This window comes from Harmonia axyridis, chromosome 6 (assembly GCF_914767665.1).
Source record: "Harmonia axyridis chromosome 6, icHarAxyr1.1, whole genome shotgun sequence".
Classification (NCBI taxonomy): domain Eukaryota; kingdom Metazoa; phylum Arthropoda; class Insecta; order Coleoptera; family Coccinellidae; genus Harmonia; species Harmonia axyridis.
Window position 1 is genome coordinate 26,702,648 of NC_059506.1, and position 1,018,565 is coordinate 27,721,212.

At 34.1% G+C, this 1,018,565-nt stretch overlaps 42 protein-coding genes, 6 long non-coding RNA genes, 3 other non-coding genes and 4 pseudogenes across 62 annotated transcripts; 29 read left to right on the top strand and 26 right to left on the bottom strand.

Moving 5' to 3' along the window:
• Positions 1 to 14,275: 14,275 nt before the first annotated feature.
• Positions 14,276 to 14,447, top strand: LOC123683559 (annotated as a pseudogene).
• Positions 14,448 to 24,114: 9,667 nt separating this feature from the next.
• Positions 24,115 to 170,976, top strand: LOC123681630 (cardioacceleratory peptide receptor-like). Its single transcript, XM_045619851.1, has 9 exons — positions 24,115 to 24,307; positions 159,673 to 159,808; positions 163,114 to 163,217; positions 163,276 to 163,369; positions 163,620 to 163,715; positions 168,464 to 168,661; positions 168,714 to 168,800; positions 169,996 to 170,176; positions 170,619 to 170,976. The coding sequence occupies exons 1-9, from the start codon at positions 24,215 to 24,217 to the stop codon at positions 170,782 to 170,784; spliced, it is 1,155 nt and encodes a 384-aa protein (XP_045475807.1). The 5' UTR covers positions 24,115 to 24,214; the 3' UTR covers positions 170,785 to 170,976.
• On the bottom strand, positions 67,085 to 67,246 carry LOC123683556. Its single transcript, XR_006748029.1, has one exon. It is a non-coding gene; the product is annotated as a U1 spliceosomal RNA (small nuclear RNA).
• Positions 70,764 to 70,935, bottom strand: LOC123683560 (annotated as a pseudogene).
• On the top strand, positions 127,717 to 127,864 carry LOC123683563 (annotated as a pseudogene).
• LOC123681631 lies at positions 133,034 to 133,893 on the bottom strand. Its single transcript, XR_006747698.1, has 3 exons — positions 133,879 to 133,893; positions 133,235 to 133,824; positions 133,034 to 133,111 (listed from the first exon to the last, which is right to left on the bottom strand). It is a non-coding gene; the product is annotated as an uncharacterized LOC123681631 (long non-coding RNA).
• On the bottom strand, positions 147,440 to 148,035 carry LOC123681632. The gene is made up of 2 exons (XR_006747699.1): positions 147,894 to 148,035; positions 147,440 to 147,758 (listed from the first exon to the last, which is right to left on the bottom strand). It is a non-coding gene; the product is annotated as an uncharacterized LOC123681632 (long non-coding RNA).
• A 3,748-nt stretch (positions 170,977 to 174,724) lies between the features above and the next one.
• LOC123681633 (multiple inositol polyphosphate phosphatase 1-like) lies at positions 174,725 to 196,867 on the top strand. Its single transcript, XM_045619853.1, has 9 exons — positions 174,725 to 175,119; positions 191,585 to 192,692; positions 192,959 to 193,142; positions 193,284 to 193,428; positions 194,095 to 194,217; positions 194,510 to 194,706; positions 195,068 to 195,246; positions 195,491 to 195,686; positions 196,187 to 196,867. The coding sequence occupies exons 2-9, from the start codon at positions 191,588 to 191,590 to the stop codon at positions 196,425 to 196,427; spliced, it is 2,370 nt and encodes a 789-aa protein (XP_045475809.1). The 5' UTR covers positions 174,725 to 175,119; positions 191,585 to 191,587; the 3' UTR covers positions 196,428 to 196,867.
• On the bottom strand, positions 183,067 to 189,806 carry LOC123681635. The gene is made up of 3 exons (XM_045619857.1): positions 189,615 to 189,806; positions 183,415 to 183,543; positions 183,067 to 183,285 (listed from the first exon to the last, which is right to left on the bottom strand). Exons 1-3 carry the CDS (start codon positions 189,708 to 189,710, stop codon positions 183,208 to 183,210), a joined length of 303 nt encoding a protein of 100 aa, XP_045475813.1. The 5' UTR covers positions 189,711 to 189,806; the 3' UTR covers positions 183,067 to 183,207.
• A 43-nt stretch (positions 196,868 to 196,910) lies between the features above and the next one.
• Positions 196,911 to 210,987, bottom strand: LOC123681634. 3 transcript variants are annotated; one of them, XM_045619856.1, is made up of 6 exons: positions 210,841 to 210,987; positions 210,470 to 210,785; positions 201,814 to 202,246; positions 199,582 to 199,986; positions 197,687 to 197,798; positions 196,911 to 197,089 (listed from the first exon to the last, which is right to left on the bottom strand). In XM_045619856.1, the coding sequence occupies exons 3-6, from the start codon at positions 202,228 to 202,230 to the stop codon at positions 197,058 to 197,060; spliced, it is 966 nt and encodes a 321-aa protein (XP_045475812.1). In that variant the 5' UTR covers positions 202,231 to 202,246; positions 210,470 to 210,785; positions 210,841 to 210,987; the 3' UTR covers positions 196,911 to 197,057. The 3 variants fall into 3 exon arrangements, with proteins under 3 accessions (XP_045475812.1, XP_045475810.1, XP_045475811.1); XM_045619854.1 differs by having other exon boundaries at positions 197,673 to 197,798; XM_045619855.1 differs by lacking the exons at positions 210,470 to 210,785; positions 210,841 to 210,987 and adding an exon at positions 205,890 to 206,052 and having other exon boundaries at positions 197,673 to 197,798.
• A 5,499-nt stretch (positions 210,988 to 216,486) lies between these two features.
• On the top strand, positions 216,487 to 229,021 carry LOC123682855 (short-chain dehydrogenase/reductase family 16C member 6). The gene is made up of 6 exons (XM_045621658.1): positions 216,487 to 216,677; positions 218,472 to 218,743; positions 222,546 to 222,781; positions 227,578 to 227,739; positions 228,042 to 228,241; positions 228,776 to 229,021. The coding sequence occupies exons 1-6, from the start codon at positions 216,574 to 216,576 to the stop codon at positions 228,885 to 228,887; spliced, it is 1,086 nt and encodes a 361-aa protein (XP_045477614.1). The 5' UTR covers positions 216,487 to 216,573; the 3' UTR covers positions 228,888 to 229,021.
• Positions 229,022 to 229,211: 190 nt separating this feature from the next.
• LOC123682854 (chitinase domain-containing protein 1) lies at positions 229,212 to 231,359 on the bottom strand. Its single transcript, XM_045621657.1, has 6 exons — positions 231,007 to 231,359; positions 230,776 to 230,956; positions 230,524 to 230,727; positions 230,315 to 230,473; positions 230,034 to 230,256; positions 229,212 to 229,395 (listed from the first exon to the last, which is right to left on the bottom strand). Exons 1-6 carry the CDS (start codon positions 231,292 to 231,294, stop codon positions 229,257 to 229,259), a joined length of 1,194 nt encoding a protein of 397 aa, XP_045477613.1. The 5' UTR covers positions 231,295 to 231,359; the 3' UTR covers positions 229,212 to 229,256.
• A 129-nt stretch (positions 231,360 to 231,488) lies between these two features.
• LOC123682852 (protein smoothened) lies at positions 231,489 to 236,460 on the top strand. The gene is made up of 6 exons (XM_045621655.1): positions 231,489 to 232,583; positions 232,735 to 233,154; positions 233,220 to 233,444; positions 233,501 to 233,702; positions 233,790 to 233,960; positions 234,793 to 236,460. The coding sequence occupies exons 1-6, from the start codon at positions 231,935 to 231,937 to the stop codon at positions 236,105 to 236,107; spliced, it is 2,982 nt and encodes a 993-aa protein (XP_045477611.1). The 5' UTR covers positions 231,489 to 231,934; the 3' UTR covers positions 236,108 to 236,460.
• Positions 236,461 to 238,558: 2,098 nt separating this feature from the next.
• Positions 238,559 to 243,853, bottom strand: LOC123682853 (pre-mRNA-processing factor 6). The gene is made up of 14 exons (XM_045621656.1): positions 243,628 to 243,853; positions 243,508 to 243,567; positions 243,386 to 243,452; positions 243,130 to 243,329; positions 242,832 to 243,073; positions 242,689 to 242,771; positions 242,266 to 242,610; positions 241,296 to 241,611; positions 241,027 to 241,241; positions 240,706 to 240,882; positions 240,467 to 240,650; positions 240,198 to 240,394; positions 239,857 to 240,141; positions 238,559 to 238,951 (listed from the first exon to the last, which is right to left on the bottom strand). Exons 1-14 carry the CDS (start codon positions 243,720 to 243,722, stop codon positions 238,616 to 238,618), a joined length of 2,802 nt encoding a protein of 933 aa, XP_045477612.1. The 5' UTR covers positions 243,723 to 243,853; the 3' UTR covers positions 238,559 to 238,615.
• A 71-nt stretch (positions 243,854 to 243,924) lies between these two features.
• Positions 243,925 to 245,204, top strand: LOC123682856 (sesquipedalian-1-like). The gene is made up of 4 exons (XM_045621659.1): positions 243,925 to 244,184; positions 244,253 to 244,441; positions 244,664 to 244,786; positions 244,865 to 245,204. The coding sequence occupies exons 1-4, from the start codon at positions 243,980 to 243,982 to the stop codon at positions 245,032 to 245,034; spliced, it is 687 nt and encodes a 228-aa protein (XP_045477615.1). The 5' UTR covers positions 243,925 to 243,979; the 3' UTR covers positions 245,035 to 245,204.
• LOC123683133 lies at positions 245,081 to 263,188 on the bottom strand. Its single transcript, XM_045622031.1, has 16 exons — positions 262,995 to 263,188; positions 262,377 to 262,573; positions 262,066 to 262,229; positions 261,386 to 261,717; positions 260,108 to 260,531; positions 257,744 to 258,186; positions 255,481 to 255,677; positions 255,201 to 255,364; positions 253,964 to 254,295; positions 252,622 to 253,069; positions 251,279 to 251,718; positions 248,674 to 248,867; positions 248,467 to 248,630; positions 247,876 to 248,207; positions 246,051 to 246,498; positions 245,081 to 245,646 (listed from the first exon to the last, which is right to left on the bottom strand). Exons 1-16 carry the CDS (start codon positions 263,052 to 263,054, stop codon positions 245,201 to 245,203), a joined length of 4,785 nt encoding a protein of 1,594 aa, XP_045477987.1. The 5' UTR covers positions 263,055 to 263,188; the 3' UTR covers positions 245,081 to 245,200.
• A 3,067-nt stretch (positions 263,189 to 266,255) lies between these two features.
• Positions 266,256 to 270,411, top strand: LOC123682632 (cytochrome P450 9e2-like). Its single transcript, XM_045621371.1, has 5 exons — positions 266,256 to 266,561; positions 268,098 to 268,261; positions 268,339 to 268,670; positions 269,308 to 269,749; positions 269,896 to 270,411. Exons 1-5 carry the CDS (start codon positions 266,365 to 266,367, stop codon positions 270,336 to 270,338), a joined length of 1,578 nt encoding a protein of 525 aa, XP_045477327.1. The 5' UTR covers positions 266,256 to 266,364; the 3' UTR covers positions 270,339 to 270,411.
• Positions 270,412 to 271,334: 923 nt separating this feature from the next.
• Positions 271,335 to 288,809, top strand: LOC123682633 (serine/threonine-protein phosphatase PPQ-like). Its single transcript, XM_045621373.1, has 14 exons — positions 271,335 to 271,604; positions 271,654 to 271,800; positions 273,974 to 274,229; positions 275,916 to 276,042; positions 278,760 to 279,020; positions 279,070 to 279,204; positions 282,052 to 282,131; positions 282,990 to 283,106; positions 284,469 to 284,759; positions 284,870 to 285,107; positions 285,275 to 285,377; positions 285,428 to 285,567; positions 286,855 to 287,032; positions 288,665 to 288,809. Exons 1-14 carry the CDS (start codon positions 271,425 to 271,427, stop codon positions 288,788 to 288,790), a joined length of 2,379 nt encoding a protein of 792 aa, XP_045477329.1. The 5' UTR covers positions 271,335 to 271,424; the 3' UTR covers positions 288,791 to 288,809.
• Positions 288,806 to 292,003, bottom strand: LOC123682634. Its single transcript, XM_045621374.1, has 4 exons — positions 290,993 to 292,003; positions 290,681 to 290,936; positions 290,500 to 290,614; positions 288,806 to 288,987 (listed from the first exon to the last, which is right to left on the bottom strand). Exons 1-4 carry the CDS (start codon positions 291,090 to 291,092, stop codon positions 288,847 to 288,849), a joined length of 612 nt encoding a protein of 203 aa, XP_045477330.1. The 5' UTR covers positions 291,093 to 292,003; the 3' UTR covers positions 288,806 to 288,846.
• Positions 292,004 to 300,806: 8,803 nt separating this feature from the next.
• Positions 300,807 to 311,469, bottom strand: LOC123683134 (histone H3-like centromeric protein CSE4). Its single transcript, XM_045622032.1, has 4 exons — positions 311,179 to 311,469; positions 310,756 to 310,876; positions 301,412 to 301,710; positions 300,807 to 301,109 (listed from the first exon to the last, which is right to left on the bottom strand). Exons 1-4 carry the CDS (start codon positions 311,467 to 311,469, stop codon positions 300,981 to 300,983), a joined length of 840 nt encoding a protein of 279 aa, XP_045477988.1. The 3' UTR covers positions 300,807 to 300,980.
• Positions 311,470 to 318,774: 7,305 nt separating this feature from the next.
• LOC123682341 (histone H3.3 type 1-like) lies at positions 318,775 to 319,604 on the bottom strand. Its single transcript, XM_045620907.1, has 2 exons — positions 319,314 to 319,604; positions 318,775 to 319,012 (listed from the first exon to the last, which is right to left on the bottom strand). The coding sequence occupies exons 1-2, from the start codon at positions 319,602 to 319,604 to the stop codon at positions 318,884 to 318,886; spliced, it is 420 nt and encodes a 139-aa protein (XP_045476863.1). The 3' UTR covers positions 318,775 to 318,883.
• An 8,623-nt stretch (positions 319,605 to 328,227) lies between these two features.
• Positions 328,228 to 328,335, bottom strand: LOC123683537. Its single transcript, XR_006748011.1, has one exon. It is a non-coding gene; the product is annotated as a small nucleolar RNA U13 (small nucleolar RNA).
• Positions 328,336 to 330,740: 2,405 nt separating this feature from the next.
• On the bottom strand, positions 330,741 to 718,439 carry LOC123682738. Its single transcript, XM_045621507.1, has 5 exons — positions 718,246 to 718,439; positions 373,964 to 374,115; positions 335,978 to 336,101; positions 335,638 to 335,907; positions 330,741 to 333,132 (listed from the first exon to the last, which is right to left on the bottom strand). The coding sequence occupies exons 1-5, from the start codon at positions 718,298 to 718,300 to the stop codon at positions 332,957 to 332,959; spliced, it is 777 nt and encodes a 258-aa protein (XP_045477463.1). The 5' UTR covers positions 718,301 to 718,439; the 3' UTR covers positions 330,741 to 332,956.
• Positions 385,196 to 402,228, top strand: LOC123682736 (casein kinase I-like). Its single transcript, XM_045621504.1, has 5 exons — positions 385,196 to 385,457; positions 385,918 to 386,169; positions 399,109 to 399,430; positions 400,490 to 400,860; positions 402,012 to 402,228. Exons 1-5 carry the CDS (start codon positions 385,373 to 385,375, stop codon positions 402,077 to 402,079), a joined length of 1,098 nt encoding a protein of 365 aa, XP_045477460.1. The 5' UTR covers positions 385,196 to 385,372; the 3' UTR covers positions 402,080 to 402,228.
• On the top strand, positions 421,756 to 421,994 carry LOC123682751. Its single transcript, XR_006747865.1, has 2 exons — positions 421,756 to 421,874; positions 421,928 to 421,994. It is a non-coding gene; the product is annotated as an uncharacterized LOC123682751 (long non-coding RNA).
• On the bottom strand, positions 431,257 to 431,329 carry Trnat-agu. Its single transcript has one exon. It is a non-coding gene; the product is annotated as a tRNA-Thr (tRNA).
• LOC123682740 lies at positions 499,363 to 516,976 on the top strand. Of its 2 annotated transcripts, XM_045621510.1 has the most exons (4): positions 499,363 to 499,496; positions 511,150 to 512,001; positions 515,296 to 515,382; positions 516,578 to 516,976. In XM_045621510.1, the coding sequence occupies exons 2-3, from the start codon at positions 511,371 to 511,373 to the stop codon at positions 515,349 to 515,351; spliced, it is 687 nt and encodes a 228-aa protein (XP_045477466.1). In that variant the 5' UTR covers positions 499,363 to 499,496; positions 511,150 to 511,370; the 3' UTR covers positions 515,352 to 515,382; positions 516,578 to 516,976. The 2 variants fall into 2 exon arrangements, with proteins under 2 accessions (XP_045477466.1, XP_045477465.1); XM_045621509.1 differs by lacking the exon at positions 499,363 to 499,496 and having other exon boundaries at positions 509,816 to 512,001.
• LOC123682750 lies at positions 512,181 to 514,530 on the bottom strand. Its single transcript, XR_006747864.1, has 2 exons — positions 512,546 to 514,530; positions 512,181 to 512,471 (listed from the first exon to the last, which is right to left on the bottom strand). It is a non-coding gene; the product is annotated as an uncharacterized LOC123682750 (long non-coding RNA).
• On the top strand, positions 522,752 to 538,833 carry LOC123682735. Its single transcript, XM_045621503.1, has 4 exons — positions 522,752 to 523,084; positions 532,087 to 532,230; positions 536,749 to 537,714; positions 538,776 to 538,833. Exons 1-4 carry the CDS (start codon positions 522,988 to 522,990, stop codon positions 538,823 to 538,825), a joined length of 1,257 nt encoding a protein of 418 aa, XP_045477459.1. The 5' UTR covers positions 522,752 to 522,987; the 3' UTR covers positions 538,826 to 538,833.
• On the top strand, positions 539,423 to 543,176 carry LOC123682739. The gene is made up of 2 exons (XM_045621508.1): positions 539,423 to 539,877; positions 541,044 to 543,176. Exon 2 carries the CDS (start codon positions 542,175 to 542,177, stop codon positions 542,946 to 542,948), a length of 774 nt encoding a protein of 257 aa, XP_045477464.1. The 5' UTR covers positions 539,423 to 539,877; positions 541,044 to 542,174; the 3' UTR covers positions 542,949 to 543,176.
• On the top strand, positions 542,997 to 545,643 carry LOC123682741 (annotated as a pseudogene).
• Positions 545,221 to 545,643, top strand: LOC123682744 (40S ribosomal protein S2-like). Its single transcript, XM_045621514.1, has one exon. It carries the CDS (start codon positions 545,221 to 545,223, stop codon positions 545,572 to 545,574), a length of 354 nt encoding a protein of 117 aa, XP_045477470.1. The 3' UTR covers positions 545,575 to 545,643.
• Positions 548,674 to 549,529, top strand: LOC123682743 (40S ribosomal protein S26-like). Its single transcript, XM_045621513.1, has one exon. The coding sequence runs from the start codon at positions 548,717 to 548,719 to the stop codon at positions 549,197 to 549,199; it is 483 nt and encodes a 160-aa protein (XP_045477469.1). The 5' UTR covers positions 548,674 to 548,716; the 3' UTR covers positions 549,200 to 549,529.
• LOC123682737 lies at positions 574,875 to 578,549 on the top strand. The gene is made up of 3 exons (XM_045621506.1): positions 574,875 to 575,383; positions 576,266 to 577,135; positions 578,209 to 578,549. Exons 1-3 carry the CDS (start codon positions 575,227 to 575,229, stop codon positions 578,253 to 578,255), a joined length of 1,074 nt encoding a protein of 357 aa, XP_045477462.1. The 5' UTR covers positions 574,875 to 575,226; the 3' UTR covers positions 578,256 to 578,549.
• LOC123682745 (40S ribosomal protein S26-like) lies at positions 604,154 to 604,582 on the top strand. Its single transcript, XM_045621515.1, has one exon. It carries the CDS (start codon positions 604,220 to 604,222, stop codon positions 604,562 to 604,564), a length of 345 nt encoding a protein of 114 aa, XP_045477471.1. The 5' UTR covers positions 604,154 to 604,219; the 3' UTR covers positions 604,565 to 604,582.
• On the top strand, positions 605,874 to 606,289 carry LOC123682746 (40S ribosomal protein S26-like). The gene has a single exon (XM_045621516.1). The coding sequence runs from the start codon at positions 605,939 to 605,941 to the stop codon at positions 606,272 to 606,274; it is 336 nt and encodes a 111-aa protein (XP_045477472.1). The 5' UTR covers positions 605,874 to 605,938; the 3' UTR covers positions 606,275 to 606,289.
• LOC123682742 (gem-associated protein 2-like) lies at positions 606,281 to 608,773 on the top strand. The gene is made up of 2 exons (XM_045621511.1): positions 606,281 to 606,607; positions 607,064 to 608,773. Exons 1-2 carry the CDS (start codon positions 606,580 to 606,582, stop codon positions 607,525 to 607,527), a joined length of 492 nt encoding a protein of 163 aa, XP_045477467.1. The 5' UTR covers positions 606,281 to 606,579; the 3' UTR covers positions 607,528 to 608,773.
• LOC123682748 lies at positions 663,251 to 665,216 on the top strand. The gene is made up of 2 exons (XR_006747862.1): positions 663,251 to 664,852; positions 664,913 to 665,216. It is a non-coding gene; the product is annotated as an uncharacterized LOC123682748 (long non-coding RNA).
• On the bottom strand, positions 665,211 to 666,212 carry LOC123682749. Its single transcript, XR_006747863.1, has 2 exons — positions 666,091 to 666,212; positions 665,211 to 665,809 (listed from the first exon to the last, which is right to left on the bottom strand). It is a non-coding gene; the product is annotated as an uncharacterized LOC123682749 (long non-coding RNA).
• On the top strand, positions 707,465 to 707,990 carry LOC123682747 (peptidyl-prolyl cis-trans isomerase Fkbp12). The gene has a single exon (XM_045621517.1). The coding sequence runs from the start codon at positions 707,488 to 707,490 to the stop codon at positions 707,812 to 707,814; it is 327 nt and encodes a 108-aa protein (XP_045477473.1). The 5' UTR covers positions 707,465 to 707,487; the 3' UTR covers positions 707,815 to 707,990.
• Positions 718,440 to 720,347: 1,908 nt separating the features above from the next.
• On the bottom strand, positions 720,348 to 743,277 carry LOC123682407 (G2/mitotic-specific cyclin-A-like). Its single transcript, XM_045621007.1, has 5 exons — positions 742,937 to 743,277; positions 736,259 to 736,414; positions 733,080 to 733,283; positions 728,955 to 729,209; positions 720,348 to 721,492 (listed from the first exon to the last, which is right to left on the bottom strand). Exons 1-5 carry the CDS (start codon positions 743,129 to 743,131, stop codon positions 721,118 to 721,120), a joined length of 1,185 nt encoding a protein of 394 aa, XP_045476963.1. The 5' UTR covers positions 743,132 to 743,277; the 3' UTR covers positions 720,348 to 721,117.
• LOC123682408 lies at positions 737,458 to 738,372 on the top strand. The gene is made up of 2 exons (XM_045621008.1): positions 737,458 to 737,609; positions 737,750 to 738,372. The coding sequence occupies exons 1-2, from the start codon at positions 737,582 to 737,584 to the stop codon at positions 738,166 to 738,168; spliced, it is 447 nt and encodes a 148-aa protein (XP_045476964.1). The 5' UTR covers positions 737,458 to 737,581; the 3' UTR covers positions 738,169 to 738,372.
• Positions 743,278 to 743,493: 216 nt separating the features above from the next.
• Positions 743,494 to 760,631, top strand: LOC123681651 (E3 ubiquitin-protein ligase RBBP6). 2 transcript variants are annotated; one of them, XM_045619879.1, is made up of 14 exons: positions 743,494 to 743,925; positions 743,985 to 744,228; positions 744,313 to 744,427; positions 744,483 to 744,847; positions 745,641 to 745,740; positions 746,036 to 746,137; positions 746,225 to 746,436; positions 746,498 to 746,627; positions 749,234 to 749,364; positions 749,426 to 749,569; positions 749,816 to 750,019; positions 751,640 to 751,783; positions 754,855 to 755,145; positions 758,392 to 760,631. In XM_045619879.1, exons 1-14 carry the CDS (start codon positions 743,760 to 743,762, stop codon positions 760,475 to 760,477), a joined length of 4,434 nt encoding a protein of 1,477 aa, XP_045475835.1. In that variant the 5' UTR covers positions 743,494 to 743,759; the 3' UTR covers positions 760,478 to 760,631. The 2 variants fall into 2 exon arrangements, with proteins under 2 accessions (XP_045475835.1, XP_045475836.1); XM_045619880.1 differs by lacking the exon at positions 751,640 to 751,783 and having other exon boundaries at positions 743,520 to 743,925.
• Positions 760,632 to 762,202: 1,571 nt separating this feature from the next.
• Positions 762,203 to 790,448, bottom strand: LOC123683265 (sialin). Of its 2 annotated transcripts, XM_045622189.1 has the most exons (4): positions 790,223 to 790,448; positions 777,408 to 777,511; positions 772,654 to 773,547; positions 762,203 to 763,340 (listed from the first exon to the last, which is right to left on the bottom strand). In XM_045622189.1, exons 2-4 carry the CDS (start codon positions 777,424 to 777,426, stop codon positions 762,799 to 762,801), a joined length of 1,455 nt encoding a protein of 484 aa, XP_045478145.1. In that variant the 5' UTR covers positions 777,427 to 777,511; positions 790,223 to 790,448; the 3' UTR covers positions 762,203 to 762,798. The 2 variants fall into 2 exon arrangements, with proteins under 2 accessions (XP_045478145.1, XP_045478146.1); XM_045622190.1 differs by lacking the exon at positions 790,223 to 790,448 and having other exon boundaries at positions 772,654 to 773,549; positions 777,409 to 777,517.
• A 13,158-nt stretch (positions 790,449 to 803,606) lies between these two features.
• On the bottom strand, positions 803,607 to 808,480 carry LOC123683266 (pre-mRNA-splicing regulator female-lethal(2)D). The gene is made up of 4 exons (XM_045622191.1): positions 808,294 to 808,480; positions 808,018 to 808,199; positions 807,768 to 807,892; positions 803,607 to 805,324 (listed from the first exon to the last, which is right to left on the bottom strand). Exons 2-4 carry the CDS (start codon positions 808,196 to 808,198, stop codon positions 804,659 to 804,661), a joined length of 972 nt encoding a protein of 323 aa, XP_045478147.1. The 5' UTR covers position 808,199; positions 808,294 to 808,480; the 3' UTR covers positions 803,607 to 804,658.
• A 1,545-nt stretch (positions 808,481 to 810,025) lies between these two features.
• On the top strand, positions 810,026 to 811,498 carry LOC123682762 (RNA-binding protein with serine-rich domain 1). The gene is made up of 4 exons (XM_045621546.1): positions 810,026 to 810,189; positions 810,245 to 810,352; positions 810,406 to 810,732; positions 810,907 to 811,498. Coding segments are annotated over exons 1-4 (942 nt in total). The 5' UTR covers positions 810,026 to 810,187; the 3' UTR covers positions 811,412 to 811,498.
• Positions 811,499 to 811,665: 167 nt separating this feature from the next.
• Positions 811,666 to 813,058, bottom strand: LOC123682763 (potassium/sodium hyperpolarization-activated cyclic nucleotide-gated channel 1-like). The gene is made up of 3 exons (XM_045621547.1): positions 812,819 to 813,058; positions 812,176 to 812,385; positions 811,666 to 812,123 (listed from the first exon to the last, which is right to left on the bottom strand). Exons 1-3 carry the CDS (start codon positions 812,963 to 812,965, stop codon positions 811,866 to 811,868), a joined length of 615 nt encoding a protein of 204 aa, XP_045477503.1. The 5' UTR covers positions 812,966 to 813,058; the 3' UTR covers positions 811,666 to 811,865.
• A 2,742-nt stretch (positions 813,059 to 815,800) lies between these two features.
• Positions 815,801 to 827,025, top strand: LOC123683136 (DEK domain-containing chromatin-associated protein 4-like). Its single transcript, XM_045622033.1, has 3 exons — positions 815,801 to 816,026; positions 816,135 to 818,762; positions 826,512 to 827,025. The coding sequence occupies exons 1-3, from the start codon at positions 815,801 to 815,803 to the stop codon at positions 826,718 to 826,720; spliced, it is 3,063 nt and encodes a 1,020-aa protein (XP_045477989.1). The 3' UTR covers positions 826,721 to 827,025.
• On the bottom strand, positions 819,707 to 825,290 carry LOC123682759 (potassium/sodium hyperpolarization-activated cyclic nucleotide-gated channel 2-like). The gene is made up of 7 exons (XM_045621541.1): positions 824,809 to 825,290; positions 824,316 to 824,540; positions 823,458 to 823,626; positions 821,845 to 822,127; positions 820,872 to 821,077; positions 820,229 to 820,438; positions 819,707 to 820,176 (listed from the first exon to the last, which is right to left on the bottom strand). The coding sequence occupies exons 1-7, from the start codon at positions 825,102 to 825,104 to the stop codon at positions 819,919 to 819,921; spliced, it is 1,647 nt and encodes a 548-aa protein (XP_045477497.1). The 5' UTR covers positions 825,105 to 825,290; the 3' UTR covers positions 819,707 to 819,918.
• Positions 827,026 to 827,315: 290 nt separating the features above from the next.
• On the bottom strand, positions 827,316 to 831,104 carry LOC123682761 (erlin-1-like). 2 transcript variants are annotated; one of them, XM_045621544.1, is made up of 7 exons: positions 830,878 to 831,050; positions 829,800 to 829,869; positions 828,475 to 829,316; positions 828,337 to 828,417; positions 828,144 to 828,252; positions 827,787 to 828,091; positions 827,316 to 827,736 (listed from the first exon to the last, which is right to left on the bottom strand). In XM_045621544.1, the coding sequence occupies exons 3-7, from the start codon at positions 828,586 to 828,588 to the stop codon at positions 827,371 to 827,373; spliced, it is 975 nt and encodes a 324-aa protein (XP_045477500.1). In that variant the 5' UTR covers positions 828,589 to 829,316; positions 829,800 to 829,869; positions 830,878 to 831,050; the 3' UTR covers positions 827,316 to 827,370. The 2 variants fall into 2 exon arrangements, with proteins under 2 accessions (XP_045477500.1, XP_045477501.1); XM_045621545.1 differs by lacking the exon at positions 829,800 to 829,869 and having other exon boundaries at positions 830,878 to 831,104.
• Positions 831,105 to 840,511: 9,407 nt separating this feature from the next.
• LOC123682760 (SET domain-containing protein SmydA-8) lies at positions 840,512 to 845,416 on the top strand. Its single transcript, XM_045621542.1, has 6 exons — positions 840,512 to 840,653; positions 840,747 to 840,864; positions 842,473 to 842,683; positions 842,808 to 843,146; positions 843,343 to 843,569; positions 844,764 to 845,416. The coding sequence occupies exons 1-6, from the start codon at positions 840,636 to 840,638 to the stop codon at positions 845,354 to 845,356; spliced, it is 1,506 nt and encodes a 501-aa protein (XP_045477498.1). The 5' UTR covers positions 840,512 to 840,635; the 3' UTR covers positions 845,357 to 845,416.
• A 156-nt stretch (positions 845,417 to 845,572) lies between these two features.
• Positions 845,573 to 977,627, bottom strand: LOC123682758 (serine/arginine repetitive matrix protein 1). Of its 5 annotated transcripts, none has more exons than XM_045621538.1 (11): positions 977,385 to 977,627; positions 933,807 to 933,927; positions 907,985 to 908,021; positions 904,106 to 904,275; positions 900,992 to 901,201; positions 869,537 to 869,820; positions 865,189 to 865,382; positions 862,470 to 862,817; positions 860,116 to 860,847; positions 852,324 to 852,588; positions 845,573 to 846,734 (listed from the first exon to the last, which is right to left on the bottom strand). In XM_045621538.1, exons 2-11 carry the CDS (start codon positions 933,894 to 933,896, stop codon positions 845,837 to 845,839), a joined length of 3,228 nt encoding a protein of 1,075 aa, XP_045477494.1. In that variant the 5' UTR covers positions 933,897 to 933,927; positions 977,385 to 977,627; the 3' UTR covers positions 845,573 to 845,836. The 5 variants fall into 5 exon arrangements, with proteins under 5 accessions (XP_045477494.1, XP_045477495.1, XP_045477493.1 ...); XM_045621539.1 differs by lacking the exon at positions 977,385 to 977,627 and adding an exon at positions 937,677 to 937,798; XM_045621537.1 differs by lacking the exons at positions 933,807 to 933,927; positions 977,385 to 977,627 and adding exons at positions 914,569 to 914,572; positions 920,878 to 921,021 and having other exon boundaries at positions 907,985 to 908,273.
• Positions 977,628 to 985,339: 7,712 nt separating this feature from the next.
• LOC123682064 (transcription elongation factor SPT4-like) lies at positions 985,340 to 989,881 on the top strand. Its single transcript, XM_045620459.1, has 4 exons — positions 985,340 to 985,498; positions 986,136 to 986,242; positions 986,306 to 986,358; positions 989,427 to 989,881. The coding sequence occupies exons 1-4, from the start codon at positions 985,349 to 985,351 to the stop codon at positions 989,669 to 989,671; spliced, it is 555 nt and encodes a 184-aa protein (XP_045476415.1). The 5' UTR covers positions 985,340 to 985,348; the 3' UTR covers positions 989,672 to 989,881.
• Positions 989,882 to 990,407: 526 nt separating this feature from the next.
• Positions 990,408 to 993,120, bottom strand: LOC123682488 (transcription elongation factor SPT4-like). Of its 2 annotated transcripts, XM_045621123.1 has the most exons (5): positions 992,984 to 993,120; positions 992,820 to 992,934; positions 992,473 to 992,579; positions 991,635 to 991,690; positions 990,408 to 990,662 (listed from the first exon to the last, which is right to left on the bottom strand). In XM_045621123.1, the coding sequence occupies exons 2-5, from the start codon at positions 992,886 to 992,888 to the stop codon at positions 990,541 to 990,543; spliced, it is 354 nt and encodes a 117-aa protein (XP_045477079.1). In that variant the 5' UTR covers positions 992,889 to 992,934; positions 992,984 to 993,120; the 3' UTR covers positions 990,408 to 990,540. The 2 variants fall into 2 exon arrangements, with proteins under 2 accessions (XP_045477079.1, XP_045477078.1); XM_045621122.1 differs by having other exon boundaries at positions 992,820 to 993,109.
• Positions 993,121 to 996,704: 3,584 nt separating this feature from the next.
• On the bottom strand, positions 996,705 to 1,001,721 carry LOC123682489 (vitamin K epoxide reductase complex subunit 1-like protein 1). Its single transcript, XM_045621124.1, has 3 exons — positions 1,001,429 to 1,001,721; positions 1,000,530 to 1,000,627; positions 996,705 to 997,833 (listed from the first exon to the last, which is right to left on the bottom strand). The coding sequence occupies exons 1-3, from the start codon at positions 1,001,605 to 1,001,607 to the stop codon at positions 997,601 to 997,603; spliced, it is 510 nt and encodes a 169-aa protein (XP_045477080.1). The 5' UTR covers positions 1,001,608 to 1,001,721; the 3' UTR covers positions 996,705 to 997,600.
• Positions 1,001,722 to 1,018,565: the final 16,844 nt, after the last annotated feature.

A 1,018,565-nucleotide genomic window follows, 5' to 3' on the forward strand; every position in this document is an offset into this window, starting at 1 on the left:
CTATATAGTAAATAAAATTTTGATAGATATAAGTTTCAAAAGATCAACAATTGATCATAGTATTTACATAAATCAAAAAATAATTGGCTTACTATTGTTGCATTGTACGTGGATGACTTTTTGTTTCAACTAATGTTAATTCTGAATTAATTTTCTGATAGAAAATTTTATGATTAAGAAATTAGGGGAAGCTAAAAAATGATTAGGGATGAATATTACTAGAAATTATGGAAAAGGTAGTAAAGCTATCGATTATATTCTTCAAATATGTATTGCAATAATTCAACATGTCTGATTGTGAACATGTGAAAACTAAATTGAATTTTGATTCAACAAAAGAGAGTTGTAATGATGAACCATATAAGAAATTAATAGGTTTATTAACATCTTTAGCAGTATTAACTAGTCCTGATATAGCATACTCTGTTAATTTCTTGAGTCAATTTAATAATTATCTCAGTGTTGAACACCGGAAAAATGCAAAACTCATTTCAAGATCATTGTTCAATTTTTACTTCAGTCAAAAGGAACTGAGTATTTGAAATCGGTACTAAAATTGTATCGACCAATACTATTGACCCATATTAGTGGGTTTGACTTGATTTTTTCAAATGTTAACTTTGGATCTGAATCAATGAAAAATTTAATTTTTACCAAAATAAAAAGCAATGAATAAATCAGTAGGATAGCATTTTTGAAATGGCCATATAGCACCTATTCCTATAACGATTAAAAGATTGGAAACTTTAGTGAACAAATAGGTAGGTATCTACATTTGTATACAAATTTGATCATTCATGACATTGAAATTTTCAATAAATAGTTGCTTTTTAAAGTATTTTATACCTTCATTGAATTGCTGCAAAATTGATACCAATTTCGAAAGTGACTGCCATGTTAAAATTCTTCATATACTGAATGATCCTTCAAAATTTATTTCTGTCGTAACATTTTGACTAGTATTTCAACTGATATATTCCATACGTTATTGAAATCAATATCTTCAAAGTACTATTCAAAAGACTTAATAATGGAATTTAGAAGAATATGTCTTTCTCAATTTCATAGTCATATATGATATGATGCATAAGTCCAAATTTAATTAATTCACATCTAAAGTGAATGTTATCTTTAGAAATATTCAGTATAGCTATAATAAACCAACTAAAAAGAGACATAATGAATAGACTTGCCTTTCAAATACCCATGGCCTATGTTACCTCATAAGCAATTACCTATAATATCTTATCTTGGTAAAACCTTTTTGAGAAATCAGGTTATAAGTTTGAGAGTCTCTAATTTCCAAGGTTCATTAATACATGTTTCAGTTGAGCAGAAAATAATATAACAGGGTATATATAGTTGAAATTATTAGTATGAAAGATTTGACTTATTCATTATAAATTCAACAGCACTGCACTCAAATTCTTCAAAAACGGAGTGGTCACTTATATTTTTGCACTCCTCTGTCGTAAAAGTGTATATTTTAGATATTCAAAAAACACATGGAAACTTTCGACTGTTATCTGACTAACTTGGCTCTTTTTTTCCAGTAATAAAGCCAATTGTGAATTATCTATAAGGAGTTTTTCTATCTGTTTAATACTGTTTCATAGTAGCATAACTTTTACTCCAATCCAAGACTGAATTGATGAATGAAGCTTCTGTTCTCTTTGGTAGTTCCATCTTCTGTCGCAATAAATTCAAATTCTCACGAAAGGGAATGTAATTTTATAGTTTGTGGAAAATAAACGAAAAATTCCTGAAATAAAGTAACATTCATCCAAATAATACAAACCCTTCAAACGAACCTGAGTTGAGGAAATTGCATTCGATGATGATATCAATGTTCATTTCCAAATTTTGACAAATATCTATCGAATTTTCGATTCGCCGAAGACTTTGCATTTTATCTGTCGGCATTTATTTAAATATTGAATAACAATTTTGGAAACTGCAAACTTTTTCAAGAACTTTCGTATATCGAAATGGAATATTTATTATTAACATGACACTGACAGTCAAATTGTCCACAGATACCACAGAAATATGGGACTTGAAATGTCAAAATGATCCGAAACACCCCGTATACTCGAAAACCGCGAGGAGAATCGAAGGTTTGGGATTTTTCCCGGGATCTCCAGACGATTTTGAGGGGGGTCTTATTCTTGTCATTTTTGCTCTAGATGGTCCCGTTTGGGCTGTGATTTTACGTTTAAAGTTTGACGTATATGTGCAAGCGGTTTTATATATACTTAGATATAGTAAGTTATTATAGCCATCGTGTAACGAACAAAACACGACACGAACGGCACAAGTGATTGTACACCAATGAATTCGTAAGCACTCTGTGAATACCAGTCGTCTAGTGTGTGACGTCAAGACACTTACACGTACTATGAAATTATTCTTCCAAGCGCAACTTCAAAGTCCCATAACTTTTTCATTTCTAGAGATAATTCAATGATTCTTCCACATTTTTGTTTCATTTTACTTAAATTTTTGGAATTAATCCTTAACAAAAAAATGTAAACTAGTCCATTACTCAGCTCATGTTTATCAGTTATTGCTTATTTTACCAAAAATCTATCCCGACTTTATCCTATACGCGTAGGATATCTCCTCGCCGTCGGCTTCTCACTCCCCGCTAAGAGGAACATTCACTCAATCACAGATATTTATAATATCAGAAGGGAAGAGCTCGGTCGTGTCCGATCTTTGTGGTCTCCCTGGTTCTCGTCGATCTTCTGGTCCCCTTACACGCGATCCTTGGACCTTTCCATCGCTTCTTAGGATTTTTCTCACCTAAAAGAACAGCTTTTTGCATTATATTACAAATATACTCACTAAGTCCTAGTTGCTTGATATTTCTCTCGAGATTTTTGGGTACTATTCCTGTTGTTGAGATGATAATTGGAATAGTTCTCGTTGATACCATTCCCCACTGAACCTGAAATTCGAGGTCCCTATATTTTGAAATTTTTTCGACCTCTTTTTGACGCATATTGTTGTTATTTGGTATTGTTACGTTGATGAGTATTGCTGTCTTTTGATGTTTATCAACTAGCAGTATATCTGGCCTGTTGTGAGGGACTGTTTTATCAGTCAAAACTGTACGATCCCAGTACAGTTTATAGCGTTCGTTTTCCAGGATGGTTTCCGGTTGGTACTTGTAGTATGGCACTTTTTCAGAATGAATTATTATTATTATCTAGGGATAATGCATATTTTTGCTGTATTTGAATTAATGGGTGTTCTTTAATGCTTGAGAACTTTCAATAATAATACAATACAGAAATATTGTTGGAAAGAATTCTTCATTATTATAATCATAGGGTCTCTGTTCCATAATATGCATGCTCAATCTCACTTCCCCTTTTAAAAGTAAACGATTCGAGGCATGCCTCACGCGCTTCCTTGTCTAACGCATTATCTACATCGATACGACGAGAAATTGAGAATATACCTACGCCTTTGAAGGCGGCTTCTGAATATACATAGGCGTACAATTTTGCTTTCGCCGTTTTTCCCGAAACCCGAAGCTTCATTGTGAAAAACTGGTTGGCAACTTCTCTTTCTACCATCTTTCAGACAGCGTATGAAAACCGCGTTGACAAAAACTGGTCATCATTTGGAGCGTTCCACGAATCGATCCAATTTTTTACTTCTTCATAAAACCGACTGGTCAGCAAGACCATATGCCATTGATCGAAACAAGTGATAGTCCGAGGGAGCAACCTCTGGAGAATGAGGCGGCGGGTGAGGTAGGACTTCTCTTTTCAACGTTTCCAAGTATGTCTTGACCACTTTCGCAACATGGAGTTGAGCATTGTCATTCAGTAAAATCACTTCATCATGTCTTTCGTTGTATTGCGGTCGTTCGTCTTTCAATGCTCGGCTTAAACGCATTAATTGCGTTCTATAACGCTCGCCTGTGATTGTTTCAGTCAGTTTTAACAACTCATAATACATTACGCTGAGCTGGTCCCACCAAATACTGAGCATGGTTTTGAAACTGTGAATTTTCGCTTTGGCCGTCGACGTGGAAGCATGGCCGGAATATCCCAATGGTCTTCTGCGCTTGGGATTATCGTAATGAACTCATTTTTGGTCTCCAGTCATAATGCGATGCAGAAATCTCTCCGTCTTTGCCTTGTAAGCAGCTGTTCACAAGCAATCGAACGCTATTCAACATCTCTCGGCTTAAACTTATACGGCATCCAATTTCCTTGTTTCTGAATCATTTCTAGACTTTCAGGCGTTTTGAAATGGCTTGTTACGTGACTCTTAATGATCTTTCCAATACTTGTTGCATTTGACACGAGTCTTGATCAAGTAATGTATCCAATTCTGCATCTTCGAAAACCTTCTTTCTTTCACCACCAAGCTGGTCTTCGACGTCAAAATCACCGTTCTTGAAACGTGGAAACCACTCTCGGCACGTTCTTTCACTAACAGCGGTCTCACCATAGATATTTGAGAGCATTCGATGAGCCTCAGTCGCAGATTTCTTCATATTAAAGCAGAAAATCCAAACCTCCAGCAAATGACGAGAATTTGGCTCGTAAGCTGACATGTTTAATCGGAAACAAGACACAAATCGAATGATATTTCGATGGCCTTATGTTTACAAATACCTAAGCTTATTGTAATACATCTATGATCTATTCATTTCGACTACACCTAATAATTTCAGGCTTATGTCCGTCGCTGCTCAAATAGTCCAATTGATTGGTCCAGTTTTTCACTCTTGATTGGCCTGTCAAGTTTTTTTTCAGATTTGTGTAAGTATGTGACAGTTCATCGTCAAATATAAATAATGCTGAATTTCAAATTGTTTACCTTTCTCTCTGTGAAATAGTCTAATAAAATTCTGCTGGTTATTGAATTTATTTCAAATGTCTATATCTATGTACTTTATAACTCAACTGAGTTGTGAACACCACTTATTTTTATTATAAGATAAATCTTTAGACTGGTCGACCTTGTTGTGAAAATTCAATCACTTGAGGTAACTAATGATAATTCCTCGCAAAAATTGGTCTCTTGCTCTTATTCCATATCTCCAATTGTAGATTCTATGCAGGAGTCACCACACAATAGTTAGTTTCTCTTTTGAAATTTCTAATAATTATTCTACTCAAGGTTTATTCTTTATTATTCTTCTATTCAAACTCAACGTGTAAAAATTTCGTTTAAGTAGCATGAGTCTAATTAGAAATATCAGAGAGAATTATATATTTCTTTTCTTTTAAACACCTCGTACCTTAGTAACGAAGCTACTTATATGACCTTTCTTTCCATTTTCTAATATCTCTTCCTGAAATTTTCGATTTCACAATGTTAAAGTAACTATATTCCTAAAATACTATACTTACCTTTCACTTACCTTTAACAATGTTGCAGAAGCAAAAATAAGAAAAAAACTGTTACACTACTTAGGTTTTCAATTCTTCTTAACAAAAATTCGAAAATTACTGGTGTGTAACATGCAACGGATACATAGAGTGATATAATAAATACAACAGAATGTCTTGTTTGATGTGTTAAAAACAATTTTTCTGGGAAAAACTACGGTAATAAATGCATGATTTGTTCTTAGCCCTTTCTATACAGGAATTACTTGGATAATTTGATGTAAACTCTAAATTGGAATATCTATGCCAACTTTCAGTTAAATATCTTCAGAAGTGCAGATGCTACGAGAAAAAAAAACATGTTCTTATCACTTTTCTTTCTTGAGATTATCCGAGTAATCTCTAATTTGAAAAGCCCTGTATATAACATTTAATATATCGGTATAACATTCTGAAAGGACATTTCACAATGAAATTTATTTATTTCGAATGAAATCGACCATTTCTTTGAATTTAACAATTTTAAAAAAATTAATGTTGCTCGAGGTTCGTTGAAAATTCCCTCTTTCTTATATCTTCTTACGTCTTTGTATTTATTCGCCTCCTCTCTACAAATAACTGAAAAAATGGAAACAAATTAGTCCATTCTCCGTAAGATATTCTGAAGTTCAGGAGTAATCGGATCAATAAAACTTTATTATTGCTTCCTGTTTACATACTATATAACTGAATTTCCGTATAAACCTCTTCATGAACTTACAAAATTGTGTGTGGAAACTGTCGAATATTTCTCGAGATACCGAAATAAAAAAAAATTATCTCCAAATACTTCGTTTCTCACGAATTATTTAATGAACATTCTGCTCATTATTTTGCCTCTGATTTCTTAATTTCGGTACAATTGGATAAATTTTTTTTCAATTAAAAAAAAAGTGTCTGATATAGATATGTTCTTACTGAAATATTCAATTAAATTCCATCTGAAAGCGATATAATAAACTACGCCAATTTGTGTACTTTCATTTATCACTAATGAAAAATTCGGAAAATTAATTTTTGTAGATTTTTGTGGAGAATATTTTTTTTGTACCTACTCGATTATCCCTAAAAACATACATTCTGTAAAAAGATTCAAGAGGCCATTTTTTTAGTGGAACTCTGTTGATTTCAGAAATGAAATGATTCACTCGAAAAATACACAGTGGTGTAGATTTTCAATAGGAAAAGGATGATATAATATTTTTTTTTAGTGGAACTCTGTTGATTTCAGAAATGAAATGATTCACTCGAAAAATACACAGTGGTGTAGATTTTCAATAGGAAAAGGGTGATCGCTCCTCTTTATCTAGGCCACTAGATAATTTTGTTAGGAGTCACTTACCTAATTCGAAACATTTCAATATCTTAACTTCACTGCCTAAAAATCAAAACAAAGAATGTAATAATACTAGAGATACAAGTAAAAAAGTGATATAATTTCAAACTTCAACTTTAACCCACTATCCCGAAAACGAAGTTTGTTAGGATATATGTTTACATAATTTTTTTTCGTGACAAAAGATATTCTATCTACAGCTAAAGTTATTGCACTGAAATCTGGACCATCCTGTATAGTCCAGTCAATCTGTGCTTACACGGACCCTCACTCGAGTTTTGGGGTAGATTTGCTGAACCCGAATCTGAACTGTGCCACCAAAATTTCGTGACGGGTCTTCAAAAACAAGGTAAAAATTTTATTTTTTGGGGTTTTGTGGATAGAAACAAAACAATTCTTCGTGGATGGCCTTCCTATAAAAAATTTGAGTACCCTTCGCATAAATACTACGACGGTATTATTTCCTTAATATATTCATTGAAATCAATATGAAGAAATAAACCAAAATTCAAAGAGTGATTTTGAAAATGTTTATTTATAAAAAAATGATGGTTTCATAGTTTGATTTGAACCCATCTGAATTGTATTGGAAGAAAAAATTATTGAGTAAAAGACATGCCATTCATAATAAATTAAAGTTTTGGAGTGAAAAAGTGAGTTTTTGTAGAGACAGATGTAATACGCATATTTTCAACTATCGTTTGAGCAAGAACGGTTTATCGGATCCAACACCTCAATGACAGGAATTTGTAGGAAATCATTTACGAAAAATTGATATTTTCCGAGTTATATGCAGAAAACCACCAAAAAATGACATTTTTAACTTTTTTTGCATTTTTTTCAATGTATCGTCACGAAATTTTATTGGCAAACCTCTGACTCGGATTTAGCACCGCATAAAACATATAAAATCAAGTGACCCCAAAACTTTTCTATGAAAAACACATAGATATTGACTGGAATTTACAGAAAAACATTTTCGAGCTCCGTGAAAAATTTCGTGATGATAACATCTTCAGAACTGAAAACATCATCATCATATTTCAGTGACAATAGTTCCAAGTTCCGACCTTGTACAGATAGAATAACAATTTCAAGCTTCTTGCAAAATTTCATGATGATAGCGTTATCAGAATCATAAAAATTTAAGAATATCGAAAAAAATTAGGAAAGTACTGAAAAAGCACCAATTGCGTCCTTGGAGATCACATGTATACCTATATTGAATTCTGCGGTCTCTAACGGGGCCACTGGCACCTCACTTCACGCTAGTATTTTCCTAATTTTTCCACAAATTTCTAAATCGAATTAATTGTTAATCAATTAATGGTTTTTCCGTAGACATCCCTCAGAAAATAGAGCAAAGCGTTTTTTCCTTCCAGGAAATCGTGGGAGTTCTCCCGAAGAGGAATTATTCGTTGTTTTGATATTGTTTCATCTGAAAGGAATCAATCATTACGCCTGTTCAGGTGCTCTTATAATGTTTTCTTGTAACTTGTGAACACAGGTTTTATTCGGGCTGTTCTGACCTTGTGTATTATATTATCTGTCATTGATTTTCTGTTACTCAATTATTGGGTAATATCGAATGACTCATGTTTGCTTATGGCCTCGATATTGATATTTCCAATACCTATTACACCTTCGAAATTATCGTGAAAAAAAAATGAGGAGAGCGGAGACGTGAAGTCAGGAGCTTTTGAGCGCTCTTGGCAAAAAGAGCCATCTTGCAGAAAAATCTCCTAGATCGACTTAAATCTAAGGATATCCATATATTCTTTTGGGATAAAGCAATACAAAAAATTATCAATTTCAAACAACAAAGCATGTGTATATGTATTCTCAGTATTAGCAGAGGAAGTGCAAGCACAGAGCACAAATAAAAACCTCGCAGCAAAAACTCTGTCTCTTCGTATAGGTGCAGTGACTAGTTTGTGTATTTGTTCACAGAATAAGCTGACACATTTATATTGAAGGGCTTCCTCTTCATCCTTTCTCTTCACCAATGGTTGACGACTTCATAAAAATCTGAAATCGAAAGAGAAAATAACCAAAAAGGAGAACTAAATGTTAGTTTCCATTACATATATTGATTTGAAGTTAGCCATCCATTCTAAAAGAGAATCTGAATCTGAATGGATTGCTTGAAACCATCATGAATTTTATAAATTGGTCAAGTATTCATCAAGTGGTCAATGGTTTCTTCTAGACCACACTCACATAGTGGGCTTTCAATAGAAAGCCATTTCAAGAACATACTATTGCAACGACCCTTTCCAGTTTCAAATCGATTTAAAATACACCAAATTATCCTAGGAAGATTAAAACCTAGAACTTGAGAGACCTGAAACTGGCAAATCTAGTATATGGGAGGTCAGATACAATTGGAAATAAGTTCTGGTTGAAATGAAATTTTCACCAAGATTTCTCGACTAAGACCTGTCTGCGAATATGAGGTGGAAGTATGGTAATCAATGTAAAAGTGTAGATCTAAAAGTTCCAGCGTTAACGTTAAGCCGTGCATCAATTTCATCTAAGGATAGATGAAGAAGAGACATAATGGGGAAAATAAGTCGAGTATCTAGGTGGTACACTAGAAAACAGACCTACATGGAAAAACTATATAAAATAAGCAAAGTACAAAACAATTCAGAAATGAGCAGACTAGTCTCACTCATGAGAAGAAAGATCCAAATGAACAAAATACGAAACCAAGAATGGCCAAGTCAACTCCAAGACCTCAACTAATATATGTATGCATGGGCAGCTTGCAAGCAAAAGCCATATCACGAAGATTCAAGCAACAACAAATAAACAGCAGCAATTAATGGAGCTGTGTGAGGAACAGAACCAGCCACAGATTTCATATAGAGAAAGCCGAAAAAACTTTTAAGAGCAAGTAAACCAAATTGCAAGCTGAAGGGACTAGTTGACTACAACCCTGTTATCCCTGTCGAAGATCCAATGAAAAACCCAGAGATCATCTACCTAGGAGCAGAAATTGAGTGCACTCAATCACAAATATCGAGAAAAAGAGACCCAGCTATGAATTAACACCAGAACTCACGACAAAGACCGTGAAAGAAATACAAACAAAAGTAGACAAAAAATTAAAAGGCAATAAGATGGCCAGAACATTAGACTAGCAGGTTAGGCTATTTAGCCTAACCTGCTAACAAGCTACCTTATGGTAGCTTGTTGGTCTCGAGTAAGTTGGTTCAAGTAAGTTGATTGTTCACGGAGAAAAATTAGGTAACTTTCTGAACTACAGGATATCTTTGAATGAAAAAACTGATTTATTTCGGTTATTTGCAGTTCATTTTTTTTTGTTGGTTAATCAGGAGGAATCTCATTGAACAAGCTATCTTATGGGAGGTCGAACAGTTCAAATGAAGATCTACACTGTTCGACCTCCCATAAGGTAGCTTGTCCAAGAAGATTCCTCCTAATAAACCAAAAAAAAAAAAAATTAACGGCAAATAACCGAAATAAATCAGTTTTTTCATTCAAAGATATCCTGTAGTTCAGAAAGTTACCTAATTTTTCTCCGTGAACAATCAACTTACTTGAACTCACACTATTGATAAACTTCATCTTCTCATAAAATTTAATTAATAGATTCGGAAACAAGGGAATTATAATAAAACATTCTTTTCTATCTTCCAATCATAGATTCGTACGAATATTTCCACGAATATTTATTTCGTTATATTGCAACTGATTTCAGTTCGATCGGATGTCTATTTTCTAACTTATCGAGAAAAAATAATCTAATGGCTATAACTCCGGAACCATCAGATGGATTTTGCTCAATAGCGAACCTAACTGAGATAATCAGAGGCTGGACCAGAATCGAAAATTTCATGTCTTCAACACTTCTCGTTCGAGAGTTATAGTGTTCAAGGTGGACAGCTGGCCGGACGGACATACACAATAGAGTTCGACCTCGCGTCATGACTCACGGATGATTCGTTCATTTTTCGAGCTCCAAATTCGGCGGATTTACATGTTATAAAGTCATCGCGATGAAAATGATTTTTTGCACGATTCAGCTTTCTTGATTAATTACAGTATCTGTTGCCCAGACCTTATGTCTCGTTTATCAGTTGCTAAAGTTAATCCGTCGGTTAAATAATTTTCTGACGTCAAAATAAATAACGAAAATTCTCATATATTCATTCATAAGTTAGACACATACACTGTGTCCGTAAAGTATGGAACAAATTCATTTTTAGCTAAACAGACCATTTTAAGAAATAATCCTGAAACACGTCGATTTTTGATTTTAATATACCGTATTTTAAAATAATAATCCGATATACAGGGTGAATTACTTTCGATGCTAACGTCACCGTCATTTTTTTCAATGGAACACCCCATTTCGTCTCAATTTTCCGATTACTCTAGCTGACCTGTATCACATGTTGATTCCAATTGGTACAGGGTGGACAGAACAAATGAATTAATTCTAAGCAATAATTAAAACATTCACGAATACCAGAAATATTGTAGTACTAAACTGTCATTGAGCACCAATAAATTACTAAACAAATAATGACATTTCACAAAAATCTAGACGACTGTTTTTTTTAAATTGATAAGAAATAATTTCTTTCATATTCTGTCTGCTAGACCACAAGTACCAAACATGTTTGGAAACAGCTCATTTTTATTGATCTAAAAATGTAACAACCTACAGGGTGTTACATTCAAACCAATTGCCGCTAGACAATAAGTATTTTTGATAATATTGTAAATTTAACTAATGAAGAATGTTACGCCTTACTTTATGAACACACACAAAACTATTGTATTTTTGTCTATCCTGTACCAATTGGAATCAACATGTGATACATTTTTGGAATCAGCTGAGCTAGAGTAATCGGAAAATTGGGACAAAACGGGGGTGTTCCATTTGAAAAAAATGACGGTGACGTCATAACTCGAAAGTAATTCACCCTATATATTAGATTATTATTTCAAAATACGGTAAATTAAAATAAAAAATCGACGTGTTTCAGGATTATTTCTTGAAATGGTCTGTTTAACTAAAAAGAAATTTGTTCCATACTTTACGGACACAGATGTATATGTGTATATTTTATAAAATATGAACGTATAATCAGTATCATAATTGTTCATGGTAGTACGACGTATAACTTTTTTCATTCAACATTTTTCCATATTGGACTGGGCTAATGCCCTTCTGTCCTGACACCACTGAGATAACTCAGAACCCAATCATTGTCCACATAGAACTATGAATATTTTAATTTGGATGAACGCTGCCAGATCCACGAATAATGAGCTTAAGTGTGTTGTTGATCACATTTTGCATATTATTGCCTCTTTTTTATTGCATGCCGCACAGTAAAACAATGTAGATTGTAGATTCAAGGGAGGTTCCATTGCACCACGACCTAATGGTCTATTATTAAAACAATGATTAGTAGGTATATGAATTTCATCAAGGAACGGTAAGTGAAACTGTTGGAAAATGACGTTAAATTCAAAAAAATATGGCAATCACAAATACTTAGTATTTTATTATCGGTAAGTAGAGTTAGTTTAGAAAAAATAATCCATATCAAACGAGGTTTCAATGTTCAAAGTGATAGAAAGCTTTCATTTTGTGATCAAATTCCAATTTAGAATCATTAATTCTGTAGAATTTGTCATTAAAAATCGTATCTCGCATGTTCCTCGTTAGAAGGTAAATTATCAATGCTTAGGGGTGGATCCATAATTATGGTTTTGTTTGTCGTATTTATCTCTGATTTTTATCATTCGACCTTGAATGTTTAATATTTCGAGATAGTTTTCCGAAAAACAATCAAGAAGAATCATAATTTTATTTCATAAGGTGATTATTATGTATTCTCATGACGATTTTGCCGATTTTGGTGAGAATTGATTTTTTAATGCTAATTTCGAACATTTCTATGGATCAGGAGGCTATAACTTGGGAACGGGAACCATTAGAAGTTATAGAAAAATTCGAAATAAAATTCATTTCATGCTAAAGGATCATGTTAAAGCTACAAAGGAATAACAATTTTCTTTAATTTTAACAACTTGTGGTGGGATCCTACTAATTTATTAGAATTCGATTCTCACTCAAAATATCTCCAGAACTATACCTAAGACTCAGAGAAAAAAAACTTCAAAGACTCCCGATTTCTTTCTCGAAATAGGAAGATATCAGAAAGCAGATTATAGATATCTTGATTCGTTGTCGAGTTACAGGACTTTCCTGAAAAATCTTGGGAAATCCATGAATCCATGGATTTTTAATTTCAAAGCTCCCTATGCTTTTCTGAATTCACGCTCCACACCCTTTTCGCTTCACATCCCTCTACTGTTTTTTTTTCAAATAGGAATATATGGATTGTGATGTATCAAATGAAAGGACATTCAATTGCACATTATTTGCGATCTAAAACATTAATTCGCAACTGTTATTAACTTGTTTATAAATTTTATTTTCATCTTATCATTTCCATTGCAAGAATTTTAAGGTAAAACTTTATTTTCGTTCACATAACTGAATTGTTCATCGAATGACCTTTGATGCGATATATCACAAGCAATATTTTTCTAATAGAAATAAATTGTTGAGGGTATAAACCCCTAACTTCAAAACTGCATGCATTTCTCAAACTTCGAAAATAGAAATCGGCGGGTTGGGAGTATATTTCTCAATATTTATTATTTCAAGAATAAAAACCTGACACCAATCACAAATTGTTAATTTTGTATTAAAAAAATAGCTAAACAAATCATTTTTTCAATCCCACTACTCAATGCGCAATCGAATGTCCTTTATTTTGATATATCACAATCCATATATTCCTATTTGAAAACAAAAGTAGAGGGATGTGGAGAGTAAATTCAAAAAAGCGTAGGGAGAACTGCTTTTGAAATTTAAAATCGATGGATTCGTGAAATTCCCTCAATGATAATTAGTAAACGAATAATGGTCTGATTGCAGTTGTTCCCTAATCACAAATTGTAAATTATTTCCCAATATTTTAATAAAAAACGGCACAACCAATTCTACTTTTAGCCACATCGCTGAATAGGTAATCAAATTACCTTTCATTTGATGTATCACAATCCATATGTTTTCATTTGAAAAAATTGAGCAGAGGTGTGAATAGAGGGGGTGAGAATATCAAATTCAAAAAAGGCTGGATAAAATGCTCTTGAAATTATAAATAATTCTTCGTACAAGAATAATTGATGAGTTACATTACTTTTTCGGCACGCTGTGGAATGAATTAATACTCGAAATAAATGTAAAAAAAAAAATTCAATCGTTTTTGATTCATTGAAGTTGAGTAGTGTCTGGCAGGGGCACCACAGTCATAAGTATCCGGCAATGGATGACGAGTTATATAAATGATTTGAGCTTGATACTTCAACGAATTCAAGATTGAATTTATCGTCAAACTTTTTTTCTGAAGATGGCACCACCGTTTTTATAAACCAATGAAATATATTTTGAAACGACATATAAGCTTCCATTTTTATGCAGCTCAGTAATCTTACCTGTCGTAGGGGATAAACGTGATCAACAAGGCGGTCTCCCGGAGTGAGGTCCTTAGATTGCACTGCGATCGGACTGACCTCTGCCATTATCCATAATGAGGATTATTATGGATTAATTGGACGATTAATTTTTGATAGTAGGGACTGAATATCCGTGGTCCCTGATCTCACAATTAATATAGATTCTTGTCACTATTGCTATTTTATACAGGGTGTCTACTTCAACACTACTAAAACTTCAAGGCCAGATTCTAACGGGTGTTTTTTTTTCGAGGTAAATAACTTTAAGTTGGCATTGCATTACTGTTCGAGATGGCGACCGATTCAACAGTTGTCAAGTGATTTATTCTCAGTTAGGTTTGGCAATTTATCATGGATAGACTCACGCCTGAACAACGCTTGCAAATAGTGCAATTTTATTTCGAAAATAATGGTTCTGTGCGGAATACGTATCGCGCACTACGTCCATTTTATTTTGTTTAGCGATGAAGCGCACTTCTGGTTGAATGGCTACGTCAACAAACAAAATTGCCGCATTTGGAGTGGAGCTAATTCTCAAGTGTATGTCGAATCACCGTTACATCCAGAAAAACTAACTGTTTGGAGCGCTTTATGGACTGGTGGAATCATTGGTCCGTACTTCTTCAAAAACGATGATGGCCAGAACGTTACAGTCAATGGTGATCGGTATAGAGCCGATTACTAACTTTTTCATTCCTGAATTGAACAACCATGATGTCCAGGGGCTGTGGTTTCAACAAGACGGCGCAACATGTCACACAGCTCGTGCCACAATCGATTTATTGAAAGACCGCCTAATTTCACGTTTTGGACCTGTGAATTGACCTCCAAGATCTAGTGATTTAACAGCGCTAGACTACTTTCTGTGGGGCTATGTAAAGTCATTGGTCTATGCGGATAAGCCACAAACCCTTGACCATTTGGAAGACAACATTCGCAGTGTTATTGCCGATATACGGCCACAAATGTTGGAAAAAGTCATCGAAAATTGAACGTCCAGATTGGACTACATCCGAGCCAGCCGTGGCGGTCATATGCCAAAAATCATATTTAAAATGTAATGCCACAAAATTATCTTGCGGATAAATAAAATTCATGTCAATCGAATAATCCATCGTTGTTTTAATGCAATTTAAAGTTCTATAGCTCTAAAAAAAACACCCTTCACATCTTTAGTTTCTGTTAATTGCCAAAGTAACCACCCACAAACTCTATAGTGGCTGGTTGCCTTTACCTGTGTAGGGGACATGCACAGAAAACTTTCAGCTTTTATAAAATGACAAAGGTCTGGCTAACTTGCTCTATTACAGTACGATGGCTCGACTAAACTGATATAACAACTTGGCGTAATACGCATTCTCTCAATGCAATAGGGTGGAAATTGAGGTAAAAGATCACACGCCTCACATCTCAAAGTTATAATCAAGACGCGTGGGCGTTCTTCTTTCTCTGACACTAAGTACACATCTCCCACACGTTGAATTGGAAAATCTCCTCTGAAGCCCGAAGAACGGAAAATAAATTTGTGCCTACTGCTATACAACTCGACCTTTAGTCCTTTCAAATCGTCCCTTATCCAAACTCGACTGATAGAAACGTTGAATACAAACAACATGTACATCCCCCGCAGAGAAACCTGTACGAGAAGACGTGCTGTTCTTCATCTGAAATTCCCTCTGGCGAAGATTTAATAACTGAATATTTTATTTACACTAGATGTATAGGTATATCTAGGGTACATTATTAATATTTATCTGCAATAATTTCAAGTCTTGCCATGAGATTTTAAATTCTTAGATTGTAATAAAGTTATCCAAAGAATATTGTTTCCTGGTTCTACTCCAAAATCCAAATGGATTAAAAACAAACTGACGGTTGTCGAAGTGCTTTTAGAAGATTAAAAATATTTCATTTTTCGGAGTGTGGAGAAACTGTACGATCATGACCATGATTTGATAATGGTATTGATGTCATAATAACTTTCATTACCACACTAGTGTTTTTTAAATTCATTGCCGCACTAATTTGTTAATGATATCCAATAATATAATATCAACCTCATAGTAGACAATTTAAAATGAAAGCATTCAGAACACGATTATATGAAAACTCATTCATTGTAAACATTAACAACAAAAACCTTTCAGTTAGATTATCACTGCCTATCAATTTACTAGATATGTTGCGAGTGTAAATATTAGACCCATATTGCGTTGTGAATGTATTTACTTTTGTTATTTGAAATATATGGAAAAAAAGAATTTCGTGTGCTGATAAAATATTGCTTTTTGAATGGAAAAAATACAGTTGAAGCAAAATATTGGCTTGATGAACAGTTTCCGGGGTCTGCACCAGGAGAATCAATTATCTTTGATTGGTATGCTAAATTTAAACGTGGCAAATGAGCACCGGAGAAGGCGAACGCATTGAACGCTCAAAAGAGTCTGTCACCGACGAAAAAATAAAAAACCTTACAAAATAATTTTGAATGACCGTAAAGTAAAGTTGATCGAGATAGTAGACATTGTGAAGATGTCATCTGAACATCATATCATTCACGAATATTTCTACATGAGAAAGCTGTGCGCAAAGTGGGTGCCACGCGCGCTCACAATCGATCAAAAGCAACAACGTGTTAATGATTCTGAGCAGTATTTGAAGCTGTTTAAGTGCAATAAGCCTGAATTTTTGCGTCGATATGTGACAATGGATGAAACATGGCTCCATCATTTCACTCCGGAGTCCAATCGACAGCCAGCTGAGTGGACTGCACACAATAAACCGAATCCAAAGCGAGGAAAAACACAACAGTGAGCTGGCAACTTTATGGCATCAGTATTCTGGAATGCGTAAGATATAATATTTATTGATTACCTATAAAAAGGCCAGACCATCAACAACGATTATTATAAGGCGTTATTGGATTGTTTAAAGGACGAAAAATAAGGTGCTGTTTCATCAAGACAATGCGCAGTGTCACAAATCTATAAAATCAATGGCAAAATTTGATGAATTGGGCTTCGAATTGCTTCTGCATCCATCGCATTCGCCAGATCTGGCCCCCAGCGACTCTTTCCTGTTCTCAGACCTCAAAAGAATGCTCGCTGGTAAGAAATTTAGCGCCAATGAAAAAGTAATCACCGAAACTAAGGCCTATTTTGAAGCGAAAGACAAATCATACTACAAAATCGAAAAGTTGGAAGATCGCTATAATCGCTGTATCGCCCCTCGAAGGCACCTATGTTGAATAATAAAATCGAATTCAATCAAAAAAATGTGTTTTACTATGGTAGACCGGGGACTTTTCAATTGGCCTGTTGAAGTCCTTTTAGATGTTTATGGATAAATATCCTAAATATCTTTTTCTACATTCATGCAAAAAGCAAAACTTTATTGGACTATATTTAGTGGAAAAAGAAGTTCTTTATTGCACTCATCTGTCATTCTACTTCAACGTGCTGTCATCTTGACAAACAAATATTTCAGCCTGAAGGAAATAACGATATACAGTTACCAAGTACTAGTACGTTTACAGCAGTAACAAATCAAGAAGTGGATTTAAAAAGTACTTCACTACGAAATATTCTTATTGAAAATTGCACCAATTGTTCATTCACTTTCAACATTGAGGGTAAAAATAAAGTTTGAGTTAAATAGTTCGTAACGTATTAGTTCCTGTTTCAATGCAAATCGATATTAATAATAAAGTATTCAAGTTGCGCTTTTCATTTTCCTACACCTAGTGCTGCACCTCAATAAATCATTTTTTGCTTTTTGCATGAACGTAGAAAAAATATTGTATGCAACTCGTGCAAAAATTGTTTATTGCATTCGACGTATTGTCCAATTTCACGTCGAGTGCAATAAACATTCACTTTTTGCACTTGTTGCATAAATAACTATTGAATTTTGAAGTAATATTCTACGTTGTTAGGAAGACATATTTGTTAGTACTTAGAATTGTCAATACCGTTGTTTTTTGTTTTCACTAAAAGTTGTAGACTTCAGCAACCGAATTAGATTTCCAGCCACTATGTCTTTTCACGGTTAAAAGATCAGCTCCAGAATCAGTCAAGGTCTTATTTCGATATATTTTCTGATCACTCCTACAAGATTCAATTCCCCTATATTTCCAGCAGTAAACATTCCCTACAGGTACAGAACCTTTTCTTGGTAGTGGGGATTATGACTTGAAAGTATACTCAGGGCTGTCGCTAGGGTGGAGGCAGTGTTGCCAACTTGGCATTTTTTATGCTAAATTTGGCATATTTCAGACATGTTTAGCTTTAAGTTTTGGCGTTTAGCATATAGCATATTATTTAGCATATTTTCAAAAACGAAAAGCCAATTACACCATTCAAAAAATAAACATCGTTTCCATAATCAATCTTTAGTATTAACCGATGTTTATAATTTCTACCGTTTGATTATTATCGATATTTAGCTAAACATGATATATGCTTGTCAACATTGCAAAATCTCGACGGTGATCATAGAAAATCAGGAATTTCAATTTTCAAGTAATGTTCTCTGCTTTTGAGGCCACAAAGTTAACATAAATTATAAATTTTCAATATTAGTTGTCAATAAATGATATTTCACGATCTGAATCTGAATCCATATTTCAATTTTGAAATTCCTCACAAAAACAAAAACATTCTTTTATAGCCCTATACAACTCTTATAATATATCACTGTCCTGGATCTATATAATGTAAAATTGTGAATAATGAAAGCTGACAATATTTCTTCCCGAATACTTAATCTATTTGAATAAAATATTCAGTTCAATGATTTGATTGCTAAAATTTTTTTCCCTATAAATTGAGTTTATTTTTATTCAGTTTGTTTATTATAAATATATGTATATAGTCAACACCAAAGTTGAATGGAAATGTCTTCAATTTATGGTGGATTTAGTGAACTCAAACAGTGGGAATTTTTTTGGACAGTACTGCCAGGAATTTCGGAACGCGGGACTATCTATTCTGTGATGCTGGTCCTTCAAACCATAGATAAACAGGTTATATCCTATATGACCTCCAAATTTGTGAAATTCAAGTTAACTGATATATACTAATTCATAAATGTAGGAAAAAAAACAGTCAAAATATCTAGCCATTTTTTCAGCATATTTAAAAAAAAATTAGCATATTTTTAGCATTTTTTGAACGCTACACTAGCTTATTCTGTTGAAGTTGAGGTGGCAACACTGGGTGGAGGCAAGGTAGGCGATCGACAAATTTTCAAAATTCAAGGGTGGCATTTCAAGCTTGATCAACAAAAAGCATATGTGTAGAAATTCAAAAACAATATAATAATGAGAATAATATTCATAATAATAATAACAATAATGATAATAAACAAAAAACAATTTAAAATTATATTAGCAATCGCAAGAAATCTAATATAATTTTAAATTGTTTTTTGTTTATTATCATTATTGTTATTATTATTATGAATATTATTCTCATTATTATATTGTTTTTGATTGATCTACTCATTCATTTTGCCAACGATCATATTATTAGATAGTATTCATTGGTATGTGTGAAGTTCAAAAAGTTCATAGAAAAAAAATTATTATCAAGAATTCGTGGGTTAATATCGGAAGTTCCATTCATAGTTTGCTTCCAACACTTGGACTTCTATATTCTACCAGGATAGTACTATATTGTATCAAAACTGCAGACATTTTCACGGATTCGTTGGTCTGTGAGATGCAATCATCAATTTCGAGACATTCTGAGGAAAATGTCTTGGCACCCCATTGTCAGATTATCGAGATTTGTGAGAAACAAATCACATATCATATGTAAATGACATCAACAGTGATCACAATTGTTATCCCTTAGGATGTATGATTATGATTTTTCCATTTTCCCCCATTACAGCTCGCGATACCTGGTTATGAACATTTCGGCTAACATATTTGATATTATTGGACATCAGATATATGAGGATTCAGTTATTATGTTCTCTCTTGAAAAAATCTCAAAATATGTCGTTTCTCGGTCATGTGAATTATTCTGGCGTCATCTTGTGGCATGAAAAGATGTATGGAAGATCTTGGATTTTGTATCTCATTCCATAGCCAATGTGGAGCAGCGTATAAAAAATTATCGATGGCGGTGCCTTATATAACCAAGGAAGATCATTTCTCAGTCGGGTTCTGGCCGCCGAACATCCAAATTCCATCAAAACCAGAAATGAGAGCTCCCCGATTGATGAGCAAAAACCCCGAAAATTGCAAAAAATCCATTTTCAAAGCTCCATATCTCGAAAACGGTCCATTTTTGAGCTTTGTGGCTAAGGACTTTTCTGATCAGTTCATCAAGAACTACAACATATCAAAAATTCAGCCAAATTCACGGAAAGCCATTTTCCGTACTAAACGTGCGGGGTCCTCCAAATGAGATTTAATTCATTCAGCAACAACAGGAAAGAACACCCACAAATTCAATTAACATCGAAAACCATCAAAGTTGCCGCATTATACCTTATATGTACTAATAAATATCCAAATATCGCGTGATCCCCCTCATAGTGCAGTTTACGGGTTATTGACGCTAAAAAAAAACACATGCACTCATCAGGCTTGTCGGCGATCGGTTTGCTAAAAGTTGCCGAATTTTATTGTCGCTTGGGGCAGCTTCTGGAATCAGAATTACTTTGATTTGATTTTAATTCTCCAATCAGAATGTTAATTCCTCGGTAAGGAATGCAAAATATACGAAAAACGATACCATTTCACCATTTCCAACTTATCCTTCTAAGGAAATACAAGAGTTTTTTTAAATTTTATACCACATTCCATTATAACAGGCCAATTGAAAAGTCCTTGGTCTACCAAAGTAAAACACATTTTTTTTGGCAAAATTCGATTTTATTATTCAACATAGTTGCCTTCGAGGACGATACAGCGATTTTCCAACTTTTCGATACCATTTTTGTGATACGATTTGTCTTTCGCTTCAAAATAGGTCTCAGTTTCGGCGATTACTTCTTCATTGGCGCAAAATTTCTTTCCGGCGAGCATTCTTTTGAGGTCTGAGAACAGAAAAAAGTCGCCAGGGGCCAGATCTGGTAAATACGGTGGATGCAGAAGCAATTCGAAGCCCAATTCATGCAATTTTGCTATTGTTTTCATTGATTTGTGACACGTCGCATCGATTTTATCATTTAAACGATCCAATAACGCTATAATATAATAACCGCCATTGATGGTCTGGCCCTTTTGGAGGAGATTAATGAATATTATACCTTACGCATCCCAGAAAACTGATTCCATAGCCTTGCCAGCTGACTGTTGTGTTTTCCTCGCTTTGGATTCGGTTCAACCTGTGGAGCCCACTCAGCTGACTGTCGATTGGACTCCGGAGTGAAATGATGGAGCCATGTTTCATCCATTGTCACAAATCAACGCAAAAATTCAGGTTTATTGCACTTAAACAGCTTCAAATACTGCTCAGAATCATTAGCACGTTGTTGCTTTTGATCGATTGTGAGCTCGCGCGGTTCCCATTTTGCACACAGCTTTCTCATGTACAAATATTCGTGAATGATATGATGTATACGTTCAGATGATTTCTTCACATTGTCGGCTATCTCGATCAACTTCACTTTACGGTTATTCAAAATTGTTTAGTGAACTTTTTTATTTTTTCGTTGGTGACATCCTCTTTTAGGGGTCCACTGCGTTTGCCGCCTTCAGTGCTCATTTCACCACTTTTTAAGTTAGCATACCAATCAATGATGGTTGAATTTCCTGGTGCCGACCTAGGAAACTCTTCAACTAGCCAAGATTTTGCTTCATTTGTATTTTTTTGCCCTTCAAAAAGCAATATTTTATCAGCACACGAAATTTTTTTTGTCCATCTATTTTCGAATAACAAAAGCAGTTTCACTCGCATTGCACTATCTCACAAAGTAACGGTCGGACTGCTGTCAAATTTTGACACGTATCGTTTGAAGATGTACTAACTACAAATCATATGGATTTAATGGTAGCACTGCCATTTGTACATCAGACTGCGGACTTTTCAATTGGCCTAATATCATAATATTTTTAACTTTTTATATCGAATTCTGTGTTGGGCGGCATTATCTACTTTTTTCGAAAAAATCTGGATTCCTGGAAGAATGAATTAAATAATTTTTTTTATTTCGACGAATTTTACAACTGATTTTTATTATCAAATTTACTACATCTTTTTGAATTGAAAAAACGTTCATCCGCATCATCCAGTTGTTTCATTTAATAATATTAAAGAAAGAAACGAAATGTTCAAGAGTTTTAAAGTTGAAATTCAGAAGAAGGATCTGAATCCTGAATTCAATCGTATATTTCATATATTCATTAGAATTACGTTGAGCACGTTTATTGTTTATTACATTCCACGTTTCATAAATCACCTATTCGATTTGAATTTGAATCCCTAAAAAAAATAGCTATACTTAAATAGTTATTTTCCTTACAAGTGCGGAAAGTGGTACTTTTTCGCACCAAACTGCCGTTGGCCGAACGACGCAAAGCGGAGTTAAATTTGGCATAGATACTCAAATTTAAAGTTTTCATCATGTGATATGCTTATTTTGAATGCAAATCTACAGGATAATATTTTTTCTCCAGATTTTTTTCTTTAGCGGACCACTGGTAGTTCAGGAGAATGTAAAAAAAACTTTGGTCTTGTACTACACTTTTTGGTTTCTTGTAAGTTTATCGTATCTGCTACCGATCTCAAGATAAAATTCAGACAACTTTCTGTCACTCCTAAGAAAAATGCAAATTATCATAAGATTCCAATTAGTAAGCTGTAATCAACAAACTAATTATAAGTTTTGGTTCTTATTAAACCAACCTGTAACGAAGATTGATAAAGATTCCATAAACTGGTATATTCATTACAAAAAAGTAGGACTACAAGAAACACCTTGTATCTCGAAAACAAAGCATTTACGGGCAAAAGGTTATAGGACCTTTTTTATTATATCAAAGGAAAATCTTATTTTCCTTTATAACTCCAAATTAGGAACATTCTATATACTCTATAATAAGTTACCCAAGTTGGGTAAGTTATTATAGATTCTTACTTAAACTTAGTACATATTAAATTTAATATTGTTATAATAGTTTAAGTAAATCAAGGAAGAGGATAAACATTAGTGAATTAAGCTTGAATAATATAATATGAGCGATTACTCTAATTCTGAGAATTTGATTTAATTTTCCGTCTCTCTTTTTGTCATTTTTTTTTCTCATATTATCTTTTGTATCTAATCTGGAAATGAATCTATCTTTCTTATATATACCAAATCATTGAACATAACCCACCAAATATTTGAAAAATATTTTCAACTTGCTCTTCATGCGTATTTTATACTTTTCTTCTATTTTTTTCTATATTTATTTGTAATTTTTTTCCTGACATATTTGGGAAATTATTCCGTTATTAAATCATTATTGGTTTCAAATTAAATAGATTTTAACTGCTTTTTGAAATGCATTTTTTTCAATAATTTTCACGCATATTTGCATGTGTAGGTATATCAAACTTTTCATCTAGCATAAAATCCAATCTCTAACACCTATTGTCCGAGATGTTACCAACCCCAGCATCCCAAAATCCCCCAACTCCTTACCATGTCCAATCTCAGGAGTGTTGTCCTCTGGACCAGAGCGCCCACTTCAAGATCCGATCAGTTTTCTTGAATGAAAAGCGCGAGGGAAAGTCGGGAAAATGTCTAACGCGCATGTCCGGAAAGCTCCCGCTCCTCGCGATATATATATATAAAAAATTCGGTTTGGCGGTTAAACAGTTTGCTGTAATTTTTGTGGCGCAGCAGTAGTGTCAAACTTGTGCCGGAATGTCGTGCTCGTGTTGATCTCTTGGACGTTTCGCCGCGTTCTATGATGACATATGAGGTGAATTTTCCGGGTGGAAATTTTACAGGGGAAGGGGACGGCTCGAACGAGACCTTGGATTCTTTTTACTTTTACGAGGTGAGTTTTTGAATAAATTTTTTTTTTTTAATTTTCATTAAAATTGACTGTGATAACTGGTGGTGTTTTGCAAATTCAATTGTAATTGATGATTCAACGTGTTACCAATATTGGAAAGAATGTTTTTCGGAATCGTTTAAGAATGCCTACTTTCTCGGAGCAAATTCTGAACATGAATTACGTTAATCCAGTATTCTGATCCATCGCTATGTAATGTGCTTTCCCGGATTGTTTTCGGTCTTGAAAAGTTACTTTTCCAGTGTAGAGGACATCGAAATTTATCCCTATTGGTCTTGTATACAGGTACATTTTGAATAATGGGTGAATTCACATCAAGAACATGCATTTATTGAATATATTATTGGATACATTCATATTGAACGCTTATAATGACTTTTTTGTATGTTTATTGTTATGTTACAGTTCTCATAATTATTAAACATAGGTTAGACTCTATTTGACAAGTTATTTTCTTTCTCGTTAGTCGCTCTAAATGAATTCATGATATTATCTGAATTGTTAGCAACATTGACGTTTTCTTCTGCGGTAATAATATCACTAACTGATTTCTCTTCGACACTTCCCCCTCCAAATATTTTATCTGATATGACCACTTCATTTCTGAAAGATTCCTCAATAAATCCTTCCACAACTGTTGAGAATTTCCCCATACTTCTGTAACTCAATTGAATCTATCCAAGCGTGTACCAAAATTTTGCAGTTGACCGACGGAAACAATGTTCTGTGCATTCATGTGTATTTATTAGGGAAATTTGAAATAATTGCGGAATTTTTTCAAACTCATATATTCCCCAATAACTTTTCCCTCTTGATTACTTGAAGAAAAAGCGGCAAATTTAAAGTTTTCCGCACCGTATGCAACATATTTTTTGTTAAGTACCATTCAAATATCGTTTTTTACAAATGTTCTTTGCTTGGTCGTTTTGTTATCGGGTATTTGGGATTCCTTGAGAGTCATCATGGAGTCTTTATAGAATGACTATTCCAAAGCAAAAAACAGTTGAACTCGATCAAACTTTCTTGAATCGAATTATGAATGGTCACTTTGATATTTCTCTCATTTATTTCTATAATTATATTTATTTAAGTACCTACTTGTCTTTTAACCAGTCCTCGTAGAAAATTTTTTATTTCCCTAGAGCACGCACATCATTGTACTAGAACCCCATTTTTTTTAGAATTACGCCGTTTTTTAACTGGCCAATTTTTTTTTTTCAACATTTCCTATGGAATAGTATGTACTTGTACTTATGTAGAAATCACTAATTTTTTTTGTGATATCGTTGATATTTAAGAGTGTATATTTAGTAGTCTATGATCATGATCATTTGTATACTTCTTTTTTTGGTGAATCCTTGTAATTGACTATTCCTGCCTGGTTTCCTAATCATATCTACAGATATGGAAAACCGCATATAATGATAATACTACGTATTGGCAGAATAGAACATATAAAAACTATTCCTGCAGAAATATTGAAAAAATGCGAGTCCTCGTCGCAATAATTATTTTCATAACAATCTCATTATGAATCGTTGAGTTTATAACCAAGTTATTGCATATTGCTGAAATTGTCATCAAATAATATTCTGGGTCATTTGAATTAAGATAGTAGGTAGTAGTCAGTTTCCGGTATAACCGGAAGTTGTAGAAAATCAGTATCTGTAGTCCGAAAATATTCTGGAGAGAACATTGCCTCAAACTCTAATATGCAAATTTTCAGCACAAAATTATAATTAGTTTTCTATAAACATCTAATAGGCCATAGAGTTGAATTACTCTGTATATTAGGATTTTTTTGGCAGAATTAGCTTAAAATTATCATTCGACATCCAAATTCAAATTTTTCATCTGGATCGAATTTATCTTTTTGAAATTAACAAGAAGTCAAAATTTTGAACGGTCATTCGATATCAGAACTTACCCTAAAAATTTCAAGATTTAATGTCTTTTCTTTATAGAGTTATTTTATTAACAGACGTACGTACGTAAAATTTTTATTATAATGGTAATAATCAATGATGATTTATTCAGTAATTTGACAGAATTGTGATGTGTACCTACTTTGCCATCAAAACTCCTTACTTCCTTATTTCTATTACATAAAAGTCGATAGAATTTTGACTATCAGGAGCTGCTATCTGAAGATGAAGAACTTGACCTATAGATATTTCTGCAATTTCTTTTGTTTCTTTGTAAATACATTCGACTTTCTGTTGGTGAAGCACTCTACTTCTATTTCTTCAAATGGGATTCATATATTTGCTAATATTTATTCCTCCTTTGATATTTTGTAATGATTTCATCATGGAATATGAGACCACCTTATTGAAGTGTCATTTTTTGTTTGGTTTCTCAATTCACAAAAATAAGCTGATAGAAAAATTGCATAATAATTTGAAATCTTTTTCCTATTGTACCAGGAACTCAGTGTTGGACAAATGAATGGTTTTGACAATCCTATTGCTGAGTTGCTGAATTTTCCTCCACCTGGACAGTCATAATGCTACTTACCACAGAAGAGTGCCATTTTCCTGAATATTTTTACTGCACTGTTATTTTTCCATACGCTATATCACAGAACCATTGGATTTCATCGACAAAACTATAAAATTTTTCCGATATACCTCATAATTTTTCAATAATAACCAATAATAACCAGAGACCTCTGAGCGATCGAAGGTTTTTGTTTTAAAAATTATTGTAAATGGAAATATTTTCTTAGAAGCGCAATCTTGTAAAAAAATATTTAGATAATTCAATCCATTGAAAGTCATTGGTCGAGGATATAAAGCGGGTTCATTTCCTGGAGAGCTTGAATTCATATCTGAAACAGTCTTTCTTGTTTCATTGATATTGAAATTGAAAATTCCCATCATTGAATAATAAGATATGTTTTCAACTAATATGCCACTGTTCCAGTTAAGTTTCTGTTGGTTTTCTTGGATACACATCCCAAAAAGTCATTAACATGTATCTCAGAGTAATAAACATAGATAGAGAGAGCAAATTCTGTTCCAAACGTGAACTATCAAATTTGACATGAAGCGCGCAGAAATTAAAACATATAAATGATACGATATTTCACTCAATTCGCGAGTTTCTCCACAAAGAATGCACTTATTATGTCCCATTGTGAATCAATGTTTCATTTCAACTCAAAATATATTGAAATAAATACCTAAATATATCAGAAATTCAGAAAACAAATTTCAAGCGCGCCAAACTACGTGAAACATCAGATGACACTAGGAGAGCAAAAGTTGCCAAACCTTGGATTTCAGCAGGTAGATAAAGAAAATAATAAATATTCTGCTTATTATAAATTCGACAATTGGAAAAAAATATTGGATTACGAATATCCAAATTTGCATATTTAATCGGGAATCACTCAAATAAATATATTTCATTTAATATTTTATACATTCATAACGATATAGTAAAATTGTGGATTTGAAAATATATCACAATCCTACAACGTAATCTAACCATGTTGAGAACATGTCAAATTGCGTATACTTCCTCTATCTATGTTTATTACTCTATGGCATGTATTCATTAGCAATTCTATACTATTGTCACTTTTCCAGTAAAAAATTTATGTGACTGTTCATGGTCTTGTTAAATGAAACAATCTGCTCTTGTCAAGTTCGAATTATCGATAAGCGAAACTTAACCCTTGACGCTGATTGCCTTTCAAGTTCAGTGTTTGCAAATGTGTGTATGTGAGCATTCAACGACAAACATAGATCATTCTGCTGTCATTTCAGATTTTTTTCATTTTGTCTGTGAAATTGAAAAATAGTAAAAATTCATTCGTGATTTAATTCACCTCATATTAGGTATGTCATGGTATTCATAGTTTTCATGAAGTTTCAGGAAAAAGTATAGGAATAATTGATTTATAACAAAATGAAACCGCTATAAACGTTAAAAGGAAATTTAATCTCCTTATGAAACGACAATTTTTTATAATTCTCCGAAAATTTTTTCATTTATTCAAAAAAGAAAATGTATTTAGAGGGAGTATCCACATTCTTTTTGTTGCTAAGTTAGCACACATGTCCTCTATACCCACGCAGAGATTACGCGTCATCTGTCATCTAGTTTTTTTTTTACAGAGCCATTTTGTCAGATAAGTGATTAGAAATATCCTCAGAGTGATAAACATTAGGGCAAGGGTGTGATGCATACACTCACATTATTTTTTAACGTAGATTCAATATCTGCCATAAAAAATGGGGTTCTAATTTGAAAAAATTTATTTTTCACGATTTTGTCATCCCTAACTTTGAAAGCGATTTTTTCACCCCCTGTATCATGAATCGCGATTTCGATTTTTAAAGTGGATACATCAATCTTACATCTTGAAAAATCCCAAAAATGAAAATTTTCCATCCAAAAACCTCGAAGTTATTCTTGTTTCAGCGGAGCTCTATTTTCGATTTTTTTTCGAATTTTCCCGCTCAGAGAGAATTTTCCAACCAAAACTGAAAAATGTTACATCAAAATAACTTTAAATTTTCTAAGGAATCTATTTCTGCAATAAAAAAATGGTGTTCTAATTTGAAAAACGGAAGTTGACGTCATTTCCGGAAAAACCGGAGGTGCTCATGCCTTGAAAATATTTTAGATTTCATCAGCATCGTGAAATACTTATAAGTGCTGAATTTCATGAAAATACGTTCAGTAGTTTCTCGTATAAATATGGGTGAGGTTCCTCGTGAAAGACCCTGTATTAAAATAAATACCTAAATATATAAGAAATTCAGAAAAGAACTTCAAGGGCGTAAAACGACGTGAAACAACCTATGACACTAGGAGAGCAAAAGTTGGCAAATCTTTGATTTCAGCAGGTAGATACAGAAAATAATAAATATTCTGTTCATTATAAATTCGACAATTAACAAGATATCGAATTCCAAATATTCAAATTCGCATATTGAATCGGGAATCACTCGAATAAATATATTTCATTCAATATAATATACACGAATATACATTCATAACGAAATAGTAAAATTGTGTATTTGAAAATATATTACAATCCGACAACGACAACACTATGTAACCTTAGTGAGGACATGTACAAATTGCGTATACTCCCTCTATTTAACGAGCGTTCATTTAAATTCTTGGTCAAGAGTGCTTTGGAGACATTGGAGTTGATTTTCTGTGATTACAAGTAGCGCTTAGCTTGTTCCCAAATTCGAAGTATGTAAACAATTATTAGTAATATGGTACAAGCTAAGCGCTACTTGTAATCACAGAAAATCAACTGTTTTTTTCCACAGCACTCTTGATTACGAATTTTAATGAACGCTCGTTATGTTTTTTAGTCTATGGAAATATCGAACATCGAGCATAGAATATGCGTCAGATTTTGCAGTAGTGAATTGCTAGCCAAGAACTGAACAAATTTTATCAAGCGACCCATCTCCTGATATGGATCGGCTTATTTGCTCCCTTTTCAAAAATTCCAATTATATCTTCAAGGCACCTGTTTTCAGACGAAAGAAGACATAAAAGAGAATTCACGTCGTGTTTTGAAGTCGATTCCTGAATATACGTTCAAAAAATGTTTTGATGGTTCAATTATTCATCGTGTATTACTTCAAAAGGAGATACAATGAATTCTCTTTGAATTTCCAAATGAAAAATAATTCGGCACGTTATTTTCATTGATCAGAATAATGTATTTATATTCGACAAATTATTCGTTATTTATTACTATATTTTTTCTGAGTTTAGGTGTAGACAGTACATTTTTCTAATAATAGATAGATAGATAGATAACTGTTCTCTGAACCATTTGATCATATCAATATATGATCAAATGGCCATCGACCTCCTAAGTCCTTCAGCCAATTTTTTTATAATAATTATAGGAGTTTATCAACTCCAATAAAAAATCTTACGTATGATATATAATTTTATGTGAATAACATGTTAGTTAAATTGGCATATGATTCAGCCTCCTGAGTCTGACTTATAGGTGCGGTTGAACCGTGAAACAATCACATTTATAAGGGATATTCCCAAAGGAATTATACAATTTTGACTGGATATAATTGCATAACTGTGTATTATTTCTTGACATTTGTGTTCTTATCATTTGTGTTTAGTAGGTTATGCCATTCAATCATGGAAAGATAAAAGCTTCAACAACGTTTAGAAATTGTTAAATTGTATTATCAAAATCAATGGTCTTGTGAATACTCAGAGAAATTTGAGAAGAATTCATAGACAACATTTCATTTAATCCTATCACTATTATTACTAATGTAGACAAATTTGAAAGTGAATATTCTTTACACGATGTGAGAGCACCAGTTCGAGCAAAAAATTCACGTACAGAATACAAAACAAAGACAATAGTTATTGGTTTGGTAGAAGTAAGTAGTAAGTCCACGTCGTTTTCGACAATTGAATCTTTCTCAAACAACAACATAAAGAATTTTAAGGAAATATTCGGGCTTCCTCCCTTACAAAAATCAACTAGTTCAAGAACGAATGCCATTAGATCACCATAAATATTTTTCTCTGATTTCGATCTTGAACAAATTGAAAATGATGAACAATTTTATCGAAACATTTTTTTCAGCGATGAAACTCATTTTTGGTTGAATGGTCATTGCTCAACCGAATTCGGAGCTCTCTATTTTGTTGAGTTCGTTTATGAATGCCTTGATAATGGTTTGTTTGTCGCGGGATTGTTTTTTGACCTGTATCGGGCATTCGCTCATTTTCAGAAGAACGTTAAGTGAATTTGGGTGTCCCTCAGGGTGCAGTCCTAGGATCACTTCTATTCTTACTTTTCATAAATGATCTGCCCTTCAATCTGAGGAAGATGACGATTTGTGAAATAAATTGCCAGGATCTTCTTCTTTTGACCAAAGTGAGAATAATGCTATTCGCTAATGACACCTCAGCAATAGTTGCTGCGCAGATCTTTGACGAATTACAAAGGTTGTGCAGTCTATTAGTCCAGTGCCTCGTTGATTGGTGTCGTTCCAATTCAATCATAATCAAAAATATTGCTAACACTGAATGCGTTGATTTCGCACTAAGAAGCAATGAACACAGATTGGTTGTACGCTATTTGGATGAAGTTGTTCTATCTGCAAAGCATACCAAGTTCCTTGGTATCCACATAGATTCCCACTTGAATTGGAGGATTCATGTCGACACTGTTTGTAAATAACTCAATAGCTCTTACTTTGCCATAGGTAGAGTTCGAAGTTCACTACCTTTGCTATCCATCTATTACAGTTTAGTGTATGATCATCTAGATAGATGATCATACATGATGTTATAAGATTATAACATCATGCTCTGGGGTAATTCATGGGATGTTATCAGAGTTTTAGTTATATTTTAGTGATATTTACTATCGCGCCGAGGTCCTCCTGTAGACCAGTTTTCATTGAAAATGTCTCCTCACTCTGGCCTCGATTTTTATTTTCAAATGCTTAATTTATACCAAAGAAAATGAATGTAACATGATCAAACTTTCGAGCATTCATAGCTACAGTACAAGAAATGAGGAATTGTTGTGTAAACCAAACCATACTACTTCTAGATTCGAAGTTTCACCAAGGTTTCAGTGTATAAAAATTTTTGGTCACTTACCTAAATCTTTGCAAAGACTCAAGTTGAATGAATTAAAAAAACCAATAAGATTGTGTTAGTCAGTAAATGTTATTATTCTGTTGACAAATATTTTTCTAATTTGTGTGAATAGTTTTCTATTTTGATTTGTTTTTCCTTTGACTCATCCTATACATTTTTGTCTGACAGAATGAATAAAGTATTATTAATAATATTATTATTAATAATATTATTATTATAATTTAAACGAATAGAACTGCAGAGTTTAGATTGATGAAAATCTACACAAAACTCTTGAGACACCATTACACTGTCTCACAGATGTGCTGTGTGGTCTGCAATTTATACTAGCTGAGTGATTGGTCCATATTTCTTCCAAGAAAATGTTCGATAAGTAACATTTTTTCCTGCTGCTGTTGAGAATAATGTGCAGGATATGTGGTTTCAACATGGTGGTGACACCTGCCACAGCCATCTTAAATTGATTTATCGAAAACAAAATTTTGTGATAACATCATTTAGAAGTATGGTTCAGTTACTTATTCTCCTAGTACGTTTGATTTAATATATTGTGATTTCTTTCTTCGGAGATATATTGAGCCACAACTTTATACTGATAATCCAACAGCAACAGAGCAATTTAAAACCAACATTGAATGAACTATTGATGAAATACAGCCAAATTTATGTGAACATCAAGAGATAAAAAATTGGGTGAACAGAATAATGATATAATGCAAGCTTTAAAATGAGAAATAAATGAGTACTGAAAAATTAATGTTTTTTTATTTTCAAATTATAGTTATTGCAAAACCCATCACAATGAGCTTCAGCATTTCATTTCGGAAATCCTATAGGAATTCTAATACATTCTTCATCGTGTCTCAATTAAATTGAGAGTACTAGAGTATTATTTATAGCATTCCACCTTGTTTGAACATTTCATAGAAGTCTTAAATTTGAAAACAGATCTCTGAAAAGTAATTTCAAGAAAGACTCAATAATTTATAAATTAATCAAAAGAAAAATTAGAACGAAGACCCAAAGAAATAAAAGTCGAATTGCAATATTTTACAAACCTATAACTAAAGAAAATTTTTCATTTCACATCACCCTAATAATGTCATATATCTTTCTCATAATTATGTTGAACATAAAATACATGAAAAGTCTATTAATTGGTTGTAAACTCAATGTCTGACTTGTTAACTCAGTGGTGTCAGAATTCTGACACCAATTGTATATAATTTTGAATAATAAACGTGCAGAATCGTTAAAAAGGAACACAACTTCTTATGGCGCTCGTAACTTTGAATGTTACGAGTTAAGTTGTTTATGGCATCAATTAATTCCTTTGCTTTTAAACCCATTCTATGGAATTCAAAATAAGTGAACGTGAAATTTAATCCTTTTGTTTTGAAATTTCGCAAATATTAGGCTGTGGTTTATTTTTCAGTCAGAGTCACGGCATTTGAAAACCAGTTAGAAAAATATAACGATGTTCATATTCATTTTGAACTCTGAATAAAATTTTCAAAAACCAATTTTTTCGTTAGAATAATACAATATTGTAGCGATATACCTAAGCCTCAAATTTTCTAATCGTACATCATCAATTTCAAGGGATGTTATTTTTGTCGCCGATTTGAAATATTAATCATTGGATTTAATACACCAATATGTCTAATTTTGAACTTTCTATTTGTAGACGTATCCACGTCTGACTCAGTTGATTGCATAGTTCTGATAGTCCTACCAATTATAGTTTTATATTTATGGAATTTTAATTATGTTCAACTTCGTCAAGTCTTAAGATTCTTCTGATGGAGTGAAAATCATGAAATAATACTCGAAGTTATAGTAGTGGTTTTATTAATGAGATCAATACTATTCTGTTCATAATGAAAAACATTAAAATATCCTGTATGCTTTTTTTTTTTGAGAGAAGTTGTTGATTTATTTTTTTCAATTCTTCATTGATATTTATTTCATCACAGGATAAATGACTTTTTCTGGGGATTTCATTAGTTCAACGATCCCACAAATTAACAGATCCCGAATCTGTTTAATAGGTGCTGAAATGCATGTTTCTAATGATTAAGAGTGTTGTGTAACGTTGGAATGTATATCTTTCTATCTCCCAAGTTCTTGTAAAAAAACTTTTCATTCCCACCTCAATAAATCTATCACGTGGCTGTCCACACATAGGAGTCTGAAGAGTTTTTTCTTTTGAGTTATTTTTGGAAACTTTTTGTTGGTCGACTCGACATACCTAATCAAAATAAAAAAAAAATAAACGGGTCTGGAGCAGTATCAGAAATATTGACCCACTTTCTTTCAGTTTCTAGACAATTTACGAAAAGAATGTATTGTTTTACTGCAATGAGAGATGAATAAAATGTCGTATCCTTTTTCACTGAAATGAATTCAATTGAAGTTCATTCTGAGTTGGAACATAACAATAAAATGTTTCTCCTCCATTATCTCTGCACAATCACTTACCTATTTAATTTCTCTGGATGTTTTCTGCGTTTTATATCCACAGAATGTTCATGTAGGTAACGGTGAAGTTTTTCATGAAAAATATCATATTGCCAGAAAATAAATCAACAATATTTATTATCTCACTTCCTGAATCTCATAAAATGTTTTATTGTACCAGTAGTTATTTTCTCATTTTGCACTATCCTATACGCTCTTATTATTAGAGATAGCTCCATAAATTTTTACTACTCCTCCACCTTTTTCATGTAGGTTCGATTTATTTCGTTGAATTCGGAGGCAATAATCGAACTGTGTTTGTTTCGTAATGTGAATTATTGGTGATTGAATTTATACTTTCCTAACGAATGTATACTCTTACTTTCATGTAAGTGTTGATACAAGACAATCTGTTTCGTATTTCAGTGAGAAAAACTAAAAAAAAATCCTGATGAACATCCATAAGCGTTTGCATTCATCTATCATTAGAATATTTATATTATATTTATAAAGGGGTTTTTTTTAGGGCTATAGAACTTTAATAATAATAAAACAACGACGGATTATTCGATTAACATGAATTTTATTTATCCGCAAGATAATCTTGTGGCATTACATTTTAAATATTATTTCTGGCATATGACCGCCACGGCTGGCTCGGATGTAGTCCAATCTGGACGTCCAATTTTCGATGACTTTTTCCAACATTTGTGGCTGTATATCGGCAATAACACGGCGAATGTTATCTGTCTTCCAAATGGTCAAGGGTTTGTAGCTTATCCGCATAGACCAATGACTTTTCATAGGCCCACAGAAAGTATTCTAGCGGTGTTAAATCACAAGATCTTGGAGGCCAATTCACAGGTCCAAAACGTGAAATTAGGCGGTCACCAAATGTGTCTTTCAATAAATCGATTGTGGCACGAGCTGTGTGACATGTTGCGCCGTCTTGTTGGAACCACAGCTCCTGGACATCATGGTTGTTCAATTCAGGAATGAAAAAGTCATGGCTCTATACTGATCACCATTGACTGTAACGTTCTGGCCATCATCGTTTTGAAGAAGTACGGACCAATGAATCCACCAGCCCATAAAGCGCACCAAACAGTCAGTTTTTCTGGATGTAACGGTGTTTCGACATACACTTGAGGATTAGCTTCACTCTAAATGCGGCAGCTTTGTTTGTTGATGAAGCCATTCAACCAAAAGTGCTCTTCATCGCTAATGGACGTAGTACGCGATACGTATTCCGCACAGAACCATTATTTTCGAAATAAAATTGCACTATTTGCGAGTGTTGTTCAGGCGTGAGTCTATTCATGATGAATTGCCAAACCAAACTGAGAATAAATAACTTGACAGCTGTTAAATCGGTCTCCATCTTGAACAGTAATGCCAACTTAAAGTTATATACCTCGAAAAAAACACCTGAATTTGAATATTCTAAAAAAAGTTATTCCTAAGTATGTCAGAAAATAAATAAAGTACCTACTGACGAGAAGTCAACAATTTTTGAGTGTTCGTTCAAAAATGCGCCAATTGCACATAATTGTATAGCACTTCTATAAGCCCCGGCCTCAACTGTGAAAAAACGATTTTTATTAAATATTCAGTATAAGATAACTCTCAAAGTATTCCTTTTAGGTATAGGGTTTGCCTAAGTAGGTTCTTTTTATACTTAGCATTTACTTAAAAAAATAAAAATTAAGGTTCTAATTTAAAAATCATGAGTTTTGATGAATTTGAGTTTTCCAAGTTCATGATTCTCTGATGAACACCCTGTGCATTTTTGGCCCAAACCACACAGTCTTATGATACTACGTATTTGCAAAATTGGAAATTGAAAAGGTGTTCTCGAAAAAAACTTTTTCTGCAAAAATATTCAAAGAAATGTGTTTTCTTGTCACCACCATTTGTTTTCATGAGAATACCATTAACTCATGAACCATCGAGTTTTTGACCAAGGTATGGCATATTTCTGAAATTTTCATCAAAAAAGCTATCTAATGATGCAATAATATACTGGGTGTGCCATTCGAAATAAGGAAGTAGTAGTCTCTTTCCGGTAAAACAGGAAGTTGTAGAGATCTGAAAATATTTGAGATCATGTTGAGATCATAGTCTTGAACACCAACATGCAGATTTTCAGCAAAAAATTATGAATAGTTTTCCAAAAACGCCTAATAGGCCATCGCCCTGTATATCGAATCTCTACTTTATTCTGTTGATATATTGTTGTGTCAATTTTTCCAATACATACTTCCCAATTACAGATACGATCAAGTTGAAATCTAGAAGGTAATTTATTGTAATATAACAGTTTGAAGGTTTATGCAAAATATTCTCAGTTTATACCGTATCACTAGAAGATTTATTTGACATATCGTATTTGATTGCAAACATTAATTGCAATTTTGTGTTTAGTGAATAGCATTACACAGATAATCTGCAAACTGACTTACCGTGAAAACATTGTATAACATGATTTTTTCACTTCTTTGGCATAATATTTAGAATTTTGGCCAAAAAATCTGGAAATTAGAACCTGAAAGCTTCGAAATATTATTTCATTTATTACTAATTTACAGCCTTCCAGAAATTACCGAAAAATATGTAATTTTTTTCGCTGCCTAATTTTTTTTATGAAGTGCATTATCTGACTACAGTAATAGATAAGTCAACAATTCTATTCATTACTATCAAAACAGGAATTTTCGTGAACTCACATTTTTAACTTGGGAAACCCCATTTTTTTCTTCACTCAGAACCAAGTGTTGTCATTTCCTTAAAATAATTAAAATAATTGTTTAAACTTCGAAATTTAAAAAATACGCCTTTTCTTCCATTCTGCTCAGAAATATAATCGCAACAAAATAATGTTCGTTCAATTTTATATTATACCTCCAAGTCCCATCTGTAGGACGATATTCTTGAGCGAATTGGAAATAAACGCAAAAAGGCAGATGAAGACTTAAGGATGGAGATAAGAGAAAAAGTTTTCATTGAAGTCACGGTCTTAGAGGGTAGAAAAAGTTCCATTTATGTCTGATTAATAATTTCAATCTAGGTCCTTCTTAAAAGTTTCCTTTGACTCAACTCTGCTATAGAACAGAAAAATGTTTTTTAATAAACATAATTATTAATGGGAGGATTTTTCTCATGAAAATTCCTTATCCTTCAAATCAATATAAGCTAATTCTACAAAATTGGGAACAACTTCCATTTCTGAATGTTTGTAGCCCAAATGTCTATAATTTTAGAATTTTGAGCAGAGAATGGTCTCAAATTTCACCACTTCATATAAAGGAGCGTCTGAAATAATTGATGAGCCACTTGCACCTTTTGGAGACCAAATATTGGTGTACAATATAACGCCATCGAAATATTAGTCGATTTGTGTCTGCATCATAAAGTTATTCTCGATTGAACATGCCAGCTTACGAGCCAAATTCTCGTCATTTGCGGGAGGTTTCAATTTTCTGCTTTAATATGAAGAACTCTGCGGTTGAGGTTCATCGAATGCTTTCATATACTTATGGTGAGGCCGCTAATTGTGAAAGAACGTGCTGAAAGTGGTTTCCGCGCTTCAAGAACGGTGATTTTGACGTCGATGAACAGAGAGAAGGTTTTCGAAGATGTATAAGGTATTACTTGATCAAGATTCTTGTCAAACGCAACAATAATTGGCAGGATCATTGGGAGTGACACAACAAGCCATTTCAACAGGCCTGAAAGTCATGAGAATGATTCAGAAATAAGGAAATTGGGTGCCGTACGAGATGAACGCGTGATATGTCGAACGGCATTTGTTTGCTTGTGAACAGTTGCTTGCAAGGCAAGGACGGAAGGTATTTCTGCATCGCATTGTGACTGGAGACGAAAAATGGGTTCACTACGATAATACCAAGCCTAAAAAAGCATGGGGATATTCCAGCCATGCTTCCACGTTGACGGCCAAACCGAATATTCACGGTTCCATGCTAAGTATTTGGAGGACCAGCTCGGCGTAGTGTATTATGAGTTCTTAAAACCAACTGAAACAATCACAGCCTATTTTTATCGAAAGCAATTAATGCGTTTGAGCCCATTATTGAAAAACAAACGGCCGCAATACAACGAGAGACATGATAAAGTGATTTTACAGCATGACAATGCTCGACCCCATATTGCGAAAGTGATCAAGACATACTGGAAACGTTGAAATGGGAAGTCCTACCCCACTCGCCGTATTCTCCAGATGTTACTCCCTCGAACTATCACTTGTTTCGATCAATGGCCGGTCTTATGAAGAAGAAAAAAATTGGACCGATTCGTGGATCGCTTCAAAACCTGACCAGTTTTTTCAACGCCTGATTCGTACGCTGCCCGAAAGATGGGAGAAAGTAGTGGACAGCGATGGACAATATTTTGAATCATAAATGTATAATCAGTTTTTCACAATAAAGCCTCGAATTTCGGAAAAAAACGGCGGAGGCAAAGTTGTACGCCTATGTAATATGGATATTATACAAGTTGAGTCTTTGACTTGTACATATATTTCAAACGAAGATTTCTGAGGTCGAAGGAAACACTTTTTTCCTTAACATTTTTTTCCAATTCGGCTCGGTTGAAAAAATACAGGCTGTTGAAAATCCATATCTCGCAAATGGAATGAAATCGAAGGAAATGATTTTCGGAATATAATTTTTTATTGATATGGTGAATCTTTTACGAACATAAAAAATTACATCAGAGTCTGATCAACTCCAAAACGCCCGCTATACTAAAAAGAAAAAAAAGTCGAATAGGAAAAATAGTAAAGGAAAAAAGAGTTTCTTTTGATCTAAGGAATCTTCGGTTGAAATATATGTAAGTCAAAAACTCACCCTATATATGAAGACTACAATGGTTGCAATTGAGGCATGTATGAACGAGTGCGTGAAAAATGCTGCTCAAAAGATGTAAAATTACATTTCTTGGAATCTGACGGACGCCCAGAAGATGCTGACTTCACGTTAGAGCTTTCAACATGTTTTCAGTAACACATGATTCAGTGATAGGTAGAATATTTTTATCACATCAAAATAACAATGTACATTGTACATCAGAACTTGTTTGTGTCGTATTTTTCCAGAATGAACAAATTGGGTGTTCCCTCGAAGTAATACGCAACCAATTAAAATTTCCCTTCGTATTTGACATAGCTCGATACTTCGAATGGATGTACTGATGCTTCTCATTCAAAACAAATTGCTTTCGTTAGGGTCAGGAAGTATGCATCAAAGGAATTTTTTGTACCACGACTTCAGAAATTTCTATTCGCCTGATCCAATGGTAAATACCCCCCAATTTATAGAGTATCAGAATATTGACAGAATATTTCAACTTGATTCAATGAACAACGTTTCAATTATATTTTGCCTGAAACAGAAAATAGAAATAAATAACGAGAATGCTGAATGAAGTCAATTGCGATGTAATGATGGAATGTTCCATATAACGGCAATTTTTTTTTCCACAAATGCCGAAAAAGTTTGACTTTAATATCAGTGGAAAATGTTGAAGATTCATTGAGTTTCTATAAAATTTTACATTCACCTTAGGTCATGACCGTACAAAAAAATAACACAGGGCAACAACAAAAAATTTGTTTTTTGGTGCCTGGGATTTTAGAGTTGTTTTATACTATATTGAGAACGCTAAATCTGTACATGCAATCCGTTTTTCTCTATCAGCTCTACTTTTTTCAGATACATCAACTTATCTACCAATGTGGGCTTCATTCAGTATATTCATTTATGAGAGTTCTGAAATTATTATATATCCACTAGCTGACCCGGCAAACTTCGTACCGCCCTATAATCAAGAAATGTCTGTTACCTTTTCATCTGAATTAAGTTAATTTCTTTATTATGTTCGAGCAACACAATGCAGGGGCTTCATTTTTAAACTTAAATGCCTTGCAATATTGACAAATAACGTTCATTGGTCCAATAGCAACGATATGCAGTGTACTGTAGTCAATTTCTTTGTTATAATTAAATGCAGCTCTATAGGGGTTAAACGCAACACTTCTATTTTGTTGGTTCCGGTTCCATCGATTCCGTTCAACTTCATTCCGCGTTTCTCGTTGCTCATCAGTTTGACTTGCTTTTGTATTTCTTTGACTTGCAGCATTACGGGTTCTGCCACTTAAGTTTGTACGTCTAATTGCCGGCATCTTTAGAAACAAAATTCAACAGAAAATAAAAGAAGGAACTTGAAATTATAAACTTTGAATAAGAATTTATCGTACTACAATTATAATATTTGATTGCCATCTCGCAACCTTATTGCGGATCTGTGGATAGATTAAAAACGATAAAAATCGGGATTTAAAAATAGGGGTTGATCGTATAAGAGTGAAAATTGAGAGAGATATGAAATTTTTTATTCTGTCATGACAAATTAAAAATAATTCTTACCAAAAAAATTGAAGTTTATAATTAACAAATAAAAAAAGTGGTTAATCGTAGAGGGATGAAAAATTGAGAGTATAATCAGATTTTTTTTTAAGTCGACAGAATAAAAAAAAATTTTCGCCAAGAAATTAAAGTTTATAATTCACAAAAAAAAATAGGGGTTGATCGTAGAGGGGTGAAAATTGAGAGTAATATGAGATTTTTCATTTAAAGTCATGATAGAATAAAAAAAAATTTTTGCCAAAAAATTAAAGCTTATAATTAACAAATAAAAAATAAGGGTTGAACGTAGAGGGGTGAAAAATTGAGAGTCATATGAGATTTTTCATTATAAGTCATGACAAAATAAAAAAAAATTCTTGCAAAAAAAATAAAACTTTTTAATTACCAAATAAAAAATTAAGGTTGATCGTAGAGGGGTGAAAATTTAGGGTTGCATGTATTTTTGTATGATGTATCATAAAAAAATAAAAACAAAAAATTTTGTCTGAAAAATAAAAAAAGAAAATTAAGGGGTGGACCACCCTTAACATTTAGGGGGATGAAAAATAGATGTTGTCCGATTCCCCCCCTGACTAATATCCTCGCTAAGGATCACGAAAATCGGTCGAGCCGTTTCGGAGGAGTTCGATTACGCACCCCGTGACAGAAGAATTTTATATATTAGATTAATGTGGGTACAATGGTTTTATTGTCTGTCTGTTATTGAGTAAATTCCAGGTAAATCTATAAATAGTGGAACCATTGCTTATCAGGTACCTGAACTGACTCTTTTAATCCCCTAACTCGGGTAAGTAAGCGAAAAAAATCATACTTCCTCCGTTACATATGAAGTTGGGCTTAATGAAGCAACTTGTGAAGGCTCTTGATAAGAATGAGTCATGTTTTGCATATAAAGTGGTAAAAATGAATCAGTTAAGAACAGAAAAACTCCAAGCAGGGATATTTGATGGCCCACATATGAGACAATCAATTAAGTATCCTGCCTCCGTAAATTCAATGAATCGAGTTGAACGAGAAGCTTGGACATCATTTGTTACAGTTGTAGAAAATTTTCTAGGCAAACATAAAGCTCAAAACTATGTTGAAATGGTTAACAAGTTGCTTTATAGTTTCAAAGCCTTAGGGTGTAATATGAGTATTAAAATACACTATTTACACAGCCATTTAGACCGTTTTCCAGAAAATTTGGGAGACATGAGTGAGGAACAAAGTAAAAGATTTCACCAAGATACTAAAGTTATGGAGGACCGCTACCAAGAAAGATGGGACATGCACATGATGGCATATTAATGATGGAGTTTAAAGAGGGACTGTTTCAAAAAAACATTCAAGAATGTCGCGGAAAAGAAGCTCTCGAAGTGCTGAGTGACTCTTCGATTTCTTCAATGTTTTTTTTGTTTGTTACTACGACATAATATTGTATTTGTATAACCGAAATAAAAATTTCGTATCTACTTTTGATTACTACACTTACGGATTTGATTTAAAATAATGTAACTTATATGTATAAAATTTTAAATCTTAAAAAATTGAGCTCCTAGGTAAAAATTAATACGTTATGTGAATTCAAGACATCAAATTGATATAGAATCAGCTCAAAAAATCTCGACACCAAAACAGCTTTTCCCCTGTGTAATTTTATTTCTGCTCGCAGCCGGAGATGGCGTTGGTGAAATCATGGAAATTAAAGAACGAAGGTAAATATCGAAGAGTTATTGCACCATATTAATAAATACTCACTGTAATAGAAGATTCCTCTAACGTAATTTCAAAAGTGTACAATAACGAAGTGGTCTTAAGGAAAGTGACAGATATTTGAATTTTCATTTTATTTATTTATTTTTTTCTATTATTTTGATTTATAAGCTAACCTATTAGCTGATCAATAGTGATCAAATAATTCATTAGTTTTCAGTGTTCATTTCACGATTATGAAAGAACAAACTATAGCTGAGACTCAGTAAAGAAGACATTGAGGAACTAATTCTTCACAATATAGTTGGTTCAGAAAATATAACACAATCAAATCAAGCCACTTTCTATTTTCGATTTTTGGGTTTTTCAGAAATGATTTGTGCAGACAGATAATCAGATTTCTGGTATTTCAGGATACTATCAATGTGAAAACTGTTCTTATATCATGAGGTACCTCCTAACTTTTGAATATTTCAGGACAAATAACACTCGCTGTGCATGCTTCTGTAACTAGACTTGGAAAGTTATTTCAACTAAAGGGTGTTTTTTTAGAGCTATAGAACTTTAAATTGCAATGAAACAACGATGGAATATTCGATTGACATGAATTTTATTTATCCGCAAGATAATCTTGTGGCATTACATTTTAAATATGATTTCTGGCATATGACCGCCACGGCTGGCTCGGATGTAGTCCAATCTGGACGTCCAATTTTCGATGACTTTTTCCAACATTTGTGGCCGTATATCGGCAATTACACGGCGAATGTTGTCTTCCAAATGGTCAAGGGTTTGTGGCTTATCTGCATAATCCAATGACTTTACATAGCTCCACAGAAAGTAGTCTAGCGGTGTTAAATCACAAGATCTTAGAGGCCAATTCAAAACGTGAAATTAGGCGGTCACCAAACGTGTCTTTCAATAAATCGATTGTGGCACGAGCTGTGTGACATGTTGCGCCGTCTTGTTGGAACCACAGCTCCTGGACATCATGGTTGTTCAATTCAGGAATGAAAAAGTTAGTAATCATGGCTCTATACCGATCACCATTGACTGTAACGTTCTGGCCATCATCGTTTTTGAAGAAGTACGGACCAATGATTCCACCAGCCCATAAAGCGCACCAAACAGTCAGTTTTTCTGGATGTAACGATGTTTCAACATACACTTGAGGATTAGCTTCACTCCAAATGAAGCAGTTTTGTTTGTTGACGTAGCCATTCAACCAGAAGTGCGCTTCATCGCTAAACAAAATAAAATGGACGTAGTGCGCGATACGTATTCCGCACAGAACCATTATTTACGAAATAAAATTGTACTATTTGCAAGCGTTGTTCCGGCGTCAGTCTATTCATGATGAATTGCCAAACTAAACTGAGAATAAATCACTTGACAGCTGTTAAATCGGTCGCCATCTTGAACAGTAATGCCAACTTAAAGTTATATACCTCGAAAAAAAAACACCCGTTACAAGTCGCTCAATATAAAAAGGGTTATCCATAAAACCCACTTTCAATAAAAATTTTCATCAAATTTTTATTTCAATATAATCCTTGGACCTGGTATTATGTGTGGAATACAACATCATTTAAAGACGCTCTGCGTGATTTGATCCTAGTGAGGTGATTTTCGATGACTCGCCGCCGTATTTCGGTCAATATCGCGCCAATAATTGGACGCATGTTGGTTTTCAGATCGTCGATATTTTGAGGTTATCGGCATGAACACAATCTTTCGCATAATCCCTCAAAAAAATCCAAAGGCGATAAATCACAAGATATTGACGGCCAATTCATACCGCTGAAACGGGAAAATACGCGTCATAGCAATTTTTCTTGCAATAAAACTAAAACGGGCCATGTTCTGTGGATTATTACACCATCTTGCTGGAAGCACATCTCTTTCAATTCCATATCATTAATTTCAGGTAAAGAAAATCGGTAATCATTTGGCTATAGCCATGAGAATTGTTGGTTTGGATGACACCTTCTTCATTTTTGAAGAAGTACGGGTCAATCACTCCACCAGATTAAAGTTGCACACCATACAGTGACTTTTTGTGGTTGTAATGATCTCTCAGCAGTTACATAAGCATTTTCATTGCCACATTTTTTTTTTTTTTTTAATATTACAGAAGAAAATTTTAAAAAGCATGACATGCGTCTGACTGACAATTTTGCTTGGTTACATACACCGAGTGAAAAATGTGCTTCGTGGCTGAAGACAATTCGATGCGAAAAATTGTAGTTCATAAACCGGGTGAAGTTACCAAATATTAATGTAAATTCAGATCCAAAATACAATATAGTGTGGCGTAAAGAGACTCAAATGTTTTGCGAGCTCAGGAATGGATAAATTTGGATCTTCTTCAACACTTTCACATACAGCAGCAATATTTTCGCACGAGTGAGCATTTCGATGATGTATGGGCCATAAGATATCAATAGCAGATTCAGTTAACATATAACTTACTTTTATACGAATGTCCAGTAAATGTACCTAAAACTTGTTTGAAAGAAAGTCAATCGAGAATTTATTTCAATGTTGTATTTGTTAACAACAATATTTTATTTTGTTTCTTCTTATACAATTTTAGGGAAATATTATTGTGACAAATATTTTGGTTTCACATTGTCCTTAACTGTTCTTGCATCCCATAAAGAAGTACTGAAGTTAATTATTTCCATTCGAAACAAATTAATTTATTACATAAACTGTTCATTTTGCAGAATGAATAACAATATTCGTCAGTTATATTATCATAGAGTGATAAACATAGAATCCTGAAATCCAAGGTTGGCAAATTTTGCTCTCCTATTGTCATCAAATGTTCACGTCGTTTGGCGCGCTTGAAGTTTGTTTTCTGAATTTTTTTTTATTTCAATATATTTTGAGTCATTATGAAACGTTGATTCACTATAGGATATAAGAGGTGCGTTCTTTGTGGAAAAACTCGCGAATTGAGTGAAATATCGTGTCACTGATATGTTTTCATTTCCGCGCGCTTCGTGTCAAATTTGATAGTTCATGTTGGGGACAAATTTGCTTACTGAAAATGAAATATGCTCCCTCTATCTATGTTTATTCCTCTGAAGTGAAAATTAAGACGCGGGAAGTAGACGATATCAAGATTGAAGCTCATTTCGAAGGCAAATTCGAATATTTCTTGAGAAAAGGAATGTTGAAGTACATGTTGGAGTTCACTACTTTGGAGAATAAACGAATAAACTTGAATTTTTAGGAACAAATGTGTTTTTACTGATTAGACCTGGGTTTTATTGAGTTAATGCTTGTGATAACCACTGTTGAAATGTTCTTTTAATTCAATCGTTTGAATGCTGTTTTTAAAAAAAAATAAAATTTCATTCGGAAAATAACGATAATCGACTTTAATACTCATATACTTAAAATTCTCATATTTTTCAACTTTAAAGCTTACTCTTATCATTTCTTGGTCATTCTCACTGTCATAACGTTCTAGTTTGGATGGAAAACTGCAAGTCTCCACTGAACATCCACTATTATAGCCCCATAGAACTAGATTGGCCATGAAACTACTCTACATCATAACCAAATCCAGGTTATGCTTCACCATTTTTCGATTGGAGTTTTCGATAAGTTAATATTCCATTTCATTTCGAATTAATCCATTCGTTATTCCCAGAAAGTGGTTTATTCCGTTGTTAAATTATTCCGTGAATCCAGTCTGGCGCATATAATTCGAAAAATTTCATGTTTGACGCACTGGAAATGTAATTATAACATACGTATTCGAAATTGAATGGAAAATGGAAAGGATTACAGCACCATGCAGTTCGGTGTCATTGTCAACAATGCGATTAATCTGACTTGTTTATTGGATTGTACAAGAATTTGACGAACTCATGACTACTATTTTTTCTATAGACAAAATTCACACGCGTGGATTGGGGGTTATTTTTTGACAAAAATATACTATACAACTTCCATCATGGATGTTGCTACCCCTATAAGCTGGAGGAAATAATTGTTTCCCATTTTTGGAATATTCAAAGAGCCTACAGAATATAGAGAAAATCAGCACAATCAAATTTATTATGAAGTATAGTAAAGGTAGACATTTAATTTAGATTTAATTATTGAATAAGACAAAGGATAATATATTGAAAGTGGCGGCTGTTATCACAAAAGTTGTCCAAAACATGTATACAATGAAAATTTCACACAGAGTATTATTATTATTCGAACTGGGGTCGTTGTAGCTCGGTAAGCTTTCCGGGAACTGCGACCATGTAGATCTTTCGTTCTGTACCCTACTCATTCATAAAAACCTAAGGAGAACCTCAATGGCGTTGATAAAACTGACAACCTCCTTAGGGGCCTTGGCCGTTACCTCTTGGGTAACCAGGATCGGCTTTCCTATATGAATGGTTCTTAGGACAACCAGCTCTTGACAATTGAATACCTTGTGTTCGGCTGTTTCTGCTTCTGATCCACAGAGCCTGAAAATCTCATCTGCTGACTTTTCCATACGGTACAAATTATGTTTGTACCGACAGTGCCTCATCAGCAGTCCCACCATCACCCGAAGCTCGGCTCGTGAGAGCTTCAAGAGCTTTCTGGCATAGGTAGGTGAAATCATCACAAATTTCTTGGCCTGAATGAGACCATTGTTAGTCCAGTGGGTTATCCTGTTATTCAACTCCCAGTGTTGGACCACTGCCTTATATTGGTCTTTTCCTAGCCCACAGAAAGGCTCAGGTCCAGCAGGTCTCAACCTTAATGCACTTTTTGCGAGTTCATCGGCTTTTTCGTTTCCTTCAACACCACAGTATCCTGGTACCCATAGTAGAGTCACTTTATTACCTCTGGCCAGTTGCCTTATGGAGTTACGGCACTCCCAGCTCAACAGAGACCCCGGCAGTACGATTCTAGGGATCTCAGCGTGCTCTGGCTGTCCGTGATGATGTAGACATGCGCCCCCATGAGCTTCATTTCAAGACACTTCTGAGCACATACGTAAACAGCAAGTTTCTCGGTCTGTAAAATAGAGGGATCACTTCCCAGGGCTTTAGAGATCCTCAGTTCACACAGATTAACGATAAGCGACATGTTGGTGTTTACATATTGTTATTTTGTCATTGGTTAATGAAAGACTTTGTATAAGGTATAGCAAATTCGATGCTCACTGAGAGCATCTTGAGAACTATAGACTAAAAAAAAAATCAACGAAGACCCTTGATTTCTTTTTTCGAAATGATTAGATATCAGAAAGCAGATAGTAGATATCTTGAATCGTTCTCGAGTTACAGGGCATTTCTTGAAAGAAGACTTTCAAATATTTCGCTATATTCATGATCTGTATGAGTATCATAGCAACCATAAAAATTATTGAACAAAGAGTTGTATAATTTTTAGAAAATCTTGAACAAAAACCAGTTCATAGCGAATATATTTGAATATCGAACGCCCTGTTATTCTAGAACGAATTAGATATCTATGCCCTGCTTACTCATTATTTCTCATTTCTCATTATTTCGAAAGAAAGATCGGGGGTCCTTGAAGAATTTTTCTGATAGTTCTCGAGATAATCTCAGTGAGCATTGAATTTGGGACATCCTGTACAATGTGTTGCAATGAAAAAAGCAATAAGTAAACGCCATGGTGTCTCCTACTGTTACTCTATCTGAAATTTTCAATGTACACTTCTTTTTGATCATTTTTGTAATAACAGTCACCCTTCTTAATATATTACCCTGTGTATCTCAAAAACTGGTTATAGCAAAGCCAATACTGTTTGACATTTTAATAGTTTGCTCGAACTAATTTTGATGACAAAAAATTGGAAAATTCCACGGACCTTTTTCAATTACATGATGAATTATGAACTGAACGAATTTCATTTTGAATAATGTTTGACCCACCCCGCATCTAACAATAATTTTCATTAAAAATCAGTGTAAAATTATTATTAAGCAATATTTGTCACGCAAAAGTGTTTCATTCAAGATGTTTTTCCACAAGAAATGTAATTTCAAAGGAATCCATTTTTCAATTTCGACACCCTGTATCTTGAAAACTAGTCAAACGATTGAGTTGGACCCCATAGACTTTCTTGTTCAAGAGCTACAAATATTCTACAAAATACAAAAAATTTACCGGTGACAATTTTTCCAATAGGCTGCAGCCTGATCCTTTCCTCAAATTCTACTAGACAACGATGTGAGAAATCGAATTGAAATCTGATAACATTAAAAATCTCGTTCTCCCATTTGAGCCACATGAAGAATTGGAGGTTAAAGCGACCGATATTTCTCTGTCAAGTTCAAGGGTCTCCATTCCATTGAGCCTCTACCTTTCGAACGTTGTAATGAATACGTCCTTTGGAAAAGGCAGGACCTGAGCCGAAAATAATTTGAAGCATTAAATTACTTTAAGTGACATTTCAATAAGACTTATCCACATTTAATTGTTCCGAGAGGGCAATTTATCTCGTACAATTTGCTTTAGCAATAATTGGCACTCTTCCAAAATTTAGACGTCGTTTACGAACACCTCCAACAAGATCGTTGGGAGTTTTCACATCTAATATACATTCTTTTCGATTTGATAGGAATTTTAGGTGTTCGCTAATTGGACAGACAGTTTCATTCTGCTTTAATGTACATTAAGGTTCAATTCAACAGGACATAATTGGCAAAATCTACATTCTACTTGACTTGTAAGACTTGGAATGTCTTGCTCCCTATAATTTTCGGGAAATTGGAAATACAACAAAGCTGTGTTAATCTTTTTCCAACATTATTTCATCTTCTTCAAAATAACTTCTTATCCCAATGGTGATTCTGCAAAATACCTCGCAGTTCTTATGAAGGCCTTCAATACTACCACACATGATAAATTGCTTAATTAGATTGTTTGAGATTCGTGGCGGAGCTCTAGATCTTATAGAAGACTATTTGTTGGATAGATCACAATCTGTTAGGATTAAAAGGGTGAGGAGTTGCGTTGTGGTTGTGAGGATGGGAATACCCCAAGGGAACGTGTTGGGGCCACTATTATTTTATGTAATTGCTGTTTTTTAAGAGTTTTAAAAGAGAATGATTTTTTTTAGAATCTGGTAGATGATTTCATTGCATTTCTTTTTTGATATGATTTCCGAAGTGTAAGACTCTTATCTTATCCAAGAATCAATGTGGTACTCATGTGTGGACAGCCCTATATCCCTAAAAATACAGGGTGATTCACCGGGATGGCGTATAAGACGTTTATGGAAAACCAATCATAATTTTCAGTTGAGAATTTGCATATTCGGGTTTGATTTTTATCTCCAAAATATTCTATTACTACTACAACAGACTACTACTTCGTTATTTCAAATGGCACACCCAGTATATTATTGCATCATTAGATAGCTTTTTTGACGATAATTTCGACTGTATGCCATACCTTGGGTGAAAACTCAACGGATCATGAGTAAATGGGATTCTTATGAAAAAATGGTGTTGATGAGGACTTTCTGTGTTTTCCGGAAGCCACAGACTACTCCACACAGTGAGGAATTGCGATTTTTCCTCATTTGAGGTTCTTCCTCGATAACTCTTAAGTATAGGTTCCTCTTAAGTAGCCCCCACTATTTTTATACGTAGAATCGACTGAAATAATAAAAAATATAGGTTACAATTTGAAAAGCTTGAGATTTGATGAATTTGAGTTGTCTGAGTTCAAGATCCTCTTATAAACACAATGAACATTTTAGGTCCAAACCGCAAACAGTTTTATAAATGCTACGTGTTTGAAGTATCGAAAAAAAAATTTTTTTTTCGAAAAAAACTTTTTCTGCCGCAATATTAAAAAAAAGTGAGTCCTCATCGCCACCATTTTTTTTTAAATGATCCCATTAACTCACGAACCGATTTTTTTCCGAAAAAACCCTTTTTGCCGAAATATAAAAAAAAAAGTGAGACCACATCGCCACCATTTTTCTTTATAATAATCCCATTAACTCATGAACCGTTGTGTTTTCACCCAAAAAAACTATCTAATTATGCAATAATATACTGGGTGTGCCATTTGAAATGAGGAAGTAGTAGTCTATTTCCGGTATGACCGGAAGTTGTAGAAATCTGAAAGTATTTTAGGGAGAAAGATCATTGTCTTAAACCCCAACATGAAAATTTTCAGCAAAATATTATTATTAGTTTTCCAAAAATGTCTAATAAGCCATCCCGGTGAATCACCCTGTATATAGGTATGTATGTGAGGTGTTACCCAGAAATAAAATATTTTTGTCCTTCAGCGTCATTCGTTCTGGTAGCTGCAACACCGGACTTGAGGTATAATAAAAAATATAAAATGTATAATAAAAATATTGCACATATGATTTGAAGCAAAAGACACAATATCTTATTCAGAGAAAGTTAAGGCTTCTAGGAGAATTAAAGCCTGTGGCTATATTGGGTGCCCTAAAAAAAATGTGGAAGGTGTTGAAAAAACAGCCAAGGCTGCCACAAAGGTAGAGACTCTGAAAACAAGACCTTGCGTCATTTTATAGGGCTTCATTTTAACGTGATGTGAGATAACCTCAACATATACTAGCAAAAATTATTATATTGATTTCTTTCTACTGTACATCAGCATCACGTCCCCAAAACATTTTAATTTAGGGCAAAGTCTTCCGCAAATTCTTTGTGAGAGGTTGAAGTGATAGAAAATATGAGCGGTAAAAGCAGCTTAGATTATGGAAGAAGTGCATGAATTAAATTTTACATTTAAGGAACCATTCATCTATCTATCTTCTAGTCTTTCTATTTAAATTTCAAATTCCAATTACTTCCATTATTTGCTTGAAAGACATACATTTCAAACTTGAACACATGTTTTATTTAAGATTATTAGAGTTTGTCAATATTTTATAGCTCGATTTTACTCATTCTCAATGGCTTGCATCTTGCATGACCACTGCTTTTGTTCACTGAAGAGTGGTTCAATCAGTGCAACAGTATAGTCTGGCGACCCCTTCTTATATTGGTCGTTTTTATTTTCATACTCGTTCAATCCCCTTTGAGGTACATCCATTAGGAATAAATGCGTTCTGCAAATATTGGAATTCCCCCCGTAGATTTTCCCTTGTCACACATACGTCTTTCAACAAGGTTTTCGACCACTCCCCCTATTTGTAGGGGGTGATGTTTGAAATCCATGTGTAAATATATGTCGGTATGGGTTTGCTTTATATACAAAGTGTGTCCGAAACTTCAAAATAATTTTCGGAGTTTACAAAATATCATAAATATTCTTGAATGAATTTGGTAGAAATTTAGTACAGCTATTCGGAATTATAAGGTCAAAATTGTTCATTTTTCACTTTTACTTTTTATTTTATTGTGATACATAGTTTTTAGAATGAGTTGATGTGATTTTTTTCTCAAAAAAAAAATTAAAAGAATTCTTTTTCCGAGAAATCATTCCAAATATTCCGTGAAATTTTCAAAGACAAACTATTGTATCGTGAAAGAAACGAAATTTGATGTGAAATATAAATTGCTTCTTCGTTCACTTTGTTAATGGAAAGAATTAAACAAAATGAACTGACCGATACAGCCCTTCTTCTTCTTTAAGTTAAGAACTCGGTAATGGAAAACATAATTTGATTTCCACACTTTTTCAATCGAACAAGAAAATTGATCGTGAAAACTGCATGTTTGTAGAAGATGAACTTGCTTCATTAAAACTAATATATAATTAATTTCGATGTTTACTTGAATCGAGGGAAGACGAAACTCACAACCCCTGTTATTTTGAGGAAGTTGTCTAAGGGTGTTTGGGATTTCCACTAAATCAAGTGAGTGAGTGGGTGGTTTGAACTTCATCGAAATTGAATTAGAGGATCAATATCAATATTCAATGGTGAGAATCGAAACATCAAAGGATCATCTAAGTAAATCAATTGAGAAAATATTTGTTCTTCCCCTTGAATTGTAGAATATAATCGAAAAGAATTGAGATAATTTTTAACAGTGTCATTTATGTGATTTTGTTGTGAATTGGGAATTTTTCCTCGAAAAACATATCAAATATTCAAATTCGAAACCAGTAAATTGTCAATAATGTAATTCTGTTAAAAATAGAAAAAGCTATCTCAAAAGGCACACTGAAAATGTTCATTTTAACTTGAAGCGTCATGAGTGTCAGATATGTGAATATGTCGCAAATGAATGTCTTCTGAAAAGACATGGATTCTGTATATATGAGTTTGGAAAAATATAAGCGTTATTTATGCGACTTTAAATCAAATGATAAATCTTCAGAAAAACATTATTCTGTTTACTTAAACCATTTTATCACAAGTAATCCCACATAAGCTACTTAGGTAACTCCTTGAATAATTTTGGCAGGTGACTGGTGACTCTTACCTTAATCGAAATATTACATTATCTAGACTTCAATAACTAAAAATAGAGCAATGAATGTAATAATACTAGAGTTATAAGTAAAAAAATGATTTTTTTCAAACTTTAACACTCTGTATCTCGAAAATGAAGCTTGTTAGGCTACACAGGGTCTTTCCAAATTAGACGTAAACCTTGGAGGACATGTTAGCGTTTGCAAGCCTATGTTTAAACAATTTTTTCTTCTCAAAATTATCCGGGAAATTCTTCTTATTTTGTTTTTGAATTGACTATTACGCCTGCGATATACAGGGTGTTTCCAAATTAGACGTGAACCTTGGAGGAAGTGTTAGTATGACTAATTTGCTGTCCTTTGAGCCATATTTAGTGATAACCAAAAATCAACACTTTACGAGATATTTGAGTTCTTGTTATTATCAAAAAATTTCTTTCTTTTTTCGTCAATTTCTTCTACGTTGGCCACATTTGATTATAATTTTGGACTATTTTCGGGGCCAGCGGGAACTCCAGATCTAACACTGTTGGAATAGATGATGCAGTGAGAAGATTGAGATTAAATGTCGTGCGGAAAGTAACAATTGAAGAAATAAGAAAGATGGCACGTGTTTGTATAAGGAATGGTGGAGGTCATTTCAAACATAATTCATGAATACATTTTCTACTGAAATTTTGAGTTTAATTTCAATGAAAAAATATTCAACTCATTACTTTCCTTTTTTTCCTTTCGAAGCAAAATCTGCTGAAACAAAACTAGAGCCTGCATTCTAACGAAAACTTTTTTAGGCAATGAAGAAAGAATTTGGCAAGTTCTTGAAATAACTTTGTCATACATAAATCGTAGAATTCGATGGTTGCAACCACATTTATATCAGAAATTCACTATTCTTTTTTTCATATACAAAATATCAAATCATACTTATTCTTATTCATCTAATACATCATAGTTCTGCTTTTCTCATAAAGGGTGTTTTTTTTAGAGCTATAGAACTTTAAATTGCAATAAAACAACGATGGATTATTCGATTGATATGAATTTTATTTATCCGCAAGATAATTTTATGGCATTACATTTTAAATATGATTTCCGGCATATGAGCGCCCCGGCTGGCTCGGATGTAGTCCAATCTGGACGTCCATTTTTCGATCACTTTTTCCAACATTTGTGGCCGTATATCGGCAATAACACGTCGAATGTTGTCTTCCAAATGGTCAAGGGTTTGTGGCTTATCCGCATAGACCAATGACTTTACATAGCCCCACAGAAAGTAGTCTAGCAGTGTTAAATCACAAGATATTGGAGGCCAATTCACAGGTCCAAAACGTGAAATTAGGCGGTCACCAAACGTGTCTTTCAATAAATCGATTGTGGCACGAGCTGTGTGACATGTTGCGCCGTCTTGTTGGAACCACAGCTCCTGGACATCATGGTTGTTCAATTCAGGAATGAAAAAGTTAGTAATCATGGCTCTATACCGATCACCATTGACTGTAACGTTCTGGCCATCATCGTTTTTGAAGAAGTACGGATCAATGATTCCACCAGCCCATAAAGCGCACCAAACAGTCAGTTTTTCTGGATGTAACGGTGTTTCGACATACACTTGAGGATTAGCTTCACTCCAAATGCGGCAGTTTTGTTTGTTGACGTGGCCATTCAACCAGAAGTGCGCTTCATCGCTAAACAAAATAAAATGGACCTAGTGCGCGATACGTATTCCGCACAGAACCATTATTTTCGAAATAAAATTGCACTATTTGTAAGCGTTGTTCAGGCGTGAGTCTATTCATGATGAATTGCCAAATCAAACTGAGAATAAATCACTTGACAGCTGTTAAATCGGTCGCCATCTTGAACAGTAATGCCAACTTAAAGTTATATACCTCGAAAAAAAAACACCCGTTACATATCAAATCCTTTTCTGATGAAAATAATCCAAAATTCAAATCAAACTTGGTCAATGTAGATGAAATTGACGAAAAATGAAATAAGGTACAAGACATTTCTCAAACACCACAAGAACTAATATGAATTTTTTTCATGAAAAGAGTTGTTCTATCCAACGCCAAAGTTATTGAACGAAAATATGGACCACCCTATATATTTATGAAATAGATGTTCTCTTTAGGCAATGAGGATAATTAACATGTTGCTAACAATTGAGAAATATCAATTGTCTAAACTGTAGCAGTAGGTGGGAATACATCGTATAGGTATAGAACCTTTCATTGTTATCGAATACAAATATACATAATAATAATCGTTGAACTATTTGAACTGCAATTTATCGTACAACTGTATCGACAAGCCATTAACAATGTACTTGTGCTGCGTAGGTAGACAAATTGACCTATATGCGGCTGCTTGAATATGATATCCTAGGGTATAAATTTGCCACGTGCCTCATCTCATCTCAGAAACGTGGGTAACCAGCATAGGTTATTCTAGAAAAATATCCACTGAATTATTATGCTGAATTATCGTAATGATGTATTTTGTTTCCATCTCTTTCGAAGGAAGAAGTTTTGTGATCACTGCAAATTGCAATTACGAAATTTCCACTCCAAAATGAAATTTCAGACTATCCTGAATAACTCTGGTGAAGGGGAGTATCTTGTTTGAGCTGTAAACTGTCTCATACAAATTAGGCCTTCGTCAGGGACTTATAAATCTCGATAGGACAGAGACAGGAAATTTTTTATCCGAACACATTTCGAACACTACACAACACATTGGAAAAAAGTCATAATGAATCTTATAACGTTGCATTTGAACGATTGCTATAGGACTTCTTTTTATTCTATTGCATATTTTTTATAAGAAGAATAATTCCCTAAAAGCATTATGTGCGAGACGCACTGGTTGAACCATTGAAATATGAGGTAGGTTCTTCTCTAATTGCTCCATATTTGTGCAAACTTTGACTCTTCTGGCGTCCCCCATGGATCAGTCCTGGGAACCCTACTTTTTATATTGTTACCAGAGAGTCCCGACTCTCGTTGAGTGTATTTCAATTTCGCTTGCGGATTCTTCTTCATTGCCTGTAAAAGCTGATAGTATTAAAGGCTAAATATAAACTACCTATTCATATTTGTAATGACTGGTGTTGAAAGAATTCTCTGATTGCGAATGAGAACCAAATTCAGGTCATCAAATTTGTATTTGTAATTCGGGTTCGATCATTCTATTTATTTTTAGCTCACAAGCTGCTAAATAGTATGTAATTTGTCGTATGAATCACAGTTCTTGAACTGCACGATGATAGATATTTGTGGTATCATTATTATATCGACCATACTTATATATAAAAAGTATGGTTAATTGCCTCCTCAACTATGACGATATTTTGTTGGGAGCGTCTTCTGGAAGTGGTCATTTTTTATCTCACTTAAGAAAATTATTCGATTAGTTTTCAGCTCAAAACCTCAAGAGTTCTATTGAGGAACTTCGAAATGTTTCCACTTCCTTGTTTACAAGGTGTTCAACATAGGAAATGAGAGATTCCTTGGAAAAAAAATTCCTATAAAAATGGCCCTGCAAACATTTTGTTTTCGAGATGCAGGGCGTTCCTTGTAGACCTACTTTTTTGTGATTATACCAGTTTATCAAATCTTTATTAATCTTCGCTACGGATTGCATAAATAAGAATAAAAACTTATAATAAATTTATCCAACACAGCTCACTAACTGGATCTTTTCAATAATTTGGATTTTCTTGAGGATCGCTAGAGAAATGTATGAAATTTTGTTTTTGAAATCGCTAGCAGATATGACCAAACTACAAGAAACCAAAAAGTGTAGTGGTCGGCCAAAATTTCTTTCAACATTTTTCTAAACTACCAGAGGTCCTCTTCTGGAGGAAAAAAGATGGCATTGTTTCAAAAAAAATATTATCCTGTAGATCTGCAGATGCTATGAGAAAAAACTTGAAGAAACTTCAATACCCTGTATCTCGAGAACAAAGTGTTTGCGATCCTATGTTTATAGAATATTTTCTTCTTAAAATTAACCGGGAAATCATTTATTTTCGTTTCTACCTCCAATTTAGGAACATTCTGTATACATTTTAAGATTTCGAGGTTAATGTTGATTGAAAAATACCTTCACAGTACTGATGAATTTTTCTCTTTCATTTACTCATTGAGGTAGTTTTCCTGTACTTTTTCCGTCCTAATCTTGTTTGAATTGTTTTAATTTAATTTTCTTATAGTTTTCAGTTTGAATTTAAACTTATTCTTATGCTGACATGTCCTGTTCATTGTACTATGTAAATATGTAGAAGAGAAATTCATTAATACCCAAAGATTTCATGTTCAAATATATTCCAGATGAAATTTATCAATGTCGTAAGGAAAGATCTTCCAAACAGAAAATTTGTATAAAATGTCACTAGCAGCTTATACAACTATTTAAAATTCCACACCATTTGAGTGTTTCAACTCAAATCAGCTTTAGGAACGTAATTGATAAATGGTTTTTGAAGAAAACCATTAGTCAATTCCGCTGATTTGCAATCTTTATATGTACCCTACCCAGAATGCAGGGTGAAATGCAGTAATATTTATGTGTAAACATCATCTCTCGACAAGTGATAAATGAATCTTTGCTCTTCCAAAATTAAATTATGGATACGATGTCGTCTATTCATTTATTTCGACGTGTCTCTATTCAGATTTATTATGATGGAATGGAATACAAGAATAAACATATCTTAAGTTTATTCTGACTTATTATTTTCAGTGAAGAGATCGGCTGCTATATGAATTTAATTCCCCTAGCCTGAGCAAAAGTTCTATTAATTTTTAAGTCAAAAAATCAAGGAATCAAGATTTAAATAGTGAAATTCTCGGAAACTTGACAAGGTGTATTAAAAAAATTCATTTTTTTGCATGAAAAACAAGACTATAATTACCATAATTAGAATGAAACGATTTGGATCAAATATTCGCTGTTCTGTTCAATAAGATGTTGCCTTTTTGAAGGTACATTATATCATTATTACTCTCTCATAAAAGCCCTCGCCCCTATTGGCAAAAAACTAAGACAGTCGATTTTCACAAACTTCTGTTGAAGCGAATTTTTCACCAGCAAAATTGTTCGCCATGGACAGGAACATATGGTAATCACTTGGTGTCAGTTCCGGACTATAAAGTCGATGCATGTGGCCTGGCATTGTCCTGATGGAACACAATTCCTCTCCTACTTGCTTTTGGGTGATTGCTTTCTTCAGGCGGCCCAATTGTTGACAGTACAGTAACGAGTTAACAGTTGTGCCGTAGGGGAACAGCTCATAATAGATAATTCCCTGCCTTTCCCATCAAACATACAACAAAACCTTCCTGGCCGTTAATTCTAGCTTGGCCACCATTTCCGCCTGCTCACCGCGTTTCGACCACGACCGTTTTAGCTTGACGTTGTCGTAAGCGATAGACTTTTCATGACCAGTCTTCCACCGCTTCAAGAATGAGCCGATTTTTTTTGCGATTAAGCAGCGATTCGTAGATGTAAATTCTGTTCATGATATTTTTTGCGTTAACTAGTGTGGTAGCCATACAATGAGCTTTTGCTTGAGACCAGCCTTATGCAAATGGTTCCAAACGGTTGTTTCTGCAATCTTTAGTTATTGAGCAACTGAAACCATGCTTACATGACGTCAGTCTCGACAATGTCCATGATTTAATCGACATTTTCAACAAGCTCTGATCAACGATAGGTCCGAAAAGATTGCAGATTCGGCTTTATTATATATCCAAGGGGAAATTTATCTAAATATTGTTTCTGTGAAAGGTTTGCGAAAATGAAAAAGAGATTATTAAAGAAGATATAATAAAAAACACACAGGATAAACTATATTACGAGTAAATGAATTTATTATCCTTCCACAACAATTGTTTTTGTGCCATCAATTTGTTTCTAGGCATGTTATATTTATTTTTCTGTTTATTATGATCACAAATTCATTAAATGTTATCTTACAGGAAAATAGTTTATTATGATTTATGAAATGTTCCTTGATGTGTATATGTATACGCCATATTAGTATTTATTTTTGATAAGATAATTGATTCGTAGGTAACGAATTTTTTTTCGATAACCTCCCCTGAAAAAAGACACATCTACGCCCCTGGAATTGAGCGAATCTACGGCAAAGTGAATGATCTGCCGGCTTTAATTGCACCTTGTAATTGTGCCAAATCCTTACACAGAACTCGCCTTGTGGATAACCTCAATTGGTGGAAACGTCGAGACTCGAGCAATTGACAAATTCGGATCTTCCTCAACTCTGTGGCTTGTGGCTCACAGCTGCGATGTTTTCACTTGAACGACCCGGTCAAACACGTGTTGTTGTTGGCACTTTATGTACCGATACAAATTTATTCACCAAATTCTAAATAGCGTTCTCGGAAGGACGATTTTGTTGACCGAAAATATCCCAAATTTTAAGAAATGTAACTTTTACAGATCCGCCACTTTTACAATGATTTTTTCTTATTTTAATGCCATTATCTAGTGAAAATGAGTTCATTATAACAATTTCCCAAGCTCCTAATATACAGGGTGATTCAAAAGTAGATTGGCAAACCTCAGGTGGTGATTCCTCACAATATTCTAATATGAATTGTCTAAATAAATATATGTCCGGAAACTCTTCGTTTCCAAGATACAAGGTGTTGAAGTTTTACCCAAAAGTTATGACTTCTTTGAACGATGAAAGAGTTGGTAATAGAATAGGTGGCGCCCCCTATAAAAACCCAAAACTACTTCCTCGAACTTCACATTAATTTCCTAGGTATTGTGAAAAATGCAAAATATTGGTAATAACTTCAACACGCATCGATTATCAGACTTAAAATTTTCAAGTTTAAATATCAAAAAAATGGTTGCTTAGAGCGACTTGTATTAAGGGTGGCGTAGGTATGATAAACCGGTAGATATTTGAAAAACCCATGTATGCCATACGCTAAATAAATAAATAAATTTGAAAAAACGAAATGAGGCGACAAAGAGCAATCAGACATTAGACACAGACATTTCTGTGTCCAGCCGAATTTGTCGTCACAATACTTGATATAAATGCACATGCATTAGTGTACCAATGGTCTTTCATGGTACTTGTACATACAACTTTCTCATTCATAAGGTTCTCAGAAAGATACAATAGGGAATATCTTTCCCCTGCCCTAATTAGTGTGCAGGTACCATGATACCATTGCCCAGACATATAACTAAGACAATAAGAAAAGGAAGAAGAAATTCACGCTGATTTTGTTTGTAACCCAGCTATAAAAATGGGAAAAAAAGAGAGTTCAGTGGAGTAAGATACGAGGTTTGAGTAAGTAGAGTGTTCAAGGATGTTTCCAAGTGCTGGACCACAATAAAGGTTTCGTCTGTCGTCCATCAATGTTTTAATAATCCCCACAAAAACGCGATACTCTAAAGAAATATCAAAACTTGCATGTACTTGTGACTATATAAAAAACAGAGTTCTTCTTGAATAACCCATTATAATGCTGATAGCATACTATGGGTACCAGGGCACTGTGGGGTTGAAGGAAATGAAAAAGCCGATGAACTTACAAAAAGTGCACCTACTGGACCTGAGCCTTTCTGTGGGCTAGGAAAAGACAAATATAAAGCTGCGGTCCAGCTATGAGAGTTCAACAACAGGATAATCCACTGGACTAACACTCCTAGACTTGTTCAGGCAAAGAAATTCGTGGCGATTTCCCTACCTACGCCAAAAAGCTCTTGAAGCTGTCACGAGCCGAGCTTCGGGTGATGGTGGGACTGCTGACGGGGCGCTGTCGGTACAAACATCATTTGTACCGTATGGGAAAGTCAGCAGACGAGATTTGCATGCTCTGTGGATCGGAAGCAGAAACAGCCGAACACATGGTATGCAAGTGTCCGGAGCTTGCTGGCCTAAGAACCATTCACATGGGTAAGCCGGTCCTGGGTACCAGAGAGGTAACGGCCAAGGCCCCTAAGGGGGTTGTCAGTTTTATTAACGTCTTTAACGACCTCCTTGGGTTGCTATGAATGAGTAGGGTAGAGAACAAAAGATCTGCATGGTCGCAGTTCCCGGAAGGCTTACCTAACCAAAACGACCGCAGTTCAAATAATAATAATAATAATGCTGATAGCAATACTACCACATTCTCCATCAATCTGAATTAGGCAAGTGGATATTCTTGCTGCCATAGGTTCGATTTCAATGAAGTTGAATGCTTTTTTTCGTTTTACAAGTTGCTCATCATGAAATAATTTTTGAATTTGGAATATTTGTCTCTTGTGTAAAATTTGCAGTGTTTTCGTCATCAAACAGAAAAAGTTCACGACCATGAAAGAACTCGAACAAACAGGTGGTACGACAAGTGAAGCTGTCCTGTTGATATCACCTGCCGTCAAGATATCTTCAACTGAATAATGTAATAAGAATAGATTCAGGTCAATATGTCAGTTATGAAAAAAAAAACTAAACGAAACATGCTCCAGTTAACCTCTGTTTTTTTTTAGGAATTTCCATGTCTATGCGAACTCGGTTTTCGATATAACAGAACTGAAGATACTCAAACACATTCATCATACGAGGAAATAAAATTGCATTTTATGTAGATGCAGGACCAAACATCCTTCTTTGAAAAACCCACCGTTAAGGAAATATCTTTCATACCTATATTTCATTCAAATATTCCTCAGGACGAATACCTTGTAACGGATCAGTAGCAGTGATAAATCATCTATTTGCCTGAAGTAATGATCTAGAAATAAATTGAATGTATGACATGTAATATAGTATTTTATCATAGATAGAAATGATGAGAGAAATATTTTCCTTCAAAAGGCTATTTCCTGGAAATAAGAAGCAGTAGAAATGAAATGTGTATGGGAGAAGCTGTTGCTAGGTAATGAAAATAACCTTTTGATAAAAAACATGAATAGAATGCGTGGTAGATTCCTTTCGTGTCTTTACTTTTCAAAGCATAACATCGACAAATTCCTTGTGAATTCCTAGTTTTAGTTCCAGAATCCGATATGATGAAAACTAATTCCACAAAAGGTTTATTATTTGCTACTTCCTCAGAAAATATTTCGAAATTTAATAGAATCTTTCAATCGGATCGTCCACACTGAACTTGCTCAAACATGGTTTGGTTCGAACCGGTCTTTGATTTGAACGCATTTGTTCTCCGCCAGTCAGCTTATTCTGTAAACGTATACACAAACCAATCACTACACCAATACGGGGAGACAGAGTTTTTGCTGAGGTTTTTATCTGTTCTCTTGTATCATACGTTGAAATGTATGATGTCCCGTTAAAAAATCCTGCACACGATGAACCGAATCCAAAGCGAGAAAAAACAACACTCATCTGGCAAGGTTATGGCATCGGTATTCGGGTATGCGCAAGGTATAATATTTATTGATTACCTCCAAAAGGGCCAAACCATCAACAGCGATTATTATATAGCGTTATTGGATCGTTTAAAGGATGGAATCGTTAGAAAACGGCCTTATTTGAGAAAAAAAGTTGCTGTTTCATCAAGACAATGCGCCGTGTCACAAATCAATGAAAACAAAGGCAAAATTGCATGAATTAGGCTTCGAATTGCTTCTGCATCCACCGTATTCGCCAGATCTGGCTCCCAGCGACTTTTTCCTGTTCTCAGACCTCAAAAGAATGCTCGCTGGAAAGAAATTTAGCGCCAATGAAGAAGTAATCGCCGAAACTGAGACCTATTTTGAAGCGAAAGACAAATCGTACTACAAAAATGGTATCGAAAAGTTGGGAGATCGCTATAATCGCTGTATCGCCCTCGAAGACAACTATGTTGAATAAAAAAATCGAATTTTGCTAAAAAAATGTGTTTTACTATGGTAGAACGGGTACTTTTCAATTGACCTATTTATATACCTCTATCAGTAATTGCTAATGATTATTGAGGAAATAAGTTAGTAGTATTATTCAGTACTATGTAGTACATTTATACTGTAACGTTGTCGAGCGAGATTTCTTCAGGTTTTTAAATGATATTCACATATGACTGATAAGGCAGTTTTATATTTATTGTTTCTATCTTATTTATGTCTCTACATTGAATGAATCGTATTAAACATATTTGCAGGTACCATATCGATGCGTTGTTGCCAGATTTGATATAATTCTTAATAACTAACTATTTACAATGTTGACTATGTTACAATACTATGATAGTATAGAAAAAATAATCCTCTTTGGTCTGTACGATAATAGAGATGATAATAATGTTGATGTAAAAAAAATAATAATAACTGTAGTTAGACAATTTAGAAATTTTATGAAGTTTTAATCCCATCCAGAATTAAGAAGGAAAGTCCTCACTTTGCAGGCAGGAATACTTTGCTGATTGATATTTCCCCCAAGTTTATATTTACTGTCAATCGGAGAAAAACAACTAATCGTCAGGATCACAAAAACGTATTCACGTTAATTATCGTTTTATTCGATTTTTTGTACGATTCCGTGAAAAATCGGGTAACATTTAAACTTTTTCAGAAAACTAATGAACCAAGGAATTCATGTACGTAAGTGCCATGAAGTTTTTTCGAGAAATATACAACTTATTAAGAAATTTTCCAAAATAAAAGTTGTGGTCACATAACACCAAATATTTCTAAGATGGCATAAGTTTTAGGCAACCATTCTCCATTCTAAAGTGAACCCTCATTCATCAGCTTTCAAGGAAGTATAAGTTAGATTTTCACAGTATAGTAGTTTGAACACAATTAATTATTTTCCGAAACAACTTATATATTTTCAATAAAATCGAAAAACCGCTATATCTCAGTAAACATCCACTTTTGATCTCTAGTTGACTAGACTTAATTTGTTGCAGATGACCTACAGTATCACCCTTTTAAAGGCTCACTTCGAATTTCCAAACACCCTCTATTTTCAAGGAAAAAAATTAATTCAACTTTATAAAACGATTATTTCCATTATGACAAGAAAACGACTCTTACTCATTCCAGAAGAATGATAAAAATGCGATAAGTTCTCGCTCTTACCGAATCCAAACTTTGGAGAGGAAAAGTCTCATTCATCATCCTCAGTCATCCTTAACCTCCGATTCTGGAGCAGGATGTTGAAATGATACTTTTTTTTTATTGAATCAGCAGACAACTCCCGCCCGAAGTGGTAATCTTAACGGTCCAGAATAATGTCGTTTGGGATCGATTTTAGCGTTGCTAAGCATCCAGAAAAAATCACGGAACGCTTACAAACAATTCAATCTAGAACGATGAGAGGTGGTTTTTTCTTCAGGTGACTGAAATGTGACGAACTGGAGTCTTAATCAAAATTGAGAACTTAGATATTCAAGAATATTTGTCCAAAAAAATAGATTACATTAGGAAAAAGCTATTTAAGCTTCTTGATTTGGCTTGACTTGAAGTCAAACTTGATTTTCAAGACGGGTAATTGGTTAAAAGTCAGATTCAACAGGCCAATTGAAAAGTCCCCGTCTACCATAGTAAAACACATGTTTTTAGCAAAATTCTATTTTATTATTCAACATAGTTGCCTTCGAGGGCGATACAGCGATTATAGCGATCTTCCAACTTTTCGATGCCATTTTTGTAAATTTGATTTGTCTTTCGCTTCAAAATAGGCATCAGTTTCGACGATTATTTCCTCATTTGCGCTAAAGTTTTTTTCAGCGAGCATTCTTTTGAGGTCTGAGAAAAGAAAAAAGTCGCTGGGAGCCAGATCTGGCAAATACGGTGGATGCAGAAGCAATTCGAAGCCTAATTCATGCAATTTTGCCATTGTTTTCATTGATTTGTGACACGGCGCATTGTCTTGATGGAGCAACACCTTTTTTTTTCTTCAAATTGGGCCGTTTTTGAACGATTTCATCCTTTAAACGACACAATACCGCTATATAATAATCGCTGTTGATGGTCTGGACCTTTTGGAAGTAATCAATGAATATTATACCTTGCGCATCATAGAATACTGATGCCATAATCTTATCAGCTGACTGTTGTGGTTTTCCTCGCTTTGGATTCGGTTCATCGTGTGCACTGCACTCAGTTGACTGTCGATTGGACTCCGGAGTGAAATGTTGGAGCCATGCTTTATCAATTGTTACATATTGACGCAAAAATTCAGGTTTATTGCACTTAAACAGCTTCGAACACTGCTCAGAATCATTGCTTTTGATCGATTGTGAGCTCGCGCGGCACCCATTTTGCACACAGCTTTCTCATGTACAGATATTCGTGAATGATAACATGTACACGTTCAGATGATATATTCCCAATGTCTGTTATCTCGATTAAAATTCACTTTACGGTCATTCAAAATTATTTTGAGAATTTTTTTATTTTTTCGTCGGTGACAGCTTCTTTTGGGCGTACACTGCGCGTTCGCCGTCTTCGGTGCTCATTTCACAACGTTTGAACTTAGCAAACCAATTAATGATGCCAAGATCAAGCCAAGATTTTGCTCCAACTGTATTTTTCCCTTCGAAAAGCAATATTTCATCAGCACACGAAATTATTTTTTTCAAAAACCAAAAGAGCTACACTCACAACGCAATATCTCACAAACTAATGATCGGACTGCTGTCAAATTTTGACACGTATCGTTTGAAGGATAGTATTTACTAAAAATCATACGGATTCAATACTAGTATCGTCATCTGTGCATCAGAATGGGGACTTTTCAATTGGTCAAATATCATACAAGGCATCTTCTTAAACAACCGGATGCGATGCCTAGTTTTGATGAGCAGATATTACCTTCAGCAAGTTTGGCTGTTCTATCGACATAAATTATACACCCTTCTCCCACTTGAATTCGAAGTAAACCTCAAAGTAAACTTAACTTCGAAAATAAGAAGCATCAAAATGAACTCAAACGTTTTCTGATGGATAATTAGAATTAATTTTGTGCAGTTGTTACCGGATCAAGCAACATGAAGTGTGTTTTCAGTTCATAAGCGGTTGTGTGTTGAAGTGGACACGATGTAATTAAATTTACTTCAAAGTTTTTTTTTTCGCCTCATTGAAGGAATATGGCGTTGGCGCTATCACACAAAAAATTGAATTTCCCCTCTTGTTCAACAAGTAAAGGGTGTTTTTTTTAGAGCTATAGAACTTTAAATTGCAATAAAACAACGATGGATTATTCGATTGACATGAATTTTATTTATCCGCAAGATAATCTTGTGGCATTACATTTTAAATATGATTTCTGGCATATGACCGCCACGACTGGCTCGGATGTAGTCCACTGGACGTCAATTTTCGATGACTTTTTCCAACATTTGTTATATCGGAAATAACACGGCGAATGTTGTCTTCCAAATGGTCAAGGGTTTGTGGCTTATCCGCATAGACCAATGACCTTACATAGCCCCACAGAAAGTAGTCTAGTGGTGTTAAATCACAAGATCTTGGAGGCCAATTCACAGGTCCAAAACGTGAAATTAGGCGGTCACCAAACGTGTCTTTCAATAAATCGATTGTGGCACTACATGTTGCGCCGTCTTGTTGGAACCAGAGCTCCTGGACATCATGGTTGTTCAATTGAGGAATGAAAAAGTTAGTAATCATGGCTCTATACCGATCACCATTGACTGTAACGTTCTGGCCATCATCGTTTTTGAAGAAGTACGGACCAATGATTCCACCAGCCCATAAAGCGCACCAAACAGTCAGTTGTTCTTGATGTAACGGTGTTTCGACATACACTTGAGGATTAGCTTCACTCCAAATGCGGCAGTTTTGTTTGTTGACGTAGCCATTCAACCAGAAGTGCGCTTCATCGCTAAACAAAATAAAATGGACGTAGTGCGCGATACCTATTCCGCACAGAACCATTATTTTCGAAATAAAATTGCACTATTTGCAAGCGTTGTTCAAGCGTGAGTCTATTCATGATGAATTGCCAAACCAAACTGAGAATAAAAGAATAAATCACTTGACAGCTGTTAAATCGGTCGCCATCTTCAACAGTAAAGCCAACTTAAGGTTATATACCTCGAAAAAAAACACCCGTTAGAATCTCGCCTTGAAGTTTTAGTATTGTTGAAGTAGACACCCTGTATAAAATAGCAATAGTGACAAGAATTTATATTAATTGTGAGACCAGGGACCACGGATATTCAGTCCCTACTATCAAAAATTAATCGTCCAATGTAATCCTCATTATGGATAATGGCAGAGGTCAGTCCGATCGCAGTGCAATGAAAGGACCTCACTCCGGGCGACCGCCTTGTTGATCACGTTTATCCCCTACGACATGATATATTTTACAGAGCTGCATAAAAATGGGAGCTCATATGTCGTTTTGAAATACATTTCATTGGCTTATAAAAACGGTGGCGCCATCTTCAGAAAAAAGTTTGACTATAAATTTGAATGAAAATATATCTCAGGCATAGTGTTACAAATTACTCCACTACATATACTGCTCCACTAAAGTTAAGGGAGTTAATGAATTTTGTAACCGTTTCAAAATTTACGAATTCTTGTCCACCAAATGTTCATTTATTAGAAATCAAATGTTCACTCTCTTATAAATACACGCAAAAAAACTATTCTCAAATTGAGTGAATAATAATTGGTTAAACTATATGATAGTTATATATATGCAAGAATATAGTAAATTTGGGTCAAGTATACCAAACTGAGAATAAATCACTTGACAGCTGTTAAATCGGTCGCCATCTTGAACAGTAATGCCAACTTAAAGTTATATACCTCGAAAAAAAAACACCCTATATATAGGTGATTTCGTAACATAAGAGCTCCAGCTCATGTCACGAGGTCACCGTATTTGTATATAAAATTCATTATTATTATGTAATATGTATACATTATGTCAGTATGAAAAAACTTTTTTATTAGTATATGACTCCAATGCTCTTCAGTTTTAGCCTCCTCGGTTTGAATGTTCACGAGCCGCCAATGATTGATGCATTTTCCTAGAAAAGCAATTTTTGGATTCTACACATTCCAAAACGCAAATCATAAAATAAAAAAATCCCAAAGGATAGGAATGGGAAAAGAAATAGACCCAACATAATAGAATTCTTTCCAATGTGACACTGAATGTCACCTGAACGATTTCAAGTCGAGAGGAAACCTACAGAATGAAGTTTTTTTCCATCTTATTCCTTTCTTTCTCCTTGCTCAACATTTCACACCTTCCGGAAAATAATGCAATTTCTGGAATTCAATTCCATTTACATTCATCCAAACTTGTAGATATTTTTTTTCATTTTCCTTTTTTCTGTCTGAATGGAAAGTTGCACGAGGCAAGGAAGTACAGGAACGGCAATTAAATAGTGGGAAAATACAAAGATTTTATCCTTGGGTGTCTTTTCTTGCGAACACTTCGTTCTAATTCGTACTTCATGACTTATTCATGGAGAAATATTATTTGTGAGGCAAATGCCTGAAGATGAGTGGGCTAAAAGGCGGAGAAGTTGTTGCGAATTTATTTCGATGTGAAGTTGCCGAGTCTTTTCCTTGATTTTTCACGAATGAACAACCCATTCGTTTCTGCTTTTCATTAATTAAAAGCACGCACAATTATATTATTACTTTTATATTGGACACCAAGCAGGTAATTATTTGAAGAAATCTTGACAGATAGATTCTTTATTGGTGCACTACAATGTACAGGGTGTTTCATTGGGAAACGGAAATACTTCACAGGTGCATAGGTGGCATAGGTAGCCGAGATACAGGGTGTTTTATGAATTTTGCCCGTTTCTTTCTGAGGCCAAATCAAACGAACCACCCGGTATATTTTCTTCATATTTGGCAAATATGTTCTTTATTCAGAGCGTAAACGTGTCATGTAATAACCGCCCTGAAAATCCAGGTCCGGCTTAACAAAAAATTATGAATCCTCGAAACTACACCCTGTACATCGGAATTTTGAAAATCTGTTTTAATATTCGTAAACACCGCTAAAAACTCTACTGAGGCGTGTACTTCAAATTTTCGCGCAGAAAGTTTTACTGCACAAATTTTCGACGTAAAAGTGAAGTTTTTGAGAATTTGGATACCTGAAAGTGGTTTGAAGTGACCTTTATCAATGAATTATCAAAAATATAGAATCCATAATTATTTCAACATAACTTTGTAATTAATTTCTACATTGATTTTTCTTTTTATAGCTGTATACCATTTCAGTTTTTATTTTTGAGTTACTCTCTCGTCGTTTCTCATTACTGCACAAATTTTTTTTTTATGTCTGGGGTCACATGAAATCGTTAGTTCACTCCTCTGAAATCAATACTCGGGATCAGCTAATCAGAAAAATAGAAGAGGCTAGCCAAAAAATGAAAAACAATCCAAATGTGATTCGGAAAGTAGTTCGAGATATTCTGAAACGAGCAAGAAAATGTTCAGATCAAAATGGAGGACATTTCGAGTCGTTTTTGTAGTTATTTATCTAATTATTTTGTTTTCATGTTTTTTTGTTCATAATTGTTTCAAAACATACGATATCAACCTAATGCAACTCAATTCTCAATGAATAGAAACTGAAATACGAGTAGTATACTATATAAAGGAAAAACCAATGTGAAAATGAATTACAAAGTAATGTTGAAATAATTATGGATTCAATATTTTTGATAATTCATTGTTAAAAGTAACTTCAAACCACTTTCAGGTATCCAAATTCCCAAAAACTTCACTTTCACGTTGACAATTTGTGCAGTAAAACTGTCTGCGCGAAAATTTGAAGTACACGTCTCAGTTTAGTTGTTCGTGGTGTATCTGAATATTAAAACAGATTATCAAAATTCCGATGTACAGCGTGTTGTTTCGAGGAATCAAACGATTCATAATTTTTTGTTAACCTGGACCTGGATTTTCAAGGTGGTTATTGCATGATACGTTTAGGCTCTCAATTAGGAACATATTTGCCAAATATGACGAAAATATACCAGGTGGTTCGTTTGATATGGCCTCAGAAAGAAACGTGCAAAATTCATAAAACACCCTGTATCTCGGCTGCGAAGACAGTAAGACCCAATAAATGGGGTATCTCCAGAACCGTCTTGGTGCTACTTAAGCACCTGTAAAGTATTTCCGTTTCCCAATGAAACACCCTGTATTATGTTCACGTAAGTCAGTTGTAACAGCAAATTGAGAATTCAAACAGAGGCGTTCATAATTGTATGGTTCCATAATTATATGGTTCCAAAATTATATAGCTCCAAATCTATAAAAACTTTATCGTATATCATCAATTTCATCATCCTTGTATGTTTTCAAAATGTCATAATTATGGGGAATATAATATCCAATGAAATTCTTTAGTTTCTAATAAAACGTTAGATTTCAATCAATAATTTCCAAAAATTTGTGCTGGGTTTCAGGCATAATCCTAATATAAATAATAAAAATGTTTTGAAATGCAAAATTTATTATTATTATTTTTTGTTTAATTAAAAACTTGACTAACTTAGCTACTATCAACACTCATCTTAAAATTATACTTTTGCGTTTCGGTTTTTTTCGAATAGGCGTACAACTTTGCTTCCGCCGTTTTTTTTCGAAATTCGAGGTTTTAGTGTAAAAAACTCGTTGAACATTTATGATTCAAAGTATTGTCCACTTCCTTCTCCCATCTTTCGGGTCGTGTACGAATCCCACGTTGACAAAACTAGTCATCTTTTGATACGATCAACGAATTTTTTTTTGAAAATCACATGTAGAATCTCGCCTTGAAGTTTTAATATTGTTGAAGTAGACACCCTGTATACAATGGCAATAGTGACAAGAATTTATATTAATTTTAATACCCGGGACCACGGGTTATTCAGTCCCTACTATCAAAAATTAATCGCCCACTGTAATCCACATTATGGACGATGGCAGAGTGGCAGAGGTCAGCCCGATCGCAGTGCAATGAAAGGGCCTCACTCCGGAGGACCGCCTTGTTGATCACGTTTATCCTCTACGACGAATGAATTATAAACTTATATGAGCTGCATAAAAATGGGAGCTTATATGTCGTTTCGAAATACATTTCATTGGCTTATAAAAACGGTGGCGCCATCTTCAGAAAAAAAAATTTGACTATGAATTTGAATGAAAATATATCTCAGGCATAGTGTTACAAATTACATCACTATATATACTGCTCCACAAAAGTTAAGGGAGTTTATGAATTTTGTGACCGTTTCAAAATTTGCGAATTCTTATCCACCAACTGTTCATTTATTAGAAATCAAATGTTCACTCTCTTATAACGGGTGTTTTTTTCGAGGTATATAACTTCAAGTTGGCAATACTGTTCAAGATGGCGACCGATTTAACAGCTGTCAATTGATTTATTGTCAGGTTTTGCAATTCATCATGAACACCTGAACAACGCTTGCAAATAGTGCAATTTTATTTCGAAAATAATGGTTCTGTGCGGAATACGTATCGCGCACTACGTCCATTTTATTTTGTTTAGCGATGAAGCGCACTTCTGGTTGAATGGCTACGTCAACAAACAAAACTGCCGCATTTGGAGTGAAGCTAATCCTCAAGTGTATGTCGAAACACCGTTACATACAGAAAAACTGACTGACTGGTGGAATAATTGGTCCGTAATTCTTCAAAAACGATGAAGGCCAGAACGTTACAGTCAATGGTGATCGGTATAGAGCCATGATTACCAACTTTTTCATTCCTGAATTGAACAACCATGATGTCCAGGAGCTGTCATTCCAACAAGAGGGCGCAACATGCCACACAGCTCGTGCCACAATCGATTTATTGAAAGACACGTTTGGTGACCGCCTAATTTCACGTTTTGGACCTGTGAATTGGCCTCCAAGATCTTGTGATTTAACACCGCTAGATTACTTTCTGTGGGGCTATGTAAAGTCATTGGTCTATGCGGATAAGCCACAATCCCTTGACCATTTGGAAGACAACATTCGCCGTGTTATTGCCGATATACGGCCACAAATGTTGGAAAAAGTCATCGAAAACTGGACGTCCAGATTGGACTACATCCGAGCCAGCCGTGGCGGTCATATGCCAGAAATCATATTTAAAATATAATGCCACAAGATTATCTTGCGGATAAATGAAATTCATGTCAATCGAATAATCCATCGTTGTTTTATTGCAATTTGAAGTTCTAGAGCTCTAAAAAAAACACCCTTTACATAGGCGTACAATTCAGCTCCACCCATTTTTTTTCGAAATTCGAGGCTTTATTGTAAAAAACTGGTTATACATTTATGATTCAAAGTATTGTCCATCGCTGACCACTTCTGTCTCCCATATTTCGGGCACCGTACGAATCCAGCGTTGAAAAAACTGGTCATCTTCTGAAGGGATCCACGAATCGATCAGATTTTTTTAGTTCTTCATAAGACCGGAAGTGTTGGTCAGCCAAGCCGTATGCCATTGATCGAAACTAGTGATAGTCCGAGGGAGCAACGTCTGGAGAATACGGCGGTCGGCGGGAGAGTTTGGACCCATTTCAACGTTTCCAAGTTTGTCTTTATCACTTTCGCAACATGGGATCGAGTATTGTCATGCTGTAAAATCAATTTTCCTACAACTGCTATGAAAAGTAGCGTATTCTTCATAGCTTACTCAATTTCAAAACTATGTATTGCTCATACTGTGGGAAATATTATTCCCCACGGCACTTTGCCCACACCTCGCTTGGTAGACCAATGAAATTGGGCTTTTGAGTCGTTTCCATGGAAACGCAATAAATTAGCATATACTGTCAACGACGGCCATTTTGATTTGAATCAAGTCCATTACTTGAATTATTGTGAAATAGTGAAATTGTCTTGATCAAGTAATGCCTCCAATTCTGCATCTTCTCTTTTTTTTCTTTATAAATTAGTATTGATTTTATATTGATTGTTGTATTATATTTACTGTAATTGGGTATCAATACCTGTTGGAAATAAAGACTTATTATTATTATTATTATTACTATGTTCGAAAACCTTGGCTCTTTCACCACCATGCTGGTCTTCGACGTCAAAATCATCATTCTTGAAGCGTTGAAACCACTCTAGGTACGTTCTTCCACTAATAGCGGCCTCACCATAGTTATTTGAGACGAGCCTCAGTTGCAGGTTTCTTCATATAAAAGCAGAAAATTAAAACCTCCCGCAAATTACGAGAATGTGGCTCGTAAGATGACATGTTTCATCGAGAATAACTTCATGATGCAGACACAAATCGACTAATATTTGGATGGCGTTATGTTTACAAATATCTAAGCTTTATGTATGACATCTACGATTTATTTATTTCGAACACTACTTACCACTACAGCCTCTCTATTGCATTTGCAAAATGGCGGAAGCAAAATTGTACACCCAATATTTTGGACAACATTTTCATAATATATTGAAAAAAAATCTAATCTGCCCAGTACGCATTCATAAATTTTGCATGCTTTTTCGTATCATTGAGTGAATTGTTCCAAAAAAGAGATAAAACTTGTGTTCTAAGGGCTGACTCAAAATTTATCAAAATCTACCTCCGAAATTTGATGGAAAGTGACATCAATATGAATTTGAACAAAGATGCAAAACTTCCTGTCTTCAAGTGCTTCTCTAATTTTTTGCTTGACGTACGAGTATAAACTCAACCTTATCCTGGATTGGGATAGAAATATACCTATCAAGAGGGATTTATAATCTTCAAAAGATTCCTCGATCATCTTCCGATAAGCCATTGTTATTCAGAAACGGTTGTCGAATGTGTTTTTAATAATTGTCAGGATCTAGAGAAGAAAAAGGAAGTTAAGAACCGATATTGACCGAAATTGTGATTCATAGGTTGTCGTCCTTTCCAAGTTGAAAACTTCTGGAAGCAGAACAGGAATAGTGGAGCGAGGCTTCAGTAATTGCTTCTTATCCAAGGTTAAGGATGAAGTTGAGGATAGGATATAAGGGATATTGTTGTCGTTTGTATTTGGATGTCATCTCGAACTATTAGGAAATGTTTTCCTAATCGTCCATTGACAGCTTGAAAACTACCATGAAATTTATAAATTGGACAAGTATTCACCGAGTGGTCAATAGTTTCTTCTACTCCAAACTTTCAACATAGTGGGCTTTCAATAGAATGCCATTTTGAAGAGCATACTATTGCAACCACCATGAACAATCCTAAGTCGATTTGAAATACAAATTTTCCTACTAATATTAAAACCTGAAACTTTCTCTGAAGGATCAACGATTACAATTTTCTTGAAGACATTACAAGAACTCCATTACGAACGCTAAATGTCCTATTAATTTCATTAGATTGAAGGAAGGTATTAACCCTTAAAGGTTTGCGTGACTTTAATCTGACAATTGGAAATAAGTTTGGGTAGAAATTAAATTTATCCCAAGATTTTTTGACTGCAACCTGTCTACGAATATGAGGCGGAAGTATATGTAATAGCATACGTAACCAATATAAAGGTGTAAATCTAATATTTCCACTGATAATTCTCATAAAAAACGTTAAGCTGTGCATCAATTTTATGAATCTGAGAACTATTGAATCAAACAGAACAACAGTATTCAGAAGCTGAAAAAACCAAGGCCAAAGCATGTCATACGAAGAGTGCTGGCATCAGCACCCCTAATTTTTGAAAAATATTATTTCTCAATTTCATACACAAATTTCCCAAGAGGACCCTGAAATTCGAAGAAGAATCAAGTTTAACTCCAAGATAATTATAATTATGATTCAAGATGGAATTATTGATAGTGACTCTCAATTTTCTATATTTTTGTTGATCATTTAAATGGAAACAGGAAACTTCTGTTCAATTCGGATTAAGGTATAAACGCCACTCAGGAAAATAATTTTCCTTTTTTTTGTATGTTTATAATAATATTGATAATAATATAATTAATTGATTTGATGACTTCATTGAACTTGACCATTGGGATATAAAAAGCCTACGAACATACTTCCGAGTACATCAGATGTCTATAAAACATTGTGTGAAGCAGGCGAATTAACACTATAACAGCTTCATAAAGACCATATTCCATACCACCACCACCAGACAATCCAAGAAAAACTGCAAAAATGGGGGAAGAAGTCTCTACATGGAAATCATTATTATTGTTACGGCTCTGTTAGACTTCCTGGAACTGCGATTACATTGATCTTCTGTTCTGGAACACATTTCAACGAGTTGACCAGAATTGTATCGACATTGAAGCGTCGAACTCACGTGGAATGTATCCACGAATGGAAGGTTTTCTCCCAGATATCCAAGATCAAGTAATCTCCAGGAAAAACCACTATGAACATATCATACAACATCCGACTAACAACATCGTAACAACAGTTACGATCAATTTTGATACGTCTATCTGTCCAACAAGCAAAACAATCCAACATATCACGGGTGGATGTCAAATGTTTGCAGAAAATGAATATGATGGGAGACAGGATGCAGTAAAGAAGATACTCCACTAACAATTTACTATCATATTAGATTCATTTTGAAAAAGTGCCATACTAACGGGTGTTTTTTTTCGAGATATACAACTTTAAGTTGGCATTACTGTTCAAGATGGAGACCGATTTAACAGCTGTCAAGTGATTTATTCTCAGTTCGGTTTGGCAATTCATCGTGAACAGACTCACGCCTGAAGAACGCTTGTAAATAATGAAATTTTATTTCGAAAATAATGGTTCTGTGCGGAATACGTATCGCGCACTACGTCCATTTTATTTTGTTTAGCGATGAAGCGCACTTCTGGTTGAATGGCTACGTCAACAAACAAAACTGCCGCATTTGGAGTAAAGCTAATCTTCAAGTGTATGTCGAAACACCGTTACATCCAGAAAAACTGACTGTTTGGTGCGCTTTATGGGCTGGTGGAATCATTGGTCCTTACTTCTTCAAAAACGATGATAGCCAGAACGTTACAGGCAATGGTGATCGGTATAGAGCCATGATTACTAACTTTTTCATTCCTGAATTGAACAACCATGATGTTCAGGAGCTGTGGTTCCAACAAGACGGCGCAACATGTCACACAGCTCGTGCCACAATCGATTTATTGAAAGACACGTTTGGTGACCGCCTAATTTCACGTTTTGGACCTGTGAATTGGCCACCAAGATCTTGTGATTTAACACCGCTAGACTGCTTTCTGTGGGGCTATGTAAAGTCATTGGTCTATGCGGATAAGCCACAAACACTTGACCATTTGGAAGACAACATTCGCCGTGTTATTGCCGATATACGGCCACAAATGTTGGAAAAAGTCATCGAAAATTGGACTACATCCGAGCCAGCCGTGGCGGTCATATGCCAGAAATCAAATTTAAAATGTAATGCCACAAGATTATCTTACGGATAAATAAAATTCATGTCAATCGAATAATCCATCGTTGTTTTATTGCAATTTAAAATTCTATAGCTCTAAAAAAAACACCCTTCACAAGTACCGATCGGAGACCATCCTGGAAAACAAAAGCTATATACTGTACTGAGATCATACAGTTCTCACTGACAGAAGAGTTTCTCACAGCAGACCTCACGCGAGGAGGAGCACCAGAAGGTCTACGAGGATCGGATACTACCGAGTTTATCTTTCTAATATTTCAAATATCTGAGATTGAGTGAATGTTCCTCTTGGCGGGGAGTGAAAAAGTCGACTACGGGGATAGTTTTCTGTTAGGCTAAAGTCGATGATTTTATTTATTGATCCTTTCAGACAACACAATTTTATGTATAGGATAAGTCATTAATGAATAATTACTCATTAACCGTTTTATAACAAGAGTAAGTACAAGAAGAAAATAAATGCTAATGAAAGAATACTATTCTCGATGAAGAGGAGTCTACAAGCGATCCACGGAGCAGAGTTGAATATCACATGGAGTATTCAAGTTAGGAAGGCCTGAGGGAACGCCCTATTAACTTCCGGAGAATTTCCCCACAGCAGGATATTATGGGACATGTGACAGTACAGTAAGCTGTAGTAGATGCTTATAAGGTATCTCACAGGAAGCGTGCCCTTGATTCTTGTTATTGCATATTATGAACCGTTGAGGTTCTGCACACTGCATCAATATACATATGTATGAGTTCCATTTCAGATGTCGGTAAATATCGATAAACTTGATGCAATCGTTTTATTGAATAATTATGTCTTCAATGCAGACAACGAATTATTATTATTATTATTATTATGAAACAGAGTTACAGAGTTGAGGCAGATTAAAACCAATGAACTCCAACTTAAAAATTCTCCAGAATACAACTGTACAAAAAAAACAGAGATAAGTAAAATAAATGAATTATGGTCAATCGTCAACAGAAATTCACACAAGGACACAAAAATAATGTCATTGACAAGCCAAAAACTGAATAATATAATCGTGTTAACTAGTTCTCGAGGTGCCAAATCTTTTCTTGGCATCTTGTTCGAATCATTTGATAGTTGAAATGAATTGATTCCGTTTTTTTCACATTAAGCATGATTGCATTTAAAAGTGGTACCATTCGATAAAGCTCCGTACTAAGAGTTCACATAATCTTTGTAACTCCTCCATTGTTTCTCAGAAGCAGCTATAAAAAGTTTATATTGATCATTTTTAGCATTTATAGGATGATTCGATTTTATTTCTAAATAAGAGGAAGGTCATTAGTAAACAACAAAAAAAGGAGTGGTCCCTGGACATATCCCTGTGGAACACCTTACGTTATATCATGTTCACAGTATAAAAATGTTACCCTCTACATAACTATGAAATCAGTTCAAGAATACGCTTGTATGATATAGCTCGAAGCCCACATCATAAGACTTATTCAGTATGAATTTATGGGAGAGACTATAGAACGCCTGGGTTAGGTCGAAAAATACCCTTGGGACAAAATTTCCAACGTTAAGGCATTTATAGATGAAATCAACAACATTCGAAGTGGAGCAAATAGTCCTTACTCCATGCTGAGCATTGTCAAGTATTTGAAAGTTATGTTGCAGTTTATACAATTGATAAACATGAGTTGAACTCCACCTGGAACGTGATCTTCTTTCTCGCTAGCCGTTCTAAATTTATTACCTGAATAGTCAGCGACATTGCTGTTTCCTTGTTCGGTAATATTAGTTTTAGCAAATTTTTTTTCGACACTTCCCTTTCCAAATATTTTATCTGCTATGTCGAGAATTCTCAATATCTACTTCGGCAACCGTTGAGGATTTCCACCTCTCATGGTTCTTTAAAGCGATTAAAGCACAAGCAAAACTGAGCGGAAACAATGTTCTGTGTATTCACGTGTATTAGGCAATTTCAAAAAAAATTGCGGAATTTAATTTTAAATTTTAGTAGTAATTAAAAATATTCTGCAGTGAAGCTTTCAGCACTGAGTAATTTGATTTGTGGCGACAAAAAGCAATTAGACATAATGTCTTTGTCGAGCCGAAATTGTCGTCACAATACTTAATATAAATGAACCTGCATCAGTGGTATTTCGTGGTACTTGTGCATACAACTTTCTCATTCATAGGGTTCTCAGAAAGATACAATAGAGAATATCTCTCCCCTACCCTAATTATTGTTCAAGCACTATCATACCATAGCGTAGGCATACAACTTAGAGAATAAGAAAAGGAAGAAGAAATTCACGGTGTATAATATGATTTTATATTTGTAGCCCAGGTATAAAACTGGGAAAAAAGGAGAGTTCAGTAGAGTAAGTTACGAGGTGAGCATCCAGTTGAGTTAGTAGATTGTTCAAGGATGTATCCAAGTGCTGTACCACAATAAAGTTCTCGTTTGTCATCCATCAGTATTTTAATAATCCCCACGAAAACGTGATTGATCATTCAGATACTTTCAATTCGTTGACAAATGGGTAACCTATGCAATCATTACGATTTCAGATCAGCAGATAACCGTTTTTTTGACAATAATCCATTAAATGTTTGTAAGCGTATTCATATTTTTCCTTCGATCTATTCGCTATAAATTCAAGATGAAATGTTCAGCAGCATATACCATCTCATCATCACTGTTCATTTCAAATACTTTTTGGAGGATGAATAGATAATAATAATAATAATAATATCCTTTATTTGATCAAATATCAACAGATGTAGATCACGTCAATACATATGAAAACTATAATGAAACAAAATCCCTTTCACTTAAAAAATCCTTAACACTATAATAACATTTACTAACCAAAAACATTTTTAATCTTTTTTTTTGAATTGCAATAGGCATGCATTTAAAATTTTGAGGAAATTTATTCCATACTGTGATTATAAAATATACAGCATTCCTTTGTATATAACTAAAATTTGTTTTTTCTCTACTGAGATAATTTTTTCCTCTGGTATTGTATTCATGACTTAACAGTAATTCTTTAAAATCATTAAAGGATATAAAACTGAAAAAGTAAACTAATGATAATATCGGACTTTTGTCACAATGATAAACAAATAGATTGACAAGGAAGTTATGTGGAAATGTTTAAAAAAAAGAGTATATGTATTGTGTACTTGGTAGTGAAAGCACATTTCCCAGATCCAATATTTGGCTTGTCATGACCTTTAGGTCATCAACATAACAACTATGTTAAGATTCCGTATTAGCTTCAGTACTACAATGTCAAAATCAATTGCCTTAAGTCTTGAGATCATCGAAATGTGTTTATTACATTGACAACCACTTGATGTCAATCAAGTTGGTTTGTGAAATTTCCGGTTGTTATTTGATGTGTTTGGTCGAAATGAGTGATTTAAAAAGACTTCCATCCTATATAGAAGAAGCAGTGCCGGTTATTGGTATAAGTTCTTTCAGTGTATAAAATCTCCTCCGGAAAAATTCCTATAAATTCTCCTCCGAAAAAATGAGTTACGTAATGAAATTTGAGTTGTGTCATGAGTTTCATTACGTAACGCAAATGCAGAAAATTCAGTGGTCAAACACTTTCAAAATGAAGCAGTTGTAGCTAAATAAATTTTATCGAACTATCACCTCTTGAAAGCTTGCCCTATAGTAACGCAAAGAAATACAACAAGTTTTTACAGGCCATTGATCGCCAGTTTTCTTATGTCCTGCCAAGCTATCGACAGCACAAGAATAAGCTCGAGTCTCTGGTTGTTCTTTCATCCAGAACTTCGGGAAACTTCACACCACTTCTTTTTTCAATTTAATGCTCCCTTTTTCAGGGATAAATGATCTCTGTTTCCTCTTCAATCCTGATAGATGTATGTTGAATTGCCCACGACGTAGAGGAGAGATAAATCATCCTCTTCGCAGGAATCAGAAGAGCAAATCCAGTGGTTTACCCGAGGTGCATATAGAATTTGTTGATAAAAGAATATGTTGGAAGCAGAAAGATAAAACGCTTAGGGAGTTGACAGTTGAAAACATTCCAACACTTCATTTTTACGCTGTGACTGTTGAGGTCCTTTTATCGTTTTAGTCTGGGGCGATAAATTATATCCTTACTGTAACTGAAACAGATAAATTAAAAAGAATATCATATAAACATGCTCATACAGTTAGGTTCATTATTCTTTTGCACGTTCCAGATTTCTTGATTAGTTATCGTAGTAGTTGCCAAGACGGTAGGTCTTGTTTACCGGTTACTAGTCCAAACGCATAGGTTTTATTATTTTGCTGACGCCAAAATTACTTACCAACGTTTCTATAATAAAACATTGAATTTTACAAAAATTTAGGACCGAAAATTAGTGAATTTCGATATTTATGAAGGGTTTTCTGATAGATATGGAACAATTCAATTTTTTTTGAGTGTGTTCAGTATTGTGTGCCATTTAATATTCAATCAAGAAAAGATGCACGCTTGAACAACGTTTGACATTTGTTGAATTGTTTTAATAAGAATCAGTGCTCATTTGTGAATACTGAGAGAAATTTAAAAGAATGGATTACATAATACAGTTAATCGACTCACAATTCGTTGTATTGTAAACGAATTTGAAAGTGGTACCAAGAACAGCTCAGTACTTAAAAAGAACTCACCTGGCTAAGTACCTACAATGAATTCAATTTAAAATTGGTCTAAAATACGATGAATAGTGAGTAAATCACCAAAAATAGTAGCCCTACCTTTAGAGTCTTTGTTGAACCACCCGATTGCGCAACATTTGAATATTCCACGGACTTCGGTAAGGCGTATAGAGGCCCTCCATCTGGAAATCGGCAGCGTTGCCCGGAGACCGGTGCCTGGTCGACCCAAAGTAACATCTGCAAGGGAAGACCATTATATCGCAAATTTTACTCGAAGTAATCGAACGGTATCTATAACAGCCCTTCAAAGTCATTTTCTGAGCACCTATAGATGGGTAGTCTTAACCAGTACCATAAGGGGACTGTTGCATACCTCAAATGTAAGGGCAAGAAGACTTTTAAGAGTACCTCACCTGTACATAGAGCTACCCGTCAGCAATAGGCAGAACACCACCAAGACTGGCTTTTACCACAATAGCGCAACGTACTTTTTTCGAGTCACGATTCGGTTTAGTGATAGTAGACGAGAAAAGGTTTGGATAGGTCCAGGCAGACTCAATTTTGCTCGGGAAGTTGTGCCCTTTCAAGACGGATCAATAATGTGCTAAGTGGCTATAATGTTCAGTCACCGTACCCCTCTTATTATCTTTGAACGAACAATAACTGGTGCCACCTACATAGAAGACATCATTGAACCAATCATTGTTCCTCTGCGCAACGAATTTGGGGATAATTTCATTTATCAAGATGATAACTCTCCACCACACCACACAAGAAGGGTTCAAAACATTCTTCAAGAGAACAATATCCAGAGAATGAACTAGCCAGCAAACTCACGAGACATGAATCCAGTTGAGGACGTATGGAATTACTTAAGGAGAGCAATATCCAATCACCAAAACTACCTTCGACTTTTCAGAAATTGAGTTTAGACCTTCAGGAAGAATGAAACGATCTGCCTGAAAATTTCATTTTGATTGATTCGTGGGATGCCTAGCCGTATTGGGCAGTTGATTGAAAGAAGAGGTGGAAATACGGACTAATGAATTTGGTTTCAGCTGTGGAATAACTATAATCAAACAAAAATAAATAATCGATAAATTCAGATTTTTCCTCATTTTTCCTATTTTGTCTCATCCTGCATAAAGTAAAGAGTAACAAACAAATGTTTCCTATCAAGTTTATTGCTGGTGAAATAGAGGAAAATATTCATCTCAATTCCAGAATATAGATTATATATTCCTTGAGAAACCTAGTTTGGCTAAGACTTTTGACGATGTACGTAGTTTCAATTTTCTATATTTTTGTTGATTATTCAAATAAAGACACGAAACTTGACGAAACAATTTTCCATAATTTTTAGATCTTTAAACTCACATTCTGCAACATCAAGAAAATCACTTCTTGCAATTGATAAGTTCCTACAAAATGTCGATGAAAACATTGTATAAGAATTCAATTACTGCCTAGAGGTAAGCAATAAGCAACATTATATTTTACTCAGAGGTAAAATTTTATCTTAATAAAGACAGTTATTATTATAATTCAGGATATCGACCATTGAGTGCTCTCCATCCACCATAAAAACTATTTGAAAACATCAAATTCACATTGACGGCAAATTCCACGGCTCGTTGCCACCATTCTTGAACATCCTGTATCTGATCTCAACATAAAGACGCTTTCCAAGTGCACGTATCTTCACCAACAGAGATTCGACACTCAACTCGAGATAACCTTAAGAGTGGTAGACGAGGTAATCAAGGAAATAACAGTTTCCATTAGACGTCTTAGAATCGGGAGAGTCAAGCGTAAATCTTAATTGGAAAAGGGGGGTACGTTCCGAAAGTGTGGACGTTGACTTTATGTCGGGGACGATTAAACAACAAGAATTATAACAGCGAAACACTTTCGCTGCGATTAAACTTGCCTCGTTTGAGAGGAAATATCGAAGTTTCGTCTTCTCTCTTTCGTTATTTGGATTTTCCGTTTTCGTTCTAAAAAGTTGGTTTTCTTTATTAGGTGGGGCCGTAAACAAACAAAAAATTAAATCAAAATGCTAGAACAGTTTGGGTATTCCCTTATTGAGATGGATAAAACGTTTTTTTTTATGCAGGATATTTTTACTGTGCTCATTTCAACGTTACAGAGCGAGATATCATTCTGTTCAAATCCCTCTGTTTCGAATTTTATTATGTGTACAGTTTTGCTTTCACCGTTTTGCAATAGACGGCTGTAGCGGTAAGTGGTAGTCAGAATGAATAAATTGTAGATGTCATACAATAAACTTAGGTATTTTAATTTTCTGCTTTAATATTGAATAATCTGCGGCTGAGGCTCATCGAATGCTACTTATGGTGAGGCCGCTATTAGTTAAATAACGTGCCGAGAATTGCTTCAACGCTTCAAGAACGGTGATTTTGACGGTGGAAGAAAGAAGATTTTCGATGATGCAGAATTGGAGGCATTACTAAAAAAGTCGTGTCAAACGCGAATTGACAGGAATCATTGGGAGTGACGCAACAAGCCATTTCAAAACACCTGAAAGTCGTGGTATTGATTCAGAAACAATGAAATTGGGTGCCGTTTGATTGCTTGTGAACAGCTGCTTACAAGGCAAAGACGGAATAGATTTCTGCATCGCATTGGGACTGGATACGAAAAATGAGTTCATTACGATAATGCCAAACCGAATATTCACAGTTCCAAGGTCATGCTCAGTATTTGGTGTATTGGCGTATTGCATTATGAGTTGTTGAAACCGACTGAAACAATCACAGGCGATCGTTATCGAACGCAAATTATGTGTTTGAGCTGAGCATTGAAAAACAAACGGCCGCAATACAACGAGAGACATGATAAAGTGATTTTACAGCATGACAATGCTCGACCCCATGTTGCGAAAGTGATCAAGACATATTTGGAAACGTTGAAATAGTTCGATTCGTGGATCGCTTTGAAAGATGACCAGTTTTTTCGTACGCTGCCCGAAACATGGGAGAAAGTAGTAGCGATGGCGATGGACAATACTTTGAATAATAAATGTATAACCAGTCTTTTACAATAAAGCCTCGAATTTCGGAAAAAAACGGCGGAAACTAAGTTGTACGCCTATATAAACCTAGTATGGTCTAAGATGATTGGGTTCTACTCACTGATGAACAATTCGAGATAATAACATATTCATCATCAAAGTTTACATATACATAAACATACATATGAGGGACTAATGATATGAATATTCAAAAAATAGAAAAATAGAGATAAATATCGATTTTGTCTGGCTCGCATAAACAAGATAACTCTTGAAGGGTATGTGTTGAATGAGCCAAATCTGTTCAATGGTTATAAAGTGATGCGTATATTAAATTGTACGAAACTGAGGTTCCTTTTTCGACAGGTGGTGCTTTTTTCGTTCATGCAAGTTAGTTTTTGAAATAAAGACGTCGACAAATCCAATCACGATAGAAATTTCATTAGACCATGAAATGAAGGAAGAATCATTTATACTTACCGTTTAACTGTCACGTACACAAATCTGGAAACACATAACTTGATAGGCCAATCAGATTCGAGGATTATCGAATATTCAAAATTCACTAGAACTCCTGATTAATTAATTCGATGAGAGCGTGAAATAGCATCAATAATTGGAAATATACCCGTCTCATTGAACTGAAATTCAGGACTCAGCTGCAAAATATCCAAACGTATATAATCATGAATTTCGTGAGGAACGTTTCATTGGAAGATTTGAAATATATTTATTTGGGTAATTTCGATACCACAGAATTGATCTGTTTTCATGTGCGAGTCAAATTTCAATTTCAAGGTCACCTAAAGGCCAAGTTCAGAAATTCCAATAGTAATAGAAATAAAACAAATCTTCATGAAGGTTTAAAACTGCATATTTATTTGTTTCAATGCATGGGAGTTATTCCATCATTATTTTCCTGAAATAAATATTAGGTGTCCTCGAGAGATTCATAGCAAATGTTTAAATTGATGATCATCAACTGCCAAACAATGGTAAAGTCTTTTTTCGGTTTTTCTTCTGACAAGCTTCAAAGAATGCACTGAAATAGGACTGCTTTCGTTAGTTATTTTCTTCTTGAGCTATTCTGCTATATCATCATCATCTACCAGTGTTTCGAAGACCTTGATTTCAGACATTATTCCCAGAGAAAGAAATCAAGGCGAGAAAAACCTGATGATCTAGTTGGCCCTATTGTTGGTCCTCTTTTACCTAATCATAACTAGAAGTGAAAAAATATCTTCACTTTTCTAGATTAATCGATTGATTGGTTTTTCAAGAAATTCATGATCTTATTATGAACACTGTCCATTTTTTGTCCAAATCGCAAGCAGTATTAGAATATTACGTATTTGCAGAATCAAAAAGGAAAAGAATTCTTTTGAAAGCTCTTTCTGCTGAAATATTAAAAAATGTGTGAGTCCTCATCGCCACCTTTTTTTTTATAAGAATCCCATTAAATCATGAGATGTTGAGTTTCCTCCCAAAGTATGGTATGTTGTCGTCAAAAAAGCTATCTATTGATGCAATAATATACTGGATGTGCCATTTGAAATAAGGAAGTAGTAAACTGTTTCCGGTAGGTATAACCGGAAGTTGTAAAATCTGAAAATATTTCAGGGAGAAAGATTATTGTCTCAAACCCGAATATTCAAATTTTCAGCTCAAATTATGATTTATTTTCCATAAACGTCTAATAGGCCATCCCGGTGAATCACCCTGTATAAATAAAATCAATCTGTGATGAGTGTTCCAAAAATTCAGCTTCAATATAGCTGCAATAAAATTTGCCAACTTCAAATGAATTTTTGCTTTTCAAATTATTCGAAAAAGCTACGAGAGGCGTGTTTTTCGTTTCCTTGAATATCCCAGCCAGCGTCGGTTCTAAAAATGAATTATGATCTTATTCCATAAGACAAAAACTCAATTGGGCCCGACGATGATCTACATCTCGCTACTACGAATTTTGGGGGGGGTCTAACCCACCATAAATAACTCAAATCGTTATCTTCGTCACACCCCGACGAACGCAGGAGCTGCGATCGTATAAGTGTTTTCGATATACAGGATGGAAGAAAATAAGTTTTTTTTTAATCAGAAAGTAATGATACCCATTTATGAATGAATATATTCAATAATACGATACTTGTGGAATGTTTCCACGTTATTGTTGAATACAAGGTGTTCCAACTTCCAACAAAAAATATCGAAAAGGATAAAAAAAAATTGATTACACAATTACAAGAATTCACCAAAAATTGGAAAAATTTACAGTTGATTTAGAACATCAAATATGAACAATATAACAAAAAAATTATTAATACTACCTTGCGGTCAGCATCTAACCTCCTATTTGTTCAATAGCATGGGTGTCGACGTTCGAGTGCTAGATCATTTGAAAACGAGTTTGAAAGTCTTCTGTCCCTTCATTACTTTAACTATTTTTTTTTCGAAATTGGTTTATTCGTTATCGAAAAATTCAATGTTCAACAATTTTCTTGAAAGAACAAATCAAAATTTCCTGTTATTTTATTTATTTGGAAATCAACAACAAATAAAAACAGTAGGAACAAATTTTGGCAACAAAATTTAAATTGAAGAAAAAACCTCAAAGAAAAAATACAGACATAATAGAAGGATAAAAGATCTTTGAAATGACGTATCGCTTGACCTCTCATGCCATGGAAAAAATAGTGGAGGTAGATGCTCACCGCATTGAAGTGCTCTTTTGTATTCGAGTATATTTACTTTCTGCTCTATTTCAAATTGAGTTCAAGTTGATCCAGTTGAAAGATCCTGTTCAGTAACTTGTTGCCAACGAAAATCTAACTTTTTAAAATGCTCCTCTCTTAGAAACATTCGTCCCTTTTGGCAAAAAACGCGGACAGCCAAGGCCTATAATCAGGACAAATTTGTAGCAACAAGGGCGTTGGCCATAGACAAGAGCAGGTGGTAGTCACTTGGAACCAGGTCTGGACTATGGAATGGATGCATAAAAACCTTCCGGAGCTTCTGAGTCGTCATCAAAGATGTGTGTGGCCTTTGTTGTCCTGATGAATCACGATTCTTCTCCTTTCCACCAAAAAAGACGCTGACTGCTTCTGTTCTTTCGCCAACATCAAACGGTTGAGCTATTACAATAGAAAGCAGAATTGATCATATGACCAAAGGGGAGCAGCTTATAACATTCCTGTCAACCTACTAGAGACACTGAACAACTTTTTGGCCGTCAAACCTGACTTGGTAGAGGTTTGGGTCCTTCGTTGGCTTTCCACCACAATCTCAGTCGCTTGAGATTGTTGTAAGTGACACATTTTTCAACTCCAGCAATTATGAGCTTCAGAAATTGATCAGTTTTGTTTCGATTTAGCAGCGATTCGCAAATGGGAATTCGGTCCATGGGGTTTTTTTCGTCACAGCTTGTGGCACGAAAACATTGATATTTTTTTTTAATCTAACCTTCTGCAAACGGTTCAAGGATCGATGTTCAGCTCCTGGGCAATACTACGACAGCTAGCATGACGGTCTTTCTCGGTTTTCATCATGACATTTACAGAATCACAGCTCGCGCAATCACAACACCTACATTATGTCGAAAAATCTGAAGAATTCTTCGCACCCTGTATTTTTCCACGAATTAATTTCCCCAAAACGGCAGTTTTCGATGAGCCCAGATGACGGCTCCCCTTATTTGCATAGATGTTTGCGAGCGCGGGCCCAGACTAATGAACCAATGAAATTTACATTTTTGTTATTCAAATTCCCGCCATATCTATGCGTGATGTCTTTTAATCACTTCGGTAAACATGCCCCCATTCCGTTCATTCGTCTTCCATAAAACGTCGCCGAGGTTTGCCAATTCTCGTACCGAAACTTTGTTCGATTCTTGTTTTCGTGACCTTCTTGATGGTCGACTACATCTCAGAGTCTTTGTTTATGTAAGTCCGATCGGGTTCCACAAGATGGCGATAGAAAGATGAGATTTCGTACTATAATAACTTAACTGATAGTTTTGTGATAAGTTGACCAAGTTTAGGTTGAGCGAACGTCAAAAATGGACACTAGAAAAGGGAAAATACGCTTATTTTATAGTTTTTCTTCGATAAAAGTGAAAATGCAAGCCAGGCGTCTGAAAATGTATATAGTATTTATGATCCTGATGCGGTAACAGGCTTTCGCGCGCAATTTTGGTTTAGAGTTTAGACGATACCGTTCCGGCAATTTCGATGTCAGAGATGCACCACGCACTAGAAGGCCAATTGTCGAAAATTTCTTCAACATCATGGACTTTGTTGAGTCTGACCTTCATGTGAGCACTGTTTCGATTGCCCAAAAGCTAAAAATTGCATAAAAACCGTTTGGAACCATTTGCATAAGGTTGGTATCAAGAAGAAACTCGATGTATGAGTACCATACGAGTTGACGCAAAAAACCTCATGGACCGAATTTCCATCTGCGAATTGCTGCTGGATCACAACAAAATCGACCCATTTTTGAAGCGGTTGGTGATTGTTGATGAATAGTGGATCACTTACGACAACTTCAGGCGCAAATGGTAGTGGTCGAAATGTGGTTAGGCGACGGAAACGGTGGCCAAGCTAGGATTGACGACCAAAAAGGTTTTTGCTGTGTGTTTGGTGGGATTGGCAGGGAATTATCTACTATGAGCTGCTCCCCTACGGCACATCTGCTAACTCGAAACTGCGCTGTCAACAATTGGACCGACTAAAGGAAGCAATCGCCTAGAAGCTGACAGCTTTGGCCAATAGGAGAGGAATAGTGTTCCATTAGGACAACGCCAGGCTACTGAACGCTGACGATACCGCCATTCTTGCCAGTTCGTGGTGTCCCAAAATGGTAACGAAGTATTTACAAGAAGCCATCTACAGACCTCAATCTTGGTTTGCTCGATGGAGAATCGAAGTAAACCATGAGAAGAGCGAAGCCGTTATTTTCAGCCGAAAGAAAAAATATCCGTAAGGACAACGTTGCAACCACTACTTTGCAAAAGCAGCAAAATTTCTCTTTCCAGCAAGCTTATTCTCTACAGGTCCACCATTCGACCGGTCATGTTTTATGCATGCCCGGCTTGGTGATAATCCACAAAGACGCATCTCCAGAGACTTCAAGTCGTGCAGAATACGATCCTGAGACGAGCCGTAAATGCACCATGATTTGTCAGCAACGTACAGATATATGATGACCTGCGAATACCATTCCTAAACGACCATCTAAAAGACCTGAGCGTGAAGTACCTTCAGTAAGATGAAAAATCACGCAAAACCTCTTATAAGGAAGGCTTGCGATGAAAAAGCCACGAGGAAACACAGTATACCAAAAATGGCACTTCTCTATGAAGTGTGTGTTAAAGCCAAATTTTTACACAGATATTGTGAAATAATTACACAAACCTCCTGAGTGGCATAATACCACCTGCTAGAGCAGATCAAAATAGCTCACCAGAGGTGAATTACATTGAGATTGAGCAGTAAAAGGCTAATAGCCTAACTACAAATGAGTAAGTTCCAAGTGATTACCATCTGTTCCTGTCCATGGCGAACAATTTTGATGGTGAAAAATTTTCTTCAGCAGAGGCTTGTGAAAATCGACTGTCTTCATTTTTTGCCAATGGGGAAAAGGATTTCTATGAGAGAGATGCATAATGATATTATCTTCAAAATAGTCAGAAAAGCAACTCGCCTGGAAGGCCAGTTGTCGACAATGTCGATAAAATCACGGACATTGTCGAGTCCGATCGTCATGTGAGCACTGTTTCGATTACTCAAGAGCTCAAGATTGCACAACAAACCGTTTAGAAGCATTTTCATAAGGCTGGTCTCAAGAAGAAGCTCGATGTATGGGTACCAACGGCGGGTTAACGCAAAAAAAAAAAGCTCATGCCCCGATTTTATATTGGCGAATTGCTGCTGACTCGCAACAAAATCAACCAATTTTTGAAGCGGTTCGTGACTGGTGATTAAAAGTGGATCACTTACGACAACATCAAGCGAAAACGGACGTGGTCGAAACGCAGTGAGCCGACGGAAATGGTGGCCAAGCTAGGATAGGTTTTTCTGTGTGTTTGGTGGGATTGGCAAGGAATTAACTACTATGAGCTGCTCTCCTACTGAAGGAAGGAATCGCCCAGAAGCGGCCAGCTTTGCAGAATAGGAGAGGAATTGTGTTCCATCAGGACAACGCCAAGCCACACACATCGATAGTGACTCGTCTGATGTTTCGGGAGCTTGGTTGGAAGATTCTTATGCATCCACCCTATAGTCCAGACCTGGCACCAAGTAATTACCATCTGTTCCTGTCCATGGCGAACAATTTTATTAATGAAAAATTCGCTTCAACGGAGGTAGAGGATTGTAAAAATTGACTGTCTCAATTCTTTGCTAATAGGAACAAGGGCTTCTATGAGAGAGACATAATGATATTACCTACAATATGGTAACAAGTTATTGAACAAAACAGCTCATATTTGAAGAGAATTTGTTCGTTCCATAGATAGAAGACATATATGCAATTTTAACATTTCCCCAACATAATTAGATTATATTGTCGGATTGTGATATATTTTCAAATCCACAATTTTATTATATCATTATGAATGTATATTTATTGAATGAAATATATTTATTTGAGTGATACCCGATTAGATATGCAAATTTTCATATTTGGAATCCGATATTTTTTCTAATTGTTGAATTTATAATAAACATTTATTTATTATTTTCTGTATCTACCTGCTGAAATCCAAAGTTTGACATCTTTTGCATTCCTAGTGTCATCGGTTGTTTTCTGAATTTCTGATATATTTAGGTATTCATCTCAATATATTTCGAGTTGATATGAGACCTTGATTCACTATAGGACATAAGAAGTGCGTTCTTTGTGGAGAAACTCGCGAATTGAGTGAAATATCGTATCACTGATCCGCGCGCTTCATGTCAAATTTGATAGTTCATGTTGGGGACAAAATTTGCTTACTGAAAATGACATATGCTCCACCTATTCATTCTAACTATGGTAATTAAAACCTTGTTGTTCATGCAAAAATAATGGATTTCTTTTTACTTCACCTTATTTTTATGGTATTGTACAATATTGATGCAACTTGTCTCACTTTTATTTTGACAATCCTGGTTGAACTATCGTCATATCCACTGGAATATTTTCTTTTAAGGTTAAGGGATAACCTTATTAGTCCCTCTACATTTACTGGTCTTGAAAACTCCGACTGTTTGCGAGCTGACTAATGAACCAATGAAATTCAAATTTTTGTTATTCAAACTGCCACCATATCTATGCGTGATGTCTTTTAATGCCTTCGGTAAACATTTCCCATTCCGTTCATTCGTCTTCCCTAAACTGTCGCCCAGATTTGCCAATTTTCGTACCGAAACTTTGTTCGATTCTTGTTTTCGTGACCTTCTTGATGATCGAATACGTCTCAGGATCCGGAATTAATTATGATCAAAATAGATGGGATGACTTGAAAGACGGGATGTCTAGAAATGGTTTTGGGAGCGTCTCTCTCCCATTTCCCTCTTTGAATGAAGTTAATCCGGGGGGTCTTGTTAAGGTTGCGATGGAAAGCTGGCGTAGGATGATTTTTCTTCGGGAAGTTGCAAGTGTAGGTGTCCTGGGGAGAGGTTCAGGCTCCTGTATCGAGTTGCCTGTTTCTGTCTGGGAAGTAATCAAATGGCGACTGTTGCAGAATGCACCGCAGCTTGGGTGTCGCCAGGAGGTCACCACACCCTTAGTGGCACGACCATTTTTTGAAAATCTTTGAATGATAACGAATATTCTAATGCATCTATCAAATCAAACTTCGAAATTCGTTCGAATATTTCAAATTCGCTATGGTTCGATTACAGGGTGTTTGTAAATAAATGCGAAGAACTTAACGACATGATTCCTCGTAAGTAATATCATAAGGGCTTCCAATTTTTTCGAAAAATAATCGAATGAACACGTTAGTAAGTAATATTTTAACAAGAAGCATGAGTGCTGGTGGCAACAAAAATCCGAGTCAGAGACAAGGATTTTTGCACCAGCACGAATAATAATAATAATATACATTGTGTCCTTGAAGTATAGAATAAATTCATTTTACCTAAACAGACCATTTGAAGAAATAATCCTGAAACACGTCGATTTTTGATTTTAATTTACCGTATTTTTAAATAATAATCTAATATACAGGGTGAATTACTTTCGAGTAATGACGTCACCGTCATTTTTTTTTAATGGAACACCCCCATTTTGTCTCAATTTTCCGATTACTCTAGCTGGGCTGATTCCAAAAATGTATCACATGTTGATTGCAATTGGTACTGGTTAGACAAAAATAAAATAGTTTTGTGTGTGCTCATAAAGTAACGCGTAACATTCTTCATTAGTTAAATTAACAATATTATCAAAAATACTTATTGCCTAGCGGCAATTGGTTTGAATATAACACCCTATAGTTTGTTACATTTTCAGATCAATAAAAATGTATAAAAATAAGAAATAATTTCTTTCATATTCTGTCTGCTAGACCACAAGTACCAAACATGTTTGGAAACAGCTCATTTTTATTAATCTAAAAATGTAACAAACTACAGGGTGTTACATTCAAACCAATTGCCGCTAGACAATAAGTATTTTTGATAATATTGTCAATTTAACTAATTAAGAATGTTACGCGTTACTTTATGAGCACACACAAAACTATTGTATTTTTGTCCACCCTGTACCAATTGGAATCGACATGTGATACATTTTTAGAATCAGCTCAGCTAGAGTAATCGAAAAATTGAGACAAAACGGGGTGTTCCATTTAAAAAAATGACGGTGACGTCAATACTCGAAAGTAATTCACCCTGTAAATTAGATTATAATTTAAAAATACGGTCAATAAAATGAAAAATCGAGGTGTTTCAGGATTATTTCTCAAAATGGTCTGTCTAGCTAAAAATGAATTTGTTCCATACTTTACGGACACAGTGTGAATATGTAGGTATTAATTTCAAAACTGGATAACAGTTAAAAATAGTACAAACCTAATTATTTATGGTACAATTTAAATATGAATTACAATTTTGGTAGACAGTAGGAGTATTGGTTGAAATCTTTGTGGACTCATTGATAACGTTGGGTGTTGTAAGTTATTAATGTTGTTGATGGGTTCAGCTGTTGACTGAAAAGCGTGAGGAATGGCTGCAGGATCTTCTGTTTTCTGTTTGTGAGCTTGAGGTTCTAAGGTGTCACTTCTATAAGGGTGTTTATGATGTTGGAATAATTCTCATTATCCATTTGCAGTTAAGTTAAGTTTTAAGGCTTAATTGAGTTGGCTGAACTGTGGCCAGTAATTTTAATTAATTATTGTGCACCCACCCCTGCTTTAGTCAGGTTACTGACTGCTGTTGACCGCATAGAGTGGTGTTATTTTTATTTCTTTTGTATTTAATCCTGCCGTCTCTGCTGCTTCTTGAGTCCATTTCGAAAGTTCGTTTTTCCCACTGGAGTGTTTTTGTATCATCCACTTGATTGATCTTTATTCTATGATGTAACTATTAGGAATAATTTATCAGTTTATTTTATTATTATTTCATTTTATTCATTTATTATTTGAAATGAATGTTTAACCATCAAAATTTTGAAAAGATGGACTGGACAAAAGGTAGGGTTCTTCGTGTTGATGACAATCAGCCATTTTCTATAGGACATTTTTTGTTCTCCACCTTCTACTCTTCCTACAAAATAAGATTTTTGAAAATCAGTTATTTAAAAAAATATGTAATTATGTTATCTACCTGTTTTAAACCCAGAATTATCCATGTCCCCTTTAAAAGAATGAACTTTGCAATTAACAGTTTGAATGAGTATACGTTGTGTTAACTAGTCTTTACCTTATTTGTGTGTAGATTTTACCATTTTATTTCTGTTTATATACAGGGTGTTTCCTAAACATGCGGCAAAAATTCAGGGGGTTGTTCCTTGGACTATTCTAAGAATATTTTGTCCTTTGATGATTTTTGAAAAACCTCTTTGTTTCGAAGATACAGGGCGAACAACATTTTTCATATTTTTAAAATTAATAATAGTTTAAATAAAAATGCGTACCGCACTGTGTTTACTAAGTAGGTACAATTTATTTTTAAATTTGTTTAACAACATTCCAATTACTAAAAACGGCCAGTTTTTTGACTAAAAATTGCTAATACATCACAAAACGAATTCAAATGAAAACCGTGTTTAATCTGTATTCCTTTACCATCTGCACTTATCAATTTTTAGTCAAAAAACTGGCCGTTTTTAGTAATTGGAATGTTGTTAAACAAATTTAAAAATAAATTGTACCTACTTAGTAAACACAGTGCGGTACGCATTTTTATTTAAACTATTATTAATTTTGAAAATATGAAAAATGTTGTTCGCCCTGTATCTTCGAAACAAAGAGGTTTTTCAAAAATCATCCAAGGACAAAACATGCTTAAAATAGTCCAAGGAACAACCCCCTGAATTTTTGCCGCATGTTTAGGAAACACCCTGTATATATAACTTATTAATTCAATTTTATGAACTATTTATATATTTTTTAACCTGCCATGTAATTGAATTGATGGTGAATAAATGATGATGATGATGAACTACTTCTCCACCTCTCCAGGCAAGTTCTACTGAAGCGATATGATAAATTTTTCGCTAGAGTCAAGCCGGAGTATTTTCGTCCCATGATAAAACCTTCCAATTCCAATTCTTCCAATTTTAATGAAGCAGAGCTCGATTTTATTTTATTGGCGCACATCTGCAAATTCCTTCGTGACGCATTACGAGCTGCCCTACTAGACTCGAAGACAATATATTAAAAAAAAGACTTTATTTTCCATTTCCAATATAGCGTATATTTTCGTGTTCATCTTTGTTGATCGGAGTGTATGATACAAGCTTTGCTTAGGTCATACAGTTCTGATCGGATACTTATGTATTTTAGAATATTGTATATTATATATTGTGATGAATGAATTTGAATTTGAATTTCGTAAAAAAATCTCCTGCATTTGTTTTTTGCAACGGTGTTCCACATTGTCTTCACAACTAGTTCTTTATAATTTCGACCGTTTTCTTTCTTCTTATTACATGCCCAATCTTTCAGGATTATGTCTAATTGCTCTAAACTTGTGGTTTCTAAAAGCTGGTATTTCTTTGCTGAATTACGTAAACTCTTTCATTATTGCCTTATGGGTTTTAACGGCATTTTACAGTGAAAGAATTTTATTTTTCGAGAATCGTTCCCACGACTGCAATTATTGAAGGAAATTCATGAGGGTTTGCTATTTTCAACACCTAATAATAAAGTTATTAGATCAAAAATCGTGTGAGCAATATATAGTTTGGGCTTCATATTAGGTAGAGTTTTATGACTCAGTGTTTTTAGTACCCATAGAAAAAATTGCGTCAATGACTTTCGAAGGGTGTATCTTGACGGGGGTCAATTACAGGGTGAATTATGAACTGACTCACCCCGTATCTAACAATTATTTTTATCAAACACAAGTCTTAAATTATTACTGAATGGGTAGGCAATATTTGTCGAGAAAAAGTGTTTCATTCAAGATGTTTTCCTATACGAGAAACGTTACTTTGAAGAAATGTAGTTTCCCAACTTCTACATCAACCTGTATCTCGAAAACAAGTCATATGATTGAGTTAGAAGTTACACTCATGTCCAGACTTTTTTGCTGAGTTGGCTATATTCTACGAATTATGAAAAATTCAGGAAAATCAACCGGTGAATCGAAAATATGAGCATCGACTATCATCAACAACTTCGAACGAATTATCTCTTTTATCTTCTAGGATCACTCTTTCCCTCCATTTTAGGCCGAACAGATCGATGTAGCCAAATATATTAGCTCTGATGCAAACCAGGGAAAAAACAAAGCAACAACAAAAAATTGAATCTATATTCCGCACATTGGACTATCTGTCCCGCAAATATACTAACTGACAAAGAAACTGCAACACCCAGAAGGAGATGTTTACATCAATTTTTTTTTTGTAAAACCAAAATGGTATAGCAATGAGTAAAAGATTGAATTTAAAGAAAAAAAAAGTGAAGGTTTTTTTATGTGAACAATTTTTGTTACTTAAATATTGTAGTCGTTTTTGCATGTTTTTAAAATTTTAACAAACCAGCTGTTCGAGGAGATCCAAAGTCGATGTTTAGTTTTTGTAAAATGCTTAGAGCACGTTTATGCGGAATTTATCGCTAGCTAAGTCAATTTGAAAGACGTAAAATTATTGGTTTACGGGAGGCGGGGTTGTCATTTCGAGAAATTGCTAACCGTACGAACAGAAATCCAACTATTGTTATGAGATGTTGTCAAGTGTGGTTTGATAATGCCCAAAATCGAAGAAGAGTAGGCACCGGACGTCGAAGGGACACAAATGAAGTTCAAGATCGACGTCTCGATCTATGGCTGATGAGTGGTTGAGAGAACAAGGCCATTCTGTAACTGTCCGAACGGTTTAAACGCATTATCGATCCCATCTTGTGATACCTCTGACGGTTGAGTATCGCCGGCAACGATAACTGTGGTGCAGAGAACGTCAACATTGAAATGTGGAATGACATCAGATCGTCTTTTCTGATGAATTTCGATTCTCCTTGGGTGCACATGATAGCCTAAGGAGGGTTAGACGACGTCGGGGAGAAAGACGTGAACCTCAGTTTAATGTTACGAGTCATGTACACCGGACAGTAGGCGTTATGGTGAGGGGTACTATAGCACATGCAAGTAGTTATTCGAGGTAACATGACAGCGCTGCGTTACCTTCAAGAAAAAGTGGAGCCATATTTTCTTCCTTACCTTAACCGGCTCTAGAATCCAGTATTTCGGCAGGATAATGCCCGACCTAATGTTGCCAGAGTTAATTTAAACTTTTTCGGAGCTCTACCCATGTGAATCTTTTGCCATGGCCGCCCAGATCCCCTGATATTTCGCCCAAAGATCATGGGTAGAGGGCTTGGAAATTTACCCCAGTTCTCACGGACTTTGGCGGCTCTGAGACATGAATTACAGGTAGTTTGGGATAGTATCCCTCAAGAAGAAAAAGCCCGTCTTATTGCTGCAATGCCGAGACGTGTTGGGAAGAGTATAGATAATCGCGGTGGACAAACAAATTATTATTTATTCATTTATTTATTTATTGATCGAAAATACACACAATACAATGATGTGCATATCACAGAGGCAATCGAGTTGCCTGTTTGTGAGCTCGATTTAGATTAACCGTATTTGCACAATTCATAGCTAAAAAGAACTAAACAATAACAAAAGCAGCCAATGAAATAAAATTGCCTTGATACAACAAATATACAGAAATCATTATTAACGAATTTATTTGAAAAAACAAACTTCGTTTTCTTCTCCAAATTTCAATCATTTACTCCTTGCTATACTTTCTATGTTTTACCAAAATAAATTTAAAATTTAAACAGCTCCTTCTGGATGTTACAGTTTCTTTGTCTAACTATACTAATCCCTAACAAGCAGCATTGTATTGAATGGACGAATACATATAAATAATTCAATTACATATGATTAAAAAAAAAAGTAGGTATAAACTGAAAACTGAATCAATTTTCAAGTGCAAATCTGAATTCGTTCAAGTTTGAGAGATGGCATACATATCTAATTCCCCCCTCAAAGATATAATCTCATGATAAATGATCGATGTCACGCACATCATACAGATGACAAATTCAGGAAGTATCTCTTCAATTTAGCTCACGCAACACAATCGATAACTTTCGTGCAATACGCCTCTGATAATACTTCAACAACATTAGGGGGAAACAATGTCATCACCCTCTCAATAAACACACTATCTTAGTAGGCAACAACTACACGCGAAGGTCCAAATAGTGATGTTTTGATAAACTAATGGTTTCGATGAGAATCCAAGGTTTTCTGTAGGGACTGAAGTGATTTCATCCACCCTTCATATAAATAATACATTTTGCTTTACAATATTTAGACTGTAGTCGAAATCCTACGGAAGGACATTTATTACAATTGTGCTTATTCAGCCTTTTTCCAGCACTCTTTTAGATTCAAAATGGGTAACTTTCCGCACTTAAGCGTGAAAGTAAATATTTTCTCAATTGATGTCCTATGAAACATTTGATACGGGGTGAATTATACCACACAGTCATATTCATTCATTTAGTAACGAAGTATTACAATCAAAAGGCAATACGTAATAGTCAATAATTACAATATAAATAATATTAATTTGAAAAAAAACTAATGTAAAAAAATATAAGAAATATAATATGATAGATTAAACAAACATCATGAAATATTGAGTCTACAGGTTCAAGGTTCAATCCGGACGATCATAGGAAGAATTCATCGAAACTCTTTATAATTAACTCTTTTTGGAAGGGTTGGTACTCAGAAATATTGAGTCATGGTAAGGTGGGTAGGCGTTCATTCGCCTTTCAAAGAAGAAGACAATGTTTTCTAATATGTAAATGTTTCTCGTGGTTACCCTCTTTATCGTTACCAAATCATAGAAGCACATTCTGCATTCATTTTTGTCTAGTAGTCTAGTAGTAGGATAAAATCCATAGATTTTTTTCAGAATCATGTTGAGTCTTCTCGCCCTGAATTCGACACAATAAAAAAATCATCGTTTCTATAATAAAAAATCTATGTAATTTATGAAGAAATCTGTTGTTGAATCAATGCACGGCTTTGCTTTTCAGATGGCTTCGATTTTATATTATCAGTTATAATGTAATAACACAAGAAGAATCGAAATAATTTTACAATGGTTTGTAGACAGCACGTTTCTCTCCAACAGATTGCAGTTTGTGGTCTTCGAACAACGTGCTTGAAAGCGTTATTATAAAATTATATTAGGCGTTCACGATGTCCGATTCGAGATATATCCGAAATAATTTGATCGGAAAATATGACAACATACACCCATCGCAAAAAGTCTTGGCCCACCCTAGGTTTCTCAAGAAAAAAACAATCCATGTTCTGGAAATGAGATTAATATTTTGGTTACTCTCTGCTTTATACAGGATGAGACAAAATATGAAAAAAAAAAGGTATAGAGCCATGATTACTAATTTTTTCATTCCTGAATTGAACAACCATGATGTCCAGGAGTTGTGGTTCCAACAAGACGGCGCAACATGTCACACAGCTCGTACCACAATCGATTTATTGAAAGACACGTTTGGTGACCGCCTAATTTCACGTTTTGGACCTGTGAATTGGCCTCCAAGATCTTGTGATTTAACACCACTAGACTACTTTCTGTGGGGCTATGTAAAATCATTGGTCTATGTGGATAAGCCACAAACCCTTGACCACTTGGAAGACAACATTCGCCGTGTTATTGCCGATATACGGCCACAAATGTTGGAAAAAAAAATCGAAAATTGGACGTCCAGATTGGACTACATCCGAGCCAGCCGTGGCGGTCATATGCCTGAAATCATATTTGAAATGTAATGCCACAAGATTATCTTGCGAATAAATAAAATTGATGTCAATCGAATGATGCATCGTTGTTTTATCTATACTATATTAAACTCGTAAGCGCTCCTCCCACCGAAAATCGAACGATTTTGGACCGATTTTGCGGTCGAGTGTTCTCGGCTCGGGGAGAGATACGAGAAAAACTAAAAGTACGGAAAGAAAGAGAAAATGTCGAATTAACTAACGCGGATATTCCCGTTTCCCGATTTTTCGGGATTACCTGGGAATGAACGGATAAAGTTTGGGAAATTTCCCGACGAATTTCCAGATTCACGTCGACGTGAACGACCAATAGGAAAATACTACGATGTCCTTGGGTAGCAACGGGCCTAGCAACGTCCGCGGCAATTGACGTTTCTAGAATATTTCTAATTGTCGATCGAACCGGAAATAATGATCAATTCAGTTAATTATATCGATTCAATTACAGAAATTCCATATTTGACTAAAATATCGATACTAAATATGCCCCGATGGATGCTTTTCGAATTTTAGAAGCTGCAATAAGTCAATACTTGGACAGAAGACGACAAATGTCAAAATTTATTCATGCCGTGATTTCTTTCCATAATTAGATCATTGCATTGATTATATTAACGATGCAACGGTCAATATTATCATTCATCTCATTTTAGGACATTCTACAATTAATCATATTTTGAAATTAAATGGGAAATGAAATGATGCCTTTCATACTATTGTTATAAATAGGAAACGTCAGATGATATTCGACTAGAACCATTGAAATTTGGACGAATTCAGAGGAAAGATGCAAGAAAAGATGATTAATATACGATTTCTATCCTTTTTTCCATGTATATTTGATGATATTTTCAAATGCAATCGTTTTGTGTCAATGGGAAACTTGATAAGCCAGAAGTCTCTACAGGAGTCATTTGAGGAGTTTTTAACGAGATATTCAAGTAAATAATATACTACAACTGTATGTACCGCCCTTTTATGATGGTATTTTTGCGTTTTGTTGAGGTTTTCATGGAAATTCGTCAAATTTTGAAGCATTCATTTTCATGTGAATTGTCAAGGACATACGTAAATATATAATTTCGGACAGATATTAGCATCCAACCTGAAGTGAGCCGGTAGGTAGAGATATTTTAATTAGATATCCTTTATATTTAACGATTTTTTAAACGAAAATCATGAAAATTCATCAACTTATAGAATCTCTGTCACCATTTATTTTGACAATTTTCCTATAAGAAGCACAAATGCACCAAATTATTCAAAGTCATTGTAGCCGGATCGTTAGGGATGCGTTCGTTCAAACTGAGGTCTCTATGGGTTGCGAGTTCAAGTCTTGCAGCAGGTCATAATTTTTTTTCTTATTTTTTCGCCAGTTATTAATTTTTATATTATTTGGCGGTGAATGCTTCGGAATATTTATATGGATCAATTTGTTTTGGTCTATTGTGTGAATGATTTCGTAGTATACACATATAATTATGTTTTTCCGATTTTCGAAGTACATATAAGAATAACGATTATACATTGTTTTTTTCAAGTTGCCTATTGGAGGTTTTTCGATAAATTGACCAATTTGAAATTTTAAAATGAAAGGGATTCCTACATTTCCATATTATACAGGGTGTACATTTTTCGAGCGCCAATTATGCTTTTCTGTAAAATAGAAAACTTATGAAATCTGAAAATTGAAATTTCAAGTTAGATTTCACATAATTTGCGAAATTATACGTGCGATGAATAAAGTTTATACAGAGTGTACAATTTCCGAGTACCAATTTCCGAGATGTCTCTGGAGAACTGAAAACTTTTCTTTTAGTTGACATGTTAGCTCTAGGTTATCATTTCATTGCATAATTCTTGAAGGTATACAGGTGGGGATTGACGGTTATATACAGGTTGTACAATTTTCAAGCGCCAATTATACATTTCTAGAAAATCGAGACCTTATAAAATCTGAAAATTGGAATAAGAGCTTTAGATTTGTTTTCTCTTGCATATTTTGCGAAGATATACGTGCGATGAATATTTTTTATACAGAAAGCACAATTTCTGAGTTCCAATTGGACGACTCTGGATAACTGAAACCTGTTGAAATCTGATAGTTGAGATCTTAGATCCAGGTTATTTTTTTTTTGCATAATTGTTGAAGGTATACAGTAAGCGACTGACGATCATATTCAGGGTGTATTATTTTCGAGTACCAATTAGATTTTTATGCAGAAATGTGAAATATTGAACCATCGGAATATAAGCTTCAGGTTTTTTTTTCATAGTTTGTGAGGAAATATATTATAATTGATTCAAAATTATACTGGGTGTACAATTTAGTGGCAATTAGCCATTTCTGAATTATGAAATCTGAAAATTGAGATTATAGCTTTTGCTTATTTTTCCAATGCATAATTCATTAACTCATCAGACATGTTGATTGTCATTTTAAGTTTCTTCTATGTGTTTCAACAAAAACTTTATATACAGGATGTTTCATGTAAATATACAGTTTATAAAGGGTCGAGTTGATTGTCACTCGATAGGAATTATTCGATATTATTCCAATCCTCAAATTACATACAAGATGCGGGTTACTCACGCGTATATTCATGAATCCTTAGTATCTCGCTTTATCTCAGTGCGATATCGATTTTACAGGAGATATGGGAGTATTTATGAATGAATTAAAAAGTAGATCTATGGGCTATATTGATCAACCTAAAAGGTAGATCTATGGGCTGTATTGATCCACCTACAAGGTAGATCAATGGGCAACATTGATCTACCTACAAGGTAGATCTGTGGGCAACATTGATCTACCTACAAGGTAGATCTGTGGGCAACATTGATCAACCTACAAGGTAGATCTATGGGCAACATTGATCAACCTACAAGGTAGATCTATGGGCAATGTGGATCTATGGGCTTTATTGATCCACAGGATATATTGATCTACCTACAAGGTAGATCTACGGCGCGTACTAGTTGCAATTTAAAGTTCTATAGCTCTAACAAAACGCCCTTTATTTTGGACCAATCTGAAAATGAACTTACTCTAATGAGGAACGTATGTTCTTTACAAGTACTGAACTCTACTTGATACCGCTTTCATATGTCCTGGCATTTTCCACGGAATATACTCAATATCGCAACTTATTCGCTGAAGACTGATTAACTTCGAAAACATCTGTATTATCATATTTACAGCATTTTCAAAATCAAACTTCGTCATGCCATGAAACATCTCAACACTTCCTATGAAATTTTAAGTGATTTCTACAATGAAATTACACGCTACTCGAGAACGAAACCCAACATTTTTTTCCTTGTCCTCCACAATCATTATATCCTTCAGTTTCACTTTCCCATCCTAATATTTCACTTTATAATGAACAGAATACGACAATTAAACAATAATTCGAAGGGAATAGATGATAAACGGCAGTGTAATTAAGCCTGAGCAGGAAGTGTTGACTTGGCAGGATAATTTCTGGAGAGGGGAAAAATTTATTGAGCTTGGAAAATCACAAGGCTTCCGGCTCAATACTCGAATGTCCAACCAACTGGTTGGACATGGACGTTCCCAAGGATCGGCTGTTGGCTAATATAAGAGGGCTGTTTGAGTGGATTTATGGGTTTCGTATTTCGAAGGGGTTAGAGGAAATAAACGTCCGGTAATTCCAAAGCGTTTCCGGGTGTTTCGCACTGCTAGTAGATGGTTTGAACTGTTTAAAGCGAAGTGTTATTGCTGCAGTAATACAGGTAGTTAGTTATAATTGAAGCAGTTGAAAGTCGACTCAACTGGGTTACCATTGTATTTACTATCGCTGTAAAATGAGCTATTAACAACAATTAAATTTAATATTAGGTAGGTCAGGTAGGTGCGCAACTACCCGCAATAGATCCAACCAGTGCTTCACCAAATAAATTCTGGAAAATATATGTAGGTAAAGGGTGTTTTTTTCAGAGCTATAGAACTTTAAATTGCAATAAAACAACGATGGATTATTCGATTGACATGAATTTTATTTATCCGCAAGATAATCTTGTGACATTACATTTTAAATATGATTTCTGGCATATTTTTTTTTATTGATTTATTGCAAATTTACTCAATATGGTAATAAGTAAATATTTTGTGTGGTCTTGATTTGAGACAGTTACCATCCGGTTACGGAAGACTGAGTTCTATCCACAAAGATCTTCTGGCCATGTCCTTTTGAGTCTTCTTGTATGAGTGAGATTGAAAAGTTCACTAACTAGTGAGTTTTCGTGATCAGTCTCGTATTTTGTGGAATGTTGTCTTGTTATCTCATAAACATAAAGGATCTTCAAATCAATATGGAGTGTTTGGTTGGATACATACCATGGATTATTTGCTATCATTCGCAAGGTCTAGGAATGGAATGTTTGGAGGATTTTTGTATTTGATGGCTTGCTGCATCCCCAGAGCTCTACTCCGTATGTCCAAACTGGTCTGAGTATGCTTTTGTAAATCAACACTTTGTTCTCTAAGGTTAAAGTGGATTTTCTATTCAACAACAATGATTTCTGGCATTTAACCGCCACGGCTGGCTTGGATGTAGTCCAATCTGGACGTCCAATTTTCTATGACTTTTTCCAACATTTGTGGCCGTATATCGGCAATAACACGGCGAATGTTGTCTTCCAAATGGTCAAGGGTTTGTGACTAATCCGCATAGACCAATAACTTTACATAGCCCCACAGAAAGTAGTCTAGCGGTGTTAAATCACAAGATCTTGGAGTCCAATTCACAGGTCCAAAACGTGAAATTAGGCGGTCACCAAACGTGTCTTTCAATAAATCGATTGTGGCACGAGCTGTGTGACATGTTGCGCCGTCTTGTTGGAACCACAGCTCCTGGACATCATGGTTGTTCAATTCAGGAATGAAAAAGTTCTGGCCATCATCGTTTTTGAAAAAGTACGGACCAATGATTCCACCTGCCCATAAAGTGCACCAAACAGTCAGTTTTTCTGGATGTAACGGTGTTTCGACATACACTTGAGGATTAGCTTCACTCCAAATGCGGCAGTTTTGTTTGTTGACGTAGCCATTCAACCAGTAGTGCGCTTCATCGCTAAACTAAATAAAATGGACGTAGTGCGCGATACGAATTCCGCACAGAACCATTATTTTCGAAATAAAATTACACTATTTGCAAGCGTTGTTCAGGCGTGAGTCTATTCATGATGAATTGCCAAACCAAACTGAGAATAAATCATTTGACAGCTGTTAAATCGGTTGCCATCTTGAATAGCAATGCCAACTTAAAGTTATATACCTCGAAAAAAAACACCCGTTATCAATCGAATTTTATATTAATCCATGTCATCCTCAATTTCACATTTTCGACATTTTTTCCATGTGACAGATACAAAACTGAATTTTCGGATCATTTCATCGATGAAATTTATTCCAGGGTGTTTTATTGAACATAGAGAGGTCTTCTAAACAAACTCCAGGGCTGCTTCCACTGAATTTAGAGGTTAGTTCTTTTAACACTCATTCACATTCTATAGTGAAATTCTAGTCAGGAAGTCATGAATTCAGGAAGGTTATTAATATTTTATGTTTATTTGTTTCGATAACGCTACTGCGGTACCTTCTATCAATTCCAATATCGAATTTTGAAATTTCTATATTAATTTTAATAAAAATTTTCATTCGATATTTCAGAATTCATCAGATTTTACTGGAATTTTGTGTGCATACATGGTGTTTTATTGGTAAATGTACATACGTTAACCTGAGCTACCTTAGACGAGTCCAAAAACCTTTATGATAGGTCTTAACTCCCCTTGGCCGAGATATAAATTGGTTTATGAATTCACCAATATTTTCAATCCCTTATAACTTTTTGACCACCCACATATTTGATTGATATTTGGAACGCAATATTCACTTCATTAGGTACACCGATTGATCTTTAAACTAATTAAAAAAATCGGATCTCTATTAGAAAAATATGGAACTTTTCACAAGCTGAGATTGAACACCCTGTATAGTGAAATATTGGACTTTGATGGAAATATTTGGAAAGAGCAGAAATTTTTCAATGGGGATCAGTGGATTCTAATGTCCCGCACGTCATTGAACTTATCGAAAATTTCGGTCAAAAATTTAGTTCAATAGTGGAGTTTCACTAACTAGAAAATTTTCCAATTTAATCTCAATGTACGATTTTTTTGAGAAGTTAATGAAATTCCACTACTGAACTGAATTTTTGGCCGAAATTTTCGATTAGTTGAATGACGTGCGGGACATTAAAATCTACTGATCCCCATTAAAGAATTTTTGCTCTTTTCGAATATTTCCATCAAATTCCAATAATTCACTATACAAGGTGTTTCACTCAGCTTATGAAAAGTTATCTAACGAAGTGAATTGTGCGTTTCTAATATCAATCAAATATACTGGGTGGTTCAAAAGTTATAAGGAATTGAAAATAATGGTGAATTCATAAACCACCCCGTATCTCGGCTATGGGAAAGATTTTACCTAGATTTTTTGAACTCGTCTAGGGTAGCTCAAGTTAACGTATGTACATTTACCAATGAAACACCCTGTATAAACACAAAATTCCAGTGGAATCTGATGAATTTTGAAATATCGAATGATAAAATCATTATTAAAATTAATATAGAAATTTCAAAATTCGATATTGGAATTGATATAAGGTACCGCAGTAGCGATAAAAAATCTATAATTTTGAAAGAAAATACCGCAAAGAAGTGAAATTAGTGAACTTAAACCTTATCCAAACCAATGAACATAAAATATTCACCTTCCTGATTTCATGGCTTCCTGACTTGAATTTCACTATAGAATGTCAGTGAGAGTTAAAAGAACTAACTATAACCTAAATTCAGTGGAGTAGCTCAGGAGTTTTGAAGACCTCTCTATGTTCATGATATCCTGATGAAAATGACCAGTATAGAACATGTGTTCAACTTTTTGACCTAGTTTTTTTATTAATTGTGAGATTAAAGATGAAGAAAACCTCAAAACTTATTTCATTCTTGTCAAATATAATCATTATACCTACCATTATCACATTTCCATTGATGTTCTTAGAAAAAGAAATGACATGATGAACATGTCAAATGTTGGTAGTGGTGGTGGTAGTAGGTAGGGTGGATACGAAATTGATTCATCTAAACTATATAGATAAAAAGTTACATAATTCAAACCCCAAATACCTTGATTCAAGTTTCGAATGTCATTCTCAAATTGTGGAGCAATTTTGATTTCCTCCAATTATAATTATAATAAATAAATAATATTATATGTATTCAAATGAACATATCCACTTACGTTTTTATATTTTTCTTAACCTCTTCCATTTCATCATATCCTTTCACAAACCAAAATTTAAAGATGCTGTGTGGATCGAAGAGGCCATTCTCAAGATGTTTTTTCACTTTCAATAACTATACCTACTTCTTGAGGCGTTATCTGAGATTTGCAAATGACGTCGACGATTTGCCATATTATCTTTGAATGTTGCATCACTAGCTGCATCTTATAGTTTCCTGGTCTTCGTTTCATTGAAATTTTTCGAACTTCAAACAGTTGATTTATGAGGTCGACGTCATTCATCATGATTTTGACAGGTTTTGTATGTATGCATGATTGCATGCATCTTAGGATATTCAATCGCAGGCATATCGTGCATTTTGATTCTTATTGCACAAATTGAAGAAAATTGCAGCAAATATTTTCGAACGTCACCCATCACTTCTTGTTTTTCCTAATATCCTGATCAAAATGTTATCCAATGTAACGTAACGAAATTTCGTTTTGCTGAAGGCACCTTTCCTAAAATCCTACAGATATCTTTTTCAATTCCTGATCTCCTGATTAAATTTTAAGGGGGATACACGTGGACGATGATGTTTTTTTCTCCTCGATTCAATTTTCTTTCATCAAAGTGATTTTGATTGATTTTTCAATAAGAAGAATACATATAAGGCTTAATTAATTGTTATTTTATAAAAAAAATTCAACTAGACTGACACGTAAAAGCTAAAAAAAAAAAAATATTTTTTTTATCTTGTCTTTTAGGAATGAGGAACTCCTTTACTCATTACAGTTACAGAACGAGGAAAAGGTTTTTTTTTATTTCACTATAGACAATAAATAATAAACATATACGTTTGGTTCAATAATTAAAATAAATAAATTCTATCCTGAAGAATTAATTCATAATAGCAATAAGCAATTACGAATAATAAATAATGACACAATATCAAAAGGAGCGAGGTCCAGACTTAAGCCAAAAATGAAAATAGAAAATTTTCAGAAAAAGAGCCGCTGATTTCTACATGAGAACAAATTCTTTTGGAAATGAAATGAAAAATAATTTTTCCATTTGAATACACTTACCAAATTGTATTTTTTGTTTTATTGTAATTGCGAAGGATAATGGTATATTTTCTAAGATTCTGTCCAAACTTCATTATTTGGAAGAAAGTCTGAAAGAGCATGCATGAAACACATTTGGGTATTAGGGTTGGGTAGGACAATGGATATTATTTATTTTCCTCATTCTCATTAAAAAATTCTTTAAAAATTATAGATAGTTATTCCATATGTATACAGAAAGTTCTTAAATTGGTGGTACCTATAAAGAAAAATGAAATTCTTTGGATAATTAAAAAAAAGATCTTTAAACATGAACCAGTAAAAGCTTTGTTTACGAAGAACAGGATGTTTCTTGTAACCTAACTTTTCATGAAGATTAATTATACCAGTTTATCGAATGTTGTTATCAATCTTCGCTCCAGATAAGTACAAAAACTCATAATAAATTCAATATGATCCAAGGAATCTGTCATATTCGTTTGTACCAACAATTTGGGAACACCTTGTATGGACGTATTCTATCTAGATCTTTCAAATTCCAAGCCAATTCATGTTGGCATGATGGCAGAATGATTTTCTATCTTGATTAATTGAAACTAGAAGTATAAATTCAGTTATTTTGGATCAAATTTTTTGCATCTTATGAATGATTTTGAATTAAAAATACATCAAGATCCCAAAACTGTTGCTCGTGGAATAAATGATTTTCAATTTGCATTTAGGATTATATTTTATTAAATTATTTACTTTCATAATTACCACCAAATTACAAAAAAAAATGGAATATTATCAAACAGAATATTCTGAACTAATTCGTTAGACCGTTACAAGTATCAACAGACGAACAAACCTAATGGTAGGGGTAGAGAAACCGTTCAAATATTTTTCAGACAGAAAATATACATTCATTTCAATTCAAAGAATATCTTAGACATCTTATTCAGCTGCCTAATTGTTTTTGGGACCAATCAGTGTAAAGAATGGAATGACTACAGCAAATGTGTGTTTCTCTTCGAATACACTATCTTCACCTTCTACACTTCATGATAGCCTTATAACAGTTCATTCAATAGTGGGTGAAAAGTGAAGTTCAGAATTTCTTAGCTTGGGCGCATTGTTCATTGCTAAGGAATGAAGAATATTTTTGAATCTCAAGCTCAAGCATGATATGTAAAAATGATATGGTAATGAATCAATTAGTAAAACTTTATATTTTATTCAGGTAGTTATACAAAAAAGAAAATAATTTGCTTTTTACATAATAATAATAATTATCCACTTCAGTATTGATGAGTTGAAGTGAACTCATTTAAATATTGCGCCATTCTCTATAAATTCTCTGCAAATCAGTTTATCGCGATTATCATCTTCATTTCTGAATATCTTATCAAGATATAACATTAATAACCAGCTTATAAAATCCTGACACTAAAGTTACATTTTCATATAACTCACTTTCTTATGCATTCGTTATATTTTCTCTGCAAATTTAAAATTTAAAGATAATACACCAAATTTATTGAAGATTTACCTGCCTTATTTGTTTTCTAACAATATATACATTCCTTTCCAAACTAGTTCACTAATATTTTCACCACCTATTGACATATTCCTAATCTTGTCTTATTGGTCATATTTTGATGAAAATCGTCACATACCGAGAAAGGTCAAAATGACATTTGTACCACTTATTTTGAAAATAACAGCACAAAGAGGTTAATTATAATATACAATTCCAATCCGGATAAATATTTCATCATAAATCCTATAAAAGTGGACATCCTCTTCTAGTGTTATAGTGATGCATTCTGCTGCTCATTATGGTCTAATCATTAATCATTGAAGGGCCTGAAAAGTGATTTATTCAGGTTAGGACTCTTTAATTTCAATCAATCTTTTGAAAACCTAGCAAAATTGTTACATTTCTGTAGTATGATTTCTAATAATATCACCCATGTAGAATTTATAGTTATTGCAAAATGAGTGAGTTATGAGATTAGATAAGTGCAAATCGAAGAAAATGCGACATTCTCTACATCTCTGTGAAGTATACAGCTTTCTTGACACCTTCTTCATCTCATAATACCCTCATCACATATTCATTGAAGTGGGAGAAAAGTGACAAATTCGGGTCACGACCTGAAAATTTTATTTCGGCTGTACAAAGACTTCCTAAATCTTATGAGAACCTAGTAGATTTGTTACATATTCATCCGTAAATCTTCTTTCCATTGTACAGGACAAATATAACTTTCGCTGCCTTCGATAGAGTCTAGTTTCTATGAGCATGTGTGTAGAATTTATAGATATTGCTAAGTGAGAACAGTATTGCGACATCTCTGCAAATTGTATGTCAACTCTTCTACGGTTTTCGTCACACCTTCTCCATCTCATAATAGCCTCATCTCTTATTAATTGAAGTGGATGAAGAGAAACAAACATATTTAGGTCACTTAATCTAATTCGGCACCACAAAGACTTCTTTCATCTCATGAGATCCTAGTGGAATTGTCAATTGTTACATATTCATCCATAAATCTTCCCTATTATTTTGGATCATGTGTACTTTCATTTTCTATAGAATTCTCTCTATTAGCATGCGTGTTGAAGTATAATTCCAAGATATTCAAAGAGAGAGTCGTCCAAATACATTAGTGCAAAATTGCGACATTCTCTGTGAATTCTCTGCGAATCGTCAATCAGTTTCTACGATTTCTGCGATAACAAATACCCTTCAATGACATCATTGGTCTATTATCTTTTTTTTGCTCTTCGGTTTTACAATATAGTGCTGTACCTTTTCTATCTCATAGAATCCTGATAATAAAAGTTATATATTCACATAAATCACGTCCCTGATTATATTTTTTCTGTTTATAAGTTGTCAAATCCTTGGAATTCAGATAGATAAATAACACCTATTTCTTTGCAATTTCACCTGCATTCTTAATTTTTCAATAATATTTTTATTGTTAATGATATCTCCATTCTATGTAAAAACACTGTACTTTCCAAACTAGGCCACTCTTGTTTTTCTCTCTTACTATACTGTTTAACATAATGTCTATTGTCTAGAAGTCTAGACTGTTCAAAGACATTTTGACATCTACCTAAGCGATTTTATTGTCACAATATTGGTGTTTCTGTGAAACTAGCAAAAATGGTTTCAAGAGTATATCGCAATAAGAAGGAATTCTTCATTCTTGAAGCTCGAATTTTATCGAAATGACAATATCTTTTCAATTTTCAACACAATGGCTTGATTTGCATTTTCATTGCTTTTAATTGGATTTATTAATAGACAATCCCGAAAAGAAGGTATTCCTCATCTAATGCCATCATGTCACCTTCTTCTTCTCATGATGACCTCATCACTTATTCGTTGAAGTGGGTGAAAAGTATCAAATTTAGGTCACTACCTAAAAGCTCTTATTCGGATTCAGAAAAAAGACTTTCTTCATTTTATGTAAACCTAATACAATTGTTACATATATTCATCTGTAAATCTTCTTCCTATTATTTGAGAAGATTTGCAGTGCTTATATTCTCTTTCATACTATGTTTTTTAATATAGCGAATGCAGAATTTATAGATATTGCAATATAAGAGAGTTGTTTCTGTTTGAATAGATGAGTGCAAATCTAACTGTGTGGTGACATCTCTGTATATTTGTGAATTGTGTCACCTCTGATAAGGCTTTCGTGATACCTTCCGAAACTCATAATATCCTCATCACTTAATAATTTAAGTGGATGAAAAGTGAAACTATGAAATTCGGCTTCGCAAAGACTTCCTACGTGAGAACCTAGTATAATGGTTACATATTCATCTATATAAATCTTCTTCCTATTATTCAGAAAATTTGCATAATCATTCTCTTACATAGTATTCTCTGAGATAGTATGTTTTCAAATAACACGTATGTAGAAATTATAGATATTACAGAATGAGAGAGTTGTTTGTTCAAATGAGTGCAAATCGAGCAGTACTTCGACATCTCTGTATCTTTGTGAATTGTATGTCACCTCTTTATAAGGCTCTCATCACACCTTCTTAATCTCATAATAGCCTCATCACTTATTAATTGAAGTGGGTTAAAAGTAAAACTGTAAATTCGGCTTCTCAAAGACTTCCTACATATCATGAGAACCTACAAAAATGGTTACATATTCATCAATAAATCATCCCATGCTTTAGGATGATTTGCTAGCAACTTCACTCTCTTCGATAAAGTCAATGATCCATTGACATGACAAAATTTATGGATATTAATTACAGTGAGAGAAAGAGTTATTTGTACAAAACTACAACATTCCCTATGAATTCTCAGAGAATTGTGAAGAAGTTTTCCTACGAATTGTGTTACATATTCACATGATTATTTTTTGCATGTATAAGTTGTCAATTACTTGAAATTTAGATAGATTACATCCTATTTCATTGCAAATTTACCTAGATTCTTTATTTTCCAATAAAATTGTAAAATGCATCTCCATTATATGCAGAAACACAAACTTCCCAATCTAGGCCACCCTTATTTAAACCACCCCATTCTCTCTTTAATAGCCTAGCAAAATTTGTACTACTCATCCCATAATATTATTTGCAACAATATCTCTTACTCTACCATTTAATATAACGTCAATGATGCAATAATATTTTGCAATCAATAAGCGATTTCATTTTCACAAGTTTTTTATTAATCTATTGGACACCTCCTAAAGAGTATAATCGCAATATGACTGAATTATTCATTCTTGATGCTTGAGTTGTATCGAAGTCACAATAACTAATAAGTATTTCAATATAATAACGGCTTGATTATAGTTTCCATTGATTTCAATTTATATTATTCAATAGATAATCCCAAAATGAGGTAATTCTATTTTAATGCTCTAATGTCACCTTCTTCTTCTCATAGTGGCCTCATCACTTATTTGTTGAAGTGGGTGAAGACCGTGAAGAGTAACAAATTTAGGTCACTACCTATAAACTCTAATTCGGCATCAGATAAAGAATTCCTTCATTTTATGTTAACCTAATACAATTGTTACATATATTCATCTGTAAATCTTCTTCCTATTATTATTTAGGAAGATTTGCAGTGTCCATTCATTCTCTTCCATGGTACGTTTTCTATATAGCGAATGTAGAATGTATAGATATTGCAATATAAGAGAGTTGTTTTATCATATGAGTGCAAATCGTATCGGGACATATTGTATCTTTTGCAAGTGTGTCATCTCCTATAATATTCGTGACACCTTCTACATTTCATGATAGCCTCATCTCTTATTAATTGAAATGGATGAAAAGTGTGTGAATTCGGCTTCGAAAAGACTTTCATCATCTCATGAGAACCTAGTAAAATGGTTACATATTCATCAATAAATCAACCCATGCTTTAGGATGATTTGCTAGCAACTTCACTCTCTTCGATAAAGTCAATGTTCCATTGACATGACAAAATTTATGGATATTACAGTGAGAGAAAGAGTTATTTGTACAAAACTACGACATTCCCTATGAATTGTCAGAGAATTGTGAAGAAGTTTTCCTACGAATTCTGTTACATATTCACAGGATTATTTTTTGCATGTATAAGTTGTCAATTACTTGGAATTTGGATAGATTACATCCTATTTCATTGCAAATTTACCTACATTCTTTGTTTTCCAATAAAATTGTGAAATGCATCTCCATTCTATGCAGAAACACAAACTTCCCAATCTAGACCTCCCTTATTTAAACCACCCCATTCTCTCTTTAATAGCCTAGCAAAATTTGTACTACTCATCCCATAATATTATTTGCAACAATATCTCTTACTCTACCATTTAATATAACGTCAATGATGCAATAATATTTTGCAATCAATAAGCGATTTCATTGTCACAAGTTTTTTATTAATCTATTGGACATCTCCTCAAGAGTATAATCGCAATGTGACTGAATTATTCATTCTTGATGCTTTGGTTGTAACGAAATGACAATAACTAATAGTATTCAAATATAATAATGGCTTGAATATAGTTTCTATTGATATCAAATTATATTATTCAATAGATAATCCCAAAATGGGGTATTTCTCTTCCAATGCCCTAATGTCACCTTCTTCTTCTCATAGTGGCCTCATCACTTATTTGTTGAAGTGGGTGAAGACCGCGAAGGGTAACAAATTTAGGTCACTACCTATAAACTCTAATTCGGCATCAGATAAAGAATACCTTCATTTTATGTTAACCTAATACAATTGTTACATATATTCATCTGTAAATCTTCTTCCTATTATTATTTAGGAAGATTTGCAGTGTCCATTCTCTTCCATGGTACGTTTTCTATATAGCGAATGTAGAATGTGTAGATATTGCAATATAAGAGAGTTGTTTGATCATATGAGTGCAAATCGTATAGGGACATATTGTATCTTTGCAAGTGTGTCATCTCCTATAATATTCGTGACACCTTCTACATCTCATAATATCCTCATCTCTTATTAATTGAAATGGATGAAAAGTGAAACTGTGAATTCGGCTTCGAAAAGACTTTCATCATCTCATGAGAACCTAGTAAATGGTTACATATTGGTCAATAAATCTTCTTCCCATTTTTTGGGACGATTAGCTAGCACTTTCTGTTTTATTCTCTTCGATACAGTCTATGTTTTATCGGTATTGACGTGTTATTGCAAAAAGAGAGAGATAGTCATTGCGAAATTCTCTATGAATTCTCTGCGAATGTGAATCTGTTTCTACAATTTATATGACAAAAAAATCCACTTCAATGACATAATTTACTTTTGATTTTTACTTCTGCACTCACTAACCGATTCACAATGTAGTGCCTTACCTTTTCTATCTTATGAAATCCTGACAATAAAGTGACATATTCACATGATAATATTTTCCCTGTATAAGGAGTCAATTCTTTGAAAGTTATATAGAACCTATTTCATTACAAATGGACCTGCCTGTTTGTTTTCCAATAAAACATTTATTATTTGCATTCTATGCAAAAACATAAACCAGTCAAAACTAGGTCATCCTTATCGTTACCACTACTTGTACTAATTACATTATAATATTATTTACCTACATCATGGTCCAAAAATATTTTGACATCACCTATGCAATCTTATTGTCACAATATTAGACATTGTGTTATACCAGCAAAAAATACCGCAATATGACAAAAAAACTACAAGTACTTATTTCAACACAATGGCTTAATTATATTTTTCGCTGATTTTATTTCGTATTATATTGGTTGAAGTAGGTGAACAGTAACAAATTTAGTTCACTACCTATAAACTGAAATTCGGTGTCAAACTAACACTTCTTTCATTTCATGTAAACCTAGCATAATTGTTTCATATATTCATCTTTGAATATTCTTCCTTTTTGGGAGGCTTGGACAGTCTTTCTTTCTCATAGCATGTCACTATATCGTTTGTAGATATTGCAAAATAAGAGAGTTGTTTGATAAGATGTGTGCAAATCTAGCCGAATTGCACCATCTCTAGTATCTCTGTTAATTGTGTCACCTCTTACAAGTCTTTCGTGACACCTTCTGAAACTCATAATAGCATCTTCACTTATTAATTGCATTGGGTAAAAAGCAAAACTGTAATTCGGCTTCATAAAGACTTCTTACATCTCATGAGAACCTAGTAAACCAGTTACATATTCATGAATAAATTCTTTCTATTATTAAGGAGATTTGCACAGTCATTCTCTTTCCTTGTATGTTTTCAAATCTAACGTATGTATAATTTATAGATATTGCAAAATAAGAGAGTTGTTTGTTAAGATGAGTGCAAATAGAACAGTATTGCGACATCTCTTCATCTTTGTGAATTGTGTCACCTCTTATAAGGCTTTCATGACACCTCCTCAATCTCATAATATCCCCATCACTTATTAATTGAAGTGGGTTAAAAGTAAAACTGTATTTCGGCTACGCAAAGACTTTCTACAACTCATGAAAACCTAGTAAAATGGTTACATATTCATCAATAAAAAATATTCTTCCTCTTATTTAGGCAATTTGCAGTCATTCTCTTTCTTTCTATGTTTTCAAATCTAATGTACGTAAAATTTATAGATATTGCAAAATAAGAGAGTTGTTTGATGAGATATGTGCAAATCCAACCGAATTGCACCATCTCTATATCTTTTTTAATTGTGTCACCTCTAATAAGGTTTTCTTCTTAATCTCATAATAGCCTCATCACTTATTAATTGAAGTGGGTTAAAAGTAAAACTGTAATTTCGGCTTACCAAAGACTTTCTACAACTCATGAGAACCTAGTCAAATGGTTACATATTCATCTATAAATCTTCTTTCCATTATTAGGGAGATTTGCATTGTCATTCTCTTTCATAGCATGTTTGTCACATGCATGTCACTGTATTATTTGTAGATATTGCGAAATAAGAGAGTTGTTTGATAAGATGTGTGCAAATCCAACCGAATTGCACCATTTCTGTATCTTTGTTAATTGTGTCACCTTTTATGAAGCTTTCGTGTCACCTTCTTAATCTCATAATAGCCTCATCACTTATTAATTGAAGTGGATAAAAGGCAAAACTGTAATTCGGCTTCTTCAAGACTTCTTACATCTCATGAGAACCTAGTAAAACAGTTACATATTCATGAATAAATTCTTTCTATTATTGAGGAGATTTGCACAATCATTCTCTTTCATTGTATGTTTTCAAATCTAAGATATGTAGAATTTATAGATATTGCAAAATAAAAGAATTGTATGATTAGATGAGTGCAAGTCGAATAGTATTGAGACATCTCTGTATTTTTGTGAATTGTATGTTAGCAGGAAATTGTGGAGGAAAAACAACTCTTATCAATTGATCTTCAAAGTTATTCAAATAAGATGTGATTACTTCAAATATAATGAACCTTTCATAAGGCTTTCGTGACACCTTTTCAATCTCATAATAGCCTCATCACTTATTAATTGAAGTGGGTTGAAAGTAAAACTGTAATTCGGCTTCGCAATAACTTTCTACAACTCATGAGAACCTAATAAAATGGTTACATATTCATCTATGAATCGTGTTCTCATTATTCAGGAAATTTGCACAGTCATTCTCTTTCATAGTATGTTTTCAAATCTAACGTATGTACAATTTATAGATATTGCAAAATAAGAGAGTTGTTTGTTAGGACAAGTGCAAATAGAACAGTATTGCGACATCTCTTCATCTTTGTGAATTGTGTCACCTCCTATAAGGCTTTCGTGCCACCTTCTCAATCTCATAATAGCCCCATCACTTATTAATTGGAGTGGGTTAAAAGTAAAACTGTATGTAGTTCGGCTTCGCAAAGACTTTCTACAACTCATGAAAACCTAGTAAAATTGTTACATATTCATCAATAAATCTTTTTCCTATTATTATGAAGATTTGCATAGTCATTCTCTTTCATAGCATGTTTGTCACATGCATGTCACTGTATTATTTGTAGATATTGCGAAATTATAGAGTTGTTGATAAGATGTGTGCAAATCCAACCGAATTGCACCATCTCTGTATCTTTGTTAATTGTGTCACCTCTTATAAAGCTTTCGTGTCACCTTCTTAATCTCATAATAGCCTCATCACTTATTAATTAAAGTGGGTTAAAAGTAAAACTGTAATTCGGCTTCGCAAAGACTTTCTACAACTCATGAGAACCTGGTAAAATGGTTACATATTCATCTATTAATCTTCCTTCTATTATTAAGGAAATTTGCACTGTCAGTCTCTTCTATAATATGTTTGCAAATATAACGTATGTAGAACTTATAGATATTGCAAAATAAGAGAGTTGTTTGTTAAAATGAGTGCAAATAGAACAGTATTGCACAATCTATGTGTATTTGTGAATTGTGTCACCTCTGATGAGGTTATCGTGATACCTTCCTAATCTCATAGTATCCTCATCACTCAATAATTTAAGTGAATGAAAAGGGAAACTGTATAAATTCGGCTTCGCAAAGACTTCCTACATCTCATGAGAACCTAGTAAAATGGTTACATATTCATCAATAAATCAATCTGGGCAGATTATAAGTGCACATACATTCCCCACGATCGAGTCTATTTTCTATTTACGTGTGTAGAATTTATGTATATACATATATTGCAAAATGAGATAAGAGATAGAGAGAGAAATAAGAGGAGTGCACATCGAACAAAATGCGACATTCTCTATATAAATAATATAGACTTATAGAGTCAATTGAACTATAAAAACACCTTTTTCACTTCATGGAATCCTATTCAAAATTCGTTGTTTAATGGGTGAAAATGTACTCATCAAACAAACAACTAGATTGATGAATTATGTTTTTTGCTTGGGTACACATGTTTCTTCTGTTTTAGGCTATGTCTCTTTCTATATTTCCCATAATAATCAACAGGAGTGGTTTTTCTCTATTTCTATGGCAAATCCGTTCATTCTGTCACACCTTGTAGAAGAAAATCGTCTGGGAATATCTCAGTTTCATACAGATTTCATTATTATGTATTGGTACTCTCCTGTCACGGATTTATCTGTTGTCTGTCAAATTTGTAATACAGAAAACAGTTCTCCAAATAACATTCTTCAATACGAAAATCACTAAACGATATTTATGGAATCATTTCATTAATTTCAATCAAAATTCAGTTAGAAAAAATAATGTTTCATACTTGTACAGAAAGCTCATTCGTTCATAAACTCACTACTTCATTGAATATTGAAAAATAGCCTTCTACATTTTAATTATAAATAACTATTCTTTTATAATAATGAATTGAAGATTGGCATCTCATTAGACTGTATCTGAACTCGACTATCTTCAAATTGAATTGAATTTTACTCTAGTAATTTTGTGGTCATCTTCATTTTTAATAATTCCTTATATGAATGATATTTGTCTCGATTAAGTTTTAATTCAGGCAAGGTTGTAGAATTTGTATGTCTTCAAAGTTTATACAGTTTCAGTGTTTCAATTGCATAAAAGGGTCAGCGAAAACGAATATTTTACATTACTTTTCGAACACCTTTTCTCATTCATGTTTTCCTAGTCTATAAACAATAATCTCTATGATTGACAAATAAAACTGATTAGATTTTATTTCCAATCAATCATTTCAAATCAATAGCATCCCAACCTTGTTGTATATTCTATTTTCATTATCATTCTTCGATTTTTATTGAAAATTAAATCGAAATGAATAATGACTAGGATGGATAGATAAGTCAAAAGTTAGTTAATAAATATACGTACCTAATAACTAAAATACAGGATACTTTATAAATACTTATAACATCGTAGTGAACTTTTGAATATGTATTTATTCTCACTCAAATTTTGCGAATTCTTCTTTTCCAAACTCATAAATGAAATCATTCATAAAGATCCTACACCTCCTCTTTTATCAGGTATGTACTTATATACAGGGTGGTCCAACGTCCAACCTGAAATATGTCGGATACGAATAATATTCTCGAGGTAAATTACACATTGCCTCTTTCACTATTTTCGCTTTTAATTCATTATCGAATGATATTTTGAAGCGAAGTTTTAGGGTCAAATACTACTCGATACGATCTTCAAAATTAGTTATCGCAACACCCCTCATCCCTATTCAAAATCAAGGGGTTGTGCTCACCTGCGTTAGGTAGTTGAAGTTACGGGGATGAAAAAAACGAAAAAGTTGTTCCTCTTCGAAACAGAAATTTTCCACATTTTCATTTTAAAGTCGGAATATAGTGGTGTTAAGTTTTCGTTGGACCACCCTCTATAAATACATATATACATATTTTAAAAGCATTCAATTTTCCTAGTTTCAAATTGGATATCGTATTTCGTATTATTTTTAGGGGGTTGGAATGATACTATTCGTTTTTATAATTTCCTAATACAAATAGCATATATTCCTGACTCGCCGACCTACTTTTTTTCCTCTACCTTAATTTATCAGTTGATCAATTTGAAATTCTTTCAAATCAATCAATTGCATTATATACTGTCAGAGATTTCCTCCCAGAAGATTTTTTTACCGTTTATATATTGCATAAATTGAAGAATATCGATAAGTAAACAGGACATTTTCTTGACAGCCATACTTTCACACCTTCTTAATGTTATGATATCCTTTTCCAAAAAACTTTTTCAGACCACGTGGATGCTATTTTGGAATCTCATTCGATTCCGAACCATACGCTCTACACCCCTACCTACATACAAATGGATAATTTGTGAGATATTATTTATTTGATTTCTGCATTGTCCACTTGCATATTTTCAGAAGTTAAATGCAATAATTATATTATTGATCTTATATTGTTTTTCCACCTTTATTTTTTAAAGACAGGTATAAAATAAACATAGGAATATTTATATTTATACATAATATAGGTATGACTTTCTATGGACATGTTTAAAAAAGTCTTTTTACATTTCTAATATCCTCTAATCTAAGTTATATTCGTGACAGTTACCTAATTTTTTCAGTTCAATTCTAATTTGGGGTCAGCCCTATATCTACTCTCTTCCTATTATCCTGTTATAAGTTGTATTACTCAGCCTTTTTTTCCATTATACTTCGATGCTTTTATAATTATAAATACATCATGTGGTTATATCATTTGCGTTATCTCATTGATTATCATAATGAGTTCTTCAACTTTATAAGAGCATCTACAGCCTCTCTCTCTCTCTCTCTCTCTCTCTCCCTCTCTCATTATTGACGTTCTCTCCAGATGACATACAGGGAAACTCTTCGTTTTTATAATTTCCTAATGAATTTAGTATTCCTGCAGAGTTACCAAACCTGCAGCAGGATTTCGAGAAGTATATGTGCAGGAATTTTGTTATAATTGTTAATTATCCGACAATGGCCTCAATCACTCATCATTAAAATTATTATTAAGGATCCACAGCTGAAGGAATTGTGACAACATTAATTATCAATTAATATTGAAAAACTTCATATATTTTTAATGATAGGATCAGAGCAAAAAATCAATATATTCCCTTTACCATTTATTCATAATTTAGGTTCTAATTAATTATTTTTTATATCCTCAATATTATTTTTCATTATATTTCCATTTATAAATATTATCTCTGGCATTCTCTATCCATTCGATTACGAGCAAATTGTAAACATAATAAATATAGGTATGTATAAATAACCCAAGCATTCTCTTTAGAAAACAACGATGTAATTATACCTTCTTCATATCCTTGTATCCTATCCGTGTTTACCTTTTCAGACCACGTGGATAACACACACAAATAAAATTGGGGTCAACTTTATCCACCTCATTCTCTTTCTGCTTTCCTAATACATGCTGTATTACTTATCTTGTCCAAACCACGTGGGATTTCTTTGGTTCATGATATTGATTATATTGGGAGTTTTTATTATAACGTTGAAGATGTAGTAAATCCAATTTTTTTTATTGTCACATGGCTATGTATGTGGATATGGGATATTTTTTTAGCGTTCTCATTTGGTTCCATTGGGAATCGAAGGAATTCTAGAAACCTTCTGCAAGTCATATATTCCTGACCTAAAAGTCATTGTCATACCACGTGGAAAGTTGTATAACCCCTATGGGAGGTTGGTTGTTAGTTCATCATATTATGTCACTAACTGTTTATATGATTCATGTTGCAAAATCTACTTTGTTTCTTTTATAAGTTACTATTTTTATATTTTGATTCTTTTGGTTCATACATATATTATAAATAAATACATAGTAAGTTACAAAATTATCGAAGACTTTCTCTTTGAGACTATACACCTTCCTTATTTCATAATATCCTGTCTTAAAACCCATTTACAATACACGTGGTGGTGTTGCCATAATGTTCGAATCTATAAACGAGGCTTTTATTTTTGAGTTCATTAATTTTGTAAATCCGTTAAAAAGAAAAAATGTTCGACCTCTCCAAAATTCTTCGTACATATTTTGTGGTCAATTTATAAATACTTTTATATCACATCAACTAAACAAGTGAACGTATGATAATTTTCGATTATCAAGTCTATTTATTATTTTTATGAAACTTTTCCCGATACACAAGGGAGCAGCTGTTTTGGTGTCGAGGTTTTTTGAGCTGATTCTATATTAATTTGATGTCCTGAATTCAAATAACGTGTTCATTTTTTTACCTAGGGCACAAATTGTTAAGATATACAATTTTAGAGGAACATAACATTATTTCAACTCAAATCCGTAAGTGTAGTCAAAAGTAGATACGAAATTTTTATTTTAGTTATATAAAATACAATATTATGTCGTACTTGCAAACAAAAAAAAACATTGAAGGTGTCAAATAGCCACTTAACACTTCGAAAGCTTCTTGTCCGCGACATTCTTGAATGTTTTTCAAAAAGTCCCTTTTTAAACTCCAGCAGTAATCTGCCATCATGTGCATGTCCCATCTTCCTTGGTAGCGGTCCTCCATAACGTTAATATCTTGGTGAAATCTTCCACCTTGTTCTTCACTCATGTCTCCTTAATTTTCTGGAAAACGGTCAAATAGCTGTGTAAATAGTGTATTTTAATACTCATATTGCACCCTAAAGATTTGAAACTATTAAGAATCTTGTTAACCATTTCAACATAGTTTTGAGCTTTATTTTTGCCTAGAAAATTTTCTACAACTGCAAGAAATTATGTCCAAGCTTCTCATTCGACTTGATTCATTGAATTTATGGAGGCAGGATCCTCAATTGATTGTCTTATTCGTGGGCCTTCAAATATCCCTGCTTTGAGTTTTTCTGTGCTCAACTGATGCATTTTTACCCCTATATATGCAAAACATGACCCATTCTTATCAAGAGCCTTTGCAAATTGCTTCATTAAGACCAAATTTATATGTAACGGAGGAAGTATACCAATCTTTTCTAACCATTGGTGTGTTTTGTCCCTACTATACCAGAGGCACAAGAAGAAAGTTTACTATTTTTAAGTCTACACAATAATCCTTGATGTTCATGATACTTCGTCTTCTGCAAGACCAAAACTATGCTATTATATTCTTCTATCAGTTTCGTTGAGTGAGCTAGTGGTATTGACCCATATTTATTCCCATTATGTAGAAGGAAACATTTTAAACTTCGCTTCGAACTGTCAATAAATAAGCGCCAATCTTCTGGAATATATTCAGAAAGTCCCATTTCTTTCATGAGTCCTCTAATTTTGTGACAAAAAATGAGATTGTCTTCTTGAGACAAGAATGAAGGCAGATCTTTTTCTCTTGTATGGTAAAAGGTAATTTTGGTGAGATCATTCAATTCATTTTGATTGAAGCGTTGAGGAACTGTCATTTCCATTAGCATCAGAACTTTTATTAGCATCACAAGAGCGATCAGAGAGAAAATATTGGTCATCAGAGATATCTGGTAGCTGATGAAATGTTGGAATCAGTATTTCATCTGAGTGCGTGATAGGGCGTATTGCCGAGTCTACATTGGGATAAGTCCACTTACTGCAGTTGTTTCAATTGATTCCATTAGTATTTACTCAACAGAAATAACAATCATTGAAGTGGTTTTTAATAATTTCAAATAATTTTAGAACTCTGGTCGAAAACTACTTAGTTTAGAAGTTATGAGCAAAAAACTGAAAAAAGTCCGAAAATGTTGAGGTTATACGGCCTTCCTCAAGTTATCACAGGGTCCTCGTGTTGGATAACTTGACAGTCATGCCACAGCACCCCCGAACAACTTGTAGAAGTTTCATTAAGGAATTTTTTCCAGGTAAAATGTATTTATCTACTGGACTATAAATGAATATACTGAATGAAAGCTAAGTTGATGTATCTGAAATAGTAGAGATAATAGAGAAAAACGAATTGCTTTGAAGTTCAAATGGAATGGAAACATTACCAGATAATGATATTGTACAAGCCGAGCGGTACTTATGTAATTATAGAAAATCCACTCCAATTTCCTTCATAGCACTCTTGACCACGAATTTAAATGAACGCTCGTTACATCGAATTTCAAAATATGGGAATTTCATGTTGGTATTTAATTGAAGATAATTACTGCTCTACATTTTATCGGATGAACGGTGATTGGAGTATTCATTGAAGTGCATCATAATTAAACTCTCATCAGCAAGTTCATTTCAGTGGGGCACCATAGAATGCGGAGATGTGAAGACCGAAATTATCGATTTCAAGGTCATGCATACATCAGATGCTTAATAGTTAATTAATAACATAACTAACTCGATACTACGTGGATTATTCATCAAACTGAATTCCTAACTAATAGAGCCAATATGTATCTATATTATAGTACACAGTTTCATCAATACGTAGCCTAATAACTTAGTTTGAATTCTCCAGTAATATCAGTTAGAATAGTTAGATTAGATGATATAATATTGCATCTATATCACTGCAGAATCGTCACATTCTATACCTTTTCAACTTCATATTGGGAATTAATTAACAAATTCAAATTGGGACTAAATACTAAACACAATCCAATTGGGAATAATCAATTTCAATTGCTATTTAATTTGATTGTTTCTATGATATTCACGCATCTTTGTATGTCAAAAGCATAGTGTAATTAGCATAGATAGAGGGAGTGTACGCAATTTTTACATGTCCCTATCATGGTTAGATTGCATTGTCGGATTGTGAAATATTTGCAAATCCACAATATTAATTTATCATTATGAATGTATATTATGTTGAATGAAATATATTAATTTGAGTGGTTCCCGTTTAAATATGCAAATTTGAATATTTGAAATCCGATATTTTTCCTAATTGTCGAATTTATAATGAGTAGAATATTCATTATTTTCTGTATCTACCTGCTGAAATCCAAGATTTGGCAACTTTTGCTCCTTAGGCCCAGTTTCACCAAACAGCACTTGATCCCAGATTGATTAAACTCCGCTTGTTACTAAAGCAGGCTTAACAGTGTTTTCTGTTTCACGATGCATCAACCCGTCCGAAGATGATCGCGATTAACCAAATCGCAATTAAATAGTCAAACCATTCGGCAACGATGTGAACAGAAAGTTATATAGTGTTCTGTATCGTATTAGAAGTGATGACCACCATTGGCGCTAGGTGTCAGGTGTCATTCATTCATAACTCATAACATTTCAAATCATTTGTCATCTTGTAAACAAAAAACAAAGTGATGTGCTTCGAAATGTCGGAAACTTGCAGAAGTTAAAAAGAAATTATCCCATTTCACAAAACCACACATTCTGGAAAAAAACTATATAAGTAATTTTATTAACTTATTTTATTTATTAACAATATCAAATAATATTTCAATCAAACATATTAATAAATTATTCTTTGCAATAAATTTCATAAAACACAAAAACAAAGTTACGTGTATTTTAAATGGGAAATATTGAGCCTATACATATAGTCATATTTCGATAAAATTGACCCAAAAATTAGAAATTTCCGGAAAAATAATTACATAGACAAGAGTTCCATACTGATAAATAATTATTAATCTCAACTTGAAAGGTTATAATCCTCCAAAAATGGCCGATTAGTGCTAAATCGCGATTCGTCGATTAAATGGCGCTTTGGAGTGTGGTGAAACGCTACATTACATTAATCGTGATCTAAGGCCTCACTTAAGAGCCAAGTCAAGATTAAAGCATTTGGTGAAACTGGGCCTTAGAGTTACCTTGGCTATCACCAGGACATGAATCTATACTCGTGGATAATGTGTAGAACACCAATAAAACTGGCTTTTTTAGTCGACGAGAAAGGGTTAGGAGTGTTTCAGGAAGACTAGAATGACTCAATTTTGACGGCAAGTTGTACCCTTTCAAGGCGGGTCAATAATGTGCTGGAGGGGTATAATGTTCGATCGTCGTACCCCTCTTATTATCGATGAAAGAACAATGACTATTGACTGGTGCCATCTATGTAGAAGACATTATTGAACCAATCATTATTTCTATGTGCAACGAAGGATTGAAAACATTCTTCAAGAGAACAATATCCAGATAATGAACTGGCCAGCAAACTCACCAGACATTTATCCAATTGAGCACCAATGGGATTACTTAGGGAGAGCAATATCGAATCGCCAAAACTCACCTTCAACTTTTCAGGAATTGAGTTTAGCCCTTCAGAAAGAATGGAACGATATGCCTAAAAATTTCATTAATGACTTGATTCGTGGGATGCCTAGGCGTACTGGGCAGTTGATTGAAAGAAGAGGTGGTAATACGGACTATTGAATTTGGATTGAGTTGTGGAATGACTATAATCAATCAAAAATAAATAATCGATAAAAGATCTTTTCTCATTTTTCCTATTTTCTGTCATTGTGCATGAAGCAAAGATTAACAAACAAAGATTTCCTATTCTATTGCAGTTGAAATAGAGGAAAATATTCATCTCATTTCCAGAACATAGGTTTATTTCTTGAGAAACCTAGGGGGGCCAAGACTTTTGACGATGTGTGTATTTAAACATTTGTAACAGTATGTCAAGTTTTCCAATTTCATTGTAGATGTAGAGACTTGCTGTTGATTTCACCTTTTCTTTATCAATTTTATCTATTATAGCATCTGGTAGTCCCATTACAATTATATTTATCATTGTTTCGACGTCAATATACTTATTGACTTCTAGTAATATTTTTTCTTTTTTTGTGGCATATTCTAGTAATGAACCAGTTTGAAATTTGAATGTGAGTGCATATTCAACTTGTGACCAACCTTTATTTCCATACGTTTCACAAAAGTTTTCTTTCCATTTTATCCATTCAGAATTCATCGTCAATTCGATCAACCTACTACCAATCCAAACACTGTTTTTCCAAAAGATATTTGAGAATCTCAATTTTCTCTTCGTCTTCTATAATTTCGAATCTTTTAAATTCACTTTCGAATTGATTAATCCATTGGTTAGCATTTGATGTTTTATTGTAAAATTTATCCATTAAGAACTTTTCTCTAATTCTGTGGTTATTCCGTTCATTCTTCCACATCTTGTAGAACAAAATCGTGCGAGAATATATCAGAAACGCACAGTTTTCATGGTTATATTTTATTATTATATGTTGGTACTCCGAACTTTCTGCCACGGCCTTATCTGTCAATTCATCAATTTGCCTTAAAGAAATCAGTTCTGCCAACCAACATTTTTCAATGCAAAAATCACTAAATGATATTTATGGAAATAATTCATTGATTTCAATGAAAATTCAATGAATTAGAGAATAGTTATTTATAATACAAGTGCAGAAGGCATTGATATTCTTCCACGAGTTCAAAATTCAAAAACGAGCCACGAAGTGGCGAGTTTTGGAATGAACGAGTGGTAGAATGAGCCTTCTGAACGAGTATTATACATTATTTTCTCTAATTCATTGCATTTTCATTGAAATTAATGAAATATTTCCATAAATATAATTTAGTGATTTTTGCATTGAAAAATGTTGGTTGGCAGAACTGATTTCTTTAAGTCAAATTGATGAATTGACAGATAAAGCCGTGGCGGAAAGTTCGGAGTACCAACATAGAATAATAAAATATAACCATGAAAACTGTGCGTTTCTGATATATTCTCGCACGATTTTGTTCTACAAGATGTGGAAGAATGAACGGAATAACCACAGAATTAGAGAAAATAATGTATAATACTCGTACAGAAGGCTCATTCTACCACTCGTTCATTCAAAAACTCGCCACTTCGTGGCTCGTTTTTGAATTTTGAACTCGTGGAAGAATATCAATGCCTTCTGCACTATGAAAACAATTATGTATATTGTGTGTATTGTATATATTTTAATGTTTAATAAATGTTTTTCTGATTCTGATTCTGATCAAGAAGGCGAAACCCCAGAGGAAGGCCCTTTCATTGCACAGTGATCGGGATGACCTCTGCCAGTATCCCTTAAGCGGATAGTGTAGCGTATAATTTTTTAGGCGGGGCTGCGTTGTCCCGGGTCATAGATGTGATATAATTTCTTGTTCTTAAAGACGATCATTATTTATGGTCACAGATTACAGATAATATAGATAGAACACTCCCCTTCCCCCACTCGAAATTAAATTTTAGTTCAGGAACCGATTGATTGGCACCGCTGTGTATCAATCTGTGGCGCTGTTAGTCATTTGTTTACGTTTGGTTTGCTCTAAGATGTCTAAAAACATGGGATGCACTCGTCAAATTTTGAATGGAATGACATTCGACCAAATTGAAAATATTAGTTTTAGTTCATGGCGGCGCCGCAATGACACACTTGTCATTTCGATCTTTTTTCCGTTGTTTTTGATTGGATACATTAATTAAAAACCCGATACTGAGCAATAAAAAGCGACGTGTAACCGAGTATGATTGTGCAAAGTCGTGAAACAAAACGCGAAACGTTTACTGGAATGAATTCAAATATTCGTAATAAAGAGAGTTTATTGGTATTTCAATTACAAGAATTACTTCCATAGATCATAACTATAATTAAAGATATACATATAGGTACATAATGGCACAAAACTCGTGAATAACAAATAACAAGAATCTTAATTTGTTGATAACGCTACCTGCAGTTGACATAACGAAGCTCAACTAATATTCTCAAAATTGACAAAACAAAAGCTAATCAGTTCATACACCTGGTTTTTAGACATCTTAGTTTGGTCATAGAGTAAGTATATACATACTTGTTCTATGGATTTGCTGTCATTTTCATTTCAAACAAGACGTTGTTCTTTGAAGTAAGTGCAATTGCCGTACGTCGTATAAATTAATTCCAAGAAAGAAATATACTTCCAAATTTCAAGGTAAGAGCTTCAATCAAACAAGTTTCAATATAATAAATAATGCATATTTTATTTTATCAGAATGCCGAAAATAAAGAAATGTTGTGTATCCGACTTTTGCCTATACGCGTAGGATTTTTCCTCGCCGTCGGCTTCTCACTCCCCGCTAAGAGGAACATTCACTCAATCACAGATATTTAAAATATCAGAAGGGCAGAGCTCGGTCGTGTCCGGTCCTTGTGGTCCCCCTGGTTCTCGTCGAACTTCTGTTCCTCTTACACGCGATCCTTGGACCTGTCCTTCGCTTTCTAGGAATTTTCTCACCGTCCTTGCAGTACCTAAAAGAACAGCTTTTTGCATTATATTACATATATACTCACTAAGTCCTAGTTGCTTGATATTTCTCTTGAGATTTTTGGGTACTATTCCTGTTGTTGAGATGATAATTGGAATAGTTCTCGTTGATATCATTCCCCACTGGCGCTTTATCTGAAATTCGAGGTCCCTATATTTTGAAATTTTTTCGACCTCTTTTTGACGCATGTTGTTGTTATTAGGTATTGCTACGTCGATGAGTATTGCTGCCTTTTGTTGTTTATCAACTAGCAATATATCTGGCCTGTTGTGAGGGACTGTTTTATTATTATTATCGTTTCCCAAAAAGAAATTTGGATATTTTAGATAACTGGCGCCAAATTATCCAACCAAAAAATTGGCAAGAATTAAATAGGGAACAAATTTATTGTCAAGAATTTGGGGACATGGTTTTTATTTAGGTACGGCAGTAAAAATATGGAAAGTTGACAAAACCTGGACATTTTTATTTGGGCATTCTTTAAATTACTTTTTCTATATTATTCCGCGGATTTGTGAAAAGAAAAACATTTCCCTCTATTTAAAACCGGTTTTGATGAAAAATTTAGAATTCAAAAAATATTAAACTGTAATGAATACAGTTTGAGGAAAAAAGTATGTGAAACCATTATAAGGTGCTCTTTCCACTGCTGGTGCAAGCAGGTAAATGAAATTATGAATGGTACCGACCGACACAAAATTTTATAAATTCCTTCAAACTTCCCCTTGTGAAGAATTTGTAGATCCCATCAAATTGAAGGCGAAAAGAATCTTTGATACAAAGAGAAAAAAATGTTTAATGATTCATATTGATTTATTTGTTTATGTTAATTATTTGTTGGTGATACTTATTTATGTTTAATTCATTTATACATATGTATATTATTTATTTGTTATATATTATTGTTGAAACTAATTTATTCATTTATTGTTGTTGATTTTTTATACATATATTGTTTATCTTTTGTTAATTTATTCATTTTTAAACTTGAATAATAAACCGGACATTGTTTTCGGCGATCATCTGCTTCATTTTTGGCCTACTTTGGAGCTGATCTGTGTACCGTGAAACGCCACGGCGAATGGAAAAGCAATACTGTTGTTGAAGGTTACATCGAAAATTCGAAAGAGCAAAAGAAAAAGATATCAGAAGCAATTTTTGGTGCCAACAACCAAACAGGATTACAAGTTTATCAAAAAGGATCAACTACTGATGTGAAAACTCTAGAATCCATTGGAATTAATATTGCAAGTTGTAGTAATTGCTCATTCACCATTTATCATAAATAGTTTTTATATTAGTTATGTATTCTGAATAAAATATTTTGATCTCACCATCACATGTTTTTCACATAAAATTTCATTATGGTACTTAGTACCATAATTAATTCATTATGGGACTAAGTACCTTAATGAGCTTCCTTATGTCATCAAAATTGAATGACATAACGTTGTCATTATGACATGCCATCAGATAAAGTGATTTTACAGCATGACAATGCTCGACTACATGTTGCGAAAGTGTTGAAGACATACTTACTTGGAAACGTTGAAATGGGAAGTCCTACTCCACTCACCGTATTCTCCAGACGTTGCTTCCTCGGACTATCACTTGTTTCGATCAATGGACTCGGCCTGACTGACCAGCACTTCCGGTCTTATGAAGAAGTAAAGAACCGGATCGATTCATGGATCGCTTCAAAAGATGACCAGTTTTTTCAACGAAGGATTCGTACTCTGCCGGTAAAATGGGAGAAAGTAGTGGCCACCGATGGACAATTCTTTAAATCATAAATGTATAACCAGTTTTTTACAATAAAGCCTCGAATTTAAAAAAAAAAACGGCGGAAGCTAAGCTGTACGCCTATGTATAAGAGAGTGAACATTCAATTTCTAATAAATAAACATTTGGTGGACAAGAAATGGCAACTTTTGAAACAGTTACAAAATTCATAAACTCCCTCAACTTTTGTGGAGCAGTATATGTATTGAAATAATTTGTAACACTATGTCTGAGATATATTTTCATTCGAATTTATAGTCAAACTTTTTTTCTGAAGATGGCGCCACCGTTTTTATAAGTCGATGAAATGTATTTCGAAACGACATATATGCTCCCATTTTTATGCAGCACTGATTCTCGTCGTGGGGATAAAAGTTATCAACAAGGCTGTCCCCCAGAGTGATGAGGCCCCTTCATTGCGATCGGACTCACCTCTGCCATGATCCATAATGAGGTGGATAACAATGGACGATTAATTTTTGATAGTAGTAGGGACTGAATTGTGGTCCCGGATCTCAAAATAAATATAAATTCTTGTCACTATTTAGTAATAGAAACCCTGTATAAAATAGTTTTTATACAGGGTTTCTACTTCAACAATACTAAAACTTCAAGGCGAGACTACATTTGTTTTTCAAGGAAAAATGTTAATAACACATGGTCGAAATATTGATGGTAATTCTTCAATTCAACATTTTGTGTTTTCACAAAATATCTCAATTTTTTTCTAAAAAATCTATCAAAGTCCAGTTATCATTGTAGCCTCATCAAATTTGATTACATATCTGAAAAGATCATGAAATTGGCTGTAGCACAAGAATTTTTTCGTGCCAGATATTCCTTACTTCGGGCGAGGTAAGCACATAAACATAACTTTAACTATTCTTAGTTGAACAACATCGATCATATTTTTCCAATAGGTTTATCGATGAAAAATGAATGAATTTTTTGTTAGCAAACACTATCCCATTTGTGATCTTTCGAATGACATATCAACGAAAAATAAGGAATTATTGAAATCTGATTTTCTTCCATTTTGATGCTCTTAAAGTCTTAATGATTGAATAAGTTGTTTTCTCTGATTGAATATTAGAGTTACTCTCACTAGAACTTTTAATTTATATTTCGAGCCAACTGAATCGACTAAAAAATTTTAATAATATTATTATTATTATATTATAAGAAAGAAGTTAAAAGAGAGGACAAACTGCTGAAAAAACCATAAATGAATTATTATCAACTGATAGCAAATGTTCAAAATGTCTACCGTCTTGTTCAATAAATTTCCACTCTCAATCTACAACCCTGTGCAGTTCAGAACGTTGCTGACCTATTTCTGCACAACACAATTTGTTTCTAATTATCAGATCATCTCGAGTTTGAACGCGTATTCGACAAACTCTTTTTTTTTAATGTGTTCCAGACATAAAGATCCAAAGGAGTAAGATCAGGGTTTCTTGGCGACTCATAATAGCTGGAATGTAAGGGATCAACTAAATGAATATTTCGGAGAACAATGGATGGGAAGGTATGGTCCAGTAAGATGACACCAAGGAGCCCTGATCTTACTCCTTTGGATTTTTATGCCTCGAACACATTGAAAGTAAAAGTTTATCAAATACGCGTACAAACTCGAGATGATCTGATAAATAGAATCAAATTGTGTCGATAAAGGAGAAATTGGTCAGAAACGTTCTGAACATTTGAAAATATGTTGAGAAATTGAGATATCAAATCGAACTGCACCTAATTTCAATTATATTGAAATAGTTTGTAGACATGTCATTAGATCATATGGGCTGATAAAATATTGATTTCGAACTCCTTGAAAGAATTCAGAAGTTTTTGTTTGTTGACGTGGCTTCCATTTCATTTTGCCAAAATGAATGTTTTCAAATATTTGGATGATTTCTTTGATTTCGTTTATCCTTAAATGATATTATTAGAAGAAGGTATTGAGTAGAGATGAGTATTCTTAGGATTACTCATATAGAAGTTGGCTTGATTATATAAAACAATATGCGGGAAATAGATGGTTTCAGATAGCTCAGGAGTCAGGAGAGACAGCATGGAGCCTACATCCAGGAGTGGATAAGAGAAGGCTGACGAATCGTACTTGCCTCTGCTTTTGTCGTCCGTCGGTGGGACAGATATTGAATGTTGAAATTAGCATACATTAGAGTGCGCGAACGTGCGAAAAGTTAGACCAATCAAAAGAAAGCATGCGCTTTGTCAAACTCTGGGCTGGCATATCAAAATGATTTTCAAAAGTATTGGTCGAGATACAGCTGGTTACCCTAGATTATGAGAAAACATATTTATATATATAATTGCCCAAACCAAGTTGCCATATTTACATAAGACTTTTTTATCAGATAGGCGATTGTTTTCTAAAAAAAAACTAGAGAGAAGAAAAGTACCTTTGTATGTATCCACACCACTACTTCTTGCTGGGATAATACGATTGCTTATCAATTTTCCTCTTTTTACTGGTTGATGCACCTTCAGTCTGTTCACTAACAGCCTTTTCCATTATTCTGACGATCTTATCCAAATTATCATCATTTAACATATTCACTAGCATATGTGCTAGTTCTTTCGTAATCTATAAGAAGCTTTCAAGTTTTTCCATCACCCTAGCTAATTCTAGATGACTTACCCCTTGTTTTCTACTCTGATCGGTTGAAAGATTGGGATTTTGTCCTTCTTCGTTTTCTACTATAAAATTTTGGACATCATCTTCATATCGAGTTCTACTTGTTGATGGTTCTGTTATACATAAATTACAGATACTTTAATACTTAAGCAATGATTGTTTTCTAAATGGCTTATAAGGAGGTCATGGGATCCGGAAGAAGGTTTTTCCTGCTCATTGCAAATGGGACACTGTATATGTACAGTGTTTTTTGGTTTTTCCTCGACAGCTTCAAGATGAAGAGTTCTCAAATGCCCATTTTTGACCGAGACGCTGGAATAGCTCTCCTGGCAGACGTTACAAATCAGATTATCACTGAAAAAAATTATTATGTTAATGGAAATCCAATACGAGAAAATAAAAACTCACCTTTGTTTATTCATGATTCACACAAGTCAAATGGAAAGCAATAATAATCGCTTTTTGATCACAAGTTAGTGGTTAACGAGTTAATAACAAGGTGAGACTCAAGTTAATAATAAATATTGGCTTCAACGTTGTATAAAATTGATATAGTTTCGTTAATAAACAAACTACCAATTATAGGTTTCGTTAATCCACAAACTGAAAAAGGCGGCATAAATTATGACATATGGGAGCATAGAAAACCACAGTACGGTACGACAGCAAACTAAAGAAAGAGACAAGACAATACTATCTCTTTCTTTGAGCATGGCGCAGCTTTATTCTGATTGGTGGAACTTTTCGCACGTTCGCGCACTCTACTGTATGCTGTAGAAATTGAAGTTCTAGATCAGGATAACATGAAATGAAGAAGGTTCTAACGATGCTCGAGAGCAAATGACAGTTAATGGCTGCAAATGTCAAACAATCACCTAACGGTGGTCATTAGCAAGTCCACATGCAAATAAATTATGGCAGGCGACGTCTTATGACGCGTTGGAAGAAAAAACTCATGTGAAAATGGCCTTCATCTCGAGACAGCGTCTTAAAATTTTGATACAAGATAGGATACGATGAAATGAAGAAGGTGAACGGAACACAAATGGACATACAATAATGTGAAAGCGCAATGTGAGCCGTTCGGCCAATAAGAAATTTTCAATCAGTGAGCATGGCAGCATGAGATTGAAGAGGTTTTAACCTTTGTTTTCAAGTTGTGGAGGGGAGGTCACTTTTTGAATTCTGCGGAACACATGTTAAAACTCTAGTCATATGAATCAGGATGTTAGGAAGGCTGGGAAGTTGTTGCATGACGGAAAAAAGGAAAGCCACTTTGCTGTCATCGCGTTTTTGAATAGAGGCTACTAGATGGACTCACAAGTTCCAAAATACATCAAGTATGTCTAAGGACTCGTCCAGTATGTTATATCACACTTTTTATAAGAATTTAGAAAAGGATCACAGGAATCTGAGAAGGTTAACAAAGCAAGGCGAATATGTTTGAAGCATTTGACATCTTGTCACACTAGAGGGCGTGAAATCATCAAGATTTACATTTAGGGGACGAGGAGCTTATGAACATGAAAAGGTTTTCTGAAAAAGATGTTTTATAAAAACCAGCTGAATCGATTTCGTATTAGGTGGCCCAAATCTAGTCTAGTGTCTAGTGAAGGGATCTCAGAACCCCTTTGAGCTATAATAATAATAGTATATTCCGCATGAGTGTTGAAATTGCCTTCTGCAACGAGTATTAGACGATATTTTTTGTATTTCAGTCAAGTTTAGTGAAAAATTGTCGAAATTCAGTGAGAAAATCATATTATACATCCCACTGACTTTTGTATTTTATCTTGGCAGTTGGTGTTACTGTTACGAAAATTGACAGATTACGGAATTTGATTTCGAATCGTACGTTTCGAATTTTGAAATCATTTATAATAACGCATTAAATTCGTGAATTATGTCTGACGAAATAGATTTATCACCACCAAAATTAAGAGAAATTGGGAATAATGTTGCAAATCATTTCACTATATCCAAATTGTATTTTATTATTGACAATTGCCGTGTGTTGAAATTTGAAAATGTAATGAACTCATTACGATACTGAAATACAGAATAGTTATTTATAATACAAGTGCAGAAGGCATTGATATTCTTCCACGAGTTCAAAATTCAAAAACGAGCCACGAAGTGGCGAGTTTTGGAATGAACGAGTGGTAGAATGAGTCTTCTGTACGAGTATTATACATTATTTTCTCTAATTCTGTGGTTATTCCGTTCATTCTTCCACATCTTGTAGAACAAAATCGTGCGAGAATATATCAGAAACGCACAGTTTTCATGGTTATATTTTATTATTCTATGTTGGTTCTCTGAACTTTCCGCCACGGCTTTATCTGTCAATTCATCAATTTGCCTTAAAGAAATCAGTTCTGCCAACCAACATCTTTCAATACAAAAATCACTAAATTATATTTATGGAAATATTTCATTAATTTCAATGAAAATGCAATGAATTAGAGAAAATAATGTATAATACTCGTACAGAAGGCTCATTCTACCACTCGTTCATTCCAAAACTCGCCACTTCGTGGCTCGTTTTTGAATTTTGAACTCGTGGAAGAATATCAATGCCTTCTGCACTTGTATTATAAATAACTATTCTCTAATTGATTGCATTTTTATTGAAATTAATGAAATATTTCCATAAATATCATTTAGTGATTTTTGCATTGAAAAATGTTGGTTGGCAGAACTGATTTCTTTAAGGCAAATTGATGAATTGACAGATAAAGCCGTGGCGGAAAGTTCGGAGTACCAACATATAATAATGAAATATAACCATGAAAACTGTGCGTTTCTGATATATTCTCGCACGATTTTGTTCTACAAGATGTGGAAGAATGAACGGAATAACCACAGAATTAGAGAAATAAATGAACTCCACATTTTAGGACTCGATTTTTGAGAGAATCCATTTATACGATACAAATACACTTGCAACGAAACAATATTTTTGGATATCAATGCAGAGTGAATATATTCGGTTTTTTTGCACGGGTTCATTAGGTGGATATTTTTGTGACGTTTTAAACCATCGAAAACATTCGGGATGATTGTCAAAAAGATCTTCTTTATTTTAATTACGTTAAGTGTTTGAACAATTAAAATTGACTGAAATTTTTTTCGGGAAAAGTTCTTCGTCCTTGCCAAATTATCGAATATTCGAGTATTTGGCAAGCATTCGAGATATAACTAGGTACTGACTATTTCCAAAAAAAAAAATAACTCAATCTTCTCTCTACCAAACACATTTGAAGACAAATTTATTGATTTTTTAATGGAAAATATGTTATCATCCACATTCTTTCAGTCGACGAAAAAAAATTATGGATTTTCTTTCCTAGGGATGAAATCCTCAAATATAAATTGTGTTGGTGGTCTTCAGCGTAATTAAATACGCTGAGTTCGATTTTCGAACGAACCGCTGAAAACTCTCTCAAAGTGTTGCGATAAGTTTTATTTTAAATGTGTTTTTCCACATTTTGAATCGACATATTTAAACTAAAAAACAAAATTACCCATAAAAATATAATTTATTGCTGACCCAACCCTTTCTTTCAGAGGGTGGAACAAAAAGAATCTAGGATACGATACGATACGATAAGCACATGTTCATATTACGATCCTTCTGGTCAGGATATCATAACACGAAGAAGGTTATCAAAACAAACGCACATGCTACTTCCAGAGTTCATTGTTGAAATAAATATGCATAATGTGATCGAAGCTCATGTGTTTCATTATAATTTCAATGTGAATTTAAGATAGGACTCAATGAGAGAGAGAAGGTATATTTAAATTCAACTACAGACGTAATGGCAAATTTATTTCAAAGTTTCGAATTTAAATTATGGGATAGATATTCTAAGGAAGTAGGGGATAAGTGATCCCAGTAGAAAACGAATAGGGTAAATGCACTGGTTCTCGACCAGTTAACAGAAACATCGACTTCGAGCACGATTTTTTCACACATAAACTTATCGAATTTTAATGGTGTTGGTGTTCATCGATTCTTTGGCGAGTTTTAAATGATTTGTCATATAATTTCAAGCGTTCTTTCCGCATTTAACCTTTGAAATGTGAAAACATATAGAAAATCTCATAACCTTCGGTTCTCGACCACGCCGCAGAGTTCTCGACCATTTTTGTGTTAGTTTTCGACCACTAATAATGGTGGCCGCTCCACTTAAAAATTTTATAAAAAACTTTAGAGCGAGATGAGTGATTAGTACTTACTTTCGTACCGTACTATCGACATCACTCAGATGGGTTTCAGATGAGGTAATCAAGTAAGAAAACGTAAAAAAAAATTATTTTGCAAAAGTTTCCACTTTCTATAAATTTTTCAAAATAGCAACTCATACAACATTATTTGGTTATTTTGCTCTTAATATCTATTTAGAAACTAATGAGTAAATAAAATATAACACACCGACCACCAGTGGTCGAGAATTGAGTATAATGAAATTGGTTCTCGACCGCGAATAAATAAAGGGTAGAAATAAGTGTTTCAACGTTAATTCGGTGGTCGCAAACTAAAATTCAGAAAGTAGATATATAAATGAATCAGGGTATCGAAAAACAACGAAAATGATCCTACAGAAATATATCGGTTGAATTGAACAATTATTGAAGTAACATATTGGCTCTCGACCACTTTGGTCGAGAAATAAAAGATACAAATTTTCCAATACCAGTTCGCGACCGCCGAATATTGAACAAAAAAATATACATTTATTTGCTTCTTGATTGAAATACACTCAAAAATATATCTTATAGTTGATATGAAACAAAATATACACACATAATTCATTCGAAATAAGAAATAATTACTATTTTCTGGTCATATATCACAAAGCACTTTTCTAAGAGAAGACGAGAAAGAACCCTTTTCTATGATAGGCGATTATAAACTGATTTTTAGCGCGAAAACTTTGACCTATACCACTACTATGCAAACTATCTTGGAAGGGTAGAATGGTCAAGAACACGTACCGCGAAAATATTTTGCACTACATGATATATTTTTATTATTATTTTATCTCAAATCACGGAATGGTCGAGAACCAGTGCCGGTCGGCTAACCAGTGCATTTACCCTACGCCTAGCTAGTGGATAGATCTACTACCTATCTTGCAGATCTTACCAGGTAGCTCTAGCTAGTCGAAATCCTTTAGCTATTACAGAATATGTAAGAAATTCGTTAATTACAATGAATTAATTAACTGAATTATTCTTTTATTGAAAAAATTTAGGAATGAAAAAATATATTGCGTTATTCAATTTTAAGTCTATAAGTCCTATTAGAGACTTTTGGGCTCATTCTATCAATTTGATTTTTTCAATATGTATCTAGATCTAGAAAGATATCTACATATTTTCAAATTCGTCCGAGTTCGATATAACTAAATAATGAATTGAATAATAACTTCAGGCAAACAAACCTATTTCGGGAATCAATTGAGAAATTGTTTACTTTTTCATAAAAAAAATTCACTTTGTGGAACTAAAAGAAATTAGTTAGTTAAGAATAGTTAGTAATAATGATAATTAATAAAAGTTGGGGAATTTGTTTCCTCCCCCCTTCATCTTTTCAACTGAACACGCTGGCTCTTTAAGTCTTTGTATCAGGCTACCATGAAAGAGTGAATGTAATCAAAATCGTATTATGTTCCTATATCAAAAGGGAAATGACATACTTTTGAGTAAATTCCAGGGTAGAATCTCACACTTTCTGCTCTTCTAAGTAATTTTTGACTCATGATATATTATAAATTATCAAAATTAACATTAAAAAATACGTACTTTATGGTTTGTGACTTTCGGAATGTTGAATTTTCTTAGAATTGAATTGGAAGGAGAGATTTTATTGAACATCGACTCCAAGAACTTGTAGTTTGACATCACTATTATTTTTCTGTCGAGCTATCTATATCGATATTTGCAAATTTCAAAATGTGAATTGCAAAAATTTCTGGGGTTCCCTATTAGAAACAATAGACGAACAATTTTTTTGAAAGATGTGTACTAAGTTCGACTCCCACCATAATTTCTAATAGCGATTCTATAATTGATACAAAAAACAAGAAATAAATTTGTAACATAACTTTCTAGTTATTTCGACAAATAAATCTGAATAATTGAAAATAAAATTATAAGGTAACACCACCACGTAACTTTCTCGGGATCAGTCAATATTTTTCCCAAAGGAGAATGCAACAAAAATAATGTGCGGTGCTGGGAGAAAGATTGAACGATGAGTATAAGTTAGGAATATTACAATTGTTCCAACTTCCATCGAAAGGAAGTGCTTCACTAGTCATTTTAAAAATTTTCAGAAAATTAGAGTTTTGCTTTGTCTGTAATGATGTTTTGTAGGATTGTTTTACGAATATTTTTAAAATACAGTGTAATACAGTAAGATTAGCACATCATCAATTTTTCTGCGAAAAACGATAAGTTACCAAAATTATTATTTTTTCATTCGCAAATTAAATATATTGAAATACTACAATGAAGGTAGGTTCAAAGAGATTATGTGAAAACCCCATAAAAATCGATGGTTGAAATAAATATCTCTAATTTCGTTTTGAACTGAACAGTCACATGTTGGTGTTCGCTCTTAACTCTCTGACTGTTAAAACTGAATCCTTCGATTCCGGGAAATTAATCTCAAAGAAAAGTAAACGATATACAGGGTGAGTCTTTGACTTGTACATATATTTCAACCAAATCTTCAAAGGAAACGCTTTATTTCTTTACCATTTTTCTGATTCTTCTTGGTTGAAAAGATACAAGCCGTTGAAAATCCACAAAAAATATATAATTTTTTTTAGTTATATCACAAAAATGGAATGGAATTGATGGAAATTATTTTCGGAATACAGTTTTTTATTGATGTTATGTCATTTTCAAACATAAAATTCCATCAAAGTTCGGTCAACTCCAGAATGCCCGCTATACTAAGTGAGAAAAAAAAACGAAAGGGAAAAAATAGTGAAGGAAAAAAATGTTTCTTTTGGCCTCAGGAATCTTTTCTTCTCGATAGTTCCACGATATCTTTAACTCAAGTATCGATACGTATCGGCCAACACTGGTATGGTACTCTATCGATGATCTAATGATGCATAGATGCGCCCTTGAGCAGTCGTACACTCGTGCAGATCAAAGCATTGACGCAACGTTAGAGAAAAATAGATATATCCCTGGGTCACTTGACCACGAGGAAGGGGATAAAAATGTTTAAATTTCAACCAATGATAAGGGAAGAACCCAAACCACTTAATCGAAATGTAAAGATTGGTTCAATATGTTGAACCAAACCAATCAAAACATTGGTTCGTTCTTGGAAACGTCAAGTCTTCCACTTGGCAACGCGATGCCTTACAGGGGTGGGGAGAGATGTTCTCAAGTATCGACTATGGAAACAAGCCCAATCACCTGTTCTATGAGAATTTGTGCCAGGGTGTTATGAAGAGTGGGAAGTAAGGAGGATAGCAGGACTATTGACTACATACAATGCCAATAATTTCAAACATCTGGCTCGCTTGTTATTTCCAATAAGAATTTACATTCAACTATCAGGATTTCAGGAGAACGAGGAGTGCGGTTTGAACATCTTCAGTTTCATGGATAATCCGAACAGAAAATTGATTATCTAGAGCTCTCAAGCCTCAACTATATTGGAAATATGTATGTGGATGCAGCTCGATGATTTAGACCAAACACAATGAAACAAGTACATACAGCTACTAAATTAAATGAAAATTAGTTAGATTTTAATTCATGGGGACATATGAAGTAGCTTGTATATCATGTTGAGATCACATCTCATCAAGAATGTACTACTTGATGACTTGATATAATTCAAGATTATTATAGAGATTGGAGAACACCCTATACAGGGCGAGTCTTTGATTCTTTTGACATAGGTATATTTCAACCGAAGATTCCTGAGGTCGAAAGAAACACTTCCTTCCTTCACTATTTTTTCCGATTAGTTTTTTTCTCACTTAGTAAAGCGGGCATTCTGGAGTTAACCGGACTTTGATAGAATTTTATGTTCGGAAAAGATTCATCCTATCAATAGAAAACTATATTCCGAAAATAATTTCGATTCAATTTACGAGATATAACTGAAAATTACATTTTTTTATGGATTTTCAACAGCCTGTATCTTTTCAACCGCGCCGAATCGGAAAAAATGGTGAATGAAAAAAGTGTTTCCTCTATTGAATTCCTTCAGTTGAAATATATGCACAAGTCATAAGGATTCACCATGCATAAGAGGTGATTTATCATTAATGTTGTCGGTTAGTTCATTGAGATGATGGGCTGTGACCACAAGATACTCTCAAAATTTCGCTTGGCTTGTAATCTTACATATAAGTACTTACAAAAAAATTGCAACTTAGCCACATCTTTCGTTACTGAAATAGTGGGAATTCCTTTTCGATTTTTCACTTGAAACTCTGAAATATTAGGTGTTTTCGATATTCTTTCTGAGTTTTTATGATAGTTCTGTTGATGCGATCAACAAGAAAATCTGCACCAAGCTTGATACTTTTGTTTCATTAGCTGGAAAAATCTCAACTGGGCATCAGTGACATCAGTGTTATCACTGGAATATTGAGCTTTTTTCAATACTTTTTTCAAATTTACTATAGTTGTGGTACCACAGAATCATAGACTGTTCGGGAAATGACCAATCAAAAACAAAAACGATTGAAATGCGATTGACAAATATTGTTTAGGATGTGGGATGTGAAGGTATTAAATAAATTTCCTATGTTGAAAGACTTTTGTGATTACTATAATGCATGCCGAATATTCTGTTCTGCATTATACAGGGTGGCCATTTGAAAACGAAACAGACGAGATTACAGACGAAATAAAGTTTTTCGATAGAAATGCTCGGACAGGTCGATTTCTGTTTCGAGGGGGACAACTTAAGATGTAGGTTACGGACGCATAGCGCTTCAACCCTTGCTGCTACAACCCCCACCCCCAATTTTTGAATAGGGAAGATGGGGTGAGTGATACCTCAATTTAAAGGTATTTTTATACTGATTTCAGCACAGTAATTGTTTTTTCATTTTATGCATTAGTTCTCGAAATATTCATGCGTTAGTTAGTTAGGAAGGAAGCCACAGTCATGGTTGTTTTGAAGCTCAAAATGTCGATTTTTCACAAAACACTACAAGTGCCATGAAAACACTACTTCATTTTCAAATACTTAGTTGAGAATATTTCGAGAACTAATGCATAAAATGAAAAAACAATTACTGTGCTGAAATCAGTATAAAAATACCGTTCAAATGAGGTATCACTCACCCCATCTTCCCTATTCAAAATTTGGGGGTGAGGGTTGTAGTAGCAAGGGTTGAAGCGCTATGCGTCCGTAACCTACATCTTAAGTTGTCCCCCTCGAAACAGAAATCGACCTGTCCGAGCATTTTTTTCGAAAAACTTTATTTCGTCTGTAATCTCGTCTGTTTCGTTTTCAAATGGCCACCCTGTATATTATATCTAAATAATGGCTCCTGTGAGTCATCAAATATGTGGCCACATTTTCGTCAAAAAAATTCGATCTCTTCTATATTGATAATAAATAATTCTGAATCTTCTATATTGATAATAAATAATTCTGAATCTTCTATATTGATAATAAATAATTCTGAATCTTATTTTCTAACAATGCCAAATAAATACCTAATCAGCCCTATTCTGTAACTTCAAATCGAATACCTATAGATGGTATGGATCGAATAAAAATGCACCAGAATTGTTTCGAATTGGTAATCTGTAACTCAAGTAGTATTACTGTGGATATCAATTACGAATTATATTTGTCGATAAAAGAAGAATTGGATACAGAATACTAACTAAATTTGGATGCAATAGAAACTGAAATATTCTGAATTCTCAGATTACGTACGATCCGATTCGTTCGTTTCTATTCGAGTAACAGAATAGCGCTGAATAAAATGAATGAAGTCTTTACTTTAGTTAGGTATTGTTACAGATATTTTTTTCTGTTTTGCCCTTTTTCCTTCTTCTTGGTGGTGACTGGTGACACGAAGAAGGGAAAATCAGAAATTTTATTTTCAGTAAAGAAAAATAATCGAACCGTTTTCAAATCGACCTCCCTCCAATTATCTCTCAAATCACCGGCCGATTCGATTCCAAATCCAATTCCGATAGTATTTCGGTTTGTTACCTAGGATAACAGGAAGTGGAAGATGTGTCAAGATCAAAAGTATAGCAGTGTCGTCCGAATAAAAAACAACAACCTTTCGCACGTTTCTGAGTACCCTATTAACCGAAGAACATAATAAGTGATCAGGATAACATCAGCTAAAGCCGATCTGGTAATTCATCTGGGCAGGGATTCCTTACAACAAATAAAGTATACACTGTGTCCGTAAAGTATGGAACAAATTCATTTTTAGCTAAACAGACCATTTTAAGAAATAATTCTGAAACACGTCGATTTTTAATTTTAATTTACCGTAATTTAAAATAATAATCTAAAATACAAGGTGAATTACTTTAGAGTAAAGACGTCACCGTCATTTTTTTTAAATAGAACACCCCCATTTCATCTCAATTTTCGAATTACTCTAGCTGAGCTGATTCCAAAAATGTATCACATGGTGATTCCAATTGGTACAGGGTGGACAAAAATACAATAGTTTTGTGTGTGCTCATGAAGTAACGCGTAACATTCTTTATTAGTTAAATTAACAATATTATCAAAAATACGTATTGTCTAGCGGCAATAAACAAATAATGACATTTCACAAAAAAAACTAGACGACACTATTATTTTAAATTGATAAGAAATAATTTCTTTCATATTCTGTCTGCTAGACCACAAGTACCAAACATGTTTGGAAACAACTCGTTTTTATTAATCTAAAAATGTAACAAACTACAGGGTGTTACATTCAATTGCTTCGAGACAATAAGTATTTTTGATAATATTATTAATTTAACTAATGAAGTCTGTTACGCGTTACTTTATTAGCACACACAAAACAATTGCATTTCTATCCACCCTGTACCAATTAGAATCAACATGTATACATTTTTGGAATCAGCTCAGCTAGAGTAATCGGAAAATTGAGACAAAATGGGGGTGTTCCATTTAAAAAAAAATGACAGGGACGACAGTACTCGAAAGTAAATCACCCTGTATATCAGATTATAATTTTAAAATACGGTAAATTAAAATAAATAATAGACGTGTTTCAGGATTATTTCTTGAAATGGTCTGTTTAGCTAAAAATGAATTTGTTCCATACTTTACGGACACAGTGTATATATTTAATCAATTAGGTAGTATTTTTTTATTATTGGCGATGATTTTTATGGAATCGGACGAATCGGTAGTTTTTCTGAGGACTTTGAAACATCACAATGAAAATACAAATGCAAGTGGATAAAATTACCTAACTTATACAGGGTGAGTCAAAAATGTGTACCGAGCATTCTGGGGGTGATAAGTACATTTAAAAAATAGGTATAGTTCGATGAATAAATAAACTTATGTAATGTTAAGAGAGATATATCATTCCAAAGTTAATGAAATAAATAAAAGTTTTTCGAGAATTTTTTTTTTAAATTTATCAACTTTGGAAGGATATATCTCCCTTAACATGTATTTTGGGCCATACCTAAGTTTGTTTATTCATCAAACTATACTTTTTTTCTCAATGAACTTAGCACCCCTAAAAAGCTCGGTATACATTTCTGACTTACCCTGTATATCCCAACAAGCCAATTTTTTCATTAATATCGTTCGAATTCGGCTCAAATACCGACCAAAAACGCTTGTCAATCAATCGTATGGCGCATAGAGACGTCAATCGAGTGCTACAAGATTTTCTATCAGGAATTAATGAAATTGAGGAGGTGGTATGGTTTTAGTAGAGGCCTGGGATGATCCACCACGTCAAGCGGGACACCCGTAATGAAAATGCACTTGTTCTATTGGATTTCTGATCAGGATATCAGCATATCGTGGATGTGTAGGTACGTTCGGGAAAATATATTATCTTTCTGCCTATTCTGCTATTTCATCATCGTCCCTAAACGCCAAATGAAGCGCTAAATCATTTCATCACGAAGTCTGCATTTTTTAAGTCGAAATCGTAAATATAATCGTTGTTTTCCTAATAATCTCAACACTACAAAGTACAAATTCGATCGAGATTTCAAACTGCTTGCAAAATTATGTCCATTTCGTTACCAGAACTAAAGAAAATTCAAGAAGTTAGTAAATACAAAAAACACAATATTTCAATATCTTCGACAGTCTCAAGATCTTGCGCATTTCCCTAAAATACCTAACACTTCAAATATTCCAGCAAAATTGCGTGTTGATCATTAGAAACAAAAAAAAAATCGAGTGAAATGTGTATAAAAATAAACCTGAGATTATTTCAGTGACAATATATCTAACCGAGAAGAAATTTAAGTATAGTTGTAGCTATAGTAATGAATAGGTTGCGGATACATACCTACGCATATAAAAAAAACGAAATATGCATTCAAATGTGCATCTAAAATATCAAAAATATGCAATGAAAACTCATTTATTATATTTATATATTTAAATAAAACATTTGTTGAAGATTATATTAATATTATATTATTCTATTTAAAATAAATTTACAGATATTTACCAGGTATTACTCACATTTGACTATGTAATGACAACAAACTGATGGTTTGAAACGAATTTTTGATTAGGTTAACTCCTATCTTTCTCACCATATGTTGTTAATGTCAGCAATTGGGATGAATATTTTCTATGAATACTCCATTCCATATACGGGTTGGGTAGGTAATAGATCAAAAGCTGTTTTCGATTTGTGTAATATACAGGCTGGTCCAGATTTAAGTCTAATAACTTTGACGTCGGTTAGAACAACTCTTTTCATGAAAGAAAGTTCATATGGACATTTATCCTAACAAGCTTCGTTTGCGACATACACTGAAAAAAATATATGCTATATCCAAGACTAGTAGTCTTGACTGGAAGCAATATTAGACTCATATATCCGCAAGCATTACTTGACTCAATGCAAGATGCACGTTATTCTTAAACGTAAATGTTCACTACACTTCATATGAGGAAAAGTAAACTTGAGAATAGTATAATAACTTTTAAATCAAGATGAAGGATTACTTTAACCAAGAATAAGCCCACTTGGATCGAACATAGAACAATCTTCTGGCAAAACTTTCTTAGTTTCCGATTAAGAATAAGGCTTCTTGGAATGAGTATAGAACATTCTTCGAGTAAACCTACCCAAAACTTCGAATAAGAATAAGACTTCTTGGATCGAACATAGAACAATATTCTGGCAAAACTTTCTTAGTTTCCAAATAAGAATAAATTAAACTCAGTGGTTTACAATTCTTTGGGTATATTAATCGCTAGATGTAACATTACGTCCGAGATTTAGGGTACTTCATTGTGTACGATTACTGTAGAGTGAAATAAGGTTCTTGGTACAACTCTACAGTAATCGTACATAATGAAGTACCCTATATCTCGGAGGTAATGTTACCTCTAGCGATTAATATACCCGAAGAATTGTAAACCACCGAGTTTCGAATTGTATTATACTTGAGTTACGTGAAATGAAGTTGAATTTATTTTGGAAATCATCTATTATCTCTTCAAATATAGAGAAACTTGTACCTTTCAGGCATAGTGTTAACATATTAGGTATCACGATATTATTTATCTCGACAAATCATATTGAGCATATATCGTATAATCCCTCAATATTGGTTTTTGAAATAAATGACATCGAGTTTTTTTTTAATGATTAAATATGGAAGGTCTAATATCACATCGTTAAAAAACGGATAGCTGATGGAGGGATAACAACAATAATTATTTTCTCCGAAGGATCACTCAACATTCCATATTTTTCTTATGAGGTACCTGAAAATGGAATTTTGGGTGATAACAGAATTTACAAAGGAAAAAATTGAACACATTTTATTTTCTCAACATAAACATATAACATTCGTCAAAAATATATAATATATTATCATAAAAAAAACGTATAACAAAAATTAAAAAAATATCACATCACAAAAATAATGAATGAAAAGAAAACATACTTGAGTACATACCGACGACTCCACTATCTTAATCCACTTCTCAGTGAATTTCATCCTTTTTCCGATATTAGGGATCAATTCCTTAATTAGGCTTTCTGTTAGTTCAGTTATATTATCAGGTGTTACTCCATACTCTGAAAACCCAAAGCGTGAATTTCAGTATAAAATCTAATGATACCTGGCCAACAATCAATCTGTTAATTTTTTCATTCACACCAACGAAGTGCATAAAACAATTTTTCAGAATATCTGTAAATATAGGTACTCACCCTTGAATATTGGAATCAAATCGGCCAATTCCCATTCGTCTAGAATTTTCTCCATAATAATAAATCACTAAAAATATTATGAACACTAAACTATAAAAAACTGTTCCTGCTCTCTTCGAAAATGTCTGCCAATAAACTTTCCACTTTCCACTAGTTCTAACTATCTAGACTAGCATCATGCGCAAGCCCTATCATTCGCTCCGACCAACCACAATCTGCGCGGGAACAAACGGCCAGCCGTAGTAGAGCGTAGCTGTATTTGGCTTGCGTATATTAGTATTTGGATTAAGAATAGTGTATGCTTCAAAAGAGCAGTAGTTGAATTCGCGGAAGATATTTCAGATTTCAACCAAGACAACTATTCTTAATATAATCAGTGCAACTCTTCCATCAAAACAATTTTTACTACAATTGAGGATTAATATTCTAGTTATAAGAATGGTTTTCTTTCAAGTCAATATCAAAACAAGACTTCGATCGACTTCTATTAATTTTGACTTATGTATTACATTTTCTCTAGAGGAAACAAAATGATTTTCAATGGATCTTGATAGCTATTCTTGCTTTCATACTAGTGATCTTGTTGAATCGAGAACACGAAATCTTCAGTTGAATATATTGTAATCTTGGTAAACAAGTATATGTGTGTTCTTGAAATGAAAGAATGATATTTTTGTTTCAAGTAAAATAGTTTCAACGCAATATTAAAACAACTTAGATTTAGAATATTTGTTCAAGATTATCCTTATACTTGAATGTAGATTACGATTTTTTTCCGTGTACAGGGAGTTAAAGTTTGAAAATAGAATATCTTTCTTACTTTCAACTCTGGTATTATAACATTCATTGTTTTGAGTTTCACGTATTGAAGTCTAAATAGTGTAATGTTTCACCTGCCAAAATTGTCGTGTGCCTTAGATATAGGTGTACGATGATCCTTTTCCTATTGAAACTCTACACCACTGCTTTTAAAGAAAAGGTCTCCTGAAGATTTTTCCTAGAATGTAACATTTTCGTAAGTAATTGCACAAGTGCATCAAAATTACCGATAATTTTGCATGACAGCGTGTTGTCATAAAAACTGCATGAGTTCATTTTCATTTTTGGAGAAAGAGCCCGACACCGAAGGTGGAGGGCTCTTTCTCCAAAAATGAAAATGACCGAATGCAGTTTTTCAAAGAAAACATGCTGTAATGCGAAATTATCCGGTCATTTTGATGCACGACTGCACGAGTGTAATTCGGGGGAATATTTCCCTCCTGTCAAAAATTCTATGTATCTGGAGAACAATTATCGAAAATTACAGCGATAATTGCATTGTAGGAAGCGAAACTGCACTGCGATAATTGTTCTGTTCATAGATGCATAGTTTCTATGCATCTTACACAGTTCGAATCTATGGCAATTCCATTCTACATCAGTTTGACAAGTAATGTAACAGTTTATTCGGGAAATATTCCCCCGAATTACACTCGTGCATCAAAATGACCGGATAATTTCGCATTCCAGCGTGTTTTCTTTGAAAAACTGCATTCGGTCATTTTCATTTTTGGAGAAAGAGCCCTCCACCTTCGGTGTCGGGCTCTTTCTCCAAAAATGAAAATGAACTCATGCAGTTTTTATGACAACACGCTGTCATGCAAAATTATCGGTAATTTTGATGCACTTGTGCAATTACTTACGAATATTTCCCGAATAAACTGTTACATCACTTGTCAAACTGATGTAGAATGGAATTGCCATAGATTCGAACTGTGTAAGATGCATAGAAACTATGCATCTATGAACAGAACAATTATCGCAGTGCAGTTTCGCTTCCTACAATGCAATTATCGCTGTAATTTTCGATAATTGTTCTCCAGATACATAGAATTTTTGACAGGAGGGAAATATTCGATATAATCGAGTACAAAGCAAACACTACATATCCACGAAAATCTACAAAAATTAATTTATCAAATGTTCCCATTGTTGATAAATGAAATTATACAAAAATTGACGTAGTGTAGGCATTATAGCGCTTTCAGATGACATTTAATTGAATATTTATCTGAATATCTACTAGAGTTATAAATAAAAACATCCTGTATCTCGAAAACGAGGCTTGTGAGGATATATTTTTAGATGATAACTTTTTTTTCGTGAGAAGAGTTGTTCAATCCGACGCCAACGTTATTGATCTGGACCACCCTGTATTTTCAAAGTAGGGCTCTATTAGATTTGTTCATGTTTAAAAACAAATTTTATCTCCGAAATATACAGATACGAGAGAAAATTACGGAAATAAGCACTTCAACTCAAACATGTCTTAAACGTGCGTTAGAATATTCAGTTATGCAAATGCATATTTATTCGAAGCTTAGTAATGAAGTGAAACTTGATGAAATTCAACGGTGATTGAGTCACCAAAACCATATACGTTGTTACCTATAATTCAAGGAGAAAATCGAAAAAAATTACCTCTTTATTTTCGATTAGGTTAAAATACAGTTTGTTTAAAGAATAATAATAACTCGAATGTTCATACCCTATTGCATTAGGATCGTATCATCAGAATCAGTCATTTAGATAAACTAAACAACAGCAATAATATACATCTGTAATAACTAAATATACCTAATGAGAAATGGTGCAGACCTTCACTGCCGGATTCTTCAACAAAATTGGAAAATTCCGAGCTAGTTATAGATAATATCAAAAATATTTGATTCAATCTGAAGTTTCCTGAGATTTTTCAAAATCGACATTCATCAACCACAGAAACAATGTCGGTCGTTGTTCTGATAGGTTTGAAATCAATCCGAGATTCTACATCAAACGCAAAGTTGTGGTAGGAATTTCTCATGAGAAAAACTTCTCTCTTTTTTCCTGAGATCCTGATACAAAGTATCCAGATTCACAAGTAATTCTACCAGCTACCAAATTCCTCAGCGCATAACAGAAATACTGAAATATTCTTCCATACTTATTATTCTTATTCATATCTACATATTATTTAATCTTCGGTTTAGAGATAGATAGAACCCGGGACATTTACAAATCCGAGGGATTGAGAAAGGATTGAACTTTATGATAGGCTAGCATAAGTTCGAGAAGGTGGTTCCAATTTCCAACCGAAAGAAACGAACTTGCTCCCACTATTTTCTCTTTTCAGGGCCTCTGGGACCAGGGACTCGGGCCCCAAAGACCTCAGAAGGGCCTGGGCCCAACAAGCTAAATCCACCTGAGACGTGAAGGGTGTTTTTTTTAGAGCTATAGAACTTTAAATTGCAATAAAACAACGATGGATTATTCGATTGACATGAATTTTATTTGTCCGCAAGATAATCTTGTGGCATTACATTTTAAATATGATTTCTGGCTTATGACCGCCACGGCTAGCTCGGATGTAGTCCAATCTGGACGTCCAATTTTCGATGACTTTTTCCAACATTTGTGGCCGTATATCGGCAATAACACGGCGAATGTTGCCTTCCAAATGGTCAAGGGTTTGTGGCTTATCCGCATAGACCAATGACTTTACATAGCCTCACAGAAAGTAGTCTAGCGGTGTTAAATCACAAGATCTTGGAGGCCAATTCACAGGTCCAAAAGGTGAAATTAGGCGGTCACCAAACGTGTCTTTCAATAAATCGATTGTGGCACGAGCTGTGTGACATATTGCGCCGTCTTGTTGGAACCACAGCTCCTGGACATCATGGTTGTTCAATTCAGGAATGAAAAAGTTCGTAATCATGGCTCTATACCGATCACCATTGACTGTAATGTTCCGGCCATCATCGTTTTTGAAGAAGTACGGACCAATGATTCCACCAGCCCATAAAGCGCACCAAACAGTCAGTTTTTCTGGATGTAACGGTGTTTCGACATAGACTTGAGGATTAGCTTCACTCCAAATTCGGCAGTTTTGTTTGTTGACGTAGACATTCAAACAGAAGTGCGCTTCATCGCTAAACAAATTAAAATGGACGTAGTGCGCGATACGTATTCCGCACAGAACCATTATTTTCGAAATAAAATTGCACTATTTGCAAGCGTTGTTGAGGCGTGAGTCTATTGATGATGAATTGCCAAACCAAACTGAGAATAAATCACTTAACAGCTGTTAAATCGGTCGCCATCTTGAACAGTAATGCCAACTTAAAGTTATATACCTCGAAAAAAAACACCCGTTATATGTGTTTTTTTTTTGTTCAATAATCTCTAGAATTTTTTTTTACTTCACTCACATCTATATAGGTGAATAATTGTAGATGAATCAATAATTTTCTTCATTTGGTATGATCACAGATAAGGTGCTAATTGTAATTATAATTTGAACAAATGTATCATGAATGTTTCCCCCTGTAAATAGCCATGTATATATCGTTTAGAGAAAGTAATAATAAAATACAGGATATGCAAAAATATGTGTTTTTTTTCGGTTTGGACCCAACAAGAATTTCTGATTTACAACTTTCGTTAGTTGAACTTGAACATAAAAAATAATCCGGAATTTTAAGTAGCACTATTCAACAGGTATACCGAAATAATAAAAAAATCACCACTATTTTTCGGTATCAAGTGGTATCTTTTGAAATTTCTAACGATTTTACATATTTCAAGTTCGACACTTTTTGGCTATGGATTAAATAATTAGTTAATTTGCTTATTATTATTTTTAATAGGTTTATACTACATTTACTGATTGTATAAAACTTTTTTTGTTAATTTTGTTTTGGGACAATAAACATTATTCTATTCTATTCTATATACCCTTCGAAACAAATTACATGTTTCTTATCGTAATTTTATCATTAATTCTCAACCCATCATGAGTTTATTTCCTTTTCGCATCAAAATTCGAAGGGACTGTTCCGTTGTTTATTCCTCTGCTGATAGTAGAAAATATCTAATTTGTTATTTATTGCAGAGTATAGGTGTGATATCCTCCGAGAATAAATATCGACATAAATATAGGGTTTTGATATAAGATTTCCATGAAAAAAAAAATCCTATAGTATATCCTAACAAGCTTTATTTTCGAGATACAGGTTGTTAAAGTTTGAAAAAAAATCAGATTTTTACACATAACTCTAGTATTATTTATATTCATTGTTTTAACTTTTCAGGTATTGAAGTCTTGATAATGTAATGATTCGAATTAGATGAGTATCTTCGGTCAAACTTATCCAGTGGCATAAATATAGGGGTGCGATGATTTCTTATTGAAAATCTAGACCACTGACTTTTTTTTCAAGAAATTTGTTTCATTTCTGAAATCAACAGAGCTTCATCAAAAAAAGGGCTCCTGAATTATTTTCATAGCATGTACCATTTCGGAGATACACGAGTACAGAGCAAATACTATCCACAAAAATTAATTTTTTAAATTTTGTCAATAGTTATAAATGAAAGTACAAAAATTGGCGTATGTCTGATAAAAAGATTTTCTGAAATTAAACGCCATCTGAAAGCGTTATAATAGACTACGCCAATTTTTGTTTTTTCATTTTATCACTGATTGTAAAATTTATTTTTGTAGATAGTATTCGCTTTGTACTCGATTATCTCGAAAATGATTCTTGAAAAAATTTCAGAGACAACTCTTTTTTTAATGAAGCTCTGTTGATTTAAGATTTTCAATAAGGAAAGGGTCATCGCACCACTATATCTACGCCACTGGATAAGTTTAAATACCCTGTATGTTGAAAACGAAGCTTGTTAGGATATATGTTTATAGGATATTTTTTTCATGAAAATAATTGTTCTATCCGACGCCAAAATTATTGCACTAAAATTTGGATGAAAATTTTCTGATTCATTGATTCAATTTACATATAAAAATTAAATTCTAGGACTTCAGACCTTTGAAACATCCTGAATTCGAGTTGAAAAAATAATTTCTGTTGAGTTGAATGGAAGTTGGTATATCCAGACATTCCAAACAGCTTAACACTTCCCCAACCCTCTGCATCATATGGTAGCCTGATACGTTTTGAAATAGTTAGGTGCAAAAAGGGTTGTGAGGTGAGAGTTTCGTTCTCGTAAGAAGACCGACAGAGGAGCTCTTGTTGTGTGTGGATTTTTTAGAAAAAAACAAACTTCTCAAATCTGTATTTTATATTTATACCATAGTATAAGGAAAGATTATTTTTATACTATGTTTATACTGAAATTATCCGATCTTATTTCAACCTATTCAACCCAATTTGTTTGAAAAATATTTTTTTCAAAGAAGCAAGTGTTAGTTAGGTGTTAGAGAACAAAAAGTTTTGTTGATAGTTTTTGATGATAGCCTTGTCAAACCTCAGTTGGAGTTAAGTGATTAGGGGACCATAGTCGTTAACAGGTAGAAATATTTCATTGATCTGAGTTGATTTGAATGTAATGGAATGAAAAAGAATAAAATTGATCATTGCATGTGATTTTGACATAAATTAATTGTCTGCCATGATTCTCAGATTTTCCAATCCTTTTTAATACACTGAGAGAAATCCATATTTTTTTATTAATAAAGCACTTATTTGGAGGTTATTTATTTACAACTATTACAGCAGATTTATATTTAATATATTCATCAATAGTTGAATTATGCATTCAAAAAAGTTTATTGATATCTAGAGAATAAAATATTTGTTTACAAGGTATTTGATAATATTTAATATATTTCGGTGATAAATAATTTATATGAATTTACGTTATCTCCACAAATAACATAAATTCATTTTCAACAAATTTTCAACTGGTAGTTATCGAACATTTGCTATTTATGAATGAACAAAACAAGATAGAGGGGTGGCTTTTTCTACTCCTTGGAATCATAGACGAACATCAACAATTTTTTTTTTAATGCCTGCATGAAATATCAGCTTAATTTCATTTGTGTGAATGTTTTGTGGTTTCTAAGGAAAAATTGAAAGCTGCTTTTCGGGCGCCGTTTTTAGGGTTCATTAACTAAGTAGGGAAGGGTCAGAAAAAAAAGGTTTATATAAAAGATGACAAGGAATCACCCCCAAAATTTTTTCGCAACTATTCATCACGCCCTGTATATGGCACACTCGAAGATAATGAATTGTGGAACTTTTTTTAGGGAGTTTATTTATTGTTTATTGAAGGTTATCGGAATATTAATTTTTCAGAGAAGAAAAAAAATCAACATCTGCAGAAACTCGAATTTTGGGGGAAAAATTAATGATTAATGAATAAAAAATCTGCCTAAAGAGTGCAGCTGCAACAAGTCACGAGTGTGTTTGTCCCAATAACTAGGAGTGCTTGCTGGGCAGCTTGCTGGATAGCGCACAAATCGTTTCGTTTCTAGATTAGGAGAGCAGGAACATAAGGAGAATACCTCGTTTTCTTCCGCATGTGGATCTCAGATGACGTACCCAAACAACATTCAGTGATGTATTATTTATTTCATAATATTATGTAAATATCATTATCACCATATAGATGTTAAATAACTATGGAAAAAACATCCTCTAGTTTCTTTTTCATCACTTTCACTGTCGACTGTTACGACGTTTACCACGGTAACATGAAATCCCTTATCAGGTAAACATGAAGTTGAAGAAGTATGGCATTCTTTCAATTGGGTTCATTGTTTTCAACAAATTTGGAATCATTGGTGAAGGAATTTTATAATTTCCATTTGGGCATGTAGAAACAATGTAAAATTATCACAAAAATTCAGTTTTCATTCCGATCTCATGGAATATTTCAGCTACATTCGATAAATATATATCAAGTGCGACGGGTATGAATATATAGTTTTAGAAGAATTTTGTTTGAATTCGTTTCTTGATTTGAATCTGCTAAACGTCAAGGATGAATTGATGAAACTAGTCTTATAATGGTTCCTGAGAAAAACTGGAGGTAGCGAATTTTGATTTCTGTTACATTTCAAGATACAAAAAAAATTAAAATAAATTAGAAAAATTGATCGATTTCAGGTATTAACAAGATTGGAAATGCTATTCTTTATGAATACGCAAAATTTCAACTAGATAGGATATGTTGTCTCTGTAGTATAAAAATTTTTGAAGTGCTATTTTATAGATTTACAATCTAAATATAATTACGATCGAGTACGTTGGAATATTGAGCTTTTTCTATATCTTTTCGGAATTTTCTATAGTTCTAGTTGAGCTTTCTACATGAAACTTCGCAGGGAGCTTAAAATGAATATTCTATGTACTTAATATAAATCTCAACCTGATCGAATCTGTAATTGAGGAAATGTTGGGTATTTATTTTAAAATATCCATCGGTGTCCAACCGATCTTTCTGGGGGTGATAGTACATTGAAAAATAAGGACCTATAGTTTGATCAATAAAGTTTCAAACCGCAAATGCCATCAGATTGAAATTTCGTGCATAAAAGTAAGTTGTTGAAATGCTTTTCTAATTACACTTCTACATTTAATATTGTTATATAAAGGGCGTTTTTAGAGGACGAGTCATGATTTTTTTGGGACAACTTCTTTCGTTGTATTCGTTTTGGTGGAAAAATAGAAGCATTCGATGGAGCGAAGAAAATAACATGAAAAAGGTACTCTCATCCAAATACAAAAAATTTTACTGTTTTCGAGATATTTCAGTTTTTAGAGTCAAATGATGTCAGCAGATTCCTTCATCGCGAGATTCATCAATAACCATAGAAGTTGTTCCAAAAAATCATGTTTCACCCTCTAAAAACACTCTTTATAACAATATCAGAGAAGTATAGAAGTGTAAAGAAAAGATGTATTTCAACAACAAACATTTATGCACGAAATTTCAATTTGGTTCAATTCACCGTTCAGAAGTAATGCGGGGAAATTTTTTGAATTTTATCAACTTTGGAATGGATATATCTTAAACTATACTTATTTTTCAATGTATACTAACACCTCCAGAAAGCTCGGTACACATTCTTGACTCACCCTGTATAATTATCGATATTCTTCTTGAATTTTACATGTTCCTGTTTAAGCGATCAACATAAAATTTCGCCTGAGGCTATGAATTGTCACTCTACTTCAAAATGCCAATTTGCATCTCTATCAAACGTGCAGTTTTGAAATCAACAGGAACACAACATTTAGAACAACCATATATACGAAACCCATAGTCGGATTTTGCCTATCAAATAACTCAACTGCGTCATTCGAGATTCGAATCTATTCTGAAAATTTCATATTTATAGGTCTTTCCGTTCGAAAGTTATCGTGTATGTATACGCACGGACAGAATCAAATTTGAAAACGGAATCGTCATTATTTCGTGTAATTAAAAATAACAGACGTTGTGATAAAATAAATGACAAAGCGATCAATTCAGAGGAGGATCTCTCAAAAACTTAAATATGTTAGTGCTCAATTGGCTTTATAACGCAGTGGATCAAGCCAGAATATACTCTTTCAGTTCCTGTTAGCCTGATAGGTTTGAGGAACAGTGTGCGCTAAAACGGACCAAATGACAACTAGCCATAAGGTTCATTCGGAAATCCACATACTGTTTCGTTTGAATTGTTTTTCTACGTGAGTCTCATCATCGGCCGAGTCGACGTTTTGAAAATAAATATTATATATGCAGGATTAGTCAAAGAAGTCTATCGAGTTTTCTGGGGGTGATAGTATATGGAAAAATAAATATAGTTTGATGAATAAAACTTATTGGCCCAAAATACATATTGAGGGAGATATCCTTCCAAAGTTAATAAAATTAAAAAACATGAATGCAACCAGATCGAAATTTTGTGCATGGAATGTAGGTTTTTTTTGTTGCACTTCTACATTTCTGATATTGTTATGAAGGGTGTTTTTAGAGGGTGAGTCATGATTTTTTTGGAACAACTTCTATGGTTAACGATGAATCTAGCGATGGAATGAATCTGCTGACATCATGTTACTTACTACAAAAGCTCGAATATCTCAAAAACGGTTCAATTTTTTTTATTTGGATAAGAGTAACTTTTTCATGCAGTTTTCATACCTCTATTTTTTCACCAAAACGAATATACAACGAAAGAAGTTGTCCCAAAAAAAATCATGAATCACCCTCTAAAAACACCCTTTATAACAATATCAGAAATGTAGAGGTGTAATAAAAACAAGCATTTTAATAACATATATTTATGCAATTTCAATCTGGTGGCATTTACCGATTAGAAGTTATGCGAAGAATTTTTTTGAATTTTATCAAGTTCGGAAGGATGTATCTTCCTTAATATGCATTATGGGCCATAAGTTTAGTTATTCATCCAACTATACTTATTTTTCAATTAACGATCACCCCTAGACAGCTAGGTACACATTTTTGACACACTCTGTATATGTATAAATTATTGTTTATAGAAAGAAATGCATAAAAATGATTTTAGATTATCACAAAACGATGAATTATTTATTGCACAAGACGATAATCAATTTGTACTTTATTTTTGAGTTTGAGAAGATAATGCGATTTTATCGTCGTCCAAATTCAGTTGAAAAATAAAATTAAAAAAAAATTTTCTTGCTCCGTTACTTACTATAGGAGTTGAAATTTGAACTACTCTGTCAACAGATGTAAAACAAATTTCACATTCTGGTTTGTGCGTTTGTATACGAAGCGAATACGAAATGTGTATGGAAAATAATTAACAAATGAAGGAAAAAACCTGCCATCAGATGTAGAAGATGCAGCGTTGAAAACAGAAAGAAAAAAAAAATGTTCTAAGAAAATGCATTTTCTCTAACATTGAATGTAGTAACAAACGAATGAGGATGTCAACATTAATCTATTTCTTTGTTGTTAATTCAGACTAAAATTTCTTTCTTTCTATCAAATCGTTGCTACAGTCACATATAGATCAGATGAGCGAGCATATCTCATGCATGTGTAAATGTACTGGCCTCTTCATCTTCCTATTCTCCTAATACAAAATCTTCATAAAAACCACGTGTGCCACCTAGCGCTTCAGTTTTCGTGAATCGATTTGAGAAGGCATGAGCAGGACCTGTTGGTTCAGGAATCAGGATTGAATTACTCCTCAGATACATGTTCACCTAGTTTCAGAAGTTACAAAACTTGTGTTTGGGGTGACTGGGACACTTTCCCTTTCTACTACTTTTCTGACGGTACTCTAGATGTCGCTAGTAGTAAAATTAATTTATTACATTCGAACAAATTAGATCAAGGTTCTTTCTCACAGAAGATTGAACATAGAATCAACTAGTTATAATCATCCCATTTATCTTAAATGCATGCAGCCAGCCAAAAATTATTATTTTGAAGCCTGACCCCAACAACCTCTACATAATCCTGTGATCCTAATCTCAACAGTTGCTAGTTGGTGTCTGGAAAACTGAATTCAGATACAGAGACAGAGGAGAAATGCAGCTTATCTTTCGATAGAGAAAAAATTGGATCATTCAGTTCTTACCTTTTCACAGCAGGAATTTATTCATTCAACATCTCTGATCTTCATTAATAAATATTGTTTTTAAGATATACACTTCTAATTGTGTATTGTTATTTATTATTAACTATTACTACTATTCAATTGCTCTACAGTTACAGTACTACTTGCTTACCTCAAATATGTTATCATTTTTTATTGACACCACATTTTGTTATTTCTTCATTCTCAGCTTTCTTTCTCACTAAATCATTATAAAATTCTCTCATAATAAATAGATTTCGACTGAATTATTATTTATTCAATTGCTATTTTCATTTATGTAAGTATTTATGAGTATTGCCTACTCTAAAGTGATGACAAAATGAACAACAATGATTCTGGAATATCTGGATGATGAAATTTCTTTTTCAGGTTGAGCAGTTCACAGTGCTATGGCTGTTGTTCATAGTGATAGTTGTCGGGAATATTGCAGTTTTGTACACATTGTTGGTTGGAAGATCCAGAAAGAGCAGAATGAACTACTTCATAAGACATCTGGCTTTTGCTGGTAAGTTACATGAAATAAATAATAAATCGAAATTCATGATATTTTTTTAATGCTTTTGCTCATGTAGATTCCAAATCTTCGATACTGATTGCTAACGATATTCCAAACCTTTTTTCTTTGAGTTAGGTGGAAAAAAAACAAAATTTGTTGCTGCTTATTTGAGTTTCAATGTACTCGTCAGCGATGTATTCAATAGCCAGGAGACTAGCAACTGTAGAAGGTTCCTGATGAACTCTAAACTCCGAAGCTGCTTTTCATCCGATACCTATCTATGCTTCTCGACCTTCTGCTTTCCTAATCTAAAAACTGACATTTCTAGTGAAACCTCGTGGCAGAAACTGACCCAGACAGGAACAGACAAAAATTGAGAACGCCTACTGACGGGAGTTCGTGAAGTGAGAAGGAGCTTTTGAGCGCTCTCGTCATTCAAGGTCATAAGAACGAATTCGTCAGCCTTCCGCTAGTTTGGCCTCTCAATTTTCAAGATATGTGTTCTCACGAAGTTCATTCAATCAATCTCATTGAATACAAACAAATGATCAATTTATTTGACATTCCATGAAAAAATTGTATTACTACCTTCAAAACAATTTCATTTAGACACTATGTTGGAAACATTTTGTCGAAGAAACGAAAAAGTAATTTGGCCTTCCTCTCCCCTTTCGTCAATCAACACCCATTCCAATTTTTTTTGCATTAACCAGTTTTGGAAGTGACCAAGTCAAGCAAGCATACGGGAAAAGCCTTTCTGGACGTGTAATGAACTATAATTTTCATTATATCTCACAAAAATAACAATACTGCATGTACCAAAAATTAAAATTAACTTTGCAAGTAACCACTTGTCATCTGGAACTTCTTCAAAGATGAATTTTGATACCTGTTTGCAGTAAAAAAGAATTTACCGCAATTTACTGATTATCGTTTCAAATAAAACGCGATGGTTATCCTAATATCAAGTAAATTCTATCTGGATATATTATAATCTTTCACAGCCAGAAAACTTTTGATCATTGAGAATTTGCTCCGTAGTATTCAAAGTTTTATACTACTTTATTTATTTCAGATAGGTATACAAGAATAGTATTTGGTTGTAGTCTCAAAATTGTTGATACCCACATTCATATTGAAACTAAGACTTTTTGGGTTCGGCGCCTACTTTTATATCTTGAAATTAATTAAATTTGACGTAAACATTTCTTTCGAATACCTTGATCGAAAACATCATCTTCAACACGCCAATCAGGGAGGAAAATAAATCTTTTCTTCCCCAGGAGGCAGACTTTTCCTCCTACTGAATTTTTGAACACTCTTTTGTCTCTTATGACCTCGGCAACTAGATTTTTCGAAGAAAAAAGATTACTAATTGAATTAAATCACAATAAAAGGGATAATAAAAACTCAACGACAGATATTAATTGTACAATTCTTCAATTTATGAAAAACGATATTTCCAGAAAATCCACTTTCTCCAAAAATTTTAATCTTTTTTTGATGATTGGTGATTGACATATTGTCTTTACTTACAAGATTGTTCTCTATTGAAGGAACAACTTCCGTAGTGAAATTATCAGCTTGGTCCTTGGAAGAATTTGATATTGAATTGAATTGCTGACCAGTAATTATTTGACTGGCTATTCCCCTTTTTTTAATTAACGATTCAGCGACATATCCCTCAGCAATTTTGCTGGACTCCCAACCTCCAAGTGTCACCAGATTGCCACCAGCATTGATGAGGAGCGTAGCCGAAGTTCTTGGGAAACAATGACCAGTTTAATTTTCATGGTTCTTCAATTTCAGGAATGTTGCAATTTTGAAAGGAATTTTGGCCATCGTGTTTTTTCCAAATACGTCTACAGGTGATTTTCCATTGAAATAATTGAAGAAAAATCTAGAATGGGGTATTTTCGGCTGTCGTGAATTTTTATATTTTTGGTATGAAGCCAAGAAGGACACTTCGCTAATTGTTTCATTAAAAACAATGAATGTTGGTCTTTTCTTGGTTTTTGAAACTGGAATATTAACTATCACTATGTTGTCACAATCATTAAGGACTTTCACATCCATTTTTACAAATTGATCGCACCTGCAAGCTACACAAATGCCAAATAGTAATGCGATCTGAAAAGAAAACAATCACAATTTTCAATTTGCAATCGTTTTATGAAGAGTGCTTCAAAATAAACTAATAAATATCGGAATAAAAAGTACTTACTTTCAAATAATAATTCATTTTATATGCAAATAATCTCCATCTGGAGCCTCTACTAAAAATCTTGAAATTTCTTCTTTTTCTAAAGAATTTCGGAGACGTGATGTCTATTTGTCTAACTATCAGGCCAATTAAAAAGTCCCCGGTCTGATGCACAGATGGCCGTGCTAGTAATAAATATTTCTACATGAGAAAGCTGTGTGCAGAATGGATGCCGCGCGAGCTCAAAATCAATCAAAAGCAACAACGTGTTAATGATTCTGAGCAGTGTTTGAAGCTGTTTAAGTGCAATAAACCTGAATATTTGCGTCGATATGTGACAGTGGATGGAACATGGCTCCATCATTTCACTTCGGAGTCCAATCGACAGTCAGCTGAGTGGACTGCACACGATGAACCGAATCCAAAGCGAGGAAAAACACAACCGTCAGCTGGCAAGGTTATGGCATCAGTATTCTGAGATGCTCAAGGTATTATATTTATTGATTACCTCCAAAAGGGCCAGACCATCAACAGCGATTATTATTTAGCGTTGTTGGATCGTTTAAAGGATGAAATCGTTAAAAAAAGGTCCTATTTGAAGAAAAAAAGGTGCTGTTTCATCAAGACAATGCGTCGTGTCACAAATCAATGAAAACAATGGCAAAATTGCATGAATTGGGCTTCGAATTGCTTCTGCATTTACCGTTTTCTCCAGATCTGGCCTCAGCGACTTTTTCCTGTTCTCAGACCTCGAAAGAATGCTCGCTGGAAAGAAATTTAGCGCCAATGAAGAAGTAAACGCCAAAACTGAGGCCTATTTTTAAGCGAAAGACAAATCGTACTACAAAAATGATATCGAAAAGTTGGAAGATCGCTATAATCGCTGTATCGCAACTATGTTCAATAATAAAATTGAATTTTGTCAAAAAATGTTTTACTATGGTAGACCGGAGACTTTTTAATTGGTCTGTTGAGTAGTGTTGGCGAAACGATGGATATTAGTATTGAAATTCGTGTATATTCAATTTGTTTTATTCCATTCGAAAAAATCAATAACAAATTTATTGTCATGAACTAATAATTATATTAACATCATTAACTAACTTTTCAGATTTATGCGTTGGACTCATAAGTGTCTTAACAGATATAGTATGGAGAGCCACAGTAAGCTGGTATGCAGGAAACATTGCTTGTAAAATCATTAAATTCCTACAGGTAATCTTTGCGATTAGTATTCAATACGTTCAATTAATTCTGCTGTATTAATTTTCAGGTTGTTGTCACCTACGCATCAACATATGTACTGGTGGCTTTGAGCATTGATAGATATAATGCCATAAGACACCCAATGAAGTTTTCAGGGAGTTGTAAGTTCTTCTGTTTACCAAGCACGAAATTCACCCTTCTTTACAAGCGAAACGACAAAATCATGTATTACTGTCACATTTCCCAATCATAATTTTTTATATTTGTATGTGAGTTTACACATGATGAACCCTATAAAATAACCGTAATAAAAGCGAAAATGATTTGGTAGACTTTCGCTTTATCCCTTAATCCCAGCTTGGATCATCCATATTATAAAATGCGTGTAAATTATTCTGAATTTTATTACAGGGAGAAGGGCCAAATGCTTGATACTTACGGCATGGATATTCAGCGTCATTCTATCGATACCGATTTTATTTTTATACGAGGAAAAAATTGTGCAGGGTGAGTAAAAACAGTTATAATATATTTCGAAAAAAATATCAGGTTGAAAAAAATAATATCGTATGTTTCGCTTTCGAAAAGTATCATCCAATTCAAGTTGAATATACGCCGTTCTGTTCCATAACTTGTTGAATCTCTCTTAACAATTTCCTGAGATCATTCTTCAGAATAACTATACAGGGTGTGTGACAATGGTATTTCGAAAATTTAGGAGGTGATTCATTGATTAAAATTATGGATTTGTCTCCTAACCTATTGCGAGGTTTTATAACTATAAGAGCAGCTCTGGAAAATTGTCTTTCAACAAGAGCTGAAGATGCTGGCGTTGATAGAAAATCCTCGGCCATTTTGACCAAATTTGAAAAACTACCAAAATCTAATCTACAAATAGATTTCATAGAAATGTGAGAAAACTACCAATAAAGCCACACTGGCGAATGCTCCAGTCTCTCGGCGCTCGAGGAATCCCCTTATTATGTCTAAGCGCGCACGAGATTGCAGAAATATATGCCGTTCTACGGGTGCCTATAAAGCTCAAGTAATATCAAGTAGCTTGATATCAAGTCAAGCTATAAATATCTAATATCAAGTCAAGTCAAGCTCAAGTATGTAATTTTTCACGAGCTTGATTTTCAAGTCAAGTATTAGGTTAAAATGTCAAGCTACTTGGCTTGATGAATCCCTAATCAAGCTTAGAATTGATTCATCGAAACATTTTTTTATTCCGATCTAGCTTTTTGGAAGAAGTAGATTTTATGAATGATTGTACTGAAACCACTTCATTTTTTCCAAAAGGTTATCCTAGGTATCCTATACTTCAATCAACTGATTATACGATTGAGTTCGATGAAGCCAAATGGAGTTGATCGACAAATTTGACAAACTAATTAGTTGATTTTACTCCCGCAATGGGAATATCCATCAGGAAACTGGATTGAACACGCGGGGATATTAGACTCAAAACTACTGGCAAAACCCTATCTTCGATTTCGAAGCTCCCTTTGAAACGGCATTGACGTGCAATGAACTTTATAAATCGCTTGGACGAAAAGTCCTCCATATGGTATACCGATGAATCATAATCAGAAAAAATTATAGGTATTGGGACATATGGGCCTGAAACGAGGATATTTATATCCTTGGGAAGTGAAGTGATCCCTCTATCTTGCAAACCGAGACACTTGATGACTTAGAACTATACGAGTAACAGTCAATTGCAAATTTTGTTCAGTTTAATCTTTTTGAATTTTTTTTCTTTTGCTTTATTATGACCTGTCCTATACTCGTTTGTCTTAAAGGATCATAAATATTATTATTATTACTAGCGGTCAAAAGTGTCTCAAAAGAAACCTCAAATGATTCCAGAGACCTCAGACCTGGCTGACAGTAGTGATGTAAATATGACCATTTACATCACTATGGACAGCCAGGCCACGCTGGGGTCCCTAGAATCATATAGCCAGGGCTACCTACTGACATGGAAGTGCCGTAATAGCATAAAGCATCTGGCCAGAGGCAATAAAGAAACTCTGCTATGGGAAACGGGGCATGAAAAAGTAGATGGACTTGCAAAAAGGGCAGCATGGTTGAGACCTGTTGGTCCTGAGCCCTTCTATGGGCTTGGAAAATACCAATACAATTGATGACATCCAGCAAGCTACCCATAGCACCACTCCTTCAAAAGAGGATATCATGAGCCATTATAGAGAGATCTTCGAGTCCCCCTCTCCACCAGACGACCTCCCCATTACAGATTTAAACAAGGAGCAGGTGAACATCTATGCACCGATAGATTCTATTACCATCCGGGAAACCATTCGAGCCATAGGCAAGACCGCCGCTGGACCGGATGGTATTGATTCAAGTCGTCTGTCAAGGATACCCTTAGAAAAGATTGAATTCCTGTGCAATATGATACTGCTCTCGCGCTATATACCTGCGCCCTTAAGGCACAGTAGGACTATACTCATAGCTAAAATTAAGATCAATCTGGATAAAGTGGACAACTGGCGTCCCATTACGATATCCTCCATTCTGCTGCGAATTGTCAATAAGATAGTGGCAGGGAGACTTTCGGCGACGGTGGTCGGTGAGGCTCGATGAGTGTCAGAGGGGATTCACCAGCATGGATGGATGCTTTGCCAACAACCTCACCCTCCAAACTATCATAAAAGAAAGGAGAAAGGCGAGAAAGTCTCTTACCGTCCTGACTCTGGATCTGAAGAAGTGATAGTGTGTCCCACTCGTCCGTCCTGAGGGCACTCAGGAGATTTAAAGTCGATCCACAGTCCATCTCACTAATTATGGCCAACTTCCGAGACCAGTCGACGACGATGTACTGTGGGGGAGAGGAGGTTGGAGTTTTCAGGATATGGAGAGGGGTCAAGCAGGGGGATCCTCTCGCTCCCATCCTGTTCAACATGGTGCTTGATGAGCTCTTGGATTCCCTAAAAGAACGAAGGGGGGTTCACATCGGTGGTGTCAATGTGTCCGTTCTTGGATACGCCGATGACCTGCTTTTGATGGCAGAGTACACCAAGGATGCTCAGTTCCTACTGAGATTCGCGTTGAGATTCTTTGAAGCGCGACATCTCACACTTAACCCCGATAAGTGCACGTCCCTGGACCTGGCTGTCGTGCCGGGAAAGAAGACGCTGTTCCTCCACCCGGCGCCAAAGTTTTACGTGGCAGGAATTCCTATTCCCCCAATTGAGACCGTCTCCGACACTTTCAAATACCTCGGGCACCACTACACCTGTGCCGGGGTTACCCCATGTGACTCCACCAACCTGGATGCCCAACTGGGCCGCATAATGAGAGCACCCTTGAAGCCCCAACAGAAGTTTGATCTCGTGAATCACTATTTAATACCGAGATATGTACACTCCATGCAATCCCCTTCAGTCAACTCCAAGGTCCTAAAGAAAACCGACAGGCAGATAAGAAGAGCAGTAAATAAGATTCTAAGACTGCCTGTACACATAATCGATGAAAGTCTTTATACCCCCGTACATCTGGGGGGTCTTGGTGTGTTCTCCTTCTCCAGGAAGATCCCAATAATCATGATGGCTAGAGTAGAGAAAACGAGACGATCCTGTGAACTTTTTGATGGAGTAATGACATCTAATACTTCCTGGACCGACCGCGTGAGAAAAATGATCAAGCCACATCTCAACACCAAGCACGCGGTCGACAAGAACAATGCGGAAATGTTGGAGAGATCATTCTATGGAGGAGGTACACGACAAGCTGAGAACGACGGTGCCTCAAATTTTTACGTTCATTCACCGCCGATGGTGTGGTCAGGGGAGGACTATATCGCAGCAATCAAGTTGAGAACCAAATCGCAGCCCACGAGAGGGCTACCGTATGGCCCCCGTGAATCCAGGATGTGCAGAGCTGGTTGCGGTAAGGTGGAGTCCCTTTCCCATATGCTCCAGCAATGCCCACTTGGCCATACCAAGCGGATGAACAGGCACAATTTTGTAGTGAAGAGGATCGTCGATGCAGCTCGAAAGAAGGGATGGGAGGTTGTCGAGGAGCCTCACATCAGAGACACCAGAGGCAGGCTCAACAAGCCAGATATGATCTGCACCAAAGGCGCGGAGGTGATAGTTGCAGACGTTGGGGTGTCATGGGAGGCCCCTAGGTCGCTCTCTGAAACATATGATCTGAAAAGAGCGACATATGATCAGCCAGAGCTGTTGGAGGTGGTGGCGGCAAGGAATCCTGGCAGAAGCATTCGAGTTCTACCTTTCATCATCGGAGCGAGGGGGTTCTGGTGCCGAGAAAGCAGTGCCCTTCTACAAGCCCTCTCAATAGACACCACGCCAATTAGAAGGGACCTCGTGATGACAACTCTACGAGGAGGATGGTCCATCCACAAAGATGTCAGTCGCAGAGCGTGGGACTAGCATTTTATCTTTTGCTACCTCTGGCAAGATCCACAGAGCGTAATTGATCTTTTGTGCGTGTTGCATGTGTGTTCGTGTTCGGGATTATGGCCTTTTCCGCTTCAAGTGTGTGAGAGTGAACGGTTGAGCGTCATCAGAGACAATTTTTGATTTTCTCTTATACCATTGTTCACTGCCTACATTCCTTTGTTACCTTGTGATATATACTTATATGTACCATTGAATTGTGTCCTATATACACTTGCACTATTTGTAATTCACACTGTCTACTTGAATAAAGATCTTTAACAGCGGTCCAACAATTGGAGAGGTACAATAGGAAAACCCTCTGGTGGAATACTCCGAGTCTTTCACAGACGAAGAAATTTGTGGTGCTTTCACCAACCTATACCAGAAAGCTGCTGAAGCTACCACGAGCTGAGTTTCGGGTAATGTTGGGACTGCTAACAGGACACTGTCGGTGCTAATACCTTTTTTTACCGCATGGTTAAGTCAGCAGATGAGATCTGCGGATTCTGTGGAAAGGAGGTAGAAACAGCAAGACAAAGGGTGCGAATGTCCGGGACTGACTGGCCTAAGAAACACTCACATTGGAAATTCAGTCCTGGATACTAACGAAGTAATAGCCAAGGCCCCTAAGGATGTCGTTGGTTTCGTTAACAGCTATTACGGCCTCCCTGGGTTTGTATAAATGGGTAGGGTTAAGAACAAAAGATCAATTTGGTCACAGTTCCCTGTAGGCTGACAAAGCCGTAACGACCTCCATTCAGTGAAATAATAAAAATAATAGTTGATTCCACGATTCAGTAAAGTATCTGTTTATATTTTTTACAGGTCAGACCCAGTGTTGGCTGGAATTTTCAGAGCAATGGAAGTGGAGGTTGTACATGACCCTGGTGTCGATATCTTTATTCGTTATACCGGCAGCTATAATAGCCACTTGCTATGCTGTTATTATAGCTATCATTTGGACCAAGAGCTCGAAAGCATTCGCAAAAATGAAGTATGACGCGCATAATCCACAAAGGCCAGGTATGATCAAGAGAGCTTTGATGGTGAATGAAGGTGATATAATGTTTTTCAGGGTCGGATTCCAAAAGGGTTAGTTCGAGAGGTCTGATCCCAAGGGCTAAAATCAAGACGGTGAAGATTACTTTGGTTATCGTGAGTGGTGAGCAAGTTATTTATTTTTGGTTTGACGGTAATATGTTCTATCGGTACTTTAAACATATAATTTTTTTGATATTGAATTTTGGTTATGTTGGTCCCCAATCAGCGCTTTTTTTTGTGGTACATCTATCAGGAACTTCTTCATGAGTTGGCCATTCAGAATTTTTTTCCCTGAATGGAGCACAAGCAGTAACCACAGACAATCTAAGCTTCTCATTGCTCTAATCTTGATGTCAAAAAACTACTAGCCATTGGAAGAGATGACTGAGCCTGGTGGCTGGTGCACCTGTTTACATTTTTATTAAACATTTTAATAGGATGGAATTAACTGATGGCTCTTTGTACCGCTGGTGCAGAAGCTCTAATGATAATGTTCAACATATTGTGTTCGACTGTGCTGGCCTTACCTAGCTGAGGACAACACGCCTAGGAAATCCAAACTTACTATTTCCAAAGCAAAAACGACCCCTTCTTATAGGCTTTGGGCATTTCAGGGGTCTATGTCTCTTAAATTCCATATCTATTCTAATTCCACCGCTGAAGAAAAATATGGTAGCGATGGACCCTCCTTTGGTACCTAGAGATAGTTACATCCTTTATTACACAAATATTCTTTGATTTGAGAAAGTAGTTATCAAGTATTAAATAGGTGTTTATCTCTAATGGAATCAAATTTTTTGTGAATTCAATCCCATATCTATTCTAATTCCAACGCTGAAGTAGAAGATGGTAGCGATGGATCCTCTTTTGGTACCTAGAGCATAGTATAAGTATAGTTTCCTTATACTATGCCTAGAGATAGTTACATCATTTATTACACAAATATTTTTGTAATAAATATTCTCTTAGATTTGAGAAAGTAGTTATCAAGTATTAAATAGGTGTTTTTATTTAATGGAATCAAATATTTTGTGAATTCAATTCTCTTCCTTAATGGTTTAGGAATCAAGAAAATAGGATGACTGTGAATTTCACAAAAAATTGAATGACTACTCGAAAGTTTCATTGGGAATTTTATGGCTCCACAATTGAACTGACTCTGATCACACAAATTCAAATCCTGAAAATGGCCACCATATAATTATTGTAAAAACCACTGGGCTTGGGCTTGGAATATACAGCTTCTCTAAAATATATGCTTTAAATTATTAGAAATAACTCCTAGTGAACATTTTCATTTTTCTTTTGCATTTCAGTGTTTATCCTTTGCTGGAGTCCATATATTATATTCGATCTTCTGCAAGTTTATGGACAAATACAGCCAACCCAGACGAATATTGCTATAGCAACATTCGTGCAGAGCCTGGCACCATTGAATTCAGCAGCGAATCCAATAATATACTGCATATTTTCAACCCATCTTTGCAGCACAATTGGGTAAATCAATTTTTTATACGAATCAATCAGAATTTATTTCTTACTAATTAAATAAAATTCCTTCAAAAGTTAGGTTACAAAAAAAAGCAATAACAAATCATAAACTTGTTCTTTTGAAGATTGTTCAGAAAATAATTTTAAATTGTTAGTTTTTGACGTAAAAAAAAAGATTGACAGTTAGTAGAGACCATGTTTTTACTAACAAAATTGTTTACATGAAAAAACCTTCTCGATTTTTTCTCCAAATTCAATCATTTACTCCTTGCTTTACTCTTTATGTTTTAACAAAAATTAAGGCTCCTTCAGGGTGTTGCAGTTTCTTTGTCAGTATATTAATAGCTAGAATTCATGAATCATGATTCATTATGCTTGATTATTCCCCTTTCTTAGGGAGCATGAAAAAATTAGAAGTTTATCATCCACGTTATTTTATCTCTTCCAGAAATCTTTCCCCTTTCAAGTGGTTCACGATGAGAATGAAGAAGTCTTCAGAATCGACAACAAACACGCAAAGCAGCAGTTTGTCAGAGTTCCTCACAAATAACACCACCAATAAGAAGAGGACCGTTTCTGTATCAACGAACGCTCATATTGTGCTAGTACATTAAAGATAAATAGGTTCAATGATGTCATCAACATTCGTGTCTAGGAAATAAGTAGCATTTGTCCGATGGGGTGATCTGTGACCCATATTTCTTTTTGTACCCTTGCTTCCGAGGAAATTATGTGAAACTTCCAAGTTGGAACCTAGATTGTTCCGTTTTTATACTTTTAGTTTGAATAAAGACATTTTTCATATATGTACTGTTGTATTTTTTGAAAAACTACCAGTTAGAGTTAATTGAATGGGAAAGATATGAGAGCGCATCCGCCATTTTATTGCTACACAATAATGGCGGAATCGCTATACGAACGAAATTTACTTGAACAATCTTAATGAAGGAAAAAATTAAATTATAGCTTTATTTCTTATATTCCTTAGGTTTCTAAATTTTTGGGATGTGAAGACTTGATGTATAATAATTAGTACATTGTGCAACAAGTCCAACTTTTCTAGAACTTTCTCTGAAGGATCAACGATAAGACTTTTATTGAAGACATTACAAGAACTCTATTCCGAACGCCAAATTTCCTTGTCACTTCCATTAGATTGAAGGAAAGTATATTCATAAAAAGTTTGCGTGACTGGAATCTGGCAGTTTTAGTATCTGGGAGGTAAGACACAATTGGAAATAAGTTCGGGTGAAATGAAATTTTTCCCAAGATTTCTTGACTGCAACCTATCTATGATTATGAAGCGGAAGTATATGTGATAGCACTGGTAACCAATCTGAAAGTGTAGATCTAATAGTGCCACTTATAATTCTCATAGAAACGTTAAAAGCTGTGCATCAATTTTATGAACATCAGCACTATTGAACCGAACAGAACAACAGTATTTAGCAGCAGAAAAAACCAAGGCAAAGGCTGCCGTACGGTGCTGGCATCAGCACCCCATGAAGAACCTACTAATTTTCTAAGGAAATTATTATTATCAATTTCAAACATAAATTTTCCAAGTGAAGCTTGAAATTCAAAGAAGAATCAAGTTTAACTCCAACATATTTGGGAGTATAATTATGATTCAAGACGGAATTATTGAAAGTCACTTTCAATTTTATATATTTTTGTTGATTATTCAAATGAAAAGAGGATACTTCTGTTTTGTTTGGATTAAGTCATAAATGCCACTCAAATGAGCAATATCATCGGCATAGATGAATTTCTCAGGCAAGGTAACAGGGATGTCACACAAGTATAAATTGGAAAGTATGGGAGACAAACCCTATCCCTGGGGAAGTCCATTATTCAAAGTTTTGAAACTACTACTTTTGACATCAACAAAAACACGAAGTTTCCTATCAGATAACATGTTTTCGATGAAACGAATCATTTTTCCGCAGTTCAAATGATAAATCCAAGAAAACAGCTTCTGTTTTAAACTCATTATTGAAACCTGATTCAATGAAAGAAGATAAACTAAGAACCTTATCAGAACAATTGCTATTTTTCCTAAAACCTCTCTGTCAATTTTGCAGAGCATCCTCATCATAAGATTCATTCAATCCTGAATAGAATCAAGATTTTGAAAAGAACACTCAGAAGACTTATAGGACGATAACTACTTGGATCAGAAGAATTTTTACCTTACTTCAAAATAGCAATTAAATTTGTTCTACGAAATTCATTTGGAAATGATTATTTTCATATTCCTTTCCCTAAGAAATTATTCCAAAAAGGTTCCTGACTCCATATCAATAATTTTCTAGCTTTAAACCTTAACATTTATGGTCTAATTAAAAATAGATGGGAAATGCAATTATAAATTGATGACCATGAAAGATATATTTTTGAATTTCAAAGTGTCTTCAGGAAACGAAGTGAGAATAAAATGTTTCATTTATTAATCCAAATTTTCAAAGTTTTCTACATTACGCACCTTAAGGAGACCAATTAAACCCAAATCCACGAACGGGACTGAGGTCCCATTGCTCAAATCTGTCATGAGCTTGTCAACGTGAAAAAATGTTTTTTTATGCTGGCCTAGCGTGAAATTATGGTCGTAACATGCTTCAGAAATCCCATTAATTTTTTATTCGCCTTGAAACTCTGACATAACGAAAACAATGAAACGTTGTTTGACCCTGAACTTCTAACAAGAATAGTTTCTTCCCTTCAAGTGCACATTTCACCCCAAATAGGGTTCTAGGTAATAATAGATTATTCAACATAAATCAAACAGTCAATCTAAACAGACACCTGTGACCTTATCAATTCTTCCTATTGCATCTTCTGGTTTATTATTGATGATTGTTTGATGAACGCTCGTTCCCTGAACAGATCGCAATGTTATTTTCGAATTTGGACCGGGTATGGTCTTCAACGATAGGGTTCGACTGGCTGTTTACGAATCCATCCTCAAATTTAACTATATCAAGTAGGCCGACCATGTTTACATTAATAATAATTTTTAGTTTCCAATAAGAGGTTTTTTTTATATGAAAACAAACCAACAGACTAGCAAGGGTTGAAGCAACAGTTGTTGTGTGGGACAACAACGATAGTGGTAAGTGGTTCATGATTATTACAATTTTTATCAGGTGTAGTAAAAAGAAATCTATTATTTCTCCAATAGATGCTTTTAGTTATATGTATCTCGCATTTCATGGGTCCAATTGAGTTCTACTAGATAGCGTTAGAAAAATGAGATTTCGTACTACGAAAACTTTTCTGATAGTTTTGTGATTAGCTGACTCAATTTAGTTTGAGTGCGTGTCAAAGATGGACACAAGCAAAGAGAAAATATGCCCCTAGGGCACAACTATTTACTTGGAACTGTACTATCAACAATTGAACCGTCTGAAGGAAGCAATCGCCCAGAAGCGGCCAACTTTGGCCAATGGGAGAGGAATTGAGTTCCATCCGCCAGGCCACATACATTGATAGTGAACTCGCCAGAAGCTCTGGGAAATTGGTTGGGAGGTTCTTATGCATCCACCTCATCGTCCAGATCTGGCACCAAGAGATCACCATCTGTTCTAGTGCATAGAGAACAATGTTGCTGCTGAAAAATTCGCTTTAACAGAGGTTTGTGCAAAAAAAAAGACTATTTCAATATTTTGCCAATAGAAACGAGCAGTATTGAATCCAGAAAATTTTCACTGAGGGTGAATTTAAACATCTAGGGGGGTGTAGACAAAAATTCGTTTCGATTTTTATATATAGTTTTTTTTCGTCGAGGAGCCATTGGAATGCTCCAGGGGGTAATACCCCCCAAGCATCCCTTGGGCTTCTATGAAAGTGCCTTAATGATATTACCTTCAAAATGGCAATGAGTTATCAAACAAAAACGCTGCATATTAAACTTGAATCAGATAATTCTAACTATGCTAATTAAAGCCTTGTTTTTCATGCAAAAATGATTTCTTTTCACTACACCTTAAATATAAAGGGTCTTCCAATAAGAGGTTACATTTTGATATTGAAAACGAGTAGGTATATTTCAAGAGGAATGAATAGATGTTCACTTCATTTTAAAGAGAAAGGTATACCATTAAGGATGGAGAAAAACAGAGTTGCGATTTAACTAGTACATATAAAATAACAATTTCAAGACTTATATGATTTCGAGTCGCTCGCATCATTAAAATCATAGAAAATTGAAGCAGCATAGTGGAAATTAATGAGGAATGCATTGACGTGATGTTACGAAACTTTGAGCGCTCGTTCATTCAAGTGATAATAGCATTCTTGGATATATTTATATACAGTTTTTACTGCATGCAGTCTTTACTAACAATATTAAATAAGGAGTATCGTTTGTAGCTGCAGCTTCGAAAAACATAGTAAAAGTAATAATAAGTGTCGTAATTATTGCTTTGGTTCTGCATCTAGTTTTTTCAGAGCTCATGAAAACCGCAAGTAGTTCGAGTGATATTTAGCGCTCTAGAAAACTTTCCACAGACATTTAAATCTCAAATCTCCTTCCAACCATTCCTCTATCCACAAAAAATCAATCGAACCGACGATCTAGCACCAATGAACCAAATTCACCAAATCAATCGACGACCAAACGTCACCTGCGCCGTTCTAACCGTCTTGAGCACCTACCAGAGCAAAAGTTGATGTGTAAATAAAAAATTGTGGGATACCTCGCGAACAGCATTCATTACTTCGATCTTGTACACTCCAAACCTGTATCTGACCAACTGAAACCTACTCTGGCGGTTGTGTTAAAGTGGTACGGTAAAATGCCGAAGACTTGAACTCTGGCGTCCGCGCTAAGATTTGAATATTGTGAAACCGTGAGAAAAGGTGGAATTTCGGGTTATTGGCCGTTTTTGGACTTTGTGTTGAGATTTGGACGGTTTGCCATCTGGTGATTTTTCGGAAACTGAGAAAACGTAAGTTGAAGTTTTCGTTCTTGAATTTTATTTTGTTTTGGCGGTTTATGGAAATTTGGTGTAACTAGTTACAAAATATTGCATTTCTTAGACCCTAGGGCCTAGGCCATAAGAACTTTGTCAATAACCTATAAAATCGTTGGAATTCAGCTTTCAGAAAGAACAATAGTGAGAACTTAATTTTTAAAATGCAAGACCACTTCGTCTAGAAGTTTCTCGATACTTGGGTGTATCTATGGTGCATTGGTGCTAAATGAAGTTTTCACGTTACAATAATTGATTTAATCGAAGAAATAATATTATTACTTATCTTTTTTACTCCTATTTCGTTGAAGAGAATAATTTTATTTCTTTAGGCGCGTTATGAAATTCTGCTGTATCTACATAGTTATGAAATAGTTAATTTCTTGGACTCTAGACTTTAAGACCATCGTTAATAATCAATAAAATAGTTGCAAATCAGCTTCTTCTAGATAAAAATAATAATGAGAACTGCTTTTATAAAATGCAAGAACACTGAGTCTAGAACACTTTGGTTGACACTTCTCGGTTGTATCTATACAGGGTGAGTCCGAAATGTGTATCGATCTTTCTGGGAGTGATAGTACATTGAAATATAAGTATAGGTTGATAAATAAACTTATGACCCAAAACGCATATTAAGGAAGATATACCGCTCCAAAGTTGATAAAATTTAAAAAAATTCTCCGCATAACTTTTAAACGGTGAATGCCATTGATTGAAATTTTCTGCATAGATGTATACTGTTAAAATCCTTTTTTTCATTACACTTGTACATTTCTGATATTTTCATAAAGGGTGAGTCATGATTTTTTTTTTGGGACAACTTCTTTCGTTGTATTCGTTTTGGTGAAAAAATAGCTTTCGATGAAATGAAGAAAATTACATGAAAAAGGTCCTACTCTTATCCAAATACAAAAAGTTGAACCATTTTCGAGATATTTGAGTTTGTGTAGTCACATGATGTCAGCAGATTCATTCATAACGAGATTCATCGATAACCATAGAAGTTTGTTCCAAAAAAATCATGACTCACCCCCTAAAAACACCCTTCATAACAATATCAGAAGAGTAGAAGTATACTTAATATACATTTTGGGCCATATATTAATTCATCAAGCTATCCTTTTTTTCAATGTACTATTAGCCCCAAAATTTTTGACTCACCTTGTATATGGTGCCATACGAAGTTTTAACGTAAAAATCATCAAATTGATCGAAGAAAAAATATAATTAGGTATATCCTTTCATTCCTGTTTCTGTTTCCTGAGAAGAATTTTGTATAATTTGGCGTGTTTAGAAAATCTGTTGTACCTATAGATAGTTATGAAATAGGTAATACAAATTGTGCTTCTTCTTGAAGGAACAATAATGAAAACTTCATCTATTAAACGATAATACTTTATCTAGAAGACTTTTGTATATACTTCTCGCGTTTATGTGTGGTGCATTGGTGTCATACGAATCCTTCACGTAACAAGAATTAACTTAATCGAAAACAAAAAATAATCATTTCCTCCTATTCTCAGTTATGTCATAGATAAATTTATTCTCCTAGATTGAACATTACCAGTAGTATCCAAGTTACTCATTCATTTATGATTCAAATGCTTCGATAGTTGAATTTTTTTTATATACACAACAATTTTTTGGGCTACAAAAGGTGATTCAATACTAAGTAGACTAACGATGGGAATGGGATTCATAAAATTTTGACCGATCAACTCGTTGATTGTAGTTTGAAATCTATGGAAATTGTCAAAAATGTATTGAAATTGAACACAGAAATGATTTGATCGAGCAAATCACCACGATGAAGTTTTAATGAAAACAACCATTAGCGAGGTCAGTAATTGATTGGCCATGTTAATGAAAAAAAAGTCATTTCAATGTGTTCATCATGAATATTCTCCTCATTTCACAAATTGAAATCAGAATTGAATTTTAAACAATTGCTAATCGCTTGTTGAAAAAACAACATTCGACAGAAAAATGAAAAAAGTGATGAATAACCACATTTTTCAATACTCATAGTACTAGGAAAGGGTATTTTGTTCAACATAAAAGGTCCTTGATGCTTGATGAGTCCGAATTAACTTAAATGTCAACTTTAAGTGTAAAAATATCATTCATTTCTCCTTATATCTCTTTAAATTGCTGTAGAAACAAGAAACACTGCTGATCTGCCTTCTGTGTAAATTTGCATTCAAAATAGATCACATCAGAAAAGCACAAAAAGCAGTCAAAAGATTTCTCAGAAATTCCCGAAATTCCTGATTTTTCTGCATTTTTTATAGACTTATCAATGTCGCAATTTTCTAAGAAAAAGATCTATGAGTTCAACTCATGAAGACAGAATAGATCTGTTGCAAAATTTTCCTAAGCAGATATTAAAAAAAATTCCACAATATGAACCAAATATTCCGGAAATCTTGGACAATTCAAAAACTACCTCTAGGTACAATTCGGACCAATATCACATGACCTAGAGGGATATTAAATAAAACACGGCAAAACGGCTCAGATGCTCAGGACAACTCGATTAAATTTTGTATTTTTAAATTCGTAACTTTGGGTATGTGTAACACTCTGTCAGTTTTTCAAGAACCGTTCAGTAGATCCTATATAGTCATTGTTTACATTAACGTGTATGATTCCCTATTGACACACCTGTACACATAATCAAAATTCTAGTAAGTATGCCAGGAATACAATCAATCCATTATCGGACTCAACAAATTCAAACGAATATTCCAGTCATTCAATTTATGGAACCATAACTTCACGCTAAAAAACATATTATACTTTCATAACAAATAACGTTTAAAGTTGTAGGTGTGTCGCCTATTGTTTCGGATACTAATTTTTTCAATTCAATTCCTTGCCTAATAGCCAGGGCCGGCGTTAGGGGTGGAAGAGTGAAGCGATAGATTCAGGCAACTCTATTTGAGAGGCGGCAATTCGGCGAAACATGTTTGTAATCCCAATTAGTTTTCAACCTCATTCAGAAGTTCTTATATTGTGGTGGGATTCTACTAATTTATTATCGATTAATTCGTTAGTAATCGGTAATGAGGGAAGTCATGTTGTTATTGATGCTTTTTAACAAGGGCACCGAAAACTTCTTTGCTTCAGGCTTCAAAATAACTCTCGCTGGCCATGCTGGTAGCAATTATATAACCAATTCTCATATCAGATAGCAGTTCGTTTTTTTTTCAATTGATGAAAAATTAATTCGAATATGAAATTTTCTTTCAAGAAATCTTTTTCGAAATCTGAAGAAAATTGTAAATTCTAATTATCAAGCAATTCAGTCCTCAACAAAAAATGTATTCGGAAAATGTCCATTCAAATATTTAGATACCTAAAAAATTCGAAATTTTAAATTGATTTAAATTGAAGTTGCTATAAAAAGTTCCAAGATGAAACCACATGTCACATTTTCTTCAAGGAAAATTGTTACTCATCTACAGGTATTTATAACTTGTTTATTTGTGTGTTAATTCACTTAGTCAGACTGCAAGTTTTTGTGGATGGCTGGTAAAATTTTCTCATGCCAATATACATTTAACATTTTTTACTAAACAATATCGTGGGATAATTGTAGTATCCTTCAATTCACATTCGAACTGCAAGAATTCCGGAACCATTATTTACCACTCAACGCATATGATAACGTGTCAATAATGGCAAAAAAAAATTACCAACAGAAACTGTCCTCAACAATGATTTTCCTTATATTCATTATTGTGCAATCTCGGCATGATTAAGATTCTCTGTTCCTGAGGTTCTCATAGATATAACATTGTGTAACTATCTCTTAAATGCTTCAATTTATTCTACTCAAGGATTGTAGTACCTACCTGTTGACTCATCATGTTAACAAGCAGGTTCAACATAACGGTTAATCGAATTAACAATAGTAAAGACCTGAAGAATAGCAACTGAAATATACCATTATCTAGTACATGCCAATGGAAACTTTCGAAGATGTTTCAAAATGTTTGTCTTGATTCAAATTTCACTTCTGTTTTCTTAGATATACAAATTTTACTTCAATAATTCATTATTTGCTTCTCCAATCAATACAACGAATTGATCAACTGTAAATCTCGCAGTCGATGTTGCCAAATGGTGATGAACAGACGAAGATCTTTAAATTTTAAACCCTCATATATTTTCTCCCAGTACTTAGGTATTTTTCTGATGAAAAGATAAAAATAACACATTTCAAATTCTGTTTTTCATAAATACTATGCTATTTTATTATCATGTGAAAAAAAACTTTCCATTACAAGTCGGTATGCTGTGACGATTGTTCTACTCTTCAATTTATTTTTGTAGGTTATTTTGATTCGATTTTTATAATGGAGATTCATTTATACATACACCGGCAAAATTAGTAGAATGGACAAAATCTCCAAAATTTTTTTTAGTTGTAACTTAATTCCTCGGGATCATACTGTTGAAATTGCGTTCTCAGTTACTTAGTTTTTCGTTATATACAGGGTGAAGAAAAAAAAGGTTAGCTTTCATTCAGAACACCATGCGAAGTAAACAGTTGACAAACGAGAATATTTTCGAACAATTAGATTTCGGCTCATCTTTTCTGGACATTTCCTCTTTTTATGTATTGCATTATCTTAATTTTCAAAGAAATTACAGCAGATTGAATGGCTTTAGTACACTGAAAAACAATTTGTTCATTGTGAACTTGATTTCATCGATACAATGTACTTTTTGATCGATATAATGAAATTTTATTCTTCAACCCCTATTCCTGGAAATTGATTTTGAGAGTTCGTTGTTTCGATAAAATATTAATTGGATTATTATTATCATTCACTAAATTGAGGTCGTTGCGGCTTTGTTAGCCTTCTGGTATCTGCGACCAATTTGGTCTTTTGGACTTCAACCTACCTATTCATACAAACCCAGGGAGGCCGTCGATGCTGTTAACGAAACCGAAGACGTCCTTAGGTCCTTAGGAGCTTTGGCTATAACTTCGTGACTATCCAAAACTGACTTTCCATGTGAGTGGTTCTTAGGCCTGCCAGCCCCGGGCATTTGCACACTATGTGTTGGGCTTTTTTACGTCCTTTCCATAGAGCCTTCAGATCTCATCTGATGACTTACCCATGCGGTACAAAAGGTATTTGCACCGACAGTGTCCTGTCAGCAGTCCCACCATCACCCGAAGCTCAGCTCGTGGTAGCTTCAGGAGCTTCCTGGTATAGGTCGATGAAAGCACCACAAATTTCTTTGCCTGAGCAAGACCCAGAATTTTTCTCAGAGGGTTTTTTTATTGTCCCACTCGCATTGTTGGACCGCTGCCCTATATTGGTATTTTCAAAGCCCTCAGAAGATCCCAGGACCAATAGGTGTAAACCTTGATGCCCTTTTTGCAAGTTCATCAGCTTTTTCGATTTCTTCGATACCACAAAGCCCTGGGTACCCATAGTAGAGTTATTTTATTCTCTTTTGCTTCATGGTATTACGGCACTCCCATGTCAGTTAAGACCTCTGGCTTTATGATTCCAGGGAACTCAGCGTGGACTGGCTGTCCGTGGTGATGTGATTAATTATTACATTTCCAAATTTTTTGAAATGATGTATGGAAAATCAATATTTTGTTAGGTTTCTTCAAATTTTTATTCAGTATAAACAAGGTCATGTATAACATAACCTTAAAATTAAACGGTGCAAATATCAGTGAGCACAGATTTTCCAAAGTTACATTAGAGTAAGCTTATTATTCTGAAACAAATTTCTCTTATGTTTGGAAAAATTTTGGGAGCAAATTTCAGGGATGACATAGCTCATGATGAAAATTTAAAATGGCCATATCTTTTCATCTAGGTCGGATCAGAAAAAATGGTAAAGACAAAAATTGTTCATTTTCGCCTCAAGAATCTATGAACTACAAACTTGAGAGTAGAGATTTGGCCAGTTCCTCTTATTTTGCTGGTACATTATTATTATTATTTTTATATGATTACTGTTTTAAAAAATAATTGTATCCTGAGTATATTGAGTCCTGTTCTGAATGTTACATGGAATATTAAGTGAGCACCAAACAAAATCATTTTTCAAAGACGTTACAAATTGAGAAATATATATGCTCGGCTGAACAAAATATCCGCTAAACTCATATCACATAAACAAAATGACGTTCCAGCATGTTGAATGGAACGAAATAACAATAAAAATTACTTATTTGACCTTGACTTAGAATAGCCAATACCTAGAGTACCTACACTATTTGTTTTTCAAACGTTACTCAAATACATCTCATATCAAACATGAAATGTTGAAATTAAATCGTTTTTCATCGTATCATTTCGAGAAAATCCAGAAAAAAAAACGAGATTGAATTCGTTACGGTCATGTAATTGTGAGTTAATATAATTTCTACTTTCAGTATGACTCAGGAAGTTATTTAGGTTGCAATGGAGTTAACAATTGATTATTATTTTTATGACCTTACTGCTTCAGGGTGTGGTTAGTTCAAGCTTCTGTTCTGGAGAATAATATGTCCATCATTTTCTTGGCACAAATATGCGGCAGCTGGATGCCTTGCATAAGCATTTCATTTAATGGCTAAAAATTGAACAAAAAATTATTTGATTATGTGGAGTCAAATTTTAGAATATTAATGACCTAAATTTGTTCTTACCGCAATATCTTTGATGAAAGCTTGTAGGAAATATGTCACTATATATATAGTGGCACAAAATGCTGCCACCCCGAATGCGAAAAATACCAGAACCAACAGCCAGAACAAGAATTCAGCCATTTCTTTCAACTGGAAATTATTATTTTGTATTCTTATGTTAGTCCCCAATACAATATATAAACTCACCATTTTGTATGTTTTTGCACTATTTTCACTGAAAATTTAGAAGATTGAAGGCCAAAATTGATGAATTTTTTTTCAAGGATTTTTTTTTGATGGATTAGAAATGTTTGACTGTTGATGTCATTTTTTCATGAATATGGAGACTTTGAATATAATTCTAGTAGGCATTTTGATATTCTGATCAGATTTCAACATATTTTGTAGAATACAATGTTGTGCAATTTTTTGACCAATATTTGAATAATTTAGCTTATTTCGATGTAATAAAATTCATTGAAGGGCATTGATATAATTGAATCTTGCACTGAAAGGTGATTTTGAAGCTACGATTCATTCATATCTTATGTTTGTATTTGAAATAGGTAGTAAATAGATCAAATTATCTACTAATAGGGCACTAAGCTCCGTTAGCATTAGGTCCTTTAAAATCAGCCCTCCACAGTAAGTTATTTTTGATATTGTAACACTATTATTTCTCGAAAAGAACTAATTTGTTCTTGTTAACCTTTAATGCCCCAACCTGAATTTTTCTGGCTAACCGACGCTAGCCAAACTGCAACCTATAGGCAGAGGGCAGAGTCTCAATTTGCCTCTCTAACAGAAACTATGCAGATTGCAAAAAATTAATATTGGGTTATCGGGGTTTTCTACCAAGAGATGAAAGAATTGATGGCATCTCTTCAACAAATTTTGATGATAGAGGAAATATTCATTAACAAAAAATCAACAATTTCAAACCTCTACAAGAAATTAATTAAAAAACAACCCAAAAATAAATTTTTAGATTGGTAAGAAGAATAAACCTTTGTCTTTTCCCTCAATATTACTAGCATTATCATATTCCCTTCATATTTTTGAGTGGTAGAAATAATTAACTAGTCCGCTGACTATAACTTTATCAAAATCACCTTCAGCCGTTTTTCCTCAGGGATAAATCCTAGGAAAATAGGAAATAGGAAATTTTGAAAGTTTTCATTCATAAAGTGATGCTGCTTCCTCTACCTTCGGTAGACTCGGAAGCCAAATTAGTTCATTAAGAAAAGCTTCTGAAAGAATAAATACACCACTCTCGAAAATAATATTATTAATGTATATTAAAAAAGTAATAAATATCTGAGCTTATCAACATCATTCCTTAAGTTACAGTGTTATAACAATATAAAACTTATGCAAAATTGAACACTTATGGACGAAAACAACACAATCACTTATGCCAGAGCTTCAAGGAATTTCTTAGCACACAAGTTTGGTAACTGCACTCCTTGTAGAAGGAGATCCGATATATCCTGAAAACAAAATGAAAAACTTATGAATCATCAACAATTAACTATTTCATGCCAATAACGTAAAACTAATATTTCATCGATTCAAACACAAAATAATATAAAATCTGAATTGCATCTTCTATTGCTAACCTTCAACGCTGGTATACATGCTTCGAAACAGTACACTATAATGTAGAAGAAAGCACAGATTGAAGCAGCCCAAAACGCCAAAAATATCAAGACAACTAGCCAGAAGAGAGCATGTAAAGGATTGGCCATCTGAAATGAAAAAAAAATAATAAATAAATTGTAATATTCAAATGATGAGATTTTTGTTAATTGGTTTTATTTATTCAGGCAGTAAATTACAATGGATGATTATTTCTGAGAGTGCCTCTAGAAGTTCGTTCAATTTATTAGAATTATTTCGTTTTGCATAATAATAATTTGGGATTTTTCATCTGAATCAGACTCCAGAATACGTTATTGTTAAAACCATGGGGAAGATTCAGTTTTGAAGAGGAACAACTTCTAAATTACTGATTATATCTGAATTGCCGGTGTTTTCGCTTGACAGATCATCAGGAATTTTCTCACGGGTTTGGTATAAGTATGGTATGATTTTAACCGAAGTTGGTTTGCTATGAAATCTTTTCTTCGTGTATTATGTGTTTGTCCCTTTCACTTCCTGTTAACCTTAATATTTCGAAAAACATATTGAGATTCAACGGAAAATTAAGAAAGCAAAAAGAATATTGTTAGGAGATGAAAAAATTACAAATCTATTTCCTGAAATATAAGTAAATGTAGGTACAGATAAAAGTGCGTTTGAAAAATTTTAAGTCATACCGATTTGTTATTTTGATTTTTTTTCTTAGTTATTTTATAGTGTAGATTTTGCCTACATTCAGAGAAATAAATTTTATTATCTAATATGAAACATAAGTTACTTGGTAATTTACGAATTGAACATTTTATTTTCTCTACTTACTATGGAAAATTTCCCAAATTAGGTACACAATAGTAATAGTAACTCTTATTCAATGTGGATAGATTTAATAATAATGCCGTTTTTAATGGTTTCAAGTAGGTGAGGAAAAGTGGAATTTCCTTGTATGATAACGGAAACATATGACACTAAGCTCAGTAAAAAAGCTTATCTAAATCGATTTGCTACTTTTCACCATCAAGGTCAGCAAAATCAATCTATTGACGTATTTCCAAAAAATTCCTTTCATTTGATTTATATCGTCTTCACTACAATTTTACGATGATATAGATAGAGATTCTATTCAATTCATTTGAATTGATAAACTATTTTTGGATAAATCCAGGTTAGGTACTTTGCTATTATCAATTTCATCAATCGTGTTGTGAGTATGACTGATGTTGTTGGAACTCAAAATTATCTCATATCATTGGCTTAATCATTTTGAGTCATATTAATAAACACCCTGTAACCTTTACCGCGACTGTTTTCATATTCGATGATGACTCATTCTATGGTTATCCTTCGCAATTTTCAGTAATAACCAGAAATTCTGAGAATCAATCTTCTCGATTCACCTTCCCAATATGACTCAAGTTTAGTTTTCTAGTTTTAATAATCGCCAATGATAATGTTGATTTCAAATTCAAGAATTTGATCGAGTAAGATATGTATTTGGATGTAAAATAGCAATTTCATGTTTATAACCTAACAAACACCATAGAAAATTAAAGAAGAATATCGAAGAAGAGATTACCTAATATTTCTGTAATCACAAAACCGACAGAGATTGTGAATGTCGATATAAAAAAATATTTCTCGCAAAATTTCAAAATGATGGTCTCTTCATCATAACATAACTAATTAAATTCCAGATGAATATTTGAAAAAAATTACCCAATATTTCCGTGACAGTGTCTCGAAAACGAAGCTTGTTAGGATATATGTATATGAACTATTTTTCATAAAAAGATTTGTTCTATCCGAAGCAAAAGTTATTGAACTAAAATCTGGAACACTCTCTATATACCTAAATACACTTATGTGGTTTCCAAGGGTGGAAAATGAATGAGCGCTCAAGAGCACATGAGTGTTTTCCTCATTTTTTCAAGCCTTTTATAAAATTAGATATAAAGACATACAAATTGGGACCAAATACTTCTTGAAACTTTATACAAATCAGGTTTTCAAAAACGAATTGGGAACATCTGAATGTTCAGTGATATTCAATACTTCAATTGACTCAAGATTAATAATACAGAATATCCAATAACAACACTTAACGTTGCTTAGATAATGAAAGAACAAACATGTCTTGATTTATTTCCTCATTCGTTGGTTCAAATTTCATGGTAAATGATACCTAATAGATTTATTTCAATAACAAAAATGAATGGTTCGTGAATAACTTCAAATGGGTTTCTGTTTGTTGTACATATAGAATTAGAATATGATTCTATAATAATAACCTGAAAATGTTTTGAATAAACTGATATCGAATAACTTTTCAGTAAGAATTCTAAAATTGTGCAATCCCTGAACATTTTTATCGAAATTAGTCGTTTTGTTGTTTATTATTTTATGTTTTGATCACATGATTCCGTCATAATTTTCTAAACTGGGATTAGATATGTCTCTGTTAGTTGAAAAATAATCTGGATTGACCTTAAGGTCGTTAGTTTAATTGGAAGAGATTCACTAGATCATTTTTAACAAATATTGTCTCTTGAAAAAATAAACATTTAGTATCTCAGAATGCAATACGTTAAATGAAAAAGTAATCATTTTTTGTTTCTTGGTTTCATTGATTGACCTTTGGAATCGCTGCAGGAAAAAATTTAATAGCATTCATGCATGGTTTGTAATTTATATACCTAATCTTGAAATATATCTTCCAAAAAACTTCTCAACGTTGAGTTACTCCAAATGGTTTTTTTTTGTCCCAAAGTCTGTTTTCTCTTGAATTAAGTCTGAAAATTCAATTCGGCATTTACAAGAAACAATATGTGATAACTTCTATTATGCAAAAACAGAACCACATAAAAAATATTTATTTTTAGATTAATTGATATATTGTCTTTCAATAACTTCTTTTATCGTTAGAGTAAAAAATCAAACCCATCTGAAATTTTTACGGGTGAATTTTTGAAAAGAAAGAGCTTATTTCACATAAAATTTGGTACAATATGCTTTAGCCCATGAATCCTCGTAGTTCGAAAACAGGATGTAAGAATTTTAAAAGCAAAAATCAAGGAAACACAATTCAAAAAATTTATTTCTCGGGAACTTACAACATTTTTCAACAGAAATTCCTAGCAATTCCTAAAATGTTATACCGATTTGAGAGCCAATTACCTCAATCTCGAAGTTCCTTAAATTTTTACGCTGATATTTTAATATTTCCTTCGTATGGTGATATCATTGAAGGAATAATAATCCCTAAGGCAGAATTTTCGTTTTAAAATTTTCAATGAAATTAATCTTCCTATGTGTTTGTACTTTTCTTTATACTTATATTTTGAGTTTATTTAAATGAGTGATTTTTTTTTAAAACTTCTGACGCCCAAAAACATTAAAAAAGAGAAAAAAAACTCTTGTTCTAATACTTTCATTCTCAAAATCGCCAAAAACAAAAAAAAAATTGAATGAATGAAAGTTCATGGACGTTGGACTACTTAACATTAAAAATTACGAATTCCAAAAGCTTCAGTATTCACTGTCGAAATGACACCAATATCTATATATGGTCACCAATTGAAATGTTAGATCCTTATGCTAAGCGATCTTCCTCTCTAAAAACACTGAAGAATTCGTCTTTTTCAAATACCACGAGTAGGTATCATCAAAACAGGTGCTACGCGTAAACATGACGTAATATTATTTTTGTAACGAGTATTTTTAGATCGTTTGTCACAGTTTCTTCCTTTATACATTCCGAATTCACCTACACAACTCTTCAATAAAGCACAACAATCGAATTCAGTTTCTTATCAAAACGATACCAATTCCTCACCTTTGGTCGAACTGTTGCAGTTCAGAATAACAGCACTAATAGTCTGTTATTGGATTTAATAAAACAGCCGGCTTAAGGTGTTCCTTAAGTTGAACTTCACTTAACTTGTCTTAAGAACTGAACCTGACTAACGCATGGAAAACATCAACTGGGTCTAAGTGATTTAAGTTGATGAACTCGGTTCCACTATGATTTTACATCACGTCGTCCGGTAAATAGAAATGAAACGATGTCGTTTTGTTTTGTTGGCAGTGGGATGGAGAAGTATGTTTTGTCTTTGTCGTATGTGATCAGCGGTTTCGCTCTGTTGGATGTTTTCCTTGTTTAACTGTTTACTTTGCGACCATCCTACATATAATTTGATAACTAGAACTTCCAGTGTTGCCAGCCTGCGGATTTGAATCCCAATTGCGTATTTTTTTACCTCTGTTGGATTTTTTTCAGATTTATTATAATTTGGATTTCATCGGATTTTTTTCAAAGAAATTTTTTGCATTCGCTTGCAAATTTACGCACTATACCTTTTCAACTTCAAATTGAGACTAATCAAATTCAAATTGGGACGAAACAGTTACATTTTGGGAATGAACATATTCAGATTGGGAATAAACACGTTTAAATTGGGAATAAACACATTCAGCTTGGGAATAAACATTTTGAATGGGGAATAAACACATTCAAATTGAGAACACTCAAATTCAAATTGGGACATCATTAATTTCTATGTAAATTAATTATTTCACTTTTTGTATCTGTAAAAAACGTTCATAATGTAATTTTGAAAATATTCAGAATCTTTAATTTTAATATAGACCATTTTTTAAAATTAACCTTCGATATAGGCATATATACATAATATATTTGTTCGCTACTCCATTTTCACATACAAAGATGCGTGAATTTTATAGGAAAGATTATTCCCAATTTGATTTTGTTAATTCCCAATTTGAAGTTGAAAAGGTATAGACTTTAAGCCAGTTCGGTAGTTGGAACTCTGTATTATAAATAGAAGGATAGATAATGGAGAAAAATTGTTAATAACTTGAAAAATCATATTCAACGACATAACCATATGCACTTCTGGAAAACAGAAAGATTTTACCTATTTCTCTTTATAGAAGTTCAGAGGTACCCAATCGTATTTTTTGTAACGCTGAAAAGGAGTTATTATTAGTGAAATTGGAGTGAGCTAAAAGTTCGATTCCAACAATGTTTAAATTTTCTAATGGTTAATTCCGATTTTTCGGTGAAGCACCATTGCTAACACTGATAAAATTTGATATCTAGAATTTCCCGACTATTTGTATAGAGACAGACGTAAATATTGGCATATACCCAATAGTTTTTATGATAGTAACGCTGCGAAATTTCCGAAAACGTTTATTATCAATCCGTTCATCTACATTCTATACCAACCATTATTATATTTCGAAATAATCGAAATTTTATTGTATATATGAATTATTTTTTTTGATGTGCCATATTTTGATTTATAATATTGTTTTGGCTCAAAATTCGGAAAATACACTCGAAAATGAAAATTTCAGCAATGTGAAAGTGTACCCTTACTAACATAATGACGAGAAAAAGTTTTGCTCAAGAAAAACAAAATTTTTTGACTTGTGAACATTGTCCATAGTAAATAATTCCTACCTATCATGTTATGATACAATTCATATTAGCCACAAGTGTATAAGTGAACCTACAAAGCATGCAAAACATTGTTAGTGCTTTAAAGGCACTCATAGAGGTTTATCATCATTTTTGCATTTAACTGCATAACAAATCTCATAACTTGATATATGTTAATTTGAGATCAGAAAAGCGTTCCTTCCAATTTTTGTTGACAAGATTGTTCTTATAATTGATGATATGAAAATGTTTGTAAATCGAGGAGATAATTCTATTATAAAATTTAATCTACAACATTTTTTTTTTCATCTTCAGTTAAATACATACTAGCAAAATTCAAAAGATCGTATATTATAAAGAATATGAAAAGTTGATGCAATAATATAAATCAAGAACAAAAATACTCAAAATGAGAGATTGGAAATGTTTCTGTTACCTACCTAGACACCTTCAAAACATAGTTTTTTTCAATTCTGAGATTTTTCACTTTTCAGTTCATATAGATTATAGAAAGAAGTATGATAAAAAATGAATTATTTTCAAAATGAAATTAAAATAACAGCTGTAAGTAAGTGTAAGTTATGCCGAAAAGGACAACCATAAATGAAGTTAGATAAACGAAAATTTTGCATACGAAAAGAAAATTCACAGCAATACGAACACGATCAATTGAAGAGAAAAATCTTGCAAGATATGTATAGCTACATGTTTACTCACAAAATCATTGACTATTCGATCAACGATATGCATCAATGTCTTCTTCAGTGACACTATCTCGAGATTTGCCCATGGGAGCTCCTCTGCTTGAATCATATTGAGCAAAATTGAAGATTATATTGTCAGAAAACATTAATACTGCAATGCAAGTTGACTCTATTATTCTGAAAATATTACAACTACTAGTTATTCTCAATGCATGATTTTATCTTCACTACAAATTTTAATGAGTTCGAGTATTGATAACAAAATTTCGAGCAGAGTCTTATGTAGACTAGACATGAACGAGAGAAAAAAATTATCTCTGGAGAATGATATGAAGTACAGATTGAGGTAAATAAGTCTTATCGTATGAATTGATATTGAGTAAGTTGACTTCCTTACCGTAAGAAACCGCATTGATTCAATCTTCAATTTATTTATAGCATAAATACTATTATATTTTAGCAATAAATGGTTTTCCAATAAGGAATTTCTTTTTGAATATCCACTATTTGGGCAGCTACCATCCTTCGATATTTGACCAGTAAAAACTACGCCATTACTAAAAATGGAAGGATACACGCTTTAACAGTGCATTGAAATTGTTAAAAATCCCTACAATAATTATGAAAATTTTGCATTCATCGTTCACAAACCTTCTGGGTCGTCGTGAAGCACCTTCTTGGCCTTCAATAGTGAAACTGATGGAAAAATTTTAGTTGATGGGAAAAGTTAGTGGTGTGAAGAATCGAAATCGTTAAAAGTTTCTGGCCGTATTATTTCTCGAACAGGTTATCACAATTGACCATTGAGATCTTGTGATTTAACACCTGTACACCTTTTTCTTTGGGGTTGCGTGAAAGATGAAGTCTATGCCAAAACCGCACAATCGATTCAATATATTAAAGGCTGGAATTCGTGAAGTTATCGAGGACATACAGCCGCAAGTGTGTGAATTGGTCTTTAAAAACTTCATGAAAAGAATTTTTTGCTAGAGCTGTAGCCGTAGCAACCATTTGACTAATATAATTTTCCATCGTTAATGGCATACCTTCCTCTTTAAAATGAAATGAACATTCATTGCTTCCTCTTAAAATATCCTTTTTTTATTCAATATCAAAACGAAACATCTTATTGGAGCTTCAGTAGGTATGATAAAAGTTTCAAATCATTCCCAACAAGCTTGCAAGGTAGACACGAGCAGAATGTTATAGGGCAGAATAATGTTATAATATATAATAATAAGTTCATATCAGTAAAGAAAGGTTTAACTATGAGGAATATACTTTTAATCCCCCAACAGTTATTCTCAAAAATCTATAGTGTTTTGGATATTATTTTCAGGAATTTTTGCTTAGAAACTTTTAGGGCCCCTGTATCGAAGATATTATCTTCATTCGGTTGATGAGCGGTAGCTATACACCTGATTTCAGGCTAAGAAAAACATTCATACATAAACTGAAATTAACGAAAACTCGTGTTATTGTAATAAAAAAGAATTGGAATGTTGAGTAAATAAAATTTTACACTTGAATCTACTCAAGGTTCATTTCATATGGTAAAGAAAATCAAATTTATAATTCGACTATCAACATTTGACTTCACAAGTTGACCGTACTCCAATAACGTATGTAATATCTGGAAGCAAATACCATGAACTACATATTTCAATTAAAAGGTAGGTGGCTTGAAATGCCATTGCTCATTAAAGCGATAATAAAGTAGTTAATAGACCTATTTGGAACACAATACATACCTTCTTTCAAGTACCTAAATAGTGTTATTCGATATGAAAATAAAAATATTTTATTCCATTTGTAGATGCACAATTTGCACAGAACACTCGTCATTTTAAATTACTATTTCCATCGGCATTGCGCAATCTACACAGCTTCAACACTGAATAATTATAATCCTCAAGCATAATTATCTTGTAGCATAAAGTATTATTTCAGTTTCAACATTATGATGATCTCTTATATTTACAGACAATGGCGCAATCACTATACTCCAGGCGCACCCTCTGCCTTCTTTTAGCAGTTGTCAAACTGAATATGGCACAACAGAATCCATTCTATGGAAGCCAAACCCCGCCTCCTTACAACGACCAAAATCCAGACACTCGTCGTCCAAACGATCAGAACAACAGCAACAACTACGACTCTAACAATCGTTACGACCCCAACAACCGATACAACTCGGACCCTAACAACAGATACGACCCAAACAATCGTTATAATTCTGACCCCAACAACAGGTACGATCAGAATAACAGGTACGATGCCAGTAACAGATACAACGATCCTTACAACAGAAACAATGACTCGAATTATAGGAATAACGATCAATACTACCGATACAATGATTCGAACAGGTACAATGACCCACAGAACAGATACAATCAGTCAGGAAATCGTTACAACGATCCCAACAACAGATATAATGATCCCTACAACAGAAACAATGAACCTGGGGGCAGGTATAATGACCCCAATAACAGATACAATGAATCTGGTGGCAGATATAATGACCCCAATAATAGATACAATGAATCTGGTAACAGGTATAATGATCCTTACAACAGATACAATGAGTCTGGTAACAGATACAACGATCCCTACAACAGGCATAATGACCCAAACAGCAGATATAACCAAGACCAATATAACAGATACAACACAACAAATAACTACAATCTTGGATCTGATTTGAATCCGAACTATAATAGAAATAACAATCAAGATCCTTACAACAGATACAACGTTTCAGGTGGAGGAAATTATAATCAAGAGAGTATCAGATACAATCAATACGATCCAAATAATAGATACAATCAGCAAAACCAGTATAATAACCAAAATAGAAATAACAACCCTTTCAATCAAGGCCGGCCTGATTATGGACAGTATAATGATCAACAAGGTAGACAATATGATTCTACGTCATCTGGACAACAATTTGGATATCAAGCTGATCCTAATGACAATTGCTGTGAAGAGTATTGTTACAGGGTGGATGAAAATCCATTTTTGCACTTTGGGAGCAAAACTGCGTACCAAATTGTGTATGGAAGGAAACCAAATCAAGATGTTCCAGGTAAGAATTTCGCAGTATTTTAACAGTATTTAGTAAAATTCATTATAGAGAGACTAGGAAAGAGAATAGTTTAGGAATAAAATATTTTTAAGTTTTTTAAAGACACCGATAGAAAGAAAGAATAAAATTCAAAATGTTTATATACATTCTTAACACTTTGAGATGTAAAATGGGCAAAAGTTAATTCAAAAGGAATTAGAAAATATGTTCCACAAATGTCAAAGGTTCCTTTTTGGGAATGGTAAAAAGAGTTTTTTTTTCCTTAGAATGCACTCCAGTACTCATATGGAGTATCAACAGACAAGGTACCAGTGCACCAACTCAACAAGAAATTCGTAGACTAAGGAGTTTAGAAAATATAAGAATGGAAATACTAAGGAATTATGATGAAAGAAGATCATATCCGTACAAAGGAAAATTGTGTAATCAGGATTTGGATCTTCTTAGGAGGTAATTTAGAATTAATTTTTCATAGTTTAGATAGCAAGCACCTGACTTGACTGTTGAGCTTATTCAGTATTTGTATACAACAAAATTATATTTTCTTAACCCTTCATTGACAGTAGTTGTAAAAGTTTATTCAAATTCCAGATGGAGATGGAATGATACCATCAACGAAAATCGTGAAAAAGTCCTTACCTCACAAGGAATCGAAGATGCAAAGTTCTTAGCCAGGAGATTTAAGAGCAAATATCCGAGTTTGCTGAATCAAATATACAAGGACAATTACTACAACGTAAGTTCTTTCTTGTTGAGCGCTGATTTTCCGAACCGAATCCTCTACTATTCAAGAAAAATATAGAAAAAAATTACCGGATATTGCCATGGGCATAAAACTGACGAAGTCGATATTTAGACTCTAGATTTGAAGTAACAATTTCAAACTTTCCTACCAGAATTGAAACCATTAAAAAATTCAAGATGAACATCGAAACAAAAATTTATATTTCAGTGACAACGGATCCCACCGATTTGAAATTCTTGATAAATAACAGTTTCAAGCAGCTTAAAAAATTTCGTACCGATAGTATGATCAGAATCATTAAAGTTGAAGAACAAATTTATAGTGACTCTGTCTGCCCGAGAGGTGAATTTATGCGTTGTAGCAGTATCACCTCTCCATGATGGTGTGGGAGGGTGTCTTAGGAAGAGATAGCTGGATTGCCTAACTGAAGAGTCCACCAGCGATCTAAGGAAAGCACTAATGCGAAGACAGGAGTTTTTGAACGTTCGTTCATTAATTCACAAATTGCACCTGTATAGAGTTTTGAAGTCTCCAGGGAGGGGGTTATGGGCAATTAACGAATTGATGAAGGAGCCCTCAAAAGCTTCTTATTTCATGTCAGTGCTCTCCTATTTTTCTCATAGAATCTCAGATATTATTAGACGTTTATTTTTCCAGTTCCAGTATGACACGAGTAATTACAGGACTCATGATACTTACCAAGCGTATATTGAAGGACTTTTTGACTTGAGCAAATCTTTCAATGTGAGAGCAAATACAGAACTCAGTGAAAGGGTTTTGGTAAGTGATAAAAAGTTTATTTTATCGTTGTAATGGTATTCTTGCCTTACTACCCTTCTATATTGAGATAATCTTATTTGAATTGAGCCAACTTGGAATATTTATTTTGAATATCCCATAATAATTCGTATAGTCGGATGAAAATAAATCGAAGCACCAAAAATAATACCTTGTGGTATCCCCCCATCTATTCAAAAATCGGTTGGAATCTTCATCATAGAGTTTCATCAAATTTCATAAAAAAAATATGAATGATTTATAAGTTTCTTCTGATAATTCTTAACTTCTTCAGCCTCCAAACCAATGTAAAACACTAATGAGGGAAGTTGAAGACAATAGTTATACCTTCAGCGAATACGAAAGGTTCAAGAAGAGGCCAGACTACCTTCAAATTGTCAGAGATGTTTTCAAGAAGCTTGGTTTTCGTTATACTGGTGGTGATGATGTTATCAGGAATATGTATGATATGTGCCGATACGAGAAAGCATGGTATGTATTTTGAAATATTCTTCCGAAAGATCAATGGCAATTCAAGTAGAGAATAATTTAGTTCTATCAGTTAAGGTTCATTTTCAATGATAGAGTCTGCAATTCATCAAAAAAAAATGAGGGAGGGGACTGAACAGTAAAAAATATATTATTTTACAAATTCGACATAATTCTGCTCAGAAGCACTATTTACTTGCTTCTCTGCAAGATGAAGCACTTTCTACTCAGAATTTTTTTTTTTGGACGATTACGCCCCAGCAAACAATATATCATCTTTTTCGATTAATCTTGAATTTGTCGAAACATCTGAGAAGTTGCCAATGTGCTTTTCGAAAGATTGATTGAACATGCTATTTTTCAGGTTTTTGGCTGATCCATCACCATGGTGCTCAGTTTTCACCAAAAAGCAATTGGAACTGTTAGAATATGCTGAAGATCTTCAAGATTATTATTATAGTGGATACGGAAGCCCAGCAAATGCTAAAGTGGGTTGTCTACTTGTCAAGGACATGTTTGGAATGATGAGAAAAGTTGTGAATGGTAATAATTCATATATTTGAATTCAATATTTCTCATAATATTTTGGATCTACTGTGAAGGAGCAAAACTAATATAAAGCTGCTCTGGGTAATTACCCAGAGCAGCTTTATATTAGTTTTGCTATTTTAATTTTAATTTTAATTATCTAATCTATCTATCTGATCTAATTATTTATTTTAATATCCGTAGAACACCGTGCTTCTTAATTTTCAATAATTCAAATAAAATATTTAATTCTATCAAGGTGAACCAGCTGATGCCTACAAAGTTTCACATTACTTCACCCACTCCACACAATTCTTAAGATTTTTGACTGCGCTAGGAATAGCCAAGGATTACACTCCACTAACTGCAGACAATTATTACCAACAGAAGAGTCGACAATGGAAACTTTCCCAAATCGATCCATTCGGTGCAAATCTAGTGGCAGTTCTCTATCAGTAAGTTCAATCTTCAATAGGAATCAAAAATGGGATTTATAGTGAAAATCTATTAATATTTTTTCAACATTTTGTTAAGTTCTTACCAAAGAGTAGCACAATAGCTACGAGCTCCTCAAAGCTACTTAGCTACTCGCTGCATTAAAAAATTCTCATTTATGAATAAAATGAATAATAGAGGACCGAACACGGAGCCTTAAGTAACCCCCGAGTTCGGTGTCTACCTCTCAATTAGCATAATTGATCTGACTGACATTTTTCTTTCTGAAATAGTAACACATCCAGGAATATACCCCAAAATTCTATACTATTTTTTTTTGGTATTATATATTTATGGAGGATCTGAAAAAGTGACTTTCTAAAATTGGAACTTTGCTAGATTTCAACCCAAATTGAATATAGATACCTACTCTTCCAGATAATAACTTACTTTGTAACTACATTCTTCTCGAACGTACATTTGACAGCTCAAGCATATAATCCTGTTAATTTTTTTTTAGTTGTCAACGAGAAAACAAATACAAAGTGATGTTCTTGCTGAACGAGGTGCCAGTCAACTTCCCAGAGTGCTCAGTTGGTCTTTGCGATTGGAGTACCGTAGAGCAAAAATACAGATCAGTAGTAGAAAACTGCAACTCAGATTACTGTGAACATGGTGCTGCAGGAAAGATTTCAGCAGCTTTCGTACCACTTTTGATTTCGACGATGTCATTGCTTTTCTTGTCTAGAAGACTGTTTTAGAAAGGAGAAAATAGATAAGAACTACTGTATAATAAAGATCTCAGTCAGAGAAGAAAAGTTTTCATATCGAGATTTATTACATAAAGAAATCTCAGTATTGAGATATCAGTGTTAATTTTATGGTATAGTGCCATGTGTTTCTCTGAAGAACATTTTTAACATTTTATCACTACCATTGAATCTCTGTAGATTTCTCAAATTTGAGAATATCATTTGGGGTTTCATAGTTAGCATGGAACCCATCAATCATATTGATATATCGAGTATCGATGTTTTTATTACTATTTTAAATTGGAAAATATTTATCAGATATATGTATTAAATTGAATATTCCCTATTTTGGTGTTAAATTAATAAGTTTGTATTAGATCCTAATCAACCTTCATGTACAAATGAAATATTTAGGCATGTGTTATATTAAAGTAGCTTTTACGACTGTTCATCTTGATTTTAATTGGTCCTATATAGATTCAATGAGACAGATTTTTCCCCTAAAATTATATTTTCATGGAGACGAAGATATATTTCAATTATTCTGTGAGTTATCAGGTTTTTTCCTTTTTAGCATTGTCACTGGATGAGCACATAGGATCTCCTGAACAGATACCTCTGCAACAGGTACCAGGCAGCTTAATTCCTTCCATGAAGAAGTTGCACACGGGCTAGAACATAAAAATGGTATTGATCATTTAATGAGCATATTATAACTACTATTATTCACTATTCACAAGATGAAGTTTGCCTATTAGACGAGTGGAAAAAGACTTTCTAATATAGCTGGTGATCATAGAAGATATATTGCAAAAGAAAATTCAATAATATACCATTAATAAGGGTCACCACCACGTGGCTTCACAGTTCAAAACGAAATTAGAGATATTTCTCTTTACAAATCACCGATTGTTATGGGGTTCTCACATAATTTTTTCAAACAATAATCTACACAGGAGAAAGTAAATAGTTTTCATTTGGGGATGAAAAAAAAATTTGTAACTTGTTTTTCGTGAAAAAAATTGATGATGTACTTATTGAAAGCACTGATATACACCGTATAATGTTTGGTCATCACAGAAGCGCCAGAGGGGAAATAAATAGGTACCAAAGTTTGACTGATACGCGAAAAGCCACGAGGTTGTAATCCCTTTTAATACTTTGTTTCGTCTTTTAAAAACTTATTTTCGATTAAAACAATCTACGAGTCGATCACTCTATTTTTGATCAGTTGAAAAAAATTTGAATACTCACATGGCAACACTTACAACACGCTTCGACGCAGTAGACAACAATGAAGATCAAAGAACTGATGAGTGCTATGGGAAATGCAAAACTGATGAGTAGTAGACACCAGGCAATAGACCAGCAAATTTTAACCTGAAAAAAAATATAACAGGTGAAATAAGAATACTGATATTCAGATCATTTTGTGAATCATTTTAAATAAACCTAGGTTGACATGGGTAGTGAAGCACCTAGCTTGCGATATCTAAATTCTGGAGTGCACACTCGCTCATGAAGAAGCATAAAATTTGACTAACCACATTTGCATTTATCGGTTTTGTGGATTCAATCTTATTTAAAAATCTAAGTTCATTTGCTCTCCACATGCTCGCCTATGGTGTTAACATCAAATTTCGCCGCAGGGAGCTTCGTAAACGGAAAAAGGGCACTTTTGGACAACATCGAATTCGCATCTTCATATTTTTAGTTTTTTGGGAAGCAGAATTAACAAGAATGTCAATATGGTATCTACAAAAAATGTGTATCCTTATGTGAAGATACTATACTGATAGAGAAGCAAGGAGAATCGTTTATATTTAAAAGGGATTTTAAAAGTTATGATACAACAATTCTTTTATGATCCCAAGAACAAAAAACTAGAGTTGGATTGATAGTTTTTCAGAACTACGACCAGTTCGATTTTCTGTTTTATATCATATATCATAATAATACCAGCATCCACTAATAATATTCAGGTATATACAAGAGTACATTTAGGTCCTCAGAAAAAAAAACATCATTTAAATGTTTCGGTATACTTATATTTAGCTCTTGAATCATGAAATTACAACAAACAATGAACAATATGCATACGAGTATTCAGCACTAAAACTAAACTCTAAACTAAAGATCGAGTAAAGGGGAAACTGAATCACTACCACTATATTGTAGTGAGATCCTACCAAATCACACTTCTTTTACTTTGTAGTGTTACTTGTTTCTTCAACCTTCATTCGTCCTTGTCGATATTCAATAGAATCAAGATCTGGTTGATCTGATGACCATGTATTTGTTGCCAGTTGGTGTTCACGGTACGTTCAAGGATATAATTATCATTTTAATTGTAAAATAACATTCTTTCTTGATTTTTTGTTGATCTATAGCGTCATAATGAGGAAAAAAGCACTAGGCGCATTCATCATCTGGACAAACCTTTATGGATTAATACCCTCATTCAATTTAATGAAAGTGACAAGGAGATTTGGCGTTCAGAATGGAGTTCTTGTGATGTCTTCTTATAGTTGATGGAGAAAGTTCTAGGTTTCAATCTCCCTAGGACAATTTGGTGTATTTCAAATCGACTTAGAACTGGTCATGTTCTTTGTAATAGTATGCTCTTCAAATGGCATTCTATTGATAGCTCACTATGTGAGTGTTGTGGAGAAGAAACCATTGGCCACTTGGTGAATACTTATCCAATTTATAAATTTCATGGTGGTTTCCAAGCTATGCATTCAGTTTCAGATTCTTTTTTAGAATGGGTCGCTAACTTCAAATCAATATCATATAAACTAACATTTATTACTCCTTTCTGGTTCTTTTCTTTTTTGTTTTCAGATTTAATTATAAAGTCGTCAACAGTTGGTGAAGAGAGGGATAGAGAAGATTTCGTTTGGAATATATTAACATATAAACATGTCAGCTTATTCTGTGAACAAATACACAAACCAGTCACTGCACCTATACGGGGAGACAGAATTTTTGCTGAGGTTTTTATCTGTGCTCTTGTATCATACGTTGAAGTGTATAATGCCCCGTTTACATTTCCTCTGCTAATACTGAGATTACAACTACACATGCTTTGTTGTTTGAAGTTGAAAATTTTTTGTATTGCTCAAAAGAATTTATATGTATATTAGGACAAACATGAACATACCAAAAGGCTTTGTTCCACCTCTTCTTCCTGCTCTTGCCACGGCTCATGCCATGGCTCATGCCTCGGCTCATGCCTTGGCTCATGCCTCGGCTCATGCCTTGGCTCATGCCTAGGCTTATGCCCTTTCTCGACAATCTCGAATCTATCTTCCTCTCCCTCTTCCTCTTCGTCTTCCAGATATTTATATTCGATCTTCGTGCTGAAGTCTCTATACTGAAGACACTTGTTGTATCTCAGCATCTGAGGTTTACCCTCCGAGTCGCATGAGCATCTATGCGATTGCAGGCTCTTCTTGAGGCATCCCACGCACTCTCTACACTCGCAGTTTTTCAGATCCATATCGATTTTACAGAAAGGGCATTCGATTTCAACGACTGGCACGTCTTCTAACATATCTACTTGGTTCTAAGAAGAAAGTGAACAACGTGAATGTCAATAAAAATCAGCATAATCGTTTGTTGAGAGTGAGAAAAACTTCAATGTCCCTTCAGGATTTTTAGAAATATAATAAATTTTGAGTGACATATAAACAATACTGTAAATAAAATTATAGTTTTCCAGATATCGGATTATCATGAAAAAATATGAAGCATTCAACATCAAAACGATTATTCTTTTATGTTTTCATTTAGTTATTAACGGACAAGTCATTTTACATATTGACATAAAAAAATTGACAACTTTATAAAAAAAAAATATCAAATAAATCAAAAATGAAAATAGACAAAATTTCAGCAGATATATCAAAACACTTTGATGATTTTCAATTGAAAGATTGAATCATGAGGAAGATCTATCACCACCGAAACAGCAGCTTGCGATGCTCTATCGAGATTCGAGAATATTATCATTGAATGGTTGGTTCTGCCAAATTTTATATTGACTTGTCCCCAAGTTCTGAGATTCCTTTGGGAAAATATTCAAATTTATTTTTTGTACGTAGGCGTACAACTTTGCTTTCGTCTTTTTTTTCCGAAATTTGAGGCGATTTTGTAAAAAAATAGTTATACATTCATGATTCAAAGTATTGTCAATCGCTGGTCACTACTTTCTCCCATATTTCGGGCAGCGTATGAATCCCGCGTTGAAAAAACTGGTCATCTTTTGAAGCGATCCACGAATCTATCAAATTTTTCTCTTCTTCATAAGACCGGAAGTGCTGGTCAGCCAGGCTTGTGCCATTGATCGAAACAAGTGATAGTCCGAGGGAGCAACGTCTGGAGAATACGGCGGGTGAGGTAGGACTTCCCATTTCAACGTTTCCAAGTATGTCTTGACCACTTTCGCAACATGTGGTCGAGCATTGTCATGCTGTTAAATCACTTTATCATGTCCCTCGTTGTTTAGCCACCGTTTGTCTCTCAACGCTCAGCTCAAACGTGATAAAGATCGCCTGCTATTGTTTCAGTCGGTTTTAACAAGTCATAATACACTACGCTGAGCTGGTCACACCAAATACTGAACGCGACCTTTGGAAGCATGGCCGGGATATCCCCATGATTTTCTGCTCATGGAATTATCGTAATGAACCCCTTTTTCGTCTCCAGTCACAATGCGATGTAGAAATCCCTTCCGTCTTTGCCTTGCAAGCAGCTGTTCACAAGTAAATAAACGCCGTTCAACATCTCTCGGGTTGAACTCGTACGGCACCCAATTTCATGTTTCTGAATCATTCCCATGACTTTCAAGGGTTTTGAAATGGCTAACTGCGTCACTCCCAATAATCCTGCCAATTCCTGTTGCATTTGACACGAGTCTTGATCAAGTAATGCCTCCAATTCTGCATTTTCCAAAAACTTCTCTCTTCCACCGCCAAGCTAGTCTTCGACATCAAAAACACCGGTCTTGAAGCGTTGAAACCATTCTCGGCACGTTCTTTCACTAATAGCGACCTCACCATAGGCATTCGAGAGCTTTCGATGAACCTCAGCCGCAGGTTTCTTCATATTAAAACAAAAAATTAAAACTTCCCGCAAATGACGAGAATTTGGCTTGTGAGCTGAAATGCTTAGTCGAGAATAACTTTATGATGATGACACAAATCGACTAATATTTCGATAGCGTCATGTTGACAGATCCCTAAGCTTATTATATTATGACATCTACAATCTATCTATTCCGACTGCCACTTACCGCAACAGCAATCTATTGAAAAATGGTGGAAGCAAAGTTGTACATCTAATAGTTCAAGATTGCTCTACCAAAGCAGTATATGATCAACCCTTTACTTACAGATTTCGACTCCTCCTTGAACTGCTCATCTTTACGCGCAGCGTCCTCCTTATCCAAGTGGCACAAAGTGACACACTTGGGACAGCACCAATTCTCCAGGTTCACCCTCTTGCCAGTGGTGCAAAAGAAGGCCTCGATGCACCTATCGTGGGCCTCGTTCTCGCAGCAGTTGCACTTGGTGTAAGGTATGCCGTGGCCGCAGAGCACGCAGGTGTCCGGGACTTTCCCGCAGTCCGAGATCACCGTTACAGTTTCCGACAACCTGGACATCCTCCTGGAATCTCCACGGGTCATGGTACGGCTATCACCTACCCTCCTCTCGGAGGCTATAGAAGATGGATGAGTGCTGTGTCTGTGGGAGCTGTGCTTGGAAAGGCTTTCCGATCCTTCTTTCGATGGGGTGGTGGTCTCTTCCATTGTGACGAATGCTGAACTGTGTGAATAAGAAAGGGTTTTTGTTACGAGTTGTTCAAATTCATCGATAAAATCTTATGGTTGTATTGAATTTTTTAGGTGTTTATACATATAGACGAACATATTTGGTGTTTATAGATTTGGTGGAGGTTTGAGAGTTTATGAGTGAAAGTGTGAGAAATATTGGAAAAAAGGAGTGTTTAAAGTAATTAAGTTGAAGCAAAAAAAATATATATGTAGAAAACTTGAATTGTGTCCATTTCAGCAATATGGGATCAGAATTTTTCGAGACACGAGAAGGATTAAGACAGTGCTGAGTATGTTTGCGATCTTTTTTAATTATATAATCAAGGAATCAAGGGAAAGCACAGAGAAATCAACAGTTGGCTCCAGAAATATGAGAAGGGTTGAAATATCACTGTGTGTCTTCATGGATGATATTGTGTTAACGACAGGTACAAGGGAGTGTATACAAAGAGTTGTTAATGTGTGGTATTAAGTGTTGAGGAGATATTGCATGGAAATAACAAAATCAAGAAAGACAAAGGTTATGGCAATCCAGGACTAGCGAGCTGATGAGTTAAAGTTGGAAATTGATGAGGAAGAAATTGAAAGGTTGAAATATTTTAAATACTTGAGAGTGCACATCGAAAATAATGGAAACCAAGAGTAAGATATTGAAGGGAGAATAGAAAAGCCGACAAATTGTGTGTCTCAATGAAAAGGAAAGGAGAAGACATATACTGTATACTGTAATGAGACATGTTTCAACATAACAGGCCAATTGAAAAAATTCCGGTTTACCATAGTAAAACACATTTTTTTTTGCAAAATTCGATTTTATTATTCAACATAGTTTCCTTCGAGGGTGATACAGCGATTATACCGATATTCCAACTTTTCGATATCATTTTTGTAGTACGATTTGTCTTTCGCTTCAAAATAGGCCTCAGTTTCGGCAATTATTTCTTCATTGACACTAAATTTCTTTCCAGAAAGCATTCTTTTGAGGTCTGAGATTAGAAAAAAGTCGCTGGGGGCCAGATATGGTGAATACGGTGAATGCAGAGCAATTCGGAGCCCAATTTATGCATATTGTTTTCATTGATTTGTGACACGGCGCATTATCTTGATGAAACAGAACCTTTTTTTCAAATGGGGCCGTTTTTTAACGATTTCATCGTTTAAACAATCCAATAACGCTATATAATAATCTCTGTTGATGGTCTGGCCCTTTTGGAGGTAATCAATGAATATTATACTTTGCGCATCCCAGAATAATTTCTGCCATTTTCTTGCCAGCTGACTGTTGTGTTTTCCTCGCTTTGGATTCGGTTCATCGTGTGCAGTCCACTCAGCTGACTGTCGATTGGACTCCGGAGTGTAATGATGGAGCCATGTTTCATCCATTGTCACATATCGACGCAAAAATTCAGAGTTATTGCACTTAAACAGCTTCAAAAACTGCTCAGAATCATCAACACGTTGTTGCTTTTGATCGATTGTGAGCTCGCGCGGCACCCATTTTGCACACAGCTTTCTCATGTACAAATATTCGTGAATGATATGATTTACAAGTTCAAATGATAACTTCAAAATGTCTGCTATCTCGATCAACTTCACTTGACGGTCATTCAAAATTATTCTGTGAACATTTCACCACGTTTAAAGTTAGCATATCATTCAATGATGGTTGATTTTTCTGGTGCAGACCCCGGAAACTCTTTATCAAGCCAAGATTTGGCTTCAACTGTATATTTTACCCTTTCAAATTATGGGATATCAAACGAAAATTTTAGATTTCCAGAAAGGTTGAACCAGATTTTTTTCACTTCTACTATATGTGAGATAGTTATTGTTTCTTTGAATGATTTGAGTAATCAATAGAACCCGTTTTGAATAATGAGAAATGCACTGGCATGAATCAGGAGCTTTGGCCCATTTGTTCAGTTCAAAGTGTCTATGGAATTCCACCTGAGGATGTTTCATTTTTGTATAAAATTAATGTTAATAAAATGAAGATTTTTATTTTAACCTCAGCATTTCTTAGAACATCACTTCAAGTAAGTGAAAAAACAATAGTCCGTTCTGCGAAAGATATTCTGTGTTTCAGAAAGTTATCAGATCAGAAAATTTTGTTAAAGGTGACTACATAAAACTTCAATGAAAATCGAATTGATGTATCTAAAGAAATTCAACCAAGAAAGAATTGTTCAATCTTCGAATGATGATATCTTTACGATTTCTCATAAATATTTTTTCCTCTATTTGGCACCTAATTGTGCTGAAATATTCGAATCCTGAACCAACCCTGATGTAGAAACAAGTTTTTCACAAAGTTGTGTAAGACAGGAACACTGGAAGAGTGTATTCAATACCATAGCATGTAATTTGGATAGGCTATGTGTATGTATTTATCCAAATGTTGATACCAGAAACTGGAACTGAATAACTTCTCAAGTTCATGTTATCCTAATACATTTGTACTACGATGTGGGGGTAAAATGGCGCACCGCCACATATCGATTCATGCTCAGGAGTGGAAAAAGAAGCAATGAATTGGAATATTTTTGTTTCGTCGATTTCAGTTTTTGAACTTAATTTCAGAAGGATCATATATTTTTATGTTGAAAAAATTCTTGTGAGAAAGATTTCGTGGTTAATATATAGGTATAGTCGTTTGTCAATTAGAATTTTGGGTTTCTGCACATTCCAAAAAAAAAAAAAATGTAAATAATCTGAACCATTTTTTCACTCAAACTTCTAATTAAATGTGATGAAAACCAAAATTAATTTTGATTTGATTAGAAAGGCCACTAATTAATTAACGTACAACCAAATTCAACAAAAAAAAATGGGTATACATCTACATTAATATTACATGATGCATATCTATAACTATCTTTCACCATTACCTCTCTTTCTCACTCTAATTGCAACGTTTTTAAATTATGAAATCTTATTGCATGTAATTCGAAGTGAGATTTGATTATCTTCCTTTCTCGAGAATTTGATCCGTGAAGTGAAGAACATTATGAAACAAGAAATTTATATAATGATATTAATAAATTATATTTCCACTGGCTAAATAGTTTGTGGAAAAGGTCAAGATATAAGATAGTAAAATCAGAAAGCATGTTAATACTGAAAAATACAAAGTACATCTCTTACTTATCTTAGTAAAAACTTACCTAGCTAAAGTCAATACATGATTACAACCAGAACGGAAAAACAAATAAAATACGTCGTGGGAAATCATTTTCAACCGAATAACTTCTAGAAAAAAACATTTATTCCTATTTATCTTTATTCAAGTTTAGGTGGGCACTCCTTATTTGCTGAGAAAATAAAAATTTAATTTAGGTGTCATTGGAGTGAGCTACAAAATTGAACAAAGGTCTAAGGGGTTTCCATCAATTCCATCTTGGAATTCAAAAAGGCCAACGAAATTCTTCGGATCATGTTACGAATATGGGGGTCACTGCGACTAGATAAGCATTTATTGCTATTTGTATGGCATCAGCAATAATAATAATAAAGGTGAATTTATATTATGAGTAGTTCATTTGGTAGAAAAAGGTGAATAATAAAATAATAAGTAAGTGCACAAGCATTTACCGAAATACAAATGCAGAATAAATATAGATAGTGCTCAGACTCACATTAAAACAGTTTTATATCTTCAAATTCAAAAACTTGGATATTCTTGAAAAATTGGTTCAACATATGGAACATTGAGGAACTGGTTTCAGGTTGGAAAATACTATACATTCATCTTATTTTCTCCATAGACTTCTATCTCCTATACCCGGAAAATGACGTTCCGAACCAATATATGACAACTATTTCAAAAAGTGAAAATTCCGTTCTCTTCTTCTTCTTCTTCTCAAATCACTTATTGGTGATTTAATGGGTTCGCATTTAGCATGTACCCAGATTGGTAGCTTACTCTGTGTTTGATTGATTTCTTATTTTCTCTGACTTTCCCACCCTCAAAAATCCAGAGAGAATAAAGGATAAGGTTGGGTTATTTTCATATGAGGGATCAAACATCCAATGTTAGTAGGTATCTACTGTATAAACAAGATTCTTCTATATCTTTCATTAATCTGTTGAATCCATTTTAAATTTCTATTTTACCTATTTTACAAATATTGCTTATATTTTAATATCTGAACATTCCAAAAATTCATTCAATATTTGAACTATATCAATGCTATCTTCCGTTATGAAGGTAAATATTGACTTTCCAGAGAACCACAGAAAACTGTGAACTGTGCTTGAGAAATTTCAGTGAATCCTGCAGCTTTTGTAAAAAAGTGCCCAACAATGAATTGAATGAGCTCAGAAGACCCTGATTTTACATTAAGGATTTTTTTTTAATTTTGAGGACGCGGTCAATGCAAAATTTCACATAACTTTACTTGCAAAATCTCAACTAGGACAGATGTGCTATAATGGTTATTCTATATACATGGTGTTCGATCATAAACCGGAAAAACATATATAGTCGTGTAGATGACGAGAGGAAAATCATTTTGGCCTTATGACATATACCTCGTTTTTGAAGATAAACGAGATACAGGGTATGAATATTCTATTCAGTGTGATCAGTTATATATTACCTTTGAAGTTACGATTTCTGGTCACATCAGAGTATTTTTGAGTGCTCAATTCAGAAAAGTTGAAGAACTTTGACAAAAATTTAGAAAATGACGGAATAACTGCAATATTCGTGATTTTTTCTTTCAAATTGAATTTCATTTTTTTGAATGAACTCAATTTTCTGAGAATTTCTGTGATCAGCTCGAACTTTCGCACAGAGTTTGAAATTCTCATTCTACATCATCCAAATGCAAATTTTCATACTGATCTAAACTGCAGTTTTGAAATCAACAGGGATAGAAAATCCCGAATGGCCATTATTTTGTCTATTAACGAACTCAAACGCGCCATACAAAATCCAAACCTACTCTGAAAATTTCAAGTTTTTTGGTCCAGATGGAATCGAATTCGAAGATGAATTAGTCATCCAAAAATACAGGTATTGTGATGGAATGATAAAGAGATCGATTCGAAGAACTAGCGTATACCTTGTGGTTTACGTTTTGTAATATGATATTTTTATTACAGATCAATTCGTAGGTATAGATACCTACTTTCACTTATTTCAACTCTAAATCTGCTGCAGTTGAGGTAGATCAGGCTATACAACGCGGATATTTTATTTTCACTTTATTAAGTGCCAGTAGGTACCTAAATCATGCTCAAAATCTCATATTTTCATGTTTGTTACTTCTGGGTAATTTCATTTCTCTTGAAATCTATAAATCCATTATCGATTCAAACTATTAGGTGTACCTACAACTTTGCTTCTGTCGTTCTGCAATAGATATCTGTAGTAGCGCTAAGTGGTAGTCGAAATAAATAGATCATAGATGTCATACATAACATAACGCCATCTAAATATAAGTCGATTTGTGTCTGCATCATAAAGTTATTCTCTATTAAATATGTCAGCTTACGCGTCTAATTCTCGTAATTTGCGGGAGGTTTTAATTTTCTGCTAATTATGAATAAATCTACGACTGAAACTCATCGAATGCTCTCAAATGCCTATGGCGAGGCCGCTATTAGTGAAAGAACGTGCCGAGAACGTCGCTTCAAGCCCAGAAATGTTGAACGGTGTTCAAGCCCAGAAATGTTGAACGGTGTTTGTTTGAAAAATGGGTTCATTACGATAATTCCAACCGCAAGAAATCACGTCGAAGACCAAACCGAATATGTACGGTTGTCGGTTCCAAGTTCAGGCTCAGTATTTAGTGAATTTTGAATCATAAATTTATAACCAGTTTTTCACAATGAAGCCTCGAATTTCGGAAAAAAACGGCGGAAGCAAAGTTGTTCATCATTGTAGCTTGCTATAACTAAAACTGTTTTTAATTATTGGTAATCACTGAAACTGGTGAAAAAATCTATTCAATTAAATTTTAGCATTACTGAAGCTTTTTTGGATCACTCCCAAATGTCATAACAGTCAAACGAGAATGAAAGTTTGTATTAAATGATCTCTATTTTGTTCATCGCATTACAAAAAAGTAGAATCAATTATATCTTTCAATATTTATTAATTCACAATATATTGCAAAAAAGCGGCTATTATTCGCAATTATTTTTCTTCTAAAATTTCAACTCCTTCCCAATAAAGTCAATCAGCACCTACACCAACGTCTCTAAAAAATAGACAAAGATTGATCAATTATATCCTGTCATAAATTGAAATATCAAGGATGAGGTCAGTAAGGAATACAAATTATTCATTTGAACCTACTAGTAATTAATTCTTAGGAACAATTGTCACATGTTTTTTTGACTATTGTTCTATTGTAGGCTCATGCTACGTGCATAAGACTATTAAGTCATCGAATTGTACCTATATGTGAAATTCAATGCATCGAAAAGGTTGATATGATTGTTGCGAAAATTTAACACTTGGTAAATTGTCACCTCAAGAATCACCAGACTAATTGAAGCAATTTTGTTTCAAAACTGTGAAAATTATAAGATGTTATAAAGTGAATGACACGAATGAGTACTTTAATTAGAACTGTGAAAATATAAAATAATATCTAATAAAGAAAGAATGCATGAGGTATCATGCAAAGACGATTTATTGAAAGAGAGAGTTTGAAAATAGTCTTCCTTTAAAGTATCATTTTTCGTAGGAAAACAAATGTATAGACATACACCTTTACTATACCGATCGTATGATTCGATGTGACCAAAAACGAACGAGATACCTATACCAAGTTTAAAAAAAGGAACGAATGCGAAATTACTTTTTCCACAATCTAATATACTAACTGCCAACACCCAGAAGGAGCTGTTTAAATCTTAATTTTTTTTGGTAAAATATAGATAGTTTAGCAAGGAGTGAATGATTGAATTTGGAGAAAAAATCGTGATAGTTTTCATCATGTAAACAATTTTTGTTACTCGTTGTGTTTTGCAAATTTTTCAAATTCTACAACAAACCATCTGTTCGAGGAGATCCAAAGTCGATGTTTAGTTGTTGTTAAAATGCCTAGAGCACGTGCACGCGGAATTTATCTCCAGCTATGTGAATTTTAAAGAGGTCGAATTATTGGTCTACGGGAGGCGGGGTTGTCATTTCGAGAAATCGCTAAATGTACGAACAGAAATCCAACAACTGTTATGAGATGTTGTCAAGAGTGGTTTGATAATGCCCAAAATCGAAGAAGAGTAGGCACCGGACGTTGAAGGAGCATAAATGAAGCTCAAGATCGACGTCTTAGACTTATGGCCATTAGAGACCGATTTGTGACAACTCGATTTTTGGCTGATGAGTGCTTAGGAGAACAATGCCATGCTGTAACTGTCCGAACGGTTTACCGCCGGGCTTTTGGACTGGTGCATTATCAGCCCCATCTTGTGTTACCTCTGACGGTTGAGAATCGCCGGCAACGATTACAGTGGTGCAGAGAAGGTCAACATTGGAATGGCATCAGGTCGTCTTTTCTGATGAATCTCGATTCTGCCTGGGTACACATGATGGCCGAAAAAGGGTTAGAACCTCAGTTTTATGTTGAGCGTCATGTACAACGGACAGTAGGCGTTATGGTATGGGGTGCTATTGCTCATGCAAGTAGGTCACCTTTAGTCTTTATTCGAGGTAACATGACAGCGCTGCGTTACCTTCAAGAAATAGTGGAGCCATATTTTCTTCCTTACCTTAACCGGCTCTAGAATCCATTATTTCGGCAAGATAATGCCTGACCTAATGTTGCCAGAGTTAGTTTAAACTTTTTCGAAGCGACTCATGTGAATCTTTTGCTATGGCCACCCAGATCCCCCGATCTTTCGCCCATAGAGCATGTTTGGGACATCGAGGATAGAATGCTTGGAAATTTACCCCAGCTACCACAGACTTTGGGGACTCTGAGACATGAAGTACAGGTAGTTTGGGATAGTATCCCTCAAGAAGAAATAGACCATCTTATTGCATCAATGCCGATACGTGTTGGGTAGTGTATAGATAATCGCGGTGAACAAACACATTATCAACAAATTTATTAAATAAAATTGTAAACCCTATCTATGTTCTACCAAATGAACTTTTAAATTCAAACTGCTTCTTTAGGGTGTTGCAGTTTCTTTGTCAGTTAATATATTTCTGACGAACAGCTTACAGCATAAAATCTTTATTTATGTAAACACCCACCTTTTGGCTGTTCCTTCTACCCTGACTCTTCTTCTTATCGCAACTGCCAGGGTCGTTCAAATGAACCATGGTTACGCATCTAGGACATCTCCAAGTGTCCAAATCGACGTCAAATTTTTTATCAGTTCCCCTGAGGAAAGCTTCTGCACACTTTTTATGGGTTTCACGAAAGCACACTCCACAAGTCACTGTAATAACACCATACTCGCATAGTGTGCAGCAGTCTATTATTCTTCCACTCGGTATATATCTATTGGCATGGGTGGAAGATGTAGAAGGGCCGATTTCAGTTATAAAAGTAGCTTGTGTATCTTGGCTGCAAACAATGAAATTTTTTAGTGTTAGGTTTGTTGATGAAAATTAACACTTACGATGGAGTAGCAGAATTCATCAATGAAAAGAAATAAAAGGGTAAACTAATTGATACTGAATTGGAATAATTAATAAAAAGTCATCATTGGCAGAAGTTCGAATGACACAAACCATGAAATAGTATATTATTGTTTTGTGAGTAGTAAAAGCATTGCACAAAAATTTTGGCTAATAAAATATGAAAGAATTATAAAAGTGTTACTTGTGATAAATTGCTCAGTTACTTTTTGTGTTTGAATATTTCAGGTAAGTCACAAAATGTGCCTTTCAACGAATTAAACACGTAATTTTTTTCGTAAAAACACAAAAGGATTGAGAGAATAAAGAAAAAAATTGCAGAACTAATGATACAATCAGAAATCTGATCTGTGGTTAGCATTTTTGTGGTTAAATGTCTAGGAATAGGAACTGGTGTGCTCATTGCCATCTTGAAAGAATTTAAGAGAAAACCTCTGAGTAATAAACATGTTTATTACTCTATGGATAAAATGGACCAAATTTGAAAGAAATCGCTGACACTTTACATGATTCTGCATCGTTTTCTATGGCGTTCAAACCAAATGTCACTGTCATTTTCATAGAAATATGACCACCCCATCAAATATAAGCACTCACACCCCATCAAATATAAGCACTCACAGAAGAAAAAGGAAATAACTGTATTCCCGATTCCCCAGAATTCCCTCAAAAACAGGGCCGGGGTGAGGGATGAAACAACGAAACAACCGTTTCAGATGCTTCTATTTGAGGGGCGCCAATTCGGCCAAGTTTGCTGGCCGCCTTTTCATATTTCATCCATGATTCTTAAAAACAACATAAGGTTGTTTTGCTCTACTGCGTTTTTCAACAATCCCTGCAATTAAAATTCTATTCCCTATTATCCACATTGAAAGAGATCCAAGGCTAAATTTTCGAATCAGCTCATTTAGCAAGGTATTCAAAAAGTAAAAAGCTGTAAACTGTAAATCTGTAAGATGTGAAGCAAATCCAAAAATTTTTCAACCGAAAAGTTTTTAAAAATGGTCAACTATTTCGATCAATATAAGCCAGAGATGAATGAAAAAATAAATTTTCACATAAATACTTGTTCGAATCGCCTTGGCGTAACAATGAGATAGCTTTTTGATCAATTCATGGCTTCCACAAAGAGTATGAGAACTTCACCGAGCGAGTATATATATGATACCCTGAAACTATTCACCTAATTGGAAAATACTTATACTTTATGTCTTTATACGTATTCCCGCTTATTGTTTTACTTTGTTTGTTTTCATTTCTCTTTCCTTAGTTATTTAATGTATTTCTCATTGATCATTTTTTTTAGAATTATTATTGATTTAATATCGCGCACTAGTTATAATATTATATACCTCAGCAATGTAACTTTTTCTTCTTCTTTTTCACCGAGCGAGTGGAATATAACCCAATCATTTCCAAAACTCCCCTAAGTTGTTGGAAAACCTCATCAAATAGAAAATGACAAGTGAAAAAAAAATATTGCTTATATTTCAAAAGATCGACAAATCCAAATGTAACAACTGACAGGATTTATGATTATACATTCAAATCAGGAAAGAGGAATTTGGTACAAAAACATGCCTCTTCAATACCAAAATGGGCAAAAAACATGCGAAAAGTATTGGAATGAGCATGAAGAAGTTCAAAATAACGAGCCATTCTAATGGAGCAACTGTTATTTCATCATTGACCAAAAAAAGAGTTAATTAGAATTACTCCTTAAAACCATTTCTACAACTAGAAGTTGAACATGTTTTGAAACTTGTTCAAAATGTTAGAGAGGACAATCATATATCCGCTGCCAATAAAAACTTTTGGGGTCAGATCATTCATCAGATCTGAATCCGTCTGCTGCAATTCAGACTATTAATCCCCAAATACGTAACAATAACAATAATTTTCATTTTAAAGATCAATAAAAAAAATCAACATAGGTACCTATTCCCATTTAATTCTTCAAAACTTGGGTTTTCCCCAGAATAATTTTTTTCTTGGATTGTATTGCTTATGATAATTATCGTTAATGAAGTTTCATAGTTTAACTCATGTTTATCTACTCTCCCTTGTAAGTTCTGTCACTTCATTTTTTGTCCAGCCATGAACTGGATTATAAGCTCAAACTACTCGTTGAGGCACGAATAGCACATTAGTGGTTTTTGTTCAACAAAACTTTCCTCATTATTTATTCATTTATTACACTTAACGCTGAATAGTCGGATGCAACAGTAGAACAAACAAAATAGTAGGTTAGGTTAGACTCAGTTGACACATTTTCTACTAATTTTTGCTAATCTCCTACTTTCAAAGTACAGAACTCTCGACTCCTCTGATTTTTACACTGTCAACAGGTTATCTAAAAACGAAAAAATACAAGTAAGAAGCAGAAGTTTCTCCGAAGCCTACTTTCATTATCAGTTTGCCAGTGGGATGAATTGAAGCAATTAGAATTGGAAAGTGACAGACGCTTCAAGAGAACTTGCTCTCTAGCCTTGTACTTGAACTTGAAGTGACAGAAAGCATTTTCATTCAATTATATTTTTATAGATACTTCTAGGTAGTACATACATTTCACCTTCTGAACACACACGATTAGATTTCTTGAATAGTTCAGAGAAATTGTTTATTTCAATGAATCGTCATGCTTAACTTAATTTTTCGATAATTTATATTAATACTCAAGATTACTTCGCCAATGAATAATGTTCTTATTTTTGGGCTTGTTTTGAAAGAACAGAGTTCTATTTTTTGGAGTATTTGATTGACTTGGTCGTTTTTTGGCAGAAATCAGGGACGTCACTAGACTGAAGGCAGGGTGTGCTGGCGCCTAGCTAGGGCGCCAAAAAAAATTCAAAGTACTGATTGGGAATGTAATTCAGTCAGAAACAACAGGAAGGAAGATAGACAAATTTAACATCAACAGTCATCTTCAAAGGTGCCGTATTTTACATTATAATCATGACTATTTCAGATGACGCGTAATCCCTCACTAGTAGGCACATTTCAACGAGTTATTGACGCTCAAACTCATGGACTCATCAGGCTTGTCGGTGTTTTGTTTGATAAACTTAGCCGACTTTTATTCCTTTCTTGATGTTTCAGGAATCATTTTTATTATAAATTATCCGATCAGACAATCAGAATGTTGATTCCTCAGATGAACGTAAAGTATTGGAGAAATCATTTCCATCATCTCATGATTCTAAGGAAATATAAAAGTGATTTCATTTCATAAAATAATCAATTATAATATTTTTCAATAGTTTAATGAATATGCAGAAAGTGTTATTATATTCTTACTTTTTCAATGTGAGAACTTCAAATGAAGTTAACGAAAGTAAGGTCTATAATTTCTTATTTTCCAAGCATTTTTTCGACATATACCAAAGTGTTTCACAAATCATTTTCTGAATAATGCCAACAAAGGAATTATGAAAATCAGGAAGTATTTTTTAGAATTTGTTGCTTTAGGAAAAACGCTTAAAGGTGATTTTGAGAAAGTTATATTCACCGAACTAAAGAAATATCGCTACCATGCAAACATATCAGAATAATATGAAGAAAAAAGGCGTTTATTTTCGCTCATCATTCCTGAAATGAATTCAATTTTTTTGTAAGGGTTTGAAATTGTTGGTTTTTTGTTAGTGAATATTTTTCTTAACTTCTTCTCCAAATTTTTCAAGGAAATACCTTTAATTTTGTCATTTCTCGAAGAACCCGATTACCCAATATTGATTTTTTGCATTCTTCACAGTTGACTTCTGTTAGGACAGCCAATTGGGTCTCAGCCTAGGGTGGCAGTTTGACTAGCGTCGGCCCTAGAGGAAATCTATTTTATTAATATGACTTACAAGTTACAGATTTCTTACATTTTAAATAACTCAAGCTACTGTAGAGCGAAATTATTATTATTCCCGTTATAAAATAGAATTTAAATAAGAATAACTTGTATTTATTAGGTATTATTTCGCTCAAATTCCTGCAATTTTCAAATTTCGAGCCAATACTGGTGTCAAACATGTAGATTACACTTATATACATATCCTTGATCCTTGATCAAAGTGAAGTCTGTCCAATAGTTTCAATTCCATTTAGTCAGCATGTAGCAATTTTATAGATGAACTGCATATCTACGCTATGAATTAATTAGGTATACCTAAATCATACATTCACTAATTCATAATGGATTAATACCTACCTCTGACAGTTTTTATTAATGATCTTATAGATGTTATCTCTCCTACTTCAAAATGCATAGCAAAAAAATAAATTCGACTCTATGTCATAAGTGGTGTTGTAAGTCAACGATGACAAAACTGCAGAACTTTCAATGGTAAAAAAGCAAGTTATAAAAAGATCCAGGTACATATGAAGAGTAAAACATTCAATGATTTCGTCACGATGTCTGCAATTTTTGATTTCAAACGATAATATTCGGTTCATTGATGACGAATTCGACCTCAAATTCGATTATGTTCGTTCTGCTATCCGTAAAAACGATAACTCTCGAACAGAAAAACCTAGAACATTGAACTTTGGGGTCATATCGCAAATGAAGCTGATGATTTCGTTAATGGACAGAATTCAACTAAAGGTTCACAAAATTTGATCGTTCGAAATTCGAAAAAAGTTCATATGAAAGACCCCACCTTATTTTTTGACAAGGGATCGCTCCCTGAATTTTTCGCAACTATTCATATACACCGTCACCCTGTATAATAATGTGTAGTATTGTGTAACTTCAACGAAAATATATGACTCAAATTATGAACAAAAAAACACTATAAAAAAATATAATGGATAAAAAAAACTTCGAAGATGGTGGGTGCAGTCTATTATTTGCCACAGGCGCAATAGTACCCAGATACGGCTCTGGATATCACAAGAACAACGGCTCATTTTATTGAAAAGATAAATTTTTCACATTGAAATTTATCTGATTTTTAGAAAAAACTATCGAAATTTTTCTCGGTTGTCAGAAAAAATAGTAAACCGGGTGTTTTATGCATTACCCCTTAATTTTTTTTTTTTTAACTACCAATAAAACCTTTTTTGGGAAGAAACTATCATCAGCATAAGATTTGCCGTGAAAAGTTCCGCCTATGACTAAATTTCTATCAAGATCAATCGAAATGTCCAAACGTTATCACAGAAAATATGTATATGATGAAAATGAAGTATTTGGATGGCTTTAATTCGAAGGGGAAGCATTCTCATACAAATGTTTATTGGAACTTTTTTCTTATTCTGATAAGTACTATCACCTCCTTAAGTTTAACCCCTAAATTAGGAAACGTCTTGTAAATAACCAATATTTCATGTTGAAACATGGAAAAAACTTTTCTATATATTTTTAAAGTTCTTTCTGTATAACTTTCATGTGAATTCGGTACTGTGTGCCCTAACCAAACTTAACATCTTCGAATTATTCAGAGTATCAGTACTAACTCCTCATTTTTCATAAATCAAAACAATTATTGTTTGAGTTCGTTAAACCCGCAGTTTCTCTTCTGCAAGTGCAAAAGTGGGATTAAAGACTATCATCCTATCAGAAGCATCAATAACAAGAACGGAGAAAGGTAATTCGCCAACATTTTCTCCTGCTACTTACATCTAATAGCTGAAGAACAGCCAATATATTTTATCATTTCTTCGTTTGCCGAAGACTTGGTTACATGTGCACATAATCTGTCAGTGGGTGGTTCAGTCCGTATAGCATGTGTAGCAAAGTACAATCGCCTGTTATTGATTCGAAGAAGAAGAGGAGATTCTTTTCAAGGAGAAACATGCAGTTGCATCCTATCATGAGAAGAACCCTTACGTGAGTTATTTCGAGCTTGTTTTATTGATGATTCGAAATTTTATCCCTAAAAAATCGAAGGAATAACTACAACGCAAAAAAGCTTTTCGAAAAAAAGTAAATTAATGGTTTCCTATTTCATACAGAGTGTTCCTAAATTGGGGGTACAAACGAAAATGACAAATTATAATAATAATACATAAATGTTCATTCACCTTGGATCATTTTAACAAATAAAATTCCTATAAATATCGACCGGCAAACACTTTATTAAATAATGTTAAAATTTAATTTTTTTTAAGTTTTTTCCTCATAGCACCTTCCCTTCACAAAAGATTTAGCTTAAATTCAGTATAAATATTTCAATTGAAAGTTTTCATAATCTGATATGCTAATTTTGAATGCAAATCTACAGGGTGATATTTTTTCTGGAACAGTGCCCGCTTCTTTCCTCCAGAATTTTTTTTTTTGGTGGACCACTCTGGTAGTTTAGAAAAATGTAAAAATAACTTTGGTTCAGTGCAACACTTTTTGGTTTCTTGTAGTTTTGTCGTTGAATTCTGTCACCGACTTCGAGAAAAAAAGTTCAAACAATTTTTTAGTAATCCTAAGAATTATCCAAATTATTATAATGATCTAATTGTAAGCAAAAAATTAACATATATAGATAACTGTCGAATTTGTAATGAGCTGAATATTTTATTTTCTCTATCTACCTGCTGAAATCCAAGGTTTGGCAATTTTTGCTCTCCTAGCGTCATCGGTTGTTTCACGTCGTTTGGCGCGCTTGAAGTTTGTGTTCTGAATTTCTGATATATTTAGGTATTTCTTTCGATATATTTTGAGTTATTATTATACGTTGATGTACTATGGAACATAAGAAGTGCGTTCTGTGTGGAGAAACTCGCGAATTGAGTGAAATATCGTATTACTGATATGTTTTCATTTCCGCGCGCTTCATGTCAAATTTGATAGTTCATATTGGGAACAAAATTTGGTTACTGAAAATGATATATGCTCCCCCTATCTCCATCTATGTTAATTACTTTGAGGTAAGCTGTAATCAATAAATTAATTATAAGTTTCGCTACTTATTGACCCAATCTGTAGCGAAAATACATGAAGATTCGATAAACTGGTTAATAAAATACTGATGAAAATAGCATCATCAAAATATTTTGATGTTCCCTCGGAGTAATAAACATAGATAGAGGAAACATATGTCATTTTCAGTAAGCAAATTTTGTCCCCAACATGAACTTTCAAATTTGACATGAAGCGCGCGGAAATGAAAAATATCGGTGATACGATATTTTCCTCAATTCGCGAGTTTCTCCACAAAGAATGAACTTCTTATGTCCCATAGTGAACAACGTTTCATATTCACTCAAAATATGTTGAAATAAATACCCCAATATATCAGAAATTCAGAAAACAAATTTCAAGCGCGCCAATCAACGTGAAACAACCGATGACATTAGGAGAGCGAAAGTTGCCAAACCTTGGATTTCAGCAGGTAGGTACAGAAAACAATAAATATTCTGCTTATTATAAATTCGAGAATTAGGAAAATTATCGCATTCCAAATATTCAAATATGCATATTTAATCGGGAATCACTCAAATGAATATATTTCATTCAATATAATATACATTCATAATGATATAGTACAATTGTGGATTTGTAAATATATCACAATCAGACAACGTAATCTAACCATGTTGGGGTGTATACTCCATTTATCTATGTTTATTACTCTGTGGATGTTCCCTAAGAAAATAAGAACCACTGACCAATAATCTTTTACCCTTTCAGAAAGATGCAATCGGTTTACGAGTTTATAGGTCGTATAGTGAAGAGAATTGTGAAGGTGATTGTTGACTTCATCGTCCTCAGTTGGCTGACAGTTTATTACATTACCGAAGCAATCATTTTGACTCTGACTCCATCTTTTCTCCTCCCTAAAAGGAGCCTTCGAGATAAGGTTGTCCTGGTAACTGGAGGAGCTGGTGGAGTTGGCCAAGAACTAACCATCAGACTAGCAAGGGCTAAAGCGAAAGTGGTTGTGTGGGACAACAATGAGAATGGTGAGTGATTCATGATTATTAGAATTTAGTCAAAAGTCTTGGCCCCTCTAGGTTTCTCAAGAAATAAACAAGGTATATTCTGGAAATGAGATGAATATTTTCCTCTATTTCAACTGCAATATATTTGATTGGAAATCTTTGATTGTAAGATACTCTTTGCTGTCTGCAGGATGGGATGAAATAGGAAAAAAGAGAAAAATCTAAATTTATCGATTATTTATTATTGATTGATTATAGTTATTCCATAACTGAATCCAAATTCAATAGTTCGTATTACTACTTTTTTTTCAATCAACTGCGCTATACGCCTAGGCATCCCACGAATCAAGTCATTAACGAAAGTTTCAGGCATATCGTTCCATTCTTCTTGAAGGGCTAAACTCAATTCCTGAAAAGTTGAAGGTGGGTTTTGGCTATTGGATATCGCTCTCCCTAAGTAATCCCATACGTCCTCAATTGGATTCATGTCTGGTTAGTTTGCTGGTCTGTTCATTCTCTGGATATTTTTCTCTTGAAGAATGTTTTAAACCTTTCGTGTGCGATGATTGGGGCGTTATCATCCTGATAAATGAAATTATCTCCAAATTCGTTGCGCAGAGGAACAATGATTGGTTCAATGATATTCTCTACGTAGATGGCACCAGTCATTGTTCGTTCAACGATAAAAATAGGGGTACGTTAACCAAACATTATACCCCTTCAGCACCTTATTGATCTGCCTTGAAAGGGCATAACTTCCTGAGTAAAATTGAGTCACTCTTGTCTTCTCCAAACCCTTTCTCATCGACTATTACTTTGTAAACTAGCTATTCAAAATGAAACTTCTCATTGGAAAACCCTTTATATGAATGCCGCCTCTCCATTGCCAGTTTTCAACTAGTTCTGTCAAAACACATATAAATATATGTACCTGCAAGTTTCTTGGTCCCATGGCCTAATGGACCTCATCTCTTCAACACTTTTCTTTGCCATCTTGTTTCATTCATACGTTCTGTATATCGGAACCATGTCAATTGTTTCCTATCTACGTCGTCAATAATATCTCTCTTGATTTCTGCATTCCTAACTATATTCGTATTTTCAACAGGCGGAAAATGCATACATTTTGTCTTGTTTATTGACATTTGCTAATTACACAATTAACGATAATGTTCCAATTGCACATACGTAACTTTCAACAACTTTGTTCGAAAATTTACTTTGCTATCACCTGCAGATAAACACTCTTTAATGAAGAGTCAATATTGATGAATTCTATACTGCGGCTTGTTATGATTTTTTATGGTCTTTCTAAATATTTGTTCTCGGATAACATAATTTATAACTGCACACAAATAACATTTTTCCACAAACGGAAGATAAGTGTTTGAAAGTCGTGAGTTTGTTCCTCCACACTGTATATGGATTATGAATATGCTTGTCACAAATCTATGAAAACCATGGTCAACTTAGACGAATTGCAATTTCAACTGCTTGACCATACATGTTATTCCCCAGATCTGGCCTGCCAGACTGGCTTTCTGCAGATCTCAAAAGAAAGTTCCAGGGAAAACTTTAATAGAAGAGTGATCGTCGAGATTCAAATTTTCAAAGTCAAAACGTAAAAATTAAAAAAAAAAGATTGAATAGATAGATTGAAGCCTATTTCGAAATTGAAAAGTCGGAGAAGCGTTAGAGTATCTGTATCACTCTTGATAGTGACTATTTTGACGAATAAATCGAAAGAATATGTTTCAATTGGTATAACATTGCTTTTATATGTATCACTTATTTATTCCTCCATAACCTACACATCTTGGACCGAGGATTCTTGGTGTCCTTGCTGCATTGTCACCAAATTCACAATTCATGTAGGAAATTCAATATTTCTCAACGTCTTCTGCGATAATCAACAGCATTTTACTTCACTTATTAGGCTCTTCTGATGTTTTCTTCGCTGACGTTTTTCTACGTACGACTTCCCAGTTTTTATCTGTAATATTCTAACAAAATTTGCACAATATTTTTGTTTGAATTAAAGGCACAACGAAATACTCTAACATTTTGAACAATAAAATATGCAAACATAACCTAGATCCGCGAATTTTGAGATTTGTGAATTTGCGCTTAGTTATAATATAAATATTCATTCAAAGAATTTATGGTATCTAATCGAACTTGTCATTCAATAGATACTTGATAGATATCAGTTTTAACTTGAGTTCAATATTATTTTACAATCTCTGCAGTTCATGCTCTAGTTAACAGCTCTACTCAAAAGAGACAAAATTCAGTACAACAACTTTCGAACTTTTTTTTTATAGATTGCAATTAATGCTATTAAAGTTCAATATTTCACGTTAGAATTCATAGCAGCAGGGAACACTAATCCCATAAACCTTAAGGCTAAGGTTATGTCGATATCATCGCTATATTTATTAATTATTATCACCGAATAAAAGTATGTATAAGGTGCAATAGTTGCATTGATTCAATTACTCAACATTATAATCAAGTAAGACAAGAATTTTAATGGATCAATTTAAGGATATCTGTTATTGAAATCAAAAAAATTATTTATATACTTAGAATATAAATAAGGAAATAATGGAGTGCATTCCTTTGTAAAACCCCAATTGAAAGGTCTCCGGCCTACTATAGTAAAACACATTTTTTTGGCAAAATTCGATTTTATTATTCAACATATTTGCCTTCGAGGGCAATACAGCGATTATAGCGATCTTCCAACTTTTCGCTACCATTTTTGTAGTATGATTTGTCTTTCGCTTCAATATAGGTTTCAGTTTCGGCGATTACTTCTTCATTAGCGCTAATTTCTTTCCAGCGAGCATTCTTTTGAGGTCTAAGAACAGGAAAAAGTCGCTGGGGGCCAGATCTGGCGAATACGGTGGATGCAGAAGCAATTCGAAGCCCAATTCATGCAATTTTGTCATTGTTTTCATTGATTTGTGACACGGCGCATTGTCTTGATGAAACAGCACCTTTTTTCTTCAAATGGGGCCGTTTTTTTTAACGATTTCATCGTTTAAACGATCCAATAACGCTATATAATAATCGCTGTTGATGGTCTGGCCCTTTTGGAGGTAATCAATGAATATTATACCTACCTTGCGCATCTCAGAATACTATTGCCATAACCTTGCCAGCTGACTGTTGTGCTGGAGCCATGTTTCATCCATTGTCATATATCGACCCAAAAATTCAGGTTTATTGCACTTAAACAGCTTCAAACACTGCTCAGAATCATTAACACGTTGTTGCTTTTGATCGATTGTGAGCTCGCGCGGCACCTATTTTCACACAGCTTTCTCATGTAAAAATATTCATGATTCGTGAATGGTATGATGTACACGTTGTCTGTTATCTCGAACAACTTCACTTTACGGTCATTCGAAATTATTTTGTAAATTTTTTTTATTTTTTCGTCGGTGACAGCCTCTTTTGGGCGTCCACTGCGTTCTTCGCCTTCGGTGCTCATTTCACCACGTTTAAACTTAGCATACCAATCAATGATGGTTGGTTTCCTGGTGCAGACCCCGGAAACTCTTCATCAACCCAAGATTTGGCTTCAACTGTATTTTTCCCTTCAAAAAGCAATATTTTATCAGCACAGGAAATTACTTATTTTTTTCAAATAAAAAAACTCACAACGCAATATCTCAAAAACTAATGGACAGACATTTTTTCCCTGGGACTTTTTGACTGGTAGTCTGGTCAAATTACAAATTTCACGAAACTCAACCATTGAAAGATATGCTTCTATATCTACCAAATAATGCAGCACTTTTCATTGAATTTTCAGCATTAGAAAAATTGAAGGAACGTGTGAAAGCAGAGGGATACGATGTTATCACACAACCTGTCGATATCACCAACAGAGATATCGTTTACAAATACGCCAAAATCATCAAAGAAGACATTGGTCCAGTTGACATCCTCATCAACAACGCGGGAGTGGTTTGTGGCCAAACTCTTCTGGACATTCCAGACTATATGATAGAAAAAACATTCAACGTCAACATTTTGTCACATTATTGGGTAAGTTTCAGAAATTTCCACCAGGTTTCTCTTTAAACGGGATATATCTCAGAATGTATTACGACCATTTAGGGAAACCCACAATCTCTTTAATCTAGATTCTGGTTCAATTTGTAAAATCCAATCCATTTTGTAATCAATTGCTTCTCAGAGGTAGGTACTTGGAACTGTTACCACACTCGTCCGATTTTAAGATTGGATAACTATCATTTTTTTTCACACAAAGTTTCATCTTCCAATGGATCTGTCTAATGCATTTTTCAACCGGTTGGAAAGGATTAGATTGCGCAATTTGAACTACTCAATAGTGTATAAAGTACCTATTTCGCTTGATGGATTAGTGGAATAAAATTAGACATCGGTTTCATAATTTCTTTTTTTCGCGTCATATCGCATGTTACTACAAATTATAGAAAGTTATATTGTTAATTGCTGGTTCGGGCATTTGATTGTTGGTCTCCCCACTGTAGGTCAATAAACTTGCAGCGGAGTGTAGGTGATTTACGAAACAATACATATTTTGTTTCCTGTCGGCTGTTGGAAAACACTGCAAACTGTACACTATGGTTTATTATTTCCTTTTGAAACATAGATTACATCAACTCGTTTCTTAAGAGAAGAGAAAATTCACACTTTTTCGCTTTAACACCAAGGTATTTGTATACAAGGTGTTCCTAAACGTGAGGTACATAGGCGTACAACTTTGCTTCCGCTGTTTTTTTTCCGAAATTCGAGGCTTCATTGTGAAAAACTGGTTATACATTTATGATTCAAAGTATTGTCCATCCCCAGCCACTACTTTCTCCCATCTTTCGGGCAGCGTACGAATCCTGCGTTGGAAAAACTGGTCATCTTTTGAAGCGATCCACGAATCGATCCAATTTTTTACTTCTTCATAAGACCGGAAGTGCTGGTCAGTCAGGCATTGTGCCATTGAACGAAACAAGTTATAGTCCAAGGGAGCAACGTCTGGACATTGGACAATACGGCGGGTGGGGTAGGACTTCCCATTTCAACAATTTCAAGTATGTCTTGACTACTGTCGAGCATTGTCATGTTGTAAAATCACTTTATCATGCCTCTCGTTGTATTCCAGCATTTGTCTTTCAATGCTCGACTCAAACGCATTAATTGCGTTCGATAACGATCGCCTGTGATTGTTTCAGTCGGTTTTAACAACTCATAATACACGACGCCGAGCTGGTCCCACCAAATACTGACCTTGCAACCGTGAATATTCGGTTTAGCCGTCGACGTGGAAGCATGGCCGGGATATACTCATGATTTTCTACGCTTGGGATTATCGTAATGAACCCATTTTTCGTATCCAGTCAAAATTCGATGCAGAAATCCCTTTCGTCTTTGCCTTGCAAGCAGCTCTTCACAAGCAAACAAACGTCGTTTTTTTTAACATATCTCGGTTTCAACTTGTACGGCACTCAATTTCCTTGTTTTTGAATCATTCCCATGACTTTCAGGCATTTCGAAATGGCTTGTCCTCGATGATCCTGCCAATTCTTGTTACGTTTGACACTAGTCTTTATCAAGCAATATGCCTTCAATTCTGCATCTTCGAAAACCTTCTCTCTTCCACCGCTATGCGTTGAAGAGTTGTAACCACTCTCGGCACATTCTTTCACTAATAGCGGCCTCACCATAGGTATTTGAGAGCATTCGATGAACCTCAGCCGCTTCAGATTTCTTCATATTGAAGCAGAAAATCAAAACCTCCCGCAAATTATGAGAATTTGGCTCGTAAGCAGACATGTTAAATTGAGAATAACTTGATGATGCAGAAACATATCGACTAATATTTCAATGGGGTTATTTTTACAAATTCCTAGGCTTATTGTATGACAACTTGAAGCATTGCACAAATATATCTATAGGTGTACAATAGCAATTCCCGATTCAAGAATGTATAGGCTGCGCTCTCTACAACATTCGTTTTCAAGTGCAAAATTTACCCTTAAGAGGGAACATCAATATGTGGCTGCTCAGTTCAGAACGAAATTAAAAATATTTCTTTTTACAAATCACCGATTTTTATGGAGTTTTCACATAATTTCCTACATGGAATCTACATGGAAGAAAGTAAATATTTTAAATCTACGAATGAGAAATGGGACGAAAACTTTGGTAACTTTTCGTTTTTCGCAAAAAATTTGATGATATGTTCTTTGTACAAAGCACTGATATATTTTAAAAATATTCGTGACAAAAAAACCCACCAAAAATTATTCCAGAAGAGGTAAAACTATGATTTCGTGAAACTCATCATACAGTGCTGTCCTCTAATCATGTGCTTCGAAAAAAGAAAGAATATGAAGTGAATGTACAACTTCGTACACCGTACAAAGTTTGGTCATCGCAGGAGCGCCAGAGAAAAAATGAATGGGTACCAAAGTTTGACTGGCACGCAAAAACCCACGTGGTGCTAATCCCTCTTAGCAAAATATCTACATAAAAAAATTTTATATAATGTAATTATGAAGGCAGAATTCTAAACCGTGAACATTCGTTCAGAATATTAAATTGTAGGTACATTCAAGATTTAATAACCCAAAAATAGGTGAATAAACTAGAGCTCAATATACATAGGTATAAAAAACTTAAGTTTACTCAAATTCCACCTGAACTTGCCCTGGAATTGTTAATTGTGCATTGATTGCATTTCAAACATAATAACTGCGTTGTGAAAGAAACCTTTCGTAGTTACTTGAATTGCAGAATAGCATCTGCGAACTATGAGCGCAAAATATAGTCAACTGTTAGATTACCCAATTTCGTCCGTTTTGTATGCGCTTTGTGAAAAGATCAAGATAAATAATTGCATTATAATGGTACTAAAATTGAAGACAATGTACATGTTCAGTGTAATAAAATCGAATGCACGTTTTGTCGACATTCAGCGTGCGATAATTGTAAATTTATAACGCGTTTTAGGTTACAATCGTATAATGCCTTCATGATTTGCCGATATTATCAAAGACAGGAATAGTAAGTCAAGAGATAATTCATTGTGTTAGGAGAACCATAATTTAAATGGTCATTTCCAACAGAATCGTTTCCAATCCTCTGAGAAACTAAATTTTACACTACAGTTTATTATTTCCTCGTTTAACTGAAATCATCTAAAATCTCAATGAAAATTTCAAAAAACTTCTAAGCTAAAGGGTGTTTTTTTTAGAGCTATAGAACTTTAAATTGCATTAAAACAACGATGGATTATTCGATTGACATTAATTTTATTTATCCGCAAGATAATCTTGTGGCATTACATTTTAAATATGATTTCTGGCATATGACCGCCACGGCTGGCTCGGATGTAGTCCAATCTGGATGTCTAATTTTCGATGACTTTTTCCAACATTTGTGGCCGTATATCGGCAATAACACGGCGAATGTTGTCTTCCAAATGGTCAAGGGTTTGTGGCTTATCCGCATAGACCAATGGCTTTACATAGCCCCACAGAAAGTAGTCTAGTGGTGTTAAATCACAAGATCTTGGAGGCCAATTCACAGGTCCAAAACGTGAAATTAGGCGGTCACCAAACGTGTCTTTCAATAAATCGATTGTGGCACGAGCTGTGTGACATGTTGCGCCGTCTTGTTGGAACCACAGCTCCTGGACATCATGGTTGTTCAATTCAGAAATGAAAATGTTAGTAATCATGGCTCTATACCGATCACCATTGACTGTAACGTTCTGGCCATCATCGTTTTTGAAGAAATACGGACTAATGATTCCACCAGCCCATAAAGCGCACCAAACAGTCAGTTTTTCTGGATGTAACGGTGTTTCGACATACACTTGAGGATTAGCTTCACTCCAAATGCGGCAGTTTTGTTTGTTGACGTAGCCATTCAGAAGTGCGCTTCATCGCTAAACAAAATAAAATGGACGTAGTGCGCGATACATATTCCGCACAAAACCATTATTTTCGAAATAAAATTGCACTATTTGCAAGCGTTGTTCAGGCGTGACTCTATTCATGATGAATTGCCAAACCAAACTGAGGATAAATCACTTGACAGCTGTTAAATCGGTTGCCATCTTGAACAGTAATGCCAACTTTAAGTTATATACCTCGAAAAAAAAACACCCATTATAAGCACTAGCTCTGAGCAGAATAAAATATTACGTTCAGTATCGTTGGGGCGATACAGGTGTTTACTAAATTGGAGGAACAAACGAAAATGACAGATTCCTGAATCATTTTAATGAGAAAAGTCCTATAAGGAAAAGCTTTGTTCTAGAGATAGAGTGTTAAAATTTCAATTTAGGAACAAAACCTGCATTTGTTTTCAATTTCATCATTGTATGTAGGTGCTAAGTTTTCGAAATTTTTTTATTGTATTGCTCGGTTTTTTTTTTTGAAAATGCATCGGAAACCGGCGTATTTTTTGTTCATTAATTTTAAATAATCAACAATATATATCCAAAAATCTAATTAAAAAAACCTCCTTCCACCGATCAAAAGTTTTCTCGGAAATAAAGAGGTATTTCCATGAAATTTCTAACAAAAATCAGTTGTTATACCTCATTGATCCTTCTAGTTTAAAAATACGATCTATAAATTTTCAAGGCAAAAGTCAAGAAATCGAATTTTAAAAAACTGATATCTATATACAGAATCATACAATTTCATATGGTAATATAGCATATCTATACTTAACACAATATTTTCATCACAAAATCTAAGTAGATTTAATATTTTTTCTCGAGCGATTCTAAAGTCTATCATTATTGGAAATCGTCAACTAAATATCTAACTCTTGAAATTTTTTTTCAGACCACAAAAGCCTTTTTGCCTGACATGATCAAGAAAGAAAAGGGACATATAGTCACTATAGGCAGCGTTACTGGCATGCTTGGAACCTATAAATGTACTGATTATAGCGCAACAAAGCATGCTACTATAGGTTTTCACGAAAGTCTTCTAGTCGAACTCAAAGTACGTAAAAATATATGTGTTCCTATCTCAGAGGAACGAAAATGCTATAAGGCATATCTATATTTTCTTTCCTCTGAGGTTCCTACATTTATGCAGCATGAGGTTACATTTATGCAGCATCAATGAGCAAATAACTTAGAATTTAATATAGTTCTCTTCAACTAGCACAAAAACTACTTGATATCTAACTGTTATCTGGTTTAATCATTTGATACTGTATAAATGGAAGACAAAAGTATTGCAAATAGAAATGATTGATAATTTTTTCGAATTCATTAAATCAATGCTGGGTTTTATTTCAGACTCATGGCCACCATAAAATTCACATGACACTAATATGCCCATCATTTATAAATACAGGAATGTTCGCTGGGTGTAAACCAAAAACTATGAAGATGCTTCAACCAAAAGATGTGGCCAAAAGAATTGTCACGGCTATTAGGAATAGAGAAGTATTCGTTACTATGCCAGGATTTTCCAGATATGTTCTTCCCTTGAAAAAGTACGTAAAAAAAGTTCAGATAATCAAGTCTTAATAAATAAATTTCTAGGAGAAACATTGCCCAAGATGAAACGGGTTTTTTTTTCACAAATTGGGTCTCTCAAAACGCCATTTTAACGCTCAGATAGTATTATTTACTAGCTGCCCGCCTCGGCTTCGCACGTTCTGTCAGGCAACCCAAAATACATCCTTCGAAGTGTCAAATTATACTCTATGATTGTTCGCTCGGTCGGAGACAAAAGCCTTTTTTTTCCGTACGATTTTTTCGAAAAAATTTTGTTGTATGTACCTTCTCATGATAGTAATAATACCGAATTCACATGAAAGTTATACAGAAGGAAGACTTTTTTCCATTTTTCAACAAGCATTTCATTCAAGGGAGGGCCCACCTCCTGCTTCTAAACGATCGATAATTCCCGGTGTATTTTATATAGAAATTTCAGGTATTTGTATTCTTGTTTCTAATATCATTTTTTTACGAATATTCATAAAGTTACTTTAAAATCCTTTCTGAACTTTAAATATTTCTTTTAGTTTCATTCCTGCAAAATTGAGTTGGGCCGTTATGTATAGACTGATTCAAGGACCTCAATCCATGATGGGCATGAGGAAATTCCAAGAAACTAGAGAAGCGGTGGCTGCATAAATATAGAAATCTCTCAATTGCAATTAACTGTTTTCAAATTGTTGATTATCACTGAACATAATTTCATTTTATAATTGTGTATTAGTTTAATTTTTAGGTATTTATTCAATAAAGTTACAATTTTTATATTAAAATTGGATATTATTTGATAAGGTCAAATTCAATTTTGTGATATTGAGATTATTATCATGAATATTTTTATTGATATGTGGTTCATATCATATTCAAGATCTGAGGATTGGATTGTGTTAAAAAAGGCTTTAAAAATCATAAGGACAGAAATCTTTAAACTTTCAGTTTAAATTCAAATAAACAACACCAACATGCAATTTTCATAATAAAATAAATACATTTATTTCTTAATTCCATTTATAACAAATCATAAAAATAGTCGAGTCCCTGTCCCAATTCCCAAATTGATAAACCAGTCTTTAGTTCCTTGGCAAGTTGAAGTCTTTTTGAAATTGACTGCAGTGTTGGATAAAATACCAAAAGTCTTTTGCCATCACTGCAAAAAAAAATGAATATATGTATTAGTTAGTTTTGAAGAGAATGGAAAAAAAATTGGGCTGAAGGATATCTAATGCATGTTGATAAGCATGGGTTTAAATTAAGATGTCTAAAAATATGGTGTATGCATTTGTTAATTTTTGAATGGAATGACATTCGACCAAATTGAAAATATTAGTTTTATTTTGTAGCAGCGCCGCAATGTGATACTTGTTATTTCGATCTTTTTTCTTTTTGATTTTGACAGGATACATTAATTAAAACCCGATCCTAGCCTATCAGAAGCGTTGTGTAACCGAGTATGATCGTGCAAAGTCGTGAAACAAAACACAAAACATTCACTAGAATAAATTCAAATATGTTTTTGAAATACAGAAAGAGAGCGTTCATTGGAGTTAAGGTGTTCTTAAAATTTCAAGAATTGTTCACACAGGTCATAAATATAATGCAAGATACAAAATGTCATAAAACTCAAAAATAATAAATAACAAGAATCTGTCATAACTTGTTAATAACACTACCTACAGTTCACTTAGCAAAACTTAACTAATATTCTCCAAATTGGCAAAACAAAATCTAATCAGTCCATACACCAGGTTTTTAGACATCTTAGTTTGAATGATAGTTGGTACATACTCATAATCAAAATAGTGCTCAGCATTGATAGGGTCATACTTCAATTCTCCATTAAATTTTTTCAGTCCTTCCAAGTATTCACGATATACAATTGGGCCCCCTCCATTTATTGTGTATACATGTCCATAGAAATTTAGACCTAATAAAATTTTAGAGCGTTTATTTAGATTTGATGTAACCTGTTTGACACAATCCTCTACCCATGGCAAAGGAGCATTAGGACCTTAAAACAGAAAACTTCAAAAGTTAAATACAGAAATGAATATGCAGGCAGAGCGAACCAGGTCTATAAATGGTAGAAAAATCATATGTCATCAAAGAAAAAGCAGTCACATGATCATATAACTCATCAAAATGATTTTCAGTGAATGTGTGCTCTTTTCCCCTTTTAGGTGGTACAACCAAAATAGTATCCAGACTTTCCAGAGCTAGTTTATCACCTGCAATTTCAATATTTAGTGTTTGAAATAGTTTGCTGAAAATTACTGACCAATATTTTTGATGAAATCTATTATGAGATCATATTGTATTTTATTTGCTAAAGATGACCATAGTTCTAGAACATAGCCATCAAAATGCCACTTTTTACAAGATTCTACAAGCATTTTAATCAATTTTTCACTTTCTTCTTCTTTGGTCATCAAGTTTATAAAATCTTGACCAGACCATCCTTCAAAGAGTATTCTGGGTAAAACTAAAATTAAACAGGTAATCAATTGAATACTAAACCGACAAAACGAACTTTTTAGCTTTCTTTCTCTTCCGGCATTTTTTACTTTTAGGAGCCAGTCTACATCGATATCGTGTGTACCTCTTAATTCATAATTAAGGGGCCCATTTCTTTTGACTTGAAGCCATACCGGGCTAATGTGGGTAAATTTGTTACCAAATATCTTGGCAATATCATACCCATGATTATTCCACTGAAATTGTAGTATCAGTAATAGAAGGCCTAGTTCGATGTTAAAATTACCGGTGTAACATAACCTAAAACTATACCATCATATGCATATTCGTCAGTTTCTCGAAAAAAACCCAAATGGTTTTTTAAAATATCTGAAGCCATTAAAGGACCGTCGTTAACCAAATTTCTCTGGAAAACTGTTTCATTCAAAGGCCCCTTGAGCAGACTTTGAGACTTAGTAGTTTTTTTAACTAAAGGTTTTTCCGTTGATTGCTGTTTTTTCTTCGATTTGGGGCTCAAAGTAGAGGAAGTTAGCATTATTAAAGATAAAAACAATATAATATAAGAATAATACATGATTTTCCTTTCGATATATTTTTTTTCAAATGAGGTTATTTTATTGTATACAATGTCGTATGTCAAAATATTTGGGAATTTTAAATCTACGTTTCAAACAAGAGCTACGGCAGTGGTGGAGGATAGAAAAGGTATAAGAATCAATGTTTTCAATTCGGAATTAAATATCTATCACTTCTGAATAAGGAAATTTCAAGATGACGAAATGGGTTTTTATTATAGCGATAATTATGAAGAGGATTAGAGATCAAACAAAGCCTTAAGAATATCACGTTAATTTTAGGTAAATTCTAAAGTGATTAAGATTAAAGTGAAGTAAGAGTCGCCGCTGGACCATGCGGGTGGTCCTGCACAGCGCAAGTGCACGGTTTTGTTGTTGTTACTTTCTTTTTTAATTGTGGGTGGCCCTTCTTTAAGTTGTTTTAGATTTTTTAGTTGAGAAACATTTTTTTAAAATTTTTGAAACACCACTCTTTCAGTGTTGAATTCAAATTATTATGTTTGATAGCACAGGTATCCTACTTAAGTGAGAATGGTTGTGTGATATTTAGAACATACAGTACAATGATGTTATAAAAAGGAAGCGTGATTTAAAGAAGATTTATTGCTACTGAGAAATTGTTGATATAGAAATATCAAAATGAAGGTAATCTGTTCAGTTCTCTGTCTCTTGGTCCTCTGTGTATCAACTTTGGGATACAAACTGCCTATTACTAAAGGTTCAAGAGAATCTTTTTCTCCTCAAAATAATGCTGTGATAGGTACATTTTCTTATATAAGGCACAGAGAGCCTAAAATAACAAAGTCTGACAGATTCTTAGATCCCCATTATGACATGCCTTTGGATTATTGTCGTAGACCTGCAAAATGTGAACCCCTCAATTACAACACTTGTCTTGGAGCCAAATTACCTTACAAATCAACAACAGTTAATTTAACAGACTTAGAAACTCAAGAAAAGATTCAAGAACAATTACTCTTACTTTATCAGTACCTGCGTTATATCCCTAAATGTTGGGCTGTGATTCAACCATTTTTATGTGCGTTATACATGCCAAATTGTAATGATGACAATGTAAATCTACCGTCAAGAGAAATGTGTGAGATTACTGTTGAACACTGTAAAATATTCTTGAACTCTTCAGTTTTCCCAGAGATATTAGACTGCAATAACGATATATTGTTTCCTTCCAAATGTAAAAATGACGTACATATGATGAAGTTTAATACCACTGGGTATTGTATGGATCCTTTGATTAAAACAGACAAACAAGACTGGTATTATAGAGGTGAGTTAAGATTAAGATTCTTTTACTTATAATAGATTAATGATCATCAATTCTATTTAATTACACATAGCAAAGGATGCATTATTTAAGATGATGAAAACTAAGATAAAAATGATACAGAATTGTTGTTAAGCATACTTAATCTTTTTAGGAATTGAAAATTGTGGATTGGAATGCAAAGATTCATTTTACACAGAAACAGAGCATCATCAAATACATAAACTAATAGGATATTGTGCAGCAGCTTGTATACTTTGCACTCTTTTTACAATCGTGACTTTTCTCATTGATTGGAATGCCGCAAACAAATACCCAGCTTTGGCAATATTCTACATAAACGTATGTTTTTTTATATCATATATTGGATGGTTCATGCAGTTCTTGAGTCCTGAAACTCGTGAAGATATAGTTTGCAAGCGAGATGGAACATTGAGGAAATCTGAGCCAAGTGCCAATGAAAACTTATCCTGTGTTATGGTTTTTGTATTGGTTTATTATTTTGCCATGGCTGGCATGGTTTGGTTTGTGATTTTCTGTTACTCCTGGTATATGAGTTCCCTTCAAGCTTTGGGTGAGTAAAAATTAAATTATTCTTGAAATTGATTAGAGAAATATTACGGATGTTTCAATTTACAGGAAAAACACAGGAAAAAATTCATAAGAAGAGAGCTTACTTCCATTTAGTGGCTTGGAGTTTACCCCTTATTTTAACCATCACAACTATGGCTATAGGTGAAATAGATGCTGATTATGTTACTGGTATATGTTTTGTTGGTTTCATCAACAAGGCTGCTAGAATAGGGCTATTACTTGCCCCTTCCACTGCAGCTTTGCTCATTGGAGGCTATATAATCATCAGAGGTAAGTTATTATTTTGCTACCTATTGGAGAAAGTCAAAATTGAACATTTTTTCCAGGACTCATTTTGCTAGTTAAAGTGAGGGTTGAAAGCCAAGAAGTAATATCTGAACATTCTAATAGCAAAATCAAATCAACCATAATCAGAATGAGCATATTCGCTACTATGTTGGTGATTTTCTGCATAATTACTTTCTTTTACCATCACTATATTTATACACATGGCGAAGAATGGGAAGAAAGTTTACATGCTTATATTCTGTGAGTACCTTGATTTGCATATGCATTTATATTCAAGAGCTTTCAACAAAAATTTTTTATTCAATATTTTGTTTTATTTTTTTATAGGTGTAAACTGACAAGTTTCAGTTCAGATTATTCACATTGTAAGCAAGAAAATAGACCAAGTGTTGCTATGCTTCAGTTGCAATTATTGGCAGCCTTTGGCGTGGGACTAGCTATGGCGTCTTGGGTTTGGTGTGAAGCTACAATGCATGCTTGGGAAAGATATATAAGGAGGTAACTATCTCTTGATTAGAGCTATTTGAATATTTCTACAACCGGCTCTGAAGTTCACAACTTCGTTGTTTACAATACTCTAGTTGTATTTGAAAAAACTGTCTTTAATTGTCATCTATATTTACAAAACTCGCGAAAATATTCAAGTAAGAAGAATGCGTTATGCCTTCTCCAAGCAAATTTCTCATTCTTTCTGTCTCTGTCTATTGAATTCGGATGTGCGAGCGAGTATCAAGATTCGAGCAGTAAGCAAGCTTGGCCAGTGGTATTTAGGTATGTCACACTTGCTTAGGTTTTGCTTCATCAGATGGTGGCCCTAGTTCATCTTTTCATGTCATTTAGCATCATGGAGCTATCCTTTGAGGATCTATTTTTAGCTAGCGATAACATTTAATTGAAACTCAAATATGAAAGAACTACTCTAGGACACTCCATGAAGTGAGTAAATATCGTTCGTTGTTTTCATTACCAAATTGTTCATCATAGATGGAGAGACATTCAATTAATAAATTATAAACAAAATAGAAAATTTTTCAAAAAAACGGTGGGGCAATACAAAACTCTATAAAAATTAAAATTTTCAAAGAAAAAAATTAGGAATAATAAAGCAATTACTGCATAGGCAATTCTACATTCAATTCACCTAGCAGGTAAACCGGCAAATAAAAAAAAATGAAAATTCATTTCGATAAAAGCTCTGTCACTTTTTCACATAATTAAAATGAACTAATAGGATCATATCGAGAATTCACTGCATGGTTTTCTTTAATGGAAGAATAATTTAAAAAAAAAAAATACATAGTATAAAATTGACATAATATTGAATTTTCAGAAAGTTTCGTTGGGAAGAAGAGGTGCCAATTAAACATCAGAAACATAAGGTGATTGCAAATGCTTTCGCAAAGAGGAAGAAATATTACGAGGGTGCAAAGATTTCAATAGAAGACCAAAACCATTCGGATCCCGTCGGATTGGATTTTGACCCAAACAGTGCCTCCAGCAACGAGCTGAGTACATCTTGGGTGGAGAATTTACGGAAACTAATCTATAGAAGGGGAGCAGTGCCTAATCAACCCGATTCAGAGGTCAGCGTCAGCTTGAGACATGTCAGCATAGAAAGTAGATGTAATTCTGGCGATAGTCAGCTTTCCGTTCAAATAGCCGAGCTGAAAGCTGTTAAGAAGGTGAGAAATGGAAGCAGGTATCGGAGGGAGAAGAGGCATACAAGGAAGTCCAGAAGTAGACATTCTAGGAGATCATCTAGAAGAAACTCCATTAACGGAGGTAGCAGAACCAGCTTGGATTCCCATATGGAACTTATCAACGCTCTCACAAACACTGAAAGTTGTAGAGGTTTCAGGCCTAATCTAGGCCGACGAACAGCTAACGCAGGTCTGGATGGCCAACAGTTATCAGACCTGTTTAATAGCAGAAAATTAAGATCCCACGGTGGAAGAACAAGAAGCGGCAGTGAAGATGAGAACGTTTCTGTTACCATTTCCGAAAGCAAGTTCAATATGAGAGTTAGTAACACCAATAACTTGGATTTGAACGATCAGCTTATGATCCAGTCTTTACGACAGCAAATTGGTGATATCTCATCCACCTCACTTTCGGATGAATATTTACACAAGGACTACGGACAAGAGAAGAAATATTGTGAAGAGATTGAGAATTACGACCGGACGCAAGAGTTGAAACAAATCGGGTACTCTTCCAATTCCGATAATTCAGGATCCGAAAGTGACAATTCATCTTGTCCGGAAATTAAAAATTTGGTTCAAAGTTCGGTAAACTCTGCTGTGTCTGGAGGTGAAAAGTTGAACCAATCAAGTAGGCAATCTAGGAATTCTCGCACATCGACAGATGTAGCTGTACAAACTAGTATACAAAACCTAGATATGGATGACTCGGATAAAGATGAGATAAGTCATAAGTTTCACAAATCGAAAATTTCGAAAATGGTAGGTAATAAAAAGATAAAGAAAAAACGTGATAAGTATAAAAGTTCGAAAGACTATTGCAAAAATTGCGGAACACCTGATGAGTGTAAGCCATTGAACGGTGATGAGGATAAAGTTGAGGATGAGGAGATCCCAATGAAAGATCTATGTGATAGAAAGAAAAAATACTCGAAGAAAGTTTGATTGAGGCTTTTAGGATACTTCAAAAATCTATGAAATACTCAAATAAAGTTCGAATCAGCCCTTTGGTATGTTTTTAAAATGTATCTTTCTTTTAAAATACTTTCATGAGAAATATTTCAAGTGAAGTTTTTATTAGGTTGGTTTTAGTATCATTCTAAATTGTTTAGAATCAGAAAATCTGTAGAATATTGATATTCAATCGTCGAAGTTTCTGTTGAAGCATTATAAATGAGTCTATACCGGGTGTCCCAAGTTATCGTATACAGGCAATATCTAGCTTATTTGACAAGATAATAAAAAAATTAAAAAATTGCTTTGAATAACATCAAAGTACCTTCCCAATGATGTATAAAAAGGTTCTTACATTTGACAGCACTGTGGTAGCTACCCCTAACTTTTTATTTTCAAATGGAACTCCCTTTATATTATCAGTGAAAATTCTATTTGGAATACAACGATAGCACATACTTGGTACAGGGCTGTCAAATGTAAGAACCTTTTTTATACATCATTGGGAAGGTACTACGATGATTCGAAGCAATTTTTTCATTTTTTATTATCTTGTCAAATAAGCGAGATATTGTCTGTTTACTGGAGACACCCGGTATACTGGTTTTCTACAAAGCCCTAGAAGGGACATTCAAAATGAAAATTTCATTTTTCTTGAAATGCTGTCAGAAATGTTAAACTTCTGAGTTTTTACGTTCACATTTCAAGATGAACCTGTTGTTTGTTCAGAACAAAATCTTTTAAAACAAACCTATTAGATCCCTGTATCAAAGTGCAAATTTTGTCGTAAATTTTCTCGATTAGTGCAATGGAATTGATATTAATTATTAGTTTGTATATTTTATCCTACGACAATAATGGTATGTTTGATCAATGTACAGTGCATCCCATTTTGGGTGAGGCAGCCAGGTTTCTCGCTTGTTATTCAAGATAGAGCCTTGCGGTTTTCACGTTCCTGTCCTACTTTTTCGTGAAACTCAAGATGGTCTATAATCAGATTGTGCATAACTGTTTCCGTTCAAGAGATACAGGGTGATTTTGGAAATTGATACTTTTCGGACCCCTCCTTTATCTCCGAAGTTATTAGAAATAATGCTGAGGTGAAAACTACGTCTGAATCAGAAATCTGCATAGAATCCAGTGGCGTACTCAATTTTTTTTCGGGGTATGGTTTTGAAGATTCAACACAAACTTATGTTTTTTTTAATGGAACACCATGTGTATCATTATTTCGTTGAATTCGTTATTTTTTTCCCTTCAAAATGATATATGACACTATGTGGATAGGATGTTCAGAAATGTTAAAAAAACACTAAAACATCAAATAATGAGGATTTTCTGTTAATGGGCAATGGATTTCCCATAGAAAAGAAGAATCAATAATGATAACAATAATTTATAGCGATGACAGCTAGATCAGATTGGTTTTTTTCCTCCAATGCCTACTTGATAAAACAATGCTCCCAAATGCATAGTAGCCATAATAACAACAAGGATGTTTGTGTCATCAATGACCTACTACTTTTAAAAATCGAAAGTAAAAATCCTCTTATTGAAACATAGAAAATTGATGGCCCATTTACAAAAAATCATCATTATTTGACGTTTTAGTGTTTTTTTAACATTTCTGAACATCCTACCTACATAGTATCATATATCATTTTGAAGGGAAAACATAACGAATTCAACGAAGTAATGATATATAGGGAGTTCCATTAAAAAAAATATAGGTTTGTGTTGAATCATCAAAACCATACCTCGAAAAAAAATATTGAGTACGCCACTGGATTCTACGCAGAATTCTGCTTCAGACGTAGTTTCCAGCTCAGCATTATTTCTAATAATTTCGGAGATAAAGGAGGGGTCCGAAAAGTATCAATTTCCAAAATCACCCTGTATCTCTTGAACGGAAACAGTTATGCACAATCTGATTAGACCAACTTGAGTTTCACGAAAAAGTAGGACAGGAACGTGAAAACCGCAAGGCTCTATCTTAAATAACAAGCGAGAAACCTGGCTGTCTCACCCAAAATGGGATGCACTGTACAAGTCATTTTTTTCAATGACTACTCATTTTTTTTCCAAAATAAATTGTGATCTACCTCTTGAGATTAAGAAATTTTAAGCTCAAACACTTTCAATGAAATTGTGAAGACTGATATTTATTTGATCATGAAACATTTTTGCAGCTAAAGAATTGTAAATTGTTGAATATTACAATACGCCAATATTCACTAGTGATATTTTATAGTGAGACAATACTATTTTTAGAAATTAATTTGTATATAGGTTGTAAAATTTTCAAGTTCAACAAGTTCTCTTAAAATTAATTTTTTATGGGATATGTAAATATACTGTATTGAAATAATTGAATATATAACTCTGGCACAAACATTACAAACTATACAATAATGTATATAAATTTTACTGTATAATAAAATCTTTTTTACTGATTAATAAATATTTTATTATCTGAAATATTTGAAATTTACATTGATCTTAAGTAGGGATTGGGACAGCTTTTGCAACGGCATCCAGAAGTTGTTCATTGTTAAGCCTCACATTTTTTATGTCCTTTGAAATCTTGCACCAAAGTTCACCATGGTGGGGTTCTGTAGCGAGGCATCTTTGTTTAACATCTTGCTGCTGTTCTTTTGTACCATGAAGTTGTTCGAATCTGTACCAATATGCCCAAGCGTCACCTAAGTCGGACTCAATTTTGAGAGTTCTTTGGAACCATTCTCGACACTTTCCTATTTTTCTTTCGGCCCAGAAAAGCTTACTCACTGCCAGGAGTACATTGGGGTCATGTTCGCATTTTTTCAAGGCATCTACCTGTAAATGGGAATTATTGTGTTTTAAATTGGGTCTGATAGTTTACCCATAAAGGGTATAGTCTGTATATCGCCGAGAATTTCCGAGAGAATCATATTTTAAGGTCTTAACGCGTTAACTGCCACCTGTACAGCCGGCGGCCAAGTGACTTGATACTTGAAGCGCCAAACGAAACTGTGGCGAATCCCAAAAATTGCTTTGTGCTTTTCTCCACTAAATATTGACATATCATTGTGAAACAAAACACATATCAAAATTTTGAATTTCTATTTATATACAGAAATAATTTTGTATTGGTAGATGGCTGTACAGGTGGCGTACAAGAGAATTTCGTATTCTTTTTACCATGTGATTCACTTCTATTCAAATTTTGATTCAATAAATTGAAATCATATGACCCTCAAAATTTCATTGTTGAGAATGAAAAAGTAATGGTATGGTCCGTATATCACCTTGGTTAGAAGTTGGTGGTCTGTATATTTCAAATTCCTCAAAAACCGGTGACTATTTCCTCAAACTTTGGTGAGTTATCTGTCACCAGAGTAACCGTACTTTTATTCTGGTTAGGATGGGTAACCACGCCCACTCCGGTTGGCAGTTGTCATTTTAATTTTCAGATTATTGTTTATGAATATTTTTCATAACATCTAACACTCAAAAACTTTATTACTTTAATTATGAAACATTTACCCTTCACAGCCATTTAGAACTATAAGTTATTTACAAATTAAAAGAGATTAACCATTTATAACCTCCAAAATTCTGTCATGAAAAATTTAGTTGACCATTGACATGTGTCAAGCGGTCTGTAAATACGAAACAAGTTACCTCAAACATTGAAAACCACTAGTAACCGCTCTGAAATTCTCGGCGATATACCTACCATACCCTAAGTGAAATCTTACCGATTTTGATTTCCTCTGTGCTTTAGCTTCCATAAAGATGGCTTCTGACCATAGGTTACCAGAAGATGGACATTCTTGTAAAGCTTTGGCCATCATTGAATTGGCAATATCCTTAAAATTTGCTCTCAATTCCACTCTTATGGCTTCTAACCATAAAATATCATTTTTAGGGTTCTTCAATCTGGCTCTTTCCAAAACCGATCTTGCTTTAATCAAGACTCCCCGTTTTTCTTCCAACCTTGATAAAAGCAGCCAAAGTGGGATAGAATCCGGACATTTTTTTATCTACAAAATACAAAATTTGTTAGTACGTTGTTTTTTTCGTTATAATTCTATCTTACCCCTGCATTGTAGGAATCAAATGCTTTATGCAATTCTTCAAGTTGTTCGTAAATTTGCCCTAACATCATCCAGAGTTTTGCAAATGTGGGGAAAACTTTGAGCGCATCATCAAGTAGTTTGAGAGCAGCCGATGTATCATTCAAAGACCATTCAAGTTTTGCACTTTTCATCAAAACCCTTGGAGTTGGAGCAGAACCTAAAATAATAAAAAGATTCATCAACAAGTTTGACAAAACTGAAAGAAAAAGTTTATTAAAAAATGCAGTACCTCTTGCTTTCGCTAATAGTTTTCTTGCTCTTTCATATTCATGATTTTCGGATTCTAATTTGACGGCAGCCAACCAAATTTCTTCACTGTTTGGATTTGCTTGGAAAGCTAATGACAAAATTCCTCTAGCAGCTGGAACGTCACCAGCCAACCATTTGCTTTTTGCTCCCATCAACCACAAAACCTATAAATTTTTATCATAGATACCATATCCAAACACGCAACAATTCAATACTCACTTCATTCTTAGGACAATGAGCAACAGCTCTCTGTAGTAAAGATTCTAGTGACTCTCTTGTACCATGATTTTTCTCCAAATAGGCAGCTCGAAGCCATATCGATTTCTTTCCAGGAAAAGAAGCAAGAGCATGGCTATAAACTGCCCTAGCACACTCATAGGCTTGTTGATTAATGCACTGAAAAATTATTGAATTTAGGCAACAAACAACAGCAACAAATACTTGTTGTTTAGGGGTCAGCAATAAGTAAATAAATGAAAAAAAATTAAATTATCAAAATTTGACAACTGACATTCTGATGACATTGACAACTGATCTTACATGTTCTGCATCTTCCATCCAGGTATGCTTTTGGTCTTCTGGTTCCACCCCATATGTGATGATCGTTTTGATGATGGCACGACAACAATGGATATGGCCCCCTTTTTCACTTTCTATGGCTTCCTTGAACCAGTGTTCTCTGTTTATTTCAACACCGTTGGCATTCAACGATGCTATGGCCCTTTCGATGATTTTTTCTACCATAGTAACATTACCTACAAGAAAACAATATGAATTAACATCAACTCTATGAATTCGAGACCACTTACCATTGGCTTCTTCCAGTTTAGCGGCAGTAGTCCAAATCTGTTTATCTGTGGGAATATTTTCTCGAGCCTTGTTCAATACTTTCCTGGCATTTTCATAGGTCTCAAGTCTGGCCAAAGCCAACCAGAGTTCAACAGCCGTTGGACAGCATTCTACAGCTCTTGATAACAATATTCGAGCATCTTCTGGATTTTCCAATTCAACAGCTGCTTTCCACAATCTTACAGAGTTAGGAATATGTTCCAGAGCCTTACGGTATACTCTACGTTTGGCTTTGGTTTCTTCTTCTAGATCCGCAGCTTTTATCCAGATCCTCACCTAGAAAAAAAAGGTTAATTTCTATATTTGAATAACTAGATCACTTTTATGATATCTTTCAATTTAATCAGGTCTGGAATATCTTAAAAATGCATTTTTATAACAGATGAAACTAATTCTCTCAAAGCTGGAAATTTTGAAATAGAATAATCATCTAAAAGTATGGTGCAAATATGTGAATGGATAAGTTATCCTGACAAAACTAAAAATAATAAAATTCAGGCAATAGTTTTTTATCATGCGAGCTCAGGAGTCATTGATATTTTTCTACGGGTTCAAAATTAAAAAACAAGCCAAAACTGGCGAGATTTCAATGAACGAGTGTTAGAATGAGCCTTCTGTATGAGAATAATACATTATTTTCTCTATTTCACTGAATTTTTATAGAAATTATAATTTTTATTTTCATAAATATTGTTTAGTGATTTTTGCATTGAAAAATGTTGGTTGACAAAACTGTTTTCTATATCACAAATTTGACAGATAATAGATAAATCTGTGACAGGTGAGTTTCAAGTACCAGTAATACCAACATATAAAAATGAAATATAACCATGAAATCTGTGTGAAATTGAGATATTCCCGCACGGTCTACTAGGTATGAAAAATAAATGGTTTAGTCACTGAATTAGAGAAAAAAATAAAAAGTCTTACAGATGTTGGTATATGTCTAGCAGCTTGTGCAATAACGGCCTTAGAAGTGTCTGGAGGATTTATTCTAGCAGCTTCTAACCATAAATCTTCACTAAGTGGATTAACCTCACATCCTTTCATAATAAGATTTCTAGCTGGTTGTACTTTTCCAGTAACTTCTTCCAATCGGGCACTGGCAATCCATGCAGGTGGGTGGTTTGGGTTAGTTTCTCTAACAGATTTCAAAAGAAGCCTTGCTTTTTTGATATCATTTATATCACCTCCATAAGTGGGAATCATGGACTGCAGATCTGTCAAATACCCTTTTGGATCAACAACTGTTTGTCCTGTGACAGAATCGGATACCTAAAAAAAAGAATTGTTACTGGATATTTCAGAACATTAAATGGTTCTGTTTCAACGAAATAGTCTCTGCACACTAACCTGTGATAATTTAACATTCATAAGTGTATTTCTAGCTTGCCCTATTCTTCTCAAGTCCATGTCACCTGTTGGAGTTAACATTCCTGAAAAACACAAGAAAATTTTAATCTGATAAATCTACCAGAATTAATTTACCAACATACCTGGAGTTGCAACACCTGGTACCATGCTTGCTAAGCCTGATGAAGGATTTAATGATGTAGTAACTTCCCCTCCTAAATTTCGAGAAAGTACACTGTCTGGAAGAGGAGTGAATTTCTCATTCCTTGGATTCCTCTCTTTTTTATTTCTTGCATCACCCACTTCAGGTACATTTTTCCATTCATCCTCTGAGACATTTATTAGATCTCTTTTGAGGTCAGAAAATTGTTGTTGAATTTTAGGCCTGAAATGATATTGGAAAATTGGATTCCTCACTCAAAATTTAGTGAAACCAATTACCTTTCTTGACGATATCTTTCTAACTCTTCTCTCAATCGTTTTTCTCTGTATTCCTTTCTTTTTTCATCCATCCTTTTATCAATAGCTTCATATATAGCATCTGCTTCCGCATCATCCTTGTCATAAGGATCTTTTGAGAATAGGGAACCACCATATCCATTGAAATCATCATAGTTTGAGTCATTCAGATCTTCTTCCTCCTAATAAAAAATGTTGTAATATTCACACATATGTAATATTTACTAATTGAACTCACTTCTTTTTCCTCTTCTTCATCCTTCTTCTTTGTTCTTTTAGCAGCAGGGGGAGCGTGCCTATCATCTCTGAAATGAGAATAAATTAAAATACAAATAATTAAAACATTTTACAATTACTTACGATACATCATTTGCATCTCGAGCAGGACCAATATCAGACCGGGTTGTGAAACCTGTAGCACTGAAAAATATTGAAAATAGTGAATAAAATTGTTGTTTTAATAAATGGCAAATATCTCACCCTCTGCCCACACCAGCTACATATCCTAGAGGTGCTGGAACACCTAAAAAGTGTTTTTTATTTCTGTTCACCAATGCTTGAGGAGGAGCACTCATTTTGAAACCTAAAAGCTATAGACTCAAATAATTATCAGTAGCAATTGTTCTAATAATCAATTTTATTTTAACAATTGAATAAAAAATTGTTAAACAGTATTATTGTTTTTGCAAATTTACATAACCTCAATTAATACCTGATATTAGATCTATTCAAGAAGAATCTGTCTATGGTAAATGATCTTTGTAGTAGACTCGAAATTTAGTAGGCGAAATTTTCAATATTTTGGTTTTTATTCAAAAAAATATTGTTTAATATGAAAATTAACGAAAAGAATCTTTGTGCTTACGCTGTATCTGCAACTCCGATAGATAAGGAGGGATATTTGAGTAAAAAGGGCGAAGTCAATAAAGCATTTCAAAAAAGGTATTTTGTATTGAAAGGAAATTTATTATTCTATTTCGACAAAAAAGGGGACAAGGAACCACTTGGTGTTATAATTTTGGAGGGTTGTACTTTAGGTATATATCATTGCTAGCACCATAATTTATTCACGAATTCAATATGAGTTAATCAAGATTGATTTTAGAATTGATCGATGATGAAGAACAGTTCTGTTTCAAAATTGATTTTCATGGATCAACTAATAGATGTTACATTCTGGGAACTGATTCTCAGGAATCAATGGAGCAATGGATGAAAGCTCTAGCTTGTTCTAGTTATGATTATATGAAGTTAATGGTTGCAGAATTACAGAAGCAGCTGGATGATATTGAAGGTTTTAGACACCCACATAATTTCTTTTATTTTCTATATTGCTATGGTTTTTCAATAAACCCTAATAAATTTTATGAGTGATGAAACTAATCATATTTATCTTATCTGAATGTATTGTTCGCCAATTTGTCATCTCTCATTTTTAATAATGAATATGTTTTCTTATTGATAATATTTATCATTATGAAGTGTAATGGTTTCAGCACATTTTATTATTCTTTAGAAACTCCTTTAAGTGAACCTCAGCATAGTGCTTCACCCAAACCTCCTCCTAGGCATCGACATAATCCTTTTGATAGAGTGGAAAACTTCTCAAACAGTAATTCACATTCAACACACACAACAGGTAATGGTGTTTTATTAGATGTTATTCATCTCAGATATATTTTTGTTCTAATGCATTTCTAAATATAATTTCTTGTAGCGAAACAAGAAACAAATTATAGCATCCAACCTAGTACCTCACAAATAAGAATTTCCTTCAAAGAGCTTCATAATTCCTATGGACGAAAAATAATATTGGATTATAACATGTGGAATCAAAAACGGAGACTTGTGAAGGAAAAAGAAGAAGAGAACCTAATTAGTTTCTAGGATATTGAGAAAATTTATTGAATGAATGAAAAAAAAGAACATAAAGTATTTATTATTATTTATTGTTTATTGATGACTTGTTTAGAATAGTTAGAATTGAATATTATTTGATATTAATTTCCAAACCAACTGATTTATTATAATAAATTAAGAGAAATTGGACTCTTCAATTTTTGTTTATTTCCCTTTTCTTCAATCCTAATGGATAATCATTTTCGGAAGATAAATTTATGCTTTTGGTGCTCAGTTTTATTGGAATATTGGTTTTCTCGACTGGGACAATTTCAAAATGTCTCAGTATGTGAAAGAATACTGCTTTCAACTCTAACAGAGCAAATCTAGAACCTATACAGTTTCTAGGCCCTACTCCAAAGGGTATATAGGCATAGGGATCAATATTTTTTCGGTTCTCTGGTGAAAACCGTTCAGGATCGAACTTTTCTGGATTCTCATAGTATTTTGGATCATAATGGAGGGCTATTATTGGAATGATGGCCACATCACCAACTTCAAGATGAACAGGTTTTTCTCCTGGCTCTTCTGGGTTTATAGTATAAGGTTTGGTAACCATTCTGTCTGTTGCTATATTCACGGGCCATTTTCTCAGTGTTTCTGTGGAAAAAATTTCAGTGAATTATAAATATATTTTTTTTTTCGTTTTGCTTGGAATAGAGCTAGTAATATTAACTCTCTATTATCTGATCAGCTGCTAGAAGTACATGTAATAACAAATAAAGTCCATGGAAAATATATTGATTTGAAGTAGATAGTCTTGACCAATTAAAAAGCCAAGTCTAAGATGTTTTAGACATCTTAGATGCGTCGAATATATGTACCCTTAGTTCAGGCTTTGGATTGCCCACCCCAAGCTTTGCTTTTGAGTATAAACCGGGACTGCTACTTAATGTATTTTACTTTGAACTGTTAAGAAGTAGGTATGCTACATAAAATGTACCTATTTCTACATGTTTATATTCGAGGCATCGAATATTTTGGAAACATACAAAGAATCTTACCACAGACAACCATGTCTAAGTATATCATATTGGCAATGGATTCATAGGTGGGTTCACCATTTTTCCGTACACTTTCGTCTATTTCTTCGATGAGTTTTGCTTGTACATCTGGATTGGATGCTAACTCGTGAGCCATGAAGCACATAGCAGTTGAAACAGTTTCAAAACCACCAAAAAAGAAAATAAATACTTGAGAGGCTATATCTGTATCAGTTAAGTCTTGCGGCTTGATTTCATTCACTTCCAAATGTTCCTCAACAACGGCAAATCCTGCTTCTTTGGTATCTTGCATCTTCTCTTTCTGTTGTGAACCTTTTCTGGCTTCTAACAATAGCCCAAGCATGTCTGGTCTTTTGATGTTCTGCTCTTCCCTCATTTTGATTGTATCTCTGACAATCCCCAAGAAGAAATTTTTCGTTTTTTCTCCAAACAGTTCGAGCCTCAAAAACTACAATAAAAACCATTAATACATTGATATTAACAATATCTATTGAAATTCGGTTGCATAGGAGAAAAAGGTGGATGTAGTACAGTTTCAAAAATAAGCTTAACTACCTACATAGACGTACAACTTTGCTTTCACCGTTTTTTCCGAAATTCGAGGCTTTTATTGTAAAAAATTGGTTATAAATTTATGATTCAAAGTATTGTCCATCGCTGGCCACTACTTTCTCCCATCTTTCGGGCAGCGTACGAAAAAACTGGTCATCCTTTGAAGCGATCCACGAATCGATCCAATTTTTTAATTCTTCATAAGAACGGAAGTGCTGGCCAGCCGGGCCGTATGGCATTGATCGAAACAAGTGATAGTCCGAGGGAGCAACGTCTGGAGAATACGACGGATGAGGTAGGGCTTCCCATTTCAACGTTTCCAAGTATGTCTTGACCACTTTCACAACATGGGGTCGAGCATTATTTGTCATGCTGTAAAATCACTTTATCATGTCTCTCGTTGTATTGCGGCCGTTTGTCTTTCAATGCTCGGCTCAAACGCATTAATTGCGTTCGATAACGATCGTCTGTGATTGTTTCAGTTGGTTTAAGAACTCATAATAAATTACCCCGAGCTGGTCCCACCAAATAATGAGCATGACCTTGGAAACGTGAATATTCGGTTTCGCCGTGGATGTGGAAGCATGACCGGGATATCCCCATGGTTTTCTGCGCTTAGGATTATACAAATGAACCTATTTTTCGTCTCCAGTCACAATGCGATGCAGAAATCCCTTCCGTCTTTGCCTTGCAAGCAGCTGCTCACAAGCAAACAAACGTCGTTCAGCATCTCTCGGCATCAACTCGAAAGGCACTCAGTTTGCTTTTTTCTGTATAATTCCCATGATTTTCAGGCGTTTTGAAATGGCTTGTTGCGTCACTTCCGATGATCCTGACAATTCTTGTTGCGTTTGACACGAGTCTCGATCCTTATCTTTTCCACCGCCATGCTGGTCTTCTACTTCATAATCACCGTTCTTCAAGCGTTGAAACCACCCGTCGGCACGTTTTTCAACTAATAGAGAACTCACCAAAGGTATTTGAGAGCATTCGATGAGCCCCAGCCTCAGATTCCTTCATATTGAAACAGAAAATTAAACCCACAAATGACGACAATTTGGCTTCTAAGCTGTCATGTTTAATGGAGAATAACTTTATGATGCAGACACAGATCGTCTAATATTTCGATGGCGTTATGTTTACAAATGCCTGAGCTTATATTGTATGAGATCTACTATCTATTTATTTCTACTACACTTACCGCTACAGCCATCTATTGCAAAACGGCAGAAGCAAATTTGTACACCTAATATAAACAGCTTCTTGTGCTTACTCTAGCTATAGTAGGAGAAATCTGAAAGAAGAAGAAAACAAACTTCTTCCAGAATGTAGAAAAGTCGCTCATTTCTCTTCCCAAAACATAAAAATCGTTTTCCCTATCAGTCAATGAGTCGACTTGAAGACCAAACGCTGTACTGGCTATGACATCATTTGTATATCTGGTGAAGGCGTCTTTGAATTCAACCTCCACGATACCGTCATTTTTTTGTTTGAAATATTTCGCAAACGCATCAGCGTTTTGGGAGATCAGAGTGAACATGGACTTCATTTTGCTTGTTGTGAAGGATGGACTCAGGGTGGCTCGCATGTTTTTCCAAGTTTGATCTGAAAATACCATAGTTCAAAAGTGAATTTTCTGATCCTAAAATAATCTCTGTTCAACTTTTATTCGATTCTTTTTTGCACGCTCATTCTAGAAGGGATTTTGTCCAAATGTTTTAGATTTTCGAATTTTGAGCCGACGATCTTTAATGATTGTGTTCGATTCACTGAATTCTAGGTAAATTTTTAAAGAATTTTTGTTGTTGATACATCAGCATTTCTAGATAGTTCACACCAGTATTTTTTGGCATAGTACCCTTACCTTTCAATTGGAGGAGATTCTTCGACAAAAGTTCTTCAACTCCGTCAGGCAACAGTACTTTATGATTCAAGAAGTGATCAAAATCCTTAACGCAAATCTGCTTGATGAGTTCTGTCGATTTCACGATAAGAACGGGTTGCATGAACTGAAAAACTCCAAGATATCTAATTTTAAAATCGAAATTAAGTTCTACATATTATAACTCACCTGACATCAGATATCTTATTGTACATTCTTTTGATAGTATCTGACATATTTTCCTTGCCCATGATCATGTAGATACCTTCTCCAAATAATGGAATAGAAAATCTAAATGGAACATTTTTGTTCGACCAGTAAAGGTATGGTTTGATTACTAGGATGTACAGGAGTAAGCACAAGACTGTGTAAACCAGCAGCATCTGTAAAAAATGTATTCCTGCTTCAAAATATTATAATACATCATTATGGTTAGGGTAGGTTAGGTAAGGTTAGGTTTGAGTTTATTGAAACATTTTCAATGATATTGTTTTGCGCTTATTGTGAAATATTTGAATTTTGTTGTGGGAACTCTTTGATAGTTCGAGAGAGGGAACAACTTTAAAATTGATAGAGAATGTCTCGTCAAATTGTTAAAGTTGTCTATGTAATTACTTGCGACAAACATTCATATAGCTAAAATATATGAATGTTGGTGAATTGGTAGGGAAAACTCTACACTTTTTTTATAAAAAGTAGGGAAAATGTATCGAGTGTAGTTTCTTTTATAAATTCAAATTTAAATAGAATAGATGATATAGGAAACGTGGAATGTAATAAACAATAAACGTGTTCTACAGAATTCTGATGAATAAATAATGATGAATTATCTGAATTGAATTCAGGCTTCATATTCTTCTGCTGAGTTTCGACTTTATAAAATGCTGGAAGATGATTGAGTAAAATAATCATGCGAATGCGCCCACATCCAACATTAGTTGATTTTATATAAAAATCCTGTATGAAATTAAAAAAAAAATCGTTTACTACATTATTCTGGAAATTCGGATTTATGAGAAAAAGTAGAAAATGCCGCCAGTCACTATTTGCCGCCCGGTAAAATATCTATTTGCCGGCCTCTAGATCGAGACTTGCAATTAGGTCGTTTATTTATTTTAAAATGCCAAATAAATAAATAACTTACCTTGACCTTACCACCAATTTACTTACACCAAATAAGTTAGTGAATTCGATTATAACACTTTCTCTCGATTAATGAGATTTATTTGATTTTGTTATGATAAGATAGTAGCAGATATGTATCTATGTAATCTTCTTTCATATTGCGTTACATTGGTGTAAGGCTTGATGATATATGTTTACGCCTCTGCAAGGTCAGTATCATTTGCCCCACTCGAGAATCAACTATTCTATTTTTAATAGAGATGACTTTTTATGTCCATCCTAATGCATTTTGATTTGAATACCATCTGCATAACTTTCCACTACCAAACAACTCACAATACCTATCTACCTTATTCAGACAATTGATTGGCGATTATAGTTTATTAATTTCGAATTTGAAAATTTGCAGAAAACAATTCTGCCGATGGGTGTGGCACAATGCTTTCTTGTCCTTCATTGGCGTAACTACAGTTGATTCATTGGGGTGTTAACCCACTTTGAAAAAGCAAAATCTATCAATATTTTATACATTTTTTTTAATTGTTACTTACAATTTCTTTTAATCGATGGCGGGGGGGTTTATGTCCCAAATAATCCCCCCTTCGTTACGCCTATGTCCTTTGATCCTAAAAAATATACACAGCACATAACTTTATTATCGGTTTTTAACATTATTATTTATTCAGAAGTTCTGATTGAAGCGTACTCAATAAAAGCCATATATTCCAAAAAACTAGAAGAGTCAGGAGCATTTGAGTGTTTGTTAATTCCTCCGAAAATTGATATCTTAGATATTATAGAAACCGAAGTGATGATATTGATATGAACGACGTTTATTTCCAACAAAAAAAGTTTTCTGGGCGTGTTTTTTCTCGAAGAGGTGACCACGATTGGCCACCGAGATCTAGGTGATTTAACACCTTTAGACTCTTTTCTTTGGGACCACGAGAAAGATAAGGTCTAAGCTAATGCTTCACAATCGAAAAAAGACCTTGAAGATTAAATTCTCGAAGTTATAGAGAACATACAGCCGAAAATATTTCCATTTTTCATGGAAAATTTCATGAAAAATATATGGTGCAGCAACCGTAGCAGTAGCAGCTATTGGGCTAATATCGTTCTTGATGGCATACTTTTCTTCTTACAATGAGGTAGACATTCAATGAATTGAAAAATTATTTTTATATCAAAATGAAACTATACTTACGGTTACGATTGCAGCACCATTTCGCGAAAAAAAAAAGTTGTGATTAATGTATTATTGTATTTTTTCTTAGGAGTATTGTTCACAGAAATTGAAATAAAGAAGAACCCAAAGCACAAAATATACATATAATATCTTATAGTCTGTCGACTCATTATGATTCAGCAAGTCATAAAAGCGTTGATTTTTCCACATCAGTAATTCACTCTTGAAGGTATTTTTGAAAGTTGGTATCAACTCTTTATAATAGCGATAGTTTGATTAAGAGTTGCTTCCAGTGACTCAGGCTTTAGTTAACCTATTTAGTAATATCATAAGAACAAAAATAACAATCTCAAGTAATCTCAAAATCTTTCGACAATATAGGTAGGTACTTGTGGCTATTTGGCGACAAACTCAACTATTTGCATCATTTGTAAACTTTGTATATTATCTGAAGAATAATAAATTATGAACTGTACTTCAAATTTTAGAACTTCTCTTCTTGAAAGCCAGTGGAAAATCATCGTCAGCAGTTGACGTAACCATAGTTCTCTTCAACCTCAAAGGCACCTTTGTTTTTTCAGTTGCAACGATCTCGAAATAACTTAACAAGTAGAAAAATAACACTTTGATTTCCAGTAAGGCTAGCCTCATTCCTATACAGTTCCTTGGTCCTACCCCAAAAGGCATGTAGGTGTATGGTTTGATGTTTTTCCTATTTTCCGGTGAAAAACGCTCAGGATCAAATCGATCTGGGTTTTCGTAATATTTCGGATCTCTGTGAATCCCGAAAATTGGAATTATGATCAGGTCTTTCTCTTTCATCTGTAGTGGTTTCTCTCCAGGTTGTTCTGCTGCAATGGTGAAAGGAGCTGTTACTAGCCTATCGGTCAATGCAAGGCTAGGCCACATCCGTAGAGTTTCTAGAAGAAATAACATAAATCATTAATATCCAATATATTGTACCTACTCATATAATTAGAAATATAGGTCTCAGTTACATTAGAAATGTACCTTCTTATTCTTCAAATAAAAAAAATGGTACTTTGGATTCGGGATGCTGTATATGTTGATATCTTGTCTGTACAACGATTTATGGACTACTAACTTGATCAAAGTGAGAATTTTGTACAATACAAATTTCTCCTGAATACAAGCGAGTATTACAAAATGAGTTTTTGACGATCGTAAACTGATAGCGTCTCAATATCCACATTAGCATTATAAGTATCAAAATTATATTGTATCTTTTTGTTCACAAATATAATTCCAACTGACAAAATACTAGCACCAACCAAAAATAAGATGAATTATCCCGAATGTATGAATTGAGTGAATGGTTAATAAATTGTTTAACTGAATTAACATTAAGACAAAATTTTGTCAGTTGGAATAATATTCCTGGAAAAAAGAGTATATATCAAAAAGATATATCAGATAGCAAAGGTTTTGGCATAATAATTTATATTAGTGGCCTTCATCAAGAAGATTTATTTGATCTTTATAATACAATAGCATTAGATTTTTTTCTTTTCTGGTGCCTGTTGAAAAAAATTTCTATGGAGTGTTTGACGATTCACAATTCAGAAATTGTAGCAGTTGCTTCCTTGGTTAAAAAGTTCGTAAGTTTCATAAAACTTCTTTGACTTATACATCCCTATAAAATGCAAATATTTTTTACCTTTGCTATAAGTAAGAAGGAAGCGAATGCGAAAACATTTGAAAGGAACAACAGATTTTTTTTTCAATCAAGAAATTACTTCCTGAATTTTTAATAAATCCTTACAAAATACAATGTATGATGTATATTCAGAATGATAACTAACCTGATACTACCATATCCAAATATGTCATGTTCATAATGGCTTCATAACTGGGCGTGGCAATTTCAGATTTAATTTGATCAATTTCTGCAATCAACTTCTTCTGAATCTCTGGATGTGTAGCTAATTCGTAAGCCATATAGCACATGGCTGAAGATGACGTATCATAGCCTCCTAGCTTGAATAAGAAAAGATGAGCTGCTATTTCTTCATAAGATAAGTATTTCTCCAAGACTTTCTCATTTGGTGTTTCACTTGTAGAATAATAAGTCACTCCTTCTGACTCTTCGTCACAACTTTTACTTTTCTCAAACTTATTTCTCGCTTCAATGAGTAGGCCCAAAACATCTGGTCTATCTATATTCTTCTCTTCACGTAGTTCAATGATTTGTTTGCAAAGATCAGTGTAGAAATCCGCCGTTTTCTTTCCATATAAGGCAACTTTAAATTTCTACAATGAGAGATCCGAATGAATTTCTAGGTTTGAAAGGAAATTTGTATTTGCAAATGTAACAATTATTTTTCATTTTGGCTTCGGTATTATTTTAAATGAGTCTTGAAGCTTGGAGGTTTATTATGAAAAATAAGAGAACAAAATCTAATATACGAGGCGTGTATTTAAAGTAAGGTCTCCAAGGCCATTGTATCGCCGCAAGTAGCGCTAGATGAAATCCGGTAACACTGTTGTATACGTTAGGACCCCCTCCACCAATCGACACCTAGTGGAGCTCATTAGGACGCTCAGTCTTGACGTAGCAGCCATTTGCAATGTAAGTGCCGGTTGTCGCTCCCGCCAGGTGCGAGTTACGTTCAGTCATTAAGTTTTTGCACTAAAAAAAAACTCCACCTATAGAAATTCATTGTCAATTGGAAGAAGTGTATGGTGAGAGAATTTTCTGCTGGCCGACTAAACGTTCAGGACGAGGAGCGCAGCGGCAGGCCGTCACACTCGGACGAAACAGTGCGAAAAGTTGAGGCGCTTGTGCTGAAAGATCGCAGGTTGACTCTCAATGAGTTGGCCGAAAAACTCCAAGATGTGTGCAGTAGAGACTCTCTCTATTCATTCATCTAGGAGGAATGAAATTTGCGAACGATGAAGAAGTTCATGAAGCGGTCATTTCATTCTTGCGCGAGGCGGCGGGATCGTGGTTCGAGGAGGGGATACAAAATTTTGTCGTACGAATGAGGAAGCTCATCGAAGTGAATGGCGATTAGCTTAGATTTCAAGCTTTACAGCAATGTACAAAACTTAGTGAATAAATGTTATTTAATGTGAAAAAAATAAATGGAGACCTGACTTTAAATATACACCTCATAGATGGAGATATTTTGTAACAATCCTTACCTTCGCAATTTTTGGAGCAAGGGTATACAAGAGAACGACGAATATTTTCCAAGGGGCTGAAAAATCTGTGACTTTTTTTCCCATCATAAAGAATTCGTTTTCTCTTTCTGTGAAAGAATTAATTTCCAAACCATAAATGGTATTAGCAATAGCATCATTAGTGTATCTTGTGAAGGTGTCTTTCACCTCTTCTTCTATCAAATTTTCATGCTTGTCCATAAGGTATTGTACTATTTTAGAAGCGTTATCGCACAAGAGGACATATATTGCTTTCATTTTGCTGCTAGAGAAGGATGGACTTAATAGATGACGAAATTCCTTCCACTGTTGTCCTGTAATACAATATCCATTTTTATTATTTATGAGACATGAGAGTTTAGATTGAGAAGGAGTTACAATTTGTTTGTTGAAAGGCTAAAAAGTACTGATAATGATACGTATGGATCATCGTTCCACCGTATTTTGCGCAATGGTATAAAGCTGTTGGTGCAAGAATTGAAGCCCCAAGATGCCATTCTTAGGTTGACAATTGTAAACCAAACAAGCGTTTACAAACATCTTGTTTTCGTATGAAACACATTTTCATCTTAATGGCCAAGAAAATAAGCTGAACTGCCAATCGGAAACGCGAGCATTAGAAACTCCTTCTTTCGCCAAATGTGATCGTATGAGCTATAGCCTTCAATGTTATCTTGAGGAATTATCTGCCTTAATTTTTTTTCAATGAAAAAGAAGTTATTTGTGAAGACGTTAGATGAGTTTATGTTGCCTGAACTGCAGAACTTTCCTGCAATAACCGAAAAAAATGGATCCAGTAGGATGTTCCAACTTCACACACATCCAATGTATCCCTGCCAAGATTTAATGAATTTTCTCAAGGTAAATGAATCTACAGAAGATGTGACATTCATTGGCCTCCTCGCAGTTCTTATTTGAAGCCTATGGACTTTTACCTGTGGGATTTCCTTAAATCTAAAGTTGACACTAGTGAACCAATTTCCTTGGACTAGTTATAATAAAACATTCGCCATGAAATGGAAGCCATCATGAAGCCGAGTTACTAAGCCGTCGGGAATTTTCATAAAATAAAATCAAATCTACTTCAGTGGTTTTTTTTCCAGCATAATCAATAATCATACAGATGATTTCACAAAATTTTTTGAGAAGCTTAATATTTTTATTCTTCTCGTGTTGTGGTTATGAAATTAAATAAGGAAGTAATATAAAAAATATTCACCTTTGAGACCCATGAGATTCTTGGACACTAATAGTTCATCGCAATCGGGAGGTATATTTCGACGATCCAAAACGTTGTTAAAATTCTTCACACAGATATCTTTAATGAGGTCTGGTGATCTCAATACCAGCACTGGTGTTTGGAATAAGTAGATGCCAAGATATCTGAATCAGATCAATATTATTTTTTTTTAACATCATATTTTCGAATAGTAACATTCAGTAAATCAAATAGATGTTACTTTTCTGTAATAATGTAGAATTGGCCTTATTTCCATTACCTCGCATCAGGAACATTGTTGTATATTCTTTGAGCGAATTCAGTAGAGCAATCTTTACCCAAAATATTGAGATAATGTTCCCCAAATATGGGTATTATCTTTCCTGTTGGAACATGCCTTTCTTTCCAATAATTTCCTGGTTTGATTATGAAGAAATAGAAGCAAATCGTTCCAATTACTATGAGTACCAACAACATCTGAAATTATTAAAAAAGCTGATAGGAACATTAAATACTTATTCAACAGAAAGTTTTTTGAAGTAATCCAAATCACCACCAACATGTTAATTCCTTTGAAATGTGCAACCGAATATTAAATTGACTGTTAGGAAAATGAGGCAAAAGTCTCTTATTATTCTTCATTTGCAATGTATTTCCATAAAATAAGACAGTGAAAACGTCCTTTTTTGAGCACTCGTCTCCGAACTATTTTATGTTACTTCCAATGGAAGGATCTACGCATTTGAAATTTTCAGGGAAGCTTTGTAATTTATTATGAAATTGTTATCTACTACTATTCATTTCGAAACTGCAGGTTCGATCGGGATAAAATTTGCATTTAGATGTAGAATGCCTTTTGCAGAATTATTAACAACCATAGAAAGAAAAAAATATCCAAAAAATTTACCAATATTCCTGTGTATATTACGGTAGTAGGTAACCAAAAAAATTTTGAATAGTTTAATATTTTTCCCGAATTTCCACAAAATATAAACAAACCAAATTACTAATTACTAATGATAAGAAAGTAATCCTCCACGCAAAATTAACAGGAATCAACCCAAATATTAATATTTTCTCATTGAAGCATTGTTGATTGATATTTTTTTGGTTAGTTTGATTCATTTTAAGTGATATTTTAGTTATTGAACACTATTATTTTGATTCTTTTCGCATTTTTTGATCTGTATGGTGGAAGCAAATGACTGTTGTTGTTTCAATTTCAAGAAATTTTGTATTCTTGTCTAGTTCATTCAGTTGTAACTAATAGAGTATTCGACTGGCTGCACCAGTGCGAATTAATTCGAATTTTTGTAGAGCTAAATGACATAATCAGTTTGAATTAATTCGAACTGAAGCAGCCAGTCGAATACGCTATAATTTTAAGTTATTCTAGGAGTAAAATGATATTCGAATATACCTACCATCAATTCGTTTTCGTCATTTAACTTTTATCCACTTTGTGTTTTTCTCAGCAAATTTGTGAACAAATTCTATTATATTTGAAGATATACCTCAGGTACTACTTCAAATTAATTAATTCGTTTTATCAAATATGGATATATTTCACAGATTTGATTTCTTGAATAACACATTTCAATTATCAGTTCAACATTATTTTGACTGAAATGAATTGAATAATTCCGACTATGACAAGTGAGAATTTATGTCCAAAAAATCTCAAAGAGATAACCTGTTAACCCAAGAAGCTAATAATAATCGAAAATAGTTGGATTCTAATAATCTCCGGTGGTTTTTTATTAGATATAAATTTTAGTTCATATTTCTCTGTTACAAATAATCAATTTGCCTCACATTTAAGTATTCCGAATGAACGTAATTCATCGAAAGTGGTCTTATTTGATTATGTTTGATGAAGAATTCGAGGCAAAAATAAATTCTTTCTGACCGTCAGCTGACGTATACAAGATACTTTCGAAAACTTTCGAAAGGAATATGTTAGAGACATGAAATTCACAAGGTGCATTCAGGGTTTGAAGATTTCTGTTGAATTTTTCAATGGACAAAATTCAATTCTCTTTGTCCGCCCTGCCACAATATCAGAACTCTCTTGCAGTCTAGCGGTAAAAAATTTGAAATTTTCAGAAAAGACTGGGCTTGAGGAAAATCTTCGTTGTACTCTCTTTAAAACTTGCCATTCATGATATCTACCTATCAAAAAAAAGTTACGAAAGCGTTTTGACCATATTTTTTTATTCGATGATTGTTTGAGATATTGAATAAATTCGTTTCCTTATTATTAGCAATATACATATAGCGGATAGATCCAGAAAATGAAAATTATTCGATTACAAATGTGGATATTTTAATTCAAGGTATAGCTCGAGAGACACATTCTCACATAAATTTGATAAATAATTCATTGACTCTTTTGTTGATATTCAATTCATACATTCATGGTCAGCACTGTATTTTTCCATATGATTAAAAAACAACATTTAATTCAGTACAAAATCCTCTTAGATGTCGAAAATACCATCCATGTTCACATAAAATGGAAGGAAATACAGCAATCTCTATTATTTCTTCACAAAATGTCTTCTCTTGAAAGCCAATGGAAAACCATTTTCAGCAGTCAATGTCACCACAGTCCTCTTCAACTTCAAAGGTATCTCTGTTTTTTCAGTTTTGACAATTTCGAAATGGCTCAACAAATAGAAAAACAACACTTTAACTTCCAACAAAGCTAATCTCATCCCTATGCAATTTCTTGGGCCAACTCCAAAAGGCATGTATGTGTAAGGATTGATGTTTTTCCTATTTTCCGAGGAAAAACGCTCAGGATCGAATCTATCAGGGTCTTCGTAATATTTCGGATCTCTGTGGATGCCAAAAATTGGAATCATTATTTTGGATTTTTCTCTCATATGAAGAGCTTTTTCTTCTGGTAATTCTGCTTCGATGTTGAAGGGAGTTGATACTACTCTATCGGTGTGTGCGATGCTCGGCCATTTTCGTAGGGTTTCTGAAAAAATAGAACAGAAAAAACATGTGCAAATGTCAACTTTCAAATTACAATAGCGATTGGAATAATGGTGTAGTTAGAACAAAATTTTCAGAAATGATCTTGTAAGCGGTTTCGGCAGACAGACCATATATGGACTAGGGGACAACAACCAAGGTCAGCACATAGGGAGCTATAGCCCCCTACGTGACATTTTCAGTCCAGAGTACAGGAACAAACATATAGAGAAAATAATGAGGGGAACTGAAAATCAAAGAAATAGTCATTTGTTGTACTAGACAGCAAAGTAGTGAATTGACTGCCATGGCTGATAGTTCATAGCCAAGGAATTCAGCCAAGACAGTCAATCTACTTTGATGTCGAACATATACCTTTTTCTACGATTGTTTTTTTTTTGCTTCCGCCGTTTTTTCCGAAATTCGAGGTTTTATTGTAAAAAACTAGTTATACATTTATGATTCAAAGTATTGTCAATCGCTGGCCACTACTTCCTCCTATCTTTCGGGCAGCGTACGAATCCCGCGTTGATAAAACTGGTCATATTTTGAAGCGATCCACGAATCGATCCAATTTTTTACTTCTTCATAAGACCGGAGACACTGATCAGCCAGGCCGTGTAACATTGATCGAAACAAGTGATAGTCCGAGGGAGTGAGTAACATCCGGCAAATACGGCTAGTGGGGTAGGATTTCCCATTTCAACGTTTCCAAGTAGGTCTTGACCACTTTTGCAACAAGGGGTCAAGCATTGTCATGCTGTGAAATCACTTTATCATGTCTCTCGTTGTATTGCGGCCGTTTGTCTTTCCATGCTCGGCTCAAACGCGTTGATTGAGTTCGATAACGATCACCTGTGATTGTTTAAATCGGTTTGAACAACTCATAATACACTACGACGAGCTGCTCCTTCCAAAAACATGACTTAGGAACGGTGAATATTCGGTTTGGCCGTAAACGTGGAAACATGGCCGGGATATCCCCATGCTTTTCTGCGCTTGGGATTGTCGTAATAAACCCATTTTTTGTCTACAGATACAATGCGATGCAGAAATCCCTTCCGTCTTCACCTTGAAAGCAGCTGTTCAGAAGCAAAAAAACGCCGTTCAACATCTCTAGGCTTCTACTCGTACTGCACCCAATTTCCTTGTTTCTGAATCATTCCCATGACACTCAGGTGCTTTGAAATGGCTTGCTGCGTCACTCCCAATGATTCTGTCAATTTTGTGGCGTTTGATATGAGTTTTGATTAAGTAATGCCTCCAATTCTGCATCTTCGAAAACTGTCTCTTATTTACCGCCATGCTGGTCTTCGACGGCAAAATCACTGGTCTTGAATCGTTGAAACCACTCTCGGCACTTTCTATACCTAATAGCGGACTCACCATAGGTAGTTGAGAGCATTCGATGATTCTGAGCCGCAGATTGAAGCAGAAAATTAAAACTTCCTACAAATGACGACAATTTTGCTCCCAAGCTGAGAATAACTTTATGATGCAGACACAAATCGACTAATATTTCGATGGATTATTGTATGACATCTACGATCTATTTATTTCGACTACCACTTACCGCTACAGTCATCTATTGCAAAATGGCGGAAGCAAGTTGCACAACTTGCTTCCAAATTTTTTTCATTATGATATTAGGTGTGCACCTAATATCATAATGAAAAAAATTTGAAATTCATCATTAAAATGAATAGATACGATTGAAAAACCTTTCAATTCTCAAAGTGATATAAAACAAAAATAATAAATTTCTATGAAAAAAAAAGAGTGAGCTTATTCTAAACATTAGAAGAGATCAAGTGATTTTCGCTCTGAATCTAAATGAATCTGTACACCTATAGTGAGAAAGGTTGTCTGCACCCTTAAGAACAATCAGGTTTAAAAAAAATGGAATGAATTTAATAACAGGATACCTGATAAAACCATATCCATGTACACCATGTTTGAAATATCTTCGTAACTAGGCGTGCCATTTTCAGTACCAACCCCATCAATTTCTTCTATCAACTTCTTCTGAATATCGGGATTTATAGCCAATTCATAAGCCATAAAGCATATTGCTGTTGATGTTGTATCATAACCTCCTAGCATGTAAAGAAAAAGATGTGCTGCTATATCTTCATCAGATAATGATGTCTCGACGCATTTCTCATCTGATTTTTCATTCATATTTTCGTTACAGTTTGTATCTGTTCTAAGTTTCTTCCTCTCTTCCATCATATTCCCCAAAACGTCATTCCGTTGAATGTTTTTCTCTTCGCGAATTTTAATTGTTTGTTTAACTATATTGGTGTAGAAATCCGTAGTTTGTTGTCCATATAATTCTATCTTCAAAGTCTGTAACGAAAAAATCTATTCATTTATCAAGCTTGAAATTTTGAAGTTTATGAGGTTTCAATATAGTTATTTCTCTAATTCTGTGGTTATTCCGTTCATTCTTCTACATCTTGTAGAACAAAATCGTGCGAGAATATATCAGAAACGCACAGTTTTTATGGTTATATTTTATTATTATATGTTGGTACTCCGAACTTGCCGCCACGGCTTTATCTGTCAATTCATTTGAAATTTGCCTTAAAGAAATCAGTTCTGCCAACCAACATTTTTCAATGTAAAAATCACTAAATGATATTTATGAAAATATTTCATTCATTTCAATAAAAATGCAATGGATTAGAGAAAATTATGTATAATACTCGCACAGAAAGTTCATTCTACCACTCGTTCATTAAAAAACTCGCCACTTCGTGGCTCGTTTTTGTATTTTGAACTCGTGGAAGAATTACAATGCCTTCTGCACTTGTATTATAAATAACTATTCCTGAACTGTATATGTGTTGTTCTCAAATGCTATTTCACATAATTGTTTGTACCTAAGAAATAAAATTAGTGATTGGTATCATTATTTCATCATACCGGGTGAATTTTTTGAATTGAATCAATTGAAAATCCCGAAAGGTAAATGAAAGAATGTTTCGAATAAAAAGTTGATGGTGTTGAAGACATTACAAGAACTACAATCCAAATGACAAATTATCTTGTAACTCTCACAGATTGAAGGAAAGTATCAATCCATAAAGGTTTGCGTGACTTTAATCTGTTCTAATAGTGAAAATAATCTCCTGACTTCACATAAGTGTCCTCTTCATTTTTTTCTGATACATATCCTAAAAGTATGGTAGTAATATTACCCTTGCAAGCTTTGAAGAGATGTGATGCAAAAGTATAACGAAGATTTTCCAAGGCTTCGAAAAATCTGAAGCATCTTTTCCCATCAAGTAGAATTCGTTTTGACTGTCTTTGAAAGAGTTGATTTCTAAACCGAAGATGGTATTGGCAAGAACATCATTGGTGAACCTTGTGAAGGTATCTTTTACTTCTACTTCTATCAATTCTTCATCCTTATCATGAAAGTATTGTATTGTTTTAGATGCGTTGTCGCACAACAGAACATGTATAGCCTTGATTTTGCTGATAGTAAAGGATGGACTCAATAGATGACGAATATATTTCCAATGTTGTCCTGAAATGCAAAATCACTTTCATCAATTGTTGCCAATAAGAGTTCTTGAAAAATGTGGTGGATCATTTTTGGACAAATATGAAAGTATGTTAATGAATTGTGAGCGAGTGTGGAACATTGTGTAGTTGAAGGGTAGTGTCATAAGGTGTTCCTCAAGGATCCACCAGAGCACTTTCATTGTTCAAACTCTATTACTTAAGATTTTAACATAAATGAAGACGTAAGTTAGGAGTTTTCGTGCGTTTGTTTCTTTATGTGCAAATTGCGTCCTTGGAGATCACATAAGTCTATGTAAGTTTTCCTTAGTGGTATAAAAGGACGCAATTGGCGAATGACTTATTGACTCACCTTTGAGAGCTAGAAGATTTTTGGACATAAGTGGCTCTGTACAGTCTGGAGTTAGAGCTTGACGGTTTAATACACTATTGAAATTCTTCACACATATCTCCTTTATGAGTTCTGGGGATTTGAGAACTAAAACTGGCGTTTGAAATAAGTAAATTCCCGTGTATCTGAATAAAAAAGTAGAAGGTGAAAATTTTGCCCTCTACACCCATTTCACATTCAGAAATTCATTCAAATTATCATAATTTCATTGATTGATATACCTTCTTAGATCGGAATAATCGTTCATTTTGATATTAAGACCAAAAACTTACCTTCCTTCCGGTACTTTATTGTATATTCTTTGTACAAATTCTGTGGAGCAATCTTTACCAAGAATATTGCGATAATGTTCTCCAAATATAGGTGTTATTTTTCCAGTTGGAACATGCCTCTCCTTCCAATAATTTCTTGGTTTGATGATGAAGAAATAAAATAATATCGTTCCGATAGCTATAACTATTGCTATCATCTGAAAGTATTTATTCTGAATTGGAATCATTTTTAATTTTTTCCTGATTAAATTTTATGTGTCTGAATTATAGGATTGTAAAAATCTGATAACACCATTAGAATCTCTATTGGATAATGGCTACAGACCAAATTTCGTGAAGTTATCTCGAAAAGAAATGAGTGATACAAAAAAAAAAAGAAAATCTCGATTTTCAGTTTTTTCGAAATATCTCGGGAACCAATGATATTCTGGATCTGTTAACACCAACATACTTATCCCTAAATAACGCAACTTTTTTTGTGATTCAAGCCACCCTGCATTTCTAACGGTTTTTGATATCCCTGTAGTGCCCCGTATAAATAGTTCTAACCCTGTATAATGAAATGAAATAATTTCAAATGATACGAATTTTTGAATAAAGTAAAGTGAAAGTTCTTACCTTTAATTTGTTAATTTCACATTTGCTTACTACACACTCAGCTTCCAGCTTGTTGATCATGAGAAGAAATTATTTTATATCCGAATGTATAATCTAACATTCTCAAGGTTAGACAAATCTATAGATGAAGTCGACCAAAATTTTGGATCTCTATAATTCGGTGATCATGAAGAGATTTCCAAAGATCAATTATTGGAATTGAAAAAAATGAATCATGTTATCTTGCATTGCTTCGCATTAAAAGATAAATTTTTGGAAATAATTTTATACAGTGACGGATTTAAACATTTACCACCTGTAGGTTATTTAAGTTTGCCTGAAATTTGATACTCTAGGTCACAATCAAATTTTTAATGTTTAATGTTACAATATTTGTAATTCAAGAATTTTCAATTTAATTCAAGAATTTTGAAGAGAAATACATAATATTTTTATGAACATAGATCGGGTTGGGATTTTACGAATTTATATCGAATAACTATTTTTAGTTTTGTACGGAAAGCTTCATTGAAACCAAGGAAAATTTAGGCGCAATATCCTAAGATAAAAAGCTAACATTTCAATAAATACAGATCCAACCGAGTTCCAATTCTGCGTGTTTATGTAGAATAGTAATTTTAATTTGTGTTGATAGCAGCGTCTAAACCAGAGAAAATTGAAGAAAAATTTCAAATAATAATTTGGGCGCTAGTTTATTCATTCGTGAATTGTACCCTTGGGGACCACATATATATATACCTACAAACATTTATGTGGTTCCCAATGGTGGATTTTGCGCATGAATGAACAAGTATTTGAAAGCTCATTTTTTAATTTAAATTGATTTTTTGGCCAAATTCGCCGTAAATTTGCCACCCTAGGCCCCAGCCTTCAAAATTTGTTGGTAAATCCGGCACTGTGCAGATATGTAAATTCACCAATAAATGAAATAAATAACAAAAGACATATATTTCAGATTATTACAGACGTTAATTAATTTGTTCTTATCAACTTATTTGTTTTCGTTTCATGTTTATATATGCTACATGATTAGGGCAAAATGTCAGAATATTGAATTAGTATATGTCCACAATTTTGAAATCTAACATAAAAGGAAGGGCAGAATATCGCACACTATTAGGGAATATCGCTTTCTGTTAAATTTGCTGAATTTTTTATATGTTATAGTCCAACTCATTCCAAACAAAAAGTTCATTAATATGCAAACAAATTTGTAGAGGCTAGTTTTGACGCTAGAGGCCTCTGAAAACTCTCATTTGTTCTCCATTGTAAAACAATTCAAAACGTTATCTTAGATAATCATAATAACAATCATATGTGAGCAGTTATTGATATGAGATACTATTAAAAACATGGATCTTTGGTGTTGTCGCATTTGGTCAATTATACAGTATGTTCTAGCTACTTACAATTTTTAAAGTTCAATTATTCGAAAATAATCAAAAATCGCCTTGGCGATCTGCAATCGAAAACTTTCGCTTTCTTTTGAGAGGAATATTCGGTATATTTTTTCGAATGTGATGTAGAATAAGGTATAAAATAGGATTCAAAAACATTTTTTGATTGTAGATCTCTAAGGCGATTTGTAACCATTTTCGGATTATTGAACTTAAAAAATTGTAATTAGCTGGAACTGGAACACACTGTATAATGGTCCAAATGTAACAACCCCAAGAAAAATTTTTAAATATAGTATTTCAAATTAATGACTTTCCATATTATCTTGATTACTCAGAATAGTGATGATTATCCAGGATATCATTTCCTATTGTTTAACAATGGAGAACAAATGAGAGTTTTCAAGGGCTTCTAGTGTCAAAACTAACCAATATAAAATTTTTGCCTTTTGAACTTTTTGTTTGGAATGACTTGAAATATAACATATTATAAAATTCAGTCAACTGAACAGAATGCCACTTTGCCTAATGAAGTGTGCGTTATGCTTTTCATAAATATCATAAATTAGAAATCTGTTTATCTCGTTATTCACAGATATTTCCAATACTATACAGGGTGATTCACCGGGATGGCCTATTAGACTAATGAAGGTCTAATAGGCCATCCCTGTGAATCACTGAATCACTGCTCGACAAAACGTATTATTCAACCATTTAAGGGTTTCATTTTGGATTATTTGTGTGTAGGAGTTGTATACAGAATGTTCTAAAAGATCTAAGTCAAACTTTGACAGATGAGAGTTTTGCTCATTCTGAAGAATTTTTCTCCTATGAACTTCTGATTCGCTTTCGTTAAGGAGTTACAACAATTTGAAACAATTTAGTTACATGGGGTAAGGTTGCCAGAGGATATTCAGAAGAAATTGAAATTGCGTCGAAGATCCAGATGGGATACCCTGTACATTTTTGGTTCAAACCGCAAACAGTCTTATAATACTACGTATTTGCAAAATCGAAAAAGAAAAATATTTTCTCGAAAAACGCTTTTTCTGCTGAAATATTCAAAAAATGTGAGTCCTCATCTCCACCATTTTTTCATGAGAATCCCAATAACTCATGAACCGTTGATTTCTCACCCAAGATATGACATATTGCCGAAGCCGAAATTGGCATCAAAAAAGCTATCTAATGATGAAATAATATACTGGGTGTGCCATTTGAAATAAGGAAGTAGCAGCCTGTTTCCGGTATAACCGGGAGTTGTAGAGATCTGAAAATATTTTAGGGTGAAAGATCATTTTCTCAAATCCCAATATGCAAATTTTCAGCTCAAAATTATTATTGGTTTTCTATAAACGTCTTATAGACCATCCCGGTGAATCACCCTGTATACCTATGACTCTGGTATTCTGAATTGATAATCAATTCATTGTTAGAAACTAAATAAAGTTTCCATTTGCTTCAATATTATGTTTCCCATAATTATATATGAGGAACATATGTGAAAGGATCATAATAATTGATGAAATGATGAAAGAGTAATCCTGCTATGACAAATCAGTCACTAATAGCCATATCAATATACATTACGTAATAATGAATCGATAAGAAGATTCATACAAAAATAAAAAAAAAAGATAATCACTGTTAGGATATAGGAACTCACATATTTATATTTTTTTGTATATGAAAGATTGAAGGAGAATCGCCGAATGTAAATAGATCGGTATTTTTATTTTATTATCGAAATTCACACAAAAAACTGGAAATTACATAAAGGGTCAGGAACTCATTTCTTCGAATTGTTTCAATATCGGAAACAGTAAAGTACAATCGTAATTCCAATTATTTATTCGATTTATATTGTGTCTTATCAGACGATTATATGTTATTTGTCAAGATACATCTTCATCAATCGTGTAATTCTTCCCCAGATAGATCTATAAAATTATCGTGTGTTATTATTATCCAATATGTTTTGGTTATTATTTTGTGCAGTTTTATTGGTTGTTTTTGTGTTTTTGAAGAAGAAATATACATATTGGAAAGAGAAAGGTGTTGTTCAGGACTTGGCTGTTCCAGTATTTGGATTAAATTGGAAATTATTGACGCATCAAGCTTCCAATATAGAAATTTTTCAATATTTATATGATAAACACAAGAAGGAAAGGTAGCTACATATGAATTATGCCTAAATTTTTTAAATTTTGAGCTACGAACAGTCTCAAATCATAAATAGTAAATAAAAATAGTGAATACTTCCGTGATTCCAAATTCGATCCGGTTGAAATTTGTATATATGGAATAACCATTTTAAGGTTATTTTAAGGTATTTAGTGCAAAAGGTTAAAGGAATTTAGTACATATGAAATAACAATTTCAAGCTACGTGCAGAATTTCAAGCTAATCACATCAGCAGAACCATAAACAATCTAAGAAAATTATTCGAAAAGAAATAATAAATAAATACTGAATAGTAAATCTGTGATTATATATTTTATTCGCTTGAGATTTGGTATGTTTTTTATATCCAAAAACCATTTCAAGCTGTGTGCAACATTTTCTGTTGATAAAGTCATCGTAACCAAAAAAAATTCAGAAAGAATATCGAAAAAAAAATCGGCGATAACAGATCCGAGTTGAAATGTTGTGTGCATGTAAAAAATAACAGTTTCAAGCCCCTTTCAAAATTTCATGCTTATTGGCATGATTTCAAAATCATGAAAAATTCAAGTGGAATATAAAAAAAAGTAAAAATGAGGACTGGCGTAAGGTGTGAAGCTTTTGAGCGCTAGTTCATGCATGCGTCAATTACACCCTTCACATATATACAGGGTGTTCCTAAATTGAACGTACAAACGAAAAAGGAAAATTCCTTAAGTGAGTTTAAGAAAAAAAAGTCCCATAAACATGGGGTCGCAAACGTTTCGTGTTGAAGTTTGAATTTTTTTCAAGTTTTTTTCTCATAGTATCTACACTTCACAAGATATTCAACTGAAATTTGGCATAGATATTACATTTGTGAATTCTCACCACGTGACATGGCAATTTCGATAGGAGATCTACAGGGTGATATTTTTTCTGGAACACTGCCACCTGTTCTTCTGCAGAACTTTTTTTTGGTGAGCAACTGTTAATTTGAAAAAATGTAAAAAGAAGCTTTGTATACTATACTAAACTTTTCGGTCTCTTGTAGTTTTGTCGTATCTACCAACGATTTCGAGAAAAAAAAGTTTGAACGATTCTCTCGAAATTCTCCTAACTATGATAGGAAGCCAAAAGAACAGGTGGCAGTGTTCCAGAAAAAATATCACCCTGTAGATCTTCTATCGAAATTGCCATGTCACGTGGTGAGAACTCTCAAATGTAATATCTATGCCAAATTTCAGTTGAATATCTTGTGAAGTGTAGATACTATGAGAAAAAAAACTTGAAAAAAATTAAAACTTCAACACTCTGTATCTCGAAAACGAAACGTTTGCGACCCCATGTTTATGGGACTTTTTTTTCTTAAACTCACTCAAGGAATCTTCCCTTTTCGTTTGTACGTTCAATTTAGGAACACCCTGTACAGTTATGTTGACTTACGAACGAATAAGTGTTCGAAAGCTCATGAATCCACGTCAGTGCTTCCTTCCTTTCTTTGGTTTTTATATTGTTTGGAAATAACAAAAAAAGTAGGATAATGAAATTAATGATATTTCAGATACATTGGTGTTTATGATTTCCTCACGCCTATAGTTATCATCAAGGACCCAGATCTGTTACAAGAAGTATTGATAAAAAAGTTCGAACATTTTACAGACCATAGACCAACAATTCCATCAGATGTTGATCCTTTATGGAACAAAAATGTAGCCAATTTGAAAGGTTTGCTATTATCTCTCTTCAGTTTATTTCTTTTAGCCAATTTTTTTTCTATGCTTCTATTCTTTTTCTTGATTCAGGTAACAAATGGAAAGAAATGAGATCTTCTCTGAGCCCATCGTTCACTAGCAATAAAATGAGGGTTATGTTCGTTTTGATGGAGCAATGCGCCAAGAATTTCGTTCAGTATTTCCTGCTTAAAAATGAAGAGATTGTTGAGACAGAAATCAGAGAATCTTTCAGTAGATATATCAGTGATGTTATTGCCTCCACTTGCTTTGGATATCAGTGTAACTCTATGATTGATCCAGATAATGAATTTTATGTGAAAGGTTTACAGGCGAGTTATGATATGAGTTTTTGGCGGCATGTCAAGTCTTCTTTGCTAAGGGTATTTCCTTGGATGAGTAAGGTATGTTTGGATTTGTAAATATTGTGTCTATTTTTCCTCTTTTACAAGGTATCATCACTATTGGAAACCCATAGTATCACCAGTTATCACTATTTCAGAAAAATTTTCTTTAAGAAACCAGGAGCAATACAAATTTTGCACTATGGTTTTATATTTTCCTCTTTCAATAAAAATATAAAATTTTCAATGTAGAGTTTTTTAGTGAACATAACCTTACCTAGCCTAACTGAACCTGTCACCAATAAATTCGAAATCTGAATGAAAATTTAAAATATACCTACGTATCTCCGAAACTGTGAGTGCTATGAATTTGCGGTGAAAAATATAGTATTCAGCATCATTGTAGCAATATATGTATTGTCAAGTTTCCGAGAAATGTTTCTTTTCATATGTTTATATGATATTTTGTTCTAAAATTTCTCGGATCGTATCCTAGGAGTATCAATGGAGTATAGCAACTGACTTTTTCTTCTACTAAATTTCATGCAAATCATTCAATCATTTTTTTGAACTAGCTATCATCTCCGAATCATAGATCTTCAATTTTGTTCATCAAAAATCATCAAAAGAATCAGAGGTTCACTGTCCAACAAATTTTTTCTCAATTGATTGTTAATCTTCGAAAATAATATTTTAGGTGATAAAAGTTACCAGGTTTGGCGATGACTGTACACGATTCTTCAGAGATGTCATCAAAGAAAATGTAGAATTTCGAGATAAAAATAACGTAAAAAGACCAGATATGATAACTCTACTGATGGAAGCCAGAAATGAATCTCCAAGTAATCAAGACAAAGACAAAAACGATTCACGCTTTCTAATATATGAACTGAATGCGAGCGCATCGAAAAAAAAGATAGATTTAACAGTAGACGATATAGCAGCGAATGCTATGGTCTTTTTCTTCGCTGGATTCTCTACCACCACGTCTCTTTTATGTTTCATGACCTATGAACTGGCTGTGAATCCAGACATACAGAAAAAACTGTTGGAAGAAATTGATAGTTTAAGGAAGAAAACTGAGAAAATAAATTATGAAGATCTGAATGAACTTTCTCATTTACATATGATCATATCAGGTAAACATCCGACTAAATTTCGATTTAATTATATTATCATTTGCTCACACCTCACTTGCATGTTGTAGAAAACTTTGATTGTAATGAATGAATTATCATAAGTGCAAATTTTTATTTTTTTTCATGAAGAATATGATTTTTTTCAGAAACTATGAGAAAATACCCTCCTTTTTGCCGAAACGACAGACGTTGCACCAAATCTTTCACAATAAAAAATGAAGAATATCCAGAGAAGTCTTTCACAATCGAAGCTGGTCATGATATTTGGTTTCCAATATATGCCCTTCACCATGATAGCCAATATTGGCCCGAACCAGAAAAATTCATACCAGAACGATTTTCTCCTGAAAATAAGAAAAACATAAAACCTGGTACCTATTTACCCTTTGGTATTGGCCCCAGAGGCTGCATGGGATACAGATTTGTTCTTCAAACCGTCAAAATCTTATTTTATGAGCTTCTGAGTGAATTTGAAATCATACCTGTGGCGAAAACAGCAATTCCTTGTCAACTGAGCAAGAATACTTCACATGTGATCCCAGGAAAAGGGTTTTGGTTTGGTTTCAAGAGAAGAGAGCAATCCATTTGAATATATTCTGCATTATACTTATCTATTAATTTATTATTTCTAACTTTTCATGAATACATTATTTTTTCATTGATTTTATGGTTTCTACCCGTCATAATCCTTATGTTTGAAAAACAGTTTCTCAAGATTAAATGTTCATAATTTTTTTAAGAAAAAAATCTTCTTAGCGCTATTAGAACTTCCCAACTGTAGTTGTTTTCCTAGTTATAGCAAACACGTCACTCAATAAGTCCCGGGATTCAGTCAGACACAGATGACACCGCCAGTATCATATTACTTTAGTGACTTAATTATACATAGTGGGCACTGGGCAGTGGCGGCAATTCGTTCAAATTGAGTCTAAAAATGGCGAATGAGGACATAGAACCACAAAACTTAAGAATACAATTGACTGAACTGAACTGACACATGTCAACATCAAAATTATTGGGCTTGATAGTATTTGATTGAATACCTATAGAACGAACTTCTTTAACTGAAGAATACTACAGTGACTGAATGAAACAGGCCTTACATTTTGAATAAATCTCAAAAATCAGGTAAATGGAGAATTTTAACAAAAAGCCGCCATATTTAGGCTCAGCCAATCAAAATCGGGATCATACTTGTCGGCACTGTGGTTTATTGAGTCACTGTACATATTATCACTTTATTGGACGCTTTCAGCAGAAAGATCAGTGGCGTAAGTAGCTCCGCTACTGATAGGTATCAGTTTGGTAACGTTAGTATTCTCTGATGGATAGGTGCTTCTTTTCTTGAAAGTATTGTAATATTGGACTGATGCCATGTAATTACCTACCAGATTATTATATTAATAACAAGATCATTCCTTCAATATTTCTGTCTCGAATTATTCTCAAATTCTCAAGTTCTTAAATAATTACCCTTTATATTATTCGTGAACAAAATCATTTCAATATAATGAGCAAAAAGATTAATAAGAAATCTTTGAAAATCTATGACTGCAAATTCAATTCAGTGGAATGATACAATTCATTTTATTTTTTATTATAATTGTCAAAAATGATTACGTATGTTTGTCTGACGTGAATTTCTCTATAAGTTTATCCTCATCTGGTTTTAATAATGGCTTTATTCAAAACGTCCAGTGATTTCTCAGATGCGGTTTCTATCCTAGCCTTCAGTCCAAGTGATAACTCTTACATGTTCACACAGGATTCTCCATCTTCAGAATATTGGATCCCATCATCTAGAATTCAAGTTGGATCTTCGTTATCGAAGCAACTGGTCAACGACATTATCGAGGTGGATAGTTGACTTTAATTTTTAAAGTTTCTCATGAGAGCCATTTCAGATTTTTGGGACCTCTATAGTTTGCGACTGTTTGTTGCGCATTTACAGATTCTGGTTGCCGAATACGCAATCCCATATATCTCATTATGTATTTGCTGTGAAAGTTGATCAAGAACATAAAAAACGTTCCAAACAGACGTCAGGAAAGGTGAGAAACGATAGATGTTTTTATGGAAAGTGAGTTTCCATGATTTTGTGTCTCAGTTTCCTTCAGAGTGCACTTCTTTTCATTTGTGGATCCAATTGGTGAATATGTTCTGTCTTGTGACTATGTAACATGTTCACTAGCGTCTACAATGCCTGAAATTCGAATTAACCACTGATTTGAACCTCCACTAAATGAGTCCTGAGACTAATCACTAAAAACACATTTTTTTCTTCAACATTCAACTTCATTAGTCAATATACCTACATCGTCAAAAGTCTCGGCCCCCCATATCAACTCTCAACTTTACAATTTTTTGTGTGTCGAATCTTCACTATAGAATCACATAAATGAAAATAATAAACCAGCAAAAATATTTCTTGTTCGGGAGAATACAGGTTCATTCAAAGTCAATCAGTTTTGAGCGAATAACGAGAGAGAGAGTTATATTGGGAATATTCCGTGAAAAATACCGGGAGAACCAATTTCTCTGGCAAGAATAGTAGCCCTAAATCAAAAAGCTTTGTCGAACCACCAGATTGCGCAACGTTTGAATATTCCACGCACTTCAAAGAGTTTCAGAGTGGCCCTTTTCCTGGAAACCGGAAACGTTGCCCGGAGACCAATGCCTGGTCGACCCAGAGTAACATCTCCAAGGGATGACCATTATATCGCAAATTTTACTCCAAGGTAATGAAGGTATCAACAGGTATCTGTAACAGCCCTTGGAAGTCATTTTTTGAGGATCTATTGACGGGTAGTCTCAACCAGTGCCTTAAAGAGACGGTTGCATTCCTCAAATTTAAGGGCAAGAAGACCTTCAAGAGTACCTATCCTAGGACATAGAGCTACTTGTCGGCAAAGGGCAGAACACCACCAAGACTGGCTTTTACCACAATGGCGCAACGTACTTTTTTTCGGGCGAGTCATAATGCGGTTTACAAAGTGATAGTCGACGAGAAAAGATTTGGAGAGGTCCAGGCAGACTAGAACTACTCAATTTTGCCCGGCAAGTAGTGCCCTTTCAAGGCGTATCAATAATGTGCTAGGAGGTATAATGTTCGGTCGCCGTGCCCCTCTTATTATTGTTGAACTAACATCGACGTAGAAAACATCATTGAACCAATTACTGTTCCTTTGCGCAACGAATTTGGGGATAATGCCATTTTTCAGGATGATAACTCCCAACACACCGCACACGGAGGTTTTAAAACATTTTTCAAGAGAAAAATATCCGGAGAATGAACAGGCAGCAAACTTACCAGAAATTAATCCAATCGAGCACGTATGGGATCACTTAGGGAGAGCAATATCCAATCGCCGAAACCCACCTTTAACTTTTCGGGAATTGACTTTAGCCCTTCAGTAAGAACGAAATGATATGCCTGAAAATTTCAGTGATGACTTGATTTGTGGAATGCCTAGGCGTATTGATCAGAACAGATGGTAATACGGACTATTGAATTTGGATTCAGTTGTGGAATAACTATAATAAATCAAAAATAAATAATCGCTTAATTTAGACTTTTTCTCATTTTTCCTATTTTGTTTCTTCCTGCATGAAGCAAAGAGTAACAAACAAAGATTTTCTATCAAATACCTTGCAGTTGAAATAGAGGAAAATATTTATCTCATTTCCAGAATAGAGATTGTTTATTTCTTGAGAAACCAAGAGGGGCCAAAACTTTTTAAGATGTCTGTAGTCACGTTCAAGAGTGAAACATCTACTCCAGCTCTCTAACTCAATACCCTTTCTGTAAAAATATTCGTCTCTGCTTTCGAAATGGCCTTCAAGCTCGGCAATCACTCCTTCATTAAAGACAAATTTCTTTCCTTGGAGTATTTGTGTTAGGTCAGTAGAAAACGAGTAATCATTGGGGCCATATCTGGAAGAGAAGCCGGATGGTCAAGTAGTTAGAAACGCAATTCGTTCAATTTAAACATGGTTTTCATCAGTTTGTAATAAGGATCATTGTCTGGGCGAAATAGCATTTTTTATTAACTTCAGCACTCAATCGATACAATGTTGGTGGTTATACTTCTGTCAAGAAACTCAATGAACAATGTACCATGCACAGCGATAGCTATAATTTATTCCTTCAACAATTCATATTTGAAATGTTGTAAACCAAAAATGATAATAAAAATTTTCAGTTGACGAAAAAATTTTTTTTAGTTCCGTGGAAAAATCAACTGGATTCTCGATCACGATCTGTTTCGAATTTTCTCCATGAATAATATGCGAAGTCCAGAATTGTTCGAGATGATTATGAGCTGGAAGAACAAAACCATGTTCATCATACCCGAAGTGTTCAAAAGTGATGCTGTGCTGAGCGTGAGCAACTTCACGGAGATGATTGATAGTGTTATAATTAATAATGCCAGTAACGCTGGTGAAAGCCTCGTACTGACGACACCCTTCACGAAACAGGGTAGGTTTCCGAGATAATTCAATAGTTAAGACTAGATTAACTAATTAGATGTCTGGAAATATTTGCGTGTTAATCAACCCATGATAAATATTTAGATCTGACACAACTTTTGTTGTGAATTGACCAAACTTCAGTTGATTTCCACATTGTTTCCACAGTGGCGACACGTGTGGTCTTGTTTTTGATCGACTGAGCCTAAATATGGCGGCTTTTTGTTTACATTCTTCGTTAACCTGATTTTTGGGATTTATTCAAAATGTTAGGCGGCCCATTTCCACTGTAGTGTTTTCCAGTTGAATCATTTTGTTCTATACAGGGTGGCCATTTGAAAACGAAACAGACGAGATTACAGACGAAATAAAGTTTTTCGATAGAAATGCTCGGACAGGTCGATTTCTGTTTCGAGGGGGACAACTTAAGATGTAGGTTACGGACGCATAGCGCTTCAACCCTTGCTACTACAACCCTCACCCCCAAATTTTGAATAGGGAAGATGGGGTGAGTGATACCTCATTTGAAAGGTATTTTTATACTGATTTCAGCACAGTAATTGTTTTTTCATTTTATGCATTAGTTCTCGAAATATTCTTAACGAAGTATTTGAAAATGAAGTGGTGTTTTCATGGCACTTGTAGTGTTTTGTGAAAAATCGACATTTTGAGCTTCAAAACAACCATGACTGTGGCTTCCTTCCTAACTAACTAACGCATGAATATTTCGAGAACTAATGCATAAAATGAAAAAACAATTACTGTGCTGAAATCAGTATAAAAATACCTTTAAATTGAGGTATCACTCACCCCATCTTCCCTATTCAAAATTTGGGGGTGAGGGTTGTAGTAGCAAGGGTTGAAGCGCTATGCGTCCGTAACCTACATCTTAAGTTGTCCCCCTCGAAACAGAAATCGACCTGTCCGAGCATTTTTATCGAAAAACTTTATTTCGTCTGTAATCTCGTCTGTTTCGTTTTCAAATGGCCACCCTGTATACAATCAAATACTATTAGTCCCAATCATTTTAATTTTGACAAAGTGTCAGTTCAGTTCAGTCAATCGTAATCTTAAGTTCTATGGTAAAGCCATATGGTTAAGCAGTTTCAGTTTAAATTTGAATGAATTGTCGCCACTGTGTTTATTTACTGATATGGACTATACAGTGCCACCTACAGAAGGAAACAGAAGTATGGCCAATCTCGGTCTCTCGAGAAAATATCGTATTCCAAAACCGAAAATAACTTGATTTGAAAGATGAGTTTCTTAGGAGAGAATTACGAGAATGCATAGTACCTAGGTATCACACCTATCGTCATAGTTTTTCTCTTGAAACCAAAAAAGATATTGCTAGTGTTGAGATTATTATTCACGTATTTCATCTAGTGCCAATTTGAATAATCACTGAAGAACATTCAAAGCTGTAAAAAACAATGATTTAAACTTATATAAACGGTTCATTTGACATTCCCGTCTCTGTTTGGTAAAGTTTTATGTTATTTTTAATCTTTTCGGTCCATAATGTTTGTAGTTGTTTGTTTACTCTGCAAATACTTGGTAGCAGTAATAGGGCGTGAAAGTTTTCTGATCAGACACTCGTTGGATGAAAACAACTCATCAGTTCTTAGTGTTGCGTTTCTCAAACACATAAAATTATATATAGTATTGTCTTAATAAGCATTGAATCTATTTTCAGTACAGGCGAATTTGTACAGGGAATTCCTACTAGGGTGTTTTCCTTCATTCTATATGGGTCTACAGAGTTTTTGCAAGTTCTTTTCTAATTTGGGATGGACAAGAGGTGATCAGATGGATCTATTTAGGTAAAAATATGGAATTTATATTAAGACCAAAAATTCACCTAGACCTTAGAAAATTAAAAAAATTAAAAGTTCCTTCATGGGAATATCGTACCTTTTTATTGATTGATTCTATTACGTAGATAACGAAAATTCTTGCAGTTGAGCTATCAGTTCATAAGTAAGTATAAATCTGAAATTTTCAAAAAAATATCGACAATTTTCTCGAGGCTGCTACTTCTTCTCAATACAGACAGAACTCACTGTTCTCAATGCAGATCAGAACTCGATCTCTGAAAAACGTTTCCATTTGAAGGGTCTGTGACGAATGTGATATAACGATTCTTGGATTGAGATACAATTTTTACCGTTTTCTCCCTAATTTCGAGTTCCAACTTCCTTATTTTACTTCTAGTGAGTGAAAATGAAGCGAACACCAAATTGTAGTTTTTTTTTTTACGACAACGACTAATACTACGATACCATTGTTTGTAAACTCTGAGATCCGAAGAACATTTACTCTTTCTAAATTTTCGATTTTCTGTATACTTTCAGTTGAAATTTCTACATCTATTAGCTTATGATCTTTCCATTTGGTCGACCTATGTAATCGCCTTTATACCTATTGCTTTTTCCATACTTTCATCCTATTTTTTTCAAACAATATTTCTAGAAGAAATATTTTACACAATAATATACATATGCATCATTACTTTTATACTCCACTTGCAACAATGTGTAGAAGCTACAATATTTTGAGAAAAGTAGATATATTTTTCTTTCATTGTCTCGATAGCACTTTTTAGTTCATAATTATATAGACTTATAATTGAGCTTTGGCCTGTTGGATGTAGAGGGTGTTTTTTTAGAGCTATATAACATTAAATTGCAATAAAACAACGATGGATTATTCGATTGACATGAATTTTATTTATCCGCAAGATATTCTTGTGGCAGCATTACATTTTAAATATGATTTCCTGCATATGACCGCCACGGCTGCCTCGGATGTAGTCCAATCTGGACGTCCAATTTTCGGTGATTTTTCCAACATTTGTGGCCGTATATCGGAAATAACACGGCGAATGTTGTCTTCCAAATGGTCAAGGGTTTGTGGATTATCCCCACAGAAAGTAGTCTAGCGGTGTTAAATCACAAGATCTTGGAGGCCAATTCACAGGTCCGAAACGTGAAATTAGGCGGTCACCAAACGTGTCTTTCAATAAATCGATTGTGGCACGAGCTGTGTGACATGTTGCGCCGTCTTGTTGGAACCACAGCTCTTGGACATCATGGTTGTTCAATTCAAGAATGAACAAGTTAGTAATCATGGCTCTATACCGATCACCATTGACTGTAACGTTTTGGCCATCATCCTTTTTGAAGAAGTACGGACCAATGATTCCACCAGCCCATAAAGCGCACCAAACAGTCAGTTTTTCTGGATGTAACGGTGTTTCGACATACACTTGAGGATTAGCTTCACTCCAAATGCGGCAGTGTTGTTTGTTGACGTAGCCATTCAACCAGTAGTGCACTTCATCGCTAAACAAAATAAAATGGACGTAGTGCGCGATACTTATTCCGCTCAGAACCATTATTTTCGAAATAAAATAGCACTTTTTGCAAGCGTTGTTCAGGTGTGAGTCTATGCATGATGAATTGCCAAACCAAACTGAGAATAAATCACTGTTAATTCAGTCGCCATCTTGAACAGTAATGCCAACTTAAAGTTATATACCTCGAAAAAAAAACACCCGTTATGATCTGAACAAGTTGCAGTATTTGATGTTATTCTAGAGGGTTCCATAGTAGACACATTTGAGTTGGATGTTATTAAAAAGGATAGAAAAATCTGAGAATCATGAAAGGCAGAAAATAAATTCATGTCAAAATCACATGCACTGATCAATTTTATTCTTTTTCATTCCATTACCTTCAAATCAACTCAGATCAATGAAATATTTCTACCTGTAAACGACTATGGTCTCCTAATCACTTAACTCCAACTGAGGTTTGATAAGGCTATCATCAAAAACTATCAACAAAAACTTTTTGTTCTCTAACACACTCACTGCTTCTATTGAAAAAAATATTTTCAAACAAATTGGGTTGAAATAAGATCGGATAATTTCAGTATAAACATAGTATAAAGAATCTTTCCTTATACTATGGCATAAATATAAAATACAGATTTGAGAAGTTTGTTTTTTTCTAAAAAACCCACACACAACAAGAGCTTCTCTGTCGGTTTTCTACGAGAACGAAACTCTCACTCACAACCCTTTTTGCACCTAACTATTTCAAAACGTATCAGGCTACCATATGATGCAGAGGGTTGGGGAAGTGTTAAGCTGTCTGGATATACCAACTTCCATTCAACTCAACAGAAATTATTTTTTCAACTCGAATTCAGGATGTTTCAGAGTTCTGAAGTACTAGAATTTAATTTTTAAATGTAAATTGAATCAATGAATCAGAATAAATCACTTGACAGCTGTTAAATCGGTCGCCATCTTGAATAGTAATGCCAACTTAAAGTTATATACCCCGAAAAAAAACACCCTATATTTTGAGAAATGTAGATATATTTTTCTTTTATTGTCTCGATAGCACATCTTTTGTTCATAATTATATAAACTTATAATTGAGCTTTGGCCTGTTGGATGTATTTTTTAGTAAAGAAATAAATTAATTGATGTGATTCATAATGCTGATACCTCCAATTTTATTTCACAAAGGGCAGCGGACGTCCAAGGTAGATTTGGCCTTTCATTCAGGGAATTCCTCTACATAGCTGCAGCGGTAGAACCAAACATAGAAAGTCCTTCTGGCAATGCAGGCGAGATGAGGTCCAAATTCCTATTCCGATTTTACGACAAGGACAACGACAGTCTGCTCAAGCCAGATGAACTGAAGCAAATCTTCCTCTCTATAAGGAAATCAATGAAGCATCCCATTGAGCAAACCGCTTTGCAAAAGGATCTTACTGATTTCTACAGGTGAGAGAGGTTTCATAGGTGGAGGTCAAGGAATTTATTCCTATTTTAGGTCATTACAGGTTCCAGAAACTACAGCCTTATCCACTCAAGTATTCGTCAAAGCTGTTCACGAGAGTAAAATCAAGAATACGTCGATGATCTTCAGATCGCCAATAGGTATCATATCTTATCTCAAAGAAGCCAAGTGAGTTGTGAGAATTTATTAGAATCCTAGTTGTTTAGATACTGGCTGGACCAATAGTCCTCCGAGAATTAAAATAGTGATGGAATTGAACACAATGTGTTCGTGTGGTTTCATTTTGAAGATTGTATATTTTGTATTCGAGATGACTCAAGTATGATGTACAAACATCGTCAAATGTCTTGGCCTTGGACAATTTTCTGTGTGTGGAATCTTCACTATCTCATCACTTAGATTTAGATTTAATTAAGGAGGTTACATTTCACTGCGACCTAATGGTCTATTGTGCCTCACATCAGAGTTATTCTCTCCATAACGTGATCTATAGCTCGCCTTCCAGTTCCAAAGTTCTGATGAACTCCAATATCTGGGATAGCTTCAAGAAGGCTAATTCTTCACTTCTATATCCTTGATATCAAATCTCTCGAAGGTAATGGAAAAAATTATGAAAGTAAGACTCCAGAAATTCATTGACAAACATCGTCTATTGTCAGAGCGACAGTATGGGTTCATGGAGGGAAAATCGACAGAGGATGCAATAAGGGAAATGACCACGTTCATCTTTAACGGATTAGACAAAAAAAAACCTACTATGTCCATATTCCTCGATTTGTCGAAAGCATTCGATACGGTTGACCACAGAGTACTTCTTGGAAAAATGCATGACTATGGAATCAGGGGAACGGCTCTGAGTTTGCTGAGGAGTTATCTGACAATGAGGAAGCAATGTGTGTCCGTTGATGGAGAGAAGAGTGAAGAACAGGAAGTGAGATACGGAGTCCCTCAGGGAACGGTCCTTGGACCATTGTTGTTTCTGCTCTATGTAAATGACCTCCTGAACATGAACATCTTGGGAAGTATCGTTAGTTTTGCTGATGACCTTTCGATTTCTTATGAAGCAGAATCTTGGGAACAACTTAAATTAAAAGCAGAAAAGGATTTACAGAGTATCTCAGATTGGTTGAGCTACAATAAGTTAACCCTCAATATGGAAAAATCTTGCTATCTACCATTTACATCCTATGAAAATGGTCTACCAAACATAGGGCCAATAAAAGCGAGAAATGGAACAACCATACTGGAGAGCAGAGATGGATTCGTCAAGTACCTTGGGATCACCGTAGATAGACATATGAGATGGGAGTATCACTGCGAACAACTAGCAAAGAAACTGCGAGGCTTATTACATAGATTCAAACGTCTCAAAAAGCAACTCAATCTGAAATATCTAAAGATGGTTTATTTTGGCTTGGTGCAGTCGCTGTTGACATATGGTATTTCGGGCTGGGGGGCAGCATATGATGTGCATATAGAAAGATTGAATATCGTTCAGAAATGTATACTGAAGATAATTTGCGGTCATAGAATGCTGTTTCCTAGTGACGAGATATACAGAGTCGCACATGTGCTGGATTTGAGGCAACTGTATTTCATGAAGATTGCAGCACTCATAAAAAGAAGAAAAATTGAACTTCGGCAAATCGATCATAACTACTCCACTAGACACAAACTCGACCACTATAAAGAGAGTAAAACGAAGAAAACGATAGGTCAGAGATCTTGCACATATTTAGCTCCCAAAATATATGGAACAATCCCAATTACGTTGAGAGCTTTGAGAAACCCTGTGAGATTCAAGAAGGAAGTGATTCGGTGGCTACTCGGTTTGAATAGAAAAACTATACATAACGTTATTAACAACAGAATATGACGAAAATAAAATATAAAAGATCTGTTTGCTATTCGTTTTCTGAAGTGACAAATTCCCTAAAGTGACATTTATTAATGTATTACTATTCATGTTAACATTCCCTAAAGTGACAAATATTGCCAAAGTTGACTTAAGTGCGTATGTTGTGCAGTTACACACGATGTATCCTGATTTGTTTAAGTTTCGATGTATATGGTGTCCATTTGAACCAGAGAATTTTTTTATTTTTGTTTCCATTTTGTAGTGGCTGTCTTTGAATAGTATTTCTGTTGTGAGACTAACAGGTGAGCTTCTTAGAAGTGAGCCTCTGTCTCTTTATTTAAGTTTATTTGTAAAATTTATTTAAAGTGTTCATTTTGTTTTTAAAGTCAAATAAACTTTATTATTATTATTATTATAAATTTCGTGTCCAAGGCAGGTTTTGCGTTGGCTAGCGATGGTGAGGCATTCCGTCACCAGGTGATCCGGAGTATCTTACTCCTCCCCACAGAATCTGCATTCGTCATTTTCTGTTAGACCCATTCTCATGAGGTGTTTCCTGAGGCGGCAATGCCCTGTGAGGAATCCAGTGAGGACGTGTAGCTTATTCTTACTAAGATCCAGATACTTATTGGATCTTGTAGAGTCAAAGTTTCGAAGAAACTTTTTGGAGTGATCTAGACCAGGAAGATTCCGCCAGAGATTTTCTCTTTCGGTTACCTCTTTTTCCTGAAACTCTTTCTTGTAGGTGCATTTGTCTACACCACAGAAAGGTTCCGGGCCGATGAAGGAGTTTCTGCTCTTTTTGTGGAAAGTGTGTTGGCCTTCTGATTCCCGAGAAGCAGAGAGTAACAAACAAAGATTTTCTATAAAATACATATATTGTAGTTGAAATGGAAGAAAATATTCATCCCATTTTCAGAACATAAATTGTTTATTTCTTGAGAAACCTAGGGGGCCAAGGTTTTTGACGATTATTTCCCATGATCGCTCGAGAAATGGTTGATAAAAAGCTCTCTAATTCATAGTATATGTTTTGCAACAATTCTCAAGTGGACTATCGGTTGATGGTTGCAATAATGTCACAGAATTTTCAATGTTTGTTGCATTTGAATCTTGGCGATGATGTCTTTCATTTTATCAGGAATTTTGTCTTTCAGTGATAGAGAGGCAAGACAAATGCAGACGGAAATGAGGAAGGCAAGGGTCAAACCATCAGTGAATGTTGCTCCTTCCGAAAGTACGTAGACATCTTAGTATAATTTTTCAGGTAACTATGGATCTTGGATTTACAAACATAACACAAATAGCTCTCGATTTCTGTAATTTCAAATGATAGAAATTTTATGATTAGCAGATTCATACTTAGTCAATAATAAGCTGCAGTGGCGTACCCAGATATAAGCCTTGGGGGGGGGATAAAGAAAAAAAAATTCAATTTTTCCTTCTATTGACGAAGTTTTCCAAATAATTTTGCTTCCTCATAATAAGATTGTGATATATAAGGTTGTTACATATAATGGATATTCCTTCTGGGGGGGGGGATATATCCCTCTTATCCCCCCCTCTTGGGTACGCCACTGATAAGCTCCATAGAAAACCTGGTGTGTCTACTTATACCTGTAAAACTATATACCTAGTTGATTTCGAAGATCGCGTCTTTTTCAGATGGCGCATACATCGTTTATATTTGACATTTCTCTCGATTCTCAGCTCTCGTGACCTTTGAGTATAGAACAATAATATTTTATGTTCTATGCTCGTAACAATTTTCTATACTCTGTCATTATATTCCATTCATTTTATTAATAATTCGATAAGGACTGATTTGTAATTTATTGTGAAAGTTCGTAGAGTCTAAAATCAGTCTTACATTGTTAAACGGCGCCAGGCAGATCTCTGGTGAAGCAGAACACCAAAGTAACAGGTGGATATCTCAGAAAGTCTGAAACAAATTCGAATCAGTACACACACCAGGAATTCTATGCATCTTAGTCAATATCTTCGAGAATAAGTCAATCTAATTCATTAAACGAGAATAAAAAAAAGGAAAGTTCAATTTATATGAGGGAAAATTCAGAACTTTTGAATTCAATAGGTACCAGAAGTGGACATACGAGAACGGCGGGTACCATAAAATATGAACTTGGATCTCATTCAGTCAAAATCTACACTGCTGGAACTATGAACATCGATAAATTAGCAACTCTTGATGGTCAGTATTCAATTTCAATAATACTTACTACAGTTAATATCCTAATCAGTGAAACCTCACTTTATGCCAAATGGACTAGTTTTCATTTTTTTGTTAAGGATTTATTCTAAAAATTTAAGTAAAATGAAACAAAAATGTGGAAAAATCATTGAAATATCTCTAGAAATGAAAAAGTTATGGGACTTTGAAGTTGCGCTTGGAAGAATAATTTCATAGTACGTGTAAGTGTCGTGACGTCACACACTAGACGACTGGTATTCGCAGAGCTTACGAATTCATTGGTGTACAATCAGACAATCACACGTTCGTGTCGTGTTTTGTTCGTTACACGATGGCTGAAATAACTTACTATATACATACATATAAATTACTTTTTTCTCTTTTTACTTTTTACTCCTCACATAAATATGTTTTGCCATTGATAGACTTCAACAACCAGTACTCAACTACAAACTGTTTATGAAACGTTTTTTAAATAAATCATCGTTATAAGTTGAACCACGATGAAGCAAACTCAAAAGTAGATTCTTACTTGAAATGTTCAACTCCTTTTATTTCAGCACTGACATAAGATGGATTCGAAGAAAAAAACTCCATCACTGCAAATATATCTATTCTAGGCAAATTGTCACTTTGTCCTTTCACGAAGCCTTCTTCCATTATGGTGATATAAAAACAAAACTCGAGTTAAAACTACACTGTACAACTACAAACAGCGCGGCTAAGTATTTAAACGTAATTTATGGTGTAGCGATCACAGGCCAGTGCCGTGACGTCACAGACGTGTCGGAGACCAAAGCAATCCGCGCTAAAATACGTAAATTTAAATAATCTATTTCTCAGTCATTTATTGATGGATTTTCAAAATTTTTTTCACTGACTTATCAGTTTTGCTCTATATTTTAATTCTATCGTGTCGAATATAGTATTATCAACATCAATAAACTAGTCCATTTTCAAATGGTAAAATACATAAAAGTTGAGTCCTCAAATTCGCAAATAAATATATATTCATTCATACACAAATCAAAATGCTCTTGGGATCATCTAGCTATTTAATATTTTTTTAAATGAAATGTATCTTAGGATGATGATGATAATGATTATGATTGTTTTCAAGATATATAAATCGTTCATGTAGAAATGCGTTGGTTTTAATGATTTTTTAGTTGTGAAAAAGGTGTTGGGTAAGTTCAACTGTTTTCAGATTTCATTACTTCAATATCAGAGTATTACGAGTAATGTAGGTAACTAAAATTTTTAGCAAAGCGTAGTAGTGCTTCGGCTACCTCATTGATCTTACGCTATTTGAACAAACATTGGTAGTTCAAAATATGTGGTCTTTAATTTTTCGTTCCACAGCTGTGACTCCCTCCAGCATAGAGCGACCAATAGTGGATGATGTGAAGAGGAAGGTGTCTATAGATCAGTTTAGTCAAGACTCAATTACAAACGAGCTCATAAAATCCCTAAGGTACATGAACTTGGTGAATAAGCAAAATAAGGCTCAGAAAAAGGGTATGCAGTTCACTTGGGGCAACATAGACAGCGGACTGTTTGCCAAAAGACTGATAACCGTCTCCAAACTCACAACAGAGATCCTCAAGAACGAACCAAGATTATTGCAAGTGTCTTCTCCTGTGTATGTGTTAGGTGGGTGATTCAAACTTACAACAGTTCCTAGGTATTCAACCCAGCTAAGTCTATGCGATATGTTACAGTAGAGATCCCAATTTTTGTTAAGGTAAAATTCTCGACTTCAGGAGATCTCCATGGAAACTTCAACGATCTTCTTCATTTCGAGAGTATTTTGTGGCATGTGGGTCCAGTGCTATGTCCAAGCAATCTTCTCTTTTTGGGAGACTATGTAGATCGTGGTTCATCTAGTATAGAAGTAATATCGTATTTGTTCAGTTACAAAGTACAGAACCCTGAAAAGATCAAGTTGGTGAGGGGAAATCATGAGATAAGAGAGGTCCAGAAAATGTTCACCTTCTACACGTAAGTGAAGAATATTCTGGGATATTGGAATTTGAACAGAGAACTGTAATTTAATGATTTTATCCATAAATTCGATTCCCCAACTTCAATGTTTGTTGGCCTCAGTTAACAATTTACATTGTCTCCCGGAAAAGTATCGTTTTTACTAATAGATAAACTATTTCTAGTGAATGCCAAAATAAATTTGGCGATAGATTGGGTGCCGAAGTTTGGAGTGCAGTTAACCTCACCTTTGATCATCTTCCAGTAGCGGCCATTATTGACAATTCGGTAAGAAACTGATCTAGTTATGGCCCAATGTCTTGCATCTTGAATTCTAGATATTTTGTTGCCACGGAGGTATACCCCCACCTTGGTTGTGTCCTGTTGTGTCCTGCATTAACGAAATTCCAATGCCTTTGAATCAACCAGACGAACAGAGTGCCTTGGCATGGGAAATCATGTGGAACGATCCCATAAGGTATCCCATTTGAAGATTTATGGGTTATTTTTTTGAGCTATATTTTCGAATTTATAGATAAAATGTGTTTCAAGAGGAAGTTTATATTATTAGGTGTACAACTTTGCTTTAGCTGTTTTGCAATAGATGGCTGAAGCGGTAAGTGGTAGTCGAAATAAATAGATCGTAGATGTCATACAATACGCTTAGGTACTTGTAAACATAACGCCATCGAAATATTAGTCCTGCGGGAGGTTTTAATTTTCTGCTTCAATATGAAGAAATCTGTGGTTGAAGCTCCTCGAATGTTCTCAAATATCTACGGTGAGGCCGCTATTAAGGAAACAACGTGCCAATAATGGTTTCAACGCTTTAAGAACGGCGATTTTGACGTTTGCGTAGATGCAGAATTGGAGGCATTACTTGATCAAGACTCGTGTCAAACGTAACAAGTTTTGTTAGTATCATTAGGAGCGACGCAACAATCCTTTTCAAAAAGCCTGAAAGCCATGGGAATGATTCAGAAACAAGGAAATTGGGTGCCGTACGAGTTGAAGCCGAGAGATGTTGAACGGCGTTTGTTTACTTGAGAACAGCTTCTTGCAAGGCAAAAACGGAAGTGATTTTTGCATCGCATTGTGACTGGGGACGAAAAATGGGTTCATTATGATAATCCCAAGCAAAGAAAAACATGGGAATATCCCGGCCATGCTTTCACGTCGACGGCCAAACTGAATAATCACGGTTCCAAGGTCATGATCCGTATTTGGTGGGACCAGCTTGGCGGAGTGTATTATGAGTTGTTAAAACCAAACGATCATAAGCAATCGTTATCGAACGCAATTAATTTGAATCATAAATGTATAACCATATATTTATAGTGATTCCCTATTGAATATGCAGATTGGAATATTTGGAATCCAATATTTTTTCTAATTGTCGAATTAATAATAATCAGAATATTTATTATTTTCTCCTAGTGTCATCGGTTGAATCGCTTGAAGTTTGTTTTCTGAATTTCTGATATATTTAGGTATTTATTTCAATATATTTTGAGTTAATACGAAACGTTGATTCACTATGAGACATAAGAAGTGCGTTCTTTGTGGATAAACTCTCGAATTTGGTGGAATAACACTGATATGTTTTCATTTTCGCGCGCTTCATGCCAAATTTGATATTTCATGTTGGGGACAAAATTTGGTCACTGAAAATGACATAAGCTCCCTCTATCTATGTAATTGCTCTGAGGAAAGATCCAACTAAACTGAGGACCGAAAAATTCATCATTGGGATTTATTTCTTTAGGTCGAGAGTTGTAACGGACGCTATGGAATTAGAGCTATCAGCGAATGAAGGATTTGCTGTGAATAAAAGGAGAGGAACAGCTCACATGTTCAGCGCAGAGGCGCTGGATAGATTCCTGAGATCTAATGGATTCACTCATCTTATTCGAGCACATGAGGTGTCACCGGCAGGATTCAGCGTAAATATATATATTTCCTTTTCTATTCAGGTTTCAACCAAACTCGCAATGATGGATAATAGCGCTGCTTTAGTCAGATGCTGACATAAAAGTTTTGTATCGTGTTTTTATATAGCTTTGGGGAAATTATGGTTTCTTTATCCGATATTAAGAACGTGGCCTTATTTTCAGTTTCGTTTCTTCTTTATTGACTAATTCTAATCAACCTGGTTGCAACAAAGAACAATTGCAGTAGTTTTGGCAGATATTAATCTACTATCGCAGCTTCTTGAAATGTCATATCTTCTGAACTTATTATAATCGAAAATGAGGAGGTAAACAACTCCACTCACAAAGATAGGTCAGTAGGTTTAGTTTATTTTGATGATTAGTTTGACGTGAAATTTTTATTTTATATTCTATGTTATATTTCGTGTTTAACTTTCAATGTGTGTTGCATGGTCTCAAAACTAATCAAAATCTTATTATGAGTAAGCAAACTTCTTTGGTCAACTTCTTCAGGATCCACTCATCGGTAAAAGTTTTTCCATACAATAAAAATAAATATAAATAATTTCTCCTGTGATAGGATCATGGTGTGCAACAAGACGGAAGACAGTTTGAACATTTAAAACAATGAATTGGAATTTCCTATTCGTTTTTCTTGAATTCTGGGATGCGTGGCCATAGAACCTCAAACCACAATTTGGTTTTTCAGTGCATCTGCTGAAGAATATTTTCTTTCGGCCATAACTCCAGAACATCTGAAGCTATCGCTTTGCGACCTTCAGGTTTTTCCATACAAATTAAATTAAATTTCTATTTTTGTTGAGAAAATTATATCATTACATTTGAAATTTCGGAGAAAAAGGAACAAAACAATGAACTTCTGTCCTAGCGCCTCCTATCGGAAGCAGCTCAAACAAATTTATCATGAGTATATTTTTTCTTTAATCAACAAGATGTCATCTCTTAAACGAGATCTAATTTGCGCAAAAATGTTGAGACAAACTTAAGTTACATTTAAATCAGTTGGATTTCTCCCTTTACCCTAACCTCATTTGATGTCGTATAATCGAAAGTGACAATTTGAAAAGATACAAAATTTTCCAAGGATTACAGTGATGATATTTTTTTTTCAACTTGATATGAAATATTTTCGAGTAAAATACATTTTTCTACTCGACGATAGCTATTACGCCCCCTAGCGGTAGAGGTATGAACTTTAAAACTATTACCAATGTGTTTTCTTGTACACTTTAGTAGTAAAATCTTTTACCGCAAGTCTCTACGATGAGTGGATCCTGAGATATACTCGCTTACCTCGCTTATTTCCCCACCCTGTACATTGTGAACGAATAACCTATTTTTTTTTGTGTATAAATCTTTATACGCTCCACCCTCCCAAGACTTATGTCTGGGTACGTCACTGGATTTCGAAATTTTTCAAGTGACACCCAGTTGCAGGAACGTTCATCGAAATTGAATGCCTCCTTAAAATTAATCCTCCATTAAACGGCACAGCTAGCCAATAGGCTCCTCGTATTGGAGGATTAAAATTGTAATGACGCCATTAAATTTTAATGAACGTTTCTATAACTAGGTGTACGACTAACAGCATGAATATCATAGATAATCCAATAATTTCTGCAGGTCCTTCAAAAAGGCAAGCTTCTGACCGTCTTCTCTTCATCGAAATACTGCGGAGGTATGAACGATGCAGCTTGCATCATGGTGGATCAAGGTAGACTGAGGATCATGAGAATCGAATCTGACTAATAAATCGTATGAAAATTCAGTGTTACTTATTTTTTATTAACCAAACCTTAAAAACATCAAAAAAGGCCATATTCCAACTGCTCACCAACTCTTAGTGACGTCACAAATTTAATATTATCAGCTGTTTCTCTGCAGAGCCTCGCCACCCCAGTTATTTCTTGAGTGTCGGGATCGATGGGGTTCATATAGAACATCAACTGGAATGATAAAAGAAAAGGCTTAAAAAATCGTTGTTTGTTAATATTGAGATATACAAGGTTTTACTGTAACATGAGTGGTTGGCCATAGCCTAGTGGTGAATGCAGGTCATTCAGGCCTTTCAGAAAAGTAGCTTGTTGTGTATCCTAAGACTTTTAGTTTCGGAGATACAGGGTGATTCATGAAAATTGGCCTGAAGTACTATGCAGCAGCCTAATGGAAAAATTGTCATGGCCCAACTTAAGTATTACCCAGTGTATCTCAAAAACTGGTCATAGCAAAGCCAATACCGTTTGAGTGTTTGACATTACAATAGTGCACTCGAATTGAACGTTATGAAAAAAAAAATAGAAAATTGCACGGATTACTTTTTCAATTGCAGGGTCAGTTATCAGTAGTAATTTTCCTCAGGACATTGTTAATAGACGAGATGATTTCATGACAATCGAAAGAAAATTTTTTGACATGAAAATTTATGACTTTTTTAAAATTTACCTGAACATTAGATTCGTTGCTGTTCTCTACTATATAGATAATCTATTACCATTGCATCGTGAGCATCTCGGGCTGATTTAAATACTTTATTGTTAAACGAGGCAATCATAATGTTATAATCAATTCAGTACTTTTTTTGCAAGAGTTTGCACAAAACTATTTTCTTCAACTTTCATACAGGGATTTTTCGTAGATGCAATCCTTTCTCAGCAGTTATATGGGGATTTTCACTGCCCCAATTCACTGCGACAATTTTGCTTGTTTACATAGCCACCGAGTGAAAATGTGCTTCATCGCTGAAGAAAAACGGATTTACCCTGCTTTGGTTCTTGTATAAATTGAATTTAAAAGCATGGAATTTCAACTCGAGAAGAAAAATTCGTCAAACGTGCCCTAAGAGGGGCCCAAATTGAGTGCGCGTAAAAAATGTATAAATTTGGATCAACACTTTCATTTACATCTATTAGTTTTGGTCGAACGTGCATTTAGTCTCTTCGAATTTTTTTCACTGTCTTGCCAATTGTACGCTCAGATTATGTCGACTATAGTCTGCTCGTAATGCACGAAACGTAGGTACTTACACAGAATCATTTGACAAGTCGAGTGGTTGGTTGAAATATCAAGCTACTGGGCTTGATGAATCCTAAAGTAGATTACCGAAATTTTCAAACGTTCAACAATAGATAAAGATATAACTTGAATATATACACCATGTGGCATTGAATTTCAGTGATAGAATCATCAATTACTAATCTTCTTTAGATATTTCAGTAGTTCATAAAAAACAATTAGTTTATTTCATCGATTTGATGGTTCTTGCCTTACCCTTGTACTCAATCTAGCACCATTTTGTAGAAATAGTATACACTTCTGACTTATTTTTACTACCAGTGTCGACATCATTTGAATTATTGAATTATTTCTTAAAAATCTTATGAAATTATTTCTACAGAAAAAGGGGAGAGCAAATTGAGATTTTTGATATGAGATTTAATAATAATGTTATAGGCTCCTACCTTTACAAAATCATCATAACTTAACCATCCATCTTTGTCCGAATCAGCAAGATCAAAATGTTTCCTCTTTTCCTCATAAGTGTTTGTATCACCCAAACTCTCTAAAATTGCTGAACTAAATGAAGAAAACCCAGAGGTATTATTCTAAGAATGAATTTTAAACTTTCAATAAACTACTCACAAGTTAATGAAGTTCAACATTCCGTTTTCTCTGTTATTGAACAATAGGAACAAGCTGTGAATATTGGACAGGGTTGTTTCATCCCAACCTGGATAATCTCTAACAGATTGCTTCATGCTGGAGGATCTTCCCTTTTGTTCCCTGTTCAACCTCCTTTCCCTCAACAGATTCGAATAAAACTTCATTTGAAAATCGTCCAAATCAGTCCTCTTCATTGAGGCTTTCTTTTTCAGTTTAGAACGTAACAAGGGCACTCCTAAATAGAAGTAAAAGGTTTTCAAGTACTAGTCTGGGAGCCTAAATCTGAAGTACCTGTGGAGGAGAAGTCCTCTTGTCTGTAATAACATATAGGTTTCCTTTGTATTGGAAAGTGGAACAATCTTTTGAATATTGTTGTTATATATGAGCCCATAGGATGCGAGTTAGTTTTTGAGGAATATTTGGGTTTGACGTATGTCAATGTTTATGACATGCAGAACGCTTTTCTCATTCATGTAATCATAATAATTTGTACCGGTAATTTTAAAATTCTATTCAACGACTAAACAGACATGTGCTTTCTAGGGAACAATCTTGGTGAGGAGATTTTTCCAAACCCTCTGAAGAAGCCAGTTTTGTCTCCATGAATCTTAAAGCTAAATTGCACATTGTGTTACGCTACACTGAAGATTGGTTAACAATGACACAAATTGTATATTATTTTTTTCGATTCTTTCTTTGAGTTTACGTCTTTCGATTGATGTCTTGTTCTTGTTATTTTGTGCTAATGGTGGCACACCTAGTATTTCAGTACTCTGTTATCTACTAATTTTTCCGAGTAAATTCCAATGATGAAATGAAAATTACAAATTTCCAATGCTCTAATGTTATTGATCAATTGCCACACTAAACTAGTACATTTCAGGGAACTCTATCTTAACAATATAAGTATAGTCGTCAAAGAAAACAACATGTGGATGATCATAGCCTCCAACTATGGGCATGCATCTTGGGTCCAAATCTCTGTTTGTACCTCCACAAGATTTATTTGGTTCTGGTACCCTGCATTCCCAAATAGGATGAGTTTCGGTTATTCTCAAAGTTGGTAAGCAAGTGTCGTCAGGATTTTTTTTCTTGATTTTCCATCTTGGACAACATTCATCGTTCCATTGCGATACATGACTTTTGTCGGTCTTGTGTGAAAGGCATATGAGGTCAAGGTTTGAGTGTGGTTGAATTTTTTTGGTGAACTTCATGGTTTTTTTTATATCAAGAGCATGGGATATTTGATGTTAATCATTTTGAAATTTGGTGAGACTTGTCAAAAATTATTGTGAACACAGAATATTTGAGTACTATAATTAAGATGCATAGAATACCTGTTGTGTTTACTGATTCGATTTTGTTTCAGACTTTTTGAGAGACCCACCTGTTGCTTTGGTGTTCTGCTTCACCGGAGTTCTGTAAGGGGGCGCTCTTAAAAAATTTTCGAATTCCCGCTATCTGCCAGGTGCCGTTTGAAAAAGACATACTGATTTTAGAGACTGCAAACATTCACAATAAATTACAATTCAGTTCATATCGAATTTTTACTCAAATGAATGGAATATAATGACAGACCATAGAATATAAAATATTATTGTTCTATACTCAGAGTTCACGACAAGAGCGTAGAAATGGGGGGATTCTGGGGGTAATTACACGGTATTCCTAAATTGGAGATACAAATGAAAATGTCAGATTTCCGGATCATTTTAAGAAAAAAAGTCCTATAATATGAGTCGCCAAACATTTTGTTTTGATACACATGTGTTAAATGTTAAGTTTTTTTCTCGTATAACCTTCCCTTTACAAGATTTAATTTGAATTGGCCATAGATATTCCAGTTTAAAGTTTTCACCATGTGATATGCTAATTTTGAATGCAAATCTACAGGGTGATATTTTTTCTGGAAGGATGTCTGCTTCCTTCCTCTAAAACTATATTTTGTTGAATGGCTGCTAGTTCAGAAAAATGTAGAAAAAAAAACTCTGGTCCAGTACTACACTTTTTGGTTTGTTATAGTTTTGTCGTATCTGCTATCGATTTCGAGAAAAAATCTCTAGTGATTCTGAGGAAAATCCAAATTATTATGAAGATCCAGCTAGTAAGTTCTAATGAATGCATTAATCATAAGTTTTAGTATTTATTTACCCAATCTATAGCGAAGATTAATAAATATTTGATAAACTGATATAAGCATCACAAAAAGTACGACACACTGGAAAAAACCTTTATATTGAAAGCAAAGAGTTTGTGAGCTCATATTCATGAAACTGTTTTTCTCAAAATTATCCAAGTAATTTCTCATGAAATTCAGACTAACATAATATGAAGATTTAACCGAAATTTATTATCTCCGAGGAATATTAAGTGACGAATAAGAAGTACTATACTTGACTTTCTCTACGAACAAATTATCAATTAAAGAATTTCATAGAAAAATTTTATTTGTCACTAAGAATGAAATTGGTCATAATGCAATTATTAAACAGTAGTGAACAAGTTTTTATTTTGACCAGTAGAAGATGTATTTTTTGTAATACCATGAATGCTTGTATGAAGGTCGTTTGATCGAATCATTTTTCAGAAGGGAATATCGAAAAATTATAAGCTCCAAAACGATAAAAGCTGAAACCTTTGTGACCATACATGTTTTGAATTTCATTATTGTGTGTAGCCAAGCTTTTGAGAAATCGATATTTCTTATTTGGTTGCTCTATTTTTCCCCTCAAAAGTTTATACATCGTGGTCTCGAGCTTGGACGATGCATGTTTTTTGTAACAAATATCTTAATAGCTCTTATAGTTTTCGAGAGTACTTTTTGACAGTTGGTGAATTTGCTTTATTCAATTTTTGATTCCACATAATACAATACAACGTACAATTTTATAGGTGATTACATTACAGAATTAGAAATATTCTGGAAATAAATTTTTAAAACGGTTTATCTCTTACTATTTTTAATATTTGATATGATACTTTTTCATGTATCCTACAACTAAATGATACTAATGCAAATGAGAAAACAGAACTGTTGAAGGTAAAATGCTTTATATGTATTATTTCAAATAAAAATCAAGTACTGCGCAAAAAATTACACTCCAATTTAAAATGAAGTTTTGCCTTCTTTTTTAGAAATATTTTTCCATAAATCACTTCCACAATGAAAACCATAAAGGCAAATATGAGTGCTCCTGAAAATATCATGAAGAAAGAGAACAGATGCCTTAGTTTCAAAGGCTTTATAAACGTGTATCCCATGTCTTTCACTTTGAGAGATTCCAAGGTAATATTATGAAACCTACAAGGATATAAAACATTCACAAGAATATATAAGCAAAGTTCAAACATCTGGAATTAGTGACGACTCATAAATTTTCGATATGGTCAGATACTGCGTTGAGTTTTTACCAGTGATTGTCAAAAAAAAGACCTGTGTAGAAATTAAAATGAAATACAGGATGAATGATTTCTCGAATCAAAAAAAAAAAAAATCAAAACAAAGAAAAAAAGTTTTATGAATATGGACCCGCAAACGCCTTGTTTCAGAGATAGAGGATGTTAAAATTAGATTTGGATATGCTAATTTTGAATGTAAATCTACCGTGGTCGCTTCTTTTTTCCAGAACTCTTTTGTTGGTGAACCACTAGTAGTTTAGAAAAATGTGCAAAGAAACTTTGGTCCACTACTACCTTTTGGTTTCTAGTATTTTTGTCGTATCTGCTACCGATTTGATAAATTGTTGGTTATTGGAATTTTTTTTTAAATTATCCAAGAACTTCCTATTTTTCCTAATCTTCTAATTTAGGAATTATGAGCCGTCACTGTTTATAGAACTTTCTGAACAAACCAATGGAATATTAATCCTGAAGCATGCAAACGTCCAATTGTTTTTGAAATAGATCCTCTGTAAGGTGAACTGGGCTTCACTGGATAAGCATGATAAACGTTGACATCTTTAATGAACCTCAAGTTCTGTAACTTAACGATTGGATATCTACGTTCACATACTTTACTCTGGAAGATCCATTCATAAGTTAGTACGAAAGGTGCTATCTAAACTCTCAATAATTATAATTACCAGATAAACTAATGAGAATTCAGCATGCACTAAAGCAATTCGCCATTGAAAAAATAAATTACTTTGAGCGCATTGGTCTCCAGTTTCTAAGAAATTCGAGTAATATACTTCATGTAGTTTATTGAAGGATGTGCCGAAACTTGCTTTGAAGAAATCGCCTAACCAGTCATCTACCTGAAAGAAGATTTGCTGATAATATTAGAAGATCCACCTAAGAGATTTGTAACTCACGATGTAAATGTACTTATTTTCTAGTAGATCTTGAGGTGTGCTAAACCCAAAGGTTTTTGGCTTGATCAGTGCTGAAGACAGTATGCTCTTTAGAGATGATGATATGATTATATTGAGAATAAGCCATAAAGAAAATAAATATTTCGTTGATGTTGGAATGAAAATGCGATCTACAGACGTTCCTTGTTCCACAAATACCTTAAGAAGTGACTAGAACAAAAATTAGGTCTATATTCTTGTATGCTTGAATATTTTTTCCAGTTTTGACTTATATTGGAACGACGTTTCTTTTTTTTTATAATTTTATAATCATAATTTCTATAACTTATGAGTTTTCAATGCATACACTGAGAAAAATCCATATTTTTTCATCAATAAAGCAATAATTCCGAGGTTATTTATTCACAACTAAATTACAGCAGATTTATATTTCATATATTCATTAATAGTTAAATTATGCATTCAAAAAAGTTTAATAATAGAGAATAAAATATTTGTTCACAAGGTATTTGATAATATTTAATATATTTCGGTTATAAATAATTTATATGAACTTATCTCCACAAATAACATATATTGATTATCAACAAATTTTCAACTGGTAGTTAACGAACATTTGCTATTTATGAATAATCTCTTACAATAATTCAATAATTTATTCACTCCGAATATAGGATTTATTAATAATTAACAAACTAACATAATTCTAGCGATCCAATCTATGGAACAGTTTAAGGACACATCCCTCAAAGAGAAGCGCATCTCCTTGAAGGACCTGTTCTTGAACTTTTCCTTTGGTTTGAATTCACTTTTAAAACATAAAATCTGTGTTACTATGGGCTAATTGAACGCCGCTTAGCACATCTGTACTGAATTTTGGGTTTAGATCATTTGTACCTGCTTAGTTATTAGTGATGTTGGCAGAACAGTGGTTAGAGGAAACAGATGCGATTAAGATGAGTAGGGTTCAAACCCGGATACCCTCATTATGAACTCTACCTCTCTACCTAGTTTGGCAAACGGTTCTTTTCAGATCCTAACAATCGGATAATAGAATTAGCATTATTAATATAAGTTAGGCGTAAATAAATGAAGTGTAATAATAAACAATGATTATTGGTGGGATTTCAAATAAATAATTTATTTCCATGAAACTAATATTTGTTTGTCCATATATCCAATAAATGATTTATTAACTATAATGCATATTCGTTTATATCAAATAAACACTTCTCTCAGTTCTTAGGCAAGACATACCTCTGATACCTACTTACCAACAAGCTCTGGTATGCGTCAGAACGGTTATTGTAACGATATGAATAGACCTAGTTTGGCAAACGGTTCTTTTCAGATCCTAACAATCGGATAATAGAATTAGCATTATTAATATAAGTTAGGCGTAAATAAATGAAGTGTAATAATAAACAATGATTATTGGTGGGATTTCAAATAAATAATTTATTTCCATGAAACTAATATTTGTTTGTCCATATATCCAATAAATGATTTATTAACTATAATGCATATTCGTTTATATCAAATAAACACTTCTCTCAGTTCTTAGGCAAGACATACCTCTGATACCTACTTACCAACAAGCTCTGGTATGCGTCAGAACGGTTATTGTAACGATATGAATAGATGATCATTAGAAGTAGAATTAACAAGAATACTATGGTTGTTATGATGTACGAGTGTAAGTCAAATGTATCTGTCACTATCCATAAGCCTAGTTCTCTGATGGGATCAACGAATAAGGTACCATATAAAGGTGAACTCCAGGTATAACTTGTGAAATGAGCACTTCTATTGGCCACAAGCAAAACGGAACCAGCAACAAAATCAGCTTCTCCTGAATTAACCTAAGGAAAAAGTACTTCTGTTTTATTAATCTATTGTATATAAATGATGTAGTGAAATATGTATGGAATTGTAAGATTACTTTGTTTGCGGATGATACTATGATATATGTTTCTGGATATGATGTTGAAATTTTGTTCAAACTAGTTAACGAGGATTTGGATAGGTTGTTCATTTGGCTTTGCGACAATAAGTTGAAAGTCAATATAAAAAAATCGAAGTATATATTAATAGGTAGTGAATATAGAACACGTAGTACCGAAATAAGTAATTTCAGAATTAATATTGATAAAGATGATATTTCATCTTTTCTTCTTAGAGAGGGTTACTAAAATGAAATACTTAGGATTGATTTTAGACGAGAATTTAAAGTTTCAGTTTCACGTGGATTATATCGCAAATAAAATGTCCAAAAAGGTTGGTTTCATATCTAGAATAAGGGGTAAAATTGATATGAATACGTCACTGATGTTGTTTAGATCATTGGTACTTCCTCATGTGGATTATTGCTCGTCAGTTATGTTTAATTTGAAAAAAGGTAGCATAGATAAGTTACAAAAAGTACAAAATAGAGGTATGAGAATTATTTTGAAATGTAATAAAAGAACTCCCATAAGAAATATGTTAAATTGTTTGAAATTGATGAGTGTCAATCAAAGGATTATTTATAGAACATTAGATTTAATATTCAAAGCAAGGAATGAAATGTTACCTGAATATTTGAGTGAAAACCTAAAATTTGCTAATGAGATACATAATTATAATACACGACGTCGAGATGATTTTTACATAGAAAAAGTTAATACTACATTAATGAATAAATCCACATTTAGCAGGGGAATAGTTATCTTCGATAAACTACCTGAAAAGATCAAATATTGTAATAATTATAGAGAATTCAAAAAATGTTTAATGAGTTATATTTATGAAGAATTTAATTAAGTTAGTGGATTACATTTGTATTGTTTTCAATAGCCGAGTGTTAAATGAAGTTTATTATTATTATTATTATTAATACTCATTGAATAGTTGAATACATCAACCACTTTTTCTTCTTTCGATACCTGTCTGTTATAGTGAAAATAAAGTTTATTGCCATTATTTAAACTTACATCGTGCAGCATTTCCTGCCATATATTGGTGTAATTTTTGTACTTGTACCTTTGAATATCAGGAACGAAATTAAGAGTTTTACTGAGTGCGTTGATGATCTCCAAATCTGCTCCTTCTAAGATGCAGACTCCAGGAGGAGTGTTTTTCCTAAAAAAATAGTTCACAAGGTGAAATCACATCAAATGAAAAATTAAGTTCTTCTGAAAGAAAGTGTGTCCACATTGCAAGAACTGTAGAACTGTTGGCTTGGCGTTGAAAAAACAATATTGGTCACCTACTGATTTTGATGATGAAATCTCTATACAAGGTGATTCACCACGATTCACGACGTTTATTGAAAACCAATCATAATCTTGTGCTAAAAATTTGAATGTTGGGATTTGACGCAATTATTTTTCTCCCTAAAATATTTTTAGATTTTTACATTTTCCGGTTATACAAATAATGTGCCATACTTTGAGTAAAATTCAACGGTTCGTGAGGCAATGGGATTCTTATGAAAAAAATGGTGCCAAGGGGACTAACATTTTTTTGAATATTTCTGCAGAGAAAGTTTTTCGGAAAAACCTCATTTTCGATTCTGAAAATACTCAGTATTATGAGACTGTTTGCATTTCGAACCAAAAATGTACCTAACCTAAGATTTCAAAATTAGAATCCATAATTCGGGGGTTACTTAAGCAAACCCTATACCTAAAATGAAAATAAACAAAATGGCGGAATAACCCCAATATTCCTAATGTTTTTTCGATTTTCAAATTGGATATAATTTTATGATGGGTTGTTCAGTTGCGTATAAGTCAATCAAAATTACAAGTTAAAAGAACGAAGATAGTGTATCTATTAGCAGAGTATTTGAGTTTACGTACTCACCTACAACGCAAAGATAAATAATTTCCGTGGTAGATTTTCAAAGTTTTTCCACGTAAATTATTGAATTTTCGATGATATTCCTCTATAACATTCAGCTCACTCGAAGAAATGACAGTTAATTCCAAGTTTTCTTCTTTGTCGAAACAGCTGAACAACTTATTTTTCTCCATATCTAAAATAAACGAAGCTGGAACAAGTTCGGCAAAATCAGACGTACAAAATTTCATGTCGAAAGTTGAAGTCAAAAAAATATTTCTGCTGTATTTTTGGAATATCTTTCTTTCGATTTTGAGATCATCTGAGTAATTGGAAATAATGAAAATATTCAGCGATTTCTCAGATGAAACGAAGGAATTGGAGAATAATTCCAAGTTGTTATAGACATGAGCTGGTGGTGAAATATTGAAAAAAACTTCATTTTTGAAAAGACTTCCATTCTCTTGATAAATTAAAATTGTATAGTTCTCATGTCTTTTGACGAAATTGTCGAATAATATTTTCCATTCTCGATTGTTCTCAATCTCGAATTTTGTGTGAACATAACAAGACAACACTAACAAGGTGAATTTTATGAAGAGAATTGTTTTTCCTAAATGCATTTCATCCCGACAATATACAGTATTTTCAAGAGAATCTATAGAAGTGGACTTAATGGGAGGACTAATGTATCTATTGAATTAGGTTGGTAGATCTCAAAGAGGGTGTCCATTCAGTATGAGAAGTCATTATTTATAGATTATAAACAAGTTTGTTCGAAAAAAATCATAGGAACAATGTGAAGCTTCCCTGAACATTATGCATATTTAATTTTTGTAATGTGTCTCAAATGGAACCTTTTATATTTCCCTTTGTTTTTTTATGCAATCTACAAGTCTATCGGTAATGATTTGTTATTTGTTCATGCCTTATTTGTAGAGTATGAGTTTTCCCTTCTCTTATCATTGATGCAATGTTAAAGTTTTAAAAATGAAAACGAATGAAACTATTGTTCCACGTAGATCTATATTCGATGAAAACCTAATCTACCAATCAACAATTAAACTCATTACTATATTATTTCAAATGGAATCGTTTTGAAATTCGTGAAAATCTGGATATCCAACTTTAAATAAGATTTATATTAACGATCGTAATAATTGATTGATCAATAGAAAATTTGCCTAGTTACGGTTGTCGTGCTATATTCATTTTGACCGACATGAAGTATAATAGTTAGCATTGTTAAAAGGCAACAATTTTCCCTCCGCATGAGTAGAAGTAGAAATTTTCTATGATCTTGCCAGTTAATTTAAGACGTTGTTATTGAACATTTGAAAAAAAGTTTAATTCGATTCGTACTAAGTATCACTAAATAAGTACCTAGTTCTAAATCCAATCAGTCATCTCGAGTACTTTTGGGGGTAAGGCTTGCCATATTTTACAAATCATTGATCTTTTGTGGATATATTTCTTAAGATTCCCTCAGAGTTTCGAGGATATTATACCGGATTTAATTTCTGTTAAATTCAAACCATTTTAAATTTGAATTATCGGTTAATTAGTAATTGAATGGTATATTTAATGTGAAGAGATTCTTTTCAATATCTAGTTATTATTCAATTCATCATAGTTAGATTTATCCACCATATGTTGAATGAATTCAGTTGAAAAAATAGGGGTAGAAAAGAGAAATACATCAATTTTATTATTAAATTATTTTTTATTGCTTATGTCCTTACATCACTAAATACAAAAAACTTTTATTGTAAAACTTAACTAAAAACATTCATACAATAATATACATTGATTATACTAAATATAGAAACTTAACCTATAGAATCTAAATACATTCATTCAATAATCCTTTCAGTAAAAAAATAAAATATAAATAAAGCAAATAAATAAACAAGATCAAAATTAATGAATAAAATTTAAAACATTCATTCATTCAAGCACTCAGAAAAAATTTTTAATTAAGTGAACACCTCCCATCTTAACTTTGATGTTCAACGAAAAATAAGTACATTTTTTGGTTTGAAAAATTAGGTTCGCAATGTAAAGGTTGACAGGATATTTCGAACCGTAAGTAAAAATATATTACGTTCAAGCGAAACCTTTCATCTAAATTATTAGTCAACTTCTTAGGACCTTTCTCCACGAATTCTACGGGCCAGTTGGAGATCCTTGGGCATAATAGTTACACGTTTGGCATGAGTAGCACACAAATTTGTGTCTTCGAACAGACCCACCAAGTAGGCTTCGGCGGCTTCCTGTAAAAATGAAAATACATAATTAATATTATTTCAAGCAATTGTTCATTGATATTGAGCATGAAAAACCTAAATGCGGAGATCAGTTTTCCTTTACCAAATTTTGGAGGTAACAATTTTCAATGAACAAATTAACCATTTTGTTAAGATTTGAAAAAAAAAATGAAATTAGCCTTATATTTGAAATATCAATAAAATGTTTCTTTTCAAATATAACCATTTCATAAGTATATTGAAGAAACATCACGGGTCGTCAATTTCCGAAGGAAAAATAGTAGATTTACGTCAGAAAATGTACTTACTTGAAGGGCACCAATAGTTGCCGTTTGGAAACGAAGATCAGTTTTATAATCCTGTGCTATTTCTTTGACTAAACGCTGGAATGGCGCTCTTTTGATGAGCAAGTCAGTGGATTTTTGGTATCTTCTTATTTCACGAAGAGCGACAGTGCCTGGACGGTATCTGTGAGGTTTTTTCACTCCACCAGATGATGGAGCAGTTTTTCTCGCTGCCTTGGTAGCCAAATGTTTCCTTGGCAATTTTCCCCCTTTTCCTCCAGTGGATTTACGAGCTGTTTGCTTGGTACGAGCCATGATGAGATCTAGAGAAATAAAACAATAAGTTACAGGCAAATGAGATATAATCCTAAACAATGCAACTTCTTATACTTCTAGAATTAATCGGATGAAATCCAAACTTACTGATAGAATACAAATCAAGATCAAACAAAGTGCTGATCTAGTGAACTATAGATTATTGAAATAAGAATATATGAAAATAAACTTACCTTGTTTGAGTTATTATGAAAACAAATTTTAAATTCCTTCACTGTTGAAGTAAAACTTTCGCTGTCGACTCAGAACTAAACTGAATGCTGTACTGCTGAACACTTACTGCACAATGATTTGACTAACAACGGAGACACGGTACCTCACCTAATTTTTTCCACAAACACTGAATTTTCTAAAATTCCTTTTTTCTTCTTCTTCTAGTGCGCGGCCTGCTTTAGCATTCCTGTCACTTTGCGCATGTTTGGCGTTTCGTACAAAGTGAAAGTGAGGTGGGGCGTTTGGTGAATTTGTATTGAGATACTAGCTGACCCGGCAAACTTCGTACCGCCCTATAATCAAGAAATGTCTGTTACCTTTTCATCTTAATTAAGTTAATTTCTTTATTATGTTCGAGCAACACAATGCAGGGGCTTCATTTTTAAACTTAAATGCCTTGCAATATTGACAAATAACGTTCATTGGTCCAATAGCAACGATATGCAGTGTACTGTAGTCAATTTCTTTGTTATAATTAAATGCAGCTCTATAGGGGTTAAACGCAACACTTCTATTTTGTTGGTTCCGGTTCTATCGATTCCGTTCAACTTCATTCCGCGTTTCTCGTTGCTCATCAGTTTGACTTGCTTTTGTATTTCTTTGACTTGCAGCATTACGGGTTCTGCGACTTAAGTTTGTACGTCTAATTGCCGGCATCTTTAGAAACAAAATTCAACAGAAAATAAAAAAAGGAACTTAAAATTATAAATTCTGAATAAGAATTTATCGTACTACAATTATAATATTTGATTGCCATCTTGCAACCTTATTGCGGATCTGTGGATAGATTAAAAACAATAAAAATCGGGATTTAAAAATAGGGGTTGATCGTATAAGAGTGAAAATTGAGAGAGATATGAAATTGTTTATTCTGTCATGACAAATTAAAAATAATTCTTACCAAAAAAATTGAAGTTTATAATTAACAAATAAAAAAAAGTGGTTAATCGTAGAGGGATGAAAAATTGAGAGTATAATCAGATTTTTTTTTAAGTCGACAGAATAAAAAAAAAATTTTTGCCAAAAAATTGAAGTTTATAATTCACAATAAAAAATAGGGGTTGATCGTAGAGGGGTGAAAATTGAGAGTAATATAAGATTTGTCATTTAAAGTCATGATAGAATAAAAAAAAATTTTTGCCAAAAAATTAAAGCTTATAATTAACAAATAAAAAATAAGGGTTGAACGTACCGGAGTGAAAAATTGAGAGTCATATGAGATTTTTCATTATAAGTCATGACAAAATAAAAAAAAATCCTTGCAAAAAAATAAAACTTTTTAATTACCAAATAAAAAATAAGGGTTGATCGTAGAGGGGTGAAAATTTAGGGTTTCATGTATTTTTGTATGATGTATCATAAAAAAATAAAAACAAAAAATTTTGTCTGAAAAAAAAAAAAAAATTAAGGGGTGGACCACCCTTAACATTTAGGGAGATGAAAAATAGATGTTGTCCGATTCTCCTCCCTGACTAATATCCTCGCTAAGGATCACGAAAATCGGTCGAGCCGTTTCGGAGGAGTTCGATTACGCACCCCGTGACAGAAGAATTTTATATATTAGATTTGGTGTGGGAAACACTTATTTTCAGGAATATTTTAGGGATGGAAAAATGTATTAGATGTAATTATTTTTTATGGATTTAAATTCAAATAACGTGGAATTTAATAAACTATAAACGTGTTCTACTGAATTCTTAAGAATGAATGATAAACTATAAGAATTGAATCAGCTTTTAGTTTCTTCTGCTCCGACTTATTAAAACACTCGAAAATTGCGTTTTTTTTTCAGCTTTTTTTTAATGTTTTTCTGCCAAGTTTGGACTTTATGAATGCTCGAACATTTTATATTTTTTCTTCAAAATGATTGAGTAGAATATTTCCAATATGCGGATGAACCTTTATTTTAAATTCAAATACGGTCACGCCCAACATTAGATTATTTGATATAAAAAATCATTCGTGAAATTCGTTGAAATAAAAAAAATCATCAAAACTTAAAATTTTCAAATTACAACCTATATATATTTTTTTTTTCATTATTTCAGTAAATTCTACGTATAAAAAGGAGGGGTTTAGTTAGACAAAAACCTATACCTCACATGTAAACTTTGAGAGTTATTGAGGCACAACTTGAAATTGAGAAAAATCGCAATTTCTAACTGAGTGGAGTAGTGTGTATCTTTTGAAAAACTAAAATTCGATGTTTTGATATCTGAATTTGACATTTTATGAATGAGTTTTCATTCATATTGATTGCAATTGATTAATAGAAAACTTCGACTGCTCTATCTATTCTCAACAATCCCAACAAACTATCAATTACAATTCATAAATTGTCAAATTTGGAAGTAGTCACAGACTACTTCCACTCAGTTTGAGATTGTGTTTTTTGTCATTTCAAGTTCTTCCTCGATAACGTTTTTTTTAATTATGGGTTTCGCTTCAGTGACGCCTTAGATTTAAACATAGAATTCACTGAAATAATGAAATATATAGGTTGCTATTTGAAAAAACCTTTATTTATGATGAATTATAGTTGTCCAAGTTCATTAGATTCTAATGAACACCCTGTAGATTATTGGTCCAAACCGCAAATAGTCTTTTAAGATCACACATTTGCATGATCGAAATTTAAAATGGTTCTCTCGAAAAAAATTTTCGGCAGAAATATTAAAAACATAAGAGTCCTTGTCGCTACCATTTTTTTCATGAAAATTACTTTAACTCATCAACCTTTTAGTCTTAAATCAAGTTATGGCATATAGCTGAAATTGTCTTCAAACAAATTATCTATTTATGTGATAACATACTAGGTGTGCCATTTGAAATTACAAAGAAATAATTTCCGGTATTACTGGAAGTTGTAGTGATCTAAAAATATTTTAGGGAGCAAGATCATTGTCTCAAACAGCGACATTCAAATTGTCAGCACAAAATTTCGATTAATTTTTCATAAACGTCTAACAGCCATCGTGATGAATCATCCAGTATATCCCCCGAGAAAACATAACCAAAGGTAGAAATAAATATATAAAATGTTGTTGAGAAACAGTTGTAAAGTATACCTGATATTATCTCTAATATTGCCTCATCAAGGTGATTTTAAAAGAAATTTACTTTTGATTTTTGTGTGTTGAAATTCCATTAAAAGGAAAAGTTGGGAAAACAACTCAAATTCATCAAAACCTAAGATTTTCAAATTAGAATCCATAATTCGGGGGTTACTTAAGCAAACCCTATACCTAAAATGAAAATAAACAAAATGGCGGAATAACCCCAATATTCCTGATGTTTTTTCGATTTTCAAATTGGATATAATTTTATGATGAGTTGTTCAGTTGCGTATAAGTCAATCAAAATTACAAGTTAAAATAACGAAGATAGTGTATCTATTAGCAGAGTATTTTAGTTTACGTACTCACCTACAACGCAAAGATAAATAATTTCCGTGGTATATTTTCAAAGTTTTTCCACGTAAATTATTGAATTTTTTTTTTGCATCCATCACACATTTGTCCATCTGATATTTCCGTGAAATTTCCCAAGAATATAATTGTACATATATTTTCACATCTCAGAGATCATGAATAATAGAATAATAGTAACGATAGTGCTTACTATTATAAAAGTTTAATGAGTCTTCTTGATGAAGGATATTTAATATAACTGATGAGGAAAAATTGTATTATTAAATACAAAAATTCCGAAACGTACGTCTGTCTTTATGTTAATTTAGTTGTTCAATTTATTAACCGTTTACTCAATTTGTACAGTTTTAGTCATTTTGAATTTTTCTTTTGGTTGATTATTAAATTTGTCATTTTTAGAATTGGAATATATTCCAAGACAAAAATAAACTGAATATATCATACAGATATATTATTGTGAAGGATTAGACACAAAGTTGTCAAATTATTTGATTGATAGTGCTTACTCTGTTTTAGAAATACTTGTTTCATAATGACTTGAGAATGGCTACAAACAATAGCCGAAACGTCGTCATTACTGAATAGAAATAAAGAGTAATTTACTGGAATATATTTGGTCACCTATACCCAATAACTCAATATATATTAAATGCATTTTAACCAGACAATATACAGTATTTTCAAGAGAATCTATAGAAGACTTAATGTGAGGACTAATGTATCTATTGAATTAGGTTGGTAGATCTGGCAGAGGGTGTACATTCAGTACGAGAAGTCATTATTTATAGATTATAAACAAGTTTGTTCGAAAATAAAATTCTCACTAAAAACCAATCAGGTTTTCGACGGGCTCATTCTTGTGAAACTACATTGTTGAATAGTTGTGACAAGTGGATGGGGGATATTGACAGTCGTAAGATGATATTGGTAGTGTTTTTGGACTTTCAAAGAGCATTTGAGACAATTGATAGGAAATTACTGTTACTTAAAATAAAAAAAACTAGGGTTATCTGGGAAAGTTTTTCAATGGTTTGAGTCATATTTGACAGGAAGGACGCAAAAAGTAAAATTCGGAAATTTTGTGTCATCAATTGGAAAAAATGAATTTGGGGTACCTCAGGGTACAAATTTGAGAACAATTTTATTTCTATTGTATATAAATGATGTAGTGAAATATGTATGGAATTGTAAGATAATTGTTTGCGGATGATACTATGATATATGTTTCTGGATATGATGTTGAAATTTTGTTCAAATTAGTTAACGAGGATTTGGATAGGTTGTTCATTTGGCTTTGCGACAATAACTTGAAAGTCAATATAAAAAAATCGAAGTATATGTTAATAGGTAGTGAATATAGAACACGTAGTACCGACATAAGTAATTTCAGAATTAATATTGATAAAAATGAAATAGAGAGGGTTACTAAAATGAAATACTTAGGATTGATTTTAGACGAGAATTTAAAGTTTCAGTTTCACGTGGATTATATCGCAAATAAAATGTCCAAAAAAGTTGGTTTCATATCTAGAATAAGGGGTAAAATTGATATGAATACGTCACTGATGTTGTTTAGATCATTGGTACTTCCTCATGTGGATTATTGCTCGTCAGATATGTTTAATTTAAATAAAGGTAGCATAGGTTACAAAAAGTACAAAATAGAGGTATGATAATTATTTTGAAATGTAATAAAACTCCCATAAGAAATATGTTAAATTGTTTGAAATTGATGAGTGTCAATCAAATGATTGTGAAAACCTAAAATTTGCTAATGAGATACATAATTATAATACACGACGTCGAGATGATTTTTACATAGAAAAAGTTAATACTACATTAATGAATAAATCCACATTTAGCAGGGGATTAGTTATCTTCAATAAACTACCTGAAAAGATCAAATATTGTAATAATTATACAGAATTCAAAAAATGTTTAATGAGTTATATTTATGAAGAATTTAATCAAGTAAGTGGATTACATTTGTATTGTTTTCAATAGCCGAGTGCTAAATAAAGTTTATTATTATTATTATTATTATTAAAAAAATCATAGGAACAATGTGAAGCTTCCCTGAACATTATGCATATTTAATTTTTGTAATGTGTCTCAAATGGAACCTTTTATATTTCCCTCTGTTTTTTTATGCAATCTACAAGTCTATCGGTAATGATTTGTTATTTGTTCATGCCTTATTTGTAGAGTATAAGTTTTCCCTTCTCTTATCATTGATGCAATGTTAAAGTTTTAAAAATGAAAACGAATGAAACTATTGTTCCAAGTAGATCTATATTCGATGAAAACCTAATCTACCAATCAACAATTAAACTCATTACTATATTATTTCGAAAGGAATCGTTTTGAAATTCGTGAAAATCTGGAGATCCAACTTTAAATAAGGTTTATATTAACGATCGTAATAATTGATTGATCAATAGAAAATTTGCCTAGTTACGGTTGTCGTGCTATATTCATTTTGACCGACAAGAAGTATAATAGTTAGCATTGTTAAGAGGCAACACTTTTCCTTCCGCATGAGTAGAAGTTGAAATTTTCGATGATCTTGTCAGTTAATTTAAGACGTTGTTATTGAACGTTTGAAAAAAAGTTTAATTCGATTCGTACTAAGTATCACTAAATAAGTACCTTGTTCTAAATCCAATCAGTCATCCCTTGTACTTTTGATTTCACAAATCATTGATCTTTTGTTGATATATTTCTTAAGATTTCCTCAGAGTCTCGAGGATATTATACCGGATTTAATTTCTGTTATATTCAAACCATTTTAAATTTGAATTATCGGTTAATTAGTAATAGAATGGTATATTTAATGTGAAGAGATTCTCTTCAATATCTACTTATTATTCAATTTATCATAGTTAGATTCATCCACCATATGTTGAATGAATTCAGTTGAAAAAAAAGAGGTAGAGAAAAGAAATACATTAATTTTATTATTAAATTATTTTTTATTGCTTATGTCCTCACATCAAAAATACAAAAAACTTGTCCTGTAAAACTTAACTAAAAACATTCATTCAATAATAGCGTAAGTAAAAATATATTACGTTCAAGTGAAACCTTTCATCTAAATTATTAGTCAAGATGTTGACAAGTTATGTAATTAAATGCATAAAAAAGTTAATTCGATTCGCATTACTGAATAATACCTATTACATAACTAATCATAACTTAATCTATCGACTTTTTGAAGATAAGGCTTCTGGAATTGTATAATTTCAAAAATCTTCAATATATTAATTGATATATTTATTAAGACTGCTATAGATTCTCGGGGATCTTTCACTGGATTCAATTTCTTCTATATTCAAACCTTTTCAGATCTGAATAAAAAATAGTATTTGAATAATATATACAGGGTGTTTCAAGTTTGACTGCCTATTAGACGTTTCTGGAGAAGAGGGCCCATTTGAAATCTAAAAATTCGGAATATGACATTGTTTATGATACCCTATTAAGCTAAAATATTCTCGAAGCTCCGGAAATTAACCCAACGTATACATAAATTGATAAAATCTCGAATAACTCTTGAATTATCAAATTTGGGAGCATAATCATGTTTGGTCATTACCTTCATTTTTCTCCGTAGAATCCAACGCAATCATAAAAAAATAGGGTTCTTATTTGAAAATTGAAAGTTATGATCAAATTTTGTTCACAATTTTTGGCACAATATTTGAAACACCCTGTAATGATATTTCTCAAGTTCAAGATATGCACGATATTCCTACATCATATATGCGTATACGCATAGGAGGATATTCACAGTAAACATAATTCACGTAATAGTGACTATGGAAATTCGCTTTTTTTTCGGTTTTTTCATAATGTTTCGAAAACCATATGGACAAACGTAATCATTTCAAGATGGAGTAATTGAGAATGAAAATCTTGATACTATCTTAGACATAAAATGAAAAAAAAGTGTTTTTTGAAAAATTGTTTTTCATTTCTTATGTAACCGGAAGTAACGGAGCTTCGAAAATAATTCAGCTCAATAGAGCATCATGAACAATGTCATATTCCAAATTTTCAGATTTCTAATAGACCCCGTTCTCCAGAAACGTCTAATAGGCAGTCGAACTTGAAACATCCTGTATAATATGAGGAAATTCTCTTCAATTTCTAGTTATTATTGCATATATCATAATTAGATTTATCCACCATATGTTGAATGATTCTAGATAAAAAAATTGGGGTGGAGTATAGAAATATTTTGTTATATATGGAATTTTATTAATTCATGGCTATACATCACTGAATACACAAATTCAATTTCTAAAACCTATCCGAAAAGATACATTCAATAATCCCTTCAGTAAAAAATAAAACAAAGAAAAGAACAAGATGAAAATAACTTAATGAAATTTGAAACATTCATCCAATAAACCCATCAATAAAATAATCATGATTAAGTGAACACCTTCCATCTTAATTTTTATGTTCAACAAAAATTATGAACATCATTTTCTGGTTTACAAAATTAATTTCGTGTTAATTTCGGTTATTTTCAGGCTAATTTTAGAAGTGCGTTCTTATTTTAAAACTCGAGTGGTTTGAACCCTCGACTTATTGATACAATATTTAATTTTTAAAAAAGAAACCCAATGAAACTTTTGTCCCACGTAGATAAATAATCGATGAAAATATAATGTACTTCTAGATAGTTCCTAATCCAATCAGTTATTTTTAACTCTAACTTGAACTTTTGGGGGAAAGGCTTTCGGAATTTTAATATTGTACAAATCTTTAATATTTTATTGATATATTTCTTGAGACTGCCTTATGGCCATGGAAATTTTTTACAGGATTTAATTTCTCACTTAATCAAACAATTTCAGATTTGAATTGAAACTAGTTATTGGATATTATATATTATGTGGAGAAATTCTCTTCAATTACTAGTCATTATTTTCTTTATCATAATTAGATTTATCCGCCATATGTTGAATAGTTTCAGATGAAACAAAAGAAGTGGAGTATAGAAATATTTTATTATAGCTAGAATTTTTAATTATACATTGATTATACTAAATATAGAAACTTAACCTATAGAATCTAAATACATTCATTAAATAATCCCTTCAGTAAAAAACTAAAATATAAATAAATCAAATAAATAAACAAGATCAAAATTAATAAATAAAACTCAAAACATTCTATCATTCAAGCAGACAGAAAAAATTTTTAATTAAGTGAACACCTTCCATTTTAACTTTGATGTTCAATGAAAATTAAGTACATTTTTTGGTTTAAAAAATTAGGTTCGCAATGTAAAGGTTGACAGGATATTTCGAACCCTTTAAAATATATTACGTTCAAGTGAAACCTTTCATCTAAATTATTAGTCAACTTCTTAGGATCTTTCTCCACGAATTCTACGGGCCAGTTGGAGATCCTTGGGCATAATAGTTACTCGTTTGGCATGGGTAGCACACAAATTTGTGTCTTCGAACAGACCCACCAAGTAGGCTTCGGCGGCTTCCTGTAAAAATGAAAATACATAATTAATATTATTTCAAGCAATTGTTCATTGATATTGAGCATGAAAAACCTAAATGCGGAGATCAGATTTCCTTTACCAAATTTTGGAGGTAACAATTTTCAATGAACAAATTAACCATTTTGTTAAGATTTGAAAAAAAAAATGAAATTAGCCTTATATTTGAAATATCAATAAAATGTTTTTTTTCAAATATAACCATTTCATGAGTATATTGAAGAAACATCACTGGTCGTCAATTTCCAAAGGAAAAATAGTAGATTTACGTCAGAAAATGTACTTACTTGAAGGGCACCAATAGTTGCCGTTTGGAAACGGAGATCAGTTTTATAATCCTGTGCTATTTCTTTGACTAAACGCTGGAATGGCGCTCTTTTGATGAGCAAGTCAGTGGATTTTTGGTATCTTCTTATTTCACGAAGAGCGACAGTGCCTGGACGGTATCTGTGAGGTTTTTTCACTCCACCTGATGTTGGAGCCGTTTTTCTCGCTGCCTTAGTAGCCAAATGTTTCCTTGGCAATTTTCCCCCTTTTCCTCCAGTGGATTTACGAGCTGTTTGCTTGGTACGAGCCATGTTGAGATCTAGAGAAATAAAACAATAAGTTACAGGCAAATGAGATATAATCCTAAACAATGCAACTTCTTACACTTCTCGAATTAATCGGTTGAAATCCAAACTTACTGATAGAATACAAATCAAGATCAAACAAAGTGCTGATCTAGTGAACTATAGATTATTGAAATAAGAATATATGAAAATAAACTTACCTTGTTCGAGTTATTATGAAAACAAATTTTAAATTCCTTCACTGTTGAAGTAAAACTTTCGCTGTCGACTCAGAACTAAAATGAATGCTGAACTGCTGAACACTTACTGCACAATGATTTGACTAACAACGGAGACACGGTACCTCACCAGATTTTTTCAACAAACACTGAATTTTCTAAAATTCCTTTTTTCTTCTTCTTCTAGTGCGCGGCCTGCCTTAGCATTCCTGTCACTTTGCGCATGTTTGGCGTTTCGTACAAAGTGAAAGTGAGGAGGGGGGGTTAAGTGAATTTGTATTGAGATATTTGGTGTGGGAAACACTTATTTTCAGGAATATTTTAGGGATGGAAAAATGTATTAGATGTAATAATTTTTTATGGATTCAACTTTAAATAACGTGGAATTTAATAAACTATAAACGTGTTCTACTGAATTCTTAAGAATTAATGATAAACTATAAGAATTGAATCAGCTTTTAGTTTCTTCTGCTTCGACTTATTAAAACACTCGAAAATTGCGTTTTTTTCAGCTTTTTTTTAATGTTTTTCTGCCAAGTTTGGACTTTATGAATGCTCGAACATATTATATTTTTTCTTCAAAATGATTGAGTAGAACATTCCCAATATGCGGATGACCATTATTTTAAATTCAAATACGGCCACGCCCAACACTAGATTATTTGAAATAAAGAATCATTCGTGAAATTCGTTGATATGAAAAAAAATCATCAAAACTTAAAATTTTCAAATTGCAACCTATATATATATTTTTTCATTATTTCAGTCAATTCTACGTATCAAAAGGAGGGGTTTAGTTAGACAAAAACCTATACCTCACATGAAAACTTTGAGAGTTATTGAGGCACAACTTGAAATTAAGAAAAATCGTAGTTTCTAACTGAGAGGAGTAGTGTGTATCTTTTGAAAAACTAAAATTCGATGTTTTGATATCTGAATTTGACATTTTATGAATGAGTTTTCATTCATATTGATTGCAATTGATTAATAGAAAACTTCGACTGGTCTATCTATTCTCAACAATCCCAACAAACTATCAATTACAATTCATAATTTGTCAAATTTGGTAGTCACAGACTACTTCCACTCAGTTTGAGATTGTGTTTTTTGTCATTTCAAGTTCTTCCTCGATAACGTTTTTTTTTAATTATGGGTTTCGCTTCAATGACGCCTTAGTTTTAAACATAGAATTCACTGAAATAATGAAATATATAGGTTGCTATTTGAAAAAACCTTTATTTATGATCATTTAAGACTACATATTTGCATAATCGAAATTTAAAATGGATCTCTCGAAAAAAATTTTCTACAGAAATATTAAAAACATAAGAGTCCTTGTTGCAACCTTTTTTTCATGAGAATTACTTTAACTCATCAACCTTTTTGTCTTTAATCAAGTTATGGCATATAGCTGAAAGTGTCTTCAAACAAATTATCTATTTATGCGATAACATACTAAGTGTGCCATTTGAAATTACAAAGAAATAGTTTCTGGTATAACCGGAAGTTGTAGTGATCTAAAAATATTTTAGGGAGCAAGATCATTGTCTCAAACAGCGACATTCAAATTTTCAGCACAAAATTTCGATTAATTTTTCGTAAACGTCTAACAGGCCATCGTAATGAATCATCCAGTACCTATATCCCCCGAGAAAACATAACCAAAGGTAGAAATAAATATATAAAATGTTGTTGAGAAACAATTGAAAAGTATACCTGATATTATCTCCAATATTGCCTCATTAAGATGATTTTAAAAGAAATTTACTTTTGATTTTTGTGTGTTGAAATTCCATTAAAAAGAAAAGTTGGGAACACAACTCAAATTCATCAAAACCTAAGATTTTCAAATTCGAATCCATAATTCGGGGGTTACTTAAGCAAACCCTATACCTAAAATGAAAATGAACAAAATGGCGGAATAACCCCAATATTCCTGATGTTTTTTCGATTTTCAAATTGGATATAATTTTATGATGAGTTGTTCAGTTGCGTATAAGTCAATCAAAATTACAAGTTAAAATAACGAAGATAGTGTATCTATTAGCAGAGTATTTTAATTTACGTACTCAAAGTTTTTCCACGTAAATTATTGAATTTTTTTTTGCATCAATCACACATTTGTCCATCTGATATTTCCGTGAAATTTCCCAAGAATATAATTGTACATATATTTTCACATCTCAGAGATCATGAATAATAGAATAATAGTAACGATAGTGCTTACTCTGTTTTAGAAATACTTGTTTCATAATGACTTGAGAATGGCTACAAACAATAGCCGAAACGTCGTCATTACTGAATAGAAATAAAGAGTAATTTACTGGAATATATTTGGTCACCTATACCCAATAACTCAATATATATTAAATGCATTTTAACCAGACAATATACAGTATTTTCAAGAGAATCTATACAAGACTTAATGTGAGGACTAATGTATCTATTGAATTAGGTTGGTAGATCTGGCAGAGGGTGTCCATTCAGTACGAGAAGTCATTATTTATAGATTATAAACAAGTTTGTTCGAAAATAAAATTCTCACTAAAAATCAATCAGGTTTTCTTGTGGCTCATTCTTGTGAAACTACATTGTTGAATAGTTGTGACAAGTGGATGGGGATATTGACAGTGGTAAGATGATATTGGTAGTGTTTTTGGACTTTCAAAGAGCATTTGAGACAATTGATAAGAAAATTACTGTTACTTAAAATAAAAAAAACTAAGATTATCTGGGAAAGTTTTTCAATGGTTTGAGTCATATTTGACAGGAAGGACGCAAAAAGTAAAATTCGGAAATTTTGTGTCATCAATTGGAAAAAATGAATTTGGGGTACCCCAGGGTACAAATTTGGGAACAATTTTATTTCTATTGTATATAAATGATATAGTGAAATATGTATGGAATTGTAAGATAACTTTGTTTGCGGATGATACTATGATATATGTTTCTGGATATGATGTTGAAATTTTGTTCAAATTAGTTAACGAGGATTTGGATAGGTTGTTCATTTGGCTTTGCGACAATAACTTGAAAGTCAATATAAAAAAATCGAAGTATATGTTAATAGGTAGTGAATATAGAACACGTAGTACCGACATAAGTAATTTCAGAATTAATATTGATAAAAATGAAGTAGAGAGGGTTACTAAAATGAAATACTTAGGATTGATTTTAGACGAGAATTTAAAGTTTCAGTCTCACGTGGATTATATCGCAAATAAAATGTCCAAAAAAGTTGGTTTCATATCTAGAATAAGGGGTAAAATTGATATGAATACGTCACTGATGTTGTTTAGATCATTGGTACTTCCTCATGTGGATTATTGCTCGTCAGTTATGTTTAATTTGAATAAAGGTAGCATAGCCAGGTTACAAAAAGTACAAAATAGAGGTATGATAATTATTTTGAAATGTAATAAAAGAACTCCCATAAGAAATATGTTGAATTGTTTGAAATTGATGAGTGTCAATCAAATGATTATTTATAGAATTAGATTTAATATTCAAAGCAAGGAATGAAATGTTACCTGAATATTTGAGTGAAAACCTAAAATTTGCTAATGAGATACATAATTATAATACACGACGTCGAGATGATTTTTACCTAGAAAAAGTTAATACTACATTAATGAATAAATCCACATTTAGCAGGGGATTAATTATCTTCAATAAACTACCTGAAAAGATCAAATATTGTAATAATTATAGAGAATTCAAAAAATGTTTAATGAGTTATATTTATGAAGAATTTAATTGAGTAAGTGGATTACATTTGTATTGTTTTCAATAGCCGAGTGCTAAATAAAATTTATTATTATTATTATTATTAAAAAAATCATAGGAACAATGTGAAGCTTCCCTGAACATTATGCATATTTAATTTTTGTAATGTGTCTCAAATGGAACCTTTTATATTTCCCTTTGTTTTTTTATGCAATCTACAAGTCTTTTTTTTTTTTTTTCAATCAATCTATCGGTAATGATTTGTTATTTGTTCATGCCTTATTTGCAGAGTATGAGTTTTCCCTTCTCTTATCATTGATGCAATGTTAAAGTTTTAAAAATGAAAACGAATGAAACAATTGTTCCAAGTAGATCTATATTCGATGAAAACCTAATCTACCAATCAACAATTAAACTCATTACTATATTATTTCGAAAGGAATCGTTTTGAAATTCGTGAAAATCTGGAGATCCAACTTTAAATAAGATTTATATTAACGATCGTAATAATTGATTGATCAATAGAAAATTTGCCTAGTTACGGTTGTCGTGCTATATTCATTTTGACCGACAAGAAGTATAATAGTTAGCATTGTTAAGAGGCAACACTTTTCCTTCCGCATGAGTAGAAGTAGAAATTTTCGATGATCTTGTCAGTTAATTTAAGACGTTGTTATTGAACGTTTGAAAAAAAGTTTAATTCGATTCGTACTAAGTATAACTAAATAAGTAACTAGTTCTAAATCCAATCAGTCATCCCTAGTACTTTTGGGGGTAAAGCTTTCCATATTTCACAAATCATTGATCTTTTGTTGATATATTTCTTAAGATTTCCTCAGAGTCTCGAGGATATTATACCGGATTTAATTTCTGTTATATTCAAACCATTTTAAATTTTAATTATCGGTTAATTAGTAATTGAATGGTATATTTAATGTGAAGAGATTCTCTTCAATATCTACTTATTATTCAATTTATCATAGTTAGATTTATCCACCATATGTTGAATGAATTCAGTTGAAAAAAAAGAGGTAGAGAAAAGAAATATATTAATTGTATTATTAAATTATTTTTTATTGCTTATGTCCTCACATCAAAAATACAAAAAACTTGTCCTGTAAAACTTAACTAAAAACATTCATTCAATAATAGCGTAAGTAAAAATATATTACGTTCAAGTGAAACCTTTCATCTAAATTATTAGTCAAGATGTTGACAAGTTATGTAATTAAATGCATAAAAAAGTTAATTCGATTCGCATTACTGAATAATACCTATTACATAACTAATCATAACTTAATCTATGAACTTTTTGAAGATAAGGCTTCTGGAATTGTATAATTTCAAAAATCTTCAATATATTAATTGATATATTTATTAAGACTGCTATAGATTCTCGGGGATCTTTCACTGGATTCAATTTCTTCTGTATTCAAAAGTTTTCAGATCTGAATAAAAAATAGTATTTGAATAATATATACAGGGTGTTTCAAGTTTGACTGCCTATTAGACGTTTCTGGAGAACAGGGCCCATTTGAAATCTAAAAATTCGGAATATGACATTGTTTATGATACCCTATTAAGCTAAAATATTCTCGAAGCTCCGGAAATTAACCCAACGTATACATAAATTGATAAAATCTCGAATAACTTTTGAATTATTAAATTTGGGAGCATAATCATGTTTGGTCATTACCTTCATTTTTCTCCGTAGAATCCAACGCAATCATAAAAAAATAGGGTTCTTATTTGAAAATTGAAAGTTATGATCAAATTTTGTTCACAATTTTTGGCACAATATTTGAAACACCCTGTAATGATATTTCTCAAGTTCAAGATATGCACGATATTCCTACATCATATATGCGTATACGCATAGGAGGATATTCACAGTAAACATAATTCACGTAATAGTGACTATGGAAATTCGCTTTTTTTTTCGGTTTTTTCATAATGTTTCGAAAACCATATGGACAAACGTTTCAAGAAGGAGTAATTGAGAATGGAAATCTTGATACTATCTTAGACATAAAATGAAAAAAAAGTGTTTTTTGAAAAATTGTTTTTCATTTCTTATGTAACCGGAAGTAACGGAGCTTCGAAAATAATTCAGCTCAATAGAGCATCATGAACAATGTCATATTCCAAATTTTCAGATTTCCAATAGACCCCGTTCTCCAGAAACGTCTAATAGGCAGTCGAACTTGAAACATCCTGTATAATATGAGGAAATTCTCTTCAATTTCTAGTTATTATTGCATATATCATAATTAGATTTATCCACCATATGTTGAATGATTCTAGATAAAAAAATTGGGGTGGAGTATAGAAATATTTTGTTATATATGCAATTTTATTAATTCATGGCTATACATCACTGAATACACAAATTCAATTTCTAAAACCTATCCGAAAAGATACATTCAATAATCCCTTCAGTAAAAAATAAAACAAAGAAATGAACAAGATGAAAATAACTTAATGAAATTTGAAACATTCATCCCATAAACTCATCAATAAAATAATCATGATTAAGTGAACACCTTCCATCTTAATTTTTATGTTCAACAAAAATTATGAACATCATTTTCTGGTTTACAAAATTAATTTCGTGTTAATTTCGGTTATTTTCAGGCTAATTTTAGAAGTGCGTACTTATTTTAAAACTCGAGTGGTTTGAACCCTCGACTTATTGATACAATATTTAATTTTTAAAAAAGAAACCCAACGAAACTTTTGTCCCACGTAGATAAATAATCGATGGAAATATAATGTACTTCTAGATAGTTCCTAATCCAATCAGTTATTTTTAACTCTAACTTGAACTTTTGGGGGAAAGGCTTTCGGAATTTTAATATTGTACAAATCTTTAATATTTTATTGATATATTTCTTGAGACTGCCTTATGGCCATGGAAATTTTTTACAGGATTTAATTTCTCACTTAATCAAACAATTTCAGATTTGAATTGAAACTAGTTATTGGATATTATATATTATGTGGAGAAATTCTCTTCAATTACTAGTCATTATTTTCTTTATCATAATTAGATTTATCCGCCATATGTTGAATAGTTCCAGATAAAACAAAAGGAGTGGAGTATAGAAATATTTTATTATAGCTAGAATTTTTAATTATACATTGATTATACTAAATATAGAAACTTAACCTATAGAATCTAAATACATTCATTAAATAATCCCTTCAGTAAAAAACTAAAATATAAATAAATCAAATAAATAAACAAGATCAAAATTAATAAATAAAACTCAAAACTTTCATTGATTCAAGCAGACAGAAAAAATTTTTAATTAAGTGAACACCTTCCATTTTAACTTTGATGTTCAATGAAAATTAAGTACATTTTTTGGTTTAAAAAATTAGGTTCGCAATGTAAAGGTTGACAGGATATTTCGAACCCTTAAAAATATATTACGTTCAAGTGAAACCTTTCATCTAAATTATTAGCCAACTTCTTAGGATCTTTCTCCACGAATTCTACGGGCCAGTTGGAGATCCTTGGGCATAATAGTTACACGCTTGGCATGGGTGGCACACAAATTTGTGTCTTCGAACAGACCCACCAAGTAAGCTTCGGCGGCTTCCTGTAAAATGAAAATAAATAATTAATATTATTTCAAGCAATTGTTATTGATATTGAGCATGAAAAACCTAAATGCGGAGATCAGATTTCCTTTACCAAATTTTGGAGGTAACAATTTTCAATGAACAAATTAACCATTTTGTTAAGATTTGAAAAAAAAATATGAAATTAGCCTTATATTTGAAATATCAATAAAATGTTTCTTTTCAAATATAACCATTTCATAAGTATATTGAAGAAACATCACTGATCGTCAATTTCCAAAGGAAAAATAGTAGATTTACGTCAGAAAATGTACTTACTTGAAGGGCACCAATAGTTGCCGTTTGGAAACGGAGATCAGTTTTATAATCCTGTGCTATTTCTTTGACTAAACGCTGGAATGGCGCTCTTTTGATGAGCAAGTCAGTGGATTTTTGGTATCTTCTTATTTCACGAAGAGCGACAGTGCCTGGACGGTATCTGTGAGGTTTTTTCACTCCACCAGATGTTGGAGCCGTTTTTCTCGCTGCCTTAGTAGCCAAATGTTTCCTTGGCAATTTTCCCCCTTTACCTCCAGTGGATTTACGAGCTGTTTGCTTGGTACGAGCCATGTTGAGATCTAGAGAAATAAAACAATAAGTTACAGGCATACAAGATATGTATAATTCTAAACAATGCAACTTCATATACTTCTTGAATAAATCGTTGGAATTTGGAACTAAATGATAGAATGATATTATAATAGAACTAATGAAAAAATTTGGTTTTTCGATCATATCAAAAAAATTAATAAAAATCTAAATCAAACGAAAAGGCGGTTCTGAAAGTCAGGAAACCGAACTGAAGATGAAACAACCTCTTTTAAAATGCATAAATAAATATCAAACGAAATGAAAACGAATTGATGGTGAAAAATAGATTATAGAAAAAATAATATATGAACATAAACTAACCTTGTTTGTGAAAACAAATTCAAAATTCCCTTCACTTTTGATGTACTACGTTCGCTGTCGACTCGAAACCGATATGATTGCGGAACACTAACTGAACACTAATTTGACGAACAACGGGAATACGGTACCTTACTTGATTTTTTTCGGTGTTCCACCACTGAATTTTCTAAAATTCTCTTCTTTTTCTTCTTCTGTAATATCCCTACATTACACGGGCGTAGCCAGCTTTCAGTTTTACATGGGGAGGGGGTTTCAAGACATGGGCATATACAGTAGTGATAATTACAAATTATTTTCTCAGAAATAAATCAGAGTTTGGTTTGAGTTGTATTCTTATTATGATTTCTCACGAACCTCTATAATGAAACATGAATATGGCATAGCTCGCCTCTTATTATTTTGATTTACATTCTTAATATTTTTAAAAATTATCTTTTTAACATGGTATAAACGAAAACAGCTTATTAGACGTTTATGGAGAACTAATCATAATTTGTGCTGAAATTTCTCATATTCCCTAAAATATTTCCATACTTCTCCCACTTCCGGTTATATCGAAAACAGACTACATCAAATATAGTTTAATTGATAACAATTTCAGCTATAACTTCATTAAAAACTCAAAGGTTCATGAGTTAATCTTATGGAAAAAACGGTTGCGACGAGGTCACACATTTTTTCGAATATTTCCACAGAAAAAGTATTTTTCGAAAAACCCTTTTTCATTTTTGATTCTGCATATCCGTAGTATTATGAGAATGTTTGAGGTTTGGACCATAAATGTACAGGGTGTTTATCAGATGATCATGAACATGGACAAATCAAATTCATCAAAATTCAAGATTTCGAAATTTTGGATCCTATATTTTTTATTATTTCAGTCAATTCTACGTATAAAAAGAGGGTGGCCGTTTTGTCCGATATGTGTGGAGAAGTCGATGGTAATTCTTCTATATCAGACATTTTGATAATAAAAATATCGTAGGGTATATGTAATGTATTCTACGAAAATATGACTACTGATTTTGACAAATGAAACAATTAGATAGGAATTTAAAGGAAATGTCAAATGATTAGCTGCTTGATTGAAATATTATTGGTTTCTTTGATTAAAAACCTATATCGTTATGCAAAATTTCTATCATAATGGATACCATTATGAAACGGATTAGGGCTGTAAAAGTGTGTAGAAAAAAAAATATCTTTTTAATTTTCGATCCTCGCAATACGCTTCTACTATAACTTGGTTCGGACCAAAAATGTATAATGTGTTCATGAGAAGAAAATGAACTCTGACATCACAAATTCATCAGAATTCAGAATTTTCAAATTACAACCTATATTTTTTTATTTTTTCTGTTCATTCTACGTATAAAAATAAAAGGCGTTACTCAGGTAAAAAATATATCTAAAATAAAAACTTTAGGTAGAAGTTATTGAGGATGAACTTGATATTCGAAAAAATTGCAGTTTCTTATTGATTGGAGTAGTTTGTTACTTCCGGAAAGTACAGAAAGAAACTGAAATGCGATATATCCACTAAATTTGACATTTCATCAATGAGTTTTCATTCATATTAATTGCAAGTGATTAATTGAAAAATTTTACTAGTCTCTTAAAGTTTTCTTTTAAGGTATAGGGTTTGCTTGAGTAAGTCCCCTTGATTTACACTTATAATTGTCTGAAAGAATAAAAAGTATAAGTTGTAATTTGAAGAATCTTGATTTTGATGAATTTGTGTTGTCTAAGTTCATTATCTTCTCATATTTCCGCCAAACCACAAACAATCTCATAATACAACTTATTGGTAGGATCGAAAATTAAGTAGGTTTTTTCGCAATGAACTTTTCCTACAGAAATATTCAAAAAAAGGTGAGTCCTCATTGCCATCATTTTTATTATGAGAAACTCATAAACCATTGAGTTTTCACCTAATTTATAGCATATTGTAGAAATTGTCATCAAATAAGCTATCTATCTAATAATACGACAATATACTGGGTGTGCCCTTTAAAATAAGAAAGTAGTAGTTAGTTAAAGGCTCGGTTTAAGGTATAAACGGAAGGAGTTGATATTTGAAAATATTTCGAGGAGAATGATTATTGTCTCAAACCGCAACATGCAATTTGTCAAAACAAAATTCCGATTAATATATGTTAAACGTCTAATAGTAGTTGAGAAACATAATTTAGGCAATTTCCTCCATTGAAAAATATAAAATTATCTCTGAAATTTTATTTTTGATTTTTTTTAAAGATATTCCCTTTTGCATTTTTGGTGTTGAAACTGACCTTAAAGGAGAATTTGGAAATACTGACTCCTCCCATAAATATCATTTCTTTCTATTAATGTAAAGTAACTATATTTTTATATATATATTTTTTAATAGATTCTTAATAATATTTCTAATAGTTTTTTTCAATACCTACTTCTCTCTTCATTCCTTATTCTATAATCTTCACCTAGACGAAAGAATATGACCGCAGGCCACAGATCTATTTTCAGTGGCACACATTTGTATTTGATACGCTTGAATGAGTTATAGGAATTTCTTAGAAAATTAATGAGAGAGTTGTTTTATCTAGGTACTTTTGAGAAGGTTACCATTTCTATTCATTGTAAAAGATTTCCATGAATGGCTTCTATTATTGTAATCCACTGTTATTACTTACTTTACTTACAAGTCCATTAGGTATTCGATTTGGGATGTCCGTTGTAATAGTTTATGATGATGACCTCGTTAAGCAAATTTGCTAAAAGCTCAGAGTTTATTGTATTAGTTAGAATTTCTTTCGGTTTTAAATGTCTTTTATAAAAAATAATAAGTCCTCCGAAAATATTTTTGGGTTCATTAATTAACTGAAAGTTTTTCAATTTTAGATTCTTGTCAAAGTTTGCAATTTTAGATTTTCTGTATGCAAATAATTTCTATTTCAATTTCCTAGAATTCAAAGTTCATTACTTTGTTAAAAATGCCGTTGGCATTAATTGAATTAATGTCTTGTTGTGAAGCTTGCGGCCCAATCAAATGAAAGTATGCAATTTCATATTTTTGTCAAAGTTTGCAATTTTAGATTTCCTGTAGGCAAATAATTTTCATTTTAATTTCTTTTGTTTGTATTTAAAAATCATTAACTTTGTTAAAAATGCCGTTGTTATTCCATTTAAATGAATTAATGTTTCGTTTTGAGGGTCTGTAAGCCAGTGAACAAACCCATTAGGAGGTATTCGATTTCGGATGTGTCTATCGGACTTTGATGTCCTATGTAACAAGTTATGATGATGACCTTGTTAAGGATAATCGAGAAGATAATTTCCTACCGGTTTTAAATGTTTTTAATAATGAATAATCAGCCTTCCGTGCTTATTTTTGGGTTCATCAATTGAATAAAATTTTGCAATTTTAGATTTTTGTACAAGTTAAGAATTTTAGATTCTCGTTTGCGAATAATTTATAGTTCAATTATTTTTGTTAGTAATTCAAGTTCACTTACTTTGTTAAAAATGCCGTTGACATTCCATTAATTAAAATTAAATTGATTTCTTTTTTTGAGGCTCTGTAAAACATATTTTTCCATTGAAATCCGAAGAATCAGTACTCTATTTCACAGGGAAGTTGTACAGCCGAATTTTTCTTCAATTTCCAAATTCTGAAATTAGTTTTGACAAGTTAAATGCATAAAAAAGTTAATTCGATCATAACTTGATCTATCGATTTTTTGAGGATAAGGCTTCTGGAATTGTATAATTTCAAAAATCTTCAATATCTTAATTGATATATTTATTAAGACTGCTATAGATTCTCGGGGATCTTTCACTGGATTCAATTTCTTCTATATTCAAACCTTTTCAGATCTGAATAAAAAATAGTATTTGAATAATATATACAGGGTGTTTCAAGTTTGACTGCCTATTAGAAGTTTCTGGAGAACGGGGCCCATTTGAAATCTAAAAATTCGGTATATGACATTGTTTATGATACCCTATTAAGCTAAAATATTCTCGAAGCTCCGGAAATTGACCCAACGTATACATAAATTCATAAAATCTCGAATAACTCTTGAATTATTGAATTTGGGACCATTATCATGTTTGGTCATTACCTCCATTTTTCTCCGTAGAATTGAACGCAAACGTAAAAAAATAGGGTTCTTATTTGAAAATTGAAAGTTATGATAAAATTTTTTTCACAGTTTTTGGCACAATATTTGAAACACCCTGTGATAATATTTCCCAAGTTCAAGATATGCACGATATTCCTACATCATATATGCGTATACGCATACGAGGATATTTACAGTAAACATAATTCACGTAATAGTGACTATGGAAATTCGCTTTTTTTCGGTTTTTTCTTAATATTTCGAAAACCATATGGACAAACGTAATCATTTTAAGAAGGAGTAATTGAGAAAGGAAATCTTGATAATAATAATAAGACATAAAATGAAAAAAAAGTGTTTTTTGAAAAATTGTTTTTCATTTCTTATGTAACCGGCAGTACCGGAGCTTCGAAAATAATTCAGATTAATAGAGCATCATGAACAATGCCATATTCCAAATTTTCAGATTTCAAATAGGCCCCGTTCTCCAGAAACGTCTAATAGGCAGTCGAACTTGAAACATCCTGTATTATATGAGGAAATTCTCTTCAATTTCTAGTTATTATTGCATATATCATAATTAGATTTATCCGCCATATGTTGAATTATTCTAGATAACAAATTGAAATATTTTGTTATATATGCAATTTTATTAATTCATGGCTATACATCACTGAATACACAAATTTAATTTTTAAAACCTATCCGAAAAGATACATTCAATAATCCCTTCAGTAAAAAAATAAAACAAAGAAATGAACAAGATGAAAATAACTTAATGAAACTTGAAACATTCATCCAATAAACCCGTCAGTAAAATAATCATGATTAAGTGAACACCTTCCATCTTAATTTTTATGTTCAACAAAAATTATGAACATCATTTTCTGGTTTACAAAATTAATTTCGTGTTAATTTCGGTTATTTGCAGGCTAATTTTAGAAGTGCGTACTTATTTTACAACTCGAGTGGTTTGAACCCTCGACTTATTGATACAATATTTAATTTTTAAAAAAGAACCCAATGAAACTTTTGTCCCACGTAGATAAATAATCGATGAAAATATAATGTACTTCTAGATAGTTCCTAATCCAATCAGTTATTTTTAACTCTAACTCGAACTTTTGGTGGAAAGGCTTTTCGAAATTTTAATATTTTACAAATCTTTAATATTTTATCGATATATTTCTTAAGACTGCCTTATGGCCGTGGAGATTTTTTACAGGATTTAATTTCTTCCTTTATCAAACAATTTTAGATTTGAATTGAATCTAGTTATTGGATATTATATATTATGTGGAGAAATTCTCTTCAAATACTAGTCATTATTCTCTTTCTCATAATTAGATTTAACCGCCATATGTTGAATAGTTTCAGATAAAACAAATGGAGTGGAGTAAAGAAATATTTTATTTTAACTAGAATTTATTGATTGAAATTTACATTGATTATACTAAATATAGAAACCTAACCTATAGAATTCATTCAATAATTCTTTCAGTAAAAAAATTAAATATAAATGAAGCAAATAAATAAACAAGATCAAAATTAATTAATGAAACTTAAAACATTCATCCATTTAAGCAGTCAGAAAAAAATTTTGATTGAGTGAACACCTTTCATCTCAACTTTGATGTTCAATGAAAATTAAGTACATTTTTTGGTTTACAACCATTTCGAACCGAAGGAAAAAATAAATTTTTATGATTGTATAAATGAGTCTCCCTCTTAGGTTCTTTTTCCATGAAGTCTTCGGGCCAGAAAAAGATCCTTTGGCATAATTGTGACACGCTTGGCATGGACAGCATACAAATTCATGTCTTCAAACAAACTTACAAGATAGGCCTCGCTGGCTTCCTGTAATGAAAAAAAAATTATAATTAATATCATGTGTATTAATATTTCATTGATATTAAGTATGATAGAAAATAGTGTTTTTTTTTCCAAACTTCGGAGGTTAAACCTCTAAATGCACAAATTAACCCTTTTGTCAAGATTTTTGAAGATTTTGGGACTAGCCATATTTTTGAGACCTCAATTGAATTGATATTTTCTAAGATCTAAACACGTTTCATGAAGAAATTAAAGAGACTGGTGGTCAATTTCCAAAGGAAAATAATATGATTTACACAAGAAAATGTAATTTTTCATAAACGTCTAATAGGCCATCGTAATGAATCATCCAATATATCCCCCGAGAAAATATAACCAAAGGTAGAAATAAATATATAAAATTCTGTCGAGAAACAGTTGAAAAGTAAACCTGATATTATCTCTAATATTGCCTCATTAAGATGATTTTAAAAGAAATTTACTTTTGATTTTTGTGTGATGAAATTCCATTAAAAGGAAAAGTTGGAAACACAAATTCCTCCCATAATATATTGTATATTTTATGATTTATGGTTTCTCTTTATTATTGCTCTGGGCTCTGGGAAGTACACAACATTTTCCAAAAACCTATTCAAATCAAATAATGTATTTTGAATAGTTTTTAGCATTGGGCCATCGTATAAATTGCAATATCAAGTGCAAAGGTAAACTAAAATCAAATTTAATTAAATATTGATCTTGTGGATGAAATTCTACAGAGTGTACTAGAATTATGAAAGTGAAGGGACATCAGTAAAACACAATTCAATTTATTTGTTATATTCTGTGACTTTCGATTTAGGAACGATGCCATCTTCAGATCAGCTGAAATACAGAAATTGGACAATTTATATAAAGTTTCCTAAAGAATATGAAGCATTATTCATTTTTTCAACTATATCAGGTGGTCATACAATTATTCATCTTCGCTGCTTTTGGATATTTCTCATTAGTATTGTTCCTAGGACAGTGTTAATAGACGAGATAATTTTATGACAATTGAAGGTTCGTAGATACGACCTTGAGAAATATGTTTATTAATGCGTTCCTTGAGATTTAATTGTATTTCAGAAACTGTTTTCCGTTATATGTATTGCTTCAATAAACTCATTTATTCATTATTCATTCATTTGTGAATGCCCGAGGGATATTCGGCGGAAAATTAAAAAAAAAAAATTTGTGACTTTATTGAAATTTAACTACACAGGTTCGTTGCTGTTTTCTACTATAGATGATTTATTATACCATTGCATCGTAGGCATCTCGGGTTGATTTAATTACTATATTGTTAAACGGGTCAATCATAATGTTATAGTTATTTTATTATATTATATTATTATTATTATAGTACTTTTTTGCAAGAGTTTGCTCAAAACGTTCCACATTGTCTTCACCGTTGCTTCTTTATATTCGGTCCCGTCTTTCTTTCTCATATTGACCAACTAATCTTTTAGTATCAACGTCAATTCCGTGTGCTTGTACAACAGAAGAAGACATTAGGTCGATATACGGGGTGAATTAAAGAGAAAGCTGCAGAAAAATTTTTAAGAATTGATGACAGTTGATATCAATTGTGTAAACTTAAAGCTCAATATCGTTTAAGACACTATTTTCAATGCGCAACGACTTTTGTGTATCAAAATTAAAATAATAGTCAATTTATCACCACTTTTCAATTCTATGAATCTCAAATATTTTCCTACATGGTAGCAATTCTTCAGATATTAAGTTTTCAATGATTGAAATTCTAAAAATGACACTCATATCACTTATAAAGTGGATGAAGTTCTAGGAATTCCAGAAATTAATGGATTACAGTAAGATATTTAAGATAGTTGCTAACTTTCAATTGTTGATTCAATATTATTATTTTCTGAGATTCTGAGGATGTTAGCCATAACTTTAATTTTTGTCATGTAGAATTTCAAAATTATGGTTGTACGTATGTTCTAATTCTAATAAGTGAATGAAAATGAAGAATTGTTCTTGCTGTTAGGGGGAACTATTGAAATGTTCATTGATTCAAATATGAATGGGTCTTTCCGTTTGTCTAATATATACCTTTTGGCGATCATTTTTGGTTAATAATTAAGGTTTCGTAGGGAGTTGGACAAAAACTTTTTCTTGTTTTATAACTACTTCGAGAACACTACAGAATTATTGGTTAATTAATATACTCCTGATTTATCATCTTCTGATATAAGTCAATCATATTCTTAAAGTATTTCGTGTGTGAAATGTAGTATTCATCCAAGTTTATAAATTTTAATTTTCATATGGTTTAAAATTGGCGATCCTTTAAATGGGATCAGAAGGGTAATGACTGCCAAAATTCGTAACAATTAAGGTTGCAGCCCTCAGGTAGAAACCTGAAAGTCCCAGTCATCATCTCCCATCTGAACTATCAGAAGGATCGATTTTTGTAGAGCATCGTATTCAACTTTAAACCAAACAGTTGAGAAAGCAAAGTAATTTATAACTTAGTGTGGCCTCTACCGGATAAATTTGGAAGTAACGTGAGAAAAGTATAATTTGATAGGAAGTAAAATCTTGGGAAAGTAAAATATAGAAAAATTGCAGAAAAAGACATAGGGAAGATATTTTGCAAGTAAAATTCCATCTAATATTTTCTGAAGAAGCAGAATATAGGTATTTTTTAAACTACAAAGTTCCTATTCTTATTTGAATGTACAAATATAATATTTTATCACAATAGAGATTCGAGGTTATTAGGATCTATCTTGAACAGAAATTGATTGATTTATTCAAGATTTCGATTAGCAAATCATTGGAAATATTGTTAATAAATGAATAATTTAATAGCTAAATAAACTTAAATATTTGTTTACATTTCCAATGCAACTGATATACATATAGGTTATTTCTTCTCTTCTAATATATAAAATTCTTCTGTCACGGGGTGCGTAATCGAACTTCTCCGAAACGGCTCGACCGATTTTCGTGATCCTTAGCGAGGATATTAGTCAGGGGGGAAAATCAAACAACATCTATTTTTCATCCCCCTAAATGTTAAGGGTGGTCCACCCCTTAATTTTTTTTTTTATTTTTCAGACAAAATTTTTTGTTTTTATTTTTTTATGATACATCATACAAAAATACATGCAACCCTAAATTTTCACCCCTCTACGATCAACCCTTATTTTTTATTTGGTAATTAAAAAGTTTTATTTTTTTTGCAAGAATTTTTTTTTATTTTGTCTTGACTTATAATGAAAAATCTCATATGACTCTCAATTTTTCACCCCTCTACGTTCAACCCTTATTTTTATTTGTTAATTATAAGCTTTAATTTTTTGGCAAAAATTTTTTTTTATTCTATCATGACTTTAAATGAAAAATCTCATATTACTCTCAATTTTCACCCCTCTACGATCAACCCCTATTTTTTTTTGTGAATTATAAACTTTAATTTTTTGGCAAAATTTTTTTCTTTATTCTGTCGACTTAAAGAAAAAATCTGATTATACTCTCAATTTTTCATCCCTCTACGATTAACCACTTTTTTTTATTTGTTAATTATAAACTTCAATTTTTTTGGTAAGAATTATTTTTAATTTGTCATGACAGAATAAAAAATTTCATATCTCTCTCAATTTTCACTCTTATACGATCAACCCCTATTTTCAAATCCCAATTTTTATCGTTTTCAATCTATCCACAGATCCGCAATAAGGTTGCAAGATGTCAATCAAATATTATAATTGTAGTAAACTTTTTCCAAGTTCGTTTATGTTTTCGAAACTATTCGTATAAAATAAATATAGATTCGAATTTTGTAGAAATAAGTGAAAAGCATAGAAATAATCAGATTGACGGAAGGACACTGCTCTTGTTATAGAAAGTTCAATTTTTCTGTGCTCGTCAACAGTTGAAACCATAGAAATATTGAGACTCTTAAGTAAAAAAAGGTTTTTGACCATTTTCTGTTATTTATTTTGATACGAATCATACGATGTTAATGTTTTTGAAATCAGGAAAATTAAGCTTCCAGAAAATGGCACAAAAATCTAGTGTTCCTATTTGAAAAAACATAACTTTGGGTCATAGCTTCGTAATTAAAAACCCTTTTGGAAATACGAGCACGCCTCTGGATTCTACGTTAAAAAGTGTCTGTATAATGTTTTAATTTCAGAGCTCTATCATCAGTATTAGCGGAGACATAAATATTTTTCGATATCGCCATTCTTCCAATTTTCCCTCATAACTCGAAAACAAAAGAAGGTGGCCAAAAATGAATACCACCCTTGTTAGTTTCTCAGAAAAAGAGACCGAGAATGGGGTATCATATTTTGTCTATCTCATCTGGTTTAAAAGTTGTAGTGCTAAAACATCGAAATTTGCCCACCCTGTACACAATGGCCAAAAGAAAACTGGCAATCGATGTTTTTGGTGAAATCGTAAACGCTAAAAAACCATCAATTTTTTGCACTGGTAAAAAAGGGAAAAATTAGATAATGAATATAGTTTCTAATTCTTCACGAAACCGACATAAAAAAAATTATTTTTGGTTATTTGTGAAGTTCTAGATTTGTTCTTCATTTTGCAAAAAGCGGGTTGAAAATATGTTCTTGTTTCAATTGATAATTACAACCCTTATATTCACTCCAACGATCTAGTTTCAACGCTTTGATGATTTTATAAAATTTAAATTTGAAAAATTTTTGCCCTACAAAATTCTATTAATTTAATAATAATAACTCAATCATAGAGTGAACTAATGAAAATAGATTGGTTCCATCAAAATGAACCTATAAACAAAGGGTAGGTCAATAAATAAAACAGGCTTTTGTTACTTGTTAATTTTTAATATCAATACATCAATTTACTGAAATTTACTTTTCAGATTATTTTTTTCAGTTTTCCTGTATTGAATTTTTCTACTTTGTGAGTGGTATATGGAAGTTATTTATATGGCACACTGAATACGAATTATTTATAATTTCTGAGTGAAGAGTAACAATAAAATATTCATTTCAATATTCACCGAAGTGAATGTACCATTTCTGCAAATTCCAAAGTCTGTAGAATTTTATCATTTATATATTTTGTTCTCACTTCACAAATACATATATCTAAAACTAACTAATCAGATAAATCTATTAGATATCTTGAAAAATCATCTTATAAAAGTTCTTCTAGGAGAAACATGTTCAAATCTGTACTAAAAAAATTGGTTTCGTAGGTTCAGCTCATCAACTGAAACTATTCTACAAATTGGTCTACTTTCATACAAAGATCTATAAAAACCACCTTCAATTTCTGATAAAAAATATACGGTTACCCACTAATACGATGTATGAACTTCTTTGAAACATAGTCAAATATACCTAATCAATAATTTTGATAATATCTCTTGTTGTCATGGAAGAGAAGACAAACATTTTTTGAGGGCACAATGTTGCGAAAGCTAAAAGAGTCTATTTTAGTCATTATATACAGAACAACTATTTCTACGGATATATTTTTGGGAGGATATTCTCAACTTTTCATTTAATTTATTAGGAAGTTTCTGGATTGGATTTTTAAATGCAACATTATCTGTCAAGAAATTAACCATTTTTTAGTGACAAACTAAAACTATCGATGATTTTGGTTATCAATATTTCCTTGTATTAGAGGGATTCCAATGTTGAAGCATCTCAACATAAAAAAAAACATAAAAATTCCTAAATTTGAATGAATGAAAATAGCGATGACGAATTTCAGATATGTTTATGCATGATCAACATTTCAGAAAATGATAAATTATTGTCCAAATCTATATTCACTTACATTAAGTACATTCACAATATGAATTCTACATTTTTTGAAGCTCTAAAAATACTACTGATATGTCAATATCAAATTTAAATAGGGGAAGGATATTTCGAGTTTTTCTAACTCAGTCAATTCATTTTTATTTCTAACAAATTTCACTGATTCAGGAAGGGTAAGACTCTTCAAACATTCATGAACAGTCAAATTACATAGTCATCAAATTTTGCCATTACATGTTGGTTCTTTTTTTGCTTCATTTTTCAGTCCCAATAATTCATTCTAAGCCTTATTTGATAGCCAATATGTTCGAGTGAGATGCCTCACCACAATAAACTTTTATTTATTCCTCAAAATGTGGATATTGTGTTGTTTTATCATTAGAAAAATAAGGAACTTATTCTATAGATAATATTTAATAGATGAACGAATGAATATAATATGCATTTTCTTATAACTGAAATTTCTATCCCAACGTTTTTGCGAATAAAATTGGATTGGTATTCTTTTCAGTATAAATAAATGGATTTCATTAAAAGTAACGTATATCTAGGAAAGAGAAGTTAATATGACAAAAAATTAGAAAAGCCAGTTGAATTTACACAGCTACTAAATTGGTTGTTCCAAAAAACATTAACGGTAAAGACATGCCATTACAAATGTTGGACAGGGTGCAAGTTATCACCTAATTAGTGTAAATTATACTACAGTATATAAACTCGATATGTAGGGGTTTTCAAATAGGAATGATGAAATGGCCATAATTTGTCTCAAGTCATTTGTGTATGAAATTTAATCATGGAAAGATAATATCTATCTTTCCATAACGTTTAAAAATTGTTGAATTGTTTTTTTTAAATCAATGTTAATTTGCAAATTAACTGAATGCGGTCGTCCATGAATTTTTCTAATTTCTCTTAGTATTCACAAATGAGCACCGATTTTGATGAAATAATTCAACAATTTCGAAACGTTGTTGAAGCGTGTATCTTTCTTTGATTAAATTGCATAACCTACCGAACACAAGTGACATAAGGAATGTCTGATAATAACACAGTGTTGTCAAACTAACCATTCAAAATTGAATCATTTTTGGAAAACCCTAAATGAGAGTGATGCGTTCATATTTCTCAAAAAAAAACATTGTCAACAGGTGATTTAACACCAATGACAAAATATCAAGAAACGAATATATGAGATCAATCATTCTCAAAGCATGTTGGCTATCATTTATATTAACAAATCCTTTACAAGTATCTATTAAAATGAGTCAGGTGCAGCTAGTCTTGGCTCTGGTGGACGATAATCATTTATTTCTTCTCCTAAAGGTGCACATTGGTGTGGAGAACATGTTATTTTTGCCCCTTCGCCACATATACACTCTACGCAGTTTCCTGTGTCATGAGGAAGTTTATCGCCTATTCTATACTCCACCCCTGTAAATGGAAATTATTGCATGAGGAAATATATCAAGAGTATTTAACGTTATATTAACTTGATCAACCATTGAATTTAATAACCATGAAATTATATATAGCTTTTAATGGGTTTGATATCCGATTACTCTATTGAATGGCCCAGTTATTCAGTGAAAATTTGGTGATTTCGAAGGTTATCGAAGACTAAATTATATGAACCTATTTTACGAATAGTCATCAATTATCGTGTAGTTTAGAGTTAGAAATATGGGCTATGCAAGAGACGTAATTTTGTCAAATTCAATATTTAGATGGCCAACAGACAATTTTTTAATTCCGGAAAATGTACCTCCTCCAGCCGGACTCGAACTCGCAACCTCCGAATCATCTTCCTTGGTAGCTCAGTTGGTGAGACCGCTTGACTAGTAATTCGGAGGTTGCGGCTTCGAGTCCCGATCGAGAAGGTACTTTTTCAGGAATTGAAAAATTGTCAGTTAGTCTTCAAATATTATGCTTTTTATAAATAATTTTTTATATGTAGAATTCTATTGATAACATCAGTCTCTATTCTTCACCAAGTCGCCAAAAAGGGAGGTTATATGATACAAAAATGTTCGTAGAACTCAGATATATTTACACAACCAAAATTATATCGAACATGAAGGGATTTTCCAACCAATTCTGTCAATCATGCGTACGAAACAAGAAATAGAGACGTCTTGCAGATCCCAATGCATCGTCTGAGGCGAATACAGCAGGGCATTGACTTGAGTTGCTCCAAATTGTATAATAAGCTTTCTTTGGAGTTTCGTAGCAAGGCTCAGATGAACTTCAGAAGAGATGTGAAAGTATTGCTTTCAAATGAAACAATATATTCTATTGGAGAGTTCTTTTTGAGAAAGATAATGTTATAGTAATTGTGTTTGTTTCATTGTGTTTCTTTACATCTCACTCACTTGTGATTTTTTATATTTTCTGTAGACACCATTTGTAAAGTTGATTACGAATAAAGGAATATCTATCTATCTATGACGCCAAAAAAAATTGCTAATGTGTTAAAACAGTTTGCCTACCATATTAGGCCAATTGAAAAGTCCCCGGTCTGATGCACAGATGGCGGTGCTAGTATTAAATCCATATGATTTTTAGTAAGTACCAACCTTCAAACGATACATGTCAAAATTTGACAGCAGTCCGAGCATTAGATTGTGAGATATTGCGTTATGAGTGTAGCTACTTTTTTTAATTGAAAAAAAAATGGAAACTAAAGAATTTCGTGTGCTGATAAAATATTGCTTTTTGAAGGGAAAAATACAGTTGAAGCAAAATCTTGGCTTGATGAAGAGTTTCCGGGGTCTGCACCAGGAAAATCAACCATCATTGATTGGTATGCTAAGTTTAAACATGGTAAAATGATCACCGAAGAAGGCGAACGCAGTGGACGTCCAGAAGAGACTGTCACCGACGAAAAAATCTAAGAAGTTCACAAAATAATTTTGAATTACCGTAAAGTGAAGTTGATCGAGATAGCAGACATTGTGAAGATATCATCTGAACGTGTACATCATATCTTTCACGAATATTTGTACATAAGAAAACTGTGTGCAAAATGGGTGCCGCGCAAGCTTACAATCTACAAAAAGCAACAACGTGTTAATGATTCTGAGCAGTGTTTGAAGCTGTTTAAGTACAATAAACTTGAATGTTTGCGTCGATATGTGACAATGGATGAAACATGGCTCCATAATTTCACTCCGGAGTCCAATCGTATTCTGGGATGCACAAGGTAGGTATAATATTCATTGATTACCTCCAAAAGGGCCAGACCATCAAGAGTGATTATTATTTAGCGTTATTGGACCGTTTGAAGGATGAAATCGGTAAAAAACGGCCCCATTTGAAGAAAAAAGGTGCTGTTTCATTAAGACAATGCGGCTTGTCACAAATCAATGAAAACAACAGCAAAATTGCATGAATTGCTTCAGCATTCACCGTATTCGCCATATCTGGCCCCCAATGACTTTTTCCTGTTCTGAGACTTCAGAAGAATGCTCGCTGGAAAGAAATTCAGCACCTATCAAGAAGTAATCGCCGAAACTGAGGTCTATTTTGAAGCGAAAGACAAATCGTACTACAAAAATGGTATCGAGAAGTTGGAAGATCGCTTTAATCGCTGTGTCGTCCTCGAAGGCAACTATGTTGAATAATAAAATCGAATTTTGCCAAAAAACTGTGTTTGACTATGGTAGACCGGGGACTTTTAAATTAGCCTGTTATGTCTAGGCTTGATTCATAACGTTTTGGATATGCGAAGATCTACCAGCACTCACTGTAGGAGGCTGGAGCCATCTATTGATAAACAGCTGGAACTTAGTTGCAAACCTAATATTTTGTATTTTTCGATTTTTTTTGATAATTTGTCTAAAAATGAGAACCAAAAGGTATAAACAATAAATATTCGACTACACTTGTTATTTTAATTAGAGTTACAGATAAAGAACAATAAACTCAGTTTGAACTCACCCATGACAACACAAAATTTCGGAGCTAGAGGTTGTATAGTTGTGCTGGTTTCATTATTAGTCGTAGTGCTATCCTGCATACCTTTCGTGGATGTTTCTGCTTTTGTAACAGAAGTTGTTTTAGTGCTTGTTGGTGTGCTTCTATTGTCTTGACTGGTGGATGTATCTGTTATTGAAGTTTTGGAAGTCGATGAGTGTGTAGATAGGCTTCTTTGAGTTGTTATTTTACCTTTTGTGGTTGATGAAGGAGTTTTGGTTGCTATGATGTTATCTGAAAAAGAATAATTTTTTGAGTTATGGAAGATATTCGGTTGGTGATTTACAAATTTGAACGTACTTACCACACTGGGAGAAAGGACCTTGATCCTTGCAAGGACCCTCTGTTGCAGGTGGGCAGTCTTGCCACCAACAAAACATTTCTCCATCCAGACAAAGGCAGAATTCGCAAGGGTCAATTCGATTGATCTGCAAAAAAAAACAAAATATTGAATTTTGTCGAAAATCGTAAATACAGTAGGTGAGTATGATTAGCTTAGCAATAATATACCGCCACGAATTGCAAATCTGGGGTGTCAACTGAATCCATTGTGACAACACACATGAAACCCGACAATTCATAAAGTTTTTGTTGTCATTACTTTGTCATGTTGAATATCTATTTATTACGATTGTCCGTAATTTTTAGGAAAACTGAGCACCAAAACTAATAATTAATTTATTCATTACAGCTCATTAACTGGATTTTCATGATGATTGAGATATTCCCGAGGATATTCTTGAAAACCTGAGCCAATTTCACGAATATTTTTCGCAGAAAAGATGGCAGATATGGCAAAACTATACAATCATCTAAACTTTCATTTTTGAATATTTATGCAAAATTTCAGTGCTCAATTGGATTCATGTCTGGTGAGTTTGCTGGCCAGTGCATTCTCTGCATGTTGTTCTCTTGAAGAATGTTTTGAAACCTTCGTGTGCTGTGGTGGGGCGTTATTATCCTGATAAATGAAATTATCCCCAAATTCGATGCGCAGAGGAACAATGGTTGGTTCAATTATGTTTTATACGAAATGGCACCAGTTCGTTCAACTTTAATGAGAGGGATACGGAACCGAACAGGATACCCCCAGCACATTATTGATCCACCATGAAAGGACAGAACTTCTTGTGCGAAATTGAGTAGTTCTAGTCTGCCTAGACCTCTCCAAGTCCTTGCTGGTCGACTATCACTTTATACATCGAATCGTGACTCATCCGAAGAAAGAACTTTGCGCCATTATAGCGAAAACCAGTGTTGGTGGGGTTCTGCTCATTACCGAGGGGTAGTGGTAGCTCTATGTCCATGTGATAGCCGAGGTACTCCTGAAGGTCTTCTTGCCTTTAAATGTAAACCAGTATTCTTTGGAACAAGAGGAATTTTTTGCAGGTTTATTGGTTTCTTTCAAGTGATAAGATTTGTGAAGATTCAACACACAAAAAATTATCATGTTACATTAAACAAGTTGAGAGTTGATAGGGAGGGCCAAGACTTTTGACGATGTTTGTATTATTCTGACATACTTTTAGTGAATGAGAAATCAATCTACAATTAAAAAAAATCGAATAAGCAGTTGGAGAGGAGGCCAAGTTTGAAATTTTTGTCGGTGAGTATATTTGCCCCACTCGTATCGTGAATTGAGATTAGTGATACCGTGATTTCTAAATCCCGTTGTGAAACGTTACTTTATAATAACAGTGAAAAAAATACTTCCTAAAGCCGATGGTATTGTCATAAAAATATGCAATTATGCTACTCGAAAAAAGTTTCGGAGCATTAGAAACATCTAGCTTCAAAATTTACGATTGCGACAAAGAATACAAAGCTGATACAGCGAGAATGAACTAGTTTTAATTTTTTTGTTGAGGATTAATTCTAAAAATTTAAGTAAAATGAAACAAAAATGTGGAAGAATCATTGAAAAATCTCTAGAAATGAAAAAGTTATGGGACTTTGACGTTGCGCTTAGAAGAATAATTTCATAGTACGCAGCGTCTAGTCTGTGACGTCACGCCACTTACACGAAGCGACTGGTATTCGCAGAGTGCTTACGAATTCATTGGTGTACAATCACTTGTGCCGTTCGTGTCGTGTTTTGTTCGTTACACGATGGCTGAAATAAGAAAAAATCCTACAAATATTGTATTGTGCCTATGTGTGCAAGCACGACAATTAAAAACCCCAATAAATTGTTTTTTCATGTACCAAATGACATGAATCAAAGGAAGAAGTGGTGCAAATTAATGAGGCGTGACTTAATTGGACCTAAAACTACTTCATATGTGTGTGAAGATCATGAAGATATGTGTGTGAAAAGTTTAACTCCTTTTAATTCAGCACTGACATAAGATGGGTTTGAAGAAAAAAAAACCCATCACTGCGAATATATCTATTTTAGGCAAATTGTCACTTTGTCCTTTCACGAAGCCTTCTTCCATTATGGTGACATAAAAACAAAACTCGAGTTAAAACTACACTGTACAACTACAAACGGCGCGAGAGCCTTGGCGCGGTTAAGTATTTAAACGTAATTTATGGTGTAGCGATCACAGGAAAGTGGCGTGACGTCACAGACGAGTCGGAGACCAAAGACGTTCCGCGCTAAAATACGTAAATTTAAATATCCTATTTCTCAGTCATTTATTGATGGATTTTCAAAATTTTTTCACTGATTTATCAGTTTTGCTATATATTTTAATTCTATCGTGTCAAATATAGTATTATCAACATCACTAAACTAGTCCATTATGATACGTATTACGGACGTTGATAAGCCCTGGAACGATCTGAGATCTGTTTCAACTGCGATCACGTCACGCTCTGTATTCGTTTTGCGGAACTGTGACTACCTGTGAAATTCTGTTATCAGTGATTAAATCACAGTTCGTGAAAATCGCTCATCTCTAATCGTAAAACGGATCACCTGGAACACAAACAACACCAGCCAGAAGCTAAGTTCAGAAGGCCGTCAACACAACCAGTTTCCGTATCGTCGAATTTGGCCGAGAAGTTACCACTCGCACGTCAAACGTCAACAACGATTATCATGCCATAAATCGCATACGGCTCAACTACGTGCCCAATAACGCCGAAACAATTCGAATTCATCACCCCTCGGAGACTGAACAACAGATTAGAGTTAACATTCCCCGCTCGGCAATAGTCTGAAAATCAACACTGTGCAGCCTGGACTCAAATAAATTATATCAGCGAGAGAAGATCAGTCTAATGTTTCGAACCGGAGTTCCTATTTCTGGCGAAACTATCCGCTTAATGGACGTGCATATTTATCATTTTGGGTACATTCTAGGAGATGTATTGGTGGCTCAGGAGGAAATTGAGTCAGCGACAGAGATGGGCTGTGGAGCTTGGGTAGGAAGAGGGAGTCCTGCATAATTTTCTTCAGAAAAGACTTGTTGTTTTCTTGATATTTAATTAGTAGAAAAATACAGCTTTTACTTGACTCGTCTTCAGTTTTCTTGTTAGCAAAATGAACACAAAACAGACAAGAGAACAAGCGGAATGAACTCATATCGAAAAAATGCTCCGACAAATTTTCAGCTCAAATTCACATCACTATCTCTTGAGCCTTTATTATTACAACCCCAGCCCCTAATTTTTGAATGGGAAAGATGGGGTAAGAAATACCTCATTAGAAAGCTCTTTCTATCCTGAATTTTTTTTTGGTCGATCCATTGGTTTTCTAAATATTCATGTTGTAACGAACTCGCAAGCCCTACGCCGCTGCCCTACGCACCGAGAGCTCGATAGAAAGATCAAGTCCCTCCTGGTCCCTGGAGAGAGTTGCCAGCGGTATATAACCAATGGAAGCCGCAGAGGATAGCAGTGTCGACGTAAACGGCACTCAGTGCCAAGTAAAGGGTGTTTTTTTTAGAGCTATAGAACTTTAAATTGCAATAAAACAACGATGGATTATTCTAATGACATGAATTTTATTTATCCGCAAGATAATCTTGTGGCATTACATTTCAAATATGATTTCTGGCATATGGCCGTCACGGCTGGCTTGGATCGATGTAGTCCAATCTGGACGTCCAATTTTCGATTACTTTTTCCAATATTTGTGGCTGTATATCGGCAATAACACGGCGAATGTTGTCTTCCAAATGGTCAAGGGTTTGTGGCTTATCCGTATAGACCAATGACTTTACATAGCCCCACGGAAAGTAGTCTAGCGGTGTTAAATCACAAGATCTTGGAGGCCAATTCACAGGTCCAAAACGTGAAATTAGGCGGTCACCAAACGTGTCTTTCAATAAATCGATTGTGGCACGAGCTGTGTGACATGTTGCGCAGTCTTGTTGAAACCACAGCTCCTGGAAATCATGGTTGTTCAATTCAGGAATGAAAAAGTTAGTACTCATGGCTCTATACCGATCACTATTGACTGTAATGTTCTGGCCATCATCGTTTTTGAAGAAGTACGGACCAATGATTCCACCAGCCCATAAAGCGCACCAAACAGTCAGTTTTTCTGGATGTAACGGTGTTTCCACATACACTTGAGGACTAGCTTCACTCCAAATGCGGCAGTTTTGTCTGTTGACGTAGCCATTCAACCAGAAGTGCGCTTCATCGCTAAACAAAATAAAATGGACGTAGTGCGCGATACGTATTCCGCACAGAACCATTATTTTCGAGATGAAATAGCACTATTTGCGAGCGTTGTTCAGGCGTGAGTCTATTCATGATGAATTGCCAAACCAAACTGAGAATACCTCAATTGACAGTTGTTAAATCGGTGGCTATCTTGAACAGTAATGCCAACTTAAAGTTATATACCTCGAAAAAAAACACCCGTTACATATAAGTTGTGGAAATAAATTAGTGTAGTAGTGGAAATAAATCATCTATAAATAGTTGTTTATGGTTGTGAATTACCGATTTAATCAATAGAAAAACGTAACAATATTCAAATTTTAACAACACTGGTTTTCCCGTCACTCGTTTTTATTATTCATTCATTCTGTAGTTTTGATGATACTCCATTACTGTCATACATCAGACATCAAAGTTCTGTTAGTTTCTCCCATCAACAATGATATTTTTATTTTAGGATCAGTGAAAGAAAACAATAGAAATAATCGAAGATTTGAAAGATTTTTTTCTGCAGAAATGAAAAAAAATCCTCATTGAATCATTGAGTTTATACCCAAGATATGGCATATTGCTGGAATTGTCACAAAAACTTATCTAATGGAGCAATAATATACTGGCTATGCCATTTTGAAACAAGGAACTAATTAATTAATAACTGGAAGTTGTAGAAATCTGAAAATATTTTAGGGAGAAATATCGTTGTCTCAAACTCCAACATGCAAATATTCAGCACAAAATTATGAATCCCACAAACGTCTAATAGGCCATCGCGCTAAATCACCCTGTGTACCAGCTGATTTCTATAGTAACATCCAGTGAAATAAATTTTCCATGACTATGATATCATTTCAAATGCATTTTAAACAATTGCAACCTCGAACTAGTGACACATTTCTGCTAAGGTTGGTGAAAAAATTCCGACGCCTTCTTGGTGTTCATTGCGGCTCTGTTAGCCTTCCGCCTTCAAATTGGAACTGCGACCAATTTTATCTTTTGTTCTTAACCCTACCTATTCATACAAACCCAAGGAGGCCGTCGAAACGGTAAACGAGACCGTAGACATCCATCGAGAGTATCCAGAACTGACCTCTTCATGTGAGTGGTTTTTAGGCCAGTCAGTCGCGGACATTTGCACACTATGTGTTAGCCTGTTTCTACATTCTTTTCCAAAGCCTGAATATCTCATCGGCTAATTTACCCATGCAGTAAAAAAGGTAGTTTCACAGACAGTGTCCTATCAGGAATCCCATCATTACTCGAAGCTCAGCTTGTGGTAGCTTCAGGTTGGTGACACACCACAAATTTCTTTGCCTGAGACTGTTTCAAAAGGTACTCGAAATCGAATATAATGGACTAGTTTAGTGATGTTGATAATACTATATTTGACACGATAGAATTAAAATATAGAGCACAACTGATAAATCAGTGAAAAAATTTTGAAAATCCATCAATGAATGACTGAGAAATAGATTATTTAAATTTACGTATTTTAGCGCGGAACGTCTTTGGTCTGTGACGTCACGGCTCTTGCCTATGATCGCTACACCATAAATTACGTTTAAATACTTAGCCGCGCCAAGGCTCTCGCGCCGTTTGTAGTTGTACAGTGTAGTTTTAACTCGAGTTTTGTTTTTATGTCACCATAATGGAAGAAGGCTTCGTGAAAGGACAAAGTGACAATTTGCCTAAAATAGATATATTCGCAGTGATGGAGTTTTTTTCTTCAAATCCATCTTATGTCAGTGCAGAAATAAAAGGAGTTAAACTTTTCAAGTAAGTATCTACTTTTGAGTTTGCTTCATCATAGTTCAACTTATAACGATGATTTATTTAAAAAACGTTTCATAAACAGTTTGTAGTTGAGTACTGGTTGTCTCAATGGCAAAACATATTTATCTAAGGAGTAAAAAGAGAAAAAAGTAATTTATATGTATGTATATAGTAAGTTATTTCAGCCATCGTGTAATGAACAAAACACGACACGAACGGCACAAGTGATTGTACACCAATGAATTCGTAAGCACTCTGCGAATACCAGTCGTCTAGTGTGTGACGTCACGACACTTACACGTACTATGAAATTATTCTTCCAAGAGCAACTTCAAAGTCCCATAACTTTTTCATTTCTAGAGATATTTCAATGATTCTTCCACATTTTTGTTTCATTTTACTTAAATTTTTAGAATTAATCCTTAACAAAAAAATGAAAACTAGTCCATTGGTATCACATCTGAGGGTTTTGCCAAGAGGTTTGAATCTAATTGATTCAATATCCTCATCCAATCCAGTTTTCAAGATTCGTATTGCAGGATATTCTTATTGTTTCCAGCAAGCCACATTTGATAACTACTGTTTTCTATTGAAAGCTTGTAGAAAATCACCCTCGCAAAGAAATGTTTCATCGCAGACTCTCCACTGTTGAAAGTCCTTGTACTGCAGTTTGCCACTAGTACGACAGTATACAACCCATTTCTTCCTTTTACGTCGATGCTGGCAGAAAACCCGCTCGACATCAACCCCAAGAGAAGCCACAAAACTACCACATAACTCCATATTCCGATCTCTATCGCAGGTTAAGGGTATATTCAAACACCCCAAAAACCCCGAAATTGAATTTTTTACGACGCATCCGTAATTTAAATTTCGACTTGATGTCGACGAGATCCTCTCCCACCACGGCACATAAATTCCCGTAGATTCGGAATATATAAGGAACATAACGGCGAATTTCGCGAAAATCATTATTCAAATGCCATTTTCTGTCTGTGTTCCATCAGACAACTCGATCCGATAGCCATTCCGTTGATTTCCTACTTTATCGGCCTAAAACAAAGACGTAAAAGGGGCATTTTATGCGCCATAAACTGATAAGAATGGCGAGCGAATGGCAGGGCCGAGAAAAAAACAGCCATGAAATTTTATGATCGGTACAATAGGACCGACTGTTTTAATCTTCATTTGATCCTGTTGTATTTGGAATTGGTGCCTTTTCCATTTCGGGTGTTTCATTTTGGATGGAAAGTTGTAGCATGTGCTGACAGGTATCGACCAAAGGGTACATGTGTGTTTTGCACGTAAGCTTGCTGAAAAGAAATGGCAATTGCGCTGATGGAATTTGCCAAAAGTGGCCCATAGATATACTCTAGTATTGTACAACATTGGGAGTTGTGCAATAATATTGACGACGCATATATTATGCCTAAATACCTTAATCTGAAAACAAAAAAGAAAAGAATCAGAAAAGAGTAATAAATGTTATAATTTTCATTATATACCACATAAAATTATGACAATTGAATCGACCACAATTACGTAAATAGTTCATAAAGTATTCTATTCAAACTGAAATGATTTTGGTAATAAATTGAAGGATAAGAAAGAATCATATCGAAATTTATAAACCAAAGACTATCAGAGGGTTTGTACATATTAATGACGAAAATATTACAAAATTTCAAAGTGATAAAAAATACTCCGTCAACTAATGCTTTTTCAACATAAGAAGCCAGACCACAAACAGAACTCAATAGTCAATCTATTGATACAGTTGCCATGCAGGTTTCTTGAAGAAGAATCACCACCGTGTCACTATCTATGGTCAATGTCGACAAAATAAATCAATCATATCAAATTGAATTTATTTCACAAATTATTACAAAAATTTGAATCCAGTTTTTGCATCTATTTTCAAGATATTCGTTTTTTTCCTTATTCAAATGGAGACCGTTAGAATCAAACCATCTTTCAGCTGCCTTGAGTTTTCTTTCAGTTTTTGTTCTTACTGATTTTTTCGAGATATCAAGAAAGGAAGTGTCATCTGCCTAGTTACAAAGTATAGTTGCATGTTATATTGTTTGGAAGGTCGTTGATGTATATGATGAAGGGTAATGGTCCTAAGATGGATCCCTGAGGTACCCCGTTGTGTATCGTTATCCAAATTGTCAATTTGTCTCTAATTTTCACTTGTTGCTGTTTTTCTTCCAAAAATGAAGCAAGTAACTTGAGTGCTGGGTTCCTAACATTTCGCGTTTACTAAGAAAAATCCCATGAGAAGCATTAACAAAAGCTTTTGAAAGATCAAACAGAGAAAGCTCGATTTCATTTCCCCCATCAAGACCTACTTCAATTTTTTCCTTAGAAATCCTTTCAATATCCAAGTGAATAATACCAAATCTGCGCCGAAATCAGGAGGGTTCTTTCAACCAGGACCGATTCTCCAAGAGATCTCAGGTGTATCAGGATCGCTACAGACCTCTTATATTGGGGAATCACCTCTCATATATTTATACTTGTATTCCATTAAAAAAAAGTTACAAAATACAATGAAAAATATGACCCATTATTGAAAAAACTAAAGACTTTTCCATTTGCTTCAATATTATGTTCCCCATTATTATGAATAAAGTACAAGTAGAAAAAGAATCATAATAATGATACGATCATAGTTTATTTTTTACGGCCGCATTCATTGCCATCAAAACTTTGGCAAACCCAAAAACTGATGGCAAATCGCAAGACAATTACGAAACGTCAAAAAGTATAGTAAACAACTCGAATTGTAAGACAATTACGCAATCCTAGAATTAGAATTAACTTTTTCTAGTCGTGCGTAATATACTTCTCACAACTCTTGTTATGTAATATACGATTTAGTCATTTTCTGTAGGGGGAGTAGAAAAACTTATTTCCTTGAGTGTTTTTATGAATCCTTATTTTTATTCTCTATCAGATTTTAATTCTCTACATTTTTCTTCGGTAGGTACTTATTGTATCGCAAGTATACAACAGTACGAAATAAAGACACTTCATTATTATAATTATTGATATTGGTTCCACTTATAACTCGCACGATTCGAGATAAATCTTCAGCTTTCCTGTCAAATTCTGATCCACCAACTCGTTATTATTTAGCTCCGCTTCAGTTATATTCGCTTAATCGACCACATTTCGCGGTATAACAACCCTGATGCACCCTTCCAACAATCAGAGAAAACATTAGTGTTCTCCCACACAGATATGCTAATCGTATAACTCCTATTTTGAAGTCATTAGCGGAAAAATCGATTGCAACGTTACAAAAACACGCTTCATTAATTTCATCTCCTTTCGGTGCTGAGCGGCTGAGGAAGCTGTGCGGAAGGAAATACCACCCCGAGCGATCCGGGTCTGAATCTCTTAATTATCGGTCCTAATGAAAGATTCGGCTATTAAAACTATTGTGAGGGAAAATATGAGTTTCGGGCGAGTGAAAAGGTACCGTCTTAATGCAATTCAGTTAGTTAGGATTATTTCAGAGTTCGTGGATGTTTTGATTTGGGTTTTCTGAAGGAGATGAGAAGGTTTTTTTGTCGTGATTTTGACTGGGTGAAAGACTCTTATTAAATGTCGAATTTATCCTTTTCAATTTCATCTTAATTCAATGAAACGTGGCCTAACTGTTGAATAGACCATTAAAAAACTATAAAGCTTCTTCATTAAAATGATAATAATGATAACTATCTAATAGAGTAAGAGCCCAGGACGAACAGACCTTCGTGATTTCATAAAAGCTGAAAGTTTTTCTGTGTTAGTTTTCTCCTTTACACAGGTAAAGATGACCAGTGATCATAGAGTCTGGGTTGTGGTTACTTTGGCAGGTTATTACCTGCCTTTACTACCTATTGATAGTAAGGGTGTATAAAATATTAGGCGTACAACTTTGCTTCCGCCGTATTGCAATAGGTGGCTGTAGCGGTAAGTGGTAGTCGAAATGAATAGATCGTAGATGTCATACAATAAGCTTAGGTGAGCATAAAGCCATCGGCAATTTAGTCGATTTGTGTCTGTAGCATAAAGTTATTCTCGATTAAATCTGTCAGCTCACGAGCCAAATTCTCGTCATTTGCGGGAGGTTTTAATTTTCTGCTTCAATATGTAGAAATCTGTGGCTTAGGCTCATCGAATCCTCCCAAATACTTATGGCAAGGCCGCTATCAGTGAAAGAACTTGCCGAGAGAGAGAGAGAGAGAGTTTATTGGTGTCCTCACAATTTCAAGAATTGTTTACACAGGTCATAACTATAATGATAGATAAATAGGTACAAATTTTAACAAAACTCAAAACAACACTGAAACAGAATTAGATAGGGAGTATTGTGCAGAAGCAGTTTGAGTAAGTGAAATGCATAATGATCAAGAGTATAGATAAAATTATAAAGTAGGTGTATGGTGAGATAAAATAATAAATTAAGTGTAAATATAAAACAATAAATTAAGTGTATAGATAAAACAATAAACTAAGTGTATAGATAAAACAATAAATAAACTGAGCGCAAATAGATAAATTGGTATTCACAAATTGAAATGTATAAACAATAAAAGAACAGCCTCCACATTCAGATTATACTAACAAATAAATAACAACATGAACACTCAGTGTAAAAACAAAATGGACACATAAAAAACACAGATAAAAAGTTATGTTTTCCAAAACGAAACGAATTCCTCTACTGAATAAAACATATTGCTTACTAATATTACCTTGATTTGTTTTTGAAATTTCGATTTTGGCAAGTTCCTAAGTTCCGAGAATGGTTTCAACGCTTCAAGAACAGTGATTTTGACGTCGAAGGCCAGCATGGCGGTGAAAGAGAGGTTTCCGAAGATGCAGAATTGGAGGCTTACTAGATCAAGACTCGTGAAACAAAAATTGGTAAGATCATTGCGAGTGACGCAACAAGCCATTTCAAAACGCCTGAAAGTCATGGGAATGATTCAGAAGAAAGAAAATTAGGTGCCGTATGAGTTGAAGCCGAGAGATAATGAACGGTGTTCGATTGCTTGTGTGTTTTGCATCGCATTGTGACTGGTTTAATCACGACAATCAAAAGTGCAGAAAATCATGGGGATATCCCGGCTATGCTTCCACATCGTCGGCCAAACGGAATATTCACGATTGCAAGGTCATGCTCAGTATTTGGTGGGATGAGCTCGGCGTAGTGTATTATGAGTTGTTGAAACTGACTGAAACAATCACAGGCGATCGTTTTCGAACGAAATTAATGCGTTTGAGCAGAGTATTGAAAAACAAACGGTTGCAATTCAACGAGAGACATGATAAAATGATTTTACAGCATGACAATGCCCGACCCCATGTTGCGAAAGTGGTCAAGACATACTTGCAAACGTTGAAATGGGAAGTTGCCTGGTTGTCATGAAGAAGTAAAAAATTAGATCAATTCGTGGATGACCAGTTCTATATGTATATCTACTCAAAAGCGTTCAGAACCACATGATTGAACTACGCCTTTCTGGTTCTAAGTTCGCTACGTAGTAAAAACCATCCAACATGTTTTTAAAGTCTGTTTGTTCCCATTCTATAGATTTAACTTTTTATAACAACTACGAGGGTTGCTTTTTATAGTGACAATCATGATGACTAAACTTGAAAAGCCATCGTGAAGCATGATTTTTCAGTATAAACGCACCTACTCAGAACTCTTTAATATTACAGCACAAATTTTGTTGTTGGCAGTGACTTGAAAACTTCATATAAGCAAGAAAATTATTTTTTGTATAATCATTTTTTAATTTAGACGTGGATTTACTTAACAACAATAAATTCATATACTTAATTCCACTTTTGGCGATGTAGCACTAACTGAAATCACCTATGGAAATGTCAAAAATGAAATGAAATTGAACACAGAAATGATTTGAACGAGCAAACCACCACGATAAAAGTTTTATGAAACCTACGATTAGTTTCAGTTTTATTTTGTTAATGAGACAGGATGTTATCGTTGCTCCAAATTGGACAGACTGTATAATTATATTCTGTTTCACTGAACGTTAATTGTTGGATCAATCACTTGATTATCAAAATTAATTCAGTTCAATGCTCAACTACCTAATCTGATTTGCTGTGAAATCAAGCACTAGATCAACTAAAAATCAATCAATCAATCAATTGCTGATTCACAAGCAAGGTGAAAACGGATTGTTTTTGGAAATTCGACTAACTTGACTCTCTGATTAGACACATTGAAAATTAGACTGGTTGGTTTTGAGATTGAGTCTTCTACACTCACCGGTTGAAAAAACTCAGCCACCTAAAATTTTGCTGAAGTTCGTCGACCAAGAATTTTCGTGATTTATCATCGATTTTTATTCTTTGGTATTGCAGGATTTTCGGGCGGTGGAGCGAAAATTCAGTTTTCATAAAGTTATCTATTTTCCAATAAAAGCATATAGAATCATACACACACACATCTTACGACTTCACACAGCATAAAGATTTCTAACCTCTCTTATTTTTTCGCACGTAAAACATAGAGTATCACATTGTCATATAGAACATAGAATTGTAGAACACAAGGGGCATGAATATGCAACCCAAAATACAACACAAGGGGCACGAGTAGGCAACACAAAATACATACAGATACTACAGTATCGAAATGAACTCCAGAAAATTTTTTCAAAAATATTGATCGCTTATTCATACAGGGTGAAAACAATTATGTATTTGTAGTACAATTTCTTAACATCCCGTGAAACAGTTCTGGACATTTGTAAAGTTTACGATCAGTTCATTACTAAGACATTCGCCATCTTTCAGTTTTCATTTAACCTTGATATATTGATTTTTTTGGAGATACACGTATTCAAATGAAATCCTGAAATTGTTTGAGAAAATAGTAATTTACGTAATAAGTCCGGAATATTTGGTTTTTTTGAACGAATAGACAAAATTCCAGGACTCGCTTACGCTCGTCCTGGAAGTCTGTGAGTCCAAAAAAACCATTTTCGGGCGTGTTGCGTACAATATTTTTTCGGCAACCATGTAAAATAACACTATCGCTGCTGCTTTCCATATTTTATTGCGATTTCGATCAAAAAACGTGCAAATTTTTGACAACTATTTTCATATGAACTGTCAGCCGTTATCTCGGTTGCTATGGTAATGATCAACTGCATTTATTAAAAATATACCTACCAAGATTTTCATATTCACAATGACATGAACGACGTGATTCTTTTCCGGCCTAGTCCGGGAAGTACGTACTTTCCGGACTAGGCCGGGAAATGCTACTTTCTCAGAGAAAAAGCGTCCGGGAAGTGAGCAGTTCCCGGACGGTTGCCGAAAAAAATTTAATTGGTAAAGTTTTAATATTCAACACAAATTTGAAACAAGAAGAAAAAATTAATTGGCATTTTTCTATATTTCGTAGGCCCACCTTCAGCAGAAAAAACTCTATGCAATCGCCGAGACATCGAATTGATAAGAGTTGAGAAAAATCTACAGTCTGGCAATGATGCTGGAAAATTTCATACGTATAACATCTTTGTATTGTTGAGATGTGTGGCAGGTGCAAAAAGTTCCAATCAAATAACTGGCTCCTTCGCCATTCTGTACCGATGTCCAGTTAATTTGCATTCATGAACGAATAAGTCCATTTTCTTTTCACCCTGTATAAACAAACTATCAACATTTTTATAAAACTGAAGTTTGTTTCAATACCAGAGAATTTATCTTCAATTAGGCGTAGAAACCATTGAAATCGATGAAAAGTACAAAACTCCAGCAGAATTTTAGGCCGAGTTTTTTTGCCGGTGAGTGTATATCTTTTAAAACGCCACCCCCAGACTTCTATATGCAACAGCTTCCTCGACCCCCCTCTTCTTTATTCATGAAAACGCAAAACACGGGAAAAATAAACTAGACCGAATTCCCTCCCGTCTACTACGCAACATGCCGACGCAACACAAAATGCACAGGCCTGCTCGCATAATTTGGGATCTCTTTTCGATAACCCCGTCATTAATCAAAGCCTTAAACACGGGGGGAACCGAATTCATTTATGCGGAGATGCCCTTAGGGCCCGCAAAAACCGATAACAATATATATTTTATGGACAGCTTTATTTCCAGTGGGAAGAGAAATCGCGTAACAGGTAGATAAATAAAGAGGTTCTGACACGATGAGTTCCTTTCATTGGAATTGGAACCCCTCTGGTTGGGAATTTATTTCGATTCCTAGCTATTTGGAAGTGTTTCTGGTTTATTATCTCCAATTATATTTGAAATTTGGGGGCGAGTAGTTTCTCACCTGAGAACTTCCGTGGTTTGAGTTCAAATCCCGAAATAATTATTTTCCTATCTAGAGTTCAAGTTAGGAACAATTTTTTTTACAATTATTATATTTTCGACATTTATTGCCGATGAAAATGATTGCTACTTCAGATCTCTAGGCCTTGGAACAGATTCAGCAACATTGTAACTGGATGATTGTAGTGAGGCTGTGTGTATTTGATTCACTTCTTTCATTCGAGTTGCAGCATCAAGAGGGAATACCACCATGTGACTGCTCAGTTCAAAACGAAATTATAGATTTTTTCTTCAATCGGTATATGTTCTACGCATTCCATAGTCAGCTGGCTTTAGTTCTTTTGTCAACTGAGCCTTATGAAAATGGAGATGTAAATCCAGATGCAAACGTGGTACCAACCCACAAGGCTGACAAAGACGCTTAATTCCCTCAGATCTACCGTCCTATCCAGTCTTTTCTCGAGCATAGGGAAGATAACGAAGGCAGTCATTTTGAAAAGATTTAAGGCAATAATTGAAAAATAGAAGATTATGCAGTTGGAACAGTTCAGTTTTCAAAGCCAGCATCCCACTGTGCAACTAGTGCTCCTTGTATTGGAACAAATCTCAGATGGATTTAACCACAAATAAGTCACAGGAGCTGTGTTCGTGAATGTGGTCAAAGGGTTTGATAAAGTATAGTACAAATGACTACTATAAAAACAAAGTTGACAAAGTACTGCCTTCAGGGAGGTCTCTTTCAGCCGGAGTTCAGCAAGGATCTCTGCTGTTTCCGTTATTGTTTACATTATATGTATCCGACATGCCGAGAACGGGGGAAACTTCCATGGCACTTTACGCAAAAATGGCGAAACTGCTTTTTTTGCCATTCTTTGTGTCCCAAAATGACAACGAAGTAATACAAGAAGCCAACTCGAGACTTCAATCTTGTATCGCTCGATAGAGAATTGAAGTAAGCCTTGAGAAGAGCGAAGCTGTTCTTTTCAGCCGATAGAAGAAAGATTCCCTGGGACAAATCGTATTGTTTGGTATGATATTAGGATCGAATGGAAAAACAAGGCCAACTATCTGAGAGTGATACTTGACAAGTAAGTATCCCTTTAAAAGACAGTATGTGTTTCTTTTTTCTTGTTTTACTTTACATAGATATTATGATGTATCATAATTTGTACATTCTGCAAATAAATATTACTTACTTACTTACTTACAAGAAGCTTGAAAACAATACGTCATATCAGGTGTACTGTAGCAGTAAGTGGTAGTCAAAATAGATAGATCGTAGGTGTCATACAATAAGCTTTGGTATTTGTAAACATAAAGCCATCGAAATATTACACGATTTGTGTCTGCATTATAAAGTTATTCTCGATTGCATGTCAGCTTACCAGCCAAATTCTCATCAATTACGAGGGGTTTTAATTTTCTGTTTTAATATCAAGAAATTTGCGGCTGAGTCTCATCAAATGCTCTCAAATACCTATATTGAGGTCTTACATGATCATTATTTTTGTTGTTTTCGCACGTTCAGCAGTAAATGGAACGATCCATATTATTAAATGGCTAACCTTCAACTCAAGATATGACCCTTCGGATGACAGTTCTATTTGACATATGTCATTGAAACAAGGCTGTGAAATGCGGACCACGACATGGATAACCCAATATTATGAATTGAAATAGTTTAGGTTTAGTCCTTGATATTTCGGGGAAACTCCTTTCACAGAACTTGTTTATTATCGGACCTCCCTAGAGAATACTGGCCTTAGATTTACGAGGCGGTATTCATTTTATGTCGGGAATTTCATGCTATTATTCATTTGCCCACGTTTTCCTCGAGCAAAGTGGGATTTTCCGCGTAAAGTACCTATTAAAATGTATCTCATCTTTATCTCCTCATCTCACAGTGAGCTCAACCAAATTATTTATGAACCGCATTCCAAGTCTGCTAGTACCTACATAATTAATATATTTTCCTTGAGCTGGAGGATTGAGACGATGAAATTTTAGTATGAGCCACCCTAAAATTTGTTTCATATAGAATTAAATTTTCCCCAGAATTATTTGATTTTCAGAGAAATTTCAAGAGTGAACAATGAATTAAACTACATACTTTACAAATGACGTAACTTTATATTTGCCTACAAATTTTCCTTTTCTTTTAAGGCCATTTTGACAATTAGGTAACTATTAGTTCTGAAGATTACAAGATTGTTCTCGTAAAAACATAAGAGCAAATGGGAATTCCCGCAGTATGATTACTTCATCTTTCAATTAAATTATTGAATATGGAGAGAACTTTAAGTTCTTCTTAAGAATCTTCTACCTCTTGAAAATATGGTGAAAATAGAATGTTAAGAAAATATCCGAACAAAAAATTGTTGAAATTATAACACAATGCATATTTCGACTATTAAATCAGATTCGATGAAAAATATGTAGAAAATTCTATATTTAAAAAAAAATAGATAGGATTATCTCAACCATATGGAATTTGCTACTCTTCTTCTGCTTCATTATTTCCTGAAATGTGTACTACTCTTATCACACACAATATTTACTAAAACTGATATAAGTTTTGATAACAATAGAAGAATCAATTGATTATCCAATTAGCAGATAACCGTATGAATTATAAATTGCAAAATTCATAGAAATATTTAATTATCGAATAATTGAAATCCAAATAAAAATATGTTCGAAAAATAAATACAGGATGAGAAATATTTAGAGGAGCACTAGGCGATATCGAAAACTATGTTAGAAATACAGGGTGGCTTAAATAACAAATGTTGCGTTATTTATGGAATATTGTGTTGGTGTTAACAGATCCAGAAAATATCTAGTGATTCCCAAAATGTTTCGCAAAAACTAAAATCGAGATTACCTTTTTTTCTGCTTAACTTTACGAAATTCGGTTTGAAGCCATTATCCATTATAGAGATTCTAATGGTGTCGTCAAATTTTTTCTGTTTTCCATTGTTAAAAAGACACGATAGTTATTTTTTTTGCTTATGGACGCCATATTGGTTCTCTTTATGAGGTAATAAAGAAAAACACAAACACAAACTACAAAAATATCGAATTCCCTTTTCATTTTTTTGTTTGAGTAGTAGGCTGGTGCCCGAATTGTCAAATAACTTGTTACTTCATTCAGTTGTTAAGTAAAACCATCACTTAATTTTTGTAAAAACCTTTATTCTGTTTGATAAGTAACGTTCTATTAATTAAATGATCATGTTGATACCAACACTACATAGCATACAACTGGCAATGTCTGTAGAAATTGTTCTGCATAATTTAAAAAATTCAAGTGATGGTTTCACATTAACTGTCAACAAAGTTATTTGACAATTTTGCTTCAGAAAATTTTATTTATTTCCAAATATTGATAAAGCATAAACAACAATTCCCTTCAACCCACTATATCACCGACAACTACAGTTCTCTTATGCTTAAATTAACCAAGTTTCTCAACAAACTCCGATTATTTCAACATTCCTACTTCCAGAACTGACATCGTAAAGAATAAATTCAGATCTTCATTGTATCTTTTACTCCGCCAAGGACCTTCACTCCAGATACGGGATAATCCTGTACACTGAAACTTTTCCATATCAGAATCCACCCGCCGGGGCCCGCAATGTATTATCCGAGTTATTTCAGCTTCTTAAACATCATTTTCCGCTCCAATCCGTGATCAGAATGCTAGCCCGGAACCAATCGAACTCAATCTAGTTCGCGTCTGTTCCTTTTCTGCACCCCTGAGTCGATCCTCGGGATCGACCCTGGCAAATTGAGGCGTTCAAGAGTCCAGAGGCGACCGAAAATGAATGACTGAAATTACAAGTGGCAACGACGTTTACATACCAATCCTGAAGCGTCGATTGGGTGCCGAACGTTTCCGGTTTAGGAGTGAAGAAAACGACTATCGAGTTCCTGATCGAAAACAATCCACTTCCGGACTCTCTGTTACGGTCCACCTAGTCAAGTATTCACGCTCGGATACGGGACATGAATGGAGGATTTTATATTTATGAGCTTGAATGGCTCGACGAGACTCTTTGAATAAAATAAAATAACTACGTCTGGGAGAGACGGGGCTGAAAGGCACTGGCGCATTCGCCATTTTGCATCAGAGTAAAATACAGTTTTGTTGAAGAATTATTTGGTAGTTTTTTGTGTTTAAGTTCAAGAATGTTTACTTTTCTCGAACAAATCAGGATCAAAAACTAGTATTCTCATCCGTTGCTATGCAACGAACATTCCTGAACTGTTTTCGATCTGGAAAAGTTACTTTGTAGGTCTAGTTCTTCAAAATTTATCCCTATAAACTTTTCATCTGAGTAAACTTTCAATAATGGGTATATTCACGTTTAAAATCAACTCCAATCAGGAACATATATTTAGTGAATATATTATCAGAGACATACATATATGAGATGCTTATTTGGTTTAACTACATAGGCGTACAACTTTGCTTTCACTAATTTTTTCCGAAATTCGAAGCTTTATTGTGAAAAACTGGTTTTACATTCATGATTCAAAGTATTATCCATAGATGGCCACTAATTTCTCCTTTGTTTCGGGCAGCGTACGCATTGAAAAAACTGGTCATCTTTTGAAGCGATCCACGAATCAATTCAATCTTTTACTTCTTCATAAGACTTCATAAGTGCTGGTCATCCAGAGTGTAAGCCATAGATCGAAACAAATTATAGTCCAAATAAGCAACGTATGGAGAATACGGTGGATGGTATAGGACTTTCCTTTTCTACGTTTCCAAATATGTCTTGACCACTTTCGCAATATGCAGTCGAGCATGGTCATGCTGTGAAATCACTTTATCATGTCTTTCGTTGTATTGCAGCCGTTTGTCTTTCAATGCTTCAAAAGAATTGATTGCGTTCGATAACAATCGCCTGTGATTGTTTCAATCGGTTTTAACAACTCATAATATACTACACCGAGCTGGTCCCACCAAATACTGAGCATGACCTTGGAACCGTGGATATTCGGTCCCTTCCGTCTTTGCCTTGCAAGTAGTTGCGCACAAGCAAACAAACGCCTTCAATATCTTCATGAAAAATCATTATTGCGATAGTTAGTATCGCGGAATCTGTCATCGCGAAAATTGGCATTCAATTATGTTTACTATTACTATCACGATCATCGTAATAATTACTATCGCCGTGAAAATGAGCCTTGAAATGCAAAGAAACTGGACCTCGTCGCAGAATGGCGAAGGCGCCAGTTACTTATATCGTCTGACCTTCTTGCCTCTGACACACATCTCAACAATAAAATGATGTTATACCTAGAAAGTTTTGCAGCATATTTTCCAGACTGTAGATTTTCCACCTTGAATTCACCATTAACAAGTGATTATAAAAATATTGTTGAGCTTTGAATTTTTTGTTGATTTCGAAAAACTGCGGAATTAGCATGGTTTTTACATGCTATTATATCATTTAAATCCAAATATCAAACCTACTTCAACAGAATGAAATGAAAACCTAAAAAAATATTCCTTAAAGACTACTTTTCTAAAACGTTTGCAATCTAGATTTATGCTGATGTGTTCGTCGATAGTGTGATGTACTTTGCTAAGATTGAACAAGCTTTCTATTATGCTTTAGTTTCTAAGATGTAAGAAAATAAGGACACTTTTCAACAATAACTTTATGTATGATTAATAATTTCTTACAGTGATCAAAATTTGTAACTTGATCATGGTGAAAGCCGAAACATGTTGTTGCAGTGACACTCAAAAGATGAAGTAAAAACTCAGTGAGGATAAGACTTTTCATCCTTTCTATCTTCATATTTGCCCAACTCAATATGGATTTCCGTCAGGTAACTGAAATGAAAATGTCAAAGCTTTTGGTTGATACCAAATTCTCACTAGTTGTAAAGTCACTTCACGCTCAAAGTGAATAGACAATATTCACGAAATAACTCACTACTTGAACCTAAAACACAATTCTCCCAATTGCATCAGATCTACAACGTTTTTTTCATCGTGAGAATTGGCATTCAATTATGTTTACTATTACTATCATGATAGTTACTATCACCGTGGAAATGAGTCTTGAAATGCAAATAAAATGGACTTCGTTGCAGAATGGTGGAGGCGCCAGTTACTTATTTGATCGGACTTTCTTGTCTGTGACACAGCCTCAACAAAAAGATGATGTTCTACCTAAAACGTTTTCCAGCATAGTTTTCAGACTGAAGATTTTCCACAAGTTTCATCATAAAATCACCATTAACAATTGGTTATAAAAATATTCTTAAGCTTTGAATGAAATGAAAACGTCAATGCTTTTAGTTGGTACCAAATTCCCACTAGTTGTAAAGTCACTTCACGCCCAAAGTGAATAGACAATATTCACGAAATAACTCAACACTTGAACCTTAAACACAATTCTCCCAATTGCATCAGATCTACAACGTTTTTTTCATCGTGAGAATTGGCATTCAATTATGTTTACTATTACTATCATGATAGTTACTATCACCGTGGAAATGAGTCTTGAAATGCAAATAAAATGGACTTCGTTGCAGAATGGTGGAGGCGCCAGTTACTTATATGATCGGACTTTCTTGTCTGTGACACAGCCTCAACAAAAAGATGATGTTCTACCTAAAACGTTTTCCAGCATAGTTTTCAGACTGAAGATTTTCCACAAGTTTCATCATAAAATCACCATTAACAATTGGTTATAAAAATATTCTTAAGCTTTGAATGAAATGAAAACGTCAATGCTTTTAGTTGGTACCAAATTCCCACTAGTTGTAAAGTCACTTCACGCTCAAAGTGAATAGACAATATTCACGAAATAACTCACTACTTGAACCTAAAACACAATTCTCCCAATTGCATCAGATCTACAACGTTTTTTTCATCGTGAGAATTGGCATTCAATTATGTTTACTATTATTATCATGATAGTTACTATCACCGTGGAAAGGAGTCTTGAAATGCAAATAAAATGGACTTCGTTGCAGAATGGTGGAGGCGCCAGTTACTTATATGATCGGACTTTCTTGTCTGTGACACAGCCTCAACAAAAAGATGATGTTCTACCTAAAACGTTTTCCAGCATAGTTTTCAGACTGAAGATTTTCCACAAGTTTCATCATAAAATCACCATTAAAAATTGGTTATAAAAATATTCTTAAGCTTTGAATGAAATGAAAACGTCAATGCTTTTAGTTGGTACCAAATTCCCACTAGTTGTAAAGTCACTTCACGCCCAAAGTGAATAGACAATATCCACGAAATAACTCAACACTTGAACCTGAAACACAATTCTCCCAACTGCATCAGATCCACGACGTTATTTGACACCTACTTCTTGCGGTCCCATATTATCTCGCTCATCTCCATAAGCCGGTGTTTCTGGAATTTCCTCACGGGGCTGGATTCATTAGTGCGATGGTAACAATTAGGGAACATTCAGACATATTCAGGTGTCGACGGTCTGTTTGAAGTTATTCCCAACACTCCAAAAGCCCCGCTCTATCTCTAATAGAAAATGCCTCGTAATTAAGGCTCGCTAACACGCGATTCATTTTAATCACGTGGGGGGTAGGTATTGCGAACGAAAATCTTTGTGCTCCGCGAGGGTGGAAGTTAGGTAGTGGGGGTAGGGGTTGTGTGACGGGGATTTCGAGAATTTGTTTTGCTTTGGCTCGTGAGGCTGCATAATCTGCAGTTGACGGAGGATGAATTGTAACCACACGTTAAGCCTATGTGCTCAATGGGATTTTATTTGGTTTTGATTTTGAGGAAGATAGCGTTTGATTAATCGTTGTAATCCTTGGGTTTGTTGGGTTTATATCAATGTCAATTTTTTAATGACGTGGACTTTTCACGTTTTATCTGATTTTAATGGAATGAAACATCGCCTGAATATTATTTTTCCAGGTTTCGCGAAGAGACAAAAAACTCAAATGTGGTCTTCGTGCAACGAGTAGTTTCAAGTTGAATTTCAGTACATTTTACGTCTAGACAAGAAAAGGGCGTGGCAAAAATTACAAGGGAAAGTAGGTAAATATCAGTAGAACTTAAAAACTACAATTGGAATCAACGGCGTGAATCTTTTCTTATTCTTGGGGGGTAATGGAAAAAAAAATTTTGACGACATTGCTTACTCATATTTATACTGTGAGAAAAAGAGGTTTGATAACGAAATTTGAACCAAATTACTCGATATATTTTTTTTTATTACAAATTCGATTGTTTTTATATTATACTGGGTGTTCCTGAATTGGAGTTACGAAGGAAAATGACAGATTCCTTGGATAATTTTGAAAATAATCAATTGGCACACGGCCTGGATGACCAGCATTTCCCGTCTTATGAAAAAGTAAAAAATTGGATCGATTCGCGAATCGCTACAAAAAATGATCAGTTTTTTCAACGCGGAATTCCTATGCTGCACGAAAGATGAGAGAAAGTAGTGGCCAGCGATGAACAATATTTTGAATCAAAAATATATAACCAGTTTTTCATAATGAAGCCTCGAGTTTCGGAAAAAACGGCGGAAGCAAAGTTGTATGCCTATGTATTTGCAGCTGTTATTGAAATTATTCAAAAAAAAAGGAAGAAAGGCAAAGAAAACATAGGCGAGTGAATTGAACCAAATTCTGCCTGAAAAAGCTAAGGCAAATTTCGGTAGTTTAGGTCTATACATCTCTTCATCACCTGATCCCGTCCTCAAGAACTCCTTCGTTTTCGATACTTCCTGATTGTCATGCATCTAATGCATGTTCCATCGAAGTTCCTTTATAGTTAATTATAACGGTAATATACGTTCTTCTATAATATAGTATTTACTTTGTTTCTAAATATATCCGAAGGCCCGATGAAATAAGTAACTGGCACCTCCGCCATTCTGTACCGATGTCCAGTTTATTTGCATTCATGGTCGAATTAATCCACTCATATTAGTTAAAATTAGGTACTAATCTTGGAACTTGCATTTTGACATCCTAAAAGTCCACCAAAAATCTACATAAAGAGTGTTTCCGCGACTATTAAAATCTATATTGATGGAAATAGCAAATCTGAAAAATAGCGAAAAACCCATAGGAAACGAAGTTTTTGTAAAAAATATGCAAAAAATGTTTTTGCAGCATTTGTTCCTAATTTTCATAGTAGCGGACACCCTACCATATGTAGATTTTGACTTTTAGGATGTCAAAATAAAAGTTCATACGAGAGTTTATGGTACTTTCTTCAACAATCTTGTATTTGGTCCTGTAAAAGATATATAGTTGAATGTTGCTTTATCAACTCGTTGCACTATGATTCCTGAGAAGGAGTCAGAAATTTTTTTCAATATTTAGGGAACTTGATCCTCATAAAATCTCACACATTCTTGTGAACTAGGATACTCCTGTTTTCCAACGGAATAATAAGGATATTTTATTATTTTTATCAATCATAACAGGTAAATCAGATCAACATTTGTACTTCTACGCTACTTCATACTTAAAATTTCAGCTTTAAGTTCAGTTTGAACTACAATATGATCATTATATCTTGGCATTCTTTAATTTTTTCCTAGAACGAACAATTCAATCAGGCTAGACCTCCAAAAACTTCCCACCAAACCTCAAGAACTTTTTTTCTTCGACTGATGAGCTGGCTATTATAAACTCCAAACGTGAACTCCACTCCTTCTCACAGACCTGCCCACCGAGGGAAAATAAAACAATACAAAGTTCCACTGAATAAAACCAACATTCGAAAGTTCGACTACAATAGATTAATAGCATCATTCACCCTGCCTAGACTACTCTGCTAGCAGAACACCCCAAAGGCGTTGTTCCGAAATAAATTGACTCTTCTGCTCACCCAGTTTCGCCATTGCTCTTTTCCATAAATCACTGCGTAAAATCAAGCCAGATAAAACTACAAACTGGAGCCATGAACTTTTTCCAATAGATTCCTCTACGAGGCCCAGCCGTACGAATCGTTTATGACAGATTAAAATCAGAAAAAATTGACATTTGCTGCAGGAAGTTTTTATTTGAGTCATAGCTTATATGTACTTGATTTATGCACTAGTCCCTAAACAAAAAATTACATTTTATCGATCCAATTCGTTTAACTAGTTTAATAGCCAGAAGTTTGATTCACATTTTAGGCATTCATCATTCTCTAGATTCTCTGTGACCACGATCTCTATGAATCTAATGACTCTAGGGATCTATTAACCTTAATGATGAAATTTGTAAAGTTATCGAGGAAGTAAAATCGCAAATGTGCGAATTGTCCATACATTTCTGAAAAGGATATGGTGCTACCACCGTAGCCGCGACGGGCATTTGGCTGATATCGTTTTCCATTGTTGATTTTATATCTTTCTCTTTACAGTGAAATAAACATCCATTGTTTTCTAAAGGGTGTTTTTTTTGAGCTATAGAACTTTAAATTGCAATAAAACAACGATGGATTATTCGATTGGCATGAATTTTATTAATCCGCAAGGTAATATTGTGGCATTACATTTTAAATATGATTTCTGGCATATGGCCGTCACGGCTGGCTCGGATGTAGTTCAATCTGGACGTCCAATTTTCGAATGACTTTTTCCAACATTTGTGGCCGTATATCGGCAATAACACAGCGAATGTTGTCTTCCAAATGGTCAAGGGTAAGTGGATTATCCGCATAGACCAATGACTTTACATAGCCCCACAGAAAGTAGTCTAGCGGTGTTAAATCACAAGATCACAAATCACAGGTGAAAAACGCGACATTAGGCGGTCACCAAACGTGTCTTTCAATAAATCATTTGTGGCACGAGCTGTGTGACATGTTGCGCCGTCTTGTTGGAACCACAGCTCCTGGAGTTTGGACATCATGATTGTTCAATTCAGGAATGAAAAAGTTAGTAATCATGGCTCTATACCGATCACCATTGACTGTAACGTTCTAGTCATCATCGTTTTTGAAGAAGTACGGACCAATGATTCCACCAACCCATAAAGCGCACCAAACAGTCAGTTCTTCTGGATGTAACAGTGTTTCGACATACACTTGAGGATTAGCTTCACTCCAGTGGCAGTTTTATTTGTTGTCGTAGCCATTCAACCAGAAGTGCGCTTCATCGCTCAACAAAATGAAATGGACGTAGTGCGCGATACGTATTCCGCACAGAACCATTATTTTCGAAATAAAATTGCACTATTTGCAAGCGTTGTTCAGGCGTGAGTCAATTCTTGATGAACTGTCAAACCAAACTGAGAATAAATCACTTGACAGCTGTTAAATAGGTCGCCATCTCGAACAGTAATGCCAACTTAAAATTATATACCTCGAAAAAAAACATCCGTCATAAAAATATGAGTACCCGTTTTTTTTTCTATATTGAAATGAAACCCCTCATTGGAAAACTCTTTTCAACATTCTGTAACCTTTTTCTAATAGTTCTTGACGATGGGTCTTTCAGTAAGAGGCCTTAGTCAATGAAGAGAAAAAGGCGGTTTTCATTACCGATCTTATAAAAAGATCTTATTCATTTTATTATTAATAGAGAAATTATGACTCAAATTTCCTTCTATTCCAATCTTTTTTGTTTTGGAGAAATCATTAATTCCTCATATCTAAGGATTATCAATCATAATTCATGCCCCTTTCAATTCGAATAGAAAAATGAACTGTCATTGTAACAACAAATATTTCACTTTACATATCTGTCAACAGCAATATATGACGAAATATCGATGATATATTGCAACGTCAACATATGCATAGAATATACATTTTCAAATGAAATGAATGGAAATTCTGACAGTCGAAACATTCTTGTTTTGTTGAATTGATGATAGGTGCCGAAAATGTTGGGAGGATTCATTAATCATTGATATGGTTAGGAGGAGTGGAACTATGGAAACAAGTGGTTCCGACTGTTTTTGGATAATCAAATATTCATGTAGATATTCCATGAATATCTCAATTGTGGGAGGTCGTTACCCAAACAGATCGCTTTATCATTTTGTCACGATGTGTTTAATCGCTAATTCTCGAACAGAAAGACTCAGAAACTTAGAATTTTTAGGTTAGTTTTATTTCGAAAATAAAGGTTCTGTGTGGAATACGTATCGCGCACTACGTCCATTTTATTTTGTTTAACGATGAAGCGCACTTCTGGTTGAATGGCTACGTCAACAAACAAAACTGCCGCATTTGGAGTGAAGCTTATCCTCAAGTGTATGTCGAAACACCGTTACATCCAGAAAAACTGACTGTTCGGTGCGCTTTATGGGCTGGTGGAATCATTGGTCCGTACTTCTTCAAAAACGATGATGGCCAGAACGGTACAGTCAATGGTGATCGGTATAGAGCCATGATTACTAACTTTTTCATTCCTGAATTGAACAACCATGATGTCCAGGAGCTGTGGTTCCAACAAGACGGCGCAACATGTCACACAGCTCGTGCCACAATCGATTTATTGAAAGACACATTTGGTGACCGCCTAATTTCACGTTTTGGACCCGTGAATTGGCCTCCAAGATCTTGTGATTTAACACGGCTAGACTACTTTCTGTGGGGCTATGTAAAGTCATTGGTCTATGCGGATAAGCCACAAACTCTTGACCATTTGGAAGACAATATTCGCCGTGTTATTGCCGATATACGGCCACAAATGTTGGAAAAAGTCAATCGAAAATTGGACGTCCAGATTGGACTATATCCGAGCCAGCCATGGCAATCATATGCCAGAAATCATATTTGAAATGTAATGCCACAAGATTATCTTGCGGATAAATAAAATTCATGTCAATCGAATAATCCATCGTTGTTTTATTGCAATTCAAAGTTCTATAGCTATAAAAAAACACCCTTCATAAACTAATTCACAATGTCTTTCCATTTAGTGCCTCAATTTCCTTCAACTCAATTAACCATCCGTGGAATATGAACAAGAATGGTAGAACAGTAATCTCTTAAAAATAGAGCTCCTATTCGAACAAAACGTAGGAACCGAACGTTTTTCAATGCCACTCCCGTAATCCCCTTAAACGGAAATGTACCTCGACGTAATTACATCAATATTCAACTCTTACTTCAAGTGGGCCCCCTTGGAAGTTCTCAGATCCAGATGCGCCATCGTTTTATGATGAATTATGATCCGACCTGAATCGACAAATTCCCTAATTTTCAATTAATTGGAACTCGAGGTATAGGTTTGTAACTTCAGTCGAAGTTAACGTTTCACGTTAGATACCTGTTCAGGCCTCGGCCGCAAGTATTGTAATTAAATTTTCCAGTTTGATTCGATACATTAATGTGTTTTGCGACCGGAAGGAAGTTTGTTATGAATGCAGAAAGTTATCGGGGCAATTTAGGCATAACCTGGGTCGTGATTAGTTCGAATTTTGTCGCTGGAATTGTTTTGTACTAATGTCCGGGTTCATTTGAGTATGGATTTGCATTCACGTCGTTATAGTTAATGAGTTTATGCGTACTACTTTTTTGCACGACGCATTATTGAATAATAATATTGAATTATTCAGTGAAACACAATTTTTTCCATTTGAATAGTTACATTATGTCATAATAGTCCGGGAGCCAGTAACAGATATACATGACCAAGTTCCTCTCAAACGGTAATTAGTAGAATGCATCAGGTAATAGTAATAAAAAGCCTCGTGAAGGTCAGCTGCGACTCTGCTGGGGGGGAGAACGGTGGCAGCCCCCCAAACACGAAGAAAAAAAAAATAAATTCAGTCATTTCCTCCCAACTGAAAATTTGTCAAATTGTAGCTAACCCAATATCTAGACGAAAAATACAATCAGCTGCCTATAGCATGGTGGATTATACGTCAGCTGGTGCCTCAAACATGAAAAAAAAATATTTTCAATGACAGCTCTAACAGCGACTCTGATACTGAATCAGAGAGTGCTACACTCGCGAGAAAAGGACTTTCTCCACATGTTGCACAATAATATTTAGTTACTTCCACTCTCTGATTCAGTATCAGAGTCGTTATCAGAGCTGTCATTGAAAATATAATTTTTTTTTCATGTCAGCTTCAAGAACGGTGATTTGGACGTCGAAGACCAGCATGGCGGTGGAAGAGAGAAGGTTTTCGAAGGAGCAGAATTGGAGACATTACTTGATCAAGACTCGTTTCAGACGCAACAAGAATCCAATGATCCTTTCAATGGAAGTGACGCAACAAGCCATTTCAAAACGCCTGAGAGTCATGGGAATGATTCAGAAACAAGGAAATTGGGTGCCGTACGAGTTGAAGCCGAGAGGTGTTGAACGGCGTTTGTTTGCTTGTGAACAGCTGCTTGCAAGGCAAAGACAGGGGGAATTTCTGCATCACATTGTGACTGGAGACGAAAAATGGGATCATTACGATAATCCCAAGTGCAGAAAATCATGGGGAGATCCAGGCCATGATTTCAAGTCGACGGCCAAACCGAATATTCATTGTTCCAAGGTCATGCTCAGTATTTAGTGGGACCAGCTCTGCGTAGTGTATTATGAGTTGTTAGAACCGACCGAAACAATCACAGGCGATCGTTATCGAACGCAATTAAGAGAGCATTGAAATACAAACGGCCGCAATACAACGAGAGACATGATAAAGTGATTCTACAGCATAACAATGCTCGACACCATGTGGCGAAAGTGGTCAAGACATACTTAGAAACGTTGAAATGAGAATTCCTACCCCACACGCTGTATTCTCCAGACAGATGGACAATACGTTGACTCATAAATGTTTAACCATTTTTTTACAATAATGCCTCGAATTTCGGAAAAAAACGGCGGAAGCAAAGTTGTACGCCTATGAATAATCGAAACATCGGCAGAATTTCATCTGACTGATTTACTTCACCCTCGAGCTAATACTTCGTGTAATATAGTCGCTAAGAAGGGGAGAAAGTATTAAGATCAGTTAAAAAGTGAAATAAGAATCCAATCCGCCACAAAACAACTCCTGATCAACAACCCCTAAAAATTCAACTTGTTGCACCATCCCATTCATCTCGACAATCGCAAAGATCTCTCACCTCGTACCCTCCAAGCTCTAAATTGCCATTCCGTCACTTCCTGTCTTTCACCTCGCACCTCATCAAGTATTCCAAACACCTCAAAACCCCCCAAAATCGGGACCACTCTCAACCTATCCCGGTCCTAAATTGCCAAGGGCCTGGCGCCTCGTCTTTTCGCTGCCGAAACTGCTGCCAAAAACCCTCGCATTGTGTCTTGATTGTCAATTACTGGCCTGTGAAATTTCCTGATACCCAGCCGGGTCAGTGGCGTACCTAACATTATATATTGTCGGTGCCTGGACAATGACCTTTTTGCTGAAAATGTTGAATAATTCGAGGTTGAAATCTTTTTTGTCCGATCCGGAAGAATTTGCTCAGAACTTAAAATTGTCAGAGTATGTTCAGGAACCGAATAGCTCGATGAAGAGTTAGATTCAATTGGTGAAGATACTTTCAATGGTTCCGCAGTTATATGCTTATATAATTTCATTTTCTCAATGATTTAAATGATATCCATCCAACCCAATCAAACTGAAATTGAGAAATCATTTGTAATAGTATAGAATGAGCAAATAGGATCAGCAGATATGTAGGTTATAAATTGACCACAAGGAAACGCCTTATCATCGAAGGTGAGTAGCGATAGACTGGTGTTGCTCTTAGCTCATCAGTATCGCTCAAGTCAACGGTTTGATGCTTTCACGTCCTCCAATACTCCATCAATGATCAAATGAAACCTTCTCCCCAATGATGACTCCCCAATGATGGGGCCTTCTCCCCAATGATGACTCGAAAACTTGATACTTGCCTACATTCTTTTCGAATAAAGTGAAAGGAATGGATGCAGTTACAGATATGAAGTTTTTGAATGAAGTGAAATGAATGTTTTCAGTAGCTTAAGCTACTTGAGCTTGAGCCAAGTAGCTTGAATATCATGCCAAGCCGTGAATCCCTACTAAGGAGGAATGTATTCAATCAGAGTGTTTTGCCTGTTCTCACGTATGGAGCTGAGACACTTAAACTTTGGAAGCTTGGCCAAAAAGAACATCTGCAGAATCCATGTGATGCAACGGAGAATGGACAGGTCAATGCTGAAAGTTTCTCTCAGAGATATAATACTAAACCGAACAGGAGTAAGGGACGCAGTGGAGGCTATTTTGCAGCTCAAATGGAACTGGGCTGGACATGTGGCGAGAATCAGCTATTGAAGATGGACAAAAAGACTTGTGGAGTGGAGACCAAGACATGAGGCCTACAGAAGTAGAGGACGACCTCCTAGTCGGTGGACAGATGACATCAAAAGAGTGGATGGAAACTAGATTCAGGTGGCACAAGATCAAACAAGATGGCTACATTTAAGGTAGGCTTTCGTTCAGCAGTGGCCAAGGTAAGCTTGATGATGATGATAAAATAAGTTTCATAAATGAAATTATTTTTTGAAAGGTTCCTCCTCATTTTATCATTTCTTTATTGATGTGCACAATAAGACTGTTGAAAATCAAGAAGTTAGTTAGAATGCACTTGATTTTTCAAGTACTTGATAAACTGATACTTGATTTGACATTGAAAAACTACTGAAGGGTGTTTTTTTCAGAGCTATAGAACTTTAAATTGAAATAAAACAACGATGGATTATTCGATTAAATTGAATTTTATTTGTCCGCAAGATAATCTTGCGGCATCACATTTTAAATATGATTTCTGGCATATGACCGCCACGGCTGGCTCGGATGTAGTTCCAACATTTGTGGCCGTATATCGGCAATAACACGGCGAATGTTGTCTTCCAAATGGTCGAGGGTTTGTGGCTTATCCGCATACACCAATGACTTTACATAGCCCCACAGAAAGTAGTCTAGCGGTGTTAAACCACAAGATCTTGGAGGCCAATTCACAGGTCCAAAACGTGAAATTAGGAGGTCATCAAACGTGTCTTTCAATAAATCGATTGTGGCACGAGCTGTGTGACATGTTGCGCCGTCTTGTTGGAACTACAGCTCCTGGACATCATAGTTGTTCAATTCAGGAATGAAAAAGTTAATAATCAGGGCTCTATACCGATCACCATTGACTGTAACGTTCTGGCCATCATCGTTTTTGAAGAAGTACGGACCAATGATTCCATCAGCCCATAAAGCGCACCAAACAGTCAGTTTTTCTGGATGTAACGGTGTTTCGACATACACTTGAGGATTAGATTCACTCCAAATGCGGCAGTTTTGTTTGTTGACGTAGCTATTCAACCAGAAGTGCGCTTCATCGCTAAACAAAATAAAATGGACGTAGTGCGCGATACGTATTCTGCACAGAACCATTATTTTCGAAATGAAATTGCACTATTTGCAAGCGTTGTTCAGCCGTGAGTCTATTCGTGATGAATTGCCGAACCAAACTGAGAATGAATCACTTGACAGCTGTTAAATCGGTCGCCATATTGAATAGTAATGCCAACTTAAAGTTATATACCTCGAAAAGAACACCCATTACTTGACTTGATTTCAAGTCAAGTAGTGAATCTCTACTTTGGGAATTGGGACTACATATACTGCTCTGGGACCGTATTCTCGACAAGTGATCTTTCAAAACGTATACGTTCTTTCAGTGCTAACAACACGGAATGAACGTATACGTTTTGAAAGATCACTTGTCGAGAATACGGTCCCTGAGCACTGAAAGAACGTATACGTTTTGAAAGATCACTTGTCGAGAATACGGTCCCTGTTCTCTCGAAGGATGCAATTGGCGCAAAAATGAACAAGCGTTCAAAAGCTCCCGATACAATCTCGGTCTTTTTTTTTTTCGCACCTCGGCCCCAGGTTACCTAGCTACACCACTGCCTCCTATTCTCAGCCACTTCCGGTGGCGAATGGCGGCGTCGGAGACCGACCTCACTTAATAAATAAACAGGCCCGGATGGAATTCTCAGACCCCCTCTCGGTGGGTTTCGCGAGTTTGCATAATAGGGTTACTCACAACCATGCCCTTTTCATGTCTTTGAATTAATTTCGTTATATCCTAATTGCTGGTAGAGAGCTGCGTAGATTGAATCGTCGGGGGCCAGATTGCCGGCGTTCAGTTGGCTGGAACGTTATTGCAATTCAAATTTCGAAAGACAAACTTGTCGGGGGAATTTGAAGATTAGTGCTGCGGGGGTTGCTGCCACTGTTTCCGAAGAGTGATATAACGGCCGATGAGGAAAGGATTATCGTACTGTTATTTGTCTTGGAATGGTGGTGTGGTTGATGGTTACCTGGTGTGTTTCCTGTTTGGAAGGATTTTGGGGACAACCGTTTTCAATCAAATGGTTATTGATTTGGTTTTGGAGATGTTTTGTTCGCATACAGTTGACTGAATTCGATAAATCCGTTTTTCTTCGACTCATTCATCTGAATGAGCCTGAACCTAAAATTCAACGAAGTATGTGAACGCCATTGGCATCCCAATTCTTCTCGAAGTTGCTATTAGCGTTTGTTCTCCGAATATAGCACTCAACCTTTTCGTAACAATAAATATAATGAGTGTGTTTGTTCGAGGTATATAGCTTTCAGTTGGCATTACTGTTCAAGATGGCGACCGATTTAATAGCTGTCAAGTGATTTATTCTCAGTTTTTGGTTTGGAAATTTACCATGAATAGACTCACGCCTGAACAACGCTTGTAAATAGTGCATTTTTATTTTGAAAATGATGATTCTGTGCGGAATACGTATCGCGTACTACGTCCATTTTAGCGATGAAGCGCACTTCTAGTTGAATGGCTACGTCAACAAACAAAACTGCCACATTTGGAGTGAAGCTAATCCTCAAGTGTATGTCGAAACACCGTTACATCCAGAAAAACTGACTGTTTGGTGCGCTTTATGGGCTGGTGGAATCATTGGTCCGTACTTCTTCAAAAACGATGACGGCCAGAACGTTACAGTCAATGGTGATCGGTATAGAGCTATGATTACTAACTTTTTTATTCCTGAATTGAACAACCATGATGTCCAGGAGCTGTGGTTCCAACAAGACGGCGCAACATGTCACACACCTCGTGCCACAATCGATTTATTGAAAGACACGTTTGGTGACCGCCTAAATTCACGTTTTGGACCTGTGAATTGGCCTCCAAGATCATGTGATTTAACACCGCTAGACTACTTTCTGTGGGGCTATGTAAAGTCATTGGTCTTTGCGGATAAGCCACAAACCTTTGATCATTTGGAAGACAACATTCGCCGTGTTATTGCCGATATACGGCCACAAATGTTGGAAAAATTCATCGAAATTTGGACGTCCAGATTGGACTTCATCCGAGCCAGCCGTGGCGATCATATGCCAGAAATCATATTTAAAATGTAATGCCACAAGCTTATCTTGCGGATAAATAAAATTCATGTCAATCGAATAATCCATTGTTGTTTTATTGCAATTTAAAGTTCTATAGCTCTAAAAAAAATACCCTTTACATGGTGTTCCTAAAGTAGAGATACACATGAAAACTATAAATTCCTTAGATTATTTTAAGAAAAAAAAACCTGTATAAACATGGGCCCGCGAATAATTTGTTTTCGAAATACAGAGAGTTAAAGTTTTATTTTTTCGAGTTTTTTTCCTACAGCACTTTCCCTTCTATATAAAGTTTTCATCACCAGCTCCTTTCCACCAGAAACTTTTTCTGGTTGATCACTGGTAGTTTAGAAAAATTTTGGCCCAGTACTACACTTTCTGGTTAACTGAAGTTTTGTCATATTGAAAAAAAATTGTAACCCATACTTATGAGTTACATGCCTAACAAATATTGGGCAATTTTTTTTTCTATAGACGATGAAGACACCAAAAAAATTAAAAACTTAGCGATCAATGAAGAATAGCACGTTTAGCTGCAAAATAGCGAAAAAACTATTCAAATTTGATCCCTGGTTCTAAAGTTATGAAAATATCACATTTGTAGCTTTAATGGCTACGTCTACTTTGAACACTCTATAGATCTTGAGAACGGGCCTTGACCAGAGTCTTCTGATCAGCTTTTCTTATCAAGGACATAAAGGTCTACAGAAAACGATGCAAATATTTGAAATTAACGGGTAACCAACTTTCGTACATTTATATTTGCTTGAGGGTTTATTTGAAAGCGTGCCTTTTCGTACAATTTTGTTTTTTTTTTTCAGTATTATGATATTTCTCTTGAAAAATCAATATTCTCTTATTCGTGAAATATTCGAATGAATAACACTGTTGTATAAATATGACCAGGTATTTTTTCATACAAGTGTGTACTGTTATAACAATTAGATTCGCTTCTTTTCAGGTAACAAGCTTTCCTGCAGAAATATCGTCAAATTCTACGCATATGTGTAATTATAACCGAAAATAATCTCCTAAAAATGTATAACATTCTATTCAAGAGACTAACACAGCGATGCAGGTTCGTCAAAATTTAATGCCGCCTTGAAATTCTCCATTACGGTACAGGTAGCCAGTAGGTCCCCCGTATTAGAGAATTAAAATTTTAATGACGGCAATACATTTAACTGAACGTTCCTGTAACTGGGTGTAAGATATCAGACTGACTGATATTGAACCAGAAGTGAAAATTCTTTATTCGTGTCTCATCAAGTATGCCTGAAAGTCAAACTCCACTGATCCACTTCCAATTCCTCAATATTCCACAATTCTCAACGACCCTCCACCGTAGTGCACAGGATGCATAAACGCCACCTACCCCAAACCGACCCGAACTAAATCCCAACTCCCCCATCCTACTATCCAACCTTCTTCAAAATCTCAAGCACCCTGGAAAACTCGAAATCGCCGACCTCTCAGAAGACAGATCGAAACTCCGAGTCAGATTAGAGACACCGTCCTCTTTCCTCGCCATTGAACAATAGCATCTCCAGGTAGAACCGGCGATTTCATCTGGAAAACTCCCCTAGCGCCCTCTTCAAATAATCCGAATACGCGAGTAGGCTCGCGAAGATGATTAATCTGCTGCAGGAATCTGTATCTCATCTCGAAGGGTAAAACTTTAAACTCGAATCTTTCAGGTCGAGTGGGACCCTCGTCAAGTGGCAGGCCTGTCCATTCTGTCGAAGAGAAGGGGAAATAAGGGGAGGGGGTAGATCAACATCTTCCCTTTGGCGTTCTGTGGTCTGGGAAACGAGCGAACAAAACGTTAATTGCTGATGCTTGACAGATTGGGCGCCATTGCTAACGTGGCGAGAAAAATTAGAGGAGGGACGAGGGTTTTTAATATTCTTAAAATGCCATTCGTTTCAGGGGGGAACTGGAGCTGTCGTAAAGTGATTTTTGCCAGCGTGAAATTTTCTGTTAGCTTTTATTCGACGATCGTTGTTTAAATTGAGTTTTAAACCAACGAAATTATCACTTAATTCGTTGTAAAAAGTGCGAGGGGATATTTAGTAGAAGTTGGGTCTTTTTGTGTGCTTCGTCATCCGGATACTAACCGCGTCTAACGCTGCACTTTTGGAAAACTGGAGAATTGGAAGCACTGTCAATTTTATATTATGTATCATAATTTCCGTAAGCATATAAAAAATTAAATCAGAGATACGAATTCATTTGATCCTTGAACTTACTGCCTGCAGGATTACCACGTAAACAATTGATAAAAATTTCATTAAAAAGTAATGAATGCCTTTTTCTCCTCATGCTTATCAGTATCTGTACTGCCAGGTGTAGGTAATACGCAAAGAGATTATTGCTTCCAGAAAATTTGGTTTCAGTATTCTGTATTGCAGTATTATTAGAGGTGCCTTTTATCAGTTTTAAATAAAAATCACAAAATGGTTTACACGTTAGAGGATAGAAAGGAAATGTTGAAAATTTATTTCAAGAACAATTCTGCAATACAGAATACAGAACCGAAATTTCCTGAAAGCAATAATCCCTTTGCGTATTGCCTGGCAGTGCAGATTCTGATAAGAATGAAGAGAAAAAAGACATTTAACACTTTTTAAGAACCTAATTGCTTGCTTTTGCTTCGTCTTCGAACAAAAGATATTCACGGTTTTATTGCTGCATGTAATCTAATGGTGAGAAATTTGAGCATTTGCGGTAAATTTTCAATAATACTGTTTGTTAAAAAAATGTTCTTTCAGTAGAACTTATACGATCAATTAGAACATATCTGTTTCATTTTGTTTTATCGGTACCATAATTCCATAAAAAAAACCCTGTAACTCTGTGAATATTCACTTTATTTGAACACAAACAGCAGGTTCATACAAATTTGAATCCATGCATATAAAGGGTGTTTTTTTAGAGCTATAGAACTTTAAATTGCAATAAAACAACGATGGATTATTCGATTGACATGAATTTTATTTATCCACTAGATAATCTTGTGGCATTACATTTTAAATATGATATCTGATATATGACCGCCACGGCTGGCTCGGATGTAGTCCAATCTGGACGTCCAATTTACGATGACTTTTTCCAACATTTGTGGCCGTATATCGGCAATAACACGGCGAATCTAGTCTTCCAAATGGTCAAGGGTTCGTGGATTATCCGCATAAACCAATGACTTTACATAGCACCACAGAAAGTAGTCTAGGGGTGTTAAATCACAAGATCTTGGAGTCCAATTCACAGGTCCAAAACGTGAAATTAGGCGGTCACCAAACGTGTCTTTCAATAAATCGAGTCACACGAGCTGTGTCACATGTTGCGGCGTCTTGTTGGAACCACAGCTCCTGGACATCATGGTTGTTCAATTCAGAAATAAAAAAGTTAGTAATCATGGCTCTATACCGATCACCATTGACTGTAACGTTCTGGCCATCATCGTTTTTGAAGAAGTACGGACCAATGATTCCACCAGCCCATAAAGCACACCAAAAAGTCAGTTTTTCTGGATGTAACAATATTTCGACATACACTTGAGGATTAGCTTCACTCCAAATGCGGCAGTTTTATTTGTTGACGTAGCCATTCAACCAGAAGTGCGCTTCATCGCTAATGGACGTAGTGCGCGTTACGTATTCCACACAGAACCATTATTTCCGAAATGAAATTGCACTATTTGCAAGCTTTGTTCAAACGTGAGTCTATTCATGATGAATTGCCAAACCAAACTGAGAATAAATCATTTGACAGTTGTTAAATCAGTCGCCATCTTGAACAGAAATGCCAATTTAAAATTATATACCTCGAAAAAAACACCCGTTATTTGCGCTAAAAACTAGCCACTTACACTATTCAAATTCCTGATGGTATTGCAAACCTCTTGAGGGGGTTGCTAGTAGAAACAAGCTTTGTTTTCTAGATCATGTCGCCCTGTCATCAAAAATCGACCTGTCTGAGTGTTTTCACAAATTCTGATTCGTTGTTGAGTTATTAAGGGTGGACTCTTTCAAATGAGACAACCTGTATATTAATATATAAGTAATTGTTTAAATCTTCTGATGAATTTCATTGACAGTGAACATTTTCTACACACTTGATTATGTATCATCTTTATGTATATGTATAAATAAATTATTAATATTATTATTATTATTTACGCAGTTATATTACATATAAAAACCACATTGAACACTCACTTGCTGCCCATGAGTGTATTCTATCCCTGCTACTAGACAAGTTGCTGCTGAACTCAATCTTTCCAAACTCCTCGTTGTAAAATCATCATCAATTACTTCTACATCGTCCAAGTCATCTAATTTGTTCGAGATGTTGTCGTTCAGAATTGGAACTGAAAAAAAATTATTACCTATTAGATTATTTTTCGATATAAATAAAATGAGTTCTGTATTGATAGAAACTCTGAGTAGTAAAGAAGACAGGCAACAGTTGAGCAAACATAGTGACAAAAAAAGAAACAAAAATTCATATGATTAGACCCTTCAAATGGTCGTGTCCTGTACACAGTTCGATATTATATGACACCTCTGAATTTCTCTCAGATCTCAGGAAACTGGATTAGACAACATTTGTGCGTCGTTCCAGAGTCTGTTCCTACTTAATATTCGAACTATTTAATTTATTATAGCTGCTTTATATGACTCATAAATGAATAACTAACGAATTGAGATCCGGCAAACAACGTGGCATTGACATTGGTTTGGATATTGGTCCCTTTGACTTATTCGTTCATTCGAAAAAGTTCCATTTAACCAAGCATGTTTTTGTCTACCTCTCTGTGGTCACCAATTTCCAACAATATTGTGATACACACTGCTCAACAATTGATAGGGATCACTTACTTGTTCTAAATTTATTTTTGAAATATTCGCTCCAAGATTATAAATTTAGTCAGATTTCAGAGTATTTTCAGTTGATAATATGGTTCACTTGAGAAAAGAATGAAAAAATGGAAAGTTGGAGAGAAAAAAAACTTTATTAGGAACACTCAAAATTCTGTGTTTGAATAACATAAAAATTTTATGATGAAACCACGAGAAGGCTGAAGTTTCGGTTAAGCTAGTACCTAGTTGGTCCCCCACGAGCTCGTCTCAAGCATTCTACCCTACGAGGCATACTTTTGATCAAACGATTTATAAAATTCTGGGGCAAATTCCTCCAAATATCCCGTAAAGCGTTAGAAAGGTCCTCCAGGTTATTGATCGGTTGTTCTAAGGTTGACAATTGTCTAGACATCTCAGACCAGACATGTTCGATACAATTCATGTCTGAAGAGCGAGCTGGCCAGTCCATCCTAATATCAATATCAATAGCATGAGTTTCTAGCGCTTCATTAACCAGACGACTACGGTGTGGACGGGCATTATCGTCAATTAAAATGAAATTCTAGCCCACGGCAGCCGCAAACGGAACAATTATGAGTTCAATAATCATATCGTGATATCTCTGGCTGGTCATGGTGGTGTTCTGCAGAACAACAAACTCTGTGCGTTGGTTCAAACAAATGCATCCCCATACATATATAGAACCTCCGCCAAAAGCTGTTGTGGGTACCATAAACTGTTCTGCATACCTTCGACCTCTTTCCCTCCAAGCAAGAATACGTCTATCGGAGTTGACCAAACGAAATCTAGACTCATCCGTAAATAAACATCGGCTCCAATCTTCAAGTGTCCAATTGCGGTGCCCCTCAGTCCATTGCCGTCGATGAACCCGGTGTTCCCTATTCAAACGGGGATGTTGTACCCTCCTACGTGCTCTCAAACCACGAACATGTAGTCGTCGTCTTACAGTCTGGTTCGAAATTAGAACTGCTGTTGCAACTCTATTGAGCCGCGACGCCGGGTAAGTGGGATTTCTCCTAGCATTGAGGATCAAAAGACGATCTTGGGCAGCTGTTGTACTGCGCTGCCGACCTCCCCCATGAACATAAGCTACTGAGTCGTTTTAGATGAACCTATTCCAAGCACGACTCACTGCGAAACATTCAACCGCCGGGACACTTCTTGCTGGGACAAACCTTCCTGTATCCACCGTATGATTTGGTCCAGTTGCACAGGAGCCAAACGTCTTTTTGGCATGACTGATAAGCTGATATTGTTCTCATTTCTTCAATTATTCTCACCTTATGTGTTTGAACGAGAGTATAAACAGATTTAATAACAAATACCACATTGCTTTTCACTCCACCTGTAACAGCATACAGATAATAATCGATTTTGTGAACAAGAGCCTATGGAGTGAGGAAGACTTTGATATAATCAACTCAAAATATCTTACTTTTTCCTTAGAGAACATATAATGTACAGATATTCACGAGATAACTTGAGAAAAATACAAATGAATAGAAGTTCATAAGTGATCCCTAGCAATTGTTGATCAGTGTATTTCTAGTTTGCTTTCATTATTATATGCGTTTTCATTTACTGAAGAACATTGCACAGAAAAAGAAATAAATGATAATGTGTGGACAATATCACGTCATAATATGCTTTCATGGATTATCAGGAAATTGAATCAAGTTTTTCGAAACAGATTGCAGATTCAACCTGCAAACTCTCTTGAAAATAAAACACGAATACTAATTCAAACAATGGGTCGAAATCTTTTTACTTTACGTCAGCACTTTTCTCAATATTCTAAAAATCTTTTCTTGTAGATTAACAAAAATTCTAAAAGGTAAAAATCTTGATTGAAGTATTTTAAGAGGTTATTCTAGAAATAAGAGAAAACTCTTAACATTTGTGTAAAAATTTCCGCTCATATCTGACATTTTGTCAATTTCCAACGCTTCGATACTCGATCTATCATGATTCATCACCTCAACATAAATAAAAAATTGATTGAATGGAGATCGATCGTTCCCAGTGAGAAAATAAACCTACGGTGAAAACTTGCCACCAATTGAAATTCGCAGGATTTCTTGTCATATTGAAAATAAAATATCATTTGGGCAAATCCAATCCGCACTTCGGTGTGGCAAATAAGTTTTCATATCGTTTCGTAAGTTTCAAAACGTTCCGCCAAATTGAAGAACTCTGCGAAGTTCGATGGTCTGGAATTAAGGTTTTGATAACCGGGGAAAATTTCATCCCCAAGAGGGTGAAAAGTGTTATCTCCACTTTCGTTCCGTCCGAGGGAAATGTTGAGTTCTGGAATGATTTTCAGAATTCTACATTAAACCATTTACGATTAGACCGGGTTTAACTTTTTGTACGCTTGTTTCAGGGGAACAGCGGGTCTGTTGAAATTTAAGCCGAAAATGGCAGAGGTCAAAATCAATTATGTTCATCGGATCGTCGTTCACACATTAATTCTCGACTGAAATATGCTGAATACTTGAAATTTTCAGGGTATTGATTTCGGAGCCAATCTATTCAGAAGTTATTTCAATATGAAATTTTATTTTCACAATAATTGAAAAAAGTACTCCCCTTATCGACTAGTGCTTTAGAAATCAATTGCAAAGGAATCAATTAGTGTTCATACAACATTTTGTGAGGTACCGGGTTTTTCACCATAATTTGACCCCCCCTTTAACTTTGTTACTAAAAGAGGTACAAAAAAATGTTTTTTACAAAAGTTTCACGAAATCGACTAGTGTTTTTTAAAATGATTTCACAAAACGAAATATATACAGAGTGGTCAACATATTGATTGCAACTTCATTTTTTCAAATGGAACACCCTGTATATTTTTCTATATTTGACTAGCTCTTTCTCCCCTGATTTCTAATATATAACATATGTTTGGCCTATTCCCCTCATTCTGAGTACCACAGAGTTTCAAATTTTAAGAACCACCTGGCATGCTCAGTAATCAATTTTCAAGTGGTAGGCTGCGATAACTCAAAATGCCCTTTTTTGAGTTATTTCGTTGGCAATTTGACTATATGTCATATCGTTGCCAACGAGATAACTCAAAAAAGGGCATTTTAAAACCACCTGGCATGCTCAGTAATCAGTTTTCAAGTGGTAGGCTGCGATAACTCAAAATGCCCTTTTTTGAGTTATCTCGTTGGCAACGAAATGACATATAGTCAGATTATAACTTATATTTCTCTAAAATTGTATGTCTTGAAAATTTGAGCTCCTAGGTAAAAATGAATACGTCATTTGAATTCAGGACACCAAATTGATATAGAATCAGCTCAAAAAACCTCGACACGAAAAGAACTGTTCTCCTGTGAATTGGTAAATTATATCGGTTCTCTATTCATGGATTGAAGGACTCTGTGAATTTATCAACTTCATTGATCGGTTCGCTCTGATCCACGATCTACGTGGTGTGGATCAATATCTCTGATAGATCCACATCTACAGAAGATGTGGATCAATCGGATATATTGATATTGTGGATATATATCTCTGATAGATCCACATCTACCAAAGATGTGGATAAAACAGAGATTTCGATATTGTGGATATATATCTCTGATAGATCCACATCTACAAAAGATGTGGATCAATCAGAGATATCGATCAGCACCACGTAGATAGTAGATCAATCAGCTTGATAGATCAATAAAGCTTAGGTATTAGTGAATCCCAAACAATTTTAGACTTACTTCAAGATAATCTGCAGTCTGTTAGGCTTCCATAGATGTAAATAAAATTCATTTAATTCCTAGAATACTCAAAAGGAAAATTTTAACATTCCAATAAAGGAACTTTATCAATAATCGACTAATTTCGTCGTAGACTGTTAGATTTAGGGTTATGACGTCAAGTTACTTCTATGCATCTACACCCCACCTTAGATTAGCCCGAAAATCGATAATATTCAGCATGTTTCTCCGAAATATGCCACATACTCAGTCGCATACATTAAACGTTTGGTCTCACGATCCGATTACGTATTACGGAATGTTGACATTGATCATTGCAGAAATTTGAGTAATGAGCGCTACTTCTAGCGCAATTAATCGACATGGAATGTTAGGCTGCTGCTCCACGTGCCCATATGGTTGTGTCGGAATTGGATGTGATATGTAACTAATAATTTTGCGAAGCGCTCGATGATGTATTCAGGGTTGTGTAGCAGTACAGGTGATGAATGGCTTGAAGAGCTATTGAGTTTCGTAATTAGACGGCAGAAGCAAATTCATTATTCTGCTTTCGGTTGATTTATTTTTTTCAGTTTTTGTTGGAGAAAATGACGCAACCACTGAGCCTTCGTACATTCATGCACAAACTGCGACCTTGGCGACCACTTGAGGGTGCAGTTGGTGTTTGGAAGAACGAGCTCCTATATTTTTTTTTTTTTATATTCTGCTTGAATTTTCCATGAAGATTGAAATTAGTATATTTTATTTACTTTCCGAATATCAACTCAATGGGATCTATTTTTAAAATATTGCATGATGCTTAAAATTGCTATTCTAAGCGATTATTCTCACGATGATAGTTTCTGCAATAGTTACCTTCGGTTTTGAAACGAAATAAGTTTCGTAAATCATTTGGACAAAAAATCATCCATATGGTTCAACGATGGATCAAAATCAGAGAGTATATATGGACCTAAACTGAGGATTTATGAAGCCTCAGGAAGTGAGCCCTCTATTTTACAGACCGAGATACTGGCTGTTCACGTATGCGCTCAGGAGTACATTAAAATGAACCTCAAGGGGGCGCATGTCTACATCATCATGGAAAGCTAGACCAAGATGAGATCCCTGGAAGGAAACGAAAAAGGCGATGAACTTGCAAAAAGTGCATCGAGGGTAACACCTGCTGGACTTGAGCCTTTCTGTGGGCTAGAAACGCCAGAAAGCTCTTAAGCTGTCACGAGCTGAGCTTCGGGTGATAGTGGGACTGCTGATGGGTACAAACATCATTCGTATCGTATGGGAAAGTCAGCAGATGAAATTTGTAGACTCTCATGTGGATCAGAAGCAGAAACAGCTGAACACATGGTATGCAAGTGTCCAGAGCTGGGTGGCCTAAGAATCATTCATATGGGGAAGCCGGTTCTAGATACCCGAGATGTAACGGTCAAGGCCCCTAAGGAGGTTGTCAGTTTTATCAACGCCATTGACGACCTCCTTGGGTTTCCATGAATGAGTAGGGTAGAGAACAAAAGATCTACATGATCGCAGTTCCCGGAAGGCTTACCGAGCCACAACGACCCTAGTTCAAATAATAATAATATCGTGCTAGGCAGATAGATACTAGACAATAGTTATTTGTTTTATTAGGCAGCAAAGTGGTAGATTGACTGCCGCTGCTGATAGTTCATAGCCGAGCAAGCGAGGCTAGGAATTCAGCGAGTCTTCTAATTTGCTGCCTAGTACAATAAATAACTGAAATAGTATAGAATAGTATAGTATATAGAAATAGTATTGCAGTACGTTTTCAAACACCATCGTATTTTTTGAGAAATCGCCATTTGAAGTTGCTAACAACAACATTTTCAAAGTACTAAAAGATTTCTATGCCACCAATTAGTGATTAATTTGTGCCTATTGGTGCGTTTCAAAAGTTTTACACTGCACTATTAGGTACTTATGAGGCACTAAATATCTGATATAATTCCAGAATTTGGGCCACCTTCACGCATTCTATCTTGATCAATTATTTTAGTATAAAATGATATATTATGGTCCATTTCCTGATGAGGAAACTAACTCAAATATTTCTGACAAGGTTTTCAATCGCAATCAAAAAGAAAGCTGTCCATACGTCCCGAAATCGATAGAGATGGCGCGTTGCGACACAAGCCACCGTAGCGTAGGCGTTAATAAATTTTTTTTGCCCCATAATTTAATTCAAAGCGTCTTAGACGGCCCGAGGCACCAGCAAAGGACCCTTTAATACACGGATCCTTTGACAAAACAACCGCCAAGACAAAACGGGAACAAATGACGAACGCGCAGCCATGTTGAATTGCAGGGATAAGAAGGGATATGAGCGTGGCGAGCAATGAAGGATGCTTTGGCTAACGTCCAAAGCCTACTGATGATGCAGTTCCCTGAAAACTTGTACAAAGTTTATCTCGACAGTTTATGAAGCCGGATTTATGTTCCGATATAGAGGAACGGAGGCAGTGGCGTTGAAATATGCGGGGTCTTCGGGGAAAGACTGAACCCGCCTCGTGAGGGTTGAGTATATAATTATTCAAGTCTGCGTTGTGCCTTCAGATAATTCTTCATTGTTTTTTATGTGAATTTCTTTCACAACGGAATTCAACTCAATGCTCCTAAAAATGTTTGTAGATTTGTAAAGGGTGAGCAAATAAGCTAGGTAAGCGGCCATATCTCAAGATCCACTCATCGTAGAGACTTGCGGTAAAAAATTTTACCACTAAAGTGTACAAGAAAACACACTGGAAATTGTTTTGAAGTTCATACCTCAAGCTCTAGGGCGCGTACTAGCTATCGTCGAGTAGAAAAATAAATTTTACTCGAAAATGTTTCATATGAAGTGGACGAAAAAATATCATCACAGTAATCCTTGGAAAATTCTCTATCTTTTTGAATTGTCACTTTGGATTTTACGACATCAAATAAGGGTAGGTGAAAGGGAGAAATCTGACTGATTGAAATGCCTGTAACTTCAGTTTGGCTCAACATGTTTGAGCAAATTAGATCTCGTCTGAAAGATAATATCTTGTTGATTGAGGACAAAATATACTCATGATAAATTTGTTTTTGCTGCTTTCGATAGGGGGCGCTAAGTCAGAAGTTCAATGTTTTGTTCATTCTACTCCGGAATTTTAAAGGTAATGATAGGATTTTCTTAACCGAATAAGAAATTTCACCAAATTTGCATGAAAAAACTGCAGGTCGCAAAGCGATAGTTTCAGACGTTCTGAAGTTATGGCCGAAAGAAGATATTCTTCAACTGATGCACTGCGAAAAATCAAATTGTGTCTTTAAGTTCTGACAGAAACAGAAATCCCATCAAATGTGTACGAAAAAACCAAAAGGTCGCAAAGTGATAGCTTCAGGCGTTCTGGAGTTATGGCCGAAAAAAGATGCACTGAAAAACTAAATTGTGACTTTTTTCGGTCATAACTCCAGAACGCCTGAAGCTATCGCTTTGCGACCTTCTGGATTTTTCATACAAATTTGATGGGATTTCTGTTTCTGTCAGCACCTAAAGACACAATTTGGTTGAAGAATATCTTCTTTAGGCCATAAATCCAGAACGCCTGAAACTATCGCTTTGCGACCTTCAGGTTTTTCATGCAAATTTGATGGAACTTCTGTTTCTGTTAAGAAAATACTATCATTACATTTGAAATTTCGGAGTAAAATGAACAAAACAATGAACTTCTGACATAGCGCCCCTATCGAGAGCAGCTAAAACAAATTCATTATGAGTATATGTGTTCCTTAATCAACAAGATCTTATCTCTCAAACGAGATCTAATTCGCTCAAACATGTTGAGACAAACTGAAGTTACAGACATCTGTATCAGTGAGATTTCTCCCTTTTCTCTACCCTCATTTGATGTCGTAAAATCGAAAAAGATAATTTTAAAACAAACAGAATTTTCCAAGGATGACAGTGATGATATTTTTTCGTCCACTTCATATGAAACATTTTCGAGTAAAATTTATTTTTCTACTCGACGATAGCAATTACGCCTCCTAGCGGTAGAGGTATGAACTTTTAAACAATTTCCAGTGTGTTTTGTTGTATACTTTAGTGGTAAAATTTTTTACCGCAAGTCCCTACGATGAGTGGATCCTGAGATATAGCCCCTTACCTCGCTTATTTGCCCACCCTGTACTTTTCGAAATAGCTATTTGTGTATTTAAGAGAACAAAATGATATTTTGTCGATTGAAAGAGACAGGCGAAGCTTTTTTGGTTCTCTGAACATCTTAGTTGAAAATTTCAACTGCGATGTTTAGAGAACAGAAAAAAAACTTGTCAACTAAATCACATCCAACATAATATTATTCTTCCTATTCGAAAGATGTTGACGGTTTCTTAAGGTGGCGCTCACGTCGTCTTTCTATCAATGCTGTTGTGAGGTTGAATCAATAATATAATTAACTACTTTGGACAATGGCATGGGTCTCTTTTCCCAGGGACGGCGTTATAGGGGTGAAAAAGTGAAGCGCCTGTTTCAGGCGCCACTATTCGAGGGGCGGCAATTAAGCCCAGTTTGTGGCCGCCTTTTCATATCTCTAAAAAAATATAGTCCTGATTCTTGAAAACAACATGAGGTTGAAATCTCCAAACCCTTTTTAGTAAGCCGCCTGTTAAATAAATAACACATGGCAACCCAACCAATATAAGCAGCATTGTCTATTATTCTAATTGAACAAGGGAGAAAATTTATTTCACAATGACGAAAAACAACACTATCTTCGTTTCATTTGAATTATGTGGAAGTTTTCACATTTAACATAATGCAAAATTCCTACGATAGTGCATTCGAAACTAGTTACTGTTAAATGCCAAATGTTTTCTGCGGAACACATGTTTTTAATCCCATTTAGTTTTCGAAGGTGTTCATGCCCTACCACCCTTTGTATCTTATGTTATGATAGGTAATCTTTCGTCCATAGTACGCTGTGTATTGTGAAAGTGAATATCAGATTTATTACTTACGCATTATTCATCGGCGTCGTAGAAATCCAGATATCTACAGCGTAAGTAGCTGTTTCATTTGATTAAAAAACCTTAAAAAAACCGGCATAATATTGAATATTAAAATATTTCAATGTTCTTCATTCACTAGAATTTTTTTTTTTTGCACTTTAACTAGATTCTTTATCGGGAGTAGAAAGTTCAGTATTTTCATCGGATCAGGTGATGTTTTTTGGTAGGGGGGGTGGTTATGAAGGTGGTCATGTTGTTATTGTTACTTTTTAGCAGGGGCGCCAAAAAATTCTTTGCTTCAGGCGCCAAAATTGCTCGCACCGTCCCTGCTTTTTTCCATATCTTCCTTTAGGTGGCGCTATACAAAGAGTTAACCACTCAACGACATCATTTCAAAATTTTCATTTGTTCTGTCGGTAGTAGGTTCTTATTGATTTAACCACAAAACAGCATTGACAAAAAGACGACGTGAGCGCTGCCATACAAAACAATTCGGAAATCAAGTGAAAAGAGACCATTTCCATTAAAATCCAAGAAGGTTGGTCCCTTCAAAAGTCGCCACTTTTATTTAAAAGTTGGTGAGCACACCAGTGTTTTAGACTATGAAATTGCTTCGAGAATGATCGAAAGAAATTCATCATGCTAAATATTTATTATTCGTTAACTGGTGCAACAGAAATAATATTGTAAAATACACATAATGTGTGCCTTTGGCATATTCTTTGAACGAATTGCATAATATAAAAGCCTCCACAACATGCCAAATATTTTCAATGTTGAAATCAATTCTGAAAATTAAACACGGTGTGGATATAGAATATTATAGTAAATTGATTTTGTAAATTTGGTTAGTCGAATTTATTAGTTCTATTTATTTTTTGTTGAAATTAAATGATATTCTAGTTGGTATTATAATAACGGAATACTTTGGGTAATTAAAATTCACAAATGAAGTATCATAGAAAAAAGTTTCGTTTTACAATTACATGTCATGTCAGCAACTTGCAGATATGTATATTTCTTTTACTTTTTAAAAAGTAGAACTTTTATCCTTTCATGGATTTGTAAAGGTGAAAATTTCATTCGAGAACAAAGACTTGTTGCATAAACGATCATTTTACGAAAATTTCATAAAATGACGACTTTATTAACGTTAGATCTGAAAAATTTGGTTAAAATGTTTCTTGTAATATAAATTTTTCAAACCATTTGCACAAGGACGCAATTTTGGAGTTATATCTAGTAGTCCTCACAACAATCAACCTCATGGTCTTGCAGCTTGCTCACTTCAGAATTTTCAGAATAGTTTATGCTGTTTTCATCATAATATCTAGATCGCACAGTCCTAGTATTAGGCATAGAATGATTCTGGAAATAGGAATGTTTAAATATCGAATTTGCATTTACCATGAATACAAATTCATCACATTTGAAATGGTAAAGACGAGATATTTAAAAACTATTAATAATGAAAGAAATTAACGTTAAAAGGTTCAGACTGTAACGAACAATTTTAATAAAAGAAAGTAATTGAGGAAAGAAACTGAAAAAAGGCTATCAATGAGTGTTTGATAACCTATTTTTACTCAAAGATTGAGCGTACTATATGTATATAATTATATGAAAGAAAAGACAGTCAACGTCAGAGAACAGCTGCTAGGAAGAGAATCTACGCTACATTATGACAGAAACAGGCTTCTTATCAGAAGCCAGAAATCAGAGCAGCTTGTCCAATAGGTGATATAGGTGCTTTTGTCACCTGTCCCCACAGCAGCTGATAGGAGTGCTATTTAATTCAAGGCCTATAATCTTTCATGGAGTTCTATGAATTCATCACCAACCTCTCTACAGAAAACGATTTGACATACTATTTTAACGTCAATCAAAATTTTTCAGTGAGGAAAATAATAGTGAGGCTAAAAGCAACCAGTCTTTTGTTCCTAGAGATAATAAATGATATCCTCGTGATATAAAAGTTTTTGGTTTAGCTTGAATGTATTAGGAAGGATACAAATGTGTGTAAGATGTTGGTATGTATTTCCGGAGATTGAGGAGAAGATATCAAACACACTTTGATAATTTTGAATCTGGAGAGATACATAATATTTTGGATTCGGGTGAGTCATTCCGATATTGGAAAGAAATTATAATAGAGCGTTATACTAGGTTGGTGCCAATTTTCAGTTCAAGATTGCAACACCAAATCATTTTTTCTCATCTGTCAATTATTTACAGATATTTTGAATACATCTCATGTCCATTAAAGGTTTTTTTTTAATATTGAAATATTCACACAGAAATTTTGATACTCTCAAGCTATTCAAGAGAATTGACATTTAGTTTGAAAAAATGTATAGGGTAGGTGACAGCCTATTGAATGGTAGTTTTCCTTCCTACCGCAAAATCTTCCGTAACAGAACCCAACATTTCGCTGTCAATTCTAGAACTCTTCTTCCGTATCACATATTTCAAATCCGTAACAGAGTTCTGTTCCATTACTTTCATTTTATTCTAAATGAATCACATCTCTTTTGTCTATAATAGAACAGACACCTTATTTATCTGTTGAATTTTTAGCTTCATATTCTCAGCCTTTTGGAGAGGCATCAGAGATGCATTCTAGGCAGTCATCAACATCAGGGGTCTTGATGGTAGGACCAAATTATCGTGTTGGAAAGAAAATAGGAAGTGGAAACTTTGGAGAATTAAGGCTGGGCAAGAACCTTTACAATAACGAACATGTCGCTATAAAGTTAGAACCCATGAAGTCTAAGGTGCCGCAACTGCACTTGGAATACAGATTTTATAAGATTCTTGGCAATCATGAAGGTAAAAGAGACTTGTCAATTGAATTCAGATCTCATCTAGAGCACTTTTTTTTCACGTTGATTTCGAAGTGAGATATAATCTACCGTAGACAGAATCATTATCACTTGCTAACTGCCTTCTATATTTACTGTCTGTACATCCTAATCTCCAATATTACTGCACGGATTTTATTGCGATTTATACAGTGATTGAGATCAACATTTTGGTTTTTTCGTATAACATCAGATGGAAGTCAAAAAAGTTCGTCATTTCAAGATGATCATTTTCGTTAGCTGAATACTAGTTAATTTAACAAATCAATAGGTCTAAGCATAAGTGAAATCAAAAGAGTGTTTTATGCTGGTCAGATTTCGAGCAGTCATCAGTAGAATTTTGTGCGTACTAAGAGTCGGAGATATGAGTATATGAAACTCGTGCATCTGCTGTCAATATTTTAGGTTGCTTATAACAGATTTTCTGTTGATTGGAAAAAAAATTCTGAATATGTTACGTTTAATAATACCTCCTACGCTGATACATAACTTAAATATTTTGAAACCAATACATCGGAAGTGATTTTTGGGTCAATGCTTTTCCCCTTATCTTCAAAAATCCACCAAAATTCACTTCAAGAAAATTGAAAACGTCAAATTTGAACGGATTCAAACCGTTACAGATGCCAAACTTATTGTGTAGAAAAAAGAATGCGTTCAAACAAAAGACCGGTCCAAACCAAACCACTTTAAGACCACGTTTGATCACTAACCTGGACATAGAGCAGTCCAAAAGTTGGTTTCCGAAAAAACGTTGCTAAAACCCATTATCTCTCGTCTCTCTGGAGAGTACAACACTTGGTATATAGTGTATAAGTTAAGCACTTCTCCTTGAGGAATGTGTCCTTATAGTTACTTTTTCTTCGATGTGTAAGTCCCCTCATTATTTCCTTTATGGGATTGTTCCTGGACTCGAATGTAACACAGGTGGCTGCAGCTGCCTACCTGGTGACGTGGGTTGTTGACCTTCATTCTAAAGGGGTCTCCTGCCGAAAACACAAGTGGAAGGCTGGATTCTGCTATAGACTTCGTTTTTTGATGTTTCCCACCGAGTGTTGCTCATCCTAACACTTTTTCACTGTACTGAAGAGAGCTGAAATCCCAAAATACGTGTCTACGTTCAGCGCTTCTCCTTGAAGGATATATCCTGCTTCTTGAAGAGGAATATTAATTAATTTTGGCAAGAATTACGGAAAAATGTTTCAGGCTTTAAATAGTGCATGGGCGTCTAGATTCGTCCAGTCCCTGATTTTCTTGAGCCATGAATATTTCTTTCAACCTATTCCCTGCTTTTCCTCAATTTTTCCCTCCATAATTAATTTCAGGAATTGGTTCTTTGTGTTGCGAAGTATGTGGCCAAGATATGCAGTCTTTCTTCGTTTTAGCATGGTCAAAAGTTCTCTGTCTCCATCCATCCTTCTCAAGACCTCAACGTTGGTGACATGAGCGGTCCAGGGTTTATTTGACATTCTCCTGAGAACCCACAACTCGAACGCTTCCAGTTTGTTGAGCGTGTTGATATTGAGAATCCATGTTTTGGCTCCATAATAAAGAACCGAAAAAAACATAGCCTTCATCAAAGAGGTCTCTTAATTTTAGATTAAGATTGGAAGACCTTTATTCGGGCCACCGGTGTGTAGCTTACAACCATTGTTTTTGCCTTGTCGATGTTAATTTGTAATAGTTGATCTCCTTCAGACGATATATTGTCTTGTAGTCGTTGTAATACTTCCGGACTGGCAGCCATTACAACAGTGTCGTCCGCGTATCGTAGGTTGTTAATAATATGCCATATTTTGATAGTGTCATTGGAATCCTCTAGCGCTCGATCAAAAACGATATATCCTTACACTTATTTTTTCTTTGATTTACAATTACCCTCATTCCTCCATTCTTTTACTATTTCCAGTATTTATTTTCTCTTATCTTTGACAACTCTTCAAAATTCTTTCGTCGCAAAAACACTAGAACCGTTTTCAAATTGGAAAGAATTGTGACCAGGCGTTTCAAACAACTGTCAAACTTGCTAACTGCATTCGTAGATTCCGGTCCAAACACACGAAAACAAACCTTTTCGTTCGTTTCGAATGGTCCGAAAAAACGATGCTGAAAACAACCCCAACACCTCTCGTCTCTGGAGAGGCCAACACTTGGTACGTGAAAGAGTCTGGCCAACCGCGTGAAAAGGGACTCGGATAGATTAAAGCAGGCCGCGCTTGCTAAAGCGGCCCATCCGTTAATGAACACGCGTTCCCTTAATAAATTAATCCACCCCCTCGTACTCGGAAGTCCCGATGTAAATTCTCCATCTGCTTTTTGCGCCAACCCGCGAAGACTCGCCGCACTACACGGGCGTATGGGTTTGTTTAGGCCTACTTATGTTTGTGAGGGGTGTCAGGAGGTTTGTACGGATGTAGGGAAGCATGTCTGATTCGACTTCGTCAGTTGAATATTACTCAATTGGCTTAGGCTGAAGTTGGCACGAGGACAAATATAGATTAAGGAGTAACAGCGATATAATCTGGGATTTTCAACTTCCACTGAGGTTACTTGCGAGACGAGAGTGTTCAGTTAGCGTACATTTACTCATTCTAAATCCCACTTTAGCCACTTTCAACCTACAGAACGTAAGAAAGTGTGAGTAACGGCAATTACTCTTGTAATGAAGAAATATGGATTCAGAGTAGTCTTTTACGGGTTTTCGATGAATATAAAATAGTATATACAAGTTGATTAGATCAGGAGCAATATTGTCGAGATTTAATGTGGTATACCCCAAGGAACTGTTCTGGGACATTTATTATTCAATTTGCATGTAACTGAATCATCTTTTTGAGCTTGATTTGGTACTGATGTGATGAGGTTTGCAGGCGATAGTGCTGTCATATTCAGTATAGAAAACTCAAATCTTCGAAAAAGAGAAAATATGGTGAATTAATCAATTTTAAATTGGGAATTATCGATTAACTTTGAAAAACTTGTTTTACGCCTTTCACATCTTATGCCAGAGGCTTTCTAGTTACCAATCTTCGAAGTTAAATTGTGATGGATCAAAGGTGGAGATCAATTTAATATCGAACATCAAATACCTTGGTATTTATGTAGGCTTGGTAAATCGATCGTCTAGAGGTATGATTCGATTACCTGGCCTTTCGTCTTTTTCTCCGTGACTTTGTTGGATTTGTTATAATGAAACTCTTTTGAATTATTTACATCTATTTACAAAGCCACAATTATACAGTGAAAACTCAGTATTGAGAAGATCCTAATAACGTCCTAATAACAAGCCTCTCACTACGGTACTGAATTTCGTCTTCAACTCTAGTTTTAATACTCGAAACGTCTTCGATTATCACGTCTTCGTCGTACTTCGAGTTTTCGGTCGTCTCGTCTTTGATTTGTTCGCGACTCGTCTTAATCTAGTCCGCGAACCGTCTTTACGTCGTACGTCTTAAGTTGACCGACCGAACTTGTTCTCGTCTTAGGCTTAAGTTAAACTGTACCGTCCGTACCCGTCTTCGGTTTAATCTGAACTGTGCTCTCTGTCGATTGGAACTACCCTCTCTTGAATATAGACCTCCCTTCTCTCGGTTTGACCACACCTTTAGGGGAAGGTACCATCCCCCTAGTCCAATGAAATCATTTGCCGTACCGCCCCCAAAGATCTTCGCGGATTCCTGGGAATCGAATATTCTAGAAGGACAAGAGCCTTAACCCCATAAATCTTTTAAGTTTTACAATCGACATAACACATTTTTCGACACCCCGAAGAATAACACATCCTTTTCGCATTATGAACAATAACAATTGGTTCCCTGTAAACTCATTGAATTTGTCATGCCCTTGGCACTTGAAGAGACTAATAGGTCTCCAAGCATCCGGTTGACCATCTCAATTATTTACAGGGAACAATAAACTGAATCCTACATTTATTTGGGCAAATATTTGAGATGGTATACACCAATTGACCAAGTTATGATCTTCACTGGTCTACTTGAATCATGAACTCAATTCCAGAAATAGGCAGAATAATGTTGTTGTACTTTTTGTTGTTGTTTTTACCTGTGTTTTACCTAACAGCGATATAATCTGGGATTTTCAACTCCCACTGAGGATACTTGCGAGACGAGAGTGTTCACTTACCGTACATATAGGATCCAGTCATTGTTCATTGTTAATAATTCACTTGATCAGAAAGATGCTTGGAGACCTAATAGTTTCTTCAAGCGTCGAGGGCATGACAGTTGCAATGGATTCACAGGGAACGTATAATGTGTAAAGGAAGTGTTAATTTTTCGAGGTGTCGAAAAAATACCATGTCGATTGTAAATCTTAAGAGATTTACTGGGGGTTGGAAAAGCTCGAAAACGAGCACATTGGTACCAGATGTCACATCTGCGTATCACATGCTGGTCCTTCTAGAATATTCCATGATCCTGCCAATTCTTTTTGCGTTTGACAAAAGTTTGATCCAGTTATGTCTCCAATTCTGCATCTTCCAAAACCTTCTCCCTTCCACCGCCATGCTGATCTTCGACGTCAAAATTACCGTTCTTGAAGCGTTCAAACCACACTCGGCACGTTTTTTCACTAATAGCGGCCTCACCATACGTATTTGAGAGCATTCGATGAGGCTCAGTCGAAGATTTCTTCATATTAAAGCAGAATATTATATTCGGTCCCGTCTTACCTTCTCATATGACAAAATATGATTTATTTTGGAACTGAATTTAGAATTTTAACGTATATTACTCTCTTCTGATTCTTTTTTTTTTGTTATCAGCTCAAATATTCATAGTCAATTTTGGTGAGGATTTTGAAAGGATGAAAAAAAAAACAATCTAATTTCGAAAACAGGATAGTGACTTAATATTTTTTCCTAACTCACACAGACGTCATCTAGCTTCATTTAAATTTCAGTTAAAGGCAAAACTTTCAAATTGAGATCTCTAAACTGAACATCAACTGACATCTCAAGATTAACAGTAAATAGAAGTGTTATTGATTTTACCCCCTCGAGAGGTGAACGTTCTTACGCTTACTGAAAACTTTCATCTCGAAAATCGTCTCACATCAGGAAGTTGAAAATCTCAGATTACATCGCTTTTAGTCCTTAATCTATATTTGTTCTCGTGCCAACTTCAGTTGAAGCGAATTGAGTAATATTTAACTGACTGAGTCGAATAAGACATGCTTCAGTACATCTGTACAAACCTTCCTGACACCCCTCACAAACACAAGTAGGCCAAAATAAACCCATATGCCCGGAGTGTGGCGAATCTTCGAGGGATGTTGCCAAAAGCGAAGGGAGAATTAACGTGAAATTTTGGTGCCAGATACGAATATCTTCCACGAATTATAACATAGGATAAACAGGTCTGAACATTATTCTGCCCATTTCTGGAATTGTGTTCATGATTCATGTAGGCGAGATGAGATCTATACTTATGTTATCTAGACAAGACGTAGTGACGTCTGACAATAAAAAACCAGTTTCCAGGTACGACTCCTCAGTGAGATGAATGATCGATTTTCTGTAGATTATCTTCAATATTTTCCATGTGAACATTCAGTACCGAACCTCAGGCTTTGATGTCGTCTCTAATGTGGTTTTCCACCAAGCACTATTATAACTAGTTCCAATATGAGCACTCGAGTGAGATATTCGAAAGTATTTATAAAGAGCACCTACATCTATATTTTTTCACAACTTGGTAAATTGGTGTATACCATCTCAAATGTTTGCCCAAATAAATACCAAGATATATGACGTTCGATGTACAATTAATCCACACATTTGATCCATTACAATTCTCCTTCAGAGATTGGTAACATAACACTCATCTGGGATAAGATGTAAAAGGCGTAAAGCAACTTTTCTGAGTTGATTGATAGCTGCCACTTCAATTCTGATAAATTTACCACCCCCCTGGGTATTGATTTCCCTTCTTCCGACATGGCCACATCCTTAGGATCACCTCGATATCGGAGGAAAGTACCAAGTTCCACCCCTAGTCCGATAAGAGTTTTGCCGTACCGCCTACAAAGCTTTTCGCGGATTTCAGGAAATCTCATCAAATCTCATGGATCATGGAATATTTTCGAAGGACTAGCACGTGATACGCAGAGGTGACATTTGGTACCACCGTGCTCGTTTTCGAGCTTTTTCAATCCCCAGTAAATCTCTTAAGATTTACAATTGCATGACATTTTTTCGACATCTTGAAGAATTAACACTTTACTCACAACAACAATTCGTTCCCTGTAAGGCTGGTTTTAGAGTCACGCTGACCGTCAGCGCTGAAGCCTACGCGCATAGCGCTCAGCGCGTAGCAACTAAAAACTCGTTTCAGAGTCACGCTGAACGTCGTGAGGTACAGTCATGCCCAACCACAACTTCAATCGAAAAACCAGTATCAATATCGCGATTCATTGTTGCGTTGACTGTCCCCGCCAGCGCGTACGTTTTACGTAACACAGTTACGCTCCATGAGCGCGGTAGCGCGTCAGCGTGGCCTGGTCAGCGGCGCTGACGCGTGGCGCGTGCGCGCCCGATTCCTCAGCGCTGACGGTGGTCAGCGCTGAGCCGTCAGCGTTATTCTAAAACGCTTCATAAGTAATCATACATATTGGCCTGTCAGCGCCGACGGTCAGCGTGACTCTAAAACCAGCCTAAGCCCATTGAAACTGTCATGCCCTCGACGCTTGAAGAAACTAATAGATCTCCACGCATCCTGCTGACCATGTCAATTATTTACAGGGAACAATGACGGGATCCTACATTTATGTAGCATTAATTTGATGAATTGACAATTTGAACGCACAAATATTCAACCTATAAAATTGAACAGTCACGAATCTTCAGATTTATGAGACAACTCCGCTTGTCTCGCTCTCCATCCTCCTACATCCTTTCTCATCAGAATCAATCGCAGATCCCGTGAATCCGGAACATCCTCATCGCATATCCGTCGGTCCACCCGGATCCTCCGGATAAGGGTTCCGTCGCGGTCGACAACCCCTCCCCATTCCACCCCTCGTCTCCAAAGGCCTACGAGACCCTCTCTCTGCGAAATTCTTGCCGTCCCGAGAATATATCCGATAAAAAGAATATTCCATATGAATTCCCCCGGGGCCGATGTTCCGGAACGTGGGACAGTCGCCGAAATTAAGGGCTGGGGGGTCGACATTCGTAAAAACGCCCCCCGGACTCCCCGGTCTGATGCATATACTGGCCGCTGGAGGCCCCGACGGAACCGCAAGACGCCCGGGAAGCCTTTCCGATGAACCGTGATCGCAGTCCGGGAGACCGTCGGGTATTGGAGGAGGTACGGTAATGACGACGTTACGATACGATACTGCGGGATGAACGGGAGACAAGGTTGCCTGTACTAAAAAAAATTTTCTCGTCGTATCGTAGACATTATCTAAATTAATTTCATATATTAACAACAGACTCGCTCACTATCTCAGCAGCAGTGCAAAATGTAGTTCGTGACTAGTGCTCATCACTACGCTTAGGCACATTCACATTTATGCTGTCCGGGGAAGAATGTCAGATTAGGCCGAATGCCAGGAGTTGAGGGGACATATAGCGTCAGCCGCGAATGCTGATAAAGGGCCAAAATTATTTTGAGATGCACAGAAATCGGCCATTCTGAGATACGGCGACTCGAGAATAGATAGACCGTAAATGACATTAAACAAGGGACAGTTTCTAAGGATGTGGTCGCTGAACTGTGGGCGACCACATTGACAATGTTCCTCTTCGACCAGAGCCAGCCTGAACAGATTACTTTTGAAGGGACCATGGCCTGAAATAAAACAGGCCAGAGGGAAACTTGGGCGGAACCAAGGGTTGTTGGAAATAAAATGAACAGAGGGAATCCAGTCGAAGGTACAATGACCCGAGTCAGACGTCTCCCAGTCCGACTGCCAACAAGAAAAGAATTGGCGGAGTGACACTTCCATGGACCGACGGATCGCAGAGGCCCTACCAGGGTCGTCCAAGGACACGGATGGAATGTGGAGCTCTTCGAAACGAAATTCAAATCCTCTCCCCAGAAAATAAGCTGCAGCCCGATGAACGACGTGATAGTGTGCGGGTAAACTACCCGTCACAACTTGAAGAAAATATGTGGCTGCAGTTCGATACGATCGAAAAATAAGGAGGAGGAAATGCCGCTGTGCCGAAAGAATGACCTGTCGGACATGGGAATGACCCAGGCGGTGATATCATGCGGAGGCGCAATAAGGAATTATTGGCAGAAAAATACCTTTATAGAACATGATCAGAGACCGAACCTGATCACCTCCTAGTGCTCGTCGAAGATGAAACAGCCCGGAAGCCACCACCTGGGTCCTTTGACGCAAGGCCTTAGCGTGGCCAGAGTCAACCACCACGCCAAGGTATCTATACTCCGATGACCAGCGAAACGAGCCCATAGGGGATCGAATTGTCGGAGGACGTCTACGGTCGAGAGAGCCCCTCAACAGCACTGCCACAGACTTGCCCTGGGAGATGGAAAGCCTGTTACGGCTAAGCCACTCAAGCACCAAATCAATAAGGCGCTGAAGGGCTTCTTCGAGCAAGCGCCGGCTGTCAGCGCTAACAACCAGGGCTAGATCGTCTGCATACGCTATGGCAAGGCCACAGTCTCCCGCCAGGAGAAATAGCAGCTCATCAAAAACCAGATTCCAACGAGGAGGTCCCAGAATGGAACCTTGGGGGCAGCCTTGGGACAAAGCACGTCGATGGAAAACCGACTGGCGGGAAAAAGTGACCTGCTGGCCAGAAAGATTGCTCTCGAGCAGACGCAACTGATCCAGAGGAACCCCAACCGACCGAGAACGACGGAGGATGGGTCACCAAAGATTATCAAAGGCACCATCAATGTCCAAAAATAAAGCGGCCGCATACTTACCCGGGGAATTCCGGGCAAAGTCGTCTAGTTTAAGAACAGCATCCTCCGTAGAGAGGCCAGGCCTGAATCCGAACTGAAGAGGGGAGGACTTATCAGGATCAAGTAAGACCCGAGCAAGTCGAGAAAGCATCAGTCGCTCAAGGGTCTTGCCTAAAATCGAGAGCAGGCTTATAGGACTCTACAGGATCCAAAGGGATCCTGTAGAGGACGCTCCCTAGACTTCAAAAGAAGACAGACCGAGGCCTTCTTCCAACTGTCGGGAAAATGACCAGTGAGCAGACAGTAGTTGTACAGTTACAGCACCAGGCCAGGTATCACCGACCACGCTCTGCGAAGAATCGGGCCTGTTATAAAATCCGGACCAGGAGCCCCGCGGTCAGGGGTAGCTGCAATTGCCGCATGGAGTTCCTCAAAAGTAAATTGGCGAATAGAGGATGGTGAGATTGTTGTAGAAACTGAAATCTCAGCACGAACAACAGACGTCAAAACCATTATTCACGTATTGTAGACAACCTTTTCAGGGTAAGAAGCACTCCTTCCCTGGTAGTGATGGCATTTCTTCACAGCTGCTTCATTCCTTCGCCGATGCTTTGGCTGAGCTACTGCCCATTATATTCTCATATTCTATTCGTACATCATCGCTCCCTCAAGATTGCTTATCAGCTTCTGTCACACCTATCTTAAATTCTTAAAGAAGGGAGACAAGCTTTCAGCTCTAAACTACAGACCAATAAGCTCAACAGCGAGAGGATTATTAGCGATAAGTTAATAGAGGTTGCCCTGCAAAATCATATAATTCACAAGGCACAACATGGGCTTCTTCCAGGTAGGTCCACGATCACAAACTTACTAACCTGTATTAACGATTGGACCAAGTGGATTGATTCCGTTAGTGTGGTGGATGTTGTTTAGCTCGACTTTGCACGGGCTTTTGATCGTGTTACCTACCGCCAACTTCTGAGGAAGCTTGAGTGCTTGGGAGTGAAGGGCCCTCTGCTTTCTTGGATCGAATCATTTTTGTCCCACCGTACTTGTCGTGTAAGGGTCGCTGATTATCTTTCCTCCTCAGATGTGGGGGTCCTGAGTGAAGTCCCACGGGGTTCGGTGCTGGGTCATATCCAGTTCTTATTGTACACTTCTGATCTTAATCGTCTCTTTCTGTATAATTGTGCAATGTTTGGGGATGACACGAAACTTTATAACTATTCATTGGTTCATTCGGGGCATCTTCAAGAGGACCTCAAAAAGCTCTTCGGGTAGTGTGAGTAGTGTTTCATTTCAGATTCCCTACTTCATCGACCAGCAGAGGCTAGCTAGGTTCTCTATCATTGTGACCTGGTTATTCGTCACTGATAATATGAGTTGGTCCACGCACATTTCTATTACTATGTCTAGGGCGAGATAATTTACCTACCGACTGTCTGAAACTTACGCTGGATATGATATAGCAACAAGCAGGATTCTCTACACAACCTATATGCGTCATATCGTGAAGTATGATGGTCCTGTTTGATGGGCTAATATAAAGGGTGATCAAGAACTTTTAGAATCCGTACAGTGGTGAAATACCCGTCTACAATTTGGCAAGAATCACCCAAACTAACATACAAGGTTGAGGTAGTTTGAATTGCCTTCCTGTTCAGATCTAAGAGAAGGGGTGATTTAATTATCACTTCCCTCTTCGGTTTGGACACCTGAAAGTCATGGGAATGATTCAGAAACAAGGAAATTGTCTCTAGTTTTGTTGTATTTATGACTGATTTCGTGAAAAAATCACAATTATCTCAAATCTCCGGAAAAATTCAAATTATCATAAAAATTCAGTTAGTGAGCTGCGATGAATAATATGATAATTAGTTTTGCTGCTTATTTTGACAATATGTTGAAGTGAACACCCTATACATAGAAAACAGAGCGTTTGCTTTGCATGTTTATAGGAATTTTTTTTCTCAAATTATCTAAAGAATCTCATAATTTCATGCGAACCTGCTATTTTTTAATACTCTGTATAAGATAGTAATTTCAAGCTCAGTTAAAATTTCGTCCTGATTGCTACGTCAGACCAATAACAAAGTGAATGGTATATGACGCTAAAACTCTACGTGAACACAGAGAGTAATTTTATGAATTTAGTGTCAAACTTAATATATTTCGAATATCGTACTTATGTGCGCTCTTCATCATAAACCGTCTAGAAGTCTATTCGGTCTTGCTAATGTTCAGGTACAATATGTACAAATCATTCATACCTGTCATATATTAGCGTCGAAGGTGCGACGTAGGATAATTACCAACCCATTAGTTATTTTAGTTAATTAACAAGATTCTAGCAGCTTTCATTTAATTGGATCATAATGAATATTGTCTACATCCTTCATTATATGTTTATCCCTTATTGATTATCAGATTGAGTCTCGAAAAACTTTCCAAATATACTATGTGACATAAAAGATATGAAGGCTCTGAAATTTTTCGACCAAACTTGTCAGAAATGTTCAACCTGTCACGAATACTTATTAATTTTTAATAATAATGTAAATTCGGTATAAGGTTTTTTTTTTGATAGACCAAAAGTCGGGAGATCTGGGTGGCTATGGCAAGATATTTAAGTTGAGCTCTTCAAAGCGATCCACAGAACGCCTTCATATTGTCCATGAGGAATACCAACTGCGACCTGTTCTATAAACAATAGCACCCCAAGCCATAACCCTTACAATGACGCGTATATGTTCCTCAAGAGAACTGCACATTATGACGTTCTTCGTGTCCATGTCTGATCATCATGCGAGCATCGTGCATTCCTAATATTCCACTCTATTCCTTTATACCACTCTAAATGTTGCTGTCGATGACAAGCTGCCAGCGTCAGCACGAGATGAAAGATAGAACTGCAATCCAAAAGCTCTTATTAAACGATTACAGGACGTCCTTCGTTTCAAATCAATTGATCAGTTATTGATCTTATACAGAAGAATCGGTCTATTTTTGCTATAAATCGAAGATGGTGGTCTTGGATCTCATTTCTTAAGTTTGACTGTCCACTCCCTCGTCTACGACGTTCTTTACCATCTCTAGACCATGTTTTATAACACCATAATATAGAGGATTGATCAAGTGTGAGATGATTAGCAACTGAATGAAAAACTACCTTCACGTGATCCAATGATGCGTTCCTTGTCTATTTCAGATTATTTCGATTGTAACAACTGAAACCCAAAATTTTCCATGGCTACGGAATTAGTTTGAATGAAATTTCAATCGATTAGAACTTTCAACTAGTTAAACAGTTTCCCAGTTGGGTCGAAATATTCTTACTTCCTTGGTGTTGCATTATTTATGTCATAGAGTATAGTTGATTTGTAACATATCAGATATATGTAGGGTTTTTTATATCGTTGTCTAGGGGTTTATATAAAAAGGCCGCCGGAACTTAACTATTGTTTATTTACACTATGTACAATTCAACTTCAATTGAATGTAAATCCACTGAACTTTCGTCTATTGTCTGATTATTCGAGACAATATATCCGCCTATATCTAAAGTCGAATTATCTAACTAGCTGCGTCTAATATTTTTTACGTCGAATCATATGCGTCTATCACGTCGAATTCTTTAACCTTTTCCGTCTAATCTGTAACGTCGAATGCCACCCTCGTTCGTATGTATCGTAATCCAGTCTCAGTCTTAAGTCTCAAGTACCTCTTCCCCTTACGTCTCCCTATATCGATAAAAACTGCGTGGTCCACCGTTTTAGGATCGATCGCGTAGTTTTCGTATAGTCAAGTTAGTAGCGTATCATTCGTTTGGGTTGGTTAAAAATTCGGATCCCACATATATGAACATCTGTATCTTGAATTTCGTCATTGGTTACTTCTCAAACACTTCATCATATTTACTTTCCACTTAAATAGCTATAGTCAAATGTTCTTCCTTTCTCAATCATTACCAAACTCCATTTACTTTTTAGAGTAGGTCTTTTCAGGTATACCCAAGGTGTATCATCTTGGAACCTGTGGGGGAAGATACAACGCCTTGGTACTTGAGCTCCTCGGACCCAGCTTGGAAGATCTTTTCTCTTTATGTAATAGGAGATTCAGACTGAAAACGGTTCTGATGATTGCTGATCAACTGCTGACAAGAATAGAGTACGTTCACAGTAAGAGGCTAATTTTTCGTGATGTCAAACCTGAGAATTTTCTCATTGGGAGGTCTAGAACTAAGAAGGATAAAGTGATTCATATCATCGACTTCGGATTGGCGAAGGAGTATATAGATCCTGATACTAACAAACATATGCCATATAGGTAACTATTTAACTGAAGGCAATATAGAAACTAAAGGGTGTTTTTTTAGAGCTAGAGAAATTTAAATTGCAATAAAACAACGATGGATTATTCGATTGACATGAATTTCATTTATCCGCAAGATAATCTTGTGGCATTACATTTTAAATATGATTTCTGGCATATGACCGCCACGGCTGGCTCGGATGTAGTCCAATCTGGACGTCCAATTTTCGATAAACTTTTCCAACATTTGTGACTGTATATCGGCAATAACACGGCGAATGTTGTCTTCCAAATGGTCAAGGGTTTGTGGCTTATCCGCGTAGACCAATGACTTTACATAGCCCCACAGAAAGTAGTCTAGCGGTGTTAAATCACAAGATCTTGGAGGCCAATTCACAGGTCCAAAACGTGAAATTAGGCGGTCACCAAACGTGTCTTTCAATGAATCGATTGTGGCACGAGCTGTGTGACATGTTGCGCCGTCTTGTTGGAACCACAGCTCCTGGACATCATGGTTGTTCAATTCAGGAATGAAAAAGTTAGTAATCATGGCTCTATACCAATCACCATTGACTGTAACGGTCTGGCCATCATCGTTTTTGAAGAAGTACGGACGGACGATTCCACCAGCCATAAAGCGCACCAAACATTCAGTTTTTCTGGATGTAACAGTGTTTCGACAAACACTCGAGGATTAGCTTCACTCCAAATGCGGCAGTTTTGTTTGTTGACGTAGCCATTCAACCAGAAGTGCGCTTCATCGCTAAACAAAATAAAATGGACGTAGTGCGCGATACGTATTCCGTACAGAACCATTATTTTCGAAATAAAATTGCACTATTTACAAGCGTTGTTTAGCCGTGAGTCTATCCATGATGAATTGCCAAAACAAACTGAGAATAAATCACTTAACAGCTGTTGAATAGGTTGCCATCTTGAACAGTAATGCCAACTTAAAGTTATATACCTCGAAAAAAACACCCGTTATAACAAAACATCACATAAAAAATCAATTGGAAGTTATTATTCTTTCTAGGTGTTGCACTGTAATGTCACTCAGTATCTTTTTCCTAGAGAACACAGATCACTGACCGGAACAGCTCGATACATGAGCATCAACAGCCATCTTGGAAGGGAGCAGTCTAGAAGGGACGACCTGGAATCTTTGGGACACATGTTCCTCTACTTCCTTCGTGGTTCCCTACCCTGGCAAGGCCTCAAATGCGACAATCTGAAGGAAAGGTACCAGAAAATCGGAGAGACGAAGAAGAATACCCCCATAGAGGTTCTATGCGAGGGTCATCCAGAAGAGATCGCCAACTATATGAGATACGCGAGGAGATTGGACTTTTTCGAGACACCCGATTACGAATATCTCAGGAAGATGTTCAAGGATCTTTTCGAGAAGAGAGGTTACTCTGATGATGGTATATTCGATTGGACTGGTAAGTGTAGCTTTGCTGTTGATTTGACCTATTCGGAAGCTTAAGACTATGAGGATCCAGAGTTCAAGTCTAGGTTCAGGGAAGAAATATTTTGGTTTTGAGAATCGACCAACCATATGGTATTGCCTTAACTTTGAGAATTTGAGTTCATTATAGATAAAATGATGATGGGATATCAGATGCCATATTTTAACATTTGATATCTGCATTTGTTCATTTTGGGAGTGTTGAACGATAGCAAAGATGTTAAAGAAGTAGTTAGATATGAATTGAAGTAGAAACTCCCAGAATAATCACAACAAAAATGGTTTAAAGTTTTTGAGGCACCTTGGCAGTAGAACTGGTGGAAACATTCGACCTTATATGTATAAAAGGCACACAAAAAATTAGAAAACATTTATGAAATTTCAATTTACTTCTTCATTACCGTATTGAATGCAAATTTTAATTTTGTGTAGGATGTACATTCTGAATAAATGCTATATTATTATGTGAATAAATTGACTGCTAACCCTCTGAAACTTCAGTAGAATAATAGAAGGGTATCCAATGAATTAATGATGAACTTTAAAATCCCGTGACATTGTTTAGATTGAATAAACGAACAAACTAATTCATGAAATGAATATTCAAATCTGGCAGTGAAAGTTTTGATTATCGACGAGATATGCCCTAGGTTACAGAATCCCATTAATTTTACACAATTATTTTCTCTCGTTAAACATAATATTTGGAATCACCTACTGATAATCATGTTAAAATTATGATTCTGGATTTGAAGCACATTTGGGTTTCAGAATAGGAATACAATTTTAAAATAATCGAAACTACTGAGACCAGGACTTGGTATATAATTTTCAATGCCTTTTTTTCAGCTATTAACAAGGATCAGATAGATGCTCGAGCTGGAGAGATATTTTTACTAATCGATTTTCATTTCAAATTCAATATGAATATTTCTGATACTTCCGAAACAAAACACTGTACGGCAAAAGGACAGCTTTTTTCATTAGATTTTTTGATACTACATATTACAAATTTGTGATATGTATATTGCTTTTCTTTGAATTATTTCAACGGTTCTTATTGGAAAAGATGAAAAGAAAGGGAACAAGAAAGGATATAATTCGAGATTTTCGATTCTTTTACAGATAAGTTAACTTGGTTGAACAAAGAAGATGCTAGTCAAACGAAAGAAAAGAAGATGTCTGCAAATTGAAATGGGTTCAACATTGTGATGATGACACTAGGAAAAGATTAAATAAACCCTAGTTCATATTGAAACCGGGATCAAGTTAATTATTTACATTATTGTAGAATCATTATATGGATCACAAATTGAGGTGAAAGTAAATAAGAATATTTCTATCTCAACTAATTATTCATACAAAAAATGCACAGAGTGAGTTTCATGTATAGAACATATCGATTATTATTATCTCATTGATTCATTTGAAATAACTGAGTTTATATATACTAACTGACAAAGAAAATGCCAGGAGGCGGAACATAGATAGTATAGCAAGGCGTAAATGATTGAAATTTGAAGAAAAAAACGAAGGGTTAACACTTTTTTTTTAATAAATTTGTTAATAATGTGTTTGTCCACCGCGATTATCTATACACTCCCCAACACGTCTTGGCATTGATGCAATAGGATAGTCTATTTCTTCTTGAGAGATATTATTCCAAGCTATCTGTACTTCATGTCTCAGAGTCGCCAAAGTTCGTGGGGCCTAGGGTAAATTTCCAAGCCTTCTACCCATGATATCCCAAACATGCTCTATGGGCGAAAGGTCAGGGGATCTGAGCGTCCATGGCTAAAGATTCACATGGTTCACTTCACAAAAGTTCAAACTAACTCTAGCCACATGAGGTCGGGCTTTATCTTGATGAAATATTGGATTCTCGAGCCAGTTAAAGTAAGGGAGACAATATGGCTCCACTATTTCTTGAAGGTAACGCAGTGCTGTCATGTTACCTCGAATGAAGATTAAAGAAGACCTACTTGCATGTGCAATAGCACCCCATATCATAACGCCTACTATCCGGTGTACATGACACTTACATCAAACTGAGGTTCACGTCTTTCTTCATGACGTCGTCTAACGCTTCTTCGGCCATCATGTGCACCCAAGGAGAATCAAGATTCATCAGAAACGACCTGATGCAATTCCACATTCCAATTCTGACATTTTCTGCACCACTGTAATCGTTGCCGGCGATGTTCAACCGTCAGAGGTAACACAAGATGGGGTCAATAATGCTGCAGTCCAAAAGGCCTTATCCGGCGGTGAACCGTTAAGACAGTTATAGGATGGCCTTGTTCTCCTAACAACTCATCAGCCAATGATCGAGTTGTCGCAAAGCGGTCTCTAATGGCCATAAGTCTTATAGACGTCGATTTTAAAATTCATTTGTGACTCTTCGACGTCAGGTGCCCACTCTTTTTCGATTTTGGACTATCAAACCACGCTTGACAATCTCTCATAACAGTAGTTGGATTTCTGTTCGTACGTTTAGCGATTTCTCGAAATAACAACTCCGCCTGCCGTAGACCAATAATTCCACCTCTTTCAAATTTACCCATATGGCGATAAATTTCGCGTACACGTGCTCTAGGCATTTTAACAACTAATAAACATCGACTTTCGATCTCCTCGAACAGCTGGTTTGCTGTAAAATTTCAAAAACTTTCAAAAAACGACTACAATATTTAAATTACAAAAATTGTTTACATGGAAAAACCTTCACGATTTTTTCCTCCAAATTTACTGTTTGCTATACTATCTATGTTTCACAAAGAACAATAAATTAATTTAAACAGCTCCTTCTCGGCGTTGAAGTTTCTTTGTCAGTTAGTATATTATTCAAGACTCCAAAATAAGGTAAAAACATGCCTCCCCACTGACATTAATGATCGTATTTCAGTAAACTTCCCAAATGATTGAAATATTTCAAATATCGGGGGTTTCATTGAGTCACCCTGTAAAACGAAATTTAGCAACGTTTCTCTCATCTTGCTGAACGACGTAGCGGCTGGAAGATTTCTTGAATTTAAAGAGTAGAAATATAGGTAATTTCACTCCTATACGTTCGCCCAATTGCCTCACCGAAGTCCCAGAAGACTATCATTCTTCGATTAGGTTGGCCACTCTGAGATAGTGGTCTGTTGAAATCGAATCGCGCTTATCGAATGGTTATAGCTGGAAATGTACCTATTACTTGGGTAATACTGGACACAATACATTGGAACAATGCAAATTGGAAATTCCGCAGAAATGAACTACAATGGAACATTGCCAATTGGGAGGTTATTTGGAAATGTTCAGATTGTATGGGGTAGCTATCCGCTATTTCCTATAAGGGGTTATGTGAATCAAAAACTTTATTATGTATTGCTTTTATGGAAGTCATTGAATAACTGGAGCACGCTCTTTATGGATAAGAATATTGGTGTTGTTTTCTAGCGATTTAGCCGTTTATATCGAATCCAGTTGAAAAGTAGTGGTTACTGTAAATTGTGTGCCATTAAAATGTGGCTATCTTACTCCTTGATTGGCTAGATTTCCCTTTGCAGTGGATACCGCTATCCGCTAAATACCAGGGATTATTTCTAAGTATTGTTAGGCTATAAATTCACTGATCCCAAAGGAATTTCTGAAAACTTGGAAAACCCTTGTATAACCGAAATTTCTGGCTTCCTTCAAGTGACTTTGGATATACATTATCTAGCATTGTGGTATTGAAGGTAACGAAAAAGCCGATAAAACTTGCAGAAAGGGCATCAAGGTTGACACCTGTTGGTCTTGAGCCCTTCTGTTGGCTTGAAAAATACCAATACAAGACATCAGTGTGACAATGGGAGTGGTGCACTAGAAAAACTGTCTGAAGAAACACTACGGGTCTTGCACAGGCAAAAAAATTTGTGGTTCCTTCACCGACCTATACGAAGAACCAACTGAAACTTCCACGAGCTGAGCTTCGGGTAATGATGGGACTGCTGACAGGACACTGTCGGTGCTTTTGTACTGCATGGGTAAGTCAGTAGAAGAGATCTGTAGGCTCTGTGGAAAGGAGGTTGGAACAGCCGAACATATAGTGTGCAAATGTCCTGGGCTGACTGGTCTGACAACCACTCACATGGAAAAGTTCTGGATACTCACGAAGTAATAGCCAAGGCTCCTAAGGATGTCGTCTGTTTCGTTAATCGTATCAACGGCCTCCTTGGGTTTGTAAAATAACAAGCCAATTGAAAAGTCCCCGGTCTACCATAGTAAAACACATTCTTTTGGCAAAATTCGATTTTATTATTCAACATAATTGCCTTCGAGGGCGATACAGCGATTATAGCCATCTTTCAACTTTTCGATACCATTTTTGTAGTAAGATTTGTGTTTCGCTTCACAATAGTCCTCATTTTCGGCGATTACTTCTGCATTGGAACTAAATTTTTTTCCAGCGAGCAGTGTTTCGAAGTCCGAGAAAAGAAAAAAGTCGCTGGGGCCAGATCTGGCGAATATAATGGATGCAGAAGCAATTTCGAAGCCCAATTCATGTAATTTTGCCATTGTTTTCATTGATTTGTGACACGGCGCATTGTCTTGATGAAACAGCCCTTTTTTTCTTCAAATGGGGCCGTTTCTTAACGATTCCATCCTTCAAACGATCCAATAACGCTATATAATAATCGCTGTTAATGGTCTGGCCCTTTTGGAGGTAATAAATGAATATTATACCTTGCGCATCCCAGAATACTGATGCCATAATCTTTTGCTAGCTGACTGCTGTGTTTTTCCTCGCTTTGGATTCGGTTCATCGAGTGCAGTCTACTCAGTTGACTGTCGATTGGACTCTGGAGTGAAATGATGAAGCCATGTTTCATCCATTTTCACATGTCGAGAAATAATTCAGGTTTATTGCTCTTAAACAGCTTCAAATACTGCTCGGAATCATTAACACGTTGTTGCTTTTGATCTATTGTGAGCTCACTCGGCACCCATTTTGCACACAGCTTCCTCATGTACAGAAATTCGTGAATGATATGATGTACACCTTCAGATGATATAATATAATAAAATATCTTCACAATATCTACTATCTCGATCACTTTACGGTAATTCAAAATTATTTTGTGAACTTTTTGATTTTTTCCGCGGTGACAGCCTCTTTTGGGCGTCCACTGCGTTCGCCGTCTTCGGAGCTCATTTCACCATATTTAAACTTAGTTTAACAATCAATGATGGTTGATTTTTTCAGTGCAGACCTCGGAAACTCTTAAACAAGCCAACATTTTGCTTGAACTGTATTTTTTCCCTTCAAAAAGCAATATTTTATCAGCACACGAAATTCTTTTTTTTTTAATCTTTTTTTAAATAAAAAAGTATAACGCAATATCTCATAACGCAATATCTCATAAACTAATGGTGGGACTGCTGTCAAATTTTGACACGTATCGTTTGAAGGTTGGTACGTACTAAAAATCATATGGATTTAATACTAGCACCGCAATCTGTGCATCAGATCGTGGACTTTCGAATTATCTTAATAGGTAGGGTCAAGAATGAAAGATCAACTTGGTCGCAGTTCCCGGAAGGCTAACAGAGTGGCAACGACCTCGATTCAGTGAATAATAATAATCTTACGCCTCCTTTTTTCAGTGAAAAAAAAATACATAGTGATGTTCCTTTCAAGCCAATCAAGCATGGAAGCCGGCATGATTTTTCGTAAGAGGAACTAATTTTCCCGAAAAAAAGTGATGAGAAAAACCCGATTCGAAGACTAGAATTTTGTGGCCCTCCACGAATGCTTTTTGTTAGAAAATATAACTTTATGAGACCATTTCATTGTAATTCGTAATGACGTTTGAAATTTCCTTAATGGAATCACATGGGATATTTCAGCAATTGTATATTTTTGAAAGCTCCACTCTTCGAGTGGAAAATATAGCTAAATCCATGTCCTAGCCTCATAACCAGAAAACCAATACGATTCCCATGAAAAATTCACAAGTTAAAACCCAGAAAAAAGCTCATTCCGGATAAAGCAGAATTTATAAACTCCGTATCTCATTTCTCGAATTACGGCCCAAGAAACTAATTTCCAATTAAAATTACCTCGGCATCCTGCATAACTCCCAGGCACTATGTTTGCAAGTAGACATAATACTGTAAAAGTGTTTTAATTGGTCCTGTGATGTCCCAGTCGCTGAGTTGATTGATGTATTTAATAAAATGAAGGTAGAGGAATCCCTTTGAGGAAGAAGAGGCTTAGACTCCACCAATAATTCAACTCGTCTTAATTACGCCTAGCGACCCAGTTAATAGATATGGCTGAGGCCATCTTTGGTACATTCTTCCCAAGTTATTGCCGCGCCACTATGCAAACGTTTCAGACTCAGCCTGTGTACAAATATTCGCAGATAATGAAAGCTATGAGGACTTGATGAATTTTAATAGCTCGATGTTTGTGGGAGAGCTGCAAGCTGGAAGATTATTTGATTAAAACGGTTTCAAAATTACATTTTGGGAGCTCAGAGTAAGTTGGTAAAGATATTCAATAGAATATCTTGCAATATCTTGATATTCTATTGAATATCTTGCGAATTATTTACACTTCACCAATGAGTCCCAGCCCGATCAGTAAAAAACCATTTTTTCCCTAAAATTCGACTTTATTCGTACCCCTCAAGGTGATAAGGCTGGTATGATCTTTTCTGAAACAACAGTTTTAGGTAGTGGATCAATTTAAGTACCTTTATTCTACCACATCTACTCAAAGAACTCAAAGAATCATTCAGCCCTATACGCAGATGTAGAAATATCAGTCAGACATCGACAACAGACTTCATATACAGAAACATGCAAGAAGCACTACATGATTTAGACGAATGTTTCATTCAAATAAATGTCAAAAAGAACCAGGCTTTTGTCTCCTACAAAAAAGTAGATCAGAGATCAATAAAACTCTGATGATAGAGAAGTGGTATAATGGGAAATTTAAGTTGAATATTTAGTTGCAGCATTAGATGAAAGACTCAATATCACAACAACATCAAATGAAATACGCAGCAAAATCAGCAATGAGCAGACTTAATACACTTACAGAAAGAAAGAATCAATTGCAAGACCTCTAGTAGCATATGGATCGGTACCCTAGGGTTATACAGCCACAAGCTATATTACGATGATTCAAGCAACAAGCGAATGAACTGATAGCAGCTGCAATGAATGTGCCCTTTATTCGTTTATTCGATTGATCTTATTTCTTTTGCTGTCGACATAAATATCCTCATTTCATCCTCAGCCTGGAATTTACTTTCAACAAAATTAATATAATCCTGAGTACCATCTACAATTGGAGCGCAGAAAATCGACTTGTACTAAACATGTCAAAGACAGAGTGTGTAGCTTTCCAATGTGACCAGTCGCTCACTGAGCTCCCGACTAGCATATATGGAGAATTAAAGCTATCCAAGGCTACAAAGTTTCTAGGAGTTTATTTGGACAAGCATTTGAAATGGAACGACCATCTTGATTATTTGGTGAAACGTCTGAACTCCGTTATATATACAGTCAAAGTACTAAGAACTAGCGCTGATTTCCTATATTTGAAAGTAATCTACTTTGCTAATTTTCAGTCGCTTATGACCTATGGCCTTATTTTTTGGGGAACCTCTTCAAATGCTGAATCTGTATTTCTGCGACAAAAAGCTGTTTTAAGATCTATGCTCAATTTAGGTTACAGGGAATCATGCAGAGGATACTTCAGGCAACATCTGCTGATGACTCTGTATCCTCCTCCTCAGTCCTTTCTCCTACGTAAGGAGATGGTGACGTCATGACGTTTGTTCGACTGTGATCGACCATTTGTCTCTGTATGGCTTATACGGATACAGATTGCTCATCTTCATGTATCAACATAGCAGCTACTTTGAAATGTTCAGGGCCGAGAGTATTACAAGGCATACCGCGCCTTTCTTGTTTCCTCGCCACTCATTGACGTTGACTGAAAAATCTCCCCTTTATATGGGAATGAACTTATTGAATGCTCTTCCCAAAGATTTTCATAAGAAGCCGCACCTACCAGAATTAAAAAAAAAAGACTCCACGTTCTGATAATTGAATGCGAGCCGTATTCCTTGAATGAATTTTATTATCTTTGCAATACTTTGAAGTGAATAATTTTGTATTTTTTCAATTCTTATTATGTTTCTTATTGACGAATTCAATTTTCATTCGTTAATAATTTTTTGAATTGAATAAATATTATTATTATTATTATTAAGAACGAATAAATACATAGATACCTAGAATGTCAAACTGTCATCAATTTCCTGAAGAGAAAGACCAAAAAGAATTTTGAAAAAGCCAGTCCAAATGACGAGGTGAAGAGACTAGTTGACCCTATGAAAGAGGTGATTTGTATGCTAACCTATCATTGAAGAGGTCAACGACGAAGATATATGACGATATGAAAGACTTAGGTTAATACCAAGACTTCACGAAAGAGATCGTAGAAGAGATACAAACAAAAGAGGTACAAGGTTGATAGGTGAATAAATGCGCGGATTCTTAGAACAGCAGGCTAATGCCCACAATGTTCGACCTTAAACGGAGGTTGCTCATATATGGAAAATACCCCTGCTCGCAAAAAAAAAATTAGAACAAAGAAATACAGCGCCGACTTAACATCTATGACCTCTTAAGATGCTTATCGAAACGTTGGATGAAATACAGACTATATACATATACTACTGCCACAAAGTTCGTAATTTTCCAATTCTGTTGGAAAATCCAGCCGTGAAAACCATCAACAACTTCATACACTTAAAAAATTGATTGCAAATAGAGTCAAAAAATTGACTATGGTTCATCCAACCGAAGCAGTCTTTTGAACAAAATTATCTTCCATGCATAAACGAAATATTTATCGAATAAACTCCGTAATGGAAATAGAATTCCGGGAAAATTATTGCAACATTTTTTTTATAGCTTTTTCCGAATCAAACATTTCATGTCCTACCTGATGAAACTATATCCATGAATAAATAGGCGCTATATCGTAAAATTTGCAGCTTTAATGAATCACAGTTCGGGGAATGGTTTTTATTTTCGGCTATTCGCTGATTTCAAACTGTGGAAGAGCAACTTATATCAAACAAGTCTTGTTTGAATTCCCGTTTGAGTGAATTCCGTGAATCAATATTTGCAGTCCATAAAATCTATGAAACATATGTGCGCATGACATAGTATTACATTAATTGTTTAATAAAATAGATCTTCAGTAAATTGGATCAATTACTTCCATTCAATTCCAGCTTAATATAATTGTATTGTCGTACAAGAAATTGAAATGGCACTTTAATGTAATTGTACGATCATTACTCCAATTTTCAGAGAAAAACTGTCCGAACTTTTATGGGCTTCATTTTATTGAAGAAATTACAGTCATTTATGAGACTGTAAAGTAGAAATGATCTCAACTTTTTGATATTTCATGATGGAAATTAACACTAAAAATTAAAAGGTGAATATACTAACTGACAAAAAAACTGCAACACCCAGAAGGAGCTGTTTAAATTTCAATTTTTTTTTTGGTGAAACATAGATAGTATAGCAAGGAGTAAATAAAAAACGAAGGGTTTACAATTTCTTTCAATAAATTTGTAAATAATATGTGTGTCCACCGCGATTATTTATACTCCCCCAACACGTTTCGGCAATAAGATGGTTTATTTATTCTTGAGGGGCCGAAACTATCCCAAGCTGTACTTAATCTGTAGGAGCTGGGGTAAATTTCCAAGACTTCTAACTGGTGTTTTTTTTCGAGGTATAAAACTTTAAGTTGGCCTTAATGTTCAAGATAGCGACCGATGTGACAGCTGTCAAGTGATTTATTCTCAGTTTGGTTTGGCAATTCATCATGATTAGACTCACGCCTGAACAACGCTTGCAAATAGTGAAATTTTATTTCGAAAATAATGGTTCTGTGCGGAATAAGTATCGCGCACTACGTCTATTTTATTTTGTTTAGCGATGAAGCGCACTTCTGGTTGAATGGCTACGTCAACAAACAGAACTGTCGCATTTGGAGTGAAGCTTATCCTCAAGTGTATGTCGAAACACCGTTACATCCAGAAAAACTGACTGTTTGGTGCGCTTTATGGGCTGGTGGATTCATTGGTCCGTACTTCTTCAAAAACGATGATGGCCAGAACGTTACAGTCAATGGTGATCGGTATAGAGCCATGATTACTAACTTTTTCATTTCTGAATTGAACAACCATGATGTCCAGGAGCTGTGATTCCAACAAGACGGCGCAACATGTCACACAGATCGTGCCACAATCGATTTATTGAAAGACACGTTTGGTGACCGCCTAATTTCACGTTTGGAACCTGTGAATTGGCCTCCAAGATCTTGTGATTTAACACCGCTAGACTACTTTGTGTGGGGCTATGTGAAGTCATTGGTCTATGCGGATAAGCCACAAGCCCTTGACCATTTGGAAGACAAAATTCGCTGTGTTATACGGCCACAAATGTTAGAAAAAGTCATCCAAAATTGGACTACATCCGAGCCAGCCGTGGCGGACAAATGCGAGAATTCATATTTAAAATGTAATGCCACAAGATTATCTTGCGGATTAATAAAATTCATGTCAATCGAATAAATCATCGTTGTTTTATTGCAATTTAAAGTTCTATAGCTCTGAAAAAAAACACCCTTTACTTATGATGTCCCAAACATGCTCTATGGCGAAAGATCGGGCGATCTGGGCGGCCATGGCAAAATATTCACATAGGTCGCTTGGAAAAAGTTTAAATTAATTCTGGCAACATGGGGTCGGGCGTTATCTTGCTGAAATATTGGATTCTCCAGCCGATTTAAATATGTCTCCACTATTTCTGAAAGTTAACTCAGCGCTGTCATATTACCTCGAATAAAGACTAAAGGTGACCTACTTGCATGTGCAATAGGACCCCATACCATAACGCCTACTGTCCGGTGTACATGACGCTCAACATCAAACTGAGGTTCACGTCTTTCTCCTCGACTTCGACTTACCCTTCTTCGTCCATCATGTGCTCCTAAGGAGAATCAAGACGTTCTCTGCACCCCGTAATTGTTGCCGCCGATGCTCAACCGTCAGAGGTCGATAATGCTGCAGTCCAAAAGATCTTGTCCGGCGGTAAACCGTTCGAACAGTTGCAGGATGGCATTGTTTTCCTAAGTACTCATCTGCCAAAGATCGAGTTGTCGCAAATCGGTCCCTAATTGCCATAAGTCTTAGACGTCGATCTTGAACGTCATTTGTGCCCCTTCGACGTCCGATGTCTACTTTCCTTCGATTTTGGGCATTATCAAACCACGCTTGACAATTGGATTTATGTTCGTACAGTTAGCAATTTTTCAAAATGACAACCCGGCCTCCCGTAGACCAATAATTCGACCTCTTTCAAATTCACTTAGCTGGCGACAAATTTCGCGTACACGTGCTCTAGACATTCTAACAACAACTAAACATCGACTTTGGATCTTCTCGAACAGCTGGTTTGTTGTAGAATTAAAAAAACTTGCAAAAACGACTAGAATATTTAAGTAACAAAAATTGATAACATGAAAAAGCCTTCACGATTTCTGGCTCTCTCTGGGTATTGCAGTTTCGTTGTCAGTTAGAATATATTGAAGCAGAACCAAAAAATTAATTGGAAACGTTTTTGAACGAGCACGCAAAATTTTTGCTACTAACGGATTTCTGGATTCGCTCAACTGAAGAAAAATATTCATGCCAACGATCTAAAATTCAAAGTCACTCTTGAAGTCACCGACAGCATAAAATCATATTCACAAAATCTACGAAAATCACGTCCGAGATTAATGGAATCTCGTCTTATTTTCACCCTGAAAATCTTGAAGGAACCAAAACAGCCCTTCCTCCGCAAACATAATCATCCCGGAAGAGATAACCACTAACCAAACACTCACCTTAATTGAAACTCTAAAAATAGCGGTGATAATTTATAAACGTGTAGTCACCTTGACAACAGAGTAACGAAAGTACTCCAAATGATCGGGAAATCTGAGCAGGGATAAAAATTTTCGTAACTTCCTACGGCTCGGAAGTTTCATTCAGACAAGATAGCGATAGATGGCCCATTCAAGCGTTCCTACTCTGAAGAAAATCGAGAATTTTCAACGGGAACGTGATCGCTGAACTGGAATTAGAGGAAGTTGATGAGATTCAACTCAACGTGAAATCTGCAGCGTTGAAAAGGTGTTTCTCCTTTGAATTTTCTGAGAAATTTCCACCTTTTATCGGATATTTTCATGTTGGGAGTTAGGAAATGAGTCTATTACTTTTTTGCGTTTCATTATCGGATCTTAAAATGCTTTTAAGGATCTTTCAAGGATCAGTCGAGTTGACATAAGAAATTTTCGATGGCGAATCAACATAGTAATTCACTTCCGAGTAATAAACATAGATAGATATGTCATTTTCAGTAAGCAAATTTTGTCCCCAACATGAACTATCAAATTTGACAAGAAGCGCGTGGAAATGAAAACATATCAGTGATACAATATTTCACTCAATTCGCGAGTTTCTCCACAAAGAACGCACTTCTTATGTCTCATATTGAATCAACGTTTTATTATTAACTCAAAATATATCGAAATGAATACCTAAATCTATCAGAAATTCAGAAAACAAACTTCAAGCGCGCCATACGACGCGAAACAACCGATGACACTAGGAGAGCAGAAGTTGCCAAACCTTGGATTTCAGCAGGTATATACAGAAAATAATGAATATTCTGCTTCTAATAAATTCGACAATTAGGAAAAATATCGGATTCCAAATATTCAAATTTGCGTATTTAATCAGGAATCACTCAAATAAATATATTTCAGTCAATATACTATACATTCATAATGATATAGTAGAATTGTGGATTTGAAAATATATCTAAATCCGACAACGTAATATAACCATGTTGGGGGCATGTAAAAATTGCGTATACTTCCCTTATCTATTTTCATTACTCTATGTTATTCACATATAGGTAGATGAGAGTGAATAATTAAAACTGTATCAACATAAGATTTGAATTTTCGATAACATGTGAAACATTATAGTAAATATAGTTTTAAACGATAGAACAACACCTATTAATTGTAGTTGGAAGAGGTTAATGAGATTCGTTTCAACTTGTAATCGCCTGCACTGTTTTTATTGATGAGTTCTACTTTATAAATTTCCTGACTAAAGGGAGCATATACATGTTTGAATCACTATGATGAGAAATTGATTGAAAAGTTGTCTATTAATTAAAACTACAAACTTATGTTGTTCATTATTCCTCCAGTAACTTTGATAACCTCACCTTCAGGGCTTCCTTGAAAATTTTCTCTGAGTATACACACATCATCAAAAGTCTTGGCCCCCTAAGTTTCCCAAGAAATAAACAATCTGTGTTGTTCTGGAAATGAGATGAATATTTTTCTCTATTTGAAGTGTAATATAATTGATAGAAAATCTTTGTTTGTCGATCTTTGCTTTATGGAAGATGTAACAAAAAAGGAAAAATTTTTGATTTTCCGTATTCTTTCAATCAACTGCCCAATACACCTAGGCATGCCACGAATCAAGTCATAAATGACATTTACAGGCATATCGTTTATTCTTACTGAAGGGCTCTACTCAATTCCTGGATAGATGGAGGTGGATTTTCACGATTGGATATTGCTCTCCCTAATAATTCCATACGTGCTCAATTGGATTCACGTCTGGTGAATTTGCTGGCCAGTTCATTCCCTGGATATTTATCTCTTGAAGAACGTTTTGAACCATTCGTGCAGTGTGGTGGGGCGTTATCATCCTGATAAATGAAATTATCCCCAAATTCGTTACGAAGAGATTGGTACAATGATGTTTTCTACGAGGATGGCACCAGTCATTTTCAGTTCAACGATAATAAGAGGGGTACGGCAACCGAACATTATACCCCCCAGCACATAATTAGTCCACATTGATCTAGGACTTCTATTCTTGCCTGATCTAACTGAGGAATTGGATGTCCCGGAATTTTCCACGGAATAATCTCAATATTACAACTCTCGTTTTTCGCTGAAAACTGATTAACATCGATTACACCTGTATTCTCAAGAACAAGAAGCATTTTTGGCAGGTTTATTGTTTTCATTTAAGTGATAAGTTAGTGAAGATCTCACACACAAAAAATTGTCATGTTACATTCAACAAGTTGAGAGTAGGTAGGCCACCCCCATCTTGATAATGTGTGTATATTGAAAAGGACTATTGACAAATAAATATACGCAATAAAATTGAAATTCGTCCAATTACAAGCGGAAATTAAAAATTAACCGCTTTTAATTTTCTTTTTATAAACCATTCATTGCTGCAATTCCCAGGCTCTCTTGTTGATAGCATTTAGCAAACCCCATTTTAACCTATATGTGCTAGTTTCATTCTGAAAATTTCAGTTATTCAAATTGTGAAAGCTAGCAAAATAACTGCTATTCATATCATTCAAAAGTAGAAATAGAATAATTGGCATTCAATTCCGATTCGAACGAATTTTCATCAAGTAAAGACAAAGCCAATCTAACACAAAGACAATTCTACTAATAGCCAATTCAGTTTTCGAACAATTCGTATCATAAAGCATCACATCTATTGTATCCTACACACCCGGTGTTTTTAGAAATCGAATCAATTAGCAACATTCGAACAAGTCACATACATACTGTTAAAATCAGAGGCTAGCTTTGAAATAATGGTGGTAGCTGAAGCTATACCTGAATAATTACAATACCTAACAACGAACGTACAAAACTGATAGGAGCCTTTGCATATTCGCATGGGATAAATGAAGGTTCCTTTGTACAGGGGATGCAATCGCAATTTATTACACCCGTACATACATTAACATTTCGAATAGGTCACATTATTCAGGATGCGTTATTCCTGATTGTGTTCAAATATTCATTTGTGTGGGCTGAGGTACTGATAACATTAGTTTTATTTGGGAGGTAGTCCAGTTTGGAGTGGAGAAAATGTTTAAATAGATTTGGACGTGTATATTGAATGAAGTTTTTATTATGCGTGTACCTATTTACTTAAGCAATATGACATTCAGCGGTAAATCAGCATTATGCATTCTCATCGAAATTCAATGAAGACAATCCAAATAATGTGTACAGTCAATGATTAATTTTATGTGTAACAATAGAGAAGTGTCAGAAAACTGTGGTCTAATCAGCTGTTGTAGGTACATTTAACAATAAATAAAACGTGGGCATAGCCTATTGAAAAAATAAACTGATGTCAAATAGTTGTGACCAATCAGGTGTCAATTGCAGTCTTGTGAATCGCCGGAGACCCCCTTGTACAGTCACTGATCAATTCTTCTTCTTTATTTGTTTATAAGACTCAAACCCATTTGCAGGAACTTCATTAAAATTTAAAGTCGTCATTAAAATTTTGATCCTCGAGTGGAAGAAGCTTATTGGCTACCTGCACCGTTTAATGAAGGTTTAAAATTTCAAAGCGCCATTAAATTTTAATGAACGTTGCTGCAACTGGGTGATAGTCTTGTTTATAACTACCTTTTAACCTTGATTGTGTATTTGGTCTTGTTTGGGAAGCTGATGACTAGGGATTCACTGCTTGGCTTGAGCTTGACTTGATTTCAAGTCAGTAGTTTTATTCTGTAGTGTCACATCAATAATAAAATGACGAAATGGGAAGGAACCTTGCAAAAATCACTTTCATTATATATTACTTATTGTATAAAAGAAAGGAAAATAATAACTTTTTCGAAATGGAAACATAAATTGAATCACTGAAAATCAAACAATAAACAAAATAGAAAATAATTGAAAAATAAGTTTCTTGATATTCAGAAACCTCCAAGCTTTATTTGATTTCATAATTCTTCATCCAGGGTCTAAGACGCATGAGTCATGAGATTTGTCACCTACCCTATGGTAGGTTTTTGTAACTGTAAGAGCAGCTCTGGAAAATTGTTTTTCAACAAGAGCTGAAGATGCTGGCGTTAAAAAAAAATCCTTGACCATTTTGGTCAAGTTTGGAAAGATATTTCTGAAACTACCAGAATCTACCAATAGATTTCATAGAAATGTGAAAAAACTACTAATAAAGTCACACTGGCGAATGCTTCAGTCTCGAGGAATCCACTTATTTAGTCTAAACGCGCAGGAGATTGCAGAAATACATATAAGCCGTGCGACACGTGCATATCGAGCTGAAGTAATATGAAGCAGCTTGTTATCAATTCAAGCAATGAATATCTAAAATCAAGTCAAGTCGAGCTCAAGTAATTTTTCGCGAGCTTGATTTTCAAGTCAAGTAGTTGGTTAAAATGTCAAGCAACTTAGCTCGATGAATCCCTACTGATGACCAGCTTTCACACCATCTTTCAAGTGGTCTGCCAGCAAGACTTTTCGAGTTGGGTTTGTGGTCTTTAGCCCATTTTGTTCATCTGCTCTCAATCATCTACGTGGTCTACGTGGTTTTTCTATTATCTTCCCCTCATTCTGCCAAACCGCACCACCTGTGTGTTTGGAGTTTTTCTTTTATTGTATCGATCCTAATTTGATCTCTTAGTGTTAACCCCTTAGTGGAACTCATTGTACTCATTTCAGTTGTTTTCATTTCAGTTGGTTGTTTCTGCTTTGTTTTTACATCCACTGCCTAATATACACTGACTTTACTTTCAGTGGTCATATAGTCGTTCCTCCAGAGTCCAGACTATGTCTCGCCGATATCTGGCTATTCTTGAGGCTTTGTTGGCTGCATTTCCATGGAAAACGAATGTCAATAACGCAGTCGAACATCAATAATATTGAAAGATGCAATAATCGCAATTTTCAATTGAAACAACAAATAAATCTTTCATACAACGAGCAATAACACTGGGCGTTGTTTCCATTATGCAATATAAAAAGTTTACTATCGGCTATATGTCAGTATCAATAAAATCCCGACTATAAATCACAACCAACTCCATTCGACCTTTCGAGCCGTATCAGGTCTCGATCACTCAGTAATCGCCACTATTCTCGCTCATTTAACCTAAAAGAATTGCCAATGTCTCTAGCCTAACGAACAGATTAGTTCTATCGAACATCAATGCAGCCATAAAACCAGATTGAAACGTGCTATGAGTTAATTAGTCAATACTAGCATTATTAGGATCTTGCCAGCTATGTCTAGATTGCTGAAAGGTATAAAAAACTATTATACTGTCATATTATGGGATCAATTTGTTTATGTCCAAAATGACAAGGCTAATATCTAAAGCGCCTTGTGAAATGAGGACTTGTAGGAGTGAACGTCTACTAAAAAAACGCCTCTAGATGGAAACGAATGCAAATAACGCCTGATTTAACCATTTAGGGGAAGTTCTAGTTCAAACTGAGCACTCATACATCAATATTGTTGCAAGACACGACAATAGCAATTTCCAGCTGAACTCGATATTGAAACAACAAATATATCTCCCACATAACGAGCAAAAACACTACACGTCGTTTCTATCACAGCAAAAGGTCAGTATCAATAAAAACGCGTCAATACTCAATACTCAAACAGCTGTTTTTTCATTTGTCAACTTCATTTATGAAAAATTAGACGAGGGGCTGTTCGTTACAGGCCTCTTTTTCGATTTGTCACGTGCTTTCGATGTTCTCTCATGTGAGTTCATAGAGAGTAAGCTATATCATGTAGGTTTTCGTGGCATATTTCTTGAGTGGGTGACTAGTTTCATCACTAGTCGTAATATGACTGTTAGAGTGGGTGCTGCTTCGTCCCCTACATGTAAAATCGATTTAGGAGTTCCTCAGGTCTCTGCGCTGGGACCGCTCCTATTTCTTTTTTTTTATAAACGATCTACCGGATTATATTGATCCAGGTATCTTGTCCATATTTGCTGATGACACGTCGATGGCGGTCTCAGCACAGAGTCCTGTTGAACTCACGGCAATATGTAATAAACTTATTTGCAAGCTTGTGGAGTGCTGTCACTCAAATGGTTTGATTTTAAATATTAACAAGACTGAATGTATAACTTTCGCATTCGCAACTCTTATACGGATCGTTTGGTATTGGGATGTTTGGGTGAGCAAGTAACTTCCAGAGAGACCGTTAAGTTTTTGGGAATACAATTGGACTGTTCTCTGAGATGGGATCACCTAGTCGAGTCAGTTTGTAAAAAATTGGGTAGTTCTTATTACGCTATCAGCAAGATTAAAGACTCGTTTTGCCACTTGTATGAACAAATAGGTTGAATCGAATATCAATGCATCCATCATAAAACTAGATTTAAACGCGTAAAGAGTTCATTGTCGAAAACCAGCGATGAAAGTATCACGACAGCTCATTATAGATGAGGCTAAAAACCGTATTTACAAAACATGACATATCCACCCAATAATGAGACATATGCAGCTGAAAATAGAGCTGAAACATCCATCACTAAAAGACTGTTAAGAACAACTGAAATGAGGCCACTGAGAATGATGGCCGGCTACACATTGATGGACAGGAGAAGATTTAAGGTAAATGTGTAACATGCAGGACGTTGTTAGATGAACGAGACAGCGACGGAGATAGTGAAAGGCACACATGTCGAGAATGGAAGATAGCAGACTCCCAAAGATAGCTAGAGAGTGAATTTTAATTTAACCTGTTATATTATCAATGACATATTTACTATTTGCTAATCAACTGAAACATTTATTACTAAAACTTGGAAATTCCTTCTTTAAATTCAAAAAATTAATTCTTGCAAATAGATTGCCTTTTTTTTGTCTCAGTCTCTGCCGTATACTCTATCTCCGTACTAGACGTAGCAACAAAACGTTATTTTCTGCTTTCCCTAGATATAGCACATCGTTAAGAGAAATTCCACAATTACACTACAAGACTTGGGATCCTTCAGTAGAGAGATGCTTAAAATGCTGGCTTTTCTGAATGACAAAAATGTCTCTTCTTGGAAAACGAATGCAAATAACTACTTATTTAACTAGTTTGGTGAAGTTTCAGATCCACCTGGGCAGTGAAGTCATACATCAATATTATTGCAATATACGACAATGTCGACAATCGCAATTTTCAATGAAACTCTAAATTGAAACAACAAATAAATTTCGGATAAAACGAGCAATAACACAGCACCTCGTTTGCATCATGCAATATCAAAAGTTTACTATCGACCAAAACGTCAATATCAATAAAATCGCGTCAATAAATCAAAACCCGTTTGATTCAACCTTTCACGCTTCATCAAGGTTCAATCGCTCAATAATCGCCGCTATTCACGCTCATTTAACCTCAAAGTACACCCAGGGTTCCCACCCGTACGAACAAATAGGTTATATCGAACATCAATGCATCAATAATACCAGGTTGAGACGCGCTATGAGTTCATTAGCCAATACTAGCAATATCAGGATCTTGACAGCTATATTCAGAATCCGGAAACATTTCACGAAATATTGTACAGTTATATTATTGATTAATTTATTTAAATTCAAAATTACTGAAAGCGCCCTGTGATATGAGGTCTTCTAGAGGTGAACGTGTAATGACAAAAATATCTCTTGATGGAAAACGAATGTAAATAAGGCCTAATTCAACAGTAAGTTGAAGTTCCAGTTCCACATGAATACATCAATATTATTGCAAGACACTATAATCCCAATTTTCAGTGAAACTCGATATTGAAACAACAAATGAATCTCCCATACAACGTGCAATAACACAACAACTCGTTTGCATCATGCAATATCAAAAGTTTACTATTAGCCAAACGTCAATATCAATAAAATCGTGTCAATAAATCACAACCCGTTTGATTCCACCTTTCACGCTTCATCAAGGTTCAATCACTCAATAATCGGCACTGTTCCCGCTCATTTAACCTCAAAGTACACCCAGTGTTGCCACCCGTACGAACAAATAGGTTATATCGAACGTCAATGCATCCATAAGACCGGAACAAACCGAGTCGTGAGTTCATTAGTCTTTATTAGTTCGGCTAACGATGGGAGGATGCAGCCCGTCGAGAAAATAACGCAAATTGAAACTCCTCATTATGCTCCCTTTGAAAGATAACGTACCTACGAGCTACGTGCTATGTTCGAAGTTATGAGAGTTTGTTTGTCAGCAGGAACAATGAGATGAAAGGTCTCGCGATATGCGATTCCTTTACTTTATGCTCTCCAGTTGGATGCGATGAAACTACCTGATACAAGGGAATAAATTTCTTAGGGCACAAAAGCACTGTCAGACGACAGTTTATCTTTCGACATAACACGATGGGGAATGGGGGACATTTTGTATTTAGTCGAGGTATTCGAGGTTAGTTCACAAAGAAAACATTTTCGGTTTATTGTTTCTATTACCTACTAAAAGCTCTGATGGGATCGTTCGAGTTGTTTACTAGACAGGCTTGATACTCGATAATATATCTATATACATAGGCGTACAACTTTGCTTGCGCTGTTTTTTTCAGAAATTCGAGGCTCTATTGTAAAGAACTGCTTATACATTTATGATCCAAAGTATTGTCCATCGCTAGTCACTACTTTCTCCCATCTTTCGGGCAGCGTACGTATCCTGTGATGAAAAAATTGGTCATCTTTGCAAGCGAATCGCTTCTGCGCTTGGAATTATTGTAATGAACCCATTTTTTGTCTTCAGTTACAATACGATGCATAAATCCCTTCCGTCTTGTTCATAAGCAACCAATTGTCCTACTATTCCAAATCTGTAAATACACTTTTTTTCTATTGGATTTTGTTTTCAATCAGGGCAATTAATATGGCTGGTCCTCTATCCCTATTTTTCAAATCTCCTATAACCGATATAACTGGTGTTCTTATAAATCACCAGTGGTTTGGAAAATGCCAGGAACTTGAAGAAAAAGCTCTCGATTGTATGGAAGCTTATGGTTTGATAAGAGGTGAAAGAGAATGCAAACCGTCATTGAATGACTTAAAGGAATGTACATTACAGAAAAAACAGTTTGCAAGGTTCAACGCAATGGTTGAAGAAAGAGACCGTCAAATTAAAGCAGGGGAAAGTAAAAGCCGTTCAACATCTTTCGGTTGCGTCACTCCCAATGCTGCTGCCAATAATTCTTGCGTTTGGCACAAGTCTTGATCAAGTAAGTAATACCTCCAATTTTTCATCTTCGAAAACGTTCTCTCTTCAACCGCCATGCTGGTCTTCGACGTCAAAGTCACCGTTCTTGAAGCATTGAAACTACTCTCGCCACGTTCTTTCACTAAAAGACCATAGGTATTTGAGAACATTCGATGAGCTTCAGACGCAGATTTCTCCATATTAAAGCAGAAAATTAAAACCTTCCTTAAATGACGAGGATTGGGCTCGTAAGCTGTCATGTCCAATCGGGAATAACATTATGATGCAGACACAAATCGACTAATATTTCGATTACGTTATGTTTCCAAATACCTAAGCTTATTGTATAACATCTACGATCTATTTAATTCGACTAACACTTACCATTACAGCGATCTATTGCAAAACGGCGGAAGCAAAGTTGTACCGGGTGTTTTACTATAATTTGACCCCCTCTTTAACTTAGGTACTGAAAGAGGTACAAATAAATGTTTTCCACAAAAGTTTCACGAAATCGATAAGTGTTTTTTAAAATGGTTTCACAAAACGAAATATATACAGAGTGAGCAACATATTGATTGCAACTTAATTTTTTTCAATGACACACCCCGTATATTTTTCTATATTTGACTAGCTCTTTTTTCCCTGATTTCGAATATATAACATATGTTTAGTCTATCTCTCTTATTCTGAGTACCACAGAGTTTCAAATTTTAAGAACCACTTGGCATGTTAAGTAATCAGTTTTCAAGTGGAAGGCCGCGATAACTCAAAATGCCCTTTTTTGAGTTATCTCGTTGGCAACGTTATATTAGATTGTCATGGAATGAAACTATTCATCGAATATGCACTACACTTTATGTGAAGAACAATAAAAATAAGATAGTTACAAGGAAGGAATATATGGAGTTGCATCCAAATCATCCAATTCCAATTTATGGTGAAAAACGTATGTCATATCGTTGCCAACGAGATAACTAAAAAAAGGGCATTTTGAGTTATCGCAGCCTACCACTCGAAAACTGAATACTGAGCTTGCCAGGTGGTTATTAGAACTTGAAACTTTGTGGTACTCAGTATAAGAGAGATAGACCAAACATATGTTATATATTCGAAATCAGGGAAAAAAGAGTTAGTCAAATATAGAAAAATACACAGGGTGTTCCATTTGAAAAAATGAAGTTGCAATCAATATGTTGACCACCCTGTATATATTTCGCTTTGTGAAATCATTTCAAAAAACACTAGTCAATTTCGTGAAACTAATATAGAAAACTTTTTTTTGTACCTCTTTCAGTAACAAAGTTAAAAGGTGGGTCAAATTATGGTGAAAACTCGGTAGATACACCTAATACTTAACAGTCCTACCGAATTCCTTTATGGAACCTAGATCAATAGATATTTTGGTCGTTACTATTATTAGACCACTGCAAATGAATAACCTTCAAAGGGAATAATAACGAGACCAATCATCCAAATCCATATAGAAAAACTACGATCAATTCGCCGGATCTATGAAACGAACTGAGATAGATACCCCTCTATCCTACTAATAAATCAACCTCGATTAGGGCCTAATCTCCAGTCCACACGGATATATCATCGTCCATTTCTCTAGGATCGAATTGATAAAATCAAGCCCGAACACAATCGCAAATCCGCTGGAGGAATCTCGAATCAATTCTCACTGAACGAGCTTCCTCTCCCTGTGTTAGTAGGCTGGGACTTAAGGGACTTTCGGTAATATCCAGAGACGTAGACGGAATCTTCCTAATGAATTACGTCATTTGGATGGACTGGAATGAAAGAATGGAGGTAGGCATGGCATTTTACCGTTTGTGGATTCTACTACTGGCAGTATTCTTTTCGGGTGTTCGAAGAATTTCGATGCCAAGACAATAGTTTGGTATAGTATATCCAAAGTCACTTGGAGGAAGCTGAATATTTCGATTTTAGAAGGGTTGTCCAAGTTTCCAGAAATTTTTTTGGGGCCAGTGAATTTATTGCTCAACAATATTTTTTAATAAACCCCGAGATTTAGCAGATCGCTGTATCCACTTCAAAGGGATACATCTATCGCCAAACGTTTTTATGGAATAGTTCAAGTGACTTTGGATATACTATAAAAGGCTTAATACATTCGAAATTCCAATGGACTAGTTTAGTGATGTCGATAATACTATATTTGACACGATAGAATTAAAATATAGAGCAAAACGGTTAAATCAGTGAAAACATTCTGAAAATCCATCAATAAATGACTGAGAAATAGATTATTTAAATTTACGTATTTTAGCGCGGAACGTCTTCGGTCTGTGACGTCACGGCACTTGCCTGTGATCGCTACACCATAAATTACGTTTAAAAACTTAGCCGCGCCAAGGCTCTCGCGCCGTTTGTAGTTGTACAGTGTAGTTTTAACTCGAGTTTTGTTTTTATGTCACCATTATGGAAGAAACCTTCGTGAAAGGACAAAGTGATAATTTGCCTAAAATAGATATATTCGCAGTGATGGAGTTTTTTTCTTCAAATCCATCTTATGTCAGTGCTGAAATAAAAGGAGTTAAACTTTTCAAGTAAGTATCTACTTTTGAGTTTGCTTCATCATGACTCAGCTTATAACGATGATTTAATTAAAAAACGTTTCATAAACAGTTTGTAATTGAGTACTGGTTGTTTAAGTCTATCAATGGCAAAACATATTTATGTGAGGAGTAAAAAGTTAAAAGAGAAAAAAGTAATTTATATGTATGTATATAGTAAGTTATTTCAGCCATCGTGTAACAAACAAAACACGACACGAACGGCACAAGTGATTGTACACCAATGAATTCGTAAGCACTCTGCGAATACCAGTCATCTAGTGTGTGACATCACGCCACTTACAGGTACTATGAAATTATTCTTTCAAGCGCAACTTCAAAGTCCCATAACGTTTTCATTTCTAGAGATAATTCAATGATTCTTCCACAGTTTTGTTTCATTTTACTTGAATTTTTAGAATTAATCCTCAACAAAAAAAAACTAGTCCATTGGAGAAAGCTGACAGTGTTGAGTCCATTTATCCTAAAATCCATATTATAATATGCCATTTTTGTCTCCGTTTCTGAGACTGAAAATCTATGCTTGAAATGCATGCCTCCTGGGCTTTTTTTGACTCTAGATTCAATCATGAATTTCAACTGAACTCTTCGCTCTGAATTGTCAAAATGCAAAACAATTTCATCTGTTTTGCGTGATATGACTCAAATTAGGATGATATTAGGCTAATTGAAAAGTCCTTGGTCTTTTAGTTAGCTACTTTTGTTATTCAAAAAAAAGGAAAAAAAAGAATTTCGTGTGCTGATAAATATTGCAAAATCTTGGCTTGATGAAGAGTTTCCGGGGTCTGCACCAGGAAAATCAATAATCATTGATTGGTTTGCTTAACTTGGTGAAATGAAGACGGCGAAGAGGCTGTTACCGACGAAGAAATCATAAAAGGGTTCACAAAATAATTTTATATATATTTCTTTATAGCAGCTGAAGTCCAGAGTTCTCACGTCAAAACATCGAATGTAAACCCCCCTGTACATTCCGCAAGAGTTGATATTCCCAAATTTCTCCTTTCGTCATTCCCTTTAGGAAGGAATGTTAGCATAGTTTGCTCGGGGACTGCTAGTTCAAACTTGTCGCTCAGTGCACGTAAAGTTACAAACCGTGATTTTTCATCTGCCACCCGCTAACATGTCTCACTGTGGAAGTTTGACCCGAGAATGGAAGATAACAAGGGAAATGCTTGCTCGAATATTTCTCTATTCAACATGACAATGTTTGGAAAATTGGAAGGGGAGTGTGATAGCTATTCTTTCCCGATAGGAAGTCTGGATACCTTCGGGAATTCCCTGAGAGACCGTAGACGGCTTATGAATCTTCATCTGCTCCACCTTTACACCTGAGTTATGAACGTACTGAATACTTTTTTTTCATCAAATCCGCGTCGGGTTTTGTTTATCTGGTTTTCTAGGATAAAGTTGGATTTACAGGTTGAAGCCTGTACTGTCCAAAGAGGCATTGACTGCCACTTCTGGTTTATTGTTTTGAATAGTTAATTTTTGACAGTTGACGTTTGAGAATGTGTAAAATGCAGAAATTGAATAAAACAAAATCCGTCCATCTTCCGTAAGCTATATAGAGCTCTTTCAAGAAAGTATTGCAGCTTTTTGCATGGAATTTGGTATAAAATCACTTGCCGTACCGCAATGATGCTTCAAAAACTCAAAAAACAAGTATACCATATCAAAAAAAATTAATTTCATAATGAGACCTATCAGCGAAATCTTTTGCTTAATAGAGAAAAGCGCTCAAACAATAGATTAATAATGATTTTACACGAAGTGTTTGTTTAATAACCAATTACTGGAAATTAATAGCGATGATACAATTAAAAAAATGAAATACAACAATAAATGACTTATTCAGTAAGACACAATTTTTTTTAAAGTTATTCATGAGTGTAGACCTCCATGATTAAAAGGCAACCTAGTGAAAACCTCAGAGTAATGAACATTGATAGAGGGTGCATATGTCATTTTCAGTAAGCAAATTTTGTCCCATGAACTATCAAATTTGACATGAAGCGAGCGGAAATGAAAACATATCAGTGATACGATTTTTCACTCAATTCGCGAGTTTCTCCACAAAGAAGGTACTTCTTATGTCCCATAGTGAATCATCGTTTCATATTAACTCAAAATATATTGAAATAAATACCTAAATATACCAGAAATTCACAAAACATACTTCAAACGCGCCCATCGACGTGAATCCACCGATGACGCCAGGAGAGCAAAAGTTGCCAAACCTTGGATTTCTGTATGTAAATACAAAAAATAATAAATATTCTGCTTACCATAAATTCATCAATTATGAATAATATTGGATTCCAAATATTCAATTTGCATATTTGATCGGGAATCACTCAAATAAATATATTTCATTCAATATAATATAGAATCATAATGATATAGAAAAATTTTGGATTTAAAAATATATCACAATCCGACAAAGTAACCCAACCATGTTGGAGACATGTAAAATTGCGTATAATTCCCCTATGTTCATTACTCTATGCTTGTCGTTCGCAGAACGTGTTACGAAATAGTATATTCTAAAACAAGTTGCAGAATGGACTCCTATTCCAACACGACTGCCAAATTCGAAAACGAGCGACGAAGGAGCGATAATTTCTCTATTTCAGTCAAGTTTTTGTGAAATATTGTCGAAATTCAATGAAAAATTGAGATTATAAATCCTAGAGACATTTGTATTGTATCTTGGCAGTTGGTGTGACTGTCACCAAAATCGACAGATTACCGAATATGAATTTGAATCATAAGTTTCAAATTTTGAAATTATTTATAATTAGTCATTAAATTCGAGAATTATGTCTGCCGAAATTGATTCAACAGAATTAAGAGAAATTGCAAATAATGTCGCAAATCCCCAAATTATATTATGCTGACAATTGATGTGTGTTGAATTTTTATAGGATTGGAAGTCTGAGACAACCTCAAAACGAGAAATATAACTGAAAACAATGCAATAACTGAAAACAATAATGAGATCATTACAGCATTGTTTTTAGAAATGTAATATTTCTGCAAAAATACTGATTGTTAATAATGTCAATAAATAAAATATCAAACTATTGTTTCAAATCAACAATTTTCCTTTTTTGAGACCGTATGAACTCCAAACCCCACACCACAAATCCAACAAGGCTCCAGTCACCCAATTTTTTTTCAGCTGAAACGTCGAAAATTTCGCCGACGACAGAACCAATAGAAACTCTTGATGCATTCGCGAGCCATCCAGACTCCGACGATTTGCATAAAATTCATCTTTTCGGCACGGCGGCAGAGAGAGGAGCACGACGGCTTCCCTTTTTTTGTCCCCCCTTTTGAAGCCCCAAATGCGAGATATACGCTGATGCAAAAACCGTAAAATGAAACGCTTTGATATCTCTCAATGAATATATGGGAGCCGGAGCCGGAGAAAATGCCGCTTTCTATTTATTCATATTTTATGAACCCTTTTCGGCCAAAACCAGTCCCTTTTATGGTGGTGCTCCACGCGGTTCCCCCGTTTCGTTAAGGGTGTCAGTTAGGGCTATTTTACTGGAATGGGTACAGGATGTTCGCGAGCCGTGAAAGAATTTTTCATTGAATTCTTATCTGGTATTCTGTGATGTCCTCTAGTGGAAATGGAACCTTTTAATTTGTATCATTTTAAAGCTGTGTTGTTCATTTTTCATTTCAGTTTTGTTGAATCGAATAAATCAGCTATGAATTTGAAACACTGCTCGTTGATATAGGCCCCTATTACGCCCTTAGAAACTACATAGCTATATCCATACACACATCTTCAAAATCTTGACCCTCCCTATCAATTCTCAACTTGTTGAATGTAACATGACAATTTGTTGTGTGGGGATCTTCACTATCTTATCACTTGAATGAAAACAATAATGCTGATCCGTTCACTATGCCTCTTGATCAATTCAAAAGGAATTTGAGACTGACATTCCTCATCTGAGTCCTACATAGTTTTCATTTCTTGATATTCTGGTCTTGCAAAAGTTACAGTTCATTGTCATTTCTTCGGTATTTGTTTTTAGTTTGCTTAAATTATTGTAAGTATTTATAAATTTAGTTTTTATGGTTGTATAATACTCTCAATATTAATATGTGAGTACTGTGTTGGGTTTAAATGCCTGTTTGTATTCCTATGTTCAATAAATAAATAAATAAAAATAAACTAGCTAACAATGTTTCATGTTCGGGAGTCTACAGGTGTATTCGAAGTTGATTAGTTTCAGCGAATAACGAGAGTTGTAATATTGATAATATTACGTGGAAAATGAAGGGTCAGTTTTACCGAGCAAGAATTGTATCCCTCTATCAAAAAGCATTGTCCAACCACCAGACTGCGCACCGTTTGAATATTCCACGGACTTCAGTAAAGCCCATAGTGACCCTCTTCCTGGAAACCAGCAGCGTTGCCCGGAGACCGGTGCCTGGTTGACCCAGAGTAACATCTACAATGTAAGACCATTATATCGCAAATTTTACTCGATGGAATCGGACGGTATCTGTAACAAGCCTTCGGAGTAATTTTTTGAGGACCTTCAGACTAGAAGTCTCAACGAGTACCATAAGGAGACGGTTGCATTCTTCAAATTTTAGGACAAGAAGATTTTTGAGAGTACCTCGGCTATCACCTGGACATAAAGCTGCCCATCGGCAATGGCCAGAACACCACCAAGACTGGCTTTTACCACAATGGCGTAACGTACTTTTTTCGGAAGAGTCACGATTCGATTTACAAAGTTATAGTCAACGAGAATCGAGAAAGGGTTTCGAGAGGCCAGGCAGACTAGAGCGACTCAATTTCTCTCCGGAAGTTATTCCCTTTCAAGGTGGATTAATGATGTGTTGGAGAGTAAAATGTTCGGTCACAGTATCCCTCTTATTATCATTGAACGAACAATGACTATTTGGGGATAATTTCATTTATTAGGATGATAACGTCCCACCACATCGCACACGAAAGGTTCAAAACATTCTTCAAGCGAACAATATGCAGAGAATTAACTGGCCAGCAATCTAACCAGACATGAATCGAATTGAGTACGTATGGGATAACTAAGAAAAGCAATATCCAATCGCCAAAACATACCTTCAACTTTTCAGGAATTAAGCTTAGCCCTTATGGAAGTATGGAATCATATACCTGAATATTGCATTAATGACTTGATTAGTGTTGATATTGTAGTATTCAATTTAATATGGTTGTTATGATGATCAGGTTGCAGGTTTGCAGAAAACTTGAAAATGTTATTTTACATCTACAATCAAAATCGTTTTGTGTTGACAAAAATATTAACTAATTTTGTTTCGATATTTTTCCGAATACGTAGTTTTGCAAGCAACAGGAAAAAATTTTCAATTAGCCCTACATACAGAACTCTCAGTTTGATTTCGCCCATTAAGAAATTTAACCATCACGGCTCAATTTTTTAATGAGTCTGATCTGATCTTACCCTGAAAATCGTATTCAGGTACAAACCAGGATGGACAGAATGAAATTTGAGACATATTCGACTTCATTGAGGCGAACTTAATAGTTTGAGACCATTTTTGTCTTAAAACATATGAAAATCGAAAAGTATAGTTAATTAAACGAAATTAAAGAGCGATATGTTTGAGGACGAGTGCTCAAATCTTAGGATTCGAAATCGGCACCTTCGCCATTTAGTATAAGGATGCTAAATGGCGAAAGCGCTGTAATAGTATTACAATGATGTCGAAACTGTCCAAAAATAGGTGTTGTTTTCATCTGAAATGGTGGTTATTTCATATAGGCAATTCACATCATGTAAACAATGCCATCAGACCTTGGGTGGTTACCTGTTACCTATACTGTGTGATCAACATTGTGAAAATATTTTCATGCTTTGATTCTTTGAAACGAATCAATAGATTTGGAATAGATTGAAAATAAATTACCATTTCTGGGAAAATTTAAAACTCAAATTTCAAACACGAATATGAGTAAGCCCAAAGTACCTGGCAATTGATTAGTTTCCGTAAAAAATATAACCAAGCTTAGATGAAAAAGGCTCTTGTACTTCAACGTCTGACAAGTGCCACATCCTTCAAATAAACGTGAATTCCCAGCCGTTCATTCTAGTCGGAAGTTCATCTGAAACATCGAAAGAATCCCCTAATCCCAGTAACGTCAAGGATGAATTCCACTGGTAAACAAACCGCTCTCTTTCCCTCTCTAAAAATGCCGTAATGCCTCCATTCATTGCTCCGCTCCAAAAGTCATTTCCCTCCGGCAACCCACATCTGGCAATTTTTCAGCATCTAGCGTATATCCCCGATTCAACATCGAGCATATGCAAGAAATTAATAACCAAGCCTTGTTCGGGCGTACTTATTACGGAGCCCAGACAGCTTGGATCCGTTCCAGAACAGTCGCAAACGTCATAGCGAGTGACACGTAGAAAAAAACGGACCAGAGTAATAGGGATATATTATGACAGTCGGAGAAACAAGGGCGTAGAAATGGGGGTATGGGGGGGTATTATTATTATTAGCATATCAAATTGATATCACGGCAGTCAGACGATTTTTCAATTCTGGAAAAAGTACCTCCCCGAGCGGGGCTCGAACCCGCAACTTCCGAATTACTAGTCCGACGCTCTCACCGTTGAGCCATCGAGGAAGCTGTATATTATCAATATACAGACGTGAAACCATTATTTATTATTATTATTATTTGAACCGGGGCCGTTGTGGTTCGGTAAGTCTTCCGGGAACTGTGACCATGTAGATCTTTTGTTCTCTACCCTAATCATTTTCTATCCCGTTTCTAAGCATGAGGTGTTGAAAACAATAAAAAAGTTAAAAAATAAAAAAAGCACTGGTGTTGATTGCATTTCGGTTCAAATTTTGAAATCAGTTGCTGACGTGGTTTGTGAATACTTTGCTCACTTAATAAACCTATCCACCAGTACAGGTAAATTTCCTAAAATTTTGAAAAAATCAATAGTTGTTCCCATTTACAAAAAGGGTGACGTGAATGAGATAACCAATTACCGGCCTATATCTCTACTTAGTGTATTCTCCAAAGTTTTCGAGAAGATTGTCCTCACTAGAATAATGGATTATTTGGATGAATTCAAATTGCTCAATTCGGCTCAGCATGGTTTTCGTACTGGTCGGTCAACCCAGACAGCTGCACTTTCGTTTGTAGAATCTGTTTACAAGTGTCTGGATAGCAACTTTTGTGTAGCGGGATTGTTTTTTGATCTCTCCTGTGCTTTCGACACACTTTCCTTCCAGTTCATTCTAGACAAATGTTATAGTTTAGGATTCAGGGGGATATTTTTGGAATGGCTTAGAAGTTTTCTCGACGAGAGAACCATGTCGGTTAGAGTGGATGATCGTTTTTCGGAAGAGTATGGTGTAGACCTTGGCGTTCCCCAGGGCTCCGTGCTGGGACCGTTAATTTTTCTATTATTTATTAATGATTTGCCTCATCATTTAACGTGCCTGTTGCTGACATTGTTTGCGGATGACACTTTTGCATTCATCATCGGTATAAATTAACTCGTTGTATTTGTATTATATTGTAAAGTTTTCATTGTGTGATATCCCAATTTTGAATTCAAATCTACAGGGTGAATTTTTTCTGGAAGAGTGCCCGCTTCTCTCTTCCAGAATCATTTTTTTGTGAACCACTGATTATTTAGAAAAATTTGAAAAGAAACTCTGGTTCAGTACTACACTTTTTGGTTTGTTGTAGTTTTGTCGCATTTGTAAACGATTTCGAGAAAAAAATTCAAACAGCTCTCTATAGTAATTATTCTTTGGAGAATCCAAATCATTATAAAGATTTAGTTAAGTAGCTGTGATAAATAAATTAACCATAAGTTTCGGTACTTATTTACCAACTCTATAGCGAAGATTAATAAAGATTCGATAAACTGGTTGAGCATCACAAAAAAGTAGAACTACAAGAAACAACCTGTATCTCGAAAACAAAGCGTTTGCGGGCTCAGAAAACTTTGTTTTCTCACATTATAGATATGAGTTAACAATGTCGTCAAAAAAATTTTTTCGATTACCACCCCCAAGAAAAAAAAAGATCTACGCCCTTGCGGAGAAATAGGGATACATTATGACAGTCAGAGAAATAGCGGCAGGCGTAGACCGATCGGCAACTGACACGTATGTACGTTTCATGTTCTACTTCAAAAACCGTGTACAAGTTATAAATTGTTTTGTGTGTTGGCTGTTGTCGCTCAGATCGCGCGTTGGTTTGTCGGGCCATTTTTTTTTTACTAAGCCTCGCTCGTAGTATAACGAGGGTCCTTGTTCGTGTCAAGTGCGAAGGGGGGGGGAGTTGGAGATTGAAATGCAAATGGGTTAACCAACCGACGGAATGTTTTTCGAGTTGAAAATCTTGTCGGGTGTTTGCTGTACATGATATCAGTAGGAGGGGGTTATTTACCGCTGGATGGATTTTATGTTCGGGGAGTGAAATACAAAGGAGGATGGGCGGGCTGGATATTGTATATAGGTTTGGTTTAAAACTGGGTATTATTAGTTGGCTGTGAAGTATCTCTCGAGGTTTATATAGGAATGTACAAAAACTTTTTTTTTGGTCCCCTTCTTGATGCTTCAAGTCGAACTTCTTCAGGATCCTAAAATAACTAAATTACTGAATCAAAACATCAAAATATTACTTAACATTTAAATGCATCAAACGCGAAGGATGTTACGCTGAGCGCAATTTCCTCGCGAAATATTTTCGCGAGAGAATCTCGCTTAGTGTAGATGCTTCTCCTTTCTGAGCAATTGTCTGAGCGTCATGACGTTTCGCTCATCGAGATTCGCTTAGTGAAAACGTGGTCGCCATAGTTGCGCGAGGACTTCTTCCAAGCACTAATTGTTTGCTCCAACATCTTCAAGAGCGTCGAATTTTCTGCTTCACTTTCTGGTTCACAAATATTATTGATATGACGGTCGGAGAAACACAATAATTTTTTTTGTTGGATGTCAAACTAGAACTGAAGGCCCCACTAGCGCAATTTTTCGCTCTGAATTGGGTTGTGCGGAATTTCGCCCAAGTGACTTTCGCGAGGAAGTTTCGTTAATGTAGTCATAGTCTATGCTGAAAAAAGGATAAGTCTAGGATAGAAAGAAGAGCACAAAATCACACGTGAAAGCAAAAAAAAAAAATTATAACGGAAAGTGATAACTCTAAGTGTCCAATTACATAAAACCTCTCAAATTGAGTTTTTTACAATAGTATTTAATATACAACTACCACTTTTACATTCATTCAAACATTTAAATTCATCTGACAGACAAGGCGTAATGATTAAGAAGCATAGAAATCCTGATGTATGCACAGATTCAATTTTATTTCAGACTTTTTGAGATGGTCCACCCGTTGTTTTGGTGAAAACTTACCAGATTTCAGTAAGGTGGCGCTCTTCAGAATTTTTCGAATACCCGCTATCTGTCTGGCGGCAGTAAAAATGAAATAATACTTTGTGACACTGCAAGCTTTCACATAAAATTACATCTCAGTTCATATCGAATTTATAATGAAATTATTGACAGACGGATATTGATCTATTCAGAGTATAGAAGATTGTCACGAGTATAGAATATTATTATTCTATATTCAAAGATCGAGAGAGTCGATAACACGAGAAATGTAGTGTAGTGGTGTGTTGACACACCAGGATTTCTAGGCATTTTGTAACAATACATTAAATATTTAGGTTAGGAAAGGTGTTCAAAGAATGTTCTTTCCTCAGAGTAATAAACATAGATAGAGGGGGCACATGTTTTCAGTAAGCAAATTTAATCCCCAACATGATTGATCAAATTTGACAAGAAGCGAGTTTATCCACCAACAACGTTTTTCTTGTTTCTCATCAATGTTTCATATTAACTCGAAATACACTGCGCAAAAGAATTAACGCACATTATGGAAATCTCAAATTTATTCTACAACTGAAGGCGTTCTCAATGATAATTATTTTTATCATAATTATACATGCATATGTTATCCACTTTCAACGTTTTTCTTCAATACATATTTTTTTTTTCCCAGCAGGAATAAAAAAAGATGAGTTTATCAGATTTTGAATGTATTGGCTCCATTCTGAAATCAGTTGTTCTCGATCAATTCTAGTGATCAATAGTTTTTCTTTCGTTTGATTTTCTACACTCGATCGCTATGCAACTCGAAACACGCAATTTGACCAAAGAGGAATGTGCCCAAGCGGTAGTTTTGCGAAAAGAAGGGTGGACATACACAAGAATTGCAGAAAGGTTTGGAGTTTTCCATACAAGTGTGTCCAGAATGTTGCAGCGATTCAGGGAGACAGGTATGAATGTCCGAAGACCAGAACAGGGTAGACCACGGGTAACAACTGCCATTCAAGAACGTTACTCGAGAGTTTCTTCGTTGAGACAACGGTTTGCAACCGCTCGCCTCCTTCAAAATCAGCTTGAGCAAACTCATGGGGTGCACTCAGACAATAAGAAATCGCCTCAAAGAATATGATTTAAGGCTTCGTGTCGCGGCAAGAGGCCCAGCTCTTAACCCAGCCCATCGAAGGGCGCGTTTGGATTTTACGAGAGAGCATATCCATTGGGAAGAGGCCGTTCGGGAAAGAGTTCTCTTCACAGATGAGTCTAAATTCTGCCTCTACCATTGTGATCGACGTTCCCTTGTATACAGACCTCCACATGAAAGATATGCTCAGTGCATCCTTTCCCAATCAGCCCCGACGTGAAACAACTGATGACAGTAGGAGAGCAAAAGTTGCCAAACCTTGGATTTCAGCAGGTAGATACAGAAAATAATAAATATTCTGCTCATCAAAATTCGACAATTAGGAAAAATATCGGATTCCAAATATTAAAATTTGCATATTCAATCGAGAATCACTCAAATAAATATATTTCATTCAATGTAATATATATTCCTTATGATTAGGAAATTGTGGTAAAAATTGTGGATTTGAAAATATATCACAATCCGACAACGTAATCTAATCATGTTGGGGACATGTTGCGTACTCTATATCTATGAGTAAAGGTAACCAATCGGAAAATTTCGAAATTCTCTCCATCCTCATCCCAAACATCCTCCATCAACACCCTAAAACACCGGCTTAAACATAAATTCCACCGCATCTCTCACCTTAATGAAAACCAAAACGAATAGATAGAGAACCGATACCCCGCCGTATCCTGTTTTATTACTCCGGGTTGCGTCCTTGGCTTCCCCCAGATAGAAAACACTCAATCTCACTCGACTTTTCACGGAGGTAGGTTAGGAGAGGATCCCGGATAGTTTGTATCCTTAGGGATCGGAATGAATTGTGTTTCCATAGCATTAGGATGAAATCTAGGTTAGCTCTTCGAGAATTGGTTTTCGATCCTGTTCGGTCGAAATGGCGTGATCGGTGGAGGAGGTCTTTGCATGGGGTTTTTCCAGTGGAAAAGATGGGAGAAGGCTTAGAAGTGAGAGAATATTTCGTATTGATATAGAAGATGGGAAATGATGGGTTTGCATTTTTGAGCTGTCTCTTTATATTTACCGTTGGGTTTGTTGCATGACGAAAGTACAAGGTTCGAATCAGAAGCACCGAACTGTTTTCTCTATTTTTCTGGAGAAAAAAGAGTAAAACCAAGAAATTCCAGGATTTTCTGGATGCCGAAGGACAGCATATTTAAAATTTTTTCCCATTGAAGGGAATTAAATGAATTAAATCGTAACTTCTTTCGAAAAATGGAATATCTGGGATTCTGTGGATATCAGTGATGATAGCACTATTGAAACAGATTGTACATTAGATGATTATAAACATATTGTAGTGACTCTGTATGCCCAAGGGTGCTGGCTCCGCGTCACTTTCTAGCTGGACATCGGTGGGTTCATGAAGAATCCCCTAATCCACAATTGTGTGGGAAGGTTTTGTTTTTGGCAGAGATCGCTGGATAGCCCAACTGATGAGTCCTCCAGCGATCTCTGAACGAAACACCGTGATGCCTAGAAAGAGGGCGCACCTAAGTTAGTTGGCTCTAGAAAGCCTCGCCAAACTATAAGGCTCAATTTCTCAATTATACAGGATGAGATTTTGACTTGTATATAGAAAAACAGGGAGAGATGACGTACCTTTTGTAAAATGAGCCGGAAATCTACTGTTTTGAACTGATCGTGGTCCTAAAATCATAAATAATTCTTTGGTTATTAATCTTTTCATATTAAAACATGAAAAAAAACTCAAACATTTTTCTGAAATAAAATAAAATACAAAATTTTGATTTTGGCAATCTCTCCCGTATCCAATGGATGAGACGATGCATTGGGTTTGGGAGAAATTGCTCAAGGAGCTCAACATAACATGCTTACTTTTTGGCAATTGTTTTATTACCACAGGGCATACACTAGTTTTTAAAGGATTTGCACGTGTCATAAAGCCACCTGCGTCACTCCACGTACTGAATCCATTCCACTGTAGATTTGGTATTTTGGTAGCGCTCCAAGCAACCTAAGCATTCATTTTTGTCATTTTCGTGGGATTCCTCTTTGAAAATAGTTTAAAAAGTCGGTATTTTGGGTTAGAATATGAAAAAATATATGCGTCACCTGTCCCGAAATATCATGCGTCATCCATCCCAAACCCATGGGATAGATGACGCACCTGTTTATGTTACAAAAAATTTCGAAAGATAGATTTAGCTTAGTGAATATAGCTTTCATAATAACCCAACTTCAAACTAAATTCGTCAGAACGTCGACTTTTAGATTATTTCTAATTAATAGTGGATCAAATTAAACACCTTGCAATCATTTTAGGTAATTATCAACTATATATCACCAAATATCTTGTAAGTATATCTCACTTTCAATATGATTTTTTCGAATAGCAAGAGTGAACCGTCTGTATGCACCTGTCTTGGGCAACAGGCGCTACGTGTACCAAAAACGCGAATTATCGAATTGTGTCGTTTCTCCCGCCGCGTCGAATCTCCCTGTTTTACCCTAGTAACAGTAGATTTTTGAGGTCAAAAGAAACACTTTAATCCCTTACCATATTTTCCGATTCGGCCTAGATGAAAAGATATAGCCATTTTAAATTTTCATAAAGAGTTATACCACCCTTGGCATCTGCATATCAAAGTTTTTTCAACCATAAGAGAAATTTGCTTCAGAATTATAAACTACCACCATAGTATAAGGAAAGGATAGTAAGCCAACCGCCGTTTGACGGCAAGGAAATAGTCACCAGGGGTCACTACTGTAGTTGGATTTGGATTTGGAGAAGTAACTCGATAATAGATAGCGCTGAATCATGAGCTATAGATGGCGCAGAAATAATACGATAATTCATTCAGTGGCGTGGTTGAAAAGGGGTCGCAAGACATTGCCAACAATTTTTATCTTATTATTAAGTTATCACAAATACACGCCACTGGCGTAAATGCTCATTACAGAGCAGAAAAAATATCAAAATATAGAAATCTTCTGACCACTCTATTTCAAATATTTTAGTTCTTCAAAATAACACCGATTTTTTCAGAGGGCTCCACTTTACGGACCAATTTTTCACAGTAAAATTCGAGTAAAATGTGAGTACAACTAGATGGCGTTCAACATCAACAAAATCGAAAAAAGCAGTACACTGGCTTACTATCCTTTCCTTATACTATGCTACCACTTACTACCTTAGAAGAATCTGTGCTAAGAAATATATGCCATTAAGTTATAAGGTTATGTTATACATGCCCTTGTTTATACAGTATTGCATTTACTCGGAATGCTTTCAGTCATCATCGGATTTGGGACACCCTATACAAAGGGTTCCAAGAAGTCCTTCGCTTCGAAATAATGATTGGCTATTGATCTCGTACTAGAGAATCGGTCTCTTGATGCCATTAATCGAAGATGGCCATCCTGAACCTTACTTGTCTGTCTTGGCCGACCGCACTTCCTCGTCCACTTCGTTCTTGATCTTCTCTGGAACATGCTTGATAACGCCGTACTACAGAGAATTGGTTACGGTTAAGACGATTAGCAATTTCTCTGAATGAAACCCTCCTTCCTCTGTCGGATTCACTCAGTTGTCGATAATTTTCACATTACCTCGAGGCTTATCGTACCCTTAAAACACGTAAAAAATACAAGAACAAAAAACGGGTTCCTGTCACTAACAATACTAGAATCTAGTTAATATTTCAAGAAATATACTTGAAAATTTCGATTTTAACAAGTAAAACGTCAAATTCTCCATAGCTCAGTTTTAGATTATTTCCAATGAAATATCAATCAATCAGAACCTTCAACTTGTAGAAAAATTCTGCCATGTTTACTGAAAAAAATCCAATACCTTCTTGGTGTTTCATTTCTCATGTCACAGAGTATAGAAGGGCGTAAAATGTTTCTTCGTTTTGGATTGAATCGTTTCATTTTATACGCAAATTATTCGAGACACAGGTGCAAACCATAAAGGGGAGAAAATGGCCTGAAATTTTGGGAGGACTTGCTGGCATAAGGTGAAAGTACATTTTATAAAATGGAACTTTCTGAGAGAGCAAACATTTCATTTCGTGACATATTTGATGAAATGAGATATTGAATTTTTATATTAGAATGGAGACATTTATCGAAATGAGTATTTGGGTAGAAAATGAAGAAATCGCTGAAGATTCAACCTAGTGAAATTGATATATATTGAGTGATCGAATTTATTCCAGTGAAATTCTCTTTTTTTTTATTCAGCAATGACGATGTTTCGGCTATTGGTTGTAGCCATTCTCAAGTATCATTATGAGATAAATATTCCTACAACAGAGTAAGCACCACCATTATTATTATTTCTGTTTATGATCTCTGGGTTGCGAAGACCTATATGCAATTATCTTCTTGGGAAATCTTCTCGCCAAACATATTTCTCACAAAATTTAGGGAAATATCTTATGAAAGAATGTGCGTTCTCGATGCAAAACGTCAGATAAATAAACAATCCATCATCCATCCTCCTTCAACTTTTAATCAACCAATTATTGATTGGTTCTGAAGGTGTAATAGAAACATATATTTTAACAACATACATTTATGCACGAAATTTCAATCTGGTAGCATTCACCGTTTAAAAATTATGCGGAGAAATTTTTCTATATTGATCAACTTTCGAAGGATATATCTCCCTTATTATGTATTCTGGGCCATAAGTTTGTTCATCGAACTATTCTTATTTTTCAATTAACTATCATGAACTCTGTACACATTTTTGATAACCCTGTATACATCCAGTATACGAAAAAACCACATGCAAAATTTCATGAAATAATTACATATGTACTCGAACAATTGTGCAAAAGCGTCTAACATCACGTTAGTGCTTTTCTCATTTTGACGACAATTGCGTGTTGAAAAGTCCCCGGCCTGATGCATAAATGTTGGTGCTAGTATTAAATCCATATGATTTTTAGTTAGTACAAACCTTCAAACGATACGTGTCAAAATTTGACAGCAGTCTCACCATAAGTTTCTGAGATATTGCGTTGTGACTTTACCTACTTTTGTTATTTGAAAAAAAATGGAAACAAAATTGTGTGCTGATAAAGTATTGCTTTTGGATAGACAAAATACAGTTTAATCAAAATCGTGGCTTGATGAAGAGTTTGCGTTGTCTGCACCAGGAAAATCAATCAACAATGATTGGTATGCTGAGTTTAAACGTGGTGAAATGAGTACCGAAAACAGTGGACGCAAAAAAAATTCACAAAATAACCTTGAATGACCGTAAGGTCAAGTTGATCGAAATAGCAGATTTTGTGAGATTTCATCCGAACGTGTACATCATATCATTTACGAATAAGAGTACATAAAAAGCTTTGTGCAAAATGGGTGCCGCGCGAGCTCACAATCGATCAAAAGCAACAACGTGTTAATGATTCTAAGCAGTGTTTGAGACTGTTCCGGTGCAATAAACCTGAATTTTTGCGTCGATACGTGACGATGGATGAAACATGGCTCCATCATTCCACTCCGGAGTCCAATCGACAGTCAGCTGAGTGGACTGCACATGATGAACCGAATCCAAAGCGAGAAAAACACAACAGTCAGCTGGCAAGGTTATAGCATCAGTATTCTGGGATGCACAAGGTATAATATTCATCGATTACCTCCAAAAGGGCCAGAACATCAACAGCGATTATTATATAGCGTTATTGGATCGTTTGAAGGATGAAATCTTTAAAAAACGGCACCATTTGAAGAAAAAAAAGGTGCTTTCTCATCAAGACAATCCGTCGTGTTACAAATCAAAGAAAACAATGGCAGAATTGCATGAATTGGGATTCGAATTGCTTTTGCATCCACCGTATCCGCCAGATCTGGCCCCAGCTACTTTTTCCTGTTCTCAAACCTCAAAAGAATGCTCGCTGAAAAGAAATTTAGCGCCAATGAAGAAGTAATCGCCGAAACTGAGGCCTATTTTGAAGCGAAAGACAAATCGTAGTACAAAAATGGTATCGAAAAGTTGGAAGATCGCTATAATCGCTGTATCGCCCTCGAAGGCAATAATAAAATCGAATTTTGCCATAGATAAAAATGTGTTTTACTATGGTAGACCGGGGACTTTTCAATTGGCCTATTATTTTATTCAGTAGGTATACGACTTTTAGTTGAATACGCAATCATACTTCGCTCGATATGACTTCTGCCCAGTAACATTTTTACATGAAATCGAGCATCCAACAATCGAAACAGCAGGAATTAATCCATAATACCCCTATCCCAATTAAGATTCATCTCATGGTTTAATCGAAATCCCGAAGTTCAAGGAGGCACGTAGCCCTTCCGACATTCCCTAAGGGAGTTGGGATTCGGTGGGCGAACAAGAACTCCCCCTCAAATCTCCCTTTAAAGACGTATTACCGGGTGAGGCAGGTGTCTGCAGCCTCCCATTACACCTGAGTTCTATTAGATACGTCCTTATGTGTGTGCCCTGCTTCTTATTCTAGGAGAATTCCAGGCATTTGTCATGTTTCTGGGATTGATATTTGAGTTTGAACGGGATTAAGTCGTCCTTGGTACCAGAGCCGGCCACGATTACTTCGGGATATACAATTTAGCCCCTTCGCAGGTGTCATGCCAGTTAGAATACAACACGAATGAAAAATAGAGCTTGGAGTGTTTTTTTTATCGTCAAAACACAAACTTTAGTCTTGGATAAGCGTTGTACAGATCTATGTGGAAATTCCAGAAAAAATAATCTTTCTAACTATCATGGTTCGAATTTTTTATTGGCACTTTTCAACCGAGAATGGAGAAATCAGAGACCGTCGATACCTGACCCCGCCGTATTTTTCATTCAAATCAAAATTCATAAGTGATTCTCTGTTCTTTATGATTATTCATAGTTGAAATTACAAAGCAAACTAAATAATAAACGACTTACGAACTCACTGTACATAGAGAGGACAGTTGTGCCAACGATAAGCTACAAAATTATATCAACATTTCCTCTGAACAAGCAGAATGTACGTACAACTGCGAGAATTCCGCAGTGTATTAATTAAAAACGTCCGAAAAACAACTGGAAATTCTCGATTATGCTTCTTATCAAATTGAAAAACCAGTGTAAACGCAGCCTACATTTAAATTATCGTACAAGCAGATCTATGCTTTGTTTTCTCCACCTTTTATATCTACACGAAAACAAAACGCCCCTAATATTCGTGACCTGGCCAACGTTTGATATAACTGAAATATAAGGGCAAACAAAAACGTGTTGGGTCACTTTATGTCAAACGGTGTCAGATTCAAAAATCGATGTCCTTTGAATCTGTTGCTCTGGATTACTAACTCATATAAATCCCAAAATCTCAACTCCGTCAAGTTTGTCACGAAATATTATGTAATTTTTTTTTCTATTTCTGTATCGTAATGAGTTCATGACAGTTCTAAAAACAGTGCTGTAATGAACTCATTACATCATCGTTTTCAGATATATTTTTCGTTTTGTGGTTGTCTATGCTGACTTCCAATCCTATCAAATTTCAACAAACGTCAATAATTGTCAATATAATATAATTTCGGAATATAGATAAATGATTTGCTACATTTTCGCAAATTCTCATGATTCTGGTAGTGTTAAATCGATTTCGTCAGACATAATTCACGAATTCAATGTGTAATTGTAAATTATGTCTAAATTCGAAACATACGATTCATATTCAAATTCCGTAATCTGTCAATTTTCGTAAGTCACACCAACTGCCATGATACAATACAAAAGTCACTAGGATATATAATCTGAATTTTTCATTGAATTTCGACAAAATTTCGCAAAATTTGACTGAAATAGAGAAAATATCGTCTAATACTCGTTGCAGAAGGCAATTCCAACACTCATGCGTTCGAAAACTTGCTCCTTCGTCGCTCGTTTTCGAATTTCGCATTCGTGTTGGAATAGGAGCCCATTCTGCAACTTGTTTTAGAATATACTACTTCTATAGTCTTCTTGAATTTTGATGATGACGATGGCGTGTCAATTGTGTTATCGGAACCATAGAAGATTCAAGCAGAATATCGAAAAATAATGCGAAATCACTGATGTAAAATCAGGAGGAATGATTCATTCATTCCCAGAATTGTATATAGATATATTATGTGGTCTTCAAGGGCGCAACTAGCGGATGCAAGAGCGAACGCTCCTGACTTAAGATCAGTGCTTTCCTCATGATATGAAAGAAATTAGAAATAATTTCAATTCTGAAAAAAATTCAGTCTAAAATTTCGTAAAATTTCAAGTAAACTTTCCGGGTTTCTCATTCAGAATAACCGATGACCACAAGCAGAATCAAATATGTATGCTATTGTCTTTAGAGCCGCAAACTTCAGACGAAAAACATTCGCATTACCTACTTCCATTATATTACATTAATATTTTATGAAATAACTTGAAAGGGGTTAATGCAAGGTTATAGCTATACGAAGTTCATTTTGATATAAAGTATAATCCATATTTCTTGAAAGTAATTTTCAACAAGAATTCAACTGAATTTCTAGATAAGTTGATACTATACTTAGCATAAATTTCCTCTTACTTTTCATAATAGAGGTGTTATCAACTTGGGTTCCCTTCTCTTCTCCTTTTCCTATTTTGGTATTGTGATAATCTGAAATATATTTCAGTGACGCTGTTCTGAATATAGTATCTTCGACCACTGACATGTTACTTATTACTTTGTTGGAAGGCCCTATGATATTGGTTTATTATTCCACATGTGAACTCAATCAGGGATTTGTTTCCTGAGGATATTTCTGTTGGATCGGTATTCGATTTTGGAAAAGTCGAACTTATTCAGATTAGGCAATCAATGACTTTAGAGGTTCTAAAGAACTACAACTAAGCAAAGGCGACTATCATAGAGAACTAGGGAAAAGACTTGAACCAACTAGTAAGTTAGAAAAAATGAACATCAATGATCTAAATCACAAGGTGACCACTGACTCATACACCGCTACCAAGAAAGTATGCACGAGAACAAAAACTAAAATACATCCAGATACGCTCAAACTGTTAGAAGAGAGAAGAAGAACACCAAGAGATGCATCAGGCTAAGGATAATTGAATAAGAAGATACAAAAACAAGTCAGAAGAGACATTCGCAACTACAACACTAGAATGGTCTAGGACGCAATCAAAGACAATGCAAATATGAAGGTCTTAAGATCAAAGCTATCCACTGGTAAACACAGAATATCGCAGATGAAAGATAACACACTGGCGACCCAGTCAGACAAAACGCAGTGTAGGAAGACCGCAACGGAGATGGTTAGACGACATTAAGGCTCGAGCGGGAAATGGATGGCAGCAGGTAGCACAGAACAGATCGAAGTGGAGTCATTTGAAGGAGGCCTACGTCCAGCAGTGGATGAAGAATGGCTGAGGAAGAAGAAGAAGAATCAATGACTAAAAAAAAGTCGGTCCAAGGAAGAGAAATCTTAGTAATATGATTCAGCCTCTTACTTCCTCTTCATTAATCGATAGATGTTTTGATGAAAGAGTATTTTTCCTGAGTTCATGAAGTTATCTAGAACCATCCCTATTTTTAGGAAAGCACAACCAATACAACCAATATCAATAGTACCAATACTTTCGAAGTATTTTGAGAAATTGATGGCCAACCAGGCGACAGACAGAAAACGATTATGGTTTACGATAATACGTTGGTTGATGCAGTTGTGAAATTTGTAAATGATATCTTATTATGTTTCGAGAGAGAACTTTTCACGGTGTCACTATTTCATGACTTGACCAAGGCATTCGACTGTATGCCGTATGTTTTACTTTTGGGAAAGTAGCGAAGATATGGATTTGATGGAGGAAGTATGCAGCTTATAACATCTTATTTGAGTGGTCGTAGTCTGTATGTCTTTTGCAATGAGAGTTTTTCACGAAAGTGTGATGTCAGAATGGGTGTCCCCCAGGGATCCATTATGGGTCTTTTGCTTTTTCTGATATAATTTTCCAAGATATTTAGAGCGGATAGATTGCATTCTCTTCGCAGATGATTCAACAACTTATGTGTCATCAGATGATCCAGTTCAACTGGAAATTTTATCAGACGTAGCTGCTCCAAGAGCATCGGAGTGAAACCAGTAATAACTAAACCAGTAATAACTAAAAGTTTATTTCAGCTTGGGGTATAGAGAAGGACTCAGTTAGTTTTCTTGAATTGCATATAGATTCTCATCTTACTTGGGGTGTTCATATTAGGGGTCTGGTAAAACGGGCGAACATATTTTTGTTGTTAGAGTATTCTCTACATCAATCATTATGATTGAAGTGACATATCATGCTCTGGTCTGATCAAGTGTTAAACATGGCATCCTATTATAGGACAATGGAGGGGAAGTGTACACTATCTTCAGACTGCAGAGAATGGCAATCAGAATATTGGGTGATCGAAATTATAGAGCCTGATATAAAGGTATTTTCAGAGAACTGGATTTGTTGACATTGCTTGATCTTCACATATTGAAGATCCTCTTATAGGCACATAATAAATTGAATAAAAAATAACTTAGATCCGAAATGCAGTCCTATGAAACCAGAATCAAAAACGATCTCTACATCCCATACTGAAGATTGAGGAGATTGCAGACTGGTCCAGAATATGTATGTTTTGAATTGTATACCGTGAGTTCTATGAAAAAGACATCGTTGGCGCTAAAATATTTCAAAATTCAAATGAAAAAGTTTTGAATACATGGAGCCAAATGTAATTCAATGTTGATATAATGTTAAATACTTATAAAGATTCAAGTTAAATAGTTAAACATTTCTGCAAAGTTCTGTAGTAACATTCCAATGCCTTGCCTTGCAAAATACTTTTTACATGAATAAAGAATCGTAGTCTGTAAACAAACTGAATAACATACGATGCACAAACTTACTGTGAGTACAGAGGACAGTTGTGCCAACGATAAGCGACAAAAATATTGTCAACATTCCCTCTAAGCAAGCAAAACGTACAACGGCAAAAATTTCTCAGTATATTAATTTAAAAACGACCGAAAAACAACTGCAAATCCTCGATTATGTCTCTTATCAAATTGAAAAACCACTGTAAACGTAGCCTACGCTTGAATTATCGTACAAGCAGATCTACGCTTCGTTTTCTCCACCTTTTTTATTTGCACGAGAACAAAACGGCCCCTAATATTCCTGCTGTTTTACACGAGACGAAATGGAACATAATCGTGCCATGGTCAGAGCTTGATATCGCTGAAATATAAAGGCAAACAAAAACGTGTTGGGTCACTTTATGTCAAACGGGGTCAAACCCATAAATCGGTGTCCCTTGAATCTGTTGCTGTTTCGATTGTAGAAGATGTTTAGTGTTGGTACATGGGGGTTGAAACCACAAATCACCGTTGTGCCATATGGTAACGACCCTAGTATATATTTCAGAGCTGTGAGGGTGTCAAATTGACCGTAGTAGTGAATTCGTTATGAGTGCTAAATGTTCTCCGGGGAAAAGGGTCTTGGGGAGTTTTCCAACGATGAAAAAGCAATAGAGGGGCTTAGTTTAGGATTTTGGGTAAAAATATAACGTAAATCCAAGGGGTGGTTCCTTGATTAAAATTACACCTTTTCTAATTGTAGATCAAAAAATCAAAGTTCAATTTCAAAGTAGGAAAGTGTTATTCAAAACAGAAAAAATTGGATTTCAGGATTATGAATTTAATTTCAGAATAACGAAATTGAAATTCAGATTAGGATTGCATATTTCATTGTATAGGGTGTTTTTTTTCGAGGTATATAACTTTAAGTTGGTATTACTGATCAAGATGGCGACCGATTTAACAGCTGTCAAATGATTTATGCTCAGCTTGGTTTGGCAATTCATCATAAATAGACTAACACCTGAACAACGCTTGCAAATAGTGCAATTTCATTGCGAAAATAATGGTTCTGTGCGGAATACGTATCGCGCACTACGTCCATTTTATTTTATTTACCGATGAAGCGCACTTCTGGTTGAATGGCACGTCAACAAACGAAACTGCCGCATTTGGAGTGAAGCTAATTCTTAAATGTATGTCGAAACACCGTTACATCCAGAAAAACTGACTGTTTGGTGCGCTTTATGGGCTGATGGAATCATTGGTCCGTACTTCATCAAAAACGATGATGGCCAGAACGTTTCAGTAAATGGTGATCGGTATAGAGCCATGATTACTAACTTTTTCATTCCTGAATTGAACAACCATGATGTCCAGGAGCTGTGGTTCCAACAAAACGGCGCAACATGTCACACAGCTCGTGTCACAATCGATTTATTGAAAGACACGTTTGGAGACCGCCTAATTTCACGTTTTGGACCTGTGAATTGACCTCCAAGATCTTGTGATTTAACACCGCTAGACTACTTTCTGTGGAGCTATGTAGAGTCATGGTCTATGCGGATAAGCCACAAACTCTTGACCATTTGGAAGACAACGTTCGCCGTGTTATTGCCGATATACGGCCACAAATGTTGGAAGAAGTCACCGAAAATTGGACGTCCAGATTGGACTACATCCGAGCCAACCGTGGCGGTCATATGCCAGAAATCATATTTAAAATGTAATGCCACAAGATTATCTTGCGGATAAATAAAATTCATGTCAATCGAATAATCCATCGTTGTTTTATTGCAATTTAAAGTTCTACAGCTCTAAAAAAAACACCCTTTAGATACATTGTCAACTGAGCTATTTTCTCGCACGAAGCAATAAGGCCCAGTTTTACCAAACAGCACTTGATCCCAGATTGATTAAACTCCGCTTGTTACTAAAGCAGGCTTAACAGTGTTTTCTGTTTCACCATGCATCAACCCGTCCGAAGATGATCGCGATTAACCAAATCGCGATTAAATAGTCAAACCATTTGGCAACGTTGTGAACAAAAAGTTATATAGTGGAATGGAAGTATATTGAAATGTGGTGAAACGCTACATTACATTAATCGTGATCTAAGGCCTCACTTAAGAGCCAAGTCAGAATTAAAGCATTTGGTGAAACTGGGCCTAAGTGGGCGAATCGAGTGTTATTGAATTCTAAATCGTATTTTCAGTTATTTGTTTAAATATATTGTATTATGCTGAAACTAATAGGTGTACAACTTTGTTTCCGTTTTGTAATAGATGGCTGATGCGGTAAGTGGTAGTCAAATTAAATAGATCGTAAATGTCATACAATAAGCTATTAAAATGAATGAAGGAAAAAATGGAAAGAAGTAAGATTTCCAAGTGTATAAATATCATAAGATATTACTTATCTGGTTAATGTTTCGGCAAAATGCTATCAACATAACCATTGTCAAACAGAATATTTCCACGTTATTACGTAGGAATCAAAATCGAAAGTTACCCAAGGAGAATGCACGCCATCGAAGGAGAGTAGTGATATACCGGTTTCACCTTCATTAGAAAATATCAGAAATGAAGTTGACGGTTAATGCAAGAGCTCGAATTGTGTCAGAAGAATTTCTAAAGAGATTTCAATGTATACTGGAAAATAACAAGCATTTTTTATATGATTCTCTTTATCTATTCAATCCAAATATATGTTATTTTAATTTTATTACATAGAGTATATTTTTTTCGATGTTTTTTCAACTTTTTAACTAGGAAAAGACGATAGTAATGGATCAAATCCATCAAATCAATATTGGAATATCAACATGAGAACAATTAAAATCCAAGCAGTTTCAATGTTCGTGGGAAGAATCCAATATTCCCCCACTCCAACATTCCATACGTCTGCAACTCAGCCGTCAAATAAAATCCCCCTTGTATGAAGACGGCTCTTGTCCTAAGGTATAAATTCCAACACGTCCTATCAGAATGAAAGCGCCTTAATGAAAAGCAAATTGAATATATGAGGTGTTATCCAGGTCACGTGCCTACATTCATTCTTGTTATTTTCTCGACGGGGAAAAGTATGAAGAATGCTTCTATAAGAGAATCAGTATTTTTTTTTACTTTTTTTTTCAATGAAGGCATCGACTGCTATGGTCATTAGCCTATATTAAAGTAAATATATACAAAAAGGAAATGAGTTCTCAAACACTACAGGCACTCAACAATGGACTAGTTTAGTGATGTTGATAATACTATATTTGACACGATAGAATTAAAATATATAGCAAAACTGATAAATCAGTGAAAAAAATTTTGAAAATCCATCAATAAATGACAGAGAAATACATTATTTAAATTTACGTATTTTAGTGCGGAACGTCTTTGATCTCCGACTCGTCTGTGACGTCACGCCACTTGCCTGTGATCGCTACACCATAAATTACGTTTAAATACTTAGCCGCGCCAAGGCTCTCGCACCGTTTGTAGTTGTACAGTGTAGTTTTAACTCGAGTTTTGTTTTTATGTCACCATAATGGAAGAAGGCTTCGTGAAAGGACAAAGTGACAATTTGCCTAAAATAGATATATTCGCAGTGATGGAGTTTTTTTCTTCAAATCCATCTTATGTCAGTGCTGAAATAAAAGGAGTGTTACTTTTCAAGTAAGTATCTACTTTTGAGTTTGCTTCATCATGGTTCAACTTATAACGATGATTTATTTGAAAACCGTTTCATAAACAGTTTGTAGTTGAGTACCTGTTGTTGAAGTCTATCCATTATCAATGGCAAAACATATTTATGTGAGGAGTAAAAAGAGAAAAAAGTAATGTTTACTGCCCGTATACAGACATATGAAATAGTTGTAGGTCCAATTAAGTCACGCCTCATTAATTTGCACCACTTCTTCCTTTGATTCATGTCATTTGGTACTTGAAAAAACAATTTATTGGGGTTTTCAATTATCGTGCTTGCACACATAGGCACAATAAAATATTTGTAGGATTTTTTTTTATTTCAGCCATCGTGTAACGAACAAAACACGACACGAACGGCACAAGTGATTGTACACCAATGAATTCATAAGCACTCTGCGAATGCCAGTCGCCTCGTGTAAGTGGCGTGACGTCACACACTAGACGCTGCCTACTATGAAATTATTTTCCAAGCGCAACTTCAAAGTCCCATAACTTTTTCATTTCAAGAGATATTCCAATGATTCTTCCACATTTTTGTTTCATTTTACTTAAATTTTCAGAATTAATCCTTAATAAAAAAAATGAAAACTAGTCCATTATAGGATTCGAAAAAAGCCATCGACCCACTAACAAATACTGGGACAGACAAACAAATAAATGAGTATATTAATAAGTTATCTATGAGTATATAAATATATAACCATGTGAACAAATGAATAAATAAATATGTAAAGAATAATGTGAATAGATAAACAAATAAATATGTGTAAATAAATAAATGAAAAATAAATAATAATAATAAAATTATGAATAAGTATAATAGTAAATATATTAATTTTTTTCCAGTAACCCAGTTTTTCGTAAGGAATCGATTTTTTTTTTCAGAGTATCAGTATTATTTCGTGAATGACTTAGATAAGAGAAAGGGGGTAGCGGGTTTTTCACCATAATTTGACCCCCCCTTTAACTTTGTTACTAAAAGAGGTACAAAAAAATATCTTCTACAAACGTTTCACGAAATCGACTAGTGTTTTTCAAAATGATTTCACAAAACGAAATATATACAGAGTGGGCAACATATTAATTGCAACTTCATGTTTTCAAATGGAACACCCTGTATATTTTTCTATATTTGACTAACTCTTTTTTCCCCTGATTTCGAATATATAACATGGTCTATCTCCATCATTCTAAGTATCACAGAATGTCAAATTTTAAGAACCACATGGCATGCTCAGTAATCAGTTTTCAAGTGGTGAGCTGCGATAACTCAAAATTCCCTTTTTTGAGTTATCTCGTTGGCAACGATATGACATATGACCTCTTTCCCTCCAAGCAAGAATACGTCCATCGGAGTTGACCAAACGAAATCTAGACTCATCCGTAAATAAACATCGGCTCCAATCTTCAAGTGTCCAATTGCGGTGCTCCTCAGCCCATTGCCGTCGATGAACCCGGTGTTCCTTATTCAAACGGGGATGTTGTACCCTCCTACGTGCTCTCAAACCACGAACATGTAGTCGTCGTATTACAGTCTGGTTCGAAATTAGAACTCCTGTTGCAACTCTCAGTGATCTTTCGAGCCGCGACGCCGGGTAAGTGGGATTTCTCCTAGCATTGAGGATCAAAAGACGATCTTGGGCAGCTGTTGTACTGCGCTGCCGAGCTCCCCCATGAACATAAGCTACTGAGTCGTTTTGGATGCACCTATTCCAAGCCCGACTAACGACGCTTTGCGAAACATTCAACCGCCGGGACACTTCTCGCTGGGACAAACCTTCCTGTATCCACCGTGTGATTTGGTCCAGTTGCACAGGAGCCAAACGTCTTCTCGGCATGACTGATAAGCTGATATTGTTCTCATTTCTTCAATTATTGTCAACTTATGTGTTTGAACGAGAGAAAAAAACAGATTTAATAACAAATACCACATTGCTTTTCACTCCACCTGTAACAGCCTACAGATAATAATCGATTTTGTGAACAAGAGCCGATGAAGTGAGGAAGACTTTGATATAATCAACTCAAAACATCTTACTTTTTCCTTAGAGAACATATAATGTGCAGATATTCACGAGATAACTTGAAAAAAATACAAATGAAGAGAAGTTCATAAGTGATCCCTAGCAATTGTTGATCAGCGTATTTCATTTCTCCTTCTTTATTCATCCCTCTGCTACCAATATCATCTATCAACAACAAAACGGTTCCGTATGATGATCACAAACATGTTTACACACAAGATATATCCCCCTTTTCAAAGCTACCAATAGCGACACAACAAAACATCTTTTTGCCCTAGAGATATTAATGCTATATGATGGTAAATATATCAAATCCTGATGGGAAATAAATGACGTCTCGTATATGGCGCTGCCCTATTGTGTATCGAGAATAGTGGAGCGATGTTTGTCCGAACACAGGGAGAGCACAGCTTTATGAAAGAGCATCAACTGAATGGAGGCCTCCATCGATTTTAGCCCACTTTGTGTGCAAATAGAGACCAACGTGACTGGCGTCGCTGTGACATATCTATCGGGTTCAATTGAATATGAATTTTCAATGGTTTTAACACGTTCAGGAGATCGAATGCGATATAGAAACATCGAATGAGTGTGCGTTTACGGAGCTTCGAATAACAAATAGCAGATAACGGATTTCAAATAGAAAATAACTGTTATGCGAAAATGTCTCTACTTCTACCTTTTCTCTGAAAATACAAAGAAAATATGCTGTTATCTTCATTCAAATAGCATTTTATTAAATAGTTTCAAAGATCTTACAAATAGCTTCATCAACCCCTCTGCTGTCTCAAAGGCATAAAAAAGGATATTTTCTATATTTACTTTGCTGTCCAAGGTGGAAGTTTACCATTTTTAAATCAATACAAATTGTCCAGAGATTTTTTCGTATCAGATTTTTTCACCTTATTGTACAGGGTGGGCAAATAAGCGAGGTAAGCGGCTTTATCTCTGGATCCACTCATCGTAGAGACTTGCGGTAAAAAATTTTATCACTAAAGTCTACATGAAAACACACTGGAAATTGTTTTGAAGTTCATACCTCTACCGCTAGGGGGCGTAATAGCTACCGTCGAGTAGAAAAATGAATTTTACTCAAAAATGTTTCATATGAATAAAAGAAAAAATATCATCACTGTAATCCTTGGAAAATTCTCTATCTATTTGAATTGTCACTTTCGATTATACGACATCAAATAAGGGTAGGTGAAAGGGAGAATTCTGACTGATTGAAATGACTGTAACTTCAGTTTGGCTCAACATTTTTGAGCAAATTAGATCTCTCCTGAAAGATAATATCTTGTTGATTGAGGACAAAATATACTCATGATAAATTTGTTTTTGCTGCTTTCGATAGGGGGCGCTAATTCAGAAGTTCATTGTTTTGTTCATTTTACTCCGAAATTTCAAATGTAATGATAGGATTTTCTTAACAGAAACAGAAATTCTATCAAATTTGCATAAAAAAACCTGAGGGTCGCAAAGCGATAGTTTCAGGCGTTCTGAAGTTATGGCCGAAAAAATATATTCTTCAACTGATGCACTGCGAAAAACCAAATTGTGTCATTAAGTTCTGACAGAAACAGAAATCCCATCAAATTTGTATGAAAAAAACCAAAAAGTCGCAAAGCGATAGCTTCAGGCGTTCTGGAGTTATGGCCAAAAAAAGACATAATCTAGTTTTTCATTGCATCAGTTGAAGAATATCTTTTTTCGGCCATAACTCCAGAACGCCTGAAGCTACCGCTTTGCGAAATTTTGGTTTTTACATACAAATTTGATGGGATTTCTGTTTCTGTCAGAACTCAAAGACACAATTTGGTTTTTCGCAGTGCATCAGTTGAAGAATATCTTCTACACTACGCCAATTCCTTGATACAGGAAGACTCGTCGCTCCAAATGATCTTATTGAACAAATCTGGATCTGCATGATGTTTTCGCGAAATTTGCCGGCTAAATTGAATTTCGTTGAGGTGAATAATCATGCGAGTAATATTTTCGCACAAACAATTGCCATTGTTCACTAAGTAATGCAACATCGAAAATTTCTTAACAGAATTGACAAACTTGATTTTGTCAGAAACGTACCCATTTGGATAAAAACAGCCATTTCTTTTTCCTTTGAATAACAAATGACTTGTGTAATACATTTTTGAAATCACTATAAAATAGACAATTTATTGGTGTAATGTGCAGCAGTAGCTCGGTACATTTTGGTTCCACTACGATAGGCTAAACTTTATGAACTATCCACTACCAAAATTTCCAGTAAAAATATTTCTCATAGTCCCCCTTCAAAATGTTCGGAGGATGTTTTTAATGAAAACGTTGAAATCATTCTTCAGCATAATTTTACTGAAAAAATTAACTAAAAAGGTGTAAAATTGTACCAACCGTAAGGACAAAACTATTGAAAGGGGCAAAAGTTCATTATTTTCCAAAAAAAAAATATCTTGAAAACGATAAGACTTTTATAATGGAAATTTCGTCATAGCAGGTGGGTTATCCTTTGATCTACATTCTCCCTCGGTTTGACGTGGTATTTACGGGACACCCTGTATGTCTAAGAAAGTATAAATGGGAAAGAACACTGAATCCAAACACTATCCTCTGTCCCATATTACAAATCTCTTCTTTGTCTTACAAAACAGAAAATTCTTGGAATGTCATAGATTTGAACCCAGGTTTTCTACATTAAACTACAGGTTCCTATCATTTATTGGCACGTACAACAGTTGTAACAATTAAAGTGATTATTTTTGAATCATATAAAACAATATTGGAAGATCTAGGTGGAATCTCAACAGATTAATGAGCTTTCATCGAAGGTGAGTTAAGATAGTCCATAAGAACGAAAGAAACCATATGCGCTCTTTTTGATGATCATCAGTATCACAACATTACATGTTGGCTCCAGATGTATTAGGTGGATTTATTTTTTCGAATGATTAATTACAACTTACAAACATTTTCACAAGATATTTCTCTCCCTTCAACCTGATTTAGGAGTAATTTATAACCGACAGCAGGAATAGAAATGAAAAGCTGCTGCACAGAACTGAGTCCAGCGGATAATAAATATCAGCTGACATGATATGTGTACGCGTTTTAGGCAATTCACAACAACAATTCATCACGCATTGCTTGCAGACAAAGCATTACAGTTGTGCATCAATCAAAGCTTGTAAATGGCACACTGTACGCAACCAACAAGAGAACACTGGGCTGGTTTTTCTGCGTTTTTTTTTATCAATATTTGTACATGCACGAATTGTGTGTAATGGTCATGATATTCATTCGAATTTGCATATCAATTTTAAATTTACTGTGGTTTTAGGAGGAAAGATATTTCAAGGGTATAATTTATGGTGATTTATTATTATTTGTTAGTTTTTTGTATGAGTGTTATTGGTTCTTGTGCCTAGAGGAAACGCATAAATAAATGTGAATGTATCAAATTAACTACCGAATCGGTGTTTGAAACAAATCTTCTACTCTCTCTCATTGGTAATTTTCTTAATAATGTTCTTTACACATAATCAAATTTTTTTCAGTCTTTCCAGAATGTTTAAGAAGAACAGAAATTTTAGGGAGTTAGTTCAAGGTTTCGATAGATTCAGTGATTTACAGGTAATCGATACAATACCTACTTAAGGGCACTCAAACTTCTAAAGGTGTAGATATAATCTCCCCCTCTTTAACTTTATCAATTTGCATACTTTAATTGTTACGTTCTAGAGTTATTTTTGCTACTGACATCCCTACATCTTAATAACTAGTGACTAGAGATTCACGGCTTGGCTTTATTTTCAAACTACTTGGCTTCAGCTTGACTTGATTTCAAGTCAAGTCAAGTTAAGTAGAAGTTTTTCAATATCAAGTGAAGTATTAATTCATCGAGTACTTGAATCATATTAAGCTACTTGATTTTCAGCAGTTTTATTGTGTATTGTCACATCAATAGAAAAATGATGAAATGAGAAGAAACTTTGCAAAAAAAAACACTTTGTTTATTAAAATTATTGTATAAAAGAACCGATAATATAAACTTTTTTGAAATAGAAGCATAAATTAAATCACTATATATCATAACAAAATAAAATATAAAAAAAAAAAGTTTCTTAATATTGAAAAACCTACGAGCTTTGTATGATTTTATTATTTTCCATCCAGGATCTAAGACACATGTGGCATCTTATAGATTTGTCGCCTAACCTATTGCGAATTTTTGTAACAAAGAGCAGCTCTGGAAAATTGTCTTTCAACAGGAGCTGAAGGTGCTGGCGTTGATAAAAAATCCTTGGTCATTTTGGCCAAGTTTGGAAATATATTTTTGGAACTACCAAAAGCTACCAATAGATTTCATAGAAATGTGAAAAAACTACTGATAAAATCACACTGGCGAATGCTTCAGTCTGTCGGCGCTCGAGGAATCCCCTTATTTAGTCTGAGCGCGCACGTGATTGCAGAAATATATGCCTTGCGACGCGTGCATATCAACATCAAGCTCAAGTAATATCAAGTAGCCTGATATCAAGTCAAGCAATAAATATCTAAAATCAAGTCAAGTCAAGCTCAAGTATGTAATTTTTCACGAGCTTGATTTTAGAGTCGGGTAGTTGGTTGAAATGTCAATCTACTTGGCTTGATGAATCTTTACTAGTGACATTCCAGAGAATATGTTTGTAATAAAAGTTTGATTGAAGAATGAATAATGATTCTTTTCTCAATATTGAAAAAATTATTATTGGCTCAACAATAAAGATTATATTATTGTTTTCTGATTGAGATGGTCAATTTCCACAAGCCTCTTTTGAAGTGTATTTTTCACCATCAAAATTGTTCGCCATGAATAGAAACAGATTGTAACAGATTGTAATCACTTAGTGCCAGGTCGGGACTATAAGGTGGATACATAGGAACCTCCCAATCAAGCTCCTGGAGCTTCTGGCGAGTCACTATCGATGTGTGTGACCTAGTGATGTACTGATGGAACACAATTCCTCTCCTATTGGCCAAAGCTGGTCGTTTCTGAGCGATTGCTTCCTTCAGACGATCCAATGGTTGACAGTACAGTTCCGAGTTAACAGTTGTGCTGCAATGTATCAGCTCTCAGTTGATAATTCCCTGCCAATCCCACCAAACACACAGCACTTTCATTCAATCCTAGTTTGGCCACCGTTACCGCCAGCTAACTGTGTTTCGACCACGACCGTTTTCACTTGACGTTGTTGTTAGTGATCCACTTTTTATACCAGCCACCAATCGCTTCAAAAATGAGTCGATTTTGTTACAATTCAGTGGCGATTCGTAGATGGAAATTCGGTTCATGAGGTGTTTTTTGCGTCAAATCGTGTGGTACCCATACATCAAGCTATTTCTTCAGACCAGCCTTATGCAAATGGTTCCAATCGGTTTTTTCTGCGCAATATTTAGCTCATTGGTAATCGAAACAGTGCATACATGATGGTCGGACTCGACAATGTCCATACTTTTATCGGCATTTTCGACAATTGATCTTTCAGTGCGTGATGCATGTTTGACATCGAAACTACCCGAAATATAAACTTTCTTATGAGACACCTTGTATTTTCGAGCCTTAATTGGAAATAAATACATCTTATGTGCTCAATGAACATCATTGAATAATTTCAGCTATCATTGAATATGCAAATAGAGGTAGGCAGAAAAATGACATACATTGATAACAACTTAATCCATTTTTCAATTCCGAAGCAAAAATCTTTCCCAACTTGATATTTCAATTCAGACCAACAAGACAGAATCTGTCAGTGGAAGCACATACATACTAAATTTCGAAGTGGCCTACTTGATGTTGCAGGCCCTTATCCTAACTCACTATGCTTGCACGACCAACTTGTCAAACTGTCAAACTTTATATTGGTGGCTGCTTATACTCGTTATTGAGACTTGGGCCCTTGAAATCAACACGGCAGAATTGAAAGCTGACTGACGAACTTCTGGTTTAGGGGGTCTGAACCTTTTTTGACATGCTCAACATATTGTCAGTACCAAAGGAGCGTTTGGGAGCAAGTTTCAGAACGTTGTCCTGAATTAACTTGCGAATAATGCTGTCCCAGCGGGGCATCTGCGCTGGATTGTGGAAAGATTGATGATGCACTCTTATAGATTTCAGCTATTTTGCGTGGTGTGAAGATTATGAGAATAGAGAATTTGTCGAATCCGGGATCTTCATTGAATGCATTTGTGTCACACACTAATGCAAGTAATTCTTCATTAATTGTTCTGGAATTTGATCGCATTGGTCGCGAAGAATGAACAATTTCATCAAAACTTCATTTGTGTAATTATTGCCGAATGTTAATTCCATAGAGTAATAAACATAGATAGGGGGAGTACACGCAATTTTTACATGTCCCCAACATGGTAAGATTACGTTGTAGAATTGTGATATATTTTCAAATTCACAATTTTACTATATGGTTATGAATGTATATTATATTGAATGAAATATATTTATTTGAGTGATTCCCGATTGCATAAGTAAATTTGAGAATGGACTAGTTTAGTGATGTTGATAATACTCTATTTGACACGATAGAATTAAAATATAGAGCAAAACTGATAAATCAGTGAAAAAATTTTGAAAATCCATCAGTAAATGACTGAGAAATATATTATTTAAATTAACGTATTTTAGCGCGGAACGTCTTTGGTCTCCGACTCGTCTGTGACGTCACGCCACTTGCCTGTGATCGCTACACCATAAATTACGTTTAAATACTCAGCCGCGCCAAGGCTCTCGCGCCGTTTGTAGTTGTACAGTGTTGTTTTAACTCGAGTTTTGTTTTTATTTCACCATAATGGAAGAAGGCTTCTTGAAAGGACAAAGTGACAATTTGCCTAAAATAGATATATTCGCAGTGATGGAGTTTTTTTTTTCAAATCCATCTTATGTCATTGCTGGAATAAAAGGAGTTAAATTTCACACAGATATGAAGTAGTTTTAGGTCCAATTAAGTCACGCCTCATTAATTTGCACCACTTCTTCCTTTGATTCATGTCACTTGGTACATGAAAAAACAATTTATTGGGGTTTTTAATTGTCGTGCTTGCACACATAGGCACAATAGAATATTTGTAGGATTTTTTTTTATTTCAGCCATCGTGTAACGAACAAAACACGATACGAACGGCACACAAGTGATTGTACACCAATGAATTCGTAGGCACTTTGCGAATACCCGTCGCCTCGTGTAAGTGGCGTGACGTCACACACTAGACGCTGCGTACTATGGAATTATTCTTCCAAGCGCAACTTCAAAGTCCCATAACTTTTTCATTTCTAGAGATATTTCAATGATTCTTCCACATTTTTGTTTCATTTCACTTAAATTTTCAAAATGAATCCTTAACAAAGAAATGAAAACTAGTCCATTGGGAATCCGATATTTTTCCTAGTTGTCGAATTTCTAATAAACAAAATATTTATTATTTTCTGTATCTACCTGCTGAAATCCAAGGTTTGGCAACTTTTGCTCTCCTAGTGTCATCGGTTGTTTCACGTTGTTTGTCGCGCTTGAAGTTTGTTTTTGGAATTTCTGATATATTCAGGTATTTATTTCAATATATTTTGGGTTAATATGAAACGTTGATTCACTATGGGACATAAAAACTGCGTTCTTTGTGGAGAAACTCGCGAATTGAGCGACATATCGTAAAACTGATATGTTTTCAGTTCTGCGCGCTCCATGTCAAATTTGATAGTTCATGTTGGGGACAAAATTTGCCTACTGAAAATTACATCTGCTCCCTTTATCTATTTTCATTACTCTGAGAAATAAACACATTCATGTAGGATCCGAATTCTTAACACCCGACTGAATGATACGCTACTGACTCGACGAAACGAAAACTACGCGATCGATCCTAGAGCGGTGGACCATGCAGTATTTATCGATATAGGGAGACGTAAGGGGAAGAGGTACTTGAGACTTAAGACTGAGACTGGAGTACGATACAGAGGAAGGAGGGTGGTATTCGACGTTAGAGAATAGATGGACATAGTAAGAATTCCACGAGATAGACGCATGTGATTCGACGTGAAATATATTAGACGCAGCTAGTTAGATAGTTCGACGTTAGATATAGACGGATCAACTCGAATAATCAGACAATTAGACGATTAAGAATTATACGAAATAAAATTACTTCGATAGTTCGATAGACGAAAGTTCAGTGGCTGTACATTCAATTGACATTGAATTGTACATAGTGTGAATAAACAATAGTTAAGTACCGGCGGCTTTTTTTATATATAACCCCTAGACAACGAATAAAAACCCTACATTCATATGTGAGCAAAAGCATTTATTCCCAAAGAACTGAAATTTCTTCACCCCCTCCCCCTATAAATCTCATATCTGGAAATAAAACCACAATTCCTCCTTCAATCAGGTCACAAGCGAACCGAAACCAATATTTCACCCATCCAATCGACGCCAGGACCTTCATTGTTGGTTTTCAATTAGAGGAGGCAGATATTCAGCGATAAAGTCCAATAAAAAGCCAAAAGAATCGACCTCGCATTACGTTCGGATAAATCAAGTTTGCGCTGGCGGATGGCGCAGCGAACGCGGTGGTAAATCATGGGAGGCCTTCAATATCCGTTCGGAGATTTGCAGTCAACGGTGGCCTAAACGTCATTTCCAGGTCCGGTACAGATGCTACCAACATACTGTCATTTTATTTATGGAACAGTTGACTCGCGATGCGACCTGGATGTGGATCACGACGGGATGCAGTTGACAGATGAGCATCCGCATCGGCAGTGGCGAATGCCCCAAGTTATTTGTCACCTATGTGTAATCGCAGCCACTTGCTGTTGGACGTGCTCAATTGCCGCAAAAATGTTCATTATTTTTTGTGAAACTCGAAAACTGCAGGTGCAAAAATGCCTGTAGTTGTTGCTTCGAATGCCAGAGATAGAATTCCTTCATTTATTGTTGGAGGAATTGATTCCATTCAAAGGCCTAGGCAGCAGCCTTATGGAAAATTTTTTTCGTATTTTGTAGAATAAAAATTTGTTCTCCTGAACAAGAAAGTCGATACGTCAACCTCAATCCTGTGAATGGATTTTGATATACAGGATGCTTAAGTTACAAAATGGCATTTCTATGAAGTAACATTAATCGTAGGAAAACATCCTGGATGAAACACTTTTGCGCGACAAATATTGCTCACCCTTACCCATAAGTTAATAATTTTAGAATGGTTTTTAATGAAAATTATTGTTAGATATGGTGTGACTCAATTATAATTCAAAATGATATTCGTTTAGTTCATAATTAACCCTGAAATTTTCCAATATTTATCATTACTCTCAGTTCGAGTACCTTTTTATAATATCAAACAGTATTGGCTGTGCTGAAAGTGTTTTCAATTGGCTCAATCATTTGAACTCAAAAAGATACTTGAGATTATTCAGCAGTTTTATTTGTACATTTGTACACGAATACGCTTTACTTTCGTAGAAAGTAGAATATTGTGCAACAAATGGAGAAAGACCAAGTTTTCTCACGAGTGTGGAAGTTTGTGGCACGAGCCTGAAAGGCGAGTGACGCCAACACACGAGTAAGAAAAGAACTATCTCCACATGTTGCACAATAGAATAGAATAGAATAGAGTTTATTTAGTACAAATACAAAATAAACTACAGAAAATAAAGCTGTAAGTTATTCACCCTGAGGTTACAACTGTGTACAGCATTATACTTTTCCTACAACTGCTATGGAAAGTAGCGTATTCTTCATAGCTTACTCAATTTCAAAACTATGTATTGCTCATACTGTGGGAAATATTATTCCTCACGGCACTTTGCCCACACCTAGCTTGGTAGACCTTGGTAGACAAATTGGGCCTTTGAGTCGTTTCTATGGAAACGCAATAAATTAGCACATACTGTCAACGGAGGCCATTTTGGTTTGAATCAAGTCCATTATTTGAATTATTGAAATTTGTGCAGTTGTAGGAAAAGTATATTCTGCAACATGTGGAGAAAGTCCTTTTCTCGCTCGTTTGTTTGTGGCACTCGTCTTTCAGGCTCGTGCCACAAACTTCCACACTCGCGAGAAAAGTTGGACTTTCCCCACTTATTGCACAATATACTATTTCCTACAACTGCTATTAAAAGTAGCGTATTCTTCATAGCTTACTCAATTTCAAAACTATGTATTGCTCATACTGTGGGAAATATTATTTCTCACGGCACTTTGCCCACACCTCGCTTGGTAGACCAATGAAATTGGACTTTTGAGTCGTTTCTAGGAAAACGCAATAAATTAGGACATACTGTCAACGAAGGCTATTTTGATTTGAATCAAGTCAATTACTTGAATTATTGAAATTTGTGCAGTTTGTGGCACGAGCCTGAAAGGCGAGTGCCACAAACTTCCACACTCGCGAGAAAAGTTGGACTTTCCCCACTTGTTGCACAATATACTATTTCCTACTGCTGCAAAAATTAAAATGATACAAGTAATTCACCTAATTCAAGACCAATTCCATTGGTCTACCAAGCGAGGTGTGGTCAAAGTGCCGTGTAGAGTAATATTTCTCACAGTATGAGCAATACATAGTTTCGAAATTTAGTGAATTATGAAGAATACGCTATTTTCCATAGCAGTTGTAGGAAAAGATCTTTCAAGCACTCAAAACAGTTGAAAAAATTATAATTTCGTTGAGCTTAATTAATATAATAAATCATAAAAATCATCATCATAAAATTTTCTTCACTTCAGGAAGAAAAATACAGATTCGCATAATATGTCTGTGGCTCATTTTGAAAATTTACGTGTTCAACATGTAGCTTTATGATTAACTTCAACGAATTGTCATGGATACATTAAATAATAGAAATAATATAGTTCATCTCTTTGACATGGATGTCATTTTCATCCAAATGGCATTCCACCCTTTTCATGGTAATATATTGTCTCCACATCATTTCAAATACATATACGAGTACATATTGGAATTTGTCATTTCGATTGAGAAATAACTCGCAAATTATATATTTTTGAAATCAGGAGGAAAATGAGGAAATATAATGTTTTTAAGTTTCAAGAAAAAAGGTGATATATTTTTAATTTCGGATTTATTCATTTTCGAAGAGTTGAAATATCGCGTGGTTCATTGAAAACTCAACACCTCGATTATCCGACTTTAAAATGAAAATGTGGAAAATCGCTAGGACCGTCAATTGCTGATTCGAGAGGGAATAACTTTTCTTTAATTCTGTGGTTATTCCGTTTATTCTTCCACATCTTGTAGAACAAAATCGTGCTAGAATATATCAGAAACGCACAGTTTTCATGGTTATATTTTATTATTATATGTTGGTATTTCGAACTTTCCGCCACGGCTTCATCTGTCAATTCATCAATTTGCCTTAAAGAAATCAGTTCTGCCAACCAACATTTTTCAATGCAAAAATAACTAAATGATATTTATGGAAATATTTCATTAATTTCAATAAAAATGCAATGTATTAGAGAAAATAATGTATAATATTCGTTCAGAAGGCTCATACTACCACTCGTCCATTAAAAAACTCGCCACTTCGTGGCTCGTTTTTGAATTTTGAACTCGTGGAAGAATATCAATGCCTTCTGCACTTGTATTATAAATAACTATTCCGCTTTTTTCATCCCTGTAACTTTAACCCCCTAAAGGGGGTGAGCACAACCTGAATAGAGATGAGTGGTATTGCGATAAATAATTTTGAAGATCGTATCGAGTACTATATGACCCAAATATTTCACTTCAGAATATTCATCGATAGCAAAAATAAAAATAGTGAAAAAGGCAATATGGAGTTTATCTCGAAAATATTATTCGTATCCGACACATTTCAAAGGTATTTAGTAGTAAGTACTCCTTAACCTGTTGTTTTGTTATCGATAAAAATTTTAAAGCGAAATTTCAGGATCAGATAGTTCTCGCTAAGATCTTCAAAATGAGGTATCGGAACACCCCTCATCCCTATTCAAAATCAAGTGGTTGTAAGATAGAGTGTGAAACATAGATAGGGGGAGTATACGCAATTTTTACATGTCCCCAACATGGTTAGATTACGTTTTCGGATTGTGATATATTTTCAAATCCACAATTTTACTATATGGTTATGAATGTATATTATATTGAATGGAATATATTTATTTGAGTGATTCCCGATTAAATGTGCAAATTCGAATATTTGGAATCCGATAATTTTCCTAATCGTCAAACTTATAATAAGCAGAATATTTATTATTTTCTGTATCTACCTGCTGAAAACCAAGGTTTGGAAACTTTTGCTCTCCTAGTGTCATTGGTTGTTTCGCGTCGTTTGGCGCGCTTGAAGTTTGTTTTCTGAATTTCTGATATATTAAGGTATTTATTTCAATATATTTTGAGTTAATATGAAACGTATTCACTATGGGACATACGAAGTGCGTTCTTTGTGGAGAAACTCGCGAATTGAGTGATATATCGTATCTCTGATATGTTTTTATTTTCGCGCGCTTCATGTCAAATTTGATAGTTCATGTCGCGGACAAAATTTGCTTACTGAAAATGACATATACTCCCTCTATCTATGTTTATTACTCACCCTTGTTAGAGGGTGATAGTTACGGGGATCTGAAGAGAGGAAAAGTTGTTTCCCCTCGAATCAGAAATAGAAGAGCTCGAGCGATTTTCCACATTTTCATTTTAAAGCCGGAAATTCGAGGTTTCAAGTTTTCGGTGGACCACACTGTATGTTACAGATGAAATAAATGTTACAACCTCCATGTTATCAAAATAATTTTCAATTCAAACCTATAGTAAAACCAACACGTAAAGATCTAAATATAATGAGGCGCCCTGTCTATATCCAGATTTCACATGAATGCAACCAAGTCTATCAAACTCCCATCAAAACAATTCCCTCTCCATTCCACTCCCACAAATAATCAACTCGCTCCGAAATTTCTCCATCCACCCAGGGCCGGCATTAGGGGTGAAACAGTGAAGTGACTGTTTCAGGCGCCACTATTCGAGGGGCGGCAATTAGGCCCAGTTTGTGGCCGCCTTTTCGTATCTCTGAAAATATATAGTTTTGATTTTTAAAAACCGCTCCGCTGAGTTTCTCAACATTCCCTGTAATAAAAATCTCCAAACCATCTTTACTATGCCGCCTGTTCAATAAATAGCACATGGCATTCCAACCAATATAAGCAGCATTGCCTATTACCCTAAGTGAAACAGGAATGAAATGTATTTCACAAAGACAAAAAACAACGCTATCTTCGCTTTCGAATTATGTGGAAGTTGTTTACACATTCAACATATAGAAAATTCCTACGATTTTGCATTCGAAACTAGTTACTGTTAAATGCCAAACATATGTTTTAAATCCCATTTAGTTTTCGAAGCTTTGCATGCCCTACCCCCTTTGTATCTTGTATTATGATAGGTAATCTTTCATCGATCGTATATTGTGAAAGTGAATGTCAGGTATATTACTTAGGCCCAGTTTCACCAAACAGCACTTGATCCCAGATTGATTAAACTCAGCTTGTTACTAAAGCAGGCTTAACAGTGTTTTCTGTTTCACCATGCATCAACCTGTCCGAAGATGATCGCGATTAACCAAATCGCGATTAAATAGTCAAACCATTTGGCAACGTTGTGAACAAAAAGTTATATAGTGTTCTGTATCGTATTAGCAGTGATGACCACCATTGGCGCTAGGTGTCAGGTGTCATTCATTCATAACTCATAACATTTCAAATTATTTGTCATCTTGTAAACAAAAAACAAAGTTAATTTTTGCCGAAAATGTCGAGTGATGTGCTTCGAAATGTCGGAAACTTGCAGAAGTTAAAAAGAAATTATCCCATTTCACTAAACAAAAAAACTATATAAGTAATTTTATTAACTTATTTATTTTTATTAACAAGTTTAACTGCTTCTTAAATAATATTTCCATCAAACATTTTAAATGGGAAATATTGAGCCTATACATATAGTCATATTTTGATAAAATTAACCCAAAAATTAGAAATTTCCGGAAAAATAATCACATAGACAAGAGTTCCATACTGATAAATAATTATTAATCTCAACTTGAAAGGTTATAATCCTCCAAAAATGGCCGATTAGTGCTAAATCGCGATTGGTCGATTAAATGGCGCTTTGGAGTGTGGTGAAACGCTACATTACATTAATCGTGATCTAAGGCCTCACTTAAGAGCCAAGTCAAGATTAAAGCATTTGGTGAAACTGGGCCTTACGCATTGTTCATCGGCGTCATTGAAATCCAGGATTAAATCATGATACCTACAGCGTAAGTAGCTGTTTTATTTAATAAAAAACCTAAAACAACGCCAGCATAATATTATATATTAAAATATTTCAATATTCTTCATTCACTAGAATTTAATTTTTTTTTTTTAAGAACGATCACTAGATTCTTTATCGGAAGTAGAAAGTTCTGTATTTTCATCGAAGCAGGTGATGCTTTTTCGTAAGGGAGGGGGTATGATGGTGGTCATGTTGTTATTGTTACACTGAAAGAAATCAATATTTTTTATTAATGAAGCTCTTATTTGGAGGTTTATTATTCACAACTATTTCAGCAGATTTATATATATTCAGCAGATATATAGATTGATATATTCATTAATAGCTAAATTATGCATTCAAAAAAGTTTATCAATAGAGAATAAAATATTTGTTTACAAGGTATTTGATAATATTTAATATATATATCGGTGATAAATAATTTATATGAACTTACGTTATCTCCACAAAAAATATAAATTCAGTGTCAACGAATTTTCAACTGGTAGTTAACGAACATTTGCTATTTATGAATGAACTCTCACAAGATTACGATAATTGATTCACTCAGAATATAGAGGATTTATTAATAATTAACAAACTAACATAATTCTAGCGATCCAATGTGTGGAAAAGTTTAAGGACACATCCCTCAAAGAGAAGCGTATCTCCTTGAAGGATCTGTCCTTGAACTTTTCCTTTGATTTGAATTTCCTTTTTAAACATAAAATATGTGTTACATGGGCTTATTGAACGCCGCTTAGCACATCTGTACTGAATTTTGGGTTTAGATCGTTTGTACCTGCTTAGTTATTAGCAATGTTGGCAGATCAGTGGTTAGAGTGAACATATGCAATCAAGATGACTAGGGTTCAAACTTCAAACCAAGATATCCTCAATATGAACTCTAAAAAATTACCTAGTTTGGCAAACGGTTCTTCTCAGACCCTTAACAATCGGATAGTAGAAACAACAAAAATAGTTATCTAAGAAATACAAATACTGAATTGAAATATTATTTTTCCTACAACTGCTATGGAAAGTAGCGTATTCTCCATAGCTTACTCAATTTCAAAACTATGTATTGCTCATACTGTGGGAAATATTGTTTCCCACGGCACTTTGCTCACTCCTCGCTTGGTAGACCAATGAAATTGGGCTTTTGAGTCGTTTCTATGGAAACGCAATAAATTAGCACATTCTGTCAACGAAGGCCATTTTTATTTGAATCAAGTCCATTACTTGAATTATTAAAATTTGTGCAGTTTGCGGCACTCGCCTTTCATGCTCGTGCCACAAACTTCCACACATTTCGGCTAACATATTTGATATTATTGGACATCAGATATATGAGGATTCAGTTATTATGGTCTCTCTTAAAAAAATCTCACAATATGTCGTTTCTCAGTCATGTGAATTATTCTGGCGTCATCTTGTGGCATGAAAAGATGTATGGAAGATCTTGGATTTTGTATCTCATTTCATAGCCAATGTGGAGCAGTGTATAGAAAAATTATCGATGGCGGTGCCTAATATAACCAAGGAAGATCATTTCTCAGTCGGGTTCTGGCCGCCGAACATCCAAATTTCATCAAAACCAGAAATGAGAGCTCCCCGATTGACGAGCAAAAACCGCGAAAATTGCAAAAAATCCATTTTCAAAGCTCCATATCTCGAAAACTGTCCATTTTTGAGCTTTGTGGCTAGGAACTTTTCTGATCAGTTCATCAAGAGCTACAACATATCAAAAATTCAGCCAAATTCACGGAAAGACATTTCCCATACTAAACGTGCGGGGTCCTTTGTGCAGTTGTAGGAAAAGAAAAGTGTACAACATGTGGAGAAAGTCCTTTTCTCGCTCGTGTGTTTGCGGCACTCGCCTTTCAGGCTCGTGCCACAAACTTCCACACTCGCAAGAAAAGTTGGACTTTCCCCACTTGTTGCACAATATACTATTTATTCAGCATAGATACATATAACATATGAATAAGGTTCATTAATTATTGCTCAATGACATCTTAACCTCAACTATATTAATTTCCTTCAAATGGATATTTCTTCAGCATTATTAATATAAGTTTTGCGTAAATAAATGAAGTGTAATAATAAATGATGAAATGAATTATTTATTTCCATGAAACTAATATTTGTTTGTTCATATATCCAATAAATGATTTATGAACTATAATGCATTTTTGATAATATCATATAAACATTCCTCACAGTGTACTTTTTAAGCAGAGGCGCCAAAACATTCTTTGCTTCAGGCGTCGAAATTGCTCGCGCCGTCCCTGCACAGAGTCGCTCCGAAATTTCTCCATCCACCGTCGAAATTACAACCACAATAGCCAGCCCCTCCATAGAAAAATAATCCCTCCAAACTCCCAGTTTTGATTACCTCCAACCGACGAAACAAAGAAACCGTTTAGGAAAAAGAAAAACGTCAGAGGTAGGAAAAATACACAGCGTTTATCGCCTAGCGTCACTCAACGGGAGGTGGTTTATCCACGCCAGGCTGAGGGGGAGAGAGGGACTCCCATTCCTTTGATTCGCATCTGGGAGATGTAAGAAAAGGAGGGAAGTTATCAGCGGAGTTGCGGGACCACGTGAGATTTGATGCGGAAGTGAGGAAATTAGGGACAGTCAGCGTTTAGGGGAATTCCGAATCTTTTTAGCCTGTGACGATCTTCTTCGATCAGGTGGTTTTATAGGTATTTTTCTCTAATTCTGTGGTTATTCCGTTCATTCTTCTACATCTTGTAAAACAAAATCGTGCGAGAATATATCAGAAACGCACAGTTTTCATGGTTATATTTTATTATTCTATGTTGGCACTCCAAACTTTCCGCTACGGCTTTATCTGTCAATTCATCAATTTGCCTTGAAGAAATCAGTTCTGCCAACCAACATTTTTCAATGCAAAAATCACTAAATTATATTTATGGAAATATTTCATTAATTTCAATGAAAATGCAATGAATTAGAGAAAATAATGTATAATACTCGTACAGAAGGCTCATTCTACCACTCGTTCATTCCAAAACTCGCCACTTCGTGGCTCGTTTTTGAATTTTGAACTCGTGGAAGAATATCAATGCCTTCTGCACTTGTATTATAAATAACTATTATACTGGATGTTTGGTGTCTAATACTCCTTAATTAAACACAATAACTGAATAGATCAATTTCAAATGCAATGTTTATGTATTTTTATTGAGATGAGTGAAAATGAAAGGTTTCAGTAGAATCTCCAGATATTATGCAAATAACGGGTGTTGATTTCGAGGTATATAACTTTAAGTTGGCATTACTGTTCAAGATTTCAAGTTTTGTCCATTGCTCTTTGTTCAGGCTATGCCGAAGTACTCTCAAAGGTCTACTTGCCCTTTAATTTGAGGAAAGCAATCGTCTCCTTATGGTACTGGTTGAGATTACCCGTCTAAAGGTCCTCAATAAATGACCTTCAAGGGCTGTTACATAAATGTGATTTTACTGATTGATTTCTACTCAGCTGGCGCTTTTTTTGACCCAGGAATGTAATGATGAATCCATGTTTTATCCAAAGTCATACGATGCCTTATTGTATTTGATCAGTGGTGAGGAAGCACGGCACCTAACTTGTTACAATCATTCAACGTACTGTATGATGTAAACTACACAATGTGATCTATATTTCAAATTTCATCCTTATATCTTAAAAACTGTAAAAGCTATGAAGAAAAAACTAAAACACTTTTTAGTTCGGTAAAAAAGCGTTTTAGGATACGTATTTATGGGAGAATAGTAATTTACGTAACAAGTCCGGAAAATAGGGTTTTTTTGGACGAATAGACAAAATTCCAGGACGAGCGTAAGCGAGTCCTGGAAGTCTGTGAGTCCAAAAAAAACATTTTCGGGCGTGTTGCGTACAATATTTTTTCGGCAACCATGTAAAATAACACTATCGCTGCTGCTTTCCATATTTTATTGCGATTGCGATCAAAAAACTTGCAAATTTTTGACAACTAATTTCATATGAACTGTCAGCCGTTATCTCGGTTGTTATGGATTCTATGATTTTTTTCCGGCCGGGAAATGCTACTTTCTCAGAGAAGAAGCGTCCGGGAAGTGAGCACTTCCCGGACGGTTGCCGAAAAAAGATTATTTTGACCTGGAAAATACGCCCCTAAAATCTTGATACCGAATTTGAAATACCCTATATAAAACAATATTCAATTTAAACTTCAAACATATTGCCATTTCAAAAATTGATAAAATCAGAATATCTTATATTCAAAGTGAAATCCTTCTATTCCTGTGCTCAATAATCATCACTGTAGATATAATTTTAAAAAAATTGCCTAATAGACTATTGCAGAATAATCGAACACCTATTGCCTCAATTCGAATGATATTTCAGCTTCTGTGGTTGGTTAGTTATGACAATCGTCCATTGATAGATACATCGATTCCTAATGGAGCTAATGCATAATTGGTTTGGTTTTCGTTCAACAGGCCAGTTGAAATGACACCGACGTAAATAGGTTGCAATTTACAAGAGTGATATGATGGGATTGCTTTATAGTTGAGTTAATCGAACATGCTTATCTGTCATTCGTAGTTTGACATATGACAATTGGTTACAGAAATTTTTCAGGATATCAATTTTGATGATATCTGATGGGTTTATGCACCATTCCTAAGAACTAAGACTAAACCTAAGAACTGAGAATTGAACGGTAACAAATCAATGAGGGCGTTTATGCACTTTACCTAAGAAGTAAGAACTAACACCAGCACTAGAAAGTTGACCAACTCTTAACTAAGAACTAAGGGCTTAGGTAAAATATATAAGTGTGCGTGCGTCGCATGGAATTTCAATATTAACGAGTACCAGTTTCTATCATTTTATGTTCCGTTATTCGTGTTCATCGATGAAAAGTATTAGGTGTTTCTGAAAAAATTAAATTAAATTTTTTCACAATCAATATCAATGTCAAACATCAAAGTATAGAACAAATAGAAATTAGTTCGAGCACGTGCGCATGCCTTAACTAAGAACTAACAAGAGACTGTATAAACGCCACTAAATTCTTAGGTTTAGTTCTTAGTTCATAGTTCTCAGTCCATAGGAATGGTGCATAAGCCCACCATAACATGTTTATTTCTATATTATGGATTATATGAATGTATTCTTGATAGATAAATGTTTCAGGGTAAGACGTCTAACTGACATCTGATTCAATTTTGCTTCTATGAACATCCACTTTATTCTCCAGTTTGGATATTACATGATGAACTTGCAAAACTGTCATGCGTTTCAAAGATATTGAATTTTTCGACTTCATTCTTGAAATGGGACATCTTATATAATAATATTGTTCATTCATTTGGAGATTTAATTCAAAAACACCAACCCTCATCTAGATCTCTAAAACGAGAATAGTATATAAAACAAGTTACAGAATGAGCTCCTATTTCAACACGAATGCGACGAGCGACCAAGAAGCGAGTTTTCGAACGCATGAGTGTTGGAATTGCCTTCTGCAACGAGTATTAGACGATATTTTCTCTATTTCAGTCAAGTTTCGTGAATATTGTCGAATTTCAATGAAAAATTCAGATTATATATCCTAGTTACTTTTGTATTGTATCTTGGCAGTTGGTGTGACTGTTACGAATATTGACAGATTACGGAATTCGAATATGAATCGTACGTTCCGAATTTTGAAATAATTTACAATTACGCATTGAACTCGTGAAATATGTCTGACGAAATCAATTTAACACCACCAGAATTAAGAGAAAGTGTAAATCATGTTGGAAATGATTTCACTATATCCGAATTTTATTATATTGACAATTATTGACAATTATATAACTGAAAACAATGCTGTAATGGGTTCAATACAGCACTGTTTTTAGAACTGTAATGAACTCATTACGATACTGAAATAATTTTAATAATTGATGTGTCAGGAGTACCTATCGCATAAACCATAACAATGACTGAGGAAAAGGATTATAATTTTTCGAATATCTCGAACAGAAACCAAGATAAAGTAAAATATATGAAACAGTTTTTTTCAGAAACATCCTAACTCGAGAACGAAGCAAAATTTTTGCATCTAATTTTTTATTTCTAATTATTCCAAGTTTATAGTTCTGGAAATGCTCTCAGTGAGCATCGAATGTGAAATAATTTTTAAATAAAACGCTTAAATGCTTCGTAGTCTAAGGTTTTCATAATTATTGCATATTTAACTATTGCAAAATCATACTCGAAATTTTTTCATAATATATTAATCGATAAATATCGTAGAGCTTATTATATAATGTATGATTATTCTATTCACCAAAAAATAGTATTTTTCAGTAGGACCATTTTTCAGTTTTTATTGAAATTTATGATGATCCAATAATAAACATCGTAAATCTGGATTGCTACATGATTCACAATAACCGATGGCATATGTATTTTCCACCACTCCACATGAATATTCAACGTACCAATTGTTCCATGTCATCCCTAAATAATTGCATTCCGAAATTTTTTCTGCACTTTCTCATTTGTGTAAAAGCTTTGTTGGAAGTCGAAGCTTCAATTGCTGAATTGTAATCGACGATGAATATGCATAGGTCCCGAAGGCACTCCGGGAATGTAGAATATGGCGGAACTCGATAAAAACCTCCGGCAGTATTCCAGTGGCATGTAATTGCTAAGCAACGAGTGGTTGTGGTGATAAAACCAATTTTTTTGATGGTTAATAAGGCTTGGCAAGTTACAATTTTTTGGGACGTGCTAGAATGATGAACTGTTATTAGCATAAGGGGTTATTAAGATGAAATGAATAAAACGTTGCGAATAGTGTAGGGAATTTTTCTCTATTTAAGTTATAAGAGTATTTATATTTTTTGTGTACATCATAAATTCACTGATTTTTTATATGGTGAACCGAATTTGAGATGGGCATCTTGAATAGGAAAGAAATTATTCACCTGTAATTTACAACAGAAGTTAACAGAACCACAGAAAAAAAAAACAAAACAAAAAAGGTTCTCTTCGAGAAAACTTCATGAATAACAACCAGGAATGGGTAAACTCAAGGAAAATTTCATTCCATTATTTATCATAGTGTGATTTCAATTCAAAAGAATGCATTTTCATTTGAAAAAACAATCAAAATTGATCTAAGTGACAATATGGCGAATGCGCCGGTTGGAATTTCTCCATATATATTATTTTCAAGTTTTCACTATGGATTTGTAGTAAACCAGAACAATTGATGCAACTTTTCTGAACTTTTCATATGGAAGCAATGAAACTTTAAAATTTCATTACTCTTCAGAGTACAATAGACATTTAATAAGATTATTGCATTTCATTCTATGTGTTAAAACTTTTTTCATCATATGTACTTCAAACGCCAAATATGCAGTATGAATAAAAAAAATATTCAAAACATCCCTGACTGAAGATTAGGAGCTTTAAATATTTGAATTTCAACTCTTTTATTTAAAAGAATATGCTAGAAAAGAGGACTCATCTTTCTTTCCAATATTCAATATTGGATTTGTGGTCGATTTTCAATTGTCCACAGGAATGTTCTAATCGAGAATACTTTAGGATTTATAATAAAACAATAAATAAAAATTCGAGGAAATTTTTTATTTTTAAATTTACTGTGTGATTTTCAATGAAACTAATTCATTTTAATATGGAAAAAATACTTCAAATTAATTTAATTCAATACAGCTAAAAAGGTAACAAAATGGTGAAGGCGTTGGGTTTATATTTCTCTTAGTATATTATCCAGGTTTTATTATGGAATTTTAGTAGACTTCGTACAACTACCTTCGTACCTACTATATATTTCAAAGATGAAGTATAAAATACCGTCAACGTAGAAAACATCATTAAACCAATCATGGTTCCCATGCGCAACGAATTTGAGGATAATTTCATTTTATCATAAACATTTATCAGGATGATAACGCCCCACCACACAGCTCACCAAAGGTTCAAAACATTCTTCAAGAGAAAAATAGCAAGAAAATGAACTAACCAGCAAACTCACCAGACATGAATTCAATTGAGCACGTATGGAAGTACTTAGGGAGAGCAATATTCAATCACCAAAACTCACCTTCAACTTTTCAGGACTTGAGTTCGGCCCTTCGGGAGGATTTAAACAAGATGCCTGAAAATTTCATGAAATGAAGGAAAATAGTCATCTCATTTCCTGAACATCGGATGTTTATTTCTTGAGAAACCTAGGGTCCAAGACTTTTGACGAAGTGTGTATGTTGATGAATTTATTTATATGGTTCATAATATGTATCTTGGCTTTGTATGTTCAAATTGAGCGAACAAACTTATCCCCCGACTTTTGCCTATACGCGTAGGATTTCTCCTCGCCGTCGGCTTCTCACTCCTCGCTAAGAGGAACATTCACTCAATCCCAGATATTTAAAATATCAGAAGGGCAGAGCTCGGTCGTGTCCGGTCGTTGTGGTCCCCCTGGTTCTCGTCGAACTTCTGGTCCTCTCACACGTGATCCTTGGACCTGTCCTTCGCTTCCTAGGAATTTTCTCACCGTCCTTGCAGTACCTAAAAGAACAGCTTTTTGCATTATATTACATATATACTCTCTAAGTCCTAGTTGCTTGATATTTCTCTTGAGATTTTTGGGTACTATTCCTGTTGTTGAGATGATAATTGAAATAGTTCTCGTTGATATCATTCCCCACTGGCGCTTTATCTGAAATTCGAGGTCCCTATATTTTGAAATTTTTTTGACCTCTTTTTGACGCATGTTGTTGTTATTAGGTATTGCTACGTCGATGAGTATTGCTGCCTTTTGATATTTATCAACTAGCAGTATATCTGGCCTGTTGTGAGGAACTGTTTTATCAGTCAAAACTGTACGATCCCAGTACAGTTTATAGCGTTCGTTTTCCAGAATGGTTTCCGGTCGGTACTTATAGTATGGCACTTATTCAGAATGAATTAGTGTTAATTTGGTTGCCATTTCTTGGTGTAGTATCTTTCCTACTGCATCGTGTCTCTCTTTATATTCATTTCCAGCAAACATTTGACATCCTCCCGTGATATGTTGGATTGTCTCATTCGTTGGACACCCATAACGGCATCGATCTTCAGTAATAGTTCGATCCTTTATGATATGCTTGCAGTAATTTCTTGTTGAGATCACTTGATCTTGGATTGCTAAAAGAAATCTTTCCGTTTCTGGATACATCGCACCTGATGTGAGCCAATAGTTCGACGCTTCAATGTCGACATGATCCTGGTTCACCTCGTTGAAATGTCGTCCATATAGGGGCTTTTCTCTCCATCTTTGCAGTTTTTCTTGGATTGTCTGGTGGTTGTATAACAATTGCTCTTTGTGCAGTTGTAAAGGTGATGATTCGTCTGCTTCACACAGTACTTTGTAGATCTCTGACGTGCCTGATTTGTCTTTGAAGTATGTTCGTAGGCATTCAATTTGACCATGGGCAAGTTCCATGATGTCTAGCAGACCTCTGCCTCCTTTATTCCTCGGCAGTGTCGTCCTCTCAATGGTACTTTTCGGATGGTGCTTGTGTGCTTTCGTCATCAAAGTTCTCATTTTGCGTTGCAGATTTTCTATATCTGTTTTGCTCCATGGAATTATACCGAAAGAGTATGTTAGAATTGAACATGCATATGTATTGATAGCTCTCGTCATGTTCTTGCTGTTGAGGTTTGTTTTTAAAATTTTGTTGATTTTCCTAATGGATTCAGTTGTTAATTCTTCCTTCATTTTTTGATGGTTTATTCGTCGTTATTATTATTATTGTTATTATTATACATTTTTTGAGAAAAAATATGTATTTACTGATTAGAGCCGGGACTTATTGAGTGAAGTGTAAGAAACATATGAGATTATAATACTCTTTGAATCGATCAATGAAATTGAGTGTAAAAGCGACAGTGCTTTTTTGAATTCTTGTTCGCAGTAGAAATAACGGAAGTAGAAATAACGAAGTAGAAAGATATTTCTACTTCGTTATTTCTACTGTGTTATAACACAGTAGAAATAACGATCCATAATTATGAACATTAATGCCTTAATCATAAACTTCCCTGAATAATAACTGTAAGAGCGAACGAATTTAATTAACAAAACTGAAATAATTATTACACACATAAGACCCGAAATCTAAATTGACGGAATAATATAATAGAAACAGAACGAGACGAAATATTTGATATTTGACTTGGACCGAATGGTAATGAGGATATTATACATGAATTATAGAAGCGACGTGATCAAATCCAACCCTTTCAATTGAAGAAATACCTCACTGAAAGATGCCATTCCTGTAAATCGATGCGGAATCATCAACGAGAATGAATGAAATGTTAATTTAGGGACTAGAGGAAAATATGCGAGGAAAAATTAATAAGCGTAGCTCTTCCATGCCTCCGAGGCCTTCGATACTGAAATTTTCGAATTTTCTAATGGTGGCATTCGTATTAGTAATCTTGTAGGTTCATATTATTCAACTGAACGTGAAATGTTGCTGGAAATTCACATTCGAATGTTATACATGGTGATGAAGTTCACAATTCTACAGAATCTTCATGAGCTTTCAACCAATAGTTTCGACTACAACGTTGTCTATTAATATTGCATGGATTAGAGTTTCTTTACTACATACTCGAGTTTTAGCAAAATATTGTATTGATTGAGACGTCACAATCATAACAAAAATAAGCAGAATATATTGATGTGCAATTCAACTCAAATAATTGGTACTAGATAAAAACAGTTCAGCTTTTCTTTTCCATTAGTCTCTCATTAAATTTCTAAGATATCTATAGTTTTCGTGATAATACAAATTGTATGCCTCAAATATCAACTCTTGTGCCTATATGTATAAAAAAAACACTACAAATTCTACGATAAGGTTGATAGGATTTTGAATTTAGTAATATCTTAGTCATATATATTTTTAATAGCATGTTTTTTTTTTTTAGTTTAGAGAAATTCATTTTTGTACATAGGCGTACAACTTTTTTTTTCGAAATTCGAGGCTTCGTTGTAAAAACAAGTTATACATTTATGATTCAAAGTATTGTCCATCGCTGGCTACTACTGCCTCATTATTGAAAACAGTGAACTAGTGACTGACATAATGTAGTGAAATGAACCAAAACAAAAAATTGAACGAACGAATCGAAATATCTGAATAAGGGATGCACACCAGTAAAATTGGGATATCATTCTCCATTTGAGAAGGACATGATCAAATCTTGGCTATAAATTGAAAAAATACCCCGCTGAAATATCCGGATCCTGGGAATCGATGTGAAATCAACAGCAGAACGAAGCGAAATATTAATTCACAGACTGGAAAGGAATATAAGGGAAAAAAATGAATTAGCATAGCTGTCGCAAGCTGCCTTGGTCCTTCGGAGCTGGAATTTTGGAATTTTCGAATGGCTGCGTTCGTATTCTTGGTATCCTTTGAGTTATGATAACAGGACCGTAGAATAACAATTTCTGTTTATTTTATTCAACTCTGAAAACTGTCGCTGAATATTTCCGTTGGAATATTTCAGGTCTTCGGAATAATTTCGATAATGACTTGCTCCCGAATAAAAAGAAATAAAGGCGTATTTTTCAGTGATCATTTGGCTAAATGTCTGTAATTCGCGGATATTTCACCACTAAATTTGTCTTCAATAAATACGGATTTTCTTTCCAAATTTGATAGAAGTTGTAAACTTTGTGCGCATTCACCATTTTGTGATAAAAATGCCCACTTCATAATTTAAATTTTGCTGATTGATTACCTGTAACTTGAATCTCCATGGACCAATAATAAAAATTATATAATGATCTTTATCTACTCCTATTGAATTATATATTCATTATTCAACTGCTTTTGAGCAATTAATAGTATCTATTAACAAACAACGTGAACTATAATAACTCTCTGCTATAACTCACTATAATAAATCGAAAAAAATGGCTTTGTGCTTCTATACTTCTTTGCATTTATTCGGTTGGCCAAAAGGGTACATTCCATTATTAATATTGAGGAAAGGAATGTCACTTTGATAATTTTGACGTTTATAGGTAAATTTTCTGGTTTGTTAATGAAGTTCTTTCTTTATTCTGGTATTAAGGTATTCATTGTTATAGTCGTAGATAAAGTATAGTATTCAACTTGCGGTAGTGGTCATAACTCACTTGATGAATTTCAGCACGAGCCTCAGGCGAGTGCTGCAAACTTCATCTGCGTGAGTTATGACCCACATTACCGCTCGTTGAATAATATACTGTTATTGGCCTCTTGGGACATATAAATAAAAGAAAAAATATTGTCAATATTATGATATTCAAATTAATGACAAATATCAATTTATTTATTATATCTGCATGATGTCTTCAATAACCATACAGGATATTATTGTTCCACACTAAAGTTAGCAATTCAAGTGATTGATACTTGCAAATTATTCTGGATCAATAAGAACTCTCATCTGAGGTATTCTAGGTGTGGATTAAAAATGGATAACAAAAAACATTAAAATATTCGTTTTCTAACGAAAGGAAAAAAAAATCAGAAAATGAAATTTGAAATTTTATTCTTACGTGTTAATAATTCGAGACTTAACACTACATAAGGTTCATAGAGCAAGGACTATCAAAGAGTGGTACAAATATCGGGTGTCCCAAGGTGAGTGGCCTATTAGATTATTATGGAAACTATTGATGGTAAAAATTTCAAATTTTGTGGATAGATATTTGGCCATGTTAGGTACATTTTTAAAATAATTTCACATTTTCAGTGTTGCCGGATGTACCACAATTTGGCAACAACTTTGTTATTTTGAATAGGACATCCGGTATTTCTATTTTTTTTATGATACTCCATAAAATATTAAATCTATTCACTCTTACTTTTCCATCCCTATCTTCAACGGTTTTTGAGTTATTAATTATTTTTCAAAATTTCTGATCAAATTGGCGTATTACGAAAATGACTCTAGTTCGTTCAATATTTGAGATTTAAGTCAGAAATTTTGCACTTCGTTAGATATTGATCTGATCTGTGTCACTGCTCTTGAATTATGGTTGTCAATAATACAGGACGGACCAAAAAATTCATCATTTGCCAAGCTACAAAATTGTGAAAAAGTCTATTTTTTCAAATTCGACACCTAGTATATTTTTCAAATTTTGGAATCAATACAACACACTATACAATTTTTCTATTCACGTCCCTATACCTATCTCAACTGGATTCCGAGTTATATGCGTTTATTAGATTTCACATTGATTCAATAAGTGTTAATATCTTTTGTATTGTTATGTTCTCTATGTGGTTCATAGATCGATATATCAATGAATCAGTTGAATCCATAAATGTCAAAATAAACAATAATTGCCTAACAGGTGTTTTGTTCCGAGGTTTTTCTATAAATAATGGCTCAAGAAAGATATACACATATAACGCATATAACTCGGAATCCAGTTGAGATAGGTATAGGGACGTGAATAGAAAAATTGTAGAGTGTATTGTACTGATTCCAAAAATTGAAAAATATACTAGGTGTCTAATTTGAAAAAATAGACTTTTTTACAATTTTGTAACTTGGCAAATGATGATTTTTTTTGGTCCGTCCTGTATTATTGACAACCATAATTCAAGAGCAGTGACACAGATCAGATCAATATCTTACGACTCGCAAAATTTCTGACTTGAATCTCAAATATTGAACGAACTAGAGTCATTTTCGTAATACGCCAATTTGATCAAAAATTTCGAAAAATAATTAATAACTCAAAAACCGTTGAAGATAGGGATGAACAAGTAAGAGTGAATGGATTCAATATTTTATGGAGTATCATAAAAAAAATAGAAATACCGGATGTCCTATTCAAAATAACAAAGTTGTTGCCAAATTGTCGTACATCCGGCAACACTGGAAATGTGAAATTATTTTAAAAATGTACCTTACATGGCCAAATATCTATCCACAAAATTTGAAATCTTTATCATCAATAGTTTCCATAATAATCTAATAGGCCACTCACCTTGGGACACCCGATATAATGAAAAATAATATTTTTGCCAATAGAAATATTAAATATTATTCCAAATGGTTATAATGACTAGAGTTGCACAAGTTTGACTTGAATGTTTGAGACTGACTTGAGGTTGACTTGAAATTAAGTCAAACTCAAGTCAATATTTCTGACAAATGATTCAAGTCAAATCAAACTGGACAATGGTTACAGGTTTGAAAATTCAAACTGTTTGTCAAATTAGTTTGAAAGATTTTGAAAAATAATTTAATTAGTTAACATACCTTGATAAAGTAAAATATTTATATTAAATGCAGAACGTAGGTAGAACAAATACCTACATTAATTTGAAACAAGAAAGAATACATTATTTTAAACTCTCTGTTAATAAACTTGTCACTTCAAAATTCTTCGTGAAAAAAAAAGTTCTTACTTTAGTACTTGTTACAAAGTAAGTGAATGCTGTGAACAAGAAATCTGGCACTAGAGTCCTTTGCTAATGAAAATTAGTACAATAAAATAAACCGCATATTTTTAACTTTAAGAATAGAGGGCTGCCGTCCAAATATTATTTTGACAATTCTGGATTCAACGTTTCATGTTGTTACAAATACTACTTGATCCAGAAGGTGCTCCTTGCGAAAAACCTACTTCATACAATTTTTTATGGCTCTTCATCAAATATCATTAAATAAAATGAATAATGATAATCGTATTTCTTTATTTCCTTAAGACAGAATACACTGTATAGAAAACGTCAAAATAAATATGCATACAATAATAATTCGAGAAAAAGAAACAAATTAGTAACTGAAACCGAAAATTTGATTAATGATTAAAAGAGTAATCCAAGTATTCGCTGACAATATAAAAACAATAGTTAGACTATTGGCATTTTATACTTTATTTTGACATAATTTGCAATTTTCAATTTCAATTGTTTTGGAATGGCCCGCCGCAATATCAAAAAAATTTGTATATTTCTTTTTCTTCTTGATTAATTTTGCCTCGTCTACATATTTTTTTCTCGTAGTTTTTACTTTTTGCAGGGAAGGGGGATCTCCAAAATCATATTCAATTTTTTCTTGTACGTATTCCGAGCTGCATGAGTTACATGAAATAAGTTTGTGATTAAAATCAAACTAGTTCGACTTGAATGCGTTTCTAATAATGACAACACTGTGTTTTATACTTTGATATTTCTTATGTCATGTGATCACTAGAGTATGTAACTCAAACAAGAAATGATACATGCTTCAATGAAATTTAGAAATTGTTAGATTGTTTTATCAAAATTGGTACACATTTGTGACTATTGAGATATATTCAAGAATAATTCATGGACGATATTACTTAGTTAAACGACTCCAAATTCGTCGTATTCTAGACAATTGTGTAAAGAGAATTAACAGCCTTAACACAAATGACATGAAAAATATGAAAAAATAATACATGTTTTAAATTGATATTCCTATTGGAATATAACTGTGGAATAAAATGTAACAGGTAGTTAGTTCAACATAAAATCACTACTCACTAAATTAATTTTTAATAATAACCAAATATCTACAACGCAGGTGATTACTGATTACTACATACCATCAGGAATGTTTCGCATCACTGAATTGTACCTGGAAAAAAAAATACTTTTAATTTTACTCAAAATTCAAAAAATTGACATTTCACAAAGATAGTTTTATTAGAAAAATTCTAAGAACTCTTTAGTGAATTCTACGTATTCATTGTTCCCAATTCCATCATTTCCTCAAATTTCTGGATCTGGATGTGTTTTGGAAATAAATATGTGAACGAGTGTCCACTCCATGTATTCTATGCATCTTAAATTTGACGTGTGAATGGGAAACGAAATCTCATTTCTGCGCACAGAAAAGAAAATGGCACCGAGAGTTGTACAGAGCTTGTTTGCACACCAACGTCGTTTAGGGAAGGATCAAACACGGAGAATCCAATAACAAAGGTCAGAAACGACTAACAAGTCGGCAAATATTTGCAGGCTATAAAGGCGTTAGTTTGGTTTTTTTTTTTCGTCCGTGTACGTTTGCCACGGAAGAATTGTAATTATCCAGCGGAAAGGATACGATACTTGAGCTGAACCCAGCTTATTTATAGAAGGGTACTCTGTCATCTTGACTCCACGACATTGCTAACAAGAATAAAGGACAACTGCGTCGAAAAAACATTTTCGAGGTTCAAATTAATTTTCGGTTTTGTTTATTTTATGCAAAAGCGCTTCCGCTAATGTGAGGACTGAAATTTCGTTGGAAGACTAATTGAGGAAAGCAAACAACCGAAATTTTAATTCAGGAATATGAATTTGAAAGGAAATAATTTCGTATTTGACCGTTCTGGGATAATTCTTATTATACATTTAATTCCAATCTAAACGGAAAGTCGTGGCTTTTACTTCAGAACGAATTAAATAAATAATCTGTACAGGATGTTCCACACAAAATTTGCGTATTGCCGTTTGAGAATTCTCATTCAGAGGGGACATTTCCTGACTCTGAATTCCAGAGTCTACCATACTCATTAAGTCTCTCGAGATGAAAAATTGGCATTTGGATGTAAAATAACAACTTCAAGCTTCGAGAGAATTTTCATGTTTTTTCATTTAAAACTTGGCTTTCGCCGTTTTACAATAGATGGCTGTACCCTTAGATGGTAGTCAAAATAAATAGATCGTTGCTGTCATACAATAAGCTTAGGTATTTGTAAACATTACGCCATCGAAATATTAGTCGGTTTGTGTCTGCATCATAAAGTTATTCTCTATTGAACATGTCAGCTTACGAGCCAATTTCTCGTCATTTACGGAAGGTTTTATTTTCTGCGGCTGAAGCTCATCGAATGCTCTCAAATACCTATGGTGAGTCCGCTATAAGTGGAAGAACGTGTCGAGAGTGGTTTCAACGCTTCAAGAACTGTGATTTTGGCGTCGAAGACCAGCATGGCGGTGAAGGTTTTCGAAGATGCAGAATTGAAGGCATTACTTGATCAAGACTCGTGTCAAATGCAACAAGAATTGGCAGGATAATTGAGGGTGACGCAACAAGCCATTTCAAAACGTCTGAAAGTCATGGGAATGATTCAGAACCAAGGAAATTGGGTGCCGTTCGAGTTGAAAACGAGAGATGTTGAACGGCGTTTGTTTGCTTGTGAACAATTGCTTGCAAAGCAAAGACCAAAAGGATTTCTGCATCGCATTGTGACTGGAGACGAAAAATTTATTCATTACGATAATCTCACTCGCAGAAAATCATGAGGATATCCCGGCCATAATTCTACATCAACGGTCAAATCGATTATTCACGATCCAAGGTCATGCTCAATATTTGGTGGGACCAGCTCCGTGCAGTGTACAGAGTTGTTAAAACTGACTGAAACAATCCCAGGCGATCGTTATCGAACGCAATTAATGTGTTTGAAACGAATATCGAAAGACAAATGGCCGCAATACAACAAAAGATATGATAAAGGATTTTACAGCTTGGCAATGCTCTACCCCATGTTGCGAAAGTGGTCAAGACTTACTTGGAAACGTTGAAATGGGAAGTCCTACCCCACCCGCCGTATTCTCCAGATGTTGCCCCATCAGACTATCACTTGTTTCGATCAATGGCAAATAGCCTGGCTGACTAGCACTTCCGGTCTTATGAAGAAGTGAAAAATTGAGGATCGCTTCAAAAGTTGACTAGTTTTTTCAACGAGGGATTCATACGCTGCCAGAAAGATGGAAGAAAATAGTGGCCACCGATGGACAATACTTTGAATCATAAATGTATAACCATTTTTTAACAGTAAAGCCTCGAATTTCGCAAAACAACAGTGGAAGCAAAGTTCTACGCCTATGTAGTACCAAAAAAAAAATTCAAGAGGAAAATCGTAAATAAACACCCAATATTTAGAGATTAGAAAACAAAATGAAAAATGACGATTTCAAGCTTTCAATGTTAATATTTATTTATGGGCGTTGCCAGATCCATGAGTAATGAGGTTGACTTTGCAGTAGATCGTAGATCATATTTTCCTTATAATAACCTTGGAGAAGATGTACTTGTGTTTCAATTAGCTGCTCCGCCGAGGCTTTAACTTGGAAACCATTAGGAGTAAAAAAATAATAATTGAGGAATACATCTCCTTCTTTTCGAAAACACTACCTACACTAGATTTCATTTCATTCGAAATAATCTTGTTAAACTGCAAAGGAAAACATTTTTTTAACAGAACGGTATGTTTTCACTTCAGTAGGGTCAAAAAAATGGTAAATAAAAAAGGTTTTATTTTATGACCGGAATCTATAGTTTATTTCGATGAACACACATTAAACATCACTGTATATAAAGAACTTTAACATGTATGTAAAATTTTATTCAGATCACGTCATCAGAATCATAAATCAGAATTACGAAAACAAGAAGACGTGAAGAAAAAAACTTCTAACTTCGCGTCAAGAGTTTTTACTCTTTAAAATTCAAGGATCATATTCTAAGAAAAAATCAGAATTACGAAAACAAGAAGACGTGAAGAAAAAAACTTCTAACTTCGCGTCAAGAGTTTTTACTCTTTAAAATTCAAGGATCATATTCTGAGAAAAAATCTATAGGACCAACAGGTTACATTTTCGGATTCTACACATTCAAAAGCTGCAATCGTGAAAATTTGAAATGGGTAAAATTCTTCTAAACCAATCCAAAAAGTTTGTCATCCAAAATAATGAACCAATTTCAGAAATCCTCCAAGACAACGAACTGAATACGTGTAATGGTAAAATGATGCCAAAAACAATATCCTGAACGGCAAAATCCTGGGTAGGTAGATGGATTGATATATTTTGTGTGGGAAATAACAAAGCTTTGTTCGCAATTTGCATTGTTCTTCGCTTCCTCCTTTCCACATAACCGGATTTAAGGCAATCCTATATTTTCGTTCGGGGATTTCGCGATTTTGTTTATACGCATAAAAGACTATACTTTTCCACGTGTTTATAAAGCGAGGTCTTCATGGACCCGTAGCGGAAGTTATGAGTGTGAAACCAACGGGAGAAAAAGTTATAAGGGCTCCGCATGCCTTTCCAACAAACGGCTTCAAACTTCTTACGCCATTTGCACTCCGAGTAACAGATGGAAATATTTTGTACTGGGATTTATAGTTGAGATGAATTTCGAGGAGTTTCAGTATCGATTTGTAAATACATATGCAGACTGTTCCACCATTGACTCTATTACGGTTATGCGCTGAAATTTTCGATTTTTTTTGGACACAGTAGCTGACCCGGCGAACTTCGTACCGCCCTATAATCAAGAAATATCTGTTACCTTTCCATCTGAATTGAGTTAATTTCTTCATTAAGTATTGCTGTTGGTATATTAATAAATCAAAATTATTCCAAAAACAAAGTGTTTATTATTCTAATGCTTTATGATACACAATATTCTTAGTTTCATTTTCTGGCGCGTATATCAATAGTGTTGTTGGTATTCCGACACGGGATCATGCGACATATAACTGGCCATGTGAAAAACATGAATTTTCAAGATTTCATTTTTAAACTTAAATGCCTTGCAATATTGAAAAACAACGTTCATTGGTCCAATAGCAACGATATGCTGTGTACTGTAGTCAATTTCTTTGTTATAATTGAATGCAGCTCTATAGGGGTTAAACGCAATACTTCTATTTTGTTGGTTCCGGTTCCATCGATTCCGTTCAACTTCATTTCGCGTTCCACGTTGCTCATCAGTTTGACTTGCTCTTGTATTTCTTTGACTTGCAGCATTACGGGTTCTGCGACTTAAGTTTGTACGTCTAATTGCCGGCATTTTCAGAAACAAAAATTTAACTGAAAATAAAAAAAAACTATAGTACCTATTCTTTTGTAAAAGTATGAAAATGGTCTATCAAAACTTTCCAACACTATATTAATTTGACTAACCTTGTTGAACAAACACTTCAGAAAAAAACACACACTACAAATTATCCTGTAGAAACCAATGTGAAAAATACACTAAGAAATGGTAAATGAATTATGTAGGTATCTTGTTATTATAACTCCGACCACAGACCAACTCTAACCGATAATCATTCATTCATTTTTTTCTCGCTTGTTGGGCTCAACCTGGGTTATGTACCCAGTCACAAATTTGTTGGGTTTCTCCTAATTTTTCCACATGTATTACATATAATTCACACTCGCATTCATCCTTATGTCAACAAACAATTTTTATTTTTTCTCAAAGACTTGAACAACCACTAAACATCCATGCGCTACGACAGATCAACTCCGACCGATATTCATTCATTCATCTTTCTCGCTTGTTGGGCTCAACCTTTGGTTATGTACCCAGTCACAAATTTGTTAGATTTCTCCTAATTTTCCCCCATGTATTACATATAATTCACACTCGCAATCATCCTTATGTCACAATACAATTTTTATTTTTTCTCTAAGACTTGAACAACCACTAAACATCCATGCCCTCACTGAGATTCGAACCCGGACCTTCGGTGCCGCAGTCGAGGACTCTGTCGACCATGCCACCGAGGCGGCTCTAACCGATAATATAATAATAATATAATAATAATAATATTATTTATTTTCCTCAGCGACAATATTACAAATCATTGTATAAGGAATGGTCAATTTAAACAATATAACAAGAACAGAACATTATTCTAATAATGAAACAAAACAGAAGAAACAAAATATCCCTAAAGTTACCCTAAAAAATCATTTAAACTATAAATACATTTTGACACAAGGAAATCTTTGAGTTTTTTCTTGAATCGAGGCAATGGCAGATTTTTAATCTCATTCGGTATCTTATTATAAAAACGAGGTCCTGCAAAATTAGGAGATCTATATGCTAATGAATGCTTTGCAAAAGGTTGATGTAATATATCCTTATTTCTTTGTCTGGTATTGACCTCATGATAGGAATGAATTTGGACAAAATTATTCAAATTTATATGCACATATACACACATCTCAAAAATATACAGGCCATACAAGGTCAGGATACCATATTTTAGATAATATTGTCTACAAGATGTTCTATTGCCTATTCCAGCAATCCTTCTTATTACACGCTTTTGGGCCAGGAACACTTCCCCCACATTGGCAGACCAACCCCACAAGCATATTCCATATGTCAACCGAGACTGCACCTCCGCGTAATATACCGTGATGAGTTGTTCCGTAGTCAGGACATATCGCAAATTTTTGAATTTATAGCATATTGAATGTAATTTCGAGATCAATATTTCGCAGTGATATTTGTAATTCATATTCTCATCAATATATATTCCTAAAAATTTAGTGTGGTCAACCTGGCTGCACAGTTCCCGATCAACCTCCACACTCAAAGGACACAATTTTTTTTGTGGGTTATGAAATTGAATCAATAAGGTTTTTTCCATATTGAAATGAAGGCTACTCTCCGAAAACCACGATCCCAAACCCAATAAAGCCGTTGACAACCGATATATTGTTTCTTCCTGTGATTTTCCCGAAATAACAACAGATTTATCATCTGCATATTTAATTATAAATTCATGGGGCACAGCAGAGTCCACACTGTTAACATAAATGACAAACAATATTGGAGCCACCACTGAACCCTGTGGCACACCGATAGTGACTTCTGTGGTATTGGAGCAAATCTTTCTCAATTTACCATTCCTCAAACTGGACACTTCAACGTATTGAGTACGACCTGTCAAAAATGTTTTCACCCAGTTTAGGGGCGTACCAGATATTCCCATCTCCTCAAGTCGAGCAATTAATATATCATGATTGACACAATCGAATGCTCTACTTAAGTCGCAGAAAATTCCCACAGGACACTCTCCTGCTTCTAAACTTGTAACGATCTTATCGTGAATTGCGTGTACTGCGGTTATTGTGGACCTTTGTGAGCAGAAACCATGTTGTGTTTCAGAAATTTTTTTATTCGTTCCCAAAAAATCCAACAATCTCTCGAGAAAACAGTACTCGAATATTTTAGAGAAGGTTGACGGAATTGTTACCGGCCTATAATTTTCAACATTTTGTTTATCATTTTTTTTGTATATGGGAATAATTTTACCGATCTTGAGTTCACTTGGAAATTTTCCTTCGCAAAATGATAAATTAATAAGATGACAAAATGGACTCAATATTATATGAAAAATTTTTTTGATGAGAAAGGATGGGATACCGTCCTCACCACATGATTTCTTATTTTTCAATTTTTTCATAATGAGATCATAAAGATCAACGCCATTGAACGGATATAAATTAAGTTCATTTTTCACATCATCACTAGATGGTATGATGTTGTTGGTATTTGAGACCTTGTTTTTTATCCTTTCAACAACTCTGAGGGGTGCTTCTTTGAAAAAATCATTGAATCTACTTGCAACAACCTCGGGATCACTTATTTTAGAGCCATTTTCCGAAATAGTTACATTCTCAATTTTTTTTGATTTAAATCCGTTAATTTCCGATACTACATTCCAAGTTTCTTTAGTTAAATTCTCACTTTCCTCGATTCGGTTTTGATAATACATACGCTTATGAAATTTTATGAGAGATTTATGAGCTCTTCTTTTTTCTTTGTAAATATCTTCAAATTGAGTATATTCTTGACTTAAAGAGTGTAAAAATCTTAATTCGCTACTGGACTTTCTGACCACATCATTAACCCATTTTTTCGGCTTTTGCTGTACATATCGCATAGATAAGGGAAACCGGTTATTAAAATGAAATAAAAATATATCATAGAATTGATTAAAAGCCGTTTCCAAATCGTTGAAAGCATAAACGAATGACCAATCCTCAGAACCTAAGTCATAACAAAACCTATTTATATTATCAGAGTTAAAAGACCGTCTGTACGTTGAATGTACTCTTTCAACATCGATTGTCCCAAAATTTATATCCGAGAGTATTAATCTGTGATCAGAAAAAGCGAAATCTAATACACATGTAGTACCAGAAACAAAATTCAAATAAACATGGTCAATGCATGATATAGAATCTGTCGTCACTCTGGTTGGCCAGAAGACAGTGTTGCCTAGCCCAAACTGTAACAAGAAGAGTGAAATTCTCTTAAATTTACTTGATTCGTTCAAACTGTCGGAGTTGAAATCACCGCAGATAACAAATTTTATACCTGGTTTATACAAAGACTCGAAAACAGCATTCAGTTCATACAGAAACGTATCAACATCTCCACTAGGTGGTCTATAACAATTTATAATAATAAAATTATCACAATCGGTTTTGAATGAAACTGCACTCAGTTCACATTGACCCTCTATTGAATTCCGTTCTAAGTTGATCGGTTTCACTATTATATTTGTTCGGGTCCAAATTGCTGTACCACCACCATTTTTTATGGGACGACAATAACTAGCTGCCAATTTGAAACTAGAAATTGTCAACTGATTAATAGCATCTTCTTTTATGCAAGTTTCATTGAAGCATAAAAATTTAACCGAAGGGAATTCATCCAAAAGAATCTCCAGCTCACTTATTTTTTTGAAATTCAAAGTTTGTACATTCAAAAAAAGTAATGTGGGGGAAAATTTTATATCCGCTCCTGCCCGTTTTTCTTGCGAATGTATAAAAAACGTCTAACACAAGTATTTTTGGGCCATAAAGTCGCATCCATGGCTTTTTCAAAATTCTCTCGGAAAATAGTTACCTTGAAGGACGAGTATATTTCTGGATTTCTTGATTCCAGTGCTTCGGTAACAACTTCTCCAAAATGGGGTTTCAACATGTCCTTTAGATCTTCTGCAGACGTTTTTGGATGGATCCTGTATACATGAAGGTCAATCGTCTTAGGTACACCCTTTACCTTTGTTTCGGTCTGGGATTCATTGCCAACACCTACAACCATTTTTCCCCGCCTTTTCCTTCTATCAACAAGGTTCCATTTGTTTTCAGAGCTACCACTATCTAAACCATTCTTGTCATCCAGAAAAGACTCTTTCGAAACATCATTCGAAATATTTTCCGTGGCTTTATTCAGCCCCACAGCATCCATATTCTCCAAAGAAATCACCTCATTAGAGTTCTGAGCATTAGTGAACTCTTTATTTAGGTTTTGAGAAGTTTTTTTCGTGGGTTCTATCTCTTTGGATTTTTCATAAATTTTCTTAGATTTTGGAGACATATTTTTAGGTACGGCAACATCGCATTTTCGAATTTTGTTATTTTCTTCCATTAAAATTTTCAATAAATAATCTTGAGATTCAATTGTTTTACTTTGGCTTGAAATTGACCTCTCCATTTCACAAATAACTCGTTTTTGACACTGAATTTCATAATTTGCACATTTCAGATCTTTCTCAATGCACAGATTTTTGTAGGTTAAATTTTGTTTTGAAACATCCAAATCACTATTATTGTCTATAAAATTCGGAACTTTTATAAATTCCAACAGATTCAAAGTCGAATCACTTAGCTTCACATCACTCGGAATTTTTCTATTTAGAATTATCTCTATCAATTTACTTTTGGTGAGATTATTCAGCTCGCGAATTGCTAACTCGTTACTCGCCATGATGGAAGATGAAATCTGCAAAGGGCATTTAAACATTAACAACTACGTTTCTTTGTTTCAATGTCAACTACGTGAAATATGCAACTTTCGTATTTTTTTCTTACATAAGAACCTTCTCCTAATAATAACAAATACAACAAAAAAAGAATTAGTGAAATCCGTCCAGCCATTCACGCGTGATGCCGTGACCAAGAGAAAAAGGGATTCATTTTTATATATATAGATTATTGTAAAATAGTCATAAACTGACTATTTTAGTCAGTTTATGACCTGATGTAGGTCTCACATCTGAGTGGGCATTTTGTACGCAGCTAAACAAAAGCAAAGTTGTTTTGATTCAATTAGTTGACTTGGGTTTTTGTCTTAACAGACTGAAATACCTCGATTTGCTTTGTGCTTCTGAATCTGATTCAGATGTCGAACTGGAAACTATTATACAATTAATTCAAAGGTTTTCAATTTTAAATTATATTATAATTATATTTTCAATATTTCGAAAATTGAAACTTGTATGGGACTATCTACAACCCAAGTAGGATACTTAAAATAGTTATTTGTTTTACTAGGCAGCAAAGTAGTGGATTGACTGCCGCGGCTGATAGTTCATAGCTGAGCGTAGCGAGGCTAGGAAATCAGCCAAGGCAGTATATCTACTTTTAAGCCGAGTTAAACATATAATTTTTATAGATTTTTTTATTACGATACATGTAGGATATTGTATTTGCAAATTATTACAAATCTCACAATCCTTTTATTTTTCCTGTAGTGATAAATTAAAACGAAATTTGATAGAAATCGCAATTGTTGGAATGGTTGGTTGCTATGGAAATGTAGGTAGGTCATATGTCCATAATAATTATTATAGTTGGACAACTTTTGAAATATCTGACAGTTTCTTGGGAAAATATCGGATATATATTTATATTATGGACAGTGAAAGTGTCTTAGAAGTACTCACTTCTCCAGAAATGAGGAAGGTGGCAAAAAATATTGGTTTTCACAAATTGTGGAATGTTTCATTCGCATTGAGAATAATCACTTCGAAAAGTAAAATTTTTCTGATTGTTATGTATCTGCAAAAATCAATCTTTGCTGTCTTTCGAAGAAAAATAATTTTTTTTGGAATCGGCTGAGAAATTGACTCTATGTATAATATAAATTCATAAAATCTGGAATAACCCTTGAAGCATATAATATTATTAGAACACTATCTTTATTTTTTTTCCATAGAATTCAACTCAATCATAAAAGAAGTTCTGATTTGAAAATCGAAAGTTATGATGAAATATTGTACTGCACAATTTTTGGCAAAATAATTGAAAAACCATGTGAGATTCTCAATTCAAAGTGAAACTAGGTGCCCGTTCTGTTTTACAGAACAAAATGAAATTGAATTCCTCTTTTCGAAAATTATAGAATCGCGTTCTGAATGAAACTGTCAATAATATTATAAAAAACTAAGAAAACAGAGATGGATAATCACGCACTGCCTCAATCAATTTTCTTCCTCTTTTTGGATCTCTCGAAATCGTTATGCGTTCTCTAAAAGATTTAATGTATTCCAAAGCTTTTGTTTTGCAAAGATTCGCACAATTTAGATGCAAGTTCCCGAAAACAAAGTAGCAGATGCTTTAACCTATCGTATCTTAATGCCATCGATTCTTCCAAACTTCAACCACCCGAAGTTTTCTACAAAATAACTTTCCCTACGTCATCGTAAAAGTAAATCTCGAATGAAAAAGTGAAAAAAAGTGTTCAAAGTACAAAGGCACGAGTTAGTTGATATACATCCCTAAATTAATTGAAGTCGATGGAGTATTTTTCAAGTTATAAGTTCAGTGAAGTTGTTGATTGTAACACCATACTCTCTCAGTTCATGTCAGTCTCAGAAGTTTTTTTACTGAATAGAACGAAAATAAGTAATGCCAATCCAGACTGGATTGGCGTTATGAAACTTGCTTTTTCTCGATCTTTTATCGTCTCACTGATATCTATCAATTTTTAATTTATAAAAGTTTAATGAGTCTTCTTGATGAAGGATATTTAATATAAATCAAATAATTTGACAACTTTGTGTCTAATCCTTCACAATAATATATCTGTATGATATATTCAGTTTATTTTTGTCTTGGAATATATTCCAATTCTAAAAATGACAAATTTAATAATCAACCAAAAGAAAAATTCAAAATGACTAAAACTGTACAAATTGAGTATTATTATTAACCGTTTACTCAATTTGTACAGTTTTAGTCATTTTGAATTTTTCTTTTGGTTGATTTTAAATTTGTCATTTTCCAAGACAAAAATAAACTGAATATATCATACAGATATATTATTGTGAAGGATTAGACACAAAGTTGTCAAATTATTTGATTTATAATTTTTAATTTTATCTGAAGTTTTCCAACAACATTTCTATTACGATAACTCTCGAACAGAACTACCTCGAACCTTAAAATTTTCTGGATAGGTTGAGATCTTGAACCAACAGGCGCTTAAAAACTCATTACTCCAATGCAGAGCTTTAATTCTTTGAATTCTGCCTTCAAAATGTATTCTCGAGCCAGAAACCAAAACAAAAAAGTCCTAAGAAATGCTCCAAACGGCCTCTAAGACCAGTGGCGCATCAATACGTAAAATTGATGTGGGCCAGATACATTTTACGATGCACCCCAATGACACAAGAACACGTTCTATAAGAAACGACCCCATACAGTAATTATATTAATTAAAATGTAACCCGTTAAAAAGATAAAATCAAAGAAAGAGACATTTTCTGCGTTGAGCCTTATTAAACTACTAATAATAGCAAATCTGCTTCAATAGATAAAACTGCCAACGCAGAATTTCTTGAATCATTTCTAATTAGTTCTCATTTTAAACAGCAGAGGCTGTACGTTGGCATCGTTAACAGTATTCTGATGACTATATTTGGCTTAATTTCTTTGTAAGTTGTTTTGTGTTTACTAATTTAGCAGCTGACTCACATCTTTAATGAAGTCAAGTTTATTTAGGATCATAAATTCTAATTATGTTTTTAAAATATGCTGATTTGATATATTTTTCAACTTGCTTAGATCATAGGGAAATAAAAAAAAATCGAAATTTGTTTTAGTGCAGGATTCCCCGCAACAGTGGTCACTCCAACTAAGTTAGCCAACCCTAGAAAATATAGTTGCTAAATTTGAACCGTGAAGGTTAAGGTTATTACAAAATATAAGAAGGGTGGAATCGCAATCGGTGTGTTGAATAAAATTGTGAGCATTTAGCTTCATATTTAAATTGAAATCGCCACTGAACAATTTACTCACTGGTCTTTTTTTGTATAAGTACTGGAATTCGATTCCCTACGCCTCTAATGTCTCCAATTTTCTACTGTTATTCATTTCTCCTTTTCTGCATGACACTATTTTCCTCTATTTGATTCTTGGAAAGAGGTATTTCCTCTTGTTGTCTTTCTTGTTGGAATTTGTATAATCTTTCTGAATTTTTTATTCTCGTGCGCTTCTGACGTCTTTATTGTCTTTTTTGTTTGATTTTTTACTCTTTCCTCAATAGTTTCGATTTTCAATTTTCCTCTGATTTGTTGGTTGCTAATATAATGGGGCACCGATCGCTGTTCTTATTAGTGTATTTAGAGTACTTTTTAACTAATGTTTCTTATTGTCTTTTGTATTATACCAGGTTACTCCTGCATACGTAATGCTTGGTAATAGCACTATATTGATTATCTTTAGCTTGTTTTCTAATTCTAAGGAAGGTTTACTTTTTGGGTTTAGCAGCGGGTAGAGTCTCCCGTGTAATTTCCTTGCGTTTTTTCTGTTTGCTGAACAATTAAGTCAAGTTCAATGTTTTTACAGCATAAACCTTCAGGCGAGAGATATCACTTAAGTTGAAAGGCAGTAAGGAGGTTGCCTGCATCTTGCATTGACTCCAAGACAAAATAAATAATTCTTCGAGCAGATTTTTTAGGGTTGAATTTTTTTTCCTGAAATTATCCGGAGATTAATCGTTTTTAATAATGAATCAAGTAATCAATGAGCGAAAAACTCGTCGTGAAAAGACTCAAATTCCGATTGAACAGCAATGCAAACCATTCAGCTGCCTCGCCAATGGAAAATAATAGTCAATTCTCTTCTCAATCAATTCGTTGTGCAGCAATTCAAGAACCGGATAATTGAAACAAGAAACGAATTAATTCTTTTTCTCGGAAGAAAATTTTTCATCTCACTTTTCCCCCGCTAAGTTGACATTAAAATTATTCTCCCTCAGATGAAGAAGAATGAAGATAAGAGGAGGGGGATCCTCGAATTCCTTAATGTTGAATATTAAAATCTGTTTAGGGAAATTGAGTGTTGGGCGGCTTTTAGATCTTCGTTTATTTGGTTAAGAAAATGGCAGTCACTGAGTGTTACTGAATTAGGAGTCCAAACGCACAGGAAGTGATTTCCTACTTGGATGATTCCAATAAGAATTTGAAAATATATAATGTTCTAAATGAGTACAGCTATCGGTCAAAAACTCGGTCAAAGATTGACATAGAACTTATAGAACACCCGGTATATAAACTTTGATAGGTATCCGATTAGGTCTCCGGATTTAACATCGTTAGATTTTTTCGTTTGGTCACATTTAATGAACAACATTCATCAAATTGAAAATATTGAAATCTAACAGTGTTAAATCCGGAGACCTTGGTGGTCACCGAATATTCTAATTATCTGAAGTTCACAGATTATTATACAATGGCATTAGGTTGATTTGCAGTATGGAACTGAAACCTTTTATAGTTTTATATATTGTTTTTGATTGATCTACTCATTCATTTTGCCAACGATCATATTATTAGATAGTATTCATTCGTTAGTGTGAAGTTCAAAAAGTTCATAAAAAGAACTTGTATTTTCAAGAATTCGTAGGTTAATATCGGAAGTGCTATTCATAGTTAGCTTCCAACACTTGGACTTCTATATTCTACCCGGATAGTACTATATTGTATCAAAACTACAGACATTTTCACGGATTCGTTTGTCTGTGAGATGCTATCATCAATTTCCAAAGATTCTGAGGAAAATGTCTTGGCACCCCATTGTCAGATTATCGAGATTTGTGAGAAACAAATCACATATCATAAGTAAATGACATCAATAGTGATCACAATTGTTATCCCTGAGGATATATGATTTTGATTTTCCCATTTTCCCCCATTACAGCTCGCGGTGCCTCGTTATGAACATTTCGGCTAACAAATTTGATATTATTGGACATCAGATATATGAGGATTCAGTTATTATGGCCTCTCTTAAAAAAATCTCACAATATGTCGTTTCTCGGTCATGTGAATTATTCTGGCGTTATCTTGTGGCATGAAAAGATGTATGGAAGATCTTGGATTTTGTATCTCATTTCATAGTCAATGTGGAGCAGTGTATAAAAAATTATCGATGGCGGTGCCTAAAATAACCAAGGAAGATCATTTCTCAGTCGGGTTCTGGCCGCCGAAGATCCAAATTCCATCCCAACCAGAAATGAGAGCTCCCCGATTGATGAGCAAAAACCCCGAAAATTGCAAAAAATCCATTTTCAAAGCTCCATATCTCGAAAACTGTCCATTTTTGAGCTTTGTGGCTATGGACACTTCTGATCAGTTTATGAAGAACTACAACATATCAAAAATTCAGCCAAATTCACGGAAAGTCATTTTCCATAAGAAACGTACGAGGTCCTTTGTCATGTTACATCTATTTCATAGACAAAATGTTCAAGCTTTACATGTAGGGGATTCCCCACAAGGGTAAGAGTTATGTCAGTGCTTACTTCAACAACATGCACAATATAATAGATTTATTTCGCATGTCATGTGGTCTGTCGAGGCTTGTTTCACCAAAGGTCGGTATCAACAACAATTATAATGAACGCTGAGGAATCCGAATGCCATTAGACCAAAACGATTTCAGCAATGTTTTAATGCCAACGTTTGGGGTGGAATATTCAACAATGAAAGTACAGGGTGGGCAAATTTAGATGTTTGAGCACTACAACTTTTGAATCAGAGGAGGTAGACAAAATCTGATATCCCATTCTCGTTCCCTTTTTCTGAGAAATTTAAATCACAAATAATTGATAATTGAAAGTAATTGATTACAATTCATTAAATCTAAAATTCAGTATCCATGCACTTTGAGTTTCTTTCTATGTTTTTCGGAAGTCACAGACTACTTCACTAAGTTGAAAATTATGGTTTTTCTTTAGTTCAAGTTTTTCCTCAAAACCTCTTAAAGTTTTCATTTTAGGGTTTGCTTGAGTAATCCTACTCGTACACCCACATAGAATTAACTGAAAGAATAAAAAATATAAGTTGTAATTCGAAAATCTTGGGTTTTGATGAATTTGAGTTATCCAAGTTCATATTCATAAACACCCTGTACATTTTTGGTCCAAACTGCAAACAGTCTGATAATACTACTTATTGGCAGAATAGAAAATGAGAAAGTTTTCTCATCGCAATCATTTTCCTTATAAGAATCTCATTAACTCATGAACCTTGGAGTTTATAACCTAGGTATGAAATATTACTGAAATTGTCATCAAATAATCTATCTAATCATGCAATTATATACTGGGTTTACCGTTTGGAATAAAATAGTAGTCTGAAATATTTTAGGGAGAAGGAGCATTGTCTCAAACCCCAATATCCAAATTTTACGCTTAAAATCATAATTAGTTTTCTATAAACGTCTAATAGGCCATCATGGTGAATCACCCTGTGTGCTTATATCAATTTCCATGTTATATCCTTCCGAAATCTATCAGCTCTCAAACACAAACTCAGTATCTTTCAATAATTCGATATTCTAATTCATTTCAAAATTAAAAAAACACGCTTGAAATGAAATTCAATGTGTGTATATTAAGGATAGTTGTATGAACATAACGCCAAAAATAAATTTGGCAATCTATTCGAAATATGCATTTCCACTACTTTCTAGAGGGGTACTATATTTTATATCATAATTCTAAAAAAAGCTATATCGGTCTCAAATTTCATTGATATTCCCAGAGAATTCCATAAGATATTATTACAATTCGAGGAATCATCTGTCCATTTCTGACTTCAGTTACACATTAGCATTTCGGAAATAAAAAGTTATCGAAACAATTTCAAAATTCCATCCGATAATAAATCGAATGAAAACGAGTTTACCTTCCCGATAGACTGGAATGAAAGAAAAAAATATCGAAATATTCATTAAAAATTCTCATTGAGTTTCCTACAAACTTTGTCAATTATTCCTGTGAAAAAAGAATTAATCGCTTCAACTGAAGTGAATTAAATCCTCACGATGATGTCTATTTTAAATTCAGGCAGGGGCGGCTCGTCAGGAATATGGCACAAATCGATATCGAATTATAATAATACTAAAATTTCAGGACTACTGGCTTTGTGAGAATAAAATAATCCTTTATTTTCTTCCTTGAAAATTAATTTCTGGGAAAACTTAGAAAATCTAAAATAAATGAACATTTTCTTTCATCATATGTAAACATACAAGAACTTTTTTCTATCGGATGAACTCAATTTTCGCATGCACTCTAGCTAGATATATTCAGGAGTCTAGAAGCTGGAGAGGTTCTTATGACTGAAAATGCATCTTTTTTGAGTGTTTGTTCCCTGATTTTAAAATGGTCTCATGATTTATTATGTTGTCATCGTTGTCGGTTATTTAATCTAGAAATATCTGAATATCCTTCTGAAATTTGGTATATGAACGTTTTAGTGATTATTTTACAGTCACAACTTGAATTTTAACCTAGTATGAATTGTTGTAAGGGAAGTTTTAGGCATTTCTTATTCGACATCAGGTGATTAACACGATCGAATCTGTTGTCACATAGATATTTTTTTTTCTGATATTCTATTTGAATTTTCTTTAGGTCTGGTGATGCGATCATCATAAAATTTTGCAGAGCATTGAACTGTTATTTTGAATTTTCTGACGAGCCGCCACTGCAGTCAGCACAATATTAGGGTCATTATTCCAAATCGAATTATTTCACCAACATCCCATTGAATGAAAGTGGAGGGGAACAATATGCACTGCCTGAATAAATTGAATAGACATATACATCAAAATTATTTTATCAATAGTTTACAATGTTGAAGGAGAGTTTAATCTACCCTTGTGTTTGCTGGTTCATTAGTCGTGCCTGAATAATAGTAATTGATAAAACTGGATATATTCATTTCCATTATGTTTTTCTGGATAAACATTCGATAACATCTGTTGACAGGTTCGATCTATTTTCGTTTCAATAAACAGAGTTTTTATAATTGTTTTATCAATTATAAACAATTGTTTTATCTATCTATTGTCGGAATTGTCTTTGTCAGTAAGTTGGCAACACTGCAATGTTCGAACGTCATCTGTCAATCATTTTACACAATGTTCATTACATTTTGATTTGAATTTTATGCTTATCTCGATTGCGTTAAAATCACAAGCATGCGCGAATCTGATGAACTCAATAATTATGAAGATTGATCGCAAAGATAGCCATTTTTTTTTTGTACCTTATGTTCTGATATTGTATTATATACCTATGAGTTTGGTGCTATATCTTGACCTGTAGCAACCTATAAAGTATCGTACAGAGGAAAATTATGGAATTGATTCAGCTAACCTTGAAAAATTTCTTCAAGAAAATTGAATAATACTGGAGAATATAAGGTCAGATCGTCATAATATTTTACTTTTTTTCGATAATTTTCTATAAAACCTTTTTTTTGATGATTATGAAGCACATTTTTCAATGCTAAAATCACTAAACGATATTTATGGACATATTCCATTAATTTCAATAAACATTCAGTGAATTATATAAAATAATACTCGTACAGAAGGCTCATTCTACCACTTTATAGTTCGTTTTTGAAATTTGAACTCATGGAAGAATAGCAACGCCATCTGCACTCGTATTATAAATAACTATTCTATAATTTATTATTTTCTGCAATTTATAATTCATACTTTTTTCATACAAATATTTTATGAATTTTGTGAACTTTATGTATTAACGTATGTACGTTTGTATAGAGCAAATCAACCTGCTGTAAAATTACAATAGACACATTGGATTCTAACGTTCACTTTTGTGTAACAATAAAAACCATACCTGTACGACAGAAATTATTTTCGAGATTTCATTTACCTACACATTGAAGGGATACGGATTCATCTTTGGTAGGTAGCTGTCAGTAACCTTTAGAAGATACTTTTAACTTCTGAAGGGAATTCGCTAATACATATTTTTCTAAAAATTAAGTAAAATTTATGGCATTCATGTCATCACTTCTAATGTTAAGAATGTCATAAATTTCGAAATTCGACAATAGAGATTTTCCCAAGAATTATGGCAAATATTTGAAATTTTTGACATTCATGCCATCAGTTCTAATGATAAGAATGTCATAAATTTGACTTAATTCTTGGAAGAAAAATATAAAAAGATATGGCATCAGTCCCAACCTTTTTCAATTCCAAAATAAAGCCTGAAAGTTCCATTTATTGTATGCTGCCAGGCCATTACAACGATGGAAGTTATTCATATGCTAAGTAGACCTAAGAATACCTTTTCGAAAAGTTGGTAATCCCACATTGACTGGACTTTATTGCAGTCACTTTTATGAAAGCCCAAAATGGTACCAACATTGGTGATAACATTTTCAAAGTAGGTACGGTTTTCGATTCCGAAAATCCTCTTTTATGTCGATGCCTCTGAACGGATATTTCTAGTACCTAGTGAAAAAAAAAAACATTTTTATGAACCGGACTTGATCACATTTCAAAACCAATTAAGTTCACTTCCCTCACTTTGCTTTGTTTTTAAGTTATTGTTAGCACTTCGAACACAAAATACATTTGAGCTACATTTTTCAGGTTAAATATTTTTCCGAGGAAATACAAGATTTTTTTTTGAAAGAAAAGAAATAATACACTTGACTATTCGTTTCAAAATTTTCAATAAAAATATATAAAATCTTGTTCTCGTGCATATGATATTCAGGGTTTCTTCCCATTCTAAAAAGCTGAATAAAAAATAACTCAAAACTGAATAGAAAATAATATATACAAGTACATATATGTAACTAAGTGACAGATGTAAAAAGTGGGGATAATCGGAAATCTAATTGATTTTGAGCTAAGGATATTTTCAAAAACTCCAAGAGATCTAAACTTTGACCTTTAACAACTTTGTGTAGAATTTTTGATTAGAATGATTAGAAAAACTTGTTCTTGACTTATTTTGAAGAAGGGATCTTTTATATTTTTCAATTTTCCGACAGATTTATATATGTCTTACCTATATAAAATGCAGGACATTCGTCACGGCTTTGAAAAACCACTCAATTGTGAAGTATTGAGTCGACTCTTACCACTAAAACACATTGATCTTAAATTTCTCTTATTGGTTATTGGTGAAAAGACAGGGTGTCCCGTAAAGACCACGTCAAACCGAGAGAGAATGTAGATCAAAGGATAACCCACCTGCTATGACAAAATTCCCAATATAAAAGTCTTACCGTTTTCGAGATATTTTTTTTTTTTTTGAAAATAATGAATTTTTGCCCCTTTCAATAGTTTTGTCGTTACAGTTGGTACAATTTTACATCTTTTTGGTTAATTTTTTCAGTATATCAGTTCATATAAATTATTTATTAACAAAATATATTAAATATTATAAAATACCTTGTAAACAAATATTTTATTCTCTATTAATAAATTTTTTTGAATGCATAATTTAATTATTAATGAATATATTGAATATAAATCTGGTGTAATAGTTGTGAGTAAATAACCTCCAAATAAGTGCTTTATCAATAAAAAAATATGGATTTCTCTCAGTGTGAACACAAATCGCTTCAATTATTTCATAAGATCAAATGAAAGCATCTTGTTTGGGTACCAATAAAAAGTGAAGTAACTCTAATTCATGATAATTAGATATGACGGCATAATGTCAAAATTTTGCCGCTGTATATCCAACATATAATCGTTTTTGCCGAGATAGAGTTTAAAGTTTTACCAGTACAAAACGTACCGTACTTTCTTGACAGAACGTAAAATAATAAACTATAAATAACTAAATGTAAGAACCCCAAGAGAGAAATAAAAAAAAATCATTTACATCGATTCCAACGGCCTTCGCTATGAGATTTAATTTCCCTCGGGCAACATATTTCAGAAGATTCATGTTACGCATTGTGGAACTCGAAGAAAATAATAATTAGTTCCACTTGGAACTTTTTGAATGGAAAAACACAAGCGTATACAAAGCTGTCAGACTGAAAATTCACATTCAAAAGCCTCGATTCATTCATTTTAATAAGAAACCAAATATAACTTCGAGATTTATAAAAGGTGGAAAAAACTGAGTTAATGGTCAAGATTTATCTTCCATAACCTCAATTCATTAATAATTGGGTTAGCAATTTAATTGCCTTAAAGCAAATGATTCATTCACAATAATATAAAAAAATATTCTTAGAAAAGTAGGAAAGCTTTGACGTGAAATCAATGTCTTGTCGAGTAATCATTCAAATTAGCATTTTCACTCAACATTGCAGTTATTTTCAAGCCATTGGCGGGTTTTGCATTGAATATTCTTGCAAAGAAGAATGGTAGGACACTGATTTTTCTCAAATTTAAAATTATTTTCGAAATTTCCATTCATTTCTGAGTAAATATGATGTCTCGATTTAACTTTGTGTGGCGCATGAGGTTTCCGCTTGAAAAACTAAAAATTCTTTCACTTCAGGGACAAATTGCTAAAGGTGTCATGGGGTGACTAGAATATTTCGTAGAAATTGTGTAACAACTAAAATTAAATCAAGCACTCAAATTAATTCAAGAACGAAAGAAAATTCTGAAAAGAGATATTCGTCGTTTGTTTTCTCAATTAAAAAAAACCAAACTTAATATCTTCAAAGAAACACGATTTTAATAAAAAAAATCACCCCATGACAATTTTAAAAATTTGTCCCTGAAATAAAACGATTTTTAGAGTGAAAATAATGCGCCGGACAAGGAAAAAATCAAGAGATCAAATTTCTTCAGTGTCGTACCATTTTTTCTCCAAAAATATTCGATGAGAAACCTATACAGAAGCCACTGGTGAAATTAATAAAATTGTTTGTACATCAGAAAATATGTACCATTCTTCATAAAAATATCTTCAATTGTATCAATTGAAGACTTTTTTGAGAAAACACTAAGTATACATACAAGATGTTCATTAATGACTTTCTCTTGAAACACTTCCTAGCTCCTCTCAGGCAAGGGCGTAGAAATGAGGGGGTACTGGAGGTAATTACCCACCCCCCAAGATTTACAAAATATAAAATTTTAGAAATCTCGCAAAGACGAAGAACGAAAATTTCCCCATGAAATGAATAATGAAAAATGCATAATAGTCATTTTACTTTCCTTTGAGTCGACACGTTAGTAAGAAATCGACCCTTTCACGGTTTATGAGTTTATTATCACTTTCAAGATGAGTACTTTAATTGCACTACGAAATCGTCTTTGTCCAAGGTTTATTATTTTCCTTCATCTATCCGTTTTCTCGGTTTCGCCCTTTATTTAACATCTGTGATTTTTTGCATCTGTCATCGGTATACACATACCCGTTGTTTTCGGTTTTTTGTATCTTCTCGTCACAAAATTTCAATATGTAGTTATCAACAAGTTATTGTGTTTCATTTAAATTACAATTTATTTGTGAAGACTTCAGTTTTGAATTGACTATATCTACAGGGTGTTCCTAAATTGGAGGTACGAATGAAAATGACAGATTTTTAGGATCTCTCATTTTCCTTCATAACTCCAATTCAGGAACCCCAGTATAAGATGAGAACAATTGAATTGGTAATAAAAAAAATTATTTCGAGTAATTTGGTTCAACTTATGTTACCAAACCTCTTTTTTTTACATAATAGATACACTGAAATGAGTGTTTATTTAATATTATCGAAAATGCATTAAAGTTAATAAATCATTCATTGGATATATGGACAAACAAATATTAGTTTCATGGAAATAAATAATTTATTTGAAATCCCACCAATAATCATCATTTATTATTACACTTCATTTATTTACGCATAACTTATGTTATTAATGTTGAAGAAATATCCATTTGAAGGAAATAAATATAGTTGAGGTTAATATATCATTGAGTAATAATAAATAAACCTTATTTATATGTAATATGTATCCATGATAAATAAAAATAATATTTCAATTCAGTAATGGTTAATGTATTTCTTAGATAATTATTTTGGTTGTTTCTATAAACCAATTGTTAGGGTCTGAGAAGAACCGTTTGCCAAACTTAGTAATTTTTCATTCATATTGAGGGTATCCGGGTTTGAACCCTAGTCATCTTGTAGGCATCTGTTCACTTTAACCACTATTCTGCCAACATCACTAATAATTAAACAGGTACAAACGATCTAAACCCAAAATTCAGTACAGATGTGCTAAGCGGAGTTCAATAAGCCCATAGTAACACAGATTTTATGTTTTAAAAGGGAATTCAAATCAAAGGAAGAGGACAGATCCTTCAAGGAGATGCGCTTCTCTTTGGTGGATGTGTTCTAGAATTATGTTAGTTTGTTAATTATTGATAAATCCTATATTCTGAGTAAATAAATTATTGAATTCTTGTAAGAGTTTATTCATGAATAGCAAATGTTCGTTAACTACCAGTTGAAAATTTGTTGACACTGAATTTATGTAATTTGTGGAGATAACGTAAGTTAATATAAATTATTTATTACCAAAATATATTAAATATTATCAAATACCTTGTAAACAAATATTTTATTCTCTATTAATAATTTTTTTTGAATGCATAATTTAACTATTAATGAATATATTGAATATAAATCTGGTGTAAAAGTTGTGAATAAATAACCTCCAAATAAGTGCTTTATTAATAAAGAAATATGGATTTCTCTCAGTGTGAACACAAATCGCTTCAACTATTTCATAAGATCAAATAAAAGCACCTTGTTTGGGTACCAATAAAAAGAAAAGTAATTCTAATTCATGATAATTAGATATGACGGCATAATGTCAAAATTTTGCCGCTGTATATCCAACATATGTAATCGTATTTGCCGAGATAGACTTTAAAGTTTCACCAGTACAAAACGTACCGTACTTTCTTGTCAGAACGTAACACAATAAACTATAAATAAGGACAGATCCTTCGAAGAGATGCGCTTCTCTGTGATGGATGTGTCCTAGAATTATGTAAGTTTGTTAATTATGTCGTCAAACTTTTTTTTCGATTACCCCTGCCCCAAGAAAAAAAAAGCTCTACGCCCTTGCTCTCAGGCGGTTGGCGTAGTTGTCTACGAACTTAATATTATTGGAAAAACAACCCGAAACAACGAAGCGACATCTGAACCCCGTTTGGGACCACTGTCTTTCTCGGCTTCTGCCGAATCCAGTGCCGAAGTTACGGAACAAACCTGAAATAATGGTTTCCGCGTTACCGCTCCATTTCGGAACGTGGCAACATTTGTTCCTTCTGGCCAAATCCGGGCACCCGTGACCGAAATTCGATTCCACCGTCTATATCTTCACTGTCTTATATCATTAACCGCAGAAGCCATTTCTACAGCGATAAACGCTGAATGAAAATAGGTTCAGCACAATTGGGACGTTGTAGTTGAAAGCCATTAATGTTTGGCGGTTTTCTACATAAACTTCCCGTTTGTATGTGATGTGGTTTTTGCTGTCTGTTATGGACAGTAGCGTAGGAGAAAACCCCGTGGAGCTGGGGGGTTCCCAAGCTTTAAGAAAGAGCATAAAATAGGACCCCAACTATATTGTATTATGCTTTCAACTTTGCAATTTTTTGTGTTCATATTAGGTGTAATATAAGGAAATCCATTATTTTTTCAATAGATGCATTTAGTTATAAGTATCTCGCATTGTATTAGAAAAAAGAGATTTCGTACTACAAAAACTTTTCTGACAGTTTTGTGATTAGTTGACTCAATTTAGTTTGAGCGCACGTCAAAGATGAACACTAGCTAAGAGAACATTTTAGAAGATCAGTTACGTCATTTTGTTTCAAATTCAATATCAAGTTTCTAAAGAATTCACAGTTTGATCAAGCATACTTGAAATTAATATTTTACGCAGCGTGTCACAGCATTTATTAGGTGCTGAGGGTTTCCAATGAAAGAGAGTTGAACAGAAAGCTATAAAATCCGAAAAACTATCAGATAACATCAACTATTCTATACCTACTATTACCATGAAAGAAATACATATAAGACCATGTTCCAATAAAGTTACATAACACATAAATTCTTCCGTTTGTTACTCTTTCAAGAAAAGAGAGCTCTTCAAAGAAGTAAAATTGAATTCATTAGACTGAATTTTTCATGGCAATAATGATATTTCTCTAAAATGTAAAAAAATAGTATATTGTGCAACAAGTGGGGAAAGTCCAACTTTTCTCGCGAGTGTGGAAGTTTGTGGCACGAGCCTGAAAGGCGAGTGCCGCAAACACACGAGCGAGCAAAGGACTTTCTCCACATGTTGCACACTATACTTTTCCTACAACTGCACAAATTTCAATAATTCAAGTAATGGACTTGATTTAAATCAAAATGGCCTTCGTTGACAGTATGTGCTAATTTATTGCGTTTCCATAGAAACGACCCAAAAGCCCAATTTCATTGGTCTACCAAGCGAGGTGTGGGCAAAGTGCCGTGGGGAATAATATTTCCCACAGTATGAGCAATACATAGTTTTTCAATTGACTAAGCTATGCAGAATTCGCTACTTTTCATAGCAGTTGTAGGAAAATATAGATTTCGAACTATCAAGGAAAAAACTCAATAATTTGAGTGGTGTTCTGACCTGAAAATATTAAAATTACATTGATCGTTCTGAAGGGTTGCATGAAGTAAATAAACCCACAAAATTCGAACAAAATAGGACTGCTAATTTACAAGTTATGGAGATCAGAAATTCAGGTCAGTTTACATGAATCACCCTATATCTCCAAAACTAACAGTCTAAGGATACTGAATAAGCTATTTTTTTGAAAGGACTTGATGACCTGCATTCACCACTAGGTCACTCATGTCACACCCTGTCTATTTATAGGAATTTTAAAGATATCTCCCTATTTTTATCAAGAAACTTTAACTCTTTATATGAAAGCATATATTGTATTACTTTCATTTGAAAACTTTTGTTTTTGTTAATTTTATTTTTCTTACAATATTTTTTCACTATCTGCCATTGAAAATTTCCGAAACAAACTCATCATAAATGACATATAGATCTAGGGATCTAAAAATTTTGCGCTACGCCACTGGTTGTGAAACGCGTTGGGTTATCTGTTGTAAGTTCATTTGGGATTTCCTAGTCAGAGGCTGACAAAGGATGCCTAGAGGAAAAGATCTCAGAGCCGACAAATTTCAAGGTGCAAATAACGAATAGCATATAACAATTAACAAGTATGAGTTGTATGCTATTTGTTTAAATAATAGCGTTTTTGAAGCTAAACCAATTAACTATTAACACTGATAAAATTAAATGAAATTTTCTCATTGTGCACAAAAAGTAGAAGCATTACCAAGCTTCTGTCAAAATCGTATTAGTTTACAGGTGCTCATTAAGTACTGTGGGTATTTTTGATCAATTTCTCCTTATTCATAACATAATATACACATGCTCAACTCCTATTTTTTTGTATGATCTGCATAAATTGAAAAATGTTGGATATTACCCTATTTTTTTATTACTTTATTTCCTATAAGGTAAACAAAAATTTGTGCATACAAAGTAAATAAAATAATACAGATATTTCAATTCATTAAATATTCCTGTACAAAATAATATCTTATCTCTAACAAGAAATTCCCCAAGGCTGACTTGAAAGAATTAATTCCTTCACAACATTTAATTGATTGTGGGAACTTATCACACATTCTTTGTCCAACTAATGAAGGAGAGTGGAGAAGGAAAGTGTATTGCCCTTAAATAAGGGCAATAATAATAATAGTAATAATAATAAGAGAATTTATTCATGAAAATACATTCAATGAACTCTATAATACTGTAGAGTTTTATAAAATATAAACTGTGCACAGTAATGACACACAATGAAGGTTTCAATTCTGTTCCATTGAAATCACAAACTTAATTATTTGTCAAGAATTTAACAAAGATTTGAATGTATGAAAAGTATATATCTAGTAGAAAAATTAAATAAATTTGATAAATAATATATTAAGAATTTAAAAACTAACATTACGCGTTAGTGGGTGTAAGGAAAATAATATCACTCGAATCTGCAACCACCGAATACGGGTTCGAGTCCCGCTCAGGGAGGTACTTTTTCCGGAATTGAAAAATTGTCTACATGCCGTGATATTATTCTCCTTATATTAATTCACATTCGCTTAAGAAAGTTTGTCGTCATTACACATTAGACATGGCAAGAAAATCTCGAAAGGTTTCTTTACGGTAGGGGGTATATGATAAGAGCATAAATTTTAGTTTTTTTTTAAGTTTCTTCCTATTTAATTCTTTTATTTTAGTTGGCAGCTCATTGCACATTTTACCAATGATAAAGACCATATTTTGAATAAACATTATTTATTTATTAATATTTCACCAGATTTTCGAATGATAATATTTTTCCTATTCTCATTAGATTTTTTTTAACAACCGCAACAAATAATTTTATAATATTCATGCCATCAAGGGCTTAGATATAAGGTAATTACGGTGTTTATTACCCCCTAAATTCGTAAGGCGAAAAACTCATATGTTCCCTTAAAAATAGGCATGGTAGTAAAAAATGGAACACCTTACGATTTATGAATTTATTATCGTTCTCCAGATGATTTCTTATAAGATTTTTTGTTTGATTACCCTCCTAAAAAAAACTATCTACGCCCTTGCATGGGATTACTCACCAATCAGAATCTTTTAAACAGATGGTACTGTGTGGAATTTGTGAGGGTAGAAGAGGGTGAATGGTGAAAGACGAAAGAAGGAATTCGGCATCAGTTTGTGCAGATAATCGTTGCAGGTTGTGTTGAAGCGCTGAGATCAACAAATTCAAATATTATTTCATAATTGATCTTAAACAAAATTATTATCAAAAAAAGAAAAATGAATGGAAAAATTCTATTTACCGTTGGTGACATAGTGTGTGCCATTGAAAAAAGATCCCCCTTATGGGTTAATCAACCCCGTAATAGAGGGGTGAGCAAAATTTTTTGGAATGAAGTATCTGCGGAATTAGATAGAAAACGAACACAATTGAGAGAATTTGCTGGTGAGTTCAGAAGTTTCTTCATAAATTATTTAAAATATCGTAGTGTCCTTAGAAAGATATTTGATTCACTTATTGCAGGTTAAGAGACAGATATTTGTCTATTACAAAATTTCATCAGATAGAATAATTGCTGGTAATAGTCTACCAAAAACATCTACTAGGTACTATCAAAAACTGAAGTTATAAAAGCGCGTGCTTAACGTCAATAGCTATTGCCTTGTTCAAGTTTGTGCAAATCTGTGGCAAATTTCAATTTACTTAAATATCTTCAATATTTTTTTTTTATGATCGATTCAATCCAGCCTTTAAAGGAATTTTGTTTCTGATTGAATTCACTTTTACAATTTTAGAACTTGAAAATATAAACGATTATCTGTAATCAACAATACAATTGAAAGCATTTTAACAAGAAGTATCAAGAATTCGTAATCATCAAATATTTTTTAAAGATACACTCTTAATAAATTTTTTAATTTCATACTGGGTGCTGAAATATTTTGAATTTTTTTATCGTGGTTTGAAAAAAATCCATCAAATTCTAAGGAGAATTGAAATTCTGAATAATAATATTATTTCCATCCAATTTTCGTGAAATGAAAAAAAAAATGTGGAAATAGAATATTGTGTTGAGAGTGAAAAAATGAAAGAAATAATAATAATAATAATAAAATGGTTTATTCTGTGAGCTACAGGGTATAAACATATAATCACAGAGGCGTGAGCCTGTACGTGATTTCTAAATAAACAAAATATAATGCAGTATTCAAATAAATTCACGAATCAAGATCAATTGCTTTTAACATATTCCAATAAAGATATAAAAATCAGCAAAAACTCAATAGCACAGTAATGATCACAGATAAGTGCCCATTCTATACATACAATAATATATCATAAACTCAGGGGCGCACTCATTCGGTCAGGAAGGATTATTAATAGGTATACAATTTATATTATATAATTCCGAAATTTTTCATATCGAATAGTTGCAAGTATTAAAAAGGGAAGAGGTGAACTACTCTGAAGTAGATTTCTTTGAGCATTCGTCTAATGTTGACTGTTACCTGCGAAATAGTACCTTTTTCTGAGAAAGGAAATAATTTGAACAAAGGAATGTTCCCGAAATTCTTCACTTCTTTTGAAGTGACTAGACAGGCAGGTGTATATGAAAATTTATTTTATTGGCTTTAGGGTTTTTGTATTAGAAAATATCTAAACATGTATCTTTATAGATGTAAAAACTACATGTAATATTTTCCCAAAACAATTTATTATTTGAAGAATAACTTTCAATTCGATGAAAAACTTCGAACAAAAATAATAATTTATTTGTTTGCAAAGGTTTTCAAATATTGAGTTGTTATTATTAGAAACATTACTCAAAGAGACATTGAAAAAGGGTTCTGCCCGAAACGTATGTATTTATAATTTTGACTTCTATAAAAAGCACAATAAAATTTTAGCAAAGGACTATCCCTAACAATGAAATACCTAACAGATCAAATAATAATTTGATTTATTTAAGCATCAAATTAGTCTCCAGGGTATCCTTGGAGCTAAAACTAGAACTGAACTTGTAGAAGAATAAGATAAAATGTGTTTGTATAAGAATAAAGTAGAGAATTATTATGTTTGCTAAGAGATTTTTATTGCCAAATACAGCCATGTATTTTATATTTTTTAATTGCATTAAATTAAAATGAATGGATAACATCTTAAATGTGTAACTCACATTCATTCCTCTAACTCTTTTCTGAAGAATTCCATAGTTCAATTCATTTGGTCATTTGCGCAACTTTTTCAAAAAGGTATTCCAATAGTGAACGAAAGTTTCCAGTACCTTACTGAAAATGTTGTTGCTTTTTTCACCCCAATTGTAAACACTAATTCAAAGTCGAAACTTCATAGTCTATCTTAGTTTTCAATTTTAATCAAATTGGATTGATTTATATTGTCATGTATAATTGCTTCTGTTGATTTATTAGAATTTTTATATTCCAGGTTTTGAACTGAAAAAACTTTGGGATTGGTTTAGACATGATTACGAAGAGTTTTTAGATCACTTGGAGCAAAGCATATTATACCAAGACCTTGATAAATACCCAGAGCCCGAAGGTTATAATCCCTTCGCTCTCGATTTCCTTGATGTACAGTGTCCACTAGAAATCATTAAGGAAGAAACATTAACAGGGTATGACGATCATGGTGAACCCGAATATGCGATGAGTGATGATCTATCTCACGAGACACTTGATGATAGCTATATGAACCAGTCAGAGGAGGATATACATGACTTGGACACTCGAAATGAGCACCAGAATTCCATCCCCAGCCTAGCAAAGGTTGGAATTGTCAATGAGTACCTCACAAAAGGCACATTGAATGACGTCCATAAGGCTATCGCAAGTGATGATCTTGGTCAAAACCAATCTCAAAATATACATGGAGTAGACATGGTGGCGACAAATTCAAACGGCCAATTGGAAAAAGACGATGTAGGAACTTCCAGGGTAGAGGATACATCTAGACCGGAAGAGAATGGTGAAAACCTAGAGAGAAAAGATGGTTGCTTATCACCGGATGGAAAGGGTCCATCTGGAATCGTTGATGACGATGATAATGAAATGGAGGTTGAAAACGCTGTGGAGGTGCCAATTGAAAACGCTTTTGATTCGCAAGAGAATCAATTGAAACTTCGAACTCCTTCGAAAATGCAAGAAGCTCCTACCAAAAACCCAATCGGAATACCGGAAGATGGCGGTAAATTTTCCGAAGAGGAAAAAAGGTATCAGATGGTGACGAGTTCCTTGCAAAGTAGAAGAGCTGAAGAGAAGAAGACAGCGAATAAGAGGCGTATGTATATATTAAGATAGTATACCAGTAAAATTGCAATATAGGGTTAGATAAAACATTGTTTCTGGGTAAACGTCGAAGACTTTTAATCATTTAATCAATGATGATTCAGTTTGAATTCATAGACTTCATTTTTACATACGACTAACAACATACTTGTGCTTTTGAAATGATAACAGAGGGAATGAATTTATTACGAAAAAATGCTCGAATATGCGATTTGGGCTTCGAAGGGGATAACTTTCCGAACCAAATTTATATCATTATCGTTTCAGTCCTTAGTGTTTCAACCCCTAACCCTAAATTTTGAAATGGGAAAGGTTTTTTTATCCAGCAAATTAATTTTCTTTACATTGGATCTGTTGGTTTTCGAAATATTTATAGTTAAATTTTGAACAATACTGGTTTTTCCGTCAAGTATACTATTCAATCAATTGAATTCATCATTCATTTCTAATTCAAAATTCCGCCTTTTTGGTTGGTGGAAATCAAGACTGGAAGAATAGTCATCTAGAAACCATTTGTAAATAAATCAAAATTGCACGTTCGTGATTTGTTGTGTCTTTATCCATTTGGAATAATAATCACTTATTATTTTTATAACTTCGATTGAAATCATAAATTGAATCTTAATTTTTAGTTTAGAATCTTTCTCGGATTGATTTAAACAAGGTACTTGCTCTAGCATTTCTTTTAGAATGAATGTCGTCTTCGAATTCAGCACGTATTAATTTTTACACTTAAAAATACTTATTTTTAAATTTTACACTTGTAAAAAGTAACATGTGTTGAACTACAAGATCTTATCGAATATATCATACTCTTCCCCCTCAATCTATTAACTATTCACATTTTCCGAAATTTGACATAATTGAAATTTCAGTATACTTTCAAATTATATACCTAAACATTATATATACAATATTTATTTTTACAAAAATGAGAATTTTGAAAAATTTTAATTAGGTATTCATTTCATCAGTCAATCTTTGAACAGGTTTTCGTTTCATTATTGGATGACTAGTAAGTTTGTCATTTGTTTCATTAAAAATTTGAGTATTTTATACATAATAAAAATATTCAATTGTTCAGAATAACCCTTTAAAGTCACATTTAATTTAGATATTCTAATAAATTCATTTCATTTCCACTATATGTATGGAGAATTTTGTTAGTGTTTATTAATTTACTCGTTAATTTATAATCTTTGAAATGTGATTTTGAAAAATTTTTCGGATATGGCTTAATTTGAAAGGAAAATGATTTATTATTTATTTTAATTTCAACTGAAATAGCTTCGATTGAATTATTATTCACATTGAAAATATATTTATCAGCTACTAAAAAGTTTTGCTGATATTTACCTTTTCGTCTCTTTCCATATTTGTTGAGATTCTTCTTGACTGCAGATGTTGCCACATGTCCTTTCTTTTTCCATCGGTGGCAGTTGGCGTTCTTGAAGAAGCATTCCGAAGTTTCATGATTTTTCTTCCCACATATTCGGCATTTGGCAACATGGCTCCTCTGCGCAGGATTTTGATTTTGTTTGTAGGAGGATGAGAATCTTGAACTTGATTGGCTCTTGGTTGATGACGATTTCTTCTCCATACTTGGGGATGTATAACAAAGTGATTCAGATTTGGCAAGGAATTTCAAATTGTTGTTCTTCTTGGCGGCCATTTTTGTTGAAGCGACAAATGAGCATGTTTTCTTTTAAAGTTTGTCTTAAAAATCCAATATAAATTCATCACGCAGCATCATATCCAATTTATCGGTTCTGAATTCGCAATTTGAAGCTAGACTTCTCTCTCGTACTGCTCAATCTGCGACATTTTCACTGCCTGAATTGGTTGCATTATAGAATTTTTATTTGTAGGCAAACGTGGATTCTTTTTTGTTGAATAATTTCAGTAATTTTATATATTTCAGATTATTTGTAGACTTCTTTCGTCAATACATTTAGGAGTATTGCTTTCTGTTTTGTCTCTATTATATCATAAGTGATGAAGTAGTTTTCTAATAGAAGAAGAAATATAGTCCAATCATTTGAATTTATATCAAACTCACGAATTTGTCCTTGATGCGTCATATTTGCCTCAAACACTTTTTAACACTCGTCGCCAAAGTTGTTGTGTCTTTATCAATTTGTATTAATCAACACTTATTATTGTTATAACTTCGATTGAAATTATAGTTCGAATCTTAATAGTTTTAAATTTAGAATCTTTCTTGGGTTGATTTGAAGGACGTACTTGCTCTAGCATTTCTTTCAGAATGAATCTTGTGTTCGAGTTCAACATATGTTAGTTTTTACACTTATTTCTCATCTACAAGATCTCATCGAATATATCACATGATTGAAGAAAATAGTCGATATTCGACCTCAATTTCCTTTGCTTCTGGGTACACGATCTACATAAAATTGCTCGAATTCTTTAAATCGGTATTATATAGGGTGTTTTTTGAAAGCTTGAGACTTAATTTATAATACAAGACCAAAATATTGTTGAAATTGATTTTGTTGTTATTATGATCTGGTAGATAATTTCATGGCATTTATTTTTTAATAATAATATAATATATAATAATAAAACAAGTTGCAGAATGAGCTCCTATTCCAACATGAATGCTAAATTCGAAAACAAGCGACAAAGGAGCGAGTTTTCGAACGCATGAGTGTTGGAATTGCCTTCTGCAACGAGTTTTAGATGATATTTTTTCTATTTCATTCAAGTTTTGTGAAATATTGTCGAAATTCAATGAAAAATTCAAATTATACATCCTAGTGAGTTTTGTGTTGTATCTTGGCAATTGATGTGACGACATCGATTTAACACCACCATAATTAATAGAAATTACGAATAACGTTGCAAATCATTTTATTCACTGAGAGAAATACACCTTTTTTTATTTTAAAAGCACTCATTTTTTTTAAACTACTGTTAGTCCACAAAAAAAAATTCTATAGAAAAAAAGCGGACACTGCCCAAAAAAAAAGCACTCTATAAATTAGCAACCGAAATTAGCATACACCGTGATTTAAACTCCAAATTTCAGTTGAAGTGCAAATGCTATGAAAAAAAAAACAAATTTCAGCATGCTGTATCTCGAAAACTAAGCGTTTGAGGCCTTCTATTGTTCAAAGGATATTAATTTTTAAATTATCTGAGGAATCACTCATTTCCGTTTTTACCACCAATTTAGGAACAGCCTGTAATCTGGCAATCTCATTGGTACCAATTTTATCAATAAATGTCTAAATGCAATTCATAATAATTTTTCATAATTTTTCAGATCCTCCATGTAGACGTAGACCGATAAGGAAATGTTTGTTTCCTTATGACATATAATTATTGGAAGTGAAGAACCAATTCACAAAAGGTAACGTTAAATTAAATAACTTCACGAGTTTCTCAGATGCTCGGAATATGAAGTCAGTGATGGATTCAAAGTATAAATGCGCTTTTATTCATTCTCAACAGTTCTACAATGGATAATACTATATTTTATTCAAAACTAAATCGTAAATGTTTTACTAATATTGCAATAGACAATAGACATACAGGGTAGTCCAGATTGTAGTTCAATATTTCTGTTTTGTTCAGTAAAACTGTTGATTTCAGAAATTAAATAATTTTCTCGAAAAAAGACCGTGGTGCCGATTTTCAATAGGAGAAGGATAACCGCACCCCTATATCTACGCCATCGGATGATTTTGGCAGGCACTTACCCCATTCCAAATGAAACCTCTAGACTTCAATACCTAAAAATTAAAACAATGAATATAATAATACTTGAGTTATTATTAATAAACTGATTTTTTTTTTAATTTAACACCCTGTATCTGTTGTTTTTCATGAAAAAAATTGTTCTATCTGACGCCAAAGTTATGAACTGTAATCTGGATCACCTTATATTTCTGTTCATTGTTATTATAAACAAATTTTTTCACTTAAAGTGTAAATATGTACAGGTTTTTCATTATAATCTCAAGGGAAAATTTTAGTTACTAATCGCTGAAAAAAAATCACGTACAAGAAAACACTTTTAAATAGTTCTCTTCATAAAATCAAATGAATCTTGTCTTGATCAATTGTCAACTGAAGACAAAAAGTGTTATTGTTTTGGGCATCACCAACCGATCCAACATGATTTATTTCCATCAGAATTCTTCACATCAAAAGAAATTATTGGTACGGTTTCCGTATAGGATGTCTCAAATTCATTGTCAAGTGAGAGGATCTCACAACCTCTTTGGGTTGAAAAAAATGAATAGCACATTTTCAGGCTCAATTTTTGACAAAATTATTTCAAAGAAAACCGCAAATTTATAGTTTAACTGTATTTAAGGTAGAAGAGAAAATGGCGTGAAATGAAGAGTTCTCATAACTTCTTCACTACTTATGTTATAAACATGGAACAAAAATATTCTACACGGACTTTTTTCAGTAGATCCATTGTGCGATCATTTATTTTTTATTGCAATTAGTTTTGAAGTTATATATAATACAATTTTTTGATCTCGTTTGCAAATAATGAATATTTATTAATTCCTTATTCTGATATTCTGCATTAGGTGATACATCAACGAGAAGAGCAGATTGACGATTGCAACCAAACTTTTCAGGACATCGCCCAGCGGATTCATTCATTCGAGGACAAAAGAATGAGATCTGAGGAGTGTCACAGAAAACTGTAGAGAGAAAAAATTGAATCATTTTTGATTCTTAAGGAAAGAGGACCAATGGAAAAGTCACACTGACTAGCAAGAGACGTAAAGGATCTTCCAAACGACTAAAAAGGCTCTAAGCAAATGCAGGGATGAGCAACAATGGAAGATCATAATGATACTTTGTACTACTTGTTTCGATTTTTTACAAACTGATATTTTAATAGTTTATGTCAAATAAACGATATTTTTATTATGATTATTTAAGTGATTCATGCAATTTTTTCAGTGAAGAATAAACTGTAATCAAACCTGTTATTTATTTTATTCATATTTTATCATTCAATAATACTATTCAACTATTTTATCAGCTAATGGTGAAAGCAGGTACTTAATCATAGTACTGAATTTATATCAAACGATAAAATTTGAAGAACATATATACAGGGCGAACCTTGAAGTTATACTTAGTGATAGATTCCTCTCAAACACCTTTTTCTTTCATCACTTTTCCAGATTAGCCATAGGTAGAAATAAACAGGGCGTTTGAGTTACAAATATACTTTTGTTTCTTCGTAACTGTCACATGATTTTTAAGAACAAAATAAATTGAAATGGGATAATATTTCTATAACTAAGAGGCATATTAAATTTCATTAAATTTTTCCTCATACTTCTACTACTACTTTGGAATATGGTTTCCAAGTCCAATCACAAAACAACGAAATGATCATACAAAAATTAGAGATATTTCAAAGTCACCAATAATATTCTGAAACATTTTAGAATGTAGAAAACGAAATTATGTGGAAAATAGCTCGGACCCGTCAATTTCTGATTCAAGAGGAACAACTTTTCCGCCATTTGCATCCCCGTAACTGCAACCCAATGGAGGTGAGATCAACCCCTTGATTTTTAATAGGTTTTAGGGGTGTTGCGGTACCTCATTTTGAAGATCTTATCGATTACTAGCTGATCCTGAAATTTCGCTTAAAAATGGTAAGTCTAAAAATAGAGATGCTGAGTTTTTGTTGGACCACCCTGTATATATACCTACCGAAATTTTCTTACAATATTCTACCCAATATTTCTCTTAGTTCAAGAACAAGATCCATTAATTCTAAAAGTGAAAATTCATGAAAAAATATCTTAAAAGAAATTTGTCGGAAATTTCGGAAACTCATTCAAATTTTTTACATTTATTATTTTATACAGTATGCCAAATTGAAAGGGTACCATACTTTTTATCTTGGCCCTCATGCAAAATCAGAAAAAAATCAAAAAATGTTTGGTTCGTAGGGGGACATTTTAAAGGGTTGGTTTCAATTAATTTATAGCGACCCTTTGAGCGTGATGGCAGTAACCCCTTAAATCTTGAATGGAAAGGAGGGGTTTAGTTATATACAAACCTACACATGACCTTTTTTGTTATACTCCTGAAGAAAAAAATAAACGAGTAGAATAGTTATGATAGCAAATGTTTATGGGGTTGATAAAAATTGATCGGAATAAACCATATAAAATGTCACCCTACAAACTTAAATTTATCTCTTTTGTTTTTCTCCTGATTCTGCTTGGGTATCGAGATATTAAAGGTGGTAGGGAAAATGCGGACAAAATGACATACTGTTTTGTTTTTCAATCATATATTTTCAGCTATTGCAATAATATTCCCATTTTGGTGCTGAATACTAACTTTGGTTGATTATTTTTAAGTATTATAAGCTGAAAATTGAATTAAACTACAAAAATAAAAGATATAAGAAATTATTTTGACTTCTAACAAAATCCATTTTGTCCATATACTAAGGACAAAATGACATACTAGTAATAAACATAATGACAAACATAATATTTGAATGCAAAGTTCGAAAATATGAAGGTTTTGGTTCTCGAACCAGTAGCATACGATGTGTAAACACCGTATGTAACGCAGCCACTGCTCACCAGGCATGAAACGAAAAAAAACGTCATTGCAATAAATGCAGGGGCAGTCATTGACATCTCCATTTTTATTGTTAATTTGAAACGGTTCAGTGTCGAATTCTTCATCGTCAACGACTTTTTTATTTTTCAACGGCCTTGTTTTTTTCACCACAGGGTTTTTTATCATTGAATAATGTTTCAGTAATTTCTTGTTTATTGTTGTTGTCAAAATAAGGCGTTAACGTGCATTTGCGAGCTTTTGGCTTTCTTATGCTTTGTCGCTGATGAAATGGTGAAAGAATTTTATTAGGAAAGGATATCGTATTTTTTTACAAGATACATACCAGAATTTTACGTTGTATCACGTATGGTACGTGCAAAATGAGTTCAAAACAACATAAAAATGAGCTCATTAGTTCCACGTGGAAATCAATCAACAAAATTCCAAATTATTTCCAAAAATATATTTTCATGACATGTATCGGACAAAATGACATACTTTGTCGTTTTGACCATCAGGATAGTATGTCATTTTGTCCGATACATACTTTTTATGATATGGAAGCATAATTACAAAACAAAACTAATATCCATCTTGAAACTTATACAAATCATTACTTCATAACATTACCAACAGGAATACATTAAAAAAACAACGAATATCGAAATGACACTCTCCAGAAGCAATTCAGAATCCAAATGAACAAAAAAATTCAACCGACGTAAACACATTTGTAGCTGTTGCACCAGTGAAACAGACAGTAGGATGTCCATTTCTTAGCAGGATTGCCACTATCATTAGCAGAAACTGAATCACTGTGAAACCCCGAGCTATACGGCACCAATTTTGAAAAAATTTAAAAGTTCATTTTGTTCGCATATGTCGTTTTGTCTGCATTTCCCCTATCTCTTCAAATTGATATACTGAATATATTTAAACGGGCCCATGATGTTGAAGGAGAAATAATGAATAATAGTAAAAAATTTGAATTATTTTTCAAACTTTGGAACACTTTATCCTCATGAATTACCAACTCAATCATGTCATAAAATCCCATGTCAGCCGATTCACAAACTTTATCAATTAAAAATTGATATTCGACTTCTGGATGCGCTGGATCCAATAATCTTCAAGAGTAAACCTAATATCTCTGATACAAAACAGACCCTGTGTACCGATCCAACGAGTTGAATCTGCGTTGAGTCTGTTCATTAAAAAGTTTTAATTGGATATTTGCATTGAAAATCTTTACTCCTTCATTACTGACATTGTTTTTGACAAATAAATATAATCTCTCTTGTCAGTTTTATGCTGTGCTGTAGGGGAAATGCGGACAAAACGACATATGCGGACAAAATGAACGATTGAATTTTTTCAAAAGTGGTGCCGTATAGCTCAGGGCTCAAATCGACTAGTGTTTTTTGAAATCATTTCTAACAATGAAATATATACAGAGTGGGCAACATATTGAGTGCAACTTCTTTTTTTCAAATAGAACACCCTGTATATTTTTCTATATTTGACTAGCTCCTTTTCCCCTGATTTTGAATGAATAACATATGTTTGGCCTTTCTCTCTTATTCTGAGTACCACAGAGTTTCAAATTTTAAGAACCACCTAGCATGCTCAGTGATAAGTTTTTAAGTGGAAAGCTGCGATAATTCAAAATGTTCTTTTTTGAGTTATCTCGTTGTTAACGATATATGACATACGTTTTTCACTATAAATTGGAACTCCAAAAAGGGGCATTTTGAATTATCGCAGCCTTCTACTTGAAAACTGATCACTGAGCATGCTAGGTGGTTCTTAAAATTTGAAACTCTTTGGTACTCAGAATAAGAGAGAGATACCAAACATAAGTTATATATTCGAAGTCAGGTGAACAAGAGCTAGTCAAATGAAGAAACATATACAGGGTGTTCCATTTGAAAAAATGAAGTTGCTATCAATATGTTGCCCACTCTGTATATATTTCATTTTTTGAAATCATTTTAAAAAATACTAGTCGATTTCTTGCAACTTTTGTAGAAAACATTTTTTTGTACCTCTTTCAGTAACAAAGTTAAAGGGGGGGTCAAATTATGGTGAAAAACCTGGTACACCATTTTGTAATTTTATTAAGAACTGATTTAACGCACCTCTAATAATTCTGCAAAACAGAATACTGAAACGAAATTTTCTGAAAGCAATAATCTCTTTGCGTATTGCCTCCACCTGGCAGTGCCAGATTCTGATAAGCATGAAAAGAAAAAAAGCATTTAGCACTTTTTAATTACCTTATTTGTTTAATTTATTTTCATTGATACCATAATTCCGTAAAAACACCCTGTAACTTTGTGAATATTCACTTTATAGAGCACAAACTACAGGTTCATACAAAACTACCAACTTTCCCTATTCAAGCTTCTGATGGGATTGCAACCCTCTCCAAGGGGTTGCTAGTAGAAACAAGCCTTATATCCCAGATCATGTACCCCTGGTCAAATCGACCTGTCTGAGTGTTTTCACAAATACTGATTCGTTGTTGAGTTATTGAGGGTGGACACTCAAATGAGACACCCGGTATAAAGAGCATTTCAATTGAAATATTGTAAATTTTTTTCATCATTTCATTGTTTCTACCAAGTATATTTTACTAATATTTCTGTGATTTCTATGATGTGGTCAACACGAAATTCCACATGAAGTCAACATATACTTAATTGTAAAATTTCATTTCGATACAATTCCTAGTTCCCAGCAATTTTCAGAAAAACAAAATTCGCCCATATTTGCAGAATCCCTTATCGAGTGGCCCCAAAATTTTTTGTGAGGAGTATGAATGATCTGTGTTCGTAATTTTGTCAAATTAGTGCATGTTTAATTCATTTGCTTCGTGGCCGAAGTTTTTATATTAAATTTATCTGTTATTGTTTTTTTTTTATTAGAATTCTGTCTGGAGTCACAGTATGTATCGGGTGTTCCACATTCGATGTCCATTGAGGATATCTTAGAATCCCTCTTAGGTAAAAAAAAGTGAGTAGCACATTTTCGGGCCTAATTTTCCAAAGTAGTAATTGGGTCAAAACCCCAACCTCGTAAGTTCAACTGTTTTCAAGCTATGAGAGAAAATTGGGAAATGGCATGAAATGAAAAGTTCTCATAACTTTTTCATTATTGCTATCATTATTGCTCATTAAACATGAAACATAAACATTCTACAGCCCCTTTTTACTAGTAGAATCCATTGGTGTAATCATTTGTTTGTAAGTGTATATGTATTTGAGTTTTTTTTCAATTAAAACATAAAAATTTCTAGAACAGATACAAAATATATAACTTACAATATCTATATCATCTATAACAAAACTATATAAAATTATATATACATTTTTCATCAAGCTTTAAAAATCATCACAAATTTCACAAGGCAGATCAACCAGGTGCCTATCTATGTGTATGATTATATGTGAAATTCATATAATTAAAATATTCGGTGGCCACTAAAGTCTCAATCAATTCATCAATTTTATCAATCATATCAATTTTAAAATGTTGAAAAAACCTAAAGGTGTTGAATCTGGACATCTCGAATTCCGGGATACGAAACAACCGAAAGCGAATTATTTTGTACCTCATTTTCTGCTTTCTCCAATAAGTGTGGTAGAGTCTATGGTGAATAAAACAATTAGATAGGAATCTAGGAGAAACGTCAAATGTATTTATGGGTTTCTATTGATTAAAAAACTGTATCTATATCTTGGATATTGAAAATAAGAAAACTAAGATTGATCATTTTTTTATTTATATTTATATATTTTTTTTATATGTCATATAATGAGCTTTTGAAAATTCACGTAGAATGATCCATATTTTTTTTCGAACACTAAAAATTTTAATGACGAACCCGTTATATTCACGTATCTATTTGTATTGAAATTATAACGTTATTTAATTTCAATTGTATCACATCTAACTTTCAATTAATGACGAAACATAGATAAATTTTAAGGAATGGTAAAATTGACAAAAAAAAACTAAATTGTAAATTTTCATTCTTCATTTGATTGGCAAATATTGGTTAGAGAATATTTTCATGCAGTTTCTATTAATTATGATAATAACTTGTTCACAAGTTCATTATTAATTCGAATGTTTTTTTGTCATAGGTCTCATTGAAAATCTGAAATTAATAAATAAGTCGTTGATGATGTGGAGTTTACTAGTCAAAATAAGAGCTAATGTTAGATCTTTTTGGCTCCTGGAATATTCAAAAATAACAAACATGTAAGTGAAAAATCAGTTTTTCAACCAGATCGTAATTAAATGGAACTGTGGAGGGGGGAGACATAAGGTTCTCCTCCTTCGCCATTGGAGACATACTTAGTGCAACAGAAAAGAGGTACTCCCTATGGTTCAAGGAATGAATAATGGGAACAATAAATTATGTCAGGATCAAGTCCCTGCAGAATTGACTCGAAAGAGAGATTTGGATAGGGACTATTTGAGTAAGCAAGTTCAAATTATTATAGCATCGTATTTGCATTTTAAATATTTTTGATTTATTTTTTGCGGATTTGGCGACAGAGAAATAACTGTTGATTCACAAATTATGATTGTCTAAATGTTATCACTATTATCTCTGGATTAACGGATCATTTCAAGTATGGTAGATGAACTGGTGAAGAAAACTTGTTGATGAATTTGAATAGTGTATCTAAGTAAATATAATGGCAATATCATAAGACAAAAATAATATTTAAGGAATCCATGCAGTATATGAAGAATTTAAACTTTGGGGTTGTACTGTAACTTCGAAAATTGGAACCAATTTATCAGCCAATGTGTGAAATACTTTCAAAGGTCACTATATTAAAACTGTTCATGACATGAGTGATTGATTAAACTTGTATGAAAAATATAGTCCTATTTGTTCACTCAATTTTTCCAACTTTAAATTGTTCTTCATAAATTATTATAATGTCATAGTGTCTGTCATTTAATCGTTGCGGGTGTCAAGACTGCAAAATGAAAAAAGGTTGATTCAAAATTTAATTTTTATTTCTAATTGATATCTTTATCAAATGTTGTTAGTATTAGTGACATTCGTTGAAAATATTACAATGTTGCAATGATTTATTATGATCCTATATTAGTGTGTATTAATACTAATATAAATAAAAAAATTTAAATTAATTAGAGAAGCACATAGGTACTCGAAGCCGGGTTCGTCCTTGAAGACAATTTGTGACAGTTATCAAAAAAATTTGAATTCAAGTGTCTCTATAATATTTAACTTGCTAATCGACATCAAACTAACCTTCCAGTGCATTTTACTTTTGCTTTTTCCATGATCAATATTAATTGATTAAATTCATTATTAATAAATTAGAACTTAGGAAATGTACAATTATCTACAGTGGGGAATGTAAATCGAAAGGTTTCAACTGGTTTTGGAATCATCACGAGTTTTATACCGATACAGGATCTTTATGAATTATTGTAGCTTCACATCGGTTGTTGAAATATTTTTTATACCTATCGCGGTCCGGAAAAAAAATTCGAGAAAATTGAAATTTTGAAAAAAAAATTCTTCTTATATTTGTTTCATTCAATTGTAGTGTGGAAAAACTGAAATTGTTGGAGTAGAAGAAATTTTATTCATACAATCAATATTAAATTCAGTCAAATAATATTTACAATCGAATTCACCAAGCATTCACATTGGTCTTCAAATATATCGGTACTGAGATATGGGATTGTGTTTTGTTGATGCAGTTCCTGCATTCAACTTTTAATCATTATTCAAAAGGGGACTGAAAATCTGTAGTTTCATATTTCAGCTGGTTGACATAGTATAGATCGCATACTAACTTTTACTGCTTTTCACTACTATTCATTGAATAACGATTTATACAGATATTATATAAGTTACGATTGTAATAACCGACATGGATTCCATGACTTCACTTTTCCAACTACTCATTATTCTTATTATAATCCAACATTATTCTATAAAAACATTCTAATTAATCTTCTTAATATGAATTCACAAACTTTAATCAAAATTCCAACAAGAATTATAAGAATGATGATGAATATGAAATTTACCGTCTCCTGTAGAAAAACACTCTTGCTGGAGATCAAGTTACCTAAACTGAAGGTAAAATGAAGACGAGAGAATTCTTAGAAATTTTGAGAAAAAAAGTCTATTAGACCCGAAACGCTGTGTTTTATAGATACAGGGTGTTTTTGTAGTGCCAATTTTTGTGTTGATTAAACGAATTTATCGGTACCTCATGAATCGTTGATACATACCGGAAAAATGTACAATTAAACTATTATTAATTGCTTGCTTATTGGATCCTTCTGATAATTTTATTTGTCTGAGAATTTCGAGGAGATGCTTTGAATTTTTTTCTGGAATCGGTAGCACACAAGATAAAACTGAGTACTAGATTAAAGTTTATTTTTATTCTTTTTAAAAAAACCATTAGTCTTTGAATAAAAAACGGTTGGAAGAGAAAATTGTAATTTTTTCATACTTATTCAAACCTTCGTATGAAAATTATTTTACTCTTTATACAACGCAGATACGACTTCTTTTTGTTTCAAAATAATCGCTCATTTCTTTGAACCTTCAATTCAGGAACACCCTGTACATATAGGTTATATATATTTTAGAGTTTCTGAGGCAACTGGTTGAATTCGGATCTAATATTGTCCATGACTAATGATACTGATAGGTACTAATTCTATGAATTTAATAGCCTTCTCCATATACATACTTCCAAGTGCAGAAACCTTCAGAAACAGTTTTCTACTGTATGCGCATGAAACTATGAAATAAATTACCACCTACATTCAGATTTCCTAGCTTAATGAAATTTAGAGAAATTATAATGGGAACCCCAACTAAACAGAAATCATTTGGCGATTTCCTAAATTGTTATAATTTATGAGAGTTTTTATACAATGTATATAAACTGTTGTTGACTAAATGCCTTACCTCTCTATGATTATTTGTTGAATGAAAGAATTTATCCCCGAATATAATATTATCTGAACTGAGCGTGTAGGACAAAATAAGTTGAATGGGCGACGAAAATGGTCCTGTGTGTAGAAATAATTACCAATATGTAATGAAATTAAACAATTAGAAAATTGTCTTCAACAAAATGACCAAGCAGATTTATAACAAAAATATTTTTTTAAAACTCCAAGTTCCTAAACAAACATATGATTAAAAACCATAACCTCAAAAAAAAGGTGTAAAGATCTTATGAACGACCGCAGAAAATGCCACTAACAACTATCACAGAACAAAAAACATATATTCGACCACTTTATGTTCAATAATAACAATCTTTCTTAAATTTTTATTAATTATTATGAGATGGCAATATGTGTAACTTAAATTCTCTATGTCACTTCTAAGATTAACAAAACTATCAATATTTTTTCGATACAAACCATCTCGGATATCACTTTTTTTTATAGTCCCTCTTTCTATCTAAAATGCAAACATTTTCTAACTTTAAGTCAAAATAATGACCCGTAGCAAGTTACAGTATCTGACAAATTTTAAATTATCTAGGTGATTGACATCAGTTTACTGGACAAACCAGAAATTAGTGGTATCTTCACATAATGGGTGTTATCTATAGTTACATTCCGTTTTTTGGGGGAACTATTCTCAATAAAATCGGCTCTCAACCATCCTAAATTATACTTTCTGAAAATGGGATCACTGAATCTTTCAACCTTCCTGACCTCTCTTTCATTATATTCATTTTTTGATGTAATGGATGCAGAGAGTGAAAATTCATAGTGCGGTTTGTACTTGTGGGCTTTTTGTATGAGTCCTAACCTGACAATCATTAGGATCTCTTAAGAGTAGTACATCTAATATATATATATAAGAATTTTATATATCATGCTATATATTTTTGAAACAGGGAAAAACATTTTATTCGTGATGAAAATTTATGTGGTTTACATTTAAAAAACACAACAGTGTATTATAAATTGAAAACTGATTGCTATAGAAACTAATGATATCACGATGTTTGTTCCAAAAATTACAATTTTCTTCAAAATTTTATTTTTCACCTGTTTTTTTTTAAATCTTGATATAAAAAAAATTCTATTGTACATGACGATAAAATCGCATTATCTTCTCAAGCATAATGAGTGCTTCGACGTTAAAAGTAACTCTCAATGATAAAGTACAAAATTTATCGTCTTGTAAAATAAATAACTAATATTGATGATTTTGTTCGGTTCAATGAATATTTTCAATAAGCATATTCATTATCTTATTGTTAATTGTTCTAAGAATTACTAATTATTTCTAGTTTTTCAACATTCACCTGAAATATCTATTCATTGCAACGTTATCGTTAGTCAAAAACGATTTATTCAATCAGGGTAATATTCAAAAATGCATATTCTGAAGACTTTCATGAACATTCGGGAAGATTAATTTTGTATAGACTTGAGAAAGTATGTGTTGATAACATCATAATTGAGAAAAAATTGTCTGAAATCTAATGTATGAATAGAATAATTCAAAAAGGGCGAAGTCTTTATGTCTTTATAATAGAGGAGTATATTGTACAAAACAGTGACGACGCTCGAGGGGTAGCGGGCAGAGGGGCCGCCCGCCCTGTAAAATTTAAAATTTGATTTACTAAGCCAGAAATATTTACAAGATCAGCATAACTATAATTTTCGGGCCAGTTGCTTTATGGTGTTACGGCACTCCCAAGTCAGCAGAGACCCCTGACAGCACGATTCCAGGGATCTCAGCGTGGCTTGGCTGTCCGTGGTGATGTAGATATGCGCCCCTTTGAGGTTCATTTTGAGACACTCCTGGGCGCATACATAAACAGCCATTATCTCGGCTTGTAGAATCGAGGGCTCACTTCCCAGGGCTTTAGAGATCCTCAGTCTAGGTCCATATATCCCAATGCCGGTGCCCTTCTCTGTTTTTGATCCATCTGTAAACCATATGGATGACTTTTTGTCTAGACGATTTATGAAACTTATTGAACTATGACGGTCATTTATAACCGTTTCAAAGGGCGTTTCAAAATCGTAGGTGGTTGGCATAATATCTGATGGTTTTGCGAGGAGGTTTGAATCTAGTTGATTCAGTATCCTCATATGTCCAACCCAGTTCCCAGGAAGGAGCTTTCCATTATGGGAAATCCTTATTGCTTCGAGCAGGCTACATTTCCTTACATGTAGGTGTAAGGGAGGCAAGTCTAGTATGACCTCCAGCGCTGCCGTAGGAGCTGTGCGCATAGCTCCTGTGACACCAATGCACGCCAGCCTTTGCATTTTCTACAACCTGATGCGTGTGGTGACCTCCTCGGTTTTTGTCCACCATGCTAGAGATGCATAGGTGACAATAGGGCGTACCACCGCTGTGTAATAAGAGGAAATAAGGTGACTCTACTATGGGTACCAGGGCACTGTGGGGTTGAAGGAAATGAGAGAGCGGACGAGCTTGCAAAAAGTGCATCTAGGTTAAGACCTGCAGGACCTGAGCCTTTCTGTGGGATAGGAAAAGACCAATACAAAGCTGCGGTCCAGCTATGGGAGTTGAACAGTAGGACAATCCACTGGTCTAACACTCCTAGACTTGCTCAGGCAAAGAAATTCGTGAAGATTTCACCTACTTACACCAGAAAACCCCTGAAGCTGTCACGAGCGGAGCTTCGGGTGATGGTGGGACTGCTGACGGGGCACTGTCGGTACAAACATCATTTGTACCGTATGGGTAAGTCAGCAGACGAGATTTGCAGGCTCTGTGGATCGGAAGTAGAAACTTCTGAACACTTGATATGCAAGTGTCCAGAGCTGGCTGGCCTAAGAACCATTCACATGGGCAAGCCGGTCCTGGATACCAGAGAGGTAATGGCCAAGGCCCCTAGGGAGGCTGTCAATTTTATTAACGTCGTTGACGACCTCCCTAGGTTTCTATGAATGAGTAGGGTAGTGAACAAAAGATCTGCATGGTCGCAGTTCCCGGAAGGCTCACCGAAGCAAAACGACCCCAGTTCAAATAATAATAATAATAATAATAATTTTCGGGCATTATTTCGATTTACTTTGGGCCTACCAAAAAAAAATCCGGCTCGCCTTTGTTTCCCCTGTTGAAAGCTGGTGTCGTCATATTTTGTATGTAAATTTTAACCGAAATGGGACTGTTGTCATTTCGTAAAAATTTCATGAGTCTTGACTCATCTTGACTCAACTTTAATCCATATAATAAAGGTTTCAACTTAAGAAAGTATGGGTGACATAAATAATGAGAGAAATTTTTCTGAAGTCAAGTATGAATAGAATGATTTGAAAAGGGCGAAATCTTTATAATACAGGAGTTAATTTTACAGAAAAAATATTTTGTATTTATATGGGGGGTGTAATTATGTCGTAATTCGAAAGTCAGGAAGAATTTCTTTTCAACCAGAGTCTTTACTTTCAGTTAATCCATATAATAAAAGTTTCAACTTCTACAGAACTAATGAAGGTAGTTGTCTATCGGGTGTCCCAAATTCGTTGTCTAGTGAGGGAATCTCAGAATCCCTTCGTCCAGAGAAAAATGACTCTTTCAAGGAATAGGTTTTTGAATAAATTTGGTGGAAATCGCAACCTTATTAATTGAACTGTTTTCAACCTACACGAGAAAATTGGAAAACGGCGTGAAATGAAAAGTTCTCATAACTTCTTTATTACTGGTACTATAAACATGAAACAAAAACATTCTACATTCTATTTCTTTGTAGGATCCATTGGTGTTACCTATCATTTATATAACATGTTATATATTTTTGAAAAAAAAATATTTTTTATTCGTGATAGAAATTTATATGATTTACATTGAAAACAACACAGAACACAATAAATCTCATCATAATCTGGATGTATTAATAGCTATACTTCCCCGATAGTTAGAGTTACCAGTATTGTAATGAGTAGTATCCGAAAGATAATTATATAGTAAGAGTTAGGAACCACATTTCTTCTACAAGCGCATGAAATACATTGAAACTCGAATGATTTGATTAATTATTTATTTACACCTAAATGACGTACGTAATTTTTCAAGTCGTTACCATATTTATCTAATTATTGGCGTTAATTAGGTTTTGAGTACATAGAGACTTGACACAATTCAATGTACTCTTTTATATTTTGATATCAGTCGACTCAAAGTGTACCAAATATTATTTCTGTAGCATGAGTTGACCCAGGAATTTAGAAGAATAATAAATTTATTCTGGAAATTTCATCAACTTACACCTCAAACAAAAAATTTTCAAATTCTGCAGAATATCAATGATATCTGATATTTTAGAATGTAAAATTAATTTAGTATCACGTACAGGTTAATATACTCTGTCAGTATATATTACCTCTGTGACAAACTATGTTTATTTGTTGAAGTTCTCGAATAAACTTTATTATTATTATTATATTATATTATCTTCAGGAATCGAATAAAAAATTTAATTTGAAATGCGAAAATCTTTTGAAAAGACCTGTTGTTCACTATTTTTCTCCGAATTGAAAAAGATTTTTCCTTAAATGCGCCAATAAGGTTCATCGATACAATATTAGCCCAATCGATCATACCGTATTTTTTTTTCTACTTGCGTTTGGAAGATAGTACTTTTACAAATTCGTGCGGAAAAAAGCCCTGCTATTCACTTTCCGCACGCATATGCATGCGGAAATTGAATAGCAAGGGTTTTTTCCGCACGCAAATATTGAAGAGTCGCATCAATTATAAAATTTTGACATGTCTCTGCGTCAATCATAAAATTCAAACGGTTCTCTATGCGGCTGAGCGCGCTAAAATATAATTTCTTATAACGTCAGTCCGTATCAAGAGGAAAACTCTCCATGAAAAAGGAAAAATATTGTTCCTAACTCATGTGGAAAGTGCATTTTCCGCACTCGACAGCTTGACCTTGCAGTCTCTTGCGAAAAGTATCACTTTCCACACTTGTTAGGAAAATAACTATTACACAACAACTCTTGAAACATTTTTAGTGGCTTTTACAGATTTTTTCAAAATTTATTCTCATAGCAAATTCCCATCACAAGATATTTAACATAAATTTAAAATAAATATTCCACTTTGAACTTTCCATGATGTGATATGCTAATTCTGAAAGCAAATCTACGGGGTGATATTTTTTCTGGAACTGCGCCTGATTCTTTCCTTCAGAACATTTTTTGGTGAACCAATGGTAGTTTCCAGAAACATAAAAAAATATTTGATGCAGTACTACACTTTTTGATTTCCTGTAGATTTGTCGTTGGATCATTGAAAAATTGCAAAGAATTCTCTCGTAACCCTCAGAAAAATCCAAATTACTATAAAGATCCAGTAAATAAGCTGTGATGAACGAATTAATAAGCTTTGGTACCTTTGATAAGCTTTGGTACCTATTCACTCACTCTGTAGCGAAAAATAATGAAGAACCAATAATTTGGTAGCGTTTGCGAAACCATGTTTATAGGACTTTTTTTCTTGAAATTGTCCCAGGAATCTTTCATTTCAGATTCGAGATTTTTTGTTTTTATATAGAATAACCTTTTCAAGCGACTTGCAGAAATTAAAATAGATAGCATAACATAGAATTGCATAAACGTCTGATAGGCTATCCCGGTGAATCACCCTGTATATGTAAATAACAGTTTAAGTTTTACTTTTAAAATTCATAGATCGTTTTCTTGAACTATAATGTGAGATTTCATGAAGAATCAATAGTCTATATTGTCCAAACTTCTTTCTGCAACCAAAAATTCCGCAAATTAACAACACATGTAAAAAAAATTACAAAATACTGCAAAAGATCAGTGACGAAAGCGTTTTGCTTACTCATTTGTATTGTGATGGTGAAAAATATTGTATTTCAAATTGTAACAAAAATTACTTCTGTTTTTAAACGTGATATCAGAAATTCAATAATAAAAACATTAAATTTAATTATTGAAAAATCGAAAGAAAGGAAGTTAATTTTTAGGAAATCTTGTTCCTTTTCATCTTCAATTCAATTGCAAAATATTGGTGGAAGAATATTTTCAAGCAGCTTCTTCTAATAATACAAACATGTTCATGACAAATTATTATTCATTTGAATAATATTGACAAATAACGGTCATTAAAATTGGTTGAATAATATTGAAAATAATTGGTCGTAGATAAAGGAGAGTGTAGAAGTCAAAATGATAGCTATTTAACATTCACGAAAGTATTCATCCGAATATGAACTACCATTATTGAAATCTGCAAAAATCTGACTCAACAAACATGCCATAAGTAACCAATCAGAATCTTTCAAATAGACCCCACTGAGATTAAATTGTGGAGGGGACAAGGGTTATTTCTCCATATAAGTTGATCTTAGGCAAATACTCCGGCATTGTTTTGTAACGAGTATTGGCCTAGAGTGTTTAAGTAAAAATCTAGTTAAAATGACTTCCTCAGGACTTACTGTGGGAGATTTCTTATCCGAAATAGAAAAGAGACCCTCGCTCTGGTATGAGGAGGAATCAGAGGAAGCAAGCTTTCTATGGGACGAGGTGTCCAGAGAACTCAGTCGGAAAAGGCAGTTGGAAACCGAATTTTCGGGTAAGCAACTTTAAATTGTTTTTCATAAATTATTATAATGTCGTAGTGTCTGTCATTTAATCGTTGAGGGTGTCAAGACTGCAAAATAAAAATGGTTGATTCAAAATTTAATTTTTATTTCTAATATCCTTATCAAATGTTGCTAGTATTAGTGACATTCGTTGAAAAAATTACAATGTTGCAATGATTTATTATGATCCTACATTAGTGCGTATTAATACAAGTATAAATGGAAAATTGAAATTAATTAGAGAAGCACATAGGTACTCGAAGTCGTGTTCGTTCTAAGAGACTATTTGTGACAGTTATCAAAAAAATTTAAATTCAAGTGTCTCTATATTATTTTACTTCCTTATCGACATCAAACTAACCTTTCAGTGCATTTCACTTTTGATTGTTTTAGGAACAATATAAATTGATTAAATTCATTATTAATAAATCAAAACTGGGGAATATGCTATTGTTTTGTAATCTTCACTAATTTTTCACTGATACAGTATCTTTATGAATTATTGTAGCTTCACAGCGGGTATTGACATATTTTTAATTCATATTAAATTTTAATTCATTATTATCATTAAATCAAATGACAATTGAAATTTTTAATGAAAAAAAATTCTTCTAATATTTGTTTCGTTCAATTGTAGTATGAAAAAACTGAAATTGTTGGAGTAGAAGGAATTTCATTTAACAGTTAATATTAAATTCAGTCAAATAATTCAACAATTAAATTCATCAAGCATTGATATGCTCTTCACTTATATTGGTATTGAGATATGGGATCGTGTTTTGGGGCTGCAGTTCCAGCATTCAAATTTTACTCATTACTCAGAAGAGAACTGAAAATCTGTAGTTTCAGCTGGTTGGGATAGTATAGATCGAATAATAACTTGTGCTTTTCACTACTACTCATTGAATAACATTTTATACAGATATTATTTAAGTTACGGTTGTAATAACCGACATGGACGTCATCATTTTCATTTTTTTTTCATCATTTCAATTTCCAGCTACTCATTATTCTCATCATGACTCGAAACTATTATATAACAACATTCTAGACTAATCTCATGCATCTGCGCAGCAGATATTCCGATTCTTTATATTTATTTGAAACTAAACGAAACCTAAATTCTAAGTATTAGAATTAAGTTTCTTTTCACATTTTTTTGAAAAACCAGTGGTCCACAAATAAAAAAGGTTTGGAAGAGAAAAGTGACACTTTTCCATACTTATTCAAACCTTCGAATAAAGATCATTTTATTCTTTATACAACCCTAATACGACTTTTTTTTTGTCTTAAAGTATTCGCTCATTTTCGTTTGTATCTTCAATTTAGAAACACCCTGTACCAGGGCCCCCGCAACCGCGCGTGCAACGCGTGCACCGCACGCGGGCGCCACTCTAAAAGGGCGCCAAAACCTCTTATAGACCGCATGAAGAACCGATGGACCAAAGGTTTTCGAAAAAGATTCTTTCAAATTTTTTTAACAATTTTTTTTTCCAAACTTCTTTCTCGCAATTTATACAAGTTTCCGAACGTCGCAATCGGTATGAAATAGCCAGATATTGGTTTACAAAAACGCATACTCGATGCTAATCCTAGAGCATTTTTTGCGCCATGTGCTGCACACAGCTTAAATTTAACTGAGAATGATGCTGCTTAGGTTTCAAATGAAACAGTGGACTCTTTTGATATTGTTCAAGATCTTTATATATATTTCTCTAAATTCACAAAAAGATTGGAATGTTATAAAAAGCATGATCCTCAGTTACATCCAAAACCCCTAAGTGATACTAGATGGTCAAGTAGAATTGATGCTAAAGTTTCATTTTATTCAAATATGTGATAGCCTTTTAGAAATAGCAGAAAATGATACTTTTAACATAGAAACTAGACATAAAGCAAGTTCTCTTTTATTAAATATTCATTCTTTTAAATTTATTTGAAGTATAATAATTTCTTATGATGTTTCATTCCAGATTAATATTGTAAGCAAAATAATGCAAAGTGTAGCGATTAACATTAAAGTGTGCCAAAACTATTTGAAGAATTTAGTTGATCATTTCAAAAATTATAGGGATGATAATGTTCTCGAGGAAAAAATTTCGGAAGCTGGAAAACTAGCGGCTGCTCTTGACATAGATCAAGGTTTTTCTCTATACTGTAAGACGAAAGTATAAACCAAAATTGTTCGATTATGAACAAACGGATGAGGCACCTCAAGATCCAAAAATCGCTTTTAAAATAAATTTCTTTTTGAAAATAATTGATCAAACACTAAGTTCCTCAAATAGTAGGTTTGATATGATATCTGATTACGATAACGTTTTCTGTTTTATTTGTGATATTCCTAAATTGAATGATAAATTTCTATTAAAATGCTGTCATGCTCTTCAACAACAGCTTACTTCTTCTCTAACGAATCTTAGTATTGCCTCAAGAATCCTTCTCACATTACCTGTGTCTGTTGCTTCTGGTGAGAGATAATTCGCTAAATTGAAAATAATTGAAAACTATTTGAAGTCTACCATGTCATTAGAAAGATTTTCTCGATTGGCAATCTTAGATATAGAGCAAGAGATACTCGATAAAATTGATTGATTGATAAAAAAATTTGAAACAGCCAAATCTAGAAAAACATCCATTCAATTTCGGGATTGATCCAAATTAAATGTTTATGCCTTTATGAATAATTTATAGAAGAATACAGCTTAAGTTTTGAAACACATTTAAAATGTATTATGTTACAACTAACACCATAAAGTTCTTAAGGCAATGAACGTTGTTGATAGATTTTCAACCATTCTACACTAAACTCTTGAAAAAACAAAAAAAAATTCCGATTATCCAGCAGTGCTTTTCTCCACCTACCCCCTTTAAGGGGCGCCAAAATATGTTCCGCACGCGGGCGTTGATGTCCCTTGCGGGGGCCCTGTCCTGTACATATAGGTTATATATATTTTAGAGTTTCTGAGGTAACTAGTTGAATTCGGATCTAATATTGTCGATGGCTACTGATAGGTACTAATTCGATGAATTTAATAGCCTTCTCTATATACATACTTCCAAGTGCAGAAACAGTTTTCTACTGTATGCGCATGAAACTATGAAATAAATTACCACCTACATTCAGATTTCCTAGCTAAATGAAATTTAAAGAAATTATAATGAGAACTATTATTGTGTACATGAAGAGTAGAATAAATAATTTCAATGTAGATGCCTCAAACAAGGTGCCTACGCACCTTCGAGGTAAAGAATAGTTTATTGATTTACCTTTGTATCCATATTTAGATTGAATTGTACTCAAATATGTTTGGTATAAGAAACTGTACTCTGAAAAATGTTTTAATTTTCCTCAATAAACTTATAATAATAATAATAATAATAATAACTCTAATTGAACAGAAATCATTTGGCGATTTTCTATATTGTTATAAATTCTAAGAGTTCTTATAAAATGTATATAAACCGTTTTTGACTAAATTTCTCATCTCTCTCTTTCTGGCTCTTTTTATGATAATTTGTAGAGGTGATTTGAAATGAAGGAATTCATCCCCGAATGTAATTTTATCGTATTCATTACCCTTCAACTGATACTGAACGTGGAGGACAAAATAAGTTGAATGGGAGAAGAAAATGGTCCTGTGTATAGAAATGATTTCATAAAATTCGAAAAATAAATTCGGCATTTGATGTTTGTTTCTATTTCTCTCATTTAATTGTAGTGAAATATAAGTTGATGGAGTACTTACATTTTTTATTCATATTTGCAATATCAACTTCCGTCAAACAACAAAAATTAAATTCATTTAAACTATAAGTCTCCAAACTTCAGCTGAAACTAAATATGTAAGACAAAGTGAAATAGAACATAAACATTGCCCGTTGTATAAAAATAAAATATAAAGAAAAATTTCTCAAGGATTTTATTATCTAGATCGTGCTATTTACTTTGTAGTGTTCGATTTGGTAAGACACAGTTGAATAGCTACCACTATAAATGTCACTTGGCTTCTTCAGTCGGCAAAAAACTTCAATATCTGCACAGTGAGAACAACTACTTTACAGAAGCCTTTGTTCTTTGAGGGTGTTCTTCGTATAATGGTCTCCAAGAGGAAATTAAGACGGCACCATCTTTGGGTGCATTCTGCGGATGATTGAATGTCCAATTCAGAGAAATGTGAATGATTATATTATTGTTGTGTTGATTTTCTATTTTTTTCACTAGCCGGGTGCTAAATGAATTTTATTTTTATTATTATTATTATTAATTAGAAGGAATCACCGAAACTAACTACTTCATAAAATGACGAACATGTAAAGAAAGATATTCCAGTATAATTAAACTTTTTCAGTAGGTATTCAAGATTTTCACTTCATTGCCCAAATAATGAACAAATCTAGCCGAAAATTTATAATCTGTCTTAGATTTCAAAGACAATTGAATTGAATTTTAGGATATGTTCGTGCATAATTCTTTATGTTAATTTCTATGATTTATTATATTCCAGGTTTTCAACTCAAACTCTTGTGGGTATCAATGAGGAAAAATTTCAATAAATTCAAAGCTCACATAGAGAAGAGCATCCTTTATCAAGATATGGATGATTACCAACAACCGGAAGATCACTTTCCATTCGCCCTCGACTTCCTCGATGACAAATATCGACAATTCAAACAAAAAATATTCAATGGGTTCGATGAACATGGTGAACCCATTTATATTGAGAGTGACGGTCTATCTCAAACGGCTGATGAGGATAGTAATACCGAGTGCATCGATTATTCCAGCTCTACTTTTATTCCTAGCTATGCAAAGGTTGGGAATGTCGTCATTGACCTCACAAAGTGTACATTAAATGACCTCCATCAGCTCCTTGAAAGAGAAGATCTCAGTAAAGATAGAACGGATTACTCCGAAATCCTAGAAGCAGTAGAAAATCTCATAGAGACGGAAAATTTTCAAAATGACAACCTGGGAAATGACGGCTGCATATCATCATGTGAAAATAACAACCCCGAAATGGTTGATGTAAACAATGAAAATATGAACTATGTTGTTATGGGAGATGAAATTGAGGTTGGAAACATAGTGGATATAACGTTTAGTGGAGGACGCCCAGTAGAAAAAGCTTATGAGGTACAAGGAATTCCTGATCCTTTAGAAATTCCAGTCGAATTACCAGGTCCTTTAGAAATTCCTGTCGAATTACCTGGTCCTTTAGAAATTCCTGTCGAATTACCTGGTCCTTTAGAAATTCCAGTCGAATTACCAGGTCCTTTAGAAATTCCTGTCGAATTACCTGGTCCTTTAGAAATTCAAGACCCTCCTGCTGAAAATCATATAGAATATGTGGAACTACCAGAACTACCAGAACCAGCGAATGAACTACAGAAACGAGAAAATATGTGGCAGATGGTCTCGACTTCGCTGAAAAGAAAAAGAGCTGAAGAAAAACATACGCCTAACAAGAAATGTATGTATATATTAAGATAGAATGTCAGTAAAATTGCAATAGAGCGTTTGATAAAGCACTGCCTCTACGTAATCGTCGGAAACTATTCATCAATGACGGTTCATTTTGATATCATAGACGTCATTTCGAAATTTATTGATATATTGATGCGTCATTCTAAAGACCATATAACTATTGTTTATAAATAATCGAATTTGATTAATTATTACATCATTATTGTCTGGCAGTTTATGTATGGATGAAAAAGTCTTTATCATTAATATCCGAATGATTATTTTAAATACCTACGATGAAATATTTTTTCAATATTCGTCTTGAATATTTTATATTTCTGATAAATTTATAAAAAATGCTACAATTATTAATTTATACGAACATGTTATTTGTTAAATTGCTCGAATTCGATATCACTGAGATATTGAATAACTGTTTTTCATGTTTTCCTTGGATTTTCTTTGGTTCTGTTGATGAGACCAACATAAAACTCTTTAAAATTGTTATATTACAACTGAATGCAAATTTTACCGTTTCTCATAATTATGAAGAAAACAAAATTTTGATCGGCTATAATTACGAAACACCTAGTACCATTATGCCCATAAACTATTTCTATCTTGGCGTTCATGAATCGAACATACCTTGAAATTTTTACTAACGTCCATTCAAGAGTTTTCGTGTTTACGACTGGCCAGAGAAACGTAACTGAATTGTGACACTAGACATTCGGAATTCTTCTGCATCACCAGGCAGATGAATGATTAATTATCCAGACCTTAAGGCATATCTTACAGTTACCTTCGTTTTGTAAAAATTGCTTTCCCAAAAATCATTCGTGGAGTCCAGAGGAAAAAAATTATTAACGTTACAAACGCCTTCCTGGCTAAAATATACCTCATAAATGAATATCATTTTCAGTTCAAAATCATTGTATATGCACATGTGAAAATCATATCCTTGTGATATATAAAATGATGCCAAAAATTAAATATTGCAATTTTAGTGGTACCATTTTTACTAATGACTGCTTTATTTCAAAACCTAATACGTTTCCATATTTCTAGATAATCCATCTCCAGCAATGAAAAAATGTTTGTTCCCTGAAATGTTTTGAAACTCACACAAAAAAGGTAAGTTCAATAAGTAAAAAGGTTTGTCAATAGCTTGATTATGGATTTTGTGATTAATTTCGAATTTAACTACTCATTCATTTTCAACCGTTCTAGATAATGTAATATATTATCCAAAACGAACTCTTATATTCCTTCATTTATATTGCATAGATATTTTGTTAATCGATTGTCGACTTCAGACTAAATGTTAGTTTTGTGATTCTAGTGGGCAGTAGTAATCAATATTTGAATTTTTAATCAATGTTTAGGCAAATGCTGCAACTGGCTATAGACATCACAAAATGACATCAATTATTTTCCTCAATCAGAATTCTTTATATTTTTTTTTTTAAGTAGAATCTCTAAAAGTGATCATTCATTACCAGTTCTTGGGAACTAGCCATGTTAATACAAGGCCTGAAAAAGTTTGACAAATATGTATTAAATATTAAAGTAACGAGTGAAAATGGAGCTAAGAATAACATCTTCAACTTGGAATTAGACTCACAATTCATATAATGAAGTATACCTCTTGAATAACTTTATCTCTTTCATAAATATTTCAAACTATTTCTCATTATGACTTATTGCATTCAAGGTTACATTAACAAGAAGAACAAACCTTTGTGAACAGCGGATTCTTCAATGAGGAAAACAGTTGGGAAATTTCAATAAATTCAAAGCTCACATAGAGGAGAGCATCCTTTATCAAGAACTTGATGATTACCCAGAACCGGAAGATCACTTTCCATTCGCCCTCGATTTCCTCGATGACAAATATCGACAATTCAAACAAAAAATATTCAATGGGTTCGATGAACATGGTAAACCCATTTTTATTGAGAGTGATGGTCTATCTCAAACGGCTCATGAGGATAGTAATACCGAGTGCATCGATTATTCGAGCTCTACTTTTATTCCTAGCCATGCAAAGGTTGGGAATGTCATCGTTGACCACACAAAGAGTACATTGAATGACCTCCATCAGCTCCTCGAAAAGGAATATCGCCAGGAAACTCAAAAAATCGAGGAAACCCCACAACAAAATAAAAAGGTAGGATCGGGTAACAACCCATTCTTCGAAATTAAAAATGAATTCGAGAAACTCAATAAACATATCAATATAGAGAAGTATAGACAACATATCATATCATCAAACATTAACACCCTGTATCTCGAAAACAAATGCGGGCTCTTGTTAATATTTTTTTCTTGAAATTATCCGACGAATCTGTCATTTTCGACGCGAATAACATATCTAAATTACAAATAAGTTTTCATCAGCTAGATATTCACCAATTGTAAAATAGCTTTTTTTAGGACAATTCACATATTACCAACTTTATTACATTTGTCAGTTTAATGGTAGTCTAGTAAATAAAAAAAAACATTCAAATTCAGTAGTGACACGAGCAGAAGTTGGAACATTTCTAGAAAAACTAATAGTTATGAACACTTGTTGATTTTATATTCAAGGTATTTTTTTTTATAAACACCCTGTATTGATTGAACGGAGGTAAATAAAAAATTGGGTGTGTCATTTGGAATATGTCCGTTATAAACGTTTAAATGATAATCAAAAGTCAGTACTTACCTCCTTTCTTCTAGTATTCACTTTCAAAATCTCATTGAATTAAATTCATTCAGTTCGAAGTTATGACATTATTCCGAAGACCCGTCTAAAATTCAATAAAAAAGGGTGTTTCATAAGAAAAAACGTATGTTTGTTCATTTACACTTTTTTGGTGCAGCCTGTATATTTCCAAACAATTTAAGAATGTAGCTCAAGTGGAGCCTAAAGATACTGAGTCGAAAAAAATAGCGACAATATCAGCGCTTAACCATAATAGAACGTCTCGTCAATGATAGAACACCCTGTATAAACAAACTTGGAAGAATAAGAGAGACTAACATGAATCACATGAATTTAAAAATCAAACATAATATTCTCTTTTGAACTACAAACCTGCATAAATCGATTATCAACCCTGCTGATAGCGTAATAAGAACTACCAAATTTTTTATAGACTGATTCGACTTGGCGATCCTATCTCGAAGAAGTCTAGATTCAATTCCTGAAATTTAACGGTATCTATGGAAGTGACTTTCTCTCCCAAACATCCCAAGTATCCGCAGTATGTTCTTCCCTTCAAATCCAGACCCATTATATCTATAGTATTCAATATCAGCATCTCTACAATAATTTCTCTCTTGTTACAGACTAAACCGATGGGCTTCTTTTACCGCATCTTCAGTCCCATGAAGATAAAGCAGATACGGATAATAAACACCACCTCAACCTCGGGCTCCAAACAGCTTCAAATCGTTCAAGTGGACGATAAACCGAAACCAGAAAAAGTCGAAAAGGTGCAAGAAGAAGTACCTGAAAAACCACCTACTCCTAAACCAGAACCTCCAAAAAGCCCTGCTGAAGACACCGAGGATCAGAGTTTCGACAAAGAAATCTTTATGGCAAATCTTCAATTGCAAAGCACTAAGAAGATAAAAATTAAGACTCCTGAAAAAGAGAAAGAGAAGACGTCAGAAAAAGAAGCAGTGTATGTATATGAATATGTCGAGCCTGATAAAGAAGAGATAAAGCGATTCGCTGAGAAAAAAGATAGGGAATTGGCTCTTCAAAAGAAACTAGATGAGAGGAACGATGAATATTACGTGAGCAAAAAACGGAAGAAGTCCAAACATTCAAAGAATGAATCCGTACACAAAAAGTGAAAATTGCATGCGGAAATTACATCAAATGAGGAGGAAGATCTGTAATTGAAGGTCAAAATAACTCCACATAATAGTCATAAGCACAAACATCACAGAAGTTCCCAAAATTACGCGGATGAAACATACGAGATCAGCACTAAAGAGAAGCTTTTACAAATGAGACAAGTCAGACATAAACACGTCGGTAGCGAGGATAAAACTGTACAGACTGTGTCCACGAGTAACGTGAATACCACTAAACAGTCAATTGTAGATAAAATACAAGAGAAAATAAAATTGAATAAAGCACAAGAATTCGAGAGGAAGATAGAAAGTGACAGCAAACAGGTCAGGTTTATTGAAACTCCTGAAACGTCAGACTCCTCAAACGAGAAAAAGGAAGAAGAGATCAAAAGTATAACGATAAATCTCGTCAAAAACTCTAAAGACGGTAAGAAACCCAGTGTAAATATCGTGAATAAAGATGTTAGACCGGCTATTAAAGAGTGAGGCGTCACTGAAAAAACAGTTCCTGTATTGAAATTCGAAAGATCAGATAGTGAAAAACAAAAAACTTTCCTGAAATCTTTCCAATCTTATACAGAAAAATACAATATAGAAAAAATCAAACATAACACGATGGAGGCGAAGCGTAAACAGAACCTGGCAAAGATGAGTAACGCTCAACCGCAGTATACCATTGAGCCGAGGAAAATTAGCTCCCCTCCTGCAAATACCCCTAAGCACGAGAAAGTTGAAGACGCCACCTCGAAGATCCTGCACAAGTACCCTCCAGGTTTCACCGTTAGCAAAATAGAGGCTGGCGTTAAGAGAAAAACAGAGAACGATGGAGAGATGCCAGATAAACGGCCAAGTTTGGAGATAACTTTGATACCTCCAACATCCCGAAGCCAATTCGTGGCAAACAGAGTGGCTGCTGAAAAGGTCGTCCAAAAGAGGCCGCTATCTTCAACGATTCCTCTGGATAGGATCCGGAAGAGTATCAACTTGAAATCTGTTATAAGTATCATACCTAAAACGCCTGATGTCTGTGATAGCATAGGAGCTCTAGATTTGTCGAACAAAAGTCCTGATAGTTCCCCCAAACCCGCGACCACAATCACCAAAAACGGCATCAACATGATGATCACCAATAGGAACCTAGGAGCTCTCAAATCAATGCCTAACGCTGAGAAGTCTTCGAATCTGAGCAACTTGCAAATGCTGTCTATAGTGGCTTCTGAGCATCCCATAATGAATAAACTGCAGCAGCCAGCCCAAAACATCGCAAAATCTCCAAGACCCAATAGTTTGCATTCTATGAACTCTACCACGATACAAACCTCCACTCCCACAACTTCTGCCTCGTTGAACCCGAGGCCGATCCTGCCCCACAACAAAACAAAAAGGTAGGATCATTCATTCTTCGAAATTAAAAATGAATTCGAGAAACGCAATAAACATATCAATATGGTGAAAAACTCTAACAAATCCCGTTAGTCACAATGGTTGATGAATTTGATGACTCCCAAGGAGCTGTTGGAGGTCTCCAAATAGCTGAACTCCCAGAAATCAAACTATTCGGAAGATGGAATTGCGAGGATATGCAAGTGAATGACATTTCTCTGCAGGATTATATTGCAGTTAAGGAAAAAAATGCCAAGTATCTTCCCCATTCCGCTGGTAGATACGCTGCTAAACGATTCTGAAAGGCCCAGTGTCCCATTGTTGAGAGATTGACAAACTCGCTCATGATGCATGGTAGAAATAATGTAAAAAAACTAATGGCTGTTAGGATAGTCAAACACTCTTTTGAGATTATCCATTTGTTAACCGGTGAAAACCCACTCCAGGTTTTGGTATCTGCTATCATATACTCCGGTCCTAGAGAAGACTCTACACGTATTGGTAGGGCAGGTACCGTTAGGAGACAAGCTGTAGATGTGTCTCCCTTGAGAAGAGTTAACCAAGCTTTGTGGTTACTCTGTACTGGTGCCAGAGAAGCAGCATTATCAAAACTAGAACAGAGAAGCAGAAATATCAAAACTATCGCTGAGTGCTTGGCTGATGAACTCATCAACGCAGCAAAGGGATCATCAAATTCTTATGCTATCAAGAAGAAGGATGAGTTGGAGAGAGTAGCCAAATCCAACCGTTAAAACTTTTTTTTTATGTATGATAATTTAAGGAATAAAAAATTCTTATTCCATATTCTTTTATTCAATATAGAGAAATATACACAACATATCTGAACATAACGAACCAGAAGTAGATGATGAGGAGGAAGCCTGTGAGTTTACACTTGAAACACGTATAGGAGACGATCTTGACCTTTCTAAACCTTTATCTGCTGCTCAACTCTTTGCACAGCGAAATAAAGCTTTGACTCAACGAAAACTAGAAATTGGTGTATTGAGTTCTCAAGTTATTGAAAATCCCGAGGAGAAAGTAACCAACTTGAAAATGTTACTGAAGATAATGGATGAGCAAACACCTGTGGTATACATAACAGTCAGAAAGCTAGCAATTATGTCCCTCTGAGAGGTATTCAAAGATGTTATTCCGTCTTACAGAATAAGAAATCACAAGGATGAAGGAGTATTATGTGAGTCAATTTCAAGAATGCTTATTTTTCAATAGTTTTAATGAATTCTTTATAATAACTAATTCTGTACAAATTATAAAATCTGTATTAGTTCATGTGATTTACGCAATTTTTTTCAGTGAAAAAGTCAACTCTTAAACTCAGAAATTTGAAACAGAACTCTGGCAACATTATAAAAAGTTTCTTCAAAATTGGAATAGGCTTGTATGGCTCTACAAAAAAACAGAGGTAATACAAAAGCCTCATCTATGAGTTATCAGGCTCAAAATCACGCAAAGAAATTCGGTCAACCGCAGCATCTAAGAAATTCGTTCCTGCTCCACTCCCGGCTACGAATCCATGGGAAATCTGGAGGAAAGCCTATGAAGAGAAGAAACGCCAAGAAACTCAAAAAATCGAGGAAACCCCACAACAAAATAAAAAGGTAGGACCGGGTAACAACCCATTCTTCGAAATTAAAAATGAATTCGAGAAACTGAATAAACATATCAATATAGAGAAATATAGACAACATATCTGAACATAACGAACCAGAAGTAGATGATGAGGAGGAAGCCTGTGAGTTTACACTTAAAACACGTATAGGAGACGATCTTGACCTTTCTAAACCTTTATCTGCTGCTCAACTCTTTGCACAGCGAAATAAAGCTTTGACTCAACGAAAACTAGAAATTGGTGTATTGAGTTCTCAAGTTCTTGCAAATCCCGAGGAGAAAGTAACCAACTTGAGAATGTTACTGAAGATAATGAATGAGCAAACACTTGTGGTGTACATAACAGTCAGAAAGCTAGCAATTATGTCCGTCTGAGAGGTATTCAAAGATGTTATTCCGTCTTACAGAATAAGAAATCACAAGGATGAAGGAGTATTATGTGAGTCAATTTCAAGAATGCTTATTTTTCAATAGTTTCAATGAATTTTTTATAATTACTAATTCTGTACAAATTATAAACTCTGTATTAGTTCATGTGATTTACGAAATTTTTTCCAGTGAAAAAGTCAACTCTTAAACTCAAGAAATTTGAAACAGAACTCTGGCAACATTATGAAAAGTTTCTTCAAAATTGGAATAGGCTTGTATGGCTCTACAAAAAAACAGAGGAAATAAAATTGGTAAACCACACACAGTACCCTGCAAGGTGACTGGCAAATGTGGCAGTGTTACCGTGAGGCTGATTCCAGCTCCTAGAGGTACAGGCATATTGTCTGCTCCAGTTCCAAAGAAATTGTTGCAAATGGCTGGTGTTGAAGATTGTTACACCTCTTCCAATGGTTCAACTTGTACTTTGGGTAATTTCGCCAGGACCACATTTGCAGCCTTTGCAAAGACTTACGCTTACCTTACCCCTGCTTGGCTGATGAACTCATCAACGCAGCAAAGGGATCATCAAATTCTTATGCTATCAAGAAGAAGGATGAGTTGGAGAGAGTAGCCAAATCCAACCGTTAAAATTTTTTTTTAATGTATGATAATTTAAGGAATAAAAAATTCTTATTCCATATTCTTTTATTCAATATAGAGAAATATAGACAACATATCTGAACATAACGAACCAGAAGTAGATGATGAGGAGGAAGCCTGTGAGTTTACACTTGAAACACGTATAGGAGACGATCTTGACCTTTCTAAACCTTTATCTGCTGCTCAACTCTTTGCACAGCGAAATAAAGCTTTGACTCAACGAGAACTAGAAATTGGTGTATTGAGTTCTCAAGTTCTTGAAAATCCCGAGGATAAAGTAACCAACTTGAGAATGTTACTGAAGATAATGGATGAGCAAACACTTGTGGTATACATAACAGTCAGAAAGCTAGCAATTATGTCCCTCTGAGAGGTATTCAAAGATGTTATTCCGTCTTACAGAATAAGAAATCACAAGGATGAAGGAGTATTATGTGAGTCAATTTCAAGAATGCTTATTTTTCAATAGTTTTAATGAATTCTTTATAATTACTAATTCTGTACAAATTATAAAATCTGTATTAGTTCATGTGATTTACGCAATTTTTTTCAGTGAAAAAGTCAACTCTTAAACTCAGAAATTTGAAACAGAACTCTGGCAACATTATAAAAAGTTTCTTCAAAATTGGAATAGGCTTGTATGGCTCTACAAAAAAACAGAGGTAATACAAAAGCCTCATCTATGAGTTATCAGGCTCAAAATCACGCAAAGAAATTCGGTCAACCGCAGCATCTAAGAAATTCGTTCCTGCTCCACTCCCGGCTACGAATCCATGGGAAATCTGGAGGAAAGCCTATGAAGAGAAGAAACGCCAAGAAACTCAAAAAATCGAGGAAACCCCACAACAAAATAAAAAGGTAGGACCGGGTAACAACCCATTCTTCGAAATTAAAAATGAATTCGAGAAACTCAATAAACATATCAATATAGAGAAATATAGACAACATATCTGAACATAACGAACCAGAAGTAGATGATGAGGAGGAAGCCTGTGAGTTTACACTTGAAACACGTATAGGAGACGATCTTGACCTTTCTAAACCTTTATCTGCTGCTCAACTCTTTGCACAGCGAAATAAAGCTTTGACTCAACGAGAACTAGAAATTGGTGTATTGAGTTCTCAAGTTCTTGAAAATCCCGAGGATAAAGTAACCAACTTGAGAATGTTACTGAAGATAATGGATGAGCAAACACTTGTGGTATACATAACAGTCAGAAAGCTAGCAATTATGTCCCTCTGAGAGGTATTCAAAGATGTTATTCCGTAATACAGAATAAGAAATCACAAGGATGAAGGAGTATTATGTGAGTCAATTTCAAGAATGCTTATTTTTCAATAGTTTTAATGAATTATTTATAATTACTAATTCTGTACAAATTATAAATTCTGTATTAGTTCATGTGATTTACGCAATTTTTTTCAGTGAAAAAGTCAACTCTTAAACTCAGGAAATTTGAAACAGAACTCTGGCAACATTATAAACAGTTTCTTCAAAATTAGAATAGGCTTGTATGGCTCTTTAAAAAAACAAAGGTAATACCTATGAGTTATCAGGCTCAAAATCACGCAAAGAATTTCGGTCAGCCGCAGCATCTAAGAAATTCGTTCCTGCTCCACTCCCGGCTACGAATCCATGGGAAATCCGGAGGAAAGCCTATAAAGAGAGGAAATGCCAGGAAACTCAAAAAATCGAGGAAACCCCACAACAAAATAAAAATGCTATGCTTCAGTTGCAGGTTGAAACCGAGAATCCAGATAAAACCTCCTTTATCTCCAATGTTACCTCCCCAAAGAAAAAATATCATTATCACCTAAATCCAGACATAGTGAAATATAGAAACAGTAATTTTTCAGAAATGCCGAGAACGAATCAAGATATACATATAATCTGCTTTGTGATATTTCATTATTTCGAAAAATAAATCGGGAGTCTCTGAAGGTATTTTCTATAAGTCTTTTAGTTCTCGATATGCATTCGGTGAACATCGGATTTGTGACACCCTGTACTCAGCAATTTTCTTTCGACAGCCAGAAAAAAATTTCAAAGTTAAAATGAAACTTTCTTACAACTGGAGCATCACAGCAATGGAGTGAACACCCAGATTCAACCCAACTCTTCAATCACAGATTTGCAACACAGGATGCAATTAAATAACATTCTAGTGCAGATAAGAAGGGACAGCAATTAAACTGTCAAGTTCTTATTACGGCAGTATGAGAAGCGCAGATATGAGCAGAAAAAGTAGTTTGGCCTCTTCTAGTTTGAGACCAGGAATTGGTCCCAGCTTGTTTTTCGACCCAATATCTGCAGGAACATCAAGAAGATCTAGCCAAATTTCAACCAACACAAATGGTGGTAGTTGTATACCACCAGCTCCTCCATCTCAGTTATTAGCTGGCCACTCACAAAGATTACAGAATTCCTGCAATAAACACACGAATAATTTAGTGCTTCAGACCCAAAGTGCGTCGCTCCAACAAACTGCTGCCCAACAAACCTGGATGAATAACTTGGAAAATTCAACTAACTCGAAGACAACTGTTAGTACAGAAGTCAGGAGGACGTCTGAACCCTGTCATACAATAAGTGATCGAAGAAGCCCCCCACCAAGAACGTCATCTGTGACGTTATCACCACTAAAAGGATCTACCAGCCTGACAGAATTACATCCCTACCATGCAGTCAACTTAGACGAAGTGGGAGAAAGTGAAATGGTCGAGAATAAACTTGTCATCCCAGATGAAATGGTGCATTATTTGAATCAAGTTGCAGACACACAAATTGGATCTGAGATCAACACAAACATGAGTTGGAGTGAAACAGTCACCAAACCACTTCCGAGTCCTAGTCAGATTTTACCTTCTCCAGCCAGTTTGAATCAAGTTATACCATCTTCAAATCTCAACCAGTTAATGTCACCTCAAAACACTAATTTGATGTCACCACAAGAAGTGAGCCGAGTTATGCCATCACCAGGAGGTCTGAATCAAATGATTTCTTCCCCGGGAAACCCTAGTTTGAACCAAATGTTACCATCGCCTTCATCTAATGTGAATAACATGACACAGACGTTGTAATTCTTGTAACGTTCCGGTTATAGTGGTTCAAAATGACTTGCAAAAGGCGTAATGGAGGAAGGTCCAAACATGGACGTGGTCATGTTAAGCCCGTCCGTTGCACCAACTGTGCAAGATGCGTCCCCAAAGACAAGGCAATCAAAAAATTCGTGATTAGAAATATCGTCGAAGCTGCCGCTGTCAGAGATATCACCGAGGCTTCAGTATATAACCAATACACATTGCCCAAACTTTATGCCAAGTTGCACTACTTTGTGTCTTGCGCCATCCACAGCAAAGTAGTAAGAAATAGGTCTAAGAAAGATAGGAGGATCAGAACACCCCCACAGAGGAACTTCCCTGGTAGAGACCAGAGAACCCAACCTCAGAGGAAATTTCTGTATGAGTATGAATCAAGTGATGCCTTTGCCTGGTTCGAATATAAGTCAGATAATTCCATCTCCGATGTCAAATTCAAACCAAATGGCATCAATGTTCAATTTGAGTCAGATAGTTGGATCTCCGCAGAATATTAACGAAGTTCCCGCTTCTCCAGGATATAATAATAATCGGAATCCATTGATGTCTCCTCTTTCGAACGTAAGCCAAATGTTGTCGCCGTCTGGAATGGTTCCTTCACCGATGAGATGTCCTCCTCAGACTATAATGTCACCTAATAATCAAAATCAGATGAATACAATGTTGAATAGACCACAGCAATTGATGCCCCAAAACATGCCGAATAACGGATTCTTTGGCAAAATTCAAAAAGAAAGAAGCTTGTTACAACATGGTAGTTAACGATATGACATCATCTCTGAGTTCTCTTTTGGAGGAGAATAGATATTTACAAATGATTCAATAAGGAGTCTGGAATTGTATTGTACAATATCTAGACGGTAATTTTTATTACTGTCGAATTCTATTTTTAAATGTCAAAAATAAGTATATATAGAAATATCAAGTTGTAAAAAAAATCGTTATTAATATCATAAATGTTGAATTTATCAAAAATTTCAGTTAGAAATTCTGTTGTGATTTTTTAACCCATCCATACTTTCCTTATTGTAATACTTTCCTTGTAAAATTTTGTGATATAGGAATTGAGCAATATTTAATGTTAGAAATGGCTTTAAATTTGTACATAATTATGTTATTTTATCTAATATACACAAATTTGTCCATAGTAGTTCAATATTGATGTTAAATTATGTAGATTAAAAATTATCAATTAAAAATTGGCTACTCTTGTGCCATGTAATGATTTGTACTCATATATCTTAAGAAGAATTGTTTTCAAGATAAAAAAAATATATTTTGTAATTGCGTTTTCGATAATTACTGAATAAAATACGCTTTGAATATGTTTTCAAGATAGATGTTGCTGTACAAACTAGTATACAAAACCTAGATATGGACGACTCGGATAAAGCTGAAATAAGTCATAAGTTTGGAAATTTCATCAACTTATACCTCAAACAGAAAAATTATATCAATGATGTATTTAGAAATCCAATAAAAAATTCAATTTGAAATCCGAAAATCTTTCCAAAAAACCTGTTGTTCATGTGATGATAATTTTCTATATGGAGGTACCTACTTGAAATTTTTGAGTTTGAATGCCAATTAGGTTCTTCATTCTTTAATATACTATATCAGCTTTATGGTTCATAGCGTAACTTTTTTTTTACAACAACTTTTCAGTGGCTTCTACAAAATTCATAGCCTTCACAAAATATTTAACATAAATTTAGCATAGATATTCCAATTTGAACTTTCCGTCATGTGTCTAATTTTGAAAGAAAATCTACAGGGTGATATTTTTTCTGGAACTGTGCCCGATTCTTTCCTCCAAAACATTTTTTGGTGGACCACTGATAGTTAAGAAAAACATGAAAAAAACTTTGGTGCAGTACTACACTTTTTGAATTCTTGTAGTTTTGTCGTATCTACTGAAGATTTCGATGAAAAAAAATTTCAAATAATGCTCTCGTAATCAGCAGAATATCCTAATTATTATAAAGATCCAGTAAGTGCGATGTGATGAACGAATTAATTATAAGCTTTGATACGTATTTAATCAATTTGTAGCCAAAATTAATGAATATTCGATAATTTGGTATAATAATCACAAAATAGTAGGACCACAAGAAACACCCTGTATCTCGAAATCAAAGCGTTTGCGCCCCAAAAATCTCTCATTTTAGATTCGGCATTTTTCGTGTTTATATAGAATAACCTTTTCAAGCAGAAATTTGTGTAGATATAGCATAACCGGAACCATAGAAAATGCAAGAAGAATATTAAAAAAAAAATTAGCTGATATTTCAACTGATGGTTTCGAGATTCTGAATGTTTATATGGAATAATAAATTGAATCTCCATGGAATGTTTTTCTCTCATTGAACTTCTGAATTTTCAAATTGAAATACACAAGAACTAAAAAGATGTATGTATTTTTTCATTAAAATGTAAAAATCCCAAAAATTTTGAAATTCATCATTGAAATAATTGAGAAACGATTGAAAATCCTTCCAATTGTCGAAGTGGTATTAAATAAAAACGATAAATTTTTTCGTGAAAAAATCGGTGAATTCTCTCCTTCCAAAAATTGAAAGAAGAAAACGGAAAAATCTGGTTGATAAATTTGAATAGTGTGGCGAAGTGGCAGTACCATAATTATAACAGGACAGAAATAAAATTTAGTCCATTTAGTTTATGAAAAAATTTAACATTGCAGTTATACTTCAACTTTCAAAATTGAAACCAGTTTAGCAGCCTATGTGTGAAATACTTTCAATATATATTCAACTGTTCAATGAATCATTTATGAAAAATATATTATAAAAATTATAGATATCTATTTTCTCAATCAAGTCTCTTATATTTTATAGGATTGTTTATTTTGTGAATTTTATGCATTATGTAAGTGGTTGAGAAATTGTTGAATTTACTCTTCTCAATACATTTTTCGATTAAATATTCAATAAAACTTGTATAGAAAGAAATGGAATTTATTCGAGTTTTGGATTACTCATTGAAGAACGAGAAACAGGTTCAACACAATTTAATTTTGAAATAAAAATATAATAATAATAATAATAATTAATAATTCTTTATTGATCCCTTTGACATTACAAAGAATGTATGGAACAAGTCATATATAATGAAGTACAAATTAATGAGCTATTTCTAAAAGAAAATGAACACAAACATATAATATAATAAACTATAGAAATTTACCATAAAAAAAATTAAATGAATACTAAATCCCATGATTATATATTCGATCGATTTAAAATTTTGCCTGCGTATATAGACTATAGAGAAAACTTTTCACTTTTCAGGATACTTGCAAAAACTATCGACAATTACCTATCTATTGCTTGTTTTTCTGGAATAATAATATCAAGTCTCGTGCAAATAATTTTGTGTTGGTAGCGTAATCAAAACCAAAGAAAATTAAGCAGAATATTGAAATATTACTAAATAATTCCGTTACAATAGATCCGACCTCATTGATATTTTGTAATGCAATATAAAATAATAATTTTAAGAATATAAAGAATTATAAAAAACTTAATGGAAAAGCACGGACATGAAAACAGGACCTTTAGAACTCCCGTTCTTTCATGCTCCAATTGCACCTTTGGAGACAAATATACAATAGTTAAATTAACAATATTATCAAAAATACTTATTGTCTAGCGGCAATTGGTTTGAATGTAACACCCTGTAGTTTGTTACATTTTTAGATTGATAAAAATGAGCTGTTTCCAAACATGTTTGGTACTTGTGGTCTAGCAGACAGAATTTAAAAGAAATTATTTCTTTTAATTTTGAAAACATGTAATGAATGTAACAAACTACAGGGTGTTACATTGAAACCAATTTCCGCTAGACAATAAGTATTTTTGATAATATTGTCAATTTAACTAATAAAGAATGTTAGGCTTTACTTTATGCACACACACAAAACTATTGTATTTTTGTCCACTCAGTACCAATTGGAATCAACATGTGATACATTTTTGGAATCAGCTCAGCTAGAGTAATCGAAAAATTGAGACAAAATGGGAGTGTTCCATTAAAAAAAAAGACGGTGACGTCAATACTCGTTCATCCAAACAAAGGTATGTTCGAGTGCTTCCAGCGTATCTTTTGTATTTTCTTGTTGTTTTTCAAAATTTCATATTTCATTGAGCTATCGTTACAACGGCTTTGATTCACCCACCAATTACTTGAAGCATTTCTGCATGAAATAATTTTTTATTTGTGAATTTTAAAATTTTATTTCATTCTGTTATCTCTATGTGGTTAAAAGTTGAGAAATTTTTGAATTTGCTCTTTCGAATACATTTTTCAATTGAATACACAATTCATTGAAGATTAAAAAACAGATTTAACGATATTCATTATGAAAATAGAATATAAACAAACTATAAATGCAATGCCAAGACTTTGTTTACAGATTATTATTTATATAGCTTGATATCAGCTTTGTTGGTTATCTATCCTACCATTTTTGTCGTCATTGCTCAAATATCCTAGCTTCGGTCAATATCCATTGAATTTTTGAAATTCATCGTCTGAGCAGTGAACTAACACACATTTTACCAATCATCTACAGAAGGAGAAGGTATTGATTTAACAACCCAATTATGAAATAATTCTCCACTCAAAACATCAGGTAAAACAATACACGAAGTTTTGGATTATGATGACCTGTTGTTTCAATATAAGTTCAGTGGTTAAGGTTGTAGACTACTTTGCGCTGAAACTGCAATTCCGCTAGATGGAGCTACCCGAAAATTTTTGGTAGATTTGTACCTGACACACCCATTCAACTTGAAGAACCGCCTGTTTGGTATTTATTGCCCCTAATAAAATCTCAACTCTCGATGAAGCCCAGCAAAGAGTAAATTTGTGTTTCTGTAAACTTTAGAAATTCAGTTCAGTTTAGATACAGTGGCGTATCCTAGGGGGGATAAGGGGGATATATCCCCCCCAGGAGGAATATCCATTATTTGTATCAACCTTATATATCTCAATCTTATTATGAGTAAGCAAAATTCTTTGGAAAACTTCTTCAAAAGAAGGAAAATTTGAATTTTTTTCTTTATCCCCCCTCCAAGGCTCAGGTCTAGGTACGCCACTGTTTAGGTATATAACACTAAATAAGAAAATCGCTGAATATATTGTGAAGACAGAAATGACAATGAACTACTGTCATGGACGTATTTTGAGTATAGACAATAGAAATAGCAATTTATTTGAATTGAGAAAAAAATATATCATCTCTGGTTGTATGATTTCACAGAGAAAATCAGAAAAATTTGCATATTGAGATTTCTAGAATGGAAAATTCGAGTAGCTTTTGAGTTCTCATTTAATGCGCCTTTGGAGACCACAACACTGTGTATAGGAATATAAGATATGTGATTTATTAGGTTATTGTTGTCGGTCTCTTTATCTAGATGAAAATTTTTGATATTCTTCTGAAATTCAGAATGGTTATTCAAATGATTATTTGATATTTGACACGTATTATAAGTCGTAAAAAAAATAGTGAGGGCAATAAGAAAAGAGTACCAGAATAGGAATAAAAAATTGTATTTTGTTCTGTCTATCAGGTATCACTTGGGGTTTTTACAGATATATTCAGTTCTTCTAAGTTCAATATTCAAGCTTTGTTTCATCGAAATCGGTTATTGTCATATAAAAGTCACACAATAATTTGTTTTACTAGGCGACAAAGTAGTGATTGACTACCTTAGCTGAATTCCTAGCCAAGCTACTCTCAGCCATGTATAAGTATTTTTTATACTATGACTCGGCTATGAACTATCAGCCGCAGCAATCAATCTACTAATGTGCTACCTATAGTAAAATAAATAACTATTGAAAGTAACTTTTATTAGACAATAACTATTTTCATCCGATTTCGATGATACAAAGCTTAAATATTGATATTTTCATTTTTTTGTAGTGATAAATTAAAATGAAATTTGATAAAAAATGCAATTCTTGGTTTGGTTGGTTGCTATGGAAATGTATATGTCCATAATAATTATAGTTTGACAACTTTTTGGAATGTTTTATTCCCATTAATCATTTCTGATGATGCCTAGGCATGAAACTACTTACTTTGCTGCCTAGGCAGGAAAAGTAATACTGATTGATATTTGTCTGCAAAATTAATATTTGCTGTCAATCGGAGAAAAAATATTTCACATGTGTATTTAAATATCAAGAATTTTTTTTTGGTAAGCAAGGGGAAGCCCTACGCGTTATGCACTCTTGATGGATTAGGGCGCTTCGCCATAATTGAGGTACAAAATAATAATAATATAAAAATATCACAAATTAATGCACTGTTATTCACACGTTTTTCAAATAGCTCATAGCATCATGTTGAACAGCAGCAGGTAAACTAATAAATAGATTAGATAGATTAACTTTATTTGATCCATTATATCTTACAGATGTGAATCACGTTACAAGAACAAATACAAAAAAAAACCTATATCCTACGGTTAACTCTTAGCTACAACATATCCTAAAAACCTTAACACTATCTAATAATTAATTACTTTAAAGTTCAGTGAAATCTTCATCATCTATGAATTCTTAAACAGTATAATAGCATTTTCGAAGTGAAAAACTTTTTAACGATTTCTTTTGTTGTACAATATGCCTACTCTTGAAGAATTGAGGTAATTTATTCCAGATTGTTAGTATACAATGGGTAACATTTTTCTGTATATATGTGCGTTTTGATTTTTCAACATTTAAATAGGTCTTGCCTCTAGTATTATATTCATGTTTTAATTGGAAAGATTTAAAATCATTATAATTATTGATTATACAGGGTGTTTCATCATAAACTGGACAAACATATATATTCGTGTAGAGGACATCGGGAGAATCATTTTTGCCTTATACAATATATCCCGTTTTCGACGCATAAGCGAGATACAGGGTGTTAAACGTCAATTTTGAGCAATATTCTTATGGCTGTTGTCAGTTTTGTATAACACTCAAAGAAACGGTTTTTGGTCAAATCTCAGTATTTTTGGGTCCTCTATTCAGAAAAGTTGATGAAATCCGAAAAAAGAATTACAAAATGGCGGAAAACCTGCAACGTTCCTAATTTTTTTTTCCGGTGGTCAAATTGAATTTTAGTTTCTGAATGAACACAATTTTCTAAGAATTTCTGTGCAAAAATTTTTTCAAAAATCGAACACAAATTTTTTTTTACATGTCTACAGCGATAAAAAAATTTCACCCGAAATGGATGAAATTTTGTACAATTGTACTCCTTCAATTATCAATCACGAATATGAAAACAGAATTGTAAAATATTAAACGGTTTCGTTACTACAGCCATTCAAATGTTTCGTTCAAACCTCCAAAAAAAATTTAGAATGGCTTCTTAGAGTCAAAATTATTGAATTATTGCTATTTCCAAAAATTCCGGATGCTAAAATGTATTTATACAAAAAAAATTCGGTGAAACTTAGTTGGGAGTCGAACCCTCGATTCCAACGTAAGTATTAATGAAAAAATTAAGACAGTTCTGATATTCGTTGCTAAGCAACGGAAGTTCGTAGGTCATAGAATTCTACAGGTTATTTGAATTTCACTGAATATAATCTGACTCAGCGGAAAATCTTCAAGAAGATCTGGCAGAATCTCCGTCAGGAAGTGATAATAGCCGTTTCCAGTCAATGTTTGAGGAAGAATGTATGGTCCGATAATGAATTTATTTTTTATTCCCGTCCAAACATGAAAACCTCTTCTGGCTATTTTTTGATACCGTAGCATGCGGATTTTCTCTATGCCATAAAATATTATTTTTTTCTGTTGAAGAAACCATCCCTATGAAAAGTATCATAGCTTCATCCGTAAATAAAATTTGATGGAGAAAATCCCTATTTCCACGTACTCTTCTCAAAATAAACTGACAGAATTCTTTTCTTCTATGAAAATCACCGTCTTCTAAAGTTTGGCAAAGTTGGAAATGGAACGGATGGAATCTATTCCTTTTGAGTACTCTCCAAACAGTAGTTTTACTTTTATTCACTGAAGGGTGGTTCGAAAGAGTTCTTGTTGAAATCATTGGGTCATCTCCTACTAAATTAAGGATGCGATCATCGTTTGTTCTTATTGTTTCCTTCTTTTTCCGGTGCAAACTTCCTTCTTCACGTAATTTGCGTACTGTTTCATAAAAAGTTTTGAAGTTTGGCAAATTTCTGCTTGGAAATCTGCGGGAGTAAATTTCCCATGCTTTTCTGCCTGAGCAATTCGCTTCATAATAAGCCTTCACAATATCATTTTTTTCCAAAAGAGAATATTTCATTTTCGTTTCCAAACAAATTCGTGTCACGATACTTGCGAAATTATATTCAGTGAAATTCAAAGAACCAGTAGAATTCTATGAGCTACGAACTTCCGTTGCTTAGCAACGAATATTAATATCCTTAGAACTGTCTTAATTTCTTCATTAATACTTACGTTGGAATCGAGGGTTCGACTCCCAACTAAGTTTCACCGAATTTTTTTTGTATAAATACATTTTAGCATCCGGAATTTTTGGAAATAGCAATAATTTAATAATTTTGACTCTAAGAAGCCATTCTAAATTTTTTTGGAGGTTTGAACGAAACATTTGAATGGCTGTAGTAACGAAACCGTTTAATATTTTACAATTCTGTTTTCATATTCGTGATTGATAATTGAAGGAGTACAATTGTACAAAATTTCATCCATTTCGGGTGAAATTTTTTTATCGCTGTAGACATGTAAAAAAAAATTTGTGTTCGATTTTTGAAAAAAATTTTGCACAGAAATTCTTAGAAAATTGTGTTCATTCAGAAACTAAAATTCAATTTGACCACCGGAAAAAAAAATTAGGAACGTTGCAGGTTTTCCGCCATTTTGTAATTCTTTTTTCGGATTTCATCAACTTTTCTGAATAGAGGACCCAAAAATACTGAGATTTGACCAAAAACCGTTTCTTTGAGTGTTATACAAAACTGACCACAGCCATAAAAATATTGCTCAAAATTGACGTTTAACACCCTGTATCTCGCTTATGCGTCGAAAACGGGATATATTGTATAAGGCAAAAATGATTCTCCCGATGTCCTCTACACGAATATATATGTTTGTCCAGTTTATGATGAAACACCCTGTATACATTACACATTCATATATGTATAAACTGTACAAAGTTAGTATTTTATAATATTTTTTGTATCATCCATTCGAATATATAGGTACTCATCATATTGAAAATATACTAATTACACAGTTTCTTTTCATAAATGGAATAAGTTATGCCTTCAAAATTGAATTATCTACAAATATCTTTTTTTATATATCCTAAGAAATAACGTTTCATAAAGTTCTAGTTTGATTTATAGATTCATTGAAATTGAATATATAGATAATGAGAAAGGGCTGCATATCATAAAACTAATAACATAACCTCATAAATTCTTCTAATTGTCATGTATAAGACAGCCTGACGGACTGACCACAATCGAATTTGAGGAAGGATTCGTCATCAGTGAGTCAAAGGCTGCGTTCAGCGGACACAACAGTTGTAAAACAGTTGGAAGAATTTTCGCTGAACTGATCAGTGAGCGCATACTCAACATGTTTAGTGAGCGGGCGTCATTTTTCTGAGCGGCTTTAAATTAAAAACACGTTGTGAGAACTGTCAAAACAGAGGTTTTAGAGTTTAGGTATTCGCTGACCGTTCAGAAAACCGCTCTCTGATCACTTTAGGATCTGTGAGCGCTCAGTGATCAGATTTGCAACTGCTCTTTCCCTTGAACGCAGCCAAAGACTAACGTTGGAGACCATTTCCGTCTCAAAATTCAAAAAGTACGGCCATTGTGACGAATTGATATCTCGGAAACTATCAACATTCAAAAAATCTAAAGAAACGAAAAATGTAATGTTGAGAATTTTTTTCAATTTAATATGTTATATCGTTCCTTCATCAACGAAGGCATCTATTTACTTAAGAAACAAATTACCGTAGGCTTATAAATTGTTCATAAAAAAATGAAATATTTTAATACTGTTAGAATTTTATATTATTGAAATTTAATTACACAAATTTCGGATTTTTTTGGATTAAAAGATGTCATTCGCTAATGGAGAAACGTTATATGATGATGAAAAAGAAAAAAACTAACATTACTTCACATTGCATTACATAATTATTCATTTTTTGTTTACGAAAAAAAATTATTATAAAAGAAAATATTGCAATTCCTAAAAGTTTTATGACATGAAATTTTCAAGGAGGTGTGTAGACAAGAATGGCTTCACGAAGCGAAAACTGTTTACTCAAATTTTTTATTAAGTTTATATTCATGAAGGCATTACGAGAAAATTTTCTTAATTAAGAATTGCCTAAATTCAGCGTTGAATTGAAACGATAAATATTGTAGATAGAGTTTCGGGAATAAGGAGTTTTTCAAAAGAAATTTTTTTTTTGAGAATTTTTTTTTCAGATTTCTCAAATATTAATAATTTTACATATTTCGGCTGAAATCCAAATACCTTGTTCTCATCTTGATGTCTTTATGACTTTTGAAATTTTCTTTATGCTACTAAACGCTCAAAATGTATTTCTGTAGACATCATTCCGAATAGAATCAGCTAGCATACATGTTTTTAGGAACAGTATCGTTTTTAATTCTAATAATGATTTCATTACAAGTTTTCTATCTATCCCTATTCCTCTTTGCAATATTGACATAAACCAGTAATCCACAATTTTAGCCAACCAGAGAAACCCTACCCTGGTAAATCATAAGAGTGTTATTCATCTCGAACCATAAAATACAGTTCATGATTCCATTGGCGTTTATGCTGCAAAAAGGCGTAAAACTTTGGGAGGCTTTCTTAAAAGTATAATTCTATTTGAAAATGATCAATAACTGGAGCAAATCAAGCAATTTTCAAAAAATGTTTGCACCAATTCGAAACTCATAATATTTCTGAACTTTTAACGTTAATGTACTTGAAATGAGAAGTCTCTCTAAAGCTGAATAGTCATTTGAAGAATGTGTTTAATTTCAAAGTTAAATTTGCGGAATACTATCGATTTCTTTTTGAAAATCAAGACGATACGCTCAAGTTCACTATCACGTCATTATTCACTCAAAAAATGGAATGAATCCGACCTGTATTTTGGAATTCAAAAAAACAGTTGATTAGCACTGAAATAGCAGTGGTACGAACAAGGTATTACATCCTCAAATGGGTTTGAGGTCTGAAGATGACAAAAACCAATTATTTTGTTGCTGACAGTTTCAATAACTTTTATTATGATATCATCATCAGGGCTCTGGGGTACACATTTAAAATCTTGGTATCACTTACATAGTTATTCTAAAATACATGAAATTACACGGATTCAACACATAAGATAAAAGTATACTAGATATCTACGAAGGTCTCGAAAAAAGCACATTATTTATTTTATATATTATTTTATTTTAATTATATTCATAATATATATTCATTTCCTTATATTTTATCAATTAAACAAAAATTCAGTTGTGAGTACCTCTTATAGAAAGATGAACCCTTGAATTTGCAGATTTTTGTAAGTAATTTCTTACTGATTGTGTGTTATTTTCGAGACCTTTGTAGATATCTAGTATACTTTTATCTTACTCATATGTTACTTAGGTGTCACATAAAAATTAAGTCGAACAGGATGCTTTTCAACGAATCTGCAGCTAATAGACTGTGTTGAAAAATATAAGGTAATTGTATTCTATGATCAGTTATAAGTGTCATATAAACCATAATCATTACTGAAAAACACGTTCTAGAATTTTTCCAATATTTTGAACAGAAATCCAGACATAGTGAAATATTGAAACAGTAGGTAATTTTCCAGAAATGCGGATAACGAATCAAGATATATGATCTGCTTTGTGATATTTTATTATTTCGCAAAAATAAATCGGGAGTCTTTGAAGGTATTTTCTTTAAGTCTTTTAGTTCTCGATGTGCATTCAGTGAACATCGAATTTGGGACACCCTGTACTCAGCAATTTTCTTTCGACGCCCAAGAAAAAAAATTTCAAAGTTAAAATGAAATTTTAACAAAAGTCCTGATAGTTCCCCCAAACCCGCGACCACAATCACCAAAAACGGCATCAACATGAAGATCAAAACTATCGCTGAGTGCTTGGCTGATGAACTCATCAACGCAGCAAAGGGATCAACAAATTCTTATGCTATCAAGAAGAAGGATGAGTTGGAGAGAGTAGCCAAATACAACCGTTAAAATTTTTTTTTAATGTATGATAATTTAAGGAATAAAAAATTCTTATTCCAAATTCTTTTATTCAATATAGAGAAATATACACAACATATCTGAACATAACGAACCAGAAATAGATGATGAGGAGGAAGCCTGTGAGTTTACACTTGAAACACGTATAGGAGACGATCTTGACCTTTCTAAACCTTTATCTGCTGCTCAACTCTTTGCACAGCGAAATAAAGCTTTGACTCAACGAAAACTAGAAATTGGTGTATTGAGTTCTCAAGTTCTTGAAAATCCCGAGGAGAAAGTAACCAACTTGAGAATGTTACTGAAGATAATGGATGAGCAAACACCTGTGGTATACATAACAGTCAGAAAGCTAGCAATTATGTCCCTCTGAGAGGTATTCAAAGATGTTATTCCGTCTTACAGAATAAGAAATCAGAAGGATGAAGGTCAAGGTTGTGAGTCAATTTTAAGAATGCTTATTTTTCAATAGTTTTAATGAATTCTTTATAATTACTAATTCTGTACAAATTATAAAATCTGTATTACTTCAAGTGATTTACGCAATTTTTTTCAGTGAAAAAGTCAACTCTTAATTTCAAACAGAACTCTGGCAACATTATAAATAGTTTCTTCAAAATTGGAATAGGCTTGTATGGCTCTACAAAAAAACAGAGGTAATACAAAAGCCTTATCTATGAGTTATCAGGCTCAAAATCACGCAAAGAATTTCGGTCAACCGTAGCATCTAAGAAATTCGTTCCTGCTCCACTCCCGGCTACGAATCCATGGGAAATCCGGAGGAAAGCCTATAAAGAGAAGAAATGCCAGGAAACTCAAAAAATCGAGGAAACCCGACAACAAAATAAAAATGCTATGCTTCAGTTGCAGGTTGAAACCGAGAATCCAGATAAAACCTCCTTTATCTCCAATGTTACCTCCCCAAAGAAAAAATATCAGTATCACCGAAATCCAGACATAGTGAAATATAGAAACAGTAATTTTTCAGAAATGCCGAGAACGAATCAAGATATATAATCTGCTTTGTGATATTTCATTATTACGAAAAATAAATCCGGAGTCTCTGAAGGTATTTTCTATAAGTCTTTTAGTTCTCGATATGCATTCGGTAAACATCGGATTTGGGACACCCTGTATTCAGCAATTTTCTTTCGACACCCAGAAAAAAATTTCAAAGTTAAAATGAAACTTTCTCACAACTGGAGCATCACTAATTCAAACCGAATTTTGCATGAAGCAGAATACAATAAATTGAAACTCCTCATATTTAAAATGAAACTAGATTAGGTATGAAGGAGTATTTCTATTTTCAGCTAAATTACGTTGTGCGCCTGCGGTTGCCAATGCCGAATCAGATTCAGACTCAAGTGACGAGAATGATGGAGGATATCTAAATAATAACGGTCATGACAACATTCCACAATACCACGTTGACGTATGGTACATGGTCGATAATAATATAGATTTAAATAACAATGACCTACCAAATGTAGGGGGTCAAAATGGAGGCGACCAAGATGGAGCCGACCAAGTTGAAGAATACATAGATGAAGACGACGAAATTGATTTCGACGACAGTGATTTCGAGGAAGATGAAGGCTATCAAGAAGAATAGGTCCCAGATCTTGGCGTCCAAGATGATGGCTTTCAAGATGAAGGCTTCCATGACTTAGGCTTTCACATTGGAGACATTCAAGATGAAGACGATCATAATAATGAGAACCAAATGAATGAACTTCCAAATATGCTACCACAGGAGGAATATCTCCAAATATTAGATCTTATGATTATGAATCCAAATGATCATAATTAGGAAGAATAAAACTATAGACACAGTACACGACGTTCACAAATAACAACTTCAACAAAAACATTACAGTATTACACAATTCACATTGAAAGTATCAACATTCTTTTAGTCATTATGGATAGTCATAATAACGCTATTCAAAATGGAGCCGCCAATAATAACGTCGTGAAACATGAAGTCTTCCAAAAAGACTTCATGTTTTTGAATAACAAAGTCCTACAAAATGGAGGCGACCAAGATGAAGACGACGAAATTGATTGCGACGAAATTCCCTTCGACGACAATGATTTCGATGAAGACGAACAAGACGAAGGCTATCAAGAAGAATACGTCCAAGATGTTGGCGTCCAAGATGATGGCTTCCATGACTTCGGCTTTAACATTGTAGACATTGAAGATGAAGACGATCCTAATAATGGAAACCAAAATAACCAAGATGATGAACTTCCAAATATGCTACTACCGGATGAATATCTCCAAATCTTAGATCATATGAATATGAATCAAAATAATCATGATGGTGAAGAATAAAACTATTTAATGAGTACACGACGTTCACAAATAACAACTTCAACAAGAACATTACAGTATTACACAATCTACATTGAAAGTATCAACATTCTTTTAGTCATTATGTAGCAGACTTCACCCCTCACCACTTGTACAGCCCACAGGTGATACTAGAGAATGACCACACTAAGATCTACTGGGACCTGACTCAGGTCCCAGTATTCAGGTCACATAGCAGCAAGCGGCAGAGAGAATTTCATGAATTTCAAAATTTCACAATCTCTGAACAGTATAAAATACTTAAACATTATGATATTCGCTGGCTATCGTTACATACATGTATAAGTAGAATTTTGGAACAATGGACAGAGCTCTTCAATTAGTTTTCAAAGGACAATTTCTCGAGAATAAAAGGCAACATGCTTCTTGCGAGTTTTTTTTTCAATTCATTTAATGATGATGTAGTAAAGCTTTATTTTCATTTTTTAGATTATATTTTGCCAATTGCAAATAAATTTAATATTATTTTCCAGGGAGACTTTCCTGTGGTTCATAGAGTGTATAGAGATAACTCGGAAATGTTTTTATCAATTTTAAGCTGATACATGAAATGTAGCTATGTTAAAAACACCCCAATAGAAGATATTGATCCCAAATGTACTTCGCAATATTAACCAGTGCAATCTTTATATTTGGGATACAAAGTTTCAACTATCTTGAATAATAGCACAGTAAAAATTTCTGTTGAAGCTCGTAAAGATTTTTCAAACAGATGCCAATCTTTCCTAGTAGAATTATCGTTCCAATTACAGGCGCGATTGCCTTTGAATATTCTATTCAAGCAATTAGAATTTCTAGAACCTCAAGTTGCTGTTCATAGTGATTTCCAATCACTTCTCTTCTTTCGCGATTTCCCAATTCAGTGGAAGAAGATATAATACAAACAATAGACGATGAATTTCGAGAACTAAAATTAGATATAGAAGTCGGTAACTTTTTGTGTTGCGATAATAGTGGGCAAACCAACGATTCTGCAAATGTTGAACAATTTTGGAACAAGGTCGGCAAATTAAAAAATGCAGCCAACATCGAAAAATATTCCAACACTTCGAAATTTGCAAAGCGAATGCCTTGTTTGCCGTTATCCAATGTGAAATGCGATAGAATATTTTCAGAAATAAATAGAATTAAAACAAAAGATAGGAATAGATTCATTAATAAAAATGTGGCTTCGATTCTTCATGCTAACGAAGGATTGTGAGAAGCTGATGAATGTTGCGAATTCACGATGGATTCAGAAATGTTGAATATGATGAACAAAAATACACTCTATGAAGATATGAATGTTTCTGAATTAAATGATTAGTGCAATATACAGGGTGTTTCCTAAACATGCGGCAAAAATTCAGGGGGTTGTTCCTTGGACTATTTAAAGCATGTTTTGTCCTTGGATGATTTTTGAAAAACCTCTTTGTTTCGAAGATACAGGGCGAACAACATTTTTCATATTTTTAAAATTAATAATAGTTTAAATAAAAATGCGTACCGCACTGTGTTTACTAAGTAGGTACAATTTATTTTTAAATTTGTTTAACAACATTCCAATTACTAAAAACGGCCAGTTTTTTGACTAAAAATTGATAAGTGCAGATGGTAAAGGAATACAGATTAAACACGGTTTTCATTTGAATTCGTTTTGTGATGTATTAGCAATTAACATTTTATCTTTGACTATTATGAATCGCTATACAAACACCGAGATGACTGACATTTATGGACTATGCTGGCTAGAGGTGGTCATTTTCAACAGTTTTTGTAGGTTGAGTTGAATTTTCATGTAATTTTTCATAATAAAATGTTATTATCTGAATTTTTTTTTCCCCTATATCTTCGAAACAAATAGGTTTTTCAAAAATCATCAAAGGACAAAATATTCTTAGAAGAGTCCAAGGAACAACCCCCTGAATTTTTGCCGCATGTTTAGGAAACACCCTGTATATGTACGTTATTTACTTATTTTATAACAATACTGCTTTTCATTATATGTTATATTTCTGTAAATATTTTAATATATGTATATTTTCCATAAATATATTTTACCCTACAATATTATGTTATGATATATAAATTTACTTTATGTTATAATGTTATGAATAAAGACCAAAGACGTTATTCATTTATTTTATATAGGAATCAGTATTTTGTCAGCTTTAAATATCATTGGTGAATTTTATGGAAAATATCATAGTATGTGCTTCAATAAGCAATGTATTTGAAGAATTTTTCAAACTTATCAGAGCCTACAAATATGGTTATGCGCATGCGCAAAGCTGATAGTAGATTTCAGTACATTTCTGTCATCCTCATAGTAGATTCGCGTTTTAAAAGATGGTCACATTGACGGGGTAAGTTGCGGTCAGTAGGGAGTTCAGTCATAGTATAAGGAAAGGATAGTAAGCCAACCGCCGTTTGACGGCAAGGAAATAGTCACCAGGGGTCGCTACTGTAGTTGGATTTGGAGAAGTAACTCGATAATACATAGCGCTGAATCATGAAAAAACCTTGAGATATTATTTCATGACGACTGGACCTGATTAGTGATTTCATGATAACTTGTAGCATTGTACTTGTTTATCACAAATACACGCCACTGGCGTAAATGCCTATTACAGAACAGAAAATCTTCTGACCACTCTATTTCAAATATTTTATTTCTTCAAAATAACACCAATTTTTTCAGAGGGCTCCACTTTACGGACCAGTTTTTGACAGTAAAATTCGAGTTAAACGTGAGTACAACTAGATGGCGTTCAACATCAACAAAATCGAAAAAAGCACTACACTGGCTTACTATCTGTTCCGTATACTATGGTTCAGTTCAAGTTAAGTCGAAGACTTTTATAAAGCGGTTTAATAATGCCTATTTTCAGTACATCGGGAAAACATCCACTCTGAAAACAATGATTCACGATATACGATAAAGGTTTTGCTATCTCTTTTCTTACTTCTTTTAAAGTTTCGTTGGTTAAATCTGTTTTTAGTGCTACATAATTTATATTCTTCCAACTAGACATTTTTTTTTACTTTCTTTGGTAAATTAACAAGTGCTTGATTCATGCAAATCATTATAGAAAAGTGATCTGTAACCAAATATTTCAAACAAAAGCATCAACTATATTTCCCATACATTCATGATTTATTCCTTTCACAAAGAAGTGGTCCAAGCAAGTATCACTTTCCGAACGAGTGCATGTGTTTATCAATGAAACAAATCCAAATGTACACAAAATATTCTTATACTCTTCAGAGAACTAATCCCCACTAAGCAAATCAATATTCATGTCGCCAACCAATATGTGTCTACTACAATTTTCGCGATTCTGTAAATAATTATTCTGATTTTTATTAAAGGTGGTCACACACGAATGTGGAGACCTATATATTGCAGTGATTTTTGTGATTTCCGTTGATTCCTGAGTACAGACATACAATTCCAGAGCCCTAACGTCCCCCAATTGTACTATTTTTTGAGTGAATGTAATACCATTTTTAACGTTTATTAATATGCCATCATTTTTATTATAATTTCCATTATTGTATAGAGAATCATCTTTTTAAGGTTTTTTTCTTCATTTTCATCAATAACAGAATAAAACAATAACAGAATTCATGAAATAAGTTTTTTGAAAATAAAAAAAATAAAAAAATCCTTTTCTTTTTTATCATTTCTTTGTTGACTCCAAATGAAACAATTTTACATGTAATTATCATTTTTTTTGCGATTCTGCAAGTTCATTTCATTATCTTGATGATAAACACGATATTAAATTAGAAAAAAAGTGATATACCCAAGGGAATTTCGAAATCGATCTACTTGCTTTTCAGAAATTGCATAACTCAACTTTTCATCTATGAAACTTTGACAACCATAAAAAAGCCAGTTTATTCTTAACACAAATTTGAAAAATATTTTTGATGTCCTAACATGGTTAGAATGTGTGATCCTTAAATTTTTTGAAAATTGGATCGAATGAAACAAAAAACCGCTCTATGGATTGAATTGAAATTCTCTGAGATTTTTGTGGTGATATTGAACTATAAATTGCACACTCAACATTGATGGTTTTTTCGATATTTTCGCTTGATTGTCCAAAAAGACTCGAAAAGCCCTTTTTTATCAACTTTTCAAATTGATTTAGAGAACGAAAAAATTTTTTTCCGAAAATACCGTAGCTAATTCTTTTAGCAAATTCATTCAAGTTTTCAAAACATCCCCTAAATTTTCTATGCATTCATTGATTGGTGAGATATTGATGGTTAAAGACAAAAAGGTCCTTTTCAATACAAAGTTCGATATTTCAGCGAGAAGTGCTCTTATCGAAATTTTGAGAAGATGATATTGAAGCTGAATAAACAAGTTTTCTCATCGATATAGTGGTTGAGTTGAAAAAAAATGTCCTTGTCGGATTCGATCGCTAGAATTATGTTAGTTTGTTAATTATCAATAAATCCTATATTCTGAGTGAATAAATTATTGAATTCTTGAGTTTTTTTATAAATAGCAAATATTCGTTAACCACCAGTTGAAAATTTTTTGATAATGAATTTATGTTATTTGTGGAGATAACGTAAGTTCATATAAATTATTTATAACCGAAATATATTAAATATTATCAAATGCCTTGAAAACAAATATTTTATTCTCTATTAATAAACTTTTTTGAATGCATAATTTTACTTTTGATGAATATATTAAATATAAATCTGCTGTAATAGTTTTAAATAAATAACCTCTAAATGAGTGCTTTATTAATAAAAAAATATGGATTTCTCTCAGTGTATGCGTAAGTTACCGTTTTTTCACATTAAAAACTGGAATTACCCAAGTCGATACTCCTTCTACTGGTTCAATAATCAATAATTTTTTGCTTAACTAATTGATATTAAGTTTCTATATATTTTGATTCGATTGCAAAGAGGACTTTTTGAACAGGGTGTATTCATGTAACTCCATCGTCTGTCAACTAAATATTATAATAATTTTACAGTTTTCCTATTCCTTTGAAAATATCATCGAATTCATTCATCAATTTGTTGAATTCCTGTTTTCCGAAAATTTCATTTTCAACAATTTCTCTTAATTAAATTTAATTTCAAGCAAATGTCAAGGCTTATGAAGGCACAATATTGATCACCTTTAACTACTGAGAATTCTACAACATATAATATAGTTCATTTTTGTAATTTTAATTACTTGAACATTTTCCAATAATATGAGTTTTATTACCTGTACATGAAATCAAATTATTATCAGCCCTAATTATTTTTAAGTTATTTTCTTTTCTCTTGATATTCAAAAAATTCTAATAATTAATTATATTTCCACAAGCACCAGTATCAATTTTAAGATTTATGATTACATTTGCTATTTGCAATGAAAGAGTACAAACCTTATTATTACTATTGATTTGATGCAAATCATCGACACAATGAATTTATGATATATAAATTCATTTTCCTGTAATACTTCAGAATTATCGATTGTATTAATATTTTGATTTCTACAGCAGGCAGCGAAATGATTTAATTTGTCACATTTAAAACACTTCTTTTTATATGCAAAACAATAATTTTTTGGATGTGAATGTCCACATCGAGCACAATTATTTATGTTTTTATGCATACCGTTCTTATCTCGTTGATATTGCCAGCTTCCTGACACTTCTGCGTGTTGCTTCAAGGTTGCCATGGAAGTTGATACTTGCAGCCGTTGTTTTCTAAAATTTTCCAATACATGGTTTAAATCTAAGGGGCCTTCCATAAAATGGTTTCCATTCTTCATAGATTCGCACTGTGATTTCGCAGTTTTATTCAGTAAGCAGAATTCAAAGAGTTTCATTTAATTTCAGATCGATATTTTGTAATAATTTCTCTCTTAATGATTAATTTTTCACACCGATCACCAACATAGTTTTTACGAGTTCTTCTTCTTTATCTGGATGAAATTCGATTCTTGGCAGCATTCTTCAAAATTAGAACGAAATATTCAATTGTTTCGTGATGTTGTCTGAGGTTGAAAAATGTATATCGCTCAAAATCGAAGTTTTTCTTCGGTACAAAATATTGTGTTCGAACTTTCCAATGAGAGGTTTAATTTTATCTTTTTACGAATCTGTTAGTGTCAATGTGTTGTAGTTTTCTAGCCCTTCATTGCCAATGAAAAAATCAGCTTGGCACACTGAACAGGTTCTTGTTTTCCTAATGCACCAGTTGCATTTAGGTAATTCAGAAATTTTTGTTTCCATACCATCCAATTTTGTGATTAATTACCCTACATGGACCTCGATTCTAGGGCACCTGCCTCGATTTTGAATTTTCAACTTAACTTTTGATTCTCTTTACTCTTCATTAATTTTTAGTTCTTGAATTCACCTATTCGCATCCACTTAACACTACAAGACAGACTACACCATATTAAATTTAATTGATTTTCGTAGATTCTGAATAAGTTAGGTCATAAGACATTGGAGGAATGAAGACCCAAGATGAACTGTTTATTGGTTCTATCTGAATAACATATTATGCCTACATATGAACGAATTATAAAAAAGGTCTTCATACATGGACCGGCATCTAGCATATACACTTGTAATAGATACCTATATATATTCAAACCGTTTCGATATTTTTTCAAGATATTACTTAATAACTTTATATAACAATAAATGAAATTTAATCTTACAATTGGCAAGATCCTTTTTTTAGAAAAAATTGAAAAACATTTAATCGGAAAAATATTCAAAAGGTCTCATGAATGACCAAATATTTACCTTTCAGTTAATTAAGTTTGCTTCAAAATCGTGAATATATTTGAGGACTGTTGTTTTTATGTGAGATGAAAAACTGAAATTTAAATTTAGAGAAAAAATTGGTATTGAAAAAAAGATGAATAATTAACGTTGAACGTTGTATTATAATATTAATTTAATATCCTAAAAAGTGTATCATAATAACAAAAATGTTTCCCTGGATATCAAAGTTTATTTTTATTTTCATGCAGAATACAGTGTGAAAACTAAATCTCATAAATTATAAATCATACCTCAAAATCAAAGAAAGATCAGTAAGGACTGTTGTTTCATATGTGAGATGATCAAATCTCATTAAATATCAAAGTGACATTCGGAATTCTTCTGCATCACCAGGCAGATAAATGATTAATCATCCAGACCTTAAAGCATATTTTACAGTTTTCAAAATTATATAGCATGATATTTGAATTTTTCATCAAATAATAAAACCATCAAAAGTTTAGTTTCAAACGGCAAAGCAACTCATCAGTTTTCACGGCAAATCAACCAAATGCCTATACAGGGTGGCCACTTTTTCAATGGGATTGTATTGGTAACTTTTAAACCATAAGAATTAGAAGGTCGGTCAAATGGAGAAAAAGTTGCATGCATAGAAGCATTATCAAGCAGTTCAAACAAATCGAGATTATCAGGGCTGGTTATTGAGATATCATAAGAAAAGTAAATTCTGTCATTTTGATTTTCTTTTTTCCACTTTATTTCAAATATTATCAAAAAATGTTACAGGAATTTTTTATTCGACAGTAAATTGTTCTCAATTTGACGTAATCAGATTTCGTATCCAACGTTTCGTGCTCTCTGGGCCACCCTCAACCTCATTTTTTTCAATACGGACCGGTATATTTTATGACACTTTTCGAAATACTTTTTAACGCTGAATTCAACGATATATCATACAATGTCATTCAAAGTTGATTTTCAGGTGATTTTGACCCTTATCCAAATTTCTTTGGGTGGGAAAAAAAGAAAAATCAAAATGACAGAATTTACTTTCTTTATGATATCTCAATAACCGGCCCTGATAATCTCGATTTGTTTGAACTGCGTGATAATGCTTCTCTGCATGCAACTTTTTCTCCATTTGACCAACCTTCTAACTCTTATGGTTCAAAAGTTACCAATACAATCCCAATGAAAAAGTGGCCACCCTGTATAGGCATTTGGTTGATTTGCCGTGAAAACTGATGAGTTGCTTTGCCGTTTGAAACTAAACTATGCTATGTATTCTTGTAACAGGAGAAAAAATGTATGTAGTTTACATTTAAAAACACAACAGTGTATTATAACTTGAAAACTGATTGCTATAAAAACTAATGATATCACGATGTTTGTGGCAAAAATTACAATTTTCTTAAAAATTTTATTTTTCACCTGATTTTTCTTTAAAATTTGATAAAAAATTTTTTTTTTCTATTGTACATGACGATAGAATCGCATTATCTTCTCAAGCATAATGAGTGTTTCGACGTTAAAAGTCACTCTCAATGATAAAGTACAAAATTTATCGTCTTGTAAAATAAATAACTAATATTGACGATTTTGTTCGGTTCAATGAATATTTTCAATCTGCATATTCATTATCTTATTGTTAATTGTTCTTAGATTTACTAATTATTTCTAGTTTTTCAACATTTACCTGAAATATCTATCCATTGCAACGTCATCTTCAGTCAAAAACGATTTATTCAATCAGGGTAATATTCAAAAATGCATATTCTAAAGACTTTCGTGAACATTCGGGAAGATTAATTTTGTATAGACTTGAGAAAGTATGTGTTAATAACATCATAATTGAGAAAAAATTGTCGGAAATCTAACGTATGAATAGAAATATTCAAAAAGGGCGAAATCTTTATAATAGAGGAGTATATTGTACAAAACAGTGACGACGCTCGGGGGTAGCAGGCAGAGGGCCCCCCCAGTAAAACTTAAAATTTGATATACTAAGCCAGAAATATTAACAAGATCAGCATAACTATAATTTTCGCGCATTATTCCGATTTACTTTGGGCCCGCCAAAAAAAAATCCGGCTCCCCCTTGGTTCTCCTGTTGAAAGCTGGTCTCGTCACTAGTACAAAATGAATATTTTGTATGTAAATTTTAACCGAAATAAGACTGTTGTCATTTCGTAAAAATTTTATGAGTCTTGACTTTCAGTTAATCCATATAATAAAGGTTTCAACTTTAGAAAGTATGGGTGACATAACTAATGAGAGAAATTTTTCTGAACTCAAGTATGAATAGAATGATTTGAAAAGGTCGAAATCTCTATAATACAGGAGTTAATTTTACAGAAAAAATATTATGTATTTATATGAAGGGTGTAAATATGTCGTAATTCGAAAGTCATTACGAAGAATTTCTTTTCAACCAGAGTCTTTACTTTCAGTTAATCCATATAATAAAAGTTTCAACTTCTACGGAACTAATGAAGATAGTTGTTTCGTCCAGAGAAAAATGACTCATTCAAGGAATAGGTTTTTGAATAAATTTGTTGGAAACAGCAACCTTATAAATAAAACTGTTTTCAACCTATGCGAGAAAATTGGAAAACGGCGTGAAATGAAAAGTTCACATAACTTCTTCATTACTGTACTATAAACATGAAACAAAAACATTCTACAGGCTATTTCTTTGTAGGATCCATTGGTGTTACCTATCACTCATATAATATGTTATATATTTTTGAAAAAAAAAATATTTTATTCGTGATAGAAATTTATATGATTCACATTGAAAACAACACAGAACACAATAAATCTCATCATAATCTGGATGTATTAATAGCTATAATTCTCCGATAGTTAGAGTTACCAGTATTGTAATGAGTAGTATCCGAAAGATAATTACTATAATAATAAAAATAACAATCGAGTTTATTTCGGTAAAAAAACAAAATATAATAGGATAATTTTCGTCAATCCTTCTTTGAATAATTTCGCAACTGGAGAGGTGACATTTTCAATTCCAATATGCAACTCTAAAGTGGACCTTTGATTCAATTTCTTGGTCCAATATCATATCCTTACTCCTCAGAGAGTCAATTCATAATAGTTATTTGCCTAACAAGTGAGGAAAGTGGTACTTTCCCGCACGAAACTGTCGTTGACAGTTTTGGAGTTCAGTCAAGCCATTGAGTCCGGGAAAAATACATTCCACAAGAGTTGGGAACAACATTTCTTCTACAAGCGCATGAAATACATCGAAACTCAAATGATTTGATTAATTATTCATATACACCTAAATGGCGTACGTAACTTTTCAAGTCGTTACCATAGTTATCTAATTATTGGCGTTAATTAGGTTTTGAGTACTTAGAGACATGACACAATTCAATGTACTCTTTTGTATTTTAATATCAATCGACTCAAAGTGTACCAAATAATTTTTCTGTAGCATCAGTTGATCCAGGAATTTAGAAGAATAATGAATGTATTCTGGAAATTTCATCAACTTACCCCTCAAACAAAAAGGATATCTTCAGAAATCGAATAAAAAATTCAATTTGAAATGCGAAAATCTTTTGAAAAAACCTGTTGTCCACTGTTTTTCTCCGAATTGAAAAAGATTTTTCCTCAAATGCGCCAATTAGGTTCATTGATACAATATTAGCCCAATCGTTCATACCGTATTTTATTTCCTACTTGCGTTTGGAAGGTAGTACTTCTCCAAATTCGTGCGGAAAAAAGCCCTGCTATTCACTTTCCGCACGCATATGCATGCGGAAATTGAATAGCAAGGGTTTTTTCCGCACGCAAATATTAAAGAGTCGCATCAATTATACAAATTTGACATGTCTCTGCGTCAATCATAAAATTCAAACGGTTCTCTATGCGGCTGAGAGCGCCAAAATATAATTTTTTATAATGTCAGTCCGTATCAAGAGGAAAACTCTCCATGAAAGTGTTCCACTTACGCTAGTAGGAAAAATATTGTTCCTAACTCATGTGGAAAGTGCATTTTCCGCACTCGACAGCTTGACCTTGCAGTCTCTTGCGAAAAGTATCACTTTCCACACTTGTTAGGAAAATAACTATTTCACAACAACTCTTGAAACATTTTTAGTGGCTACAGATTTTTTCAAAATTTATTCTCATAGCAAAGTCCCATCACAAGATATTTAACATAAATCTTTCATTTTAGATTCGAGTTTTTTCGTGTTTATATTAGAATAACCTTTTCAAGCGACTTGCAGGAATTAAAATAGATTGCATAACATAGAATTACATAAACTTCTGATAGGCCATCCCGGTGAATCACCCTGTAAGTTTAAGTTTTACTTTTAAAATTCATAGATAGTTTTCTTGAACTATAATGTGAGATTTCATGAAGAATCAATAGTCTATATTGTCCAAACTTCTTTCTGCAACCACAAAATTCCGCGAATTAATAACAAATGTAAAAAAAATTACAAAATACTGCAAAAGATCAGTGACGAAATCGTTTTGCTAACTTATTTGTATTGTGATGGTGAAAAATATTGTATTTCAAATTGTAACAAAAATTACTTCTGTTTTTAAACGTAATATCGCAAATTCAATAGTAAAAACTTTAAATTTAATTATTGAGAAATCGAAAGAAAGGAAGTTAATTTTTAGGAAATCTTGTTCCTTTTCATCTTCAATTCAATTGCAAAATATTGGTGGAAGAATATTGTCATGCAGCTTCTTCTAATAATACAAACATGTTCATGACAGTTCATTAGTCATTTGAATAATATTGACAAATAACGGTCATTAAAATTTGAAAATAATTGGTCGTAGATAAAGGAGAGTGTACAAGTCAAAATAATAGCTATTTAACACTGACGAAAGTATTCATCCGAATATTAACTACCATTATTGAAATCTGCAAAAATCTGACTCAACAAACATGCCATAAGTAACCAATCAGAATCTTTCAAATAGACCCCACTGAGATTAAATTGTGGAGGGGACAAGGGTTATTTCTCCATATAAGTTGATCTTAGGCAAATACTCCGGCATTATATTGTAACGAGTATAGGCTTAGAGTGTTTAAGTAAAAATCTAGTTAAAATGACTTCCTCAGGACTTACTTTCGGAGATATCTTATCCGAAATAGAAAAGAGACCCTCGCTCTGGTATGAGGAGGAATCAGAGGGAGCAAGCTTTCTATGGGACGAGGTGTCCAGAGAAATCAGTTGGAAAAGGCAGTTGGAAACCGAATTTTCGGGTAAGCAACTTTAAATTCATAAATTATCATAATGTCGTAGTGTCTGTCATTTAATCGTTGCGGGTGTCAAGACTGCAGAATAAAAATGGTTTACTCAAACTTTAATTGTTATTTCTCATTGATATCCTTATCAAATGTTGCTAGAATTAGTGACATTCGTTGAAAATATTACAATGTTGCAATGATTTATTATGATCCTACATTAGTGCGTATTAATACTAGTATAAATGGAAAATTGAAATTAATTAGAGAAGCACATAGGTACTCGAAGTCGTGTTCGTTCTTAGAGACAATTTGTGACAGTTATCAAAAAAATTTAAATTCAAGTGTCTCTATATTATTTTTCTTGCTAATCGACATCAAACTAACCTTTCAGTGCATTTTACTTTTGATTGTTTCATGATCAATATAAATTGATTAAATTCATTATTAATGAATCAAAACTGGGGAATATGCTATTGTGTTGTAATCATCACGAATTTTTCACTGATACAGTATCTTTATGAATTATTGTAGCTTCATAGCGGGTGTTGACATATTTTTAATTCACTTATCACGGTTTGGAAAAAAAAATTCCATGAAAATTAAATGACAATTGAAATTTTTAATGAAAAAAATTCTTCTAATATTTGTTTCGTTCAATTGTAGTAAGAAAAATTTGAAATTGTTGGGGTAGAAGGAATTTTATTTAACAATTAACTAACTACTTCATAAAATGACAAACATGTAAAGAAACATATTTTTGCTTCATTACCCAAATAATGAACAAATCTAGGCGACAATTTATAGTCTGTCCTAGATTTCGAAGACAATTGGATTAAATTTTAAAATATGTTCATGCATAATTGTTTATGTTAATTTCAATGAATTTTTATATTCCAGGTTTTCAACTCAAAGTCTTTTGGGTAGCATTGAGGGAAAATTTCAAAAAATTCAAAGCTCACATAGAGAAGAGCATCCTTTATCAAGATAAGGATGATTACCCAGAACCGGAAGTTCACTTTCCATTCGCCCTCGACTTCCTCGATGACAAATATCGACAATTTAAACATAAAATATTCAATGGGTTCGATGAACATGGTGAACCCATTTATATTGAGAGTGATGGTCTATCTCAAACGGATGATGAGGATAGTAATACCGAGTGGATCGATTATTCTACTTTTATTCCTAGCCATGCAAAGGTTGGGAATGTCATCATTGACCTCACAAAGAGTACGTTAAATGACCTCCATCAGCTCCTTGAAAGAGAAGATCTCAGTCAAAATAGAACGGATTACTCTGAAATCCTAGAAGCAGTAGGAAATCTCATAGAGACGGCAAATTTGCAAAATGACAACCTGGGAAATGACGGCTGCATATCATCATGTGAAAATAACGACCCCGAAATGGTTGATGCAAACAATGAAAATATGAACTATGTTGTTATGGGAGATGAAATTGAGGTTGGAAACATAGTGGATATAACGTTTAGTGGAGGACGCCCAGTGGAAAACGCTTATGAGGTACAAGAAATTCCTGATCCTTTAGAAATTCCAGTCGAATTACCTGATCCTTTAGAAATTCCAGTCGAATTACCTGATCCTTTAGAAATTCAAGACCCTCCTGCTGAAAATCATATAGAATATGTGGAACTACCAGAACTACCAGAACCAGCGAATGAACTACAGAAACGAGAAAATATGTGGCAGATGGTCTCGACTTCGCTGAAAAGAAAAAGAGCTGAAGAAAAAAATACGCCTAACAAGAAATGTATGTATATATTAAGATAGAATGTCAGTAAAATTGCAATAGAGCGTTTGATAAAGCACTGCCTCTACGTAATCGTCGGAAACTATTCATCAATGACGGTTCATTTTGATATCATAGACGTCATTTTGACCTACGGGAATTTATTGATATATTGATGCGTCATTCTAAAGACCATAGAACTATTGTTTATAAATAATCGAATTTGATTAATTATTACATCATTATTGTCTGGCAGTTTATGTATGGATGAAAAAAGTCTTCATCATTAATATCCGAATGATTATTTTAAATACCTACGCTGAATTATTTTTTCGATATTCGGCTTGAATATTTTATATTTCTGATAAATTTAAAAAAACCTGCAATTATTGATTTATAAGAACATGTTATTTGTTGAATTGCTCGAATTCGATATCACTGAAATATTGAATAACTGTTTTTCATGTTTTCCTTGGATTTTTTTTGGTTCTGGTGATGAGACCATCATAAAATTCTCTAAAATTGTTATATTCCATTACAACTAAATGCAAATTTCACCGGTTTTCATAATTATGAAGAACACAAAATTTTTATCAGCTATAATTACGAAGCCCCTATAAGCTTTATGCCCATAAACTATTTCTGTCTCGGCGTTCATGAATCGAACATACCTTGAAATTTTTACTAACGTCCATTAAAGAGTTTTCGAGTTTACGACTGGCCAGAGAAACGTACCTGAATTGTGACACAAGACATTCGGAGTTCTTCTGCATCACCAGGCAGATGAATGATTAATTATCCAGACCTTAAGGCATATCTTACAGTTACCTTCGTTTTGTAAAAATTGCTATCTCAAAAACCATTCGTGGAGTCCAGAGGAAAAAAATTATTAACGTTACAAACGCCTTCCAGGCTAAAATATACCTCATAAATGAATATCATTTTCAGTTCAAAATCATTGTATATGCACATGTGATAATCATATTCTTGTGATATATAAAATCACGCCAAAAATTAAATATTGCAATTTTGGTGGTACCATTTTTACTAATGACTGCTTTATTTCAAAACCTAATACGTTTCTATATTTCTAGGGAATCCATGTCCAGCTATAAAAAAAAGATTATTTCCTGAAATGTGAGGAAAATAGTTGAAAAGCACAGGAAAACAGATGAAGAACCAAGAAAACCAAAAAAAAAAGAAATCGGTGTAGAAGCGTTTATGAAAGCGTTCCAAATATATATACCAGAGATTTGTAACTATAGGAGGAGAAATTGAATCATTTAAGATTCTGAATGAAAAGAAAACCAATTCAAAAACACTGACTAATACAAGTCGAAATGTAATTGTAAATCAAAGAGCTGAAGAATTTGATTTTAGCTAATGAAGAGTTCATTGAAATTATTTATGTAATTTGAGCACATATGTACTTGTATGCAATTATGATGAATATAGTTGATATAAAGAATTATTTTCTTCCTTTTATTTTGTTTCAACATTGAATAATCTTATTTCTCTTTCCAGATTCATATTCACTAATTCAGAAAACATTTAGTTTGTTTAATAACTAACATTTCGAAAAAAAATGGTTCCTACATTGCGAATTTAACGTGATCATTAATAATGAAATGAATTCCATTCAAAGTTTTCTATAACTATAAGGCATATGTTTTAGTTGAATTTTATTCTCTACTTCCTATGGTTTCCAAGTTATAATCTCATCGGCCCATAACACAGCGAAATTGATAAAGAGGTAAATAATAACGGTGGATGAGTTTAGCGTCAATTATTCAATGCCAAAAATTAAAAACAATGAGAGATAATCGAACTTATATGACTTATAGAAATTGCAATCGTTTCAGAAAAAGATATTCTTCATTGTTCAGTGCAATTGTCCGGAGTCTTTTTTTGATAGACATATACACTTTAATACTCTTCGGAATTTTCACTTATAAGTAACACTAAGCGGAGTCTAAAATCTGAACATCAAAATGAAAAAAAAAAAATCAAATCCTACTGACGCATACCTATATTTCATAATTTCTTATTGCTCAAATATACAGAGTGGTCCAGATTTTAGTTCGATAACTTTGGCGTCAGATAGAACAACTCTTTAATAATGAAGTTCATATAAACATATATCCTAACAAGCTTCGTTTTCGAGTTACAAGATGTTAAAGTTTAAAAAAACAGTTTTACTTATAATATATGCAGGGTGTTTCCTAATTTAATGTCAATATTTATGGTGGTGATTTATGGGCCCATTTTAAGAAAAACATTGATGGTACGCCATAGATTTTTCCTGAAATGAAAATTATTTTTGAAATTTCCAATCATTTTTTACCAAAGTGGATCACTTGACTTTTCCAATTCGATGCACGGTTTTCGCTTCAAAAAATGAAAACCGTTTCTCTACATGATCATAACAATATCGTTAATACATACATATGACAATATCACCAGGCAAAGACATACGTAGAGCATCACGTCTCCATAATTGTTTTCATTTTCGTGATAATCGAATACTATTCACTAAAATCTACAAAAATTAATTTTTCAAATTTTCCCATTAGAGATAAACGAAAGTACAAAAATAATAATAAATCATGTATTAATTCTGGGAAACGGAATCATGAAAATTATGAACATATATTGATGTGATGATACTGAATAAAATATTCAATAATTCTAAGTCTACCCAACTAAAAAAATGTGTTTATTAATAGCTGTATAAACAGTTATTATCTATTTCGACGTTTCGATCCTGATGGACCTTCTTCAGGACTCTACGATTAAATTCTAGATGTCTAATTAAGTTACTTTTTCAATTCTAAAATTATTTTCCGTATTATTTGAGTTGACAAAATAAATGAAGTGAAGAATAAAATGAATATATTATCTCGTCAATTATGGACCAAGATGTATAATTAACGAAAAACTATTATTTCCGGTCAGAGTTACTTTATGTCTAAGGTACTTCAAAAGAAACATTCATTTCAAAGTTACATATTATTCCGAATATAATTTTGTTCACATTGGCAACGTCTAAATATGCCCGAATCCATCTAACATTCTAACCTGTGGAAAAACTGTTCGTGAGATCTGGACCGCCACCAGGACCGGCAAACCGGACATTTTGCCAGGGCGCCAAATTTTAGGGGCACAGTCAGTTAATAAAACAAAACATATTTTTTAACACAAAAATGTTTTCTCGTTGCAAAATCCACACTTTCTTTTTGAATCCAATAGGCGCTCCCAACTATTGTTATGATAATACAAATTGGTACTAAAATGCACCTTCGAGGACTACGTCTCCTTTTAACTATAGACTTATAGAGCGTCGTGCTTTTTGAGAATGCAGGACGTTTTTTGATGAAACCGACAAAAAGTCCGTTGATGAATTTGACAAGGTGATTTTGAGTAAAAAAATTCGATTACATATGAAATTCAAAAGATGCATGAGGAGAATAACAGAGGCTCCTCCAAAGACAATTCAGATAAATTAAGCATTACAGGGCGGTGAAATTTTATTTTGCATGCGCATGTTGAACGAAGGGTCAAAATCACCTGAAAATCAACTTTGAATGACATTGTATGATATATCGCTGAATTCAGCGTTAAAATTAATTTCGAAAAGTGCCATAAAATATACAGGTCCGTATTGAAAAAAATGAGGTTGAGGGTGGCCCAGAGAGCACGAAACGTTGCATACGAAATCTGATTACGTCAAATTGAGAACAATTTACTGTCGAATAAAACATTCCTGTAACATTTTTCGATAATATTTGAAATAGAGTGGGAAAAAAAGAAAAATCAAAATAACAAAATTTACTTCTCTTATGATATCTCAATAACCGGCCCTGATAATTTCGATTTGTTTGAACTGCTTGATAATGCTTCTATGCATGCAACTTTTTCTCCATTTGACCGACCTTCTAACTCTTATGGTTTAAAAGTTACCAATACAATCCCATTGAAAAAGTGGCCACCCTGTATATTTTTGAAGAAGGAAAAAACATGTTATTCGTGATAGAAATTTATATGATTTACATTCAAAGAACACAACAGTGTGCTATAACTCCAAAATTAATTGTAATGAAAACTAATGATTACTCGATGGTTTTGCCAAAAATTACAATTTCCTTTGAAATTTTATTTTTCACCTGAATTTTTTGAAGTCTTGCTAAAGAAAAAACAATTTTATTGCACATGACGATAAAATCGCATTATTTCCTCGAGCATAATTAGTGTCTCGACACTAAGAGTAACACTCATTGATAAAGTAGAAAATGTATCGTCTTGTACAATAAATAACTATTATTCATGTTTTTGTTCGTTTCCAAGAATATTTTCAAACTGATTCATCATGTTATTGTTGATAGTTCTAAGAAATTCCTATGTTCCATTGTTTTTTTCAACATTCACCTTAAATATCCATTGCAACGTCATCGTTAGTCAAAAAGATTTCTTCAATCACGATAATATTAAAATCTTCAAACGCTTAAGTCTTTCAGAAACATTCCGGTAGATTAATTTTGTGTAGAATTGAAAAAGTATGATAACATCATAAACGAAAGGAATTTTTCTTACTCCAAGAATGAATAGAATAATTTCGAAGCTGAAGAATTTATAATAGGTACTTTGTGAATAATTTGTGACTTGTTTTCATTTTGTAGTGCAATTTTGGAAATAAATACTTATTACCAATATGTGTATTGCAACAAAAAATTTTATTGCTCATGACGATGAAATCGCATTATCCTCTCGATCATAATGAGTGTTTCGACGTTAAAGTAACTACCAATGATAAAGTACAAAATTTATCTTGTCGTGTAAAATAAATAACTAATATTGATGATTTTGTTCGGTTCAATGAATATTTCCAAACTGCATATTCATTATCTTATTGTTAATTGTTCTGAGAATTACTAATTATTTCTAGTTTTTCAACATTTACCTGAAATATATATTCGTTGCAACGTCATCGTTAGTCAAAAACGATTTATTCTAAAGACGTTCATGAACATTCGGGAAGATTAGTTTTGTATAGACTTGAGAAAGTATGTGTTGATAACATCATAATTGAGTAAAATTTGTCTGAAATCTAACGTATGAAAAGAATAATTTAAAAAGGGCGAGATCTTTATAATTAGGAGTAAATTTTACAAAACAGTGACGATGCTCGGGGGTAGCGGGCAGAGGGGCCGCCCCCCTCTTAACTTTGATATACTAAGCCTAAAATAATTGCATGATCAGCATAACTATAATTTTCGCGCATTATTTCGATTTGCTTTAGGCCCACCAAAAAAAATCCAGCTCCCCCATAGTTCCCCTGTTGAAAGCTGGTGTCGTCACTGGTACAGAATGAATATTTTGTATGTAAATTTTAACCGAAATAAGACTGTTGTCATTTCGTAAAAATTTTATGAGTCTTGACTTTCAGTTAATCCATATAATAAAGGTTTCAACTTTAGTAAGTATGAGTGACATAACTAATGAGAGAAATTTTTCTGAAGTCAAATATGAATAGAATAATTTTAAAAGGACGAAATCTCTATAATACAGGATTAAATTTTGCAGAAATATTATTATTTATTTATATGAAGGTTGTAAATATGTCGTTATTCAAAAGTCATTACGAAGAATTTCTTTTCAACCAGAGTCTTTACTTTCAGTTAATCCATATAATAAAGGTTTTAACTTTAGAAAGTATGAGTGACATCACTAAAGAGAGAAATTTTTCTGAAGTCAAGTATGAATAGAATAATTTTAAAAGGACGAAATCTCTATATGACAGGAGTAAATTTTGCAGAAATATTATTATGTATTTATATGAAGGGTGTAAATAGGTCGTAATTCAAAAGTCATTACGGAGAAATTCTTTTCAACCAGAGATTACTTTCAGTTAAACCATATAATAAAAGTTTCAACTTCTACGGAACTAATGAAGGTAGTTATCTATCGGATATCCCAAATTCGTTGTCTAGTAAGGGACTCTGAGAATCTCTTTGTTGAGAAAAAAGAAATGACTAACTCAAGGACAAGAAGGTTTTCGAGATAATTTATTCGTAGAAAACGCAACCTCATAAATTAAACTATTTTCAACCCATAAGGAAAAAATGAAAAACGGAAGAAATGAAGAATTCTCATAAAAAAAGAGTTTAAAAGAAAATTGTATTATCTGATAGAAAATTGATTTTGATTTTTTGATTTTTTTTCTGCCGACGGCGATTCCGTTAGTTATCATTATTTGGTAATTTTTTTATGTTACTTACACCTATAATTGGGCATGTGCCTGTTGGATGTAATACATTTAAATAAATAAATAAATAAATAACTTTTTTGTTAATGGTGGAATAAATATGAAACGAAAACATTCTACAGGCTATTTTTTAGGAAAATCCATTTGTGTTATTATTTATATAGCATGATATATATTTTTGAAAAGGAAAAAAACTATTTTATTCAGCAACTGGAGATGTGATATTTTCAATTTCAACTCTAGAGTAGCCCTTTGATTCAATTGCTGGGTCCAATATCATATCCTAACTCCTCAGAGAGTCAATTCATAATAGTTATTTTCCTAACAAGTGTGGAAAGTGGTACTTTCCCGCACGAAACTGCCGTTGACCGTTTTGGAGTTCAGTCAAGCCATTGAGTCCAGGAAAAATACATTCCACAAGAGTTAGGAACAACATTTCTGCTACAATAACATTGAACATACATTGAAACTCGAATGATTTATATACACCTAAATGACGTACGTAATTTCTCAAGTCATCGTTACCATAGTTATCTTATTATTGGTGTTAATTAGGTGTTCAGTACATAGAGACATGACTCAATTCAATGTACAGGGTGGGCAAATTTCGATGTTTTAGCACTACAACTTTTGAACCAGAGGAAATAGACAAAATCTGATACCCACTTCTCGATCTCTTTTTCTGAGAAACTAACAAGGGTAGTATTCATTTTTGTCCACCTTCTTTTGTTTTCGAGTTATAAGCGAAAATTGGAAAAATGGCGATATCGAAAAACATTTGTATCTCCGCTAATACTGAGGATAGAGCTCGGAAATTAAAAGATTATACAGGCACTTTTTTACGTAGAATCCAGTGGCGTGCTCGTATTTTCAAAAGGGTTTTTAATTACGAAGCTATGACCCAAAGTTATGTTTTTTCAAATGGGAACACTAGATTTTTGTGCCATTTGCTGAAAGCTTAATTTTTCTGATTTCTAAAATATATAACATTGTATGATTCGTATCAAAATAAATAACAGAAAATGGTCAAAAACCTTTTTTTACTTAAGAGTTTCAATATTTCTATGGTTTCAACTGTTGATGAGCCTTTCTATAACAAGAGCAGTGTCCTTCCGTCAATCTGATTATTTCTATGCTTTTCACTCATTTCTACAAAATTCGAATCTATATTTATTTTATACAAATAGTTTCGAAAAGATAAACGAACTTGAAAAAAGTTTCCTAGGTAGCTTGAACACAGTTTCAAATATTCATCTATTGAAATATCGAGAAGAGGTGTCGACTGTGCATTGTGCAATTGTTATCATTATTAGGTTAAATATTATTTCTTGTTTGTCCCTTCGTAATTAAAAGTTCAATCATATATGCATTGTTTCATATGCTGTTTAAAATGGATTGGTACTTGTGCGTATTGATTCTGGAGACCTATGTAAATAATCTCCTGATACATGCATCTCAATACAACTCTTTCGATTGAAGAATTCGATCTTGTGGTTTCTTCGTTATTTCCAAATCAATTTTTAGATAAAAAAATTTATAAAGCATATCTAGATTCGAATTTTGTAGAAATAAGTGAAAAGCATAGAAATAATCAGATTGACGGAAGGACACTGCTTATGTTATAGAAAGCTCAATTTTTCTGTGTTCATCAACAGTTGAAACCATTGAAATATTGAGACTCTTAGGTGAAAAGAGGTTTTTGGCCATTTTCTATTATTTATATTGATCCGAATCATACGATGTTATATATTTTTGAAATCAGGAAAAATCAAGCTTTCAGAAAATGACACAAAAATCTAGTGTTCCCATTTGAAAAAACATTACTTTGGGTCATAGCTTCGTAATCAAAAACCCTTTTAGAAATACGAGCCACTGGATTCTACGTAAAAAAGTGCCTGTATAATGTTTTAATTTCAGAGCTCTATCATCAGTATTAGCGGAGATATAAATGTTTTTAGATATCGCCATTTTTCCAATTTTCGCTTATAACTCGAAAACAAAATAAGGTGGCCAAAAATGAATACTACCCTTGTTAGTTTCTCAGAAAAAGAGATCGAGAAGTGGATATCAGATTTTGTCTATTTCCTCTGGTTCAAAAGTTGTAGTGCTAAAACATCGAAATTTGCCCACCCTGTACATACTCTTTTATATTATAATATCAGTCAACTCAAAGTGTATCAAATTTAAATTCTGTAGCATCAGTCGACCCAGAAATTTGGAAGAATAATGAATTTATTTTGGAAATTTCATCAACTTATACCTCAAACAGAAAAATTACCAATTCTGCAGAATATCAATGATATATTTAGAAATCCAATAAAAAGTTCAATTTGAAATCCGAAAATCTTTCCAAAAAACCTGTTGTTCATGTGATGATAATTTTCTATATGGAGGTACATACTTGAAATTTTCAGATTCGAGTTTGAATGCCAATTAGGTTCTTTATTCTTCAATATACTATATCAGCTTTATGGTTCATAGCGTTACTTTTTTTTTACAACAACTTTTTAGTGGCTTCTACAAAATTCATAGCACCTTCCCTTCACAAAATATTTAACATAAATTCAGCATAGATATTCCAATTTGAACTTTCCGTCATGTGTCTAATTTTGAAAGAAAATCTACAGGGTGATATTTTTTCTGGATTTATGCCCGATTCTTTCCTCCAGAACATTTTTTTGGTGGACCACGGATAGTTAAGAAAAACATGAAAAAAACTTTGGTGCAGTACTACACTTTTTGAATTCTTGTAGTTTTCTCGTATCTACTAAAGATTTCAATGAAAAGAATTTAAAATAATTCTCTCGTAATCAACAGAATATACAAATTAATATAAAGATCCAGTAAGTGCGCTGTGATGAACGAATTAATTATAATATTTATTATGTTGTCATTGGAATTTATTCGAGTTTTGGATTACTCATTGAAGAATGGAAAACAGGTTCAACAATATTTAATTTCAAAATAAAAATATAAATAAACTCATTTAATTCAATATTTAAAAAAAAACTACCTGATATTTAAACCGATGGTTTTGAGATTCTTAATATTCATATGAAATAACAATTTGAAGCTCTGTCCAAAATTTTGAGCTGATAATAAAACTATAAAAATTTATCAACAAAATAATTAAATGAATACTAAATACCATGATTACATATTCGATCGATTTAAAATTTTGCCTGCGTATATAGACTATACAGAAAACTTTCCAGGATACCTGCAAAAACTATCGACAATTATCTATCTATTGCTTGTTTTTCTGGAATAATAATATCAAGTCTCGTGCCAATAATTTCGTGTTGGTAGCGTAACCAAAACCAAAGATAATTAAGCAGAATATTGAAAAATTACTAAATAATTCCGTTACAATAAATCCGACCTCATTGATATTTTGTAAGGCAATATAAAATAATAATTTTAAAAATATAAAGAATTATAAAAAACTTAATGGAAAAGCACGGACATGAAAACAGGACCTTTCCACTTTCGTTCATTCATGCTGCAATTGCACCTATGGAGACCACAAAACCGTATATTTGGCAGATAATCACTCAGTGCCAAACTGATCCATCCATCAGAGATCTCAGGACGAAACACTGCAATATTCAGAGAGGATTTTAAATTACCTCGCCAAAAGGTAATTTATTCATTTATTCATAATAAAAACATAAACCGGTAAACTTATAACCAAGAAAAAAGTCGACAAGTAGTGTTTAAAGTTTACAGAAGTGCAATGTATATAGAGAAAAAAAAAAGTTTTGATTTTCAATTTTACAATTATTATCATTTATAATTCATTCTTAGGCAACGGAGGAAAGATATACAGTGAAATAAAAAAACATATGATAGATAGATCACATCGGTTTTTTTCAAAGAAAATTTGAATAAATAAGCTCTTCTTGTAGAATACTCAAGCATTATAATGATATAGATTGAAAAATGAAACAATTTCATTATACTTTTCTAATAAATCTATTGTTTAAAATTTTCCTTAATATTTAACGATTCTCTTATTATACTTAAATATTGCTAGTCAATAGAGATTGCAATTCAATGGCATGAATCAGCAGGTTTCCTAATTTCTTTCATGTTGAGTCCTTTAGATATTTCGTATAGATAGTTATCTATATATTTGAACTTCGTAGTATTCGTGTGAGTGAGTTTTTCAAATCACTAGTCATGCGTAATAGCCTAAAAATCATTGGGTTATTCGGAAGAGGGGGTACTTGACTGATTACTTAAGGGGTTACAACGAAGCACTGAGGGTAATAAGACTTTACTAGTATTACGGTAGAATCTAGATCCTATATCTTTTTTCGTGTGTGAGTGTGTCCTCTTATAATTTCAGTAAACTTTGCTATAAGTATTCAGTTCCTTTGGTGAGAAGTGTTCCAAGTTGTTTAAGTGATTCACAACTTAGATAAAGCAATGTTCAATTTAGGTAAGTTGAAATATTTTTTAAACGATTTGAATTGAATGAGACTACTTGTTGGTTTGAGTATAATTATTAGAACGCTTTATTACAGAATTATTACTAAGTGTGTACACTTACTTTCTCACTAGATTCTTCAATGTAGATTCATTTTGGTTTTGTGCAGAAATCACTTTTTCAATTTTTGGAAGAAACCTTCGTATAGAAGTTTAGAATAAACCTACCGATTTTTTTCACCGAAAAATTCACATTTTTTAGATAATATCACTTTGAAAATTTCAAAATTTTGTCATTATCACATTGTTATTTATCGCTTTTTATCTAAAAATATTTTCTCTCATTGATATTCTGAATTTTCAAATTGAATTACACGAGAACGTTCACATTTAAAATAACTATTTGTTAATTTGTAAATGTAAAAATCCCTAAAATTTTGAAATTCATCATTGAAATAATTGAAACGTTGCCAAGTTTTCTTCCAAAAATTGAAAGAGGAAAACGGAAAAATCTAGTTGATAAATTTGAATAGTGCAGCGAGGTGCCATATCATAATAAGACAAAAATAAAATTCAAAGAATCCATTTAGTACCTATATGAAGAAATTTAACATTGAAGTTATAATGCAACTTTCAAAATTGAAACCAATTCATTAACCAATGTGTAAAATACTTTGCAAAGTTACTATATATACAGGGTATTCTGATTTGTTTTTGACAAACTGAAACGGGTGATAGAAAACATCATTTTGAGCAAAAAAGTTCCTATGAACATGGGTCCGGAAATGCTTCGTTTCCGAGTTACAGGGTGTTAAAGTTGAAAAAAATAATTCGCGTTTTCTTTAATATCTTTCGACTGATTCCAAATAATCGCATGAAAGTTAGTACATAGGGTTTTTTGATGTGAGAAATTCAAATTTGTGGTCGATTTGGTTGTATTTTCTAGAGGGCGCCACTGGCAGTCATTTCGTCTCCTTTAAAAATATCGATTCCCCTGACTTTTCTAGTTGAAAAAGGTATACCTCATGTAAGTTGCTAGGGGCTACCGTTTCAGAGAAAAACGCATTTAAAGCATCCCAACAACTCAATATTTCAGGAAACAGAATATTCAGAACACTTAAAAACAACAATTACATAGCATACCACTTCTACTTATTAGTGGGAAATAGATAATCCGCATGCATTTCGCCTCAGAAATTTTCAAATTAAATTTAAATTTAATATTTGAATAGGAATAATTTCATGAAAGGATTTCAAAGCAGTCAAAACATATTAAAGAAAACTCGAATTATTTTTTCAACTTTAACACCCTGTATCTCGGAAACGAAGCATTTCCGGACCCATGTTCATAGGAACTTTTTTGCTCAAAATGATGTTATCTATCACCCGTTTCAGTTTGTCGGAAACAAATCAGAACACCCTGTATATTGAAACTGTTCAATGAATGATTCATTAAACTTGTATGGAAAATATAGACACCTATTTTTGCAATCAAGTTCTCTGAATTCTATACTATTGTTTTTCTTTCTATTTGCTAGTGAATTATATACATTGTGTCCGTAAAGTATGGAACAAATTCATTTTCAGCTAAACATACCATTTTAAGAAATAATCCTGAAACACCTCGATTTTTGATCTTAATTTACCGTATTTTAAAATAATAATCTAATATACAGGGTGAATTACTTTCGAGTAATGAGGTCACTGTCATTTTTTCAAATGGAACACAAATTGGTACAGGGTGGACAAAAATACAATAGTTTTGTGTGAACTCATAAAGTAACGCGTAACATTCTTTATTAGTTAAATTAACAATATTATCAAAAATACTTATTGTCTAGCGGCAATTGGTTTGAATGTAACACCCTGTAGTTTGTTACAATTTTAGATTAATAAAAATGAGGTGTTTCCAAACATGTTTGGTACTTGTGGTCTAGCAGAAAGAATTTAAAAGAAATCATTTCTTTTCAATTTAAAAACATGTAATGAATGTAACAGGATACTACAGGGTATTATATTCAAACCAATTGCCGCTAGACAATAAGTATTTTTGATAATATTGCCAATTTAACTAATAAAGAATGTTACGCTTTACTTTATGAGCACACACAAAACTATTGTATTTTTGTCCACCCAGTACCAATTGAAATCAATATGTGATACATTTTTGGAATCAGCTCAGCTAGAGTAATCAGAAAATTTAGACAAAATGGGGGTGTTCCATTTGAAAAAAGAACGGTGACGTCAATACTCGAAAGTATTTCATCCTGTATATTAGATTATCATTTTAAAATAGGGCAAATTGAAATAAAAATCTACGTGTTTCAGGATTATTTCTTAAAATGGTCTGTTCAGCTGAAAATAAATTTGTTCCATACTTTACGGACAGAGTGTATAGTATTTTACCCATAACGGCTGTTGATGCAGTACTCAATATTTTGTTAATTTTATTTTGTTCTAAATTTCGGTATATTTTTCTGTTCATTTCGATGGGACCGTTGAAGCAACGCGTCGGGTTTTTATACAGGGTGGTCACTTTTTTAATGGGATTGTATTGGTAACTTTTAAACCATAAGAGTTGGAAGGTCGTTCAAATGGACAAAAAGTTGCATGCATAGAAGCATTATCAAGCAGTTCAAACAAATCGAGATTATCAGGGCCGGTTATTGAGATATCATAAGAAAAGTAAATTATGTCATTTTGAAATTTCTTTTTTTCCCACTTTATTTGAAATATTATCAAAAAATGTTACAGAAATTTTTTATTCGACATTAAATTGTTCTCAATTTGAGGTAATCAGATTTCGTATCCAACGTTACGTGCTCTCTGGGCCACCCTCAACCTCATTTTTTTCAATACGGACCTGTATATTTTATGACACTTTTCGAAATAACTTTTAACGCTAAATTCAACGATATATCATGCAATGTCATTCAAAGTTGATTTTCAGGTGATTTTGACCCTTATCCAAATTCCTTTGGGTCGGATCTGTATTACATTCAGGTACCTTTAGTTTAATTAACAACATGCAATACATTTCGATGAGAAAATCAACTTATTCATCTTGAACTGAATGGAACATATCAGAATCAAATCAAGAAACAAGTAATAATTATTTCTCTATTTCAGTATCGTAATAACTTCATTACAGTTCTAAAAACAGTGCTGTAATGAACTCATTACAGCATCATTTTTCAGTTGTATTTTTCGGTTTATGGTTGTCTATATTGACTTCCAATCCTATCAAATTTCAACAAACGTCAATAATTGTCAAAATAATATAATTCGGTATAGTGAAACGATTTGCAACATTAATCGCAATTTCTCTTAATTCTGGTGGTGTTAAATCGATTTCGTCAGACATAACTAACGAATTTAATGAGTAATTGTAAATTATTTCAAAATTCTAAACGTACGATTCATATCCAAATTCCGTAATCTGTCAATGTTCGTAACAGTCACATCAACTGCAATGATACAATACAAATGTCACTAGGATATTCAATCTAAATTTTTCATTTAATTTCGACAATAATTCACAAAACTTGAATGAAATAGAGAAAATATCGTCAAATACTCGTTGCAGAATGCAATTCCAACACTCATGCGTTCGAAAACTCGCTCCTTCGTCGCTCGTTTTCGAATTTCGCGTTCGTGTTAGAATAGAAGCCCATTCTGCAACTTGTTTTAAAATATAGGTATTATTACATATTTCAATTCATAATAATTAAACGAATTATCATTCAATGAAAGTAAAATCGAATGATTATTCGAAAGTAAATGAAAATGAATGAAGTAAGTGTTCGAAATGTCCACCATTTTGTAAAATGCACTTAACGGTTCTGGAAACCATACATTTGCTTATTCCGTCTTCTTGAATACCTTTCAATACATTCTCAATCTTCTCGCGAGAAATCATTAGGTAATGTTGGATTTGTCATTTGTTCCGTTGAAACAAATTAAAGAATCGAACTTTATTTTGATATCATTACGATATAAGTTTTGCAAGGCTTGGTATTCGAATTTAAAATCATTGTATTCGCGTCTCTTGACTATTTTATTAACAGCAGTTTTTGATAAATTGCATTCACTACAGATCCGACCCAAGGAAAATTGGATAAGGGTCAAAATATACAGTGTCATAAAATATACAGGTCCGTATTGAAAAAAATGAGGTTGAGGGTGGCCCAGAGAGCACGAAACGTTGGATACGAAATCTGATTATGTCAAATTGAGAACAGTTTACTGTCGAATAAAAAATTTCTGTAAAATTTTTTGATAATATTTGAAATAAAGTGGAAAAAAAAATTTTCAAAATGAAATAATTTACTTTTCTTATGATATCTCAATAACTGGCTCTGATAATCTCGATTTGTTTGAACTGCTTGATAATGCTTCTATGCATGCAACTTTTTCTCCATTTGACCGACCTTCTAACTCTTATGGTTTAAAAGTTACCAATACAATCCCATTGAAAAAGTGGCCACCCTGTATATGCACCGAAGATAATTAATATATATATATATATTCGATTTGCACGGAATGAATGGTGCGTAACAAAATTCAGAGTTATCCTATAAATTTCGTTATTTTTTTATTTCTTATAATTTTCTTGAAATGTGTGAAAAGGTTTTAAAGACTACAAATAGATACCAAGATATTACCAACTGCCCATTCTGGCGTTCAACCAAACAAAGGTATGTTCGAGTGCTTCCAGCGTATCTTTTGTATTTTCTTGTTTTTCAAAATTTCATGTTTCATTGAGTTATCGTTACAACGGCTTTGATTCACCCACCAATTACTTGAAGCAGTTTTGCATGAAATAATTTTTAATTTGTGAAATTTAAAATTTTATTTCATTCTGTTATCTCTATGTGGTTAAAAGTTGAAGAAATTTTTGAATTTGTTCTTTCGAATACATTTTTCAATTGAATACACAATTGAAATTTCATAATAAAATTAGAACTTATTTAAATCTTGGATCACTCATTGAAGAATAAAAACAGATTTAACGATGTTCAATATGAAAATAGAATATAAACAAACTATAGATGCAAAGCCTAAACTTTGTTTACAGATTATTATTTATATAGCTTGATATCAGCTCTGTTGGTTATCTCTCCAACCATTTTTGTCGTCATTCTTCAAATATCCTAGATTCGGTCATTCTCCATTGAATTTTTGAAATTCATCATCTGAGCAGTGAACTAACACACATTTTACCAATCATCTATAGAAGAAGAAGGTATTGATTTAACAACCCAATCATGAAATAATTCTCCACTCAAAACATCAGGTGAACCTATACACGAGGTTTTGGATTATGATGACCTGTTGTTTCAATATAAGTTTAATGGTTAAATGGGTTTGAGGTCTGAAGATGACAAAAACCAATTATTTAGTTCACTATAGATTGGTGATGTAGGATCAGAGAAACAGGAAAATGGTACTCTGTTAGTTCGCCGACGTTTCGGAAAAATTTATTTCCATCCTCAGGGCTCTACAAAATTTACGGAAAACATCATTTGCAACATTGATGAAGGTGTTTACAAAATAAAGGAAAGATGAGCATTACTAAAAGTTATTGACTAGAAAATATCACAGAAAAGATGGTCTGGTATAATTTAGATATACAAAGAAACATTATAAAATTCAAAACATTCTTAGTTTAAAATAAGAGTAAAAATAAAAAGTAATATACACACATATAGGTACAAACAAAGTACTTACAAGCTAGACAAATGTATCTTCCCAAAATCATCTCATTAAAATTCAAATCAATCCTTCAATATTTCACGTATAAAGAAATCATAATATATTAAAAAGCGGGGACAAACAATGCGACCGATGCATAGACAGTACGCCGACAGAAGGAGGTGAAATGGCAATGTTCGGCCAAGGCTGTTTTAGGGTTGGAGATCGGCAAACGGACAGACCTAATATGTTCCTGTATTACGCACAGGTAAATATTTCGTGAAATAAATACCTCTGTAATTTTTTTTTATGTTTATAGTAAATAAACATTATATTATATATTATTATATTCTGGAGTTCAGATATCGGCTCGTCTGGCCTATGTAAACAATTTAGACAACTGATTTTATAAACAACATTGGAGTTCAGAAGAGTTGGTGTCGGGTTTTTGACAATACTGAAAAAATTCAATTTTATCGGCAAATCTTTGGTTTCGGGATGGGAAATTGTGTTTCGCAGATTTGCTGTGACATCGTAATGGTAAAGCTTCAAGATTATTGTCTCTCTCGCTTGCCTTTCAGTGTACCAATTTTCAAACGTTATGTCGATGGTATTTTCACTTCCGTTCCTGTTAACACTGAACAACTCGTGTTGGACACTTTCAACTCTTTCCACCCAAAATTACAGTTCATTTTAGAATTGGAATCAAAAAGCGCTCTGAATTTCCTTGACATGAGAGTTGAACGCATGGATGATAATGTCTTGTACGTTGATTGGTATCATAAACCTACTTTTTCTGGCAGGTATATAGGTTTTCACTCCCAACATGCCATGATACATAAAGTTAATATCATACGAAATCTCAAGTTCAGAGCCTTGAACCTCTCTGACAAAAGGTATCATGAAAAAAACCTGAAAAAGATCAGATCCATTTTACTTAACAACAGCTATCCGGCGCATCTCATAAGCAAAATATTAGGGGAGTCTCTCAAACCCTCTCCACCACAGATCATTTCATCTGAGGAACCTTCGAGTACAGTTTTATATTATAACAAACTCATATATATCAAAGGCCTCTCAGAGAGACTATCCAAGATTATTTAAAAGGAGAACGTCAGGGTGTCTTTCAAAAGTTCAAATACCTTATGCAAGAATTTTTTCAGTATTGTCAAAAACCCGACACCAACTCTTCTGAACTCCAATGTTGTTTATAAAATCAGTTGTCTAAATTGTTCTCGCGTTTACATAGGCCAGACGGGCCGATATCTGAAATCCAGAATACAGGAACATATTAGGTATGTCCGTTTGCCGATCTCCAACCCTAAAACAGCCTTGGCCGAAAATTGCCGGAACGAAAATCACAACTTTAATTTTGAAGACGTCAAAATATTAAATAGGGAGCCATACTTGAGCAATCAGCTAATTTTTGAAATGTTACAAATAAGTATCCATGACTCAGTAAATTCTGACATCCAACAACTTCGCCGATTTTATTATTCCTTATTAAAAACAAATATCCAACTACGGAATGAATAATAATAAAATAAAATAAAGATTTCTAACCCCTATCGACTTCATTACTACAGCGCATTCACATACATACATCTAAGTTTTTTACCCTAATTTGTTTCGAGTCCGCTGTTCCTTTGATTTCACCTCCGTATGTCGGCGTACTGTCTATGCATCGGTCGCATTGTTTGTCCCCGCTTTTTAATATATTATGATTTATTTATACGTGAAATATTGAAGGATTGATTTGAATTTTAATGAGATGATTTTGGGAAGATACATTTGTCTAGCTTGTAAGTACTTTGTTTGTACCTATATGTGTGTATACTACTTTTTATTTTTACTCTTATTTTAAACTAAAAATGTTTTGAATTTTATAATGTTTCTTTGTATATCTAAATTATACCAGACCATCTTTTATGTGATATTTTCTAGTCAATAACTTTTAGTAATACTCATCTTTCCTTTATTTTGTAAACACCTTCATCAATGTTGCAAATGATGTTTTCGTAAATTTTGTAGAGCCCTGAGGATGGAAATAAATTTTTCCGAAACGTCGCCGAACTAACAGAGTATCATTTTCCTGTTTCTCTGATCCTACACCACCAATCTATAGTGAAGTAAAATTTTGGGATCACCACTTCAGATCTTGTCAATTATTCAGTTGCCCACAGTTTCAATAACTTTTATTATCATCATCAGGGCTCTGAAATGAGAGGTACACATTATTTAACATCCTGGTATCATTTGCATAGATATTCTAAAATACATGAAATTACACGGATTCAACAGATAAGATAAAAGTATACTAGATATCTACAAATGTCTCGAAAAAAACACACAATTAGTAAGAAATTCCTCACAAAAATCTGGAAATTCAAGGGTTCATCCTTTGGGTATTCAATCCCAATCTGAGGTTTTCCATCAAAATTTCGTGACGGAACATTGAAAAAATACAACAAAAATTTAATCTTTAGACGTTTTCTTCAATCAAGTGTTTGTCCGATGAACCTAGCTCAAACGTTAGTTGAAAATTGGCGTATTTTATCTCTGCTAAAACTCATTCGATGGGGTAGTTTCAATTTCTTCGATTCAGTTTGTTTTTTTTTGTTTCTGGGGTAAAGAATTTGAATCTGAGGTTTACCACCAAAATTTCATGATGAAACATTCAAAAATTCAAAAAGGTGAAAATTTTCATTTTTGCCGTTTTTTTGCATATAATCTTTTCACACAAAAATTTGAATTTGAGTATCTGTTGTATAAATATTACGACGGTATTTATTTCCTGAATATATTTATAGAAATCGATGTGAAGAAATAAACCAAATTTCAAAAAGTGATTTTTAAAATTCTTTTTTTCTCGAAACATACTTGAAAAATGAAACTAGTGAAAATAGACTGAATGGGTTGGCTCCCATGAAGTTCATATATTTAAAAAGAAAAACACAAGACCTTTTTTATAATATGTAAATAAAATCAGAAGTTCTTGTTTTTTCTGTTTTTTTGAATGATTAAATATATATTTTATAATAAATATCATTATGGTTATGTCAAGCACTTTTATTCGCTTCATTTTCATGAACCACTGACATATACAGAGAACGAGTTTGATATTTTTAGTATACAATGTACAGGGTGGGCAAATTTCGATGTTTTAGCACTACAACTTTTGAACCAGATGAAATAGACAAAATGTGATTCCCCATTCTTGGTCTCTAAAGAGAAGAGAAACTAACATGGGTAGTATTCATTTTTGGCCTCCTTCTTTTGTTCTCGAGTTATAAGCGAAAATTGGAAAAATGGCGGTATCGAAAAACATTTATATCTCCGCTAATACTGATGATAAAGCTCTGAAATTAAAACATTAAACAGGCACTTTTTTAAGTAGAATCCAGTGGCGTCCTCGTATTTTCAGAAGGGTTTTCAATTACGAAGCTATGACCCAAAGATATGTTTTTTCAAATGGGAACACTAGATTTTTGTGCCATTTTCTGAAAGCTTAATTTTTCCTGATTTCAAAAATATATAACATCGTATGATTCGTATTGAAATCAATAACAGAAAATGGTCAAAAACCTTTTTTTACTTGAAAGTCTAGATATTTCTATGGTTTCAACTGTTGATGAGCACAGAAAAATTGAGCTTTCTTTAACAAGAGCAGTGTCTTTCCGACAATCTGATTATTTCTATGCTTTTCACTTATTTCTACGAAATTCGAATCTATATTTATTTTATACAAATAGTTTCGAAAAGATAAACGAACTTGGAAAAAGTTTCCTGGGTAGCTTGAACACAGTTTCAAATATTCATCTATTGAAATATCGAGAAGACGTTTCGACTGTGCATTGTGCTATTGTTGTCATTATTTGGTCAAATATTATTTCTTGTTTGTCCCTTCGTAATTAAAATGCTGAGTTCAATCATATATGCATTGTTTCATATGCTGTTTAAAATGGATTGGTACTTGTGCGTATTGATTCTGGAGACCTATGTAAATAATCTCCTGTTACATGCATCTCAATACGACTCTTTCGTTTGAAAAATTCGATCTTGTGGTTTCTTCTATATTTCCAAATCAAACTTTTGATGAAAAATTTATAAAACATATCTAGAATTCGAATTTTGTAGAAATAAGTGAAAAGCATAGAAATAATCAGATTGACGGAAGGTTGTTCAGAAAGCTCAATTTTTCTGTGTTCATCAACAGTTGAATCCATAGAAATATTGAGACTCTTAGGTGAAAAGAGGTTTTTGGCCATTTTATATTATTTATATTGATCCGAATCAAACGATGTTATATATTTTTGAAATCAAGAAAAATCAAGCTTTCAGAAAATGACACAAAAATTTAGTGTGCCCATTTGAAAAAACATAACTTTGGGTCATAGCTTCGTAATTGTAAACCCTTCTGAAAATACGAGAACGCCACTGGATTCTACGTAAAAAAGTGCCTGTATAATGTTTTAATTTCAGAGCCTCATCATCAGTATTAGCGGAGATATAAATGTTTTTCGATACAGCCATTTTTTCAATTTTCGCTTATAACTCGAAAACAAAAGAAGGTGGCCAAAAAGGAATACTACCCATGTTAGTTTCTCAGGAAAAGAGACCGAGAATGGGGAATCAGATTTTGTCTATCTCATCTGGTTTAAAGTTGTAGTGGTAAAACATCGGAATTTGCCCACCCTGTACATGTAGGCATATTCCAAATACTCATTTATTTCTATGGAAAATATTCTTATTCCTTCCTTTATTTTTCTGTATACGCCCTTGTCTTGAAACCCCCCCGAAACTGAAACCTGGCTACGCCCGTGTCAGTTATAAGTGTCATATAAACCATAATAATTACTGAAGAACACGTTTTAGAATTTTTCCAATATTTTGAACGAAAATCCAGACAGAGTGAAATATAGAAACAGTAATTTTTCAGAAATGCCGAGAACGAATCAAGATATAATATATGATCTGCTTTGTGCTATTTCATTATTTCGAAAAATAAAGCGGGAGTCTCTGAAGGTATTTTCTATAAGTCTTTTAGTTCTCGATATGCATTCAGTGAACATCGGATTTGGGACACCCTGTACTCAGCAATTTTTTTTCGACACCCAGAAAAAAAATTTCAAAGTTAAAATGAAACTTTCCCACAACTGGAGCATCACTAATTCAAACCGAATTTTGCATGAAGCAGAATACAATAAATTGAAACTCCTCATATTTAAAATGAAACTAGATTAGGTATAATGGATTATTTCTATTTTCAGCTAAATTACGTTGTGCGCCTGCGGTTGCCAATGCCGAATCAGATTCAGACTCAAGTGACGAGAATGATGGAGAATATCTAAATAATAACGGTCATGTCAACATTCCACACTACCACGTTGACGTATGGTACATGGTCGATAATAATATAGATTTAAATAACAATGACCTACCAAATGTAGGCGGTCAAAATGGAGGCGACCAAGATGGAGGCGACCAAGTTGAAGACGACATAGATGAAGACGACTCAGATGAAGACGACGAAATTGATTTCGACGACAGTGATTTCGAGGAAGATGAAGGCTATCAAGAAGATTACGTCCCAGATGTTGGCGTCCAAGATGATAGCTTTCAAGATGAAGGCGTCCATGACTTAGGCTTTCACATTGTAGACATTCAAGATGAAGACGATCATAATAATGAGAACCAAGATAATGAACTTCCACATATGCTACCAGAGGAGGAATATCTCGAAATCATAGATCTTATGATTATGAATCCAAATAATCTTAATTAGGATTCGTCCAATACAATGTCGTCCAATACAATGTAGGGGAAATGCAGGCAAAATGACATACTGTTTTGTTTTTCAATCATATATTTTCAATTATTGCAATAATGCTCCCATTTTGGTGCTAAATACTAACTGTGGTCAATTGTTTTTAAGTATTATGAGCTGAAATTAGAATTGAACTACAAAACTGAAAGATATAAGGAATTATTTTGTTTTCTAACAAATTTCATTTTGTCCATATACTTAGGACAAAATGACATTCTAGTAAAAGAAATAATGAAAAACATAATATTTGAATGCAAAGTTCGAAAATACGAAGGTTTTGGTTCTCGAACCAGTAGCATACGATGTTTAGGCCCAGTGTAAACACCGTATGCAACGCAGCCACTGCTCACCAGGTATGAAACGAAAAAAAACGTCATTGCAGTAAATGCAAAAGCAGTCATCGACATCTTCATTTTTATTATTAATTTGAAACGGTTCAGTGTCGAATTCTTTTATATTTTTCAATGGCCTTGTTTTTTCATCACAGGTTTTTTTTATCATTGAATAATGTTTCAGTAATTTCTTGTTTCTTCTTCTTGGGTAGATTTGTCGCAGCAGATTTAGCCTTGGTTTTCTCAAAATAAGGCGTTAACGTGCATTTGCGAGCTTTTGTCTTTCTTATGCCTTGTCACTGAGGAAGTGGTGAAAGAATTTCAATAGCAAAGGATATCGTATTTTATACATACCATACGTACAAGAAACATACCAGAATTTCACGTTATATCACGTATAGTCCGAACAAAATGAGTACAAAACAACATGAAAATGAGCTCATTAGTTTCACGTGAAAATCAATCAACAAAATTCTATATTATTTCCAAAAATATATTCTCTTGTTATGTATCGGACAAAATGACATACTATGTCGTTTTGTCCATCAGGTTGGTATGTCATTTTGTCCGATACATACTTTTTATGATATTCAAGCATAATTTCAAACCAAAACTGATATTCGTCTTAAAACTTATACATATTATTACGTCATTACAAACAAGAATACATTAAAAACACAACGAATATCGTAATGACACTCTCCAGAAGCAATTCAGAAACCAAATGAACAAAAAAAATTCAACCAACGTAAACACATTTGTAGCTATTGCGCCAGTGATACAGACAGTAGGATATAGATTTCTTCGCAGGATTGCCATCATCACTAGCAGAAACTGAATCGCTGTGAAACCCCGAGCTATACTGCGCCACTTTTGAAAAAATCTGAAAGTTCATTTTGTCCGCATATGTCGTTTTGTCCGCATTTCCCGTACTCCGATACAAAAAGTCGTCTGATAGAAAGTCGTCCCATATAAAGTGCTCCGAAATCAAGTCTTCCGAAACGAAGTGGTCCAAAATGAAGTATTCCGAAACGAAGTAGCCGAAGTTTAGTCGTTCCAAACGAAGTGATCTGAAATAAAGTCGTCTGAAATGGTCAGAATGGGATTAGACTGATTATTCAAATTTGAAGGTAAACCTTTCTTGGATTTACTGGAGTTGAAAAAGTAATTGTGCCCTCGAATGCCTCGATGGCAAATATCGAAAATTTAAGGAGAAAATATTCAATGGGTTCGATGAACATGGTGAACCCATATATTTTGAGAGTGATGATCTTCCTCATCATTTTATTCAGGTTATTTCGTAATTTGGCTGTTTTTTTAAATAACGATGGCAGTAAGAATATAAAATGAAAATTCGAACGAAATAGGTGACTACCCGGAATCAGTAGACTTTCGCTTCACCCTCGATTTCCTCGATGACAAATATCGACAATTTAAAACAAAAAATATTCAATGGGTTCGATGAACATGGTGAACCCATTTATATTGAGGGTATTAGTCTATCTACAACGGCTGATGAGGATAGTAATACCGAGTGAATCGATTATTCCAGCTCTAATTTTATGCCTAGCCATGCAAAGGTTGGGAATGTCATCGTTGACCTCACAAAGAGTACATTGAATGACCTCCATAGGCTCCTCGAAAGAAGAGATCTCAGTCAAAATAGAACGGATTACATTGAAATCTTAGAAGCAGTAGAAAATCTGTGAGTGGATCGATTATTCCAGCTCTACTTTTATTCCTAGCTATGCAAAGGTTGGTAATGTCATCGTTGACCTCACAAAAAGTACTTTGAGTGACCTCCATCAGCTCCTTGAAAGAGAAGAACTCTGTAAAAATAGAACGGATTACTCCGAAATCCTAGAAGCAGTAGGAAATCTCATAGAGACGGAAAATTTGCAAAATGACAACCTGGGAAATGACGGCTGCATATCATCATGTGAAAATAAAAACCCCGAAATGGTTGATGTAAACAATGAAAATATGAACTATGTTATGGGAGATGAAATTGAGGTTGGAAACATAGTGGAGGTAACGTTTAGTGGAGGACGCCCAGTGGAAAAAGCTTATGAGCTACAAGAAATTCCTGATCCTTTAGAAATTCCAGTCGAATTACCTGACCCTTTAGAAATTCAAGACCCTCCTGCTCCATTTATATTGAGAGTGATAGTCTATCTCAAACGGATGATGAGGATAGTAATACCGAGTGCATCGATTATTCCAGCTCTAATTTTATTCCTAGCCATGCAAAGGTTGGGAATGTCATCATTGACCTCACAAAGAGTACGTTAAATGACCTCCATCAGCTCCTTGAAAGAGAAGATCTCTGTAAAAATAGAACGGATTACTCCGAAATCCTAGAAGCAGTAGAAAATCTCATAGAGACGGAAAATTTGCAAAATGACAACCTGGGAAATGACGGCTGCATATCATCATGTGAAAATAAAAACCCCGAAATGGTTGATGTAAACAATGAAAATATGAACTATGTTATGGGAGATGAAATTGAGGTTGGAAACATAGTGGATAGAACGTTTAGTGGAGGACGCCCAGTGGAAAAAGCTTATGAGCTACAAGAAATTCCTGATCCTTTAGAAATTCCAGTCCATATACCTGATCCTTTAGAAATTCAAAACCCTCCTGCTCCATTTATATTGAGAGTGATAGTCTATCTCGCACGGCTGATGAGGATAGTAATACCGAGTGGATCGATTATTCCAGCTCTAATTTTATTCCCAGCCATGCAAAGGTTGGGAATGTCATCGTTGACCTCACAAAAAGTACATTGAATGACCTCCATATGCTCCCCGAAAGAGATCTCAGTCAAAATAGAACGGATTACTTTGAAATCTTAGAAGCAGTAGAAAAACTCATATCGATGGCAAATTGTCGAAATAGAAACCTGGGAAATTGTGACAAAATGAAGGCGGTCAAAATAGAGGCGACCAAGATGAAGACGACTTAGATGAAGACGACAAAATTGATTTCGACGAAATTCCCTTCGACGACAGTGATTTCGAGGAAGATGAAGACGAAGGCTATCAAGAAGAATACGTCCCAGATGTTGGCTTCCTAGATGATGGCTTTCAAAATGAAGGCTTCCAAGACTTCGGCTTTCACATTGTAGACATTTAAGATGAAGTCGATAATAATAATGGGAACCAAAATAACCAAGATAATGAACTTCCAAATATGCTACCACCGGATGAATATCTCCAAATCTTAGATCATATGAATATGAATCAAAATAATCATAACGGTGAAGAATAAAACTATAGAGAGAGTACACGACATTCTTTCAGTCATCATGGATAGTCATAATAACCCTATTCAAAATGGAGCCGCCAATAATAACGTCGTGAAAAATGAAGTCGTCCAAAAAGACATGATCCGAAATTTTGCCGTGAAAAACCAAAGTCGTCCGACTCCTCATCGAAAAACCACAAAGAGCGAATTAACTACAGGAACAAGAAAATAAGTTGCTGATGGTCACGAGCTCGCTGAAAAAAAAATGATGAAGGGAAAATTTGCCGAATGGGAAAGGTATGTACAAATTTTGAAAGTATGTCAGTAAAATTGCGAGAACCCTGGTTTTACGTAAACGTCGAAAATTGTTATTTTCAATCAATGACGGTTCAGTCATTGTGAAATATTGAAACAGTAATTTTTCAGAAATGCCGAAAACGAATCAAGATATATGATCTGCTTAGTGATATTTTATTATTTCGAAAAATAAATCGGGAGTCTTTGAAGGTATTTTCTATAAGTCTTTCAGTTCTCGATGTGCATTCAGTGAACATCGAATTTGGGACACCCTGTACTCAGCAATTTCCTTTCGACGCCCCAGAAAAAAATTTCAAAGGTAAAATGAAATTTTCCCACAACTGGAGCATCTCTAATTCAAACCGAATTTTGCATGAAACAAAATTCAATAAATTGAAACTCCTCATATTTAAAATGAAACTAGATTAGGTATAATGGATTATTTCTATTTTCAGCTAAATTACGTTGTGTGCCTGCGATTGCCATTGCCGAATCAGATTCAGACTCAAGTGACGAGAATGATGGAGAATATCTAAATAATAACGGTCATGACAACATTCCACAAGACCACGTTGTACTTGGTCGATAATAATATGGATTTGAATAACAAAGTCCTACAAAATGTAGGCGGTCAAAATGGAGGCGGCCAAGATGAAGAAGACTTAGATGAAGACGACTCAGATGAAGACTACGAAATTGATTTCGACGACAGTGATTTCGAGGAAGGCGAAGGCTTTCAAGAAGAATACGTCCAAGATGTTGGCGTCCAAGATGCTTTCACATTGTAGACACTCAGATGAAGACGATCATAATAATGGAAACCAAAATAACCAAGATAACGAACTTCCAAATATGCTACTACCGGATGAATATCTCTTAATCTTAGATCATATGAATATGAATCAAAATAATCATAATGGTGAAGAATAAAACTATAGAGAGAGTACACGACGTTCACAAATATATTCTTTTATAGACGTTCTACACTTGTAACGTTGCGGATATAGTGGTTCAAAATGACTTGCAAAAGGCGTAATGGAGGAAGGTCCAAACATGGACGTGGTCATGTTAAGCCCGTCCGTTGCACCAACTGTGCAAGATGCGTCCCCAAAGACAAGGCAATCAAAAAATTCGTGATTAGGAATATCGTCGAAGCTGCCGCTGTCAGGGATATCACTGAGGCTTCAGTATATAACCAATACACATTGCCCAAACTTTATGCCAAGTTGCACTACTGTGTGTCTTGTGCCATCCACAGCAAAGTAGTAAGAAATAGGTCTAAGAAAGATAGGAGGATCAGAACACCCCCACAGAGGAACTTCCCTGGTAGAGACCAGAGGACCCAACCTCAGAGGAAATGAGCATTTTTCTGTATTGAATAACAACTTCAACAAAAACATTACAGTATTACACAATCCTCATTGAAAGTATCAACATTCTTTTAGTCATTACGGATAGTCATAATAACGCTATTCAAAATGGAGCCGCCAATAATAACGTCGTGAAACATGAAGTCGTCCAAAAAGATATGATCCGAAATTTTGCCGTAAAAAACCAAAGTCGTCCGACCCCTCATCAAAATACCACAAAGAGCGAATTAACTACAGGAACAAAAAAATAAGTTGCTGATGGTCACGAGCTCGCTGCAAAAAAAAAGATGAAGGAAAATTTGCCGAATGAGAAAGGTATGTATAAATTTTTAAAGTATGTCAGTAAAATTGCGAAAACCCTGGTTTTCCGTAAACGTTGAATACTGTTATTTTCAATCAATGACGGATCAGTCATTGTGAAATATTGAAACAGTAATTTTTCAGAAATGCCGAGAACGAATCAAGATATATGATCTGCTTTGTGATATTTTATTATTTCGAAAAATAAATCGGGAGTCTTTGAAGGCATTTTCTATAAGTCTTTTAGTTCTCGATGTGCATTCAGTGAATATCGAATTTGGGACACCCTGTACTCAGCAATTTCCTTTCGACGCCCCAGAAAAAAATTTCAAAGGTAAAATGAAATTTTCCCACAACTGGAGCATCTCTAATTCAAACCGAATTTTGCATGAAACAAAATTCAATAAATTGAAACTCCTCATATTTAAGATGAAACTAGATTAGGTATAATGGATTATTTCTATTTTCAGCTAAATTACGTTGTGTGCCTGCGATTGCCATTGCCGAATCAGATTCAGACACTAGTGACGAGAATGATGGAGAATATCTAAATAATAACGGTCATGACAACATTCCACAATACCACGTTGTACTTGGTCGATAATAATATAGATTTGAATAACAAAGTCCTACAAAATGTAGGCGGCCAAGATGAAGACGACTTAGATGAAGACGACTTAGATGAAGACGACTCAGATGGAGACTACGAAATTGATTTCGACGACAGTGATTTCGAGGAAGACGAAGGCTTTCAAGAAGAATACGTCCAAGATGTTGGCTTCCTAGATGATGGCTTTCAAAATGAAGGCTTCCAAGACTTCGGCTTTCACATTGTAGACACTCAGATGAAGACGATCATAATAATGGGAACCAAAATAACCAAGATAACGAACTTCCAAATATGCTACTACCGGATGAATATCTCCAAATCTTAGATCATATGAATATGAATCAAAATAATCATAATGGTGAAGAATAAAACTATAGAGAGAGTACACGACGTTCACAAATATATTCTTTTATAGACGTTCTACACTTGTAACGTTGCGGATATAGTGGTTCAAAATGACTTGCAAAAGGCGTAATGGAGGAAGGTCCAAACATGGACGTGGTCATGTTAAGCCCGTCCGTTGCACCAACTGTGCAAGATGCGTCCCCAAAGACAAGGCAATCAAAAAATTCGTGATTAGGAATATCGTCGAAGCTGCCGCTGTCAGGGATATCACCGAGGCTTCAGTATATAACCAATACACATTGCCCAAACTTTATGCCAAGTTGCAGTACTGTGTGTCTTGTGCCATCCACAGCAAAGTAGTAAGAAATAGGTCTAAGAAAGATAGGAGGATCAGAACACCCCCACAGAGGAACTTCCCTGGTAGAGACCAGAGGACCCAACCTTAGAGGAAATGAGCATTTTTCTGTATTGAATAACAACTTCAACAAAAACATTACAGTATTACACAATCCTCATTGAAAGTATCAACATTCTTTTAGTCATTATGGATAGTCATAATAACGCTATTCAAAATGTAGCCGCCAATAATAACGTCGTGAAACATGAAGTCGTCCAAAAAGATATGATCCGAAATTTTGCCGTAAAAAACCAAAGTCGTCCGACCCCTCATCAAAATACCACAAAGAGCGAATTAACTACAGGAACAAGAAAATAAGTTGCTGATGGTCACGAGCTCGCTGCAAAAAAAAAGATGAAGGAAAATTTGCCGAATGAGAAAGGTATGTATAAATTTTTAAAGTATGTCAGTAAAATTGCGAAAACCCTGGTTTTCCGTAAACGTTGAATACTGTTATTTTCAATCAATGACGGATCAGTCATTGTGAAATATTGAAACAGTAATTTTTCAGAAATGCCGAGAACGAATCAAGATATATGATCTGCTTTGTGATATTTTATTATTTCGAAAAATAAATCGGGAGTCTTTGAAGGCATTTTCTATAAGTCTTTTAGTTCTCGATGTGCATTCAGTGAACATCGAATTTGGGACATCCTGTACTCAGCAATTTTCTTTCGACGCCCCAGAAAAAAAATGTCAAAGGTAAAATGAAACTTTCTCACAACTGGAGCATCTCTGATTCAAACCGAATTTTGCATGAAGCAGAATACAATAAATTGAAACTCCTCATATTTAAAATGAAACTAGATTAGGTATAATGGATTATTTCTATTTTCAGCTAAATTACGTTGTGTGCCTGCGATTGCCAATGCCGAATCAGATTCAGACTCAAGTGACGAGAATGATGGAGAATATCTAAATAATAACGGTCATGACAACATTCCACAATACCACGTTGACGTATGGTACATGGTCGATAATAATATAGATTTAAATAACAATGACCTACCAAATGTAGGCGGTCAAAATGGAGGCGACCAAGATGAAGACGACGAAATTGATTTCGACGAAATTCCCTTCGACGACAGTGATTTGGAGGAAGATGAAGACGAACAAGTCGAAGGCTATCACGAAGAATTCGTCCCAGATGTTGGAGTCCAACATGAAGGCTTTCATGACTTCGGCTTTCACATTGTAGATGAAGACGATCATAATAATGGCAACTTTTGCCGTGCGAAAAATCGTCACAATGCAAGTTTTCGTGAAAACCTACACCTGCATGACCATTACCCTAGTGGTTGAGCCATCTGATACTATAGAAAATATGATATGATGAAATATCTATTCTCAGCTAAATGACGTTGTGCGCCTGCGATTGCCAATGCCGAATCAGATTCAGACGAGAATGATGAAGAATATCTAAATTATAACGGTCATGACAACATCACAATACCACGTTGCCATATGGTACTTGGTCGATAATAATATAGATTTGAATAACAAAGTCCTACAAAGTGTAGGCGGTCAAAATGGAGGCGACCAAGATGAAGACGACGAAATTGATTTCGACGAAATTCCCTTCGACGACGATGATTTCGAGGAAGATGAAGACGAACAAGACGAAGGCTATCAAAAAGACTTCGTCCCAGATGTTGGTTTCCTAGATGATGGCTTTCAAAATGAAGTCTTCCAAGACTTCGGCTTTCACATTGTAGACATTTAAGATGAAGTCGGTAATAATAATGGGAACCAAAATAACCAAGATAATGAACTTCCAAATATGCTACCACCGGATGAATATCTCCAAATCTTAGATCATATGAATATGAATCGAATTAATCATAATGGTGAAGAATAAAACTATAGAGAGAGTACACCAAAGAAACCAAGAACGAACTTCCAAATATGCTAGTGCAAAAAATCGTCACAATGCAAATTTTCGTGAAAACCTCCACCGGCATGACCATTACCCTAGTAATGACGAGGATGTAATTCCTCCAGATCAACAACGTCTGATCTTCGCTGGAAAACAACTTGAAGATCACCATACTGTTTCCGATTACAACATCCAAAAAGAATATACTCTTCACTTGGTATTGCATCTTAGTATATTTTCTATTGACGACTTCAATTAAATAAATATTATTATTATTAGTGAAGTTATCATTGAGCCTTCTCTCAGACTCTTGGCCCAAAAATATAACTGCGACAAGATGATCTGTCGTAAGTGCTATGCTAGGTTACATCCTCGTGCCACCAACTGCAGAAAAATTAAGTGTGGACATACCAACAACCTTTGTCCCAAGAAGAAGCTAAAATAGTTTCTCAATGTATGGAGGAGTGTATTAAAATCAAAATAGCAATATTCATGGTTTTTCACCCGATTGGCAGAGAACTGTTGGTATTATTGTTCTAATTTTCATGGAATAATAAATATGGAAATCCATATAATATGAGCAACAATGGAAGAATGATCTGATAATTCATACTACTACTCTTATTTTTGTGAACATTTTTGTATAAGGCTGATACTAATACAAATAGCTGATAATACTCTGAATATTCATCTTATTTATGTATATATTTCATGTATAATAAATTAAATTCACTTATCATTTTTTTTATTTCATCAAATTGTCATCCTTCAATAATTTTATTCAACTGTCTTGTTTTAAATTCACTAAATCTGAAAAAAATAACATTTGGATATGATTCTGGGACTCGGCAAGTAGCGAAACAGGCTTATACCAAATCTTGTAGGTATTAAAAATATATCAACCGATAAAATTCGGAAAACATATAAACTGGGTGAGCCTTGAAATTGAAATTAGTCATGAAGTCTCTCCGACAGATGAAATACTTTTCATATCCCAATTCTCCAGATTAGGCTCAGGGTGTTGAATTTTCAAAAAAAACATTAATCCTGTGAACTAGGATGCTTAAAACTAATAGTTATTTATTTATTTCGATAATTCATAAATGGAAGGGAAGAACTAATAATAATAATAATATACATATATCCTCAAATAAATATAGTATATTATATAAACAATAATAACAATTATAGGTATAGGAAATGTTAAATACAGAAAAAAACTTAAATTTAGCTAATTGATCATCCGCATATACTGATCAACACTATAAATACATTTAGACAACAACAATTAATAGAGTGAGGTCTTGAATATTTTCCCATCCTTCAAATTTTTCAAAGCATTGATCAATTTGACCCCCATATATTTGGACATCTTTCAAAGGCAGAAATAGAATGCTGAAGTATTACAAAATCATTAAAAGACCTTTTGTCATATTGATGACAAAAATTATTCCTTATAAATGCGAACGTTAATATCGGGCTTATTTCAAGTGGCATACCCTGTGTTTTATTTTTTATTAGGTAGCAAATTTCATCATCGTCAAAAAATTTTCTACGGAATGAAAAAATATAATATAAGGTGTATAGGGTAAGAGCACTATCAACGTTTGAATAAGTCATCAATTAATCATCTCATTTTGAACATCCAGTGGAGTTCTCAACGATAATCAAGAAATCAGTCCTTACCATTCTTCTAATATTCACTCTTGAAATCTTAATCAAATTCACATTAGTTTCGTAATTATTAGGTTTTTGCAAAGACCCTTAAATTCATAAAATCGAAATATTTCAAAAACGGTAAGTTTTAAGCAAATGGAACTTCCAACAAAGTTGGGTTAATTTATTCCATAAAACACGAATATTCCATTGAAATCAAGGTATTTCATGAGAATAAACATTTATTTGGCCATTTACACTTTTTCGGTACACCCTATGTTTTTTCAAAAAATTTGAGAATGAAGCTCTAATGTAGGCTAATAATACTGTGTCGAAAAAAATTCAAACATTTTGGCGTTATATAGAGCATTGCCTCAATGGTGAAAAAGGCTGTGTAATAATATATGTTGGAAATTTTTATTTTGAAGTGTTTTAATTCCATGTCTACCTAAAAAGATTCAAAACCTATTGTATCATGAATTCCTTAATTTTGTATATTGGGAATAATTTTCCTATTCTGACGAATTCTCCTATTCAAATGTAAGTGCAAATTTCATTTGATATGAAAAACGGATCTTTTTCAGAACATATTATATAAATCATATGTTAAGATTCGATATTTTCAATAGAAATATTCAAAATATTTCTTGAAAACGGATCAAGTAAGATAATCACTATGAACCCAAGGAGTTATTCGATGACGGCAATAAAAAGTACCCCTCGTTTTTTGCTAAGCAACATTATACAGTGTGGTACAACGAAAACTTAATGCCTCGATTTTCTGGCTTTGAAATGAAAATGTGGAAAATCGCTCGGACCCGTCAATTTCTCTCTTCTGCTCTTCGCATCTTCGTAACTGTAACCCCTTAACTGGATGAGTATAACAGGTTTTTGGATTACAATATATTCCAAAACATAATCGGTGAAACAGGACTGTTGGAGAAATTTTTTCTGAGACGATTCTAGATATTAATTGAAAACTAATGAGCCAAAAATTAAAATAATAAACAAATTTATATGAAAGAAGGTCAATTGTACAATCATATTTGATTAATGTAATTTTAGTTCAACGTTTTCTTTTCTGTGAATACGGAAAATATTCTATGAATATTTTTATTACCTGTAATGCTTAGAGGAATAGTACATTGTACTATATGTCAATGGCCTAGTTGTCGATGTCGAGACACGTCAATTTGAATTAAAAAAATTGAATTGATTCTAATGAAATTAGGGCTTCATTTTCAGAGAATTTTCAATAAATTACTCATTTTTTGGATATTTCAATTCGACAATCAATAAAAATTCATTTTTTCTGCACAGAGGCTTTCATCAACTGTTTGGTCAATTGTTTATTATTTATTATATGATTCTTAATGTTTGAATTACAAATAATCAAATAAGTACCTCGCACTGTCTATCATATATCAATTATATCTATATTAGGCAGAGTCGTATCTAGGCACCATTGCGCCTGTGGCAATATATTTTCGAAGATTTTTTTTATATTTTCTTATAATAATTTTTTATTCATAATTTAGGTAATATTTTTTCGTTAATGTTTTGAAATAAGACAGAATACTATTCAGGGTGTATATTAATATTTGCAAAAAAAATACAGAGAGCGATTCCTTGTCAAAACGTAGAGTGGGTGTTTCATATAATTTTTTTTTAGCCTCCCTCTGCTTAGTTACAGCTCGACAACTGGTTTTCAATTTGTGAAAAGTTTAAAATTGTATTTTTTTGTGTTTTTTTGTTCTCAAAAAAATATCGTTTCGACATCCGCCTATTGGACAAATTTGAGGTTGAAAAGAATTCCAACCTCCACAACTCAGGCCTATTATCTGTTGATATTTTTTTTTCTCAAGAACCAAAGAATTACAAGAAACCGTATTTGTCAAGAATGAATCAGTCTATCCAAAATTAATTTTTTGGGATATAATATATATAAAGAAAAAGTTATTGCGGAACAAGATTGAAGGGTGTTTTTTTCTTCCTATTGGAATCTAAGGGGAACATCACCAACAATTTTTTTAATTCATTCTCGCTCGCATGAAATATCAGCTTAATTTCATTTTTGTGAATTTTTTGATTTTCAAGAAAAAATTAAGAACTACTTTTTGGGCTGCATCTTTAGGGGGCTGTAACTGAAAGGGAAGGGGTTCAAAAAAAGTTCATATGGAAGATTCACCCTTTTTTTTTTAAAGGAATCACCCCCTAATTCATATTCATAATTCATAAACATCCTGTATATATTTACCTATTTTTATTGAAATCATTGAAATAAACATTCCATATACATACAGGGTGATTCACCTGGATAGCTTTTAAGGCGTTTATGGAAAATTTATCATAATTTTGATCTGAAAATTTGCATATTGGGGTTTGCTCCCTAAAATATTTTCAGCCCTGTGGACCTTGCGCTCGTGGCAAATGCCACCTTTGCCACGCCCTAGATACGGCCCTGATATTAGGTACTGTTCGTTTATTTGAATTTGGAACAAAATAGGTACTATAAATCTTTTTTATCAGTTAAAAATCATTTTCTCTCTCATTTGAACGATGAAAAATCATAACTCTCAGGGGGAGCTCAGAACCCTCAAAATTACATTTACTATGTTCCAACAGTGGTGACATAGGCGGTTCGAATATTCTATTGGTTATTTACAGTCACGTAATACAAATCAGCAATTTTTTGGGAAGACGTTAAAATTAACTGTTATTTTGAGTACAGGTACATATTCTATTTAAAAAATATATGCTTTTTTCTGCAAAGAAAAATTATTCTATGCATATTGATCAAAATATTTGTGGTTTTGTATTCAAATCCCATATTCTTTTGTGTATAAAAAACACAGAACATTTTTATCTTTTTTTATTAGAATGCAGTTTGATCAATAAATAATCTAAATTATTAACTATATATCATCTTTACTTTCCAACAGAAAAATATATCTTGGAGAAACAAAGAATTTCGAACTAGTCATAAACATTTTAATTCTTTCAGTAAATGGGAACTTGAGTCGAAATTTTTAAATTAATTTTACTACAACTCTTTCCACCATTATTATGAATGTGTATCCGAAAAATTGATATCATTCCAAATCTAATTTGAAACAACTTCCAGTGAATCGAATTCATAGACCATAACATCATCCATCCTAAAGAAATAGAGACCAAAACATGAAGTATAACCTCAACACATTTTTTTCGCAATTATTTTGCAGGGCATACAGGGTGAAAAATTATAAAATATAATAAAATTCCTTATAAAAATATTATGATAATTACTATGAATTATAATAAAACAATTAGAGCTTTAAAAAGAAAGAATAATACTTGTTATAATCTATATAGTGAAGTATATTACTTAATATTATACAACTCAATGGAAAAAGTACTACTTTTTAGTATCTATTATTATTGAACTGATTATAGTGTTATAGTAAACTATTTTATGCAGAGGTAATGAATTTAATTATAAATTCATTGTTGGGCTTATTAAATACTTATAATATCATTAAACATAAAAATCATTTATTCCTAAAAGAAAATATAATAGAATTGTATTATAAAATTACTTTAAAGTTTATTATCTTAGGTAGTTGTGCCATTTGAATTGATATTTTATAATACAGAGTATTATATTTCTAATATTGGTTACTATACATTTTTCTCAGTGCACCATAACGATATACAATTCAGAAATACCGCCTAAATAATTGACAAGTAATTGCAGACTTTCGGCAGTTTAATGACTTCTTATCGCCACTGTGAGAATATAGTCAATGTACCCAAAATGTCTGTTTTAAAATAGGACCCAATTATTTATAGTTACAAGAATTCAGTTTGAATCTCTTCAAAATTTTAAGTATCCATTGAAACGCATCGTTATTCAAAACGATTCCTCAATCATGATAATATTCGAAAATGCATATTCTAAAGACTTCCATAAACTTTCAGGTAGTTTAATTTGTCTAGACTTGAGAAGGTATGTGTTAATAACATCATAAATGAGAGAAGTCTGTCTGAACTGTATGAATAGAAGAATTTGAAGGGTGAAGAATTTATAATATAGGAGTGTATTGTGCAAAAAAAAAAATTGTATTTTTATGTAGGATGTAAATTATAACCGAAAGAAATATGACTGTTAAAAGTCATTACGAAGAGATTAACTTTCAGTTAATCCGTATAATAAAAGTTACAACATCTACAAAACTTTTGAAGGTAGTTGTGTGCAAAATTCAGTTACCATATTTTATTGATTCTTTCAACTTAAAATCTAATCCCTGTCTTAGGGTAGAAATATGGTGGAGCATATTTGAAGGGAAAGTATGTACGTTTTCACTTTGAATACAATAGGATGCCTTACCCGCTCCACTATATTTATATTCTACCCTTGGGATTTAAAATTAAGTAGGATTAGTTATTGTTACAGTATAGTATATCCAAAGTTACTTGTACTAGTCCATAAAAACGCTTGGCCATAGATGTCCCTTTGAAGTGGATACCGACGTTTATTTGAAAGTATTGTTGAGCAATAAATTAACTGGCCCCAAAGGAATTTCTGAAAACTTGGACAAACCGAAATATTCAGCTTCCTCATATACTAGACCTAATGGAATGTTGAAAATTTAATTAGGATAGAAAAACGAGAAAAATATTTTATTTATAAAATTTTGTTGAATTGAATGTGATATTTTATACCTCAAAAAGTGTTAAAACACTGAAAATTCGATTGAATTCTGTATAAGTAACCTACAGTAAGTGAACATTTTCCAACCCGGATTGAAGAATTCCTGGATAAAAAGAAACAAAAATTATGAATTTGAGTCTAGAGTTAAAAAAAAAAAAATTCCATATATTGGAAAATTTTTTTATTATTTCAATTAAATCAAGCAAAATCATCTATTACTGAAATAAAATTACATCAATTGTTTTCCTCATCTAGAGTCAATTTCTGGGATTCTTTTTTTTCATTTGGTAATAACCTTCAAGAATTGACTCGTAAATAAGGAAAAAAATCGAATTCATATTTCATGCTTTTGATGAATAATTTAGGACAGTTATAAAATTTTCCTGGAAATTTCAGCAACCTTTATCAAGTTTGTCTTTCTGGCAATAAAAATATCGTTTAACTCAACGTGAATAAAATGACAAATTTTATTTCAGTAGCATTAGTTAACTCAAAAATTTGGGAGAGTTATAAAATTATTCTGGAAATTTCAGCAACCTTTATTCCAACAAGAATATTCTGGAAATTTCAGTAACCTTTTTCGCAACAAAAAAATTTCCAATTCTGAATATTAATGTTATCCTCAGAAATCAAAAAAAATATCAATTTGGAATCTTGTTGTTCACAGTTCATTGCCAAATTGAAAAATATTCTCGATTACCTTTATGATAATTTTCAAGAGGCACTACATAGAATTTTCACAAATGACTTTTAATCTAAATGTGTCGATTATGTGAATTGATGAACAATATTTGCTAAATGGTTCATTGCGTCAGGAATTCTTTTCACAACAATTGTTAAAATAGATACTTACCTCATTCTGTTAATGTTTTCTGTGAGACTTGCTAATTGTTGAAAATAAGAATATGTGCAATATATCAGTTTCTTGTCATTCACATTAAGTTAACTTAATAATGGTAAATTGGCCAATTAGCTCAATACGATAGCGTCAAGTTTAATTGTTAAAATCATAGTGATAAAAATGATAAAACTTCATCAATAACGTCGTCAACAACATTAGAACATTCCATATTGACAGAATCAGCATTTATTTAGCAAATAATAATAATAATCACATTTAATTTGATTATATGTAGTTGATAATTTGACCATACTAGAATAACGCACTCTAGAATATTGCCATCTGCGATTCCAGCACTGACAACCGATTCAGATGATAAGGCTATAGACGTCAACAATAATGAAATGAACTGATGCTGAATCTGTTAGGAGCAATTTTAAAGTCCAGGGAAAGAAAAAGTGTAGTTCTGAATTACCCAAAATATAAAACCAAAGCACGATTTGAAAAAAAATAAATGAGAAACGACTACAAGTGTGAGATTGTGAAATTCGTAGACATGCGATAGGAAAAAGAAATACTCAAAGAAACTCTTATTGAAGCTTTTGAGATGTTTCCAAAGAGTATTTTCCTCTCACTAATCGCTTTGCAAAATGAATTCGCTGAACACAACAGAAGTTAGCCGCATACTCATTGAGGTTAAAGAAAATTAATTTCGTTAATTTTTGCCTGAATTGGAGTCCACAAAATTACAGGGTTTTCCAATAAGAAGTTTCATTTTGAATAGCCCACTATCAGGGCAGTTAGCACTTTTGAAGCTGTCATCTGACAAATCAATACTATGCCATCGGTTAAAATGGAATGATACTCGCCTCAATAACGCACTGAAATTTTTAAAATTTACTGCTAAAAATTCTGCGTTGAAAAATATAAGTTATCCATTTAAAAAAACATACTCTCCTCTATATCTCTGAAAAGGAAATTGATTCCTATGATCGGTTATAAGTAACATATAAAAATTACTGAAAACAATGTTTCCGAATTTTTCGAATATTTCAAACAGAGGACAACATCTAAGATCTAAGAAGTATTATAGTTCTCGAGATGCTTTTTGTGATCATCGAATTTGGGACACTCTTTGTCTTACGTTGAAAACATTATTAATCATCACTCATCAGTGAAATCTCTTTCCGCTTGATATCCACGTCAAACTGTGAGGCGACCTATAGCGTGACTACATATTGAAAAAAAACCTGAAGGACCAGGCTACAGCCTGATGGAAAAATTGTCAAGTTAATTTCTCTGAATTTTTAGTATTTTGTGGAATATGACCCCCTTAACAAACAATTCTGTGGGTCCAACTCAATCATATGACTAGTTTTCGAGATACAGGGCGTGAAAGTTCTTTAAAGTAACATTTCTCGTAGGAAAATATTACAAAAAGTTGTCAAAAAATTATATATAATGAATATTTCATACATAGAAACGGTAAGAGACACTTTGGCTTTTACTTATTGCTATTTTGTTATTGTACATTGAAATAAATCGTACAGGGTGTCCCAAATTCGATGCTCACTGCGTGCATCTCAAGAAATATAAGTCTCAGAGAAAAAACTCCAAAGACCCCCGATCTCCTTTTTCGAAATACATAATTAGATATCTGAAAGCAAATAATGGATATCTTAATACGTTCTCGAGTTACAAGGAGTTTCTTTAAATTATCTATGGTCTTCTTTCCGATATTCGAAAAAACAAATTGGGGGTCTTTGAAAATGTTTTCTCTAAGTCTTATAGTTCTCGGGATGCTTTGAGTGAGCATCGAATTTTGTACACCCTGTACCTTAAGTTTCACTGGAGTACCTTCAATTTTTATTCAGTGAAATATACTAACTGACAAATAAATTTTAATTTTTTTTGGTAAAACATAGATAGTATAGCAAGGAGTAAATTGAAATTTGAAAAAAAAACGAAGGTTTAACAATTTTAATAAATTAGTTAATAGTGCATTGATGCAATAAGATGGTCTATTTCTTCTTGAGGGATACTATCCCGAGCTACCTGTACTTCATGTCTCAGAGCTGCCAAAGGGGTGAATTTACAAGCCTTCTACCCATAATGTCCCAAACATGCTCTATAGGCGAAAGATCTATATTCACTCTCGAATTTATCTTATGCTTAAAAAGGAAAACCTAACACTCATATATATACAGAGCATAAACTGTCATTATACCCATATCCTTGAGAACACCTCGGCTTGAATCTCTAAACTTCATACCATTTATAGATCTTATAGTTCTCTTTTGTACAATAAATAATATTGCATCCCCAGAAAATTATTCCATATCTAAGAACTGATTCGAAATTGGCTTGATAGAGTATTTTCGAAGTTCCCTTGTCCATACACCTAGCCACTACTCTAATACCATATCCGATGCTACTCAGTTTCAATCCAGTGTTGACCAAATTTGTACCCCAGTCCAGAAATTCGTCTATATATATCCCAAGGAATTTTTTGCCTCCAACAAACTCCACCTCAAGATTCTCTACACAAATTCTGCCTTCCACATACACTTGCGAATTTTTTGTACGAAATGTTATATAGTTAGTCTTTGTATCATTTATTGATAATTCATTCCTGTCAAACCATCGAGCAACTTCTGAAAGATTGGTCTTAGCTCTTTCTTTAACCTCTGGGAAATTCTTTCCGGATACCAACAGGTTTGTGTCATCTACATATTCCACCAGTCCATCCATAGTCAGATCATTAATGTAAATTATGAATAGGATTGGACCTACCATACTTCCTTGAGCTACTCTATTTTTGCTTGCTGCCTTCTATCAACAAGATATGATTGGATCCATTGATGTGCTCCACCTCTTATACCGTATCTTTCAAGCTTTATCAACAAATATTCCACATTTACACAGTCATATGCCTTACTCAGATCTAAAAAGAGTCCTATTGCTAAATTTTTATTCTCGAGTTCTTGTAAGATCATATTAACAAACTGATAGATAGCTATACCTGTCGATCTTCCCTTCAAGTATCCATGCTGAGAGTTTGACAGCAGTCCACACCCAGCAAAAACACTTACCAGTTTTGAACACATGACTAATTCAAACACATTGGAGAAAGCGGGGAGCAGACTTATGGGCCTATAATTATCAAGATTCTCTGGGTCTCCCCTCTTATAGAGCGGTTTCATAATAGCGAACTCCAGCATATCTGGGAAAACAGAAAATTTCATGGAGTTATTTTTGATATAGCACAATATTGATGCAACATGTTTCACTGTAATTTTGACAATACATGTTGGAATATCCTCATATCCACTGGAATATTTATTCTTCAGGTTTAGGGATAGCTGTATTAGTTCCTCTATATTCACTGGTCTTAAAAACAGTGACTGGTTATTATCCGCTATGTTACACTCAAAAGACTCATGTTGCTTGTCTACTAAATTTCTGACTACCTCAATTAAATGTTCATTGAAATCGTTTGGCAATGACATCCTATGCCTGAATACTCATTAAGATGCGAAAACCTAAATTTCATTAAAAAATAAAGCGAAAGCTATTGAGCCCAAAACAATTACAAATGCTCAAAAATGATAAGCGTCCAAATTCAATCTCTATTAATGAAATTAATACTACAAGATATGACCATATTGTGTTCATAAAACCGAGCTCTGGTACTGAAATTCCGGATAAGACTGTTGCTTCCACGTGAATGACAGAGGTCATCCTTCGTAATACGCTTCTGTCGTTATTATAGATAGCGAAATATTGTCCGGTCCAGGACACCCATTATTCTGGCCCTCCAAAGCTCTTTGTGTTGTCGAATTAACTGTACAAATTTCGTCTGGCCAGGTATTTGCAAATAAATTCCTACATGGGAAGCACTACGGCCATTTTGTAACACCGTTTTGTATCCAGAGGGTGAATATATATTATTCAAGAACAAAGAGGCAGGATTCAACCCTGCTCTCGTATTAAGTAGAGGAGAGTCCACTTCGAATGGTGTGATCTATTAAACACTACCTATTGTTTTCTGTGAAACCTTACTGTTGATATGATAAAAAAATTTTAAAAACGATACTAACCATAATTCATATCAATTCCTGACATTCTCTCGCCTTTTCAATTCACTTGAACATAAAAATTGAAAAATATAACTAAAAAAACTATTAAATCTTTCTGGCATCGTTATCTTTTTTACTCAGATCTTCTTTCGTCGATTTGCTCCTTTGATGTCATCATCCTCCTCTTATATAATGTTTTATTCATTCTTTTCTTGAATCTTTTTGTTACATTATTCACTTCCTCTTTTTTCCTAGGAGCTGTTTAGTTTTTAGTTGATTTCCAGCTTCTCTTCCAACTCTAAAAGTTTTTCTTTGAGATGGAACTTTGATAAGATTTGATTCCATGTGATCCTTCAATTCGTAGTTTATAAAATTTAACGAATCTTTAACATCGCTGTTGTACTTCTTATGTTTAAGGGTTTCAACAAAAAAGTAGATGGGAGGTAACTCTCTTTCGTCGTTCTCAAATTTATCGGAAAAAGAATACTATTTGAAAGTTTTTTGTTGCTAGACATTAGTTTAGGGAATTGCTCGAAGAATTCGTATAGCAGTATCTGTAGAAATTTTCAATTTATCAGATTACTTTTTAGTTTTTGGCCAATATGGGCCCTTATCAGAAACAAAGAAACTGGTATTCTTGATATTTCTCTATATCGACTTAAGTTTTCGAAAATATATGAGAGTATTCGTAAGTTTATGGTACAAATAAATCTGATGTTCTTACGAACCTTGAAGAGACGTTCTCATCCTCGAAATCAGATTTCTTCATTTTATAATTGGCCTTTGAGTTACATAACTGGGATAACTGGGCAGGTTTTCTTCTCTATTGAATTTTAATAAAGTGCAATCACTTCTTTTCTATATGATTCAACTGTATTAAACTCACTACTCGAATCTTCATAATCCATTTCTTGAGACAGCAGCAAACACTCTTGCAGTTCTTCAGGAGAATTGCCACAGGTTGCAAAGTAAATATCATCCGCATATATGACCTTACACATCGTTTTCATAAATTCTAGTAGGTCATTCATAAACATAATAAATATAAGTGGACCCGGTACTGAACCTTGAAGAACACCCAGGTTAAAAATTGCTTCATTTGACTGGGTTTGATTTATTCTGACTGCTGTTTTTCTATCCCTTAAGTATGACATCAACCAAGTCAACATTTATCCACAAAATATAGTTTTACCTCCACAAATTCTAAATTTAGACTATAGAAAGCCTTAGAAAGATCAAAGTGTTCTTATCAACGAGTTTTTTATATATGAACTCATCAAATTCATAGCCACCTGTTGATCTCCCAGGATGTAAGCCATTTTGACCTTTACATACTTCGGGAAAATTCCACCTAAAACTTTCGTAGAAAAAAAATTTAAGGGTTTATTATAGGAAATAATAAACCAAAATGAATCTCGCACACAACCCGAAATTTCCAATAAAACCTGAACAGAGGGCGACGGCAACATAAATCAGGAAAACATGTTATTGAAACTGCCACTACTAGACGCAGTCTTCAAGTGAAAAGTGGAAATCGAATCAACGTAGCAAAAAATCGAATCGTGGCCGGCATGATACCGTGATTTATGGTGAAAAAAGGGCAAATTCGGGTCGGACAGTGGCGTAACTACACTGATCAACAATTGCTAGGGATCACTTATGAACTTCTCTTCATTTGTATTTTTTTTAAGTTATCTCGTGACTATCTGTACATTATATGTTCTCTAAGGAAAAAGTAAGATGTTTTGAGTTGATTATATCAAAGTCTTTCCCACTTCATCGGCTCTTGTTCACAAAATCGATTATTATCTGTAGGCTGTTACAGGTGGAGTGAAAAGCAATGTGGTATTTGTTATTAAATCTGTTTTTTTCTCTCGTTCAAACACATAAGGTGACAATAATTGAAGAAATGAGAACAATATCAGCTTATAAGTCATGCCGAGAAGACGTTTGCCTCCTGTGCAACTGGACCAAATCATACGGTGGATACAGGAAGGTTTGTCCCAGCGAGAATTGTACCGGCGGTTGAATGTTTCGCAAAGTGTCGTGAGTCGGGCTTGGAATAGGTTCATCCAAAACGACTCAGTAGCTTATGTTCAAGGGGGAGGTCGGCAGCGCAGAACAACAGCTGCCCAAGATCGTCTTTTGATCCTCAATGCTAGGAGAAATCCCACTTACCCGGCGTCGCGGCTCAATAGATCACTGAGAGTTGCAACAGGAGTTCTAATTTCGAACCAGACTGTAAGACGACGACTACATGTTCGTGGTTTGAGAGCACGTAGGAGGGTACAACACCCCCGTTTGAATAGGGAACACCGGGTTCATCGACGGCAATGGGCTGAGGAGCACCGCAATTGGACACTTGAAGATTGGAGCCGATGTTTATTTACGGATGAGTCTAGATTTCGTTTGGTCAACTCCGATGGACGTATTCTTGCTTGGAGGGAAAGAGGCCGAAGGTATGCAGAACAGTTTATGGTACCCACAACAGCTTTCTGTTCGGAGGTTCTATATGTGTATGGGGAGGCATTTGTTTGAACCAACGCACAGAGTTGGTTGTTCTGCAGAACACCACCATGACCAGCCAGAGATATCACGATATGATTATTGAACCCATAATTGTTCCTTTTGCGGCTGCCGTGGGCGAGAATTTCATTTTAATTGACGATAATGCCCGTCCACACCGTAGTCGTCTGATTAATGAAGCGCTAGAAACTCATGCTATTGATAGGATGGACTGGCCAGCTCGCTCTCCAGACATGAATTGCATCGAACATGTCTGTTCTGAGATGTCTAGACAATCGTCAACCTTAGAACAACCGATCAATAACCTGGAGGACCTTTCTAACGCTTTACGGGATATTTGGACGAATTTGCCCCAAAATGTTATAAATCGTTTGATCGAAAGTATGCCTCGTAGGGTAGAATGCTTGAGACGAGCTCGTGGGGGACCAACTAGGTACTAGCTTAACCGAAACTTCAGCCTTCTTGTGGTTTCATCATAAAATTTTTATGTTCTTCAAACACAGAATTTTGAGTGTTCCTAATAAAGTCTTTTTTTCTCTCCAACTTTCCATTTTTTCATTCTTTTCTCAAGTGAACCATAATATCAACTGAAAATACTCTGGTATCTGACTAAATTTATAATCTTGGAGCGAATATTTCAGAAATAAATTTAGAACAAGTAAGTGATCCCTATCAATTGTTGAGCAGTGTATAAGATGACTATAAGTAACTATAAGAATCTCTGACCGAGAGTATTGTAATTTATAGAATCCAAATTCCGATAAAAAATTCCTTCCGTTATCTTCCTCAGATTTTCTAGATTTTTTTTCAAAATCAATATTTTTGACCCCTTCCCTATTTTTGGAGGAGTCAACTGCGTTCGCTGCTCATTTCACATCGTTTAAACTTAACATACCAATCAATGATGGTTGATTTTCCTGGTGCAGACCCCGGAAACTCTTCATCAAGACAAGATTTTGCTTCAGCTGTATTTTTTCTTTCAAAAAGAAATATTTTATCAGCACACGAAATTTTTTTTTCCATCTTTTTGCAAATAACAAAAGTAGCTACACTCATAACACAATATCTCACAAAATAATGGTCGGACTGCTGTCAAGTTTGACACGTATCGTTTGAGAAGGTTGGTACTAACTAAAAATCATATAGATTTAAGACTAGCACCGCCATTTATGCATCAGATCGACGACTTTTCAATTGGTCTAATATGTGTTTGGCTATTTCTACCCTCTTTTCACAGAGCTTGAAAGTCTCATCTGCTGACTTACCCGTGCAGTACAAAAGGTATTTGCATTGACAGTGTCCTGTCAGTAATTCCACCATAGGTCAGTGAAAGCACCCCAAATTTCTTTGCCTGAGCAAGACCAGGAATGTTCTTCCATAGGGTTTTTCTATATCTCAATTTCTATTGTTGGACCTCTGCCCTATATTTGCCTTTTCTAAGTACACAAAAAGGCTCAGGGCCAACCTTGATATGCTCGACTAACCATAATGTAATTCTTATAACAGAACAACTGGATGCTCGAATTGGATCGATAATTTTGATACCATTTTTTTTTCAGATCGATTTGTTATTTCAATTGAACCTGACGATTTTCACTTGGGTCCTATGAATTTGCCATGGGCACCTGATCGTATAGTTACGCCAGTGGGCTTTGATGTTGGTTCCTCTCAGTCATAACTACCTCGGCTTTTCAACAGAAAGCTGCCTGATACACGATTCCGATCTATAGGTTGCTAATCACGTGAACTAATACGCTAATTGGATTATTTCAGTTTAGCAAGCAGAATGCATCAGACGAGTTAACTAGGATCACACTAGGGGGACTGACGAACGCATACGAAGATTAAGCTACGCCTACATTCGGAGGATAATAGTACAATTCATACTCGGTATTCGAAACACGATCCGATCAACATCAGGAGTAAAAATAACTTAATAACACCTTAATAACAGATGCAAAATAGCGGCATATCTGCAGAGTTAGTCCGTTTCCGAATTTAAGTGATCAATAATGAACAATATCAGGCTCAGCACTAGCCCCTGCGGTACCCCTACAGTGATCTGGCTCAAATCAGACATTTGACGTTGTCGTTTGATCTCTCCCCGTAAAAGCTCTTTATCATCATGGCTCATGATTTCCATTTTCACCTTGGAGGCTACGGTAATGAGCAAAATTGTCGCATTTTAGGCTCGGATAATCCAAGAGTTATTGTTGAAAAGTATTTCTATCCTCGACGTGTCACTGTTTGGTGCGGTTTCTGGGCTGGTGGTATGATTGGATCTCACTTATTCAAAAATGAGACTGGTGCAAGTAAGGGGTGTTTTTTTTCTAGAACTACAGAACTTTAAATTGCAATAAAACAACGATGGATTATTCGATTGATATGAATTTTATTTATCCGCAAGATAATCTTGTGGCATTACATTTTAAATATGATTGCTATATGACCGCCACGGCTGGCTCGGATGTAGTCCAATCTGGACGTCCAATTTTCGATGACTTTTTCCAACATTTGTGACCGTATATCGGCAATAACCAGGCGAATGTTGTCTTCCAAATGGTCAAGGGTTTGTGGCTTATCCGCATAGACCAATGACTTTACATAGCCCCACAGAAAGTAGTCTAGCGGTGTTAAATCACAAGATCTTGGAGGCCAATTCACAGATCCAAAACGTGAAATTAGGCGATCACTAAACGTGTCTTTCAATGAATCGATTGTGGCACGAGCTGTGTGACATGTTACGCCTTCTTGTTGGAACCACAGCTCCTGGACATCATGGTTGTTATATTCAGAAATGAAAAAGTTAGTAATCGTGGCTCTATACCGATCACCATTGACTGTAACGTTCTGGCCATCATCGTTTTTTAAGAAGTACGGACCAATGAGTCCACCAGCCCATGAAGCGCACCAAGCAGTCAATTTTTCTGGATGTAACGGTGTTTCGACAGACACTTGAGAATTAGCTTCACTCCAAATGCGGCAGTTTTGTTTGTTGACGTAGCCATTCAACCAGAAGTGCCCTTCATCGACAATGGACGTAGTGCGCGATACGTCCTGAGAATTAATCACTTTACAGCTGTTAAATCGGTTGCCATCTCGAACAGTAATGCCAACTTAAAGTTATATACCTCGAAAAAAAACACCCTATATAACGATGAATGGATTGCGCTATCAAGCTATGATTAATGATTTTTATGACCGGAATTGGAATGTTAGAATGACATTTATTTTTAATAAAACGGCGCTATGCACCAGACAAGCAACGCAATTCGGCAAAAAAAGTTATCTAGCCGTGATATTTCTCGAAGAGGTGATCAAAATTGGCCACCGAGATCTTGTGATTTAACTTTTTTCTTTGGAGCCACGTGAACGATTAGATATGACAATGCTCCATAATCGATTTAAGACCTCAAATAGAAATTCTTGAATTTATCGAGAACATACAGCCGCAAATGTGTGACTACCTTGGCTACAGTTGCAGCGCTACATCCTTTTCATGAAATTTTCCATGACCACTTCATGGAAACTGTAGCCAAGGCAGTCATTTGGCATTTTGGCTCATTTTCCACTCTATACCTCCCTCCTCACGATGAAATAAACATCCATCGATTTCTCTTAAAATTTACTGGTTTTTTTAATATCAAAACGTATCGAAATATCCTTTTGAAAAATACTTTACAAAATAAATATTCAACCTATACAGCGTGAATTAAAATTCAGTATCAATATTTCAGGGCGTATTTTCCTGGACAAAATGAAACTTGTGGACACGTTTCGTTACCAAGATTCCAATTTTTTTTAGTTTTTTCTTCTTAGCTCTTACAGTTATTGAGATATTCAGATCAAATTTGAAATATAGATTGATTATGTTTCTAATTTTTAGTTAATGTTAAAAAAACTTGTAACTTAGATCAAGAACCAAATACGTAGAATTTATGTTTTCAATTGTGATAATAGGTTCCTAATATTTTAATTAAATGTAGCAAATCCAAAAAAATTATTTCACTTTTTTTCCGATGATGATATCAGATACGTAAAAATCACATGAGGAAATAAAATTCATGTACAAAATATAGAATTCACTTCATTTGTTAGAATCTACCAGCGGCGTACTACAAAAAAGTTTACAGGGTTTAAAGGACTTGACCCCTGAAAAACTATTTCCCTGTAGCATGTAACGATCACTCGACATAGTGGATGATGTAAACCCTGAAACGAAACCTATATTTCAAGTTTGATCTTAATATCTCAAAAACTCAATTAGCTATGAGGAAATAAAAAAAAATCTTGCAACCTTACGCTCTGTAGTTCAGTTTTGATGACGAAATTTTGTTACTGAATTTTGAATCACCCTGTTCATTAGTCTTAGTTGAAATAAGACACCGATTTTACGGAAGGCAACACAGAATACTAATGCGTCGAATTGATAAGCACATACACTGAGGGAAGTATTTATTTGATATTATCGAAAATGTATATTATAGTTAATAAATCATTCATTGGATATATGGACAAACAAATATTAGTTTCATGGAAATAAATAATTTATCCCACCAATAATCATCATTTATTATTTCACATCATTTATTTACACATAACTTATATTGATAATGCTGACGAAATATCCATTTGAAGGAAATAAATATAATTGAGGTTAATATATCATTTAGTAATAATTAATAAACCTTATTTATATGTAATATGTATCCATGCTGCATAAAAATAATATTTCAATTCAGCAATGTTTAACGTATTTCTTAGATAATTATTTTATTTGTTTCTATTTTCCGATTGTTAGGGTCTGAGATGGACCGTTTGCCAAACTAGGTAATTTTCTGAGCTCATATTGAGGGTATCCGGGTTTGAACTCTAGTCATCTTGATTGCATCTGTTCACTCTAACCACTGTTCTGCCAACATCACTAATGATTAATCAGGTACAAACGATCTAAACCCAAAATTCAGTACAGATGTGCTAAGCGGCGTTCAATAAGCCCATAGTAACATAGATTTTATGTTTAAAAAACAAACTCAAATCAAAGGAAAAGTGCAAGGACAGATCGTTCAAGGAGATGCGCTTCTCTTTGAGGGATGTGTCCTTAAACTTTTCCACAGATAGAGGAACGCTAGAATTATGTTAGTTTGTTAATTATTAAGAAATCCTATATTCTGAGTTAATGAATTATTGAATTCTTGTAAGAGTTTATTCATAAATAGCAAATTTTCCTTAACTAACAATTTGAAAATTTGTTGCCACTGAATTCATGTTATTTGTGGAGATAATGTAAGTTCATATAAATTATATATCACCGAAATATATTAAATATTTTCAAATACCTTGTAAACGAATATTTTATTTTTTATTAATAAACTTTTTTGAATGCATAATTTAACTATTAATGAATATATCAAATATAAATCTGCTGTATTAGTTGTGAATAAATAACCTCCAAATAAGTGCTTTATTAATGAAAAATATGGATTTCTCTCGGTGTAGAAGGAGCGCGTAAAAATTACAACATACTCTAGAAAACGAAATAGCAAAAGAGGCAACTTTATCGTAAGTAGACAGAATCCAATAACTCTCTCCTTAGACCCTGGTGTGAGACGAACAGGTTCCATTTAAGTGTCCAAGTGGGTAATCCAAGTTTCCGGGAAATAAAACAGGAACTCTCATGAAAAGTAGCACTTTCCAATATCTCGCAGTATCTGACTAATTCCCCAGGATATTAAAATTTCAACGGGGTAGGGAAGAATTATTTCTGACTGAATTATTGATTTCTTACCGTTTTCTTCGGTTCGGGATCTGAATCTCTGATAGAACTATCCCGTTTGGAGTTTGGAGTTGGGAAGGATGAAATTTTGAACGGGAAAATAATTCGAGAATATTCCATATACGAGCACTTAGGGCGTTTGATTTTGTTTACCCCCTGTGTCGATTGAAATGTTATGTGTTATTTTATGTGTCCAATAGAGAACGATATAAATGTGCCAAGTTCTTATTTCCATTCGAAGGACAATTTTTTGTTGAAAATGAACATCCTGTAAATAGTTATTCATTGAAAGATCCAAACTCAGGAGTTAGAGAAGGAATTTTTAATATCGAAAATATATTCGAATGTTAACTATAATTCAGCAAAAAAAAGATAAAATTACTTTTCCTTTTTCAAAATTTCCAAAGTGACAACAAATTTTGCAGGATTTTATTATGGTTTTCTCAATCAAAATTTCATTGACATTACATTTAAAAAAAAAATAATATAAATACCTATCTCAGTTGGTTTCATACATAATATTCAGATTCAGAAATGGTAGATGATATGTTTGTAATAAAAGGTAGTTAAGTATGAAAAAGAAAATTCCAAAATTGAATGGCAGTAGTGCTATTGATATACCCACACGAAAATCGATAAATTAAATCACTGAATTCGGAAATAAAATTACACATAACATTTATGTGTTGGATGTTGAACTGAAATTTAATTCAAATATTCTTTGAATATCTTTCTTCAATAAATTTTATGTTGGATATCAGTGTAAGGTCTTATTCGTCAATCTATGAAAAAAGCTAAATTAAGCAAAATTAGAGGAACGAACAAAATCTCAATGAAGTGTGCAGTTCATTTTCTTTTGAACACTTTGGCTGTATCAAAAGAATGAAAAGTAAGCTCTTATTCAGTATACCTTATGTAGTGTGTAGTGATTTGGTGACAGATAAAATGGTTACTAACATATAAATATTGCACCATATTTTCTGGATTTGTTTTATTTTTATTTATTGCGATATCTGAATTTTGACACAAATCACAGTACTTTGAATGGTTTCAGTTCACTGAAAAAAATTTGTTCATGGTTTCACATAACCACTATGTGTTATGTGAAACCATCACTAGAGTTTTTGAACTATGCAGAATAATTTCTACAGATATTCCCAGTTGTACGCTATTGTTCCACATAATTAAAAAAACTCAAGTGATGGTTTTACATAACAAATATGTGTTATGTGAAACTATGTGTTATGTGAAACCAAAAAAGACCGAAAAGAAAGTTCAAATTTGCATTGCTAGACTCGATTTCTTAGTAGAGTGTGATACATTGATGAATTCGTAATTTTTTTCTTTATCTCCTCATGAGGAAAACCAATATGGTGTTCATAAAAAACAAAAATTGCCTTTAGCGTCTCTGAAACAATGGAAAACAGAAAAAATCTAACGACGCCATTAGAATCTCTATATTGGATGATGACTACAAACCGAATTTTTTGAAGTTATCTCCAGAAACAAATGCGTTATACAGAAAAAAAATAAAATATCGATTTTTTTCTCGAGAACCATTGGAGATTTTTTGGATTTGTTAACACCAACACACTAATCCCCAAATAACGCCACCCTGTATTTTCAACGATTTTTGATATTTCTGTAGTGCCCCTCTGAATAGTTCTAACCCTGTATAACAAAAAAGGAATCAAAAATAACTGCGAAAAATGGCTGAAGGGTTCGAAAGAAAATTAAGTACTTACTACAATGAGATTTTGTTTATTTGTATCCTTGTCTTCCACATCGTTAGATTTTCAGTATATTCTAGATTAAACAATGATCAATATTCACATAAATGGATTCTGATGAATAGGTTTGGTGAAAATAAAATTCCTTCCAAAGATGCTCAGTCCCCTTCCAACTTCGTGAGTCAATCGGATCTCAGCGTAAATCCTATATAATTAAAATCGGATTGTTTCTGCTTAAATGTTCTGAATTTCTCAGGATAAATCTCTTTAAAACATCCTAAATCAATCTGACAAAGCTCTTCAATTTGGATCTTTCAGTATTAGCATCAACTATAATGAGCGAAGGATTTTGCAACAAATATAGATCGAATCATAGACTTAACCTTACTTGTTGGCTATTATAAAAAAAACCAAAAACCTGAAATTTTCTGTTTATATTTGTGTTTTGCGCATTTTTTGATTATGATTTCGTTCATCTTACGAAATATCGGAACAATCAAATAATATGAAATCTATCATGAGCTGCATTCAGATTCAGTGAATATCTTTGACTCTTTGGTAAAAAAGCTTTCAATCTGCTTCTTGATTTAATATCGTATAGCTCCATTATACATAGTTTTCGAATAAGACGTTTCAATTTGAATAGTACGCTTTCTGCGTAGTTGTCACGTTTAAAATTATCAGCTTTTGACATTTGACAAGAACAAATTACGCCACTACTGAAAACGGAACGCTACACGCTTCAACAGCGCCCTGAAATTGATAAAATTCATTCATTTCATTAAAATTCACAAATATTGAGAAAATTTTGAAGTAACAGTTCGCAAAACTAACATTTTCGGTTGTCGTGAAGAACCTTCACGGCCGGCAATAGTGAAACTAGTTTGAGCTGTTGGGAAAAATTAATGATGTAATGAATCGAAACCGTGTGCGTGTCTCAAGAACAACGAAGAATATTGCTGCAGTAACTTATTTAAAAATTATAACTATTTCGGTGAATGGATTGCGCTACCGAGATATGATAAACGATTTTTATGGCAGGAATTGAAAGATATTGATGTAAACGCCGTTTATATTCATCAAGACGGCACTACTTGTGGCACAAGCAACGAAACAATATCGATTTTCCCAGAAAGGAAACTTTTCTTGGAAAATTGATTCTGTAGAAATTAGTGAAAAGCATAGAAGTAATCAGATTGACAGAAGGACACTGCTCTGGTTATAGAAAGCTCAATTTTTTTTTGTAATCATCAACAGTTGAAACCATAGAAATATTGGGATGGTTAGATAAAAAAAAGTTTTTTGACCTTTCTGTTATTTATTTTGTTGCAAACCCTACGATGTTATATATTTTTGAAATCAAGAAAAATTAAGCTTTCAAAAATGGCACAGAAATCTAGTGTTCCCATTTGAAAAAACATAACTTTGGGTCATTGCTTCGTAATTAAAAACCCTTCTGAAAAGACGAGCACGCCACTGCATTCTACGTAAAAGAGTGCCTATATAATGTTTTAATTTCAGAACTCTATCATCAGTATTAGCGGAGATATAGATGTTTTTCGAAATCGCCATTTTTCCAATTTTCGCATATAACTCGAAAACAAAAGAAGGTGGCCAAAAATGAATACTACCCTTGATAGTTTCTCAGAAAAAGAGACCGAGAAGTGGGTATCAGATTTTGTCTATCTCCTCTGGTTTAAAAGTTGTAGTGCTAAAACATCGAACTTTGACCACCCTGTACAATGAAATAAACATCCATCGAATTCTGGTGGATTATTTTGTCAGAACACCTCATCTAGATAAAAAAAAGTGGCGACAATGTAATAAGTATAAATCACATCTCATAAAATATCTATTTTACAACAGTTCTTCTGTCTCCGATTGGCGTGTGAATAAAGGAATGCTCAAAAGTGCTTTTATCTTTTGGAATCATTTCCTTAATTGTATCATTTGTATGTCATTTGCGGAGAATATTTGTTGTGGCTCAACCCAACTGTCTAACATTCAGTCTTGGTGAAAGAAGTAACGCTTGTAACCCGTAAAAACACAATTTGAAAATATTTACCTATTCTTATCAAAGCTTTAATCTTCAGCTAGGTTGAAACGGTTAGTGCTTGGCGTTCGTTGATGTCACTTCCTCAATCACGCAAATAGTATGAGGTATATTTCAAGAACCTATTTGCCAACTTTTTGTTGTCTCTTCGTAGGCACAAAGGAAAGCCGACAAGCCCTAATGAGAGCACGTGTCTTTCAGCGTCAAACTAGATATTTATGAATATGATGCGGTACCTTTTTGATGGGAATAAACTTTCTCATTATTCCTGCCAGTTGTTTATGACCGAATTGAATTTCATTCCGTACTTCGAATTTCTAAACATGAGATTTTTGTTGATCAATCACGAAATGTTTGTTGCTCTATGTTCATAGGACTTTTGTTTATCCAAGGATTCTCCCTTTTTTGTTTGCTCATATGCCGTAGATATTTTCACAAAAATTTTTGACTGAGAATTGTTTTATACAGGGTGTACACTTTTAAAACGGCCTTACTTCAAGGGGAGATTACACATGTGATTTGCGACAAATAAACATTTTTTGAGCTCCCTCACGCTTAGTTACGGCCCCTAAAGATGGCGCCCGGAAAGAAGATTTTAATTTGTGAAAAGTTAATAATTGTTTTTTTTTTTGTTACATTGATTCAATATTAGTACCAGTTTTCAATAGAAATATCGTTTCGACATAATTTTTTTTCTTGAAAACCAAATAATTCACAAAAATGAAGTTGAGCTGACATTTCATGCGAGCTCGAGAACGCATTTGAAAAAATTGTTGGTGGTTTTCCTCTATGATTCCATGAGGTAGAAAAAGCCGCTCTCCAAACTTGTTTCGCAATAACTTTTTCTCTATTCATATTTTACAATAAGTAAATTAATTTTGGATAGACTCATCCATTCTTAACAAATGAGGTATCTTGTTATTTTTTGGAAGTTTTTGAGAATAAAAATATAAACAGATAATACGCCTGAGTTGTGGAGGTTGGAATTCTTTTCGACCTCAAATTTATCCAATAGGCAGATGGCAAAACGATATTTTTATTGAGAAATGGTACGAATATAAAATGAATGGAACAAAAAAAAATTATAAACTTTTCACAAATTGAAAACTACTTTTCGGGAGCCATCTTTAGGGAGCTGTAACTAAGGAGAGGGAGGCGCAAAAAAAGTTTGTATGAAAGACCCACCATATATATTGACAAGGAATTGCTCCCTGAATTTTTTCGCAACTATCCATATACAACCTGTATAATATTATATTGTTTATTATTTTAAAACTTCATATGACTTAAATCTTGAATTATGAATAAAAACATACTATAAGAAAATATAATGGGTGAAAAAAAATCTTCGAAAATGGGGGGCGCTGTCTAACATATTGCCACAGGCTTCTGTTTCTGAAGTTTCTGAAGCCGATTAATGTACTCGTGAAAAACGTCGAATAGTGATAAATAAAATTGACCTCTAGAAAATTGTAATTTCGAAATATATGAATATGAAGTCCTAATACAAATTCGTTTCAACACTTTATTGATGTTCTCTCCAGAACTTAATGACCTCAGACGGTGTTGAATTTACTGCTCATAAACGAAAAATTATATAGCATGCCCATTTTTTTTAATGACTTTCCGAGCAGTTCTCTCTTGTAAAATATTCGGGGCACGGAAAACGTCAACTTTTCAAGTCAAAAAGTTACACGCACCCAAACCTTCATTCAGAACGTAATGAAATTTCCAGTGTTGGAGCTAGGCAGCCTGTTTTATGCCTTTTGCAGGTGACGTGTCTCGCATCGTTCTTTTAATTATGAGAGCACGTCACTGCCCTAAAGAATTTATCGTTCTTCGATCCGTTTATATCCCTAATTGAGTTCTAAGCTCATAAAGGTCGTCAAAATGTCAATAAGTTTGGCGCTTTGGGATTTCGCGAAAGGTCAGTATATTTCTGGGATACTTTTCGACCTTTCAGATCAAAGGTCTTTGAAAGACCTGCTAACCTACTAGCTATTGGCTTAATAACATTATAATGGATGATTTTTTTAAAGCTTGAGAACTTTATACTGGGTTTTATCTATTTAGAGCTAGAGGAACTACAGGAATATCGAAAACCGTTAGAGATACAGGGTGCCTTTAATCATAAAAAAGGTTCGTTATTGAAGGATGAATGTGTTAGTTTTAACAGATCCAAAATTTCTCCAATGGTTCCCGAGATATTTCGAAAAAACTAAAAATCGAGAGTTTATTTTTTTCTGTATAACTCATTTGTTTCTGGGAATAACTTCACGAAATTCAGTTTGTAGCCATATTCCAATATAGAGATTCGGTGTCGTCAGATATTTTCAATTTTTTTTATGAACGTCATACTGTCTCTCCTTATCAGAAATCAACAATGTATCACATTCTATAAAAATATCGAGTCTAGCTACGCAAATTTGAACTACTCTTTCATTTTTTGTTCAGATAGTAGACTGGTGCCAACATTTTCGAATAATTTATTGGTTCATTCAGTTGTTATGTGAAAATATCACTTAATTGTTGTAAAAACCTATATCCTGTTTGATAAATAGAATTCCTCACAATTTTTATACTAAATTCCAGGAAAATTGTTTCTCTTTTTGCACAGAATACGTGATCTGTATATGAATATTTGAAAAAAAGATTTTTCAGTCTAAAATGAGAACATTTTTGGTATTTCGAAAAATATGGCATCATTTTCCCTAATACAGAATTTGAAGCAAAAGAAAAAGAAACATGCATATATTATAAGTTGAGGCTCCTACATTATTCTCCTCAGTTCTTTTTTTTTTGTATAAGGACTCGAATTTTATTTCCTAAGCCTTTACTTTCATTTCTACGATTTTCTCCTTTTGTCTGAATGGGAGACTTTTTTACCTACTGAATGTCACTTTTTTTCTTGTATTTGGTTCTTTAAAAGAGGTATTTATTTTTGTCATTCTTATATTAATCTGTGGTATCTTTCTTAATTTTTTATTTTCATGCTCTCTCAGCGTCTCTATTGTCTTCTTCCTTTGATTGTAAACTATTTTCTCAATAATTTCAATTTTCAATTCTTCTCTGATTTGTTGGTTGGTTATATACAATGGGGCGCCAACCACTGTTCTGAAAACTGTATTTAGCGTACTTTCCAACTGATCCTTATTATTGTCTTTCGTATTATACCAGTTTACTCCTGCATATACGTTATACTTGGTATTAGCACTTTTTTCATTATCTTCAGCTTGTTTTCTAAGAGAAAGTTTACTTTTAGAGTTGAGCAGCGGGTACAGTCTCCCGTGCAATTGCATGTCTTTTTTCTGTTTGTTAAAGTTCATTCATTTATTATTACTCCCAAACATTTTGCTTCCTTTTTCCATTCTATCGTCTGATTTTCTATTTCAACGTTTCCTGCTTTCTCTTTCTCTACTGTTGTTCTTCCGAAGTAGATTGAAACTGTTTTCGATGTATTCACTTTGAATCTCCATTTTTTGAAGTATTCCATCAGTTTATCTAACTGCCTAGTAATTGTTTTCCGTGATCGTATATGGCAGTGTCATCTACAAACTAGGCTATCTTACACGTATTCATTTTTGGTATGTCTGTCATGTATAAGTTGAAAAGCAGCGGTTCTTTCATCGATCCTTGGGGAACTCCTTATCTTATTCTCATACTTCCCCTCCAAATATACCTATTTATACCGACTGTAATAAATAAATTCAACAAATCCTTAGTAGTTCTTTTCGGAATCCTATTTCGTGAAATTATACTAGAACCCAATTAGCATTTTATACTTCTACGTTCTCAAAGATTGGGGAGTTAACGATATATGTAATTTGCTATTTGCATAACGCATAAAGGTAGATAGGGAACAATTTTATGGACTTCATCATACTTCACATTAAATGTATGCTTTCACGACATGATTCGCTTATTATGGACTGTAAACCAAGATTCCATCAATATTAAAGCGAAAAGGGCATTGTGCTGCTGTTAGAAGCAAAAAAAAAACTTGACGTTAGTCTGGAAGTAGGTAAATTGAAATAACTTTGTCGCCATTAAGGAACAGTAGACAAACGGATTCATGGATTCATTTTTTCAGATACTACAGAATCCAGATCGTGAGACAACAAACACATAAAATAAAACGTTTTTTCTTTGATTGTTGCTTAAGACCAATGATTAGTTATAGGTACTTTGTTGATTTTTGTTCTTAGTTCAATGAAAAATATTAACGATTGTACAGACCTAGGTCAAAACAGGTTCAAGGCCGAGTCTAGTTCAATTTTGATAAATATGTTGTATAGTGCAATTTGTCGATTGAGCATGGCTCAAAAAAAAATAGTTATTAATAATACAAGTGCAGAAGCATTGAGTTCAAAATTCAAAAAATGAGCTTCGAAGTGGCGAGTCTTATGAAGAATAAGTCTTCTGTACTAGTACTCTATATTATTTTCTCTGATTCACTGAATTTTTATTGGAATTAATGAAATATTTTCATGAATATTGTTTTGTTATTTTTGCTCTTTAAAATAATATGTAAATAAAATTAATAGCAGGAGAGTTCCGAGTACCAACTTATACTAACTGACGAAGAAATGCAACACCCAGAAGGAGCTGTTTTTTGAATTTTAATATTTTTGGTAAGACATAGATAGTATAGCAAGGAGTGTCTAGCGACAATTGGTTTGAATGTAACACCCTGTAGTTTGTTACATTTTTAGATTAATCAAAATGTATAAAAATAAGGATTAATTTCTTTTATATTCTGTCTGCTAGACCACAACTTCCAAAATATTTGGAAACAGCTCATTTTTATTAATCTAAAAATGTAACAAACGACAGGGTGTTACATTCAAACCAATTGTTACTAGACAATAAGTATTTTTGATAATATTGTTAATTTAACTAGTAAAGTATGTTACGCGTTACTTTATGAACACACACAAAACTATTGTATTTTTGCTCAGCTAGAGTAATCAGAAAATTGAGACAAAATGGGGGAGTTTCATTTGAAAAAAATGATTTTAACGTCATTACTCGAAAGTAATTCACCCTGTATATTAGATTATTATTTTAAAATAGGGTAAATTAAGATCAAAAAGCGACGTGTTTCAGGATTATTTCTTAAAATGATCTGTTTCGCTAAAAATGAATTTGTTCCATACTTTACGGAGACATTGTATGTAATTCACTATAGCAAATTGAAAGAAAAACAATACTATAGAATTCAGAAAACTTGATTGAAAAAATAGGTGTCTATATTTTCCATACAAGTTTAATGAATCATTCATTGAACAGTTTCAATATACATATAGTAACTTTTGAAAGTATTTTACACATTGGTTAATGAATTGGTTTCAATTTTGAAAGTTGCAGTATAACTTCAATGTTAAATTTCTTCCTATAGGTACTACATGGATTCTTTGAATTTTATTTTTGTCTTATTATGATATGGCACTTCCATTCACTTCGCTGCACTATTCAAATTTATCAACCAGATTTTTTCGTTTTCCTCCTTTAATTTTTGTAAGAAACCTTGGTAACATCTCAATTATTTCAATGATGAATTTCAAAATTTTAGGGATTTTTACATTTACAAATTAACAAATAGTTATCTGTTTCGCTAAAAATGAATTTGTTCCATAATTTACGGACACAGTGCATATTAAACGCCAAACAGAGTTTCCTCCATTTTCCAGAATATATTCATCTCGTGCTTCTAAAACGAAACGTTTGAATTTCAACAATTTCTTCCTCCTTTTGTTCTACCATCCTTGTCAGCGTTCGGTATTCTGGTGTAATTGGAGTAGGGATAGAAGGAAGCGCTCTCAAAATCGACTTTCGCGATAAAATAAGCGTATTAACGAGTACGACAGCGTATAAGCCGATATTGTCCAATTTTTTTTTGTTCCCCGCTTCTGGTGTATCGGGTTCATCCGAGGCGGAGGGCTCTTTAGGGAAGAAGATCCATATTTGATATTCGTCAGCGACGCTCCAATTGTCATGTAAGATAGCATCGAAATTACTAGGAATTGTGAACAATATTTCGTGTTCTAGAGTTTCTTATTTCCTCGATCCAATAGCCAAGCGTCCAAAAGCCTTCTCCCCATTCAAAATTCGTTAAATTTTTCACAGTAAACTTTCACACTAAACTTTTTACTCTAGCCTCGGAAAATGTGATGAAAAAGCTAGCTTGGGATCGGAAAAGACTGAAAATCGATAGGGCGTAGATGCATAGAATACCTGGTGTGTTTACTGATTCGATTTTGTTTCAGACTTTTTGAGAGACCCCCCTGTTGGTTTGGTGTTCTGCTCCACCAGAGTTCTGTAAGGGGGCGCTCTTCAAAAATTTTCGAATTCCCGCTATCTGCCTGGTGCCGTTTAAAAAGGAAATACTGATTTTAGACACTGCAAACATTCACAATAAATTACAATTCAGTTCATTTCAAATTTTCAATCAAATGAATGGAATATAATAACAGACCATAGAATATAAAATATTATTGTTCTATACTCAAAGTTCACGACAAGAGCGTAGAAATAGGGGGATACTGGGGGTAATTACACGGTGTTCCTGAATTGGAGATACAAATGAAAATGACAGATTTCCGGATCATTTTAAGAAAAAAGTCCCATAACATGAGTCCCCAAACATTTTGTTTTGACATACATGTGTTTAAGTTAAGTTTGAGTTTTTTTTTCGTATAACCTTCCCTTAATTAGATATTCAATTTGAATTGGCCATAGATATTCCAGTTTAAAGTTTTCACCATTTGATATGCTAATTTTGAATGCAAATCTACAGAGTGATTTTTTTTCTGGAAGGATACCTTCTTCCTTCCTCCAAAACTATATTTTGGTGAATGGCTGTTAGTTTAAAAAAATGTAGAAAAAAGCTCTGGTCCAGTACTACACTTTTTGGTTTGTTATAGTTTTGTCGTATCTGCTATCGATTTCGAGAAAAAATCTCTAGTAATCCTCAGGAAAATCAAAATTATTATAAAGATCCAGCTAGTAAGCTCTAATGAAAGCATTAATTATAAGTTTTGGTATTTATTTACCCAATCAGTAGCGAAGATTAATAAATATTTGATAAACTGTACGACACACTAGAAACAACCTGTATATTGAAAGCTAAGCGTGTGTGGTCTCATATTCATGAAAATTTTTTTTCTCAAAATTATCCAAATAATTTCTCATGTTTCAGTGATACGATATCGTATCACTGATATGTTTTCATTTCCGCGCGCTTCTTGTCAAATTTGATAGTCCATGTTGAGGACAAAATTTGCTTACTGAAAATGACATATGCTCTCTCTATCTATGTTTATTACCCTGAGGAAAAACCAAACTGTGTTTTCCTTGAAATGATTAGGAACACCCTGTATTTATTTTTGAATGAATGAAGTATTTGTACTGATGCCCAAATTGCATCAATTTCTGGTTAAGAGCGTGTACACACAACTTTCTGAATTTATTACACCATATCATGGGATCGCCCAGGTCACCACATATGCGACATGATTTAATTTTTTTTAAGTTGTTTTCTGTACTACAGTTCATGTACAACCATTAATTGAGTCTGTATTCAAGTCGCATCTTAGTATGCATAGGCGCCCGCAGAATTTTTTTTCAGGGGGGGCAAAATTGAAATTATTGAAAAACGATAAGGCGTCTATGATTGTCATTGAAAACCGGAAAATTGTTGTAAATCCATTACTTTCCTTTTTTTCATGCCCTTTGGATTGAGAAAGTAATATTGAGGGTGTTGTGCTGAAAAATGAGGTAATCTCAGGGGGGGGGGCATGGCCCCCCCGCATGCGGGCGCCCATGTTAGTATGTTACTATGCATTAGCGAACCATTGCTTAGGTATACCAACAACTAAGTTTTGATCTTCTAATCCCTCTTATAATTAATTATGCCTCCAAGTTTGTATACTTAATTAATATTCTCTATTTCTCCTGCTTTGTATCTCACTCGGATTTTCAGCGTTTGTTTCGCATTCAAATCAACCCTCCAGAATATCATTTTACAATACTCGTCTCTAACCCCTAATTTTCACCGCTGTGGATTTGTGCATTGCACCAAACAAGATTTATTGTTTCTCGTCCTGCTGACGCACTTCATCCTGCTGGATTCTCACTTGCAACCGCTTTCATTTCCTCGATTCAAACCCAGGAACTTAATTAACGGTGAATAATCGTCTTGAAGGTGCTTTTCAATGAATTATTATGCGAATGCCCTTCATAGCCGAAGAGCCCATGACCTTCGTAATTCGATACCAACTGAAAAAGAAACTGCAACACCCAGAAGAAGCTGTTTAAATTTATTTATTTTGGTGAAACATATATAGTGAAGCAAGAAAAAAATGATTGAAATTTGGAGATAAAAGGAGGGTTTTTAATGAATTTGTTTGAAAGGTGTTTGTCCACTGCGATTATTTATACACTCCCCAACACGTCTCGGCATTGATGCAATAAGATGGTCTATTTCTTCTTGAAGGATACTATCCTAAGCTCCCTGTACTCAGAGCCGCCAGAGGTAACACAAGATGGGTACGATAATGCAGCGCTGTCAGGTTGCCTCGAATAAAGACTTAAGGTGACCTACTTGCATGTGAAACAGCACCACATACTATAACGCCTACTGTCCGGTGTACATGAGGTTCAACATCAAACTGAGGTTCACGTCTTTCCCCCCGATGTTGTCTAACCCTTCTTCGGCCAGCGTGTGCACCAGTACACCCAAGGAGATTCAGTAGAAAAGGCGACCTGATGCCATTCCACATTCCAATGTTGACGTTCTCTGCACCACTGTAATCGTTACCGGCGATGCTCAACAGTCAGTTTTCAAGTATCAGTTTTCAAGTATCACAAGATGGGTTCGATAATGCTGCAGTCCAAAATACCTTATCCCGCAGTAAACCCTTCAGACAGTTACAGGATGGCCATGTTGTCCTAACCTCTCATCAGCCAAAAATCGAGTTATCGCCAATCTTTGAAGTTATAACATTATACAGGGTTAGAACTATATAAAGGGTCACTACAGGGCTATCGAAAACCGTTTAAAAGACAGGGTGGCTTAAATTACAAAAAAAGTTCCGTTATTCAGGGAAGTATAACTCTTTGTTTTTGGAGATAACTACTAGAAATTTTGTTTATAGTTATGACTATAAACAAAATTATAATAATTATAATAATAATAATAGAGATACTAATGGTGTCTTCAGCTTTTTTTCTGTTTTCCATTGTTTCAGAAACGCTATAGTCAAGTGATGATTTCACATAAAAACTCTTCAAATTTGTGTACCTAGACTCGATAGTTTTGTAGAGTGTGGTAAATTGTTGAATTCGTATTTTTTTTCGTTATAACCTCTTGAGGAAATCTAGTATGGCGTCCATAGGAAAAAAAAATTGACTATCGCGTCTCTGAAACAATGACAAACAAAATAAATCTGACGACACCATTAGAATCTCTATATTGAATAATGACTGCAAACCGAATTTTGTGAAGTTAGCTCCAGAAACAAATGAGTTATACAGAAAAAAAAAAGAAAATCTCGATTTTCAGTTTTTTCGAGATATCTCGGAAACCATTGGAGATATTTTGGATCTGTTAACACCAACACACTAATCTCTAAATAACGAAACTTTTCTGTAATTCAAGCCACTCTGTATCTCTAACAGTTTTCGATACCCCTGTATAGTGCCCCTCTAAATAGTTCTAACCCTGTATACTTCAAAAAAGAATAAATAAAATAATGTAAAATATATTTATTTTGGTCCAGTTCAGATTTTTTCTTCAGTGGCTCGAAAAGGGTGCTTAGAGTGCAAATTCTCAGAGCCGACAAATTTTAAAGTGCATTTATGAATCAATCAATGAATTACTCGTATTCATTAATTGATATATAATATAACATTCAGCAAGTATAAGTTGAATTTCGTTTGTTTCAGTAATAACGTTTATACATCCAAACCATTAACAATTATCGTTAGTAAACTGTTCAAACGTGTTTATCCCTTTGTGCAAAACAAGTACTTAAGTACTACCATAGTATAAGGATGTTGTCTAACCCTTCTTCGGCCATCGTGTGCACCAGTGCACCCAAAGAGAAACGAAATTCATCAGAAAAGGCGACCTGATGCTATTCCACATTCCAATGTTGACGTTCTCTGCACCACTGTAATCGTTGCCGGCGATGCTCAACCGTCAGGGGTAACACAAGATCGGGTCGATAATGCTGCAGTCCAAAAGTCCTTATCCGACGGTAAACCGTTCGAACAGTTGTTCTCCTAACCTCAATCAGCCAAAGATCGAGTTATCGCAAATCGGTGTCTAATGGCTATAAGTCTTAGACGTCGATTTTGAACTTCATTTGCGCCCCTTCAACGTCCGGTGCCTACTCCTCTTCGATTTTGGGCATTATCCAACTTCGCTTGACAACATCTCATAACAGTAGTTAGATGTCTGTTCGTACGGTTAGCGATTTCTTGAAATGGCTACCCCGCCTCCCGTAGACCAATAATTCGACGTCTTTCAAATTCACTTAGCTGCCGATAAATTCGGCGTACACGTGCTCTAGGCATTTAGACAACAACTAAACATTGACTTTCGATCTCCTCGAACAGCTGGTTAGTTGTAAAATTAAAAAAACTTTCAAAAAGCGAATACAATATTTAAGCAACCAAAAAGTGTTACCAAAAAAAAATTAAATTTAAACAGCTTCTTCTGATATTTGTTACGTGGTGTTTATTCTTCAATGCAAATCAAATAACAAAATATTTGATATCTTTCTTTAGTTTGCTACTTATTTTCTGATCATGAAATTGCAATTTTATTCGATGATCATTTTTTCTTCCTTTCACATAGAATATTCTATACCATATATTTTTTTATGCTAGTGAAATAGCAGCAAACATTTACCAGAAAAAAATACCTCTTGCACTGAAAGAACTTAAATATTCGACTAGAACAGGGACAATTATGAAAAACCAAGAGCGGAAAAAAAAGAATAGGACAAAGATGCTGTACATACATAGCTTCAAGACACAAAAATACCAATAAATATAAGAGAAATAAAAAATTTGAAAAAGTTCGAGAAAGAAATGAAAAAGTGATTAATTAGAGAAGATAGAACATTTATACACAGTCTAATCAATTCTTCATAGGTTGAGTTGGTGGTATTTTTGAAAGATGAAATGATGAAATAAAATTCACAGGATGAGTCAAATTCCCGATTATGAAAGAAAAAAAATCCCGATTATGAATAAAATTACCGGTTATGACAAAAAAAAAAGAATTTCCAAAGGAGACCAATTAGATGAATTTGATTGTGGAATAATGGTGGAAAAAACTTTATTTTATTTGTTGCTGTCGTAAGAATCATATTTTTATTTAATAGCTGTAAACAGTTATTCTAAAGATAACTCACAGTTCAATTTTTCTGAGTTTAATTTGAAATTGTACTTGTTGTATTGAATATTTGAATAATCTCATTTATTATTATCATTATTATTATAAAAAACGTATTATCATCTCCGGATACGAACCTGTGACCCCTCAGATAAGTACCAACTTCAGAAAAGTCATGTCAAAAATAATTTATTTACATTTTGTGATACAATTTGTCGTGAGTTTTTGTATTCACGTGACACATTTTATTAATCTAATAGGTCCTACATTCAATAATTATCCACTATAATTTTATTACTCATTGATGAACTTAATCCTATCGACAATTGAGTATGTGTGTTTCTTTATAGTATCATTTAATTAAGTTATTTGAAGATTTTTTTCCGAAAAATAAAACCACCCGCAAGCTTTACTCGAGTATAGCCACGAAAGAACTATTAAGAATTTAAAGATAAAGAATTTAATAGTTAGAGATGTTGTAAGTAATGAGTTTAGTCCACGTTTAGATTTTCGTGATTCTCTGTAGATGAGTTAATATTTTTTAAAATTTGATTTTCGCCTTCAAAATTCATGGATCACATTCTTCACCTAGAAAAATCAATGCTATATAAGAACAGAATTCTATAAAAATTTACTTGGTTTCCTCTTGTACCTTTTTTCCTGAGATTTAGTTCAGGAACAAGTTTATTACAAAATAATAGAGCTCTGAGAATTCTGCGTTTTGATGAAAGAATCAACTGAGATGAAGTTTTGATGTTGCATCTGTGGTCTGTTTCTCTTGCCATCAAATAATTTCATGGAATATCTATGTTTCAGATCTCACCAGTCAAATTATCAGACTTAAATTAAGATATCATTTCTAAAAGAGTGAAATAAAATTTCATGCAAAATTTCAGAATGGTATAAATAACTAGGAGATCAAAAAAAGTCGATATCTTAGAATCTTATCGTCAGATATCAGTGAAGTTCTGAGTGAATATAAAGTTTATCGAAAGTTATCGTAGTTTGAAAACTACCCGATTTTTTCGATAACTTTTTTTTCCTATGTGTACATAAAAAAGATTTATCTATCTGATCTTTCAGACAGTTGTGATAAGTAAAAGTAAGAAAATACAAAAAAGACAACATTTCCATGTCTAGATCATTTCGTATCTAGTTCATAGCAACACCATTACATCAAATTATAAGAATTTCTGTAAAAGCTCAAGAGCTGTTGACGTCACGTCAATGTTCTTCAGTACAAATACTGGTCGTCATTGTTCAAAAGTTCCAATAATTTCCTGTCAATTCTAAAGATACTAAAAGACTTATAATTATAATAACAGACGATGTGAATGCATCGTTGACTTTCTGAATAGTCTTAATAGGCCTAATAACTTCAGACTTATTATGTAGTTACTTAAATTTATGTTTTTTCAATAACTCGAAATTAATTCACATAGAGTCAAATGAAGACACCACGGCGAATTCGGAATTCTGTGATAATTTTAAGATCATTATAACAAGCGTTCATTCAAATTCGTGGTCAAGAGTTCTGTGGAGAAATTAGAGTTCATTTTCTGTGATTACGCTACTTTTAATCACAGAAACTCTAATTTCTCCACAGCAATCTTGACCACGAATTTAAATGAACGCTCGTTATAAAAACCAAGTTTCTTTAAACTATTCGCAATATTTTTTTAGCATACAAGGCAATTGCTACATTAGTTATTCAGTTATTCGTATACGTGAACACTCTTAGCTGTGTATCTATTTACAAATAAAAACGAAAAGACTTGATGTTTGAAATTTAAACTTCATGTAACTATCAATAAAGTTCATTTCGCAGACCTGAATAAGATTATAGTAATAAATGAAACTTCGACAATTTATTAAACTAGTTTTCGTAACACTATCAGATCAACAAACTGTTTAGATACCCTATATTTACTATAAATTGATTCATTATGATCTTAAAAATATTTTTCGGGCTTATTTATTAGGAAGAATTTTTGTCATGTATGACACAAGTTCTTCGAATGTTTTTGTGATATCACAGCACTCTATTTCTGCCTTTGAAAAAAAAAGTCCCAGATATATGGGATTCAAATTAATCAATGCTTTGCCATCTTCACTGAAAGATTTAGAGGATGAGAAAATATTCAAGACCTCACTCTCTGAATTGTTGTTGTCTGAATGTATTTATGGTGTTGATGAGTATATGCGGATGATAAATTAGCTAAATTTAAGTTAATTTTTGTATTTGATATATACTATACTTATAGTTGTTTTTATTGTATATAGAATATTATGTGTATGATGTACCCATGTAGAGGATAAATATATATTATTATAATATGTGGAATCGGAATCATAGCTCCCTCAACGGAGGGGAAATTTCGATTTTGGCCATAATAGACCAGTTTAAATGAAAAATATACTTTATTCCATGATTTGGTACCGGAATATACTTTTTATTTCCATTATTTATTTTGTTTACTCATAAAGTAGTAACTCACAAAAATGTCATACAAATTCCTGTAAGTCGATTCCTGAACTTAATCATCATGTAAAAATTGATATTCGACTTCTGGTTGTAATCTTCATGAGCTAAACAAAAATTTCGGATATAACAGGCCCTGTGTACCAAACCAACGAATTTAATAAGCGTTTAGTCATTTCATTGAAAAGCTTCAATTCGATATTTGCATTGAAAATCTTTACTCCTTATTTACTGCTTTCGTTTCGTTATAAACAAAAATTTATTGTATTTATTGTATACATATAGATGAGGTATTTAATAAATAGTACAATGTCTCTTGACAGTTTAATGATATGATAGACCTGGAGGAAAATAGTTGTTTCATATTAGAAGAATAATTCGAAAAAATCACTGATTTGGCGAAAATTATCAAGATCATTGTTTCCGTTCAATTTATCCAGATGACGAGTTTTGATGATACGACCCTCCTGAAATTCGGCATACACTTTCGAGTAAGTTTTTTAAAATGAAACTTAATTTCAGTCGAGTCGGATTTGTTGTTATGGATTATTGGTTTATTTTTCATATTACGTTCGAATTTTCTATGTTGGAGTATTTCCAATGAAATCATGGATTTTGGTTGATATTGTTGGTTCACCTACATCTATAAGCAAATTATCAACTAGTTTGAATCTGTTGTCACTGAAATATTGTTTTATTTCAAGACGCAAAATTACGCACGAAGATTGTAATTGTGAGTTTACATCTAATTGGAAGATTTCATTCCCTGTTATGACAGAACCAAGAAAACACCAATCCTCTACAGAATCCCTTAATGAACCAAACAGCGGCATTCGTGATGTGAACCTAGCATTAAAAGTTCAAGTTTTTTTATTCTAAATTTATCACGCATCAAATGAATTCCACTATTTACTTTATTCATGATAACTGAGTCGAATCTTCTCGAAAAGCCGTCATGACAAAATAATAAGATGCTCTGTTCAAAAATGAAAAAGTGATGTCAGAAATTTATGCGATTCGAATTAGTAATTATAATTTTTTCACGAAATTTCGTTACCTAATTAACCAAGAATGTGACATGCCTACATTGAATGAGGAAATACATGATACTTTCAAGAAAATGACTATCTTTTATTAAATTACTCGAGTAACGGAAAAATCATATAAAAATAATAATAATATATGCTGGTTTGAATTTTCTCCTATAATAATAATTCGTTGTATATCGGTACAAACTAATGGAAAAGCTTACTTATTTTACCTAATATATGTAGCTTCTACTTATCCTAAAACAAACTTATTGCGGAAGTTTATTGGTGATTTAATAAATTGTGGTATATTAAAAATCTGTAATTATTAGTTTTGTCGTATATGACGTAGATTTCACTAGTCACTACTCACAATAATAGACATTTTATTTATTCAGTTCCAGTATGGAGCACATACAGGTAATTTAATACCCAGAAAATTGTGTTCACAGAGTTACAAAAATAAATTTAGCAGATATGTATAACAAAATAAGTTTCTTATTTCTATTCACAATTCACCCAATTTCATTCAATACACTATAATATAAAAATGAAAATCAGAAATATGGAAAACATCGGAGATAAAATATTGGAACTATTCAACACAATAATGATAGTCATTGGCTACTGGAATAATCTTACTTAACAGACAAGCCGTAACTAACCAATGAGAATCTTTCAAACAGATCGTAATGGTATCAAATCGTGGAGGGGGTAGAGAAGGATGACATTCTATATAAGTTCTATATAGCCCACAATTCAGCAATTCCAGTCCTCAAACAAATAGAAGACCTGTGATCACAAATCACAATTTAGCCAGTATTCAAGTGTAAAATATAAAAAAATGGGCTCAACAAGTTTAGTTTCCTTTGTGAAAAATTTAGCTGCCGAAAAAAGTAAGTGCGAAAGTTCAAATTGTTTTCCAAAATTATTATGATATCGTAGTTAGTAGCCTTTGATATATTGTGATTTACTTATTGCGGATTTCGAGACAGAGAAAAAATGGTTGATTCACAGTATATTATTGTCAATTCCGAAATATTATCACAAGAAGTATTTACTAATATTAGTGATATTCATTACAAAACATTTCAAAGATCAATGCTATGTTTCAATAATTCATAAAGAACCTGGCTCTTGTGGTATTCATTTGCGAAACTAACTTCTTCATAAAATGCCATACATTTTCTGATTGATATTCCAGTATTCATAAAATTTTTCAGAACTGTGGATTTTTGCATCATTTTCTCTATTGAAATATACACAGAAGGAACCGCATTGAATGTTTTAATTGTAAGGGTTAATTTAATTGAATTATTTGATATTTTCATGTATAATTGTTTCTATTAATTTCTGCAATTTTGCATACTCCAGATTCTCTAGTAAAAACAATATTATTTACTATAAGAAATGACTATGATGACGTAAGAGCTTACATGGAAATAAAAAGCTTTGAAACCTTACATTTCTCCAAGTGAGGCTGGTATCAAGTTTTTTAAAGAAATGAAATCGGAATCATAGCTCCCTCAACGGAGGGGAAATTTCAATTTTGACCATAATAGACCAGTTTGAATGAGTAAATGTACATTATTCTATGATTTGGTAACGGAATATACTTTTTATTTCCATTCTTTATTCTGTTTACTCGTAAAGTAGTAACTCACAAAAATGTCATACAAATTCCTGTAAGTCGATTCCTGAACTTAATCATCATATAAAAATAATTGATATTCGACTTCTGGTTGCGCTGAATCAAAAAATCTATTCCATTGATATTCCAGTATTCATGAAATTTTTCAGAACTGTGGATTTTCGCATCATTTTCTCTATTGAAATATACAAAGAAGAAACTGCATTGACTGTTTTAATTATCAGGGTTAATTAAATTGAATTATTTGATATTTTCATGTATAATTGTTTCTATTGATTTCTGTAATTTATTTTTCATATTCCAGGTTCTCTAGTGAAAACAATAGTATTTGCTATAGGAAACGAATATGATGACGTAAGAGCTTACATGGAAATGAAAATTGAAGCTTTGAAACCTTACATTACTCCAAGTAAGACTGGTATCAAGTTTTTTAAAGATACGAAATACAGGAGAAAACGCTTGCACCTGACGTTTTGGAGTATGATTAAGGTTATCAAGCCATTACGTTGGTTGCATCCGTACCACAAATACTATGTAATATGCAAATTCCTTTGGAAACATAGGGAGAGTGTGAAAAGAATCCGTCATTTCCGAATCTCCATGATATTTAGTTATGGTAGGATTCACTGGAATAGAAGGAGGTTATTGAAACGAAGAATTCTTGAGAAATACAAGATTCTTATGAAATTTCTCAGGAAATCAATCAATCAATCAATCAATGTTATTTATTTTACCAAATTTAGTACAATAATTTTCAAGAAATACTGTCAAATGCAAGAAAACAAAATCTAGTTGAATGAGAAGAGAACAGTATCCAAATACAACAAGGTGCTATTGAAATACCCGAAGAATAAGAGATGTAGGTGTATATTTTGAAAGTATGTCAGTAAAATTACAATTTAGAATTTGTTAATACCCTGTTTTCACGTAAACGTAGAATAGTTATTTATAATACAAGTGCAGAAGGCATTGATATTCTTCCACGAGTTCAAAATTCAAAAACGAGCCACGAAGTGGCGAGTTTATGGTTTTCACCACTGGCCGGGCGGACATAATTGAATTTGAGATCTTTCAATGTTGGCAATTCGCCATTACTTCAAGAACCATTCATAAATTGTGCGAACAAGATCGTCTAGATTGAAATGAATATTATTTTCATTTCAAAATAAAAAATGTGTCGTAATTTTCAAAGGGTGCGAAAATTTAATATTGCAAACTCATTGATACTATTTTCATCGATAAATGCAATTCATAATATTTTTTATATTTTTGAAGTCGACCATGGGTATCAATGCAGAAGTATTCCTCATTTTGCATTGGAGGATACAATCTCAATGTGACGTTGATGATTCTAACAAACCTTCATGGATAGTGTTTTCTTCTCATTCAAATGGATTTATTTTTCTTGCATTTTCCACAAATCTTGTATTTCTAAGAATTTTTCATTTCTGAAGGATCTCGCGTTTCGAAAAGATGCCAATGAATGTTGCCTTTTCAGATGAACTTGTAGATTCTTCGCTCTCGAAGGATCTTGTATTCAAAATCATCTTGTGTTTCCAAAGAAACTCACATATTTTATAGTGATGGTATAGCGAATGCATCGTGCCAATCCAATGTAATGCCTTGATCCGCTTAAGCATTTTCCATAGCGTCCTCATTTCGAGGAATCAACAATTTCACAGTTTCTATTTGCAGCATATTCATGTAAGCTCTATCATCAAGGTATGTATTTCTTATTGCAAAGCATTGTTAGTTGAGAACAGACAAGTTTCAACTTCAAATTTGTGTTTTCAATTGAGTGAAGGAAACCAAAAATCTACAGTTTGATAATTACTGGAATATTTGTTCTAAAATGTATGGCACCTAATGAAGAAGTTAGTTTCATGAATGGGGACATTTAGGTAAGTGTATATTCTGTTTAAATAAACAATATAAAAATTCATACAAAAATGTTTCTCCAGGTTAGAGGACTGAATCCAAATGAAAAACAAACCCAATAGAGAAGATTTAACACTGACTAATTAAAGTCGTAATGGAATTGTAAAATTGCCTAAGAAGCTCTGAGCGCATATAGATGAGCTACAATTGAAGAAGAATCTGATACTTTGTACATTTTTTTCATTATTTCTATTAGCTTGAAAGCTAATAGTGTAGTTGTTTTTGTCAAATGATCATTATTTTTTTATTATTATATTTATGTATTTCATGAATTTATATGTATCAATAATGTCGGATAACTTGTAGTCAATTAAATTTTTTTAAATTCATTAATTTGTCATTATTCAATATCATTCAAAACACTAATTCAGAAAAAAAATTAAATTTAGTGTTATTCTGGATGCGGTTTATCAGCTAATAGTGGAACAGGTTCTGAATTTGAGTAATGAGATATATCAAACGATAAAATTCGGAAAAACACATTGTAACGTTACAATTGCCCATGAGACTCTAAAGACTAGGGGTGGTTTGGCTTGCTGGGCAACACAACTCCCACCTAGGTTTTTACAAATTTGATAAAATTAAAATATTCAAGGATCGATCTTTTTCACTCTAAACAAATAATGAAATAAAAAGAATTTCTGGTAAAAAATTTTGTATGTCCGAGAGGCATACCTACTCATTGATTATTTTTTTCTACTTCCAATAATTAACAAGTTATAGCCTCGCCGGTCCATAAAACATAAAACAACGAAATTACCATTGAAGGGGTAATTAGAGATAGTCCAAAGTCTCTTATGGCAAATATAATTATTTCTTCATCGTTTCTTGCAGCACGTAAATTACCAATTTAAAAATACTCAAGATTAAGTAATATGAAATGAGTGAAAAAAACGAACTGTTTTAACACTATTGTGTTATCTCAATGGTGTAAACAACGACACAACAGGAGTTCGTTAGAATATTCAAAACCATCATACACTTATAACTATATATCTGAACCGAATTAGAAAAAATTTTATATGAAAAAATTGAATTAATCAATAATTCAAATTTATTTCTATGAGTTATTTGAAAATAAATGGTGAAAATATGTATACAGCTTGTGTGCTAATTTTTCTACCCATCCACTAATTAATATAGAGAACGATACATAAAAATACATAAACAATGGACCCATCAATGAATCAATGATAAGTGAAAATTATATGTAGCTCAGATACAAAGATATACACAAATTAAAAAAAAACTGTAATCATAAACTGAACTATAAAGATAACAATAACCTGAGATAAATAGAAGGAGACTGTAGACATTCTGGACTTCTTCCGATAAATAAGTTAACATCATTTCCAAATTTGTTTTCAATAGATGTTAATTTTCTAATACAAAGCGGTAACATATTGAATATTTTATGCATTTTGAATAGAAAAAGTAATTTTAGATTTTCGTTCAAGTTCTATTCTAGTTTAATGTGAAACAAAAGGACACATTTAATTGACCTTCACAAGATATGACTGACAAAACGAGACTTACAGATCACTGAAGTTAAATTTACTGAAACTAAAATGTGATTCGAGATTTACACATGTGGTTTCATTTTCACTAGAATGTTTTTGGTTTATACCGAAAACATTCTAGTGACACTTTTTTCGGTAGAATCCATTGCTGTATTCATTCGTTTTTATTGCAATTAGTGATGAAGTTATAAAACAAACTTTTGTTTTTTTATGCTAAACCATAAACATTTTTGTAACAAATAAAATCGCTTTTTTTCCCTTTACAGAAATAGATAACATGATATATAAATTTTTCATTAGACTATAAAATCATCAAAAAGTTCAGTTTCACACTACAAATCAACCAAGTGGCAATCTATGATTATCTGTGAACTTCAGATAATTGAAATATTCGGTGACCACTGACCACCCAAGTTTCCGGATTTAACACCATTATATTTCTTCAATATTTCACATTTTCAAATCGATAAATGCTGTTCTTTAAATGTGATCAGAAGAAAAAATCTGAGTGTTAAATCCAGAACTTTGGTGGCCATCAAATATTGTAATCATTTGAAATTCACTGAACACCATATATAGGCACTTGGTCGATTTTCCGTGTGAAAATGAAACATCTGATGATTTTTATAGTTGAAAATTAATATTTTTATATTTATATAGCAATTATAGTAGAAATTTATTTACCGTGTTACATACAAATTTTTGAAAAGTGGGAAAAAAGCTATTTTATTTCTCATAGGAATAATAATGATTTACATTAAGAGAAACACAAGTTGAATACACTTCCATTGAAAAAAGTAACTGTGAAATGTTTTTGTTTCACGTTTATAGCACCAGTAATGAAGAATTTGTGAGAACTTTTCATTTCACACCAATATCCCAATTTTCTCTTATAGCTCGAAAACAGTTCAACATAACCATGGTTGCGGTTTTCACCAAATTAATTATCTCAAAAATGGAGCCTGAAAATGTGCCATTATTTTCGAATGGCACATTCAAAGGGATTCTGACGTGGAATCCTCTTACTAGACAATCAATTTGGGACACCCGATACATATGCATTGTAGTAGGTACTTACGACGACCTTACGAAGAGGTGGAGAAATAAATATATTGCTTCTCGTGTCCAAATTATGCATGTCCAAACGGAAAGTGATCTTCTTATAAAAACATGAAAGTTTCTAAATATTACTCATATTCAACCATTAATGCCCGCCACTCACAAGGCGTTTTCTCGACACTTTGGAAGCCAGGCAACCAAAGTATTCCAGTCGGGCAGTCAAGTTCATTCTCTGATTTACAGTGCACCCGAGTCCCGAGCTCCCGACTGTAAAATGATCCGAATGCTCGAACATGGGTGCCTCCTGAGTGGCCGCCTTGAGGGTCTCCGAGTTTGTGGCTTACACGATCAACCTTCTGAATACCATAGAAGTCAGAACTGAATTTTGAATTGTTTGAAACTTATAGGACCTTATCTGATCCAAACATAAAGAGAACATTTATGAACAATAATTAAAAGTTGACAAGATCATGTCAAAGATTCCTCTTCATCGATTGTTGCAAGGATTTTCTGTGAAGATATAAAAAAATAAGGCCATAAATCGATTTCTGAATACACTTTTCAATGTGTAAGCGGTATTGAAAGGTATTGTCCATCCAGAATCATAAATTACAAACGTCCCTTACAATGGGTATACTTTCATCACCAATTATAAATTGAACCGGCTCACTCAGACGCTGCAAATGTTCTCTTTACCAATAAATATTGCTTTCGTGAATTTGTCATCCGTTGAGGGGATAACGAAATATCGTAGATACTCTTGAAGTCTTAAAATCCCCGTTTCTCCTCAATATATATTATATTAATCAATCATATCACTATATGACAGCTGTATCATCCCCATAAAATTGATTGTTTCAATGTCTCGAATGATGCTTGAACTAGTGTGTATATAGAATAGAAAGGAACGGACCCAATATCGATCCTTGAGGAGCGCCAACTGAAACACAGCGCTATAATGTAGGTATCACTATGTATTTAGGAAAAAATGAAGAAAATAATGTAAAATCTATGATATTTCTCCAGCTCGGGTTTTTTAGTCAGCAGCGGAATAAAGGATCCCAAAGTACAAAATTTCAGAGCCCCCAAGTGTTAAGTTACATTAATGAATCTGCAAATAATAAATAGTGAATAACATTTAACAAGTAAAATTTTAATGCCGTACGACTCAATAACAATTAAAGCTGGTCAACTTCAACTCGTTTTTCTCATTGTGTGAAGGCACAACAAGTAAGTAGATACTACCATACCATAGTACTACAAAGGTAACCGAGGATTAGCTTGCCTGATAACGAAGCATTACCAAATTGCTGTCAAAATCGTATATAGGAGAGGTGTTCATTGTAATTCATTATTATTTGAACGTTTTCTGTTTGTATCAATGGAGTTCTTTTATTACATATTTTGAAATTAAACTTGACAATACTATCCTGTGGACCTTATTGATCAATTTCCCATTATTTATAACATAATGAGCACATGCATTACACCTATTTATTATTTGTAGGGATTCATCAAGCCAAGTAACTTGACATTTTAACCAACTAGGTACTTGACTTGAAAATCAAGCTCATGAAAAATAACATACTTGAGCTTGACTTGACATGATTTTAGATATTAATTGCTTGACATGATATCAAGCTACTTGATATTACTTGAGCTTGATATGCACACGTCGCACCGCATATATTTCTGCAATCTCGTCAGCGCTTAGACTAAAAAGGCGATTCCTCGAGCGCCGAGAGACTGAGTTTTCTCACATTTCTATGAAATGTATTGATAGATTTTTGTAGCTTCAGAAATATCTTTCCAAACTTGGCCAAAATGGCCACGGATTTGTTATCAACGCCAGCATCTTCTCCTGTTGAAACACAATTTTCCAGAGCTGTTCTTACAGTTACAAAAACCCGCAATAGGTAAGGCGACAAATCTATAAGATGCCTCATGTGTCTTTGATCCTAGATGGAAAATTATGAAATCAAGCAAAGCGTGGGGGTTTCTCAATATTGAGAAACTTTATTTTTTTAATATTTTGTTATTATTCAAAGCCATTCAATTTATGTTTATATTTCAAGAAAGTTGATATTTTCGGTTCTTTTATACAATAAGTTTAACAAATAAAAGTGTTTTTTGCAAGGTTTCTTCTCATTTCATCATTTTTTTATTGATGTGACACTTCACAATAAAACTACTAAAAATCGAGTAGCTTGATATGATTCAAGTACTTGATAAATAAATATGTACTTGATTTGACTTCAGATTGAAAAACTACTACTTGACTTGAGCTTGATTTGAAATCAAGTCAAGTTCTAGCCAAGTAGCTTGAAAATCTAGCCTAGCCGTGAATTCCTAGCTGATGACGTCTCGTCGGTGTTCTTCAGATTTCTGAGATAAGGGCACAACATAAAATTATACTTTTTTCTTCATCAAAAGAAAGTTGACGCATTAGTGAATTGAAGTATTCCCTAAACACTGGTCGTCATTATTCGAAAATTCCAATTATTTACTGATAATTTTAAAAAGAGTAGACTTAACCGACGATGCGAATGCATCATTGACTTTATGAATTTGCTTAATACGCCTAATGTCTTCAAACTTATCATGTAGTTACCGCAGTTACACGAATTTATGTTTTTCCAATAACTCGAAACTTACCGATTCAGTGGAAATGAACATTAGTATTTCAATGCAAAATAACGACAGCACGACTAATTCGAACTAATGTGATAATTTTATAATAAATAATAAAAATCAAGTTTCTTGAAACTATTCACAATAGATAAGTTGTTTTTCAGCATACAAGGCATCGACAAATATGTTATTCAGATATTCGTATAAGTGGATACTCTAAGATGTGTATGTTTAATTACACAGCTTAGAATTAGTCTTGATGTTTGAAATTTAAACTCCATGCAACTGTCAATTATTTTAATTTCGCAGACCTGAAAAAGATTATAGTAGATTATAGTTTTTGTGACCCTATCACATCAATAAACTGTCAAGAGACTCTATATTTACTATTAGTTGACTGTCATTCTGGCATTAATGTTGAAAAATATTATTCAGGAAATTTTAAGTGTTGCCAATAACAACATAAATTTGTTTATATGGGAGATTTTGACACATGATAGAAAAAATTCGGGCTTATTTATTAGGAATAATTTTTGTCATAACTATGACACATAACTTCGAATGATTTTGTGATACCACAGCACTCTATTTCTGCCTTTGAAAAAAGTCGCAGCTATATGGGGGTCAAATTGTTCAATGCTTTGTCATCTTCACTGAAGCATTTAAAGGATGAGAAAATATTCAAGACCTCACTCTCTGAATTGTGATTGTCTGAATGTATTTATAGTGTTGATGAGTATATGCGGATGATAAATTAGCTAAATTTAAGTTAAAATTTGTATTTGACTTATCTTTTAGGTACCTATAGTAGTTATTGTATATACAATATTATGTGTATGATGTAATAAGGGTCTAGAGGATAAATATATTATTACTATTATATGTGAAATCGGTTTTATAGCTCCCTCAACGGGGTGAAAAGTCGATTTTGCCAGTAATAGACCACTTTAAATGAGAAATGTACTTCATTCCATGATTTGGTACCGAAATTTGATTTTTTATTTCCATTCTTCATTTTGTTTACTCATGAACTAGTAACTCACAAAAATGTCATACGAATTCCTGTGAACCGATTCCTGAACTTCATCATGTAAAAATTGATATTCGACTTCTGGATGCGCTGAATCTAAAAATCTTCATGAGCTGAACTAACATTTCATTGAAAACTTTCAATTGGATATTTGCCTTGAACATCTTCAGGTACTACTTATTTACTGGTATTGTATTTGCTTAATAAATTCATTGAGTTAATTATTTTATATTTTGCTCGAATTTTCCATGTTGCAGCATTTCCAATGCAAATATGGATCTTTGTTGATATTGTTGGTTTACCTACATCTATAAGCGAAATATCAACTCGTTTGAATCTATTGTCACTGAAATATTGTTTTATTTTGAGACGCAAAATTTCGCACGGAGATTGTAACTGTAAATTTACATCTAATTGGAAGATTTCATTCCTTGTTATGACAGCACCAGGAAAATATGAATCCTCTGAATTATCTACAGAACCCCTTAATGAACCAAACATTTCTATTGTGAACCTACCCTTAAAATTTCAAGTTTTTTTTATTTTAAATTTATCACGCACCAAATGAATTTCACTATTTACTTTATTCATGATAACTGAGTCGAATCTTCTCGAAAAGCCGTCATGACGAAATAATAAGATGCTCTGTTCAAAAATGAAAAAGTGATGTCAGAAATTCATGCAATTCGAATTTGTAATTATAATTTTTTCACGAAATTTCGTTACCTAATTAACCAAGAATGTGACATGCCTACATTGAACAAGGAAATACATGATACTTTCAACAAAATGACTTTCTTTTATTAAATTACTCGAGTAAAGGAAAAATCATATAAAAATAATAGTAAAATATGCTGGTTCGAATTTTCTCCTATAATAATAATTCGTTGTATATCGGTACTAACTGATGGAAAAGCTTACTTATTTTACCTTATATATGTAGCTTCTACTTATCCTAAAACAAACTTATTGCGGAAGTTTATTGGTAATTTAATAAATTGTGGTAAATTAAAAATCTGTAATTATTAGTTTTGTCGTATGTGACGTAGATTTCACTAGTCACTACTCACAATAATAGACATTTTATTTATTCATTTCCAGTATGGAGCACATACAGGTAGTTTAATACCCAGAAAATTGTGTTCACAGAGTTACAAAAATAAATTTAGCAGATATGTATAACAAAATTCTTTTCTTATTTCTATTCACAATTCACCCAATTTCATTCAATACATTATAATATAAAAATGAAAATCAGAAATATGGAAAACATCGGAGATAAAATATGGAAACTATTCAACACAAGAATGGAAGTCATTGGATACTGGAATAATCTTACTTAATAGTAGGAGAAGGATGACATTCTAAACAAACTATTACATAAAACAAAATGGGCTCAACCAGTTTAGTTTCCTCTGTGAAAAATTTGACTGCCAAAAAAAGTACGTGCAAAAGTTCAAATTGTTTTGCAAAATTATTATGATATCGTAGTTAGTAGCCTTTGATAAATTGTGATTTACTTATTGCGGATTTCGAGACAGAGAAAAAAAAATGGTTGATTCACAGTATATTATTGTCAATTCCGAAATATTATCACAAAGGGTATTTACTAATATTAGATATATTCATCACAAAACATTTCAAAGATCAATGCTATGTTTCAATGATTCATAAAAAACCTGGTTCTTGTGGTGTTCATTTGCAAAACTAACTTTTTCATAAAATGCCATACATTTTCTGATTGATATTCCGGTATTCATAAAATTTTTCAGAACTGTGGATTTTTGCATCATTTTCTCTATTGAAATATACAAAGAAGAAACTGCATTGACTGTTTTAATTGTCAGGGTTAATTAAATTGAATTATTTGATATTTTCATGTATCATTGTTTCTATTGATTTCTGTAATTTTTATATTTCAGGTTCTCCTCTGAAAATGATAATATTTGCTATGAGAAATGACTATGATGACGTTAGATCTTGCATGGAAATGAAAATTGAAGCTTTGAAAGATTTAATAGCTGAAGTGGAAGAGAAAATTGAAGCTAGGACACCTCCTCGAAATGAGGCTTATATCAGCGTTCGGGAAAATTTGAAATTCAAGTTGAAACGCTTGCACCTGACGTTTTGGAGTATGATTAACGTTATCAAGCCATTACGTTGGTTACATCCGTACCACGAATACTATGAAATATGCAAATTCCTTTGGAAACATAGGATGAGTGTGAAAATTTCATAAAATTTTTCAGAACTGTGGATTTTTGCATCATTTTCTCTATTGAAATATACAAAGAAGAAACTGCATTGACTGTTTTAATTGTCAGGGTTAATTAAATTGAATTATTTGATATTTTCATGTATCATTGTTTCTATTGATTTCTGTAATTTTTATATTTCAGGTTCTCCTCTGAAAATGATAATATTTGCTATGAGAAATGACTATGATGACGTTAGATCTTGCATGGAAATGAAAATTGAAGCTTTGAAAGATTTAATAGCTGAAGTGGAAGAGAAAATTGAAGCTAGGACACCTCCTCGAAATGAGGCTTATATCAGCGTTCGGGAAAATTTGAAATTCAAGTTGAAACGCTTGCACCTGACGTTTTGGAGTATGATTAACGTTATCAAGCCATTACGTTGGTTACATCCGTACCACGAATACTATGAAATATGCAAATTCTTTTGGAAACATAGGATGAGTGTGAAAATTTCATAAAATTTTTCAGAACTGTGGATTTTTGCATCATTTTCTCTATTGAAATATACAAAGAAGAAACTGCATTGATTGTTTTATTTGTCAGGGTTAATTAAATTGAATTATTCGATATTTTCATGTATAATTGTTTCTATTAATTTCTGTAATTTTTCATATTTCAGGTTCTTCAGAAAAAACAATTTTCTTGATGTCCGACAGGTAAGGTGGCTCTAAGAACACGAGGGAAAGGACACGACCTGTCAGAGCGTTAAATAGGCGATAAGAACGGTACAAAAGATCTATCGTACAAACCGCGCCTCTCTGGCTAGAAACATCATAGATGACTCTCCCGTAGGGGTGAGTCAGACGTATCCAGACGTCCAAACTGCCGAAAGTAAGTTTCGGCAGATCTTCAGTCACCCCTCCAAGAAAGACACTGAGGACATCAAGGGCAAGCGAGAGGCTCAGGAGAATGAAATCATATGGGCTTTAGGGGCAAAGAAGTCGCCTTCCGCTGGGGTCGATGGTGTAAAAATCAAAGACCTCATGAAGGTGCCTCTGAAGAGATTTGTCCTTCTTTTCAATTCTATGTTTCTCTATCTATTATGACTATGATGACGTAAGAGCTTACATGGAAATAAAAATCGAAGCTTTTAAAGATGTGATAGCTGAAGTGGAAATGAAAATTGAAGCTTCGAAACCTCGAGATGAGGCTGCTATCAGGATTCGGAAAAATATGAAAATCAAGTTGAAACGCTTGCAAATGACGTCTGGGGAGGATATGCAAGAAAACAAAATCCAGTTGAATGAGAAGAAAACACTATCCAAACATAACGAAATTCACAAGGTGCTATTGAAATACCCTAAGAATAAAAAACGGCGAATAAGAAAGAGATGTAGGTATATATTTTGAAAGTATGTCAGTAAAATTGCAATTTAGGGTTTGTTGAAACCATGTATTCACGTAAACGTAGAAAACTGTTTTACTCAATCAATGACTGTTAAGTTTGATTACACAGACGTCATTTCTACTTTTGGCCGTCAATGTGCAAAAAGTATATTATTCGCAAAACTTCCAAATTTTCTGAGCATATTTCAGCTTTTTAACGTTTGCTTTCCATTTTAGCAATTTAGAGACCACATGGCTGTTGTATATATTTTAAATGTGAAATCAATATCGCCAAGACATTTATCTATAGATGATAAAACGATCCTCAAGAACATTACAATGGTTATTTCAAATACCTATATATACATATAAATATTTTTTTCGAGATTCAGCTGGAATCGTCTATGGTTGTGATCAATTTTGAACAAAAACTGGAATTATTAAGTAAAAACAATTTTATTTGCTATAAGAAATGACTATGATGACGTAAGAGCTTACATGGAAATAAAAATTGAAGCTTTGAAAGATGTACTAGCACATGGAAATGAAAATTGAAGCTTCGAAACCTCGAGATGAGGCTGCTATCAGGATTCGGAAAAATATTAAATTCAAGTTGAAACGCTTGCACCTGACGTTTTGGAGTCTGATTAAGCTTATCAATCCATTACGTTGGATACATCCGTGCCATCAATGCTATGAAATATGCAAATTCTTTAGGAAACATAGGATGAGTGTGAAAAAGATCCGTAATTTGCGAAGAATCTCCATGATCTTTAGTTATGGTAGGATTCACTGGAATAGAAGGAGGGTATTAAAACGAAGAATTCTTGAGAAATACAAGATTCGTATGAAATTCCTTAGAAAATGCAAGAAAACAAAATCCAGTTGAATGAGAAGAAAACACTATCCAAATATAACAAGGTGTGCTATGGAAATACCCGAAGAATAAGAAATGTAGGTTTATATTTTGAAAATATGTAAATAAAATTGCAATTTAGGGTTTGTTAATACTCTGTTTTCACGTAAACGTAGAAAACTGTTTTACTCAATCAATGACTGTTAAGTTTGATTACACAGACGTCATTTCTACTTTTGGCCATCAATGTGCAAAACGTATATTTTTCGTAAAACTTCCAAATCTTCAGTGCATATTTCAGCTCTTTAACGTTTGTTTTTCCAATTTCGCAATTAAGAGGCCACATGGCGGTTGTATATAAATAATATTAAATGTGAAATCAATATCGCCAAGACATTTATCTATAGATGTTAAAACGGTCCTCAAGAACTTAACAATGGTTATTTCAAATACCTATATATACATATAAATATTTTTTTCGAGATTCAGCTGGAATCGTCTATGGTTGTGATCAATTTTGAACTAAAACTGGAATTATCAAGTAAAAACAATATTATTTGCTATAAGAAATGACTATGATGACGTAAGAGGTTACATGGAAATGAAAATTGAAGCTTCGAAACCTCGAGATGAGGCTGCTATCAGGGTTCGGGAAAATTTGAAATTCAAGTTGAAACGCTTGCACCTGACGTTTTGGAGTCTGATTAAGCTTATCAAGCCATTACGTTGGTTACATCCGTGCCATCAATGCTATGAAATATGCAAATTCTTTTGGAAACATAAGATGAGTGTGAAAAAGATCCGTCATTTGCGAAGAATCTCCATGATCTTTAGTTATGGTAGGATTCAATGAGAAGAAAACACTATCCGAATACAACAGTGAACAAGGAGCTATTGAAATACCCGAAGAATAAAATACGGCGAATAAGAAAGAGATGTAGGAATATATTTTGAAAGTATGTCAGTAAAGAGCCGTCATTTGCGAATAATCTCCATGATCTTTAGTTATGGAAGGATTCACTGGAATAGAAGGAGGTTATTGAAACGAAGAATTCTTGAGAAATACAAGATTCTTATGAAATTCCTTAGAAAATGCAAGAAACCAAATTCCAGTTGAATGAAAAGAAAACACTATCCAAATGTAACAAGGTGCTATTGAAGAATAAGAGATGTAGGTATATATTTTGAAAGTATGTCAGTAAAATTACAATTTAGGGTTTGTTAAAACCATGTATTCACGTAAACGTAGAAAACTGCTTTACTCAATCAATGACTGTTAAGTTTGATTACACAGACGTCATTTCTACTTTTGGCCGTCAATGTGCAAAACGTATATTTTTCGCAAAACTTCCGCAATTAAGAGGCCACATGTGGCCTCTTGATTCCGCAATTGGAAAAACAAACGTTTAAAAGCTGAAATATATACAACCGCCATGCATGGCGGTTGTATATAAATAATATTAAATGTGAAATCAATATCGCCAAGACATTTATCTATTGATGATAAAACAGTCCTCAAGAACATAACAATGGCTATTTCAAATACCTATATATATACATATAAATATTTTTTTCGAGATTCAGTTGGTCTATGGTTGTGATCAATTTTGAACTAAAACTGGAATTATTAAGTAAAAACAATATTATTTGCTATAAGAAATGACTATGATGACGTAAGAGCTTACATGGAAATGAAAATTGAAGCTTCGAAACCTCGAGATGAGGCTGCTATCAGGGTTCGGGAAAATTTGAAATTCAAGTTGAAACGCTTGCACCTGACGTTTTGTAGTCTGATTCAGCTTATCAATCCAGTACGTTGGATACATCCGTGCCATCAATGCTATGAAATATGCAAATTCTTTAGGAAACATAGGATGAGTGTGAAAAAAATCCGTCATTTGCGAAGAATCTCCATGATCTTTAGTTATGATAGGATTCACTGGAATAGAAGGAGGTTATTGAAACGAAGAATTCTTGAGAAATACCAGATTCTTATGAAATTCCTTAGAAAATGCAAGAAAACAAAATCCAGTTGAATGTTAAGAAAACATTATCGAAATATCACAAGGAGCTATCGAAATACCCGAAGAATATAATATGCCAAATAAGAGATGTAGGTATATATTTTGAAAGTATGTCAGTAAAATTGCAATTTTGGGTTTGTTAATACCCTGTTTTCACGTAAACGTAGAAAACTGTTTTACTCAATCAATGACTGTTAAGTTTGATTTCACAGACGTCATTTCTACTTTTGGCCGTCAATGTGCAAAACGTATATTTTTCGCAAAACTTCCGCAATTAAGAGGCCACATGTGGCCTCTTAATTGCGCAATTGGAAAAACAAACGTTTAAAAGCTGAAATATATACAACCGCCATGCATGGCGGTTGTATATAAATAATATTAAATGTGGAATCAATATCGCCAAGACATTTATCTATAGATGATAAAACAGTCCTCAAGAACTTAACAATGGTTATTTCAAATACCTATATATATATACATATATCGTGAATCTTTAAGGGAATTCGACTGATAAGAAGGATTTCAGTTTTACTCTTTATTCATATAGTACGACTGTTATCTGGAGACAATATATACATATATATATTTTTTTCGAGATTCAGTTGGTCTATGGTTGTGATCAATTTTGAACTAAAACTGGAATTATTAAGTAAAAACAATATTATTTGCTATAAGAAATGACTATGATGACGTAAGAGCTTACATGGAAATGAAAATTGAAGCTTCGAAACCTCGAGATGAGGCTGCTATCAGGATTCGGAAAAATATTAAATTCAAGTTGAAACGCTTGCACCTGACGTTTTGGAGTCTGATTAAGCTTATCAATCCATTACGTTGGATACATCCGTGCCATCAATGCTATGAAATATGCAAATTCTTTTGGAAACATAGGATGAGTGTGAAAAAAATCCGTCATTTGCGAAGAATCTCCATGATCTTTAGTTATGATAGGATTCACTGGAATAGAAGGAGGTTATTGAAACGAAGAATTCTTGAGAAATACAAGATTCTTATGAAACCCCTTTGGAAAATGCAAGAAAACAAAATCCAGTTGAATGTTAAGAAAACATTATCGAAATATCACAAGGAGCTATTGAATTGCCCGAAGAATAATATACGCCAAATAAGAGATGTTGGTATATATTTCGAAAGTATGTCAGTAAAATTGCAATTTAGGGTTTGTTAATACTCTGTACTACGTAAACGTAGAAAACTGTTTTACTCAATCAATGACTGTTAAGATTGATTTCAAAGACGTCATTTTTATTTTCGGCCGTCAACGTGCAAAAAGTATATTTTTCGCAAAACTTCCAAATCTTCTGTTCATATTTCAGCCTTCAACGTTTGTTTTTCCATGCGGCAATTTAGAGGCCACATGGCTATTATATACATATATAATATTATATGTGATTTATTCTTAAAGTCAGTGTTGCCAAGAAATTTATCTCTATATGATAAAACGGTCCTCAACAACATTCGAATTGTTATTTTGAATACATATACATATAAATATTTTTTTCATTTTATTTTGAATCATTTATGGTTGTGATCAATTTCGAACTAACACTGGAATTATTAAAAACTATACATACAAAAAAGTCGATCGAATTCATTTCCACTGAAATATTGATTATTTTTTTACGATGCTCTTTTTGATTTTTTTTCTGTTTCTGATGATGGGACGTCGACATAAAAATACTCAAAATGGTGATAATACATCTGAATGCAAAAATTCCTCTTTTCGAAAGTATCAAGAAAACAAAATTTCGATCAAAATTTACGGAACCTCTAGTAGAGTTATCCTCATTAACGAACTCAACTGCGGCATTCGCAATTCAAACCTAGCTCAAAAAAGTCAACTTTTTAGGAACTGAGATTGAGGAGTTATTATATTCATGTAAGCTCTATCATCAAGGTATGTATTTCTTATAGAATTGCAAAGCATTTTCAGTTGAGAACTTGGATGATAAAAATTCAAAGATTTTAATAGGCGCTATACATGAACATATCATTGAATCCCATTCAATTAACATTGAAAACTAAAACAGACAATGAAGTTTCAACTTCAAATTTGCGTTTTCAATTGAGTGAAGGAAGCAAAAAATCTACAGTTTGTTAATTACTGGAATATTTGTTCTAAAATGTATGGCACTTTATGAAGAAGTTAGTTTCGTAAATGGAGACATTTAGGTAAGTGAATATTCTGTTTGAATAAACAATATAAAAATTCATACAAAAATGTTTCTCCAGGTTAGAGGACTTAATCCAAATGAAAAACAAGCCCAATAGACAAGATTTAACACTGACTAAAGTCGTAATGGAATTGTAAAATTGCCTAAGAAGCTCTGAGCACATGCATAGATGAGCTAAAATTGAAGAAGAATCTGATACTTTGTACATTTTTTTTTATTGTTTCTATTGGCTTGAAAGCTAATAGTGTTGTTGTTTTTGTCAAATGATCATTATTTTTTATTATTATATTTATGTATTTCATTAATTTATATGTATCAATAATGTTGGATAAATTGTGGTCAATTAATTTTTTTTGAATTTATTAATTTGTCATTATTCAATATCATTCAAAACACTAATTCAGAAAAAAAATTAAATATTGTGTGATTCCAGATGTGGTTTATCAGCTAATAGTGGAACAGGTTCTGAATTTAAGTAGTGATATATACACATTGCAACGTTACAATTGCCCATGAGACTCTCAAGACTAATTTCTAGGGGTGGTTTGGCTTATTTGGCAACACAACTCCCAACCAGGTTTTTACAAATTTGATAAAATTGAAATATACATGAAATGTACAAAGATCGATCCTTTTCACTCTAAACAAATAATGAAATAAAAACTTAACTCAAATCGGTTTTGAATGAATTACTCTGGTATTATGATGGAACCTCTTCTGTAAATTATTTTCAGCCTTCTGAACACCAGATCTTATCAGGAAGCTATAGTACTCCAATCCCCATTCAACGAAGTTGATGTGATAACGCCAGGTATTACGCAGGAATTCTTTCAGATTCAGGAACTAAAGTAGTTTAAACGTACGTACTATTCCAAATTCTGTATCTCAAGGAAGTACTTCTTGATATTTTTCAATCCCAAGAGAGGTTTCTGTTGTTCCAATCCCACGGGAAGTTCTTTGAGAAAATGAACAACGATATTAGAATATGTTAACTGAATTTAGAACTCCTTCTCAGATTTCTTAACAAGAAATTATAAAGAAATCATCACATTTATCATAAAATAAACCCGAGAAGGAGTTTTGTTGAAATTGTTTGACATAAAAAAAATCCTACCAAACCTGAAATACGTTTCGACAAGATGGATGACTCTAAAAAAAACTACTGTATCAAATTAAATTAATTCGTTCTGGTGAGATTATTACTTGTTGAATACAAATATTCATGTCAACACTTACCGAGAATCCGGACACAATTCTCGCAGATAAATTAAATTCCAAATCTCAAATTAAACTAATAATTACTGAAATCTAAAACTTAGGTACGTAACTTTCCTGAAGTCTCGATAGTTATTGAAAATCTTCCAGAAAATTCTCTCTGTTTCCTCCTCTAGATCCGCGCATCCGCGTTCCGACCGATGGTATACGATTAATTGACAAATTACCGCGTGTTCGAAAATTCCAGTAGCGTAACATGGATTGAAGCGTGCAAAATCGTTGCAACATATAGGGGAAGTGTCTTGAAGTTATATTTAATCATAGATTCATCTCATCGAATAAAATACCTTTTTCTCATTCCAATTTTCCAAATTAGGTTCAGGCGAAATGATATAATGTGTTTGAGTTTGAAAAAAAAATTGTTTTTACCATGAAGCTTTCATATGACCTTTAATAATAAAAAGAATTTCTGTTAAAAAGTTTTTTATGACCGAGAGGCATACACATTGATTTTTTTTTCTACTTCCAATAATTACCAAATTATAGCCCCATAAAACAACGAAATTACCATCGAAGGGGTAATAAGAGATAGCAAATATAATTATATTCTTTATCGTTTCTTGCAGCACGTAGATTACCAATTTAAAAATATTCAAGATTAAGTAATATGAAATGAGTGAAAAAAACGAACTGTTTTAATTATTGTGTTATCTCAATGGTGTAAACAACGAAACAACAGGAGTTTGTTAGAATATTCAAAAAAATGATTGGTGAAAATTTTATGTAGCTCAGATACAAAGATATACACATATTGAAAAAAAAACTATGATCATAAACTGAACTATAAAGATAACAATAACCTGAGACAAATAAAAAAGGAGACGTGCCAACTGTAGACATTCTGGACTTCTTCCGATAAATAAGTTAACATCATTTCCAAATTTGTTTTCAATAGATGTAAATTTTCTAATACAGAGCGGTAACATATTGAATATTTTATGCATTTTGAATAGAAGAGGCAATTTTAGATTTTCGTTCAAGTTCTGTTCTAGTTAAATGTGAAACATAAGGACACATTTGTTTAACCTTCAAAAGATATGACTGACAAAACGAGACATACAGATGAAGTTAAATTTACTGAAACTAAAATATAATTCGATATTTGGATACAATCGAAGATTTTTGAACGAGAGCTGATTTCTGATTAGAGGAATATATACACATGAGACTTCATTTTGATATCAAAAAACAAGTATATTTCAAGAGGAATCAATAAACTAATTTGAGTAGTTATAACATTTTTTGTAATAATATTAGAATCAACAGTGAAAAATGAAAATAAAACAGAACAACTAAAAAAGACTCTACCTCATAAATTCAACTGATTTCAAGGTATGACAAAAAATGGGAAAATGGCGTGATATGAAAAGTTGTCGAAACTTATTACAGGTGCTATAAGTTTATGTTCATAGCACCTGTAAAAAATAAGTTATGAAAACTTTTCATAAAAAAGAATAGTAATTTACGTAACAAGTCCGGAAAATAGGTTTTTTTTTGGACGAATAGACAAAATTCCAGGACGAGCGTAAGCGAGTCCTGGAAGTCTGTGAGTCCAAAAAAACCATTTTCGGGCGTGTTGCGTACAATATTTTTTCGGCAACCATGTAAAATAACACTATCGCTGCTGCTTTCCATATTTTATTGCGATTGCGATCAAAAAACATTAAAATTTTTGACAACTAATTTCATATGAACTGTCAGCCGTTATCTCGGTTGCTATGGCTTCTAGGATTCTTTTCCGGCCTAGTCCGGGAAGTACGTACTTCCCGGACTAGGCCGGGAAATGCTACTTTCTCAGAGAAAAAGCGTCCGGGAAGTGCTCACTTCCCAGACGGTTGTCGAAAAACACTTTTTTCAGTAGAATCCATTGGTGTATTCACTCCTTTTTTTCCTTTCCAGGAATAGATATTATGATATACAGGGTGTCCCGTAAAGACCACGTCAAACCGAGGGAGAATGTAGATCAAAGGATAACCCATCTGCTATGACAAAATTTCTATTATAAAAGTCTTACCGTTTTCGAGTTATTTTTTTTTTTTGAAAATAATGAATTTATGCCCCTTTCAATAGTTTCGCCCTTACGGTTGGTACAATTTTAAATCTTTCTGGTTAATTTTTTCAGTAAAATATTGCTGAAGAATAATTTCAACGTTTACATCGAAAACATCCTCCGAAAATTTTAAAGGGGGCTATGAGAAATATTTTTATTGGAAATTTTGGTAGTGGATTATTTTGTTCATGAAGTTTAGCCCATCGTAGTGAAAAAAAATGTACCGAGCTACTGATGTACACCAATAAATTGTCTATTTTATAGTGATTTCAAAGAGGTATCACACAAGTCATTTGTTATTCAAAAAAAAAAGATATGGCTGTTTTTATCCTAATGGGTACGTTTCTGACAAAATCAAGTTTGTTAATTCTGTTAAGAAATCTTCGATGTTGCATTACTTAGTGAACAATGGCAATTGTTTAAGTGCGGAAATATTACTCGCATAATTATTCACCTCAACGAAATTCAATTTTGCCTGCAAATTTTGGAAAACATCATGCAGATCCAGATTTTTTTAATGAAATCATTTGGAGCGACGAGTCTTCCTGTACCAAGGATGGGTACATGAATCTCCACATTTGCATTTGGAGGATGTTTTTGATGTAAACGTTAAAATCATTCTTCAGCAATATTTCACTGAAAAAATTAACCAGAAAGATGTAAAATTGTACGAACCGTAAGGGCAAAACTATTGAAAGGGGCAAAAATTCATTATATTCAACAAAAAAAAATATCTCGAAAACGGTAAGACTTTTATAATGGGAATTTTGTTATAGCAGGTGGGTTATCCTTTGATCTACATTCTCCCTCGGTTTGACGTGGTCTTTAGGGGACAGCCTGTATAAATATTTTATCAAACTAAAATTACCAAAAAGTTCAGTTTCACACGACAAATCAAGTGCCAATCTATGATTATTATCTGAGAACTTCAGATAATTGAAATATTCGGTGGCCACCCAGGTTGCCGGATTTAACACCGTTATATTTCTTCAAAATCTCACATTTTCAAGTCGATAAATGCTTTTGTTTGAATGTGCTCAGAAGAAAAAATCTGAGTGTTAAATCCAGAAATATCAAATGTTGTAATCATTTAAGATTCACTGATTAGCATCATATATAGGCACTTGGTCGATTTTCCGTGTGAAACTGAAACTTCTGGTGATTTTTATAGTTGAAAATTGATATTTTTATATTAATATAGCAATTATAGTAGAAATTTATTTACCGTGTTACATACAAAATTTTGAAAAGTGGGAAAAAGCGATTTTATTATATATTCTTATAGAAATAATATAATAATAATAGTTCAACATACCTATTAGGTTGCGGTTTTCACCAAATTAATCATCTCAAAAATTAAGCCTGAAAATGTGCCACTATTTTCGAATGGCGCATTCAAAGGGATTCTGACGTGGAATCTTCTGACTAGACAATCAATTTGGGACACCCGATACATATGCATTGTAGTAGGTACTTACGACGACCTTACGAAGAGGTGGAGAAATAAATTTATTGCTTCTCGTGTCCAAATTATGCATGTCCAAACGGAAAGTGATCTTCTTATAAAGACATGAAAGTTTGTTTTCGGGGATTATACAATAATAAAGAACATTTCATAAATATTACTCATAATCAACCAATAAGGGTCTTCGAGTTTGTGGCTTACACGATCAACCTTCAGAATACCATAAATGTCAGACTGAATTTTGAATTGTTTGTAACTTATAGGAGCTTATCTGATTCAAATATGAAAAGAACATTTATGAACAATAATTAAAAGTTGACAAGATCATGTCAAAGATTTCTCTTCATCGATTGTTGCAAGGATTTTCTGTGAAGATATGAAAAAAGAAGGCCATAAATCGATTTCTGAATACACTTTTCAATGTGTAAGCGGTATTGAAAGGTATTGTCTATCCAGAATCATAAATTTCAAACGTCCCTTACAATGGGTATACTTTCATCACCAATTATAAATTGAACCGGCTCACTCAGACCCTGCAAATGTTCTCTTTACCAATAAATATTGCTTTGTTTTCGTGAATTTGTCATCAGTTGAGGGGATAACGAAGTATCGTAGATACTCTTGAAGTCTTAAAATCCCCGTTTCTCCTCAATATATATTATATTAATCAATCATATCACTATATGACAGCTGTATCATCCCCATAAAATTGATTGTTTCAATGTCTTGAATAATGCTTGAACTAGTGTGTATATAGAATAGAAAGGAACGGACCCAATATCGATCCTTGAGGAGCGCCAACTGAAACACACCTTTATAATGTAGGTATCACTATGTATTTAGGAAAGAATGAAGAAAATAATGTAAAATCTATGATATTTCTCCAGCTCGGGTTTTTTAGTCAGCAGCGGAATAAAGGATCCCAAAGTACAAAATTTCAGAGCCCCCAAGTGTTAAGTTACATTAATGAATCAGCAAATTATAAATAGTAAATAACATTTAACAAGTAAAATTTTAATGCCGTACGACTCAATAACAATTAAAGCTGGTCAACTTCAACGCATTTTTCTCATTGTGTAAAGGCACAACAAGTAAGTAGATACTACCATACTATGGTACTACAAAAGTAACCGAGGATTAGCTTGCCTGATAAAGAAGCATTACCAAATTGCTGTCAAAATCGTATATAGGAGAGGTGTTCATTGTAATTCATTATTATTTGAACGTTTTCTGTTTGTATCAATGAAGTTCTTTTATTACATATTTTGAAATTAAACTTGACAATAATATCCTGTGGACCTTATTGATCAATTTTCAATTATTTATAACATAATGAGCGCATGCATTACACCTATTTATTATTTGTAGGGATTCATCGAGCCAAGTAGCTTGACATTTTAACCAACTACTTGACTTGAAAATCAAGCTCGTGAAAAATTACATACTTGAGCTGGTCTTGACTTGGTTTGAAATATTTATAGCTTGACTTGATATCAAGCTACTTGATATTACTTGAGCTTGATAGGCACACGTCGCACCGCATATATTTCTGCAATCTCGTCCGCGCTTAGACTAAATAAGGGGATTCCTCGAGCGCCGAGAGACTGAAGCATCCACCAGTGTGACTTTATTAGTAGTTTTCTCACATTTCTATAAAATGTATTGATAGATTTTTGTAGTTTCAGAAATATCTTTCCAAACTTGGCCAAAATGGTCAAGGAATTTTTATCAACGCCAGCATCTTCTTCTGTTGAAATCTATAGAATGCTTCATGTTTCTTATATCCTGGATGGAAACTTATGAAATCAAACAAATCCTGGAAGTTTCCAAATATTGAGGAACTTTATTTTTATATTATTTCGTTATGATTTAAAGTGATTGCATTTATGTTTATATTTCAAAAAAGTTGATATTTTCGGTTCTTTCATACAAAAAGTTCAACAAATAAAAGTGTTTTTTGCAAGGTTTCTTCTCATTTCATCATTTTTTTAATGATGTGACACTTCACAATAAAACTACTAAAAATCGAGTAGCTTGATATGATTCAAGTACTTGATAAATAAATACTTGATTTTACTTCAGATTGAAAAACTACTACTTGATTTGAGCTTGATTTGAAATCAAGTCAAGCTCTAGCCAAGTAGCTTGAAAATCTAGCCTAGCCGTGAATTCCTAGCTGATGACGTCTCGTCGGTGTTCTTCAGATTTCTGAGATAAGGGCACAACATAAAATTATACTTTTTTCTTCATCAAAAGAAAGTTGACGCATTAGAGAATTGAAGTATTCCCTAAACACTGGTCGTCATTATTCGAAAATTCCAATTATTTACTGATAATTTTAAAAAGAGTAGACTTAACCGACGATGCGAATGCATCATTGACTTTATGAATTTGCTTAATACGCCTAATGTCTTCAAGCTTATCATGTAGTTACCGCAGTTACACGAATTCATGTTTTTCCAATAACTCGAAACTTACCGATTTAGTGGAAATGAACATTAGTATTTCAATGCAAAATAACGACAGCACGACTAATTCAAACTAATGTGATAATTTTATAATAAATAATAAAAACCAAGTTTCTTGAAACTATTCACAATACAATAGATAAGTTCTTTTTCAGCATACAAGGCATCGACAAATATGTTATTCAGATATTCGTATGAGTGGATACTCTAAGATGTGTATGTTTAATTACACAGCTTAGAATTAGACTTGATGTTTGAAATTTAAACTCCATGCAACTGTCAATTATTTTAATTTCGCAGACCTGAAAAAGATTAATAGTATATTCTAAAACAAGTTGCAGAATGGGCTTCTATTCCAACACGAATGCGAAATTCAAAACGAGCGACGAAGTAGCGAGTTTTGGAACGCATGAGTGTTGGAATTGCCTTCTGCAACGAGTATTTGACGATATTTTCTCTATTTCAGTCAAGTTTTGTGAAATATTATCGAAATTCAATGAAAAATTTAGATTATATATCCTAGTGACTTTTGTATTGTATCTTGGCAGTTGGTGTGACTGTTACGAAAATTGACAGATTACGGAATTTCAATTTGAATCGTACGTTCCGAATTTCGAAATAATTTACAATTACGCATTAAATTCGTGAATTATGTCTGACGAAATCGATTTAATACCACCAGAATTAGGAGAAATTGCGAATAATGTTAAGAATCATTTCACCATATCCCAATTATATTACCTATATTGACAATTATTGACGTTTGATGAAATTTGATAGGATTGGAAGTCAGCATAGACAACCACAAAACGAAAAATATATCTGAAAACGATGCTGTAATTACTTCATTACAGCACTGTTTTTAGAACTGTAATGAACTTATTACAACACTGAAATAGAGAAAGTATATTATAGTTTTTGTCACCCTATCACATCAATAAACTGTCAAGAGACTCTATATTTACTATTAGTTGACTGTCATTCTGTCATTAATGTTGAAAAATATTATTCAGGAAATTTAAAGTGTTGCCATTAACAAATTTGTTTATATTGGAGATTTTGATACATGATAGAAAAAATTCGGGCTTATTTATTAGGAATAATTTTTGTCGAAGTATGACACATAACTTCGAATAATTTTGTGATACCTCAGCACTCTATTTCTGCCTTTGAAAAAAGTCCCAGATATATGGGGGTCAAATTGTTCAATGCTTTGCCATCTTCACTGAAACATTTGAAGGATGAGGAAATATTCAAGACCTCACTCTCTGAATTGTGGTTGTCTGAATGTCTTTATAGTGTTGATGAGCATATGCGGATGATAAATTAACTAAATTTAAGTTAATTTTTGTATTTGACTTATCCTATAGGTACCTATAGTTGTTGTTATTTTATATACAATATTATGTGTATGATGTAATAAGGATCTAGAAGATAAATACATATTATTATAATATGTGAAAACGCTTTCATAGCTCCCTCAACGGGAGGAAAAGTCGATTTTGACCGTAATAGACCAGTTGTTGACCAATGTATCGGGTTTTTCACCATAATTTGACCCCCCCTTTAACTTTGTTACTGAAAGAGGTACAAAAAAATGTTTCGTACAAAAGTTTCAAGAAATCGACTAGTGTTTTTTGAAATGATTTCAGAAAATGAAATATATACAGAGTGGGCAACATATTGATTGCAACTTCATTTTTTCAAATGGAACACCCTGTATATTTTTCTATATTTGACTAGCTCTTTTTCCCCTGATTTCGAATATATAACATATGTTTGGCCTATCTCTCTTATTCTGAGTACCACAGAGTTTCAAATTTTAAGAACCACCTAGCATGCTAAGTAATCAGTTTTCAAGTGGAAGGCTGCGATAATTCAAAATGCCCTTTTTTGAGTTATCTCGTAGTTAACGATATATGACATACGTTTTTCACTATAAATTGGAACTCCAAAAAGGGCATTTTGAGTTGTCGCAGCCTACCAATTGAAAACTGATTACTTAGCATGCTAGGTGGTTCTTAAAATTTGAAACTCTGTGGTACTCAGGATAAGAGAGATAGACCAAACATATGTTATATATTCGAAATCAAGGAAAAAAAGCTGGCCAAATATGGAAAAATATATAGGGTGTTCCATTTGAAAAAATGGAAAAAGTTGCTATCAATATGTTGCCCATTCTGTATATATTTCATTTTTTGAAATCATTTTAAAAAACACTAGTCGATTTCGTGAAACTTTTGTACGAAACATTTTTTTGTACCTCTTTCAGTAACAAAGTTAAAGGGGGGGTCAAATTATGGTGAAAAACCCGGTACTTCATTCCATGATTTGGTACCGAAGTTTTTTTTTATTTTTATTCTTTATTTTGTTTATTCATAAACTAGTAACTCACAAAAATGTACACATCATGTAAAAATTGATATTCGACTTCTGGATGCGCTGAATCGAATAATCTTCATGAGCTGAACTAAAATTTCGAATATAACAGACCCTGTGTATCAAACCAACGAATTGAATAAGCGTTTAGTCATTTCATTGAAAAGTTTCAATTCGATATTTGCATGGAAAATCTTTACTCCTTATTTACTGCTTTCGTATTTGCTAAATAAATAGTTTCGTTATAAACAAAAATTTATTATATTTATTGTATATACATGAGGAATTGAATAAATAGTATAATCTCTCTTGACAGTTTAATGATATGATAGACCCTAGAGGATAATAGTTTCATATTAGAAGAATATTTCGAAAAAATCACTGATTTGGCGAAAATTATCAAGATGTCATTGTTTCCGTTTAGTTTATCCAGCGACGAGCTTTGATGATACGACCCTCCTGAAATTCGGCATACACCTTCGAGGAAGTTTTTTGAATATACACTCAATTTCAGTCGAGTCGTATTCATTGTTGAGGATTATTGGGTAATTTTTTTCATATTTTGCTCTAATTTTCCATGTTGGAGCATTTCCAATGAAATTATGGATTTTGGTTGATATTGTTGGTTTACCTACATCTATCTATATCAACTAGTTCGAATCTATTGTTACTGAAATATTGTTTTATTTCAAGACGCAAAATTTCGCACGAAGATTGTAATTGTAAGTTTACATCTAAGTGGAAGATTTCATTTCTTGTTATGACAGGACCAGGAAAATATGAATCCTCTGCATTATCTACAGAACCCCTCAATGAACCAAACATTCCTGTTGTGAACCTTCCCTTAAAATTTCAAGTTTTCTTATTCTAAATTTATCACGCATCAAATGAATTTCAATATGTACTTATTCATGATAACTGAGTCGAATCTTCTCGAAAAGCCGTCATGATGCTCTGTTCAAAAATGAAAAAGTGATGTCAGAAACTTATGCGATTCGAATTTGTAATTATAATTTTCCCACGAAATTTCGTTACCTAATTAACCAAGAATGTGACATGCCTACATTGAATGAGGAAATACATGATACTTTCAACAAAATGACTTTCTTTTATTAAATTACTCGAGTAAAGGAAAAATCATATAAAAATAATAACATATGCTGGTTCGAATTTTCTCCTATAATAATATTCCGTTGTATATCGGTACTAACTGATGAAAAAGCTTACTCATTTACCTTATATATGTAGCTTCTACTCAGGGCCGTCGCTAGGGGGTAGGCAGAGTAGGCAGTCGCCTAGGGCGCCAAATTTCAAGGGCGGCATTTCAAGCTCGGTCAACAAATATCACATGTGTAGAAATGGAAAGTACCGAATGAGATTTGATTCGGAAAAATACCGACAAATAATAATCAAAAACCATCAAAGGTGCCGCATTATAATCATAAATAACCAGATGTTGCGTTATCCCCTCATAGTGTTGTTTACAAGTTGACGCTAAAAAACCCACGCATTCATCACTTTGTGGGCGTTTGATTTGCTAATAAACATTCCCGAATTTATTGCCATTTGGGGCGGCTTCTGGATTATTTTTGTTTTCAATTCTTCAATAATCAGAATGTTGATTGCACAGAATGGAAAGCAAAATATACGAAAAACGATTCATTTCACCATTCAAAGCTTATTCTTCTTAAGAAATATAAGGAGTTTTATTATTTTGTAAAGCATTCCATTGTATTTTGATATTTTTCATTTTTTATATCAAATTAACTAGTACTGGGCGTGGGCGCATTCGAATTCAAAATGATGGTTCATCCGATTGTTTTGCTCCATAACCTTGAAGAAAATGAAACAAAATGTTAAAGCTTTTTATGAAGTCGAAACTGAGCAGAAGAACCTGAACCGCAGGGTTTCTAGAGGGACGGCAAATAACGGAGGGCGGCATTATCAACTTTTTTCAAGAAAACTAGAATACTGAAAAAATGAATCAAATAATTTTTTTTTTGATTTCAACGAATATCACAAACGATTTTTTTCGTCAAATTCACTAATCTCAAAAGTTTTTCCATCAAGAATGTCTGCAACATATATTCGAATTAAAAATAATGGTTCATTTAATCATATTGAAGAAAAAAATGAATATTCGAGTGTTTATGAAGTCGAAACTCAGCAGAAGAATCTGAAACCTGAATTCAATTAATATATTTCATCATTTATTCATAATAATTCAGTTTTAGCATTCTGTAAAACTTCTGTTAGGGCGACAAATTTTGTCTTTGCCTAGGGCGGCAGTTTGGCTAGCGACGGCCCTGCTTCTACTTATCATAAAACAAACTTATTACGGCAATTTATTGGTAATTTGATAGTTTTTGGTGAATTAAAAATCTGAAATCATTAGGTTTGTCGTATGTGATGTAGAATTCACTAGTCACAATAATAGCCATTTTAACCGCTTTGGAAACTATTCAACACAATAATGGTAGTCATTGGCTACTAGAATAATCTTACTTCAGATAAGCCGCAACAAACCAATGAGAATCTTTCAAACAGATCGTACTGGGACCAGATCGTGGAGGGGGTAGAGAAGGATGACCTTCTATTTAAGTTCTATACCTTAAGCTCACAATTCAGTAATTCCAGTCCTTAAACAAATAGAACGATTCAGCATTCAATATTCAAGTGTGAAATAAAACAAAATGTGCTCAACAAGTTTAGTTTCCTTTGTGAAAAATTTGGCTGCCAAAAAAAGTAAGTGCGAAAGTTCAAATTGTTTTCCAAAATTATTATAATATCGTAGTTAGTAGCTTCTGATATATTTTGATTTACTTATTGCGGGTTTCGAAACAGAGAAAAAAAATGGTTGATTCACAGTATATTATTGTCAATTCCGTAATATTATCACGAAGAGTATTTACTAATATTAGTGACATTCATTAAAAAAACAAAAAACAGATCAATTCCATGTTTCAATAATTCATAGTAAACTTGGCTCTTGTGATGTCCATATTCAAAACTAACTTCTTCATGAAATGCCGTACATTTTCTGATTGATATTCCAGTATTCATAAAATTTTTCAGAACTGTGGATTTTTGCATCATTTTCTCTATTGAAATATAAAAAGATGAAACTGCATTGACTGTTTTAGTTGTCAGGGTTAATTAAATTGAATTCTTTGATATGTTCATGTATGATTGCTTCTATTGATTTCTGTAATTTTTATATTTCAGGTTCTCTACTGAAAATGATGATATTTGATATGAGAAATGACTATGATGACGTAAAAGCTTACATGGAAATGAAAATTGAAGCTTTGCAAGATTTAATAGCTGAAGTGGAAGAGAAAATTGAAGCTAGGACACCTCGATATGAGGCTTATACCAGTGTTCGGGAACATTTGAAGTTAAAGATGAAACGAATGCACCTGACGCTTTGGAGTATTATTAAGATTATCAAGCCATTACGTTGGTTACATCCGTACCACGAATACTATGAAATATGCAAATTCCTTTGGAAACATAGGGAGAGTATAAAAAGAATCCGTCATTTGCGAATCTCCATGATATGTAGTTATGGTAGGATGCACTGGAATAGAAGGAGGTTATTGAAACGAAGAATTCTTGAGGAATACAGAATTCTTATGAAATTCCTTAGAAAATGCAAGAAAACCAAATCCAGTTGAATGAGAAATATACACTATCCAAATATAACAAGGAGCTATTGAAATACTCGAAGAATAAAATACGGCGAATAAGAAAGAGATGTAGGTATATATTTTGAAAGTATGTCAGTAAAATTGCAATTAAGAGTTTGTTAATACCCTGTTTTCACGTAAACGTAGAAAACTGTTTCACTCAATCAATTAGATACTGTTAAGATTGATTTCATAGACGTCATTTTTATTTTCGGCCGTCATTTTTCGCAAAACTTCCAAATCTTCTGTCCATATTTCAGCTTTTTAACGTTTGTTTTTCCAATTTAGCAATTTAGAGGCCACATGGCTGTTGAATATAAATAATAATAAATGTGAGATCAATATCGCCAAGAAATTTATCTATAGATGATAAACGGTCCTCAAAAACATTACAATGGTTATTTCATATACCTATATATACGTATAAATATTTTTGTCGAGATTCAGCTGAAATCGTCTATGGATGTGATCAATTTCGAACTAAAACTGGAATTATTAAAAACTATACATGCCAAATATCAAATCGATCGAATTCATTTCTACTGAACTATTGATTATTTTTTTACGATGCTCTTTTTGAATTTTTTTCTGTTTCTAATGACGGGAACGTCGACATAAAACTACACAAAATTGTGATAATTCATCTGAATGCAAAAATTCCTCTTTTCGAAATTATCAAGAAAACAAAATTTTGATCAAAATATACGGAACCTCTAGTAGAGTTATCCTCATTAACGAACTCAACCGCGGCATTAGCAATTCAAACCTAGCTTAAAAAAGTCAAGTTTTTAGGGACTGAGGTTGAAGAGTTTCGTTTTTACGACTGGCCGGGCCGACAAAATTGAATTTGAGACCTTTTAACATTCGCAATTCGCCATTACTTCAAGAACCATACATAAATTGTGCGAACAAGATCGTCAAGTTTGAAATGTACCTCATAAATGAATATTATTTTCATTTCAAAATCAAAAACGTGTCGTTGTAATTTTTAACGGGTGCGAAAATTTAATATTGTAATCTCATTGATACTATTTTTATCTATAAATGCAATTCATAATACCTTTTTAAATTTTTTTATACTTTCTACTTTTTTATATTTTCGACCATGGGTATCAATGCAGAAGTATTCCTCATTTTGCATTGGAGGATACATTAACGAGAAAACAGATCTCAATGTGACGTTGATGATTCTAACAAACCTTCATGGATAGTGTTTTCTTCTTATTCAATTGGATTTTTTTTCTTGAATCTTGCATTTTCCAAGGATCGTTCATTTCTCAAGGATATTGCGTTTCAAAAAGATGCCAATGAATGTTGCCTTTTCTGATGAACTTGTAGATTCTTCGCTTTCGAAGGATCTTGTATTCAAAATCATCTTGTGTTTCCAAAGAAACTCACATATTTTATAGTGATGGTATAGCGAATGCATCGTGTAAATCCAATGTAATGCTTTGATCCGCTTAAGCATTTTCCATAGCGTCCTCATTTCGAGGAATCAACAATTTCAAAGTTTCTATTTGCAGCATATTCATGTAAGCTCTGTCATCATGGTATGTATTTCTCATCAAATTGCAAAGTATTTTTAGTTGAAAAACTGGAGTAAAAAAACTCAAAGAAATTAATGGAAGCAATTATACACCAACATATAAATTTATTTCATTCAATTAACGTTGAAAACTATAACAGACTATGAAGTTTCGACCTCAAATTTGTGTTTTCAATTGAGTGAAGGAAGCAAAAAATCTACAGTTTGATAATTACTGGAATATATATTCTAAAATGTATGGCACTTTATGAAGAAGTTAGTTTCGAGAATGGGGACATTTAGGTAAGTGTATATTCTGTTTCAATAAACAATATAAAAATTAAAAATGTTTCTCCAGGCTAGAGGACTGAATCCGAATGAACTACAAGACCAAATGAGACGATATTTAACACTAACTAATTGAAGTCGAAATGGAATTGATAAATATCTAAAGAAGCTCTGAGCAAATGCATAGATGAGCAACAAATTAAGAAGAATGTGGACCTTCGTACTAATTTTTGTTTTCAATTGGCTTGAAAGCTAATAGTTCAGTTTTTTATGTGAAATGATTTTTTTTATTATTATATTTATGTTATTCATGAAATTATATATCAATGATATGGAATAAATTGTATTTATAATTTATCAATCTCTTTATATATTTATAAAGAAAGAAAATAAATGGAAAAAAAATTGTATAGTTCACCAAGTAACACATATATAAAATTTAGCTTCTATACAATAACGACAGTATAATTATTGTAATTATGAAAGTTTAGGGGTGTCTGGCTCGGGGTTACATCTGTCGTAAGTGTCCGGCAATGTAAGACGAATTTTCTCAAGTTATCCGGGCATCAATACCAAAGAATAATGCTTCTAATATGACATATCTCATATTAACAACTGTTCACCTCTTGATTACTCAGAATAGTGATGATTATCTAAGATAACGATTTGTATTGTTTAACAATGGAGAACAAATGAGAGTTTTCACGGACCTCAAGCGTCAAAACTTGCCTATAGAAAAACTTAAGCCTATTGAACTCTTTGTTTGGAATCAGTTGGGCTATAATATATCAGAAATTAGGCCAATTGCGCCTGTGGCAATATATTAGACAGCGCCTCTCATTTGGGAAGATTTTTTTTTATCCATTATATTTTCTTATAGTAATTTTTGTTCATAACTTAAGTCATATATTTTCGTTTTACTGATTATTTTAGGCTTAGTACGCAAATTCTAGCGAAGGCTAACATTATTTTCAATGTTTCCAGATTCCTCGGCATCGTTCGTTGCGAGGAGTATACATTAGGGTTTCACGGCTTGACTTCAAGCTACTTGGCTTGACTTGACTTAAAATCAATCATGTCCCCTACACAGGTAGACTACCGGCGACTGTAGAGTTTGGGTTGTAGTTACTTTGGCAGGTAACAGGTCGTGAAAGTGTAGTTTTTGTACCATAACGAAAGTATAATTGTATTTACAAAAGTTTAGGGGTGTCTGTCAGAGTGTAGCAACTATCATAAGTGTCATTTTGCCGCCCTAACAGAAGCTTACTCTGTAGAATGTTAGAAATTAATATTGGATAATCGGGGTCCAGCACCTGCTTTGGCGTTTTTACCGCCCCGGCAAAATACAAATCGGAAATTTGATATAACAAATAAAGAATATTATAAAATAATGGAATGTGGGATGAAATAATGAAATTTCTTGAGAAGGATCAGTTGGAAGTGATGAAATGGAATTGTTTTCTTATATTTTGCATTCCATTCTGAGTAATCAACATTCTGATTAGAGAATTGAAGAGAAAATAATCCAGAACCCCAAGTGGCAATAAAAATCGGCAACGCCGACAAGCCAGATGAGTGCATGTGTTTTTTTAGCGTCAAAAATTCGTAAGCAGCACTATGAGGGGATCACGCCACATCTTGATACTTATGAGTATAATGTATAATGCGGACCTTTGATGGTTTTTGATGTTAATTAAATTTGTCGGTATTCCTTCCTGTTGTTGCTGACTGAATTAAATCTCATTTGGTACTTTGAATTTCTACACATGTAATTTTTGTTGATCAAGCTCGAAATGCCGCCCTTGAATTTTGCCGCCCTAGGCGACCGCCAACCCTGCCTACCCCCTTGCGACGGCCCTGCCTTTACCACCTGTTAGCCGCAAAAGTAACCAAAACCTAAACGCTATAGTCTCCGGTAGGAGACGTCTTTACGTATAGGTAGAGAAAAACATTCAGCTCTTGGGCTATGATAACAGAATCAAATCTTATCAACGATCATCATGAGGAAATAATATGTTCATGAAACGATGAACGTTAAAATTCTGGAGGGGATAAAAAAGGATGTTTTAGTATGAACTGTATCTTACACTTCAGCATTCAAGTGAAATAAAGACCAAAGAAATTGAATAAGTGTATTTTTCTTTGCCAAAAATGTAAATGCTGAAAAAAGTAAGTAAACAAGTTCTTCCTAAATCATCATAACATCGAAGTACCTATAGTAATCTTTGTTATAATTTTGATTTACTTATTGCTGATTTCGAGACAGAGAAATAAAAACGGTTGATTCACAGCATATGATTGTCTATTTGGAAATATTATCACTAAGAAGATTTACTAGTATTAATAAAATTCGTTAAAAAACAATTCAAAGGTTCATTGTGTGTGTTGAAATATTTTTACTGCCATATTTTCGTCTTCGTGTCCTTAGACTGAATGTTTCCTCTTTTTATATTTTGCTCTTTCGTTTAGGAATAATAAATTTAGTGACCCTATACACTATGCTCAAAATAAAAATAATATCAAACAGTTATTAAAGAATAATTATTATCCCATAAGACTAGTCACTACAGTTTTAACAACTTATAGAAATCAAATTAATTCATCAGTAAAAAATAAAAAAGTAAAATAGTGTATTCCAAAATAAGTTGCTCGTTTTCGAACGCATGAGTGTTGGAATTGCCTGCTGCAACGAATTTTAGACAATATTTTCTCTATTACAATCAAGTCTTATGAAATATTGTCGAAATTCAATGAAAAATTCAGATTGTACATCCAAGTGAAATTTGTATTGTATCTTAGCAGTTACTGTTACGAAAATTGACAAATTACGGAATTTGAATTTGAATCGTACGTTTCGAATTTTCAAATAATTTATAATTACGCATTAAATTTGTGAATTATGCATGATGAAATCGATTTAACATCAACAGAATTAAGAGAAATTGCGAATAATGTCGCAAATCGTTTCACACAATCCAAATTATATTATATTGACAATTGACGTGTTGAATTTTGATAGAATTAGAAGGCAGACAACCACAAAACGAAAAATATAACTGAAAACAATGCTGTAATGAGTTCATTACAGCACTGTTTTTAGAACTGTAATGAACTCTTTACGATAATGAAATAGAGAAAATAATTACTTTATGCGATGTATAAGTGAAGTGACACAAATTCCAGTAAACGATACAATACATTTGGGAACTGATATAGAATCATTTAGTGTTGTTGACAGTTATTTGTTAACAAAAATTACAAATGAATAAACCTCATTTCCGCCCGTAGTTAAGTATTTGTTGAAATCTATGAAAAGTTGATAACAATATGTTCCATCCATCATCACACCTCATTGTTCAAATTCAGATTCACAGAAATCACTATTGTTTTCGAGTTAGGGATATTATTTATTTATTTAAGACAAATAGGAATACAAACAGGTTAACTCCAATACAGCATCACAGTTTGACAATTAATATATCATACAAGATATTGAAATAATGAAAACAAAATTCAAGCTATGCTATAAACAATAAACAGAGATTAATTTGATATATTATGACATCCACACAAGGGCGTAGATATTTTTTTTTCTTGGGGGAGTAATCGAAAAAAAATTTTGACAACATTTACTCATATCTGTAAGGTGAGAAAAAAAGTTTGATAACGCAGTTTGAACCAAATTACTCGAAATAATTTTTTTTTATTACCAATTCGGTTGTTCTTATCTTATACTGGATGTTCCTAAATTAGAGTTACGGAGGAAAATGAGTGATACCTTGGATAATTTTAGGAATAAAAAGTCCCATGAATTTAAGCCCGCAAATGCTTTGTTTTCGAGATACAGGGTGTTTCTAGTGTGTCGTTCTTTTTAGCGATGCTTAGATCAGTTTGTCAAATCTTTATTAATCTTCGCTACAGAGTGGGTAAATAAGTACCAAAACCTATAATTAATTAATTCTTAACAGCTTACTAGCTGGATCTTAATAATAATTTGGATTTTTCTGAGGATTACTGAGAGTTGATTGAAATATTTTTCACGAAATCGATAGCAGATACGATAAAAGAATAACAAACCAAAAAGTATAGTATTGGACCTGAGTTTTCTTTTACATTTTTTAAACTACCAGTTCACCAAAAAATAGTTCTGAATGACAGAATCAGGCACCCTTCCAGAAAAAATATCACCCTATGGATTTGCATTCAAAATTAGCATATAGCATGATGAAAACTAAAATCGGAACATCTATGGTCAATTCAAATCAATTATCTTGTGAAGGGAAGGTTCTATGAGTAAAAAAACTTAAACTTTAACACCTGCATTTCAAAAACAAAGTGTTTGGGGGCTCATGTTATAGACTTTTTTTTAAATGATCCAAGAAATATATCTTTTTCATTTGTACCTCCAATTTAGGAACAGCGTGTTGATTTAGTCAATTCAAAACTGATGTCTTCACAAATAAATTGCATTTTGAATTAAACACAAAATGGTACAAAACATCCCACACAAATTGTCTATGTTACTCTGTGTTCTTCTTAGTTCTCTGATAACTACACTATTGAAATTTTGTGACGAGAATGATACAAAAAATCGAAAACAACGGGTACCTAAGCGTTCACCGATGACGAATTCAAAAATCACAGATAGCAAATAAGAGGCCGAGAAAGCGGATAGATGAAGGAATATAATAAAACTCGGACAAAGACGTGTCGATAGTGCAATAAAAGTACTCATCTTGAAAGCGACAATAAACTCCTAAACCGTAAAAGGGTCCAATTTTTTACTACCATATGGATTTTGAAGAAAAGTAGTATTGGTTCATTTTATGGAAAAATTTTCGTTATTCGTCTTTGCGAGAATTCGCGATTTGTTAATTCGGAAACCTTGGGGGGCGGAAGGTAATTACCCCGAGTACCCCCCATTTCTACGCCCTTGCGTATCGGGCTGCTTCGGCAGAATATTTTAATGAGTATTGTATATTTTATTTTATAGTGTCATTCATATAACATTATATTTTGTGTTGCTAAGACAAGTTCTTCTACACTGTTGTATTGTTCGTGATGGTTAAGTCAAATCCAATGTTTATAATGAATTAATAAATGTTCCAGTCTTGAAAAAGAAATTGGGATCAAAACATTGACAATTCTATAGGAATTTATTTGATTTACCCTGGCCCCAGGGTTTGGAAAAGAAAAGTTCGTAAAAAGTTGCATGAGAAGTTTTTGATGAAAATCAAATTCGATTTCTGATATTTGTCTTATTTATTTGTTGTGGAATAAGAAAATTGTGAAAGTAGAATAATATTTTCATTCATAATTTTATTATCAACTGTCAAACAACAATAATGATTAAATTCATTTAAGCATTAAATTAATATCCAAACATATCCTTCAGCTGAAACTGAAGTCATATATTCTTTCGAGAATGAGCAAAACAAAAAATTGTGGACTTCAAACAATGAAGCATGTATCGATAAATCTCAGTATAAGCAGAGGACTTGTGAACGAGGAATCATATATTTCAACGTATGATACAAGATAAAATGCCCAACAAAAACCTGGTCTTGCCGTATAGGTGTAGTGATTGGTTTGTGTATTTGTTTACAAAATAAGCTGACTTTGTAAGACAAGTTAAATTGATTAGGAGATAAACATTATCCGATGTATAAAAATATAAATTATAGAATTAAAAAATGTTCACGGGGATGATATTTTATACAGATTGAGCTTCTCATTTTGCAGTGTTTAGTTGCGTCAAACAAAATAGATGACACCTTGAATGTGCCTCTTGAATTCAGTCGTCTTACCCATTTCTGGAGATAGTTTGCTTTTTGCCTCCATTTGAGAAGTGTAGAAGGCATTGAAATTCTTTCACAAGTTCAAATTTCAGAAACTAGTCACGAAATAGCAATTTTTCGAATGAACAAGTGTTAGAATGATCCTTCTGTTCGAGTATTATATATTAAAATAAATAAATATCTGTATTTGAGTCCTTCAGCCCAAGAAATTCAAATTACAATAGTCAGATTACAAAAAAAAAAGAGAAAGACATATGTATATACAGGGTGTCCCGGGAAGAATGCGACAAACGAATACCATGAATTAAGGACATCATGGAGGACTTGAATCAAGAGGTTTCAATCGCCTGAGTGCCTTCGTTTGGTATATACAGGGCGATGTTCATCGTATGAGTCAAATTTCACAGTTCAATAACTTTTTAACTAACCGACCGAATATTTTCAAATTTTGATGTTTTGTCACCCTTTTCTAGCGCATTCAGAACCGGACTAGGAAAATTTCAGACATTTTTCATTTTCTTGAATATTGGATCATCCTGTACGTGCACCCTGTATCACCCTGTATGACCGTGCCAAGCGGAGTTTTAGAATTTTTTTAATGAATCAATTCTTTGTGGTTACTAAAACGGAAAAAAATCATAATGTTCACGTACAGGGTGAATCAATATTCACTAAAATAGGAAAAGTCTAGAATTTTCCTAGTCCGGACCTGATTAACTCGATTTCAGAAATATTGAAGGGAGCCGTTAGTAAAGGGTGACAAAACAACAAAATTTGAAATTAATCGTCGATTAGTTAAAGAGTTATTTAACTGTGAAATTTCACTCATAGGATGAACATCACCCTGTGTATACCAAACGAAGTCACTCAGGTTCATGGTATTCGTTTGTCGCATTCTTCCCGGGACACCCTGTATAGAATAAATCAAAAGGTTCTAAGTTTTTCTAGTAGGGTGCAGGTAGGAAATTTTCTATGTATCTGGATAACTAAATCATAATGGAACTGCACAAGAACGTCATCTGCATCCTCCAATCTTCTACCAAATCTTCCATTCAACTTGTTGATGCGTTCTCTGATTGGTTCTACCTTTGTTAAATTGTAGAGAAGTTTATTGGATGGATTATGTAGGCGGTTTCTTGTATTTCTCAACTTTGTGATAGTCCTAAGCGATGAGGTTTCAGCCACTTCTATTATCTTCCATAAGGATTCTTCACAATTCGCGTAAAGAGGATGACCATATTCTATTAGTGGCCTGCATATTGATTGATAGATTTTTGTTGCCGTTTCAACGTCCTTATATGTTAGGCATTTGAAATGTTTCGCTCTGTTGATGGCTTTTTTTCTTCGTTATGTTGGCGTGCATTCAAGCTTGCTTTGTTGTCCAAATGGATTCCGAGGTTTTTTATGGATAGTGAAGGTTTAACTTTTTTATTTTTCATGGTGATAGTTGCAGAAGTTTCATGGATTTTATGATTGAAAATTACAAGTTGTGATTTTGCTGGGTTAACTTTGAGTCTCCATATGTCCAACCATGCTGTGATGTAATTTATATGAGTTTGCAGGTTTTCCAAGCAACTTTTAAGTGTTTTCTCATGAGAGATGGCCATTTTGTCCTCCGCATATTGTAACGTGTATTGGTTGATATCTGGAGGTGGTCCAATGTCACTGCAATATATGTTAAATAGGAGCGGTGATGCTTGAGGTGTACCTTACATGGGAGTGAAGTAGTCTGAAAATGTGTCATTTATTCTTACTCTCAATTCTCTGTTCTCTAAATAAGACTTGATGATATGGACAAGGTAAGCTGGAGTGTTTTTCTTGTACAATTCATAGAGTAAACCCTTTGTCCATATACTATGGAATGCTTTTTTGATATCTATGCTCAATACAGCTGTTTTTTTGTTGTTTAATTGAGCATTCTGTAGATTGGAGCATAATATTGTGTGTGTTATTTTTGCGGAAGCCAAATTGATGATAGGGTATATGATTCTCAAGTTGTTCTTCAAGTTTATTCTTGATCATTTTTTCCAATAATTTTCCAAGGACTGGTAGGAGGCTGATCGGCCTATAGTTTTCAATTTTTGTGTGATCTTCGTTATCTTTTGCTATGAGGATTATTGTTCCTGTTTTCCAACATTGAGGAAATGTACATTTATTGAGGCACCATCCGTACAACTCCATAATATGTGCATGAATGTTATGTTCCAATTTCCTTACTATTTTCCAAGCTATGTTATCTGTCCCAGGTGAGCTGTTTCTCGAATTATGCAGTAATTCATAGTATATATCCTCATCTAATTTGATTATATATTATTTTTTTCATTTCATTTAATTTTTATTGAAATTATGGAATATTTCCATGAATATCATTTAGTGATTGTTGTATTTAAAAATGTGAGCAGAATAGTTCTCTTCAACTCAAATTCGACAGATAATAATAGATAATCCGTGACAGAACCGTTCCGAGTACCAACATATTATAATTGTAACGATGAAATATGTGGAATCTGAGATATTCTCCCAAGTTGTTGTTTGACAAGGTGTGAATGAATGAAAGGATTTGCCACAGAATTATAGAAACCAAGTTTTCCACAAAATGCCATATATTGTCAGAAAGATATCTCTGTAATAATGAAATTTTCAGTAACTCTAGATTTTGCATCATTTTCCCAACTGAAAACATAAATTTTAAGTGAATACTTCACTTAAAATTGAATGAAATTAATTGATATGAATTTTTATATTTCAGGTTCTCAACTGAAAACAATATTATTTGCTATAAGAAATTATCATAATGACGTGAGAGATTACGTGGAAGTGAAAATTGAAGCTGTGAGATCGTACATTGGTCGAAATGCGGCTAATATCAAGTTGTGGAAATAAATGAAACCGAAGATGACGATATGGCAACTGATTAAGCTTATCAAGCCATTACGCTAGATAGCTTCAATGCATCCGCTATACCAATACTATTGAATATCCGAGTGACATTGGAAGAATAGAATGAGTTTGAAAAAGTTACTCGTTCAACAAGAATCTCCATGATCTATAGTTATAGCAGAATTCATTTGCATCGCAGGAGGCTATTGAAACGATGAATTCTTGAGATATACAAGATTCTTATGAAATTCCTTAGAAAATGCAAGAAAAAAAATCCAGTTGCCCGAAGATTAAAAAACGCCGAATAAGAAATGTAGGTATATATTTTGAAAGTATCAGTAAAATTGCAATTTAGGATTTGTTGAAACCCTGTTTTCACGTAAACGTAGAAAACTGCTTTACTCAATCAATGACTGTTAAGTTTGATTTCACAGACGTCATTTTCACTTTCAGCCGTCAACGTACAAAAAGTAAATTTTTTGCAAAACTTCCAAATCTTCTGTGCATATTTTAGTTTTTCAACGTTTGTGTTCTCATGCGGCAATTTAGAGGTCACATGGCTAGTGTATAGATAAAATTAAATGTGATTTATTTATGAAGACGATTACGCAAAAAAAAATATCTATAGATGATAAAACGGTCCTCAGGAACATTTAAATGGTAATTTCAAATACCTCTACCTACATATGAATATTTTTTCGAGATTCAGCTTGAGTCCTCTTTGATTGTAATTTTGAATAGAAACTGGAATTACCCACATTTTATAATTAAAAATATAACGATAAAATATATGTGGAATCTGAGATATTCTCGCTCGTTTTCGTTTAACAATAAGGTGTAACAGAATGAAAGGATTTGCCTCAGAATTATAGAAACCAAGTTCTTCACAAAATGCCATACATTTTCAGAAAGGTATTTCTGTATAATAATGAAATTTTCCGTAACTCTAGATTTCTGCATCATTTTCTGAACTGAAAACCTAAATTTTAAGTGAAAACTTCATAGTCTGCTTCAGTTTCAAAAGTTAATTGAAATAAAATTAAAAGATATGTTCATGTATAATTGCTTCTATTAATTCCTTTGGATTTTTATATTGCAGGTTATCAACTAAAAATGATACTTTATTCGGTAAGAATGGACTATATCCATGTTAGAGCTATGAAATTGCGAATGTTATGATTCAATTTGGAATTACATGAATATCAAATTTGAAACTGTTTAAATTTTGAGTTTTGGTGGAAGGATGTGGCATGCAGGATGAAACCAGTGAACCAGATATTGAAATTGATTGAATATGTCTAGCCAATTACATTGAATGTTCCATTTCTTCCACTATTCTATCAATATGATATATGCAAGTAACTTTGTGAGCATAGAATGGGTATGAAATCCAAAATCCTTCGTTTGCAATGGATCTCCAAGATCATTGCAGGATGCTTTTGAAGCGTAGAATTTCTCAGAATTGCAAGATTCTTAGAAAATAATCTTCGACAAATGCAAGAAAAAAAATCAATTTGAATGAGAAGAAAAAACACCATTCAATACTATAAAATATGCAAGACAAGGATGATTTGAATAAGAAGGAACAAATACCACAAGGTGTTGTTGAAATATCCAAAAAGAAAATAAATATGCAAGTCACTTTGGTATCATAGAATAAATTCAAAATGCAAGATCCATCGTTTGCACAGGATCTCCAAGATCTTTATAATAGGCAAGATTCATTGGCATCGCAGGATGTTTAGAAACACAAGAGTCTTCAGAAATCCAAAAATACAAGATCCCTGGGAAATGCAAGAAAAAATCCATTCGAAAAATAAGAGAAAAACCGTCTAAATATCACAAGGTACTATTGAAAGATCCGAAGAGGAAAATATACCAAATGAGAGATGTATGTATTAATCAAGATATCAGTAAAATTGCAATATAGGGTTTGATAAAACACTGTTTTTACGTAAACATTGAAAACTCAATACCCGCCAAAATTTTGGAAATTCCATCGTGAAAGTGATTATTATAAATTAAGAAAAAAGATTTGTTTCAAAAATTTCTCGATTTCACTCTGCTTTAAATTATAACATGAGAATAAACTATTACAGAATATGTCTTCAACACATATCTTAAATTAGAGATCTGATACCATTAGAAAAAAATGGTAAAATATCCTGTAGAGAGTTGAATGCTCGTCGAGTCAATCTGTTGATCAAAATCAATAGTTCCACATCTAATACGATTCACTAGTCTTTTTGATAAATGATTTGGACTGTACCGGGTTTTTCACCATAATTTGACCCCCCTTTAACTTTATTACTAAAAGAAGTACAAAAAAATGTTTTCTACAAAAGTTCCACGAAATCGACTAGTGTTTTTTAAAATGATTTCACAAAATGAAATATTTACAGAGTGGGCAATATATTGATTGCAACTTAATTTTTTCAAATGGAACACCCAGTATATTTCTCTATATTTGAATAGCTCTTTTCCCCTGATTTCGAATATATAACATGTGTTTGGTCTATCTCTCTTATTCTGAGTACCACAGAGTTCAAAATTTTAAGAACATCTTGGCAAGCTAAGTGATCAGTGGAAGGCTGCGATAATTCAAAATGCTCTTTCTTGAGTTATCTCGTGGGCAACGATTAATTACATACGTTTGTCATTGAATGAAACTATTCATCGAATATGCACTACACAGAAGCGTAAAAATTTGAAATATTTTCACTTTATGTGAAGAACAATAAAAATAATAAAGCTACAAGGAGAGAATATATGGAGTTGCATTCAAATAATTCAATTCCAATTTAAAGTGAAAAATGTATGTCATATCGTTGCCATCGAGATAACTCAAAAAAGGGCATTTCGAGTTATCGCAGCCTACCACTTGAAAACTAATTACATAGCTTGCCCAAGGTGGTTCATAAAATTTGAAACTCTGTGGTACTCAGAATAAGAAAGATAGGCCGAACATTATGTTATATATTCGAAATCAGGGGAAAAAGAGCTGTTCAAATATAGAGAAATATACAGGGTGTTTCATTCGAAAAAATGAAGTTGCAGTCAATATGTTGCCCACCCTGTATATATTTCGTTTTGTGAAATCATTTAAAAAATACTAGTCGATCTCGTGAAACTTTTGTTGGAAACATTTTTTTGTACCTCTTTTATTAACAAAGTTAAAGGGGGGGTCTAATTATGGTGAAAACCCCGGTTCATTGAAGGTACCTTTAAAAATTAAATTAAAGAATGGGACATTGGCGGGTATTGGGTTGCAGAATGACAGTTCAATTTGATTCCACATCATCATCGTCATTTTCTCGTTCTGCCGCCAGTAGAGATGAGAGTAGGTTCTTTTAATCCGCAACTGTAAAAAAGTTGAATTTATTTATGTCAGTTAATAAGTATTTCACAGATTTCATACCTTTATCCAGCCAAACTCAGTCGTAACTTTGTTACGATTCTCTTTTTGAATTTGTTTCTGGTGATGGGAACGTCGACATAAAACTATTCAAAATTGTTATTTTACATCTGAATGCAAACATTTTTTTCGATATTATCCGGAGAACAAATTTTTGATCAGATATATTTACGGAACCTTTACCGAACTGATACTTGACATAAGAATTCAATGATTAATTTAAAATATAAATGTTTATTTATTTATTTTATTTGAAAGCATTTTATACGAACAATTTTCTGCATAAGCTATAGAAAGGAGAAAAATAATGAAGAACAGATGGCGTTGTTGAAACAAATAATAATTTAATTGAAATCAGCAAAAAGCAATATGATACAGGAAGCTATTGAAAGAAAACAAATAACATATTTGAAAAAAAATGATAATCAGGAATATCGATTGAAACAATGTCATAATTATTATTTTCAAGTTCAGGAAAAATGCTACTCTGTCGTGTGGACTTTGAGGGACTTTTTATTTATCGAAGTCAATTTCGATGAAAAATTTTTCGAAAAAAAAAATTACCCAAACTTGAAAAATTATTACTGTGTTTTACCTGAAATAATTGACCCAAGACATACTAGAGGCTTAAAAATAAAGGATCCTCACTATCTACGGTACCTAACGGAAAAATTGATTTTGGAAATACATTGATAACAAACCTCACCTTGGATGGTGTTTTCTTTTTAATCGAATGAATTTTTTTCTATTTTCTAAAAATCAGTTCTGAAGGAACTCGAATTTCAAAAGCATCCTGCAAGATGCCAAAGAATCTTGATGGTGTTTTCTTCATATTCTGATGAATTTTTTTCATGTATTTTCTAAAGAAGTTATATTTTCTGAGAATCATTTCTGAAGGTATAAAATCATCCTATGCTTACAAAGGAAATCTTGACGAGGCATTGATGATCCCAGGACAGCTGATTTATTCATTCAAGGAAAACAGAAAGAGAACTAAAAGGAATGTAGAACTTATATAAAACAATAGATAAAATATATCACAGAGAACTGTGATTATGAGAGGAAAATTTCAACAATTTCAGATTCCAAATGAAAAAAGACCAATAGAAAATAAATTATCACTGAATAATAAAAGCTGTAATGGAATTGATGAAAACCTCTAAACAAATGCATAGATGCATATATATTACTTTGTACTATTTTTCGGTTTTAATTATCTCGAATGAATATTACTTTTTTATTCTTGTTTTTGTAATTCATAAACATATATATCGATGATGTGGAATAAACTGTAGTCAACTATGATTTTTTCATTTTATTTATTTTTCATCATTCAATAATTTTATTTCAAATTCATTATCAGAAAAAAATTGAATTTGAGTGTGATTCTGGGTGTATTTTTAATGCTAATGTTGAAACAGATTCTTAACTAAAAAATACCAAACGATAAAATTAGGAAAACACATAAACAGGGTTAAATTATTTTTAACCGTGATGAAATGATCTTTAAAAATGAAATGAATTTAAGTGGGAAGTTTTCTATGATTAGAGGCATACTTTTTAATTAATTTTTGTTCCTACTTCCAATCATTTCCAATCAAGTTGAAGGAGGTATTTAGAAATAAGTCAGAGGCATTAATAGAATATAATATATAAAACTTCTGTTTTCATATTTATTAACTTTTGTGTTATCTAGCAATAGGCTCCGTGGAAATATGCGCCCGTAATTGCATGAATAATTTCGTTTATAATTTTCGCCAAACCATAAAATTAAATTTCATCGGAATCTCAATAAAAGGCAATATAACTGTTCGTTGTTTCGATGAATACGAAATATTTCAGAACTAATTTTTCTGCTTCAATTCTCAATCTGCATTTTCATTGCCAAATATCCATGTTAAATGGAAAAAAAACAAATTGGTTTCACATGAATGCAGATAACGTTGAATTTTGATTCCATTTTATATACGATATTCCCAAATTAAATGAAAGCTCTCCAAGCTGATACTGCGCCTCCTATAGCATATGAAATATTTTGTGGTTCGACCATTCTCAAATGGAAAACACACATGGGAAATTACCAAAATATCATTTCTATTTCACCGCCCTGTGCGTGTAGCATGAAGGATTTCAATAGTCAAGTCATAAATTTGGCAGAATAGGAATCCATCATAATACAATAAATGATTTATGAAAGCTTTCCCTATCAATCGGACCAGATTATTTTATCCATTCGCTAGTTTTAATCTATGTTTTATTATTTTCAGACATTATTTTCAACGGATATTTCAGATCAAAGAACACTACATAACAGGCCAATTGAAAAGTCCCTGATCTACTATAATAAAACACATTTTCTTGGCAAAATTCGATTTTATTATTCAACATAGTTGCCTTCGAGGGCGATACAGCGATTATAGCGATCTTTCTACTTTAAGATACCCTTTCTCTAGTACGATTTGTCTTTCTCTTCAAAATGGGCCTCAGTCTCCGCGATTACTTCTTCATTGGCGCTAAATTTCTTTCCAGTGAGCATTCTTTTGAGGTCTGAGATCAGGAAAAAATTGATGGAGGCCTGATCTGGCGAATACGGTGGATGCAGAAGCAATTCGCAGCCCAATCCATGCAATTTTGCCATTGTTTTCATCGATTTGTACACGGCGCATTGTCTTGATGAATCAGCACCTCTTTTTTCTTCAAATGGGGCCGTTTTTTAGAACGATTTCATTCTTTCAACGAACCAATAACGTTATATAATAATCGCTGTTGATGGTCTGGCCCTTTTGGAGGTAATCAATGAATGTTATAACTTGCGAATCTCAGAATACCGATGTCTTAACCTTGCCAGCTGACTGTTGTGTTTTTACTTGCTTTGGGTTCGGTTCATCGTGTGCAGTCTACTCAGCTGACTGTCGATTGGACTCCGGAGTGAAATGATGGAGTCATGTTTCATCCATTGTCACATATCGACGCAAAAATTAAGGTTTATTGCACGTAAACAGCGTCAAACACTGCTCAGAATGTTGCTTTTGATCGATTGTGAGCTCGCGCGACACCCATTTTGCACACAGCTTTCTCGTGTACAATATTCGTGAATGATATAATGAACACGTTCAGATGATATCTACAATGTCTGCTATCTCGATCAACGGTCATTCGAAATTATTTTGAGAATTTTCTTGATTTTTTCGTCGTTGGCAGCCTCTTTTGGTCGTCCACTGCGTTCGCCGTCTTCGGTGCTCATTTCACCACGTTTTAAACTTAGCATACCAATCAATGATGGTTGATTTTCCTGGTGCAAACCCTGGAAACTCTTCATCAAGCCAAGATTCTGCTTCAACTGTATTTTTCCCTTGAAAAAGCAATATTTTATCAGCACATGTAATTCTTTTTTTTTTTTCAAATTTCAAAAGTAGCTAAACTCACAACGCAATATCTCACAAACTAATGGTCGGACTGCTGTCAAATTTTGGAAGGTTGGTACTTACTAAAAATCATATGGATTTAAAACTAGCACCGCCATCTGTGCATCAGACCGGGGACTTTTCAATTGGCCTAATATTTTGCATTTATATCTATAATTTTTGTTCGCAAAAACTTCGTGTTCCCATATACGGTGTGATAAATTTTCTCTTGAAAACTAAAAATTCATTTTTTGCTCTGAAACCGTGATATTCAAATGACATTTGATATGTTTAGTGCCTTACAGGAGTAATGTTTGTACACTTACTAACATTTATTTTATGTTCATCATTGCATCACATGCTGATTTTCTGAAAGAAAAATGGTGCACCACTGAGATATTTCAGTCTCAAAATCTTTTTTAATGTTTGTTTTCATAAGGTGCATCGTTTTTATGCTATGAATAAAACATTTTAACATTTTTTTCATTTCTTTGATTAATTGTCTGCTATTACATAGTTCTTGATAATCAGAGTATAGGATCTCCTATACTGAGAAAATGATCATAAGTTGATCCTACTTGAACAACATGAAATTCTGAAGAACAAACAGAATCTTTTAAATGAAATCTCTGCATATACACATAGAAATTTTTTTTGAATTGATATAACCATTCACATAATATTTCAATATTGTTCATATTACACGCCTCAAAGATTTCTTCATCATATTAAAACTGAAGAAGATAAGCATCTTGTTACCTGTTCGATTTCTTACTTGTGTTTGATATATGCATTGTTTTAATTGTTTATTACTTCGAGGTTTATACCTAAATTAAATACATCGAGAAGAACTACCCCTATGTCTATACATGTTTCATATGATATGGAAATAGTGGCATCTGTAAATTAAATACAAGAAAATAATGTCATGGCATGTAGACAAGTTTTCAATTCCGTAAAAAGTACCTTCTTGAGCGGGACTCGAACCCTCAACCTTCGAATGGTTGGAATTTTCAACCTCCTCGGTAGCTCAGAGGTAGGGCACTGGACTAGTGATCCAGAGGTTGCGGGTTCGAGTGTCGCTCGGGAAGGTACTTTTTTCGGAATTTAAAAATTGTCTGTATGCCATGATATTATTTCCTGACGGTAAGTTCATATTTTTTGTTTTCAAAACTTTGGATGAAAGAGGTCATTACTGAATTGTTTTCAGCTGGCCTGATGATGGCTAACTGCCGAAATCAAAAGTCAAACTTCTCCTCAACATGAAATAATTTCTATTTCTGAATTTTCTGGGAGGAAAAATATTTCAGAGGTCGAGAAAAATAATTCAAACAATTTATAATTTGATAGTCTATAATGACCTAGGCATAAAAGAAGAAAATAAGGTGAGATGATTGAACAGCGGAAGAATAATTGAAACTTCACCGAACTCGTTCCTCCCAGGGTTTTTCCGCTAGATTTCATTTCCTGGAAGCTATGCAAAACAATGAACCCTCATAATAGATTCATGAAGAAGAGGCAGAAACTTCTGGAAGTTTTCTGACTTGAGAGCAGCTTTGAACTCGAGTAAGTTATGGGGAAATGTAATCTGCAACAATGGTTGATTGTAGAGCATTCAATTTCAATGAGGTTTCGTTGAAGAAAAGGAAAATGGGAATATATGGTACCTACTTATTAAGATTTATGTTTAATTCTAGGTTGGTATTTTTGAAAATTGAGCAAATGTTTATAGATAATAGAATTGTTGGACATAACTTCATCTTGTTTTTTATCATAATAATTACCAACATGAAACAGTCCAGACCAATATTTCTGTGACTTCATGATTTCAGCGGCGTAGTTATAGAGGTGCGATGATCCTTTTCATATTGAACATAAGGGATTCACGGCTTGGCTTTCTCTTCAAGCTACTTGGCTGAAAGTTCAAGTCAAGAAGTAGTTTTTTAAAATTAACTTAAGTAAATAAATAATTACCTTGACATTGAAAAACTACTACTTGACTTGAACTTAATTGATTTCAAGTCCAGCTCAAGCTACTTGAGCTTGAGCCAAGTAGATTGAATATTATGCCACTGGAAAAATCAAGGAGGTTAGTATCTATAGACTTACCCTTCAGAAAACCATGATGCTCAGGGATTATTTGATTCTTTATAATATGGAACAAGTGGCTGTAAACAAAATTTTCCAATATCTGTGAAACAACTGATGATACTAGGGGAGCAAGAGTTGCCAAACCTTGGATTCAGCAGGTAGATACAGAAAATTATAAATATTTTGCGTATTATGAATTCGATAATTGGGAAAAATATCGGATTCCAAATATTCAAATTTATGCATATTAAATCGGTAATCACTCAAATAAATATATTCCATTCAATATAATATAGATACATTTATAATGATATAGTAAAATTGTGGATTTGAAAATATATCACAAACCGACAACGTAATATAACCATGTTGGGGACATGTAAAAATTGCGTATACTCCCTCTCTCTATCTTTATTACTGAATGGATTGAATAATTTATGAAGATCTTTCATTTTAAAAATCCAATCGATACATTTTATAAATCTATAGTAAAACATTGTAACTAGTGTTTTTCACTAAATAAAGAGTTATTATTATTATTATTATTAATATTTCTGATATCCAATATTGAATGCAAACCTTTCAGCTTCCACCTCGAAACCCCACAACGAAAAATCACATAACCTTCTCAACGTAGAGGGGTTTAATCTTTGATTACCCTGTTCGAGATACTGCACCCTGGATATTCTTCATCCCTCGACTTACCGCACACGCCGAAATATGTCTTAATTTATCAGAAATTCAGAAAATAAACTTCAAGCGCGCCAAACGACGTGAAACAACCGATGACACTAGGAGAGCAAAAGTTGCCAAACCTTGGATTCAGCAGGTAGAAACAAAAAGTCATAAATATTTTGCATATTATGAATTCGACAATTAGATTGAATATCGGATTTTAAATATTCAAATATGCATATTTAATCGAGAATCACTCAAATAAATATATATCATTCACTATAATATACATTCTTAATGATATAGTAAAATTGTGGATTTGAAAATATATCACAAACCGACAACGTGATCTAACCATGTTGGAGACATATAAAAATTGCGTATACTCCCTCTCTCTATCTTTATTACTGTATGGATTGAATAATTTATGAAGATCTTTCATTGTGATAATTCAATCGATACATTTTATAAATCTATAGTAAAACATTATAAGAATATTTCTGACTTCCCATATTGAACGCAAACCTTTCAGCTTCCACCTCGAAACCCCACAACGAAAAATCACATAACCTTCTCAACGTAGAGGGGTTTAATCTTTGATTAACCTGTTTGAGATGCTGCACCCTGGAGATTCTTCATCCCTCGACTTACCGCTCACCCCGAAATATGCCTAAATATATAAGAAATAAACTTCAAAAGCGCCCCAAACGACGTGAAACAACCTATGACACTAGGAGAGCAAAATTGCCAAACCTTGGATTCAGGAGGTAGATACAGAAAATCATAAATATTTTGCGTATTATGAATTCGACAATTAGATTGAATATCGGATTCTAAATATTCAAATATGCATATTTAATCGGGAATCACTCAAATAAATATATTTCATTCAATATAATATACATTCATAATGATATAGTAAAATTGTGGATTTGAAAATATATCACAAACCGACAACGTGATCTAACCATCTTGGGGACATGTAAAAATTGCGTATAATAATAATAATAATAATAATATTTATTTGAACATAATAATAATACATTTAATTACATTATAGAAAAAAATGTCCAATTCAAATAAACAATCAAGAACAGAGGCTCATCCAAAACAGAATATTGCCTGTGTGTTCTATTCGAAATTAAATTTAATTTTTGTATGCCCTTATGAAAATTAAAAAGTATCCATGTCGGGAGATAATTGACAATTTTGTGTCCAAATCGGTGTATGCCTGTCTTATATCGGTGTATGCCTGTCCTATTTCGGTGAAATGCGTCTTGTGTCGGTGGTAATAGTTTTTCATGTTTATAATCTATTATTAATTAGGTCATGAAATCTATCTCGCCCTTCCTCGCATATCCATCTCCTCAAGTGTGTCCGAAATCTTTTCGGATTTCTCATCTTTGTGATCGTCTTAGGAATATGCTGGTATATTCTAGGAGCTAGATATCGACTTGATCGTTGCCCAATTCTTCTTTCCGCTCGAGGTAATTTATATCCGCCTAATTTTTGTCTTGTCCCATATTCGTGTTCCAGAGTTCCTCTCTCTATCTTTATTACTGTATGGATTGAATAATTTATGAAGATCTTTCATTTTAAAAATCCAATCGATACATTTTATAAATCTATAGTAAAACATTGTAAGAATATTTCTGATTTCCCATATTGAACGCAAACCTTTCAGCTTCCACCTCGAAACCCCACAACGAAAAATCACATAACCTTCTCAACGTAGAGGGGTTTAATCTTTGATTAACCTGTTCGAGATGCTGCACCCTGGAGATTCTTCATCCCCCGACTTACCGCACACCCCGAAATATGCCGCTACCCGCTAATGCTTATTTATTTTTCAGCCAATCCCGGCGGTCTTGAGGTCCGGCATCGAATCTCCAGAGATGAAAAGGAACAAATTGAAAAGGAATAGATTTATTCTTTCGCTGAATTATCGATGATATTTCTGCCATACTTCAAACTCGAATCGAGTGGGCGCCTATAGCGGTCCAGCACCTGAGAAGTGGGCGAATCTTGAAGATTTCGATAAATGAAAAGTGAAGGTGGTAGGTTGGGATTTGGTGGATGATTTTTTGTGGTGCACGAAATATACAGAAACTGAATGGAAGAAATTTCAGCGTTTTACGTCTAGAAGTTGAGTGGTCGGCCACTTGGTTGAAGAGGATTCGGTTGGATGATGTCAAAGACTGGAAAGAATAGTATTTTTCTGATTCTGTGGCAAATTCGTTTATTCTTTGTCCCCCTCTGTTTTTTCCCAAAATTCGAGGTTTTTTTGTGAAAAACTGGTTATACATATATGATTCAAAGTATTGTACATCGCTGGCCACTACTTTCTCCCATATTTCGGGCAGCGTACGAACCGAGGTTGAAAAACTGGTCATCTTTTGAAGAGATCCATGAATTAATCCAATTTTTACTTCTTCATACGATGGGAAGTGCTGGTCAACCAGCCCGTGTGCCATTGATCGAAACAAGTGATAGTTCGAGTCCGAGCTAACATTCCAATCTCAACGTTTCCAAATATGTTGTGACCACTTTTGCAACATGGGGCCGAGCATTGTCATGCTTATAATCACTTTATCATGCCTCTCGTTGTATTGCGATCGTTTGTCTTCCAATGCACGACTCAAACGCATTAATTCCATTCGATAACGATAGCCTGTGATTGTTTCAGTCGGTTTCAACAGCTCATAATACACTACGCCGAGCTGGTCCCACCAAATACTGAGCATGACTTTTGAACAGTGAATATTCGATATGGCCGTCGTGTGGAAGCATGACCGGGATATCCCCATGATTTTATGCTCTTGGGATTATCGTAATGAACCCAATTTTCGTCCTCAGTCACAATGCGATGCAGAAATCCCTTCCGTCTTTGCTTTGCAAGCAGTTGTTCACAAGCAATCGAAATCTTTTTGCTTCAACTCGTACGGCATCCAATTTCCTTGTTTCTGAATTATTTCCATGAATTTCAGGCGTTTTGAAATGGGTGTTTGCGTCACTATCAATGATCCAGCCAATTCTTGTTGTGTTTGACACGAGTCTTGATCAAGTAATGCCTTCAATTCTGCATCTTCGGAAAACCTTCTCTTTTCCTCCGCCATACTGATCTTCGACGTCAAATCCATTCTTCTTGAAGCGTTGAAACCACTCTCAGCACGTTCTTTCACTAACAGCAGCCTCGCCATAGGTATTTGAAAGCATTCGATGAGCCTTAGCCGCAGATTTCTTCATATTGAAGCAGAAAATTAAAACCTCCCACAAATGACCAGAATTTGGCTCGTAAGCAGACATGTTTAATCGAGAATAATTTTATGATGCAGACACAAATCGACTAATATTTCGATGGCGTTATGTTCACAAATATAAGCTTATTGTATGACATCTACGATTTATTTATTTCGACTACCACTTACCGCTACAGCCATCTATTGCGGAACGGCGGAACCAATATAAAACAGTTCTACCATTCCATATTTTTCAATGCAAAAATCACTTCACGATATTCATGAAAATATTTCATTAATTTCAATGGAAATTCATTGAATTTATTATAAAACTAGTTCAGAAGGCATTGATATTCTTCCACGAGTTCAAAATTAAAAAATAAGCCACGATGTAGTTAGTTTTTGAATGAACTAGTGTTAAAATGAGCCTTATATTATGAATAACAATTTCAGTTTTATTTTAAATTCATTTTATTAATAATGAACGAATTTATCGGTAGATCAAAGTTATGTGAAACCCCTAGCTCATCAGCAATATTCTAAACATTTTCGCTAATAACGATTATGTTAAAATTGAAATCGTAAGCAAGATTATTTGAATATTGGAATTTCTGTCTTATTCAGTTATAACCATTAGTTCTTAGTTGAACAATTAGCATTGCTTGCTTCAGTTGGAAAAAACATTGATGTAGATCTGATGCCGGCGCTTTCGCCATTTTGTCACGTTCAACTTTGGTCTAGGGTCTAGGGGTCTAGACCCTAGGGTCTATACCAACTATTGTTATTTCAATCGAACCGACACGATTTGAATTGAATAATATAATATAAATGAACTATTGATCGTCCTACATTGAGAGTCCGATCAAAAACAGCGCCAAATAGTGTTAGGTTGAGGATGTACAGGCTTTTCAACAATCATTCAAAGATTTTCCGAGCCTCCAATGCAACAATTCTGCTTGTTCACGTAGCTTCCAAGAATAAAAGAGATCTCAACACTGAAAATGATTTTTTCGATGAAAATCCGGATCATTTTAATGCATTTCAAGGACTCATTTCAACAATTTCACTATTTCCGGCCGAGAGTGTGGTTCACAACGACCCAAAATGTTCAAGTTTTGCGAGGTGTGACTGCAGAATTTTCACTATTTTTGTAGTCGATTTTAACTGTTGTTGATGTGTGCATCGGTATTTTCAGTAATGGCGAAGTTTTACTGCCAAATGTTAAAAGATGCCAGCTTCAAAAGCGAGTTCAAACATGAAGGCAGGCAATACAGCTGATTATTCAAAATGAAACTTCCTATTGGACATCCCTGTAAGAAAGTACTCCCAAGTCAACAGAGCTTTGGCTTTGTTATTCCAAGTCCATCATAGATATATATTTTGAAATTTTGAAAACAGTACTATTATTTTGTGACGTCAATTCCATCCTCCATAATAATAAAATCAATGAAGGAAATAATTTGCACAACAAAAACAAACTTCCTGAATGTTCAGTGACTGATTATTCAAATTGATAGCATTTTGTTCCATGAAAAGTCCAACTATTTTTTCCAGGATCGCGAGAAAAACAAATTCAGCAATTACATCGAATCGGAAATTCGAACGATCTTTTTCACAAGCGATAAGGTCGAGCGAAACGTTCGCAGAGTGGCGTGAAAAACCAATCCGTCAGCCTGATATCCTAGAAATCAAAGCAATAAATAAGGGGTATCCTTGCGTTTACGGCGATGCCAGATAGGGCTTCCGTCCTGACAGGAGCACTTATATTCGCTCCACTACTGACAGTTATTGGCATGACTGATAGCCGCACTATTTTCCCTCTGGTTTTTCGCACGAATGGAAATCCTACCGAGCGAACTAACCATTGTTCTATCTTGCCGAAACTGCTGAATGTTGTGAAAGATAACAGTTTGTGCTACGTTGAATATTGTTCGTTTTCGCTGATGGCTTGTCTCTTTTCGCTTATTGTTCAGTCGCGGTTGGTTCTATTGGGTTTGGGTGTTCGCGAATATAGACTGTCAACTGCTAGCGTTCATAGAATCGATTGCGGGAAGGGTATGTTCCAGAAGTTGGGGAAATTCGGAAAAAATTCAAAAGGTCATATAATAATAATAATAATAATCTTCATTTCAAATGAAGTTCACAAACTTAAAATAAAATTGAGTCAAATTTACTTTGAAACATACTCGAGAAATTCCTCAATACAATATGGCTCAATGTCTAATAGAAATTTATGTAGGGTTCTTATATCGTTGTCTAGGGGTTTATATAAAAAGGCCGCCGGTACTAAACTATTGTTTATTTACACTATGTACTATTCAACGTTAATTGAATGTACAGCCACTGAACTTTCGTCTATCGAACTATCGAAGCTATTTTATTCCGTCTAATTGTTAATAGTCTAATTATCGAATTATCTAACTCGCTGCGTCTACTATATTTCACGTCGAATCATATGCGTCTATCACGTCGAATTCTTCAACCTTTTCCGTCTAATCTCTAACGTCGAATACTAACTATGTCCGTCTACTCTCTTACACGAATTCCACCCTCGTTCGTATGTATCGTACCTCAGTCCTTAAGTCTCAAGTACCTCTTCCCCTTACGTCTCCCTATATCGATAAATCTGCATGGTCCAACCTTTTAGGGTCGATCGTGTAGTTCTCGTTTCGTAAAGTCAGTAGCGTATCATTCAGTCGGGTGTTAAGAATTTGGATCCCACATTTATATATGCTCTTCTTAAAATTTTTCAAGTCAGGTATGATTCTTAGTTGGGCTGGTAAACTATTGTAAATTCTCAAGCATCTGTACTCGGGACCCTTTTCAGTGATGGTTAATCTATGGCGGGGATTTTTAATTGTGTTGTTCTGGTATCATACGGGCCACAGGTTTTGGTTTCAAAGAGGTGTTTATTTTTGTGGACAAAGATGAGGCACTCCTGGATGTAAAAAGCTGGTGCCGTCAGAACTCCAAATTCATTGAACCTTCCTCTGCAGGTTTCTCTGCTATATATTTTCAACATTTTTCTGAGGGCTCTTTTTTGCAGACATAGTACTCTCTCGATCTGGGCAGATGATCCATAGAACATGAAGCCATACCGGAGTTTCGACTCAAATACAGCATGATAAATAGTTTTCATTGGGCCAAGGCTCAAATACTCACTTAGTACACCGAGAAAGTAGCAGATATTGCTCAATTTGCCACACAAAACTGTAATGTGTTCAGACCAATTCAGGGTGTCGTCTATCTGAAGTCCCAAAAGATTTGAGTGTTTGGTAAAATCTAGCGTCAGATGTCCCGAGTTCATATTCTGTGGAGTGTCAAATCTACTTTGGGGAGTCTTGAATAAAATTGCTGTTGTCTCATTTGTGTTCATATACAGTTTGTTCGAACAAAACCAATCTTCTCTCTTTTAAGGCTGCATTCTGCTAGTTTGACAGCTTCTTGGTATGTGTTTCCTTTTACAATAACATCTATATCATCAGCATAGTTTATCACATCAACTTCCGGTTGGTTTCATTGTGGAGGTCATTTATGAAAAGGATAACATATATTAGGCCAATTGAAAAGTCTCCGGTCTGATGCACAGATGGCGGAACTTGTATTAAATTCATATAATTTTTAGGTGTTTTTTATCGACAACTATTATAATACATGGGTTTCCATTAAAATATTTCATTTTGAAATTAAAAAAAAATTATATTCTGAGAGGAATCAATAGATGTTCATTTAATTTCGAAGATCAAGGTATGCCCTTGATGATGAAAAATGATATCAGCTAAATGGCCAGCACGGCTAAGGTTGAAGCATTATTAGGCCAATTTTAAAGTCTCCGGTCTGATGCACAGATGGCGCTTTAGTATTAAGTCCAAATGATTTTTAGTTAGTACCAACCTTCAAACGATATGTGTCAGAATTTCATAGCAGTCCTACCATTAGTTTGTGAGATATGTGAGTGTGCTACTTTTGTTATTTGAAAAATATGGAAAAATAAGAATTTCTTGTGCTGATGAAATATTACTTTTTGAAGGGGAAAAATACAGCAGAAGCAAAATCTTGGCTTGATGAAAAGTTTCCGATGTCTGCACCAGGAAAATCAACCATCATTGATTGGTATGCTAAGTTTAAACATGGTGTAATGAGCACCGAAGACGGAGAATGCAGTGGATGCCCAAAACAGGCTGTCACCGACGAAAAAATCAAAAAGCTCACAAAATAATTTTGTTTGACCGTGAACTGAAGTTGATCGAGATAGCAGACTTTGTGAAGATATTATCTGAATGTGTACATCATATCATCCACGAAAATTTGTACATGAGAAAGCTGTGTGCAAAATGGGTGCCGCGCGAACTCACAATCGATCGAAAGCAACAACGTGTTAAAGATTCTGAGCTGTATTTGAAGCTGTTTAAATGCAATAAACCTGAATTTTTGCGTCGATATGTGACAATGGATGAAACATGGTTTCTTCATTCCACTCCGGAGTGAGGAAAAAAGTCAGTTGGCAAGGTTATGGCATCAGTATTCTGGGATGCGCAGGGTATAATATTCATTGAATACCTCCAAAAGGCCCAGACCATCAACATCGATTATTATATAGCATTATTCGATAGTTCAAAGGAAAAAATCGTTAAAAATTAGCCCCATTTGAAAAAAAAGGTACTGTTTCATCAAGACAATGCGCCGTTTCACAAATCGATGAAAACAATGGCAAAATTGCATGAATTGGGCTTCGAATTGCTTCTGAATCCACCGTATTCGCGCCAGATCTGACCCCCAGCGACTTTTTGCTGTTCTCAGACCTCAAAAAATGCTCGCTGGAAAGGAATTTAGCGCCAATGTAGAAGTAATCACCAAAACTGAGGCCTATTTTGAAGCGAAAGTCAAATCGTACTACAAAAATGGTATCGAGAAGTTTGAAGATCGCTATAATCGCTGTATCGTCGTCGAAGGCAACTATGTTGAATAATAACATCGAATTTTGCCAAAAAAATGTGTTTTACTATGGTAGACCGAAAAATTTTCAATTGGCCTGTTATACCTATGGTGAGAGCGCTTTAAATGAAAGAACGTACCGAGAGTTGGTTCAACGCTTCAAGAACGGTTATTTTGACGTCGAAGACCAGCATGGCAGTGGAAAAGATATGGTTATCGAATATGCAGAATTGGAGGCATTACTTGATCAAGACTCGTGTCGAACGCAACAAGAATTGGCAGGATTATTGTAAGTGAAGCAACAAAATGCCTGAAAGTCATGGAAATAATTCACAAACAAGGAAATTGGGTGCCATACGAGTTGAAGCCGAGAGATGTTGAACAGCGTTTGTTTGCTCTTAAACAGCTGCTTGCAAGGCAAAGACGAAAGGGGTTTCCGCATCGCATTATTGAATGCGAAAATGAAAAATGAGTTCATTACAATAATCACTCCGAATGTTCACGGTTCCTAGGTCATGCTCAGTATTTGGTGGGACCAGCTCGACATTTTGTATTGTGAGTAGTTGAAACCGACTGAAACAATCAAATGAGATCTTTTTCTAACGCAATTAATTCGTTTGAATCGAGTATTGAAAGACAATCGGACGCAATACAACGAGAGACTTGATAAAGTGATTTTACGGCATGATAACGATCGACCCCATATTGCGAAAGCCCTACCCCTTCTGCCATATTCTGCAGACGTTGTTCCATCGGACTATCACTTGTTTCGATCAATGGTACACAGACTGATCAGCACATCCAGTCTTATGAAGAAGTAAAAAATTTGATCGATGAGTGGATCGCTTCAAAAGATGACCAGTTTTTTCAGCGCAAGATTCGTGCGCTACCCGAAAAATGAGAAAAAGTAGTGGCCAGCGATTGACAATACTTTGAATCATAAATGCATAACCAATTTTTCACAATAAAGCCTCCAATTTCGGACAAAAAAAAAAGGCGAAAGCAAAGTTGTACGCCTGTGTATGTAACAAACTACATACCTCTAATTTTTCTAACTATGGGAGTTCAAGTTGAATCTATTAGTCCTGGAGATGGATCAACCTATCCAAAAACTGGACAAACAGTAGTTGTTCATTATACGGGCACCTTACAAAATGGTACAAAATTTGATTCTTCGAGAGATCGAGGAGTTCCTTTCAAATTTCGCATTGGAAAAGGCGAAGTTATTAAAGGCTGGGATGAAGGAGTAGCTCAGTTGAGTGTAGGGCAAAGAGCCAGATTGATTTGCTCCCCTGACTATGCTTATGGATCACGAGGACATCCTGGAATTATTCCTCCTAATTCCACCCTGATTTTTGATGTTGAACTTCTCAAGGTGGAATGAATTTGGAAAATGTTTGGGTGCGCCAGCTCTATTCCTTATAATTTATGTCTTAAATATAATAGCATAATACAAATCAGGTTTCGAATAATCTGTGTCAATAGGTTTAATAAATAATTGTAGAGAGAACAATCAAGCTTGAATTTATCTGCTAGTTATTAATAAGAGTGATTGTGGTTTTACCTAGAATTTTGTGTTGAATAAAGCCTGAAATTGTAGAGAGAACTGTCTATTTGAGCACTATACAACGTTTAACTTTTTCGATATGGGCCTGAGTTCATCTCTGTATGATGTTCCTCTTGAACTCAGCATTCAGATTTAGTTCCCTGCGTTTCCTTTATTCGCCACTGTTGGGATTGTTCGAATTCGCGAATGCAAACTGCAAATAGGTGGTTCATTGTTGAAAGAGTCCTGTGTTACGTATGAAGCGATAGAAAAGGATATACGGGTTATGAATGAAACATGAAGATGATATTCGACAGGGGACTTAACGATGTGCTTTAAAATACGTCAGAAGTAGAGATATAACGACACCAAGTGTCATGCCTTTGAAAAATATAATTTTATGTCCGTTGTTGTAGCTTCTTTCACCTTGGTGGGATTTATGAATGGTTGCTAAGATTTCGGTTCATTATACAGGTTGCCCAGATTTTAGTGCAATAACTTTGGCGTCAGATAGAAAAACTCTTCGTTTCAGAGATACAGGGTGTTAAAGCTTGAAAAAAAAACAGTTTTTTAATTAAAACTCTATTATTAAAAGATTCGATGTTTAAATTTTTAGATACTGCAGTCTTGATTATATGCACCACTGTCTTTTTTCGAAAAAGTTGTTTCAGTTCTGAAAACAACAGAGCTTCATTAAAATAAGGTCTCTTGAATTATTTTCATTAAATGGTCCATTTTCCAAATAATCGAGTACCTTCAGAGCACTATCCACAAAAATAAATTTTTCAAACTTTTCCATTAGTGATAAACGAAAATATAAAAATTGACATATTTTATATAAGGCTTTCATTACATTCTAACTGGCAAAGAAACTGCTGTTTAAAGAGAGAGCTGTTTTAATTTCATTTTTTTTTTGTTTGGTAAAACATAGACAGTATAGCAAGGCGTAAATGATTGAAATTTGGATAAAAAATGAAGGGTTTGCAATTTTTTTTAATAAATTTGTTAATAATGTGTTTGTCCACCGCGATTATCTATACACTCCCCAACACGTCTCGGCATTGATGCAATAAGATGGTCTATTTCTTCTTGAGGGATACTTTTTTTTTACCTATATTTAATGTCTCAGAGCCGCCAAAGTCCCTGGGGGCTAGGATAAATTTCCAAGCCTTCTACCCATAATGCCCCAAAGATGCTCTATGGGCGAAAGATCAGGGGATCTGGGCGGCCTTGGCAAAAGATTCACATGGGTCGCTTCGAAAAAGTTTAAACTAACTCTGGCAACATGAGGTCGGGCATTATCTTGCTGAAATATTGAATTCTCGTGCCGGTTAAGGTAAAGGAGAATATATGGCCTCACTATTTATTGAAGGTAAGGCAGCGCTGTCATGTAACTTCGAATAAAGACTAAAGGTGACATACTTGCATGTGCAATAGTACCTCATACCATAACGCCTACTGTCCGGTGTGCGTCAACATCAAATTGAGGTTCACGTCTTTCTCCCCGAAGTCATCTAACCCTTCTTCGGCCGTCATATGCTCCCAAAAAGAATCGAGATTCGTCAGAAAAGAGAACCTGATGCCATTTCACATTCTAATGTTGACGTTTTCTGCTCCACTGAAAACGTTGCCGGCGATGCTCAACCTTCAGAGGTAACACAAAATGTGGTCGATAATGCAGTAGTCCAAAAGACCTTATCCGACGGTAAACCGTTCGGACAGTTACAGGATGGCCTTGTTCTCCTAACCACTCATCAGCCAAATATCGAGTTGTCGCAAATCGGTCTCTAATGGCCAAAAGTCTTAGATGTCGATCTTGAACTTCATTTGTGTTCCTTCGACGTCCGGTGTCTACTCTTCTTCGATTTTGGACATTATCAAACCCCGCTTGACAACATCTCATAACAGCTGTTGGATTTCTATTCGTACGGTTAGAGATTTCTCGAAATGACAACCCCGCCTCCAGTAGACCAATAATTCGACCTCTTTCAAATTTACTTAGCTGGCGATAAATTCCGCTCTAGGCATCTTAACAACAACTAATCATCGACTTTGGATCTTCTAAAACAGCTGGTTTGTTGTAAAATTTAAAAAACTTGTAAAAAACGACTACAATAATCAAGTAACAAAAATTGTTCACATGAAAAAACCTTCACAATTTTTTTTCTCTAAATTCAATCATTTACTCCATGCTATAATATTCAAGTTTCACCAAAAAAAAATTCAAGAAGTTCCTTCTGGGTGTTGCAGTTTCTTTTTCAGTATATTAACCTTATTATATGAAGAATTACAAATTATGACCATTGTTAAAGCCTCTCTTAATTAACTAGAAGAGCTATAGAATGTGACTTACTACCATATGTTCATGAAATACAGAAATATATAACGAAAATAATCTAAATGTATCAAGTAGGTCATCGTAATTTCATGAAACGTAGTAAACCAATTTCAGGTTTCAGATAGTAGAATTTCATGTTCTACTTCAACTACACATAAAGTTAATTAAATTCCCGGCATTAGATTCCACAGACTAACTATTCATTCATCATTTATTCAAAGGCAGTCTATACAACGATAATTACTATTCCTTGCAAAAACACTACAGTGAATAAATCTCTCTCAAGAGATGAGAAACAATTCGGAAGGTGAATTAATTCAGTCAGTCGAAGAATTCTCAACTGCCTGAGCTGAAAGTAGCGTGAAGTGGATGAAAGAAACTGGAAGAATATTGCAGAATTTTAAATCGCTAAAATAATCCCAAAGTTTATGACTCTTTGAAGAGTGGAGTTTCACTATGCATATAATATTAAGCGGTTAATGCAGCAGGCTGGTGGAAATGTTGAGAGGCGGAATCATTTTGATGGTTTCATTCTATTACAAATAGGAATATTTCATGATTGTTTGCTTCTTTAAGCTCACTCAGAAGTGTTTATGGTTTTTAAATGATATTTCTATGTTCAGTATCTTGTATACCAAATGATTTTTTTCAAGTTGAATCAAACGAAAATTTCGAAAAGGAAACAATTTACGGAAAAATTTTTCTAATAAAAAGTTGATGGAAAGCTTATAGGAATTCGTATTTGTGAAATTCTTTAACAAATTTCACCTGTTTCAAAATACTCAATTCAGTATTCTGTGTATTAATCTGAATTTAAAGTTTATTATATTTGCCTAAAACATAGAAAATTAGAAAAACAATTGAATTCCGAAAATGATAAAGCATATAATAGTTATTGATAATACATGTTCAGAAGTCATTGATAATAATAATAATAATATAACTTTATTCAGAATAATGATATTCTGCTTCTAGTATTAGACAAACAAAATATATAGGATGGGTTGAAAAAAATGATTACAAAACATGATAATTTCAACTCAGAGTACAATTAAGTACTTAAAACTAAAGAATCATAGAAATAATTTTTTACTGAAAAGATGGAAAATGATTTCTAGTTTCATATTTATGTTAGGTTGAAAGTAATTTCCATTCTTTTACATTCTCTTCAGCAAAAACAATAGGACATTCTCTTCAGCAGAACAAAAAAAAAGATAATATTTTATCAGAAATAAATATTAGTTTGCATGATGAACTAAGTGAAGAATTGAAAATCAATCTGATAAAATTCTCTTTTGTTTAACAAATACTCTTGAAACAGGAATGTTGTTGCCCCAGAGTGGGATATATGAAGAATCATAATAGATACAAATAAAAGAACTACGGCAGAATTAACGGATTTGTCACAGAATTAAGAAAACAACATTAGGTTAACCGGCGCCTTCGCCATTTTGCAGCCGAATGATTTAGTGCTGGTTGCAAAATGGCGGGTGCGCGTTATTACTTATGTAAATTCAAAGTTGTGCTTTTTTGTGCATTGCAGCTTACTTAGATGAGAAACTCTCAACAAAAAATATTTTCATCAGTTTTGACTTCTCTACCAAGAACTGAAATATTTCAAGAAAACAGAAAATGATATATCACTCCTTTCATATTATCGATTCTTAATATTTTCTGCACAATTTAACCTTTCTGCTTCAATTGTTAATTCAGCGTTCGCCCTATTTTTCAATGGGAGCGGAAGGATTAGACTGTTACAAATCGTATACAAAGTTTCATTCTGAAAACGAGCAATGGGCAGCAACTTTTGAATAACTAAATGAATCCAAAAGTTCTGGAAACCATTTCGCTTATATCGAGGGAGAATCAGAATGATGTTATTTTCATTGAAGTTGATTAAACATCTGAGCCTGAAGTTGCACCCCTTAAAATTCTCAAATGGAACGAGGGGATGAGTGTAATACTTCTTTCGAAAGTCTCATTAATTATCTCTTCAATTCACGTCGTTTTGCTCACTCCCTTGTTTCTGAAGGAACAGCGAGCTATTATTCTGCCTAAATATGCACTCGATCTCAGTATTCAAAATATAAAAAAAAAATTGACATCCTTTTCACAGCTTTCAAAAGCTCAAAAATCTAGAACAATGTGCTAACACAAAAGATAATTATAAAAATGAAAGATCAAATTTACATCTCCTAGAAAAAACAAATCTTTATGGGGGTCACGCAGGGAAGCATACTAGGTCCATTGTTTACGTTACTATTCACGATGCGATAAAAGCAAATAACATACTCAAAACCGCTTTTTAAGCTAATGTGTACCAGCACAACAGCTAAAAACAATCAAACACTGACAACAATTGTGAATCAGATAAGAAGAAGAGAAATGGTGCATCACCAATAAACTTCAACTCAATACAATATTTACGATATTTCACACGAATAGAAGTAATATATGTTTTTTTTTCAGAGCTTGAGAACTTCAAATAATAATACAATACAGAAATATTTTTGGAATGCATTTTTCATTATTATAATCTGGTAGATGATTCCATGGCATTAATTTTTTATATATGATTTCCTGCATATGGCTAAGAGTTATATAATCCATTAGGTCAGTTGAATTTTTCATTACTTTTTCCAATAAATCTAGCCGTATGGCTTCAATAGTGGCTTGAATATTGGCCTGCAATGATTCAATAGCTGCTGGTTTGTCGGCATAAACCAATGACTTAACATACTGGACCACTTCTGGAAATAAAGTTGTCACCAATTTGATTTTGTAATAAATTGATGGTTAAGCGCACTATATTGCAAGTTTTGTTAGGACCAAATGTCATCGAAGGATCGATAATGTAGGATCGAAGTAGTAGTCGGAGGACAAAGGCCAACAAGTTGAGAACGGCGAAGTATCGATATTTCGACGTATTCTTCAACACTACTGTAGCATTATTCTCTTCGCTACGTACATTTCTTCGTCTTGTTGGTGGTTTTGAATCAAAAAAAGTAAAAAAAGTGCGAAAACGATCAAAAACCGCAAGAATTGCTTCCTCACTAGGCCAAGTATGGTGACCGTAAAATGGACGAAGATTAATATTTATCAAAGTAAATTTTCACAGAACAACGCTTCCACTTGAAGCGTTGTTCTGTCCTTAAACAATTCATGATGAACTACCACACCTTACTTAACAAAAATGTCAACAGAGTTTGACATTCTGATCTGTCAAACCATAGACAACAGTTAGTTACATTGTACCAGAATATATAACACTGAATAACGTTGTTGTCAACAAGTAAATTTCTTAGAAATCTGACTTGAACCCAATATGAACTGAAACACCCAAATAGAAAACTTAAACGGAAAACTCAACACCATTATTTCAAATCCTCTATGTTATGAAACATCACATCCGAGAAGATACGTTGAAGCCAATTTTCAGTACGGCATTGTTTACTGGGAAAACAGCACATCTCTGAACAAGATATTTCATACACAAAAGCAGGCAATCAGAGTTATCTATAGAGAAAATACAGGGAGACTTGTAGAGTGTTCTCAAATGAAATAAAATCCTTACGTTGATAACATTTTATGTGCTGAAGGACTTTATTTTTCTAGAAAGCCACAGTGAACCATTTGAACGAAAGCCATATCAGGAAAATTGTTTCGTATATAGAAAGCCAATTAATACTAGCACAAAATAATACAAAATATATGTATGACATACGTTTGACATTGAATGAAACTATTCATCGAATATGCTACACAGAAGCGGAAAAATTTGAAATATTTTCACTTCATGTGAGGAACAATGAAAATATGAAAACTACAAGGAGAGAATATAATATGGAGTTGCATCCATATCATCCAATTTCAATTTATAGTGAAAAACGTATGTCATATCGTTGCCAACCAAATAACTCAAAAAAGGGCATTTTGAGTTATCGCAGCTTACCACTTGAAAGCTGATTACTGAGCATGCCAGGTGGTTCTTAAAATTTGAAACTCTGTGGTACTCAGAATAAGAGAGATAGGCCAAACATATGTTATATATTCGAAATCAGGGGAAAAAGAGCTAGTCAAATATAGAAAAATATACAGGGTGTTTCCTTTGAAAAAATGAAGTTGCAATCAATATGTTGTCCACTCTGTATATATTTCGTTTTGTGAAATCATTTTTGAAAGTACTAGTCGATTTCGTGGAACTTTTGTGGAAAACATTTTTTTGTACCTCTTTTGGGTACAAAGTTAAAGGCGGGTCAAATTATGGTGAAAAACCCGGTACCTACATATTTCGAAAAATTAGATGTAACTTTCAAACCTTTCACTGATTTGGCAATTAAAAAATCCCATGATGCAATAGGTATTTGAGAGCATTCGATGAGCCTCAGCCACAGATTTCTTCCTATCAAAGCAGAAAATTAAAACCTCCCGCAAATGACAAGAATTTGGCTCTTGAGCTGGCAAGCTTGATCAAGAATAACTTTATGATGCAGACACAATTCGACTAATATTTCGATGGCGTTATGTTTACAAATATCAAAGCTTATTGTATGACATCTACGATCTATTTATTTCGACTACCATTCATTGCAAAACGGCGAAAGCAAAGTTGCACACCTAATATTCAGAGTTGATAATCATGTACAAACTCACTTATCTGAAATACCCAAAAAATGAGGATCCTTTTCACTCTGCGTCATTTCCAAACTTCCCAAAAAAGTTAAATTACCAACGTTAAATTCTCTAACCGAAATCGTAAACCCCTATCAGTCCTTTTTCTATTTTTCGTTTCGGTGAGTGGTGAAAATAATTACCAAGTGTAATGCCATAAATTAACTTGATTCCTCCTGTTCCCGTTTTTCCTTGGCGCTTTTTTTTCGCACAATCGCTCCTCTTCATTCCAGTTTTGCTCGGATCAGCGCCAAAAAACCAATAGACAAATTGCTCCGTTGAGTCGAGGGAAATATTTTTTTACTAATGGTTTTTTGGCGATAGGGGACGAAAAAATGAAGCTAATTCACGCAGAAATTCTCTGCTCCCTTGGATACGTTGCGTCTGAAGAATACGAAATGGATTGCGTTGTTCGTATCTGAAATATACTGGGTGTCAATTTGAAAACGATGTCATACAATGAGTATGTGTATGCATCATGAAGTTATTCTCGATTAAACATGTCAGCTTACGAGCCGAATTTTCGTCATTTGCGGGAGGTTTTAATTTTTTGCTTTGATAGGAAGAAATCACCGGCTGAGGCTAATCGAATGCTCTCAAATGTGAGGCCGCTATTAATAAAAGAACGTGCCGAGAGTGGTTTCAACGGTTCAAGAACGGTGAACGTCGAAGACCAGCATGGCGGTGGAAGAGAGAAGGTTTTCGAAGATGCAAAATTGGAGGCATTACTTGATCAAGACTAGTGTCAAACGCAACAATAATTGGCAGGATCATTGGGAGTGACGCAACAAGCCATTTCACATTTGGTTCTATACACCGTGCTTTATCATCAATGTATTGCAAAATCAATTTGGTGACAACTTTAATTCCAAAAGGATACTGTTAACTGACCAAAACCGATTGGGAGTTATAAATAATAACTATATCATGATATTTTATATAACAATGTAACTGGTCATATGCTAGGGTTTTATATGTTTTTCATTAGAATTACTCTCGCAGTATCACCATTATTTGATATTTCTTGAAATAGTGTACTTTACAATTTTCAGTTGCATCTTCTCTCATAAAATTATCTCTTCAAATGACCTATGGGACTATGTTCATTCCCTACTTATGTCATTTCAACAATTTCACTTTTATTTAATTCTATTGAACTATTTTTACGTTCTTCTAAATCACCTTGTTAGTTATTTTGCAACTTTCGCTTAGAATCACGTACATCATGGGATTTCTCATTGCCAAATCAGTGAAAAGATTTGAAAGTAACATTTAATTTTTCGAAATACATATGCTTTGCAACATTTTCACCGTTGTGTTCCTTGCTTTCACCACATATTTTCAATAAGCTCCGTTTCGTTATTTACAATTTTTTTAAATTAATTCCAAATGGAGGAATTTTTTTTTTTCAATTATCTGCAGTTGATTTTTTCATATCTCTTATTATTTCTGCCTCACAAATATTTCGAAATCTCGACATACTAGAATATTATTTGCCGGTTAATAACACTTAATAAACGAACAATAAATGCTAGCATTTCATCTCTTTACATATCTGTTAACTCTTATTTAGACTGTAGTAAACTACGATTTTCTGTACTCACAAAAGTGAATTATTTTACGTACCTACCTGGAACAAAATAGTTTCTAGATGTAAAAATTGAACAACGCTTATCAGAGTTTTTTTCGAGTTTACCAGCGGTAAAACTTGACAGCTGTTAACATAAAAAATTACAATACCTTTGATAAGTATGGTCTCATGAAATAGGCTTGTCAAATATCATTCGGGCATATAATTTTTCCTGTGAAAAAGCATTCGTGCAGGTGCAAAAATTCTCGTCTTTGAATCGGATTTTTGTTGCCACCAATACTATTGTTTTTTGGTAAAATATTACATAGCAAATTTTTTTTTTTGGAAAAATTAGATGCTCTTATGATATTAAAACATAAGTAATTATTATGGTCTCATGAAATAGTCTTGTCAAATACTATTCGGACGTCTAATTTTTCCTGTGGAAAATTTCGATAAAACACAATGCAAAGTGATACCAATTCTTTTAACAAAAAGCATTTTTGCAATTGCAAAAATCCTCGTCTTCGAATCGGATTCTTAATGCCATCAGCACTGATACTTTTTGTGAAATATTACTTAGCAAAGTTTTTTCTCAATTTTCTTCGGAAGAATTAGATGCTCTTCTGATATTACTCACGAATAAATAATTATTGTCATTAAAAATAACAATAATAATATATAGTCTTGTCAAAAACCATTCAGGCATCTCATTTTTCCTGTGGAAAATTTCGAAAAAACACAATACAGAGTATTATTCTTTTAACAAAAAGCTTTCGTGCAATTGCAAAAATCCTCGTCTTCGAATCGGATTCTTAATGCCATCAGCACTCATACTTTTTGTGAAATATTACTTAGCAAAGTTTTTCCTCAATTTTCTTCGGAAAAATTAGATGCTCTTATGATATTACTCACGAATAAATAATTATTGTCATTAAAAATAACAGTAATAATATATACTCTTGTCAAAAACCATTCAGGCATCTAATTTTTCCTGTGGAAAATTTCGAAAAAACACAATGCAAAGTATTATTCTTTTAACAAAAAGCATTCGTGCAATTGCAAAAATCCTCGTCTTCGAATCGGATTCTCTTGCCACCAGCACTCATGTTTTTTGTTGAAATATCACTTAGCAACGTTCTTTTCTTTTCAATTTTTTTCGGAAAATTCAGATACTCTTATGATATTGCGAAGAAATAACTATAGTTTTTCATTCCTCGTTGGACCAAGGAAATCCCGGTCCTTTTTTGTCAAAGTATTATATGACATCAATTTATTTCTAATTTTGTTGTATTTTTATTTGTCTCAAAAGACCAAAAATGTATGATTTTTTTTGCTTGATTCGCTTGTTTAGCTCGAAGTACCAAAACTGTTGCCTTGTCTTCTCTTGTCTTGTCTTGTTCGAAGAACTTTATAATGTTGATTGTGGATAAAGGAGTATATAATAATTTTAACTTGTTTGATTTGACTTGTTAAGCGAGAAAACACATACATCGAATAGAACTGTAATTGTAATTGTAGTAATATTATTGAAGCACTCGATGAAGATGATAGTATGGTGCGAGTATGCATAAAGTTGAACCATAGAGAAATTCTTCTTTTTCCTGTATAAGCCTTAACGATGTTTCCTGTTTCCTCAATAGCACGCTTAAAGAGAAATCTGATTAGGATAAACCATGCCTATGAATACCTGATAAAACTGTAGACACCCAACAAATCCCGACCAGCACCAATCTCAGCTCCATCTTCGCTCACAATTTTTCCAGGAAAAACACCGATATCAGAATACTAAACAGCCGGCGATCGTTCGACGGAAAAACAAACACGTGGAAACGCTCCGGTCTGAAGACTGTTCCGGAAAATGCCGTGCTTCCTGTTAAGCTGTTGGCGCACCACTGACAGAACTGCAGAGCTACAGGTGCTGCGTGGATGCAAAGGGTGATTTTGGAGAGAGGGGGTTTGTGCGCATTAAATTGGGGATATTTAGTTCGGTACCCCATGTGGTCCTTACTACTTTTAATTATCTGGAACGAGTTTTTCCGGATGAATCACAATAGAGGGCACTGTGCCGCTGTTAGCGTAATGACGATAAGAATAATTATACCGTGTATTTTGCGGAGTTTGAGGCGAAGGTTCTGAACTAATTGATTGGGTAATCAAAGAATGCTTAGTTTGATAGTTATTTATGTATTTGGGTCATGGTGGAAGCTGAGTGGAAATGGAAACTTCAAGGGAAGCTCTGATTTTGCAAGGAAAGTTTTGTGCGCTCGTTTAGTAATATTTGATGGGATAAATTGCACTGATTAAGTTGATTTATTGTATATCGGAGAGTTTCCAATCATTGCATCATTTGGAGCCCACCTTCTAGTGTTCCAGAGTTGTAATGTACGAGGTGTGATGATCCTGGTAGTATACCCAGGTTCCAGTCTCATCGTAAATGCAGGGTGAAAATAGGAAAAATGAGGTTTATTTGCGGCATCACCATTTTGTACATCAATGCGAGATACACAAGTTATCACCTGAAGGATAATAATAGCAAACTAGAACTCTAGTACTCATATGGATCTGAATGAATCTGCTTATACATAGTTATTAATGACATCAGACAAAGATGAAAGGGATCGCATTGTGACTGGAGACGAAAATCCCAAGCGCAGAAAATCATGGGGATATCCCGGGCATGCTTCCACGTCGACGGTCATGCTCAGTATTTGGTGGGACCAGCTCAGCGTAGTGTATTATGAGTTGTTAAAACCGACTGAAACAACCACAGGTGATCGTTATCGAACATAATTAATTCGTTTCAGCCGAGGATTGAAAGACAAACGGCCGCAATAGGACGAGAAGTATGATAATGTGATTTTACAGCATGACAATGCTCCACCCCATGTTGCGAAAGTGGTCAAGACATACTTGGAAACTTTGAAATAGAAAGTCGTACCCCACCCGCCGTATTCTCCAGACTTGCTCCCTCAGAGAATCACTCGTTTCGATCAATGGCACGCGGCCTGGCTGACCAGTACTTTCGGTCTTATGAAGAAGTAAAAAATTGGATCGATTCTTGGATTGCTTCAAAAGGTGACCAGTTTCTTCCAACGCGGGATTCATTCATACGCTGCCCGAAGATGGAAGTAAGTAGTGGCCAGCGATGGACAATACTTTGAATTATAAATGTATAACCAGTTTTTACAATAAAGCCTCGAATTTCGGAAAAAAAACGGCGGAAGCCTATGTAGCTTCATTCTCAAAGCCCTCTACACAATATTTCAACGACTCTTTTGTGTAATATCTTACTTTTTAGAAAATAGTAATTTACGTAACAAGTCCAGAAAATAGGGTTTTTTTGGACGAATAGACTCGCTTACGCTCATCCTGGAAGTCTGTGAGTCCAAAAAAACTATTTTCGGGCGTGTTGCGTACAATATTTTTTCGGCAACCATGTAAAATAACATCATCGCTGCTGCTTTCCATATTTTATTGCGATTGCGATCAAAAAACATGCAAATTTTTGACAACTAATTTCATATGAACTGTCAGTCGTTATCTCGGTTGCTATGGATTCTATGATTTTTTCCGGCCTAGTCCGGGAAATACGTACTTTCCAGACTAGGCCGGGAAATGCTACTTTCTCAGAGAAAAAGCGTCCGGGAAGTGAGCACTTCCCGGGCGGTTGTCGAAAAAAATTATTTTAATCTTCTAGAAGAACGATCCTCAGTAGCATGGAAGCCTAAAAGGAATTTTGTTACTCTGAAACAACAAATTTGGCTTTCAAAGAAAGAATATATCAAAAAATATGTTCACCTCAGTTTTATTGACCTTCAAAGGATTCGCTCAATTTGAAAAATAACAACAAACAAATCTAAAATTAGCACAACAAAAACATAACAACTTTATCAATTTACAAGTATATGCGATAGCCATTATAAAGTTAATGTATCCATTTATTGTCCAAAATGTATAAAGGTTGCTGCCCAAAATTATAAAAAAATTATACATATGAAACATGACAATAATACCACCATTCTGCCATGCGACTAATCAATCCTTGGAAAATACATTAGTTTCAATAAAAATCAAAGCAAAAGTGCTTTACAATAAAAGTTCATATAAAAAAGGAGGAAAACAAAATAAATACATATACATATAGGAGGAAACAGAAGTATATAAGTCATATGTAAAAATATCATCCAGATTTGCTTTCCTCTATAGGATAAGAAATTAAATGACCGTTCCATCGATTTATACGGTATTAAAGCTAGTGCCTTCGTCGGCGACTTCTCGAAAATCACACGATATCAGATCGGGTACAAAAATAACAACGAGAACAGGTACAGGAAAACGCTTCACTCTCAGCTCACACAAATAAGTCCACATGGGTTTAGTCGAATTTTGCAACACCCTTCAACGTTCAGCAACTTCTCCCCCTTCAACTTTTCGATCTTAAAACTCTTCCAACCAGAGAAGTTGTCGATGGGGACCGATCTCAGTATACTATACAGGTCGCGCAAGATATAGCCAATAACCCCAGTTTCGAACAAAAACAATAATGGATCTCCCACACTCTACTTTCTCCTATCGCCGATTACTCCAAAGTTTCTCTGAGGCAGTTCAGCTAAGCAACCGTCGCCGTCTTCCAGGCAGTCCAGATTCAGGACCCTGGGCTTCAACAGGGCTACCCCTCCGAATTTCCTACCCTTGTATTTCTCCTGTATGGTCTGTTGGGGCGTCAGAGGGGATCCCTTCAGGGTGACGCTCTGGGCCTTCACTATTGGGCTCAGGTGTTTGATGGTGTAGCCGCTGGATTTTTCCATTTCCTTGGGCCACAGGATCGGTTTCATCAGGTTGAAACGTGCGAACAGGATGGAGGCAGCTGCGATTTCTGACGGTTTGAAGTTCAGGTAGTGCTTGCCCTCTAGAAGGACCAGTTCGGTCAGGTACTGCGAACAAGATTAATTGTCAATTGTTGGAATTGATTGATTCTATTGAAAAAATTGTGTTCAGTGTTGTTCTTTCGATAAACAACTAGAGATGAGTGATATTTCACGAACTGTGATTTAATCACTGATATCAGACTGTCACAGGTAGTCACGGTTCCGAAAAACGAATACAGAGCGTGACGGGATCACTGTTTGAACATTTCACAGATATTTTCAGGGCATATCAACGTCCGTTGCAATCGTAAATTATGAAGCCAGCCTGATGTTATTATTGCTTCGGAACCTTTGTAAGCACTTACTGATGCACTCTAGCAACATCAGTTCCGTGCGAACGATTGTTTTCGAAAGCCGGACAAATATTAACAGAACGTCGAAGCAGGCTAACTAATAAAAAAACTCAAATTCTCTTCCTCAATTGTAATAATATTACAATTCCATTCTCCACCAACGACATATTATGTCGTTGGTGGAGAATGAATAGGAACAATTGTATTTTTCTCTCGAAAAATTCGTCAAATATAGTAAGGAAATTCGATTATTTAGGGACTGTTTTAACTACCCATTTCTGAGTTTTTTGTTTTAAGATTTTTAATTTTTGTCTTATTTTTTTGTTACAGTATTAGCCCCTTAACTATTTTGATATATAAAATTATAAAATGAGTGTATTTTGTTTGGAGGTTGATTACTCATCATTTTTATTAAATAAATAAATAAACGTCTGAGTATATGCATATGGCTTATTATTTATTATATGATGTCCTAAAAATCATACCTTTTCATTTAGAAATTTCACAATTCTTTGATTAGCTCAGAAATTAATAGAAAATATCGAATATATTTAGGAAATGTAATTATTCAATAACTAGTTTTACCATATTTTTGTACATTTCTGATTGTTACTTTTTCTGTTTTTCTCTTATTTTATTTAATGCAGTATCAGCCACTTAATATTATCAATATATATTCACATGTGAATTATTGTATGTGTAGGTATTATTTATTTTTCGATGTCCAAAATTATTCATATCCATTCCACAAATCTGTTACCTCTAAAGAATTAACAGAAAGACAAAAGAACTAAAGTTTGGGTGATTCATAGAAATAATAATAACAAGCACGGTCCGTGCTTAGCTCTTTTATAATATCAGTGAAATTAAAGCGTGATGTGATCACTGTTTAGTTATCGGATTCGGTTAGGGTCCGTGCAGCACGGATCCCGATACCTAAACAGTGATCACGTCACGCTTTAATTTCACTGATATCATAAAGGAACGTTCACGTTTCACAACGTGATCTAGAAATCACGGTATCGCTCATCTCTATAAACAACAGAACAGAATTACTAAACAAAGTGAAAGCAGAAACTTAGAAGGAACTGAAAAAGACTTATATCCTTTCAATGCTTCCACCAACGAGACAACACAAAATTCAATGATCATTATTATTATTTCTGTGAAAAGGGGTCGTTACCGCTCTGTTAGCCTGCCGGGAACTGCGACCAAGTGGATCTTTTGTTCTTAACCCTACCTATTCATGCAAACCCAGGGATGCCGTCGATGCTGTTAACGAAACCGACGACCTCCTTGGCAGCCTTGGCTATTACTTCTTGAGTATCCAGAACTTGCTTTCACATGTGAGTGATTCTTAGGCCAGTCAGCCCCGGACATTTACTCACTATGTGATCGGCTGTTTCTACCCCCTTTCCACAGAGCCTGCATATCTCATCTGCTGAGTTACCCGATGCGGTACAAAAGGTATTTGAACCACACATTTCTTTGCCTGAGCAAGAGTATTCCTCCAGAGGATTTTTCTATTGTCCCTCTTCCATTGTTGGACCACTGTCTTGTATTGGTATATTCCAAGCCCGCAGAAAAGCTCAGGACGAACAGGTGTCAACCTTGATGCCCTTTTTGCAAATTCATCGGCTACCTGTAGTAGAGTTACTTTATTGCCTCTGGTCAGTTGCTTTATAGTATTACGGCACTTCCATGTCAGTAGAGATCCCTGGCTATATGATTCCAGGGACATCAGCGTGGCCAGGATGTCCGTAGTGATGTGAATACTAGGTTTCTTTTGAAGCACTCTTGGGAGGAAGTGTAGACATCTAGTGTCCGGACTTGCAGGATAGAGGACTTACTCCACAGGAATCTAGAGATCCTCGTTTTCTCCAAAACCTGTGCCTTTTTCTGGTTTTGATCCATCAAATATCATCTATAGGGTGTTTTTTTTCGAGGTATATAACTTCAAGTTGGCATTACTGTTCAAGATGACGACCGATTTAACAGTTGTCAAGCGATTTATTCTCAGTTTGGTTTGTCAATTCATCATGCATAGACTCACGCCTGAACAACGCTTTCAAATAGTGCAATTTTATTTCGAAAATAATGGTTCTGTGCGAAATACGTATCGCGCACTACGTCCATTTTATTTTGTTTAGCGATGAAGCGCACTTCTGGTTGAATGGCTACGTCAACAAACAAAACTGCTGCATTTGGACTGAAGCTAATCCTCAAGTATATGTCGAAACACCGTTACATCCAGAAAAACTGACTTTTTGGTGCGCTTTATGGACTGGTGGAATCAATGGTCCGTACTTCTTCAAAAACGATGATGGCCAGAACGTTACAGTCAATGGTGATCGGTATAGAGCCATGATTACTAACTTTTTCATTCCTGAATTGAACAACCATGATGTCCAGGAGCTGTGGTTCCAACAAAACGGCGCAACATGTCACACAGCTCGTGCCACAATCGATTTATTGAAAAACACGTTTGGTGACCGCCTAATTTCACGTTTTGGACCTGTGAATTGGCCTCCAAGATCTTGTGATTTAACACCACTAGACTACTTTCTGTGGGGCTATGTAAAGTCATTGGTCTATGCGGATAAGCCACAAACCCTTGACCATTTGGAAGACAACATTCGCCGTGTTATTGCCGATATACGGCCACAAATGTTGGAAAAAGTCATCGAAAATTGGACGTCCAGATTGGACTACATCCGAGCCAGCCGTGGCGGTCATATGCCAGAATAGTTATTTATAATACAAGTGCAGAAGGCATTGGTATTCTTCCACGAGTTCAAAATTCAAAAACGAGCCACGAAGTGGCGAGTTTTGGAATGAACGAGTGGTAGAATGAGCCTTCTGTACGAGTATTATACATTATTTTCTCTAATTCATTGCATTTTCATTGAAATTAATGAAATATTTCCATAAATATAATTTAGTGATTTTTGCATTGAAAAATGTTGGTTGGCAGAACTGATTTCTTTAAGGCAAATTGCTAAATTGACAGATAAAGCCGTGGCGGAAAGTTCGGAGTACCAACATAGAATAATAAAATATAACCATGAAAACTGTGCGTTTCTGATATATTCTCGCACGATTTTGTTCTACAAGATGTGGAAGAATGAACGGAATAACCACAGAATTGGAGAAATCATATTTAAAATGTAATGCCACAAGATTATCTAGCGGATAAATAAAATTCATGTCAATCAAATAATCCATCGTTGTTTCATTGCAGTTTAAAGTTCTATAGCTCTAAAAAAACACCCTTTAGAAGACTTTTCGTACCAAGTTATTTACTGAGTTTATTGCACTGAGACGGTCGTCAATGACCTTTTCAAAGGGTTCTTCTTCGAAGAAAGTTGGCATCACATCTGAGGGTTCTGCTTGGAGTTTCGAGTCTGATCCCCATGTGTCCGATCCCGGATGGAGATTCTCATTACGGTATATTCTTATTGCTTCCAGCAGGCTACATTTCCTCACATATGAGGGCAAGGGAGATAAATCGAGTATAACCTCAAGCGCCGCTGTGGGAGTTGCGTGTATAGCTTCCGTGTTACCAAAACAAACTAGCCTCTGCAATTTCTGCAGCCAGCTGCGTGTCTCTTCAGTTTTTGTCCACCATGCTAGAGACTCATAGGTAACAATGGGGCTTACTACTGGTCTGTTTAACCACAGTACCATATCCGGTTTCATTCCCCATCTCTTTCCTAAGAGTCTTTCGCAAGCTCACATGGCTGCAGTGGCTCTGGAAAGACTATAACTAAGATGCATAGAATACCTGGTGTGTTTACTGATTCGATTTTGTTTCAGACTTTTTGAGAGACCCACCTGTTGCTTTGGTGGTCTGCTTAACCAGAGTGCTGTAAGGTGGCGCTCTTAAAAATTTTTCGAATTCCCGCATCTGCCTGGTGCCGTTTAAAAAGGAAATACTGATTTTAGACACTGCAAACATTCACAATAAATTACAATTCAGTTCATATCGAAAGTTTTACTCAAATGAATTGAATATAATGACAGACCATAGAATATAAAATATTATTGTTCTATACTCAAAGTTCACGACAAGAGCGTAAAAATAGGGGGATACTGGGAGTAATTACACGGTGCTCCTAAATTGGGGATACAAATGAAAATGACAGATTTCCGAATCATTTTAAGAAAAAAAGTCCTATAACATGAGTCCCCAAACATTTTGTTTTGTGATACATGTGTTGAAGTTCAAGTTATTTTCTCGTATAACCTTCCCTTCACAAGATATTTAATATGAATTGGCCATAGATATTTCAGTTTAAAGTTTTCACTATGTGATATGCTAATTTTGAATGCAAATCTACAGGGTGATATATTTTCTGGAAGGATGCCTGCTTCCTTCCTCCAAATCTATATTTTGGTGAATGGCTGTTAGTTTAAAAAAATGTAGAAAAAAAACTCTGGTCCAGTACTACACTTTTTGGTTTGTTATAGTTTTGTCGTATCTGCTATCGATTTCGAGAAAAATCTCTAGTAATCCTCAGGAAAATCCAAATTATTTTTAAGATCCAGCTAGTAAGTTCTAATGAATGCTTTAATTATAAGTTTTGGTATTTATTTACCTAATCTGTAGCGAAGATTAAGAAGTATTTGATAAACTGTACGACACACTAGAAACAACCTGTATATTGAAAGCAAAGCCTTTGTGGGCTCATATTCATGAAACTTTTTTTTCTCAAAATTATCCAAGTAATTTCTCATTTTCCTTCGTAACTCTTATTTGAGAACAAGGTAAGAACAACCGAATTAGTAACAACAAAAATTATTTCGAGTAATTGATTCAAACTTCATTATCAAACTTCTTTTTCTAACATTACAGATATGAATAAAAGTTGTCGTCAAAAATTTTTTTTTCGATTATCCCTCCCCAAGAAAAAAAAGATCTACGCCCTTGGTTCACAATAGTCGAGAATTGAGAGAAATGTCAAATGAAAAAGATGTATGCGCCATCTGAAAAGCCCGCGTTCCCTCGAAATCAAGTAGGTATAAATCCGAAAAATCTCCCGTTTTGTCTGAAAGTTTTACAGGTACAGTCCATTCAAGAATTATTGACATCCCGGGTGGCTTTGGAAAATCGAAATTAAGTTGGTACTGGCTCTTTCAGTAACATTTTAAATTGCGGATTTCGGGTTGGCATCGGAAATGTCATTGACAAAAGGTTAGATTTCAGTTTGTTTGTGTTATTGGTTTTGATCGAAGAAATTTTGAAACTTAAAAGTTGTATCAATTTCAAACACACATTGATTAGTTTATTTGAGTATTTCTCACAGTACTGTTTGAAAAAAGAAGAAGGCAAGTCATTACAACCTGGATTATTAGTGGAAGAAAACCTGTGCAATACGATTTCACCTTCAAAGAATCATTGAAAGATTTGATTGTTACCAAAAGCCGAGCCAAAAGCAACCAATATATCAGCCTGGATGAAATTTGACCAAAAAGCATTTGGATTTTAATCAATCAAAGACAACATTACATAAACTTAATTGGTTACAAGTTCAAAACAGTTAATAAAAGGAAAATTCTTATTGATAAACAGAAAAATATAATGAGTTTTGTACGATTTTATGGTGAATACAGAGAATATTTGCAACAAAATGTGAAATTTATTTATCTGGAGGAAACTTGGTTATTTGAAAATATTATTCAACAGTGGACTCTAGAAAGAAAACAAAATGTTTTTCAAGTATATTCAAGGGTAATAGTAGAAGGAGCACTATTTTGAATGCTGGATATTTGGATTTTTACCTGGATGTTTTGTTTTGACAGTGGTGATCATGAGGATGATATAAATCTATGAAGAGAGAATTATTTTATGATTGGATTGCTAAACAAAGCCTTGGCATTGCATCTATAGTTTATTTATATTCTATTGGATATTGAAATTAAGTATTGTTATATCTGTTTTTTGTTCTTCAATGAGTAATCCAAAAATCTAATAAATTCCAATTGCTTTATAGAATTTTTACTGAGTATTTAATCAAAAATATATTCAGAAGAGTAACTTCAAGAATTTCTTCACCTCTTACCCCCTTGAAGATAATAATAGATGCAATAAAATTTTAAAATTCATAAATTACAAATAATTTCATGCAAAAATGCTTTAAGTAAGTGAGTTAAGGCTGTTATGGGCAAAATAATTTATGTAATTTAATAGAAACTAGTATAAAAGCATTTCAATAAAAAACAGAAAACTCGAGTACAGATAGTACCTATATTTTTCATACAAGTTTAATCAATCATTCATGTCATGAACAGTTTCAATAAATAGTAACTTTAGAAAGTAATTTACACATCGGCTGATAAATTGGTTCCAATTTTGAAAGTTACAGTACAACTGTGATGTCAAAATTTTTCATATACTAAATGGATTCTTTGAATTTTATTTCTGTCTTATTATGATATGGCTCTTCCATTCACTAAGCTACACTATTTAAATTTATCAACCAGTTTTTTCTGTTTTCTTCAGTTTAGACACCACAGTTAAAATGATCCATAAGAGTTATTTGATAAGAATTTTGCAAGCAGGTTGTATCCAGTGTCCATCAGTAATGCAACAAGTTTTGAAGAGCCTTTGGTGAAAAGGAATATGCATATTTTAATGATCTTCAATGGGATCTTTCATGAGCGACTTTTAAATGAATAGATATATCTTCATTGGATTTCCTTGAAATGAGATAGCATTTCACTATATTTTTACGTTATATAATCTGAATTTCAATTTATGAAATCATGACTGTATGCGTCCCTTCGTAATTTCGAAAATTCAGGATTTTTCGGATACAAAAATGATGAAAATAATTTAAACTGGTCATTTCTATGATGAACCATAGCAATTTTTAGTGATATTTTTGTAACCAGAAATAAAGCCGCGACTAGACGTTCATGGCCTACTTCGATGTCAATAATTCCTGAATGGACTGTATAAGTAGACACACCAGGTTTTCTATGCATCTTAACTATAACACTCAATCATTGTGAAAAATCATAGAAAAGAAATCAGAATTGGCACAACTATTATCTGTCAAAGATTGTCACAGAGCTTGTAGAACATCCATTTCTGAAGAGGTAAAAGACCAATTGGTCAAAAGGTTGTGTTCAACCTCAACTCAAGAAAATCACTGTTCGCTTTAGCAACTCACCATGGCCAGATTCGTGGTAACCTTATCGATCTTATGATCTTCGCAGAATTTCCTCACGAACGTGTAAGAAGTTGGCGACACCAGCTTGAAATCGAGTACTTTGATGATCAGTTGCTCCATCTTGATGACTTGCCTTGCAGTGTAGCTGTCGCTGGTCAGAAAGGCCCATTCCTTAGGCACGGGAGGGTAAATTTCCTCCATCTTTCCAGCAATCATCATAGCAGATGCTCCGACGAGCTGCAGTTTATCGCGTATCTGTAACAAAAAAGGTGAAAGGTGGATATGAGTAAAATCGAGAAGCACTGACTTGAAGAGGAGAGATTTTTAGCCCTTATGCCAAAAATGTGCCTAAAAATGAGGAGAACAAAATTTTTATATGAGATGTGAGAAATGATATCCCGATATTAATGATGCCTTTATTGTTTGAGCGTCCACTACATTCTTTAATTCAATTCAATTCAATTCAATTCTTTATTGGAACAGATTACTAATACTTGTTGATCGTATATAGCGATATATTTACTTGATATTTTTTTTTGTCGCCTATTATAAATCATAAAAATGCCAGGGTTGAACTCTCAAACAAAAAAAAACGCGCCGGAACTGATGCGACCACCCATCCCAAAACCGGGATATAGAACGTAAATATACTAACTGACAAAGAAACTGCAACACCTAGAAGGAGCTGTTTAAATTGTAAATTTGTTTTTTCGGCAACCGTCCGGGAAGTGCTCACTTACCGGACGGTTTTTCTCTGAGAAAGTAGCATTTCCCGGCCTAGTCCGGAAAGTACGTACTTCCCGGACTAGGCCGGAAAAGAATCATAGAATCCATAGCAACCGAGATAACGGCTGACAGTTCATATGAAATTAGTTGTCAAAAATTTGCATGTTTTTTGATCGTAATCGCAATAAAATATGGAAAGCAGCAGCGATAGTGTTATTTTACATGGTTGCCGAAAAAATATTGTACGCAACACGCCCGAAAATGTTTTTTTTGGACTCACAGACTTCCAGGACTCGCTTACGCTCGTCCTGGAATCTTGTCTATTCGTCCAAAAAAACCCTATTTTCCGGACTTGTTACGTAAATTACTATTTTGTAAAACATAGATAGTATAGCAACGAGTAAATGATTGAATTTGGGGGAAAAAATTGGTGAAGGTTTTTTCATGAACGTGTACGCGGAATTTATGGCTATTAGAGACCGATTTGCGACAAATCGATCTTTGGCTAAGGAGTGGTTAGAAAAACAAGGCCATCCTGTAATTGTTCGAACGGTTTACCGCCGGATAGGGTCTTTTGGACTGCAGCATTATCGACCCCATCTTGTGTTCCTCTGACGGTTGAGCATCGCCGGCAACGATTACAGTGGTGCAGAGAACGTCAACATTGGAATGTAGAATGGCGTCAGGTCGTCTTTTCTGATGAATCTCAATTCTCCGTGGGTGCACATAATGGGATTAGACGACCTCGGGGAGAAAGACGTGAATCTCAGTTTGATGTTGAGCGTCATGTACACCGGACAGTAGGCGTTTTAACGCTGTCATTTTACCTCGAATAAATCGAGGTGAAATGACATCGCTACGTTAACTTCAAGAAATAGTGGAGCCATATGTTCTCCCTCCTCTTGACCGGCTCGAGAATCCAATATTTCAGCAAGATAATATCCGACTTCATGTTGCCAGAGTTAATTTAAACTTTTTCGAAGCGACCCATGTGAATATTTTGCCATGGCCGCCCAGATCCCCTGATCTTTCGCCCATAGAGCATGTATGGAACATCAGAAGGCTTCAAAATTTACCCCAGCCCCCACAGACTTTGGCGGCTCTGAGATATGAAGTACAGGTAGCTTAAGGTATTATCCCTCAAACAGAAATAGATCATCTTATTGCATCAATGCCGAGACGTGTTGGGGAGAGTATAGATATAGTATAAGGAAAGGATAGTAAACCTGTGTAGTGCTTTTTTCGATTTTGTTGATGTTGAGCGCCATCTAGTTTTACTCACGTTTTACTCGAATTTTACTGTCAAAAATTGGTCCGTAAAGTGGAGCCCTCTGAAAAAATCGGTGTTATTTTGAAGAACTAAAATATTTGAAATAGAGTGGTCAGAAGATTTCTATATTTTGATATTTTTTCTGCTCTGTAATAAGCATTTACGCCAGTGGCGTGTATTTGTGATAACTTAATAATAACATAAAAATTGTTAGCAATGTCATACGACCCCCTTTCAACCACGCCACTGAATGAATTATCGTATTATTTCTACGCCATCTATAGCTCATGATTCAGCGCTACCTATTATCGAGTTACTTCTCCAAATCCAACTACAGTAGCGACCCCTGGTGACTATTTCCTTGCCGTCAAACGGCGGTTGGCTTACTATCCTTTCCTCATACTATGGTATAGATAATCGCGGTGGACAAACACATTATGAAAAAAATTGAAAGAAAAAATTGTAAACCCTTCGTTTTTCTCTGCAAATTTCAATCATTCACTCCTTGCTATACTATCTATGTTTTACCGAAAAAAAATTGAAATTCAAACAGCTCCTTCTGGTTTTTTTGCCAGTTAGTATAGAATGTAAATATACGAGTGGGTATTCAGTGGCTGCGTGCACTCTATGGGTAGCATGTATGGCCCAATAAATGGCAAAATACGTCCTTGCGTCGTTCGGGAATAACGCTCCTTCGGATTTATTAACATCGACACGGAATAGATTAAGTTCTTTTTCATGTCGTTCCCAAACCATCAATCTATTCTGCGGTAACGGCGTAGTCGTAGACGAAGAAAAAAATTCCAGAATGGCGCGGTATATTTCATTGGGACCGCTTCACGTGTGAAAGGTATACTTCAGGAATATGAAATGCGGGGGAGTTTTATTACAATAAGGGCCTTTATGTCGATAAGGACACATTCTTAACTTCGCTCGGTATTTTGGTAGTTTTCCCGTTCGTATTCTGGAGCTTTTCGCGGGATCCATTGGAGCTAATAGAGTGAATTTGATGCAATTCAACATTTTCCCCTTCCTGGGGGTTACTCTGAATCTCAAAGCCTGAAAAATCGGGATAAAGGACCAGTTTATCAAAAGCATAGATATACATCAGGGTCTGTAAATAAATGCGAAAGACTTAACAACATGATTCCTCGATGAATATTAACAGGGGTAGTTCATATAAATTTTTTTTCGAAATCAACCCCCCTTTCAGAGTCATAAAACTCTACATAATATAAAGCCCAAAGAATATATTGCTCACAAAATTTTTTTCGATCTCATGACTTTGTTATAAGGTGTTGAAAATAGCAACTCTCAAAGATTTTCCTCCAATAATTGCTTTCGTGGGGAAGATTTTCGAAAAATAAAATTCTTTTGTGTTTTCACATTCTATTCTGGGGAAAAAAGTCTGTTGAAAAATTTCGATAAAGTCTTAGGGCCAATTGCACCATTCAAAAAATAAACGCTGTTTACCTAATCAATTCCCAACTCAATATTTCTCCGTTGGGAACACTGGGTAGTTGGTATTGTCGCACAACAATATGGCGACGGTGAATATGGTCAATACGCTCTAAATGTTTGACGTCACACACCGCCATTTTTGGTTCTCCTGTCAGTGTTCGGAATCCAAACAAATAAATTGTCATTCAAATTAGTACGGTGCCGTTGAAGGAATTGGCTTATTTTCATAAATAAGAGTATTTGAGGAACGATTTCAGTATTACTTGATAGACAGAAGGAACGAGGTTAATACCAGTAAGTTTGAATCCTGTATCATTCCCCAGTTTTTGTATAAAGCCGTGTTCATTAGCTGAACTTCAAGTTCGAACTTAGTGGCATTAATCTCGTGCCTTCTGTTTATCAAATAATAGTAAAATCGTTCCTTAAATAATCTTATTTATAAAAATAAGCCAATTTCTTCAACGACAACGTACTAATTTGAATGACAATTTGTTTGTTTGGATTCTGAACACTGACAGGAGAACCAATAATGGCGGTGTGTGACGTCATCACTAATAGAGCGTATTGGCGCTTAGATGAACGATGGTTCAAAAGGTCAGTTCTTTTTTAGATTTTTCTTTATGAATTACTTTTATCATTGTCCTCCGCAAGCACTCAAGAGTACTCACCACAGAAATTTTACTCAAAAACCTATCGATGTATTGCACTGCAAGATACAGGGTGTCCTCGTTCAGGTTATATTCATCGGCCACGCAAACAAGCCAATCCACTAGGACGCTCCTCATGTTCCACGTGATGTGTGGTTGTTTATCCATGTAAGTTGGTCTGGGCAGTGTCTCAGATTCTTGCTCTTTCAGAAATTTCAAGATCTCCTAAAAGAAGCACAACAATTCATTTTATAAAATGAAAAATTTTATGAGACGATAAATTTTTTTTTACAAGCGTACGCTCCCGATCCGAATTTTGAGTCTCAAAGAGGGACTTTCCCTTACAGTACGGGAAAATACTCTTTCATTTCTTTGGCGCACGCTTGCGCGTGCGTTGTTGGCTGTAGGTTGTCGGTTGTATAAAAAATATGAAAAATTCATTATATAATTCGAAAATTGAACTGAAGGTCGCAGTAAATACTAAAGATAATGAAAATTCATGATTTTAAATAATATATTTTTTCGGCAACCGTCCGGGAAGTGAGCACTTCCCGGACGCTTTTTCTCTGAGAAAGTAGCATTTCCCGGCCTAGTCCGGAAAGTACGTAATTCCCGGACTAGGCCGGAAAAGTATCATAGAATCCATAGCAACCGAGATAACGGCTGACAGTTCATATGAAATTAGTTGTCAAAAATTTGCATGTTTTTTTATCGCAATCGCAATAAAATATGGAAAGCAGCAGCGATAGTGTTATTTTAGATGGTTGCCGAAAAAATATTGTACGCAACACGCCCGAAAATGGTTTTTTTGGACTCACAGACTTCCAGGACGAGCGTAAGCGAGTCCTGGAATTTTGTCTATTCGTCCAAAAAAACCCTATTTTCCGGACTTGTTACGTAAATTACTATTCTTTTAACTGTTATAGTATATCCAAAGTCAATTGGAGGAAGCTGAATATTTCGATTATACAAGGGTTGTCCAAGTTGCCAGAAAATTTGAATTTACTATCAAATGAACCCCAGTATTTGGCGGATCGCGGTATCCACTTCGAAGGGACATGTATGGCTAAGCGTTTTTTGGACTAGTTCAAGTGACTTTGGATATACTATACTAGGATAACTTGAACAACTCAAATTCATCAAAACTCAAGATTTTCAAATTAAAACCTATATTTTTTTTTTATTTCAGTCTATTCTACGAACAAAAATACAATGAATACTTTGAGAGTTATCGAGGATAAACTTTAAATGAGGAAAAACCGCAATTTATAACTGTGTGGATTAGTCTATAACTTCCGGAAAACACAGAAACAAAATAAAATTCGATGTTTCCATAACTAAATTTGATATTTCAAGAATTGAAATGAAGTATTCGTAACTGAAAATTGTATTGGTTTATGGATTTCTCAATAATCTCAACGAAAAATTAATTCATTAATTCATGAAATGTAAAATTCAGTCATTTAAACATCGAATTTTAGTTTCTTTCAGTGTTGTTTTTCGGAAGTCACAGACTACTCCACACAGTGAGGAATTGCGGATTTTCCTCATTTAAGGTTCTTTTTCGATAACTCTTAAAGTATTCATTTCAGGTATAGGGTTTGCTTAAGTTCCCCCACTATGTTTGTACATAGAATCGACTGAAATTAAAAAAAATATAGGTTCTAATTTGAAAATCTTGAGTGTTGATGAATTTGAGTTGTCCAAGTTCATGATCTTCATATGAACACCCTGCACATTTTTGGTCCAAACTGCAAATAGTCTCATAATACTGCGTATTTGCAGAATCGAAAAAGAATGAAATTTTTTCGAAAAAAGATTTTTCTGCCGAAAAATTTAAAAAAATGTGTATCCTCATCGCCACCTTTATTTTCATAAGAATCCAATGAACTCATAAACCGTTAGCTTTTTACCCAAGGTATGGCATATTGCCAAAATTTTCATCAAAAAAGCTATCTAATGATGTAATAATATACTGGGTGTGTAATAATATAGTAGTCTGTTTCCGGGATAACCGGAAGTTGTAGAGATCTGAAAATATTTCAGGGGGAAAGATTACCTATTGTTACAAATTTTCAGTTCGAAATTATTATTAGTTTTCCATAAACATCTAATAGGCCATCCCGGTGAATCACCCTGTATAAGAAAATAATTGCACATATTTAGAAAGTACCGATATTCTATAGGTTTTGAATGGTTTGAATGGTTTTGAATTCCTTCTTAATGGAGCTGCAGCCCCAAGAAAAACCGTTATCTACCATTAGTCACTAATCACTATTATAATACTCTTCATAAAATTGTCATCCATAAGTAAACCCGAAATAATTTTTCTATTCTTCACATTTCTTGAACCTGAAGATCGTTCAAGAATCCAATTATTTTTCAATTACCTCCTAGTAGTTAAAATCTAGAGACCTAAGTAGGTATAAGAATTTCTTTTTTCCTAGAATTCACTATCCTATCTATATCTTTAGGATTATACAGAGTTGAACCATCAAATATTCATTGTCAATTCTTCAGGTAAAAATAAAAATTTTTTTCTTCAAGCATTTGTCCTAACTTGCTTCGTTTTCTAAATACAAGGTGTCAAAGTTAAAAAAAAAAAACGGTTTTTAGTAAATATCCGAAAACCTTCACAATTATTTTGCATGATCATTTGATGAAAAATCTTATTTGATTGTGTTTATGATGAAACTATAAGTCCTTAATATTATTCAAATAAATTGGAACAAATAATTTTACATAAAGGCGTAACGAGGGACATAACCCCCAATTGATTAGAAGAAATTTAAAAAATTGTAACAATTTTAAGAAAAAATTTTCCTCCTGTACATAAAGGCGTAACAAGGGGGGTTATTGGGGACCCCCCCATTAATTGGAAGAAATAAAAAAATTTCAAGTTATAATTTTAAGAGGAGATTCTCTCTAAAAAATTCGAGATTTTGCTTTTTCAAAACAACTAACGTCAATCAACACATTGAAAGCATTTAAAATCAGTTGTTGGATTTCCGATATCAACTTTTTGTTAATTTTGTTGGCCTTTCTTATCAAAACTTAGTATTTTCTTGTAATGTATTCACATCGAGTCAAATCAAGACAAATATTTTCATGTTCATGCGAATATCACCCTATTTTCAGAAGTGCTATCAATTATACGATGAATAGAAATCTCAAATTAGTAATTGATTAAAATTACTCACCTCAGAATATTCTAAAGAACATTTCAAAGTTTGTAACAAAGGAAGAGCCTCAGCATCCTCGTTATCACTGGTTTTATTTTCGCCAGGAACAATTTTCAACAAATCAGTGTCAATCACAAGTTTGGGCTTCTCTTCCATTTTAGTGATAGGCTTTACCTTTGAAATCAACAAATATTTCAGAAAAATTAATCAAATGTATTAAAATAGACGATCTTTCGAATCTCAAATTCTGTCCAAACTCATTCGGAAAAAATTTTACCATGCATACAGGGTGACTTACGAAAACCATTGGCTTAGAATATTTCAAAGAAAGACTCAAACATTTGAAAGTTTATATTTGAGCTTTGTTGGGATGAATTCTTCTTGGAAAAATGCTCGTTTCCCGAATTATTCGGTAAATTGGGTGCCACATTTAAGAAAAGAAGGTTGGTATCATTTTCGATAAAACCTAAGTAAAACCTAAGCTTTTTCCAAGAATTCATCTTTCGCAACAATGCTTAACTATGTAATTCCAAGTATTTATCTCGAATCTTTCTTCGAAATATTCTAATCAACGGTTCGTGAATCACCCTGTATATTGTACTTCTTAGTTTTTCATTATTTGAAATCCAATGTCTCTTGTTGCGAGTACCATTAAAATTTTCATTGAAATTCCAAAATCATTTATAATTAATTTCATTGAATTTAATGTCATCGAGCCAATATAGGTTTTCAATTTCATCAATCAAGTCTTTCTTCGAAGTATTTTAATGGTAGGTGGAAGTTATTAGGTAACAAACCCCCCTCCGCTGATTAGAATAAATAAATAAATCATAAGTAACAAATGAAAAAAATATAAAAATTGATTTAGCGTTTTTCCAAGAGGGTTAAAACCCCCATTAATCAATTCTAGTTACGCCACTGGCCGATGTAAATACTAGGTACATTAATTGTCCATTATCCAGTCCATTTTTAACACTGGGGTTATTTCTGCATGATTTCGGTGTGTTCTAACTCAGGTTATCATCAAGGATCTATTTATGAACAAATTGAACTAGATTCATGCTACATACGCATGCTTCAAAAACAATTTTTGGATACTTTTGGATACAGGTTGAACACCCCCAAAATATGAAAATGTCACCATTTATTAAAATTAAAAAAAAAATTAGCGTGCAGCTTAATTGTCCACCAACTTTCGCGCAGCCGCAGTCGATAAACTGAATCTTGTAATGGTGGGGGGATTGCCCCCACTTTCACCTCCACAAAACATGACTTATCAGAACTAGGTACTCAATATTCATTCTTGAGCTGAACAGAAGAATACGCTATACAGCCAGCAAAATGACTGACAACAATTGTGATAAACCTAGTAAGTACCTACCGATTTATAACTTTATATTTTCTTGACATAATGTACTCATTTTGAATTCACCATTAATTTTTTTTTCAACTGTCGATATTTTTATTAGTTCATGAATTGTTATCTCAAAATGTATTTCTTTTTTGCAGTATCTTCGGATGTTATTGACTCGACAGTTGATATACCAACAATGGAAGACAAGAACAATACAAAACAGCATCTATCAAACGAATCTTCGAAGTTCGACAGGAATATACAATCACCCTCGATATCGAGCAGAAGTAATGCAAATAAAAGAAAAAGGTCGAGTTCAGATATATTAGCAGATATAAGACACTATCAAAAGATATACAAGAAAGAAAAACTGAAAATAGAAAGGAAAAAAGTGAAGGCAATGAAAGAGACGATTAATTTACTAATCGCTATGAACAGTTCACTGCAAGATAGTTGCAACGTGCAATTAGCAAGTAACCAATTTTTGAAAAAAAAAATAAATAACCTTAGACAATTAAATATGAACTGCGATTTGAATGGTGAGATAAACAAAAGTAAGATGGAATTAGATTAATATTGTTTTTAAGAATATTTCGTTTAATGTTCCTTGTTTTGTAATTCTTTTGTGGAAATTATCTCTGTTTTATTCTATGTATATTTATAATATATTTATTTAATTTTATTATATCTTTATAATTGAGCTCCAAAATTATGTACATACCTATTACCTGTAAAAAATTATTGAATGTTCTATTATGAAATAAAAACCATTTTATAATATGATCTTTTATTGACAACAAAATTCCCACACATTGAATTTTTCATTACCAAAAGTGCCACTATGATTGATCCTTGGTATATTTTTCAGGTTCCAAATCAAATATTCCCCATTTTATGTTGTCTGAGAGAAACATTTTTTTTACTTCAAAGTCTACCGAAAATATGAGCACTTGAGCGATGAAAAAAAACTTTTTCCGAGTCCAAATAATGTTTACAAAGCCAATCCTTGATTTCAACAGTATTTTTCTTTCAAAACAATGTTTTATTAACACACGAAATTCCTTTTCGTAATTTTTTCTTCAAGCTAACATAAGTTGCTTCACTCGAAATATTATCTCTCACAGACCCATTGAATAAAGAAAGAGAGAAAGGAAATATAGCAAATTTTACAGAATTTTAACCGATATTCAATTAAAAATTCAATGCAACTACTCCATGGAGTATGTTCTGCAGAACATAAAAATAATAATAATGAAAGATTAATTTCATTCGATATACAAAAATAATTTACCAGTACTTAATGAGACTATCGAGCTGGTAAAAGACTTATTGAACTCTAAAAAATGTAAAGTAATCGTTGAAGACAATTTTTTAGAAAAGAACTCAAAATTTGTATCAACCAAAATTATTTTCAAGTCATCTACATATCTTAAATACATATTCACCAAAACCCAATATCTAAATTTTTCTTATAACGGTTTAGACATGTTGACGATATCTTGTGTCCTTTCGCAGGTAGGTACACAAGACAGTTGAATGAATTCCTTCATGATCTCATCAACAACCTGCATTCTTCAATTACGTTCACAATGCGAATTGAAACTAGGCATTAATTTTCTTGATTTGACAGTTACAACAGATAGATTGAATTTTCAATTTTTCATGGCGCGGACCTTAGATATAAATATAAAAATGTATCCTGAAAATTCGAAAAATATGCGTGAGCACTCACAAGGGTGAAATATTGGCTATGATCTAGAACGGTTGAAGACAGGTTGAAAACGGTTTTGAAACGCTTGGTACCTGGTGATAGAAAGTGGATCATTTATGACAACATCAAGCAAAAACGGTCTTGGTCTAAACGTGGTGAGCCTTCGGAAACGACCAGGAAGGTTTTGCTGTGTGTTTAGTGAGATTGGCAGGGAATTATCTACCAAGAGCTGTTCACCTAAAGCACAACTGTGTTAACTATGGTAATTGAAGCCTTGTTCTTTATGCAATAATAATGGTTTTCTTTTTACTACACCTTATACTTTCTTGCGCCTGGGTTTTCTTATGAAATAAATTTACGGAATATATTTATGGAATATGTGAAATTTTTCCTTGTTTTTGTCCTACAAAAATTTTGAAAACAGAATATGATATGATTTACTAAAATCCATCTTTCTATAAAAAAACACTTGACCCAGTAGGAACCAACAAATATTTCCGCTAATTTGATCTAACCTATATGAGCCGTAACTTTGTATGCCCCCCCCCTCAAACATCGTCTGGATCCGCCCGTGATGACATTTTTGCTATATAACTTTTGTTCGAAAATGCTTCGTATTCCGAAATACAGTGAACATATGTTTATTACCTACTCTCGATTTTTTTTAATGGTACGCCATTGAGATATTTCAAACTGAAAATCATTTTTGGATACCAATTTGTAACAACGTCCCTAATGTATCAAAGAAAGGCACAATACGCGTTAAGATTTTTTTTTTTTACTTAAAAACGTCACCCCATACAAAAAAAAAAGCCGGAGAGATTTTTTTCAACAAATTATTGTTAGTTTGAAATATCTCATTGGCGTACCATTTTGTTTTCTTAATAAAAATTGGGATCATTGCCCGTATGCGCGCCAATGATGAACATAAAATTCTTAATTCGCATATCTCGTCAGGTTTCAGAGCAGTAAATGAATAGTCAATTTTTGTGTGGCACTTTAACACCCTGTATCTCGGAAAACGAAGCATTTGCGGACAAAAGTTATATAACATAATGTAATTATTTTTTCATATAGAATCACTTCCAGTAGTTTGTCGCACTTATTCACTAACACCCTGTATATGTAGATATAACCATAGTATAAGGAAAGGATAGTAAGCCAGTGTACTGCTTTTTTCGATTTTGTTGATGTTGAGCGCCATCTAGTTGTACTCACGTTTTACTCGAATGTTACTGTCAAAAATTGGTCCGTAAAGTGGAGCCCTTGAAAAAATCGGTGTTATTTTGAAGAACTAAAATATTTGAAATAGAGTGGTCAGAAGATTTCTATATTTTGATATTTTTTTGCTCTGTAATAAGCATTTACGCCAGTGGCGTGTATTTGTGATAACTCAATAATAACATAAAAATTGTTGGCAATGTCATGCGACCCCTTTTCAACTACGCCACTGAATGAATTATCGTATTATTTCTGCGCAATCTATAGCTCATGATTCAGCGCTATCTTTTATCGAGTTACTTCTCCAAATCCAACTACATTAGCGACCCCTGGTGACTATTTCCTTGCCGTCAAACGGCGGTTGGCTTACTATCCTTTCCTTATACTATGATACTAGCTATACAATTGTCAAAGATTGTACCTGAATAAGGAACATTTTGTGATGAAAAATATCCAACTATTTCACTGAAAATTGTTTTGACCGAACTTCAGCCAATGTGATAAGATTGCGAGAAAATTCAGTGATCTGCTATGTGAATACTGCATTTTTATTCTGTATGGAGATGGTGAAGACTTTTCAACTTAAGGTCTTAAGGCCTGATTAAAATATCCTAATGCTGATATAATTGGTATATGTTCAATTGTAGAAAAATTTATCGATATTCAAAAAATCTCAGGGAATATCATTGATAAAAACAGAATCAGTCTATTGGTGTTGAATCATTTGAGGGATAGGTAAAGAATTATTTTCGATGATGAAGCCACATGACGAATCACCTTAAGTGAGTCAAAAATATTCACGTCATACCAGTGGCAACGCTAGGGGGGTCAGGGGGGCCCGGGTCCGCCTTAGAATCCTGCTGGCCCCCTCTTAAATTTGACATAAGGCTAAAATAATAACAAGATTAGCAGAATTATAATTTCGATTTACTATGCCCCCCAAAAGAAAAAGTCTAGCCCTCCCTTGGCCACTCCTTTTTTTGAAAGCTGGTATCGACACTAGTCAGTACTAGGATACATTTTATTTGTAAAAGTGCGACTACAAATGTAGAGAGAATTAGGAATGCATACACAAAATTAGTGGTATTCAAATAAAAGACAATAATAAATTCTGTCCTATATTCTAGGTACATTACGGGACTTCTATACTTTGTTTTTGGCGAAATTAACGTAAATGAGTTCCGAGTACTTCCGTTAAATGAGTATTCATTGAAAACCACTTGTTAATTTTTTTTATGAGTGTATTATTATAGATACATATTCCCCCAGTTATAAAAATCATTTATCGCTCAAAACATTTCATTCATTTGGTTCTTTCATTTTTATTATGCTTCTGAAAAATTTCAAATTCAAAGTTTCTGGTATTTTGAAATTCTGATCTCTTGCCATTATTCATTATTTTTTACTTCATCATTTTCTCATTTTTCAAATAAATCTGAAAATAGTTTTATTCGTGGCTATTAAGGTCCTAAGCCTTTCATTAGAAATCGATTCAGAAATCTATGTTGTCAGGCTTCGAACTTTTCAGCCCACCGAATATTTACTTCTTTTTCTTCTTTTCTGATGTGCCAGGCTATCCGCCATTTACACAAGTGATGATTCCACTGTCATTTCACCTAATCAGGTAATCAGGTCTGGATATTCATATTATCTTCTATCTTGAAGGTTTTTTTTGTGTTTCACACAGGTGTTCAATTTAATATTTACATGCTTATTTAACGCACCGAAAGTGACCCTTATCCTTGAGACAGCATCGAAAAAGTCCATGGATAATGAGGTTAACTAGCATAATTAGCATAGGTATTTCATAGAACACAATGCCAAAATTTGATGCAAGCGGTAAACGCAAAAGGAACACACACTAATAACTGTCCTACTTGATTTTATATACTCTAAAAAATCCAAATATTTTATACCTACCTACGATTTAGAGTTTATCAGAAAATTTTTAGTTTTCAAATTTATTTCAAGAATTGAAACCAATTTTCTAGATCTTATGCATGAATTTTGAAAAGACTTGAAATATCTGAAGGAATAATATCTACATCGAATTAAATGATCCAGTTCCCGAAAACTTAATGAGAAGTATTGATGAAATTGAAAACGTATAATATTTATGCAGTTAAAAATTACGTAAGAACTTTTGGAGTGATGGTATTTTGTTAGAAGCTCCAAACAAAAAACCCGGTTCAAAACCACCACCATAATATTTATATAGATTATTGTTGATGTTCAGATTGCCATAAGGTAAAAAGATATAATAAACAATAACATAAATTTACAGCCAGCTTTCACTGGGCTACCCTGTAGGTTTCTTGTTGGACAACAAAGAGACTTATTATTCCGAAATATGACTTCAGATAATTATTTAACAATTAAGATTCCTACCTAATTAAACAAAATAACTTACCTGAGGAGGAGGTACATTTTCTTTATTCGAAACTATTTTTATACGTTTACAATCTTGCCTAACGCCATTACTGAAGCTATTCAAAGCAGTCCTTTTACCGTTCGGTTGTATTTTTTTCGGCAATCTCGAGATATTCTCCTTTTTTGAAATTGCATCTTTAATTGCGCTATCTTCGTGTATTTTGAAAGTGGCCATTTTTTTGTACTATCATATGAGATGATTCAAATTGTAAATAAAACAGTCAGAAGTATAAAATTCTACTGATGTTTCAAAATTGTATTAGTTGAAAGGAGATACGGATCTGTTTTTTTTTTCGAGGTATATGTCAGATGAATTACAACAATATGTTGATTTTTTGTCACTTTTTTTGACAAAGGGAATCTGGATAAATAAATAAAAAAATGATCAAAATCAAAAAAAGGGTGCTTAAGAACTAAACCACTTCTTAAAAGTTTTCAATCGAATTGTTACCAATAATTTTTATCAGCTGGTTATTTTTGATACGTGAGGTCAAAAAAAACATTTCTAATCTCTGTGCTTCTGTGATAGTAACGAACATAGAGTCTATGTCTATGGTAACGAATGTGGGCGCCATTCCACAAATCTACACAGTTTGTCAATCTATAAATTATAGAAGTAGGGATTGTGATTAATAAAATCGTTATAATTCTTCACATAAAAGGCAGTTTTTCTAGGATTAGCATTTTATTGAGCATGACAGCTAGTATGCGCCTCTAGAAGAACATATTTTGATAGGAATAGTTTAAATGCATTTTTCAATATGACTATAAGAGAATGAAAGTACTGATTAGACTCATTGATAATGTCTGTTCACTACAAGTTCAAATCCGCATTGGAATATGATACCATAACCTTCGACGGATTACATATTTCTGTTAAAGACTTGAAAAATGCCATTATACAACAAAAAAGGATTGGGAAATCAACTGACTTCGATTTGCAAGTGACTAATGCCCAAACCAAAGAAGGTAGGAATTAGGTTGTTTCGTTATACTGAACATTTTTCTCAATTAGATCTGTTTTTTAGTTTACACCGACCAAAAAGTTCTCATTCCGAAAAATACATCACTGTTGATTGCTAGGATTCCTAATGCATCACAGTCGAAACCTAAGCAATGGGAAGGTTACGGAGGGGATTCTTCCCCCACAATGAAAACTGATGATGGGGGTCCAATTGCCAAAGCTACTGATTTGTCTAGCTTGGATGCACCTGAAGATGATAAAATCAAAGCAATGATGTCTCAATCCACGCAAGACTATGATCCCAGCAAGTAAGTTGTTTGAATTTTGAATATATGATTATTCAATAATTCAGCGAAATGGTGGATCAACAAATTAATTTTAATATTTTTTAGTTATCAGAAGATACGTGGATCCAATCAGATGGGGACAGTACCACCAACATACAGGTGTTATAAATGTCATCAGAGTGGTCACTGGATAAAAGATTGTACATTTGGACAAGGAACAGTAAGATTTTTCCCTTTTTTTTTTTTTTGAGTTCACTTAATTTTTTTTTCCCTAGGATGCTGTGGAGATCAAAAAGAGCACTGGGATCCCACAAAGTTTCATGGTTCCAGTTGAAGGTCCTCAAGTTCCTGGAGCCATGATGACACCAAATGGTTCTTTTGCTGTGCCAGCCTTAGATCATCAAGCATACAATTTCAAGCCAGTTCCAGCTCCAGCTATACAAGAACTGAAACCTGATATTCCTGAAGATTTAGTATGTTCCATCTGCTCTGACCTTCTTGCCGATGCTGTAATGATACCTTGCTGCGGTAATTCTTTTTGTGATGAGTGCATAAGGTTTTTCTTATTAGAATCTGAGGATCATGAATGTCCTGATTGTCATGAGAAAGAAATATCACCTGGAACCCTTATACCAAATAGGTGAGTTATTGATATATCATTTTTATAAATTGAACAGACACAATATTATTGCTATATGTTTATGGTAAATGGTCTCAGGAAAAACTACAACAATATCTATTTTATATTATAGATAGAATATGGTACCGATAATAATAAGCATTATAAGCGAATCATTTGTGTTATACTGTATGTCATTAATGTGTATTACTTACAGAAAACAACACATTAATAATTTAATAATCATGTTTATTGATAACATAAATATTATTAACTTCCTTAGTACATAAGAATCAGATTCATTTTCAAAGACATCTACACTCTTGAAAACCTTATTTCAAAATATGTTGGAGAGTTTTTAAATGAAAAAAACTTAATTGATCTAATTAATAATATTATTTGGAAGTTTGCCGAACATTGACATTTTATGATTTCAAGTTGTGCAGCTTTAATAGTATTCATTTTCTTTATTATTGAATCATTTTTGGTATTACTAAAAATCATTCAAAACTATTCCTCTTATAGGGTTATTATTATGAAAATAATTTGCTTTTCTTTAAATGAATTCTTATAATATATTTTTAAAGAACATAATGTTTTTTTTTTGCAGAGTGGATACTACTTCTGCAAATTAATTTATTATTTATTAATTTAATTAGATTTTATTTGTTTTGGGCTTCACTTGATTCTATATTAAATTATGATTCCCAAATTTCTTATATTTTCTTTGAATTATTACCAAACTCTAGCACAACAATTGTAATGTTATGTCAAGGAAATTTGTGAAAATTCCAATTTAGCATTTTTTTTTCAGATTTCTAAGAAAATCAGTAGCCAACTTCAAAAACACCACTGGTTATATAAAGAAGCCTATTTTTAGGCCTGTACCTAAAGAAACACCAGTACAGAAAAAGGTAATAACATTTTCTTTTCACAATATTTGTTTGGGAGATACTACAAAAAAAAATATATTTTGCTTAAACGCATGTGACGAATTTTCTTCATATAGTTCCGGTATTAAAAGATTTAGGGCATTAAAATCCTTAATTATCAGCATCTTATTGTGACTTACTCTGAAAATGCTAACATCTCAATGGTTTTATTAATTTGAAGAATAATGGTCATGTTCAAATGGTTTTATCATCAAATTTGCTATTGATTTTTCATAATTTTAACAATTATTCTCTTGAATCGTAATATTTTTTTCAGGATTTAACCGAGCAATCACAAGACACACAAGACAAAAATGAAAAACCGGTTATCAGTGAGGCCGACTCTACAGAACCTCAAAAAAATAAATCTGTTGAAAAGGTACACTAAATTCTAATTATTCTTGACAATTTGCAGTAGAAATAAAAATAGTAACGCCGATTCAAACCATTTATGTTTCTTTTTCAGAAGGAAGATCCGCTGCCCAGTTCGATTGCATCGGAGAAGACAGAAATCGAGACTCCGAAAGACGGTCCCCCTGGTGTCTCTCCAGTTGAATCACCTGTAGGCTCTCAGATCAAACGAATAGATGGAAACAGCAGAGAAGTTAACGGAAGGAGTAAGAAAAGGGACGATTACTCTCCCAAAAATAAAAGTTCCGGCTCCCAATATGAGAGAGAGTAAGTTTTATGATTTTTCACGAACACATTTATTCTAAAAATTGAAAATTGCGTGTTTCAGAAGAACCAGTGAAGATAGGGCGGGTACTCCTACAATCGACGAACCAGGTGCCAGTTCTAGCAACTACCAATACAATACAGAAAATTCTCAAACATCAATAAATAATATGATGCCGATCTCAGGTGTTCAGGTGAGTTATTTTTAGGTTGCTTTCATTAATTTAACAGTGATTGAACCCATGAGGACTTACAACATTGAACTAACAGGCCAATTGAAAAGTCTCTGGTCTACCATAGTAAAACACATTTTTGTTACAATATTCGATTTTATTATTCAACATAGTTGCCTTCGAGAGCGATTATAGCGTTCTTCCAACTTTTCGGTGCCATATTTGTAGTACGATTTGACTTTCGCTTCAAAATGGGCCTTAGTTTCGGCGATTACTTCTTCATTGGCGCTAAATTTCCAGCAAGCATTCTCTTGAGGTCTGCGAACAGGAAAAAGTCGCTGGGTGCCAGATCTGGCGTATACGGTGGATGTAGAAGCAATTCGAACCCTATTTTGCCATTGTTTTCATTGATTTGTTACACGGTGCATTGTTTTGATAAAAAAGCACCTTTTTTTCCTTCAAATGGGGCCGTTTTTAAACGATCCAATAACGCTATATAATATTCCCTGTTGATGGTCTGGCCCTTTTGGAGGTAATCAATGAATATTATACCTTGCGCATCCCAGAATAGTGATGCCATAACCTTGCCAGATGACTGTTGTGTTTTTCCTCGCTTTGGATTCGGTTTATCGTGTGCAGTCCACTCAGCTGACTGTCGATTCAACTCCGGAGTGAAATGATGGAGCCATTTGGGCATCCACAGCGTTCGCCGTCTTCGGTGGTGATTTCACCCATCAAGTCAAGATTTTGCTTCAACTGTATTTTTTCCCTTCAAAAAGCAATATTTTATCAGCACACAAAATTCTTTTTTTTTCCATCTTTTTTCAAATAACAGAAGTAGCTACACTCACATTGCAATATCTCACAAACTAATGGTTGGACTGCTGTCAAATTTTGACACGTATCGTTTGAAGGTTGGTACTAACTAAAAATCCTATGGATTTAATACTAGCACCGCTATCTGTTCTAGAGATGAGCGATATTTCACGAACTGTGATTTAATCACTGATATCAGACTGTCACAGGTAGTCACGGTTCCGAAAAACGAATACAGAGCGTGATGGGATCACTGTTTGAACATTTCACAGATATTTTCAGGGCATATCAACGTCCGTGCAATCGTAAATTATGAAGCCAGCCTGATGTTTTTATTGCTTCGGAACCTTTGTCGGCACTTACTGATGCACTCTAGCAACATAAGTTCCGTGCGAACGATTGTTTTCGAAAGCCGGACAAATATAAACAGAACGTCGAAGCAGGCTAACTAATAAAAAAACTCAAATGATTATCTTCCTCAATTGTAATAGGTGGAGAATGAATAGGAATAATTGTATTTTTCTCTCGAAAAATTTATCAAATATAGTTAGGAAATTCGATTATTTAGGGACTGTTTTAACTACCCATTTCTGAATTTTTTGTTGTAAAATTTTTAATTTTTCTCTTATTTTTTTGTTACATTATTAGCCCCTTAACTATTTTTTATATACAATTATAAAATGAGTGTATTTTGTTTGGAGGTTGATTACTCATCATTATTATTAAATAAATAAACGTCTGAATATATGCATATGGCTCATTATTTATTATTCGATCTCCTAAAAATCATACCTTTTCATTCAGAGATTTCACAATTCTTTGATTAGCTCAGAAATTAATAGAAAATATCAAATATATTTAGGAAATTTAATTATTCAATAACTGGTTTTACTATATTTTTGTACATTTCTGATTGTTACTTTTTCTGTTTTTCTCTTATTTTATTTGATGCAGTATCAGCCACTTAATATTATCAATATATATTCACATGTGAATTATTGTATGTGTAGGTATTATTTATTTTTCGATGTCCAGAATTATTTATATCCATATTCCACTAATCTGTTACCTCTAAAGAATTAACAGAAAGACAAAAGAGCTAAGGTTTGGGTGATTCATACAAATAGTAATAACACGCACGGTTCGAGCTTAGCGTTGTGAAACGTGAACGTTCCTGTTCCTTTATGATATCAGTGAAATTAAAGCGTGACGTGATCACTGTTTAGGTATCGGGTTCGGTTAGCGGCACTGGGAGTGGGATGACCCCACTCCCAGTGCTGCACGGAACGGAGAACGGGCGCTAACCGAATACAATACCTAAACAGTGATCACGTCACGCTTTAATTTCACTGATATCATAAAGGAACAGGAACGTTTCACAACGTGATCTAGAAATCACGGTATCGCTCATCTCTAATCTGTTCATCAAATCAGAGACTTTTCAATTGACCTAATATTTCTTATTTTTTGTATCTAAAGTAAATTTCTGTCAAAATTGCACATACAGGTTTCCTCACCTAGGTGCATAAGTAAAGTATATGTGAACTAATGTATTGTAATAAAATGTTAACTTCTTCTGGTATTTTTTAAGTAATATTAATAATAAAACATTATAACACTTAAAAACTTTTGAAATAAATAGGTGTAACGTAAAATTTACCTGAAGAGGCCACAGTTTTGGTGGTACAATTGTTAATTTAAAAATTTATTACTTCATTTGATAATAAATTTCCATCAAGTAACTAAATCCATCGAATAACTTGAACTTAATTTGATTGAATCACTTATTTTAAATTTTATATTTTTTTCAGGGGCCTCCACCGAATGTACCTCTCACGTACCCACCTGGTCAGCAGCCAATCAGCACATATCCTCCAACGTCTGGTCCTCCTCCTAATTTTGGTTTGCCTCCACCTAGCAATGTTCCATACATGCCACCTGGGTAAGTTGATTTCTTAACAACAATGAACTTGAGATTAATATTTGCAACATGCTTCTTTCAGGCCATACGCTAATCCGCCCAGGCCTATATTCGACCCTTCAAGGCCCCCAATGGCAGGGCCGCCTCCTTTCAATCCACCATTTCCGTCAAGGCCGCCACACCATAGAGATTACGAAAGAGGAATGAGAAATAGAACACCGCCAGGGTAAGTTCTATGAATTACAGTTATTGGAATTTTGTACAAAATCATTAATCACATCTACCTCAATATTAAGTATGCTCCTTACTGAACAAATAATATACACACCGGCAAAATTAGGGAAACAAACAAATTTCAAAGAGTTTACGAGAAAATTACCTACAAACTTCGTTGAGATTTTGTGTTTCCCTAATTTTGCCGCTGTGTATATTTGTTTGCTGCTTGTAATCTCATATTATTTTCCCTTTTCAGAGTTATAGATGATACTTTAGCAGCTTTCAACCGAATACTCAGAGAAAAAGACGAAAGGGAAAGAAGAGCAAAACAGAGATTACAAAGGAGGACTTACAGTCGGAGTAGAAGCAGAAGCAGAAGTTACAGTCCTAGATCACCGCGAAGAATGAGGAGTCGCTCTCCTCGGAGACGTAGCAGATCACGTTCTTTCTCCCTAAGCAGGTATTTAATCATTTATTTATCTTTTTGAAAAAAGGTATATCTAATTCCTTATTTCCCTTCTTGAATATTCAGGGTGAAGTCTACTTCTGGCTTAGATCTAGATTATAACAAAAATATAGGCAATGGTAGCGGTCTCTAGCAGATTGCGTTAACATCTATTAGCACATCTTCTAAGGGTCAAAAAGTCCCAGGTTCTCTTTCAACCTCAATTTTTTGAATTTAAGACATCAACCCAGCGTTTTGCTTCAGATAAACAATTAACAATGCAGTGCTTAAGGTGGCGGACTGACATATTAATAAAGCCGATAAAGAACATACCCTCCTAACTTGCACAGGCTTTGACGTTCTGCGGATATTCTTAGAGAACTAATAGGCATTTATACACCTATATAATATGTACAATATTGTAGATATTTCTTTGTATTATTTCAATATAGAAGACACTTCAAAATTTGAATTAGGCATATTATTATTATTTAATAATAATATATCACAGCGTAGCAGACAACTTACTACTAATTCCGGAAAAAAGTACCTCCTCAAGCGGGACTCGAACCCACAACCTCCAAATGACCAGTCCAGTGCTCTACCAACGGAGCTTCCGATGATTATTACCGACCTTTATTAGTATTATTCACTGAATCGGGGTCGTTACGGCTCTGTTAGATTTCCGGGAACTGCGACCAAATTGATCTTTTGTTCTTGATCCTACCTATTCATACAAACTCAGGGAGCCGTCGATACTGTTAAAGAAATCGACCACATCCTTAGGAGCTTTGGCTATTACTTCGTGAGTATCCAGAACTGACTTTCCCATGAGAGTGGTTCTTAGGCCAGTCAGCCCTGGACATTTGCACACTATGTGTTTCTGCCTCGTTTCCACAGAGTCTGGAAAGGAATTAGGCATAAGCCATCCATTTCGTTCAATTTCCAACATTTTCATTAATGCCTAATTTAGAAAATTTCTTACATTTCAAATTTAAATCCATTTTTTTCAAACAAGTCACAATATTCATTACTTATAACAAAATGAAGCGTACATGTATCTAAACCTTGAGATGTGAGGAAACTGCTCCACCTTCTTTTCGATTCTCAAATATTAGGTGAAGTATACCTTGGCTATCAAAATACATCAGGTTATAGTAGGAAATGGTATTCTTACTTTTACCAAGGGTTTTTTTTTTAATAACCTGTATGTGAAAGTTCCTATGACTATGTCTTCAAAAATAAAGATTATTATTAATTATTATCTGTAGAATTTTCAGATTAGAAAAATCATTCTTATTCCATAATCCACTGGGAAATAAAATTCAAGGTCAACAAAATAGAAATGACATTGTCATAGTCAGTCTGTGAGCCTCTCAAATTTATCATAATTTTCTTTATGTTTATGTTCCTTTAATTTTTTCAAAGTAGAAGTTGGCCTGTTTTTCATGATTATCTGCAGAACAAGTGTCTATCAAGATTATACCGATATCCCTTTCGTTAAAAATGAATTCATTAAGAGAATTGCGCTTCATAGCAAACATGACATTGTGCACATCTGCAGCTCCCTGCCACTGCACTTGATCACAACATACACCTTTGCTACCTTTAATTATTTCACTTCTACATTTGTAGGTCTCGATCTCGATCATACTCCGTCAGCATAAGGGGTTCACCGCCCCCTTACAGGGACAGGGATAGGGATTATTCACCGAGGCATTCACCTAGGCGTGGGCCACCACCCGCCAGGTACAGGTCTCCTGTTAGGTCGCCTCCAAGGTCAGTTGCTAAAATCATGTCTAGTACTTTGTCGCACTCCCCAGAAAATGACCTCCTCTTAGTGTATTTGGTGAAACTTCGTTGTTGTGTTGGTTTTCGAACTCGCATGCATGTCCTTTAGTTGAACATTTCCTCCAGTAATTTTTTGTTTTTGTTTTTAGTTTCGATGATTCATAAGTGTTAGTGTTGTGTAGTGCAGGTTTTTTAGTTGTAGCTAACCGTAGATTGACAGTTTTGGGTCAGCGATGGCATAAACAATAGGTTTGTGTTCAGATAGGTTCTGACTAGTTCGCAACCGAACCACCCATGTTTGTTTGAATATTGGCTTGCAAGCATAAACAAAACCAAGTCTATGAATCGCAATCTGCTGTTCAAGCAAAGTTTTTTTACAGTGACTATATTTCCACAGTTTCACTTTGTACAAATGGGCTCTTTTTTCTTATGTTGAGCAAAGTGTATATTCTATGTACAAAATATTTGCCATTTTGTGCAAAGAATACATATTCTTTGCGTTTTGATCAAGAAGTTTGTGGTTATGTATTCAAATGTTATGTGGTTTTGTGTATGAATAACCCAATTTTCAAGGCCTTTTATTACTCACTGTGAAAATATAGTCACTTTAAGTTTTATGCTTGAAGCCCGATTTCATATAGTAAAACCAGTCTCTAGACGTTGATAGTAGAGGTTGAAGTATATTTTGAATATTAAGACTCCAAACTTTTTACAATCGACATTTTGTGTATACCATGCTTCTAACTGATTTTAGGGTGAATATTCTTTTCCAAAAAAGGTTCCATGCAGAAAATCGAAGTATTTTGTCCTGTTCCTGCACTCCTATTATTATCAATAATTTCCTACAATTCCTGTAGAGCTCCTTCATTGTTTTTCGCAATTAAGGGGTGAAATATTTATTTTGTGATTGAGCTGCATTTTTCTTTAGGTGACCTCCCATAAGCCCTTTCATTTCTAAATTGGCAACCTTTTCTCTACATTTTCATCCACTTACAGTTTTCCAAAAAAAGTGGTATCAGGAGAATCTACAAGAAATACAGAAAATGTCCAAAATATACTAAATACCATGTTTTTTGAAAACTTTGCAAGATTATTATTTTTAGCATTGATATCCTCATATCTTCAAAAACTCTTTCAAAACACTAAAAACGTTTTAAACATTCAAACCAGATGTTTTAAAGAAATGTCAAACTTGCTGACTGTCGAAAAAATAATGTGTTTAAGCAAACTACTGGCCAAATCAAATTCAAAGCACTTTATGCACTAGTCTCCACACTCAATAATCCAAAAGTTGGTTTCAAACAGTTCATAATAATGATGCTAAAACAAATCTAATTAACCTTAGATATTTTAATTCAAAAGAATTACAATCTTCTATTATATGTAGCTCTCTAAAAAAACTATCAGGATGTGAAGTATAGGGTGTTCACAATGTCACTTATCCTTGGAATTTATTTTTTTTTAAGTTTCTTTAGAACCTAAACTTGGATTATTTTGACTGGTGATAGTCATTTTAATTTTGCAAGCATTTCTGTTAAGATGGTATCAAACCCAAGTAAAGATTTCATCAACAAAACTGTGGTTAGTTATGATTTTTGGTTTATTCAGAAATTTCTTCAGTGATAAAAAGAATGACTTAAAAAATTCATTGTTCTCCGAATTATTTATTTTTTGTTTGATAAAAATCTGAAGATTATTCAACATTTGACTTTTTTCAAGGGAAAAAAGATTTAATTCACTGCAATATAGAATTGATAAGAAATACTTCCTTTGGATAGACTTATTGCATAGCAAATATTTTATTCAGATTATTCTAAGTATACTTCTACATAAACAGAAAAATATTTGTTTGTGTTCCATATCCCCTGAAAATTACAGAAGGATATATCACCTTAATGTGATGAAAAAAATATATAACAAAAAATTATCATGATACTTTTGGGTATGTATGTGAGCATTAATAATAAAAAAATATACATTACTTTTATCTCCATAAGAGATGTGAACAGAGTGAATGATTTTAGCATATTGTACTTGGAACTAATACTCTAGCAAATTTGAAGAAATCACTCGATACATATAAAACTGAAAACCTGCTTTTGTAGTAATTTGCATGAGCACACCATTAAGCAGAATAAGGTAGAAATAAATTTTGGAAAAGAATTTCTCCAATTCTGTGGTTATTCCGTTCATTCTTCCACATCTTGTAGAACAAAATCGTGCGAGAATATATCAGAAACGCACAGTTTTCATGGTTATATTTTATTATTCTATGTTGGTACTACGAACTTTCCGCCACGGCTTTATCTGTCAATTCATCAATTTGCCTTAAAGAAATCAGTTCTGCCAACCAACATTTTTCAATGCAAAAATCACTAAATTATATTTATGGAAATATTTCATTAATTTCAATGAAAATGCAATGAATTAGAGAAAATAATGTATAATACTCGTACAGAAGGCTCATTCTACCACTCGTTCATTCCAAAACTCGCCACTTCGTGGCTCGTTTTTGAATTTTGAACTCGTGGAAGAATACCAATGCCTTCTGCACTTGTATTATAAATAACTATTTCATTCTTCATTCTGCTCTTCATGATTTATTTTCAATTGCCTGCTACAAAATCACTTGAAATTGTTTGACTTATAACTATAACTTTTCATTGATTCTGATGTCATGGTCAACATGAAATTTTGCATAATTCTCAACATTTCAACCCAGTCAGATCTCTTGTTACGGATAATTTTTTGCGATAATCTGCTTTAGTTTTCTATGGTTCTATAGACGCTATCAATACGAAATTTTGCATGAAACTTGAAATTGTTAATTGTAATATACTCGCATAATCCGTCGGTTTTATGATCACAGAAATATTAGGTAATTTTTTCCATATTCTTCTTCTAAAAATTAGAGAAGAAATGGTATAGCACTATCTTCGGAGACAAGCTCTTAGAAAGTTTTGGATAATTTATTTCTACCATTCAACTCCTTTGGCACAATAATAATTTAAGAGGATAACTTTGTTTATTATATCAATATTATTTTTTTTTTTTTTCAGACGATACAAGGATACGCACCCTTCAGATAGGAGAGAAAGAGATGACTATGAAAGAGAATATCGCCGGGACGATAGAGATTACAACAGAGATCATCCTGCAAGACGAGATAGAGAACATGAAAGGGGTGACAGAGAATATCGTGGAGGTTATGACAATTTCGATGAAAGGTATCGCAATCCTAAGGGTCAATGGAATAGCCATTCCATGGGAATGAGGGCGCCACCAGAGGCCTACTATAATCCGCCACCACCAGAGATAGCGCAGGGTGTCTACCAGCCACCACCAAACAGGTACTGTCCATCATTGCATTTTAAACCGTGTAAAAAAATAAAAGATGTAAAGTTGAAAAAAAATTTTGTAAAGATGAGAAATGAAAATATGTTTTTGATGATCAATGATCTATATTTTTTATATTGTAATTTTATTGACATAAGTCTAGTATAGACAAAAAATTTCATTTTGTACTAGATGATAGTTTTAGAAATTCAAGAACTAATGATCACGGAGAATAATAGTAATATGACTGTGTTTTGATTTAAACATTAGATTGATCGGATTTTTGATGAATTAATAAATAAATGTATAAAATACAGCAATTGGCTATTTGGAACGCTAATCAAATAGAATTACATCATTTTTAAGTATAATCCATAGACATACCTAGTATAATATTTTATTCTATGTCTATTATAGAACCCTAACTTGTGCAAGTTGAAATTTGTTTTTTATGTTTGCTCTATCCATTTGTTTTTCTCCTTTACCTAATTGATTTAGTGATAAACATGAACTAGAATCCACTATATTTTTGGTTTTCTTCGTTAAACATAGATAGTTATTTGGACTGTTTCCATAATCTGTTTGGTTAGTTGTTACCACAAGCATTCCCCTCTCCTGTTCAGAGTGGTTGTCCTGAGAAGGACCGATTGTTTGATTCTGAGAAGAACCGTTTGTCTGGACTCACATGATGTAAACAGTTCAAATAACTATCCAACATATAGTCCATCATCAAAATCACAACACCAATAAATTATTATTATCCCCGACTTGAGCCTATACGCATAGAAGAGAAAACTCCCCTCGCCGCTAAGAGGAATATTCACTCAATCCAATTATTATTATTGAACATTATTATTACATTAAACCTATAAACTCTAACTAAAAATTATTCAGAATACAACTGCAGAGAACGAAAAAGAAAAGAAGTGAGATAAATAAGTAAAGTATGGTCAATCATCAACAAAAATATACTCAAGTCTACAAGAATGATATCATCAAAAACTTAATAATCTATACTCGTTAATTTTGTTAAATTAATTTAAGATGCATAGAAAACCTGGTGTGTCTACTTATACCTGTAAAACTTTGAGACAAAACGGGAGATTTTTCACATTTATTTCTACTTTATTTCGAAAGATCGCGTCTGTCTCAGATGGCGCATACAGCGTCTACATTTGACTTTTCTCTCGGCTCTCGTGACCTTGAGTATAGAACAATAATATTTTATATTTTATGCTCGTAACAATCTTCTATACTCTGTCATTATATATTATACAGAACTCTTGTAAGCAGAACACCAATGCAACAGGTGGAATATCTCAAAAGCATCTTAAATTAATTCAACATAGACATTGAATATAAAACTACAGGAAGGAACATCGGCTAAAATAAGTGGCCCAGTATAGAGTTCCAATATGGCCGACTTCAGACAGTAGCGGCGGTCATAAAATGTTAGAATCAAATTTAAATTAGATATAAGAAGGTGGCATAATTTGCCTTAAAATTTGAGTTCATTGCCAAAATAAATTTTATTCGGAAATTAGACGTATTCCTACGTTACCAGAGGAGATTTCAAAATCTGTCATCAAGATTAGTGTTATTTGGTGCTAGGGACAAAAAACGTACTGAATTGGTTATGAACGCGACTAGATTTTTAAACAGAAATCTTCCAATACCATTAAATATTTTAGAAGTTTACATATTGTCATTACTCATCTTTTGTTATTTGTATGTAGTTCATTTGTGATATTTATGGTTCTAATAATGAATTCATATTGTTATTTACTTTTTTGAAATCTTTGTCCACAAATAGCAAAGTTTTATTTAACATAATATATAAAATATTTAATACTTGAACACATATCAATAGTTATGCACTTTCATGTCAAGTTCTCAGTAATTGAAATCGAACTAAACCAAATTATATAATCCACAATGTCTTTGCTATGAAATATATTGTTATGAATTTTATTTATTATTTGGATATTTCCATGAATACTTTATATTAATTTTTTTTTATTTGTTTTATTTAACATTTCAGTTAAGTTTATATTGGGTAAATTGTTTACATAACTAAAATGCAACTCTTTAGTCATCTGTGATATAATTTTTATATAATCTTGAAAGTTGTTGATTTTATTGAATCAGTCTTTAAAAATAATCTGGAATATATGATGTATCGTTATCCTATTCTCATAGGAACAATATCAATTTATTAGTACATAACAATAATAACAAATCTATACAAATTATGATTTCTAACTTATCTGTGCTATTGAATATCTGAAAATATTTCGAATATTAAATCTCAAATTCAAATGTTCTTTGAATATTGTGGCACATGTTGTACATATTATGGGGTGAAAAATCAGATATTACTTGTTCAACTTTCGTTGTGATATTATTGCAAAACAAATAAGATTGTGTGATATGTTATTAGTGATTTTGGTAATAATATTTGAAGATGTTTGATTAATTTATTGTTAATATTACATTCATGTAAAGACTGTCATGGAAACAAACATTGTTTTATGATTTATTTATTTTTGTCTTTAACTATTTATTTTATTTATTTGGAAAATTGAGTATATCTTAATCAAAGCTGTTTTATTGAAAAATGTTACTTCTATGAGTCTGACTACAGAATTATTTTATGGAATAATTATTTATTTTCATTTATTCATATATATTTTTTTTTCTTTTTCAAATAATTTGTGAAAATGTTATGGTCCATTTTGTTACTTTTTAATTTTATTAACTGACATTTTACATCTAAACTGGTCAGTGAAAGATGAAACTCAATTGCATTGCATTTTCAGAGTAAATTTCTTCAATAAGTCTGAATGAAAACAATCTGTGATATTGACACTAGTCCAAATTTGTCTATTTATACTTTTGTATAAGTTTGGCTAATAAAATATTGCTAGCGAACAAGTGTTTTCATTCTGTAACAAACATTAAATTATACAAAAGAAGTGTTTTAGGTCAATTGAAGAAGTACTCGGCAGCTCAACTTGGAAATCCAGGACAACATTTGGAGAAACAGTCAGTGATCAGTTTCATTATACATTCTCACATCAAAAAACTTTTCATTCTCTTATTTTCAATTAAAAAAAAAATACGAAGTTTGATGTGAAAATGTATGTTAAATATTTGCAATAAGGACTGGTTTGCTTCTCACTAAAACGGTAGCAATAATTATTAACCTTTGTCTATGATTTGAAGCAATAAAGAGTAATATTTTTCTTTTCCCTCTTTAGGTATCCTCCTAGAGAATATCAACCTCCTTACATGGGTAAAACAGATGCTATGATACCACTCCATCCTATTCCACCCAGGAAATATGAAGACGTAGCCCCACCTGGTGTTGAAGAACCCCCAGTACCAGGATTGGAAAATTCTCCAGCAACAGAGGATAAATTTAGTAAAGTGGAACCACCTTCAGATGTTAAAGAGGATAAGAGATCAAAGACTTACAAAGATTCGGATAAATCTCACAGAAGTAACCGCGACAAAGATAGAGAAAGGGATAGAGATAAACATAGAAGTGATCGTGATAAGGACAGTAAGAGAGACAGTAGGAAGGACAAAGATGGAGATCGCAAAAAGAGATCAAACAGAAGTACAACACCTCAAAGAAAAAGGAGTCATTCACGTGATAAAGACACTCCTGAAAAACGAAAAAGGAAACATGAAAATTCCTCCGACAGAGAAAAATCAGATAAGGAAAAGAAGAAAGATTATTCCGATGATGAAAAGTCCAGAAAATCAAAAGACAAAAAAAAGAAGAAAGAGAGAGAAAAGAAAGAAAAAGATAAGAAGAAACGTGATAAAAAGGAGAAACATAAGGAAAAGGATAAAGAAAAGAGGGTTAAAGAAGATACTAAGGAGAAAGAACGAAACAAAGATCATACTGAGGAAGAGAAAACTGAATCTAGTCCAGTCAGAGAAAATCCGACAAAAAAACTAAAGAATGACACCCCTAAACCATCTCCAGAAAAAGTCGATAATCAGCTAAAGCCAGGTCTTTATGATGATATCATTGAGGATAACATTGAACAAGAAGTAAAGGAGAACTTTGAGGAGAATCCTAGATCTGATACCCCTGAGCATAATTCTAATTATATAAGCCAAAAAGAAGAAGCTAATGAGATTGAGGAAGGTGAATTGGAACGATCAAGAGAATATGAGGACTCTGAAAAAGATATTTTAGAATTACATTCCAATGACATAGATTTAAAAACAGAGTTGGAAAGCAGAAATGAAATGCTTGCTCCACTACCTGAAAAATCTAAATGGGAAGATGATGAAGATAATATTGGCGAATTCAGTCCAAATGAGATGAAAGGAGATTCGAAGAATTCTAAGTCCGGTACAGTTAGCAGTGAGGTACTGAAACGAGCAGAAAATGCCATTTTTGCTAAAGCGATAAATGCTATTCGGCCCATTGAAATAAAGAAGATTAGTGCCGATAGAGCTAAGTTTTATTCTGGAGAAAGAGATGATGATGAAGTGGTAAAAGCGGTCACAGTGCAAAGTGTTGCTATTGAAAAGAAAAATGATAAGAAAACTGATTCCAATCCTCCTAAACTTTCTGTGAAAGACAGACTTGGAATAAAGGTAAACGAACCAGATCCTATTCTAAGAATAGATAGTGTTTCTCCTTTCAGTAGAAGACTGGCTGACAGAAATTTTGCCTATGGTGAAAGAAAAGGAGAAGAGGATAGAAGAAGAGATGATCGAGGTAAGAGAGACACAAGGACTAGAGACAATAGAGATGACAAAGATATCAGACGAGAAAGAAATGAAACACATAGACATAAAGATGTTCATCGACGAGATGACAAAAGGAATCGATCCAGAAGCAAAACTAAAACAAGAGAAGGTGAGAAAACGGAAAGGAAACGTAGAACAAGATCTAGAAGTGACAGTGATGATCGTAAAGACAAAAAAAGGAGGAGAGACAAAAAACTGAAAGAAAAATCGAAGAAAAAAGATGAGAAAGAAGAAAAGGTAAAAGAAGAAAAACAAGAAGTACCCAAATCTGCTACTGAAAAACGGAAGCCAACTCTAGATGAAGCTACATTCGAACCTGATTATGATTTGGAAAGTGAAACTGAAGAGAAAAAAGCCGAGACCTCAAGTTCTGATTCTGATTCTAGTTCTAGCTCAGAAGAAGAGAGACGAAGAAAGAAGCGTAAGAAACACAGGAAGAAGAAATATAGGAAAGATTCTAGTTCTAGCAGCTCTGAATCAGATAGTGATTCAAGTGAAGAAGAACGTGAGAGGAGAAGAAAGAAACACAAGAAAAATAAAAAAAAGAGGAAGAAGTCCAAAAATAAATAATAACGGGGTATACTGGTTATTGTATTCAATTGAATAATTTTGTGTTCCACATGTATAGGTTATGTTTTGTAAATAAATAAGAAATGAAATTAGGTGTGGCTTATGTAGAATCAATTCTGTATGCTGAAATTCGTCAATAAATGTAAAAATATAATTTGATTTTATTATTCTGACCCAATTTAAATCACAGTGAGTTGATAAGTACCATCAATAGAGAGTTTGCTAGAGGTATTTAAATAAATATTTTGTAGTTTGGTACTAAATTTAATTTTTTTTTTCTGATATTGGTACAGTGTAAAATTAGTTTTGGTTTTTTCTTTTTAATGGAAAGGGCGGACATATTAACACAAAAAATTAGTCAAGCGTCTTTCTATATCCTAGGACCTACACCATTCCATCAATTATTGATTTTTTTCTAAGTAGAAGCTATATTTCCTATAGGTCTTGCAGGGAAAACAATAAACGTTAGAATGATGCTGATTTAGTCTCGAATGTTTCACTTGGATCAATAAAATGACCAGTAGATTTATTATAGTTAAGATTCCTAGAAACCCTGATGTGTGCAATGATAAGATTTTGTTTAAAATTTTGAAATAGTCTGTTACTTTGGCTAGAACTTGCTAGAGTTCTGTAAGGTGGCGCTCTTCAGAATTGTTGGAATTCCCACCATAGAAATATAATTACATTATATTTCTATGATTCTCACTATCTGTCTGCCGCCGTATAAACATGAAATAAATATTGAGCTTTCACAAGAAGTTACAATTCAGTTCATATTGAATTATAGAAATAAAATGACAGAGGGTCTATTAAGAAGATGTCACGTCACGAGCATGAAATTTCTATATTCAAAGATCACGAGAAATGTCAAATATAAACGATGTATGCGCCATCTGAAAGTCTAGTGATCTCACAAAATCAAGTAGGCATAAATCTATCGTTTTGTTGCAAAGTTTTATGGGTATAAGTACCACACCAGGGTTTCTAGGCACTTAATTGTAGTTTCTAACCAAAATCACTCGACCAACGAATAATAACGCTAATATATCTGCTCCTTTGATATAAAAAGCTGCTCGTGTCGTAAAATACCTTGCAAAATTGATAATTACTCAAACAAGATAAATGTCTAATTGCCTAAATGGGTAATTAAAACTAGTACAAACCTTGTATATATCAGGTAAACGTTTACCGTTCCCTGACGTAGCTAAACCTTCTACTTATAGTATTATCCTGTAGAGGACGCTTTGTACACTAAATATATAAGCTACTATCATTGTATAAAAATAGTTATCCTTGATTCATACACCTATTATTCTGTATACTCAATCAAATATAAGAATTTCCTCCAGGTGGTACAAATCGCACATGTTTTGTAAACAATCGTGCTCAATGAGAATTATATGCAAACTTAATTCAAATATTTGAATGGAATGAAAAAAATGTCTTTGTTTATCACCCTATTTATTAAACTGGTAAAGTAACTCGAGTTTCGTAGTTCTTACTACATTTTCAAACTGCTATAAAACAATTTGTATTCAATGATTTTATAAACTGAAGGGAGGTTTATTGTTTTGAAGCCTTGAAGGATTTCCACAGATGCTTTGGTTGAATATTTCAAGATACCATAGTTTTCGTCCTTATTTCGGTCATAATAATTTTGTTTCTTATGCCAGCAAGGATGAGATTAATTATAAAAGTTCATATTTCTTCTGAAATAATTGAATATTAAAAAAAAATTCTTTATTACTAAAATTCATTGTACAAAAACGCACAAATGTCAAATATTAAATACATTAAATTAAATTAAAAAAGAACATGAAATCAATCAGTTAACCTGTGTTCATTTAGCTTATCACTAGTATTGATGAAAACAGCAATAATTTTGAATAGTAAATTCAAATTTAAATATGAATGTTTTTCGTTTGTGTTTCTATTAGGATTAAGAGATCCATGGTGAAAATAATATTTTGTTTAGAGTCAAGACCAGCCTGTACTTATTAAATAGACATGGAGTTGTTTAGGCGTAAAATTATCATAGAATCTCCTATACATAGCATAGTAAAAGGAATACTAAATACTTAATACTCCAAATTCATTCGAAGTATGAATTGTCCAGAATTTCAACGATTTAAATAATTCTAAGTACTAAAGATTCCACTTGAACATATCTTCACATTTTTTAAATTTATACCTTGATCTAAAATTTGGGTTTGTTAAATTCGACAGATATTTTTCATCACATATCAATGATAGTCATAGAATTCCATTTGGTTCAATGTACAAAAGTCATTTTTGTATTTAAAAAATATCACAGAGTATCGTTAAGAGCTCATCGTTATCTCGTTCTCTTTCTTATTGGATTTAAGTAGTTTCAGTTCCTGTTGAGTATCTTCTGAAGGAGCTTCGACCGAATTCCATGCTTGCCTATTACCAGATCCGAATAGTGCGTACCAAACGGCACCAGAAGCGTACGTGAATACCAATATCATGAAAACCCATCTCCACTGCTCAAAAGTATTGTGCTTTTCAGTTAGGAGTGCAACGATTTTCGTTGACAACCATCCTCCAAATGAAGATAAGGTGTTAGCTGCGCCCATTATTGTGCCAGAGAAGTTTGGAGCTATGTCCAATCCGTTCGTCAGGTAACCTCCAGTCACTGCTCCATTGCAGAACAGGGAAGCTGTGAGTAAGGCGACTGCCAAGACTGGGATGTCACCGTAAAAGAATAGGACGAGGAGGAATATGGCCGGAGGTGTCAAGGCAAATACTGTAAGTAATTTCCTTGTGGTCGTTGTTGAAAGTTTTCCTGACCTCAGAATACGATCTGCCACGTAGCTGGAAGTCAAAGCCATGGCGTACTTTCCTGAAAAAAATCGAGAGAAGAATGTTAATATTCGATTTGTATACGGCGGAGTTTAGGAGATATTTAAATTGGGAAGAACTAGAATAAAGTTACATCTACATTTGCAGATCTAAGGAGTCGGTAGATCCATAGAACTCCTAGATCCACAATTCCACAGAGCCGATAGATCCATAGAGCTTATAGATCCACACAGCTGGTAGATCCATAGAGCTTATAGATCCACACAGCTGGTATATCCATAGTGCTTATAGATCCACACAGCCGGTGGATCCATAGAGCTTATAGATCCACACAGCTGGTAGATCCATAGATTTTATAGATCCACACAGCCGTTGGATCGATAGAGATTATAGATCCACAGAGCCGGTGGATAAAGATTAAAAAGTTAAGCATTTGTAATCTTTGGGTAGGTCTTAGATCAATAGAGCCGACATTGTAAGAGAAATCATCAACATTTGCAGATTTAAGGTGTCGATAGATCCATTGAACTCAATGATCCACAGAGCAGATAGATCCATAGAGCTTATAGATCCACAAAGCTGGTAGATCCATAGATTTTATAGATCCACACAACTGGTGGATCCATAGAGATTATAGATCCACAGAGCCGGTGGATTAAGATTAAAAATTTAAGCATCTAAATCTTTGGGTAGATCGTTGATCAATAGAGCAGACATTGTTAGATATAATCAAGGAAATATTTCACGCCCTTTTATTATGGACAAAAATAACAAAATATGGATATACACAGCTCAACTACATATAGGTAAGGAGAATTATTAGAAGAATTCCTTAAAAACTGCTTTCAATAAGGAACAAGTTAAAGTTGAGACAAAATTTTGAAGAAAAAAGTGAAAATTTCAAACTTTTCTTTATTTTTAAGTATGAATATTTCTGTTTTTTGTTGTATGTTCCAACCGATACATGAAGATGTCTTAGGACAACCGAAACCTGCATCGTATCAAAAGCGAAAGTAAATAATTGTTGAATCGTTAGAATAGTAATCTTCAACTTTTTCAGAAACATCCGTGAATACAAAAATCGATATAATACTCATACCAACTTCGATTTCTAACAAACAAGCGCCGCGTGTTTGTATATCGTAATAGATAAAGCGTTGACGTCATTCACAAATACATTGGGTTTTTCTGAAAAAGAAGATCTACATTTCCAATGGCGTAGAATCTTTGCGGTATAGTTTCAATGTATGTAGTTGAGGGATAGTTGCAACTGAATTTTCATTTATCGAATCGGTACAATGGGGAATAGGTAATATGCCTTGAATTATTCAATTCATTCAGACCGACGGATGTAATAACTACCGGGATTTTCAATAATTCATGAGCTATTTCTTGGGTGTATCCATCAGAAAATAAACAAGTTTATTTGTATCGAAGTATTTCTGTGTTCAAAGCGAATGAAATGTCATGATTAAATTATTTCTGTGTTTTATACCAGTTCTTATTTTAATCTACCATAGAATTGAAATTAATATCAACAATTCTATGGTTCGATGAAGCTCGCAATCAGTCAAAACAGAATTTCCTCATGATGAGTGTATTTTTAGAATTCAGAGTCGAGATTGATCTCGACTCAATGGTGACGAATCCATGGTCGACTTGAGTAACTTGACGTAACCACAAAAACTCTCGGACAGAAAAACCTAGAAACTTGAAATTTTTAAGATAGGTTCGGATCTCGAATGCAAAATTCAAGTTATTTAATGAGCAAAATCCGAATTGAGGCTCCACCCATCGGAATTTTGTTTTCCTAATAATCTACGTCAATGGAATTCTGCATTTGGATATAACATAATAATTTCAAGCTCCTTGCTAAATTTCATGCTGATCTCGTCATCAGAATCCTAAAAAAATCATGTAGAATATCGAAAAAAAGAAGTTCTACCAATAAAAAAGACTTAACAGCCACCTATTAGATTTTTTCGATTCCTACAGAAATCCGTTTATGCAGACTACTGTATTTCATTTTTTATCCGGAAACTATAGCTTTTGCGGACACAAACAAGAGTTGAAAAGTTTTTGCAATGAATGATTATTTTGAACACATTTTTCGAAATGAGAAATTTTGTTTTGTTAAAATTTCTGGTGAATACCTTCGACTCATCGGTGGTTTCAAGAAAAACTTTGTATTTTTGGAAGCGTGCAACGTTTCAAGGATAGGCTTAAGAGCTTTTTTTACATGAATTTTAATTTTCAACAAGAATTCTCCGCCTACAAATATTCGCAATCATTTGGTAACACCCTGTATGTAAAATTTAGACACGTACCAAATTTCAAGAAGATTGTGTTATCAGAAACAGTGAATTTATTTACACTGAGCGATATTGATTATTTGGGTCTATCTTCTTTATGTGCCGTCTCCTTTAAGAAGGTTGGGTCTATACTTGATGCTAATCAATTTTAAACAAAAATGATAAAAAGCAGAGAAAGTAGGTATGTATTATTTACAGTAAAAATGAATTCAAAATTGATTCTGGCTAAAACTGCGTTCGATAATAACATGAGTCATTTAGGGGGAGTTCACAATTGTTATCTCAGTTTACAAACTTTCGACTTGTGTGAAGCCCTGGACAGTATCATAAATTATATGTAAGTTAGTAATTTGCCAAATTCAATTTCGTTATACTACTGATGAAAAAAAAATCTTGGAATATGATGATAACTATAGGAGATAACTCAATTGGAACTTCCTGTAGCCAAGATAACATTTAAAAAACTGCGAATTTTATCTGATTGACATTGAGAAAACGCTTCAGAAGTCACACATTCTAACACATATCTAACGAAATATACAAAATTTTCACAGGTTTTTATACACAGGTTAGGGGTATAATAATGAAGATTGCATTTCAGAAAACTCACTAAAAAAAACTGAAAAATATAGAAATATATTTCAGACCATCACGAATAACTTTGGTTTCTGTCTCTCTGTCTGTCAGTCCGCACATCCTTGTAACATCCTTAACTTCTACAATTCTCATCCGATTCTAATGAAACTTGAAAATAGCTCTAATAGTTCCAGGAAAAATTCAAAGACATAATCAAAAATATTACATTTACATCGTTTTGAATGATACATATTTCTATTTGATTCAATTTTATGTATTGTGGTTTCTGTAAACATCGAATAAGCTATATTTTATACAGCGTCCATAAATTATTGATTAATCTCATTTCATCAACAAGGTGACTTTACATTCCCATTATAATAAATCATTTAATCCTATTTGTGTACCTACCGTAGATAATAGTGTAATGATCTATGACGAAATTAAAATAATAATACACTGTATTGGAAAACGTGTTGCATTTCCATTATTCTTAAAAAAAATCCTTTACTGCCTATTAAAAAGGTTAGCTACTGGCTAATTTTCGACAAAAATAAATGAAAGATATATACTGCATACGCCAGTACAATATTCACAATCTGAATAATAATGTAATAAATATATGCGTAATGTGTAATTAAGAGCAATTAGACATCGTTGAAGATATTTTATCCTCGAATTTTATGTATTAAGAACGGTTGCAATAGCTATAAATTTCAATGTGAATAAAATTGCATAATTGCGAAAAGTTGTCATACAAGATTTCACATATCTAAGATAAACCTGTGTAATTTGCATAACAAATAAATCATGGAAGCTGATGATAAGGTAGCAAAGACTATCAGTATTTGGACTATACATTTGCATATGCAAAATTTATGTGTTAAAAATCAATTCCTTCATAGATAGCTGTCGCATTTCGTTACGATGTATGTAATTTTTGAATTTTTAGTCTGGATTAGTTTGAACGAAAAGGTTCCACTCACTGATGCAAAATCTGTCCCCATTAACCAGATAGATTGATTAGCCCATGTGGCCATTTTAAGATTATCCAGAGAAGGTACCGGCACTGAGGGAATTAGAAATCAGATAGCCTGGTCCTCTCTGGTCAATTAAATACCATCAGCTAGCCTTCCCAGTGATGAAGTGTTAAAGAAAACTACCATCATTAAAAACTCCACACGATGCTAAGTAAAAGAAGAAGATTGAGAAAGGAAGTCCACAATCCCAGTTCTCGAAATGAATAACATCAAATGGTACAAACATGGTTCTAACCACAAAAGAAACTGGCGCTGGAGTATTCTGGGCTGGACCAAATGCTAACTATAGTTAAGCCGCTGTCCATGTGTGTATACTTACTTAGTAAGAAGAAGAAAAGTGATATAGCGATACATTCTGACAGTCAGACTGCAATCAAAGTATTGAGCTCACATATCATGGATTCTAAGATGGTATAAGAGTGCCGAAGTAAAACTCAATGAAATAGACAAGAATAAGGTCTGTTTAGTCTGGGTTCCTTGTCACTCAGAAATTAAAGGAAACGAAGAGGCCAACACAATTGCCAAAAGAGGAGCACAAACTTCTTTCATTAGTCCAAAATCGTTTTGTAGTATAAGTAAATGTACCTACGAGAAAAAGTTTCAGGAGTAAGAAAAAACACTGGTGGAATCTTCCTGGGTTGGATCATTCCAAAAATTTTCTTCTAAACTTAGATACTTCGAGATCTAAGAAGTACCAATTGGAAATTTTGCGATTATATAGGGTGTCTGGTTACCATTGAGCTAACGCTCAGGTGAGGATAAGGGACATCTGTGTGAATTGGGAAATGACATTTCTGGCTCTCGTTAGGAATTATTTGGATAGCAAATATCCTAATAGATGGATTGGTATATCACCTTCATCTTCTGACCTAACATCACTATACTATTTTCTCTGGCGTCCTCAGAAGCCAATGTTGAAAGGAGAACCAATCTATTGATTGGCTAGAGTATAATTTGACACTTCGAAGGATATATTTTGGGTTGTCAGACAACAAGTATATGAGTGAATTGAAATGAAAATGATTATATTTCGAGAAACCTGGACAACTATGTGTTCGATAATTTATTTTAGCAATTAACAGAATTACGTATTTCTAAATACTTTTGCATTATGTCAATAATCCTTATAATAAAATAAAATTGAATCGTTTTCGTTTCAATTCAATCATCAATACTTTGTCGGCCAACCCAAAATTTCTACCAAACTTGAAATACGTTTCTACAAGATGGATAACTCTAAAAAAAAATTACTGTTTCAAAATTAATCAATTCGTTCTGGTGAGATTATTACTTGTTGAATGCAAATATTCATGTCAACACTTACCGAGAATCCCGACACATATCTCGCCGATAAATCAAATTCTAAAACTCAAATTGAACTAGTAATGCCTGAAATCTAAAACAAGGTACGTATCTTTCCTGAAGTCTCGTTCATCATTAAATTCTTTCAGAAAATTCTCTCTGTTTCTTCATCTAGATACGCGCATCCGTTGGCGCTTCACCGGCGGCCAGTAGCATACGATTAATTGACAAATTACCGCGTCTATGAAAATTCCAGTAGCGTAACATGAATTGAAGCATGCAAAATCGTTGCAACATCTTTCGAAGTGTCAAATTATATGAATAAATCGTTACAAATTTGTGGAATAAGCCTTGAATTGTCCTGTTGTACATTATATAGTATTTCAATAAAGTATAAATTAAATATTTGGGTGTTATTTTATTTCATAATATCTTTTGCGGCAGCTTGTAGCATATATTTATGCCATTTCTACTACGTATTTAACGATGTAGACATCGGGCTACTACGATCGGCCTATTATCCTGATAACTAGGCGAACACCTACTTTGACACTTCGATTTATTGTAGTTCGAAAAGCAAGCGGATAATGTTAATGATCCTGTTTTAATTGGGTTAAACTACGTTTCTAAAAGCAGTTTGTTTATTAGGATGGTGTGGGATATCGATTTGAAGCGAGGTTGTGATGTCAAACATTTGAACTACTTAGGGTTACGTATGATCATAATTGGTTTGTTATTTTCATTATTGATGTGTTTTCTGAAACGTTTGGAATTCGAGATTGATTATCTCAGGGCCGGTGCGAGCAATTTTGGCGCCTGAAGCAAAGAATTTTTTGGCGCCCCTGCTGAAAAAGTATCAATAAACAAACCCCTCTCCCAACAAAAAACATCACCTGCCCCGATGATAATTCGAAATTTTGGATTTCTCTAGCGTTTTTGCTAATCGTTTCTTTCTAAAGTAGTTTCCACTGGGTTTCTTTTTTTTCGGACTTTTTTTTAAATTCCTAGATTCCTTCGACGCCGATGAACAATGCGTAAGTAATATATCTGATTCTCACATTCACAAGACACTGCGTTCGATCGATGAAAGATTACCTATCACACCACAAGATACAAGGGGCGGTAAGACATGCAAAGCTTCGAAAACTAAATGGGATTAAAAACATTTGTTCCGCTGAAAACATTTAGCATTTATTAGTAACTAGTTTCGAATGCTGAATCGTAGGAATTCTCCATATGTTGAATATGTAAACAACTTCCACGTAATTCGAAGTGTTGTTTTTCGTCTTTGTGAAATACATTCCATCCCTCATTCAATTAGGATAATAGGCAATGCTGCTTATATTGGTTGGGTTGCCATGTGTTATTTATTGCGAACAGGCGGCTTAGTAAAGACGGTTTGGAGATTTTTCTTGCAGGGAATGTTGATGAACGCAGCAAAGCGGACCAACCTCATGTTGTTTTTAAGAATCAAGACTATATTTTTTCAGAAATATGAAAGAGCGGCCAAAAACTGGACTAAATTGCCGCCCCTCGAAAAGAGGCGCCTGAAAGAGTCACTTCACTCTTTATAATGAATCATTGCATTTTCCATTTATTAACAACAATTTCATATAGGCCTAACTCCGGAACCATTGAACAGATTTTGCCCATAAGCGAACTTAATCGAGATATTTGGACCCTGAAACTATCCTGAAAGTTTTGAGTTTCTAGCATAATCCGTTAAAGAATTATTGTGTATAGGCGGACATATGGACAGACAGAATCAATTTTGTCTTCAAATCATTCATCATTGAGTAGAACCCAATCGCATGAAACTAACTTGTAGCCATAAAGTTATTTAGCAGATTACAATAATAAAAAATTCATTCCAACAGTATTTCTATCTTGTATTATCATTTAAAGTTGTCAAGCTCTTAAAAATACACCCATTAGAACAAATGCAATTAATTGGTATTATGGTCCTTATAATTCCGAAAGTAACGATGTAGAGTCATCAAATTTGAAATATATCTTTGATGTGGCATTACCAAATAGAATAAATACAATTGATGGTCTTAAAATCCGGTATTATGGTTTTTATAACTGTACCATTCACCTGCAGTCAACTACGTTTATGATATCTCCATAATCATTCCGATGGTAATGAGGTGCCATCACTTTATTTTTCAATGATAATTATCGTCATTTTCGTGGAACGGGTTGACTTAAATAGCTTATTAAAACTGAGGACATCCTGTGGCAATAACCGATATCGTTTCAGCTTTATCAATCGATACAAGCTATCTCCCAGGATCATATTTATAATGAAGCGGAAAAAAGTGTCTTTATTGGCTATTATCAACATCCGAATGATATCTCCGAAATCTGCCATTTTGAAGTCAAGGTAGTTTGTTCCAATATCCGAAAAAAATTATTGAAATTTGAAAATGAAAAGTATCATTAATAAATCTCAAAAAATGATACACCTCATAGAAATAATTACCAATATGTATCTGTTGCCTGTAGACTTTCACCTGTGTGGTTTACTTGAATCTAAAGTTTACATTAGTAAACCAACTTCCCTGGTTAAATTTTATGACTTATCTTTTCAATCGCTTTTTAACATATAACCTATTTTAAGACACCTTGTAAATTACTCGTAGATGAACTATAGCATACTCCTTGTATGGGTAATTATTGCTTCGGTATATTATTTCCTACCATTCTTTGGAGATAATAGCTATGTGTAGTATAATCTATTAGGTGTACAACTTTGCTTCCGCCGTTTTGCAATAGATACATAACGCCATCGAATTATTGGTCGATTTGTGTCTGTATCATAAAGTTATTCTCGATTAAAAATGTCAGCTTACGAGCCAAATTCTCGTCATTTGCGGGAGGTTTTAATTTTCTGCTTCAATATAAAGAAATCTGCAGCTGAGACTCATCGAATGCTCTCAAATTCCTATAGTGAGGCCGCTATTAGTGGAAGAACGTGCCGAGAGTGGTTTAAACGATTCAATAACGGTAATTTTGACGTTGAAGACCAGCATGGTGGTGGAAGAGAGTATGTTTTCGAAAAAGCAGAATTGGAGGCAATACCTGATCAAGACTCGTGTCAAACGCAACAAGAATTGGCAGGACCATTGGGAGTGACGCAACAAGCCATTTCAAAACGCCTGAAGGTCATGGAAATGATTCAGAAACAAGGAAATTGAGTGCCGTACGAGTTGAAGCCGGGATATGTTAAACGGCGTTTGTTTGCTTGTAAACTGCTGCTTGCAAGGCGGAGACGAAAGAAAATTCTGAATAGTATTGTGATTGATGACGAGAAATGGGGATATCCCGTCCAAGCTCCCACGTCGACGTCCAATCCGCATATTCAAGGTTCCAAGGTCATGCTCAGTAGTTGGTGGGACCAGCTCGGCGTAATGTATAATGAGTTGTTTAAACCGAATGAAATAACCACAGGCGATCGTTATCGAACGCAATTAATGCGTTCGAGTCGAGCATTCAAAGACAAACGGCCGCAATACAAAGAGATACATGATGAAGTGATTTCACAGCATGACAATGTCGACCCCATGTTGTGAAAGTGGTTAAAACATACTTAGAAAATTTGAAACGGGAAGTCTCACCCTACCCGCAGTATTCTCCATACGTTGCTCCCTCTCGGACCATCACTTGTTTCAATCAATGACACACCGTTTGGCTGACCAGCACTTCCGATCTTATGAAGAAGTAAAAATTGGATCGATTTGTCGATCGCTGCAAAAGATGACCAGTTTTTTCAACTCGGAATTCGTACGCTGACCGAAATATGGAAGGAAGTAGTGGCCAGCGATGGACAATACTTTGAATCATAAATGTATAGCCAGTTTTCAACAATAAAGCCACGAATTTCGAAAAAAAAACGGCGGAAGCAAAGGAAGCAAAGTATTAACTCTGTGTTTATCGCCAAATTATATGTGATATCTCTTATAGGTTCCGATAAAGCAAATGAACGTATTTTTAGTTTTCGGAGTAATATTTTTATGAACAAATGATCAGATCAGGTTAGTTTCTCGTACATAGAAGAAATTTATAATGATATTCAAAACTTAATAATTAGGATACCATCACTCTACAACTAGAAACTCACCTATATAAGGCAGACTGGACAAGAACCCGTTCTTCTTGATGTCGAAATGAAGCACCCTCTCCATGTAAGAAGGCAGCTGGTTAGAGATGGTGAAGTAACCGAAAACAGACATCCCATGGGTGACAATGATCGCCCAGACAGGCAGCGAAGTCAACAACCTTCCCCAAGGCACAGTTGTCGGTTTCCTATTCTTATCACCATCCCCTTCTCTGATAGCAGTCTCAATCTCCAACCTCTCCTCCGGAGATATCCTCGGATGATCAGCAGGCGAATCGTAGATGACCAAGAACCACGTCACCGACCACAACAACCCAATCACGCCGGTGATGTAGAAAACAGCAGCCCAACCCATCCAGCTGATGATCAAACCACTCACCTGAAGAGTGATGGCTGCACCTAGAGCACTGGCCATCATGTTAGCTATAAACTTGGACCTCTCTAGAGGAGGTATCCACTTGGCAGCCATGGGCGGCATGGCCGGCCACGTGGCGCCCAGGAAGAAGCCCATCAGCACCCTGGTGAACAGAAGAAGATAGAAGTTGGTGTGGCACACCAAAGGTGTCAGGAGGGTGAGGATGCTGGCAGCCAGCATACCACCGCCGAAGACTCTGCGGGCGCCCACGACCTCGGCCAGCCTACCACCCGGCAACTCGGTGAGGACGTAGCCCCAGAAGAAGAGGCCGAGAACATCGTTCTTCTGTGATTCGGTCCAGTTGAACCGCTCTTCTGAGACCCTGGACTTGAGGACTGAGCTGTTGGCGGTCAGGTTGAGGGCAGTGCGGTTTGGTTCGATCATATCTACGATGGCGATGGTGACGTTGACGCGCAGCATATAGTTGAACATGAAGCCGAGGATGACCATAAGGTTGAGCACGAAGCGGCATGATAGGAACTCTGAAAGAAAATGTTCGTTAAGGAGAGTTACTTAAAAATGTTATCGAAGAAAAAGTTTGAGGACACGTCCCTCAAGGAGAAGCGCTAACCGTAGACACGTGTTTTGGGCTTTAGGTCCTTATCATTCGCTTGAGATAGAGAAATACAAAAAAAGATTAACTGCAAACAATAAAGCATGTGTAGATATAATCTCAGTATTAGTAGAGGAAATGTGAACAGTACATCATACATTTTAACGTATGATACAAGAACACAAATAAAAAACCTCAGCAGAAACTCTGTCTCCCTGTATAGGTGCAGTGACTTGTTTGTGTATTTGTTTACAGAATAAGATGACATATTTATATTGCAAGGTCTTCCTCGTTATTCAAACAAAATCTTCTCTATCCTTTATCTTCAACAACGGTTGACGAATTTATAATTAAATCTGAAAACGAAAAAAAAATACAGAAAGGAGTACTAAATATAAGTTTCCATTATATTGATTTGAAGTTAGCGACCCATTCTAAAAAATAATCTGAAACTGATTGGATAGCTTGAAAACCACTATGAAATTGGACAAGTATTCACCAAGTGGTCAATGGTTTCTTCTACACCACACTCACATAGAGGGCTTTCAATAGAATGGCATTTGAAGAACATACTATTGTAACGGCCATGACCAGCCTAAGTCGATTTAAAATACACCAAATTTTGCTGGGAAGATTGAAACCTAGAACTTTTTCTGCAGGATCAACGATTAGACTTCTGTTGAAGACATTACAAGAACTCCATTCCGATTGCCAAATTTCCTTCTGACTTTCATTAGATTGGAGGAAGGTATTAATCCATAAAGGCTTGCGTGACTTTAATCTGGCAGTTCTAGTATCTGGGAGGTAAGATACAATTAGAAATTAGATCTGGTAGAAATGAAATTGTTCCCAAGATTTCTTGACCTGTCTACAAATATGAGGCAGACCTATATGTAATAGCTCTGGTTACCAATATAAAGGTGTAGATCTAATACTTCCGCTGATAATTATCATAGAAACGTCAAGCTGCGCATCAACAGAACAACAGTATTCAGCAGCAGAAAAAACAAGGTCAAAGCCTTGCCAAGCCCATGAAGAATCAGCTAATTTTCCAAGGATATTTTTCTTCGACTTCAATTTGAAACGTGAATTTTCCAAGTGGACCTTGCAATTCAAAGAAGAATCAAGTTTAACTTCAAGATGAAAAAGTTTTGGAATGTGAAGATCTTCATGAGGCGTTAAAGAGGATCGTATTTTCCTTATCTGGATAGACTAACCGACAACAATGATTCATGATAAACCTTCTACTATCCTTGTGGACCTTATGTTATACGGCAATTTGTCCTTATTAATATTTTAAAGCGAAATATGAAGTTACCTTCATTTCAATGTTCGAGTTGGATGGCAATCAGAAATACACCGCACTTAAGAAGTGATAGTAAATACTATATAAGAAATCTGTGTTTTAGTAACGTGTTGATCGCCGCTAGAATTACTTCCAGCTCTATAATATTACAAAAAGAGGACATAAAACTGACTTATGTACATGCGTTACTCCCAATTGCTATTTGATCTGCATAAATAGAAACATTTTGGCTACTTGATAATTTTTATGTTTCATTTGTTATGTAATATTTGCTATTTGATGCTTCATAAATTAACAAATATTTGAATTTCACATTGTTCTCCTAGTATTACAACTGTGACTTAGGTAAACAATTAACAGTACCTAAGCTTCCAGAAGTGTCGATGACATAGTCTGTATAAAAACGTTAAATATTGAGCAGTACTATTTTAAGGATCCAATAAATTAATAAGCATAAAAAAAGCACATTTTTTTCTTCTATATCTACAATCAAGTGCTTAATCTGGCAGTGGACATCAGGAATCGATGTCAAGATGTAATATATTGATGTTTGACAGACCTTACTAATCATAGATGAGGGTTTCCAATTGGTCTAGAGAGGTTGTCCTGCATTCAAAAGAAGTTGCAAATTATAATTTCGAAAAGAAATTTGGCCAATCAAAAGTCCATATCTCAGACTTCAAGGTGAGTTTGAGAATCAAGTTATTCATTAGTTCAAACACCAACGACTTGAAAAATCTCCATAATTCAACAAACAACAAAGGGACTCAATAAGGAAGTATGGCAGGCCATCAAGATGATATAGTAATGAGATTTTTAAGACATAATACGGCTATCATGAAGTGTCAAATAAAGAGAAATGATGACGATCTATCATATGGCCTTTCAACCCAATGTGCATTATTCCAGATTCAATTCTATCTCCAGATGATGTTTTGTCGTTTCCTGCATCAATTCGAACAATGACGGCAATAGTCTGCGGTTAAAAGGTGCTCTAATCGTGAATCGTATGACAAAAGTCCAAAGGCTTGAATGTGATAAGACTATGCATAGTAACAGGCCTACTCCAAACTGTTGATCAGCAATTTGTAGTGATGGCTAGCAACAAAACTTGAAGCTGGTTGTCTGAAGTGGATATCTGATGCTATGTGGGCTTCAGTTGACTGTTGATCTTCGCTTTCCTCTTCTTCAGTCCACATACCTACACATTACTCATTGCAGTACAGTTAGGCATTCCTGAAGAGCTAGCCAAAATGTTGTTAAACAATGTTCACTTAAAGCCTTCCTAGCCAATGGAGGTCTTTGGTACTCTCAAACTGAAGGTGAAATTCATTTGATTCCTTTCAAAATAGGAATAAATCTTGTGTCTGCAACTTTATGAGAGTTATTCTGTTATCAAGTGAAAGATTAGCGTTATGTTTATGTTTCGCTATATTTATTCTTGCATATAATTACAAGAAATTAATGTGAACCTAAACGATGATCTGATTTTTTTCATTGAAACTTCCTGTTTTAGTATTCTCCGTTCTAGAATACTGCCTCAACCGACCTTGACATGCTTGAACCCTTCGATATAACGTCATTTTGTTTGTTGTGGTTCAAACTACTCCTTGTTCTATTTCCGCATATTTCAAAATGAAGACAATTTTTGTTATTATCACTATTTCCAAGGTTTTCGGTTCAGTATCACTATACAGTGTGGCACGAGGTATCAGAGTTTTCGGAACAAACATGCGTTCTTTCCAAAGAGGATGATGAAATAGCTGATGGAATTGCGTGCTTTGTTTCGTGTTCCATTTTAATTGATTTGAATATTTTATATCGTCGTTATGGTCGTCATACGATGAGCGGGCAAATTTTCGTAATACCCTTTTGGCTTCCGCTGATATGAGCTGATAATTAACATTTTTCTGCATAAATATTATATTCTCGGCGAATATGAATGATATATTATTTATGATTTTTTTTCTCCTTCTTTGTGTTTCTCTATTATCCGATATTATTATGCGTTGCTGTATTGTTATGCTTGGTTTCTTGCACCTAAAAATCTTTCCGCACATTCCACCAAAAAAATGTATCGTATACGAAAATGCCTACTTGGATTTCCACTTGCCACATTGTATATTCACGATTGATGCGAATGCCAAAGATGTCATTTTTTTATCAATGAATTTTGAAGATGTTTCATTATCAAAGAGAAATGAAATTCAAAATTGTATGGAAGGAAATTCAAGAAAGTATATATTTCTCTTTTATTTTCAGCGCTCTCACAAATTCTCACTGAACTCCTGTGAAAAATGTCACTCTCATTCATCATAAAACTATCCACCTATTCATTGAGCGCCATATGAATAAAGATATAAAAAAGGAAGAAAAAATTGAATAAAATTCTAAAAGACAATAAATATAAAAAAATTAACACAACAAAAGTAGTCATATTAAAATGCCCCACTTAAATAATTCGATTATAATATTTATTTTACCTTTTTTCTGTTCCGCCATCCTAATTTCTACGATGTGCTTTTATAATGGGTGTTAAAATTGTGTATCAATGACGACTTCAGGCCAGTTGGGAATGCATGGTTAACTGAAAATAAGAATTTCATTAAAACGAGATTCATCATTACAAAATTATTAAGGTTCTTCAGTTTCAGCTCATTACATCAACTATTTTTTCCAAAACGGGAATTTTTACGGCCCAAGGATGTAACCTGAGGAATCCCCGTTGATGAGGTAAGATTTATTTCGCTTAATTGGTATATATTGGAATGGAATGAGATGATGATCGTTTGATTGAAGAAAAACATGTTTGGATGACAATGATCAACAAAAATATTCCAAAAATTAAACACGTTAGAATCTAACGGAATTTTTAAGACTGTAGTATTTACATTGTTGGCTAATGATACATCATTTAACTACTAATGATCTACTTCTTAACATACCTAAACGCAAAAAGTGGAAATATAGATTCTATCGATTTGATTCTTAAGATTGTTATATCATGCGAAACCAGATGACAATGACCTTAAACATATGTTGATGGTGACATGTGGAAGTTGATCTTTCAAAAGAGGTTGATTGAGTTACGAAAATCCAGGTGTAGTGCGAAAACCTGTCTGGAAGCCGAAAAAGTTGAATTGGTACGGAAACTTCTTGTTTAAAATCCTGTTTACAGGTTCAAACTATTTGCACCTGATAAGAAGAATGTAATGAGTCTTTACATTCACTTCATTTATTGTTTTGGTTGAAAAGCACATATAAGTGCTTGAATTATTTAGAGTTGAAAATGATTCAAGTCGATAAGAAGAAAAACACCAAGGTATAAATTCGTTTGAAAAAAGTTGTAATAAAAACACTGACTTGGTTGATGGATCTTCTGAGTACTCGTTCATTCATGATCTTATCATTCTAAAGAAATAAAAGAACTGTTTTCATTTTATACCACGATAAATTATGTTTTTTTTTAAGAGCTTAATATATATGCAAAGTGATTGTTATCATATTATGCCTAATGTTTATCAATTTATGTATGGATTTGAGGTTAATGAAAAGTAATCTCTAAAATTGTTTGTTTTTCAAGCATTTTTTTCGGCACTAATACCTACGATGTAAGTCACGTAGAATAGATAGGTAACATTTATAAATAGATTTGTGGGTATTTCGAAACGTTCCAAAAAAAATTATGAAAATCAGGAAGTTATAAGGTGTGTGAATAAGTCTTTCCCGTTTTTTTTCAAATTTTGAGCCTTTATTGTGAAAAAAAATGGTTACAAATGAATTATTGAAAGTATTGGCCATCGCTAGCTACAACTTTTCCCCATCTTTCTGGCAACATACGAATCCCGTTGCGAAAAAATTCGACCGGTTTGGCCTCTATCCAGTCATCCACCCATTTTTTGGCTTCCTCGTAGGAATGGAAGTGCTGGTCAGCCAGGCCATGCGTCATCGATCTGAAGAGATGGTAATCAGACGGAGCAATGTCTGGACTATACGGCGGGTGGGGTAGGACTTCCCATTTGAGCGTTTCTAAGTATGTTTTCACCGGCTGTGCAACATGTGGGCGAGCATTGTCATGTTGCAAAATAACTTTGTCGTGCCTGTCGGAGTATTGTGGCCGTTTTTCTCGCAGTGCGCGGCTCAAACGCATCAATTGTCGTCGATAGACCTCGCCTGTGATCGTTTCATTCGGTTTCAGAAGCTCATAGTAAACCACACCTAGCTGGTCCCACCATATACAGAGCATGAGCTTGGCGCCATGAATATTTGGCTTGGCCGTCGATGATGATGCATGGCTGGGTAGTCCCCATGATTTTCTTCGCTTCTGATTATCGTAACGGATCCACTTTTCATCGCCAGTCACGATACCACGCAGAAAACCCTTTCTTTTATGTCGCTGAAGCAGCTGTTCGCAAGTGAAAAAACGCCGTTCGACGTCTCTCAGCTTCAGTTCGTACGGCACCCAATTTCCTTGCTTTTGGATCATTCCCATGGCTTTCAAACGCTTGGAAATGGTTGTTCGGTCAACTCCCAATGCTTCAGTAAGTTCTTCTTGCGTTTGACACGAATCTTCATCAAGCAAAGTCGCCAATTCTTGATCTTCAAAGATTTGCGGCCGCTCGGAACGCTCCTTGTCTTCCACGTCGAAATCGCCACTTTTGAAGCGTCGAAACCATCCGCGAACACTTGAATCATCGACACAACCTTCTCCATAAGCTTCCTGAAGCAACCGATGCGCCTCGGTAGCAGATTTCTTCAAATTGAACCAATAAAGTGAAACTTTCCGCAAATGACGTCGACTCGGCTCAAATTTCGACATTTTCACGATTTCAAAAATTTATGATGCGAAAAAATTTCAACTAATGTGTTAGTGTGGAATTGTTGACAGATGAATAAGCTTTGATTATGACATATGTAACCATTAAATACTCGCACAGTTTTGGTGGCACCATCTCTTACAAAAAACGGGAAAGACTTATTCACACACCTGATATTTTTAGAATTTAGAAATTAGGAAAAACGATTGTAGATGATTTTGATAAAGTTATAGTCAGCGAACTAGAGAAAATATCTCTATAACACTCAAAAATATTCGAATAGAAAGGAAAGGACAAAGATCTATAATTTCTTACCAACCCTAAAATTAATATAGTTTTTTTGTACATGTTTGAAATTGTTGGTTTTTTATTAATTAATGAATATTCACCCTATGTTGTTATTAAAATTTTTCAAAGAGATACCTTGAATTTTTTCATCTCCCAATATAAATTTTTTCATTCTGCATAATTGACTTTTGTAAAACCGGCAAATTGGCTATCATCGGCTTTTTTAAAATATTTTACTTGGTTTTACTAAGATTGTTTGACATTGTTATTAGGTATACATTCACTTGCAAAATGTCTGGTTATTCAGTTTTTTCGATATTTTACTGAGAATTTCTAAAATTCTAATGACGTGATCAACATGAAAATGTGCATGGAGCTTAAAATTGTTGTTTTACATCTAAATTCAGGATTTCATATCGATAAATTACCTAGTTCTGAAATTATCAGGAAAACAAAAATTCGATTGGCATACGGAACTCAACAACACCCTAAAAGGGATTGTTTGGGTTCCCCCTTAGTTCTGCCCCTGCCTATTCAATTTTCCTTGCAAACTCTCCAACATATTTCAACGTTTCCGCCGTTATAAAAGGTAGAAAGGTTTTCGAGGTCTCATAAATTTGAAAATACACCTACAAATCAATGTTATGTTTAAGACGCATTCTTTTCAAAATTATTATTTCCAAGAATGAAGACGCCTTGGCGCCCAACTCGCTTAAAAAACCTGTTTCAGAACACCTTTCTTAATTCACGAACAAAATTACTATAGGTACATTTCACATTTCACTGAACAAAAGAATAACATGTAATTATGGAAAATGAGGCAATCACTGAAGTTGAGATATTTTGAGCATTCGTAAAATTGGTATTTTGGTCCCCAAGTGCGCAATTGGCGCATAAATCAGCGTGCGCTTCCAACAGTATGTCAGTGTTTTCCGTATTTTTTTTTTTAGATATTTTGCTTGAGTTTACTATGATTCTCATATTTTAATCCTTGAAAATTTGAAGAGAGCTTATGCAATTTTGTTTCGATATTTTCAATAATTCTGATTAAACGATCTTCACGAAATTTCGCACGATGCTTGTAATTATTCAAATGCAAATTTTCATCTCGATGGAATACGCAGTTTTGAAGTTAACAAGAAGAAGTAGCAATGTAAGAACGCTATACAAACTCTTCATTTTTTCCTCTCCCAATATCTCGAAGAACGTGAAAAAAAGTTTTATATTAATCAGTCTAAGACTACAACTAAAAAATGTCAGAAATGCAGTAGCTCATTTTCAAACAATTACTAAACCAGTAACTCTTCATGATGAATGAAATCCAAAGTTTACAAATGTGTCAGCTTCTTGACTTTATCTTTACCGTTCAGAAAGCTCACTACGATAAGAGACATTCGTCTTAAATCTTCTAAGAAACGTATATTTGATCAATTAGATCCTCACCTTGACAGTTTAAGTGCTATGTTAACTACTTAGCTTACAGCCACCAACCTTCTCGATCCGTAATTGAATAAATTTATTCAATAAGGTGCGTTCAATGGAACTCAATGCTAATTTCACGCAAAGATTTATTGTTTCCCTAACAATCAAACAGTTGAAAGTGTTGCATTCAAAATATCTATTGTTTTTCGAAATTGATTGTACCTACCGATTTCTAAAATATGTATTACACAATAACAAATCCAATCATCAAAAAAAATTTAAGTCACTTTCAGAAATATAACCGTTAGAAATTTCGTTTTCCTAATAATATCAATAGTTACTATAAATCCGATGAAGATAAAATTTTGCATTCAGATGTAGAATAACAATTCCGAGCTAACAAGGGAATATACCGAAGTCGAGAACAATAATACTATAGTATATTTAATAAAGCCATGGCATGACGTCACTGATGACGTGTTCCGGGCGCCACCATAAAAATTAATACAAAACTACTAATTCTGAGTATGTATATTCATAATAAGACGTGCTTTTGGGTGTTTTCGATTCAATTTTCGTGTGCTTTATTTCATTCACTGCATAATAATTTGAATGAATCGTAATTAATCATCCAGAGTACAATAAAACGTTTGGAATATAATCTCAAAAATTGTTTTTCCGGCCTTAAAAGGATTGCTTTTACCGTATGGCAACAGTATTTTACATTGATCGCTGACCTCATGCCATTGGTAAAATAAATTAACTATAAAAACATTATACTTATAAGAGAATTCATCGTACAGAATAACAGGAAATTCACCTATTGATTTAAATCTTGTAAAAAATTAGTATGGTTGAATTAGGATTAAAATATTGAAATGAGTTTTGCTTTTTTGCATGCTGAGCAAATATTTTTTTTACGGTGTCACGAATTATTTTTATGAAAGAGAATCCTGAATATAGTAAACTCTTAAGATGAATTTGCTTCTTCACCTCATTAGCACCTTAACGCAAATTTACTTAATTGTTAGAAGCGTTTTGTTCGTTAACTATTGTATATTACCGGTCAGTGAACTTCAGCATAATAACTAACCAATATTCAGCATCCATAAATTTGTTACGTACTTCTTAGACACAATAAAAAAAATGTATAAGTAGATATTTTTCAGTCGTCCATAGCCAACAAGATCATATTTTAAGAATTCACTAACCATAAGATCCAGTTTTATATGACATTTGAACTAAAAACGAGTTGCCAGTTGCTATCCATGAATTCAAAGGATAAAAAATAAATTAAAAGAAGATTCCAAAAAAATGGAATTTCCGATCGTCTGATAGCGATTTCAGATTTAAAAATACCACATCCGTGTAAAGTGTGGGAACATAATTAACCTGAGTTCCGTCTTAGGCCGCACCTACATTAGGTCCGCATTTCTCCCGATCCGATCCGATCCGACGTTGTCCGATGGTCGGACGACGTCGGAAGAAAAACAAACACCTTTATCTTAAGAGTCTGTTTACACCACACTGCTTGGGAAGCAGAGGGGTCGCAACGTGAAGGGGCAAGAGCGGGTGGGCGTCGACTTTCGAGGTAAAAATATCGTGAACGTATTAGGCCCTCAGCCCAGATAGAATGAATTTGTAACGCATTGGGATGATCTCGTTTCTTTCTCGTGTTCTACTAGTGCGTTCTCGTGTTCTACTAGTGCGTGTCGGAATTTGCGGCCGCATTTTTGACATTTTGATGAAATGAGAAATGAAATGATTGTCAAATGGTCACCTATGATTATGGTGGTAAAGACGGTTTCTTTATAATAAGAGCTAAGAGTTGAGAAATACGAACTCTTTTTTAGGTTCCGAAAAAGACTCTCTACTTTCCATAATTACTTGATATCGAATTGAGAATCCAAATACGCTTTGATATAACATTATCCTCATTTCTTGAATTGTAAAAATCCTTATGAATTAAATGGCGTGAATTTTGAAATATCTAATCCAAAATTTCATTGAGAATGTTGATGAACTCATTTCATAAATATCTACAGTTTTGAGGAATAGTACTTTGTTATAATAATAAAAAAAAATCAGCTTGGTTCATAATGATATATTTCAAATTGCCTTTTTTTTTCTTCAATTTTTGATTATCCTGAAGATCTAGTTTGTATTGGGGATCCCTAATAAAATTTTTCTTCGAAAAACTCTTCATCGATGTTGACTTCGATAAATAAAAAGTCCTTCAAAGTCCATACGACAAAGGCATTTTTCTCTTTCAGCTATATTCAATTGTCCCTGAACTTGAAAATAATACTTATGACTTTGTTTTAATCGATATTTCTAATCATCATTTTTTCCAAATATGTGGTTTGTTTCCTTTCAATAGCGTCCTTCATCATATTATTTCTTGCTGAAAACAGGCATTTGATTTCAATTGAATGATTATTTTTTTCAACAACGCCATCTGAAGAAGCACCTAGAAAAGGCCATTTTTTATTAATAAAAATTCCACTGTTTGTGATTTTCGAGCACAATTCGTTCTCTAATAGATGCTTCGCACGATCTTCATTATTTTTCCCGAATCTATAGCTTTTGCAGAAAAATGTTTTTATAAAATGCTTTCAACTGTTGAGCAACAACTTGTCAAAGGAGGCATTTTACATATTTTCCCAAATATTGAAGCCGTCAACAATTTCCTCCTCTACTGATGCCAATCAGCAGAATCAGTTTGAAGCCGTGTTTTCAGCTCAATTTCTTTATAAGCTTCATCTGTTCTGATAAAACCCCTCAAGAATTCAGCCCTATATTATTGGAATGTTTCCTCATCTATGTCTGGTTTTTCACAATTTTCTCAATAATTATCTGACCCTGCAGAGAACTGTAGTTTATCACATTCTTCACCGGCCCTAGAATACTACGTGCTTTCGAGAGTTCTCGTAATTTGTTACAGTAGTACCTCAGTAAATGATTGGTACATTCTATTTTCTGAACTATACAAGGTGGGCAAATTTCGATGTTTTAGCACTTCAACCAGAGGATAAAGACAAAATCTGATACCCCATTCTAGTTCTCTTTTTCTGGGAAACTAACAAGAGTAGTAGGTATTCATTTTTGGCTAACTTCTTTTGTTTTCGAGTTATAGGCGAAAATTTGAAAAATGGCGATATCGGAAAACATTGATATCTACGCGAATACTGATGATAGAGCTCTGAAATAAAAACAACATACTTCTTTACGTAAAATCCAGTGGCCTGCTCGTCTTTTCAAAATGGTTTTTAATTATGAAAATATGACCCAAAGTTATGTTTTTTCAAATGGGAACACTAGATTTCTATGCTATTTTTTGAAAGCTCAATCTTTCCTGATTTCAAAAATATATAACATCGTATGGTATCGTATCAATATAAATAATGGAAAATGGTCCAATATCTTTTTCCATAAAATAAAAAGGTTTTGTACCATCTAAGAGTCTCAATATTTCTATGGTTTCAACTGTTGATGAACACAGAAAAATTGAGCTTCTTATAACAAGAGAAGTATTAAGAATTTTTTTTTAACAACTACTGTCCCCATCGGCAATCATTTTGCTGTATCAATTTGTACATAGGTAAACTGGAACAAAATCCTTCAGCTTCTATGGCTGTCGAAGATGAATTTCAATTTTCATAGCGTGTTACATACTTCATTGTGTACTCTTTCATTTTGAAATTATTATAGTTATGATCATTGTAAAAAATTGTCTTTCTTTATACAGTGAAAATGAAAAACAAGGGACATTCATACCATTTCGAAATTCTACACATAATGCGTACGAAAACTAATTTCGACTGAAACCCTATTTTTATTTCCTTCACCAAACGCATATTAGATAAATTTTATTCAAAAATAACGGAGTGACTGGAATGTTCTTTTAGAGAAATTGCTGAATATAAACAATTCGGAATGTATCCAAAGATATTTCCCTGCATATTCAATTCAATACACATAAACAAAATTATAAGGAGAACTGCACAGGACAAATAGATATGAAAACTTCTAGTAATACCTCAACCCCAAATTGAGAATACCATTCTAGGAATTTCAGTTTGAAAATGGTTATTTCAATGTCGGGTATATTCTTCATTTCTACATAAAATCAATGAGTAAGTAGAAATATACGTATAGGTACAAAAATAGACCATTTTAAATTTTTACTCCTAAATGCCTTCCTTCAGGTACCTATGCAATGATGAACCTACCTAGAAACTGTCAAATTGTCCAGCAATGAAATAATACGGTACACAAAAGAGTACCGAATAACCTTTATTTACAACTGATGTTTATCTGATGTGACAATGAAATCTTGAAATAACTCTAATAAATTTACACGAAATCACTTCTTGTTAACTTTTAAAGTATTATCCTCAAGCAGTAGCACAATACCGAATCTTAGATAGGTTCTGAACTACCCAAATTTTGTATTATATGAAATGTGTTAAAAACTAGGTAATTTGCCAGCCATCATTACATCCGAATCGATTTTTTCAATAACAGATATCTACTTTTTCTCAAACTTACGAAACCTTCGGTCCGAAGTAATTAATTGACTATTGCATCCAATCCAAAACCTTCCATGAGGAATACATTTTTTCAATCGAGAAAGTAACATGAAAATCAGACATATGGCTTTAAAGATAATCAATGCTGGAATAGGAACTTGCAGGTTTAAGCGACAAAATATTTTTTTTTGTTCGTAACGAGTAATTCAGGTTTTCAAGAATATATTTCCTAAAAGACGGTCCTGATAGCTACAAACCACGCCCCTCAGGGAGGAGCAACGATTTTTAGTTCACAATTCTGGCACTTGAAACAGATTTACAACGTCACATAGAATTTTGAGTAACTATGATGTAATATATTTCTTATTGGTATCATTGGAAAGAAGAAAAAATAGGCTATGACCATGTTGTATTAGATTTTCGAATTTAGGTCAACTGAAGCGACAATAAATTAAACAAAATTGGTATTGAAAATCGTTCTTTCTACCTCAATAAAACAATTAATTTGCAACTTAAAGTGAAATTATTACCTAACGAACATACAAGGGATAAAGACCTTCCAATATTGTTTTGAATCATCTCGATAGCGTTTACCGTTTCTGAGAAAATCAAGACCGAATTAGTTAAGAAAACGCCTGAATTTGCGCCGTGTGAACGGACTCTTAATGTTAGTGCCTACAATTGAAACGAAGCTTCCGAATTCTCGATTCCCGACGACTCACGACACTATCCGATTTCAATTGTAGGCACTTACATTAAGATAAAGGTGTTTGGTTTTCTTCCGACGTCGTCCGACCATCGGACAACGTCGGATCGGATCGGATCGGGAGAAATGCGGACCGAATGTAGGTGCGGCCTTATTAAATAATTAATCTCTTATGGTAGCAATAACAAAAAATTTACATACTCGTTATTTGTCGTTTCCGTTATTATAAAGAAATATGTAACGTCGATCACGAGTTTTAATTTCCATTATTAGATTTTCCCATTGGTTTGTATATCGATATTTCCCTTTATTGACAAAAATTTACAGTCATTGACTTTATTGGCATGAAATTTTCAAGATTGTTAAAATTGAAATTATTAACAGAAATAAGAATGGGCCTGTGGTTTGATATATTCAATCATCCCACTTGATAAGAAAATTACCACAAAATTTATATCAATATAGGAAAACCCGAACAATTGATTCCTACCAAATCATATTACATCAAACAACTGAAAGCGAACATTTGAAATTTGTGAAAAACTGGATCCGTCTTTGTAGTTACTGTAATATCAGATTTCAATTCGATTTTCTCCTAGAATTTTTAATGATTCTAATGAACACGAAATTTTTTAGGATGCCGACAAACTTTGTCATATATGAAAGGTCTTTCATTAAATAAACAGATAAACAGAAAAGTGCAAATTTTGAGATGTAACTTATAAGGCCAATTGAAAAGTCCCCGGTCTGATGCAGAGATTGCGTTGCTAGTATCAAATCCATATGATTTTTAGTTGGTACCAACCTCCAAACGATACGTGTCAAAATTTGACACCAGTCCGACCATTAGTTTGTGAGATATTGCGTCGTGAGTGTAGCTACTTTTGTTATTTGAAGGAAGAAAAAGAATTTCTTGTGCTGATAACATATTGCTTTTTGAAGGGAAAAAATACAGTTGAAGCAAAATCTTGGCTTGATGAAGAGTTTTCGGGGTCTGCACCAGGAAAATCAACCATCACTGATTGGTATGCTAAGTTTAAACGTGGTGAAATGAGCACCGAAGACGGCGAACGCAGTGGATGCCCAAAAGAGGCCGACACCGACGAAAAAATCAAAAACGTTCACAAAATAATTTTGAATGACCGTAAAGTGAAGTTGATCGAGATAGCAGACATTGTGAAGATATCATCTGAACGTGTACATATCATTCGTGAATATTTGTACATGAGAAAGCTGTGTGCCGCGCGAGCTCACAATCGATCGAAAGCAACAACGTGTTAAAGATTCTGAGGAATGTTTGAAGCTGTTTAAGTGCAATAAACCTGAATTTTTGCGTCGATATGTGACAATGGATGAAACATGGCTCCATCATTTCACTCCGTAGTCCATCGACAGTCAGCTGAGTGAATTGCAGACGATGAACCGAATCCAAAACGAGGACACAGCAGTCAGCTGGCAAGGTTATGGCAGCAGTATTCTGCGATGCGCAAGGTATAAAATTCATTGATTACCTCCAAAAGGGCCAGACTATCAACAGCGATTATTATATAGCGTTATTGGATTATTCAAAGTATGAAATCGTTAAAACTCATTTGAAGAAAAAAAGGGTGCTGTTTCATCAAGACAATGCGCCGTGTCACAAATCAATGAAAACAATGGCAAAATTGCATGAATTGCACTTCGAATTGCTTCTGCATCCACCGTATTCGCCAGATCTGGCCCCCAGCGACTTTTTCCTGTTCTCAGACTTCAAAAGAAATGCTCACTGGGAAGAAATATAGCGCCAATGAAGAAGTAATCGCCAAAACTGAGGCCTATTTTGAAGCGAAAGACAAATCGTACTCCAAAAATGGTATCGAAAAGTTGGAAGATCGCTATAATCGCTATATCGCCCTCGAAGGCAACTATGTTGAATAATAAAATCGAATTTTGCCAAAAAAAATGTTTTTTACTATGGTAGACCGAGGACTTTTCAATTGGCCTGTTAGTGTTCAAAATAAAATTAAAATTTGTGAAATTTTTGTGAATTTTCTTTACTTGTTTCTTTGCAGTTGAAAGGGAAATGAATCGAATTTTTCACACAAATAATACGTAACGGGTATGGTTATTTTTGATCTGAGACGCCACATGCATTTAGAAGTCCACGGGACTAAGGATTATTTTCAGACGTCTCATTCTAAAATAAAATATTATCCTAAAATATTTGTCGGATTTAGAAGCGAACGTTTATAGACAAAATTCGATCATTTTATACATAAGTTGCAACAATTTTCACACGAAAATTTCAGACACAAAAGAGCCAAAAAAAAAACTTTTTTTTTTGTTACATGATTCTATAATATTTAAAAAAATTGTTTCAATTATTATATCAATTTCAAGTCCGGAAAATGCATGTTGAATGAATACCATTCGGAAGTAGAGGCTCGTTTAAATCACCATAATATATTTAAAAATTTCCGGAAATAGTTCAACTTCCGACTTCTTATCATATTCATAGATTTTTCTCCGAAAAACAAAACCAGCTTAATATTTTCACAGTCAGTAATGTGTATAATGAAACTACATATATCAAAATAATAGATTTCAAACCTCAAAAAATGTATTCCTAATAAGTATATCTCACAAAAAGTCAAATATCTACTTGATTAAATTATCATCGATTTAAATATTTAGGAAATAGAGTTAACTTCCGTTTCCTCGTAAATATGCATAAATTAAGGAAGTAAAAGAGACTGGATACGTATTCAGTAAGTCTTCATCAGTATTCAATGTTGGCGCAAAACGTTTTCAAATAGAAACTAATTTGATAATCGCATCACTATCTTTGACCGAAAATTATCTTCATAATTTGAATACATATGTTTTTAAAGTATGGTTTTACTTTATGAGTAACCTATTCCATATAAGAAGAAAAAATTAACCAAACAATTTGATCTGATGAATATTTTTCCACGAAAAAAATTAATATATGTATTTTTAATTATTCCAAAGTTAATGCAAATTTAAGAAACATGAAAAATGGATGAAAACTGATGCCGCCTTTGTAATACTAATTAGTATTAACAGTAAGCACAGAAGAAACAATTTGTAATACAGTCAATTTGGCATATATTATATTCAATTTATGAGCAACATTCAACGACATTTACAAAAACCTCAATGCACAATATAATAGATTCGAAAAATTTTCAAATATAAAAGAAGCATCGTTACACGAAAAAAAAAAGAAGAAAATTTGTTAGAGTTGATGAAATTTAAGGCATGCTAATTCTATACATATTCGAATTAGTGATTGGAATTTCCAACAACAAAAAAATTAATTCGAATGCAATTCTTTTAATTTCAAACATGTTCCGAAAAATAAATTCAGTATAAATTCTACGGAACACTCCACGCTCCTTATTCATTTCCTTTTTTCCGTTCGAGGCCATCGCAGCTGCTGGACGTTTTCCAAAAAACGCCCAAGCGACCACCTGATGCCGTCGAAAATGAAAATGCACGAATCGCGCATCGCCAAAAAAAAAAAATCTCACCTGAAAATAACACTCTGATGCGTTCTAACTATCCCACAGCGTTTCTCACACAAAAACGGTTACAAATCAAAACTGCACCTCTCCACAGGAAGTTTCATTCATGCATGTGCGGATCAAAAATCGGTTTAGCAGTGTCGGAGTTGTTGTTGTAACGAAGCCGTCTGAGCAAACACTGAAATAATCGGCAAGAAATACCCGGCTTTTACCCATTCAGTTTCGAATCATCGGATGGCGAATTTCAAATGATTAACAGTTGCTGGCGCTGGCGCGTCACGAGGAGGACGAGCCCCCTGCGTCGGTACAGTGGCGTGCCGAAACGCAACGGAGATATCTGAAAGTGAAAATGCCGAAATCGCGAAATACGATGTGGTCTAGATTTTGGTTCAGTAACTTTGGCGTAGGATAGAACGACTATTTTCATGAAAAAAAGTTCATATAAACATGTGTCCTAACAAGCTTCGTTTTAGAGATAAAGTTTGAATGATCAATAAGTTTTTTACTTATAACTCTAGTATTATTACATTCATTGTTTTAATTTTTAGGTATTGAGGTCTAGGTTATGATATGTTTCGAATTGGGTAAGTGTCTCCTGCCGAAATTATCCAGCGGAGTAGATATAGGGGTGCGATGATCCTTTTCCTATTGAAAATCTACACCACTGTCTTTTTTTCGAAAAGTTATTTCATTTCTGAAATCAACAAGGTCTTACCAAAAAAAAAGGTCTCTTGAATTATTTTCACAGAATGCAGCATTTTCGAGATAATCGAGTACCCAGTGTACACCATCCACAAAAATCTACAGAAAAATTTCCCCTTAGTGATGAATAAAAGTACAAAAATTGACGTGGTGTATTATAACACTTTCGGACGCATTCAAATGAACATTTTAGAAAAAACATTCTCAGACACTTGTATCTGATGAATGTTCTTTATGATATGTTCAATTAAATGCCATCTGAAAGCGTAATAATGAACTACATCAATTTTTGTAATTTCATTTGTCACTAATGGAAAAATTTGAAGAATTATTTTTTGTAGATTTTTGTGGGTAGTGTTCGATTTGCTTATCTAGACTACCCTGTACACATACAGGGGTTTCCTAATTGTGGATCAAAACCATCATCAATCAAAATAAGAAAAAAAAGTTCCTATAAACATATGTCAGAAAATACTTCCTCTTCAAATTTACTGTCATCCGAAGTCTTCATTTTAATCGTACATTTTCTGCTAGAATAACGTTTGAACGCTTCAATGATTTTAATGGAGATTTGGCCATAGGCGCAACTCTTCACGACAAATCTTATGCTGATTATAATTTTGTCACAAAAAAAAATTCAAGGGGTAGTTTTCTCCAAAAAATAGTGAGGTATAAAACTTCCGTTAGCTATTTTTTGACATCCGAAAAAATTTCGATAGTTTTTTATAAAAATCCTTTAAATTTTACGTGAAAAATGTATCTTGTGTTTTTTCGACAGAATGAGCTGTTCTCGAGATATAGGCTTCTGAAAAATAAAGCCATTTTGAATCCACTAAAGAAGTCAGTCGAATTATCTTAGGTAAATAACCATGGTAATCACTTCAACATTGTTTTTTCAGTAACTCTAGAACCGCTCAATCGTACAATTGGTAAGACAGTGAAGAAATTCGAAGAGACTGGATCTGTTCTTGATGTCCTAAGGCCCATGCATAATCAAAATGCACTCTCGACCGAAAATATTGCTGCTGTAAGTGAAAGTGTTGAAGAAGATCCAAATTTATCCAATCCTTGGCGCGCACAACATTTGGGCCTCTCTTACGGTACGCTATGGCGTATTTTGCATCTGGATTAGCATATCCATCCTTATAAGGTCCAGTTGATAAAAAAAAACTGAAGCCAGCTGACCATGTAATGCGTAGGTAGAACATATGCCGATCACCAATGTTTTTCACTTCGAATTTTCTTCAGCGTCAAAGAATATTTTTCACTCGGTGGCTATGTAAACAACAAAATTGTAGAATATAGGAATATGGTACTTCTTTGAAAATGAAGAAGGTGTCAGTCAAACCGTCAATTCTCATCGCCATAGCGAAATACTACTTATTTGCAGAATCAAAAATGAAAAAACTGAGGTAGAAACTTAGTTTTAATATGTAAAATAATTACTCATTATCAGAAACTTCTATATACTTGGATAAAATAACCGACAACATCGTAATAAATCACATATCACATAATGACGGGTGTTTTTTTTCGAGGTATATAACTTTAAGGTGGCATTACTGTTCAAGATGGCGACTGATTTAAGAGCTGTCAAGTGATTCATTCTCAGTTTGGTTTGGCAATTCATCATGAATAGACTCACGCCTGAACAACGCTTGCAAATAATGCAATTTCATTTCGAAAATAATGGTTCTGTGCGGAATACGTATCGCGCACTACGTCCATTAGCGATGAAGTGCATTTCTGGTTGAATGGTTACTTCAATAAACAAAACTGCCGCATTTGGAGTGAAGCTAATCCTCAAGTGTATGTCGAAACATCGTTACATCCAGAAAAACTGACTGTTTGGTGCGCTTTATGGGCTGGTGGATTCATTGGTCCGTACTTCTTCAAAAACGATGATGGCCAGAACGTTACAGTAAATGGTGATCGGTATAGAGCCATGATTACTAACTTTTTCATTCCTGAATTGAACAACCATGATGTCCATGAGCTGTGGTTCCAACAAGACTGCGCAACATGTCACACAGCTCATGCCATAATCGATTTATTGAAAGACACGTTTGGTGACCGCCTAATTTTACGTTTCGAACCTGTGAATTGGCCTCCAAGATCTTGTGATTTAACACCGCTAGACTACTTTCTGTGGGGCTATGTAAAGTCATTGGTCTATGCGGATAAGCCACAAACCCTTGACCATTTGGAAGACAACATTCGCCGTGTTATTGCCGATATACGGCCACAAATGTTGGACAAAGTCATCGAAAATTGGACGTTCAGATTGGACTACATCCGAGCCAGCCGCGGCGGTCATATGCCAGAAATCATATTTAAAATGTAATGCCACAAGATTATCTTGCGGATAAATAAAATTCATGTCAATCGAATAATCCATCGTTGTTTTATTGCAATTTAAAGTTCTATAGCTCTAAAAAAACACCCTTTATATCTGTTCTGTGATCTCCAAAAGGCGCATGAATGATTAAATGCCCTACCGTAATTTACCATATTACGACAATAAAACCTAATAAAAGAGAAGAACTCTAATTGACTACGTCTAACATTCCTAATTGGCTCCATATTTTTCTAATAATCAAATATGTCAAAACATATATCAGGCAATTACAATTTCAACTATGATAAAATTCGAATTCCTTAAATCTTCGGTCACGAAAATTATAGAGATAATAAGTCAACTTGTAGAACCAGTTGAGCTGATTGACTGACTTTGTTGAATCGTACAATTAGTTGTTTACTAATGAATGCCAGTCTCTTATAAATTGCCCAATATTTGCTGAATTATTCTGAGAAATGATATGTTATTCAAGTGAGCCGAATTAGAGTATTCATCAATGTTTTTTTTTTCATTATGCACGATATTGTTTAAACAAAACGTAGTTTAAAATATTAAAATAGTGTTGATATTACAAGATAGTTCATTATTTTTCACCATCTCTCACATTATTCAATTTCATTCGATGAAAACTAAGAAAAATATCACTTATGTCATATATAGACAATAATATAATAATCTCATAAGAAAAAAAGTATATATGCTATTCTTGGTATATTATTATTTGAGAATAAACTTTTGGAATCGAGAAAAACAATTTGGCCCCCTGAAATTTAAGTTTCGAAAATATTTATTTCTCTAATTATGTGGTTATTCCGTTCATTCTTCCACATCTTGTAGAACAAAATCGTGCGAGAATATATCAGAAACGCACAGTTTTCATGATTATATTTTATTATTCTATGTTGGTACTCCGAACTTTCCGCCACGGCTTTATCTGTCAATTCATCAATTTGCCTTAAAGAAATCAGTTCTGCCAACCAACATTTTTCAATGCAAAAATCACCAAATTATATTTATGGAAATATTTCATTAATTTTAATGAAAATGCAATGAATTAGAGAAAATAATGTATAATACTCGTACAGAAGGCTAATTCTACCACTCGTTCATGCCAAAACTCGCCACTTCGTGGCTCGTTTTTGAATTTTGAACTCGTGGAAGAATATCAATGCCTTCTGCACTTGTATTATAAATAAATTACCGTGAATAACCTTTCTCGTACAATATGAACATTCAAATGAAATTTCGTACAGAAATCGTTTGCATTTACATTAACCCTTCTAGTTCAAAAATACCGCGATCCGTTAATTTTAAAGCAGAAAATGATGGAAACAAAATGAAAAAACATTAGGAAACTTAACAACACAAAATCATAAAATTGAGAATATATGTTCTTGCTATGATTCTACTGAATACAATACTTTATACCGCAAAATTCTAGCTCTCAAACGAGTAGTTTCAAAGTAGTGTATTTTTGAAATTCTCATTCGGATTTAAATTTGAAATGGTATTTATTTACAGTCGGTATATGAAACATTGAAAGACGAACTAATTAACCATAATATAAAAGTTGCAGTGTTTTAAATAGAAATTATGGATCTTACCCTATTTTTTTCATCGATATCGATTGCAAATTTCCACAGATTTATAACTTATAGTGGTATTTGAAATTGGAGAACAAACCAGATGTTGATATTTTCATTTTTGCATCGGAATTGTTCAATTTTCTTCTGTAAGTGCTGAAAACGAAAGTAAAATATGACAGGTTTCACTGTCGCTTCTGTCAAAATGCATACTTTACCCATAAATCATGAGCTATACAACATACAGGATGGCCAGACATAGGAAGTGTTTTGAAAAAAACTTCAAAAAAATTTTCAGTAAATAAATGAAATTTTGAAAAGGAATAGGAAACGGATCAGCCTGAGGACAAATACAAGGATATAACTATTATATATTATAATATGTATTTATCTATACATATCGAGAGTTCAATGTTAATCTTTTGATTCATTTCACCCATAAAAGCTATTAAATAGAAAAATTAAAAAAATAAAAATAAATATTAATTAAAAATTATTGAATTTCAAATCTTTTTCAGATTAAAAAATAAAAAACGTTCACTGTATATAATTGCAGATTACTTCATTATCTCCCTTTATACTACTTACATTTTTAGCAATTCAATAATTAAAATTATAATTTTCATTGAAAATTGTAACTTTTGCTTTGATATTGATGAATACTTGAACAGGTATCAGTTCAGTTTTCATTAAATTCAACGATTCTCTCTAATTCTTGATTTTAGGAATAATTTTTCCCTCAAACAAAATAAAATAAGAGTCCAAAATCTCCAGTTACAAAATTATCGTAAATTTAAGTGAACGCATATCCGTGAATGGATATTTGATTCGTTCAACACATTTTCGATGATAAAACTAATCAAGTCACAAGTGTTAATTTTAGTTTCGCACAATGATAGGGTCAACCAAACATAACGCAATATTTAGGTCTAGCGCAATGATAACATATTTGGGTTAGTCTTTGGAATTAGGTTAAGGAAAACAGAAACCGTTTTCAAGACGTCAAACATTAGGGATCTGGAATGTTATTATGTACAAATATTTCGATTTGTGAAGCAACAACAGCAATTTAAATGAGGAATTTATATTTATATCTTTTATTTCAATTGTGATTAATGCTAATTAATCTAAAAAAATAATTAAGCCACATTGATATTTAGCGCAACATTTTAAGAGGAAATATCACCACGTGCTAAATTCAAATTTTTCCTCTTACTAAAAAATTTTTATGGGGTTTTCACATATTTCTTTGAACAATGATTCACATTGTGGAATGACAATATTTTTTAATTGCGAGTGAAGAAAAAATATTGGTAACTTTTCGTTTTTTGCAGAAGAATTGATGATATGTTCAATGTACTAATATATTTTTAAAATATTCGAGAAAAAACCTACAAAAAATCATTACAAAGGAGGTAAACTATAATTCTGAAAAAAAAAATCGACCGTCGTACAGTGCAGCCTTACTTATATGCTTGTAAAGAGAAAGAAGATGAAGCGAAGGTACAACTTCGTACACCGTACAAAGTTTAGTCATCACAGGAGCGCCAAAGGGAAAGAAATGTGTATCTATCTAATGTTTGATTGATACGCGGAAAGCCACTTAGTGGTAATCCCTCTCGACACGTTCACTGCGACACGTATCCCCGTGGGCATGTGTTGAGATTGGCCTTTAATTCCAATCAACATGGCCATATTTCTTCTTTTGAGCGAACATTTCCCGAACACAGCGCTATATCATTTTGTCACGTTGTCTGTATTTTTCCGATTATGAACCAGAATAGTTACAAACGAAAAGATTAGACGCGCTAATGACGAATACATGATCAGATAAAATTCTGTTCGACCAGCCGGTCCATCAACAGAATTAAACCCAGAAACATGTAATTTTTCAGGTAGGTTAGGATATCGAATCCCGCGGTTAAGAAGGGATTACCACCAAGTGGTTTTCCGCGTATCAGTCAAATTTTGGTATCCATTCATTTCCCCTCTGGAGCTCCTGCGATGACCAAACATTTTACGAAGATGTACATTTTCCTCATCTTCTGTCTTTTTTTTCGAAGCAAATAAGTGGAGGGCAGCACTGTACGATGACTTTCACGAAATTTTCACGTCTTTTTTCAAGAATAATTAAAAGATATATAAGTGCATCAATTTTTTTTGCGAAAAACGAAAAGGTACCCAAAAAAATTTTGTTTCATTCGCAAATTGAAAATATTTACTTTTTTTCGTGTAGATTATTGATCCAGGGAGTAATGTGGAAAACCCATAAAAATCGGTGATTTGTAAGAAGAAATATCTCCATTTTAATTTTGAATTGAGTAGCCACGTGGTGGTGTTCCCTCTTAAATTCGTTTGGGCTTAATTCGATCAGAGGTTTCATATACAGGTGTCCCGAAATTAAATTAAAAAAATTTAATGGTATATTTCACGTAAAAAAAGGAAGGACACTTCATATGAATCTATATCCGGAAAAGTTCCGTTTTCGAGATACAGGATTTTGAAGACAGGCTCTGAAGAAAGTTATTCAGAATTTCTGCCGAAAATAAAAGAGGAATTAAAAAATACTGTCCTCAAAAAATTCCGGATATAGGTTCATATGAAATTTTCTTCCTATTTTTCGACATAGAAGATACCATTGCATTTTGTTAACCAAATATCGAGACATCCTGTAGGTATATGGCCGTTTGAAATTTTGTCCTCCTGTTAATTTTAAAACACTAATTCGTTCGAGATGAAATGTATTTAGATGTTGAACAACAATTTCAAGCTTCTTGTCATATTTCAAGTTGATCACGTCATATGCAGTTTTATTGCCTCCAAAATGCTGCTTCTTCAGATTTATTTGTTTCATTTTGGAAATCTTTAGAACCTACAATACTCAAAAAGCTTATAGTATGATTAAATTCATATCGGTCTCCATTACAAGAATACAAACAAACCAAAAACGAAAGATTTATTTCAGAGCTTCATGATATCGAATATTAGTTTAATACCTATTTTGAATGAATAAACATTATTTAGTTATACGGAGTGTATCATGGATAAATAAATGAAAATATTTCATCAATAGAATTTTGACCCTAAAATACGAAGGTTCAACCTAAAGTACTTATTTTTTTACTCATAAATTCTTGCAAAATATGAAAATTATAAGTAAAATAGTTGTAGTGTACGGGTCACAAACAAATCATAAATTCTGAAATAAAAACCCTGTTTCTCAGGCAGGAGAAACATTTTATTCAGTTTATTTGGGTTAAATCTTCATAATTTCGGCTCAAGATTCTATAGTTGAAATATTTCCAATTACTTATGATCAAGCTGATTTTGATGTCGCTGATATATTTCTGTATAATTTTGTGCAGGTCGGAAATTGAAAATATCCATGTTACGCCAATGGTGATGTTCTCATTGTATACATGGCGGTCTATACGACACACCTCCATTTATTTGCGTCGTGCGTTGTAAAAGTTGTGGCGCACGATACACGTGGTATGGCGTGATCTTGATGGTACCTCTATTTTATTACCTGGTAATAAATCGGGAAATTAAAATGGCCTGTAATAGTTGCATTCGACTTATTTTTTTTGTGAGAGTGGAGAACTGCTTTTCATATAAAAAATATTTTCATTTATACAGGGTGTTTTCTAAATTAGATGTGAACCTTGGAGAACGCGTTAGTTTGAATCATTTGCTATAGTTTGAGCCATATTTAGTGATAACCAAAAATCAACAGTTTACAAGATATTTGAGTTATCTATTGTGATTTTTCAAAAATTTTTCACCTTACTTCATTTTTCGTCAATTTTTTCTACGTTGACCAAATTAAAATATAATTTTGGATTATTTTTGTGGCCAGCAAGAAGTCTGAATCAGGTGCCTAATAAAATAGTGAGAAAAATTATCATGTTTCGTATTGTCTCATTGGAAGATAAATTTTTCTTCATAATTTTTTTGTTATAATTTGTTTTCTTGAACACGGGTTCTTTTGAAGAAAAACTGAATAAATTTCATATTTCGAAAACAAAATGAATTATTTATATTTATTTTGGCAATGGAAGGTGTCAGCTATCGAAGAAAAATGCAGAACAATTCCTCTACCGATTACGAAACAAAATTTGAAATTCTACTCTCATGAAGATAAATTGTAATTTATCAAAATTCTTATGAAATCAACAATTTTATATTTTGAATTATGTTTCCCAATTAGACGTGAACTTTGAAGGACGTGTTAGTAAGACTCATTTGCTGTCGTTTGAGCCATAATTAGTGATAACCAAAATTAACAGTTTAAGAGATATTTGAGTTCTTGTGATTTCTAACCTTTTTTTACGTTAACCATATTTGACTATAATTTTGGACTAATTTCGTGGCCAGTGAGAAGTCCGGATCTAACGCCGTTAGAATAGAAGAAGCAGCGAAAAGATTGACAGTAAATTTCAGGCGGAAAGTAACAACTGAAGAAATAAGAAAAAGGTCACGTGCTTGTATAAGGAAAGGTGGAGGTTATTTCAAACATAATTTATGAATACATTTTCTACTGAAATTTCGAGTTTAATTGCAATGAAAAATATTTAAGTCATTACTTTCTTTTCTTTACTTCTTCCCGCTTTCAAATCAAAATCTGCTGAACCAAAACTATAGTGCATGCATTCTAACGAAACTTTTTTAGGAATAAAAGAAGGAATATTTTTAAACCAATTTTGTCATACATAAATTGTGGAATTCGAAAGTTGGAGGCAAATTTATATTAGAAATTTACTATTATTTTCTTCATATACCAACTTTCAAATTATATAGGTACTGATTCTTATTCAACATCTAATACAACATAGTTTTGCTTTTTTAATGCATATCATATCTCCTTTTCTGATGAAAATAATCCAAAATTTAAATCAAACTTGGCCAACATAAAAAAAATTGACGAAAAATGAAGTAAGTTGAAATTTTTTTTAAAAAACACAAGAACTCAAATACCTGGGAAACTGTTGATTTTCGGTTAGTCATATGGCTCAATAGACAGCAAATAGGTGATACTAACACCTCCTTCAAGGTTCACTCTATTTTGGAGACACCTGTAGATACAGGGTGTTTGGTGACCAGTGGGACAATGCTCAGCGAAATATAATGGACATCTATGTGATTCAGAAAAAGATATTTAAAGTCACCTCAGGACTCTCGTTTTCGAAAGTTTGGATAAATTTCAAACGGCTCTAACTTTCGAAGCAGTCAACCGATCTTGGTCATTTTTGGTATGATTGGTCACATTAGAGAGAGTCGACATCGTGAATGAGAATTCTTTCCGGAATTACAGGCCCGTAATCAAGAAATGTATTCTTCTGAAAGCAATGAAAACAGCACTATTATTTTTTTTAAATAATCGAATGCATATTTTTTCCAAAGAACAGAAAAATGCTTCCAGGACCATCCATCAAACCAAATGGCACAATGTGAAATTTTCAAGTTGAATCAGTCAAAAATCTACGGAAAGAAAACATCTTGCGGAAAAATGTTTCGAATAAGGGGTTGATGGTTTTGAGGGGGAAGTCCATTTATGTTAAAACCTCTGTCATTTACTTCACATCTGTGGGGGAAACAGGAGTCATCCTTGGAATTTCAAATGAGAATCCCTATTTTTATTGCAGATTCGTATTCAGGGTCGCTGCCAGGACCGGACATTTTGCCGGGGCTCTAAATTGTAGAAGCGCAAAGTCAGTTTATAAAATATGACATACTTTTTGACACAAAAATGTTTTCTAGTGATTACACAATCATGTTCTGATGAACCAATAGAATCCGTAAATTTTCCATAGTTACGACGTATTGATAAGTGAATATACTACTTGACGACGTGGTATAATCGTTTTGGTGTTTCGCCTCCTGGTATATTGGGATCATTTCCATAGTAACATTCTTGGACGTTCGCCAAAAAATTAAAATCAAGCTCAGTGAAATGTCATTGATTTATCAAAATGCAGTGCTTTGGTTAGTTATTGAAATTATTCGTTATATAATCGTAACGAATACCACTCGAGCATAGACAATATATTTCGATTATACGAACCTCTTCACTCGACGTAATTCGCGAAACACCACTCGAGCTGCGCTCTCGTGATGTTTCGCGAACTACGTCTCGTGAATCGGTGTATAATCTAATATTTTCTATGCTCTTGTGATATTATAACTGATTATATCACTCTTTGTAGTGAAATAACAAATTATCAAGCGCCAATTTTATTGAAATCGAATAGGCGCTCTCAAGTATAGCAATTAAAATAAAAGTAGGTACTAAAATACACCTAAAAGATCTACGTTTCTTTTTACTGTAGAGCGTCGTAGTTTCAAATTATTCAGGATGTTTTTGATGAAATCGATTAAACTTCCTTTGATCCATTTTACAAGGTGATATTGAGTTCAAAAATACGAATTCATATGAAATTGAAAATATGCCTGAAAGAAATAACTCTGGGAGAGGTTCATTCAAAGAAAATTCATATAAATCAGGCAAAGCAAGACGGCGAAGTTTTATTTTGTCGGTGCGCCAAAAAATTCAAAAATTTCGTACGAACAATTTTTCACTTTTCGTCACAGATGGCTCTGCAATCCAATTTATATTTTTCCTCTGAACGACCTTAAAGTATCCGTTCCATTAATCTTTCACATGAAACTCTGATTTTTTTCTGCTGAACTGATTGTTTTTAGTACATGTTCTGTCATTGATCAATTGGAAATGGCGACATTATTTGTTCAATGAGTTTTTGGTTCAAAATACTTTCCATTAAGAGGGAACACCACCACGTGGCTGCTGAGTTCAAAACAAAATAAGGGATATTTCTTTTTACGAATCACCTATTTTTATGGAGTTTACAAATAATTGTTTTAGACAATAAACTTTATTGTAGCATTTTAATAAAAAAATAATGATTTTGGTGACTTTTTATTCGAAACATTTTTCCATGAGATGTTTCCTTTTCAATATTTTTGACTGTTTCAACTTGAAAAACTTCACCCGGTATATTTACCGGGTGAAGTTTTTATCGTCCCTTGAGACGAGAACTAGTCTAAGTCCAAAATTTCCATTTTGCCGATTTTGTATTCTATCTGCTCATAAAACGAGGCGAATTCTGGTCGAGAAGTAGATATTATACCTCAATGACGTAGGGGAATACCCTCGGGAATCCCAGAAATAGTGGAAATATATTAAGTTGTAGTAAATATAATTGTTGTCTTGAATAGAAAAATGTTTCTCCTGAAAAGTTGTGATTTTGGACTTAGACGACTTCTGATCTCAAGGAACGATATACTTATTTGAATATCGAGGAAATTAAAAAACAATTGGAGCAATACTCGGGCTATTTCATTGAAATCGAAAAAAGTCATCATCGTTCAAAGAAATTCATGGAATAATACTTCCTTGCCACTAAAAAATCTTTCCTATAAATACAAAAATAAAATTGATGGCCCCATGTGACCTGCTTCCTAGAACTTCACTCGGAATTCCATGATATTCAACTTCGGAAAATTATAATACAATAATCTTTGTTGATTTGAACTTTAAGCCATTTCGTCACAATTGTATTTATCAAGTTATTCAACTTGACGAGATCAGGAATTTGGTACAATACGTTCATAGTCCTATATTCTGTCCATATTACTTATTTATGGTGAAAATCAAAGGAATAACATCAACAATTATTCTCATGTTTTTGAGCGTTATATCGTTTCGTCACAATATCTGTAATTTTCGATTTTTGAATCGGGAATGCTCTCAAACAATAAAGTAAGACTCACAGATAGAGAACTCGCGGTCAAAATCGATTCTGTCCGTCCGGCCTTAATAAGTACGATGACTCTCGATCCGAAGATATTAAAAATTTGAAAGTATTAGGGTAAGTTCAGATCTCGAAAATTTTCATGTTGATCGCATCATCAGAACCAGAGAAAATTCTCAATATCTCAAGGATCACAGATCCGATCGTGTTGAGATTTTACGCGTAGATATAAAAAAAAAACTAGTATTTCAGTGACAACAGATCCAATATGAACAAATTATGTATATACATAAAACTTTATTGGAATCTGAAAATATATATGGATTTTTTTAAATCTCCTATCTTTAATATTCCAAATAGTTATTTGCAACTAATTCCTAAATTTCAGTTCATTAGGATAAGTTTTTTTGTTGCTTCATTGAGAAAACAAAATTTGAGGAATAAGCAAACGAATTTAACCCTAAAGGAACTTGATGAATATATTCAGAAGTTTCATATTTCTAGCACATTCCATTCGAGAGTTATCGTTCCTAAGGTGACCGGACAGCCTTTATTAAGTTTAGACACCTTACTGTGGATTTTCGTCAAGTAATGTTAGACATTTAGGCCAAAAAACGCATAACATGCTATAAATTTTACACAGGCCTTCAAGCATTCGACATAACTTATAGCGTATTCGACTGGCTGCACCAGTGCAAATTAATTCGAATTTTTGTAGAGCTAAATGACATAATCAGCTCGAATTAATTCGAACTGGTGCAGCCAGTCAAATACGTTATTAAAAACAGTTTGAATAAGTTTTCAGTTCATTAGTCAGTAAACTAATATGCCTGCTAGATTCTAAGTTACTTGCAGAAGACTAACCTGAGAATATTTTTTTTTTTGAAATTGCTGAAAAAGTTTCTAATGAAAAATGTTGTGAAACAAATGTATTGTCGAATTTATATTCAAAAACTAAAAATAAAGACACCATGAACTTCTTCAATTATTTATTGAAATTCTATGTATAAAATAAACGATTTTAACTCTGTCTTTCATCATAAAATCATGTGAGATGTTCGATAAAAAATTTCGTTCCATTTCATCACTGATGAAAAGCAATAATCCAATCAGCACTACTCAAATATATATTTTTGTCTGCTCTGCAGATAATTAATTTATTGTGTAGCACAAATTATTTTGATTTCATTTCACAGGATTAATAGAAAAAAAAACACAATTTTCTAAGTAATTCATGTACAATTTCATATACTGTTCATCAGTTTATATGGGTATTTCCAAAGTCACTCACTCCAACTTCAAATAACCTGACATTCTCATCTCCCAATGTCAGAATTATAAATTGATTCTTTGCCTCGAGTTGAAAATTAAAAATCAATAGAACAGCAGCCTACTATTTTCTCATTTCCAATTCCATTACTTCAATTCAATTCTTTTTTAGGCAACAATACAATAAAAATAATTACATTTCTATTTATTTCAATCAATATTAAAATTTTAGAGATTTGAAATGAAGTAAACGATGTTGAAAATCAGATAATTCAAAAATGTTAGGTAGCTCAATGAAAACTTGTTCAAGATTTTATGTTTCAACAGATCAAGACTCTTTAGTTGGATACTACCCACTAAAATTAACAAAGTAAAAAATCAAGTAGTCAAGTTTTCATTGGGCTAAATGAGTCATAATAATTACTGACGTAACTAAAGTTTTCTAATTCACTAGATCATTTTAGAAAAAATATTTTTCTATATATTAAGCTTAGATTCGCTTCATTTAATTAATCATTGTAAAACTGATTATATTAGTTTGAATGCAAAAATTAGATATGATAATTAAACTTCATTTTGTTTATTTTAGAAAATGAACAACTTGTTGATACTTTTGGTCAATTCAAGATATTATATTCGATTTATGCGATATGGATTAGAGGCTACTGCTTCAAAATAATAAAAATATGGCGGCATAGTCCTTTTCACTCGAAAAATTCAAATTCAAACCAGACACTGAGAGATGGAAAAAGCGAATTTACTCGGGATCGGAAGTCATGGCAACATCACCGTTTGTGTTAATAACAAGTGTATCATCCTCGTTATAATTGATGCTCAAGACTGAAGATCTGCGCACCCGTTTTGCTCGAGTCCTTTCGCCCTCTGACTCAGAGTCTGTCGTCCGTTCCTGTTCACAATTATTCACACTGTCACCATTGGCCCGACAATTTGCGGATTTCAAAGTACTGTTTTCTTTTTGTAAATTTTGAACTGTCTCTTTGCTTTTGCGCAACTCCTGCTGTAATATCAATATCGTACTCTGCATACCCTCAACGTCCTCGTCCAAATCTGCAAGGAATGAGTCTAATTCGTTCTGAGACTGCCTGACTTCTTCCGAGAATGATTTTTGCAATGCCAAGTCACTTTCTAATTTCGCTATTCGACCACTACTCGTTATTTTGCCCAACTCCTCGTTTTCCTGGTATAAAAGTCTACATTTAGCCATCAACCTCTTTCCCGTGTTAGAATCCGGTGTGAATTTCCATGCGGCTAGTTCGTTTTGTGTGTCTTCCAGTTTGGAACGGAGGGTTTGTATTTCCTTGCGGAACTGCTGGTACATACAGTTGACGGCGGGATCTAACAGCATGCTCCTCAAGGAAGCTGCTGTTGGTACTTGATTGCTCTTCAGTTCGTTCAGCTGAAGCTGTGGTCAAAAAAATCATTTAGTATAACCATGAATATAAAGGACTCTATTCAAGACACATAATCTTGCTTAATTATAAATCCAATATTATTAGCAAATTATCTATGGTTTTATCAATAAGCTGAAATCTCTAATGATATAGTACTAATGCGTATAACGTAATTTTTTAAAATACAGGGCAATTTCTAACTACAGCATGAAACTTCACAAGGATGATCTGTAAGGTCATTTTAAGAAAAAAAGCTTCTACAAACATATGTCCGGAGTTGCTTCGTTTCCGAGATGGAGGTTTCAAAAAAACGGTAGGTATTCATGAATTATCGTGAATATTCTTGAACCGATTTGGTTGAAATTTGGTAAAGTTATTTGAAGTAATAAGGCCCTCATTTAGCCCTAACTAGATTGGAATTATTAGGCCCAGTGGCGTCTCAGTGGGTTCAACAGCCAAGAATATTGGGGAAAAAAGAGACGTCGCTGGGTTCTTTTTTTTTATTTTTCAAGATTGAGCAACTAAAACTACAACTTTTTGGTTTCCTGTGTTTCAAGCCTAGAAAATTGAATACCACTTTCAGAATGAGTTAACGTGTTTTTTTTTCTCGAAAACGAAGCTTGATATGAATAAAACACAAGACACCAAAAAGTTGTTTTTTTAGTATTTAAATCTAAAAAAACTAGAAAAAAGATATATATGATAATTTATAAATACCTACCGTTTTTTTGAACTTCAACAAAGCAACTCCAGACATATGTCTGTAGGACCTTTTTTCTTAAAACAACCTAAGGGATCACTCTCTGAAGTTTCGTACAGTAGTTAGAAATCATTCTGTATGCCTTCACTAATGTGCATGAATTCTTTATATAGGTACTAAGTAACAAAGACAAGAACACCCTGTATTCATTAAGATCATGGTAAACTAAAAAATTCAAGAGATGTTTTTACTGAGGTGATTAAGATCTAATATAAAACACCAATTTAATGAGTCCAAAAGAATATTTTGTAGAGTATGTCAACTCGGTGATACTTAAAATCATTGGCTTAAATTCAAGTTTTTTTTCTTACCCCAATAAACATGTATTTTAAGGAAATGCACAATTTGGGTGTTCTTTTAATGTCACTTAAAATACCAATTTTAATTTAAACCTGGTGAAAATTATATGCACTATTCTGGGGAACTCACCTCAAGTTTAATTTGATGTTTTTCCAATTGAACAATCTCAATAATCATTTTAACAGAGAAGTTAGATACACTAAACATTTTTCCTGCATTGAAAAGTTTGAGATCGAGAAATTGTTTGGAAAAATTTTATCAATAAGTTAGCATGCTCTAGTAAAAATCAGATATTTATTGTAAAACAATGCCAAATTTCTGTCTTCAACATTTAGTAGTTATGTGTCTATGTTAATCAATGAAAATAGATATGATTTTAAAAATAGAGTCCTCAAATGTCCTTAACTTTGATAATTCCCGTCTTCAGTTCCAGTCAAGTCACAAATATTCACAAACTCTAGAAATTACCACACTTAACATTATCAAGAGAAAAATATGGTTATTAACATTTTTGAGATGAATAACAAATATATGGAGGTCATTTTTCACTTAATGAACATTTCTGCATTTTCTAATTAGTCAATAATAATTCTTCAAAAATATGAATTGCATTAAATGTTTATAAGTACAGAGGAAAGATGAAAAAGGCATTAATTCAATTATGTAAGTAGTAATGTGAATTTAAGTCATTTGTATGAATATTTTTGTTTGAATAAACTATTTTTATAAGGAACAATGAAAAGCTATTCCAAAAAAAATGTATGCAATTAGGTCTAAGTTGAATCATATTGGTCAGAAAAGAAATTTTCTGATTCATTTTCCTTATTAAAGAACAGAAAAACAAATCTTTTTTTATTACTAATTGATTCTAACCTACTGTGTTGTTCATATATGTTTTATACTGCATTTATTTATTATAGAGAATATTCATTATGATCAACAATTCAAATATTGAAAAAGTTGCAATTGAAGTGATGAATATTCAATTGATCAGTGAGTAATAATAACACCATCAGTCTCTGGAGACAGCAACATTCTGCAGTATCATTATTGAATTTCAACCCAAATCATTCATAAAAATCCTCTTCAATACTATCTATATTGCAATTTCAAGAAGTGAAAAACAGCCTCATTCACAAATTCAGACTAACCACCACAAAGTATGCAGATTTCATGGTAATTTTTTTGGAGTACCAATCACTACACAAATTTCTGAATCGGTTTAATTATCACTTCAACCAAACTGGGCCGATTTGGCACATTCAACCAACTCCGTCGCTCCATATTGAATTCAGAACACAAAGCGGTAAATTTAGAAACGCAAACTCACGAAACACTATTTCGTAGGGCAGCACAAAGTTAAGAACATTTGAGAAATCTGTGTTGCTACTGACCACAAGATCTTGGGATTCTTGTTCTTTGACTGCTATCCTTCTAACCAGAAATTTCTCTCTCTGCTGGGAATCACTCAGTTGTTGTTTCATCTTATCTGCAGCCTGTCGCAGCTCAGCCAATTCCCCTAGAAACACTATTTATTACACTCTGACTCAACCGCATCTCACTTTCAGCACTAAAGCACTGCACTGAAATATACAGATCTCGACAGAAAACACTGTCTCACTAGACAAAAACTGAACTAAGTACCTTCTTGTGCAGATGCTCGTCTTTCCAATGCCGTTATGTAGGAGTCCTGTTGCCGCCAATGACTACTCCACTCGGAACTGTTCAAATTAGCTATTTCTCCATCGGAAATTACCACTCTTGAAGACGTTTTATCTTTCTCGACAGGACTAATGGGCCGATGGCCCTCGTTTGGATCAGACATTCTAAAATTTATCAGGATTGTTAGCAATCAGTTTTTCGTTAGTCGGCCATTACTAACAGCGTATCATGGACTACGAACAGAGTTTAAATACTTACTTTTCTGATTTCTTGGGCACTACGCAGCACTAAAATTGATTTGTTCCAAAATGAACACAACACAACATTCGACTTTTGTTTGAATACATTTAAAATGCCACTAATTTCACCCCTAAATTTTAAACACTTCAAACACAAATGGAGAAAATGATGCCACAGCGATTTTATTTGACAGTTGACATATAAGGCATCAATTGAATTTCATTGTGGCAATTACGTTTATAGAAAAAAACCAACATTTCTATGTTTCGGTAGTGTGAAAAATTGGGCGGTTTTTCGCGACTGCTCCTTTTAAAAAATAGAGGTGTGCTCAACTTATGAAATTATCAGTCTATGGCGTCTGACGTCAGCTGTAATCATCTTTATTTGCATATGATTCTATCTTTTCTGTTTTAACTTGATTCGAGTATTTGAACAAATAATTGTGGAAATAATCATCTTTCAATCATTGACTATATTAATAGTCCAATCATTCGCTATTGAATAACAATGCTCTGCCTAAATACACGATAACAAATCCTACGCAGAACACAAACTAATCAACAAAATACAAAACCCAACTCGCACAAGCTTAAATTTCCTGAAAGGTCTAACATGTATTTATATATTCTATAAATTCATTTGAACGCGAAAGAAAACATACAGGTACTATGAAAATTATTGAATTTCCAATATCTTCGCTTGTGAATGTCCAATATTAGTCCTGCGTTACCTTACCTTACAACATCAATTTGTCACAATCTCTGAAAAAACTGGAAATATTATTTAATAATAGGGATGGGACGGTATTTCAATACCGCGATTTTGGAGCGGTATTTTTGAGTAACGTAGTCGCGCGTTCCACAAACGTAAAGTAACCGGTTCCAAAGTAACGATAGTTACGGCGTACCGGCACCGGACTTCGAATTATAACATCGAAACGGTTTGGGATATTTGAACGAGGTTTGATAAATGTAGATTAAGGTTTTACATTGAATACCACGTCTTCAGCAATACACATAGATATAATTTCTTTCACGTAATACTAAGATTACCCGAGGATGGTATTATTTCCACTGAAGTTTACACCATCTGTTTTTAATGAGGTGCCCTTCGAAGATTCTAACCTTTGTTGTTATTTTGAGCCACCAAAAAATTTTATGGTTTTATGATTTTGTTATGCTTGCAAGAAAAGAATGTTGTTATGCTTGCATACGTTCTTCTGGAAAAACGTAGAAACTCAATGAACAATGAATTATCATTCAACAGGACAGTCCACAAATAGTCTAGGTATCCCAATGGTCTCGTTTCCTTCGTTCCTCCGTCGCTGATACTCAACCCAGTTCCAATCGCTTACGGTTTTGTTGCCTGTAACCACAGTTACAAAATCGCGGTATTTTGGAGCGGTATTTTTCTGGAGCGGTCGCGAATGTAACGCGACTGGTGAGTAACCGGTATTCCCATCCCTATTTAATAATGATATTTTCATTGCATACTTCATAATATTTTAGAGTGTAATAAATGCATCTGAATATTCCTCACAGTAATAACCATTTTTCTAAATAAAAATTTAACCTGACAGTGACGTCATCAATGTGTAAGAAGGAAACTCATGAGCACATCTCTATACTTCCACCATCTTGGGTGTATCATTTTTGGTTGAGCGCACATCTATTCATCAAAAAGAAAAGGAGTAGGTAAACAAACGAAGGATTCTGTTTATATTTCTATGCTTTAAACTTCAAAACACTTCATTTATATATCTATGCTTGAAAACAATATGGAGTAATAGTTAGCGGTGTAGTTTTTGTTGAAATCTAATTTATCGAATTAACTTCATTAAAATAAATCAGGGCTCTTGTAAATTCACAAAAACTCAAATTGTTATTGTTTTATAAATTTTTTAAACTTCAAGATGTAAGTACTGTGAAAATATAACTTGAAAGAAGAGGTTAATCATAATTTTTTTTAGGGCCAAGCCAGGTTCTGATATCGAAAAGGAAGAGAAGGATAAAAAAAAGGAAAGAAGTCGTGATCGTAAAAGACGTAGTGCATCCAGTTCTAGTGATAGCAGTAAAAGGTAATGATAAATCATTTCTTTAAATGCCAAATCCAACAACGTTTCAATTTTAGCTCGTCTGATAGTAGCAGTTCAAGCTCTAAAAGTTCAAGCAGCTCTAGTTCAGGAAGTAGCTCTAGATCTAGTAGCTCATCATCTGACTCTTCAAGTTCTAGTAGTGGTAATGACAGAAGGAATACCAAGAGAAGATCAAGAAGTGCAAGACCGGCTAAACCTAGAGATAAAGTTAAAAAGGAAAAGGTTCCAGAAAAGGAACAGGATAAAGAACATGAAAAAGACAAGTCTAAGGAAAGAGAAAAAGATAAGGAAAACAAAAGTAAAGAAGTTAATAACAGGAAGTCGCCGATAAGAGATGATAAACCTGTTCGACAAAGGTCAAGGTATGGATTACCTTTATATTCAATAACAATCAACATCATGTAGAATATTTGAATTCACCATAAACTACTTTTCATTTATTGGCAAATTTTTCTCCTTATGAAGTGTATTTTTTTGTTATATTCAATATTTTTACTCAATAATTGAATAATACATTAATTTCAAATCACTTTCAGGTCTCGCTCTAGATCTGATAGGAGGAAAAAAAGGAGGCGTTCCCCTACTCCAAGACCAACCAAAATTCACATTGGCCGTTTGACACGTACTATCAACAGAGATCATATTATGGAGATTTTCAGCACTTATGGTACCATAAAATCTATTGAGTTCCCAAAAGACCATGTTCACCCACATTTAGGTCGAGGGTTTTGCTATGTAGAGTTCACCAACCCAGATGAGGCAGAAGAAGCTATGAAGCATATGGATGGAGGACAGGTAGATGGACAAGAAATAACTGCAGCACCTGTTCTTTTACCAAAACCTAGGCCTCCTCCACCTAGGAGGAGTCCTCCTCATATGCCAATGCGAAGGCCTCCCATGCATCGCAGAACTCCTCCTCGATTTAGGAGACGCAGTCCATTAAGACCTCCTAGGAGAAGCCCACCAAGAAGACGACCTCACTCAAGAAGTCCCGTTAGAAGGAGGAAACATAGTAGGTCCAGTTCTAGCAGTTCAAGATAAGTTTGAGTTTTATAATTTGTAATTGGTATAGAATCCTTTTCATAGAGAATTCTTCAGTACTTTGAAGCAATGAGGAGGATTACTTTTTAAAAAATGTGTGTAAATTGTTTGGAATTATTGCCAAGAAGATGTAATTGGCCAAAACCTGTATAATAAACATTCTTTATTTCATTATGTTCATTTTCAATTTTCTCTGATATGGAGTAAAATTGGAATGTTTTATAGTTAAGAATTAATAAATAATAAGTTTTCAGCACAATTAAATTTTTCATTTCACCACATAAAGTTAATTATTTGCAATTTTACATTTCCTGCAACATAATGGAAACAAAAAATATATTTTCGTATCTAATTTTTTCATCAAACTAAACTGAATCATGACTTGAATGCATAATATTTAATTTTTGCAACTTATCGATTCAAAAATCTTACTAAAATAAAAATAGTATTGCATTTATTGATCCATTAATTCTTCTTCAAACTGTTCTTCATTTGTGGCTTGAATAATTTTTTCCGTTTGTTTGAAACGATCTTGTCCCAATTGTAATATTCTTAATTTAGCAGCAGGATAAGACTCTAGAGCTTCATTGAAGTTCCTTTTGGTGAGGCGATATAATTCACAAAAATCAATGGCTACACAACTTGCCACTCTTGTTTCATTAAGTAAAAGTGCTATTTCACCAAAGTGATCACCATCTGTCAGGTGGCATATCTGAAAGTTCATTTGCATGGTTTTAACTTGTAAACGAAGATTTTGAGGTCACCTCTTTTCCAGTGGGTGTGTATACAGCTAAAACTCCAACATAAATGAAGAACATCTCTGTACCAAGTTCTCCCGTTTGTACAACAACGTCATTGGGGAGGTAAATTTCTTGTTTCAGCAACATCACTATCTTCATCATCACATTTGGAGGCATATCCTTAAATATCTCAACCCTTGTGATGAAGTTTTGACAAAGGTGCCAAACAATTTCCTAAAACATTTGGCTTTTACTCTTTTGACGGTTCTTTCTACGAAAAATGTATATTGTTACTGAAATACTTGTTTTTATATGCTACTCCCTGAACAAGTACTTTGTTAATTATTATTGAATTTTCCATGTAGAAATAATTTTTTAGAATAATACTTATGGTTTTATGAATCAACAAAGATATATGTAATAGATATTATATACTGATTTAATTATTTACCCTAATAATAGATATTATATGTGCAACCTGTTGGAAAGATCAGTATTTTTTGTGATTTGTTTCTGTTCAACAGGAAAAGCAAAAATGATCGCTCTGTTTTCAAAGATGCCAAATCCTGTTTTTCTTTCACATGTTAAAATTAAATAAATTCATAAATTAAAATATTAATGCGAAACGGATATTTCGATGACTAATACTTCTATTAACAGCACTTACATTTCTCAACGAATTAGATATACTCTCCAATATCAATTTCTCCTTGAAAACAGTCTTTTGAAATTTGAATTCTATGTAACTCTTTATTCGTTTGCTCACTTCAGGAGGTACTTGCTTGAATCTTGTGTATGCTTCAATTTGATTCATCAGGTGACTGTACTTGTTTTTTGAAATATTTCGGCAAATATATATTTGTAAGATTTGTGCTAGAAGATCATATTAGTCGTTTTACTTAATTATTTTTATCCTTTTTTTTTGTTTGATGAAAATGAATATAAATACTTTTCAATTTCCACAGATTTTTAATTAATTCAACAATTGTTTCGCCATCTAAGCTGCTTCATCAGCGGCGAAACAATTCTTGAATTAATTAAAAAAAAATATTTAATGAATTCAGTCCTTACTTGATGGAAATTTATATTGATTTGATAAAAATAAATATAAACACTTTTTAATTCTCACAGATTTTTAATTAAATAAATTAAATAGATATGGAAATTAAAAAGCGTTTTTATTTATTTTTATCAAATCCATATGAATTTCATCAAGTGAGGACTGAATCTATCAATTTTTTTTTCATTCGGAAAGTTTAAATCTTCATTATTATCTTTCTTTATTTAACAAAACAAGTTCTGAATCGACTAATTTTAATTTTTAATTATTATTATCCGTTAAAGAGGCTTTTGATGGAAAGCTAAGTTCACAACTCCTCTTTCTTTTCGATTACAATTTTTTTTTGTATCACAAAGCGAATCTCGATGAGCAAAATCGTTTGATGCGCGGACAAATTCTGACTCAGCTCCCAGTGAGAGCTTATCCATTGCAAATACTCAGGGGTGTGGGGGGGATAGTCAATAATAAGCGCAATTTCCTCGCGAAACAATTGCGCCTAGAGTAAACGCAGCTTTATAGCGGACTGTAATTGTCGCGATTTTCTACACAAAAGTTTACTTTTTGTATTAATAAAACTTTTAAGAGATTTGTTTTATAAATGTATGGGGATATTTCCCATAACTTCTCAAACCTTACCTGAAATGAACATTTTAAGGAAAAGTCCACTAAACAATAACACAAGGTAAACTGACATTTTGTACCAAGGTCCATCAGATACAGCTTTTGGTACTCTGACCAGGAATATGGTTTGAACCATTTCGAACACCATCACCATAATTGCTCGAAAAGAATTGTCTACGGGACCGTCAATATCCGAATACCTCACCACTATTATCAAATACAAGGACCATAGGAAAATTATGATCCATATATTTGTATATGCTATCGTTCTAAAAATGTATATTGGCAAATTCCATCGCTAAAAAATGTGTTATTGAAACATCTGGTAGATTTATTATAGGTATAGGGCAGCGTTGCCAGGCCGACAAGCCGAAATTATCGTACCGCGTGTTCAAAATTATCGTACATTATCGTACATATTATCGTATCCCACTGATTTTTATCGTACACATTCGAAATGAAGGAAATTTTTGCGAGAATATGATAATTTGTGGACAAGGATGAAAAAACAAGCAATATATCGAATAAGTAATATATTTTTTATTTAAACAAAACGGTAAATGAATAATTAATTAATTATTAGGCAAGATCAGACAACCTGTATTATCCTATTCACAGACTGTCGGTGACGGAAAAACATCCATCTTACAATTCTAATATGTACATAAGATTGTACAATGAACTTGCAAAAAATTAAAAAATTATATCTAATTTAAATGTTTTAAAAAAGAGACTGAAAATTTGTCTTATAGATATTGAGCCATATTAGCTGAGCGAATACCAAAACTTTTATAGTTGTAATTTTGTGACGTCAATTTCACTCGATCTTTGAAACAATTAAATAAAGTTGTTATTTAATAATTATCAAATTTATTATTGAAAATAAATATGAAATAAAAAACGTTTCAATTATTTATCTATAAATATATTTTTTCACAATTAAATATCAAATATAATATTTATTTTAGGATCATTTTGCTGGTCGGAAACGTTAGCTGATGTTGTCATGGACTTAAGCATAATTTCAGAAGATTGAAAATTTACGCATCCATTCGCGAGATGCATGCTTTGCGAAGAATGCATTATTCCATTGATTGTTTTGGTCAACAAACGGTTTCTCGAATCAGTTTTTATTAAATTGATTTTAGAGAATTGTCTCTCGCAGGTTGCATTCGAATGTGGTAGCGACAGAACAGATATTGCGAAACTGCTTAAGTCAGCGAACATCGGTTTTTCTTCGCAATCCCGTAGCTGACCAATTTTAAAATAAAAATCATCCAAGTTCTCAACCTCCTTTATTTCATTTGGCAAGTCTTTAAAATTCTGTTGAAGCCTTCTCCATTGATTGTCAATGTTCTGTTGGTATTCCTGGGAACCACAAATTCTGTTTTTAATGAGGACCCTTCGTCCCTCCGGAATTCGGATATTCCATGATTCTTTGTATTTATTTTCAGCTGACAGGCACCAAAGAAGTTTTATGATTTTATTATGTTTGAGTAGGTTCGTTCTCCTAGATTCACGTTGAACGTAGAACCCCAATGAACAATGAATTGATTCATCGGAACATTCTTGAGTCTAGACATTCCCAACCGTCTCGGTTAGATTTTTTAAAACTACTAAAATCTATCAAATGATTTCTTCCTACTAAAAACTTCCTGAAAATGCAATAATCTACTGAAAAATTTGATAACTACTAAATCTGGTCATACTGAGTTTCATTATATTTTGAGTATCTATAAACACTTTAGCTCAAATGATAGGTACACTGAAATTATCGTACAAAACGCTATTATCGTACATGCGGTATCGTACATAGTATTGAGCAGCAAATTATCGTACAAAACGATAATTATCGTACGAACGGCAACGCTGGTATAGGGTGTTTTTTTTCTAGATATATAACTTTAAGTTGGCATTACTGTTCAAGATGACGACCGATTTAACAGCTGTCAAATAAAGCGGCCTAGAATGGAAACAAATGACTGTCAAGAAGTAAAAGTTGAAGTGAAAATGGAAAAGGGATCGGAAACTAATGATGTGATTAATGAGAAGTCAACAAAAAATGAAGAATTTGAGGAAAAAACACCTAGGCAAGTCCAAATTAAGAAAATCACTTCTGCTAAAGGATCTAATAAAAAGAAACAAGAAGGAAAAAAAAGGAAGAGAATAATAGTTCAAAGTGATTCAGAGGATGGTGAGTTAAATCTTGTTTGTATTGTTGTATGCAATTTTATTGTGTTCAGTGATGATGACAATGTTTTTTATAATGGGGTTACTTGATAATTGATCAGTACATTTTCAGATATGTTTGGGAATGATGAAGAAGAAGAAAAACCAGATGAGGATATAGAAGAAGAAAAACCCGTAGCAATACTACCAAAAGAATCAATTCCTAAAAATAAAAGAAGAAAAGCTGTGGAGAAAGTTTATACAGATGAGGAAGGATTTGTCGTTACTAAAACAGAATATGTTTTAGTGAGTGAATCAGAAGATGATTTTTCATTTTCAGGTATGTTTGGGAATGATGAAGAAGAAGAAAAACCAGATGAGGATATAGAAGAAGAAAAACCCGTAGCAATACTACCAAAAGAATCAATTCCTAAAAATAAAAGAAGAAAAGCTGTGGAGAAAGTTTATACAGATGAGGAAGGATTTGTCGTTACTAAAACAGAATATGTTTTAGTGAGTGAATCAGAAGATGATTTTTCATTTTCAGATATGTTTGGGAATGATGAAGAAGAAGAAAAACCAGATGAGGATATAGAAGAAGAAAAACCCGTAGCAATACTACCAAAAGAATCAATTCCTAAAAATAAAATTAGAAAAGCTGTGGAGAAAGTTTATACAGATGAGGAAGGATTTGTCGTTACTAAAACAGAATATGTTTTAGTGAGTGAATCAGAAGATGATTTTTCATTTTCAGATATGTTTGGGAATGATGAAGAAGAAGAAAAACAAGATGAGGATATAGAAGAAGAAAAACCCGTAGCAATACTACCAAAAGAATCAATTCCTAAAAATAAAAGAAGAAAAGCTGTGGAGAAAGTTTATACAGATGAGGAAGGATTTGTCGTTACTAAAACAGAATATGTTTTAGTGAGTGAATCAGAAGATGATTTTTCATTTTCAGGTATGTTTGGGAATGATGAAGAAGAAGAAAAACCAGATGAGGATATAGAAGAAGAAAAACCCGTAGCAATACTACCAAAAGAATCAATTCCTAAAAATAAAAGAAGAAAAGCTGTGGAGAAAGTTTATACAGATGAGGAAGGATTTGTCGTTACTAAAACAGAATATGTTTTAGTGAGTGAATCAGAAGATGATTTTTCATTTTCAGGTATGTTTGGGAATGATGAAGAAGAAGAAAAACCAGATGAGGATATAGAAGAAGAAAAACCCGTAGCAATACTACCAAAAGAATCAATTCCTAAAAATGAAAGAAGAAAAGCTGTGGAGAAAGTTTATACAGATGAGGAAGGATTTGTCGTTACTAAAACAGAATATGTTTTAGTGAGTGAATCAGAAGATGATTTTTCATTTTCGGGTATGTTTGGGAATGATGAAGAAGAAGAAAAACCAGATGAGGATATAGAAGAAGAAAAACCCGTAGCAATACTACCAAAAGAATCAATTCCTAAAAATGAAAGAAGAAAAGCTGTGGAGAAAGTTTATACAGATGAGGAAGGATTTGTCGTTACTAAAACAGAATATGTTTTAGTGAGTGAATCAGAAGATGATTTTTCATTTTCAGGTATGTTTGGGAATGATGAAGAAGAAGAAAAACCAGATGAGGATATAGAAGAAGAAAAACCCGTAGCAATACTACCAAAAGAATCAATTCCTAAAAATGAAAGAAGAAAAGCTGTGGAGAAAGTTTATACAGATGAGGAAGGATTTGTCGTTACTAAAACAGAATATGTTTTAGTGAGTGAATCAGAAGATGATTTTTCATTTTCGGGTATGTTTGGGAATGATGAAGAAGAAGAAAAACCAGATGAGGATATAGAAGAAGAAAAACCCGTAGCAATACTACCAAAAGAATCAATTCCTAAAAATGAAAGAAGAAAAGCTGTGGAGAAAGTTTATACAGATGAGGAAGGATTTGTCGTTACTAAAACAGAATATGTTTTAGTGAGTGAATCAGAAGATGATTTTTCATTTTCAGGTATGTTTGGGAATGATGAAGAAGAAGAAAAACCAGATGAGGATATAGAAGAAGAAAAACCCGTAGCAATACTACCAAAAGAATCAATTCCTAAAAATGAAAGAAGAAAAGCTGTGGAGAAAGTTTATACAGATGAGGAAGGATTTGTCGTTACTAAAACAGAATATGTTTTAGTGAGTGAATCAGAAGATGATTTTTCATTTTCGGGTATGTTTGGGAATGATGAAGAAGAAGAAAAACCAGATGAGGATATAGAAGAAGAAAAACCCGTAGCAATACTACCAAAAGAATCAATTCCTAAAAATGAAAGAAGAAAAGCTGTGGAGAAAGTTTATACAGATGAGGAAGGATTTGTCGTTACTAAAACAGAATATGTTTTAGTGAGTGAATCAGAAGATGATTTTTCATTTTCAGGTATGTTTGGGAATGATGAAGAAGAAGAAAAACCAGATGAGGATATAGAAGAAGAAAAACCCGTAGCAATACTACCAAAAGAATCAATTCCTAAAAATGAAAGAAGAAAAGCTGTGGAGAAAGTTTATACAGATGAGGAAGGATTTGTCGTTACTAAAACAGAATATGTTTTAGTGAGTGAATCAGAAGATGATTTTTCATTTTCGGGTATGTTTGGGAATGATGAAGAAGAAGAAAAACCAGATGAGGATATAGAAGAAGAAAAACCCGTAGCAATACTACCAAAAGAATCAATTCCTAAAAATGAAAGAAGAAAAGCTGTGGAGAAAGTTTATACAGATGAGGAAGGATTTGTCGTTACTAAAACAGAATATGTTTTAGTGAGTGAATCAGAAGATGATTTTTCATTTTCAGATATGTTTGGGAATGATGAAGAAGAAGAAAAACCAGATGAGGATATAGAAGAAGAAAAACCCGTAGCAATACTACCAAAAGAATCAATTCCTAAAAATAAAAGAAGAAAAGCTGTGGAGAAAGTTTATACAGATGAGGAAGGATTTGTCGTTACTAAAACAGAATATGTTTTAGTGAGTGAATCAGAATCTGATGTGAAAGATGAAAAACCAAAAGAAGCGGAGAAATCTGTGCAAAAATGGAGATTTTCAGCACTTATGGTACCATAAAATCTATTGAGTTCCCAAAAGACCATGTTCACCCACATTTAGGTCGAGGGTTTTGCTATGTAGAGTTCACCAACCCAGATGAGGCAGAAGAAGCTATGAAGCATATGGATGGAGGACAGGTAGATGGACAAGAAATAACTGCAGCACCTGTTCTTTTACCAAAACCTAGGCCTCCTCCACCTAGGAGGAGTCCTCCTCATATGCCAATGCGAAGGCCTCCCATGCATCGCAGAACTCCTCCTCGATTTAGGAGGCGTAGTCCATTAAGACCTCCTAGGAGAAGCCCACCAAGAAGACGACCTCACTCAAGAAGTCCCGTTAGAAGGAGGAAACATAGTAGGTCCAGTTCCAGCAGTTCAAGATAAGTTTGAGTTTTATAATTTGTAATTGGTATAGAATCCTTTTCATAGAGAATTCTTCAGTACTCTTAAGCAATGACGAGGATTACTTTTTAAAAAATGTGTGTAAATTGTTTGGAATTATTGCCAAGAACATGTAATTGGCCAAAACCTGTATAATAAACATTCTTTATTTCATTATGTTCATTTTCAATTTTCTTTGGTACGAAGCAAAATTGAAATGTTTTATTGTTAAGAATTAATAAATAATAAGTTTTCTGCACAATTAAAATTTTTATTTCACCACATAAAGTAAATTATTTGCAATTTTACCCTTCCTGCAACATAATGGAAAGAAAAAAAATTTTTTCCTATCCAATTTTTTCATCAAACACAAAACTAAACTGAATCATGACTGAAATGCATAATATTCAATTTTTGCAACTTATCGATTCAAAAATCTTACTAAAATAAAAAGGTGTGCATTTATTGTTCCATTAATTCTTCTTCAAACTGTTCTTCATTTGTGGCTTGAATAATTTTTTCAGTTTGTTTGAAACGATCTTGTCCCAATTGTAATATTCTTAATTTAGCAGCAGGATAAGACTCTAGAGCTTCATTGAAGTCCCTTTTGGTGAGGCGATATAATTCACAAAAATCAATGGCTACACAACTTGCCACTCTTGTTTCATTAAGTAAAAGTGCTATTTCACCAAAGTGATCACCATCTGTCAGGTGGCATATCTGAAAGTTCATTTGAATGGTTTTAACTTGTAAACGAAGATTTTGAGGTCACCTCTTTTCCAGTGGGTGTGTATACAGCTAAAACTCCAACATAAATGAAGAACATCTCTGTACCAAGTTCTCCCGTTTGTACAACAACATCGTTGGGGAGGTAAATTTCTTGTTTCAGCAACATCACTATCTTCATCATCACATTTGGAGGCATATCCTTAAATATCTCAACCCTTGTGATGAAGTTTTGACAAAGGTGCCAAACAATTTCCTGAAAAATTTGGCTTTTACTCTTTTGACTGTTCTTTCTACGAAAAATGTGTATTGTTACTGGAATTCTTGTTTTAATACGCTACTCCCTGAACAAGTACTTTGTTAATTATTATTGAATTTTCCATGTAGAAATAATTTTTAGAATAATACTTATGGTTTTATGAATCAACAATGATATATGTATTAGATATTATATAATGATTTAATTTTTTCCCCTTATAAGAGATATTACAATAGATTAATAGATATTATATGTGCAACCTGTTGGAAAGATCAGTATTTTTTGTGATGTGTTTCTGTACAACAGGAAAAGCAAAAATGCCAAATCCTGTTTTTCTTTCACATGTTAAAATTAAATAAATTCATAAATTAAAATATATTAATGTAAAACGGATATTTCGATGACTAATACTTCTATTAACAGCACTTACATTTCTCAACGAATTAGATATACTCTCCAATATCAATTTCTCCTTGAAAACAGTCTTTTGAAATTTGAATTCTATGTAACTCTTTATTCGTTTGCTCACTTCAGGAGGTACTTGCTTGAATCTTGTGTATGCTTCAATTTGATTCATCAGGTGACTGTACTTGTTTTTTGAAATATTTCGGCAAATATATATTTGTAAGATTTGTGCTAGAAGATCATATTAGTCGTTTTACTTAATTATTCCTTTTTTTTGTTTGATAAAAATGAATATAAATACTTTTCAATTTCCACAGATTTTTAATTGATTCAACAATTGTTTCGCCATCTAAGCTGCTTCATCAGCGGCTAAACAATTCTTGAATTAAATTTATATTGATTTGATAAAAATAAATATAAACACTTTTTAATTCTCAGATTTTTAATAAAATAAATTTGGAAATTAAAAAGCGTTTTTATTTATTTTTATCAAATCAATATGAATTTCATCGAGTAAGGACTGAATCTATAAAATTTTTTTTCTTTTGGAAAGTTTAAATCTTCATTATTATCTTTCTTCATTTAACAAAACAAGTTCTGAATCGACTTATTTTAATTTTTAATTATTATTATCCGTTAAAGAGGCTTTTGATGGAAAGCTAAGTTCACAACTCCTCTTTCTTTTCGATTACAATTTTTTTTTTTTTTATCACAAAGCGAATCTCGATGAGCAAAATCGTTTGATGCGCGGACAAATTCTGACTCAGCTCCCAGTGAGAGCTTATCCATTGCAAATACTCAGGGGTGTGGGGGGGGATAGTCAATAATAAGCGCAATTTCCTCGCGAAACAATTGCGCCTAGAGTAAACGCAGCTTTATAGCGGACTGTAATTGTCGCGATTTTCTACACAAAAGTTTACTTTTTGTATTAATAAAACTTTTAAGAGATTTGTTTTATAAATATATGGGGATATTTCTCATAACTTCTCAAACCTTACCTGCAATGAACATTTTAAGGAAAAGTCCACTAAACAATAACACAAGGTAAACTGACATTTTGTACCAAGGTCCATCAGATACAGCTTTTGGTACTCTGACCAGGAATATGGTTTGAACCATTTCGAACACCATCACTATAATTGCTCGAAAAGAATTGTCTACGGGACCGTCAATATCCGAATACCTCACCACTATTATCAAATACAAGGACCATAGGAAAATTATGATCCATATATTTGTATATGCTATCGTTCTAAAAATGTATGTTGGCAAATTCCATCGCTGAAAAACGTGTTATTGAAACATCTGGTAGATTTATTATAGGTATAGGGTGTTTTTTTCGAGGTATATAACTTTAAGTTGGCATTACTGTTCAAGATGGCGACCAATTTAACAGCTGTCAAGTGCTTTATTCTCAGTTCGGTTTGGCAATTCATCATGAATAGACTCACGCCTGAACAACGCTTGCAAATAGTGCAATTTTATTTCGAAAATAATGTTTCTGTGAAGAATAAGTATCGCGCACTACGTCCATTAGCGATGAAGCGCACTTCTGGTTGAATGGCTACGTCAACAAACAAAACTGCCGCATTTGGAGTGAAGCTAATACTCGAATGTATGTCGAAACACCGTTACATCCAGAAAAACTGACTGTTTGGTGCGCTTTATGGCTGGTGGAATCATTGGTCCGTACTTCTTCAAAAACGATGATGGCCAGAACGTAACAGTCAATGGTGATCGGTATGGAGCCATGATTACTAACTTTTTCATTTCTGAATTGAACAACTATGATGTCCAGGAGCTGTGGTTCCAACAAGACGGCGCAACATGTCACACAGCTCGTGCCACAATCGATTTATTGAAAGACACATTTGGTGACCGCCTAATTTCACGTTTTGGACCTGTGAATTGGCCTCCAAGATCTTGTGATTTAACACCGCTAGACTACTTTCTATGGGGCTATGTAAAGTCATTGGTCTATGCGGATAAGCCACAAACCCTTGACCATTTGGAAGACAACATTCGCCGTGTTATTGTTGATATACGGCCACAAATGTTGGAAAAAGTCATCGAAAATTGGACGTCCAGATTGGACTACATCCGTGCCAGCCGTGGCGGTCATATGCCAGAAATCATATTTAAAATGTAATGCCACAAGATTATCTTGCGGATAAATAAAATTCATGTCAATCGAATAGTCCATCGTTGTTTTATTGCAGTTTAATGTTCTACAGCTCTAAAAAAAACACCCTTTATCTTAAGAAAGTTAATGATGGTAATACAAAAAATTAAGTTGAAATGACAGGTGTATCAATAATAGTGCAAGATTTGGAGATTCAAAAATCGTTCTTTGTAGCAAAGCGTTTCAAGCTCAATCGGGTTATAAATTTATCGACATTAACATAAGATAAATGGGCTCCACTGTGTTGCTGGCTGATGAGCCCCTAAATGAAATAATTTTGTCTGTGGGGCTGATCACTGAAAATAATTTTTCCTACAACTACTATGCCATCTTAGTATCGTTATAACGTGCAATCCAAATTTTGCGCTTTTCTAATACAACTGTTACAATTCCATAAATAATTATATGCTGATAAAAAATGAAACTTACTATTCCGTATTTATCAGAGTAATCTAAAATTGTTTTCATTCTGGCGAATCTGAAGAGCCATTGGACGTTGTAATAACCCCTCTGCTTGTACAATCCAGTAAATGCAGCAATGTGGTTTATTTGGAATACTGATAACAAATCGAAGAAAAAATAACTGCAAATGTATTTTCTAAAAATTGAAAACTGAATTAGCAACGAAGTTTAATGAAGCTGTTTTCAAACCTGGGGTAAAACCATTTAAATTTCCCTCATTCTGACAACGCGATCAACACTCGAAGCTGGAAATTGTTATTTTCATTTTATATTATACAGAAAATCCCAACTGGGAAGGATCCAATGATCAAATAATCCATAGATGTGCCCTTGGACGATGGTGCATGGTGCAGTTTAGAGCAATGACTCCAACATTAAAGAGAAAAAGTAGAGACTCTGGTCACGTGATCAGGAAGGAGAAAATTAGAGGTTTGAATTTCAACCAATGATAGAATAGTATTCGGTAGTTCAATATGCAGATCCAATCAAATCAATGTTCTTACCTCCGCTCAGAGGATGTAAAATATCAATAATATCATGCATCTCTCTCTATGAGTTGGTCAAATCTTATTTGATCATTGGTCGGATCTGTTGTCACTGAAATATTGAGCTTTTCCGATATATTCTTCTTGAATATTCTCTGATTCAGATGGTTTCTATATATTTAGTGTTCTGTTGTTTCTTTACTGTGTCATAACTATTCAATTAGGTGTGCGTAATATACGTGTATGAAAAGAATTCGCTCGCTGGCATGATTCACCTTTATCATTATTAGTATTAGGCTCTATAATGCAATCTATCATATGCTGAAGAAAAGTCACTTACTTGGCTACGTTGGATGCTCCAAAAACTATATACTGGTTCATTTCATCGTAATAACCACAGAAAAATGATATCACCATGTCTGCCATACACAAAACATTCAATAAAATCAGAAATATATACCAGTTGTGAGGTGCAGCTGTTAATTGTTCAGAAGCTATGATGAGTATAGGCACAGATTCCAATTGGACGATATAGACTATAGACATTATAGTATCCCAGAAAAATCTGAAAAAAAATCTCAGATATTTCGGTGGTTTCATAAAAATTCATATTTTTCACACAAAGGATATGCCCAAACGTGAAACTCTCAGGATTCTCACAATTCGCGTTGTACTGATATGATTTTGATGAAATTTGGCGAGAATATCATATTGGTCCAAGGGGTACTATGGTAATTGAAGCGATAATTGTCTGCGAGGTTCATAAAAAGTAAAAACAACCTTCATCAAAAATTGGACTATTATTGATATATTCAACAGATATTCCTATTTACCGGCCTTCACTGAATGGATGTATCATGCAGTAATACTTCTCCAGATGCCTCATATTTTCAACTCGGATGTTATAAGTGGATTTCATGTGGATTTTGGTTACTGGATTTTTCTCACTTATGGTAACGAATTTTTTCCAAGATCTTCGTAACGGTACGAACCATCCCGACTTAACAAATCTGGCTACCGGATCTACTTCTTCAACTAGATTACAATGATGTCCCTTTATATGTTTAACTGTCCAATAAATTCCTTCACGTCTTGCTTGGATAGACTGGCCGGCAGATTTTGCAGACATAAGAATGAGTACCTAGTGAAAATCACTTTTGAAATATTGTCATTTCTAATTTGACTTTGAAACCTTTTTTTTTGGTTGAAATACTGGAAGTCTATCAGAATGAATAAAAATGATTGAATATTTTTCTATGAAATCAGATCATAACCTTAATGACTTCGCGCCAAAATAACTCTCCAGAATAATGTCAATAATTTATATGTCGGTCATTTTATTTGGCAATCTATTCGTTTAATATAATGGATTCTGCAACTGAGGAAATTTTCCTCCAGAAAATAGAAGAACTCGTGATGGATGAAGACAAAATTGTAACAAATTCTATAGTTTGCGACAAATTTGATACAAGTATAACCGAATCCAAACATATATTGGAAAAATATGTTTCTGATGGAATTCTCTATCCCGGAAAAATCTCCGTTACCTATTTAGTATGTGGAAAATTGCACACTGGAGAATACAGTATTAAAATCCTTGATTCCCTAGCAGCTCTCAAAGAAATAAAGAAAAAATTCAGCTTGGTATCGAACGAAGTTATTTACAGTGTGCAAAAAGGTAACACAATTGATTTCAATGTAATTGCTCTATCTGAGAAATGTGAAGTGACGAGTAATGTTTATAAGGGAATTATAATCGGAGAAAAATGTGTCAAACGAAATATTAAGTCGGTAGAGTTACCTCCACTACCACCTCAAAAGAACTTTGATAAACAAAAACCACCTATGTTCTTCAAGTCTGCAGTTAAGAAGGAAAATGATTGTGACATGAAAGCAATTCAAACACCATCAACTAATGGTGCTAATATTAAAAAAAAAAATGGGGGACTTCAAGGTTTCCTCTCACAAACTCCAAATAATTCGAAAAATGAAATTAAACCACAGACGAGGAAAACACCATCTTCTGAAGAAGATACTAGAGAAATAAAGCGGCCTAGAATGGAAACAAATGACTGTCAAGAAGTAAAAGTTGAAGTGAAAATGGAAAAGGGATCTGAAACTAATGATGTGATTAATGAGAAGTCAACAAAAAATGAAGAATTTGAGGAAAAAACACCTAGGCAAGGCCAAATTAAGAAAACCACTTCTGCTAAAGGATCTAATAAAAAGAAACAAGAAGGGAAAAAAAGGAAGAGAATAATAGTTCAAAGTGATTCAGAGGATGGTGAGTTAAATCTTGTTTGTATTGTTGTATGCAATTTTATTGTGTTCAGTGATGATGACAATGTTTTTTATAATGTGGTTACTTGATAATTGATCAGTACATTTTCAGATATGTTTGGGAATGATGAAGAAGAAGAAAAACCAGATGAGGATATAGAAGAAGAAAAACCCGTAGCAATACTACCAAAAGAATCAATTCCTAAAAATAAAAGAAGAAAAGCCGTGGAGAAAGTTTATACAGATGAGGAAGGATTTGTCGTTACTAAAACAGAATATGTTTTAGTGAGTGAATCAGAAGATGAAGAATCTGATGTGAAAGATGAAAAACCAAAAGAAGCGGAGAAATCTGTGCAAAAAGGAGAAAAGAAATCACCTCCTCTAAAAGCTGCAGTGAAAGGAAAAAAAGGCAAACCTTTGGCAACCAATCAACCTACCCTGATGAATTTCTTTAAGAAGAAATAGTATGAATTTATTAGAATCTGCTTGTTAAATAGACAGACCCTTTTGTATATTTTTGAATTGAATATTTATTATTTACCCAGTATGTTTAAATTGAACTAATGTTTTTATTGGTATTACTTGTTTTGTATTTGAATAAGTGCCTTATATGTGTTCTTATATGAACTTAAATGTTTTTAATTACCAACTGCCCATATAAAAAGGAGATGAAATAATTAAGTTATGATATACAGGGCTTATTGTTTTTATTATTTCAATCATTAACTCTGAAAACAGTGATAGCACAGAATAAAGTCATTTTGGTTGAACTCGAAATGTTTCATTACCCTTCTCAATTTCGTATTTCCTAATGTAATTTTTCAAACATTGTCAATTGATGTTGAGGTTTGAACAAGATTACTACAGAAAAAAGAATATTTCGAGGAAACCTTGTATACTATATTTAGATGTCAATTAAATTATGTTAATAGTGTAGACTGATGTGCACCTAGATGATTTTGAGCTATGGATCAAATAAAATGCTTAGAGACAAAATCATTTGAATCAACAAAATCTAATTATTTACTATACAATAAAAGGGAAGTTATTGAAACCATGATTCAAACTAATACATATATATGTGCATATCACAAAAATTAAAAACTTTGACTATTTCAATTTTTTCCATCCAATACTTTCACATTACTTGCTACATTATCTGTTTGTATAAAAGTATGAGGAATTTCTTTTCCAAAGTAAACTTTGCTATTTTGGCCCAAAGATTCATATTTTTTCAATTCAAGGTATTCGGGAGTAAATAATAGTTTATTAGCTTCAGCTTGTTGTTTGAGTCTATAAAAATCTGCATCTGTGTGACTTTTTTGCTTAGCTAAATGCATTTCATCCTCGATCTGGGAAATTCTTTGGTGCGATTCCTTTTCCATTATTTTTTGTTCATAGTGTATTTTTGCAACTTGAGCTTCTTTTTCAGCTTCTATAATGGCACGTTTACGTTCTGTTTCTGCATCTTTTTCAACAACCTACAAGAAAATATAATAAGCTGAATTTTTCACTGAAATATATGAACGACCTTCTGGTGCTGAATAGCTATAAGTAGCTTTGTTTTTTCTCCTTCCATAAGTTCATAATTTTTCCTTATGACTTCTGGAATTTTAGGTTTTGTAAGTCGAACTGCTTGAATTTTCAAACCTGGTGCCATCTCTAACAAATCTTTCTGCAGAGCTACTTTCAGATTTTCATCAAGTTGATCGAAAAGATCAATGTAGACTTCGTGAAGAGTATGTGTACTACAAAATTGATTCAGTTCATGATGTACCTTGTTGAAAATTAACGCTCTATCGTAGTCGGCAGTATAATTCTTGACTATATCCAATACTACAAGAATAATGGGTTGATATTTCTGAATTTGTTTAGCAAGCATACTTACCGCTACTTGAATCGAGATGGTTAACTACTTCAATTCTATCGAAATATACTAACACACCCCCACTTGTTCCACAGGGTACGTTTTTCACTTCATCAGTTTGGAGTGTAACCTAATGAAAAATTCGATGAGACAAATAGGGCAAGTAAAATTATTTGAGGCTAATTTGTCAAATTAGATACACACAATTCATTACCTGAACAGATTTGAACGAAGTTAAAAAAGGAAACAACATATGATATCCCGGATTACTGAGTTCTGGTAATAGAGCACCTCCCTAAGGATTTCAAAAAAATTTTAGATTAATAATTTCCTATTTTACTTGGTTTCTCACCCTGTAATAGACGCCGACATGGCCTTCCTCGATTTTGTGTAATGAAAAATTATATATTATGAAAAGAGTGCTTAAAATACCCCCTATCAAAATGTGATCTAAATAATGAGACATTTTTACGATACAATATTAAATACAAATAAATTAATGACTTTGAACGAAATTTTATGCTTGAATTATAGTTGGATATTGAGCGGCATAACTATAGTACTACGGGTTGCATTTTTAATTATGAGAATTGAGGAATGCTCATAATCTCCTACACAAATACAAAAAATTGATTTCTTATCGGTTTGTTGACATTGAGGTAGGCGGATCCGTGTTTTTTAGGTTAGATTTAAGGTAATTGCGATTTTATTTGACAGCCTTCCAAGGTTTAGAAAATTAACAAGTAGGATGTAGATTCTTCTTTACAAATTTAAATGAATACGTCAAACACTTTATCAAAAAACAATACTTGTTGGAGATTTTATTTGTCACACACAATGTGAAATAACTCTGATAACAATTACGTTATAGTTTCCAGCTATGAGCGAAATTGTGGTTTTTGATGATCTAATGATGAAATGTTATGCAAATTTATACATAACACACTTGGGATATAATTCAAGTACTTTAAATAGCATCAACTTATTACTGATTTAACAATCCAATTTACATCCAATCACTAATATGCAATCTCGGCTCTACTTTTTATTATTTCCCGGAATAGTGGTGTCCAACATGATGTCTTACTCCCCATTTAAAATTTGCATGTTTGTCGGTTTTGACGTAGGTTTGAACTGGACCAGTTATACCATGTGAGTGTTCCCTCTTGTATCTTGTGTCGTCGTAGGATTCATCTGTAAAATATTAATTGCAGAGTATACTGAAAAACGGAAACTTTCATTTGGAGGCAAAATATCACTTAAAGTTAAAGTACGGTGGTTTTCAATAAGTTTTCATTTTGAATAGCCCGCTATATGGGCTACTGTCACTTTTGAAGCTGTCATCTTATGACATTTGACAAGTAAAAACTTCGCCATTACTAAAAATGGAACGATACACACATCAAAAACGCAATGAAATGGATAAAAAAGCACTTTTGGGTTCTCGTGAAGCACCTTCAGGGTCGGCAATAGTGAAACTGGTGGAAAAATTTGATCTGTTGGGACATGTTGATGATGTGAATGAATGGAATCGTGTGCGTCGCTCAAGAATAACTGAGAATATTGCTGATTAGCCCTTAGTGCTGACGAAAACCCAGATGTTTGTCGATCTTGGGAATTAAATAGCCTATGATTAATTATATAACTATATAACTATGGTTATTTATGATTTCCTACCTGTATTTAGAGGTCGTGCTGAGGTGAAAGAAAGTGATATGAAAAGGCAAACCAATAAAGCGGTGAAAAGCTGCAAAAAAACATATGATGTTAAAAATACTTTTTTCGGCAACCGTTCGGGAAGTGCTCACTTCCCGGACGCTTTTTCTTTGAGAAAGTAACATTTCCCGGCCTAGTCCGGAAAGTACGTACTTCCCGGACTAGGCCGGAAAAGAATCATAGAATCCATAGCAACCGAGATAACGGCTGACAGTTCATATGAAATTAGTTGTCAAAAATTTGCATGTTTTTTTATCGTAATCGCAATAAAATATGGAAAGCAGCAGCGATAGTGTTATTTTACATGGTTGCCGAAAAAAAATTGTACGCAACACGCCCGAAAATGGTTTTTTTGGACTCACAGACTTCCAGGACTCGCTTACGCTCGTCCTGGAATTTTGTCTATTCGTCCAAAAAAACCCTATTTTCCGGACTTGTTACGTAAATTACTATTCTGACTCGAATTCATAGCAAAAAACCGGGAAATCAGTGATGGAAGTTAGGAGCTTTTAGCCTGCCCTCTCATCACACATCATAGCCCATAGTTTCTTGAATTTCCATTTATGAGTGAGCTCTGTATCAAAATTTTCATGTAAATCATTGCATTGTATTTCTATATTAGTACATACACAAAATCTTATCAACATATAAATTTATGGAATAGATCATTGTTTTAGTTTAGTCATTTCAGCAATTGTATTTCCATTGATATAGGCACTCATATACTACTTCTTCTTGAAACTGTAACAGTAAATTTTTCAATAATACTCATTTGTTTTTATAAATATTCATAATTATTTTGAGGTCCTTCACATCTAAAAAACTACCTACACATTTTCTTATATTTGTAAAATGATGTATTGTCAAATATTCTTCGGATAGAAAGACTAAACTGAAACAGGCAGAAAAATGTAAAAAAAATATTATTTCAAATTGAAACAAGGTCCATAAGAAATACGTTTCTACGTTGAAAAGTATGAAAATATGCTCAAAAATCAATTCTATAACATTCTCGTAAAAATATTATGCTTCTACTTACAGAGATAATTGAACACATTTTGTTTGCTGTTTCTGAGATCAAGTAACTGCATCTCCACAATGTTTGAAGCGCTTTATAGCTTCTAAACACGAGAAGAAAGTCTAATTTTTTGTTACAGAGAAAATTTTACGTGGTTGAATTTAATGTAACACTTCATTGACTCCTTTGTTCTCCATTTAAGTCTTGGGAGAATGTATTGAAGAATTCGGTAGTATTTTTAATATTCTGCTACAAATTGTTCGAGTTACTGCATAGGTTTTTTGGCACATCGATTATGGATTATATCTACACAGGGCCGGCGCTTGTAATTTTGACGCCTGGAGCAAAACATTTTGCTTCAGGTTTGGTTTTTTTATAACCAACCCCCTCCTCACAAAAAAATACCACCTGCTCCGACGATAATATCAAACTTTCTTCTTCCGATGAAAATCTTGCAATCGTGCGTAAAAAAATTAAATTCTAGTGAATGGAGAATATTGAAATGTTTCAGGTAATACTTACATATTATAATATTACAAAAAGCGTTTTCAAAGTTTTTGTTTAAAATGAAATAGCAAAACAGAACAAACAGCTATACACAAGTCAAAAATGTTTTTGTTTTAGGGTTTTGTTTTTTTTTTGTTTTCGAAGATTAACACGTGAGTCAAAAATATCGAAATACACAAAGTACATCCTATATAAATATTAAAAATTCAGCTTCTATATAATGTTTCAGTATTGTTTCGAAAATTAGTTGGGATTACAAAAAAGTGTTCCACTGAAAATATTTAACAGTAACTAGTATCGAATGCAAAATGGTATGAATCTTCCATATTATTTCACAAGATCTTCCATATCATGTTGAATGTTTAAACATCGGCTTCCAAATAATTCGAAAGCGAAGTTATGTTCTTCGTCTTTGTGAAATACATAATGATTTTATCCCTCTTTCAATGGGGGTAATAGGGAAATCTGTTTATATGGTTTGGGCTACCATGTGTTATTTATTATGCAGGTGGCTTAGTAAAGGCAATTTGGAGATTTTTATCGTATAGGAAATGTTGACAAACGCAGCGGAGCGGAAAAATATTGAGTCGTTTTTAAGAATCAAGGATGAAATATGAAGAGACGGTCAAGCAAACTGGGCCAAATTGCCTCCCCTCAAATAAGGGCTGTTTCATCCCTAACGTCGGCCCTGTATCTACATACCTACATACATTTAATGTTAAATTAAATTGATTGGAAAACTCAAAAGTTTGAAATAATTTTTAAAGTGTAATTATTTTTGAACTTTCATTTTTGAAGTTATCATTTTATGGCTGACTTTGAAATAATGATCTACTTGAAAAATAATTGAAAAATGAGTTTCATTTTTATGAGCCAATGATTCCAAAAAGGAACGACTATAAATAAATGATTAATTCTCATTAATTATTTCTTATTGATGAATATACATATATTTCTTACGATCTATCTGAATCCAAGTGGTTGATTACATTGTTATTTAATACTACAATAGTTTCCATCACCCTCACTTTGTACCAATATTACTAAATTCGTCAGATTAGCACTAAGGGACTGAAAAATGAAAAAAATTGAGAAAATTTATGGTAAAAAGTTGTTTACGTTAGTTACGTACATGAGTAAGAAATGGCCCATTCAAAATAAAAAGTCTGAGCAATATATCTTTTGATGCCTAATTTGAAGAAGCAGATTAGTTATCTGAAAAAAAAAATACAATAAGTTGATAAAACAAATTGAGATCATAATTTTGAGGCTTTCATTCAAATGAAACTCTTTTATTCTTAATCATCTATGAGCATAGTTTCAAAGTGTCAGTTGTTGAGTTTGTTCTTTCATACGCCGTGTGATGCTAATTTGACATTTTTTATTTAATCTTTAATTTATATAATCTTCTGAGAAACATTCATAGTGCACTTAGAATCTCCTACAGTGGCGGCTTCTCCTATGAGGCAGCGTCTCAACAATTAAATAACCAAAAGAATTCTGGAAATTACAGATATTAATGGAATATTTTATTAATCCCTTAAAATCTGCTCAGAATCATTGACACGTTGTTGCTTTTGATCGATTCTGAGCCCGCGCGGCACCCATTTTGCACACAGCTTTCTCATGTACAAATATTCGTGAATCATATGATGTACACGTTAAGATATGATATCTTCACAATGTCTGCTATCTCGATCAACTTCACTTAACGGTCATTCAAAAGTATTTTGTGAAATCTTTTTATTTTTTCGTCGGTGACAGCCTCTTTTGGGTGTCCACTACTTTCGCCGTCTTCATTCCTCATATCACCACGTTTAAACTTAGTATACCAATCAATGATGGTTGATTTTCCTGGTACAGACCCCGGAAACTCTTCATCAAGCCAAGATTTTGCTTCAACTGTATTTTTTCCTTTCAAAAAGTTATATTTTATCAGCACACGAAATTCTTTTTTTTTCCATCCGTTTTCAAATAAGAAAAGTAGCTACACTCACAACGCAGTATCTCACAAACTAATGGTTGGACTGCTGTCAAATTTCGACACGTATCGTTTGAAGATTGGTACTAACTAAAAATCTTATGGATTTAATGCTAGCACCGCCATCTGTGCATCAGACCGGGGGACTTTTCATTTGGCCTAATATATTACAATAATAATTTTTTTTCTAATGTGCTTCATCATCTCATACCATCACTAGCTGCCACTGTGATAGACATCTATAAGCAAACTTACCACCTTATCCTGAGATGTATTCAAAAACTTGACACTCATCTCAAACAACCAATCAACAAAGTAATCGGCTTCCTTCTGAATTCTCATACAAGGCATCAAAATGTCTGCAAAGATCAATATATACAAAACGTGAAATACAATAGTCCTCAGCTCCATGCTATATTCCCCAAAAACCATACCGACAAGTTTGAAGCTGGTGTATGTACCCGAGATGAATATTAAAATCAAGATGCACAATATCTGCAAACCGAAGGATTTCATCAAATTTTCATTTTGGCTGAAAAATCTATCGTATATATTGGCAATTTCGGAAAATGTCTGAATTTGTTTTTTTTCGTTGATTTCTTTTTTGTGAGGATATAGTTTTGTTATATCCGAGGCCAACCAGAACGGACTCCATTCCATTGTTTTTGCTAGTTTTCGCAAAGCGATGATCTGTATTAGTTGGATTTTATGAAGGATGACCCATTGCATTGTGAGGATGAAGATCAGGAAGATTGGGATGCTGTATATAAATCGGTCTATGATTGGGTGTTTGCCATCATTGCCTAAGAACAGATATTTTATTTATGCGAAAATGTTTCTGATCTTATCTAAAGGGTTAATAGGATGCTTAGCTTACCACTCAGTGGACCAATGTAGGATAAATTCTGGAAGAAAATCTTACAAACTATACCGAATGTTTGAATATAACACATCCGTAGCAGATGTCCATATTTTATTTCATGTCCGAATTGCTCAATTTTTTCATCTATTGCTTCTACTTCTCGCAACAACTTTCTGAACGTACGTTTATGGTACGAACAAGCCAATAGGCATACCACAAATGTTGGCACTCTGCTAGTGTAGCTCAAAAACTGGGCTCCCCTCAAAATAATCCCTAACCTTGTGTACAAGGATTCATCCAACAGCCTGTAGACCATTATGAGAGGCATGATAGTGACAAGAGAGAATATGAGGAAGAAATTCAAATAAGATGAGAATTTGGGTGAAATTATATATGGATTCATATATGAGATTTTTTGGACTATTTGGAGGATACGTAGAGTCTTTTTGAGTTGCTCGTTTCTTGGTTTTAATGACATGATTGAAGCCCGATCGACTGAACTGCAGGGTTCATTAATATTTTCATTTATCGTGATTGTGTTTGAGCACGTCAAATCAATAGAGGGAATGATTTAATGGTGGTATTGTTTCTTGTGTTGAACTAGTAAATTTAATATTTATACCTTAATATGATTTAATTGATTGCATTATCAGAAACATTTTCGTTGCATCAAGTATTGAATCCAATATACATCTCAGCGACATTGAAAGAGCTTTAAGAACCAAGTTTAATAGTTTGTCTACATTATGTTGACACTGTGACAATAAAGAGTGAATATATGATATTTGTAAGAAATTTTATTTATACGTCTAGCCATCTCAAACCTTTAAAATGCTCCTACATTTCAAAGGACCCTTAAAAAAATGCTAAGAGAGGAAGTTCTTACAGGGTATCCCAGAGTAGGTGTAACAAATTAATATGCCAGATAGTATCAATGAAAATAGAGACAGTGTTGTAGTCCGAAAAAATAACTCGTTTTTTCTGCAAAAATTATGAGCTGAAGACAAATAGCTGCTTTTAGAAAAACCACACTCTTTGTAAAAAAAACTAACTTTTAATATTTCTTACATATTTTCAGATGAGAAAAAAAAGGAAATGTCCTTCCGTTAAAGTGTGAACGGACGAACAGAATCGAATTCAAGAGCGGATTCGTCATGAAGTGTAGAACCTTATTGTTTGAAATAGTCTGACTAGGAATTCACGGCTTGACTTGATTTTCAAGCTACTTGGCTTGAGTCAACTAAAGTAGTAGTTTTTCAATCTCAAGTCAAGTTAAGTATTCATTTGAGTACTTGAATCATATCACCTTAAGAATAAACGCTCATTCCACCAATTCTGTTCGTAACTGCTTCTCTGTGAGATTCCCTCAACTTTGGAACCGCATCCCTGTGGAGATATCTCATAAGCCCACTTTCAGATCATTCAAAATGAGCCTCAAAAGATACTTAAAACAGACTATCGGTTGAGGTGTTTTTCTTCGTCGATATCTTACCTCATTTTCCTTTCCAATTCATCCCTCCTTTATCCCTAACAGGTAACACAAACATTATATGTATTTTCTTTTTTCAAATTATGTTTAGTGAACTCCTACATGTAATGGAAATGCTGGGTAGTAAAGGGTTGGCAGGAAGACATCGCTCAGCGATATGCCCACCCATTTCACATTGTTATACACATTTCTGTTATATATGAATTTGCAATAAAGAGTTCTAATAATAATAATAATAATAATAATAATAATAACCAGCACTCACCCAAGCAGGTCTACCAAGAAGACGCATGAAATGGACAAGTTCGATAAATGAAACGATCATGCGCATATACTATGAAGTGACTAATATGGAAGAGGATAAAATAGGCTACCGGCAAAAATTATTTGCAGAATTCCACAGAAACTATCCCGAACTCCAAGTTTCTGAGCAAAGAGTAGCCGACCAATACCGGGTCATATTGAGAAATAAACTTGTACCCGATGAGAGACTTAACACCATAAAAAATGAAGTCCAACTGAGGCTACAGAATAGAGACCTCACTAACAACGAAACGACAATTGAAGAAAACTACGATTGTGCTGAAAACCAACAGAACATCAATGCACAAATGAACACTGAGGAACAAAACAACGCAGATGTGATAGCAATAAGTGATGCTCAACGACGGAATATATATGCTGCACCCGTCGAAAATCCAGAAGAAGACCAAAGAGAACTACTGGAGCGATTATCTGCCACAATGAATAGATGCGTTATAGATTTTGAGGGCACAGATCCATTGAGACGACCGATTCTACCAAGATTGAGGACATCCAAGAAACTATCTCATCTTCTGGTCATGACCAACAAGGAGATTATACCAAAGTATTTTTCTGACTACCATGATCTCGAATCATTACACCTCATCATATACTGTGCAGCATTTTCAATTGCAACAGTGCTAGGTGTGAAGCCAAAACCTAAAAGTCAGCAACCAGCCAGAGAAAAACAACAAAATAAACCACATTGGCAAAAAAGGCTAGAAAATAAAGTGCATAGCATCCGCCAAGATATTGGGAGGCTGACCCAATTTGCAAAAGGTTCGCCGTCTAGAAAATTACAAAAAATGGTGAATATAATAATGGATCGTCACCGGCAACATACAACATATGATCCAAACAATGAAAATGCTCAACAAATTTTAGACACACTGAAACAAAAACTTAGTGTGTACTCCGCAAGACTCAGAAGATACAATGAGAGCTATAGAAGAAAACAGGATAATATGATTTTTGAAAACTCCGAAAGAAAATTCTATAGAATGTTAAACAACAATATGTCAGCAACACCAGGAAGTTATCCAACCGTCGAGGATATTGAGAATTTTTGGACAGATCAACTGGCTTCACCAACCCCCTACAACTCCCAAGCTGATTGGATAAGAAGTGAAGAGAAATCCTGTGAGACAATAGAACACATGCCGCATAACGTAGTTTCTATAGAAGAATTCCATGAAATATTGAAAAACGCACACAATTGGAAATCACCCGGCCCAGATGGAATCCACAACTTTTGGTTGAAGAAATTTTGGTGTATACACGGCAGGCTAGTTGAAACCATAAATGAGGTTATGAGGAATCCAACGGAAATGCCCAAATTTCTAACAACAGGGACCACTTATCTCCTACCGAAGGATCTGCAACACACAGCGGATCCATCGAAATACAGACCCATTACATGTCTACCAACAATATATAAAATCATCACATCATGTATAGCATCTCGTATCTACAAACATTGCGAGACAAATAACATAATGACAGCACAGCAGAAAGGATGTTCCAAGAATGCACTAGGATCGAAGGAACTGCTGATCATAGATTCCATCATATGTAACCAAGCCTTCAAAAAACACAGAAATCTTTTTATGACATATTTTGACTATAAGAAGGCCTTCGACTCTATTCCACATGGATGGCTGACAGAAATTTTGGAAATATACAAGATCGATCCAATTACAATAAACTTTCTGAAGTATGCAATGTGCAACTGGAGAACGAATATCGAACTCTCTACAGCGAACATAACTACTAAAGAGATTCCAATAAAAAGGGGAATTTTCCAAGGAGATTCATTGAGTCCCTTATGGTTCTGCTTGGCGCTGAACCCCCTTTCTAAACAACTGAATGCTACTGAAAAAGGTTTCAATGTCAAAGGAAATGGAAATACCATTGCACTCAATCATTTGCTATACATGGATGACCTAAAACTTATAACAGGCAACAGAAACCACTTGCAAATTATGGTCAAACTAGTGGAAAATTTTTCGAAAGACGTGGGGATGAAATTCGGATTGGACAAGTGTCGTACGATTAGCGTAGTGCGTGGAAAAATCCAAGATGAACCGATAGCTCTCTCCAATGGACAGGAGATAGGAGCAATGAAATCGGACGATCTTTATAAATACTTAGGAATGAAACAAAACCGACGAATAAACCATCAAAGAATGAAGGAAGACTTAACAACTGAGTTCATTAGGAGAATCAACAAAATTTTGAAAACAAACCTCAACAGCAAGAACATGACGAGAGCCATCAACACATATGCATGTTCAATTCTCACATACTCTTTCGGTATCATTCCATGGAGCAAAACAGATATGGAAAACCTGCAACGCAAAATGAGAACCTTGATGACGAAAGCACACAAGCACCATCCGAAAAGTAGCATTGAGAGGACGACACTGCCGAGGAATAAAGGAGGCAGAGGTCTGCTAGACATCATGGAACTTGCCCATGGTCAAATTGAATGCCTACGAACATACTTCAAACACAAATCAGGCACGTCAGAGATCTACAAAGTACTGTGTGAAGCAGACGAATCAACACCTTTGCAACTGCACAAGGAGCAATTGTCATACAACCACCAGACAATCCAAGAAAAACTGCAAAGATGGAGAGAAAAGCCCCTACATGGACGACATTTCAACGAGGTGAACCAGGATCATGTCGACATTGAAGCGTCGAACTATTGGCTCACATCAGGTGCGATGTATCCAGAAACGGAAGGATTTCTTTTAGCCATCCAAGATCAAGTGATCTCAACGAGAAATTACTGCAAGCATATCATCAAGGATCGAACTATTACTGACGATCGATGCCGTTATGGGTGTCCAACGAATGAGACAATCCAACATATCACGGGAGGATGTCAAATGTTTGCAGGAAATGAATATAAAGAGAGACACGATGCAGTAGGAAAGATACTACACCAAGAAATGGCAACTAAATTAACACTAATTCATTCTGAAAAAGTGCCATACTACAAATACCGACCGGAAACCATCCTGGAAAACGAACGCTATAAACTGTACTGGGATCGTACAGTTTTGACTGATAAAACAGTCCCTCACAACAGGCCAGATATATTGCTAGTTGATAAACATCAAAAGGCAGCAATACTAATCGACGTAGCAATACCCAATAACAACAACATGCGTCAAAAAGAGGTCGAAAAAATTTCAAAATATAGGGACCTCGAATTTCAGATAAAGCGCCAGTGGGGAATGATATCAACGAGAACTATTCCAATTATCATCTCAACAACAGGAATAGTACCCAAAAATCTCAAGAGAAATATCAAGCAACTAGGACTTAGTGAGTATATATGTAATATAATGCAAAAAGCTGTTCTTTTAGGTACTGCAAGGACGGTGAGAAAATTCCTAGGAAGCGAAGGACACGTCCAAGGATCACGTGTGAGAGGACCAGAAGTTCGACGAGAACCAGGGGGACCACAAGGACCGGACACGACCGAGCTCTGCCCTTCTGATATTTTAAATATCTGGGATTGAGTGAATGTTCCTCTTAGCGAGGAGTGAGAAGCCGACGGCGAGGAGAAATCCTACGCGTATAGGCAAAAGTCGAAAAAAATAATAATAATAATAATATCAAGCTACTTGATTTTTAACAGTTTCATTGTGTAGTGTCACATCAATAAAAAAATGATGAAATGAGAAGGAATCTTGCACAAAACACTTTTATTGATAAACTTATTGTACAAAACAACCGAAAATATAAACTTTCTTGGAATAGAAACATCAATTAAATCACTATAAATCATAACAAACAAAAAATAAAGTTTCTCAATACTGAGAAACCTCCAGGATTTGTTTGATTTCATAATTTTCCATCCAGGTTATAAGACACATGAGGCATCTTATAGATTTGTTGCCTAACCTATTGCGGGTTTTTGTAACTGTAAGAGCAGATCTGGAAAATTGTCTTTCAACAGGAGCTGAAGATGGTGGCGTTGATAAAAAATCCTTGGCCATTTTGGCCAAGTTTGGAAAGATATTTCTGAAACTACTAAAATCTACCGATAGATTTCATAGAAATGTGAGAAAACTACTAATAAAGTCACACTGACGAATGCTTCAGACTATCGGCGCTCGAGGAATCCCCTTATTTAGTCTAAGCGCACATGAGATTGCAGAAATATATGCCGTACGACCCATGCATATCAAGCTCAAGTAATATCAAGTAGCTTGATATCAAGTCAAGCAATAAATATCCAAAATCAAGTCAAGCTCGAGTATGTAATTTTTACGCTCTTGATTTTCAAGTCGAGTATGTACTTGGCTTGATGACACTAAATTTGAGTACAACAAACATTATTATGAAATGATAGAGCGAAATAGATTTTTACCCTCTGAAAATCTTCAAAAAGTCTGTAACATGCTTGAAAACAAACGAGACCTAAAATCAACAGCGTTCGAAAACAAAAATAATAATAAAGTGTTCTAAATTTAACTTCGCGTTTCACGTGCCAAAGTGTTTCTCGAGTTTTAAATACAAGTAGGTCAGTTTACCTCTCATTATAATTAATTTTTTGCGTCAACCGTTGTGTTAATAAAGCAGTCATTGAAAATATTCTGAATTAATTTCGATACTTAATCATGGATGAGGACAAAACTGTAAGAATTTATTTCAATTTATTTTTAGCCATATTGGATAGTACTTACCTTCTACTTGTGTATTATAACTTTAGAGCTATTTATTAATTGTAGAAAAAGTTTTTGGTGAAAAAGAACGATACAGTAGGACGTTTCGCAGTGGTTTCAGAGAATTTGAAGGCTGGTGATTTAATATTTACTGAGAAACCTTTTGCTTATGGTCCAAAAACAGGTGAGTTTCGTAAATGCACTTGATCAGCTAACTATCCATACTTAAAATCTACCTTTATTTACTCCTATTGAATTATATCTTCATTATTCAACTGCTTTTGAGCAATTAATAGTATTTATTATCAAACAACGTGAGTTATAATAACTCACTGCTATAACTCACTACAATGAAACGGAAAAGATGGCTCTGTGCTTCTATACTTCTGTGCTTCTATTCGGTTGGCCGAAAGGAAACATTCCTCCCCTCATAACAAATTGAGGGGAGGAATGTCACTCTGACAATTTTGACGTTTATTGGTAAATATTAAGGTTTGTCAATAAAGTTCTTTCTCTATTCTTGTATTTTAGTGTTTATTGTTATAGTTGTAGATAAAGTATAGTATTCAACTTGCAGTAATGGTCATAACTCACTTGATGAATTGCAGTACGAGCCGCAGGCGAGTGCTTTAATTCATCAAGTGAGCTATGACCATTACTTCATTTGCGTGAGTTATAACTTACATTACCGCTCGTTGAATAATATACTATGAATCTCAGTTATTTTCTCAAAAACCTTCATTGTGAAACACAGTGGCCACTGGCCACCCATTTAGATATTGATCCTGCTCAAGGCAGTATTTGTCGTTCACCAATCGAAAAATGGGCTACCAAGAAGTAGATGAATTGGGAAATATTTCCTAAAAAAAATTCCGAATAAAATTACTAAACTCGGGCCACTCAATACCACGAAAAGAAGAACGTCTGAGTGGTATCAAATTGGTTATAATTAAAATGTTTGAGGGAGCTAATTGCTCAATTTTTCACTTCCAAAAAAAGAATGATCTTTTGGAGATCTTCAGTGAGAGGATGGAATACAACCCAATATTTTCCAAAATTTCTTGGGAAATTTCTTTAAGAAAGAGGAATTTTATACAAACCATGCCCCTAGGACATCTTCAATATCAGAATGAACAACAAAATGTTCAAAATAACAAACCATTCCCAAAGAGCACCTGCCTTTAAAGCATTGGCCTAAATAGAAGAAAAAACAATGGTTGATATAAATAACGAGGCATTCGAGTACATGCCCCTTAAAACCATATCTACAACTAAATGCAGAATATCATTTGAAACTTATTCAAAATCTTAGAGAGGACAATGATATCTGCTGCTAATAAAAATTCTCAGATGATACTTACATATTCAGGATCAGATCATTCATCAGATCGGATTCCATCTGCTGTACCAAATTCTCGAATAATCAATTGCAAAAATTGTAATTCTGACTTTAAAAATTAATCAAAGAATTCCGATGTCCAATTCAACTTCAACTTCAAAACATGGTTTTTCCAAATAATTGTGGTTTTCCAGGGTTTCTCGAACATATCTCTTTTCAACGAAATACCCATGTCAAATATCACTTAAGAAATAATTTAAGTAGGTTATCTCTAGTGGTATTACAAAGATGAAACATTAATTTCTGAATTATCATTTCGATCAATAATTTGTGTATAATATACTTTTAATTTCTTCAAAATCTAGAGAATAGTTTCAAATTATCAGACACTTGAAAAAAATGGAAGATCTCCCAAAAACATGAAATTTTCGTGACACTTAAATTGGCTTTCAGATAGTCCACCTCTTTGCCTGGGATGTTACAACCCAGTAGACAAGAATCTTTGCTCGAAATGTGGTTGGCCAGTTTGTTGCACTGAATGCGAAAATATTCCAAGTCATAAAGATTACGAATGTCAAGTTTTTTCGAATGCTAGAGTGAAATTTCAACCTGTCGACGATCCTTCAGCAATCTGTCTTCAGTATGAGTGTATAACACCACTCAGGTAATTATTCATTTGAGTGATTTTTTTAAAGACTATTAGCTATTATTTTTGTTATTTAAGATTTTATTCAGGTTTTGATTAACCGAGGAAAGCAACCACAGTAAGATTCAAATCATTCTTGCAGGGTACTCTTAGCTAAGGAAAAATATCCTGAAAGATGGGAAAAAGAGATAATACCGATGGAAGCTCATTTGAAAGAAAGAAGGGACAAACCAATATGGAAGTTTAACCAAGTCAATATAGTCGAGTACCTAAGGGGACCTTGCAAATGTGATAGATTCTCAGAAGAACTGATTCATACAGTGTGTGGTATATTGGATGTTAATGCCTTTGAGGCTAGAGCTCCATCTGGATATCTCATAAGGTGTCTATACCCGAATTTGGCAATTTTATCCCATAATTGCGTTTCTAATATCGTACATGCTATAGAGTGTCAAGGTACAGGAGATCAGGATGATTTTAGGTAAATTTTGATGGATAGAAAACAAAGGGGAATAACATAATGTGAGAATAATATAACACAAGAATAACAACACAACATAACACACACATAATATACTAAAATAATGAAAATACAAAACATACGAATTACTAGTTGTAACAATGAGTTATTAAAGACTTCAAGGATATTTTAGAAACTAAAATGTGCATTATTTCAGTGTACATGTAAGAGCAGCAGTGGACTTGGCGAAGGATACAGAAATATTCAGCAGTTACACTTATTCTTTATGGCCTACTTTGATTCGAAGAGATTTCTTGAGAGAAAGCAAATATTTCGAATGTAAATGTGAAAGATGTAGTGACAAGACTGAGCTAGGAACTCATATGAGCTCTCTGAAATGCAACAAATGTGACAATGGTATTATCCTTTCAACAGATCCTTTAGGTGAGGATTGTTCCATAACTTGATCAAAAAGATTATCTCATACTCTTCTTTGTAATTTTCCGTGTTGTTGAATTTTGTTTGTCATGTTATTTCTCTTTTCATTATTTATTCATTCATAAAAATAACATAAACAGGTAAACTAATACTAATACAATTTCCTAATTCTGGATTTTCAATTGTGAAAAATGAATCCTTTCCTCAGTTGGTATTTTATAGTCATTGCTTTGTTTGCTTCATCAAAATGCGAAACTCGTTTGTATCCCTATAATGAACAACAACAAATGTAACATTACTTAACCTTCAATATCTCGATCCTAACTTAACTCTATGCTCCAAAAATTTGACACGTACCTATCTTTTGAAGAAGGAAGAAGTGATGTGATACCGCCAGTGCTTCACCAGAGAATTTAAAACATATGGTTTTCGGTTTCTTCTGTTTCTCGAAAAAAGAGCTAGAAAATTCGTCATTCATTCATATCTAACTGCTGTAGTTCAGGATATCCCATCATTTGAACCACCCTGTAAAAATGAGCTTAAAATTGAATAGAAAAATATATCTAATTGACTAAGTAGATCTGTGGGGTAGAGATCTATGGTATTTCTGGTATATTAGGCGACTAGCTAAATCTGAGCCAATATCCTATTAATATCTATCTACCATGTAGATATATCGACTTTGTGAATTTATAGATTATGCAGGTCTATCGACTATCTATATGAACTATGGATATCAATCAATCATCTGTGTAATTCTATCAACTATGTCAATCTATTTTCTATGTAGATCTTTATCGTCTATGTAGATCTATAAACTGTGTAAATCTAAAGTCTACTTAGATCTATCAACTATTTAGATCTATTGTCTATGTAGATCTATTATTATCTACTATATCTACAGAATATATCAACATGGTGGATCTACTGGCTTATGTAGGAACTATAATTACAAATAACATAAACTCTACTGAGATTATATTTCTAAGGAATACTGGTTGTTTTTGAAATATGCTGGAGGCAATTTTACGTCGAAAACATTTAACCATTACTACTTCAGCAAGTAATACGCCTTGTGCCTTCTTCTGGACATCTAACATCCTATTGCTGTTGAAGAACATTAACGATCTTAATTAGATAGATATTATTGAAATTTGAATATTTGAGTTTCCTTTTGTAGCTTGATTTATGAAATTTCAGATGACAAATGCGAATGGAAATGCACTCATTGCAATTTTTCAACGAACGCTGTAGCCGTCAAAAAAGTCTTCTCCACGATACAAGCAGAGATCGAGACAGTTGAAATGATGTCAGATTCAGAGGGCATAGAAGCCAGAGAAACAATATTCCGTAAATACCGTTCTGTGCTACACCCCAAAAACGCCTATATGACCATCTTGAGGGTGGCTTTATCTCAGCTTTACGGAAAAGCAGAAGGATACACAATGGAAGATCTACCAGATTTGATACTGGAGAGGAAAGTTGAGCTTTGTGAACAGCTCCTGGAAGTTCTGGACGTTGTGGAGCCAGGATATTCGAGAATTAGGGGAATAACTTATTACGAGTTGCATTCTCCACTCTTGATTTTGGCTAGGAATCAGTATGCTGCAGGCATGATCAACAAAGAGCAGTTGAGAAGAAGGTTGCAACAGGCTATTGATTGTCTTGGGGAATCTGCGAAGATTTTGAAAGGCGAGCCAAGTTGTACACTTGAGGGGCAGCTATACCAGGTGGCTCGACAAGCTCATGAGCAGTTGTCGAGCAACATAGATATGCTGGTTGAGACAGCTTGAATATTTCTGCATAGCAAGGATATTTTGTATTTTTATTCTTAATTATATTATGTTGAAAAATCTTTTTTTTTCTTTGCTGAATCAATAATAACAAACCTGAATACGATTTCAAAAGAAAAGAGAAAGTCCTATTTAAGTTTTCTTCTGTTTATCTGAACAATGTGAACTGAAAATTTCACTCTACAAACTTTTGGAATTCAGAATGAGTATAGAAAAAAGTATTAATACTTTATTAAAAATCAGAACATTTCAAAAGATTAGTTTACTATATACAGTCTGTACATAAATAATGCTGTAGAAAGCCATGCTTACATGGCAAAACATGTACTAAAAACAAATTGATAATATAAAATTAGAATATTATGACACAGTCACAAAAGTATTTGAGCACTAACAGATTCATTAGTAGAATACTCTGCTTTCATTTGCTTATATACAAGGTTAGCGTGATTATAAAGGCGACAAATGAGAGAAATCTCATTATTTCCTATAATTATTTCTAACTTCAATAACAACAGGACTTGGCGTGTATCTCCTCTCAGTGTCTCTATATTGAATTTTTGGATCTCCGCGGTAGCTGCTTTTGGTGATGGACTTCACTTCACTAGACTCTATGGTTTCGAAGGATCGTCCATCCTTCGATGGCACTGTTTTCTTACTGACGGTCTTGGTCGTGTTGGTGACGCTTGGTCTCAGAGGATCATCACTTCTGGTGGTTGTACGGTAGGTTTCACTGTAATCGCTAGAGTTGCTTCCACTCCTTAAAGACTTTATAGGCGTTGACGAAACGACATAGGTATCTCTAAGACGAGTTGGAGGTTCATATATGTCACCATTGTAAACCTTACCGGATTTGGGTGGTGTTCTATTATATGGATCTTCATTTTCGTGCAGGGTTTTGTAAAGTTCAGGCGAGCGTTCTTTGAGACTCTTCAGGAAGACCCTTTGGTTGTCAACAGCACCGTTTCTAAATCTACTGTAAGATTCCTCGTTGATGTCTCTCTGACTCCTGCTGAGACTGGATATCAATCCAGGGCTCTTGAGCCCGGTGGAGCTATCGTTTAGACGTAGGTGAGGATTACTCTTGTACATATCTCTACCATTAAACTCTTCGCTGTTGATATTGAAGCTTTTACTCCTCGACAGGTTAGCTTTGTAAGTTCGTGCAGGCTTGGCAGGCCCCTCGTTTTGTGGCCTAACAGTATTGATGATGGACACGTTGATGGTGCTGTTGGATTTGTTGTTCTTCTCTAGCTTGGGAGGACTCTGATGCCTCGACATATGCCTTGGGAGTGTTTGAGAACTCTTCCTATCGTTGGGCAGTGTTGACGTTAACTTTCCCGTAGACTTACTGAACCTACCCAAGGTGCTCTGCGATCTGAAACAGAGATTGAAGATCCAAGATTACTTTTATGGTCACGTGGAAATGTAGGATCCCTTTTTAGTATCCTACTTTTCGAAGTTACTCAGATGTTGCCATAAAATTGTAGTTATTCATTAGGTATTCAAATGGCCACGTGGGTATTATCATAGCAGGCGTAGGATGTAAATAGCAAGTGTTTTCTGTAGGCGGCTTTGGCATAATTGATAGATTGATCAAGGTAATCACTTTGTTCTGTTGGTAATTATTAAGAGGTATCTGATGGATTTAATCTTAGTTGACTATGCTGCCAGAACAATGTGTAAGGCTTATTGGAGTTAATTGAATATGGTAATGGATGTGTGATCAAAGAGAATAGTTTGCATACATTAATGTTGATAAAGCCTTTTGCTGAATTATTCAAATTGTTATTACTGTTTGTTTTACTAATTTTTTATGACTTTGAATGCTGGCTTTATATGAAAATTGTTGATAAATGTTATTCAGTTGAGGAATTCAGATGATTGATATTCGTGACAATGAAACGAGTTTTGTAGGAATTTGAATTGCTCGCTATCAAGGTGGATGGAGCAAAAAAAGTTAATACCAACATAAAAACGGAAAACGTATCGGCTGAGACATGTGTTGTAAAATAATTATTATAAGGTGAAACACTCTCGTGACATGAATTACTTTTTTCGTTAGCTATTTAAACATAAGTTGCTCCTTTTTTTTTCTTCCGCTCAAATAGCTTCCATACATTCTAAATTAAAACGGAAACCAGTAGATAATTGATATGGAATGATGAGGAAATTATCTCTAATCGTTTCAATATCAAAGAGGTTATGTAGCTGCCTACATATTACAGTTTTTTTTTGGTTGAGAACTGGTTTCTTGAATTATTGGAGGAGATGCTATCCTTGAAGTATTATTATGTTTGTTGTTGTTTTTGTTTTTATTATGTGAATGTGTCGTTTTATTGCACGCATCGTAAATGATAATAATACGAGGTACGAGATGAGTCAAACTTGAATTGCCCCAGTGTTGGTTCTGAATTTATTAAAATGGTACTTATTAAACGATGACATAATGTAATGCTTGAATAAAATATATTATAACTTGAGATATAAAAGCTATTGATTTGAATTATTCTCGAATTTAATTTTAAAATTCCCAATGGATAGAATTTTAAATAGCAAAGTGAAAACTCTTAGAAAAAAATAGAAGAGGCAATAAATGAATTTTGCATGACACTTCCACTTTTTCTTCCGTGTCTTATAAATTCTTTGGAAAGTAACAGTGTTGTATATGATTACATCAGATTACACGTATATAAAACAAATAAAAATGAATACTTTTGAATAATTTTTAAAAAATATCGAATCAAGTCAATAACAAATACATTTTCAATAGATTTTAAAAACAACAATTATAAAGAAAACTTTATAGAAATAGTATTTTTTTAAATGATAAAAAATATTAATGTTTGTATCAAACAAAGATGAAATAAAATTCTCGAAACAACAATGCTAGGAGCCAGATTGTAAGTTTCGTGATTTTTGGAATACCAAACTTCCTATTTTGAAAATAATATATTACTTTTGGATTGATGCAGTCATTGATAATTTTATGTCATTGAAAGAAATATAGAGTCTTCATAAATGAAATATCTTAGTGACCCTTAACATATTTCAAATTTAATTATCATGGGTTTGGAAACGAAGAATTCACAAAATTTTAATGACAATCGATATTTTACAATTTATGATTTTTAATTTTGAAATTTCATTTATAGAATGGTATTTGGTGAAAAGTGGTAAAGAAAGGCATGAACGAAATTTATAAAAAGTTATTTCAAGTCAAATGAATAGGTTTCTTGAAATTAATATCACATTTACAGAATTTCGTAAATTTTTAATGATTTTAAAGTTAAATAAAAATTTTAAAAATCAATGTTGTACGAGTGTGAGCGAAAAAGTTAATCTGAATAAAACCAATGAATTATTCAAAACCAGAATATAAGAGAAATATATGACAATGAATAGAATTTTTTTTTATGTACAAAATTGTTGTGCCTCTTGTGGGTGTCAATAATAGTAATGTTTCACTTAAAACCAGTGCAGAGTGCTGCAAAACCATGGTGTTAACACAAGCTGTGAGTGCTTTAGGACTAAGACCCTATCGGTTGTGCAGAGATGATGCTTGTTAGATAGTTATTTCTGTTTCCTACTTACTTTCAATGCGTATGTTTTAAAATAGACCTTCTCATTTTTTCCAAGGGTTGCGGGGGTACATGGATAACAAGAAAACAACCAAATTAGTTTAAAATACTACAAATGAACATTTTTCTTATGAGTTAGTTTGATACGATCGACCATTGGATGCCATCACTGTGAAATGATTAGTATGCCCAAAAGCGACGCTATATATGTTTTTTGGAGTGGTGTGAAGAAAGTTTTGAGAATTTGGAAAGCGATTTGTAGGCGGAAAAAACAGTTTATCGAACATTGTTATTAGTCGAATGAAATTTGCAGGCTGGGCTGTATTGAATTCCTTACGGTTTCAACTGTGGGCAATAAAGATATGAAAATAATGCAAATTTCATGCTTATTATTAATAGTATTCTTGATATATTTTTTCAACAAAAAAAATTTACAGGAAGCTTCACATATATTTTATATATTCATCCCCTTTGTCATAATGATTTTTGCCTAGCAAAAGATTACCTTCCCTTCATAAAAAAGTAAAACATATACATAATATTAACCATGAGAAAAATGAAATTCTGTTAACTACAATAGTTTTCTCATTACAAAACGGTATTTAGGGGCAAAGAAATTGATATATCAATGTGAAAGTTTCTAAAGAATTTCTAATTCGATATTTTCAATATTTTATAATATTAATTTTCAACCCCACACTAAAAATTTTCGCAGTTGAAGCCTTGAAGCTATTTGCTTTGGATGATATTTTTTCAATTCTATTCAAAGATAATTTCAATTAATAATTATCTTATTATAAGAAGTTTTTATGAGATGAAATTTTTTCATTTGTGAGACAAGAGAAAAGAATAGGTGAACTATTTTTGAACATTTAGAGAAAGTACTATTTTTCATATTGAGATCACTGCAGAAAGATTTGCTACAGCAGTTATGAAATTGAAGAATGTTATAATATGATATTCAGCACTAACAAATTAATATCTAGGAATTTTTCTACTTGTCGATTTCACAACCCCAAATTCATCAAATTTTAAGGAAAAAATAATGGTTTATGAAGGAATTTTGATGTATTTAAATGACATTCGTAAATGAAAATTAGTTTTTTCATAACCAGAATTATTCACATTTTGCAATATATTCTATTGAATGAAATGTGAGCTGAATTTCTCATATTTTTATAGTAGATACTACTCTCATTATTTTAATGATGGTGATATTATGAAGTATAATGGCAGCCAAAAAACAAGGTATATAAAGTTTTATCAAGATAAGATCAAAAAGCGGCCAATTAGTAGTTGAACCACGCACTCTCAAGCAATTATCATTGGGAGTTCTTGTTTTTTGTTTCCTCAAATTTTTCGTAAATTTTGCGTATTTGATACATTAGAGGAGGACAGATAGTTTCTAAATTTTACACATAGATGAATTTGGGGATCAATTCGAACTTCTTGTACAAATTATATAATCTGTTTCGAAATATCTATCGACATCGTCTAATAATCTCAAGGTTTTTCAATGTTTACGTTTTGACGGTTAACAAGTGAGAATGAAGGCGTGTTGAAGTATATTCAACAAAATGCGGCAATAATTTTTTTGATGTTTCAGCGGAACTTCAAGGTGTGCAAACATCAAAGTAAAGTCTACCGCAAGAATTATAGCAGAGTTTGTAAATATACTGGATACTACTGGTACCAATTTTTAGAAATGTTTGTACGGGCGTTTGTTGTATATTTGAGAGAAATTAAATAATATTGCCTAAAAGTTAAAATGTCAACAAACAGATCTCAAGGATTATGGTCAAGTGTATTGAATTTTTGCTTTTATTCTCCAAGAAGAGGCCATCCTATTGTTTGTAATTGTGCACATTAGCAGAAAAATTTCGGATTTGTCAATTTTCATAAAATTCCTAAGGAAGAGAAATTTGGCTATTATGAAGTTATACGAGCTTTGGAGTACATGTATCCCACTTAAAGGTAACTATTTTGAGGATAAAGCGGAATTTTCAAGAAAAAATATGTTTTTACTGGTAAGACACAATGCTTTTTGAGTGAAGTGTTACTTGCCAAAAAATACTCGGTATGAGTTAGATAATACTTTTGAGAAAAAAACTGATATTTTTCGGAGGTACAGACGAAAATTGATCGGGGTGATGTTTGAATTAATCAACTTAAAAATATTTGATAGATTCTGTATTCCGTTCCTGTTTTGAGATACAGGGTCATTGCTTCATTTAGATAATTTTGAATGACTTTCCCAAGGTTAATTTTTCGAACCTGAGAAAATATTAGAGAGCAACGTTTTTATCGATATTCTAACGAAATTTTTGCATAGCATAATCTACTGAACACTTATTATAAAATAAGAAATGTCAGAAAATAATAATTTTATAAAGATGCGTGTCAAAATTTCGAACTTAGAGTTAAATCTGTTCTTTGTAGTTCATTGAAAAATTGATAAAAACAAGTTTTTCTTGCACTAATATCGTCGTCAAATATTTAATATTTAAATAAGCATTATTATTTTTTCATCGGTTTGAATAAACAACGTAAAGTACATTTGAGTGGGATCGCATTCATACTGAAATGATCTGAATCGAGCATATTCAACAAACAAATCACCCTATAACTTCTGAAACGAATGTAACTGATTCGTTCAAAACGTCACTTCCATAACTTTTTGTCTATCTCTCAGAGTAATAAACATAGATGGAGGGAGCATATGTCATTTTCAGCAAGCAAATTTCATCCCCAACATGAACTATCAAATTTAACATGAGGCGCGCGGTAATGAAAACATACCAGTGATACGATATTTCACTCAATTCGCGAGTTTTTCCACAAAGAACGCACTTCTTATGTCCCATAGTAATTCAACGTTTCACATCAACTCAAAATATATTGAAATAAATACCTAAATATATCAGAAATTCAGAAAACAAACTTCAAGCGCGCCAAACGACGTGAAACCATAGATGACACGAGGAGAGCAAAAGTTGCCAAACCTTGGATTTCAGCAGGTAGATACAGAAAATAATAAATTTTCTGCTTATTATAAATTCGACAATTAGGAAAAATATCGGATTCCAAATATTCAAATTGGCATATTCAATCGCGAATCAAATATTTAATTCAATATAATATACATTCATAACGATATAGTAAAGTGGATTTGAAAATATATCAAAATCTGACAACGTAATCTAACCATGTTGGGGACATGTAAAAATTGCGTATACTTCCTCTATCTATGTTTATTACTCTATCTATAGTCTATCCTTTTGGGTAATGAAAAACAGGATCGTTCAGAACTTGCACCAACCTATATCCTAATCAGACGCAGCTTCTTCTTAATCTAGTAACACCAACACCAAAGCAATCACACTCACCTAGGTTCGTCCTTCCTTCTAGCCACCCTTGCAGGTCTAACCCCGTCGTACTTGTTCTCCCTCCCGTAGATGCTCCCGGCGAAGGGGTCCTCCCCCAGGTAGTACCTCTGAACAGGTCTACCGTTCTCCATGGACCCGTGGATGTTGCCGTCGATGATGTGTCCTGGCTGGTAAGACGGACTGGGAGATCTTTTGGCCCGTTGCCTGGCTTTCCTCTCCGCACTCGCAGATCTGATCTTGCCCACCAGCTTCCTGATGGATTGTCCTGGAAAAAAAGGCATCTTTCACCACGTGTTTCGGAATTACGCGCGCTATCTTGTGACGACCGTTATAGGAAGACTGGTTGGACTTCGTTAGAAAACGTTAGAACTGGTATTTGTCGCTTATTAGCATCTGCGACTTATTCAGAATGGCGATTTATCGCTAATTATGTATGTAAAATATATATATGGCGACGACCGTGACTTTATGAGCGATGCTGTGTTTTTCGGTCGATGTGCGTGAATCTTGTTTTATCTACTGTGTGTGTGAGTATGGCGGTGATTTTCGGTTATAATTGTACGCGTGAGTGAAAATTACCGATAAATTTGCAAGAAAGCGTGTCAAACTTGGTTTTTCTTCGAATTTCAATTTCAAAATTCGCGTAGGAAATCGAAGTCGAGCAATAATATTCTTCAAAATTAGTAGTTTCGTCATGGGGTGCTGATGCCAGCAATCTCCGTACGGTAGCTTTGGCCTTGGTTTCTTCTGCTGCTGAATACTATTGTTATGCTTGGTTCGATTGTATTGAATCGATGGACAACTTAGCGTTTTTATGAGAATTATCAGAGGAACTAACAGGCCAATTAAAAAGTCCCCGGTCTTCCAAAATTCGATTTTATTTTTCAACATAGTTGCCTTCGAGGGCGATACAGCGATTGAGGCGATATTCCAACTATTCGATACCATTTTAGTAGTACGATTTGTCTTTCGCTTCAAAATAGGCCTCAGTTTCGGCGATTACTTCTTCATTGGCGTTAAATTTCTTTCCAGCGTGCATTCTTTCGAGATCTGAGAACAGGAAAAAGTCGCTGGGGGCCAGATCTGGCGAATACGGTGATGCAGAAGCAATTCGAAGCACAATTGACCATATTCACCGTCGCCATATTGTTATGCGACAATACCAACTACCCAGTGTTCCCAACGGAGAAATATTGAGTTTACTAGATAGTAGGTAGCTAAGAGCGAAAGACAAAAGAGCTGAAACCGAAAGGTGGGAAGCAACAAAACCGACAAAACCTTACCTAGTGTTCCCAACGGAGAAATATTGAGTTTACTACAAAAATACCGCTAATATCAAAAATACTATCAGCCATAAAGACTATTCTTCCACTGATTATTTCCAAAAATGGAGCGAAGCATTCATTTATACACTCGGCCATAATTAATTTGTTCAGAAAACCACCTTTCACTAATCTTTTTATTTCCAAAAGGTGAAATTTTTGCACAATGTTGTCCCAAACAAGCCTATCTGGCGTAGCAGCCAGAAAAGGTACACATAAACTTCACTTATAAACTTTATATTGTGGAATTTTTCTAGTAAACTCAATATTTCTTCGTTGGGAACACTGGGTAGTTGGTATTGTCGCATAACAATATGGCGACGGTGAATATGGTCAATTCATGCAATTTTGCCAATGTTTTCATTGATTTGTGACACGGCGCATTGTCTTGATGAAACAGCATCTGTTGATGGTCTGGCCCCTCTGGAGGTAATCAATGAATATTATACTTTGTGCATCCCAGAATACTATTGCCATAACCTTGCCAGCTGACTGTTGTATTTTTTCTCGGTTTGGCTTCAGTTCATCGTGTGCACTCCACTCAGCTGACTGTCGATTGGACTGCGGAGTGAAATTATGGAGCCATGTTTCATCCATTGTCACATATCGACGCAAAAAATTCAGATATTTTGCACTTAAACAGCTTCAAACACTGCTTTGAATCATTAGCTTTCTCATGTACAAATATTCGTGAATGATATGATGTAGTAAAAAATTTTCCATTATTTTCGTGATTCATTGCATTTTTAGACAACGAAATGATGAAGCGATTTATTTGAAGAACGAACGCCAAGAATGAGGCCTGAAAGGAGGCAATATTTGTGACACTATTGCGTCTTCTTTCATGAAACGAATAATACACTCATATTGATATACAGGGTGTAACTAAAATGGAGTTACAAACGAAAACGACCAATTACTAGGACCATTTCAAGAAAAAAGAATTTTATAAAAAAAGCAATAGCTTTGTTTTCGAGATAAAGTGTGTTAAAGTTTTATTTCCCTTCCCTTCAAAGATATTTAACTCAAAATTGGCATAGATATTCCAATTTGAAGATTTCATTTTGTTATGTGTTAATATTGAATGCAAATGGACAGGGTGATGTACAGTGCCCTCTTCTTTCCTTCAGAAATTTTTTCTGATGGAACACTGGTGGTTTAGAAAAATACACAACTCAACTTTTCGTAGATATCTGCTACCAGTTTAGAGAAAAATCCAAACATTTCTCTAGTAATTCAAATTATTACAAAGATACAGTTAGGAAGTTGTGATGAATAAATTAATTATAAGTTTAGTACTTATTTACCCAATTTGAAGCGAAGATTAATAAAGATTCGATAAACTGCTATAATCATCACAAAAAAGTAGAACTACTCGTATAAAAAGTATAACCAGAACCAGATAATATTCAAGAGAATATAGAAAAAAAATCAGCCAATATTTCCGTAACCAAAAAACCGACTGAGTTGAGGTTTTAGGAGTAGATATAAAATAACAATAACAAAACTAAAAGCACATAAATAAAATCACAGAAAATTGGAATAGTAAATTCCATAGTTCCTGGAATACTGATCGGATAGGGGTTGAGATTTTACAATTTATAGCGTCTTGCAAAATTTTCTGTTAAGTCTGCGGGTTGAGTCGAAAAGCGTCTTATTTCACATCAATGACTCCCTCAAATTTTCTACCCAAATATAATTGATCTCATCACTATTTTCAACGTGAATTTCGCGTAAACTCCATCAAACAACGCTCCTCACGATCTAAATTCTCTCAATCCACCTCAATAAAATACATACCAACCCAGTAATCCTCCGATTTGAATGCAGCTCACACGCAGTCCCGGCCACCGAAACAGACCTTATACGACCACACCCGTGCGATTGACAAATTCCCCGAAAAAAAAAAATGACGAAGAACACTCTAGCGCGCTCGGCTCCGTATATACCGATGAACATATACGGTCTAAGAGATTCTGATCGACTGAACACCGGGTAAACGTGTGTGACAGATACCTCTGGGACATTGAGGAGGTCGTGCCTTGACCATGGAACACGATGGCGTGTATGTATGTGTGTGTTTTTAGATGATTCAGACGGAAACAATGGACAATGGCAATGGTTTGATATTTTTTTAAATGCGCTCTCGATTTCTCGAAAAGGCTATATTTCCAGTTCTGGCGACGTTGTTGTCGGTTCATTGAGGATGTAATCATGGCAGAAATGATTGAAGGTGATTGACGCACCAGGTGTATTACGATTGTTCCGATCGACGATGGGAGTTGTAATTAGGGCAAAGTATGTATTTCCGGCGATTCATTCGGTTCATTTTGTTCTCAATTGAACGATTGGTGTTTGATTATGGGTTTTGATTTTGTTGATGTGTATCCCGATGAAAATGAGGGGAGCACTGACGTGAATTGCAGAGCTTTCGAGCGCAATTTCATTCATACGCCAATTGCGCCCATGTATACCAAAATTATACTTATATACTGTAGAGTGGTCTCTGAGGTGGCAACTGGCACTTGAATAAACGATATTCTGCTCGAATTTTCTATGGTTCTGGTTTTGCTATCCAAACAAAATTTCGCACAAATCTTGAAATGGTTATTCTATACATACATGCAGAATCTCAAATCGATCGAATTTGTGATCACGGAAATATTTGGTATTGAGTATTGAGTATTTTTTTCCGATACTCTTCTTGAATTTTTCATGGTTCTGATGAGCTTACAATTGTGCACGAAGTTATTATATGCATACATGCAGAATCCCAAATCAATCGAATATGTGATCACGGAAATATTTGGTATTGACGATTGAGTATTTCTTTTCCAATATTCTCCTTGAATTTTTATGGTTCTGGTTAAGCTATCCAAACGAAATTTCTTATAAATCTTGAAATTATTATACTATACATACATGCAGAATCTCAAATCGATCAAATATGCGATCACCGAAATATTCGGTATTGAATACTGAGTATTGTTTTTCTAATATTCTTCTTGTATTTTTTATAGTCCTGATGATTTGATGAGCCTACAATTTTGCACAAAGCTTGAAATTGCTATTTCAAGCTTTGTATTCTACAACAATGTAGAATCTCAAATCGATCGAATATGTGATCACCGAAATATTTGATACTGAATATTGAGTATTTCTTTTTCAATTTTCTTCCTGAATTTTTTATGCTTCTCATGATTTGATGAGCTTAAAAGTTTGCAAGAAGCTTGAAATGGTTATTTTATACATAAATGCAGAATCTCATATCGATCGAATATGTGATCACGGCAATATTCCGTATTGAATATTGAGTATTTCTTTTCCAATATTTTTCTTGAACTTTCTATGGTTCTCATAATGTGTTTAAAATTTATTTATTTCATATCAAAATTTGAACTCCATCCGCTTCCTTCCGCTATTATTATTGAGTTTTCAATGGTTCTGGTTATACGCGATCACCGTAAAATTACACACAAAGTTTGTAAAGGGTTTTCCAATAAAAGGTTTCATTTTGAATAGCCCGCTATCTGGACAGCTGTCCGTTTTGAAGCTGTCATCTTTTGAGATTTGAGTGGTAAATACTACGCCATTACTAAAAATGGACCGATATGTGCTTCAACAACGTAGTGAAATTGTTAAAATTCATAACAAATATCATGAAAATTTTGCAGTCACAGTTGGTGAAACTATAGCATCTATGGACCGTCGTGAAGTACAGTACCTTCACTTCAACTGGTGGCAAAATTTGAGCTGTTGCGACAAGTTAGTGAAGTGAAGAATCGACCCCGTGTGCGTCACTAGAGAAAAACTGAGTATATTGCTGCTATAGCCCGTAGTGATGACGAAAACTCAGATTTAGTGATTCCTTGTCTATCTTGGGTATTAGGCATTTCATAAACGACATTACACCGTATTTTGCATAAATACTCAGGTCTTAAGGCTTTTGAAGTTCAGTTAACACAAGAACTCAAGTCGATCGATCACCATCAACGTCATACCTTCGCTGATTGGATCTTTGAAATGCATCTAAATGATCCTTTTCAGTGATGAGGCCCATTTTGACCTCAGAAGCTAGGTTAATGAACAGAATTGTCACATTTGGAGCTCGGAAAAACCTCTCCTTCCTCAACGTGTCACTGTTTAATGCGGTTTTTGGCTGGTGGTGTGATTGGACCTACTTATTCGAAAATCAGAATTGTGCAACTGTTGCGGTGAATGGATTGTGCTATCGAGCTATGATCAATGAATGAATAAATAAGACGGCGTCACAATAGCAACGAAACAATCATAATTGCACAAGAAAAGTTTCTTAGCCCTGTTATTTCTTGTGATCTTGTGATTTAACACCTTTAGACTTTTTTCTTAGGGGCCAAAGATGATGCTATGATAATACTCCACAATCGATTCAGGACCTTTAAGATGGAATTCGTGAAGTTATCGAGGACATACAGCCGCGAATATGCGAATTGCTCATGGAAAATTTCATGAATGACATGGAAACTCATATATAGCGTTCAACATATGTAATAAAAAATGACAAGTTTTTTCCAAAAATTACTAACTATTTTGAAATAAACAATTAAATCATCTATATAATCATGATATGAAAGGGCACTTATGCAGCATGAACTAACAAATTGCACATAACAATTACCAAGTAACAATCAACAGTACAAGCTGACAGTCGTATATTTCAATAACAGTGATTATGCAGCCAAATCAATTAACAAATAACAAACATAATTGCCCATCTTTAAACTTGAACGCAATTCTCCCATTGCGCGCAACCAATAAGGATATTTATTCTTATTGAAGAGTGCCTCCAAGTGGTAATTAGAGTTGTCATCAGAAATTCATTCATAATGATGTTGCGTTATCATAATTTTATCTCCACAAATAAGACATTTTTCTACATATTTAATTTTCCAAACTTCATATAACTTTCAATTAGTGTTTATTATTTGCTGTCTCCTTCATGTAAGAATTCCGAGTGCACAACACTGCGATAATTGCCAAAAAATGCTGCCAACATCACCTTCACTTGTGATATACTTTGCAGTACTTTGCAATTAACAATAATTGGGTATTACTTATCAATATTTCACTTTCTATATATGTATGGTTAAATCCATAATTTTTGAAGGCAATCTCTTGACCATATCCTGGTCATATCATAAATGAGTTTGATTCAATTGGATAAGGTAATGAAAAATATAATTATTTTGATTGATAATTCAACGACAATATTATGCTAGTAAGTTTTTGTTCTAATTGAGAAATTCAAATAAAAACGGAATCAAAAAAACCTATCTGATTGGACATTTGTGAATTTAGTGCAAACTTAGATCACTTCTGAACCTTCAAGAGCTATAGAGTGGCTAATTTGAACTACATACCTTGATAGAGATGAGAAAAATATTTAAAAGTATTGGTGCTCTAGGAAGTATAGTAAGATAGACGAGTATAGTATATCCAAAGTCACTTGAACTAGTCCATAAAAACGCTTGGCCATAGATGTCCCTTTGAAGTGGATTCCGCGATCTGCTAAATACCGGGGTTTATTTGAAAGTATTGTTAGGCAATAAATTCACTGGACCCAAAGGAATTTTTGGAAACTTGGGCAAACCTTGTATAATCGAAATATTCATCTTCCTCCAAGTGACTTTGGATATACTATACTTGTCTCTTTGAATTCTGTCTCCAGGACATTCCATTAGAACAACAATATTAGAAGACTAAATCTGGAGCGTGAAATAACAAATTCGCAACTTTGTCACCCTTTATTTTGGAGTTTTTAATAATTTTTCCTACAACTGCTATGGAAAGTAGCGTATTCTTCATAGCATACTCAACTTCAAAACTATGTATTGCTCACACTGTGAGAAATATTATTCCACACGGCACTTTGCCCACACCTCGCTTGGTAGACTAATGAAATTGGGCTTTAGAGTCGTTTCTATGGAAACGCAATAAATAAGCACATACTGTCAACTAAGGCCATTTTGATTTAATGGCCTTCGTTGACAGTATGTGCTTATTGATTGCGTTTCCATGGAAACGACTCAAAAGCCCAATTTCATTGGTCTACCAAGCGAGGTGTGGGCAAAGTGCCGTGGGGAATAATATTTCCAAAAGTATGAGCAATACATATTTTTGAAATTGAGTAAGCTGTGAAGAATACGCTACTTTCCATAGCAGTTGTAGGTAAAGTATAGTGTGCAACATGTGGAGAAAGTCCCTTTTCTCGCTCGTGTGTTTGCGGCACTCGCCTTTCAGGCTCGTGCCACAAACTTCCACACTCGCGAGAAAAGTTGGACTTTCCCCACTGGTTGCACAATATACCATTAAACCTCCATTTCTATAAGTTCATTTCAATCAAGAATAGGGTCTCACATATTGTTGAGAATTAATCTTGTATAAACGTTTGACTTAAAAGAATGATTCATCTTCTCAGCATAATAACTTACCTATGATATTTCCGCTTTTAGCTTTGGGAGGATCAGCAGCAAATCTCGTCTTCTGGACAACCTTCTTCTCCTCTCTAGGCATTGGCGGTGGACTTGGGGGGGAATAATCCGGAGGAGGCTCCTCCAAAGGCTCATCCAACTGAACTGGAGGCGATCTCCTATACCCGTTTTGGTACCTCTTCTCTTCCTCAATCCTTTGCCTCCTCTCGCTACCTCTTTTCCGATGAGGAGGAATGGGAGTCACATCAGGAGATCTCGACCTCAAATCTCTACGATCCATAGAGCTGTAATCACCTCTGTGAACTCTATGGTTCTCTCTAGTCTCCCTGTACTCCTCTTCTCTATGGACTCTATGACCGTTTTCTCTGTGCGTCCCATTGTGACCCACACCGTTTTCTCTTCTGTAGTCCCAGTTGTAATCTTTGAGTGGCTCTTTGTACTCTCTGTACTCGTTTTCTCGGTAATTGGTTCTGTATTCTCGAGGAGGTTCCCTAGTTTGGTAGGATTTCTCCTCTCTGTAGTTGTCGCGGTATTCTGGTCTGTGGTGCTCGCGGACTTCCCTTAGATTGTCTCTGGAGCCTCTGAAGTTCTCCACGTTGTCTCTGTAGTCGGGAGTTGGGGAGTGTTGAGGGAGTCTTTCTGGTGGTGAAGAGCGTTCTTGGTAGAAGGGGGATCTGCGTTCGCTAGAGGAGAAGTGGTTCTCTTGACGTCTCTCTGACCATTCTGTTATTCCTGGAAGAGAAAAAGATTATGAAAATGTGCGTGAAGAATCCAATCTTGGATTTTAGTGTTAATAGATAACTTGATGTGGGTGAGGCGTTTTAGTTTTTATTCCGAAAGCTAGATGTTATTAAGACGTGAAAATATCGCATACCCTAACTTTCTCGACGAGAGGAGACATTGATTTCGTTAAGTTATAAAGTTATACTGATGTTTCAACTTAAAATAGATGAGTCCCTAAGCTTCTCAAATTTTTATGGAAGGGGAGATATCGGTTCCAAAATTGAAGTGAGAAGCATAATGCTTGCATCATCTGAGTTGAGCCACAATATAATTTTGATTGGTTACATATATTGAACCAATCAATACTATTCTATGACTGGTTGACTTATCCTTTCTTTCATGGTAATGTGACAGGAGGTTCAACCTTTCTCTCGTTACTGACTGAGTCAATGTTCTGCAATGGTTGATCGGCTAAGGGCGCATTAATATATCATTAGATCATTTGGTGCAATAGTTATGTAATAAGAAGACTTCTATGTTTAAGTGAGTGAGAAGATGATGAAGCTGATCATAACCTGAAAATAATTGCAATTTCTAAAGGAGTCAGTAATTATACGATTACTATAGATGTAGGGTGTGTAAGGTATACTAAAGGAAAATGAACATATGCTGATAGACGAATGATTTTGTAATATTCTAAGACGTTAACGATTATAATTTGGTAAAGGTATTAGACAAAGAGACGTAGTTTGAAAGGAGTAGCTCTCTAGATGACACAAAAACTTGTCTATCTATCACTCAACAAAATTAGAATAGCAAGTGACACTCAATTTTTGAGAGGGATGTTCGATGGCGTGAAATTGACATTCAGCACCAAATTTTCGGTAGATTGATTAATTCAACTTGATATCTTCATTTTACATAAGATGAAATCCTAAACCAATAGGAATTATCACCAATTAACGAGCCAGAGAAGGAGCGATTTGAAATTCGAAACTTCATTTTCGAAGAATGAAATTTGATACTTTCTGTTGCGAATTTGGAGAATTGAACGAATGAGAAATCGAGAAGTCACTTTTAATAATATGCTAGGTTACAATCTCATCCAACAATTCAAGTGTGTTTTGATGGGAAGTTTTTCAATTAATTTGAAATGTTCCGCTATTGCTTTTATCATTAGGTATGGCTTTTATGATGTAATCAGATCGAAATATCGAAGATAGCTTGAAATTATTATTCAATATACAAAATATATAAAACCTCAACTGTATCGGATTTGTGGTCACGAAAATATTGGGTAGCTTCTTGAATTTGATATGGTTTCAAATTTTGCTTGGAGCTTGGAATTAGTATTTCCCAATACCGTCGTTTGGTAGTCAGAAATATGAGGTACTTTGCTTTCGATATTCTATTTCAATTTTATGCGATCTACATGAAACTTCGCACGACATTTCAAAATGTTTTTTCTAACAAACTCAATCACGGTATTCGAAATTCGAACCTTCACTAAAAATTTAGTTTCTAGTTCTTCCGTTCGTTTAAGGCCATTCCAAAAATGCAAAGATTGTAACGAAATCAAAAAGTTTAACTCCAAACACATCGTAAGGAAAATATCCAGAATCTGCTAGTACCTTTGAAGTATCTAGGATTACCATCCCTCTCGGGCTCCATAGGAGGACTGTATACCCTCGGCGAGGTCCTCATCGGCGAGGAATAGTTCCTGTGGAGGTACTCTGGTTCTGCAGTCCTCGACGGTTGGGACTTGATGGTCACGTTGAAGAAGCTCGTCTTGGGAGGCTCCTCCTCCTCGTCTATCAGGGAGTTGGAGGACGATTTGGAGTCGCTGCCGAAGTGGTGCTCCAGCCATTTGGAGGTCTCGACTTTTCTGGTCTGTTCCTCCCTCTCGAAGTCTAAGGGTTGGCCGGTGAGGGCGTCTTTGCGGTCCAGGGGGTTTGCGTTGGGGTTGGGGTTCTCGACGCCTGAAATGGGAGGTTTGGAGTAATTTTTTTTGTCTACTTCGATTCTGGGTTGAATTTCAATTATACGAAATACCGTCTCGATCTTCTAGAATCGTATTTTTGTCGAACGTCTTCGAGAAAGTAAATTTTAGAAATCTGAGATGGATGTAGATATAAAAATCACTGACGTGAAGTCAGGAACTTATGGCGCTCGTTCATCAATTCTAGAATTTTGTATGGCTCTGACGATGTCATCCACCTGAAAATTCATATCCATACATACAAATATTGGCAACTTATATTCCAATATTCTTCTTGAATCATCTGTGGTTCTGATGATGCCATCAACTTTGAATTTTGAATGGAGCTCGAAATCAAACCAACTTATTATAATGCTGAATGCTTTCACTGTTGAACAGAGTTCTGTGGTTTCTAACGTTGTAAATATGCCTTGTAGTTCCGAACGTGGTAGGTAGCGGTAATTTTGTATTCGGACGATCTAGGAAGTGGTGTCTTCTCTAATGAATTGATGTTATATGAGAATCGATGGTTTTAGGATATGTCAATTTCAATCAATCTATGCCTGGGTTGTGTTGACAGTAATAACGTACATATTGGCTAATGAATTATTTGATGGAACTTTGGTCCATCTTTCATTATGATAATTAATTAATTCCCTAGCAAAGCGATATATGGTTGTTTGGTTCTGTGGATTCAGATATTTTCGGTTGTCAACCCCAAATCGCACTCTTACGAGGATTTGTGAGGTTAGTGTCTTCATTTCTCAAGGTTGGCAACAATAATAAGAGCCCCACGTTGGGCGCCAAAATGCGACATCACTCTAACGCTACCAAGGGTTCATCCCAACTAATGGAAAAATTGAAATATTGGATCTAGACAAAAAACGTCAGTTCGTACAGTTGTTACTTACGACCAATAATTAATATTGTAAGCGAATAGACTATGGTTAAAAAGTCCGAAATTAATTTTTCGATGCATTCATCATCAGACACTACTAGAAATAACAGAAAAAAATGATTTGAATGAGAAATTAGAATACATTTTTCCGATATCTTCAATTTGATAAATTGGACTCGTACCAGAGTTCTTTGATCATTCTAGGCATTGTTGCCGATTTATGCTTTAGAATTAAAGCAAATAAATATAATGTAAAATGAAAATTATTAAGATCCAACTGTATTTGGTGTAAATATTAGATAAAATAAGGGAGATTTCCCCCCTACCAATAGTAGAGGGTTTGATTTTTGTTCTTCAAATTGGATTATACTGAAAGAAATTTCAGTATAATCCAATAATATAATTTCAGGATGAAAACCCCCTCAAAATTCAAGGGTGCCCACTTTTTGTATATTTCCTCTGATTCCCGAATAATTCTAATAATAATAATAAGAAGTGCAGTAAGAATCTCAATTTCTGATTTTAGTATACTCAATTTAACACTAAAATCGAAGGAAATTATATGGTCGATACGTAGAAATGAACGAATAAGTCAAACATTTTCTATAGATTGATTCATGTTATGCATTTGAGAGTATAATCTTCTAACAACTATGTATCAAATTGAGCATAGACTATAAATCAAGAATTGATTGAACCTACATAATCTTTGATCTCTGTACGAAAACTAATCGATGACAGGCGTAAAATATTGACTTTCTATTCCGACATTTTTGCCAATATAGATAATACTTTCGTCATTCGCCATTATATCACCTTGACAACGGTACTAACAATTGCTTTTATGGCTGTATGACCTATTACTTAATTAAGGTCTTCTTCGAGATGGTAATAAAGCTGGATTATGGGTGAATATTGTGGATCTAAGGTGAATAAGAATGGGAAATCGACGAAGGCGAAAAGAAATGAAGTTGGCTCTGACTTAGGCTATGCGTCGTCAAGAGAAGATTTATTTTGCCTATGTTTGCACACTAGAGCAAAGGGCATATCGAAAATCGAAGGTGCCCCACATAACAAGCATGAGATGCCTCAGAAGGAATTGGATCATTTCACCAGGAGTATGCTCAGTCGTGTTTCTGAGTGCATAAGATATAGTGGAGGTCTAACACATTATTAAATCTTCAAATCTCTATCAAACGATCGGATTTCATCAAATTTTGACCAATAACTAACCTAACCTTAAGACACATACATACAAAAAATATTTGTGATGAATTCATTATTACTGATTGTTTTTTCATCTGTCTCTTGATGTACTAGTATAATTCTGGCAGAGAGCAGTTGACAGATAAGTTCACGCTGTTAGTTAAATCTATAAACCGGAGGTCAAAAAACTGGTAGAACTTTTTCTGATCGATTTTGCTAATTAGTGGTTTATTAGGTTTTCATTTTCATATAATTAATGAATTCTTACCTCTGTATCGATGTGGTGGTCTATTCTGGGTCCTCCTTCTAAGCCTTGCGGATAAAGAGTCGAAATCTGGTTCATCTAGTCCATCCCCTTTACGTTCAACCTCGACGTTCTCAGTTTTAAACCTCATCTCGTGGCCAATAGTAACCCCATCCGCTAAATAGTCGACGTCCACTTGATCTCGAGTCTTCAGATGCCTAAAAATATATTTTTTTTCATTTATAAGATGCATCGTGATATTTTGTGATATTCACTACATAGTAAAGGCTGGAAGGATTTCGATAGCAAGTATGGGATTCAGAAAACTTGTATTGGTCGATTAACTCGTAGATTATATATTGATGGAATTGGAAATCGAAATCAGAATCGAAAATGGACAATGAAGTAATATACATTAATATGAATTTTGTAAACATCAGAATAATTGAAATTTTTCATAGTTTCTTGTTTCTATCTTCATCGTTCGTTGAAGTCTCCAGATTCTATACCATTTCTATGCTCCGCTTTTATCTATTACCCAGTTTCAACTTTTGAAAAACCATTGAATGCATCAGGTGGAGTTGTCTAAGCACTTTTGAGCCAATCACCAGAACTTTCCTATTCAATGAATTGAAATTTTAATTCATTTTTGTATAGGTTTATGATCATGCAATTCATGATGGTATTGTCATTTAATAAAATAAGTGAAAAATTGCTCTCATGATCAACGGGTCTAGAATGGAGAACAACATAACAGGTAATTGTGCCTAGGTCATCACATTTCAACGTTTCCAAGTATCTCCTGACCACTTTCGCAACATGGGGTCGAGCATTTTCATGATGTATAATCACTTTATCATGTAACTCGTTGTATTGCATCCATTTGTCTTTCAATGTTCGGCTCAAACGCATTATTTGCGTTCTATAACGATCGCCTGTAATTGTTTCAGTCGGTTTTAACAACTCATAATACTCTACGCCGAGCTGGTCCCATCAAATACTGAGTATGACCTTGGAACCATGAATATTCGGTTTGGCCGTGTACGTGGAAGCATGGACGGGATATACTCATGATTTTCAGCGCTTGAGATTATCATAATGAATTCATTTTTCGTCTCCAGTCAGAATGCGATGCAGAAATCCCTTTCGGCTTTGCCTTGTAAGCAGCTGTTCACAAGTAAACAAATGCCGTTCAACATCTCTCGACTTCAACTCGCACGGCACCCAATTTCCTTGTTTCTGAATAATTCCGATGACTTTTTGGTGTTTTGAAATGGCTTGTTGCTTCACTCCCAATGATCCTGCCAATTCTTGTTGCGTTTGACACGAGTCTTGATCAAGTAATGACTCCAATTCTGCATCTTCAAAAACCTTTCCTCTTCCACGGCAATGCTGATTTTCGACGTCGAAATCACCGGTCTTGAAGCGTTAAAACGGCACGTTCTTTCACTAATAGTGGTCTTACCATAGGTATTTGAAAGCAGTCGATGAGCCTCAGCCGCAGGTTTCTTCATATTGAAGCAGAAAATTAAAACCTCCCGCAAATGATGAGAATTTGGTTCGTAACCTGACATGTTTAATCGAGAATAACTTTATGATGCAGACACAAATCGACTAATATTTCGATGACGTTATGTTTACAAATACCTTAGCTTATCGTCTAATATTTATGATCTATTTATTTCTACTACCACTCACCGCTACAGCCATCTATTGCAAAAGGGCGGAAACAAAGTTGTACACCAACACATTAATTTCTCTTAAAATATACTCATTTTTTTAATATCACCTCTTACTGGAAAACCCTCTACACCCATCACACAAATACAGATTCGAATAACTTGGATCCTAGTTGATCAAGGTCAAGTTCAAGGTCGTCCATACTAGCTTCCCCAATAAAGTTCATTCCTCTCCTTAAATGACAAAAATTGCCTGTAGTTCAGCGCGCCAACTTATTTTCGCAATCGTGATCGATGACCCATACCAGTTCACGAAAACAAAACGATCAAAGAAGATCAAATCGTTCTGCATTCTCATTCGGCATAATTAACCTGAAGCGTTTGGTTCGACAAAGAGGTTTGTCTGCCGAATTTCTCGAGTTCCGCTATGTTGTCCGGACCGGTATTATTTGTGTTATCTCAAGTAGAATGATTTACGATCGTAGTGGTCATTTGAATGGAGGAATCCGTGTATTTGAATTTCTGATTATTCCTAATTGGCATAGTAGGTTTTCACCTGAATCTCAAAACACATGTTGTAAGTTGCAGTTTGGTTCTCTCTTTTCTTTTGTGTTTTTGTGGGTTAACTTAATCAGAAATTATAGTTACCTCAATGAAAGTTCATTGACTTCATCACTTATTATAATTGCATAATATTTGATGGCTGACAGCCAATTTTTTAATTCCGAAAAAATAACCTTCTCGAGCGGGACTCGAACTCGTAACCTACGAGTTACTAGTCCAGCACTCTCACTATCTAAGCTACCAAGGAAGTTGAAAGTTTCAATCGCAGATTGAGAATCATTTATCCGGAATCAAATGTTAATAGTACATCCCTTACAAACAAACAAAACAAACAAAAAGTTAATGTAGGAAGGGAAACAATTCTTGCAGTGTGCTTCAACTCAGTCTGATTTGACCTTATGCCAGGGATTCCAAGAGGCTATGCAACAATGCAAAGTTAGATTCAATGTTGCCTAGGTTTTAGAAGGAGTTAGAAATGAATTCTAGTGAATGATGGTACCACAAATGTTCCAGTTTTATCAATAAACTCTCTAGTTATGCAATTGTTGTATATCGTTATTATTTTACACCTTTCTTGATCTATTATTATAGATCAACTGTATATTTATCTTTTAGTTCAGAAAACTCATTCACTATCGTTGATAGTTTTTAGTCTTTACTCTCTGAACTTCCCTAAAATTTCTTTTTCACTCACTTTGAAAAAGTATTCTGTGCAGCTTGTATCTAAAACTAGTTTAATTTTCATTTCACTAAACTATTTGAGTCTTAGTACATTTAGTGGTAGAAGGTTCATTTTATCAAGAAAATAGGCACACATCATTGATTATTGGAGTTTATATTACGTCTGGAATTCATTTTGCTTCATTAGATTTCTGGAAAAGCATATAATATGTAAGGTTTTTAATCTTTATTAATTTATGTTGTTTTATTCACTTGAATTATCGTTCATCATAATCCTAGTTGATATTTCTAGTATTTTTTTTTATCTTTCTATAATAATTGAATGCCATGATTTTTATTCTATACGAGAATTGCCTTCGATTTTTCCTGAATAATTTATTCGTTTGCCAATCCTGCAGTCTTGCCATGACGCGCCTAATGACATACGTATCACTGTTGCTTTTTTCTTTAATTTTCCATTATGCCAGGTTTCACCAACACATGTTATGCTTGGAGCTATGTCGTGATCATCTTCAGTTTATATTCCAGAGAAAATTTACATTTTGTATTGAGGTGTGTATAGACATCCGTGTGGTTACCTCATACCCTTCTTATTTCCGCTCAAATATTTCGTTCTACTTTTTTGTTATCTATTGAGATGTTTTTGGTTTTTTTGCTTCAATTTTGTTCCACTAAAGTAGATTACAGCTGTTTTTACTGTATATCTCGGTGTATACTGAATAACAGTGGATTTATACGGAATTTTGAGGAAATCCTGCTTTCAATCTAATTGATTGTGTAAGAAGTTACATTGTATCGTGACATTGAGGTCTATTGTGCCCCATCCAAGTACTGCATCATCTACAGCACACTTCCAAGTTCCAGAGTTCTAATGAACTCCAGTATTCTAAGGCGACAATGACTTGTAAGAAAGGCTATGAGGAGGTATAGCATGTTCTTTTTGAAATTGAGATATTTTTGTAGCTCTAGCAGTATTAAAGTTCCAAAGGTACCTTTTGGAGTCAACCATTCCTGGAAGATTCCGCCAAACACTTTGGGTTTCTTCCTTCTCACAAAACTCTTTCTTATAGGGGAATCATCGAGCCACTGAAAGGAATTTGTGCTTCTATGCTGGAAGAATATTGGCCACTTGGTTTTCTTAGATTCCCGATATTACATTTGATCAAAAGCCTTCTTTATATCCAGGAATACGCCGTCAGTACTTGTCGATAGATTTTTTAATATATTTAGTTATTCTCACTAGTTGGCGTACTGTGAAATGCTCTCAGCTTTTTGAGAATATCCTAGAAACTGGAATATTATAAGTTTTTTAACGTGGAAACATAATTTATTTCGTGGTATGGGGGTCGAGATGCGTTTACTTCAATAAAAAGAAAGTAAAAGTTTTGGTCCAGAACTGTAACTAAGTGGACCTCGTAGTGTTGAGAATGTCATTACATGAAGCTTACCTTTCAGTCGATTCCTTGTGAGAATCCTCAACAACGGCGTCCTCGGGCAGCTCCTCGTCCTTTATTTCTTCGTGTTCAGTGGTCCTTTGGCTTTCAGTGACGATCTTGCCGTCTGCTTGGACGGAACTGAGGTCCTTTTTCTCTTCGGTATCGATGACCTTCTTGCTCTTGATGGACTCGTGGACCACTCTGGGTCCGGTGGAAACAACAGCCTGTCCTCCCTCGTTCACACGCAGGACCTTACGGATGTCCGAGTGTCCTGACCGGACCGCTGCTAGAAAGTCCTGAAAAAAGGATAAAAAGTTTATTTTATATGTCTTATATTGAAAATAACAAATGAGGCGTATGTTCTCGATTATTTGATATTAAAAACATTAAAATATTTGCACAAATCCTGTAACCCTACAATTATAAATCAGTATGCTTTTTCCTAATATTTCAGCCAGAAAAAAAATTGGATTATGGAATAGTTTTTCTCTCTTCAAAATACACATACAATCAACCAACTATAAATTAATTCATAGAAAAATTCATCATATACATTCATGGATTCGAATAGCTATATGCATTTGCAACAGTTATACTTAAATTCATTATACCAATGTACACGTGCACATGTGCATTTATTGAGAACTTGAGAAGCCGACAAAAGATGGTTGAAACATTGAAATATGACAATTTTTCACGTGTATATCCCTCTATCCTCAACGTATCAAGGTATTGGTACTGTTTTTGGGCTGGTGTTATGATTGGACTTTATTATTATTATTATTATTATTACATTAGAAACAGAGTTGAGTATGCAACTATAAAACTCTTAATAAAAAAAAATTTCAATAAAACCCTAATGAGAAAAATAACATGAATGCAATTTGAGAAAAACAAAGATACTGAAATATCCAACTTATGAAAAACTAATTAACTTTATTCAAGAACCCTTGACTTCCAGACGTCGAACCTATTCTTGAACACGTTCACCGACGGAGCTCCAACAATATCAGGTGTAAGTTGATTCCAACAGGCGAAAACTCGGTTGCTCAGAAAATTTTCACGGGATCTCGTATGGAATCTTTCCCGCGCCAATTTCAAGTTATGCCCTCTTAGATGATTGGTGTTCAACTCAAAGAGATGCGATAGATCGGAGCCGAAAAAACCATTCAACGCTCTGAACGTCACAATCATGTCTCCACGGTGCTTACGATCCGCAAATGTGTCGAGACACATAATACTCAAGCGATCTTGATAAGAAGGTCTTTGCACCCCGTATGGCAACCGTGTGACACGTCGCTGCAGAAACTCGAGCATCTGAGCATCTCCTTGAAGCCATGGATGCTAGACTGGACCAGCAAACTCTAGGATTGGGCGGATGTATGCCTTGTAAAGTGCAGCAACGACATCCGGATGGCCACCCCTAAAACACTGCTGGATCATATAAAGCCGTTGTTTGGCTTTATTACATATATGAAGGATGTGAGGACTCCAAGATAGGTCACTACTCACAACAACACCCAGATCGACGTGACTCAGACACCCATCCAGGGGAACACCATCAATGAAATAAGGTCGTTTCGGATTATTGTTGCCTAAATATAGGACACGACACTTGGGTATATTCAATGGAAGCAACCAGTCAAGACACCACTTTACCATTAAATCTAGCTCACTCTGCAGAGATCGATGACACTCTGACCTATTGTACAGCTTTATATCATCTGCGTAAGATGCGGAAGGGGAGCTTAACAATGGCTGTAGATCGGACACATATAGAATGAACAGGAGGGGCCCAAGAACTGATCCCTGGGGTACACCGCTCAGCACTGACTTCATAGAAGATGACATATTACCGACCCTAACAGAAAATGAACGATCTTTACTTATTAGAAATTGAGGCAGGTGAAACTGTTACCGAGAATGGATTGCGCTACCGAGTTTTGAATTTTTTATGACAGGAATTGAAAGATATTGAGCTATAATCTACCTTCAATAGTGTTGTTGACGGTAGTGTTATACATATCTATGAAGATAAGATGAGACGATATCGGGATTGAGGTATTCATCAAATTTGTTGTTGAGGTATTTTGCAAAATAAGGGGAACTATATTAATCAGTAGTGTGAGTTTTGTAGGGTTTTTCAACGAAAAAGAAAAAATAATCATACAAAAAACCTATTGAAAAAGTTGATGATTTCATGCAAGAATAAAACCAATTCAAATTTTATTTTTTATATTTCTTTACTTTTATTGAAATTTCATTTGAAGCCTTGATCTCACTTACATGTAAATAATTTGTGATATTCCGTATATTCAAAAAGCAAAACACGTAAAAATTTTAATGGTCATATTGTCTAAATACCTCCACTAATCTTCACTTTCAGCAATCTGGACACAAAAATAACGAAATAACTTTCAGAAATTCCATTAACTCAAACAACACTAACGAACTGCGAAATATCGTTCAAACTTAATTGCTATTCACGAAAGTCTAACGAAGGAAAATGAAATTACCCAAACGGAACTTTACTGACCGAAGAAAGTAATTTGTTGTTATTATAAATTCCTTCCTTGAAATTATACGTCGACCCATCATCCGAGATCTATGGATCTAAGAAGGCTCATATTTCGCGACCTCTACTAGAAGTTCGTGAACTTACTTGGCGCTAGATTCAAACACGTCCGGTAAAAAAGAAAATTAATAGCTATGTGCGGGTGAAATGGAACGCATAAGATCGTTATTCAACGAGGTGTTTATTGAGTGTTTCCAAACTTTAATTAATAGACTCTCAGATCGGTTCAGAATTGATTTTGTTATTGATGTGTTTACGTAAGCATTATTCGACGTGTATGATCTCCTGATTGTTTTTTAATTGAATAGTTTCTTTTCGAAGTAGAAAGGAAAGAAAGTTTGTTTATTTAGAGTTTGATTATACGTATTAATGTCGTATTAGTGGTTTAAAAATGTACATATCATTATGGTTCGTAATGGTGCATTTTTGAATATTTTCTTACAATGAATGAGTATATTGGTGTGTGAGAATTTGGCAACTTGTTGAATTTATTTCATAATTTATGCATAACCGAATAAGTTTAAGTTTTTTCTAGTCATAGCCACTGTAAATTTGGTATATATTAGGCATATTGATTATTTCTTTCTTTCTAACAGAATATCTACCCGCATGAGCATATATTATGATATATGGGTGAATATAAACAATTTTCATGAATTTTTAACACCGATATTGTTGACGCTTAAAGTTAGCGGTAACAAAATATTTCAAACACTTTCATTGGACGTATTAACTTTATTTAAATTGCATGTAGATACGTCAAGTTTGTGGACTTTTTTTTTGTATTTGGTTCGATGTTTGTGATTCTTCAAAAATAGAGTTGATCTGGATCATTAAGGCGGTTTAGAAATTGAGTTTTTTACCAAATTGATGTAAATCACAGTAATAATTAAGGAAAGTTTTAGACAGCGGATGGATGGATTTCCATTTAGATTTTTGGATTTTACACATTACAACAGTGGATAATTTCGGGGAATTTGTTTCCTGAGATGAATTCAAATGTTCATTAATTAATAATTAACCTATACAAAATATGTATATGATCAGTTCTACATTGTTACTGTTATATTTCATTTGTGAGATTGGACTATTATACAATATTAATCAATTAAAAATATAAATTTTAGGAATATAAGGGTTCCTGAATGACAATCATCAGTGCAGTAGTTTCGGAGATACTTCGAATATATTTCAAGACAAAATTTTGTGTTCTGCACATTTTTCTTACCTATACACTTTTGAACCATTTTTTTTAAATTCACTATTTATTGTTCTATTTCAGATTTCCTCGAAATCATTGCTATGATGAAACATGATAAAACAAATACCTATGTAGCGTTCTGCAGGGAGAATTCTAAGAATCTAAAATAATCAGCGTCACACCATTCTGATTGCTTTTCCAGATTATTTCACATTCATAAAAGGATGCGGACTAATTCTTACGTTTCCCTTTTTTCTTGATTATGTTTGATCGGATTGTCACGAAATTCTGCATATTGTATTCGCTGATAAGGAACAATGTTAGACCATTTCTATGATATTTTTCGTCAATTCTATGGGGTGCGAATTGACAACCCATTTCACATTTGTATCTGAATTATTTTTGTATTGAGGTAAGAGAAAAACAATTTTACTAAAATATCATTGAAAGAAAAAAAATCTGAAACTGCAGAAGATTTTTCTATGACTGGAAAATCCCGTAAGCAGAGCTTCCGCGACCGCTGTGTGTTATCAGCAGTGTCAATGATATGGCTAGCTACAAAGAAAGTTGGTAACCAAAACTATTATCCGAAATATTTTATAGATTAACATTTTTGAGAATAACTGCTTGGTCAACCATTCCATTCAATAATCAAATTATACTGAATTTATAATTCAGATTTACAGTTTACTTCTTTTCGATACTTGTTTTTTTTAGGGCGCGATTTATCCACCAGAGGGTGTCTAATTATTTGCATCTTGGACTCAATTGCGGGATTCCCCTGTTTAAGGAAATCATTGCTTCATTGAAATCTGTAAACGAGATTAATTTACAGTTGATCTAGCTAATTGCTTTGAAAACATGCTTAAAATCTGAAATTCAGAAAATTAATTTCATCAAGGAACTTAGTACTGATAAAATTCAATAGCCTTGTGTCTAGTGTTTTGGAAGTTTTAAGAGCATAACTTTTTATCGAAGAAACAGTTTATTTGGAAATAAATTTTCCAGTGAACATCAGTGAATCTTTTTGATGCATTTTCATATAAATCCCTTAAATTTACCCCTTCAATGCCCGCACTCCTTCAATTCAGAAACTTAAACCACCTCAATTCGATGTTATATCTCTTGCATTTCTCTGAAGAATTTCATCGTTAGTACCACCGAGAGTACCACATCGAACTCATGTTTGTTTACATCTTCATAAGATAGAGGCAACCTTCACGGTTTCTGGGTTTAGAAAGAGAATTTTCAGTCTGACAAGTTTTAGACGTACAGTGGCAGCCGTTCCGCTACTTGAAATTAATTATTACCAAGCGATTTTAATTCTAGTCGTTGCCATTCCAACGTTGTTATTACGGTTACTGGCCATAATATGTCGATACGGAAATTTTCTTCTCGTTTTCGTGCTATCTGAGGTGTGACCGAGACTGTTCCACGCGCCGTTTGTGCTGACTTCAGTCGAGATTGGAGAACGCACGATTTTCTGAAGAGAACTATCGAAAAAAGTTTGGAATTTTGGATAGCGGTTTGATCATGGAACTTCAATTAGTTTTCTATAGTATTTTAGTGACTGTGTCTGCTCACAGATGGTGCTATGGGTTTTCGCACCACACTACTTCTGCCCCGGCCGATTTGAAGGTGTTGTTGCAATGCAACAGGGTCACCTCTCCACGATGGTGTGATATGGTGTGTCTTGGGCAGAGATCACTGGATAGCCCAACTGAAGAGTCCACCAGCGATCTCGGGACGAAACACTAACCCCTGTGAAGTACTTGGCTCGAGAAAGACTTGCCAAAATCTTTCAAAGAAAGAGGAAAGCATTGCGCCCTGCAGAACTGTATACAGTATTTTCAAGGAAGAAGGATACGTCTCGATATTACAGATATCCGATGCCAGGATCTGAGATCCCATTCCAATAGTTAAAGATAGTAGATATGGTCATTTGAACAATTCCCTTTTCAACATCACTTAGAGAAGAGGGAGATACATGTACAGGTGTTCAAAATTATTCATTATTATTTGAATTCTGAGTTGGTATTTTCTCGGAAACGAGTGTGCTGCATTTTCATATTGTTATTTTTTTGGATATAGGTATTTTAGGTCATGAACGTTGAAATAGTAGGCTCTTCAAATGACATTCTAATGAAAACCCACTTTGTGAGTGTGGTGTAGAAGAAACTTTATATCATGGTGAATACTTGCCCAATTCATAAATTGGTTTCCAAGCTATCCATTCAGATTCAGATTCTTTTTTATAGTATGTGTCGCTAAATTTAAATCAATAAAATGGAAACTATTAGGTACATTTATTACTCCTTTCTGATTCTTCTCTTTTTTGATTTCAGATTTAATTATATTATATAGGAAGAAGGATGGAAGAGATTTTGTTTGCATGAAGACCTTCGATATTTCTCTCCTTTACTAGGAGACAGAGTTTTTGCTGAGGTTTCATCTGTACTCTTGTATCATACCTTGAAATGTATGATGCCCAGTTTATATTTCCTCTGCTAATATTAAGATTTTATCTACACATGCTCAATTGTTTTAAGTTTATAATTTATAAATATATTCCTATAGAAGGATTGTAGTGGCATTGGATAGAAAATGGGCATTCAACGGTAAATTCGGAATTTTCTGAAATTTTTTTCTCTGTTAATTTCACAACATGCAATTTGCTTGATAAAATCTTGTGCAAAATTTAAAAGATCTATATCTTTACTTTTTCAAATTTGTCAGAATATAATAATAATATAGTTTATTGAATCATAAACAATAATCGCAGAGGCTAAGAGCCTGTATGCGTTCATATTCTCAAGAGTCTGAAGAAGCTACTGTATAGCGAAAAAATTATTATTTATACAGGGTGTTAGCGAATGAATGTGACAAACTTTGTAATTTTAATTTTTGTTGAAAAATGACTATTCATTTATTGCTCCCAATTTTTCAAATAAAAAAGTGGTACTCCATTGAGATATTTCAAACAAAAATTCTTTCTTTCGATTCTTCGTTCAATCGACAAAAAAAACTCTCATGTCTTTTTAACACATCTTAACTTCAATACATTTTCAGCGACTATCTTATAATAAATTATGTATTAAAGAAATGAAAAATTTGCATTAAGATGTTTTATTTTTTTTGTAGAAAAGCGGCTCTATGCACAAAGAAAATGTTGCAAAAAATGGTTTTTCCACAAATTGAGCGAATAAATCAAAAATGATTTTCACTTTGAAATATCTCAGTGGTTTACCAAAAGGTTATCACCCGTATGCGCGAAAATGATGAATATGAAATTATTAATTGCATGTCAATAAATGCGCAATAGCTACCTCTTGAAACCCACCAAATTTGAAATGAATATTTCATTTCAGAGCAATGAATGAGTTTTTAAGAAAAACTTTAACACCCCATATATCGGAATACGAAGCCTGGTCGAAAAAAAGTTATAAGACAACTATCATTTTTTTCATGCAGAATCACCTTCTGATGTTAGTCGCACATATGTACTAAAATCCTGTATAATTAAGAAGTGGAAATAGAATAACTGTCATTTAAGTTTCAGCAATAATCTGTCAGAGTGAATGAATGAATATATACAAAGAGAATAACTGGACTCAATCTAACCGTTACACTGTATTTAAATCGAAGAAATAACATGAAAGAAAACATTGTTGATTTCACACTATGCTAATTCATTCTAAATCACAACATATATTCGTTATTTTTTTCTGCATTTTTGTGTTTACCTATATGTTCTATACATGCTAATTTTCCCAATTCATTCACTCTGAATTTCTGTCATCTTTCCTACGGTGTTATGTCCTTCTCTGTATCAAAACTATGATGTAGCTCCCATCATTACCACAAAAATTTAACCTCTACCGAACTTTTTATGCAATAGTCTCATGTACTTCAGTAAAGACACTTTTTTACCACTATACAAATTATTGAAACGGTTGAAGGAATCCTTACCAATCGAGAATTTCTTAGCATCTGTAGGTACCTTACATGGTATTATTATGCATTTCACATATCTTTACGTTGTATGTCATTGTCGGTTACTCCGTTCTATAGACTGTTTGGAATTTAGATAAGTCTTCGTCTTTGAAGTACTGTTTTTCAAGGTTGGACAACCTGGGTTAAGGCAATGCATTTCTGTTTTCTGATGAAGGAGCCATGAAACTGAATTTTCATTCAATTTAATTATTTAATGGATTCAGTCCTTACTTGATGAAAATTCATTATCAAATGAATGCTTGAGATATTGATTAAAAAAAACAAATTTTTTAGTGGAAATTTTGAATAGGAGATTAGTACGAAATGATAGGTGCACTGAAACAAGTGCGTCAAAAAGGAAATATCTAATGAAAAGACTACATTAACAAGTAGGTACTCTAATAAAATTGACTATATGTTCATTTTATGGTTCCTAGACACCTAGAAATTTATAAAGGATTATACTGTAAGTCAATAATGATAGTGATTATTCCCCAGGAATAGTAACAAACCGAGTAATAACAGTCATTACTGCGAGTAGTACACTCTGTTTTAGCTATGAGTGATTCAAAAATTTTAATGAACAATTTTATTTGTCAATAACATTAAAATTGGTAAAAGTACAATTAATCAATAAAGTAACGTGAACAACTTTGTACGTTCATCAGTTGAAGTTATAAAAAAATTGAGCTTAAGCTAGAAAATAAAGTTAGCGGAATGTATTTTAGAATTCGATGTTACTCTACTTAGTTACAATTTCTGGAAATGCATTTGTCCAATGCTTTTGACACTTTTTTTTCTGTTATTATTGATTTTATAGATGGGAAAATAGAGCTTATGAGAATTTTTAATCCCTTTTCATTATTCCTTGAGGGAATAATATATGTATAGTCTTAAAATGCACTGTAAAACTGATATATTACTTCCAAATAAAATACAGGAAAACAAGTTGGATTGGGAACATTACAGTCTATTGTTATAAAGTGAAATTCTGTTTAGTAATAGTTAATGCTTATTTTACAATGGTTGCATCCGTAAATGAGAAGAATTGTCATATATTATTATGTTTCGAATCAGTCCATATTTCAACACAGGTTTTCTTTTATTTCTAAAACAAAGCAGACCTGTCGAAGAGATATGCACCAATAATATGAAGAAGATGACGAAATATATTATAAATGTAGATAAAATATTTAAGTTTATTATCGTCACAACTCTCGAATTTATGTGTAGGTAAATTGAAGGGTTGATAGAACTTGGTTTTGTTGATGAATTTGGAAACTGTCATAGTTTGAAAGAATTTTAAAATATTGTACCTAGGAAGACTTATTTTGATTAATTGAAGTTTAAATTGAAATTCAGGTATAGGTAATGATGGTTGAAATTTTTATTTCGAACTATTATAAAAATTCTATATCGAAAAGACAATAAAAATATTAATAATTACATTTTGATCATAGATTAGCTGTTATGAAACCATAATCAAAACTTTCTTCACAACTAAATATTCTTTAATTTATTATTTAGACGATTAGGACTAATTGCCCTTCATTGACGTTTTTCCAGTTGATAAATTCCTCTAGGTCCTCCAAAATAACATTATCGACTATTTCAAATCGAAAATAATAGTGTTCACTCTTTAGGATTAACAAAGCAAAATGTACCGTGTAATTTGCATAGCATCGACCTGATTGGTTAACAACGTTCACTTGGTTTTTATTGATTAATTTCGCACAAATAGGAATGAGAAGGACTGACGTTGAGAACGATTTTATTGTGAAATGAATATTCAATCCAACTTGTTCACCGAGACAAACGTGTTTCTATACAAGTACGTTTTTTGGGATTACCTATATTTCGAAATGTTCTTATTGACTTGCGTGGCTGCAGGATGATGCTAAATTATCATAAATTGAACTGGTTTAGCACAAAAAGTTCGAAAGAGCAACCGTGTTGAACTTGTAAAGCTTCAGCTGCAATCAGTCGTAAAACAAGATCAATAAATTCTAGATATTATAAATTTTCGTGCTGATAGCTTCATCAGAATCATAAAAAATGCAAGAATAATATCGGAAAGGAAATGAACAGAGCACTGAAGTGAATTCAGGAGCTTTTGAGTGTCCCTAATTAACACTTCACTGAAAGCATCTCGAAAAGTATAAGACTTAGAGAAAAAATCTTCAAAGAGCCCTGATCTTTTTTTTTTTTTGACATATTAAGATATCAGAAAGCAGGTAATAGATATCTTGATTCTTTCTCTGGCTATTTAGTTCCATATCTTGATTTTCTCAACTTTTCTCCTCGATAAAATTTTGTCATTTTTTGTGAAGAAATGTCTGGAAATCAGAGAATGGCTTTAAATAGCCATTGGCCATTGGCTTAGAGGTTAGGGGTGACTAAAGACACGATAACCCCGAAAACTACCACACTGAGGCATTATAGGAACTCAACGAAAACATGAAAATATTGGAAATCCTCTGAGTACAATATTATCAACCCAACTCGTTAAGAATAAAATAAAAAATAAGTTCAAGAGCGTGAATCTTTGAAGGGATTCGAGATAGAAAAAAATCCTCTTGAAAGAACTTCTCTTTTGAGAAAACGCAATAATAAAATCGTTCATTTCAAACAAAGAAGCATATGTCGATAAATCTCAGGATCAGCAAAGGAAATTTAAACGGGGCATCATACATTTCAACGTATGAGAACAGATCAAAACCTTGGTAAAAACTCTATCTCCCCGTATACGTGTAGTGATTGGTTAATGTAATTGTTCACAAAATAAGCTGACATATTTATATTGAAGGGCTTCTTCTTCAAATCAAACAAAATCCTTTCATCCTTCTTTTTCACCAGATGTTGAAGACGCATATATTATAATTAAATCTCAATTCTCGAAACAAAAAAGAAAATGGCCAAAAAGAAATAATAAATGTTATAGTTTTCACTAAATACCACATTGAATGATGACAATTGAAATCACCACAATAAATTGAAGGATAAGAAAGAATCATATCGAAATTTGTAGGCCAAAGAGTATTAGGGGGTCTGAAGAAAATATTACAAATTTTGAAAATGATAAAAAATACTCCGTCAATTTCACCTTTCCGGACCAATTCAACATCACTAACGAATGATTTTTCAACATAACTAATAACTAGCCAGACCGCAAACATAACTCAATAGGCAATCTATCAATATATAACCTGTTAAAAACCCTCTTTCACGGAGTTGTTCTTCAGTTGCCATGCAGGTCACTTGAAGAAGGATCTCCACCGCGTCATTATCTACGACCAAGACCAATGTCGACAAAATAAATCAGTCCTTTCCTTAGAAATCCCTTCAATATTCAAGTAAATAATACAAAATATGCTCCGAAATCGGGAGGGATTTCTTAAACCAGGATCCTCTGGTATAACAGGGACGCTACAGGCCCCTTATATTGGGGAATCATCTCCCATGGATTAATACTGATTGTATTCCATTAAAAAAAAGGTACAAATACACACAGTAAATATGACAACTTCTTAGTCATTAGTTAAGAACTTAGAGTAATAAACATAGATAGAGGAAGCATATAATATATATAATAAACTCTCTTATTATTATTATATATCATTTTCAGTAAGCAAAAATTGTCATGAAGCGCGCGGAAATGGAAACATATTAGTGATACGATATTTCACTCAATTCGCGAGTTTCTCCACAAAGAACGCAATTCCTATATCACATAGTGCATCAAAGTTTCATAATAACTCAAAAAATAATGAAATAAATACCTAAATATAACAGAAATTCAGAAAACGAACTCCGAGAGCGTCAAGCGACGTGAAATAACTGATGACATTAGGAGAGCAAAAGTTGCCAAACCTTGGATTTCAGCAGGTAGATACATAAAATAATAAATATTCTGTTCATTATAAATTCGACAATTAGGAAAAAATATCGATTCCAAATATTCAGATTTGAATATTTAATCTCGATTCACTCAAATAAATATATTTCATTCAATACAATATACATTCATAATGATATAGTAAAATTGTGGATTTGAAAATATATCACAATCCGACAACGGAATCTAAACATGTTGGGGACATGTAAAAATTGCGTATACATCCTCTATCTATGTTTATGCCTCTATGACCAAGAAAAAAAATTATTCAACACAATTCTAGTACAATGAGATCAGTATTGTACCTTTCCCATACATACTAGTGTTATTTTAGTATGTGTTCTTGCTGAAGGTTGTACTCTTGGAATAAAATACATTGCTACAAATGAACGAATGCATTTATTTCCAAAGGTATCGTGAATTTTCAATGACAACAGGATTGTGAACAATCAATTTCGAAACACTTCGAAGTAGAATAAGGAAACTTTCCAACAATATTACACTCATTGTTCATCTCTTTGAAAGCAATAGATAGATGGGCGTAAGTTATTGATCAAGGTATTCATCTGCAGACAGCGATGAAGAGTATTATGGATTCAACGTGATGTTACATCCATGGGAATGTCTGATTGTACTTACACTTATTTCGATAAGCTGGTTGCTAAGCGATAGAGTAGAAGAAGTTGTTCTTGCGGTATCGGACTTGTATATGATTGAAAAACGCTGCAACTTTCGTTGAATTCATATAGATTACTGAAGTAGAACGCTATAAGCCTGTTGGGTTATAGTTCTAGATTCGTTTGATATCTGCCAACTGTACCAACTTAAAATTCGAGAATTCACTGATCTAAAGTCACCATTTGTTTATTTGCCTAATTTATATTACAAATCAATGAGGAAATTTTACAGTTTTGACTTTTGAGTAGGTTCTCAAAAGAGAGATGTAGATACCTTCATCGATAAATATCAATATTTTTTACTTGGAGTAGCTTCATACCTAGTTGAACGATCGATACACAAATATTAGCTTCCTTAATTTTCGTCTCGCCTTTTAAATCACCCTGTATAACATAGCACTACCAGCAAAACTGAATTTCGTATTAAAAGCAGCATCAGAACCATCGAAAATTCAAGCAGAATTTCAAAAAGGGTACTCCCTTTTTGATATTCTAACGTCAATGCTTCACTAAGCATTGAGTCAGGATATTTTGAGGGCTTGTTCATTCATGCTCCAATTCTACCCTTAGCGATCTCATAAATAGGGTGTTTCAAATTAAGTTGACACCATTGCTAACTCCCTTATTATTGATGTTACGATGTCGGTTAAATGGACAAACTAGTAGCATTTTAAGTGGTCTGCTCGATGCCGAAAACGAACAAAAAATTGACAGTCGCGTTGTCATAATATTTCATAAAATGATATTTTTTTCAATGGAACACCCTATATTTTTTCATGCATTTCGATTCGTAATAACATTCTCAACAACAAAGCTCATATCACTTTTTTTCCTGAAGTGGAAAATGAGCGACTTATTTGAAAATATTTATTTCTTTCACTATAAATGTATTTGTTTTGGCGATTAAACCTCATGATTCTCCAGACAACCATTTTTTCTACTTATACGAATGACAATAGTTTGTTAATAATAGCAAAATAAGACAGTAAAAAGAAAAAAGTGCGCTAGGTTGTGAACTCGTGAAACCCGTGATCATCATGTAGCACCACTCGTTCGACACCACTAAGCTATTTGATATTAATAGACAAAACGATAATTTCCATCTTAAAGCCATTCCGCTAGCCGCATTCATTTTGTGAATCAATAGTGTCAATAGAAAGTCCCAAATATGTGTTCAACAAGAAGGCACTGTTTTTGACCATTTACTCAATATTTTATAGTGGATTATCCAATCAGTTTGTTATAAATGTTTCCTATTGATACAACTGTCCTATTTTCACCTTTACGAAAAAAAGGCAAATGAGCTTTGTTGTTAAGAATGTTATTACGAATCGAAATACATGAAAAAATATAGGGTGTTCCATTGAGAAAAATATTATTTTATGAAATATTATGACAACGCGATTGTCAATTTTTGTTTTGTTTTCGGCATCGAAAAGACCACTAAAAATGCTACTAGTTTGCCGATTTAACCGACATTGTAGCATTAATAATAACGGAGTTAGCAATGGTGCCGACTTAATTTGAAACACCCTGTATAGATATATCAAATAAACATTTATGGGTATAAATGAACTACTACTCAAAAGCTCCTGACTACTTCAGTTAATTCTTCAATTTTCAGGATTGAAATTGAAATTCATAATTTTGAATAGAAAATATTTTTTTATTTTTTTCTTTATTCTTCATACTGTAAAATGTTCAAAAATTCGAACAGTTTTCAGTGATACGATTGAGAGAATGCAGAAACATTGATTATATTGGGCAGCATCTGATATTCATAAATACTCCTTACAATGTTCTGGCTCACTTAACAAATCTTTCTGCACGTTCATTTCTTACTGTAAATGGCGATCAAGATAATCTTCATCGGATTTTTATCGTAAGAACCTCGCCTTGGATCATGAGATCATCATACAAATGTCAACAAAAAGCGTGATCGAATATTATTGAGATTTGTTTCTTCATAGGATAATATAATAGAAAAGTTTTTTCAGTCGAGTGATTTCAGTAGACGTGGAAGTTTACTTTTGTATTTGTGTAATTACGATAAATATATATTTTTTCATGGCAATCTAATTCCAAAATTGAGAAGTTATGCTTGAAAAAGTAGGCAACTTCACCTTGGAACTTGATAGATTTTGATTGTGCTTCCCAAGGTCTGATTGTCAGTGTTTTAAGTGGTTGAGGTATAAAGGTATCTAATGACACAAGAGAGAAGAACGAAAACAGCTTTTTTTTTCTACCTGTCAATAGCTCCTAATATTATGATAGCGAAATGCGTGATTTTGAATTAAAATTAAAAATATTTCAAACATCAACTCCCAAACCACTCTCTTAAATGATATTAGATCAATCAAATAAAATGCAATGAACAAAAAATATCTGAATCCTAAATATGTTGATCTTTTCATGTTTATGATAATTTGAGTATCTCATTATCAAGTTAAGAATTTGGTGAACGATTGGATGCTAAATGTGGAAACAATTTTAGTAACAACTTCTCTTTATTACCTACTTTCTCGCATTTTTCTTATTCAAAAGGTGTCACTAGTGCTGGAAAGTAAACGTTCGCAAATGACCACCAGTTTATTATATTGATTGATGTATTAAGTGATTTTTAAAGTTTTTTCTATGCTTTATTGACTAAACATAATATATCGTTACAAAAATCAATTCAAACAGACTATGAAGTTATTTAAAAACAGTTGTCCTCAACTCAATCGGCCTTCTATGATTTTCTATATTCAACTCAATTCAATTCAATTTATTTGAGATTAGTATGAGATCTCTGAATGTTATGATTTTTACTGAAATAGTACTGCTCCTTTTCAGTTTATGAAAAATATCTGACTCTTATTTGTCTTGTGTTATAAGGATTACGTTCGCAGGAAAAATTCTTTGTGTTTCCTTATGAACTACAATTCAATTCTTCTTTCAGTGTCTTTTTCAACACTTGAAACATTGCGCACTTATCAAGGACCGAAAACAATTTAAAATAATAAATTATAAATAATTTGTTAGTATCAGTGTGACATAATTGAAATGAAAAGAAAATAGATATTACCGTGAAAAAGTGTGGTGGCGGATATAGTATTTATATTTCATCGGTATTATAAGTACCAAAGCATCCCAAATTTTTCACGATAACATTTATTTCTTCTATATTCATTCAATTCTCATTTGAAAAAAAAAAATAAATCAATGAATCAGGGGGATCAATGAATAAAAACAATTTTTATAAAATGAATAGGGCTTAATGAATAAACACAATTTTTATAAAACGAATCTATTGGCTATTAATTTTGGTAGTAAACCATTATAAGGCTAACTGCCGAAATTGCGTCTATTCATTAATCCCTATTCATTTTATAAATATTGTGCTTATTCATTGATTCTCATTGAAACATGTTCTATAATTTATTTTTCATTTTATATTCTAAACTGCTTGTCTCAGCACAATAATCAATTGCTTTATTTCAAGATGAAATTGCCTACTTTTCAAAGAAGAAACAGGCAACAATTCAACTCTACATTTAATTTTCCTCTTTATGAGAAAATTGGAATGAATATTATACTCCATGGTTTTCCTTTTGGAACTGAAACTAAAATTTTCAGAAATTCATCTCTTTGACTATCGAGCAGAAAAATTCTAGTTTAAAACTGTCAATTTAATATCATTGGAGCGAAACATTTGAATCCAATAGTTCTTTGTTGAATGTTATTCTTTGAAAAAATAAGTATTTCAGATTTGATTCCTTGATTCATGGATCAGGTGGCATCTACATTGACCTATTGCTTCAGCATAATTTGTCAAGAAAATCTTTGGAAATAATAAACCAAAACTTTTATTTCCAGGACTAAAATTCCTTATTGTTTATCGTAATTTCCGCAAGTTATATTTGAGAAAATGTGTATTCCTAGCATTTCTCCGTCTGTATAACAATGACATTTTGTGGTCAGTAAAGACATGTAGTCAACCTGGCTTAAGTTATTACAAGTTCCTCACAACCTCCTTGCATCAAATGGAAAATTCATCGTTCATCCAACAAAAAGTTATTGACAAATGCATAACCCAAGGAAAACGCTGATCAATAAATGAATTGTCTACATACATGATTCAGAGCCTCAGACCAATCGAACCAAACTGAACCCTATCGATTCGCAGAAGGAAGATGCATACCCAAGAGGAGGAAGATACCTTGCACACCGTCCAGTTATTGTAATTCGAAAGTCCTTGAACTTTTTGGTGAACTTTCCCTAGTGTCAACGTCCAAAAACTCTAAATCACACTCAAAAATCGAAAACCACCTCCAACTAAAGGTCACCACCGAGCTCGGTCACACAAACCGCACCACTCTACCATAAGTGTCACTTATGTGTGAAAATTCGCTTTTTGGCGTCCGGTGCCGTTCTCGATCTCCCCGTATATTGCGGAGGACCTTCTGATGTCTTCTGTTGGCCATTTGCCGGCGGTGAGCGGTGGTTTGACGGGTGCTCCCCCCCAGCCCTGCTATCTGCGTAGCCCACCGTTCGTTGAGCTTGTGTATGTGTGTGTGACGTCTAGAGATCGAAAGGTATAATGATCTCGTGATAGTGTAACAGACTGCGAGGTTGTTGCGAATTTGGTGAGATCTCTTGTTTTTCTTTGACAAGCGAAGGGCGACATTTGGCTTTGTTCCCTTCTGGATTGGTGTATATAGAGAAGTGACAAGGTTGGAGGTATTGTTCGGTTACTTTTGGAGGTTAAGACGGGATGACAGATGATATGGTTAATTGAGGAAGTTGGTTGTTAGGTGAATTGTTTGTTTACGAGTAGTAGTGACTTTGAAGGAGATAAAAGTTGCTACTGGGCGATCAGAGCTATCAGGAAGATGTAACGGGTGGTTTTTTTCGAGGTATATAACTTTAAGTTGGCATTACTGTTCAAGATGGAGACCGATTTAACAGCTGTCAAGTGATTTATTCTCAGTTTGGTTTGGCAATTTATCATGAATAGACTCACGCCTGAACAACGCTTGCAAATAGTGCAATTTTATTTCGAAAATAATGATTCTGTGTAGAATACGTCTCGCGCACTACATCCATTAGCGATGAAGCGCACTTCTGGTTGAATGGCTACGTCAACAAACAAAACTGCTGCATTTGGAGTGAAGCTAATCCTCAAGTGTATGTCGAAACACCGTTACATCCTGAAAAATTGACTGTTTGGTGCGCTTTATGGGCTGGTGGAATCATTGGTCCGTACTTCTCCAAAAACGATGATGGCCAGAACGTTACAGTCAATGGTGATCGGTATAGAGCCATGATTACTAACTTTTTTTTTTTTTTCATTCCTGAATTGAACAACCATGATGTCCAGGAGCTGTGGTTTCAACAAGACGGCGCAACATGTCACACACCTCGTGCCACAATCGATTTATTGAAAGACACGTTTGATGACCGCCTAATTTCACGTTTTGGACCTGTGAATTGGCCTCCAAGATCTTGTGATTTAACACCGCTAGACTACTTTCTGTGGGGATATGTAAAGTCACTGGTCTATGCGAATAAGCCACAAATCCTTGACCATTTGGAAGACAACATTCGCCGTGTTATTGCCGAGTCAACCGTGACGGTTATATGCCAGAAATCATATTTAAAATGTAATGCCACAAGATTATCATGCGGATAACCAAAATACAAGTCGATCGAATAATCCATCGTTGTTTTATTGCAATTTAAAGTTCTATAGCTCTAAAAAAAACACCCTTTACAAGCTGAATATCGAAAAGAAGAATTCAATATTTCAGTGACAACTGAGTTGAGATTTTGAGAGTATATACATATATGTATACACCAGCCATTTGAAGCTACTTGCATACTTTCGTGTTTACAGTATCATCACAATCATCGAAAATGTAGGCAGAATATCGAAAATGGAGGAATGCAATCACGTGAAGACAAGACTGTCGGTATACATGCGCCGATGGCGCTCTAGGATATATCCGTATGCAGTTCTGTGGTCCCAAATGCAGCATGAATGCAACCAAAAACTCTTGACATCACGCCAGTGCTTCACTCATTTCTTATTTTAGAAAATTGATCAAAGCAATAACACCCTATTCCTATACTAGAACAAGCAACCAAAAATAAGACAGAAAACTTATTGTCAATCCAGCATTCCTGCAGGCAGGTTCACTACACTTACTGCTATTTATAATCGTAGACGCGCAGCGCATATTTAAATTAGGCTTGCACTCAACGACACCTGAAAAACGAGAAACACTAATTAAAAGTTGCACGGCCAGAAGGATTCGAACCACGCCATGCCACAATCAGGAGAGCTAGCTCTACCCTGTGATGGTCGTCTCTCAAGTGTTGGATTGAAACAACGAAAAAAAAAATAAAACGTTCGGAAATCCAATTTATGTCGGTGTGAAGACGGCCTAATTGTCGGAACGATTACAGCCATAGACGTGCTCGGGTTTTGCGTTGAGATCTGTGGCGTTTCGTGATGAAACTATGATACAATTTGATCGACTCTGAGGGCAACTTGAGATGAGACCGAGATGTATAGGTTGAGTGAAAGGAAATGTTAGTTGTTGGTGTTGTGGAATGGTCCAGAGTTTTGGTTCATTATATCCTCTGCGAATATATTGCTCAGTGTCATTATTCACTTTTATCTTATAAGTACACTGATCAACAATTGCTAGGGATCACTTATGAACTTCTCTTCATTTGTATTTTTTTCAAGTTATCTCGTGAATATCTGTACATTATATGTTCTCTAAGGAAAAAGTAAGATGTTTTGAGTTGATTATATCAAAGTCTTCCTCACTTCATCGGCTCTTACCTGTAGGCTGTTACAGGTGGAGTGAACAGCAATGTGGTATTTGTTATTAAATCTGTTTTTTTCTCTCGTTCAAACACATAAGGTGACAATAATTGAAGAAATGAGAACAATATCAGCTTATCAGTCATGCCGAGAAGACGTTTGGCTCCTGTGCAACTGGACCAAATCATACGGTGGATACAGGAAGGTTTGTCCCAGCGAGAAGTGTCCCGGCGGTTGAATGTTTCGCAAAGTGTCGTGAGTCGGGCTTGGAATAGGTTCATCCAAAACGACTCAGTAGCTTATGTTCATGGGGAAGGTCGGCAGCGCAGTACAACAGCTGCCCAAGATCGTCTTTTGATCCTCAATGCTAGGAGAAATCCCACTTACCCGGCGTCGCGGCTCAATAGATCACTGAGAGTTGCAACAGGAGTTCTAATTTCGAACCAGACTGTAAGACGACGACTACATATTCGTGGTTTGAGAGCACGTAGGAGGGTACAACTTCCCCGTTTGAATAGGGAACATCGGGTTCATCGACGGCAATGGGCTGAGGAGCACCGCAACTGGACACTTGAAGATTGGAGCCGATGTTTATTTACGGATGAGTCTAGATTTCGTTTGGTCAACTCCGATGGACGTATTCTTGCTTGGAGGGAAAGAGGTCGAAGGTATGCAGAACAGTTTATGGTACCCACAACAGCTTTTGGCGGAGGTTCTATATGTGTATGGGGAGGCATTTCTTTGAACCAACGCACAGAGTTGGTTGTTCTGTAGAACACCACCATGACCAGCCAGAGATATCACGATATGATTATTGAACCCATAATTGTTCCGTTTGCGGCTGCTGTGGGCGAAAATTTCATTTTAATTGACGATAATGCCCGTCCACATCGTAGTCGTCTGGTTAATGAAGCGCTAAAAACTCATGCTATTGATAGGATGGACTGGCCAGCTCGCTCTCCAGACATGAATTGCATCGAACATGTCTGGTCTGAGATGTCTAGACAATTGTCAACCTTAGAACAACCGATCAATAACCTGGAGGACCTTTCTAAATCTTTACGGGATATTTGGACGAATTTGCCCCAAAATTTTATAAATCGTTTGATCGAAAGTATGCCTCGTAGGGTAGAACGCTTGAGACGAGCTCGTGGGGGACCAACTAGGTACTAGCTTAACCGAAACTTCAGCCTTCTTGTGGTTTCATCATAAAATTTTTATGTTATTCAAACACAGAATTTCGAGTGTTCCTAATAAAGTCTTTTTTTCTCTCCAACTTTCCATTTTTTCATTCTTTTCTCAAGTGAACCATATTATCAACTGAAAATACTCTGATATCTGACTAAATTTATAATCTTGGAGCGAATATTTCAGAAATAAATTTAGAACAAGTAAGAGATCCCTATCAATTGTTGAGCAGTGTATAACATTTTTATGCCATTGGCAGCCAACAGAAGCATGAAATGCTTGATGAGACATTTGGCGTCCAAACTAAGTTTTTCCAAATTTTAACTCATAATCTAGTAAAATGTCAACGTTTTTTTATTTTCAGGTCTCTTTCTGCTTGACGTTGTCGTAAGTGATCCATTTTTCATCACCAGTCACCAACCCCATCAAAAATGGGTCAATTTTGTTGTTATTCAGCAAAGATTCGCAGATATAAATTCGGTCCATGAGGTTTTTTTGGGTTAATTCGTGTGGTATCCATACATCGAGTTTCTATTTTGAGACCAGCCTTATGTAAATGGTTCGAAACTGTTTTAGTGCAATCTTCAGCTCTTGGGCAATCGAATCAGTACATAACTGTCAGACTCGTCGATGTCCATGATTTTATTGACATCGAAATTACCGGAACGGAATCGACGAAACCAAAATTGCGCGTGATTGGCTGTCATAGTATCAGGACCATACACACTATTTACAGTTTCAGTCGCCTGGCTTGCATTTTTGCCTTTCTCGAAGAAAAACTGTAAAATATAGCGTATTTTCTCATTGCAGTTGCCCATCTTTGACGCGCGCTCAGACTAAACTGAGTCAACTAATCACCAAAATATCAGAAAAGTTTTTATAGTACGAAATCTCATCTTTCTTACCAAGATCGGACTTATTCAAAGCGAGATACAGATAAGTAAAGCTATCTATTGGAAAAATAATGGATTTCTTCTTCCTGCGCTTAATATGAGGAGTCACCCTCATTTGTTGGAGTAAAATTGTTCAACCGACAAAATGGCTGCCAAAAGGCTTCTGATCACTGAATTATATTATCCTGTAAAAGGATTTATTTATTCTTGTGAACAGCTCATGTACAAATACTTATATGTATTATTATTGAGTTCAGGAATTTGGAGAAATATACAGTATTAAAAAAAGGTATTCTATGAGGACGGAAATGATAAATCATCTTGTAAACTGAGCGTGTTTCTTAATTCATTATCCCAAGTCCACTCGGCAACAACAAACACCGAAAGCGACAATGAATGACCAACAATTCCAAACCTCCAATTGCTCAAATCTAAGATGATTATTCCAGCCGCGTCTTCTGCAGATTATTCAATTACCTTTTGTCCAGACAAAGGCCACTTAAGATCCAGCAAACCGGATGGGCGATCTCGATGGTCTCTAGGCACAAACTCGCCCCAACCTACCATTGTCTACCGTAATTGCTATCGTGGCTCGATCCAGCGCCGTTAGAGGGAGCTCCGATCGTCCGATATTGGGTAGTTTGGAGGATGATTAATCGTCTGGAGGTGATTGGAGGAATGAGGGATTGGTACCCTCGTCTCGTTACGTTGGTACGACTGGCGATGAAAGTAATTGCGGTTCATTTGTTGGAGAAATGATCTAGGAAATGGGAAGGCAAAATGTATTTGTGTATAATGTGTATACTTGAGGAGAAGCTAGGTTGTAACGTTGTTAATTCGTTGGTAATGAATGGTTTCTTTGATGATGTGGTATCATAGGTCAATCTTGCAACCAAAGGTAAGGTAGGCTTAGCTTTCATCTCATGAATAGATCGTTGTTTACACAATTTTATATGGAGCTATAAAACACCTGAATTAGACAGGATAATTGCAAAATTATCCCCTCACATGTTTTTCTTGAATCGTTCAAGATGGCCAACTACAAAAATGGTGAACATTTCGCAGTTACAGTTCGTAAAACTAAAGTACTTTTGTGTAATTGTGAAGCACCTTCCCGACAGGCAATAGTGACACTAGTGGAAACATTTGTGCTCTTGGGACAAGTTAGTGATATGAAGAAACGAAACCATGTTCGTCGCTGAAGAACAACTGAGATTATTGCTGCTGTAGCCCGTAGTGTTGACGAAAACCTAGGTTTGATCTTGGGAATCAGGCATTCCACAAACGAAAACTATTTTGCATAAAGACTTAGGTTTTAATGCTTCAGTTGAGACTTAGGTCTTAAGTTCAGTTAACACAGCAACGTCGTATCTTCACTGATTGGATCCTTGAATTACATCAAAATGATCCTTATCACCATTGAAAAATCATCTTCAGTGATCTTCACCTCGGAGGCTATGATAATAAGCAGAGTTGTCGCATTTGGGGCTGAGAGAATCCAAGAAAAATTGTAATTATTTCTCGAAGAGATGATCACAATCAGGGATTCATCAAGCCAAGTAGACATTTTAACCAACTACTTGACTTGAAAATCAAGATCGTGAAAACTTACATACTTGAGCTTGACTTGACTCGATTTCAAAAATTTATTGCTTGACTTGATATCAAGCTACTTGATATTAATTGAGCTTGATATGTACGCGTTGCACGGCATATATTTCTGCAATCTCGTGCACGCTTAGACTAAATAAGGGGATTTCTCGAGCGCCGAAAGACTGAAGCATTCGCCAGTGTGACTTTATCAGTACTATCAGTAGTGTTCTCACATTTCTATGAAAATTATTGGTAGATTTTTGTAGTTTCAGAAATATCTTTCTAAACTAAACTTTCAAAATAGCCAAGAATTTCTTTATCAACGCCAGCATCTTCAGCTCCTGTTGGAAGACAATTTTCCAGAGCTGCTCTTACAGTTACTAAAACCCGCAAAAGTTAGGCGACAAATCTATAAGGCCCAGTTTCACCAAACAGCACTTGATCCCAGATTGATTAAACTCCGCTTGTTACTAAAGCAGCCTTAACAGTGTTTTCTGTTTCACCATGCATCAACCCGTCCGAAGATGATCGCGATTAACCAAATCGCGTTTAAATAGTCAAACCATTTGGCAACGTTGTGAACAAAAAGTTATATAGTGTTCTGTATCGTATTAACAGTGATGACCACCATTGACGCTAGGTGTCAGGTGTCATTAATTCATAACTCATAACATTTCAAAACATTTGTCATCTTGTAAATAAAAAACAAAGTTAATTTTTGCCGAAAATGTCGAGTGATGTGCTTCGTATTGTCGGAAACTTGCAGAAGTTAAAAAGAAATTATCCCATTTCACAAAACCACATATTCTGGAAAAAAAATATATAAGTAATTTTATTAACTTATTTATTTTTATTAACAAGTTTAACTGCTTCTTAAATAATATTTCAATCAAACATATCAATAAATTATTATTTGCAATAAATTTCATAAAACACAAAAACAAAGTTTACGTGTATTACAAATGGGAAATATTGAGCCTATACATATAGTCATATTTTGATGAAATTGACCCAAAAATTAGAAATTTCCGGAAAAATAATTACATTGACAAGAGTTCCATACTGATAAATAATTATTAATCTTAACTTGAAAGGTTGTAATCCTCCAAAAATGGCCGATTAGTGCTAAATCGCGATTGGTCGATTAAATGGCGCTTGGAATGTGGTGAAACGCTACATTACATTAATCGTGATCTAAAGCCTCACTTAAGAGCCAAGTCAAGATTAAAGCCTTTGGTGAAACTGGGCCTAAGAGGCCTAATGCCTTAGATCCTGGATGAAAAATTATGAAATCAAACAAAGCCTGGAGGTTTCTAAATATTAAGAAATTTTATTTTTTAATAACTTCTTATTTTGTTAGGATTTATAGTGATTTGAATTATGTTTCAATTAAAAAAAAGTGATATTTTTTTATAGAATGAGCTCAATAAATAAAAATGTTTTTAGAAAGGTTTCTTCTCACTTCATCATTTTTTTATTGATGTGACTCTACACAATGGAACTATTGAAAATCTCGTATGTAGCTTGATAGGATTCAAGTAGGTACTTGATAAATAAATACTTGACTTGAGATTGAAAAATTAATTCTTTACTTGAGCTTGACTTGAAATCAAATAAAAATAATATAAAAATTGAAACAAACTGTTGTACTTGCATACAACCTTTCTGATTTTCAAATTGGAAAAAAAAAGCTCCGGACGGGATGCAACATATTTTTTGTGAAATAGTAAAAGTTTTGGTTCTTACGAATGATCTGGACTCTCAACAACTCATTTCGTTTTCGGGTATTTTTCAATCGGTATTAGGTAGTCCAAAATGGAAAAACAAACAATGTGAAACACCAAGAAGTATTTATTCATCTGCCTATTCGTAGTTTCTTTAATCCATATCTAACTGACAAACTGTTGATCTGATTATGTCGATATAAATTTGCATTTTCAGGTCTCAAACTAGAAGGGAAAATTTGAAGACTCTAGGAATACGAATTCTCCATCAGCTGATCTAACCTAATTTCGTTAAAAAATTCGCAAATTACTAACTGTATTCGTAGTTTGCATCAATGTCTTGAGTTCTATGCGCACCAGGATTTAATCGTATGTTACCATTGAACGTTCGAACAGAACCATTGTGTTCATACTACATATAGGTATAGGTAGATTAAACATTGCAAAATAATAATTCGAGGCGCACAGAACAATAAAATAGGCAATTTTCTTCGAACCACGCAGCGAAAGTCTCGTTAAATATAATAACATCTTATACCTACAGATCATACGAGATAACCTAACGAAATTAAAAAATTGCATAGCTCGACATCATCCTTCTTTAAACCACGGTAGCTATACCCACGAATCATTTTACGTGTTTTCAGATTGGCGATTGAGATTACACATCCCAATTTGAATATTTGTTCGATGCTGGCTTTCTATTGTCCTTTCTACATAGCTGATGGAAACCGCAACAATAAAAAGTTAAAAAGTGAGACTACTCGCCACAGATGGGTTCATCATTGGGTTGTTGTTATGTAATAGAGTTTGGAGTACACAACGTATCTTTATGCAGTGCCGTGGATCTAGTTGAAGGCTGTGTTCAACCAGACAGATATTTTGTTTTACATATATATTTCGAAAATAAATTAAGAAATCGTTGAAAAACCTTCGAAAACCTGATAGAATACATACAACAAACAGAAAGTTCAAAGTCAACATGCAAGAAAAAGATCGACAACAAATAATATTAAATCAGGGATACCACAAGGGACTGTAAGTGGTCCCTCATTGTTTAATAATTTAATTTTAAATATCCCAAAGAAGACACTGCAATTGTATATATCTATGTTTCAACTGATAAAACTAACGAAAGAACTCTAAGAAGATGTGGATGAAGAAATGAACTATTTCGAACGATGATGGATAATGAAGATAAATTCAAAGAAGATCGAAGGAACCTATTTTGTCGTAACTCACGTGAATAAAATCGGGGAAACATGATAATTAAGGGTTTTTAAAAAAGAGGTTTTATTTTGGATAGCCTGCTATATGTTCATTTCATTGAAAAATTGTCATTATTATTAATTAAATTGGTGCTTATGGGATGACAGGATTCATTGCCTTCGCCTCTTACTCAATGAAACTTCTATTACTTTCAGGAAAAGCATATCTATTCAGTAAGATTTTTGCTCTTATTCAATTTTAGTTGTTGCTCTTAGAGGTTGCAACAAGAGGTTTCATTTTGAATATCCCCCTATCTGGGCAGCTGTCATCTTTTGACATTTGACTAGTAAAAACTAAGCCATTATGAAAAATGTCAGCAGACACCCTTCAGCAACGTATTTAAATTGTTCAAGTTCTCTAGAAAAAGTTTGCAGTCACAGTGCGCAAAATGAAAGGTCGTCGTGAAGGTTCTTATTGGCCGGCAATAAAGGAACTGGTGGAAAACTTTGAGCTGTTGGAATAAGTTATTTATGTGAAGAATCGAAACCATGTGCGTCATTCAAGAACAACTGAGATTAATGCTGCTGTAGCCCGTAGTGTTGATGGAATCCCAGGTTTGACAATTTCTTGGCGATCTTAGGAATTAGGCTTTGACTAATAATTTTCTAAGGACGGAATTCGACGAAGTTTTTTTTTCAACAAAACAGCGATAGATACGCAAGCAATGTTTCCTGGTTCTGTTATTTCTCGAAGAGGTAATCACAATTGGCCACAGGGATTTTGTGGTTCACCACCTTCAGACTCTCTTCTTTGAGACCAATTACAAGATGAGACGGAATTCATGAAGTTATCGAAGATGAGCAGCTTGAAACGCATATTGTGATGCAAATGTAGACGTGGCGACCATTTGGCTACTATCGCTTTCCATAGTTAATGGCATACCTTCAACCTTCCACAATGAGATAAACATTCATTAATTTCTCTTTAATCATAATGAAACCTCTTATCGAAAAATTCATCAGTTTGACCTTGCATCAGTGAAGCCACAGACAGTTTAGACTTTTAGCTGTTTGGGCTTACTTGAAGTCACAGATTTATGTCAACAAACCAGTGAAAGTTGAAATTCGACGCTTCAACGCCTGCAACATCAATGTTTTGTGACGTGTATTTTAAACTGTTATTGACTACTACACCTGAAGAGTATGTACAAGTGTGATACCAAAGCCAAGAAACTATTCATGAGATGTCTTGCACAATGCATAATTCCCAAATGAGACCACATAATACACGAAATAATACTATATTCTGCTACACAAAACCATGATCGAACGTTCAGAAACTTCATGTGAGTGCTTGTTTTGATCACGACAAAATTTGACAGTTGACAGGTACTAATGTGTCACAAGGAGAAATATTGGTAGTGTAAAAATCTTTGAACAAAATAGAGCAATCCCGTCTAATGTAACACAGATCATTACATATTTGAAAACTGGTGATAAACTGATGATGAAAGCTTCTAGATTGATTATAGGGGAAGAGCAACCAAAAAACATAACAGTGATTGCAACCTCAAAATCGGATACCTATAGAGTCTAGGAAAAATTAAAATGAACACAAGCTTTATAGTTGGAACTAAAAACTCTTCAATAATCAATGCCAGAAAGTTCTCTTTCTGCTTGGATTGGGTTTGGGAATCAACGAAGACCAAAACCATTCCAAACTGAACCTTTTTTGTCAGTCCTGCTTCCAATCGATGTCAAGTTTGACAGACCTTTGTTTCCTCAAGCACGCCTCTGCGGTCTGGCATATAATAACACAAAAACACACCACAGAGCGGAATATTAGCAAAAACAAACTCACGTTTGCATTCCTGATAGGTCAGCAGACATCGCCACATTACGAAACTGACGCGATCTAAATGTTCACGAAGCTATCTTTGTTCGGGATGTTTCTATTTATAATCTACGTTTAAGGAGGCAATTTCACGTTTAATTGTCGATGCTCGGCCCACTCGTAGCGCTATGGTTCTTCGTTTGTTGTTATTTACAAGGAAATTGTAAGAAGATGATTAATAGCAACAATGCTGTATTAGACCGTTTCGAAAGATGGTATTGTGGGAATGGGTTTGGAGATGACGGAGTTTTTTGATTGATTCGATGAAGTTATTGACTTCGATAGGTTTTCATATTCCATACGAATACACACATCTTCAAAAGTGTTGGACAACTCTCAACTTGTTGAATGTAACATGACTTTTTTTTCTGTATGGAATCTTCACTATCTTATTCTTATATTCGGCGAGCAGAGCGAGTTCTTATAAATATATAGCCCTTCCGCTAAGAATCCAGGTATGTAGGTATACAAAATCAAAGCCTAAACGGGACCATCTAGAGCAAAAATGACAAGAATAAGACCCCCCCTCGAAATCGTCCTGAAGCCTCAGGAAAACTTCCAAACCATCGATTTTCCTCGCGATTTTCGAGTATACGGGGTGTTTCGGATTATTTTGACATTCAAGTCTCATTCTCTGTGTGTTTGGAAGTACAACGACGAAAAATCTACTGTCCGTCAGAATCTTTTATTTGATTAGTTATTATCGAGATATTTGAGGTTTGATGTTTTCTTCAATGATAGACATTTTTTTCTTGACGGAAACCCAGAGATCTACCACCATAGTGATGGGGTCTAAATGTTCACGAAGCTATCTTTGTTCGGGATGTTTCTATTTATAATCTAAGTTTAAGGAGGCAATTTCACGTTTAATTGTCGATGCTCGGCCCACTCGTAAAGCTATGGTTCTTCGTTTGTTGTTATTTACAAGGAAATTGTAAGGAGATGATTGATAGCAACAATGCTGTATTAGAACGTTTCGAAAAAGGGTATTGTGGGGATAGGTTTGGAAATGACGAAATTTTTTGATTGATTCGATTACGTGATTGAGTTCGATAGATTCGTAAATTCTGTACTAATACACAAATCTTCAAAAGTCTTCGACCCCCCTAACAACTCTCAACTTGTTGAATGTAACATGACTTTTTTTGTCTGTGGAATCTTCACTATCCTATTCTTATATAGATATAGCCGTTCGGCTGAGAATCCAGGTATGTAGGTACATAAAATCACAGCCTGAACGGGACTATCTAGAGCAAAAATGACAAGAATAAGACCTCCCTCGAAATCGTCTCGAAGCCCCAGGAAAACTTCCAAACCTTCGATTTTCCTCGCGGTTTTCGAGTATCTATACGGGGTGTTGTGGATTATTTCGACATTCAAGTTTCAATCTTCTGCGAGCAATTTGATAGTACAACGATAAAAAATCTACTGTGGGTCAGAATCTCATGTTTGATCAGTAATTATCTCGATATTTGAGGTTTGATGTTTTTTTCAATGATGGAAATTTTGATACACTTTCTTTCAAACATTTTTGTCATAATGAAAAGATATTTGCATCAAATATATTCGGGCAGGGGCCAAACGGTAGGTCCTATAGGAAAAAAGTCATATGGAGTAGGTACCCCTCCTAGAATCAAACGAGTATACCGGGTTGATCGTCTTAAATCAGATCACAATCCTAGGTGTCCAAAAAAAAAATTTTTTCTTGACTGATACCCAGTGAGGGATCTACCGGCATAGTGACGGGGTCCAAAAGGTGGAGTCCCCTTGGCGAGCAAAGCGAGTCAGTCAAATGTAAACAATAAACCAGCAAAAAATGATTCTTGTTCGTAAATATACATGTGTATTCGAAGTTAATCAGTTTTCAACGAATAACGATAGTTGTAATATTGAGAATATTCCGTGCAAAATGCCGGGACATCCGATTTCTCAGTTTAACCGGGCAAGAATAGTAGGCCTATATCAAGAAGTTTTGTCGAATCACCAGATTGCGCAACGTTAGAATATTCAGCGGACTTAAGTAAGGCGCAAAGTGGCCTTTTTCCCTGAAAATCAGTAGCATTGTCCGGTGACCGGTACTTGGTCAACCCAGAGTAAAATCTGCAAGAGAAGACCATTACATATAGCGCAAATTTTGCTCTAACGAATCGAACGGTATCTGTAACAGCCCTCCGATTTGAGGACATATAGACGGATAGTCTCAACCAGTATCATAAGGAGACGGTTGCATTCCTCAAATTTGAGTCGAGAAGAACTTTAAGAGTACCTTGGTTATCATTTGGATATAGAGCTACCCGTCGGCAATGGGTAGAACACAACCAAGACTGGCTTCTACCACAATGGCACAACGTACTTTTTTCGGACAATTCACAATTCGGTTTACAAAGTGATAATCGACGAGAAAGGGTTTGGAGAAGTCCAGGCAGATTAGAGCAACTCAATTATGCCCCTTCAAGGCTGATCAATAATGTGCTGGAGGGTTATAATGTTCGGTCGCCGTTCCTCTGTTATTATCGTTGAATGAACAATGACTGGTGCCATCTACGTAGAAAACATCATTGAACCAATATTGTTTCTCTTCGCAACGAATTTGGGGATAATTTCATTTATCAGGATGATAACGCCTCACCACATCGCACACGTAGGGTACAAAACATTCTTCAAGAGAACAATATCCAGAGTTAAACTGGCCAATAAATTCACCAGAAATGAATCCAATTGAGCACGTATATGGGCCACCACTTCAGGCCTACCAATAAAAGAGGAGTGTTGAAAGTAGCATGTGCTTCTTCTTTTCATCAGTTGTTCAATAAAAATCGACTTCGTCAATAAAATTATGATCATGAAAACAATATTCTTACTGAAATTTCACAGTTCCATTGTGTTGTCGAAAACGTTACACGTTTTGTGAAATATCTAAGCTTGCGGATGATATTGATGGAAGAAAGAGCGAAAGTGAATCTGAAAGATACGTACAGAGTTGAGCACGTTTGACCTCCAAGTGCATTATTAACGTTTCAATATCTCGTACTCTACTAGTACAAGCACGAGGTGAATTGTTACAGTAAGAAGTGGAAGAGTTGGTTCTTGGCAGTAAGTGCCACCTAGAGGAAGAGTTCTGCAGCTTCGAACGTTGCTATCGGTTACTGTAGAAGTTTTTCACATGAAATGTGTGTTGCAGGTATATTATTGCATATATATTAAACATTCCTAGACATAAACTGCTTTCAATTAATTTTTTTCGATGTTTCACAACTATTGCACTGTATATTTGGTATATTATTCTCTCTGTAGTAACTTGGAACGACTAAATCTTCTCAATGTGAAAACTTAATACAATACAACTAACTATCTGCGAAGTTTCAACGATTGTCAATGATGGCAGGGTTGGCGTTAGAGGTGAAATGCCTTTTATAGCGGTTCTATTTGAGGGGCTGAAATTCTGCCCAATTCGGTGGTCGCCTTTTCATATTACACCCTTGATTCTTAAAAACAACATAAGGTTGGTCCGTTCCGCTGCGTTTCTCAACATTCTATGCAATGAAAATCTACTACTGCCTTTACTAAGCCGTCTTAGGAGGGGGTTCAATGTTGTTATTGAAGTTTTTTCGGCAGGGGCGCCGAAAAATTCTTTGCTTCAGGCGCCAAAATTACTCTCACAGGGCCTGAATGATATCATCTTAGTGAATACAATAAGGTGGATTTTATCGATATGTATATCTTAATCGCCTTTCAGACAATCGAAGAAATGATTTTTTCGGCCAACTAATTCTAATATTGCATTATTACTATCTAATAATAATACTCACCTCGTCTGTAATATCACCGAAATGTTGGATGTCCTCAGTCTCCTTGACTTCATCTGTCTCCTCCCTTGTGAGCACCCTCTTCTCATTGACTTCTCGAACCACACCATCAGGGTTGGCGGTGACCACCCAGTTTCTTTTGCTGACTGCATTGTCCTGGTTCCCTTCCACTGCCAAAGGACCATCGATTTCGTCATCTCCAAGTTTTCGCAACTGGAAATTAGGAATTCTTAATTTTTTGGTAATCGATCAAATAGCAATTCAACTCGAAAAAGGCAATTAATTTTATGAAATATGCATCAGCAGTAGCCCACTCAGGGATTCATCAAGCCAAGTAGCTTGACATTTTAACCAACTACTTGACTTGAAAATCAAGCTCGTGAAAAATTACATACTTGAGCTTGACTTTACTTGATTTTAGATATTTATTGCTTGACTTGATATCGATCTACTTGATAATACTTGATATGCTCGCCTCGCACGGCATATATTTCTGCAATCCCGTGCGTACTTAGACTAAATGAGGGGATTCCTCGAGCGCCGAGAGACTGAAGCATTCGCCAGTGTGACAGTGAGTAGTTTCCTCACATTTTTATGAAATCTATTGGTAAATTTTGGTATTTTCAAAAATATCTTCACAAACTTTGCCTAAATAGCCAAGTATTTTTTATCAACGCCAGCATCTTCAGCTCCTGTTGAAAGACAATTTTTATGAGCTACTCTTACAATTACGAAAACCCGCAATAGGTTATGTTAGGTTAGGTCAAATCTATAAGATGCCTCATGTGTTTTAGATCCTGGATGGAAAATTATGAAATCATACAAAGCCTGGAGGTTTCTTAATATTAAGAAACTTCATCTTTCGATTATTTTTCATTCTGTTATGATTTATAGTGATTCAATTCATGTTTCTATTTCGAAAATTTGGAATTATCGATACTTTTATACAATAAGTTTAATAAATAAAAGTGTTTTTCGCAAGGTTCCTTCTCATTTTATAATTTTTTTTATTGATGTGACACTACATAATCAAACTGATAAAATCAAGTAGCTTGATATGATTCAAGTACTTGATAAATAAATACTTGACTTGAAAAACTACTAGGTACTTGACTTGTGTTTGACTCGAAATCAAGTCAAGCTCAAGCCAATTAGCTTGAAAATCAAGCCAAGCCGTGAATTTCTGAACCCACTATCCACAGCATTTCCATGAAAATGGGCTAACTTCTTATGAACATATATATTTTTCTTGGCCTCCATATGAAATGTTGGGTGACGAATATATATTTTACAAGAGAAATAATTGAAAAACTGTTGAATTGCAACAAGAGCAAACAAAATGTATAAAAAATAGGGGATCTAAAATTTACAATTATCAAATCTAACGTGGTCTTAATGAGAAATCCTGTATATGACGATATTTCTAATCTTCCTATGTATTTCAAATGAGATAATTATATTCTGATCAAGCAGACAAAGGATCTGAACTAAAATGTAAGTCATTCAAATTGCACTCTAACCTTCACTTCATGTCCAGTAATCGATTAAGATAAACTGTGCTTCGATGATGCGTGGGTGGCAGTCTGATTTATGAGAGTTTGCATCAACTGAGACCCTAAGGAAAACCGACACCTTTGCATGTTTCATCAGTATGTTCTCTAGGTATTTCATTTCAGTTCACACTCAATCGATTTACGTGATAAATTGAATATGAATTGGAATCTCCCAGGCGCTATTCGAAATATAACAGGTGAAAACACCCACAAGGCTCTGTTTGTGTTCGTTTGTCTGATATACTGTATTATAGGTTATTTATGGAACATTTCAGTTAGAAAAGGTTAAGTCACACTGAGTTAGTGTTGCAAAACCAGTTGCCCTTATCACTATAACGTGTATCTTTTGGTTTACTATTTCTGTACTAAAGATAGCCCATTTCACTAATTATATTTATTAATTGCGTAAGTTTTTTTGGGACAAATCCTTGTCGAGAATTACAGGGGATGTTTCATGTGAGCAATAGCCTGAGATCTAAGATCTTGCATTGAAAAGTTATACGCTTCTTAATTATTTTTTCCCGAAAAACAATGGTGTGTTAATATATGAAAATAATATCACGGACAATTTTTCAATTCTGGAAAAAGTACCTCCTCGAGTGGATCTCGAACCTTCAACCTCTGAATAACCAGTCCGATGCTCTAACCTCGGTTAGCTCGATTGGTCAGATCATCGGACTGGTGATTCGGAGGTTGTGGGTTCGAGACCCGTTCGAGGATTTACTTTTTTCAAAATTGAAAAATTGTCTGCAAGTCATGATATCATTTTCATCTATACTAGTGGAATAAATTAAAGGATCAAAATAAAATTCGAAATTTTTAGCGTTTTTTCAAATGGCTATATTTCAGATAAAATGGTCATATCTACACTTGAAAAAAAACCATTTGAAGCTTGAAGTTTATAGTTAAGAGATCTCAAAATGAAACAATTTTTCAAGCAACGTGTACCGCTCAATCCTAATGAATAGAGTATCTAAAATTTCTGCGAAATTTTTTCAGTTTTCATTTTTGGCATACAGACTTGGACATTTGTTTCCAACTCAATCACTATATGGATGAGATAACTTGTTCATTCAGCTTCAATACCTTTTTTCAAAATTTCGATGCGAGCACTTCTCGCTGAAATATCGAACGTTGAATTGAAAAGGACCTTTTTGTCTTCAACAATCAATACTAATAATAATAATAATAATGAAAATATTTATTGATCCTGTGAGACATTATATGTATAGAACAAGTCAATCTACGTAAATACATTCACAAAAGAGAATTATGTTTTAAGTATTCCCTAACACTCAGTATGCTCTACAAAGCATTACTGATTAAATTTTCGTTTTAATTTTCAATTTATCCAAAGTTTTAATAGAATCTGGTAAATGATTGTAAATTCATTTGCTCTAGCACATTTCACATGTCTAAAAGATTTTCACATAAAACACCAACTTCGGCACAAATTTGGTTACAGTCTATAGAATTTCTTGGTTCATTTGTTTTTTTTTTTGTAATTGTAATTTTTATGTGGTGGTCAATCAGAATTGGATTTTAGTGAGTTGGGTTGACTTACCTCTGTCTGATGGTGTTCTTGGGTTTCCGTGTCTTCTGTTGTATTTGTGGTGACCATCGGTCCAGAATCTTCAACGACTTTTCCATCTTCGAGTACTACCTGTCTCTTTACCCTTGTTTCGATTTGTTTGGTGTTAACGACTTCTGTTTTCTTCTTACTTATCCATTCCTCTGGAAAGTTAAGGTATGTTCAATTGAATTCTGCTCGTATAAACCTTTTTTAAGTAATGAATATAAACAGCAATATAACCCATAACAGAATCGATCGAATTGAATATTTTTTCGTACCAGATGAAGAACTAAAATGTTTTCAGTCTATACGAGACGATCTGTGATTTTTTTCAAAAAGATACAATCAGATTTTATTTGTTCAGAATAAATCATGAAATCTATAATTCATTTTTAAATGGTATAATATAAATAAAAAGAAAGTTTCTTGGAAAACAAATTTTAGGGGTGGCTTTCTCTAACCCTTGTAATCATTAAAATGCTTACTTTTGAATTAAATTTTTTTAATTTTTCGGTATTTAAGAGAAAAATTAAAATTGATTTTTTATGGAGCAATGTTTAGTCATTGGTTTATGCCGATAAACCAGCAAACTCTTAAAGAATTTCGGAGCCAATAATCAAGCCACATTGACGCAAAACGGCCAGATTTATTGAAGAAAATGGGACTAATAGATTTGAAGAGAAAAATAATCCAGAAGCCGACCCAAATGGCAATAAATTCGGCAACGTTTAGCAAAGCTAACGACGATAATCCTGATGGATGCATGTGTTTTTTTTAAGCATCAATAACTTGTAAACAGCATTATGAGGGGATTACGCGACATCTGGTTATTGACGAGAATAATGCATAATGTTTTTGATGTTAATTAAATTTGTCAGTTTTACTTCCTGTTTTTGCTGACCGAATTGAATCTCATTCAGTACTTCATATGTCAACACATGAAATTTTTGTTGATCAAGCTTCAAATGTCACTCTTTTGGCGCCTTAGTTGACCGCCTATCCTGCCTCTTCCCTAGCGACGGCCCTGTATTCATTTATTTAAAAAATCAAATTCCTCGATTTTTTATCGATCGTGAATATTTTATGGGTTATTCTTAATGACTTTTGAAGAAATAGAAGGGTTATTCCTTTTACGGTGATTCATTTCGAAGCCATTCCAATCTCAAATTCGCTACAGTCCAATTAATACATATTCGATTCCCGTTGAATAATATATGAACAATAAAATATTCAATTTCCCTCCAACAACATTCAGAAATTGCAGTTTGAACTATCATAATTGCTGCTGGAACTTTAATTGAACGGTGCCATTGAATTCTAAATAATCATTACAATACTAGAAAGGCACGTTGACGTGTTGACAAATGCCACAGAAAATCATTCAGTCGTTTTTCATAGCCAGCGGTCAGAAAGAATGCAATCGGGAGAATGATTTATAAATATATTCAAATGATCTATTGTTGAAATTGCAGTTCTATGGCACTGTGCTGACATAACTGTTCTTCGTTGTTGACTGGCGGCTGGTTTTAGAGGTCGCTGTCGAGGCCGTTTTGATGGAATTGCAACCGGAATAGGAAATGATAATAAAACTGTGCACTGATTGTGACTGACGGAAAATTTTCAAGTGCATTTACTGCATTTCATGAGTAATCAACACTGTTTCCGATATCAAACGTTTTACTTGAACATAACGATAAATTTGAAGTTTTTTTAGAATTAGAATTTGTGTAGAATTACCTATAAGTACCTATAAGGCCAACAGATATTTTAGTGTCCAAATTTTTCAACTGTTCCTGGTTTATTTTCAAGTGCACAATCCGAAATAGCTCTCATATTTAGCCAATCACATCTATTTTTTGAGATATTTTACATTTATCATTTTCAACTTGTATACACACATCGTCAAAAGTTTCGGCCCCCTTTGGTTTCTCAAGAAATAAACAATCTATGTTTTGGAAATGAGGAGAATATTTTCCTTTATTTCAACTGCAACAATTTGATAGAAAATATTTGTTTATTACTCTTTGCTTAATGCAGGTAGAAAAAAATAGGACAAATTATATTAGTTATTGCACAACTGAATCCAAATTCAATAGTCCATATTACCATCTCTTCTCTTAATCAACTGCCCAATATGCCTAGGCATCCCACGAATCAAGTCATTAATGAAATTTTCAGGCATATCGTTCCATTCTTTCTGAAGGGCTTAACTCAATTCCTGAAAAGTTGAAGGTGGGTTTTGCCGATTCGATAATACTCTTTCTAAGTAATCCCATACGTGCTCAATTGGATTCATGTCTGGTGAGTTTACTGGCCAGTTCATTCTCTGGATATTGTTCTCTGATAAATGAAAGTAACCCCAAAATCGTTGCCCAGAGGAACAATGATTGGTTCTATGATGTTTTCTACGTATATGGCACTAGTCATTGTTCATTCAACCATTCAACGATAATAACAGGGGTACGGCGACCGAATATTATACCCCCCAGAACATTATTGATCCGCCTTGAGAGGGCACAACTTTCTGGGCAAAATTGAGTCGCTCTAGTCTGCCTGGACCTCTCCAAACCCTTTCTCATCGACTATCATTTTGTAAACCGAATAGTGACTCTTCAGAAAAAAATACGTTGCGCCATTGTAGTAAAATCCAGTCTTGGTGGTGTTTTGCCCATTGCCGACGGGTAGCCCTATGTCCAGGGATAGCAGATTTACTCTTGAAGGTCTGCTTCCCCTTAAACTAGAGGAATGCAACCGTATCCTTAGGATACTGATTGAGAATACCCGTCTATAGGTCCTCAAAAAATGACTTCGAAGGGCTATGCCGTCATCAGATTGAACTTCATCAGCTTATGTTTCTGTATCATATTCTGGAAGTTCAGAAAGACTGCTGAAGAAGTAGAACGAGTATTTCTTCCAAATGCACTACAGGTCATTTTGAAGAATGAAGACAAGGGTGTTACGATTTATGTCTATTATTCCTATTTATGCATTTAATATTAATGAGATGAAAACAAATCGCTCCAAATCATTGGTACACCAAACTAAAAGCACTTCCTTTTTTCAACGGTCCACTGTGGTCCTGTGATACTTATCTCTTTATATTGGGCTAAAGTATCAGAACTCACATCAATCAACCTTGATATCAAAAACTAGAACTGATAGAAAAATCTGGTGGGATTTTTGAAATCAGAACACGAATAACTAAATCATTCTGTGTAATATATCTTCTCAATGGAGTTAAGATATAATGCTTTATTAGACCTATATTAAATGAGTTATGATGGATATCAACACTTACTTTATAATTTTTTTATGAAATTATAAAAAATGCGATTTGTATAAAATATTCCGGTAGAGAGTTTTATATGGGGCTCTCTATATGTTGTTGGCAGTTCAAATTACGATGCATTTGAATGGGAAACTTCAACGATCGATCAAGACACTAACCTTATATCGATATCAAGATGCAAAGCAAAAGCTTTGCACTTGTTCTATATGTAGAGATAAAAGGAGGCAAGATTTCATTACAACAACAATTAATATTAAACATATGAAATCATAATATTTCATAATTGATTTAGTTTTTAATATGAAATATTGTGAAATAATCAAATAATTTCATAAATAAATGAGCATCGAAAGCTTCTCAGTGATTTTCTAGAATTTTTTTCTTGAACATTTGGAATAACTGACCTCATAGTTTTAAAATTTTTCGGAAATTTTCACTTTCATTTTGCATAAACTTATTATATTGCATATTATTCATTGATGGTCAATTTTTATATAGAAATTTTTTTTATGTTTGGTCGATATAATTCTAAATTTACCTGATGTTTTCCAATGAAAAAAAGAAATAGAATATTGACTCACCTTCTTTAGTAAGAGCAATGGATTGGCCTGGCTCCACCTGCGAAAAAATATGAGTAGGTGCTATAAAAATCCTAGTGTGGTAAGTTATCTTTCTCGCACTGTCGGTATAGTGACCTCTAGGGTCGCTCAAGAACAATATCACCACCATTCAACATAGCACTGTGTTTTGTTTCCGAAATAGAATCCACCCACACTAATCCTTCATAGGTTTAAACTTTGTTTCAGTTTGTTAATCACATTGTTCATTATTTCACTTCGAATTTTATACTTTTAAATGCATAGTTTCTTTCTAGAATATGAGGTATTATTGTGTATTAGAATTTATAATGAAATTGTTTAGTATTTTGACAAAGTATATGTAGGCTTGGTTAATCGATCGTCTAGAGGTATGATTCGATTAGCTGGCCTTTCGTCTTTTTCTCCGTGACTTTGTTGGATTTGTAATAATTGAACTCTTTTCAATTATTTACATCTATTTACAAAGCCACACTTATACAGTACAAACTCAGTATTGAGAAGATCCTAATTACATCTTGATTACAAGTTACTCACTACGGTACTGAATTTCGTCTTTGACTCTAGTTTTAATTACTCGAAACGTCTTCGTTTATCACGTCTTCGTCGTACTTCAAGTTTTCGGTCGTCTCGTCTTTAATTTGTTCGCGGCTCGTCTTAATCTAGTCTTTACGTCGTAAGTTAAGTTGACCGACCGAACTTGTCTCGTCTTCGACTTAAGTTAAACTGTACCGTCTGTACCCGTCTTCCGTTTAATTTGAACTGTCCTCTCTGCCGATTGGAACTCCCCTCTATCAAATATAGACCTCCCTTCTCTCGGTTTGACCACACCCTTAGGGTAGATAGGTACTATACCCTAGTCCAATAAGGGCTTTTGCCGTACCGCCCCCAAAGATCTTCGCGGATTCCTGGAAATCGAATATTCTAGAAGGACTAGAACCTGAGAAAAAGATGTAACACATTGGTACAACCGTCTTGTTCTAGAACTTTCCCAACCCCAGTAAATCTATTAAGTTTTACAACCGACATGACACATTCTTCGACACCCCGAAGAATTACACATCCTTTTTACATTATGTACAATAACAATTCGTTCCCTGTAAATTCATTGAATTTGTCATGCCCTTGGCACTTGAAGAGACTAATAGGTCTCCAAGCATTCGGTTGACCAGGGAACAATAAACTGGATCCCACATATATATCAGAAATGGAGAGAGTATATGCAATTTTCACATGTCCCCAACATGGTTAGATTACATTGTCGAATTGTGATATATTTTCTAATCCACAATTTTACTATGTCGTTATAAATGTATATTAAATTGAATGAAATATATTTATTTGAGTGATTCCCGATGAAATTTGAATATTTGGAATCCGATATTTTCCTAATGGTCGAATCTAGCTATCTATCTATTTTAACTTTTATTTAAACTATCTGCTTGGTATTGACTATAAAGCTAAGCAATTAATATTGTAATCACCGGATATTACGTGATTATCCACCAATTTTTCATTTTCTAGTGATTCTATTTTAGCATTTTCGATATTCTTATGAATTTGCTACTGAACGCGCTGTATTGTTTGCACAATACCAAATCCCACGAAAATACATTTCAGACCGAGTTCTGACCTCGTCAAATCTAAAAGTTCACAAGGAAACCGTTAGGCAACTTCAGATAGGCAAATTAGTTGCAAATTTCGTCAATGCACTGTGTCATTATTGGCGATTAGGAAAATAGCCATAATTATGGCTTTGCATAGGATGAAATATGGCTTTACAGTAGAAGATAGATGGACATGGTTCCAATTGACGAAAGAATTACTCGTTGGGTAATCTAATTCATTTTTCTCACGTGATGTCTAATTGAGATTATGTGAACTGCATGATAGGAAGTGAGATGACATTTTTTATTGAATTCTACAGAGGTTGTGTGATTTTTTTTCTGTTGACTTCTTATTCGATACGGGTTGTTTCAAATATTTTAATATTATGACATTACCGTATTGAATGTCAACAATTTTCAAGTTAATTACTTTTTAAAATTACGTACTTCATCTAACAACTACAGGTTATGGGCCCAGGTATTAAGTTTTGTTGAAAGGACCGAATTTTCACAACTGTTACCATTGCAGAATGTAAAATTCGACAAATTGAAACATGAAGCACATAGAGGAATTTACTCAAGTATCAACAAGTTATAGCATAGATCCACAGGTCTAGTTGTTCGAGGAGATCCCAAGTCTGTTTAGTTGTTAAAATACCTAAAGCACATGTATGCGGAATTTATCGCCAGCTAAGTGAATTTGAAAGAAGTAAAATTATTGGTCTATGGGAGGCGGGGTTGTCATTTCTAGAAATCGCTAACCGCACGAACAGAAATCCAACTACTGTTATGAGATGTTGTCAAGTTTGGTTTGATAATGACCAAAATCGAAGAAAAGTAGGCACCGTCGAAGGAGCACAAATGAAGTCCAAAATCGACGTCTATGATTTATGGCCATTAGAGATCGATTTGCGACAACTCAATCTTTGGCTGTACCGCTGGATAAGGTCTTTTGGAGTGCAGCATTATCGACTCCATCTTGTGTTACCTCGTTTGAGCATCGCCGACAACGATTACAGTGGTGCAGAGAACGTCAACATTGGAATGTGAAATGGCTTCAGGTCGTATTTTCTGATGAAGTTTGTTTCTCTTTGATGTTGACCAATGAAGGGTTAGACGACGTCGGGGAGCAAGACGTGGACATCAGTTTGATGTTGAGCGTCATGTACACCGGACAGTAGGCGTTATGGGGTGATATTGCACATGCAAGAAGGTCACCTTTAGTCTTTATTCGAGGTAACATGACAGCGCTGCGTTACCTTCAATAAATAGTGGAGCCATATGTTCTCCCTTACCTTAACCGGCTCAAGAATCCAATATTTCAGCAAGATAATGCCCGACCTCATGTTGCCAGAGTTAGTTTAAACTTTTTCGAAGAGACCCATGTGAATATTTTGCCAAAGCCGCCCAGGTCCCTCGATCTTTCGCCCATAGAGCATGTTTGAGACATCATGGGTAGAAGGCTTGGAAATTTACTCTAGCCCCCACGGACTTTGGCGGCTCTGAGACATGAAGTACAGGTAGCTTGGGACAGTATCCCTCAACAAGAAATAGACCATATCATTGCATCAATGCCGAGACGTGTTGGGGAGTATATAGATAACCATGGTGGACAAACACATCTTTAACAAATTTATTGAAAAAAAATTGTATACCTGTCGTTTTTTCTCCAAATTTCAGTCATTTAGTCCTTACTTTACTATCTATGTTTCACCAAAAAAAATCAGAAAAACGACCTGAAGCCATTTCACATTCCAATGTTGACGTTCTCTACTGTAATCGTTACCGGCGATACTCAAACGAGGTAACACAAGATGGAATCGATAATGCTGTAGTCCAAAAGACCTTATCCAGCGGTACATGTTTCGGACAGTTACAGGATGGCCTTGTTCTCGTAACCGCTCATCAACCAAAGATCGAGATGTCGCAAATCGGTCTCTAATGGCCATAAGTCTTAGACGTTGATCTTGAACTTCATTTGTGTCCCTTCGACGTCCGGTGCCTACTCTTCTTCGATTTTGGGCATTATCAAAACACGCTTGACAATATCTCATAACATTTGTTGGATTTCTGTTCGTAAGGTTAGCGATTTTTCGAAATGACAACCCAGCTGACGATAAATTCCGCGTACACACACTCTAGGCATTTTAACAACAACTAAACATCAACTTGAATCTCCGCAAATAGCTGGTTTGTTATAAAATTTTGAAAACGACCACAATATCCAAATAAAAAAATTATTTACTTGAAAAACCTTCACGATTTTCTTCTCCAAATTCAATAATTTTCTCCTTGCTATACTATTTATGTTTTACCAAAAAAATTCAAAATTCAAACAGATCCTTCTTTACTCCTTGCTATACTATCTATGTTTTACCAACAAAAAAAAATTTAAATTTAAACTGCAACTTCTGGGTGTTGCAGTTTCTTTGTCAGTTAGTTTATTACGGCAAATGTCACGTTTGACCAATATTTATTTCCTACATTGTATATTTGTATTTGAGGCCAATTCTTGGGTTTGCGAGAAACAACGCAGTTTATTCAAAAGCAGCGAAAGTCAATTATAAAGTCGATGGAAATGGGTGCCAAGCACGTTTATCCATAATCATAGTCATAACAGACGACCCAAGTCTAGGTAATTAAATTTGTTTTATAACTACCGTTACATTTGTCGTTAAATTTCCGCGAATTTAGAACGTCGATCTCGTTACGAAAATATATCAAGCGTAGCCATAATATAAGTCATTTAATATCACGAAACTAATAAATATGGACTTTGAAAGGGTATTTGTCGTATTGTGCTAGTCTACCTTTACCAATTTTAAAATTTTTTGGTCCTTGCAGTACAACAAAAGTCGATTAAATGTTTTCAGGCCATAAAAATATTTTTCCATGAGGGTTTCAGTTATTTCGTATCGGTTTAACACGAAACTGCTATTAGTTGAGGTACTTACCAGAGGAATGTCTGATGTTGAATATTTTTAAGTTTAAGTTATTTAAAAGTTCAGTAGAGTAACCTATTTATTTTATTATCCTTTAGTAGATATACCGACTAATTTTTGGTAATAAATTATTATCAAATGGTTGAGCAGTGTTTGTAGCTGTTCAAGAGCATTAAACCTGAATTTTTGCGTCGATAGGTGACAATGGATGAAACATGGCTCCATCTTTCACTCCGGACGCCAATCGACAGTCAGCTGAGTGGACTGCACACGATGAACCGAATTCAAAGTGAGGAAAAACACAACAGACTGCCAAGGTTATGGCATCAGTATTCTGGGATGCGCAAGGTATAATATTCATTGAGAACCTCTAAAAGGGCCAGACCATCAACAGCGATTATCATAAAGCGTTATTGGATCGTTTAAAGGATGAAATCGTTAAAAAAACGGTTACAAATCAATGAAAACAATGGCAAAATTGCATGAATTGGGCTTCGAATTGCTTCTGCATCCACCTTATTCGCCAGATCTGGCCCCAGCGACTTTTTCCTGTTCTCAGACCACGAAAAATGTTCGCTGGAAAGAAATTTGGCGCCAATGAAGAAGTAATCGCCGAAACTGAGGCCTATTTTGAAGCGAAAGACAAATCGTACGACAAAAACGGTATCGAAAAGTTGGAATATCGCTATAATCGCTGTATTGCCCTGAATAATAAAATCGAATTTTGGCGAAAAAAATGTGTTTTACTATGGTAAACCGTGGACTTTTCAATTGGCCTGTTAGTATGTATCGAAACTTGAAACAAAATTCTTCATTTCATAGATTTCCCCGTTTCAATATCGTTGGCAACAATGGAAAGCAATTTTCAACCTGTCTACCATAGTCTGTGAGTACGTCACAGTGTTCAAGTTATTCATATTCTAGTAGCTATCAGTTTACGTTACTTTTATTAAACAATTAATGTAAAAAAAGGAGAGATGACTAATTTATATGCGTCTGACTGTATCATTGTTAGACTAAATTTAGCCTTGCCAAGGAGAAATTTGATATTTACTGTCAAGGTTTTACAAGTTTGAAGTCCAACCTTGCTTTATGTTTTGTGATTTGATATATTTTCATATAGAATTATATTCATTTGATATAATAGTCTAGTAGTGTATGCAGGTCATCCAGGACTTTCGGAAAAGTGACTTGTTTTGTATCCTAAGACTGTTAGTTTCGGAGATACAGGGTTATTCATGCAAATTGGCCAAAAATTTCTGATTTCCATAACTTGGGAATCAGTAGTCTGCTTTTGTTCAAATTTTGTGGGTTTATTTACTTCATGCAGCCCTTCGAAGCGGTTAAAGAAATTTTAATATTTTCAGGGAAGTACTCAGATTATTGAGTTTTTTCCTTTGGACTTCGAAATCTATATTTTTACACGTTTTAGAGAAATATCGTTATTGGCATGAAAATCTACATAATTCAGTCTAAACAATTCAATTTTTACTTTGAATGGCACAATTTTCAAAGGAATAGCAAACGAAATAATTCAAGTGTTATGTACAGGGTCCGGCAAAAAAACCTCCCTGATTTCAATAGGCATTTGCAAAAAGAATAAGAAACATATAGAACAATTACTTATATTTGTGAATAGCCTATATGATGCCATTTTACATCACTTAGTACACTCTACTTGGTTTTGAAAATTATGTCTGATAAATGATGTCCCCCATTGTTAAGACATTCACGAAGTCTTTCCCTGAAGTTGTCCATAGTTCTTCGTGTAACTTCCCTTGGAATGGCTGCCACTTCCTGCCTAATGGCATCTTTTAGTTCTTGCAGAGTTCTGGGACGATGTTTGTACACTTCAGCCTTTAGGTACCCCCACAGAAAGAAATCACAAGGTGATAAGTCGGGTGACCTTGGGGGCCAGGAAATGACTCCTCTTAAAGAAACAAGACGTCCAGGGAACAACTCTCTTAACATTTCCATGGACCGCCGAGCAGTGTGAGCTGTGGCTCCGTCCTGTTGGAACCAAACTTCTTCTTCCTGATGGTCTAAAACAAACTGGTTTATCTTGGGTCGGAGAAATGTCTCTATCATGTGACAATAGCGATCGGTATTGACCGTTACCGTTACAATGGGGGACATCATTTATCAGACATAATTTTCAAAACCAAGTAAAGTGTACTAAGTGATGTAAAATGGCATCATATAGGCTATTCACAAATATAAATAGTTGTTCTATATGTTTCTTATTCTTTTTGCAAATGCCTATTGAAATCAGGGAGGTTTTTTTGCCGGACCCTGTATTATGTTTGAATTGTTTTTATTCTTTTTGTGATAATATTTGATGTATACTGATATTTTTTCGGATTTTGAAGCTTTCTGTTCTACTCTATTTCATTGTAAACTTACTACGATTACTATGATCCTAATATAATATCAACAGTATTCATTTCATACAAAGTTAGCTACCCAACAAGGCGTAAACAATAATAAAATTAAGCCAGAATCATCCATAAAAACCGAAAATAGCGGTAAACGGACCTACATACATAACCGAAGGTTGTGTGAATTGTCCATTCACAAGATGCATAGAATTGTACAATATATTGTCCTTGCCTCATCAATCTCCCACGCTATATGTCTCGACTCTATGCTTATTCACGAGATCTTGCACGATACGATCGACCATTTACGTTTCGAGCTTTATGCTACTTCGAGTTGGTTAACCTGAGGCTAAAGTACATATTTGGGTTTAATATGCTCGGTAAATTGAATGATTGTTGTACCCATTAGATAATTCTATTGTTCGTTATTTTGTAAAAATCGTGGTTTTCGCTCGGAGCTCTCTGTGTCTATTCATGCGTCGACTTTCGCTTCTTAATTGTTCGAGAAATTGAAGGTTTGTTGAGGAAAAATATCGTTCTTTTAGTATCGGTTTGACCCAAACGTCTTTCAAGGTGTGCTGTTAAAATTTTATGAGGGAGGGTTTGACTAGGTACAAATTGCGCGTGTAGTGAAATTTCCAAGATGGAAAGCGATTTTAAAAACATTTATTAATGGTGTAATTCAAATATAATATTCTTTTCGCAAACTCAGCTTAATTTGACTTCTGTTGCTTAAAGAAAATCTATAATTTCAATACGAGTATTCAATGCAATACGTCTACAAAGCTGGCAAGACAGTAGCTTGGGATAGTAATTTCAATGTGTTGGAGAGATAGCATACAAACTGTGAAAGTTCAATTAGAAAGAAGAGGAAAGTATATCCCCCACGTTAACAAATCTTCAGGAAAAATTTTGTGAGAGTCTTTAGCAGAGCAAAAAAACGTTTTCGCGTGAACAAAAATATAATTATCATTAATGGTGTTTGAAAGCTGATAGCCCAAATGAAGTAGTTGAGCAATTTATTTCTGCACATTCTGGTCGAAAAATCTTGTTACATTATCGACGTCCACATCAATATCTTCCAATTCCGACCATAAAATTTAAAAAATCATAGCTAAAGTTACAGTTGCATCAGCTCAAACAGTGATACGTTGAAGATGAAGAGGCTTTTCAACAATCATTTTTAGATTTTCCTAGCCTCAAATGCGGCAATTCTGCTTATTAACTTAGTCTGCATACAGGCCTGGGTTTTTGTCATCACTATGGGCTACAGCAGCAATATTCTCAGCTGTTCTTGGGCAATGCACATGTTTCTATTCTTCACATCATTTATTTGCCCAAAGAGCTTAAATTTTTGCAATTATTGCTGGCCAAGAAGGTGCTTCACTACGACCCAAAAGTGCTTTACATTTGTGAACTGCGACTGTGAAATTTTTACCATTTTTGTAGTGAATTTCAATAACTTCACTACATTGTTGAAGCCTGTATCGTTCCATTTTTGGCAATGACATAGATTTGACTTGTGAAATGTCAAAATATAACATAACATAAGTGATAGCTGCTCAGTTAGCGGTCTACCTCTTATAGAAAATACCTTTATAAAAGCATTCGTTTTCATCATTGAAATTTTTTGCGAATACAATTTTGATATAAACAATAGAGTTATTTTTATTCAAAAGTATTTCATTGTTGATATAACTTCAAGTTATCAACATTATATTATAATTATAGAAAAATTCGATCCATACAGACTCTCAAATTAACTAGCATATTTTATGGTAGATAATGTAAAAATGAACTGCAAAACACTAAACTCCAAAGATTAAATATGCGAATGATACATAATATATGTATACTTCAAATTGAGTTAGCCCGATCTATTTGGTTTCTCATCCTATAAAACTAGGTATATATTATTCGAGTTGTAATTAGTTTTTCACTACTTGTCTACTAGCAGTACTAGCATTTAGCATAAAAAAATGCCTCGAGTTCAAAGATGTGAGCGCTCTAGACAACTAGCTCTACGAAGTTTTACACTATGAACGTTTGAACTCAATGAAGAATAACAGCTTTTGGTATTAGCATAATATCGTTTTCAGCAAAATGTGTAGAGATATTTTTGAGACTTTGCATTTTCTAAGAAAGGACCCTTTATGTGGTTTAGATTTTCATCAATTTTGCTTGAATCTTTGCCTTCTTAATTGAGAAATAACCTCCTTAGTTTAGTAGTATCGCTGTTTTCACACCTTATTGTTCTGAAGTTATCTTGATTATTGCAAAATGAACGTTATGTGAGATTTGTGCATGAACTCAATATCATTCAACCAACATCGGTAATTTGAGAGTATTTCTGTTTAGAACTTTGAGAATTACAGTCGAATTGAAGTGTTCAAAAAAAAAAAATATCTGTCAGTTCAAACCCTTCGAATGATATTTATCCTGGCACTTTTTCTGCATGAGTTTTCATGGAAAGAAATGATAAACCAATGGGTAAAATTTCCAGTTAACTCGAAAAATTTTTCGAACTGTTATAGAAGAGTAATCATTAAAATGATTATTCCCTTTTAAGTAAGTAAACTTTGAAGTTTTATAGATTAAAGGTTACAATCATAAAGCAGAGAAAGGTTTCAATAATTTCCATTTAAAAACCATCTACTGAACATTCGCATCGAAGTATTGAACCTTAATTTAAAATAACATTTACGAGTTATCCATAATCAATTTATTTACTTTCATTTCTCGCTTAATATCGTTTCCCAATATCAATAATTTATGGTATCAGTTAATCCGTTTAAAAAAACTGATGATCATTTTTACGTTATATTTGCATAGACCGCTATAGGTATCGATAATCATTGGTGAATTATGGTCAGCGATTTTATGGTTTTATGAATTTTGCTCGATGCTAATAATACAGTATCCTGTAATTCCATCAGTGCTTGCAGTGTCCGCTAGATTGATTAGGTAACTGCAATTAAAACTACGTCGCAGTTAATTTGTTTGTGAAATGGAGAGGTAGACCCAGAGCTAAGCAGGTGAATTTTGCTGATAGTAAATTCACGCAAAAAATATTTCATTAAAATGTTGGGTTATACAAAACTACTATTGTGGTGATTGTCATAATCAAATCAGTTCTAGGTAAAAACAATGAGTTGATCGGTAATCAGTTAGAAAACCGAACGAAATTGTTAATGAATTAATAAAGTTGAAGCAGTTTAAGTTCCGGTAAGAGTTGAATGTGAAATCAAATCTCTGAAAATTTTATTAAATCATTCGTTATTTCTTCATGAAATAGGTACTTTCTGTCAAGTTTGATTAAATGAAGAATAACTTGGAAGGTACTGAAGTCTACTCACGTGAACTTTGAACGTCATTTGTCATTTAGTTTGTTTACAATGTACAATTTTCAGATTGATTTTAATGCTATTTTGTGATATTAACAATGGATACAATATTGTACAATTCATTGTGTCCTACAATTTACAATACTTCGGAATTCTGAAAAGAATACTGAGAAGAACGGCTAACACAAGAAGATACTAGAAATCTCCAGGACACCAAGGGAGAATACGAAGCCCCGACCAGAAACGCAAACCGAATCAATAATGTAAAAGTGTTATTAGAACTTAGAAGAATTGGCAATAGATACAGTGCGAGAACAATGTGACAATTTTTCTGGAACAGTGCCCGCATCTTTCCTCCAGACTTTTTTTCTGGTGAAGCACTTTAGTCCAGCGCTACACTTCTTGGTATCTTGTAGTTTGTCGTATCTGCTACCGATTTCGAGAAAACATTTTTAAACAATTCTCTAGTAATTCTCAGGAAAATCCAAATTATCATGGAGATCCAGTTAGTAAACTGTGATTAGTGAATAAATTGATTATAAGTGTTGGTACAGATTTGATGATCTGTGGCGAAGATTAATAAACATTCTATAAACTGATCTTATCATTACAAAAAGTAGGACTACAAGAAACATCCTGTATCTCGAAAACAAAGCGTTTGTTTATAGGACTTTTCATCTCTAAAAAGTATTCAAGAAATCTCTCATTTTTCTTTGTACATCCAATTTAGGAACACCCTGTATACATATACACACCAAATCTCCATTGGATTGAATCTGCAGTCATGGAAATATTGTATGTTTCCGCTAGAATTTCCTATAGTCTCATTCTGTATATGCTTGAAATTTTGGTCGGTGCTTAAAAATGTTCTTTCATATCAACACCCAAATTCTCAACTCCGTCTGTTGTTGTGTTAACGGAAATATTGGGTAATTTTCTTAAGATATTCATCTTAAATATGCGAATATGTAAATTTTCTTCTCAATCAAACCTGCAGTTTTGAAATTAACAGGAACATAAAATTACTATTATACATATATTATTTATTTGACCTATTTAGCTGGTATGTTAGTATTGTCTATCTTAATTTATTGTTATGTTTTGTACTTGATTGTTTAAATTCCTTGCTGCTTTGACTTGAAAATGGGTTCATTTTAAAGGTCTCGAAACTAGTCATTATTAAAATAAAGATTGTGGGACAATAAGGACTGCTTTTTCCGAATTGAAAGGAACATAAAATATTTACGAAAGCCCTAGTCAGACTTTGCCTATTATAGAACTTGATCGTGAGATCTGAACCTATCCTGAGAAATTTAAATTTAGTTTTTCGTTCGAAAGTTGCTTTACATATCGACGGACAAAATTGAATTTCAGGACGAACTCGTCATCAGTGTGTCGAACCTTATAGTTTGATACATTTTTCGCTCAAATTCCAAAAATACAGTTATTGCATGATAATGATATAATCAAACAATAAATATTTATAAAAACAACCGTACAATTAAAATATAGCCCAAAGCATGTGCATATAATCTCAAGAATTCCTAACGCAAAAACAATAATGTCTAGAACTTTTTGACAAAGAATTATGTTCAATATCATCGAAGCATATTTAATTTGATTGCACGTTGACAGACATGATTTCTTAGTTTGGTTACTTCATTTATTTTGCCTTCACAATACATGAAATGTGTTCCTGGGATGATCAATACAATAAGGCAACCTACTTTTGTACTAAATTCAATTTCTTATGGTTCTTGAAAAAATCTCTGGATGGGTGGACTGAGTCTAAAGCTTCATTTCCAGGAAAAATGAATTTAAATAGAAAGAATATTAATAGGCAAAGTATCCATGCTTCAAGTTCTCTTACCTCCATAGTTTGGAGGTCAAGATATTTTAGAAAATTCCATTCTAATTGATTACCCTGGTTGAATTACCGCAACAAAATATCTACTACTGGAGTGTATCAAATATTTCATTGACTCGGTCTTCACTAGATGGAAATTCATTCGAAAATCGACTAATTCCTCGTCCTAATTTCCATCAATCACAAACGCTCAATTTTGAATTAAAAATGGTTTCTAGATGGGAAAACTGTATGACAGTACCTGTCAGCAGTTTTTTCGAGTTTACCAGCGGCAAAACTTGACAGCTATCGTTATGAAAAATAACAATTTATTTGAAAACAAGTAATTATGGTCTCAATAAATAATCTTGCCAAATACCATCCGGGCATTCAATTTTTCCTGTGAAAAAAAACCGAAAAAACACAACGCAAATTAATTTTTTTTTAATAAAAAGCATTCTTGCAGGAGCAAAAATTTTTGTTGCCACTAGAACTAATGATTTTTGCCAAAATATTACTTAGCAACGTGTTTTTTGTATTTTTTTCGGAAAAATTAGAGGCTCTTATGATATTACTCACGAAAATAAAATTTCCACTTTTCATTCTTTAAATAATGAAAAATGCAAATAGAATTCAGTCGATTGAAGTATATGATTTAAGAAAAAATAATGAACCCTTCTAACATAACTCGCATTATCATTCTAACAAAACACGAACTTCTCCAATTTCAAAACTTTGTTACCAACTTAATAACAGACCACTACACCCACCAAAACCAAAACCACCAATATCGCCACAATAACCCCCCTTCGCGGTCCACCGTACTCAGCTCCGGCCGTTCAGACGGCCAACCCTTCGCACGACCCGATTTTCCGAACGCGAGGCGCGCTTTTCGCCAGTACAGGAGCGGGACTGGCCAACTAGACCGATGTTTACTTTTTACGCGGCAGGTTGGCAAGCGTAGCGGAAGGAGATCGTTACATCACGGTGCATTGTTCCACCTGTGCGCCGGCGACGTTTCCCGTCCCAGTTACGCCGCGACGACAGTCCGGCCCAGCCTCCTAGATCTGCCGCGACCTCGGCGTAGAAGAAGAGAGTAAAAGTATAAATGGAAAAGCGAGAGTTGCTAGATCTGCGATTGTGGGAAAACCGTCTTTGGTGTTTTTGCGTTTTTTAAGTTTGCGAAGATCCGTTGTGAAACTGATGGCATTGTAGGGTTTAATTGTGATTTATTGGTTTTGTTTTGAGGCGATTGTGGTAGACAAGGCAGTGGCGGATTTAGCCTAAGGCGGTGGGTTTTAGGCGGGCTAGAAATTTGGTCTGAAAATTATTTTTTGTCTTGCAGAAATTGAAAAATAGTTATTTATTTAACAAGGGAAAAATGATTAGATTTTAGCTCGAGGTAAAATCTTATATTTTTCCTGTGTATAATAAGACTATATTATTCCATAAGGAGGAAAAGTGTCACTTTTCATGGTCATGGTTCATGGCCAGTACCCGCCGAACGTGGCGAGGCGAATAATTGAAGTAGAGCCAAAAAAAGTAACTTTTCCTTCGAAAAAAATATGTTACATAGGCGTACAACTTTGCTCCCGCCGTTTTTTTTTCGAACTTCAGAGCTTTATTGTGAAAAACTGGTTATACATTTATGATTCAAAATAATGGCCATCGCTGGCCACTACTTTCCCGCATCTTTCGAGCAGCGTACGAATCCCGAGTTGAAAAAACTGGTCATCTTTTGAAGCGATTCATGAATTGATCAAATATTTTACTTCTTCATAAGCCAGGCCGTGTGCCATTGATCGAAACAAATGATAGTCCAAGTGAGCAACGTCTGGAGAATACGGCGGATGGCGTAAGACATTTCAACGTTTCCAACTACGTCTTGACCACTTTTGCAACATGGGGTCGAGCATTGTCATGCTGTAAAAGTCTTTTACCATGCCTATCGTTGTATTGCGTCCGTTTGTTTTTCAATGCTCAGCTCAAGCGCATTAATTGCGTTTGGTAACGATCGCCTGTGATTGTTTCAGTTGGTTTTAATATCTCATAATAAACTACGCCGAGCTGGTGCCACCAACTACTGAGCATGACCATGGAACCGTGAATATTTGGTTTGGCCATCGACTTGAAAGCATGGCCAGGATATCCCCAGAATTTTCTGCGCTTGGGTTTATTGTAGTGAACCCATTTTTTTTCTCCAGTCAAAATGCGATGCAGAAATCTTTTTCGTCTTTGCCTTGCAAGCAACTGTTCACAAGCAAACCTACGCCGTTCAACATCTCTCGGCTTCAACCATTCCTTTCAGGCGTGTTGAAATGGCTTTGTTGCATCACTCCCAATGGTCCTGCCAATTCTTGTTGCGTTTTACACGAGTCTTGATTAAGTAATGCCTTCAATTCTGCATCTTCGAAAACCTTCTCGCTTCCACCGCCATGCTGGTCTTCGACGTCGAAATCACCGTTCTTGAAGCGTTGCAACCACTTTCGGCACGTCCTTTCACTATTAGCTGCCTCACCATAGGTATTTTAGAGCATTCGATGAGCCTCAGCCGCAGATTTCTTCATATTATAGCAGAAAATTAAAACCTCCCGGAGGAGGAGAATTTGGCTTGTAAGCTGACATGTTCAATCGAGAATAACTTTATGATGCAGACACAAATCGACTAATATTGCGATGACGTTATGTTTACAAATACCTGAGCTTATTGTATGGCATCTACGATCTATTCCTTTCGACTACCACTTACCGCTACAACCATCTATTGCAACATGGCAGAAGCAAAGTTGTACACCTAATAGTTTGATTATAAATTGAAAAGGGATTTTATTTGTTTAAGAAATTTTTACAATATACTTAAAAAAAACGAAGTTGGTATTATAACTTCAAAACTAATTGCAATAAAAATAAATGATATCACAAATAGATTTTACTGAAAAAAGTGACTGCAGAATGTTTTTGTTTCATGTAATTAGCACCAGTAGTAAAGAAGTTGTTAGAACTTTTCATTTCACGACATTTATAGTTGAATCTATGAGGTTGCCAAATTAATTCTGTCTGAAATCGAGCCCGAAAATTTGCCCTTTTTTGCCAGTTTTTTCTAGCTCAATGGGATTATGAGATCCACTCACTAAACAACGAATTTGGGACACCCAATACATAATACAAGTAATCATTCGAATGCCAAAACCAAATTTCATAAGAATCTAATCATCAGAACCTCTCATCTAGATCAACTTACCGACAGTAATGATATAATAAAACTCATTAACGAGCGCTCAAAAGCTCATATTGATATTGCCAATGTTTATGTACAGTATGGCGAATGCGCCAGTTGTTGCATAATTACCTTTAATCTTCTTATTTTTATTTTTTATTCTATTCGATATCATTAAGAAAATATGAACACAGTGAAAACTGAAGATAGTAAGATATAAATCTATTTCTCACTGTTTTCGACAAAACAGTGTTAGATGTAATACATTCAAGATCAGGGAAAGAGTAAATACTCGTAATATTGAAGATTGTAAAATGGAAATTATACTCCAAAGACAGACATATTTATAAAGATTTTGTGAATTACAGTGTGGTTATGACAACTTACAACTGTGAACTCGAGAAACACAATATCCATCCATTTTCCTATTCACAAAAATTTTAAAAATTATAACTTATCATGAGAATATTTTCAAATTATTATCCTTGTTTCTATTTAGCATTGGCGACACAAATAATGAGCTAACCTATTTCGATATCTGTATCATTCGTGAATTACATTATTATCTGTCTAGATTAAGTTGAGCATTGAATAGATGTTATCGTCGTTCCAAGTACTATTATGGCGATCATTTCAGATGTAGATATTGCGAAAGCTATGTTTGTAGGTGACAGGAATCATATTTTCTTCGCATAATGGTGGTTATTGTGTCTTCAAAGTGTCTACTTAGTTGTTACGGTTGCGTTGTTCGAAGATATAGGTAACTGAAGTACATATTTACTGGTGTCAGCAGGAGTTTGTAACCCTGTCACGTATCAGAGGTTCAATTGTATTCCTTGGAATATCAGTTTTGACCTCAAATTAACGTATGAGAAGCTACATGAATCGAATGAAAAAGTACTGAGTGGAATAGAATACAACGAAATTTATGAAATGAGGATTTTTCTTCTGATGAGGAGCAAACTTGTATGTTATATCAGAGGTAATGATGTGAAATCTGAAGTTTTCCTTAAGAGTAGTCATTCATTGTGATACTGACCTTATGAGGATAATAAGGAATTCTGTTCAAATAGGTTGGGATGTCATGGGTTATTTAATAGACAGACGGCTCAGTAAAGGTGGTTTGGAGATTTTTTTAAGCAGGAAATGTTGACAAACGCAGCGCAGCGGAGCAAGTTCATGTTGTTTTTAAGAACAAAGGTTGTAAAGGTGGCCAGTTAATTAGGCCGAGTTGCCGACCCTCAAATAGAGGTCCTTTCACTGTTTCCCCCTAACGCCGGCCCTGATGACCAGTGTACAAGCTTGGATTTTTGAGATTAAGATACCTAGCAATTTTCCTAGGTTTTTAGAAAAGAAGCGAATACCATAAGGCTGAATTGTTGCTTTCTTCTGGTGGATCAAAGCTAATATGCTCAATTTTGTGTAGAAGAGGATTATACGCATAATTCTCAATTCTTGAGTTGTACTGTGCTGCGTTCATCTCTGTCGATAAAGGGAAGAAGAAAAATAAGGGTAGAACCAATAAAATGGAGAGAAAATAATAAAAAAAAAAGATAAATAAGAGATAATGTATATGTGTAAGCTGGTGAATTGAATAGCTAAAATGGGTTCATGTATATTTATTGATTTTGAAACTGTTTAGATATAAAAATTGTTACTGTCAGGCACAAACCATTGGTTTAATTGACAGTATTTCTTGAAAATTACTGTACTCAATTTGGTAAAATAAATTACATTGATTGATTGATTGATTCATTTGAATAATTTAACTTTTCACCTGTACTCTGTCTATATTTGTTAGTAGACATTGATAGACCATTTCGAATATTTTGTTCCAATATCATGCACATTCACCACTTGTTTCAGAGTTGCTCAACAGATGACACATTTTGCTACCAAACACCAAATCAACTCATTGATTTTCGCTTTGGACTTTCTTTTTTGAACGTACATCACATCCCTCGTCAAAATTTCGTTTTATTCGAAAAAACATTTTTTGTTTATGCGAGAGAAATTATCCACACATATTTTGTCGGCTTACCTTCAATAAAATCCCGATTTCCATTGAAAATTCGTCACAGTTTCGATTCAAATTATCCGTACAATTGCATTATGCGTTCCCCGAACGATGTACTTCGCTTTTTTTTTACACCGCCTTTCGACGAACACGAAGTGATGTCATCAACCTTCACCCATTTGTGGAATTCGCAATGGTTCGTTTACCATTTGAAGAGGTGAAAAGGTACAACGTTCAGTTGATAAAAATAATTTGCTAATAGAGCGACTGACAACTGCTTCTATATCGAGTTTCATCATCATACGTTGGATTCATGTGTCCATTTACACGATGTTTCAAATGACCGTTACGAAATAATCGTTTAAGTCTAGTGACTTGATAGGAATATGTCACGCAGCAATTAACAGAGTTCTTTGATGATAGTGGTGGTTCGTTTCAGATTCGAAAACTACACATATTTTAAACGAATGTTTATTATTTCATCTCTCAACAGATTAATTGTTAACTCGGATACACTTCAAACAGAATTTCATTCAGTTGTGGGGAATTGTATTGATTGGTGCCATGTGCTAAGAAACTTGTGATCTATGTGAGTTGTACTCTATTTTCCAAATTCCTCATAATATATTCCAATCAATCCTGAAAATATCAGAGATATAACTTTCTGAAGGGTCGGTGTTTGGGAGGAAACAGTGAAGCGACCATTTCAGGAGCCTCTATTTGAGTGGCGTAAATTCGGCCCAGTTTGCTGGCCCCCTTTTCATATTTCATTCTTGATTTTTAAAAACTATATAAGGTCGTTCCGTTCTGCTGTGTTTGTCAACATTCCCTGCAAAATTCCGATAAAATCATGGACATTGTAGAGTTCCATCGTCATGTGAGTACTGTTTCGATTGCTCAAGAGCACAAAAAACCGTTTGGACCATTTGCATCAGATTGGTCTGAAGAAGTTCTATGTATGGGTACCATACGAGTTAACCCAAAAAACCTCATGGACCGAATTTCCATCTGCGAAGCGCTGCTGAATCGCAGAAAATAGACTAATTTCTGAAGCGGTTGATTGGTTAGTGATGAAAAGTGGATCACATATGACAACGTCAAGCGAAAACGGTCGTGGTCGAAGCGCGATGAGTCGTCGGAAATGGTGACCAAGCTAGGATTGAAGACCAGGAAGGTTTTGTTGTGTGTTTGGTGGGATTGGCAGGGAATTATCTACTAACTGGTTCTCTACGTCACAACTGTTAACTCGGAACTGTACTGTCAACAATTGGACCATCTGAAGAAAGGAAGGATCAACAGGGAAGGAATTCTGTTTCATCAGGATAACGCCAGGCCACACACATCTGTACTGACTCGCCAAAAGCTCCGAAAGTTTGGTTGGGAGGTTCTAATGCATCCACTTTATAGTCCGGACCTGGCATCGAGTGATTACCATCTGTTACTGTCCATGGCAAACAATTTTGCTGGCGAAAAATTCGCTTCAACATAGGTCTGTGAATATCGATGGTCTCAATTTTTTGCCAATAAAGATGAGGATCTCTATTAGGGAGCACCTTTGAAATGGCAATAAGTTATCGAACGAAATGGTGCATATTTGACCTAAATCGGATCATTCTATCTGTGGTAATTGAAGCCTTGGTTTTCATAAAAAACAATGGATTTCTTTTTACTACATCTCATATCAAGGGATTAATGTTTTTGGAAGATAAGAAGATATTGAATCAAAAAGTCATTTATTTGCGGAGGCCTTAATTCAAGGCATTGTCATCCAAGAATGTATCGCTTTTACTACCACACAATGTACTATTTTTCGAAGGGCTGGTATTCAATCCCATTGATGCTCCTTGTATGATGGTGTGGTTTTGTGACTACGTTTGCCATTTTCGAATAGCAAATTTAAAATGTACGACGATGGGAAAGCCACTTCCTTCCTCTGATACATAAATGGATTTCCAGTAACTCATGATGAGAGTCACCAAGTTCAATTACAATCGATGTTATATCGTTATACCTTAAAGGAAACAAATTGTTCTAGCACGTTTATTGGTTCTCGACGTCACTCGTGCTTTGTTATTCATATGAATCATGTGTATTAGGTGTCAGTTGATGGCTCAAGAATTATCGCTTTAATTATGTAATTAAAAAAAAATTGTAATAAGGAAAAATTAGAAGAATTAAGTTACTCTTTATTCGGGTAGAATATAGCGACTGGATGAATTTTTTACAATTATTCAATTTCTTTTGTTGACTGAATATGAATAAATACAAAAAGAAATTAAATCATTGAGATATGTCACTGGAAAGAACAGAAGAGATTTTAATTTCAGATCTAAAAGATCGAACATCAATGAAAAGTCTATTCGATAAGAAAGTTTTTAGGTTTTTCCGTTACGGCCGGACGTACAGAATCGAATTTGAGGACGAATTCGACATCATCCCTGCTCAAAATTACAGCAAAAATTACAGACATTATGACAAAAAGCGCGAGAAAAAAATTTCGTTAAAACTTAAGATTCTAAAATCCAACCTGGCAACAGCGCTAAGGGTCGGGCCGCACGACCGCAGAACCGGGGCGCGGTAAAGTCCGTCCACAAGAATGCGACCGCGAGGTGTCTAGATCGCTGTTTACTCTCCTATCTTCGGCTCATTAGCGGGAGAATCGGCTGGAATAGTATATCGTGAGAACGGTAATATTACCTAATAGACTATCATGGACACACAATTGAATTCAATAGGTGTAACTTTTACGAGGCTGTTTATCGAGCGGTCAGAGGTGCCCACGTCTGAACTTGACGATCTTATTTATGGCGGAATTCGAACAGGAAGGTTTTACCTTTCGACGGCCCGGATTCCTTTAGAGGAGATCTGTTCTTGCAGAAAGAGCTTTTGCTTGCTTGTTCCAGAGTAAAGGCGAGCTGTCACAAGGGTGTGGATCTTTTTTTTTCTTTGGAGGAGGGTAATCGAAAACAATTTTTTTAGTGTAGACCGATGACGAATGCAAAAAATCATAGATGACAAATAAGGGGCGACGCCGACAAAGCGGCTAGATAAAGGAAAATAATGAACCTTGGACATAGACGTGCCCGTAGTGCGATAAAAGTACTCATCTTCAAATCGATAATAAAATCATAAACCGTAAAAGGGTTCGATTCTTCACGGCCTGTTGATTGTAAGTTGAAAGTAAAATGATTATTCGTTTATTTTAGGGAAAAATTTTCTTAGTAGTTTTGCTCAATATCCGTGATTTAGAATAATCTGAATTATCAACATCTTCTTTTGCAGTTTTCAGCATGGAGTAATTTGACCATAACCTAGATGCTTTCAACTTCGTACAAATGGTAGTAGAGTAGTATGCAATCATTACATTAGATCGGGAGGCCCTTTTTTTTCCATAATATTAGGTGTACAACTTTTCTCCGGCCGTTTTGCAATAGATGGCTGTAGCGATAAGTGATAGACCAAATAAATAGATCGTAGATGTCATACAATAAGTTTAGGTATTCGTTAACATAACGCCATCGAAATATAAGTCGATTTGTGTCTGCTTCATAAAGTTATTCTCGATTAAACATGTCAGCTTACGAGCCAAATTCTCGTCATTCGCTGGAGGTTTTAATTTTCTGCTTTTATATGAAGAAATCTGCGCCTGAGGCTCGTCGAAAGCTGTCAAATTAATATGGAGAGGCCGCTATTAGTTGAAGAACGTACCGAGAGAGGCTTCAAGAACGGTAATTTAGACGTCGAAAACTTGCATGGCATTGAAAGAGAGAAAGCTTTCGAAGATGCAGAATTGAAGGCTTACTTCATCAAGACTCGTGTCAAATGCAACAAGAATTGGCAGGATTATTGGGAGTGATACAACAAGCCATCTCAAATTGCTGGAAGTCATGAAAATGATTCAGACACTAGGAAATTGGGTGCCGTATGAGTTGAAGCCGAGAGAACGATGTTTGAGCTGCTTGCTAGGCAAAGACGGAAGAGATTTCTGCATTGCATTGTGACTGGAGATGAAAAATGGAATTATTACGATTACCCTAAGCGCAGAAAATCATGGAGATTTCCCGCCCATGCTTTCACGTCGACGGCCAAACCAAATAGCACAGTTCCAAGAACATGCTCATCATTTGGTGGGACCAGCTCGGCGTAGTATATTATTTGTTTTTAAAACCAACTGAAACAATAACAGGCGATCGTTATCGAACTCAATAAATGCGTTTGAGCTGAGCATTGAAAGACAAACAGCCGCAATACAATGAGAGACATGATAAAGTGATTTTACAGCATGTCCTACCCTACCCGCCGTAATCTCCAGACGTTGCTCCCTCGGACTATTACTTGTTTCGATCAAAGGCACATGGCTTGGCTGACCAGGAGTTCCGGTCAAACTATTTTTTTACAATAAAGCCTCGAATTTCAAAAGAAAACGGCAGAAGTAAAGTTGTACACCTATGTATATGCCAAAGATGAAACAAATCAAAAAGACCTAGGTAATTCAATCAAAAAAGTTTAACGTGACAAAATGGCGAATGCGCCAATTTAAGATTGCCTCCAGAAAACTTTGAAAAAATATTCAATCTGGAAGTTTTCTATTCTGACTCGTTTACAGGATTGTACTCTGCAAACTTTGATGGCCAAATTGTAGGAGCTAGCTACAGCCATTGCACAATTTTTACAGAATAAAGTTCGCGTCAAAAAATTTTTTTTTCACCTATTTGGCGCAACTGTCCTTTATACTCTAGCAAAGTTCAGTCATCATCTATCAGTTTATTTATAGTGTCCCATTTTTTCAGTTCATCTCCAGTGGGTTCCACAATTTCCAAATTGGTATCAAAAATACTGAACAAAAAATCTGCCTTGAATTTTCAATTGCAAATAGAAATCTGTATGATAGAATTCTGAAATTACATGAATAATCGAAAGAAAGGAGGAAAACTGATGGATTATACTCCAGGATAAAGAATTTTTTTCGGAAACTCAATAATTCATATCGAAAAACCACCTCATCCTCCTGACATGACTCCGGTCGTTTTTTGTCCTTCTTGAAAGTTAAGTTTCCACTTTGAGACAACTGTTTAAAATCGATTGAACACATGTTAGAAGATTCGCAGCGAATTTTAAGGACCACGCATGATTATGCGTTTAAAAAATATTTTGATTATTGGAATAATAAATATCTTGTGGGTTGTGGTCCTTATAGTGTGACTAAAGTAGTTCACGACCAAGGACAAATTAGGGAAATAAAAGAACGGGATAAAACGCTTATTCAATTTGTTTCCAACCCACAAAAAATGTGCGAAGAAAATGATATTTAGAATCTATCGATTTTAAGGGTCTCTGGCCACTTAGGTCGTTGCGGCTCGGGAACAGATGTGAAAATATTTACTCTTTTCGTAGTCGGTGCAAGTATTGCACATATGTTGTAGTTGTAGACTGGACTGAACTCAATTGAATTCTTCGCCCTGAAATGTCGATTTTTATGGGCATTCAGGCCATTTTCCATTCGACCGTTAGCAAAGCCTTTCTACAGATCACTTAGGGGTGTGGCTTTGATCATTCCAAGTTTTACACCGTTTTTAGCATTTTGGTCTGAAATTTGACTTAACTCGAATACTTTCCAGGGCATCGATAGATTCCCTACAATCTCATTGATCTCTTCTCATTAATCTTTCGACAAGGAACTACAAGATCCTAGCTCTGCTCTATGATGTAGTACTTGTTTGAATCAGACGAAAACCCACAGGTGTAATCTTTTTCAAGACGAAAACAAGGTGGAGTCTGCAACATTTTGTAGGAAAGGAAGTGTTATAGGAGCGGCATTCACGACTGCTAGATTTTATGGCGAATTAGCCGTGTACGCAGGCAAAGTTCACTTATCTGTTGTTTAATAAACTCATGATGATGACTATAAAAAAATTACGTTACACGTTCCAGTATTGCACAAGAAGGTGGGGCTGTTGAATCGGATGCAAGACCAAGTTCACATAATTAGCATATCCACATAAACATCCTTGTGTTCTTTATTGTAATAGAATGAAGGAGTGTCAATTTGTGATATCTATAAAAAATTTTTGAGGAGAAAAAATTCACGAACATTCTATAAAAAATGTACTGTGAATTGAATAGATATATAAAAATATTGTCAAACTCATTTTTTGTCTATGGGTTGGCACAACTGTTCTTTATACTCAGGCGGAGTGTCGATGTCATCTCTAATTTACTGTGATTCATATTGTTAGTTTGTGTTTCAATTGTTTCTTATTGGATAAAAATATAGAAAAAAGAATACGTCTTCTAGCCGAAATTTCAACGATTCGTAACTGACATAGTTTCCCTCGAAAAAATTTCAAACAATCCCCAGGAAAATCCAAATTAACATAAAACCAGTTGGTATGCTGTGATGAATGAATTAACTGCCCTGTATAATTTGGAACAATTCAATATTCTTGCTTGATATCCGGCATATCAAAGAAAAATCTTGTGACTCATCTTACTCATATTGTCCTGGTTATTATTCAATTATTGATTGAAAACACTCATCAAAATAATGATATTAGTTTTTTTTTATTCAACAGCTAAACTTTTTACCGAATCTCACAAATGAAGGTTGTAAAAATTGGTTTGAAAATTAGTGATTTAAACAATAATTCCTGTTTCAATATGATCACAACTTTTAAGTTGAGTGCATTACTGTATAATTCCCTCATCGTGGAAGATATCTGATACAATCCTACAATGAACGATACTAATTTATTTACTCCTCGAAGTAGGCAACCAAACATACAGGTGTGCTGTTACTTCGTTGGCGAACCTTCTCTATATGGCGAGAAATCAGTATTTCAATTCAACTCGATGATTTCTATCCGAATGAATAAATTGTGTGACTTAAACGTGAAATAAGTTACTTAGTATTTGAGGAATAGCAATATACATAAAGCTGAATTAACTAAACTCATTGAGCGAGTTGAGATTTCGCGAGTGAATATAAAATAGCAATTTCAAACTTCAAGAAGGATATCTAAAAAAATTGGGAGAAGTCAGTAGATTTTGGACCCTCCTTCAGATTGCACCTTTGGATATTCAGAGTGGTCCAAATTTAAGTTCAATGATATTGGCATCGGATAGAACAACTTTTTTCATAAAAAAAAGTTCACATAAACATATATCCTTACAAGCTTCGTTTTTGAGATAGAGTACGTTGAAGTTTGAAAAAAATCAGTTTTTTATTACATTTATTGTTTTGATTTTTAGCTATTGGAGTCTAGATAATGTAATGTTTCCAATGATGTAAGTGTCTCCTGCAAAAATGATCCAGTGGCGTAGATATAGGGGTGCAATGATACTTTTCGAGAAAATACTCCATTTCTGAAATCAATAGAGTTTTACTTAAAGAAGAGATCACCTGAATTTTTTTCATAGAATGTACCGTTTTCGAGAAAATCGAGTACAAAGCAAGGACTATTTTTCAATGTTTGAGTTCTGATTAATATGTTCTCTGAAATATTTGTACTTTCATCTATCACTAATTGAGAAAATTTGAAAAATTGATTTTTGAAGACATTAGTAGATAGTATTTCCTTTGTACTCGATTATACCAAAAACGGTACATTCTATGCAAAAAATTTAAGAGACTTTTTTTTAGTAAAACTCTGTTGATTCCAGAAAAGAATACATTTCTCGAAAAAACAACAGTGTCGTTGATTTTCAAAAGGAAAAGGATTAATGCAACTCAGTATCTACGCTGAATAATTTTGGCAGGAGATTAGCACCTAATTCGAAACCCTATATTATTGAGACTTCAACACCTAAAAATTAAAACAATCACTATAATAATACTAGATTTATAGGTAAAAATCTGTTTCCTGTTTCTCAAACTTCAACACCCTGTATCTCGAAAATTAAGAATGTTAGGTTATATGCTTATATGAACTTTTTTGCATGAAAAAAGTTATTCTATTTGATGCAATTATTGAACAAATATCCAGACCAATCTGTATATATTTTTATACAGTTGTGGTTATTGTAGTATTTTAATTTTTGAGAAATGTATGAGTATGATGTTCTACCTAAAGAATAGAAGGCAATAATAAAGCATCAGCTTCTTCAAAATCTAGTAAATCTGTAAATTAGGAATTTCCAATCATTTTTCCACTAGCTAAATCGAAGGTCATCTTAGAATCTCCTGAATTCCACAAATCGTTTATGCAGGACAAGATTCCTTTCCATACCTGGAAAACCTTGAGAGATTTGTTTGTCATCTAGCGTTCATTACGATCCAAGCAATCACAGACTCCTCGTATGGGTGGACCATCGGGTCAGTGACTAAACAGTTGAATTGTTCCTAATGATTGTGCGTCCATCTGGCCAAATTGGCGAAGCCGAGGTGAATTAATTAGACCCACCTTTGGTGCTATGTTGAAGGTGTGAAAAATTGGTGTGAATTGAGAGTTGGTACTCACCAGGGCCAATTCCGGGGGTGGTCCAGCCTCGTATTGTCTCACAGAGGTCAAACGATGATTTGCTGGATGCAAACTCGCCACTTCAGTCATCTTTTTCTAGACGCTCATAATCCAACGAGATCTGGAACGAAGACGTATTTTAATTCACTGTGAACTAATCGATTATGTTAAAGAATAGAGTAAAACTTCTTAGAAAATATCAGTTGGGCTCACAATACGTTTAAGTGACCAAGCAATCGTTTCAGAACCCTCTATTTGAGGGGCGGCAATTCGGCCTATTTTGCTGGTCACTTCTTCATATTTAATCATTGGTTTTTAATAACAACATAGGTAAAGATTGTTCCTCTTCGCTGTGTTTGTCAATATTCCCTGTAATAAAAATCTCCAAACCGCCTTCACTAAGCCACTTGTATAATAAACAACAAATGTTAGCTCAAACAATATGAATAAAATTCTCTATTATCCTCATTAAAAGAGGGATGAAATCATTATTTTACAAAGACTATAAAACAACACTACCTTCGCTTTCGAATTATTTGGAAGCCGTTGTTCACACCATATGGAAAATTCCTACAATTTTGCAATCGAAACTAGTTACTGTTGAAAGTCAAATGTTTTCAACGCAACACATCTTTGTAATTCCAATTAGTTTTCGAAGCAATACTGAAACTTTGCATGCCCTACCGCCCTTCGTATTTTGTGTTCTGATTTGCCATCATTTTTCGATCGTACGCAGTTTCATGTGAATGTGAAAATTATTATAAATTATTCATTATATGAATGTGAATTATAATTATTCACTTTCCGCACGCAAATGCGTGCGGAAAATAAATAGCAGGGCGTTTTTCCGCACGAATTTGGAAAAGTACTACTTTCCAAACGTCAATACGTGTGGAAAGTAATACTTTCGAAACGCTAGTAGGATTTTTAATTAAGTATAAGTACTTATTTGTTGTGTTTTGCAGTTTCTTCTACTTTGGAACCTTGGTGTAATATTAGACAGGGTGATTCATCGCGATTGCCTATCAGACGTTTATGGAAAACTTATCATAAATTTGTGATTAAAATTTGCTTGTTTTGTTTGAAGACTATGATCTTCATCTCTAAAATATTTTCAAATCGCTAAAACTTTTTTTTTTTTCAACATTGATCAACTTTCATATAATACACTGCTAAATATAGAAAGACAAAGACTATTATTGTACTGTCCTTGTAGCATATGGTCTGAATATACGAGGGGTGACTTTTATATTGCGGAAATGGAAAAGGAAAGAAACTATATACATCACTTTAACGGTTCCATGGTTATTCAAAATAAAAATCACGTAGTTGAGTTTTAATTGGTTGACAAGTTAATTTCATTTCCTTGCTAAGATTAATTCTTCAAGTTAGTGCAAAAAAATGCGCTTGAATGTTAAAGTATTGTGAGTATGTTTATGCTAAAACATAATATACTTCACGATGGTATTGTAGTTTTTGACGTTAATTCATCATCAGGATGGCCAATTCTCAAAATATAAAAGGCAAAACTTGTATTGTCGAAGTCATGCAAAAAGAAGCAGTTATGTAATTAAAACACTTTAAAGAGAATACACCCAGTATATCAAGCATTATATTCGAAATTATTCTGGTCGAATACAAACCTAAGTTATGAAGAAAATACTCATAAAAATCACAATGTATGAGAACTTTCCTATATTACTCAATTATTTTTTATGATTGTTACACGACTTCAACAAATCTTCAGATTCTTGGAATATTCTCTATACATAAAAAATTAACAATACTGAGATTGAAACAAATTCAACCTACTATTATATATAATCAATCTCACGGAAGCGACCTTACTGACTCACCATACAAACTAATTGGGTCTTTAATATAATGTTGAAAATGTTCGTTGAAATATTGTATTCTTTATTATTCTAGTTTGGTGGAGAATCCGGAAGGACTGACGTAAGAGGAAATGGTTGGCTGGGTTTTTGGGTGTGAATCACTTATTTCCGCGTAATAATATAATTTTTCTAGTTATTCGTACGAGAATTAGGTACGATAGTTTTAGAGAGAATTCCAGAATATCGCTGACACTAGATCAGAAGCTTTTTCACGTTTGTTAAGCAATAGTTTGTTAAATTTCAATGTGACTCTGAATTAAAAAAATTTCAGAAAACGTAGTTGATTTGCCAGTTGTAAAAATTATTTAAATATATTATAACGAATATTTATTATTATATTTATGAATTGAATGTTGCACTGAAAAAAATTTGTTCATTATACTTATTAAAGAATGCCTTCATTTCATTGATATTGGTAGTCCCAAACTCGATGTTAACTGAAAGGATCTCAAGAACTAGAAAAATCACAGAAAAAACTTCAAGGACCCCCGATCTCTTTTTTTTTGGGAATAATACGATATCAAAAAGCAGATCATACATATCTTGATTCTTTTTCGAGTTACTGGGGCTTTCTGAAAAATGACTGTTTCAAATATTCCGCTATATATTGGTTCCTGTTCGAGATATTCAAAGACTTCTAAAACTTTTTTTTCAGTTAGTTTTATGGTTTATATGACACTCATAATAAATCAAAGAAATATATTATTAGGTGCATAACCTTGCCTCCGCCGTTTTGCAATAGATGGCTGTAGTCGAAATAAGTAGATCGTAGATATCATACAATAAAATTAGGAGTTTGTAAACATAACGCCATCGAAATATTAGTCAATAAAGTCATTCTAGATTGAACATGTCAGCTTACGAGCCAAATTCCCGTCATTTACAGGAGGTTTTAATTTTCTGCTTTAATAAGAAGAAATATGTGACTGAGGCTCATCAAATGCTCTCGAATACATATGGTGAGGCCGCTATTAGTGAAAGAACATGCCGAAAATGGTTTCAACTCTTCAAGAATGGTGATTTTGACGTAAAACACCAGCATGGTGGTGGAAGAGAGAAATTTTTCGGAGGTGCAGAATTGGAGGCATTGCTTGATCAGAACTCATGTCAAACGCAACAAGAATTGGCAGATTCATTGGGAGTGACGCAACAAGCCATTTCAAAACGCCTGAAAGTCATGGGAATGATTCAGAAACAAGGAAATTGGGTGCCATATGAGTTGCAGACATGAGATGTTGAACGGCGTTTGGTTACTTGAGAACTGCTGCTTGCTAGGCAAAAACGGAAGAGATTTCTGCATCGCATTGTGACTGGAGACGGAAAATGGGTTCATTACGATAATCCCAAGTGCAGAAAATCATGGGGATATCCCGCACATGCTTCAACGTCGACGGCCAGAACAAATATAAACGTTTCGAACGTCATGCTCAGTATTTGGTGGGATCAGCTCGGCGTAGTGTATTATGAGTTATTTAAATCGACTAGAACAATCACAGGCGATCATTATCGAACGCCATTAAACCGTTTGAGCCGAGTATTGAAAGACAATCGGCCGCAATAAAACGAAAGATATGACGCTTCAAAAGATGACCAGTTTTTTTAATGCGGGATTCATACGCTGCCCGAAAGATGGGAGAAAGTAGTGGCCAGTGATGGACAATACTTTGAATCATAAATGTATAACCAATTTTTCACAAAAAAGCCTCGAATTTAAAAAAAAAAAACGACGGAAGCAAAGTTGTACGCCTATGTACCTACGTTTTTAAAGAAAGCTGGTGAAATTGCCTATATCTTTCTTGATTAAATTACATAACTTACGGAACACAAATAACAAAACATATTCATAAAAAAATTATACACTATAACTACACCATTACCACTTCATTCACATTGTAGAATTGCCATTGGAACCCATTACAAAGAAAATCAAACTTCCTTTGAAATAACATTATAAATGTCACCCATAAAGACTCACCCTGTATACCCTGAACTCGGCGTTCGAAAAAACTGACCGTCTCACCAACCACAACTGTTAATCGAAGATTAGTATATCGATCACTTTACTGCTAGAGATTCCCATCATTCAGACCACGTGCAACTCGTTCTCTTCTTATGGTCATGGCTGTACTTCGAGTCGGATTATTCCGCGATCAAGGCGGCTGTGACTCAGCAAACCGATCAATGCTGGAGCGGGTGCTATCCTCGATAGGCGCCTTGATCTGCCGTAAAAGGCAATGCGAGAAATCCAGACGGGACCCATTTGCTTATTTACGATTTTAAGTGGTTTGTTCGTCTATTTTATAGGGTCCGATATAGCTACATCGGAGTGTATCGATTGCGAATGATACTTTGTATCAAATTGTATCAGTTGCAATTGGTTTCTGTAATGAGGTTTCTGGTTGTTCGTATAAGTTGTGAGTTTTCGTATAAAACGGAAATTTAGATTTGAGATCTGAGGTACTTCAGGGTTCAGTTTTTGGGCCGTTATTTTATTATTCGGTAATATGAAAATTTCATCTAATGAGTGTTTTTTTTAACTGTATATGAGAAGTTTCGATGGTTGATGTCTATAGTTTGGCAGTTGAGAACAATGTCAAGTTCATGGAGCATTTCGTCCATTTAACGGTCAACATATTTGGCCTAGTGGGCAAGCAATTCTTGCAGTTATTGATGGTCTTCGAACAAATTTTACTCTTCTAGATCCAAGATCATCAACAAGACAAAAAAATGTACATACTATAAAATACAGCTCGTGCAAGAATTGAAGCCAAATGACCACCGTTTATGTAGCATTTTTGCTGATTGGACTAATTTGAAACTGTCCGATGAATTGTGTTTAGTGATGAAGCTCATTTCTGGTGGAATGGCTTCGTCAATAAGCAAAGTTGCCGTATATGGAACATTACCATAACCTCCTTTAAAATGGATTGTTTAGTGCGGTTTACACGCTTTTCAATTAAAAAAAAACAAATTTACCTTTTGCTAAAATTCTATCGGGAGTTGAAGTTTTATTTGGGGCCATAAATACCAAACAGGTTGTTCCTTTCAGTAGAATGGTAGTGTCAAGTATAATTCCTTGAAAATTTTTGGCAAAATTGCAGTTTTTATGCAAAGTAGTGTTGATCCTTGAGTACGAGTATTTATTATAAGGGGTAGTAAAAATAAATTCATTGTTTTTGAAAAACCAAGGCTCCAATTACCCAAGTTGAAAAGATCTGATTCTGTTCAAATATACGCTGTTTTGTTCGATAACTCCTTGTTATTCTGGAGGAAATATCATTATGCCTCTCAAAGGAGCCCTCCTCATTGGAAAAAATTGAGACAGTCGATTTTCACAAGCCTCTGTTGAAGCGAAATTTTTACTAGCAAAATCGTTCGCCATGGTAATCACTTGGTATCAGGTCTGAACTATAAGGTGGATGCATAATAACCCCCCAACAGTACCAACCAAGCTCCTGGAGCTTCTGGCTGGCGAGTCACTATCGATGTGTGCGGCCTGACGTTGTCCTGATGGAACACAATTCCTCTCTCATTGGCCAAAGCTGGCCGCTTCTGAAGGATTGCTTTCTTCAGACGGTCCAATTGTTGACAGTACAGTTCCAAGCTAACAGTTGTGCCGTAAGGGAGCAGCTCATAATATATAATTCCCTGTCAATCCCACCAAACACACAGCAAAACCTTTCTGGTCGCCAATCCTAGCTTGGCCACCGTTTCCGCCGGCTCACGGCGTTTCGATCAAGACCGTTTTCGATTGACGTTGTCGTAAGTGATCCACTTTTCATCACCAGTCACCAACCGCTTCAAAAAATGGTTCGATTTTGATGTGATTCAGCAGCGATTCGCATGTAGAAATTCGGTCCATGAGGTTTTTAGCGTTAACTCGTGTGGTGCACATACATAGAGCTTCACCTTGAGACCAGGCTTACGCAAATGGGTTCAAACTCTAATTTGTGTAATCTTTAGCTCTTGGGCAAACAAAACAGTATTTTCATGAAGGTCGGAGTCGACAAAGTCCATGATTTTATCGACATTTTCGACAATTGAACTTACAGTGAGTGATGCATATTTGACATCGACATTACAGGAACGGAATCGACAAAACTAAAATTTGCGTGTGACAGGCTGTTGACAGTATCAGGACCATAAAAACTTTTCACATTTTCAGCCGCCTGGCTTGCATTTCAGCCTTTATCCAAGTAAAACAGTAACAGCGTATTTTCTACTTGCTAGTGTCCATATTTGACGCGCACTCAAACTGAACTGAGCCAACTAATCACAAAACTGTCAGGAAAGTTTTTGTAGTACGAAATCCCATTTTTTTAAGGCCATCTAGTAAAACCCTTAAGCAACGTGAGTGATCTCGCTGCTGACAACATCTGATCGAATTTTCGCTTGATGTTCAAACACTCTCACCATATCAGCTCCCGGTTCATCATGTTTAAAAAAAAATGCGGAAGTTTCGCCAATTGGCTACGATCCCCGATACAATGGTAGAAGTCGAGTTATCTGCTTCTAGTCCATTAATCAAAGGATTCCGAAACAATTCGTTGCATTCAGCGCATGTAACTTATAACTGTCAGATCGTATGGACATAAACAGAGCGTAGTGAACTTGAATTGATGGGTTATAACCGATAAACCGTACAAGAAACAATAAAGTATTGTTCGAATCTGTTGTTTGGACGTAGATCTCTTGTGATTGCGCAAAATTTACAGGTAATGCGCGCTTCCCACGTAGCGGAGTGGCCTACTCGTAAGTCTCTCAAAGTTGTCAAATGGGATATGGCATTTTAAACGTATGGTATCCTGGGGGTATGAAAGATATTGCTTTATAGTCTACTGAATGTAGAGGAAGCTTTGCGATCACATTTGAAGTGAAAAACATTTTTTTTCAGACTATGGCCAAGTATTTGGATCAATCGATTAGTTGAATTCACATCTTGTAATATAACGCACCTTTAATGAATCTCCTTTACAGAATGATCAATGTAGGTCTTAATTTTTGAGTTTCGTGTAGCATCATGAAGTTATTCTCGACTAAACATGTCAGATTACCAACCAAAATCTCGTAATTTGCGGGAGGTTTTAATTTTCTGCTTTGATATAAAGAAATCTGTGGCTGAGGCACATAGAATGCTCTTAAATACCAATGATAAGGCCGCTGTTAGTGAAAGAACGTACCGAGAGTGGTTTCAAGAACGGTGATTTTGATGTCGAAAATCAGTGGAGGAGAGAAGGTTTTCGATGATGCAGAATTGGAGGCATTACTCGACCAAGACTCGTGTCAAACGCAACAAGAATTGACAGGATCATTGGCAGTGACACAACAAGCCATTTCAAAACGCCTGAAAGTCATGGTAATTATTCAGAAACAAGGAAATTGGGTGCCGTACGAGTTGAAGCCGAGAGATGTTGAACGGCGTTTTAACAGCTGTTTGCAAGGCAAAGACGGAAGGAATTTCTGCATCGCATTGTGACTGGAGACGAAAAATGGGTTCATTACGATAATCTCAAGCGCAGAAAATCATGCGGATATCCCAGCCTTGCTTCCACGTCGACTGCCAAATTCACGGTTTCAAAGTCATGCTCAGCTCGGCGAAGTGTATTATGAATTGTTGAAACCGACTGAAACAATCACAGGAGATCATTATCGAACGCAATTAATGCGTTCAAACCGAGCATTGAAAGACAAAAGGCCTCAATACAACGAGAGACATGAATTTACAGCATGACAATTCTCGACTCCAATTTTAGAAAGTAGTCAAGACATACTTGGAAACGTTGAAATGGTAAGTCCTACTCCACCCGCCGTATTCTCCAGAGTTTGGTCTCTCGGACTATAACTTGTTTTGATCAATGGCACACGACCTGGCTGAATAGAACTTCCGTTCTTATTAAGAAGTAAGAAATTGGATCGATTCGTGGATCGCTTCAAAAGATGACCAGTTTTTCCAACGCAAGATTCGTACGCTGCCCGAAAGATGGGAGAAACTAGTGGCCAGCGATGGATAATAGTTTGAATCATAAATGTATAATCAGTTTTTTACAATAAAGTCTCGAATTTCGGAAAAAAACGATCAAATATCTAAATTGTCTTTCCTGTTGAATAAATTCTTCATACCCATTTCTACTCAAGTTTCGAACAGAGCAAAGTTTTTGAAGGGGAAGTACAGTAATATAGTATACCATCTTCATCTAGAAATTTCACACACTTTGGATGCTTGTGTCTGGTAGAAGATTGGTTGTAGTCGAGGGATTCTCTACTAATCGGTTGGGTTGTTTTTCCACTTTCCCAAGAGTTTTGAGAACAATTTCATGAAGAAATGTCTTCAATGGTGGTAAATTGTTGAGTATTGCGAACAAACCAGGGCGATTTGAAGGTAGTCCTGAGAAATTTGTTCAAATGATCTGTAACTTGTCGAACTTCGTTTCAGAGGGCTTTGAATTGTAACTTACATTGGGGCAAACCTGTTGATGCGACAACAGAGAAGTGAAGACAATTCGAATAGCACCATTTTACCCTTCAGGACGAATAATAATTTCAATCAATGAAACTCTATTTATAATAATGTCGATGAAGAGGTAATATCTTAGTGGCTTCCAATGAAAATGAATTCTGTTGTTTATCCTAATCTAAAAATGTTTACCATATGTTCATCAATTCTGAATCCTGTAGGATCTAGAGAAAGTAGGTTTCGAAGGTTCAAAGAAAAAACAATGTTTGAACAACTGCTCTTTCTTTGGCTCATTATTATTTAAGTGTATAGTTCAATTATCACATCACTGTCATTATTTGAATTCTACGATATTCAAAAGGTATTATGTAACATTCTTACTTCTAACTACTTATAATTGGACTCACAATTTTGCAGGCTGTCAAGTATTCTATTTACGGTCACCAATAATAAAAAAAATAACAACACCTCATTAATAATTGATAAAATTCCATAAACAGCGATCGTTATAATAGGTTAGACGAAATCATTAATTGATGTGACTATTTATGGAATAGAATTGAGAAAAAAATATGCAAAGAACCAGTTGAAACTAATTCAAGGCATAAGTTCTTCGAGCTCCTTTTTTTGTTTAATTTCTACCCCAATTAATTATTCATGAAATTTTCATATTTATGAGGATTCTATTATTCTCTACTCCCTCTTTCATTAAAACCAACTAATTTTGGTCCAAGTACATTGAAGTACCATAATCATAGTTTGGCACTCATCTCCTCTTCATTTCATCCTAGTTTTGTTGTCAGAAAGCAGAACAATTTTTATTGATTGATGTGTTGTGTATAAAAAAGGATATCTTGTTTCGTAAAAAACGAACAAAGCAAAACATATATCATTAAAACATAATATATTCTCTTCTCTATTAGACACAATGGAACTACTTAAAGTAAAGGAAGAAATGAGATATCATCTAGATTCTAGAGTATAGCATCTGCCGATTGAACCAAAGATGGTCCATTCAGTGTCATTGATACATGATTTATGTCCATCTTTACATCACCGTCATTCATTTGACTTTCACTATGGGAAATAATTAAAATTGGATCTCCATATCTGATGATGGTAACCACATAAATTGACAGTTGGGAAATAAGTATTATGCAATATTTTTCTTCATATAATTGGATGTGTCTTAATTTCCTCTATAGATTTGTCCCAACTAATGTTTTCATTTTTATTTATTGATATCCTATTTTCAGAGACTTATTTAATCAATTTCTTAAGAAATCTACCTAGGCGGTTTTATTGATTGATACTTCGATACTTGTTGGTACTATTATATTTTACTGAAGGGTTTTCCAATCAAGACATTCAGAGTAGGTATATTATTAAAAAGAATCATTGAATATTGTAACGATCATTGTAACGAGGAAGGTATGGCATTAACGATGAAGAACAATATCAAACAAATGGTGAATTCCAACTTTGAGGTCTTGAGTCGATTATGGAGCATTGGCATAAACCTTATCTTTCACATGTCCCCTAAAAAAATCTAGAGGTGTTAAATCACAAGATCCCGGTAGGTAATTATGAGAAATAACACATCCAGAAAACTTTTCTTGCAAAATTACGATTGTTTCGTTGATTGTCTGGCAGGTAGCGCCGTCTTGTTGAAAATGAACGTTGCGTATTCATGCAAAATAAGTTTATGCCGACAAAAATTGACAAACCTCGGGGTTCGTCAACACTACAGGTTACAGCAGAAATATTCTCAATTGTTCTTGAACGAAGCATACGGTATCGATTTTTCACAACACTAACTTTGTAACGTTACAATTGCCCATGAGACTCTAAAGACTGATTTCTAGAGGTGGTTTGGCTTATTTGGCAACAAAACTTCTACCCAGGTTTTTACAAATTTAATAAAATTAAAATATACAAAGATCGATCCTTTTCACTCTAAACAAATAATATTGAAATAAAACTTAACTTTAATCGGTTTTTAATGAATTACTTATTAGGATGGAACCTCTTCTGTAGATTATTTTCAGCCTTCTAAACACCAGATCTTTGCAGGAAGCTATAGTAGTCCAATTCCCATTCAGTGAAGTTGATGTAATAACGCCAGGTATTACGCAGGTATTCTCTCAGTTTCAGGAACTAAAGATGTTTAACGTACGTACTACTCTAACTACTATATCTCAAGAAAGTACTTCTTGATATTTTTCAATCCCAAGAGAGGTTTCCCACAGGAGGTGCGAGAATCCCGACACAATTCTCGCCGATAAATCAAATTCTAAATCTCAAATTGAACTAGTATTGACTGAAATAAAAAACAAGTTCCGTATATTTCCTGAAGTCTCGATAATTATTGAAAATCTTTCAGAAAATTCTATCTGTTTCGTTTTCTAGATATGCGCATCCGCATCCCGACCAATGGCATACAATGAATTGACAATTTACCGAGTCTTTGGAAATTTCAGTAGCGTAAAATGAATTGAAACGTGCAAAATCGTTGCAACTTGTCTCAACAGCTCAAATTTTCCACTATTGCCAGCCAAAAAGGTGTTTCACGACGACCCAAAGTGCTTTATTAGTTTTGCGAACTATTGCTGCAGAATTTTCACCATAGTTGTAGTGAATTCAAACAATTGTTGAAGCGTGTATTGTTCCATTTTAAGTAATGACGTAGCTTCACTTGTCAAATGTCAGAAGATGACATAACGGGCTATTCAAAATGAAACCTCTAATTGGTACCTTTCATATTGACAATAAAACTATAAAATTGTGCGATAAGCAGAATAAGTATTTAGATTTATAGAATGAAGTACAATACTAGCAATAATAGCTATTATTATCTCTCAAAATACAACTCGAGAAGAATTGCTATTATTATTGTATTGTGCTATAATCTGCTATATTAAATAATTTGCCTACGAAAAATGAAGCAAGGAATGAGGTATAACTGTCAGGCCAATTTAAATTTCATTTGCGCTGGGATATGATAAAAATTCAAGAAAAGAACCACTGTAAATATACTGTTTAATCTTTTTTTGAAACACCTTAAGTGTCTCCTATGCTAGGAGAATTCCCTCAAGCAATTTTGGAGCAGTGTTTATCAACTTGACCACAAAATCATATCTAGTTAGAATATCTATAATAAAATATTTTAATACGTTAATATACCTCTAGGTACCGATATAGCAAGTATATACATATATCTAAGTGGTTCTACTTGAAATATGTTAATTGGTATAATTTGCATGAGATTTGTTACGCAGCTGCTAACTTCTGGCGTATTATCAATGGAATAGAAATGGTAAATGCATGGTTTAACCCCCGTGAAATTATTTTGCCTAATTGGGATTGTGTAAACAAATGCTGAGCCTACACAATGCAGTAATTCAAAACAAAGGCGGGTAACGAGAAGTTAGACGACTACTGTTAGGTACAACACACATTGTGCTTAAAGATATTCTTCTACGAATCGGTAAAATTTGCAACATTTCCTTATTGCACATCGGAGTTTTCGCATTAGTAACGTGAAACTTGGGATTGTGAGTTGTTACAGTATAATATTCGAAAGTCAGTTCCAAAATTGAAATACGTTCCTGTTAATTTTTGTTGGGAGTTATTTGTGAGGATATCCTACCACGCGATAAGTCCCGGCCTGGTGCAAAGATGGCACTGCCAGTGCCATAACACTCGTTAGTACGAAGCTTGAAAATATTCATATCGAAATTTTGGATCCAGATATTGAAAGTTGTGAGATTAAAGGCGGATTCAACTTTTGCCGCTCCTGAATTTTGATACCTCAGTTAACAATCAGATGAATTAAACAGGATGAACTAGACTTAATGCATTAACTTTGGCATCGGATAGAACAACTATTTTCTTGAAAAAATTCCTATAAACATATATCGTAACAAGCTTCATTTTCGAGATACAGGGTGTAGAAGTTTGAAAAAATCAGTTTTTTTCTAATAACTTTAGTAAGTATTATTACATTCATTGTTTTAATTTCTAGGTATTGAAGTCTTGATAATGTAATGTTTCACATTAGGTAAGTGTCTCCTACCAAACTTATCCAGTGGCGGATATAGGGATGCGATGTTACATTTCTCATTGAAAATCTAGACCACTGTCTTTTTTTTTTGAAAGAATTGTTTCATTTCTGAAATCAACAAAGCTTCATTGAAAAAAAAAGATCGAATGAATTATTCTCATAGAATATACCATTTTCGAGATAATCGAGTACACCGCAAATACTATCCACAAAAATCTACGAAACTTAATTCTTAAAATTTCCATTAGTGATAAATGAAAGTACAAAAATTGACAGGTATCGGGTCAGATCCTCGATTATTTTCACAGCAAAGAATCATCAAAAAACATTAATTTTAAGAAAAGAATATCCCAATCATGGACCACTTTCAAAGTGAGGTAAGGTTCATGTCTTAAAACTATAATTAAATGATACTATATCTGTTGCTGTTTGAAAAAAAAGACGAAAAGAAGAGAAACAAGTATAATTGCCAAGGTTTAAGCCTATTTTGACAGCAAACATTAATTTCTCTACAGAAAAGCTAAAGAAAAGTGAGAAGGGTGTTAGAGTTCATGTTTTCTTCTTGAAGATGACGATTGACGTGCCTATGTGGACGAATAAAGTAGAATTAAAGAAAAATGTTTTTATTGTTTTGACCCGAGACTCATTGAGTGAAATGTAACTTTTTATCGAAAAACTTAATTATTTATTTATTAATTAATTTGCCATTTCAGTTGAGATACACAAAGTGCTTTTCTTCAAATGAAACATGGTATTCATTCGGCAAGCAGTAAAATCATGAAAACACTACCAGTAATAATTGCAGATAAACTTAGGAAATGTAAAAACCATTTTCCTGGTTACTGTAACTTTGTCGCTGTTGAGACGACAATAAAATTTGAGAATTCAAGAATTATCGACTCCTAAAAAACTAAATAAAAGTGTGAGTGTTTGGTTCAAATAGAAAAACATCAGGTAGGTACAAACTATTCTATAAAATATGCTACAAGCTAATTTTTTTGAATTGGCAAGAATCCAACAAGGTCTCAATGATGAAATATTCACTGAATATCAGCTATAGGTCGGATGTAGGAGGTTCGTGTGTATAGATAAGAGTATTTATCAAATAAAACAAAAAATGTCAATAGTTCATTCGTTCTATAAAAACAAATTCATTATTTGTATAGTAGTCTACCACGGCTAAGGTGTGAAATATTGCACCATCTTGTTAAGGACAGCTAACATGCAAATTCCATTGATGAAGATTAAAAAACATAGTTCTCCATGACATTGAGTTATCTGGGTACTTCCAGAAAAAATGAGTCACCCAATTCATATTCAGGCATTAACGCTTTCTTTGAATAGATACAAAAATCCCAAGGTTACTGAATATTCATATTTTCGCAACTTAAAATTAGGAAAAATGACCCATAGAAAAAACTATTGTATGAATATTCTGATGGTATAGCTTAAACTATGTCAAGCATTTCTTGAAATTTACCCACCAATGAAGACAATTATTTTTGATGGAGTATTGTACACGTGGTGAGTTTGCAAATTTAATAATTTTCGTTGAACTATAAGACACTGATGAAGAAAAATTGTATTATTAAATACAAAAATTCCGAAACGTACGTCTGTCTTTATGTTGATGTAGTTGTTCAATTAGTTAACCGTTTACTTAATTGATACATTTTTAGTAATTTTGAATTTTCTTTTGGTTGATTATTAAATTTGTCATTTTTAGAATTGGAATATATTCCAAGACAAAAATGAACTAAATATATCATATACATATATTATTGTGAAGGATTAGACACAATAGTTGTCAAATTATTTGATTTATTTTAGAAGACAATCATATTGGGATATGTAATACGTTTGCAGTTTGTGAAGCTTTTCCTATTTTTCCACGAAATAATGTTTGGGAGTTAGACGCTGTTAAATATACAAGGTGCTTCAAAATTCAATATCAATATTCCAGGGACGTTTTTTCGGTCAAAATAAGCCTTCTTTTCCATGAACATACACAAATTTGAAAAATGGGTTTGTAAAGTTTATTTTTTTTGAGGGGACTCAAAATAACATGTTCAAAATGTTTCCCAGAAAAATTGTGCGGGGAAATACTAAAGAAAGGCAGATCGACAACTTAACTCCACTATATAAACTTCAACAATGAATCAACATGATTTGTCACACAATCCACATAGACATGCGAGAAAACTATTAATGAATTTTATACTTCGAGTAGAATACAGGTTTGTGAAGATTAATACTATAGACACCTTGAAATATATGTGTGTTTTGATGACTAGCATTTGTTACACTCCTTTCTCGGTTGATTTTGTTGTCACGTTTTCACATAGTTGACTTTAATGCAGCAAGAAAGTGACACGCTCACGTCTGATTTCAACGGCTAGTCAAGAAAGAAACATCTTGTGTTCATTGTGGGAAAATTAAATCTTTTCGTACGAATTCTGAACACAAAACATAAAAGTACGTTAGAAATTGGTAATTGAAGATTTTAGATTTCTACTTTATTCATAAGGTTATTCGTGTAAGGCATCTATTTCCATTCATACATTAAAATAAATTCATTTTTGCACGATACAACTTTCTGGATTAATAATGTTGTAACTAAGATTCGCTCGATTCTACAGACAGAGATAATGGCTGTTTATGTATGCGCCCAGGAGTGTCTCAAAATGAACCTCAAAGTGGCGCATATCTACATCACCACGGACAGCCAAACCACGCTGAGATCCCTGGAATCGTGCTGTCAGGGGTCTCTGCTGACCTGGGAGTGCCGTAACACTATAAAGCAACTGGCCAGAGGAAATAAGGTGACTCTACTATGGGTACCAGGGCACTGTGGGGTTGAAGGAAATGAGAGAGCGGATGAGCTTGCAAAAAGTGCATCAAGGTTAAGACCTGCTGGACCTGAGCCTTTCTGTGGGAGAGGAAAAGACCAATACAAAGCTGCGGTCGAGATATGGGAGTTGAACAGTAGGACAATCCACTGGACCAACACTTCTAGACTTGCTCAGGCAAAGAAATTTGTGAAGATTTCATCTACTTACACCAAAAAGCTCCTGCAGCTGTCGCGAGCAGAGCTTCGGGTGATGGTGGGACTGCTGACGGGGACAAACATCATTTGTACCGTATGGGTAAGTCAGCAGACGAGATTTGCAGGCTCTGTGGATCGGAAGTAGAAACGGCTGAACACTTGATATGCAAGTGTCCAGAGCTGGCTGGCCTAAGAACCATTCACATGGGCAAGCCGGTCCTGGATACCAGAGAGGTAATGGCCAAGGCCTCTAGGGAGGTTGTCAATTTTATTAACGTCGTTGACGACCTCCCTGGGTTTCTATGAATGAGTAGGGTAGCGAACAAAAGATCTGCATGGTCGCAGTTCCCGGAAGGCTTACCGAAGCAAAATGACCCCAGTTCAAATAATAATAATAATAATAAGATTCGCATAACTGATTGTTAGGCCTGTCAGTAAGTGTCAGTAAAATAACTACTAACATCTACACAGCTATAATTGGAATTTTACACAAATTTAAACACGAAAATAAAAATATCCATGTAGGAAATAATCCACAGATGCAAACGAATGAATGGATTTTGGTGGAAAAACACAAAAGCTTGGCTTGAACATTGGCACATAATCAGATCCATCAACTAATCGATAATTATCTTTACTGATTATTAATATACTCTGAAATAAGTGCAGCTGACTACTGACTGTCGAGAATATTTGAAATTCAACATCTGAGTCATGAATTAGAGAATCTTAGGTTGAGGTTGTGTATTGGACACGCCCTTGAAAAATATAACTTAAGCATATCGAAATTTTCAGTTATTATTTTTGCCATTTTTGGGAAGGTCAAATGTATAGTTACATCTTATTGTAACACCCTTCAAATAATATACATATTGAAATCCACAATCAGTATACAACCTTTCCATGATTAGGTACCACCTTTTATCACTTTCCATTGTTCCCAAGTGAAATTAAAAGTCAATTTACGTGTCCAAAAAACTTCCCAACACTTCGAGAACGATCTTGACCCATATATAGCTCTCGTACTGTCTTCAAATCAAATTCCGCCTTGAGACGCATTTGAGTTGCCTTTTAAGGAAAATTCAATGGAATCGACAAGGCCTTCACGAGATGAACGTTTAAGATTTCTTTCTCTCTCGATAATAATATAGGACATCTGATATGTAAAGAATGCGAATACATGCGTTCAATTAGTTCAATAATCTTGCCTATATGTTGTCGATTTATCAAGTGCCTCCAGTAAACTATTCGGAATTGCAACAATACTTCCAGAAGAGGATTTATATTGATGGCTGAGAAGGTGATCGTGAAAGGATGATGTACAGAGGTGATCGCAAAAGTTAACTAGTTTGTGTCAATTTTTGTTTATTGTTATCGATTTGGATTTTAAATTGAAAAACCTTTTCTTGTCGACTTCGTTGTTTAGTTTCTGCACATCTATCATAAAAATATTATAATCATAAGGAAGCATATGTAATTTCTGATGACTTGCAATGTCAATTATTATTATTATTATTATTATTTGAACTGGGGTCGTTTTGGTTCGGTAAGCCTTCCGGGAACTGCGACCATGTAGATTTTTTGTTCTCTACCATACCCATTCATGGAAACCCAAAGGGGTCGTCAATGACGTTAATAAAACTGACAACCTCCTTTAGAGGCCTTGGCCATTACCTCTCTGGTATCCAAGACCGGCTTACCCATATGAATGGTTCTTGAGCCAGACAGCTCCGGACACTTGGATACCATATGTTCGGCTGTTTACGCTTCCGATCCACAGAGCCTGCAAATCCCATCTGCTGACTTTCCCATGCGGTACAAATGATGTTTGTACCGACAGTGCCCCGTCAGCAGTTCAACCATCACCCGAAGCTCGGCTCGTGACAGCTTCAAGAGCTTTTTGGCGTAGGTAGGTGAAATCGTTGCGAATTTCTTTGCCTGAGCAAGTCTAGGAGAGTTAGTCCAGTGGATTATCCTGTTGTACAACACCCATAGCTGGACCGCAGCTTTATATTGGTCTTTTCCTAGCCCACAGAAAGGCTCAAGTCCAGCAGGTGTTAACCTTGATGCACTTTTTGCAAGTTCGTCAGATTTTTCATTTCCTTCAACCCTACAGTGCCCTGGTACCCATAGTAGAGTCACTTTATTGCCTCTGGCCAGTTGCTTTATGGTGTTACGGCATTCCCAAATCAACAGAGACCCCTGGCAGCACGATTTCAGGGGATCTTAGCGTGGTTTGGCTGTCCGTGGTGATGTAGATATGCGCCCCCTCCATCAGTATGCCATCATGTGCATGTGCGATCTTCCTTGAAAGCGGTCCTCTATAACTTATATATCTTGGTGAAATCTTTCACCTTGTTTCTCACTCATGTCTCCTGAATTTTCTGAGAAACGGTCTAAGTGGGTGTGCAAGTAGTGTATTCTAATAGTCATATTGCACCCTAAGGATTTGAAACTATTAAGCATCGTGTTAACCATTTCAACATAGTTTTGAGCTTTTTGTTTGCCTATAAAAATTTTCCGCAATTGCAACAAATGATGTCCAAGCTTCTCGTTCAACTTGATTCATTAAATATATGAAGGCAGGATTCTTAATTAATTCTCTTAATTGTGGGCCGTCGCATATCCCTGCTTCGAGTTTTTCAGTGCTCAATTGATGCGTTTAGTTAGAGGATTAGAAAGGTTAGATCAGGTACCTGACAGGCAATGGTTCTACTATTTATACATTTACCTGGAATTTCCTCAATTAGAGACTGACAAAAAAACCATTGTACCTAGCACCTACTTTAATGAATATACTATAATAATTTTAGAACTCCCAAAAATGAATATACTGAATGAAACCCATATTGGCAGATAAGTTGATGTATCTAAAAAAGTAGAGCTGATAATGAAAAACGGATGTACATATTAAGCGCCTCAAATAGTTAAAATCAGCTCTAAAATCCCAGGCACCAAAAAAAATTTTTTTTTGCCCTGTGTCATCACTATCATTTAAAAAAAGAGTAGTTCGGATCATACTCGAAGAAGCTTTCATAGATATACCCCTCTCCAAAAAAAATATCCAGAAAATAATGCATACGAATAAAACCAACTTCTACCGATTCCTGTACTCGGTACCTCTAAGCTCGGTACAGATCACTACTCGTAACACATACGTAACAATTTTTTTTTCCAGATGCAATACCGAGATACGGATACAACGACAGGTCTGACTCGTTTGCTGTAGCGTTCTTAATGGTCATTATTTCATTACAAAAGATAATTCGTCGGACAGAAGGCTTTATCTCCGCGTTTATGGGTATCCATGTAATGATCGGCATTCTTGGGATGTTTGGCTTTGATCCCTCCGGCTTGGATTGTGAAATATGAGCTACTGGATTTCTAGTCGACCACGAGGTGGAATTTGGGTTAGTCGGATGGCGGTGGCCCCAGGACACCTTGGAAAATTCGCTTTCGTTACGATTGCGGTCTTGCTTTTCAGAATGATTGAGTTCACTTTTGCATCAGAGTCAACAAAGAAAAAAGAGTTGATATTTATTGATGTAGATTTTTGTACTTCTTGATTGTTTTTTCGGAAATGTCTCGGTGAATAAACGAAGAAACTTACTGAAGATCTCCATTCATTGGCCATTGACGTCTTCTTTTTGTATGTTGTATCAGATGTCACAAATTCTTTGTTTAGTGATTTGTTTGTTCATAAATAAAAACCCAAGTTTATATTATAACTTCAAAACTAATTGTATTAAAGATACAATTTTTACAATACTTAATGGGTTTTACTGAAAAAGTGCCTAAAGAATGCTTTTGTTTCATGTTGATATCACCAGTAATAAAGAAGTTATGAAAACTTTTCATTTCACGCCAACTTTCAATTTTCTTTTATTGTTTGAAAACAGTTGAATTCAAGGGGTTGCGGTTTTCTCCAAATCCTCTTAAAAATCGATGGCTGTAGCGGTAAGTGGTAGTCGAAATAAATAGATCGTGGATGTTATACAATAAGCTGTAAGGTATTTATAAACATAACACCATTGAAAAATTAGTCGATTTGTGTCTGCATCATAAATTTATTCTCGATTAAACATATCAGCTAACTAGCCAAATTCTCGTCATTTGCGGGAGGTTTTAATTTTCTGCTTTATTATGAAGAAATCTACGGCTGAGGTTCATCGAATATTCTCACATTCCTATGGTGAGGCCGCTATTAGTGGAAGAATGTGCCGAGAGTGGTTTTAATGCTTCAATAACGGTGATTTTGATGTCCGTGGAAGAGAGAAGGTTTTCGAAGATGCAAAATCGGAGGCATTACTGAAGACTCGTGTCAAACGCAACAAAAATCGGCAGGATCATTGAGATGGGAGTGACGCAACAAGCCATTTCAAAACACCTGAAAGTCATGGGAATGATATCAGAAACAAGGAAATTGTGTTCCGTACGAGTTGAAGCCGAGAGATATTGATATGGGGATACCCCGGCTATGGTTCTACGTCGACGGCCAAACTGAATATTCACGGTTCCAAGTTCATGCTGAGTATTTAGTGAGACCAGCTCGGCGTAGTGTATTTTGAGTTGTTAAAACTGATTGAAACAATCCCAGGTGATCGATATCGAAAGCAATTAATGCGTTTGAGCCGAGCATTGAGAAAGAAACGGCCACAATAGAACGAGAGTCATGATAAAGTGATTTTACAGCATGACAATGCTCAACCCCATGTTGCGAAAGTGGTCAAGACATACTCGGATACGTTGAAATGGAAATTCCTTCCCAACCCGCCGTATTCTCCAGACATTGCTCCTTCTGACTATCACTTGTTTCTATTAATTTCACAGGGACTGGCTGACCAGCACTTCCGGGTCTTATGAAGAAGTAAAAAATTAGATTGATTCGTGGATCGTTTCAAAAAATGACCAATTTCTTCAACGCGGGATTCGTACGCTGACCGAAAGATGGGAGAAAGTAGTGGTCAGCGATGGACATTACTCAGAATCATAAATGTATAACCAGTTTTTTACAGTAAAGCCTCGCATTTATCGGCATTGCTATCATATTAAGGTAATAGCTTAGAATATAGATAGAAGGAACGGAAAGTAAACATTTGTTCTCGGTCCCAAATACAAGAGAGATGGAAGAGTAGTGTCACCAATCACAATCGAGCTAGCCGATTGTGTGTGCGAGCCATAGTTGTGGAGAATTCTGATTTAATTGTTGAATGCTTTATCAGGAATCCTTTTCTCATAACTTCAGTATAATTAAATCATTAAACTGATGAAAATATTGACCCTTTTGAAACGAGAAAGAATTTTTATGGATAAATCACATTATAAACTATTTTTGAGTATGAATTGATAATTTCGAAATTCATCAAATAATAACAATAAAACGGCTGATACTTGGAAATAATTGATGAAAAGAAAAATAAGTACAATATTTAGTACAATTTCCAATAGAGTAATAATATCAAACGATATTAATTATTTGTCTGGTTAATGTATCGGCAATAGGAAACTGCCATCAACATAACCATTGTCAGACAGAAGGTCTCCATGCCACCACGTAGGAATCATAATCGAAAGCAATTTTTTTTTGCCCTGTGTCATCACTATCATTTAAAAAAAGAGTAGTTCGGATCATACTCCCCCTTATTAGGGATCATCAGTACCGCATAATTCTACCCAAGATGACAAACAAACGAAATAGCAGTCACCTTATTGAACGCTGGTTTATCGTTTGATATTATTACTCTATTGGAAATTGTACTAAATATTGTACTTATTCTTCTTTTCATCAAATAATGTTACGCTACTGCTATAGTGTCCCGTCAGACAAGGAGTGACGAATGTTGGCATCAAACAAATGCATCAGTTACAAGGCGATTTTCGTTCTGCTTATTAATATTCTAAGGGTAAAAGTGATATTCTCAAAATCGAACTTGAACATTATTAACTAATATTTTTTGACGTTTGCGGAAAAAATTGCGTTCACGATAATCCTGCGCCTCGGGAACATCCTTCAAGTACCCGATTTACCCCTAGCCGGGAAAATCATATGATTCACATCCGTTCGTAGAAGAGTTATCGCGTCAAAGTCGGCCGTGGCAAGGCGTCCATTACGTATCCTCGAACGCACGCTCGTCGGCGACTTTGTGAACGCTCCTAATGTTGATCTGCGAAGGCAATTTATGGTACCAAGTATCGCTTGATTATTGGCGTAATTAAAATGATTCATGCGGTACAGTCGAGTAATCAACTTGTAACAATGTACGACTGCTCGCATCAGGATGATAAATGGACCTTGGTAAGGCCGTATTTACACGTTGTACAGCGGTCAGCTGCCTCCTGGCTACTCGGTACGAACTTGATGTGACAACATTGAAAACGCACGTTAGTTTATTACATTAACCCCTTATTACACTAGGTGTTTTTCTCTCATTTGAATGCCTATTTACATGTGTGTTTTCTGTGCTGATTTCTGATAGATGATGTCCAGATTTTTTTCAGAACTGTGATATGTTGTTTGAGCTTATTGCAACGATTTTGCACGCTTCATTCCATGTTACGCTACTGGAATTTTTGAAGACGCGGTAATTTGTCAATTAATCGTATAATATCGTGTACTATCGGTCGGAACGCAGATGCGCGTTTCTGGAGAGAATTTTCTGAAAGATTTTCAATGATGATTGAGACTTCAGCAAGAATAAGTACCTCAGATTTAGATTTCAGTCATTATTAATTTAATTTGAGACTCGGAATCTTATTTATCGGCGAGAATTGTGTCGGGATTCTCGGTAAGTGTTAACATGAATATTAGTATTCAACAAGTAATAATCTCACCAGAATGAATCAATTTAATTTGAAACAGTAGTTTTTTTTTAGAGTCATCCATCTTGTCGAAACGTATTTCAGGTTTGGTAGAATTCTTTTTGTGTCAAATAATGTCAGCAAAACTCCTTCTCAGCTTTATTTGATAATAAATGTAATGATTTCTTTGTAATTTCTTGGTTAGAAATCCGAGAAGAAGTTGTAAATTCAGTTAACATATTCTGATATCATTTTTGTTCATTTTCTCAAAGCACCTCCCGTGGGATTAGAACGAAGAAACCTCCCGTGGGATTAGAACGAAGAAACCTCCCGTGGGATTGGAACAAGAAAAACCTTTCTTGGGATTGATAGATATCAAGAACTACTTCCTTGAGATACAGAATTTGGAATAGTACGTATGTTAGACCACTTTAGTTCCTGAATCTGAGAGAATACCTGCGAAATACCTGGCATTATCACATCAACTTCGTTGAATGGGGATTTGAGTACTATAGCTTCCTGATAAGAATTGGTGTTCAGAAGGCTGAAGATAGTTTGCAGAAGAGGTTCCATCCTAGTAGCAGAGTGGCTCATTTAAAATCGTTTTAAGTTAAGTTTCTATTTTATTATTTGTTTGGAGTGAAAAGGATCGATCATTGTATATTTTAATTTTGTTAAATTTGTAAAAACCTGGGTAGGAGTTTTGTTGCCAAATAAGCCAAACCACCCCTAGAAATTAGTCCTTAGAGTCTCATGGGCAATTGTAACGTTACAAATTTTTTGAGAGATGGAGATAACAGTTTCTGTTCAAATACAATTGTCTAAAATTAAAAACAATGCCTGTCCCCCTAACTCAGAAAAGCGCACAAGTACTCAAAAACCCCAGACCTCACGTCTGTGCTCACTCATTTTTTTTATATTTTGCTTGATTCTGGTATCAGAAGCCGCAGAATAGAAAGCATTGGAGACAATTGAGAAAAGTATTTGCCCAGAAGTAGACAAATGGAAGTTCGGAAATGTTATTATTCTATAGATATTTATATAATATGTGCAAAAAAACGGAAAATATGGTTTCAATCAAAGCTATAAAAATATCTCAGATGGATAGGAATTCATCAAGCGAAGTAGCTTGACATTTCAACCGACTACTTGACTTAAAATCAAGCTGGTAAAAAATTACATACTTGAGCTTGACTTGACTTGATTTGGATATGTATTGCTTGACTTGATATCAAGCAACTTGATGTTACTTGGACTTGATATGCACGCGTCGTACGGCATATATTTCTGCAATCTCGTGCGTGCTTAGACTAAATATTGACTTTATTAGTAGTTTTCTCATATTTCTATGAAATTTATTGGTAGATTTTGGTAGCTTCAGAAATATCTTTCCGAACTTGGCCAAAATAGTGAAAGATTTTTATCAATGACAGCATCTTCAGCTCCTGTTGAATGACAATTTTCTAGAGCTGCTCTTACAGTCACAAAAACCCACAATAGGTTAGGCGACAAATCTCTAAAATGCCTCATGAGTCTTAGATCCTGAATGAAAAATTATGAAATCAATAAAAGCCTAGGTTTTTCAATATTGAGAAACTTTATTTTTTATAATTTTTTATTCTGTTATGATTTATAGTGATTCAATTTATGTGTATATTCCAAAACATTTGATATTTTTGGTTTTTTCATACAATAAGTTCAATAAATAAAACTGTTTTTTGCAAGGTTCCTTCTCATTTCGATAAATCGATAGTTTAATTTGAGGGAGTACTTTTTGTTCAATTCCTGTATCTGTAAACTTTGATGATGAATATATATGTTATGCTATGTTATGTTATTTCATCATTTTTCTATTGATGTGACCCTACACAATAAAACTGCTGAAAATCAAGTAGCTTGATATGAATCAAGCACTTAATAAATAAATACTTGACTTGAGATTGAAAAACTACTACTTGATCCAATGTTGAAGTGGTTTGTGACTGATGAAAAGTGGATCACTAACGACAACGTCAAGCGAAAACAGTCGTGATTGAAACGCGGTGAGCCAGCCAAGCTAGGGTTGATGGCCAGTAAGGTTTGCTGAGTGATTCGTACGATTGGAAGGACATTATCTACTATGAGCTGCTTCCCTACGGCACAACTGTTAACTCAGAACTGTACTCTCAACAATTGGACCGTCTGAAAGAAGCAATATCCCAGAATCAGCCAACTTTGGCCAATAGGAGAGAAATTTTGTTCCAGACAATTCCAGGCCACACCAATCGTTAGTGACTAAAATTAGCTTCAATAAAAGCTGGTGAAAATCGACTTTTCTCAATTTTTTTCCAATAGTGACGAGGGCTTCTATGAGAGAGGTATAATGATATAACCTTCAAAATGGCTACAGGTTAGCGAACAAAAAGGCGGATTCGTCTCCCTCAAAACAGAAGTTGACCTGTTTTTCAAAATCTTCGAAAAAGTCTTCGTTTCTGAGTTCTGGGTTGGTCAAATTTTCGTTGGGACACCCTGTATAACAATAAACCGAGTTGAAGGAGTTCATTCTGGTTTTCCGAGACTTGCGTTCAATTATTAATAACTATTGCGCAGTACATTCTAATTCAAACGTTACAACACTCCATAAAACAAAATATTTATATTGATCAGAAAAACATTAAACTTTCTACCATTGAACATCAAGATTCATAAATATATGCAAAATGTAGAATATCGACATATTTATTTATATTTATTTACTCCATTACCGCCTTCAAATGTCTTCATTATTAACCTGACATTCAGTCAAAACCATACAGTACACATTTTATTTTTATATTATTATAGAAAGGTCAATGGTGAGTCAAATCCTTAATTAAACATCACACAGAACATCTGTTTCAACACTCAATACATAATTACCAGTGGATCACGTAATTAAAAGATACCAGAGAACAACTTCAATCTGGGTATTGTTCTTACCGTCGAGACTATCACAGTATAATGACGCTATCCGTAGAAGAAGAACACGATGACTTCCTGGTATCTGTGCTCACTCACAATTTACATTTTTGCGGAAATAATTGAATTCTACATCGGAGATGAATAAATAAGCTGCAAACAGATACGTATCAGGACTCGAATGCAATATAAGCCTTAAAGGAAATAGTACCTCTGGGAAAAATGTGTCGTTTATCATAATTACACAAAGAAGTTGGGTGCAAAGAGTCAGTAAGCACTTTCTTAGGTTTTGTCCACTGTGTTTCAGTGTGAACATGTTGAATTAATGAAAGGAGAAAAATGATCCTCTGGATAAGCAGATAAAGTTCACTGAATTATGTTCAAGGTTATTATAAATGCATTTTCGTGATAATCTGCACGAACTCTGATATTAAGCTTAAAAGCACATTAACCAGTAGAAATAATTTTATCTACGATTAAGATATAATGTTAATCTACTGCTGTAGGTTATCGGTCACCATTACAATATACAGGGTCCTGCAACACAGGCGTGGTGACTTTTGAATGAGTTGACTTATTTCTTGAAATCTACCTAATGAAAATATGTTCGGTCAAACAGGGTGTTTAGTTTTTCCTAGACTGGTCCGGACTTTGATTTTTCAATGGGAATTTTTTTTCATTATTTCGGTTTTTACATGAAAAGTAAGGGATAGTCACCTAAATATTGATGGTTTTTGAGATATTTAGCATTTTTTCAATATTGGTAACTCAGAATATTCGATATTACAAAGTTATAATGAGTCCTATTTCTGGACAGATATTGTGCATAAGTTACACTCTACGTGATATACAGGATATGAAATACAGCAATGTCAAATGAAAATTTGCATGATTTCGTCATTTGTTATTGAACATTATAGGTCCTTAATATGTGCATACAAAACTCTACATATTTATTAAAAATATTAGGTGTACAATTTTGCTTCCGCCGATTTGCAATAGATGGCTGTAGCGGTAATTGATAGTCCAAATAAATAGATGTCATACAATGAGCTTGGCTATTTGTAAACATAACGCCATCGAAATATTAGTCGATTTGTGTCTGCCTCATAAAGTTATTCTCGATTTAACAAGTCAGCTTACGAGCCAAATTTTCGTCATTTTGCGTCATTTTAATTTGAAGAAATTTGCGGCTGAGACTTATCGAATGCTCTCAAATACCTACGGTGAGGCCGCTTATAGTTGAAGAATGTGACGAGAGAGGTTTCAATGCTTCAAGAACGGTGATTTCGACGTCGAAGACCAGCATAACGCAACAAGACATTTCAAAGCACTTGAAAGTCATTGGAATGAATCAAAAACAAAGAAATTGGGTGCCGTACGAGTTGAAGCCGAAAGATGTTGAATGGCGTTTGTTTGCTTGTGAGCAGCTGCTTGCAAGGAAAGACAGAAGGGATTTCTGCATCGCATTGTGACTGGAGACTAGAAAATGGGTTCATTACGATAATCACAAGAGCAGAAAATCATGGGGAACTCCACGGTTCCAAGGTCATTCTCAGTATTTGGCGAGACCAGCAGCGCGTAGTTTATTATGAGTTGTTAAAAACGACTGGAACAATCATAGGGGATCGTTATCGAACGTAATTAATGCATTTGAGCCGAGCATTGAAAGACAAACAGCCGCAATAGAACGAGAGACATGATAAAGTGATTTTAAAGCATGTTGCGAAAGTGGTCAAGACTACTTGGAAACATTGAAATGGTGAGTCCTACCCCACCCACCGTATTTTCCAGACGTTGCTCCCTCGGACTATCATTTGTTTCGATCATTGGCACAAGGCCTGACTTATCAGAACTTCCGGTCTTATGAAGAAGTAAAAAATTTGATCGATTCATGGATCGCTTCGAAAGATGACCTGTTTTTTCAACGCGGGATTCGTACGCTGTCCGAAAGAAGTGACCAGCGATGGACAATACTTTGAATCATAAATTTACAACCAGTTTTTCACAATAAAGCCTCAAATTTTAAAATAGAAGGTGGAAGCAAAGTTGTACGCCTATGTAAATGAGTCACTCACTCTAAAAATATATCTCAAATGAGCCAGCGGTATACAGGCTTGCACCTCGCAGTAAAAACATCCTTATTAACTGAAAAAAGATACATCCTACGGAAATATCTTCAACTTATCACTCGTAAACGGAGTGAGCGCAATCCAAAGCTTTCTACATCGCAATTCTCAGGGGGACTTTAATGCTAGATCACGACAGTAACTTCTGCTCCTCTTAATAACAGTGATTAAATGAGATTTTTAACTTCTCGTGGGCTTATGTAACAGGATTGTTGTATTAATCGCTCTTTGGGTGTTTTATGGTTCTGTTATTCCTTGGTTAACGCTGCGTCAGTATATATCAGATGAAATAGAGGTGTAATAAAGGTGTTCGTTTCATTCGATCGCTAGAAGAACATTTAATTTTGATTCTGTCAGGCCGTAAACACGATAATTGTCGAAGAAAAAGACCATCAAGGTCTGAATGGCCGATTGAGGAAGTTAATGAAGCAAATCTGCTCTAAAGCTTCGAAGTTTTAATTAATCCTATGGAGTTCAGTTGATACTTGATAATTATTCTTATGAAAAATTTCGTAAGGATTAAATAAATCTTTCAAAGCAGTTTGAAATCTCAAAAATTAGTGGCTAGAGACCAGAGATTTTGTTGAATTTTTTTCCAAGTAATGAATAAATATCGTGCTAAGTAATTCAGGGCTTGGCTTGATTTTCAAGCTACTTTGCTTGAACTTGACTTGATTTCAAGTCAAGCTCAAGTCAAGTAGTAGTTCTTCAATCTCTAGTCAAGTCAAGTATTTATTTATCGATAACTTGCATTATATCAAGCTACTGGATTTTTATCAGTTTTGTTGTGACCTAAAATATCAACTTTTTCGAAATAGAAACATAAATTTAATCACTATAAATAATAACAAAATAAAAAATAATTATTGAATAAAGTTTTTTGATATTGAGAAACCTCCAGGCTTTGTTTGATTCCATAATTTTCCATCCAGGATCTAAGACACATGAGGCATCTTAAAGATTTGTCGCCTAACCTATTGCGGGTTTTTGTAGCTGTAAGAGCAGCTCTGGAAAATTGTTTTTCAACAGGAGCTGACGATGCTGACGTTGATAAAAAATCATTGGCCATTTTGGCCAAGTTTGGAAATATATTTCTGAAACTACCGAAATCTTCCAATAGATTTCATAGAAATGTGAGAAAATTACTAATGAAGTCACACTGGCGAATGCCTCAGTCTCGGCGCTTGAGGAATCCCCTTATTTAGTCGAAGAGCGCATGAGCTTGCAGAAATATAGGCCGTGTGACGTAAGCATATCAAACTCAAGTAATATCAAGTAGCTTGATATCAAGTCGAGCAATAAATATCTAAAATCATGTCAAGTCAAGCTCAAGGATGTAATTTTTCACAAGCTTGATTTTCAAATCAAGTAATTGGTTAAAATGTCAAGCTACATGGCTTGATGAATCCCTAATCGTGCTCCTCTTAATAAATGAATGTGCATCGTCAATTTGAATTGTGACATCAAAATTGGTTAACATAGATACCCATAGAAACATATCTAACACATACATCGAATGCAAACCATCACAATCGAAACTTTTTTTTGGAAACCGAATAATTCCAAAGCTAATCTTATTTTGTATCTGAACTACTGAAATTCATTCTTATCACTGATTTTTTGAAAGTTTTCAAATGGCGCACCTATATTACTGCCTACCCAGCTTTCATCATCCTCGGTGACAATCATCATTGTCCTTCGCCAATGATCTATATTTTTGGGACAGTATTACCCGTATATTACACAAATACAAGTGATTATCTCCTACCCATAAGCATAGCCGTTCTGTTAAACACTACATTATGCAATATTACAATAATTCTGACGCATTTCACAGAGGTATAATTAATAATATTTAGTTGAGTTAACAGTGAAGTAGACAATAGAAAGACTTCTTGAAATAACTGCTCTGCAAGTGATTATTTATTTTGTTGTCAATTATTGAATCCATGAAGAATTGAAAGGGGAAATTCTTCATCTTCATTGATTATTTTCTATAATAATAACAATGATATAATTTACACCAATAATAGATGGCATGCCAAGTCAACAAGCATTTAGGTGATCAAAGTTTGAAATCATCTATTGAATATATTGTATTAGAAAGTAAATATTCCTTGGCACATTCTAATGTATACATAGCAAGAATTGTAAAGATTTTCAGTTCACTATATCCCCTGCAACTCTTTCTTCTTATTCGATTTCGATAAAATATTTTTCTATATTTTTCTTCTGGAAATTTTGATTCTGATGAGGCTGTAAATCTGAGTAAACAGGGGTGTTTCAAACAAGTAGATACGTTTTCATCAACGAAGTCCAAATAATTCATAAAAATCAGGAACAATGTAGGTCCCAATATGGAGCCTTGTGGAACTCCAAATTTTATATATCTCCGGAATCCGTGATGATGCTCATCCAAGATGTCATTTTCTTCAAAATATTCCAACATTCTAATATTCACAACCACAACGGAAATTTTCAATCATGACAACAGAATTGAGATACTTTACGGTTTTTTTCGATATTAATGTTGCAATATAGAACTCGTCACAAGTTTGAAGATTATATTTGTATGAAAAGCTTCTTCGAATTGAACGGAAAAACACCCATCTTAGTTTCTGGGATCATATTCATAATAAATTTGAGTTAGCACAACTAATGGACTTTCCAAGACAGTTGATTTCTGAAAACACTTTTAAGTGCCAAAAAAAAATCTATTGATCATCCAATAAAATCCAGAATTTATATCCCAAAAGTTACAAAGTTGTTATTCAAGATAATTGGGTAATTAACTTATCGTTAATTCGATCCTAAATCTCGAGAGCCGATTCTACGAATGTTCTAATAACCGTAAAAAAAAAGGCATAAATCAAAAAGAATATTTCCAACTCCTTATTTGTCGGTCTGATTGGACATCGTAATCATATATTAGGATGGATACTGGCCGGAACATGAAAAAGATTGCCCAGTTTTTATAACATGGGTCCTAAATAATGATGTAATAGACCGTCTGGTAACACACTGTGTTGTGCAGTTCTTGGGTATTTACAGCGAACACACCTAGGCGAGAAAGAGTGGTCAATCCGGTGAGAATGACGTTATGAAAGTATTTTCTTAGTACTATAAATTCATTGATGAATTAGTATCGAGGAACTGGGTGTTATGTATCACTTCACAGAAATCGTGAATGATTAAGAGGAAATTATGCAATTTTTAGGTATTTAATTCCTTGGAAAATCCATATTCGACTGATTAATAGCAATTACATGATTCTGGGTAAATTTACGTTTTTACATGCTTGTTGCAGCGATAATGCTTTTTGGATCAGGAAGCCGTACAGCGTTGGTCTGGATCAGTATCTGGATGGATGATCATTATATTTACATTTGTAGATTATCAAGAAATAACACAAGAAATTTTTAGATCAGTTTTGATTGAGCATAAGCAGACGAAAAATTTGATAGATCGAGAATTATGAACAGAAGGATACATATTCTACATATAGACATGCAAAATCTCAACCCGATGAGATCAGCAATAACAGAAATATTGGGTATTTATTATATAAAATTTTCTTGAATTTTCTATGGTTCTGATGATGTTATAAGCTCGAAATTTTGCACATATTAGGCCAATTATTATTATTATTAGGACAATTATTAGGCCAATAATATCAAAGAATTTTTAGGTTGAGCATTCCAAATTGACGTTTATTGTGTTTAATGTAATTGAAATGTAATATTCACATCATAAAAACATATTATTATTATTATCAATTGAAAAGTTAATGATTCTGAGCAGTGCTTGAAGCCGTTTAAGTGCAATAAAACTGAATTTTTGCGTCGATATGTGACAATAGATGAAACATGGCTCTATCATTTCATTACATAATCCAATCGACAGTCAGCTGAGTGGACTGCACACGATGAACCGAATCTAAAGCGAGGAAAAACACTCAGCTGGCAAGATTATTGCATCAGTATTCTGGGATGCGCAAGGTATAATATTCATTGATTACCTCCAAAAAGACCAGACCATCAACAGCGATTATTATATTGCGTTATTGGATCGTTTAAAGGATGAAATCGTTAAAAAACGGCCTCATTTGAAGAAAAAAAGGTGCTGCTCCATCAAGACAACGCGCCGTGTCACAAATGAATGAAAACAATGGCAAAATTGCATGGAGTGGGCTTCGAATTGCTTCTGTATCCTCCGTATTCTACAGATCTGCCCCCCAGCGACTTTTTTCTGTTTTCAGACCTCAAAAAATGATCGCTGGAAAGAAATTTAGCACCAATGAAGAAGTAATCGCCGAAACAGAGGCCTATTATGAAGCGAAAGACAAATCGTACAACAAAAATGGTATCGAATAGTTGGAAGATCGCTATAATCGCTGTATCGCCCTCGAAGGCAACCATGTTGAATAATAAAATCGAATTTTGCCAAAAAAATGTGATTTACTATGGTAGACCGGGGACTTTTCAATTAGCCTATTATAGACATGCAAAATTTCAACCCGATGAGATCTGTAATGACAAAAATATCGGGTATTTCTTTTGAATTTTATTTTAATTTTCTATGGCTTTGATGATTTTATAAGCTCGAAATTATGCACATAGCTTAAAGGTGCTAATTCCATAGGAACAACCAAAATTTCAACTCTATGGGTTTTCTGACAACGAAAATATCGGGTAATACTTTTTTTTTTAATTTCCATGATTCTGGTGAGAAAATCAAAATTAAATTAGACTATATCATTGTTGGTGGTGGTCATTTTGAACAATACAAATGTTAGTTCTTCATTTTTCACAGACCTGTTGTATTTGAATGTATTAGGTTTCTGTTTTAGGTACCCTTCTGATAATGTTAAATATTAAATTGCTTGAAAAGAATCATCGAATTCGAACATTTCTATTATGATATTTAGCAAACCAAAAAAGTTTTTTAACTCAAACACATCCGCCATCTCTTTCCTATTAAAAAAAAATTGGAGTTATTACTACCCTGAGGTCACCCAGGTTTTTTCGGAACAATGCCATCATAGGAATTCTCTCTCCCTGATACAGAACTCGAACATTTTTTTTGGATTCTTCAAAACTCTTAGGTTCTTGGGTTTGGACGATTCAACTGTTTGTTCAACAGCACATTTCGACGGTAAGTTCAATATTACATTATTTCGTGAATAGTGATCCCATTTTGAAAAATTTAACTCTCTCCCCTATTCCAAAAATGTTAGGGGTTGATGCCATCTTCATGTGGGTAATTTTTTCGGAACAAACTCATAATGGAAATTTGTTCCCCTCAAAACAGAAATTGATTTTTCGAAAATTCTTCGTTTCCGAGTTCCGGAAGGTATCAAAAAGTACATAATAATGTACCAAATAGAACAATTTTCATCACACGAAGAACTGAAATTTTATACATCAGGATTTCACTCACTGCGCTCCAAACAATAACCTTGCGAATTTAAGGTAAGTCCATTCTCGCCTAATGAAAATCTTAAACAATTCACGACGTTATTACAGAGGCAACAAATGATATAAATTTCTCGCACCCAGAATCTCTTCCATTCAAGCATTCTTATCCCTAATTACCGGCGCAAAACGTATAATTGTTCTATCAGGAATCTGGAACTCACGTCTATGGTCTATCGAAATTTATGGTTCACGAGAGGACCAAGAACACGGGCTGTAATTGCTAGTAATATACTTGTTTGTCCCACAGATCACGTTTGAATATTTATTGACTACGTAGATCGAATTCTAAATGGGCCGGAAGTTGATTTGAAAGCGAATAAGGATAGGGTATAGGATGTCCTATTGGTCTATATCCTTGAGGTTGTTTGGAGGTTGGAGAAAAGGCGAAGGCCATTGTTTGAGCGAATAAGCAATTTCCGGGAGACAGGTGTAATTTCTATGGTGCTCTTACATAAGATTTTCTATGGTCGAAGTGAAAATTGGGAGGTTAAAAAAGGGACTCAAATTGAAATTTTCGGAAACCAATAACTTGTTAATGTTAGCTCTCGGCAATTTTTTTACTTCTGTTTGGCAGGACATGCTCCACGGTATTGAAATGTTCAAAGTTTCCATTTACTTCATTTTATTTGGAAAGCGTTAGAGCGCCGGCTCCAAGTATCAAAATAAATAACAGTTATTCTAACAGCGCAGTCGCCATCCTTTTATTAATCCAATTGAAAAGTCCCCGGTCTGATGCACAGATGGTGGTGTTAGCATTAACTCCATATGATTTTTAGTTAGAACCAAGCTTCAAACGGTAAGTGCCAAAATTTGACAGCCGTCCGACCATTAGTTTGTGAGATATTGCGTTGTGTGTGTAGCTACTTTTGTTATTTGAAAAAAGATGGAAAAAAAGAATTTCGTTTCTTTTGCTTATTGAAGGAAAAAATACAGTTGAAGCAAAATATTGGCTTGATGAAGAGTTTTTAGGGTCTGCACCAGGAAAATCAACCATAGATTTGTATGCTAAGTTTAAACGTGTTGAAATGAGCACCGAAAGCAGCAAACGCAGTGGACGACCAAAAGAGGCTGTCACCGACGAAAATATCAAAAAATTCACAAAATAATTTTGAATTACCGTAAAGTGAAGTTGATCGAGATAGCAGACATTGTGAAGATATCATCTGAACGTGTACATCATATAATTCACGAATATTTGTACATACGAATGCTGTGTGCAAAATGGGTGCCGTGCGAGCTCACAATCGATCAAAAGCAACAACGTGTTAATGATTCTGAGCAGTGTTTGAAGCTGTTTAAGAGCAATAAACCTGAATTTTTGCGTCGATATAACATTGGATGAAACATGGCTCCATCATTTCACTCCGGAGTCCAATCGACAGTCAGCTTAGTGGACTACACACGATGAACCGAATCCAAAGCCAGAAAAACACAACAGTCAGCTGGCAAGGTTATCGCATCAGTATTCTAGGATGCGCAAGGTATAATATTCATTGATTACCTCCAAGAGTTGTCACAAATCAATAAAAACAGTGGTAAAATTGCATGAATTGGGCTTCGAATGGCTTCTGCATCCACCGTATTCGCTAGATCTGGCCCTCAGCGATTTTTTTATGTTCTCAGACCTCAAAAGAATGCTCGCAGGAAAGAAATTTAGCGCCAATGAAGAAGTAATCCCAAAACTGAGGCCCATTTTGAAGCGAAAGACAATTCGTACTATAAAAATGGTATCGAAAAGTTGGAAGATCGCTATAATCGCTTATGGCCCTCGAAAGCAACTATGTTGAATAATAAAATCGAATTTTGCCAAAATAATGTGTTTTAGTATGGTAGACCGGAGACTTTTCAATTGGCCTGTTATCTTGCCTACTTTGGTATTCATTTGGAAGATCATTTTAAATCTTGGGCTCCACATTTCGTTTTTAAAAACATGTGTACATGTGTTGAACATTCACAAGAATTGTGAATAAACAGGACTTTGGTAGTAACACTGTGAATATCTTAGGTGTGGTGTCATTGTATTATTTAGTCAAATAATTAGTTTCCATCAGTACAAAAAAATGTTCTGATGCCCAGGATAAAAAAAAACAATAGAAGCAATGAGAAATGAGCCTCCAAAGGAAAGATATTTCAATTGAACAAGGATTGAATTATATTCAATTCCTGCACCCAGGCGCTGTAAAAACTTTGAGCTGCCACTGAGAATAACTATTGAGGAAAAAGCAGAAAATTAAGATTTTGAAATGATTCAAGATGCATCAAGCTCAAATTCAATAACATAAACAAGTGAAAATATATATCAAGATGACAAAAACTTGTATTCGATTCGAATTAAATAATATTCAATTGTTGAGCCTAATCTACATGTTTGAATCTTAAAATAATGGTTTAAGAACTTTCGGAAACAATATTTTCAAAATAGTTTTTTTATGTTTTCTCACTTCTTTCAACGGCTACATTCCTACTTCTTAATAACCTATATGTAGAGATCAATGTTTTTACAACAGCCTCAAAACAAGGACAAAATTCCCAAACCCGCAACATTGCGCCAAATCAGCATAATCAAGATGTGGAAAGAACGTTGAAATCTCCACGACACGTGAGAAATGATTGAACGATCCGATTGTAAGGAATTTCCAACCTGTAGAGATCGGATCTCGAGAGAGAAATTCTATTTTGTCCACGTTTCCGAGAGATACAAGGTCCAGATTACTCATGCCGCATACAAATCGTTTTTAATCCCTCGAAAATATTAGATCTGGAATCGAGATGATCAGCGACCGCATTTGTAACGCGTTTTACCGGATAACTGTAACAATTTCTGCATATATTTCGCATTTCTGCATTCTTTTCTTTTCCGTGGTAATGTTATTCTTGTGTACGGGGATTGTCCCAGAAGTAGCTGAACTGAAGTAGATGACGGTACGATAGATATATTTTATTTTATTTAAACACTCGACAGTTACGTAATTTTCTCTATTTTTGTGGATTTAATTTCGTAAGATGTTTCCTTTGGTCACATTTACAAAACAACATTTATCAATTTGAAAATGTTGAAAAAATTTCGCGGTCTTAAATCCGGAGACCTTGGTGTCATTATCATTATCATTATTATTGTGGGTTGTAGTCCTTATACTGTGACTAAAGTAGTTCACGGCAAAGGACAATTTACTAATTTAGGGAAATAAAAGAACGGGATAAAAAACACTTATTCAATTTATTTCCAACCCACTAAAAATGTGTGAAGAAGATGATAATTTATCTAATCGATTCTTAGGGTCGCTGGTCATTGGGTCGTTGTAGGTACTTTTTCGTCGGTCTCGGGAACATATGTGAAAATCTTTAATCTTCTCGTTGTCGGTGCAAGTGTTGAACATATGTTGTAGTTGTAGACTGGTCTGAACTCAATTGAACTATTCGCCCTGAAATGTCGAGTTTAATGGGCATTCAGGGTGTTTTCCATTCGACCGTTCGCAACGCCTTTTTAAGGGTCCCTTAGGGGCGTGGCTTTGATAATCCTAAGTTTGTACACCGAATTCTTCAGTTCTCGGATTTAGAATATTTTCGAAGGAATCGATAGATTCCTTACATTATTATTTCACTAATCGTTACGGCTCTGTTAGGCTGCCGGGAACTGCGACCAAGTTGATATATTGTTCTCAACCCTATCTATTCATACAAACCCAGGTAGGCCGTCGATGCTGTTAATGAACCCAACGACATCCTTAGGAGCCTTGGCTACTACTTCAAGAGAATTCAGAACTGACCTTTCCATATGATATTAGTGGTTCTTAGACCAGTCAGCTCCAGGCATTTTCTCACTATGTGTTCTGCTTTTTCTACCTCCTTTCCACAGAGTCTGCATATCTCATCTGCTGACTTACTCATGCGGTACAAAAGGTTTTTGCACCGACAGTTTCCTGTCAGTAGTCCCAACATTACCCGAAACTCAGCTCGTGGTAACTTCAGGAGCTTTCTGGTAAATATCGGTGAAAGTACCACAAATTTCTTTGCCTAAGCAAGATCCGGAGTATTCCTCCAGAGGGTTTTCCTATTGTCCCCCTCCCATTGTTGCACCGCTGTTTTGTATTGGTATTTTCCAAGCCCACGGAAGGGCTCAGGACCAACAGGTGTCAACCTTAATGCCCTTTTTGCAAGTTCATCGGCTTTTTCATTTCCTTCAATACCAAAAAGCCCTGGTACCTATAATAGAGTTACTTTATTGCCTCTGGCCAGTTGCTTTGTGGTATTACGGCACTCCCATGTCAGTAGAGACCCCTGGCTATATGATTCCAGGGACCTCAGTGTGCATTTTTCTGATTTCGATCCATCGGCATGGAGGACGTTTTGTCCAAACAATTTGATAATTTTATTGTACTGCTACGGTCTCCAATGACCATCTCGAAGGGTGCTTCGAAGTCGACGATATTTATCATCACATCTGAGGGTTTTGCCAGGAGTTTTGAGTTTAATTGATTCAGTATCCCCATGCGTCGAATCCAGTCTCCTAGAGGAAGATTCCCAAATGAAACTTTCGATGATTTTTATAGTTTAATAAGAAATATATTCATCAAGTTGAATATTTTTGAAAAACGAAAAAAAGAATTTGATTTATTATAGAAATTATTATGTTTTATATTTAAAAAAACACAAGTTTCTATTATAACTTCAAATACAATGACAATAAAAAACAAATGATAAAACCAATGGAGTCTACTGAAAAAAGTGCTTGTAGAATGTTTTATAGCATGTTTATAGCACCAGTAATAAAAAACTTATGAGAACTTTTCATTTGACGCATTTTCCAATTTTCTTTTATAGATTGAAAATGGTTAAATTTATGTTTTTACCTATCATCAAATCAATTCTCTCGAAAATCATGTCCAATAATGTCCCACTCATTTTTTTCTATCTCAAGGGGATTCTGAGATGTCACAAGATGACACCCAAAACTGACGATACTGTAGATTATAAGTAGGAAAGTGCGAAAAACCCTGACTTCACTTAGGTATAAGTATTAATTCATATTTTTGAATGCGGTTTCATTTATAAAAGGAATTTTTAGTATATCCATGAAAACGGAAGTGGTGTTCAACCAAGCTATGTATAAACGATCTGAACTGACGATGGTGAGTGAAGTGGTACGTTCAAATCCTGTATTTTTCTATAGGCCTGGATGATATTAGTCTCATATGGTTGAGCATTGTTGTACTGAAAATCATACTAGTCCCCTAAATTACACAGCGTGAGCGCCAAACCATGAATATTTGGCTTGGCAGTTAATATTGATGGATGGCCAAAGTAGACTCCTATTTAATTGCTCTTAGATATGTGAGGTTTTGAGAGCTGGTTCCCCATACAAAGTCGACAAAGTCGTCAAGATGTCTGTATTTTCCTCAGAGTAATAAACATTTTGTCCCCAACATGAACTATGAAATTCGACATGAAGCGCGCGGAAATGAAAACATATCAGTGATACGATATTTCACTCAATTCGCGAGTTTCTCCACAAAGAACGCACTTCTTATGTCCCATACTCCCATAGTGAATCAACGTTTTATATTAACTCAAAATATGTTGAAATAAATACGCCAAACGACGTGAAACAACCGATGACAATAGGAGAGCAAAAGTTGCCAAACCTTGGATTTCAGTAGGTAGATACAGAAAATAATAAATATTCCGCTTATTATAAATTCGAGAATTAGGAAAAATATCGGATACTAATATGGGTTGTGGTCCTTATACTGTGACTAAAGTAGTTCACGGCCAAGGACAAATAAAGGAAATATAAGAACGGAATAAAAACACTTATTCAATTTATTTCCAACCCAATAAAAATGTATGAAGAAGATGATATTTAGATCTTATCGATTTTAATGGTCGCTAGCCACTTGGGTCCTTGCAGGTTGCAGGTACTTTTCGCCGGTCTCGGGAACAGATGTGAAAATCTTTACTCTTCTCGTTGTCGGTGCAAGTGTTGCACATATGTTGTAGTTGTAGACTGGTCTGCACTCAATTGAATTATTCGCTCTGAACTGCCGAGTTTTATGGGAATTCAGGCTGTTTTCCATTCGACCGTTAGCAAAGCCTTTCTACGGAGCCCTTAGGGGTGTGGCTCTCATCATTCCAAGTTTTTACACCGTTTTTAGCATTTGGTTCGAAATTTAACTCAACTCGAATATTTTCGAGGGAATCGATAGATTCCCTTCACCAAATATTCAAATTGGCATTTTTAATCGACAATCTCTCAAATGAATATATTCCATTCAATATAATATACATTCATAACGCTATAGTAAAATTGTGGATTTGAAAATATATCTCAATCAGACAACGTAATCTAACCATATTGGGGACATTTAAAAATTGTGTATACTCCCTCTATCTATTTTTATTACCCTATGGTATTTCCCGATCATTCCAAACAAAATATTAACCCTGCGTTTGAAAAATAAAAGTGCTTAATTTTACTTAACTCTTCCATGTTCCTCAATTGAGCAACTCAGTGCACTTTTGGAGCCTGCCCTAGGTACCAACGTGTTTTTTAATTCACAATATTGAAACTTTCAAAAAAAAATCTGAAAGTTCAAACGAAAAACTTAATTATTCAGAATACATAGTAAAATCTGTTTACAACAACCAATGTAAATCGTAATGGGTTTTCCAATAGATATGATACAATTTAAAAATAAGATGAAGACAATTTTTTTTAGTTGCGTTATTCAGGAACGTTTTTAACATAGTGTGTTTGTCACTGATGAAACAACAATTTCATGTCCTTAGTTTGACCCTTCTGTCGAAGATGAACGATATTTCAAAACTGCAGTTATGACAGCCAGCAAAAAAAAGAATATAAATATATGTATCTAAACTAAAAAATAATAATTTATGAACATATTTCTACTGAAAACAGGTTGTCTAGTCACCGAACAAGCATGTATTGTTTAAATATCCACTAACTGACATGAATAATTAATATACGCATTGAAAGAGTTGAATCAACATTCTGTCATACATGGAATATGATGTCATTGGTTTCACCGAGAAATTGATTTTCAATTCTCTTTTGTGGTATCAGTTATTTATTCCATCGTTCGACTCGAATTTTTTATGATGCCGTTTTGAATTGTAATGAGCGACACAAATACGTATTTGGTGGGTGTTTGCAAAAACGAAGGCAGGAAATAAACAGCTGAACGCTCATAGAATTGTGGGTTGATGTATTTATTTGTTGATATGAAACTTGCTTTTAGTGTATTTTTATATTTTTCCAAAAATACGAATGACGAAAATAACATTGGAAATATGTAAAATTATACAGAAGAAAAAGTTTTACTTCCATAGTTCATATATATTTTTATATAAATACTGCACCCCATAATTATATAGTGTGTTCAGAAAATTCAGATCGACTGGAGGCTTTTGAAACTTCACAAAGTATTTTTCCAATAAAATAAATTCTCATCATATTATATCAGAATTTCTCTAGGATGTTATTAGGCCAATTGGAAAGTCCTCGGTCTGATGACATATGGTGGTGCTAGTATTAAATCTATATGATTTTTAGTTAGTACCAACCTTCAAATGATACGTGTCAAAATTTGACAGCCGTCCGACCATTAGTTTGTGAGATATTGCGTTGTGAGTGTAGCTACTCTTGTTATTTGAAAAAAGAAGGAAAAAAATTAATTTCGTGTGCTGATGAAATATGCTTTTTGGAGGGAAAAAATAAAGTTGAAGCAAAATATTGGCTTGATGAAGGGTTTCCGGGGTCTGTACCAGGAAAACCAACCATTATTGATTGGTATGCTAAGTTTAAATGTGGTGAAATGAGCACCGCAGACGGCGAACGCAGTGGACGCCCAAAAAAGGAAGTCACCGACGAAAAAATCAAAAAAGTTCACAAAATAATTTTAAATGAAGTGATTGAGTGAAGATATCATCTGAACGTTTATATCATATCATTCACGAATATTTGTACATGAGAAATCTGTGTTCAAAATGGGTGCACACAATTGATCAAAAGCAACAATGTGTTAATAATTCTGAGCAGTGTTTGAAGCTGTTTAATTGCAATAAACCTGAATTTTTGCGTCTATATGTGACAATGGATGAAACATGGCCCCATCATTTCACTCCGGAGTCCAATCGATAGTCAGCTGAGTGGACTGCATAAGATGAACCGAATCCAAAGCGAGAAAAACACAACAGTCAGCTGGCAAGGTCATGGCAGCAGTATTCTGGGATGCGCAAGGTATAATATTCATTGATTACCTCAAAAAGGTGTCACAAATCAATGAACACAATGGCAAAATTGCATGAATTGGGTTTCGAATTGCTTCTGCATCCACTGTATTCCCCAGATCTGGCCCCCAGCGACTTTTTTCTGTTCTAAAACCTCAAAAGAATGCTCGCTGGAAAGGAATTTAGCACCAATGAAGAAGTAATAGCCGAAACTAAGGCCTATTTTGAATCGAAAGACGAAACGTACTACAAAAATGGTATCGAAAAGTTGGAAAATCGCTATATCGCCCTCGAAAGCAACTATGTTGTGTTGAATAAAAAAATCGAATTTTGCCAAAAAAAATGTGTTTTACTCTGTAAGACCGGGGACTTTTCAATTGACCTGTTAGGTACACCGAAACAATCGTAATACCCTTGACAAAACTGTCATTGAATCATCCACAGTCATCTAAGCAAAGAGTTCAATGCAATTCCTAACGAAGCAAAAAAATTCACGATGCAAGCGCAGACAGTGGAAAAGCAATTGCATTTTTCCACATCAACGGATAGTTGTTGGGGTTTGTGGTGAACTAGGCGAACCGTTTGAATGCATCTTTGATAAGAGCAGAGGAAATAAGATGTTTGAAAAAGGATTTGCCACGAAGATAGATTAGTTCTTCAACGCACTTGGTCTGTTTTTAGTTGAGGTAGGTACTTTGTTTCTCAAGCTATAGAATTGACGGATAAGATTCTACAACTAGAAGGATCAATACGGTAGGTATTTTATACACTTCGTTATTATCTCTCAAATGTTCGCAAATGGACAAAGTATTGCAAATCCAGATTTAATTTAAATCATACTAAAGTTTGACTGCTCAAATTCAAAATCAATAAGTTTCTAACATTGCAACAAGTTTTATTTTTTCATGTTTTTACTATCAAAATTTACATTGGGATAACATTTTGTAACCGTGCAGTTTCGAACTTATTCCGAGTTCGAAACTTCAAGGTCACTCAATGTAATTAAAATAAAACATATATTAGGTGTAAGGGATGTACAATAGCAATTTGAAGGTATTTTCTTGAGGTGATATCCAAGATAAGTGGAAATGCTTAATTCGAGAACAATAATACAAGTATCTACCATTAAATCTACAAGAAAAATCGTGATTTTGTATCTACCAAGTAAATGTTTCGAATTAAAATAAATAATAACAGCTGTACTTATTATATAACTCTTGTAAAAAATCAATCAGTATTATATTTGCGACGAAAAACGATTGATAAACAAATCGACACCATAACAACTCACTTCTCATATATGCCTATATACAGTTAGGTGGTATCCAAGGGTGTAATAATTACATGGAGCACTTAAAAGCTCCTAACGCCAGATCTGTGCATTTTTCCAAATTTCAAATATGGATTCATTTTCAATTATGAAACTGTCACAGTGAAATTTGGCGAAATGCAATATGTACTTTTAATACTAGAAGAAATAGAAACAAATATTAAGTGTAAGGGATAGACAATAGCAATTTCAAGGTATTTTTAGTGATGATGTCATGAAAAGTGGAAACCCAAAGTCGAGAACATTAAAACCACAAGAAAAATGTATCGTTTGTTCTGAAATAAAATAAATAATAACAGCTGTACCAATTATATAAGAAATTGTTCTTTCAGGAAAAATCAATTAGTAGACAACGTTTGGGTCAAGACATTTGTTCCTAAATTAGAGGTACAAATAAAAGTGGGGGATTCCTTGGATAATTTTTGGAGTAACATGGGAAGTCAAACGCTTTCTGTTCGAGATACAGGGTGTTTCTTGTAGTCATAATTTTTATTCGATTAAACAAGTTTATCGAATTTCCATGAATCATTGCTACAGATCGTCAAAATAAACACCAAAACAAATAATCAATTCTTCACAGCGTACCAATTGTATTTTTATGATTATTTGGATGATTTCCCTGAGAATTTTGAGATGAGTGTTTGCTTTTTTTATTGAAATCGGTAGCAGACAATACAATAAGGAATAAAGGAGTTGAGTATCGAATCAAACTTTTTTTCCACTTTTTTTAACTACCAGTAGTCCACCAAAAAAAAAGTGCAGAAAAAATCTGTCCTTCCATTGTAATCCTTTCGGCATCTAGAGTCAATCTTTGAAACCCTGAGATCACATGAAATTCTATATAAAAATCGTTCACTTAATCCTTTACACATTCTAAATGAAGTGTCAAAATTTGAAGGAATTGAAATTTTTTGAGAACGACTTTCAACGTAAATATGAAACCAAAAATAAATAGTACCAACAAGTACAAGTCCATCGTTTTATACATCAACCAACATCAAGTGTCAATTGCTTCAAGAACCAGCTTGATGGACTCTTTTTTTCATAATTTCTTTTTCCTTGATACTTCTTGTGTTTTCACGATATTTTTACTCGTATCTCATATATCAAATTTCTGATTAGTTTTTGTGGGGTTATATAGGCTTCCTCACTTCTCTATTGCAATTATGATAATAATAATCGAAAATCCAAACACAACTCACCAGAAAAAAAAAATCTTAAATCCCAATAAAGCACCAAACACACGCACCACTCAAACAACCAAAACACCAATAGGTACTACTACCCGGCACCACAAAAACACCTCGGTAACAACAGTGTGTTCATTCACAATTTCGCATCTACGTACAATTCTCGGGTGTGAGCAGAATACGCGTTTCCACAGCGAGAGTACTTTGATCACTGAGAGATTCCACAGGTGGATTATCTTGCTGGCTGTTCCACGAACCAATGGTACCGAATGGGTACTGATGTCAACCTACGGATCACCTTGTAGCCGATCTCACGTAGGTGGTACCCGGGTTATCACGGGTACCTGCTTTGTTTTCCGCGGGGTTCTGCGATAATTTGGACTGTTGCCTGGCGAGGATTTGGTTTTGGTATGCTTGTCGATGGTTCCTTTTGGTTTGTTGTTTTCGAATAGTTTGGGCTCTGGATTTCGTGTGCGTTCGGCTCTCGTTCCCTGAACAGTTCACTTTATAATTTCGTCATAATGTCTGTAAATTCAGAATTTCAAGCCTCGAATGGTCTTAAACGATGAAGTTCGAATCACTGTTAAATTATTGGTCAAATTAAATAATGTTCGATTGCTCGTGAACAGGGTAACTCTTGAACAAAAATTTGGTGGGAAATTTTCAGGTTATAAGTTCTAAATAACACGGTGTATTTCGTGAACGAATATAATCCCACTAGGGGTTCCGTAACTATGTTAGCCACAAAGTGGCAGGTTTTTGAATAGGACGAGTGATAGAATGAGCCATCTACACCATTATGCATTATGATCTCTAGTTCACTGAATTTTAATTGAAATTACATTATTATGCATAATAATCTCTAATTCACTGAATTTTTATTGAATTTAAAATGAATATTTCCATAAATATTGTCTAGAGATTTTTGCATTGAAAAATGTTGGTGAGCAGAACTGTTTTCTGTATCACAAATTTAACAGATAAGAGATGATTCTGTAACAAGATAGTTACAACTATCAACAAATGTATAATAATGAAATATAATCATAAAATATGTGTGAAATTGAGATATTCCCGCACGATTTTGTTGTAGAAGGTATGACAAAATAAACGGATTTGCCACAAAATTAGACAAAAATAGTATTAAGTTTGCAAACTTCCAGTGGTCCACCAAAACAATTTTCTGGAGTAAAAAGTGGGTACCCACTATTCCAGAAAAAATATCACCCCATAGATTTTCAATCTATATAGGCATATCACGTGATGTGAACTCTAAATTGAGAGAAATATGCCAAATTTTATTTGAATATCTTGTGGAGTGCAGAGGCCTGTTTCTCCGTATAGGTGTTTACCACTTGTGTTTTGGTTTACAGTATACATAAGCTGACATATTTATATTGAAGGGCTTCTTCTTCATACAAAAAAAAACTTTTCCATCCTTCCTTTTCAATAAAAGTTGTGGATGCATTCATTATAATTAAATCTGAAAACAAAAAAGAGAAGAACCAGAAAGGCGTAATACATAGTTATTTCCATTGTGTCATTAGCGATCCATTCTAATAAAGAATCTGAAACTGAATGGATAGCTTGGACAAATTTATAAATTTAAGAACTATTCACCAAGTGGTCAATGGTGTCTTCTACACCACACTCCCATAATAGGCTTTCAATAGAATGTCAGTTGAAGAGCATACTATTGTAAAGACCATGACCCGTCCTTAGTCGATTTAAAGTACACCAAATTTTCCTAGGGAGATTGAAACCTAGAACTTTCTCTGAAGGATCAAGGGTCAGACTTTTGTTGAAGACATTATAAAAATTCCATTCCGAACGCCAAATTTCCTTGGCAACTCCCTTAAAATGAAGGAAAGTATTAATTCATAAAAGTTTACTTGACTTCAACCTGGTAATTCTAGTATCTGAGAGATAAGATACAATTGGAACTAAGTTCGGTTTAAAATGAAATTTATTCCAAGATTTCTTGACTGCAACGTGTCTACTTATATGAGGGGGAAGTATTTGTGATAGCACTGGTAACCAATGTAAAGATATATATCTAATAGTTCCATTGATAATTTCCATAGGAAAATTTAGCTGTGCATTGAACCAAACAGTATACAGCAGCAGAAAAAAACAAGGCCAAAGGCTGCCGTAGGAAGAGTGCTGACATCAGCATCCATGAAGAATCAGCTAATCATTCCTGGACTTCAATGTCATATGTAAATTTTCCAAGTGGACTTTGAAATTCAAAGAAGAATCAAGTTTAACTCCAAGATGTTTGAGAGTATATGACTATAATTCAAGACGGAATTATTGAAAAGTACTTTCAATTTTCTATTTTTTGGATTATTCAAATAAAAACAGAAAACTTATGTTTTATGTGGATTAAGTTATAAAGGCCACTCAAGAAAATAATTTTCCATGATTTTTGGATCTTCATTTGAATTATTTTCAATAATTTCGAAATCAGAATGACAAACCATAAGAGCAATATCATCATATAGATATATATAGCATAGATACATTTCTCAGATAAGGTAACAGGGATGTTACACAAGTATAAATTGAATAGTATGGGAGATGAAACTGATCCTTGTGGAAGTCCATTATTCAACGTTTTGAAACTACTACTTTTGTCATCAATCAAAGAAATAGTAAGAAGTAACGAACTACTGTATAAAATTTCAAATGAAAACAGGAAACTTCTAAATAGAAATAAAATTATTTGAATTAGGGCATAAACGTCACTTAAGAAAATAATAATTTTTAGATCTTCATTTAAAGTATTTTACGTATTTTCCATAATTCCGTAATCAGAATGACTAAACACAAGAGCAATATCATCGGTATAGATTAATTTCTCAGATGAGGTAGCAGTATAAATTGAAAAGTATGGGATACAAAACCGATCCCTGTGGAAGCCCATTATTCAAAGTTTCGAAACTACTATTTTTGTCATCAATAAAGCTTGTAGAACTTCCTAGGACGTTCCACTTTCTCAAGCACACCCGTTTCAACGACAAGTCTGGACAAACGACCGGTAGGTGTGCTCGGACATGTCTGCCTGCATTTCCAACTTATTAGGGACGCTCAATTAGACGTATGTCATTAGAAATGGTGCTGTGTAATCGATCGAGAAGGCGGTGGAAAGTGAAGGAGCGTACGCAACGCCGTCTCTTCGAGGAAATGGTTCCAATTCTGTTCTGTCTTATGCAATTTATATTCAAATCGGCATACGATCATTTGGCAATCGCATTGTGTCTCAACGTTAGACGATAATCGATCCAGTTACGGTCATCCGAAATCGAGGTGGCTGATAAGCTACCGGTTGATTTCATTCTGGCTACCGTCCGGAGTGCTCTGACGAAATCGTAATTGCTGATTAGTAGTCCAAGATCGCAGGGTTGGCTGAATAGTATTGGTTCATTATGGAACTCGAAATTTTTTAAATATGTGACGACAAAAAGCAATGAGACATAATGTCTGTGTCAAGTGGAAATTGTCGTCACAATACATAATATACAGGGTGTCCCGTAAAGACCACGTCAAACCGAGGGAGAATGTAGATCAAAGGATGATCCACCTGCTATGACAAAATTTCCATTATAAAAGTCTTACCCTTTTCGAGATATTTTTTTTTTTGAAAATAATGAATTTTTGCCCTTTTTAATAGTTTTGTCCTTACGGTTGGTATAATTTTACATCTTTCTGGATAATTTTTTCAGTAAAATATTGCTGAAGAATGATTTTAACGTTTACATTTTTTGATAAGATCATTTGGAGCGACGAGTCTTCCTGTACCAAGGATGGGTACTTGAATCTCCACAATTTGCAATTCTGGAATATCATAAATCCACACGAGGTGAGAGAAGATAGATCACAATATCGATTCAAGATCAATTTATGGACTGGAATATTTAATGGTGCAATTTTGGGCCCGATCGAACTGCCGTCATCACTGAACGCAAACAATTATTTGGAATTTTTAACCAACCAGCTGCCCATTTTATTGGAAGATGTGCCAGTGGCGCTGCGACGTAGTCTGTGGTTTCAACATGATGGATGCCCAGCACATTACGGACTCGAAGTTACCGCACATTTGAATGGAACTTATCCCCACCGGTGGATTGGAAGAGAAGGTGAAATTTTGTGGCCTCCTCGTTCACCTGACCTAAATCCTATGGACTTTTATTATTGGGGCTGCCTAAAAGACAAAGTATACGCAACACCCATACGTGATGAAGCCGAATTGAGAGAACGCATCCGCAATTCGGCTTCATCACGTATGGGTGTTGCGTATACTTTGTCTTTTAGGCAGCCCCAATATTAAAAGTCCAGAGGATTTAGGTCTTCATGTACCTATCCTTGGTACAGGAAGACTCGTCGCTCCAAATGATCTTATCAAAAAAATCTGGATCTGCATGATGTTTTCCAAAATTTGCCGGCAAAATTGAATTTCGTTGAGGTGAATAATGATGCGAATAATATTTTCGCAAGTAAACAATTGCCATTGTTCACTAAGCAATGCAACATCGAAGATTTCTTAATAGAATTGACAAACTTGATTTTGTCAGAAACGTACCCATTTGGATAAAAACAGCCATATCTTTTTTTTTTTTAACAAAAATGACTTGTGTGATACCTCTTTGAAATCACTATAAAATAGACAATTTATTGGTGTAATGTGCAGCAGTAGCTCGGTACATTTTTTTTCCACTACGATGGTCTAAACTTCATGAACAAAATAATCCACTACCAAAATTTCCAATAAAAATATTTCTCATAGCCGCCCTTTAAAATTTTCGGAGGATGTTTTTAATGTAAACGTTAAAGTCATTCTTCAGCAATAATTTACTGAAAAAATTAACCAGAAAGATGTAAAATTGTACCAAAAAGGGGGAAAAATTCATTATTTTCGAAAAAAAAATATCTCGAAAACGGTAAGACTTTTATTATAGGAATTTTGTCATAGCAGGTGGGTCATCCTTTGATCTACATTCTCCCTCGGTTTGACGTGGTCTTTACGGGACACCCTGTATATAATATATTATATATTTTGTAAATAAATATAAATGTTCGAGATACTGGCTGTTTATGTATGCGCTCAGGAGTCTCTTGAAATGAACCGCAAGGGGGCACATACCTACATCACCATGGACAGCCAAACCACGCTGAGATCCCTGGAATTATACTGCCGGGAGTCTCTGTTGACTTGGGGGTGCCGTAACATCATAAAGCAACTGGCCAGAGGCAATAAAGTGACTATGGGAACCAGGGCACTGTAGGGTTGAAGGAAATGAAAAAGCTGACGAACTTGCAAAAAGTGCATCAAGGTTAAAACCTGCTGGACTTGAGCCTTTCTGTGGGCTAGGAAAAGACCAATATAAAGCTGCGGTCCAGCTATGGGAGTTGAACAACAGGATAATCCACTGACTTGCACTCCTGGACTTGCTCAGGTAAAGAAATTCGTGACGATTTCAACTACCTGCGCCAAAAAGCTCTTGAAGCTGTCACGAGCCGAGCTTCGGGTGATGGTGGGACTGCTGACGGGGCACTGTCGGTACAAACATCATATGTACCGCATGGCAAAGTCAGCAGATGAGATTTGCAGGTTCTGTGGATCGGAAGCAGAAACAGCCGAACACATGGTATGAAAGTGTCCAGAGCTGGCTGGCTTAAGAACCATTCATATGGTTAAGCCGTTCCTGGATACCTGAGAGGTAGCGGCCGAGTCCCCTAAGGAGGTTTTCAATTTTATTGACGTCATTGACGACCTCCTTGGGTTCCCATGAATGAGTAGGGTAGAGAACAGAAGATCTGCATGGTCGCAGTTTCCGGAAGTCTTACCGAACCACAATGACCCCAGTTCGAATAATAATAATAATATAAATATACCTGCATTAGTGTAACAATGGTCTTTAGTGGTACTTATGCTTAGAAATCTCTCATTCATAGTGTTCTCATAAAGATACAATAGAGAATATCTTTCCCTACACTAATTAGTATGCAGGTACCATGATACCATTGCGCAGGCATACAACTTAGAGAATAAGAAAAGGAAGAAGAAATTCACGGTGTACAATATGATTTTATGATTGTAACCCAGGTATAAAACTGGGGAAAAGAAGAGTTCAGGGAGAAAGTTACGAGGTGAGGACCAGGTTGAGTTAGTAGAGTGTTCAAGGATGTTTCCAAGTGCTGTACCACAATGAAGTTCTCGTTTGTCGTCCATCAGTGCTTTAATAATCCTCATGAAAACTTGATCTCCCAAAAATACATTTGAAAAAAGGTGATCCCGTCTCTAGGATAGGTTGAAGAAAAAATTTTTACACATTTTTCACGATTTTGTCGAAACTATTGGCAACATTGTATTAAAATGTCCATACGAATACGTTTTAGAAGCTCATGCATCCCATGGATTTGTTTTCTTACTGACTCTCAAAGAAGGCTCTAGTTACACGGTTCATACCAAGAAGTATTGAACATATTTAGTGTACAACTTTGCTTCCGCCGTTTTGCAATAGATGGCTGTAGTGGGAATACATAGGTCGTAGATGTCATACAATAAGTTTGGGTATTCGTCAACATAACGCCATTGAAATAGTATTGGATTTGTGTTTGCATCATAAAGTTATTCTCTATTAAACATGTCAGCTTACGAGCCAAATTATCGTCATTTGTGGGAGGTTTTAATTTTCTGCTTTAATAGTCGTATATGAGAATCTGGTGCTGAGACTCATCGAATGCTTTCAAATACCTATGGTGAGGCCGCAATAAGTGAAAAATTCAAAAATTTCAACTTTCAACGCCCCAAGAACGGTGATTTTGAGGTCGAAGACCAGCATGGCGGTCGAGGAAAGAAGGTTTTCGAAGTTGCAGAATTGGAGGCATTACTTGATCAAGACTCGTGTCAAACGCAACAAGAATTGGCAGAATCGTTGGGAATGACGCAACAACCCATTTCAAAAAGCCTGAAAGTCAAAGGAATGATTCAGAAACAAGAAAATTAGGTGCCGTACAAGTTGAAGCCGAAAGATGTTGAACGGCGTTTGTTTGCTTGTGAGCAGCTGCTTGCAAGGAAAGACGGAAGGGATTTCTGCATCGCATTGTGACTGGAGATCATTACGATAATCACAAGCCCAGAATATCATGGGGATATCCCACGTCGACGGCCAAACCGAATATTCACGGTTTCATATGGTCATGCTCACTATTAGGTAGGATCAGTTCGGCGAAGTGAATAATGAGTTATTAAAACTGACTGAAACAACCACAGGCGTTACTTTTTGGTGTAATATTTATTGAAATTCCTGTGATTGGAACAGTAACTGAAGAGAATTAAAGATAAAAGTCCAAAGTCCTGAAATACTTCCATAATATAGACATATTATATTGATAAGGGTTTCATAATGTTTCGTTTGTTGTGCCTTTTTGGGAAATTCAAAAAGAGTTGATTGTTTTCGTATGAAGTTTCGTATGAATACTAAATTATATAAGGCTTCATCTAAGCCGAAGATAACTCCTCATTCTGAGGAATATTATAATAACATCATTTTTATGTAGTCAGTGGAAAACCGTTGTTCCTTTGATAAACCCCCAAAAAGAGGGGTTTATTAAAAACTTATACTATATAACCTCATTGCTCATTATATTCATCAGTATTGATATTCTTGTTAAATCAAATTCTGATCGATCGATAATAATTTTCGTTGTTTACTTAAAGTTAACACTGTACCAGTGTGAATATGATATGTTATTACCTCAATTCCTTTCATACAGAATTTGTAAAATTTCATTGAACATTTTCTAATATTACTTGTGTAGTGTCTCATCGTCAAATATAAATTAACATAAAACTATGAACTTAAACATATATCATTTCTTAGATGTGATCAATTAATTCACTCGAGGAAAGAGAAAAAAGAAGAAGAATTATATACGATTCGACTCACCATAAGAAAAATGTTGAGGAGGGGATGAGTCTGCAAGAACAGTTATTACCGATTGTGAAATTCTCATTTGTGTTTACTTGTTCGTTTAGTGTTTTTGTCTGTTTCAAAATGGCGAAAAAGTCTGTCGATGAAAATTTCATCTTTAGAGCTTGTTTAGGTTGTTATCAAGTCAAGGTAATATAATTTTTAAACTTGTTCATTGAATAAAAAATTTTTAATGACATCACATCGTCTGCTTTACTATGTTATCGTTGTGATATCATATTTTTTTATTAAACGTTAAAGTCGGGAACTCCAGAAGATACTCCAGAAAGGCTTAAATCTTGAACCCATTTTAAAGAAATTGTATATTTCTGATTAATTCGATTTTATGGTTTGAAAAAATTATCCGATTTCATCTCCTTCCGTTCTCAAGATCATTTATCGCATTCCTTAGTAATCAATAAACAGTTTCTGACAAACGCATCGTTCATATAAAGGGGGGTTTACACGCTAGTATTTACGCTTTTCTTCGCTTTTTCTAAGAAATCATGAATATATTCAGAAAAAGGAAAAGAATTCATCAAACATATCGAACACTCTGGAAAAATACCCAGAAATTTATTCAAATTAATATTTCAGACACTAAGTAAATGAATTAAATTCAAAATTTCTGTGAATTCTTTCATTATTTCAATGATTTTTTAGTCATTCTCACTTACCGTTCGCTGAACGGTAAGTGATTTACTTACTGTTCTGGCTGACTTGGTGTCAGGAACCTTTGAGCGCTCGCTAATTCAAGTTTAATTTTAAGATCGTGTTCTGTTTTCAGAGTTTCGGGGAATTTGACAGGCATGGCTGCGAAAATTGTGACCCATGTCTAAAAATGAAAGGCAATCCAGATAACATTCGCAAGTATACGACCGAAGACTTTGGTGGGTGAGTCTTTTCACTCTCATTTAGATTTAATGAAATGCTGTTAAATTTTGTTTTTTCTTGCAGGATGGTTGCGAAAACGCCGTCATTTGGTTCCGCCTCCGTATCCGTAGGGTCCAGTAAGTTGAAAATATGCCTTTCAAAATTGATTTGATTCCTTGTTTCTATTTTAATGTTGTGTTTATGTGCAAATGAAATATTCCATAAATATCGTTTAGTGATTTTTGATTTGAATGTTGATTGGCAGCACTGATCTGTATCACAAATTTGATAGATAATCGATAAATTCGTGACAGGAGGGTTACCAGTACCAACATATAATAATGAAATGTACCTAACCATAAAATATGTGTGAAACTGATGATATACAGGGTGTCCCATAAGTGGCACGTCACAGTGACACCGGAGGTAGGTCAGCTAAAGAGGGACCTAACCAGCCTAACATGACCCCAGTAAAAGTTGCATGGTTTTCGAGTTATTACCAAATTACGTTTTTTAGTGAATTTTCACCTTTTTTAACATTGTCAGGGTCAGAATTCTGCTGGAAAGCTCTCGAAGCTTATTTTTTTTGTTGTAATGGAATCTTAAATAGTTATTCAAGATGACATGAGTATGATTCTGTCAAAAAGTTATGTGGATTTCCGTAAATTAATGGATAAATCTTGATTTCAATTGCTAGCAAAACGAGAACTTCGACTTTGGACACCTGCTGTGAAAAAAAAATCCTTGAAACAAAACGAGCAAGTAACATCAAAAAATTGGGCATTTTAGACAGATTTAGAAATGGTACAATACACGAATCTTATGCCCATAAAACTAGGTATTTTCATCATTTTAGCGATGCCCTACTTAACTAAGTTGAAACTAGGAACCCCGCTATCAGGTAATTTTGCCGCTTGCTATGACATTACATTTGATACCGGGCTTTGTTATTATTTGTTAAAGTCACAATAGGGAAAAAGATGGATTAGGGGAAGCGAAAAAGGAATATTATTGAAAAAAAAGGTAACTTAATTAAAAACAGACTTAACTTTCGATTATTTATTTAATTCTTAAATCTAACTTACAGTAAATGTTCAAACTGTTTCCCTCGGACTCTAATGCATAAATGACACCGTTTTATAAAATTACGATTCAATTTTCTTAAACTAATTTCCGATATGGTCCGGGCTGCGTCGAATACGCGTTCACGCAATTCTTCCTCGCTTCTTATTGACGCAGCCCGGACCATATCGGAAATTAGTTTAAGAAAATTGAATCGTAATTTTATAAAACGGTGTCATTTATGCATTAGAGTCCGAGGGAAACAGTTTGAACATTTACTGTAAGTTAGATTTAAGAATTAAATAAATAATCGAAAGTTAAGTCTGTTTTCAATTAATTTACTTTTTTTTCAATAATATTCCTTTTTCGCTTCCCCTAATCCATCTTTTTCCCTATTGTGACTTTAACAAATAATAACAAAGCCCGGTATCAAATGTAATGTCATAGCAAGCGGCAAAATTACCTGATAGCGGGGTTCCTAGTTTCAACTTAGTTAAGTAGGGCATCGCTAAAATGATGAAAATACCTAGTTTTATGGGCATAAGATTCGTGTATTGTACCATTTCTAAATCTGTCTAAAATGCCCAATTTTTTGATGTTACTTGCTCGTTTTGTTTCAAGGATTTTTTTTCACAGCAGGTGTCCAAAGTCGAAGTTCTCGTTTTGCTAGCAATTGAAATCAAGATTTATCCATTAATTTACGGAAATCCACATAACTTTTTGACAGAATCATACTCATGTCATCTTAAATAACTATTTAAGATTCCATTACAACAAAAAAAATAAGCTTCGAGAGGTTTCCAGCAGAATTCTGACCCTGACAATTTTAAAAAAGGTGAAAATTCACTAAAAAACGTAATTTGGTAATAACTCGAAAACCATGCAACTTTTACTGGGGTCATGTTAGGCTGGTTAGGTCCCTCTTTAGCTGACCTACCTCCGGTGTCACTGTGACGTGCCACTTATGGGACACCCTGTATTCCCACACGATTTTGTTCTACAAGGTTTGCGAGTTCAAGCGGGTCTTCCACAGAATTAGAGAAAATAATTATGAAATTTCTATATCTTATAGAATCTGTACCGGGTTTTCCACCATAATTTGACCCCCCCTTTAACTCTGTTACTAGAAGTGGTACAAAAAATATTTTCTACGGAAGTTTCACGAAATTTACTAGTGTTTTCTGAAATGATTTCACGAAACGAAATATATACGAGTGGGCAACATATTGATTGCAACTTCATTTTTTCAAATGGAACGCCCTGTATATTTTTCTATTTTTGACTAGATCTTTTTACCCTGACTTCGAATATATAACATGTTTGGTCTATCTCTCTTATTCTGAGTACCACAGAGTTTCAAATTTCAAGAACCACCTGGCATGCTCAGTAATCAGTTTTCAAATTGTAGGCTGCGATAATTCAAAATGCCCTTTTTTGAGTTATCTCGTTGGCAACGATATGACATACGTTTCTCACTAAAAATTCCTTATTCTTCCTTATTTTTATTGTTCTTCATATAAAGTGAAAATAATTCAAATTTTTCCACTTCTGTGTAGAAACTATTCAATGAATAGATCTATTCAATGACTGACGTATGTCATATATGCCAACTCAAAAAAGGGTATTTTGAATTATCGCAGCCTTTCACATAAAAACTGATTACTTATCTTGCCAGGTAGTTCTTAAAATTTGAAACTCTGTGGTACTCAGAATAAGAGAGATAGGCCAAACATATGTTATATACTCGAAGTCAGGGGAAAAAGAGCTAGTCAAATATAGAAAAATATACAGGGTGTTCCATTTGAAGAAATGAAGTTGCAATCAATATGTTGCCCACCCTGTATATATTTCATTTTGTGAATTATAATAATATAATTATAATATTAATATTGAAGCAGACAATTGAAACCTCCCACAAATGACGAGAATTTGGCTCGTAAGCTGACATGTTCAATCGAGAATTCCTTTATGATGCAGACACAAGTAGACTAATATTTCGATTTTCGATGGCGTTATGTTTACAAATATCTAAACTTATTGTATTACATCTACGATCTTTTTATTTCGATTACTACTTACCGCGACAGCCATCGATTGCGAAATGGCGGAAGCAAAGTTTTACTCCTAATTATTCTTGTTTCAGCTGAAGGTGTGCCAGGAATGTACGCTATCACATGTAATGGCATTTTAGAACAACAAAAAATACAAGAAATGCAGCAGATGGGGTTAAGGACACCAAAAAATCTACTATTAGATTCGCCAAGAAATCCATTAAGGAATTCACCAAAAAATTCCCCAAAAAATCCACTAAGTATGACTCCAGAAAGTTCACCAAAAAATCAACCAAGAAGGTTACGAAAAAAAAAATTTCCGATAATTAAATTATGAGAATTTTAAAACCAACTTTTCAGTTTATGTAATTTGAATTGAATTAATTATAGCAGCACACAAAATCAGACAAATGTCGCAGATATCTTTGTTAATGGGCGGAAAGAGACCAAACTATCGCCGATAGTAACATTATGTGTATGAATATTTAACTTTATGATCAAATTTTCTATTTTATATTACTTGAATTAAATTAACAATATATTTCAATCTCTAGTGTGATTATTGAAGAAGAAATAGACCATCTTATTGCATCAATGGCGAGACGTGTTGGGGAGTGTATAGATAATCGCGGTGGACAAACTAATTATTAACGAATTCATTACAAAAAAAAAATTGTTCCCCCCTTCGTTTTTTCCTCCAAATTTATATCATTTACTCCTTGCTATACTATCTGTTTTACCAAAAAAAAATTTTGAATTTAAATAGCTCCTTCTGGGTGTTGCAGTTTCTTTGTCAGTGAGTATATTTTGGATAGAGATCTCCTCGCTAGAAGTAGAGATGGAATATTAAAAACATTAAGACTATGTTTCAGTCGGATTTTAAATTATGATGAGTTATAAGGCATTGATCAATTTCACTTAAAATGTTTATTTTTTTCAATTTAATTAAATTTTTTTGAATTATAGAACCTGAACATACCTTACGTCTAATTATTATTTTGTGGTAGAGAACTACATATTTAACAGAATCCTCTGGAACATCATCAGGTTATGCCAAATATAATAAAATATAATAAATTTCATATTTCTTTATTGACATAAAATCGTCATATAAACTGGTATAAAAAATTTGAATTATCAAAAATATACAATAAGAAAATGTAAAGTAGACAAAGACTAAGGAAATAAATAACGGTTATACCACTACTATATTTGACCACTTCTATCTCTGTTCGAATGAATGATTCCTAGAGCTTTCATCAATTTTATTTTTTCTGGTGGCAAAGTCCCAACCACAGAAATGGCATACATTCCAGGTACACAATGATCTAAAAAAAAGTATAACTGTTAATTACATATCGAGTTGAAAACACACACTATCTATAAGTTTAGAGGGAGTATAAGCAATTTTTACATGTCCCTAACATGGTTAGATTACGTTGTCGAATTGTGATATATTTTCAAATCCACAATTTCACTATCGTTATGAATGTTTTTGATAATGAATGAAATATATTTATTTGAGTGATTCCCGATTAAATATGCAAATTTGAATATTTGGAATCCGATATTTTTCCTAATTGTCGAATTTATAATAAGCAGAATATTTATTATTTTCTGTATCTACCTACTGAAATCCAAGGTTTAGCAACTTTTGCTCTCCTAGTGTCATAGTTTGTTTCACGTTGTTTGGCGTGCTTGAAGTTTGTTTTCAGAAATTCTGATATATTTAGGTATTTATTTCAATATACTTTGATAGTTCATGTTAGGGACATAATTTGCTTACTGAAAATGACATATGCTCCCTTTATTTATGTTTATTACTCTGACGATGGCACTAATTAATTAATTAATCAATAACTCTTCCACGAAAAACCTAAAAAATTGAAAATTTCAAGGTTAAGCTTGTTAATTGACAAAATCTGAATTGGGGTTCCGTGAATAGCCCCGTTTGAAATGAAATATTGTAATTAGATGCGAAATAACAATTTCAAGCTTCATGCAAAAACACCCCATGAGGAGAGCCAATATAGTGTCCATAAGAAAAACAATTGACTATCGCGTTTCTGAAACAATGGAAAACAGAAAAAAATCTGACGACACGATTAGAATCTCTATATATTCGATATATACACCCTGTTTATATAACAGTTTTGCTGTCAACAATAGACGCATGAATAACGAGCGTTCAAAAGCTCCTGAATTGATTTTTTACCTGAAATAGTAAAGTAACAAAGTGTAAAGTATATTCTTTCTTGTTTAGTAGTTTGTTTGTTATTATTTCAATTTTTTTAACTCACCTAATCTCAGCCATTTGCACACCCAACTATTTGAGGGTTCCATTATTCCTACCATCCTAAAAATATTCAAACTCTATATTTCTACAAGGCGAAAATTGTCATCGGTTAATTTTTCTGAATAATTTTTTTCGTATTTTGTAAAATATGACCTCCTGAACAAGAAAGTCTATGTGCACAACTCAATCCTATGACTAGTTTTCGAAATGCAGGGTGTCGAATTTAGAAAATGGCATTTCTCTATAGTTACATTTCTCATAGAAAAACATCTTGATGGAAAACTTTTGCGACAAATATTGCTGACCCTTTAGGTTATAACTTTAGACGTGTTTTTTATAAAAATTATTGTCAGATACGGGGTGAGTCAAACCTTATTTAAAATGAAATTGTTTGAGTTCTTCATTCACCATGTCATTGAAAAAGTCGTTCATGAAAATTTCCAATTTTTTGTCAAATATTGCTTCCCCAAGGTAATGAATTTAGACAAGTTCTCAATCAAAATTTTGTTAGATACGGGGTGAGTGTCAAACATTATTCAAAATAAAATTCGTTTAGTCCATAATTCACTCTGAATTACGTTAAAAACCAGTCTAAAACCATTACCTTGAGGGTAAGCAAAAGTGTTTCATTCACGATGTTTTCCAACGAGAAATATTACTTTGAAGAAATGTCATTTTCCATCTTCGACACCCTGCATCTCCAAAACTAGTCATAGGATTGAGTTCTGCACATAAATTTCCTTGTTTAGTGGGTCATATTCTACAACATATAAAGAATTCAGAAAAATTGACTCATGACAATTTTTTCATTAGACTGCCACCTGGTCCTTAGAAAGACTTACCCCGTAAAATTCTTACTGGTATAAACATCAACGTTAGCAGCATTTTCTTTGAATTGTAAAAAACTTTCGCAATTCTCACAGCCGTCATTGGCGAATTGCTCGGGTGACTGAAAAAAGAAATTGTCACTGGGGTTTTGTAAGTAGTTTCAGGTGTTTCATAATTGTGTTATATGAAATATGTGATAAAATTAATTAATTAGAAATATTACTTATTTGCCTAATTCCATGAAACTTTTGAAATTGGAAAGGGCAAACAATATCTTTAATTTTTGTGAAACATACATCATTCTTGGAATTTTTGATACAAAAATTCAACCACACAATTATAAAACACTTTAGGTAATCACCTTAATAAGTGAACAGCCTATACAAGCTCTGTTTCCACGTATTCCATCGGGTAAATTATTAACAGACATCTTGGAATATGGACTATAATAGTTGCACGCTAAAATACACAAAGAACTGACAATCACAATTGAAAATGGTGAGATATGAACATATTTATATTCACTTTTTTATCAAGATGTATAGGTGTAGGTTAATTCTTTCTTCTTCGTATGTTGTGGAACAACATGAGGTGTAGGTCCAGTCAAACTAAATGGAAAAATGAGCTAAGTCTGCATTTATTCCTAACCTAACAAGCTGTATTTTCGTGCAGGACTTGAATACGTCTTTACAAATGCTCTGAAAAAACACTCATCGGTGATATAATGTTGTTTTTATACAAGGCAAAAATACTTGTTTTTTCGCGCATATCTTTGAAAGGGTGACAGCTACCGAAAAAGTAGCAACGTTTGGAGTTATTTCGATTTTAAATCTATAATAATAATTTAAGTATCTTATACTTCCGGATTATACTGTTTTTTGGACGAGTACATAGTCAATAGTGTTCCATTTTCGATGCTCAATGAAAGCATCTCAAGAACTATAAGATTTAGAGACAAAATCATTAAGGATCCCCACTCAATTTTTTTGAAAAAATAGGCGTACAACTTTGCTTCCGCCGTATTTTTCCGAAATTCGAAGCTTAATTGTAAAAAAACTGGTTATACTCTTTAATATCTCTCTTATTACTCTTATAATCTTTCGGACATCTTTTGAAGCGATCCACGAATCAATCCAATTTTTAACTTCTTCATAAAACTGGAATAGCTGGTCAGCCAGGCCGGCCAGGCCGTATGTCATTGATCGAAACAAGTGATAATCCGAGGCAGCAACGTCTGAAAAATATGGCGGGTGGAGTAGGACTTCCCATTTCAACGTTTCCAAGTATGTCTTGATCACTTTCGCAACATGGGGTCGAACATTGTCATGCTGTAAAATCACTTCATCATTTCTCTCGTTGTATTTCGGCCGTTTGTCTTTCAATGCTCGGCTCAAGCACATTCATTGCGTTCGATAACGATCGCCTGTGATTGTTTCAATCGATTTAAACAACTCATAATACTGGTCCCACCAAATACTGAACATGACTTTGAAACCGTGAATATTCGGTTTGGCCGTCGACGTGGAAGCATGGCCGGGATATACCCATGATTTTCTGCTCTTGGAATTATCGAAATGAACCCATTTTTCGTCTCCAGTCACAATGCGATGCAGAAATCCCTTCCGTCTTTGCCTTGCAAGCAGCTGTTCACAAGCAAACAAACGCCGTCCAACATCTCTCGGATTCAACTCGTACAGCACCCAATTTCCTTGTTTCTGAATCATTCCCATGACTTTCAGGCGTTTTGAAATGGCTTGTTGTGTCATTCCCAATGATCCTGCAAATTCTTGTTGCGTTTGACTCGAGTCCTGATCAAGTAATCCCTCCAATTCTGCATCTTCGAAAACCTACTCTTATCCATGCTGGTCAAAATCATCCTTCTTGAAGCGTTGAAACCACTCTTGTTCTAATTGTTCTAATAGCAGCCTCAACATAGGCATTTGAGAGCATTCGATGAGCCTCCGCCGCAGATTTCTTCATATTAAAGCAGTCGATTAAAACCTCCCGCAAATGACGAGAATTTGGCTCGTAAGCTTTTCAATCGAGAATAACTTTGTGATGCTGACACAAATCGACTAATCTTTCGATGTCGTTATGTTTACAAATGCCTTTTCTTATTGTATGACATGTACGATCTATTTATTTCGACTACCACTTACCGTTAAGCCATCTATTGCAAAATGGCGGAAGCAAAGTTGTACACCTAAAATTTTTACAATTTTCCCATTCCGTTCTCCGTGAAAATCAGGCTCATCATGTATATGAATGTTAGCAATATGAAACAGTTTTTGTCAAAAACAAGATCCAACTTAAGATATTCTAGCATTCAACAGTTGTCAAAAACCTCTTCTAGCTGAAACTTCCAAAGTGAAGTAAACAGAACCAGAAAGGAAATTGAAAAAACTGTATTCTTAGTAGACGTATAAGGTTACACCGCATGTTACAGTTCTACCAGGCCCACACCGGCAATATCTTGACATTCCTGACAGCTCGTTCCATCTAACACAACCTCGCCATTGTTATTTTATGATTGTTTTATTGAAATATTCTAATGGTCAACCTGAATCATTCCAGTACGCCTCTGCACTTCTACGCTAAAGCTCCTTGAAAATCGCTAATGGCTTACGTCATATGTGTAGGAGGTTGTCGATGCCAAATTCAATATTCGAGTGTTTATGTTTAAGAAAGAGGCTTATGAAATGATATATGTAGGTACCAGTTGGATCCTCTCAAAATGATAATTAATTACAGATAGGTACTTGGGATTAAGATTAATGAAACATTTAATGTCTTGAAATTTGAAGTCATTGACATAGGGAGCAGATAGACCTTGCCAAGAACAGATTTGAATACTATTGATTTTGTATTCAGGTACTAATGAATTTAAATTTCTGTCTTTTCTATTAATTTTAAATCGAAACTTTTAACTTTTCTGAAATGGTATTACTAGTCAGAAAATAAACATTCCAATGTATTATATCGCAAGACAATAATGATAGTTATTATTTCCAATCAATCATAATGGAGTTATAACAACCATCAATTTTTTAGCTTCACTTTATCCGCGAATGATTTAGTCATTTAATTATTATTTCTTTTGAAATTTTGAAACAATTTTTAACTAGATCCAAACAAAAATATGAATTTTCTCAACTTGAAATAACTCTTTTTCCAGGTGGGTTCAGAGAAAACTATGAAAATTTCTTTTTTTTATTGAAACAAACAAAACCTATATAAACAATTGAAAAAAACACTTATCTATTGATTTTTTTTTTCTATTCAAACCAATACTTCTTTCTTCTCTCTTTCTAATTCCAAATTCTATTCAAATTCCATATTCTTTCAAAATAAAACTCCTTTTCTATACTACTTCGATGTTATAACTCCAAATTATTTCCAATTCCAATTTCCCCTTTCAATGCCAATTCCAAAACTCTTTCAATATCTGTATGATTACTTCTTCAACTCGTAAATAACTTATTTCAAACTTCAAATTCTATCGATTTCAAATTTATATTCTCAAAATTAATCTCCTTCCAATGTCTCAAAATTTCTAAAGAAATAATAATTAATCTACATTAAAAGATTTCAGTAATAGAAATCATAACAATTGGCACCCAACGTGGGGCTAGATAGTCACTAAATCATTAATTCGATTTCCAATTTGATTAAATTTCACATTCCATATAAATTATTTCAAAATTTTTTAAGTAATTTTAAGTTGTTGTTAAATAATTTTTCTGATAGAAAAGATAGGTTAGAAAGATTAGTTAGGTTGATTGTTCCTTATTAAAAAATATATATATATAATTCTAAATTTTTGGAATTTTAAAATTTTATTTTTATTTGTGACTAGAATCCACCCTAATTTTTCAAAATTTCAAAAGAAATAATAATTAATCTACAGTAAAAGATAGATTTCAGTAACCGAAATCATAACCTAATTGTAGCTAAATATATAAAATATATATATAAAAATATAAATATAATATTTGAAGAACACTTGAAGAAAAACCCAATTCATAATGATAAATTTTACTGTAGTTAAGAGTTTTAAAAGTTGACGATCAAAATAGAGTGGGTTCAGTTGTTGAATATAACATTCATCTACGAAACTTTTGTTCGAATAAATATTCTACATAGTGTGCGAAAAATGATTACGAGAACCGAAGATTGTGAAATATTGGAAGAATTTCGGTTATTCTGGATTTGCCAAGTGAAAAGGTAAAATGCAAAATATTCCAAGCATACTCGAGATCTTCTTTATTCTTTTCTTCAACAACCAGTTATACAATTATATTTTTTATAGACTTAATATTAACTATACATTCAACAGCTCTTTGAAATGATTTTATCAAACACCCAAAGCATTTTCAGGTTAAATGACAAAATTACCCTCTCTATCTTCCATTACACATATATTTAGTGTTTAGGGGAATGTGGGGGAATTTTACACGATGGGTTAAACAGTGAAAAATTCATAAAATTACACCTTAGGACAGTAGTGCATTAGCCAATTGTGAAACAATTAAATGCTTGTAACATTTTACTTATGCCGAATCTGAAAAAATGGTAAATGAGAAAAGTGTTTTATTTGACGAGATGAATCTGTAATAGTTCCTTTTGAAGTACAATTTTAAGACTCTCCTGTATATGTTACATTTGTATCGAATTAATTGTTTGAATCAAAATGTTCTAAAATCAATTTGCTGACTAAAAAAAAGCTGATAAAGTTTCGGACAGGTACCTAAATTCAAGTACAAAGAAGCTAAAAGTGTTAATTTCAGAATGTGTATTTACTATTTCAATATATTATGTGTAGATTCATATTTCCTTTATACATTTAAGATTCACCTTCAACTGTTAATTCGATCAATTCGACTAATTTCTTTTATGTGCGGAAGATTCCTCCACCTTTCCCTATTACATATACTTATAAACTAAATGAAAACACTGACGTTAGCTTTGGGCACTTGTTGTTTTGTCCATTTAATTATATCTTCAGACTTAACGAAGAATATAGGGAAATCTGTAAAACTGACATCCAGAAACATATTTATCATTTTACATACTGAAGGAGTACCCACAGTGGACGAAGGTCCAAGGAAGGATACAGATATTATCCAGTATCCTTCAAACATTTTAATTACGTTTCTTTTTTGGTTTTTCAGCCTTCTCGGCTGGTGAAGTCAACAACATCACTTTCTTATACGATACGAATAAGGAGAGAGCATTTACAATATAAATTGTGACACAAACGACACAAACATCTTGAAGGACGAAGTAGAGCAAGTAGGCGAGATATGGTGTCAAACAGTTGGACAACAGCGTACTTGTGAGGACGAATTTCGCTATGGTCAATGATGGAGAGAACGCTGTAAAAAAAGGTGAGTAATTTCACATGAATTCATTGTGAGGTAGATGGAAATGGAAATGAGATGGTGTGTGTTATGTAATAGAGATTTTCGACACTTGTTTTCACACATGTTGATTGTTGTATTCGATAATTCGATCCAAATAATATTCTTTTCGTTATCGTAACTTGCTATGTTGAATTTACTGTAGTTTTAATTAATACAATGAGAGACAATAAGTTCCTGGGAACAATTTAATTTATGGAGGATGGTTAATTGAAATTTTAAAAATGTTTTTTCAAAGCTGAAGTTAGGTACTACAAACCTTCATTCGATAAATCGAATTGTCTGTTTTAAACGAATTAAAATATGCTAATTTCATTTTGAAAAGGAGCAATTTCCTGAACTGAAATGAGGAGAAGAAGTATATTCTGTTTCATAAAAAAACGCAACACCAAGAAAGCGTTTTACCAAATTTGACAGTGTAGTTCAACTAGTTAACGATTGTAGGTAATTGAACAAAATTCAATTCAAATACATAGCAGCCAAGGATAAGACTTGTTGTTACAAGCAGAATTATCTGAATTTTTTTTTGAAAGATTAGTCGATTTCGTTTATGGTTACAATTCTAATGTTTTATCTTCTTCCTTGCGTTTTAGGGATGAGTGTATGCCTAGAGTACGACAACCTGAAAATTATAAATAATTGAGAGAATTCGCATTACTGTATTACGTGAAGGTTATTTTTCATTAAGAAAAATTGCTTGTCGTCTTAACTATATCCAATTCTTCTGTTACTACAGAGGATATCATCAAGCATATAAAGTTTTGAACAAAAGTCTAATCGTTGATCCTTCAGAGAAAGTTCCAGGTTTAAATGTACCTAGGAAAATTTGGTGTATTTCAAATAGACTTAGGTCTGGTCATGGTCGTTGTAATGATATGCTCTTCAAATGGCATTCTATTGATAGCCCAATATGTGAGTGTGTTGTACAAGAAATCATTGACCACTTGGTGAATATTTGTCCAATTTATAAATTTCATGGTGGTTTCCAAGCTATCCATTCAGTTTCAGATTCTTTTATAGAATGGGTCGTTTACTTCAGATCAATATAATGGCAACTAACATTTATTACTCCTTTCCCATTCTTTTTTTTTTCAGATTCAATTATGTCGTTTTCAGATTCAATAATGTCGTCAACCGTTGGTGAAGAGAAAGGATGGAGGATGGAGGAAAGAGGAAGCCCTTCAATATAAATATGTCAGCTTATTCTGTTAACAAATACACAAACCAATGACTACACCTTACAGGGAGACAGAGTTTCTGCTGAGGTTTTTATCTGTAGTCTTGTATCATAGGTTGAAATGTATAATGCCCCATTTACATTTTCTCTGCTAATACTGAGATTTTATCTACACCTACTTAATAATTCTTTGTATTGCTCTATCTCAAAAAAATATATATTAATCAAGCATAGGTCTAGAGGGTCTAGATAGTAGATGCAGAAATGGAATCAGAAGCTGAAAGACCCGATTTTCGAACAACATAATGTCCGTCACCACATTGCAAGCATTCTATGGAGCAATTCGAAGAGGCTAACGTCAATATCTCCATAGCTACTGAGATCTCCAGACCTTTCTCCTATAGAACATGTGTGGAATATGATGGATAGTCGACTGAAGCAATTAGCTGATCCTTCACACACACTAGAAGCTCTCCAGCACGAATTACAGATTGCTTGGAATGTAATACCTCAAGAGGAAATCGATCACCTGGTGGAATCCATGCAAGAAGGTTTCGAGAGTGTCAAACTAATAGCAATGATTAAGGCATTTTTTATTAATAACGTGTAACAACACGTTATTAATAAAAAATGCCTTAATCTTTTTTCAATTTCTTTGTCAAGTCAAGTCGAAAAACGTCAAAGACTTCTTGGTGTTGCATTTTTTATGTCAAAGAGTATATTTGCGACATATCTTCAAAGCGAATTGATGAATTAAATAATAATTAATAATTTTTTTTTTGCAAAAAATTAAAAGTTACCGAAATTGTAATTTTTTTCCATTCACAAATCAACAATATTGAAATACTACAATGTAGATAATTGTTCAAAGGCATTATATGAGAACCCCGAAAAAATAAGTGATTTGTAAGAAGAATATCTCTAATTCCGTTTTGAACTGGGCAGTCACGTGCTGGTGTGGAGGTGTTCCCTCTTGAACTCGTATAAAATTTTTTCATCAATAATCTGTAGCACATTGGTGTGATCAGAGAAACAACAATTCTACTAACTGCAAGAAGTGTTTTTCATAATACTATGGAAATAAAAGAAAATGTTGACCAAAGACATCATTAGTTACCTACTAGTTAGAAATGAACGTTCGGCAATAAATATAATTGAAAAACTTTCAATATTTTTTGTTACTCGACTCCTACCTAAATGACGTTCATGATTCTTGAGAAGGTTGTCCCTCCTCTAATAAGAATGCCCAACATCGTACATCTGTCTAAGATTCTCCAAGAAAAAAATCATACTTTCTCAATTATCCGGCCGAACATATTTGAGTGGGCCATCCTTTATAATCATATAAGTAGAACTAAAGCCAAAACCAAAAACGAAAAATTCCAATGAAACCCTATTCCTTGAAATGAGCTCTTTAAGTAACCAATTTCTGATATTCTCTTAGCAGATTGGGTCATCAGAAGACTAGACTTACCTAAGAACATTATAAGGCAGTAAAATGGAATGCCAAACATACTGTTTGGCACGTAGAAGATGGAATCTTCTGGAAAGAAGCCGAATCCCTTGGCATATCTGCAAATAAAGAATGTTATGTCCTAACCTAAAGCATAGTACAAATTTCGAATGGGTTGATAGTGAGCTCTTCAAAAAAAAAAACAGGACACCTTGAAAAAGGATAATTATTTTGGTTTATCAGAAAATAGCTATTTAACCATTATTCTTTGAAATAAAAATCTACATGTAACCGCTTGGTAACATGTGATGGACGTCGATATTCTTTTAGAAATGGAGGATGCGCTTCTGTCATAATTCAAAAAATGAAAAATTGATCAGATGGCGACTAGTGCAGCTCAATTTGATATATGAATCATAAATGTTGAATTGTATGGATATTCAAAATAAAGTGAACAATTTTTTCAGAAGAATATCTCTATTTGGTGGATCACAACTTATTCTATAAATTTAATGAAGCGCATCCACCATGTATACATATTTTAGGATTGAACCTATTTTGTCATGTGATATATGAATAATGATTTTCTGATTATTTATAATTCACGAGAAGATGAATACATTGTTTTAATAATGAATCAAACAACACATAATATTTTTTTCTTAATTTTCTTATCAATGACAACAAGTGCAACATTTATTGGGAAGAACATGCGGGGATATTACCTTTATCCATTAATTTTCATTTTACATGCTTCTGAAACTCAATATTTGTATGAAAATAAAATGAACGGTATTCAAATAAGTTCATGATTTGTTTAAATCACCACGCATGCGTGAGCGGATCCAAATATAACCAAGAGTTCCTAATATGATTTGGAAAGAAATAACACATATATTTCGAACATTTAAAATACTCACGGCGATTTGAACACTTTACTGCAGGACATGTGCTCATTGATATCGCACATTGCAGTAAAATCGTCTTCTATCTCTAGTCTGATTTCTACATAATAGCTATAAATCGATAAGCCTAACCCTAAAGCACATAGGGTTGCCAGATAGGTGCTTAAAATGGAAATTTTATGAATGTCTGACATTCTCACCAGAAATTATTATAGTTCGAACTGTTGTTGTCAAACAGAAAAACAAACGATCGTTATTCAAGTACAAAGTTCACTGTTCCCAAGATCAATAAAAATATTATGACGTGGTGTAACAAGTTGTGTTGTCTTCTTATTGCTTTTGCATAGGCAACTAGTAAAACAACTACGAGTATCTTGCATTGCTTGCGCAATAATAAGAAGGGGCAATTATGATCTCTTCGAAACGTTCAAACTCCATTTTCGATAAATTGGAACTATATTTCAAAAGTTTCACACACTCAGTTTTTACTGTTAACAATACAAGTCTATTTCTTGAAAATTTGATACAATGGGAGAAAAAAATTTAATGGTGGATGCGAACTTGTCTTTATTTTTATTCGATGGAATCCCAACCTCCAGAAGTTTTTCAAATATCAAAACATCTTCTTTGATAACAGAAACATCGAAATCCATTTGTTATAAAATGTAAGTAATCATTAACGAATGGCACTTTCATTTTGAATCAACGTCTTTTCTCGAAATTGTCTGCTGGCCTATTTTTTCAACTTGAAAAGAAAATGTTTGTAGGAGAATGCAATTTTCATACAGTATTACATTATTACTAAAAATAGAACGATACAAGCATAAAAAACACATCACAATTCGGAAAAATTGTGGAAATTTTGCAGTTCGAAAATTAAGCACTTTTGAGTCAACATGAAGAACCTTCTAGGCCAGCAATGGTGAAGCTGGCTGAAAAATTTTAGCTATTGGGTTCTGTTAGTGATATGAAAAATTGAAACCGTGTGCGTCGCTCAAGAACAACTGAGAGTATTGCTTTTGTGGTGACGAAAACCAAGGTTTGTCGATTCTTCGACAATCTTGGGAACTAGGCTTTGATGAATGATTTTTTATGGTCAGAAATGGAATATATTGATCTGGGCGACGTTCATTTTCAACAAGACGGCGCTACCTGCCAGGCAAGCAACGAAACAATCGAAAGGTATCTTTTTTCTCTCTTACTCGAAGAGGTGATCACAATTGGCCACCGAGATCTTGTGATTTAACATCTTCAGATTTTTTCTTCGAGCTACAACCTACTTACAATATTCAATATAAATATTTTACCCATTCAAGGTTCATCCACTAAATAAATTATTTTCCAAACTAGTTTCATAAACAGTTTGAATTTTCAAACCTGTAACCATTGTCCAGTTTGATTTGACTTGAATCATTTGTTGTCTGAAAGATTGACTAGGTTTGACTTGATTTCAAGTCAAACTCGAGTCAATCTCAAACATTCAAATCAAACGTGTGCAACTCTAGGAAAATTACACTTTCAAATTTAGTTTTTAGGATTTTGGACCTTAAAATCATAGATCGGGTTCTCGAATTGGAAGGATCACTTTAAATCAACTGATGTTTTGTCAAATTTCATTATATTTTTCGTTTCCAACTGTAAGTAGATTTTGGAGATTATAATGAAATAACAAACAAATGATAAGTAGGTAAATAGGTCCCCTTTTTTAGGAAGAAAAGCTGATTTCTTCTGAATATCACGTCTAAATTGTTAATTTCTGAAATTTTAATATAAATAGTCTCTTACGTTTTCAGCAGAATTAACATTATTCAGATTGCAAAAGCCGATAATTTTTCATCATTGAATAATTTACTGAAAATTGGTAATTACCTAATTTGCAATTCCACTTTTGATTAATCGAATCGCTAATATTCACATCACGCGATGCATAAAACTTCTTAATTAATGTTGTTCTTTGCCTGTTGCTCATAAAATTCAATACAGTAGCTTACCGCAGGCTTCAAAACGTCCCAAAACTAATCATGGCTGGCGGCTTCGCTACATTGCACTGGGTTTTTCAAAGGAGGGTAGAAAAAATCCCCCAAGTTAGGGGATGTAGAATGAAAGAGACCAGTTCATTGTCAGACCACGTCAGTGTCGTGCAAACAAATTTGTGTTGGCTCGAATGAACAATAACTTTTTGCAGGGTTTCCTTTTCAGTTCTAATCTGTTTTTGTTGGTTTCTTCAGACGAGATGAGTTCTGCAATGCTAACAAAAGGGTGGATTATGTATAAATACACTGTAGAAACGTAAATAGTGATTGGGGGAGTTTATTTTGAAAACGCTTCAATGAGAAGAACCATTTTTTTACTAATGCTAATTGGATTAATTATTTTTCTCATTTGATGAAGAAGGTGTTTTGGTTTTCCCTTTCATAATGAGTTCTTTAGCAACGCGTTCTGTTTTCCCTATTATCCCTTTTTTTTTGGAAAGACCATTGAGCATAAACATAGTTTATTTTCTGAAGTACTTGGTGATATTTTTTCTATTCCATAATTAGTGCTGAAGTTCTTCGACAGCATTCTATATTATTCTTTATATTATATTCTTCCCACAAAAACAATGAATGCACTGCGTATTATCCTTATATACATCAGGGTGTTTCAATAAGAGGTTTCATTTTGAATAGCCCGCTAACTGGTCAGCTCTGTTACTTTGAAATATTTGCTAAAAATCACTAAAATAATCACTAAAAATAAAACAATACATGTTTCAATAATGCATTAAAATTGTTAAAATTATCTACAAAAATAGTGAAAATTTTCTAGTGATAGTTCGCAAACCTAAGCACTTTTTGGTCGTCGTGAAGCACCTACTCGGGGAGAAAAATTTAAGCTTTTGGGACAAGTTAGTGATGTGAAGAATAGAAACTGCGTACGTCGCTCAAGAACAACTCAGAATATTGCTGCTGTAGCCCGTAGTGTTGACGAAAACTCAGGTTTATCGATTCCTTATCAATCTTGGGAATTAAGCATTCCACAAACCTCATTTTTCATGAAGACTTAGGTCTCAAAGCTTTTGAAGTTTAGTTAACGCAAGAACTCAAGCCGGTCGATCACTAGCGATAGGGATTCATCAAGCCAAGTAGCTTGGCATTTTAACCAACTACTTGACTTGAAAATCAAGCTCGTGAAATATTACATAATTGGGCTTGACTTGGCTTGATTTAAGATATTTATCCAATTAACTAGCGTTGGGCGTGGGTGCATTCGAATTTAAAATAGTGGTTCATCCGCATCAACCGATTGTTTTACTCAATCATCTTAAACAAAAAACAAAATGTTCAAGCGTTTTATGAAATCGAAACTCTTCCTTCTCATTTCATTATTTTTTTGTTGATGTGACACTACACAATAAAACTGCTAAAAATCAAGTAGCTTGATATATTTCAAGCACTTGATGAATAAGTACTTGACTTGGCTAGTGATTGAAAAACCACTACTTGACTTGAGCTTGACTTGATTTCAAGTCAAGCTCAAGCCAAGTTGCTTGAAAATCAAGCCAAGCTGTGAATTCCTAACTAGCGATATCGAATTTTTACTGTCCTTGATATGCATCAAAATGATCCGGATTTTCATCGAAAAATCTTCAGTGGCGAGGCCCATTTTCACCTTGAAGGCTATGTTCATGAGCAGAATTGTCGTATGTGGAGCTCTAAATCCTAGAATGATTGAAAAGTTTTTCCATCCTCAAAAAATCACTGTTGGTGAGGTTTTTGGTCTGGTGGTATGATTGGACCTTACTTTTCGAAAATAGGGTTGGTGCAACTGATTCTATGGCCGAAATTGGAAGATATTGATGTGGACGGCGCTATGTGACACAAAAACATCAAAACAATCGATATTTAGCAAGAAAATTTTCCTTGAAGTGCTATTGTTCGAAGAAGTGATCACAATTGGCCAACAAGATCATGTGATTCAATACCTCTAGAGATTAGAGTTTCCATTGAGGCCACGTGAAAGATACGGTTTATGTTAGTGCTACCATAGTATAAGGATCCTTATACTATGGTGCTACACAATCCATTCAAGATCTTAAACATGAAATTCGTGAAGTTATCTAGGACATACAGTTACAAATGTGCGAGTTGGTCATTGAAAATTTCTTGAAAATGAAATAGTTCTGCAACCGTTGCCATTACATTTCCATCATTAATGACATACCTTCCTCTTTAAAATGAAATAAACCATTGATTTCAATTGAAATATTCCCGTTTCAGAAGTTTCCTTTTCAGTATCAAAATAAAAACTCTTATTGGAAAACTGTTAAGGTTTTAATTCTTCACATCACTAACTTGTCCCAACAGTTCAAATTTTTTCACCTATTTCACTATTGCTGGCCGAAAAGGTGCTTCACGATGACCAACTGTGACTCCAATGGTGAACTTTCACCATTTTTGTGGGTAATTTTAACAATTTCAATGCGTTATTGAAACATGTATTGTTTAATTTTTAAGCCTCATTTTCACGGTGATAGTACTATCACGATAGTGTGATGGTGATAGTAAAGTAACTATCACAGAAACTGTCACCGTGATGTAAACTACTCGATAGTTAGTGCGAGAGTGGTGCCTCACTATCTAGATAGCACTATCGCGATAGTTACTATCACCGTGAAAATGAGCCTTTGCTTCAGTTTTTACTTGTCAAATATCAAAAGAGGAAAGCTTCAAAAGTGACAGTTGCCCAGATAGAGGTCTATTCAAAATGAAACCTTTTATTGGAAAGTCCTTTATATGCGTTCCTAAGCGAACTAAAATAAATATCCATCACCCAATTTTTCGGCTTCCTGATAATTCGATTCAAAACAATTATGCTTTTATACTTAATTTGAACTCCATTAAAAACATAAAACTGTCAATTAGTTATGAACGATATGAAATCCCATCCAGTTTCATCCGCATTTTTGTCGAAAAATCATAACCTCAACGAGTCGCCCCGAAATTCCAAATAAACATTATTGTAAATATCAACTAAAATGGGATGATCAAAATGAGTATCGGACCGTGAAAGCGTGAATCAATATACGTTAATCGGATTATTGAAATTCTCAACAGAGTGAAATGTTAATTTGGAATTAAAATGAATTGTCACAAAGCATTATTGTCCCGTTTGAATTGCTGTTATGAATTCAGCATCAAATATTTGCCGGGAGATAATATCGATCATCCTATTATGTTAGCGCTTTGAAATTCGCTTTTTCCATTCATGTGTGCACTGTTTAGTCAACCTTTGCATAGCAATTCCAATAATGGTTTATTCAACGATGTTTATATTTTCATGAATTTGATATTGGAAATTTATTATGGGGTGACAAACACTTTAACCATTATGAAGCGCAAGATTGGTAATTCAATGATCAACAATGATTTTCATTCGATAATGAAGTACGCAACTTGACAATGTTTGAGTTGTGTGTTTATTGAATACATAGGGTGATTATTATTGACTTATTTAATTTGTTGTTCCTACTTCAGATCTGCTGCAATTATTGATGGTAATTTTTTAATTTCTATTCTTAACAGGACCGTTTCCTCAGCTAGAGTTATCTCTGTATTTGAAAAGAGGAACAGATAGAAACTTATCGAAAAATATTTGTTGTAGTCGGTTGACAGAATTTTGAGTGCACAATAATTTTAAAAATTCAGTTTTTCAATTCCCGAATAGCTATGCAGTGAAGTATGTTCACATCACATTGTGAAAATATTAATTATCTAATGTTTTGTTCAAATTAGTTCGAAAAATAAATGCCTAATATCAGTCCTCAATGGAGTAGGAAATATACTTTGTTAAAGTATTCAAAATTGATTGTCACATAATAAAATAATAGTTTCAGCTAAGAATTGAACTAAGTCAACGTTTTGTCCATATATTTAGAGTTTATCAATGCTGTAAAATTTATGCAAATTGGGAATATCACTTCCTTGAGGGAATTTGGAAAATGGGGTCCCCGAAATTTTTTTCAGAAATACAGAATTCTAATATCACCCAAAAGGAAATGACTTAAAGAACCTCTTTCATCTCCCTTAAACACGTCAAAACATATTTGAGATCAGAAGAGGCTTAATGCATATAGGCGCTAATATCGATATACAGAGAAATGAATATTGAAATCGAGAAGATCATCCATTTACTTGCCTCAAAAAATTAGAGAGCTCAATATCATTTTGTAATATGGATTTTTGTATTTTTTTATGAATTTATTTCATTATATGCTACTTCTTTTTATCAATAAATTGAGTTCTACTTCAAGCAGTGTCAAATATGATCCATATTGATCCATACCGATTATTCGTAAGAAATATTATAATTCATAAGCATAAGGGCATCTAACTTTTCTGAAAAAAATCGAAAAAACAAGTTGCTGAGTAATATTTTAACAAGAAGCATGAGCGCTGGTGGCAACAAAAAACCTAGTCGAAGACGAGGATTTTTGCATTTACAAACATATATGCTTTTTGTTATGAAAATATTACTTTACATTTTGTTTTTTCGATTTTTTTCACAGGAAAAATGAGGTGCCCTAATTCTATTTGACAAGACTATTTCATAAGACCATAACTACTTGTTTTCAAAGGAATTGTAAGTTATGCCGAGTGTAAATTCAAAAAAACTGCTGACAGGTGCTGTCATAAAATTTTTCTCTCGAGCGGACCCATAGTAGGCATTGTCGTGGTTGAAGAAGAAACAATTTGTAATTTAAAATTCAGCGATTGTGATTGGTGGAAATTGTCACCAACAATTACAATACCTATGCAAACAAGTATTTATATATGGTCCAATGAAATAGTCTTGTCAATTACCATACGGGAATTCAATTTTTCCTGTGAAAAAATCGATAGACAGATAGAGGGAGTAAGTATACGCAATTTTCATGTCCCCTTACATGGTTAGATTACGTTGTCGGATTGTGATATATTTTCAAATCCACAATGTTACTATATCGTTATGAATGTATATTATATTGGATGAAATATATTTAATTGAGTGATTCACGACAAAATATGCAAATTTAAATATTTGAAATCCGATATTTTTTCTAATTGTCGAATTTATAATAAGCAGAATATTCATTATTTTCTGTATCTATCTGCTGAAATCCAAGGTTTGGCAACTTTTGCTCTCCTAGTGTCATCGGATGTTTCACGTCTATTAGTGCGCTTGAAGTTTTTTTTCTGAATTTCTGATTTATTTAGGTATTCATCTCAATATATTTCAAGTTGACATGACACCGTTTTCATATCAACATAAGAAGTGCGTTCTTTGTGAAGAAACTCGCGTATTGAGTGAAATATCGTATTACTGATACGTTTTCATTTCCGCGCGCTTCATGTCAAATTTGATAATTCATGTTGGGGACAAAATTTGCTTACTGAAAATGACATATGCTCCCTCTATCTATGGTTATAACTCTGAGAAATAACCCAATGCTAAGTTATATTTTTTTAACAGAAATCATTCATGCAGGTGCAGAAATTGTCGTTTTTTCAAATTTTGTTCGGAAAAATAAAGATGTCCTTATGATATTACTTACGAAAAACCACTTCGACACTGAGAGTTGATATTGTTCAATGCAATTTTCGGGTTTATGAACCAATTTGTAAAAAAACAAACATAAATAGGTGTTTACTACCCGCCAATTCCTACTTTACCTTCCGAAACCCCTCATTCAACGTTCCCCTTCAGGGAACAACACACAATTAACGCAAAATCGCCGTAAAAAATAGGTCCTTTACCTGTAGAACAAGAAAACCCTTAAAAGTCACCCTCCCTTAATCCAATACTATTGTTGTGTTATGAATAGTGTTTGCAAGTACCACCCTCCTTCAAGACTGACCCTCATGAAGTGTACATATCGTGACCTAAGGGGTGTTCTAAACTAGAGGAAATGACAAATTCATTCTCGGACTTCCACTTCCCAAGCACGCTGAAAGTTTACTAATATGCTCGACATCGTTTATTATTCAAAATGACGCCTATGATTTTACGCTCTATTTGTGAAATTAATTATAGAATTTGAAGAGCGCTGACAGTGTTTTGAACGCTAAGTGGGAGGTCGGTATTTTTGTCGGGATTTATCGTCGGTTTTGATAAGCTGTGTGGCAGTGTGTTTAGGTTTCTTGAATGGAAAATTTTTCGTTGAGATCTTTTGGTTGAAATTGTCTGTTCGATATTTGATAGATTCATGTCGGTTTGAGCGAAACTTTGATCGACTGATCAACTCGTTGCTTGTTGTCACTGGTGTCACTTAAAGTGGACTCATAGAGTAATAAACATAGATAGAGGGAGTATAAGGTAAATGCACTGGTTAGCCGACCGGCACTGGTTCTCGACCATTCCGTGATTTGAGATAAAATAATAATAAAAATATATCATGTAGTGCAAAATATTTTCGCGGTACGTGTTCTCGACCATTCTACCCTTCCAAGATAGTTTGCATAGTTGTGGTATAGGTCAAAGTTTTCGCGCCAAAAATTAGTTTATAATCGTCTATCATAGAAAAGGGTTCTTTCTCGTCCTCTCTTAGAAAAGTGCTTTCAGATATATGAACAGAAAAAAGTAATTATTTCTTATTTTAAATGAATTATGTGTGTATATTTCGTTCCATATCAACTATAAGATATATTTTCGAGTGTATTTCAATAAAAAAGCAAATAATGTATATTTTTTTGTTCAATATTCGGCGGTAGCGAACTGGTATTGGATAATTTGTATATTTTATTTCTCGACCAAAGTGGTCGAGAACCAATATGTTACTTCAATAATTGTTTATTTCAACCGATATATTTCTGTTGGATCATTTTCGTTTTTTTTTTCGATACCCTGATTCATTTATATATCTACTTTCTGAATATTAGTTTGCGACAACCGAATTAACGTTGAAACACTTATTTCTACCCTTTATTTATTCGCGGTCGAGAACCAATTTGATTGTACTTAATTCCCGACCACTGGTGGTCGGTGTTTTATATTTTATTTACTCATTAGTTTCTAAATAGATATTAAGAGCAAAATAACCAAATAATGTTGTATGAGTTGCTATTTTGAAATATTCATAGAAAGTGGAAACTTTTGCAAAATAATTTTTTTTTTAAGTTCCGAGTGTTTCTTACTTGATTACCTCATCTGAAACCCATCTGAGTGATAGGTAGTGATGTCGATGGTACGGTACGAAAGTAAGTACTAATCACTCATCTCGCTCTAAAGTTTTTTATAAAATTTTTAAGTGGAGCGGCCACTATTATTAGTGGTCGAAAACTAACACAAAAACGGTCGAGAACTCTGCGGCGTGGTCTAGAACCGAAAGTTATTGAGATTTTCTATATGTTTTCAAATTTCAAAGGTTAAATGCGGAAAGAACGCTTAAAATTATATGACAAATCATTTAAAACTCGCCAAAGAATCGATAAACACCAACACCATTAAAATTTGATAAGTTTATGTGTGAAAAAATCGTGCTCGAAATCGATGTTTCTGTTAACTGGTCGAAAACTAGTGCATTTACCCTACGCAATTTACGCAATTTTTACTTGTCCCCGACATGGTTATATAACGTTGCCGGATTGTGATATATTTTCAATTCCACAATTTTACTATATCATTATGAATGTATGTTATATTGAATTTATTAATTCTCAGTTGAATATGCGAATTTGAATATTTGGAATCCGATATTTTTCCTAATTGTCAAATGTATAGTATGCAGAATATTTATTATTTTCTGTATCTACCTGCTGAAATCCAAGATTTGGCTACTATTGCTCTCCTAGTGTCATCCGTTGTTACACGTCGTTTGACACGCTTGAAGTTTGTTTTCCGAATTTCTGATATATTTAGGTATTCATCTCAATATATTTTGAGTTGATATGAAACGTTGATTCACTATGGGACATATGAAGTGCGTTCTTTGTGGAGAAACTCGCGAATTGAGTGAAATATCATATCACTGATGTTTTCATTTCTGCGCTCTTCATGTCAAATTTGATCATTTATGATGGGGACAAAATTTTCTTACTTTTTATTGTTTATTACATTTTGATTTAACAAAGCATGTCAGAACAGAATGCAACAGATAAAAGACAACTTTACAAAATTACAACAAATTATAAACAAATGCACAACAATTTAGCTGGACCAGCTGATTCCATTCACTTTTGGAATGGAATTGTCGATTGGATATTTGATATAGATTCATTGATTGTTGTGACTGATGAACTTACATACCTATATAGCGAACCGAAATTCAACATTAATGTGTTTTGATCGTGACAATCACTAAAAAAAGTTTTGAGAAGCCAAGTTTTACTTTTCACTAATTGCTATGAATACATTCATTTCATGATATAAATAGGGTTATTATTTCATTTTCTAAGCGACCACAATGGTCGCTTTTGGAATAAAAAAATATTTTTGGTCACCGATTTCAGATATTTTTGTTGAAATTGTCGATAGAATATTCGATATACTCATGTCGGGTTGAACGAAACTTTGATCGACCAATCAACTCGTTGATTGTTGTGACTGGTCACTTAAAGTGAACTGAATATCTACATTGATGTGATTTGATTAGGACAATCACTACAAAACGTTTTCAAATGCGTAGAATCAGTTTTCACTTGAAATGAATTTATTTTGCGAGTATACCAAAAAAGTATTAGCGTCTGACTAAAATTTTGGTTCAGTTTTGGGAAGTATCTTACGCTTTTGATATAACTTCAGAGTAATATTCTCCAAAATATATAAAAAATCTGCCATCCGAAAATAAGCTGAGTTGATGTTTTGTTTGTAGAGCTTTGAAGCCTATGTAGTTTTTCAATTAACACAGAAAAAAAAAATTTGAACGACCATATTTAGGTATCTCTTAGTCGCATTATGCCAATTAAGTTTTGAATATTCAAATTTCAATTTTAGGACGATTTGGTCATTAGTGAGTCGAACCTTATAACTTGAGACCATTGCCAGTGCACTTTTCGAAAATTACAGACATTGTGATCGATCTCAAATGTGAAATAAGTATTTTTTTCAGCTAGCTACTAATTGTTACAACTTCTTAGATGAATGTTGGGACTTCTTAACGATGTCTAAGTCAATGATTATTGACACTTATTTTTGCGGTCATACTGACAGACAGATAGACATGAAATGGTTCAAAATAGTCTGATATTACTTAATTTTGCAATAAGATATTAAATCATCCCAAATGTGAACACAAAGATTATTTTACCTTCAATAGATACGGAAGTGAGAATTTTTGCTACCTATATGATTTATATTGGTCAAACCGAAATATTCTACAAGCAAATAGTATGAATCAGTTACTCATCATCCATACTTAGGATTTAGACAGGGCTTCAACGATAACTACGAAATTCTCTACTCAACTCCGAAAATGAAAGTTCCACAAATTCTCTACATCTCTTGTAGTAAACAGGTAAAGTTCCAAAACTCATCCGAATGAGCAAAGCAAACAGATGTTTGTTTCTTGTTGTATATTTTCCGAGAGTTCGTAAATTCCGGTGTCAACTCAGACAACACCTTGTTACTTTTTATGATGTCTGTTCACTTTCGTCATGACGTTCAACAGTATCTATTTAATATAGGGTTTTCCAATATGAATGATACCATTTAAAGTGGTTATAATGGCAACATTGTATATTAATTTTTGACATTTCTTATGTCATTTTTGTTTAGTAGGTTATGTCATTAAAGAAAAGAAGTTCTTTACGCCCAACATAGAAAAATAAACTGATTGGAATAAAACATAGTGGAATTGAAGTTGAGAATTATTGTTTTTCATTAATTTTCAAGTTGTTGATTAATGAATTGGTTGAATATACAAATAAATGAAAGATGACGCAGGATTTCCATTCAAAAATTTATTATTTCTTCATTGAACTTTTTAGCTTTTGAAATTGTTTGGATTCAAAAAATTTGAAGTTATTGATCCAGAATATACAGAATCTCTGAGAATTTGCAAATTTTGAGTAGTAACGTTATTCAGAGTAAGTCAATAGTGATCATATCTTGAGAACCATTCGAAACAATTGTGCGATTTATTTTTTATTGAACTCTTGAAAAGTTTTCAAGTCTTCTGCCAATTTACGGATCACTCTAAAGGTGGAAAAAAAAGGGAAAAAAAAGGGAAAAGATTACTCAACTCTACTTAATACTTACTGGTTATATCAATTAGAGATGAGCCAAATCAAAGAAATCATCGAAATATTGGAAACATTCATTCGAAATTACTACTATTTTCAGCTGGGAAAGTTTCATCAATACCTATTATATTTATCGCTCATAATGATCTGCTCGGATATCTGCAAACTTTTTTAAAACCGATCTGCACCTTATTTCAATTATGTATATTGAAAATATTGAAAAAGTTTGCTGACATCTTAGCAGATAAATAATATTGATGGGACTTTTTCAGCTGAGAATATGCAGTCATTTCGAACTCCTTAAGAGAATTAAGTTCTGTTCAGTTTCTGTTTTTTCCTGTGGTCTCTTTTTCATTTTGTGAATATTTCCAAATACTTTGATGATTTTTTGAAGAAATTCGGTTTGTAGTCATAATCCAATATATAGATTCTAATGGTATTGTTAAATTCTTCCGTTTTCCATTGTTTCAGAGACGCGATAGTCAATTGTTTCTTTTTTTGGACGCCATATTCGTTTTCCTTTTGAGGTGATAAAGAAAAAATTACGTATTCAACAATGTATCACATTCTACAAAGATATCGAGTCTAGGTAGGCAAATTTGAAGAGTTGTTATGTGAAATCTTCATTTGACTATCGCGTCTCTGAAACAATGGAAAACAGAAAGAATCTGAAGACACCATTAGTATCTATATATTGAATAATGGCTATAAACCAAGTTTCGTGAAGTTATCTCCAAAAACAAATGAGTTATACAGAAAAAAAAGAAAACCTCGATTCTCAGTTTTTCCGAGATATCTCGGAACCATTGGAGATATTTTAGATCTGTTCACACCAACAAACTCATCTCTAAATAAAGCAACTTTTTTGTAATTTAAGCCACCCTGTCTTTCTAACGGTTTTTGATATCCCCGTAGTGGCCCTCTAAATAGTTCTAACCCTGTATAATAATTAGACATAAAGAGTTTGATATGATTTTTTCAATTAGTCTGATCCAGTTTGCACCATTTCGAGTGGAAAATTTTATATTTGAAGATACTGATAGTGTCCATTTCGAATGCCAAATGCGCAATGTTGCATTTTAATCGAATCAAACAAAGTAACAATTTTTTGTTATATAATATATGTAACTGAAATAATAAAATGTTGTTTTATGGTATTTATCCATGTTACGCAATAAAACAGAATCTAATAAAAATTTATAAGGCAATCAAACAGAATGCTTTCTCGAGAAATTACAGTGTCCTGTTCATGCACCTGAAACGTTTCAATTGATACCTTAAAAGGTATTACTCGGAACAAAAACGACTCTAAACAATAATTACAGATTAATAACGATAATTTTCAATTAACCGACCTCACTGTACGTATAAATGATTTTAACAACTGGGTAACCGAAGCCATAACGCAATATTGCTGCCGCAAATTATATTTGTTATTTCGAAATGCTTATTATTATTTTATAAAACCTAATGTCGACTGGGAAACGGTTTTGATATCTTTACATCGTTTATTGCCGCGTTCATCGAGTTCATTAACAGAAAATCAGTGCCATTATGATCGTAAATAAGTTGCAGCGGTGGCACTTTGTGGTGAGCTCATTAGCAGATTCTTTTAATTTTTTTTATCGATAAGAGTAGTAGTCTGTTTGTGGTTTTTCTTCATTTTGCATTATGGAGAGGAAGAAGATGTTCACTGTGGGAACATGGATGCAATTTGATCATATCATGTCAATGGAACGATATAACAATTATTATACAGGGCAACAAAAAAAAAGTTGTATTTGGGACGCTAAATCTGTACATGCAATTCGTTTTTCTCTACATTTTTAGATACATCAACTTATCTACCGATGTGGGTTTCATTCAGTAGATGTATTCATTTATGAGTGTTCTAAAATTATTATATATTCATTAATGTAGGTACAATGGTTTTTTTGTCAGTCTGTAATTGAGTGAATTCCAGGTGAATCTATGAATAGTGGAACCATTGCCTAACAGGTACCTGGACTGACCCTTTTAATCCCCTAACTCGGTAAGTAAGTGCAAAAATCATACTTCCTCCGTTACATATAAAGTTGGGCTTAATGAAGCAATTTGTAAAGGCTCTTGATGAAAATGGGTCATGTTTTGCATATATAGGGGTAAAAATGCATCAGTTGAGTACAGAAAAACTCAAAGCAGGGATATTTGACGGCCCACAAATAAGGCAATTAATTAAGGATCTTGCCTTCATAAATTCAATGAATAAAGTAGAACGAGAGGCTTGGACATCATTTGTTGCAGTTGTAGAAAATTTTCTAGGCAAACAAAAAGCTCGAAACTATTTTGAAATGGTCAACAAGATGCTTAATAGTTTCAAATACTTGGAGTGCAATATGAGTATTAAAATACACTATATACACAGCCACTTAAAACGTTTTACAGAAATTTTAGGAGACCTGAGTGAGGAACAAGGTGAAAGATTTCACCAAGATATTAAAGTTATGGAGGACCGCTACCAAGGAAGATGGGACATGCACATGGGGGCAGATTACTGCTGGAGTTTGAAAAGGGACTGTTTGAAAAAAAAATTCAAGAATGTCGCGGAAAAAAAGTTAGTGTTGAGCAACTATTTGATATCTTCAATGTTTTTTTTTGTGAGTACAGTTTATTGTATTTAGTATAACGAAAATAAAAATTTCTTATCTACTGTTGTTTACTACACTTACAGATTTGAGTTAAAATAACGTAACTTATATTTCTCTAAAATTGTATATCTTGAAAATTTGAGCTCCTAGGTAAAAGGTGAGGTGACAAAAATTGCAATTGTTTCGTTGCTTGTCGGACACAGCGTCGTCTTGTTGAAAAGAAAAATCGTTCACAATCAATCAATATGGCCAATTACGGCCATAAAAATCACTAATTATAACTTAATTCCCAAGATTTCCAAGGAATCGAGAAACCTGGGTTTACGTCAGCACTATGGACTACAGCAGCAAAATTCTCAGTTGTTTTTGAGTGACGCACACGGTTTCGTTTCTTCACATCACTTATTTGTTCCAACAGCTCAAATTTTTCTACCAGTTTCAGTATTGCCGGCCGAGAAGGTGCTTCTCCATGACCCAAAAGTATATCAGTTTTGCCAATTGTGAGTGCAAAATTTTCACAATTTTTGTAGTGAATTTTAACAGTTTAAATGCGTTTTTGAAATAGATATCGTTTCATTTTTAGTAATGGTGTAGTTTTTACTTGTCGAATGTAAATAGATTAATACTTCAAAAGTGACAGCTGTCCATATAGCGGGCTATTTAAAATGAAACCTTTTATTGGAAAACTCTGTACAGTTCAACAATTTGTTATCACACCTGTCTTAGAACTAGTTTATAATACAGTTTTTCAGGAGTAAATAAAAAATAGGTCAGATTCAGGTGAAAAAGGAATTACTTCCGTCTTCCTTGTAGATGATTGCCATAAAAAATGATGTTCAAACAGATGACGCAGGTTACTTTACGTACTAAGTTATTACTAGGTACTCCATTTTTTACTGATCTATGATATCTAATATTTATGTAACTACAATTTATTGTTACGTCGATTTATTGGAAAACCCGATTATTACCTAATTGATTAAAGATGATTTCCTATGAAGATTGATTAATTATGAGAAAACTTTGATTATTTTTCACAAGATGTTCACTGGTTGGCAAAATTTCAGAATGACTGGATGTTGGATTCTCATATATGAAAAGGCGAACTACTTGAAATATATACAATATGTATAGTTAGATCAATAATTATCAACCCCAAAATTACAATTATTTTAGGTTCCACAGCAGAAATCCAATAAAATTCTGAATTTATCTACTAATTCGACAGAATCTTCAGCAGTGTTGAAATAGTTCACCAAAGATATTTCTCTTGACCCCTTGCTTCCTAATTTTTGACACATCAACGTTGACAGAATTTCACTCATAAGAAGCAGCCTTCAGGTTAAGTGATGAATTATTTCAACTCAGGATTTTTTTGGTGTTTCTGAAAACCTTTCACTTTTGAGTTTTGAATACTTCATTCTCTCTGATTGTTGTTATTATCTTATGCATTTTTGATAACCAGTTTTAATAATATATTAAGAATATTAAGACCATTTGTATATCAATTCCTAAAAATAAACTTGTAGCACATTGTCAAAATAAAGTTTTATGCTTTTGCCATTTGAACAAGGCCACTGATTGTTTCATGACAATTATATTGTTCAATTGTCAATGTTTTTCGCCTTGAAAGTCACAAAACTAGTAGAGACAAAAAATTGTTTTTTTTATCAGGAAAGCTTAATTTTTTAATATTCTCTTAATTATGTCGTTTGAATGCCTTTGGAGGAAATAATATCTTATTTGATTTGAAAAAAAACCCTTTTTGTGGTTTGACTGGAAGTGCCAAATATTTAGTTTCGGTACAAAAACTCGAATTTTAACTCTTAATAAAATAATGTGCTACATATATATCTTTTTTATTTTCTATTGGGTTCATCGCAGCATAGTTCTTATGTTGTCATACATAAAAAAAGCGATGATCAGAGAATTTTTTCCCAGAAAGAGAACAACATACAAAAATATTTTGTATGTTGTATATTTTAATTGAGCTGCAATTGAGAAAGGAGCATATAATAAATGAGAAAAGCACCTACTAAATTTTTGACAAAAAAAACTCAACAAATTTGCATTGTCCTGCTATGATTCTGGTCAGCATTCCAAAAATCAGATCACCACTTTGATGCATGCATTTTCAATCAACTGAATATCTACATGAAAAAAAAACAGAACAGTCAGGTACTTCTGCACGCTCGTTCAAATTGATATTCATTTAAATTTTAATTAATTGAATTTTTAATTATTTTGAATTGAAGTTTCGCATAAAACTTCCAAACCTTTATTATAGAATTACCTATTCAATTAACCTATTGCCAGAGTGATCACTGA

Coding starts and splice junctions, on each gene's coding strand:
- LOC123681630 (XM_045619851.1), top strand. CDS start 24,215: ATGATGACATATGAGGTGAATTTTCCGGGTGGAAATTTTACAGGGGAA. Junction 163,370..163,619: donor AATGAAGTTTTCAGGGAGTT/GTAAGTTCTTCT, acceptor ATTTTATTACAG/GGAGAAGGGCCAAATGCTTG. Junction 163,716..168,463: donor CGAGGAAAAAATTGTGCAGG/GTGAGTAAAAAC, acceptor TATTTTTTACAG/GTCAGACCCAGTGTTGGCTG.
- LOC123681635 (XM_045619857.1), bottom strand. CDS start 189,710: ATGATTCAAGCAGAGGAGCTCCCATGGGCAAATCTCGAGATAGTGTCA. Junction 183,544..189,614: donor ATCGAATAGTCAATGATTTT/GTGAGTAAACAT, acceptor TTTTCATTTCAG/ATGGCCAATCCTTTACATGC. Junction 183,286..183,414: donor CATGTATACCAGCGTTGAAG/GTTAGCAATAGA, acceptor TTTTGTTTTCAG/GATATATCGGATCTCCTTCT.
- LOC123681633 (XM_045619853.1), top strand. CDS start 191,588: ATGGCGCAATCACTATACTCCAGGCGCACCCTCTGCCTTCTTTTAGCA. Junction 193,429..194,094: donor ACAAGGACAATTACTACAAC/GTAAGTTCTTTC, acceptor TTATTTTTCCAG/TTCCAGTATGACACGAGTAA. Junction 194,707..195,067: donor TGCCGATACGAGAAAGCATG/GTATGTATTTTG, acceptor GCTATTTTTCAG/GTTTTTGGCTGATCCATCAC.
- LOC123681634 (XM_045619854.1), bottom strand. CDS start 202,230: ATGGAAGAGACCACCACCCCATCGAAAGAAGGATCGGAAAGCCTTTCC. Junction 199,987..201,813: donor TCAAGGAGGAGTCGAAATCT/GTAAGTAAAGGG, acceptor CTTTCTTCTTAG/AACCAAGTAGATATGTTAGA. Junction 197,799..199,581: donor AGGTGGAACAAAGCCTTTTG/GTATGTTCATGT, acceptor ATTTTTTTTCAG/GTTAAAATTTGCTGGTCTAT.
- LOC123682855 (XM_045621658.1), top strand. CDS start 216,574: ATGTGTAGCAAAGTACAATCGCCTGTTATTGATTCGAAGAAGAAGAGG. Junction 222,782..227,577: donor ACATTTTGTCACATTATTGG/GTAAGTTTCAGA, acceptor ATTTTTTTTCAG/ACCACAAAAGCCTTTTTGCC. Junction 227,740..228,041: donor GTCTTCTAGTCGAACTCAAA/GTACGTAAAAAT, acceptor GTTTTATTTCAG/ACTCATGGCCACCATAAAAT.
- LOC123682854 (XM_045621657.1), bottom strand. CDS start 231,294: ATGTATTATTCTTATATTATATTGTTTTTATCTTTAATAATGCTAACT. Junction 230,957..231,006: donor TTTTAGGTTATGTTACACCG/GTAATTTTAACA, acceptor CTACAATTTCAG/TGGAATAATCATGGGTATGA. Junction 230,474..230,523: donor AGATTTCATCAAAAATATTG/GTCAGTAATTTT, acceptor TTGAAATTGCAG/GTGATAAACTAGCTCTGGAA.
- LOC123682852 (XM_045621655.1), top strand. CDS start 231,935: ATGAAGGTAATCTGTTCAGTTCTCTGTCTCTTGGTCCTCTGTGTATCA. Junction 232,584..232,734: donor ACAAGACTGGTATTATAGAG/GTGAGTTAAGAT, acceptor TAATCTTTTTAG/GAATTGAAAATTGTGGATTG. Junction 233,445..233,500: donor AGGCTATATAATCATCAGAG/GTAAGTTATTAT, acceptor CATTTTTTCCAG/GACTCATTTTGCTAGTTAAA.
- LOC123682853 (XM_045621656.1), bottom strand. CDS start 243,722: ATGAGTGCTCCTCCTCAAGCATTGGTGAACAGAAATAAAAAACACTTT. Junction 242,611..242,688: donor TGAATGTTAAATTATCACAG/GTTAGTGTGCAG, acceptor TCTTTTTTTTAG/GTATCCGATTCTGTCACAGG. Junction 238,952..239,856: donor CACAGAGGAAATCAAAATCG/GTAAGATTTCAC, acceptor TCCCATTTACAG/GTAGATGCCTTGAAAAAATG.
- LOC123682856 (XM_045621659.1), top strand. CDS start 243,980: ATGAAAATTAACGAAAAGAATCTTTGTGCTTACGCTGTATCTGCAACT. Junction 244,185..244,252: donor TTTGGAGGGTTGTACTTTAG/GTATATATCATT, acceptor GATTGATTTTAG/AATTGATCGATGATGAAGAA. Junction 244,442..244,663: donor GCAGCTGGATGATATTGAAG/GTTTTAGACACC, acceptor ATTATTCTTTAG/AAACTCCTTTAAGTGAACCT.
- LOC123683133 (XM_045622031.1), bottom strand. CDS start 263,054: ATGATCAACAAGCTGGAAGCTGAGTGTGTAGTAAGCAAATGTGAAATT. Junction 262,574..262,994: donor GTGAAATTAACAAATTAAAG/GTAAGAACTTTC, acceptor AAATACTTTCAG/ATGATAGCAATAGTTATAGC. Junction 254,296..255,200: donor GAATCTCATGGGTCTCAAAG/GTGAATATTTTT, acceptor ATTGTATTACAG/GACAACAGTGGAAGGAATTT.
- LOC123682632 (XM_045621371.1), top strand. CDS start 266,365: ATGTTTTGGTTATTATTTTGTGCAGTTTTATTGGTTGTTTTTGTGTTT. Junction 268,262..268,338: donor AAATGTAGCCAATTTGAAAG/GTTTGCTATTAT, acceptor TTCTTGATTCAG/GTAACAAATGGAAAGAAATG. Junction 268,671..269,307: donor TATTTCCTTGGATGAGTAAG/GTATGTTTGGAT, acceptor ATAATATTTTAG/GTGATAAAAGTTACCAGGTT.
- LOC123682633 (XM_045621373.1), top strand. CDS start 271,425: ATGGCTTTATTCAAAACGTCCAGTGATTTCTCAGATGCGGTTTCTATC. Junction 285,108..285,274: donor AAAATGTTCACCTTCTACAC/GTAAGTGAAGAA, acceptor AACTATTTCTAG/TGAATGCCAAAATAAATTTG. Junction 287,033..288,664: donor TGTCACCGGCAGGATTCAGC/GTAAATATATAT, acceptor TAATTTCTGCAG/GTCCTTCAAAAAGGCAAGCT.
- LOC123682634 (XM_045621374.1), bottom strand. CDS start 291,092: ATGGGCTCATATATAACAACAATATTCAAAAGATTGTTCCACTTTCCA. Junction 290,937..290,992: donor AGAGGACTTCTCCTCCACAG/GTACTTCAGATT, acceptor ACTTCTATTTAG/GAGTGCCCTTGTTACGTTCT. Junction 288,988..290,499: donor GTTATGATGATTTTGTAAAG/GTAGGAGCCTAT, acceptor TTATCATTCCAG/TTGATGTTCTATATGAACCC.
- LOC123683134 (XM_045622032.1), bottom strand. CDS start 311,469: ATGGCTCGTACCAAGCAAACAGCTCGTAAATCCACTGGAGGAAAAGGG. Junction 310,877..311,178: donor CAACTATTGGTGCCCTTCAA/GTAAGTACATTT, acceptor TCATTTTTACAG/GAAGCCGCCGAAGCCTACTT. Junction 301,110..301,411: donor CAACTATTGGTGCCCTTCAA/GTAAGTACATTT, acceptor TCATTTTTACAG/GAAGCCGCCGAAGCCTACTT.
- LOC123682341 (XM_045620907.1), bottom strand. CDS start 319,604: ATGGCTCGTACCAAGCAAACAGCTCGTAAATCCACTGGAGGTAAAGGG. Junction 319,013..319,313: donor CAACTATTGGTGCCCTTCAA/GTAAGTACATTT, acceptor TTCATTTTACAG/GAAGCCGCCGAAGCTTACTT.
- LOC123682736 (XM_045621504.1), top strand. CDS start 385,373: ATGTATTTCCGGAGATTGAGGAGAAGATATCAAACACACTTTGATAAT. Junction 386,170..399,108: donor GATTCTTGGCAATCATGAAG/GTAAAAGAGACT, acceptor AGGTCTTTTCAG/GTATACCCAAGGTGTATCAT. Junction 400,861..402,011: donor TGGTATATTCGATTGGACTG/GTAAGTGTAGCT, acceptor ATTCTTTTACAG/ATAAGTTAACTTGGTTGAAC.
- LOC123682740 (XM_045621510.1), top strand. CDS start 511,371: ATGAGTGATGATCTATCTCACGAGACACTTGATGATAGCTATATGAAC. Junction 512,002..515,295: donor GAAGACAGCGAATAAGAGGC/GTATGTATATAT, acceptor ATAATTTTTCAG/ATCCTCCATGTAGACGTAGA.
- LOC123682735 (XM_045621503.1), top strand. CDS start 522,988: ATGGTTCAAGGAATGAATAATGGGAACAATAAATTATGTCAGGATCAA. Junction 532,231..536,748: donor GTTGGAAACCGAATTTTCGG/GTAAGCAACTTT, acceptor ATTATATTCCAG/GTTTTCAACTCAAACTCTTG. Junction 537,715..538,775: donor ACATACGCCTAACAAGAAAT/GTATGTATATAT, acceptor CCATATTTCTAG/ATAATCCATCTCCAGCAATG.
- LOC123682739 (XM_045621508.1), top strand. CDS start 542,175: ATGGAGGCGAAGCGTAAACAGAACCTGGCAAAGATGAGTAACGCTCAA.
- LOC123682744 (XM_045621514.1), top strand. CDS start 545,221: ATGGCTCTACAAAAAAACAGAGGAAATAAAATTGGTAAACCACACACA.
- LOC123682743 (XM_045621513.1), top strand. CDS start 548,717: ATGACTTGCAAAAGGCGTAATGGAGGAAGGTCCAAACATGGACGTGGT.
- LOC123682737 (XM_045621506.1), top strand. CDS start 575,227: ATGACTTCCTCAGGACTTACTTTCGGAGATATCTTATCCGAAATAGAA. Junction 575,384..576,265: donor GTTGGAAACCGAATTTTCGG/GTAAGCAACTTT, acceptor TTTATATTCCAG/GTTTTCAACTCAAAGTCTTT. Junction 577,136..578,208: donor AAATACGCCTAACAAGAAAT/GTATGTATATAT, acceptor CTATATTTCTAG/GGAATCCATGTCCAGCTATA.
- LOC123682745 (XM_045621515.1), top strand. CDS start 604,220: ATGACTTGCAAAAGGCGTAATGGAGGAAGGTCCAAACATGGACGTGGT.
- LOC123682746 (XM_045621516.1), top strand. CDS start 605,939: ATGACTTGCAAAAGGCGTAATGGAGGAAGGTCCAAACATGGACGTGGT.
- LOC123682742 (XM_045621511.1), top strand. CDS start 606,580: ATGAAGGAAAATTTGCCGAATGAGAAAG. Junction 606,608..607,063: donor AAATTTGCCGAATGAGAAAG/GTATGTATAAAT, acceptor TTCTATTTTCAG/CTAAATTACGTTGTGTGCCT.
- LOC123682747 (XM_045621517.1), top strand. CDS start 707,488: ATGGGAGTTCAAGTTGAATCTATTAGTCCTGGAGATGGATCAACCTAT.
- LOC123682738 (XM_045621507.1), bottom strand. CDS start 718,300: ATGGAGCTGAGATTGGTGCTGGTCGGGATTTGTTGGGTGTCTACAGTT. Junction 374,116..718,245: donor GGTGTCTACAGTTTTATCAG/GTATTCATAGGC, acceptor ATTTTTTTTCAG/TTCCAATTCTGAACGACAAC. Junction 335,908..335,977: donor AGGTCCTTTCTCCCAGTGTG/GTAAGTACGTTC, acceptor ATTCTTTTTCAG/ATAACATCATAGCAACCAAA.
- LOC123682408 (XM_045621008.1), top strand. CDS start 737,582: ATGACTGACAACAATTGTGATAAACCTA. Junction 737,610..737,749: donor CAACAATTGTGATAAACCTA/GTAAGTACCTAC, acceptor TCTTTTTTGCAG/TATCTTCGGATGTTATTGAC.
- LOC123682407 (XM_045621007.1), bottom strand. CDS start 743,131: ATGGCCACTTTCAAAATACACGAAGATAGCGCAATTAAAGATGCAATT. Junction 736,415..742,936: donor AAAATGTACCTCCTCCTCAG/GTAAGTTATTTT, acceptor TTGATTTCAAAG/GTAAAGCCTATCACTAAAAT. Junction 721,493..728,954: donor TTACCACGAATCTGGCCATG/GTGAGTTGCTAA, acceptor TCTTGTTCGCAG/TACCTGACCGAACTGGTCCT.
- LOC123681651 (XM_045619879.1), top strand. CDS start 743,760: ATGTCTGTTCACTACAAGTTCAAATCCGCATTGGAATATGATACCATA. Junction 746,628..749,233: donor TGCCGATCTCAGGTGTTCAG/GTGAGTTATTTT, acceptor TATTTTTTTCAG/GGGCCTCCACCGAATGTACC. Junction 750,020..751,639: donor CGTTCTTTCTCCCTAAGCAG/GTATTTAATCAT, acceptor CTACATTTGTAG/GTCTCGATCTCGATCATACT.
- LOC123683265 (XM_045622189.1), bottom strand. Junction 763,341..772,653: donor GTCCAGTCTGCCTTATATAG/GTGAGTTTCTAG, acceptor GATTTTTTTCAG/GAAAGTACGCCATGGCTTTG.
- LOC123683266 (XM_045622191.1), bottom strand. CDS start 808,198: ATGTCTGATCCAAACGAGGGCCATCGGCCCATTAGTCCTGTCGAGAAA. Junction 807,893..808,017: donor ACGAGCATCTGCACAAGAAG/GTACTTAGTTCA, acceptor TAGTGTTTCTAG/GGGAATTGGCTGAGCTGCGA. Junction 805,325..807,767: donor AAGAATCCCAAGATCTTGTG/GTCAGTAGCAAC, acceptor TTTTGACCACAG/CTTCAGCTGAACGAACTGAA.
- LOC123682762 (XM_045621546.1), top strand. Junction 810,353..810,405: donor TCTAGTGATAGCAGTAAAAG/GTAATGATAAAT, acceptor TTTCAATTTTAG/CTCGTCTGATAGTAGCAGTT. Junction 810,733..810,906: donor CCTGTTCGACAAAGGTCAAG/GTATGGATTACC, acceptor AATCACTTTCAG/GTCTCGCTCTAGATCTGATA.
- LOC123682763 (XM_045621547.1), bottom strand. CDS start 812,965: ATGAATCAAATTGAAGCATACACAAGATTCAAGCAAGTACCTCCTGAA. Junction 812,386..812,818: donor TATCTAATTCGTTGAGAAAT/GTAAGTGCTGTT, acceptor CAAATGTTTTAG/GAAATTGTTTGGCACCTTTG. Junction 812,124..812,175: donor ACACACCCACTGGAAAAGAG/GTGACCTCAAAA, acceptor ATGAACTTTCAG/ATATGCCACCTGACAGATGG.
- LOC123683136 (XM_045622033.1), top strand. CDS start 815,801: ATGGAAACAAATGACTGTCAAGAAGTAAAAGTTGAAGTGAAAATGGAA. Junction 816,027..816,134: donor TCAAAGTGATTCAGAGGATG/GTGAGTTAAATC, acceptor GTACATTTTCAG/ATATGTTTGGGAATGATGAA. Junction 818,763..826,511: donor TTATACAGATGAGGAAGGAT/TTGTCGTTACTA, acceptor ATGAGGAAGGAT/TTGTCGTTACTAAAACAGAA.
- LOC123682759 (XM_045621541.1), bottom strand. CDS start 825,104: ATGTCTGCAAAATCTGCCGGCCAGTCTATCCAAGCAAGACGTGAAGGA. Junction 821,078..821,844: donor CCTTAAAATGTTCATTGCAG/GTAAGGTTTGAG, acceptor ATGATCTTCTAG/CACAAATCTTACAAATATAT. Junction 820,177..820,228: donor ACACACCCACTGGAAAAGAG/GTGACCTCAAAA, acceptor ATGAACTTTCAG/ATATGCCACCTGACAGATGG.
- LOC123682761 (XM_045621545.1), bottom strand. CDS start 828,588: ATGTCTCATTATTTAGATCACATTTTGATAGGGGGTATTTTAAGCACT. Junction 828,418..828,474: donor ATGTCGGCGTCTATTACAGG/GTGAGAAACCAA, acceptor TGAAATCCTTAG/GGAGGTGCTCTATTACCAGA. Junction 828,092..828,143: donor CCATCTCGATTCAAGTAGCG/GTAAGTATGCTT, acceptor TTATTCTTGTAG/TATTGGATATAGTCAAGAAT.
- LOC123682760 (XM_045621542.1), top strand. Junction 843,147..843,342: donor GGAGATCAGGATGATTTTAG/GTAAATTTTGAT, acceptor GCATTATTTCAG/TGTACATGTAAGAGCAGCAG. Junction 843,570..844,763: donor CCTTTCAACAGATCCTTTAG/GTGAGGATTGTT, acceptor ATGAAATTTCAG/ATGACAAATGCGAATGGAAA.
- LOC123682758 (XM_045621536.1), bottom strand. CDS start 908,132: ATGGTGGTGATATTGTTCTTGAGCGACCCTAGAGGTCACTATACCGAC. Junction 904,276..907,984: donor CATTGCTCTTACTAAAGAAG/GTGAGTCAATAT, acceptor TTAACTTTCCAG/AGGAATGGATAAGTAAGAAG. Junction 869,821..900,991: donor TCGGTGATATTACAGACGAG/GTGAGTATTATT, acceptor TCCTTTTTTCAG/GACTTTCTAGCAGCGGTCCG.
- LOC123682064 (XM_045620459.1), top strand. CDS start 985,349: ATGAGTCTGCAAGAACAGTTATTACCGATTGTGAAATTCTCATTTGTG. Junction 985,499..986,135: donor TAGGTTGTTATCAAGTCAAG/GTAATATAATTT, acceptor TTCTGTTTTCAG/AGTTTCGGGGAATTTGACAG. Junction 986,359..989,426: donor CTCCGTATCCGTAGGGTCCA/GTAAGTTGAAAA, acceptor TTCTTGTTTCAG/CTGAAGGTGTGCCAGGAATG.
- LOC123682488 (XM_045621123.1), bottom strand. CDS start 992,888: ATGTCTGTTAATAATTTACCCGATGGAATACGTGGAAACAGAGCTTGT. Junction 992,580..992,819: donor TAGGCTGTTCACTTATTAAG/GTGATTACCTAA, acceptor TTCTTTTTTCAG/TCACCCGAGCAATTCGCCAA. Junction 991,691..992,472: donor ACCAGTAAGAATTTTACGGG/GTAAGTCTTTCT, acceptor GAATATTTTTAG/GATGGTAGGAATAATGGAAC.
- LOC123682489 (XM_045621124.1), bottom strand. CDS start 1,001,607: ATGTCAGACATTCATAAAATTTCCATTTTAAGCACCTATCTGGCAACC. Junction 1,000,628..1,001,428: donor AGTAAAGTGTTCAAATCGCC/GTGAGTATTTTA, acceptor CTTTATTTGCAG/ATATGCCAAGGGATTCGGCT. Junction 997,834..1,000,529: donor CTGCCTTATAATGTTCTTAG/GTAAGTCTAGTC, acceptor CTTTTTTTACAG/CGTTCTCTCCATCATTGACC.